Genomic DNA, 1,153,433 nt, shown 5'->3' with positions numbered 1-1,153,433 from the left:
GTCATTTGAATCATGTGAAACTTCCAACAGGATGGCTCTTTTCATGTGGCAACATCACATACACTTATATTCCAGCTAACATTTCCGGAGGTCCATGTGCTTTAACTCGATTAGGACTAATGATATTTCCTTTACACCCAGCGATAACTCGAGGTAAATGGTCAAGTTTCGAATCTGTGGGTCTATCTCCTGATTGTGATTCACATGCACACTTGTTATCAGAAGCTGAGGTTCTAGCATTAACCCTTTCATTAGTGGGAGTTTGGGGTTTAGCTGCTGGGGGTTACAAATCTGTGATGAAATTAGCATGTTTAGTAGTCAAAAGCCTTAATCATACTTCTCAGGCATTAGAAGAATTACTCCTTGATAGTCAAGTTATTAGAAAAACAACTTTGCAGAACAGAGCTGCTGTTGATTATCTATTGCTAAAGCATAATTTAGGGTGTAATGCATTTGAAGGTATGTGTTGTTTTAATCTAAGTGACCATTCACGATCCATTGAAAGTCATATTCGAGGTTTGAGGGATCTCGTTTCTCAAGTGTCTCAAGATCGTACTGGGAATTGGTGGGATTGGTTATTTTCATGGATACCTGATATTGGGGGTACGCTATGTTATGCTTTTGCTTGCATTTTCATTATATTAGCTATCATAATAGCTTGTTGTTGTTGTATTCAATGTATTCCCAATTTAGTTTTAACGTTTCGTAGGTTTCAGAGACCGGCTCCTTTGCCACCGGGCTATGGAAGGGAAATATCCAAGGGTGGAATTGTTATGCTTGAACTAAAATGGCGCTGGTGCGCAGTGTATTCTGGGAGCGCTCAGAGCCATGATGGATATTTACTTCATGCCGCAGTGAAAAGCTGCAAACATTTTGCTGAGTGTTAGATTCACGCTGCTGAGGAAAACATGCTTTCCAAACCTGGTATGTGGTCAAGGACATTTCTGCTGGGAAAGCTAACTTTGTTATGGTTTGTTACTGTTCTCCGTGGAGCGTGTTTTTAGAGGAGGGAGGCACTCTGCTCCTTGAGGGTGGCTGTCGATTGACCCAGCTGGCAACCGACGGCTGCTCATCAACTGCGCAAGTGCCATTTCCAGAAGGTTCGAGAACTGCCACCCCTTTTCAGAGTGTGTATATATGCGGAAACCCGGAGGTGGTCAGGTGAGACTTCAGCTGGAGGAGGACCCTTATGTCTGGCACTCCTGTGAGCTGTGGTGCTCTCGGCCTGGCTGTTCCCGGGGTCTTCCAGCTGCTTCTGGGCGAGATGAGGAATCCAGTTACGCTCACGGTGATGTATTTCCTTTTGAATTCTTTGCTTCTTCTGTGATTTATGTCTATGTTATTTTTATGTTATCACTGGTTGCTTCTAAACTTTGAATAAATAGCCGTATAAGTGCTGATTATCTTCTAAGAGTGTGTGGTTGAGAGTTATTGCATCTTTCTGCGTTCAAAGTATTGGCTCTATAATTGCATTGTTGATTTATGTTTTTCCGTGCACTCTGGGGAGAGCAATACAACAATGATGTAGGATCTTGCTCTCAGTCATTGTGTGGTTAATATTCCGTCTACAAAAGTACTATGGTAAGCCTTGTAGGAAGACTTTTGGTTTGGAAATGAACTGGCAAGGAGTTGGTCCTACAAGTGGCCTAAAAGAGCCACAGACAAGATGGCAGGAGCCATTCGGAATGGCCTGGGTGACAATATTAAGTGCCAGATAGTCTACAGGCCCAGAAAATACAGATGGACGAGTTCCACAACATGTACAAAGTCCTGCTCAGTTGTTAAAACATTTCAGTTGGTGACTGAGATTATTTAGTGCCAGCTGCAACTATTGGACGGAACTCTTACATGTATGTAGGCAAATTAACATGTGCAAACCAATATTTGTGACAGAAAGACTTCCTACATGATTTCCTGTTCCATTGACTGATGTGTGTGCAAGATCTGAGTTAATGCATATTTGAAATGCGTTTTGATGACCTTTATTCCAACATGCATAAAAAAGCATTACTATGAAACGTGTTTGAACTCAAATGCTTTGAACCCTGCCAACCCTTTCTTTGTGTCAATCAAGCAGTCATTCAGGACATGTTTGGTTGTTCAGGGAATTTACACATTCATATATGTGAAAGGTTACATTTTCAATACAGGTCTCACAGAATAAGATGGATGCGGCACTGAGGAACACACAACTTTGGTAGTTCTCAATTTATTTTTATTAACTTCTTGGGAGTGAGCGAAAATATGTTCAACAAGAACTGCTGAGCTATCGACGAAACAGTTACATATTTATTGAAGAACACAAATAGGTTTCTGAGAATCTCATTTTTGCAAACCACACTTACTTTTCAATAATTGAAACACCCACACATAAAGTGGTAAAACCTCACAAAACGTTTTATGACTATCCGCTCTGCCATACCATCCATAGGGGTCTCCATCTAAAAACATGCGACATTTGGAGAGAAGTTTCAAGTGACCTGAATAGGCTTAAGCTGCGTGATAGCAAGATTACTATACAGGAGATTAGACCTCTGCTTGTGCGCTACGAACATGGCGGACAGATGCCGCGCAATCATTTTACACTCAAAATATACACTGAAAGTAATGCACTTGGTAAAAAAAAACATTAAAAATGAAGAAATGAAAAAGAACTACGCATTATTTTATTTTTTACTTGTTTCTAAAAAAATAGAATTCTGTGCAGTGTATGTGTTTGTTTTAAACATGTGTTTTGGATATTGATTTAGGAGGGTCAGGGATATGCTACCATAGTACTTGAGCTAAAACCCTTACCATACTATATGCACTTACCTATTTTCAGACTTAAAGGACTGCCTTCAAAATGGGGTGATACCCCAAGCCTTGATAAGCCCCTAACCTGCTCTAAACCACACTGCCAGCCATGAGTTGTTTTCCTTTACTTTGATCAAATTGATATATGTTTTATTAAATATGACATTTGAAATGTATCGATTTCTTTATTTTTGCCTTAGTTATTGCCAGTAAGAGGTATTTCATCTCATCAATTTAATCTCGTAATGACCCAGCCCATGCCTTTGTCTCTGCGTCACACAAAGATTCAAATTCTAGATACCACAGTTTGTATTGTGTGCCCCGTAAGTTTCCAGGATATTGCAATGCTGCGTTTAGCAAGGATACAGGCTAGGTCCATGAACCTGATGATATGTCTGATTTCCCTCTTCCAGGAGTATGCCCCAAGCATGCACTCCAGCGGGCTCCAGTTAGATCTAGCGATACCAGGTGACCTCCAGGCGTGCTCTACTCGGGACGAGAAAGCTTGTACTTTGGAACAGTTCCAGAACAGGTGAATTGCATCATCAAGGTGACACCATGGGCAGGATGAACACTTATTATTATTAACCTTGGCCACTCTGCTGAAGGTCATGAATGTGCAATGAAGTACATTAATTTGTAGCAGCCTAAATCTGGCATTTCCGGAGACATTCTTAGGGAAATGAAGTACAAGTTCCCACTTGTGGTCAGTAATCGCAGCACCTATGTCTTCAAATTTGGCTTTTGGGCATTTGACCCGCTTAGTAAGCAATCATGCATTCGGGTTACAGGTTTCCAGCAGTCTTCGAGCATGTACATTAAGGCCAGAAACTCTGTCTCCTCAGGTTCAGCTGGCCACCCTTGCATCTACCATTTGCTCCTTCTTTTACTTTTATTCATCCAAGGAATTGTCCCTTAGTCAGCCCAGTCTGTTGAGTCAGATTATCTAACTCCCTAAATTTCCCGCCCTCATACATTTCACCCCAATGAGGAGATTCCCCATACCTCCCAGTGCCGGATGGCTGCCAGATCCTCCCTAGTTTTACATACATCTGCCACTATGGGAGCGTTAGGTGAGTAGCGGTGACGCACATGGAGAAGTTTTAATGCACAGGACCATATTCTTTTACCTCGGACCACGAGTAGTGGTAGGGCATTCATGCAGCTGGTCGGAAGCCATAGGATTTCTTTAAGGCGAGCAGGTGAGACCAAGTGTTAAAGCAATATTGACTCAGAGGTGGGGTCATCAGAAAGCAATTTTGAGACAGAACTTAGTTTGGCGGCCAGGTAATAAAGTTCCTACCGAGGTAGTTGTGCACCGCCTTCACTACATGGCAGGAACAGCACCTGCAGGGAGAGTCTGTGATGATTCGGCTCCCAGAGAAAATCTCTAATTTGCATGTCAAGAAGACAAAAGAACTGAGTCCCAATATAGTAGTAAACATTTGTGAAACAGTACAGGAATCTGGGGAGAAGAATCATTTTCACAATTGCAATTCTGTCCATAAGTGACAGCGGTAAGCGGGACCAAAAGGACCAAAGGATCTCTTAAGGCCTTTCAGGGTGTTAAGTGTATGCATACGCTCCGGTGTGTGTATGAGGTGGATACCCAAGTATATGAAGGCGTGCACCTGCCATGGGAGACCCAAATCTGGTAGCAAAGCCTCACTCATCCTGCAAAGACCAGCCAAGAGGAAGAGCCAGGATTTTCGCCTGTTAAAGACAGTCGCAGACAGTTCTGCGAAGCTGTCCAGTACATCCAGCACCATGGGTAGGTTATGTTGTGGCTCACATATATAAAGTAAGACATCATCAGCATATAATGATATTAAATGTTGGGTTCCCGCACCCCAGTATTCCTTGCGCCAGTAGGCTGCAAGAGGTTCCAAGTCTAGTATATATAACATGGGTGACAATGGGCACGTCTGGTGGTTCCCATGATGTATATCCCACACTTCAGAAATTTGTCTAACCGACTTCACCCTTGCAGTTGGAGAGGTGTATAACAGCATCACCCAGTGAATAAAGTTTTTCCCTATCCCAAAGCTCTGTAGTGAGGCAAGCAACCATTTTAGTCTATGTGTATCAGGGAAGCAATTACCTTGCAAAGATGCGCCCATAGCACAGTCGTAAGTATCTTAACGTCATAATTTAACATGGCCAAATGGTAATACGAGTCGCAATTGTTCATAGGTTTGCCTGGTTTGGGAATAGGCACGATCCGGGTCTCCCTCATACTAGCCAGAGGTTTGCCTTTATCACAGGCTTCTGCGAAAACCTTAAGCAGCAGAGGAGCCAGGGTAGAGGTGTTGGCTTTGTAAAATTCTGTGTGGATTCCAACACTCCCAGGGGTTTTACCGGGGGAGAGGGAAGCTATTGCATCAGAGACTTCTTCCAGAGGTATGGGCTGGTCCAAAAGGGCCCATTGCGCCTGTGTGAGCCTTGGAAGCGAGATTAGCGAAAGTGCCTCGGTTACCTTATTTTGTGACTGTATAACCGAGTATAATATGCAGTGAAGATGTCATTTATTTCACGTTGGGATCTCCAAGGGGTCCAACATTCGTCGTGGAGTGAAGTAGCCAAGGGTATGGGGTGTTACCGTCTACAGAGCCACGCTAATAATCTTCCAGGTTTGTCCCCCTCCGCATGTGATCGGGCCATTCACATGATGTAGTCGACTTGGAGATCCTTTCCCATGCTTCAAGACAACGGTTCCGGGTCTCTGCTAGTTTCTTCTCAACAGACCACAAGCCTGTATGCAGGGCATCCTCTGCCCGATTGTCATCTTCCATAGCTTCTAGGTCTTCCCATCTATTACGGTGTATACTGCCAGCAGTTGCTATCACCTCACCTCTCATTGCCACCTTCATGGTCTCCCAAATAGTACCCCATTTTTGGACACTTCCATTATTATGCTCCAGGAAATCCGTCAGGGATTCCTGGGGCACTTTCTTAAAGATTGGGTCAGTCAAGGCTCCCACCGGCATTCGCCAAGTTGGGATGGGCGACCTGGGGCATGTGGCGTTCCACTCAATCACCAAAGGGGAGTGGTCGGATATAAAGAGTCCCAGATATTCCGCATTACATAGTTCAGCCAACTGTCCCAACCGGAAAAAACATAATCTATTCTGGTGTATAGTTTGTGGGGAGATGAGTAATAGGAATATCCTCTAGTGTATGGGTGTAATTCCCTACAAACGTCCACCAAGTCTAGGGCATTTAGTGCTGCATTGAAAGCGATAGTGGCAGGGGATGGGCCCCGTGGTGGGGAATCTGTAAAGTGCGGCGTCCCTAACACAATTAAAATCTCCACCCAATAGGAAGAAGCCCTTGCATCAGGACGCAGCATGGCTGGTTATTGCACACATATGAGATGGGATATTATGATTTGGAAAATATTAATTCACAATACAGATTTCCCTATGTTCCAGGTAGCCTCGCAAGATTACATACCATCCTTCCATGTCCCTGTCTACCTCTAATAGTTGGAATGGTAGTGAACCGTCTGTTTATGTAAGCACCCCTGTAGCGTACTTGGAGTATGTGGCCCCACACCCCGCCCGTACCAGCGATTCAAGATTGCTTCCTGTTAATCTGCCAGCAGGTGGGTCTCTTGAATCAATGTTATCGAATTTTTTATTAAGCTTCCGGTACAATTTCACTCTGTTTCTACAGATATAGGATCCCAACCCACACACATTCCAAGTTATTATTCTGATTGGTGCCATGAATTAACAACGTGGGAAACTTCACCAACAAAAATTCCATCATCCACATTCCAGGATGTCATGCATGCTTTGTACAACAGGAGCAGCAGTAGCGTGTGGTTGTTAATAACTTGGTTGTCCATATGCACAACATGAGCGCATACACACCCTGGGCACCCACTACCCGGCCTCCTGCCCACACAGCGACAGCACCTTAAGAGCCGTAATGCACGGAGTGAACAACAAAGAAACAACAGTATTAACAAAACTGTATAACATTACCCAGCAAAGATATATTGCTCAGACATGCCTGTACTGCCAAGGCCAGGGTCAGCCATTGAGTACCAGGTGGGGGGGGCAGCAACAGGATGGCTCCCATTGTCAACTTAGGGCAGGCAAATAAGGCAGCAGTTGGTAACTGGGCCTCCCGCTCCCGCTGAACATGACGATACAGTTGGGGTGGCTTCAATGGTAATTATAGCTGACAGTGTGGTGGGCAAACAAGTTGTGCAGCACCCAGGTTCGAGATGTGTCTTTGTGTCACCTCAACCCTTGCTACAACAAGGCATTACTCAGATATATAATTAACACTGGGCATGGTGAGAGCTGTTAGGATTGGACGTACGTTTAGGTGTCAGCGTCATTTTTATTGGCCCGATTGTTGTGTTCCATCCACATGGCGGCCGCTTCAGGGCTATCAAGAAAGTATGATTTGTTGTTGTAAAGGATCTTCAGTCTGACAGGGCACATAAGCATATACTTGAGGCCCAGTTGTGGAAGTCTCGCCTATATGGGAACAAAGAAGTTCCTGGCTTTCTGGAGCATGGGCGTGTAGTCTGGGTATATTGCCGGTTTAGCGTTGGAAAAGTGTGATTGTTCTTTGTGATTATCTTAGTAGCCACGCCCACCACTAGGAGACACTACAAATATATGTTCCTGTGCGCCTTCAGTGCACGCGCCTCCAGAAGTGCACTCAAAGTGTGCTGTTCGCTGTCACAGATGCTGCTTCAGAACCTGCATACCAGCTACTTCTTGATTGGACTTTGATCTGTATTTCAGGTATGATAGTGAATGGACTTGTTTTGGTACTATATATCAACTTGCTACTTATTAGGTGACTAATAATATCCTTTTTTGTGGCTTTTTTATTGATTATCTTAGTAGCCACGCCCACCAGTAAGAGGCCCTACAAATACTCATTCCTGCGTGCATCCAGCACACCGCTTCCAGAAGTGCACTCGCAACAGCGACAGCTACACTTCCTCACGAAGATAGGTTGGCCCACGGTTAGTTCCCTGTACGGGATGTATCATTAGTCCAGCCCCAATGTTAGCTTTGTCGCAGCTGAAATATTGTCCGTATATTGCTTACATCCCCCACTATGCAATCCTTCTAATTACCCTTTACCCCTTGTTGCTATCCGGTAATTGTTACTGTTTAGCCCTTGCTCTCAGCGTACGTTACAGCTTCCTGGTTGTCTTTGCCACGCCCCTGGCTTTTGGCTGTGCCATGCCGTTCAGTAGGAACTGCGAAGAAGCAACCAATGAGTGCACGAGAGTGAGCGCATGAATAGCCTCCCCTCCCCTCCTTTTCCCCACCAGCTGGTTTCCCAGTAACTAGAAGAAAGAAAAAAAACTCATCACTACGACTGAGAAATTCAATATAATAGAAACATCTTTCATATTGTAGCATTGAATCAGTACGGGGAGAGTGTTGCTGCTAATTTGACTAGCAATTTCTGGTGTTGATTGAAATAGGGTGTTTAAGCACTAAGCTTAGTACAACTAGCATGTAGTTCGCTTAGCTATAACAGCTACATAGTCAGCGCAATATGGACGCACAAACCAACTTGAAGGAAATATAGAGTGGCTCGCCACCCGGCAAAGATGAGGAAGAGTGTAAACCAAAGAGGCGCTGCCGACGGGTTTGTCCTACCAAAATGATCTCTTACCCCAAAAAGCAAGCCACTACTAGGAAAATGACAAATTATTACCAGATGGTCTCTAAACTTAATCCTGACCACATTGAGTATGCTGCCCAAGAAGTGACCAAAGAACTTCAGGTTTCGCTAAATTGTTTACACACAAAGCTAGTTAACACCCTCATCATGCCTACGCCTGATTGTGATTTGGTTTCTCGCCCAATAGAAAAGATTCCCATAAAGCAAGACCTAATAGACTTATATCTCTCACCAGATATTAGCAAGCCAATAGACACTTTACCAACACTTAAGAAAACAGGCTTGCCCAATAAATACCTGGCCTCTGCAACAGAACTGAATGCAGTGCAAGCCCATGTTCCGGTAACTTCACAGACAACGTGAGTCCAAATTCATGCCCCCCCACCCCCAGTTCCTCTGTCTAGTCCACAACTCGCTTCCCCATCACCTTTGGATCTTAACCTGCCCATTGGTGGGACAGACATTGAATTTCTTGGACCCTCGCTAGATAGCTCTATTCCACCTTTGAGTGTATCTGACAATGAGAAGTTCTCCTCTCCCAAAGTAGAACCCAGTTCGGATATCGAAGCTGAAGAAAGCAGCACCATAGTAGAAGAAAGCATCCAAATCATCCAGCTCTTGGCTGCCACGGTCATGTGACTGCAGCCATTACTCTACCCTTCCTGGGTCACACTCAAGATAGTGTCTGCCCTCTCCCCTCACGGTCCTTCCTGGCAGACCACTAGTAACCTGTTCTCCCCCTCGTTCCTCTTCCCCCGCTCAGAAAGCTTTGTGAGTACTAGTACCTTGTTGTCGGACGAAATGTTTCTAGCTTTTGAACGCCTCTTTGTCACACTTATTGATAAAAGTGAAAAAATAGAAAACAAAATAGATTTGCAATCATTTTTGCTTCACTAGAGCATCAATCGTGATAGGAAACATGTTCAAGACCAATGGACGAATACCGAACCATCTAGATTTTGTTCACTCACTAAGTCTCAATCGATCCCTTTGATTTTTACTGCCAAATCTTGTGTGAATGGCAAGGCAAAGAATGCAAACGTGATTGCGGCTAATCGTCTGTCTAATAATAAAAAAGCGGCTAAATGGAAAAAGAAAGTAGTATCTCAAGCCGTGATCTACGCTATAAGGCCCACGAACTAGCCAGAAAGTTAACGCAGCAATATCTGCGCCGGGAAACGCAGCTCACAATATCCCAGTGGGTGGTCAGTCATAATTTCGACAGTAAAAATGTCGACAGTCAAAATTTCGAAAAATAAATGTCAAAAAAATAATGTCGACAAACAATAATGTCGACATTTTTTCAATATTTTTTCGAAATTTTCTATTTATTGTATAAATGAATAAATAAATAAATAAATATATATATAACTAAACTGTGTTGAGTATGAGGGGTGAGAGGGTGGTGGGGGGTGTGGGGGGGTGGCAGGGGGTGTTGGGTGAGGGGGGTTGGGGGGGACACCCCCATAGTAAATGATACTCTTTTTATTTATTTAATTATCGAATAAATAAATAAATAAATAAATAAATATATAATTACTATGTGTTGAGAATGAGGGGTGAGAGGGTGGTGGGGGGGTGTGGGGGGGTGGCAGGGGGGTGTTGGGTGAGGGGGGGTTCCATAGTAAATGATACTCTTTTTGTTTATTTATTTATTGAAAAAATAAATAAATAAATAAATATATAATTAGAATGTGTTGAGTATGAGGGGTGAGAGGGTGGTGGGGGGGAGTTGGGGGGGTGGCAGGGGGGTGTTGGGTGAGGTGTTGATAGTTCTAATTGACATTTTTTTGTCGACATTTTTTTTCTAAAAAATGACTTTTTATATTATATGTATAGGATGTCGACATTATTGTTTTCTACATTTTTTTTTCGACATTTTTGTTTGTCGACATTTTTTTTTCGACATTATGACTATAAACCATCCCAGTGATTACCAGTTCCTTACCAACATCACAGGCTCCTTACCTGGCCACTACAGAGAACTGTACGTGTGCTGCAGCTGATGATGCAATATCTTCTAGCCCCTTGTCTAAAACCTCTAAAAATGCAAATTTAGGTAATAGTTGTAACACGCAGACAGCCCAACCGAGTTTAACTGATTTGTGGGGAATTTCAAATGGCAATGATGTTGCCCCAGTGGTCATTAACTCCAAGAAGAACGTCAAATCGACTGGGGTGAATATGCTCAACGTGCTTCAATTACAAGCCATATCCACAAATGGACCTGCTCCCCCTTTAAATCATGTAGATCCTTAGTTTGTTATAACATTGCTCTCCTGTGAGTCATTCGCTCTGATGACATCCTGCTGGTTGACCAAGTAGATCACAGCTTAATGAACATCTCAAACATTCGCTTTAAATCTGACTCTAATCTGCCATTAATAGATAAACCATCACACTTAAGAGCGGCAATTGGACAGTGCACCTTACATCCCCCTTGCTGCCAACAGTCAAGCAGCGGGAGATGTCGTTCGCAGACAAACACATGCAATAGCACAGGCAACAAATCCAAATCCTACCGATGTCATGGCTATAGGAGATTGTAAACGCTCCCAGCCTTTCCTTCCAAAGACAGTTACTGAGGATGATGACACGGGATATTGGCAATGGCTCCCGTGATCTTTAAATCCCACTTTCCCCAGAAGTTACGATGACATTCAGATTGTGATGTCTTGGAACACCTACGGTTATGCACATGTATTTAGTGATGGTGGACTAGTAGCTCACTTAAATATCTACTTGATCATTGCCTTGCAGGAGACATAGCTTTGTGAATCAGTGGAATTTGATGGGCATGCAACCATCTGTAAAGCAGCGCTCAAAGGTCCGAAAGGTCGTCCAAAGGGAGAATTGTTAATTTCTGTAGGGGTCATTACAACTTGGGCGGTAAGGAATACCGGGCACCGGTAAGGAGACCGGTGCCGGTAATCCCTTACCTCCCTATTCCAAGGTCCTTTCGTGGGAACCGTAAGGAATGTGTGGTCTGACCACATGTCCCTTACGGTTCCGCTAAGGGACCAGGGCGCTAATAACGGGCTTGCAAGTCGCGAGCCCGTTATTAGCACCCTCCCCATTCCCATTGTGCCCTACGGGAGCTCAAATGGGAATGGGGAATGGTTTTCAGAATGGGGACTTACCAGGTCCTCCAAGGTTGGAATGACCCGGTAAGTCCCCATTCTGAAAACCATTCCCCGTTCCCATTCGAGCCCCCGTAGGGCTCAATGGGAATGGGGAAGGAGCTAATAACGGGCCCGCAAATGGCGTGCCCGTTAGTAGCTCCCTGGTCCTTTAGCGGCTTCAGCTAAGGGCGGCTTGTAAAACCAGCCGGCCTTGGTGGGACCCACTAAGGGACCTCGGAATGCAGCGGTAGGGGGTTAACGACACCAGCATCCTTACCGGTGCTGTTAATCCCTTACCGCCGGCCTCGTAATGAGGCCCAGTATTCGCTTCTGGTCTATTCTGCAAGGTTCCTTACCTCGTGAACTACTCTCTATTGCTGCCATCGAGCCTGACTGGAAGACCTACATTGAAAAGACTTTGGGTCTTAACGAGCCCAAAGATGACCCCCTATCCTTTTCGGAAGTAGAGTGGCACTGTCAGTCATATACTTATGAAATTGCTAACATCACTAGGCACCATAACAAATCATGGGCAGCAGGTCCAGATGGCATTTGTAATGAACTAGTTAAGATAGAGACAGATAAATGGGCTAAATGTTTTCACCTACTATTCTCCTACATCGGTAGAACCTGCACGATTCCTCCATCCCAGAGAGATAGTCATATTCTGCCTGTGCACAAAAGGGACCATGGAATCTGGCGTCAAATTACTGTATGCTTGCCATGTTGGACGTGCCATTGAAGATATTTGCAAAGGTGCTGTTGTTGGAACTAAATGACTGGATCAGCGCCAATAAGATACTACCCCCGAATCAGATGAGCTTCATAAATAGATCCAACACTGCACACAACATGTTGATACTGGTCACTTTGATAGAGTACACATGGGCGAGGCGGAACAAACATGTTTATGCAGCGTTTGTAGATTTCTCTGCCTCCTTCGATTCTGTGCTTAGAGGAAGACAGTGGAGAAAATTGTTGTCTTGGAATATTCCACTTGGCCTTCTCAAAATGCTGATGCTTCTTTATACTGATACCTCTGTAAGGTTAAGGTTAGACGCAGAAGATACATTTATCAGCCTCAATACCGACTCGTCGTGGAGTCAAGCAGGGATACATAGTCCCTCAATATGTTCAGTAAAGCTGGGCCAGCATTTCACAAGTTGGTTTGCATAAGCCGATGACCTTTTCTTGATAGACCATGCCCCTCGTGGCCTGCAAAGCTTGATAGATGCGCTAGGAAAATATGCCGAAGTAAATGGGTTAGTCATAAACATTGACAAAAGTAAAACTATGACATTTGCAACGCAAGTTAAAGGATAGTTCCGGGACTTTTTTTTTATTGTCCCTACGGTTCAGCCATGTGTTTTTAAGCATAACTCGGTAGATCGTAGAAAACTTTCCTATGGACCTTACCCGACTTTTCGTCCATTAACGCACTCGAAATCAGCCGCCATTTTCTGATAATCCTATCATTTCCCCCCATCGACCTGGCTCACCTGCTTTTGGGCACTAAATCAAATCCCCCGCCCCTGAGCCTGACATCAGCAGACGCGTACCGCCCATTTCCCAACGCCAAAGCACGTTTCGTGTCAACAATCGCTGCGCCTCAGCTAATGAAGTGTCGCCATGGAAATGGCAGGACACCTCTTTCCTCAATAAGTATAAACACACCATTTCACAACACACAGCAGCAGATTTTCGATTCCATTACTCTCTCTGTGTTACTTTGAGTATTCTGTGACTCGTTTATGTGCTCTGGTCAGCTACCTTCGCCGCTTCTAGGCCTTGTCAACACCTGTACCATCTCTGTAAATTATTTTACTTTCTTTACCACACAATGGCTACAATAATGCCGTATATGTACGAGCCCGAGTACACTGAGGAAGAACTACTGGAAAGGCAAGCACGCGAAAACGATGGGGATTCGGACGGCAGTTGGGAGGACCAGTCAACGGATGAAGAGCCTGGACCATGTCGCATGGACGGCGTCTCCACCTGGTGCACGTGCAATCGGTGCTAGCTAATGCCAACTGAGGAGGAGAACTGCTGCTGCCGTGAAAATTCCGGGTGCTTGGCCTACATTTCGGAAGGCGAGCCAAGTCCGCAATGCATCACCGAGCTGCCAGAGTTCAGGGAAGCCTGCCTCTCACGGACCGTGTTGAGGATGATGATGGTGCTTATGCACGAACTTCGCGGCACTGTTCGTCCGCGTAATCCGAGTAACGAGTAAGTATACTCTGGTTGTGATGTCAGTGATGCCACTACTATTTCATCGTCGTCTCCCACATATAAAATTACATCTACATATCATTCGAATGCATGTAAATTGGTTCCATATTGTGCATTTTCTAGATAGAATTTTTTTCAAAGCAGAATGACATTTTTTACCTGAATCGACAGTGATAAGAAAGTTTTGTCATTTTAATACAGTTTGCATCTTTCATTTTCACAGGTGGTACAGGCTGGTGGCCTATCGTTGCTTCACTTGGTGGCTTCACGGGAGGCTCGGACACCGCGTTCGGAGAGTAATACCTGCCTGTGCGGTACTTGCCATTAGACAACATTTCCCCAGCGACAGTGGACAATACCGCGGATTTTCCCTGGATGTGCTGCAACCGGAACTTTACAATGTGTAATGTTTATTATTTATGTTCAATTGAAATTAAGATCTAAAATAAAACCCAACATATATTTTAACAATGGTTGTTTTGATTTTTTAAATGAATCTAGTGTGTCTCCATTGAATAGTCTTCCTGTGCCTTGTCTTGTCACACCACATGTCTCCGGCCAGCATCCTCCCTCACGCTGGCCGCCCACCTTCAATCCACATAACCGTTGAACCCATATGCAGCAGACATACATATGTTATTTTGCGGGTTGGCATCAAGCCTCCCGGCCTTGCCTCCTCCCCCAAAAATACTTACCACACCACTTTGTTCAAGCGTTGGCAATAAAAGTCTGTTGGATTTTATTGATACAAAACATGGTTATAGGTAAATAATCAATATGGTTGATCATAATAAATCATCCTTTTGGGCACCGGGTACAGAGATGACCCCCTCTGGCCCGTGCCGCCTTGCCACCACAGGCCAGCCTGCTGCTGACTAACTGCCTAGGCATCCAGGGTCTCCAGGGTGAACTGCACCCATATATTCTCCTGGGAGGGTGAGGTATTTATAAACTCACCCCCCTGCCTTCCATGTACTAGATCCTGCAGCCTGCCTCTTACATGCAGTTAGATGGCCTCTCCTTGGTGAGGCCCTGCGGCAAACGAGTCTTGTCTGCACGACCACCGCCCCAATCCACCCCCCGCCCTATCAAAGGCAGTTTGCACCGGGGTACTTGTGCTGGCAAGTGGAGCTGTCAGGGAGCGATAAAGGCCAAGAGGTGCCAAAGACCATGTACACTTCAAAGTGGTCTATAGAGCATGGGTTGTTGTTCCCATGTCTACCTCCGGCCCCCTTGTCTCCTGCCAAGCATCCCCCTCACGCTGGACGGCCCCCTGCAATCCACATAAGTGTGTCTCCATTCACGAGTCTTCCTGTGTCTTGTCTGCACGACCACCGCCCCAATCCACCCCCCGCCCTATCAAAGGCAGTTCGCACCGGGGTACTTGTGCTGGCAAGTGGAGCTGTCAGGGAGCGATAAAGGCCAAGAGGTGCCAAAGACCATGTACACTTCAAAGTGGTCTATAGAGCATGGGTTGTTGTTCCCATGTCTACCTCCAGACCCCGTGTCTCCTGCCAAGCATCCCCCTCACGCTGGACGGCCCCCTGCAATCCACATAAGTGTGTCTCCATTCACGAGTCTTCCTGTGTCTTGTCTGCACGACCACCGCCCCAATCCACCCCCCGCCCTATCAAAGGCAGTTCGCACCGGGGTACTTGTTCTGGCAAGTGGAGCTGTCAGGGAGCGATAAAGGCCAAGAGGTGCCAAAGACCCTGTACACTTCAAAGTGGTCTATAGAGCATGGGCTGTTGTTCCCATGTCTACCTCCAGACCCCGTGTCTCCTGCCAAGCATCCCCCCTCACGCTGGACGGCCCCCTGCAATCCACATAAGTGTGTCTCCATTCACGAGTTTTCCTGTGTCTTGTCTGCACGACCACCGCCCCAATCCACCCCCCGCCCTATCAAAGGCAGTTCGCACTGGGGTACTTGTGCTGGCAAGTGGAGCTGTCAGGGAGCGATAAAGGCCAAGAGGTGCCAAAGACCATGTACACTTCAAAGTGGTCTATAGAGCATGGGTTGTTGTTCCCATGTCTACCTCCAGACCCCGTGTCTCCTGCCAAGCATCCCCCCTCACGCTGGACGGCCCCCTGCAAACCGCATAATGCCACGACATATACACGTCATTCATTCACAAACACACCCCTGTTTCGAATTCTTTATAACCCACTTCATATTTCTAATGAGAACTTCTTTGCGCTTTGCTAGTCAACCCGTGAAGGTGCTGGTTATCTGCTCTTCGTCTCTGTGAACTTCCGTGACCACTTCGAGCAAACTTGTCAGTTTGCATCCTGTGAACTGCTCCCTGTTCTACGACAAGAAACTACTCTGATCCCTGCATCTAACTGTTTGTTTGTCAAGGTAAGGCCATGTACCATAATCATTTGGCGTCCAATTTCTTTTCGTTCAAGACAGAACATGCAAGGAACTAGTCACATGTTCTGAGTTTAGTCAAATTATTTTTCTATTTTTTTAAAGTTATTCAAATACTTATCCGCATGTGAATAACGTGTATAGTTCCAAGAACCAAAACGAACCTTGCATTGAACCTTTTATGTGTCATTTAATTTTTTAACACATTGGTATTCATAGAGAATTGTTGATCTTTACTTTTCAGAACTTTCCACAATGCCTGCCTGTTCCATTGGCGGTTGCCCTTCGAAGACCCATAATAAATCTGAAGGTACTATAATGCATGTTTTCCCTAAGACAATAGATCAGATAAGAGAATGGGTCCGATATTGCGGATATCCACCGTCTGAGCTTGAAAGTAGAGTCCTAGAAGTCTTTGCGGACAAGAGGGGTGATCGATACCGCATCTGCAGCAGGCACTTTAGCTCAGACATGTACTCCACATCATTGCTAATAAAGAAGAACACACCGCGAGCGAGGCGAAAATTGCTCTCAACCGCTATTCCCACTCTATTCGTCCACATCCCTCCACTGGTGAGTCAAGTTTACGTATTTATCTCTCGGCCTTGCGGTAGTGTGTAGCATTAGCTAACAATAATTTCCCCATTTATGTATCCACTCAATATGAAGGCGGAAGATTCTCCATCCGTGTCGTTATTGCAGTCATCAGCCACTTCAAGCGCCTATCGGGTAATCTTACTTGGCTATTCTGCCACTGACTTGTTTTAGGCATGTAAATTAATAGTTTTAATTTATCGTGTAATTATTTTACCTAATGGTACACCCTTGTACTCGTCCTCTAGTCTTTGTTTTCAGTTATAATTATTGTTATCCAAAATAATGCAAGTACTGTCTTTCAGGGAGATGCTGAGGAGTCCAACGTATTGACGACAACCGTTGATGTCACTCAGATGCTCGAGGTACGTTTCCGGACAGTTCCATCGATGGAGATCATCAGATCTTGCATTCTTGTAGCGTGATTGTTACACACAATGTTTCTTTCGTTTTTAGCCATTGATATGTCCTTCTGTCGTCGCCCTCCTATGTGTCTTCTTTTTTCAATATTGTGTTCATTACTAATGAAAGTCCTATGTTTCAGGGAGTCGATGGAGCATTAGTCCAAGAAGGAGGGAGAGCATGCAGTTACGGGTCGGCGCAACAGCTTGCAGAAGTGTGCACCGCAGTTACATCGTCCCTTGATGTTCTTATGCATTTCGAGGTATGGATACTGACAGTTCGATCAAGCGAAATCATATGACGTGATTACATCCGCTATACTTCGTTCTTTATTAACGCAAGTACTATGTTTCAGGGAGATGACGGAGCTTCTTCTACAAGAACATCACCCCTAGTAGTTGATGCAGATCTCTGGGTGGTGACACTTCCAACGATCGAGCAAATTGAATCATATTTACATATCCATTATTTATTTTAGACAACTGATCATTTGTGCAGGTCTATTTAGATGAGCCGTGGACGCCTGCACAAAGTTTATGTTCTTTTTAACAAAATAGAAAACCATACTAATGCAATTACTGTGTTTCAGGGAGTTATTGAAGCATCATCTTCAATAATATCATCAATGGAAGTCTATGAGGAGCCCGAGGTATGGATCTTGACAGTTCCATCTAACTAGATCAACTATGCGTGAATAATTGTCGTTTGAATGTTCTACACAAAGCGTTCATTCGTGTTTTGCTATTGAGATGTACGTGGGTATTGGTCCCCAAGTACATTTTGTGTTTTCAATATTATTATACATACTAATGAAAGTTCTATGTTTCAGGGAGTCGATGGAGCGTCAATGCGTGATGGATGTGCTTATCATGAAAATATAGTAGTTGCAGCGCAAGAGGAAGTGGAGACATGCACACACGAGTCGGAGCAACAGCGTCCTGATGTTGAAGTTCGAGGCAAGAAAGTTTCAAAGAAAAGAAAGCAAAAGAAGGTTAGTGTCCTGGTCACTATATTATGTTGTTTTTCACTGTTAATAGTTCAATACTGTAAGTTGTGTTTAAACTGAACATCCCTTTTCCAATCTGTCCTCTAGTTGCGAGTGGGTGTACGAACTAGATCTACACAGACAGTGAAGCGAACGAGAGATGTTGCTTGTCAAACCTTTTGGCAGGGACTTGAGACTGGAGATGCATCATGCCAATGGGAAGAATATGAAGTGATTGACAACGGAGCTATACCACCACCAGCCATTGATAGTGAATGTCCTCCTGGTAGTTCGGATGCAGTCGGAGATCAATTTACAGAATCCACACCCGCAAAAACTAAGACCGCGAGAAAGTTGAAGAAATTGTTTTATTCACCCATCGCCGGAGAAGGAACAGATGTTGCAATGGAAGAGAATGAAGTGGACGACAATGAAACACCATCAATATCACTGAACATAGCAGAAGACGATATCAGAGATTCTACCTTTCATGTGAGTGACATGTCCTCAACGTTACAGGCCGAACCAGCTGGGATGCAGAGTGACAGTATAAGGAAAGAGGCCAAATTCATTGTATTCGATAGTTGTTTGATTGATATTATTATTCGGATGAAATGTGGGCATTCGGTTGGTGGGGAAGTATGTGGGGAGCCATTGATTAATGTGACTCGTGCAATTCGAGGCACTAACCTTAAAATACATGCCACCTGTACAAAATATCATCCTTTCTCATGGTCTGCACAACCCATGCTGGGGCAACTGCCAGCAGGCAATCTACTTTGTGCAGCGGCTGCACTTTTTAGTGGTTCAAGTTTTAAAAAGTTAGAGTCTTTCTTTCAGTTTGTGGGAATCCATTTCATTGCGAAAACTCAGTTCTACAAATACCAAACCGATTATCTATTTCCAGCCATTAGCGAAGCTTGGAGAATGGAAAAAATGTCTATTGATAGTACATTCGCGGGCAAACGGTTCAGGCTAGCCGGTGATGGACAGTGCGACAGCCCAGGATTTTCAGCCAAGTACTGCACCTACCACTTTCAGGACATGGAAAGTAAGAAAATTGTGAGTTCGGTGGTCGTGCAGGTGTCACAAAGTACATCCTCAGTGGCCATGGAGAAAGTTGGCTTTGTAGCATCATTGCAAGAACTACAATCGTGGGGAATGGTGATCGACCTGATAGCCACGGACAGACACGTTTCAATTGCCAAGACAATGAGAGAAGAGTACAAAAATATAAATCACCAATTTGACGTTTGGCATCTTGCAAAAACAATCAATAAAAAAATGTCGGCTGCAGGTAAAAAAAAGATATGCAAGGTATTTCACAGTGGTCCAAGTCATTCAGCAACCATCTTTGGTGGAGCTCAAAAACATGTGGAGGGTCGTTGGAAATTCTACTGGAAAAATGGCGGTCAGTAATGCTACACTGTAACAACGTTCACCGCTGGACCACAAACCAACATTTCCACAATTGTGAACATGGCCATTTGTCCACAGAAGAGGCACGGAAGAAGAAGTGGTTGATTCCTTCATCACCCACTCACAGAGCCATTGAAAAGATTGTATTTGATAAAACTATAACAAGAGATTTGAGGGGACTCACGGAATTCTGCCACACAGGAGATTTGGAGGTGTTCCACAATATGTGCCTAAAGTACAGGCCAAAACGATTGCATTTTGGCATGGAGGGCATGATAAATCGGACTCTTCTAGCGGTCTTGGCACATAACCATAATGTTGGCCGTCAACATAGTAGGACGACCGGAACTTTAGGGACGCTTCGCTACAATAAGGCCTTCACTAAAAGAAGTAAACAATGGGTGATCAAACCAGTGTTTGAGGATATGCAATATGAGTTTATTGAGAGACTTATTGTTGATGTCCTAGATAGGCACATACATGGAGTTGTGAACGAACCTGTGCAGGGGACAACTGCATTGCCACCCAACATTGCCTCTGTTCCATGTCCACCTAAAGCAGAGCTCATTGAGAAATACACATCACGGTTTAAATGATTGTAATTTGATTGTCTGTTCTCTCGAGTCTCCTCATGTTGCAGGCCCATTGAATATGTGTATCTATGTAATGTGTAAATAAAAGTGATTGCTCAGTGTACATGCAATGTGTCTCTCCACCCTTGCCCCTCCCTTCACCGTGCAGTAGTCCGAACTACCCGGGTGTCACCTGTGACTCTGCTCTCGAGTCTCCTCATGTCACAGGCCCATTGAATATGTGTAGCTATGTATTGTGTAAATAAAAGTGATTGCTCAGTGTACATGCAATGTGTCTATCCAACCTTGTTCATTTGCGCATTAAATTAAACCAAACAGTAATATAAATCATTTTTCAAAAAATATAGAATGTCTCCGTATTTATGGTTCTCTGGGGCTGCAAAGCACGCAGACAAAATGCAAAGATGGAGTGCAAATTTCAAGTCCTGTGAGATGGCCTTACACTGAATGTAGCTAACTAGGAATGTGTGCTCGTTCAAAGTGAAGGTCAGCTGCTTTGATTTTTTGCTCGGGTGCCGGAATGGCCCACGACTCAGTATAAGGTTCTATTGTTATTTGACCTTGACAGGCCGGGACCATCCCGAAAGACTTCTTTTTGGGGGTGTGGTGCAATAACGTAAGAAACGATAATGAATAAAATTTCAGAAACGATAGCCATTTAATGTTCGTTCATTAGAAGAAATAACGTCGGCATAGAAGGAGTGGTATTTCGGGGCTGCCCTACGCACAGACACAATGGAAAATGCAAATATAATGTAAGTAACTCTTTAGATGAGTTTATACCGCAATTTAATTACTATACAGTAGCTTTAAAGACGGGTTAAGTTGTACTTGTACGTTCTATGTGGCATATTGTTTTGTACCGCGCACTATCTTGAGGAGAACCATCTCCTTTTACGGAAGCACCTCAAAACCTTCCTCTTTGCTTCTGCTTTCTCTCTCCCTCTCCCCTGCTACAACTGGTCCACTGTCTGCGACCTCGGTCCTGGGCCCTTCCACTCTCCACCTGCACTGCCTCCCTGTCAACCCGCTGCAAATGCCATATTATATCATATCAGTGACAAAGTGGTCCACTGGCGCTCAGGCGGCTCTGAAAAAGGCGGAGGAGAGGGGGTGGGTTACTGCAAATGACGTATAATACCCAGTTGCACTGTCCTAGCTATGAAATAATTTCCCGACCTAATATATAAAATGAATAATTTTAATAAAGATCTGATGGTGAGACTAATTTCATTTTTTATGATTTTAAAACAGGTACATCCTTCATTATTGTATGTGTCACGAGTACCAGACACCGGCGGATGGCTTTTATAACCGCCAGTTGCTTCTCCGCGTGAACAACGTTACCACCCTGACCATTTTATGGGACGATCGCCAAGTACAAGTATGCCCTTACGCGGTACTAACGGCTAGATGCAACATACAGACCGTTGTGGTGGCCTAGTGCCTCGTTGTTGGAACAGCCATGCGATTATCAGTGCGACCGAAGAGCTTATTTTATCGTAAACCAACACCCGGTGTACTGCACACGAACATCGCTTGCCTCAAGACGAACTATTTTGGATCGAGAGCAAAGAAAAATGCAAATCGCTGAATATTCTCTAAACATTTGATGTCCAATAAATGTACTTTGCCAAATGTACAATCTTGCCGTTTGCTTTTAAACCACAGTTTCATATTCCGAATTGTGGCGCTGTATTGTGAGATGATCTAAGACCCTGTGTACAGCAAAGGAACATCGCGTGCCTCAAAACGAACTTTTTGGAACGTGAGCAAATAAAATGAAAATCGCTGAATATTCTCAAAACATTTGATGTCAAATAAATGTACTTTACCAAATTTACAATCTTGCGGTTTGATTTAAAAGTACAGTTTCATATTCCCAATTGTGGCGCGCTGTGTTGTGAGCTGATCTGTGTTGATTTCCGGGTTCTGTGTGGAGTCGCGTAGAAGACGCCTGGGCGCGTTTGCCTACACAGCACAGTCACGTCACGGATAGAGGCGGGGAATATGAATGTTTTGATAAAGTCTGTTTCAGGGGAGGGGGATTTGATTTAGTGCCGCAAAAGCAGGTGAGCCAGGTCGATGGGGGGAAATGATAGGATTATCAGAAAATGGCGGCTGATTTCGAGTGCGTTAATGGACGAAAAGTCGGGTAAGGTCCATAGGAAAGTTTTCTACGATCTACCGAGTTATGCTTAAAAACACATGGCCGAACCGTAGGGACAATAAAAAAAAAGTCCCGGAACTATCCTTTAAGAAGAAATTTAATCTTGCCTGTTCTCTGAATGGTTTGAAATTGAAAAATGTTACAAGTACTTAGGTATACATTTCAAAAACAATCTAAAGTGGCACACACATTGGCTACAGACCAAAGTGAGGTGTAATAAAGCTGTTAACATGATTAGACAATTTGTTGGTAAACAAAGCGGAATGTCTATCGAAACAATATTGCTGCTGTACCATACTTAAGTGATTATGTTTTACAGAGTAGAAATTTGGGTTGGCATATTTGGGAGTCTCCTCAGGTGATATAAAGCGGTCACCCTGCAGCGATTCGTGTGTTTGCCACCATCAATCTCAGTTGAGTATATATACTTGGAATTTGAAATTGCCGGAATAGTTCAGGATGAAGCAGTGAAGACTATCATATTCTGTGCCAGACTGTTTAAATCTGAGCCAAACAGTATGATAGGTACCTTTGTAGATGCCTTTTGCGCAAGCGACAATTTTCATAAAATGGGCATTTTGTGGAATATGTTAACCACATGCATAAAATGGCAAGAAGGTTGCTGTTGGTGGTCGTCTAATGGAGCAGTGTATGTGATAAAGTCGCACCTTAAAGCAAAAATATAAGAATATAGTAAAGAACAGAATCTTGTCAATTGATTATCTGGAAATCACAGCTCCGATTTTTGTGGGTATATTTCTCACCACAAATTTAAACCATCCTACATAATGGCGTACCCCAAAAGTGGTGGTGTAAAGCAATATTTAAGACTAAAATTTAACATCAGCGCGGCACTATTGACTGAAGGTGCCCAGTTGGGTATAGCACTTTATGATAGATATTGTAGGCTCTGTGGCTCAGACGAACTAGGAACTATTGAGCAGTTATTGTTAGGTTGTGAAAGTTTAGGGGGCTTGAGATCTAGCTACCTGAAAGCATATAACAACGTCAATTTGGAAGATCTAACACTAATTTGGGCTAAGTGTGTTCATGGCTGTGACGCTAATCTGGTATTTTATTTAGTTCTATTTTATTGGAAGTGTGTGGAAATTATGAACATGTAACTTGATAATGTATTTAACTTTTGTAACAAAGCATTGAATTAAGATTTTTTATTATTTTAAGTGTGTTAGCACTATCTATTGAGTCTGAGGTTTTAATGTGATAAATTGAACATTTTAATTGTAACAGACTGAACTCTTCAGGATACTCCATGCATTCTGTCACACCAACTGTGCAAAAGGTTGGGAAAAACAGTATCATTTTAATGTCATGAGTATGTGTATGTTTTTGTATGTTGTACATACAAAGCCATGTGGCTGATGGTATATTAAATAAAATAAAATAAAAATAAAATATTGCAATTCCGGAGCTTTCCCTCTGTATGTCACTGCCTTCTCCAGAGTGCTTCAAGATTACTTCTCTGTCGCGGAAATTCAAAATTTTGACTATCAACAGCATTTTTTGGAGTTAACGATGAGCGTGTTCCACGGCAAAGCACTGTGAGAGGTTTGCCAGGCCCAATTTCTTCCAGCAGCATGCTTTCGATGTACATTGTGGGTTCTGGTCCCTCAGCTCCCTCTGGAAGTCCCAACATGTAAATGTTATTCCGGCGGGATCTGCCCTCGGTATATTCTGCACATGATTCCAATACAGTGTTCGTCTTTTCCAGCTACTTGACCCGCACCACGATATCTTTGGTGTTATCTACAGTCTCTTTCAGCCCTAGTTTGGCAAAGGATGAAGGAGGTCTACTGTGAACTCATCGATTCTGGTTTCGAGTGATGACCTCAGAGCAGCGATTGCACCGAGAACTTGGTCCTCTTGGCGTTTCTGAATTGGGGAAAGTGACCAAGTTTGTGTGTCCTCTTCAGTTTGTTTTGCCTTGCGCTGTTTCCTCTGGCCAGCGAATGAGTCCACAATAAATGGCTTGCCCTTATTTTTCATAGGTAATATTCCAGGGCACTGAGGCGGGGATAAGCACTGCACCGTCCAAGTATCTATAGGCAAAGGTAGTATGCGCTAGCGGACCTTGGCCATTCGTGGTAAGTAAGGTCTTTTGTTCTTGTGTCTACACAAGTCAGTCTCCAGTAAGCCTGGGTAGTTTCCCGGTCAATGTTGCTTGTACCTAGACCTGGGTCACCACATCAGTAACGTTAGGTGTATCAGGCATAGGAAGACAAGAGAAACGGCAGGCCCACAAGAAGAGTGAGGCAAACAGGTGTCCACCAAGTTTGCAGGGCCAGAGTGGGCCAGACGACGGATCCCAGCAGTTTTGGGGTACGCGCAGAGTGAGGCAGCCAGTGTCCGCGTATTTGTGTGGCTGGAGAGGACCACAAGAGTGGGGCAACCGAGCAATGCACATTGATGTTTTTATGGGAGGTTCACTCCAATGGATGCAGCACAAACAGGCTAGAGTTATTTTATGAAAGTTCAGATGGGGCTGAGTAGATCTATCCTGAAGTGACAGTGTAGGTGGCAGTCCCGCTCTGCATGTGTGTGAAGAGGATTGAGCAGAGGGCAAGAGGAGCTGTCCTTTCCATGGGCATTGTTGGTGTTTCTTTTGTCTTCCCTGATGTTCCGGTGCAGGAAGGCAATCCCCCCAGCCTGTTCACTTTGTAACGCTGTGTGTAGGGGCGCAGCTGTTGTTCCGCTCCTTAGACCGGGCACCATTGGAGCCATGTGTGTCCTCACTGCGGGGAAGCAGTGAAGGATAGTTGCTGTCAGGAGACCCAGTAATGCGGCCGAGTGGTAAGCAGCAGATACCCGGAGCTTCAAGGATTTGCCACAGCCGCCATCTTGGGGGACTCGGGTCTAGGGTTGTAGGACGCAGTTCTCCAGGATTCTGGGTCCAATTTATTTTGAACAAACGCTGTTACAGTAGGCATCACATTCCCCCACCAATAGGTGAAGTCAGCTGCAACCAGGATCAATACAGGATCTCGGCTGCAGCATCAGGAAGTTCCGACCTCACCACATGAGCTCAGGGCATACCCCTCTTTAAACTGTATTATTTCAAGAAGATTTGTGGTTTATCAATGAGGTATAGCAGGTATCTGCAATAGAATTGAAGATAATCACACACTCATCCGAATGTGTGTCTTGCGAAGCTGGTATAACAGTTCAATCCAAAATGTGCGCATGTTAAGTTATAATGCTGTCTTTTGAACAATAACTGGTTGTAAAAGTGAGATTATTGAGGTTCTTACTGAAATTAAATGTTTGAATCATGCAAGCGCTTACATTGATATGTTGTGGGAAACAAGTAATATATTTTCATCGAAAATAAAGACAACTCACAAAAAATAAATCTGTGTTAAAGTGTTAGTTTACATTGGAGTGTTTCTCTGTCTATAAATCAGAACAATGGATTTATAGACTACCTTGTCTTTAGCAGCTGGTTCTATATTATAACCTATAGGAGTAGTAAATCAAACATGGCATAGAATGAATATTCCTTTAATTTGCAAACATTGAATTCTCACAACAGTAAGTGATCAGATGTCATAAGTAGCATATGGTATTATTAGCATTGCAGTGGAGTGAGACGTTTGATTTAGGCTGTGAATTGGTGCTATAACTCTGCAAAAGCAGGATCATATAATAAGATTTTATAATGTGTTTATTGATTTATACAATCTGTGACTAAATCTCCATATCATAAAAAAGCAAACTAGTTTTGTCTTTAAGCTAATTTCAATTGACCTAGCGGTTGTTTCTTGTGCCGCAATTGTGAGCTGGAGCTAGAGAGGGTTCTCCCGGTAAGGCTGGATAATGCAAGGTAATCTAAAGTGGTCTTCAAAGAGGGCAGCTGTATAAAAGGACAGGTGTGAGGGTGACTGTTAATGGGATAGATAAAGAAAAATAAAAAACAGACAACTGTATTGTTGTTGAGTGCAGGTCGGTGACACCAATTAGCTGCGTCACAGTAGTTAAACTCTGTGTTCAATATGAGAATGGGCAATGTGCAGGTTATCAAAAGGGGAGGCTTAGCTTTGGATAGCTGTTTTAGCAGTTATTTGAAGAGGCCAGTCTTGAGCTATTTCCTGAAAGTCCTCCTCCGTGCAAAGATGCTTGTGAAGTGTGTTCCAGAATTTGGTGGGCAGTAACGAGAATGAGGATTCTCCATGTCGTGTGTAACACCGGAACTTCCTTAGGAAGGAAAATGGGCCCTTTCCATGGTAAGCATGGGGGGATGCAAGGGGCTTTGATGTGTATTTATCTCTTCAGCGGGGGCCAATGCAATGTAGCACTGGGACAATGTGTTTGAACCTTTACATTTTAAGGAGTAGCCTGGTAGCTACATTGTGGACGCACTGAAGTCTTTATATGAGGTATCGCTGGATGCTGGCATTGAGGCTGTTTGCATAGCCCAGTCTTAATAGGACAAGTGTTGTGACTGCTATGCTCCTGTGGCTATAGGGAAGAGAAGGGATGATGCGTCGAAGAGTGCAAAGTCAGAAAAACAACTTCTGACAATGGCTCCCACATGTGGTTCAACAGTGAGGCCGCTGTCCATTGTGGTTACAAGTTTTCTTTACTAAGGATGATAGTACAGCGCATGGGCCTATCTCGTTAGGTCAAGGGATTGAGGTGATGTTTGATGAGGTCACACTGCATACCATGAGCTCCTTTTTGGTGGTGTTCATCTTTAATCTGTTTCTTGTCATCCAAGCATCCTCATGCATGGGGCATATTTTTAAGTCCTGTGCCTCGGTTGAGAAGTTGTTTTTGAATTTGTAGCTTACCTGTGTGTCATCTTCATAGTTGTACCAGGTCAGACCAGTCATGCTGGTGAGGGTCAGGAGGGGATCATGTAAATGTTGAGCAGGAGAGGAAAACGATTGGATCCTTGGCATACTCCACAAGTTAGTTCTATACTTTGCTGGGCTCTGTAGTGAGCCATAATGTTGTTTTCGATTCGCCTTGAGAGAAAAGGATTTGATCCAGTGTAGCACAGCTTATTTAATTCTAATGTCTAATAGTCTTCTTAGAAGAATGTTGTGGCTGATGGGTGTCAAATGCTGCAGAGCTGTCCAGTAGAATAAGTGTGCTCTCAGAGTTGTCATCTGTGTTGTTCTTTAGCATTTCCTGAATTGATTAAAGTGCAGATTCTGTAACCCTCAGCAGCCTAAACAACACGATTGGCCTGGTTTATGGTCTTTCCATCGAAAGCATTCCATTGAAAATGGAATGCATTGAAACCAATTCAACAAAATATGTTACATTGAATTACCGTACATACAATGCAAAGTATGCATCGAAACCCTTTCATCGAAAAGGGTTTTGATGCATAAACACTTTACATTTTATGCATGGAAATTCGATGAAACACACCTAATGTTAAAAAGTTACATGGTGCTGTCCAGTGCTGAAATCTTTAAAGTATTTCGGCACTGGCCAGCTCCATGTAACATTTCAGTGTTTATTGTTTATTAGGGGGGTTCCCCCAACCCTACAACCCCCAAGGGCACCCCCCTAACATAAGCCTACCTCTAAGCCTAACCCTAACTCTAACCCAAACCCTAACTCTAACCCTAACTCTGTCCCTAACCCCATCCCTAACCATAAAATCCAACGAAAATTATTCAATGAAAATGCTTTTCGATGGAAATGCATTTCAATGGATAATGATAATTGGATTTTAATTCAATGGTAAATGTTTCGAGGGAAACACCAGATATCCTTGGCCTCGTAAAAATAAATTGTTTGCTTCTACGTAGTCCTGGAGCTGGTGGTTTATACATGTGATTTATCCATTTTTCTGTATGTTTTCAGATGAAAAGGGTGTTTGAGATGGGGTTGTAGCTTGGCATGGGTAAATTGTGTTGCAGTACCCTATAGCTGGGGAGGAATAAGAAGACATATGCCAGCTCTTGCTTTTTCATGATAGGTTTTGATAAGCTGAGGTGTATGGGTCTTCTGGGGATGCTGCTGGGTTGCATGAGTCAATAGTCGATAGTCGATATTAGGTCTTGTATGAAAAAGAGTTGGAATGAGGCCGTAAATGGGGCACTTGGTCTAGTAGGTATTGGTTCATTGTTCGGGCAGAGTGGCAGTGTTTATAATTTATAATTGTTCTTTTACAACAGGCTTAATGCCAGAGAGTGGTTTCTAAGGGTTTATGGTCTTTTCATCGTAAATAATGCATCGAAAAGACAATCCATCGACTGAAATCCAATGAAAATAAAAGCATCGAAAGTCTATGAAAACTTGTCCATCGAATATAAGAATGGGCAAGTTTCAATAGATATGTACTTTTAAATGTCAAAAAAGCATTTTGATGCATTTTATTTTAACGTTAAAACGTTACATGGTGCTGTCCAGCGCCGAAATGTCAGCACTGGCCAGCTCCTTGTAACGTTTTAGTGTTTATTGTATATTGTAGGGGTTCCCCCTAGACCCCCAACCACTAGGCACACACCCCTTAACCCTAACCCAACCCTAACCCTAAATCCAACCCTAAGTCTAGCCCTAATCCTAACCCTAACCCTAACCCTAACCCTAACCCTAACCCTAACCCTAACCCTAAACCAACCCTAACCCTAAATCTAACCCTTAATCTTACCCTTAATCTAACCCCTAATCTAACCCTTAATTTAACCCTTAATCTAACCCTAAATCTAACCCTAACCCTAGCCCTAATTCCAACCCTAACTCGAACTCTAACCCTAATCCTAACCCTAACCCTAACCCTAACCCTAACCCTAACCCTAAATCAACCCTAACCATACATCTAACCCTTAATATAACAATTAATCTAACCCCTAAACTAACCCTTAATCTAACCCTAGATCTAACACTAAATCTAACCCTAACCCTACCACTAACCCTAACCCTAGCTCCAACCCTAACCCTAAATCTAAGCCTAAACCTAACCCTAATTATCCATCGAAATTCATTCAATGAATATGCTTTTCGATGCAAAAGCAATTCAATGAATACTTTTCGATGGATAAACATTCGATGGATAGGAATTCGATGGAAATACGAGATACCGTTTCTAAGCATGGGATCAGGATTTGAACCTGTGTTGCGCTGCATTGTCTTACTTCTTTACCCTTCCTTTACTGTCCAGGTGCTCTTGGCTTTGTCTGTTCTTTATTCAGAAATCACAGCAAAGTGGTTCCACAGTCATTGCTGTGGTTGTGCTACGGGCTGCTGGGTCTTTGAATTATGGGCTGTGTGGCACTGCCAATTATATGCATATGAAATCATGTTAAATTGTGTGCTTTCTTGGCTTTGATGAGTTTGGTCCTCTAGAAACGTAATTGTTGCCAGTTTGCATGCAGTTTAATTTTGGAGTAAACCATTTAGCAAGTTTTTGATTCTTTGAGCTTTTAACTGGCTTTTTGGTGCTCTGTGAGCTCATGCAGAGTTTATTTAGTTGTCAAGGTTATGAAGTTGCTGTTCTGGTATTGTAACTTTTGGGTCCACTCTAAAGTTGCTCCTTTTTTCTTCAAGTCTCTTTAATAGGGTGTTAGGTATGTTTTCCATGTCTAAATAGGGAAGTGATTAGATGGTTCTGCAAGTGTGAGCACCTTTGTGAAAATTGTAAGCATGATAGATAGCCGATCTCCCTAGGGAAGGTGAACTGGGGTGCAGACTGTGACAATGTTCTCATTACAAAAAATGCAAGAACAGAAAATAAACTGGAGATAATTAATCATGAATCATATATTATTTTAAAACATTTACAAAACTTGTTTAATATAATTAACACATCATAATCAAATTATCAGACATACAAAAGAACAGGGACACATTGGCAGTAAAATTAGACAAAAGGTTCAGTGAAATACACAAATGATCCACAACTTATCACCAAACACACAACAGCTATCTGCATACACTATTCCATGCACAAATCTAACAATCACTCAGTTCAAAAATTAATTCAAGATGTGGCCCACACAGGAGTGAGACGGCTAAGTATTTCACGTTTCCATCCTCGGGCCACGGTAGAAGGCACTGACTGGTTTCAATGTTAGATAAGATTTATCAACGTCTTCATCATGGATACAATGACTACCTACCAAAACCATACACAATAGATTAGAAACCACCAACTAATCACCAACTGTATGCAAAAATAAATAAATCCATACTCACAGGCAAAGGACAGCCAAGGAAAATTCATAGCCAGTGCATAAATCAATCAAGAATATTAAATCACAGAAAGACTTTGCAGACACAACGGGTGCATTCAGTGTATGGTAAGTAATATTTACAGCAGGAAATAGGTCCCCTCACAGCATTAGGTCCCCTCACAGCATTAGGTCCCCTCACAGCAGTATGTCATCTCATGGCAAATCCTAATGCTTTAGAGTAAAGTCGAGCGAAAACCTTGTTGATTGCTGAAGGTGTTTTGTCCACTTGACCTAAAAATCTGGAACATGGCTATGCAGTGAAGTGTTGCTTAAACTGTGACCACTTTCTTCCACTTTTAATTTTTTACCTCAATGCCATACTCATAATGGACCCCCATGTTCTTAAGGCAGCAGAATAGCTTTGTGCATCAAATTGGTCAATTCTAGCTCTAATCTAATTGCCTCAATTGAAGATGATTGTCTAACCTGGACAGTGGTTTTTCAGAAATTACTTTTTTCTTTTATAAAGCATCTGTCAATTTAGAAAGGCTTTCATCGTCATAGAGGATTAATGGTGGAACCATCAGATCATAAACTGCTATGAACAATATTGTCCTCTTCAACTATATGATATAGAAAATCAGTTTAATTCTTCTCCATGTATTTGAGACCTATGTAGTTGTATGTGTGTGTACTCCATTTACAATAAAACCTCAAACCCAAATAACGGTAGTGGTTTGCACTCTAATTTCTTTAGAATGAATGAACCACCGCATTTGTGATGTCAGAAGTCTTTTAAAAGGTCAAACCTCTAGTTTTAATCACATTTATAATCAAGCAGGTTTCAGTGCAATATTTTACAAATACTACCAAAAATATTTGCAGACCAAATAGTGTCTGCTCAGAGTACCTGTGTGCATACACTACGGATTGTAATGGGTTAGCTGGCAAATTGAATTGAAAGACATGTAGCAATTATAAAGCTTATGGAATAAACAATCAAAATAATGTCAATGTAAGTGGTGCAACAAAGCACTCTTTTTGGACTTTTAGGCACACATCAGTATGTACTGCAACTAATAACTATAATGAATCATGAGAGATTCACATCTTGAAGGTTTTTGTCAAAGTATATTCCTCTTTAAATTAACAAAAACAGCTGTATAATGATAAAAGCACAGTTAAGAGGGAACCCAATAATTTACAAGCCATAAAGTGATCTGCCATAGACTGGATTTTCCTAAAACCTGTCAGTTTCACTGGAATAACACCAATTGTGTAGTGCATAGAATAGATGATTGGCAACAGTCTTTCCTGACATATCCAGTAGTGTAATCATACAGTCATTTCAGTGTGCACCATGATGACCCTTCTTATGTATCAGAGTTACTGTGCTTCCTATTAAAGTCTTTGGAATATATTTCCCCAGTCTACATGTTTTAGTCAGTGGCTGAAGGACTTAAGACCTAATTGTTTGAGTGAAAATGCCATTTAGATCTTCCTCTTGAGATGGGTCATAGATGTAATCAATTGCTCAATCTGAACTTTAGAGGGGAAATTGTGGCCATCCGCTTTAGACATGTAGCTATGAAGCCTTTCATAGATATTTGTTTTTAAGTATATGATTTGTGTAACTGAGTAATAGGAACTGACTACTGGTCCCCTGTAATTGTATTAGGTACCAGAGGTTTAAAAGCATCAGTTATTACTGCTACATATTTGCAGATGGCCTTATAATCTTTCTTACAGATAGTTCTAAATTCAAACTGCCAAATCAAATGTTGTGGATAGCTTTCTTCTTTTTAATCATATATATATATATATATTATGTGCAGTTTTTCATCATTAAAATGACTTCCTATTATTCCGTGTGAGCTTTATATATTTTTTCTCTTCCCTTTTGGGATTGCAGGATTTCACTGGGTCCACGGAGAGAGCAGTCCGTCCCCTCTCCTCTGTTTTCTTTAATATATATATATATATATATATATATATATATATATATATATATATATATATATATATTCAGTAAAAAAACTTTGTTAAAGTGATGTTATGGTTCAAAGTAAAACCGAAAACCCCCTGAAATTCGCCAGTTATGGTAAACTAAGCAACCATAACTCGCACCACCAACGTTCACTGCTAAGACTAACACCCAGGACATGGGTGTCCGGGATGTCCGTAAATGAACAAAATGGGGGTCTCGTAAGGACACTATACCTGTCTGTACCGTTCGCAATCAAGATGGAACTGTTCTTAGAACACACCTGGTGTCCGAGATATCCGTAAGTGAACAAAATGGACGAATTCTAAGGGCACTATACCTGTCTGTACCGTCCGCAGCCAAGTTGAAACGAAGAACACGCACGGTGTCCGCAATGTCCGTAGTCAAACAAAATGGAGGTGTCCTAAGGACACTATACCTGGCCATACAGTCTGCAGAACATCTACGCACGTGCGCACCACACCCGTAAGTCCTGCGAACATCACGCCTGTCCGTAACTGTCTGTCTCACTTGTGTCGCACTTTTAATTAGCTTCAGGGCCTGAACACTGTCCGTAGAACACCCGCACGCATGCGCATGACAATTCCCTTGCATTTGGTGTCCTGCAGACACCCGTTCCCTTCGCGGACGTGTTCCCGATGTCATCATGTGACCGCACCCACGGTGAGCATATGTCCTAATTTGCGGACACTGTCCGGTTCCCCAACATTTTAAACAAACTTATTTAGACAATCCAAATTATTTTACAGTAAAAATTCACCATTGCACATGTCCCAGACAATGGCCCTGGCTTTCCACATACTTTTTGTAACTTTTTGAACCTTTTTGGGTGTTCGATCTGTTCGCGAAGCGCACCCCTCCACCCCGGTAAAAGGCCACAATCCAGAGCTGATCTTCATTGTACTTTTGGCTATTGCAGATTGACTTTTGCTGCCTTTGGTGCTCTTGCTGAGATTATCTCATCAACCCTGATGGCATCCATGGCTGCTGTTGCTACATCTGCCTCAGCACCACCCCCAAACCCTCCACCACCACCAACTCCCCAAGGGCCTGCAGAGGGAACACGCATGAGGATGTATAGAACGAGGATGAAGAGAATGAAGAGAATGAGGTCGAGGAACTCCCTACTATCAGCACTCGCCGGGAGTCTTGGGTGTGGCAGTTGTTTACCATTTATGGTAACGTACCAAAAGCACAGGCGAACAAGGTCACCTGCAACCAGTGCAAAATGGTGCTGAGTCGTGGGAGACGTGGTTCGTACAGCTTTGCTACGACATCCATGAAGCGACACATAACATCGTTCCACAGTGCGGACATTCGCAAGGTTGGACCTTGTGATAAACGTAGTAGGTTGAGTTCCTCTACAGAATCCTCCGTTTCCACTCCTCTCACCACAAGAGAGAGAGCGCATCCCTCCAGCTGCTTCACATGCCATTCGCAATGCTGTTGACCCATACCTTTCGAGGGTCACAATATTGTGTATTACTCTGCAAGGGGGAGAGTCTTCGAATTGCTTTCGAGACTACGATCACGGAGCACCAGAAGACCTGCTACCTACCTAAGTGAGGCCCACCCTACAGCTTCCTCTCTCCACCTACCCTTTCTTATCCCTGTGGTCGGTGTCCCTTCCTTACCCTCCTTTCCCCTCCTCTCCTAGTGTGTCGTGTGTAAAAAACGAAAAAAAATATAAAACAACAAAAATCCAAAAAAAAAGGCTCTTTTCAGAACCGCCTTTCACAGTTTAAAAATAGAAGTGGCAAATAAACAGTGCAGGGCTCTGTACATTTTTTTGAAGTCCGTGGACAGTCCTAGGACATATAAAATTTTAGGGTGCTGCCCTAGCAAAACCAATGCACATTTCTCTGGGAGCAAGTGGTGGCTCTGAAAAGAGCCTATTGGTGATGTTTTTGTGTGTTTGAAAAACTTGAAATCGTCAACATCTACTGCAAAATAGGTGACTCTAATTCCAAAAAAGGTTGCAATGAATTTTGTACATTTCTCAGAAAAATCTGATTGCCAGTAAGATGGACTCCATCTCTGTGAAAAATGTATGTGGTACGAAACATAATATTTTCATTGTGAAAAGAGGACATGCCAACATCTCTTAGAAAGGCACAAACAGCCTTATTAACATTGCGCCTCGCTTTTTCCATTTGTGGACCAAATAAAGAAGAACGCAGCCACATTTGTCTTTGCGCAATACGAGAAAGAATTACTTCGGAATTTGGAAACATGTCCATGACCTTCGCAAGTCCTTCTTTCATTGCAAATTGCAAAGAAATTCCAGACACATGTCCTAAACTGTTCCCTCCACAATTAATTATAATTATGTCTGGATGATGCTCTGTCTCTAAAGTAGCACAGAGAGGTAGCAAGTCCAGCTACTTCATTCCACTCACTCCATGCCAGTGCACTTCCACATGAGAGAATCCAAGATGTGCAGCTACTCCACAATGTTCTGCATGCACCTCCAACCAATGTATCCATGAGTTTCCCAAAATCCAGATAATCTGTTTTCGAAAACACAGAGTTATAGCTATCTGTTCTTCTCTCAGGAAAAAGACGTTCTGACAAAATCTCTCCTTACACAACGCACCCAGTAAACTTTACTGACCAATCCCTTGCTCCCCTCATTCTCATTTACATGCCTCTCCACCCGAGAATCCCCATATGTAATACGCGCTGTCCGCAGACTACCACCATGTCCGCGGACATATCGAAAATCTGAGTTTGGTGAATGTACATTTAAATAGTGTGCCCCATTTCCCCTTTGAGGTGGGCTCTGAAAAGAGCCGTTTTATTTGTTTTATTTTGCAGGTGCCTGACAGACACCTGTTATTTTTTATTTTTTTGTTTTTTTCTTCTTACTTTACAACTAAAATCTTCACATAATCTTCTCCAAAGCAACCCTTACATTCCAAAACACCATGGCATTTCCCAAAAAAGATAAAGATATGCCATCTTCTTCAAAATAAACAGCATTACTCAAATCAATATTCTCATTATTACAGAAAAACATACCAGCTCTAAGCATGAAAGCACACATGCCTCGATTGATTGCACACCTAGCAATGTTTTGCTGAGGACAAAAAACAGAACTATTGTCCCATATTGCCCTAGGTAGTAATCCAGAAAAAATCACTTTCACATTTGGAAGGATGTTCATTACTGCTTGAAGCAACTGTTCCGAATCTGCCAACAAAGTAGGGGCACTGACGTAGCCCAAATGGAAAGCACCATAGTGCAAAACTACCAGATGGGGACTGTACATCCCACGCATATCTTCACAAACTTGTAGAATTCCCTCTACATTGCAATCAGGCACAGCGCTCCACACCACCTCCACTCCTTTAACATTGAAATTGTTTGCCACATGCCTGCATTAAGCATACTGCTGTAAACCATGGACAAACAAATCTCTGAACACCAAAAGCCTGCCTTTCTCCATCTCTGCCATCTTCACTATACACACTCTCTTTCTACACAAATCCACAACGTCAACATCTGATTGGCTGATTCCTACAGTCCCCTTTCCATACTGGATTTGCTGGAAAACCCCGGATGTGGCACGCCCCCTATCTGCCGACAGCCGCGGTGTCCGCGCAACATGCAACTCTTAGCCAGCCCTTCTAGCCTTTCCACATCACTCTCGGTGCCATTCCCTCATTGGATACAGCTAAGCAGTCACACAACCATCCACCAATCACATCCAGACCTCTACATCTAACTGCATCATCAGAGTTCTGCACTTCAAATGTACTGTTGATCACTCTCAGTACAAGTCTCATATCATTGGAAAGCACCTACTACAAAAACTACTGTACAAGTCTCCTAAATGTCTACTTACAGCTCCATGCATATCCACATGCATGAATACAAACTACAGGTATGCATATTTTATTCAGAGTACATGTACAACTCTTATGAATGCATATAAACAGAGTAATGCCACTAAACCTGTAAAGCCTATACATACATGCCAACCGTCCCGATTTAAGTGCGAGACTCCCGATTTTTCATTGAAAAATCGCACTATTTTTTACTGACTCCAGCACAACCTATGCATACATGCCAACCCTCCCAATTTAGGCGCGAGACTCCTGATTTTTCATTGAAAAATCACACTATTTTTTACTGTCTCCCACCTAAATTAATGCTAGTCCCAATGGAATCCTATGGGAAAAATAAATGTTCCCGATTGCTGTGGGGAAATCTCCCTCTCAGGGGCTCCCGATTGTTGGCATGTCTACCTATAAAATGAACTTATTGACATTTTTCCCATCTACTATTATCAACTGTCACTGCTATCTACAACACACCTTTAAAAAAACAAGTGAATTTCATGCACTTAAAATTGTATTCATTTGCAAAGCATGTTGAACTAACATATTGTAAATAAAATATAAAGGCTGCACATAGTCAAATGAAATGCATGCATACACTTTGTTCAGATATCAAACAAGAATACTACCTCAAAAACATAAAAATCAACGTCTACATTAACATCAGTGCTATAAACACACAAAATTACTAACTTCTTTCTTTTACAATTGCAGTGAAGACCACTCTCCTGAAAATCAGCAGCATCTGAACTACAAACAACATATCCAAAGAAACCTGCTCATTCCACACAAAAAAGAGTAAGTACAATACTACCTTAATATTCTTACTGTTCCTCATACACACTGTGTGGTTCATTCATGTAATTTGCGCACCAAAAAAATAGCGATTTACGAACCATTCTGCCCACAAATACCCATTTATTAAACAGAGATTAGCAGACAGAATGGCACACAAATCCCCGTTTTTTTGGAACACAAATAACATACTCAATACTTAGAATGTTAGTACTACAAAACAAAGAACTGTTTTAATTTTATACCATTACATTTACTATTAATGCTTCTCCTCACCACTAGCTCACTTTCTACTCTCATCTGAACTGCAGTTTAGTAACACGCAAATAGAAGAATAGCCTTCCCAACTAACTGTAACTGCCCAATGCACAATCACACACCACCACATACATCTTTCCCATCATACTCAGACACTCATGCACACAGTACACATACATTGCAGAACGGCCCAGCCCATAACTTCTTTTTTTTTCCAACAGACCCCAAAGAATGCCTACCAAAAAGCAAGTCCGTAGAAAGCAACGCAGAAATAGAGCAAATGAAAATAAAAGTGTCCAAAATAAGCATCCATCTCTACCAGAGTTTGTACAAAAGGTTCAAACAAAACAGCTAATACAGTCATTTAGCGAAACAAAACAAGCTTCTAGTACAAAAACTTTGCCTCCTCTATCAAAATGTAAAATGAAACAAAAAATGCTTAACAAGAATTCGGCTACCATTACTGCTAAAACTGCTTCTATAAAGCTTGATATACTAGCAAGTAACCATACCAAAAAAAGTATTTTAGCAAAAATGTTCCGCCACAGAGTCCTTCAGAATCTTATAAAAACAGGAGACAAATCATGCACAACCCTTCAAACCTACCGTAGAAAATTAATCTTAGAATCTTTAATAGACAGTGCAATCCTTCTCAAAAGAAAGATATTCATTTTAGTGTTAAACAGAATGAGAGCACTAACAAAACTAACTACTAAATTACAAAAAATTGTTATCAATAAACGGAATGTCAACAAAAATAACTTCTTAAATATCTGTGGAGGTGAATGGAGTCGCACCACAAGCACATAACCATATTATAATGAAGAAGCATACACACAAAACCAAACAAACACAATTGCCATCCATAGCAGTGGACGAGGTTATGCAATAATTAATAATAATATAATGGAACAAGAAATACTGCTTACAAAAATATCCCCAGAAAACTCAGAATTACCTCTCCATTCAACTGAACCAGAACGTCCAGTGTACAAATGGCCATGCACGTCAATGTGTAACACTCCCAAAAAATCTTTAAAATCTTTACGCCAGTTCCTCAATCAGTATGTGAGAGGCAAAGACAAAATCAAATTGAAATTGCTGCAAAATATGGATACCTGTCCAGTGCGCAAATACACAGGACTACAAGGACATTCATTAGCCTGCATTTCAGGACCTATTTGCAAAAGCACCTTCCATCACATCAAAATTATATCAACACATCATTCAACTGTAAGAAATCTAGTCTATAAACTGTACTATGCTAAAAGTCCTTCTTTAGAACTAGCCAATTTAAATAACACTCTTCTACATGGTACACCCAAAGACCTACTAGAAGAAATCGACCATATCCAGAGAAAATATTTTGGAAGTGAAAGCCGCTTACAAAATGCAATAGCTTTACAACAGACTAGCAACAATTCTGCACATGGCAACCTTCTACTACACATACAAAAAAGAAATACTAACATTTAAAAGTACATCGCTAAAGTACCAAACAATGTGTGTGTGTGTGTTGCCGCAGAACTTTTTATAAAAGTACTCAAAAACTATAGACATAAGATACAAAATATAAGACAATGAAGATTCCACATGGTTTGAATTAGCTCTCTATCTTGTAGCAGAAAAAAAATACGAAATAACTGTCCCCTTAATACTTTGCAGTTACTGCACTACAAAACTTGACAACAACCAAACTCCTTCACGTGCTATCACAAATCACTTGGAATTATTCCCACTACCAAAACCCCTGCACCAACTCAATTTATATGAGAGCATCATAATTCAAACAGTGACCCATTTCAAGCAATAATACACCTTCAACCAAAAACAACAACATTTCTTCCTTCTGAATTGGTGAAAAGCATTCATGGCAAAGTAGTTTATTTACCATTAGATCTGAAAGAAAATGTGCACACTCTGGGAGTGCAAAGCCCAATACAGCAATCTTTAATTGTCTTAGTAAATGGTGTACCAACAAAAGACAAAAATATTTGGCAACAACTCCTGGACTTACATAGAGTTAGACAAGCCTTGCAATATCTAAACGACAATAATGAATACTACAAAGAAATAAATATTGAAGAAAACGTAAGGGAAACAACTGAAATAATTCAAGAGTCACCAGAAGCTGGTCAATTTGAACTTCTAGATCCTGCTACAGTATCCAATATTTTAGACCATTATACAGTTCATCCATTACACTCTAATGACACCATAGATGATGCACTAGAAACATACCAAATGCAACAAACCAAAGGATCACCAATGAGCATATGCGAAAAAAGTATAGAAGCATGTGCTTTTCCTCTACTCTTTCCGACTGGCAAAGGAGGAAGGTACGATGATAGACCCACTCAGATAACAGCATCAGAATACCGCTCATTACTAATGTATTGTGAAGATCCCAGATTTAGACAAAAAGTGGAATACATATTCCACCTACTCTTTGAAAGTGAACTAGCAACTCTATGTTATGGAGTTGCACACATATTGACATCAGGAACCCACTTTCAAAATATGTCAGCTACGCAAATAATACACAACGTGTAAGAATAAGATGAGGTTTTACAATCAAGCATTACAAATCTGTTTGCAAACATGCATGGTACGAAAGAGTACTGCTTCCGACGTCACGGAGATGTACGTTGTATGATAAGAAACCTTGGCCCATTCACTTGGTTTGTTACATTAAGTTGTGCAGAATATGCATGGGAAGATTTACATGATTTCCTACGCATATCAAACAAAAACAAAACAAACATAGACATACTAACACCTGGAGAACTTTGCTCTCTAGATCCTGTTAATGTTTCAAGATATTTCCATCATTGTTTCATTGCTATGCTACACTTTATTTGTAATAAAACTGTTCCTCCCCTCGGAGAAGTGCAACACTTCTTTTGGAGAAAAGAATACCAAGCCAGAGGAGCACCACCTATCAACATACTTTTATGGATTAAAGATGCTCCTAAATTTGGTCAAGACAGTGATTCCACTGTTTTACAGTTTATCGAAAAATATGTCACTTGTGAAATTCCATAGAAAGCAACAAATAGTGATCTTCATGCACAAATTGTACAATTTCAAAGACACAAATGTGGCAAATATTGTCGTCGCAAATACAAAAACAAAGGGAAATACTGCACCAAATGCTGCTTTGTTTTCCCTAGACCAGTTACAGAAACAGGTGAAGTGAACAACTTCATGTCTTCAGTTAGACATAGTGTTAAAGGTAAATCACCTAAGAACACGTATTACATAAAAAGAACAGAAGAATCAAAATATATCAATGATTACAATACAACCATTGCCCTCTTATGGAATGCAAATATAGATGTGCAGTACATTGCAGACAATTCCACTACAGTTGCACAATATGTTACAGCCTACTTAACAAAAGCAGGAAAAAACAGAGCTTCAAGACCTCTGGAATGACCTATCATCAGACAAAACACTATCTCAGAAATTGTACAGCTTAGGCAAAAAATTGCTCTCTCATAGAGAATGTGGCTCCTATGAAGCTGCAGATTGTTTAGCCGGTACTGCTTTGTAGGGAAAATCTGAAAATATAGTATGGCTAAGTCTTGGTCCTGCTAAATCTAGGAAAAGAGTTCTCGAACAGCCAAGACATTTTGAAAAACAATTTACTAGACACATACTACTCAAACAGGAGTACCACTTTGGAAACCATGTGTCTATACCACATAGCCCAAAACTTCACATACAAAAATAATATAAAACCGATGAAAAAAAGGTAGATATAGAGTGACAGATTGTGAAGGCAGCTTAGTGAAACTTATCAAATGAAACTTAATTAATCATATCAAATTGTCATTAAAAACTCCTCAACAGAAAGAACTATATTACATGTCCTTGCTACAACTCTTTAAACCATGGAGAAAAGAAGAAGAGATACTAGAAACCTTTGGGGGTCATTACGAATCGGGTGGTAAGGGATACCAGGCACCGGTAAGGAGACCGGTGCCGGTAATCCCTTACCACTTGATTCCGAGGTCCCTTGGAGGGAACCATAATTAACATGTGGTCTGACGACGCGTCCCTTATGGGTCCCGCTAAGGGACCAGGGTGCTAATAACGGGCTTGCCATTCCTGAGCCCGTTATTAGTGCCCTCCACACTCCCATTGAGCCCTATGGGGGCTCAAATGGGAATGGGGAATGGCATGTTCAATGGGGACTTACCGGTCCCACCAGGGTGAGACTACACCGGTAAGTCCCCATTGAACAAGACCGGACACGGGCACGGTATGGGAGGCAGTCATGGAGCTAATACCTCCATGGCTACCACCTATCTCGTAATGAGGCCACATGACTCCTATGAAGACGCTTTCAAAGCAAATGAGAGCACTGTCACCGATATAAACTTTACGCAGTACAAAACAATGTTGCACAATGAACAGCAACACGCAGAAGAACTCCAGGCTCAACTAGATAAGGACACTCCCGACAGTAGTCAACCTTCTGTAACAGGAAGTCAAGAACCACTGGGACAGCCACTAATAGCAAATGAGGCAGAATTAGTTATGACAGAAGTAGAGAACACCATGTGTCACTATGAAGAAGATACAGAAGACTTAACTGTACTGCGATCAAAACTGAACAAAGAGCAGCACATGGTGTACAACATGAAAATAAAGAATGTACCTGCCAAAATTACAAACCTATACTATTGTACGTCAGTGGTGAAGCTGGCTCAGGCAAAACATTCTTAATCAAAATCATCAGCAAGTTCCTTCAACAATTGACAAACAACAAACTGTCAGCTGTTGTAACTGCCCCCACAGGTTTAGCTGCATACAACATAGGCGGTGTCACTTTACACCGATTACTACTCCTTCCAGTAAAACACCAAAACAAATTAGAATATTACAAACTTTCTACAGAAGCTGCAATGGAACTATGCAGAGTGTTAAAACAAATGAAAAGCTACTAATAGATGAATTGAGCATGGTCTCCAACCTAATGTTGGCTTTGATTCACCTCAGATTGCAAGAAGTACTTAAAACAAACTACGAAGAGCTCTGTGGAGGAAAACACATTATTGTTTTCGGAGGTCTTCTTCAATGGACAACAGTGAAAGGTGAACCTATTTTTAAAACCTTAGGATACAAACTCTGCCGTAAAACTGTTGGCAGCATAGGAAATGTAAACTTTTGGCAACATTTCCAATACAGAGAATTAACAGAAAACATGCGCCAATCTGCTGACCTCACTTACGCCAAGATTTTAAAAAGTATTGGAGATGGTGTACTATCTCAAGAAGCACAAGCAATATTAAAAACCCGGCACATCCATGCACTTTATGGCCATAACTCATGTGCTACTGATGTTATGGAACAATTAGCGCACATAAATGTCAATTGTATGTCCTTAATGCCAATTCTTGCAAGCTGTTCCAAAGTCAATGAAACAATGTTGAAAAAAGAAATGCAACCAATAATTGAAATTTGCTCCACAGACAAAATGGACGTACCTGGTATGACACTACCCATGTGTCAACAAGCCACAACAAGACTAAATGCTGGCTGGTTTGGAGAAAATATTAAAATTATCCTTAAACTGTAGAGTAATGCTTAAACGTAACCTTGACATGGAGCAAGGACTAGTTAATGGAGCATTGGGTACAGTTGTTGGCTTTCAAACATACCCATGTGACAACAGCATTCAGTTTGTCAATATTCTGTTTGACAAACTTTCAGAAGTAAAAAGTATAGGTCGCTCAAGAGCTCGATTCCTTCTTTACAAAGACATGTATGTACGCAGAGAACAATTTTCTTTAACTCTAGCATATGCAGTCACCATTCATAAATCACAAGGTTTTATGCTAGACAAAGCATTGATAGATATTGGTAACACAGTCTTTAAAGAAGGCATGAGCTACGTAGCACTATCACGCTTATGTACACTTGACGGTCCATTTCTAATCAACTTTGATGCAAGTAAAGTAAATGTTGATAATCATTGCATTTTAGAATACAATAGACTACGTTCACTATACACCCCCCATCTAAAAACATATCCTGTTCCACAAAAAGGAAAACGTTGTAAAAGAAAACTAATTCAAACCGAAATGCAACAGGATCTGACTGCAAATCCTCGAAAGAGAGTAAAATAAGCTAATACTTCATCAATTACCACAACCAAAGAAGAACCTATTACTCAAAGTAACTCAGGTACTTCTTCAAAGAAGCAACACACACTCCGAAAAAATGACTTGGACACAGAACTATCTGGTCCATTCAAATTTTCAAATATAACTGGCGTAAGTTGCTACGCAAATGTAGCAATGAATATTCTATTTCAATTGCCACCAATTGTTGACATTTACTTACACAGTACAGACCTATTGTGTTTGCAAATGTTAGTACTTCATAGAAACGCAACAAATAATCCTGACAACACATATAGTGTTCATGGAATAAGACAAGAATTGGACTACTGTGTGGAATGGTGAAATTCACTATAAACTCACAAGAAGATCCACCAGAATTTCTAATGTACTTACTACAGGTACTGGAAAATAAAAACATACCTATAAATGAAATCTTCCAGATTTCATACATGTGGAAACATACATGTACTCTCTGCAACAATGTGACACAGGAACAAATCCCTAAGGAGTGCTTCATGTATGTATCTATACCTAATTGTGAATCAGTTCCATTTCAGCAACTTGTACAAAATGCAAACCAGGGTAGATTATGTACTACCTGCAATTCAGATAATCGCTCCACCTTACTAATACAAACATATAGTAAATACGTAATACTAATGCTTCTACGTTACAATGCAAATGGTACCAAAAACAACTGCAAGCTGACTGGATTCACACATGGGGCCTCATCACGAGTTGGGCGGTAACGCCGGCGTTAATAGCGCTGGCGTTATTAGCTCCACCTCCAAACCCACCGGCGCTATTAGCGCCGGATCACGGGTTTGGCGGAACGGGTATTGCCCATTCCCCATTGAGCCCATTCGGGAATTCCCCATTCTCCATTGGGCTCAATGGGGAAATTTCACGCTTTTACCGCCGGCGCACAGAAAATTGGCAAAATCATGGCAGATTTCCCCCCAGCTCAGAGCTGTGGGGAAATCAGCTGAAGGCGTGATTTGGCAGACCCTTAAATCTGGCAGTAACAGTGCTACCGCCGGATTTAAGGGCTACCATCAAACTCGTGATGAGGCCCATGGTCAAGTATCACTTGGTAAGAAAACCTTCACAACAATAGGTATAATCTACCACGCAGGAGCCACAACCAATGCAGGTCACTATACTGCATATATAAAAAAGAAATGTGGATGGTTCGAATGTAATGATAGTACCATTACTCTAAAGCAGAGATTACCAGCAAATCTTACAAACGCTTATTTAATCTTCTTAAAACCAAAATTTAATAACTAATCTGTACTTAAACATTAACAAAACTTCAATTAAAAAACTATAAACTGTTAGAATACGCCAACAGGTATCTAACTGCCCCAAGATTCTACAACAACCAAACAGATAAATGAATACCACTAAATTATAACAAAAAATAGACAGTTAGAATACACCAACAGGTATCTAACTGCTCCAAAAATCTGCAACAAGCCAACAGATAGAACATTAGCCAGAAACAACACGTGAACACTGAAAACAAACAAACAAATAGACTGTAGCATAACTAAAAAAGGTTTTTTTTAATCCGACATGGATTTTTTCTCCCACAGACCCAATGATTTGAAAAACAAACACAGAAACTGAGCAAATTGCACAGTAAACTGGTTTGTAAACTACTAAATATGAGGGTTGAAAAAAATCTGAAATGTCTATTATGCAATGTAATAAGTCTTTATAAAATACATACGCTAACATGCTCTTTTCTTTTATCACAGAAATTGAAAAAGAATATGTACTCCAGTTACCAAACTCATGAAAAAAATATATCTAATCTCAAAAAATCAAACAGTGAGTATATTCTAATAGAACGCATAAATATTGCTGCATAACAGAACCATTGAAGCAAACATCTAACCATACACCATAATACAAAATGTTCACTTCCATGGATATGTTATACTACAGTGCTTGTTACCAAACTCTACAATCTTAATGACATGACATAGCCAAAACTTCACACACAAACTATACAAATCAAACGGTACAGAAACTGTAGATTTCAAACATTTGATAGATATTCGATTCTATGGGTGTGATCTATTGGTGTGATATGCTGCAGTGTTTCTGGCAAGGGCCTAGAGCCTTGGGTGTATGGCCTACGGGTTACAGCCTGCGGCCCTGGTCACAACCACCACAGCATATCACACCCATATATCACACCCATAGAATCAAACATTTTAACTGTCTATATGGGCCCACCCATATCAAACCATATCACCCATATCAAACTTTCTGCAAAGTTTGGCGAGAATTCATCCTGGGAGAGCAAAGTTAAAAGGCACCCATGCTGGCTTATAACTTCAGTGCTTATAACTTCGGTCTTGGGTGCACCCAAGACTCTAGGTCCTGGCCACAACCACTGCAGCATATCACACCCATGGTGGCTTATAACTTCAGTACTTATAACTTCGGTCTTGGGTGCATGGCCTGACTCTAGGCCCTGGCCACAACTACCGCAGCATATCACACCCATAGATCACACCCACAGAATCAAACATTTTAACTGTCTATATGATCCCACCCATATCACACTTTCTGCAAAGTCTGGTGAGAATTCATCCTGGGAGAGAGAAGTTATAAGCCACCCAGTGCATATAACTTCAGTCTTGGGTGCATGGCCTTGCACCCAAGACTCTAGGCCCTGGCCACAACCACCGCAGCATATCACACCCACAACCACCGCAGCATATCACACCAATGCTGGCTTATAACTTCAGTGCTTATAACTTCAGTCTTGGGTGCATGGCCTTCTGGCCACAACCACTGCAGCATATCACACCCATGGTGGCTTATAACTCCAGTAATTATAACTTCGGTCTTGGGTGCATGGCCTTCTGGCCACAACCACTGCAGCATATCACACCCATAGAATCAAACATTTTAACTGCGGCATATGGTCAATTTGTATTTCCGCTGACACCGCGCGTGTCCTTAGAACAGTTTCAACTTGCCTGCGGACAGCACAGATGGGAATACTATCCTTAGGACACCCCTTATTTTCACTAATTACAAACATCCCGGACAGCGCGGGCATGGCGAATACACCAGTAGCACCTGCCACCGAAACAAATACAGTATTTCACCCATATCGTACTCCCCAAACCTCCCCAACCACTCTTGCACACCAAAACACATCACGGCTCACTCCAGCCCTTGCAGTCCTAAGTATCATTTGTTTTCTTGGTTTTCGTGGATCAAATGTGTTTTTAACTACCTCAGGGTTATTGTAATTTACATCGAAATCTGTTTTACTGATTTGATCAACATATCTTAATATCAAAGAAGGAAGTAGAAGTGATGAAAGGAATGTTGATCTACTCATTGAAAAATCATAATCTAGTCCTATTCATTGGCAGCAGTCCTGAAGATGTATATAGTACATTATGAAACGTGAAACCATTAGACTGACACATATTAGATAATATGCATTGACATTGTTGTGCTTGGGGAGCTATGTTGTTTCAAATAAACACACTTTGCTCTTTTAGATGAATCCTGCAACTCCATCACCTTTCGAGGGCTCCTTCCTAACCCTTGTACATTTTAATGGAACCTCACGTTTTCTCTTTCATCAATAGGTACATTTTTTCAGGGCACCATGCTCATTTTTTATAGTAAATATTATTATACAGGTCTTGGTGATTACATCTTTTCATTAGGTTAAATGAAGAATTACTTTGTAAGTGATCAATAATTATTTTTTTGGTTGTGCAGCAACATGCTCAATACCTTTATTATTCTTTCTTTTTCAATGTGTTTTTACATGAGTCACTGTTTTGTTACCAAAACTGCAAATAAATATCTATATTTTCACCAGCCGTGCCTTTATTGGTCTATGTTAAAGTAATAAGCTAACCGCTTCCACTATATCAGACCTTTCATTAAAGCAATAGGCGATATATCTTTTCTCATTAGGATTGCTTTATAAGTGATAAGTATGGATCAATTTCTCTCTGTCTGCAGTTGATTTTCACCCCTTTTCACCCTTGTTTCAGTTTGAGTTAATTTATAGGCTTGTTTAAAAGTAGGATTAAGTCCAGATGTAGTTTCCAGGATTAAGGTTACCAGGGTTGAATATCCCCTGGTGTCACCATTGTAATATTCATCAGTATTACTAATGGGTCTAAATAGGAGTTGCATCTACCATGGAAAAAACTGTAGGAATTGCTTTCGCTGGAGGACAAATCGATATTTCAGGAATCAAATTGTCCCGTATGTTTCTGTTATTTCTGTCCATATACCTTATTGTATTCGGAAACAAAATGACAGCTTGTTTGTGGAGTGACATGTCAGAGAAAGATACTTTTGGACATTTTAAGCATGCGCCTGATCTAAATCCCACCAGTGACTTTTGGTGGAGGGGAACAGTTGCAATACCAATACGTTGGTAATCCTCTGAACATTTTGCAATATTGTTTGTTTGTTTGTTTATTCATTTGTTAATCGCACCAGACTCGTGAGTAAAAGGGCGCAGCAATATGGAAATGCAAGACTTACATCGTTTCGTACACACCGGTTACAAAATGTACATTATAGCAAGATATACAGTTTTTTACATGAATACAGGATATATACAGTGTACAAAATAGGACAAAGAAAAGAATAGTCAATGAAATTAAATAAATGAACAATAGGCACTATACAGAGGATGAATGTGCCACGTGGGGCCCTTTGTAAAATACTAGGCTCCCGAATGGATCACAATGCACAAGGTCTACAGAAATTAATGCAAAAGTGAAAATTAATACAGTAGTCGGCTGTTACTACAGGATGACCAAGTCGCTATGGAAGTGGGCAAGTCCTCTAAGGGTAATGGGAGACGAAGGATCCGTAGCAGTGATATGTTTTATTACATTTTTCCTGAAATGTAAGTAGGGTTGGTCTGCTCTCAGCTCCTGAGGCAATGAGTTCCAGCTTTTAGCTGCCTTAACAGTAAAGCTATAACCCCCAATGGTGGTGAGCTTATATTTGGGAATAGTCAGACAGTTAGTATTCCCAATTCTGGTAGGTCCATTATCAAACTGCATATTGCCTTTATTTAAGGTCTACTTGGAGCTTTTCCAAAGACCATAAAATGCAGGGTTCGTTTTTTCTCACATCCTCTGTTCTGGCTAGAATGATGATTAGTACTTGAATGTGGAGTAATTGTATAATTTAGATACACTAATGGATCCATTTGGGGGATATTATCCATCTCATTGTTGTCAGGATCCAAGGTTTCAGTCATTAGGTTACAATTGCCATTTCAACAATGATTAGGCGAGCATCCAGTGCTAGAGATTTAGGCTCGACTACGTAGATATATCAAATATTCTGGTTAAAGAGTTTGCTTTTAGTGATGGCTCATTTAGGCATCTTAAGCATACTGGATTTCAGTTCTAGAAGGTCTGTTTCAAAAGGTTTTGGACATTGGAAGGTGCAGTAGCCACCTCTTAGGATATTCGCATTACGAGTGCTCTCTGGAGCACTCAAAGCTATCAGGTGTTCTCAAGGACGCTGCAAAGTATTTCTCCAAACACTCCTGAAGTCATGAAGCAGAAAAAGAAGTAGCTGTAGAGCTGCATTAAAGCAGAACTAGAGCGAAAACACAGGAGAAAACTGCTAGTTTCCCACCCGTGTACCTCCAGCCTCCTCTGCCCCCTCCCAGACATTTTTTGTTTTTGGTGGCCACCTGCCCATTTTAGTCCCCTCCACAGCCCCCCGTGGACCTGCAAGACAGCCCACCCGACAAATTCGCCAACTCCCCTATCTTTCCACTTACCTCAACTGCTGAACCAGAACTTACTGCTCTGCTGAAGCACTCCCTTTCGTCCTCAGCACCCACCATAGAAATCGAAAAGGGACAGAGTCCCTTCACTATTTACTATGATGACATCCATCATGTCACACGGGCAGGTGAGTCTTTAACGGCCCTGATAAGCTCTCCAACGCCAGGGTGATAGCTATATTTAAAAGGTCAATATCCTACATATGTGAGAGAATGAAGAGGATGAAGCAGTTGGCATCACTTGGAGGAATCCAATAGTGCTAAAGGAGCAAATGAACATCACTGTAGGTTGCCTGGAAAGGAAAGCATTGATGGTGTGGAAAGAATATTCATGGTAGAGTGCTTCTAAAATTGATAAACTAGGAAGATAATGGAGGGGAATTGGAGCTAATCCTCCTTTCTGGGCAAAGGGGTGTAGCTCCAGGACCACCCTAGGAAGAAGTACAGCGGGTTATGTGAGGAGGAGGAATGGCATGCCCTAACATTTGACTGAGTGCATGACATCTAACTGAGGGTGTGACAGTTCGTCTGACTGATTAAAGGGGAACCCAGAGGCACCATCCTTCTGCAATGAGTTGCCAATTGGGGAGACTGTAATCTTGGTGGGGTTTCTTAAGGTGAGCAAGTAAAGAGTGATGGAGAGACTAAGGTAGGAAGCACAAAGGGGGTACTTTTCGAATTAGTGCCTTTAGGATTTCATTTCACACTTCATCTCATTTTTGTGCTTTTTCCAGGCGTAGGATGGCAGAAAAGTAGAGTTTTCATCTCTGCTTTAGTTGCCTCCTCTGTCTTGGGAGAGCACTCGGGTCACGCCTGCATGAGAATTTAATTTAGGAATTGTGACAGGGTCAGACATCTGTCACAGCAGCACGATGGAGTTGGGAGGGCCCTGGTTTCGATCTCCACTCTCTGTGCCAGGTAGCAGGACCACAGGAACACTTTCGCCCACTCCATGCCTGCAAAGCCCCATTTTGATCAGTGTCTTTCTCTTTATTACTGATTTTTTTGCATTTATTACAGTGCACAAAACTCAGAGGCATCTAGGCGTTAGTTACAGAAAAGGCATCGTACAATTAAAAGTGCAGTAATACGCATAAGAATTACAATGTGTGTACACAGTCTGGTAAAGCATTGCCTCATGGTACAGGGGCTATGTCAGATGTTCAAACCTGACGTGTGTTCAAGGATCTATGAGTGCTAACATCTAAACAATAGCACATCTAACCACGTGACAGCCGGAGGCAGAGAACGCAGAGCGAACAAGAGCTGGAGAAAACAGAAAAACTGCCTGAACTTGGCAACGCAACCCCAGCCAGCTTAATTCTCAGAGTCATGAGAGCTGGCTGAATCTGACCGCTCAGAAGGGGGAGGTTCCACCAACACCATGTCGGTGCGTGGCAGGGTGTGGAGGGCCAAGAGAAGTTCACCCACAAAGGAATATTTCAACTACCTATGTGGGGTCCACTGAATGGAATCCTCCTTAAACCGTTGTTCCCAGCCAGGGGACGCTTACACAAACTGGGATATTGACTTTGATGGGCCACTATTGCAGGGAACCGACAGACTCACGTACTGAAAAGCATTGCGACTTAAGACCCCTTGTTAATGTTTTGCTGATTGTAACACCTCTCTGAGGAAAAGGGCAGTTGGCCCAGGTTACCAGCACAGGAGGCAAACCAATAAAGGAGGCAGGGGGAAGTATAATTATTATTATTTTTTTATTTTGTTGTTTAAATCATGCACCTAGCTCGAGAGCAGTGGAGCGATGTGCAGTGTGTGGGTAGCCAGTATTTGAACTGCCACCTTTTAACAGTAGCACAGTGGTGTGAGGTTTGTGCGTAGGTATGTGCGTCCATTGGAATTAGTCCTTGGTCAGGTGTTGTTGAAAGAGCCATGTTTGAGAGATTTCCGAAATTGGAGAATTGTGGGGGGCATTCCAAGCTGACACTGGGATTGAGTTCCAGAGGGGGGTGCATGACAAGACAAGGATTGTTTGTCAGTCCTCTCTTTGCCAATGAGTTGTGATTCAAGTCGGTTGGTCGATGTGCTGCACGAGGAGCATGTTCCCCCAGATATGTGGAGCTTAGCCGCCAGGTAAGCTGGTGTGCTACTCGTGACTACTTTGTACATGACACATGCAGTCGCCTGGCTTGGAGCGGAAGAAAATGTAGTTTGCGTAGGATGGGGGTAAGTCGGCCAAATTTCCATGCTCCTGTATTAAGACATGCTGCAGTGTGGTGAACTGCTTTTAGGTGAGTCAAGTGAGCAGCTGGGAGCCCTGTCAGGAGAGGATTTCGCCATCAATGTGTGAGACAACAAGGGCCTGCACTATGGTGCGAATGTCCTGCAGCAGGATTAGGGGTTTGATTTTTTGAAGGGTACAGATTCTGAGCCAGGCTATTTGGGCCTTCTGGCTATGTGTTTCTGGAAGCACAGGCTGCTGTCAATGGTGAAGCCTAAGGATTTTGCTGAATCTGAAAGACGTGGATCAAATCCTTCTAGGTGTATATCATTGAGCCATTGTTGGACAAGTTGTTTTTTAGCGGGTTGAACGATGAGGGTGAATTCAGTCTTGGATGGGTTTAGTTTTAGTTAATCCAGGACTGGATGATGGCTAGGTAATCACAGAGACAAATGATATCCTGCGCCCTATTTACTCTTATGTACAACTAAGTACTGTCCATGTATTGATGGATGGCTATATTGGGATCTTTGAGGAGAGTGTCCAAAGGCTCCAAGTAAAGGTTAAAAAGGATTTGTGAGAGGATGGAGCTTTGGGGGACTCTGCAGGAGACCTAAAGTTGGTTAGAACACACATTAATTTGAACAGCCTTTTGTCTTGCAGAGAGGTAATATGTAAATCAATTCAGGACAGTGGCAGAGAATCCTATCCTTTCATCAAGGAGGGAGAGAAGGATGTGATGATCGGTATTGTCGAATGTAGCCAAGAGGTCAGTGAAGACAAGGGGGCATGAGTCACCCTTATCTATGATTTGGAGGGCATCATCCACCACCTGGATGGTGGCTGTCTCGATGCTACACTTGGGTTGGGATCCTGACAGAAAGTCATTTAGGAGGTGGAGTTGTTCGATTCTGGTGAGAAGTTGTGTAGTTTTTTCCAAGATGTTTCCAATAAACCGGAGGTTTGGAACGGGCTGGTAGTTGACTAAGTCATCTGGATCTAGGGTTGTTTTTTCAAAAAAGATTGTATGCGACCAGTTTTGAGCGTGTCCGGGAATGATCCTTGTGCGAGCGAGGCATTGAAAGGCATTGAACGGGAGGGCAGGAAACAGGAAGGTGTGGGTTGTTCGGGTGGGGTTAAGGGAAAAGCAGAAGGATCAAGAGATCAGTCAGCGGAAGGATGGATTAGAGTAAAATGCCAGAGAATTGTTGGAGGAGTTTGCAAGGTGAGGAATTGGTTGGTGGGAGAGAGGGTATTAGTATATTTGACTGAATACATTTGGCCGAATGTTATATTTGACTGAATTTGGCCTGTACCATTCGACCAAATATATTTGGTCAAATTGGCTAATACATACCAAACATGTGGAGCAGAGGTTGCGGGGGTGTCTCCCGCTCCTCATGTCTGGTGTGTATTGGCCTGGGGCATTGCAGGGGTGTCCCGCGCTTCCTCGATTTCTGAGGCGGGGGTCGGACAAAAAAGAAGAAAAAAGAAAAAAGGGACCCTGCGGCGTCAGATCTGACCTGTGTTAGAGGTACGGATCTGATGCCACAGGGTTGATGCAGATCAGGGGTCGAGCGAGCAGGTAAGTAGGGAAGGGGATTGGGGTGTGGGTGGTGGTGTTTGACCATATGAAAAGTGACCGCATGCAGGATTTTTTCTAGGTCAGTTTGCCGCGGTCACTTTTCATACAGTCAAACACCCCCAACCGGGAGAGAGTGGTACTGTGGAAGTGAAAGGATGGTGATTGAGGGTAAAGATGTGGTTTGAGGGCTAGTGGTGTGGGGAGGGGAGTAGTAGTGTGGAGACGGCAGTAATCATATTGTGGAGAGGGGAGTGGGAGCACTGTGGAGAGGGGAGCAGTAGTGTGGCCATGTGGAAAGGGGAGTAGTCATAGTGTGGAGTATTAGTGTGGAGAGTGGAGAGTAGTAGAAGTAGAAGAGAAGGAAGAGAGAGAGCAGTACAGAGTAAGATTAGAGAGTGGAGGTAGACAGTAGAGAAAGGAGGGACATAAGTGGAAGTGTCAGGGAGAGAGATAAGAGGTGGCGGGTGTAGTAGGAGGGATGAGAGTAGGAGGAGACAGGGTAGAATGCCAGCTAGACATAGGCAGAGGAACAGTCGGGTGTGGAAGGGTAAGACCAAGTGGAACTTGTGTGTCTGAAAGGCACACATTTACAACCAAAGTCGCTCCGGAGACACTTTCAAAATTTGACAACTTAGATTGTTCCCTGAGGGAGAATTAAATACAATTATAATTGTTCTTTTATAAAGCACTTAATACCAGTGAGTGTTTTGTAATCACAGAATTGGGATTCAAACCGGTGTTGTGCTGTGTTGTCTTGCCAAAGACAAACACGTTGCCCCTGTGCTATCCTTCCTCAATATGTAATTTATTTTACCCTTATGCCATCACCATTAGTGATCTCCAATCTCTAGCATCACAGGGTTGAGGGACCCCTGAGTTAGGGAGGGAATGCCGGTCTCTACATGAGATAGAAAGTGACAGTCCTTAGCAAGCCCCATTGACTACACAAACAATGACAACCCCTGAACTGTCTTTGAGAGTTAGTTTGTTCTTGAGGCATTAACCCAAATGATTCCAATGGGATAGCCTTGGCTTATCACCTATTAAAGACCAGGTGGATTCTAATGGATCCATTATAAAACACCACCTGCAAAGTGTAATTTGCAGGCAGCGTTTCCTCTCTCAGAAATCAGAGAGTAAAAGCGCAGGGTAAAGGCGATTTCACCATCAAAGTCCGCCTTGTGAGTGTTCAAACTTGCATGCAGGTGACTATTAGCAGGAAAGTGCAAGCATTGGCAATGCCCTGCATGCAATTAGCATATCTTTTAAAATGACCCAAATAGAGTTAACCATAGATAGAGAACATCCCTAAATACTTGTGATCCTGTTCCAAAAGATATTGCTTCTGTTAAAGAGCAATGCAACTTGGAACAGGCATGTGTAAATTTGAACAGCTGTTAGAAAATGCACACAGCCTGTTCAATGAGTGATAGAACTCAGTCTTGATCGGTCACTACATTGTGGCATTTTGTTCTATGTCCGCAGATGAACTGTAGGCCATTCCAACATCCTGTTGCTGACTGCAAAGCAAAAACACTAATGCACAGATTGCTATCTCGGCAAGTGGTTACTGGGCGGCTGACAAAATCATTTTACAAATAGTGCTGCCCTCTCTGCATCAGCAGAACTTGCCACACAGTCTTAGATAGGACAGGTACATTGTCTGGCCTCCTAATTAAAGAAAATGACACTGCCCAATAGCTCAGATATAAAGAGACAAGCTGCTTCATAGCCTGAGAGTATAATTGGCACTCCTGATCAGGCACCTTGTACGATCCAGGCATTTCAAAGAGGGCCTTCTGTGTAACAAACACCGCGCTTTCCATTTCTAGAAGTCTATTCCTGGCTGTCCATAGCTCATTTAGTTATTCTGTCGAGAACAAGCTCAAATATTCGATTAAGCTGCTGGTTAAGTTCTTTATTATTACTTGGTAGTCAAGGTAGTACCTTCATTTGCTTCAGGAAAAGGGTGATGTGACGCCAAAGTGATTTCAGAATTGTTTTTGAGATCCGTTTGGAGCAGAGGCCGCGAGCACATTTTTTCAGTGGACTGGCACAGAATTTGCCATTGATTTACGAGACCGACTGAGCATAATGAGGTAGACCAAAAAAGGTAGGGAAGAAAATGTTTTAAATAATTGCTTCACATGGTGCATTCATCCACCAATTTTCTTGTCAAATAATGGCCAATATGCCATTCATTTAACAATCTGCTCTGTTCAATTATAGATGCCAGTCACCAACACTACACAGACTCATTTTACAACCCATTTTCATGATGCCACTGCCCACAATACATGCCATAATTGCCACAGTAAATGAAATGTTCATGATATTTGTACCTCCAATATATGTCAGCAGAGCCTGTGTAAAACACGTTCATGATTCTTGTGTCCACAATATATGTCATTGCTTTGGTGAACACTTTCATGATGCTTGCGCCCATACTACAACTCATCATTGCTGCTGCAAAACAGGTTTATGATGCTGGTACCCTTGGTATATGTCAGCATTTCCACTGTAAAACACGTTGGGCCTCATTACGACCCTGGCGGTAAGGGGTTAACGCCAGCGTTAGCTGCGCCGACCCCTTACCGCCAATTACGAGGTCCCCTAGCGCCATGGTGCTTTTAACACCTGCTTTTAGCGGGTGTTAAAATCCATGGCGCTAAGGGACCATGGAGTTAATTACGCCACCGTAATTTACGGTGGCGTAATTAACGCCTTCCCCACTCCCATTATGCCCTATGGGGCAAAAATGGGAATGGGGAAGGGTAAATGGGGATTGGGGACTTACCGCCCCGCCAAGGTCGGAATGGGGCGGTAAGTCCGCCAACCACCATGGCGTAAACGTAGTTTACGCCATGGTGGTAAAGTCACGGCCCAGGCGGTAACTTACCGCCTGGGTCGTAATGAGGCCCGTTGACACCAGTGCTGATTGTATGTGCTATCGCTGCCACTGTAGCATACTTTCATGATGCTGGTTCCCACTATAGTTGTCATCATTGCCACTATAAAACACTTTCTGGACACACGGTATCTGTCAGAATTGCCTCTGTAAAAGATTGTCATGATCCTGGCGCCCACAGTACATGTCATCCTTCCCAGTGTAAAACACTTCTGTACACTGCTAGCTAAGGTATATACCAATATATCCAAAGTAATACATGCTCAATATATGGATGCCCACGTTACAAGGCACCATTGCCAGTGTAAACTACTTCCACACACTACTAGCCAAGGTATAATTATAATTGTTCTTTTATAACACGCTTAATATCAGAGATTGGTTTCTAAGCGCTGGAACGGGATTCAAACCTGCGTTGAGCTGCGTTGTCCTTCCAAGACAAACAAATTGCCCCTGAGCTATTCCCCCCATATGCTGTTATATCCATTGTTTCATGATGCTGTTGGAATGAGTACATGTCATCAATACTTCAGTAAAACTCTTTCATTACATGATTCCCACGGTCCATCTCATCATCAACATTGTAAAACACCTGAATGATGCTGATAGCCATAATATATCTGGCATCATTGTTACTGCAACATTGAACAGGACTTGCCCAGGACACACAAACACACACACATGCATACATAGACACAAACACACACACACTCACATGCACACACCACACACACGTAACCGTTTTTACCTGCTTGCCAGTTTAGACCAGTCCCTCTGCTCCATCTACAATGGATATCACCAAAAGTGCACCACACAGGTAGGAACTGGGAAGTGTTACGAAATCGAATTTCAAAGACCATGGCATGCTGACATCATGCATGCTGACATCAGGCATGCCCGAGGCTCTGAAACCTCAATGCCTGATGATTCGTATCAGAAGCACAGTGAGGTGGGAGCACATGCATATACCCATCACTGCACGCACCCAGTCAGAAAACCCAGTAGATTATTAATCAGGGCCAGCCTCTGAGCACTCGAGGGAATTACTATTCCTGAATCCAAGAGTGCTTCAATACATTTTATCAGGTACTCATTCAGTACTTGATTTCAGTTCTATCAATCTGGTATTAGTTGGTTCCAAGATACTGCAAACTTCTGCAACATGCCACCCACGAAATCCGAAGCCAAAGCATAGTCAGGAGGGCTGTAACTTCTAGTACCTGCAAGGTTCCTTTAATGGCGGCGGTTTGGATTTATAATGCTACCTTCCAACCGGAGGCCTGGCATTCCTCAAGACCGAGGACCTGCCATGTTCATACAGCTTTGCTAGTGTGGAGGTCTTTCTCTCAGGCAGTGCAACACATTCCAAATCCTCATAAGACATGGAGTCAAGGGTTGGAAAAAAAAACATCTGGCATTGAAGGTGGACATGGAGGACTTAATTATTTGATGTGGCATCAGTTTTCCTTTCCTGGATGTGAATTTGTCACCTCATTGACCCCAAGTCATTCTTGGTGTGCCCATATGCTGTTATGGCATCCACAGTTGTATCTGAGACCAGCTAGGTTTGCTGTCAGCACAATCTGCACCCTTCTCTATCCTGAGGTATAGGACCTGGAAATCATTTACCAAGGATTGTGAGAAGTAGACCACCTAGATATTTGCCGTGACAGATATATTTGCCCAGAGAAGGGCCTCTTTAATGAGGAGTCCACCATCTTATATGTTTGGTTCTTGGTTACCATGTCCTCTGCAGCCATCAAGGGTTTGCCATCTGTATTCAGCATAAGGGAATCTACATCCACTGTCTTAGACATGCAAGCCACCTCCACTTGAACTGGATACCTCTTTAGCAGAATCTTAGGTAGGGCCACCGACTCAGAGTTATTTCACTCATGTCATTGGCTTTCTTTATTGTGTTTTGGACAGGCACCTATATGGCCTCTGGGGTACCCTACCTGCTGAGGCAGTTCTGATCCTTATCCTCCAGTTGGGGAGTACATTGCAAATTATTCCGTACATGTTTATGACTCTCGGGTCTTGTTGCCTTGAAGATATAATGACCCTTGGAGGGACCCTTATCCTTCCCCTTAAAATGTATGTCTGTCTGGACCTTTTGTGCTCTGCCAGAGCTGCCACAAGTGCTATACCTGAATTACTCTAGCAATTTCTGTAATTAAGGCAGTATCCGTGCCTCCTTATGGTGGAAGAGTGGTGTCTCTCCTGGCTGTGTTCGATATATCTCTTAGAGGAGGGGGAAGACGTCTTCACTCTTGTTTCTATGTATGTACGTGATTTATAAAGTGTAAAAGTAGATGCGAAGCAGTGGAGGACCCTGCAAAGAGGAAGTAACCAGGGTTATAATTAACTCCTTGTCTAACTTTTAAGTAGATGTTCGGCAGTCCATAGTTTCAGCTCCCCATGCACCGAGCTACACAATCTGCAGTGGATGCAAAGTTTCCTAAGCTTGACCTATTTTTTGTCTTTCTTTCACATGTCTTGGATCACCCACTCGCTCTGGTGACATCACTTGGAGGGCCTCCAGATCACAGTGTGCCCTTCTGTTTTACTGGCCATGGCAAGTTTGAACTACACTTAACATGTTGTCAGCAGTCCTCTCACAGAAAGTCCCTGTCCAGAACCATGAAGGGAATGCCGCACTCATCTACTAAGCAGCCCCATGGATTAAGCCATGTGCTGCCAGATTTTCATCCTTTACAGGTGCTCAGACTCAACCATCCCTCTTGTCCAGCTGAACAGAAAAAGGAATACGAGGATAGGCCTTGCCTGCTGCACCTTTACAGGTGAGGATGGGCTAGCTAATAGGGGATCAGGTCTGGAGTGCGGACCTTTGACGAGGGTCTTCAGACAAAGGGGTAATCTACATTGCCCCAATAAATTATAATATTAAAATAGAGATTGTATATTGTTGCCTAGGTCAATGTTATTACCCATTTGCCAAATAATGTATGTGCCCAACACATGATGGACACTAGACATATTGTTGCGCTGCATCACTATTTGTGTACCCATGGACAACCCACCAGCAACTGGGACCACCAGCCTGCAAACACCAACTCCTGCCCCCTCATGTAAACACACAGAGCAAATACTGTCTACCATCCCCACCTATTGCCACCACACCCTCTTGATCAACCGCTGCATACACCAATATATGTCCCCTGCCACTCAATTTAAGCACATACTAACCCACATTCCTCACCCCATGCATATTCTTGGTCTTTTTGCTAATGTGGGGAGGATGAGAGAATCCAGATGAAGACCCAGAGGAGAGGGGTTCAAGAGTTCAGGGGTCAGGTAATGTATCATTGCCTGGCTCATGTAGTTCTACAATACACCAACTCCTGCCTTGTGACTCCAAGCACACATAGCAAGGTCCTGCTTCCTGCCAACACCACCCACCTTACCCCAACTCCTGCCACCTCACAAAGAAGAGGCAGTAAGTTCATGCCCCCCCCCCGACCCAGGCAGCGTGTCTACGTGTGAAGGGAGGGCCATCCGGTCCTCCTGCGACCGGACAGGTGCTTTTGAAGGATTTTTGGATGCAGGATGTTAAATTAAATGTATATATCTGTGTATTTAAATTAAATGTGTATGTATATGTGTATGAATGTATGGGTGTATGTTGGTGTTTATGGTTATGTCAATGCCGTGTTTGGTTTTACGTATGCGTGCATGCAAGGAGTTGTGTGACTGATGGATGAATGCAGCGGCGAAAGTGTTGTATGTGAGTGTGTGTGCCAGCCCCCACCGCTAAATCTAACAGCCCTGCAGACCACTACATTTAGCAGTGGGCACGTGCACCTAGGCTACAATTTCTGGGGGGTGGCTAACACTTCAAATGTTGGGAGGGGTGCTAACTTCAGAGGCTGTGGAGGAGGGGGCAAAATTACTTGTATGGGGCCATCTAACTTCTTTGCACATTCGAATGAGACTATTCTGGCAAAGCTTTAATGTTACAAGAAGTTAACTCTCTCCTTAGTTAATGCCACACTTAGTGACTGCTGTGAGTAGAAGCTGTCTCATGTCACCACATCCCTTGTAATCACTCCCCTGGCATGCGAGTGCTAACCAAACATCACAATTTCATTTGTATAAAAATGTATGCATGTAAATGCAGGTGCTAACAGTGAAATGCTTTATGTTAGTAATTGCAGGGCCTTTGTTAACAGCGAAGACAGACACGGTTTAACATCTGTAACCTGGTCCATCCGACCTGACTCTGTAGGTCAGCCAGGCAGGGGCGAAGCCAGCCTCTAACTTTTGGGGGGGGCTGGATGAGAGTTTTGAAAGTGGATAGTGAGGCCAATGTGGGGCCAATAAACCCATTGCACTGTCAGTCTCCCCACCCAGGGATGTCGTATGGACCTTATACAGTTAAAATGGGCCCCAAGCAGCTGTCCCTATGTTGGAAGTCTTATGAGATAGAAACCTACTGGGAATCTGCAGCTTTTAACCACATAGCTGCATTCGTTTGACATCATTATTGATTTAAGCACTCCACAGATACCTTGGCCTATTTTCCCAAACTGTAAGGCAAGGGGTGCCACCCAAACATTAAAATGAAATGGGCACACACCAGCCCTGACACATCTTTAGCCAGCCCTGCTCCCACTTCCCTCCCAATTCCCTGAACCCAGCTAGGAAGCTGAATAGCTATTTCACCTTCCCTTCTGCCACTAGCCGTACCTTTCACCCCAATTCAGAGGCTATTTACTTTCATAATGCTATGCTAATCTCTGGAGACGTGGGCCATCTAAAAGCTGAGCCCAGAAGTTACGACTTTGGCTTCATCATAGTGAGTCTGTTGATTTCGCATGGGGGGCTTTTGGCTTCTGCATGATTGATGCTGCTGCCACTCGTTAAACATAAGCAAGCACAATGCTCTGTCAAAGGATCTTGATTTTTCTATCGGAGCTCCGGGCAGGAGACATACCGAAAAATGCCCTCTGCCTCAAAATTGGAGGGCTTCAGCCCTCTCTAGCCAGGGGCTGGCACTGCCCATGCAGCCAGGTGGAGTCAACAAAGTCCAACATTTTGGGAGGGGACAGGAGCCCGATCTTGTCAATGGTGTTGTGCCACTGCATGTCATTCTTTTTAGTTTGGGTTATTAGGTGGCACTTGTGTGCCAGCAATAAGCCAAAACTATTGCTTTAGAGAACAGACAGTGGTGGAAATGGACTTTGTTTACTGGGGCATCCCACCTAGCGCTGGAAAAGGGGCATGGTCCAGCGAGGGGAAGTTTGGGAGGGTGTAATGCAGGCATTTTAGTCCCCCAGATGAACATTTGCCTCTTCCCCCCAGAGGAGTTATCATGTCAGCAAAGTACAAAATCTTTTGTACCCTAAAAAATGTGCATACGTTTTTCCAGTACGGTGCAACATTGACAAGGGATTTCAGAGGGCTCCAGTGGTCTTGTGGGCAAGTGCCTCACTTTGGAACCTAGTGGCCATGGTTCAAATCCCTGCCTAACATAGTTAAAAACACGAACGCACCACAACATTCTAAAATAAATGTATAGTACATATAGATTCAGCAGGATTGTGGAGCTGGGTCTGAGATCCGGGGAGATTTTTATTGCTGGATCCCGATCTGGGAAGATCCGTCCTAATGACAGAACTGAGTACAAATAGGAAGAAATGGCATATGAGGAGGACACAAAGCTTGTATGTGTTGTTTGGTTATTTTCCCACCCATTGGCTTTCCGTGACAATGCTAATCGCTGTGGCAATTCCTGCCCAGTTCCTGCCTGTCCCCACCCAAAACAACTCCTAATTGGAACTCTTTGAGCTAGCTTTTAACAAGCCTTACCACCAAACTTTGCCCTGAAAATGTCTGAGTGTGTTTCTTCAAACGACTCATCCGAGAGTAAATAACTTAATTGGAGTTGTAAACACGCTCCTGGTGTAATAAAAATAACTTGACCAAGAGTTGAGTAAGAGCTTGGATAGAACCGTATTCTGCACTGTTCTGGTGAGGGGCATCTTGGAGAGTTCTGAGTGACTGAAATTGAGGCCTTGTGTGAGTAGCATGACTTTAGAAGGTTCTTGGTGTATGTACGCTGGAATGCCTGAGTGGATTCTGTGCGGGCAGAGCCTTGAAAAGGTTGATAGTGAGAACTATTTGAAATTATTTACAGGTTGAGGTTCCTCGGCACATTTAGGGTTTGTGGGGGATGTACTTTAAGGTGCACTTATGCACCTGGTGGTGAGTGACATAAATGGTGTCATCTCCTGGTTGCAGTCTACGCTGACAATGTAGCTGGCCAGAGTGTGGGCATGGATGACGTGCGTCTATAGCGGCATTGAGTACTCTGAGAGCAAGAATGACCAACAGAGTGCAGAGCAAGACACAGATGCTATGTTCACACTACTGTGGAGATGTGCAATGCTGCAATACACCTATATGCACTAGAAGGTGCTTTGGCTAATAGCACCTGTAAGCAAAGACCCAGTCACTGTAGTCAGGAGCTGATCCCCCTTCATATACCTGCACTGCCTAGGCCATGCATGACTCTGGACTTGGATTGGACCAAGCCAAAAAGAGACACTTATCAAAATCAAATACATTTCCTAGAGAGCATTGAGTCTATGGAGGTGAACCTGGGAGATGACCCATGATGATATGGACCCAACATGGACAGTGCAATGACATGTAGGGACACAGTTAAGCAGAAGATTGAGCTAGTGGTGACATCAGTGAGGCGGAGGTGGTTATAGTAGAAGGAGTGGACATCAGTAACGCAGAGCTGGTTCTAGCAAAGTGTGGTGACATCAGTAAGTAGATCATGGCGGTTACATGAAGAGGTGGTCGTATCAGTAAGCCCGAGGTAATTTCATCAGGAGGTGGCGGTACCAGACTGCTAACTGTGACGAGCTGAGACTTCTGAGAAGGTTTATTAGAGGGTTCAACACTATTTTGTATAACAAAGCTGTGGCACAGCTCTTTAATCATGGTATCACTCTGTTCCAAGTGATATGGCTCATTGAGTCCACGGTCATAAATGGGTTTAATATCTGCCTCAGGAAAGCAAGACAAGAGACTAGAGGGAGGCCTTCAGGTGGCCTTCTAACAGCAACAAAAGTAGCCCTTGGCCACTCTTTAATTGAACTAAAATGTAACCATGCATACATTTTTGAGGTTGCAATTGTTAGTGACATGGGTAACAAAGACGAGGATATTTTTATAATTGCTATTTATTGTAATCCGAAAGTGGAATGTGAGGACCAATTGAAACGAGTTTAACAAAATTCTGAGTCATTGGATAGAAACAGCTGAATCCCTGAATGTCATCTGAGCTGGAGATTGTAACTGTTATTGTCCTGATGTGATCAGGGATCGGGCAGACAATTTCACGTCCACCATGTCGTCCTCTGTCATGAATACACGATTTAGTATTACACACAAGCCCAGAGGGACCCTCTTGGCAGAGTTTATGGCCACTAGAACCTGATTAAATGAAAGGGTAATTTAAATGGGGACAGTCCGTGCCAGCCAACATGGTCAAGAATGGTCTCACATTCCACCATCAATTTTATTTCTGGCTCTTCGAGTAAGCATGATAGGTCAACGTCCTTGGAAATTGTGGCAACTTCAAAGAGCGTTCATGCCAAACTAAATTTAAAATGTTCACATAGTTTAGAAGGGCAAAAATAATTCATAGAAATCTTAGTAATTTGGTGGTTAGTAATGATGGAACCAGACTGAAGCGTAATCCAAAGAATGCATCCCTGTTTCACCAGCACAATAGTATAACATGGACAAGCTGGGTTTCAGAAGTAAAAACAGAAAACTGTACCCCTGAAACTTTTAATAGTACAATACGAAAATGGTTTAGGTGTATCATTCACCAAATGTCATGGTAGAAGAAAACATTTTTGGAGTGGCACATAAAATGGGGAGGTGGGTAAACCAAGTGTTGGATATGACCCGGACATGGAAGGCGTTGTTACATTACTAATTGGTTGCAATCATGATGAGGGACTCGTAAAGAGTTGACCAAAGGGGACAAGATTTGGCAAGGAGAGGCCAGGGAGCCTGAGAGAAGAGCCATTACGTTTATTGATGTGTTGCTAAAAGAAGTGGAGAACTAACAAGCCCTCCTGGAGAAGATACAAGTAGCAGTACTCGCTTTGGAGGATTTGCGGTGACATCCTGTTGCTTTCCTGTTTGATCAATTTTTCTTTTATAATGTTTTACTTTTTGTGGAACAGAATATGTGTTTAGATGGGGAGTGTATAGTGAATAAAGTCTATTGTTTTCTAAAATGCAAGGAATATCAGCGTTTATTTTACTTGCATCAAAGTTGATTAGAAATAGACCGTCAAGTGTACGTAAGCGTGATAGTGCTACGTAGCTCATGTCTTCTTTGAAGACTGTGTTACCAATGTCTATCATTGCTTTGTCTAGGGTAAGACATTGTGATTTATGAATGGTGACTGCGTATGCAAGAGTTAGAGAAAATTGTTCTCTGCGTACATACATGTCTTTGAAGAGAAGGAATCGAGCTGTTGAGCGTCCTATTCTTTTTACTTCTGAAAGTTTGTCAAAGAGAATATTGACAGACTGAATTTTGTTGTCACGTGGGTATGTTTGAAAGCCAACAACTGTACCCAGTGCTCCATTAACTAGTCCTTGGTCCACGTCAAGGTTACGTTTCAGCATTACTCTGCAATTTAAGGATAATTTTAATATCTTTTCCAAGCCTGCTGTGTTTGAGATTGATTTTTCTAAACTATTTAGTCTTGTTGTGGCTTGGTCACACATGGGTAGTGTCATTCCATGTACATCTAGTTTGTCTGTGGCGCTAATTTCCATTATTGGTTGCATTTCTTTACTTAACATTATTTCATTGAATTTGAAACAGCTTGCAAGAGTTGGCATTAAGGCCATACAATTGACATTTTTGTGGGCTAATTGTTCCATAACATCTGTAGCACATGCATTATCACCATAAAGTGCATGAATGTGCCGGGTTTTCAATATTGCTTCTGCTTCTTTAGAAGGTATACCAACTCTGATACTTTTTAAGATGTTGGCATAAGTGAGATCTGCAGATTGGCGCATGTTTTCTGTTAATTCTCTGTATTGGAAATGTTGCCAAAGGTTGACATTTCCTATGCTGCCAACAGTTTTACGGCAGAGTTTGTGTCCTAATGTTTTAAAAATAGGCTCACCTTTTACTGGTGTCAATTGAAGAAGATCTCCGAAAACAATTATGTGTTTTCCTGCAAAGAGCTCTTCATAGTTTGTTTTGAGTACTTCTTGTAATCTGAGGTGAATCAAAGCCAACATTAGGTTGGACACCATGCTCACTTCATCTATTAGTAGCATTTTCATTTGTTTCAATACTCTGCGTAGTTCCATTGCAGCTTCTGCAGATTTGTTTTGGGGTTCTACTGGCAGGAGTAGTAATCGGTGTAAAGTGACAGCACCTATGTTGTAGGCAGCTAAACCTGTGGGGGCAGTGACAACAGCTGACAGTTTGTTGTTTGTCAATTGTTGAAGGAACTTACTGATGATTTTGATTACGAATGTTTTGCCAGAACCAGCTTCACCACTGACATTCAATAGTATAGGTTTGTAATTTTGACAGGTGTGTTCTTTGTTTTCATGTTGTACACCTTGTGCAGTTTCTTTTGTTACTTCTTGAAAAATGCTACGTTGCTCATTGTTTAGCTTTGATTGTAGTATAGTTAAGTCTTCTTTATCTTCATACTGACACATGGTGTTTTCTACTTCTATCATAGCTAATTCTGCCTAATTTGTTATTAGTGGGTCTCCCAGTGGTGTTTTGCTTCCTGTGATAGAAGGTTGACTACTGTCAGGATTGTCCTTATCTAGTTGGGCCTGGAGTTCTTCTTCGTGTTGCTGTTCATTGTGCAACATTGTTTTGTACTGTGCAAAGTTTACATCATTTATACTGCTTACATTTGCTTTGAAAGCATCTTCATATGAGTCATAGTTATCTAGTATTTCTTTTCTCCATGGTTTAAAGAGTTGTAGCAGGGACATGTAATATACTTCTTTATGTCGAGGAGTCTTTAATGACAATTTGATATGATTAATTAAATTTGGTTTGGTGAGTTTTACTAAGCTGCCTTCACAGTTTGTCACTTTGTATTTACAGTTTTGTTCATCAGGTTCTATATTATTTTTGTATGTGTAGTTTTGGGCTATGTGGTATAGACACATGGTTTCCAAAGTGGTACTCCTGTTTGGGTAGCATGTGTTCAATAAATTGTTTTTTAAAATGTCTTGGCTGTTGGGATCATGTTTGGCTATTGTTTCTATATCTTCGTAAGATTTTAAAACTCTTTTTCTAGATTTAACTGGACCAAGACTTAGCCATACTATATTTGCAGATTTACCATACAATGAAGTACCAGTTAATCGATCCACTGCTTCATAGGATCCACATTCTCTATGGGACAGCATTTTTATGCTCAAGCTGTATAATTTCTGAAAATACGGGAGGGAGAGCCCTACCAAGACTCAGGACTGTGGGCCATTAACAATGGTGTACAAAGAGTGGGGGTGTCCTGACTGGAAAAGTCTAATCCGACTGCCGCTTATTGATTCCAGCCTAGGTTTAACGACAATGTGTTATCCTTGGATATCACCATTTGTGTATTTACCAAGGATAGCAGTACATAAGAGAACCATAATAATCCACTTGTGCTAGACCATTAGTCTGTAAAAGAACAGCTTTTATTAAGTGACTGTCCTTGTTCTTTTACATATTTTTTGTAAAGAAATTATAAGTACAAAATATATAGGTGTACATTTTTTCACCAAAGTCACATATACAAAATGTAAACAAATATAAAACTAAATAGAGAAAAATGTAGAAAAAAGAAGAAAAGGCATGTAGCAAAAGATAGGACAAAGTCATACATGTCATGCTAACAGAAGTATAACGACATTCTGTTGCTGCTACTACATTTCATTTTTCTAATTGTAGACAGTTATCCTCGAAGGCAAAAGTCCTTGGATAGGTCTAACTAAGCCAGGCTAAAGGGTGACCAAAAAATATATAGTTGATCGACGTCCCTGAAATGAATCTCTACTTGGATCTGGGGGGGAACCCGCCACGCCACAAGGGTAAGGGAGTCCCAGGACGTTTCGGCCTTAGTGGGTCACAGCCTTCTTCATGGAACCAAGGAGTGGAGTACCATAACGTTGCAGCTGCTCGCATAGAAAAAGCTGAAGTGTTCTGACCCGCTTAGCTAGAAGATTTCTGTCCTCACAAGAAGATACATCAAGAGACCACCTGTATCCTTTTTTTTTTTTTTTTTTTTTTTTTTCTGAAGTGTTCTGACCCGCTTAGCTAGAAGATTTCTGTCCTCACAAGAAGATACATCAAGAGACCACCTGTATCCTTTTTTTTTTGTTTCTTGTAAATGTATGCTTAACAAAGATTTCTTAAGGTTTTCTGTTTTATCTGATGACAGGTCATTCCAGAGGTCTTGGAGCTCTGTCTTTTCTGATTTGGTTAAGTATGCTGTGACATATCGTGCAACTGCAGTAGAATTGTCTGCAATGTACTGCACATCTATGTTTGCATTCCATAAGTGGGCAATGATTGCATTGTAATCATTGATATATTTTTCTTCTTCTTTTCTTTTTATGTAATATGTATTTTTAGGTGACTTACCTTTAACACTATGGCCCTCATTACAAGTCAGGCGCCGTCGGCACCGTTAACCCTTAACGCCTGATTCACACTTTAACGCCTGCTTTTTGCAGGCGTTAAAGTCCAAGGCGCTAAGCGACCTTGGTGCTAATTACGGCACCGTAATTTACGGGTCCGTAATTAGCGCCTTCCCCATCCCCATTATGCCCTATCTGGCAAAAATGGGAATGGGGAAGGGCAAATGGTGAATGGGGAATTACCGCACCACTCACCTTGGAATGGGGCGGTAATTCCGCCATCCACCATGCCGGACTCCGGCATGGACCATGGTGCTAATAGCACCATGGTCCAGCGCCGGAGTCGTAATAAGGCCCTATTTCTAACTGAAGACATGAGGTTTTTCACTTGACCTGTATTTGTAACTGGTCTAGGGAAACCAAATCGGCATTTGGTGTAGTATTTCCCTTTGTTTTTTTATTTGCGACGACAATATTTGCCACATTTGTGTCTTTGGAATTGTAAAATCTTTGCATAAAGATCACTATTTGTGGATTCTGATGGAATTTCACAAGTGACATATTTTTCAATAAACTGTAAAACAGTGGCATCACTGTCTTGACCAAATTTAGGAGCATCTTTAATCCATAAAAATAGCATGTGGACATGTGGTGCTCCTCTGGCTTGGTATTGTTTTCTCCAAAAGAAGTGTTGCACTTCTCCAAGGGGAGGAACAGTTTTATTACAAATAAAATATAGCATAGCAATGAAGCGATGGTGAAAATATCTTGAAAAATTAACAGGATCCTGGGAACAAAGTTCTCCAGGTGTTAGTATATCTATGTTTGTTTTGTTTTCGTTTGATATGCGTAGGAAAACATGTAAATCTTCCCATGCATATTCTGCACAACTTAATGTAACAAACCAATTGGGTGGGCCAAGGTTTCTGATCACACAACGTAATTCTCCATTACGTTGAAACCAGTACTCTTTAGTACCACGCATATTTGCTAATAGATTTGTAAGATTTGCTTGTAAAACCTCATCTTTTTGTTGAGCTTTTTGTAATAATTGTGTAGCTGTCATATTTTGAAAGTGTGATCCTGATTTTAATATGTGTGCAACTCCGTAACACAGTTGCTAGTTCACTTTCAAAGAGTAGGTGGAATATGTATTCCACATTTTGTCGAAATCTGGGATCTTCAGAATACATTCGTAATGAGCGATATTCTGATGCTGATATTTGAATAGGTCTATCATCGTATCTTCCTCCTTTGCCAGTTGGAAAGAGTAGAGGAAAAGCATGTGCTTCTATACTTTTTTCCCATATGCTGATTGGTGATCCTTTTGTTTGACGCATTTGCTACGTTTCCAGTGCATCTTCTATGGTGTTATTAGAGTGCAATGGATGAATTGTATAATGGTCTAAAGTGTTTGATATTGTAGCAGGATCTAGGAGCTCAAATTGACCAGCTTCTTGTGTCAATTGAATTATTTCAGTTGTATCTTTCAAGTTTTCTTCAATATTAATTTCTTTGTAATATTCATTATTCTCTTTAAGATATTGCAGGGCTTCTCTAACTTTATGTAAATCTACCAGTTGTTGCCAAATTGTTTTGTCTTTTGTAGGTACTCCATTTACCAAGATAATTAAAGATTGTTGCATTGGACGTTGCACTCCTAGAGTGTGCACTTTTTCTTTTAGATCTAATGGTAAATAAACTACTTTTCCTCGAATACCTTTCACTAATTCAGAGGGAGGTAATTTTGCAGTTTTTGGTTGAAGGCGTATTATTGCTTGAAATGGATGCACTGTTTGAATTATGATGCTCTCATATAAATTAAGTTGTTGAAGGGGTTTTGGTAGTGGATATAATTCCAAGTTATTTGTGATACCACGTGAAGGAGTTTGGTTGTTGTCAAGTTTTGTAGTGCAGTAACTGCAAAGTATTATGGGGTCAGTTATTTCATATTCGTTTTCTGCTATAAGGTAGAGAGCTAATTCAAACCATTTAGATTCTTCATTGTCTTCTATTTTGTATGATAGGTCTACGTTTTTGTGTTACTTTTATAAAACGTTCTGTGGCAACATACACACACGTGGTTTGGTACTTCAGCTGAAGTACTTTCAAATGTTAGTATTTCTTTTTTGTATGTGTGTAGTGAAAGGTTGCCATGTGCAGAATTGTTACAAAGTTGGTTTACAGCTAATTCATCTTGTAAGTGGGTTTCACTCCAAAATATTTTGTCTGGATATAGTCGATTTCTTTTAGTAGGTCTTTTGCTGTACCATGTAGAAGAATGTCATTTAAATTGGCTGGTGCTAAAGCAGGACTTTTAGCATAGTACACTTTATAAACTAGATTTCTTATACTTGCATGATGTGTTGATATCATTTTGATATCATGGAAGGTTGTTTTGCAAGTAGGTCCTGTAATGCAGGCCAATGAATGTTCTTGTAGTCATGTGTACTTGCGTACTGGACAAACATCCATATTTTGCAGTTTAATTTAGTTTAATTTTGATTTTGTCTTTGTTTTTCACATATTGGCGTAAAGACTTGAACATTTTTTTGGGAATGTTACACATTGACGTGCATGGCCATTTGTACACTAGATGTTCTGATTCAGTTGAATGGAGGGGTAAATCTATGTTTTCAGGGCATATTTTTGTAAGGAGTACTTCTTGTTCCGTTATGGTATTATTAACTTTTTCATAACTTCGACCACTGCTATGTATGGCAATTGTATTTGTTTGCTTTTGTTTGTACGCTTCTTCATTAAAGTATGGTTCTGTGTTTGTAGTGTGACTCCGTTCACCTCCACAGATATTTAAGAAGTTATTTCTGTTGACATTTCGTTTATTGAGAAGTCTTTTTTGTAATTTAGTTATTAGTTTTGTTAGTGGTTTTATTCTGTTTAAGACTAAAATAAATAACTTTCTTTTGAGAAGAATTGCACTGTCTATCAACGCTTCTAAGATTACTTTTCTACGATAGGATTGAAGTGTTGAACCTGGTTTCTCTCCTGTTTTCATAAGATTTTGAAGGACTTTGTGACGATACATTTTGGCTAATATACTTTTCTTGATATGCTTACTTTGTACTACATCAAGATTTATAGAAGAAGTTTTATTTGTAGTGATAGTTGATTTTCTGTAAATAGTTTTTTGGTTTGTTTTACTTTTTGATAGAGGAGGCAACATTTTTGTACTAGAAACTTCTTCTGTTTCACTACATCACTGTATTAGCTGTTGTGTTTCAACTTTTTTTTACAAATTCTGCTATAGATGGATGTTAATGTTGGAGAGTTTTCTTTTCATTTGCTCTACTTCTGCGTTCCTTTCTACGGAGTTGCTTTTTGGTAGGCATTCTTTAGGGTCTGTTGAAAAAAATACAGAAGGTATGGGTTGGGGTGTTCTGGAATGCATGTGTGTTGTGTGCATGAGTGTTTGAGTAAGATGATAAAGATGTATGTAATGATGTGTGATTGTGCTTTGGGAAGTACAACTACTGGGGATGGGTATTCTTGAATTAATGTGTTACTAAACTGGGGCTCAGATGACATAAAAAAGTAAGCCAGTGGTTTGGAGAATTATAAATAGTATATCTAAAGCTATACAATTAAAACAGTTGTTTGTTCTACAACATCTAAATTCTAGCGGCTGAGTTGGGTAATTTGTGTGTCGAAAAATAGGAAGTTGTGGGCCATTCTGCCAGTAAATCACTGTTTAAGATGGGGGGACTTTTGGTCAGAATGGTGCAGAATCTCTATTTTTAGGCACAGAAATAGCATGAATTAACCATACAGTGTGTTTGAGTAATAATTCAAATATTATGGTAACATTTTACTTTCTTTTTTTCTAAAATGAGCAGTTTACTTCTTAGTTGTTCTTTGTACTTCAAACTAGGCTGCTTCTTTTCTGGAGAATGGTCTTCACTGCAATTGTAAAAGAAAGAAATTAGTAATTTGGTTTGTATATAGCACTGTTTTTAATTTAGACATAGATTTTTTAAATTGAAATGCTCAGCACCTTCCTCAAAACCATTAAAACTATCTTATGACTAACTGTAGGAAAGAAAATATCTTTACTATGGCTTGTGAAATTCATAATGTACCACTGTATACCACTATCCCTGTAACTAAGCTTTTCCACGTAATAGTGAGTCAATGTCATAGACTGCTTTTCCATGTAATAGGGAGTCAATGTCATAGCCAGCTTGTCCTATATAAATGTAAGTAATTATATAAATTGAAAAAATTAAAACCAATTATGTGTTTGTACAAATATTATTGTTTGAGATTTGATCATTGAGTGTGCATGTACATTTGTTTGATTATATGTAGTCTATATATTTTATTTAAAAAATGTTGGTTTAACATTATTTGCGTGTGTGTGTGTTTATGAAGAAATTAAACGGTATAAAGGTTTGTAAGTCACAGTTCATTTTAGGACAATGAAAAAATGATCGTAGATTCATTTTACAGATTATACAAGGTAAAAGTCAGTTAGAAAATGTTTTCATGTACTGTATAGAAAATATGCATACCTGTAGTTTTTGTTCATGCATATGGATATGGACAAAGCTGCAAATAGAAATCTTGGAGACTTGTATAGTATTTCTCGTAGCTCGTGCTTGCCAGTGGTATGAGACTTATACTCCGAGAGATTCACCGTACATTTGCAGTGCTGATCTATGATGATGCAGTTACATGTAGAGGTCTTGGATTTGATTGGTGGATGGTCATATGATTTCTTAGCTACATCCAATGAGAGAATGGTACAGAGAGTGATGTGGAAATGGTAGAAGGGCTGTCCATGTTACGATATGTTCGCGGACATGGCAGTAGTTCTAGGACACCGCGTATTACATCCGGGGAATTTGGGTTGGGGAGGCATGCAAATAAGATTGAATGTAGCAAGGGATTGGTCAGTAAAGTTTAGTGAGTGTGTTGTGCTAGGAGAGGTTTTCTCAGATATTCTTTTTGCTGAGAGAAGAACAGATAGCTATGGCTGAGTGTTTCAAAAAACAGATTGTGTGGATTTTGGGAGACTCGTGGATACATTGGTTGAAGGTGCATGCAGAAAGCTGTGGAGTATCTATAGATCTTGGATTCCCACATGTGGAAGTGCACTGGCATGGAGTGCGTGGAATAAAGTGGTTGGACTTGCTACCTCTCTGTGCAACTTTGAAGAGGAACATCCAGATATAATTGTAATTCATTGTGGAGGGAACAGTTTAGGACATTTCTTTGCAATGTGCAATGAAAGAAGGACTTCAGAAGATCATGGACATGTTTCCAAACTCCAAAGTAATTTTTTCACGGATTGCGCAGAGACAAATGTGGCTTTGTTCTTTCTCATGTGGTCCACAAATGGAGAAAGCAAGGCGTAATGTCAATAAGGCTGTTTGTGCCTTCCTAAGAGATTTTGGCATGTACTCTTTTCACAACGAAAATATCATGTTTTGTAGTGCATACATTTTTCGCACAGATGGAGTTCATCTTACTTATGCTGGCAATCAGATTTTTCTGAGAAATGTACAAAATGCATTGCGACCTTTTTTAGAAATACAGGATCCGTTTTGAAGTAGGTGTTAAGTATTTATAATTTTTGACATGCAAACACCTCCCAAAGGCTCTTTTCAGAGCCACCACTTGCTCCCAGAGAAAAATGCAGTGGTTACAATAGGGTAGCACCCCAATTTTGTTTATGTGCGCAAACTGTCCGTGGACTTTTAAGATATACAAAGGGCCATGTTTTATTTATCTTCACTTTTATTTTTTAACTGTGAAAGGCGGCTCTGAAAAGAGCCTTATTTTGTTTTTGATTTTTGTTATTTTGTATTTTTTTGGGTTTTTTATACACGACACACTAGGAGAGGAGGGGAAAGGAGGGTAAAGGGGGGGACACCAACCACAGGGATAAGAAAGGGCAAGCTGAGAGAGGAAGATATAGAGTGGGTTTCATTTGGGTAGTGAGCAGGTCTTCTCGTGCTCAGAGACAATAGTCTCAAAAGCACTCCGAAGTCGCTCCCCCCTGCAGAGTACTGTGTCACAGTACATACATAGAACTGTGACCCTCGAAAGGCAAGGGTCATCAGAATTCTGTATGGCCTGTGAGGCAGCTTGAGGAAGACTCTGTCCCACAGAGGTGTTCCTTGTGGTGACAGGATCAGAAACGGAGGATGAAGTAGAGGCAATCAACCTACTACGCTCTTCGCAAGGTACAACCTGGCGAATGGCCCCAGTGTGGAATGAGTTCAGGTGTCGCTTCATGGTCATGGTCCCAAAGCTGTACGCACCATGCCTCCCGTGACTGAGTACCATTTTGCATTCATTGCAGATGACACGGTTCGCACGAGCCTTAGGAACATTCCCATGAACGGTAAACAACCGCCACACCCAAGAATCACGCTGGGGGCGGGTAGTAGGGATTCCCTCTACCTCATTCTCGTCATCCTCTTCTTCCTCCTCTGTATCCTCACTCCTGTTCCCCTCTTCAGGCCCTTGGGGAGATGGTGGTGGTGGAGGGGGTGGGGGTGGTGCTGAGGCAGATGTAGCACTAGGTGGCAATAGTGGTGCCATGGATGTCATCGTCTTGGAGATGGAAATCTCAAAATCTGCAAAGTATGCAGCAAAATGCAGTGTGCCCTGTGGAATAGCCAGAAACACAATGAGAATGAGTTCTAGGGCGTGGTCTTTTATAGGGGTGCTCGTGCGCGGTTCGCGGACATGCGCGCCCTCCGCAAGACAGATCAAACACCAAAAAAGGTTCAAAAAGTCACAAAAACTATGTGGAAACTTAGGATTAATATGTGGGATTTGTGGTATGGTGTTTTTAATGAGAAATATTGTGGATTACTTGGAAATGTACTTTTAAACTCTTCGGGATACGAACAGTGTCTGCATTCAGAACACGCGATCACCGTGGGCGCGGTCACATGATTGCTTCGTGAGCATGTTTGCTGAGGAAGCGGCCGTCCGCAGGACACCCAATGCGACATTGTTTTGCGCATGCGTATGGATGTTCTACGGACAGTGTTCAGGTCCTGAACTAATTAAAAGTGCGTCACACGTAAAATGAACAGTTACGGACAGCCGTTTGTTCTTAGCACAGTTTAACTTACTTGCGAACAATATGGACAGACATAGCGTCCCCAGCACACCTCCATTTTCGTTTATTTACGAACAATACAGGACACCAGGAGTGTTCTTAGAACAGTTTCAACTTGTTAGCGAACACTACGAACAGGCATAGTGTTCTTAAGGACACCTCCATTTTCGTTTATTTACGAACATTTCAGGACAGTACAAGTGTTCTTAGAACAGTTTCAACTTGCATGAGAACATTATGGACAGATATAGTGTCCTCAGGACACTTACATTTTCTTTTATTTACGAACATTTCCGAACAACCGCACTGTCCGTGGACACCTAAATTGGTTTTAAAACAAAGAACTGAAAGTAATTACAACACAATATAAAAAAGTAACTTTATTTGACATATATAAACAATTTATGACTGAGAAGGTGGGGCAGAAACGGAAACAAAAACAGGAGAATTAGGGATTTCAACATAATTGGGATCAGGTGAAGAAGGGATGGAAATGTCATCAAAACGTTTTGGTCCATGGAGAGGGTTTGGGGTTAAATGAGTGGGATATGGTGAGGGGTACAAGTACAGGTCGGACAATGGTATGTTGCTGGTAGTTTTAGGTGATCTTCCACAAAGTTCTTTAAATCGTTAGAATTTGCCATAAGTTGATCCATTTTTCGGTTAATGTGTTCCAGAGTGTTATCCACCGCTTCTTTTTCTGTGGTAGTGGCAATTTTTGTATGGTCTGTAAAAAATAAAATGTATATGTTAAATGTATACAAAAAAATAATTATTAATTGGTTTATATAGTAAAGCGTGTACCATTAGGTGCACTATCTTCTGACATTTCGTCTTGTGGGACATGCTCCTCTAGCCACTCCAGAGTAGTACACATTTCTGTTAGAAAACAAAAAAGTAATATTTTTTTATCTAATACAGAAAGTTTATAAATATATGAGTAAAATGAAGTGCACTTACTATTTCAGGAAAGTATGTGATGAGTAGTCTGTACGTCTGGTCTTGCTCTTAGTTGTGGAGTGTCTGTGAGGTAATTATGTTGGAAGCCACTTCATCTTCTTTTGGTATATTCCATTTTAGAACATATTGTATTTAAATGAATGGTTAGTGTGTTACATATATGGGTTACATTTCTTAAGTATTACTACATATACTTTGTATGTGTGCTGCTTTGTGAGATTGTTAAATGTTCCTATGTTATGATATAACAATTACACATACCCCCCCAGAGTTTTTAGGTGGTGGTACTGTTGTTCGAACATGTCCACGGACAGTCAAATTCAGTAGAAAGGGTTCAGTATGTTCCATATTACATGTACATAAAGTCAAAGTTATTATTGTTAAGTTGTGCTACTAAAAAACTTTGAAATTCAGTAAAAAAACATTGTTAGGGACGTTATGGTTCAGTTGCGCTACGAAAACCTATGAAATTCAGTAAAAAAACTTTGTTAAAGGGAGATTATGGTTAAGTTGCGCTACTAAAAACCTATGAAATTCAGTAAAAAAAGTTTGTCAAAGGGACGTTATGGTTAAGTTGCGCTACTAAAAACCTATGAAATTCAGTAAAAAATCTTCATTAAGGGGACGTTATGGTTAAGTTGCGCTAATAAAAACCTATGAAATTCAATGAAAAAACTTTGTTAAAAGGGACGTTATGGTTAAGTTGCGCTACTAAAAACCTATGAAATTCAGTAAAAAAACGTTGTTAAAGGGACGTTATGGTTCAAAGTAAAACCGAAAAACCCCTGAAATTCGGCAGTTATGGTAAGATAAGCAACCATAACTTGCGCCACCGTGCACTGCTAACACTAACACCCAGGACATCAAAGATGACAAGGGCTGCGATAATACTTTGAAATATCATAGCTGCCCAATCTAGGGCCGATTTTTAGAGCAAAACCCGATAGGTCTCATCGCCCTGGAATCTAATGGAGTGGAGTCAGCACCAAAATATGGCAGAGACTGGCTGCTGAAGCCTGAAACCAACACAGCTCCCTCTTCTTTGGGTGGTGGAGCTCCAGCACATGATGTGGATGAAGAGTAATGTGCCATGCAGTGGACTCCCTCTGGAGTGGAGCAGAAGATGGATGTGCTCCACTGTAAGGGATAGTGCAAATGGCAGTGTCACGAGTGAAGATCAGGCTCCTTCCGATCTGGATACACATAAGAACGTGTTGATCCCAGAATGGGGGGATCTCCTTACAGTTCCGAAGCTCTCCCCAGTTTATGAATCCAGTGATCCCTGGGAAGAAGGTCAGTGCTTGGGGAGATTGGGAATCAGAGTGTGGTTCCTAAAGCACCTTGCTTCATTAGACCCACAAAGCATAACACAGTTATTAAACCTTGTTTGATTGAGAGGGCTGAAGTAGCCAAGATTTGTATTTCAATAGTGGAAGATGTATGAAGAGATGACTATGGGCTATAAGGAGAGACACCACCCATAATAGCAGAGAAAATAACTTTTGAACCTGAAGTTTGGGTTTCAGTGAATTCAAGGTAGGTGGTACGGCTGGCTCCAGAAAAGGAGAACATTTCCTAATGACCCCACAGATAAATGAAAATCTAAACAGGAACATGTCCAAAAGGACATTCTGAGCTACAGGGACTCTACTGTGGAAATGGCACTGATGGTTCTTGATGGAGAAATTGGCTTGGTAGATAGGACATTGAAAACTGTAGAACATAATAAGGATATGATCCAAGAGTTTCTGAAATATGCCACAGAGTCTATTATTCAGCAGGAGCCCACAGTGAGTAATTAAGCTGCACAACCTAAGATATTTGGAGTTTCAATACAGAAAGAATTAACCTCAACTGGTTTATCACAGCTCATGTACACCCAGGAGACGATGGATGCGCGTCTCTATCCAGAACGGAGGTTAGGCTTGGAACAAGATGAGGTTCACAGGGAATCTTTCTGTGATATTCATGCTCCAGGATGCTGACAAGATACGCGAGATCCTGAAAGAGACTGCACCAAAGAAGAGCATAAGAGCTGATGGGCGGGGTATCCTTTATTTCAGAGATGTATGTCTGGAGACAGTCAGGAAATGGCATGCACTTTTACGGGCTCATGAAGAAGACTTGGGGATCCTGGACATTGTAAGGGGAAGCTGCTTCTGTTTGACCAACAAGAAGTGGCGAAAGAGTGCTCATCAAAAGCCAGTTCCCAGTAGACTTCAGTTGAATAATTGCTGACCGCGCCTTCATCTGTTTGGTGGGTGCTCATTACTTAATGGTATGTCGAGGGATTACACTCTTGATTTGCTTTCAAGGCCATTAGAGCTGCTTCCCTCTGTCCCAGCTTATTTTACTAGATAGAATCTTCTAGAAATTCTGTGCCAGATTTTCAAAACTTTTTCTCTGGTGCAAGTATGCGATGTGCCACAAATGCCAAGAAAATACACAAAGGTGCCACAAATGTACAAGAAATGCACACGTACGAGATGTGAGCGTGCACAGACCATATGCAAAATGATGGCAAAATGTGCTCCAAAAAATATTCTCACCATCTGCTCCACTCACAAACTGGAGCCAGTGGGCCAGAAGAGTGAGGGAGTCATGTCTCAGCCAAATCAATGGACACATCTCACACCAATCACAACACGCCACACAGAACTAAAGACCAGCACAGTCTGAGATGGGCAATCTAGTAGGCACCATGCTGCAATGGTGACACATAAGGAGGAGAAGAAGAGGAGAAGAAGGACACATTGTTACAGGAGGAGAGTGTCTATCTTTGCACTGGCAGATGAGGAGATGTTTATGTACCCCTTCTAATACTGGTAATGCTAACCCAGTTGGGGGAGGCGTTACTGCACGTACCATGCGGCAGCGTGCCATACTCGACCTAATAAAGCTGGTAGCAGCCATGCATTTATTTGGAATTGGTTCCTGCCAAAGAACCACTGGCATCACAGTGGGATATTGCAGTCCTCAAAGTAATGGGCCCTACACCAGATCCTCAGTGCGATAATGGCATCTGCTACACAATATATATACTAGCCCCAGGACACGAGTAGAAGGGCAGAAATGGTTTGGGCATTCTATGGCAAGAATGGGTTTCCGGATTCGCAATGCCATTAATTTCAGCCATGTTGTTCTCAGGCCCAATCCCAATCATGAATCACCCATTCAGAAATAAGACACTAGGATTGGATGTTGATCTGGGTAACAACATAATGAATGTGAATGCCAAGATCAAAACAAACTCTTCAATTGCATGCCAGTGTAAGCCAGAGCTGTATGGGATACATGGCTAATGTGTAAGGCAGGGAGTTTTATTTTCAAACACGTTCATATGTACATACAGCAGGACACATCACATGATGAAACTCTTTCACAAGTTACAGTAGTTACTCCATGAGAAGACAACTACTCCCTTCTTACAACGCTGCACACATGTCCTTTCGGAATACTGAAGTTATGCTTCAGATGTCTACACCATTCAGGGAGAGTGGTACTCTACGGCCATCTGATAGTATGTAACATCATAGTTACCTGTTGCGTGGCCACAGAATGGAGCTCTTTCATGGTCTGCACCTACAGCCGTCCATGCCGCATGCTCTGAACGAAGGACAGAAGAACATGGCAGCGGACATTAGGGAAGGCCTAGTTCCAAGATACTTCTCATGATGAGACATGCTATGCTATGCTATTTGCTATGCTATTTTGCATTTATATAGCGCCTTATATACCATTGGTATGGTCTGAAGGCGCTGGTAGGTTGAACGCCCTTGGGAACCGAAGTTCAGGTCAGTAGAGAGAGTAGAGAGAGTCAAGGTGCATGTGAGCACCTGGTATGTGTGCAGCTGGTGCGGTATTCATGTAATAGCTGCTTTTTAGCGGTAGGTGTGGTGGTTGAGAGATTAGTAGTATGTGATCTTCTGGCAGGGTTTCTCCAGACCGAATGTGGCTGCGTTAGGCCTGAGGAGAACGCCTGGCTGGGGGTGTGTAATCAGCAGTGTTTACTTAGAATGATGTGGAGTGAGCGGCGGATGTTGGTATGAGAACAGTTATACCGAATGGTGTCCTAGTATCTCTGAGTTCTAGTTGAGCGGTGGTGTAAAGAAGAGAGTAAGCATGGTGGTGAGATATGATGGGTTATATGCTCTTTCAAACATTCCCTGCATTCCAAACCATACTATGTACGTCACGCACCATGCATTCATCTGTTTTGCTCACTCACCCGCTCTACGCACTCGTCCGTTTTATGTCCTCACACGCACTATGCATTCACCCCCTCTACGCACTCATCCCTTCCACGCATTCATCCCCTCCACACCGAGAGGCTATTGGGCATACTTCTAAATGCACTTTTCACAGAGATCCTATTGGGTACACTTCTAAATGCCCTTTTCACAGAGAGGCTATTGGGCACACTTCTAAATTCAACTTCTAGATGCACTTCTAAATTCAACTTTCACAGAGGGGCTATTGGGCACACTTCTAAATTCAACTTTTCACAGAGAGGCTATTGGGCATACTTCTAAATTCAATTTCAAATGCACTTCAAATTTAACTTTCAGAGAGAGGCTATTGGGCACACTTCTAAGTACACTTTTCACAGAGAGGCTATTGGGTACACTTCTGAATGCACTTTTCACAGAGAGATTATTGGGTACACTTCTAAATTCAACTTTTCACGGAGAGGCTATTGGGCACTCTTCTTAATTCAACTTCTAAATCCACTTCTAAATTCAGCTTTCACAGAGATGTTATTAGGCACACTTCTAAATGCACTTTTCACAGAGAGGCTATTGGGCATACTTTTAAATTCAGCTTCTAAATGCACTTCAAATTTAACTTTCACAGTGAGGCAATGGGCACACTTCTGAATGCATTTTTCACAGAGGGGCTATTTACACTTCTGAATGCACTTTCACAGAGAGATTATTGGGCACAGTTCTAAAGTCACTTTTCACAGAGAGGCTATTGGGCACAGTTCTAAATTCACTTTTCACAGAGAGGCTATTGGGCACACTTCTAAATTCAACTTCTAAATTCAACTTTCACAGAGAGGCAATTGGGCATACTTCTAAATTCGACTTCTAAATGCACTTCAAAATTCAGCTTCCACCTAGAAGCTATTGGGCACTTCTAGATTCAACTTTTCACAGAGGGGGTATTGGGCACACTTCTAAATACAACTTTCCATGAGCGGCTATTGGGTACGCTTCTAAATACAATTTTCACAGGAGGCTATTAGAGATTCCATCTAATTGGGGCGTATGCTAATAATCACATTCCTGCCTAGATTCGGCGCAGACTAAACTTGAGAAATTCCATCTATGTGTGGCACATGCTAACAATCACATTTCTGCCTAGATTGCGTGCTGCCTAGGCCCTGAGACTGTGTGCCTTGTGCATGTATTTGTATTTCTTTATTTGTATAGCGCGTCTAGCCCAAAGGCAAATGGGCGCATATCTTACGGTTACAATGAACATATTATAAACATATCTTAGGGTTACAATGAACATATCACAGACAATAGCGAAAGCAAATCAGGTAGAGAATACAGCATATATGTACAGTACAAAATGACCAAAAGTGAGGATGAAACATATATATAGTCATAGAAACAAGAAAAAAACAGGTTATAGATGTGGGTGAAGCATATAAATACAGTCACAGAATCACGAAAAAACAGGTTATATATACATTATTACAATCAACGAGTAAGCCGAGCAGTTTCCGCAAGGCGGTGCAGAATCATTCAGTAGGAGAATTGTCTGAGGCAGAAAGCCACAGTTTGGTTTTACTTTTGAAGGCGTGGAAGGAGGGTTCCGACCTGAGCGGGTTGGCGTGAGTATTCCAGTTTGGTGGCTAGGACTGGGAAGCTGGTCCCACCCACTTTCTGAAGGTTGTACCTGGGAAGGGCGAGGCAGTGGGCTTAAGCAGATCTCTGAGGACGGGTAGACGTGTGGGGTGTAAATCGGCTAGCCAAGTAGACTTGAGCCTGGTTGGCCAGGCATTTGTGGGTGAGAGTGAGTGTTTTCAGGGAAATTCTTTGAGCTACTGAAAGCCAGCATAAATTACGTCTGTGTCACAGATGCGTTGATTCCTAGGGATATTTGGGGCTGCCCTAATGGCGTTGTTCTGTGTGACCTGAAGTTCATTCAGGTTATGTTGGTTAGTCCCTAGATATAGGGCATTACAGTAGTCAATCTTAGACATAATGAGAGTTCTGGCTAGGATAATACAATAAGCAGTAGTGAGGAAGGGTTGGCAGGCTGTAATGAGTTTGCACATGTAGGTGGAGGCTGAGGTGACAGCATTGGTTTGTTTGGAGAGTGATAGGGTAGAGTTGAGGTAGATGCTAAGCGTTTTAGTGTCATTCGAAACTTGGATGGTATTGCCATTGATGGTGATTGACTTGAATGATGGATCAAGTTTGTTGGGACGGTAATGGGAGCCTAAAATGAGGAGCTTGTTTTTATCATCATTGAGGCAGAGCTCATGTTGTACCATCCACTCCTGCATGACCAGATAGACATTGTTCAAGGATTTAGTGTCTACTGTGTGGTCTCCATTGATAGGGATGAGTATCTGGGTGTCATCGGCGTAGTTAGTGTAGGTGACACCCAGATAGCCAAGAATATCGAAGAGTGGTTTTGTAAACACGTTGTATAGTGTCAGAGAGACACAGGATCCTTGTGGGACACCACAAAGAACAGATGAAGGCACATCGGAAGCCGAGGGGGAAAAGACCTGCATATAACTATTATCAAGGAAGGATCTAATCCAGGAGGTGGCAGAATCAGAGAAGTGGGCAGCTGATTTGAGATGCTGGCATAGGATTTGGTGGTTGACCAAATCCAAGGTTGCTGATAAGTCAAGTAATAGTAAAAGGGCTAACTTCCCCTTGTCTTTCAGGTCCTCAATTTGGGTTTTCAAATCAATGAGGGCAGTTTTGGTGCTGTGTCTAGGCCAGAAGCCCGATTGCCTAAGGCCTAGGAGTTTGTTGGATTCCAGGTACTCCTGGATCTGTAGATAAGTAGTATGGTTAAATATTTTAAGCAAGAATGGTACCGTGGTGATGGGCCTGTAGTTGGTGGGTATGCTCGGGTCAAGGATGGATTTTTTAAGAAGGGGGATGGCCCAGGCGTCCTTGAGGTAGTCTGGGGTGATGCCGGTGTTGAAAGAGAAATTTATCAGGCAGTGGTGAAAGGGGCTAGTTCATGTGTGACCTCCTTAATAATAGGGGCTGGGCATGTATCGCCTTGGCAGTTAGAGGGTTTGAGTTTGTTAATGATGTTTTCGACCTCAGTAATGGTTAGAGGTGAAAAAGTGAAGGGTTTATGAGTGTGGGGGTGGAGGTAGTTGTGCGCGCGGGGGGATTGAGTAGGTGGTCAGTATGAAGGCAATTTTGTTTGGCGTTAATTTTGGATTGGAGTTCAGCTATTTTGCCAAGGAGTGCTTTTTGAATGTTCGAGCACCATGTGCTGTGCTGTCTTTATGTTCGAGCACCATGTGCTGTGCTGTCTTTGCTGCAAGTGTCAGGAGGAGTTACGGGAGATTCAGGTTCTTTCAGTATGATGATAAATCAATAGGCACATTGTCCAGTGACTGTTCCGACATGACAGTCTCATACGCGGATGATATTGTCCTATTGAATTACTCACAAATAGGTTTGCAGCGTATTCTGACCGCCTTTGGCACGTATACTGAGCTGAATGATTTACAGGTAAATCCAGTGAAATCTAAAATCTTGACTTTCAGGAGGTCTCGTAAAGCTTTGCCTATATCTAAATGGCTGCTCCAGAATCAAATAATCCCTGTGGTTAATGAATTGATTTATGTGGATATTAACATTGGGATCTAACCAAACACATAGCGCCTGGAATCAGATTTGTAGCTCAAAATAATTCCACTCATAACACAAATGAAGAGGATGTGTAGCTCCTTCTGCAAATTCTCAGTATGTCCATTGATAAACCATTACAAAGCAACGGTAATTCCATCTCTGTCGTATGGTTTGGAAGTAACAGCATATTGCCAGACTTTTAATTGGGCATGTATTGAAGGGAAAATCTCAAAACAGGTTTTGCATTTGCCCCCGAGTTGCTCGGTGGCAAGTTTGGGATACGAGGGCTCCAATCATTGAAGAGGTGCATGGATTGGAAGATCATGACTCTGTGTAGAGCAATATTGTCTCCTGGTGCAGGCTCGATTTATGAAGATATACTAGTTCAGCTGAAAAGAGGCTCTAACCTGGTCCTGGCTCAATTGAGTGGCTACAACGGATCACTATTAGACTAGTGCGACCGTTCGATATTGGAAATGGTTGATGTCAAGCAGGCACTGGCACGGGAGGACTGGATCTTAACCATTGCACAAATGCTGGGTTTAACCATTTTGGGCTCCTTATCAATTGTTGATAAGTCGATGGGCTTTTTGGCAAATTATTTGACTTTCTTTCCCAATCAGAAGTTAAGAAACACATTTTTGAGATTATGGCTTAATTTGGTAAAAACAGGGGAGATCCAGTCAATCCGAGATAGGCTTGTATTGGGACAAGCTGGGTGCAGTTTTTGTGGGGACGATGTTGCACAATCTTTATATCATCTGTTGTTAGTACGCAGGGGTACAAGAGAGTTTCTGCATGAGTGTTTGGGTACCATTGTAGACAGTTTGGACTCGCTGTCAACGATTTCATTCTGGGAAAGAATGATTGTGGGATATGAGAGACGTCTTATAATTGAAATTCTAAAGGTACTTCGAATTTTGGGTTTTATCACATTCAAGTAATTTTTGTTCAGTTTTGTTTTATATGTATTTTAATACTATGGAATGTATATATTTTATTAAGAGTCTGTATTTTTGTGAAACAAAAATGTTCTTTTTTGTGTGAAAAGCCATAAATCGGCTAAAACACAATAAATAAATAAATACATAGGTAGATAAAATGCCAGTATCGTTCGAGGTGCTGCAGCAATCCATGAGGGCAATGACCAATCGTTCTTCTATCATGGCAGTCAACATATGTTCCCATGACGTTTCACCACAGCCAGATCCCTGCATAAGTTACACCACTTCCCCATTGGCATCAATGGACACCCATCTTTTCTGATGTACATATATGGGCACACATTGCTATTCTCTTCAACATGAACACTGACTTGCATGTATAGTGGCCATCATCTCTCTACTGTGACATTAAAACATGACAACTTGGTCACCTTGAAAAGGCATGCATGACAGTAATGAGACATAGCACACAGATTAAGCGCCAGGGTGATTTAGTGGTATTGTGCGTTTTGACCGTATCTAAACGGTCGCACGTACAAAAAGGTCTAAAAATGCTACCACCAAAGGTTCGAACACCAAAAGTTCGAACCTTTGATGGAAGCATTGCAGTTAAGTAAAAAAAAAAAACTGCAGGTGCTGTGGCCCGCAACACCCCGCAACACCCCGCTCACTATACTGTGTGGTATAGTAAGCAAGATGTTACGGGGGACACCCCCCAGCACACGTAAAATAAAATAAAGGGAGGATGCGGGGGGCTGTCAGCCGCAACACTCCGCTCACTATACTTTGCAGTATAGTGAGCAGGGTTTGTGGGGGAAACCCCTGCAGGCCATATAAAAGAAAAAGAAAAAAAAAGAAAAGGACCCTGCGGTGCCGGTTCCCGATCACGGAAGTGAAAGGGAACTGGCGCTGCAGGTACTCAGTGTGAAGAAAAAGGTCAGTGGGGTTTGTTTATGTTGGGGGTGTGGGTGGGGGTGTGTTGAGGGTGTGGCCGGGGAGTGTGTCATGGGTGTGTTGTGGGTGGGGGTGTGGGTATGTACGTGTGTTCGCATGAGAAAGGTGCAAACTTTTGGTGGTTCGCACCTTTCTCATGCAAGCTTTCCGGCTGTGGGCAAATCAGCCGAGGTCGGATCACGCAGATCCGATTTAGTGAGTCTTAACATCAGACTACACATGTACAAAACAATAACAGAAGCACCTTAACCCCCCACTTGATATGTCATTCCCTGCAATAATAACTATTTGCAATACTATAAGAAAAATGTGAAATGCTGCAGCGCAGTGTTTGTTTGGTCCCTTTGATCCACCTTCTCCAGCATTAGGGCGCTCCACTAGTATTGCTGCCTGGGTTGGGTTGGACCCACTCTGTTGCAGTGGTTTGACGTTGGGTGTGCTGCTGCAGCTGGATGGTGTGACCATCGCTGCCATATCGCTCTCCACGCCCATTGCATTGCTGCTGGAAGTAGTCATGGTATCTCAATGCTGCTGCATCAGCAATCTCACCAACCTGTGGGCAGTGCCCTGCTGAGCATTTCTCATCTTCCCCATTTTCTCCACAATGAAGTGGCCAGTTTACTTTGCCACAATTATCAGGGCCATCCAGACAGAAGCAACCTCATTGGCGATGCCCTCAGACCTCTCCTCGTGTTGTTTGGATGCAGGTGTGCTGGTTCTGGATGTGGAGCTGTTGTTGGCGCAACTCCTTCTCCCAGGCATTGTAAGGTTCTAAGCTGCTTTGTGCGTTCCTATATGGGCATAGGTCTTGGCCTTTTGGTCTAAAGTGAGTTTGTCATTGGGGCATCTGGTAGGTTACTGAACTCACCATGCTGGATCTGAAATCGCCCTTCAATGTCCTCCACATTGCCATCCCCTGCCAAGGTGCATCTGTGCCCATTGAATTCTGAGGACAAGGCTGTCTATACAGGCTCCTTATCCCCATCATGCCCTTAAAGGGGTGGCATGTCCCCCCTCCATTTCCTCTGTGGATGTATCTCGGGGAGCAGCATCTGTGTGAGTGATGGAAGGGCCACAAGCATATGTGTTTTTATGCATGTGCACCATAAAAAGCTACAGAATTCAACATGTGTAGTTGTCATTGATCCTGGTTAGGGCACCTGCTCTGCTTGCCTTCATCTGACCGATAGCCACATTGTTGCAGCTCCATCCAAAATGGCATATTAACACCTTAGACCCCACATCCATCTCTCATGGTGGCCTGATTCCTATTTATACATATTTACTCTTTAATGCCTGGAAGCAGTATTATTACAATGAAGACACACACATAGTTGTCCACTCTGACTGCAGGGCACTTTAAAGCTGTGGCGATGGATTCAGGGATATCAACACGCACTCAGCAACCATGACCAGACATGAGGCACAGATTGCCACGAAATCATCGCTGTCTGCAATTTGACCAACGTGTACACTGGCAGAATACAAGACGCCGCTTACAGGCATACAGTACTGGCTAGCTCATTGGTCTTCAAGCTTAATGAACCATCCTACCTGCTGTAATCCTCCCTTGATGGGTGCTTCTGCAGGAGTCATCAGGCTTTACCTACAAGGTTGCAATCAAAGTGGTACATTACATCAGCCTAGAAAGTAAAAAAAAAAAATCCTTACTCTTCACTAGGAAAATCATTCCTGCATCCAAAAAGGCACTCGACAATTTTCCACAAGATAAAAAAAAATAAGAGTCAAGCCTTAATTGCACTTTGTCGACGAGTAAACAGAACGCGGCGTGCCCGCCTGCACCAAACCGAATTACAAAAAGCTTTTCCGGGAAGCCGCCTCCATAAATCACTCTTGGTTTATTCATTTTCTTGCTATGAAATCTTCACTTAACTCATAATGTATATTTTCCCTTATCCTGCAGACGCTCATTATGTACCTTATATTCAAACACCAAAATCAATAAGCAATTTGGTAATGCATATCAGCTGAGCCCATCAAGGATTATTATGCACATAATTCCCCCCAGGCCTGACAGCGGCACAGAGGGCATGCAGTGGTGGAGGATCTCTGTCGCGTTTTGATTTGTTTTGAGCCGGAGTGCCTTTGCATTCTTGTTGAATCCACCACAGTGAGGAGTCTTACTCTCCTCTTTGAAATGCTGAGGCAAATTTCCTCAAATCTTCTGCAACCACTGTTCAATTTTTGTTTTATTGCACATGTTCCTTTGTTTACTGGAAAATGCTCCCCATGGGCGATAAATGGTTTAATTAGCTCAAACCGACCGCTCTAGCCAACCATTTTCAACTATCCCACCCATCCAATTCGTCGGCACAATTCAAAATCTCCAGATCAATGGCTGAACGAATGTGAAAGAACTGGCCAACTGTAGATCTCAGCACCACCACAGATCTGTTTCCACCAATCAACTAGGTCTTAACGAAAACACGCCCATTTTCCTTCTTCAAATCCCCGAGAAAAAATTGCCAGTAACTAAGACTCACTTCACCAAGTGCTCACAGTTCCCTGATGCCCTAGAAATCCAAATCCAGCAAACGTGAAGATACTGTGAGAAAGGTTTGGCCGTCAAGTGTCCTGTGCTTCACACTTCCAAAAAGAAAGCTCTGCCCCTAAGCGTCAGCACTAGTGAGGAAGACCATGTCCATTTCACCCTCAGATCACTCAATGACAATCACCCGCGCACTCATCCTCTGCAGGTTGAACACAACAGCACCTCAGCGGAAGCACCTCAAGACCTTCCTCCTTGCTTCTGGCTTTGGCCCTCTTCACCCCTGCTGATCTATTCTCTCTCTCGGCACCATGCACCTGGCCACCCTCTGTCCTTTGGACCCAGGTACCTGCTCACCTGCCTCCTGCACTGACTGCGGGCCACCCATGGCACTGGGATCTGTACCTATACCCGTACCGTCGCCCACTCTTCTTCTGCACTTATCAGATACACCCTATCTGACTAATCATGCACTTGCCACTTGCCTTGCTCCACTACCTTTTCACTGCATTTATTTATCTATTTATGTATTCCACTTTTTATTTATTCTGTTCTCTCCTCTGTACCGCACTTTCCACTTAACCCCTTCCTCGCGCTCTCCCCCTTTTTTCTGTTTTCCATGCACTTGCACATTCTTAATGTCACTGGGCCTAGTAAGATCGTATTTATATTCTCCCCTGTTTCCACTCCCTTTGCTTGGTCGCGCTCTGAAACACTTGTGTATGAGCGCAATATACTAGCACCAATACCGGTACCGCCACCGACTTGGTAGTATGGGAACTTACCGGTCCAGTCCAACCTTGGCAGGACCGGTAGGTCCCCATTTTTAAAGCCATTCCCTATTCCCATTTGAGCTCCCATAGGGCTCAATGGGAATAGGGAAGGCGTCAATAACGGTACCGTAAATTGCGGTACCGTTATTGACCCCAGTATCCCTTTGCAGGTCCCGTCCTTAATGCCTGGTAAAACCTCCAATGGCGGTAGTTACCGCTGTTAGCTCCCACCTTATTGAACCTCTGGCATGGCTCACGTGGAGACAGAATCCAATACCAACATGGTGGGGAATCCCTTTATGTAAAAGCGGATCTAGCTTGCCGTCATCTGGAGCTTGTGCTTCGTGCTCCAGGCTCAACCAGAAGTCTTCCGATCCAGAATAGGGTGAATGCGCCATAAGCAAACGCCCAGACACTGCTGTAAGACATCAGGCGGGTGGGTGCCAAGAAGCGAGAGTAAGGAGCGAGCAGGAATTGCTCGGAGAGACCATGAGAATAGCTAGTAGGTCCTTGTCATACCCTGGTTTTCATACCCGTTAAGTCCTCCTTCCAGATGGACAGGCAAATCAAATTCTCAAATAACCAGCTTCTGGCATAGTCTGGCGAGACGCTAAAGTTCGAATTGCCATGGCAACGTGATGTTGGAAGGACTAGCACCAACCTCGGAATGAGGGCTCATGAGCTGGACAGAACAGCGTAAGTAAGAGGTGGAAAGTGTGCATGCAAACAGCAGTAGCACAGAGTTCTCTTGAAGCTGGTGTTGGAGGAGGTGACACCAGCATGCTGATTTTGTGTGGGGGAGATGCTGGCTATGGTGTAGGTGTAGGTGGAGGCAGCAATTGGGGAGATGCTGCGGTGGGTGGTGGGCAGTGATAGGCAGAGAAGTAAGACACTGAGGCGGATGAGGAAAAGAGAAGGAGGATGTGAATGGGCAGGAAGTCGAGCATGAGGAGGCAGAGATAGGGGGGAAACAAAACATGAACAGAAGGAGGCAGCCATGGAGCGGCAACAGGAGGGGGAACATAAAGAGAATGGTGCCGGGCAGGAGGAGGGCTAGGGACATGTCCGAGGAGGAGGAGGTGACGCATGCGGAAGGGAATGTGAGCCAGTAGGTGGACATTGAGTAGGCAGATGCAGGGCAGGGTGGTGGGAAATAGGTAGGACATGAGTAGGTGGGTGAGGGCAAATGCAGAGCGGGATGAGGAATCTGAGGAAGCAAATGTGGGCCAGGGGAGTAGGGTCAGGAGGAGGAAGAGGAGGTTGACCAATGTGATGCTGGTGGCTCCTGTTCTAGGCAGCGATCAAGGCGTGGCATAGGACATCTTATTGATCCATACATGTCTACCATGTGATCCTCCTGGCTATGGGAGTACTTCCCCCACTTGAGAGTATGATGAAGACAGAGGAGAGCACAGTTATGTGCAATGCCTGCAAAAATAGCACATAACAGGACAAGACGAGTGAGTAATACACATTAGGTATGATTGCAATGCATAACAACTAACTACATTCAGCAGGGGCATGAAGCAAACTTGAAAGCTCACATGTCCATCCCTGCCTTCAAGTTACCCTCCTCCAGTGCTGCGGAAGAAGCATCTGCCAGCACCTCTGCAGATACTGGTTGTTCCACACCTTGACATAGAGCAGAGCGTATTCAACTTATCTCAAAGCAGTTTCCTCCAGAAAGCATTTGAGCTAATTTGCATACCCACAATGCATTGCTCGTGTGGCTTGGAACTAGAGGTGAAGTTCCAGTGATGGAAACTGGTTGGCGCTGTGTCATGTGCGACTCAGCTGCAATGGATTATTCTACTTTCACATTTCAGGTGGAAGTTTTTTTTTTACAAGCTTTTATAAACTCAACACAATTTTGCTGCTGTCTCTCTCTCTCCCTCTCTCTGTCCCCGCCCCCTTTCTTTCCTTCCCTGGTCAGATCCCTTTCACACCTGCACTAAATATATGACATATACCTGGGGGTAACACAGAACATTAGACTGCTGCAAGGGGTGAGGGTGGCAGGCAAAGGGAATTGTCATATTCAGGACCCAAAATTAGAATACATGAATAGTCACTGCAGTCCCTCAATCTCTACATGCTTATATGACACTTACCTGAAAAGGAAAATGGTAGGCACACATAAAGTCATTCCTAGAGGGAGTGTAAAGAACTAAAACAAATTAGAAAACAGACCAAGACAGTCTCCAAAAAATACAATGAGGTCAGACCTACAGTACTGGGCCAAGCTAGCTCCAAGTTCACTCCTAGGTATATTCAAAGACACAATAACAATTTGTGAAACTAAGTAGTGTTGAATGTAAGCTTATGGGTTAAAAGTGAGGATACTTTTAATTCTCTAGTATATTATTGGTACATGCTAAAATCACAATTTTGGCAGACAACTCCAGAGACCCAACGGGGAGCCTAGATAACCCCCAAAGTCCAGGTAAGTGCCTTTTTCAGAGTCCTTGAAGAGTTCCAAACTTTTCAATGTTTTGTCCGTAGGTATGCATGGACATTCCAATAGTCAGAGCTGTGCTTATAGGATAGAATCAGGTAAGTACTTGTTCTGCCCCAGAGGTGCGGACAAAGAAGAAACCAACCCAAGGGGATGCCAGAGAGGACCCCCGCCTTAAAGAGCTCTGGTCCAGGTTTGAGACCCAGCTGACAAGAGAGGGAAGGAATGAGAGAAGGATTTGGGCCAATGCACGTTAATCGCGAACTGTGGTAGCAGCGAGGGGGGTGCACAGCCCTGCACTAAATTGGAACCAATTGGACATCTGAAGAGGATGATGAAGAGTAACTCAGTACCCCAAGACCTGGGGGCTTGGACTCACAGTGCCAGTCACTCAAGATTCACTTTGGAAGTGGATGCAGGATCCGATGCTCAGGCCTTGAAACCTGGACCTCTGATGACCCAAATGAAGAAAAGAAGAAGCATGGATGTACCAGTAACGAGGAAGGCACCAGGAGGATTTATGAACCCAACCAAAGAGAACCCGGCATCTTGGGAAGGAAAACAGGACAAGTGAGCCAACAGAGATGAGTCACACTACTGAAGCAATTGTTGGGGGCAACGAAGGATGAGCCAACACTCTTCTGTGCAATGGACACTCCCTAACTCAAGGCAAGGGGTCCCAGATGATTTAACAGGGAAGCAACATTGCAGAAAAACAGGAATGGTGCCAGCATGGGACAATCCACTCCAGCCAGCAAGCAGGACCTGGAGTAGGATGGGGAATAGCCTTGGAAGTATGCCCAATAGCTAGAAAACGAAAGTGGAACAGGCTTAAAGGGCAATTGGCCCAGCCAATATGGCAACATTTGGTTCTAGAAAATAAGCAGCCAACCCTCTTGACAAATGATCCAGAAATTCAGGTAAGAATCAACTGAGATGAAGAATGTACAGTGGTTCCCATATTTACAAACATTAACCCATGGGCTGACCTAAGGCAGCTTTCTAATCACCCTTGGAAAATATACAAAGGTTTTGGTGGCCTTTGTATTAGGTTGTATTAGGCTGGTCTGAAAAATCACCAAACACTATGGTCCACCCACACTGAGTGTGCACTTCATATGTCTGGGGCTGTAAATAAATCGCGAAACGTCCCACAAGACAGGAGTTGCTGTGACTTTGCTGTGTATACTCCACCTACAGTCATTTATTGGTGACGTAGACCTTGGATAGACCCCCAGGCACCGATCATAATTTGGAACACTTTTCCCAGCAATAAGAACACAACCAGCAGTGAGCTTGTCCAATAACACTATGTTAGAGTTGCAGACATACATTCTTGTTAAGCTGCATCATAATAACAGTCTACCAGAATCAGAGTAGGCAGGTTGTGTTTAGATGTGATATTTGCACAGGGAATCATTTCTTGTTTGCACATTGTATTTTTCGCCCTTTGGAGGTGTAACAGATTGATTTCTTCCACTGACCTTCAATGTGGCGCACAATAAAAAAAAAATTTTATATTTTAATTTGAACCCTGGGTTCTTGGTTTGAGATGGCACCCAACCTGTCTCACATCCACCTTAACAAATACCCCATGTCGCAATGGACTATGAACCGGGCCGGTGTGTAACAATGAAATATTTATTAATTTTAAGAATTCACAGAAAATCAAGCAAATCAAAAGTAGGGCAACAGCCAGCACTGTGTGGCAGTATACATGCAACAATCCCCGACTACAGTTACTTCGCACTCCTATCATAAGATACATATCCTTTAATAGAAACAGAAACAAAATTACTTTTCTTCAAATTAACAGATAGCACACAGGTTAAGCAGTCTCCCTGCAACACTTTCCCAAATACCTGCTGACTAAATCCTTTGTAGATGGAAAGCAGTGGCAAGGAGTCAGAAAGAAGAGGGAAAAATCAGATTTAAACTTCAGCCCACCACCCCAAAATGGGAGGCCAGAAATGAAAATGAAACCTTCAAAAGGAGAAAAATGTCATACTCAGATTTTATTAGTTACTTGTATCTCAGTTTACAATTGCAGTAGGATAGCTATGACAGAAATTCATGTGGCTACACTTAAGAGACAAAGAAGCTTACAGACTACGGAGCAGGGTATAAAGGTGACGTGACACAGGTAACACAAATTTATTTTTAAAGGAAAGCAATGCAGAAGAAAACACACGTGGCTGAATTGCAACTCTTATTTTACACAGTCTTAAAAATGACAGGCAGCTAAGGAAATGGGCTTAGCTGTGAAAAAATCGGAAATCGGTTTTTGGATGAGAAACAAAGGCACTTAGACAGGATTATGAGGGAAAGGGAATATTCTTTTTTTTTAACAATATTTTTATTGATTTTACAACAAGAAATATTCAAACCGTGTCCCACTAAACCTCCCCTCCCTCTACCCCCACCCCCACCGGGAAAGTTCTTATCGCTGCACTGCTCTCCGAGAGTCAATTTAACTAAACATGTCCAATATCTTAATTTTGTGTGGGCACCACTGCTCCATATAGTCACTTTGCAAGTATTCCAAAGTCACTGCCCACTCCTCTCTGAATTTCTGATGGTTCCCTTGAAGATTGTAAGTAATATGTTCCATCGTTATGTGGGACCATACTCTTCTTATCCAGTCTAATGCCATTGGTGGGTGTTTCTGCTTCCATTTTTGGGCTATTTCCAGCCAAACTCCGATTAGTAGGCCCATAAAGTTTCTTTTCTGGGATTTGGTGAGGGTTCTAACTTTCGGGTCCCAAATCCCACATAGCCACACCTCCTCCCCTGGATCCCCCATGTCTGGGAACATCAACTTCATGTGCGCCTTAACGTCACTCCAATATTGTTGTAGGATAGGGCAGTCCCACCAAATATGCCGCCAGTTGCCTTCTGCCCCACAGTCCCTCCAACATGCATTGGAAACTCCCCTGTACATGGTGTGTAGTCTTTCTGGCGTGTAGTGCCATTGGAGGAGAATTTTCATCCACATTTCTTTTGAGTGTATTGCTTTCGTTAGCTTGGGTATCAGCTCCCATGTGTATTCCCATGACTCCCTTGGTATCTTTTTCCTCAAAGTCTTTTCCCACCTCTTAATGTATGGCCATTGTACTTCCTCCCCAAGAGAATTTATAAATCTGTATATGTTTGAGACCAGCTTCCTAGAGCCATCGTTTGTCATAATGTATTTTTCGAATGGGGTTAATTCTCTCGCGGCCGCTTCTCTTATTTTGGGTGAGTCTAACCAGTGGTATAGTTGGTCGTATCTGTATTTGTCTGAGGCGTTGAGGTTCAATAGAGAGGTGCAGTCTTCAAATGATCTTATGTGTCCCTCTTGGAACATATCCCCCACCATTTTGCAACCTGCGTCCTCCCATTTTTGGTATGCATTCCTCTCGAGGCCTGGGGGGAATTCAGGGTTTTTGAATAGGGGCATGAATGGTGCTGGGTCTTTTGTTAGTGTGCCCATCTTGGTGGCTCTGTCCCAAATTTCTAGTGCCGTCTGCATTATTACAGTTATACGTGTATTGGGGTGCCTATGTTTCCTCCCCACCCATAGCAGGTGTCTTGTGGGTGTGGTTGCAACTGCCCTATCTTGGGCTGCCCGAAGCCTCTGGGAGTTTTCTGGTATCCAATCTTTCAATATCCAGAGTTGGGCTGCCTCGTAATATTTTTTAAAGTGCGGTAGTGCACAACCCCCATCCTTTCTAGCCGCTGTGAGAACTGTGTTGGATGCTCTCGGTGTTTTCCCCTGCCATATGTATTCCGTGACCGCTTTCGTTAGGGACTTGAAGAATTTCGGGGTGGGCCTTATTGGTAGTGCTTGATCACCGTCATCCGCCCCCACCATGTTATTGCTAATGGGTTCCACTTCTCGAGGTCCCTTTTTATTTGTCTTAATATCGCGGGGCAGTTTTGAGCGTATAGATGTTGTATTTTGTGTGTCAGGGTAATTCCCATATATTTGACCCCCTGCTGTGCAACCTTTAGTTGGAGATCCTCTGCAATTGATTGAATCTGCTTGGAGTCTCCTGCCAGTATCAGTGTTTCTGATTTCTGTCTGTTGATCTTGAGACCTGACAATGTGCTGAATGTTTCTATTTCCTGCATAAGAGGTGGGAGGGAGTTTTCTGGGTCCCCCAGCATCACAAGCATGTCATCTGCGTATGCGGCTATTTTATGTTCAGTTCCTCCAATGTCTATGCCCTTTATTGCCTTATTACTTCTAATCCGCGCTAATAGGGGTTCCAGGAAAAGTGCATATAGCAGGGGGGACAAAGGGCAGCCTTGTTTCGTCCCCCTCTCAATTTGAATTTTCTTGGAGAGAGCTCCATTCACTGCAACCCTGATGGAGGGTGATTCATAGTTAGCTTTGATCATCTTGATGAAGGGCTCCCCCATCCCCATTTTCCTCAGCGTATGAAAAAGGAACGACCACTCGACTCGGTCGAATGCCTTTTCCGCGTCCAAGGGCAGTATTGTCGCGGGGGATTGAGTTATACCTATTTTTTCCACAATATGTAGGACCCTCCTAATATTGTTGTGTGTTTGTCTACCGGGGACAAAACCCGCCTGGTCCTGGTGGACCAGGCGCGGGAGTATTTGCGTGAGTCTCGTGACTAGAATTTTAGTATATAACTTCGCGTCCAGGTTTATTAATGCTATTGGACGATATGATGTTGGGAGTTCTGGGTATTTTCCCTGTTTGTGTATCACCAGCATTTTTGCCTCATTCATTGATGAAGTGATGTCGCCTTTGTCTTTGAATGAGTTAAAGAGTTCCGTTAGGACCGGGGCCAATATATCGCTATAGGTTTTATAAAATTGAGCGGGAAGGTCTTTAATTGCTTTGATGACCTCTTCTTGGGAAATTTCTTTGTCTAACATCTGCCTCTCTACTTCCGTTAGTGACCGGAGCATCACCCCGTCTAAATATGTTCTTTGGGGGGAGTCATCCGGGTGATCAGACGAGTATAGGTGCCGATAAAAGTGTTCGAATATGGCCCCAATTTCCGTCGTTTGTGTTTTCCTAATCCCTTTCTCATCCTGCAGTGCCTTTACTGTCCTATCCTGAATTTTCCCCCTCAACTGTCTGTCCAGGAGCTTGTCCGCTCTGTTGGCCTTTATGTAATACCAGTGTTTCAATCTTATTAATTGTCTTTCTGCTTTTTTTGTACCGATGGAATCTAGTTGGCTTTGTACGTGTCTCAGAGTTCTTTGCAGCTTCATAGTTGGGTTCTTTATGATTTCAGCTTGGATTTTGCTAATGTTGGCCTCCAGCTCCCTTTCCCATTGGAGGTTAAGTCTCTCCCTCTGGGCTTTTTGTGCGATTATATGACCCCTCGTAACCGCCTTCAGGGCTTCCCATTGTATTTCTATCGGTATGTCTGGGTGGTTGTTGTTATCAAGATATTCGATGATTTGTTCTCGAATGGTGTTCCCTAATACCAGGTCTTGGAGTATCTCTTCTGGGAGCCGCCATTTCCACAAGCATGGGCTTCGTGGGGTAAGCATTATTTCCATCGAGAGGGGGGCATGGTCGGAAAGTGAAATGGCGCCAATTTCTACCCTCCGCATTTTTCCCAGAATGGTTGGGGTGGCCCATAGGTAGTCTATCCTCGACATTGATTGGTGTACATGTGAATAATACGTGAAGCCTTGTTGAACAGTGTTAATGTGCCTCCAGGTATCTGCAAGTGCTAGATTGGACATTTTCTGTTTCAGGGCTTTCGAGGGGGAGCATTGCCCCTGCTGTCTGGGGGCCGATCTGTCCAGATTGGGGTCCCACGCTATATTTAGGTCTCCTCCCAGCACTATTTCCCCTGTGGCGAAACGTTCTAGTTTTCCCAGTGTGTCCTTGAGGAACCCCTCCTGCCCTGTATTAGGTGCGTATAGAGCAGCAAGCGTTAGGGAGCACCCTTCAATTTTCGTGTTCACCAACAGATATCTCCCCTGTTTGTCTGTCTCTGTTTGGAGGATCTGTACTTTTAGGGAGTCTTTGAAGGCTATTAAGACCCCTGCCTTTTTGTCTTGTGTGTTTGCCTGTAGTATCTGGTTATACCCTTTCAGTCGGACCTTTGTCTTGTCTTGTGTTTTTATATGTGTTTCTTGGAGCATGATAATGTCATGTCTATCTTGCTTCAGGAAGTGCTCCTCTTTTTTCCATTTGACTGGAGAGTTAAGGCCTCGAATATTATAAGTTAAGATTTTAGTCCCCATCCCAATCCTGGATGTTGGTCCCTGAGTGTGTGTCTCGGAGCCATCCTAAAGTGAAGCGCTGAGTCCCGGTGTTCCCCCCACCCCTATGTGGCAACCCCCAACTTGCCCTGAACCCCCCCAAAACTGCCCTGAGACGGGCTCTGGTTCCTAAGGTCGTTCTGGCGTTGCGCCGTGTGCGCCATGCCCGACTGTTCTCAGGGATAACTTGCAGGGTGTTCTAAAACCCTTTGGATTCCAAGTGACGTTCCAAGTGCCCTCCTCCCCCCTCTCCACACCTGTTCATGATGCAGGAAAACTCTCGTCCTGTTCATTTATCGTAGTCGAGTTGGGTTACTCGATCTCTCCGGTGTGAGATTGATAGTCTCTTCTGATGCCTTTGTTGTGGTTACCAATCTGTTGGCCGGGGGGCCTTTCCCCTTTCTTCCGGTATTTTTCCAGTGGGGTTCCGCTCTATTCCGGTTCTGGTTATCTCTCGTCCTTCTCTGAGGTTCTTCTTCTTGGTTGTGGATGCCCAGTATTTGTCTCCCCTTTTCGCAGGTAGTTATCCTCCTTTGTTTGTCGTCCCACGTGAAGGGGAGCCCAAAGGGGAATGTCCATTTATATCTTATTTGCCTTGACGTTAGGTATCTTACAACAGGGCCCATGTCTCTGCGCTTCTGTAATGTTATCTGTGACAGGTCCTGATACAGCTGGACCTCCTCCCCATTCATTCTAATGTGGTCCATTGACCTGGCTTTCCTCAGGATCTGTTCTTTTTGGGGATAAGAGGAGAGGGCTACCAAAACATCTCTGGGCCTACTTCTTCCTCTTCCTTTGCGCCCAGGATCTCCTTAAAGACCTGTTGGATGGCATTTTTCAGGTATCTGTCCTCTATTGACTCCACCATATTTTTGATTCTTATGTTCGACCTTCGTGAACGATTTTCAAGGTCCTCGCACTGAATTTCAAGATTGTGAGTCCGTCTCAGCAGTTGTTCCTGGAGCTCTGCGTATTGTTGCGTCTCTTCGTCAAGATTTTGGGTGATTTTCTCCAGGGTGTCCGTCCTCTCCCCCAAGCTCTTGATCTCCGATCCTAATTCTTGTAGGGCCTTCTTCATTTCATTTTTCATAGATTCAAATTGCGTCTCAGTTTTAGCCATGAACTGTGTTTGAAATTCTCCAAACCACATTTTCATGTCCTCTTTAGATGCCATTTCGTGGTCTGCTGTTTCTGTGGTTGCCTTCAAGGGGTGTCCTTCTTGGGTTTTTTTCCTTGTGTAACTAGAGGGAGTAGTCTGTTCCGACCCCCACAGTTGTGGGAGGCTCTGATCCTGTTTCTTTTGGGGGTTTTGGAGGGTAGATTGCGCTGTCCTCCCCCTGGATTTTGACATATGTGCTAATGTTTATTTTCGAGTTGTGGGCGCTTCGTTCAGTGACCTGCTCTCTTCCGCCGAGGAGTGTTCTGGGTCCGGGGTGGATGCGCAAGTTTCCCAGATCCCGGGTACAGGCCTCCCTCTAACCGTGGGCTGCCGCCTCTGTACTGTCGTTGATTGGATCCCCCCAACTGACTTCTCCCCCAGAGTCGCGTATCTGTTATTTTGAGCGCGGGTGGGCTATCCCCCACACCACCTCCTGCGATCCCCCCTGGTCTTCCTCCTCACCGCCACCGGCACCAGCATCGACCCGCAGTCCCCGCTGGGGCCGCCCTACGGTCCGGTGTCCTCCGGCGGTTGTTATCGGTGGGGGCAGGGCTGCTTCTGCTTCTCTTCCCCTAGCGGATCCTGTCCTCGCTGCCTCCCGCTGTCCGCCCGAGACCGCGTAGCAGGTAGGGGGGGGCGGTCGTGTCGTCCCGCGCCGCGCAGCTCTGGGGAGTCACGGGTAGTTCCTCCGGGGCCTTCGGGCACTCCCGACTGCGAGGGCGATTCTCTCCTCGGCGGTCTTCTCTGGAGCGTGCGGGAGCTTCACGGCCCTCCCGGCAGTCCACCGCCCGTATAACTCCGGCTCTAGGCGATGTTGTGAGAGTATTCCGCTATGTTGATGGGCTCTTTGGCGGTGCGGCCTGGATGGGGGACGGAGCGGCGCTCAGGCACGTCCTCCCTCCATCGCCGCCATCTTGGCGAAAGGAAATATTCTTAATGGGATTATGTTTGGGTTTTTTATGGGAAAAGTGCAAATCAGAATTTAGAGAAAAGCACAATACATGGGCAAATTCGTTTTTGGTTGAAAAATGTCAGGTTATACTGAGGCTATATTTTAATGACTATATTATTAAGGAAGGACACTGCGCGCAAATGGGTACATTTTGAATTTTAACCAGCTTGCACTACGTACCTCCTTATAGGGGAATTAATTAAGTCATTCAAAAAATGGAATTAAGGATTTACACAGATAGGAAATACTTGCAATTTTTGTATGGGATTTTAGTAGGATTTTAATCGGATGCAAGTGTAACAAGAGCGGGATATGAAGTGTGTGGGTACTGGGTGATATGATTCTTACAGGATAAGCTTGAGTTTGGGAATTTGGACAGCCAGCAATGTCTCTGGACATGGGTACTCTGGACTTACCCCCCTACTGAGATATGCCAGGCTACTGGTGTTCCCTCCTCCCTCCGGGCTAATTGGCTCAGGGGAAATGACATCATTATAACTTCCTTTGTTTCCCCAAAGTTACTTTTTACAAAATACACATATGCCCACTACTGTTTCGCATATTTTCACCAAGTTTTATGTCTGTGTCATTTATACTTCACCCAGAAATGCAGTTTTCCTGCCATTCCAGTTCCCAGGTGTGAGGAACATGTGCTTAGTCTCTTTGGGTTTGTCCATAACTCGCATAAAGTGATGGCATAATATAACATTACTGCTTATTCAGGGCATTGGGATAAATGTCATAATATAAAAAGTTCTTTAAAGTCAATAGGCTGGATTAGTCACATATTTGGGCGGTCCTCCTAACCTTCACAGCCAAATTGTCTTCCCCTGGGTCAGTCTGAACAAAGGGTTTCCATGACGCCCTTTGAAGCCATGCAGTTTGGGCTGGGGAGGGATGTCAAAGGAAGTCACACATCTTGGTGAAAATGCTAGTTCCCCTTGTGTCCTTTGTTCTTTTCCGTAGGGATGCCGACCAGTCTGATGAGGCCATGAACTCCCACACTTTGGGCCAAGCATCTCTTTGAAATTGACATGGGAAAAAGAAACACTGCGTTACTTCTTTCATTTACTGCAGTAATTCTTTGCCTTTAAGTGATTTTCCAGTACATCAGCTGTCCTGGAAATGTATTGCCTCACTTCTTGGTACTCTGCAGACATAAAGTATGTCAGGGTGGGTTTCCATGAAGGGCACAACTTTGTGATGTTTTAAAATGAAATCAAGAGCAAACTGCAAAGCCGTCTTGGATGTAATGTGTGCAGCTTTAGTATTCAGAAAACAGAACAACAAATGTGGTGCTGTTCTGCATGTAGGTCATTTTCAGATGATTTAAATGGAGGTAACACAATGCAGAGCACTTCTTCTGGTGGCATTCTTGGGTTCAGGGCTTGCCACACATATGCGCCATGGAAAGAAAAGTGCAGCCGACTTATTTCCATGCGGTTTTTGTTTGAAGATGATTTCTGCAAGGGCCTTAAATGTACCCCACAGAGGAACAATTAAGAACATGTTTTTATGTACTGCATTGTTTTTGTACTGTTTTGTCCTTTTGCACATTGTATTGTTGTATCATTTAGTGTGGAACTCAATCTGCATTCAGTATTTTGCAAAACATGTACTCTTCCAGACTGGTAATAACGAGCAGGTGTAGCTTAAATTGATTGACAATCAGCAAAGCTTTGATTTATTTCTATTGAAAGCACAATTAAAGAGAATAAACTCTAACAGTATAGATCATTTGTTTGTAATGGACAGAAATAGTGATTCTCACACACCTATATCCACTGATAGACTATTATATACTTTATGATCCCCATGGTGCCTTTAATATGAAATAATGAGTCAGTGATTCAGCAAAGGATTGTTGTTAGGACATTTGTTGTTATATACTATATATTCACAAGCCCTAACAGTAGGAGGTTCCCTTCTGTTAACCCTGGGGCAGTGAATCAGCCTAGGCTAGTATAAACCACAATACAGGGTTGAGGGTTGGGCTCAAGCTGAGTACATCCTTTGCATAGTGACACTTTAAGGCCTGCCTAATGGATCCTACAGAGAAAGGCATGGCCAGAAGCATAATGGTGGGCGTTAAGGCTCATAAATACATTAATATCCTAATGGGTATCATACTGATTAGTTGGGCAACTGATAGGATTAAACCATATGCACACTTGCTAAAGTCACAACTAATTTACAGGTTCTGCCAGCCTACTCCACAACAGAAGCGTAGCATGATAACATCACCATTGGGACAGCATTGGGTGCTTAAAAGTACCCCTGTCCTAGAAGCCATTAAAAAGGGTTGCAGTGAGCAGCAGGGGGATGTTAGTAGAAGCATAACGAGGGTAAAAAAGCTATAAAAATCAACAGGAAAAAGTCAAAGATGTGTGATCCTATGAAATAGAACAGCAGACTCCCAAAAGTGGAATTCTGTCCCAAGAAAGGTCTTGCATGGATGTTCTGCTCTTGTTCTTTTCACTTACAGATAAACTTTCATCCATTTCCAGACGTCACTATGTCCACTGATGGGACAACAGCTAGCGCAGTGGTAACTGATCAGGAAATAATGAAAGGCAGAAGGATATGATATCTAGTGATACAGTCGCTGAGTAAAAGGTTGCAAAGGGCTGACATTTTCCCAGAATTGCACTCCCAAGAAAGTCAAGTAATTTCACCAAATATTCTAGGACTGGAGGTTATGATAGTAAATATTACCAGTTCTAAAACATGTTGGTGAAGGCCTTTAGGGCTGCTGGAGAAGAAATCAGTTCAATGGTGACTTTTTCCCAGGTGAGATAATCACATAGAACCAAGGATACAGCAGGACCAGGAATCTGATAGGACAAGCAGAGAGGCCAAAAAGTAGAGATTGCACGAAAACCCCTATAACAGAGTCCCAGAGTATTCCTTTCTATTCTAACTTTCCCACATTTTCTACCTCTTTTTCAACTAACTCCTGATTCAGTTTTCTACCTCTGACAACTAAATCTCATTTCAATTTACAACTCAAGATTGATCACAAACTTCAAAAGGCCATGCCCTATTTGTAACCTTTGAGGATCAACTTAACTGAATCACCTCAGTGGAAGCTTATCTCAATCACTCAAAATCCAGGTCACTTCAAATTATCTAAGTATCTTCACCAGGCTTTCTCCTGGATGGATCATATTTGACATGTAGTTGTAGCTTGGTTTGTAGAGGAATGTACTGTGACAAGCGAGGGAGGATCACCTGATTGGAGCATTACGATGATTGGGAGAAGGATTCCGAAGGGAGAGACATGGTATTCCCCCAGTCCCACAAATACCCCAACCTACTCTCCCTCAGCCTTTGTTGAATATCTCCAATCTCACCCCATATCACCCCAGGAAGAGGCAACTAAAATCAGTAAAAATTACCCATAGGAGTAACATGGGGAAAGTAAGGGCAACCTACCCTAGAAAGAACTCGAGATGTCCCACTAATAGTCTGGCAGGGTCAGGGATTTAATCATGATGATTTACATCCAACTCCACTTGACTTTTTTCACTACAAAAGGTGTGGTTTAACACAGATGTATGAGCAAGCTGGAGAAGCATTTTGGACCAGAGAATCCATGAAGTTGGGAGCTGCAGGAAGAAGGATCCAGAGGAGACCGGCGTGCTGCAATGCTGGCCTAGTGTATGAGGAGGGCTGCAGCATGGCTCGGGAGCTGTGTCTCCTGAGAGCCAAATTGAGGAAGCTAGACCCTGCTAGCAAAGTCTATGCAAGTGCTTGTTCACTTGGGACGTGTGCCGAGCCCAAGGTTGCCTGATGGACAGGTGGGGGAGACTCTGACCTCGACCCAAAGCATCCCGGAGAGACTGTCCCCCAGTGCTCCGCTACGCAGTGAGTTTCGCATTACAGAGAGAGAGAAACTCGGGGCATGTGGGTGGCTGTATTGGGAAAGGGAGAAAAAGCAAGATTAATAAAATGGCACAAAGCGGAAAGCAAGAAGCAGAAACTAGAAAGAAAGTAAGCAAGTAAATGGTGCATGTGAGTGGCATGGAAATAAAAGAATAGAAAGTAAACAGATTTAAAAGAAAGGGCAAGCAGCCAAATGTACATCTCTTTCCCACTCTATCCTCTTTCTGTGGCTCTTGCACCTTCCTGCGATAGTGTGCTTTTTTTACCCTTCTTTTTTGTTCACTTCTTTCTTAGGCTGTGCCGACTTGCACTTCTTTTCCTTTGCCGTGCGTCCTTGCAACTGTATTACTGTCACTTTCCTTCTCCGTGCTCACTTGCATCTTTTCCTTACTTTCAGGCACTTGCCCTCTCTTGACTTTCTTGTGCACCCTTGAAATTTTCATTTTACTTTTCTTCCTTCCACTTTTAAATATTAATGAAAAGTTACTCCAGAAAATAATTGACAGGGAGGAGATCCCAAAGTTCAGAATAAAGAATTAAAACATTTTTGGATTAGATGATTCTGAGTCGGGGCAAAGAATAATAGGCACATGATTGTTGAAGATTACAGTTGGTCCTAAGAGTATTCATCACAATGTGTGGATCATGAGCGGGACACAGAATACATTTGATTGTGGAAATGGCTTCATGTACAGGATGTGTATGGTATTAGACTTTCTAAATGAAAACGTTTCATGCAGGTTGGGTGGAGCTGTACCTGAATTTGAAGACAAAAGCCAAGCTTATCATTGTGCCCAAAGGACACCATTTGCAGTTGACCTGCAGGTGAAAATGGATGTTACCATTCCGCATTCACCAGACAAGTTGCAGTAGCATTAAAATACAGAAAGGGACAACAGATAAAAGGCTTTGATGCATTTGTATGCCTAAATGAATCCATGAGACAGCAAGGGTTACAATGTCAATATACACCACTGATAGAGATTGGGGATGGACCCATTCAAATCCTGGTGGACAATAAAGGGTGTCAAGACATTCATTTGGAAGAAAATTCAGCAGTAGGAATGGCAATACAGAAGTCTTACTACACTGCCGACTTTAGTAAAGTAGTGATTGGGAACATTCCTGAAAGCTATCTGACTGCACAGGACGAATACTACACTGCCGACTTTAGTAAAGTAGTGATTGGGAACATTCCTGAAAGCTATCTGACTGCACAGGACGAATTGCCAAACTCCTTGGATTCTAAGTATAAAGGAATCTTTAAAGTTCAATCTGTATACCCTTATGAGCCAAGTGAAATAGTGTGCTGTCATAAAGATGACTGTATTCTATTTGACATAAGTGACTCTGAAAGAGAAAAGCAGCATATTGAAATAGAGGTCAATGTTCCAAAATATTTGAGTGTAGTGACCCTCCGAATAGATACTGCCACATTCCCAGAGTTTTCTAAAATGGTAAAAGAGCAAATTCAAGCTGCAGATACTTGCACAAGTAAAGAAAAGAAACAATTGAGAAACATATTTATGGAATTCAAACAGGTTTTTGCCAAAGATGCATATGTTTGTGGGTTAACAGATTTGAATGTTGCCACACTACCAGAATGATATGGTAGGGAGCAAGTATTTGCACGATGATATAGGTTACGCCTGGCATGTTTGGAATCACTAACTGAAATAATCAAAAATGCTGAATCTAGAGGAATCATTAGGCCTATTCATAGCACATCAAATAACCCCTATATTAGGTGTGCTAAAACCGAATGGCCAATGTCGTTTGTGTGCAGATTTACAAGAATTAAACAAGAAGGTACCTGTTTCAAGGTGGCCCCTTCCATTTATTGATCAGTGTCTCACACAGGTCCATGGCTCAAAGGTGTTTACCACATTAGACCTTACAGCTGGATACTGGTGTGTGCCACTAGCTGAAGATATTCAAAATTTGTTTGCATTTTCTTTTGACAATTCACAATATGTATGGTCCCGGACTCCTTTTGGGTATGTCAATAGTGGGAGAGAGTTTGGAATATTCCTGAGCAAGAAACTCCCGGATGCAGCTGAAAGGGGGAAAAAGGTTTATGTGGATGATGTGCTAATCAAAAATAAAGAACTGAGAAGCCACTTCAAGGAGATTAGACATGTGCTTATCCAGCTACAGAATGCCCAGGCAAAAGTATCTTTACAGAAAGAACAATGGTGTAAAAAAAAAGGTGAACTTCCTAGGTCATGAAGTGACAGAGAATGGATTAAACACATAAAAGAAAATAGTGGAGGCGATCCATAAATTAAAAGATCCTACTAATTTGAAAAGTTAAAAGAGTTTGTTAGGGAAGACAAGTTACAACAGGAAATTTATTGAGAATTATGCAGAAATTACACAACCTTTAACGAGATTACTGTACCAAGATGTACCCTGGAAATGGGAAAAATAAGAGAGGGAGGCAGTAGCCAGGCTAAAAGAGTGTCCAATGAAAGCACCATGTTTGTCATATTGAATTAATAAAACAGGATTTATTTGTAGAAATAGGATTCATCGATCAATGCATGTCAGTTGTGTTATATCAAAAACATGATGTAAATAACAAAACTATAAGCTAACAAAGCGTTGTCACAGATAGAAATCAAATTTTAATGAATGCGAAAAAGTGCTTCTGACTACTGTCTGGGCATTACAAAATGTCAGTCCCATAGTTCAAGGGGAGCGGGTCATTTTTGAAACAAATCACCAGCCTCTAAAGTTTCTGCAAAGTAAGAGAATTAGATCAGGGAATTTGGCCCAGTCAAAAATTACTTCCTGGACAGTAGTACTTCAGGGGTTTCCTGTAGAGGTGACATATGGACAAAATAAAAAAAGAGACCAATTGCTCAGGGGCTGGCAGAGTTGCATGATTGTGCAACTGTATGTGCACTTGATGAGACAGAGCTAGAAAAAAGTTTGAATGAATTTGAGCAATCTCCACACAAAGATTTGAACAAAGAAACATGTAAGGATTTACCGACTGTTTATGTAGATGGATGCGCAGACCATGTAGAAAATGATACAGAAAAAGAGCTAGTATCAGGAACAGGAAACATATGGTTCAAATGTGACAACATTCCAAGAGTAAATATGGGCATAGGTCCCAGAAGTAGTCAAATGGCAGAATTGGTCGCTATTTGGGCAATATCTACAGCAGTAGCAAATAAACTCAAAGAAATAGTTCTAGTAACTAATTCTGATTAGCGTGAAATAGTTTTGTAGAGTATGTACCTGGCTGGAAAGTGAAAGGCATGCTCATCTACAACAAGAAACAACTTAAACTTGGCAAGATGATTCAAACCATAGACAAAATTGTGTCAGAAAATTATCTGATAATACATTGTAGAAAAATAGGTGGTCATTTAAAAATGCCAGCTGAAGATAAAGAGGGAAATGACAAGGCAGATCAGTTAGCCAAAATTGGAGGTGTAATGGGGGGAGTTATTTCCCATTGAACACCTGCTTGGTGAAATACAGGTAGATGCGATAACAAGTTCCAAAACTCCAAAAGCAGTTGAGCAGCGAGTGGCAAAATTGAGTTTTGATACTCCGGATCAAGACCTGATCAAAGCGCAAAAGGAAGACCTGATTATAGGCCTATTTTATGACCCTTTGCTAAATGCAGAACAGAATCCTCGGACTGAAGAGGATTCCAAAGGAAAGAGGATTGAGAGTGTTACTAAAAAACTAAAAAACAAAAAAAAAATTAGATTACAAGACAAACTGATGATTAGAGAATATGTGGCAGGCTAAATTTAATGGGTAGTACCTTTGCCATTTTGGGGATTGATGTTTCATTATGCCCACAATCCATAACTGCAGGACACAGAGGTTCACAAAAATTTTGGGAAAATTTTAAATATTAAGCCTACTAGCCACGCATGTTCCAAGATGTGGAGCTCTACACCAGAGGGTGTTTAGTGTGTACACAGTTTCAACCTGCGTCACCTGCTCATAGAGCACCATTAATGAAAAGGGGTTTGACACTCCCATGGTCTGATTTCCAAATTGACCATGTCGGGCCTGTCGAAAGATCAGCAAGGGGAAACAGGTACATGCTAACAGTAACTTGTCTAATGTCCAAATGGGTGGAGTGCCTTCAAGCCCCAGATTGCACTGCGCAAACGGCGGCCACTTTACATGTAAATCATATTTTTTCAAGATTTGGGATCCTCAAAGAATAGAGTCAGACCGTGGAAGTCATTTCACTAGTGCACTGACGACAAAAATATTGCAAATTTGGGATGTGAAAGAAAAGAAAGCTACACATTTCTTACCGGCCCTCCTCTTCAGGGGGAGAGGAGTGGTGTAACAGATCAATAGTTGATATGTTGAAAATGTTTGTAGCTGAAGCAGGTTCTAGTTGGGATTTAAGGCTTCCATTGGTATTGACGGCTATCATGTCAAGGCCCGCTAAATCAACAAATCTCAGCCCTCATGAAATATTGACAAGAAGGAAAATGGTTCTGCCACCGCACATACTTTACAGAACAAGTGAACAGGTGCTTGTAAATGCGTCCACAATTCATGAATATGTGGAAGAATTGAGAATGCACTTCCAATGTGCATTTGCACTTGCGCAGCGAAATTTGTAAAAGGCCGCTGATGGTACAAAAACATATCATGATGGGAAGGCATCAGTGAAAGAATATGAAATAGGAGACTAGGTATACAAATTTAACTTCGGGAAAGGGAAACAGCATGGCAAGGGCCATATAGAATTGTAGATAAGGTTTCATCTGTGGTCTAAAGAACTGCAAAAAAGGACAGATAATTAACAATGGAACAGTTTGTCCATGTTAATCAAATTAAGCCATTTCAACCGAAACATGAAGTGAAAAGACTAGAGCGAGTTGAAACGAACAGAAAGTAAAAAATAAAAAATAAATAATTGCCAAAGCAAATGATTGTGTATAAAACTAACAGAAAATCTATTGAGAGATTGTCTTGGTTGCATGATATGTTATTTCTATAATTTGTATTTGTGTGTATAATCAAATTTGATTTCAGATGCTCCAGTGAGAAAGGAAAGTAAAAGGTTTGTTGTACTTGATACTTAAGTTGTCTTTTCTTTTTACTCTAGAAAAATAATTGTTTTCCTCTTCAGCGCCAGATCCTTGGAGCGCTGTACGCCTGGAGGGTACCACTGGAATGGAGTCCCCCGGAAAGGCCTCCTCGGCCGAAGAGGGGTGAAGAAGATTAACCAAAAAGATGCGGCGATGACCCCATAAAAATGTGGAGATGACGTCAAAAGGATGTGGCGATGATGACCCCGAAAGTAGTCGCATGAGGTCTAGCAGTGGAGGAGTTCTACCAAGAACGGTTTCCTGTGCCAATTTTACCACAGACTATTATTTACAAAGTCTGTTTATATTACACACTATTTGTACTATTCCTATCACAAACTATTTTTACAGGCTGTATTTACAAAGACTATTTTTATTACACATTGATTTATTCTTTATTGTTACTGGTTTTTACATTTGACTGGATGACACAGTTGTGCTGGATGTATGTTTTCTGAAAATGTTAATGATTGGATTTTTGTCTAAAAATTGAATCACCAATTAAAACATATGAAAAGATAAAGGTGATCAAAAAGATAAAAAGATAAGATCTTGTAAAAAAATTATTCAAAAGAAGATAAAAGAAAAAAACAGATCACCAATTACAAAGAAAATCAAGAACAAAAAAAGAAAGAGATCAAAAGATAAAGGTGATCAAGAATTTTTTTTAAAAAAAAAAAAAACAAAAAATGTTTGTTTTTTTGTTTTATTCCTTTTAAAAGATATTGTTGTTTATTCTTCTGGTGAAATCTCATAAGTATTTTGCTCAAGTCTAGTAATGTATACAATATTTCTCACATATGGATTTTGTCATTTATGTGTTATTTGTTTTCGACTGATGAGAGAAGATTCAGTTGGGAGCAGCACATGCATTTTAGAACATCTATTTTTGTTGTTTAGTGCAGTGATTTCAGGTTATATCCCAGGAGTAAAAAAAGGAGGGAGTGTAGGAGTAGCTGTCAGAGCTCAGAATTTTTATCGATGTGACTCTACATTTCAGCTTATCATTTTAGCATGCACATTTAGCCCGTCGTTTTAGCATGCACATGTTAGCGTGGGTTCGAACTGTGATAGGGGATCAGGGGAAGACACATTTCTGAACTCAAGAGTGTGAGTCTCGGACAGAAATAAAGGCACATGCCCATGCACAGAGTACTTGATTAAAATTGCATGTTGATGCAGGATGATATTTCAATGGACTGGTCTGCACTAAACCAAATACTAATATATATTAACATACTAACCTAATCCAATCCCAGTTAACAGACTGAATCCTTCAACAATATTTAGTGCAAATGAGTCTATTATGAAATAATCTGAAGGCAGATTGGATAATGCATGATGCTCTTTAAAATTGGAAAATAAAACATGCAGGCTGAATATTTGTGCTGGGTACGCTGAAAAAATGTTCCAGCAAAAAACGCCACTGTGTGAGCAGGAAATTCAAGAAGAGATGTATCTTCTTGCTCTCCTACAATGAAATCATGTGCCGTTTCAGTGGAATGATCTGGTCAAGGGGAAGGATTTCCCTTGAGTGGCAGACAGAAGTAATAAAAAGGGTTTGAGAGGGAGTAGCTGGTCAAGCATCTTCGGGCACTGAGAGACGGTGGAACAGGGAGCTGGTTGTAGAACAGAGTCCAGTGCTGGCAGGCCCCCCTCTTCAAGGGGAGTAGAACGGTGTAACAGATTAATAGTTGACATGTTAAAAAAGTTTGTAGCTGAAGCAGGTTCTACTTGGGATTTACGGCTTCCATTGGTACTAACGGCTATCAGATTGAGGCACTCTAAATCAACAAATCTCAGCCCCTATGAAATATTGACAAGAAGGAAAATGGTTCTGCCACAGCACTTACTTTACTGGTGCCATAGCAGTCCTTATCTGAGTGACCGACCTTGGGTGGAACAGGCGAGGAGTTTGATGAAGATTTCCATGCCAAGCTGAGTCAGAGACATCTCCGACATTCTAGGTGAATATCAGTTTAAGTGAAGAGCTGCTGTTGAATGGAATTAGCTAGTGAAGGCGAAATAGAACAATTCATGCTAAGTGCTGTCTACATTTTTAAACGGGCATTTTACCCTGCATTTATGCTTTGCAAAGTTCACTTTATTTTCTCATTTCCAAGTGTTCGCATTGTATTCACACTGTGAATAATCATGCGGGCATAAGTGCCACTCTGTGTAACATGCATATTTCTATTTATATGATAAAAAACATTTTCAAAATAACCTATAGTTGTATTGCATTCATGATGCATTTAGTCTCTTCTATTTGATATGCATAAAGAGACAGAAGTGTAATGATAGATATATGGGCATAGGTAACTATTTAGCTAGAGAGAGAGAGAGTCTGAATGAATGTGCAGTGTTTCAAGTGCATGCCTTACAATTGGTGATACTCAGCCAAAAAGGCATGTTGTGGCATTGTACATAAGATACCACATGGAAGCATACACCATTTACCCAGAGTGTATCAAGTCCAGTAATGTGTTGTTGTTAGTGACCCTGGTAAAACAATTATTAGCCAATATTCTGAATTTAGTCTCACCACCATAGAAATACCCCAACAAATTACCACAATATACTACCACCATAAAATACCACTGTTTATCACCATAATAAAAAAGATACCACAAAGTAATAGGTATAATTCCAAAATATATCCAACACATCCTAGCGAGCACCCATTTTTTGTTGTTTTCTAGCATAGGGAATTCATCACAGGGATAGGGCTAAGAGGAGGTTTATTGCTTTATTTAATAAAAAAACTGTTCAAATATAACCTCTTTTCTGTCTCCGAGGTCGGACTTAGTTTAGTATAGTTAGTTTATTTATATAGCACAGCCAAACCCTCAGGTAGCTGGGCGCATTAAGCTTGAGGAGCAACATAGGTTACAGAAAGGTTGCACATGCGAGATGCATAAAAAGAAAATACAATGGGTAGCATAAGGACCGGGTTACAGTGTGGTCCATGTAATGGTACAGGCTGACTAGGTTACAGATTGCAGTGTAAACATGCATGCAGGTATCATATTCTTATTGAGTAGTGAGCCAAGTTTTCACCATAACTCTAAAAGACCCGAATGACTCTTCAGACCTGATTGTCATGGAAGTGTGTTCCAGCATTTTGCTGCTTGCACTGGGAATCTAGATCCCCCTGCTGATTTCAGATTGAATTTGGGAATGTTCAGTTGGTGCTTGTAAGGTGTTTTGGTTGGTCTAGAAGTACTATGTCTGGAGAATTTGTCTGAGAAGTACCATGGGGAGGTCAGTGAAAGGCATTTGTGTGTAATGACAAGCAATCGTAGTTTACTTACAACTTTAGAGAATAAACAGTCTCTGCTGGACATTGACTCTTGTCCACAGATTTTCCTCCTTGTAGGATGATGAGACTCTCGCATAAAGACCATTCTTACTGGTTCTAGACAGTACTTTGAAACAGAGGCCTCAGGAACCCCGAGATATGTCTCTTATTGTGTGGATTGCAGTTGGCTTCCTTGTTGGGAGAATTAGTGTCCAGTGCACACTTCATGGAAAGAGGAAAGCAAACATCCTCTCCACCTTTCAGCTTCTGGGCCCTTACATTGTGATGTGCAGATGTGCAAGTATTTGCAGATCCCTTTGCATAAGCTTCACCCAGGCGTACTCAACAATGAGACCTCAACTCACTGAGTGCTCAGGACACAATCAACACACTACACAAAGCATTATAGCATTATAGAAGGTATATGAAAAACATAGGATGTATGCCTCCACTTGTTCAGATTTGTATAACAGTGCAGGAAAGGAAAAGCTGATGCAGCAATACATCTGTTTAACAAAAGGCAAAGCTACATTTGTGAGTGCTCAAACACCAGTTACATTAAACTGTTTGGTGTTTAGCAAATTCCTGCATTCTTAGCTTCAGAAAAGCTTCCCAGAATACAGCTTTGTTCTCAGTTGTTGACTGAAGTGGCTTCAGCATCATTTATTTGTAAAACATCACTATAAACAACTGTGGACTGTGACATTGCGAGCCAGACCCAAGAAAACAATTATAATAACAACTTTGCATTACCTATTGTAGGGTAGTTGATAACAACCATTTCTATATAGTTAAATGAGACCTCCCCCTAGGAAGTGTACTGTTTGGATGACTTTGACGCAAATAAGATATGCTTTCATTTTTGAAATATTTGCAATGTTTTGGAATGTTCAGTGCAACTTCATCAAGGTAGGGGCAAATGTATAGGTCAGTTCCACAAATTACTTTTCCCCATTAATTCTACCTACATGAATGTTTGTTTGCTTCAACAGTCTAAAATGCTGCATGGATTTGCGTTAAACATTTGCAAGTAATTTGTATTTGGTCTGATTTGTTATCCCTTTGTGGTGAAGCAATAATCCATCCAGAATTATTTCAAAACGCTTCTAAACGTTTCTAAAAATTGATTCACTATATCTCAGGTCACCTAGTCCAGGGGATAATAGTAGCCGGTAGAACCCATTGGACCTACAATGGCCACTTCCTCGATCACGTGTCCACTGGGCATGTTCTAAGCCTGACATGGCCAATGGTCCACATATCCAAGATTGAGTTGGTGAGACTGAAGGCAGGCCCCGGGAAAAGTGGTCAGTGGATATGGCCTGAGAATGTGGTCAGTGGACCACAGACCCACAAGTGGGATTAAGTGGCCACTGGGTCCAGCCTCATGGAGGGTCAGCGCTGGCATTTGCAAGGACTGGGCATGGCTCAAGGCCCAGTTCTGATTAAAGAAGCCAGTAGCCAATGCCAAAGTCCATGCCGAGTGGACTGATAAGGTGGATTGGGGTTGTCAAATGCTATACCCAGAGGACCAATGGGCTGTTTAGAGATGCCTGGGGCAGGGATGAACACCCTGCACCTCTTCACGTAGCCACAGTTAATAGCACTGTGAGAGCCAACATTCTGAAATCATTAGTGCCCCTCTTCACACAAGTGGGATTCCCAAAGGATATTTTCACAGTTTTTCCCAACCTGTACTATGCAGACACTCACCAGACTGAGATAAGTAGATGCAATTCTGCTACTGGAGCTAGACAAAAGTGTGCATGTGTGGGAAAACATAATGTTCAAATCCAAGATGGTGGCTGCAGCTCTTAAAGCAGTGTCTTAAATCAGGTGTCTATTAGCACCTGGGGCTGAGCAAGCAGTCAATCAGGTTCCTTGGATCACAGGCTGAAACTGCTGATTTCAGCTTGCGTTACCTGGAACCCAATGACAGCTTCCTCCGCCCCCATCAGCATCTACTTCCGACCCTCCTGTTCTCTTCATTTTTTTTTAGAAACCCCAACACTCCTTCCCAGCCCTACTTACCTGATTGTGGGTGCGGCAACACCTTCCGCCGCAGCGTCACTCTGTCTCCCATTGATGGCTGCCATGGAAATGGAAAAAGGGCTCCCTATGGAGCCCCACCTTCAAGATCCATGGTGGCCATCTTGTGTTGGAAACCTAGGGTGCTAAGAAAAATGGATTTTCATTCAAGGAATGGGACATTGCACGTGTCCGATTCCTTGAATGAAAATACATTTTTCTTAGCACCCTAGGTTTCCAACACAAGATGGATTTTCATTCAAGGAATGGGACATCGCACGTGTCCGATTCCTTGAATGAAAATACATTTTTCTTAGCACCCCAGTTTTCCGGAATGGGCAACCGGGGGTGCTAATAGCCAAACCCACCCACAGCATGTCGGATTGGGAGTTATGAGGCCGGTGACCCTCTTTAAAGGCCCTTGCTCCGCTCAGGCCTTTAAATCAGGCCCGGTCCAATAACACCCGATCCAGCCTGCAGCCTGCTGTAACCTGTGTTAAACTCTATATTATACAGTAACCATTGTGTGACAGTTCAAACTTGCATCCAGGTTAAAACATCAAGTGAAACACAAGCCAGGCATGGAGAAACAAGGTATGTAAACCAGCAAGGGAAAACGCAGAGGGCATGTGCTAGGAGATGTACATCAAGTGGCAGGTGGAGAGTATATGGAGGGTTATGGGGGTTAACATCAGTGGGCAGCTGGAGAGCCAAAGATGTGACCAGAGGTAAGGTGGCAGGAGGAGAGTATAAAGAGTCAGTAGGAGGCAAATAGCAAAAGGAGACTGGAAAGCATACAGGGATACCTTCCACTAATGATTACAGGAACAGTCCAGTCAGAAGGACAGGAGAGGGCACACACTGGCCAATGCATGGGGCTGGAGCCGTAATGTGATGTAGCCTCCTGAAACGGAAACCTCAAGGCCACATACTTTTGAGAATTTAATCAGCCAGTACTTAACATGAATGTACCTTCTGGCTGTGACCGTCGTGTCCATGGAGAAAGAAACTGTGCAGACCCCATCATAGACCAGATGAGACAAGAATTTAACGTGGCAGCGGATGGGCTCCAAGAGGGCTGACACTCCTGCACCTCCTCAATGCATACACAGAGCTCTGATAAATCTTCTAGGAGAGACTGCGTGGTGAAGGAAGCATAGGTTGAAGAACGCTGGGACAAATTTGAAGCTGCATAATTCTTCCTCAATGCAGAATCACCTTTTTTCTGTTACATTCCGAACTGCTGCTTTCTCTGGGGAAATATATGGATGAGCCATGAGACCAGACAGTAGAGAGTCAGCCTCCACGGTGGAAGGCAATTAATTATCTTCCCCTCTTGATACAGCTCCCTCCATGTATCTAGTACCTTAGCTTGAAAATCCTCAATTGGGGAAGCCTCTTTTTAACCATCTTTTTATATTGCAGCACTATGAGTTTAAAATTATTAAGGGAGACCGACGGTAAACAACATTCTTGAAGCCACACAAACTTAAATATTGCATTGATTTTTAACACACTGTAAAATCGTATTGTGTTATTCCCCTCTGCCAACCCACTCTCCTCTGTTAACCCTCTTCAACACCCATTCCTACCGCTACTTTTAGGTTAATCCCTTCTCCTGCATCCCACCACTAACCTGTGCTCTTCCTCCAAATAAGGACCTCTGTACTCAGCCAAGGAGCCCCCAAACTCAGACGAAATGCCCCTCAGCCAGCCAAGAACCACCTTCAGGATTTAGGCAAAGGCACACCCCCCTGCACTCTAAACAAAGGACTCCCCCAATACACATCATCCATACCCTAGAGAAGGACAAAGCTTTCAGGATCCAGGCCCCCCTGAATACACACAAACTCTGCATCCATGATCCTCCAAATACAAACAGCACTCAGGACTGCTACCAACACACACACACACACACACACACACACACGTGTACACACGTGTACACACACACACATACACCCCACACTCATGTACACAGGTTCTCCCACACACTTGTAGACGAGGACCGAGTGACTTCTGATGGGCCCATAGAATCAGAGCTCGCCCTCAAATACCTTAAGACAAGATAGCTGCACCTTGAGGAGTTTAGGGTGCAGGATTCACATACTCCAACACACACAATTCAATAAGGACAACTCAAGGATTTGGCAAAGAGACTGTTAAGTTTATAACGGTTTATTTCATGCCGCTGCTGGCACAGAGCAGCCTGAGTCGCGTGATCGAGCTCCCAGCCTCAACCACCCCAGCATCACACAGAGCTCACTTTTTATAGCAAAATTTGAGGGAGCAATCTGCCCCCACCTTTCCTGCACAGTCTTAAGCAACTTCATCGTTAAACATTAGCTCATTGGGCAATTATTTTTAATTGAACTAACCCTTCAGAATGAAACACGCTCTAGCATGCATGTCTAACTTTTCTTCGGTGCTCTGCTCAATTATAATTGGTGCAGCTGGATTCTTCAAATAAGGTTTTAGACGAGGCCTAATTAAAAGTCTAGGTTCTGCCCATTCGTCAAGTTTCTGAAAGCATGGTGTCCTCGAATGTCTCAACTTTAAAATTACCTCATCTTACACACTTTGAGTACTACTCAGTTTCTTCTCATTTTAGCCACATTTTTCGTTACATGCATTTTCATTAAAGGTACTTGGCAGCATTATTATCTGTCAGTGTACAGAAAATCTTATTGTCCATTCTGTGACTTGCCACCTTATTAGATTATGGTAATGACATTTTCGACCTTATAAATACGATGCTTTTTCAAATACTAGTATATACTAACATTATGAATACTATTTACACATAATTACATCAATTAGTCCATACGAATATCTCTGCTTAGGTTTAAGTGGGGGGGCTGCCCTCCACTTCGTTCAGTTGTTGATTCCCTATCTTTAATTTGAGTCCTCCACTATACACCCCTGTCTTAAAAGTTCTTTGTTTGAAAAACAACTTTGAACCATATTGTCATGACCGCAGCCTCCAAGGAGTCAGGTTTAGCCCAACTGCCTCGGAAGCTGGGTCACAACTTCATTTTCACGCACCCATCGGCTCCCATAGGGGTCTTATGGACCTTGTCCTGGCGCCAGCGGCGCCAGGCTCATAAGGGGACCCAGTCCCGGCACAGGACGTGCCGGGCTCATGATGTAAGGAATGGTGCTTGGGTGGACCTACCGGCTGCAGACCATGCTGCTCACTCCCCTGCAGGATGAAATCCTCATCCATCCATGGCTGGAACTACTTTACCTTCTGGGTGTGGCCAGCACCACTCCCTGGGACTGGATACTGGAACTATTCTGGAAGCTGGGACTTCTTACCTGGGCGAGGCTGCTGTGGAAGGAGACACCTAAGCACTCCAGTAGGACTATTTAAACCACGCCCGATCAGAGCAACGTGCTTCGCGTTATTCTGCAATAGCAGCAAGACGCTCACTGTGTCAGCTCCAGAGAATCTTCAACTTCTGCATCTAGGGAAGAGAAATCCGTAATCTTACCTTCTGAAATACCATCTTCGTCTTCTGCAGCATCTGAGAAGGGAAAAGAACACCAGGTTTGCACGAGATAACAACCAGCGCAGCACTTACCCAATCCATCGGTGCATCTCAAGCCACGGGCTGCAGCTTTCCATTTTTCGGCACCCTGTGGAAGCAAGGACATTGGTTAGTAACCATCGTGAAACTTTCCCTACCTGCGCTGCATTCTTCTCGCCTCCGCCTACGCTGCTACTCGCATCTGCAAAACAAAAGGACATCATTAAGAAATACAAAACTCCATCCATACGCACGTGTTTTGGGCAGCTCTCATCTTTCTCACTCCTCGGCGCATTCCTCGACATCTATTTTTCTACCCAGCTGCTTCTGCAACCTGAAAAAGGAAAAGAGACATTAAGAAGTGCTTTAAACTTCGAATTGACATTTTCTACTTACTTGCCTGCAATACCTTCGCCTTTCCATCGCTCTCCATTCAAGCAACCGCCGTTCGTTCTGCTAACGACGGCCTAGCTCCAAATCTTCATCCTCTGCAACCAAGAGGCTGGACAATTAACCAGTGAAGTAACTGGCTTCGGCGCCCCTGCACAGACGCAGGATGGAGAGCTCCGCTTTCACCTATATAAGGTGAGCACATTTAGCCTACGAACTACGTGGGGAGTACCAGGAAGGGGAGTCAGCTTGCCCAGTCAGGCTTATATATCCTATTAACCCCTTGCTCTCCCAATTGCAGACACCTCACCCTTCAGATCAAGATCTCAGTGAGGAGAGGGCCTTTCCAGGGTGGCATTCGAGGCCTGCGCGTGACCCTAGAAGACTCCGAGAACCCCCAGCCCAGACCTGCGCCTCCGAGGGATTCAGGTGAGCGTTACAGAACGCGAAGCCTACCGCAATATTCCCACCCAGGCGCAATGGAAACCTCGGACACAGATCAACTGGCTCAATTGCTTGGGGAACTAAGGGCAGAAGTACACGCATCTCGCCAAGAAACAAACTCTTTACGAAGGGAGTTGATCATGGCCAAGGAACGGACTGATGATCTGGCCAGACAGTTGCTACAGGCTCAAGCGGGACAGACGCCACTGCCTCCCTATGGAGGGGGCGGCACTCCTACAACCTCAAGTAATCCGGTGCAAATTAATCTGCCAGGGAATGTGCCTTTGGCCCCGCCCGAACGTTTTTCCGGTGATCCAAAGCGATATGCAGTATTCATCAATCAATGCCGCTTGCACTTTCTGTGTAGACCCGCCGCATTCCCAACGGACCAAGCCAAGGTAGCGTTTGTACTTTCCTATCTTAGCGGTAGTGCTGCAGATTGGTCCATTCCTCTCGTGACACAGGATGACCCGCTCCTCTATAACTTTCAAGACTTTCAGACCAGTATGGAAAAGTTGTTCGCAAGACATTCGCAGGGGCAGGCCTTGGACAATGAACTCCTGTCACTCAGACAAGGTAATCAGGATCTCCTGGCTTACATAGCGTCCTTTAATAGACTGGTGGTTGAGACCAGGTGGCCTGAAGATAAGAGAATCACGCTCTTCTACAGAGGTCTACGTGGGGAACTTAAAGATGTTTTAGCTCAGGTGGTGAATCCGCCGCAAGACTGTTCAGTTTATATCGATCTAGTGGTCCAATTAGATCATCGGCTACAGAACAGGAAGACCGATCGATCCAGATTTGAAACCCGGGTACTTTCAAGACCTCAGAGCTCCGCTAAAGGGAATGACTCCGTGGAACCAATGCAAATAGGAGTAGTAAAAGGACCATTAACCCAGAAAGAACGGGAAAGAAGAAGGCAATTACAGCTGTGCCTATACTGTGGGAATTCTGGACATTTCCTTCGTGATTGCTCAGTGAAACCGGTCAAGAAGACCGTAGGAGCTTCTGATAAAACTGCTGAGAAACTGGAAGCGGGAAACGACCTCGCCCGACAAGCGTAGAGGTCCGCTTGCCGAGCGTTAGAACCAGTTCATTGACCTCGCATTTGGTAATGCCTATGGTCCTCATATGTCCCAATAGACCAGATCGCATGCATGCTATCAAAGTATACATCGATAGCGGAGCAATCGGTAATTATGTGGACCACGACTTGGCTACCAGGATGGATCTTCCCCTATGTCCCAAGATGGTAAAGGACGTAATCACTACAGTGGATGGTACTGAAATAGCTTCCGGACCAGTTTCTCATACCACCGTGGAGGTAACGTTGTTATGTCAAGGCGGACATCGGGAGAAGATCGTGTTTGATGTAATCAAGGCCCCGCAGTTTCAGGTGATTCTGGGAATGCCTTGGTTGGAAAAGCACAATCCTCAGATAAACTGGCGAGCCAAGGTGATTCGGTTTCCAGAATGCGCTTCAACCTGTTATCCTCAGCCCGAAATCAAGCTAGCAGCCATCACTTCCGAGGACCCCCGATTACCTCTGGAATACCAAGAGTTCAGCGACGTCTTTCAGAAAGATCAAGCCAACACCCTGCCTCCACATCGGTCATACGACTGCCAGATAGACCTGATACCTGGGTCCACCCCTCCGTGCAGTAGAATATATGCCCTCACTGAACCAGAAAACCTCCATCTCAGGCAATACTTGGACCAGTACTTGGCTAATGGATTCATCCGCCCCTCGAAATCCCCGGCTTCCTCAGCTTTGTTCTTCGTCCCGAAAAAGGAAGGTGACCTAAGAACGTGTATCGATTATCGCGCCCTGAACCAGATTACAGTCAAAAACCGATACCCGTTGCCCTTGATTTCTGAATTATTGGACCAGGTAAAAGGCGCCTGCATATACACAAAGTTAGACCTCAGAGGAGCTTACCATTTGGTACGCATTAAGGAGGGCGACGAATGGAAGACGGCCTTTCGCACTAAATATGGATTATTTGAGTATCAAGTAATGCCCTTCGGACTATGTAACACACCGGCCGCTTTCCAGTTTTTCATGAATGATGTCCTCAGAGAACTTATTGATGTGTGCGTAGTCGTTTATATTGACGACATCCTGGTATACTCAGCCTCAGAATCTGATCATCGTAGAAACGTTACAGCGGTTTTACAGAGACTTCGCCAACACCGCTTGTTTGCTAAACTGGAGAAGTGCACCTTTCACGCAAAGGAAGTGGAATTTTTAGGGTTCATCTTATCACCCAACGGAGTTCACATGGACTCAAGAAAAGTGGATGCTATCACCAAATGGCCTTCCCCAACTTCCGTGAAAGGTGTGCAGAGCATGCTGGGCTTCGCTAATTTTTACCGAAGGTTCATTCCTGAATTCTCTCGGGTAGTCCAACCTATCACGGCTCTTCTGAAAAAGAATAAAAAATTCGAGTGGACTCCAGAAGCCGAACAAGCCTTCCAAGAATTAAAAACCAAATTTATCTCTGCTCCAGTCTTAAGGCATCCCCGTCCAGAACTTCCCTACATCGTCGAGACAGACGCTTCCAGTCTTGCAAAGGGGGCGGTGCTGTCACAAAGAGACCCTGACACGCACCAGTTACACCCTGTAGCCTTTTGGTCTCGCAAATTTTCGGCTCCTGAAATCAACTACACAATTACGGACAAAGAACTCTTGGCAATTAAGTCCGCCTTTAAGGCCTGGCGGCATTATCTTTTGGGAGCCCGGCACACAGTAACTGTAATCACGGATCACCGTAACCTCCAGTACCTGAAGTCAGCTAAAGCTCAATCTTCGAGGCAACTACGCTGGGCTTTATTCTTCGCAGAATTCGATTTTGTAATCACATTTCGACCAGGCGTTAGGAACGGAAAAGCAGACGCCCTTTCCCGGATAGGGGTAGACGAACTTACAGCTAATCCGGAGCCGGTGCCAATAATTCCTGAACAAAAGATACTAGGAGTAATCAACACATCATCTCTCGAAGAGATTAAAGCAAGGGTCAATCAACTCATAACTCCCGAAGATTCATCGAATTGGCAATTGAAAGGAAAGGATTTTACAATAGATCAAAACCTATTGTATTTCCAAGGAAGACTATTCTTACCCTGCGCTGACTTACAAAGACAGGTCATCACCTGCTACCATGATTCTCTAATGGAAGGACATCCTGGAGTTGCCAAAACCTCAGAGAAAATTAAAAGGCATTTTTGGTGGCCATCTTGGAGGAAAGATGTTAAGGAGTTTGTGGCTTCTTGTGGTATCTGCGCACAAAACAAGAGTCAGAAGGAAAAACCAGCAGGATTATTACGTCCAATAGACATTCCACCAGGCCCTTGGCACACGCTCTCGATGGATTTTATCACGGATTTACCCCCTTGCTCCGGATACAACACAATTCTAGTGATCGTGGACCTTTTTTCAAAAATGGCTCATTTTATCCCACTGAAGGGTTTACCTACAGCTTCCATTCTAGCCCGAGAATTTCTTGAAAACATTGTCCGGTTGCACGGTTTCCCTTCAGTACTAATCTCTGACCGAGGGAGCCAATTCATTTCCCATTTTTGGCGGAGTTGTTGTCGTTTAGCACAGATTGATGTACGACTTTCCACCAGCCATCATCCTCAAACCGATGGGCAGACTGAGAGAACTAACCAAACTCTAGAACAATATCTGCGCTGCATGTTGCATCAATCCGAGGGTACTTGGAAAGATGTCCTTTGGATTGCTGAATATGCTTACAATAATTCAATCCATTCTGGGACAGGAAAAACCCCTTTTTTCCTGCTGTATGGAAGTCATCCTCGAACCTCAAATCTGGACCCACCTCAAGCTCTCGGAACACCTGCTGTTGACCATCTGCATTCGGCGATAACTCAAGCATTTAAAGAAGCCACAGCTCATCTTCAACGAGCTAAAGAATCATACAAAAAAGGAGCGGACCAACATCGAAAAGAGGCTCCTCAATATCAAAAAGAAGATCAAGTCTGGCTGTCCACTAAACATTTATCTTTAAAAGGGCCACGCACCTTCAACCCAAGATATTTAGGACCCTACTCGATCACGGCCGTGATTAACCCAGTGGCTGTCAAACTAGAATTACCTACTCGAATGAAGATACATCCTGTCGTCCATGTTTCTCTCCTGAAACCTGTGCAACCCGGAACCCGTTTGACTAAACCTCCTGAGCCAATCCAAGTTGACGGAGAATCCGAATTTGAAATTCGAGACATCTTGGACTCCAAAATTTCCAAATCAAAACTATACTACCTGATTGATTGGAAGGGATATGGACCCCAGGAGAGATCTTGGGAACCCTCAGAATATGTACATGCACCTCGTTTAGTCCAAAAATTTCATCTGGCTTTTCCCAACAAGCCAAAACCTCCGGAAAAGACAAGCTTGGGAGGGGCCTTGAGGGGGGGTACTGTCATGACCGCAGCCTCCAAGGAGTCAGGTTTAGCCCAACTGCCTCGGAAGCTGGGTCACAACTTCATTTTCAGGCACCCATCGGCTCCCATAGGGGCCTTATGGACCTTGTCCTGGCGCCAGTGGCGCCAGGCTCATAAGGGGACCCAGTCCCGGCACAGGACGTGCCGGGCTCATGATGTAAGGAATGGTGCTTGGGTGGACCTACCGGCTGCAGACCATGCTGCTCACTCCCCTGCAGGATGAAATCCTCATCCATCCATGGCTGGAATTACTTTACCTTCTGGGTGTGGCCAGCACCACTCCCTGGGACTGGATACTGGAACTATTCTGGAAGCTGGGACTTCTTACCTGGGCGAGGCTGCTGTGGAAGGAGACACCTAAGCACTCCAGTAGGACTATTTAAATCACGCCCGATCAGAGCAACGTGCTTCGCGTTATTCTGCAATAGCAGCAAGACGCTCACCGTGTCAGCTCCAGAGAATCTTCAACTTCTGCATCTAGGGAAGAGAAATCCGTAATCTTACCTTCTGAAATACCATCTTCGTCTTCTGCAGCATCTGAGAAGGGAAAAGAACACCAGGTTTGCACGAGATAACAACCAGCGCAGCACTTACCCAATCCATCGGTGCATCTCAAGCCACGGGCTGCAGCTTTCCATTTTTCGGCACCCTGTGGAAGCAAGGACATTGGTTAGTAACCATCGTGAAACTTTCCCTACCTGTGCTGCATTCTTCTCGCCTCCGCCGACGCTGCTACTCGCATCTGCAAAACAAAAGGACATCATTAAGAAATACAAAACTCCATCCATACGCACGTGTTTTGGGCAGCTCTCATCTTTCTCACTCCTCGGCGCATTCCTCGACATCTATTTTTCTACCCAGCTGCTTCTGCAACCTGAAAAAGGAAAAGAGACATTAAGAAGTGCTTTAAACTTCGAATTGACATTTTCTACTTACTTGCCTGTAATACCTTTGCCTTTCCATCGCTCTCCATTCAAGCAACCGCCGTTCGTGCTGCTAACGACGGCCTAGCTCCAAATCTTCATCCTCTGCAACCAAGAGGCTGGACAATTAACCAGTGAAGTAACTGGCTTCGGCGCCCCTGCACAGACGCAGGATGGAGAGCTCCGCTTTCACCTATATAAGGTGAGCACATTTAGCCTACGAACTACGTGGGGAGTACCAGGAAGGGGAGTCAGCTTGCCCAGTCAGGCTTATATATCCTATTAACCCCTTGCTCTCCCAATTGCAGACACCTCACCCTTCAGATCAAGATCTCAGTGAGGAGAGGGCCTTTCCAGGGTGGCATTCGAGGCCTGCGCGTGACCCTAGAACACTCCGAGAACCCCCAGCCCAGACCTGCGCCTCCGAGGGATTCAGGTGAGCGTTACACATATTCGTTTTCCATTCTCCTTAATATTTATCTAAACACATCTTAACACGATATTATATTTTGGCACATACTAACGTATTGTTATTTAAAACAAACATGTGTGTGTCATCTTCTTCCATGTAAGCCCCACTTCCTGTAATCATCTGCTTTTAAACTAACTGTATGCCTTAGCCAATTCACAGCCATTGTGAGACTCAAGAGGGTTGGTTAAGCTTTGAGGTAACCCATTAGCCCATTGTCTCTTCGTATGTCACACCTTGTCTGCAACTCCCACCCCAACAAAGTACAGTCTCTCCTTGATCATCTTCTCCTGCCCATGCATATCGTTTTCACTGTGTCCTTAACTCTTTTCCACACTCTTTCCTTTTCTGTATCTTCCAATTTAGTTGTCCTGAGTTTGGCGTTAGTGGACCGTCTGCGTCCTGTCGCCTTTTCCTTTCCATTGTGCTGTTTTCAGAGTCGGTCTCTCAGGTTCTTTTGATGCTTAGACCAGAAGTCCATTGTTTTTTCCTTTTCACAAGAAGTTCATTTTTTTTTCAGAGTGTCTCTCTTTCAAAAGGGTTCATTGTTCAATGATCCAACAAGGGGGGACAGTTCAGCATGGGGATGCAGCGTTGGGAGAGTCTTTTTGCAGATGCAATTTAGCGTCGGGCTTTCACTGGGTTTCTCTACGACCTCCCTCTCTCCTCACGCGGTTCAACGTTGGTTTCCCAAGGCATACAGGTCCCTCGACGTATACCTGTAATATAAAATGGAATGAGTTTCTTTTGTAAAATAACAGGTCTCTACTATTTAACACATTTCCTACCAACCTATTTCCTTAAAACCTCTTTTCACATTTGCTCTTATACCTTATTCCCTAGAAATTGCAAGACATTCCCTCTTATTTGACACCCCTGCCTCCTAGACAAGCTACAAAACATTTTCTATTAAACATTTCCCTTTTGTGGGTCATTTTCACACCATGACTAAAATACCCCCCATTCCTAGCTCTGTGTCAGCTGGCTTAGAAAATTATTTTTGTTTTCAAATAACACAAAATACACCTCGTCCTTCATGGGACACATTTTCCCCTTCCGGGTGCCACATGCAATCCTAAGGAGATAAAACAAATTAAAGAAAGACGTCTTCTTCTTTCCTAGTCTTCTAGGCACGTCCGCAGTAGATGACAGAAAGTCCTTGGGGATCCCCGTTATCTGTAGAAAGTCAAAATAAAGGCAAAAGTCATTCGGGCATTGGCAAGGGGTCAGGTTTTCTTCCTGACTTGAACCCCTTTTCCTCCTTTTCTGCTAACAAAAATACTCCGTGGGTCATTCGCCCCTATTCGTTGGTGCACATAAACACCTATTTTCTAACCACCCGCGGGGATATTTAGTTTCGGCTTGGTTCTTTGGTCATTTTAGCTGCATTCTTCCAGGTTAGCAGTACATACTTGCTGGTTAGCTGCACATACTTCCTCAGCTCAGCAGTAAATTCTTGCTGGTTAGCTGCACATAATTCTCCGTTTAGCAGCCATTCTTCCTATTCTTTCCTTGTCATTAGTTGGACCATGGTCTATGCTTGTGTTTTGTGTTCATCCTAGGGAGATAAAACAGAGGCGTTTCGCTGCACACCGTCCCTGTCTAACTTGATCTAGCCTACCCCTGTCTTCCAGGACTATGGCACCAATTCTTACTATGTGTCTTGACCTTTATTGTTCCCATTAATGTTTGCCTATTCTAATGCTTGCATACCTCTAACATAACAATCCTTTTGACATTATGAACATGAAAATGATTACTCACCTTCAATTTTACTTCTGTTTTCTGTGGTTGTCTGAAATGGCCATGTTGTTATCTATTTTCTACTCTTTCCACACCTGTTGTACCTGTCTTGGGAAAAACAGCTAACTTTTGAAGACATTGTGTCTATTCTCCCTTTTTCCTGTCACTCACCTGGATCCTCTTACCTTTAGTGTTGCTCGATTGTGTGTTCACACCCTTTTGGCGTGAACTAGTACTTACCTTTTTCTTTTTCTCCCTAATATAAGGCCATGCAGACAAGTTCTTGTGCTTCCACACAAGAGGTTCATAGCTTGCCTGTAAAATAAATCAAAATTGTTATTGGCATTCACAAGTTGTTTTGCTTACTTCACCATATTTCCTTAAAATGGCTTGTGCGAGTTTCCTTTTTTTAATTGACCCAATTTTATCAGCCATACTCCTTTTCTTGGTCTTCATGGTCTCTTGATGTTTTTTTTTTGTCCAACGCTCCTTTTTTTCTGTTGGCCAGGGAACCTCATAAGTGCTATTTGTTTTCCACTTTTTTCTTTTTTTTTCTTTTCTGCTTTATGCTTTTGAGTATATCCCTTATCATTTTCCCAATTGTTGCTATTTCTCAATTTTCCCTTTATTCATTTTGTATTCAAGATAACCACTCATTTTCAATATTTCCTGATTTATTTAGTTATTTATTTGCTTATTTATTCCTGTGACCAATCCTTTTGCGCTTCCTTGCCTCTTTTCTGACCCTTCCTTCTTCCTTTTCCCTTTATTTCTACGTTCATCTTTCCTTTGAACTTCCTCATCCCTTCTTTCACGTACCTTTTGCTTTTCTTCTAACCTCTACTGTTTCTGTCCGTCTCGTTCATAGGCTACTCTCTGGTTTGCGATCGAGCTGCTTTTCTTGCTCTTCGTGATATAGCTGTTTCCGCCTTAGCCTGACCTTCCTTCTTATCCTTCCGTCCCTTACTCCTTCTTCTTCTTCTTTCCTCTGTGCTTCATCTAACTTCTTTTTAGGTCTCCCATCATCACTTTCTTCCCCATCGAGTTTCAATGAGATTTGTCCTCCCATCCATTTTGTCCTTTGTAAATGCTATCTCATCAGTTCTGTCTTCACTTCCTTTCCTCTTCTTTCCCTCTCTCCCCTAATCGAGAGATGCACTTGTCTGTGCTTGATCGCCTCCTTTATTAATACATCATCGCGTCTCCCCTTGTCTCTTGGGGTTAGGGATGTGAGATTCTTGTCCTTATCCTTCCCTTGATTTTTGTTACTACTTTATGTAGGCGACTCATAAGCGGGGTTTCTATACCCTGTGGCTGCTTTTAGCTTTTTTTAACCCTTTAAATGCCAGCGACGAGCCGGCTCGTTGGTAAAAACCGCTCCAGGTTGCCACCGACGAGCCTGCTCGTCGGTGGCACTTAAGGGGTTAATGAGGGGGGAAATGCTGGCGGGTTTGGGCAGTGAATACCGCGATTTAAAAAAAAAACCATTGGCACTGGGGGGGAACCTCAATGGCACTTAAGAGGTTAATGGGTAAAGTCCCTAAGGCTTACTTCCCTTGGTTCCTGTTTTAGGCGGGGCAGGTGTCGCTGCAGGTGTCTCACCCCCCTCAGTGCATATTTTTTGCAACCAAGCTTTTGGAGGCTCTTCCTACTTTCCTTGTTCTTATATTTTTCACAATTTGAGAACAGCATAGTGCTTTCTAACTTTTTTCTGAATATGCGGCATGCAAGTAAGTTGCCATGCATTGTAAAATGGCTTTAGATGAAGACTCAATTTGTGGCCGTGGCATAAACATCTTGTGGGCAGTACCTTTAACCCACTCCTCCAATTGGAGCAATGTGTTCTGGGCTTAACTCTGTTTCTAATGATATCCTTATATGAGTCCAACACTCCCATTACTATGAGCGAGCGCCAAATACCGCAAGCTCCAATCCAGTCTCTTCCCGCCAAATTATTTATACCGTCAATTTACCCAAAGAACACCAATCTGTGTGCGACTCCCTCTCAAATATAGAATCACATAACCCTTACTTTATTTCAACCAACAAGGAGACAAAATTCCTTACATGTGACATACAACAGGACGAGTATAACAGACACTTGACAGACTAGACAAACACCAGCTGGACACACATATACCTGCCTTCTAATCAATACCCCGACATGGGGTGCAAACAAACCCCATTGATGCATCTTTAATCATCACCGTAGCCTATCGTCCCCTATTATGTGGGCTCAGGGTTCACGTTTCTTCTGACCGCTGTATTAAAGCGCAGAAACAAGGCGAATCCTCTTACGGGTGCCCCCCGGTAACCTTACGTTTTTCTCTCGGGTGCCTCCCCACAAACTTTACGTTTATCTCTCGGGTGCCCCACCCCCCCGGAAACCTTACGTTTTTCTCTCAGGTGCCCCACTGGAAACCTTACATTTTTCTCTCGGGTGCCCCTCGGAAACCTTACTTGAACCACGACTGTCCTTCATGATTCTTATTTCATTCTGCTTGCTCTTTATTTATTTGCCATATTTCCTTATTTTATGGCTGCCTTTATTTTCCTGGAGGTCATCTGTTTCTACCTCGTGTCTGCATACGTTCATAATTTGCGGCCTGCGCCTGAATTTATAAAATCCTTCCTCTCCTTTTTCGTTATTTCTTCACCTGGTCATACAGCTAGCTGTTCTTTAGCATGCTGCCATGATAATTAAATCTTTTAGTTTTCACCCAAACATTCTCATTGACCTTCTGCCGCTTTTGTGCCTCAAAATCGTGGTTATCCCGAAATGGGGCATGTTCTACATAAAACATGCTTTCCTTGCCAATCTAAACGCTATCATCATGCTTTCACATATTGTCATTCAAACCTTTCTTCATTCATCTAAATCCTATAACACCTGAATCACAACTGCTTGTCTCAAATCACAAAAGGGTTTTCCTTATTTAATAAAAATGTTCTCCACTCTGGCCGTCGAGGCCTCAAAATTATAAAATACCGCCCCTGGTATGATTCCATGCAAACTGTCCTACCCCTCACGGTGGAGCTCCTAGGAAAAGCCTTTAGGAGCACCCCAAAAAACCCCTTTACTACATGTGTGCTATCACCAAAATTCCCCAAAAGCAGGTCACAAATGACCCAGTAACCTCTTTCAGTTTCAGGGGGCTTTCTAAGTCAAAAATGATAGAACACATGAATGGCAATGGACCATTCAGCTACAGGGCAGTGCCTGCCCCTGCCGGCACGTTGATTTAAAACCCCATGTAAAATCGCTTGCTTCTCATCTCATGAAGTTTATCACTACCTCTTTTAATTCTAATACTGCTTCTGTAGCTTGTAAAATAACCCTCGCTCATGTCATGCCAGGTTACATACTACACTCTGCATTGTTGCACTTACCGTTTGAGTGCCATTGCAGGGATGTCATTTGGGGTTCACCAGGGGTTGTGGCTGCACCCCCTGAGGTATCCTTTGTTGTCCTGCGGTCTCCTTTGCTACCCTAAAATAAGGAAAATGTTTAAAACTTTTCATACAGTGATATCATCAGAGGTCAATGGTTATGAGATGTGACTTCCTGTGTCATTACTTCCTTTTCACTACCACATATTCTAATGCCTCTGGCCCTTTCCTTTCCCTGTCATACTTACAACACCTGCTCATTCATTTTTCGTGTCATTATCAGTGTTAAATTGTATTACTACACTGCCATTTTTGCAGGCATCTTACCAAATCTTCACAAGCTCTAAAAGTGCAGAGTTCTGCTGTGCGCAACTCTCAGTATTCATTGAAAGAATACACATGATTTTGCATCAGACGAGCTGCGCACTGGCGACCCCTGGAGGAAAGGCTAATTTTTTTAAAATCACGAATGTAAGTCTTACACAGCGCTAATTTATTTTACTGATGCTGCTACTAGGGTCAGTTCAGCCCAGTGGCGGCTGGTGACTTTGGAAGTTGGTGGGGCGTATATATCTTGGTGGGAATTTGGGAGCTAGCTAGGCCACCTCACAGCAACCAGTGTGCTGGTGGCTTCTCTCTCTGCAAGGCATTTTGGAAAAAATGGCTTCCAAGATGTGCAATTTGCTGTCCAAGTCCACAGAAATATGACATCACAAATCCTGGCCTAATTATGAGTCGCAAACAGCCTGTAATCCACTGAAATGTCAGCAATGGTTTTTTCCAGCTCAAGGACATCTGGACTGGACTAATGTGAAAGCATTAACAAATAATGCATACAAATACATTTTTCTAAACTGAGGCACCTATCAACTCCATCAAAGGCAGTTCACAAAAATGGGAACACCGTGCCTCTGTCATACAACGCACATACACAATAGACTTAACTAAAAGTCCACACATCAGAAATACAAAGCAATCTATGTGCCAAGGTGTCTGCAAAGGGTATGAAATCCAAGTTTCCAAACAGCACACCATTGAGTGACATGTATGAGACTGGTGGCATTCCCAGCTATGCACAGACACAGATTCTGCCCTTTGAAGGATCTCTGCCAGCCAGAAAGGGGTTGAGAGCGAGCAGGTGTCTAGATGAGACTATATCCCCCATTCTCTAGCTCTTTCAGAGCCACACATGCTATAGGGAGCAGCAGTCACACTCTGACTGCCATATTCCATTTGCCTAAGTTGCTGGTAGTCCTACATGAATGCGTCACTGGGACTGCTGGCGCACTGACCCAGCCAATATCTTCTGTGATGCTCAGCCGGGGTCAGGTTGCCTACCTGCACCAGGCTGCTTGCCACCCCACAATATAAAGAAATAGAAATGGAGCTAAGACCTGTTTCATTGTCATCACTGGTTCCCCTATTGGGTGTGCAGGATGGTCATACACAGCCTTGAAATCCCCCCCCATGCAAGGAATAAAATCCCAATTTAACAAGTCAATTAGGCGCGCTCACCCTGTACACTCAGTGTTAAAATTCACCACTACTGCTAGCATTCTGTTTCCATACAGCACTTAACAATATATAAACACATACACACTCGTCGATGCAGGGCCTACCTAGATGAGAAGCTTTTTCTGCATGCAATACGAGAGGTAAGCACTTCTTTAATCCTGAGCTACCCCCCAGTTCTCATGCTCATGGACTCCTTGTCACCAGCTGCTGTCCCCATCAACCAAAGGAGCTAATGCCACAGGGCTAAACTCCCCCGTCTTGTCCCCGAACCCTGGAATGCTTTCTCTAGCGAACTTAGAGTGGAGCCATCCCTCCTCATTTCCCGCAAAACTCTCAACCCTACTTTGGATACCTCGCTCTATCAGTTCCCCCAGCGGTGTCTGTACTCATCCACCTTTTGCTAAATTAGCCACTATTCCGTGTTTTACTTAATATACTCTATCCAGTGTGAGCTTAACATGCAGCTCATTCATAGTAATTACAAAATATATCTATTTGTCTTATAACTACAGGCGATGCTTCGTCACGCAGCCCCTAGGGTATGCCCTATTATTGTAATCTGCAAGCCCCTTCCTTGTAATAGCACCACAATGCCTTTGGGCTTCTGTGTGCTCCATGCTACTAGGAACCGCTCATTCCTTGCCAGACGACAGTAGACCCCAGAGACGTTTTTATTGGAGGGCACATGGGGTGGCTGCCCAGGGCCCCTCACGATGCTGCCTGGTCTGAAGGAAGATTCCAGTTTACATCAGGCTTAAATAGCACATGCCAGGAAAATTTGATTGCATGCTGCTGAGGCTCCAAACCCATTGCCTGTCGGTTTTGACAAGTACATTCTGCCTTGATCAATTAAAACATGCAATGCCTTTTGTTTTCATTGTGGAATACATAATTTGGGTAACATGACCTTTGTAGCGTTACTTCCCCTCTGTGGGAATGTTGCTGATCGTGTGCAACAGCCAAAGTTGAAATCAATAGTCATCCACGGAGGTTAAGAAGTTGTCTCAGTGTGTTAAGCACTTATTGCAGGGATATGTGTTCATGTGAAAGATCAGAAGGGCACATCCCAGTAAGACTGGCTGAACCATCTTTAAATCTGAAGTTCACAAACATACCTGCACATTTACTTGGGTTTGCAGCACAAGCGGTGTGATTAACAGCACTGTTCCTGCACCAAATAGGGGTTAAAATTAGTTTGCTCAGCTGGGCATTCTTAAAAACTAAGCAATCCCTTTAAAGATGTGCATAGAATATCTGTCCACGCGGCAAACAAGTATGCAAATTCAAGACTGTGCAGCCAACGTGTTCATGCTTGTATCCTGGCTATGCCAGCAGATGGCACAGTGATCCTGGTCAAATCATATAGGATCCATTGCATTACTGTGCTGTCTTCTGTGAGGTTTTACCTACTTGCATGCTGGAACTCCCCTTGATAATGGAGAAATTGATGCTAAAAACCATTCCCACGTTGTGTAACCCCCTTCTGTAATATTTTGGTTTTAAAAATGTCAGGTTTGGAAATGCGGGTTGCATACTTTTGCTAGTCATTTTTATAACATTAGATTGTTTTAGTTCATGTTAAGAGCTGGAAGAGAAGGTGCTCAACTGCAAGAATTGCAATATTGGCACAAATCCCAGCTTCACCCCTTAAACACTGTGTGATCCTGGGCATCTCATTTAATCTTTTATTGCCTAACATTTCTTAATTGCCAGTCTCTAAACCTTTCAAAATCGTCAGCCCTTCAGGGTGATTTCTTTCTCAGGGTATGTTTTTCATCAAGGCACCACTCATAGTTTCACTGGCTATGGGCTTGTTTCCATTATGATAATGAGCATTGACATATTGCATACTACAGGCACTTGTCCCCTCAATCTCTAATGGCAACGCAATTCGAAAACCATGTCCCACTCCTACTCTCAGTCTGCCTGGATAAAGACACCTTCCTGGCAGCTTCTAATCTGCCTATTCTGGGCTGCATGTATCTTTTTACATACAGTCCTACATTAATGCTGCAGGCTGCACACTTTACCGGATGCTAAAAGGTATCTTGTTTCTATACTAGAAGAGAAGTAACCTCTTCGTAAATTGCTAATGTTGGCCTTCAAATGCTACTTGTTTCTAAATTCGGAATAGCGCAGGTATGGAGAAGGTAGGGGATTTAAAAGGGCGTAAGCATGCTTATCTAGAATGTTACAAGGCAGCATAAGTATGTATCACAGAGAATAAGGCCCCTAGGTGCTACTGAATATTCCCATACAGATGCCTCTCATAAGACATGAGAGAAGTGCACAGGTTATCAGTAAACTAATGCATTTCTCCTATATTTAAATGTGGGCCTTTTATTCCATAATCTGCAACAATGCTTCAGGATGATTCTTTGCATTGTGCGATCTGCATTTCACATGAAGTACAGCCTGTCTTTTTATAATACTCTGTGTGTGATTCATACAACCTTGCAAGGCGCGCATAGAGCGTTCGCAGTGCTTATCTCAAGGGCTCCTATTTGCACATTCCTTTCGCATGATTCATTTCTCTCATGATCCCCTTACACGTTAGCTTTCAACTGTGTGTTCTTCCAGCCAATTGCTCTGATGTTAAACCATAAAAAAACACTACCTTTGATCACTACTTGTAACCGCATACAGACAGTCTACTTTAAGACACACTTCACAGGCTCACAGTTCCTTGTTCTAACCGGACCTCCCCTATACTTCAAAGTTAAACCATTACCACATGGTGCATTCCTTTCTTCTCTGCGCGCGCTTAACACACGAGAACAGTACTTCTATAAATCAATATAACTTTGCCATTTTAATGCGAAAATCCATCGTTTCTAGCACAATTTATCAGTTATCTTGCCTGCTACGAGGACATCACACATTTAACTCCATAGCTGCTGGTTTGAAAAAAATGTGTTTGCTTAAAGTGCACCAGCTTTTTGCACTTTTCACAGGCTTTTTAACTCTTTCTGGGGTGCAATCACCACAAATTTGTGTGCCTTAAACCATAATATCTGATCACCTATTTTAATGCAATTTCAAAACCTTGGCTTGACGCTAATTTTTTTTAATTTAGCTTAAAATATCATTTTTTATACTAGTTTCAATGTTTTTACAGTGTACACAGACAGTTATGCCATGAACAGCCATTGCATGCAAAATTAGACATATACATACTGTGACATGTAACAAAGTCAAACACAACTCTGCCCGCCTGCATACATGTCTGCCTCTCATTAATATTTTACTCTTGTTACTGATTTTTAAATGCTGTTACGGTTTTGGTTTGTTCCCAAATCTTGACTACCATTATTATTTTTCCCCGTGTCCCTGTCTCTATCGGCTAGGGCATTCATCTTTTTGTTCTCCCGACGTTCGCGATCACTGCCTTCTTCAGGTTTTCATCTGGTCAGCTGCCCGCAGGAATGGGAATGGAGATAAGCACAAGCCCCTTCAGGTCTCGACTGCAGTCTCAATTACACTACCATTGTCTACGGGGAGCTTCACAGTCTACTCTGCCTGAAATGGCAAAGGACTCGTGATTTTGCCGAAAACCTAGAGCTACTTTGTGTCAACGGCCATTAGGTGTGTTATTTTAATCAATAGTTGATGGTCAATAACCATCCTCTGCTACCAAATGTAAACGAGAACCGAGTGACCTCTAACGGGCCCATAGAATCAGAGCTCGCCCTCGAATACCTTAAGACAAGATAGCTGCACCTTGAGGAGGTTAGGGTGCAGGATTCACATGCTCCAACAAAATTCTATAAGGACAACTCAAGGATTTGGCAAAGAGACTGTTAAGTTTATAACGGTTTATTTCATGCCAATGCTGGCACAGAGCAGCCTTAGTCGCGTGGTCGAGCTCCCCGCCTCAACCACCCCAGCATCACACAGAGCTCACTTTTTATAGCAAAATGTGAGGGAGCAATCTGCCCCCACCTTTCCTGCACAGTCTTAAGCAACTTCATCGTTAAACATTAGCTCATTGGGCAATTATGTTTAATTGAACTAACCCTTCAGAATGAAATACGCCCTAGCATGCATGTCTAACTTTTCTTCGGTGCTCTGCTCAATTATAATTGGTGCAGCTGGATTCTTCAGATAAGGTTTCAGACAAGGCCTAATTAAAAATCGAGGTTCTGCCCATTCGTCATGTTTCTGAAGGCATGGTGTCCTCGAATGTCTCAACTTTACAATTACCTCATTTTACACACTTTGAGCACTACTCAATTTCTTCTCATTTTAGCCACATTTTTGGTTACATGCATTTTCATTAAAGGTATTTGGCAGCATTATTTTCGGTCTGTGTACAGAACATCTTATTGTCCATTCTGTGCCTTGCCACCTTATTACATCATGGTAATGACATTTTCGACCTTATAAATACGATGCTTTTTCGAATACTGGTATATACTAACATTATGAATACTATTTACACATAATTACAACATCAATTAGTCCATACAAATTTCTCTGCTTAGGTTTAAGTGGGGGGGCTGCCCTCCACTTCATTCAGTTGTTGATTCCCTATATTTAATTCGGGACCTCCATTACACATTCACCATCCAGACTCCCATGCCACAAACACACACACACTCAGCCCCCCTCCACACATACTCTGCACCCAGCCCACAACACAAACACACTCAACACACCCACACAAACACACTCAGCCTCCCCACACACAGGCACACACAAGACACACCCAGCCCCCACACACAGTACACTCAACCCCTCCACAAACATATGCAGCCTCCTCCACACAGACTCATCACACTGCTCACTGACTGCCCCCTTCTTCAACAATGACCTACCAAACCCACCCCTTCCCCCAACTGCTCCATCCCCCTGCTTCCGAGCCCTAACCCCATTCTGCAACTGCACTCCTTTTACCCCAACTGTGCACAACGCCCTACATACCCACCCCCTTATCCACCAATTGCCCTCAGCCCCCCTAACCCTCAACTACTGCCATTTCCCTCAACTACCCAAGCCCCCTTCTTCACTAAATGCCAACAATACCTGACTGCTCCCCTTTTCTTCAATGCCCCTCTTCTCACTCACCTGCTCCCACCCCATTTTCCCCGAAAATGCACCCTTCTCCCTCAACTGCTACCACTCCCACTTCTCTCCCAAGTACCACTTTCTCCCCCAACTGCCCCATGCCTTTTCCAACTGCCACAACCCCTTCTCTCCAACTGTTCCTTCTCCTCCAACTGCTCCCACCCCCGTTCTCCCCAACTGCTCCCAGCCCCTTCTCGCTCACATGCCCCAACCCTGTTCAACTGCCCCAGCCCATTCTCCCTCACATGCTCCCCACCCATTCTCATCTAAAATGCCCCCTCCTCCTCTAACTGCCCACTTCTCCCCATCTGACCCCTACACCCTTCTCCCTCAATTGCTCCTACTCCTCACTTTGTTGCCAACTACCACGTTCTCCCCCAACTGCCCCCACTAACTTCTTCCCAAACGGCCAGTAATCCCTCTACTGTCCCCACCCCTTCTCCAACTGCCACATCTCCTTCTTGCCAACTGCGCCGTCTCCCTTAGTTGCTCCCCACCCCTTCTACCTTAACTGCCCCTTCTCCCTTAAATGCCCTTCACCCTCAACTGCCTCCTTCTTCTCCCTCAACTGCCCTCCTTCTCCCTCACCAGCCCTCACACACGTCTTCCCCAACTGTCCCCTTCCCCCAACTGCCCTCCTTCTCCCAAATGCCCCATTCTCCCGGTTCCATGTCTTAAAATTGCAGAAAAAATGGCTGCGAATACAAAATATTGCAGCAGAAATGCTATGGTTTTGCCGCCACAATCAAGTAAAAGATGCAGGGGACAGCCCTGCAACCCCTGGACCCATTATACCATTTAAGGGGAGCAGGGGACACCCCCGCAACCCCAGCTCCTCTTAAATGGTATAATGGGGTACACCTTTACCGGGTCAAACCACAGCATTTTTGCTGCGATTTTCTTTACCGGCAACATTTTGGCCGCAATTTTATTACCTGATACCATTCTCCCTAACTGCCCCCTAACCCAGTCCCTCTACTCCTGTGGTAACTCGCCTACATCACTTACCTCTCTCCAAACACATCCCTCCATACACCCTCCCATATATCACTTGTCCCATGTAACCATCAACCCCTATCACTCACCCTAACCTATCACTGTCATCCATCATACTGTCCCCAACCTATTACTCTCCACTCCCCCAGCTCCCTCTCCCCATATCACTCTTAGCCGAACCTATAATTTTCCTGACACCCTCCCCCGTATATAGCTTACAGAACTCTCACCCTATATCACTCATCGCATACTATCACTCTCACCACACCCACCTTCATACATAACTCACACCATTCCCACCCATCACTCTCACCCCACAATCAATCACCCCAACCTATCCCTCTCCACAAACCTTCCCCATATATAACACACAACTCTCATCCACCACATCACTCACTCACCACATTATTCACATACATATCATCTTCACTGCACACTATCCCACTCCCCACACTCTCCCCAAATATATCTCACACCATTCCCACTCACCATATCACTCGCACAGATACCTGCCTACATTTGCTGAAGAAGACCCCAGAGGTTGACGTCATTGGATGCCCCCCCCCTCGCTCGCCCCTCTTCCCTCAGCGCTGGCGCTAGGCGTGTGCAGCATGTGTGGCTGCACTTGGCCCCGTGCTTGCTAGGGCCCCAAGCCGAGGGAGCTGTTGACTCCCTCTTGCAGGTTGCAGCGTGGGCCGTGTGCTAAGAGTCCCTAAGATTGCTGCAGTCCACTCTGAGCACACAGGTGGCACACGCTGCAGCCGGCATGATGACGGGGAAGCTTAACGGAATATCTTTTTCAAAAGGGGCTGCTGTCTCTCAAGGTTTGGCTCCCTTTAGTTTCTTCTGGGGAGGGAACTTGCCACCTGTCAACCTCCTGCTGTGACTCGGGAGAGACAAACCCCCTGCTCCCAGCGACCGAATAGGTGCTGCAGGCCTCATAAGCAATGCCGATCACTTTCTTTCTTAAAGCAGAGCTTTAAAGTGGGTGCAGTTTACTATTGGCGGCCTATTTAAGAAACCATTGTTGTGTTAAGAACTGCAAAGGGGCATTCTTATTTTGAGAGCACATGCAAAGCAACAGTTAGCTGCCTAAAATCTGTCTGAAATGAATCAGCGTTAGTGGTTTCTGCTTACTCACAAGAAGAGAATGAACTTTAATTAAAGAAGAGATTTTTGCACAAATGTGATGCATCTGCAATTTGTTGTTGATGAACATATCACCACAGAATATATGAAACAAGCTTTTCAGTAGTTTTCACTACAATATTTGGCGCCCCAGGTCTGATGAATATTTTCACCAGACACATTCTTATTCAATATTTTTGTACCAATGTGGTGTACATTGGGTCTCTGGGGATCGGCACATTACCTTATAAGGAACCACATTCTTACTTCAAGAAGGTCGATCAACATAGTATTGCCCACCCATACCCCCTGTATTCTCAACTCTCTGTCTTTACACTGACCCAGGGTGGAGGCACACCATTTACAATGTCATATGAAGATATTTCCAAGATCACCAACAAACACTCACAGACCCTTGGTTTTTCAACGAAAGAAGCAGAAGCAATCCTGAATCTGATTAAAGATACATGTACCAGTTCTAACAATGCATACCCAGCAAAACGGATCAAACAATTAGAATACCTAAGGGTGGCGCTGTTGAGCAGTCCAAGATGGCCGCTTAGTCTCAGAGCTCCGTGCGGCCTGGCCGAAAATCCGACTACACTGCGGTTTCTGACGAATTTGCAGCCCTATATTTAGAGGAATCACCACTGTGCTCCAGCTGCCTGCTTCGCTCTGATCCCAGCTCGAATAGGCCGCGGGAAGCCTGGAAACGGGACTCCTCGCCCGGCTGACTGGCGGCCTGCAGGGCCCTGCGTGCGCGGCCAGCCCACTGCCTCCTCTTCCTTGCTGGCTCTCCATTGGGGTGATTGGCGGCCGCGAGACCCGGTGCCCGTGTGGTACGTCTCCGCTGGGGCCTGCGGTGTGTGCCTGGTCCTGGGTGGCTGGAGCGGGACCCTGCCATCAGCTCTGGCGGCCCTCTACGAAGTGCACTGTTGTGCAGGAGGCCGCCGCGGGGGCTTGCGCCGGAGCGCGCCCCGTCTCCTCACCTGTGTGCCGGCTCAGAGGCACCTTCAAAACTGGGCCGTGCGGTGGCTGGGATGGAGCCTGGCTGCCCCCTGGACATCGCGGCCCGCGTTCCACGTTCCTGGGACCTCCGGACGCCAGGTGAGATGCGGAGGGTGGGAGTGCCCGCATTGTGCCACTGGCGGTACTCTCACTCTGGCCCACATCGTCCAGCCTCGAAGCCCTGAGAGGCCTCCCACCCTGCCTTGAGGGGGTGGGGGCACCATCTTGACTGTCCACCTCGGCAGGGGCCCCAGGAAGGCCTACTGGTCATCTCACCGGACTTGGCCACTGCAGCACCAGACTGCGCAGTGCAACCCCCCCCAGCGAGAGGGGACTGGAGGAGTGGAACCCCTGAACTGGTGGGGTTATAAACTCTCACCTCCCTACCCATTCCATCTGAGGTGCCTGCTCCACGGGGCCTGGCGCACTGCCCCCTTGACCTGCAGGAGGGGTGGGCCCCCGCACCGCAACGGCCGTACTTTTCGTTCAGGGTACTACCTGCATTGCCAAACCGGCTGCCTAGCCTTGTTTGCCCCTGAGTAACTCGACACACTTGACATTCCTCTTGCCCCCTGGTCTGTACTGTGCCCGCGGCTTGCCCGTACCATTGCCACGTGTGCACTGCCTATCGACCATCGGCTGGTTCCTACATACCTCGACTCTCTCCCCTATCCCGCCTAGGTCCCCTGAGCCGCCGGAAACAGCTCCAGGGATGCCCAACAAATCCAGAGGGAGCGTGAAGGGGGGGCCATGGACAAATTTGCTAGGATCGTCCTGAGGGCGGAATCTTGCCCCTCCTCATCTCTACAGGAGGAATCTGAACCGGACCCTCACCCCTGCACGGTGACCCTGACTTGACCACACTAATTGAAACTATGGCCAAGAACTTTGCTTCATTCCACGAAAAAATAGATGACATTAATGCCAATGTTGCCTCCCTGAAAACGCGTGTGGATCAGGCGGCCACCAGGATCACAGATGCAGAGAGTAGAATATCTACGACCGAGAATGATTTCCAGACCCTGCAGACTACAGTTGCCTCCCTATCACGCGACATGAAAACCGTGAAAGCAAAATGTGATGACTTGGAGTCGCACTCTCGTAGGAACAACCTACAAATTATTGTGGTCCCTGAAAACGCCCTGAAGGGGCGCATGGAGGACGCCATTGAGGCCCTGCTCAGAGAACTCCTCGGCAACCCGGATCTCTCACCCTATTTTACAGTGGAGCGTGCACATCGAGCCCTCTCACCACACCCCAAGCCGGGCGACATCCCGAGGCCTATCATTGCTAGGATTCTAAACTACTGCGATAGGGACCTCATCCTCTGTCTGGCACGTGAAAAGGGAGACCTAAGACTTGAGACCAATACCATCAGAATTTTCCCTGATTTCTTGATAGCAGTGCAACAGGAGAGACGACAATTCCTCGAGGTCAAGAAACTGCTTTGGGAACGGAAAGTCCCATATGCCATCCTGTTCCCCGCACGACTTAAGATTACGCACCATGGCAAACTGTATTTCTTTACTGTGCCTGAAGAGGCGGAGAAATTTATTGAAGCACACATCCTGCCCCATGCTCCGGATGGTGCCCGCGACGGTGAGGACTGACCTCGCGCGTGGTACCCTGGGGCGGTCTGATCTATCTAGTAATTTCCTTCTCTCAACTAGAATGTGTCAATGGCAATAATGTACTGCAACCACAGCGATCTAAATCCTGTGTATGGTCAGCCGGCCTGGGGTTTACCCTGGGTCCCTTGGACATCAATCTTCGTTCTTCGTTCAGAGTATGGGACTGACCAAGTACTTTTGCCACTTCATCATTACCATCTGGTCCTATCATTGAACTGCTGAAGTCGAGACCTGACCTGTGATCCTGTTACCGCAGAACCTGACATGACGGCTACTGCCGTCCTACGCAATACTCAAGTGGCCGTCCGCACGGCAACAGCGCATCTCACTGCGATTGCAATGTTCATGTTTGGTTTGGTATTATTGTTGGTTGGCCCCAGTTGGGCCGGAATATGGGCATATCTCCGTTGGATAGTGTCCTCTGACCTCCCTTGCTCAGGGAGTGTCGAGTCACCTGGTGGCACCTGCACTGGTTCAGTGGTGGCACATGTTTTTGGGGGGGGTAATTCCCACTGCAAGTTGGGGCGGGCAGTGAGGGTGGGGGGTGGTAATGTTGGGGATTCGGGGAACTGTATTGTAAATGACGGGGCGGTTTGGCGGACCGCACGACATCGGGGCACTTTCGCGGGGGCTTTCTTAATCCACTGTGTACGTTTCGACAAAGGTTGTGGGATGTACCCTAGTCTTCTGAAATGGCGACAATAGTGATGTCCTGGAATGTCCAGGGTTTGAGCAACTACACCAAAGCCCGTAAAATCATGGCCCACGCCAACAGGCACGGCTGTAAAATGCTGCTCTTGCAGGAAACGCACTCTGAGGGCCATTTGGCTAGGTGCATGCCACCGTCATGGGGTCCCCATAGATATTTCACCTCCTACTCGTCCCGCGCCAGAGGTCACTCAAGTTTGTACTCCACAAGAACTATATAGACTCAGAAGGAAGATATGTTATTCTACATTGCGCAATAGCTAACAGTGAATACTTGCTGGTTAACACGTATGGCCCCAATGCGGACTCTCCTGACTTTATCGACCGGGTGGTATCTATATTATTGGGATTTGGGATATGTGGGAGTGCAGATCATCTGGGGTGGGGACATGAATTTCATATTGGACACCACACTGGACAGAACAGGCACTGCCCCCAGACAGCTCTCAAATGCGGCGCGTAGACTCCTGGTGCACGACGCTTGACGTTCGAGACGCATGGCGGGTACTGCATCCGCAGATGCGTGAATACACTCATTATTCCTCTGTGCATGACAGCTCCTCCAGAATTGATATGTTCCTTTTGTCTAGTACGCTCCTGGGGGGGGTGGTTGAAACTCAAATTTTGGCACGCACCTTATCGGACCACTCACCTATTCGGTTATCTGTAGATTTAGGAGTCCCTGCCCCCACTCTTAACTCATGGCGTTTCAAGTCGTTGGCCCTGCAGGACATAGTATTCAAGGCGGATATTCTATCCGACATACAGTCCTACTTTGAGCTTAACTCACCCCAGTCCACCTCCCTGGGGGTCCTTTGAAGGCCTTCAAAGTCTTCATCAGGGGGATGTCCATATCAAGGGAGGCGGGAGTTCTCAGAGCCATAAGAGCGGCCCTTACCCGCTCTGAATCCAAATTACGCAACCTAGAGAGCACGCACCCTACATCCGTTGACCCGGCCACTCTCTCTCGAATCGGTGAGGAGCTCCAATTCTTTAATGAACAAGCCACCAGGGAAGTTCAATACTTCAGTCGCCCACAGGCGGCTCGCAAATATGGTGAAGGGGACAGGCCTGGCAGGACGCTGGCTGCAGTGGCTAGGGGTGAATGGGGTCCAGTGCAGATCACTAGCGTTAAGGACAGCTTGGGATCGGAACAATGGACCGATCAACAAATTCTGGAAGTCTTTGCAGACTTCTATGCAGAACTATACTCTCAGCCCCTGAGCATAGTGAGTTCCAAATGCGTGACCTCCACGAGCAGATCCCTACGACGATCATCTCCCCCGCTACCAGAGACCAACTAGATTCCCCCATACTGCTTGATGAAATAGTTGAGGCGATATCCAAATTCCCCAAGGGAAAGGCACCCGGTCCAGACGGGCTAACAGCAGAGTTCTATCAGGAGCACGTGGCCATTCTTGCCCCCAAATTGCTGGAAGTTTGGAACGAATCGCTCCGGTTGGGCACCCTTCCTCCGACACTGTGTGAGGCCGTCATTACGGTCCTGCTTAAACCTGGTAAGCCTGCAGATGAGTGTGGATCCTATAGGCCACTCTCATTAATGAATCTGGTCACTAAAATCTTCGCCAAAGTGATTGCTAGCCGCTTTCTCCCGGTCATGTCCTATATGGTACACGACGATCAATTAGGGTTTGTTCCAGGGAGATCAACGTTCCACAATATTAGAAGGCTGTTCAATGTCATGGCCCGCATTGACCAGGGCGCAAGTGCAGTGGCGGTCACGTTAGATGCCCAAAAGGCTTTTGATATGGTGTCTTGGAAATATACTTAGCTGGTATTGGAGACTATGGGTATAGGGCCAAACATGATAGCATATATTAAGTTGCTGTACACTTCCCCGGTGGCTAGGGTTCTAGTTAACTCCCAGACGTCCGCTCTGTTCACTCTTTCTAGAGGCACCCGACAGGGATGCCCGTTTTCCCCGATTTTGTTCTCCCTGGTAATAGAGCCAATGGTCGACTATATCAGGGAACGGCATGCAGGCAAGGGGATACGGCTGAAAGGCGCCCCAGAGATTGTCTCGCTGTATGCGGACGATGTGTTGCTTTTCATAAGGGACCCAGCTGTTCATCTAGACCCAATCTTATGTGACATCAACCGCATAGGTACATACTCTGGGTTCACTATAAACTATAGTAAATCCGAGATCTTCCCCCTTACTAGCTCCACGATACAACCCACCACTGAGTATCCACTCCGTTGATCCCCGCAAGGAATTAGGTACTTGGGAGTCCAGGTGTCCCTGACCAAAGATTCATTACTCGCAGACAACTATCGGGCTGTGGCAGAGCAAGCTGAGGCCAAAATTGCACGCTGGCGTGCCCTTCTACTGTCACTAGCTGGTAGACTCTCACTGGTGAAGATGATCCTACTTCCCAAGTTACTATACATTTTCAGAAATGTCCCCATCTGGCTGGGCAGCAGATACTTCGCGAACCTGCACAAATTGCTTGCCCAATTCTTATGGCACTCTGGTGCAGTGCGTAAGAAGTGGTCAGACATGTCTCTGCCATATGACAGAGGGGGCTTTACAGCTATTTACCTGCTACGATATTGGACGGCGTCACAGGCACAGTTTGCATCGTACTGGTATCCTGGGCCCCCACCCCGTCTTCATGTCAAGCTGGAGGTTCTGGCAGCAGCAGGCACTAATGTAATGTCTTTGATTCTAGACAGAAGGTATGAACCGGACTCGCCCATTGATCTGGTCTGGACCACGGTGCAGGCCTGGGACCAGATGTTTAAAACCTGTGACGAACAGTACCATTTTACAAGTGGCTTCCCGCCTGGAACCTTCCCGGGCTGGAACCCACACATGACATCGCCCTGGCACGACACTGGGAGGCCCTGGGATACCGTGCCCTCACTGATTTTTATCCAGAAGGGCGGTTTATAACACCACAGACGTGGAGGCCGGGCCACTCGGGCTCCGTTATGGAGCGTCTGCAGTTCTACAGGCTCCGCGCTGCTTTCCGCAGTGCGTGGCCTGACTTTCCCGATGAGTCCCAGGACTCCCCTGGAATTGCTTATATTGCCAACTCGGGTGGCGCCCGAGGTGTGGTATCTTCATTGTATAAACTGTTATTGACTACTCCCTCTCCCCGGGACGACTGGGCCTCCGAGCTGGAGGTGGAACTCACTGACCAACTGTGGGAAAAGATGTGCTCTCATACTAACAGGGTGTCCCTGAACTTCCGTTACTGCACCATACAATATAAATTGCTCAACAGGCTATATTACACCCCATGTAAAATTTCGAGGTTTGCGCACTCTGATCCACGGCTCTGTCCCCGCTGCAGTGCGGAGGGTGCGGACCATCTTCACATGTTTTGGAACTGTCCTGCACTGGCCACATTCTGGAGTAAGATCATAGAGACACTGGGCCTCATTACGAGTCCGGCAGTAACCGAGGCGGTAAAACCGCCTGGTTACCGCTGGACTCGTATTACCATTCCGCCTCCGTGATTCCCGGAATTACCGGGGCATTACAACCCCGGTTTCTCGGGAATCACAGAGGCGGAATGGTGTTAATCCCCATTCCCATTGAGTCCTACGGGACTCAATGGGAATGGGGATCATGGAAACATCGGCAGCATCTCGTAATGCTGCCGGTGTTTCCTTGTCCGCCTGCAGGCGGGCGGTGTTAAACCCGCCAGGTCAAACCTGGCGGGAACATCACCTCCCGCCTGCAGGAGTCGGGATCAGACGGTCCGGAAACAACGGTGGCGGCGGGTTTACCGCCACCGTTATTTCCGGACCGCCTGATTTGTAATGAAGCCCACTGTCTGCAATCACTGATTCTGTTGTCGAGGCCGACCCGATGGGGGTCCTGTTTGGGATGTGGGGACCTGGGGGCCTAGGGACATGCTTAGGTTCTTGAACGTGAGCTGTGTGGTGGCCAAGAAGTGTGTTCTTCAAAGTTGGAAGAGCCCGACCCCCCCCTACATACCAGAAAGGGCTGAATCTGCTCACATGGTCTCGAAACTGCGAGGAAGAATTCCTGGGTATGCTTCCGGCCCGTCCCCATAATATTTGGTCTGCTTTCAACAGCTATCTGAATAGCCTAAATGATACTTCCTCTATGGATGAGTCCTCCCAGCCCTCTCCGTTAACTGTTTGAGATGTTGGTGCTCCATGATATGTCGCTACTTGACCACTGTTGCCTTACTCCTGCATGTAAGCCCATTGTATTCATGTATATGTGTACCAAATTTGTTATTGCTGCTCCGATGTATGTGTGTACGCTATCTGCCTCTGTCAACAAACATAAAAGTTTTTTTTTAAAAACAATTAGAATACCTTATCAGGAAGGAGATTAACAGGAAGCTACATGCCAGGACACTGACTAAATACTACCGTGCCCAGAGGATACCAAGGGGATTACGCATGCCCTTATGTCCCACTCTCTGCAAAGAAAACAAAGAGTGTGTCCGCAAATGGGAGAATATATTGAACAAATGCTCATTGGATTTAATTCTTTTAACCATCCAAGAATCATCCAATGAACTGAAGTCATTCACACTAGACATAGAAGAGATCAAAACTGAGCTGAGTTTGGCAATAAGTGGAGAAGACATGAACAGCATTCTCGAAGACATTAATAACAAACTGGAACACTACAAATCTGAAATAGAGTACAAGAAGATACGCAAATTTAAAAGAGACACATATGATTATCATAACAATGAAGTATACTCTTGGATGGAAAAATATAGAAACCCCAGCCAACCATACCAGACAACATATTCATCAGATCCATCTAGTTAAGACTCTGATTCATAATCTAAACCAGGCACCTCGAGGATTAGAGTACCGTCAACTGGCGAAGCCCAACAACCATTAGCTACAGGCAGTGTCCCAAATAGACCAACTGAAGAAAGAGAAACAACACCACCAAGACAACCTTTTTAGGTCAGGACAGAATATGAAAAGAACCAGTAGGGGCCGTAGGCAAAGACACAACACAAAAATAACAAAACAGATACCCAAACAGGAGAATATAATAATTAGCATCTCTAATCGCAGACTAAACCCGCCTGAGACAAGAGTCGTACAAAAGGGCCTTAGGTTTGTGCCCACATTCAGAATTAACTTCTACAACACCAAATTCAACCATAAAACAAAATTAAGAGCATACTTTTCGGATATCAACCCACAAGAGGTACAACCAGCAACAGAATATTTAGAAGTCAAACCCAAAAGTAATTTTGTACCTCCCTTACACCACGGGACCATCGACATCTTTTATGAATCTGTTCTCATAGACCTGAAAAAAATCTCCTACAATGCTCCCACATTTCGCAATTGAAGCAAACGCGACCTTGCAATTATCAGAAACCTTTATGAAGACGAAATAATTACCATCTGCCCCACAGACAAAGGGGGTGCTCTGGTCATTATGAACATGGATGAATATCAATTAGAGTGTTCCAGACAACTGAGTGACTCGAGTTTATACAATACTTTACCTTGCGACCTGGCCATTGAGATCACAAGCAATTTGAAATCTATCTTAGAAATGGCAGAAGAAAATGAATGGATCAGTGAGAAAACCAAGGCATTTCTTACACAGAACTCTCCCAAAGCACTGCATTTTTATTTTTTACCTAAAATACATGTTATTGACACAACCTCCTGGACGACCCATAGTGGCAGCAACCAACAGCATCCTCCATCCTCTCAGCGTCTACATTGACACGATACTGCATCCGATAATACAAACATATCTTACTTACATTAAGGACACAATCAATTTCCTTATCAGACTAACCAAGATACAGCTTAATGAACCGAATTTACTAGTCACCATTGACGTGAACAGTTCATACACCTCTATTCCACACTCACTAGTACAACAAGCAATAGAGTGGCTCCTACTACAAGAGGGAGCAAGGAATGGATTATGGTACTTTTGGAATTTATTTCACAAAACGCATACTTTCAACATGATCATTCATATTATCTGCAGACGAGTGGCAAAGTCATGGGAGCCACCATGGCACCGGCATATGCAAATGCATTTATGCTTACATTTAAAGATGGCAACATCATTAAACACCCTGTCTGGCATCGGTATATCAAACACTGAGGAAGATACATTGATGACATTTTCATGCTATGGGGGGACACAAGAGAAACACTGGATGCATTTCTGATTTACTTGAATATGATCAACAAGAGAATTCAATTTACAAACAAGATCGGAAAACCACACATCCACTTCTTAGATGTACACATTACCCCCAATACACCTGTTTTCAATATCAATGTATACCATAAACCGACTGACCAGAAAAATCTCCTGCATAGGATGAGTTTTCATCCTCCGGCTACCATCAAATGTCTTCCATACAACCCATTACTATGAATCAAAAGAATTACCAACACAGAAGCCATGTATGAGCAAGAAAAGATTAAGATGTTGACTAAGTTTTAAGAAGGGGTTTACAATGAAGATGAATTATGTCCGGCAGCTAATAAAGCAGCAACTAAAGAACAATCATCTCTTCTGTCTACCAACAGCACAACTGCATTGGACAACCCATTGGTCTTTGTCAGTAAGTATAGCACTCAAACACCAAGAATTGGAAAAGCCAAACTGAATCACTGGCCTCTGTTGACATGCGACAACAAAATCCATAATCTATTCAAGGACAGACCAATATTTGCATACCAAAGCAGCAGTAACCTAAGATATCTATTTCCCAAAACACACCCTAAACAGACCACAAAGATAAAAACTGAAAAGAAGGGTACTTTTCCTTGCATGTCATGCGGACACTAACATCATCATCAAAGGCAGCACAGTCACACATCTCAGGACAGGAGAGAAGATTGCCAATAAAGATTACTCAACATGTATCTCGCAAGGAGTGATATAGTCTATCAAATGTCCCTGTGGTCTCCTCTACATAGGGCAGACTAGCAGGAAAGCCAGACTGAGATAGAATGATCAAAAGTCCAACATTAGAATGAAGAACCAACAATCACCAGTTGCGTGACATTTTGAAGAAGCAAGGAAACAGTTGTCACAAATCAGACTCCAAATTCCGGAGGTTGTCAATTCAACCTACCCCAGAATCCACGTCACCAAGAGGCTGGAACGAAGAGAGGCGCACTGGATAGAAAACTGTATACAGTGTCTCCCCATGGTTTGAATGAGGAACTTGAACTGCATTGTTTTTTGCAATATGCATTGCCATGTTTTCTCCAACAGTAACATCCCAGTTAGCATGACACTCTGATATCCAACATGTTGACCTATAGATGTACTTCCTGTAACTTAGTGAGCTTATTGCGTTCAACATCATGTATCCCAGGACATATGTATTTACTTAACTGGCCCTTTTTTGTATGTAGCTCTTCCTTTTACACTCACTACACATCAACACATCACTTTATACTCTTGGGCACCTAAGATGATTGTTGGCCCACATAGTACCTTATTCATACCTTTGTTACGTCAGTATCTGGGGACTTTCACATACTTGTCATTTAAGACAGTGTTACCATCACGACATGCACGTTCTTACATCTAGCCTGCATCCTGCTACAACATAACAAACTAATACTGCCATTGCCGCCCGTCAGTATATTGCCATTGATATGATATGATATGGCATTTATAACGCACCTATACAGAAGTGTTTCAAGGCGCAACGAGGCCAGGGAGGGGGACCAGAGGGAAGACAGACAACAATCCTACTGGGCCAGGTGTCAGTCAGATCATGCAAGTGCATGGGAAGGGGAAGGAGGAAAGTGCGAAGGGTGAAGGGGAGGGGACAGTGCAGTACATGGGATAGTAATATAAATAACAAAGTAAAGTACAGGCAGCAGGTGGCAAGTGCAAGGGTAAGTGCATACAACAGGTGTCAAGTGCTGCTAATGGGACTGTAGGGATACAGAAAACAGTCTCCAAGTGCAGGCGTTGCCATGGGGGCAGTGCAGGAATTCCTGGGCTTGAGGCCAAGGACAAGTCTCGCAGTCCTTTTCTGGATGAGTTGCAGAGGGCAGAGAGTAGAATCAGGCAGATTTAGAAAGAGGCTGTTGCAATAGTCCAGCCTAGAGAGAACCAGAGCTATGGAGACAGTGAGCTTCTGGGGGAAGGAGAGGAAAGGAAAAAGACCTCTGAGGAGATAAGGCTGGTAGTGAGACTTATTAGAGAAGTCAGAGATGTGAGGAGAGAAGGTGATTGTGGAGTCTAAGATGACCCCGAGGTTTTTGGCCTCACAGGTGGGAGCAGGGAGAGGGCCAAGAGAGGTCGACCAGAGAGTGACAGGAAAGGAGGGAGCAGGTGTGCCGATGCGGAGAATCTCAGTCTTACTGGCATTAAGGCAGAGATCATTGGTGGCACACCACTCCTGGGTGGCGGACAGACAGTCAGAGATGTGAGAGGGAGAAGAACGATGGTCTGGAGGGTTGCCCCGAGCAATGCTAGTGGTTAAGATTCAGTCTAAACCTTCCAGCCATCACCTCTTTGTTTTTGCTTTGTCACCCCGAGTGGGACGGGTATGCCCAGACGTGGGTCCCGTGCCTGCTGGGCCTGGAGACCCAAGCTACTCCTCACTGTTGAGCCCCAACAAGGGCGAAACATGTTTGGGGATGCTTGTGGTCTCGTGCAGAAGGGATGTGACCTAGCAGTTCTGGATGGACTGCCCCTTATGGGGTGGGGCCAAGCCTGATTTGCATATGGTCTTTCCCCTTCTGTAATGGCTTGGCAGGCGAAGAACGATGGTCTGGAGGGCTGCCGCGAGCAATGCCAGTGGTTAAGATTCAGTCTAAACCTTCCAGCCATCACCTCATTGTTTTTGCTTTGTCTCTCCGAGTGGGACGGGTATGCCCAGACGTGGGTCCCGTGCCTGCTGGGCCTAGAGACCCAAGCTACTCCTCACTGATGAGCCCCAACAAGGGCGAAACATGTTTGGGGATGCTCGTGGTCTCATGCAGAAGGGATGTGACCTAGCAGTTCGGGATGGACTGCCCCTTATGGGGTGAGGCCAAGCCTGATTTGCATATGGTCTTTCCCCTTCTGTAATGGCTTGGCAGGTGAAGAACGATGGTCTGGAGGGTTGCCCCGAGCAAAGCCAGTGGTTAAGATTCAGTCTAAACCTTCCAGCCATCACCTCTTTGTTTTTGCTTTGTCACCCCGAGTGGGACGGGTATGCCCAGACGTGGGTCCCGTGCCTGCTGAGCCTAGAGACCCAAGCTACTCCTCACTGATGAGGCCCAACAAGGGCGAAACATGTTTGGGGATGCTCGTGGTCTCGTGCAGAAGGGATGTGACCAACAGTTCGGGATGGACTGCCCCTTATGGGGTGGGGCCAACCCTGATTTGCATATGGTCTTTCCCCTTCTGTAATGGCTTGGCAGGCGAAGAACGATGGTCTGGAGGGTTGCCCCCAGCAATGCCAGTGGTTAAGATTCAGTCTAAACCTTCCAGCCATCACCTCTTTGTTTTTGCTTTGAGGTGGCTGATGGTAGCCTGAAAATGAGCTTAGTGTCAGTTGCATAGCACTGGAAGTTGGGACAGAGCACAGCAATGCGGTGGGCAAGAAGTGCCAGGTATTGGGAGAGAGTTTAGAACCCTAGGGTACACCACAGGTAGAGATAGAGATAAAGGAGTGGAAGGACCCAAGTTGAACCTGGGAGGGTCGATCAGAGAGGAAAGAAGTCAGCCACACCAGGGCCTGACTGGTGATCCCAAGGTTATCACGCAGACAGTTGAGCAGGATGGCATGGTTAACTGTGTCAAAGGCAGAGGGAGATCAAGTAAGATGAGGACACAGGGGGTGTTGGAATCAAGGTTGGAGAGGAGGTCTTCACGGATGTTCAGGAGAGCAGTTTCCATGCTTCTGGCAGCTCTGAAGCCAGACAGATGATCATGGAGATAACCAACAGATTTGGTGTGAAGATTGAGCCTCGAGATGGCCAGCTTTTCCAAGAGTTTGCCCAGCAAAGGGGTGATGGAAATTGGGCGATAGTTAGCTGGGCAAGACGGGTTGGCAGAGGGGTTCATGAGGAGAGGGTGCACAAGGGAGTGCTTCAGGGGGGAAGGGAAGACTCCAGTGGTGAAGGAGTGGTTGCAGAAGTCGGGCAGGGGGGCAGGAGCCAGGGAGTCAATCTGGTCCTTGATGGTTTTGGAAACCTTGTCTGGGCAGTACAAGGGAAAGGCAGAGAAGGAGGCAGGAGAGGTGGCCGAAGAAGGGCCAAAGGAAAAGCAGGGAGTAGAGGGAGGAAGGGGAGAAGAGGAGAGAGAGGACAGGATGTCATGAGTTTTAGAGATGAAATGAGATGCCAGTGCTGTGCAGAGAACCTGGGAAGGGACAGGAGAGGTAGATACTGCGGCAGGATTGGCCAGTTCCTTGCAGATTTTGAAGAGTTCAGCTGAGTTGTTAAATGCAGCAGAGATGCAGGCTTGGATGTTAGCTCTCTTCTTGGTGCAGACAGACATCTGGTATTGCCTTTGGAGCAGGCAGCAGACCAGTTTGTCAGAGGATGTACATGAAGCATGCCATTGGATTCTTTAACTTCAATAGAGTCTCCGACAATAAATATAGATCTATGTACATAGTGCCCCTTCACCATTGACCAAAGAAACAACACACAACAAATCATATATACAATACAGGATGCACGCTTCAACTTGATCCCAGCCTGTGGCTTCTGTTGAAAATTAGTCAGTATGGGCACAATTATATTGTTATCATTCATTCGCAACGCGCACTTAGCCCCTCTTTTGTCAGAACATTTTCTGTCCATATGGCTTCTCGCTAACAAGGCGGGCTGGCCTCACTGTACACCTCAGTGGTTACCTTGGCAACCACAGACGCTGTATATCCCGGCGACACTCTCACAACATCACGCTACATTGTGCTTCAGTATGTGGTCTCCATGACTGCACTTCTATATACACACCACACGACCTGCGGCTGCATTCCTTTTGGAAATCCCAGCGGCACTCCAAGTATGGATCGTGAGCGTCCTCTCTTGAATATGGTAAGCATATCCCCTACCCTACTGATCAGCAGCATTACTGCAGTACACTGGACTTTATAATTACGCCTGTATCTTTGTAACAGGCTACTGCTTAACTACAGCCATGAGGGAAATGCATTGCATATGAGTATACATGCCGCATTGCATCTTGTCTCCGTGACATTAAGATGCCAAGTATGGATCGTGAGCATCCTCTCCTAATGATACTAAGCATATCCCGTACCGTAGCGATCGGCAGCATTACTGCAGTACCCTGGATTTTATAATTACGCCCATGTTTTTGTAACAGGCCAATGATTAACTACAACCATGAGGGACAAGCATTGAATCTGATTGCATACTGGTAAATGTTGGAGGAATCCTGGTGGATACTAAACAAACACCAAGTTTGGAGTATCTGTTCTATCTATATCCGGGGTAGGATGGACCACTAATATCAATGAGAAAGAACTGGTTATGACAGGTCTTGTTAAATGCTTAAACAGCATAAACTACATTGAATATCAAAAACACATAAGTTTAATAGGTTCAAACAAAGATAAAACAGTATTAAATCAATAAACACGTAAATAAACACAAACATGCTAATCAAGTTGCTAAAAAGCAATCTATAGGAATACAGAAAGTAACCTACAATTGGCATATATTCAAGAATCAAGCATAGCTGATGCAGGGCAATTTATCAATGCATACAATTGTCCATAAATTAGCAAGTACTGGTGGTTTGTTAACTCTGTTAGACTACAGAGGACTCATTGTGTACTGGTAACCCTGGTAACCAGATCGCTAGTGCCTGAAGTTAGTTACAAATTCGAAGCAGCACACTCATCTCTCTACATTGAAGGTCCTTCACAGTCTAAGGGTGCACTCCTGAGAAGCTGGATGGAATGAGGCTCAAGCAACGTTAGATTCCGCACATAACAGGTAACTGCTACAGAACTAAAGGCACATTTCACCACCACGATTTCGGTGTTACTAGGCATACGAAGCTTGGTCCCCTACTTGTACATCTTCGTGGCGTTATTCTCCACCAGTGATTACCCAGCGAGGATTCATCTAATCAAGTACTGCCGCATCACCCAGCTCATTTAGTTCTACACACGACCGCAGTTTGATGATACTGCAAACAGTGTATGCTAGGTAAATAGGGTTCCTGCAATATCTTCAATTGTTCGTGCTCCATGACCACATGAACCATCATAGTGATATGCTACAAATGATGAATATTTGCCTTTTAAATCACTAGGCTGCATCCCTGAGACATTTAAACCATTGGGGTACAACTAGTGCCATCGCCATTACCAATCCGCTCTTCACACTAAAGGCGTCCGACCAAACATACTCGGAAGGGATTTACAACTACCGTGGACCACTACCCTATGACCACAGGTTGGTCCACTACCTGACCTTTTAGAGGTCCTCGCACTACCTACTTTGCTTGCTATATATAGCAAAAAGCGAGTAGGAGTTCTAGCTCGCTTCTCAAGATTGGTGCTGTCCCCAACCATCGGGACAGCCTACAGACTCATTACAACTAGGGACGCGCAGGCTCCACACCCATCAAAGTAGTATTGGAAAGCCTGTTGCATGCTAGAGATGGCTTGATTTTAAACTGCTCTAACATCTTGAACCTCGTGTACAATGTTCCTCTCCTATGATTTCTTAAAACTGAGGACATTCTAGACATTCTGATAGTCGATTTCCCTAAAGAACACAACAGACACGGTGATCCTGCATCTACACTCTCAAGGAGTCAAAACCTCACTACTAGAGATGGCCCACATACTACTTTATATTTGTGGGGTTCGACTGTTGTGAATACATGTCAATTCTCCCACCAGTTCATCTTGCAGGTGTCTCCAGGAGACGGCCTCTCTCGCCTTTCAGTTGGTTAGGTGAGACTAGCCACGAGCCAATCTTCTAATTTTGAGAGCTATCAAAATATTGCTCACCTTCCCATGAAAGAAAGTCTTGAGGGGCCCTACGTAAATACAGCCAGACGGCCCGTCAGCCCATGATTCATGGCACTCAGCGATAATAGCTCTGATCTGCAAGCAATAAAGTAGAGCTGACCCCTCAAACTATCGCCCAATAGCCCTCCTTGACTCCTTGAGCAAGTTATTTGCAGCTTTCCTGCTAAAACAACTCCAAAATTGGATCAAGGGCGCCAAAAGGGAAGACCCTCAGCGACAGGATTCATGAAAGGGATTGACACCTTTGGGGGGGTTGAAGCAGGGCTGCCCGTTAGCCCCAACACTGTTCAGTTTGTTTCGCTCAGACCTTAAAGAGGCATGGTCTAAAACAAAACTGTTTCCACCAAGAATTGACATAGAACCTGTGATGAATCTGCTTTTTGCAGACAAGGTGGTCCTCTTCGATTTAACACCTAACAGATTGCAGAGGAGTTTAGATGCATTGGACAGATATCTGACAGCAAACGGGCTTGCCATGAATTCTGCAAAGACCACCATCATGATATTGGGAGATCGTGGGCGTGGTCTGAGACGGTTGCACAAGTGGTTCATTAGGGACAACCTCCTAAAACAAGCAGAACATATCTGGGGATGTTCATTAACAACAGCAAGATGGATTTTCCGTGCCAGATGGCCTTGCGAGTGAATCTAAATACTCTAACCACTCAGGAGAGAGTGATTCAAAGAAAATTCAGGACATTTTCCATGAAACCAATCTTGAGCTTTTTTCAAGCGAAGTTCACTTGCGTTTTAATTTAGAGAGCAGAAGGCTTTCCTCTCACTCTCACTCTCACTCCTATGCTACTGTGACTGTCCCTGGAGGGTGGTTTTTGGCAGAAAATTGTAAAGTTCCATAACTTAATACTGACTTCACTCATACGGTTCCAGTTGAGGACACCAAAGAGACTTGGAAGTCTCTCATGCTATACCGAAAATGCTGGTTGTCCGACGTACCCAGACCATATCAAATTCTGGAAAGTGCACTGAAGGCCAACAAAAATACCCCTCTGATGGAATGGAGCAATTGTTGTCAAAACCTGCTTGATCACCTTGAGGTCAAAGTAGAAGACCTAGTTAACCACCCGGCAGGGGTAAAATCGGAATTGCGTCAGGACGACTGGGTGAAGACCAAGGATGAGAAAAACCGGTACAGACTAGAGACCTCTATGAGAGAAGAGCACACGAGGTGGGGCTTACTTCCGAAATACCTATCTAAATTTCCTAGTAGTTGGTACAGGACTCAGTACATGTGGTTTAGGAAAAACTTGTACCCCACACGCCAGATCCTTGTAATCTACAACCAGGATTGAAATTCTGAAGATTGTAGGTTTTACATCAACAAAAATGGTGGGAACCTCACAAAATCTCTGACACCTTGAGGGAAAGCAATATAGAAGAACAAATAGTGGTGCCAAGATAAAGAGAGCAACTGATAGAACAAGGCAGAAGGTAATGAATCAGATCATAATTTTATTTTATTTAAATTTGGATAAAGAATCATCATGAACATCTTTAATTAATTCATTTTTTGTAAAACAAAATCCTACATATCAGGCATTCATACATTCATTCAGGTAATAAAGATCCTAAAACATTGAATTTAAGTTATTTTAAGAAAATTGAGAAAGTGCAAATACAATTCCATTATTTTGATGATAGTTGTTCACTCCAGACAAAAATATCCCATATTGTCTGGAGTGAACAACTATCATCCTAAATGTTTTAGGATCTTTATTAGCTGAATGAATGTATGAATGCCTGATATTTAGGATTTTTTACAAAAGATTGTAGGTTTTACGACAAGGAGGAGACAACGGAGACCTTGAAGCACCTTACCCTTTTATGTGCATGGCTAACAGAGAAGAGAACAATATTCTTTGGTGCACAGATAGCAGAAAGGCACTGAGACAATGCAGTAGATTTTTGGCGTCTTCTCCCACCAAGGGATCATTTCCCGGCGATATTTGCTCTTGGAAAGTTTCTAAAAGAGGTCTTTCACAAATGATGCCGGAACACCACCCATCTTGGATGGAGAATGATAGAAAACTAGTCTTTTATTACATTGTAATGAATCGAGAAGCAAGGACCACAAAACAAGTTTCTCTAGTATTGACTCTGATATGATGAAAGGATTGAAAAAAAATGTCTAATAAAAACAAAAATAAAGAATAGCCATGAATGGTAAATGGGGGGATACATATGCAAATTATTATTTTTATATAGCGGTGCATGCCCGAAGGGCCTCACAGCGCACAGAAAGTGGACAAGGCAAATAGTAATGGTACAGGAGTCAGGGGGTAGGTGCCGGGTGGGGGGTTAATCAGGAGGGGAGTTGAAAAGGAAGGTATTCAACCTTTTCTTGAACTCCAATGTTGTTCAGTTCTTTTTAGAGGGTATTCCAGGTTGCATGTACTAGGACATCAAAGCAGGTTTCTCCAAATTTGGCAAGGCTGTATCTGGGCTGCACCAGTCTGGATTGATCCTTAAATCGGAGATTGCGCATGGGTACATATGCTTTCAGATGATCGCTTAGATATTTGGGGCCTCAAACTTAGACACTTATGGGTTAGCATGTGTGCCCCATCCTCACATCCCATTTCTCTCCTAGCGTTACTTCCCATTCCAATAGTTGCAGTTATAGGCAGAACCTAAAGTACTGCTTAATTGCCAATGTTTGATTCCAGAGCTTTCAATTGGCCATGTGTGAGACGGCCAATCAGTCCTGTTTTTCTCCTTGGACTCCTTGTGACTTCTTTGCTCTTTGAAATTTAGGAAAACTACAAGTCTCAGAATTCCAAGCAAAAAGCAAAAACAGGACCAGATGGATTACCACACCACACACATGGCCATGGGAAACTTGAGAGCTCTGTGATTCTGGCCTACATGCTACTATAAGAGATTTAAACATTTGTGCTCAGACTCCAATATCACTAAACTCAAACATACTTCAAGAAAGCATTTTGACTTGCCTCTGTCTGCAAACGAATCGTTAGGATAGTATATTGTGATTTGCCAAGAACCATTTTCCACTCTAGTCTCTAAAACAGGGCAAACTGAGAATGGAGGAGGTCCTGGGGGGTGGGTGGTGACCTTAAACCCTAAAAGAAACCAGATTCATCGGGAACACTCTTGTGGATACAGTCTGGATACAGTCCGTTCCAAAGTCCTCTGCCGCCGATGTGAAGATAAAGAGCTCCAATGCATCTCCAGGGAACATCAGGGTGACCAGCTGTCTGACAAGACTTTCTGTAAATGATACCCTGGCATCCAGGAACCTGCTCGTGTGAAATAGCAGAACCTTGCAAGTGTGCTCTAAAACCCTTTCTTGCTGGGAAGTGCAGAAAAGGACTTATCATGCCATGAGACCATGGACTGGGTTTCCTAGCAACCAAAGAATTGAGGAAGTGACCGAAGTGACCCATGGTTCTCCCTGCATCTCTGAACCACCTCAACACTATTTTGGGCACTTTCAAAACCAACCAATCTACAGTAAGGGAACTGCCAGATTCAGTTTCAACTCCAACGTTAACTGCCTTTGTCTGAATGTTGTTCGATGCAGATGCTCCGCTGTCTCCATATCTGAGACCGGCTGAGTCTTCTAGTGCCCCAACTCAACACTGCCTGCCTGGCTACTAGCCTCTAAGTGCACTGATTAAAAGTCTCCACTCCCAGCTGAAGGCACCCAGAGGATGCAGGGTCTTCAGCACTACCTACCTGACACTGCCAGCCGAATCCAGCATCTACGGCTCACAAGCCAGTGCCGCTGTGGTACTACACTGTGCCATTGAATCCCGTCAACACTGCTTCCTGACTCTTCCCTGGCCCGGCACCAAGAGTGTCCAGACTCCCGGTTTCATTGTGAAAAGTCTATGTGAGGCATTTGAGCTCCAAGGCAAGTGGTCCTTCCCCCATACCCTAGCTTTGAAGGCCATAGTTAATGGCAAGACCCTACTCTATACCTTTTGAAAAGACATATCCTTTTGTATCACATTGCTACTGGACTTTGCCTGCCCTGCACCCCCTCTCTTCACCCAGAGTGCACTCTTTTTTCCAAAGTCTGCATTCTCTGTGCTCCTTTAAAGGGGTGGGTGTTCAGTATTTTTTTTTAATGAGTTTTATTAATTTTGTAACAAGTCTGACACATTACATGTAATTGCACATTAGAGGTCAGTAGCATGCACATGTAACCAAAGGAGAAATTGTAGTAAGAAAAACTGACCGCAATTTGTTGTATGTTACCCTCCTACCCTCCCTTCACCCCTCCCCCTCCCACACCCTCACTCAACCCCAACAATAAATCAATAAATAAATAAATAAAACAATACTAAAGAGTTGAAGTATCAAGCAGTTGACCACATAGGTGACATTGTAAAGCATTGCTCGTTTCACATTCTACAGCTCCTCACGGTAGTGCAGGCATTTAGATGTCTCATGGCTGCACAGTTCTATTGGCGGAGAGTTCAAGGTGACAGATTCAGTTAGATGGTCTTTGAGAATCCCAGTATGCTGTTTAGAATTCCTGGAAGGGAAACCAATTCAATCTTCGCACGTGTTTCAAGGACCGCTGCCGTCAGGCTTTCCATTTCGTAAATTGCGTGGGCCTTGGTCAGCCATTCTCTTTTTGAGGAAAGTGCTGCGGATTTCCATTTAATAGTGAAGCACACCCTAGCTGCTAACAGTAGGTTATGTGGCATGTGTGAGAGTGTGACATAAGAATCTTCCCCATCTAATTCCACCCCAAACAGGATCAGCACTGGCGTGAGTACTCTTGGTATCCCATCTATAGCTTGGATCCACCCCAGGACCTCTTTCCAATACGCCTTAACTTTACTGCATTCCCACCACTGATGTCAATAGTCGCAAGTTTCCCCGCAGCCTCTCCAACAATAGGGGGATGTGCCCGTGAACATTTTAGACAACCTTATGGGGGTATAGTGCCACCTCACTAATAACCATGCATTGTGCGTTTTTTATTGCACAGAGGTGGATGAAGCCCACACTGCCCCGTATATAGCTTTCCATACCGCTGGTTGGTCTGTCAGCCCCAGCTCTGCCTCCCATTTGGATTTTGATGATGGTCATTGTAGGTGACCTCTAGCAATCAATGCTTTGTACATGCGCGCTATCAGGCCCTTTGTTGTTTGGGGGACACTGAGGATTAGCTCGAATGGCATAACAGGGCGTCGCAGAGAGCCTCCCCAACGGGGATCTCTGAGAACACTGCATAGTTGGAGGTAGTGCATGGGGGAAACCTCCACCCCCTGCAAAGCCTTTAGGTCTTCTATGGAGATGTACAAACCCTTTTTCCACATCTGTCCAGCTCTAACAAGACCAGCCTCGTACCAGGGCTGGAGGCTGTAGACTTTTCTTACTACATTTTGAATGGGGTGGGACCAGACACAGCTAAGTGGGGAGGGCCACGTTGTGACTCCTTGTATGAGGCGGGAGGGACGCCAAAGCAACCACAGCACCTTCAAAACTGGGTGTTCTCGGATTCTTCGTGTCATGGCTGACCGGGGGACCCACATCCATTCTCCCAAAGTGACTGGCTCAAAGATTACATTTTCTATGGCCACTCATTGGTTTTCAGACTTTCCCATAGGTGGTCAGGCAGGATCCGGAGCTCTGAGGCTCTAAAGTATTCCACCAGGTCTGGATATCCCATGCCCCCTGACTCTTTGGGTAGAATGAGCACGGAGTAAGGGACTCTGGGCCTTTTACCGGCCCATAGGTACGCCAGCATTGTTTGTTTGACTTCTCCGAAGAAATATTCCGGAATAGATACCGCGAGAGACTGGAAAAGAAATAGGAACCTGGGCAAGATGTTCATCTTTATAGATGTGAATCGTGCTGGCCAAGACAAGGATAACTTGGATGATCTATTAATATCATTTCTGACAGCCTTCCACAGGGGGACATAATTTGCCTCAAAAAGATCCGTGAGGGACACGGTCATGTTCAATCCCAAGTATCTTAAGTATCTTATGGGTGTCTGCACCTGGAAGCCCCAACTCGCTACTAGTGACAGGGGTAGTTCATTATTTGTTTTTAAGGGAATGGCTACAGTTATTTGGAGATATGCCCGGAAGCCTGATAGAGCTCCATATTTTGAAAGTTCGTGAAAGAGGGCGGGGATGGATTCTGCCGGCCGGGTGAGATATAACAATACATCGTCGGCACACATGGCCAACTTATATTCCCTGCCACCCCTTGACATGCCATGAATCAATGGGTTGGTCCCGATGGCCTGGGCAAAGGGTTCAATAACCAAGGCGTAAATCAGAGGGGAGAGTGGGCAGCCCTGCCTAGTACCCCGCGTGAGGGCAAAGGGATTGGAGGAGATGCCATTGATGGAGAGCTTAGCTTGGGCTGTGCGATACAGCGCTTTGGCCCCCTGAGTCCACACCGCTCTCACCCCAGCCCACCTCAGTACCACTCGCAGAAAAGACCATTCGACGCAGTCGAAAACTTTCTCCACGTCCAATGACAGAAGGAGGGCATCGTTCTCTGCTTTTTGAAGGCTGGCCATGAGATCTAAGATTTTTCTGATGTTGTCTGCTCCCTGCCTTCCTCTTACATAACCCACCTGATCGGAGTGGACCTGCTGGGGGAGAACAAGCGCCAGACGAGCATTCAGGATGCCGGAGCAAATCTTCATGTCAACATTGATTAGGGAAATCTGGCGATATGATGTGCACTCTTGGGGGTCTTTGCCCTCTTTTGGAATCACAATAATGATCAACTCAGTGAATGATTTGGGGGCTTGTCCTGACGACAATATGGAATTGAAGAGCTTAGTGAGGAAGGGGGTGAGGAAGTTGGAATTTGACTAGAAAGCTGGCGTATAGTCATCTTGCCCTGGAGCAGAGCCCGCTTTCAGGACCGAAATAGCACCTTGTACCTCTAGGGTTGTGATCGGGCCATTCAATATTTCCAGGTGTTCCTGAGTTATGGGAGGGGGAGGAGGGTGGCTAAGTATTCATCTATTGCTGAGGGGGAGCTGTCTCCCTCTGTCGTGTATAGTTTCGAGTAGAACCTTGAAAAGCGGCTCGCAATCTCTTGAGACTTTGTGAGTGCAGCTCCACACTCATATTTGATTTTGCATACCGCTCTGTCCGCTCTCTGGTTTTGCAGTCGATTTGCAAGCATTGTGTTGGCCTTGTCGCCTTTCTAGAAAAAATTCTGTTTGAGGTATCTAAACTGCATGAGTGCTTTCCCATTCTATATATGTCTCAATTCTTCCCTTATTCCCTTAATCTGGCTCATCACTTCTTCCCTCTGGGCCGGGTGTTTTTGAAGTTCTCGTTCTAAACGAGTGATGTCCGACCTGAGCTTTACCTTCCTTTGCTGCCTGATTCTTTCCTTGGATGCCCCCTCCGCTATCAGAATTTCCCTTATCGTGGCCTTCCCAGCTTCCCAGAGCGTGTTCAGTGACATCCCATTCACATCATTTGTTTCAAAATACCTTAAAATGGCGTCAGCTAGGGTCTCCTTGAACACAGAATCTCTACACAGAAAATCATTGCAGACCCACCGTCTTTCAGACCTAGGAGAGGGGCCTAGGTCCAAATCAAGCATGCATAGCTCGTGATTGGACCAGGCCACCACTTCTATGGATGTTCTCAAAATTTCACTTTCGCTTTCCGCCCCCAACAAAAGGTAATCTATCCTTGAGAAAGTCTGGTGCGGGGGAGAAAAAAAATGGAAGATTTTGCCACCCGGATGGCTCGTACGCCATGTGTCGAGTAAGTGGTGCTCCCTCAACTGGCCAAGCAATCTGTCCCCCTGTAGGTTGCTTGGTGGATGGGCATTTTGTCGCACAGAATACCAGTCCAACTCACGCTCCGCTACCACATTAAAATCCCCCCACAGACCAATGTAGCCACTTTTCAATCATCTAAAAAATCCAGGAGAGGAGCATAAAAACCTGATTGGTTCTGGTTTGGGGCATAAACTGAGCAGAAAGTAATCAAACGTGTCCTTAGTCTCCCCTTAATAGCCACATATCTTCCCTGGGCGTCTCTGTGTGTCTGCTCTATTTGGAGCCCAGAGATTTCCTATACAGGATCCCAACTCCCCCTCATTTTTTGCACGACCAGTCTAGATTGTTTAAATTGTCATGCCAACATAGACCTTTTCTGTGGAGAGTAAAGGCCCTTCACATTCAGGGATCCAAAGACTATACTATCAGGTGCCGCCATATTGGTTAGTGATCATCTTGAGTGCAGCCCCTGAACTTTGCAACGAAACTGGAGGACATATTCCTTCATTTGCATTAGTAGAGATACCTTGCTTTGCTACTGCTGAATATAAACGTGTTTCAGTGTTTGATCATGATAACTCTTTCTGTTTGGCTGAGTGTCCCTTCCACCCCCCTGCACTCCCTGGGGAATGCAAAAGGTTGCATTCCCTTGAATGCAAAAGGTTGCATTCCCTTCCTCAAAAAGAGACGCCCTAAACTAAGAAGGGCCACTCCGATAGGGCCCAGGCAAGTATTCAAAACGTGAACTTGATGCAGAGACATGCAAATTGGAGCATTATGCAGAGGCAGAAGTCAATCATACTCATCCCTCATTCATCCAGGTTAACTCTCCCTAGTGAAGGGTACAGCACCTGTATGTGTGGCTTGCAGAAGCCAGAAGAAAGGATACAGGACAAAAATTTGAGCAATTTCACTCGTCATGGAGTATTCAAACATTTATATTTCCACTTTATTTGCGCCCGACTTCTTCTTGGGAGTTTTTTCACTGGGTCTTGTTGCAGTCCTGTGGGCCTTCTTCGAGTATCCGTGTCCGAGCCCGCAGCGGGCCCCGAAGATGCTGTAGCACTCTTTCTGCTTCTTCTATTGTAGTGACTCTGAAGTCCTCCCCGCTGAACTCAAACGACAGCGAGAAAGGGTGGCCCCTTCGATAACAAACTCCCTTTTCCTGCAACCAGGTTGTGAGGGGGAGACATCCTCTTCTCTTAGCCAGAGTCATCGCTGAGAGGTCATGATAAAGCTTTACATTTGAGCCCTTTAATTCTATTGTTTCTTTTTCTCTTTCTTTCATTAAAATATCCTGTCGTTGCCCATAATAATGTCATTTTACAAGGACCAACCGGGGTCCCCGCGGGGGGCCCCCTGCTCTGTGCACCCTATCGAACTCCAGCTTGGGGGGACTTACTTCACTATATAGCGATAGAATCAAGGCAGTAACCATGCCTTCCAGGCTCACTGGGGTTTCCCCCTGCTCTTCGACGAGGCCCATGATTCGAATATTTGACCTTCGATCCCGATTTTCAAGGTCATCGAGCTTTACTTCAATGTCCCTTACTTTCTGCTCCAGGTCCTGAAACCGGGCTTCGTACTGCATTGACGTGATGTCTCCTGATTGCTGGTTGTTTTTGACGGCATCCAGACGGTCTTCCACCTTGGCCATTTTGGTCTGCAAATTGGAGACCGTTGCAGTGAGGCTGGACTTGATAGATCTAATCTCACCGAGCAGGAGCCATATGTCAGACTTAGTGGCACTATCAAGGTTGCTGCCTGGCATTTCTGATGAGCTCTGGTCCTCGTCTGAGTACATGGCAGTGTCAGCTCTGCTGAATGTTCGCAAAGTTGCTAGGTTGCATGGGTCCAGCTTTCTTCCCCGGCAGCATCAGTGACTCGATGTAACTGCTGGAATACAACGATCACTGATGGTGAGTGGGCCCCTTGGGGACAGTGTTGAGTAGAACTACTTTGGAGAAGGAGCGCCTGCCCCCCTGCCGCTGGGATGTTGCTGATGGAGGGGTCTAGACAAGGATAATGTTAATCTGTATTTCGGCCTCTTTTTCTCCTCTGAGCGCACCTCAGGGTTATCCCCAGGCTGGTGAGTGTTTATAGATCTCTTCACAGTGCTTTGGGTCCGCTAGCGCCTATGGAGCGTTGAGGCATCAAGCAAGGCTTGTAGTCTGTGGCAGTGTTTAATGCTGTAGGTGGCCGGCCTTTTGCTACAAGCGACAGTTCCAAGTAGTTGGCAGCTGAGGTGTGGGGCTAGAGTCTGATAAACCCTCTAATGCCTAACACACTTAGTGGGGATCAGAGAGTACTTCAGGGCCTCAGTCCAAGTTCTATGGGCATGGCTACGAGGGCCCTGGTATGAAGTGGCGTGCTGTTTCGAGTGATTGGGCGGCCTGTGCTTCAGTTATGTCAATTTGGAGGGACTCATTCAGCCTGGATGATGGATTGCTCTGGAGTCTTTTATTATTATATTTTTTTTCCACATTTTCTATTTCTTTTGGTTCTTTTTTTATTTTATTTTAATAATTTATATTGTTTTTGAGTTATTCTGGGTGCTGGGTTTGGGTTGTCCTGAGTAGTGGGTTGCAGTGCGCGGCCTGGGAAGGCTGCCTCTTCGGGTGCCGCTCTGCCCTAATGAGAATCATGCTGGGTACCCCGTTCGCTCAGTGTGCCTGCAGGTAAAGGGGCTTCACTCCAGAGGGTGCCCACAGCTGTTCCCAGTGCTCAAGTGATTCAATGTCCGGCAAGTGGAAGGCCTACCGCACTAGTGGTGGCTTGCCCTCTTCCAAGTGTGGGGGCCAACTGCTTTGCGGTCCCCAAGGGGCTCTTAATGTTTGCGGGACGCCGGCTCAGTGAAGAGAGAAAGGCTCCGAGGGAAGGGGGCAGGGGCGACAGGTTGCACACAGTCCCGACCCCAAAGTGCTTACTGGGTGTGTTGCTGGGCACCCGCCGCTCACCTCTGGGCGCCTGTTGCGGGACGTCGCTGCCACTCGCGCAGGCTTGACCAAGCTGGGACTTCCAGCTCCTCACGAGCCCGGAAGCCTGTACTGCGTCCACCATCTTTAGGTAACTGACTCAAGGCCCGAAGCGCTCCCTTGATGCCGGCTTTTCTGCTCCAATTCTTGAGCGGTTTTCCTGGCATTCCGCCTGCCGCTGCTCTGACAATTCCTGAAGCTGAACACAGCTTCTTAGGGATGTAGGCTTTGTTTTTCCGCATATATTCCGAGCATGTCCTGGCCTGGAGAGGGAGACGATGGATTAAGCTTCCATCACGTCTGCGCCCCATGGTGGTCACCGGGTGTGCATTGTTAGTTTGATTACAAATCCTATTTTTCTTTTATAGAACTTTGGTTGGACATACTTTGATTTTGAATTCAAGTAATCCTGTTTGGGTTGCTACTCTCACTAGCTTGCATTGCCGTCTAGAAGAACATAGACTGCCCTCAGAAGTTTTGTTCACCTTCATGATTGGGATCACTTTAGCGTGGTGTATTGATTTGCTAAAATGTTCTTATTTTTACTTTTTGATATAATTGTGATCTTACATTTTCGAAGCATGCATTTATCTCTTAATTTATACTTTTATGGTCTGCACCACAATAAAGTTGAAAGGAGGATGATGGTGATGACTGGGATCACTGCTGATTTCGTGGTAGTTTGGGACTGATTAGGGCAACACTAGTGTACGGATTACTATTTAAAAAATGTTATGGTCAGATAATTATAGCTAAATTAATGAGCAGCTGCTTGACATGCATGGCAGGCTATGCCAAATATGTATCTTGAAACACATGGTTTTGTTTTGGCAGTGTGCATGAACTGATTAAAATAATAATTTTGACTACAGAATACACTTAGCAGTGCATTCCTGTCCATGTGCATTAGCCATTTATTACTGAAAGAAAACAATTTCTATAACATGTGTGCTTTTTAAATGTGATTACTATTGAATGTGGTAACAGTTTTACATTCTGTGATCCAATTTAATTGACAATATTCATATTATGCGTGTTTCCATCTAATTAAGAAAATACCAAAAAGGTGTTCTTTAGCATAGCATTCCAAAATCAACCTGTGCAACTTAGCAAATACTGAACAGAAGTGCTGGACAATCAGTAGAAGTCAGCAAATCATCCATCAAGAAAGAAGTTGGTGACATTCTCGAAGTAATCAGCAAGCCATCCTAAAATCATCCCCAAATCATGAGGAACAAGCAGTTGTCTAAAACGGCAAAACCCTTGAAATAATCAGCAAGTCATCCTAAAATCATCAGAAACAAAGACTTTCCAAAAATGAGGTTAGTGTTGGTTTAAATAGCAAGTCATCCTAAAATCATCCCCAATTCATCACACACAATTCTGAAACTGTGCTGATGACTTTAAGAGCATGATGACATCTGATGATTTAGGAATGACTTCTAATGTAATTCGATGATCAACAAATGACTCCAGGATGGCCTGTAACGTCATCCTTGTAGACCAGAGGTGTGCAATTCCACCAATGGCACCTATTCCTCAGGCTCTCTGAAATGTTGCAAGACATTTGGAAATGTTGCTTTTCATACCAGTGCAAATATGGCATGAGTTTGAGGGGCCTTTCTTCATCAGCAAGCCTCTGCTACGCCTCCCCCTCCTCTTCATGAAGTAACATATCCATTTTACGAGATTAAGCAAATAGGATTTCAATACCAACAGCAAAAAAAACATTGACTAAGTCCAGCTCTTCTGTGAAAACAGTATAGGAATGATCCTTCCAGACCCCTCCCTGGCGCCTTCCTTGATCATGCAACAGGCCTGGCTGCCGAGTCCATACTCACAGGAGCTAAAATGTCCGCCTACGGCCCAGGGACCTGCAGGTTTGAGAAATCCCAGATATAGTTCTAAAATGAGGCATGCAAAGCTGCTACCAAGGAAACAGCATGCATATTAAAAGTATGTAAATCAGGAGCGGAATCCCTGAAACTATAGCCATGTATATTCTATTAGGTAAGGTCAACCTGCCTCCCCGAATTAGTCTTGACATATGTCTGATGTCTCGGTTAATTTGCAGATGGAGTTATGAAATAACGAAGATACAAGTGTCTTCAAAAGTTGTATAAGGGAAAGGAATGCTGCTGCAGTGTGAATTTTTCCAAGAACAATGCTACCAATCGTGCTCCTCGCATTAGTTTCCACTGGGCATGCTTTTTAGCCCTGCACTAACGAGAGTTTTTGGTTTTCACTTTTCTTATAGAGTGGGTCAGAGAACCATCTTAAACGCGTGTTAAATGTAAGAAAAATAAAAATATGCTTCTAGTACGTGCCAATACATGACGGCGACCTTGAAATAATTTTTAAAGATATTTCTCGCTCACAAGGGCCCTGAACTAGAAAGACACAAGGGACTTTTTATGTTTCTACTATGAAGGACTTCCGTGCTAGATAACACATTCTCTGCTCGGGGAGAGAACTGGAGACGGACAAACAAAGCAAAATGTTACCATTTTCTCCACCTTCAGGCCCTGATTCATGGAATTATTTGTGTGTAGAAAGGGGATTTGCGTGCCATTCACCGCGCAAATCCCCATTCGTCGAACTGGGATTTGCAGGCAGAATATGGGGATTTGCAGGCAGAAGGGCACCCACATCCCCATATTACACGCAAATAATTCCATGAATCAGGGCCTAAATAGTCTAGAACACATTTTTTTTTTCCGTCAGGGGAGGGTACATTTTCTAATCGTTTTTCTATTTCTATTTCTGGTTCGGGCAGGCTTCCATGATCCTAGTTCCCACTGTGAGTTTGTGGTGTCATTTAGGAGCCGCAAGTGACCAGCACATTTTTGATGATCACCTGGATTTTACTAGATTGACCATCATTTCTTTGCAGGTTACTTTAAAAGGGATTTCAGCAAGATTTCATATCAGGCATATCTCTTCAGCCCTATTTAGCCATATTCAGTCTGAACAGAATAAATAATGAGCTTTGATTTAGTTTTCGAGATAGCCACAATGAATATCCATACAAAATATGAACCAGTTAATTTTAGTGAAGAATTTTCACATATTTTGGTTGTTTTTAGAACACCTGCACTTGACTAGTCACTGAATTAAGGAGCCCAGTCCTACTAAAACCTACCTTATGATTTCCCCTCTGCCGTTGATGCCTGTTTGGGGCTATTTCTCAATACATCTACCCTTTTCTAACACTCTACTGCAACTACTCTGAGGTAATGACTGGATTACTTACCAGTAATCGTCATTACTCCTAGTTGTCCATTGCTCCTTGTCCATTGTTCATTGCTCCTTATTGTCCAAGTACTCACTACTTAAAGACGGTCCATTTGCGCATCAGTATCTATATAAACTAACCGTTTTCTTTTGGTCTCTCCCTTCTCCCCACAACTGGATACAAGTAGGAGCCAACACCAACAATTGACATGCGTTCTTATCCCAGGGGTCAACATGAACCATAACCCAGGTAGGGGAGGTGGGTGTGAATACTGTGATGAGGAAAAGTAGGATTAAGTGGTAATGAAGATTAGCAGTAAGGCAGTAATTTTCCACTTTCCTCACTTCCTCATCCTTGTAATCACTACTTGAAATGTGACAAATACCTGAATCGATCCAATCATTCTACAACACCAAAAATATGAGCACAGACCAAAGGGAGGTTGCACACGCAGTGACAGATTTATGGACTACAGCCGACATGATAAAGGATGTGCATCTTGGAGCCCTGCCACGTGGACACAGGCCTGAAGTCTTTAGTGGTGCATGAAAGTGGATGATGTAGCACATGTCACATCCATGTCACCTCCCTGCAGATTTCCTGAAGGCTGCTCCCTTTAGCTTGTGCCCAGGATACTGTCATGCCTCAGGTGGTGTGTCCCCACTCCCCCCAGGGACCGATAACCCCTGTGAGTGATCCAATAAGAACAAAGGAATCTTTGAGCCGTCTGCTAAAGGATACACTGAATTACCTGTACGCCCTGCCTGCTGCCTCGTAGGCTATAGAGAGGCCTATGGAAAACATTAAGGAAGCCTTCTCTCTATATGTCGAAAGGACATGTCTGACATCCAAACCCTCTAGCGATTCTGCATCCTCATGCAAGAGGTCGGTTGTGGAAGCTGGGCCCCACCTTTGAGTGAAAAGTGAGGTCATTTCTCAGGACAATGGACTGGGGGATCTCTTGAAAGTAGGGAGGGATATAGAGAAGATCCCTGAGTTCCCCAATCTATCTTGCCATTGTGATGGCCACCAAGGAGACAGCGTTCATGTTGTGAAACTTGAGGACCTCTGTGGCCAGAGGTTTGAATATGGGCTCTTAGAGGCATCTAAGGAGTAGCAGAAGGCCCCAGAAGGAACTAAGGGATCTAATCATAGGCCTAGCAATGCCAAAAATACTGAGCAACCTGGAGACCAGAGATTTATTCCGCCCTTACCCAATCCAGGAATGTCAGGCAGCTTGGATTGTCTCTCACTGGGTCCTCAAGGAGAATGGAGGCAGACCCAATAAGGGCTGAGATATGCGCAGAATGCTGAACTTCAGAGGGACCTAATCATTTCTTTTGTGCCATGCTGGAAACATTCTCCAGTGCTTCTCTTTGGAATTCCTTGTGATTAGGATGGTGGGAATGGAGATGTCCAATGGGAAGCGCTGGCTGATAAACCCCAGCGCTGGCTGATAAACCCCTCCCTCTCAAGCTCCAATGCCACCCATGCCCAGTTGCTAATCTACTATAAGGAGGGGCCCTCCCTTGGTGAAAAGTACTGAGGAAGGAGAAGGGGCAGAGTCTCTGGCATATGAGGGAGGAGAAGGAACCAAGTTCTTCTGGTAAAATTAGGGGTGATCTTGAGATCCCTGCTGTTGCTGTCCATGATCCTTTGAAGGACCATCAGGATTAGGGGGGTTGAAGGAAAGGCATAGAGGAATTCCTGGGGCCAAAGAGTGACCAGGGTATCCGTGCCCCTTGCCATCTGTTCTATGAACCTGGAAATGAAGCAGGGGAATCAGGAGGTTATCCGTGGAGTGAAAAGATCTAGGGTTGTTTTCCTGAAAGTTCATGTGATCGCTAAAAATACCTTTGGGCAGAGATGCAGCTTCTAGGAAGACATAAAGTTCTCCCCCAGAGAGTCTTCCAGGGTTTTCCCCACTATGCTGATGTGGGATGCTGAGTGGGTTAAAAAGTTACTCTCTGTTCGATATCCCACAGAGAAAGCTACCCTTTCCAGTGGGGTTGATCTTGTCCAAGCCTGCTGGTTGATTTATTGTAGGGCAGTTATGTTACCTATCCTGACCAATACCAATTGGCCCTTTACCTCGGGATGGAACAAAGTCAAGGCTCTAAAAACCACTTCAAGCACCTACTAGTTGGAGGTGATTGAGACCTCCTGGGTGACCACAACCGTAAGGTGATTGAGTGCCACAGAAAAGCCCCTCAAACATCATGGGCCTCATTACAACCCAGGCGTTAACGCCTGATTACCATTTAAACGCCTGGCGCTAACCCACCTTGGTGCTAATTACGGCACCGTAATTTACGGTGCCGTAATTAGCGCCTTCCCCATTCCCATTATACCCTATGGGGCAAAAATGGGAATGGGGAAGGGTAAATGGGTAATGGGGATTTACCGCCCCACTCACCTTGGAATGGGGCGGTAAATCCGCCATCCACCATGGTCTAAACAGAGTTTAGACCATGGTGGTAAAGTAGGGAACTTACCGCCTGGGTTGTAATGAGGCCTCATGGCTTGCATCCCTTGTCAGGATTTTAGGTGAGGGAGGAATCCTCTCAGAAGACTGGAGGGTCCCGGTCACCATTGCTGTAGGAAAGTGTGGTCCGGAGTCCATCAGGATCAAGACCTGGTAATTCAGTGATGACAAAGCCCAGTGTGGATGAATCTGTGGTAGGAGTGGTCGTAGATGGAGGTGGACCTAAAGAGTCACAAACGAAACATGCCACTATCAACACCTGTATGCTGAAATTTTCCTTGCTATGACCACAGCACAATTGCATAGTTTTGCTACGTCCTGGATGATGGCCTTGATCCTGCCCAAGAGAAGGAGTACCCTTCCTAGATGTGCAAAGAAGAGCACACTTATGAACTGCAGTTGCTGGGCTGCAGTCAAATGAGATTCTCCTAGGGTTAGCCAAACTCAGAGCCTTGTCAACAATTATCCCTCCTGGGTGGCTCTGTGCAGGAGCTAGTCATCTAGGTACAGGAAGACTACGACTCCTTCCTTGAGCACAGACTAACCAAGAGGGCCAGGATCTTTGTAATCATCCAGGCAGGCCAACCAAAGTCTGAATGGGAGGGATGTAAACTGGAAATGGTTGTTCTGAAGGGAAAAGTCTAGAAATGTGCAGTCCTTGTGAAGAATGGGAACATGGAGGAAGGCGTCATGAAGTCCTTGGGTGCTAACCATTCATCTCTTCAGATAAGGGAAATTATCCTCCGAAATGATTCCATCTTGAACCTTATGTTTGGGATGAAGGGGTCAACATTCTTCAGATCCAGGGCAATCTGAAAGACCCCATATAGCTTAAGGACAAGGAAGACGATGAAATGGCAACCTAACCCCATGTGAGAAGGTGGAAACTTGGCAACAGTACCCTAGGCAAGGGCATCTCAGAATACCCTGCACAGAAGCACCCTCTTCTGCAGACTCCTCGATTAGGGCGTTCTAGCGGATCATGCTCAGGGGTGATAATGAGAACTTAATATATTGTCCTTTCCTGCTGGTCTACAGTACTCGGGGATCTCTGGCCAAAACATGTTATTGTTTGCTGAAGCACTGGAGTCTTCTTCCCACTCACTCATCTGAGGGCATCCTGGCCTGGTCATGAACCGTTGTCTTGGTGGGTGATTTTGCCCTGGCTGGTGGGAAGGAACTTTTTTGGCACCCCATGAAGGAGGTCTTCTCCATCACGTGTTGGTAGCTAGGTATATTGCCCGCATGCTGGGGGTCCTGCAGCTTGAGGGGTGTGAGCTGGTCTTTTTCGGGAATGGGTGAGTGAACTTGTCTTGTGTGTACACCTTGTGCCCTTTTTCCACTAGCCCTTCACTAAACAGCCCATATCTCCTGAAGGCAAAGTGTAAAACCACCATCCTCTGTGACAAGTGACTAGTCAAATTCCACATATGGATCTATAGCCTCTCTACTGCCTTACCCAAGACGAGGGTCATAATGTGCACCCCATCATAAGCCAAGCCTGACAACAATGTTGTCTGCTGGTGCATCTTCTCTACCAATGTGGAGCAGTCTGTTCTCCCTTCAATCTTGGTATGAAGCACTTGGAAGTCGCCAAGAAGGGTTTGCATGGTGTAGGATATGTGCATGTTTCTCCTCATTGACAGGTCTGCACCCAGATAGCTCAAAGTCCACCTTTTATCCATGGAATCATGGATTGCTGCCTTCCCCAGGAGGATGAGCGGATTCAAGCGCATAGCTCCCATCATATGTGATGAGGACTGGTTGCCTCTGATTCTCCTCAACAAGACCACGTTTCCTATAATCGTCTTCAGAGCTCTGCTTTGTTTTGGTCTATGCCTATGCATTAGTGTCGGGGCTAGAGGTTTGATATGTGCGATGTAAAGTCCTTAAGGAACTGTGGCCTAATCAGATGAATGGTGTTGCACCCAACCCAGGAGTGACTGAAAGATTTATTTCAGATTATTCCTTTAAACCTAATACTCTGGGTAGATTTTATTACATGTACTAACATCCATATTTGTCACAATTAAATATGTTATTTACGTACATCTCTCTGTATAAATACATATTTAAAGCAATATTGAAAAGGAGTGTGGGAGTCCGTCTACTGAGAACGAACATGGGACAAAAACCCTGTTCTATGGAATTTTGTCCACTCAGGACACGTTTTAGCTCACTGCAGCCTTCACAGAGGAGAAATAACCATTTGAATATCAGTCTTTGTCCCACCCACAAGGGCAGTCCGGCACCGGAATGCTGGGCAATTCTCCTCTGAACAAGAGTACCACCAGCAACCCCAGACACGTGTTTCGGCCTTGTTGGGCTTCCTCCCTGAGGTGAAGCTGAGCCTCTATAAGGCACAGTGAGCAAGGTGTCCACGTCCCAATTACCCTTGGTTACGTAGGGTGGAACCCCATGTTTTACAAAATTGAAAAAGAGAGGAGGAACCCCTCTACCAAGAACGAACATGGGAGAAATATCCTGTTCTTTGGAATTGTTTCTACTCAGGTGGGTCTACAACCACGTTTTAGTTCAATACACCTTTCACAAAGAAATATTCATTTGCATATCAGTCTTTGTCCCACCCACATGGGCAGTCCAGCACCAAAATGCTAGGCAATTCTCCTCTGAAAAAGAGTACCATCAGAAACTCCAGACACGTATTTCTGACTTGTTAAGCCTCCTCACTGAGGTGAAGCTGAGCCTCTCTAAGGCACAGTGAGCAAGGGGTCCACGTCTAGATTACCCTTGGTTACTTAGAGTGAAACCAAAGTTTTACCATATTGAAAAGGAGTGTGGGAGCTCCTCTACCAAGAACAAACATGGGACTAATACCCTGTTCTAAGGGGCAAAAGCCCCTTTATCCACCCTTGCCTTATTTGGGATAGAGAACTGCTCTAAAGGGGTTGATCCTCTGATGTTAAATCATGTTATGTTAGAGCGCTAAGAGCATATAGGTATTAAATCACTGATGTAATGGCAACAGGTAACACGCCACATTGTAGCTGCATCAAAATTAAAGCAATGGAAAAAAAGCGAGTTTTCAAATGTTTTTTCAAACTGCGAAAAGTTGGGTTTGGATCTGATTTTTTGTACACCCATGCACTGCAAAGCTTCAGTATCCAGTGATAAAGTAGCCAAGGAAAATGTCACTAGGGCGCGATATTTACCCAAATTTGAGTCTGGATAACATCAAGCACAATTTCCCCAAATTTTCTAGGTCTGGAATTTAGAATAATAAATAAAACCAGTCCTAGAATATGTTGAGGGAGGCTTTTTGGGGTTTGGGAAAAAAAAATGCCTCACTGGTGAAATTTTCCAGGGACATTTTCACATAGAACCAAAGCTTCTGCCTCATGCTGAAGACATCTTAAATCTAGGGGAGGCAAGAAGCAAGGAGTTAGATGAGAAAATGGGCGATTAGGAATATATTTAATCAATCTGGTTCAGTATGAGGGAACAGTGCCATCAATCCATTTACAAACTAGAGTGGCCACCTTAAATGTAATCCTGACTACAACAGGCATCCAGCAAAGGCGGCGGAACACAGGAGTAATGTGGGCGCTGAACAGAGTATTAGCACCAGTTCTGGCAGTGTTATTTTGGAGTACCTGAAGATTAGGAATTCGATGCACGTTAAAGAACACATTTGTCCTAACAGTTGAAAGCAATGATAGGTGTTGCTAGTGATCACCTTAACCTGAGCAGACAGGTCTACATGAGGACATAATAGGACTTCCAAAGTGTACATAGAGGAGAACAGGGGGCAACATAAAAAGATGAAGATAAGAGAGCATTTTGAAATAAGCGATGGGAACTAATAGTAAGCTCATTCTGTTGGACTGAGGAAATTAGAATGCATCCAAGTTTTAATGTGAGTAGAAACAGTCTGGAGTCGAGCATGATCAATACAGACAACACCAGAGAGTCTAAAAAATAATTGGGTGTCGTCAGCCTAACAATGAAAATCAATGTCTAACTTAATATTCAGATCTTGAAATGTTTTCATCTGAAGGTTAAGCAGTAAAGACCAAGTAGAGTCTTGGGGAACACTGATTGATACAGTCTAGATAAAGACAGTAAGATCAATCAGAGACAAATTATTTCAACCATGCTATAGCTGTGTCTGACATTCTGCTAGTGGACACCACTTCCGGTGACCAGGGCTTGACAGGAAGTGGTGTGATCTGGTAAAACATGTCGCCCTGGTTCCCATCGGCTGCCTCATGCCGGCAGGAAAAGTGGCACCTGTCAACTAAGTGAAGCTGATCTCTGGAGGCAAGGAACATAAGCATAGCAATCAGTTTGCAAAAAGCAGTGTTGCGTCATTCTGAAGGTCACCATTATGAATGGTGTCATCATTAAGGCCCTTTTTTGTTGACGCGCTATTTTGCTATAACACGGCATACATCTAACAATATTATAACTTTTGTGGTGCCTGTGGACTCGAATTACTCCAGGTAAGATTCCCCCTCGTGCAGAACTTGCTGGTGATGTAGATAGGGTCGTCAAGTGCTGGCAAGGGCCCCTTGGCAAGCAATCTACCAGGCTTTTGTGGGAACTCCCGCCACTCCATACAAAGGAACTGAACATGAGTTGGGTGCTTTCCTGGCCAATGACGGCTTCTCTGTCCCCCCTCTCATCAACCCATGGTGTACACTGCAGTTATGTACACGTTCAAGTCCGCAAGCGGGTACACTGATAAGTTACCTTAAAATGATGTTCAGTAAGGGCTCCTGGGTCAGCATGACCCAAGACTCTCTATATTGCACCATAAGCGAGTGCATGTTAACTTTCTATATTTTTAGATACAGTTTTAAAATATGGCAAAAACTAACTCTGAGAAAACGGTTTCAGGCACCAGCATTCAACAGGACATTACAAATATCTCAGTGAGCTAAAGGCTCGCCCATCAGGTGCGTCTCATCAGCATCAACTCAGTCCTAGATCATTTCCAGGGTGATAAATGGGTAATGACGTCTATCATGGAAGTTAGGAGCAGGACTAATCCCTGGAATGCGCTTTATAAGAATATGATATCATTATGATGTGTTGCTTGTTTAGACTTTTGCAGTTTATTTATTTATTGATTAATGTATTTGTCCATTTCTATAGTGCCAGAACCGCTGGCCTCAGGGCGCAGAGGAACAAAAAGTGAAAGAGGGCCAGGACGACGGGACAGGGTAGGGGCACGGAGGAAAAGAGTCTACCCAAAAACAATAGTTTTCACCCCTTTCCTGAACTTCAATAGATTGTTTCGGCATTCAGAAGTTTGGGAAGTTTATTCCATAGGATGACAGCGTGGGTGGCAAAAGATCTACCCATGCACGCTTACTCCTGGGAACAGATAAGCAAACCCCATCACTCGATCCGGTTAGTCTGGCCGAGCTATGGATCTTGACACAGTCTTTCAGGTAGCCTGGGGCTTGGCCATATGGGCATTTGTGTACTAATGTCAACACCTTAAAGTTGATTCGAGCTTCTACTGGAAGTCAGTGGAGACTCCTTCTGTGGGAGGAAATAGGTTTGTGTCTGGGTATATTCTTAGGGATGCGTACGGCATCGTTTTGTCAGACTTGGAGGCGTCTAAGACTGTTTTTACTGGCCCCCAGCATCAAGGAATTCCAGTAGTCTATCCTTGGCATTATTAGGGAATGAATCAGAGTGGCACAGTTGGCCTCCGAAACATATGGCTTCACCAACCTTGGGAGCCGAAGTACATATTGGGCCTTGTTAGCAACACTTTCTGTGTTAGCATCTGTGTTCAGAGAGGATTCAAACGTAACGCCAAGTGTCTTAACATTAACCACGGTCTTAATGAGATGGTTCTCAATAGAGAATCCGACCTACTGAGAATTCAGGTTGGATCTCGCCTGTGGTGAGCCAAATAGCATGTTCTCAGTTTTCGTAGCATTCAGGCACAGCCCGTTGTTAGCCATCCACTGCTGAATTATGGCATACACTTTGTTAATAAGCTCCGCATTCTAAGTGTACTTACCACTCAACTCAAAGACGAGCTGTGTGTCATCAGCATAGTTGGTAAAATGCACACCAAGTGCGTCCAAGAGGTCGCCCTGATGACCCTGTCTAACGTATTTCCTAGTTTATGAGTTGGGTCACTGGCACTTCCAATAGCAAATTGGTTCGTAATTAACAGTTGAGCAAGCCATTGCTATTAGCGGACAATATTAAGTCTAATCAGGGGTACTCAATAACCCAGGGGTTCGCTCATTTTAGTTCCCGATGTGCTTTGTTTAGTTTCTACCAAAATAGACCAACAGGGTTTCAGACAGAGAATGGTATTATTTCCCTTAAAGCTGTCATTTGTAGCCAAAGGTTTTTGTGCTTGGGAACCCTCTGCTCCCTAGTCTGTGGTAGTGGTGCTGTCTGCACACACAAGAGGTTTACCAACTTCAATATTGTTCAGGGATACAATTAATTCTATTGATCAAATCAACTCCACAATTCGTCTAATTTAATACATGTATACACAGTCTGCACCTGTAAATACCACTGGCAAGCCTGTGTGGGAAATGCAGCAGTGGCTTTTCTTTGCTTGCTATGTCTAATAGTTACAGATGCTCAGTCATATGCAGGCAGTAGCAATGCAAGTAAACCTCTCGCCATCCCAGAGGGGCCAACCTGGCACACATTTTAGATCAATTTAAGCCCATTAAAACTTTAGCTAGATCTAAAAAGCCATACAGATCAAATACAGTTTTACAAAACTTGTTTTAAAATATATATATATACATATATATTTAATTGACATTTAAAGAAAACAGTACCTTGACAGGAATTACACAATTCCATCTAAATTGTGTGCCAGGTTGGCCTTTAACCATTGCCACACCTGCGTACCTATCCTTATTGACAGGAAAACCATATAACAGGCATGAGCCCCAACAGCCACATGGGCACTTCGGTCAGGCCGAATATGTACAGGAAGGTCGCGTTTCCCACAGCAGTAGCAGTGAAGTATCCCAACACATAAGCAACTAGGCGTTCAAGGGGGTATATCATCAGAGGGAAAGAACACTGACTGTCTGAGTGAGTTCCCAGCCAAAATAGGCTCATTCACCTCGCATGTTACCATGAACCGACGACAATCTTTTTTCAACCATAGATCAAGGTTGAAGATCAGCCAACCATGCCCCAAACTGCGGACCAAAGGCCTTGTTAGGGAGAATTCTCAATATGTGCTAATTTCCCTTACCTTTTGAGGCCCCCAGCAACTTTTCTGGATTTCGAGGATTTGATTTTTTTACCTGGGAAGAGTGTGAGCCTTTTTTACCACTCTTCCATGTATTTTGTGTGGTTTTACTTTTGTGTTCTTTGGTTATGGAGTTTTAAAACAACTCCAGTGGCATCATCTTTTTCTGTGTGTTACACAGCACCTTCAGTGCAGTGGCACAGGGATGTCTCTCAGACTTCCCAAGGTTTAAATACATTCTCTGGGACTGACTACCATCTCCCAGAGTATGTAAAGTTAAATTGACTTTACTAGTCTCTTTAAATTTACTGACCCAGCACACACTATCTTACTATAGAGTGCTGGAGGGGTTGCCTAGCTTCCCATGAGTGTTTTTCCTACTTTAAATGGCTGGTGGCAGTGGTTTAGACCAACTACCGTGATTTTGCCCGACCGCTAACAACAGTAACTAAAAATCAGGTCAGCCATGTTTTTCAATATGACGCCCAAGACCTATCTGTGAAAACAGACTCCGGTCATCTTTTTTCGCCATTTCTTTTAGGAAAAGTCCTTCTTGTGTTTGTCTCTGCGCGCCAAACCAGGTTTGGTCCCTTTGTTCGTTGGCCTTTGGCAGGCTTCAATGCTGAAGCCCTCCTCTGATGCCTGAGCGTCTGGGATGATCAGGATGTAAGGGAGGTGCCCAAAACTCCCTGTGCTTAGTCTTCTAGGAGACCTGAATGCACTCTGGAGTGATTGGCCGGCTGGATGTCCGGCAAGAAAAGCTGCCCTGCTGTGTGAGTGACAGCCAGGCTGGAATGAATGGGGGAAAACTGTTTAAAAGCAGGTCTCTGGGACTTGGAAAGCAGAGTCGACCACTGGAATGAAAGAACCGAAGACGAGCTGAAGGAAGAGGACTGCTGCAACTCCTGGATGACGGTTGAAGCCCTGCTACAGGTCCAAATTGCCTGAAACTCCAATCAACAGAGAAGCCCTTCAAGGTTAACTTCTTCCCTTGAGTTTGGTGGGGTACAACCAACTCGCAAGCCACCTGGACACCGTCCCCATCTGGTTGAATTTTCATCAGAGTGCTGTTAAAAACCGGATAGCCAGAGGGAAGGAAACCAGCTTGTGGGCTTTGAGGCACTCACACCTTAAGCCAACGTCTTGCTACAGCTTTTGGTCTCATGCCTGGGCAGTGCAGGAACCTCCCGACATCCTCCTTCTTGTCCCCATGACTGAAGCCCAGGAACAGCGAGATCTGCTCGAGCTGCCAGGAACAACTGCCTCAGCTACAGCTTTCTTCAGTAAAAAGGTACTGTGCAAACGCAGTCCGGAACTATTTTCGGTCATTGTGAAAGTGCGGAAAACTTTCCTCAACTTTGAAGGCTTGTCCTTCCCTAAACATTTGTCAAACTTTTCACCTAGCCAAATTCTTCCAAACTCTGTGGCAAAGACTTAACCGTTATTTACCAGAAATGTGCTATCCTATACAAAGACTGTGAACCATTAACTTTGGCCCAGGCCTATGAGAAGAATTGCTGGTTGTGTTTAACTGAAACCCTTTTCCCTGCCTATGACTGTATTTGGGCTGTCTATTCTTATAACCTCGGCATTTTATCCCTTTAATAAGTATTTGAATAGCAATTTTGCTCCCACTTCAAAGGAGCTAAACTTGTTCAATTACTTACCGGTTGGAATTTTGTAGTTTATGATATTGAGCTGCTTATGCTAGTGTAATGTTTTCTAACTGACTGAGTAAATAAATGTATATTCTTTTACCAGGAAACCTTGAGTAAGTGTTTGTTTGAATCACTGTTTTAGTAGGTCCTTTGTGTAACTTGTTCTACTGCTCACTTAAACTCTTGAGATAAGTCTGGCTGCTCAGCCATCACTACCACTTTACTGTGTAGTAAAGGTTTGTACCAAAGATGAAATTGTTCTTACACTTGTAGTCTTAATTGCCTGTAGTGTTCCCAAAGGGTACTGCAGGTTATTCTGCCTAACACTGGTGTACATCGGTGAGGATAAAGTATACTTGTTACATTTAGAGTGCTACTTTTACCTTTGTTCAAATAATCCTCCCAAGGCTAAGCAACAGTAGTAAAGCAATTGTTTTATCATGACTGATATGGAAAGCTACTGACAGGAGACCCTAGTGACTTTAACTATTGATCAATTGAGAGATATGTGTAAAGCTAGGAATCTCACTGTAAAAGGCAAAAAGGTTGAATTGATAGAAAAGTTGATAGAATACCAAAGTCTGAAGAGTGGGTCTGAAACCCCACACCTGCAGCAAATGTGGAAAATGTTGATGAGGATGATAATATGTCAGAGCCCAGCTCTAATATTGTGGATGAGTTAGATGAGGCAGAAGAGTCTCAAGATGTAGACCCTGTCTTACCTGTACCTGCTTATAGCCCTCAACCTTTGACCACAGGGACCCCATCAGGTCCAAACCTATGTCCTGAATTTGTTTCACTTAAAAAATGAGACTTGATTTAGAATTTAAAGAATCCAAGCTCAAACTGAAAGCAAATATCAAGAACTTAGACTTAGAGAAATGGAATTGAATCATGCAGTAGAAATGAAAAAGTTATCTATTGAAACTGGTTCTCTCCCAGAGTCCTCTAGGTCTTCTAGTCCTAAGAGGCCTCACATGCCCAAAGATGCAGTAAGTATGTATGAGGTTAAGCTTGATATTTTGGATTGGTTGGCTGCTTTTGAAAATAACCATGGGATTCAAGACATTACAGGGAATCAGTTGATTATTTGGCTTTTTTCTAGGCCCCCTGTTGCAACTGATGTGGTAATGGAGTTGGGCGATATAGACAGAAAGGAGCATGGAACCGTGAAGCTAGCTTTGATAGCTATATTTGGGAATACCCCTTCTCAGTATCTTAAGAGGTGTAGAACCCTCAAAAAGCATGATGGTACCCCTTGGGCTACCTGGGTGACTATATGTTTGAAAAACTTAGATGGAAGGCTTAAGGGTCACAGAGTTAACACTTATGAATTTATGAGAAATCTGGTTACGTTGGAATCTATTTATGATGCTGCTCTCCTGAGCTGAGATAGAACTTGGCTGACTTTAAGGAAATTGATCCAAAGAAGTTAGCAAGAGCTGCTGACTTGTGGGTCGCCAACAGGGCTACTCACAAGGATTCTGAGGTAACTCAGAAGAAGGAAGAGGGGAAGCAGCACAAGAAAGATACCAAAGAGAATTCAAATACTTCCACTCCAAAAGAGGGCCACAAACATAACAAGGGTAAGCCGCAGGGAAAACTGAATCAGGCTAGTGTACCTCCTGGTGCCAAACCAGAAGACGGTCAGAACAAACCCCCATTCATAAAGATATTTGGTAAATGTTATGCTTGTGGGTAAACTGACCATGTGAAAGGGGATCCCAGATGTAAGGGTAAACCTTCAGGGATCCACACTGTCTCCTTAGCCTTCTCCCCTGTGGATTAAGTACCAATGGCAAGTGGAAACTTTCACTTACTGGCTGAGGAGCCCATGAAAGCCAGTGTTTCTTTAGTATCCTTGGGTCTGTGGGAACAGCAGAACTTAGATGTGTACAACTCTATTCCAGACAATACTAAAGAATATTACAAAGACAGTGTTCTTGTGAATGGTCAGGAGACCCCTGCCACTCCTGTGCTACCAACAAGGACATCCCCGAGAGGACTGTCCAAGATCACACATGTGATCCCTCCACCAGCTGAGGCTGAGTGTGTGGAACAACCTTGTGTGGTTGCATCAGCTGCTGAGGAATCAGACCTGGAAGAGGACCTTGCTCCTGTTGGAGATGTGGATCCTGCAGACCATCCTGAGCTGCAGTCTTTACTGGCAGAAGGTGGACCCTGTAGGGCAGACTTCAGCAGAGGTAAAAGAGAGTGTCCTCCTCTTGAAGGTCTTCGCCAACAGGCAGGTTCCCAGCTGGATGGACAAGAGAAAGGGAAGCATAGGTTGTACTGGGAAGATGGCCTCTTCAACAGTGAACCTACTGAGTCTATCCCAGGGGACTACAGAATACTCGTAGTGCCTCTTGAAAGCAGACTCTAGTTCCTACAGTTAGCCCATGAGATACCTTTGGCTGGTCACTTACGTTTTAAGAAGACCAAGGACAGGCTCTTTTTATATTTCTACTGGCCTAAGTTGGGGTCTGATGTAGATAAGTTCTGTAGGAGCTTTCATACTTGCTAAACCTCTGGCAAGAGTGGAGCCAAGAATGTGGCACACTTGGTGCTTCTCCCACTGGTGAGAGTCCCTTTTGAGAGGGTAGGAATCGACATTGTTGGTCCCTTAGACCCTCCAACATCGTCAGGAAACAGGTTTATCCTGGTTGTAGTAAACCATGTTACTGGGTATCCTGAAGCTATACCTATGAGGACTGTTACAGCTCAGGCTGTGGCTAAGGCCCTACTTGGTATTTTTACCAGGGCAGGTTTTCCTAAGGAAGTTATCTCTGACAGGGGATCCCATTTTATGTCCCACTACATGCAGGCCATGTGGAAAAACTCTTGAGTAACTTACAAGTTCTCAACTGCCTACCATCCTCAGACAAATGGATTGGTAGAGAGGTTCAACCATACAATGAAGAGCATGATAGGTGCTTTAGAGGAACCCCTTAGAGGAAAGTGGGACCTTCTACTGCCATGCCTTCTATTTGCATATGGAGAAGTCCCTCAGGAGGGAGCAGGATTTAGTCCCTTTGAGCTTCTTTATGGCCATCCAGTTAGAGGCCCCTTGGCCCTGATTAAGGAGGGGTTGGAGAGTACTCCTTCCCCAAGCCAGTGTGAGTCACTGACTATGTGATAGGTCTCCAAAGGAGAATGTCACACATGATGGCAGAAGCATCAGATAACTTGAAAGCAGGTCAGGCTCTGGTGAAGCATTGGCATGACCAGAAGGCCAACATGGTTGAATTTTCTGAAGAACAGCTAGTTCTAGTTATGGTACCTACAAGGCAGAGGGCCTTACAGGACAAGTGGATAGGACCCTTCAAGGTTGTGGGTAAACCTGGAGAGGTCAACTATCTGGTAGACTTAAGCAATCCTAAGGAGGCTCCCAGATTCTTTCACACCAACTGTCTAAAAGCTTATGTCTCAAGACCAGAAGTAGGAGATTTGCTTCTAGCTTCAGCCCAATAGGAGGAGGAGGGTGAACCTCTACCTGACCTTCTCAGAGGCCAGCCTTTAGATGAGAAAATAGAAGGAGTTGATCTCTCTTCTAATTTGACACCTGAACAACAGGAGGAGTGGAAGTTTCTGTTAAATCAGTTTGCCTCCCTGTTTTCACTATCAGGCTTGACCCCTTGGGGTCAGTGTGATATTCAAACCGGTGACTGTTTACCTGTTAAAAGCAGAGGTTACAGGATGTCAGATCATGTATGTTCCCACATAAAGAAGGAGGTCAACAAGATGCTTAATCTCGGGGTAATAGAGCCCTCTACCAGTCCATGGTCTAGTCCAGTTGTGCTAGTACCAAAGGCAGGATCCAAGGAGTTGAGATTATTTGTGGACTATAGAGCTCTTAATGCAGTCACCAAGACTGATGCCCACTCTTTACCATGGACAGATGAACTGGTGGATAAACTTGGTTCCACCAAGTACCTCAGTACATTTGATCTCATTTCAGGCTATTGGCAAATAGCACTGACAGACCATGCCAAAAAGAAAACTGAATTCTCAACTCCAGCAGGCCTCTACCAGTTTAAGGTAATGCCTTTTGAATTAATGCTACATTTCAAAGGATGGTTAATCAGGTTCTGAATGGGATGGAGGACTTCTGCATGGCATACTTGGATGATATTGCAGTGTTCAGCCCTACTTGGAAAGAACATGTTGACCACTTAGATATGTTTTGCAGGCTCTGGAGCATGCCCATCTGACCATAAAGGCTAGTACATGTCAAATTGGTCAGAGTAAAGTGGTCTACCTTGGAAATGAGGTAGGAGGAGGTGAAATCAGGCCATTGCATAGTAAGGTACAAGCTGTACAAAACTGGGCCATCCCTACTACTCAAACCCAAGTCAGAGCCTTCCTAGGCCTTACTGGGTACTATATGAACTTCATTGAGAACTATGGGACCATAGCTTTTCCTTTGAATGTGATCTCCTCTCCCAAATTCCCTAAAAAGGTCAGGTGGAATGAGGAGTGCACTCAAGCATTTGAAGGCCTAAAGAAAGCCCTTTGTCAAGCTCCAGCCCTAAGAGCTCCTGGCTATACCCAAACCTTCATTGTACAGACAGATGCTTCCAATACAGTTATGAATACAGTCAACTGGATGAGAAAGGTAGGGAGCACCCCATTTGCTCCATCATCAGGAAGCTGAACGAGCCAGAAACAAGGTGGGCAACCATTGAGCGTGAATGCTTAGCTATTGTGTAGTCACTGAAGAAGTTTAGGCCATACTTGTATGGATCTACTTTTTACTTTTGTGATTCAGACTGACCACCAACCCTTGAGATGGTTGATGCAAATGAAAGGGGAAAACCCAAAACTACTTAGATGGTCAATCAGCCTGCAAGGGTGTTATTTTACCATTGAACACAGGTCAGAGTGTCACCACCAAAATGCTGATGGTTTCTCCAGGATGTTTGACCGACTGGAGTAAGGAGATTCATCCAGGAGTGGATTAAATCCTCCTGTCCTTTAGTCTGGGGGGACGACAGTTGGGGAGGATTCTCAATATGTGCTAATTTCCCTTACCTTTGGAGACCCCCAGCAACTTTGCTGGATTTCTAGGATTTGATTTTTTTACCTGGGAAGAGTGTGAGCCTTTTTTTCCCACTCTTCCATGTATTTTGTGTGTGTTTTACTTTGGTGTTCTTTGGTTATGGAGTTTTAAAACAACTCCATTGGCATCATCTTTTTCTGTTGCACTTCCCAAGGTTTAAATACCTTCTCTGGGACTGACTACCGTCTCCCAGAGACTTTACTAGTCTCTTTAAATTTACTGACCCATAACACACTATCTTACTATAGAGTGCTGGAGGGGTTGCCTTGCTTCCCCTGAGTCTTGTCCTACTTTAAATGGCTGGTGGCAGTGATTTAGATCAACTACCATGATTTTACCTGACCGCTAACAACGGTAGCTAGAAATCGGGTCAGCCATGTTTTTAATATGGCGCCCAAGACCTATCTGTAAAAACAGACTCCAGTCATCTTTTTTCGCCCTTTTTTTTTAGGAAAAGTCCTCTTGTGTTTGTGTGTTTGTCTCTGCGTGCCAAACCAGGTTTGGTCTCTTTGTTTGTTGGCATTTGGAAAGCTTCAGTGCTGCAGCCCTCCTCTGGCGCCTGAGTGTCTGGGATGGACAGGATGTAAGGGAGGTGCCCGAAACTCCCTGTGCTTAGTCTCCTAGGAAACCTGAATGTACTCTGGCGTGATTGGCCGGCTGGCTGTCCGCAAGGACAGCCACCCTGCTGTGTGAGTGACAGCCAGGCTGAAATGAATGGGGGGAAACTGTTTAAAAGCAGGTCTCTGGGACTTGGAAAGCAGAGTCGACCACTGGAACGAAAGAACCGAAGACGAGCTGCAGGAAGAGGACTGCTGCAACTCCTGGACGACCGGTGAAGCCCTGCTGCAGGTCTGAATTGCCTGAAACTCCAATCGACAGGGAAGCCCTTCAAGGTTAACTTCTTCCCTTGAGTTTGGTGGGAGCAACCAACTCGCAAGCCACCTGGACACCGTCCCCATCTGGTCGAATTTTCATCAGAGTGTTGTTGAAAACTGAATAGCCAGAGGGACGGAAACCAGCTTGTGGACTTTAAGGCACTCACATCCTAAACCAACGTCTTGCTACTGTTTTTGGCCTCATCCCTGGGCAGTGCAGGAACCTCCCGACGTCCTTCTTCTTGTCCTCATGACTGAAGCCCAGGAACAGCGAGATCTGCTCGAACTGCCAGGAACAACTGCCTCAGCTACATCTTTCTTCAGTAAAAAGGTACTGTGCAAACGCGGTCTGGAACAATTTTCGGCCATCGAGAAAGTGAGTGAAACTTTCCTCAACTTCGAAGGCTTGTCCTTCCCTAAACATTCGTCAAACTTTTCGCCTAGCCAAATTCTTCTAAACAACGTGGCAAAGACTTAACCGTTATTTACCAGAACTGTGCTATCCTATACAAAGACTCTGAACCATTGACTTTGGCCCAGGTCTATGGGAAGAATTTCTGGTTGTATTAAACTGAAGCCCTTTGTCCTGCCTATGAATGTATTTGGGCTGTCTATTCTTATAACCTTGTCTTTTTATCCCTTTAATAAGTATTTGAATTGCCATTTTGCTCCCACTTCACAGGAGGTAAACGTGTTCAATTACTTATCGGTTAGATTTTTGTGGTTTATTAGTGTGTGATATTGACCTGCTCATGCTAGTGTACTGTTTTCTAACTGACTGAGTAAATAAATGTATATTCTTTTACCAAGAAACCTTGAGTAAGTGTTTAAATCACTGTATTAGTAGGTCCTTTGTGTAACTTGTTCTACTGCTCACTTAAACTCTTGAGATAAGTCTGGCTGCTCAGCCATCGCTACCACTTTACTGTGTAGTACAGGCTTTGCCTGTAGTGTTCCCAAAGGGTGCTGCAGGGGATTCTGCCTAACAGGCCTTCTTCCATGTCATGTGCTACTACAAGGGGTTACTCCATCTCTGATGGGAACTGGAGGAATTATACAGCACAACAGAAAGTTCCCAACAGGAATTACTTATTCTATTAACTTATCTTAATTTCTTATGGGTATAAATCATCACCTAAGTCATATATCACTTTGTTGCTTTATAGTGCATAAGTACTACCAACAACATAATGAATTAATGATTCTTGAATGAGTGAAGCCAACACAAACACAAAAGAACAAACAAACTTATAAAATGTAACTTATCCATTTATTTGTCTGACAAAAAGTAAGTGAATGGAAATGAATAATGACAAATGGAATAAAAATACAAAAAGGCACACCATTTTGATGTCGCCTTGCCAATTCTTTCATGTCATGGCAATCATACGTTTCGCCAGTGTACAAGCTAGGTCAAACAATTTAGTCACATGTTTAATGGCCCTAGGGCAGGAGTATACCCAGTAAACACGCTTCTGGTGACCACGGAAACATAGTCATTCCCACAGCCTCAATTTTCCCCCGAATATTTACAAAACTGATATGTATTTTGCTAGGTATGTTTGTGGGACAAGGCCATGATCCAATGGGGAGTGAGTTGCTGGAATCTCTTAATGAACCCCTTTGCTTCTCTTGCCAATAAATAGTGCAGGTCCTAATTCTGAGCAAATGATGTTACTGTAACACCACCATCTACATAGGGCTACCTCAACAGCTTCTGAAACAGATGAAACTGCTACAGAATAGAGAAACCAGACTGATGAGCAAATATGACCACATCTCCCCTTCATTAAGAACCCCCAAACCACTGCTGGTGGAGCTGCATCTCAAGCACAAAACCCTTTGTACCCCTTGAAACCTTTGTTTCAAGCAAAACCCACAGTACCTCGCCAGCCACCACAGACATTACGTCCTGAGCAGAACCCTAGGGTCATACACATCCAGTAAACTAGAATGCAACATATCACTGATGGGACAAAAAGCTCAACCAATAGATCCCTCTCCATTCAGGGCCCTGCCCTGTGGAATAGCCGTCCACCAAGTGAGACTGAATCCAAACACCAAAAGATTCAAAACAGCATCAAAAAGGTAAAATGCTGGGAGAACTCAAGACCGGTGCATAGTCACGATCTGTAGCCCCCTTAACCGTGATCCCCATTACCTATTAACATTCTGGCACTTTCACCCACTCAAGAAAATAACTAATTCTGCCCAATGTAAGGCCTGCATCTTGTCTACGTCTTTCCCCAACGTGCACATGGAAATCCCATTAATTTACTGTCATTACTTTAACCTGAGTATTTTAAACAGTTTTTCATGTACCTTGAAGTGAACCATCTTGCATGTGGTGGCATATAAATCACAATAAATAAGCAAATAGATAAAACATAAGAAATACAACATGTAAAATAAACATAATCCACCTCTTTTTAGACCGTCTTAAAAACGGCGATTAATAATCTGGAGTTACACAAATTAGACACGCTGTTATTTTTTTACAAAATTTACAAAAGCAAGCACATGGGGGCATCCATTTTGTGATTGTGTTGTGTTTCTGCCTGTCGTGGCTATCACTTTGGGTCGCCAGTGCTCCCCCATGGGACCCAAAGTGATAGCCAAGGCAGGCAGAAACACAACGCGGTTGTGATTCAAAAACGCTGCGGTTTTTCTTTCTAAGTTTCTCAGGCTCCTCCGAGCCAGAGGAGCCTGAGAAACTTAGAAAGAAAAACCGCATTTTCAAACACAATAACGTTGTATTTATGTTTGCGGTAGCTTCAAAAGCTATCGCAAACATAAATACAACGTTTTTAAAGCTGCAGTTTTACTTAGAAAAAAAAACGCAGCTAGTGCTTATTTTTTTAAAAATAAATAGCACTTACCGAGATGCAGCTGCAGCTTTTCTGACTGTAGTCTCCGGTCTGCGTCCTCCGAGTCCCAGCACCAATGAAGGAAAAGCCACCCAGTGGTAGCTTTTGTTTACTACAGCTGGCTGTCTTTTCCTTCATTAGTGCCGCAAAAACAAAAGTGAGCACAGGTGCCCCCATGTGATTGCTTTTGTAAATTTTGAGCTTCAATTGCTCAAAACTTTACATAGGGACTTAAAAAAAAAGTGCCAATCTATTTTTTTTTATTATTGCCCATCTTTTTTTGCAATAACATTTTTTGGGCGAACCATTCCTTTAAGCCCTCGAACTGTGTCTACTGTGATGGTTAGTTTAGGTGATGCTGAGACACCTCCCCTACTGCGTGTTGTTTGGGCACTCTGATGGACAGCAAGCTGACACTCGAACCGCAGAGAGCCACTGCCATCCACAACTGTTTATACCACCTAAATTGGCTTACATGCCTTATTCCACTACACTCAATCCACCATAAAGTCCTGGCAGTGAATACACACATCATCCAGACCTGATTCCACAAACAGCATTTATTTAGGCCTCAAAGATAATCTTTTGTCCCGACTGCGATGGGCTGCTTCTATACCTTTTCCCGGTGACATTATGTATGGCGACCATATATATGGGGATAATATTACCGGATACCAACGGGCTCACAATATGCCAATGGAGCAGCAGAAATGTGATCCTGTTCCCCCGGCCCTCAGCACACCGAACTGGCTACCAGTTGAGAAGCGTATCATGGCCCCATCCTTGTGTCTAGTACTCAAGGCACTTTAGAGGGTCAGGTACTCAATACGGACCAATAGCTCTGCCTTATACAGCCCCTCAGATCACCAGCATCTCAAGGATACTACACCCTTGTCATCCTCCCTTACAAAAGGGAAAGAGTGGGTGGGAAACCTTTTCCTGTGTTTGCAGTAAGGTCATGGATTTCGCTGCCTACATTACAACAGTTTAAACCAGAAAATGCAATTTTGAGGACAAACCTGAAAAACCCAGCTGCACTTCCTAACTCAACTGTATTTTTAGTTCGCCCTCCACTAGCAATTCTATGCTAAGATACAGCCTGAAGTACAGCCTGAAGTACTTTCTGCACTCTGCAAAAACAATAACATAGCATAACATAGCTTATCATGAGAGCTGAACTGGCCCAGTACAAATTGGAGCTTGTGTAGTGCAGGCCTGTCCCATGTCGGAGATGAGCAAGCGTGATCCCCATCCATCAGCACCCGGAGCCAGGAATCCTGACAGTTCATCTGAGATTAAGGAAGGTTCCAGACATCTATAGGGTCCTACCATCCATGGCAGTTCTGCCCACATTCCTCCCTTTCTGGTGAAATTCTTCTTTCTTCCTTCCTCAGCCCAGGTTTCTGGACGGATTCTGTTTTAGGTAAAGATGCCGGTGCCTTCACTTTTTCTGTACAGCTAATTCCATTTTCTTGCACGTCCGCTCAATAAGAACATTTACCAGAGTCTCATTGACCCGTGTGGTTACCGCCAAACCACTTCTCTCCTACCTCCCTTATGCCGATCCTCCACCCATTGACTTCCACCCACTGACCCTGTTTTTCTGCTGCACCTCAGTGAATCTGTTTTACGTATTCAGGTCTCCTGAGCCCCCTTCCACTCACTGCCAATGGGGTCTCTTCCCAAACACCCCTTCTTCTCAGTGGAGTAACTTTGCTGAAAATGTTAGAGGGACATGACATCGAAAGAAAAGAGGACCCTGCCAAATGAGGGGGACACTGGTGTGCCACGAAAGAAAAAGGGGGACAAAAGCCCTTGTCCCCCCTACAATTGCACCCATGCTCCTTCTCCTGCCACTCCCCTCTCGAACCACCCCATCCTCTATCCCTTTGTTAACAGAACTTCCTCCCGCTTGTACTCCAGACCCTAGAACTGCTCCCCACCCATAGCCTATCCACAGCATGTTCTCTCTTGTCCTTCACAGCCTCCATTTATTTTACCCTCTTCCTCCTCCCCAGCTCTGCCTGTGTTAGAGCCGCATCCAGCCTGTTGGCCCAGAACTTCTCCCGGGACTCCAGAACCAAGGGTGAGCTAGCCTATAGGGAACTCTGGAGATTTCCTGGTAGGCCTCTTCACCCTGTGCCTCTTTTGTGTGGTAACCTATTTTATTTTCCCATGTTCCCATAGGAAAAAGGGTTGGGCTGGCTGGAAATGTCTAATATAGGGCCACTTAGAAACCTATTTCCAGGGCCTCCTTTGATTTCCATCCTCCCCTGGCCAGAACAAAGGATGGACGGCGCTTCATTTTGCTAGTCTGTCAATGTGCTCCTCGTTTGGCAGTCCAGTTTCAACTCTCCTGGATTCCACAACTTCTGAGCCAGCCCAGGGGAGGGGTTAAACACGAATCTCATGTCTCCATTTGTAAAATATTTTGATTGAAACGTTCAGTCGTTAATCCCTGGATTAGTACGGAGTGCCACAAATTATGGGATGAACCAAATGTTCTGTGTGTGCCACACCTCCGAGTGCCAATCAGGTCACTATGCCAGCTGCTGCCACCATCTCCTTCCTGTCTAATGTACATACTCTTCGGTTTCCATTTAAAATCCCAGTTATCACACTGCATCCACCAAAGAAGCTGCACCCTAAGAGTGTCACACTCAATCTTCGCTGGACTCATCAGTAATCGCAAGATGTTAACGCACCACTCTGAGCAAAAGTTGCCTTTAAGCATGTTTTATCGAATGTATAAAGGCCGTATCCATGCAAATTCAGCTTTATCCAACCATCATGGCATCTCATCCCTCCTTCCTCGATATTCTTATTGGAATGGGCCTCTTAGCTGCTTCACTCCCTGCCTGCTTTTCCCCTACATGTCCCTTGTCCTTGCTGTTCTTGTCGGATGCATGTTCCAAGCCCTTCTTCTCATCTTCCTACAGAGTTTCGATGCATAGCATCCCTTTAGATAACTATCCCCAGCAAGACACATTGGGGACTTCCCTCTGAGTGCCCAGTCCCATTTTCGGGATAAACTGAATAGGTTCCCCTCCCCACCTCTCTGGTGTCTGATCCTGGACATGCAGGGATGTCATTTCTTCGCCCGCGCAGCACAAAGATCTGGAGCTCGTGTCATCTGACTTGAGATGTACACAGCTCTTCTTTCTGGGTCTGGTCCAGAGAGATTCAAGTCTATGACGCAGCTCTTACATGCACAACGTCAATGCACCTGGTGCCAATCAGCTGCTTCGTGATACATGATGTCTGAGTGCATCATGCTGAGAACTCGGTCATAGGATTGGCCAATGTGCGGTAGCAAGGGCAACTGTGCAAGGTGGGTAGATGTGTAGAATCCTGTCTGTAAGAGGTCCTGTAGTAGAGCGCACCCAGTGCATTGATGTATTTCTCACTTACATGCTAGATGTATATCTGCTCTTCTTGCCTTTTAAAGGAAGCAGACTATATAGGATGAGCACTCAATTATAGTACAGGCCACTGCATTATAGAATATAACATCTAATAGTCAGGTCTAATGTATAATTTGGAGAGAGTGGAAGAACTCATTAAATGAGCTGACAAATCTTTCCATTGACCCTGTTAAGTCATTTTCGAGAATTGGTTGAATATCACTTATTATGAAGGTATTATGACTTTAGAATTTAAGTTGAAAAATATGTTTTTTAAAGTTTTATATTGAAGTTAAACCATTCTAAAGTAGTGTGTGTTCTTAGTTTAAAAACATCGTGCCCCAAATCATTGCATTTTTTACGTTTGGAGGAGCCAAAACCAGTGTTCTGTGTAGTGGCAGATGTCAAATGTGTATAATTGCACATTTTCCTTAGTGATGTGACATTGTTCCCTTTTTGGTGTGTTTATGGCATTGTGAATTGCTGAAAGGAGACACTCGGCATGTCCCTTAGTTGCAGTTTGTTGCCTCTGCTGTTAGTTTAATGGAAATGGGAGAATCAGGCTTCCTGGAAACATGGCATGCTTTGTTCTACTGTCTGTGTTTGAAACGTGTGCCTGTTCTGTGCTAAGTACTTAAATGATTGATATCACTTGTGATGGTGGAAACTCTATTAGTCATGGTATGGATTCCATCAGGGCATTTTTTGGCAGCACTTGGCATACCAGTGCCAACCCATGTTGTTTTTTCGCATGCTTGCTATTCACACTTTGCCTTTTGTGAGTAGGAATAGCTGGCATTTGGTAACCACTCACACTGGCATCTATTCCCTGATCTGCGGCTGCACTCTCCCTCTCTGGCGGGATGGCACAGGAGGAGGGGGCGCCTGTGGCCGTTTCCAATCTGGCAGAGCATAGGGTCCACTGATTGGACAGAGTCCAGACCCTGCTGCTCACTGCCAGAGAGGAAGCAGTTCATTTTGCTTAACATACCAGCAATAGGAAGACACCAGCGCATGCTTCTGAGGTGTGCATGCTAGACACCTGTTTTCAGCCTATGTGGGTTATTTCCCCATACCTAAATGTGCTTGACTGTGAAAGTAGCTGCACATGACTGTCGCAAAAGAACAGAATGGCCATCATAACCTGTGCACATTGGCAACCGGGTGAGTACATGAGCCACAATATGTGTACACGTCAGAAAATGCATGTCAGGAACAAAAGAGGTGATCAAAAGAGTCACAATAACATGTTTCATGCAATGTACACGCGAATCACAAAATATGTACATCGATTGCAAGTTGGGAACACGGATCACGGGCTGTTTCCGCTGATCACTAAATGTGTACATGTTTCACAATGTTGGCATGCAGGCTATATAACAGACTCAAGTCAAAATGTGCACACAGCCAACTGTTGCAACTTTAGGATAGCTAACACTTTTAGCTGATACACTCACGTTTAAGTCTGTTGCAAATCTCACTATATAATAAAAGGACAGGTGTATGTTTGTCTAATGCCGTCATGCGCAGTAGAGGCTGCCTGAATGCACAGAATGCCTTAGGATATATAATGGTCCAATTCGCCTGTTGTCACCGCTAGAGGGAGCTGTAGGCTTAGGATCTATAGTGGTCCTACTGTGTTAATGAAAACCTGCACTTTTGCCCGTGTACACAGCCCTGTACACTAGTTTTGAAATAAATTGCAGCCCTGACTGCGTTAAATCGCTACGATAAAGCTGCAATATTAAAAAAAAAAAAAAAGTGCATCAATCACAATCCTGGTTTGGGATTTTGGAATATCTCTTCCTTTTCCTCTTCAGCAATGACGTCACGATCACTTGTTTCTGCATGGGGAAACTGCTCTTCCTCAAAAATGAGCAGACACTGTTCACAATATGTGCTGTTTGTTTACAACGTGCACAGGGGTAACCACAAAATATAGGCATGAATGACAATAGGAAAACAAAGTTCACAATATGCACACGTGTACCAATATCCTGACTGCTATCTTAGTATGCAGCCCTAGATCGCAATATGCATATCAGTCACAAGGTACAGCCATGCATCACAAAACACTGACAGGCAAAGCATTGTGCACACCACTGACCACGTGACACAGGCCGTAGGCGTAAGCAACATACAGACATGAATCGCAAAAGGCACTCAAAGAGCAGGATCGATACACAGAGAGGTCACAGTTTGCATGCTCCTCACCACAAGTTACAAGCAGAGATCAAATGCGACAGAATGCAGACAGGCGTCCCAATAAGCACACATATAGAAAAGTGTGCACATTTGTCAGGGATGACAATTTCGAAATAAAGATCAAAATGTGCATCTAATGATCATGGGATAAACACATCAGTGACAAGGCACACACTTAAGTGGATCAGAATACATCAAACAGGTCACAGTATGATGGTACGATTCAATGTGCAGTCTCCTGTCATAACATGCAGATACTGTAACAGATATGCACACACGTCATCTGGTGCAGATATCTGTCACGGTATGCACACAAAGGAGACATAGTACAATATCGAAAGATCATAACATTGACAGGTCATGTGCCATATATAAGTGAAAAGAGAGTCTGTCACTTTTACATGCATGCCAACTTGCCCCATTGGAATTGAAAGATGATCGTCCAGTCCATTTTTTTACCTTAGCATTCTGGGGCTTGCAGTCCTGGATTTATAACTCAAAAACACAGATGTACAAGTCCCAGAAAAACAACAGGAGTGGCTAAGAATCAATCAAATTGAACTGGGCATGTTTGCAAGAATGTGTTTAAAGCAGTGTTATGCTCAGCCATGCCCTTGAGAAGATGCCATGCCCTTGAGAAGATACCATGCCCTTGGGAAGATGCCCTGCCCGTGCAGGTTTACTTATCAGTCATCGCCACACAGTTAGGGAGAGTTCAGCATGTTCAGGGAGACCTGATCATTTGCAGAGGCAAACATGCTTCATGTTATGAGTGAGTTCGATGTTGTGAATTGAAAATGGCCAAAGCACAGCAGAGAACCCCTTGTTCCTTGAGGTTATACAATGACCTTGGAAGCATGAGATGCTCACATCACTGAAGCTGTTTCCAGCACATAATGCCACCCCAGCAGGAGGCATGAGTTCATATGTGGCACCATCAGCATTCCCAGAAAATCACTCATTCTACAAGTAGCAAAGGGCGCCAACCCACTCCAACTCCGGGTGACCTCATGACTGCGGGGATGCTGGGATGAGGGGAGGGAGTCCCCAAAAAATGTGGCTTTTCACCATGAAAATTATTAAGAATGAGAGTCTGTGCCGGAGCAGAGGAATAATAGTGGTTTCTGAAACAAGGGTGTACATTACCTTTAAGTAAGAGCCGAGACAACCTCCCCAATTTTGGGTGCCTCAATATTTGCAGCACATTATAATAGCTAATGGTGGACCAGCATAACTACCGAGAGGCCCCATGCCATGCCTGGCACCTTCTTGACCTATGTTTTGCATGCTGGGACTTGTACGGCCATACTTTTAATGGCACACATTACATTATAGGTACTGGCACCCAAAAGTGAGGACCGGCTAAAGGTGCCACATATGACATGGGGCCACTGGGCGGATATCGCCGGGAGCGGGTGGAGTGATTCTATAGCCCTGGTATTGAACGCCTTTCAGCACTGATCAGGGAGAAGGTGTAATGACACACGTTGATGTCCTCAGGATAAGTTGCAGTGATTGAATGACCTGGAAACACTCACTCGTTGTCAGAACTAAGATGAGAGATGCATTGGCAATTTCAATGGAAGTTTCGTGTGTAACTGTTGTTAAAATGAGCTGGTTTCTACTGGTCATTAATGGGAGTAAACCATAGTGGTAATGCAATTGGTGCACCGGTCACCATCTGTCACAAGGTCCCCAATGCGAACTACCTAGTCTTCCAATCAGTGCCAATGACTGCATCCACGAAGCGAGCCTGTTATGAGACTCACTGCCAATGCCGGTCTACCCAAATCCCCTAAGACCTTGCTCTTATTAACATGTGTGTCCAATACAACATCCAGGGCAGTGGTCATTCCGCCATCATTGCTCTGCCCACAGTAATCAGTGCCAGTAACCTTCTCGCTATTGATGAATACTGACAGTAGGCAAGCACACACTCCTTTCAGTAATCCCTAATGAAGCAATAAAAATGAAACCCTCCAGTAGAACTAATGATGAATGGTGACCCGGTAACTGATGGGTGGTTGCATGGGGGCAACATGTGGCACTGATGCTGAGTTAAGTCAGACCTGGAGTATGCAGTGTTTAATTTGAAAAAAAATAAGCACCAGGGCTAAAATATTTTCTAGCACTGATGTGACACTGCAGGTGGCCAGTTCCCCACAACTGCTGCCACCACCCATAGGTGCTCCCCACAGTGTCGAGATATTTGGGGTTACACTACAGCTCATTGTGGTTCATGGATGCGCTATCACTAGTTCATACTTAAAGTGAGTCTGAGTCAATAAGTGCTGTAGATCAAAAAAAAGTGCCAGGGCTGATCCCTAGCAAACACCCCCACAGATTAAGCACTGCATGGGTGAGAGAGTAACTGGCACTGATGGTGAGTGGGAACTGAGAGGGATTAGTAAAGACATAGGACCAGTGCTGAAAATGGGCCCTTTTGCTGATGAGAGGGCACCGGCACTAATGGTGAGAGAGAATACTGATATTCATGAATGGGTGCCATGGTACAGAATGCCATGCCAGTGACAAGGATAGTAACTGAGTGTCCCATGGGCATACAGTGGGAGTTCCTGGTCACATGCCCTATAATGAGACACTGGGTATACCATGTAATTACATGGAATACAGAATGCTGCACAGACTAGTCATACAAATGGTGTACCTGGGCAAATGTTGACACTGCCTGGACATATGATGCTAATATACCCGGTGATGGCTACTTCCAAACCAACCTAGACGTGTAAAAATTCAGCAGAAGTCTAAAATTGAAAAGATTCTTTGCATCCACCACCTTTATCAAACCAACAAAAGCATTGGAGATCCCATCTGAACTAATTATATCACATTCTATGGATACAGTAGACTTACTCAACTTTCAGGAAGAGATAAACATTCACACGATAGAAACATTTGCATCATACCTTGACCTCAACATAGGATTATCAGAAATGACAGAACTAAAACAAAAATCAACATTCTATCCACGTCTACCTATGGATAACATAAATGACATTTTTGAAAAGGCTGTTCTACAAGATCTACGGGAAATATACTTAGCCAAACAAAAACCTACAAACATAAGGTACAGCTTCACACCTTTGGAGAGACAAGCTATTCTTGAATTATGTAAGGATGATACTATTACAATCAAACAAGCGGATAAATGCGGCAAGATAGAACTTCTTAATACAAATGATTACATTCAAATGGCACAAGTACATCTGAACAATAGTGACTGCTACGAAAAATTGAAAGAAAACCCACTGCCCAATCTCATTCAAGAATGGAAAAGTTTCAGTATTCACTGGTTTGAAGAAGGGCTTCTCTCAGAGGATGAATATGACTACATGAAAAATTCACATCCAACATTAGCGAGCATTTATTTTTTGCCCAAAATACATAAAAATTATGAACATCTTCCACCAATTAGAACGATTATTAATAGCATTGGTTCTGTAACAGAACCGATATCCGAGTATATAGATAAACATTTACAGCCTTTAGCGACCAGTTTAGCTTCTTTTATTAAAGACTCAAAGGATATCACCAATCAACTTGAATTGATAAATTGGGAACCAGACTTTAGACTCTTGACATTTGATGTCACCTCATTATATACCAGCATACTCCATACTAAAGGGAGTGAAACAACACAAGAATTCCTTAAAACAAGATCTATTTCCTACCACAAGCAAAATGAAATGATATTTGAAATGCTCAACTTCACACTAACTAACAACATCTTTTTGTTCAATTAAGAACTTTTTAGACAAAAGCAGGGAACTGCAATGGGGAGAAATTTGCCCCTGCTATGCAAAATTGTACATGGAAGGTTATTAAATTCATTACGCATGGCAACACCCTTCCTTCACAAAAGCAAATCAAGTCATCTACTGGAGTAGATTTATAGATGACATTTTAGTAATATGGAAATTATGCAAAAATTCCCTACTAGAGTGTCATGAATAACTCAATCAAAACCAATACAACCTTAAGCTAACCATGGAAGAAAGTGTGGAAAGAATTAATTTTTGGGATATAGAACTATATATTGTGAATAATCAGATCCACTCTACTCTTTATATTAAACCCACTTCTGGAAACAGCATCTTACAAACCAATAGTAACCATCCAAGACATACAATTCATAACATACCATATGGGGAATATCTCAGGATTTAACGCAATTGCACCCAACAAGAGGAATTGGAAAAACATCTATCATTAGCACGAACTACATTTTTAGACAGATGATACACCAATAAACAATTGAAAGAAGCATACACCAAAACAAAGGACAGAACCAGGGAAGAATTGCTACAAAATAAACCGAAACAGTATCCCAATGTGGAAAAACAAAAATTGAGATTCATAACCACTTACAGTACGGAAGCTAACCAACTCTTGAACATTTAAAAAAAAACGTTTTCATTTGCTATTATTGGATGCAAACACAGCATCACATCTGGAAGATTCTCCCTGCATTACATATCGTAAAGCAAAAAATATAAAAAATATCTTGTGCCCATCACATTTTGTAAAAACAGGATACCAAAGGGCAAAACTAAACTATGGCAATCAACAAGATTTATGGGCAATTACAATTGTGGAAATTCCCATATTCGGCAAATAGAAAAACAAAGATTATCTGGCAAAATGGTTGCGAATATACAATTAAGGATTTTATTAATTGTAACACGAAATTTGTGGTTAATGTTGTACATTGCGTATGTTCTAAACTTTACATTGGGAGCACAATGCGACTGCTAAAGATTTGAATTGCTGAACATCTTCGAACCATAAAAAACAGAGACTTGAGATACCCTCTGAGCAAACATTTTTTTCTAGAATATACTCAAAAACAAATTAAAGACATCACATTTTATGGCCTGGAACACATTGACACTCCAGCTAGAGGAGGAAACAGAGAAAACGTGTTAAAACAGTGAGAAGCAAACTGGATATGTATCATTGACTGCTGTAACACTGGACTCAATTCGGACACAGAAATGGGTGACTTTCTCTAACTGGAGAATGGTGATACATTAAGTGCAAATGATATAACCATATGTCTTATTCAACCATAAGATCGTCATTGTTTCTATGTATGTTTAGAGCAAGTGCTAGGTGACACCAGTATATCATGTAACAACCTGGAATACAGAATGGTGCACATACCGGCACTAATGGTGAGAGAGAATACTGATATTCATGAATGGGTGCCATGGTACAGAATGCCATGCCAGTGACAAGGATAGTAACTGAGTGTCCGATGGGCATACAGTGGGAGTTCCTAGTCACCTGCCCTATAATGAGACACTGGCTATACCATGTAATTACATGGAATACAGAATGCTGCACAGACCAGTAATACAAATGGTGTACCTGGGCAAATTGTGACACTGCCTGGACATAAGATGCTAATACACCCTGTGATGGCCCGGTGTCACCAGTTAGAGTAAAGACCTATGCACACAACTGGTTCATAAGACTTCCCTTGAAGTGTCACCATGGTGCCACAACAGGCTATTTCTTTCCTTAAAATAATTATTGCCATGGGGCATTGGCTGGCTGCCGTGCATATCCCAGCACTCTATGCTGACCACTGACAACTCTCCACCTCATACGACTAGCCATTCTTTTATCACTCAAGGGAAGTGTTTGCTACCTAGCCCTGTGTACCTGGGGGTATGCAATACTACCAGATGCAATGACCTGGCATCATAGGGCCAGGCACTCCCCATGACTGAATTCATGGCCAGATACTCCAACTCTATATGAGGCAATGGAAGGCAGTACTCGTCATGCAGCGTGATGCGTTGCAGTCCCCTGCTAGATCCCTTTGTAAAGTACTCCAAGCCCAAACACTAACACAACCAGAGGTATATGCATCACACACCCAAAAACCCGAACACTGACACAAAGCACATCCCCTTAAACCACCCATTCTCCCATACTCCATAGATTCACTCATCTACGCACTGCACAGCACATGCACTTCACACAATCCAGTCCTATTGGCTATACATGCTTTTTCTGCTGGTCTTTTTCTTATAATTCCTAGATTCTGGATTCTTTCTCAATAAACACATGATTAAAATTGATGATTGCAACATTACCTTTACATCAGCTTATTATTATTATTACTATAATAAATACTAATAGCTGGGTCTGCAGATGGGTGGACTAATGCATCCGCCTCAGAGGTCAGTGTTGGATCTCATGGTCACAGATTGAAACCGTGACAGATCTTCCTAGCCCCTCATCCTTCTGAAGTTGATACAATGTGAGCCATTGTGTTGGGTAACCATAAACATCCGTTATTTGTGTATAGCGCTAAATGTATGTTCCCTGAGGAAGAGCAATGTTCTTGAAACACGTGCAGACATAACGTATTTGTAGAAAAAATTGCTAGCTTTCTTTGATTGATCGAAACAATGATATTAAAAACCATTTAAACGGTATCAGGTAATATTATCCCCATATATATGGTCGCCGTAAATAATATCGCCGGGAAAAAGTGGTGGCAATATTATTTGGGTGACCATATATATGGGGACAGCGGCAGCGGGGGTTGCAGGGGTGTCCCCCGGTCCCCATGAAGAAAAAAAAGGTTTGGGAGTTGCGGGGGTGTCCCCCGCATGTTCCATGTAATAATGTCCCCACAAAAAACGGCAATTTTTCGGCGATTTTTTTGCATGGCAATATTTTTGCGGGGACATTATCACATGGAACCATTTAAACATGAGTTTAAGAATGACAAAGATCATTGAGACACAACAAATGAATACATTTTTAAACATTGACACATTGTATTTTCTGAGATAATCTATATCACAGGATGCACACCGGCATATCCACAGACACTGTGGTTGTGTAGTGTTTTCAAATATAGCAGCAGTATTGTGAAGTGCTGGTAATGTACCATTAGCAGTATAGCAGGCCTAGTGAGAAGTGCTGGTATCTGCTGGCTCATTATAAGAGCCACAATAATGAGGAGATGTCATGGTAGTTTTCTCTTTCTGTCTGTCATCTCTCTCTCACACACACACAGGCTCTCTCACTCTTTCCCTCTCTCTCCTTCTCTCTCTCTCTCTCTCTCTCTCTCTCTCTCTCTCTCTCACACACACACACACACACACACACACAATTTATTGACAAGAAGACTCTCTTTGCCTGGTTTGTGATTACCCCTGTTCAGAAGACCCCATTGGGTTCAATGTTCACTCCAGACACAAAAAATCGTTTCTTTCCCAAACACCTACTTTATTCACCAGTATCAGGAGTCATAAAGGGAATAAGCGTACAAGCTATTATTTTGACTTTTGCCAGTGCAAGGAAGAGGTCAGGCTAGCCATAAAATAAACATTTCCTCATATTTCATTATCACTGTTGTTCTCTGGACTGTCAATGATCTTGTGGTCTCTCTGCAGACTGTCGATCATTCTTCTACAGGATGTGGCTGATGTGTCCTTCTTCCCATCAAGGAGGCAGTATCTGTAAAAGAGAAGCACATCTTTAAATCACATTTACCAACAGGCCCAGATGTCTTTGTGTGTGTGAGAACCTGGAAACAAACCATACAACACGATCTTGGCAGTGATGTTCCTTGTGCGAAAACCAGCTTCCCAGCTCCACGGTCCGGTCCCACAACAGGTCTCTGGCATATGCACAGTCCCAGAAGAGGTGGTACCCCATCTTATTCGCTGTGCAGCTTCTCAGGGAATTCTTAAAGTGGTTGAGTCCTCTGGCTTGGAGGAAAGTTCTCACTGGCAATCCTTCATAGTCTACCATTCTGGAGAAATCTTTGATCTAGTTGGCGAGTTTGTTCAATGTAATGTTCTCCCACAGATGCTCCGATGTTGCTGAAGGTAGGGTGTGAATCAGCTTGCAGACGTCTTTCCCCAGGATCCTTGTGTAGATCCATTTAATTGTCCACTGGTATGTGGTGATGGCCTTCAGATGGAATTCCTTCATATACCTTTCTGTTTCTGTGTAGCTACAGCACCTTCCTTTTGTAGGGGATACTGCTGTCTGACTCTGCCTATCCCAGTCATCTCCTAATTGGATGTAACAATCATTGGGAGTCATGCGTGATGCTCACAGCTGCTCTTCAAGGTGATCCTTATGCAGTTGCAGGTGAAGATGCTTCTAAGGTTGGTGGGACTCATTGCCCTCCCATGCCGCAATCCTTGTACATGATGATCTTCGTCACTCTGTCAACCGTCGATTTCCAGATGAAGTAGAAAACCACCCAGATGTTTGTCTTTGCCATCCTGTTCTTCACAGGCTGTAGCACCAGCAGCACTTTATTCCTTAGGGTGAGTCTTTTCCCCTTGAGGGTCATTTGAAGGAATCTTCAAACTCCTCTCATCTGCTTGGCCACTTATTCTTTCAATGTCTTCTCTGTGGCTCCATCTCATCTGAAGGGCAGTGGCCTGTGTGTTGTGTTCCAGTTTCCGAAGAGCATGATGTCTGACTGTACATTTGATCTTGGCCTTGGCCCTGGACGCTTTGCCAATGTACTCGCAGGTCTGCACTATGGCCTTCACGGAGTGAACATCTTTGCAGAATACTCAGATGTTGTCCATATAGTAGGAACATTACTCGCCTCTGCCATTACTTTGTGGCACTTTCATCCATCTGAAGGCACTGTTGAAATGACTGGAGGTTACATGCATAGCACTGAAGGTACAGTCATTTAGGTTCATGCAGTATCATATGTGGCTGCAGCCACCTCCATCAAGTCATCACCACCAACTGACCGAACTGTACATTCCATCACTTGACAACTACATTATAACAAATCTAGAACCTTATATAATTCTATGCACTTGACAACATAAGGGAAAGGGAAAGGAAAACAAGGAGAAAGGAGCTGTGGGGACAGTGCAAAGGAGTAGGAGAAGTACATTATATAAGATGTCTTGTCTGATGTGTTTGGCAAGGAGCTCTGTGACGCAAACAGAGGAGGAGAAACAGTGGACAGCTTTGTCTGAGCCTTGACTCCACAGGGAAGGAGGTGGCCTTCCAACCGTTAAGCATAGCATTGCTAAAGCTGTCAATCTATGTTGAGTTCACCATGTCATATAACCCAGCCCCATGGCCTAGGGACTCATGGGAGACTCGGCCAAATGTCCTGTCCTGATCAAAGCAAACCAGAGTCACTAAGTCTCTCCTGTCCTTCATGCATCCCTGATCATGGCGAGGCTGTCTCCAACCTGGTGACCAGGAATCCCATGGGACTGGTCGAGGTGGACTATCTTCCTGATCCCCCTTTTCAGATGGTTAGCCATGCCTTTACTGAGGTTATTGTAGTTAACATTCAATTCAAATTAAGTTCCAGAGTTCTCTGTATAGCTTGTCTCGGAGACAGTCATAGCCTGAAGTCTTTCCACTCATGGAGATTATGACAGCCAGGTGTAACTCCAGCAGCGTGAAGGATGAATTGAGGCACACTCTCCCTTCCAGGTCCGATGTATTTGATATCTCAGCAAGGAATGTGGCGCAAGGGCTCCCTCCAACATCTTTGGTGAGTAGAGGTTACCTGTGATAGAATACCATTTGCAAGGTTGGTATAGTCTAAGCTTTTTTGATTTTGAATGTAAAATGATGCTTGTAATTCTGAGATCTGCTTATCAGATTTCACTTTCATTGTATTACCTGCTAAAGAAAATTGGAAAAGTGGCCCACTGACACCAACCACAGCTGCCCTTTTGTTGGCAAGATGGCAGGTTCAGAGTGTCATGTGCATTTCCTCAGGCAGCCTGCTGGAACACAAACTTCCAACAGCCAAGGACTGCCAGGTTTAACAATGGGCAGCCCCCATCAAAATTAAACATAATTGTGTATCTGCTGGGCCTGGTGGAAGTTAATAATGAAATATAAGCTATGTCTGCTTAAGACATGGTGATCTCCGGGAATCCAGTATTTTTGGTGTTGTTATAATGTGAGTTTATTTCCTAGAGACCTTCCTGTCAGAGTCTCTTGCCTTTTCACTGTCTGGGACTATTTTTCAACCAAAGCATCTTAGCCCCAGAAAAAGCTTTTGTCTTCCCCTAGAAAGGCCTGTGTCTTTCCAGGAAGACAGGAACTTCCCCTGGAGGGCATGGAGAGGGCCAGTGCTTCCAAAGACTGGCTCTGCCACCCAAAGGAATTCCCATGAGGGTAGTAATTCATAGAGACTCTTTGATGTAGTCCGAATGAAGAAGGCGGTGGAGGAGAGTAGCCCAACGATAGAGGGTTTCCACTATCTTAGTATTTCCTAGGGCTCCCAAACGTCCTGTGCCCCCTCTGTCCTGTAGACAAAGCACTCTGGATAAGGCATCACCAGATAGAAGATTCTGAAACTGCAGCCGGGATTGTACCCCTTACAGAAGGGTAGAAGGGAATCAATATGCTGTGGATTTGTAGAGGATTGTATATTAAAGGGGTTGGAGATGACCCTCCTGTTGCATCATCTTTGTACTAATGAAGAAGGATTACAACTGGAACGAGATTCGAAATGCTGACTCAACCCTTCACCCCCGTTTCCTGTTCTTCACCAATTCAAGCCAATCACCACTACAGGACAGGACTGCATCGCTGGACTATCTTGAGCCAACTATACTGTCTCAAAAGCCACAATCCATTGGGAACAATTGACTCAAAAACTCTTGATGCTGACTCGATCCATTACAAAGTGCCTAGAAGCCTGGCTTCATGTTGTTGAACTTCAAAACAAGCATTAAAGGTATTTTAAGTGGTTCTCACCCCCTGGTCTTCCTTAAAGGGCCCTACTGACTAATAAAACCCCATTCTCTACCTTTCTAAAACACATCTTAAGTATACTTGACATTGCTGCTGAAATGTATGCCTATGCACCCCTGTATTCAGAGCAATGTGCCCCAAGGGCCTCATTACAAGTTGGGCAGGGAGATTAAAATCAGCAGCAATGCAGCAGTAACTTTGTTACTGCTGCATTATCGCTGCATTACCACACCACAAAACTATGGCTTGGTGGTGGGGTGGAGGAAAAACCTCAGGTAATTTGACTACCTTACCATAAAACAATTATCACCAGTGCAATTCCTGTGTATTCCATAAATGGGGACTACCACCCCCATAGCACCACTTGTAATCCGTCAGTAATTCCGCCAGACCAAGTGGTGGTAACGGTAAATGCGTTTGGTGATATTTTGGTGGATTTACTGCCAAAATAGCACCAAACTTCGAATGAGGCACAAAGTATGTACCTCATTACAAGTCTGGCAGGAATTCAATGGTAAATCCATGGTATTACTTCCAGCTGTTACCACCAATCAATCCATTGGAATTATTACTGGATTATGAGTGGTGGCACAATGTTGTTAGCTCCAATTTTTGGAATCCATAGGACTCTACAGGGAATTTGGGGGAATTTCCTGTGGGATTTATTGACCCACTCCGCTATGCTATGCAGCATCACCCTGCCAGTTATGGTGAAAGAAACTGCAACAATGGCGGAAAAAAACCTTTTGCGAGCAAAAAACATACAAAAAACCTATAAAAACCGTGGGCTTCAGCACACAAAAAGAGGGATGCGCCACCTGCCACCCATGGTGCATGTGCAGTGGAATAGAGCACACCCTGCAGAAAATGTGCCAGTGGGCTCCATGAGCAGCAAACATAGCGCAGAGAGAGAAGCAGCACTTTGCAAGTGAAACCCCAAAATGTGCCTAAAAATGACATCTGCTTTGTTGCTAAAAAAAACCAAAATGCCTATAACACAACACTCCTCAACATTCACAATCTTGCCTGGTGCTACAATTCATGTATCTAATGAAGTATTGTGAACATACAAAGTCCTAATGTGAAGATCAAAACATTGTTCAGACAAACTGGATTGTCTGAGAACTGACAGCCCATGCCAAAATCTGGGTGCAGTACCCTGGGCTACCTGAATGACAGCTGTCAGATGAGTTACTGATGAAACTTCAAAGTGAGCTAAAACTAAAAGTCTGCTGGATTAGCAAACATAACAAGGATTGTTGCCAAAAAGGAATACAGATTTTAGCTGTGTTTTTGATCCCACAGATTTTAAGGCTAAGAAAGTAATGTATTTATGTTAGATGTAACAAATTTGTTTTTTGCTGGATTTAAGAAGTTAATTAGCCTGGCTGAGCTGCAAGAACTGGAAAAGCAGGTTTCTCCCAGAAGGAGGGCCTTTCTCTTAGCAGAAACACACTGGGAGATGTTAATTGCACGTTAGAACAGACTTGTGTCTACAGAAAGAGAAGGAACAATGAGAAGCCTTTCAGCCCAGGAAGTGGAGGTGTGAAGGTGATCGTAAACTCTCCTAGAAGGAGCTTCCCCCAAGGAGGGGGATGCACTGGACTCCCAGGAGAGACAAAGGGGTGGAGCCAAGCAACCATCTGCTGTTAAGAATGAACAATGAACATTTTTTAAAAAGACTCATAACTTGTTCGTCAAAGTGGTGAAAAATATAGAAAGGACAGAGTTGTTAATTTAAATTATGGCTGCACGTTTGAAGGGGCGGTAGAACTGTGTGACATGTTCTGGACAGGAATGGCAATGTATGTGGTTTTATGCGAAATGTGTTAATGTTAGAATTGTGAAAATTTACATGCACATCCCTATGTTAAACACACACATTTGTGGAAAGTTGCATAACATTTGGCAATTGTGTTCATAGCAGAAAGGACAAAATTCTGTAGAAAGTTGAGACAAGATCCCACCACTGCAGGGTTTTGAGGAATAAGTGCTACATAAAATGTGGCATCTTTGTGTGTAATTTGTATAAAGGTGACTAACGTAGAAATGTGTATTTAGTATAAAATCTGATTTTGAGACCAGTGGCTAAAGGGACGTCTCTGGCGACTGTAAAGCAAACCACAAAATGTGACATCATCCGGCCTTGATCCATTCACTCAAATTGCAAGGCAGAGATTAATTTTTTATCCTATCCCAATTTACAGGGGCAAGCTTAGCTAAGCCGGCCCATACACTCACTTTGTGATGTCATTTTAAAGCATAAATAGAGACAGCTGACAACACATAGGGACTCACTGATCCAGTCACTTTCCTGATTCCGGCGAAGCACTCTGATCCAGCATTCTACATCCAGCTTTAACATCCTCCCAGAACCAGATGCCAAAACTCTTGCCAGCAATAGAGAACTATTGATTTCAGCAAGGCCCACATTCTCCAATTTATTCTCTCTACCCAGTGAAGCGCTGTGTGGTGTGAGAAGGCCTTTTGAACCAGTATCCTGAAATTCTCTGGCTTGCCACCACTAGGCTTGCCTGAGGAACTCGCTATCGGACTGATTGAAATATCCACAAACAAGAAGGACAGATCCTGTGAAAAACCGGTGACCGGTCTAGCTTATCCAATCCCGTGCCTGATGTGCTATTCTTCCTAGACCAGATCCAATCCATGACCAGAACTGACGGTCCAATTTAATAACTTATTTTGTGAGTATTAATAGGAAGAAACGGGATCTCTAGTATCTTTACAATGCCTTATCCCAATCTCAACCCATCCTATCATTTAATTCAGAATCATGTCAGAACCTTTCCTGCGCTGATTTTTCTCACTTGTTTTATAAAATCATGAGTCATTAGTGATTTTGAGTAAGAAAAGTAAATCCCAGAACCGAAACTAGCGTATCACACGTGAAGGGTTACACTGGCCACGTAACTGTGGAAATTCACGTGTGACATTCTCTTTTTCATAGTCATATTCTAGTGTAAGCAAACCCAAAGTGCATTTCCGTTTTTCCATTCTCGCGCCTATTTTAAAAAAACAACCTTTACTTAAACCTCTATAACTCCCTGAGTTTTTGTGATATAAATGAAATTTCAACTCCTACTTGTACCTAACACCCGTAGCTATCCACAGAACGATTCTTCTGTTATCGCGAATATCGCGCAAGTAAAAGTTTGCAGCGAATTACAATTCTGAGAAATTTTACACGTGTGAAATAGCTTTAATTTTTTTCTGTCTTGGACTTTAAGATTTCAAATGCTTTTCTTTGGACTAAATCATTGTTTGTGATTGTGTACAACTGTTCAAAGTGGCTCCCATAGGAATTTATAACAATTTAAGTATTTTTGACCACATTTGGGGGGTAATTCATAGAATTCAGCGCACAAGTGGCGCACGTGGCTGGTGCACAGTGTGCGCGTGTGGCAGTCTGCACCAGCCGTGTGCGCCAAAATCCATTTCCGCGCACAGCGTATTCATGGATTTTAACATCCATAACCAGCCGTGGCGCAGAAGAGTGGTGCAGCGACACTGCAGCAGTGCCAATTACGCCCCCAACCCCTCCCCGTGAGCCATGAACAGCGCACAAATCCCGTACATGGCACACAGGCCAGTCGACCAGCATACAGCCCCCCAACCACGAAAACATTGTAAAAAACCCCACGCACCCCTCCGAAACACGTACCCCGCTGCATGGGAAGAGTCACACGTGAGTGGCCCTGTGCGAGCGGGGTACGTGTATTTTGGGGGTGTGCGGGAAGTTTGCGAGCGGGGTACGTGTATTTCGGGCGTGAGCAGAAGTTTTACACGCGATTGGCCCTGTGCGTACGGGGTACGTGTATTTCGAGGGTGCCCGGGAAGTTCTACAAGCGATTGGCCTTGGGCAAGCGAGGTACGTGTATTTCCGGGGTGCGCGGGAAGTTTTACACGCGATTGGCCCTGTGCGACCGGGGTACGTGTATTTCATGGGTGTGTGGGAAGTACTACACGCGATTGGCCTTGGGCGAGCAGGGTATGTGTATTTCGGGGGTGCGCGGGAAGTTCTACATGCGATTGGCTTTGGGTGAGTGGGGTATGTGTATTTCTGATGGGTGCGCGGGGAGTTTCACACGCGATAGGCCTCGGGCGAGCGGGGTACGTGTATTACTGTGGTGCGCAGGAAGTTCTACATGCGATTGGCCCTGTGCAAGCGGGGTACGTGCATTTCGAGGGTGTGTGGGGAGTTTCACACGCGATAGGCCTTGGGCGAGCGGGGTACGTGTATTTCGGCGGTGCGTGGGAAGTTTTACACACAATTGGCCTTGGGCAAGTAGCGTATGTGTATTCTGAGGGGTGCGCGGGGAGTTTCACACGCGATAGGCCTTCGGCAAGCGGGGTACGTGTATTACTGGGGTGCGCGGGAACTTTCACACGCAATTGGCCCTCTGCAAGTGGGGTACATGTATTTTGGGGGTGCGCAGGGAGTTTCACGCGCGATAGGCCTTGGGCGAGCGGGGTATGTGTATTTCGGGGTTGCGCGGGAAGTTTAACATGCAATTGGCCTTGGGTGAGTGGGGTACATGTATTCTGAGGGGTGCATGGAGCGTTTCATACGCGATAGGCCTTGGGCGAGCAGGGTACGTTTATTACTGGGGTGCGCGGGAACTTTCACATGCGATTTCGCTGTCTGAACGGGGTACGTGTATTCTGAGGGGTGCGCGGGAACTTTCACACGTGAAATCGCTTGCAGAGCGTAGTACGCGCATCCAGTGGGGTGCGTGGGGTGTTACACATGCGAATTGCCAGTGTGGGTCCTCCCAGTTGTGCCCTCAACCCCCTCCCCAGCCCATGCAGGCAGCCCACACCACAGGGGACTACCCTGCACCCCTGGTCATGTCCCGCAGGCAGCCCATCCACCATGGGCATGCCCCCCAGCCAGCCCACATGTCACCTTGCACTAGTGATCACCGACTCATGTCCCTCAGCACTCCCACCCACCCAGCATTGAGGGGCACCTGCCAGCAGGCCCCGACTCATGTCCCTCAGCACCCCCACCCACCCAGCATTGAGGGGCACCTGCCAGCAGGCCCCGACTCACTGCCCAGCATTGAAGGGCACCTGCCAGCAGGCCCCGACTCATGTCCCTCAGCACCCCCACCCACCCATCATTGAGGGGCACCTGCCAGCAGGCCCCGACTCATGTCCCTCAGCACCCCCACACACCCAGCATTGAAGGGCACCTGCCACCAGGCCCCGACTCATGTCCCCCCGAACACGTCATAAAGATGCACAATCATGGGCATCATGTGCACCAAAATCCCACAGCACGCCACCCCAGTCGTGAGAGGCAATCAAGTCCCCAATCCACCCCACACTGAAATGACTATTCCATGACACAAACCGAAAGTCAACTATGTACATCAAAACATGTCACTCACACACACACACTGGGTGCAAGTGATTGTCTAAATCCACTTTTTCACATGCAGTAACCCAATGAGCGAATACCACACATGGAAGTAAGAAACAAAAATGTATTATAAACAAAATGAATGAAATGAAATGAAAGCATAAAACATAGTTCAAACGATGAAATGAAATGTATGTCAGAAACAGAATAAAAAAAACATATGAAGAACAAATCCAAAGTGATGAAAAAAAAACATTTGTCCAATCTCACGGTCCACCAAATGAAATCCAAATGAAACGTAAATTGAAAAATCCATTGATACATGGTGATAAATAAAATAAAATCCTCACATGATCCACTGTTCAACTATGCACACCGAGTTCATCCAGGGTCCATGAGCCCAACAAAAGAAATGAAACCTATCCAAAAAAATACCTAAGAAAAGAACTATATACAAATGTGTGGGGCATAGTCCAAACACCCCAAATCAAAGGAAAACTAAAATGAAACCTAACACTAAAAACTATATACAATGGCGATGGGCTAGTCCGAAGGCTCACTTTCCGATTTCCCGGGCCAGGGTATCATCGAACTCCTGCTCAATGTCCTGGAGGTGGTCCTCTTCCATGGCCCCAAGGGTTCACAGGGACGATGCCATGTCGACCTCCAACTCCCTGCGAATTGCCTCGAGGCACTCGGCCCACCTCAGTGCCTTCCGCATGGAGTTCTCCGCCCTGACCATTGTGAGCCGAGCCTCGTCCGTCCGCCCGCCGCCGCTCCGCATCTATGGCGTGGCCCAACCGCTGCCACACGGAAGATACTACCAATCCTGGGTCCTCCTACCCTCTGGCCGATGCCTGCCCCTCGGATGTTGAAGGCCCCTAGCCATCATGGCTCCCACCTTGTTGCTGCTGCTGCTATGCCTGTGCCTGTGCCCTGGCTCTTGCTGCTTGCACATCCTCCTCCGGCTGGGGTGCAGTTGTTGTGGTGGCCACCCCTGCTGGACGTCCGACTCCTGACTGTGGCAGGGATGTGTCCTCCACCAGCCTGGCCGCTGGGTCAGAGGCAGCTCCACAGGGTACCCAGGTGATACATGGGTGGGAAGATGGCATGGAGGACGACTGGCACATAGGGGGTTCAGGTGAGGAGGGGATCAGAAGAAGGTCCAGCATACAGAGGAATCCAGCCCTGGTGACCCATCCCAGTAGGTCAACGCGGTCAAGGATGCCTCCGAGATGACATGCAGTGTCTTCACGAAAACACTGCAGGTCACCTTGCATGCCCGGTTGACGCAACGCTATCCCAGCCAGGACAGGCTCAACCCGATCCCGGATTGCCACGTCCGCAGGGAGAGGAAGGCCTGTTGTTGTGCGCTCATCCCTCACTGAAAACGGGTCTGGACATAGGCATCCCTGCTGGTGTGGGATGATGCAGTCACAGGATCGGGGACAGGATTACACACAGGCACCACCGCGGCGGCCTGTGCTGCCTCCTGTCCCTGCCCGTGCACTGCACCACTAGCACCAGTGGAATCCCCACCTCCAGACCCTGTGTTTGTTCCTTCCACGGCCTCCTCCTCCACCAAACAACCCACCAACCTGGATGACTCTGTGCCATCTTCCTCCGTCGGACCCTTTGGGATCTCAGCTGCCCCTTCTGCTGCCAAGGAGTACACCTCCGATCTCTGCCTCTTGGACCTACCCTCGGCAGCTGCGGCCTGGGACGCGGCACCGGACTCCTCACTCCCCGACGAGATGACAACCTGGGAGGGGAGCCGGGCCTTGCGTCTCTGGCTGGTGGTGCGATCCCTGCCGCCTTGCTCCACAGCACCCTCTCCGCCCTCTTCATCAGTTGACGCTGCAGACAGGGAGAGATAGGACACAGGCATCAGGGCACTGTGCAGTGGACTGATACACACATGACAGTTGTACATGAGTGGCAGTGTCAAACTTCAGACAAGGCATCACACTCCCCAACACACATGTCATTTCAACTCACACACATGAGCAAATCAACAGGAATATCGCACCAGCCAGCACCATCCATACACAAACAACAGCACGAGCAGCCGAAGGTGAGCCTGATGTCACATGCAACACGGGGAGTGCATAACACATGCACACACGCCACCAGACTGACATGCATCTGTACATCTCCACCCCTGCAGTGATAATGTCACCATCCATGTCACATCTGGCAATCATCCTCCTACATGTCAGTGTCACATGCATCCATGTTGCATCACAGTTGCAGACTTGTCACATACAGAAACATGCACATGTACACAGTGCAGATACATGCAGCAGGAACCTACATCCAAGTGTGACACCACAACCATGCTACAGTACATACACATAATTTTCACATGTGCGCACCCACACATGCATTTGCCCAACATGCTTGCCAACACATACACCATCGATGTGTCTCACACATGAGAGGAATCACATGTGGCTGGTTCATGTCCCTTTACATATGCCTCCATACATGGCCCTATACAGACATGTTGAACCTGCACACGCCTTGCACACCACAACACGCACAGCGTACAATCAGTAGGCATGTACACTTACCGCTCGACTCCAGATGGGTCTGCCTCTCAAGGACCTGGACGTGGAGCGCTGGGTGTATACGTTCAAGGACCCTCATTTGGATGGTGGTAAGGCGGAACCGGCACCCCTTGCCATCCGCTGGCTTCAAGAGGCGCCGAGCCTTGCTGAGGGTCCTGGACCTGAAGTCCTCCCAGCGCTTCCAGACGTGTTGAATGTCGCAGACTGCCACCTCCTCCGTGTTGATGGCAGTCAGGATGTCCATCCAGATCCTCTTCCGTCCTTCATTGTCGGCCCGCAAACTTCCAAAGAGGGCATCATACTGCCCCAGGACATGCTCCACCAGGACACCAACTTCACTGGCAGCGAAGCTGGTGGCCCTCTGCCTCTGTGGCTGGGGGTTGCCAGTGGTGCCAGATGGTGTAGACATGGCAACCCCAGAGGCAGGTGTGGGTGGGCAACTGGGTGCTGGGGCTGGGCTGTGGAGTGATGGTATCCCAGTCGGGAGTCTTCAGTTCCAGCAGGGGTGGTCCCAGCAACTGCACCCCTGGCTGACGTGCAGGCACCAAATAGCAGGGCACGTGGGCAGCAGGCAGGCAGGCAGCAGCAGATGGCAGGTGGGAGCATGCTCAGGGCTCTGGGGGGCAGGAATATGGCCTTCTGGGCAGGAGCGTGGTCTTCCGTGTGTTGTTGCGTGTGTGGTCAGCTTGATACAGAGTGATTTGGCATGTGAAAAAATTGCACGTCAGTGTGAAATTCGAGGAAAGGCCCGTAGCACGTAAATGCATCTGTGACGTTACGTGCGGGGGCGTTTCCAACAACACGGGAGCAGAGTGGATCAGCACGTGAAAAAACCACACGTCCGTGTGGGAATGCGTGTAATTCGAGGAAAGGGCCTAAGCGCATAAGTGACATGATGCGCGCAGGCGTTTCCTTCAGCACGGGTTAAAGGTGAGCGGGGCCAGCAGTTCGCTGTACGTGCCTTTCATGGAGACCGACGTGTGTGTTGCTACTTCGTGTTGTTTTGCGCGCCATCTCTACTTCACAGCGGATCAAGGATGTATCTCTTCTTTTGGCGGGGGTATTGGCTAGTGTGTTTTTCATCATCGCGCTAGTCTGACGGTGAGTCGCGCACGCTATTTTTCCCACTGCGGGTGACCCTGTGTATCGCACCCATTTTCGAGGTCATAGTAGCCTGCGTGTCCCATGCATATGCGTTTTTCGTGTTACTGGGTGCCACCGCGTACTGCGGGAGGTTAATTACATGCACGTAGGCTTCAGGGGTTGTGTGCATGGTTTTACTGCAGCTTTGGGGTGCCTGAGCGTTGAGTGACCCGTCACTACATCACCGGGGTCACATACAGCCTTTCAGGTGCAGGGGTGCTGTTAACATCTTGCATCCCACCCCCTTCACCCCAATTATTGCCCAGGACAATTGTGGTGTACACCTCCCATTGGCACTCCTCCATCTGTGCCGGCATTACACCATCTGTGCCATGGTTGGGAGGCCATCAAAAGTGAGAGGCGCCTCAGCTGGGCATCCTCTTCGTGGCAGGCGTAGTCAGGGACGTGGCCGGGGTGATCAGGGAGTAGGGGGACTCCAGGGTGTCCAGGGTGGCCGCAGATGGGGAAGAGGCAGGGGTGCATCACTTGTGCATGATGTTGTGCCATGTGTTGGTGCAGTCATGCCACCACCCCCTGTGGTTCCGGGAGATGCAGATTCTGCATCTGGCACTGGCGCCCGTGTAACCCGGCAGTCCGTTTCATCGACTGCCATGGGCACAAGGGTAGTGGTAGCTGCAGGTGCAGCTGTGGACACCACCACCCAGGCTCAGGGTCTGCCAGTGCAGGGTGCGTTGGCACTTGAGAAGTCCTTGGAAGATTTCCAACAGGGCAGGAGGCAAACCATAGGTGCTCGCAGGGCTGCCCTGACCGAGACACGTGTCCCTGGGGCAGTAATGTCATCTGCTCCCCCGACCAGCCGGGTGTTGGCAAGTGCAGGGGCAGATGCAGCCAACAACACCCCGATTGTGAGTCTGCCAACCAGGACAGTCACGGTCAATGACCCTGGCACAGCAGATGTTGCTGCGCAGGGTCCATTAGAGGGCACCCAGCTGCCACTGACGCAAGTCAGGCCTTTGGTCGTCCCTCCACCTGCCACTCCCTTGGCTCAATCCACCGGTGCCACTGGCCATACTGATCAGGACGGCATTTGCCAGCCAGGGTCTGCCCCACAATCCAAGAGGAGGAAGGTTGCACCTGCAGCCCAGGCTGGGACCCCACACACAGCCACGACCTCCTGCATGTCGAGGAAGAAGCCTTTCTGCAACCAGGAACTGGACTTCCTCATGGACTACGTGTGGGACCACAGCCGTGACATGCTAGTGGGGCCTAATTGTCAGACTATGGCTGCCCACCGTGATACCCACTGGAAGCAAGTTGCTGAACATTTGAGTGCATTCGGCCATGAGGTGCGCACGGCGCAAGAGTGCAAAAAGCGTTGGAATTACCGCAAACGCAGCGCTAAGGCTAAGCGTGCCTCAAATTACAACTTGACTCTGGTGACTGGCAGTGGGCCTGCACCTGAGGAGGAAGACCTCACTCCGCACGAGTCACTCGTTGCAGAGTTCATAAGACCTGAATCGGTCGAAGGAGTGGGAGAGATGCCGGACTTTGATGCCCGGTCCAGTGAGTGTTGCTGCGTGTTTGCTGAGGACATGTGTCTTTTGTGTGATGTGTTGTGCATGACTGCCACTACATGTCACGTGTACATGGTTCTGCTGTGCAAGTAATGTAATGCTTCACTGATGCATGTCTGCTCTGCTGGATGGTGGACATGTGGAGCGGACGGGGACCGCATCACCACTATTGCACCCTACTCACATGCTGGTCACCAGGATGCCCCTCAGGTCCATGTTCCAGCTCACTGGACCTTCTGCATGTAGCCTGCAGTGACCTTGCTCTCAATAGCATGATTGACGTGCATGTGTCCTCTGCCTGCATGCGAGTACTCCACGTAGGCATGCTCCCTTGCCCCTCCACCCCCCCTCTGTAACCCCAATTCCACCTTTGCACTGGTCTGCTTCAATTTTGCCGTTGAGTACTTGCCTGTTCATGCGTCCTGTATACATGCTAACTTCCACCAGCCAATCTGCCAGACATATGCTGTGGTGTACATCCTTTGTAGTTGATGCAGGGTGTCTCACTTGGACTGTGCAGAGGTCAGATGCCCCGCAGGGACATGAGTGCCCATGCATGCTCCATGTGGATTCCATGCATGCCCCTATGTGTCCTTGCCTGGATGATCATTGTAGTACGTGTCCAGGGTGACCTACATTGCATTGCATTTCATCAGCCTTCCCATGGCCACTGTGGCTCAGTCCTGCGTCGCACACATGTTTAGGGTGTGACAGTCTGTGTGGCTCACAGGCCTCAGCCTGTTTCATGGCCAATGACTCTGTCCAACTGGTGTAGTGTCTTCTTCACACGTGGGTGTACACCAGAGGTTTCATCATGTGTCCTGCTTACTGTCCCATCATCATCTGCTGTGTTGTCACTTGAATCACATGATGCAAATGATGCTAGTCAACACTGTATGTCAATACACAGGTCTATGGTCATCCTTTTGATACCATGCAAGGCATCCCTGGGGATCACTTGGGGAGAGGGGTGGTTTGCTTGTAGCCATGCTACCCATTGCATGCACATTGCACGTGATGGCTGAAGTTGACCTTGCACTGCCTTCACATTTTCTGATACACATCATGAAGTACTTGTACATGTGGATAGTGAGTAACGTACAAAAGTGCTGCACTGCATCGACCCACTTCAGAGCGATATAACACCCTTCTACATGCCTAATCAGAGAAGCAATGTCAAGTAGACCCAGCATGCATGGCAGGTTCTCTTTTGTGTGTGACATGTCTGCTTCATGTGTCTGGTGTCTGTGTGATGTCTATGTGTGTGTGTGTGTTGTGTGCTTCTAACATGTGTAGTGACCTTTTTTCTCTCTACTTTTCAGATGATGACGCAATGCAGCCAGAGGATGGTGTTGTCATGCCAGGTACAGGGTTGTTATCACTACAGCAACCCGGCACAAGTGGGGGTCATGGGGTGGGTGGCCACGAAAACCCACATGTGCTACAGTCCATCTTGTCTCTGGCTGGCAATGAGTCCAGCCCTGATGACCACTCTGACGTCCATGTCGAGTTGGATGAGCATCAGGTCCATATGTCAGGGGTGAGTGATTCTGATGTGGGCACTCCTCTGTCCGCGACACCTGCACTGAGGGGTCAGACAGTCTTGGAACCTCTGCCTGTGGTGGATCGGGATGCAGGGTCACCCTCCACACCAGTCACTGATGTGCCTGGGCCATCACGTCGATGGGGGTATGTAGTCGTGCAGCCGTGGGCGGTGCCAACACAACGAGGACACCCAGTCCTTGGGTCCCGCAGGTGTCAAGCCCAGCAAAAAGGTCGCCGCGCGCAACCGCTGTATACTGAGTGGGAGCAAGACATGACTGCCAATTCTGAACGCCAGGGGGCAGCAATGGAGAACATCGCTGTGAGCATGGAGCGTGTGGCCCAATCCGTGCTCCCCCCTGCTAGGCAGGTGCTTCTCCAGCAGCAGGCGGCACGATCCACGGCCCGCTCGCTCAGGCTGGGCATGGCGGCCTCAGAAAGGGCACGCCAGGCTTAAATGGTGTCTTTGCGTCGAGCAATTGCTGCTCACGCAGAGGCACACATGGAGGCCCTGAGGGAGGAGTATGCTTCCCTCTGATACACTCTGGGTGTCCTTCTGATGTCCCAGAGGGACCGGTCAGAGGAGAGGTTTGCGCACCTTGAGCGTACCATCTCGGCTGAGCTACATGCTTGCCGGGAGGTGCATCAGTTGTCCAGCCAGGCCTTGCAGGAGAAACTCTGTGTTATACGCGTTACCTTGCAAAAGGAAGCATGCGTATCACGTGAGGTCCTGCATGCAGACCTACGTGTCATCGCCTCACAGAACATGGCTCACCCACCGGCAGACTTGCTACCGACGAGGGGCAAGCTGCGGCTAGGCGTGGTCAGGCTCCTGTGCCACATCCTCCTTTCCAGGGAGAGCCAGACTCGGACAACGAGGTATCTCCCACATAGGTCGGGCTGTGCAGGCGTTGAGCCCATAGAGGTTTTTTTTTTCCTCAACATCATCACATGTGGGTGTTGAGCAGCACCCTGTACTTCCCCCCCGGGTGCCCACCCCTGGGTGCCCCCCCCCCCGGGTCGTATGTGGCCATTTTTGATTTTTCTTTTAGTTTAGTTAGTTAAGTTTCTATTTGATAGTTAGTTTAATTAGGTAATGTAGGTTTTTCATAGTTAGTGTAATTAGTTAATATAGTTTAAAATTGCTTGTCTATTGTGCTTTCATGTGACGGTGTGGTGCTTTGTGGCTTTTGAAAGCATCCATTGTCTGTTCCAGCTGGGCCCTTCAGGCTTGTCTTGTGTATGTGTTTGCAGTTTGGGTCCTGACTCACATATGCCACTCCTGCTTCCCTTATCCATGGGCTCGCAAGGATGGTTCGGTGTAACAGCCTATTACACAAGGGCTTTGGACTGTCATATCTGTGGCATGTCTGCTGCTGTCCTACTTGTGTTAACACCCCTAGTGGGGATAATAGGGGTGTTATTGACCACTGTTCTTCTTTTGCTAGATGGGGGCTTTCATGATTCATGTGTACATTAATTGCTATACATTGTGTAGTATGTTTCTTATCTTTACTGTACATGTGCTTGTTGCAATTCATGCTGTACATAGTGTCTACCACACTTTGCCTGTGAAAGTTGCACTGATGGTGTGATTTCTGATGTACGTCTCTGACATGGTCCAGTCATGAAATGCCTGAAGAAACACACACAGGTGATTTCAAAGCATTAATCATGTGTTTCATGCCCTTTCTGCAGGGGGATGAGCTACCAGACCACCTTTTCCAGCAGACATGGCCCATTGGACGTCTGGAAGCTGGACACGTTAGGTGGTGCCGACATGCGCATGTGTGCACAAGCAGAGCCACAGGGATTGCGCTCATACATCCAAAAAAAGATGACATGTTTCAAGGGACTCCAGGCAAGGTGAGCAGCACAGGGGGGCCACACCGCAGCCAACCTTTCACCAGGCCAGTTGCACATGCATGCTTAGTAGCTGCACTGACGGTGAGCTTGGACAAATATTGGTGTTGAATCACACAATACAGCTGAGATGCGTTGGTGGACTAATGGCTAGTTGATGGGAAAGTTGTCTGGGGCCCCTGCAGGGGCAGTAGCACATACACTCCGGTCAACCATGGTCCATTGAGGCAGTTGTATTAGCCATGTAGCGTTCCAAGACATGGAAAGAAGCAGCTCACAGGGACAGACAGCAAGGGACAGACTCGTGTGCAGTGCATTTTATTTCCATGTACAATTTGACACATGCGCTACCTACTTTATTTTGGTTATGGTTGAACACGACTTATTTTGAAGTCGTACCTTGATATATGCGTCTGGCTGCTTACCCAGGGAACATTGCATGTTGTGTGAATCGTGACACATTGGTCTTCCATTTGCCACGCACCCACCAGCACCTGACTTACTGCATTGACTGTGTATGAACCATCACAGGGTGAATGTTACGTATGGGTACGAAGCACCACACCAGATTGTTTCTTTGTAGAGTAGTTTGTTACTTTGGGGCATGTATGGTGGTGTGTTTGTGTGTTATGGGCACGCACAGATTAGTAACTGTGGCTCTCTTTGCAGCATTGAACTGCTCCTGTTACCGGACCTGAGAGTGTGCAGGCAGGTGGCCAGCACTCGCCCCAGAGATAAGTTTCACTTTGAGTTCCATTTGAGTAATTTGGTACTATGTGCATGATGAACAAGTTTGGTCTGATTGTGTATGTGTTAATGTGAGTAGTACATTTTTGTGCATTCCCTACTTTCCCTTGTCAATCCTACTCCCCTCTCCTTCCCCTCTTTCCGGTTATCCAGATTATCAATGCCTGTCCCGACTACATATCCCTGACCCTCCTTGCCCACCAGGGTCGCAGAGGCCTGTGTAAGTTTGACCTTGCAGACACCCAGACCTCGGTGGGGGTGGTTGGTTCGTGCCATTCCTGCGCCTGTACACAGGAGCTGTGACAGTACACATCAGTTCGTGGTGCATCATTGTATATCATGAACCAAACATGGTACACATCCTGTTGTGACATTGTTTTATTGTGCTACCTTGGTTGTTCCATCATTGTGCTAGTACTTCTGCTTTGTGATGTACTCCTACTTCAAGGCATCTACTGGAGACTCTTCTGGTGTATTTTGCTGCCTGCAGGCTTTTTGCTTGGCTTGTGTGTTTGCCTACTTTGAGTTATCTTTGATTTGGTATTTTTGCATGTCAAGGTGGACTCTGAGGGTGCTGGACACTTTTTACATGCAAGGTGGAAGATGGAGACAAAGGGGAAGGGTGATCCTGTGGCCAGGTAGGCTTCAAGGAAGAAGGCTACATGACCCAGGCACTGTTGATCAGTGGGTCATGGTGATTTGTGAGGGATGGGGGGGTATTTTATTGTTGACAGTTGCCTTGCCCTACAGTGTGATGGGCACCCTGGCATTGTAATTGTGGTATCCTATGTACATGATGTATTCTGCTCATCAATGCCTGTTCATGTGTTGTGTTTACCTTTCAGGTGTGAGGGCATAGTTGTGGTTTGATATGCTGGGGTGTACACATGGTCAATGTTCACATGTGATGTGTAGAGGACACTGATGGTCACTTGATTGCACATGCATGTATTGAGTGCATGTCCCTACTGACACACACACTCGTACTATGCTCCACAACATGTACAACCACCCTTCCATATCCACATGTACACTCAGTTTGCCTTCTGGGGCCCTCTGGGTCCCTGCAGCACGTGATCTATGACCATTTGTGGATCCTGTACATGCGTAATTTGCTTTTTGATGTAGTTTGTCATTTTGATGTGATGCTCAGGGTGTGCGTCAAACACAATGGTTGGTCACTATGTTGTGTGCTGAGCAGTGTGTTGCAGGAGATGGACAAAGCACACGGATTCTGCAGTGTTGATTTTGCAATGCACAATGTGCATGTAAACAGGCATTCATTGTTATGTTTCCACTACAACTGTTGGAATGCATTTGGGAATGACTTATTTTGGGTGGGAGGTTGTTGGTCAGTCATTCCATCTGATTCCATGTCAGGCATCATTGTCTGATGCCACTTTACATTTTTTCACATGTCAATGTGTACATTATTGGTACTGTCTTGGTGTTTTGATATTGCTTGCCATGTCATGTTGTGGTTTGGGAGGGTTTGGGTGACATACCAGTGATAGTCATGGCCTGTTTTGCAGATCTGTGTGATTCACACCTTGCATGTGTGCCTTTTGGTCACACAGGATTGGTTGGTTTGAGTAGCTAGGGATGCACACAATGTGGCACTTCCATGGCAACATTCTCAGGGTGGTAAGGTTGTGACAGTTGACTGTCTCTTTGTCATCATTGATTGTCACCTGGTATGTGCCAGGCATGTGTGCAGTCCGCAGGGGTGGGAGTTTAGGTGAAAAATGTGGCCACAAGCTGGGTCCGGGCTGCCTCGCCACGTGCCCTATCCCCTCCCATGGGAAGTGCCTGTGCCTGTGGTTGGGGATGTGGGGGCACCACCATGTCCACCGGTACGCCCTGCTGTGTTGCAACATTGTGCAGGACACATGCTGCCACAATGATCCTGCACACTACTGGGGGTGCATAAAGTAGCTGCCCGCCAGAGCGGTCAAGGGAGCGGCCCTGGTTGCAATATGGACAGCGTTGTATCTTAACTGGGGTGGTGTGGTGGGGTTCTGGATTGGCGTCATCATGTGGTTGCTCAGAGGGTAGGCACTGTCCCCTGGAGAGGTGATAATAGTTGTGATTATTGGGGTTTGTGTATTTGTGTGTGTGTGACATGCATGCATGTGCACGGGCATTTGTACTCACCTAGGAACCATGTGTCACCATGCTGCCCAGCTTCCAGGGCCGAGCTCAGGGCAGACATTCTGTATATGAAACTGTCATGGGTGGATCCAGGGTAGTTTGCATAAACTGAGGTGATGATTCCCTTTGCATCGCATACCACCTGTGCATTGATGGAATGCCAGTGCTTGCGGTTTCGGTAGATGCGCTCAGTGGCTCTAGGTGGATGTAGGGCCACATGGGTGCAATCTATGGCACCGAGCACTTTGGGGAAGTGTGCCACCCTGTAAAAGTCCTGGACAACGGCCTGCCTTTCTGCGGGTGTTCTGGGCATGTATATGTGCCTGCGGACTGAGGGGCGCGCTATCATGATTGCCAAGACCTGGTGTAGGCAGCGTGACTGCATGGCCTGTGAGACCCTCCCCCACTATGGCAGTAGTCTGCTGAAATGACCCGGTGGCCAAGAAATGCAGGACATTGAGCACCTTCTCCAAGGGGCACAATGCTTGGGAGCAGAGGGTCGGGGGTGTAAGGTCATTTTCCCACTCCCTGACCAGGTCTAGGATGATACGAGGTGGAAACCTATACCTGCCATAGACCTGGTCGTCAGGCATCCTAAAAAGGCTTGTCCGGGGGGAAAAATGCAGGCCCTGGCTATTCTCCTCCTCCTGCGGTGTCCCACGATCAGTGCTGCGACAAATGGGGCATTCATCGTAGCTATATATACGTGTTTGTTGTTTGCACGCACTTTTATATTGTGCGCGGGGACGCTTCTGCCTGCCTTCGTGTGGCGGATGCGTTGACACCTATGTGCGTCTTTTGCCGTGCGCAGGTTTCCCGTATTCGAATCCATGAATACGGGTTGTTCGCGTGCGTGTGGGTGTTGTTGCGTGTAGTTCCCTGCAGTACTTCCCCAGTTACGCCTTCTTTTTCACACGTTGTTCCCCATTCCGTGTGTTACGCCACGTGTCCCGCCCACTTTTTGGTGTGTCCGCGGACGTTGTGTGCTTTCCCTGTGCGCATCGCGCACGGCGATCGGGATGTTGCAATGACGTGTGCGCCCGTGTGCACCACGTATGGGTTTGGTGCACATTTCGGGAAAAACACGTGCAGGGACTTCCATGAATCGCACGCGTGCGCATGTGCTTCCTTCTTCACGCTAGCGCCTGCTTGTGCCAGCTTGCGCCACTTTTTTCTGCGCACGTTTTTTTCATGAATCGGCCCCTTGGTGTTTTTGCCCAGTCAAGTCTAAAGACAATTTTAAAGCCATTTTGACAGCTGAAAATTCAATTCCGTTTTTCTCTTGTGTTTGAAGGGGGAAGGTGGGACTGATGTTCTGTTTGATTTGTGCTATTCCTGAATACCTGCTCTCTCCTCTCATCTCTTTCCATTGCGTATTGGGGTTTGCTCATTACTTGATTCCTAGTGTATTAAAAGATATTATTCTGTGTTCTGTCACCCCACTGGTGATGGTTGTCTACCTATTAAAACATACTGGCCCTCATTACGACCCTGGCGGAAATCGAAAAACGATGGCGGAAATGCAATACCGCCATCGAATAGCGCTCGGTGCGACTATGACCCGTCACCGCAAAGTACGAAGCCATTAGCGACACCGTAGTGAACGCCAACGCTAACTGCACCAAGCACGCTCGCGCGCGCCATGCCAAACCGCAAACACCACCATGGCGCAACGGTATGCCAATTCCGACCCTAGCGGACATGTACCTAACGCCATCAGGCATGGCGTAATGTACCATTCCGCCATGGCGAGAAGTACGGCATCGCGAATCAACCGTAAACGGCCCCACTGAGTGCCTGTACACCGCTCCCTGCCCACAAAGTACAACTCCCCGTAGGTGCAATGAAGCCACAATGCAACCATTGAAATGTACAAGTCACCCATGCATGCCAACGAACAAAAGAAACACAAGAGGGGCCAATGGGAGCTGCAGGGCACAGATGGCACGAATACAGAAGCCATCCCAATGGACATGACCACAGTCCCCCACCAAGAAACGCACGCAAACACAGGCACCTGTGACCAGCAATATTCCGAAAATCACATCATTCCACCAGTCCACCTGGCTGACCGGCATCTGTTACACAAAACCCAATCCCCCGCCCCTGAGCATGACAACATTCAAACTGTCATATTGGCAGCCCCCATCCCTGACCTCACTGGGCTTCGTAGGCAAACGCGCCCAGCACAGTACCACGCAACTAAACCCCGAAGCTGGAACCCAATGCAGATCTCCTCACAATACATCGCCCCCAAAATAGGCATATGCCACATCACTTGCAAAGAAAAACGCTACACGGGCCAAATCAGAATAGAAATTTTATGCACATCAAAATCACCAAGCCCATACAGCCATCAGGCCATGAACTCCAAAACACTAATCACCATTGTGGGCTGCTTCCGCAAGAAATGACCAGCCACTACCTGTGTGTCGCCCTGTTCCCCCATGGTACACAGAGCCACATTCACGTACGAAAAGGCAACATGGAAGCGCACAGAACCGCAGGGCCGTCCCAATGGGGAGGCACTAGTCCAGCTGAAAGGCCGAAATGTTGCTCCGAGCCACCAGTACTGCGTAAGGGCATGTGGGCCATTGGCGATCGTCCCATAAGATCGTAATGCTGCTCCACTGATTAACACGAAGCAGCAGGTGTCGGGAGTAAAATCCATCTGCAGGAGTGGCATACAGATGGCAGTGGCAAAAGGGGAGGAGATACCTGTCAACCAAAAGAAAAGAAAAAGAACAGAATGGCCATCAGAACTACATTCCAACAACTCACTTCAATGATCACACGAAATCCACAGCCATATGCATGCTAGCCCACTCAAAAGGATCATCACCACCCCAAAACCACTTGCGACTCATAACCATCTATATCGAGGTGCAAACACCATCACAAACGAGTGTACCTGTGCATGCGTCTGTCAAAACAGATTCCATCAGATGGGAATGTTAACGTGCATGGACACAAGTGTCTGAGGGCGCCTCGAGACAGGGAGGGCTCAACAAGGCCAGATGGACGATGGTCCCACTATGGCAGCCCTGCATCACATAGCGTAGGGGAGGCGGATAGATCCCAAGAAGCCCTGTACATGGCAAACTCTGTATCAAATCACCTGCCCATGCATCCATCCATCATTCCCTCATCCCGGGATCAAAATGCCTGAATAATTACTCACATAACATTAGAAACATCCATTGAGTCTGTGCGTTATGCAGCCTGCTAAATCCACAGTGCCCCAGCCCGTAATTCCAGTGTTGTGAAGTAACATGTATTTGGGAACGGACGGCCTCATCGCCCACGTAGCTATTGCGCATCCCAAACTATTCATATCAATCATTGCTCCCTCGCCATGGGCCCTGTCTCAAGGACATAGAACAATAGAACGTTATATTTGCAGTCAGACCTGTGGGCATCTCCTCGCCGCTAGCTGGAAACCGAAAGCGCCGCCCTTCGAATTCCTCATTTGCAACATCACGTCGAAAAGGCATCTGTGGCCGTTTGAAATCACTAATTATTCCATCGAGTGCGGCTGTGTGTGAAAATGGCAACTGCCTTCACCCACGAATGGGACGCCCCGCCCGTCGTTGCAACTCGGTACAGTGATGCATGAGGGCCCACCGTTACTCGAGTACTACGTTCCACTGACCCCTCACAAGTCTGTTCGCGACTGCACAGATAGTATGTGAAACAATGGGACCACAGCAGAATGAACATATCAACCAATCTTACACGGCCATCGGGTACAAATACATGATTGCAATAGCAAGATACAATTCCCCGAATTGCAGCGTTGTGCGCGGGACGTGCTCGGCCAAAGGGGAGAGCAGTTTGCACAGGTGGAATCAATCACCACAGGTGGAGGCCATACAGCCTGAAAACACATAAATTGCACAGCCAGTCTCCTCCCACAACCACACCGAAATGCTACCGGCAGGACTCGCGATGTTGGCCCTGGGGGACCTGATAGCACTGCAAGTGCTCCGACTCCAAGAAGAAGACGAACACCAACTACAACCAGCCGCACGGAGGAGACGCAGGAGGAGGAGGAGGCCAAGGCAGGGCCAGCAAGGCCCACCAGCACAGCCACTACCACCACGCAGGCAGCCCGCAATACCACGCCTCCGAGCACATCCGTTCAACCTCACTGATGAGCAGATCCACACCCTCTACCGTCTGGACCGGGACACCATAGCCGCCATTGTGGACATGACACAGGCTGACCTTGTCAGCATGATAGATAGCCCAACCGCCATCCCACCCCTACTGAAGGTGGTGTCTGTACTACACTTCCTGGCCACAGGCACCTACCAGCACACAGTCGGACAGTTGCATGGCATTTCTCAGCCACTGTTCTCACGGACACTATTGCAAGTGCTCGATGCCCTCCTGCAGCACGCAGACGACTACATCTCTCTACCACGCTCGGAGCAGGAAATAACCAACACAAAAGTGGGATTCCATGCACTTGCCGGCATACCGGGTTGCATTGGTGCCATCGACTGCACCCATGTTGAATTGGTCGTCCCACATGCCATGGAGGCCCAGTACCGCAACCGAAAACAATTTCATTCCCTGAATGTACAGATGGTGTGTGACTCCAACAGGATCATTACACATTGTTGTGCCCGATTCCCTGGATCAACCCATGATTCTATGGTCTTGAGGAACTCTACAATACCACGCTACATGGAGCGACACGCAGGGAACAGATCCTGGCTACTCGGTGAGTCTCATTACATGCATGATGATGTGGGGTATGTGAATTGGCAATGACCTGCCAGGAAGGGGGGGGGGGTGTGCGTACGTATCAATGGCATTCCACATCATACGTTTCTCGTCCACATACAGGTGATGCTGGATATCCACTGAAGAGATGGCTCCTCACACCAGTCCGGAACCCACGGGACCAGCATGAGGAGGACTACAACCATGCCCACTCACGTACCCGTGTAGTCATTGAACAGGCATTCGGCCTACTGAAGACTCGTTTCCGCTGCCTCAGCAGGTCTGGCGGGGCACTCCTGTACCGCCATGAGAAGGTTGCAAAGATGGTGATGGCATGTGTCATGCTCCACAACATGTGCGTACGTAGAAATGTGCCCATGCCCCCTGACGCAGAACTGCAAGCACCTGATGATGGTCATGATGAGGGTGGGGATGTGGCAGCACCTCATGGAGTCTGCGAGGCACCGGAGGCCCGTGACATTCGTCAGCATCTCATTGATGTATGCTTCTAGCACTCACGCCTGGTGGCTGATACATGGACACGGGACTCGTGGCACTGCGTGTGTCTGGGACATGCACAATATGGACTGTACGCCTATGATGGCCTAGTACACAAAGATCAATGTCCACACTTCTCATTGGTTGATCGTGCACTTTTTATGGCATATGTGATATCATGTTGAACACCCTATCGACCCGCCACCCAAGTGAGCCCAACACACCCCCTCCACCCTCCTACCTCCCCCCGAACACCAGTGTCCAAAGATGCTCATTGTCAGTGGGCTGTCGCTATTGCATGCCCCCTCTGCGGGTATCAGGGGCACCCCTGCCTGTGGAGCGCAGGTTCCTTTCAGATCTACGTTGGGGGCTGCCCTGGACGGAACTTGCAACGGATGATGTGTCTGCCTGCTCACGTCCATGCATGTCCCTAAGGGTTTGCGAGAGCTCAGTGAGCACACGGCGCACTGCGGCAAGTTCGGCACATACGTCTTTGGACGTCGCATGCAGTTCCCCCCTCAGGCTCTCGGTGCTTCTCTCAATTTGTGCCCTTAGCGTCTCTGTACCTCTCTCCATTTCTGCCCTAAGTGTCTCAGTTGATGTTTCTATGTCTGCCTTAGTGCCCCCACATTCATCGGCATGGTCCTTGAGGAGTGTGGCCAGTTGCTGCTGTTGTTCGATCAACTGGTCGAGGGACTGTTGCCTCTGCTGGGCCATGGCCATTTGCGGGGGTGTCACAGAGGGGCTGTTGTCCTCATGTTGCCTTGCCACAGGGCTTGTGGGTGATGGCCAGTCGTCGTCTTGTGGGTGCCCCTGCGTGGTATCCTCATGTTGTACGGGATGGGACAGACAGGGGGATTGGGACAGGTCATGGATGGATCTGACTTCGGCATCCCCGTTTTCTGTGTCCGAGCATGCTGCCATCAATGGGGTGTCACCTATGGTGCTGCTGCCACCAGAGGCAGTGCCTTCTGTGGCATCCATTGGGGGGACCTGTGGTGGTGGTGTTGTGGGCATGCTGGCTGCTGGGGTGCCTGTTGATGTTCCCTCCTCTGTGCTGCCACCTGATTTGTGCTGCTGCCGTGTCTTGATGCGTGCAGCTGAGGTGGAGGGTCTCTGGCCGTTGGTCTTGGCCCTCTTTGCAGGTGTGCTGGTAGGGGTGTCCTGTAGCTCGTCGTTTGGATCGGACCCTGTGGTGGAGTAAAGGAGGGCGAGGGTTATTGATGGGTCTGTGGGAATTGGAGTGGCATTGTATCACATGCTTTGGGGTGGTACCTGAGGGTGATTTGGGTCGGGGCCTTGGAGGTGCTTTGATTTGTGTGTGGAGTGAGGGTGCAGTTGTTTGGCAGCCTGCAGTTAGGGTGTGCCTGCTGCACGTGTAGTGCGTGTATTAGGGGTTTTTAATTATTTATGTATTTATTGTGGGTTTTAACGTGCGCTATCAGGCCGATGTGTGTGGACGTTCTCCTGGACATGTGTTTCTGTTGCACTGTGTGGACGCATGGTACTTCACATGGATGGACTGTGTGGATTTGGCATTGTTTTATCTGGCCCACCTACCTGAATCTTCGGATGTCTGCACTCCTTTCTCCATCCCTCCGACTCCCTCTATGCTCTCCATTCCGATGGTGGAGGCACAGATTTCTTCCCAGGGGGTCAACTTGATGGGTGATTCAGGACCTCCCCCGGTGGCTGTGGCAATGTTGCGGTTGGCAGAGAGTATGCTGCGGACGCGTATCCGCAGGTCGTCCCATCGCTTGCGGCATTGCTGTGGGGTGCGGGGTGCGGTCCCCACCGCACTTACCCGCTGTGCCACCAGAGCCCATATGGCCTTCTTGTTTGCAAGTGCCGTCCTGGTCATTTGCGTGGAGAAGACGACGGCAGCATTCTCCTGGAGGGTCTCTGTTAGCACGGTGAGTTCCTCACGGGAGAAGTGGACCTGCCGCTTGCGGTCGCACGCTTTCTTCGCTACTTTTCCCATTTTTCTTGGTTTCGCTAGGGTGGTTGACGGGTTGGGGTGTGTTTCAGGGTAGTGATTTTAGTGGTTGTGTGGTTTTAGTGTTTTTATAGGTGTACGCCGGGATGTTTCCCGTTCCGGGCCCATGTTTTAACTTCCGTTTCCGTATATTTCCGGTCACCGTACTTTCCGGTAGGCGCACACTGCGGTGACCGCTAAGAGGGGTGGCGGTATTGCACCTAGGGTGCCGTACGGCGGCGGTGTGGGCCGTTTTGGGGTCATTTCCGCCATCGCGGACTTTGCACTTCCGCCGTGGCGTGGTGCTCGTGCCCGATGGGTCGGAATGGGCCGCACTTTGCTCCTTCGTGCAATGGCGGAAACGCTATTTACGCTGTGGCGCTCCGGTCAGTCGCTTTCCGCCAGGGTCGTAATGAGGGCCACTGTGATGAAATTTTAAATACATAAATAAATATTTACCTTTGCAAACTAGTCTGATTCCGTGTTCAGTGTGACCGGGGGCGAGGGGGGGGGGGGGTGGGAGTTCCAGGAGAAGGGTGTGATATGAGCGGTATATCATTAAGAATATTGAACTTATAGATACAAATAAATAAGGGTTTCAGTTGTTCACTACACGCTGGGCTTGACTAGGGTGTGTGCCGGATTGAAATCACTTACATTCCGTGAATAGTATTTTTGCTGCATTAATGCTGATGCTTTTAAGCAGGAAGGTGGATGATTAACATTTTGTTTTTTGCTGGAGGTACAGCCTCTATCTTACCAATGAAATTTGTAGTACAGTGGTGTAGTAATGCAGTGGTAACCTGAAATTACAGCCACTTTACTGCCATTTTTCATTTTTACCGTACTGGTAACGAGACTCATCTGTCTCTTATCTTACCTTTTTTACTTACAGGAGTGGGTTATAGATTCTTTTGATTAGTTTTTTTTTAAATGTTTGGCTTAACTAACCTATCCTAATTTTAACCTTGGCAGGATATTTGTGTTTTTAATTTTGATACCACAGTACTTTTGTTGTATGGTCTGCTTCTGTGCTACCTCACACCCCTCATGAAGAGTATAGCCTGCCCTCTACCCATGATACTTGAAAGAGGCGAAGGAGGTATGCTTATTGAGCTCTGTCTTCTTCACCTTTATGATTGGGATCACTGTCGGTTTAGCTGTAGTGTGGTGCTGAGTAGATGTTTTATCCACTACTTATCCCTTTACTACAGCAGAGAAGTAGTAATTTCATCACATTGCCATAGAAGTCAGTGACAACCATCAGGACCTCCTTTTCCCCAACATGGAGGATGCACTCCGGATCTGGCAGCTCCACTGGGGTGTGGTCGTGGAGTGAAACATCTTGAAGAAGAGAACGTTGCAATTCTCATCATTCTCATGGCGATCAACCCTAAAATAGAACATGACTTTCCTTTCATCTGTCTGGAAGTGGTATTCTAACCCCTTCCTGTTTTGCTGCAGGTTGGCTTTCACATCCCAGCAATAAAGCTTGAGTTTCTGCAGTTAGATTTGAAGCTCCGGGAATGCTCTCTCCTTTTACCATTCAACAGCTCTCTTGAATCCTGAATGAAGCTCTGAATTTTGGTCTTCATCCACTTCCACCACTCTGCCATGGACTCAAAAGAGTCCCTCATGGCCCTCCATTCTGTGTATGCTTCTCTGGCATTTGCCACAATCTACTCATTGCCCAACTGAGTGTAATTCAGCTTCCAGGAACGGTACGATGTTCTTTTATGGTCAGGCTTTCTAACGCTAGGTTTTCAAAGGTGGAAAGAATAAGAAAACATTTCATCTAATTATTTTTGGGGAGGTGAGCATGTGCAGATAAGGGGTTGGGGGTTGGGAATAGTTAAAAGGGGGTTGTTGAAGGTGGGGGTTGGAGGGGTGGAACCCCCCCTAAAAAAAATCTATGAATGTTATAGTTGTTCTTTCCACGTTGAAACAACAGGCGTTAGAAAGCCTAACGATGAAAGAACATGGAACCCCAGGAACATGGGCCCCTCAGGAATGTTCCTGAACATTCCCCCTGTAGTGGAGCACCCATTGGTAAGTGAAGTGTATGGCAACCATGGAGCTCTGCACAGGTATTTACCATCTGGAAAGGAAAGGTGAATGCAATCCTGGAGCCACCAGGGTGACTCCCTGAGTTATATCTGGTGTTTGCCATGTTACTTACAGCGACATGCTTTAGGTATGCCATCTCGACAATCTCCCCAAGCAGTTAGGATTTCACATCCAACACTGCATAGCCTGGGCGGTGTGTCCATCCTTTTCGATGGTATAGTTGAAGTCACCCCTCATCAAGATAGTCCTGGAGGTGGTGAACTGAAGTCTGAGATTTTGGAAATGGGGTGACAGATCCCACAGCCATTTTTCCTACACATTTCAATCTTGAAATGGTCCAAATGAGTATATATGTTTTCTAGTTGTATACACTTTACAGAAGGGTGATTGTTGTGAAAAATGCATTGAGCATCGAGCCCAGGTTGAGTTATCTAATTAGGTAGTCAAGCATTCACCCTTTATTACCAGAGACTTGTTTGTCAAATGTCCAGATCTGGCAGTCTTATATATTCAAAATGCTCTTTTATTTTATGCAAAGCAGCCAGGAAATCTAATTGGTGCTCTTGGCCACCCTACCCTTTCTCATAAGGGTTTTTCGAAAAAGTACAATAGGAGGCTACAAGACTGTCCCTCTTGATATGTTAAAATGGCTTAGTTGTTGTACAAAGTTTATAAAGAAAATCAAATCAAATCAATGGCCCTCATTACGACCCTGGCGGAAAGTGACTGACCGGACCGCAACAGCGTAAATAGCGTTTCCGCCATTGCACGAAGGAGCAAAGTGCGGCTAATCACGACCCATCGGGCACGAGCATTACGCCATGGCGGAATCCGAAAGGCTGCGATGGCGGAAATGACCCCAAAACGGCCCTTACCGCCGCCGTACGCTGCACCAGGTGCAATACCGCCACCCATCTTAGCGGTCACCGTAATGAGCGGTCACCGTAACGAGCGGGCACCGCAAATTACGGCCACCGTAAATATACGGAAACGGAAGTAAAAGCATGTGGCCGGAACGGGAAACAGCACGCCGCACAACTATAAAAACCGAATCCCAACACAACCATTAAAAATCCGACCCTGACACACATCCCAACCCGTTAGCAACCCCAGTTAAAAAAATAAATATGGGAAAGGTAGCCAAGAAAGCGTGTGACCGCAAGCGGCAGGTACACTTCTCCCGAGAGGAACTGACCGTGCTCACCGAGACCCTCCAGGAAAATGCCGCCGTCGTCTTCTCCAGTCAAATGACCAGGACGGCCCTTGCCAACAAGAAGGCCATATGGGCCCTGGTGGCACAGCGCGTAAGTGCGGTGGGGACAACACCCCGCACGCCACAGCAATGTCGCAAGCGGTGGGACGACCTGCGGATCCGCGTACGCAGCATACTTTCTGCGAACAGGAACATCGCCACAGCTACCGGGGGGGGTTCAGAGTCGCCCATCAAGTTGACCCCCTGGGAGGATATCTGCGCCTCCACCATAGGAATGGAGAGCATAGAGGGAGTCGGAGGGATGGAGAAAGGAGTGCCGACATCCGGAGAATCAGGTAGGTTGGCCAAGAGAAACAATGCGAAATCCACAAACCACGAACATGTGCAGTACCATGTGACCCCATAGTGCAATACATACTTTGCCCTGACAGCGCCCTCTAAAAGTCAGAATGAATAAACAAATCAATCAAGATGCCATAAACAACCCCTACATGTGCAGCATGCACCCCCTAACTGCAGGCAGCCAAATGAATGCATCCTCAATCCACACGAAAATGAGACCACCTCCAAGGCCCAGTCCCAAATCAGCCTCATGTACCACCCCAATGCATTTGATACGTTGCCATTCCAAATCCGACAGACCCATAACTAACGCTCGCCCCTCTTTACTCCACCACAGGGTCCGATACCAACGGACCCTGCAGGACACCCCTACCAGCACGCCTGCAAAGAGGGCCAGGACCAACGTCCCAAGAGCCTCCACCTCAGGTGCAAGGATCAAGACACGGCAGCAGCAGGAATCAAGTGGCAGCACACTGGAGGGGACTGCAACAGGCACCCCAGCAGCCAGCAAGTCCACAACCCCAGCACCACAGGTCCCCCCAAAGAACGTATCTGATGGCACTGCCTCTGGTGGTAGCAGCACCATAGGTGACACAGCTGTCATGCCAGCATGCTCCGACACGGAAAACAGTGCTGGCGACGTAGGTACCATCCATGACCTTTCCCAATCCCCCTGCATGTTCCATCCCCTACACCATGACGAAACCACGCAGGGGCACCCTGAAGACGACGACTGGCCAACCCCCACAAGTCCTGTGCCAAGGCAACATGTGTTGAGCAGCCCCCCTGTCACACCACCGCAAATGTCCATGGCCCAGCAGAGGCAACAGTCCCTCGACCTGCTGATCGAGCAACAGCAGGAAGTGTCCACGCTACTCAAGGACCATGCAAATGAATGCGGGGGTTCCAGGGCAGCCATGGAAACATCCACCGAGACACTCAGGGCACAAATAGAGAAAAGTAGTGAGAGCCTCAGGGGAGAAATGGAGAGAAGCACCGAGAGCCTGAGAGCACAAATGGAGAAAAGCACCGAGAGCCTGAGAGCACAAATGGAGAAAAGCACCGAGAGCCTGAGAGCACAAATGGAGAAAAGCACCGAGAGCCTGAGGGGGGAACTGCATGCGACGTCCAAAGACGTTTGTGCTGAACTTGCTGCTGTGCGCCGTGTGCTCTCGGAGCTCTCACAAACCCTCAGAGACATGCATGGACGCGAGCAGGCAGAGACATCATCCGTGGCAAGTTCCGTCCAGGGCAGCCCCCAACGCAGATCTGGCAGGAACCTGCGCTCCACGGGCAGGGGTGCCCCTGATACCCGTAGAGGGGGCTTGCAATAGCGTCCAACCACGGACAGCATGCATATTTGGACACTGGTGTTGGGGGGGGGGGTAGTAGGGTGGAGGGGGTGTGTTGGGCTTCACTGGGTGGCAGGTCCATAGGGTGTATAAATCAAATCACATTAACAATACAGCATCTCATAATCATCCAATGACATGTGTGGACATTGATATTTGCGTACGAGGCCTTCATAGGCGTACAGTCCACAATGTGCCTGTACTACACACACACAGTGCCACAGGTCCCCTTTCCGTGTAATAGGCACCATGCGTGGTTGCTAGAAGCATGCATCTATGATGCTCTGTCGGATTGCACGTGCATCCTGTGCCTCATGGACTCCTTGAGGTGCCTCCACATCCCCACCCTCATCATCATCATCATCTTCAGGTGCATGCAGTACAGCGTCAGGGGGCATGGGCACATTCCTACGTATGCACATGTTGTGCAGCATGACACATGCCATGACCATCTTAGAAACCTTCTCATGGCTGTACATGAGTGCCCCGCCAGACCTGCTGAGGCTGCGGAAACGAGCCTTCAGTAGGCCGAATGCCTGTTCAATGACCACACGGGTACGTGAGTGGGCATGGTTGTAGTCCTCCTCATGCTCGTTCTGTGGGTTCCGGATTGGTGTAAGGAGCCATCTCTTCAGTGGATACCCGGCATCACCTGTATGAGACGAATAAAGGGTGTCAGTGGAATGATAGTGCTAAGTAGCCCCCCCCCCCTCCTGCAAGGTCATTGACGCATCAAATGGGCCACGATGTCATGCATGGAATGAGACTCACCGAGTAGCCAGGATCTGTGCCCTGCGTGTCGCTCCATGTAGCGTGGTATTCTTGTGTTCCTCAGGACCATAGAATCATGGGTAGATCCTGGAAATCTGGCACAACAATGCGTAAATATCTTGTTGGAGTCACACACCATTTGCACATTGATTGAATGAAATTGTTTCCGGTTGCGGTACTGGACCTCCATGGCATGTGGGACAACCAATTCAACATGGGTGCAGTCGATGGCACCAATGCAACCCGGGATGCCTCCAAGTGCATGGAATCCCACTTTTGCGTTGGTAATCTCCTGGTACGTGCGTGGTAGTGTGATGTGGTCGTCGGCGTGCTTCAGGAGGGCATCGTGCACTTGGAAGAGTGTCCGTGAGAACAGTGGCTGTGAAATGCCATGCAACTGTCCCACTGTGTGCTGGTAGGTGCCTGTGGCCAGGAAGTGGAGTGCAGACACCACCTTCAGTAGGGGTGGGATGGCGGTTGGGCTATCTATCATGCTCACGAGGTCAGCATGTGTCATGTCCACAATGGCGATTATGGTGTCCCGGTCCAAACGGTAGAGGGTGTGGATCTGCTCAGCAGTGAGGTTGAACGGATCGGCTCGGAGGCGTGGGATTGCGGGCCGCCTGCGTGGTGGTAGTGGCAGTGCTTGTGGGCCTTGCTGACCCTGCCTTGCCCTCCTCCTCCTCCTTCTCCTCCGTCTCCCCTGTGCGCCCGGTTGTTGTACCTGTTGTTGTTCGTCGTCTTCTTGTAGTTGTAGCACTTGCAGTGCTATCTGGTCCCCCAGGCCCAACATCGCTAGTCCTGCCGGTAGCATTTTGGAGTGGGAGTGGTTGTGGGAGGGGTTTGGGTCTGCTATATATGTGCTGTCGGCCTGTATGGCCTCCACCTGTGCTGATTGAATGAATCTGTGGCAGATGCAATCCCTTCTGGCCGAGCACGTCCCGCACGTAAGGCTGCATTTGGCCGCATGGCATCTTGGGATTGGAATCATGTATCAAATCCCGATGGCAGTGTGATGTACTTTGACTGATTTTCATGGTATGCTCCCATTGTTACACATGCTATGATTGCAGCCGCTTACATACCTGTGAAGAGTCAGTGGTATGTAGGGCTCGATCGATGGCCGACCCTCATGCAGCACAGTAACGTACTTCACCGACGGGCGTGGCGTCCCATTTGTGATTGCAGCCAGTTAGCATCATGACACACAGCCGCACTACATTGATGTAATTGTGAATGCAAGCGTTCACAGAAGCCTTTTCGACGTAATGTTGCAAGTGAGGAATTCGAAGGCCAGCATTTTTGGTTTTGAAGTAGCGGCGAGGATACGCCCACAGGTCTGGCTGGAAATGTAACGTTCTATTGTAGAATGTCCTTGGGACATGGCCCATAACGAGCAGGCAATGAATGATATGAATTGAATGGGATGCGCAATAGCGTAGTGGACGATAAGGCAGGACGTTCCCAAATCCATCTTGCTTCACAACACTACAGATCCGGCCAGGGGCACAGTGGTTTTTGCGGACTGCATTACGCACAGACGCGATGGAAGTTTCACATATAATGTGAGTGAATATTCATGCGTTTTCATTGCGGGATGAGGGAATGATGAATGGATGCATGGACTGATGATTCCGTTTAGGGTCTGCCATGTACATGGGTTTTTTGAATCACTCCCCTTCCCCTGCGCTATGTGATGCAAGGCTGCCATAGTGGGACATACGTCTATCTGCCCTTGTCGGATCCTCCCTGTCTCGACGCGCCTTCATACACTTGTGTCTAGGCACGTTACTAATCCCATGTCATGGGTTCTATCTTGACGGACGCATGCACAGTAACCGACGTTGCCAATGGTGTATTTAGCTCGATTGATTTCGTTATGATTCGATACTGATTTAGGGGTGTGTATATTCCTTTGGAGTGGGCTAGCATGCATATGGGTGTGGATTTGGTGTGTTGAATGAAGATTGTAATGCATCATGAGTCCCGTAATGCAATCGGTTAATTTGTGTTTCTTTTGGGTGACAGGTATCTCCTGCCCTATTGCAGATGCCATCTCTACGCCACTCCTCCAGATGGTTTTTACTCTCGACTCCTGCAGCTTCGGGTGAATCAGTGGAGCACCATTTCGATCTTATGGGACGATCGCCAATGGGCCACATGCCCTTACGCTGTACTGGTGGCTAGGTGCAACATTTCGGCCTTTCAGCTCGACTAGTGCCTGCCTCATGGGACGGACCTGCGGTTCTTGCCGCTTCCATGTTGCCTTTTGGAACGTTGATGTAGGCCCTGTGTGCCATGATGGTACAGGGCGTCACACAAGTGGAAGCTGGTCAATTATTGCAGATGCAGCCCTCGGTGATGATGGTTGTTTTGGTGTTATTTTGCAAATTGCTGTGGGGCCTTTGTCATTTGGATGTGCATTTAAATTGTATTCCGATATTTGTCGTGTTGCGTTGTTCTTTGCAGGTGATGTGGCGATTTTCGCTTTGTGGCGGTATGTATTGCGAGATGATCTGCATTGTGTTCCGCCTTCTGAGTTGAGTTGTGTGGTACAGTACTGGCCGCGTTTGCCTACGTAGCACAGTATGGTCACGGATAGGGGCTGCCATTGTGACTGTTTACATGATGTGCTGTTCAGGGGCGGGGGATTGGCTTTTGGCCGACTGGTGCCTGTCAGCCAGGTCGATTGGTGGAATGATGGGATGTTCAGAATGTGGCTGGTCACAGGTGACTGTGTTTGCGTGCGTTTGTTGGAGGGGGACTGGGGTCATGTCCATTGGAATAGCTTCTGTATTGATGCCATCTGTGCCCTGCAGCTCCCATCGGCCCCTCTTGGGATGAGCCTGGCTGCTCAGTCACTCTGCCAACTTGTGTGGTACATGCTTCTGCTGATGGTTGGTTTGTTTACTGGCAAGAGTACAGGGCTGGTGCAATCCCCCTCAGGATGCTGTTTTGGATGTTGCCTTGCGCTGGTGGCAAGCGATGGGGGACTACTGTTGTTTTGTGTCATGTGTTCTTGATTTTCATTTTGATGTATTGTACCTTCACATGCCTGTGCTGCGTCAGTACGGCTATGGTGACATGCCGTACATGGATGCCCACTCACGGGGCGCTTTGAGCCCCTGCATGCTTTTCTACGTTGGCATGCATGGGTGAATTGTAGATTTCACTGGTTGCATAGTGTGAGTACATTGCGCCTGCCAGGAGTTGTGCAATGTGGCCAGGGAGTGGAGTACAGGCACTCAGTGGGCCATTTACGGTTGGTTCACGATGCCGTATTTCTCGCCATGGCGGAATGGTACTTTACGACGTGCTTGATGGCGTTCAGTACATGTTCGCTAGGGTCAGAATTCGCGTACCGTTGCGCCATGGCGGTGATTCCGGTTTTGCAAGGCGCGCGTGCGCGTACTTGGTGCAGTTAGCGTTGCCGTTCACTGCGGTGTCGCTAATGGCATCGTACTTTACGGTGACGGGTCATGATCGCAACGAGCGGTGTTCGATGGCGGTATTGCATTTCCGCCATCATTTTTCCATTTCCGCAAGGGTCGTAATGAGGCCCAATGTAACGTAACTACTATCTATGGAACATAATATATATGTGGTTATGCTAGGTTTTGACTATGTGTTTTGATAGGTATGAAAAGCGTGATTTTTTAATGACTAAAATACCTACTGGACATGATCTTTATACATGAACATTGTAATCTTTTTAAAGAAACTATTTTGAATGTTAGTACAATTAAATCCTTTCATGTTTGCTTTCAATGACTTCTTTTGTTTAGAACTCACAATATTGTGTTTACTAATATGTCCTCTCTTCCTGGAAAGTGTTGTGCTCAGATTAAAACCAATAATCTATTTCTCCTGTGAGCACCAAGGCCATGTTTAATTTTGCAAGCTGGCCACTGATTGGTTGGTAGCATTACTGTATCCATGCATTTGCTGCCGTATGCTCTGTGGGACTGTGTACTGCTTATCAACATAATTTGCTATCACTTGCCTGTCATGACTCCACCCCAAACTCGACCACAAAGCATCACTGCATCACTCAGGTCGACCCCCTCTCAACTCCACAGGGGGAGGAAGCCCAGTGTACTTTTTTCCATTTCCTCACTGCACAATACCAGGGGTGACTACTACACAATAAGCGATGAGGCGCTGCCTTGCCCACATCATGGAGAAGTTGAAGCCTGAGCCCAGTGAAGACCTGAGCGCTCCCTCAGCTACAGCGCACAGCTGAGGGAGCACTCCTGGGTTGACTATCTTGTGTGGAAGCAAGGTTTCCCCTTGGGTGGGGTAACACAGGTAGACATGGGCAATGAGCCATGAAAGGCCGTGGCGTATTGCTTCCTAAGCCTTGCATGGCCCACTGACCATACTGGCTGAGGTACTGATCTGTCAAAATGCTTAGGGGGCACTCCTGCACCTCCCCGTGCATTAGAAGGCCTGGGACAGCCAGTCCCTGCCACTCCGCTCAGCCCTGCAGTCAGGAAGTAGGGAGAGGTATTCGATTGCCACCTCTCCCTACTTCCTTCCGGGAGGATTTGCAAGCAGGGCCTTCCAGCGCAGCTTTGGAGTGAGTGGTAGCCTGTAGACGAACCAACGAGGAGGTATGCATTTAATTTTATTGAAAAAGAAATGTGCATGTTTGCACGCATGTATGTGAGTGATTGTTTATATGTGTGAGTGAGGGTGCAATGACTTTGAATATGCGTGTGAATTAATGGAGGTGATTGCTGAAAGTGCGAGTGAATGAGTAAATGTAGTGTTATGTTATGTTACTTGGCATTTGTATAGCGCTCTATATATCATTGGTATGATCTCAAAGCGCTGGTAGGTTGAACGCCCTCGGGAACCGCAGTTCTGGTCAGTAGAGAGCGATAGTGTCGTAGGGTGCATGGGTGCACCAGATATGTGTGCAGCTGATGTAATTGCCGGATGGTAGATGCATTCTTGCGTTAGGTGTGTTGATGAAGAAATCAGTTGGATGTGTGCAGTCTGGTGGGTGGACACCCAGACTGGGTTCTGGCTGCGTTAGGCCTGAAGGACGCTTATGTGAGCAACTGGGCCGGAATGTCATCGGCTAGCTGCGTTTTATTAGGTTGATGAGGTGATCATGGGATAGTATTCGTATGTGAACAGCTAGGCTGAATTTGTCAGGGGTATAGCTGTGTTCTAGTTGTGTGATGATGTACAGTAGACAGTAAGCGTAGTGATGTGATACAATGGTTATCTTTAAAGCGTCCGAGACAGGCACGTGAACAGGATGGCAGGGAACACAGCGACACATGGACACATACTGATAGGGGTCTGGGTTTACAGGGACCGGAGGGGGGCATACAAATATATAGCAACAGCATGGGGAACAGGAAAGCAGGATACACAGTGACACATGTATGGGGCATGCTAATAATTACATTCGCATTTATATCCAGATGTGATTCAGGCCAACGTTCACAACTCCACCCAAGTGTGGGACATGACAACATCCGCACGTCTATCCAGCTGCGACTCAGGCCGATGTTCGCGACATCATCCAAGTGAGGCACATGCTTCCATCCACAGGTCCATTGGGACATGCTGACATTTGCCTTTCTATCTAGATGTGACCCAGGCCAACGTTCACAACTCCATCCAAGTGCAGAACTAGATGCTGCTATTCACAACTCCATTCAAGTGCGGGACATGCCGACACTCACAACTCCGTCCAGGTGTGGGACATGCTGAGATTCACACTTCTATCCAGATGTGACTCCAGCCAATGCTCATGATTTCATCTAAGTGTGGCACATGCTAACATTCACAATTCCATCCAAGTGTGGACATGCCAGCACTCACAACTCCATCCAGGCGTGGGGCACGCCAACAATCACATTTCTATCTAGATGCGACTCAAGGCAATGTTCACAAATTCATCCAAGTATGGCACACTTTTCCATACGTAATTCTATCCAGGTGTGGGGCATGCTGGGACATGCCAACATGCACAACTCCATCTAGATGCGACGCAGGCCAATGGTGAAGATTGGATCCTAGTGTGGCACACACTACGATTCACAATTCCATTTAAGTGTGGGACATGCCACCATTCACAATTCTATCCAAGTTTGGCACACGCCAACATGCACAATTCGACATGTTGACAATTGTATTTCTATCTAGATGCAACTCAGGCCAATGTTCATGACTTAATCTCCAAGTGTGGCACATGCCACTATTCACAATTTCATCCAAGTGCGGCACGTGCCACCATTCACAATTCCATCTAAGCGTGGGACATGCTGACAATTGCATTCTATCTAGATGCGACTCAGGCTAATGTTCACGATTTCATCTAAGTAAGGCACATGCCACCACACTGACATTTACAGTTCTATCTAAGTGTGGGACATGCTATCATTCACAATTTAATCCAAGTGTGGCACATGCTAACATGCACAATTCTATCTAGATGCGACGCAAGCCAATGGTCACGACACCATCCAAGTGTGGTACATGTTACCATTCACAGTTCCATCCAAGTGTGGCACATGCTACCATTCAGAATTCCATCTAAGTGTGGGACATGTTGACGGTTGCATTTCTATCTAGATGCGACCCAGGCTAATGTTCACGATTTCATATCTAAGTGTGACACATGCTATCATTCACAATTCCATCTAAGTGTGGGACATGTTGACAATTGAATTCTATGTAGATGCGACGCAGGCCAATGTTCACGATTTCATCTCTAAGTGTGTCACATGCTACCATTCACAACTCCATCTAAGTGTGGTGTTACGGATCATAATCGGGAGTCACACACCAGACCAGGACTCTTGCCACTAGCCTAGGATGCAGCACACCATTAAAACACTTTTACTTAATTTATTAGAATTCGGATCGAGCTGGCCCCCAACCTGTCTCACACCCCTTTTTACAAGTACCCCGGGTCACATTGGGCCATGAACCAGACCGGTGAGTGGTAATACAATATTTATTTATTTTAAATTCAAAGAAAATCACACAAATTTAATAATGGACAGCAAACACCAATGGGGTGATAATTACAAGGTAAATTGATGAAATGCACTTAGTTTGACCTTCTATTATAACATATCCAAAGCACAAATGAAAGGGAGCAATTTTACTGTTCGGGTAGATAGCACCTTAGTTAGGATTTCCACCTGCAATGCTCCCTCAAACCACTATTAATCGAATTTTGGGTGGATAGAAAGAAGCAGCAAGAAGTCAGGTATACTAGGCAGCAAACAGAATTAAAATCTGACCTTCCGCCACGAAATGAGAGGATTTAAAAACCTTTGCAATTACACAAAATAGAACTGGGAATTAGTAATATTCGTTATACCTGTGTGATTGAATAATTGAGGTAAATATGAGTATAGCACTATCACAGATGTAAGAACACTAGCAGACTACAAGCAATGTCCTAACAACGGGCATACAATTTAAAAATCAACTTGAAAGTGAAAAACGCAGTGCAGCCAAATCACATGCATAAATATTGCATTTACTAATTTACAAGGGTTTAAATGTCAAAACGGTTTGAAAAACGGGTGAAATAGACAAAATCGGAATGCGTTTTTTATGCTGAGTGACAGATGTACATCCCTGGGGTAATATGAAAGTGAAAAGGGAACTCTAGAAGAATGACTGGATGAGATTCTTAACAGGAAAGGAAATTCGGTTTTAAAAATAAAAGCAGTTGACAGAGAAAATCGGTTTAAAAAGGAAAGGACAAGTCTTAGATAGACTATGGGCCTCATTACACGTTGTGTGGTAACCATGGCGCTATTAGTGCCATGGTTGCCGCTGGTATTTTAACGTGTCCACCTTGGTGGATGGCAGAATTACCGGCCTACTCCAAGGTGAGCGGGGCCGGTAATTCCCCATTCACCAAGGCCCTTCCCCATTCCCATTTTTGCCCCCATAGGGCATAATGGGAATAGGGAAGGTGGTAATTACGATACTGCAAATTGCGGTACCGTAATTAGCACCGAGGTCCATTTGCGGCACCCCTCTTTAACGGCTGGTAAAACCAGCCGTTAAGGTCGGGTCCCGCAAAGGGAACTTGTAGTAAGGCGGTAAGGGTTTACCGGTACCGGTGCCCTTACCGGTACCAGTAAACCCTTACCGCCTATCGTGTAATGAGGCCCTATATTTTAGTGGCTAGAAAAGAGAGACGCTGCCCGCGACACAGGTTACTTTGCAAGTGTAACCCCTTTGCGCCGTGTGGCTCTTTATGTGGGAATTCATTAGTTTAATCAAAATATTACTAAGGACTTACGCAAGACAGAAATGAGTGGGAGAATGGCACTAAAACTTGGAGATCAAGGACAGGATGCACAGAGAACTCTGACAGTTTTAAGGATTTCGGCTAAGGCAGTTATGGGATTTCTATGGGGGTGGAACCTAATACAAGGTACAGAGCAAGGGAGGCAGTTTGAGGATATTGGGAAAGGGAAATACTCACAACAAGCACTGCAATGGGGTGTTTTGTACAGCACACTGGGTTTCTGGACAGAAAGGCAATATCTGGTCACTGGTCACAGCGGCAAGCTCTCCCAGAAGAAAACAGCTGGGCAAAGGTCTGGTCACGGCACAGCGGCACCTCAGCTGGATAGAGCGGATAGCAGGGCAAGCAGGCAGCACAGGATAATCCCACTGAGGATTCAGCCACCGTTCCCCTTTCTCCCTGAATCTCTTTGAATTTTTTTGGTCGGGTTTTCTGGATCAATGGTCCTGCCTGGATAGGGTCAGCAATGCTCTGGCCTGGTAGTGGAAACTGGAATTTTGCAGAATGAATATGGAATGTCTGGATACGCAGGAGCTGGAAAATTCAGAAGAGAGTTTCCCATGTCTCTGTGAGACTCTACGTTATATAAGGTGGATGACATCACAGGATTATACTATGGGGGCCGGCTTTGGTTGGACATGCCTGTAACAACTTGATTGGTCAGGGTTTACTGTTACCTCCTTCCTGTCAACCGGTTGGGCTTCAAGGTCATGACATCAGTTTTATGGTGTGAGCTTAAATTGCCCATGCCCTCCATAGTAAAATCAGTTATGACATAAATTGCACATTTTTACAGTTGTGGCATTTTTGGAAATCACATAGGCAAATGACACATTTCATACAGAGCATGGCATTCTGACTCCCAAGTCTGTACTTTGTAATTTCACCCTCCTAATAATCTTTTGCAATTTCTGGTGGGAAATAGTTCACTTAAAATTCTACAATTTTATATATGTGTACCTATTATCACAGAGCATGTTTGCATTAAATTTCAAAGTTATACCATGTACACTTTTAACATGAATTACATTTCTCTGCTGTTTGCGTCCCATACATGCTAGGGAAAGCCACAATATCTTGTTTTAATGCCACAAAAATTACACGTAAACTGTTAAACTTTTGCATTCCTGCGTTTCCCGGTTGCAGAAATACAAGTCTTGAAGTTTATTAATTCAGAAGAGTCTTTTGTCCCAAATGGGCAGCATTGTCTTCCAAATAAGGGATTTATTTTCAACCCACAGCCAAATGTCAGGCAATAGCCCTGTTTGCCATGGATTTGACTTTGAGGCTCCTCCGTTTGTGTGGAGAGGAGGTGCTGCTAACAAAGTCACATCCATGTGTCCCAGAAATCCATTGTACATGGCTGGAGCACTGCCACAGAGTCTGATGAGGGTGTGAGACACATCACCCTTGCCTATTCATATGTCCCAGATGCTGGTACACTTGTGGGAAGGTAGATCCTGTAGTCAGTCGTTTGAAGCCAGGGCCTAAAAACTAGTCCTGCTGGTTGTAGAGAAGCGCACTGGAGGGGGGTAGTCTGTACTCCTGCTCTCTATATGGTAGAGGAGACGTACAGAGAACCCTTGCCAAGATTGTCTATTATTGGTACGTGGTCGAGCAGTCAAGGCCTAGCTTCTCAGGAGATGATGCAGGCTTGTTCTTAAGTACAGTATAGTCCCCAAGCACCCACAAAGGAATGTCCACACACTGGATCGGTTAAAACACAGTCTTTATATAATTAATATTCAAGGTCACGTACACTATCACAATAACTTACTTTGTACTCCGAAAATCAACAATGGTAAATATATACAGTTCTAAAGTGGTACCACTAATGTTATCATATCTCATTAAAGTGCATACGGTCAGAATAACACACAGATCAAATAAAGAGGAAACCCACAGTAGATAGAGGAAGGAAAGCAAGATGGTTGAACAATTGGCAGAGTGCTGGCCCCGATACCAAGACACAGTTTTGTGTGGAGATCCCCCCACATGGGCAACCTGTAGAAGAAAGATACAAGCCCAGTGCATATATTGTTCACACTAGCCTTTCCAATAGTTTTGCAATCCCAAAGTATCTTGGCGTTGTAGCGTTCCTCGTTGGGGAATTGACGGCCCTTCTTGAGTGTCCTCCCTTTCAGGCATGAGTCATGGGTCATCGAACGTCCAACGGAGAACAGGTCGAGCTAGGACAGTGAAGTGGCCGCGTCGTTCCTAGTGGTGCTTGTTGACAGGGAAGCATAAACAGCCTGCAAGGAAGAGGCATGCGGGGCACCTCGGTGTCGATAGTTCTGGACCACAAAGAGTTTGAAGAACTGTGGCCCAGCAAGGGCGTTGAGTCGTAGCCGTCTTTGTGGTCTTCAGGTGGCGGGAAACCCACCGGTAGATGCTCCTCGGCGCGTCGACGGTCAGGCCTTCTCCAGCAGGATACTGCAGTGACGATGCGGACGAGCGCGTCCTTGGATCAATGAAGTTCTTAGGCAAAACGGGAGCACGGCGGCTCCAGTCGGCGACAACGGTCATCGACAGTGGAGGACAACAGTCAGGGCGCTTCTCCTTGGAGTTCTGCAGCAGTCCTTGTATCGGGTCAGCAGCTTGTCGAAGGTCTGTCTACCAGGGAGCTTTGGCAAAGATCAGCTGGTGAACGATGGTCCCTCGTAGCTCGGGAAGAGGGCGCCTTACCAGGTCCTCTCTGGGTCAGTCCTTGGAGGCACAGCAGCTTGCAGATTGTGAAGGAGAGCAACAGCAATTATTCTCGTCCAGCAGGGCTTCAAGGTCAAGCTTCAGTTACTCCAGTTACTCGTCATAGTGGACTTCAGCTTCTGAACATGATTCCTAGCAGTGAGAAGTCCCCAGATATACTGTTGATCTCCCATTCATTCCGCTGGGTCACACTCAAGCTTCCAATCATGACTAAGGGCATTCATGCAGGCAGGCAGCTAATCAGGCACACAGTGCATTCAGGCCATTCACTTCCCTCCAGACACTCACAACAAATTATGTGTATTGGGACAAGTACCGAGTCATTCAACACTCCATACTGCATTCATACCGGTTTCGGGCAGGGCTGTCTCAGTCATTGTGTCAACCACCAGATACCAGACACCCAAAACATAGAATGCGTATTCGTCACACACTCCATTTACATACGGTCGTTGAGAAGGCTCCAGCCAATCTGGTCGGCACTTCCCCACACTACCATATATGGAACTTCCACCCAACAGCCAGTCAGGGGGAAGCGACAGAGGCAGGGCTTCCCGGGACTTCGGGAAGATCAAGGTAACAGGTGAGGCAAGGCAGAGGCCATGGGGGCCATCTTGTCTTCATCAGGAATCTACCGATTCCAATGACAGGACCAGGGCATCCCAAAATGGAGGACGCTCAGGGTACCAGTCATTTCAGCATGGAGCTGCCACCAGCCCTTACCCTACCCTGCTCTGTGGGTCACACACAGGTGCCCAAAAACATACACCAGGGGCACAGTGTTGCACCCCGACCATGGGTGCCATAAGGGTATCCCATGGGTCTGTTCACCAAACCAAAAGAGAGAGCTGCACTTCCAGGAGCCCCACACGAACTCCTGCGTGGAAAACACAACAGAACACACGATAAAAAGCAGTAAAGGACAAGGATACGGAAGCCCTGTCCCTCCGATGCATTTCCAGCATCACACTCGCATCCCCCCAGACTGCGGTTAGTGTGCCTAATCTCCCACGAGATAGACACCCTCATCCAGACGGTCAACATACCTTCTGGAAAGGCCATCTGCATTATCGTGACTCTTCCCTGGTCTCTGCTCTATGCTGAAGTCTAGCCCTTGCAGACTAATGGACCACCTGAGCAGTTTCGGGTTCTCACCTTTCATCTGCATAAGCCAATTCAGGGGCTTATGATCGGTTTGGACCTTGAAGGTAGACCCGGTAAGGTAGGGTCTAAAACGCCTAAGGCTCCAAACTATACTAAAACATTCCTTTTTAACAGTAGCCCACCTAAGTTCCCTACCCTTAAGTTGTCTACTGATGAATATGATCGGATGTTCTCTTCCTTTGTCATCTAACTGGGACAAGACAGCTCCAATTCCGGTGTTGCAGGCGTCAGTTTGAACGATAAAGGGCTTGCTTTAATCAGGCGCACACAGCACGGGTGTCCTAGACAGACTTTCTTTCAAGCCATCAAAGGCCTTCTGACAGTCTTCAGTCCAATTAACCTTCCTAGGTTGTTTGGGTGAAGTCAGAGCTGTCAGGGGTGCAGCTATGGTTCCATAGTCTGCCATGAAATTGCGATAATACCCAGTGAGGCCCAAAAAGGCTCTCACCTGGGTTTGAGTAGTGGGAGTCTCCCAGTCATGTACGTCCTGTACTTTACTGGGGAGAGGTTGGATTTGACCCCCTCCTACCGCATGACCAAGATACGTGACTTTCCCCTGAGCTATCTGGCACTTGGTGGCCTTGATAGTGAGGTTAGCCCTTTTTAAGGCCTGCAACACTTTATCCAGATGTGTCAAATGCTCTTCCCATGTGGAACTGTAGACGGCAATGTCGTCTAGGTAAGCCACACAAAAGGCTTCCAGCCCACTGAGCGCATGGTTGACCAATCTCTGGAAAGTGGCAGGGGCATTCTTTAACCCAAAATGCATGACTCTAAACTGGTAGAGCCCCTCTGGTGTTGAGAATGCCGTCTTTTCCTTGGCATGGTCCGTCAGAGCTATTTGCCAATAGCCTGAGGTAAGGTCAAAGGTGCTCACAAATTTGGCAGCACCTATGGTGTCCACGAGCTCATCAGCCCTGGGCAATGGGTGCTCGTCAGTTTTGGTGATGGCATTGACTCCTCGGTAGTCCACACAGAACCTCCAATCCTTGGTACCTGCCTGGGAACTTGCCTTGGGGACAAGGACCACGGGACTGAACCAGGGACTGGTTGAGGATTCAATAACACCCAGATCCAACATCTTGGCGACCTCAGCCTGGATGTGGTTCTTAATGGTATCTGACATACGGTAGCACCTGCTTTTGACAGGCACACTGTCAACAGGATCAATCTCTTGCCTACACCACGGTGTAAGGAATGGTGTCAGTGAAAACAGAGAGGCGTACTGCCGGAGCAAAGCCCTGAAGGCCCTCTGCTGCTCTGCTGTCAGATCGGGAGAGAGATGTACTCCCTCCACGGAGCCATCCTGAGGGTTCCTATGCAGCAAATCAGGAAGGGGCTCACTCTCATCCTCTTCTTGCTCTGAAGCTAGCAAGAGGCATGAGACTTTGGCTCGCCTGTGGAAAGGTTTGAGCCTGTTAACATGGAATACCTGAGGGGCTACTCCAGAGGCTCACATGTCAACCAGATAATTGACTTCGCCCATCTTGGAGATTATCCTGAAGGGTCCAGTCCATTTATCTGCCAAAGCCTGAGGCTTGGTAGGCTCTCTCACAAGGACCTCCTGTCCTGGAGTCCAATCCCCTTGCAACGCTTTAAGGTCATGCCAGTACTTATTCAATTCCTGGCTGGCCTTAAGATTCGCTGTTGCCTGACCCATCATCTGTGTCATCCTTTGTCTGAGGCCTAACACATAGCCCCCACTTGCTTGGTGGGACCTGGAGGGGTGACCTCCCAACCTTCTCTGATTAAGACAAGGGGCCGCCTCACAGGATATCCAAAGAGTAACTCAAAGGGCTGAAACCAACACCCTCTTGAGGTACCTCTCTGTAAGCAAACAGCAGGCATGGCAGGAGAAGATCCCACTTCTTCCTTAGGGGCTCTTCCAAAGCGCCTAGCATGCCCTTGAGAGTTGTGTTAAATCTCTCTACCAGACCTTTGGTCTGGCGGGGTAAGAGGTGGAGAACTTGTAAATTACTCCGCATTCTTTCCACATGGTTTTCATGTAACTCGACATGAAGTTGGATCCTCTATCAGAAACAACCTCCTTAGGGAATCCAACACGGGTGAAAATGCCCAGGAGTGCCCTGGTAACCACCTTGGCCTTACCCGTCCGAAGTGGTATAGCCTCAGGGCACCTGGTGGCATGATCTACCAAGACCAGGATGAACCGATGTCCACCTGACGTGGGAGGGTCAAGGGGACTGATGATGTCGATGCCCACCCTCTCAAACTGCATGCCAACCACTGGCAATGGCTGCAGTGGGGCGATGACACTGCCTCCAGTCTTGCCAGACAACTGACAAGTTGGGCAGGTCCTGCACTGGAACACCACTTCTACTCCCATCCGAGGCCAGTCGAAATGGGCAGAGATCCTCTGCTTAGTCTTCTTGTTCCCAATATGACCAGCCAAGGGCACCTCATGCGCCAACTGCAGCAGGAAGGGCCTGTAAACCTGGGGTACCACCAACCTCTTGAGGGCACCAGGTTCAGGCGTAGTGGGCTCACTAACAAGGAGCTCACCCTCCCAATAAATCCGAAATGTCCTAGGCACTTCTCCTTGTGCCTGGGACAGGGCCTTTTCCTCAGACCCTCGAGAGAGAGTGGCACTCTCTCTGTCCCTTATAGAAGTCTGACCGGGAGGGTCCTCCTTCAGCTAACAAGCATTGAAGGTTGGGATGATCCTCCGGCTTGAGAGCCTCTCCCACAGGAAAGTCTTCTGGCTCTTCTCCCACAGGAGTTGAGACGGGATTCACCACTGGACCCAGCCCGGCCAGAGCATGGATCCCAATGGGTGATGTCGGAACAGCAGGAAGAGCAGGGGCTCCCTCCACAGAGGTGGCCTTCTTACTTTTCTGTTTCCTTTGCGCCTTGGGTTTCCCTGTCGGCGAGGGTGCCGGGCTCGCAGCCGGACCCTGTGTGACCTGCGATCGGGTGATTGCCACAGCAGCCATGGGTAGACCATCCATGATGATCCCCAACTCGACCAAATCATTTCCCAACAAAATGTTTGCAGGCACGTTGTCCTGAACCAGGACCAGAAGCTTTGCTGTCTTGTCTCCAATCGTAATGTTGACTAAGGCTACAGGCGATAATTTAGGAGGCCCACCAGCTAACCTGGTAATTCTCAGCAGAGCACCTACACAGTCCTCTGGCTTGATCAGGGTCCTGTCCACCACTGTCATGCTTGCCCCAGTGTCTCTCAAACCAGTAGAAGGCTGGCCATTCAAGAGGACACTTCTCAAAAACCTACGAGTGTTTTGTGGGATAGTCGCCAGTACTTCTGCGTACTGGTCCCAGGCCCCAAGGAACACTAAGGAAATCTCTATGGGAGCACCAAAGGTGATCCCGGTAGAGGAGGGGAGGACAATGGCCTCCACCTCAGGTACGGAGTATGGATAGGTCAGGCGGGCAGCCTGGACTCCAAATGCCTTACCCTTACACTTGGTGGCACCCCTTCAGTGGTCCAGAGCCCCACAATCCCAACATGTGACAGGAGTGCGGGGTACGGTACTGGAGCCACTGGGACCCTGCTTTGCAGCAGGCGGACCACTACTCTTACTCCCACCCACAACAGACTTATCCCCACTAGATTTTTGGGTCTTCAGAGAGGAAGGTTTTGGTTTACCCGACTGTGACTGCTTTTGGGACTCCTCAGCTTTCTGAGAGGCCCCCTTTTCTTTGTCCTTGTCCTTCCCACTGGAGTCCTTAGGGGACACCCGGTGGGAGACCCACTTGTCAGCCAACCTAGCCAGCTTAAAGGGGTCCAAAATGTTCTGGTCAGCAACATACTGACGCAGCTCTGGTGAACAGGCTTCTGAAAAATGCTTAAAAACAGGAGGTGAGACAATTTAACAAACGTTTTCACTTTGTAACCATCAGTCCACCCCATCATGTTCATGTGCGCAGCACTCACCCAGTCAACCCAAGACACATTCTCTTGTTTCTTAAAATCTCTGAACCATTTAAGATATTGGGTAGGCGTCTTGCCAAGCTTGGCAATTAAAGCAGACTTCATGCACTCATACTGACCCCTTTCTTCCACACTCAGTTTCAGAATACAGTCATATCCAGTTTGAGGCACTCTGCTTAACAAACACTTAGCCCAATCTCTTTTATCAACATCATGAATTGCACAAGCCATCTCAAACGCTTCAATCCATTTTAGGATATCAGAACCCTCCGCACACACACACAACCAACTCTTTGATAAACTTGGTTGCTGGAGACCTGACACTCTCAACTGGTTTAGCTGAAGTCTCCACTCGAGCTTTCTCTAACTGGATTCGCTGACATTCATTGTCCCGGTTCTTGAGTTCAAGATCCTTATCTTTGAGTTCAAGATCCCTATTCTTGAGCTCCACTTGCTGGGCCAACTCCTCTTTCTTAAGCTCAGCATCTATTTCCAACTTGCGATATTCGAAGGCCAACTTCATCCTTAATAACTCAAGTTCCAAGATACTGCTGGGGTTTGGAACAGAGGCAGCAGGAATGGTGGCATTCCCAAAATCGGATTCTGCGACAACCCCCGGGGTAGAGTCCTCATTGGTTGCATTCCCCCCCTTCAAGAGTATCACAATCGATCTGGTAGTCTACCAGGGCAGCTATCGGCTCAGCCCTAGACTTATCCACAAAGTCTAATTCCCTGGCTTCACAAGCACTCTGGAGAGCCTCTAAGCTCATCCGAGTCAATTTACCATTCGCAATAGATCCCATTGCTTGTAATGCAGTTATCCTTTGTAAGTGGCATGGTTATACACTGATTCATAAAACCATAAGCATCCCACCTCTGCCGCCAGTGTAGAGAAGCGCACTGGAGGGGGGGTAGTCTGTACTCCTGCTCTCTATATGGTAGAGGAGAGGCACAGAGAACCCCTGCCAAGATTCTCTATTATTGGTACGTGGTCGAGCAATCAACGCCTAGCTTCTCAGGAGGTGATGCAGGCTGGTTCTTAAGTACAGTGTAGTCCCCAAGCACCCACAAAGGAATGTCCACACACAGTCTTTATATAATTAATATTCGCGGTCACGTACACTATAACGATAACTCACTTTGTACTCCAAAAAATCAACAATGGTAAATATATACGGTTCTAAAGTGGTACCACTAACGTTATCAGATTTCATTAAAGTTCGTACGGTCAGAATGACACACAGATCAAATAAAGAGGAAACCCACAGTAGAGAGAGGAAGGAAAATGAGATGGATGAACAATTGGCAGAGTACTGGCCCCGATACCTAGACACAGTTCTGTGTGGAGATCCCCCACCTGGGCAACCTGTAGAAGAAAGATACAAGCCCAGCCATATATTGTTCATACTAGCCTTTCCAATAGTTCTGCAACTCCAAAGTACCTTGGCGTTGTAGCGTTCCTCGTCAGGGAATCAACGGCCCTTCTTGAGTGTCCTCCCTTTCAGGCAGGTGTCACAGGTCGTCAAACGTTCGACGGAGAACAGGTCGAGCTACGACGGTGAAGTGGCCGCGTCGTTCCTAGCGGTGCTCATTGAAGGGGAAGCATAAACGTCCTGCAAGGAAGAGGCATGCGGGGCACCTCGGTGTCGATAGTTCTGGACCGCAAAGAGTTTGAAGAACTGTGGCCCAGCAAGGGCGTCGAGTCGTCGGCGTCTCTGTGGTCTTCGGGTGGCGGGAAACCCACCGATGGATGCTCCTCAGCGCGTCAACGGTCAGGCCTTCTCCAGCAGGATACAGCGGCGACGATGTGGATGAGAGCGTCCTTGGATCAATGAAGTTCTTAGGCAAAACGGGAGCACTGTGGCTCCAGTCGGCGACGGCGGTCATCGACAGTGGCGGACAACAGTCCGGGCGCTTCTCCTTGGAGTTCCGCAGCAGTCCCCATATCGGGTCGGCAGCCTGTCGAAGGTCTGTCTACCAGGGAGCTTTGGCAAAGATCAGCTGGTGCACGATGGTCCCTTGTAGCTTGGGAAGAGGGCGCCTTACCAGGTCCTCTCTGGGTCAGTCCTTGGAGGCACAGCTGTTTTCAGATTGTGAAGGAGAGCAACAGCAATTCTTCTCGTCCAGCAGGGCTTCAAGGTCAAGCTTCAGTTACTCCAATTACTCGTCGTAGTGGACTTCAGCTCTGAACACGATTCCTAGCACTGAGAGGTCCCCAGATATACTGTTGATCTCCCATTCATTCCGCTGGGTCACACTCAAGCATCCAATCACGACTAAGGGCATTCGTGCAGGCAGGCAGCCAATCAGGCACTCAGTGCATTCAGGCCATTCACTTCCCTCCAAACACTCACGACAAGTTATGTGTATTGGGACAAGTACCGAGCCATTCAACACACCATACTGCATTCATACCGGTTTCGGGCAGGGCTGTCTCAGTCATTGTGTCAACCACCAGATACTAGACACCCACAACATAGAAAGCGTATTCGTCACACACTCCATTCACCCAGGTCCCACCCACGGGCGTACCCACAACATACGGTCGTTGAGAAGGATCCAGCCAGTCTGGTTGGCACTTCCCCACAGTACCATATATGGAACTTCCACCCAACCGCCAGTCAGGGGGAAGGGACAGAGGCAGGGCTTCCCGGGACTTCGGGAAGATCAAGGTAACATGTGATGGAAGGCAAGAGGCCATGGGGGCCATTTTGTCTCCATCAGGAATCTACCGATTCCAATGACAGGGCCTGGGCATCCCAAAATGGAGGACACTCGGGGCACCAGTCATTTCAGCACGGAGCTGCGACCAGCGCATACCCTGCTCTGTGGGTCACACACAGGTGCCCAAAAATGTACACTAGGGGCACAGGGTTGCACCCCTACCCATGGGTGCAATAAGGATATCCCATGGGTCTGTTCACCAAACCAAAAGAGAGAGCTGCGCCACCAGGAGCCCCACACAAACTCATGCGCGGAAAACACGACAGAACACATGATAAAAAGCAGTAAAGGACAAGGATACAGAGGCCCTGTCCCTCCAATGCATTTCCAGCATCACACTGGTTTCACAGCTCCTCCTATTGGGCGCCGGCAGGCGAAGCCGGCCCACTTCACCCAAGGCCCACAGCTACCAAGGCCATCTCCTGTTCCATGCCTGAACTCGTGCCCTGCAACACATCACAGGAGCTGGAGCTCCTAGGACCGGATCCCGACCTGCAGGAGCAGCGGGCATCCTGCAACAAGCCCTCCAGCCCTCTGGCCAAATTCTGGTAAGCGCCGCTCCATAGCGCCGCATCGACCGCATTTTTACTTTTTTTTATTTTAATATTCTGCATCCGCCTGAGCAGCAGAAGCGAATAATTGCCCAAACAAAGCCAGGGAAATCCGCTGCCTGCTTACAGCCTTTTGGCTATCCTGTTTGAGAAATCGCCATTGAAGCACATGAGGCACTCCACAGCTTCAAAATGGCCGTCCGTTTCCTGCCATGGTCCTGCATTGCCTATTGAGGCTCGAGCAAGCCTCCTGATTGGCTGCTCCAGCCTACTTGTCCTCCTATTGGGCGCCGGCAGGCGAAGCCGGCCCACTTCACCCAAGGCCCACAGCTACCAAGGCCATCTCCTGTTCCATGCCTGTTACCTGCCTACCCTGCCGTCTGCCAGAACCCCTGCCTCTCCCACACCTGTACACCAAGGTAACTCTGTAATACAGTTTACTGCCCTAGTAAGCTATTGTGATGTCCCCTGTACTAACTCATCATCACATGACAGCCTGCCTAGCCGGTCAATCCTAGTTATAGCCTTTGTGTATACCAGCATGTTGTGCCTGTAGGGTCATTCTCTGACCATTCAAGTACCCTGTTGTGCCTTTAAGATCACTGTCAGACATTCAATAGTGTGTTGTGCCTTAAGGTCGCTTTCTGACCATTCACATTGTGTTGTGCATTTAAGGTCGCTTTCTGACCATTCACATTGTGTTGTGCCTTAAGGTCGCTTTCTGACCATTCACATTGTGTTGTGCATTTAAGGTCGCTTTCTGACCATTTGAATCATGTTGTGCATTTAAGGTCGCTTTCTGACCATTTGAATAATGTTGTGCATTTAAGGTCGCTTTCTGACCATTTACATTGTGTTGTGCATTTAAGGTCGCTTTCTGACCATTTACATTGTGTTGTGCATTTAAGGTCGCTCTCTGACCATTTACATTGTGTTGTGCCTTAAGGTTGCTTTCTGACCATTTGAATCATGTTGTGCATTTAAGGTCGCTTTCTGACCATTTACATTGTGTTGTGCCTTAAGGTCGCTTTCTGACCATTTGAATCATATTGTGCATTTAAGATCGCTTTCTGACCATTTACATTGTGTTGTGCCTTAAGGTCGCTTTCTGACCATTTGAATCATGTTGTGCATTTAAGGTCGCTTTCTGACCATTTACATTGTGCTCTGCCTAAGGTCCCTCTCACATACTCCTGCCACTCACCATTATGCCTCCCCTGCCTAGCAACTACCTTGCCAGCCTCATATTCCTCTTAATTACCTTTACACTATCCAACATGCCACCCCAACCCCCCACCACCATGTACACGACCTCAAGCAAGTTAATGCCCACAACAACCGAGATTCCTCTAGCAACTATGATCAATCTCCCGTGCCCCACTGTAGTTAGAAACATAAAACTGAGAGCTAGACTAGCCAAAATACACGAGCCTCTTGCCCGCTCCATGCCTACTAATAAAAGATCTAAATCCACCCTCACTAGCCTCGACAACTATAGACTCAAAGGATCTTTGAGCTATCCCACTAAAGACCTTAACTCGCCCATCATCCAGAAAAACAACAAACCCCCTCAGAAACTATCAGCCCCTACTGCACCTATAGTAAGCCCCCAAATTAAGGGAGCTCTAATTAACGCCAGATCACTAGTAGCCCACGCTACTGAAATCGCAGACCTACTGATCAATGAAGATCTGGACCTCCTCGCCATCACAGAGACTTGGCTCCACCCTGCAGCAGGACCTATGTTGATGCTAGCTATCCCAGAGAATTACACCATCTTGAGACAAGACCGACCTAATTCCAGAGGAGGCGGTGTTGCCATCATTCACAAATGCAGCCTTCCAATAAGATTAGCCACCCCCACCAATACCCCATCCTGCGAACTACTCTCAGCCAAAATCCCCATCACAAACACTCAAACCCTCAATGTCCATTTGATCTATCGCCCCCCAGGTCCTCTAGGCACCTTCGATGAGGATCTTAACACTATCCTATCCACCAACTTAAAAAACACCACTCAAATGCTCACCCTCGGCGACTTCAACATGGGCTTTAATGACCCCGAAGACCAAGCCGCCATCACCACATTGAACACCCTCACCGAACTAGGATTTACCCAAAGAAGCCTAAAACCAACCCATGACAAAGGCAGAATATTAGATTGGATAGCTGACTATAATTGCCTAGCCAGCGTTACTGACATCTCACCTTTAGCCTGGACTGACCACCACCTGGTTTCATTTGTATTGTCAACTACTAGACCTCCACCCATACTACCGTGTAGGGCACCCCCTACTCTTACCAGAAACAAAAAGAGTATCACAGTGGAGAGACTCATCCCCAACCTACTCCCTACACTGAACTCACTGCATGACAACTTGGACCCTGAAACTTTGGTCGAGGAATATAACAAAATCATGTCTTCCTCCCTGGACTTAATTGCCCCTCTCAAACTCAGGCCAAGCAAGTCCAAAAGCCACCTTAACAATTGGTACACACCTCTCCTTAAAAACTTAAGACAACAAAAAAGACACTGTGAATCTATCTGGAAAAAAAACCCATCAGTAGCCAACAAACTTAAATTCACCAAACTAGCAGCCCTGTACAAAAAAGAAATCTTCCTTGCTAAACGTACCTCCTTTGACTCTCGCATCTCCCAAGCCAGCTCAAATACAAAGGAACTATTCTCGATTCTAAAAGAAATAGAAACCCCCATAGCACCCATTGACACTTGTATAAAAGACAAGAACTGGTGTACCGACATCCAACTTGCCCTAGCTAACAAAATCGCCACGCTACAAAAGAAAATATCATGTAAAAAAGCCTCCTTGAATAATCCCGTCCTGCCTAAGCTTGAGAAACGGTCCACAACTGAACATTTACAATTCAACTTCACTAAAGTGACCATTTTTGAAGTGGAAAAAATCATCTTGTCATTAAAGCCATCTAATTGCCAAGGAGACCTGTGCCCAGCACAGCTCATAAAAGATGCTGCCCGTGACCTCTCCCCTTTTATCACTAAATTAATCAATGCTTCCTTCTCCACCGGTTCCATCCCAACTAATTTAAAACAATCCTGGGTATTACCCCTACTAAAAAAAAACACCCTCGACCCAGCAATACCAACTAACTATAGGCCTATAACAACGGTACCATTCCTTCTGAAAATTTTGGATAAGGTTGCCTATGTACAAATACAGAAGCACCTGGAGGATCACCACTTGCTAGGAGCCAGACAATCAGGCTTCCGACCCCAACACGGGACCGAAACAGCTCTCATCGACCTTAAAACACAGATTGATCTGCTCAAAGACAATGGTCAAGCAGCTCTACTCCTCCTCCTTGACCTATCCGCTGCATTCGATCTGGTCGACCACGCCGTCCTCTGTACCCACCTCCACTCGGCTGCCCATTTTTCCCCCGAGGCTATTACTTGGATCAGATCCTTCCTTGATGGGAGAACTATGAGGGTCTTCTCGCCGACAGACGCGGCAGACCCTATACCCATCACCTGCGGTGTGCCTCAGGGTTCCTGTGTCTCCCCGACACTGTACAACATATTTACCAAGCCCCTTTTCGATGATCTGGATCATCTCGGTATCACCTACACTAACTATGCAGATGATACCCAGATCCTCCTTCTGCTTTCTGGAGATTATGCAAAGGATTTGGCCTTGGTGAATAGGGTCTACATCATCATCCAGGCATGGATGGCCACTCACGGTCTATGCCTGAATGATGATAAAACGGAACTCATCACACTGGGTACTAAAGCTAGCCTAAAGAACCTGAGCCCGGCATACTCATCATTTATAATTGATGGTAATACCATTAGGGTTGGACATGAAGTCAAAACACTGGGTTTTTACTTGGACTCTAACTTCAATCTTAGCAGGCAAGTGAACTCACTAGCCTCCTCTACGTCTTATACTTGTAAACTGATCCGGACAGCTAAACCTTTTTTATCCGAGGCCAGTTGTCTGACACTGGCCAGAGCCCTTATACTCTCCCGCTTGGACTACTGCAACGCCCTCTATCTTGGCTCATCCAAAGCAGTCACTGGCAAGCTACAAACTCTCCAGAACAACGCACTTAGAGCGGCCCTGGGCATCTCAAGAAGAGACCACATTACAACATATAGCAAACAACAAAACTGGATCCCCATCACAGATAAAATCTCCTTAAAAACTGCCTCACTCACCCATAAGGCCATTAACAATGCAGCCCCTACCTATCTGATCAACAGATTTCACAGACTAACATCCACGAGACCGACGAGGATAGCCTACAGAGACTGCTTATCCGTCCCTTCTTACAAACGTGCAACTATAGGTGGGAATAGCTTCCCAGTGAAAGCAGCCAAGCTATGGAACTCCCTACCACCCACTCTTAGAATGGACCTACCCTACCAAAACTTTCGCTTAAAGCTGAAATCTTGGCTGAAGACAGCTATCATCTAGGACCCCTGGCCCACATTCTGGATACACAACTGCTAACTGTACTTATGTTTATATTTCCGTTGATTGTTATTGTTATTATTACTGTGTTCATACCTGTACATATATTACTGTCTGTAACTAAGTCTTGCAAATTCTTGTATCTGCTGCGCCATGTTACCCTTGGGCTTTTCGGCGCATTATAAATAATAAACTAAACTAAACTAAACTAAACAGTACATTTATCTATTTTTATATTTATTTTTTCTTTCCTGAACCAGAAAGCAAGACTGTTGGTGTTGAACATCCTATATATGTTTTAAAACAAACCCCCATCACATTTCTATGCAGGGACAGGGTCTTATTTCAACATTGGACTTTTAAATAGATATATTCTTGATTGTAAAAGCACCAATTTACGCATGGTTCATTTTCCTCTGATGTCACTTTCAAATGTGGTTTTTCCTGGTATCTTTATTCTGAGCATTTCCATGGCCAAAGTCAATTTCTACTACACAGGGATCTGTCAAATCAACGGTCCAATGAAACCGACATGGGCAAAGAAAGAGAGAGCTTCTTATGAAGGGTTTATCTGTCTCATTTTGTTGCAAAAAGGAAAGCATTTTTATTTTTTTTATTTTTTTTATTAGGGATCATATGGTTTTACAACAACAAAACCTTAAGCTATTTCTTAAACTTCACATTCATATAAATAAAATTAATACAAACTGTGCCTGATAGACAACGAAAACATAAAGATGTTGCTGTTACTTTCAGTTTTCACCTCCACTTTCTTGTCACTTGGTTCTGGCTTCATTCCCTTTACCGTTTTGTTTTACTTGGTCCAACAGTTTGATTTTCTTAAAAATCGTTGTTACCAGTCTAACCAAAGCCAAGTTAATGTTTGTTTTTTCTCCTTCAGTGAAGCCGTTCCACCATACTGCAGTTTCTCTGTTTGTGATGTTTTTCGCAACTATTTCCAAGCAATGATTCAGCTAGTCAGTTAAACCTTTACACCCAAGTGTCAAGTGTTTCAGTGATTCAACTGCATCTTGATGTGGGCATAATCTACATTTGTTTGTTCCAACTATCTTTCATCTTCTGTAAGTGATTTCATTTGTGGGCAAAATGTTCCATCAGAACCGCATGAGTTGTGATCTTCCGTACCAGTTTGGAAAGATTCTCAGGTAGGCTAGAATCTTATTTAGTTTTCTCAAAACTGGCCAATATTTATTGTAGCTTTTATATTTCACCAAATCATCTTGGACTTGAATCCAGTCTTTTGTGTAGAGTTTTTTCTTAGTTTTTGAAGGGTTGTTAAGCAGACCCTCTTTTGTCTCGTTCAGGTCTTCTAAGGTCGCTTCACACAACGTTTTCCATTTTTGAAGCTGATGTTCATGGATATCGCTCAGGGCCTTGTTAAGAGCTTCAAACCCACCCGTCAATGGTAAATCATAAGATTTTCTGTACAATGAGATGGTCTTCCAACTCACTACAGCTTTTAAGAAGGTCAATGCAAGCTCTCTCCTTATTGCTTGGATTGGCAGAGAAGGTGGAAGTTGCAAGGCTGACTGCGAAAATATACCCTCTAAAATTGACCAAATGCTCTCACTGAGGGCAAAAGCTGTTTCTGCTCCCTAGGCCAGTATTGGTATTACTTTCGTTCTGTAAAAAGATATCAAAGGCAATAACGAGAATCAACAGTATCTTCCTAATAGAATCTTTCCCAGTGCGGCCAGATTCAGTGTTTTCTTTTTCATTAGATCTACTTTAGGGATCTCACTGTTTCTGTTATTAATGCAAACTTGTACGTAAATAATAAAGTTTACTTATAGGAATGTTTTCCCTATCAGGATCCAATTAAACTTGTTATTTTATTTGTTTTGGGATTTTGATAAACAAAGTATACGCGATTTATCCAGATTTATTGAAACATTGTTTGGGTCGACATATACCTGCAAGGCTTCTAACTGACATTGCAGTCCTACTGGCATTTGGGCCATAAGGACGATGTCATCTGCGTACAAAAGCCTTCCAATATCTGTACCAGTCAGTTTTGGTGGGAAGGCACATGTTAGTTTGAATGCTTCATCAGTGTCAGAAACATACAGATTAAATAGTTCTGGAGCTAGAGGACAACCCTGTTTCATACCCGTACTGGTCAGGATCTGATTGGATGTTATACCTGTTTTATCCAGTCTAACTCGAAGGGTGGTATTCATATGTAGATCTTTAATTCCCTCTAGGATCATTCTCGGACATTGCCATTGAGACAGCTTATCCCAAAGTTTTCCTCGGCTGACCATATCAAATGCCTTTGATAAATCTACGAAAGCAACAAATACTTTCTTATCTTTAGAACTCCTGGTTCTTGCCTTCAACAGGTTGATCAAGAATATGTTAAGTGAAGTCCCTCTTCTCTTCACAAACCCCGACTGCCAGGGATCTCTTCTTCCTACTGCCACACTCCATGTGGACAAAGCCTCAGGAGAAGACACAACACATCAAGAAGGGCTATGGGCCGATAGTTGTTAGGATCAGTCCTCAGCCCCTTCTTGAAGATGGGCACGATTATCGCGTCTCTCCAAGAAATTGATACCTTTCCTACTGCTGTTATATAATCGATTAGGTGGTGTAGGAATAATGCCCATTCTGGTGAATTTTCTTTCAGTATGGCATTTGTCAGGCCGTCAGGACCCGGGACTCTGGAAGTTTTGAGGTTCTTGATTATTACTTCAATGGAGACGATGTCTGTGTCTAATTGTATGTCCACTGCCTCAATATCTACCATTGGAGATGTCTTCGAGGGCGCTCTTGATTTTAGTTGAGTGTAAAATTCAAACCACGTGTCTGCTGAAATAGGATTGGCCATCAGAGCATCCTGTGGAGCATCTATTTCATTAACATTTGCCCATATTTCTGCTGTGTTCTTGTTTTTGATTTTTCCCAGCAATGTTTATTGAGTCTTGGTTTACCATATTCTTTTTATGTCTGAGAAGCCAATTGTGTTATTTTTGTTTTAGTTTATGTATTTCAGTTCAGTTTTATGGGTTCATGTTCTTTTTTAATCTCCTGATGTTTTTTGTTGAGGTCTCTTCTTCTGTCTTCTATCTGTTTGTCGTAGACATGTCTCTTTGAACGGCTTGGCTTGTTGCTACCTGTTTTCTGGACTGTTTTTAATTCTTTCAATAATGGCAAATAATCAATGATGTCAAAGATTGTTTGCTTTTGAGTCTGCATGATCAAATTTTCTAGTCTATCATTCAACCTGGGAAGACGTTCCGATTTTATTCTTAAAGTTGTTCTGCCCGGATTTACTACCAGTGCTTTCAGGTCTCCATAAACACATTTTCTGTTGTTATTGATACTTTTGCAAGTCATTTTTAGGATGTTATAATCATTTGCTGTTGTTTCGAGCACCTCAAACCTCTCCACTATATGTGACATGTTAAATGAAATGCATATACAGTCTAAAATGTCTGTGGAGTAGGGCCCTTTCCATGTTGATCTGGCCGGAACGTCCCCTGTATAACTCCATTCAGAATTATACAGTTTCTTGATTGAATTGCGTTCCTCCAACGTGTTCCTCGTTTACATTTTTTTGTTGTTTCTACCAGGTCTTGATCTGCGGGCTGATTTATCGAATTAAAACAGGAACAGTTTAAGTCTCCCGCTATTATAAACATCAGGTCAAGCCATTTTTCCCTGTGTTTATCTGTTAAGGCTATTATATCTTCTGGTAGTGTTATGTTTGCAGATATTACTGGATTACAATAGACATGTAGGATTCACAGTCCATCTCAGGTCGTTTTTAATCGCTACCAACAGACCCGATGTTGGTCTTCCCTTTGCTCCTTTTTGCGCCGGGTTCAGTAAAACTTCATATCCCTCCAGGAATGGGGCTTCTAGCAGCCATGTTTCCTGGAGGCAGAAAATGTTTATATTCATTTCCTGAAGATCACAGTTTTCTAAATAGATGGCCAAATCCTCTCGTATTCCAACTCACCAACGTCCATTGCTCCTCTGCAGAATTATTTGAACATTATTGGTTTTGCATTTGTTCTGCTGCCAGGTTTGCCAATCACTTCCATTTTGCACTTTCCCCTTCAGGCTCTTTATTTATGCTCTCTGTCATTTGGAGATGGCCCAAAGTTTTGTTATTCCTTTTTCTGCTTGACATACTAGTTGTAGATTTAAATGTGCCCTTTTTGTTAGAGTTACCTTGTTCATTTTCCCTACTTTCCTCTTGTTTGTTTACATGTAGTTGTTTATGTTCACAGAGATCAAAGCCCATGGGACGTAACTGGTGGGCTTCTTCCAAAAGTAGCTGTTTTACCAACCTTGAGACTATTCAACTATAGCTATACCTTTGGAAGTTATTAGTCTCAGTGCTGGGATGTGATGTAGTAATCTTACCACGTTTGTTCAATTGAGGATTAACCCGTCATTATAGTATAGCACCATTTCCAGTAAAATACCCTGTAATTGGTCAATGTTTTTAGTTTTTTCCTCACCCAGCCCTTTGTTCGTCTTACCCTTCTGGTGCACCTGGTTCCGATTTGTTACCCTGTTTGACGGTGACAGACTCCTCTTTCTTAACTGTTTTGTAATTCGCAGCGGTGATATAAAGTGGTTCTCGACCAACTCAGCGTCTTCCTGTTTTGTCTCTCTTTTTTTTCTTATTGACGTTGTATCTGTTATTAATCCCTCTTGCACCTGTTGGTTTTCTGTTGATATCTTTATCTTAATTTATATTCCCTCTCAGTATATCCCGGGACTGTCTGCCACCTGTATGGTATTCCTGCTGTATTTTCTCCATTTCGTCTGGTGCCTTCTCTTCCTCAATCTCGTCTTCCTCAATACCGTCTGGATAACTCTCATCAAGGTTAGAGTCCATCGTACCTTCTTTATCTGTGCCATACTCCGTGTCTTCCACGTCACCCTCCCTTTCGTCTCCGTCTGATATAGAATATGTTGTTAGGTCTAATAGGGCTTGATCTATTTCTTCTTCATCTGAGGTTTCGACTATTATTGGTGTTTCTTTTTGTATGGGCCCTTTATTTTCGTCTGGCCTGATCGCCACCATACCTCTACTCAGAGTGTGTTGCTCTTTCGGGAGATTTAACGTTTTAACGAATGCTCGATTTGCATTAAAATTTTGTTTAATAGTTTGTGGCTGTTTTTTTAGTTCAATTTGTCTGTCTTTTATAAGTTTAGACTTTAGTACTGGAAGTTCTTGCCTTTTTCCTCTTAAATCTCCTGTCATCTTTTTCTGGGTATCATTTAATGTGTTCTTTCTGAAAATTATGTAGATTTCTTGCTCTCTACTATTTTTTAGATTTTCCTTCATACCCATGGACATGTCTAAGTCGATCTTATCTAAATTTTGATCTTTATGTACGACTGGTTGTGTTTTTGGGTGTTTATTTCCTCTCTTTTACCCCATCGCTGTTCACTTCATCTGTCCTGTCTACATTTGTTACCTCTGCCTGTCTGTACCCTTCAGTTACTTTATTGTGCTGTTTTTTGGATTTTTCCTTTCTCTCCATTCGGTCTTCTTTCACACAATGTAATTGAAGTCATCCCTCCCCTTACAGTGGCAGGCTTTGGTGTATCTTCTTTTCCACAATTATCTGAGTCTTTATTGGCCGTTCTTTTGGGGACCCTAGCTTAGCTGATGTCTGTACCATCTCTTGACCAGTCGACTCATCCCTTGTCGGGAGGGTATTTTGGTTGTTTATGTCTATTCCCCAGTTTATGTTGCTTGTTAATGGCTTATTTTGAGTCTCTTCCAGCCTAAGCGCCAAAGAATCTTTCCTGGTTATCTGTTTTTTTCTTGTCTTTCCATTAATATTGGTTTGAGAATATCGGGCACTAGTTGTGCTACTTTTGCATTACTCGTGACAAGGTTATTCTGTACTGAAGAAATAAAGCACTCCACAAAGATTGTTTTTGAGTGTGCCATAGCCAGTAAGGTTTGTGGTTTTGTAAGGATATGACTTCATATAATTTCATGAACAGCGCTAGAATTGACATCATTGTGGACACCAACAAAACATTTTCCTCAGGATATCCATGCATGTTAGGTCCCACAAGATCATCTTCTTTGTTAGTGTCACTCAGTGTTGGGATTTTTACCAAGTTGTCTTTTTGTGACTCCTGGTTTATCTGACTGTTCTGCACTCCTTTCTGTTCGTCCGTCTGAGATCCAATGTTTTTTGTTATTCCCCTTTGGGTATCATTTTTATTTTGAGTTTGACTTGTTTGAGGCGTTTTACATGTTTGACCCACTGTCCGTTCTTCATTCTCTATTGTTCTTGATGTTTCCAACAATATGTCATCCGGAATTTCCAGCTCCACATGCGCATTTCTTCATTCAGCTGCCTTAAAGAATATTGTTTGTAAGCAGGCATTGTCTTCGTAAGCCTGCACCCTGTTAAAAGTAAAACGGGGGTGACTGATAGAAGCTGACAGGTTTTGGGGTTTCCATATATTTCTTCCTTGATCAGAAACACCTGTGGTCCCCTTTTGTGGCCATATAAATGGTTTTTGTGTTTTGGTATTGGGAAGCCAAATTCTGGGAGCTTAGGTGACATCATATCTGACATTTAACCAATGCATGTTATTATTAGGTTTTTTATTTGCCAAGTGCACATTTGGTGAACACAGGATTTTATTGTCCACTTCTTTTGCTATCTGCTGCGTGACTTTTATTGATTCTATTGTCCCAAAATCCACGAGACTGTTGTTACTCACACCAACATAAGGCCAGTCGTTCTTCCTTTTTAGGCAGATATAAAGTCCTGCCCCAGTTGGATGTAGTTCAGGTTCTTGGCACCCCTCCTCCCTTGACTTCAGGTCTATTTTTTTTCTTGATTACTTATTGTCCTTTCATCTTCAGATTCAATTCCATGATGATTTATTTGTTGCCTCAATGCTTTTTTTAGCCCTGTAAGCCCTTCCGTAACACAAACGTGCTTCCCAACACCGTCCTCCATTCACATGCTGTTTTCTTTCACTGGTGATTTAGGGCGATTAGGATCGTTATCATTTAAGTGGCCACATGGTTCCTTGCCTTTTGTGGCTTAGTCACCCTCCTGATTTACAAGGTCTGATTCCTTCATTACTTCCAAAATATTCTGATTCAAAGTAGTACTGGTCCCTTTATTCACAATAACAGTGAATGGATATTTTGATCAGCCTTCCGTTCTTTTTACGTCTTCTATGGACGGATGTGGAGTGCCCGCTTCAGCTGCCCATGACGTTGTCGTGGTTTCCTCCATTACCAGGTCTTCCTGGTCCAAAACGTTTGAACGTCTACCCCCCTCCAATGCATTAGGGAGGTTTTGCAGTAAATGCTTTGTCACCCCTACAGTGTTACCTGTCGTTCCATTTACATTCGCTGTGACAGTTGGCAGTGTGGACAACATCTTATCACACGAATAAGGGCGAATAGGGGTGATTAGGGAACAAGTTTAAAACTATACACACACACCTCACTGCTGAAAAAAAGCAGAAAGCTGCTGTGATTAGTACTGTGAATAAAGAAAGATAGTGAAAAATAAGGATGAATACTTTCACTTTCACTTTTGCTTTTTGTATTGCCGCCGTGCACAAACATGACTATAGTGCTTGGCTTCTCAGGCTTCTCCGGCTTCTCCAGCAGTTTTGACACTCAAGGCAACACACAGAAACAATGCAAGGGGGAGTCCTTACACGTGAGCTGTGACTGCACTGTCTGCACTGACCACGGCGCAGCACCCAGGCTCCTGGGCTGTGTCTCCAACCCCCACGCTGATCTCCACACCTCTCGCCTCTCGCCTCTCAGCTCCAAGCTCCTGAACCTGAGTACACTGAGCCAGAGAGTGAAGCCGCACCTCGTAAGTACGTCTCACAAGCTAGAGCAAGAGAGAGGCCGCTTCCGACTTAGTGGATCCTGTGCCAAGGAAAGCGTTTTTCATACGGCTTGAAGTGAATTTTCTTTGTTATTTCAAAGATCTTGCCTATCATTCAATGAGAACTGCCCCCTTTTTGCTGGAGCACAACCTGAATATGGAGGGACCTAGCTGGGTCTCACTGGATCAGAACTGTGAACAGTTGAACAGATGAAAAAGAACATCAGGGCACGGTCATTTTAAAAGGCAGAATAATTTCTCTTTCAGTGAAAACGTTTTGAGCTGGCAGCATAGCAGTTCTGCCTTTGAATTCTTTTCTTTGGTGCAATTTAAGAAAATACTGGCAGCAATTCTCGGGGTGTTCTGTGTTTCATCTTGCCCCATGTGTGGCTGGTAAGACGGCACAGCCATTTTGGAGACTGAAAAGTGCAGTTTTAATGTAAGACGATTGTTCTCAACAGAGCCAGCGCAGCCATTCTGCTGGTGACTGCTGTGATGTAGTTTGGTGCGATAGGGGAGTTCTGCTGGGCTGGTCAATGTACCCCACAGTGGGACATGTTGACGATTGCATTTCTATCTAGATGCGACTCAGGCTAATGTTCATGATTTTATCCCTAAGTGAGACACATGCAACCATTCTCAATTCCATCTAAGTGTGGTACATGATACCATTCACAATTCCATCTAAGTGTGGGACATGCTGACAATTGCATTCTAGGTAGATGCGACTCAGTCTTATGTTCATGATTTCATCTAAGTGAGGCACATGCTACCATTCACAATTCCATTTTAGTGTGGGACATGCTAACATGCACAATGCTATCTAGATGTGACACAGGCTAATGGTCACGATTTCATCTGTAAGTGTTTCACATGCTACCATTCATAATTCCATCTAATTGTGGCACAAGCCACCATTCACAATTCATTATAAGTGTGGGGCATGCTGACAATTGCATTCTATCTAGGTGTGGCACATGCTAACATTTACAATTATATCTATTCCATCTAACTATTCACAATTCCATCTAAGTGTGAGTTATGCTACCGTTCACAATTCTATCTAAGTGTGGGACATGCTAACATGCACAATTCTATCTAAGTGTGGGACATGTTACCATTCACAATTCCATTTTAGTGTGGTGCTACTATTCACAATTCTATCTAAGTGTGGGACATGCTAACATGCACATTTCAATCTAAGTGTGGGATATGCTACCATTCACAATCCCATCTAAGGGTGGGACATGCTAACATGCACAATTCTATCTAGATGCGACACAGGCTAATGGTCACGATTTCATCTGTAAGTGTTTCACATGCTACCATTCATAATTCCATCTAATTGTGGCACAAGCTACCATTCACAATTCATTATAAGTGTGGGACATGCTGACAATTGCATTCTATCTAGGTGTGGCACATGCTAACATTTACAATTATATGTATTCCATCTCACTATTCACAATTCCATCTAAGTGTGGGATATGTTACCGTTCACAATTCTATCTAAGTGTTGCACATGCTACCATTTACAATTAAATTTAAGTGTGGGACATGCAGGGCTGGGGCAAGGGCCTAAATAATGCCCGACCAAGACCTGCAGGGCCTCTGGCTGCATTTCCCATTAACCTGGTGCTTGATGGTAAAAGACTGTGTGGCACAGGCCAAAGTTCACAATTCTAAGTGTGACATTGCTAATAATCATAATCCTTCTGGGTCTGGCGCAGGCTAAGGTTCATAATTTTATCAAAATGTTGGACTACTTAATGATCACAATCCTTAGTTGGAGCATCGTAATTCTATCTAGATCTGATGCAGGCTATTGTTCACAATTATAAATTGGTGTGACATTGCTTACATTCACGGTTACGACGTAGGTAAAGTTGAGTGGCAGGGTTTTCCGGCATAGAGTAATTGCTCTACTCCCCACCCATCCCACACTTAGTATTGTGGTTGCTGCTTGTTGACAGCTGGTCATTGGCTTTACTGGCTACCCCTGCGGGCACCTGCTGACACTTTCTGAGGCCGCCTCTGTTGGAGCCGCCCTTTGCCTTAGGGCCCTTAACCGCAGGGGCTGCGACAGGCAGAGGGCTGCCCTGGGAGGGACCGTTAAGGCTAGTGGACCAATCAGTCACGGGTGGTGGGAGGGATGGGAGGTCGGCGGAGGGTGGGGACCATCAGGAGAAGGAGCCTGGGATGCGAGGAAGCACGCAGGGCCTGGGGGGCAGGCTGGGGTGGAAGAAGGGAAGCGAAGAGAACGAGGGGAACGGGGACTTCAAGCAGGGCTAGTGGTCCGAAACCATGGACCAAATTGGCAAAAACAAAGGCCCTGGAGCCTCTTTAGTAGGCCCAAACTCACCTGCGCCTCCAGATCAAATGTGGAGAGCAGGGAGCAGGCTCAATGGTAGCCTGGGAAGGTACAACTTCGCAGCCTATCAGGGTCGGGGGCGTGCTGGGAGGCAGGAGGAGGGAGGATGGGAGGCAGAGAGGGAGAGGGGAACGGGGACTGCAGGCAGGGCCAGGGGGCCCAAAAAACAGACCAAATTGGCAAAAACAAAGCCCCTGGAGCCTCTTTAGTAGGCCCAAACTCACCTGCGCCTCCAGATCAAATGCGGCAAGCAGGGCGCAGGCTCGATGGTAGCCTGGGGAAGACACAATTTAGCAGCCTATCAGGGTCGGGGGCAGACTGGGAGGCGGGAGGAAGTGAAGAGGAGAGGGAAAGGGGAACAGGGACTGCAGGCAGGGCCAGGGGGCCCAAACCATGGACCAAATTGGCAAAACATAAGTTGCTGGAGCCTTTTTAGTAAGGCCAAACTCACCTGCGCCTCCAGATCAAATGAGGCGAGCAGGGAGCAGGCTCGATGGTAGCCTGGGGAAGGCACAACTTAGCAGCCTATTAGGGTCGGGGAGTGGGCTGGGAGGCGGGAGGAGGGAGGAGGAAGGAAAGGAAGCGGAAAGGGAGAGGGGAACAGAGACTCCAGGCAGGGCCAGGGGGTCCAACCACGGACCAAATTGGCAAAAACAAAGGCCCTGGAGCCTCTTTAGTAGGCCCAAACTCATCTGACCCTTTAGATCAAATACGGCGAGCAGGGGGCAGGCTCGATTGTAGCCTGAGGACGGCACAATTTATCAGCCTATGACGGTTGGGGGGCGGGCTGGGAGGCAGGAGGAGGGAGGAAGAGGGGTATGGGGACTGCAGGCAGGGCCAGGGGCCCAAACCACGGACCACATTGGCAAAAACAAAGGCCCTGGAGCCTCTTTAGTAGGCTGAAACTCACCTGTGCCTCCATACTGCTGATTTTTTGAGTGCATGTATGGGGAATGTATGTGAGTGAATTTTCTTTTTTTAATCTGAGGAAAGTTTGAATGTGTGAATGTGAAGGTCTGCATTGGTGCCTGGCTTCTTGTGTGATGAATACACTGTCACAAACAAATATACATACTTCACTCTGAGAATGCAGCATGCATATCTGTGAGTGAGGATTTAATGCTTTTGAATATGTGCATGACTGAATGCAGATGATTGTTGAATATGCAAGTGAATTAGTGAATGAATACTGCTGATTGTGTGAGTGTATGAATGGATAATGTGCGAGTGATTGCATGGATTACTTACCAGTATTCTTCATTACTCCGAGTCCTACTTTTCCTCATCACAGTGTGCACATCATTTTTTTGCTGGGCGTATATGATTAAGGAAGCATGATAAGTGATATTACGTGGTTAGACTGGCATTTTGGTGCAGAATGTTCATGACATTTTTTACTGATCATTTATAATACAACACATGCATGATTAGTCCTATTAAATAGCTAGACTGGCATTTTGGTGCCCCCAGTCTAGCCATTTCGTAATGTGGCATGACATTTTTTTCTGGGCATCTATGATTAAGTAAACATGATAAGTGCTATTACGTGTCTAGACTTGCATACATTGCTGTAGCCAGTTTGGACATGTTTTCATATTGTGACGTGACATATTGAATGCCAAAACAAACAAGATAATGCCCTTACATTGGGATACTGGCATATATTGGCAGAGCAAGTTGAACATCTTTTCTTACTGTATCATTACTGGCATTATGATCAAGCAAACATGGGTATTGTACTAAACATGTTTCACCGGGGTAAGTGAAGGAGAGTTGTTTATTATTATCATTATGCCCCACTGGCCTGACAACCCTTCTACTATGGAACATGTCATCAGGAATGGTAAGGATGATTCCATGTTCCGAAGAAGATATGCAAAGTGAGAATTCTACAAATCTCCTTTCCTTGTCATTAACAGAGCAATGCTACTAATGTGCTGACAAACTACATTACAAATATACTATACTAAAAGAGATACTACAAATAAGTGAGAAAATAGACCATGCAAAATTAAACTGTAAAACATGCTAAGGAACAGATATTAAAAAAAATAACACATAGGATGTCCTGAATAATTAACTATCCAAGAAGGAACAAATAAGCATACTTGGTAATCAACAGGTGAATACCCTATGGATGGCCAATTACTCATACTGAAAAAAAGCAAATATGGGGACTGCACTTTGGTCAATTCAAATATTAACCAAGTGTAATCAGGTTTAGTGGCGATGATGTTATTTTTAGGGGTGCAGATTGATAAATGGACTCACTTCCAAAGCCCTAATAACCAAGCTAAAACAAAAATTGTCTGAAAAGAATCTGATCAGAACTCAACCGCACCCATCCAAGGTGTGAACATCAAAGTTTTAAAGAGAGTCAGTAATCAGTTTCATAGACATTTTTAGACAAACCAATTATAAGTTTAATATTGCAAAGTTCAAAAAAATAACAAATAATGATGAAACCGGATTTCATGTGTGTCTAACCTAGGGATGGTCACGAAGCGTGAAATTACTGAATTTAAATCAGCAAACCAATATTCATAACCACTTTTGTTCCTAAATACAATCCAAACTAATTGAGCTTGTGGTTTAGTCAGTCCTGCAACCACAATTTAACAAACAATGAGGGTAAAAGTATAACAAGTCCTACGTGTTTCGGGGCAACCGTGTCCCATCCTCAAGGATGTGTCCTAATCTTTCATGAAAGTAACAATAATAACAGTGTTGCATTACTCACAGCATTTAGTACATCTTCATGATAGAACAATAATATTTTTTTATACGAAAGCAGTAAATAAACAAACCCAACCTTACGGTTATTAAACGCTGCCAAGAATAGAGACACATTACAAGCAATGAAACCCACAAGTAGTTCAATTTGTGTGAACAGGACTCTAAGAAATTGAGACAAGAATACAAATAAAAATAAATAAACAAACTCACCTAGAGTGACATTAGCATAATACAGTCTACCTGATTCATAGGTATTTCTAAAAAACAGAGTTACAAGAAAACTCTGTGCCGGTACAGCTTGCTGCAGGGGAAACATAAAATAAATGAAAAAGTGTCCGGAATGCTAATAACTGAAAAAGATTATCTGTACACCAAACGTGCATATGGCCAAAGAGCCAGTTCCTGATTAGGATCATCTTGAATCAAGTCAGGCAAATAACGTTCTGAGTAGACTACGTGCTCAAAGAAAACACAGCAACCAACAAATAATCAGTAACTAAATGTGCTGGGCATTTCAAGATGGAAAACGTAGATAAAGAACAGAATCCAAGACTACCCATGTCCACACGATCCATACCACCAGGCAAATCTGATCTCACAAGAAGTTGGAGGTACTGAGGAAGCCAGGCCGCATTGTTGGAATAGTAGAGGACAATGGATCAGACTCCACAAAGCAAAGTGTGGACAGTTCTTAGTAAAGCCTGCAACTGCCAAAAAAAGTAGGGGGGATTATCGCAGGAAGACAAATATAGACAGAAATTCAAATATAGACAGAAAGACTAATTCAAAAAATGAAAAATGAAGGTGCCAAAAAGGGAAGTAAAAAGAGAAACGTGTGCACACTTAGACAGGGGATCACATGTACTACTGGCACAAGCAACATTTTTCTGAAATTGTCTATAAAACTGATTACTTCCTCTCTTTGACACTTTGATGTTCACCCCTTGGATGTGTACGGTTGAGTATTGATCAGGTTCTGTTCAGACAATTTTTGTTTTGGATGGACTATTCATACTGAATTAATCAACATACTCATCCAGATAGGCAGGCCCCCTACTTTCTATCCTTGGCCTATCGGTAATCTTATCCCCATACTTCTTCGCATTACACTGGTCATGTATGCCATTCCTACCCATGGTTCTTCTGCAAATGGTACTTGACTGTAGCAACAGCTTATTACACATACTCACTCTACCCATGTTCCAGACCCTTCCATCTGCCATACTTACAGCTCCATGCATCACTTCCCTCACCAGTATGGGTTTTAGATCAAGACCACCCTTGCCTCTGTAATGAAAGGAGCAATTTCATTTTCACATATTCACCTTCCACAACATTGCACGCCATGGATGTTTTGCAAATGTCCTATACAGCTTTGTTACTCAGCTGTCTCTAATATTTTACCCAGCATCTTCCAATCTCACCTTACTCACATTAGATCTTCTCATCCATGCCAGACGCACACTGCTGTTGGGATTTCTGCCCCTGAGAACCTCAAATGGAGATACTTTGGTCATGGAATGAAGAGTAAATCTGTATGCCACTACAGTTTCATCAACAGCTTTCTTCCAGTCCCAATTACCACTTATGGCACAGTGGATACTTTGCTTTATTACACAATTACATCGTTCCACCAACCCGTTAGTCTCAGGATGGTAAACCAAACTCATGCAATGTTCAATTCCATTGCTCTTAAGGAAATTCTCCATCTCACATGATACTAGTTAATCAGTGATAAAAAATAATGGGAATGGAAATGTATTGGCACAGCCAGTGTGAACATAGTTTATATACTGGCATATATTGTGGGGAAAAAGCATCATGAAAATGCATTGGGAAATGCTCCTGTGAACTGTTGGTGACTTGCATCAACTGGATTTTTCGTTATGAGTTACCCTTCAAAACCGACAGCAAACTGTCTGGATTTTTATTCAATTTTTCACAGAAAGTGTGCTGTAAAATGCACCATTTTAGCGCATTATTCAAAAGGAGAACACCCCACCCCTGATCTTCCCTTGGATGGTTCAGACTGCCTCTCTACACTCAGTCGCTCTCGCATATTTATGGGAAATATTAACGTGTCTCCCACTAAACCAGCTGTCGCTGCACAACACATCTTCATACTGAACAGACTAGCCCTTTTTAGTGCAACAAATTCTCACCAATTGTATTTGCCAATGCCTGTTCTTTCCCTGCTCCAAGTGGTCACAACTGCAGGCATAGCCAAAATATCAAAACATATAGGGAACATTTAGGGAAAGAGGCGAATAGAGGGAGGTGACTTTGGGACTGTCACCATTTAATTGCCTAAGGCCCTTAGAGGAAAGGTCAGGACCATTACAAGGTTACACATCATATGAATAGATGCATTTCAGGTGTGAGTTCATGGGCGTAATTTTAGGAGGGGGTCAGGGGTGTTTGTCCCCCCCAACTTTCATGGCACACCATTTTGTCCCCATTAATTTGGCTGGGGCACTTTTTCTTCAGATGTCATGTCCCCCCAACATTTTCGGCAAAGTTACTCCACTGTGTGAGTGTGTGTCTGTGTGTGTACACACCTTATCGTTCAGTGCTAAGCCTTGAGCTAAAAGACACTTACCCTTGCTTAATCTTGTTTTAACAACTCGAGGACACTCTGCTTAATCCTTATCTGAATAGCAAAGAGTGTCTGTGTCCCTAGGCTTCTATTAACAGCCCCCAGCGAGGCAGGCAGTGCTTTCTCGGCCATCTCTCGCAGGAATGTCATATTCCAATAGGGATGAGGTGCGTGGCTTAAAATAACTATCCCAATCCTCCCGGTACAAAAACCCCATGGGTCTACAAAAAAAAAAAAAAAGATTTGCTATAATTGGAAATGATTTGAAAAAGAGGATGACTCATGTTAAACGCAAGTCCTTCTCTGAGAGGCAAAACACGCCTTCCAAATGACCTGCCTGACCCGGTTATTTTATGTTATTATTAGAGGGCCTGGGTTTGACCCTGGAGCGTGTCTGAAACGAGATGAAAGTTCCGCCAAGCACTGAACCTGTCTCTACCTAGAAGTTCAAAGCACACAGAAGTGGACACGAAATTGCACATCTTCGCATAAAAGGGCATTTTGAGTTCACATGTCGTGCTGTGTGAACAATGGGTGCCTGGCATAGGTGGTCACATGCAACATGAAACGAGAAAAAGGATATTAGAAGAGTTGATCTTCCATGTGACGGCAATGAGGAAGAAAAAAAATGGACATATTTATCACAGACCTTGCGGACTATCACAACACAGGTACGCAGCAGCGGGGCTAAGATATATATCACACACTTCAGGAAGAGGAATAAAGGGTAATGGAGCAGACGATAACAGGGACTATCACTCACGGCAAGATGGGCAAGAGGCAGTGGCATAACACACAATTTGAGGCCCCCCCTGTGAGCTATGCTGAGGCCCCCTAACTTGACAATAAATCAGGGGTCGCGCCACACTCTGGACCGTCCTAGATTACCATGCCTGCGCAATACTAACAAACGTGCTGCTGCAGGGGTACGCTGCACACTGCACTAGGAGAAAGATTTAAGCTAAAAGGCCAGAGCGTTTGCAATTGTTTTGTAGGATAACACCAATCTAAAAATCCAATACATGCAAGTCGCCAACAGTGCACAGGAACATTAATACTTTAATTGATATAATGCTTTGCTATTAGAAATGCCATGCAACAATGCAAACATGTCCAACTGGCTGCACAATGTCGACCAGTCTAGACACGTAATAACATATTACAGTAAAGCATGCCAGGCCACATTTAGACATACCTAGGATGGTTGCACCAAAATGCCAGTTGAAGCAATAACACTTATCATGGTATTTTATCACAGATGCCCAGAAACATATACAGTGCTGCAGTAAGAAACGGCTACGCTAGGAGCACACAAATGCCAGTCTAGCCAGGTAATTACACTTAGCAGCACTGCTTTATCAGAGCCGCCCAGTTAAAAAAAAGTTAAGCCAAACTAAGAAATTACTAGACTGGCTGCACCAACATGCCTCTTTAGCCACTAATACCACATAGCAAGCCTGCTTAGCCTGGAGATGGCTGACCATTATGATTTATCGCATAATCGCCATCCCAGCCACCCTCCCACACCCCTCCAAACATCCCCTCTCCCTTGCACCCCCCGCCCCAACCCCCAAAATCAGCTTCTCGGCCCAGAATTACCTCCACATCCCTTTTCCTTTGCCAAGTGCTTACGCATGAGGCTCCTCCCCTCAAACACAAGTACTGTGATGAGGAAGACTAGGGCTAGGGGTAATGAAGATAACCAATAAGTAACCAAGGGATTAGACACAAGTAGTAACGCAACATCTTTGAAATGCTGGGCTATGTTGACTCAACCTGGCTGACCTACAGAGCCGGTGCGGCTAGAATAGGACACCGGGTTTTGCTGTTAACAAAGGCACAGCAATGACTAATGCAAAGCATTTCAGTGTTAGTACCTGCATTCCAATGCATAATTCTTTAGGCAATTGAAATCTTGATGCAGGTTTAGTATTTGCATGCCAGGGAAGTGATTGGAAGGGTAGTGAGGGGATAGAAGACCACTTATTCTCACAGCAGTCCATAAGTGGGTGCTTTCAGACTTAAAGGAGAGCGTTAACTGCTTGTAACATTGGAGCTGCACTAGAATAGTCTCATTACAATGCCTTCATAAAGACATTATTTCTGTAACACTGCAACAGAAATAATTTCTTAATGAAGGCAGAGTGACTAAAAAAAAAAGTTAAACGTATTCATTTTTTTTTGCCCAAGGGGGCCCTACTGAGGACATGTGGTGGCAGGGCCTCCTGCACTGTGGGGGGTGCAGAGGCCCCGTTACGTCAGTTGTAAGAGGAGCCGACACGTGTGACAGGCTTACACACATTGGGCCTGATTTACAGAAATGTTTCCAATGGGGCTTTCCCATGTTAAAACAGTTTTGTAAATTAGGCCCATTGTCTGTCTGATGAGGGAATACACCTGGTGAGACAACCAAGCACACACCCACTTGATGACAGAGGAAACACATGCAGCAGAAAGGCCAGCACAGAATGGGTTTGACTATCACAAACTGGTGCTCATTCCAAGTGTGGTGGTGCCAGAAAAAAACGACGGTAATGGAATTACCACCACTTTTTTCCACTCTGCCATACTACGAGTATGGCACTGGACCATCCACTTTAAATGCTCCTACTGTGCACAGGCCCATTAAATTGGGGGGTGGGCTGTTACCACCTGGTACAGCCCCAAAACCATGTTGAAATGGCCTAATTAGCACCCTTTGTTGCGGCCATGGAAATCAAAATGAACAGAGGCTGCAGCTTTCTGTTCAAGCCCTTGCTCTGTGCATTGTAGCTTCTTTGGCCTTTCCGACTGGACATTTTGTTCGACTGACCTTCCACTTTGCTGTCTCTGCTCCCAGTGTGTGGGGTTGCTTTGGCGATCCTGGTCGTGCCCTGTTTTTCAGAACCTTTTCTCTGCAGCTCAGAAGGGTCGCCCTTCACAGCAGCCTCTCCTTGGGTTTCTGCTTCAATTTGCCCGCGATGCACTGCTCCGGCACACAGCAGAAACAGAAAATCGGCTCGTAATAGAATCATTTTCTTTTTCTATGAATGCGAATTTAGGGGATACCCAACTCATGTAAGTACTCACAAGATGCATGTCCCTGATTCCAACCGGACTGTGGGCTTCAATGTGAGTTTGGTGGTGATTTGGCGGTAAATCCCCCCCCTAGTTACCACCAAATTAACTTGCTGTTATCACCACTTGGTCCCGTGGGTTTACCACTTTGTCCCATGGTATGGCTGTGCAAATCCCCATGTTTAGATTCCTTAGGACTCCATGGGGAGTTTGGCAGAATAGCGATACAGTAATTATCACCCGTTTCTTCCCACCCAGCCAAACTTGTAAAGAGGCCCTGTGCAGGGAGACTGGAGGTTCATGGGTGAATAATGACCTCACGGATTAATGCACATAAATGTACTGAGGCCGCTCTTTGTGAGGAGGAAGATGTGTGTCCATTGGCCGATTATAGTAGAACAAGCAGGTTGTGCATGATTTGACCGAAGCTCAACATGACACATTCGAAATTGCCAAATGCAGCAATATCGAATTCGAAATTTTGCAGCTGGGTCAAATAACGATCCCCCACCCGCCGACCTACTTACCTGTTGGCAGCACACCTCGGTGTGCGCCGATGACTCCACTATCCTTCTGTGACGCCAGTTCCCTTCACTTATGTGGATAGGAATCAGCACTGCTGGGTACTCTTTCTTTTTTTTCTTCTTTTCTTGATTTTCTTTCCTAACTTTATTGTATCGGGAGTGGGGTACACCCACAGAACCCCATATGCCATTATATTGAACAAGGGTGTGGGGACACACCTGCAACCCTGCTCCCCGTAATTCGAACAAATGTCCCAAATCCCCCATTCAGTGTTTTTAATTCAAACATGTATACGGATACTGAGCAAGCACACGTCCATTTTGGGTACTTCTACTTTGGGCAGCAGTCCTTGGCCATCAATGCTGACAAACCAATGGAAGAGTGGCGGGATCAAGAGAACATCTGGGGCCAGATTATAGAAACTTTGAGCCGTTACAGCTGCAAATTTGCATTAGAAAACCAAACACATTGTAAAGTTCAATTTTGCAGGGTACTAGCACTAGGGCAAAGAACTGTTCTAGTGCAAAAAACGACGACTTTCAATCCATTTTTACACCAAGGCAAACATTTTTTTTAACCCTAGGGCAAACTTTTCCCTGGCAGAGAAATGCATTGAAAGAAGAGCTTATTTCCCAATGCAACCCTTGCCCTAGTGCTAATTCCATGCGAAGTTGCACTTATAACAGTGCAAAGATGTTTCCAATGTGGCCCAGATGTATTTTGCACTTGCAAGAGTTCAAAGTTTCTGTAATTTGGCTCCTGAGACAATCGGCTATCGTCTTTGAAATATATCAGACCTGCTGTTACGTGGAGCTGGGGTCTCCGGCCCCCGTCATGATGGTTGTGCCCACAGTGTGAGGCGGCCCGATGGGCCCATGGCACGCGCTGGAGTGGCGCGCAAAGAATCACACAGACATGCCTTTAGTGTCTAACGGTAACTGTCGAGCGGGAGATCTCTGCGCACCTTTATTGGTGCGGGCCACGTGTGTGGAAACATGGTCCCAAACATGTGACCTGGTACGAGCCAGTGCTGACGTCACAACATCCCATGTCATGGGTAAAGACAAACAAATGATCAACATTTAAGATGGCACGTGTTACAATTGCTAATGCTCACACTGACCTCGGGTGTCATTTTGGGACACGGATATATATATACATCCTTAGTTAGGCCCCACTATCTACAAGGGTTCATTACCAGGGGTTGGACAGTTCAGTTTGTTGTCTCATGATGGGTGATGTTAATTCCCTTTACCAATTGCAGCGCTGACCAACTCTGATGTCAAGCTGTTCTACAGGGCCTACTTTACACACATCTCACTTTGGCAGTGTCACTGCATTACCAACATACCTCTTTGGTCTGGTGTCCACTTAGGCACATATATACATTGAGGTGTAACATACCTGTGGGGCTTTGTTACCACAAACCTTATTAGTCGAATATGGAAGTGGGGATGGCCCCACTGGCCGGGAAAGCTGCACCAGGGATACCGTGGACACATCGGCAGGTGGTCACTGGGAAGTCGTTCTGTGTCAGCTCGCCCATTATGGAAAGCGCTCCACTAGCCGGCAAAGCCATGCCCATGGATACCGGGGGCCAAATCGGCTGTCATCTTACCAGCAGGTCTCTGGCCAGTCTGGTGTAGGGTGGTCCTCCAGCGGGCCGGAGTGGTCTTTCTCCCTTGCGGCAGACCGTAGTCTGGAGTCTCTCAGACCCCTGTTCCACCATGCAGATAGGGGCAATGGGGGGACACTTTCCTGGTGTTGCTCACCAGTTTAGGAACTACTGAATGGCAGTGGACAGAGCCACACCCAGGTTCCCCCTTCGTGGTGGCAGCCCCTTACTGTTGAGGTTCCCTCTGCTTGTAACCTTGAACTTCTGTTGGTATAGTGGCGGCAACAGCTGCACCATGGCCAGGCTCCTCCATTCACGAGTTCTTCCTAGCTTACATTTGGCCTGGCTGAATGAGCATTCTCTTTGGGGAGAGCCAGAGCTTGGCTGAGGCTGTTGTCCACTTGTGGCCTCCCCCAGGCGGGAGTTCTTTCTGGCTCACCTCAAGTGTACAGCCACTTCGGCGGCGGAGCTTGCTGCACCAATCTCTGGTGTTGCTGGTGGCGGGGATGTACCCCGCTGAGCTACCTGCTTCTGGCCCGTCGGCCGCAAGGATCGGCCGAGTCACTGTGGTTTCTTGCAGGAAACCTCTTATTCTCTCCCAGACAAGTGCTGACGGCAGCCTCTTTTGGTCCAGGCTCACTTTCATGCTCACCTTCTGCATGACCGCGCAAACACTCTCCTCAGGGAGAGCCGAAGTCATGCCAGCATCGTGTCAGGGACTTGTGGTGTTTGGACAGGAGAGTTCCCTCGCTGTCATGATAGTAAGCTGCAGGATGGGCAGCGGTACAGGTCGTGCTATTTGCTGACTCCCTTCCAGGCAGGAGTTCTTCACTGACTGTCATGAGGTCTGGGGTACAGCCACTGCGGCAACGGTTATTGCCATGCCTTTCTTCACCCGTTGTGTGTTGGGGACGTGTCCCAATGCATGACCTGCTCTGGGCCCATTGGCCACAAGGATAGGAAGGAAGACAGTGGTGGCTTCCTGCAAAAGCCACTTCAGCACTGGGTCTTGTTGAGCCGCCCTTCTCTCCCGGGCCTCTCCCCCAGGCAGGAGTTGCTTTAGGCAGCGAACCTCTCCCCCTGATAGGAGTGCCTTGTTTGAGGCAGAGCACCTCTCCCCCTGATGGGACCAACTGTTTCCAGTGTCCAGAGTGCCAGGGTGTTCCTCTGGCTTTTGCACTAGGCAGCGGCCCGTAGTGCTGTCGTGGCAAGGGCAGCTTGCTCTCCCCCCGGCAGGAGTATCAACAGTTATTGTGGTGGCATGGGCCACTTGCTCTCCCCCAGGCAGGACTCCATAGTGTCAATGTGGCAGCATGGGTTGCCTGCTTTCTCCCCAGGTAGGAGTACCAAATGTCCATGTGGTGGCATGGGCCGCCTGCTCTCCCCCAGGCAGGACTCCATAGTGTCAATGTGGCAGCATGGGTTGCCTGCTCTCTCCCCAGGCAGGAGTACATAATGTCCTTGTGGCAGCATGGGCCGCCTGCTCTCCCCCAGGCAGGAGTACATAATGTCCTTGTGGCAGCATGGGCCGCCTGCTCTCCCCCAGGCAGGAGTACATAATGTCCTTGTGGCAGCATGGGCTGCCTGCTCTCTCCCAGGCAGGAGCTTAACTCACATGTAGTGGCAAGGGCCACTAACCTCCCCCAGGCAGGAGTGTGTCCTTTTGCTGGAGCAGTGCTGGCTGCTGCTCCTTCAGACAGGAGTCTTCAGAGTCCATGTGGCAGCATGGGCCGCCTGCTCTCCCCCAGGCAGGAGTACATAATGTCCTTGTGGCAGCTTGCACTGCTTCTAAGTGTTAGCAACTCTACGATCTCCTCAACCCAGGGTAAAAAAGGGGGTGTATAATATCATCCTCTATGTGGTGCAAAGACAGGGCTTGTGTAGTTCACATCAGAGGTGCTGCAGATGAGGCACAGATGAGGCAGCAGAGGATCACACACTTCAGTTAAGTGGTGAAGCTAGTATCTGAGACCTTTCCTTGATGCCATATTTTCTCAGGTCTAGTTGGTAGAAATGTGATCGATGCATGAATTTCAAGAATAATCTCATTTACAGATGTTACTGGAAAAGTACACAAATCAGAATAAACCAACCTGACAAATATAGAAACCGCTACATAGATATGTTCATCAATAAGCATACTTCTAGCTTTCCTTTCTCCCCATCTGATGGGAAGACCGCAACTACCAGAAAGAAAAGTAATATGTGTCATGTGACTTATTACAGGGGGGTTACAGTCACTCTATTCTCCTTTATTCTCTCCACAATCTTGGCTTTCAGTGATATGTCTTGAAGTGGTTTGCCTCCTATCTTTCTGCTCACACCTTTTCATTCTCTTGGTTTAAACATTCCTCCACTATCTTTCCTCTTACATATGGGGTGCCCCTATGTTCTGTTGAGGTTATCTTCTTACCTGCCCCCACCATCCCTCCTCCACTTCCCCCCTCCTCTATTGTTCTGGGCTTAATATTCAACTCCTCTCAACTTTCTCCTCACACATCTCTACTTTTTCCTGGTCCTGTCACTATCAACTGTATAACATCTGCAAGGCTTGTCCATTTCTCACGACCCATGCTACTAAGACTCTGCCTTCCTCCTTTGCTTTTCTCAACTTTTTTATTGTTATTCTATTGCCCTCAGGCCCCATTGCACAATCTATAATTCTTCTATATGTCTCAATCTCACTCTTTCTCCTGGTGACCCTATTTGTCCCACCTTGCTCTCTTTTTGCTGTCTTTACTTAGTCTCCCGCTTACTGCCTAATTTTCTCTGTCTAGTTTTCAAATGCCTCCATGGGCTTGATCCTCCTTATCTTTCTTCTCTTGTTTCTTTTTAGACTCCTACTCGTTCTCTCAGGTCTGAGTCTCCATTTCCCCTGTCTGTCCCACATCCCCCTTCTAAGTCCTACCATTTTCGTTCCTTCTCTCTACTTGCCCCAAAATATTGGAATGCTCTCCCTCTGTCGCTCTGCTCTACTTCTACATTTCCCCATTTTAAAACATATTCTTTCCTCTTGATTGAGTTGTCCTGACTGATTCATTTATTTATCATTTGTTGTACTGTTTAGATGTAAGTTCTGCGCTTTGGAATAAGGCGGTATACCAATCAATAAAATAGAAATAAAATATGAAATACAATACATATGACTTTAGTTTTGGCAGTCTTAAGCATGCTGCAGTGAATGGACATTTAGGGCCTAATTCATGGGATTCTTTGCACAGTGCAAAGTGACTTTTCACTGGTGCAAGTGCTACGTGTATTTGTGCTGTGCAAAGTCACTTTGCAGTGCAAAAATACACGTTGCACTGCTCCATGAATCAGGGTGCTAAGTGAGGCACTTTCCTACCTTGGCCTAGAAGTGCACGGTGAGGGGAGAATAAATGACGGTGTCATTGGCAAAGAGGGGATTGGAGAACGCAAATGGAGAGAGGATGCCTCCAACAGGTGGAAAGGGGTAGCCAGGATAGAGGGAACCAGGCACAGACAACATTCTTTAATCTGGTCCTCCTCATAAATAGAATCCCATCTCTATGCGTGGCTATAAACCAGGCTCTCCCGCCCATGCCCGCCTTCCACATGCTCAGGGTTTTTACGCTCTTCTCCGGGTCTCCGGGGAAGAGTGCGGTGTCTCCGCGTTTTCGTTACAGGCCCAGAGTTGTTGTGGCTCTGGGGTTTGAAGGGCTGGAACAGTCAAACTTCAGGAGGCTATGGCAAGGGTGCGCTGATCAAGGGCTTGATCAAATGTTAAAGTGATGTCTCAGCTGGACTTCACAGTCTAAAGGCATTTCCCCCTCCTTGTCTGTGTTGCTTTTAAGCTGTCCATTTGGCACGTCTTATTGCAGGCATTAGCAGACACGTGTGTGGGAATGGCCCATTTCTCTGTCAAGCCACAACTCGCTGGTAGGGCCTGCTTAGCATTTAAAAGCCCCATATTCTGCATCTATGCTAAAGCAACACTAACAGTGCATGCTAGCCTATACCTTGCCTGCTCGGTTGACATGAAAACAACGTTTTACCCTTTTTGAGGGATTACACATTTTATGTACATCCTGCATAAAAAGATACATGCCAGTGTGAAATGCCTGAACTGCTTCCGCTGTTTTCTCATGTGCGATATGTACTAATCAGCCAATCCTGGCTTTCAGGTGTGCATCATATTGCATTCTGATATGCACCACTTTATAAGGTGGTGCACTACACATATACCTGAAGGCAAAATGATATGCACTGGAGATGGACTTACAGAACAGTACTTAAGAGCTTTGCTCCTGCATATTTTCTTTTGAATAACAGGAAGACCAAAATTAGTGACTGAAAAGACAATTGGTGCAAGAGTTTATCTGCATTTCTAGAATTAGCTCAAAGGAATGTTTGTTTCACTGCAGTAGCTCTTGGCCTCTTGGAGAGAGAGAGAGAGAGAGAGAGAGAGAGAGAGAGAGAGAGAGAGAGAACAAATGTAGTCTTCCCTTCCCTGTTATGGTCTTGTGCACATTCCAACCATTCGGGGTAAAGAGAGTCCAAGCCTTTAAGTTTGCATTCTAGGGCTCGTAGTCTTTTAATTAAAATGGGGAAACCAGGGGTATATTCCCAGAATCAACGTAAAGAGGCTGGAAGGCCGTCTCTGAATGGAATGGTGCATGGGTGTGCATTTCAAAAAGATGTTTGGAGACACTCTTATCTGGAGCTGAGAAGAGCTGCCAGCGCATGTTAGCAAAAATGCCTTTAGCTGGAGTAGTCTAAGGTTTCCAAATGCAAAAGGGCACTGTAAGATTGGCACATGCGTTTTTGAGGGCACAGTTTCATTTGATGCAGTCTCGTGCCCATAGCCGATCACACAAACAATATAGTTTACCTTTTTGACATGTGGGCAGGGCATGTGGGCGGAGCCTTGTGCAATCGGGTGGAGCCTTTTGTGGCTATGGGTAAGGAATACATCTCAGTGTTTGGGATTTTCAAATGTAGGCATGTATGAGTGGGAGTGAAAGCCATTCGTACCCTGGGGTTTGACCGGGGGACACATGGTTTATTTTATTTTCTCCAGAGATTAGCTGCGTGAGTGACACCAAACTTAGGCGGAAAAACTAAAAAAGAAACAAAGATGGCCATCGCCATAGGGAAACAGGACTTAGCCCCTTTTCCATTTCTATGGCAGCTGAGAGATGGGAGGAGCTCCGGGACCGGGGCACAATCCCTGGACCAGCAGGTAAGTGGGGAGGGAAGTGGTGGTCAAGGGCCATGGTTTGTCATGGGGTGGGAGCAACAGGGAAATCTCCCTGTTCCTCCCCACATAAAAAACAAGATGGCACCACTCGAGGAAGGGCCTCGAGTGGCTGGAAACAGCGGGTGGAGAATGTGTATTCTCGCTCTGTGTTTCCAGCCACCTAATTGGCTTTACACACTTCCCTGTGTGTGAAAAAGGCTCTGCACATATCAATTTCTATACTATTTTCTACTGTGCAATATATCTCAGGGTAACGCATATTCAAAAGACCAGGGGACGGAGTGGGTTACAGCTGTGGCGTCCATTTGCTACTCATCAAATATGCAGGATAATAGAGTGGCCACTCGTGGACCAAATGCGACCATGTATCGGATGTATGTGCTTGAAGCCCCTGTTTAACATAGTGGGAGAAGTGAAACAAAATCTCACCTTGTTAAGGAGCCACTTAAAGTAATACACACTGATGATTGTGTCAACAATTTGTGGTAGCAACGTATAAATTACATGTACAAAAAAATCTTTATCCCCATTCTCCTTTAAATAGCAGCTCTAATTCTGCGGATAACATCACCTCCCAAAAGGCAACAGCCATATATAGGCAATTTTAAAATCCAACATCCTAGCCCGCCACACTCTTCTTATGTCAGCTAAAAGGTAAGTGGTAATGGCCACTCAGACAGTGATGATACGGTGGGGTCATCAATTCAGGGTTGCCGATCCAAACCAACTGCCAAAATCAGAATCTCCCACGCCATCCCACCGTAACATTCTGGGCTACCTCTTTGTAAAGGGCATGGTTTACCAATGCATCACCTCAATATTTAACGTTGCGTGGCCAGGACATGCATCTTTGTATTGCTTTCCACTTAACGGGCGTCCCCGTCCCATAGACGTGGGCTTAAGTTCTCTATTTCTAGCAATCACTTGCTGCAGGATTTTTATCAACTGAGTTAATGGCTTGACAATTCTGACCTGTCTACTGCCTTGTGTAATCTCCATGCTGTTTTCAGGTTAGTTATGCAGACAACGTTTACAGCTTCTCGCAAATCAAATACTGCTTTATTTAATAAATATTACATTGCATGGAAGCATGGTATAACTTCAAAACCCAATACATACCTGCAGTTTTCTACTTTAAAAAGCATAGAAGAATACAGTCGCAGAGAAGCTTCTGCTATGATTCTAAACATGCACTCTTTTAAAAGAACACCTATTCCCTTCCAGCTTTCCTTTCTGTAGAACCTGGCTGCTCGTGACTGCTCAGGGCCTAGGGGAGGAAGTAGAAGGCTGCAATGGAGATACAGATAAGGCCGATTTATTGATAGCTAAGTATTTACCGTTGAAAAGCCCCACTGTATTGTCTCTCATTCAGGAACGTCATTTCACCAAAATGCCAGGGGTAGCGGAAGTGACATCACACGACCCTTGACCTCTGATGATACATCATAGGAAGTGATGTCATTTGGCCCCACCCTGAAGTGACATCATGGGAAGCGATGGAACACGACCTTTCACCCCTCGACAAAACAGGAAACTACTTCACATAGCATTGTTTCTGAGTACACTACGAAAATTATGGTTACGATATCACTGTAAAGTGATATAAATTTCATACAGGAAAAGATCACCATGTGTGTCGTTAATATCAGTACTTACAGGCCCATATTACCAAATTACTGTGAATGCAAGCAGACGTCCAAGGCCAAACGATAATGATGTGTTATTATATAGCACTTGCGCTTAAGCGTTTCATATAGAACAAATATACATACAGTATCACCCAACCTGTGTCGGTACTCATTTATCAACCTCAGCAAGATGAAAGACTGAGCTGACCTTGCTGGGAGTCGAACCTGCAACCGGCAGATCACACACACATTACAGCACCCAGCGCTCAACCCATTGAGCTATCTTACCGGCTATAGCCATCAGAAAACCAGCCACTCCAGAAACGAAGAGCCAAATGCTGCTGGCCCCAGCCCATGAGCCTCAATGTAAATAAAAACATATTTTGTTTGGTAAATCTTTTTGTTTTGTGTTTTTTTTTTTTAAGGAAAGCAAGGGAAACCACAGGGGTAGCAAGGGAGACCTGAGGGGTCGCAGTTGCAACCCCTTGTGACCCCTAAATGACGTCCATGCTCGCAATCTCAGCGTCTCCCCGCCGTAGAACTCAGACAGGGAGGCGTGCTCGCCTTCACGAGAAGGCCACACTTCTCCCCACTTCAATGTGCAGAACCCTGATATGTAGGACGTGTGGTTGGGTGCATGCGTGTGGCTGCATAGCTGCTTGCGGAGTGAGGGAATGCTTTGGCTCTTGTGAGTGAGCGATGGAACAGGCATGGTCATAGGGGAGTTGAGTGGAGCTACGTGTGTGCACTAGTCCACATAACCCCAGCAGTGGGGTTTTAACCTTTTCTTTGGTCTAACTATGCTAGCTCTTTCTTCTTGACCAGGCATCTTGACTTTATTCTGTGTGTCATTAAATCTCTCAGTGAATTCTTCAGCCATTCAATGGTGCGAATCAGCACTTTTTTTTTTGCACAGCATTTGCCTTAATGTTGGTCACTTGCGCCAATAGACATTCCCGATTCATGCTTCTTGCGCTCTCAACCAGAGCTCTTTTGGGGAGGGCTTGTGCCGCTTGCATACTGTGCTGTTGTGCCACACCCTCCTGTCAGTTGCCTGATTGCCCCATGGAAAACATCTTCTAGTTTGCATGGCCACCCCTACTCTCTATTTTCACAAGACTACCCCCTTGCGTTTATCAAATATTGTTTGTTACCACTTGTTTATCTCTAATCCTGCTCCTTACTTCTTCAATTTATTAATCTATCTAACCTACCCTAACCATCCATGTGGGACAATCGCTGGCATTGAGTTTCACCTGTCTTAGCATTTCAAATAGTGAAATACCTGTGGTTGAGTGGGGAGTAAATGTAATGTAAGTACGTTACTGTTTCCAATTCTCACCTATCAAAAAAGCGCTCTGTATGCTGTCCTTTATTACTCGTTGGCATCTTTCAACCTCCCCTTGCTTTCTGGGAGATATCCTATCTTGAGACACTAATTGGACTTCATTATCAGTCAATAGAACTGTAGGGGTATCCCTATCTCTCTTGAATACTTCATCTAAGAATAATTTCACATTCCTGTGAAGAGAAGACTCCGGGAAGGCCCCCCTCTGCCCCATGAACATGACGGCCTGACGAGTCAAGAATGCACAAAGTACACTCATTATTCGGACAACCCCCAGGAGCACCCGTGACTGACACGTATGAAGAGTGATATTCTCTCAGACAGCCATTCCAACCTTATCCAGTGAATGTCTTTATGTATACAGGTGCTTCAACAGTGGTCACGGATCCAAATGCCATGATGAATAACGTGGACTAAATGCAGAGAAACTGCTGTGCTGACGTCATTAGTGACACCACGACATAGCAACGTTAGTCATGAAGTACACTCGCAACCATGCACAGTTTTACACAAACACATACTCGTATACATGAAGAACATGCTTACACAGTTCTGCAGAGCGAGGACAGATACATATACATACTGTCAAAGCTTTTATTATTTTTCTCAACAGCCAAGTGCAGAAACGCTGAATGCAAGGCAACAAAGAGATGCGGAGCAAGCTTGCAGCCGCATATGGCAACTGACCCTATGGAACTACAGGATCATGTAAGGATCCTGGAAGGACCAAATTTCGACTAATCTATAGAAAATATACCACAATATAAATGTGTATGTAGAAATTGTAGTATTAGTCTAATGAAAATCACATGAGGCCTCAAGCAGTAGGACAAGAGCCGAGGGAAGCAGAAACAGACTGCACAGAGCGGGAAGGCCAGAGCTCACAGCCAAGATCAGAGATAAACAACACATTCCAAACCTCAAATGACAAAGGGCCAGCTGCTGAAAAGCAGAACAAATCCTCATAATTACAGACCTGGAGAGCTCGATTTTGTGGTCCACAACCAGGTGATGCGGCCGAGCTAGACAGTGGTAATTCACTGTGGTGGGTAGACAAACAGTTCTCATCCACCCAGATAAGAAGTGAAACATGAACAAGGTAACAATGTTGAAATGTGGACAGCACTCTCATAGGCAAAAGTAGCGCTGCTGCCAGATTAATTGGGAACACATAGGGGGTCATTCTGAGTCGGGCGGTAGGGGATACCGGGCACCAGTAAGGAGACCGGTGCTGGTAATCCCCTGCCGCCCAATTCCCAGGTCCCCTAACGGGACCCGTAAGGTACGTTTGGTCGGACCACACATCCCTTATGGGTCCCATTAGGGGACCAGCGCGCAAATAACGGGCTTGCCATTCGCGAGCCCGTTATTTGCACCCTCCCCATTGCTATTGAGCCCTATGGGGGCTCAAATGGGAATGGGAATGGTTTGGTCAATGGGGACTTACCAGTCCCTCCAGGGTCGGAATGGACCGGTAAGTCCCCATTGAACCAAACCGGAGTCGGTACCGGTATGGGAGGCAGCCATGGAGCTAATTGCTCCATGGCTACAACCATACTCGAAATGACCCCCCATAGTAATTTTACATCACCTTGAAGAGGTGCACAGAGGGCCCAGAACCAAACCGGGTCCCAGGCCTGAGAAAGCCAGTTCCAGCCAATAAGGGGACCGAAATCCAGGGGTGGATGGCAGGAGGCAATCCTGAGACCCTGCACCAATGTAATAGATAGTTTTGAGGGGAAGGGGCAGGCCAGCCACCTGACATGGACGGACTAAAAGGGGTTAAATGTATATGGGCGGTCTATAGGGTCCACCACCCGAGCACCCAATGAATTCATGTGATAGGTTTTTTGGGGAGGGCCCAGATGCTGGTGCAATTCTGCATCAAAAAGGGGAGACATGCTTGTTGGAAATGTAGACTCTGGAGATTTGCGAATGTCCTGTATGATCCCTGTCAGTTTGTGTACTAAACAGCAGTTCTAACTTGCCCTTGGCTGAGTCCTCTGTTTGTTCTGGTTGAAGGGTTGTTGGGCCCTTGGGAGCTGAACGGGTGAGCTCGTATTGACCCCCAGACCTCTGGCATACTTAAACCTCACCAACATCTGGTATAAAAGTTTTGTACAAACCTTACTTCTACCCACCTAGACAATACATCTATAAAGACAATTCATTAGGATTGAGACCCCTAAACCTCGTACAGGGCCTGCAATGTTAATGCACACCCTCTTTCAGGGAATACTGGGAATTGTCATTAATGTCATGGGGTTGGTTCGCATGGAGCATGTCTTCTCACATATGGGGCATTCCCTAATGTCCCTTTCAATATTTATGTCACAGGGAGGCCACCGAAATTCCTGCCTGATTTTCTGTTTAGTTTTAGCCATACCTTGGTGACCCTCATGTGCCAGGTTAATTATCCTGGCTCTTATCTCTTCTGTTGAAATGATATGATCAATCCTCAAAAGAAACCCCTGTTCGGTGTGTAGTTCATCGTTGATCCTCCACAGGGCCTTGCACTTTAACTCATGAAGCACCCTTTGACTAGTACTGTTGCATCCAAAGCTATGATCACTCCATACAGCATCTCATCACTTTGCATTGCAGTGTCCCATTCTTCTTTGGATACCTTGCATTGCACCTTCCGTTTCTTCTTAAACTCTTGCCTTCCTTCAGAAATGCAGTGTTGTTTCTTAAACATGCACGCTTTGAATTTGGTTCTTTTTTTTGAAATTTTTTGAATGTTTTAGCTTAGGGGTGGAAGGATGTCTGAATAGTGGGGGCAACATTAGCGTGGCTGTGGGTGAGTAATGGAACTGATTAGGCCCCAGGATTAGCTCCGGGTTTGAAGAACAATGTATATCTATCACACATCCACAAATACGTTTCCATGAGTTCAGGCTGGACCATAAGAGCATGACATGACCAGTTGAGGGTAATCATACCAGGATGGGCAGAACCAAGGAACAAGACCAACAATCTCCCATCTTTTTTTCAAAGGCAAATTGTCTTACATTCCGCATGTATCCTCCCTTTGCACTCAGCCACCATTTGACCCCATTGCATATCTTCAGTTCGAGATCCAGCAGGTTTAAGTGCTTTCCACATGCAGTTAAAAACATAGGCCACAGTTTGCAAGTTACTCTTGTGAGGACGCATGCAAAATCTCCAATCGATTTCAGGTCTGCAGTAGTACACAGGAGCATTTCACAACACATTTACATGTAGACTATGTATGCCCAAGAAAATGATATGGTCCTTCTTTAACAATATGTGCCAGCATTTCCACAATAAAACACACACTCCTGCTTTCTGTGCCAAAAGAAAATGATGATGCCTGCCCCAATAGTATATTCCACATGGGAAATTTGATAGTGATTTGTGATCTGTCCCACTAGCACTTGCACTTTATGAGCTTCATTAGTCTAGGAACCTGATTCATAGATTGTTTTAATGTATATATGTGCCATTTAACGTTGCATTTATGCATTGTGAAATGTTCTTAGAACTGAAACACAATAAATAAAATGAAAATAAATATCCACTTTAAAACACATTTTCATGTTGGCTTGGTCCAAAGAAAATAATGACCATTTTCTCAAAGGTACATACCGGGATTGCCTTGCAAAACACATTTCCAAACTGTCAGTGTTCAACTCAAATCATGATGCTGTCTCAATGTATGCCACTATTGCCATTGTGAAAAAGATGCTCTTGCTGGCTACTTGCTGCTCCAGATCTTGCCCTTTGTTACTCCTACGTATTCATCTATGCTTCATGTGGCTCTCCGTGTCTCAGGTTTTCCCCTAACTGTCTCCCAATGACCCAGTTCTATGCCATGTGTCAGCCACTGCTCAAGGTGTGTTCACGTGGCTCATACTTCCACAGTTCAGCACCAAAGTCACTCTCAGTGCCTAGTGCTATCCCATTGCCACTCTCAGTGCCAATGTCCTACCACAATGTTGCTCAGAGTTCCTAGGTTCTTGCCAATGTAGCTCTCTAGCGCCCACATTCAGCTCCAGTGTTGCTCTCTCAGAGCCCAAACTCTGCCTCATGTGTCCATTTCTGCCCCATTTGGTTTTCAGTGCTCAGTTCTATCTCATGACGCCCTCATTAGCCACGTTTTGAGTCATGTGATAATCAAAACTACAGTTCATCTTCAATGTTGCTTCCTGAGCTGAAGGTCTGCCCTTATTTTGCTCTCCTTACTCACATACTGCCCTGTGTGTCTCTCAGTGCCCAGTTCTGCCCCACTATTACTTTCAATGCCACTTCTGCCACAATGTTGTACTCTCATTGCCCAGGTTTCGCGCTAACCGCGTCTCAGTAACCAGTTCCGCCCCATTGCTGCTATCAATGTCCAGTTCTGCCCCGTGTCATTCTCAGTGCTAACTTCCATGTTTTGCCCAGTGTCGCTGCTAGAGTCCATTCTGGTTCCAATGTAGCCAACCATGCCCCAAAATGCACCTTTGCTGCCTCACACTCACATGTGAATTTACGCATGTGCAAACACACCCACACACTCTCACACAAACACATGTTGTTCTTTTTCCTGCCTGGTCCCTTGGCTACATTCACCCTCCTCTCCAAATGTAGCACCTGGGTGAGTGTGTGTGCGCAAACGGGACACGAGGAATGAAATAATTGAAACTGCCCTCCCAGAGCCCCACCACTGCACTGTCCACAGTAGTCCACATGTTTGTTTGTTTATTTATTTATATAGCGCTCCAAACCGGGAGGTATCTGGGCGTTTGACCTGCACTGTTTGATTAATCATGTCAAATGCATTGAAACGATTGGGTAAGATTAAGGCTATCATTCGCCTTTGATCCAAAATAATAATAGATTTCCCCTCATATCTTTAATTGCAGCTTTGTTTCCCCTGGGCATCAGAAAGCATAACTGTCTGATTCACTGCCATATATCTGCCTCCAGATAGTTTTGCAACTAGTGGATAACATTAATCTCCAGAATCTTGGCAAGAAATGGCACGTTGCAAATTGCCTGAAACCTAGAGAACACGGCGGCATCGGCAGTAGCTTTGATGAGATTGTGGTCACGTTGGCTTGCCTCACTATGTGCGGTAATACACTCAGCGAGAGAGTAACTCCCAGTGTTTAAATATCAGTAGTCAAGTCTAAATACACATTCCTAATCCAGGACACTGGCCCTGACTATGCCGAGGTGGAGGAAAGTTGTATTATTGGTTGTTTTATTGTACTTAATGTATGAGTTTGCTGATTATCCTCAGAATTATATTTAATGCTGTCACTGAACTGTGACTTCTGCGCTATCACAGAGCAAGGTCACCCAGACATCACAAATCTTGCTAATATGCCTGCAGTCTTTCCTATTGCTACGGGCCTCTGATATTCTCATATCTGCCTGTATTTGATACACCTGTATAGGGTGAGAAGTGCATTATGGGATGAATATTAAGAGCCAATAGCTAAATCCGTCTATTCTGAAAGTTGGAGCATTATCACAAGATGAGGGCAGCAAGAGCTGCATGAGTTGAGGCTTCGTAAAGATCTGAGTGAGTGGGAGTTATCAAGAGTTGAGTGCGTCACAGCTTCTTGAGGAGCCCAGTGAATCCAGGGGCTATTAAGCAATGAGCGAGTGTTCGGATGCATTAAGCACTGACTGAGTCTGTGATTCAGCAAGGACCCGGCGAATGAGGCCTATGGCTAGATCTGAGAGAATCTACCTTTGACCAATAGACAATTGAGTCAAAAGTCTCTCAAGTGTGATGACTCTTCTTTGCAGTTATCAAAAGATGAGCAAGACTGGGCTTTAGTAAAAGCTGAGTGAGTCTGCAAGCTATTGTGAACTCATAGGGACTAGGCTTTAGAAAGAGCAGCGTTTTTTTAACCAAATCTTTATTTGTATGCGCATAATTTTGTACAATCAACACTTACTTGTATTGCAACTTTAACAGTCACAATAACAGTCCAAACCCTCCTCCCTTACCCTTTTGAGGTCTGATTAGTCTTCATCTCCCGTATCCCCTCTTTCTTGTACAACTTCAGAAACCACACGCTTGGGTAATATAACCTTTTGGGGATATACAGTGATTGATCTCTTTAAGGGCATGTTGTATGAAAGCTGACCATTCTGTACTAAATCGCTCAGGCGTGCCATGCATTGCCGCAGTCAGCTTTTCCATACTTAAAGCCTCCCATATCTTCTAATATTATTGTATCTCTGAGAGGGCCTCACGCATTCTCGAATGTTGTGCGATGCACCTCTTTGCACATACTAGCAAGTTATCACACCACCCACCCGATGACCGGCCCAACCCATGTAATGCCATCTATACAGTGGCCTGTATTGCAGCTCTTGATTTTGGTCACTCTTATGATTCCTTAATGTCTCCCGTAGTGCCTGTTCATGCCTTGTCCGTAACCGATATCTCGGGCTGATCTGGTCGTGCTTCGTACCATCCATCAAAAGCCTACAAATGTTCGAAATTAACCCCTTGTTCGTTCCACTATTACTAATCAATAGTTCCCATGTCTGATCTGTTGTTATGTATACAGATCCTCCTGTTGCAGAATCAATTCTTGCCTGAATGCCAGGAAAGATTTGATCTTCACCCCCTCATATATGTCCCTCAGCTCCCACACACCCCCTTCCAGCCAGCGCTTAGGGCCTCATTACGAGTATGGAGATAGCCATGCCCTTAATAAGGGCATGGCTGCTTCCATACCGGGATCCAGGTCCGGGTTCCTTCAATCCGAAAGTACCGGGCCACAACAACCTTGGAGGACCCGGTAATTCTGCATTGAAAAAAACCCATCCCCATTCCCATTTGAGCCCACATAGGGCTCAATGGGAATGGGGAGGGAGCTAATAATGGGCCCGTTAATAACGGGCCCATTATTAGCTCCCTTGTCCCTTTGCGGGACCCGCTAAGGACGTCTGGTCTGACCAGACGTTCTGAGCGGGTCCCACAAGGGGACCTCGTAATAGGGCATCCTGTAATTAATGTTGCCGGTCCCGTACCGGCAATGTTCATTACGGGAGCGCCAGGGTCGTAATGAGGCCCTAAATGTGTTATACTCCATCCCTGTGGGAAAGGCCAGCGATCCAAATACTGGCATTCACGGCGATGGTCATGGGGTTACTACGTTCCCTCTGTTGACTTTATCCCATTTTCCCAGCGTGAGTTTTGTTATAGGATCCACCTTTAATGCCCCAGCCTGTCACCTTTCCTCAACCACAGAATTTTCCATATGTTCTTACAGGCTACTGCTTGTCCATCTTGAGCCAGCTCTTGTCAGTTGTATCTCTACCCCATTCCTGGTACAGTATAGTTCTGTTAATGCATTTTTCTACCTTTCCAGATAAATTGCATAATATCTGCCTATATGCCTTGCATAACCTTCAGCCGCAATGGGAAAGGAAGAGCTTGAAACATATATAAGTGCCTCTGCAATATGTTCATAATTATAATTGATACTCTCCCCATCCGTAAAGCATATCAAAATGTCCATCTAGCAAGATCCTTCCTAGTTTGATCGAACAGGGCTGGATAGTTTGCTCCATATATCCGCTGCACTCTATTTGCTAGTTTTACTCCAAGTTAGGTGACGGAGGATTTAGCCCATTTGAGCAATGCCTCACTCTTGATCTGAGTAGCTTCCTCCTTTCCTACTGAAAGGTTTAAAATCTCGGACTTGACGGCATTTACGTTTAATTCCGGAAACTCTTGAAAAAACAACTATCTCTTGCATAAACCCTTTAATAGAATTTCTGATGTCAGCTACCATCATCAACACATCATCTGCAAAGAGACCTATCTTATGATGCCTATTCACCCACCTGATCACCCAAGTGTCCTGTCTCTCCCTTATTTCGTCTGCAAAAGTTTCCATGATCATTGCAATAAGAGAGGCCATATGGGGCATCCCTGCTTTGTCCCTCTGTTTATTGCAAATGTGGTCAGTCTCCTGTTCACCATTACTTTAGCTTCAGATGACCTATAGTTCGCCTGCACCATCCTCGCAAATATGGGTCCTATCGCCATCGTCATCAGCACCTTGAATAGAAAGGTCCAGTCCACCTGGTCAAATGCTTTTTCAGCATGTAGGGATAAAGAAACAGCCCCCGAGTGCAAGGGTTGCCAGGGGGGCAGTGCAGGTGTGCAACTGGTGGGGAGGGGACCTGGGACCAAGATAAGAGGGTAGCCAGGTGACCAGTGCAGTTCCAGCCAGAAGATCAGCAGGGGAGAGGAGGAGAGAAAGCAGAAGCAAAGAGGAAGGTCTCGAGGTGCTTCAAGAAATGGAGATTGTTCTCCTCAAGTTTCAGAGAGGCAGGGAGAATGTTCCAGAGGGAGGCGCCAGTTGAAGAAAAAGATATACCACCAACTTGTTGCTTGGAGAAGCGGCTGACCCTGAGGGAGTTGGAGGCAGATGAGCGAAGAGCTTGAGAAGGAAGATATTTAGGAAGAGAGAGTTGAAGCTATTGAGGCCCCAGGCCTCAGAAGGCCTAGTGGACACACTGCTGTTGCTGCTGATGGAAAAACGAGTCTTGGGAAAAAACTCATCTTGCATATATTGCAGTGGTATGGACTATACAGCACTTTATGAAGGCCATCTTTGAAGGACATTGTATTGGACGTTTTTAGTAACTCCTATTTTTAACTTTGCTTTTAATTATGTTCAAGCTTGGCCCTTTCTGCCTCTGAAACTACATTACCCAGAGTGCACGCACCATTGGCAAGTAGCTTTTAAAGTAGCTGTTAGCTGTGTAGCGGGCAGCAAAACCTGTCTACAGGACAACAAAGGTTTTGTTTAATGTTTTTATATATGTTTTTTTACTCACAACTTGTATATTGTCTCTCTGGGCTATAGCGGAGCCTCGTTGAAAGTCACATTGAATACACATTTAAAAGCCCGGATAGTGGTAGTGAAGTATGTTGCAAGTGAAAGTGAATGTGATAATAGCGTTTTATCAGTGTTTTATCTGAAATTCGTCTAGTACCTGTGGAAGCACATTTTGTTTCAGTAGCACAGCGGTCAAAGTTGATTGTCTGCCGTGGTGCACTAGTGGTCTTAGTGGTATTATATTGATTTTAACTGCGTATTAGGTGCTTTATTTCTGTCACGTATTATGGGTTCCATGGGGTCTGACACAGAGTTTGACACATTAAAGACATTACGAGGGCGGCGTACTTGTTTAGCCAAGATAATTTCACATCCTAAAAAGCCAACAAGTAAACAAATGACAGATTTTTATCTGAAATTAGGTATATCAACTAGCAATAACGTGGAGGCGGCAAAAGAACTTGCTATTGAATTGACCAGTAATTTGGCCTGTTTAAGTGTGAAATTTCTGGACGACATAATCCGTGGCAATGCACCTATTGTGAGTGAGTTGCATGATGCTATAAGCACATTAATAAGTACTCAGGTGACTCCCGCTGTTAATGTTAGAACTGAAGCTGAGGTTCTATCTAGTGCAACCATATGTCCAGTTGAGTGAGCAAATGCAATAGATGTTTTATCTGCAGATGCTGCGTTACAAGCTCTGCAAATCCATACAGGGACGTTATATGTACAAAAGCTCAAATATGTTCTAATACTGTGGACGGGTAGCATTTAAATTCTGAATTAGATCTTCCGGTAAGTGAACTAGAAGACGATGAAACAGTATTTTTAGGTCAGGACATGGCAGCTTCATTTTGTGAGTATTCAACCCCACTACAATGTGTGAAAAAGTCACCTCTGGCAATTGATGACATGCCTCTCGTCGAGTTATCTGGGACAGGCTTAGTTCTGGGGTCTAAAGTTGCTTTAAAGATGGGTATTTCTTTGGTGGCCTAAAGCAACCAGTAGCTTCATACCAGCCAGAAGCTATTGTACTTCCCCCGACAAAGGCTGTATATGATCCGAGTGAGTGTAAGAATGAAAGCATGGGGGATATTAGTATGACTTCTGACATGATGTTTAATGCTATTGAGAATTGATTGACTGACCTTGTGGTAAAATGTGCAAGATTGGAGGCGAAAATGGACATTCAGGCACTTATTATATATAAAAGCATCAATACCCTTGGGAAAGTATTATGTGAACGTGGAACAAGTATATCTGGTTTAGAAACATTGGCACTTAATGATATGCATAATAAAAAACCTACACATGTGGCGAATAATAGGCCCAAAATGAAATATGTATGGCAATAAAGTTATATTAAGAAAAAATATAAAAGGAAAAGAAAATATAACGGAAAGCTCAAATCATAATATTGGAGCCGTTATATCTGATATTCAGTTGGAGGCCCCACTATGTGAGGCGGCAGCTTTAGATAGCGCAGCCATTGATCATACGGAATAAGATGTTATCTACCCCCAAGGAGTAAATGCAAAACCATTGTCACAACCAGTGATTGGAGCTACCGTGCCGAAAATGGTTCAGTTAGAGGCTCACAATCACAAACAAAGTACCCTTACAGACATCTGGAAACTAAATTCTCACACTGATATAGTGATGAGCAATGACAATCACTTGGGTACGAATCCAGGCGTTAGTAAGTCACAAGATAGCAACAGTATGGCGAAGGCTCTACAATCACAGTAAATCATGCAGGATAAAGATCAAATGCTGTTGATTAGAGCAGCCATATTAAATCTATTCAATTGCATAATACCCTTGAGGTCTATTAGGGCCTGTGACATAAAATTGGTGGATCAAATTGAAGAGCTAGGTGTTTACATATCAAATACATGTTTCAACAGCAATTCCATCTTACATTATGTTATACGCTTTGAGAAGGAGCTTTTGTGCATGGGCTATAATAGTAGTATTGATACAATATCACTAATATCTAAAAAACGCATTACTGCAAAATCTCTAAATAGTGTTATGCCTAACAATATAAAGATTATTCCCAATCCTGTATCTATATTGAATAAATATGCATACACAGTGCTACCGGTGTTAAGCAGTGAAATACAGTCCTCTCTTATGAAGGTGACAAAGGTGTCTCATGTAGGACAAGCGAACACTAACAGGGTAACAGATCCATTAGCTATCTGTGAAACTGGTTACTATCAATGGGTTCCAAAAGCATTTAAACAGCACTTTCAGGAGAAATCTAGTTGATCTGACTTTTTTATGTCATGGCATACTAGGGGTTATGGCCACCTTTCCGCAGAAGAAGGGTTACTATCTGTGCTTGAAAGTTTTACTATAGTAACACTGCAAGAAACCTGGCTTAAAGACAAAGTACTGTTCGATGGACGTAGTACGGCCCACCAAGTGGCAACTCAAGGGAAGTTAGGGTGGCCTAAAGGTGGACTATTGACCACTGTAAAACTCCCATGTATTGTATAAATGCTAGGTGAATCAACAGCGAATATCCAGGCGACGAAACTAGCCCATTTAAAGGATGAAGTTATTGTAATTAACATCTATGAGGCTCCAAATATGTTGTAAACAAAGGTAAATATAAAAGTCATTAAAAACGATTCTTATGAAATATAGTTCTAAATTACCGATAATATTAGTGCCCAATTTTAATGCCAAGATAGCGAAATATACACGTAACGGCTTGACAACCGTATTTAATCAATCTTCCCCTAACAAAATGGAAAATAACAGGCAGGGGAAATTATGGCATTGTATGCTAGACACCCATGGTTTAACAATGCTAAATGGTAACATGCCTAGTGACAAAGTCATGGCAGCTACGAGGGTTGTTGGGAAAGCTGCCTCAGTCTTAGACTATGCGTTTGTTAGTAATAAGGGCAGTGACTTTATTGAAGACATGGGTTTGGTCTATCGTGAGGAGGGTGATGTGGGATGTTTCACCCACGCATCCAAGCCATGCTACATCATTGTGCATTACTGGCAGCAGAAACATCATAATGGCCGCCGGAAAGCATGCTGCTCGCCAGAAATCAACCAAAAATGCACAGTGAAAACCTGACAGATAGGCCACCATCTTCTTTTGCCTCTGTCAGTGTTAATACAGGAGACCATTGCCAGACCCTATCCTTTTGGCTGCACACAGAGCAAAACCAGTGCAAAGGAATATGGTGCTGTTCAAAATCCATTTTAATTGATGTCAAAAATTGCTAAACTCATGGGCACGAAACCACCAAACAAAAAATCTGATTTCTGGTTGGGTGTTCTACATCACTCTACTGCAGAATCCACATCAATACAATGTTAGAAAGGATCATATGCTATCAAGTAAAATCCCCTTTTTGAAATGTATTAATTCAAGACAGCTGCCAAAAATGGGTGCAGTACCGGAGCCCGCCACTGACCGACGCTGGTGATCTAAACTCTGACAGGAGACATGGATTTCATAAGCTAAACAGTATCCTGGTGCAGCTCAGACTTCTAAAGGTTTACGGTCCATGGGAAACCTTCACACCTCAGAACTCCACACAAGAAGGCAGGAAATCACACGTTTTTGTTAATCAAATGGAGAGTGGCACCCTGGACTAATGCCCAGGAAAAACCAGACAAAGGATGCCTTCAGCTGAATAGGGTGTGCTGATTTTGGGTGTGAACTGTCAACACTGCTCTGGGGGAAGGCAAGACATCTGATCTCTGAGTCAAGCCAAGTTTCTAGGGGCGGAGACAAACGACTGTGGATTCAGAGAGTCCAGCAAATATATGTTTTGTGAGAATACTGATAACTAATTATACCAAGAGGACACAAATGTACAATTTGGAAATTCTTAAAATGACAATTTCACTCACAATTTGAGACTAAGATGGACGTTGTGTGATGTTCTGAGACCAAACCCGTGATTTATTAATATTGCAGACACTGTGGTTATATCCGAAAAATGAAAACTTACTGTAATATGCGCAGAGAGGAGGTGTACCTCCGTGGAAGATTTGATGAAAAACCAATATGGCGAAACCCACTAAAAGCGCAAAATGTTGTCATTTCTGAACCTCTTAGAGAGATCAGGGTTGAACAGAGAACAGTCTTATATTAATCTGGGATGTGTACATGTATTCTCAACAACTTGTGTACCTTGGAAACATGTTTGGTTATGAAAAATTGGGTTCTAAGTAAAAGCAAAGGGGCGTTTCTTCATTAGATTGTAAAATAGTAGCATGACTCACTACCCTTTCTCCAGTCAGGGCACAGAAAATCCTTTAACCTATTAAATCCTTAGTGGGTTGGGCATAGAAAGTCTGCCTTCCCACCCACTTTCAAAAGACATAAAAAGAACTACGGAGACCCAGATAGGGACATTCATTTTCCACTCTTTAATTGATTTCTGCGTAGCACGCTGCCCGACCATATCCAGAACTTAGACTCCAGATAGACTCCAGAACTTTAAGCAGAGAGGCCTGAACCAAAAGCTGAATTCTTCTCAGCAGGCCTCAGAATCCAGCAACCTAACCAAACTATTCAACAGCCGGGCAAGCTGTTTGATTCTGGTTAGGACCATATCCAGACCCTGAAAGCAGAGCTGTATCCAGACCCAGACCTCTGTGCAGTGCTGATAGCAGACCAGAGGCCCCGGTGTGAGCAGAACCAGTGCCAGAGACTGTCCTGTGGTGAGAGAACCACAGCCCAAACCTGATCAGATCTGTGACCAGGCCCATTCCAGTCCAAAACTAGGAGTGAGTATCCAGCCAAGAACTGTGCATAGTCATCTCTTAGTCTAAAGTAATCTCATCCCATCCATTTCAACCTATTTAGAACTGCATAGAAATCGTGTGTCCATTCTGTGATTTCAAAGCTGCAAAAGTGTCATCTGTCATTCTGAAATCTTGACTTCATTTCTGAAAATCTACCTCCATAAAAACGTCTGTATCTTTTGAACCGTATGTCGTAGAAGCGACATATAACTGCCATCTTAAAACTAAGAACCTAAGATTTCCAACACACATAATAATCATTCCTGAATCATTGCTAGTGTTGACCTGAACTAATTCAAAGTAGCTATCACCTACCCTGAATCTCCTATAGGGAATTAAAATCATTTTTAGCATATTTTTCACTTCATTGCAACCACATTTAAAAGTATTTGGCCTGTGTTTTAAAATCATCCTTGTTTCTCTAAGCTTGCTGGGGGGAACGGGAACTGAACTACTTCTGATTGTATTCCTGAAAACCTGTGTGCCCTCATTTCCATCTCTTCATATTGCATAGGGTGGGAGTGAGTTGTCATAAAGAAAAAAGTGATCAGATTATCTCTTGTTGAAACCATATCCAGTTTATTTCTGTGCTGCATTCTTTCCATCATTGCTTTTCCTTGAAACCATACAAAGTATTCTCTGCTACCTTATCCTTTCTATACCAACTCCTAAGTAATTAAGGAATTGTGCTACTGTAATATTATCCATTATTGATCACTGTTCATACTCATAAGTGTGCTATCAAATATTAATTTATTTATAAAAGTGTGATATATATATATATATACATATTGTTTAATTTTTTCAATAAACCTTTTAATTTGCAAAACAAACCTACTTCTTGGCTCAGTGAGGTCAGGGGGATTCAAAGAGAGGGGCGTTATATAAGGGCTTATCATCCAGATTTAAGAACTTGACATACAAACATATAAATAAGGGCTTCCATTGGGCATCCCAGACTAGGCATTGACTTAGTTGGATTGCTGAATTGAAGTCACTTACAGTGACCGTTTCCCATTTTGTATACGACTATGCTGGCCTAACAACGATAACACATCAGTAGAGTATGAATTCACTGGCATACCAACAATTTGTCACATGCTAACATAGTTGCGGAAAGTGAGCTCACAAAATTTATATCTGAAAGGTGTTCACTAATAAATAATGATGGTCATAGGTTAATCTACCACTTTTCAGAGATGATGGAAACAATACAACAGGAAGTGACCGTGAAACGTACATATAAGTCTGCATTGGAATGATCCAATAAAGGTCATTATAAAGTGTATGAAAAAGTAATTATTAAGGATTAAAAAAAATTCTAAGTGAAATAGCTATTGTGGTATGTAAGGCAATGCCTGGTACACATGTAACACTAATTTCTAGTAAAGTAAAATGTATTAAGAAGCAATATCATCAATGGCTTTGGTGCCATAAGAAAAGTTTAGAAATAGAGAGGTGGCAAGAGATTGCATTATTAGCCCATTCTAATAATTCTTCTAAGATATGGGATGTTATTAGGAAAAACAAGAAAGGAGATGTAACGATAAATTGCATTTCTGGGGAGGCATGGGGAGATCACATCCGTGTAACATTGGGTTGTAAGGAAAGTATAAGTGAGAGATGCCAAATTCCAGATGAAGTATGGATACGCAAATCCTCAGCCCCAGACTTAGCACTAATTATTGCACATCTTAAAAACTTGTGTGCAGCGGGACCGGATGGGTCTTGCAATCTCCTATTTAAGCTCAATCCTGCTCTGTGGGCTGATGCCCTTCATATGCTGTTCACAGAAATTGGAATGTGTGGCATAATCCCCAAATCCTGGCACGTAAGCCACATCCTAACCTTATATAAAAAAGGCTCTTGGGCCGAGCCAAAAAACGACAGAATGCTAGCCATGCAAGATATTCCCTCAAAAATCCTGGCAAGAGTCTTATTACTCGAACTCAATGAGTGGATAAAAACGAATAACATATTGCCCCCCAATCAAATTGGATTTAGGGAAAAATCCAGCACCAACCATAATCTCATGGTGTTAACGTCTAGCATTGAATATGCATATAAACGCAGGAATCTTAATGGATATTGTGCCCTGATAGATTTCTCAGCTGCTTTTGATTCTGTACTGAGAAATCGTTTGTGGCTGAAATTACAAACTTGGAATATTCCTAGGGGATTATTAAAGATATTGATGCTCTTATATAGTGATATGTCTGTACGGATACACCTAGATGCGAGGGGGAAGCTGTCAGCTGTATTACCTACATGTTGTGGAGTCAAGTAGGTTTGCATTGTTGCAGCAACCCAGTTTAACTTATACCTGGCGGACATGGCAATGGAATTTAATAGTTTAGTTTCAACATGTCCAGTAAAGTGCGGTGAATCATCAGTAGGTGGGCTGGCATATGCTGATGATTTGTTGCTTCTTGATCATACGCCAGCCGGCCATCAAAAGTTACTAGATGCATTAGCAGTGTATACGCATAAAAATTAACAGCAACAAATTCAGCTCAGGCGGTTTTACTGATGTATACCGCAAAGGTGTGTGCAATGTTATTATATGCAATTGAGGTATTGGGACATTGATTTTTATCTCGCTTAGTTAAACTTAAGGCATTCATTTTAAGAAATCTGATGCAACTCCCTCCCAATACATCAATTGAATGTCTCTACCTACAATTCAATATGAAATGCATTAAAGCAGAATATATACATTGGTCTGTGCTGAGTTACGCTAATTTGATGCATTTAGATAATGGCACGATCGTGGTAGCTCACGTTCATGCCTTTATGAAAATGGATGTGTGACTCATTGGGAATCTTGGGCACTATAAAGATTATGTTTGAGTATTGGAAAATAGGCTTTGTCCTAGCATCCAATAATGTACCTATAAGTTCCTTTAGGTGATGGCTCAAGAGAAAAATTGCATCATATTGTAATGAGTGGCATTTCGTTTCTATAGCATCTAAAGCTCATAGTGGACATTTTTGTCAATATTATGCGATTCGAAAGCAACCACCTAAATACATTAAAGCGTTTCCTAGTCCCTACATTTTTAGATCATTTCTTTTAATGAAGTGCAGCTTCTCTGTGGCACCCGAGACAAAAGGGTCATGGACAGTTATTGAGAAGTAAACAACTCTGTAGATTGTGTGGATATTCAACCATTGAATCCCTATATCACTTGCTGATGTGCTGTGAAAGCCTAGAAAAGTTGAGAATTAAGTGTTTTAAATCATATAATAACCAGAGCAATATTAATATGTTAGACGAAATAGGGAATGCATTCATGCAAGGTGATGATCTTCATCGTATGTGTTTTATGGTAGCATTTTATCTGAGAATTGTTGAGATTTTAGCGTAATGATGAAAAATGTATATTTGTGTACAATAGGAGTTTTAGAAATGCATTGATTACATTTGTAAAATTTGGGATTGTTGTTTATTGTAATATGTGTTGTATTGTTTTTACATGTATCAGTGTTGTATATACAAAGCTTGATAGCGGTATGTATATTAAATTATTAAATAAATTAAACAATGCACGGGCTTTCAACTTAATCCTTGCAGCCACTGGGAGCCAGTGCTAAGATTTCAGTCCTGGAGTGATACGATCCCTGGGCTTAATGCCAAGGACAAGTCTCGCAGTCCTGTTTTGGATAAGTTGCAGAGGGCGGAGCGTAGAGGCAGGCAGATTTAGAAAGAGGCTGTTGCAGTAGTCCAGCCTAGAGAGAATCAGAGCTATGGAGACAGTGAGCTTCTGGGGGAAGGAGAGGAAAGGAAAAATACCTCTGAGGAGGTGCAGCTGGTAGTTTGACGTCAGAAATATGAGGAGAGAAAGAGAGTATGGAGTCGAAGATGACCCTGAGTTTTTTAGCCTCACGGGTTGGAGCAGGAAGAGGGCCAAGAGAGGCTGGCCAGAGAGTGACAGGAAAGGAGGGAGCATGTGTACCAATGAGGAGAATCTCAGTCTTACTGGCATTAAGGTAGAGATCATTGGCGGCACACCACTCCTGCATAGCAGGCAGACAGTCAGAAAGGAGAGAAGGACAAGAGGTGGCGGAAGGGAGCCTGAAAATGAGCTGAGTGTCATCCGCATAGCACTGAATGTTGGGGCAGAGAGCGGCAATGCAGTGTGCAAGAAGTGCCAGGTATTGGTTGAACAGCTAGGGAGAGAGGTTTGACCCCTGGGGAACACCACAGGTAGAGATAGAGATAGAAGAGAGGAAGGACCCAAGTTGGATCTGTTGGAATCGAGGTTGGAGAGCAGGTCTTCGCGTATGTTCAGGAGAACAGTTTCCGTGCTTCTGGCAGCTCTGAAGCCAGACTGATGGTCATGGAGACAACTAACAGATTCAGTGTGAAGATTTAGCTGGGAGCTGGCCAGCTTTTCCAGGAGTTTGCCCTGGAAAGGAGTGATGGATTTTGTCCGATAGTTAGCTGGGCAGGATGGGTCGGCAGAGGGTTTCTTAAGAAAAGGGTGCACAACGGAGTGCTTCAGGGGGGAAGGGAAGACTCCAGTGGTGAAGGAGGGTTGGCAGAAGTCAGCCAGAGCAGGAGCCAGGGTGTCAATGTGGTCCTTGGTGGTTTTGGAGCAACAGGGGTGAACCTGTTTTGACGATACTTTCATAGATCAAACTTGTCAAGAAACCTTGTTTGTGAAGAACAGGGGAAAGGTAGAGAAGGAGGAAGGAGAAGTGGCCGAAGAAGGGCCAGTGGAAGAGCAGGGAGTAGAGGGAGGAGGGGGAGAGGAAGAGAGAGAGGACAGGATGTCCTGAGTTTTAGAGATGAAATGAGAAGCCAGGGCCGTGCAGAGGGCCTGGGAGGGTCAGGAGAGGTAGAGACTGCAGCCGGATTGGCCAGCTCCGTGCAAATTTTAAAGAGTTCAGCCGAGTTATTAGATGCCGGACAGACGCAGGCTTAGATGTGGGCTCTCTTCTTGGTGTGGACAGAGAGCCGGTATCGCCTTTGGAGCATGCAGCAGGTCAGTTTGTCAGAGGATGTACCAGAAGCACGCCATTTCCTCTCAGCCACCCTGCACTTGCGTTTAAGGGTGACAAGGTCTGAGTCGTTCTAGGAGTTGCACTTGGCTTTGGGCTTCAAGCGGATCCTCCTGACAGGGCGCGAACAACAAGAGTATCAGATATAGCAGAGTGGAGCATGGAAAGGGCTGTGTCAGGGTGTGAGTCAGCCAAAGGGGGGGGCTGAGAAAGTGATGGCAAAAGCCTCAACTGCCACACGCTTCATGGGTCAGACGACTGATAAGGTAGGTGGCAGTACTGGAGTTGGCTTGGCCTGAGGGGTAGAGAGAGTGAGCTGGGAGGAAAGGAGAAAGTGATCACTCCAGGAGAGAGGAGTGGTGAGAGGGCTGGAAAGGGGAAGGTCTGAAGAGATCAGAACATCCAGAGTGTGCCCTGCAGAGTGAGTCGGGCCAGAGAGGAGAATAGAGAGGGACAGAGAGTCGCAGAGGTTGCAAAAGAGTCCAGAGGAACGACAGGAGGATGTTAAAGTCTCAAAAATGAAGGAGTTGAGTTGTCTCCCCCTCCTGGTCGAGACCAGGTGGGAAGAGGAGAGGTCCGCCCACTCAGAGAGGAAGGAGGAGATCTGACCAGGTGGCCGATAGATGGTAGCCACAGTAAGGGAATGGCCAGGAGAGAGAGAGCCTGCAGATGAAGCATTGGAATGAGGAGTAGGCCTGCATAGGAATGACAGAGGCAGGAATCCACTCCGGGAAGAACAGGGCTACACCCCCTCCGGAACGGTTGTATCTAGCCATGGAGAGGATCTTGTAGCCATCAGGGAGAAGAGTGTCACAGCTTGTGATAGAGGTGGCCATGAACCAAGTCTCAGTGAGACCGAGGACATCGAGGCCAAGTTCGTCCAGGAGGCGGCAGATGTCAGAGGAGTGTTTGACAGCTGAGCAAGAGTTGAGAGTGGTAATATGGAGAAGCTTGCCGTCCTTGAAAGACTTCCATGGGGGGTTCAAATCAGAGGTACGAACTGCAGAGGTGTAGAAGAAGCCCGGGGGAGGGCAGAAGAGGAAGGTGGAGAGGACAAGGTAGCCAAGGAGGAGACAGCGGGGGAGGCAAGGACGCCATGGGAGGAAGAGAGGGAACAGCAGGAGAGCAAAGGAAATTGATGAGGTGTGATAAGCGTCTATCAAACAGGAGAAGTTTGGCCTGAGGGCCTTGGACCAAGATGGTACCATTCAGGTAAACATCAATGATGACCTTAGAGGAGTGGAAGGGGGCCAGGAGAGCCTCCCACCAGGTGCCACCATTAATGGGAGAAGAAGAGAAAGGAGAAAGCACAGAGACCATATGAAGAGTCCATAGGTCTGGTGAGGGAATGACAAAAAGGAGGTCAGTGAGGGTTTGCTTTGAGGAGGCACTGGTATAGGTGTCAGCGATAGGGAGGACTGGGTTGGAGAGCAGGATCTCCTTTTTAAACTTCTTCCTACCAGATTCAGTGAGGAGAGCAGGATAGTCGATAGAGAAGCAGCTAGAAAAGATAGGAGAACCAGAAAGCCCCATAGAGTAGGTAAGGAGAGGGGAGAAGAAGAAGAAAGGGGAGGGGGGAGGCAGGGAGACACTATGGAAGGACACAGGGAGAGGTGCAAGCAGATGAGACAAAGAGGGACAAGATAATAGTCGACAATTGAACAACATGACAAGAGCTAAGACAATAGTGGATCAGTTTGCTAAATGAACAATTTGCTGAGAAAACAAAACCAAAACAAGGACAAAGTAGTTGGCGACTTAGAACCTAGAGGAAGGAAGAGTGCTACGGAACATACAGCAGCACAGAATAGAACAGGGCAGTCAGTGAGGCGAATACAAAAACCACGGAAAACCAACACAGGAGAAATCAGCAAAAGCGGACCTAGATGAGGGAGGAATATAAGGAGAAATACAGGCAGTGTAATCAAAAATAGCAAAAGCAGACCTAGATGAGGGAAGAATAAATTAGAACTACTGGCAATGTAAGCAAAACAGGGCAGTCAGTGAGGAAAAACAACAGCAAAGAAGAGAGATGACCTAAGTATGCAAGGATACGGCAGAAACAGGAGAGTAGGACAAGCAGTGATCAGGGCAGTCCAGGCAGAGTGTCCCCCCCTCTATTTTTCTGTGCATTAAACACCAAGTTGAACTCGTCAGATACCACCCATTGTCCCTCCGAAAAACATTCCATCTCTCAGAGAAACGTCCTCTTAACATTTTTCTGTCATTGAATGGGGGCGTAAAATGGACGCTATTGTGTATATCTGGCCATCTATTTTCCTCTTCACAATCACATACTGTTACATCCTCTGTCCCTGTGTGCCTGAGTGTGTGAGGTCACTGAGTGAATGTTGAGTGAGTGGTTGGAATGTGTATGCATGAGACCTTTTCCACTGGTTCCATTCCTGGCAGTTGAAGATGTAAGCCTGGGTGGTGTGTGCCAGTGGGTCTTGTCTGCTCTACCCCGCCCCCTCCGGGCCCCATTTCCTCGTCTAAGCTCCTACACTTGTACCATCTGAATAAAAGGAACATACAACAACAGACCTGATGTCTGGAAGACCTTACTATCTAACACAAACCTCCCCCCTGTGTTTCTCATGACCGTGCTCTATTTTTAGACACGTATATATTAGGACTTCAACTCCTGCTTGTTGGGAACTGGACTGGAAATGCCCTGCTCACCAGCCTCCTTGCATCTTCCCATCCAAGATGTGTGCCAGGAAGGCATACTAACTGCGCCTCATGCTTGCGTAGCGCTCTTAGTAGTTTCACCCTCTTGTTTGGGGCATTTAGTCCCCTAACATTCCAAGATTTTAACCAAACACCTGCCCTTTAGCAACTTGTGGGTCCTCCCATTAGTGTCCCTCAAGACGTTCCCCTTCTTCTCCCTTTCCCCTAATAGTGTAGGTTCCTGTTCACAATACAATGCCCTGCCACCTTTTAGACCTGCCTCCTTCGGGTGAATGCCTCTTATCCCCTATGGACTCATGTTAGCAAATGCTCCCTTTCCTGTTTTGCATATTTAATGCCTCTTCCTTCTCAGCACCCTTGAATGCCCTTGCCCCACCCCAGTCCAGACACATGCATCCCATTGCATGGAGTCCCATGTTCTCCCAGCTAATTCACCCTTCCATAGCCTCCCCATCAGTTCTCTCTCAGACCATGAGCAGGAGCATCAGTCCTTCTTTCTGCCTTTAATAGCACACCAATCTTTAGCCAGCATTTTATTGTGTGCTGTCATCGCAGCATTTTACTTTCCATCATTTACTGACCAATCCTGGCCTCTCATACCGAGAATTATTTCCCCCTCATCCACAGAGGAGATTATTTTCTCTACATTGCTCATTCTAACTTGTAGCATGGTTGGGTACAGCCATCAGTACTTTAGCTTCCACTTGGTAAACTCCTCAGTGATAACTTTAAGTGTCTTCTTTTAGCCAGTGTCACCTACGCCAAGCACTCAAACAACAAAACTTCCCTTCCCCTGAGGTGTATCTTCTCTTTCACTCTGACCGCCCCCATCACATTCACTTTGTCTCTATAATCATGCATTGTTACTAGAATATCTCTTGGGCAAGTCCCAGGGCCAGTCCTTCTCCTGCCTACTCTAAGTACTCTTTCCATACCCACATGCTGATCTGGTTCCCTTTCCAGCAGTCCAACGAATAGATGTTGAATAGAGGCCTCCAAATCATCTCCTTCTGCTTCCTCTTTTAGGCCCTTAATCCTGATGTTCTCTCTTTAGGACCTGTTTTCCAGATCTTTGCATTTTTCTTCAAGTGATTGTATCTTATAAGGCATAATTTGCCCCTGCTGGGATGGATTAGGTACCATCTCCTCTGCTAGTTTGCCTTCCACTTTGTTGATGCAGCCACACATTTCATCTATGTCCTTTCTGTTAGTTGCAATATTGATGGATAAAACTTGCTTGATATTTGCTCTGCTTTGACCCTCTCTGTGATATAATTTCTGGATGTGCACAATGCTGCATCCAGATCCCCCCTTGTGGGCGGCATTTTATCTCTGGTTGTCTCACCATGCTTCACAACTTTCAGGGAGGTCTGTTTACCACCGCGACTTTTCTCACTACTTTTTTGTGACTTGCACTTAAGGTCCTGCACCCTCCTCTTGGGTCCCATTTACATCTCCACCCTTTTAAAATTGCTTGTGGGAACTGCAGTATCTGCATCCGAGAGCACCCATAGCCCCCTTTCTGATTTCTACGGGGGGTGTCTTCATGCTCCTGCTCACCACCGTTGGCATCAAGTGGGCCCCCGTTTAATCCAATCTGCTCTCTTCTCAGATGGTTGGGGCCTCTGATAGTCCTTGTCGCTATCCCAGCCTCTCAACTCCCTCACCGCCTCTTCCCACTTCAGGGTCACTCCTTTTGAGGTCTCCAAACTTTCCTCCAACAACTTTCTGTCTCTCTAGGCCTTCCTCATTCATTGCGTCATAACCTGACTGCCCTGTTAATTGCGGCTGATGGCACTGGCCTCAGACCTTCCCTTCCTCTGGAATACTGGTTTTGCAAATATGTCCCTGACTCATAAGCATGCCTTTGGGTGTACCTTCCCGGGGAGGGTTCTATGTGATTTCATCGACGGACTTTTCATCGCAGGGTTTTTTGCCGCAGATTTTCTTTCGAAAAAAAAACATTTTTTTTTTTTTGGGCGGGTTATCCTCCCAAACCCCCATCCGTTTTATTATTTAAATATTCCCCTAGACACACACCAAATGTATTTCATTTTTAACCCCAAAAAAATTGATGTTTTTTTTTTCGAAAAAAAATCGCGGCAAAAAACCCTGCGATGAAAAGCCCATCGATGAAATGACGGTATACCCCGGGGAGGCATTGTTAAATTCAGCCTCCTCCTTCCCCAGAATTGTATGTTGGTGATGCTGGTCGCAGTCCTGCCCATTCCTCACTTCTGGGCATTTAGGTGATTGCCGCCACTGCCATCTTGTTGCCAGCCACTGCCTCCTTGGAATGTTCATTCTCCCCAGCTTTGTTCTTCCAGCGGTGAGTGTACTGGGGGCAGTGAACCAGTTTCTCCCTCATTCTGGCTTCCGGATCCCTACTTGGGTCGGCTACGCCCTTTGCTGCAGTGCTGCTGACACCCACCTTTTCTCGTCTCCACTCCGGTCCACCATTGAGACATTCCGTGCACTGCGAGGTCCTCCTGCCAATGCGTGTATTGGCAGGCCTTTGTCCGAACCGGAAGGACTTCCCACTGCACTAAGTCTCCACACTGGACCGGCCTCTCTCACCTCCTCAACGGTCCCTGGAGACCACAGGCCGCTACCAAACATGCGGCTTTTGACTCCTCCGTGAGCAGTCTCACTTGTGTCTGGGCACCACTCCCACCCCTCTATCTGTGCTTGTACCAGGGTGTCCTAAATGAACAGCAAATGTAGGTGTTTTTATTCTATAAGGCCCCTTTGCCTTCAATGTCCATTCAGTGCCTATTTTGGGCAAACGCTTTGCAGATATTTTTTGATAACTAAGAAGGTCTAGGTTTATCAAATGCTACATGACCCTGGGTTATGAGATTTTTAGAGAGATCAGGGAGAATGGGGTTTTTCAATATCTGAGTGTGCTGGGTTTTATCAAGAGCTGAGTAAGTTCAGGCTTTTTTAAGAACTAAGAGCCGGTGTGGTTTCAAGAGGAAAGAGTTTCTGAGCTTTACAAAGAGCTAAGTGAGTTTGTCCACTGTCAGGAGCTGAGTGAGTCTGGCCTTTACAATGTGTTCAGTGAGCATCTGCCTTATCGAGATATGCGCATGACTTTTATCAGCAATGGAGTGAGGTTATCATTTCCGGGATGTGGGAGCCACTGGGATCTTACAAGATCCGAGTAAGCCTGGCCCATGATTATGATTTATCATGCGCAGAGAGAAATTTGTGATTTTACTTATCTAAGTTAGTATGAAATTTCAGTTTCAATTTTATTGCATAATGTCACAGCTATTACATGTTATTAATCCGCATTAAGGGGGTAATTCATAGAATTCAGCACACAAGTGGCGCACGCGGCTGGCGCACGGTGTGCGCGTGCGGCTTTCTGCGCCAGCCGCGTGCGCTAAAATCCATTTCCGTGCACAGCGTATTGATGGATTTTAACATCCAAAACCAGCTGTGGCGCAGAGTGGCGCATCGACCCTGCAGCAGCACCAATTACGCCCCCAACCCCTCCCCGTGCGCCATGTACAGCGCACAAATCCCGTACATGGCGCACAGGCTCACAACCTCGAAAACGCCTGTAAAACTCCCCACGCACCCCTCCCAATACACGTACCCCGCTGCGCGGGTAGTCTCACACGCGATTGGCCCTGTGCGAGCGGGGTACGTGTATTACTGGGGTTTGCGGGAAGTTTCACACGCGATTGGCCCTGTGCGAGCGGGGTACGTGTATTACTGGGGTTCGTGGGAAGTTTCACACGCGTTTGGCCCTGTGCAAGCGGGGTACGTGTATAACTGGGGTTCGCAGGAAGTTCACACACGATTGGCCCTGTGCGAGCGGGGTACGTGTATTACTGGGGTTCGCAGGAAGTTTCACACGCTATTGGCCCTGTGCGAGTGGGGTAGGTGTATAACTGGGGTTCGCGGGAAGTTTCACACGCAATTGGCCCTGTGCGAGCAGGGTACGTGTATACCTGGGGTTCACGGGAAGTTTCACATGCGATTGGCCCTGTGCGTGCGGGGTACATGTATTACTGGGGTTTGCGGGAAGTTTCACATGCGATTGGCCCTGCGCGAGCGGGGTACGTGTATTACTGGGGTTCGCGGGAAGTTTCACACGCCAATGGCCCTGTGCGAGCAGGGTACGTGTATTACTGGGGTTCGCAGGAAGTTTCACATGCGATTGGCCCTGTGCGAGCGGGGTACGTGTATTACTGGGGTTCGCGAGAAGTTTCACACGCGATTGGCCCTGTGCGAGCGGGGTACGTGTATAACTGGGTTCCACGGGAAGTTTCACACGCGATTGGCCCTGTGCGAGCGGGGTACATGCATTACTGGGGTTTGCGGGAAGTATCACACACGATTGGCCCTGTGCGAGCGGGGTACATTTATTTCTGGGATGCGCGTGAAGTTTCACACGCGATTTTGCTGTCAGAGCGGGGTATGTGTATTTCGGGGCTGCGCGTGAAGTTTCACAAGCGATTTGGCTGTCAGAGCGGGGTACGTGTATTTTGGGGGTGCGCGTGAAGTTTCACACATGATTTTGCTGTCAGAGCGGGGTATGTGTATTTCGGGGGTGCGTGTGAAGTTTCACACGCAATTTTGCTGTCAGAGCGGGGTACGTGTATCCAGTGTGGTGCGCGGGGAGTCATACATGTGAATTGGCAGTGTGGGTCCTCCCAGGTGTCCCCTATGCCCCCTCCACGGCCCCCGCAGGCAGCCCACACCACAGGGGACTACCCTGCACCCCTGGTCATGTCCCGCAGGCAGCCCATCCACCATGGGCATGCCCCCCAGCCAAGCCACATGTCACGTTGCAATATGATCACCAACTCATGTCCCCCAGCACCCCCACCCCCAGCAGTGAGGAGCACCTGCCAGCAGGCCCCCACTCATGTCCCACTCATGTCCCCCTGCACCCCCACCCCACAGCAGTGAGGGACACCTGCCAGCAGGCCCCCACTCATGTCCCACTCATGTCCCCCTGCACCCTCACCCCCCAGCATTGAGGGGCACCTGCCAGCAGGCCCCCACTCATGTCCCACTCATGTCCCCCTGCACCCCCACCCCCCAGCAGTGAGGGGCATCTGCCAGCAGGCCACCACTCATGTCCCCCAGCACTCCCACCCCCCAGCAGTGAGGGGTACCTGCCAGCAGGCCCCCACTCATGTCCCACTTATGTCCCCCTGCACCCCCACCCCCCAGCAGTGAGGAGCACCTGCCAGCAGGCCCCCACTCATGTCCGCCAGCACCCCCACTCCCCAGCAGTGAGTGGCACCTGCCAGCAGGCCCCCAATCATGTCCCACTCATGTCCCCCTGCACCCCCACCCCCCAGCAGTGAGGGGCACCTGCCAGCAGGCCACCACTCAAGTCCCCCAGCACTCCCACCCACCAGCGGTGAGGGGCACCTGCCAGCAGGCCCCCACTCATGTCCCCCAGCACCCCCACCCCCCAGCAGTGAGGGGCACCTGCCAGCAGGTCTCCACTCATGTCCCACTCAGGTCCCCCTGGACCCCCACCCCCCAGCAGTGAGGGGCACCTGCCTGCAGGCCCCCACTCATGTCCCACTCATGTCCCCCTGAACACCCACTCCCCAGCAGTGAGGGGCACCTGCCAGCAGGCCACCAATCATGTCCCCCAGCACTCCCACCCCCCAGCATTGAGGGGAAACTGCCAGCAGGCACCCACTCATGTCCCCCAGCACCCCTATCCCCCAGCAGTGAGGGGCACCTGCCAGCAGGCCCCCACTCATGTCCCCCTGCACCCCCACCCCCAGAAGTGAGGGGTACCTGCCAGCAGGCCACCACTCATGTCCCCCAGCACCCCCACCCCCCAGCAGTGAGGGGCACCTGCCAGCAGGCCCCCACTCATGTCCCCCTGCACCCCCACCCCCCAGCAGTGAGGGGCACCTGCCAGCAGGCCTCCACTCATATCCCACTCATGTCCCCCTGCACCCCCACCACCCCCACCCCCCAGCAGTGAGGGGCACCTGCCAGCAGGCCACCACTCATGTCCCCCAACACTCCCACCCCCCAGCAGTGAGGGGCACCTGCCAGCAGCAGGCCCCCACTCATGTCCCCAGCACCCCCACCCCCCAGAAGTGAGGGGCACCTGCCAGCAGGCCCCCACTCATGTCCCACTCATGTCCCCCTGCACCCCCAGCCCCCAGCAGTGAGGGGCACTTGCCAGCAGGCCCCCACTCATGTCCCCCTGCACCCCCACCCCCCAGCAGTGAGGGGCACCTGCCAGCAGGCCATCACTCATGTCCCCAGCACTGAGGGGCACCTGCCAGCAGGCCCCCACTCATGTCCCACTCATGTCCCCCTGCACCGCCACCCCCCAGCAGTGAGGGGCACCTGCCAGCAGGCCACCACTCATGTCCCCCAGCACTCCCACCCACCAGCAGTGAGGGGCACCTGCCAGCAGGCCCCCACTCATGTCCCACTCATTTCCCCCTGCACCCCCACCCCGCAGCAGTGAGGGGCACCTGCCAGCAGGCCCCCACTCATGTCCCCCAGCACCCCCACTCCCAGCAGTGAGGGGCACCTGCCAGCAGGCCCCCACTCATTTCCCCCCCCCAACATGTCAACATGACCCACAATCATGGCCCTCATGGCCACCAAAATCCCCCGGCACGCCACCCCTGCCCAAATAACCAACCAAGCATAACATACACCCCACATTGAAATGCACATTACATGAGACAACCCAAATGGCATGTATGTACATCAACACATGTCCGTCACACACACACAATGGGTGCCAATGAATGTGAAAACCCACATCGTGACATGCATGAAACCAATGAGAGAATACCACACATTGAAGTACGGGAACAAATGTATTGAACAAAAAATGTGGTGAAAGAAAATTAAATACCAAACAATGGACATAAGGAAAACAATGCAGAATGTCACATGATGATAAAAAAAGAAAACCAGAATCCAAAATATATGAAATCAAAAATGTCTCCAAAGTCTCCTTCCAACAAAGCAAATCCAAACAGAAATGAAAAAGTAAAATCCATTGCTCCATGGAAAAATCAAAAAAGAAAATGCTGACAAATCCACACTCCAACTATTTGCAAGGATGAAATCCTGGGTCCATGAGCCCGACTGTCCAAATGAAACCTACAAAATACACTAACTAATGAAGAACTATATACAAAAATGTGGGGTATTGTCCAAGCGCCCCAAAAAAAATGAAAACCAAAATGAAACCTAAGACTAACTAACTTACTAACTATTTACAATGGCAGCAGGATAGTCCGACGGTTCACTTTTGGATGTCCCGGGCCAGGGCATCATCATACTCCCGCTCAATGTCCTGGAGGCGGTCCTCTTCCATGGCCCCGCAGGTTTGCAGGGACGATGACATGTTGGCCTCCAACTCCCTGCGAATTGCCTCGAGGCACTCGGCTCGCATCACTGCCCTCCGAATGGAGTTCTCCGCCCCGACCATTGTGAACCGTGCCTCTTCCGCCCGCTGCCGCTCCGCATCTATGGCGTGGCCCAACCGCTGCCACATGGAAGACACTTGCAATCCTGGGTCCTCCTGCCCTCTGGCCGATGCTTGTCCCTCCAATGTTGAAGGCCCCGAGCCATCATTGCTCCCACCATGTTGCTGCTGCTGCTGTGCCTGTGCCTGCGCCCTGGCTCTTGCTGCCTGCACGTCCTCCTATGGCTGGGGTGCAGTTGTCGTGGTGGCCACCTCTGCTGGACGTCCGACTCCCGACTGTGGCAGGGATGTGTCCTCCACCAGCCTGGCCGCTGGGTCAGAGGCACCTCCACAGGGTACCCAGTGATACATGGGTGGGAAGATGGCATGGAGGACAACTGGTGCGTAGAGGGTTCAGGTGAGGAGGGGGTCGCATGAAGGTCCAGCACATGGAGGAATCCAGCACTGGTGACCCGTCCCAGTAGGTCAACGCGGTCAAAGTGGCATCCGAGATAACGTGCAGTGTCTTCACGAAAACACCGCAGGTCACCTCGCATGCCCAGTTGACGCAATGCTATCCCAGCCATGACAGGCTCAACACGGTCCTGGATAGCCACGTCCGCAGGAGGAGGATGGCCAGTTGTTGTGAGCCCATCCCCTCCCTGAAAACGGGTCTGGACGTAGGCATCCCTGCATCCCTGCTGGTGCCGGATGATGTAGTCACAGGATCAGGGACAGGATTACACACAGGCACCTCTGCTGCGGCCTGTGCTGCCTCCTGTCCCTGCCCCTGCACTGCACCACTGGCACCAGTGGAATCCCCACCTCCAGACCCCGTGTGTGTCCCTTCCACGGCCTCCTCCTCCTCCAAACCCCCCACCAACCTGAATGACTCCATGCCATCTTCCTCCGTCGGACCCTGTGGGGTCTCAGCTGCCCCTTCTGCTGCCGAGGAGTACATCTCCAACCTCTGCCTCTTGGACCTACCCTTGGCAGCTAAGGCCTGGGACGCGGCACCAGACTCCTCACTCCCCGAAGAGATGATAATGTGGGAGGGGAGCTGGGCCTTGCCTCTCCGGCTGTTGGTGCGATCCCTGCCGCTTTGCTCCACAGCACCCTCTCCGCCCTCTTCATCAGTTGACTCTGCAGAAAGGGAGAGATAGAACACAGGCATCAGTGCACTGTACAATGGACTGATACACACATGACAGTTGTACATGAGTGGCAGTGTCAAACTTCAGACATGGCATCACACTCCCTAACACACATGTAATTTCTACTCACACACATGAGCAATTCCACATCAATATTGCACCAGGCAGAACCATCCATACACATACAACAGCATCAGCATCCGAAGGTGAGCCTGACGTCACATGAAACACGGGGAGTACACAACATATGCCCACACACCAACACACTTACATGAATGTGTGCAGGTCCACCAACTGTCAGAGTGATAACATCGCCATCCTTGTCACATATGGCATTCAGCCTTCTACATGTCAGTGCCACATGCATCCATGTTGCATCACAGTTGCACAATACACACACATGCACATGTACACAGTCCAGATACATGCAGCTGGAACCAACATCCATGTGTGACACCACAACCATGCCAACGTACATATGCAGTAATTCAAACATGTGTGCTCCCACATCTGCATTTGGCCTGCATGCTTATCCACACATACGCCATCCATGTGTCTCACACATGAGAGGACTCGCATGTGTCAGCTTCACGCCCCTGTACATACACATCCATACATGGCCCTACAGAAACACATGTGCAACCTGCACACTACTGGCACACCACGACACGCACAACGTCCAACCAGTATGCATTTACACTTACCGCTCGACTCCAGACGGGTCTGCCTCTCAAGGACCTGGACGTGGAGGGCTGGGTTTATGCGTTCCAGGACCCTCATTTGGTGGTTGGAGAGGTGGCCCCGGCGCCGCTTGGCATCTGCTGCTTTCAAGAGGCGCCGGGCCTTGTCGAGGGTCCTGGACCTGAAGTCCTCCCAACGCTTCTTGACATGTTTGATGTCACGGACTGCCACCCCCTCCTCATTGATGGCAGTCATGATGTCCATCCAGATCCTGGTCCGTCCTTTATAGTCGGTGCGCGAACTTCCAATGAGGGCATCATACTGCCCCAGGACTTGCTCCACCAGGACACCAACTACCCTGGCACTGAAGCGCTGGTGGCCCTCTGCCTCTCTGGCTGGGGGTTGCCAGTGGTGCCAGATGGTGGTGTGCCCGACATGGCAACCCCAGAGGCAGGTGTGGGTGGGCAACTGGGTCCTGGTGCTGGGCTGTGGAGTGATAGTATCCCAGTCGGGAGTCTTCAGTTCCAGCAGGGGTGGTCACAACAACTGCACCCCTGCAGATGGATGATGTGCAGGCAGCAAATAGCAGGGCACGTGGGCAGCAGGCAGGCAGGCAGCAGCAGATGGCAGGTGGGAGCGTGCTCGTGGCTCTGGGGGGCAGTAATTCGGCCTTCTGGGCAGGAGCGTGGTCTTCCGTGTGTTGTTGCGTGGCCAGCTTGATACGGAGTGATTTGGCACATGAAAATCTTGCAAGTCTGCGTGTAATTCGAGGAAAGGCCCTTAGCGCGTAAGCGTGTCTGTGACGTTATGCGCGCAGATGTTTCCCTCGTGACGTGGCCATAGTGGTTCATGGTGCGTGAAAAAACTGCACGTCTGCGTGTGAATGCATGTAATCCGAGGAAAAGGCCTACGCGTCTGTGACGTGACGCACACGCGCGTTTCCCTCAACACGGGTGCATGTTCATCGTACACATCCAAAAACTGCACGTCCGAGTGTCAGCTCGTGTAATTGGAGGAAAGGGCCTTAGCGCGTACACACGTAGGTGACGTTGTACGTGTGGGCCGGTTTAAAAGGTACGTGTAGGACCCCATTTCCTTGTACGTGCTTTTCGTGGAGAGCGAGTGGGTGAATTCTGTACTTCTTGTCTGTTCACACGCGATTACTTCACAGCGTTTCAAGTTCGTACTCCCTGATACCTCTGACAGTGTTCATTTTTTTTGTTGGGCCTGTTTCCTCAAACAGCGTTCACTTCTTCTTTCGTCCTGTCTCCTCAGACAGCGTACAATTCTTCTTTTGGCGGGGGTGTTGCCAATGCGCACACGCACGTCTTTTTCATGTTATTTTTCCAGGCAGACGGTGAGTCGCGCATGTATTTACCAACTGTGCTTGCCCCGTGTGTCACGTACCCCTTCTGACGTCATTGTAGTCTGCGTGTAACACACGCACGCTTATTTTTGTGTTTCTGGGTGCCACAGCGTAGTACGGGTTCATTTTTCCATGCCCGTGGTTTACGAGGGGTTGCATGCATGTTATTTTTTTATTTCTGGGTGCCTGTGCATTGCGTGACCTGTCATCTTCCCCCAGGGGTCACAGACAGCCTTGCTAGAGCACTAGGATATGAATTCCATCTAGTACCCTACCCCTTTCACCCCCAATTGCCTAGGACAATCGTTTACTGCTACTCCCATACGCACAACAACATCAGTGCCATGGTTGGGAGGCGACCAAGCGGTAAGGGAGGCAAAGGTGGCTGACCTCCAAAAGGTCAGCGTGGTGGGCGCGGTAGGGGACGTGGCCATGATTTGCAGGGTGCCCCTAGACCCCCATGTGTGGAGGATCAATCAGGGACGCCCATGCCCCCCCCCATGGTTGTGGGAAACATAGCTGACACCATCCCAGCTCAGCCCTTGTTGGACCAGCCCATTATGGCACCTGAACCGGCACAGGATGACTCCCAGACTGACTTCCAGGTCAGCAAGTCTATGCCACATGTGGCGGCGCAAGTTGGTGTCACCAGGCCACGTGGATCTGGGGCAGCTATGTCATCTGCTGCCCCAAGTAGGCAGGGTGGGAAGGCTGCAGGGGCAGCTGCAGCTCATTCCACCCCAGCTCTGAGTCTCTCAGCTGGGACAGTGTCTGTCCCGGTCCATCAAACCGACGTTGCCCCTGCCAACATCACCCTGCAGCCAATGCCTGCACCAAGACCTATGGTCATTGTTCATTCGCACACTCCTAGTACCCAGTCCACCGGCACTTCTGCCCCTACTGACCTGAGCGGCGTAAGCCACTCAGGATCCACACCACCTTTGAAAAAGAGGAAGAAGGGTGCTCTGGCACTACAGGCTGAGACCCCAGACACGACTACACACTCCGGCATGTCAAGGAAGCCTAGCTTTAATGACGCTGAACTTGATGCAATAGTGGCCTATGTGTCGGCACATAGCCGTGAAATGGTGGTGCCTGCAGGGTGCAAGACCACACCTGGTCAACGTAAGGCACACTGGCAGACCATCGTGGATATCATTAGTGCCCTTGGATTTGTGAGGCGCTCAGCTGATGATTGCTACAAGCGCTGGAATGACCTGAAACGCAGAGCAAAGAACAAGCAGGCCTCAAATCATGCTTCTACTCTGGAGACTGGCGGGGGGTCTACACAAGAGGACAACCAACTCACTGAACATGAGTCTGTTGCTGGAACCTTCATCACAGTGGAAGAGATCCAAGGCATGGGAGACCTACCAGATTACGACGCGTTGTCCGGTGAGTGCCCATGCATGTGTGTGTAATCCATGTGTATGTTGTTTGGGTGACGGGTTCTGATTGAGTGCCAGGTGAGGGTGTGTGCACCTGAGTGGTATGGGTCACCCATGTGCTTCCTCCAAAAGATTCCCTGCCCTTGGATTTGGGTATGACAGTATCCCTTCTGCCCACAGTAGCCTATAGCGCCACATCACTGCAGCTGCCCTTGAACTGTCATCTTGCAACAACATTGTTCAGAATTTTTCAGTGTTCATTCAGGCTGATTGTTTCAATTCTCCCACTTTTGCAAAGCATTTTTCAGCCCTATTGTCACATATGTGACATGCTTCTGTCATTGATTACACCCCACATTGGCCCACATTTGTTACCTTGTTATGTGAATGATTAGACCATTCAGGCTGCAGGCAACTTGGGAGGAGATCCGGGCATCATGGGAGGCCATGCGTGCAGAAATGCAGGCAACCCGTCAGGTGCTGCATGGGGATCTTCGTACTATCATCCTCCCGAACGAGACCTTCCACACCCGCATTCTTGCTGCCATGGAGGACCTTGCGTGGAATTGCCTCCCATAGCACCACCACCTCCTGTTGCAGCAGCAGAGGGTGATGAAAGCGACAGCAGCAGTTCTCCCACAGTAGCGTAGCCGTGCAGGCCAGGAGCCCATGGAGGTGTTTTTTTTCGCAACATCCACACAGGTGGGTGTTGGTGTGCACCCTGTCCTCGGACCTCCTTGGTGGCCTCCCCCCCTGCCCCCCAATGGCCATTTTTGATTATTTTTTTTTTTTTACAGTGTGTTGCCTTGTGTGGCTCCCGTGGGAATCCACTGTGTATTCCGGCTGGGCACATGCAGGCTTGTCCTGTGTTTGGGTTAGATGCTTGGGTTCCTGACACACACACCCCTCCTGCTTCCCATTTCCATGGGCTTGCAAAGGGTGTGACCAAGTGACAGTGACTTACACAGTGACATTGGGCTCCCATGAGCTGTGTGGGCAGTCTGTAGTCATAACTGTGTGGACATCCCTAGTGGGGTTTGTTTTGTATTGAACACTGCATGGTGTATTGATATGTGCTTGTGCATCCATGTCTTCCTCCTTATCCGCAGGTACCTTCTTCATGTCTTCACAAGGGCGTCTCCTTTGCAGATGCAGTTCATGTTGTATGCAGTTCACTGACACATTTGCCTGACAGCAACACTCTGGAGTTGGAAGGGGTCGATGTGCTGGCTTATTGAGGTTGTATGACTTACATTACTTTGAGTTTGTACTGTCATATTTTGGCGATGTTTCATGCTGTGTTGCTGTATTGTGTTGCTGGTAAGTATTTGGTCATGTGTGCTGTTTGTTATTGATTACTGGGAGCATATTGTCTGTGGCCTGTTTCCATTTGGGACAGTGCACTTTGTGACACTTGTGTCAGGTCTTGTGCATTCCTTTGTTTGCTTTCACATTGCAGGACATGCCATGGTGTTTTGGGTGGCGGAGATAGGGAGGGGTTGGGGGACATGGCGCTATTTTCATGTTGTATTTTGCAAGGGGGTAGTCATTCATGCAGCATAAATGTGTGTCTTTTTGTGACACAGCATTGGTTGTCTTTCGGTAGGTAGGAATGCACACAATGCAACACTTCCAGGTGACCAATCTCAGGCTGGTATGGTTGCGACAGTTGACTGTCCCTTATGTCATCATCATTGATTGTCAGCTGACATGTGCCAGGGCTGTGTGCACTCCACAGGGGTGTGATTTTAGGTGAAGTAATTAGCCACCAGCTGCATACGGGCTGCCTCACCACGTGCCCTTTCCCCTCCCATGCGCAGTGGCCGTGCTTGTGGTTGGGGATGTGGGGGCACCACTATGTCCACCGACAGGCCCTGGCATGTTGCAACGTTTTGCAGGACACATGCTGCCACTATGATCCTGCACACTACTGGGGGCGGGTATAGCAGCGGCCCACCAGAATGGTCAAGGGAGGGAAAGCGTGAATTGAGCACTCCGAATGTGCGCTCCACTATGCCCCGGGTTGCAATATGGGCTGTGTTGTTTCTTACCTCGGGTGGTGTGGTGGGGTTCCGAATTGGCGTCATCATGTGGGTGCTCAGAGGGTAGGCACTGTCCCCTGGGGAGGTGATGATGGGTATCATTAATGGGGTTGTGATATTACTCAGTATCTGACATGCATGCATGTGCAGGGGCATTTATACTCACCAAGCAGCCATGTATCGCCATGCGGCCCAGTTTCTAGGTCCCGGTTTAGGGTTGACATTCTGTAAATGAAACTGTCATGTGTGGACCCTGGATAGTTGGCATATACTGAGGTGATGATTCCCTTGGCATCACATACTACCTGCACGTTGATGGAATGCCAGTGCTTGCGGTTTCTGTAGATGTGCTCAGTTGCCCTGGGAGGACGTAGAGCCACATGGGTGCAGTCAATGGCACGTAGCACTTTGGGGAAGTGTGCCACCCCGTAAAAATCCTGGATGACAGCCTGCCTTTCTGCAGGTGTTCTGGGCAGGTATATGTGCCTGCGGACTGATGGGCGTGCAGTCATGATGGCCAACACCTGGTGCAGGCAGCGTGACTGCGTGGCCTGTGACACCCCCCCACTATGGCACTTGTCCGCTGAAATGAACCAGTGGCCGAGAATTGCAGTACATTGAGCACCTTTTCCAAGGGGCTCAGTGCTTGGGAGCACAGGGTGGGTGATGTTAGGTCATCCTCCCACTCACTCACCAGGTCGAGTATTATGTGAGGTGGAAACCTGTACTTCCCATACACCTGGTCATCAGGCATCCCAAAAAGGCTGGTTCTGGGTGTAGAAATTCTGGCACTGACTATCCTCCTCCTCCTCCTGCGGTATCCCACGACCACTGCTGCGAGGAACAGTATATTCATCTTGGCGTCTGAGCTTGTTTGTTGTTTGTGCACACTTTTATGCTGCGCGGGTCCACGTACGCCTGCTTCCTGCTGGCGTACGTGTTTCCGGTTTAGCGCGTCTTTTTTGGCGCACACGTTAGCCCTGTTCGATTCTATGAATACGTGCTGTAGGCGCGCGTGTGGGCGTTCCGCGCATTTGCCTCCTGTACTTCCCCCGTGACGCCCACATTTTCACGCTTTGTTCCCCATTCCGTGTGTTACGCCCCGTGTTACGCCTACTTTTGTTGTGTGCACTGCGCTACGTGCGCTTTCGGTGTGCGCGTAGCACACGCTGTTTGAAGACGTGTGCGCCAGCGTGCGCCACGCAGGATTTTAGCGCACATCCATGGATTACAGGCACACGGACTTCCATGAATCGCTGTGTGCGGGTTTCGCTGCGATTTTCGCACTTGCGCTGCGATTCGCACGCTTTCGCACGCTTGCGCAGAAATTTTCAGCGCACATTAATTCCATGAATTGGCCTGTAAATATTTTATAAAAACACACAGAATTGTGCTAAAATAGAACTTCAAAAACATCATAATTTAAATAAGATTTAATATACAAGGAGACCTTAGTTATATAGCAATGTTATCTTTTCTCATATACAAATATGTTCCCCTTGATCTCAGGTGGGTTTGATTTGGGAGGAGATGGAAATAAAGTGAGTGGGAATGGCCATAAGTATTGGCATGGCAATGGGCGATCAACGGTGGATAAAAACCAAAAGAACACCTACAAGCTGTGTATTCCTCCCCACATCCGATCTCCCTCTTATCTGTACTCCAAATAAATGTAGTTTTCTTATAAGTGGCACTTTATCACCACCTAATAGCAACAACAACAAAAAAATAGCTAGTATTCGCTTACTTTTATTATATCAAATGAACACACTTCTCTTTCGTGTTTTGTTTCATTTTGCTGTTAATTATCCCAAAGTGAGTTTTCCAAATCAAAAGCACATACACAACAACATGCCTCCTTAGGGACAGCAAGCACTAAATAGTCTTCCATATACCATTTATCCCTGTGGGACGAATACCAAGATAGTTTTACACAATTGCCATTTTTCACCAAGATACCCTCCCTTCGATCAACAACAGAAATGTATCAAAAGCAGAGTGAGTGACTTTAAATGGAGATGACTAAGTATGAGCTCTGTTAAGAACTAAATCAGTCTTGGCTATATCAAGAGGTACAAACATGTAGGCCCTATCAATAACTGAATGAACCTGGTTTTAATTAAGATCTGACTAAGTCTGGGCTCTAGTTTAATCCAGGCAAATTCTTTGGTGTTATTAAAATTGGAATATCCTTCGTTGTGATAAGGGGATTAGTAACCTGTTTGAGGACCAGACAGTTTTTGCTCATTAAAGGAATAGCAACTTACATGACCTATTTGTAAAAACAAAGAGCACCAAAAGAAAGACAATGGGGTCATTCCGAGTTGGGTGGTAAGGGAAAAACGATGCCGGTAAAGGACTACCGGCATCGTTTCCCGTTACGGCCCATTCTGACCCACCAGATCGTTATTTACGGCGCCGTAAAGTACGAGGCCGTAAATAGCGGCTTAGTGGCGCGCGCCCGACACGCCATGCCGCTAATTTCGGAGGCCATGCCGCTAAACCGGATCTGATCCCAAGTAAAGCGGACATGGAAATAACGGCCTCCACAGACCGCAAAGTATCTTACCGCTATGGAGTAAATACCGGCATCGCCGAGAAGGTGTAAAGAACCCTGAGCAGTGTTTCCAAGAGGAACAGGTGCACTCAATCAGCAAAGGTGGAGGCAATGGAGTCTGGCACAGCACAAAAGGAGCACACCCACACACCACACCCCCTCCCACACCAAGATGATACCAATTGTAGCAGCATTCCTGGAGCTGGAGGCCCTGCTTGCAAGGCAGCAACTACAACAACAGCAACAACAACAACCACAGCCCCCACCACAGAGGATACACAGGAGGAGAAGGAGGGTGAGACAGGCCCAGCATGCCCTACCGGTGCAGCCACCATTACCACGCCGGCAGCCCCCAATCCCCCGCATCAGAGCCACCCCCTTCAACCTCACACCAGAGCAGATCCACACCCTGTACTGGCTTGACCGGGACACCATTACCAACATAGTGGACCTGATACATGACGATATAGTGAGCCGCATAGAAATCAGCACTGCCATCCCCCCTCTACTGAAGGTAGTGTCTGTGCTCCACTTCCTTGCCACAGGCACCTACCAGCATACAGTGGGGCACATGCATGGCATTTCACAGCCCATATTTTCCCAGATACTCAACCAAGTGCTGGATGCCCTCCTCAACCACACAAGGGACTACATATCCCTACCCTAGACTCCCCAGGAGATATATGACACCAAAGTTGCCTTCCATGCACTGGCAGGCATGCCAAATTGCATAGGCGCCCTCGACTGCACCCACGTTGAATTGGTGGTCCCGCATGCCATGGAGGTGCCGTATCGCAACCGCAAGCAATACCACTCCATCAATGTCCAGATGGTGTGTAATGCCAGTAAAGCCATCACACATTGCAATGCCCGATACCCCGGATCAACTCATGACTCCTTGGTCCTGCGTAACTCAACACTACCACGCTACACGGAGCGACATGCTGGACGACATGCCTGGCTGCTTGGTGAGTAACCTGAATGGGCCATGGCAGTGCATTGGGGCTGTGAGTAGGTTGTCTGCATACTCCACCTGGGTGGGAAAGGGGGAGGGAATGCATACTCCACCTGGGTGGGAAAGGGGGGGATGCATACTCCACCTGGGTGGGAAAGGGGGGGGATGCATACTCCACCTGGGTGGGAAAGGGGGGGGGATGCATACTCCACCTGGGTGGGAATGTCCACGCCAGTGCACGATGTTCACCTCACAGCACACTGTGCCCCAAGGCAAGTGACACGGCACATGACCACATAACCACACAGTGATGAATTTGAGCCGACACCTAACACTACATGACTAACAGGAAACCTGGCCAGATACCACAACACATGCACCACTCATCGGCAGACCTTACACACCGTAGCGGCATCCTGCACGATGCAGTGCAATAGCACCATGTCGCTGACTCCTGCATCTCAACACACAGGACAGTCATCCCTGGGAGTGCATAGAAGTGAGTCTAAAAGGGATCCTACAGCATGTCACTGGTCCTGCACCCCCATAGGATTGCTGCAAGTCACCATGGTAGGGATCCGTGCAGAATGACGAGTATGCTACCAACTACAGCCAACACCCCATTTCACCAAGTCTCGCGCAAGACATCAATGAATGCAGTCCAACACTGCTGCATGCATGTACGATGCACATGCAACAAGATGTGAGTGCACACCATGACCCATCAGGGAGAAGCTACCCCCTCCATCATTCCATTGCACATGACACATAGCCGGGCCAGTAATGGGGTGACTGTATCCTGGGACATGTGTGTATGGCCAGTAATCACCTGCGGCCATGTAAGACTAGTACAATTCTCCACCATGAATGCACAAACACTTACCTTCATTCCACTCTCATGCAGGTGATGCTGGCTACCCTTTGAAGCCGTGGCTCATGACCCCGGTCCGCAACCCACAGAACAGGCACGAGGACTACAATAGATCCCATACCCGTACACGGGTGGTGATAGAGCAGACCTTCGGCCTGTTGAAGGCACGATTTCGTTGCCTCAGCCGGTCGGGTGGGGCACTCATCTACAGCCACGAGAAGGTGTCCAAGATCACCATGGCATGTGTAATGCTGCACAACATGTGCATCCGTTGGAACGTGCCACTGCCCCCTGACCCCTGCCGTGGAACTGCTACCACCAGATGATGATGAGGGGGAGGAGGAAGGAATGGCAGGACAGCATCACGGTGCTGATGCACAGGAGGGACGTTCCGTGCGGCAATCATTGATCGGACAATATTTCTGACTCACAAGTCAGCTGGGGGTGTGAGGATGACAGGACATTGGGCACTGGGTGTGGGGATACATGTACACCATGCACTGTGCGACATTAAAAGACACATGCACAATGATCAATGTCCACTCTGTTTTTTAGGGATGATCAACCAGTGTATTGAATAATAATGTAGAAACGTGTACAACAAAACCTCCACCCTCACCCCCTCCCCCCCAACTCCCACACACACCCTCACCCCCCTCCCCCAACTCCCACACACACCCTCACCCCCTCACCCTCCCCCCAACTCCCACACACACCCTCACCCCCCTTCACCTCCCCCAACAACAACCCCACAATAGTCCCATCAGTGCAAAATAGGCCACATGTGTGTGGCAGTATGGTCAATGTGCACTTCCAGAGCCAGGGGGATCCATGTTGTGGCGGCGCAATGTACGCAGTGACCGACGGACAGGGCTGGTCTGCGTGGAGGAGCTTTGGGAGGGTGGGTACTCCCACTGGGGCTGTGGTCTGGGGGGTGCTGCCTCCAGGGCATCTGCGATCCGGCCCAGCACCTCACAGAGCTGGTTTGTGCTCGCAGTGATCACCTCGCCCAGAGCCTGAAGGTCATTGTGCCACTCCGACCTAGATTCGCGGTTGTCCCAGATAAAGTCCTCAATCAGGCCCGTGAGGTGCTGGGAGCGCACTGCATCCATGGCCGGTGTGGTCGATGTGCTTGGCAGGCTTGGTATTGAGCCTGCAGCCCTTTCGGGACTTTCTGCAGGGGAGGTGGATCCAGGACAGGCAGGTGGTACTCCTTGGCCTGTGAGCCCTGGGGTGTCACTCTCCCCGGAGTCGCTGTGTGCCACCTGGCTGTATGATGGAGTGTCTGGGCTATGTCCAATGTCATTGGGGTCCTCCACGTTGGACACGGAAATTAATGTTGGGCTATCTGGCACATCGAGGAGGCACATGGCAGCATTCTCCCCGGCCACACTGGACTCCTCAGAGTGCACCGTGGGGCATGTCTCCGGCGGCACTGCAGGCATGGGTAGGGGTGCGGGTGGGGGTTGTGCACCCTCCATGGGGGTTGCTGGAGCAGGTGGTGTTGCATGTGTTTTCTTCCTGCTTGCAGGTATACGGTGTCCCCTGGCTCTGCCCCTGGAGGTACTGGGCTGGGTGGCTTCCTGGTCCTCACTTTCATGCCCGCTGCCTGTGGGGGGGAAGAGAGAGACGGCATGAGCAATGATTTGGGGGTCAGCATTTCTTCAAGCCTATGGTATAACAATGGGATTGCAGCGTTTTGTTGACATTTGGGTGGTGAGTGGGACAGTGATCTGGGCTTGGATGGAAAATGCATGCAGATGTCTGGGTACTGTGGTGACTCACATTGACAGCCTCTTTGTGTGGTATGGCCAATATGGGTTGCAGCCTTGCACCTGACATCAGCCTAGGTCCCACTTGTTACGGCATGATTTCATTGGGGGGGGTTCCCATACATGATGTGACAGCTTGCCCAGCCCTTGGCGGTGCCTTACATTAGAAATGCATTTACTGTCTTGACTCATGACACTCACCTCCATCAGCGGATGACGGAGCACCGCACTCCATTTCGTCAACCCCTTCTATGGCTTCTGTGCCCATCATGTCCGCACACGTTTGCTCCCAGGGCATCATCTTGATGGGAGAAGCTGGGCCTCCTCCTGTCTCCAGGGCCTGACTTCGGTTGGCCGATAGGATGGCCCGCACCCTGAGACGGAGGTCACCCCACCGTTTCCTGCAGTCCTTCGTGGTGCGGGGGGTGTTTCCTACGGCGCTCACCCTCTGTGCAACCAAGTCCCAGATCTCCTTCTTCCTGACGACGGTGGGCCTATGCATGTCACTGCTGAATACTATCTCAGCATGTTCGTGCAGAGTGTCCACCAGGACCTGGAGCTCGTCCTTTGTAAAGCGCTCCTTCCTTATGCGGGCGGCACCCTTTTTCAGTGCTTTCGTCATGATGCTGGTCTCTAATGGCTATTTTCCCGATCCAAATACGCCTCCGGGTCCTGTATGAAGAGGATGGCAATGGATTGTGTTTTTAAAGATGGCCGCCGCTCTCTTTCCCGTTCCTGTGCGATGACGTAATTTCCGTATCCGTTAATTAGCGGTGACCGTAATTTACAGTATCCGTAAATTACGGTCACCGCTAATTACAGACGGCGAAGCTTCGATGGCGGTGTTGTAAAGAACGTCTCGCTTCATGCCGCTAAGGGGTTTAACGGGCCCTTTAGCAGTATGCCGCTAGGGGATTTACCGGCATGGCGGAAAGCTCGTGCCCGCGAGGTCGGAATAGCCTGTAAATAGCGGCGTGGTACCAGATCGGACTCGCTCTTTCCGCCATGACGGCAAAAACCAATACTTACCGCCAACCTCGGAATGAGGCCCAATGGGCTTCATTCCGAGTTTGGAGGTAGCCATGGCGCTATTAGCACCATGGCTGCCTCCAAAACCAGGTCCGGTCTGGTGGAATGGGGACTTACCAGGACATTTCAACCTAGGCAGACCCGGTAAGTCCCCATTCCAAATGCCATTCCCCATTCCCATTTGAGCCCCCGTAGGACTCACTGGGAAGGGGGAAGGTGCTAATAACGGGCCCGTTAATTGCGGGCCCGTTATTAGCTCCAAGGTCCCTTAACGGGTCCTATAAAGAATGTGTGGTCAGACCACACTTCCTTTGTGGTTCCCGCTAAGGGTCCTTGGAATTGGGCGGTAAGGGATTACCGGCACCAGTCTCCTTACCGGTGCCCGGTATCCCTTACCGCCCAACTCATAATGACCCCCAATGAGTAACTACAAAAGAGGCACTTTTTCCTGTCTTAGCTGTTGCAAGTGTAACAACATAATTAAAGGTAATATCGTACTACATCCCACAAGTGGAGAAAATATTCCCTTAAAATATATTGCTACATATTACCCCAAAAAAGTAGTATTGCCATTAAGTGTCCATGTGGTATATACTACATTTCACAGACTACCAAGGCTACAATTCATTGGAATGAGCCTTGTTCTAACATTAGACTTAACAATGCAGCCTTGTCAATAGCCAGACATTTAAATACAAATTAGCTTCAGGTGAGGGTGGATCGCTCAGGGGCAATGCAACGTGAGGGGCATAGCTCAGGGGCAACGCGTTTGTCTAGGAAGCAAGACAACACAGCACAACACAGTTTCAAATCACGATCCCACGCTTAGAAACCAATCTCTGGTATTAAGTGTGTTATAAAAGAGCAATTATAATTATGTCATTATAATTATAATCATGCAGATGCAATTTTAAATATTGGAGGCAGTTGATGACAGAGATTTAGCTATGAATCTAACAAAAAGATTAGAACAAAGGTAAACATATTGGATTGTTAGAATGCGGAGTATGATACCACATGGTGTGAATGAGGACATTTGTTTCTCTTGTTATCTTTGAAAATGTAAAATTCTTTTTTTTTGTTTGAATGGCCATACATTCTCATGAAACATCTGTTAATTGTAGTGATGCCATACGTTTAACTAACTGTTGTAACCCATTTTCCAACATGGCATTGGTGAGCATCATTGTATATACTATGATACACCACCATTTCAAATAATTGACAATCAGGAAATTTGATTATCAAGAAAAATGAGTCTATTGGTTTTGCTATTCGTCACCTAATATAATAAAGACATATCAGATATGCCATTCAATCAGATAGATATAGCCATTGAGAACCAGATGACATGGATGAGAAATGGTATAGACTAATTGGAAACATCAATACTAAATACAAATCATTCATATATGAGGTTCTTCGCCTATTGATTAAGGTTTACTTGAGACAATAGAGATATTTTGTGTTGAGACTTAAGTATACCATGCTGTCCACAAAATGGGACTGGATTTGTATGAACATAATTGTAGTACAAGAATATCAAAAGCTTTGCCCGAACAAGATTACCATTTAACAGCAGATACAGCTATTTATTAGATGTAGACTACGTTGATCAGAATTTAGTTGATTTAAATATACAGACATGTCAAACAATTCATTTAATGATATCTTAGTTGATTACAGTGTTAATTCATTGAACATCATGTCACGATTGCAATGGTTGAATACCGTTTTCCCCCCCACAATTTGTTGTTGCATTTGTAAGCAGGATCAGCATCACATAGTGACATCATCATGCTGATGACATCATAACACTATGTAAATTGTAACTTGCACCAAGCTGTACGTTTTCTTATGCCTTTGCACCCTCATACTCTCGGGTCCGGTGCGCATAATAAATACTAAACAAACAAACAAATATGCAAATGTTTTTACCCGCAATTTCAACATTACATAAATAACACACAGGACGTACTTTTAAACAATGGTGATAACTATGAGATATTGAGGAGATTGCTGTTACTCTATGGTTACACTATCGTGAGTTGAAACAACTCGTTGCATTGTCCATTACAGTAGCACTACACACCTTTTTACTGCAATCGTATTAAATTGAGGACACATTTTGTCTGTTTCTTTGCAGTAAAAATTCAGTTGCAGGGAGCAACCACCCAGCAATATTGCCATGCTCTCATGCTCTCAAGATATGCTATAGAGACTTGTTTTGCTTTTTTAGTAATATTGTGTTAGAAAGTTTAGGTTGTACTAGGCAACTCTAGCTCTAATCTCTTAACAGTGAATTCCTCCCCAGAGAGCAGATTAGCTCACCATAGACACTTGATGCTTGGAGAGAAGGTACATGTAACACATTTCTGTTTGTTTAACACAATGCTCCTTATCACTGTAGATATCACATGTTGTTTATTGGCTAGATTATGTGTTTTTTGATTAAGTGTGCATTTCAGGTTTTACTTTTTATGGATACAGGTTTGTACTGTTGAGTATGTATCTACTCAGTAATAGAGTTATAACCTTTGTTTTGCATACATGTATTAATACAGTTGTTTTATTTGTGGAGCCCTCCCTGATGACGGTCGAGAGGTCCCAAATGCATTGGCCACACTTCAAATGAAAGACAAGATTGTTTTATCTAAGAAATGTTGTTCTTATTTGTGTTATATTAACACTACAGAGGACTACAGTAAGAAGGTAAGGGACATCACTGTACAACTCAAACTGATTTGGTTTTCTGCTGCTTTTGAGTCTACTCACGCTAACGCTGAGCTAGTTTGATGTATGCTGCTTTTGAACTTCACCACACATGAACTGGACGGATTTGGTTCTATGTTGCTTTGAATGTACACACACTAAAATTGAACTGATTCAATCTGTACTGCTTTAGATTTTAGCCACACAAGAATTGTACTGATTTGGTTTTCTGCTACACTTAAATTTAGTCACACAAGAACTGCACTGTTTTGTTTTTTGCTGCTTTTAGCTTAAGCCACGCTAAGGCTCAGCTGTTTCAGTCTATGCTGCTTTAGAAATTAACCAGACAGGAATTTCAATGATTTGGGTTTCTGCTACTTTTAAATGTAGCCATCAGGAACAGGACTGAGTTGGTTCTTTGCTGCTTTTGAATTTATCCAAGACAAAAGTGAACTTGTTCAATCTATACTGCTTTAGCATGCAGAACTTCAGCATCCAAGAACAGTACTGATCTGTTTTTCTGCTGCTCTTGAGTTTAGCCAGGTGGGAATCGCACTGTGCTGGTTGTACGCTGCTTTTGAATTTACTCACACTAAAACTGAACTGGTTCAATCTGGTTTGCAACTTTATTGGTTTTCTTTGTTTGTTCATGCTGCTTAGCGTAAGGCTTGTGGAGTTACCAGGCGTATTGCAGGATACAAAGGGGAGCATAATACTTTGTTGGAATTCCCACTTTCTGAGGATCAGACACACAAGACTCGGGTGGGTGGGTAGAGGGGGGGGGGTTTCTATAGAGAATCGGGTGTCCTGGAGACTGGTGATGGCATGAATGACAAGGCCAGTATCTTTCTCTATAGGTGTCTATGTATTACCACCACCATGTTTGAATCCACTGTGTACTGCAATAACGAGATGGTACAGAGAAGAGGACTTGCACTGAATGCATCTGTGTCTTATCTGAACATTGTGCATGCAATTTGCATGTAATGGCATGTTAGTCATTGTCCATGTGTACTGCATGTAAAGTGTGGCAGAGACCTCAACTGTAGATACTTGCCCTGGCGATTGATAGGCCATTTATAATGCCCATACCCCTTCTTGCGCTGCAACCTATAGAATACAGCTGAGTTCCACAAAAACTTTGGTCCAGCTGTCACATAGTCACTGAGATAGTAGTCTTTCCTGCGCCGAGCAATATGCACTGCATAATTTTAAAAGTTTTAACCTAGCCATCTCTGCTAAGCACCAAATTCCAATTCCTGTTGACATGCATTGAAGTGTTCCTTTTATTTGCATGTTTGCACAGACTACGGTCTTCCAAAGGGCGTTCATCCACCGCAGCACTTTGAAGCTAAAACAATGGCAGTAGGCTCTATGCAAATATCAAATAACATAACCTACCAAAGCTTGGGCCAATGACCCCTCGCACAATGACACATAAGGCTCCCTTTTGGACAGAAATGGACCCCATGCCCTTTACCTACACCACCTAGAACCAGATCCGAATGCAGAGGCTAGGGCACTACCGGTCTCACGTCTAATCCCCCATCCTCTCCTCCCACTTTGAGATCCACCAGACCTCCCGGAGACCATGCAAATATTAGTGGTGAACAATATGAATCTCAGAAGCAAAGCATAATCCCCCTTTGAGCACTGGTTCATTTGGTGCACCTGCTCGCTCAGTGACATAATGAGGAGATATCACTAGCCAACACTGGCAGGCAAAGAACGATGGTCTGGAGGGTTGCCCCGAGCAATGCCAGTGGTTAAGATTCAGTCTAAACCTTCCAGCCATCACCTTTTTGTTTTTGCTTTGTCACCCCGAGTGGGACGGGTATGCCCAGACGTGGGTCCCGTGCCTGCTGGGCCTAGAGACCGAAGCTACTCCTCACTGATGAGCCCCAACAGGGTGAAACATGTTTGGGGATGCTTGTGGTCTTGTGCAGAAGGGATGTGACCTAGCAGTTTGGGCTGGACTTCCCCTTTTGGGGTGGGGCCAAGCCTGATTTGCATATGGTCTTTCCCCTTCTGTAATGGTTTGGCAGGCGAAGAACGATGGTCTGGAGGGTTGCCCCGAGCAATGCCAGAGGTTAAGATTCAGTCTAAACCTTCCAGCCATCACCGCTTTGTTTTTGGAACACCCACACTATACAAGACTTTCCATGTCAGTCTTGACAAAGGAATACAATCTTCTCATGTGAGCAGTTTGCTGCATTACAGCATTACTAGCAACAATCTATTAGGAATTGGGCCTCCGATACTAACAATGCGTTATGAAGATTTTTCTGAAAAAGTCCCTCATACCGCAGCAATTTTACCTCCATGTCTGAATCTTCATTCAACAGATACACATCACCTGAATTTGCTTGTGCAGGTGATTTATGGCTCTTGGTGTCTGGGTCCTAGAAAACATCACACGGTGCTTCTAATCTAATGTCTTTCTCTCGGTGATGCTGGCGTTTAGGAGAGTTCTTGCAAAGCTCACTGCAACAGTGATAGCAGCACCAGCACCCTCTGCCCTCCCCTAGGAAAGGGAGCCTGTCCTGTGATGCTGACACTGTGGGGTTTGGGTGCATCCTTCTGGGGAGACAGCAACTTCAGAAATATTAGCATATGTGGGACTTCACTCCAGGAGGCATGGCAGGGATTGGTTGATCTGTCTGGGCAGTGATTTATGCCCCACGGGTATCAAAGGAGAAATGAGGAGTGAGATGGGGGCCATTTATACCTCAGAGCAAGGTAGCACAATGTTGCTCAGGCATGCTGTCTACCAATATCTCGAAAGAACCAGTGCACTTATTAGTTTTAAAAAAACACAGAAAAAAATATCTGTACTGTTCATCTTGCTTACAATGCCAAACTCTCGGTTACAAGGTAAAACTATGTTCTCAAACCAAAAAATCATCATTTCACTCCTGTAGCGTAATGTGTGCTTAAATTCTGTGTGAATGGGACTTATTCCATATCATGCACATTAAAATGTATAAATGGATCCAACAATGAACAACAACCTGTAATGCCAAAGCAGATGTATTATCCTGGAGCGAGATTAAAGACATCTGAATTGGCCCACGTCAGTGATGTGAACACAATGTGCTGCATGATTTTCATCGTGTTTTAAACTAGTCATCTCTGCTAGTAATTGAATTCTAGTTACTAAGACCACAAGCATCCCCAAACATGTTTCACCCTGTTGGGGCTCATCAGTGAGGAGTAGCTTGGGTCTCTAGGCCCAGCAGGCACGGGACCCACGTCTGGGCATACCCTTTTTATTTTCATGTTTGCACGGACTATGGTCTTCCGAAGGGCCTTCATCCACCACAGTGCTTCAAAGCCATAACAATGACTGTAGGCACTACACAAATAACATAACATAACATAGGATTTGCTTTACCAGTCACTTCCGCCACTTACAGTAGGCAAATGAAACTACAACTAGTGTACAATAATATAGAATGACGTGATCTAAAAAGAATCTCAGTAAATGCAAAACATCCCAACCCTTACACAGGAAAGCATGTGATGTTTATTCATCCATATTTTTATGAAATTCATGAGGCTATAAAGCACTTTCAGTGGGTTGGTCCTTCTTGTCCACTCTTACATAGTTTTGGAATGTTTGGGAAGTCAGGAGGGAGAATCGTAGGACATGTTTATGTCCAGTCTAAACATGGGACTAATTTAAAACCCAGGCACACACGTTCCCCCAAGCCCTTTTGCGACTACCCGTTCATGTTTTGGACAGATTGGCATTTATTATGATGTCACTTCTGGCACAGTCAAAAGATTTGCTTTAGTGTTGAGGTCCCTCCACCCAACAAAGGAAATTTACAATTTGGCACCCATACACAGCGTTCTAGTATACCACTTGCCAGACTTTTATGCAGACAACATCGCATGTAGGTGAAAAGCTAAGTATCGAATGGGAAAATGTGCAATCTGAAACCTACAAAATTGCAGTCTGCAATCATAAATCTGGGCTCTGGGCCAGGCTTCCCCACTTGACCAATCTTTTTGCCAGGTTGGCAGGAGAGGATTGATGGTCGTGTTTTATTGTGTGTTGGGAGGGTTGTTTTTGCTGTGCATGGGTGGCTTGCTCGGCGTGTGTGTATCATGAGGTGCATAGTCATAACTGTGTAGGGAGCAAGCCAGTATGCCTAACATAATCTGGACCCTAGGATCTGTGACACTGAGGTATCCTCCTTCTACCCAACCTCTAAGTGGGGTGGTGGAGCACGGTTGCTTTAGTAATGGGAGATCTTTGCCACCTGCCACGCATGTTTCTCTCCATTCTTCCAGGGCATGTGAGTGCCTCCTGTTGCTTCCACTTTTGACAGCTGGTGTCATGGAGTATTTCTCCCAAGGATTAAGCCCACTAGCAACTCTTTTTGCTGTTCCCACCCTAAGGCAGGACGACATAATCCATCTCACTGTTACTCATTGTATTAGCCTCAGAAGGATGACATTATTTACCTAGCTCATTCAAGATACAAGCTAGTGAACTGCAGCTTGACCACAGATATCTGCAGCATATGCGTCAACCCAATGAACAATCTTAAATGTGATATTCAAGCGTATATTCTGTGGGTTAATTCTAAGGGGGAGAGCTGAGCAAAATCAAAAAGTGATGGATGCTTGGCTTTAAATTAATCATTACCGCTATCATTACTATGGACAGACTTCCATGCCATCATTCTTTAGCATGCATGCACCATTACAGAAGGGTGACTAGCCATAAGCAAATGATCCTGCCATTGAAAGGAGCAGTTCAGTCTGAACTGTTTGGCCACAACCCCTGTGCACTGGAACAAAAGCCAGTCCAGACATTTTTAGTGTTGGCTAGTAGGTGGGGCTGAAAGCGCTACCTTTAAAGCCAAAAATATTCTCATCAACATAATAGCTTTAATATAAGAGCTTGGAGTAGGTGCTTTGAATGTAGGTTTGTAATGCTTTTCAATGCAGATGACATATGAAGATGGATTTGGCTATGTGTCCCACACATTTAAAACCAATTGCTTAGTGAATTCTGTAGGATATTCCGCCCATTCCCACCCATTTTCCCTCCAACCACACCTCTTTTTGCACTCTTTGGCTGAATGTGTATTGTGTGGTGAATATGTGAGCCATTACTACTTCCAAAATGGCGGCCACCATATGTTCATGTTAACAAAAGTTATTGAAATTGTTTTTTGAATTAAATTAATATATACTATTGCTCTTAAGTTATCAAATATATTTGTATTTAATTTAGATAATAAATAAACAGCTTGCTGTTATAGATATGCTTTTTCAAAATGTCTCTGAACATTTCTGTGTTCTTGCTTGTGGGTGTCTAGTATTGTCTGATGTAAGCAATATCTGATTGGCTGTGTTGTCAGTAGGATGTGAGATGCAATTGGCTGTAGAGTATGTGCTTTTTCCCCACAGGGCAGCCATTTTCTTTCTTTGCATCATAGTTATCTTCAACCTCGAGTGCAAGCACAGGATAGTCTGCCCTGTGACTCCAGCACCCCTTGGGGTGGTAGAAAGAGACTCTGTACCTACCTGTCAGTCTCCAAGCTCCCCTTTGTCTTCTATTTCCCTGCATTGTACTCGTGGGCTGGAACACATCTTCATTAAGAGCCTGGGAGTAGGGTGAGCACACACAGGCACAACCACATGGCCTGCAGAGACACACTAGAGCAGCTGGAAGAGAGCCAGGCCCTAATCCAATTAATGGGGTTGTTGCCTGCTGCAACAATCAGCGCCAGGTCTTGGGCTGTGCATGCCTTGTTGCAGCACTGTCCCTGCAGCAGCATGCTGTCAGATTGTAGTGCTGCCCCAGCAAGGGGAAGTGGACTATCGCAAGAGCCCAGTAACATGGAGCAGATCTCCCTGCATTGTGATGAAGGCTCAATGGAATGGCTGTACCCATCAGGTGCTCTTCGACTGAGCTTCTTCCCTCGTCTTCCTCTTGGGGCCCCAGGTACAGGTGCAGGATACAGTGGCATTACCGCTTGCATGGAGCCGGTCAGCATCTTCTGCGGTGCGTAGGCCTAACTGGAGAGGGATGGAATCCTGGAGCTGCTGCTCTCTGAGACAGACTTGTCCCTTCGTCCCCGGGTGCACTGCTTCAGTTGGTTGTCCCATGAAAAGGTGGTGCTCTTCCTGCAGTCAACTCTACACCAGGACATCAGTCAGTGCATTGTCGGCTTCCGCTACAAGTTGCGTGGAGCCTGGAACTCACGACTGCCGCTGTCCCTGAACAAGTTCAGTGTGGAAGGTAAGTGGCATGGTACAGGGAAGGGAGGTAGATGAAGGGGTGGGGGACAGCATTTAAACAAAGCTATATTTGTGTAGGCTTCCATCAATAGTGGGGGGAGCAGCTGAATGCCTCTGCAGGAAGTCCCACCCCCCATCTCCCTACTGCCAGTATGTTGGAAGCCTGAAACTGCACCATGCTTGACACCAGTAGTTGTGCCTATTCAGCGAAGAGTATTTGAGACAAGGTACCCATTAAAAAAGCCAAATGCTGGATGTATCCCCAAACAGATGATAATCTCTTGGAAGAGAGCCCCAAAGGAATATGAAGATAAAAGAAAGAGAAGCTGATGATGTCACAAGAGATGAGCATGACACACCTAGAAGAGTGGCTGAAGAAGAAAGTGTATGGACCTTAACGTGTCTGTACTCCCTTTGATTTCTGAGAAAGAGAATCTACTGCAAAGCCAGGTTCCAAGTCAGTCTATATGGCAGAAGGCATGGGAGATGAGAGATGAAGGGCTAATTGGGTGGGAAGCAAAACTCATGTCCTCCTCCTGGCACCTGGGTATGAGTTTACGTGCTGCTAAGGAGCCAAATGTTACAGACATGTCACGAGCGTGCCAACCAGTTATAGAGGGCTGTATAATGAAGGGCCTTATAGTTTAAGAACCAATAGTATTCTGTGTACTTAATAAGTGTTGAGGATTAATTGCACTAGAGGCAGGCTTAAGTTGTCCACCTGACCGTAGGTGTCCTATCACAACCCAATCCCTTATTGAAGGTATACTTAGATGTTCCCCTTGAGCCAACCACAATCCCCTGTAGGTTTCTCTTATTTGCCACGTAGTATGAAGTCACTTATGACAAATTTTGAGCACTTAAGTGTATTTTTATGCGATTTGCGTTGAGAGCTTAAGTGAACGTATGTTGCTGTCCGTTGTAACTCCTTATTTTAGACAATTGATATTAAAACAGTCAGATAAGACTTTTGCCAACCTCCTGAGCCGGTCTGATTATTTGGTGTAAGAGTTACTCTGCATCCCATCCAGGTTACTGATTAACGACTATATGTTCAATAGGGTGATGTTGTGACTGCTCTCAACAGGACAGGGTTAGCAATCAATGGAGACCATGAGAAGTTATTCCAGCAGCCATGCTGAGCCTCTAGGAAATTCAGTACTTCTTAGGAATTCTAGGAAATGTCAGCACACATCCTCTGTCTTTTAAATCAATTGACCCCCTCGCCCGCCCACCCATCCCATAATAAGTAATGTCTAAAAGGTGCAAGTACTTGCATCGCTTTAGAGGCTAAACTTGCCTTCCAGAGAGCCGCTCCACAGCCACTTGCGATTTCGGGGTCACACTCAATGCGCCCCCCATGCCTTGATGTCCACAGCTAGCCCCAACCCTGCCTGGTCTAATTTTCGAAGTTTTAGTTTTCGCTTTCCTGTGTTCTCCGTCTAAGGGGGATCCGCAAACCTGAGAAACAAAGACTCAGCAACCCCAAAACATGCAGCACATTTCTTTTCGGGTTCACTGCTGAGTTGAGTTTATGTCACACGCCGCATTTCTGATAATTTACCAGTGGTGACTCTGCTGCCACCCCAAGTCAGATCCCAGCAATCGGGTGCGGATGCAGGCTACCTGCAGGGCTATCGAAGCGCCTGAGCTCCCAGGAAAGGGGTGCAGATTAGGATGAAGCGCTCTGTCAAGACAAAAATGAACTAGTAGGCACTGGCTGCGTAATTCATAGAAATTCGCACAAAAGTGGCGCACGCGGCTGGCGCACAGTGTCAGTTCACAGGGCTGCCAAACAGCAAACGCCAAGCGGGGAACGTGTATTTCAGTGGTTCTCGGGAAGTTTCACAAGCGATTGTCCTGGGTACGTGTACATCAAGGGTGCGCGGGAAGTAACACACGCAATTCCATCAGGGCACGTGTATTCCAGGGGTGTGCGGGAAGAATCACACGCAAAAACAGCAGGGTACGTGCATTTCAGGGGTGCGCGGGAAGTATCACATGCGATTCCATCAGGGTACGTGTATTCCAGGGGTGCGCGGGAAGTATCACACGCAAAAGCAGCAGGGTACGTGTATCAGGGGTGCGCGGGAAGTATCACACGTGATTCCATCAGGGTCCGTGTATTCCAGGGGTGCGCGGGAAGTATCACATGCAAAAGCAGCAGGGTACGTGTATTTCAGGGGTGCGCGGGAAGTATCACACGCAATTCCATCAGGGTACGTGTATTCCAGGGGTGTGCGGGAAGTATCACACGCAAAAGCAGCAGGGTACGTGTATTTCAGGGGTGCGCGGGAAGTATCACACGCGATTCCATCAGGGTACGTGTATTTCAGGGGTGCGCGGGAAGTATCACACACGATTCCATCAGGGTACGTGTATTTCAGGGGTGGGCGTGGAGCACTACACGTGAATTGCCCATGTGGGTCCTCCCAGGTGTTCCCTCTACACCCTCCACGGCCCCTGCAGGTGGCCCACACCACAGGGGACTACCCTGCACATGTCCCGCAGGCAGCCCATCCACCATGCCCATGCCCCGCAGCCAACCCACATGTCACCTTGCACTACTGCCCACCAACGCATTTCCCCCTGCACCCCCACCCCCCAGCAGTGCAGGGCACCCTCCAACAGGCCCCAACTCATGTCTCCCAGCACCCCACCCCCCACCAGTCAGGGACACCCTCCACCAGGCCCCAACTAATGTCCCCCTGCACCCCCACCCCCCAGCACTGTGGGGCACCCTCCACCAGGCCCCCACTCATGTCTCCCAGCACCCCCACCCCCACCAGTCAGGGGCACCCTCCACCAGGCCCCCACTCATGTCCCCCTGCACCCCCACCCCCCAGCAGTGCGGGGCGCCCTCAACCAGGCCCCCACTCATGTCTCCCAGCACCCCCACCCCCCACCAGTCAGGGGCATAGAAATTCGCACAAAAGTGGCGCACGCAGCTGGCGGACAGTGTCCCCGTGCGATACACTGCGCTAGCCACGTGCGATAAAATCCTTTTCATCGCACAGCATACTCATGGATTTTAGCCTCAAAAACCAGCCGTGGCGCAAAGTGGCGCAGCGACCCTGCAGCAGCGCCAGTTACGCCCCCAAGAACGCCCTCGCGCAAGGAAAAACCTTCAAAATTCCCAAATCATCGCAAAGGGCTGCGCTAACCCTGGACCAGTTCACAGGGCTGCCAAACAGCAAACGCCAAGCGGGGAACGTGTATTTCAGTGGTTCTCGGGAAGTTTCACAAGCGATTGTCCTGGGTACGTGTACATCAAGGGTGCGCGGGAAGTAACACATGCAATTCCATCAGGGCACGTGTATTCCAGGGGTGTGCGGGAAGTATCACACGCAAAAACAGCAGGGTACGTGCATTTCAGGGGTGCGCGGGAAGTATCACATGCGATTCCATCAGGGTACGTGTATTCCAGGGGTGCGCGGGAAGTATCACACGCAAAAGCAGCAGGGTACGTGTATCAGGGGTGCGCGGGAAGTATCACATGTGATTCCATCAGGGTCCGTGTATTCCAGGGGTGCGCGGGAAGTATCACATGCAAAAGCAGCAGGGTACGTGTATTTCAGGGGTGCGCGGGAAGTATCACACGCAATTCCATCAGGGTACGTGTATTCCAGGGGTGTGCGGGAAGTATCACACGCAAAAGCAGCAGGGTACGTGTATTTCAGGGGTGTGCGGGAAGTATCACACGCGATTCCATCAGGGTACGTGTATTTCAGGGGTGCGCGGGAAGTATCACACACGATTCCATCAGGGTACATGTATTTCAGGGGTGGGCGTGGAGCACTACACGTGAATTGCCCATGTGGGTCCTCCCAGGTGTTCCCTCTACACCCTCCACGGCCCCTGCAGGTGGCCCACACCACAGGGGACTACCCTGCACATGTCCTGCAGGCAGCCCATCCACCATGCCCATGCCCCGCAGCCAACCCACATGTCAGCTTGCACTACTGCCCACCAACGCATTTCCCCCTGCACCCCCACCCCCCAGCAGTGCAGGGCACCCTCCACCAGGCCCCAACTCATGTCTCCCAGCACCCCCACCCCCCACCAGTCAGGGACACCCTCCACCAGGCCCCAACTCATGTCCCCCTGCACCCCCACCCCCCACCAGTCAGGGGCACCCTCCACCAGGCCCCCACTCATGTCCCCCTGCACCCCCACCCCCCAGCAGTGCGGGGCACCCTCCACCAGGCCCCCGCTCATGTCTCCCAGCACCCCCACCCCCCACCAGTCAGGGGCACCGTCCACCAGGCCCCCACTCATGTCCCCCTGCACCCCCACCCCCATGCACTGTGGTGCATCCTCCACCAGGCCCCCACTCATGTCCAACTCATGTCTCCCAGCACCCCGACCCCCCAGCAGTGCAGGGCACCCTCCACCAGGCCCCCACTCATGTCCAACTCATGTCTCCCAGCACCCCCAACCCCCACCAGTCAGGGGCACCCTCCACCAGGACCCCACTCATGTCCCCCTGCACCCCCACCCCCCAGCACTGTGGGGCACCGTCCACCAGGCCCTCACTCATGTCCAACTCATGTCCCCCAGCACCCCCACAACCACCAGTCAGGGGCACCCTCCACCAGGCTCCCACTCATGTCCCCCTGCACTCCCACCCCCCAGCAGTGCAGGGCACCCTCCACCAGGCCCCCACTCATGTCTCCCAGTACCCCCACCCCCCACCAGTCAGGGGCACCCTCCACCAGGCCCTCACTCATGTCCCCCTGCACCCCCACCCCCCAGCACTGTGGGGCACCCTCCACCAGGCCCCGACTCATGTCTCCCAGCACCCCCACCCCCCACCAGTCAGGGGCACCCTCCACCAGGCCCCCACTCATGTCCCCCTGTACCCCCACCCCCCAGCAGTGCAGGGCACCCTCCATCAGGCCCCCACTCATGTCTCCCAGCACCCCCACCCCCCACCAGTCAGGGGCACCCTCCACCAGGCCCCCACTCATGTCCCCCTGCACCCCCACCCCCCAGCACTGTGGGGCACCCTCCACCAGGCCCCCACTCATGTCTCCCAGCATCCCCAGCCCCCACCAGTCAGGGGCACCCTCCACCAGGCCCCTACACATGTCCCCCTGCACGCCCACCCCCCCAGCAGTGCAGGGCACCCTCCACCAGGCCCCCACTCATGTCCCCCTGCACCCCCACCCCCCAGCACTGCAGGGCACCCTCCACCAGGCCCCCACTCATGTCTCCCAGCACACCACCCCCACCAGTCAGGGGCACCCTCCACCAGGCCCCCACTCATGTCCCCATGCACCCCCACCCCCCAGCAGTGCAGGGCACCCTCCACCAGGCCCCCACTCATGTCTACCAGCACCCTCACCCCCCACCAGTCAGGGGCACCCTCCACCAGTCCCCCACTCATGTCCCCCTGCACCCCCACCCCCCAGCACTGTGGGACACCCTCCACCAGGCCCCCTATCATGTCTCCCAGCACACCCACACCCCACCAGTCAGGGGCACCCTCCACCAGGCCCCCACTCATGTCCCCCTGCACCCCCACCCCCAGCAGTGCAGGGCACCCTCCACCAGGCCCCCACTCATGTCCCCCTGCACCCTCACCCCCCAGCAGTGCAGGGCACCCTCCACCAGGCCCCCACTCATGTCTCCCAGCACCCCCACCCCCCACCAGTCAGGGGCACCCTCCAACAGGCCCCCACTCATGTCCCCCTGCACCCCCACCCCCCAGCACTGTGTGGCACCCTCCAACAGGCCCCCACTCATGTCCCCCTGCACCCCCACCCCCAGCACTGTGGGGCACCCTCCACCAGGCCCCCACTCATGTCTCCCAGCACCCACACCCCCACCAGTCAGGGGCACCCTCCACCAGCACCCCACTAATGTCCCCCTGCACCCCCACCCACCAGCAGTGCAGGGAACCCTCCACCAGGCCCCCACTCATGTCCCCCTGTACCCCCACCCCCCAGCAGTGCAAGGCACCCTCCACCAGGCCCCCACTCATATCTCCCAGCACCCCCACCCCCCACCAGTCAGGGGCACCCTCCACCAGGCCCCCACTCATGCCCCCTGCACCCCCACCCCCCAGAACTGTGGTGCACCCTCCACCAGGCCCCCACTCATGTCCAACTCATGTCTCCCAGCACCCCCACCCCCCAGCAGTGCAGGGCACCCTCCACCAGGCCCCCACTCATGTCCCCCTGCACCACCACCCCCAGCAGTGCAGGGCACCCTCCACCAGGCCCCCACTCATGTCTCCCAGCACCCCCATCCCCCACCAGTCAGGGGCACCCTCCACCAGGCCCCCACTCATGTCCCCCTGCACCCCCACCCCCAAGCACTGTGGGGCACCCTCCACCAGGCCCCCACTCATGTCTCCTAGCACCCCCACCCCCCACCAGTCAGGGGCACCCTCCACCGGGCCCCCACTCATGTCCCCCTGCACCCCCACCCCCCAGCAGTGCAGGGCATCCTCCACCAGGCCCCCACTCATGTCTCCCAGCACCCCCACCCCCCTCCAGTCAGGGACACCCTCCACCAGGCCCCCACTCATGTCCCCCTGCACCACCACCCCCCAGCACTGTGGGGCACCCTCCACCAGGCCCCCACTCATGTCTCCCAGTACCCCCACCCCCCACCAGTCAGGGGCACCCTCTACCAGGCCCCCACTCATGTCCCCCTGCACCCCCACCCCAACAGTCAGGGGCACCCTCCACCAGGCCCCCACTCATGCCCCCCTGCACCCCCACCCCCCAGCACTGTGGTGCACCCTCCACCAGGCCCCCACTCATGTCCAACTCATGTCTCCCAGCACCCCCACCCTCCAGCAGTGCAGTGCACCCTCCACCAGGCCCCCACTCATGTCCCCCTGCATCCCCACCCCTCAGCAGTGCAGGGCACCCTCCACCAGGCCCCCACACATGTCTCCCAGCACCCCCATCCCCCACCAGTCAGGGGCACCCTCCACCAGGCCCCCACTCATGTCCCCCTGCACCCCCACCCCCCAGCACTGTGGGGCACCCTCCACCAGGCCCCCACTCATGTCCAACTCATGTATCCCAGCACCCCCAACCCCCACCAGTCAGGGGCACCCTCCACCAGGCCCCCACCATGTCCCCCTGCACCCCCACCCCCCAGCAGTGTAGGGCACCCTCCACCAGGCCCCCACTCATGTCTCCCAGCACCCCCACCCCCCACCAGTCAGGGGCACCCTCCACCAGGACCCCACTCATGTCCCCCTGCACCCCCACCTCCCAGCACTGTGGGGCACCGTCCACCAGGCCCCCACTCATGTCCAACTCATGTCTCCCAGCACCCCCACCCCCCACCAGTCAGTGGCACCCTCCACCAGGCCCCCACTCATGTCCCCCTGCACCCCCACCCCCCAGCACTGTGGGGCATCCTCCACCAGGCCCCCACTCATGTCTCCCAGCACCCCCATGCCCCAGAAGTGCGGGGCACCTGCCAGCAGGCCCCCACACATGTCCCCCAGCCAACACGTCATCACAATCCAGATCCCAGGCTCCTATGCCCACCCAAATCACACCCCATGCCACCTTAGTCCAAACACCCAACCAAGCTTTACATCCATTCAAAATTGAAATACCCATTACATGATAGATAACAAATAAGCAGTATGCGCATGAGTACAAGTCCGTCAGACCCACACAATGGCAACACATGACTGTGAAAACCCACATTGTGGCAGGCATGAAACCAATGAGAGAAGTCCACACATTGAAGTAAGAAATAAAAATGTATTACAGTGTAAATGAAGTGAATGAAATCAAAACAACCAATAATGGCAACAAAAATCAAAATGCAGCATATCCACAAAAATAATAAATAATGAAAATGGGAATCCAAAATAACCGTAATGAAATTGTGTCCAAAGTCACCGTCCAACAAAGCAAATCCAAAGGGAAAGTAAAGTGAAAATCCATTGCTCCATGGTGAAAAAATAATAAAAGATGAAGGCCACAAATCCACTGTCAAACTGTGTACAAAGAGCAAATTCAGGGTCCATGATCCCAACGATGTAAATGAAACCTACAATAAAACCCACCTAACTAATAACTATATACAAAAAAGTGGGGCATAGTCCAAGCGCCCCAAATTAAAAAAAATAAATAAAACCTAACACTAATTAACTATATACAATGGCAGCGGGCTAGTCACCCGGCTCACTTCTGGATGTTGCGGGCCAGGGCATCATCGAACTCCTGCTCAATGTCCCGGAGGCGGTCCTGTTCCATGGCCCCGAGGGTCTGCAGGGACGACGACATGTTCTCCTCCAACTCCCTGCGGATTGCCTCGAGGCACTCGGCCTGCCTCAGGGCCCTCCGCATGGAGTTCTCCTCCCTGACCATCGTGAGCCGTGCCTCTTCTGCCCCCTGCCGCTCCGCATCTATGGCGTGGCCCAACCGCTGCCACACAGAAAACACTTCCCGTCCTGGGTCCTCCTGCCCTCCGGCCGATGCCTGCCCCTCCGATGTCGAAGGCCCCGAGCCATCGTGGCTCCCACCTGCAGCCTCCTGCTGCTGCTGCTGTCCATGTGCCCTGTCCGATGGTGCCTGCACATCCTCCTCCAGCTGGGATGCAGTTGTTGATGTGGCCACCCCTGCTGGACTTCCGACTCCCGACTGTGGCAGGGATCTGTTGTCCACCAGCCTGGCCGCACGGTCAGAGGCAGCTCCACAGGGCACCCAGGTGATACATGTGTGGGAAGATGGCATGGAGGACGACTGGGGCATAGGGGGTTCCGTTGAGGAGGGGGTCGGAACAAGGTCCAGGAAACGGAGGAATCCGGCCATGGTGAGCTGTCCCAGTGGGTCAACGCGGTCAACGAGCCATGCGAGAAGACGTGCAGTCTCATCATGGAAAGACTACAGGTCAGCTCGCATGGCCCGTTGATGCAACGCCACCCCACCCTGGACAGGCTCAACCTGTTGCAGGATAGCCACATCCACAGGGAGAGGAAGGCCAGTTGGTGTAAGCCAATCCCTTCCCTGAGAACGGGTCTGGAGGTAGGCATCCATGCTGGTACAAGATGATGCAGTGACAGGAGCAGGGACAGGATTGCACACAGCACCTCCGCGGCGGCCTGTGCTGCCACCTGTCCCTGGTCCTGCACTGCACCACTAGCACCAGTGGAATCCCCACCTCCATACCCCGCCTCTGTTGCTTGCACGGCCTCCTCCTCCACCAAACCCCCCACCAACCTGGATGACTCCGTGCCATCTTCCTCCGTTGGGCCCTGTGGGGTCCCAGCTGCCCCGTCTGCTGCCGAGGAGTCCAACTCCAACCTCCGCCTCCTGGACCTCCCCTCGGCAGCTGCAGCCTCGGACGCGGCACCGGACTCCTCACTCCCCGACGAGATCACAACCTGGGAGAGGAGCCGGGCATTGCGTCTCCGGCTGGTGGTGCGACCCTTGCCGCTGTGCTCCACAGCACCTTCTCCGCCCTCTTCATCAGTTGATGCTGCAGACAGGGAGAAATAAAACACAGGCATCAGGGCACTGTATAGTGGACTCATAAACACATGACAGTTGTACATGAGTGGCATTGGCAAACCTCAGACATGGCATCACAATCCCCAACACACATGTCATTTCAACTTGCACACATGAGCTATACCACAGCCATATCGCAACAGCCAGCACCATCCATACACATACAACAGCATGAACAGGCAAAGGTGAGCCAGACATCACATGCGACACAGGGAGTGCACTACACATGCACACACACCACCACACTTGCATGCATGTGTACACCTCCGCCAACTGTTGCAGTTTTCAGATCGGCATCCATGTCACACCTGCCAATCATTCTTCCACATCCTTTGCCATGCAAGCCTACACACCCAAGCACCATCCATGTGTTACACATGAGAGCCCTCGCATGTGTCAGCCTCACGGCCCTGTACCCCCCCCCATACTTGGCCACATAAAACCACATGTGCAACCTGCACACTCCTGCCACACCACCACACGCACAGCTTACAATCAGTATGCATGTACACTTACCGCTCGACTCCAGACGGGTCTGCCTCTCAAGGACCTGGACGTGGAGCGCTGCGGACATGCGTTCCAGGACCCTCATCTGATCTTCCAACAAGTGGCCCCGGCGCCCCTTAGAATCTGCTGCTTTCAGGAGGCGCCAGGCCTTCTTGAGGGTCCTGGACCTGAAGTCCTCCCAGCGCTTCTTCACATGATGGAATAGTCGGACTGCCACCCCCTCCGCATTGATGGCAGTCACGATGTCCGTCCAGATCCGAGTCCGTCCTTCCTTGTCGGCGCGCAACCTTCCAAAGAGGGCATCATACTGCCCCAGGACATGCTCCACCAGGACACCAACTTCGGTGGCAGTGAAGCTGGTGCCCCTCTGCCTCTCTGGCCGGGGATGCCACTGGTGCCAGATGCTGCAGTGCCCGACATGGCAACCCCAGAGGCAGGAGTGGGTGGGCAACTGGGTCCTGGGGCTGGGCTGTGGAGCGATGGTATCCCAGTCAGGAGTCTTCGGTTCCAGCAGGGGTGGTCACAGCAACAGCACCCCTGGCTGATGTGCAGGCAGCAAATGGCAGGACACGTGGGCAGCAGGCAGTCAGGCAGCAGCAGATGGCAGGTGGGAGAGTGCTTGGGGCTCTGGGGGGCAGTAATTCGGCCTTCTGGGCAGGAGTGTGGTCTTCCGTGTGCTTACGCGTGGCCAGCTTGATACGGAGTGATTTGGCACGTGAAAATCCAGCACGTCTGCGTGTAATTCGAGGAAAGGCCCTTAGCGCGTAAGCGCGTTAGCACACGTACGTTAATTCATTGGCCCAAAGGCCCGCAGGTGAGTCTATGACATCACGCGCATGGCCGTTGAGAATGGCGCGTGTAAATGGCTTCAGCGCATATGCGCGTCTGTGACGTGTGTATAAAAGGTACCTGTAGAACACCATTTCCTTGTACGTGCTTTTCGTGGAGAGCGAGTGGGTGAAATCTGTACTTCTTGTCGGTTCACACGTGATTTACTCCACGGCGTTTCAAGTTCGTACTCCCTATTACCTCTGACAGCTTTTTCTCTTTTCCTCTTTTTCCTGGGCCTGTTTCCTCAAACAGCGTTCCCTTCTACTGTAATTCTTCTTTTGGCGGGGGAGTTGCCAACGCGGACACGCGCGTCTTTTTCACACTTTTTTTCCTGGCAGACGGTGAGTCGCGCACATATTTAACATCGGTGCTTGCCCCGTGTGTAGCGTACCCCTTCAGAGGTCATTCTAGGCTGCATGTGCAACGCATACGTTCATTCTTGTGTTTCTGGGTCCCACAGCGTAGTGCAGGTTTATTTTTCCACACACGTGGTCTAGGAGGGGTTGCATGCACCTTACTTCCCTTTTTTGGGGTGCCTGTGCGTTGCGTGACCCGTCATCTTTCCCCAGGGGTGACATACAGCCTTGCTAGAGCACTAGGGTACGATTACCATCTGGTACCCAACCCCTTTAACCCCCAATTGCCCAGGACAATAGTTCACAGCGACTCCCATACGCACAATAACATCAGTGCCATGGTTGGGAGGCGACCAAGCCGTAAGGGTGGCAAAGGTGGCTGAGCCCCAAGTGGTGGCCGTGATGGATCCGGTAGGGGACGTGGCCGTGACTTGCGGGGTGCCCCTAGCCCCCCATGTGTGTAGGACCAGTCAGGGACACCCATGCCCCCCCCCCTGGTTTAGGGTAACGTGGCTGACACCATCCATGCTCAGCCCTTGTTGGACCAGCCCACTGTGGCAGCAGACCTGGCACAGGGTGACTCCATGGCTGACCTCCAGGTCAGCAGGTCTAGGCCACGTGCGCCGGTGCACATTGGTGTCATCAGGCCACGTGGATCAGGGGCAGCTAGGTCATCTGCTGCCCCGAGTAGGCAGGGTGGGGAGGCTGCAGGGGCAGCTGCAGCTCCATCCACCCCACCTCCCACACACCCAGCCAGGACAGTGTCGGTCCTAGTCCATCCTGCTGACATTCCCCCTGACACCATCACACTTGAGCTAATGCCTGCACCAACTCCCATGCTGAGTGTGCAATCCCACACTCCTAGTACAGAGTCCACCGGGGCTCCTACCACTAGTGTCCAGAGCGGCGTAGGACACTCAGGATCCCCACCACCTTCCAAGCGGAAGAGGAAGAGTGCTCGTCCAGTAGAGGCTGATGCCCCAGACACGGCTACACAGTCTGGCCCGTCAAGGAAGCCCAGCTTCAATGAGGCCGAACTGAATGCACTTGTAGAGTATGTGTCCGCACATGACCGCGAAATGGTGATTATTGCAGGATCCAAGAACACACCTGCACAACGTCTGGCACACTAGCAGACCATCGCAGACATCATAAGTGCCCTTGGAATCGTGAGGCGCACAGCTACTGAATACTACAAGCGCTGGAATGACCTGAAGCGCAGGGCAAAGAATAAGCTGGCCTCAAGTCATGCCGCTACTCTAGTGACTGGAGGTGGGTCTCCAGCAGAGGACATAGAACTCACTCCACATGAGCATGTTGCTGGGACCTACGTCACGGAGGAACAGATCCAAGGCCTGGGAGAACTGGCAGATTACGAGGCATTGTCCGGTGAGTGCACATGCATGTGTGTGTCATCCATGTGCATGGTGTGTGTGTGAGGGCTTCTGTTTGGGTGCCAGGTGAGGGTGTGTGTGCCTGAGTGGTTTGGGTCACCCATGTGCCTCATCCAATACATTCTGCGCACCAGCATTTGGGTATAGCAGTATCCCTTCTGCCAACAGTATACATCTAGCCCAACACCACGCCAGTTGCCCTTGAAGTGTCATCTTGCCACAACATTGTTGCTTATTTTTCTCTGTTTATTCAGGCTGATTGTTTGCATTCCACCACTTTTACTAGGCATTTCTCAGTCCTATTGTCACATGTCTGACATGGCTATGGTAAAGTGGACCGACTTTGTTTCCTGGACATCATTTGTTTAGACATTTCCCTGTGCCATAGGACCATTTTGGACTGGCAGCTCCAAGTTAAACATTTGAACTATTTCAATTAAAAAAGCAATTTCATGAGCAAACTAGACTGAATGAACAAGTGGTGCCCTTCTCTCCCTCTTCACTTTATGGCTAGGGTACATGCCATCTGTATGATGGCATGTGCATTTGACCTGCCAATCACAGGCCAATGTGTGATGCCACTGCTAGGCAGCATGCAGCAAATGTGTTGATCTTCCATCTTGGTGTCATCAATGTGTGCCATTTGCCTCCCCTTCATACGCAGTGACGGTGCATGCATGGGATGGTTTTAGTCATGTGGGACATGTGTCAATCAAGTACTGGTTCTGTAGCTTCTCAGCCCTAATTGTGTGTCATAGTGCTAATGCGTGTTTCCATTTCTTTTCTTTCATGTCTTTGCAGGGGATGACGCACTTGATACTGCTGGGGTCGTGTAGATGTTGCAGACCCAGGAGAGGTCTCAGGGCCGACCGACCACCAGTGAGGGACGTGGTGTGGTGGTGGGTGAAAACCCACAACTGCTGCAGGTCGTGCTCTCAAGGGGTGTCTCTGGGTGCACCTCCCCCGAGCTGTATTCAGGTGTCGATTCGGATGATGAGACTTATGTGCCGTCGCAGGTGAGTGTTCCTGGGAGAGATTCTGTTCTGTCTGACCCACCTGCACCAGGGGTAGAACCCTCAATGGGGATGTCAGTGTTGGCAGGTACGCCTTTGGGGGTTACAGATGCAGGGTCACACTCTGCAACATCTGATCCTGTTCCTGGGCCAGCAGATCAGAGGGGGAATGCAGTCCTGCAGCCTCAGGCAGTGCCGGCACAGCAAGGCGCAGTTCGCCTTGCCCCAGACAGGTGTGGTGCCTGCCGACGTGGTGGCCGTATGCCACCTGGCAATACCACATGGGAGCAATCCATATACAGTATGGCAACCCAACAGGCAGCATCATCAGAGATGATGGCTCAGGCCATGGATAGGGTGGCCACTTCCATTGTCCCCCCAAAAAGGTTGATGGAGCGACTACAGCAGGCAACAGACTCCATCTACCAGTCACACAGGGAGGACATGTTGGCGTCCGACAGGGACAGGCGGGTGGCACTGGCGACTCTGCGGGAAGCCATTTCCATAGAGTGCCAGGGCCACAGGGAAGCCCTGAGGGTGGAACTCTGTCACCTCAGGACGACTCTTGTTGAGCTTGAGGCTTCAACAAACACAAGGACAGAACAGCAGCTGGAGCGTCTCACACGTACGCTCTCAGCTGCGATGCAGGCAACTCGTGAGGAGGTCCGGTCATCCCGTGAGTTATTGCATGGCGACCTCCGCACGATTACCCTCCAGAACCAGACCTTCCAGACCCGCATGCTTGCTGCCACGGAGGAACAGACTAGGGCTTTGCGTGGGCTGCCTCCCATAGTGTCACCACCTCCTGAGGCAGCTGCAGAGACTGGGGAGAGCGACAGCAGTGATTCTCTCACAATAGGGTAGCCGTGCAAGCCATGAGCCCATGGAGGTGTTTTTCTTTCCCAAGATCCACACAGGTGGGTATTGGTGTGCACCCTGTCCTAGGACCTCCTGGGTGGCCTCTCCCACGCCCCTGGGCCCATTAATGGCCATTTTTTTTTTTTTTTTTTTTTAAATTTTATTTTTGAATTTTTGATTTTTTGGACAGTGTGTTGCCTTGTGTGGCTCCCGTGGGCATACGCTGTATTGTGGCTGGGCACATGCAGGCTTGTCCTGAATTTGGGTCAGATGCTTGGGTTTGTGTGACACACACCCCTCCTGCTTCCCGTTTCCATGGGCTTGCAAAGGGTGTGCCCAAGTGACATTGACGTACACGGTGACGTTGGACTCCCATTTGATGTGTAGGCAGTCTGTAGTCAATACTGTGTATACATTCCTAGTGCATATTGTTGTTGTATTGTACACTGCATGGTGTATTGATATGTGCCTCTGCATTAATCTCATCCTCCTAATTTGCAGGTCCATTTCTCATGTCTTCACAAGGCGGTCTACTTTGGGACTGGAGTCCATGTTGTAAGCAGTGCACCTACACTCTTGCGTGGCGCTAACACTGTAAACTTGGAAGTGTTCAAAGTGCTGGCATTATCAGGTAGTGAGGCTACCAATTTTTTAAGTCTGTACTGTCATGTTTATGGTTGTTTGGAGGTTGTGTAGGTGATTGGTATTCTTGGTAAGTATTTGGTAATGTGTGTTGTTGGTCCTGCATTACTGTGAGCATTTCATGTGTGGTCAGATTCCATTAGGGACGCTGTAGTTGGTGACACTTGGGGCATGTTGTGGGGATTAATTTGTTTGCTCTCACATTGCATGACATGCCATGGTGTGTTGTGTGGCCGTGCCGGGGAGGGGTTGGGTGACATGGCACTGTTCTCATGTAGTATTTTGCAAATGGGTATTCATTTTTGCTGCATGGAAGTGTGTCTTTTGATGATACTGCATTGGTGGTGTTTGTGTAGGTAGGGATGCACACATTGTGACACTTCCACATGAACAATCTCAGGCTGCTATGGTTCTGACAGTTGACTGTCCCTTTGTTCATCATAATTGTCAGGTCGAGTCATCATTGCTTATCAGATGGTATGTGCCAGGGCTGTGTGCACTCCACAGGGGTGTGATTTCTATGTGAAGTAATTAGCCACTAGCTGCATACGGGCTGCCTCACCCCGTGCCCGTTCCCCTCCCATGCGCAGCGGGAGTGCATGTGGTTGGGGATGTGGTGGCACCACCATCTCCACAGCCAGGCCCCGGCGTGTTGCAACATTGTGCAGGACACATGCTGCCACTATGATCCTGCACACTACTGGGGGCGCATATAACAGCTGCCCGCCAGAACGGTCAAGGGAGCGAAAGCGTGACTTGAGCACTCCGAATGTGCGCTCCACTATGCCCCGGGTAGCAATATGGGCTGTGTTGTATCTTACCTCAGGAGGCGTAATGGGGTTCCGAATTGGCGCCATCATGTGGGTGCTCAGGGGGTAGGCACTGTCCCCTGGTGAGGAGGTGATGGGTATCATTAGTGGGGTAGTGACATAACTCTGCATCTGACATGCATGCATGTGCAGTGGCATTCATACTCACCAAGCAGCCATGTATCGCCATGCCGCCCAGCTTCTAGGTCCCGTTTTAGGGTAGACATTCGGTAAATGAAGCTGTCGTGGGTGGACCCTGGATAGTTGGCATATACTGAGGTGATGATTCCCTTGGCATTACATACTACCTGCACGTTGATGGAATGCCAGTGCTTGCGGTTCCTATAGATGTGCTCAGATGCCCTGGGGTATGGCACCTAGCACTTTGGGGAATTGTGCCTCACCGTAGAAATCCAGGGCGGCAGCCTGCCTTTCTGCAGGTGTTCTGGGCAGGTATATGTGCCTGCGGACTGATGGGCGTGCAGTGATGATGTTCAAACCTGGTGTAGGCAGCTTGACTGCGTGGCCTGTGACACCCCACCCACTATGGCACTTGTCCGCTGAAATGATCCAGTGGCCAAGAAGTGCAGTACATTAAAGACCTTCTACAGGGGGCTGAGTGCTTGGGAGCACAGGGTGGGTGATGTGAGGTCATCCTCCCACTCACTCACCAGGTCCAGTATTATGTGAGGTGGAAACCTGTACCTCCCATACACCTGGTCATCAGGCATCCCAAAAAGGATGGTTCTGGGTGTGAAAATTCGGGCCCTCACTATCCTCCTCCTCCTCCTTTGGTAACCCACGGCCACTGCTGCTAGGAACGGTATATTCACCCTGGCATCTGAGCTTGTTTGTTGTTTGCGCGCACTTTTATGCTGCGCGGTTCGACGTACGCCTGCTTCCTGCTGGCGTACGTGTTTCCGAATTAGCACTTTTTTTGTGCGAATACCTTAGCCCCGTTCAATTCCATGGATACGTGTTGTTGGCGAGCGTGTAAAACTTCCCGCGCACCCCTGTAATACACGTACCAAAGCAAATCGCGTGTGAGAATTCCCGCGCACCCCTGTAATACACGTACCCAAGCAAATCGCGTGTGAGAATTCCCGCGCACCCCTGTAATACACGTACCCAAGCAAATCGCGTGTGAGAATTCCCACGAACCCCTGTTATACACGTACCCAAGCAAATCGCGTGTGAGAATTCCCACGCACCCTTGCAATACATGTCCCCAGGCCAATTGCGTGCACGCGCACTTTCCTCCAATTACACGCAATGATACTCTGACGTGCAGTGTTTCCACGTGTGCTCTGTCATCACGTGCTATGAGTGAAACGCCTGCGCGCGTCATGTCACAGACGCGCTTACGCGCTGGGGGCCTTTGGTCCAATGGAATCGCGTATGCGTGCTGACGCGCTTACGCGCTAAGGCCCTTTCCTCGAATTTCATGTTGACGTGCAGGATTTTCACGTGCCACTTCACTCCGTATCAAGCTGGCCACACGTAAGCACACGGAAGACCACGCTCCTGCCCAGAAGGCCGAATTACTGCCCCCCACAGCCCCGAGCAGCCTCCCACGAACCATCTGCTGCTGCCTGCCTGCCTGCCTGCTTCCACCGTGCCCTGCCATTTTGTGCCTGCACATCTGCCATATGCAGGGGTCCAGTTGCTGTGTCCACCCCTGCTGGAACAGAAGACTCCCGACTGGTATACCATCGCTCCACAGCCCAGCCCCAGGACCCAGTTGCCCACCCACTCCTGCCTCTGGGGTTGCCATGTCGGGCACTGCAACATCTGGCACCAGTGGCAACCCCCGGCCAGAGAGGCAGAGGGGCACCAGCTTCACTGCCACCAAAGTTGGTGTCCTGGTGGAGCAAGTCCTGGGGCAGTATGATGCCCTCTTCGGATCGTCACGCGCCAACAAGGAAGAACGGGACAGGATCTGGGACGACTTGGTGGTTGCCATCAACGCGGAGGGGGTGGCAACCCGCAAATTCCAGAAAGTCAAGAAGCGCTGGGAGGACTTGAGGTCCAGGACCCTCTTGAAGGCCCGGCGCCTCGTGGAGGGGGGCCGGGCCGCATGAGTATCATCCAGATGAGGGTCCTGGAACGTGTAGACCCAGTGCTCCACGCCCAGATCCTTGCGAGGCAGACCCGTCTGGAGTTGAGCGGTAAGTGGGCAAGCATTGCTGTGTCAGACAGGGCATGTTGCAGTGTGCTGGTTGTCTGATGCTTGCCTGTATGTGTGATATAGGCCATGTACGCATGTATGTGTGCAGGGACATCATGGTCATGCATGTGAGACCAGTACTGTGTGAACCACACGGTTGGTGCATGTGTTTAAATGCAACATGGGGAGCCCTATGCGGATTGGACACATGAGAGCATGCCAGTCTCTGTTCCTGGACATGGGTGGGGGTGAGGGATGGGTGCTGATGCCATGTACATGTATGGTATCCATGTCTGTGTGTCTGACCTGCGTGTCTGTGACTTGTGAATGCCATGGATGCATGACACATGTCTGTGACAATGTACAGATTCACAGATGCAGCCTAGTTATCCTTGTATCCACTGTGTCTGGGGTGTACGAGGTCAGATGGATGAAACTACGGTGATGTGTGTGCATGTGATAGGCATGACCCATGATGCATGTGAGTTCCATAACAACCTTGTATGTTTGGAGAGTCCCTTGGACATGTATGCAAATGTCCATAGCATGTGCCATGCCTGTTACTGCTTGTGTTTTGCCTGCACTGACCAAAGTGTTGTGGAGGGACATGATGGAAGTGATCTTTGACAGTGCCACTCATCTGCTATTGCTTCCGGTCTAGGGGACCATTGTACAGTACCCTGATGCTTGTGTTATATGTCTCCCTCTACACAGCGGCAAGTGAAGAAGAGGGCGGAGACGGCGCTGTGGAGCAAAGCAGCAGGAATGCCCCCACGGCTGCAGCGGAAGGGGTGGGAGAGCCCCCACAGGGGCTTGCAACGGCTGAAGACGGTGTGGAGCCATCCAGGTTGGTGCTTTCCACAGAGGAGGAGGAGGCCGCTACTGAGGCACACATGGGGCCTGGTGGGGGCATCCCTGCTGGTGCAAGTGGTGCAGTCCAGGGGCAGGGGTAGGAGGAAGTACAGGTCGCCGTGGAGGGGCCTGTTCATGTCACTGTCCCTGACACTGTGACTGCACCACCATGCACCAGCAGGGATGCCCCATCCCAGGCCCGTCCGCAGGTAGGGGGGATGTCCATGTCATCCTGACTCCCCTCCACCTGCGGACGAGGGGACCCGTGGCCGTATGGAGAAGGTCCTGATTGGTGTCGCGTTGCGCACGGGTGTCATTCGTGATGACATGCATGCTTCCTGGGAGGAGCTTGCACGTCATCACGAAGAGCACCGTGCCGACGTGGCCCAGTTGGGATCGGCCGTGGTCGGGGGTTTCATACATGTGTCGGCCAATCTGGCGGCCCTCTCCTCCTCTGTGGAGACTATACGCCAGTCGTTCTCCATGCTGTCTTCCGGCCCATATGCCACCAGGGCCCCCTGTGGACCTGCCCTGACCAACGCAGCCAGCTTGGTGGGGATCCCATCCCTGCCACAGTCGGGAGTCGGAGGTCCAGCAGGGGTGGAAACCACAGCAACTGGACCCCAGCAGATGGAGTATGTGCCGGCATCATTGGGCAGGGCACATGCACGACGGCGTCGGTGGATTCCATCAGCCTGGATGCCGTCGTGCTGGCAGAGGCAGTTGCGTCGGAGGCAGCAGCGGAGTCAATGTGGGAGGCATCATGGCTCGGGGCAATCTACATCGGAGGGGCAGGCATCGGCCGGAGGGCAGGAGGACCCAGGACGGGAAGTGTCTTCCGTGTGGCAGCGGTTGGGCCAGCAGGTAGGTGCGGAGCGGCGGCGGGCGGAAGAGGCGCGGCTCACGATGGTCAGGGCGGAGAACTCCATGCGGAGGGCCCTGAGGCCGGCCGAGTGCCTCGAGGGAATCCGCAGGGAGTTGGAGGAGGACATGTCGGCGTCCCTGCGGACCCTCGGGCCATGGAACAGGACCGCCTCCGGGACATCAAACAGGAGTTCGATGATGCCCTGGCCCGGGACACCATGGAGTGAGCCGCTGGACTAGCCCGCCGCCTTTGTATATATTTAATTACTGTTAGGTTTTATTTCTTTTTTTTAATTTGGTTTGCTTGGACTATGCCCCACTTTTTTGTATATAGTTATTAGTTAGGTAGGTTTTATTGTAGGTTTCATTTACATCGTTGGGATCATGGACCATGGATTTGCTCTTTGTACATAGTTTGACAGTGGATTTGTGGCCTTCATCTTTTATTATTTTTTTCACCATGGAGCAATGGATTTTCACTTTTCTTTCCCTTTGGATTTGCTTTGTTGGACGGTGACTTTGGACACAATTTCTTTAAGGTTATTTTGGATTCCCATTTTCATTATTTATTATTTTTGTGGACATGCTGCATTTTGATATTTGTTGCCATTATTGTTTGTTTAGATTTCATTCACTTCATTTACATTTTTGTTTCTTACTTCTATGTGTGGACTTCTCTCATTGGTTTCATGCCTGTCACAATGTGGGTTTTCACAGTCATGTGTTGCCATTGTGTGGGTCTGACGGACTTGTACTCATGCGCATACTGCTTATTTGTTTTCTATCATGTAATGGGTATTTCCATTTTGAATGGATGTAAAGCTTGGTTGGGTGTTTGGACTGGGGTGGCGTGGGGTGGGATTTGGGTGGTCATAGGAGCCTGGGATCTGGATTTTGATGACGTGTTGGCTGGGGGACATGTGTGGGGGCCTGCTGGCAGGTGCCCCGCATTGCTGGGGGGTGTGGGTGCAGGGGGACATGAGTGGGGGCCTGGTGGAGGGTGCACCTGACTCCTGGGGGGTGGGAGTGCAGGGGGACATGAATGGGGGCCTGGTGGAGGGTGCCCCTGACTGCTGAGGGGTGGGGGTGCAGGGGGACATGAGTTGGACATTAGTGGGGGCCTGGTGGAGGCTGCCCCTGACTGCTGGGGGGTGGGGGTGGTGGGAGACATGTGTGTGGGCCTGCTGGCAGGTGCCCTGACTGCTGGGGGATGAGGGTGGTGGGAGACATGTGAGGGGTCCTGGTGGAGGGTGCCCCTGGATGCTGGTGGGTGGGGGTGCTGGGAGACATGCATTGGTGATCAGTAGTGCAAGGTGACATGTGGGTTGGCTGGGGGGCATGGCCATGGTGGATGGGCTGCCTGCAGGACATGATCAGGGGTGCAGGGTTAGGTGTGGCTGCCTGCAGGGACCGTGGAGGGTGTAGAGGGAACACCTGGAAGGACCCACATGGTCAATTCACGTGTAGTACTACCCGGCACCCCCGAAATACACGTACCCTGCTGAAATTGCGTGTGGAACTTCCCGCGCACCCCGGAATCCACATATCCTGCTGAAATCGCGTGTGTAACTTCCCACGCACTCCGGAATACACGTACCCTGCAGAATTAGCGTGTGGAACTTCACGCGCACCCCGGAATCTACGTACCCTGCTGAAATCGCCTGTGGATCTTCCCGCGCACCCCGGAATACACGTACCCAGGCCAATCGCATGTGGGACTTCCCACGCACCCCGGAATACACGGACCCAGGCAATTCGCGTGTGAAACTTCCCGCGCAGCCCGGAATACATGTACTCAGGCCAATCGCGTGTGGGACTTCCCGCGCACCCCGGAATACAACGACCCAGGCAATTCACGTGTGGAACTTCTCGCGCACCCCGGGATACACGTACCCAGGCCAATCGCATGTGGGACTTCCCGCGCACCCCGGAATACATGGACCCAGGCAATTCGCGTGTGGAACTTCCCGCGCAGCACGGAATACACGTACCCAGGCCAATCGCGTGTGGGACTTCCCGCGCACCCCGGAATACACGGACCCAGGCCAATCGCATGTGGGACTTCCCGCGCACCCCGGAATACACGGACCCAGGCAATTCATGTGTGGAACTTCCCGCACAGCCCGGAATAGACGTACCCAGGCAAATCGCGTGTGGGACTTCCCGCGCACCCCGGAATACACATAACCAGGCAAATTGCGTGTGGGACTTTCCGCGCACCCCAGAATACACATACCCAGGCAAATCGCGTGTTGGACTTTCCGCGCAGCACAGAATACACGCACACGCTATTTTTCACACTGCGGGTGTCCGTGTTTGTCGCGTACCCCTTTGCACGTCATTTGTCTTAGAGGGCCACAGTATGTGGCATTCATCATAGCTGTATATAGGTGCTTTTTGTTGGCACACATTTTGGCGCACATTTATTTCAGGGGCAGGGACACTACCGCCTGCTTTCTTGTGGTGGACGTGTTTGGGCATGTGCGCTGGTTTGACCGTGCGCTGGTTTGCCCTATTGGATTCCATGAATACGTTTTGTAGGCGAGCGTGTGGGCGTTCCGTGCACTTGCCTCCTGTACTTCCCCCGTGACGCCCACATTTTGACGAGTTGTTCCCCATTCCAAGTGTTACGCCCCGTGTTCCGCCTACTTTTGTTGTGTGCGCCGCACTATGTGCGATTTCGCTCTGGCCATGGCGCACGCCGTTAGATATCCTGTGCGCCGGCGTGCGCCGCGCACTTTTTCAGCGCACATCCGATATTTTTCTTGCGCACGGCCTTCCATGAATCGATGTGCGCTGGTTTCCCTGCGATTTTCGCACTTGCACTGCGATTTTCGCACTTTTACTGCGAATCGCACGTTTTGGCACCTCTGCTCGGGAATTTTCGGCGCACATTAATTCCATGAATCGACACCTAAATATGAGGACAACGCTGAGGAAAGATGACACATTCGAGCTAAGACCCTGCTCTGTACATCCACCACAAAACTGGAGGTGAGGGTGTACAGAATAGCTTAGCGGGCAAATGTACCAGTGGTAGGAATGCGGCAGTGGGTGCATTTAGAACTTGCAGGTCACCGGTCCATTGGCAGACTATCCACTGCTGCGCTAGTAGGTTGTCTATTAAAAACACCTATTGTTTACATGGCGATTGGATTATTTAATGGAAACTGTTACAAATGCGAAATTGACACGTGCCGGCACTTGCTGCCAAGGCATCTAAGCACATGAAAGCGTAAACTACAGCTATCAAATAGCGGGCACCCTTAAAAAAATAGTATGCATGCAGGCAAAAGAGGTATTGCAGTCTTCAACCAATCTTAACTATGTTGCGGCCTGAATATCTACTTGGTGCAGTCATGAAATGCTGGTGACATGTCCAACAGAACCATCATGACCCAGGAGCGCCAGCACAACCTCGTATTGCTGTTACTGCCATCTTATATAGTAGCACCATTTTATACCAGTTTAAGCTTCAAATGGTGTTTATAGCCATGATATGCAATTTGGTATAACTTCATAAACCCATGTGCTGTGAGCATATGCCAAGTGCAGCCTCAGTCACCCACGTACTGATATCTTACACCAGCTAAAGCCTGACATGCTAGGTAAATGATGCTGCTGTTGTTTTTAATAGGTAAAAGGCTACTGGGATTTAAGCCTGTATTATGCCGCTGGATGGATAGAGTTACTAGCGGCAGGTGCTTCACTCAATGGGTTGTCTCCATCCCTTTCTCGATATTACATAACAATTGGAATAATTTCTGAAAAGAACAAAAAAGTACATAGTGATAAGTGTTTTGTTTAGTTTGCAATGACGTATTACACATGATACATAACACGCATTGACCATGCCAACAGTTTGGTATTTTGTGTAGGCAAGGGAAAGGCTTTTGCCAGGCACAGTCATAGTGGTATTAACTGGCCCTTGATGGCAGCAGGTGCAAAATGGTGTGAGAAACTGGGCATGTAATAGCAGTGCCTGGCAAATGCCTAATACTTATGCGCAAGCCAAAACTGTTGGCTTTGCCAATGCTTGTGAGTCTTTATGCTCAATCAGTTTCAGCAGGACTGCTCACATTAGTGGCAGGATCAAGAATGATTTGCACACAATGGTATGGTAGGCTAGCCAGGGCAATGCCAGTGGTTATCAGGGATTCAAAGCCTTATATCCATAATTTTTTTGTTTGGGCTATTAACTGCCTGATTCATGGAATTATTTGCTTGAAAAACACAGATTTGCGTGCCTTTATGCCCGAAAATCCCCATTCTTCAAACAGGGATTTTCAGGGAGAAAGGCGTGCAAATCTGCGTTTTTTGCACAAATAATTCCGTGAATCAGGCTGTAAGTGGTGCGTTATCCACTATAAGCCAAAATTATTTAATTGGTGTACAGATAGAAGCGAAAGGGACTGCAGCCCATGAGCATTGTTTGGTTATTTACCCACACATCAACTTCCCATGGCCACGGTAATCCCAGCTGCATTGCCACCCACTACCCGCCCCTCCCACCCAGAACTCACCCTCCTGGGATCTCATTGTGCTAGTACTATCATGCAGTAACTTCACACTTTGTTTTTATAGGGCTTGCCAGTGTTATTTCTAAGCAGTCTGCTAAGCGTTAATGAATTACTTGCTGCTGTAAATGAACATCTGGTGTAATAAAAACATCTTAACCAAGTGTGCCTTCAGCCACGTTATTTGTAAGCAATGTGTCCTTGCATCTGTTCCTTTCACTCAACTGCTATTAAAAAAGCATATAGGGATTAATTAGTTATGTGCTATTCAATTACATGATATGCTCACATACTTACATCATTTTCCAGCTGATGCTATCTCATGATCAGGTAGTATCCTTATGAGGTTGCCTAGCAAATACCTATTCGATTACTACACAAAAACCAAAAGTGTTGGCATTACTAATGCTTGTTGGTTTTAGTTTGTCTCCCTAAGTGACAGCATATATGCTCAGATGTGCATGCCTTGCTTGCTCTGCCTGGGGAATCAAGCAGCATCTCACTGACTAGGTCTATTTTTCTTCTTGTAATTGTGGTTAATTAATGTTCCCAGAGTCTTCGTCTAGCATATCTAAAATGTATTCCCCATCTCATCGCTTTTACATTTTCAAGCAGGGACCGTCCAAGGAAAGAAAGTGCTGGTTATTGGCTAATTAAGTGTCTGCACACACATGTGGCCCAACTTTTGAGTGGGGTGCCAGACATTGACAAATAAAGCACTTATAGTCTACCATCCGCCCCATCCCTTCATTTAGGCATGACAGTGCCTTGGAACAATTATCAGACTGCAGAGAGATGATAATTTGGGAGATGGGAGCATTCTTAAACAAGCATTGGTAATGCCAACAGTTTGGCTTTTGTGTTTGGTATGGGAAAGGCCATGTCATAGTGGTATGAACTGGCCGTTGTTGGTAGCAGCAAAATGGTGTGACATGGGCATATAATAGCAGTGTCTGGCATATGCCTAGTACTTATTCATAAGCCAGATGTGTTGGCTATCCTAATGCCTGTTTTAACAGGACTTCAGTGAAGGACATACATAGGGGCTGAAGGAAGACCTGCCTAAGACATTTTTTATTACACCATTAGCAGGTCTAAAGCTCCAATTAAGCCCTTAACTCTTAAAGGCTGCTCTGAGAAAACACTGCAAAGTTTGATGGTAAGGCTTGATTAAAGTAAGATCAAAGAATTCCCATGAAGCAGTGTTTTGGACGGGGAGTGGCAGGAAATGGGTGGATATGTCCATAGGGATTAGCATGGCCATGGGCAGTCAATGGGTGGGCAAATAACCAAACAACACCTACAAGATTTGTGTCCCTCCTCATTTACCATTCTCCCTTTCTGTATTTGAATGCAATAGTTTGGGCTTAAAGCGGCACCTAATAGCCAAAACTTAAAAGTGAACAATGTATTAAGCATTGTCTGCTAAATGGGGGGTAGATGGATTTGGGCATGGCAGGCTACTTGGTCTTTAATACTATCCGCCTGAAGGCACAGGGGTATTAACACTTTAAAAGCAGAGCCATTCATGGTATTCAGCCTCTATGCCCGTTCAGTTCTTGAACCCTAAGGCGTTACTAACTGCGTACTCCTGCATGCCCTAACTAACACTGTACCACTTACCAGAGCCACATGCGGCCTCAGCTGTGCATGTTTAGTAGCTATGTGCAGCCTCACTAAGTCTCTTGCATGTGTACATGCATGTGAACAGCCACATACGGCAGTGTTTGATATATGCACTAACTGTAGCACTCTCTCTCTTGCAGCATTTGAACAGCTACTATGACACATCCTGGCACAACGAAATTGCAGGAGACACACAAGGGACACTCTGGGTGGCAACTAACCTAAGCGAAGTGCTGCACTACCTCATGTGTGTTTATTATCCTGATGTGCCTTTGTATACTGTGATAGTGATATATTGTATGAGTCAGAATCAGGGACGTATGTGTGTGTGAGTGCTGTGTAACAGCTCGCTGAAAGCGTGCGCAGTGGTCAAAACCTTATCCTAACATCCCCAACCTATCCATAAAATCTCCCTAACCTCATTTCGGTTTCTCTACTCCCCCCCCCTTCCTATCCACCCATTGTCACCCTAACCCTCCTTCCCTGCTGCGGTTGCAGAGCCCAGTAGAAGCATCAACTTGCAGCAGGTCCCAAAACCGCAGTGGGGGTGGTTGATTCTTGCCACTCCTGCACCTCGGAGCTGTGGACCCTGTCACAGTACTGTATGCTAAATTATGTTATTTTATGAGTTGTGTTGTAATGTAATATATCAGCATTAATTCAACTTGCAAGGTTCTTCCCGGTGTCATCATTTGGCTGTACTGCTTATTAAATGCAACTCTATTTTCATTACTGGTGGCAACGAGTAGACATGCCTTGAGTCTGGTTCTGCAAAATAAGTATTTAGCTATGTGATGATGTTATTTTTTTAAAAGAACAAAAGGAATGTTATCACTTTCTCAAACGTTTACAAAAATCATAACATGCAACAGACACATGAACCCTCCATAAGTAGCATTTTCTGTAAGGTCGTGAAATGACACAGATGATGGTTTGAGAGACACTTTTCTTGAGGCGAAGGGTGTTCCAATTTTTTTGGGTGTCTGGGCCTATTTATTGTACCAGTCCGACCCTGGCCATGAGTACTTACCTGAGGGTTCTCGTCCTAAATAGAATGCATCTTTGTGCAGAGGCCTGGCCTGTCAGAAGTTGTCATTGTTCGGACTGGTAAGGGCTGACTTGACAAGTTCATACTGCTTGTGTAACTGTTAACAGAGTCTGTATGCAAAGTGAATCTATTATGTGCATTGCAGAATTTGTTTTGAAACCTATATGATGTAACTCCGGGGGTTAAGGCTACATCTAAACTTGTACCCAACAAAATGTGGCGGCATTCATGATGGAAACCCACACAAATAGCAATCCCGGAACTGGGCCTGAGCAGCACATTGTGTACAACAAAAGGGACACCCTCTCATGGCTGTGAGGTTGTAGTCCCACAAATCAGGGGAGTATCCAGCATGGCACGAGTTGGGGTGATCTATAAAAAAGGTCCTTTTTTAATGATGGAAATTTGGTTGTCATAAAGTGTGGTCAAAAAAGAAAGTACAACTTACTAGCCATCTTTAAGGGCTTCCTTGCACCATTCGACAATACCGCTACAGCCTGGAGTGGTTGCAGGTGGTGATTTTTGTAAAGTGGAGGATTATAAATGATTTCCTAAACTGAACGGAGTAAGCACACATGAACCAATCCACTACAGTTGTGGCCCATGCTTCCCATTAGAACATTTTTGAAATAGTCGGTTGAAATTGTACATTTCACATAATAAAATGTAGAAAAATGATATCAAGACTGAAGACTTTCCTCTTCACCTCCTCCTGCCACCCCAAACCCCATCCCGTGCTAAACCCTTCAGTCACTAGGATTGCTGGCCTGGGCCCTTATGCGTCCTTGTGGGTCTTGGCCTTCCTCCCAATCGCTTTCAGCCTCTTCCCGCTCCCAGCACCTGGCCTTGGGAACCCACTGGCCTGTGTTCCCTCCCAGAATTGCACCTATTTTATTGGCAGGCAGCCACCCTTTAATACTTTAATATGTGACCTCTGGCAGGCACTTTCCGGCTCCCGATAAGCCACTTCCTGGCAATTCCCCCCCATGGAATTCTTGGCACTTACCCCCTTCCCTTATCCTGTCTCTCTCTTGATACTTGCATGATCTGAATGCTCACAAGGCCTGGTAGGACCAGCTCTATCCTTTCCGTCGTCGTATTCTATTGCCTCGGTCCCATATTCCCTCCCCTTGCCTTGTGGGCGCTTTGAAACATAATTTCCTGCTTTATAAATGCCTTACAAATGCACAATAAAATAAAAATATGAATAAATAACAAAACAGAATTTACAGTCCTTTCTGCATGAAAGACACATGAAACACTTCAATAGATACCTGGTCACCATCATTACACAGGAGCATTTTGCAACTGGTGTTAATGCAGGCTGACCACAAATCAAATCCAAGAAGCCTCTCTAAACAATATATGCCAGCATTTCCCCACTTCCAAGTAAGTTCTGCCCAAAGCAAATAATTAGGCCTGTGCCCCTGTCATGCCATTCGTGTCTGATGAAAGTATTGAGGCTGGTCTCAACACTACATACCAGCATTGCCCCTGTAAAAACACATTTTCAAGTTGCCAGTGCTCAAGAAAGGCCTGTCTCAATAATATTTGCCCGTGCTCCTGCCTCTCATGATGCGAGAGCCCAAATCAAATCCTGCAGTATGCCTCACAATGCCCATGCTCCCTCGTTTTTGCATCCAATCTCTCTCAGTGCCCACCAACTTTGCTTTTGCCCCAGACACCCACACCCAGACACACCTTCATTCAAAGAAGCATGCAAACATTTGTTTACACATACTTCTCTTCATTTATATGAGCCTAAAAGCCAGGAATGGGCCATTATTATCACAACTGATATTGGAAGAATTGTTCTACATCTTAATACATTCAAGATGTAAACGCACCCAGTTGAGCCTTTGTGATAAAAACATCTATTTGTAGTCATCATTTCCATAGTTTGCAATGGCTATGGCCAGCTGTGGAACTACATGGAACTTCAGGGGGTCGAGGGGGAAAAATGTTTCAAATGGTGGGCAGGGCCAACTTACTTCATGATGCCTCTTTCCCACCAATCAATGTTGTTGGCAACTAGTGTCAAATTAGTAACAAATGGTGCAATTTAAAGCACATGGCACATGTCAGCATGGTAAAGCTGTGGCTGTGATGCGGTGTGCGGTTGGCCTTGTCAATTGGTAGTTCATGGTGCACGTTCATCTGCATTTTACCATCATCCCATCTAGACCTGAGTGGCACTAGAGTTCGAGTCTTTGAGGTGTCAGCTGGCATTTAGAAGGGAGGTTCCGGGCAAATGAATAGAAACAGTGGGCCCTACATGTATTCCCTGATATTATTTCACCTTATGTTGAATCATTTAGCCCAACATCACATAATAGGAGATAAGAAGGAAGAAAAGTTTGAGAAAAATATTTAGCATGAAGACATAGAAATAAATGTGACAATTGCGATGTTTCCAAAGTGAAACAGATTTCCCCCAGTAATTGGGTGCTTTCTTGGGCAAGACATGGTATCAATAACTCCCTCACATACCTTCTACTACCAACCTTAACTGACAACACATCTCGACACACAGCTCAAGCACTGACACAACAAAGGTTACACCATGGAACCTACACCACCTGAATACACGTGTCTACACTAAATGATCCTATACACCACACTAACTCACCACAGACAGACCAACACAACTCTCCACACTTCTTAAACAGCCCTTTGACAGACACCACAATGAACTACACAAACTGTTTTCATTGGTAAACTGGAGCATACATTAAGCACTGCTCCAGACAACCCACAACATATCTAAAACCTACAAACCACAGAAAGCCCTATCTTTTCAGATTTGCACATATCAACGTTGCAAGAAAGCAACCTGGCTGTGCTGCCCCTCCTTCTAAGTTAAGCAGACAGCCCACCTCTTGCAGATAATGGAGCACCAAGAACCTGTAAAAATGGCAGAATGTGGGCTGTACAAGGCTCGATAACGTAGAATAAAAGTGCATATCAAAACAAAGAGTCTCACTCATTCTCCTGTGGGGCGGCACTCTGGACGTTTCAAGGGTCTATATGTTTTTACTGCATACATTTATACTGCATTTCTTAACCAATTTATTTGACCCACAATGCAGGGGGGTCCACCCCCATCCACACCTACGCTCTCCCCACCCTTACTGACTCACCCAAACAACCCCCCATGAAATTTGCAGCAGACAATTGGTTAATAGAAAGATGTTGGTGTTAAAAATACTGGATACTCAGTCCAAGGAACTTTGGTGATTGGCAGTCACAGGAGAGGAAATGAACGTTGGTTAAACACAGTCAGTCCACCATAGTAGAATCTCTGGTGCACTGTCTGGCTGGTCAGACTATATATCTGTCTGTCAATTCAAGTCTTAGCAGACTGAAGGACAGCTAGTGCAACAATAACACAATTCTAAGTGATGGTCTCGGGGCGACTAATAGTGGAGTATGAAGAGGAACACGTGTGTCCCTAAAATCATGAAATCTGCCCCATTGTAATGGAGTCTTATTTTGAATAGTGTGAACTTAATCACTTCTTAGGACTCCAATGTTTGCAGTTAAGTCACTGTGAGGTTACACTATTTGTCTAGGATTGCACACTTTGTTTAAGCATTGAAGCCAGGCTTTTAAGCAACTCTGCAAAATTAGGCATTAGACCACATACTGTACAAGTTTTATTTGGTACACATATTGAAGCTTTGGATTTCAAGGTCTACAATAATGCTGTCTTGTGGTTAATTGCAAAATACATAAATCATACAGTAAATCAACCTGGCAATATGTAAATCCTCATTGAAACACGATAAGCAAAAATAATATCAATGTGGCATTATTTCCACATTCTGAATGGAAAACTGCAAGTCCCTGAATACAAAGATTGCAAGTTTAAAGTTCTCCTCTTCTACCACACTGTATTTAAGCATTTTAAGTCACACATTAAAAGAAGGTCACAGGAAGTGTTCATGCTGTATGTATGTACCCTTGTAACTAAGCAAACTTACTTACCTCTGTAACAGCGCCACCATGCCTAGGGTGTGTTGTGTGCTATATAAATAAACAAAAACAAAAGAAAGAAAAATGAGCATATACATTGTTTGCTTGAAACTTACAGCTTGCTGTTATGCATGATGTTAAGAACGTTTTACTAAATACTTAAAAGCAAAGCCTTCTTTTTCATGTTAAGCTAGTAGTCATCATGGATTTAAAATCATGTTAACAGAACTTTACTATGTTGCTCACTTTAATTGTCTAGTAGCAGACACAGATGTGGTAGGTAACGGGTAGGCTTAGAAGGGAGGCAGTGCTAAGTAGCAGACACAGATGTGGTAGGTAACGGGTAGGCTTAGAAGGGAGGCAGTGCCAAGTAGCAGACACACATGTGGTAGGTAACTGGTAGGCTTAGAAGGGAGGCAGTGCCATTTTTGATTGCAGAACCCACACCACACTTTTTTATTTTTGGAAAGTAAAACAGCCTTGTTTAATCCATTTAACAATACTACGCATCATCACTACAGTATAAACACGACCCTATTAATAAACAATTATAGCATAACCACAATAGGTCCATTTCAATAATTCATAAAACGTATTTACAGTGGTTCCTCCTTGTGACAGGCAGTCCCAGGTGGAACTGCCAACTCTGCCCCCTTGCTGTTTAGTACAGCGGTGAGGTCCCCCTACGTTGCCACAGACCTCGCCCGCCATACCCTAGGTTGGGGGGTGATCCCAGGACACTTGTTCGATCTCTTCCGCCTCCTGGCCCCACACCCCTTTATTGGTCCCCCTTGCCATCAGGCCCACTTTGCCGGGCTTAAAACATCTTAGTGGAAGGCAGACCGGGCCCTTGCCACTTTACCTAACCAGCCTCAGGGTCGCAGCCCGGGAGGTGCTAATTACTGACCACCTGTTCCACTCCCACCTGCCAACCTCCACTGCTTCCTCATCGGCCTGGGCGGGTGGGATGGAAACCGGATGGGCATCTTTTGGTATGGGGGCTGAGGCCCCTGTAGTGGCTACCATTCTTCTAGCTGAGGGAGTGTTACAACACCCTCAGCCAGTTTCGGGCAGCCGCTGTGCCCGCTGCCCTACTCCCCAGTCTTTCTGGTGCCTCCCGCCACGCCCACCTAGTGGTCCCTTCACTGGGGAGGGGACCCACGTCCAAGGAGTGTGGGCTCCATCACTGTACAATTGATTAATCACTCATGCCTAGAGAAGGGACTGCCAACAAAATAAATGTTTTATAAAGCAATTCAGAGGCTATTGTTAAGGTGACTTTTGTCATCTGCATATTGGCCTGCTCATGACAGCTCCGAAGGGAAGGAGTCCCTTCAACAATGTCCCAAAAGGAGAAGTGGGTGGGCGCAGCCATTAACTTAAACTGCTGCTCATTAGCAGGGCATTGCCATAAACACAGGCAAGTGTAAAAACTGCCGCCCAGAATGCTTAAGAATGACTGCCCAGGCCACTCTCTCACACGTCATAGTCCCCACTTGGAGAGGCAGCAGCAGTGTCAACAATCCCAGACCACTCTGAAATGTCCGTTTTTTTGGACATTGCAGCCCGCTGCCGGAGCAAGATTCCCCCAGGGTTGGTACGGTACTGCCAGAAAGCATTGATTTGATTGAAATGTTATGACGCGCTAAATCGCCCAGAGGTATCAGAGCGCACAGAAACCCAGACATAACAAACATATAAAAATGGAAACAGAAAAAACAAACAATAGAATTAGTCAGGGTCAAGCTTGAACAGTTGAGTCTTAACTCCTTTCTTAAACTCAGAAACGGAGTTAGCCGGCCTTAAATGAGTGGGAAGCTTATTCCAGGCTAAGGGGGCCTGTACATCGAACATAGTGCCGTCAAAGCTGGAGTTTAAATCTGGGTTGTATGAGTTTAGAGGCATTGTAACAACGCAATGAGCAACCCACTCTGCAAGAAGATAGCCAATCAGACAGATATTGGGGCGCATCAGTATTGCAACACTTATAAGTAAGTGATAGAATCTAATGCGCAACACGCTCTTTTACAGGTAGACAATGGAGTTTCCGTCTGGCCACAGCAACATGATCTCTGCGAGAAAGACCAAACACAGCTCTAACAGTGTTATTCTGTGTAATTTGAAGCGTGTGAAGGTTTCCTTTTGTGGTACAGCTAGCAGACTATTACTGTAGTCAAGACGTGAATTAATCAAAGCTGTGGCAAGCAAACACTTGTTTTGCACAGAGATATATGGTTGAATGTGATTAAGGAGTTTGGCCATACAACTAAATGCAGCTTTATGAATTCTAATGCACGCTAAAACAACTGATGGCGAGTATTCTTATCTTTTACTAAATATTTGATATGATGGAGCTGCAAAGATTGATGCTTGTTTTCATTGAGACTGCCCAATGACTTGATAACAAGTGACTTAAATCTTGCTCTCCAATGTTTGTTTTATTGACAGTTGAACAGTTTTTTTTTATCTCTGATTGTAAATTGATGTTGTTTACATGAGATTGAATGCCAATGTAAAATTCTTCCAAAATTACTTGAGCTTTTTGTATTCTATTACTTAGATAAATATTTCTTAACATATTGGTTGCCATTCAAATTTCATCTTGGTTGTCAAACATTCATTTGTCATAGTAAATTGATACACATTCATTATCCTTAGGAACATTCATAATTTTTCACATTTTCATGAATTTTCTCATGATCCCCGGACATGTGTGTCTCCATTTAAGATAATGGTTCTTCAGGAGGATTTTTAATGAATTATGTTCTGAAATTTGTCAGAACAAGAGACAATATTCCGAATTAGACTGGCTGTGATTTATGGTTTGAGTTTATTCATGAAATACATTACCAAAACAAAATGCTGATTTCTTATCATTTAAACTTAATCATTCGAAGGTGCAATTACATTCGAGAGTTCCTGTGTTTCGAAAACAGTTGTGCTTCCATTTAACAGAGCACTATTGACTATTGGGCTCTCGTTTTTATCTGGATTCTGTTTTTCGCAAATACCTGGTTCAAAGTAAATAACCATGTTATCTAAAGGTTCCTTTCTATCCATTATCGCTTACAAACAGGCAAAAACAAGACTCTTCTCATCTTATAATTCAATTATTCTTTTGATTCCTTTCTGTGTTGCTCTGTATTTTCAACGGTATGGTAACCGATTGCAAATTCAATATGTCCACTATTTATGCAAAACGTAATGACGTAAGCACGTGACTGTCATGCGTGCCGACGTCATTGCGCTTCAGTGTCCATTTTGGATCTGGATATATTTTTAGAATCAATATTAACATCCCTTTTACCTTGAATGTGTGTATTCCTTTTATAGAATGTTACAGATTTAGTACTTGATGTATTGACATTACACATTTGTTGGAAATGTTTCCATGATTTTTAATTTTGTAAATTATGCTAGTGAAAAAAATCATTGCCGGACAGAAAATGATTGAACGTCATTCAACAAAAATAATAGTGATATAATGACAATAAATAAATAAACAGTTGTGTAACCAAATACAAAAACTAACATTGGTCTTCATTCTTCATGTTATATATATAATTATAAATATGCATGGTTTCTTGACACTTGTGTTGAGTTATAAAAAATGACCAATTTATGGGCTTCATTCCGAGTTTGGAGGTAGCAATGGCGCTATTTGTGCCATGACTGCCTCCAAACCCGGGTCCGTGTCCTGTCTGGGTGAATGGGGACTTACTGGGACATTCCGAACTGTGCGGACCCGGTAATCCCTATTCAACCAACCATTACCCATTCCCATTTGAGCCCCCATAGGGCTCAATGGGAATGGGGTAGGCGCTAATTATGGGCCCGTAAATTACGGGCCCGTTATTAGCGCCCTGGTCCCTTAGCGGGACCCGCAAAGGACATGTGGCCAGACCACATGGCCTTTGCTGGTCCCTCTAAGGGACCTCGGAATTGGGCGGTAAGGGTTTAACGGCACCAGTCTCCTTACCGGTGACCGTGAACCCTTACCGCCCAACTCGGAGTGAGGCCCTCTGTGTCCGAATTTAATCCTGTATTTCAACAGTCCATGAGGCATTTCCAATTCACCTTTCTCTGTCTTAAAAGTTTTTCTGTGTTTCCAACTCTTGCATGAGTGTCTATATGTTCAATCCGAAAAACTTTATATCTTTGATTTGATCTTGTGTCTGTTCAGATAGAAAATGTTGGCCTAGAGGATATCTGGAATTTTTCAGTTTTTATTGTACGTATATGTTCTGCAATTCTTATTTTAAGTGGACGTATCGTACTTCCAATATATGTTTTTGAACATACACATTTGATGGCATAGAAGAACACATTTTGTGTTGCAGTTGATAAAATCTTTGAGCATGTGTTTTTGGCCATTAGGCATCACAATCTTAGTTATTCCATTTTCAGAGTATTGGCACACGGCACAATTGCCACATTTATAATTGCCCGCGAGTTTACTTGATTGCCACATCCTAGTTTTGCCTTTGGTCTTCCTGGTTTTCTCAAAATTTGATGGGCACAAAATGTGTTTCATGTTCTTAGCTCTCAGGTAAGTGATACATGGAGAATCTTCCAAATGTGGTGCTAAGTATGAGTCTAATAGTATAAGATGCCAATGTCTTTTTAATATTTGTCTGAGTTGATGAGCTTCTGAGCTGTATGTTGTGATGAATCTCAATTTTTGCTGTCCTTTATTCATTTATTGCTTTAGTTTATTTTGTAACAATTCTATCCTTGTTCTTTGCTTGGTTTTGTTGTATGCTTTTTTTTAGAAGTTTATAGGTGTAACCTCTTTGTTTTAATTTTGTAATTGCTGATGTTAAATGTTTATTGAATTCTCCTTGTTGAGTGCAATTGGTATTTATCCTCACAAACTCCCCATATGGTGTGTTGTTCGATATGTGTAGAGGATGATTACTTTTGGCATGTAGAATGCTATTTCCAGATGTGGGTTTGATGTAGAGAGTGGATTGAATCTGATTGTTTTCGATGTACAACTCTAAATCTATGAAATTGATTATGTCTTCACTTTCTTCCATGGATAATTTTAGATTGTATTGATTGTTATTTAAGTATTCATGATATTCTGACAATGACTTTTTGCTGCCTTTCCATATTACCAAAATGTCATCTATGAATATTCCCCAGTAAATCACTTGATTTTCTTGTGTGAAGGAAGAATGTTGCCATGCATGTTGAAGTTCATAGACTCCCATGTAAAGAGTTGCATAGGCTGGGGTTTAATGCCCATTGCAGTTCCCTGCTTTTGTCTGTACATTTTCGATGTTGAACAAAAATATATTATTTGTTAGCGTGAAGTTAAGCATCTCACATATTATTTCATTTTGTGATAAGTAGGAAATTGATCTTGTTTTAAGAGATGGTTGTGTTGTTTCAATCCCTTTGGTATGTAATGTACTGGTGTATAGTGCAGTTTGTTTGTTTGTTTATTTATAGTGCACGCCACACCCTTAGGTATCGGCGCATTACAAGAAAGTGCAGTTTCATAGTTACACAAAGCCACAATAAAATAGGCAGTACAGAATATATAACATATGTACACGATACACAGTAAGAAAAAACAGAATAAGGTTGTTATTTACAGGTAAAGACAATTAACAATATTTATAACAAATGATACTTTGTACAGGTGGGGGGCAGCATGATGTGTGAGGTACTCGGAGATGCTGAGCAGAGTTCAGATGGAGGAGGGCTGGTGAAACTAATAGGGAGGATCCTTAGTGATGAGCCAGTTCTTCATCTTTTTTCTAAAGCTGTGGAAGGATTGATTAGTTGTTAATGTAGAGGGGAGAGAGTTCTAAATGTGGGCGGCTAGGACCGGGAAGCTACTGCTGCCTGCTTTTTTAAGTTTATATCTAGGAACTTGTAGGCATCCTGAGCTGGAGGATCTGGTGAGTCAAGTGCAGCGTTTTATCGAGAATTTATCAGTAAGATACTGTGCGGCTGAATTATTGAGGCATTTATGGGTTAAAGATGCTGTTTTTAGTTGAATTATTTCCTTGATGGAGAGCCAGTTATTATCCCTTCTTATAGTAGTGATGTGTTGTCTATGAGGAATGCTCAAGTCTGTCCTGAGGGCGTTATTCTGCAGGATCTGGAGTTTCTTGGTGATGTGTTTATTGGCCCCTAGATATAGCGTATTACAGTAGTCAATTTAGGATAAGACTAAGGCTCTGGCCAGAGGAATGCAGCTTTTACTGAAAGGAAGGGTTTAGAGGCCTGAATGAGTTGCAGGTATATGCAGTTGCTGAAGCTGTTGCGCTGACCTGTTTGCACATGTTTAAGGAGGAATCTAGGTAAAAACCCAATGTTTTTACCTTGCTGGTGACTTGAACAGTGTTTCCATCAATATTAAAAGATTGGTATTGGTCACCCAGTTTGGCAATATTGATCGGAATGGCTAGGAGGAGGAACTCTGTTTTCTCATCATTCAGGCACAGACCATGTGTGGCCATCCATGCCTGCATGTTGAGGTAGATTCCGTTTATCAGGGCTAGGTCCCTGTCATAGTCACATGTCAATGGGATAAGGATCTGGGTGGCATCTGCATAGTTTATGTAGGTGACACCCAGATGATCCAGGTCATCAAACAATGGTTTGGTAAATGCATTGTACATGGCTGGTGTTACACACGATCCCTGAGGGACTCTGCATGATATGGGGATAGGGTTTGCTGTGGGCGATGCAGAGAAAACTCTCATCAACCTATTGCTTAAGAAGGACTTGATCCAGGCTGTTGCTTCTGGTGAGAAGTGCGCCGTTGTGGAAAGGTGTTTGCATAGGATCTTGTGGTCAGCCAAATCAAAGGCAGCCATAGATCCAGCAGGAGCAAGAGGGCTGAATTTCCTTTATCTTTGAGGTCGTCAATTTGTATCTTAAGGTCAATCAAGGATGTTTCTGTGCCACGTTGTGGCCTGATTGACGGAGCCCGAGTAGTTTGTTAGACTCCAAGAAGTTTTGTGTTTGATTATAGTCTGCTTTATCTATAATCTTCAACCGGAATGGCACTGTGCTGATTGGTCTAAAATGTGTGGGTTTGTTAGGATCGAGAGATGGCTTTTTTAAAAGAGGAAGCACCCATGAATTGTTCAAGTTAGTGGGAGGGTGCATGTGCGGAAGGAAGCATTAATAAGCAATGTGATAAAGGGAGCGAGTATGCTCGCTGCATCCTTGATGACAGAGCCTGGGCATGAATCCCCTTGGCAGTTTGATGGTTTGAGGGAGCTATCACTTTTAACACCTCTTGGGGCGATACTGGTGTAAATTTAAATTGTTGAGTCAAGGTAGGAATGTTAAGACTTTGTTTTGGGTATTATCTTGCAGTGGCAGTTAAGGTTTTTTGTCGATGATTTTCTTTTGGAGCAGCGTAATTTTATTGGCCAAGGCATCCTGGATTTTTGTGCACCAAATTTGGTCCTTGGAGCAAAGATCTGTAGGTGGGTGGGTGATTCGAGTTCTCTGAGGATAGTAAAGAGTTCTCTTGTGCTAGAACTGCCTTTATCAACCCGTTCAATATAAGTATCACATTTAGCTACAAGAATTTCTTCTTTATAGTTATCAGTGATTTTTAAGAGGATCTCTTTTTTGAAGGTAGATGGGTTATTTTACCAGATAGTTTCGTATTTTCTTTTTTATTTCCTTAGGTCTTTAAGTTTAGGTGTGAACCGTATGTTCAGGTGAGCAGTCGGCTTACTCTTGCGCTTTTTTAATGTGTGATAGAGTCTAGTGCATTGTTGATGGTTTTAATGTACAGTTCTACTAATTCCTCAGGATCAGTAGGTTGTAGTGGTGCAGATATGGGTTCACCATAATGTTTTTCTTGTTTCTGGTTGGAATGGAAGAAGCTATGACATTCATTTTCAAGGGGGGTATACAGTCTAGCAGATTGAATGTCAGTAGGCAGTGGTCCGTCCAAGATAATGGTTCAATAGATGTTATATTGGCTGTGCAATTATGATCTGCCACCCAGTCAAGGGTTCTTCCTTTGTCATGTGTGGGTAGGAGAACTCTCTGTGTGAGGCCTAGCTCAGTCAAGGAGTTGGCTAGGAGCAATGCAGAGTGGTCAGAAGGATCATTAAACCCTAAATTAAAATCACCTAGTAAGAGGATTTACGATGAAGATTTGGTATTGGCCGAGATCACATGATACATTTCTCCTTCAAATGAGCCTAAGGGACCCAGAGGTCAATAGATTAAATGCATTGTTAGTGTCTGAAGTAGAGAGTGGAAGTGTCATAGTCAATAGTTCACACGATGAAGTATGGTCTTGGGGGACAGTTCTAAGGCCCAAGGAGGCTTTAGCGATAAAGGCAATGCCTCCACCTCTAGGTGACTCTTTCTCTGATCTGAGAACTGTGTAGCTGCCCAGAGTAGCAATAAGGAGGCACTGGCCTGCTGCTGCATGTAGCCAGGTCTCGGTTATTGTGAGGAAGTAACATTTTTTATTGAGAATCAGATCAGCAATTTCAGCTGCGTGGGCAACTAAGGATCTCGCAATGATTAGTGCTCGAGTAATAGTTGGGTGGCTGGTATTATTAATGGAAGGTTTAGGTAATATAGGAATGTGCCTAGTTTTAGTGGTGGATTTAAGGTTTTTAGGCAGAGGCTTTTTAAGGCTTTGCGGTGAGTTGTTGGTGGGTATGGCGGAGCGCAGTAAATTGTATGATCTACCTAATCTAGAGCCGAGTCTAGTGTTTCTTACTCGGGTTGGGCACGGAAGATTCAAAGCCTGTAGTTTAGGGCTAGTGTCAGAGGTGCTGGAGCTAGTGTCTTGGATGGTATCCCCTAACATGATGTAATCATTAGGGGCTAGTGTAGGTGAGGCAATGTTAGACTGACCATTGGTATATATCGGCTTCAATGGTGGTAAGAATAAGGTAGGCTTGATCTCCTTGATGTTTTTCAATGGAGGGAGGAAGGATGTGGGTTTGACATCTTCGTCTATAAGAGAGAGTTTGGGCATAGTTATGGAATCACTGTATGTATATGTCAGTGATCAGTGATCAAACATCACCAGTCTGTAGTCAGTTTCCCAGTGTATCAATCCAGCTGTTGTATTACATCTTTTGTATCTTTTATGAAAGAGGCAAGTCCAGTTACTAAAGGTTGTTAATGTTTATCAATGTATTCTGATATAGGTTCTGTTATAGAACCTATACCATTTATTATGGGTCTGCTTGAAGGTAGTAAATCATATTTTTTATGTATTTTGGGCAAGAAATAGATACTTGCAAAAATTGGATAGGGATTTTTCATGTAATCATATTCTTCGTCTGAAAGTAGTCTTCTTCATGCCAATATGTACTCATGGATTCCCATTCTTGAATTAGTTTGGGCAAAGGATTTTCTTTAAATTTTTTGTAGCAGTCGCTATTGTTCAGATATACTTATGCTATTTGTATGTAATCTTCTGCATTTAAAAGTACTATCCGACCACTTACATGCAGCTTTGACCTGAGTGACCTGCGGCTTCATGGAAAGTTCGGCATTTAGTGTCATGCCCAAGGTCTTACCTGATCTGGCAACTTTAATTTTGGTGTCGGCTATGATAAAACTATCATAGTCTGAGCCCAATTTTTTTATTTTATTCCAGGGAGCAATGATCAGAAGTTCAATTTTTGGGGCATTCAGGGCAAGTGAGTTGGAAGCCATCCAGTCCTGAATGGTTTGGTAGATGGTATTGATGGCTTTAGTATCCATGAAATTACTTTCTGAAAGTTCATTTATGACCTGGGTGTCATCAGCGTAGTTGGTATATTGAACACCCAGGTCTTCATGGAGTCGAAGAAGAGGCATGGTTTGTATATTAAATGATGTAGGCAAGATACAAGAACCCTGCGGCACCCCACATGTGACAAGTGCGGGCGTGGAACTGGTGTTATCCACTGCCACTTGTGCATATCTGGGACCAAGAAAGGATGCAATCCACTACATGGCAGGGTAAGAACAATATGCCTGATCGACTAATCTAGTTACCAACTGAGAGTGATCAATCAAATCAAACGCTGCGGATAGGTCAAGTAGCATAAGGAGTGCTGGTTTACCCTTATCCACAATACCCGCAACGTTTGGCTTGAGATCCGATAGTGCAGTTTCTGTGCCGTATTTGGCCCTGAAGCAAGACTGCTTTGGGTTAAGAAGCTGGTTGCTTTCCAGAGAATCTTGCAGTTGCAAATAGGCCACCCGATCTAAGATCTTTAGCATAAATGGCACATTTGTAATTGGTCAGTAATTTTTAAGGTTCTGAGGATCCAAGGTACTCTTTTTCAATAACAGAGTTACTCATGACTCCTTAAAAGCCGCAGGCACATTAGCTTCCTCGAATGAAATGTTAACAAGACGAGTGACCCATGGTGCCAATGTTTCAATGCAGTCCTTAAAAAGGCTAGATGGACAACAATCACATAAACAAGATGTAGGTTTCATTTTGGCCTCAATCTTGCATATTTGATCCTCAGAAGAGGGCTTGAAGAAATAAATCGTCTGTACTAGACCCTTGTTGACAGGCTGTGCAGATATATCAAGCAGATTAGACTGACCTGGTGTAATATGCAAAATTTGATTTACCTGGTAATCGATAGATTTTTTTGTACCCTAAGGTTTTTAAATTGACTTTGTTGTCTATCAACTGACACCAGTCGGCATCCTTCTGTGTGATAGTACCTAATTGAGATTTGCTTTCAAATTCCTTTAGGATTGTGAATGATTTTGCAGAAGAGATACTGGTGTTATAGCTATCCGATTTTGCTGTATTAATAGCTTGTTTAAGGCTGGCTGCTAGACATTTGTAGGCAGTATGACGCAGGGGAGCAGGATTTTTCCTCCATTTTCTCTCTGCCTTGCGTTTATCACGACAAGATAGAATCATCAAAACAAGAATTTGTATTGGTTTTGATTTTAACTAGTCAAGCTTTCTCGGGTGCAATGTCGTCGATGACATACTTGAGCGTGTCAGTAAGATGATTGGCCAGGTCATTGGATTTTGTGAATAAGTGCACAGGCTTCAATTGACGTGATAACTGAGAAGAGAGCAATTGGGGAGTGAGTTTCTTAAAGTTTCTGGTGGAGACATATATGGCCCTCATTACGACCCTGGCGGAAAGTAACTGACATGACCGCCACAGCGTAAATAGCGTTTCCGCCATAGCACGATGGAGCAAAGTGCGGCTAATTCCGACCCATCGGGCACGAGCATAACGCCATGGCGGAAGTGCAAAGTCCGCGATGGCGGAAATGGCCCCAAAACGCCCCTTACCGCCGTCGTACGCCGCCCTAGGTGCAACTCCGCCACCCATCTTAGCGGTCACCGTAATGAGCGAGCAGCGCAAATTACGGTCACCGTAAATATACGGAAACGGAAGTAAAAACATGGGGCCGGAACGGGAAACAGCACGCCGTACACCTATAAAATCAGAATCCCAACACAACCATCAAAAATCCGACCCTGAGACACATCCCAACCCGTTAGCCACCACAGTGAAAAAAATAAATATGGGAAAAGCTGCTAAAAAAGCGTGCGATCGCAAGCGGCAGGTCCACTTCTCCCATGAGGAACTCACCGTGCTCACAGAGACCCTCCAGGAGAATGCTGCCGTCGTCTTCTCGACGCAAATGACCAGGACGGCACTTGCGAACAAGAAGGCCATATGGGCCCTGGTGGCACAGCGGGTAAGTGCGGTGGGGACCGCACCCCGCACCCCACAGCAATGCAGAAAGCGATGGGACGACTTGCGGATACGCGTCCGGAGCATACTTTCGGCCAACCGAAACATTGCCACAGCCACCGGGGGAGGATCGGAATCACCCATCAAGTTGACCCCCTGGGAAGAAATCTGTGCCTCCACCATTGGAATGGAGAGCATAGAGGGAGTCGGAGGGATGGAGAAAGGAGTGCAGACATCCGAAGAATCAGGTAGGTGGCCCAGAAAAAACAATGCTAAATCCACAATGTCCAATCATGTGAAGTACCATGTGTCCCCATAGTGCAATAGAAACACATGTCCAGGAGAACGTCCACATACATTGCCATGATAGCGCCCTTCAAAAGTCAGATCAAATACATAAATAAGTAAAAATCCTAAAAACACCCTCTACATGTGCAGCATGCACACCCTAACTGCAGGCTGCAAAATAACTGCATCCTCAATCCACACAAAAATGAGACCACCTCCAAGGCCCTGACCCAAATCACCCTCAGGTACCACCCCAATGCATGTGATACATTGCCATTCCAATTTCCACAGACCCATAAATAACGCTCGCCCTCCTTTACTCCACCACAGGGTCCGAATCAAACGACGAGCTACAGGACACCCCTACCAGCACACCTGCAAAGAGGGCCAAGACCAACGGCCAAAGACCCTCCACCTCAGCTGCACGGAACAAGACATGGCAGCAGCACAAATCAAGTGGCAGCACACTGGAGGGGACTTCAACAGGCACCCCAGCAGCCAGCATGTCCACAACAGCAGCACCACAGGTCCCCCCAATGGATGCCACAGAAGGCACTGCTTCTGGTGGCAGCAGCACCATAGGTGACACTGCTTTCATGCCAGCATGCTCCGACACAGAAAACGGTGCTGTAGATGTAGGATCCATCCATGACCTGTCTCAATCCCCCTGTTTGTTTCATCCTGTACACCATGAGGAAACCACGCAGGGGCACCCACAAGACGACGACTGGCCAACCCCCACAAGGCCTGTGGCAAGGCAACATGAGGTGATCAGCCCCTCTGTGACACCACCGCAAATGGGCATGGCCCAGCAGAGGCAACAGTCCCTCGAGCAGATGATTGTGCAACAGCAGCAACTGGCCACGCTCCTCAAGGAGCATGCTGCTGAATGTGGGGGTTCTAAGGCAGCCATTGAAACATCTACTGAGACACTTAGGGCAGAAATGGAGCGAAGTACAGAGACACTAAGGGCACAAATGGAGAGAAGCACCGAGAGCCTGAGGGGGGAACTGCATGCGACGTCCAAAGACGTATGTGGTGAACTTGCCGCTGTGCGCCGTGTGCTCACTGAGCTCTCACAAACCCTTAGGGACATGCATGGACGTGAGCAGGCAGAGACATCATCCGTTACAAGTTCCGTCCAGGGCAGCCCCCAATGTAGATCTGGGAGGAACCTGCGCTCCACAGGTAGGGGTGCCCCTGATACCCGGAGAGGGGGCTTGCAATAGCGACTGCCCACTGACACTGAGCATCTTTGGACACTGGTGTTCGGGGGGGAGGTAGGAGGGTGGAGGGGGTGTGTTGTGCTTCTTTGGGTGGCGGGTCGATTGGGTGTGTAACATCATTTCACATTTGCTATACATTTCTTCATATTCATCCAATGAGATGTGTGGACATTGATCTTTGTGTACGAGGGCTTTCTTGGCGTACAGTCCACATTGTGCATGTTCCAGACACACACAGTGCCACAAGTCCCGTGTCCATGTAACAGCCACCAGGCGTGAGTGCTAGAAGCATGCATCTATGAGATTCTGACGAATTTCACGGACCTCCTGTGCCTCGCGGACTCCTTGAGGTGCTGCCACATCCCCACCCACATCTTGACCATCTTCAGGTGCTTGCAGTTCTGCGTCAGGGGGCATGGCCACATTTCTACGTACGCACATGTTGTGTAGCATGACACAAGCCATGACCATCTTTGCCACCTTCTCATGGCGGTACAGGAGTGCCCCACCAGACCTGCTGAGGCAGCGGAAACGAGCCTTCAGTAGGCCGAATGCCTGTTCTATGACTACACGGGTACGTGAGTGGGCATGGTTGTAGTCCTCCTCAGGCTGGGTCTGTGGGTTCCGGATTGGTGTAAGGAGCCATCTCTTCAGTGGATACCCGGCATCACCTGTATGTGGACAAAGAAGGATGTTTGTGGAATAACATTGCTACGTACGCATCCCCCCCCTTCCTGCCACGTCATTGACGCATCACCTACCCCACATTCACATGCATCAAATGAGACTCACCGAGTAGCCAGGATCGGTGCCCTGCGTGTCGCTCCATGTAGCGTGGTATTGTAGAGTTCCTCAAGACCATAGAATCATGGGTTGATCCTGGAAATCGGGCACAACAATGTGTAAAGATCCTGTTTGAGTCACACACCATTTGTACATTGATAGAATGATATTGTTTCCTGTTGCGGTACTGGGCCTCCATGGCATGTGGGACAACCAATTCCACATGGGTGCAGTCGATGGCACCAATGCAACCCGGTATGCCGCCAAGTGCATGGAATCCCACTTTTGTGTTTGTAAGCTCCTGCTCCGAGCGTGGTAAAGAGATGTAGTCGTCTGTGTGCTTCAGGAGGGCATCAAGCACTTGGAATAGTGTCCGTGACAATAGTGGCTGTGAAATGCCATGCAACTGTCCGACTGTGTGCTGGTAGGTGCCTGTGGCCAGGAAGTGGAGTACAGACGCCACCTTCAGTAGGGGTGGGATGGCGGTTGGGCTATCTATCATGCTGACAAGGTCAGCGTGTGTCATGTTGACAATGGCGGTTATGGTTTCCCGGTCCAAACGGTAGAGGGTGTGGATCTGCTCAGCAGTGAGGTTGAACGGATTAGCTCGGAGGCGTGGGATTGCGGGCTGCCTGCGTGGTGGTAGTGGCTGTGCTGGTGGGCCTTGCTGCCCGTGCCTTGCCCTCCTCCTCCTCCCACTTCGTCTCCTCTGTGCGGCCGGTTGTTGTAGTAGTTGGTGTTCGTCTTCTTCTTGAAGTTGGAGTACTTGCAGTGCTATCAGGTCCCCCAGGCCCAACATCGCTAGTCCTGTCGGTAGCATTTTGGAGTGGGTGTGGTTGTGGGAGGGGTTTGGGTGTGCAATTTATGTGTTTTCAGGCTGTATAGCCTCCACCTGTGGTGATTCATTCCACCTGTGCCAGCTGCAGTAACTATTGGGCGAGCACGTCCCGCACACAACGCTGCAATTTGACGCATGGCATCTTGCAATTACAATCATGTATTTAATCCCGATGGCAGTGAAATATTGGTTTATATGTTAATTTTGCTATTGTTCCATTTTTTAACATACTATATTTGCAGTCGCGAACAAACTAGTGAAGGGTCAGTGGAATGTAGTACTCGATGAACGGTGGACCCTCATGCAGCACTGTACCGACGTTCACCGACGGGCGGGGAGTCCCATTAGTGATTGGAGCCAGTTACCATTTTCACACACAGCCGCACTACATAGATGTATTTGTGAATTCAAGCGTTCACAGATGCCTTTTCGACGTGATGTTGCAAATGAGGAATTCGAAGGACAGCGCTTTTGGTTTTCAACTAGCGGCGAGGAGACGCCCACAGGTCTGACAGGGAATATAACGTTCTATTGTTGAATGTCCTTGGGACAGGGCCCATGACGAGAATGCAATGGTTGATATGAATTGAATGGGATGCGCAATAGCGTAGTGGTCGATAAGGCAGGACGTTCCCAATTACATGTTATTTCACTACACTAGAAATCCGGCCAGGAGCACAGTGGATTTTGCAGACTGCATTACGCACAGACTCAATGGAAATTTCAAATGTTATGTGAGTAAATATTCAGGCGTTTTTATACCGGGATGAGGGAATGATGAATGGATGCATGGACAGATGATTTAATTGAGGGTTTGCCATGTACATGGCTTTTTGGAATCTATCCCCTTCCCCTGCGCTATGTGATGCAATGCTGCCATAGTGGGACCATCGTCTATCTGCCCTTGTTGAACCCTCCCTGTCTCGACGCGCCTTCAAACACTTGTGTCTATGCACGTTACCAATCCCATCAAATGGATTCTGTTTTAACAGACGCATGCACACAAACACTCGTTTGTGATAGTGTATTCACCTCGATTTATATCGTTATGATTCCCAAGTTATTTTTGGTTGAAATTAATCCTTTTGAGTGGGCTAGCATGCATATGGTTGTAGATTTAGTGTGTTGAATGAAGTGAGTAATACTTATGAAGTTCGGATGCCCATACTATTTTTATTTTTATTCATTTGGGTGACAGGTATCTCCTCCCCTTTTGCCGCTGCCATCTGTACGCCACTCCTGCAGATGGCTTCTACAGTCGACACCTGCAGCTTCGAGTTAATCAGTGGAGCACCATTACGATCTTATGGGACGATCGCCAATGGGCCACATGCCCTTACGCAGTACTAGTGGCTAGGAGCAACATCTCAAACTTTCAGCTGGACTAGTGCCTACTTCATGGGACGGCCCTGCGGTTCTAGGCGCTTCCATGTTGCCTTTTTGAACGTAAATGTAGCCCCTGTGTACCATGAAGGAACAGGGCGTCACACAAGAAGTAGCTGGTCATTTATTGCGGATGCAGCCCACAGTAATGATAATTATTTGGGAGTTTATGAGCAAATAGCTGTATGGGCTTGGTGATTTTGATGTGCATTAAATTTATATTCATTTATTTACCGTGTAGCGTTATTCTTTGCTAGTAATGTAGCATATTCCCATTGGTGCCGCGATGTATTGTGAGATGATATGCATTGGGTTCCGGCTTCTGAGTAGAGTTGTGTGGTACTGTACTGGCCGCGTTTGCCTACGAAGCCCAGTTAGGTCAGGGATAGGGGCTGCCATTATGACTGTTTTCATGATGTCATGCTCAGGGGCGGGGGATTAGCTTTTGTGCAACAGATGCCGGTCAGCCAGGTGAATTGGTGGAATGATGGGATTATCAGAATATGGCTGGTCACAGGTGCCTGTGTTTGCGTGCGTTTCTTGGAGGGAGACTGAGGTCAGGTCCATTGGAATTGCTGCTGTATTCGTGCCATCTGTGCCCTACAGCTCCCATTGGCCCCTCTTGCGATGAGCCTGGCTGCTCAGTCACTCTGCCAACTTGTGTGGTACATGCTTATGCTGATGGTTGGTTTGTCTACTTGCAAGAGTACAGGGCTGGTGCAGTCTCCCTCAGGATACTGCTTTGGATGTTGATTTTAACTGGTGGCAAGCGATGGGGGACTATTGTTGTTTTGTCTCATGGAATATTTCAGTTCATTTTGGTGTACTTGTACCTTCACATGCCTGTGCTGCATCAGTACGGCAATGGTGACATGCCAAATATGGATGGCCACTCACAAGCCACTTGGAGCCCCTGCATGCATTTGATCGTTGGCATGCATGGGTGACTTGTACATTTCACTGGTTGCATAGTGTGACTACATTGCGCCTACGGGGAGTTGTGCAATGTGGGCAGGGAGTGGAGTACAGGCACTCAGTAGGGCCATTTACGGTTGGTTCGCGATGCCGTAATTCTCGCCATGGCGGAATGGTACTTTCCGCCATGCTTGATGGCGTTGAGTACATGTCCGCTAGGGTCAGAATTCGCGTACCGTTGCGCCATGGCGGAAATTACGGTTTCGCAAGGCGCGCGTGCGCGTACTTGGTGCAGTTAGCGTTGGCGTTCACTACGGTGTCGCTAATGGCATCGTACTTTATGGTGACGGGTCATAATCGCAACGAGCGGTATTCGATGGCGGTATTACATTTCCGCCATCGTTTTTCGAATTCCGCCAGGGTCGTAATGAGGGCCATAGTCACGGAATCGCTTTCTGAGGAGATGAACAGGTGGGGAAAGCAAGATTAAAAGTCAGTTGGTAATGATCTGACCAAGGACAGTGAGCCATATCCAATCAGAGATGGATACATGATGGGTCAAAACTCAACCAAGGGTGTGACCAGGTTTATGTGTCTGAGCCATTACTTGCTGGGTAAAACCAATGGATTTAAGTGTAGCAAGCAGAGAAACGGCACGGCTGCCATTTGCATTATTGGCCCATAGGTTAAAATCTCCAAGAACAATTACTGAAGTATTAGCCTTGGTTGTCTTGTAAAGTAAATTGATGAATTGTTCTTCAAAGAAAGGTGTATCAGAGGGAGGACGATAGATCAATATTTCCGTCAGAGAATAATTCTCATATAACGTAATCTTGGCTAGTAAGCTTTCACAGCCATCCAATATATCATGAGTATTTAAATGTACGTTTAAACAATTGGGGGTAAGCATGGCAACTCCTCCAACTCTATGCATTATGCAATCTGCTCTAAACATCAAGATCCCAGGAGGTATGGCTAGGGTAGCTGAACTCAGAGTATCTGTGGTAAATCAGGACTGGGTAATAGCCATAAAATCACAGCCTGTGTCAATAATAGTGTCTGCAACCTCGACACCATGCTTTAGCAAAGAGCGAGTGTTTAAAAGTGAGAAGCACATTTTGGAAGTTGGAGGGTCCACCTCACCTTGAGTGCTGGTCGGTGATAATACAATAAGGGTTGAATTGAATGCAGGAGCAGCCAGGGGAGACTGAATGCTATCCAGTGAGTCCTTAAGCCTAACACTGTCGACTTGTATAGAGGAAATTAAGGCTTCATCATGATTGGGTGTAATGGGCGACAGCAGAGCGCAGGAAGACTTAGCGCTTGTTTGCAAATTGGGCGAAACAGTGGGTAAAGGTGCGGTAATGGCTACAGTAGAAGAAAATTGTGCACTAGGATTAATAGGTGTAAGGAAGGAGTTTAAAATATCGTTACATTTTGCACGGAATTCATCTCCTTTATAAACATGTGAAGGTTGTGGGGCATTACACGGGGCTGCCAGTGTTCCAGATATAGTGGATATAGCAAGAGCAAAGCACTGAGATACCGGAAAAGAAGAGGAAGATGCTGATTTGCTGACACAACAGACATGAACCGGCACTAACCGGCTTGTTGCAAACGGGATCATGGGATTTGTGGTTCTGTGCCACAACAACGATTGTGCACAGCAGGTAACGTTAGGAGCCAGAACAAAGCTAGACAATAAATGTATTCAATCTAGAAGGCACATAAACATAAAATAATCAAAATATAGTGAGATTTTAAAAAGCGATCAACTCGATTTAAAATTAAATTAATAACAAGTCATCAAGGATAAAGTACTGTGAGCACGAAAGTGAAAAAAGCAGAAATAAGGGTGTCACCTGAACACGGGTCCTTAAATACCGGCACTAACCGGCTTGTTGCGAACGCACCGGCACGAACGCGCCAGGGCGTTATCAAAATGCTTGCATGAACTACAAAAATAATGGGATTTGTAGTACTGTGCCGCAACAACGATTGTGTATAGCAGGCAGCATTAGGAGCAAGGACTAATCAACTCGATTTAAAATGAAATTAATAACAAGTCATCAAGGATAAAGTGCTGTGAGCATGAAAGTAAAAAAAAACAGCAATTCAGGATCTCGTCCCTGGCCCCGAGGAACACTCCCCTTCCTGGCACCTCAGACACCGAGAATCTGTTGGGTGACTGCACCCTCCTTCACGGAGGTTCGTTAGCCCGTCATACCGAATACATTCTCATAAAAAGCCTTGACATGCCTCTAGCCAATTATAATGGTTAATTAACGTATCTTTTATGGTCCAGGACCTTCTGTCAATCAACGTGTCCCCTTGCGGGGGCCTAGACAGTTGACTGCACTTTGGGCCTGTGTGTATTTACCCCAGAGAACCCCCATCCCATCTTTGTCTCTGTCAATCTCTGCCTCCTCGGCCAGGGCAGGTTCACCCAGAGCACCTCTTTCTCTGTCCACTGCGGGATACAGGGCAGGCATTGTAATGTGCACCTCTCAGCAGCTGCTGGCCACCATGCTGAACTTAAGGAGCACTGTCTGTATATTAACATTCTGGCGACCTGTGCAACTAGCCCAAGCAGTCTCCTTGATTAGATGGACTCCTTGCTTTCCAATGAAGTCGTTTTTTTCATTTACCTAATGATATGAGAAAGTATGGTTTATTTCATCAAGTTGGTTCTACTTCTTAAAAAGCCTTCTCATATAGTATTCGCATTTTTCCATTCCTTGCATTTGCTATTGTACTGTGGAGAACAACACAGAGGCTTGTTGTATCCTGTAATTCTTGGCTGCAGGGCATTTTGTAAATATGCATTCTCTGATGAGCCATTTCCTTACTTCGGAGTGAGGCATGCTGGTTTGGCTTAACATGTTCCGGTGGAGATTAGGTATATTTCATCAGGTGGATCTTATTGAACAGAGAGTACCATATTATCTATTCAAATGAAACTATGCAGAAATCACTGTACACTTGTGTAAAAACTGGAGATAGGAGAGGAGGATTTCTGCTGTGATGGAAATGAAAAACTGGAACCAGGAAACCTGAATTTAACGCCCCTGTCCTTCAGCAAATTATCTGATCTGGGGCAAAGTGGTTTACCTCAGTGTTTTTAATTCTCCTTACATGCTAAGTTTGGTACTATCTAAAAGAGGTTCTTGAAAGCCCTCATATAGTTTTAAATAGACATCAGGTTTGCTTCACATATAATTGTGCAGTTTTTCTTGGAAGCACAGCACAAGCTGAGTTGTCATTTACCTCACTCATGGGAACATCACTAGTGAGTGGCCCATCTTTCTTTCACAGAAAGTCAAACAAATGATCTAGAAAAATCTGCAGGACCTTGTCGCAATGGGTACTACAGCATAACCATTTAGGGGCTGATTCATGGAATAATCACCGCTGAAAATAGGGCACTCGCGTGTGCAAGGCGCGCAAATCTGCCTATGTCGATAATGCGCAGTACTTTCCCTGGACTTCGATGGATTTCGCGATGCCTCAGCACATCTGTGCGAGCCATCGAGGGCCACACGCGAGACTGCGAGCAGAGTATGGCTGGAATACCAAAAATGGGCAAGAACTTGTGAAAAAGTGGGTGTTCCGTGGAACAGCCTGCAGGCAGTCCCTCGCATGCACACTTTTGCGTGGCACGAGACGTTCATGGATTCGAATACGCAATGTCTTGGCTTGGAAATGGCCATGCATGTCCGTCTACGATCCGCCACCCTAAGGCAGGCGTAAGTACACTTGTACGTAGGATTTTCAGCATGCTGGTGGGGTTGCATGTCGGATTTCGGGGTGCGTGTACTCAATCAGGGTTTTCGATGTTACTTAGGGGTGTGCGTAAGCAGTGTAGCGGGGTGCAGGATCCTTTTAAGTGAGTTTGCATGTATTTTTATTGCTGAGTTACGATTTTTTATACGCATGTTGTCAGGGTGCCGGATACAGTTAAGGTGAGCCGGCTTGCACGCACTGCTTGAAGGGTGCGTATATTTGCGCCAAGGGGCGCACGCAAAGGTAACTAATCTGGGATTTTTCAGCTTTGCATGTGGGCGTGTCGGGGTGTACCAGCCGTGACTGGCAAATGTGTTACATTGCGTGAACAATTCCATGACTACGCAGGACGTGCATTTTTTCTTCTGGTCGCAGGCTGGCACAGTGTCCTTCTCGGCGCGCGGCCCTTGTGCGATTTCTGAACACATTTTTTTCATGAATCGTCCCCTTGCTGTGTGCTGGGAAAGGCTGAGGGGGGCCTAGCAGAGCATGCTATTTCAGGGATCAACTCCACGCTCCTGTGCTGGAGCGGGGAGTTACTCACTTCAATAGGGCGCCAGCGCTAAGGCAGAATGAGGCAGCTTTTCAAAGGCTGCCACATGCTGGTTGAGCATCAACGCCCTATTGAAGTGATTAACTCCCCTCTTCCATGCTGGACCGGGGAGTTAATCACTTCAATAGGGTGCCAATGCTGGTTTAGCATCAGCGCCCTATTGAAAGGAAATGCACCCCGCTCTCGTGCTGGCACTGGCGAGACCGGGCGCATTTCCTTTCAAAAGGGCAGCTTTACTCACCACGCCAGCTCAGGGGAGCCCATGAAAGACTCCCTCGAGATGGCGTGGCGTGGGGCGAATGTGGTGCCCCAGGCGACCGCCCCTGTCGTTTAGGCCTAAAGCCGGCCCTGTTCATTAGAATTGTACTGTGCAGAAAATATTTAAATACATATTCAATTTAAAACCTGTCACCTTTTGTACCTTGCCATGAACAATATAGGAAACGCCCCTGTCCTATATTATTTTGCAGGGGTTCACCAGAGGAAAACATGTTTATGGGAAGGGGTGACAACAATCGCCTCCCTCACCCAGTATGAACTTTCTACCCCCCCCTGCCCCCGCCCACCTCGCTGGTGGGACTCTACAGTAATTAATGTCCATTACTGGTGGGGAAATTCCCTGGGGCTCGGTCTCCCAAGAGACAGCATAGTTCAAAGATAAGCTACATGTTGTCTTTTGGTGAAAGAAGAAAAGTGATATTTATCATTTCCACCCAATGCACAATATATATTGGGAGGTGCAGTTTGGCATTGAGTTTGTTTGCTCTGACAGTGCCTTTTCTGTCCAACTGATGTAGGAGTGGGAGGAGAATTTGCACCAAAGACAGCTGTGTTTGATCGCAGCTTCCACACATCACCAATATTGTGTGATCCTGGGCACATCACCTAATCTCTTTCAGCCTCAGTCCTTTTATCTCACAACGTTGTCAGTGCCTGAAGAATTGACCACTATTAGAAGGATTAAAATATCAAATGCTTGCTCTTTCAGTAGCGCTGGACGAGTTTTGGGGTGGTTGGTATTGCGGGGTACCGCTTTGCTCAAGTCTTCTCACTTACTTAGGTGCACTCATTTCTGGTTCCCCAAAAGGTGCCCGATGCCTGCAGCCTTGCTGCAGACAGATGTAGTGGACTGCTTCCTGAGCCTTGTGTGCTGTTTTGGCGTTCTTTCAATTGAATCATTCTTATCACGTGTAACATTACAAGTCATGTGTCGGTGTGTGGGAGGGGCGAGTGGCAGTTGGGTATGATATGAGTGAAAACTGCTTTCAAGGTGAAAAAGAAGGCACAGCAATTGCACAATGCGGCGGTTTCTTCACAACATCAAAGGCCACACTCCAAGTCCATCACCTCAGGCCTAACTTGAAGAAGAAATATGGGGCTCAGCGCCGATTTTCTGCCACATGTTATGGTCACCTTGGATGTCACACATTCACGCACCACCAGTTACAGTGTTGAACGACTTCCACAGCTGGCAGGTAACCCATGGCAACCGTAGAAATCCCACTCCACCTTCTGACAGTTTCCTTGACTTTGAGGCATGTAAACAAGTGGCAGGTGTGCTGTTGGCTTGTTTTGGAGGCTGCGCTTATTCATCCCCCATGTCACTAGGGAAAGGCTAAATCAGCCCCCGTTAACAGCAACCTCCCGGGAATAAGCGACTCCAACCCCCGCTATCACCAGTAATGTTACCCAGCACTATAACAACAGCGCTTTCCAAACGGGCTATCAGATAGCAGCTGCCGATTCGTCGGCCTATATGGCGGGAAGCGACTCAGACACCCACTATTATTAATGCCCCCCAGTCCTTTGCACAGAATGGGACACTGAGCTGATTTGCGATGCAGTGGAGGCACCGAGGTTATTCTAAAGTAAGTGAAGTAATTGTGCCATTCAGTAATTACGTCGGGCCTGCAGCACCGGAGGCGGGGAATTCTATATTCTGCACGCTCCCAATGGAAACCCTGACCTTGAGCTGCCATTCCCCGCAAGGCAGCCGGCTCCCGCTGCAACCCGCGCAGAACTGAACGGTAGGACCGTCCTGCGCGAGGAGAGGAGAGAGGGAGGCGTGGGCGAGAGAGAGAGAGACAGGAGAGAGAGAGAGAGAGGGAGAGAGAGAGAGGGAGCGAGAGAGAAAAGAGAGAGATGAGAGAGAGACAGAGAGAGAGAGGAGAGAGCGAGAGCAGAGAGCGAGGGAGAGAGGCGTGGGGGGAGAGAGAGAGAGAGATAGAGAAGAGAGAGAGAGGAGCGAGAGCGAGAGAGCGAGAGAGAAGAGAGAGAGAGATGAGAGAGAGAGAGCGAGAGAGAGAGGAGAGAGCAGAGAGCGAGAGAGAGAGGGAGGCGTGGGGGAGAGAGAAGAGAGAGAGAGAGAGGGAGTGAGAGAAGAGAGAGAGAGAGAAAGAGGGAGAGAGAGAAAGAGAGAGGGAGAGAGGGAGCGAGAGAAAAGAGAGAGATGAGAGAGAGACAGAGAGAGAGAGGAGAGAGCGAGAGCAGAGAGCGAGGGAGAGAGGCGTGGGGCGAGAGAGAGATAGAGAAGAGAGAGAGATAGAGAGGAGCGAGAGCAAGAGAGAAGAGAGAGAGAGATGAGAGAGAGAGAGAGAGAGAGAAGAGGAGAGAGAGAGGAGAGAGACAGGGAGAGAGAAGAGAGAGAGAGATGAGAGAGACAGAGCGAGAGAGAAGAGAGAGAGAGAGAGAGGAGAGAGAGCAGAGAGCGAGGGAGAGAGAGATGGAGGCATGGGAGAGAGAGAGAGAGAGAAGAGAGAGAGGGAGTGAGAGGAGAGAGAGAGCTCTGTGGGGGCTGAGGTAGAGATGTTCTGAAAGATGGGGAGAGAAATTGTGTGTATTTGTGTGAAAGATAGTAATATGGGGAGACTGTGTATGTCTGTCTATGAAATAAATAAAGAGAACAGGTGACAGAGGTAATTATGCACCGACACACTGTATCGCAGAACGCATCAACACAACAGCAAAGATATCTAGAATTTTTCCCTTTCCCCCTTTCCAAGCTAGCTAAACCATCCAACCCCCTTTAATTTTGTTGTGGCAGAGCATCAAGATACCTTTGCAAATGGGAGTGGTGAAAGATAGAAAACATAATAACGAAACATAAAGCAACAGCTTGTGTCTCTGTGTACTAGAAACAGATAGGGCCTGATTCACTGAAAAGCCTACATTGATCCCGCAAAGTCTGCGTGCCGAAAATGACTTTGCGCGGACCTACGACACCATACAACATAGTAAAGCAATGTAATGCAATGTGATGTATCATTGTGCCCATGTGCCATTGCAATGGCCTCAAAGTGCTGTAGGTGAAGGACCTAGGAGGACACGAGTCCAAGACATCATTGACAGGACAGAGTCACGTGTAATGTGTGTGCATAGCAGCATGTAAAAATCAATGAATGAAGGGAGTCTGGTAGGATGGTATGGCAGTCAAAGCCCCTGCAACTAACACAAGTTGAACAGGCATGTGTTCGGGTAATGTGAAGGATGTCTGAGAGAGCATTAGCAAAGGAGATGGATGATGTGTGCAGCCAGGCTTTAAACAACTCACATTTGAAGATGTAGCATTTGAATGGCATATATACAGCATGACAGAGAGCATCCATTGGTTGATTGTTGATGTGCACAGGTGGGTGGCCATGCATCGGGCCGGACATACCTACCGAATAACGACTGCACAAGTGATGAGCGTATCCCACACATCCACAGTGAGGCTCCCAACCCACCTGACAGTCACACAACAAATGCATACCAAAACCATGGTAAACCAAATGCAGCTCTTCAACAAAGAGACACCAACAACGGTGTGATCAAGAAACTCAAATCAGTATCACAAATATGTACACTATGAAAAACTACTATGTGGAAGCGGGAAATGTTCAAGGGCAAAAATGAACAAAAGTGAAAAAAGAAAATCCACACAAATAACTATATATACTGGCATCAGGCTCAATAGTCTGTCATCATGTCATCCAGGGCAGAGTCGCATTCCTCACTGTTCTCCACTGGATAGCTTGCAGGCCCCCCAACATCCTCCTCTCCTCCTCCCTCCTCTCCTCCCCCTCCTCTCTTCCTTTCCTCCTCTACTCCTCTGCTCCTCCGGATCCCTGCAAGCCTCCTCCAGGATTGCAGCCCACCTAAGAGTCCTTCTCTTCACCACCTCGACACTGGCCCTAGCATCCTTGCCACCCTAGCCCGCTGCCTCTCTGCCATCAGCTGCCTTTTGAAATCCATTCGGACGCACACCATTTGTCGGAGTCTCCTCGGTTCCTCCTGCCAGGTGACTGAACTATCCCACCTGACCTGCCTCCTCGATGTTACATGGCCCTTCGAGGATTGTGTCTGGGCACTCCTTATCTGCTGCTGCCTGGCTGAGCATATGCTGCGCAGGTAACCCCTGTTACACGTTGGGGGTACAGTGCCAGCACTGTCCTGAGGTGCCAGCTGTCCCACTGATGCATGTCCCTGTGTTGGTGCATGGGCAGACACAGTGACCACCCTTCTGTAGTATCTGGGACTTCCACCAGAGGCAGGGGTGTGATTTCCACCAGACTCAGCAGTGTGGGTGGGATTGGTGTAGAGCGAACATTGATGTTACCTTACAAGGAAGGCTCCCCGGAGGACGACTGGGGCACACAGAAGTCAGTGGAGGAGGGGGCAAGTGTATGTGCCAGTGCACAGAGACCACCCAAGAGTAAAGCATGTGCCAGCTGGCCCAGGTAGAGGCAACTGGGATCGTGATGCTGACAGCACCTCATGAGGAGCTGTCACAGCATCACAAATTGTGGCTGCCTGCCTCACCATGGCAGCCAGCTGGGCATGCCCCAACTCAGGGTTGGTCTCCTCTGGCACAAGGGGGGTATCGGTCTCGATGTAGGCATCCATGATGGTGGGTAGGGCTGCAGCAGATGGACCAGGGACAGGGGGTTGTGCAGCTACCTCCACAGTGCACTGCATATCCTTGCATCCCTGGCGTAGGGGTGAGCCCAAACATTCTCCTGGATGTCCCCACCAGACCCTTTGTGCTGGCTTTCACTTGCCTCCTCCACCAACCCCTCTATCTCCCTGGATTACTCCAACAAGCCTTTCTCCCTGGTTGGCCTCTGTTACCACACTTTGGCCCACAGCCAATGAGGAATCCCTCACCACAACAACCTCCTGGGACGTACGATCAATAGCTCTGCCCAATGTTACGTGCTCTCCCCCAGCCAACTCTCCCTCAGATGAGGTAGACTCAATGTTGGTTGCCCAGGGTATGCACTTTGGTCTGGTGGTGCGGTCCCTGCCTTTCTGCCACACAGCGATGCCTCCGCCCACTTCACATGCTGCAGCAACTGTGGAAAATGGGACAAAAGACATTGACATCAGTTATTGCCATAAATGCATGAGTGGCATACACAACATTAACATCACCAATCATTCGGCATGCTGCAACCAGGAATTGACACACACACACAATGCACACACACATGTACATGCCCATGCAAACTGCAGGCCAATTGCTGCATGAGTGTAGTGTGTAAGATCAATCACAGTCATGACACATGCACATGTCAACACAGCACATTGTTTTGTTGCACCAACACACCACACAAAACACGCAATGTCACCATACCAATGACAAACCAACACAAGGATGACATGCAGCCAGTGGCATAGGACCTGCACCACGGCACCTGCCCACACAAACACATCACCAACATGCATATGTGACAGCATAGCCTGCAAGTAAGCAAATGTACCACCACACATATCTGCAAATCATTTGCTCATGGTGTGTGGCTCAGCATACACATAGTGCATGTACACATGTATACATGTGCTCCAAATGCAGTGGGATGAGTCGTCACATCCCTATCCTGGAGATGTCAATGCATCAACTTGACATTCACAGACATCCATGCACATTTGTCACCCTCAGCAGATTTAACTGCATGGATGCACTTACAGGTGTACCACACATGGAGGTGTCCATCATGCATGTCCCTCACATACCCACAACATAGCATGCCTGCATCCGTACTGCCACTGAACTTGGTCCATGATCTCACACAGCATGTGCCCGAGTCCAACAAGTCACTGATGAATACATTTCAATACCCATGCATATGCCAGTATACAATATCTGACATCACAGACACCCAGAATTAGCATGAGGCAGCAAGCTGCTACATTTCGCAGCAAACACAAGTTGCAAACCGAATGTGGCATTGCAAACATGCATGCCACACACACACACTATAGAGCTACGCTCCACATGGGTAATCACCAGCAGCTTCCAGATGACTTCTCCAGGCACGGATCTGAGCATGAAGGTCCAGATAGAACCTTTCAAGGACCTGCAGCTTTACCTGGGTCAACAGGTGGCAATCCCCATGGTGGGTTCCTTGGCAAGGGCTGCCACCACCTTGGAATAGCTATGGGCCTTGAGTACATCCCAACGTTTCTGGACCGTGTTCTTCGTGCAGTCTGCCACCCCCTCCATGTTGATGGCAGCTGTGATGTCATCCAGATCTTCAGCCTGGCATCGTTACCCAGCTGCGTTGCTGGGTTGAAGAGGACATCATTGGCCCCCAGGACCTGATCCACCAGGATGCCAACTTCAGTGGAGGTTAAGTTGGCAGCCCTTTGCCTCGACGTGAGGGTGTTGCATTCTTCTGAGAATGTCGATGGACCTTGCATGGTACCCCCGAGGCATGTAGGACTTAGCAGGGTGCTGGGTAGATGCTGTGGAGCTGTGGTGGTGTTGGCAGGGAGAGGTGTAAGTCCCAAGTACAGAAGAGGTGGTCACAGGTCCAACACGGTGTGCAAGCAAAAGTAGGACAGCTGGCACTCCAAGACAGTGCTGGATGCAAGAAGCAGCAGATAAGGAGTGAATGAGGCAAAGCAGGGCTGGATGAGGCAAAATCAGCAGTTCACGTGCAGGAAGAACTCTGATGTGAGTCTCTCATCTGCAGTAGCCGATAACAGAGTAAATGCCCTTAACGCGTAAGTTACGTCCTACGCGAAGGACGCAGTGCACCCATGCGGCACGCTTACGCCACTCAGGACAATGACGCTGTGTTATAAGGCACGGTGACACGCATCACTGGTTTTGCGCGCGTAGGTATGATCCAGATGAGTAACGCATATACGTATTTGGGGGTAATACCAAGCCGTTTCCTTCAAGTAATGCATACCACATTTTTATTTTTGGGGGTTGCCTCTGTGAATATGTGCATGTATTTTTCTCCATTTTGAAGCCCATGGAGTGTTGCATATGTAATTGTTTAGTTTAGGGGTGCGTGTGCGTATTGTGTACTGTTTTTTTCACCTTTCAGAAGCTTTCCCGGTATCGCATACTCAATTTTGATTTAAGGGGTGCCTCTGCAAATCACGTAACACTTTTTTCACCTATTGGAAGCGTTCTGGGTATCGCTTATTTAATTGTTCAGTTATGAGATGCCGCTGGGGTACTTTTGGGGTACATTTCAACCTTGCTGCATCACACATCTAAATTGCACATCACGTAGACTCTTCCCTTCCTCCTATTGCCCAGAACAATATCTTGGTGTGCCTTCCATTTCTCCTTAACATCTGAAACATGAGTGGAAAGGCTCCAAGAGGGAAAAGAAGTAGATGAGGTCAGGGTCGGGGTGATGAAACATCTTCCCAGCCCCAGGAGGACGCAATGGGTCACATCCCACAGATGACCTGGCCCCTGGACGTCAATGTGGATGCAGCCAGACAGGTGGAGCAGCACCATCTGGGGCCACTAGGGCCAAGCAAGGATGCCCTGCAGTGCAGGAAGAGTCTCCACAGAACAGGAGACAGGTCTGCAAAAGGAAGAGGCGCTTCACTGATGATGAGCTCCAGATCGTCATTTACTATGTGGCTGAACACCATTGTGAGATGTTCCCGTATGCGGTTAGCATGTTCACAACTGCACATCGATTGGTGCTTTGGCGGCGTGTCACTGACCTCATCGACGCCTTAGGTCTGGAGATGTTCAATGCTGAACAGGTCCAGAAGCAGTTGAATTATCTCACTTGGAGGACTAAGCATAAGCTCAGTGCCAACCTGGCCTTTGCACTGGCCACTGGAGGGGGGCCAGCATAGGAGGAACTGACTCCAATCGAAGAGGCCACAAGTCAACTCATCAGCATTGAACAGGTGCAAGGTGTGGGAGACATGGAGACGATTGACGACACATCTGGCGATTGGCATTTTGTGCATACAATGTGTGAACAATCATTGTTGTCCAAACCATATTTGTGAAGCTGTACAGCTGGCTGCATTTGTCATCCATCCTTAGCAATGCATGTTTGCTAACGTGTACACTTCTGTCGCATGGCCTGCCTTCAGTGATTTTCCTGTGTGGTCCACATGTGTGGCACATATTAGCGCGCCTTTTCATGTCATTGTCTGCTGGCCCACGCAGCGTTGCCAGTACTTGCGTGCAGGGTGTGAAAGTTTAACACATGTGCTATTTGCAACACCCCATGTCGTGCACCCTTGAGATGCACACATCACCCACAGGGCAGACCTCTGTGTATCACGCCAAACATTGTCACATCCACATGCATTGTCCATTGCCACAGTACTGGTGCCTGTCTCAGTGCATGGCATGTAGGTGCCTGGTCGATTTGCAAACTTGTGCATATGGTTATAAATTGTACCACCTGTCTGACATGATAGCCCTCTATCTGTCCATCAGTTGATGCATGGCAGACACATGCCTTATCCCTTGAATCATTGTGTCTGCCACTTTAATATGTCTATGTGTCCACTAACGGCATGGACTGGACCAGGGGTGGGTTGGTGAGCATGTCAGCAAAATGCCATATATCCATAGCATACAGCTCACAGCGTGACAAGCCATGATGTCAGATGAATGGGGGTCCTGCCATTCTTTCTCTGTCTGCCTTTTGATGCACACGTGCATGCTTGTCAGGACACACATGACTACAAATGTCAATCTCTATCCATGTGGAGGTGATGATGCAGTGAATACAGAGGAGGAGGAGGAAGAAGTGGTGGTGGTACGTCAGTCCACCGGTTGAGGTCATGGTGTTCTGTGCTGTGAAAATCCACAGGTGCTACAGGCCATTATCAGTCGTGCTTCAACCTCTTCAGACTCTATTGACTCTTCTGATTCGGTTTCAGAACCAGATGTGGAAGACTCGCTGAGGGAGAAGGTGAGTGTCACAATGGGCAGGTCAGATGGGGCCTTTGGTACTGCAGAGGTGCAGCTGGCTTCACAAGGCCAGTCAGTGGCAGGCCCCACCTCTGCAGTGGTTACGGCTGCTGGGTCACCCTCCCATTAGTTGGTGTCAGGTTCTGGGGCTGATGTCCAATGGAGCATTGCAGATCTGCAGCCAACATTAGAGGCACCACAACAACGGGCTTGGTCCCTTGCACCACACCATTGTGGGCCCCACACATATGGTCGATGTGTGCAGGCTAAAGAGAAAGTGTGGGAGCAGCAAATGTTGTGCAGCGCAATCCGGCAAAGCTACATATTGGATAGAATTGCAGAGGGCATGGATCAACCGGCCAGGTATGTGAACCCACCAGTGGCCTGGGATTTGTAACAACGACAGATCATGTGGTCCTCAAGCCACACGCACAGACTGGGTGTAGATGCCAACAAAAAGGGCTGACAGGCTGAACTTAGGTGTCTGGAGGAATCCCTGCATGCAGATGCTATGGCACATATAGAGGCCCTGAGGCATGAGATGTTGACATATCTTAGAAGAACAAATCACTGTGAGATGGAGAGCTTGAGGACTGCACTGCATGATGAATTTACAGCCACAAGGACATAGCTCCATGAGGAGATGGATGCCTTGAGGAAGAAACTGTCCCAGCAACTCAATGCGTCACGAGGGAGCGTGCATACAGACTCTGTAGCTATTCATGAGGAAGCGCATTGTGACATCACCGCCATTGGGATGCTGGTGCATGCTTCAGTGTCATGGCTGGCCCTGGCCAATGAAGACCGGTCCTGGGCACTGCCTGGGCACTACATGGATTGGATCCACCACCACACCCACTTGCAGATCAATTGCAGGATGGGGGGCCCAGCACACCCACGCCCACACCTGCTCAACAACCATTGCCGTGATGTCCATGAGACCATGGAAGGATTTTATTTTTTTATTTATTACTGTCCACATATGTGGATTTGGACATGCACCCTACCCCTCCCCCCTCCAGGGTGGAATTTCATTTAACCCCCAGTCCAGGATCGACATATTTCTTTTTACCCGACCAGTTTGTTCTTTTTTTGTGTTTTTCATGACCCCTTGATGGTGAAGGACCCGTTTTTCTTGTTTTTCTATACCCCTTTCCATGGTTGGAGGCATTTGGATGGACTTTTTATATAATTTAGTTTTCTCCTTAAGAGATGTGCTGTTACCCTTGCAATGGTTTGGTGCATGTTGTACTGGAGGGATCTACGTGATTTGACCGCGGCTGATTTGACCACGGTCGAAAAGTCTGCATGTAAAATGCACGAACCACGAAAGGTTTGTACATTTCCCAATGCGAGCACACATACAAAACCCCTACATACCCACACCCCCACCCACACCCACAACACACCCACGACACACCCCCCACCCACACCCTTAACATGTTCCCACACCCCCAACATAAACACACCCTACTTACCTTCTCTTCACACTGTCTCCCTGCAGCGCCAGTTCCCTTTTACTTCCGTGATCGGGAACCGGTGCTGCAGGGTCCTTTTCTTTTTTTTTTTCACGGGGGCTGCAGGGGTTTCCTCCGCAACCTCCGCTCACTATACCCTAAAGTATAGTGAGCAGGGTGTTGCAGGGGAAACCCCTGCAGCCCCGTTTTCTTTTCTTCAGGTGTGTACAGTGAGCAGGGTGTTGCGGGGGAAACCCTTGCAGTCTTTTTTTAAAATATACTTACCTACAATGCTACCACCAAAGGTTCGAACTTTTGGTGTTCGAACCTTTGGTGGTAGCATTTTTCGGTCTTTTTGTACGGTCGGACCATTTGTTTTCAGTCCGATCATACAATACCTAGTGGAGATGCAGCCATGCACAGGGGTGTCAACTGCCATGGTTGCCTTGAGGACAACAGGCTGACATGTGCAGGTAACAATAGGTTGATGGATTTTTCCACATTTGTGCTGCATGCATGATTTGGTACTATGGCTGATAACATACCATGTACTAGTAAGTCAATCCAGGACATTACAATAATGCTATTAGAACATGCTCTTGTAGCATTCTTTGACTAAATGGCTTTAAGACCTTAAAATAGGGTCACTTTTGTAGCGCACCTGTAGAGCGTCTGAAATCAATCATACTGAATGAAGGTGAATAATTCTTTGCCTATTTAATCATGATTCAAAAGATTCCAACAATAAAAAGCATGCAGGTTTGGAGAAGTCATTCTTTATGAAACCAGGCTTTTGAAGCTATGAGCCATATAGGGAAGCTTTGGGGATTGAAACATCTAAAAAGCGACATTATTATCTCTTGCCCAATAGGATCCCGCGGAGATTACATGTGAAAGAGGTAGCAGTGGAGCTTTACATGCCATTGCATGTGGAACAATATTACAAGAGAGGGAATTACTACCTACTACAAAATACAGGTATTTCAATAACACTAATTACTTGAAATAAGTAAAGCCTATTGTACTAGAGCAACCAATTGGGGTTATATTTTTTATTGTTTTTTAGGGGGAAGATTCAAATTGAGAAACCATACCACCATATGGGGAATAATGAAAGAGGAAGGATAACATCCAGGTGATTAGCAAATTGAGAACAATGACAGTAAATTGAAAGGGAAGACCTCTGATTTCACAGCTCCTGAAGAAGGGAACGATTACCTCCCGAAATGCGTAGAGCAGAACAACATACATGAATAAATGTTCATGTCGAATATGCTTTACAAATGTTGATGAGGAAAGTTTGTTTTGAACGAATTGAAACTATGAAAATAACACACAGAGTGTAACAGTTATTACCAGTCGATAGATTGTTAACGTATAAAATACGCTTTTTTGAAAAGTAATAGTGAGATCACTCAACTTTTATATGTATAAAAATTCTTTTATTTCTTAAGAAAATTCCAATCTCAGTTGTTTCTTTATGATATGGAGTGAAAGGAACAAAGAAAAACAAATTAATGTAGTGATTGGGATTCCAATACAAATAGGTGTACAGGGGACGGGAGTGTTCCACAAGGTCGTGGACACCTGCTGTTCTTTTTGGTAACATACCATGTCCCATGTTGCTGCAGTGATCCAGATTCATCAAGTGACATCACTCCATGGGGGTCCGCCCATCACCCTTTCACCTCCCTAGTCCCCATGCCCTCTACAAGGCACTGGGCCACCCTTCACAAATGTGGAGGTACAGTTTCCGGTGGGGGTGATGAGGGAATCACTTCAAGGCAGCTCTGTCAGCAGTTAAGTATGAGCACAGTCTCTTGTTTTATGTCTATTAGTCTTCACCACAATATTTCCATGCCTTTTCATGACTTTTCTTTCTGGGGGTGTTATGTTTGGGGGTGTTGCCAGTATACCATGTGATCCACACACACTTACTGGGACAGCCATGTCCAGGGTTTGTGGTCTGTTGGAGTGTGATTGTAGTGTTGCGTATTGTCCTCATGTCCATTTACATTGGTGACAAAAGGGGGGGGGGGTTGCAGGGTGTTGGGTTTGGTGACACTTATTTAAATGGATGTTGCAGACATGGGGCTTTGTTTTGCTTAACATGGCATGGTGGGTTCTGCATTTTGTTTCTGTTGATTGATCTTTCACAGGTGGCCTCAGTTTTCCAATCTTCCCTTCCCCATCACCCACTTTTGTCTTTCCTCCCACCCGGCATATGCTAGTTTTCCAATTATGAGGCTTCCAGGCTCTGTGACCATGCTGGTATTTATTCATGTGTTTCAGTGTCTGTCTTCCTCTCTTGCCCACCTTCTCACTGCCCCCACCCACTGTAATGTCATATATGTCTCTCCTCACATCCCCACCAGCCAGTCTCCTCCTTGCACTGCGTTTCCCCTATCCCTCTCTTCCTCCCCACTCTACTGCTATACATTCATCGCTCAGTGTCCTGTCTCACTCTTGCCCTCTGCCATCCTACTCATCAGCTACCACACTTGTACTTCCAGTCCCAAGGCTGTCACCTCCTTAATTGGGGAACTTTTCCTCCCCTGCGTCCATGGATGACTCAAAGGTACACGTGACACCTGACAGTGGGTGTGCAAGACTTATATGCCTGCAAACAATGTCCCCACTTGTGGTCGCATCCCAGCAGGGACTGATGCCTGTTACCAGGGTGCATGTTGTGCTGTGCTAGTAATCTGTTTTCTTCACTGCCAATGAATTTCTCTGTTGGTTAGATTTTGTGGTGTTATGTTGACAGTTGAGGATGCTTGGTATGTTTTACTCTCCGAACGTTGACACTGGATGGTCCATGGCTATTTCCTTGTTCCATACGTGAGTTGACATGGCTGTCCAGCATCTTACTCATTGATGCAATGCATGTCTTAGCTAGTTCGGAATGTTGTTTCAGGTGGGATGCTATGGATGCCAGACAGCTGGGTACCTTGTGCAGGTAAGTCAAATTCACTCAAGGTGACGCTTTTTGTGGTGTTTTTGGCAGCAGGGTGTCTGGCACTGTTTGCTGTGTATTTTTTTGGTTTTCTTGTACCGATGTGAGCAGGTCTGGCTTCATGGGTGCGGGAACACATGGTGTTGTTTGTCTGGTGGTGTATGCTTTCTGTTTTTGCATGTCAATCAGGGGGCCACTGGCTGCGGGGGGATTGTTGTGAGGAAGCTGTCCCTGTAGGGCGTTTATTGGTGAGTTGTTATGAGGGTGGCCCATCCAACTGCATAGGTGTTGGGACACATGGTGAGTGGAGTCTAATGTGTGTTTGCTTGCAGTATTTGCATGTTTGTTGCCTACCGCGCAGTTTCTATTCACTCAGCTGTTCAGGTCGTATCTACCCACACTGGCAGTCCACTCTTGGTGCTTCTGCCCCTTCTAGGGGTGGTGTCCCGAGACAAGTCCACACTCAGCACAGCATTGAGGGATGCCATGTTCGCCACAGACACCAGGCACAAGCCATTGGCCTGGTGTTGTTTCCCATGTTGTTTGCCATGCATGTTCCATGCACGGCATGCAGGCAGATATTTAGCTGCCTATTGACTGCTGCTCGGCGCATCTCAACGTCTCCCTTCAGGTCCCAACACATTGGTCTCCGTTCATTCCAGTCCATGTAAACTCTGCCTTGCCTTCCTCTTACCTGTTGCCTACTCCTTTTTGTGTGGCAGTTTCCTTGGCCTCCTTTTCTCATCCCTTTCTCTTGTTTGCGTGTTTCTTTTATGCCTGTTGCCTCTGTGACCTGCCTTCTTGTATGACTGTTGACCCTTTGACCAGCTTCCTTGTGCCAGATCCTGTCTTCTCTGCAATCGATGAGATGTTTGCATTCCATTGTCTTGGACTTTCCATCATCAGCTCCACTGCCAGTGTTTACTGACCTATCCTAATCCAAGTTTAATCAGGGGATGCCATTTTGTGGCATTGGGAGTGCTTCCAAGGGAATCATGGGTTTCCAATCTCTCAGTGATCTCTGTTTGGGAGTCTTCTCAGTGTCATTCTGACTTAAGCCAGATCAGTGTGTTCACAATTTACCCACACCAGGATAAGGGGTAAGTGGTACCTGCTCCTTAAGTACATGGCACTCGGGGGGGGGGTAGGCAGTGTAGGTGTTGGGGGTGGGGAAGGCATCACTGTGTGTGGTGATTGAATTACATTTGTCAGAGGTGTGTGGATCTGACTGCATGGGTGCAGGGACAGATGGTGATAAGTGGCTGGGGAGTTCTTCTTTGCATTTGTTGCATGACACATGTTACAGTGATCATGGACTTTGTAGCTTGTTTTGCGGGCTTTTTTGTGGACAATGTAGGATAACCTCACAACAGACAGACATTGTATTGACAGCACACTAGGGTTACACACTAGGTGCACCCTTTTTCAGGACGAACAAGAGATTTGTCTTGTATCCTGAATATGAATATGGCAACATGGTATTATTAGCCCACTGCAACTGAGCTCTTTGTCTTATTAAAAACAAGCAGTACGTTATGTCCATGTAAGTCATCACGTGTGATGCATTTCATGTACGGTGTTCAGCCACCCCTCTCATTGACTACCACCTATTTACATGCTTTTATTCACATGTTTAACAGTCTCCCACTGGCCATGTCATCTTCTCCTCCAACTTCTACCCATTTGTTGTGCATATGGCAATCAACATGTGCTCAGTAGGAAACTTTGATTCAGCTTGGTCGTTGCAAGCAAGGAACCTGTTTTCTCATCCCAGACACGCAGACGCCCCATCAGACCTCCCCACAGCATTCTTATTGATGTTGGTGAACCCTTACACCTCTTTTAAATAAGGTAGCACATCGTTAGATGGATGGGGATGCAGAATAACTCTTACACCAAATAATAAGACCGACTCAGGAAGTTGGCAAAGTAGTCTGTTTTATTCTCAATTGTCTAAAACAGGGAGTACAATGGACATCAACGGATGTCGCAGAGCATAATCTCAACTCATTTCATACAAAGCAATACTTTTATAGCAAAAATGTGTCATTTGTGAAGTCATACCAATTGGCAAACTAAGAAAACCTACTTGGAATTGTGGTTCGCTTAAGGGGAACATCTAAGTATACTTTCTACATACTCTCTATAGGTGATTGGATTGTGGTTGGATCTCTACAGTCAGGTGGACAACTCATGCCCACCCCTACTGTAAGTCATCTTTGACATTTGTTAGATACACAATATATCATTGGCTCTCAAACTACAGGGCTCTTTGTTACATGGCCCTTCTGTAATATTCCACTCGCAGCACGCAATCAGGAATCCCAGGTGTTGGTGGGTGGACTTGACCATGTCTCCCAACCCAATTAGCCCAACATCCATCATCACTCATGCATTATGCCATTTGAATTGTCTTTGTACTCAGCCTTGCAAAGTAGCACTGCTCCTGAGAATAGAAGGGAGTGCAAGCACGTTCATATCTTCGAGTCTTGGTGCTGCTTGCCCAGTTTCTATTTCCATCTACCCCATGTGACAGCAGACCATGATTTAGCTCATTTTTCGTATTGAATAATAAATGAAAAAAACTTGGCAATCAAGGGGTCTTTCCCTTGCACCTTAACAGGGGCTCGTCTCGCTTCTCACATTCTTTGCATCTTTACGAATAGATAACTAGTTCTTGGCGGCCCCAACCCTTGACCCTGGGCCAGGCAGCCTTCTCGATCCTTCCTCGATCTTCAGCTGTTTTCTCTGCTGCACCACACTTTCAGCCCTTCTCTTCATGGGTCCTGGCTTACTAAAGTTGCAACGTCAAATATCTAAATTATATACACATATATATATATATATTGGCGGTACCACCTGCAGTCTATTCACTACGTATCACCAGCCTTTATGATTACTTAGTTTACTTGCGTTACAGAGTCTGTACAGTTATAAAATAGCTTGCATTTTCTGCAGTGTTCTTCGCACATGAAATCTTCATTCTGCACACTAAAAGGTTACTCGATTCTTTATTTCATCATCAGATTCTATAAGGTTTACACATACTCTTCTTTGGCCATTCTTGTTAGTGCGTCATCTTCACTTTGTGTGGCGCCACCAATCTTTTCTTTCACTTATCTTTACACATCTTCAGGGATCTCTCTCAAGAGACCGTCATATTTCCAGGTGTACATCTTATAGGGCTTTCTCAATGGATACTTTGTCTTGAAGATTCTTCGTGGTATAGGTACTAACACTGGTTGCAATTTCCGGCTTCCAACATATAGGCAAAATAGGGGTGGGACTTCCGGTAGAGGCATTCGGCTCCTCCTCTACATTGGCATCGCCCTTGGCTCTCCCTGGTACAAATAACAGACCTTGTTGTTCTATGTTACTCTTAGTCAAGTACTCCTCCCAAGGGGGGTTGGCATGGGGTTCCTTCATGTCCCACTGCTCCATCTTATTAATGATCTTTCTCTCTGGGGGTCTGGGGATTCAAATGTGGTGACAATTATAATAGGGGGCGCTGGTGTCCTATATCTCATGGCATGTTCTGGCAGCTCATGACCTCTGCCTTGGCTCACAAGTATATGACATTCACAATCAGCCACAGCCCTACTCCCTTTTGACAGCTTGCATTCTTCTCTAATTGTACAAAGTTGCAACTTGATATATTTGTTTGTGTGTATACATGCGTGTTCCACTCCCTTGCTTGGGGGCTGTGATGTGATAGCGATGCAAGAGAAGGGGCCTCATTGTTCTGTGTTTCACATACAGACTGAGAGGGTTCAGTCCTACTGTCAAATACAGATGTTCTGTACATCATGCACATGTAATGTATTGTACGTGTCACTTATGTAAAGAAAGTTATTCTTTTCACTTGAATATGTACTATACATTGCACGTGACTCCCGCCAGTCACCTCTGCCCACATGATTCCCCTGTGGCCCCTATGCCCACCCTGTGCATTCCCCACATCTCAGTGTTCCTTCCACAATGTGAATCATTTGTGAGGGCTGGAATCTGAACATGCTTCCCGACAACAAAATGGATTTTGTTGTTTCCATTTGCTATGACTGTGTTGGTATTTGGTGCATGTTATATTATGTCTAGTGGACACACACAGTTTGCCCCTTTCAGACACACATTCTCAGGGTATTGTTATGGGCATGGAGGATATGCCCAATGTCATCATTGACTGGCACCAGGGCTGTGACCTCACTGTGTATGCTCCACAGGGGCAGGTTTTCAGGTAAAGTATGCTTGCACCCGCTGGTTGCGTGCAGCCTCTCCCTGTGCCCTTTGGCCAATCATAAGCAAGGGTGGTGCACATGGCTGAGGGCAATGTCCCTCCTGTATAGTGACTGGTGCACCACGCTGGGTGGCTACATTGTGCAGTAAGCATGGCACAAAAATGATTTTACAGACTACTGGTGGGGCAAATAGTAATACCCCACCAGAGTGGTCTAGGGAGTGGAAACGTGACTTGAGCACACCAACTATGCCACTTGTGGCCACATGTGCAGCATTATATCTTTCCTCAGGTGGTGTGGCAGGATTCCTGTATGTCGTCATCATGAACAATGATAGCGGGTAGGCACTGTCCCCTGAACATATTTTCATGGTTGTTATTGCCACGTATTGTCATGGTCTATTGTTCTGTGTGTGACGTGCATGCATGCATGCATGCATGTGCGTGCCAGTTCATACTCACCAATGAGCCAGGTATTGCCATATTTTCCCAATGCCAGGGCACGATAGAGTGTTCACTGGCAGTAAATGTAGCTTTCATGCGTGCTGCCAGGAAAATTGGCATTGACTTGCATTATCACTCCATTTGCGTCACAGACAACCTACACATTGATGGAATGCCAGTGCTTGTTATTGCAGTGTATGTCCTCAGTCATTCAGGGAGGCGTAGCGCAACATGTGTACAGTCTATGGCTCCAAATACAAATGGAAAGTGTGCAACCGCGTAGAAATCCTGTCACACTCTATACCTTTCCTCCAGTGTTCTCAGCATATATATGTGCCTACACAGACATGGATATGATGTGATGCAGATCAGATTGCCGGTCAAGTGGCACAGAGAGTAGAGCGCTCGCTTTGACATCAGTGCAGATCCTGCTAACGCAGGTTCGAATCCCGGCAGTGCCAAACTCAGCCTTTCATCCTTCCGAGGTCGATAAATGAGCACCACACACTGTGGGTAATAATAAGCAGCGCTCAGATACCTGAGGGTTCGTAACGCTATATAAATGCGAAATTATTATTATTATTAAGACCTGGTGGAGACAGTGGGGTTGTGTGACCTGTGATATCCTACCAACTATGGCAGTGGTATGCTGGAAAGAGCCAGTGGCAATGAAATGTAGTGCTGTCAGCACCTTTTCGAGTGGGGTAACCGCCTGAGAGTGGATGGTGGGTGATGCTAGGTCTTCCTCCCACTACTTGACAATGTCTAGGATGATGTGGGGTGGGAAGCGGTACCTGGCATATACCTGGTCATCAGGCATCTCAAACAGAGTGGTGCATGTAGCAAAAGTCAGGGGCCTGGGCATCTTTTTCCTCCTTCCGTGTCCCTGTACGATGGCTCCCACTATTGCAGCATTCATCGTGGCTGTTCGACATTAGCATGATGTACATTGCATGCTTTATACGCATTGGATCCCTTGCGCATTGAAGTTTACGCCTGCTATCATGTGGCGGTTGGACCACATGTTTGCGTGTGACTTTTCCTGATATATGGTTGCGCGTTGGAACCCATGAATTCATATTGGTTTGTGGTGGATTCGCTGTACCATTGCTTTGCGTATTCCATGTCTCAACACAGCCATATTATTCCTCATTCTGCATTTATAATCGGGTCTATGCATATTCTGCATCCTATTTTTGTCTTTGTGCAGGCCCCACCCACGCTCTGCGTGGAACCTCACGCAGTGCACTCAACTGCACGCAGAGATATGCCAGACCAGTGCAGAGTACAGCCAAGGTCTGGAAAAAATTCCTGCAAATTCAATTCCAGGAATCGACGAAGGGGGGGTTTGCATGCAGAATGGCCCACAAAGTCCCTATTTTCCCTGTAAAGTATTCCATAATTCAGACCCATATTGTGTTGGTTTATTTTGCTTCTATAGAGGCTTACGCAAAGGCACTATACAATAATTAATGTAATAGTACAATAGACGAAATAATGACAGTAATTAGCAGAATACAACAGAAAGAAACAAGAACAAGAGAAATGCAGATGAGAAAGAAAATGAAATGATGATCCAGTAAACTGCAAGGATGATGTCAAGCAACACAAAAATTAACAGTTGCATGAACAAAACAGGTCGCTGCCAAACCAGGTAACACCATTAGCTGGAAGTCAATCTTAAACTATTTAAATATGCAAAATAGAAAAACCAGGAAACTAAGGGACACAGACACAGTCACAAACCCAGGAGCAGTTCTAGATGTTTAGGTGGCTAAAACAAAGCAAAGAGAAAAGAAGCAAAATAGACTTAAATGTTGAAAAAAGCTCAAAATTAGTACACATAAATGTCAAGAGCATGACGGATGCACCCTGCTGGAAAAAGAAAATGCCACACTGCAATCCTAGGTCAAGAAAAACTTCTGGAGATAACAAGTAAGCATTAATGAAGAAATTATTCTAGCACTTCAGGTGCAGGAGAGAAACCAACAGCCCTGACACATAGACTGGAACTCAATACAAAAAAGACTGGATCCCATTGATGGGAACCCCATCCACTGCACTCCATATCTGGCATGAATAGCCCAACCTTTCATACAGCAAATGTGTCCATTGTTTTTTGAAAATTATATATATATATAATTTCTCACTTTACACAAAAACAAATCCTTTGATTCTTCTTCCAAAATAAAATATTTTAATTGCAGAAAATCAAACTCAACGCATTTCGGGCCCTCAGTCCCTTCTTCAGGAGCAAACAGTAATCAATCAGTGGAGTTAATACAAATAAGAACCCATCAGTATTGCTACTATCATGACTGAAGTCCAGTTAACAATTAGATTAGGAAGTTTTATCATTTACCTCATGTCAAGTATGAGAATAAAATTCGGGAAAACTGGTAACCATGATAGGTGTTAACAAATTTCAAATGTCATCCCACCAAGAAGTGCTTTAGAAGAATTATATATATAGTTTAGGCAATGTTATGAGGTCTAACAAATGTATGACAGTAGATCCAATTAATACTGTGCCTTAGATATCTATAACCATCAACTGGTATATCACTGAGGATTAAAGTAATAATGTGCTATAATCTAGACCCGATAAGAGTCACAGTGGACCACTTACAAAACACCACCAACCCAATATAGATCATATAGATGAAAAGAGAATATATCATCTAGTATCATACTATCCCTGCCAACATCAGCCAATGCTTGCTATAGAGAAATCAAGGATATTCTGTAACCCAAGGTAGAATGAGCCATCAATATAAATTCTCTAGTGCACAACTACCTAGTTGTATAATCAGGATTATTTTGGATGCCCCCAGTGCAATAGGTCTGCATACATAGTGTGTTTGTGTGTGGGATTGGGAGTGAGAGAGGGAGAGAGAGTGAGAGAGAGAGAGAGAGAGAGAGAGAAAGAGAGGGAGAAAGAGAGAGAGAGAGAGAGACACACACAGGAAAGTCGACTATGGGTATCTATGTGTAAAATTCATGAGTGGGCAAATTGAGAACACACATCTGTATGTGTGTTTGATAGCAATAGTGAAATAGAGGAATACATTGTGTGTGTGTCTATGTGTCGGGGACAGACATTGGGAGACACACCTCGTGCTGAGGGGGAGATTGATAAGTCAGAGACAAAAAGGAGTTGTGTTGGCATATGTCAGAGTGCGTGCCCATGTGTGTGATGGATAGAGATGTTGCACAGAATGTGTGTGTGTGTGTGTGTGTAAGAGCATCAACGATTTCTATCTGTGTGAGATGGAGTGGGGTAATGAGATAGACTGTTGGGGTCATTACAATTTTGGTGGTATCCCACTGTTAAATCAGCCATAATGCCATCAAAACAGTAATATTGTTACCGGCACTTGGAATGCCAGACTTGCCGGCCGATTCCAAGTCCTGGCAACAGTGGCAAATCCCCATTCCATGGACTCTGTGGAGGAGCTTGATGGAATTACCGGCACCAGAGTTACCAGTGGCAGTGATTCCAGCTTTCTTTTTTGCCGGTGGGGCAAGCTTTACCTTCAGCTCTTGGTTGAAGATAAATCAGTGCCCCCATCAGCAAACGTGTGTTTTCTCGGTGTGGGAAAAATGCTGGTGGCTGTCGCCAGCGGCATTTTTCCCTCACATGGAATATTGTAATGAGGCCCTATGGGTGTGTGTTTCAGACACGGAGAGACAAACTAAACTAGACTGTGCGTGTGTGTGGGTCTGTGTGTGTGTGTGTTTGTGTGTGACAGAACATGATAGTGTGTATGTCTGTATTAGAAGCAGAGACAAATTGGGCTTCTTACTTAAAGAGTGAGACATGAAAGCCAGGAGAGGGAGAGATGTGGGAGCACTTTTCTATAAAAGAAAACATGTGGTAGGTTGTGTGCCTGTGTAAGAGCGTAATGCCAGTTTTTAAGCTGCGTCACCGAGCGATATGAGTGTAAGGCTGTGTGTCTGTCTCAGAGAGCGATGTGACTGGCAGACTGTGTGCCCCTGTCAAGGAGGGATGTGACAGAGAGGATGTGACTGGCAGGATATGGGCCTGTGTCAGAGAGGGATGTGAGTGGCATGCTGTTTTTGTATTACAGAGGTATGTGTTAATGAGGCTGTGTGCTGGTTTCAGAGAGGGAGGCGATTAGCAGGCTATGTGTCTGTCGCAGAGAGCGATGTGACTGGTAGACTGTGTGCCCCTGTCACGGAGGGATGTGACAGGGAGGATGTGACTGGCAAGCCATGTGCCTGTGTCAGAGAGGGATGCCCGTGATTGGCCGTGTGCATGTGTCAGGAATTGGGCCTGTGTCAGAGAGGGATGCCAGTGTTTGGATGTGTGCATGTGTCAGGAATAGGGCCTGTGTGAGAGAGGGATGCCAGTGTTTGGATGTGTGCATGTGTCAGGAATTGGGCCTGTGTCAGAGAGGGATGCCAGTGTTTGGATGTGTGCATGTGTCAGGAATTGGGCCTGTGTCAGAGAGGGATGCCAGTGTTTGGATGTGTGCATGTGTCAGGAATTGGGCCTGTGTGAGAGAGGGATGCCAGTGTTTGGATGTGTGCATGTGTCAGGAATTGGGCCTGTGTCAGAGAGGGATGCCAGTGTTTGGATGTGTGCATGTGACAGGAAGTTGTCCTGTGACAGAGAGGGATGTGAGTGACATGCTGTTTTTGTATTACCGAGGTATGTGAGTGTGAGGCTGTGTGCTGGTTTCAGAGAGGGGGGTGATAAGCAGGCTGTGTGCCTGTGTCAGAGAAATGTGTTTGTGTCAGCCTGTGTGTCTGTGCTACAGAGGGATGTGAGTGGCATGATTCATGGCTGCATCCGAATGAGTTTTCTGTGTCTCAGGCAATGTTATGAGTGGCAGTTCCATTGCAGTAGCAATTGCGTTCCACAATAAAAAAAACAAAAAGAAAAACACATTAGCATGTTCCCTCATTTCATTCTCTGTTGTATTCCTCTGGGCATTAAATGCAATAGTGCAGCTTTGGGAAGAAAATAATTCCGCAACATATCATTTGACTCAGCGGAGATCATTTTGTTCTGGGAAATATAGAAAACAGGTGTAAACACAAGGTATATAACTTTAACACCTCCATTTTCTGTTCTGCTCCATTTTCGTGCTGACACAAGGAGGAGTGGGGGCATGGAGCAGAGGTAATATAGCCACCGTGCTTTTCTCCTCCATCTTGTGTGAACATTTCAAGCAGGTGGTGTTTACTTATAGAGAAACTAAAGATTAAAGGCGATGTCGCCTTGTTTTAATCTTTACTTTTGCACTATGTTTTGCAAAAGTAAAAATTGGTTGCAGGGGACCCAACTGCACATAAGTAATGACATTGGCTGTCCCCTGCATGCAATTTGCATTTTTTTAAACTGATCCGCAATCCGTTATATACCAAAGCCATCCTCAGTGAGCTGTGCCCAAACCGCTCAATCCGTTCCACAGAAGGATGAGTAAACTGAACAGTTTTCTAAAAAAAATCCTACAGAACAGGCTTTCTCAAATATCCATTGGGTTTCTTTATCTCGGGTTTGTTAAGGGCTGCTAACCCCATTACTACATTTGTTTGAAAAGGGTATGTGCATAGGGTTTCACATGTTTTCATTGCAGCAATTTTCACCACAGATATTTTCACGGTGGTGTTCTCACCCCAGCTGTGCTTGGCATTTTAAAAAAAGGCATACCATTTTTTTTTTAATGGGTGGTCTCCACACCAACCCTCCCATCTAATCCACCCACACATCTCACCCACCACCCCAAAACACCTGCACAAACACACAACACACACATATATATATATATATATATATATATATATATATATATATATATATATATATGTATATATATATATATATATATATATATACGTATATATATATACGTATATATATATATATATATATTTAAATAACCCAAAACGTCTGGCGAGAAATCACCACAGTGAAAATAGCTGCAGGGAAATAAGCCGCAATTTAAACATGGTAACCGGTGTATAGGATGAGGGAAAGCAAGTAAGACAATACTAGAGTACAGTAAACAGACATCTGATTTAACAAGAGCCTCATGTGGGCTGTTAGTGAAAGGTGGCGATACATTACTTTGTGAGCTTCAAGATCGTCAGCCATCTTGGATTATTAGGGCATGGGCCTCTCTTAGACGCCTGACTGTTCAGCCAATGAGCAAATCTGAAAGATGTATTTTGTGGGGGAGTGCTACAGACCCTATGCTGTACAGAAAGGGTGAGTCTTCAGACCGCCTGTAATCTTAAGAGCGTTTGTCTACAGTCTTAGAGTGTTGGGACACACTTCCAGAGGGTGAAACCCTGCATGTGCAGCGATCTACCCAGCACTTTTGTGTCTGATTTGATTGAATTTGATAATTTGTATAGCACACTTAATGAACTAAATCGTATCTAGGCACAGATTGAGAAGTAAATCAAAAGCACTGGGGGGAAAATCGTGCAATCTAGACAGTCAATACAATAAAAAAAGGCCCAAAACAGTGTTTTCCGCCCATCCCTTAATTGAACAGGTGGGTTTTTATGGCCTTACAGAATTGAAAGAGAGATTTAAGGGCACAATACTACTTTGGGAGACTGTTCCACAATCAGGGCCCATATACCCCAAATCTACGGTCCCCCCTGGGCACACCATTAGAGAAGGGAATTTCCAGCAACAATTTGTCCCTTAACTGCAAACATTTTGGACAAGCATGATGGTGGAGCCAAATGGTTTACACATTTAAAAATTAAACATAGGATTTTGAAGTCAATTCTGTCCTTTACAATGCGCAGTGTAGAGATCACCATAAGCTTGAAATAGCAGAGGACTTCCCTACTCTAAATAATAGTCTTACTGCAGCATTTAGCTCTCTTTGCAGACGTTGAACTTGTGTATATGGAATACCTGCGAGAAGGTTGTTGCAGAAGTCAAGTCAGGAGTTCACAGAGCTCCCACCACCACTGCATGGTCCTCTGCAGGAACAAACATAAGAGCATGTTGCAGGAGATGCAAGGTACAGAACACTGACTGTACCTTGGCACTCACCTGAGCTTCACTCCCCACATTTTCCTGCCAATGCAGCGTGGGCTTTTTATTTTGGAGACAAACAGTAACTCTGAGCCCAGGAAGCAGGGTGCAGGAGGACCATCTAGGGTCAAGAAGATGTTTTGGGCCCGAACAGTGCTACTTATGTTTTACTGGCATTAAGTTGAAGCCAGTTAGAGGACATCAACCCACTGACTTCCTCCAAACATTGTTCAACCCTCCAAAATGCCTTTTCCACATTCCCTATTTTGATGAACTCCTGGGTGTCATCCACATAGGAGTGGTAGTTGGCCTTGTGCTTCCTCAATATAGCCATCAGAGGGCACAGATGTTGAAAAGAAGGGGGGACAGTAAGGAATCCTGAAGGACTCCACAATACTGAGGAAGGGGATCTGAGTTGAATTCTCCCAGTCTCACCTGTTGCTGTCAGTCTGTAAGGAAAGAATCAAACCTTTTGATGGCTTGTTCAGAGATGTTTCCAGTCTCTCAGAGGTGACTGAGTAAGATACAGTGATCCACCGTGTCAAATGCTGCAGAGAGAACCAACATTACCAATAATGATAATTCTCCTTGTTCTGCCAACGCCAGGAGGTCATTCCACATGGCCAATAATGCGAGGCTACAATAAGGACTCTCTCTCAAGATATTCCTGCAATTGGAATTTAAGGATCCTCTCCAATATCTTGCCCGGTCAGGGTAGGCCAGCACCTGTTCGATAGTCTGGACAGGTGGATGGAGGAAAACTTATGTTTGGCAGAACTCAGCCTTCTTGATAGTATGGCTGAAAAGGTCTTGAAAGCTATCCTGTATGCCTGTGCAGGACCCTGTGAACGGAAATAGGCAGTCCCATCTACTAGAAGCCAATGCAAGGATATCCTCACTGGTGTCATATGATGCTGTCGATTCAGATCGAAAACATGTCCAGTAGCATGATTTGGGAGGCCTAACTGAAGCACATAGGCCGGGTGACATGATACCACTGCAGTACTACAGGCGTTTTTCGATGAATGTGCAATATGGGAAGGACCCTCCCAGCTGATGAAGATAATACACAACATTCTTTAGTAGAGAATGAATTTGCAAATGAATGGGACAGTCATTGTCAAAAAGGACTCCAAGGTTACAAGCCTTCTCAATACGATTTGGTGGTGGGAGCAAAGAGTATTGCCAGTGAAATGGGAGGGGTGCAGGCTTTGAGTACTGAAAAGCATGATCTAGGTTGTCTCACTTTTTAAACAGATTAAATTCTTCTTCTTCCAGTGATGGACATGTAGGAGACAACTACATACTTTTTAGTGTCCACTTAGCCTCATCCAGGGTCAAATCAATTGAATATGTGTAGAAACCTATGTCATGGGAATCTAACATCCTACGTAGCAGGGGCAAGTCGACAATGATTAGTAAAGGCGAGAGTGCAGATCCCTGAGGAACTCCACAGTGGATCACAGTAATGCTTGAAAGTGATTGACCCAAAGTGATTTGATGAGCATAATTATTGAGAAACAATGATGACCTGAAGTAAGTGTTTTCTTTAATGCTGACACATGTTTAAGATAGTAGCGTATCAAAGTGTGGTCTATAGTGTCAAATGCTAAAGATAGATTGAGTAGGATAACGGCACATGCTGTGCTTTGATCTCGGCCATGAGTATTGTTTTTCACATTTTAAACAAGAATGTTGCACTCCCACAACTGGGTTTCAGACCAGAAATTGTGTGGTTTGCGTGGGGGCGTGTTGTGGGCCTTCCGACCGTGACTTGCGTATACGCTTACTTTGCATGTACGATTCCATGATTATGCTGAGCGTGCAGAAAAACCTCTGAGTGCAGGCTTGCACAGGGTCATTCTCGGCACGCAGGATCTGCAGGATCGATGCGTCCTTTTCCAAAACACGTACAAATAAATTGCCAGTGTGCAAGTGCTTCCTAGTAAATATCATCGGCGCATAATACAAGGATAATGGATGCCCCATACTTTGTGCGATAGTTACACATTTAGTATACTATTTCTTCTACGTAATGCATTTCTCACATATTTCAGTAAGCTCCATGCCATTTGATAAGACCATGCAGAAAGCAAATAAAACTATTCTGGGCGCAACTGAGAAAACAAAGCTCTCTGACGAGGATCTTGAAGGTTATTGCAAATATATCATTGTATGCCGTGCAAAAAAACATAAAATTGAGCAAATTCTCTTCTTACGCTTGACACAAAGGACAGCACTTTTGCAGAGAATTTGCCTTCCGCAGCGCCAGTACTGAGGTAAGTGGCAGGCTCTTGAATCTTGCTCTGGTGATCCAATACCTTTCAGTCAAGTTATTCTCCCACATTAGGTATCCTTGCTAACCATTTGTAGTGATAATGCCTATTGGAAGGGACAGCGAGTTTGATGGTTTCCCGTCTCTCATGAGTGAAAGCCATAAGCCTAGCCGTCAATTGGGATGCAACAAGAAGAACCAAATTCCCAGGAGTCAGTAGCTCAAGCAGCTGATTTTCCCCAGGTACATTTTCAGATGGGGTAACCATGGGAGACGTTATGCCCCTCTTTTGGTTAACAGTTCCAGGATAATTGATTGGGTAAAATTAGCCTTGGGATTTGTCCAAATAAGTAGTCAGTGGAAAACAGGCTGCATGATGAGATCATTGGTCAAAAACCCAAGGCCTACTCCCTGGTGACAAGCACAGTTTGGGGCAGAGCGAGGAAGGACACCATTTCTTTAAATTTAAATCATTTTCAGCAACTTGTAAATCGCCCGCTTCAGTAATGACCCAAAGTGAGGCTTCATACCCTGCCATTGTGACTGCTTTGAAACTATAAACTTTCAGTCGAGTGACTGGTTTCTGTATAGGTTCATAAAGTGCAAAACTCCACCAATGGCTTCTTTAAATGTGATGGTTTGTTTAAGAATATCTCTCAAAACATAGATCTTTCAACAACACCTGACCATGGACTAATTCCAATGGACGCAAATACCGATGCACAGCCCTCACAGTACTGCGCTACTGTTAAAACTGACTGGCTACCCACACTATGTACAGCGCTCTGCTGCTCTCGAGCGAGATGTGCACTTTAGAAAATAAAATAAAAATATGAAGCCCCCCCCTGGAGATTATTTGAGAAATGGATTCCAAGGTAATCGAATTCCCTTACACAAGGGACTTCTACACTGTTAGTATACATGTTGGGCATCGAGACATGCCGCCTTGCAGGGTCACAGACCATTACCGCCAATTTGCCTGGTTGACCTGAAGGTCAAGTTTATTCATAAAGGCAGTGTATGCCATGATAGGGTGCTGCAGTGCTCTAGGTAGTCTGGAAATCTGCACCGTATCATTGGCAAGCACATTTAAACTGCAGTTCCCCACTGTCTCTAGGTTAACTAAAGTCTTGGTGTATCCCATTTATGTACAAAGAAAAGAGGAGAGGGGCCAGGACACAGTCCTGTCACACACCAGAATTATCTGCCAAGTGATCAGTGCAACGTCCTAGGTCACCACTCCTCACACAGGTTCTAGTATTTCTGTGCCAGTTGTTCAGAAGCCTTACCCATTCTGCAGGGCAGTCGAGAGACCTGGGCATGAGCCAAAACTTTGTCCGATTAACTTTGCTGAAGGACATGCTCATGTCCATGAACGCCAACTACACTGGCTCCGACCTTATGTAAAGGGAGCCCACCGCAATCATAAATAGGTTTAAAGCTTGTTCTGATGAACATAGTCCGGATTAAAATCCTAATTGGACTTTTATATTGTATTATATACCCCAAAACAATCCTGCCATAAACTATGCTCCGTAGTGTATGACATAATATCCACTAATTGACACAGGCAGAGATGTCTTTCTCTTTTTCATCTTAAGATGTACAAAGGGTCCAGTTGTTGTCATTTTATTTTTTGGTCTCGAGCAGGGGATTGAGTATATAGGGCAGGGGCTTGTGTGTGGGTGGAGGCCATTCCTGAGGAAACCCCCTTTAGCACATGCTACCTCCAATGGGTTTCTTTTAAATTGTGGGGAGAGGGGATTTTGTAGGGGAAGGGTGACTTGAGCATGTGGGGTGGGAGGTTCATTTTTAAATGAAAGATGGTGGTATGTAGCCTATGTTATACCTCACGTGATCGACTATTTCCTAGCCCCACCAAAGATTGTGAAGGTAGCCATCTTTGATAATGCTTTGAATATACTTTGCAGGAATGAAAATAGTTTGAATTACGTGCACAAGGGGCAAAGGGAATTCAGGTGTGTTATGGCTACTTGAAGATTCATTAAGTGCCTTCGGGACATTTACATTTTGTGTAATAATCACAGGATTCTTCACCACCCGGAGTAATTTCAAATGATTGCAGTGACTCATGTTTCATCCCTGTTTCAACATACAAAATAACAATTGGAGGCCCTCTATGACACGGGACTTTGTATTCCTGTCCTTTCTGTGGCAGCACTAAATCTTGTCCTGAGTTCTTGTCCCTGATGAAGATGTCCCTAGTGCATTAGAAGGAATTGGGTTGAAATACCCAGTTGGCCACACCCTTATGCATTTGTGGAGATATAGCTCTCCACAAAATAGCTCACATAGCTCTCTCCTCACAGGTAAACATTTTCAAGTCGTAAGGATAAGAAACCTATCAGTCGATGTACAATTAACATGCCAGTGATAAAGTTTACTGACAGATTTACGCATCGGCATACACCGAGTTTGATGGTGGGCTGCCTGGAATTCCCTCCAGCTCTGAGTTTGTCAAGAACTGCTTGCTTTGATTGTTGACATGACAAAGCTTAACAAAAGAACTGCTGAACATTGTACTTTTCGGAATGTCCGTAAATATATGTAGTGTGATAAACCTTTATTCGTTTCATGTCAGGAAGAATACACAGTCTGTCAAGAAACATTTAATAAAACAACTATTAAGGTTGTGTAGAGAACATGCAGGCTACATTAAGCACAGTCACATAGTAGATGGAGACAAGATTTCTCCTATAGCATAAGTCAGGGGTCTGCAACCTTCGGCTCTCCAGATGTTTTTGGACTACAACTGCCATCAGCCATATCCAGTATAGTAGATGGGCAGGTGCCATCAGAATTGTAGTCCAAAGCCTCCGGGAAGCCAAAGGTTGCAGAACCCTGCTGTAAGTCATGACAGCAGAAATAAATGCACAGATCAATCACAAAGCTGATGTCAAGTTGCGCTCATGTGGGGATAAACAATTTCATGAGAGGGGAAAAATATAGGAAGGTTGCCTTCTTTTACGGCTAAGTATAATAAAAGCTCTCATGAATCTAGGAATTTGTGAGGGTTGGGGGGTACTATAAACAAGGATAAAGTAGCCATCCTGAAGGAGGTCCCCACATTCTTTTCGGTGTTATACCACGTGGAGAATCAAGAGGAGTGAGATGAGTTTCTCTCAGGGTTAGGATTGTCACCCCCTACAAATAAGTGAACAAGAGACATTAGTAACCGGGATCATTGAGTGCGACATCAAGGAGGCACTTCATGGGTTACCATTCGTCAAAGCTGCTGAAAAAGATAGCTTGCAGGTGGACCTCCGCGGCAACAGTATCAGCACCTTAGTACCTACTATCCCATTAAAAGTCATTAATGAAATAACAGAAGTGAAAATATTTCCTAACTCATGTTGAATAGCCCACACAATTGTCTTCCCAAGAAGGGGAAGTCTGGCATGCTTGTCCGTTCGTAAAAGGCACTTTCACTCTGCAGTGAAAATATGAAAATCTTTGCTGAGGCAACTGCAGTGGTTGACTGGAATTATTGAGCAGGTAGGAGACCAAACAGCAGAGCTTTGTTGAAGGACAGTCTGTGATCAAGCATAAAAACCTGGCTATTAGTACCACTGGAATTAATGCTGAAGAGGGTCTCCCCAAGTCGTGTACCATTATGGATGCTGAGAACGTTGTTGACAGGTTTGGAACAGAGTTTCTGTGGGTGGCCATGGAAAGAATGGGAATTCTGGGGAATGTGACACAATTATTAAAAGGTCTTACTCGTACTGTGTTTCCACTGTGATATTACCAAAGGACTCATTCGAGGAAATCTTCTGCGATGGGTGGGGATAGGAATGGTTGTCCAGTGTCAGCCTGGTTGTTTGCCTTGCCCAGAGAGCCCTTCTATCACATGATTAAAAGTAACAAGATTGTCCCCTTTTGTAGGAGACATGGTATAACAGTAGGGCTCACCATGTTCGCAGATGATGGTACCGGTTAAATGACAAAAAACGTGCGAATTATTTTCCTAAGTAACCTAAAATGTGAAGGAGAAAACCACATCATATGCATGCAATTCTCTCGGCCTGCTCGTGTAATGAGGCTGGGCAGAGGGAACATTATCTCCAGAATGGCTCTCAGAACCGAAAGGAGTTACTGATTGTCATTCACATGTTCCCAAAATGCTCTTTGATTTTTTGTGGAGCAGCCACGTCTCTTCGCTCGTGTTATTTGTCCCATTTCGCTTTCTCATAGTGTTTGTTTGAAAGGAAAGAGTCCAAATAGGAGTGAACACGACGGTCCACTTTGAAAGCATAACCTTCTATCAGAACATATTTTATATGATTATTCTAAGTTTTTAATATGTGCTCTGCTCGGCAAGACAGGTGTAATGTTCTTATTATAACTAAAATATATGCTGGAAATGAAGATTGCAATGTTTTTTTTCAAAAGAGAGAGAGTTTACAATGCTTGCACAATTAAGTAATGTCCATGTTTCCCTTTTTATTAAAACCGCTTTTGCAAAAGGAAACCACAGGCTCCTTTTATATGTTTTTTTCCCTCTAGTCGCTAAGCTGTCATGAAAGGCTGGGTGTTTATGCAAATGTACATCTGACAACACAGCTTTCACCCACATAGAAAGAGAGAGAGGACTAAAGATGGAGAGATAGGCCCTCATTACGACCCTGGCGGAAAGCAACCGACCGGACCGCCATAGCGTAAATAGCGTTTCCGCCATTGCACGACGGAGCAAAGTGCGGCTCATTCCGACCCATCGGGCACGAGCACCACGCCATGGCGGAAGTGCAAAGTCCGCGATGGTGGAAATGACCCCAAAACGGCCCACACCGCCGCCGTACGGCGCCCTAGGTGCAATTCCGCCACCCATCTTAGCGGTCACCGCAATGAGCGTCAATCGGAAAGTACGGTGACCGGAAATATACGGAAACGGAAGTAAAAACATGGTCCCGGAACGGGAAACATCACGCCGTACACCTATAAAAACACTATTTCCACACAACCATTAAAAATACTACCCTGAGACACATCCCAACCCGACATCCACCCTAGTGAAACCAAGAAAAATGGGAAAAGTAGCGAAGAAAGCGTGCGACCGCAAGCGGCAGGTCCACTTCTCCCGTGAGGAACTCGCCGTGCTCACAGAGACCCTCCAGGAGAATGCTGCCGTCGTCTTCTCCACGCAAATGACCAGGACGGCACTTGCGAACAAGAAGGCCATATGGGCCCTGGTGGCACAGCGGGTAAGTGCGGTGGGGACCGCACCCCGCAACCCACAGCAATGCAGAAAGCGATGGGACGACCTGCGGATCCGCGTCCGTAGCATACTTTCTGCCAACCGCAACATTGCCACAGCCACCGGGGGAGGTCCTGAATCACCCATCAAGTTGACCCCCTGGGAAGAAATCTGTGCCTCCACCATTGGAATGGAGAGTATAGAGGGAGTCGGAGGGATGGAGAAAGGAGTGCAGACATCCGAAGAATCAGGTAGGTGCCCCAAATAAAACAATGCTAAAACCACAATGTCCAACCATGTGAAGTACCACGTGTCCACATAGTGCAACAGTAACACATGTCCAGGAGAACGACCACATACATAGGCCCGAGAGCACACGTTAAAACTCACATTAAATACATAAATAATTAAAAATCCTAAAAACACCCTCTACACGTGCAGCAGGCATACCCTAACTGCAGGCTGCAAAACAACTGCACCCTCACTCCACACAAAAAAGAAACCACCTCCAAGGCCCCAACCCAAATCACCCTCAGGTACCACCCCAATGCATGTGATACTTTGCCATTCCAATTTCCACAGACCCATAAATAACGCTCGCCCTCCTTTACTCCACCACAGGGTCCGATTCAAACGACGAGCTCCAGGACACCCCTACCAGCACACCTGCAAAGAGGGCCAAGACCGACGGCCAAACACCCTCCACCTCAGCTGCACGCATCAAGACACGGCAGCAGCACAAATCAAGTGGCAGCACACAGGAGGGAACTTCAACAGGCACCCCAGCAGCCAGCATGCCCACAACAGCACCACCACAGGTCCCCCCAATGGATGCCACAGTAGGCACTGCTTCTGGTGGCAGCAGCACCATAGGTGACACTGCATTAATGGCAGCTTGCTCTGACACAGAAAACGGGGATGTCGAAGTCAGATCCATCCATGACCTGTCTCAATCCCCCTGTCTGTTCCATCCCGTACACCATGAGGATACCACGCAGGGGCACCCACAAGACGACGACTGGCCATCCCCCACAAGCCCTGTGGCAAGGCAACATGAGGTGACCAGCCCCTCTGTGACACCACCGCAAGTGGCCATGGCCCAGCAGAGGCAACAGTCCCTCGACCAGGTAATCGTGCAACAGCAGCAACTGGCCACGCTCCTCAAGGACCATGCCGATGAATGTGGGGGCACTAAGGCAGACATAGAAACATCAACTAAGACACTTAGGGCAGAAATGGAGAGAAGTACAGAGACACTAAGGGCACAAATGGAGAGTAGCACCGAGAGCCTGAGAGTAGAAATGGAGAGAAGCACCGAGAGCCTGAGAGTACAAATGGAGAGAAGCACCGAGAGCCTGAGGGGGGAACTGCATGCGACGTCCAAAGACGTATGTGCCGAACTTGCCGCTGTGCGCCGTGTGCTCACTGAGCTCTCGCAAACCCTCAGGGACATGCATGGACGTGAGCAGGCAGAGACATCATCCGTTGCAAGTTCCGTCCAGGGCAGCCCCCAACGTAGATCTGGGAGGAACCTGCGCTCCACAGGCAGGGGTGCCCCTGATACCCTGAGAGGGGGCTTGCAATAGCGACTGCTCACTGACAATGAGCATCTTTGAACACTGGTGTTCGGGGGGGAGGTAGGAGGGTGGAGGGGGTTTGTTGTGCTCACTTGGGTGGCGGGTCGATGGGGTGTGTAACATGATTTCACATATGCCATAAACAATGCACGATCATCCAATGAGATGTGTGGACATTGATCTTTGTGTACGAGGCCATTATAGGCGTACAGTCCATATTGTGCATGTTCCAGACACACACAGTGCCACAAGTCCCGTGTCCATGTATCAGCCACCAGGCGTGAGTGCTAGAAGCATGCATCTATGATATGCTGACGAATGTCACGGCCCTCCTGTGCCTCGGGGACTCCTTGAGGTGCTGCCACATCCCCACCGTCATCATGACCATCTTCAGGTGCTTGCAGTTCTGCGTCAGGGGGCATGGGCACATTTCTACGTACGCACATGTTGTGTAGCATGACACATGCCATGACCATCTTTGCAACCTTCTCATGGCGGTACAGGAGTGCCCCGCCAGACCTGCTGAGGCAGCGGAAACGAGTCTTCAGTAGGCCGAATGCCTGTTCTATGACTACACGGGTACGTGAGTGGGCATGGTTGTAGTCCTCCTCATGCTGGTCCCGTGGGGTCCGGAGTGGTGTAAGGAGCCATCTCTTCAGTGGATACCCGGCATCACCTGTATGTGGACAATAAAGGACGTTTGAGGAATGACATTGCTACCTACACACCCCTCCCCTTCCTGCCAGGTCATTGCCGCATCACATACCCCACATCATCATGCTTGAAATGAGACTCACCGAGTAGCCAGGATCTGTTCCCTGCGTGTCGCTCCATGTAGCGTGGTATTGTAGAGTTCCTCAAGACCATAGAATCATGGGTTGATCCAGGGAATCGGGCACAACAATGTGTAATGATCCTGTTGGAGTCACACACCATTTGTACATTCAGAGAATGAAATTGTTTTCGGTTGCGGTACTGGGCCTCCATGGCATGTGGGACGACCAATTCCACATGGGTGCAGTCGATGGCACCAATGCAACCCGGTATGCCGCCAAGTGCATGGAATCCCACTTTTGCGTTCGTAATCTCCTGCTCCGAGCGTGGTAGAGAGATGTAGTCGTCTGCGTGCTTCAGGAGGGCATCGAGCACTTGCAATAGTGTCCGTGAGAACAGTGGCTGTGAAATGCCATGCAACTGTCCGACTGTGTGCTGGTAGGTGCCTGTGGCCAGGAAGTGTAGTACAGACACCACCTTCAGTAGGTGTGGGATGGCGGTTGGGCTATCTATCATGCTGACAAGGTCAGCCTGTGTCATGTCCACAATGGCGGTTATGGTGTCCCGGTCCAAACGGTAGAGGGTGTGGATCTGCTCATCAGTGATGTCGAACGGATGTGCTCGGAGGCGTGGGATTGCGGGCTGCCTGCGTGGTGGTAGTGGCTGTGCTGGCGGCCCTTGCTGGCCCTGCCTTGCCCTCCTCCTCCTCCTGCGTCTCCTCCGTGCGACCGGTTGTTGTAGTAGTTGGCGTTCGTCTTCTTCTTGAAGTTGGAGTACTTGCAGTGCTATCAGGTCCCCCAGGGCCAACATCGCTAGTCCTGCCGGTAGCATTTCGGAGTGGGTGTGGTTGTGGGAGGGGGTTGGGTGTGCAATTTATGTGTTTTCAGGCTGTATAGCCTCCACCTGTGGTGATTCATTCCACCTGTGCAAGCTGCAATCCCCTTTGGGCGAGCACGTCCCGCACACAACGCTGCAATTCGACGAATGGCATCTTGCTATTGCAATCATGTATTTGTTCCCGATGGCAGTGTAATATTGGTTGATATGTTCATTCTGCTATGGTCCCATTGGTTCACATACTATCTTTGCAGTCGCGAACAGACTTGTGAAGGGTCAGTGGAACAAAGTACTCGAGTCACGGTGGACCCTCATGCAACACTGTACCGAGGTTCACCGATGGGCGGGGCGTTCCATTTGTGAGTGAAGGCAGTTGCCATTTTCACACACAGCCGCACTAGATGGATTAATTCGTGATTTCAAGCGGCCACAGATGCCTTTTCGGCGTGATGTTGCAAATGAGGAATTCGAAGGACAGCGCTTTCGGTTTTCAGCTAGCGGCGAGGAGATGCCCACAGGTCTGACTGCAAATATAACGTTCTATTGTTCAATGTCCTTGGGACAGGGGCCATGGCGAGAATGCAATGATTGATATGAATAGTATGGGATGCGCAATAGCGAAGTGGGCGATGGGGCGGACGTTCCCAAATACATGTTACTTCACAACACTGGAATTCCGGCCTGGAGCACAGTGGATTTAGCAGGCTGCATAACGCACAGACTCAATGGAAATTTCACATGTTATGTGAGTATGAAATCAGGCGTTTTCATTACGGGATGAGGGAATGATGAATGGATGCATGGACAGATGATTTAATACAGGGTTTGCCATGTACGGGGCTTCTTGGAATATATCCACCTCCCCTGCGCTATGTGATGCAGGGCTGCCATAGTGGGACCATCGTCTATCTGGCCTTGTTGAACCCTCCCTGTCTCGACGCGCCTTCAGACACTTGTGTCTATGCACGTTACTAATCCCATCTGATGGATTCTGTTTTAACAGACGCATGCACAGAAACACTCGTTTGTAATAGTGTTTTCACCTCGGTATAGATAGTTATGATTCACAAGTGGTTTTTGGGTGGTGATGATCCCTTGGAGTGGGCTAGCATGCATATGGCTGTGGATTTTGTGTGATCATTGAAGTGAGTAATTCAAATGCAGTTCTGATGCCCATACTATTCTTTTTCATTTCATTTGGGTGACAGGTATCTCCTCCCCTTTTGCCACTGCCATCTGTATGCCACTCCTGCAGATGGATTTTACTCCCGACACCTGCTGCTTCGTGTTAATCAGTGGAGCAGCATTACGATCTTATGGGACGATCGCCAATGGGCCACATGCCCTTACGCAGTACTAGTGGCTAGGAGCAACATTTCGGCCTTTCAGCTGGACTAGTGCCTCCCTAATGGGACGGCCCTGCGGTACGAGGCGCTTCCATGTTGCCTTTTGGTACGAGAATGTAGGCCCTGTGTACCATGAGGGAACAGGGCGTCACACAAGAAGTAGCTGGTCATTTATTGCGGATGCAGGCCACAATGGTGAATTATATTTTGGGGTTCATGGCCTAATGGCTGTATGGGCTTGGTGAATTTGTTGTGCATTAAATTTCTATTCTGATGTGAACCGTGTAGCGTTCTTCTTTGCAAGTGATGTGGCATATTCCTATTTGGGGAGCGATGTATTGTGAGGAGATCTGCATTGGGTTCCAGCTTCGGAGTATAGTTGCGTGGTACTGTGCTGGGCGCGTTTGCCTACGGAGCCCAGTGAGGTCAGGGATTAGGGCTGCCAATATGACTGTTTTAATGGTGTCATGCTCAGGGGCGGGGGATTGGCTTTTGTGTAACAGATGCCGGTCAGCCAGGTGGATTGGTGGAATGATGTGATTATCAGAATATGGCTGGTCACAGGTGCCTGTGTTTGCGTGCGTTTCTTGGAGGGAGACTGAGGTCATGTCCATTTGTGTAGCTTCTGTATTCGTGCCATCTGTGCCCTGCAGCTCCCATTGGCCCCTCTTGAGGTTCATTTGTTCGTTGGCAGGCATGGGTGACTTGTACATTTCACTGGTTGCATTGTGTGACTTCATTGCACCTACGAGGAGTTGTGCAATGTGGCCAGGGAGTGGTGTACAGGCACTCAGTAGGGCCGTTTACGGTTGGTTCGCTATGCCGTACTTCTCACCATGGCGGAAAGGTACATTCCGCCGTGCTTGATGGCGTTAGGTGCATGTCCGCTAGGGTCAGAATTCGCGTACCGTTGCGCCATGGTGGTATTTGCGGTTTGGCATGGCGCGCGTGCGCGTACTTGGTGCAGTTAGCGTTGGCGGTCACTACGGTGGCGCTGATGGCATCGTACTTTGCGGTGACGGGCCATGATCGCACCGAGCGCTATTCGATGGCGGTATTGCATTTCCGCCATCGTTTTTCGATTTCCGCCAGGGTCGTAATGAGGGCCATAGTGTATAAGAGTATGAGAGAGAAGGAGAGAGAGGAGAGAACACGATTGTCATAAGATACACCGGTTAAAGTTAGAACTTAGGCATTACACTTTGTAAAATATCCCCAAAATCTGGCAATTCAATCTTGAAAGGGTAATGTTGCTGATAGAATTGCACATATGCCAACATTCAGACACAGCTGCGAGGGAGATTTCCAAAGGGAAATCGGGAGACAAACAATTCCCCATAGGAATGCATTGGGGCTACAGCTATTTCAGGAGGGTTGGCATGTATGGAATTGCAACTCCAATAATGGTCTTCTTTTTGCCCTCTCTAACAATGGGGAGCGTTTACCTAGTGAAAATGCTTCTCCTTTTCCTGTTTTCAATTGGTTCAGGTCTTGCTGATTTATTTAGAGCAAAAACACAGGTCGAAAAAAAACAAATCGATGTTTTCCTCTTTTATATGGAATAAAACAAAACGGTCAGAGTCTTATGTATCTTTAGGGTGTCTGGGGTTAATTAAGACTTTTCATGTACTGATTTTAGATTTGAAAACTGTATGGGCCTCATTAGGAGTTTGTGAGGCAGAAGACCAAGTGAAATACAGGGTCACACAGCCGCTCTCCAAAGGACCCGATCCGGGTATATGAGTTTTCCAAATATTTTTGGAGCAGAGATTACAAGAAGGCTTATTGAGATGGATAGATACATTGGTGCTTTACAGTGGATACATTTGTGAACCAGGAGAAGACATTTAAATCTGGCCCTGTTTTGCATCATCAGCCATCCAGCCTAGTGACAGTACGAGGAAGTAGGTGTGAAGTGAGGGAGTTCAAAGAGAGTCCTGGTAGCGAAGTTAATGATCTTGTTGAGAGGACAAAAAGCATATTTGGTGAGACCAGAGAGGATTTGATTTTGATTTTTGATTTTGAGTATTTGTTACGTGCACCAGGCAGAATAAACTGCATTCGGGCGCAGATGTTAACCATGATTTGTACCTTGATCAGCATATAGCGACTGTGATATAGATCACCTAAATTCACTTAAATAGGAAGGTTTTTAGTGCTTTTCTAAAGCTTTCCAATGATGAACAGGAACGAATAGTCAATGGTAGTTGGTTCCATAACTTTGGACCGAAGACCGAGAACCTCCTATCCTCTTTTGAGATCAGTTTAGTCCGGGGTATAGTCAACAGCATTTTATCTCCTGATCGGAGATCTCTCGTTGGTTGGAGGTGGTGGATGCTGGCCCTCAAATATTTTTGAGTGCTAGCACAGTAGTCCAGTTTAGAGAAGGCAAGAGTGGTTAAGAGATGCTTGGCAGTGTGTGAAGGCATCATGAAGTAATACACAGACAACAGAGCTAAAATTAAAACAAAAGATATTTATTAACTGAAATGTCAGGATGGTTGAAGGCCTATCTTGCCCTATGTTAAGGTGGGATTTCCCTTAGATAAACAGTGTGTAGAGGTGTCAAAGTCAAAAGAAACAGTCCTTAACACAATGTTGTGGCTGCTTCAGGCTCTCAAATTCTTCTTCAGCTCCCTTCACCAAGTTCAAGAAAGTTCCATCAAAAGGTCTTAAAAATACCTTTCTTCCACTCAAGGTAATACAGTTCCACACAATCCTCAGGGTTCTCTTCCCCAAGTTCCAAGCAATAAAGTTCTAAGGAAAATGGCCTCAAAGTCTTGCCCCAAGAAAACAGGTATAATATCCTTTATCTCAGGGCTCCCTTCCCCAAGACTTCAGCTCTGCCAGTTATAGTTAGTTCAATCTTTCAAACAAACAGGTTAACACATCCTAAGGTCAGCTTGACCATATTCTTGGATTGCCTCATCGATTCACTGGCAGTGCCCTTTTTAGTATTATTCCACAATTTCTTTTAGTTTTCGCAGTTCAGGGCTCACAGGTCTAGGCGTAGTTGTCAGACCACTCGGTCCACCCACCACAGGTCGCGCAACCAGGATCACACTTCTTGTGGCCTCTTGGATTTATGTGTAATATTCACACTTCTTTGGTTTATCCTTGGTATTCCCCTGACTCTGCCAGAGTATGTCACAAACCTTCTTGCCAATCTTTGACCTTGCCACACTGCAATTGTTCATAAAGCTCACTTTGCGATGGTCTGACTACTACCCCACTTTTAATGGCACTCTTTCACACTGATATGGTTTCTTAAATATTGTTGTTACTTGGGTACTTTCCCTTTTGTAGTCTTTTTTCACTTGCTTTGCCAATAGAGCTTCTTTTAGTTTTATATTTCACAAGCTCAATTGCGTGATTTCACTCTGCTCTGTATTTATCAGATTTTGTTTAATGTTCCACAACCTTAATTGCGTGATTTCACTCTGCGCTGTATTTATCAGATTTGCAATATGCTCCATGGTTACATTGTAATCAGTTTGTTGTGTAATAAATGTTCAATATACTTCATTTCAATTTCCCATTTGGTTTGGTATTCAATATTGGTATATTAGCTTAATTTCCAAGTTTACCTTTAATTTGGTAATGTATTGCTGCTTCACCACCCGCTGGGAGCGCCCCAGCTGCCGAGTGCCTGTCCTGAAACTCAATGGTATGCGGCGATGTTTCCCAGCAGCTCTCTCTTCCAGCTTTACAGGTCAGCGGGAATACTGACACGATCCCTGCTTGCAGTTAGGGGATTGTCGCCACCCCGCTGGGCGTGCCACTGCCTTGGACTGAAAGCTGATAGCGCCCTCTCCCTCCAACGGTTCTGCAGCTACTGCTGCACATCTCTCATCGCAGGTGCTCCTGCTCCTGCACACTGGGCTTTAGACTGGCATCCTGGCTGTGCCACAGGTCCCACCATGGTTCTTCCTCCAAACACAGGTCCCTGTTGGTCTCCTTCCCACAGGTCTCCCTGTCTCTCTATTGGCTGTATGTTCTGCCTGCTTCTATGCACCAGTAACCTTTTAACAGGATGCTGCTGTGTACTTCCAATTGGATTTGCCTGACCATGATTAAGAGGGCATGCATGATCTTCACTACACTTTACAGGCATTTCCTTGTCCCAGTACTAAAGTGGTGAAATGGTCTGGTGTGCATTACTCTCAGTCCCCTCTTCCTCGTCTCAGTACTGTCAAGTGTCACATGTGCGGAAATGATGGGAGTTTGCTAATAATAGCCCATAAACGTCAGGGGAGTGTTACGTTGGTCAACAATGGTAAAAGGGGGCTTGCCTGTCTCACCAAATGGCACCCCACTCCCAATCCTAAAGGACCCTCTGCCCACATGATCCTAACTCGCTTATCAACCCCAGGGTCGGCATCCAGAAGCAATGGCATTTCCCTGGCCACCTGCACAGAGGATCCAAGGGGAGTAAGAGTGAGAATACCCTCAGGTTACTCACAGGTGTTGAAAGAAAATAGGTGCCTGAATTTCTAAATATTTAGGAGGTTGAGGTGAGTTGCTGTTCCAGTTTTGGAGATGAAAGTAGAGATGGTGTGAGAAGGGTCATAGATGACGCAGAGGTTTCTAGCTGTAGAAGAGTAGGGGAGAGTTTCAGGTGGGAACTGGATATGGAGAGGAATAGATGAGAGAGTGAGCTTTTGGCAGGGAAGAAGAGTACCTCTGTGTTGGTAGAGTTTAACATCAGAGAGTTTGAGGCCATCCAACATTTAATGGCAGAGAGACCATTTGAAATTTTGAAAGAGAGATCAGAGGAGAATTCAGGAAAAGAGAAGACAATTTCGGTGTCGTCCCCGAAGAGTTGATACGAGAATCTGAAGGAGGAGATTAGTGCCCCAAGAGCAGAAGTGTAGAGTGTAAATATGAGCGGACACAAGACAGAGCCTGTGGAACACCAACCATTGGAGGAGTGAGCTGAGAGGTGTTGTTGCTCCAGGAGACAGAGATTTGGGGAGGTGCTAGGTAGGGTTCAATCCAGACAAGGGCTTGATCGCGAATCCCAAGAAGAAAGAGAGTATTAAGGAGATCAGAGTGATTGACAGTGTCAAAGGCAGCAGATAGGTCATGGATAATTAGGATGGAGGAAAGGTTTCAGTGCTTAGCAGAGCAATGAAGTTGGACACATTCATGAGAGCAGTTTCCATGGAGTGACAGGAGTAGAAACCTGATTGTACAGGATCTTGAAGGTTGTGGATGTCTAAGAAATTGGTAAGACGGTTGAAGACAACCCTTTCAAGCACTTTAGAGTAGTGCGGAAGGGGAGACACAGGGTGAAAGCTTACTGAAAGATTTGGGTCAGCCCCTTGCTTTGTTAGCCTAGGGATGACTGTGGCTGTTTGGAAAACAGAGGGAAAGCAAGAGGAGTCAAAGGACAGGTTGACGAATTCAGCGAGGCGAGAGGCCACTATAGGGGCAATAGGCTTGACTAGCTGTGGAGGCAGAGTTTCTGATGGGGAACAAGAGAAGTTAGCCTTCATCAATAGAGGTAGCACTTCCTCAGTATTAGTGTGATTAAAGTGGGAGAAGGAGCCAGAGGATGATGGTAGAGTAGGTGGAGTGTGAAATGTAGGAGTAAGGAGTGTGAGGAAGGTCAGGAGAGAGTGTCTAATTTTGGAAATGTTTGCCACAAAGTATTCAGGTAGGTCATTAGCTGTAAGAGTGGAGTTGATAGTCATACACTAAGGAGGAGTGAGGAGTGAGTTTACGGTGCCCTTTAGTCGGCAAGGATGGTTGGAGTGAGAGTCAATGATGGTTAGGTAGATTTCCCTTTTAACTTTATCAAGAGTGGACTTGAGAGAGTTCAGGGCAGAGAGGTAGAGTTGCAGGTCCTCATGTGAGTGGGTACGCCTCCATATGCGCAGCAGCTGACACATGTCTGTGTGGAGAGAGCATATGAATGGAGTGACCCATGGTGAGGGTGATGAGACTTAGGGGTGAGCGTGAGCAGTGGGAAGTGAGAGGAGAATTAGTCATTGGAAGAATTGGAAGCTGTAGAAGGCAGTGTTGGTGGAAGAGGTATCGGGGGTGAAGGAGAAGAGTGAGAACTGTAGGTCAGAGGAAAGGGGGAAATGGCAGAAGTGAGCTTAGGTCCCTTTAGGAACGTGCATATGTAATGGATGGGATCATACAAAATCATTTTGAGTCCAAATGACTGAACCAACTCAGTAAGATGTCAAAGTACTGTTTTATGAGCAATTGTTTAAAACAGGGAGTTTACAACGAACATCAACAGGCATACGCTCATTCTCTCAGCGATCTACACACAAATCCTAGCTTTTATATCAAAAATACATTGGAGATGGTGTCATACTATGTGGCAATTATAAAAAACCTATCAAGGTTCAGGATTGGCTAAGGGGAACATTTAAGTATACTTTCTATAGGGACTAGGATTGTCATTGGCTGCCCACTATCAGGTGGACAACATATGCCTACCTCTAAAACATGTCATCTTCAGAAACATTAGATACACAGTTTCCCATTGGTCTTCAAACTATAAGTTCCTTTGTAATATCGACTAATACAATTGGTTGGCACGATTGTGCCAGGTCTGGAACATTCAGTTCACTTGGCAGCACATAGGCCCAGACCCAGGTGCAAGGAGATGGCACATTACACTACCCCACCACCCAATTAGTCCAACATCTCTCATTGCCCATGCCTTCTGCAATGAAGATTATCTTTGAACGTGGCCTTGCAAAGCCTCGTCTTGCAACTTCACGATTCTACTTATTCTTGCTGTGACACAGTTGGCATTGAATCCCTTTATGGTAGCATTGATTGTCTGCAGAAGCTCCCATCTTGTGATTTGCAACCATTTGCCATTCGCCACTGTTTGAATGCCAGGCATCAATATAGCTGTCATTATTGTAGCAGTCTTGCTGAACCACTTGTGCTCATCAGGAATGGTTTCATAAACTGTTGTCGATTTGGCTGAGGAATAATTTTCTTTTTTCATCCGCCGGAGTTCAAGTGATCTTCTTTTTCTCAAATGGTCATGTACTTTTGGAAAGTCGTTAATGTTTAGGTCGCCCTGAGGAATCACTAATGCTGGAACAAGGATGAGCACCAGGGAACACACTCCACCCCTATCCTTGGGCCATTTCATATAGGCTCTAGATCCACAAGCCCAATATCGATCCATAAGGACTGTTGTCCTTTCTCTCATTCCTGGAACATCAATTGTGGTTTTATATCCTTTATTATATCCCACGTGGTTCCTTCCAGGGTTTTGGAAACATATTGTTGCATTAACCAATGGGATTACAACTACTGGGCCTGTTTCATCTTCTACCCATGTCAGTAATATGGTGTGCTTGGCCCATGACTTTAAGCATACATCATTCACACTCTGCACGTTTTGTATATATTCTGTTTTCAGCAGATGAGCTGCACAGGACATCATTCCTTCTTCCCATCCCTTTTTGGTATGCACTTGTCCATAGATCAATAGTTGTGTTTGTTCCCAACACCCAGGCGATCCTGCTATTTCCGTCAAATCGTGACAACTCATTCCCTTAATTTCTTCAATGATCACCTCATCGTGTCCTGCAGCAGGATACACAGGCATTTTGTCATTCCATCCAGGCTCCTTCTCCATTTGTATGATCTTAATATAGTCATCCTTGTATGGAAACACCCATCTTGATCTCCATTGCAAGGTTGCCCAGCTTCCTTGGAACTGTCCTCGAGTAGTATGTGCTGCAAGATGGGTGAGGCATTTCTCATTGTATGCTGATACCTCCTTTGAAATGAAAGTCCTTACTGTATTCATGGCATAGGTGATGAGAGAGCAGATATAGCAATTCTCATCAGATTCTCTTTCCCCCACCTTTTTCATGCGCTGATACCACATGTTATTCCACAGGCGAGCTGAATTATCTATATATGTATTTATCCCTTCATGATCTTCCTCTGCGTGTCTTTTATGTATCCTAACATACACATAGAGATTAAGGACATTCTCATTGTTAGTACTCATAGTGGGGAGAATCATGGGAGCACTTTCTTCAGTAGAAACATTAAGATAATAGAGACTGCGAAAAATAAGGACCATAAAGATAACGAGAACAATCATGCAAATATATCTTATGCAAAGAAATCTGCCAGCCTTTTTTTGTGCTATCCCACTGCTTGCTGGACTTGTGATCTCTCTATAATCATGTTGTCTTCTTCATTAATAATTTTTAATGCAATCATCAAGTTTCTTTTACATGTGTAACTGTACAATTCTTCAATTATAGCAATGAGGAGTCTTCTTATCAATGGAGCGTTTTTAGGATCCTGTAAAAAAGTGTGAATGTTAACATCTCCTCTGAGCAGAGCAGGGTAAGATTGAAGTATGACACTCGTATCCGATGCATCTCTGTGAAATTGGAGCCATGAGCGGATGAATGGGAGAAAAAAATCACAGAGACCGTTTAGCATATTGCAAACCAATAGCCACAACAGGCGACTTTGAATGCCATGAGAATCCCCCATGAAGTAATACCAAAAATCAAATTGCATGTTCTATAACTAAGACAGCTCCTCACTACAATTCCCTCCTGAGGAACCATGCCCAATCTAAGCATGGGGAAACACGTGTAGAGGGTATCAGAAGGTATTAGAGGGTGCCAACAAGAAAATATGCAATAGAAATACAACAATCAGCACAAAGTGTACCAAGAAGAATTGTGTGGAGAAGGTACCAGAGGGTGCCAGAAAGTAAAAATGCAATGGAAATGCAATAATCCGCACAAAGTGTACTAAGAAGACATGTTTTGCAAACTACAGTAAGACATGAAAATGAAAATGAAAATGAAATTGTCTATAAAATTCTAAAACAAAAAATAAAAATCAGAAAATTAAACAAAAATGCAGCAATTCTAAAAAGTTATTGAACACTATATACAATTTGGAGCGCAAAGGGGAGTGTCTGTGGTGTTTGTATGTTACATATTATTACTTACATTGGTCAGTCGCAATCTTTCCAGCTCCACATGCAGCAAACAAATAAGCCAAACAAAATATAGATACTATTCTGAAAACCAGGGTAGCTCGCTATAGTTGCTACAGACTGAGATCTTTTCAAATCAAAATAAGATTGAAGTATGAACACAAAGACAGCAACCACAAGCCGATGAACGTATCATGTATTTTTATCACCTAAAACAAGTATTCTCTGTGAAATGAATCTAGATATTGATTTCTCTTCCAATTTTTGTTCAAGGACTGACGTTTAGGCATAATTTCTGATCCATTATTCACTACTTCAATATATATTTCTAAAGGTTATTTCAACCCCTGGAATTCTCTGTACGTCCTTGCCCTGTCTACTAAAATATATAGAAACTTGGTTGGCTCTAGGTTTGGAAGCGACCGTTGCTGAGCTCTGTTGTTCCTTTTAGAGTGCTGATAGGATTCATGTGTCGCAAGATCACAGGAGCTGTCAGGGTCTAGCCAGTACCCTAATTGTTTGAGTAATTGGTTGAGTAGGAAGGGAGAGTGTTCTCCTGGCTATCTTGCTTTAGTAGTTTCAAGGATGGTTCTAACACAATGGTTGTTGCGTTACAGTTTCCACTTTTATTAGCGCAAGTGAACATTTGTTCTACATTCAGTTGGTATGCATCTGGGGCAAGTGGGCCCCCTGGTTGTCAGCCAACACGTGTTTCGACCCGTGGGTCTTTATCAAGGCTGATGAGATTTAAAATCATGTGAAGTGGACAATTGGTGACATGGATGTGACATACATTGTTTGAGTGCACAGTGAGTGGTGTTTGGGTGATGTAGAGTGTTGTTAGGGCAAAACATTACAATTCAGACACATATGTTGTGTACAATGCAAATCATTGGGAAGCAGAAGTAAAAGGAGGAAGCACAGAGAGAAGTTAGCAAGAGTCTTGGTTAGTGTTAAGTCAGTCGAGTTGGAGGGTAGATGCCTCTTACCTCTTGTTTGTAATCTGTTGCCCCCTGTGGGGTCCTGGTGCATCGTGATGGGTTGCTGTCTTATAGAGACAGTGGCTCCTGTTGGGCCCTGTAAAGTAAGTGAAGTGGCGTTAGGTGAGGTGAGGCATGGTAACCTGGGCAAGAGGAGAAGTTCCTCCATGGGGACTCTAGTGGGGTCTGGGCCTGTTGGGCCGGTTGGTGGTGTCCTTGCACGGGCTGACGTGTAATTGTGTGAGGGATGGATCCTTGAGCTAGGGGAGGATCCCTATGGAGTGTGGCCGGTGGGCCAATCTAGAGGTGCCTAAATCAGGGAATTGGCAAGTGAGCACATGTGGGCTCTAGATCATTGATCTAGAATTGGCAGGAGGAGTTATGTTGAGTAGCAGTGGGAGGCGCCGTGTGCACCATGAGGATGTCCTGCCTACCCTTGGGGGGTAGCGGCAGTGTGGGCAGGGTGCCGGCCTGCACAATGCCGGGCTGTGAGGGAGGCCCGGTATAGCTGTGGACATGGGTGCCAAGTGGCGTGTTGGCAGCTGCCTGGCAATGTCGGGATGACATGTGCTAGCCGAGTGGGGGGGCTGCCAAAATGAGGAGGCATCAATGGCACCGGTTTTAGGGTCAGCTTACCCTCGTGAGAGTGCGCCGGCTGTCTGGTCAGGGCGCCGGGCTGCAGTGCTCCTTGTTTGAGTGGTGAGACCAGGGGGACTGTGGGTTGGACTGATTTGGAGCGGGGTCGTCCCTGGTGGGAGGGGCTGTGTGCCTAGTAGTGCACTGGGGCATATGGGCCGTGTTGGTTGGCTGATGTCAGCCTGGGGCAGGGCGCCGCCTGGGGGGTTGCTGGGCGGTGCTGTGGGCTGAGGGGCTGCACTTTACCTGGTTGCTGCTCCGTTCGGTCCGTGATGGCTCCTAGTCAATGGCGACCGGGAAGTGGACCTAGTGTTTATATCCTCTGCGCATGCGGGTGCTGAATCACAAAGGTGATTACGGCGCATGCGCAGAGGAGCGGCATCTGTGTGAGTCTCCTTGCGCATGTCTGTGGGCATGTTGCCACTGGTCCCCTTTGCGCGTGTGCAATGGTGAACAAGTCCTAATTGTTAAAGCTTGTTGGATCAGTACTGCTGATTGGACGAGAGCTGGGGCGTGCGGTGGGTGTGCCAGTGATGCTGGGGGTTGCGGGGTTGCCATGAATGGGCAGTTCGAGTGAACATGTAAGCGGTGAGCAAGGAGCTACCTCGAAGCGGGGTCCTGGCTGGAGGTGAGGGGGGGCCGCGATGGTGCCAGCTCCTGGATAAATTTTGGGTTTTGAGAAGTGCCGGGGACCCTGTGGTCCGGCAGGCAAGATGGACCTGCTGTGTGTTTCACACATGCGGTGGAAAAAAAAAACGTAAAACTTTTTTTTGGATGAGCTGTGTTGATGTTGTACCTAATGTGAGCGAGGTATATGGTCGTTGGGCGAGGCCAAGGGGTCCGGCTCTCTGTGGTTGCGGCCCGTTGAGCGAGGCGGGGGGCCTGGAGGTATGTTAGCCTGCAGGCTGTTAGGTCCTATTTGGCGGTGTTGTGTCCATAAGTGGAGTTGGGAGGCTGTATGAAGTTCCGGCAGGCTGGATCTCTTAATGAGTAGAGGGGATGGCGGGGGGTGATCCCGTATGAGTTATGTCAGTAATGTCAGTAGTCAGTAATCCGCTGGTCTGTCTATCTCTGATGGTTGGGCTGTGAGTGGTGGTCCAGGGTGGCTGGTTCGGGTTGATGGTTGAGTCTGGGAAGCAAAATGGTTTATGTGTCGAGACAGAACATGGTTACAAGAACACATTGAAATCATGATCACTGTTTAAGCCATTTTTGACACATCTGAAGCGGCAAAATAGGTCTTGCTTCTTCCTGTCGCAATCTTCGTATTCTGTCTCCTCCTCTGGCTCCCATCTTCACTGTTTTCAGTCCAATGAATCTTAACAGACTTTTATCTTCCATCTGATGGTGCTTCTGCCAGTGGTTGTCCAAGGGCAGCTTCGCGTTCTGGGAGTAGATACTGTTTATGTGTTCCCTTATCCGAGTTCGTACTTCCTGGATGGTGCTCCCTATGTAAATCTTGTCACATACACAAATGAGTGCATAGATTACATACTTGCTTTTACAATTTAGGTGTTCCATGATTTTGAATGGTGGGCAGCTTGTAAATTTGGCACATTTTGTTTGGGTGCCATATTTGCACATTGAACAGGTTCCACATTTAGTGAAGCCAATTGATGTTTGTCTGCTTAACCATTCTTGAGCCGAGATGTTTTTCTCTGATAGAAAGGATGGGCTGAGTAAACTTCTTAGCGTCGGTGCTCTGCTAAATGACACAACAACCATTGTGTTAGAACCATCCTTGAAACTACTAAAGCAAGATAGCCAGGAGAACACTCTCCCTTCCTACTAAAATATATATAAGGAGTGTTTATTGAATTCCAGTCCAAAAAATGAACATGTTAGTCACTGGTTGCTTTATTGTCCTTCTTCTATGTCATCAATCAAGTCTGCACACGCAGAAATTCTTCTTCTTGTCTTGCTTCTATATCAGCAACGGTGGGAGGGAGGGTCTCGCCTTTATGAATCTTCATGTCGTTCAGATGCAACCAAGCTTGTCTTCCTGAAACCTTAACAGCAGAAGGGGAACTTCCTCAACAAGGAAGGGGCCATTAAATCGAGGCTCATGCCACTTCCGGGTGAAGTTTTTAATCAGAATCAGGTCCCCAGCATATAACTTAGATGATGGTAATAGTTCACTTGGATTGGTTGCGGAAATATCTTCTTCCGTGTTCCTAGACCCTCCTCTCGATGATTGACTGGATCTAAAATGAAAGAAATACTGGTAGTCATACTTGTCAAATAATCATGCATCTCATCACATAGAATTTCGGCTGCACTCTGTGCATCACTCCTAATCCGAGACAGAGGTTTAAGGGGCATTCTGTTTCGATGCCCTGTCACTAGCTCATGCAGGGTGAGGTGGTGGTCCGACCCTGGTTGATTCCGAAGGGCATATAAGGCATGGGGTAGGCAATACAGCCATCTCTTTTTCAAAGTCAATTTAATCTTGGAGATCCTCTCTTCGAGGAAACCATCAAGTCTCTCACATATCCTGTTTGCTTGCAGGTGATACTCAGAAGAGAACATGTGCTTCATACTTAATAAAAGCCCTATTTGTTCAAATAGCTCATTGACAAAATGTAACTCATCATTGGATCTTAGCACTTCACACACACCCCACCTTGGGAAAACTTTGCATACTAAAAACATAACTGCACAAGTGGCATCAGGGTGCACACACGGACCTGCTTCGATCCACCTGGAGAAGGGGCACACCACCACTAATAGATACCTATATCCATTACATGTCTGCAGCATAATGCAAATGTTGAAACTGACCATTCGGTCACAGTGTTACTCCTCTAATCATTCTCAGTGTTTTCCCAGCAGTAAAGGTTTGACACACAATGCAATTCACCATAAACAGTGGAACGTGTTGCAATAAATTAGGAATGAACCAGTCTTCTGAAATATTAGCAGCAATACTTTCTCTAGTTACATGCAAAGGGTAATGCAGCTGTTCAAGCACGACTTTCACCTAAGTTACTGGCATCACTGGCTTTCCAGTGCTTTCCTGTCGCCATAAAGCTTTTGAAGGGGATAAAGAACACCCCCTTAATTTCCACAGTGCTTGCTCTTCCTGTAGTACGCTTCCCTGAATCTCTATTAATTGGGTTATTGACAGCATGTTAAACCCCTCCTGCACTAACATGGTTGTAGTCGAATTGTCTTTAATATCCTTAGTATCAAAACTCGAAATTTCTGAAGAATATGCAAACGTTGGTTTCTATGTCTGTGGCTTTGTTCCCGCAAGAGATAAATTGTGTTTGTTTAGTATGCGTTGCACATTGTACAACTGCTATGGCTACTGGGAGTTGTGGTGCCTTAATGTGCCTATCCAATAAGGATGCATGCCGCACTGGAGAGCCATCTGTGTGCAGGTAGCCCCTCCTTTTCCAACGTGCCAACCCTGCATGTATGGTTGATATCACATAGGCAGAGTCACTGTACACCATCACTTCCTGTCCTTCATGTTTCTCAAGCATGACAATAAGCGCTACTAATTCTGCTGCTTGCGCTGAAAAGTGAGACGTAGTCTTGCACTTTCTACTACCTCAAATTCTCCATTTAATCTGTGCCTTACTACTGCAGCGTCTAAATGCCCTTCCCCACGAGTCAGATACATTTTCGAAGAACCATCAATAAAAAGAAGTTCCTCTTCCACCAAAGCATTCTCTTTCACACAGGGTACAACATCATAACATTCAGGTTAATTGGCACAGTCATCTGCATGATCACTTTCTTCTTCTATAGGTTCAGCAATGAATGTGGCTGGGTTCACTATTTTACATTTTACAATTTTAATCGTTGGGTTAGAAATCATTACCTCATAAGCTGAAGCTCTTTGGCATGTCAAAGTGTCCTAGGGTTTCTCTAAAATGGCAAACGGAACATGCTCCACGTAAAGGGTCATAGAGCAGCCTATGACAATACTTGTGGACTTCTCAATTGCAAACGCGGCAGTTGCCAAATATTGTTTGCAAGGGAAGTGTCCTCCCATAATTGGATCTAAAATCCCTTTGTAATATGCCAAAGGTGTGTACCCCAATGTTGTCCTTTGGGTAAACACTCCTGTCATTACTGACCCATTTGTATGTGAGAATAAATACAATTCTTCACAATAGTTGGGAATCCCTAAAACTGGAGCCGTACAAATTGCTTTTTTCAACTCCTCAAATCCTTCCTCCATTTCTTCGGTCCATTCTAGTTTTGTTTTACCAACTTGTGCTTTCTTTAATGCTTGCAGAAGTGGACTTGTGTACGTGCGGTAATCAAACACCCAGCTTCTAACATAATTGCAGAAACCCAAAAACTGTTGCATTTGTCTCACTGTGTTCAGTTTTGGTGTTTTCATGATTGCCTCAGCTCTTTTAGGTGTGACTTTCTTTCCTTCATGCAAGATTAACCGACCTATGTACAATACCTATTCCTGGCAATACTGTAATTTCTCCTTGTCCACCTTATATCATTTGCCGGATAAAATAGTCATTAGCTGGAGTCCTGCCTAGACTCATCCTCTGTGGTACTGCAAATTAATAAGTCATCTACTTACTGTATCTCTGCTCTCTTAAGATCAATATTGTCTAGATCCATCTGTAGGACTCTGTTAAAGATCGATGGAGAATCACTGCACTCTTAAGGGAAAGGAGTATGTTTTAGTCTCTTTTGTCTAAACATAAAGGAAGTCAAGTCTTGTGAGTCCTTGTGCAACGGGATCAAGAAAAACAAATTTTTCAAATCGATCTCCATGAAGTACTAAGCTTCTACTGGGATACTGAGCAATATTGTCACAGGATTACGAACTAAAGGAACCTCAGCGTCTACAATCTGGTTAAGAGGTCTCAAATCCTGGATAAATCTCCACGACCCTCCTTTAGAATTAGATACACCACAGCATTGCACGATGATTCTGATGGCACCAGAATTCCCTCATTCATCAGTGCTGAAATAGTCTGAAATATAACTTCATCAGCTTCTCGAAACATGGGGTAATGTTTTGCTCAGGGTAAAATTGCTCCTGGCTTAAGCTTTACTTTAACCTCCCCATTACCCCTCAATAAACCTACATCATTTGGGCCTGTGGTCATAGGGCACTCGGCACCTTTTCAAGATCCTCCTGAAAAAATGCTGGTGGTTGCCACATTATCGCCATTCGTTGTGGGACTTATGTCTTTTCTATCCTTATCCAGTTTGTAATGCTCATGAACAACACCACTTCGTCATCTCTTCGGTCTTCCCTGAACATATTGTCATCGGTTATCTCAGTCAGTCTGTATCCCTCCTCAATAGTGATCACTGTTCTCCATGGTCTACCCTCATTGTCTATTCGTTCAAGCATTGCTATCTCTCTTCATACTATCACTGCTTCCAACTGTATAGGAATAGTCTGTCCACCTTCATCATCCATACATATTTTTGGTCTAAATAAAAACTCATCAGGTATCCTCACAATCTTCTCTAGCATGTCAGCTAGCCATGTCAACAATATGCTTACTCCATATAGAAACATCTCTGGGTCTACCGGAACGCCTCGCAGAGCCACTTGCCCTGTGAACGCCACTATGAACTCTCCCATGTTTAAATAGTGTATTACTGGAGTGCAGCACACTAATCCTTGACCAGTAAATGAAATCGTCATTTTAAGTTTCATCATTAAATCTCTTCCTAAGATGTTAACAGGTGTCTGTTGTGAATATAGCAAAGGAACAGACTTGGCACATTCTCCTATGGAGACTGGTAATTTATCAGTAAAAGGAATGAAATTCGTAGCTCTAGAGAACCAATGAGCATTCATGGCAATACCGGAAATTGGATATCTTCCCTCTCATGTACACGAACGAGTTGCTCCAGTGTCTACAAGAAAAGAGAAAGATTTGCCTCTGATCTTCACATCGATCCTTGATTCCTCTTGGGGGTCTGGTGTCACAGATAGTACTGAACACATCAAGTCACCCTGTGAGCTGTCCTATTGCGGGTACAAAATCATCCCCGTCCCTGTGAAAGGATTTTCTCCTAGCACAGTGACATCTCCTATTCTAGGCGTCAATATTTGTCCTGTATTTGCATACTGCTGTGTCTGCAGGGGTGTTGCTAGGGGGGGGCTAAGTGGGCCATAGCCCCTAATCTTTTGGTTGTAGCCCCAGATAGAATCTCAGGAGCTACAGCCAAAAGACTAGCTAGCCCCCAGTCCCAACAGTTCCGACAACAGCTTAGCCCCGGGTCTTTTCCAGACCTAGCAACTCCCCTGTGCGTCTGCATAGGGGCTTGTTACAACTGCTTGTGTGGTGGATGCATTTGTGCTTGTCCCTACTATGGCACCGTCTGTACTTGCAGTGCTTGGGTCTGATACAATGTGTGATCTTGGGCAAAGCCCTCTCTGGTCTGTGTGCTGTATGGCGGAGGATAAGCTGTCCCCCCTCTGGAAAACTGGCCATTTTGCGCACTCCCTCAGCTCTCACATATGCTCGCAATATGTCCTGTCATTTCAGAATTCTAATATACTGGGGCAGCCCTTCTGACAATGCCTCCTTGGTTATATCCTCAATGAGGCCTCTGGTTCTCATTCTGTGTGTTTTGAAACCCACCTTGGTTATTCTGAAAACTCCCTCCTCTTCCCCTGTAATACATACCTCTGCCTCGTGGCATAAACCCATACCCACCTTGGTCCATCGGGCCCGGATTAATTGCCTGTGAATGTACCCATTCCTTTCTGCATTCCCATTCTTTCTCCACTTGTCAATACCGCCCCTTCTATGGCAAATTGTGACAACTTTTTCTGAATCAACTTGGCTTCCTCAATTTGTCTATTGTCCTCTTTCTTTCTGTTCTTCTCTTGTAATAACCGTCAATGGTGTACTATTGTCAACTGTATCTCAGCCCATGGCTCTGCTTCCATCCCCACTTGTTTTTTCATCTGTCTCTGTACTTGTTCTGGCAACCCCTGACAAAAAATGTGGTAAAATAATGCCACTGTCTTTTCCCACGGCTCACGAGTTTCAAGCTGCATTTCTCATGAATATCTTGAATATAACTAATAGGATCTTCATCTTGTTTCATATTATCTGTCATAATTGCACCCATATCCGATGTTTCAGGATATTGTACTCTGAGAGGTCTCCAAACATCTGCCCTACAATTATTGAATGCTGTTCCATCATGTGCTGTGTTATGTGCAGTCACACATGAATATCCCGCTCTCCTCCATATGTCATCAGCCCTCTCTCTAAGAATGGCTGCCAGAGGACTTTTTTTGTCCTCTATGGCCAGCGTTTTTCCTCCTGTAATTTTTTCCAAATTCACATATCCATTTCCCAGCCCCGACGTCAAACTAGGGAGCTTACATTTGAAGTTATCCTTGTCCATCTGTGGCCATGGAATATATTGTGGTCTTGCTCCCCACTTCTCTAACAAGGAGAACTGTGTGAACCCCATCTCATTGTCAGATCCCACTATTAGTCTATCCATAGCAGGGACAATCGGCCCTGTCTTTCCTCTTGCCGGCATTGACCTTAAAACCTGTTTACATATGGTGGAGACTCTCTCTTCTCACTATGTGATCATCCGTGTGGACGCTCATGGTATGCTACGGGATCTGGCATTCCTTCTTTAGGATGTTCCAGTTCTGATCATCTCACTTTCTTATCCATTTGTTGGCTTCCTTCAGGTGTGCACTCTTTCCCTCATTCTGCCCTAAGGCCGAACTCTCGGTCCTCGTCTGACATTTCCAGACCCAACTAGCATAACTTTTATCCTCCTCTCCTTTGTCTAGGTTTAATTTGCTCAACACAATGCTCGAAATTTATCACTAAACAGGTTTCTTCCCACACTTCATGATTGAGGTACTGGCTTCACTCATTGTTCCCTCGAGCTCCATACTTGCTATCTCTTCTTAATTGCTGATAGACCCTATTGATCCTTTCTCCAGTGCTTTGCACATCATCTCTTTCTTCTAGCACCACACTAGATGCTGCTGGTGTTACTTTCTTTATCACGAAAATCTCTTACACTCTATCCCATCGTAATTATGGCTCAGGATCGTTTGTTCTTTACGAATAAGACTGGTATCTGAACCTTGCTGTCTCCATTTGCGCTCTATTTCTTCATCTACTTCCCTTCGCTTTCTTGCATCTCTTCTAACTCTTTCTTCCCCCTGCCTTTGTTCTTCCCTCCTTATCGCTTCCCTTCTTTACTCTTCTTCCCTTCATCTCTGTAATCATTTATCACTCACCCTTTGTGTTTCTTCATCTTCTCAGTTTCTTTCCTTTCTGTCCCTGTCTTCTATTGTTCTTTGTTTATTGTTGTACTTTCTTTGTTGCTCTGCCTGTTTTTCGTCTTTCTCTTGCTCCTCCTGATATATCTGTTCTCGTAGACTTTTCCTTCTTTGCTCATCCTCCTTTAATCTCCTCTCTTGTTCCTAATCCTTCTTCTCTTGTTTGTCCTTATCTTCTCTTTGCCTAACTTCTTCGATACTTTTCCCATCTATCTTAGATAGACAATATCTGTCCTCACTTCCATTAGTTTTGTACGAGTGCTACCGCGTCAGCCTTATCTTTTTCTCCTTTCCATCTCTTGATTTCTCTGTCAATTTCTGTTGACAAATTCGACCGTTCGCTTCTTTCTTCCTTGTCTTGTATACATTTAAAAATATCTTCCTTTCGTTTATTCTCTTCCGGACTATCATCAGTACTGTAAGTGGGGAGTTCATATATCAGATTACTATACCCCGTTGCTGCTCTTAATTCCTTTAAAGGATACACTCCTATCTCTTTCGTAACAGCACTCTTTGCTTCAGGCAAGGTAAGGGGAGCTGAGGGCTCAACGCCATCCCCCATGGGTGTAATTCTAGGGGGGACAGTGGTGTTTGTCCCCCCAACTTTCATGGCACACCATTTCATCCCCATTAATTTCGCTGGGGCACCTTTCCTTCAGATGTCATGCCCCCCCCAACATTTTCAGCAAAGTTACTCCACTGCAATCCCCTTATGCTGATTAAGCATCCACTCCTCAGGTGGCGGGTCTACTCTTTTCTCTTGGTACATCTTCCAAAGTTCTAAAATTGCAAATCTTTTTTCTAATTTCTTCCATGTTTACACAGTGTGCAAGTATGCGGTCATGTGTTGCAATACCTCTTTTGCCAATGGTCCCCCTTGTGGCCATGGCATGAACATTTTATCTGTCTTTACCCATTCTGCACTGTACTTTTTGAGCTTCAACGCGTGTTTTGGCAGGGTCTTGCTTAGGTGCATGAGAGGGGTGTTCTCCATAATGACAAGTCTCAATTGACTGTCAATACTTAGCAGATTGTTAAATAAAACCTTTCACTTTGACTTAAATCACCATTTTTAATATTTTAAACCAACTATTATGCGCATGCACCATCAATCACTGCTCAATCCTCTTATTTCAATGACCTATCTATTGTTTTGATTGGCGCCAATCATTTCGCTACACTTTATCCTTAATCACTGTTACTTTTCAATTCTACACAATTTTATCGCTCCTCAATACTTTATTCAACAAACAACTTTTAGACTAGTCAGACATTACACATTATAAAACACTGTGATCACCTTCCCACTTATTTATCTCATTTATAAATACAGGGTACTCTTCTCTCGCTTTTACTTTTCCCTGTACAGGGTTTGAAACATTACCTTACAAGGTCCTGACCTGTGCATTTTTCTCTATTTCTACTCCTGTTTGAAATGTCTCCTTCTAATTCCCTTGAATTAGGAATCCTAGGTGGTCTCTCTTATATTCACAATATATCCTGTTACTCAAAATTTCACAATCCTATCTCTATATTGCCATTCCCTTTAGTCTACTTACCATTTGCTAATCGACTCCAGGCCTTCGGTATTGTCGCCTCCTTCAATCCGACTACTTTGCCTTCTGTCTGCAAACCGGGCATGGATTTCTTCAAAGAGGATCTGCCCATCGTCTCAGTTCTTCTTGCAAGTTTATTTCTATCGGCCGCTCCCCACAGCACACAGCAAACCCTGCGATCTTCCAGCTAATGGCTGAGGATGCCCGATCGTCCAATAATCTGGAGACAAACTGGTTTGGATCTTTAACCATCTGCACTGCTACCACGTGAGCTTAGGGCCCTTTAGTAAAGTGCATGCAACGGATGGGTTCACAGAATAACTCTAGTTCCAAATAACCAAAGCATCTCAGGAAGATGGCAAAGTACTGTTTTATTAACAATTATCTAAAATGCTCATCAACGGACGTGCACTCGATTTCACTCAGCAATCTTTTCACAAAACATAGACTTTATACTAAAAATACGTCAGAGGTGACGTCATGCTATGTGGCAAATTCTGAAAAACCTACTAGCGATTGTGATAGGCTTAAGGGGAACATCTAAGTATACATTACATAGGAACTAGGATTGTGATTGGCTGCATATTGTCAGGTGGACAATATATGCATACCTCTAAAACATGTCATCTTTAAAACCATTAAGTACACAGTTTTCAATTGGTCTCCAAACTACAAGGTCCTTCATTATACAGACCTCTACAATTGGTTTGCACACTTGTGCCATGTTTGGAACATTCGGTTCACTTAGCAGCATGTGAGCCCAGACCCAGGTGCCGGGAGGTGGGTCTGACTCTACCTCCCGACCCAATTAGCCCAACATCTCTTATCATCCTATCCTTCTGCCAGGAAGATTGTCTTTGAGCTTGGCCTTGCAAAGTATCCTTGTCTCTGGGAATACATGGGAGTGCGAGCACTCACTATCGTTGTTCTAGGACTCCAAGTTAGACTCTATTTTCATCCTTGGCTCACGTGACTGGAGATCACAATTTGGTCCATTTTGCAGGTTTTAAATATCTCAAATGAATAAAACTTGGCACTCTTGGTGTTCTTTTCTTGCACCTTAACAAGAGATGATTCATCCTTCGCAAGTTCACTCCTTTCAAGAATAGATAACTGACCTTGGCTGCTTCAGTTTTGATACCGGGCCAGACAGCCTTGCCATGCAGCTCCACGATTTCGGCTCCTTCTTGTTGCGACACAATTCTCCCCTTCTTCTGCATGGGTCCTGGCTTACTTCATGATACCGATGTCCAGCTTCTATACAGTGGCAGGTTCGGCTGCATTAATTCACTACATATAGCCAGCTTCTATGATGATTTATTCTACCTTGCATTTCAGCGTCTGTACAATTATTGAATGGTTGATTCACTGAAACACTTTGTGCATGTGTAATCTTCTTTTTCGTATTTAAAAGTTCACTACACTTTACTTCGTCATTAGTTTCTATAGAATCCATGTATCCTCTTCAGCAAATATCTCAAGATGTCACACACGTCTGTCGTGACATCACTAGCTTCTCTCTTTGCTCTTTTTCAGATTCCTTCAGGGAGTTCCTCCCTCAGATTTTCGTCTCTTCAGGGATACATTCGATAGGGTTGTCTCAATGGTATCTTCTTTCGAATATACACTGCAGTATTGGCACAACTGCTGGTGTCAAACACAGCACTATCTCACACTTCCAACATATAGGAGATAAAGGGTAGGATTTCCTGCAGAGGCATGCAACTGCTCCTCTACAAGGGGTTATCTCACAGAGAGCAATGCTCCTCTAACTACCATTTGTGGCCAAAGAACTATTTCATTCTAAGCTGGGAGAGGCAGCAGATGTAGGCACAATCTGTTTTGGTGACAGCTCAGAATAATCCTTTTCGACAATCCTTCTCTTCTAGACCAATGAAAGGTGGGGTTGCGAGACAAATTCAGGTCAGGTGAGTATAATCATTGTTTACTTATTTATTGTTGTTTTATAATGTAATGTAAGTGGTCTTGTATAGTGCCCATCTGCTACCATTGATTGTCTCTCTGTGCTTGGCTCTGTAAGAAAAAGGGGGGATGGGTCATTAGTCGGACAGTGGGAAAGGCAGATGGGAACCCTGTGGTGTTGAAGGGTGGAGCTCAGATGTACCCGGTTCCTGAGTGCCAATCTGTTTTCTTTGGGTTTGGTGGAGAAAGCAGTATGTTATCCATAGGGAAGAGCCCAAGATCTGATTGACTAAATGCTTTGGGTCTGGTTAGGTGCTGATATCGGAGATTGCAACAGGGCTAAAGCTGAGAGCTTAATCAGGGCTCGGTTAGTGTACATGTGTTCACAGTTAGGCCCATGATGGCCATATATTGGGGTTTGCGTGTGTACTGTAAGCTGATATGAGATAGAGGGGAGTCAGTTAGTTGGGGCAAAGTGGGAGGAGGCCTTACAAGACAAAACAACCTGCAACCATGCACTCCTACCCCTGCCCATTTGCAGAAAGGTCCGATTTCTTAAGCTCCCAATGCCACCTCTCTCTCTCTTCCTTTCTTCCTTCTCTCTCTCTCTCTCTCTTTCTCTCGCTCTCTTTCTCTCTCTCTCTCTCTCTCTCTCTCTCTCAAATAGATACACCATACTCCATGAGGAGCAAAACAAGCATCTGGAAATTGGCAGATGAGCGAAGTGGGCTGTGTGAAAACTCAAACACTAGCATAACCTGCTAAGGCTTATGGTTGGCAAGAACCTAGGATTAAGTGCAAGGGGAAATTTTAGGACTGCAATTACCCATTTAATGTTCCTTAGTATGTTACTTAGCAGGCTAAGAGATGCCTCAAACCTACATGCTCAGTTGGCCTTTTATAATGTGCTTAATACCGAAGAGGTTTCTAAGCGCAGACCTGGGATTTGAACCTGTGTTGCTCTGTGTTGTATTGCTTCCAAAACAAGCGCGTTGCCCCTGAGCTAGCCTCCCGGCCCATTGACAGACAGGGGTTTTGAGGATGGGGGATATGATGGCTTTACCAATAAGACTGCAATCTCAAGTTTGCTGTCTCTCTGCCCCTTTGCTAGCCAAAGGTCGCACAGGGATTTCCTTACTTGTGCCAGAGCTAAATGATGGGTCCAGTGCAAAAATAGTCATGCCATAGTCATATTGATTTCAAGGGCCGTGCTTAGAAGGGTAGGGAAAGGCTGCCAGGAATTAGCATATGCATAAGGGATGAACTGTTACCCACAGGGGGTCTCCGGGAGCCAGGGAAGGTAGAATAAACCTTCAAAATAAAGCATATTTCCATTAGGTAGACTCTTTCTTAGTTTGGACTAGGATTCAGAGAAAGAAACCTTTCACTGCAATGTCAATGTCACATGAATCTACTCAGGTTCCACATTCCTCAAGTCCTTCTCGGTAGGTCATCTGGGGGGCATGGCCGCCTCATGGACGTCTTTGCCATAAGATTGCCTTGGTGGACGTCTGTAGGGTTGCTGCTCGGGACTCACCGGACACATTCATTGTCCACTACAGGTTGGATGCCGAAGGTGCTGGCTCATTGTTTGACAGTGCCTCACTTGATTCTGTAATATTATTATGAATTATCTTGTTTATATTACATTTACCACTGGGGGTTCACTGCATTGTTGTGTACATCTATATCATTCCAGTTGCTCAGAATATCCTTATGACTATGGACTGGATGAGAAAGCGGGATGAAGTGCTGAGATCCTGTTTTTTTTCTAGTCATCTTCATTACATCCAGTCTTAACAGCCCTTCTTTCTCACCCGCCGGACACCCAGAGGGTGAGTGATATCTATGTGCTGCCTGGTACTTTCCACAGAGGTTCTGAGGAGTGCGCCTCCCATTGTAACCCCTTCCTCGTGTAGACAGAGTAAGGAGACTAGAGTGCCTGTCTCAACAAGGGTCACTGACTCTTGTTTAAGTAAGGAGTGTGAGGAGGAAACGTAGGACCCAGTGAAACGAGGATAACTAGTAAGCAATCGGGGACATCCTGTAGGGGTCGCCAGGGGTTGCACTTGCGACCCCTGAGGTCTCCCTTGCTACCCCTAAACACTATTTTTTTTTTTTAATTGAAGCTCCTGGGCTGTGGCCAATGTCATGTCGCTCTTTGTTTCTGATGCGGCTGGCTTTCTTGTTCAGGCTTCTTAAAAAAAACAGGGGGTTCCACAAGTCTAACACTTTAAGCAGTGTCCCTAAATAAGAAAGAATAGGATTAACAAATAATTTGTTTTTCTGGAATTCTATACAATAATTGCTAGACTCATTAAAGGTTTATTTTAGGGACATTTTATGGTGTCAGTCACTGATTTGGTATGTTCTTAAACACCTCAAATTCACAATGTAGGCAAAATACTCCAAAAAGCATTTAGAGTAGAATGAGCATTCATTTCGGCCTATGTTTTAGCATATTTTTTTCTGCTGATACATATGGTGATCCATTCTTGTATGAAATGTTTATCACATTACAGTGATATTGTAACCATATATTTCATGGTGTACTCAGGAACAGTGCTATGTGAGGCCACTTGCTATTTTGTGAAAGGCTAAAAGGTCGTGTTCCATCGCTTCCTGTGATGTCACTTCGGGGTGGGGGTCAAATGTCATCACTTCCTGTGATATGTCATTAGAGGTCAAGGGTCATGTGATTTCACTTCCGCTACCCCTGGGATTTTGTTGAAATGACGTCCCTGTATGTAATGTGTGTATTTACCCTGTTCAGCAGATGAACATTAGGTGAGACCTTTACTTTCAACTGGTAAAGTGCTAATGGTTCTCATGTGGCGTTATAAAGTGTAAATAAAGTGTGATAGGTACGTTGCTAGGGTTAACCCTTGTTACTTCGTGTACTCAATCTGACATCTGGCAAGCAAATGCTGAATTCACCATATTGAACAGATTCTGAGCTCGTCTCACTCGCTCCCAGTTACCCCCCTGCATCTGGTTCAAAATTCATGGGGTCATATCACCAAAAGAGATGTGTTCACATTGTATTACTCTGCAGTACATCGATTCTGCAGCAAAGCACCTCTTGCGTATTCTTCATCTCTCCGAAACACGCACCAGACGCGGGTTATTTTCCTTTTGAGGGGTTATCTTGTGGACCACTCCTGCTCTGACCTTGAAACCTGACCCTGCTTGTCTTTCTTTTTGTAAACGGTTTTAGAGCACAGCTGGTGCCTCATTTTATTTGCAATGCTTGATGATGTGATGGGTTGCATCACAGCAGTATAGGACAATTCATTTTGCAACAAACTCTACATGAAAACACCATCAAATAATGTATAGTTATTTATAACTGATTTAGAAGGTGACATCTTTGAGAAGCACTCACTTCCTGGTGCAATCTTTAGGGGGTGGGGAGGGAGCAGGAAGCTGTCCTTCATAGCCTTGTAACATTCAGGTCACATAAGTGCCAGTAGGTTAAGGGCAAGGAGAATACACCCAAGAACCCACACAAAAAGACAATAACTGGCGCTATAAGCAGTGAGCAGGCTTGGGATCCAACAGTCACAACCGTGCTCCACTGTAATCATTACAGAAAGGAGCTAAGAGGCCTGCCCTACAACATAGGGTACACATCACCCATTAATATACACCATAGCAGTAGGCAGGTACATGCAAGCCCATGGCTAGCAATGTGGCCCACAACCGGAACCTGAGATTACCCCAATCTATGGTGCAAGCGACAGAGAGACCTAGGCAGGGAGAAGGAGAAGTAGGCAGTTCAGCCTATGGGTCCTTTCCTGAAATGACTGAATTATTGAATCACTTCAACAAGATGGTAGCGAGTTCCATACACAGGCCTCATCAGCACCAATGGTTCTACAAGCAAAACCTTTCCTCTCACACTGGAAGACAAGGGTCCTGGCTGGGGTGGGTCTTAAGCACCAGTTGGTGGAATAGTTAGTTTCTTCACTTTGGGTTTATCCAAGCCCCATGCCTCATTAAGGCTGGTGGGCCATTCATAGAGCTTTGAAGGAAGTCCAGGCCTCCTCTGGCCGTCAGTGCAAGGGGTCCATTTTGAAACACCCTTTAGGTAGGGGCTCTTTCAAAAGTTTCCCTATGCCCTATGCCTCTCTTGTGCAATGTTCTTCCACTACCTCATTGCCCCATTGCTGCTTATGCAGGGGACACCTCTGGAACCCTTGGCCCTTGCATCGCCCCTTACTTTCCACACCCCTATTACAGGTGACTCCCTCAGAACACCCGCCAATTCCACCACTCCCAAATCTCCTTCACTCCACAGTCTGCTCACTACCCCATTGACCCCTTTCCTCTCTCTTTCCTCATGGCATGTAGTTCCCTTAGCCTGGTCATCCCCACTGCTACTCCGCCCTCTGCGCTGCTCTTCCATCACATCCTCGCACAAAGGATGCTTACTGAATGGAATGTTCTCACTGGATTATGTGACACATCATATTTTTGCAACAAATACCAGGGCCCAGAGCAACACTATCAAGGCAGGAGTGATGTTGTCACAGGGTCTAAAATAAAATATGAGTCTGGCCGCCTTGTACTTTATGACCTCTAAATGGTGGAGAATGGATTTAGGAAGGCCAAGTTTAAGGGTATTCGAGTAGTCTAGCCTTGAGAGCAGAGCCCTAGTCACCATCACCTTGTAAGGGAAATTAAGTTAAGGGAGACTGCTTAAGATGGAGCAGCTGCAATTGAGGTGTCTTAAATAGCTGTAGGACTTCGGGGGTGAAGAATAGCGAGCTACAGAAAATGACCTCAAGAGTTCTGGCCACAGGAACCAGAGTAGGAAGAGTGTCAATAGTGGAATTTCAGAGGAAAGGTAAGAAAGCAGGAATTGAAGAACATGAGTGAGCCCAAGTTAATGATTTCAGTCTTGGCGGAAATAAGACAGACATTGTTATTGAACATCCCTGTCTGGAAAAGAGAAACATAGCATTATCGGACTGGGGGCAAGAAAAGACTCGCCATCCAGTCTTTGTACAATTTGAACGTCATTGGAATAAGATGGATTGGGTCAAGATAGAGGTGAGTGTTAATCCAAAAGTGGTGATTGGTACATTTTAAAGGGATAGGTGAAGAATGAGCTTTAAGTGGGATCCCACAGTTAGAGGTAGCAGACTGAGAAAGAAAAGGACCACATCCATCCAGAAGTAAGGGGGAGATTGACCTGATGGCCCTGTCATTGATTGCAAAAGTGTTTCCTAGGCACTCAAAACAGTGGCATGGTTAATGTTGAAGATGATAGGTCAATCAGAATGAGGATGGCAAGACAATGACTGCCTAATGACTGCAGTGGTTGTTCTCATATTTACTGGAAGGCAAAAGCATGTTCCTCTAGAGGCTATGAAAAAGGTAATGGTCTCGGCTGAATGCAAGGTGTTGGGAGATGAACAACATTTGCTAGAACTTTCCCATGATCGGGGTGATGGCAACAGACCAGGAGTTAGCAAGGGCCCTCGGGATCATCAGAAGCCTATTTAAGCAAAGTCAGGGTACGAGTCGCTTTTAGCTCTCGGGGAAAGAAACCTGCGTCGTATGAGCTTGTGCACAGGGCAGGCAGAAAGAGCATCAGGGTGCAAATATTCTCTCTTATTGTGCAGCGGGGGCAGGAGAAAACCTCATCTGCCTTCATATTTTTAACTTCATTCATGATATCGGCTGGATCGACCATTTTAAAGGCAGGGAAGAAGTTAACAGGCCTGATTGAGATGGCTCAGGGTGACAAAAAAGGAGTTAGAATGCCCAGCAAAGGTGAGGTAGGTCAGTTCATGTTTTTCCAGGAAGAAGTACAATTGGTTATCTGCAAGGGATTGAGGTTCGAATGGCAAGGTAGCAAAGGCATCAGTAGCACTCATCTCCCCGTAGAGCCAGGACACGTATGTACATTTGTTGGTCCTCAGGTGAATACTTGTGTAGAAGAAGGCTATTTTCTTGTGCTTGATAGCAGTGCAGTAACATCTGATTTGGCACAGGCAAACCAATGTGTCCTCCCTTGATTTATCTAGCATATTGCAGGTCTCGAGACCTTAAAAAAAAGTGAGGAGTTCTCCGACATATGAATTGAGAACATTAGCTTGCACCGTATCTAGATATGATTGTGAATGTTAGCATATGCCCCACCTAGATTGAACTTGGATGTTAGCATGTGCCACACCTAGAATTGAGAACATTAGCCTGTGCCGTATCTAGATAGGATTGTGAAAGTTAGCATATGCCACACCTAGATGGAACTTGGATGTTAGCATGTCCCACACCAGAATTGAGAACACTAGCCTGCGCCGTATCTAGATAATTATTGTGAAGACTATCTGCCACACTCAGACGGAACTATATAGATCTGCAAGTACTACACTTAGACAGAACTGTGAATGTTAGCATGTTAAATGTAATATAACCCACTAACGGATATAAGCTCAAACTCCCTGCATACTTATCTCACAAAAATCTTGCACAACAAGCTGCACGCATTTCACCACACCGCAACAACACATAAGTCGCACCAACAGCACAAGCGGACTGACACCGATCCAATATTCGCACCAAAGCTCAGCACCCGGTGTCTACCGAGTTGAAGCTGCCAACAGTACACCACTCCTCTCTCTATCCTACTCCCTCTTCCCCTTACTAACCCATCCCACCTTCCTGTTTACAGATCCACCAGAGCGCCTGGGGACCAATTCTGTTGGTAACGGTGCGCTATATAAGTACCTTTAACATAACATAACATGAAACGGGATGTGAGGTCACAGGCAGTGACTGTAAAGTGAAACAAATTTGCATATTTAATGTTAGGGTGTCTTTCCCAACTCACGAAAGTGCGCAGGACAAATAAGTATTTGCCAAGATAACATGCTGCTTTCTTAAAACATTACTTTCTAAATAGAAAAGGTCCGCACCTGTTGCCTTAAAATGTGCAAGAAAACGACGTATCCTCTACAGCAAGGAGTCAATAGCATTGGTATACGAACCTTTGCTTAGAAATTCCTGTGGCGGCACAGTCAAGTTTCTTGTCTCGGAACCACGACCTTGGTTCGAATCCCGGGCACGGCCCTCTTTATCAAATAGCAGAAAAGCTTTTTAAAAATTGTTTTAATTAATTGAAAACACACAGGGAGCACGACGTCCATCCTCTGAAAAAAAGTGGGCGGACGCCATCCACCCGTGTGTCCACACGACTTGATCCTTGTATGTAGCATCCTCAGGAGCACATGAAGGTGGATTCCAAGGCAGCTGTGTACACGCTTTCCGTGGGCCAGAGTGAAAGGAAGCCCCCTCAGTGGGGGATGCATATGGCAAGTCTCTTACTGGTTCAGTCTGGTGAGCAGACCGAATGGAGTGGTCCATTCACGGCAGGGATGTAGTGATGAGGTGTGAGAGAAACAGCTGAATAGATAAAAAGGAATACAAGGTATGGCTGTGCATACGAGCGGGGAAGGAGGGCTAGAATGTGATGGCGAGATCATCACCGGAGTTGTGAAAAGGGTAGGAGATTTGTTCTTACCAATTGGTCAGATATTGAAGTCTCCAGGTAACAGAATATAATGGTAGGCATGTTGCCTAATTAGAACACAATAAGGCCACTCCTTAGTCAGAGGGTATGGGTCTCCATGGGCCTGTAGATTGTTACAGTTGTGAGTATGTTATGCTAGGTTTTCAAGGGAGAGCAGTCCACTGTTGCAGTGTTGGTGAAATTGATGGAAGCAAGAAAACAGGGCAAGACCTCCACCCAGTGTGTTCAGTCTGTTGCTTCCAATGATCTTGGCGACATGGGAGAGCAAGGAGGTGGCAGGGGCTTTATGGCTGGAAGTGCATCAGGTCCCAGTGTGGCAGAGGATGTCAGTGTCATGCTCCTCAAGCAGGTCATGGATGCGGGAGTCATGCTGGTTGGCAAGAGGCAGGTAGCACTGTGGCATCTGGCGGCAGGGGAGCGGCGTTAGTAGTAGGCTTAACTGCCTGCTGAAGACACTGGGCAGTGACGGTCCCTGCCTGGAGGCAGGCCAGACAAGAGCGCTCTTGAGAAGACAGAAAGTACATGTGAGTAGAAGAAAGAGGACAGGGAACAGGCGATCAAACGCGGGCAAATAACACTCTCTCAGATTAATACAAATACCCACAATCTCTCAAATGGATAAACATTTGCCAATTTATCTTCCAGACAGGTACTCATTATCCACAATACAGATCACTCTTCCTTGGGTACTTTGCTTCTTAGTTCTCTTCATGTTTATTATATATGTCACTCGCCTTGCATTGTCTATATACACTTTGAGCCTGATTCATGGAATTATTTGCGCCGCAAAACAGAGTTTTGTGCGCCATTCTGCCCGCAAATCCCTGTTCAACAAACGGGGATTTGCGGGCAGAATGGCGCACAAAACCCTGTTTTTCGGCGCAAAAATTCCATGAATCAGCCTGTTTATATATATTTTAGTTTTAGGGTTCATCAAGAAAAGTTTTTGAAAGCTGTCATGCTGGTATAATCTAAGTCTTTGCCATATACTTATTTTTTGAATGATAAGATATTGTTTCCGAGTTGATATTTATTTATTTAATTGTTTTTTTGTAACGTGCCTAATACCATACCTAAGTTCAGTTTCTAAGAGCAGATTAGGGATTTGAACCTCTGTTGCTCTGCATGGTCTTGCTTCCAAGACTAGCGCGTTGCCCCTGCGTAATGTTGCGCCTCTGGCCTTATGGATTACAAGGTTCTTTCATCTTCTTGCCCAACTTCCAGTGGAGTAACTTTGCTAAAAATGTTGGGGGTGGGACATGACATCTAAATGAAAGGGGCCCCTGCCAAATGAGTCTGAGAAAATGGTGTGCCACAAAAGTTGAGGGGCGACAAACACCCTTGTCCCCCTCTAAAATTACGCCCATGGCAACTTGGGTAAGCACATTTGGTTTCTATTGCTACTGCAGTCTCTGTGTGTGAACCATAGGTGTATGCTGCTTTGACCATTTTCAGTGATGGGGTTTACCTCCAATTACTGATCAATCTTAATACATATTCTTGTTCTATAGTAGTGCTTTAAATTTATAAGTGCTGTTTTCAATACTACATACAATAACAACTTTAAAAAATTGGAAAATAATGCTTTATCATACATGTTTCAGCTTTACTTAAGCAATAAGCCCCGTGGCTGGGGGCTTTACTGCCATCTAGTGCACCAGAGCCCAGGTTAGAGGCCCCCAGGTGCAATTACCTCGCACTAAAACTCCCCACCAAAGGGTTTATAACTATTAGCAACCCATCATGCTTTTCTGCATGTCAATAGCTTTTATTTTAAGTTCAAAAGGATACAGTGGTAGTATCTTAAGTTAAAATGACTACATTTTAACATGGCCACCAAGGTAAACCGGAAAGTGGAACTAATCTTAGTCCTACTTCCCTTTCCGTAGTGGCCACCTGGACAGCGGAATGTCAATAGGCATGGGTGTCTCAGAGGCCCAAGAGATGCAGCGGGTGAGGTGCATGGATTGCAAAGAGACTAGTCAGAGGGTTAAGGGAGCCTATTTGGAAAGGTGGTGGCAGAGAATGTACAGTAGGGATTTGAGGCAAGGGTTGCGAGACACCCAGGCGTTTATAAAACGACATCCGCACCTCCAGGAGCTGGATATGTGGGCCAATACCAACAAGTAAAGCCCACATTCTGAGCTTCCTGATAGTGCCAGAGATGTGACGACATCACCTCCGTGGTGATAGTAACTAAAATGGTACCCGATTTTAGGTTTTTGCTCATATTTATTTTAATGCACATTCTTTAAATATGTCCAGTAATATTCCCATGTTTACTTTCTTCTCAGTGGAGAAAACACGCAAATTCCTCTCCCATTCCCGTTTGTTGGACATTCATGGTTCTATTGTCCTATTGTCCGTGTTTTCTTTAAGTTGATGTAACGCACCCCTTTAAGATAAAAAATATCTCTACCTTTTTCTACCTTGAAGTATGCCTTGATGTGCATTTTTTAAATGTGATGGTAACCATTAAAAACATGTTTCCCCAAAGTCATTTTTACAAAAATTGTTTTGTAAAAAGTAATTTTCAAAACTGATTTTGAAAAGTAATAATGTCATCACCCTTTATTAACCCTTTACTGTCCCTTTCAAAGTGTCCGAAATAGGCCAAGAGATCTAGACAGATTAGTGTCCCTGTTCAATGGTGTGCCACATGTTATTAATTAACGTTGTTTGCTTAAGTAGCTCAATGCGTCTATTGATCTACAGTAAAAGCTTTGGAGAATCAATGGTACCAGATAATAAAATATGCCAGATAACAAAATGCCTGTATTTTGGATGGCAGGGAGCCAGAGAGTCTAGCCACAAGTTCAGATAACAAAGCATCGTGTACTTCTGTTTGCATGAATTTTCCTTTCCTGAATGCTATATTCTCAGACTTTTAAACTTGGCTAATAGAGAGTTTGACACAATATATGCTTTTTTGTTGGTGATTTATATGATATGATATGATATTTTATTTATATCACGCTCGTACAAGTGTTTCAGAGCACTTCCTGCTGGATTCTCTATCCTTAATCCATATTTTAATGAATTGGTGATTGATATAGCACTTCATGCCGGCCTCCTCCAGCTTCTAAGCGCTTGATCGGGGATAGAACACATATTTCATGGCATCCACCTGTTTCCAAGGCGAGAGCATTGCCCCTGAGTTACCCCCGCGGCTTAATCAGATGACAGATACCAACGCTTGTACTGTATTCGTCATAGAGGGTGCAACTGTTTCACTTGCCCAGTTTTCGGGGCTCAGATGTGGCATCTTAGTGCAAGTAGACACGTGTTTAAGATGGTCTTTGTTTCGTCCTTGGTGTCATCTTAGTGAGAATCATGAGAAGATGAGTGCGGGCAACGGGGGCTTGTGATATTGATGACATATTTGTGAATTTCGGTCACAAACACTCTAAATAACCCCACCTTCCCAAAAAGCCCTAATTGTGATGCGTGCAACCACTCCTAGATCCCCTTGGGGAACTACTCATACTCAAATGTCTTCAAAATGGGCAGACCATTGCTAAAATATGGACCAGACAATATGCCTACTTATATATCAATACCAATGTACAATGGACAGACCAATATCAACATATACAGCTTCAGGATAAACTGTGTCCATTATACATTGTCAGTTTCGACTTGTCCATACATTCAGACATTTCCTGTACAGAACGGTCCAGAAGGCACCAAGCGACATGCGCCCATGACAAAATGTCATGCTTGATTGAGATTGCCCTACATACTGTACCAAGATAACTTAAGTGCCCGATACAATCACAATATATGCCCCTGGCACAGTGCCAGCACAAGATCATAACAGCATTCAATGCAAATGACCACAGATACGTTGCTAGGATGTCCTTGTCGTGTGACATTTTAGGCCCTAACACAGCGCTATATGAATACTCCCAATCGCCTGCTCACACGTTCACTTGCTCTCTCAATGCCATTGCACTGTTGTCACAGATACAGTTCCCAAGCTTACACTGTCCACATAGAGTGGCACCATAAACATGTGTCAGAAAACCATGCATTGACCCAATATGGCAGATGGGCAAGGTGAAAAACAGTTCTTTCCAGTGGAATATCCCAGTAATGAGAAGGAGCTGACACTCAAGAGGACATCCCGCACCAAATTCTTACCTTAAAGATTTCACTTGAGAGCTTCTAAGATTTTCCAAAAAGTTAACATCCTTTGTTTAAAATGTTTGCACAACTTGTACATTGTTCATCAAAATAAGTCTTTAATTGGTAATAAAATAAACATAACATTAAGAGCATTTCATCAAACATTGCAGACTTAATAATGAAAAAAAGCACACAGTCCCTGATACTTCTAAGTACCTTTGATAACTTGTATATAAAGCGTGGATTGCAACTGATACATTTTGATATCTTGTTCACAATTGGTGACACTTTTATATACAAAATAACCCTTTGTAAACACCTGTATAACTTTCTTTTGTAAAATGGCCTATTCCTCTCTGGGGCTAATTTTCCATCCCTTCAAGGCGCCACTCCTATGCCCGCCTCATCAGTCCTACATCAGTGACTTTCTGCCTTGTGCCAGTGATGCACCCATCAGCCCTCCCTGTCCCCCAATCCTTTCTGGAGGCCCCACCACAACTCTTCCATTCAGTAGTCCCTGGCCACTGTGCCTCATGCAGACCGGTGCAGGGGGCACTAATAGCTTAATGGCCCTTATGTTGTTAATTTGGGCTTTAGGCCATTACCGCCAATTGCAGCCTGTGGAGGATGGCTATACAGTTATACTAAAGGCATCGTCGGTTCCAGAAACACAGAGTTAGTATCCTCTCAACATCCGCTGCAACTGAAGTCACACAGAAAAAAAACGCATTGTCTGCTCACGCGCACGCGCCTCCTATCCTGCCATCTAAATCCCCTGGCAGCTTGATTTTCATTACTGGAGCTTTCTTCTCTGCTTCCGGATAATTCCCCCGGTGGCTAACTTGTCTATCAGCAAAGGTCAAATGATAATCGCTGTCTGACAGTGTATTTATAATGTAATGAGGTTATTCTTTTCTTCAAACATTTTATCCGCTCGACTGACAGAAAAGGGAATCTTACGAATGCTGACCGGCAGGCCTCAACTTCACGCATGGTGCTTTCTCTAGACCCGCGAAATACCATACAATGATGACACCTCATATCAGGGCTTCCAACGCTGAAACCCAAAGCCAACAATGCAAACCTAATCGATCTCGGTCATACATGGCGCAACGCTGCTATTGTTTAGTGAACAGTGTTTGCTTAGCGCCTAGGTTTACATGATGTGACTTACATTATGATGAAATGACAACTGCTCTGCTCACACGTGGGGGTGAGCAGAGTCTAAAACGCTGGCTCAGCCCCTCACTAGGACTAAACCAGCAGCGATTCTAGTCATAAAGGTCAAACAAGCACAGCACAATAGGTATACAAGCCTTCATCTGTTGTTTTGGTAACCTAGGCACAGGACAGGCTATATACTCTTGAGGAAGGGTGTGGGCTGGCACACAAGCAACACAAGCAACAATAGTACATGGAGTAACAAAATAAAAGTATGTCCAACCAAGGCATCACAAACATAGAATCTGTAATGAAACTAACAAAAAGGCACACAACTGAAAAAGACTAATAGCCCACCCTGTAAGGGAAACACACAGAAAGTCAAGGTTAGAATAAAGGGGCATTCTGGGTTTTTAGACGGGCGTGCTCAAGCAAAGATTTTAGCAGCACAACTGCAAAGATTATGCATGTCCCTTTCAAAAGGAAAATGAGGGGGCTTACAATTAAATAGGGTCCTTTAAAGTGGACCTGGGGACACAACCTCTTCAAATAAGTTTAATTGCATGTCTTTGGAGCTCAACAGCTCATCTGCGTTGTGCCAGGCCTCAGCAAGTTGTACTGTAGTCGAGCCAGTGCGGAGACAGTTGAATTGCGTTGTTCCAATGGCGAGTCTACATCGAGGACGCTTCGAGGAAAGTCTCACACTGGATTGAATCAGCGTTCGAGATGGGTCAATGTCAAGGGCTCATAGAGCTGTCCTCACCGGTCCGTGCAAGGGGGGGAATGGGTCTGGTCGGTTTAGGGGGTCACATATTTTCCTCGGGCCCATCCCGAAACATGGGGGGCAATGACCACTGCCACACCCCCATGCTCAAGTACGTAATGACGTAATTGATGATGTAACTATGTCATAATATTGGCGTAAATGATGGATGACGTAACAGTTTTGGATGAGCTGATTCATGTATGGCTTTGTCACATATGTTCATGATATAAGAAATGTAATAAATGCAGCCTTGTTGCCTTCCAAAGAATATTTGTCTCAGGCCTTACCACCTGCGCTGCTCAAATCAGCTTTCGAGATGGGTCAAGTCGCTGGCTTCTAGCAAGCCGAGTCAGCAGTCTAGTCGAGTTGAGATGATGCTTTTTAGTTAGGTCAAGATGCTGATGCTGTTTGGGCCGGTGGCCGAGACACAGCGAGTTGGATGCTTCCATGGAGATGAGCCGGTGATAGCGATGCACTTCAATGTAATGACTCTGCATTGGCATGGCTGGAAGAGCAGGTAACTGGACTGAAGGGCTTAGAGTGCAAAAAGCAGCACCGCAGGTCCTATAGTGGCTTGAAGTGAGTTGAGCATGGTCGAGCCAGCTCGAATGTGTCTTGAGGCAGTACACAGGGTTGTGAGCTTCTTCTAGGCTCTGAATTGCAGGAAGGCCCTGTCCAGCGTTTCCATGGAAAAGGTGAGTCATTATCTCTGAATTCCCACTCCAGGAAGGTTGTCTGGCACTTGCAGGGGACATTCACCTCCAGTAAGCTGGATCCTGATTCCAGGGCACAGACAACAGAAAGGCCTGGGTTCACAGCAAATATGCCCTAGAGATGGGTAGGGTGAAGGGATTTCCATTTTCATGGAGCCTTCAGTCTACACCTCTATGTTAGAGGACTTTGGAATAGACTGTATCCCCAACAGAGTTCCAGGTGAATCCTTCTTGTCTTGAAATCCAAAGATGAATCCATTAAGGAAAGGGCCTCATCCCCTTCTACAGGCAACATGTCACTGCTGATTGGTTCCCATGTGCCCATCTTTACAAGCTCCAGTCCATTGCCCTGTGTTCTCATACCCATAGTGCTCCATCTGCAGAAAGTGGGGAGTGAGCAGGAAGTTTGGGAACCCACAGACAGTTCCAAGGTGGTTAAACCAATCTGCTGTATGTAGTCCTCCCATGAGCTGATCTAACATCAACCCTACCTCTGTCTGCCTACTTCAAACAGTCTCTGGTAATTAGCACCCGGGTGTAAAAGAGCCATTGCACTAGAAGGACTGGTGTGTAAACCCCAGAAGATTGCATGAAAAAATCAGCAGAGGACATCAACATCATCAACCCTCAGCAGCCCTCCCAGCGAACATTAGGCTGGCATACGTCTATTACATGTCTGCATAAAGGCCAACACATTACTGTCTGCCTACTTCAAACAGTCTCTGGTAATCAGCACCCGGGTGTAAAAGAGCCATTGCATTAGAAGGACTGGTGTGTAAACCCCAGAAGATTGCATGAAAAAACCAGCAGAGGACATCAACATCATCAACCCTTAGCAGCCCTCCCAGCGAACATTAGGCTGGCATACGTCTATTAAATGTCTGCATAAAGGCCAACACTGTTGTTTGGCAATGCGTGTTTACCTACAGCAAGTTGTTTCCTTTTATATGCTGTATAGGGTGTTGCCTCTTTTTATGTACAGAAAGTGGCATCCTTTTATCTGTAGGAAGTGGCCTATTTTTCTGTGTACGAGGTGGCCTCCTTTTCTTTAGAGCTGGGATCTCAGGCGATCATCATCCCCTCAAAGTGCTCAAGGGCAGAAACCCCTTTCAAGGTAGGAGCCCTGGTGCCCCTATGGGAGATAGCACCTAGACGCCTTAGCCTTCCATCTTAACGCGACATCCACTCCGAGATCCGGAGTATGGGAGGGTGAAATAACTGGTCTCAGTTGAAGGGTGCCTGGCAGGTTTTGGAGAACGTGGAATGAGGCAATAGAGGACAAGTTTGTTCTGAGAATAAACCTGAAGGGAGATAGCATTGTTTTCTTCAAGCCCCCTCAGTCGGGGCAAATTGGGAACATGACCCTTGAAGCACTAAGCAATTATGGAGGGAATAGCGGAGCATCTCAGGAAGGTGTCAATAATACTGGTCCCGCCCTGGGAGCAGGACCGCTTCGGGGAACAGGACTATCCTGGATCTGAACCGAGTCAACCATTTAGTGACATATCACAGTCCTTCATAGCCCTCATTCATTTTGGAGACTGGCAAGCTTCCATTGAACTAAGCGAAGCATATCTGCATGTTGCTGTACAGAAGGAGATCCAGAGATTCCTATGTTTTCTTCACATGGGGTAACACTACCAGTTTACAGTCCTACCTTTTGGCCAACCATCTTCTCCCAGTCTGTTTAGGAAGATCTTGGCAGCCGTGGTAGATGAACTGCATACGATCAGTATTAATGTGTTTCCATAATTGGACTATTGGCTAATGTCCATATCTTCTTTCTTTTATGTATCCCAGGATGAAAAAGTGGTGTCTGTAACTCTACATACATTTGGTTTCAACATGAGGTACAAGAAATTCCAGCTCACTCCAGCCCAGTTGATCAGCTTCATTGGTGACATCTTCAGTACAGTGCAGGGTCAGGTACTCCTACCCGGGAACAGAATGGTGAGGCTCCAGGACAAGCTCCAGCGGTTGCTGGGCATGGATTACCCATCAGCATTCGAGTATATGGAGGTCCATGGCAAAACTTCATCAACAATGAAAGAAGTTACTTGGGCATGACACCCTTTGAAACTTATAGTCTCCCATCTCCTAAATCACTGGTTGCCCTCATCACTTATTAAGGACAACATCAGCTCCCTTGCCCCTGCACTTGATTATTTCTGCAATCACTCTCTCCTCCTTCACTCCTATCACATCGGACAAGGTCAATAGATTAGTCCGCTCTATGAAGGTCTCCTCCAAACAGGTCTCCCCTGTTCTTCCAGAACTATTAAGGACCACATTGGCTCCTTTGCCCGGCACTTGCTGATTCCTGCAATCACTTTCTTGCCACTGGGTCTTTCCCCTCTTCCCTCAAGCACTCTCTTGTGCAGCCCTTCTTAGAAAGCCTTCCGCCGACCCCATGTGTCCGGTTAACTACCACCTGATCTCTATCACTATCTTCCTTGGGAAACCCCTGGAGAAGCCGGTCCTCCCCTAACTGACCCAGCATACTGAGCTCGTTGGTTGCCTACACGACCATCAATCTGGATTCCAAGCATCCAGAGGCATGCAAACTGCTCTTCTGAACACCCGTGAAGAACTGCTTGCATCTCTTGACTCTAACTCTCCTGCTGTCTTCATTCTACTTGATCTTTCCTCTGCATTTGATACGGTCAACCACTCCATTCTCATAAAACGGCTCCATGATACCCTTGGTATCTCTCAGTGGGCACTGGACTGGTTGACCTCCTTCTTTATTGACCATCCCTGCCAAGTCATCCTGGGCTTGTGGGATATTTTTACCCATGCCGATGCACCCCACTGCACCCCTTTACCAATGGGGAAAGAAACAGCCAAGCCCCTGTGCGCGCAAAAATCTGCGAGACTGTGCATGGTTCGCAATCACAGAAGGCTGCACACCCCTGCCACACACAGTTGGGGTGAAAACAGAGCTCACTGCAGGAGAATGCCAGTGGGCGCTGTTATATTTAACATAAAGCAAGGCCACAGAATTGGGCTAAAAAACGAAAATGCCTTTTAAAAAGCAGTTTTTCAACCTTCAAAGTGCTGTTTTGGTGCTAGATCCATTCAGTTTTCAGTGAATCAGTGAGAGTAAAAGAATTACAGATCATTGACTGAAAGCAGTTGAGAAATGTATCTCATGAAAAACCAGCCCAGCAACATTTCTTTCAGTTCCACGGGAAAAATGCGGCTAAAAATGGCAAAACATGTAACAATTTCAGCTGTGTACAGAAAACTCCAAGCAAAGGCTGGATACTTACTTCCGGACTGCAAACAAATCTCAGCACTTAAGAGAAGAACTGGTGATGAATAAATGCGTGTGCTGCAGAGGAAACTCTGATGTAAAGGATTCAGTTTAAATGTGCTTTTTTCATAAAGAAGTGCAAAATCGCCTGTTTAAAAGCATGTTTTAGTGAAAGGCCTAATTCTTTAAATGTCAAAATCCCTTCTAAACTGTGCTCATTTTTATACGTTTTAAATGAAAGATCTTAAAGTGAATCTTAAAGTCAAAACCGAGTTTGGAGTTAAATATTTAATTTTGAGTTGACAGTGCCCAGCCTGGGAAAGATTGACACTTCAGGTTGAAACTCCACTGCTAGCAGGAAGGCTTAATTGATGCTGGAGGTTCTCGCATATTTAGAACAAAAACCTCATCAGACTTTCATCTCTGGCCGAGCCAAGGACAATGGCAGGCTGAACACTGATCCCTGCAGGGGAGGGACAGGAAACTTCCCTCTGGACCCCCACCCTGATCAAAGGAATTTGACAGCTGTTGCCTGTTGAAAGGAAAGAAAAAACTGCTAAAAGACATTTGTTGTTTAAAATGCCTATTTGTAATTAAGTTTTGAAAACCTTTAACTTTGCCCCATGAAGGAGGACAAATCTAAAAATTGGTAGTTGTAAATCTAATCTTATGCTCTTTCTGTGAAGACGTAAGAGAACCCTGTACTACATAAGGACCCAAAGTCACACAAAAAGAATAATTGTAGCAAAACTATTGATGCTGCAAATATAATATTGTATATCCGTGTTTTAGGGGTAACTGCACAGATATGTACTGAATTAGGAATTGTTAGGCCAAACCGTTATGATTAAAATTGACAACATTCCACAGAAGAACAAAGAAAGCTCTTACTGAGATGGGAGTTAGATGTCAGGATAACCTACAAGATATGTAATGTATGTGTCTGATTTTATTAGAGGGCATAATTATAGAAATGTGCATTTGTGTGAAAGTTAAATTGTGGTTCAAATCAATGTGGGAGTTCCCAAATCACATCATGAAATATGACAGCTCTTTCTGACTTCCAACCAGAAAAAGGAAAGTGCCTTTGACCTATCACAGCCGTGGGGGTGTGGTTTGAAATTCTGCCCCTAGCATAAACTTTGTGATGTCACTTGGCATGATAAATATAGGAACTTCACCACACACAGACACACACTGATTCCTGACTACATCCTGATTTCCGCGCAGCGCTTTGTTCCTGACTTCTTCACCCTGTTCCAGAATTCTTCATCTTGTCGTGATCCAGACTGCTTTGCAAAACCCAGGCCTAGCATTTGCTGAACTCTTTTCAGCTAGGCCCAAATCCTGAAACCATCTCAAGAGAACTTCAGGGAAATCATTCTGATCCATTTTGGCTTGCTACGATTCATGCTTGCCTGTTGAAATTTGCCATACCGCTAATCTACAGTGTCCAGTGACCAGAAGGGCCAATCCAATCCAATCCAGCCTGAGGTGCAGTCCAATTGATCAGAACCACCCAGCTGATCCAATTCCACCAGAAGTGCCCTGCTGCCTGTAGACTGATCCGTGATGACCAGAACCTGATGGTCCAATCTTAATTTATAGTGGACTGTAAGTATAAACAGGAATCGTAGTAACCCATAGTATATTTGCCTTGTCCTATCCCAATCTCAACCTATCCCATCTTTAACTTCAGAACCTCTAATATTGTCAGAACCATTCTTGCAACCCTGCTGTAATCCCCAGTGTTCACACTGATTTTTTTCTCATTTGTTTCATTAGACCATAAGCCATTAGTGATACAGAAAACGTAGTATCCGCCACTTGAAGAGTTAAAAGCAGGCGTGCGTAACTGTGGAGATTCACGGGTGGCATTCTGTTTTAATTAGTCATTAATATAGTTTAAATAAAACCAATCTTTCATTTTTAAAACCAAATTTCAGCTTTTCTCTGCATTATTTCTTTCAAAAACGCCTTTCATTTAAAGTTGCATAACTTCTTCAATTCTATAGCTACAGACCTAATTTCAACTCTCAGTTATACCTTCATTGCGAAACAGTGTATTTGACCCATTTTTATTAAAACTTGCTGTAGGAATCAAGAGTCACACCCAGTGGTTAGTTGCTGAAATAGTGCTTTATTCTTGAAACTTAACCAAATGAAATTATAGTCAATTGTTTTTAGCTGCTGAGAGTTACTTCACTTCTCTGGCCGCTTCCTAGGAAAATAACCTTCCTTCCTAAGCCTCTCTTGGGTCTCCGGATAGGCCCACCAGTCGTTCCTTCACTCTTCGCCCTCTCCGTATGACTAGAAAAGGAAACAACAACACGTTGATCAGCTCCCGGTCTTTTATACGTTGTGAGTGACTTGTTTCCCCACCAATAGGGTCCTTCCCCGTCTATCTGGCTTTCTATTGGTTGTTCCTGCCACGTCCCGCCTCCTTTAAAGGCTGCCGTCTGGGGTTGTGTTTCCTGATTCTCCCGCCTGCCAGGGGAGTCCCGTCCACTTTCCCATGTGTGCCCCGAGGCCCCTCCTTCCCCCTGCTTGGGTGTCCCTGCTCGCCCGCTCCCGCCGAGCGAACTGCCCCCGCAGAGCGGCTCGCTCCGTCTGGCCCGCCGTCTTTCTCTTCTTGCCTGCTCCGGCGGCGAGAGGAACACGCCGGGATGCTCGCGTCTCCGCACCGCGGCCGGCCGCGGCTCCCGCGTCTTCGGCGTCTCCAGTCCCGAGCCCCGGACAGCACCCGTGATGGCCACCCCGGCGAACCAAGGTAAGGGCTGGGCAGCTTCGTGGTCCACTGACAGTACTCCACGTTCTCCCATTTCCCCTCGCCCGACGGGACCCTCCTCACATCTCCCCATCACAAACCCTGGCCGATCGGGCAAGGGAGCATTCCCGGACAGATAGTCGGCCACCAGTTGGAATCCAGCTGGCTTGTGAATGGTAAGGAAATCAAATGGTTGCAGTGACAGGAACCAGCAAAGAACACGCTGGTTGGTATCCTTATGTTTGGCGAGCCATTGTAGGGGAGCGTGGTCAGTATATAACGTAAAGGAGCGGCCCAAGAGATAATACTTGAGAGATTCCACTGCCCATTTGATGGCCAAACACTCTTTTTCCACAGTTGAATAGGCCTCCTCGTGAGGAACGAGTTTCCTGCTCACGAAACAGACTGGTTGAAGTTCACCATCATGTTTCTGTGACAGAACCGCACCAAGACCATGATTCGAAGCGTCTGTCTGCAGAAAAAAATGGTCATGGAAGTCGGGGCACCGGAGTACCGGATTCGAGGTAATCCTTTGTTTCAGGACCTCGATGGCATCCAAAGCCGCGACATTTTTGGACAGATCAGGAGTTCCTTTATTTCTTAAAGCGTCGGTTAAGGGGGCAGCCACCATGGAGAAATCAGGGATAAACCTTTGGTGATAACCGATGAAGCCTAAGAAGGCTTGGATTTGTTTTTTTGTAGTGGGTGTGGGAATCTCATAAATGGCTTTCATTTTTGATGTTTGAGGTCGTAACATGCCTCTACCAACCAGGTGTCCAAGATACTTAGTTTCGTGCGCACCCATCACCGTCTTCCTCGGATTGATGTGTAAGCCTGCCCTAGCTAACTCAGCCACCACCTGTTCCAAGTGGTATAGATGGGCCTCCCAGGTAGTGCTATACACGACAATGTCATCTAAGTAAGCTGCAGCATACTTCTCACGGGGGCGTAGTACGACATCCATCAATCTTTGGAAGGTGGCCGGAGCCCCGTGTAGGCCAAAAGGTAGAACTTTAAATTGATATAGACCTTGGGGGGTTGCAATGGCGGTTTTTTCCCGGTCGGTGGTTTTCAAGGGGATTTGCCAATATCCTTTGGCTAGGTCCAGCGTACTCAGGAAGTTTGCGGATCCTAGGCTCTCCAACAATTCGTCCATTCTTGGCATTGGATAGGCTTCGTATCTGGAAATGGTATTCAGCTGTCGATAATCCATACAAAACCTAATTGTACCGTCCGGCTTTGGTACCAGTACTATCGGGGAGGACCAGGAGCTGGTGGATGGTTCAAATATATCCATGCGTAGCATGTCTTCTACCTCGTTTTTGATGATTAGCCTTCTTGCTTCAGGAATCCGATAGGGTCTCAGCCGGACAGTCTGTCCGGGATCGGTTCTGATCCCATGTTCGATTAGATTGGTAAGGCCGAGAAGGCCCCTGCATATGGTGACAGGCTGGCTAACAGTTCAGATTTCATGGAAGGTGTTAGTATTTTACCCCATTGAACGTCTTACAGCTTGCCCTGTTGTCGGGTCACATTTTGTTCTGAATCATCGTCCCCGATCTCCATCATTGCCGCTAATATGGGTGCGGTCCATGCCTTTAGTAGATTCACATGATATACCTGGTCTGGTTTGGCCCGGTCGGGTTGGTGGATTCGATACGTCACCGGACTAAGGACCTCCTTAACTTCATAAGGACCTCTCCATCTGGCCAGGAGTTTGTTCGTATTGGTAGGTAGGAGGATCAATACTTGGTCCCCTACCTTGAACGTTCTCATCCGACTTCCCTTGTTGTATGTTTTCTCCTGAGTTAATTGGGCTTGTCCTAGATTCGTCTCGGCCATTGAACGGAGTATTGTCAGATGTTCTTTTAGCTCTTCGGTGTACTCCGTTAAAGAAATTTCATCTGAAGTCTCCCATTCCTCTTTTACGAGATCCAATATGGTTCGGGGTTGTCTTCCGAAAAGGAGCTCAAAGGGAGAGAAGCCTGTAGATGATTGCGGTGTATCTCGTAATACCATTAAGACCAAGGGTAATACTCGTTCCCAGTTCTTCCCATCGGGTCCTGTTGCTCTTCGTATCATCTTCTTGATTGTTTTGTTATACCTTTCGACTAACCCATCTGTCTGGGGATGATACACTGAGGTACATAGCTGATGAATCTGTAGTCTCTCGCATACTTGTCGAAGTAGGGTGGACATGAAATTGGTCCCTTGGTCGGTAATGACTTCAGAGGGTAGCCCCACCCTCGCGAAGAGGGTATGAGTTGGTCACATAACTGTCGGGCTGAGGTTCCCTTCAAGGGGAACGCCTCAGGATATCGCGTAGCATAATCAACTATGACTTGTAGATACCTGTACCCTCGGGATGCAGGTTCTATAGGTCCCACGATGTCCATGCCTATTCGCTGGAAGGGTACGTTAATGAGGGGCATTTTCTGTAATGGGGCTTTTGCTGGTAAAACCCCACTGGTTAACTGGCAAGTGGGGCACGCCTTGCAGAACCGGGCTACTTCCCCATATATGCCTGGCCAATAGAACCGTCTCAAGATGTTCTGCTGGGTTTTTAGTGAGGCCATGTGCCCCCCAAAGGGGTGGTTATGTGCTAATTGCATTATGACCATCCTATGTGTTTTCGGCAAGACCAGTTGTTCTTTTACGTCGCCATCGTCCGCTTTGTATTTGCGATATAAGAGGCCATGATTAAACAAGAATCCCGGTCCCTTCGTTACATCTGGTTCTATCTCGTTGGCCGCTCTCTCTCGGGCTACCCGAAGGGTTGGATCAGTCAGGGTTTCGCCTCTCAGGGAATCTTCATGATCTTCGGGGTTCCAATTGATTGGCCGAGTCATATAACTGGCTTGACACCACTCCAATCTGTTCCGTCTTTTGTGACCGGGAGGGTTTCTGGGGTTCTCTTCCATTGTGGCTTTGTGGTTGACCCTGCTTCCGCCTTCCTCCTCTATGGTCCTTAGTGCTTTATCAAAATGTGGTAAGTCTGTCCCTATGACTACGGGGGTAGGTAGGGTAGGAAGGACGGCAGCCTTTAACTGAGTGGTTTTGTGGTTCATTTCTATCTGTATCTCCTTCACCGGGTATGATTTTACGTCCCCATGAATACACCTTATCGGTATAGAAATGTTAGACAAGTTAGGTGTAGTACTCACGGTTGGAGATATGGCTGTTTGTCTACTTCCACTATCCAGCAGCGCCCGCGTTGGTCGACCATCCACCCTTATATCCACAACATAGGGTCCAGGGCTGCGTTCTTCTGGATGGGTTTTCATGTAGCCAATTTCCATGGGCTCTGTCGTCTTCCTTCTGGGGCAAAATCAGGCAATGTGGCCCCATTCACTGCACTCAAAGCATTGGGGCTGTCGAAACCCCTGGGCCATAGGAGACTGCTTCTCCTCATATCCCAGTTTCCTTTCTTCATGTTTTTTTGTGGCGTCCTCTGGTTGCCTCCATCGGGTGGGGTTCCCTCTTGGTCCCTTTTGTACTGGGTGTTCTGGGCTGGATAAGGTCATCCTTCCTATGGCACCGGTTATGGGGAAACGGCTATACCCGGCCTTTTGATAAGCCGACGCGATGTCCACGGCCTCTGCCAATGTAGGCCGGTGGTGTTGCCGAACCCATCTTTTCATTGGGCCTGGCAAGGCTTCTATGAACTGTTCCAGTATTATTTTGTCCAGGAGCGGTTGGTTAGCTGGGGTAGGTGCCTGGATCCACTTCTCCGTCAGATCTTTGATGCGGTAATATAACTGCCGGGGGCTTTCCCCATTCCTTAGCTTTGTGTCCCTTAACTGGATACGGTAGGCCTCCTCATCCAGGCCTAAACGGTCCAGTACGGCTGCCTTGATTTCACCATATGGAGTGTTACCATTGGGGTTCACCGCCTGATATGCTCCCTGCATCACTCCGGATAACAGGGGAGCCACATATTGTCCCCAACGTTCAGGTGGCCATTGCGCATTTCTCGCTATTCTTTCAAAACTGGTGAAGAAAAAGGCCGGATCTTCCCCTTCCTTATACTTCTGAAGCAGGGTGGACGGCACCATGGGCTGGTTCCTGGAGCTGGCTACTGCGTCCGTAAGCCTAGTAATGTTCTCGTGTTGTTTGTCTTGCGCCGTAGTTTGCAAGGCGCCCTGCAACTGGATGGCTTGCTGGAATGCCTGGCGGTCAGCTGCCGCTTGCTGTGTTTGTAACTGTAGTAATTGTTGCAACTGTTGTTGGCCGTCCGTCAGCGCCTTAATTAGGGTCTCCATCGCGTTGTCGCTATATCCCACCTTCGTCGCCAATGTAGGAATCAAGAGTCACACCCAGTGGTTAGTTGCTGAAATAGTGCTTTATTCTTGACACTTAACCAAATGAAATTATAGTCAATTGTTTTTAGCTGCTTAGAGTTACTTCACTTCTCTGGCTTCGCCCTCTCCGTATGACTAGAAAAGGAAACAACAACACGTTGATCAGCTCCCGGTCTTTTATACGTTGTGAGTGACTTGTTTCCCCACCAATAGGGTCCTTCCCCGTCTATCTGGCTTTCTATTGGTTGTTCCTGCCACGTCCCGCCTCCTTTAAAGGCTGCCGTCTGGGGTTGTGTTTCCTGATTCTCCCGCCTGCCAGGGGAGTCCTGTCCACTTTCCCATGTGTGCCCCGAGGCCCCTCCTTCCCCCTGCTTGGGTGTCCCTGCTCGCCCGCTCCCGCCGAGCGAACTGCCCCCGCAGAGCGGCCTGCTCCGTCTGGCCCGCCGTCTTTCTCTTCTTGCCTGCTCCGGCGGCGAGAGGAACACGCCGGGGTGCGCGCGTCTCCGCACCGCGGCCGGCCGCGGCTCCCGCGTCCTCGGCGTCTCCAGTCCCGAGCCCCGGACAGCATCCGTGACGGCCGCCCCGGCGAACCAAGGTAAGGGCTGGGCAGCTTCGTGGTCCACTGCCAGTACTCCACGTTCTCCCATTTCCCCTCGCCCGACGGGACCCTCCTCACATCTCCCCATCACAAACCCTGGCCGATCGGGCAAGGGAGCATTCCTGGACAGATAGTCGGCCACCAGTTGGAATCTAGCTGGCTTGTGAATGGTAAGGAAATCAAATGGTTGCAGTGACAGGAACCAGCAAAGAACACGCTGGTTGGTATCCTTATGTTTGGCGAGCCATTGTAGGGGAGCGTGGTCAGTATATAACGTAAAGGAGCGGCCCAAGAGATAATACTTGAGAGATTCCACTGCCCATTTGATGGCCAAACACTCTTTTTCCACAGTTGAATAGGCCTCCTCGTGAGGAACGAGTTTCCTGCTCACGAAACAGACTGGTTGAAGTTCACCATCATGTTTCTGTGAAAGAACCGCACCAAGACCATGGTTCGAAGCGTCTGTCTGCAGAAAAAAATGGTCATGGAAGTCGGGGCACCGGAGTACCGGATTCGAGGTAATCCTTTGTTTCAGGACCTCGATGGCATCCAAAGCCACGACAGTTCTGGACAGATCAGGAGTTCCTTTATTTCTTAAAGCGTCGGTTAAGGGGGCAGCCACCATGGAGAAATCAGGGATAAACCTTCGGTAATAACCGATGAAGCCTAAGAAGGCTCGGATTTGTTTTTTTGTAGTGGGTGTGGGAATCTCATAAATGGCTTTGATTTTTGATGTTTGAGGTCGTAACATGCCTCTACCAACCAGGTGTCCAAGATACTTAGTTTTGTGCGCACCCATCACCGTCTTCCTCAGATTGATGTGTAAGCCTGCCCTAGCTAACTCAGCCACCACCTGTTCCAAGTGGTATAGATGGGCCTCCCAGGTAGTGCTATACACGACAATGTCATCTAAGTAAGCTGCAGCATACTTCTCATGGGGGCGTAGTACGACATCCATCAATCTTTGGAAGGTGGCCGGAGCCCCGTGTAGGCCAAAAGGTAGAACTTTAAATTGATATAGACCTTGGGGGGTTGCAAAGGCGGTTTTTTCCCGGTCGGTGGTTTTCAAGGGGATTTGCCAATATCCTTTGGTTAGGTCCAGCGTACTCAGGAAGTTTGCGGATCCTAGGCTCTCCAACAATTCGTCCATTCTTGGCATTGGATAGGCTTTGTATCTGGAAATGGTATTCAGCTGTCGATAATCCATACAAAACCTAATTGTACCGTCCGGCTTTGGTACCAGTACTATCGGGGAGGACCAGGAGCTGGTGGATGGTTCAAATATATCCATGCGTAGCATGTCTTTTACCTCATTTTTGATGATTAGCCTTCTTGCTTCGGGAATCCGATAGGGTCTCAGCCGGACAGTCTGTCCGGGATCGGTTCTGATCCCATGTTCGATTAGATTGGTTCTTCCAGGTAAGGCTGAGAAGGCCCCTGCATATGGTGACAGGCTGGCTAACAGTTCGGATTTCATGGAAGGTGTTAGTATTTTACCCCATTGAACGTCTTCCAGCTTGCCCTGTTGTCAGGTCACATTTTGTTCTGAACCATCGTCCCCGATTGCCATCATTGCCGCTAATATGGGTGCGGCCCATGCCTTTAGTAGATTCACATGATATACCTGGTCTGGTTTGGCCCGGTCGGGTTGGTGGATTCGATACGTCACCGGACTAAGGACCTCCTTAACTTCATAAGGACCTCTCCATCTGGCCAGGAGTTTGTTCGTACTGGTAGGTAGGAGGATCAATACTTGGTCCCCTACCTTCAACGTTCTCATCCGACTTCCCTTGTTGTATGTTTTCTCCTGAGTTAATTGGGCTTGTCCTAGATTCGTCTCGGCCATTGAACGGAGTATTGTCAGATGTTCTTTTAGCTCTTCGGTGTACTCCGTTAAAGAAATTTCATCTGAAGTTTCCCATTCCTCTTTTACGAGATCCAATATGGTTCGGGGTTGTCTTCCGAAAAGGAGCTCAAAGGGAGAGAAGCCTGTAGATGATTGCGGTGTATCTCGTAATACCATTAAGACCAAGGGTAATACTCGTTCCCAGTTCTTCCCATCGGGTCCTGTTGCTCTTCGTATCATCTTCTTGATTGTTTTGTTATACCTTTCGACTAACCCGTCTGTCTGGGGATGATACACTGAGGTACATAGCTGATGAATCTGTAGCCTCTCGCATACTTGTCGAAGTAGGGTGGACATGAAATTGGTCCCTTGGTCGGTAATGACTTCCGAGGGTAGCCCCACCCTCGCGAAGAAGGGTATGAGTTGGTCACATAACTGTCGGGCTGAGGTTCCCTTCAAGGGGAACGCCTCAGGATATCGCGTAGCATAGTCAACTATGACTAGTAGATACCTGTACCCTCGGGATGCAGGTTCTATAGGTCCCACGATGTCCATGCCTATTCGCTGGAAGGGTACGTTAATGAGGGGCATTTTCTGTAATGGGGCTTTTGCTGGTAAAACCCCACTGGTTAACTGGCAAGTGGGGCACGCCTTGCAGAACCAGGCTACTTCCCCATATATGCCTGGCCAATAGAACCGTCTCAAGATGTTCTGCTGGATTTTTAGTGAGGCCATGTGCCACCCACAGGGGTGGTTATGTGCTAATTGCATTATGACCATCCTATGTGTTTTCGGCAAGACCAGTTGTTCTTTTACGTTCCCATTGTCCGCTTTGTATTTGCGATATAAGAGGCCATGATGAAACAAGAATCCCGGTCCCTTCGTTACATCTGGTTCTATCTCGTTGGCCGCTCTCTCTCGGGCTACCCGAAGGGTTGGATCAGTCAGGGTTTCGCCTCTCAGGGAATCTTCATGATCTTCGGGGTTCCAATTGATTGGCCGAGTCATATAACTGGCTTGACACCACTCCAATCTGTTCCATCTTTTGTGACCGGGAGGGTTTCTGGGGTTCTCTTCCATTGTGGCTTTGTGGTTGACCCTGCTTCCGCCTTCCTCCTCTATGGTCCTTAGTGCTTTATCAAAATGTGGTAAGTCTGTCCCTATGACTACGGGGGTAGGTAGGGTAGGAAGGACGGCAGCCTTTAACTGAGTGGTTTTGTGGTTCATTTCTATCTGTATCTCCTTCACCAGGTATGATTTTACGTCCCCATGAATACACCTTATCGGTATAGAAATGTTAGACAAGTTAGGTGTAGTACTCACGGTTGGAGATATGGCTGTTTGTCTACTTCCACTATCCAGCAGCGCCCGCGTTGGTCGACCATCCACCCTTATATCCACAACATAGGGTCCAGGGCTGCGTTCTTCTGGATGGGTTTTCATGTAGCCAATTTCCATGGGCTCTGTCGTCTTCCTTCTGGGGCAAAATCGGGCAATGTGGCCCCATTCACTGCACTCAAAGCATTGGGGCTGTCGAAACCCCTGGGCCATAGGAGACTGCTTCTCCTCATATCCCAGTTTCCTTTCTTCATGTTTTTTTGTGGCGTCCTCTGGTTGCCTCCATCGGGTGGGGTTCCCTCTTGGTCCCGTTTGTACTGGGTGTTCTGGGCTGGATAAGGTCATCCTTCCTATGGCACCGGTTATGGGGAAACGGCTATACCCGGCCTTTTGATAAGCCGACGCGATGTCCACGGCCTCTGCCAATGTAGGCCGGTGGTGTTGCCGAACCCATCTTTGCATTGGGCCTGGCAAGGCTTCTATGAACTGTTCCAGTATTATTTTGTCCAGGAGCGGTTGGTTAGCTGGGGTAGGTGCCTGGATCCACTTCTCCGTCAGATCTTTGATGTGGTAATATAACTGCCGGGGGCTTTCCCCATTCCTTAGCTTTGTGTCCCTTAACTGGATACGGTAGGCCTCCTCATCCAGGCCTAAACGGTCCAGTATGGCTGCCTTGATTTCACCATATGGAGTGTTACCATTGGGGTTCACCGCCTGATATGCTCCCTGCATCACTCCGGATAACAGGGGAGCCACATATTGTCCCCAACGTTCAGGTGGCCATTGCGCATTTCTCGCTATTCTTTCAAAACTTGTGAAGAAAAAGGCCGGATCTTCCCCTTCCTTATACTTCTGAAGCAGGGTGGACGGCACCATGGGCTGGTTCCTGGAGCTGGCTACTGCGTCCGTAAGCCTAGTAATGTTCTCGTGTTGTTTGTCTTGCGCCGTAGTTTGCAAGGCGCCCTGCAACTGGATGGCTTGCCTGGCGGTCAGCTGCCGCTTGCTGTGTTTGTAACTGTAGTAATTGTTGCAACTGTTGTTGGCCGTCCGTCAGCGCCTTAATTAGGGTCTCCATCGCGTTGTCGCTATATCCCACCTTCGTCGCCAATGTAGGAATCAAGAGTCACACCCAGTGGTTAGTTGCTGAAATAGTGCTTTATTCTTGACACTTAACCAAATGAAATTATAGTCAATTGTTTTTAGCTGCTGAGAGTTACTTCACTTCTCTGGCTTCGCCCTCTCCGTATGACTAGAAAAGGAAACAACAACACGTTGATCAGCTCCCGGTCTTTTATACGTTGTGAGTGACGTGTTTCCCCACCAATAGGGTCCTTCCCCGTCTATCTGGCTTTCCATTGGTTGTTCCTGCCACGTCCCGCCTCCTTTAAAGGCTGCCGTCTGGGGTTGTGTTTCCTGATTCTCCCGCCTGCCAGGGGAGTCCCGTCCACTTTCCCGTGTGTGCCCCGAGGCCCCTCCTTCCCCCTGCTTGGGTGTCCCTGCTCGCCCGCTCCCGCCGAGCGAACTGCCCCCGCAGAGCGGCCCGCTCCGTCTGGCCCGCCGTCTTTCTCTTCTTGCCTGCTCCGGCGGCGAGAGGAACACGCCGGGGTGCGCGTGTCTCCGCACCGCGGCCGGCTGCGGCTCCCGCGTCCTCGGCGTCTCCAGTCCCGAGCCCTGGACAGCATCCGTGACGGCCGCCCCGGCGAACCAAGGTAAGGGCTGGGCAGCTTCGTGGTCCACTGCCAGTACTCCACGTTCTCCCATTTCCCCTCGCCCGACGGGACCCTCCTCACACTTGCATAGTGAAATATAGGCGCGAATTTGCATTTTTGCTAAAGGTTTACACATGTCTTTTCCCATTCAAAGTGTTTCTTAAACTTCCATTCTGATTTTAAGTGTGTTCTGTTGCTCATCTTGTAGCTTATGTTGGATAGAATCTGTTCAGTGTTACTCTCATAAGAATATCTATCAATTTAAGGCTTTTTGCACACTTTTCATTGTTTCACAAAGCCATTTTGAACTGTCAGTTTAAAAGTGCCAATTTCCAAAAGCGCTTTTCTCTCTTGTTTGGGGAGGGGAGACTATATTCAAACACTGTACTCTGTTCTTTTATGCCTGAATACCTGCTACGTACTTACATCTGTGCAGAACTGCTAATTTGTGAATTGAGAACTTTGCAGGGAGAAATCTTAACTTAAACGCTATCTTTTCACAACCAAAACTGTCTTTCCCCTGTGTTTTATCTTCTGTGCTGCTCAAAAGTGAATTCAATTGCCTTACTTATTTTCTGATTGTTTTGTCACCACATTGGTGATTTCTGCCCCATATCTAATTCAAATTTGTGTTGATTTGAATTTTAAATAAATAAATACATGTTTACCTTTACCAACCAGCCTGATTCCTGGTCCAGTGTGACCCGGGGGGTATTTTGAGAAGGGTGTGATATGAGTGGTATATCACTCAGAATATTGAACCTATAGACACAATAAATAAGTATTTCATCCGTGCATTACATGCTAGGCGAGACCCGGGTGTATTGCCTGATTGAAATCCTTAACAGGCTCTTTCTCCTATTCTACATCTATCTCTGCCTCTGGCGTTTCCCAGGGCTCTGACCTCTCACCCTGGCTCTTTAACATCTATCTTGCTCCACTTGCTCACTTTTTCTCCATTTTCTCCCCTGACTTCCAGTGTTGTGCAGAGGACACCCAACTCTTCTTCAAACTTCCCTGTGACACTCTCCCTACTTCCTCTACCATTCTGACTGCCTATCTGCTATCCTGTCCTGGTTTGCCTCCAACAATCTCTGCCTCAATGCCAGCAAGACTGAGACCTTCCTATTGAGACTCCGACTCAGTCTTTCCTCCCTTCACTCTGCCAACCCTCTATGGGTTCTCCCCCTTCTCCTGCATCTGAAGCCATATACCTTGGAGTCATCTTTGACTCCTCTCTCTCGTTTCTCCCTCACATCTTGTACCTTTCCAAGAAGGCCCATTTTCAACTTCACCTCCTCAGAGGTATCCTTCCTTTCCTCACTTTTCCCAGAAGCTCAATGTCTCTAGAGTTCTGGTACTCTCTAAGCTAGACTACTGCAACAGCCTCTTCCTTAATCTACCATCTTCCTCTCTCCGCCTCCTCCAGCTTATCCAGAATAGGGCTGTGTGAACGGGAGGAAAGGGAGGAACGGGAAGAAGGGGAGAAATGGTGGAATCACCACCGTGAGAGGGAACAACGGCAACACTTTCCCAGACTAAACCCAGCAGCGCTGGGAACCGAGGAAACAGGCAGTGACAGCCTGGCAGTTCCCGCTCCCTTATCGTGTGGAGCCGAACTGGAAATGAACAATAAAGACGTGGCGGGTCCCAAACTCTTCATTCACAGAGGGTCATTATATAAGGAGGACACAGCTAACGAGAAGCCTTCACATGTGACCACAGGCTCCACACAGAAAAGAGTCGGGCAGGCGGTCATGGTCTCTTACACATTCCCGTCTCCCATGCAGCCATGCGCCACGCGGCTTTCCCCATAGATGCCGTCACTAAGTTACACATATCCGAGTCCACATTTCCCAATCATAGCTCACCTGCGGTGGGAAGTACAACGCTGTGGAAGCGTTAATAACATCATCTGACAGGAAGACAGAGGTACCCCGCATAATTCCAGTGTTGACGGGAGAGGCAGCATGGCAAACCACGGGCAAAGAGAAAGGGGGCGGAGCTTGGGCGCCTATTTATAGAAAAAGAGGCCAGAACAGCCCTGATTGGTCCACACAGCCCCAACCCCTATATAAGGATGAAACTGATGAAGGACTGTGTGTGTTTTTCCGCTTCTCTTGCAGAACACTGGGCAAGAGAGAGAGAGAACTGCACCTGAAATGCTCTGGGCGTATGAAGACTAGGCATCACCTTTCCTTGGTTCATCCTTAACACAGAAGAAGAAACTTTGAACAATCATTTTTTTTTTTTATTTTTCTTCTTTGTGAACCTGAATAAAGGCAATTTAAGTTCCTTCAAGCCAGCTGCTGTCTGCCTCATCCTTACAGGCTGCAAGACTTATCCTTGGCCTCAAGCCCAGGGACTGCATCTCTCCAGCCCTAAAATCCCTCCACTGGCTCCCAGTTACTGCAAGAGCAGGATCAACTTCAAATCCCTCTGCATCATCTGTAAGGCTGTCTGGGGCCGAGGACCAATCTATCTACAACTTGATCTCACCACATACTTTCCTTCCAGAGCTTTACAATTCTCCAGCTCCGACTCTCTGTTTCTCAGGCACTTCTCTAAGCAGCAAGCTGGTGACAGATCTCTCAGCTCGGTTTGGCTCTCTCCTCTGGAACACCCTCCCCCTTCCTTTCCGTCTTGAGCTGGATATCCTCAAATTCCAGAAGTTCCTCAAGACTTTCCTCTTCACCTCCTCCTTCTCCCTCTCACGCCTGTGCTAATACCCCACAGTCACTGAGTTTGGTGACCTGGGACCTTATGTGTCCTTCTGGGTCCCGGGCTTCTGCCCAATCGTACTCCGCCTTCTACCCATCCATTTCAGCACTTGCCTTCAGGCACCCACTGGCTTGTGTTCTCACAGGCCTGCACCTATTATTGCCAGGTGATCACTCTGTACCAATTGATCTCCACCAGGCACTTAATATTGCACACAACTGACTCCTTGGCACTTCCCTCCGTGCAACTCCTAGCACTTACCCCCTCTCTGTCCCTTCTCTCTCTCCCTGCACTTGACGTTCTGAATGCTCACAAGGCCTAGTAGGACTGCCCATTTCCTGTACATCAGTTTATTCTATTTGCCTTTGTTCCCATGTTCCCTCCCCCATTGCCCTGTGGGCACTTTGAAACACAACGTTTTGATGTATAAGTGCCTTACAAATGCACAATAAATAAAATAAATAAATCACTCAATTATGACACCTGGATTGCATCTTATGTTGCTCTCAATGACAGCCTATAGTGGTGACTAGTGCCATCCAACCAGTGGCAGAGGTGTTCCAACAGCCTTCCCGGCCCCGTATGTTCATGACCGATGACACCAAGACAGGCTGGTGGGCAACCTGGGGAAACCAGCAAGCTCAGGGGAGATGGCCTTGAGAGGAGTCAGCCCATTCTTCGAATTGACAGGAATCAAAGGCTGTGCAATGGTTGCTGCTACACCTTTCCCCTGCTATTCAACTTCACATGATTCTGGCACCAACGGACAATCAGGTTCCCCAGAGTTTCCTGAATTGACAGGTGCACACAAAGTGCAAACCATTGGCTCTTATTGCCTTCAAGATTTGTCGATGGTCAGTAGTGAATCTGGAAAGTCAGCCTATCTTGCTGGGACGGAGAATATGCCTGCAGACCACAGTATCAGGATATTCCCTTCCTTGAGGCATTATCAACTAGACAGTATCAACTAGCCTGTTCCAGACTCTCCACTGTGGGATTCCACCAGTGGAGTTTTTGCCTCTGACCAGCACCATCAAGTTCTAGTATTCATGGCACTCCACCCATCCCTGATTTCTACTGGCCCTGAGGTTCCTCAGTAAGTCACAGTCTGAGAGGGCAACCAAGCTAGAAAACATTCTGCATTGGGCCAGTAGGCCTTGGTGTCCCCTCCTTCTTCCACTGGCAAAATAGAAGAAGTGGCCATTACCTCTGGATCTCTATCCTCTCCTGTCCCTGACCCTGCCTCAGTCTGTGCTTCTGAACCTCCAATTTGTGGCATGGAATTTGAAAGGTTAGAATTGCAGTGCTTGCGCTGCTCCGATCGAGTAACTCTTTGTATTCAGGTAGCCAGGAATCCAGACACACTCCTTGCATACCAGCTGCAATGGAGGAATTATTCTAGTCAGTGTATTTGGAAGGGCTCTCTATCGAAAGAATTTGAACCATGCCAGATTATGGATGTTTTCGGGATGGCTTCCTCCTTGGTTTATCAATCAACTACAGGGGCAATGGGTGGCCAGTCAGGCGTTCCGTACATCCTGCGAGGATATGCTGCATTTTAGGCCCGCTGGTGACTAAGATGTTTACGTGTTTTGAGTTGAGGCCACCAACAACCTGATAAATGGTCCCCCCCCAGGGATCGGCTACTATTCTTACTGGGGCCAAAGTCACCTTTTTGGTTGTTGACCCCTCAGGGAGGTGTACTGTAGAAGAAGGGCCATGTTGTACCATAAAACGTTTGTGCAATTCTTTCCAGATAGGGTGGTTGTGCATTCACCTACCTCTTTTTGACCCATGGTGACGTCCTTGAATCCCAGGAGATTTTCCTCCCGATGCTTCCAGACAATGTCCAAAATCCAGGTACTAACACAATGGACAAGGCTCAAGCTCTGTCAATATTTCCAACCATACATGTACTTTTCACCAGGTTTATTCATTCTTTATGGACTATGCAACAGCCAAGCAGGGTTCTCTGATTTATCTGTCACAATTGAGCAAGTGCATCAAGCTCACAGTTTCCACATTCCACAGCATATGAGACAGCTCGGGCCCCACCACCCGCTCCAATCCAGGGTAGATCCTCTCGAGGAGTTCCTGCTCCCTGGCCAGAATTTGAAGGAGATTCAATACTGTTGGAATTTAAATAATATTATGCCTCCTATCGCAGTAATTGAATGTGTATTGGCCTACGCCAAGTTGTCTAAAATATCATGTGAATAGACTCCGCGGTAAGGTCTTGACCTTAACGAAAAGTAATGTAAGTCGCCATCTTGGATTTAGCTGCCATTTTAGGTTCTCTTGTAATGTGGAAGTCACCCTGAACATCAAAATGGAGGCTAAATGACATTCTGAGTGAGATTCTGGCCGTTGTGACCCACGCACACACACGAATAATTAATATGCCTGCAGGCCACTTGTCGGGGTTGCGAACTGAGACCTTGTCCTATTACTGACCTACGTGTAAATGAACAACTGTATCAGCGGAACTAATCAAAATGCATACATTATAGGATTGACCTGGCAAGGAACCCTAGGCCTGATCCCAAGAATGGTTAACCCGCGAGGGGGTTGGCCAAGGGCTGGATAAAGGATATAAAAGCCCATGTATTCCAAATGTACGGTCTCTCTACTAATGCATCGAACCTTCGTTGAAGTTCGTTACGTTACTCTGAGAGCCGAATAGCTATCCGTTTGTCAATTGACTTTGGTAACTGTTGTAGCTTTTTAATAAAGCACTTGTATGTCCTTTGTAACCTGTGTTGGTGTGTTTCTTTTGGGCTTCCCAGCCTCATATCAATTTTTATGTTTTCACAGTTGGCGCCCGAATAGGGACCCTCAAGATTGATGTCGGATCATGGAAGGTTGACGCAGACTATCGAACCGGGATCGGACGGTGTGATTTTGTGGGCCCGACCGAACGAGACGCGATACCTCAGCAGCGCTGCACGATCCGATCCTTGGACGATAGTCGTGTGGTCTGACACGGCATCTTGACGAGGGTCCATTTTTGAGGCGGGCAGATTTGTCGAAACCACCAAACACAAGGTAAAATTCGTTAGGTAAGTTCTTTGATAAACCGTACGGTCCTCCTTAGGTTTGGTCAGGTGCAGTTGTGACCCGGCTCTTAATTTAACCCTGACAATTTGAATTTGGCGTATTGTATCTGCAGACACAATTATTGACCAGGTAACGCCAATTTTTTGTGAAATGCCTGGTAAATTGTCTAGCTGCTTTAGGGCTCTGCTCCGCAGCGATCGACAATCTTTGGAATTTAGCCGCCCGGCACCACAGGAGGGGTTGCCGGCATGTACTATGTACTTTAAGTATGGCATTGGTAGTATAGTATTTAATGATATTTGGCACAGACAGTCCAGACATGCCTCCGAATTTCAGTGGCCAATCAATGGCAGTTTTGAGATCTCCCGTATTGAATACCTAGAATCGGTCTTGCTAAAAAAGAAGGCTAGACCTGCAGCCTTTGATGTTTTACAGAATTGGAAAAAAGAAGCGTTACAGCAGCTTAAAAGTAGGGATAAACATGCACACCGTCATAAAACAAATCCGAAAAAGCGTTGTTATATGATAAAGAAAAACATTCAGAATCAGTTAAAAATATGGATAGGGCTTTTTCACTTGGAATCCAGAAAATTTACCCCTCTAAAGATTTTCATGTTTTCGAAGAATTTATTGAAAAATTGTTAAACGAACGCAGGCCTGGTGCCTCTGCGCCACCTCCGTATGATCCTTTCTTGGGCGCTTTGCCCATTCCTGCTGTTGTTCCTGCTGTTATTCCTGTTCCCCCTGTACAACCTATTGTTCCTATTCCTCTAGTTGTTGTTCCTCCACCTATCGCACCGCCCCTTCCTCCTGCACCGATAGTTGCACCTTTATTAAATTTACCTGCACCTCCGCTCCCGAGTAGTCCCGTATTGACTGAAGTTGATCAAGGTGCAGGATCAAAGATCGTCACTCGTAATACTGTTTCTGCAGATAAGAAACAGGAATTGTTTGCATGGGCTAAGCACTGTATGGAGAAAGGTGATCAAGTTAATGTTTTTTCCACATTATCCAATTTGAACAGTTTTCCAGAGAAAAATGTTTTTATCGAAGGTTTGTGTGATGTGGGGTAGATTACAAAATTCGGATCTTCCACAAGGGGTGAGAGATCTAAATGCTTTGGCACTTTCGAGGGACACAGAGCAGAAAGTATATGGTCATGTTGAAAAATTGTTTGGGTATAGGAAGGACTTTGAAAAGTCACGAGATGAGGATGACGAAGACGATAGTATGTACGTACAGAAACGGTTCCTTCCGTGTCGTAGATCGGCACCTGAGGAAGAACGGATTTGTACCAAAGATGCGATTCGATGGATCTCGGATTCATCGATTCCGCCAGATGAAGTATATGACACGTATAGTCAGTATACAGTAGAAATGCAAAGAAAGGTAATTCAGGTAATGGTACAGTACCTGCAAGAAGAATGTGTAAAAAAGAAGGTTAGTTGCCCCATAGAATTGTTGGGGATTTGTAAAAGGGCATTTTCGCCCGACACTTCTTTGGCTGGCTTAACGCTCAACCTGGCTCTGTTGCTTAGTAAGCGGCCGGAGGTACCTATATCTCAGTTGCCTATGAGAGAGGTCCCTCCGACCCTTGTCCCAAAGGTTGAGATTCCCGCCAACGCTGGGAGTGGTGGACCCGCTGTGGATATCCCTGCACATTATGTATCGCAATTCGTTCACGTCCCGTTTTCACGACAGGAAGTGAACACGATTAGACAATCAGTTCCCGATATCAGGAAAAACCCGACAGGGTTTTACAAAGAGATAGAGTCCGTCTTGCAGTCCTCTGTGTTCACCTTAAGTGATATTGACTTGCTATACCCTGTAATCCTACCCGTAGATGTACGGAAGCAGGTTCGGACAATAGATGATGTGCCAGGGTTGGGAGATACGTGGGCTAATATGATTAGGATTGATGGGGAAAGACCAGCAGGTGAGAAACCACCACAGGTAATACTTACTTTGCCTGATAGAATTGTCGCAAAATTAAAAACTATAATTCCAGAGAAAAGAATTATTTGGGACAAGCTTACGGCCTGTGTTCAAGGGAAAACTGAAGGCGCCACCGAATTCTTTAACAGACTCGAGCAGGTATTTTCCGACTTCAGTGGGCAGGATTTGGGTACAGAGTCTGGGAAAAGGTTGTTTGTGGACAAATGTGTGCGTGGATTGTTGCCCGACATCCAGTCACAGATTATGTCCTCTGAGAGCGCTTGGCAGGCAAAATCTCAATCTGAGGTCTTGCACATGGCTCAGTATTGTGAGAACCGTGTTAATAATGAGAAGGAGAAAATAGAAAAGAGGAAAGGAGATTTGAAAACCAAAGTATTATTACAACAAATTGTTAGAAACCCCAGAGGAGGCACGACACAGACTAGAGGTCAGTATCTCCCAAAAGGAAATGCTCCTTTGGGTTCTGTGAATATTAATCAATGTGCTTATTGCCACCAGGAAGGTCATTGGCGAGCACAGTGCCCCGTCCTTCGACAAAGGTCAAACAGTGCGTTTGGGAGTATGGGTAGACGACCTAGGGGCTGCCCTGGAGCAGGGGGCCCTGATAGAGGTCAGTTTTTGAAAGATCTTCAGCAACCTTTTTCACGGGAAAATCAGACCTCGAATGTGGACTCGAGGAACATATTTGATTACCCTTCTGCTGCCTACCTTTCTGAAGAGCTTCCTTCTGATGATACTCTATTTCATAAGGACTGCCCGAAGCAGGGTTTGGAACCTTCACCTATTCCCGTTAATCAGAAAGGCTCCTACGTTGAATTATTGGTAGGGAATAGGAAACACCAGTTTTTGATAGACACTGGAGCACAGAAGTGCTCCATTGATCATTCTCGGGTTCCAAACATTCCACTGTCAGGGCAAACAAATGTTTCCGTAGGGTTTTCTGGTATACCAATTGTCTGTCCGGTTTCTTCACCGGTGTCTGTTTCTTTGGGTCCCTTTACGGACCATTGCCCTTTTCTTCTGACTTCGAACTGTGGAGAGAATTTGCTGGGGTTGAATTTGTTAAAGAAATTGAATGCAGTAATTCATTGTTCCTCTGATGGAGTACGGCTGACGGTTTCACCACAGCAACTTTCTAATTCTCAGTTTCTGATTCAACCTTTACCTCCTGAGTTTAGCATTGTCCCGGAATGTTTATGGGCGGTTGACGACAATGATGTCGGGGTACTACAGATTGAGCCCGTTAAAATAGTTTTGAAACATGGAGTTAAACTACCACGCATTCCGCAGTATAAAATATCAGTTGAGGGCGAGCGTGCTTTGAAATGCATTGTCTCCGATTTTGTGCATCGTGGGGTGATCGAGGAGATTACAGGTAGTTTGTATAACAGTCCGATCTTGCCTGTATATAAGAAAGGCGACAATGCAATCCCATACCGGTTCATAATTGATCTTCATGCTATTAACAGAGTTGTCGCCCCACAATTTCCAATCGTGCCTGATGTAACGACGATATTGACAATGATCCCTGCTACGGCTACGCACTTCAGCGTTGTGGATTTAAAAAATGCTTTCTTTAGCATTCCTATACATAGGGAAAGTAGATATTTGTTTGCGTTTACCTTGGGGGGACACTCATTTACATTCACTAGGGCACCTCAAAGGTATACTGAAAGTCCAAGCATTTATATTAGAGCTTTGAAAGAGCAGCTTGACACCCTTGAGTTGCCACCTACTTGTACACTGCTTCAATGGGCCTCATTACGACCCAGGCGGTAAGTTACCGCCTGGGCCGTGACTTTACCACCATGGCGTAAACTACGTTTACGCCATGGTGGTTGGCGGACTTACCGCCCCATTCCGACCTTGGCGGGGCGGTAAGTCCCCAATCCCCATTTACCCTTCCCCATTCCCATTTTTGCCCCATAGGGCATAATGGGAGTGGGGAAGGCGTTAATTACGCCACCGTAAATTACGGTGGCGTAATTAACTCCATGGTCCCTTAGCGCCATGGATTTTAACACCTGCTAAAAGCTGGTGTTAAAAGCGCCATGGCGCTAAGGGACCTCGTAATTGGCGGTAAGGGGACGGCGCAGCTAACGCTGGCGTAAACCCCTTACCGCCAGGGTCGTAATGAGGCCCAATATGTTGATGATTTGCTTTTGGCTGCAGACTCTGAAAGTGCTTGTAAGGAAGGCACTATACTGTTGCTTGTTCATCTTGCAAAAAATGGTCATAAAGCTTCGCTCAAAAAATTTCAATATTGTTGTCAGGAGGTTGCCTATTTAGGGTACCTCCTGTCAAAGGAGGGGAGAAGACTGACACCTAAAAGAATAAAACACATTTCTGGCATGTCTGTTCCAAATACATAGAAGGAAGTCAGAGCCTTAATAGGTATGGCTTCTTACTGTAGGTTGTGGATCCCGAACTTTTCGCTAGTGATAAAACCGATGTTGGCTTTGACGAAGAAGGGCATTTCTCTGCCACTGCCATGGAAATCGGAACATCAACGATCATTTGAGCTTCTCAAAACCGCGTTATGCTCTACACCGGTTCTGGGTACTCCAAATTATGACAAGGCCTTTGTGTTGTTTGTGCATGAATGTGATGGATGTGCTTTGGCTGTGTTAACACAGGAACACGGAGGGAAGAATAGGCTGTGCGGCTACTACTCCTCCGCCCTTGATCCTGTCGCATGCGCTTTGCCAAGATGTTTGCGAGCTGTCGCTGCTGCTGCCGCGTCTGTAAAACAGAGTGAGGGAATGGTCCTAGGCCATGATTTGATTTTGATGGTATCCTATTGAAAAAAAACCAACGCAACACCTCACCTCTGCATGGTTAACAAGGTATGAATTAATTCTGTTTGCCCCGCACATTCAAATTAAGAGGTGTTGTGTTCTTAATCCGGCTGAACTCTTACCTTTCCCGCAAAACACTGTTTGCGGTGACGAAGAATTACATGACTGTCTGTATACCACTGAACAAGAAACGAAGGGAAGGATAGATCTTATAGATACTCCTTTGGACAATGCAGACAGGGAGCTGTTTTGTGATGGCTCCTGCTTCAAACTTTCAGATGGTACATCTACAGCTGCTTACGCAGTTACTACATTGAGTAAAGTTGTTGAAACAAAGATAATTTCGCATAACTCCGCGCAGGCCGCAGAGATTATAGCATTGACCCGAGCTTGTGAACTCTCCGAAGGGCATATAGTAAATATATATACTGATAGCCAGTACGCTTTTGGGGTGGCTCACAACTTTGGGAGGCTCTGGTCGGAAAGAGGGTTCCTGACCTCACATGGGACCAAGATTCAGCATGGCCCCTTGATAGTGCAATTGCACTCGGCACTCTCGCTCCCTAGGCAGTTAGCGATCATGAAATGTGCAGCACATCGTAAGGTCATAGATGATGTGGGAAAAGGGAACGCCTTTGCGGACCTGATAGCCAGGCAAACGGCCACAGACCTTAGCACAGACATGTACGCGCTAAGAAAAACAAAAGATGCCTATGTAATGGATGAAGGTATTGGGTCTGTGCGGGATATTCAAACTGATGCTACAGTAGAAGAATCTAAAAGGTGGGCCGAAGGAATGGGGAAACTAGATGATGATGGGTGTTGGGTGGATACATCTGAAGGAAAATGGTTGCTCCCTGATTCATATGTACTGGCAATGGTTACGATGGCACACGGTCCTACACATGTGTGTGCTCAGCAGATCACGAAAATGTTAGAACAAGTTTGGGTGAATAACAAGATTCTGGAGACTGCAAAACATCATGTTCAGAACTGCATGATCTGCTTACAGCACAATGTGGGTAAGGGGACAGTAACTCCAAGGGGAAGCTTTGGGCCCCCTTCTGTTCCCTTCGAGGTCATTCACTTTGATTTTATTGAGATGGAACGGTGTAACAATCTGAAATATGTTCTTGTAATTATTTGTGCCTTTAGTAAATGGGTCGAGGCTTTCCCCGTTAAAGATGCTACCGCCATGACCACTGCAAAGATTATGGTAAAAGAATTCTTTCCTCGATTTGGGCTCCCAAGGGTAATTTGGTCGGACAATGGTCCTCATTTTGTTGCAGCAGTAATTTTGCAGATATGCATAGCATTACATATTGAGAAACGATTTCACTCAGCTAGACATCCTCAAAGTGCTGGGTTGGTGGAAAGACATAATGGTATCTTAAAGAATAAGCTTGCAAAAACATGTGCCGATACCAAGCTGAAATGGCCAGATGCCTTACCTATTGTATTATTGGCTATGCGTACCACACCTCAAACTAAGACTGGGCTTTCTCCATTTGAGGTAGTGATGGGGAGACCTGCTAATATTTGGGGTCTCCCAAAACCTAAAGCCCTGAGAGAGGTGGAAAATGTATTTCTTGTAGACTACTGTAACCAGTTAACTAAAAACCTGTATTTCATTTATCACCAGGTCTATTCAGCTTTACCTGTACGGTTCACGGGCCCAGGACACGATATACAGCCTGGAGGTTGGGTCCTAGTGAAGGCCTACGAAAGGTCTTCCTGTCTCGCTCCTCGTTGGAAGGGACCCTACCAGGTGCTGTTGGTCACCCAGACAGCAGTGCGGGTGGCTGGGAAGAAACACTGGATCCACGCGACGCATGTCAAGAAACTTCCTCACCCGACGCCACACGTTACAGAAGAAACAGATCCCCTTGCTGATGCTACAGTCCCTGATCTTGGAGTAGCAAACAGCGCTGTGAGTGCGTCGGAGAATTTCTCTGAGCCCGTGGAGCTTGGGGAACAGTCCATTTCGTCTCTGCACTCTTTTGAAAAATCACTTCCTGAAAACACTGTTTCAAGTTCTGCGACTTCCGTCGCCTCCGATACGTCGCTTCCCTCAGGAAGTGACGACATCTTATTTTCGGATCAAACAATCTTGGGTACCACCAGGTACAACCTTCGACGAAGAAAATAGAACTACGGCACGGGTTTTTCCGTGCATTTGGGAAAGAGAAGTGATTGAAAGTTTTCTTTTGTATAAGAAAGTTTCTGTTGAACAACAGAAAGAAAAAGGGATTCTGCTGGGTAGGGTTGGGAAGGACTAAGAAATCGCGCGACCGTAGCATCGCCAGCAATGGACATTGGGGTCGTCGATTGAGGAACTACAATGCCTGCCACCTCCACTGCTGCTCCCCGCACTGGACTTGTGAATAAGGGGGTGACCAACTTGGACAATGAACAATGTGCCTGGGCCCCGAAAATGTATTACTGTGTTTTGATAATGATAATTGTTATTTTTGCAACTACTGCTGTAGGACTTTGGTACTTTGAAGAAATCTATCCTCTAAAACCTCTACTACCGACCGAGATTGTACCAACTGCTTTGACTCCCTCTGTACTCCTCCACACTCTGTCCCCTAGAGACTCCCAACATAGACAAAAGTATTATAATAACACTCTAATGATAGTAATGAATGCAACGCATGCCATTTTTAATAAGAGTAATTGTTGGATTTGCACTCATTTACCGCAACATGGGAACAAGGGACTAGGATGGTATATTCACCCTTCACCTTTAACGACTGCTTGCTATGCCTCTCTTAGAGCACTATTCTTTGGCCGTTGGAATGACAGCATCTCAGGGAACTTTGATGGAACTAATTTGAGTGATTTCGAGAAACGTGAATTAACTCCCCTGGGATGCTCGCTTTTTGCAAATAGAAGTAAACCTAATGTCGCTTCTATTAGGCCATCTGATAAACTGTCTCTTCCTTTTCAAACTTTAATTTCCTTTAAAATGGCTCTGATAGGCAATAAGGACGCTGTGCCTCCTTCTTACTCTATAAATCGTAGCCCTGATTCGGTCCCCTTTAGTGTACAAAGAAATGGCACTCGGCCAATGGGAGATTTTGAAGGTTGTATGAACACTGTACATTTGACTGGAGAAAACAGGCCTCTGTATGTAGGGGGGCCTGTTTATTTTGTTTGTGGTAGTTTAGCATTTCCCTGGTTGCCCAAGGATTGGCAGGGAACCTGTTATTTAGGAATCCTGTTACCCGGGGTATTTGTAGCTAGTACATTGGAGATTTCTAAGGCTTGCCCACAGCGGGACAAGAACGGAGATACCCCTGGGCAAGTATTGGGAGATATAGCAAAATCAGTTGTGCCCTTTTGGGGACAAATAACAAACTCTGAGAACATTAGGGGATTAGCAAGGGTACTGGAGAGAACGATCAACCGGACCACGGACATACTCTACAATATGACACTAGAACAAAAAGCAATAAGATTGGTAGCACTCCAAAATCGAATGGCATTAGATGTCATTTTGGCAGAACGAGGTGGAGTATGCAAATTGGTGGGGTCCGCTTGCTGTGTTTTCGCACCAGATTCCTCGCCGACAATTTTTAAAGCAATACAGAACTTGCATATCCTTAGTTCTGAAGTACATATCCCTGTAGGAGATTGGAATCTTAGCACCTGGTTCTGGGATTCTTTACGATCTTGGGGTTGGAAGGTGCTTTCTGTTATTCTGGTTATTTTGGGGATCCTGCTATTTCTTTGTTGCTGTTTTCAATGTCTTCCGAGTATATGTGGAATGCTAGGGGGATGTTGTGCCCAAGCAGTGAGCACAATAGGGCATAGAATGTATGCCCCAGATACAGCATCCAAAGAGTTTGTGTTACAAGAGGTTCTGATGAATGACCTAATGGCTATAGATATTACAGACAATGATTCGGGATGTACGGATGACAATACATGGAGTTATTTGCAAAAGTATTAGAAATGATATTAGCACTTAGCATAGGCCAAAAGGAGGGTTTGTTGGAATTTAAATAATATTATGCCTCCTATCGCAGTAATTGAATGTGTATTGGCCTACGCCAAGTTGTGTAAAATATCATGTGAATAGACTCCGCGGCAAGGTCTTGACCTTAACGAAAAGTAATGTAAGTCGCCATCTTGGATTTAGCCGCCATTTTAGGTTCTCTTGTAATATGGAAGTCACCCTGAACATCAAAATGGAGGCTGAATGACATTCTGAGTGAGATTCTGGCCGTTGTGACCCCCGCACACACGAATAATTAATATGCCTGCAGGCCACTTGTCGGGGTCGCAAACTGAGACCTTGTCCTATTACTGACCTACGTGTAAATGAACAACTGTATCAGCAGAACTGATCAAAATGCATACATTATAGGATTGACCTGGCAAGGACAAGGAACCCTAGGCCTGATCCCAAGAATGGTTAACCCGCGAGGGGGTTGGCCAAGGGCTGGATAAAGGATATAAAAGCCCAAGTATTCCGAATGTACGGTCTCTCTACTAATGCATCGAACCTTCGTTGAAGTTTGTTACGTTACTCTGAGAGCCGAATAGCTATCCGTTTGTTAATTGACTTTGGTAACTGTTGTAGATTTTTAATAAAGCACTTGTATGTCCTTTGTAACCTGTGCTTGTGTGTTTCTTTTGGGCTTCCCAGCCTCATATCAATTTTTATGTTTTCACAATACAAGAAACGTTTTCTGCCTCTACCTGGGCAACTCCAAACTCATTCAGAGTTATACATTGACGGTGAAGGGGGGATGCCAAGGAGATTTTGGATAGGTTGTGTTATCTTTCCTTGAACATTGAACACTAAATAAAGCTCTGGTAATGAGCTAGTTGGAGTGGCTGTGTATTTTTGTGGTCACAAGGGTAGCTTGGTACATCCTCATAGATTTGAAGACTGTGACGAGGAAGATAGATGAGTGGGTAATGCCTGATTACTAGCCATTCACCTTCATTAAACCTAATTGCCTGCCTCCGTACCCTACCTGTGGTAGGCTTGGTATCAAATAGGCTAGTAGTAGGGACAGATAAGCTTTCGCTAAAAAAAAAATGAACCCTTTTAACAACAGAGAGTGAGAACTATACCAAGCCAATCCTTATCTTTCAGTCTGTTGTTGGGAAGGGCAGTTGGGAGACTCTGTCAGGGTAAGCAGTGCTTCAAAGATGTAAGGACAGTAATTAGGAAGTCTAGGACTTGTTTTAATGAAGATCACCAGTAAGTAATCTGACCATTTATTCACCCAAACAATGAAGGCGGAAATAAGAATAGCAGCGAGAATTTGTCCAGCGCGTGCTATGATTTCCATTTTCTTTAGGAGATGTTAATAGAACTTACATTAGTTTAGATCGTCTTTTTAAGGACCTTGGAGGCAGAATCCACCCGTTAGGATTTGAACCCCTGTACTTCAGGTTACCCTCACATTTCTGTATGAGGTATCTTAACGTACCTCTGAGAGCACATACGGGTTTCCTGCAAGGTACCTTAGTTAGAAGCACAAAATATTTGTGTTTATTATAAGAGTAAATTGCATGGAGGAGACTACTTCCATTTGCACTTAAGTGAAAACAGACCCCTGCATGTAATGTTGAACGTTTCCATCATGTATTGGAACGATCAAGGCTAAACCATAATTAAAATTGCATTTACTGTTCACTTTTCTACTACCCTTGTGGATACGTCAAAAAGCCTTCCACAATGAATGATTGCAGGAGTCATTTCCGTTTTGTATTGGTATTGACTGGAAGAACATGGAGGTCATCTACAAATGGAGGAGGCATTCCACGAAAGTGTCCCTGCAAAGATGACAAGATGTGGTGAGCCAGTTTATGAAGGTGTGAACAAAGTGGGACCTAATGCAGGGACAAGACATAACAAACAATACCAATATACCAAACAGGCGACTTACAAAGATAACATTAAGCTATGCAACACGTGTTTCATACTAAGGATTTGTTGTTAAGGAATCTGCCTGCTTTTGACAGGTGGTCATTTCAAGATGATGCCAGTGGAATCTATTGTATCACCACCAGGATGAAACCACACGCGGATGGTAATGCAGCCACATTTGTAAGGCTGAGCAGGAACAGCAGGCGGGCGAGGTATGTCCGTCCCGTTCTGTGACTGCTCCTTACAAATATAAGGAAAGTGGCAGATTTGAAAAAGTGGTGGTAAGCACTATCACCACCACTTTTCTGATCCACATCATCTGGAACATGACCCCCAATGACATTCCAGGCAGACATATCACTTTAAAAGCAACTTTCTCTTCGGTTCAAACAACTAATGCTTCTAAGATTGTTATATATAGGAAAAATCATGATATCCCAATAGAACATTACTCTATAAGTATACACCAAAAAAGTGGAGCAGTGAAACCTTACAGACACCCTTTCCAGGATGATCCACGTTTCTGGAAGTTCGGCACAACACATGGTTACTGTTCTTTGCCTTTGGTGGGAGAATAGCAGTCTGCCAACAAGACTTTTGAGAAACCAGGCCAGGATTGGATAACAAGGGACCAGCTGTTTTGTTCAGATAGTTCAACAGAACACCACAGCAGTTCCAGGCACCCAGAGCCAGATGGTGATGTTAGGGAGCGGAAATGACACAGACCAGTGCCTGCATCTCTTGTTAGATGTACTTGAATGGCAACAACAATGGATTGCACAGAACACCAGCACTGGGTCATTTTGTTTGGTAAGAAGTCAATTTAAGGGCTGAGGATTAAATATTGCTCTCTTGTTGCAACAAATAGGGGTCACCAGATCCTGGATGCACACCTGATGCTCACACTGATCTTGAGAGCTGCTGGGGTCTTAGTTTGCAGATGGCCCAGTGTCGTTCTCTGATTTGGTCTCTTCCTCAACCGACTGGAAGCCAGACTAGGGGTCTGACAGTTAAGACAGGGGGTTTTTGGCTTTCCTTCCAAGGAGCCGATGCTGGATCCTTCACCTTGAAAGTCATTCTGGAGAAGGTCCTGAAGGTTCTTCATAGCTTTGCTGTCAGAGTTTATTGTAGCTTCCTCTACAAATTCTTCTGCAAAATTTCACCTCGTCAGTACCTCATTCTTAGATCTTCAAAATTAAGTTGTAAAACGTTTGGTATTTACGGGGAATTGGAGCTTAGATGCGGGTCTCCACCCCCAACATTGGTGTAATTCTTTGGGTGGACAAGGGTGTTTGCCTGCCCCCAACTTCTGTGGCACACCATTTTGTCCCATTCATTTGGCAGGACCCCTCTTATTTCGATGTCATGTGCTCTCAAAATGTTCGGAAAAGTTACTTCACTGATCCCCAGTCAGAGGGGTGCATGCCTAGGTCTCAACACACAGGATGCCTGACGATTAAATCCAGGCAACATCATTCCAAAGGTGATGTGCTGTTTTTTTTTTTACAGTGTTTGTTTGAATAGGGATAGGGATATTGAAGCTAGCATGACAGATAGTGGCAACCGCTTCTCAAATCTGGTCTGGGGTGGTCTGCAATAGCAGGTATGCTCCAGCGCCCTACCGACATGGAAACCCTCTGTATGGTGGCTCTGTGACGAGCGATCAATTCTTTAACAGGACATCATTTTACATCTCATCAGACCATTGGAGGGAGACGACTACACAGTATTTCAATTGCAGAGAACATCCTGATCACTTTTAAGGAAGATAGTTAGAGAATACATTTTCTACCTGAGACCAGTTGTCATATTAGCGGGTTGACCACATATATAAGCAATACGCATCGTTTTTTGTCGGGCAAGGTTGAAGGTTGACTAAACATTTCTGTATACAGAATAATAATTCATGATTAAAAACACTCTGAGATTTTAGTGAACAACTAATACTGGAACATAGGCGTCCATACGTTGCTGCAAATAAAAACAAAAAAGATTGTGCGATAACCTGACATGTTTTATCAGAGGTTTGGGTTTTTATTGATGAATCACTATTTTGTATGAATAAACAGTGTTTTGAAATTGTATACATTACTCTAAATGTCTTTCCAAAATGTGATTACATTGCAAGCTTTTGTTTTAAAGATGTGTGTATTGATTACATTAAGTTATGATAATAAAATGGAAATGGGATACTATATATGTGTTTGAAGTTGGAATGATGTACAGCTTTGTCGATACTGCACTTATTAGATGATTTCTTTATCTGAGAACCCTCATGCTAATAACGTTATTGTGAGTGAAAATAATTAAAGAGTATGTGATGTTTTGATAAATGAATACCCCTCACTGTATGTGTTGTTAATGCTCTCCTGTGATTGGAGCGGGTATATGCGTTTGTGTCCGCCATCCACACCATCCACACCATCCACTTTGACCACATCTGTATCTTCACACAGTCCTTCATAGGAAACAAAGTCCAGCTGCTCAGGGTAATAGGATTTGCAGAAGGATGTGTTATTCTACCACCAAGTACACCTACATAGCCATCCAGATGTTACTTGCTCAACTAGTTAAAATGGGGAATATGGCGAAGGCACACTCTGTAGGGTCCTAGGACTTCTAGGGGTTGCACAGCACAAAGGAAATGCTTACCTGTGGGACTCCTAGGGATAAGAGTGGGAAAGTACACACTTGTGTAACTGGTTGATTCAGTAGGAGAGCTTTGGGAACATTCACAGGGAACATTCACAGGGATGCATCAAGCTTCATGGCAACTTGACATTTACATTGAGGCATTGCCGGTGGCCATCAAAGCGTGAACTGATTCTTCTATACTAACGCCTTCCTGTTGCAACATACTTAATTGTTGGAATACGGTACATAATTAAATCCCTTTTACTTCTGTATCCTTGAATTGGCTTCCTTCATAGTAACGAATCTGGATTACACTTGACCGTCTACCGAGTCAGGCACTCATTCTACCGCTACCTGCCCGAGAAGTTCTCTCGTTCAGCAGCTTCTCATTGCAATGCTTTGGCATGCTATGATATCCCAACAGTCAAACTAGATTAAGCAACCTGGAACCCTCATTGGTGTTGTTTGTCCCCTTCCCCTTTCTCATATTTCTCATAGTGGTATTTCAAAAGGGTGCAGCATGAGCGTACCAGATTGTCCATATTGGAATGCTAACCTTCCAGCAGAAAATGATTTACATCATTGTTCTAGGTTTTGATAATGTGCTTCGCTCGTTAAGACAAGTGTAAAGTTCGTATTACCACTACAGTATACACTGAAAGAGATTACTTGAAATTACTATTGTGACATTATAAAAAGAGACAGTTTCCTATGTTAGTACAATTATTATTTGTATTACTAGAGTCTTTCCTGAGAATACACATAATTTGTGTTTGAAATATCCTTTCATCTTGGAAAGGGTTGCGTTCAGAATAAATCCAATTATCTTTTTCTACTATTGGCGCCAAAGTAAAGTGTAATTGTGCATGCTCCCTGCGAATAGGCCAAATAGTAATACTAACACTAAACAAAAACAGAAAATAAAAAACACATATGTAGATTCTGCCGTCGGGTCATCTGGTTCCTTGCAAAATCTGCCAGAACCTTAGAAACTCCCACATAGACTATCCACATCCCCCAAACACCTGCCCATACAGGGAATGCACCATTAGTGTCATGGCGAAATTCTTGCAGGACACACACAATAACGATATTGGCTTCCAAATACCATTCCGTTCTCCACATTGGATGTCTCTGTTGCACTCATTCTACTTTTACCCATACAAAAATCACAGCTTTAAACAATAAAAGCAATTAACTTGACATGAAATTATTTAAACATATACTTACATAAAGTGGCGTAACACAAGATCTGGGGGCCCCCCTGCAAGCCATGCTGAGGGCCCCCCCCCTCCAAATCGGCAACAAATCACAAGTCGCGCCAAACTCTGGGCAGCCCTAGATTACCACGCTTGCGCAATACGCACAAACGTGTTGCTGAAGGAGTGTGCCACACACTGCACTAGGAGAAAGATATAAATATGTGTTTTAATGCAATATACAGCACACGTTCTGAGAAACATTTACTAAAAAGGCAGTGTTTGCAATTGTTGTACAGGGTAAGTGCAATCCAAAACATGCAAGTCACCAAAAGTGCACATGAACATTAATGCTTTGCAATTAAAAATGCCATGCCACGACGAAAACATGTCGAACTGGCTACACAATGTAGACCAGTGTAGACACATAATAACATTACAGTAAAGCATTGCAGGCCACATTAAGACATACCTAGACTGGTTGCACCAAAATGCCAGTCAAAGCAATAAGACTCATCAAGAAGGGAGCACACATTCAAGCCTATGTTTCTGCGGCCTCTAACAACATAGCCAAACTCTTTAAAATCTGCAAGGAACTGGCCAATCCTTTTGCGGTTTCTTCCTCTCCTGTTCCCTCAACAGGTCCTCTGTATGGCTTTGGCCTAACGCTTCTCCGCTAAACTTAGGACATCCTGTCCACTATCGCCTCTTCATCTTCCTCTCTCAGACCCCTTTGGCCATCTCTCCCTCTCCTCCTCCTTTCCCTCTTTCTCTCTAACACCTGACACGGTTTCTAGACAAGTCCATCCACTACATCCAACACTATCTTCCAAAATACCTTCCTTCACGAGCCCTAAGGGTTAGATACTTCTCCAAGCAGAGAGTGGGTGGTAGATCCTTTTCCCCTGCAGGCGCCTCCCGCTAAAATGGCCTCCCTGACCCTCCCAAACTTGAGCCGGACCACCTGAAGTTCCGGAAGCAGCTCAAAACGTTCCTCTTCTCCTCTGCTTTCTCTCTCTCCCTCCCCTGCTGACCTACCTGTCCGCTGTACCAACTGGTTGCTTGGCTATCCTCTGTCTCACTGAGTCCAGGCTCTTTCTTGATCAGTCACCCTTGCACTGCCTCCAGGCCTATCACGCAGTTAGGGGCTGTAACTGTAACCCTACAGTCCCCTTTTCTCCTTGCACTACCCAGAGCCGTGCTGTCCTGGCGGCACTTACTCAGAGCATTGCTGCCCTGTTTTTCCCTCCCCTCTCCCTTGCACTTCCTCCCTCCCTTTCCCCTTGCACTTCCCGTTCTCGCACTAGCACGATCTGAATGACACAAGGCTTAGTAAGATAATTTGTCTTGTCCTCCCTCAGTTTTCCTTCTCTTGTCTTGGCGTGCCTAACAACACTTGTTTACAGGTGCATTATATATGACTTATCATATCATAACATCATTTTATCACAGATGTCCAGAAAAATATACAGTGCCGCAGTAAGAAACGGCTAGACTGGCAGAACCCAAATGCCAGTCTAGCCAGGTAATTACACTTAGCAGGACTGCTTTAACATAAATGCCCAGTTAAAAAAATTCATACCAAACTGAGGAATGACTAGATTGGCTGCACCAAAATGCCTCTCTAGCCACTAATACCACATATCATGCCTGTTTAGCATGGACATGGCCAATCATTATGATTTATTGCACAACCTCACACCCACACATCCCTTCTCCCTCCCACCCCTACCCCAAACTCCAAAATCAACTCATTGGCCCAGAATTACCTCCACATCCCTCTTCCTTGTCCCAGTGCTTACATATGAGGCTCCATGCCTCACTGGTAAGTACTGGAGTAAGAGTGGGACTAGGAGTAATAAAGATTACAGGTAGCTAAATCAGGCATTACCTTCATGTACCTCTACCTTATCCCAGTATTTGTGTATGAGGCATAGTGCCTCATACACAAGTACAGCCTCATACAGAAGTATTGGGATGATGTCACGATGCCTGCCCCCAGACATCCGGAACAGGTCCATCTGTCCAGGGAACAGGCACCCAAAAAGACACAGGAATTCCAGAAACCCAGCCTAGGGGCTATATGGGTTCAGTCTGGCGCCGTAGGCGCCAGGCTCATATTTCCAGCTTTAAACTATGCAGATCATGATGCAAAGAACTCATGTAAAGGCCATCATGAGGCCATGAAGGGACTACTTTCCTTTAGGAACTATTTTGCTACTTGGGTGTGGTACTGGAACTTCTTACCTGGGAACTACTTTTTTGATGCTATTTAAACCACGCCCGAAGAGCAGCACACTCTTCGCATTATTCGGCATCTTAGCAGCGTAACGCTCACCGTGTCTGCAATCCTGCATCCAGTCTACAGCCACACCTGTCTTGAGCCGATCCTAAAGAAAAGGAAAGAAGAAGAGAAGGTTAGAACAAGGAGATTTCCATTTGGTCGTCATCTTTTCCTGGAGCTGCCGCTCCTGTGGATAAAGGGAAAAGACATTAAAGTAAACCGCGCCGCATTGCCAGCTGCAGCGCCGCATCATACTCACCTGTATTCGGAGTACCTCCACGACCCGGCGCAACACCCGTTGAATCACCGCCCGAAACATCAGCATCTGAACAGACAAGAACAAACAAAAGGTGAGCGGGGTTCCGCCAAAGACATTCTTTTACTTACCGCAAGATACTTACTCGGAATTTTACCGCTCGAGACAGCGCTGGTCACCATCCTACGATAGACATTTCCGGCAAGGCGCCGCACCTGCAAAGAAGATAGAGAACTATTGGTTAATTACATTTGGAACAATATTACTTGCTAGACAGTGCTTGGTACAAACTGACTCTCACCTAAGCGCTACCTTCATCCATCAAGGCGAACTCACTCCTTGGATCACGCTGCAAGGGAAAAGGTATGAAAGGAGCAAGAGTGAATTAACAGACATTTGAACTCTAAAAGAACTATATATTCAGTTTACACACTACTTACCTGAGAGTCATTGTTGTCTGGAACTCTTCCAAATACCTTCGGATCAGTGAGGTAACTGAACTTCTACGCGCCCCTGCGCTCCACGCAGGATGGAGACTTCATCCTTCCAAACAATAAGGTGAGACTTTATGAAGAGGAATACTGGAGGTTTTCAGGGAAAATAGTGTTAGCGTAACCTCTCTACCATGGGTGGCTAATCCCCTTTCCTGCTTTTAGGAAAATATTCTTGCGGGCCAGGCAGACGAAACTGAGTGGGCAAGTGCAGTTGATCATCACTTCGCTACGAGTCACACTGGTGGAGACCGCAGCAGTCCAGCATCGTTTGATGCCTCTGTGGAATCCAGGTGAGCGTAACAGAACGCAAAACTTTACTACAAATCTCCACCCGGGCGTTATGGAGACCTCAGAGACTGACCAATTAGCCCACCTACTGGGAAAACTAAGGGTTGAAGTGCATTACGCCCGTCAAGAGACTAATGCTCTCAGGAGAGAACTGATTGTGGCAAAAGAACGTACGGATGATCTCTCCAGGCAATTACTTTAAGCTCAAGCTGGGCACACACCTTTACCTGGAGTCGGGGGAGCTTCTGCCCAAGCTCAATCAAGTAATCCAGTGCAAGTAATTTTACCAGGGACAGTTCCTTTAGCGCCGCCAGAACGCTTTGCGGGGGACCCAAAAAGGTTTGCCGTGTTTATGAACCAGTGCCGCCTGCATTTTTTATGTAGATCTGGAGCCTTTCTGAATGATCAAGCAAAGGCAACCTTTGTACTATCGTATCTCAGCGGCAGTGCAGCCAATTGGTCTATTCCACTAGTCAATCAGGATGACCCTCTTCTTCCAGATTTTCAGGGTTTTCAACTAAGCATGAAAAGACTATTTGCCCGACATTCCCAAGGCCAAGCTTTGGATAACGATTTTTTGTCCTTGTGTCAGGGTAACCAGGATCTGCTGACCTACATCGCAACCTTCAATAGCTTGGTGGTAGAAACCGGATGGCCAGAGGTCAAGCGGATTACGCTATTTCATCGTGGGCTACGAGGTGACCTAAAAGACGTTTTGGCACAAGTAATGAACCCACCTCAAGACTGTGCTGAATACATAGACCTGGTTGTCCAGTTGGATCACAGACTTCAGAATCGGAAGGCTAAATGGGCTAGATTTGAGAATCGAGTATTGGTAAGACCTAAGGACAACGTCACCCCCAAAGGAACTGATGTATCCGAACCCATGCAAATTGGGGGTGTTAAAGGACCTTTGACTCAAAAAGAAAGGGACAAGAGGCGGCAGTTACAATTGTGTTTGTATTGTGGAACCTCGGGGCATTTTTTACGGGATTGCCCAGTGAAACCACCTAAGAAGGTGGTAGGAGTCGCCGACAAAATCAATATGGAATCAGAGCCGGGAAACGACCACGCCCAACAAGCGTAGAGGTCCGCTTGCCGAGCATGAAGAAGGACACTCAGACCTCGCACCTAATTATACCAATGGTCCTTATAGATCGAAGGCAACCATCTTGTATGCACGCAGTGAGAGCATACATAGATAGCAGAGCCATGGGAAACTACATGGATCAAGAATTGGCTACAAGGATGAACCTGCCTCTTTGCAAAAAAAACACGACTGATGTAATCACCACCGTTAATGGGACCGAAATAGCTTCCGGTACAGTAACTCATTCAACTATGGAGATGACACTGTTGGGTCAAGATGGGCATCGAGAGAGCACTGTGTTTGACTTAATCAAGGCCCCAGAGTTCCAAATAATTCTGTAAATGCCATGGTTGGAAACTCATAATCCTTGTATTGACTGTCGAGAAATGAGAGTGACCTTCTCGGATTGTGCACACACTTGTTATCCTGAAAAAACTTTGATCAAAAGACTGGCTACGGTCACAAATCCGATAACTCAGTTACCCCAGGAATACCAGGAATTTCATGATGTTTTCCAGAAAGACCAAGCAAACATGTTACCACCCCACAGATCATATGATTGCCAGATCAACCTCCTACCCGGCGCTCAAATTCCATGCAGTAGAATATATGCCTTCACTGAACCCGAAAATCTTCATTTACGGCAATATTTGGATCAATACCTTGCTAATGGCTTCATTCACCCGTCCAAGTCTCCGGCAGCATCGTCTTTATTGTTCGTCCCTAAAAAGGAAGGTGACCTTAGGACTTGTATTGACTATCGCGCATTAAACCAAATAACGGTAAAAAAACGATACCCGTTGCCCCTGATCCCAGAACTACTGGACCAAGTAAAGGATGCTCGTATCTACACTAAGTTGGACCTCCGAGGGGCGTATCATCTGGTACGAGTGAAAAAAGGCGATGAATGGAAGATTGCTTTCCGTACCAAATAGGGATTGTTCCAATACCAGGTGATGCCTTTCGGGCTTTGCAACGCACCAGCAGCCTTCCAGTATTTTACGAACGATGTCCTTCGCAAACTCGTAGATGTCTGTGTTGTTTTATACATAGACAACATCTTAGTATACTCTTCATCTGAATCAGACCATGTGAAGCACGTTCGTGCTGTACTAGAAAAACTACGCCAGCATAAATTATATGCGAAATTGGAAAAGTGCGTTTTTCATACTTCGTAAGTTGAATTCCTTGGATTTATCCTGACCCCAAATGGAGTTCGAATGGATTCACGAAAGGTGGATGCAATCCTCAAGTGGCCCTCGTCTACCTCGATTAAAGCACCCACGTCCAGAACTTCCTTAAGTGGTTGAAACTGATGCATCCAGCTTAGCCATGGTAGCTGTCCTTTCCCAAAAGGATCCTGAGACTGGTCAACTTCACCCGGTGGCGTTCTAGTCACGGAAACTTTCAGCACCAGAGTTAAACCATACAGTTACCGACAAGGAACTACTGGCCATCAAGTCGGCGTTCAAAGCCTGGCGGCATTATCTTCTCGGAGCTCGACACACCATCACCGTAATCACGGATCACAGGAACTTACAATATTTAAAGACAGCCAAGGCTCAATCGTCACGCCAACTTAAATGGGCCTTATTCTTTGCGGAATATGATTTCGTGATTACTTACCAGCCAGGTTGTCGAAATGGCAAAGCAGATGCCTTATCTCGAATTGGAATGGGAGAAGCATATTCAAATCCAGAACCAGTATCCATAATTTCAGAGTGAAGAATTCTTGGTATAACCACTCTACAGACTCTGGACGAAATCCATAAAAAGATTTAACAAACAGCTTTTCGACCCTGCAGCCTTACAAAGATGGTTGAACAAAGGCAAAGATTATTGAGTCACCGATCACCTTCCATACTATCAAGGACGTCTTTACATACCAAATAAATAATTACAAGAACATGTTATCTCCAATTACCATGAGTCTTTGATAGAAGGGCATCCTGGGGTCACTAAAACCGAGGCCAAGATCAAAAGACAATTCTGGTGGCCTACTTGGCGGAAAGACATTACGTCATTTGTGCTGTCTTGCGGTATTTGCGCCCAAAATAAGACTCAGAAAAGGAAACCAGCAGGCCTATTACAACCGTTGGACATTCTGCCAAGCCTTGGCATACCTTATCCCTTGACTTTATTACTGACCTTCCCCCATGTAATGGGTATAACACCATCCTAGTTATAGTGGATCTTTTTTCCAAAATGGCTCATTTCATTCCATTAAAGGGTCTACCTTCAGCCTCGACCTTGGACAAGGAATTTCTAGAACATATCGTCCGAATACATGGATTCCCCTCTGTATTGGTTTCCGTCCGGGGAAGTAAGGTAATTTCTCAGTTTTGGAGGAAATGCTGTCAATTGGCCCAAATCGACGTTAGACTATCAACCAGCCACCATCCTCAAAGCGATGGTCAAACTGAGACGACCAATCAGACACTAGAGCAATACCTACGGTGCATGTTACACCAAACCGAAGGCAATTGTGAAGAAATTTTGTGGATACCCGAATATGCATACAACAACTCATTGCACCCAGGAACAGGACAAAGCCCATTTTATACTATGTATGGGTGACATCATCGAACCTCTGAACTCAATTCGCCCCCAACACATAGATCTCACTCATTCTACTTCCCTTTCATCCATACTAAACTTCTATCATCCCTCCCCTGTTGCCCCACTATTGCCAAACAGCTTCCATTAACGCCGCGGGGGAGGGCGGAGGGGGTCTTGGGGACGGGGGCGGCAATCCTCCCTCTTCCTGAGCCCTTTTCTCAAACCCACATCCATTTTCACTCAAACCTCTCTCTTTTCCTCTACCTCTCATTCAACAATACCACCCTTATTTCCATACCCCATTGCCAATTCTCCTACCTTCTACATTCACTTTTCAATGCTACAAGCCCCTCTCTTTCCACCTCTCACTCGCATACCACCCTTTCTGCGGCACTCTCTAGTAAGGCTATAGTGTGAAAGGGGTGTGTTGAGAAGTATGTCCTAATTTTCATACTTGTTACCTCCAAATAACATACACCTACCCTACAGATTAACCCTTTCAAAATCCCTTTGTCACACTTGAACGTCTAACCTAGGCTGATGCTTTCTTGAAGTCTGACAGACGTAATTACGCATGCACTCAATGCAAGAGTTGCTTCACTCAGGTAGGAGGTTTAGTTCTAAATGAGAGCGCCGCTTCACAATGTTGGTCCATTTCTGATTGCTGAGTTGCACAGCTCTTATCATTAGAGTTTCACCGCACTATGTTGTTGATTTCCTAAAGTTGTAATAAGCGAGAAGAATATGTCCTTGACAGTGGTTGTTCTGCTCTATGAATTGTTCCTAGGTTCTTTTTTAGGAGTGGCTGGGTTGTTCCCAATGGTTTGTCAGTTGCACACTGAATTGTACCTAAATGTCTCACCAGGGGCTTGCCCAATTGTTCCTTATTCTATTTCAGGTGCATGCTGAATTAAAATTAAATATCTGTCATTATATCCCAATGTGGTATAATACTGGCACTGACTGTAAGGTTTCCAAAATCTGCATCAAATGTGCACTAAATTGTAGTCTCACCTTAAAATCTTAATTTAATCTTTTCAAGACTGAAGTAGTGTTCCATATGAGATGGCAGTAACCAATGCTTATTGATGAAAAATTCCACGAAGACCAGAGCCAATAGAGAGAACTGGAGCCAAAGGGGAGCAGGTAAGCCACTGCAACACCAAAATCCAAGGATTGGCTATGGGATAAAATAGCATTAAATAGGCCTAGCATTAAAGATCGTTGTCTTGTTTTTCACATTCTCACTATGAGAACAGGAGGGATCCCAAGAACAGTAACTTACACGTCAATACCACTTCCATCACTGCATTAGCCTTCTTCCCTTCATCCTGCTGAGTTGCATTTGAATGCAACTCAGCAGGATGAAGGGAACAAGGCTAATCTCTTCTGAGAGCAATAGCCCTATGGGACGAAGGCCCTGACAACCCTTGCGGGGGAATGCTGGTAGCGTAGGTTCAAGGGCCATGCTGAGTGTTCTTGGGGCAACCGCTGGCTAAGGATTGAGACACGTAACAGAGGATTTATATACATTTCGAATTGCAAAGATAGGTCAAATGTCATTGTGATAGGAGGACCAGTTGAGGGAGGAAGCACAATGGTACATGCAATAGGGACAACACAGTGAAGCAGATAATTACTGTTATGACCGGCTCTTGGTCATAGGGTTCAATCCAAAGGACACTCAGGATACTCAGGCCAGGTACTCTTAGTGGTTACTTTATTAGCTTCTTAGTTACAGGATCAGATGTCATCAGATAATTGAGAGATCAAGAGGATAAGGGATAAGAGCCCACTGGCTCCCACCACCCAGGCTCACATAATCTAACTGCCTGGGTTAGAACCCATTCAACCCCAAACATTCTAATCTCACACTCCAGACTCACAGCCTACATTCTGATGGTGACATCAATCCTGGCTCAGCACACATGCAAGTATAAGAGCCAACCCTAACACCTCCTTTCCTACAACAACAAACACACCTCAAACACACACTTAGAGAAAGCAACCCTAACACCTCCTCCTCTTGCATAAAGAGCAACACACACTTTCACAACAGTAAGACACACCTCACTCTCAGCAGAGTTCCGCTAACCCCAGAGATTGAACAAACAGGCGTAACTAACATCCTAAGACAGTCCCAGCCGCCACAACTAACATTCCCAACCAATCAAAACATCACAAATCGCCTTCCGTTCCCGCCTGCCACAAAGGAACCTTGAACTGCCACTTTCGAGCACTAACCGCCCACATCGGCAAACAAACCACAACACTACCAAGACCAACCAACCACAAAGCTCCTTCCGTTCCTCTCTGCCACAAAGGAACCTCGGACTGCCACTTCCGAGTACTAACTCCCAAAACCGGGAAAAACCAGGTACTGTCATAACTGCGCAAGATACTTACTAACAACGCAACAATCTACCTGGGTCACCAAGAAACCACAGTCACAACTCATGCCGCTGTCAAATCCATTCCAAAATTCAAGCAACACAGACACACCTAATCACCAGTCACTCACCTCATCACACCAATAAAGAAACGCAACCAGCTGTCACTAAACAACCACCACCAGCATAACGCTACAAATGTTGGCCAGACAAATGAGCCCTTCAAAAGCAAATAAACACCCCAAAGTGAACACAGCTGCAGATGAAACGTTGCCAGGCTTCTGAAATTAATCAAGAGCGGACTCAAGAACAATTCCAAAAGTCACCTAAAGTTAAAAGAAAACACTAAATGCAATGTAACTTGCATCTCCAGAATTCCAAGCAATCCCTGGACCTTAGCAACTCCAGGGTCACCAAAAACATCAAAGCTTCACACAGCTTCAAGTAAACTCCGCAGAGCTAGACACCTTCAAAAACAACATAGAAGCTTCACACAGCTTCAGGCACTAGTCCCCTGCTAGATGCCTCTGGACTGCTCCGCAGAGCCACAATCCAAAACAACATAAAAGCTTCACTAGGTTTCATGTGAACTCCTCAGAGCCAGAAATCACCACAACATCAAATCTTTGCAAAGCTTCTGGTACTAGTCTCCTACTAGGTACCTCAGGACCCGCAGAGTCACTAACCAAAAACAACATCAAATTTCCAACTAGCTTCTATACTAGCATACCACTAGTGACATCACTGACCCCGCAAGGCCTCAAAACACCAAACACCTCCAACTCCGCAGAGTTCCTTGGACCAAAAACTGGTCATGTACCACACTCAGACTCTAGTCAAACATACACCACGACACCAAACACAGTCAAACCCGTACATAGAATGTGAAGCCGCTAGACAGCGCTGCAGTCGCTCTAACAGAAATCTTGGGTTAAACATCAATAAACACTCACGCACACACCACGTCTATAATGCCTCGATATTGGCTATTTTAAACATAGCTTCGAGAGGTACATTGACACATTGTTCATTCAGGTCACATTTTCTAAAAGTCCATGTCGCCCTTAAACAGGCAACCTAGTATGCTGAAATGCCTCGAAACGTTACGCTAAGCATAATGTAAAACACCACTTTGAATGTGCACCTCAACCAACTTCCTATATGTCACACAACCACAACACCTGCTGCAACATCAGTGTGGTAACCAGATTTAAAATAATCCTAAAAGTCCATGTCGCCAAAAAGGAGGCTATTCTAAAACCTGGAAAGCCTCAAAGTGGTTACTTCTAAACACAATGAACATCCGTAACCTCAACAGTAATGCTCAAACAACGTACCACGATCATTGTGTGATGCATCACCTTAATACCGGCAAAACTTTAGTCTTTACTTTGCGGAATAACCCCTTTGCGGTCAAACCCCCGGCTACTACCAAAGATCTGCAATGCGTCCATATAAAAGCATATCCGTTCCGCATCGCACAGGCCCGCACTACTTTAGGATGGACCGGCTACCTTACCCTGGTGCGGGGCCCACAATGCGTCTAAATAAATGCATGTCCGTTCCGCATTACACATGCCCGCACTCACTTTAGGGTGGACCGGCTGCCTTACCCTGGTGCGGCACCCACTCCTTGTCTGCCGGTGCTCTTTGCCACTACTTGCACAGCAACATCCATGTTTCCGGGACTACCGACGTACCCAGAGATTCATGACAGTGATGTCCTTCACACGCTCAACGTCATCACGTTTCACAGAGCGTTGAGGTTCTTTACTCCAAGTGCCTCCGTTCTGCCATAATCGCCGTCACTTGATGAAACTTCTTACTCCGGTAAGAATCGGAATGTTCTGAACGTTCTGAACAATCACCATCACCCTCAGCAGAAGCCCTGACGTCACGACACCGACTTGAGCACCGAAGTGCTCGGATCTCTCCAGGCCAACCGTCACAGCAGCTGGCATCTCTCTGTGAACCAAGTCCATGCGAGCAAAAGAAACGCCCGCTGTGTGCACCCAAACAGATCATTTCTTGGCACGACAACTCCAAAAACGGGCAATGTGTTTCAAGCCAAATTATCCGCTTATTATCCAGCTTACAATCACCCTTGGTCAATCTTGATATGCTCTCAGGGTCTGTGAATAACAGGCAACTACTTCAGTCTGCCCATGATAACTACTGGCAGCAATAGTCCACAAACACAGCACTATAAGGAAACAGCTTTCCTTAATTCGCCCAACTCTTCAGTTCTCCAAAACTGTTGGGCAGTCTCATGCAACCCTGCCATGTCCCCTCTTATGCCAGAGGACTCACTCCTGGCAGACTCCAACAGGCCATCCGTGCCCCAGGCTCCATGGGGCAGGCTGCTTCTGACAGATCCGAGTGCCGACAGCAACAGCCCTGGGTGGCTGACTCAGGCAGCCCTTGGTGGTGGCCTAAACACCCTTGGGCAGCTGCCTCCGACGGCCCTGAGATCCAGTCTCAAACAGCCCTGGGTGGTTGACTCAAACAGCCCTGGGTATTTCGGTTATCCTGTCTCTTTGGCAGCATCTAATGACTCCTGGACTCCAGCGGGTCACTCTCCCCTCTCCCCATGGGTCTCTTCGGACAGGCTGTCTCTTCCAGCCCTGGGTGGTGGGCGCTAAACAGTCCATGGGGGCAGTGGGCTCTCCCTCTCTTTGCATTCACTTGTCCTCTTGCCTGCACCCCCCCGCAGCAGAGTCTCTTCTCCTCTCTCACATGACATCACACAGGTACCTGCTTACTTTGCTTTCATGAAGTCCACTCCAAGGTCAAGGTCCTCCTTCACCATACCTTGGACCATCCTCGTCGCCAATTGTTATGACCGGCTCTTGGTCATAGGGTTCAATCCAAAGGACACTCAGGATACTCAGGCCAGGTACTCTTAGTGGTTACTTTATTAGCTTCTTAGTTACAGGATCAGATGTCATCAGATAATTGAGAGATCAAGAGGATAAGGGATAAGAGTCCACTGGCTCCCACCACCCAGGCTCACATAATCTAACTGCCTGGGTTAGAACCCATTCAACCCCAAACATTCTAATCTCACACTCCAGACTCACAGCCTACATTCTGATGGTGACATCAATCCTGGCTAATGCACACATGCAAGTATAAGAGCCAACCCTAACAATTACCTGAAAAAAATGTGCAGTAATGGACACAGTTTGCATAGGTAACATCACTGTCCATGATCTCATTTAATTACTTCACCCATTATAACAATGTATATCCCCACTCACCCCTCGAATTCAGTACTCATTCCCACGCCACTTCAGACTTACTCCAATCTTTTTCCATATTTCCTTTACCCACTTGCAACCCTCTAATCAAATCCCCTTATGCATTCAAGCCTCCAATATTCTTCCTTCTACCTTCAAACCAACTTACCCCCATTTTGATTCTTCTCCCCCTACTCCCATACACATTCTTTCAATATCCCTCCAGATACTCTGATCTCCCTTCCCCATACTCCAATTTCCCCTTGCTTTGCTCTTCCTAATCAAATCCCCTAATTCTTACTTTGATTCTCTATTCTAATGTATCCTCTACTCTAGTTTCCATCTGAAACACCCACTCATCACCTACTCATACCAACCCAATCAGTTTCACCCTAAAATCCACCTCACAATCAATCAAAATCTGCCTCTCCCTATTTCTTCTAGTATATTCCCCCTCTAGTATATTCTTACATTTCAATTCCCAAAAGGATTGCATCCTACTCCAAACCACACTTGCACCATCACCCTTTCTTGAATCTCCTCACTCTCTCTTCTTATCACCATGCTCCATCCCATAACTTCAAATAGTTGCTCCTCGCCACATAGAAAGCCCTCAATCCCTCAAACCCATCTCATTATTTCCACCAGTCACTATTACAACCAATTCCAATCACCCAATACTTTCCTCCTCCAGATATTCCCAATACTCATATACACTTTCAACCTAACATGATCCACCCTGTGATTCTGTTGTAGATTTCTCTCACTCTCTCTTGAAACCCTACTACAATCTCCCTGATTGTCCCAGTACTTTAAACCCTCCATTGCTACTCCAATTACTGTGAAATCTACTCTCAGTCGCCATCATCTGCTACTTCAGTTCTTACCTCACCTCACTTCTTCACTCCTCCTTCACTCTCTACATCAATCCCCTGACCTACTATACATACAAAAGCCAACCCCTCAACACTCATCCTTTAGAAACCATCATCCCCTCCTTCAACTCCCTCAGCCTTTTACTCCAAGATCCACTCCGGGCCTCCACCTGCTGTTCATCCTTCCTTCCCCCTACCCCTGACTCAAATCTCATCCACCCAGTGCTTTACCTGCTCAAAGTTCCTCTCTGTAACTTGCTCTCTCCACTCCAATAACCTTGACTCCCATCTCATATTCTCACCTCAACCCACTTCTCTAATCACCACTTACCTCAAACTCTAATTCCCGTATATCAGGGGCCCTCCAATGGCAGGTAACGACTGGAATATCAAAGTAATATAAAACAGAGCATTCACCAAGCAAGAAGTAATGCTGTTTATTACAGGTGGGCAAGCACGAATCAGACAGCACAGTGGAACAGAACTGGTTGATAGCTGACAAAACTGCCCACTGCGGACAAATCGCTTAAACAGTTACACTGTATTTTGCCTAGTCAGAAACAGCTGCAAGCATTGTTGCAAACTTTTAAACATCATACAAAGCTGATAGGTGGGACTATGTCAGTCCCCTAGCTAGATCATTGGAGCACCCATTCTTAACCCTTCTGTTTATTACCACCCGTGTGATGTCACATACCTTCCCGCTCCACCCCAGAAATGACTTTTTATTAGAAATACGTTATCGTGCTGACCTCCGGAACTTTATTAATCTGCCGTTGGTTAGCACACATGAGAAGCACGAGCCACCAAGAGCTTGTGGGATGGGAGACATGGACACAGCATCCAACCAATAAGGTGCCTCATGGGCATCAGCAAGGACACATAACACTGTTGCATCCCAGGGAAGCAAAACTCATCTGCTGATTGGTTCCCTCCCATCTTGTCCCCTCATCCCACAGCCTTCTTCCCAGGTCCATCTGCCAAGGGTCAGTATGAACCACTGGCCCCACTATGAATTTGCATTTTAGAACATGCATTTATGTTTTCCATTGCCTGGCTTACTAACTTTATATGTATCTGCTGATCCCCTTTCCCAGTGACTGCTGTCTCCTGGGAACAGCCAGATGCAGCCTTTCTCCAGCACACCGCTGTTGCAAGGCACTCGTGAAAGTCATGTCTGCCTACTATGCAGGGCCTGTCAGTATGAAACTCATGTGATTTAATTACCTGTGGCTTTTGCCCCATGTTGGCTGCTGTGTGGGTTCCCATTATATTATACTACCATTCCTACCCCCTGCTTCTGCCGTGAGTCCCCTAATTCCCAAGTGTCCTCCCTTGAGGGCCCCCACCCCTATCTTGCCCCACAGACATTTCAAGCTTCATGTGCACCCTCAGCCATATACAACACATCCCAGATGTCAACCATTTCCTCCCCTCACCCAGGGATGCCTCGCCCGACTCCCACCATTCCCGCATCGCGGCAGCATTGAATCTGCACCTTCACTGCACCTCCACCACTGTTTCAGTCATTCCCACTAGCCATAAACAAATCCTGCCTCTCCGTTGGGGCATTGTACATTTTGAAAATGCGGTCGCACCCATCATCCATTACACCTTCATAACCATGTCATAATCTTCACCCCCCTAATTCCTCAAATTCATAAAACCCTGCTCACTCACATACTCTAACCTTACTTTACACTTCTTTAGTATATGCAAACAGGGGTCTGCATTGCCACAGAAATGGGTTGCCCACACTGAGCCTGTCTGGTGAAATAAGATGCAGACATACAGAGTTAGGGATACACATCTCTATTCTCTGTGTTCCAACTCCAGATTAAACTCCTCCTCTTCCTCCTTCCCCTTTCCTAGTGTCCCTTGCCAGGTTGCCCTGTCTTGGCTTCATGGCATCACAACTTCATCCCCAACTCCTATCCCACTTAATTTCAGATACCCTATTTTAATGCTCCACATTCCATGTCTCGCCTTCTCCAGTACTCATTTTCTATTGTACTTACTAAAGTCCCTGTTCCATCTACTACAAGCATCCTGCTCCCATATATGGTCATCTCAATATCGAATTCTGCAGGACATATCAACAACCACAGCCCTCTTGAGACCGTTTAGTTCACAGCATCAAGTAAATTTCTGTTGCATCCTCCAGGCCTCCAAAGGAATGAGGAATGGGATAAAAAAGAACTGATACCAGGCCCCTCTTCTGATTCTGGTGCTCTGCAGAGGAGAAACAATCATAATGGTAAATTAATATGGTTAATTAGTACTGTGACCTGCTCTCTTATTTATAAATATCAGTGAAAACACTTTGCTAAAGGGGCATTATGGTTAAGTTGCACTAATAAAAACCTATGATATTCTGTGAAAAAATGTTGTTAAAGGGACGTTATGGTTACAAGTAAAACCGACAAACCCTTGAAATTCGCCAGTTATGGTAAGCTAAGCAACCATAAGTCGCACTACCACCGTGTACTGCTAAGACTAACACCCAGGACATCAACGATGATATGACAAATGGATACACACAAGCACCAATGAACCATATTTCAATGAAGAGACTTATAAAGAACAAAAAAACCCAATTGCCATAGACCGTAATGGCCATGGGTATGAAATGGTAGGAGACACCATTATGGCAAAAGAAACCCTTATAGAAAAAGCGTCCCCAGCAAACTTTCAACCAAATGTTCCATTTGCCTGAACAACCGTCCAGTGTACAAATGGGCATAAGCTCAATGTGTAACGTACGCCAACATGCTTTCAAATCTTGATGACAATTTCTCAATCACTATGTGAAACTAAAAGACAAAAGTAGAATGAAAACTTTACAAACCATGGACTCCTGCCCAGTGTGCAGCCACACTGAACTGCAAGGACATTTGTTAGCCTGCATTTCAGGAACTGCTTGCAAAAGCTCCTTCCACCACATCAAAATGGTAGCAATATACCATTCTGAAACAGTTGTTTCTTCAAGGTGTTGGAAAGGGTCTGCAGGCGTCTCTCGTTGTCGCCTTCTTTGTTCCATTGGTCGACTTGTCTTTCATTTCAGGAAACTCACTATGCAAAAAGTTCAGCTCTAGGACTCCTAAATGTAAGTAACACTGTTCTACATGGAACAGCCAAAGAATTCCTTCGAGAAATAGAGTGCATCAAAATATTTTGCAACTGAAGTTGACTTAGAAAATTCAGTAACTTCAGAAAACATGAACGAAAACCTCCCAAACACAAACCTCCTAACAAAAACATACAAAAAAGAAATAGCTACGTTTCAAAACACATCTGCTGAAATATCAGACCAAATATGTGTCTGTTGTCACAGAACATTGTATAAAAAGAGCAGAAAAATTGTAGATGTGGCCTAAAAAAATAGAGGACAATATTGAGGAATCCCAATGGTTCCAATTAGCTTTATAACTACCAACATAAAAATATACAAAATAACTGATCCCTCAATAGTTTTCATTTACTGCAATACAAAGCTTGACAATAACCAAATGCCATCACGTGCAATATTCCCACTTCCAAAGACTCTCCAACAGCTTAACTTGTATGAGAGCATTATAATCCAAACAGTACACCCATTTCAAACTATAATACGCCTTCAAACAAATACAGCCAAATTGCCTCCATCTGAGTTACTAAAAGGCATTTGCGGCAGCGTAGTATATTTGTCATTAGGTCTTCAGGAAAATGTAGAAACTCCAGCAGTACAACGGTCAATAGATCAATCTTTGATTGTGCTAGTTAATGGTGTACAAAAGACAAACAAATTGGCAACAACATGTGGACCTAAACAAAGTTAGAAAAGTCCTAGAATATCTCAAAGAAAACAATGAATACTACAAAGATATAAACATAGATGAAAACTTAAGAGAAACGTCCCAAATAATTCAAGATTCACCACCAATGGGCCAATTTGAACATGTAGATACTGTTACTGCAGCCAACATTTAGACCAGTATACAATTCACTCACTAGACTCCAAAGACACAATAGAAGATGCATTAAAAACATATCAAATGAGTAAAGCCAAAGGATCCCCAATGAACATATGATATTATATGATATGATATGGCATTTATAACGCGTCTGTGCACAAGTGTTTCTAGGTGTGACAAGACAAGTAGGGGGAAACAAAAGCAGGACAAAAACAAAAATCCTACTAGGCCTTGTGTCATTCAGATCACGCAAGAGCAGGGAAGGGTGAGGGGAGAAGTGCAGAGTGAGGATACAGAATTGCGGGACAAAGAAGAAAAATAGGAATGCAGCCAGCGGGGGGCAAGTGCGTGAACTCATGAGTGCAGCCAGCGGGTGGCAATAAGAGAAAAGTGCAGAAACACATTCTTTTCCTCTACTCTTTCCTACAGGAAAAGGAGGAAGATATGATGAAAGATCAACACAAATTACTGCATCAGAATATTGCTCTTTATGGATGTATTCTGAAGACTCCAGATTCAGACAAAATGTAGAATACATTTTTTCCAACCTCCTTTTTGAAAGTGAACTAGCAACTCTATGTTATGGAGGTGCACACACATTAAAAAAGGCACTAATTTTTTAAACAACTCCGCTACCCAACTGCTTCAACAGATAAAAGACAAAGATGAAGGTTTGCATTCAAGTATCACAAATCTCTTGCCAACATGCGTGGTGAAAAAGAATACTAGGTCCAAGGTCACGCCGATGTATGTTGCATGCCAAGGAACCTAGGCCCACCCACATGGTTTGTTACTTTAAGTTGTGCAGAATACGCATGGGATGACTTGTACGACTTTGTACGCACAGCAAACCGAAATAAAGAGGGAATAGATATAAAAACAGCAGGAGAACTCTGTTCTCTTGACCCTGTCAATGTTTCAAGATAAGTTCACCATCACTTTATTGCCATGCTGCACTTCATCTGCAATACAACTACACCTCCATTCTGAGAAGTGGAACACTTATTTTGGAGAAAATAATATGAATTCAGAGGAGCACCACACATCCACATGCTCTTATGAATAAAATATGCTCCCAAATGTGGCCATGATAGTGATGCCACTGATTTACAGTTCATTGAAAAAACATTATCTTTGACATCCTTTAAGAAACCACACATAGTGACTGTTTGTGCCCTCCCCGTCTTTGAGGTGCAAAAGAATACAAATTCAACAAACCCCTGACGGGGAATAAGGCAAAGAGAGCAGGCTGCGAGAGTTCAAGGCAAGGTTTTATCTGGTGAATAATATTCAAGAGATATCTGAGAGCGCTCTGCACAAGTTATCATTACATTACGTTTTATAGGGTAAATGACGCAACTAACATAAGATACTATGTGGGTCCCGGATTGGTCAGTTCCCTCTATGTCTCAGGTGGGGTGGCATCTCTTCATCCGGGTTGGTCGCTTGGTTGGCGGGAGGATTGACGTCAGTCATCTGTGCTCTGCATGGGTGAAGGTCAGGTCGCTGGGAGGTGGATGGTCACTATCTAAGCTAACATGCTATCCTCAAAACATGCATGCACTAAATAATGATTGTTTAAAAGACCTTCAGTAGTTTATCATGTCCCTATAAAAGTGACACATATATCTATACCATTAATAACATAGGATTATATAAGTCTTAGGTTAAGGGTCTTGACCGCTATAATGCACTGGTTGAAGTTAAGGTCCGTACACATAAAAATCTCTGGTATGTGGCACTTGTTTGCGGTAGACAACAATATATTTCAGCAGGGGTCTAATGTTAGTTGAGGATCTGCTGGGTGGGCATCATGGCATGGTCAGTGGTCTGGCACATGAAAGGAATATCTTTCAGGGACACAGGGTCACAATGGCAGTACGTTTTCGCTGGCGAGGGTGCGGGAGCGGCAACGACACATTTGTGGAGATGGACGAGCTATGTGCTTAGCTCATGCTGGTTCACATGCAGGACAGTGATCTCAGAGGAAGAGCGATGTGTTACATTTATTATTGTGTTGCAAGCATCTCAGGCTGCAGTGTGAGAATGAACCCGTGAAGTTTTCCAGTCAGAGTGAGAACGGGGGTGGGGGCCCTGTGCTCTGCGTGCCTGGCCGGGTTGGTGTGTGAAAAGGGAAGAGAAGCGTTTTTGTACTATCGCAGTGAGACCTAGTCACCAAGATAGAGACGAAGGGGGTACAAAAAATGGATGCCCAGTGTCCTGCTCAGTGGTCCCATCTACGTGAAAGTCAACCAATGTTAACATCGCATAAGGGCAAGGGGCGAACCCACTACTGGAGGCACTTGGTCTGAGTTTTGTATGAGAAGTAGAGGTGCGAGGGGCCTGATGGCCCCTTGCTCCCACACATGACCTATGTTCAAAAATCTTATGCTTCCAAAAACATAAGCGTGACAAATACGGCCGACATAAATATAAAAACAAAGATATATACCATATCAAATGTCGCTTTGGCTTCCCTAGACCAGTTTGCACAAAAGGACAAGTAAATAGCTTGATGTCTTCTGTTAGATACAGTGTAAAACAAAAATCCCCTAAAATCGCATAAAACATTAAAAGGGACAAAGCATCCAAGTACATCAATGATTACAATGCAATCTTTGCCATCCTGTGGAATTTAAATATAGGGATACAATACATTGCTGACAATTCCACTGCAGTTGCAAGACATGTCACAGTCTATCTCACCAAAGCTGAGAAAACAGAGCTAAAAGACATCTGGGATGACATATCATCTGACAAAACACTGTCACATAAATTGTGCAGCTTCAATATACAAATGCTATACTATAGAGAATGTGGGTGCTACGAATCTGCAGACCGTTTAACAGGTACAACCTTATATGGCAAACCTGAACACATTTTCTGGCTAAACCTTGGTCCAGCTTCATCCCGAAAAAGAGTACTAAAATCCTACCACGAGATAGAAACCATAGCCACAAATGATCCCAATAGCGAGGAATTTTAAATATGACACATACTACCCAAACAGAACTACTAGTTTGGAAGACATGTGCCTGTATGACATAGCCCAAAACTACTCCTACAAAAACAATGTTAAACCAGATGAGACAACTTTCAAATATTCAGTCTCAACTTGTGATGGAAGCCTAGTAAAACGTACGAAACTCAGCCTAATTAATCATGTAAAGTTATCATTTAAATCTTCATAACATAGAGAGCTTTATTGCATGGGCCTACTAAACGTTTTAAGCTTTACAGAAAAGAAGAAGAATTATTAGATGACCATGACTAATTTGAACATGCGTTCAAAGCAAATGAAAGCACTATAACAGATGTCAATTTCAAACAATACAAACAAATGTTGGACCAGGATCGCCAACAAGAGGAAGAAATTGAAGTTCTACTAGATAAAGACACACCTGAGGGCAGTCAGCCTTCCCTTACAGGAAGCCAAGAACCACTTGGAGAACCACTAATTCTAAATGAAGCAGAAATAGCTATGAGTGAGGTAGAAAATACCATGTATCAATCTAAACAATCTGAAGAAGACTTCTGAGTGCTTAAATCACAGCTCAATGATGAACAACTGACCATTTATGTAGAAGTCACTGAAGAAATTGAACATAGTTTTAAACATGAAACTTACATTTTGTGGAATCAGAAAATACAGTATTAAGGCTCTTACACCATGTAAAGAGAAATACACCAGCATAGGCTTGTAAAGATTCCCAGAATCTTTATTGCAATACTGTACAGTTTACAAAACAAAATATACAAATAGCTATTTGGCCGTCAGTACATCACAGAGACCACCAGCAGGTTCAATGTGAGCAGTGAACAGGAATTGCTAGCTGGACATCAGCATATTTATACAATATCTTTATAACGTTGTCCCGTCTCCTACAAGTTAATCATGTACTGGGCTAGGGTCTCGCCAGGTTCACTCCTAATTTACATATCTCGTGCATGCCGTTTATTTCTTAATACATTTACTAACAAACACTATTATTCTCTGGGTTTAACTTTACACTCTTTACACATTTGCTTTAATGCAGGCCAAACAGATGTTTCGTATGACATGTTTAAACAGTGTCATTGTTCTTGTATACTTGTAGGTTAACATCGCCGATTCAAGCAATCCCCTGATCCCGAGGCCAACAAAGGACAAGGTCTACATGACCCTAACATGTAGGTTGCAGGCAGGTTGGACATTAACTCGCCTGCAGAGGTTGAAGAGGTTAAGTAAGAACAAGAGAACGCAGGTCGGCCATTTTAGGCCACAGGGTGACTTTGCACGATAACCAAAATGGCGGCTTTAATCTAAAATGGAGGCTCGATTAACTTAAGGTTATGACCTTGCGATGCGTATTTCCTCGCAGAGCGACTGGGCATACACCAACATAAACAATGTCTGTTCTCACTAGTCAAATTCGCAACATTGGCGCATTTTCTAAAATTACCCATTGACCGTGTTCCATTCCTCTGTATGCAGAAGGAAACTGAATCGGTGCTATGGTTAACAGAATAAGATAGAGGCGTGGCATCCTTATTGCCTATAGGAGCCATTTTGAAAGAGATCAAAGACTGAAAAGGACGAGACAATCTATAAGAGGGCCCAACAGAAGCAACGTTTGGCTTACTCCTATTCCCAAAAAGCGAGCATCCCAGGGGCATCAAAACACGTTTTTCAAAACTATTCAAATTTGTACCATCAAAGTTCCCTGAGATGCTGTCATTCCATCGGCCAAAGAATAGTGCTCTAAGAGAAGCATTACAAGCAGTTGTCAAAGGTAAAGGATGAATGTACTAACCTAGCCCCTTATCCCCATGTTGTGGTAGATGTGAGCAGATCCAGCAGTTGGTCCTATTCAAAATTGCATGAGTGGCATTCATTATTAACAAAAGAGTATTATTCTGATAGTTCCGTCTATGCAAAGAATCTCTAGGCGACAAGGTATGCAATTGCACGGAAGGAGTGGGGAAAATAGATACATTTTCAACAGGTAAAAAGTCCTCTAGCGGATATGCTTCCTCCAGATACCATAACCCAAAACCAATAGTTACTACAAACCCAGTTATTATTACTAAAAGACAACAATACATTTTCGGGGTCCCTTTACACGCTTTATCATTGTCTCTGCTAGCCACATATTTATCTAAAAGTTCAGTGCGAGCGGTAGCGGGTGCAGGCATCGTTGTCTTCAATCGAAAAACACCAGTTATTTGTTTGCTGACGACTCCAGTCGCACGTCTTCTTAATGTCTTTCCCACAACCATTAGCCAACAGAATCCTTTCGTACAGTCGGGCCAGAGAGGCAAGCCCTCAAATGATTTTCTCGATCGCACAGTCAAACCATGCCGTACGTCTATCTTGTTGGACGTAAATTATATTTCACAATTCCCGATGCTGAAGGATCAGAGAAGAGTATGTCGTCACTTCCCACTGGAGGTGGCGATTGAACGGAAATGGGATCAGAAAATGATTGATCCGGAAGTGCCACTGTTGGAGAGTGCGGAGACAAGATGGCCGTTTTGTCCGGCCTTACGAACTCTGGAATGGTCTCCGATATTCTCTTGTCGATTGTTGCTGTTTCGGGCACCTTGGTTACAGCGTTGGAAAGGGATTCTGTGTCTTCTGTACGGTATGGCACGGGCTGCGGGATCGGTTTGGTGTGTGCCGCGTGGATCCAGTTCTTTCGCCCTGCTACCCACACAGCAATCTGGGTGACTAGCAGGACCTGATAGGGACCCCTCCACCGCGGTGCAAGGCAAGATGATCTTTCAAAAACTTTCGTGAGGATCCAGTCCCCTGGTCGTAGACTGTGACCCGGACCCTCATATCGTACAGGTAAGGCCTCTCGCACCTGGTGATAAATTCAAAATAGATTTTTAGTCAACTGGTTACAGTAATCTGAAAGAAGCACATTCTCTATATCCCGCAACGAGCGACTTTTTGGCATACCCCAAATATTAGCAGGCCTCCCCATTACCACCTCAAAGGGAGAGATGTCAGTCTTAGTTTGAGGGGTTGTTCTCATCGACAGCAACACGATCGGTAAGGCGTCTGGCCATTTTAACTTGGTGCCGGCACATGTCTTAGCAAGCTTGTTCTTTATAATGCCGTTGTGCCTTTCCACTAATCCGGCACTTTGGGCATCTCTGGCCGAATGGAACCGTTTATCAATCTGCAATCCTTTGCATATTTGTAGGATTACGGCAGCAATAAAGTGTGGCCCATTATCCGACCAGATGATTCTCGGCAGCCCGAACCTAGGAAAGAACTCTTTCAACACAGTTTTTGCCGTGGTTATGGCCGTTGCATCTCTAACAGGGAAGCCCTCAACCCACTTGCTCAATGCACAAATGACAACCAACACATAGTTACGATTGTTGCAACGTTCCATCTCAATAAAATCAAAGTGGATAACCTCAAACGGAACAGAAGGTGGAGCTAAACTTCCTCTAGGAGGCAAGGTACCTTTTCCTACATTGTGCTGCAAGCAGACCATGCACCCTTGGACAAAGCGCTCCGCAATTTTGAAAATGTTATCATTGGCCCATACACTGTGTAACATTTTAGTCAATTTACGCGCGCAGACATGGGTCGGGCCATGAGCCATAATGACTATCATTGTAATATAGGCTTCAGGGAGTAACCATTTTCCTTCAACATTGTCCACCCAACACCCATCACCATCCAATCTCCCTGCACACTCGACCCATTTCTTGGTCTCCTCTACAGTAGCATTTGCTTGAATGTCTTTTACAGAATCAATACTTTCACCAAAAGTGCAAACATTTACAGTTTCCCTTACAGCATACATTTCTGAACTAAAATCAGTAGCAGTTTGTTTAGCTATCTTATTAGCAAAAGCATGTCCTTTTCCTATATCATCTGTAACCTTTTGATGTGCTGTACATTTTATAATGGCTAACTGAACAGGGAGTGCGAGCGCTGAAAGTAATTGCACTATTTAAGTGCCATGCTGTATTTTCGTGCCATGTGAGGTCAAGAAACCTCGTTCTTTCCACAGTCTACCGAAGTTGTGAACTACCCCAAAGGCATACTGACTGTCGGTATATATATTTACCGTAAGCCCTTCAGAAAGTTCACAAGCTCGAGTTAACACTATAATTTCTGCGGCCTGCACGGAATTATGCATAATTCTTTTGGTTTCCACAATCGTGCATAAAGTAGTGACGGCATAAGCAGCCGTGGATATACCATTCGGAAGTTTGAAACAAGAGCCATCACAAAATAGCTCTCTTTGTGGGTTATTCAAAGGCGTGTCTTTCAGATAGATTCTACCTTTAGTCTTTTGTTCTGTAGTGTAAAGGCAATTGTGTGACGTTTCATCACCATCAACAGTATCTTGCGGGACAGGTAAAAGTTCAGCCGGATTTAATACACATCTCTGAATTTGAATGTGGGGAGCAAACAAGATCAATTCGTATCTTGTCAATCGTGCGGAAGTGAGGTGTTGTGTTTGAGTTCTATTAAAAAAATATCTACAGAGCGAGGTATCATTAGGGTTAACGCATGACCCAGGACCATTCCCTCGCTCTGTTTTACAGACGCAGCAGCAGCAGCGACAGCGACAGTTCTCAAACATCTCGGCAAAGCGCATGCAACAGGATCAAGGATGGATGAGAAATAGCCGCACGGCCTATTCTTCCCTCCATGTTCGTGCGTTAACACAGCCAAAGCAAATCCATCACGTTCATGCACATACAACACGAAGGCCTTTTCATAATTTGGAGTTCCTAAAACCGGTGCCGAACATAGCGCGGTTTTGAGCAAATCAAATGCTGTCTGGTGTTCCAAAGTCCATGGCAATGGCAAAGAAATACCCTTCTTTGTCAAAGCCAACATTGGTTTAATCGTTAACGAAAAGTTAGGGGTCCACAATCTTCAGTAAGAAGCCATACCTATCAGGGCTCTAACTTCCTTTTTTGTATTTGGGACAGACATGCCAGAAATTGTTTTTATCCATTCAGGTGTCAACCTTCTTCCCTCCTTTGACAGGAGATAGCCTAAATATGCGACCTCCTGACAACAATATTGTAATTTCTTGAGTGAAGCTTTGTGGCCATGTTTTGCTAGAAGACAAAGCAACAACACGGTGCCTTCTTTACAGGCACTCTCAGAATCAGCAGCCAAGAGGAGATCATCTACATACTGTAGTAACGTGCAAGTAATAGGCAACTCGAGTGTATCGAGTTGCTCTTTCAATGCTCTACTATAAATACTTGGACTCTCAGTGTACCCTTGTGGTGCACGAGTGAATGTGAACGAGCGTCCACCTAAGGTAAACGTGAACAAATACCTACTATCCTTATGTATAGGAATTCTGAAAAACGCGTTTTTAAGGTCAACAACGCTAAAGTGAGTGGCAGAAGCCGGAATCATAGTTAGTATTGTGGTAACATCAGGTACAATGGGAAATTGAGGAGCCACAATTTTGTTTATAGCACGCATTATCACCTTTTTTATATTCTGGCAAAATCGGGCTGTTACACACACTACCTGTAATTTCCTCAATTACTCCACGATGTACAAAATCAGAAACGATACATTTCAAAGCCTGTTCGCCTTCAACTGAGATCTTATATTGCGGGATGCGAGGCAATTTTACTCCATGTTTTAGAATAATTTTAACAGGTTCAATTTGAAGAATGCCCACATCATTATCATCAATTGCCCATAAGTATTCCGGAATCTTACTAAATTCTGGCAGTAAAGGTTGAGTCAAAAACTGAGAGGCGAGTGATTGCTGAGGTGAAATTGTTAACCGAACTCCATCCGGGGAGCAATGTATTACTGCATTCAATTCCTTCAACAAATTCAACCCCAGCAAATTCTCCCCACAGTTTGTAGTAAGTAGAAATGGACACTACTCCGTGAAGGGACCCAGTGTTATTGGTACCGGCAAAGAGACCGGACAAACTACAGGTGTGCCTGAAAACGCCACAGAAACGTTGGACTGCCCTGACAGGGGAATGTTTGGAACCCGTGAATGGTCAATGGAACACTTTTGTGCTCCCGTATCTACTAAAAATAGATACTTCCTATTTCCCACTGCCATCTCAATGTAGGGGCCTTTCTGATGAACGGGAATAGGCGTTGGTTCCAAATCCTGTTTCGGGTAATCCTAACGAAACAGAATGTCATCAAAAGGAAGCTCTTCAGAGAGGTACGCGGCATAAGGGTGATCAAAAATGTTTCTATTATCCACATTTGATACTTGTTTATCCTGTGAAGGAGGTTGCTGTGATTCTGGTGCAAACTGACCTCTGCCAGGGCCCCCTGCACCTGGGCGACCTCTGGATCGTCTACCCATGTTCACAAATGACCTTTGCTGCAAGGTCGGACATTGTGCGCGCCAGTGACCTTCCTGTCGACAATAGGCACACTGGTTAATGTTTACCGGCGCCAGGGGGATACTTCCCTGTGGAATGTATAGACCTCTAAATTGATTACCTCCTCTAGGGTTTCTAACGATCTGTTGCAATAGTACTTTTGTTTTTAGGTCACCCTTTTTTTCTCAAGTTTTTCTTTTTCATTATTTACACGATTTTCATAGTACTGAGCCATGTGCAGTACTTCTGATTGAGACTTCGCCTGCCAAGCGCTTTCGGAGGACATAATCTGTAACTGGATGTCAGGCAGCAATCCACGTACAAATTTGTCGACAAACAGCCTTTTCCCTGACTCTGTGTCTAAGTCTTGTCCACTGAAATCTGAAAATACCTGTTCGAACCGATTGAAGAACTCGGTAGCACCTTCAGACTTTCCTTGGACACAGGCCGTAAGCTTGTCCCAAATAATTCTTTTTTCAGGAACTATAGTCTTTAATTTTACAATAATCCTATCAGTCAAAGTTAATATCACTTGAGGCGGTCGCTCGCTAGCTGGTCTTTCTCTGTCGAGCCTAACCATGTTATGCCATGTATCTCCTAACCCAGGTACATCATCTACAGTCCTAATCTGTTTCCATAAATCAACTGGCAGGAGTACGGGAAATAATAAATCAATATCACTTAAGGTGAATACCGATGATTGTAAGACTGACTCTATTTCTTTATAGAACCCCGTTGGATTCTTTCTTATATCAGGAATAGATTGCTTTATGGTGTTCACTTCCTGTCTCGAGAACGGGACGTGAACAAACTGCGATACATAATGTGCAGGGATGTCCACAGCGAGTATACCTCGTGCAGCATTGGCTGCAATCTCAACTTTTGGGACAAATGTCAGAGGGACCTCTCTCATAGGCTCTTTTTCCCACTTAGCAAGCCTCGCCCGCCTGGTGCCTTCCTAGTTGCCGTTCTTTTTCCCTTCATAAGGAGCCCTCCAGCCTCTTTTTCCTTTGCAGATCGGGAGCACGCGCAAGTGGATCTAGGTCACCTGGCCTAAGCCCCAGCCTCCTGGTGCTTTCCAGGATGCTGCTGTTTTTCCCCACTTAGCAAGCCCCGCCCACCTCATGCCTTCCTGGTTGCTGCTCTTTTTCCCCACTTAGCAAGCCCTCCCACGTGGTGCCTTCCTGCTTGCTGCTCTTTTTCACCACTTAGCAAGCCCATCACACCTGGTGCTTTCCTGGTTGCCGCTCTTTTTCCCTACTTAAGGAGCCCTCCAGCCTCTTTTCCTTTGCAGATGGAGAGCAGGTGCAATTGGATCTAGGTCACCTGGCCTAAGCACCACCCACCTCCTTAGCCCTGCCTCTTCCTTCCTGTTCTTCATTTTTAGATCAAGGGCGTCTCTCGGCTGGGCATCCGAAGCGAAGGGCAGACGAAGAAAAGGGCAATTCCTGTTTGGACCCGTTCGGACCAGGAGGACCCACGGCCCGACCCCCTGCTCAGACAGCAGGTAAGCATGCACCAACATGTTTTTACCCCCTCTGTCCCCACATGCCATCCTCACCCCCTATGGTCCCCCTGTGATGTCCATTGTGCCCCCCAACCTTCTCGCACACAGATGTTGCTAGTTTTGCGTGATTGTTCTAACCTGCTCCCCCCTCCGCCCTAACCCCTTCCCCCTCTCCAGCCTACTTATGCAGGAGTCTGTCCAGATACATTCTGGTACCATCACCGTCTTGTGGCCAATGCTGGATTTTACTTTTATGGACTTCATTGATTCACAATGCGTCACCCTTTCTCAACTCTCATGCTGGACTCCCTTTGCATCTTGTACTCATGGTGGCCCTGAATCATGCTGTTCCCATCTTCATCTTGTATCCTGCCTTGCAACATTATGTGTTACTACTCACTTCTGCAATTGTATTCTCTCTCCGATCTTGTTTCTCCAATCTTTTTGACTGCTTACTCTGTGTTCTCTCTTCCTCTCCCTTTCTCCTTTTTCCTATCTCCTCCCGTCCCCCCCTTACTTTCTTCAACACACTTACTCTATCAGAATTGTCCCAGGACCTAGTATGATAGCAACCTCGTCTGTCTCCTCCCCCCTCCTCTTACTTGTTTTTTTCCCTCACCCCCCAGCACTATCTGAAATGTCATAAATAGTACGATAGTCGCTTGTTTTGTTCCTCCCCTCCCTTTGTGCACCCCTCTCCCTCACCTTTTGTTTTTCTCCGGCTCTACCAGAAATGTCGTCAGGCCTAGTACGGTAATCACCTGTCTGTTTCCATTTCCTTCCCACTCTCCCCCTCCCTTCCTTATCTATGTCTTAGCTCTTGCACTATCTGAAATGTCGTCTGGCCGAGTACGATAGTTAATTTCACATCCTTACTGTTCATGGCCTGTAAGAATGTAATTGTATTTTCCCTTGTTCCCTCCCTTGCCTTGAAGCGCTTTGAAACATATTGTGTATAGGTGCTATATAAATAAACAATCATATCATATCATATATGAAGCGCTTAAACGTAAGTGCTATATAATAACACTTCCTTATTGTTTCGCCTTAGGCGTCTGCTTGAATTCAGAGTAATTTGGTAATATGGACCTATACGTGCTTTTATTAACGATACATATGGTGATCCATTCTTGTGTGAAATGTATATCACTTTACAGTGATATTGTAACCATATTTTTCGTAGTGTACTTTGAAATAATGCTATGGGATGCCACTTCCTGTTTTGTCAACGAGTGAAAGGTTGTGTTCCATTGCTTCCCATGATGTCACTTCGGGTGGTGTCAAGTGACATCACTTCCTATGATTTCATCAGAGGTTAAGGGTCATGTGATGTCACTTCCGCGACCCCTGCCATATTGGTGAAATGACGTCCCTGATTGTATATCTGTGTTCTAATAATAAAATAAATTTAAAAAAGAACCATCCCTGAACCCATGTCATGCTCAAATTCTGTAGAGTTTGATGGAATTGGTTTAAGTTCTAGTCTTGCACTGTCACTGCCCTTCATCATTTGTTAATCCATTTTCTTCCGTCTTGATTGTATCTCCAGATGTGGAAAGCCAATTGATTTGATTGATTTTTTACATTTACATAGATTTTTTACATTTGTAGCGCGCACCAAACGAAATGAACTGTATATTGGCGTAGATGGCACAGCTGGAGGTAGAAGAGAAAGATTGAAACAGGCTCACAGAAAACAGGGGCCGTCTACCTAAAAAGGAAGGTCTTCAGTGCCTGGCGAAATTGGAGAAGTGAGCTCATTGTTCTCAAAGGTAGTGGCAGGGAGTTCCACAGCCTGGGACCAAAAACGAAAAATCTTCTGTCACCTCTAGATGTAAAAACCAAATGAGGGATAATCAGAAGATGTCTGTCGCTGGATCGCGAAATGGAGACACATGGTTAGCTTTTCTTAACCTAAATGTAAGTCTTACAGCCGCATTTTGTGCTTTCTGGAGCTGCTGAAGCTGTTTGGCAGGAATATCCAATGGGGACTAGTTAGTGCTCCCACCACAGAAGCATGATCTTTAGTTGGTTTGTAGGTGAGTGCTTGGCGTAGTATTCGCAAGACAAAATATATTGCTTTGATCTTGGCTCCCACCTGGGCATCACTGCCCAGGTCTTCTTGCCACATACAACCCAGATTTTTGACATTAGATACAAATTTGAGACTCTTGCCCAAGAGCGATGCAATAGGCAGCTTCTTGGCTGCTAACAGCACATGTTTAGGTCCGAATAGTATGAGTTCAGTTTTGGCAGCTTAAGTTGCAAATAGTTCTTAGACATCCAGCTGCCTACTTCCTCCAGGCATAGCCCTAATTTACTAAATGCTTCTTGGAAGTTAGTAATTTGTACAAAGATCTGAGTGTCATCAGCATATGAATGGAAATCCAGCCCATAGCGTCTTAAGATTTCAGGAAGTGGCCGAACATACAAATTGAACAGCAGTGGGGACAGGGAGGATCCCTGCAGAACCCCACAGTTCAAACAGATGAGGTCCGACAGGATCTCCGCCAATCTCACACGCTGTTGATGGTTGGTCAAAAAAGACCTAAACCAGTTTAGTGCTGAATCAGACACTCTTCCTACCTCCTGTAGTCGTTACAAGAGAATTTGATGGTTTACTGTGTCAAAGGCCGTGGACAAGTCTAACATAACCAGGAGTGTGAGCTCCCCTTGGTCCGCGGCCTTTAACAGTTCATCTTGTACTACTAACAGGGCAGTCTTGGTTCCATTTTTTGGTCGGAACCCAGATTGAAATTTGTCCAGTAATAATTCATGTTCGACAAAATCCTGGAGTTGGTTGGTTACAACCTTTTCGAGGACCTTTGCTGGCCATGGCAGTCCTGCAATAGGACGATAGTTTTGTAGTAACTCAACATCTAAGGATCGTTTTTTCAATAGAGGTGACACAATTGAAAGTTTCAAACTCTCCGGAACAATTCCATCCTGTAGTGATTTGTTAACAAAAGTAGTAATACAAGGGGAGAGATCATGTGGCAGTTTCTTTGCTGCATAAGCTGGCAGAGGAGAGAGAGAATCAGTTGTGGGTTTGAGAGCACTAATAAGTGGAAAGATATCTTCTTCAGTCACTGGATGAAAATCAAAAACAGATGGTGAGGTCTGATCTTGTAAGTTATTTGCTTCAGTCACTTGTGGGCTAGCATGCGCCAATGGATTCAATTTCTGCCCTTATTCGTTCGATCTTGTCTATGAAGAAAGAATTAAAAAGGTTGGCTCGTGCTTCACTGCCTTTTTGCAGGTTGGATTACAGAACCTTGATATAATGGAGAATAGTTCTCTCGGTTGATTGCTAGCAGATTGTAATTTTTTTCCCAAGAAATCTTTCTTGGCCAAAAAAATTGCCAACTTGTATTCCGATAGGGCATTTTTGGCTAAAGTTTTATTCTCTGAAATTGGCCTCATAAGCCAAGTCTGATTGGTCTCGCTGACTGATTTGCGTAGATGTTGCAGATCAGCGGAGAACCAAAATGAGAGGCCTTCTTGGCCTTCAGTTTTGGCAGAGCTATTTTGTTACAGAAAGTGCTCAGGGCTGAGAAACCCATTGAGAAGGAGTCCCCACAAGAAACTGTGGGGTCAATGGATGCCAGAAGCCTAGAGATTTCTACACCAATGATTTTATCTAAATCTCTGGCTTGTCTAGTTTTAGTGCTGGTTTTAACTTGATTAGGTATGCTCAACGTAAAGAATTTAACAAAATGATCTGACCAGTGAATAGGCACAGTCTCCTTCAGGGTGGTACATCCACCTTGTGCTATAATTACATCTAAACAATGACCTTTTATGTGTGAGGGTTGAACTGTTTACAGGGACCGGGGGCTCTATAAGCCAGTATTATATGAATAGTGGCTTTTGGGGAAATTTGGAAAGTCAATTGTCCCACTTGCGAGCAGTCTCCCCACTCTAGAGTGTTTATGTTTGAGATAGCTAACGTGGCTCTATGGATAATGGCAATGCCTCCTCCCTGTTTCAGGGACCTGTTAATAAGTTTTATCAAGTAGCCATCTGGAACCAGCTCATGAAATATGCCAGGGGAAGAATCAGTGAACAACGTTTCAGTGACTAGGAGTATATCTAGGTCATAGGAATGAATAAGCTTTGCGATTTCTGTAGTATGTGCCCCCACCGATCTGGCGTTTAGTAGTGCTACTTGATAGCTTTCTATCCTTGCAGAACTAATTTGGCCGGTTCAAGGGAGGGGTTTACATATTTGTGCATTTCTGATTTTATTTAATGCTCTTAAGGTAATGGAACCAGGGGAGTTGTCCAATAGTTTCAATTCCACTTTTCTAATCTACTAGTATTGCCTCTATCTGAGGGAGGTAGACTGGGAAACGAAAGGCATGCAGCAGGCCAGTCACCATAAAATGGAGAGTCAGTCCAGAAATGAAAGTCCAAAACAGCAGGTCTCTGAAAAGGTCACGCAACTATCACCCCACACCTGTGAGCCATACCGGTCACTAATACAGCATATCTTAGCCTGGCCTGCAGTTTTGTTCGGTTTGCAGCTTCTGTCCGCCTGTGTTGCTCCCTGGAAGCACACAACACTGGCTATTGTCCTGCATGTTTCTCTGGGCCTCCTGCTACTCTGGAGGCACCCACCCAGCCACCCTCAAATGTTGGGAGTCTGCTTTTTATAGAGTGGATTAAACAACATGCCCCTAAAGTGGGGGGCCTCACCAATGGCCGCTGAAAAAGGCCTGGAGATTTCATCAACAAGTGTAACTTTCCAGCAGTGGTCCGATCTGTAAATGTTTGCAGGTGCTAAATATATGGCAGCCTTCATCTGCAGAAACAACGCTCTAATGCCTCACAATATTGGAATAATGATTACTGCCAAAAAGCGCCTTATCACATAGTCCCTTTTCCTGTGACGAGTAAAGCATGTTAGGAAAGGAATTTATGAATTTCAACCAGCCCCTGTTAAGAATTCTGATATGCAATGGCCCAGTAACAGTTTATATACCTCATCGTTCTATACATAATAACAACATCTCTTCAGATTAATATTGTATTGTATTTGTCATTTATATAGCTCAGTAATAAAGTGATAAAGCATGCTTTGTATGTTTCTACTACACCTCTAACTTCAGCATGAGTAACTTCCTTAACTTCCAAAAATGAAGGGCGTTACACAACACCCTAAGGCATCGAGTGTTCATGACTTGAGTGGAAGGCAGCGCATCAGCCGACGGGCCGCACTGGTGCAAGGTTGCCAGTAAATCCCCAGCACCTCAGGAAACTGCTCACCTGGATCTGGCTTTCAGTTGTTGGGATGGAAATGAGCCTATCCCACCACCCTAGGTGCTTCCAAGTTAGGCGGACCACATAAGAGGCGATATAACCTACAAGGGGGGAATAGCCCCCACCCACAGGGAACATATAAAAGCCCTGTAGCGCCTAGAAGTAGGCAAATAGCGCTAACCAGGCTCCTGCTACGCAACTCCATTTTGTATTTGGCCAAGACAAGACACACTGATGGCCTACAATGCATGCGTCCCGAGTTCACTCAGAGATGCCCAGCCTGACATCGGCACACCAAGCCAGCTCCACAAGAGCCCTGTTCCCACGAAAGTCCATTTCACTCCTCTCTTCCAAAGTGTTGCAAATATCTAGTATCACTTCCAAGAATGCGCCCTGCCATGAGACAGTACCAGGCCCCCAACGCGGTGTACATCCATCTCCACTAAACTGCCATTGGGCCCCTGACCCCCACCCAGCCAGCAGTTGCATAACACAAAATGTGGGGGCCCCCTTGCGAGCCATGATGAGGGCCCCCCCCCCATCTCGGCAACAAATCACGGGTCGCGCCACACTCTGGGCCGGCCTAGATTGTCATGCTTGCGCAATATACACAAACGTGCTGCTGAAGGGGTATGCTGCACACTGCACTAGGAGAAAGATACAAATATGTATTTGAATGCAATATACAACACACTTTCTGAGAAAAATTGGCTATAAAGCCACAGTGTTTGCAAATGTTTTATAGGGTAACACCAATCTAGTACATGTAAGTCACCAACAGTGCACAGGGATATTAATGCTTTGCTATTAAAAATGCAATGCCACAATGAAAACATGTCCAACTGGCTGCACAATGTAGACCAGTGTAGACAAGTAATAACATTACAGTAAAGCATGCCAGGCCACATTTAGACATACCTAGACTGGTGGCACCAAAATGCCAGTTAAACCAATAACACTCATCAAGAAGAGAGCACACATTAAAGTCTACGTCTGCGCGGCCTCTACCAACACGGCCAAACTCTTTAAAATCTGCAAGGAACTGGTCAATCCTGTAAAGAAGTTAGATGCCCCCAAACAACTAGGTTTGCCCCTCCCCACCACATGTGAAGTTAGCACCTCTCCAAACATTTGAAGGGTTAGCCCCCCGAAATGTAGGTTTTGTTGTGCCCCTGTACACAAGCACACACACTATTCACCATATACACACCCAGCCATCCATACATTTAAGTGTGCACTCTTTCACCATACACGCACACACAGGCAGCCACCCATACATTTGAGTGTGCACCCTTTCACCATACAGGCACACCCAGGCAGCCACCCATACATTTAAGTGTGCACCCTTTCACTGTACACGCACACACGCACACCCAGCGACCCATACATTTGTGTGAACCCTTTCACCATACACTCACACAGGCAGCCACCTATACATTTAAGTGTGCACCCTTTCACCATACACTCACACACGCACACGTCATGGGGTTGAGGGCAGCCCTTTACTTCAAAAATATATTGGGGCCAATTACGGGTCCGGTGGTAACCGCACCAGTGCTACCGGCGGGTTGCCGCCAGATCCAAAAAAAATGACCAACGCCTGACTTCCCGGTGCCACCGGGCTCTTCCAAGTCTGGCGGCCGGGAAGTCAGGTGCTGGTAATTTCGGTAATCCCCATTCCCGTGGGATTGGGGAAATGGAAGCACCAGCACCATTTGTTAACGGTGCCGGTGCTTCCGTGACGGGTCTGCCTACCGTGGCTGCTGTGCCTGGCAGGGTCAGACCTGTCAGGCACAGCAGCCCCCAGCAGGTAGACCCTTAATATGCCGGTCCGGAAACAACTGTATGGTCAAAATGAGCCCCATTGTTTCTTTTTGAGGTCACTCTAACTTCATTAAGAAATTATTTAGTTAAGGACTGAACCATAACGGAAATAATTTCTTTATGAAGTCAGAGTGACTTCAAAAATAAACTATTTATTTTTTAAGTCATAGGTTTCCCCCCCACCACACGTCCTCCAGCCTAGGGTCTTCCATGTCATGGGTTGGTTTGAGCCCTCAGCCTTCAAAAAGAAAGTTTCTTTTTGTAGTAACTCTGCCTTCATAAAGAAATGATTTCTGTTACAGAAATAATTTCTTTATTAATGCAGAGTGAATTCAAAACAAAAGTTTTTTTTTTGTTGAGAAAAAAGAAAATATAATGTTTTCTTTTTTTTTTAAGTGGGGACCCCTCCCAAAACGTGTCCTGGCGGGGCCACCCGCACCGCGGGGGCTGCAGGGGCCCCTTTTACTCCAGTGCCAGCCAGGGTGTATCCAGCCACCCTTCATCGACCCAACGCTCTATCTATTAACATAGAGATAAACATCCGACCCCCAGGGCCAGACCTCCCTAAGGTGCCCACCACAGATCAAAAGCTCACTCGTCTGTATGTCTCTTCAAGAGCAATATGCGTCTCCTGTAACATGAAGTACTGGGAAGGGTAAATTATAGATCAAACCCCAGGGGAGAAGACCTTGGGTGCAGGAACTGTGGTATCAATGAAGTCCTGAATGTAGAGGTCAGTGTGACTGTATTTTATCCTCCCGTCTTCATAGCACCCCTTTCCTGTGCCGCCCAGGTGCCTGCCATAATGAATAATAAGGAATGAATAGTCCATCGTAGTTGTTTTCTTTTGTTTAGTTTATATACATTGTAAGTTTATGCATGATATAATATGATATGATATATGATATGATATGATTTGATATGGCATTTAAAATGCGCCTATACACAAGTGTTTCAAGGCGCGACGAGGCAAGGGAGGGGAAATAGAGTGAGGACAGAGACAACAATCCTACTAGGCCAGGCGACATTGAGATCACGCAAGTGCAGGGGAGGGGGGAGGGGACAGTGCAGAACATAGGATAACAGTACGATAAATAAGGACAATAAATAAAAGTGAGGCCAGCTGGTGGCAAGTGCAAGGGTAAGTGCAGACATCAGGTGTCAAGTGCTAGTAGGGGCTCAGGGGATACAGAAACAGTCCCTGAGTGCAAGGGTTGCCAGGGGGGCAGTGCAGGTATGCAACTGGCAGGGAAGGGACCTGGGCCCAAGATCAGAGGGTAGCAAGGTAACCAGTGCAGTTTCAGCCAGGAAATCAGCAGGGGAGAGGAGGAGAGAAAGCAGAAGCAAAGAGGAAGGTCTTGAGGTGCTTCCGGAACCGCAGATGGTTCTCCTCAAGTTTCAGAGAGGCAGGGAGTCTGTTCCAGAGGGAGGCCCAGCAGAAGAAAGAGATCTACCACCAACTTGCTGTTTGGAGAAGCGACTGACCCTGAGGGAGTTGGAGGTGGATGAGCGAAGAGCACGAGAGGGAAGATATTTAGGAAGAGAGAGTTGAAGGTATTGAGGTCCCAGGCCCCAGAAGGACAATGCAGAGGGTTTTGACCTTAATCCTCGCCGCCACTGGCAGCCAGTGCAGAGATTTCAGTCCTGGAAAGATACGATCCCTGGGCTTGAGCCCAAGGACAAGTCTCGCAGTCCTGTTTTGGATGAGTTGCAGAGGGCGGAGAGTAGAGGCAGGCAGATTTAGAAAGAGGCTGTTGCAGTAGTCCAGCCTAGAGAGAACCAGGGCTCTGGAGACAGTGAGCTTCTGTGGGAAGGAGAGGAAAGGGAGAACTTCTTAGATACATAAGAGATGTGAGGAGAGAGGGAGAGTGTGGAGTTGAAGATGACCCCAAGGTTTTTCGCCTAACAGGTGGGAGCAGGAAGAGGGCCAAGAGTGGCCGGCCAGAGAGTAACAAGAAAGGAGGGAGCAGGTGTGCCGATGAGGAGAATCTCAGTCTTACTGGCATTAAGGCAGAGATGATTGGCGGCACACCACTCCTGGTTGGCGGACAGACAGTCACAGATGAGAGAAGGAGAAGAGGTGGCAGAAGGGAGCCTGAAAATGAGTTGAGTGTCATCTGCATAGCACTGAAAGTTGGGCCAAAGAGCAGCAATGCAGTGGCAAGAAGTGCCAAGGCCTGATCAGTGATATCCAGGTTATCGCGGAGACGGTTGAGCAGGATGGCATGGTTGACCGTGTCAAAGGCAGAAGAGAAATTGAGGGGGAGGGCACTCATGTTGGGGGCGTGGCTTGCATGATGGGCATGGTCTAATACTTTATGGGCATGGCCTAAAGACGAACATAAAAAAATGGTCTGGCCTGGCCTACATAGCTAAGTGTAGGGTAACCAGACATCCTGGTTGTCCCTGGACAGTCCTGGGAAATCACCCTCTGTCCCGGGGTCCTGGGAGTTTTTTTTATCTTATAAACCCTGTCCCTGGAAGGATGGGTGGCTATGGTCCCAGTTTTATTAAAGCGATAGTTGCGTGACATTTTGAGGGAGCTGCTGTTTTGGACCTTCATTTCTGGACTGACTCTACATTTTATGGGGACTGGCCTGCTGCATAAATGCATGCATTGCATCTGCAATGCATGACTTTGGTATCCCAGTCTACCTCCCTCAGACAGAGGCAATACTAACAGATTAGCTTTCCACCTCTGGAGATACAATCGCGACAGAAGAAATTGGACGAACAATGAAGGGCAGTGACAGTGCAAGACTAGAACTTAAACCAACTCCATGAAAATACAGAATTGGAGCATGACTTGGGTTCAGGGATGGTTCTTTTTTTAAATTTGTTTTATTATTATAACACAGCTATACAATCAGGAATGTCATTTCACCAAAATGCCTGGGGTAGCGGAAGCGACATCACACGACCCTTGATCTCTGATGACATCACAGGAAGGGATGTCATTTGACACCACCCCGAAGTGACATCACAGGAAGCAATGGAACACAACCTTTCACTCCTTGACAAAACAGGAAGTGGCATCACACAGTATTGTTTCTAAGTACACTACGAAAAATATGGTTACGATATCACTGTAAAGTGATATACATTTCATACAAGAATGGATCACCATATGTATTGTTAATAAAAGCGTTTATAGGTCTATATTACCAACTGACTGTGAATTCAAGAATATGCCCAAGGCGAAATGATAATGAAGTGCTATTATATGGCACTTACGCTTTAGCACTTCATACAGAACAAATATACATACAATATCACTCAGCCTGTGTTGGTACTCATTTATCATTCTCAGCAGGATGAAAGGATAAATTGACCTTGCCGGGAGTCGAACCTGCAACCTGCAGATCAAACATACATTGCAGAAGCGAGTGCTCAACCCACTGAGCTATTTTACCAGCTATAGCTGTCAGAAAACCAGCCACTCCAGAAACAAAGAGCCACATGCTGCTGGCCACAGCCCATGAGCCTCAATTTAAAAAAGAAAAAAGTTAAACTTTTTTTTTTAGGGGTAGCAAGGAAGACCACAGGGTAGCGAGGGAGACCACAGGGGTCGCAGGTGCGACCCCTAGTGAGCCTTAAATGGCGTCCCTGTATAAATTATCTATAGCTTTTTATACAATGATAGAGAAGACATACCATACAAAAAAGTCATAGAAATAATTACAGTGATACAAGAAAACGGTAAAGGGAACATTTAAATAGATTGACATATTCACAGCCACTAAAAACTCAGAGATCACTTGCAACAGGCGTATAACAGATTGAATAAGGTAACAAGCTTTGCCCCCCATTGTTTTAATCCGAACCTTCTCAGTGGTGTTTTTTAGAGGGTGGCAAGGGCTTGCACAAATGAAGACTCAGAACACGGTTTCCCAGTTAAGGGTTAACACTGTGTTTTAGGTACAGTTCTGGTCTTGGGTTTTTGGCATTAGTCTAAAAACACCAAAACAACTTATGTAACCTAGCCCATAATTGCTAAGGAGGTACAAGTATGTACAGAGGCAGATGTACACGTAATCTATAGTGTCCACCCCTCACCTGTGTCATATTGGAAAAACAAGAAGATACTGTCCATGACACCAGGTATCATCCCAATACAGCATCGAAGATATGAGAGACGTTGTGCGCTCAGACAACCGTATCGAATGTACTATCAAACTGATGTGGTAAAAGGATGCCTGCAGACACCATTGAAAATAGAAGTGGTATAAGTGAAGTCTGACAGGTGCAACAAGACGTCATAAAGAGAAGACCCAAGGTCGCACTGAAAGACATGCAAATGCTTAAAGAATGAAGATGGGACTGAAGTAACAAAGTAAACATGAATGCAAATATGAAGAAATCATATACACTAAGAAGATAAGTGAGGAAAGATGCAATGGGTAAAAATGTTTGGTTTTTAAACAAACTCAAAACTGTTCTTCTAAGACCCATTAAAACAAAAGCATCGACAAAGGGCAATGAGCATTGAAGAGTCACATTTCTTGCAGCCCACCTCGGGGAGGATTTTAAGTTTGCCCTGCTGAGAAGAGGCTAGGAAGCTCCTTCCCACCACCACAATTTGGGGTTACCAACAAAAGAGGCAGAGACTACTAATGTGTGGTGGGGGAGGGAGAGAGTTGGAACGCAGCCAAAGAAAGACTGAAAACTATGCCTTGTTGTGTAGTCACACTGCTGCATTCGGTATGCTCGGCCTCAGTGATGTAGATTAGATCATCTAGCCCACAGGTACACAGAGGGATTCAGCCTGATCTCTTCCCACAGCCAACAAAGAGTTTGTAACTTCGTCTCAGTTTGGACTGAGATGCTGTGTGTGGCCTCAGCGGTGACTGACAGAAGTGCCAGCCAGCCACAGTGTTGCTTGTGCGAAGCTGTGGCTGGCTGGCACTTCTGTCAGTCACAGCTGCCTGACTTGCTCATGGTCGGTTGCACATCTCACATCGCGGCTGCGGCCATGTTAGGATAATGTCCCACCATGATTTGATGGGACTGGGGTGCCGCGGCAGGGCCCAAAATGCTGTTGGTAGTTTGCTATGTTACTAGAAATAAAATTCGCCCACACTTCTTTGCAAACCTCTGGCCCCATATACATTTCAGTAACTGTAAAAGCCATGTTGTTTTAATTTTTAGAGTGCAGCTCACACTACTAGGTCTTACAGTAATAGAGAAGGACAAACTTTTGGTGTGGCTAAGAATGGATGACAAATGTGTATGAATGTACATGTGTCCTCCTGAGGTGTCCTTATTCTCTCCTTTACTTTGTTTCTGGCTTTGGGATTTGCTGAAATGTAAATGTTCTGTGTGTGCCCTGGTTTCATTGTGTTGCCTCTGTTGTCAATTGTTGCTATTGTTCACAGTGTGTACCTGTTTAGTGCTAAGTACTTTCATGACAGTTATCACTTATAATGGTGTGTTTGCTTTGTTGTTATCCTCTATTCCTAGGACAATGTTTTTGGGCGCATTCGTGGGATGCTTTTGACATATGACAACCAGAGATGGAAGTGTAGTATAAATCATTGGTACACCATACCACTAGTTTGTTTACTTTTTACAGAGTGTACATTTAGTTCAAATGCTCAAGAAACGAGTCCTTGATGCTTTTCTTTCTCCTGAGCCAAACATAGTATTGGATCAGGCCGGACATTCAAGCACTGCCAGTTTCCCAAATCACAGCTAGTCATACACACAGCGTCTGTGGCTCTGCAGGTCCTTAAGGTGTTCAGGTTGCAAACACGTTTCTTTTATTAGTGGCAAAGCCTTTCATGTGCATGATAGAACATTTCCAACACAAAGAGCTTGCAAAGCACCAGTTAGCTTGCAAATCTGTGATAGTTAAAATGAGTGACACAAAGCGTCAATTTAAATATTTTTTATATCCATGATGTCTACTATCTTGACATGCAAAAAAATAAAGTTGCTTTAAGCCACCAATCAAATGTTTCCAACATCATGAAGAATCATCGAGCTGGAAGTTTGTGACAAATAATATCCCCCCCAAAAAATAAAACAACATTTTTAAAATCCATATCTATCTTTGTTTATTACACAACTTGACCTCCTTGCCCCTCTCAGAATTGAGCTGGATCTCAAGTTCCGGAAGTTTGTCAAGACCCTAATTTTCTCTTCTATCTTCCCTCCCCATCTAATGTCCCTAACTGTTTTTTGACTGGCTGCCTGGTTCCTCAGAGTCTTCAGGGCACCGCCCCCCCCAATTCCAGCATACCCCCGCACTTGGTCTCTCCGGACCCCCCTGCAATTTGCACTTGCCCTTCTGGGTCCCTCACCCCCCGCCCGCACTTGCCTGGCTGGGCCTACACCCTTGTAGTCCTTCCATGCTCTTACCTCACACTTAGCTCATGGACCTTCCTTGCCCTGCACTCTCTGCTTTCCCCTGGCTCTGTCCACCTGGCCTCCCCTGGCAGTTCTTTTTTCTCACAGGCCCTTCCGCCTTGACCGCCATGTTTCCCTCTCCTGTCACCTGCACTTCTCTTACTGCACTTGCACGTTCCGAATGTCTCAAAGCCTAGTAGGATCATTTTTGTTTTTGTCCTCCCTCTTCCCCCATCCTCTTGTCTTGTTGCGCTTTTGAAACACACTGTGTATAGGTGCATTACAAATACCCAATACATAAATTAAATAAATAAACTTCTTTTATTACATGTCTTAAATCACTGAAAATAGTGGGGTTAGCTAGATTTTTCAGCTTGGCATTATCTTGCATTCTGGGTCTTATAGTTTACCATTAAGAGTGTGAAAATTAAAGCCACAATGATATTCTTTTGGCTTAAGATGTTGCTCTAAGGATTTACATGTTGTCATGTTCTTTATTATGCATTAGTTTTTTTGTAAGTAAACTCTATAAGGCATTATTACTGTAGACCTTGAAATCCAACAATTTGAGCCAAAGTTTGTCATCCTGGTCACCCCCACCCCACTCGACTCCAGTAGAAACAGGCTGATTCCTCCCCAGCCCCCCCTGCCATCTGTCTGACCATCACACTCCCTCCTTTTTGGATGCAGCCAGAGAACTACTGGTTCCTTTTTGCCACTTCCACCACTGATGACAACCAAAAGCTATTGACTTTGCTCATAGTTATTCTGTGTGTGTTGCATGTGTGATAGTGGAGCAGGAGGGCAAGATAAGGAACACCAATACTGCAATACTATTTCAGCACCTGGAGCTGCAGAGAGTGGGTGAGTAAACATGCTTATGGCATTTGGGGTGGCATGCAATTAAGTCTGACTTTAATTGTATCTATTCTTGAACATGGGACATCGGTAGGCGCTGTTGCACGGGTGCACCGCATAAGCTAGGCCAGCGCGAAGATACCGGTTTCAAGCAACAAAAAAAAACAAATACAAAGGTCCTCATTACGAGGTGGGCGCAAAGGGATGCCGGGCACCGTTAAGGACATCGGTGCCGGTAATCCCTTTGCGCCCTATTCCGAGGTCCCTTGACAGGTCCCTTCCTTAAGGCCTGGTTTTACCAGGCATTATGGACGGGGCCCGTTAAGGGACTTCAGAGCTAATAACAGTACCGCAATTTGCGGTACCGTTATTAGCGCCTTCCCATTGAGCCCTATGGGGGCTGAAATGGGAATGGGGAATGGCTTTTTCAATGGGGACTTACCGGTCCCGCAAAGGTCGGAATGGACCGGTAAGTCACCATTGAACGAGGGAGGACTCGGTACAGGTATTGGAGGTAGTCATGTTGCTAATAGCGCCATGACTACCTCCAACCTCGGAATGAGGCCCAATTAGTTACGAGTTGAAGCTGATATTATTTAACGAAAACAGACGATCTAAAACAAAATTAGCTTCGAGCACCAACCATAAAATGTATACAATTCTCGGACAATCCTATTCCTGGGTACCTATGTTGGGCATTGACGGGCTACTTTTGTCTCTGCGTCACTGTCATAGCAACCTTCTGTTTAAAAAACAGCATGAAGAAATATATAACTACGCACGCAGGTTTACATGGATGTTACAGGCTCTCTCCTCTGAACCGCAATGCTTCCATGCCATCAGTGCGCTAACGCCCGTAACATAGATTTAATGCAACATATGTTTTGCTTTTCATGCCCCAGTAGCACGGGTGAGTGTATTTAAAAGGCAGGGGGTGAAAAATGGCAGCCCAGTCGGACATTTCTCCTGAATTCGCAGACGCTCTCCGCTAAGGTTAATTTCCGATTAGCTCAGCGGTTCAGTCCCCACACCCATCGAATTTAGGCACCATTCCATTAGCGCGACGAGTGAAGCAGAAAATAAAAGAAGCGGCAGTCCTTCCTCTTCTCCCCAGGGCTGGCAAATAACCCAACACAATCAGCGAAGGCTCGGCTAGACAATAAGGCAGCGAACACCGAAGCACTGGAAATATAGCTGACTCCGCAAAAGCCTGCTATTGGATTTTCTTTATCATGTTACTGGCCTGGCCTCTACACCACAGGTCCAAGAGGCGCGACGAGAAATCTCTAGGCCAGCAATAGCTTAAACCCCAGCCCCAACTCTTGGGCATTTTGGAACATTTATCCACGGGTTAGCGCTGAATTCTTGTGTCGTAAGAATGTTCTTTTTTCCAAAGGAAGTAGTGCACAATTGTTTCCACTTCACCATCAGCATTTTGTAGACTAAATATGTGCTTTTGTCATCAGCAATAGTGCTGTGCATATTCTCTACTGTGCTCTACCAGAAGCACCCCACAATCAGGCGTTCATGGCCACTGATCACTTGCATGCTCTAATCTGTCACACTCTTGTTTTGACAACAACCTCAATCTCACCTAGCTTCACCATCACTCCAGGACATCAACTCAACAAAATTCCCGGGTTTTGGAAGTAAGTGACATCACACCGGTAATGACATGAAAGTAAGTGGCATGTCCTTTGACCTCAATGCCATCACAGGAAGGAATGCCACATAATAGTTGATACCAGTTATAGCACAGGAAGTGTTGTTACTGTAACAGTTGCTTAACGAGATAGACTATTTTATTTACTAGCCATTAACTATGATACTGACTTTATACATCTGGGTACTTCTACATTTCAGGAAGGAGCTCAAGACCCTCCTCTTCAAGGAGTGGCTCCTCTGTAACAGCTAGGTCTACACACTCCCCACCTAATCTGGGAGATCCTCCTCCCCCTCGGTTTTCTCTCCTACTTGCTTGTTGATACTGTGCTGCCAACTTGCCCGCCCTCCCTCTGCCCTGTTGCTAACTACCTGCTCCCTTCTATCTCTGCTTTCCTCATTGTGTTCTTCCCCCTGCTTTCCTCATTGTGTACTTCACCCTACGAGCGTAAAGCCTCTGTTGCTTGCTGAAGCTAGGTCAACGCTCAATAAATACCTTAATAATCGCAATAATAACAATAATGCAAGGGGAACACCCAAAAGGACTATCATAGATCAGGGACATTGCATTCATAAGCCAGTACAGCCTTATGGGACGGTCGACTGTCATCCTACGCCAATTCCAGCCTCACACTTAAGGTATAGTCATCCCATATAAGGTACAGCCTCCCACACAGAGATATTGCCATTCTAAGTAAATGCAGCCTAATGTTCCTATTACAGTTCCATTTCCCCAGGTAGAGCATTTCATCCACCTCCATTGCCTCTTATCTTAGCAGCTGTCTGCAACCTTTGGCTCTCCAGATGTTTTGGACTACAACAACCATCTTTCTGAATCAGCATAGTCAATGTAGAGGAGCTGGTGGATGCTTTCTCACTAGTTCCTGCCCCCTCACCACCATCATACTGAAATAGTCAGAGAAGAGCAGTAAATGGTCCCTGCTGTATTGTTCCCATACCACATCCAGTGTATGAGAGATGTTATGGACTCAGACAGCCATACAGAATGTACCCTACCATTGAGCCAGTGGAAGGATGTTGCATGCAAGCATTTCAGCACGCACCTATGGACATCAGGGAACATTAAAGTGAAATCTGGTGAGGGCAGAGTGATGTCATGAAGAAGATATATGAACCTATGTTGAAACAATTTGAAAATACTTCAGAGTGACAATGTAACTGAAGCACCAATAGAAATATGTAGCTAAGGATAAAGTAATCGTGAATACAAAGAAGCTGAAGTAACATTTTGGTCAATAACTGTAAATATGGATTAATGCAAGGTAGAAAGGAAACATATAGAGGCTGCTATAGAGGAATATGTAAGGTGGCAAGGACGGCCATAATAGGAAAATGGACGATGGTTTGTGTCAAATTCAACCAAGTGAAGGCAAGCGTCCCCAAACAGCACGATCCTCCCCGCAATGAGAGACAATGAAGGACTCTCCCAAAATGGGAATAAGGCCAAGACAGAGTGCGGGTGAGCGTAAATGGGAGTTTATCAATCAGAATTGGGCATGCAAAGAACTCTGCAAACTCAGAGAGCGCTCTGTCTGACAATAGCAAAGACAGGCGTATATATTTACAGAAAACGTCATCAAAACCTACATACTATAGGGGGCACAAGTTCATTGGGATTGGGTGGCGACGACTAACTATAGGTGCTGCTGCGGCGTGGTTGGTCTTGGCTGAAGGACGTCACTGGTCGCCCTCGTGGGTTGGGCTGGGCCTGGCCGGGTGGCGGAGTTCATCCAGGCGGTGTTGTGGGGCCATCGTGGCCGGTGGCAGAGATGAATGTCTCTTCCTGACTTATTAGCCCTATGCCATGCACACCGCAGTCATTCGAGCATTTTTAGTACTCTCTTCTTCAGTAAATCTTACAATAGGTTATGCAACAGGTTAATGCAACACAGGAGGAATGCACCTTGTGCGGGGACTGGAGGCAATACGTCAGGGTATAGTCACTAGAGTCCAGTTGACCGGGGCCATAGGTCGAGGGGCTAAGCTTCAGGGCCTGGCACGGGCGGTACATGTCTTTTTGCCTTGTTAGAAGTTGTTATGGATGTTCCGCTGTGTGTTGTCAGAGTGTTGGGTGTCTTTATTGCACAGGGCCATAAGTCTGAGGTGGTCTGGTGGGTTGTGAGGTTTACGAGGGGGAGCGCGTACGTTCAGGCAGAGGTTTACTGCTGTGCTGTAAATAATGCAGGTGGGGGGTGGTGGCCTTGGGCGCTACAGAGGGGGTTACAAGTTTTGAAGCTCCAGGCTGGTTTGGGGGAGGTAAAGCAGCGCGGCGCGGTCTCTGCTCTCATGCCTTTGGCAGCCTTCACAGGGTGGGAGGGGGAATGGCCTTGCAAATATTTCACAAAGGTATCTCCCTCGTGTGTTGCTGAATACAAGTAAAAGACATTGCAAATATTTGAACACTTTCCATAATACTTATTTAAAATCACGTCAAAACATGCTTTTAACCTTTGCTGGGTGCGTTTTGATTATACCCAGATCGAGCATCATATTTGTACATTACACTCTAGCAGCTACAGTGTTTCAGTTACATGCATATACATTCGCGGTAAATGAGGTAGTGGTTAGATCAGTGGGGTACACGAAAAACGATCCGCCACCGTTTGTGACGGTGGCGGCATATGAGAGGCTCAGACATTCACACATGATACGTGCACTCTCGCGTATTCTTTAATGAGTTCATAGTATAGTTGCATCCTCTTTCTCGTGTACTCTAGCAGCATTAGCTTTAGTTATGGCGCGAGCCCATGGGGTGTGAGTATCTCAGCAATACGTGTAACAAATAGATTCTTGGTGTGTTCCTTTGTTATTAGCATCCAACTGCAATGGTGTGTGTTCATTGTTGCTTATATCATGGGGGCATGATCTCTTTTAGTTATACATCTTACAGGCTCATATAATGTAAGGGATTATATGAGAGGAAAGCATCCCTTGCAAGTAGTTTAAACATGAATATACGAAGATTGTCGGGCCTGTGACGACCATTTTTATTGTTCATTTCATCTTGCCTAAGCCTGCTGGCCGGGTCATGCTGGGAGCGAGGATACGATACACTACGGAAGGTGACTGTTACAATGTTAGTGCATTACGCTGGCTCATGTCCTTCTGGTTCGTGGGAACGGGCTCGCAGCGGATCTACCAGGGTGCTGCGGCAACAGGGATGTTCTCCAAGGGTGGGGGCCGCGCTGCAGTGCGCTGAGCTCACACCATTTTTACTGGGCAGAGAATGGTTTTTGGGCCTAACTAAATTTGTGTTGTGATCAATAGATGTGGGCATTCGATACGTGCGGGCAATGTCTCCAGTGGGCGTGCCCTCTACCACCTGGGCCCGGGTGGCACGAGGAGACGCCCAAGAGAGCCACAGTCCTCACCTGGGGAGAAAGTGCAGGCGAGGGGGGTCGTCTTGGACCAGTCCTCCCCTACATTTCCCCCCTTTCGTTACTTAAGTAACGAATTCTTTAAATCTTCTATCCTCCTACATTCTGCCTCGTCCATCACCGCCTCATCCCATGCCGGAGTTCCCTTGATGGGCATCCATGCTCTGCACACTGCTCTTAAGCTCTCACCTCTCCGGGCATATTCATCTGGAGTACATGTTAGATATATGCACCCACCATCTGCTTCTAAATCTACCCAAACTTCCTCATACCATTCTAATATACGAGGCTCTTTGATGGTGGTGTGCCACAACTTATCTACAATATCTTTATCGTGGTATATGGGCACCAGTTGGTACCTGGGCGAATTATCTATCCCTGTTTGTACTTGTGCTTCTTGCATTGTTTTTATTGTACCGTGTGAGTTGCCCATTGTCACCATCATCATTGCACCGTTTGGTACTGCGTTGGCACAGACTCGAAGACCCACCTGGCACATGCAAAAAAGTAGAAGGAGGAACACAACAGCTGGTATTAAAAATTTCACAGTTGTTCCAAGCCATGAGGGAACCCAGGAGAAGATGTTGTCAAACCAGGTGCTTGCTTCTGCTCCACCTTCCATTTTCATTTTTTCTCCTAGGTTGTGGACTGCTTCGATTACATGGGACAGGGAGCCATTCTCTGCGTCTTCGGAAGGTACGAAAGTGCAGCAGGCACTTCCTATTTTTCGGCAAACACCACCGTCCATCGCTGTCAACAGGTCCAGGACATACCTGTTCTGCATTGTCATTAGTCGTAAAGCTCTTAGTTCGACTCTGATGATATTGAATCCTTCTTCAGTGTCGTTCGCCAGCTGAATCAGTTCCCAGCGTGTTATCTGAAGCCATTTTGCATTTGCCCTTGCTTGGACACTTGAGACTAGTGAGGCAAAGAATGTTTCTGCTGAGCTGAATAATCGATATTTGTCTGGGATCTGGGCCAATAGTTCTGATGATGCTTTTGATATGTAATTTGATGCTCGTCTTTTACGGGTCAGCACTTCTCCCTTGCTTCCAGAAGACAGAACATATATTTGTGACTCTGCAGTGGGTTGAGCCACACTCTGCATGCGTTCCGGTGTCCTTTTGCTCCCATCGATGTGGCTTTCTGGTATCACCATTAGTGCCGAGTGTAGAGTGGCCATTGAGCAGCTGCCACTCCATGACTGGGGGAGGTGTAGGTATGCTTGTTTGCCGCACACCCAGTACGTGTCCATGAGGGCCGCAGTCCCTTTCTTTAAGTCTGGGATGGTGAGGGTCTTGTTGCAGTTCTTGTTTGCTCCCATGGGGGTTCTCCCTTCCCCTTTAAAGCACAGGTTATAGTCCATTTCGCTCTGTAGTTTGAATGGCTTTTCAATGGCAGTTACCCAAGTTAGCTTCGAAATGTGTTCTCTCCATACTGGTGTACATGTTTCCTCTATCCACTGTAATTTATCCGGCGCCACACCTCGTAGTGCTTCCGCTTTGCACAGCACTTCTTCATCCTTCCGCTTGTTGTCAGAAAAAAGTGTCCCTTCTATCACAAAAAATGGTGCTTTCAAACATACTACTCCTGTCGTTTTTGGGTAACAGGTTTTCTCGTTCTGCAGCATTCGAAAAGTCACTTCGTGTGCCTGGAAGGTGTTCTTAATCCTGCACAGCGTGAGATGAAGGAGACATTGGGCATCCACAATAGGCAACTCTTTGGGTAACAATACTTTGGGTGTACCTGATGCATGGGGGATGAGGGAACAGACATAACAGCTTTCCTTTGTAGTCTGTTTAGCTGTGGAACTCATGTCTGCATACCACTTATTTGTTTGATGGGGGTGTCGTGGGTCTTCCATCTTATCTAGACCTAGCCCATAATACTCATCATACTTCTTCCTCCCTGTTTCTCTCTTTCGTCTGATGTTCTTGTTACTCATGTACTTCCCACCCCCCTGAGCAGTGGGCAAACTAGACCCCCCTTTGTCATTCCCGCCCCCCTGGGCCCATTCATCATATAGTATTTCGTGCATTTCTAGTAGTTCTTCGTTTTCTTTCCTGACGCTATCTGGCAGATTGTTTTTTGGAATGTGGGCAAGTTTGCTGGTGGGGGTGTCATACAACCATGATATGGCAGACGGGTTTCGATCGTTGAGACTATGGGCATTGTAACTGGATACCCCTGGTGGAGATACTGTGTTGCTCTGCATTTCACCATGTGGCTTTTCTCTTTGTGCGGCCACAACACTTGATGGTGTGGTATGATACCCCCAGACAAGTTTAGTTCCGTCCCATATCAAAAAATCACCTTCCCTGGTACTGACATCTGCAGTTGTATTGGGCCCGGTGGTACTGTTAATTGGTCCAGTAGTGTTATTACTCCCTCCCCCCTCGTACATCTCGATAGAGATGAACGCTATAAACCAATATGTAACCAAGCCAAACATCATCATAAAAAACAATGTGATGCATACTGATAATCCACACTCATACGAATATCTACATCTTTCATATACTAATTCTCTCATTCTACTAATTCTATCCGTTGCAGGCTGCCCGTTAGATGCCATGGAAGCTCCTGTTTGAAATATAAAAGTGCATTAAGTGCATGCATGTAAACGTTTTGCTGGCACCATCTGTGCCAATACATTTGACGGGGAATGGAAGCAGGTGGGGGTGCGGGGGAGGGGTATTCACAGACAAGGGTATATACAACTTATAATATTATTATTTCACTAATTATACATCACTTACCTAGATAAAAAAAAAAAGAAATCCCACATACACACCCCATTTTTTTTTTTTTTTTTTTTTTAATATTCTTGTCAGGCATTATTTTCATTCAATTTCAGTGCTGACATTATTCCATTCAGGTCCAGTGTTGACACACACACACTCACGCAAGCCGATATTTAGACATCCTACTCATTTGCATCGTTTGCTGTTGTCTGTGCCTCCTCGTCTATTTCCTCGTGTACATTGCTGTATGCTTTGCGTACATCGGTTAAGTGCACCCAATATCTCAAACCCTTCACCTTTACTGCTGTGGGCGTGCAAAATATTACTTCGTATGGGCCATGAAATCGTGGTGCATTCCACCGACGCACGAAGCTTCTGACATAAATTGAGTCACCTGGCATTAACTGTAGCTGTTGCTCTGGCTCCGTGACAGATCCTGTTACATTTCCCTCTTCTCTAGTGAAGGGTGGGGAGAGTTGCTTTGATATTGCGCGCGCTGCCCTTGTTAATTTTCTTAGGTAGTCTGTGAACTCATCCCCCAATATTGCGGCGCTTCTGTGAGCATCTGAGTGTTCACGCAGTGGAGAGTGTGCTGTGTTCATTCGTCTCCCAGTCACGATCTCGTGTGGGGACAAGTGGTGGTCTTTACTTGGTTGATTTCTCAACTCAAATAGAGCCAGGGGTAGACAGTAAATCCAATTTTTCTTTAATGAGAAGCATAGTTTTGATAATCTGCCCTTTAACAGGCCGTTCATCTTTTCCACTACGCCATTACTTTGTGGATGATAAATCGAACATAATTTATGTTTGATACCCAATAACGTGGTAACTTCCTTGAAAAGTTCATTCACAAAGTGAGAGCCGTTGTCTGAGCGTATTACGTCACAAATTCCCCAACGCGGGAATACTTCCCTTACTAGGAACTTGGCGGCGCTTTTGGCATCAGGTCGCGCACATGGTCCCGCTTCCACCCACCTTGAAAATGGGCACACTACCATGATCATGTACCGCGAGCCATTACACCTTTCCCCCATGTCTGCATAATCTATATGCAGTTCTCTAAAGGGGCCAATGGGTTTGGGAATTGTTCCCCGGAGTGTGCGTAATGTCATTCCTGAGTTGTATATTTGGCATGTTGTACATTCCATTGTCAATCGAGACACATGTTCCTGGAGACAGGGCACAAACCATTCTTCCTGTATCTCTGCTGCAATGTGCTGCTTGGTGTTGTGTGCGGGGAAGTGTAACTGTTGAAATGCAACTTCTAGTAACTGCAGTGGCATTACCACTTTCCCTGAGTTATTTTGCCGCCATAGTAGATCTGTCCCTGATTGGCTGCATCCCCGTTTTGTCCATGTTAGTTTTTCTTCTGCACTAGCTCCTTCCTGTAATTCTAGTATTTGTGATAGGGACATCATGTTGTACCCTTCGGACAGTTCTTTGGTTGTTGTGTTCTTGATCATGAACTCACCGGTGTCATATTTCTGAAAATAGGAAGCCTCCTTGGTGGCAGCGTCTGCTGCCGCGTTCCCTAAAGACACAACATCTGAGTTGGAGGTATGGGCCTGACACTTCACTATTGCTACGGCAGTAGGGTTTTGTAGGGCCTCTATTAATTCTTTTAATAATTCTGCATGTTGCACTGGTGTTCCATCTGCCCTTCTGAAACCCCTACGGCCCCATCTTGCTAGACCTCCATGCACGGTTGTTGTCATGTAAGCTGAGTCTGTGTATATTGTGACTGCACAGCCCTTTGCTGCGTGTAGTGCTTCTATGAGCGCAACCAGTTCTGCTGCCTGTGCAGAGTAATGCGACGGGAGGCGGTACTGTACTAATGTTTCAAACTCACCTTCCTCTAATCTCACTACTGCCATGCCAACATGTTTTTCTCCGGTGTCCGTATCAATTGATGCGGACCCATCCACAAAGTACACCTCCCCCTCGCTGAGAGCATTTTCACACACCACTGTGCCCTCCCCTCCTTCTCCTGTGTAGGTTGCGCAGTCGTGATTTAGCATATCTTCTACTGTGCATCTTCTGTGATGAATATGGCGGGGTTCACTGTTTTACATCTCACTATGTGAATGTTGGCGCTGGACAATATAATCTCGTATGCTGTTGCCCGCTGTGTGGTCAGTGTGCTTTTTGATCTTTCAAGTATTGCAAATAATGAGTGCTCCACAAACAATGTCACCGGGCATCCCATTACTATTGTGGCACTTTTTTCAATCGCAAATGCGGCTGCTGCGAGCGATTGTTCGCACGCGAAATGACCCTGCATTACGGCATCTAAAGTACCACTATAGTAAGCCAGGGGCTTGTGTCCTAAGGATGTCTTTTGTGTTAGCACCGCTGTCATAAGTGTTCCTTTGCAATGGGAAAATAGGTAAAATTCGTGTCCATAATCAGGGTTTGCTAGTACTGGAGCGCTTGGAATTAGTTCTTTCAGTGTTTTGAACGATGTGCTCATTTCTTCTGACCACTTTATTTTTACATTCTCCTGTTGTGCTTCTTTCAGTGCTTGTAGGAGGGGCCGGGTGTATGCTGCATAGTCTAGTATCCATGCTCGGCAATAATTGCACATCCCCAAAAATTTCTGCATATCTTTTACTGTTGTGGGTTCTCCTACCGATCTTATTGCCTCTACCCTGTCGGGAATTATTCTTTTTCCATCTTTCGATATGAGCTGTCCCAGGTATAGGACCTCAGGCAGACAATACTGTAGCTTCTCCTTGTCTACTTTGTATCCTTTGTTGGCCAGTAAAGTCAGGAGCGTTGTTGAATCTTTTCTACACGTTTCTTTGTCTTGTGCACACACCAATAAATCGTCCACATACTGAATAATCGTACTCTCTACTGATAGGTTCCCCAAGTCTTCATGCAATATGCGATTGAATATGCTCGGGCTTTCACAGTATCCCTGTGGCAGTCTGCAATGTTCATATCTTTTTCCCCCCAGTGTGAACGCTGTGAGGTATCTGCTCTCTTCAGCCAGAGGTATTGAGAAAAATGCGTTTTTCAAGTCCACCACTGTAAAATGTGATGCTGTTTTTGGGATACTGCATAGTATGGATGCAGGGTTCGGGACTAGAGGGAACTCTTTTTGTATTACATCATTGAGGGGGCGTAAATCCTGTATCATCCGCCAAGATCCCCCCTTTGCTTTTTTGATTGGATAAATACATGTGTTACATGGGGAGTTTGAAGGCACTATTATTCCTTGTACTAGTAGTGCATTTATCGTCTCTTTTATCCCTTCTTCAGCTTCACGGGACAATGGATACTGTTTAACTCTTGGTAAGATAGCTCCTTGTTTTAGGTTTATTCTCACAGGTTGTACTCCATGCAACAGCCCTACATCATGTGGGCCTGTTGTCCATAAATTGTCTGGTACTAGCCTCATGTCGTCATCAAAAAATGACGGTGGTGTTCCTACCACTGCCATCAATTGGACGGGGATCTCTCTGGCTTGGATCAAAATGTCACAGGGCATCGCTATTTCCATTACTATCTCACCATCTACTTCTGTGTCTGAAAAGAGATCCTCATCTGTTACCTCGCGTAGGGCAAGGTTGGCGTTTGTACATAGTACGGTGCGCCACTCACATCCTTCTCTGTCCATTCCAATCACAGCGATCCGTTTCGTTGATACCTGCACAGCGTGCAGATCCAACGACACCACTGATCCTGGTGTTGCATTCGGACACACTATGGGGCGGAAGAGGAATTCTGCTGGAATCCTCCAATCCATGTTTTTTAGCTCTGGGACTATGAGGGCCAAAGTCCTTAGCCCTGCAATAAACATCTCTTCCTTTCGTGGCAGCCCTCGTATTTCCTGTGTGGTTGTGTAGGCTTGCACTACCAACATTGCGCGCAAGGGACATATCCCGGGTGTAGAACACACTATTCCTCCTTCGGTAAATGATATGGTCATGTTAAGTTTACTCATAAGATCCCTCCCCAGCAAATTTATCGGGGACTGTTCATAATACAGTAAGGGTGCTTTTACGGTTTTGCCCCCTATGGTCACATCCAAAGCTTCTGTGTAAGGAACTTCATTTACAGCCCCAGAGAACCCCTGCGTCTCTAACTTCCTGTTAGATAACGGGAATCGGCCCTCTCTGACACATGATTTCTCCGCTCCCGAATCAACCATGAATATAAATTGCCTGTCTCCTATCTGCGCCCCCACCAATGGTTCCTCTGCTGCACTGTGGGTGGTAGATAGAACTGGACACGCAAGTGTTCTCTGTGGGCTGTCCTATGCGGGGTGTCTCATGGCCCCCCCTTCATTAAATACGTTACCTGAGACCACTGACATGCCGTTATAAGGTGCTGGTGCGGGGGCCCCGTTAGCTGCTGTCGCGAAAGGGTTGCCTGGTGTATATTGCATGCTGTCGTTGTTAAGCATGTTTTGTGGGTGGTTCTGTGTTCTGTATTGGGGTCCTTGTTGCTGGCTCGTGTTACCCTGGCTTGGCTCTCTCAGTTGCTGCTGTCCCATCGGAAGGCCATATGGGCTTCCCGGGTGGGGATGGCCGTACTGTTCTACCTCCTGGAACCCGTTGTTTTGTCTACTTCTGCACTCCCTGGAGTAATGTCCCCATCGCCCACAGTTCCAGCAACTCCCCTGGGGGCCCCGGGGACCCTGCCATCCACTTCCTCCCATTCCTCCGTACCCCTGTGGTCCACCTCCTCTTCTGCTCCTGTACCCACCTCGTCCCCCTCGAGGGGTCCACTCTTGCCACTGCGGACCTCCACCCTGCTCTTGCTCGTTCCACTGCCGCTGTCCTGTTCCTGCCCAATTAGTTGCCATCCTTCCTTGTATCGCTATCAGCCCCTCCTCTTCCTCATCTCCCTCCCTACTGTGTGGGAGCGCGGCTACTGCTGCTGCAACCTTCACTAACTTTGACTGTACTAACTTCGCCTCGTCTGCCAATCTTTTCTGCGCCACCTCCTTCTCCCTCTCCTTTATCCTTTTACAATGGTGTACTATTATGCTTTGAATTTCTGGCCATCCCTTTGCTTCAATACCTGCTATCTTGTCAAGTGCCTTCTGCACTTCCTTTGGGAGCCCTCTTTTTATAATGAAGTAAAATAAAGATGTCGATTGATACCAGGGCGTGCCCGTTTCTGCTCTCCACATCTCTTGGACCCGAAAAATGTAATCCATAGCCTCTTCCCCATCATTCATTGCACACTGCATCACCGACTGCAAGTCCGGTGTGTCTGGGAATGTTTCGCGTAAGGCATCCCACACCCTGGCACGCACCGTGTTAAAGGATGCCCCATCATGGTGGTCGCAGTCTAACGTTACTCCCGGGAAACCGGCTTTAACCCATACCCTCTCGGCCTGGTCACCTACCGCTGATACCAGTAGACTTCTCACATCTCCTATGGCTAGGGGTACCCCGGCAGTATGTTTCTCGAAGGCATATATCCACTTACTTGCCCCTCCTGACAACGGGGGCAATAACTTCAATAAATTTGCCTTATCCATCTGTGCCCACGGGATATAGTTAGGCCTCCCTCCTCCCCTGTGTATTAATGGGAGCTGTAGTCTTCCTTTTGTCGTTCCGTCCGGACCCGGTTGATCTGTTGATGTCCCTAGTGATGCCATTTTTCCCACTCTGTTCCTTAGTCGCCCCGTCCACTCATTGTCCAGGGTTCTCAGCGAACACGTACCTTCCCCCCCTTCGCTTCCCCCTCCTATCGCCATACTCAACCTGTCACTTTCTTCTACCTCGTCCCTTATGTCACACAGCAACTCCTCTCTAATTCCCCCCCGCCTTTCTTCGCTTGCACTATCTCCCTCTCCGGGTCCTACTTCTATTATTCGCGTTGGTTCTTCCTCAATTCTGAACAAAATCTCGCCTTTTTTCCACCCCTCTTCGGGCTTTCTATTTTCACCTAGCGCTCTTGACGTACGCCCTGATCTAGGTGCATCTAGTGCTGTCCGTTCACATATGTCTTTTATCCTCGAGAGCTCATCCTTTGCTATCGTCAGTCTTGATTCTAAATCATCTGTGAGCTTCTCTATGTCCACCCTTTGTGTACCCGCCTGTCCTCGCTCCCTTGTACTTTCATAAGGTGGGGGTGCAGTGGGCCGGTGGGGTGTGGTAGTTGTCGGGGGAGGCACATACGTTGGGTCACTGTATCCTTCTGCGGGTACAGGTTTCTTTAATATCGGGTATAAACTTATTACCTCTACTGGTGGTGTGACACCTGGCAATCCTTTGATATCTTTCTGTAATACCAGTGGATTGTCTGTAGTAGATGGGAGATCAGGATTTGGTGCTGGCGCTTTAGGCGGTGGCACCTCTTCGAATAACCGCCAAAGATCTAATATTTCCCTCCTATTCTGCAGCTGTTTCCCTCGGTACTTCAAGAAAATGCATGTCATCACCATATCTAGAACGCTTTTGTCAAATGACCCTCCCTCTGGCCATATCTGGGGTAGCCCCTCTCCTTTCAGCTCGGTTACCCATTGGTCGTGGTATTTCTTAATCCGCTCCGCGTGCCCTGGAAGGCTTTTACAAATATGTGATAATGGTGTTTCAGGCCCCATCTCTGTGTGCCCTCCTAGTGCTTATGTGTCTCTCTATCTCTACAACTCCAATGGTACTGTAGTATCGATATTACTTTTTGTATTCTACTTCACTTCCAGTGTTATGCTCGCTTGGGCTCTCCCTCCCTTAATTGTCCAATACAAAAACTGTCTGTACACAATTTCTACTTTGTTCTCTTCGGGGGACACATACAAGAGCAATCCATCATTTATTTTGACACTATCAACCCGGAAATCAAAGGGTACCCACTCACGTTACTTTCTCAGCGTTGCTTCAAAAAGAATTTTTATCCGGTCACACTTACCATGACCATTTGACAATTATACATTTATAGCCGTTTTACACATTTGCAACGACAAAGTCGTCCCTTGACACATACGAGGCGCACACACCTCTTGGTAACACTCCGTACACCAGTCACGCTGCCCTCCCTTTCCTCCCTAGCCGGCTGTCCCTGTCTATCTTGCTTAGCACATGTGCATATATTTATAGGTTTTAACCTTCTCTCCCCCCTCTAGTAGGACCCTTGTTCTCTTATTTTTCTCCCAAGTTTGTGCTAATTCCGTTTTTATTCTCCCCCTACCCCTAAAGAAAAAGAAAAAGAAGTAGTAGCGATCACTAATATATTCTCAGTGCCCCCTTTTGCTGAACACTTTTATCTTGTATTTCACTTCGTCATATATTCCCAGCACTAGTCAATATAGCACTATGCGGCGCCGCCTTCCACCCCCTTTCGGAGCTAGGTTCCCGTCACTTCTATCTCTTTTTTCACCTCGTAATCCTAATGGCCATATGCAAAGAAAAAGAAAGAAAATTTTAGAGTAATCCTTAGTATATCTTCGTACCCCCTTCTCGTTCCCTGTCCTACCCTTCTCTCCCCGCTCCCTTTACAATCGCTCACACTCAGTACTCACGTGCCCGTCTTGAACCGATAGTCTCCGAAACTGGGTCCGTCCAGGCAGTGTCACCGGTAACTCAACGGTCAGCCCCGGCTCCGGCGAGCGGCACTCAAAGGGGATTTTTTTCCAATCGGGATCCCGTACCCTTTCTCATTGAGTGCGCACTTCTTAGTGTGCCGGTCGCCGTTGGCGGGCAGCCTCCCGGAGCCGGCTCACCGTGCGTATCCCTTTTCGACCGGAGATTCTCGTGCCAAACGGGGACGGTTATAAGGAGTTTTAGGAAGAAATAAAAATCACGCTATCGGGGTCACCACTGAAGGCAAGCGTCCCCAAACAGCACGATCCTCCCCGCAATGAGAGACAATGAAGGACTCTCCCAAAATGGGAATAAGGCCAAGACAGAGTGCGGGTGAGCGTAAATGGGAGTTTATCAATCAGAATTGGGCATGCAAAGAACTCTGCAAACTCCGAGAGCGCTCTGTCTGACAATAGCAAAGACAGGCGTATATATTTACAGAAAACGTCATCAAAACCTACATACTATAGGGGGCACAAGTTCATTGGGATTGGGTGGCGACGACTAACTATAGGTGCTGCTGCGGCGTGGTTGGTCTTGGCTGAAGGACGTCACTGGTCGCCCTCGTGGGTTGGGCTGGGCCTGGCCGGGTGGCGGAGTTCATCCAGGCGGTGTTGTGGGGCCATCGTGGCCGGTGGCAGAGATGAATGTCTCTTCCTGACTTATTAGCCCTATGCCATGCACACCGCAGTCATTCGAGCATTTTTAGTACTCTCTTCTTCAGTAAATCTTACAATAGGTTATGCAACAGGTTAATGCAACACAGGCGGAATGCACCTTGTGCGGGGACTGGAGGCAATACGTCAGGGTATAGTCACTAGAGTCCAGTTGACCGGGGCCATAGGTCGAGGGGCTAAGCTTCAGGGCCTGGCACGGGCGGTACATGTCTTTTTGCCTTGTTAGAAGTTGTTATGGATGTTCCGCTGTGTGTTGTCAGAGTGTTGGGTGTCTTTATTGCACAGGGCCATAAGTCTGAGGTGGTCTGGTGGGTTGTGAGGTTTACGAGGGGGAGCGCGTACGTTCAGGCAGAGGTTTACTGCTGTGCTGTAAATAATGCAGGTGGCGGGTGGTGGCCTTGGGCGCTACAGAGGGGGTTACAAGTCTTTGAAGCTCCAGGCTGGTTTGGGGGAGGTAAAGCAGCGCGGCGCGGTCTCTGCTCTCATGCCTTTGGCAGCCTTCACAGGGTGGGAGGGGGAATGGCCTTGCAAATATTTCACAAAGGTATCTCCCTCGTGTGTTGCTGAATACAAGTAAAAGACATTGCAAATATTTGAACACTTTCCATAATACTTATTTAAAATCACGTCAAAACATGCTTTTAACCTTTGCTGGGTGCGTTTTGATTATACCCAGATCGAGCATCATATTTGTACATTACACTCTAGCAGCTACAGTGTTTCAGTTACATGCATATACATTTGCAGTAAATGAGGTAGTGGTTAGATCAGTGGGGTACACGAAAAACGATCCGCCACCGTTTGTGACGGTGGCGGCATATGAGAGGCTCAGACATTCACACATGATACGTGCACTCTCGCGTATTCTTTAATGAGTTCATAGTATAGTTGCATCCGCTTTCTCGTGTACTCTAGCAGCATTAGCTTTAGTTATGGCGCGAGCCCATGGGGTGTGAGTATCTCAGCAATACGTGTAACAAATAGATTCTTGGTGTGTTCCTTTGTTATTAGCATCCAACTGCAATGGTGTGTGTTCATTGTTGCTTATATCATGGGGGCATGATCTCTTTTAGTTATACATCTTACAGGCTCATATAATGTAAGGGATTATATGAGAGGAAAGCATCCCTTGCAAGTAGTTTAAACATGAATATACGAAGATTGTCGGGCCTGTGACGACCATTTTTATTGTTCATTTCATCTTGCCTAAGCCTGCTGGCCGGGTCATGCTGGGAGCGAGGATACGATACACTACGGAAGGTGACTGTTACAATGTTAGTGCATTACGCTGGCTCATGTCCTTCTGGTTCGTGGGAACGGGCTCGCAGCGGATCTACCAGGGTGCTGCGGCAACAGGGATGTTCTCCAAGGGTGGGGGCCGCGCTGCAGTGCGCTGAGCTCACACCATTTTTACTGGGCAGAGAATGGTTTTTGGGCCTAACTAAATTTGTGTTGTGATCAATAGATGTGGGCATTCGATACGTGCGGGCAATGTCTCCAGTGGGCGTGCCCTCTACCACCTGGGCCCGGGTGGCACGAGGAGACGCCCAAGAGAGCCACAGTCCTCACCTGGGGAGAAAGTGCAGGCGAGGGGGGTCGTCTTGGACCAGTCCTCCCCTACACAAGCTACCTTAGAGACAGACCAAGGCTGTAGAATCAGGAGACACGGAAGAATAGTTCTGTGTGCTGAACTGACGATGAGTCAAGGTTGGCCCTGAATTAAGAATGCTATTTTAAGGAATAACCACAGAGCACAAAGGGAGTTACATAGATAAGCTCGGAATGTGCGATATTCCTCATAGATTGAAGAAGAAGAAAACATCTGCAGGAGCCAAATGTTGGTCAATTAAAAGTGTACAAAGTTCATATGAGATAGAGTGAGCAAGTCTCTAGAGGGCATGCACACCCTGCATAATTGAATAAAATAGCAGTAAATAGAAGGTCGAAATGGACAAATCCGTGGTCTGCTAACATGAGATTGTGAAGAAGAGAACAAGGGCTAGTCATTAAGCCTGAGATGAAGATAGTGGTGTGCTCACACTCCCTTGAATGTTCCAGGACAGTGAGCAGGCTGCAAGGTCAACTTCAAATGAAAGACTTTGGCTTATGGCCGACCAATGAGCGATGATGGACTAATTAGGAAAACAGTGAGTAGTCTGACGGGATTCAGACACCTACATTTTGTTTCACGTACATTCTGCTAAAGAGCTAAATGTCCCAGCTCGAAATAGCATGTCAACCGATCCGTGGGTTTGAAGGGCAACCTAACATACAATGTTGCATAGACCAATCCACTGCTTTTCTTGTCCGCTATAATCAGTACTATACGTATTTAGAGGTAGTTCAAGGCGTGCCCTACAGACAAGGGGCAGCCAATGATGCACTAATCTTTATATTTTCTATACGTAGATATGATCCCTTAACCAATCCCTTCCCTCAATAATAATAATAATTTAGCATTTATATAGCGCTACAAACCCTCAGGTATCTGAGCGCTGCTTATTATTACCCACGGTGTGTGGTGCTCATTTATCCACCTCAGAAGGATGAAAGGCTGAGTTTGGCCCTGCCGGGATTCAAACCTGTGTCCAGGTTCTGCACAGATGTCAAAGCGAGCGCTCTACTCGCTGTGCTATCGGACGGCAATAGGTTTTGTATTTTGCGACATAGAATGATAGATGACGAATATTGGGATTATAAAACAGCTACGTTGTGAGTGTGAATGCATCAGTCCGATGCATGTCCCCTTCTTTATTAAATGAGAATAAAGTAGTACTTTGCCATGTTCCTTGAGTCTGTCCGATTATTTGGTCTTAGATCATTATTTGTAATTCCATCTAGCACAAAAGACGCTTGAAGGTGCTAGAGCACATCAATATCCAGATATCATGGGAATTGTAGTCTGAAACATCTTGGGAACCAGAGGTTGCAGACCCGTAAAAGGGCTGTGTCTCAATATCAGGAGACTGGAGAGGCTGGTCAGACCAGACTACCTCAGCTAATTATGGGACAAATTTAGTTAACATTTGTCACAGACCTAACTTATTTAACATAATAGACCTTTAAAAGCACTTCACGATGGAACCCACCTGCTTCTGTTCACTGTAATAATAGCTCTTATTACCCGATTTAATGATTTTCAGTTTAGCAAACTCCGAAGGATGAACTACTGAAATTCTCTGTCAAGGTCGGAGGCAAGCATTATGCTTCACTTCATTCTTGCCAGTCGCTAGCAACTCTTCAAAACGTACAAACTTCTTTTTTTTTTTGTTTACAACAGTAATAAACAGCACAACTTGAAAACTTTGCAAAAAAGTTATATATAACGTGGCAAGAACGGCCATAACAGGAAAATGGACGATGGATCGTGTCGAAGTCAACCAATTCAACTACTCCCCGTTCTCCCAATTAGTCCATCATTTCTCATCATCTTTTGTTTGTAGTTGACTTTGCAGCCTGCTCACTGTCCTAGAACATTCAAGGGAGTGTGAGCACACCACTATTTTCGTCTGAGGCATAATGAATAGCCCTTGATCTCTTCTTCAAAATCAAGTGTTAGCATACCACAAATTTGTCCATTTCGACCTTCTATTTACTGCTATTTGATCTCATATGAACTTTGTTTGCTAAAACTGTCCATACATCCCTGAAGGGAGACTGGGTTCTGCCCCTGCTAATAAAAATGCCCCTAGTCCCCAGCATCCCCACAAATGACCAACCATCCCATCATGACCATTCTGTTCATCCTCAAGAGCCTTGACCGAGCCGCCTACATCCAGGTACAACAATACCTTGAGAACAATCATATTCTGGTTATCCACCAGTCAGGATTCCACCCCAAAATAAATCTGCCCTCCTCAACTTGAAAAATCAACTTGATGTAATTAAGGATGCCGACAAACCTGCCCTACTTATGATGATGGACCTCTCAGCAATATTTGACCTTGTTGACCACCAGACACTTTGCAACCACCTCTCATCAACAGCCAGCCTCTAACCATCAGCCACCGACTGGATCATATCCTAGCTGGTTGACAGATCCTGCCGAGTCTTCATTGATGACCACGCCACCTCACCAATGCCAGTAACATATGCAGTCCCCCAAGGCTCCTGCCTTTCCCCCACACTGTACAACATTTATACAAAACCCCTCTTCGATCACCTCAACCTATCCTACACGAACTATGCCGATGATGCCCAACTCCTCATCCCCTATCAGGCTCCTGCACCCAAGATGCTGCAGCAGTCAAAGCAATCTACAAAGACATCAAAATTGGATGGCAACCCACCTGCTATGTCTTAATGATGACAAAACTGAAATCCTGATTGCTGGCTCCCACTCCACAATCTGAAACATAGACCCAGCATACAAGGAGTTCAATATTTATGGTAACCTGATTCCCAACTCATCTGCAGCCAAGACACTGGGCGTTTAACTTGACTCGACTGTTGATCTCTTTCTCCAAGTAAACTCCATTGCCTCATCCACTACATATACCACCGAACTGCTCAATGCCAGCGAGCCCTTCCACTCCACCCCAAACGATTTTACGATAGCAAGAGACATCAAAAGAGCTGGATTACTGCAATGCTCTATTTGCAGGAACCTCTGAACGTAATCTGAGCAAATTACAGATTATCCAAAACAATGCCCTACGTGCTACCACAGGTCTATCCAAGCATGACCACGTCACCGAAGTCAGAAAAGATGCTCACTGGCTTCCGATCCATGAGAGGATTACATTTAAAACCTTATCCATCATGCACAGATGCCTCTCCAACACTGCCCCAGTCTACCTCTCTCAACGGGAAGAAAGATGCACCCCACACTTAGATATACAAACTGCCACCTAGTCAAAGTCCCCAGCTTCGGATGCAAATCCGCTGGAGACTCGAGCTTCCATTTCGTGGCCATAAAACTATGGAACCAATGACTTGAGAAAGGAGCCCGCATAGTGGACATTCAGAAAAAAACCTAAAGACCTGGATGTTCCTTTAAAGCACCACGTGCCTACACTCAATCATCCACCAACTTCGCTTCAGTGTACTGAAACTATTATACTTGACCTTCCATGTACCCCCCAACATCTCTCCCAACCCCTCTTCTTCTGCTGTTTTTTTTCCTTATCTATCAATATAACGAACACCCAGATACCTAAGGGTTCAGCCTGCTGTAACAAATGCAAAAATAAATAAATAAATACATTCAAGAGATTGGACTACCAATCACCAAGAGCTTCTTCACTTGTGTAGTTTTCCTCTCTTTCCAGTCTTAACCATCCCAGGCTCCTTCCCCTCTATGTCATGTCCTGTTCAGGTCCTTTCCTCTTCTTTTTCTGCTCTTCAAGCAGATAAGTACCTTCCCTTAAAAAAGATTTCCCAAAAGTACAGGAAGTACAGGAAGTTTACCAAGAGCTTGAAATTCCAGTTAAATAGAAAGGATAGCCATAATACTCTGGAATGTTTTAAAAATAGTAATTCATCAACATTTTGCAAATTAACAAACTTGGTAATAGGAAATTGTGTATGTAATGATTCTTGTATAGAAGAACACACTTGAGTTCAGTCTTGCCAACATTTTTGTGCCAAACCTGATAATGAGACTCCAATATCTTTTTCCAATATAAACTGTTCACCATATTTGTATTGTTAATGAACAAAGGAGAATATTCAGGTGATCAACTGTAAGGTAGGCCTGTCTCCCTTCACTATTAAAAATTATCCAGACCTTTGGACCAACATTTTGTTTCTGTTGTTCATGGAAATATTAGCAAAGTCGCATGTTCTCTTACCTGGAAACAATAATTTATTATTCCAATTTTTAAAAAAGAGGATTGCTTACATCCTGCTACTTACAGGCCAGTTGCCTTCTTAGATGTGATCGGTAAGATATTTGCATCTATGCTGTTGAACGATCTTAAAGTCTGGGTTAATAAACTGGGTATTTTATCTAGATTCCATGTGGGATTTAGGCAATATTTTGGTTCAACTTTAACTGGTACAACAATGTCCCATTTATTGCCCGAAGTTAAAAAAAGGGTCAATTTGCACTATATGTATTGCTTCAATGCACATGACCAACACCTTTGATCATGTCAATCGGAGGAAATTATGGGAAAAACTTTTGAACTGGAAAATCCCGGGCAACCAAGTGAAAATGCTACCCCTTCTTTAGCAGGACACATCATTGAGACTAAAGCTGATAATAAGGAATGGTTCTTTAATTAGACCTATTGGTACATATATTGGACTGAGGCAGGGCTGTGTCCTTGCATCGCTACTTTTTAATCTTTATATATGGGACATTTTTGAGCAGCGCGCCAGCTGGAGAAGACCCTCCAGGTGAGCTCCTGCACCCGCTACAGGTCTTTCAGGCCCAGCCCCCGGGGATCCATTTCTTCCGCATTGGTTTGTTTTCCTCTCCCCTCTCCCTTACCATCCACAATCCAGCCTAGTTCCTTCCCTCGCACCCCTCCGGCCTGCCCCCTTCATCCTCAAGTTTGTCCGTGACCTGCTCACATGAGCTCAACACCACACAGGGACCTGGGAGTTTTCCTCAGCTGGCTGCGTCATCTAGGCCCTTTTTGAGCAGCGCACCATCTGAGGAAGACCCTCTATATGAGCTCCTGCACCTGCTGCAGGTTTTTGAGGCCCAGTCCCTGGGGATCCATTTCTTCCCCCTTGGTTTGTTTTCCGCTCCCCTCTCCCTTGATGCCCCCACTCCAGCCTAGTCCCTCCCTTCCCACAGCCCCAGCCTGTCTCCTTCACCCTTCCCGTGGTCCCTGACCTGTTCACATGACCCCAACACCGCATCTTCAGTGCCCCTCCCATGGCATCCTTGCTCGGGCAGCTGGCAAAGGGCAACACAGCAAAGGGCAGCTCCCTGGGGCAGCTCACAACCCCTCTTTGCCCTGTTTGCCCGTCGAGGCCCCAGCCATGCCCTAAAACTGTCTGCAGCCACCTTAAGGTAAGAGATAGTGACATTTGTTACATTTGCTACTGTTATGCAATTTATATCTCATAGTTGAAGTTAGGTGTTTGGTAGTCACTGCATGTTCTTAGTGTATAACTATTGTATTAAAGTTTCCTGCAGAAAGGGAAGATAGCCACTGATCCAAACTATATACAGGGTGCCAATGTATTGCACTTGGAAGAATGTATACATGCTGCCAATGAGTTGCACTTGTAGGATTTAATGAGGGTAGCCAATTAATTGCATTTAGAAAACTGTAAACAGGCTGGCAATGGTTTGCACTTAGAAGAATGTATACAGGCTGCCAATGTGTTGCACTTGCAAGATTATATGAGGGTAGCCAATGTATTGCACCTGGAAGAGTGTATACAGGCTGCCAATGTGTTGCTTTGGAGGATTTAATGAGGGTAGCCAATTAATTGCATTTAGAAGAATGTATACAGGCTGCCAATGTGTTGCACTAAGAAGTTTGTGTGAGGGTAGCCAATGTGTTGCACTTAGAAGAATTTATACAGGCAGCCAATATATTGCACTTAGAAGATTCTATGAGAGAAACCAAAGTATTGCACTCAGAAGAATGTATTCAGGCTGCTAATGTGTTGCACTTAGAAGAATGTATACAGGCTGCAATGTGTTGCACTTGGAGGATTGTACGAAGGTAGCCAATATATTGCACTTAGAAGAATTTATACAGGCTGCCAATGGTTTGCACTTAGAAGAATGTACAGATGTATCGTCTGATGGAGACCTTGCTTCCTATGAGTCAGTGGAGTCAGGACAGGGCTACTCTTTGCTGAAGCTTTTGCAAATTGTGCATTGTCCTCGGAGAGGAGAAGAAGTTTACTATTGAAAATAGATAACATTTTAGGAGACTTTGCTTCCTATGAGTCAGGGAAGTCAGCACATGGCTACTCTTTGGTGAAGCTTTTGCAAAAGAAATAAACACATTTGTGATGACATTTACAGTGCTACAGAAAGTTCAGTCCTGCTCCATCTAGTTTTTGCCGGGACCAGCTGAAACAGAGGTCGCTTGGTCGGTCTATATAATTCATAAATAAGACCTCAGGGAGCTAGAGATCAATACTGGGAGACTAGATAGCAAGACTCTTTCTTCTCATGCCGCAGCAGGAGTTCAAGAGGCCACAAAGGAAGAGGATACTACAGATACTAGGGAGCCAATACAGGAAAGAGCTCCAAGCGAGTGTTACCACCCTGTGGGAGGCAGAACAGAGCCTGCGTCCCTTGTTACATTACCGAGTTCAATACCTTCATGACACGGGCCCCCTAGATCAAAAAAGAGGGTCCCAATCCACCCAACAAACAGGAGTGAGAATTATAGTCTACTTAGATGATATTCTCATCCTGGCGCCAGACAAGCAAACACTTCAGGAGCAAGTACAGTTGGCAAGCACACTCTTGACACCCCTAGATTTTCTAATAAATCAGGAGAAATCAGAACTTACTCCAAGCAGGTGTCTGGAGTTTTTAGGTTTCATGATAGACACTAGGAAAGCAACTCTGAAGTTGCCAGCTCAGAAGAGGAGGGCAATTAAAAAGGAGTTAAGAAGAGTCCTCAGGAAGAAGAATATCTCGCTTTGGAGTCTAGCCAGGGTAGTGGGACTTCTAGCCTCCTCGATCCAGGTCTTTTTTCCGGGACTGCTGCGCTACAGAGCACTGAAGAGGTTGAAGATCAGACATCTTCAAGGAGGGGTGAAGTATCATTGTCTGAACCCCCAGATGAGGAAGGAAGAACAGAGCTGCATTGGTGGCTTAATAACATGGAAGCGTGGAACGTTCTAGCCATCCTTGGAGATGTACTGGAGTTAGAAATAGAATCAGACGTGAGCAAATCAGGCCCGGGTGTGAGATGTGGACAGCTGGAGATGGGCGGCAAACGGTCACAGTCTGAATGAGGCCTACTCATCAACTGCTTGGAGCTATTAGCAGGTTCCTTTGCAGTTAAGACTTTCACTAGAGGCAGGGTGCTGCTGCATACATCTCTGGATGGACAACATATCAGCAGTATGATACATCAACTGGTTGGGAGCTTGGTCCAAGATACTGGTGGAGCTGGTGTAAGACTTCTGGCATTACTGCCTGGAGAGGAAGATCTTGATCATAGATCAGAACGTAGTGACAGAATGGAATTCCTGTTAGCTGCAAGATTCCAGTGATTGGATGTTACAGAGAGAAGTATTTGTGGGGTTACGAGAACTATGGCGGCCACTAGATACAGACCTGTTTGCATCCAGGTTAAACACAAAGATTCCCAAATATTTCAGCTGGAAATTGGACCCAGGAGGTAATGGTAGAGATGCATTACTACATAATTGGAGCAGAGCAGTTAATTATGTGTTCCCTCGATTCATGATGCTACCCCGGGCACAGCAAAGATACGCAAAGAGAGAGTACAATTAGTGATAGTGGTGGCCGCCTTGTCAGTGTGCGAGGGCGAGGCCGCCACAATAACGGCCAGCACCACCTGGTGGTGTCTGATCAAGTGCCTGGTAGGGTTTTGGATTGGGTTGATAGAGGATGGAGGTGGCTGGGGTGTCTAGTCAAATGGTCGACAGACAAATGGTCGACAGAAAATGGTCGACAAAATTTGGTCGACAGGTCAAATGGTCGAATTCTTTTTTTATTTATATATATATTTTTTAGGTTTTGGTTTAGGGAAAAAAGGGGTTTTTAGCAAAAAAAGGGGGTTGGGGGGGACCGGGGGGACCCCCCAAAGAAAAAATGTGAAAAAACAAAAAAAACAAAATTCGACCATTTGACCTGTCGACCTTTTGGTGTCGACCATTTGTCCTGTCGACCATTTAGATTCGACCAAATGACCTAGAACCGCTGGCTGGACTGCCCTCTGTTAAACTTTTCAGGTTGCCAAGCATTCTTGGCCCCTAGTTATTCTGTTAAGTTTTAATTTTTTTTTAAAGAATCATATAGTATAATACCACCTATAAAAAAAGTTTTTTTCAGGAACATGTACAGCTAGGAAATTGATATTGAACAATAATAAATCCCAGAGTTCTTAGATCGTCCTTTGTCAGATGTGAATAGTTTATCAAGTGCATATTCATGGGACTGGGACACAAAACCTGGTTGCCAGTAATCAACTATGCTTAATGTTATGAACCTGTTGGCTCCTTACATGTTCGGCAATGAATGCCAAGTTGCACTTAAGCCCCAACGTCTTGACTCTGTTTGCCCCAAATTTGTCGGGAAATGAATGCCCAGGACTCCAAAACCAGGGCCTAGTAGCAATTATGTTCTAACTATATGATTGGACTTGATCTTTGACTTCCACCAGGTATGCAGTATGTCCTCAGATCATGTGATGTTTATGTTTATTTGTCTGGAAATTAATGCCCAGAACTCCAAACCCAGTGCTGAGTAGCACTTATGTTCTAACGCTACTATTGAACCTGCTCTTTGTCTTTTACTGGGTATGCACTATGCTCTCCAATCAGGTGAGGTCTCTAGCACGTTTAGCTCTCGTAAGGGACAATGAGGCGGTGTAACTCACAACTCAAACCATAAACTACGAAGGGAATACTCAACCATTCGCTGTAAACGAATACCCAGAACTCGGAAGCATGGTCCCATTAGCACTTACGCTCTGACGTTAGAAATGGACTGGCTTTTTTTCACTGTCAAGGTACTATACTCTTAAATCAGGTGAGGAATCTAGAAAGACAAGTTCATGTAAGTGACGGCACTGAACTGTTGCCTAATATTCAATACTCAAAACGTACATTAGACCGGGAATAACCAACCATCTGCTGCACCAAAAAATGTCAGACAGGCAAAGCATTAACAGCACCGTCTGGTTTGATGTTGGACTTTCAGGCTCAAAGAGTATTCAACCACATATCTAGGAAGTAATCTTAATATCGATAGAACAGAAATGGATGTAACCGCACATTGAGAATGTGTTAACCTATAAGCAATTATTCGCTCAAGTAGACACAGGGATGACCATAGGCCTGCAATGGCTTGGCCCAGTATAGGTTTAGCCGGGGAAAGATACGGCCAAGCTTGGCGAACAGAACTAACTCCACACTAGACCGAACATTTTCCTGGAGAACTAAAGCACCAAACCTCTCAAATAGGGAGCAATAGTTACCTCGGCAGGCACTGGAAGGTAATTAGGAACAGGGGAACTCATCCAACTGCACAGATATTCACACATACCAATATGCTAACTCTCTCCTCAATGAACAATAGAATGTAACTATACCCCAGGATTAAATTGGCCTAGCTGCGCACATAATTATACACCACCATGCATACCTCAGCAATCTTTAGAACACAGCTACACCCCATGAATACAATTGGCTTTGCTGCACATATAATCTCGTATTCAAGCACCACCTCCACTAGAATGCAGCTAACCCAAAGACTAATCGGCCTTGCTGCACACATACTACTGATCTCATACAACCTTCACACCACTCCTAGCATTAGAATACAGCTACCCACCACGAGAATTCGGCCAGGCTGGACACATGTAGTGCACACATGCACTACTTACTACCATACTTTTTCCACTGACCTGGACTGTGATCCCCAAGAGCGTTTGACCCACAGTTCTTTCAGATCAAAGGTAAAAAGACGTTATACAAAAGCCCAATAACATAACAAAAAAACAAACGCACAACCGGAAGTGCTAGAATTAAAATAATTAAAAGGCTCATCAACGTAAATGAGTGGACTTGGAATTCCATGCTACCAATAACCAGATAGTGACTGGGGAGCAGACTGTAAGTATTCTTGCAAAGGATAATAGAAAACACTGAAGAAGACAGTCGGTGTAGCCTATTCTTGTCCACACACAAACAATAGAATTCCAACATATCCGGATAAGTATTATCACACGTTTGTTTCAAACATAAAAATTAAAACAAATCAGTTGCATTAAAAGAACAGCTGATGGTTGTTGCGGGCAATGAGATTCTGCAGTTTTTTTAAAATTAGAAGTTTAGAGGGGCAGTATTAATTAATCATATACGGAGCAACAGTTAAACATTCGTTATTGTTGCAAAATTGTAATAACTATGCTTCATGTAGGGTGAATTTCCAGTGCTGTCTGTGCCCCAGAATCAAACTGTCACGTGTACATATGGCACTGCCTGCTTATGTGCCACTGGCAGTACATCTGTGTCTCTGGGTAGCAGAGGCACTCTCCGGCATTGAAAGAGGATTGCCATTCAAATCACCTGATACGGCCTGGCAACCATTTCTGATAACCGTGCAATGTTTGCCATCTTACCTTAACCATTAACACCCTTAGAACAGGCATCAACTAATCAGGAAACAGGTAATGCAGGCAAAGGTGCTTTGAAACAATATGTTCTTATAGTATAAGCGCCTAACAAGGAAACAATAAATAAATAAATACATCAAAGCAGGTCCCCACCATAATTATAAGCCTACCTTTGGTGCTCTACCGTGATCAGCGTCTAAGGTAATATTTTCCTCAGCCCTCCAGCCTGACTCTCCTGCCTAGGCCGCCATCCTTGCAGTTCCGTGGCCATCACCATCTGCCCTGGTAAGGTTGTTCATTCAGTGGTGCCTCACTTTGCGCCCTGCGCTGTCCCTGCAAATGAGGCATCCCACACCATGCTACCAATGTACAGCGCACTGAGCCATTGCTTTCTCTTCAAATCTGCTGATTTTTCACCTCAACACACACTTGGGATGGACCCGGTCTAATGGCCTAAAGGGCTGTAGTTGGGCACTTCATGGCCGGTAATGGCCCTAAGCCCTTGGTGAAGGCCATACTGAACTGGTCAACAAACCCCCCACTGTGGTCATTAATGTCTCAGTGATTTTAGGGAAGGAAGAGTTATTATTCAGATATTTTTCAACAAGCAATTTAGCACCATAAAAATGTGTCAAAACTTAATTGGTCTGTCAGACAACTATACAGGGGCTTTTGGTGGTTTCCTACCAAGGACATGTTTCATAAACTTGCTCCTTCCTTTCTTTACCAAGCTGCCATAAGTACATGGTCTTCAATGCGCAAAACCTGGAAACACACCTTCTGGTCTTATCATCTTTTCTTAATTGCAACTGATCAGTGGCAGCTTGGAGTTTTTGGTGTGCTGGATCCAGTTGCTCGAAAAGGTGCTGTGTATATTTCAGGAAACTGTTGATTCTTGCTCCATTTGAAATCACCCTGAAATACAAGTGACTGGCCAGTCCAGTGTTTTTGTGCAGGGAAGTGCATGAACCAGAATGGCAATATGCTGGTTCCAATAAGGTTTATCTTTGCCTCCAAGGATGCACAGCATGTCTAGGAATATATGTTTGAACTATTCAGACTGGGCATCCCCTTCAGGAAGATACTGTGACGTTCTGTTCTTTTGTATTCCAATAAGTTCTAACATTTACTTGTCAAGTTTGCATTCGAGGTCGGGCCACTGATTGTAAAGTGACATGAGTCTGCCAACCTTCAGAACTTTTCCTGTAATAGTTTATTAATGTCTGAGTACTTCTGGTGTTTTGGAGGACCAGCCTATACATAACTTGGGAAGTGGTCCATGAGTACGAGAATGTTCCCATACTGTCCATTTCTAGGCACTAAAAGTCAATGCAAGCCCGATCCATTGATGTAGCGCTCCCCAGATGTTGCATGTATGAAACTGATCTTACTTCTGTTTTATGGGCTTTGCGGTGGGTGCAATGACAGCAATATTCCTCTGCATCACGCCCAGCTATGGCCAGTAATTTGTCATTCTGGCTGTCCCTAGGTGTCAGTGCTGCTCCTGCTGGGTGCACAGGATTGAGTGGAAAGACATTCTGGGAACAACTAGCTGATGTAGTAGGCGGTCCTTGACGTGAATTGTTTTTTTTTATTGATTTTTGTTCGAAATGGGGGTGTTCCTCCCAACCCCCCTTTTTTAATTTTTTTGTGTGTTTTACCCTTTTTTTTTACTCCCGGAACCCAAAATAAACATACAATTAAAAAAATAAAACATTTGATTACTTTTTTTTCAACTTTTATTTTCTCGACATTATGGGCCTCATTACGACCCTGGCGGTAAGGGGTTTACGCCAGCGTTAGCTGCGCCGACCCCTTACCGCCAATTACGAGGTCCCCTAGCGCCATGGTGCTTTTAACACCTGCTTTTAGCAGGTGTTAAAATCCATGGCGCTAAGGGACCATGGAGTTAATTACGCCACCGTAATTTACGGTGGCGTAATTAACGCCTTCCCCACTCCCATTATGCCCTATGGGGCAAAAATGGGAATGGGGAAGGGTAAATGGGGATTGGGGACTTACCGCCCCGCCAAGGTCGGAATGGGGCGGTAAGTCCGCCAACCACCATGGCGTAAACGTAGTTTACGCCATGGTGGTAAAGTCACGGCCCAGGCGGTAACTTACCGCCTGGGTCGTAATGAGGCCCTATGTCTTTCGACATAATGTTTTCGACTTTTTGACTGCACACCCTCAGGAAGTCATGCTGGAAGGTGCACTCTCTTTCCTTAGCTTTCAAGAATACAGCTACATCAAGGTAATCCAGCAAGATTTGTTGAATCTCGTCTCAGAAAAACAATCCAGGCAGCTCAGAAGAATGTCAACTTACAACATTGCAGTTTGGTAAGTAAACCCTGTCAGAGGTTTGCATGTATGAGGTAGCGAGTGCCAGAGTACGGGATGTCGATATGAGTTCGCTGCTTCCCCTGCGCTACTCTAAATTCTTTAATACACAGTAATGAACCCTCCCAATGATATGCATTTTGCCAACCTCTGAAGCCTGAAAAGTAGGTCCATGCAGGCTTGACATGCAGCCAACTTTGCACCAGACCTGCAACTGAACTGGCCTGCTGTTAAATCTCAATTACCAGTTTAATGGTATCCACTGTAGAGTGTAATTTGCTTTCTGACTTTGAGAACATTCAGACATGTAATTGCTCATTTTACTAATGCGGGTAAGATAGCTGTAGCTGGTAAAATAGCTCAGTTGGTTGAGTGCCCGCTGCTGCAATGTGTGTTTGATCTGCACGTTGCAGGTTCGAGTCCTGGTAAGGCCAACTCAGCCTTTCATTCTTCTGTGATTGATGAATGAGAACCATTCAAATGTTGGGTGATATTGTATCTATATGTGTACTATATAAAACGCTTGAGCATAAGTGCTATATAATAACACATCATTATCATTTGGCCTTGGACGTCTGCTTGCATTCACAGTAATTTGGTAATTTGGACCTATACACACTGATATTAACAATACATATGGTGGCCCATTCGTGTATGAAATGTATATCACTTTACAGTTATATTATAACCATATTTTCCTTAGGGTACTTTGGAACCATATTATGTGATACCACTTCCTGTTTTGTAAAGGGGTGAAAGGTATGTTCCATCACTTCCCATGATGTCACTTCGGGGTGGGGTCAAATGACATCACTTCCCATGATGTCATCAGAGGGCATGGATTGTGTGATGTGACTTCCGCTATGCCTGACATTTCGGTGAAATAACGTCTTCTAATAGGTCAGATGACCTGTCTGAGTGCAGGGCTCAATCCTGAGCTGCAAAATAAATACTTTCTTTCCGCAGTACTCAAACATCAGAAATACATTCATTTTGTCCTGGCGGGAGATGGATATGCTCTGGCGTGGATCCATCTCGCAGTGCAAAGGAACAGCTTGAGATGTCAGCACTTTGACTCTGAGCACCTCTATCTCATGTCTCAAATGTCCTTTTGCGGCCTGAGAATCATGGCGCCTCCCTCTCAATCTGCAAAACAAATAGTGCCTTTCTGATGTGGTGTGAGATGGAGTTGCTCTGGCTCCACTGCCGGGTCAGGAACCCGGAAGCTCTCCTTGCTGGAAAAAGAAACAAAATAAATGTGTTTGTGAGAGTCATTGAGGGGGTGTGAATATTTATGATGTATGTTTGTATGTATATATGCTTTCGTGTATGCAAGGGTTTGTTTTCTGTATGTAATGTGCGTTAATGAGCGAATGTATAGTGCATGGGTGTGCGTGTGAATGAGCAAGTGAATGGTATGTTTAAATGAAGGAGTGAATGTTGTATGAATCTGTGTGTGCTTGTGTTTGTTCTGGACCAAGAAGCTGATTTTGGCAGATGGGATGCTGAAGGGATACAGGGCGGTGGAAAAGAGTCTGGGGCATCCATGATGAAGCAAGCATGACATGTCTTATTGCGTGGTTAGACAGGCATTTCTGTACAGCTGTTCCAGCCATTTCTTACTGTGGCATGACTTTCTACTGGGCATCTATGAAAAGCAAGCGTGATAAGTGGTTTGAGCTCAGGTCCTGCGTTGTCCATCTGAAATAGTAAGCCTGTGACCAAGTTACATGAGGACAGGAAATCCTCTGTAAGGAGTGGGATTAAAGGACACTGCACTGAATATTTACAAGTCCAAGCAAGGGTGTGTATTGGCCCCCTTATTGTTTTTCATGTATATTTATTAATGGGGTTCATGGTTGGCTGTGACGTTCCAAAATTGGGGGACATACTGGTGCCAGCATTAGCTTATGCAGATCATAAGGTGCTGATTGCCCGTACGCCATAGGCATTACGGCACCTAATCACAGAATATACAGAGTGTATGATTAATCTAGATCTTAAAGTGAATGCTACTAAATCTGCAATGATGGTATGCCATCTAAACAAAAAACAACCTAAGATGTTAGAAACGTACAGAAATAATGCCTTCATTCCGAGAGTTAAGGAATTTGATTATTTGGGGATACGCTTCTACTCTACCTTCACACCGAATCCGCACATAGCCAAGTACACAATCAGGTTTAAGTTAGCCCTAGGTGGGGTAACATGATATACGAACATGTCAACAGTAAAAGCCCTAGATTTAATCAAAAAAGTGTTTTGTAGTAAATCAGGAGCAGTCGCCAAATATGGGGCCTCGCTATATGGGTTTGGGAATACGAACGATTTGCAAGTGATTAAGGACAACTTTTAAATCATTATTCTGGGATTGCCACAGTCCAGTAAACCATGCATTCCTGGACACACGGTGGACAAAGTGTAACAGTTTACCACTGTTTATCCTCCAAATCCAGCACCAGGTCCAACTTCCAAGCTGCTCTAAAGATCAGCCTACATTTGATTTTAAGAGATAGAAGCCTCTTATAAAGTTGTGACACAGGTTTAGGTCCATCCTCATGATCATACATCAACGCCAATATTCCGCTATGTTCTGGTTCTTCCGGCTAACCTCTTTCCTGAGTGAAAGTCAGGTACTTCAGATATTGTCCCTTATGTTTTCCTCTGGTGGAGAGTATGTCATTGAATTCCTCAAAAGACCTCTTCCTCATACATATGAAAGACCCCTTCCTCATACATATCAAAGACCCCTTCCTCATACATATCAAAGACCCATTCCTCATACATTTCGTCCCTGGTTGAAACACCCGCACCCTACCAGTGTCTGGAAATCGCACGGTTGCTAACGTCATGGCACAAGTATGCCGTCATTGACATTTGGGGAGAGTAAGTGTCCCTGATCTTGAGTACCTTCATCACTCTGGCCCATATCTGCCAGCCACGCTGGAGCATATAGGGCATCTCGTCAATACATATCTCGTTTAGCTATTGTGCTTCCTTCAGTGTGGCTGGTTTAGTATCCTCCAGCATCAGTCAACACTTGAAGGCTCATCCGCCAGTCAATCGGCAATAAACTGCAATTGCACCACCAAATAATAAAGTTCGAGCCATGGGAGCTCAACCCCCATCTTCATATTTCATATATAGCATTGCAGTCATGACCCTATGATGGCCTGTCCCCCAAATAAAGCTCCTGATTATAGATTTGAGTCTTCAGGAGAAACCGGCTGGGATTAGAAATTGCATGTTAGTAAAATAGTAGAGTAGGCATGGCAGCACAATTATTTTCATGATTGCAAATCGTTCCATCAGGGACAGAGGTAATCTGCCCCAAAAGTCCAGACATCTCGCCACCGATGAGAGCCCTGACAGTGTTCTCGATATTCATTTCCTCGGCCGATTGTGAGATGAGTATTCCCAGGTACTGGAACTTGTGTGCCCAGGTCTGGTAGGTCCCGGTAGTCTAGTTTCTGCAGTTTCACCAGGGGGAACATGAACGACTTGTCTCTGCTAAATGTGATGCCAGAGAGACCCGCGAAACTGCCCACCACCTTGAAGATCAAAGGCAGATTATGTTCTGGTTCGCATAAATACAGAAGGACATCGTCCACGTAAAGTGATACTAAGTGACTGGACTTTGCAGCCCAAACACCAGCGTCACAGAATTCTACAGGGGGACAACGGGCAACACTGTCTGGTGCCTCGCAGGATGTCCCAGGCCGCAGATACATGTTTGCCCGTGCAGACCCTGGCAATTGGTTTTGTGTATGATAGTTCCACCCATTGTGTGAAGCCCGGTCCAAACCTAAATTTACCTAGCACTGCATATATCCATTCCCAGTAAACAGAATAAAATGCTTAAATAGCATGCACTCAACTACTAGCCAGTCTTGATATCATAGCTCTGTACACATGTATTCCACAGAAAGAGACCCTTGAAGTCCTCAAAGAAATTCTTCTAACTAAAAGAACTATAGGCATGACACCGAACAGTTTTATATTGTGGTGTGCTGAGATGGCGCTTACCGAAAACTATTTGTATTTTAACGGTAAAATGTACCATCAAGTCCATGGGACAGCCATGGGCTCTCCTGTGGCTCCAACAGCAGCTAATCTTTATGTCGAACACTTTGAGCTTGAACATATCTATCCCCTATCTAATCCTTTCTTCTCCAAGATCGCCTTATGGAGGAGGTTTATAGATGACATCCTCATAGTGTGGGGAGGCACAGAAGAATCATTTGCAGAATTCTTCCAATGGATCAATCAGAGGAATCAGTTTTTGAAGTTCACCTACATATGCAGCAAAAAGAAGATAGATTTTTTGGACATTACCATCGAAGTGGATGAAATCAGCACCACTTTAAAAGTCAGTCCATTTCATAAACCTACAGACTGTAATGCCCTGTTGAAATTTGATAGCTGCCACCCCAGGCACACGCGGGAAAATTTGCCATTTGGGCAGTTTCTACGCCTCAAACGTAATAGTACCCTCAATCACACATTTTTATCAGAAGCAGTACAATTGAAATCCAAATTGGAAGCTAGGAGCTACCCTCAGAGAATAGTCAAAAGAGCTTTCAAAATAGCAAAAAATAACAATAGGGAGGCTCTCTTGGAATACCATCAGAAAGACCCCGGTACAGATAAAATTGTTTTTGTCAGCACTTGTTGCCCAGAATCTAACCAGGTTACCAAAATAATACGTAAGCACTGGCATATTCTCTCCGGAGGTGAATGTCCTTTGGATCTTCCCATGTTTTCACACAAAAGAACTTCGAATTTCAAAGAACTGCTTACAAAGAATGACATTACACCTAAACAAGGCCACGTGACGAGTGTTGCGGACACCTGGGGTTTACCCGCCCTGACGGGACATTCTCCTTGTGGCCATTGCTTTAATTGTAAATATACTAAACGCACAAAGGAAGTTGATATTGGCCTGAAACGGCCGTGGACACAAAATTCCTCTGACGTAATATATGCTATATGGTGTCCGTGTCACAGGCTCTATATGTGTGTGACAGAAAGAAAAATCAAAAGCAGGATTAGTGAACATAGGAGTTGTATCAAAAGGAAGAATGTAGCAGCCCCTTTGGTGAATCATTTTAACATCATGGAACATAGCCCAGACGACATACAGTGGACTGTCTTATGGCAACTTGATAGGTCCAAAGCAATTGACAACATAACAAACAAACTTTTGCTTAAAGAAAAATGGTTAATATTTTTAACCAGATCAGCAACAATTGGTCTCAATGAACAGTAAGTTCAAGATCACGAGTCATTTCAAGCCATTTAAGAATATGAGTCGTACACCACTGTAAGCACGTTTTTTTCAATGGTAAGGTGCTATTTGCATTAAGCAGGGCTAGTAATGAAGGCATCAGTAGTATTTGGCGGTGTTCTCCGGTACCAGACAGAATAAACTTTGCCTCCTTCTTGTAAATGCACTATACGTTACAAATTGCTGTCATTTTCTCTTGACATTACCTACTATGTCAGTGCGGTTGCAGCTCCCTCTCTTTTTTGACACTGGAGCCGCCGCTCGGTGCAGGAATCCACCATGATCTACGCGTCACGTGGCCCGTGTTAGGTCATGTGATGTTTTACGTGAGTAAGCAGCCACACCCCCTGTCCCTATTTTTACTTCCGGGTGTTCCGTGAAGATCACACGGCATTCGTAGTAGAAACGAGTGCAAGGGAAGGAGAGGTTCTCGCTCATGGGCGAACAGCTGCAAGCGGGTAAGCTACAGGGATAACGTGTCTGTAGTTGATTCCACGTGATGATTCTTGAGAAACGTAAGGCCACGCGGAGACCAGGCGATTCAAGCAACCTGTTGTTTTGTTTCCATTGTTTTTATATAGGGCTTGGTAATTTGTGATTGACAGCCAGGCGGGTTAAGATTCTTCACCAGAAACGCGGTCATATTTGCTTTGGTGCAGTTTATTTCGTATTACAATGGTTCCTGCGCCTAGAGGGTAGGTGACTCAGAGTATGTCATTCTCCTTTCCTTTTGCTATACTTTCACCAAATGGAAGCGGCTGGTTGCCAAATCCGTTGCACTACACCGTGGTGTTTTGAATAAGGGCGTCTATTCTATGGTCACTGGATGTTTTCTATAGTGCATGGAGAACCGCACATATCCTCACGCAGTCCAGATAAGGCCATGAACAATTGCATGGTGTTAATTGAATAGGCACTGGTTTGGTTTTTTAGTTACCACTTGTGGTGGTTAACATAGGGGTGCAGCATGAGCATTGGTGAAGTTGTGCCAGATAAAAAGTGAAAGGTTGTGTTGTGCTCACATTAGTCCTGTTGTTTTTTCTTCTCTTGGTCCACAGAATGTGTTTAAACGTCTAAAACGTAGATGTTCCCCTTCTCACCGCAATTGAACAGTATTTGTGTTGGCAAAACTGATATTGGTGAGTCTCACATTGGTTAATTACAGCGTTGTGAATAGATTTGAGGTATATCATTAACCTTGACCTCTTTTCTCTTTTTCTCCTCTTTTGTTTCTCTGGCTCTTTACATTCTTCCTCTCCCTGATTTACCAGGTTGCATATATTAAATGTGTTCATCTCTGAAGCAACCCGGACTTCGAGACATACTTCAGCTTCTGTGAAAGTTTTTTTTCAACGTGTCTTTGATTATGTTGCACTATTGTGTATAGTGGGAGTAGTTTTGGATCCCCTGAAGAAGTTCTCATAATTTTTCATATATATTGTGAACAAAACATGTTGGGCATATAAGCACCCGAATGTATAGGGGTGCGTGGTGTATTTGACAATTCAGTTGCTACAGTCACCCTAGTAGCAGGTTTTAAATGCAGGGTAGACAATCAATAGGTATGTGATTTATTACACACCTCCAAGAAACAAAGATTAGTGGTTGTTTGGAGTTGCTACCTACCAAAACGTTACTATACATTAGGGATACATTTTGTTGTATTTTGCTCCCTCTAGATTTGCATAGGCAGGAGCTTTTTTTGAGTTTATAAGTGACACTTAGGCAGGTTGTTGTTGCTTTTTATCCGTTTTTTGTTTTAAAACTGGTTTGAGTATGTATTGTGTTTTTGTACTTGATGTACTTGATGTTTTAGTAAAAGTGCACTATGTTTTACACTTTTTTACAATGTTTTTTTTTATTTCATTCCGCTAGTCTCTTGTTGTTGTCAGTGATATCACAGCACACCACACATCCAGATGCGCAGTTCTGTCTACAATGTACTGCAGCCACCAGAGGTTCATGGAAGTATTCCGTCCGGGAACAAACCCTGTTTGACCCTCATGGATCAAGGACCCTATGACACGGTTGAGGCGACCAGCCAGCAGTGCCGTGAGAATATTCATGTCCTCGGTCAGCATGGACAGTGGCCTATACAAATCACACAACGTGGAGTCTTTCCCAGGATTGAGCACCGGGACTATCATAGATTCCCTCAGACTACTTGGTAAGTGACTGAGCTTGTATGCTTCCTTACATACCTTGTGTAGTGTGGGTGCTAGGACACCTCCATATTTTTTATAGAACTCGGAGCGAAGATCGTCTCCCCCCGAGCCTTCCCAGTCTTAAGGGTTTGTATCACACCCAGGATTTCCTCCACAGTTAGAGTCTGGTCCAAAGCACCAGCATGTTCAGTGGTAAACCTTGTCAGCTCAATTTGAGACAGGGTATATTCCACGTCATCTTAATCATTGGCTGTGCGTTGTCCATGTAGGGTGTTATAGTATGTGCTAACGTTGTAATTGATTCCTGCCTGCAAGCGCCACAGCGCACCGCATTCATCTCTGACCAAAGTGATCGGATGTCGGGGAGCTTCATTGGTACAGAGCCATGCCAAGAGCCTCCCTACTTTATCCCCCTCACCATGTAAACTGGAGATGTAGGTATCATAATCAAATTTGCTTAATTTTTCCCATGCCAAGGTACACTGAATTTGCAGAATCAGCAGCTCTGCCTCTGTCCCAGCATCTAGCACCCCACTATTTTCAAAGGTGTGAATCCGAACCTCCAAGTTCTCAAGTTCCCTTTGCAGAGACTTTCTGATGCCACCTGCCTAAGCTATCATTTCTCCCCAAACCACCACCTTGAGAGTCTCCCATACCATCTCCCATCTGTCCACACTGTCCACATTTCTCTCTAGGTAATCCGTCAGGGTTTCATCAACATTATTCCAGTAGGTCTCATCCAATAGGGCCCCTGTGGGCATGCACCACATTGGCATCGGTGGCCTAGCCCCATTACATACCCAGTGAGCTACAAGTGGGGAATGGTCCGATATCGACTGACTGCTATATATAGCTTCTACAATATCATCAGCATTTTCCCACAAAAATATAGTCAATCCTAGTGTAAAGACTATGCGGCTCAGAGTTTTATGAGTAGCTTCTGTTATTGCCATTGAGATTTCTCCATACCTCCTCCAGTGACAAGTCCTCCACCACCTCGTTGAGAGCTATATAAAGCTGGTAGCTGCCTCAAATGTATGCGGCCAGTTCTGTTCTTGGTACGGTGTAGTACGCAATTGAAATCCCCACCCCATATGAACATCGAGGCCCTCGGGCATGCCAATCTTCCACCCAGTGTAGGCAGAAATGTGGCCTTCCCATGATTAGATGAATAGGAATTTTAAAAAAAACCTCCCTATGCTCGATGTACCAATGAATCACAACAAGCCTACCCTCTTCATCTTTCTGGACATCAATTAATTGGTAGGGGGTTGCACCACAAATCCAGATGAGGACACCTCCTGCATACCTAGAATAGGTGGAAACGTATCCCCCCCCCCCGATCTGGCCACCACCCTCTCCAGCTCATTCAGCGAAAGGTGTGTGTCCTGTAGCAGCGCTATGGAGACATTCTTCCTACGCAGATATGATTGAATTCTCTTTCGCCTCATATAGGTATTTGTCCCCATGAAGATCCACGTAATAACCTTAATGAAGGTCATTGCAGCTATCTGTGTTCCACCCCTTTCCCCCTCCAGACACCCACCCTGTGTATTGTGTTCCAATATTTCTTCCCTGTTTCTGCCCATAGACATGAGACCCCAGGTGTTGCCCTTCCCTTTCCTCAATTTCCCATACAATGCCAGTACCATAAAAACCAAACTTAAACAGTTCAACCGGGACTGAATGTGCAAGCCAGGATCTCCCCAGCATCTTACAAACCAAATCCAAGTCCTTGAACATTGGATAGCTGAACTCCAAGTGTGCTCAACAGCAATGTACCTTTTGAGCCGACCCTCCTCCATGCGGTGGAACATCATCAATTGGATAGCAGGCGAAGGCGGCCGCAGCGTTCTGTGCCCTCCTCAGTGGTCAGTCCTCAGTGGTCAGATTTGTGGGGTCGCTAGATGGTGTCCTGCCGTTAGGGTCAGCGTGACTCACAAGTAACACCCCATCAGGGAACTTCAGGGTACAATTGAATACTCATGCCATCAATGTACCGCAATACAAATTCGCAGCACAGTGTCATTAGAGTTCACAGATACTCAAGGCTTCTACCGGGTTTTATCTTCATCATCTCCAGACGTTTTGCCCTCCAATACAGCGTTGTCCATCCAGGCATTACATCTGCAGGATCCTCCAAAAAGTGGGCTTTCCCTTTGTAGATCACCTTGGGTTTGTCTGGATAGAGGAGCATATATTTAAGTCCCAATGCGCAAAGGCTCTCTTTTGTCGGGACGAATATGTTCCTTTTTTCTGCACTCGCAGCGTGTAGTCAGGAAAGATGGTTAGTTTAGCATTGCCACAGCTTATCATCCCTCCCTCTCTGGAGTGTTGGAGGATGACCTCTCTGTCATGGAAATTAAGGATGCGGACGATGATTGGTCTGGGGTTGGAGGTCTACGTTGCAGTGATCAGTGTGCTCGCTCCACAGTTAAACCCTGGGACAATTTGCCTGGGACAATTTCCTGAAGTATCACGTTCTCAATATATGTGGTGGCCTCATAACCTTCTTGCCCTCTCGCAGGCGTAGCACGCAGATATTATTACATGGGACCGGCCCTCAGCCTCCTCTGCACGTAGCACCAGTAAGGCATTCTGTTTCACCAGGTCCTTTGCCACAGCACCTAGGCCATCGTTGGTGGAGATGTATTCAGCAAGCACTGCTTCGTTGTTGGTCACACGTGCAGACAGTGAGCAGGCGTCCTGTCATAGTACGCCAACATCGATCTTAACTTCATCCATATTAGCCTCTATTGAGCTACGCAGTGCTGCAATCGCTCCCAGGACCCTGTCCTCATGCTCTTGCATCTGGGAGTCGGAATTTTGTGAGCCATGCCGACCCAAGGGCACTGCTGTGTCTTTTGGCACAACATTTGGGTAAAGGAGTCCATGATGGTGCCTTTTGGCCTGCCCTTGTTCTTAGTGGCCATCACATCAAGTATGGCCAGGGGGTGTAGCAGCTAGTGTCTCCCTTCAAGTCACCACAGCTTCTGCAGGCTATTACAATAGGGGCCTCAAATCAGGAGCAGTGGAAAAAAAAAATCAGTAAATACAAAAACGGGAAGCACAGCGGCTATGGTATCAGCCGGCTCCAGTAGGATGTGTCTGCACATGCAGGACGATAGCATGGGCCCAGGGACAATGTTGCACAACCAACGTAGCAGCTGTCTCTGTGCCCCCCCACAGAGACAAGACACGAGTCAGGATGTTGTGCATTCAGGCACCCTGGCCCCAGGTCTACTATAGCGACCTTATCGCAGAGTGTGTGGGACTAGTTGCAGGTTCGCGCCTCAGCTACCAGCTCTATGCACTACAATCGTAATCAGGGGATGTGTAGATGTTGGTTTATAGAGAGGTTTGAATACAAAGGATCGAATGCAATAGTTTCGAATAAAAAGCATTAAAATAAAATTCGAATGGACGTTTTTTTTGTTTTTTTTGGGGGGTTCCCCCCAAAACCCCTCTTTTTTGGGGGAAAACTAGTATTTTTTCCTATACAAAGGCCACAAAAAATAATAATACATTTAAAAAAAGGCATTCGAATTGTGTTTTTTCGGTCCTTTTGGTTCTAAACTATTGCATTTCGAAACAATGTATTTGACCCTTTGACTGGACACCGTAGATGTTATAGCCCATAAAACAACTTAAAAAAAAAAAAGTACATTAATTCCCCTAGCCAGCCCCTCTCCTGCATATATCGTCGCTTACAGCAGACCCCTCCCCATCTCCATCACATCTGCTCCAGGGTGGGGGGCCCGCTGTATAATCACGCTATCCACAGTGTGCTCATGGCCCCTGCAGGCACACAGAGTCAGGTTGCAACCAAGCGAAGCGTGCGAAGCACCAGTCTCACGGGCTGCCAGAAATCATGGGCCTCTACTCAGCTCTCCGTGGCCCACAGTCATCCGAGCCTAGGCGGCCAGTCAAGCCTTAGCCTACAGTTTTACCCCATGCTCCTTCAGCACCAATCTCCTGCACTGGGTCACTGCCGCTCACCATAACACAGCTCTTGGCACTCCTCCCCAGACACTGATGGCCATTTTGGCAGTCCTCTAGTCGTCCGCATGAACTCATCCGCAGCAAGGCTGTGCAGTTAAAGAGGGCATTTGCTCCAGGAAGTGCCTAAAAGAGTGTGGCACATGCCGCCACTGAAATTTTTCAGTTCAGGAAGCTGTGCACTGAAGTTAGAAGGATCAGATAAGCATCGATCTGGGAGCTCACATCAGACAGGTCTTCACAGCATAGTCTCTAACCACGCCCCAATCGATCGCTTATGTATTAGTTTCTTATGTATATTAATCTTCATATGGCTGTTGTTTTTGTCGTGGTTTTAAAGTTTTTCACTTTTGTATAGGTTATTTGGGTAATCAACATGATGGTAGATGTTCCATTAGTTGGCCTGTTCTTCGATTTTATGTAATTTGAGAAATGTTTAATATGTAATGTTGATGTTTTTACTTTGTATGTTAATTTGTGCTGTTATGTTTTTATGGAACTGCTGTTCTGAAATAAACATATCTCGATTATGATAAGTGCTATTACATGGCTAGACTGGCATTTTGGTGCAGCCAGTCTAGTAATTTCTTACTGTGGCATAAAATGTTCTACCGGGCATCTATGATAAAGCAAGTATGATACGTTCTCTTATGTGTCTAGAGTGGCCTACACTGGAGCTAGTTTAGACATGCTTTCTTATTGTGGCATGGCATTTTTAATGGCAAAGCCAATGGGAGTATGTTCTTATGTGGGGGTACTGGCATATATTGGTAAAGCCAGCATGGATATGTTTTCTAATAATAACATTACTGGCATTATACGCAAATGAAATGTGAGTATGTTCTAAATTGGGAATACTAACATATGTAGGTGCAGCCAGCATATAAATGTATGAGCACAGCCAGCGTGAAAGTGTTTTCTTGTGGTGGCATTTATTGTGGGGAAAAGCATGAAAATGCATTGGAAAATGCTGCTTTGTACTGTTGGTGACTTAAATCTGTTGGATTTTTTCATGAGTTACCCTACAAAGCCGAGTGTAAACTATCAGGCATTTTACTCCCTTTTTCACGGAAAGTGTGCTTCATAATGAACCATTTTAACCTATTATTAAAAGCATGTTCTAGGGAGAGAACCCCACGGAATCCGCTTCAGGGGTTTGGGCTCCCTGCCTATGCTCGATCTCTCTGGCAAATACTTATGCCCCTCCAATTAAAAAAACACTGGTAGCTGGTACATTCACGTGTCAGTGCCCGACCCGTTGTCTCTACGGTAGGTGAAATATTCACTTCTTGTGGCCATATTGAATTAATGACATCATTTCCTGTGACCATCTTGAGTCAGCCCACTCTCCAGCTGAAGGCCACGAGAGACTCCTGTGGCAACACCAATCAGGAAGTGATCGCCTCATCCCTACAACACCAGGGACAAAATCAGAGAGGCCAAACACTGATTGACTAGGTTAATCAAGTGACAAGAGCATGTGTCATCACTTCAGGTTTGTAGCTTCGCTTTCTGTCTGTAACTGTTATGAGATCGCCCCAAGCAATTAGAAGACTGACCTTAAATGATGCAGCAGAGGTAAGCCGGCTGTAATTCCACAGTAAATAACCCTAAGACCGACCTGGGATGGTGCAGCTGCGGTTTGCAGAGAGAAAGGAATTTCCCTGTAACTTTTATCACCCAGACATATAAAACTGGGAAAGACAATAATTTCAGGGAAACCCTTTCGGGAACAAACCCGTGATGTTGGAGATTTCAGAAGCAGAACTCATTTACTGGATTGTCAGAAGAAGATCTGGCAAGTATGCTGGCAACGTAGCTGGGATTTCCCTCATGGACTGGCTGTAGTATTGAAGGTATCAGAGGATCTTGGCCGCACTCTATATATGAGAATAGAGTATGGAGGCAGAAGATTATAATAGCCGCTTGGACATTTTATGGATATTGTAATAGAAAAGAAGACAGATACGTACTGTAGTGCTGAAATATGCAAGGTGAGCGGCCACCCGAGCTATCTTGTGGTCCTCAGAAAGCGAACCTAGTAGAGGCTGCAGATGGCTGAGGTGCGAGGGAAAAACAGAGAATAAAGGGAACTAAACTTACAAAACGTCCTGCTGCAAGTGTAGCGACGCACCATTATCTTGGAGTCCCTAAATAAAGTTCCTGTGTTCGCAGCCATTGCAGGGGGAGGAATGTCAATGACAAGACATGCAATTCGGTGTACAGCTAGACTGCTCCACAGCACAATGGGTGCTATGTTGGAAGTAAGCTTCTTTATAACATGGATTCTCCTCCAACAATTAAAGAGCAAAATTGAGCAAGGTCATAGAATACCTGGCTGATTAACGAAGGGTGAACACACACCTATGGGGCTTACACCTTAGTAAGTGTGTACAAGTAACTGTGAATGACTTCTGACAAAAATATATCAGGGCAGCTCTGGGTGCTACAGTTAGATTTTTAATAAAACTGCAGTTTATGTGTTTTTAGATACACTTGATAGAGAGTAACACAAGATACAACAGTATTTACACATTTTGAAGGTATAATAACCAGTTTGTGAGTGACAAATTTTAAATATTTGTAACGTCCTTTAAATGCTTACACATCCACTGAGTGATCCTTGGGAAGGAAACCAGTGGATTTAGTGAGGTGATAGCATGTGATAGTCAGCACATATACATCAAAACAATGAGGGGTTGAACAAGGACAACGCAAACAATATAACAGTCAACACGACAGTGTTTCGGCCAGAAAGTGAGCTTGGATGAGCTCTGATGGTGTGGCCTTCATCAGGACGAGATATTCCAAAGCGGGAAGTATCTTGTGAGGTCTGTTGAAATAAACAGACGGGGTGTTATAGGAGTGGGCACATTTGTTAAAAACTAGCACAGGTAGAGATATCACTACATGAAGGACCGGTGCTTACCGGAACTTCGGAGCACAGTGGCTCAGGGAGAGGCAGTGTCAGCTGTACACTGGAGGATTTTCGAGGTCTTAGAAGTGGCCGTTCCTGTGGAAGTAGGAAGGACATGGAGGCTGTATTAAGCCGTATGTAGCTGTGGAGCAACTAAGGATAAAATGGGGGTAGCAAGCTTACCTTGAGGGCCTGTTGCCGCGCTTGGTATGGGGAAAACAGGCTGGCGTGATGAGTACGCAGAAGTCAACCGCAAGCACGAGGGGCTGCGGAAAGAGGGGAAACACGGGGCTAGGGTAAAAAGCCTCGGAGTGAGTCAAGTGTCAAGGTGCACGTGAGGGTTGGTGAGACGTGCAGTTCACAGATCGCCACGAACCAGGTGTGGCTGATGCAGGCGTGTGCGTTCCAGTGTGAATAATAAATGGACGGAATCATCCGTGATGTTAAAATTACAACCTCTAGGACAGACGGCGTAATAGCGGGATGGCCCGTGCAGGATCGCATGCTTGGCGAGGACGGTGTAAAATAGAGGCTGGGTTCCCATTTTAAAGTGAGACATGCAGCTGGGAATTAGGTATACGATATCAAAGAGCTGCGGTGGTTGCATGCGCGTGTGCTTACCTGCGGGTGAAAGAAGGGAGAGCGCTGCAGAACAAGCTGTCAGCGGTCCCTGGCTGCGCACGAAGTGAGCTGTGGAGCGGACTGTGGTTAAATGGGGTGAGCGGCCACAATGAGGTGCGCGAGGCCGGGGTGCCCGTGCGGATGCCTGACGCAGATGCCGGGCGCAAAGTCCTCAAGGCATAGAGCAGAAAACTAGTAGGACTAAGAGGCTAAACACAACTATAAGCCTAAAAGGGGCATACAAGTATAAACCCTACTGCTGGCAAGGATGCGTAGCTCAGGAGGGTGATACATGTCTAGGCAGGCAGGCGGAGGGTGCCTCACAATGATGCTGGGAAGCTGATAGGTCGGCGTCCAGCGGGTGGTGGTGATTGAGTGAGGAGCTACTACAGAGGGGATACCAACATGTTTAGGTGTTGCATATCACAATACATATTTGCAGGAAATGTTTATCATTGACACAGAAGAAGGCACATATAACCCACGTGGGGTGGCATTAAACAGAGTCCAGCAGTGCCACATGAAGTCAAATGGGAGTGGAGGCATTGTCTCAATTCAGAAGTGTTTCCACTCTACACAGATGTTTAAACCTGCCCTGACAGAATTTAATTTGTGAACCCATTTCTGTTCTAAGCGGGTCAGGATTCTGTCGACATCTCCTTCTCTGATGGTGGCAGAAACTTTCTAAATTACCACCCATTTAACGTCCATGTTGGTGTGGTTTTTCTTGACAAAATGATCTACCAGTGGTTTGTCAGGTACTTTGTTTTTTATGCACGAGCAGTGCTCGCATATCCTGGTCTTCACTGGTCTCAGGGTTTTGCCCACATATATGAGTCCACCTGGGCAAGTTATAGCCAATATGACCTGCTTTGTGTTGCAATTGGTGTGGTCCTGCAGAGTCCAATTGATGTCATTGTGTTTGAATATTTTGGTAGTCTCCGTAAATTGGCAGACAGTACATTTGCCACATCGGTAGTGGCCTTGTACGGGTGGAAGATTCCATAGGGTGCTTGTGGACTTGGTGGGCTTGATGAAGGTGTGTACCAAGGATTCTCTGAGGTTCCGTTTTTTCTTAAAGGCGAAAAGTGGGACTTTTTGTAGTGATCCTGCGTTTCTGATGATGGGCCAGTGTTGTTTGACAATCTTTTTGATGAGGTCGCTGAGTGGGCTGAACGTGGTGACGCATACTAGTCTGTCGAGTTCCTTTTTGGTGGTTTTGGTGAAACATATCGTGCGGTTGCTATTAGTGGCTCGCTTCTTAGCGTTCTTGATGGCTTTCCTGGGGTATCCCCTATCGGCGAGCCTGGTTTGGAGGTCAGTGGCATGTTTGTCAAAGGTCCCTTAACATCCAGAATGATCATTTTCAGCATACGGACAAAGTAACCCACCGTTCAAGACCCATTTGGTAAACTCTAACTGCTAAGTGGGGTACTGCAAAAACTAAATAGTGATGATTGTTTTAGCTCTACAGCATCAGAGCGACTAAGAGAGTTCTACTCACGTGTTTCTCTCTCTATTCAATAGAAGTGCCAAATAGCCACATAAAGGGTCACAGCTACAGTCAATAGAAGAGCCCAATCCGAGTCCGGTAATAGAGCAATTCCTCTAAAGACCTGGTGGAATACAAGACCTTGATTAAGGTACATAAATTAATGTTTTCATTGCTGTGACCTTTATATATGTAATGATCGACAAGAAGTCCAACCATGAAAAAAAACCCGTCCTGCCACTTCTCAGAAATTCTTCTAAATCAGATTATGTAAATCTATTTGCAGGTGGACTACCCCTATATTCATAAGGGTTTTAGACTATTCTTGAGGACATCCCTTGCTTTATTCAAGATTGTCATCTTAACTAACTCCACGCACTGGAGCAGGTAAAGTTACCTTTAGGTCTTTTCTAGTTTTATACTAAAAACATGGAGATGAAATTTAGCATTTAAAACTTACCTTTTCTCCTGTATTGTTTTGATCAACAGTTGCAAGACATTTCATAATAAAAAGGAAATATCGTTTTACACTGTTCACAAGACGCGGGAGAGAAAAACTCCAGCACGATGCAATAAGAACAGATGTTCTATGTTTTTATGAATAGCATGTGACAATTACTCCTGAAGAAAGTTCCAAGATCAAGTTAAGAGAACTGAAACATGTCGAGTGTATAACAATGGTATATGTCTGATCCATTGAAATTCCAGAGTGATTTAGAAAATGACAATTTCGACTTAGAGATATAGTTTAGTTTCTCTATAGATAAAATCTAAAAGGTTAATTTAGAACTTTGCCTATTTTAGAAGGCATTGCTTGTCACAGTTTTTTTTTAATTGTAATTTTATATATAGGGTATTTATTAAAGGTGTTTAAATAAAGTATTATTTTATATGTTAAAATTAACAGTTGAAGTGTAATGTTTGTAACTGTTGATGCAAGCTTTCTATCTTTTGTTTAAATAAAGTCTATCACCCATTATAAGATAGAGCTGCCCCCAGGGTGGCATAGATGGGATTCCCTCTAAAATTTAGTGTATGCCAAAAACTGTTCATGTATATTGATTTCATAATGGCGTTCTTTAGGTGTTTGTCTCCTGTGTGTTATAGAAGCGAACATATCTGTTGTATGTGCATTCATGTGTAGGCATTGTGCTGCGCAAGTTACATTAGAAGATACCAGGAAAAGGAGTAGTGTCAGGCAGAGGTTGGAGTTGGTATTACATGGTTTAGGAGGTCAGGATTTTGGATTACAGGTTTCAGGGTGCTAATGGTCATTAGAATTAAACAGTGATACAGGTATAGATATTGTTGCATGTTTCTCTACCCCATCTTCCCTTTGTCATTTCACACCCTTTCCTGTGGGATGTTCTAAACCACTAGTCTATGCCCTGCAACATCATTGTGTGCTGTTTTCATCAAAAACAACAGGATGACCATCAAAATGATCTATGCTCTAAAAATCTCTGAAAAATGCTCAAGGAAACCTGAAAAATAGGCCGCCAATCCATTTTGCCTATATCAGTGGTAACACGGGAGACCACTGCCAACACCTATCATTTGGCTGTCCACAGGGTAAAATTAAACTATTTGAAAAAGCAGTGCTGCATTGCAAGGGAAACCCTTGAAAATCGTTGTTTTTCCCATGGCTGTTAAATTTGCAAAATAATGATTCTCAAACAGCAGAGAGGATCCAACATCCTTGCTGGGTGTTAAACATCACTTTATTTAAAGAATCTACCCAAGCACAATGTCAGCAGAAGCACATTTCATCATAAGAAAATCCACATTCAAAAGTGCTTGCATGGGAAAAATATGTCAGAAATGGGCGCAGTACCGCCGCTCACCTGTGTCAGAAGCTGGCATTTACTTATACTGTCATTTAAACTTGTATATTAAAATCAAAGTGTGGACAAGAAGAGACTTCCCATCAAAAGCAATATAGGTTGATTAATTCAATCTCTATATTTTAAAAAGGCTAGAATTAAGAGATTTGTGGCTATATTTGTTAAAAATGTTAATTGTATTTTAGAAAAAGACCATTTTAAACAATGTTTTAAAAGTGATCTAAAGCCAGCCACACTGGGCTTCAAAGACATTCCACAGCTTCTCCTAAACAAAGGAATCTTCCCCCCTGCTCTCTGCTGAGGAACTGGCAGGGGGGTGTGAAAGGAGGTGGGAGGAGGACTTTGGCCTGTTGCTCTGACAGGAGACAAAAGACTCAGTTGACTGAAAGGAAATGTAAATTTGGGCGTCAATAGAAACCAGCTGCTGGCAGGAAGAGGCTCAGGTTGCTCTTGGCTCAGCCCAACCTTGGAGGTGGGGCTAGACTGAATTGTGTATCTGGAACTGGAGAAAATATAGTTTTGAGAAAAAGACTCATAGAAAACTGTGCCAAACTGGTAAAAATCTGAAATATATAGGTTGTTAAAATGAAAATGTCGCTCACAAGTAGAAACTACTCTGGAATCTGTGCGATAGTCAGAGACTGAACCACTGAAATGTTGATATTGTAGTAATTGTGATAATGCTAGGAATATGAACATTTACAGGAGTATGCCCAGATGTTATGCACATGTATGTGGAAATATTTGTACAGATCTGACACTGGGTAACCAACCAAAAGCGCGAAAAAACTGTCATTTGTGAAACAAAACTCTTAAGAAGATGGGACTTGGACAGATACATGCTTTATTAAATTGGGAATGTGAATATGTATTATTAACAAGTTGGTGATATTGTAAATATGCTTTATATGAAAAATATATTTTCTGTGTAGAAACAAAGGGGAGGTTTTTCCCTGGACCATAAACACAGCATCATCATGACACATCATGCCACTCTGGATTCCTTCTCAAATCAGGAGAGAGGGAATGCTTTGACCAATCAGTTTCCTAGAGGGTGGGCTTATTATGATCAGCCTATCCACCCCCTTGGGAAATACATAAATAGGGACTGTTGAGGACCTAGAGACACACACATTCACCCATCAACTGATTTAATGGCGAAGCGCTCTGCAGGAGAATCCAGAACCCTGAAAGCAGAAGGCCCAATCCAAAGCTGAACCCTTCTCAGCTGGCCTTTAAAATCTTGCAACCTGATTTTATCCCAAAACTTCCAAGGGGCACAACCAATTCAACAGCCAGGCTATGCTGTTTTTCTGCTTCTTGCCAAGAACTCTTGCTAGAACCCAGAGATCCAAACCAGTAGAGCAGAGCTGTAACCCAGAACCAACCCGTCATATCCAAGAAGCCGTGTAGAGACCAGAGTGCCTTGCTGAGTGCAGAACCAAGCGCCTGAATCCTGTCCGGTGGCTAGCGGATTCCAGTCCAAAACCCTTGACGGGCCTATTCCAAAACCAAAGTGATAAATCATCTTTGCGCTAATATATATTTGCTGAAGTAAGGCAAGTGTCACAGCGGGCAAAGATCAGACAGAGGCGCCTCTGGATTGGTGGCTGTACTGTTGGTATCTCGCATCTTCATAGCCCCTTGGCGTAAAGCCAATCCTTGTTTGTAATCTTCAAAAGTGCATCAAATTTAAGTGTCAAATTGAAGCTAACATCCTCAGCTTTCCAACGGACCAAGAACCACATTCCATTCGTTATAGGTTTGCCGCAATCACGCTTAACACACGCAGAAAAGTTTGCCGCGATTCTGCATTTGGCTCAATTTCATCCCATATAAAACAGCTATTCTTTGCATTCAACCCCTGAATTCAGTTTCCTATCTGCTAGTCATTCAATCATCATTGCCAGTGTTCACCTGAGGCTATCCAAAGCGACTCCCACTAGTTTTGAATCCAATTTACAGAATTAAAGTCAATTTTAGCGTCTTTCCCATTCATTTAAAATCACATTCAAAAGTAATGGACATGTTTTAAAATCATTCCTGTTTCTCTCTAAGCTTGCTGGGGGAATTGGGATTGAAAATGCATTTGTAGAGTGCTTATTTCTGAAACCTCTTTTCTCTCCTTCCATCTCTATATTGCATATTAGGGGGATTGAATAATATCAGGGGGAAAGAGTGATTACATTACATTTGATTGAATTCATATCAAGTATTATTTCTGTGCTGCATTAATTTCTTATCATTGCATTTCATGGAACCCAAACAAAGTTTATTCTATGCTACATTATTCTTCTCATCCATACTCCTATTGATTAAAGAGATTGTTGATTGTATTATCACCCAACATTGATCATTGTATAAATATTAATAGTGTGATATCTAGATATTGTTCAAATTCATAAAAGTGTGATATATATATTGTTCATTTCATAAAATAAATCTTTTAACTTTGCAAAACAACCTACTTCTTGGTTCAGTGAGACCGGGGGGGTTTCAAAGAGAGGGGCGTGATATACGGGTACATCATTCAGAAATAAAAGAACTTTAGACATAAAAATATATAATTAAGGGTTCCAGCAGGGCTTCACAAGCTAGGCATTCTCTTAGGTGGAGTGCTGGGTTGAAACCACTTACATTCCCTAACTCAGTATTCCCCCCATTGGCTGCCACGTGGTTACCTGTGTTATCACTATCCAGGCACCCATGCCAACCACGCTAGAAGGGTCGATCTATTCGGCTTCTGTGGTTCGGGAGAGGGGGTTGATACCCTTTATCCCTTTAACGATTTTGACAATTGTGCCCCATAAGACCCTCTTGCTCCTCAGCTAGTCAAGCCTATTTCCCCTTTGATGCCCTCTCACCTTGCTGAACTCTTCAACCTGACCTTTGATTCAGCTTGCATTACCCCTATTTTCAAAATGCCCATGGTCATCCCTCTCCTAATAAAACAAGGGGCTGACCCAAACCTACCAGCTAACTTTCACCATGTGTCTCTCCTTCCGCACTAACCTAAAGTGCTTGAAAGGGTTGTGTTCAACCGTTTAACCAATTTCCTCCTTCCACAACTTTCCAGACTTACTACAAGCAAGTTTCCCCTCCTCTCAGTCAACAGAAACTGCTCCCATGAATGTCTCCAACTTCATTGACTCTGGTGAGCACTCCAACCTATCCTCTATCCTAATTTTCCTTGACCTGTTTGCTGCCTTTGACACTGTCTGTCACTTTGATCTCCTTAATACTCTCTTTCATCTGGGAATTTGCGATGAAGACTTTGCCCTGATTGAATCCTACCTTGGACCTCACCAGTTTTCTGTCTCCTGGAGTAACAGCACCTCACAACTCACTCCTCTAACTGCTGGTGATAGCCAAGGCTCTGGCTTGGGTCCTCTCCTCTTTACACTCTACACCTCTGCTCTTGTGGCAGTAATCTCCTTCTTTGGGTTGTCATACCAACTGTTTGTGGACAACATCCAAATCGTATACTCTTTTCCTGAACTCTCCTCTGATGTCTCCAGCAAACTTTCCAACTGTCTCTCTGACATTAAATATTGGATGGCTATGCCCTCTCTGATGTTAAACTCTATGAAAACAAAGGTGCTCTTATTCCCTGTCAAATATTCTCTCTCATCTCATCCCATGCCTATACAGTTCCCGCCTGACACTCTCCCTTACTCTTCTTCAGCAAGAAACCTTGGCATCATATATGATTCTTCTCACACCTTCTCTACTTTCATATTGGAAACTGCAACGGCGGCCCGCATCAACCTCCTAAATATTTGTTGAATCAGACACCTTCTTCCTTTCAACACAACAAAGCATCTCTTATCTACACTTGTCTTCTCTAAACTGGACTACTGTGCCAACATCCTCTTTGGTTGCCCAACTATGTTTTCTGTCCTCTTGACTAGATCATTAACTTCGCTACCAGGACTCTCTTTGAGCGCCCTCACTTCACTGCTACTTCCTCTAACCAGCACCAGGCTGGATGACTGACAATGAAAAACAGGGCTAGATTTAAATGTAATCTCCTGGATAACACATTTAACAATGGCAAGGCACCACCTTATCTATCCTCCTCTAGCCAATTCTACAAGCCGTCTTATAATCTCTGCTCTACCTCCTGGCCTACCCTTGTGGCAGCTTGCCCTCCCTGCGCTGCATCTTGCTTCTGCTCTTTCTCTCTTCTCTACCTCTCTCTTCAAGCTTCACTTGCATGGAATTCTTTTCCTCTGGACATCTGAGAAACAGTCCACACAGATCTCTTAAAAACCAAACTAAAAGCCTAATTATTCACCTCTGAGGTACCCTCTTAACCTACCTCTCATCTGCCCCTTCAAGCTATCATTTTTCTTTTTCTTTTAACTTGCCTCTGTCCCTCACTCTCTCTGCCTCCACACAGCTTGCTTTACCTGCACTTAAAATGTCTTTAATCTAATCTATGTATGTCCACCCATGTATTCTCCTGGGTTACTGCTCCATTTAATCCCATCCACATACTGGTAAGAATCTCAGGGAAACACACTCCGTTGTGAGAAGCTCACTGGTTCCCGTCAAATCTGATTTATTTCCTATTGTTCTTTCTTTTGTGATCAAAAGAGTAGTGTTCCTCCCGGTATATAAATAAATACACAAATAAATATTTACACGTTGATTAAAAAACATAATACAAGTTTCACCTAGAGCAGTGGGCGCGTGCCCCTGCAGCGGCATGATCATCATGGGCACTGCGGACGCATGGTGGTCCAACCCTGCCCGAGGTGTGGTGCGTGCCTGGCTTTGTTGAGGAGCTTTGGGGGAAAAGGGTGGCCCTTAGCATATCTCAAAGTGCCCTTCCCAAATGTTGTTTTATGAGACTTCTGTAACTTTTGTAGAATCTGCTGGGATGCCATCTACAGAAACAATGTGCCTAATTTACTAGCATGGAAAATCTGGCATTTTTCATTGGAGCATTTAAGTAATTGAGTGTGCAGGTGGTAGAGTACATTCATGAACCCCTGGTAGTGTTATTCTAGGAACCGTCGAAAGATAATGTTATCGATATTAGTAGCTGGTAAATACCTCTTACTGTTCTTTCAATTAGCTGCTGGATGGTGGCTGCTGTGTCAGAGATACCTCATGAAATTCCAGTGAATTCATATGCCTTCAGTGGCCAAGTGAATGCAGTTTTCTCCAGATCCTCAAGATGCAGTGGTATTTGATAATATCTACTCTGTCGATCAAGAACAGTGAACCAATCTTTCTAGTTAGACAGGTCAATGCTTCATTTACTCTGAGTAATGTATTGGTCAAGTACAACTCAATTGTGCAACTTAAATTTGTATGGAAGCACGGTTGTGACACTTGGGTAATTCCTGCTCAGAGGAGGTCCTGAAGATAGCATTGAAACTCTTTTAATTTTGTTTGATAGTTTTTATTAAGATTTAGAACAAGAACCACAAAACATTGGTATAGTTACATATGAGACAGTACAATGTAATGGAAAATTGAGGCGAAATTTGAGGTAAGATAATATAATCCTGATAAGCAAGAAATTGATGAGTGGATAAGAGCAGGTGTATTAGATGACCTACATCAAGCATATAAAAAGAAAAAAAAAATAAGCGTTCAATGCTGTGTGATTCACATAGAGGTACATACACAATACATTTTTGGACAAACTGGGGAACGAACGGAGACAAACAGAATACAAAAAGAAAGAGGAAAGGGGAGAAAGGGCATAGTTAACGAGTTTGCTCATACATTATTAGTAATTCATGCAGTAAATATCACCATTGGTGTGAATATAATGTGCGACAAACACAGAGAGACACTTCATCAGCCATGTGCAGACATATTATGCTAATCGATAAAAGGAGCCCATTTCAGATTGTGTTTTGGAGTGGTATCAAGGTAAGTAGCCATACAGTGTTCAATTCTGTTTATGTGGCAGATGTTGTTCCACCAGCCCTTAGGTGAAATGACTTTGATGGCAATAGCAATGAAAAGGTCATATATGATCGGGGAGGGGAGAGATTAATACCCTTTAACAGCAATACTGCAGAGAAAAATATTAGCAACGGAGGAATTTGAATTTTGAAGATAGCCTTCAGGTATTTTCAAATTTCCTGCCACAACCTGAGGACAAACGGACAATCATAAAACATATTCTTGTAAGAACCAGGTGTATTCGCGCATGACCAACAGTTGCCATCTGCTTCAATTTTGGTTTTTGTCAATTTTAACAGGGTGATGAAGACTAACAGGTTTTGAGTGATATTGGCAGAGGAGGAGGCTTATCTCCTCCAAGTCCATAAGTGAATCCATGTACATTCATCGGATACAAGGCCACAATCTGTTTCCCATTGGGATTGTACAAGCCACGTGATGGTAGGAGGGTCAGCAGTAGTCAACAGTTTCTAACATTTGGCAGCTGTGATGTCTGAGGTCGTGGCCAATAGATGTAGTATAGCGGTATACGGTGACAGAAATGTGTTGGTGTGTGCCTGAAGGCAATCCAGACAATTGTTGACCAATTTGTTGTAAAAGGTAAAATCAGATAGATGTAGGGAAAAATAGTTCTTGAGGTCCTGGAATGATGTCATGGTATGATTTTGCACAATCTGATGGATAAACCTAATACCCTTAGTGAGCCATGACCTACGATATAACACTTGATTAATCGTGATAGGCATGTTATGCCACAAATATAGGGAGAGTTGCTGGGATGGGGATTTAGTAGACGAGAAGAGGAGGGTTCTTAGGGAAAATCTGAAGGCTTTAATAGGGTCAGAGAAAGTATTGGAAGAGCAGTTAGAGAAATATAATGTGTCAACTATATTATGAGGGAAAACTAGCTGTTTTTCTAGTTTGCTCCAGGAGTGGAGGTCACTAATATCCAGTGGGGCATACCAAAAGCTGATCTGTTTAAGAAGAAAGCTTAGTGATATAATTTGAAATCCGGAAATCTGACACCACCTTTTTCATGAGGGATTTAAGCTTGTTAAGTGCGCTTCTTTTACTTTTACCCTTTCCCCATAAGATGTTCAGCAAAATTGATTTGATGGATTTAAAGAAGTAGATAGTTTAGTACAATAGGGGAAAACATAATTTGTATAGTGTCAAGGCGTCCCCACCAGGATAAATAAAGAGGGGATCAGTTGGAAAATAAATCTTTGCGTCTGTTGAGTAAGACATTGAAATATATTGTGATAGTGCTACTAAGAGAGGGGCATATTGTAAGCCTAAATATTTGAAGGAGTTATCGCACCATTTGAAGCCAAAGACATCTAATTCATGCTTGAAGCAGAATGGACTGAGAGGTAATAGCTCTGATTTGTCTTTATTGAGTTTATATCCAGATACAGATGAAACATTGTGTAATCTGGCCAGCAAATGGGGAGGTGTTGTTTAGGATTCTTCATAAGAATAAGAATATCGTCCACGTAAGCAGGAATCTTGGTTTCATGAATGCTGTAAGCAACCCCAGGGATATTTTTGTCAGATCGGATGGGTTCCAGAAGGGGTTCAAGGGATAGCACATATAGAATGATGGAAAAGGGGCATCCCTGCCTGGCGCCACTCCAAAAATAGAAAAAGGATGAGGACTGTCCCTTAATGCATATAGAGGATTTAGGATCAGAATACAGAAGTTTAACTAGGGAAATGAAACACGCTCTGCAGCAGTGCCACTGCAGAGCTTGGAACATATAGTCCCAATTGAACTGTTCAAAGGCATTTTCTGTATCTAAAGCTATAGCGGCATAACCCGATGTGTCGTTTTTGTCTTGTGAGATAATGTGCAAGGAATTAAGTAGAAGTCTCGCATTGGCTGAGATATTCCTACCTTTGACATAACCTACTTGGTTGGGTTTGATCAATTTGGGAAGGTAAGATTTGATTCTGTTGGCGATTAGTTTGGCGAAGATCTTGCTTTCTACATTAATAAGTGATATGGGTCTGTCATTTTTCAGGAGATCATGATCTTCCTCAGCTTTTGGAAATGGAAAGAGATGGGCCTTGGTGAAGGTTCCTGATGAAGAATCTTTAGAGATAAAAGAGGAGTAGAGGGTTTTAAGTTTGGGGGTTAAGGATCTAGAAAATTGATTAAAAAATGTAATGGATAAACAAACAGGGCCCGGAGCTTTGCCCCCTCCCAACCCCCTGATAGCCTGAATTATTTCCTGTGTAGTGAGGTCACCTTCTAAGCCTCTAAGATCGATTGATAGGTAAGATTGTCTGTTAATGTTCTCAGAGAAAGATTTGAGATTGGCCTTTGAGACCAATGTCTCCAGGGAATACAGGTCAGTATAGAATTCCTTGAAGACCTCATTAATATCAGAAGGGTTTGTAATGATAGATCCTGAGGGAGTTTTAATGTGGGAGACGAGTGTTGTCTCTTTCCTAGCTTTGAGATATGAGGCCAGGGCTTTGAATTTAGTATAGTTTGATCGAATCCTAAAAATCAGGATCAGGTAGAGTAGGACCATAAATACACATTACAGTAATAATATCAGATCCAACCAGCAATTTGACCAAAGCCCACCTCCCATTGGTATCAACATCTTGACTTAAGATCTTATATGATAGCCTCTTATTAATAAGTATGGCCACTCCATTTTTCTTCCTAACCGCTGTACTAGCAATAACATCATTGACCCACAAGGCTTTGAGTTTCATGGCTTCTATAAGAGAGAGATGTGTTTTCTGTATACAAAAAACAGAAGGGTTTAACTTTTTGAGATGAGAGATAATTTCATACTTCTTTATTGGGTTATTACAGCCCTTAATGTTCCAGGTAACACACCTAAAAACCATTGTAGTGGGGCAGCATTGTTAGAACAAGAACACACAAATAGCTAAACATGAAAATGTCATATGATAAGGTAAACAAAGCATTAAGAGGAATAGTGAGAGCAAAAATATACCTGAATGAGCGGTGCGCCCAAAACTATGAGGGTAAACATAAAATAATGACATCAGAGTAGAGAGAGGAATGAGGGGGATACTTGACCAGGCAGGGTAAGTTGAAAAAGAAAGGCATGACACTGAATAGGAGGAAAGGTTGAAACATATAGTGTATTGAGAGAACAAATAGGATCAAGTTACAGAAAGGCGAAAAAAGGGGGAAAAATAAGGAGCAGATGACACCAAAAGGACAAAAAAGAAAAGGCCCTGGAAGAAGAGGGGTACCAAGTGGTACCCAGCCCACCATTATTGTGGGAAAAATTAGAGGCTTCAACACTTAGTGATGTAAAGCAGTCAGGAACCCCAGGGAGATTAGTTGTTAGGAAGTAATGTATTCATGCTGTCGGATTTGAGGGAACATATGAAAGCCTTAAGGTCTGCCGGTTCATCAAAAATCAATGTACGTTCTTCATAAGTCATTTTAAAAGAACAAGGATGATGAAGACCATATCTGACGTTGAGTTGCTTTTTGCGCGGGACAATAAGAGAAGAACTCTTTCCTGCATTGGGCTGTTTTTTTAGCCACATCTTGAGAGATATAAATCCTTTTTCCATGCCACTTCTCTTTGGCTTTTGAAAGAATAAACTGCAGTTGGGTGTAGTCGAGTAGAAAAAATATCAAAGTGCGCGGAGAGAGGTGTGATGATTGTGGGCTTCCTGCTGGGCTAATGTGATGTGCATGTTGAATATTGAGGGGAATTTCTTTTGAGATATGAAGCAGGGCTGATAACACATTTTGAAGAAACAGAATGATGTTGTTACCTTCACATGCCTCAGGGAGGCCCGTAATGCGTAGGTTATTGCGCCGGTTTATGTTTTCCAATTCTTCATTATGTGTTTGAAGATCCTTCACTTCTTTTTCTGAGACATTCTAGGTGGAATGTCCTCTACAAGACCAATTCTGTTTTCCATTTCATTCTCTTTTCAAAGACATTCCCCCTTTTATCGAGTTGCTGCAATTTATGGTTGGTTGTTTTCGATAAAAGGTTTGAGTGAACTAATTACTTCGAGAATGGCATCATGGTGGGGTCAGAGGAAAGTAAAGGTTGAGGCGATTCACTCCTGAGCCTTTTATGGGTGGCAGACAGGGTCTGCATGTCTTTGGAGGCAGTTTGCAATTTCTGGTTGCCTTTTACTGGTTGTTGTTTTTTTTTACCAGAAATACCCCTCTCGGTAAATGTTAAAGAAAGATGAAAGAGTTAGTTCAAAGTTTAGTGAAAAGTTGTTCCCTTGTTGGACAAATCGCTTTTGTTTTGTCTTATTTCCTTCACAATTTCTTTCTTTGTTTTGCTTTTTCTTTTTGTCTGCAGTAACATTAGGTGGCCATGAGGTGGTGATGTATAGATAGTGGGTCAGCCTGACAAGGCCCAATCCAGTGAGTTGCATCACCACCGCAGCCGTGTTCTCCTATCGAGTGACGGATGGTGCCAGAGACAGCGGCTGTGGGACTTGAGGGAGGACGAAAATATCTGTCACTGCACTGGACCAAAGGAGCGAGTGGCCTGCTGCCGTCACTGTTGCAAGGTAAGAAAGAGGGGAGGGTCCCAACTTTATAAAGGGTGTTGCAGAGTATCGTTATATAAGATGAGCTGCAGTGGCGCACTTAGGCTGCCATCCTCCTCGGCGTCAAGCTGCGCCCCACCGCATTTAAACTCTTACATGAGTATTGGAGCAAGATGTCGAGACGGCTGAGGGGATTACCCAGAAATTATCGAATCCGAAAAGTCTGTGGGCGAAAAAACAGAAAGTTATTTTTTTCGAAAATTACTTTTGGTTTTGTCTCCCACAGATATTTTGGACCACCAGCTCCTCCCTTAGCCCATAACATACGTTCTTGTGGCACACAGCGGAGTGTGCCACCACCTCCGCAATCCCCCTGCAACACTGCTTCCCTTCACGCACATGCAAGGGAACCGGTGCCGCAGTGTCCTTTCCTTTTTTTAAATTTTTTCAGAACTTTACTTGTCCCCCGTAGTACCGGAATGATGATCAAGTGGAGCGGTAGACACCCCCGCAACTCCCGCTATCCTTGATTTACATTCTGCCATTCATTTATTTTGTTGCAATGCCATACTCAGCATCTTCTCCCGTTCATTTCTTTCCCGTAATTTGTACGGATTCCATGGGATGGTGTGCCATCCATGATGTGTAGGCCGTGCTCTGCTCCATGGGATTCTCCCATGTCCCACTAGAACATGGAAAAGACGTCTACCTTTTGTGCAAGCTCTTCTCTGAGTCTAAGCATTGATCTCACTGTCAGAGGTGAGTCTCTGAAATTCACCTTCTGCATTTCAAATCATGGAATGGCTGATTGGCAGGCCAACGTTTGGGCGACAAAGTTGGTGAGCTGAAATCGGGCCAAGTGCACTCATCTCACATGGTGAATGACATGGCCTGTTATTGGGTATAGGAAGACAGATGTTCTGTAATCCTTTGACCATTGTACAAGCAGTCCACTTGTCAAGGACGGGTGAACAAGTGTTGTGAGCAAAAAGGTTTCCTCCATTTTTTGTAAAGGGGGCTGTGGTATGTGAGGAAGGATGCATCAAGGAAAAGAGTACATTTACCACTAGCTACCCACCTCTAACACACCAAAGGAAGCTACTTGTCTGAAATTATCCCCACAGTGGGAGTTTTGTGAGATTGGGCCTCATTACGACCCAGGCGGTAAGTTACCGCCTGGGTCGTACCTTTACCACCATGGCGTAAACTACGTTTACGCCATGGTGGTTGGCGGACTTACCGCCCCATTCCGAGGTGAGTGGGGCGGTAAGTCCCTATTAACCCATTTACCCTTCCCCATTCCCATTTTTGCCCCATAGGGCATAATGGGAGTGGGGAAGGCGTTAATTATGCCACCGTAAATTACGGTGGCGTAATTAACAACAAGGTCCCTTAGCGCCATGGATTTTAACACCTGCTAAAAGCAGGTGTTAAAACCTCCATGGCGCTAAGGGACCTCGGAATCAGGCAGTAAGGGTCGGTGCTGTTTACGCCGCCGTAAACCCCTTACCGTCTGGGTCCTAATGAGGCCCATTGTATCTACCACCACAGACAAGGTGATATATTTAACATATTTTAATCATTATTTTCTCAAGACAGAATAGTAAAAAAGACATAAAAAGGAAAACCTGTTCCTCTAACCTACTGCATCTTGAAGACAGGTCCCGGGACTTTACTGACGAGTTTTAGACTGCAACAGTGTTGTCCTCTGCCGCAGAAACATATTAGATTGTTGACGCTATTATACTATGTTTACGTATAATTATAATGCAATCAAATTACACCACTACTAACATCACACAAATCAATGAATGTCTAAAAACTGCAAATGCATTGGTGTTTTCTCTCTTTATTGTTGTTTTCGCAAATGACGAACGCTGGAAATAGGTTTTTTTTAATGTCTTTTTTACTATTCTGTCTTGAGAAAATAATGATTAAAATATGTGAAATATATCACCTTGTCTGTGGTGGTAGATACAATCTCATGAAACTCCCACTGTGGGGATAATTTCAGATAAGTAGCTTCCTTTGGTGTGTTAGAGGTGGGTAGCTAGTGACCCACTTGTCAAGGACTCCATTTCAGCTGCCTCCATCCTGAGTTGTCTGCTGTCACTTTTACAGACACTTTCATCGCGTTTCTTCTGACGGGTATGCCAATCTCTCCATGTGGAGTGACAAAGACATTTCCTATAGAGACTTAAGGCAAATTAATGACTTCCAGGCTCCGTTTTAGGTATTTTTCCTTGCACATTTGCGGCATGGTGAATTATGTGGCTCAAAGCAGCCCACAAAACCTCTGACAGAGTTTTGCAGGGTGCCACACATTGACAAATTACCATGAGTACAATGGGCACATTAGGTTTAGTATACATGGTTTCGTGGTTGTGCAAATGAGTGACAGAGCATTGAAATTGATAGTCACTTCTGGAGGCAGGCGGCCAGCTTATGGATCCGGAATGCATTGAGGCACCACGTATGCATATGCAGGCGCCTCTGCGCGTGGAGTGTGTTGGGTCAAACAGCATGCATTCGAGAGGTGGATTCTTCTTTGTGCTTTGCTGTATGGTGATCTTGTCTCTGTAAAGGGCACCCAGCGCAAATGAGATTCTTGGGTGGGGAGTGTCTCTTTTCCAGCTCTCTCTTTCTTAGGTATCGATTTCCAACATCGAAAGTGCAGGGCGGTCTAGAATTTCTGTTCCAGCCTTTGCTGTACTGGCAACACACCCAACAGCCCACAGGGCCAGGGTTGCAGCCAACATCTGACTGTTTGCATCTCTGCAGAGACATGCTGGCCTTACCGAGAGGAAGCTGTTGATCCTATAGAAGTCAATGGGGTGCAAGACCCAGGGGAGGCCTTCTGCACATGTCATGCATGTCATGTCAATTCCTTGCAAAGGATTGGTTACTTTCTTAACTGAACTGTGTATGCTATAAACATACTCTCATACATTTCATTTGTCATATTTGTATGTTTTGTCAATGCAGCTGAGTTGGTGTGAGTGCCCAGGAGGAAACACTCTAATCCTGTACCTTCTTCATTACGTGGTGGACAGAACACATCCTTTCCCCGCCTTGGATCAATACCTTCATTGACCACACCTTGTCAACTTCTGTGTAACAAGCGAAATAAACACTTCCCCCTTTAAAATATTCTCATCTCTGAGGATCACCTATAGAGCCAGGCGTCTGTATGGCCCATATGGTGTTCAGAGTATAGGGCTGGTATTAAAACCCATGTACCCCAGACCAATCCAAGGGGATGACAAAGGATAATATGTGTTACCTGGTCCCCTTCTGACTAATTATCTTAATTTGGGGGAGAGAGCCATACGTGTCCAACCCAAATTCTTGGTGGTACCTCCTATGCAAGTCAATGGGAATAAATAAACCTCCCGTTTCCTGGTGCAAACCTCACTCTTGACTTATCTCTAATTTTGGCTGGTATGCCTGTTGCAGATCTCTGTGGGCAGAGCAGGACCAATGTGCCCTACTCACTGGCACGTCATGCTGAGCCACAGGCGATCTGCAACTCGGTCTTTGTACTGGATAGATTTCCCTGCCAAATCTGCACCTCGGGAGCAAGGGTCTCTTCAGTGTCAATGCAGCGCTTACTACTTCCAGATTTTTCTCACTGATGTCCAGCCTGGAAAACAGCCTCTTGTGTTATTGAATACCCTGGTGTTCTTTAATTTGGAGTTCCCTCTCTCTTGCACTATGGACAATTTTGAGATTGTGAAATGTATTTCTCTCTTAACATTGCTGTCATTAGTTGCTGAATCGGAGCTGGCCTCAGCTGCAGTGGAGCTGTCCATATCGATTCTGTGGTAGATCTGTTTGGTTGTGGTCTGTTTGTATGCTGCCAATTCTATGTTTTTGAAGGTGAGGTTTGCCTGTCCTCTCCAAGAGGTTACATGTGATACCTGGGAGGAGTCTTAAAGTTGTGGCATTCCTTTCTTCTCTGAACTTATATAATGGATGTCAATTGGTCAGTTGGGCAGATCCTTGGGCTCCAGGTTTCGCACAATGTATGAGTGTTGGCAGGGGTGGACTGGCCTATAGGTAACTCTGGAGATTTCCAGGCGGCCTTTGCACCCTGTGCCTCTTTTGTGTGGTAACCTATTTTATTTCCAAATGTTCTCATAGGAAAAGGGTTAGGATTAGCACTGGAGCAAGGGAGGCTAAGCCGTATGCCGCCGAGTCTAGCAAGGACACCGTACATTATAGAACATTAAAGAATGACTGCATTACATTACAAGTACAACAAGAATGGCGTTCTTGATTGTGCATATTACTGCCACGGCGGTGAAATTGTTGCTCCCTCATGCAAGTTCATGAGGCAGGTGTAGCCATACACGAATGTAGTCTAGATACACGCAGTTTTCATGTCTTACACCAGGTAGGTTTAATCTTGTGAGTTGTTTAAGCTTCATATGGCAGAATTTGTTCTTGAAATATGGCTTGTAGACAATGATTATTTGTGAGCAGTTGAGGAATAGGGCCTGGATGTGTCGTTCTTGAGTGTTGGTGGGCATGGCGGCTGCTGGCCCTATCAATCATTCACACATCCTTCCAGGTTGTTTTCGGGTCTGCATGGCAGTGTTGGCAATACGTGTTGAGGTTATTTATGGGGTACAGCTCACACATCGAGCTTCCGAATGCTTTGTTCTTGTGACCACATTGGCATTTCCTGACAGGTTATTTCTAGTGACTGAAATTCAAGGCAGCAAAACACTCAGCAACCATGGAGTAATTGGCTTCATGGGTACACAATTTGGTTGCAGACATTCTTGGGGCCAGAACCTTCAGAATGTTAGAAACGTTTGTGAGTTGTCAACTTGCAAGAAGGTGTGCAATTCCTTGGCTGGAGGAAACTGTTATTTTTGTGCTCCCGTAACAGTGGTGTGCATCCCCGAATGCAATCAGGTGTGGGTGTGAGCGTCTCTTTGGCAGGGAAGTGAAGGGGCACCTGCTGCTTGTTGTAATTCTCTGACCTGTTTCAGATTTCCTGATCATTTGGCAGTGTCTCGGGTATTGTACTGCACAGCAGAATGTAGCAGCATGCACTGTTGCCCTCCCCCTCTCCCTTATTAGTTCTTGGAATGACTTAGGGTTTGAGGTGGTGTCTTTCAACATGAGGTGAAGTGTCATCATTTGTGCAGGGTCAGTGCTTCCTAGGGTTTGCTGTGCTGAGTGGAGTCAATTCTTCAATGATGACCTTTTTTCTGGTAGGCCAGCTGTAATATGTGCTCTTTCGGGAAGTGGTCCTCTGATAGCTTCTCCTCCTTCTTCAACTATAGCATACATCATGTGCAGGAGCACAGGCATAGATTCTGTACTCCCCATAACTCCCTCTTAAGAGCTCATGACCGCAGTCGAGAATGCATCTGCTGTGCAGTACAATACCCGAGACACTGCCAAATGATCAAAGCACCCTGGCTTTGAGTGAGAGGATGACTTTGAGGACCAGGCCCTCTCTACTGGTGCATAGGACATGTCATGGTTTGGTGCCCTTTCCTATCCCCATTAAATATGCCATCTTCATCCCTGATTTCTCACTACCATGAAACTTAGTTTTGGTACAAGTTCCAAAGTTCAGTCTATTATTTCTTGGCTTCCTGTATGAATGTGCAAAGAACTGTCACTACTATAAGTTTCAGGTTCCATTGACAATTTTCCCAAGATTAGCGCTCAAGGGGTGACTAATAAGCCAAACAATACCCACAAGCTAGTTTATACTAATAGGGGGCACTACAGCCCCCACCTAATGACCAACACTAAAACTAATGGATTTGGTTTTGCAAAGAATGTATTTGGCTCAAATCCAACTTACTTTGTATTTTTTTTTGTACTGTTTTTCTGTAATTTGTAGTAATGGTAGATCATTTCCCCTGCATTTTGGATTACTTTTGCTTCTGCGTCAAATGTATGGCAATGATGTCTTGTATGGGAGAATGGGATTACTATTAACCGTAGACTTTCTGTAGAAAGTAATTGAAACGTGCTTGTCTGCCAAGAAGAATGCTTGGTTGATACTGCAGAAGATGTCACCTCCCCACCTCCCTGTCTGCCCGTCCCACAAGAACCTGCAGGCGTGAAATGGATACAGAGAGAGTCAAGGTGGCAAAAGAACCTGCAGGCATGAAATAGATCCAGAGAGAGCAAAGGTGGCAAAAGAACCTGCAGGTATGAAATCGATCCAGACAGAGCAAAGGTGGCAAAAGAACCTGCAGGTATGAAATGGATCCAGAGAGAGCAAAGGTGGAAAAAGAACCTGGAGGTATGAAATGGATCCAGAGAGAGCAAAGGTGGCAAAATAACCTGCAGGTATGAAATGGATCCCGATAGAGCAAAGGTGGCAAAATAACCTGCAGGCATGAAATGGATCCAGGGGAAGCCAAGGTGGCAAAAGAACCTTCAGGCATGAAACGGATCCAGAGAGAGAAAAGGTGGCAAAAGAACCTGCAGGCATGAAATGGATCCAGAGAGATAAGTTGGCATATTGGTGTGCTTGCTTGCCTCTTTTTGACAATCTGAAATGGATTTCTAAGGCAAGCAATCATCCATTTGCACATTCTTTGAGTGCACTTGTCACGCAAATAGTAAAGTAAAAAACACCAAGATAAGAATGCAGACAAATTGTCATGCTAGTGGAAGCAGTAGCATAATAAGATTGTTCAATCTAACAATTGTTGACTTTGTCTGGATTGTAGGTTTTGTCACCACATATGCACACTTGAAATCTGTGTTTGCATAGGATACTTTGATCACAAACCAAAATGCATTCAGGTAGACAGATCCAGATCAGAAAATCCCCTTGTAGGAAACCAGGAGGGATAGCACATTACCCTACTGAGCCAGATATGCAGAGGAGGATCTCAGACCCTCTCATATGTATTGTTTTATTTATTTATTGGGTTTTTATAAAGAGACTATGGTCATAAGAAGCCAATTACCAACAAAGTGTGTGCTGCCAACGTTCAAAGTGCAGTAGATGCCACATTGTGTGCACACTCCTTAAGCTGGTGGAGAGCACAAAGCTCATCCCATTGCAACATGCCAGAGAAAAACATCAGCCAGTCTGCCAAGGAATACAGATCTCCTGAATCTGCCATGTATTCCCTCCCACGCAGGCGGACACAGAGCTTCCTTGATAGGAAATCACGTAACAGGTAGAGGCCCCACAGCCAGTTAAGTCTAAACTCTTGGCTCCATCCCCTGCACTCACATCTATGCTGAGGAATGTCCCAGACTCAACTGCTATACAGGTCTCCCTTCACAGAAAACATGACAATGGACCGACCGACTCAAAGTCCCTTATTATAACACTTACACAGATGTTGGGGGAAAGTCAAACCTCAAGCACTCGATTTTCCCCCACTGAGAACCCTACGACTTTCCAAGCAAGGAAACAAGTCATCTTGGCCTTGCTATGTTGCTGTGCTAGAGTTTACCAAGGTTTTGAAGGGGAGTGATAGACTGGAGGGGAAATGTGCTTCTGCGTCATGTTTCACACTCTTCCTGCTAATCCGATATGTTGTACACCACCATGAGAATTTCATGCTGGCATAAAACTAGTGGATTCCTAAAAATCGGACCAAGCACCTGTCAGGAGTGTTGATATGTCTGGAAAAGATCTGGGGCTCTGTTAATGTCGGGACTGTGGGGACTTGGGGATAGTTAGCCTTTTGGTTTTAGCCCTTCAACTTCTATTCAGGACTACAACCAAAACACCCAGGGCTATAGTCCCTTCAGCTCTGCATCGAGCTCTGTCCCTTTAAGACAGGGACAGAGACCACGTGAGGGATGCACGCCTCTGGTACCTGCTAAATGCAAGCGGATTACACAATCCACAAGGCAATTTTGCTTGTTTTTACTCTGCAATAATTAAATGTGGAAAATTGCATGCAGGGGGCCCAGTAGACGGCAAGTGCTAACAGCTGTTGCCCCCTGCATGAAATTATCATTGTATACAAAATGTGCCCCCATGTGTCCTCAGGCCTAGAGACAACACAGCTGCAAAAGAACACAGTCTACCAACAGCATGTTCCTGACTCTATCCCCTACAAACTGAAGGCTGTTAGTTGAAGTTTGTAGACTGATTCCCTCTACAGGGATCTCCCAATTTAGAAACCAACAGCTGGCAGAGACAACTCTGCCAACTTTCCTGAATGCTGCTCACCCTGACAAGTACCCTCTCATGGATGCTGGATAAACTGGCAGACCGACCAATCCCAACGTCAGTTACCACAACCAGAAACCCACAGCAGGCAGAAAGTATTCGACCAACCAACAAGGAGCTCTTGCCTCTACCACAAATACACACAGAGCGGCATGGAAGACAGTGTTCCTAGCTCTGTCGCTTTCATATACACAGGTGATGCAGAAGGTCATGCCCGCCACACTTCTACAGGGCTCCATGCGTGGAGAAAGCCACAGCAGACACATAGCTGCTGGGGCTGCCACATACTCACGGATGCTGGGGTAGAATGCTGACCCACCTCTCTTCAGGGCTCCCTGCATTGAGAAACCTAAGACAGACGTCAGCACCAGTCTATAATGGCAGACAGTGGACTATATAAATAAAGCACAACGCATAATACAAAATAAATAAATAATGACTGTGTCGCCATCCGCATTGCCCCATTCAAAAGAATCCACACTTCAAAAGCTTATAGCCCAGGGCTCAATAAATTCCAACTTCTGTCTTCAGCAGTACAACCTATTTCCTTGCACGCTCGCTGTAAAGGGATGAAAGGCTGCAAAAGCGCACCTGAATGCTCCAGCTTTGAATGACTGCTTGCTATGACTCCCACGCTTGAAGCCATTGACTTATTTTAACTTCCTGCATTCTGGGGTAAGGACATTTTTTCATTCACAGGTGACACTACAAAAATGTGTCACTAATCCACAGATGACAGGGATCATCAAGTGGGTGGTGGGAAGGCCACCATTCCTGAAATCCGGCAGGCTTTTGGTGGAGTTAAAATAAGGTCACGAAGATATATCTTACACTGACAGAAGAGCCATCTCCTTCCCTTCTCATTACCTTCCACGGCTGAAAGGAGTGTCTAGATCTGGCAAGTAGTCACCTCTCCTAAAACAATTAGAACTCCATACTGACCTTAAGCCCTTCTATAGGAAAAAGGCCTGGTCTACAAAACGTTTTTCAATGGGATTGCGTCATTGTAAAATTCTTTTCTAAATCAGGCCCAAATCTCAAACCCCTGACTTTGCTCCTCTGCATGTAAAGTTTCTTTTTATATACACCCCCGCTGAACGTTACATAAGCTGCCAGGTGAATGCATAAATAATGAAATAAATACATTTTGCTGATCATTCGTCATCCCGTAATAGTCCTTAAAGTCGAACCAAGGTAACCGATTTACAAGTAATAACCACTCAGTCTGGCAAACTGCAATTGATTATTCCTTTTTAAACAAGTGCTGTTTGCTTTGTACTTAGCGGTTTGCACAGTGCTTGGCTTCAAAATGTTCATCATTTTGTTTTAATCTCAGAGAATTCATTTTGTTAAGCATACCTAGTGCAATCACGTCAAACTGTCATTAACACCTTTCGCAAGCCATATCAGAATTTGCTGTCTCTGCTCTGTTAGAAAATAAGCCTTTTAGCGAATCTTAAAATGTGAACCTCAGCAAAGTATGCGCAATGTGCAATAGTTATAACTCGCAAATTACCCACAGAAAGCCCATGCACTTCCAGAGCCGCACAATCTGCAAAAGGCGCATCTCGCAAATTCCATGGAGAAACTTCTAGAACGTCCAGCATGGCTAATTGAACAATCAATCAACAATAGACTCTGCGGTTATTACATGTCCGCCTGGAAATTGCTTTCCGCGTGCACTTTCCAGTGTTCTTTGTGAGTTCTGCTCAATATTTTTCTTAGAAAACTATTACTTCAAGCATAATCCTTTGCAATAGACCTTTCTAAGTAGAGTTCATCGAATACTGCTATGCATGCTGGTCCCTCTCTCCCCCGGCCTCTCATCCCCCCACACCAGGCGTATTAAGGGTTGTCCGAATCCAGGCCTAGAGTGCTGGCATCCTGACAGGTTTTCAGGATACACCTCATTAATATGTTTTCTAATGTGAAATATTGCCTCTGGCTTGAACACTAAAGATACCAGGGAGACACCATTTTTTGTTTCCTGTCTTCCCAGCTTCTGGTCTTTTCTCCATATTGACCGAAACGCTTAGAGCAGGTAGGAGTAAGGGGGCAAAGGTAGGCAAAAAATAAACACTGAACCATGGTAGGAAATTGTCAGTACAGTATATGGGGAGCTCAAGAAATGTAACACCCCAAACAACCCACGCAAGCAATTTATACTGCTCTGAAACAAGCACCCACTTCCCCCTACTGGTTCACCACTCCCTTCGCTAGCTAGAGCTTCATATAGAAGGGAGTTGAATATTATGAAACTAGTATGCAAAAATTCACCCAGTAAGTGATCCCATGGTTTCTGTATGGCTCCATGCTTTGTCATTCTCGATTGCTCTTCACTCTCTCCACTGCCACATATCTGACCTCCCCGACTTGCATTGCTTGTTGCCCCCTCTGTTGCTTGTATTTATGTCTGCCCTTCTCTTAATATACTCGGGTTATGGCTGCTGCTAGTGTAGATTTGGAGGTAGCAATGGTCAAATCTCTCAAACTACAATACTTTAGCCGGACGGATAGCATGGGAAGTGACTGCTTGCCCCTGATATCTGTGCGCAGCCTGCTGTGGCAGGTTCATATCCCGGCAAGGCTGCCTTAACCTTTCATCCTTCTGTGCTCTAGCACCTGGAAGTGTCTCTTGTGCTACATCTGATTACCAGTAAAGATCTCAGACCAAATGACCGGACAGACTCAAGCAATATGGCAAAGTACTACTTTATTCTCAATTTATAAAGCAGGGGCAGACATCGGACTGATGCGCGCACGCTCACACAATAATTTGATTACACAGAGGTCTTATACCCCAATATGCATCATCTATGATGGCAAACTGTAAAACCTATTGACGGGAGGGATTGGTTAGGGGAACATATCTACTTATTGAATACATAGGGGCTAGTACACCATTGGCTGTCTCTTATCTGTAAGGAACGCCTCAAACTACCTCTGAATACGTATAATACTGATCACAGCAGACAAAATGGCAGTGGATTGCTCTATGCAACATTGTATAGAGGGTTGCCCCATAGACCCACTGATGGTTTGCACCCCTACCCAACCTTGGACTTTTGCCTTGGCTAGTAGCACATACGTGAAACAAATCCCAGGTGCTTGAGTCACACCAGATTACTCCCCACGTTCCCAATTAGTCCATCATCTCTCATCAGTCAGGCTATGAGCCAAAGTTTCCCATCTGTCGTTCACCTTGTAGCCTGCTCTCTGTTGTGGGACATTCAAGGGAGTGTGAGCACATTACTATCTTCACCCAAAGCTTAATGGATAGCCCTTATTTTATTACTTCTGAATCACGTGTGAAGACACCACACATTCATCAATTTTGACCTCTTATTTACTGCTATTTCATTCAATTATGCTGGATGTCATTGCTCCTCTTGGCCTCTAGAGACTTGCTCACTCAATCTTGTCAAGACTTTATACACTTTTAATGACACTTTTAATTGTCAAATACGTGACTCTTGTGAATTTGTTCTTCTTTAATCTAAGACAAATATGTCACATGTCCATGACTTATCCCTCTGCCTATCTTTGTGCTTTGCAGCTATTCCTTAAAAATAGCATTCTTGACCCCTGGCCAACATAGACTCCATTTCGTTTTACAAACAAAGCTGCTTTACAGTGTCTCCTGGCTCTGCACCCCTGGCCTGTCTCTGAGGGAGATGAATTGAGTCTTAGCACGGGCCGACATCCATTTTCCAATTACGGCCATCCTAGCCACGTTATATATTCATCTAGAGCAAGCTTCTATATGTCTCATCTACCTTGTTTTGCTGCATATTTACCCTTATTGGTCAGCAAGTTACATTGTCTTCTTTTGCATATATGATCACTTCATCATTTTGTACGTTTCTCTTGTCACGTCTGTTACATCATCAATCTTAATTATTTTCAGATCATTTCAATATGTCTTTGCACACCTTTTTCATGACATCACTCTGCCCTCATCAGATTTCTCTCAGCGCTCCATGATGTCCAATGGTGTGTACTTACACCCGTCCACACAATGTCCTTCCACTCTTTCAGTGGGAGGATACATTTGATACTATTGTCTGAGTACATATTGTGCCTCATGACACGGAATGCGGTAAACCATGGTGCTATTAGCACCATGGTTGCCGCCAGTACCATACCGGTACCACCATGGAGGAAAGGGGAATTACCACCCCATTCCAAGGTTGGCAGGGCGGTAATTCCCCCTTTCTCCAATGCCCTTCCCCATTCCCATTTTTGCCCCATAGGGCTCAATGGGAATGGGGAAGGAGCTAATTACGGTACCGTAAATTGCGGTACCGTAATTAGCACCAAGGTCCCTTTGCGGGTCCCAACTTTAACGGCTGGTCTACACCAGCCGTTAAGGTCGGGTCCCGCAAAGGGACCTCGTAGTAAGGCGGTAAGGGTTTACTGGTACCAGTGCCCTTACCGGTACCGGTAAACCCTTACCGCATTCCGTGTAATGAGGCCCATTGTCTCTCGTATAATCCATGCAGTATAGGAATAACACATGGAGTCACATATGGGCCTCTTCTACTGTTGCAATATGACAGCGGTGAGGGGGCGGGAGTTAGGGAAAATGCATCCATCTGCTCTGCTACATTCCAACCTGTGGTCGAGTCCTCAACCACATTCTCCTCTTCAATCTCCTTTATCTTCTCTTAATACTGTCATTTCTTTGGGATCCATATCTTTGTCACCCCCTTCAAGTGCCCAGCACTCTATATATATATATTATAACAGCATTCTCCTGATGGTGGGAAGAATATCCAACATCCTAAATATTTTTAATGATCCTTGGGGTTGTAGAAATGTGTTCCTGGAGGTGCAAGGGTGATTTTTTTTATATTCTCACAGGTACCTTCCTCATCTTGCATCTGTTCACCAACTCCAGCATCTATATCAATCATTATCTTCATCCCAATAGCTTTCTTGGCTGTCTTCCGGCATTGTCCCAAGATGATCCTCATGAGACAAAATCCTAGCAATACCAACACTAGTATTGCTCCAACTATTTTGAAAGTGTTTGCCATCCAGGTTGGAATCCATGACAATACAAATGAGAAACAGTCATCTCCTGCTGTTTCATCAGCTTCGTCTTCTGTCTTTGTATGCAGGGTTGTCAGCATAGTTATTGCTTCTGTCAGGGGCCCTTTTTGTCCATCATGAGATGGTATGAATGTACAGCAAGATGGCCCGATCATGATGCAGACACCCCCTTCCCATGCTGTAATTAAGTCTAGAACATACCTGTTCTGGAGAGTCATCAGTCTGATGGCTCTAAATTCTTCTCTGATTGCATTAAATCCTTTTATTGTTGCATTGATCATCAGCAGCAGCTCCCATCTGGTAATCTGCAGCCACTTGGCATTCACTGCAGTCTGGAGTCCTGGCGTAAATATAGATGTCATTATCATTGCTCTCTTGCTGAACAGTTTATGGTCATCTGGGATATCTTTGTATGCCTTTATTGATTTTGATGAGAAATAATTCTCCGTCGTCAGCCGGGGAAGGTTGAGCGACCTCTTCCTCCTCTGGTGTACATTCATCTTTGGAAATCCATCAACGTTAACATCACTTTGAGGAATCACTAATGCTGAAAAATGTATAACTACAATGGAACATGTTCCTCCCCAATTTTTAGGCAACTGCATGTAAGCTCTGGACCCACAGGCCCAATATCGCTCCATCAGTATGGCAGTTCCTCCATTCATTCCTGGGACCTCGATTATCTGTCCACATCCTTTGTTTTCTCCAACTAGAACCAGGCCGTCATTCTTGAAGCATGATGTTGCATTCTTTAATGGTATTACAGATGCTGTCCTGCTTAATTGTCAAACCCATGTTAGTAACTTGGAGTACCTGGCCCATGATTCTAGACATCTGTCATTCACTATTTTCACTATGCATACTGGTCTTTTCTTCAATAAGTGTGTTTGGCAGGATAATAGTCCTTCTTCCTATCCAGTACTGGTGGCAACACACTTAAACACCAATAGCTGTGGTCTCCCTCATCATCCTGGCTCTCCTGCTCTTTCCGTCATATCTGAGCAGTGCATCCGCTTCATCTCGACAAGTTTTATTTGTTCTCCAATCTGTGATGGATACAAACGTTTTTCGCTTGTCCATCCCATTCCACTTTCCACCCTTCTTGTTTTCACACAGGTTTCTTCATATGGAAGAGTTCCTCTTGATCGCCATTGTAGAGTTGCCCATTTTCCTTTGAATTGTCCTCTGGTTGTACACGCTGCTTGATGACTGAGGCATTTTGCATCATGTGCAGCGTTCCCTCTCCCACCTCCTTCATGTGCTGGTACCATAGATAATTTTATAAAGGAGCCAAATATCAAGATATGTATTTATATCTTCTTAGTCTTCCTCAACACCCCTTTTAAATCGAAATAGGTGCCTGGTAAGATCGTAAAGGATACTGTTTTTGCATTCATCAGGGACAATAGTACATTTTTCATTGTTACCCTCAATGTCTGTATTGTTTTTTATAACATGTCTAAATGATATAATAATCAGGAGGAAAATGCAAATCATAATGCAGAATGATAATACAATTATTATTCCACGAAAGCTTATCGACTTTCTTTATGGAAATGAGCTTCTTATATTCTGAAACCTCATTTTTGCTTAGGTTTTGAATATATAACTCTGTAAGTCTCTATGAATCACACCTCTATTTCAAGAACTGCAAGATGATTGCTATGATTATCCTGAAAATAATATTGTTGTTTTTAGGATTGCCAAAAAACATCACTATATTCACGTTTCTTCTTACTAAAACAGGATAAAACTGTAATATGTATGTAAAAACAGCATACAAGAATGTGTGTGGTGTTATTACAATGGGTAACATAAAAATGAAGTGTGCTTCTCTTCTTTCAGTGCTAGTAATTTAAAAAGTTGTTCCTTGTGCCTATCTAAAAACTTTCCAGAATAACTTCAATTCTATTTATTCCTTATCGGATGTTGAGAGATATTGGTCCTCAGTTCAAAGTGCTGCTGTGCTCTTCATTGTCCTTGTCTTTGCTTTTGGCCATTGAACAAGTCTGCTTGCGCTGAATTTCTTCTCTTGCCTCACCGTCAGTAGTTGTAGGAGGGGTGGGGGTTTCTCCTTTATATAGTTTGATATCATATAAATGTAGCCAAATTCTTCCTCCTTTTAACTTGCCAGCTGTGGGGGTAATTTCTTCCACCTCATGTGGTCCTTTAAAATGGGGCATACTCCAAGTGCACACAAACATTCGTACCAGCACCTGGTCCCCAGGGTATAGACTGTTTTTTTTTTTAACAAATCTTCTACTTCAATGGGTTGATCGTCTTTGTCACTTCTCTGCTATCTGGTAATATTATCTTCCCATATATGGTCGCCATGCATAATGTTGCCATGAAAAGGTCATGGCGACATTATATGTGGTGACCATATACATGGGCTCAAGGGGAGCAGGGTTTGAGGGGGTGTCCCCTGCTCCCCTTGAAAATATAATAATGTCAGTGAAAAATATGTCAATTTATTGGCGACTTCTTTGCCACGTGACATTTTTGCACTGACCTTATTACATGGAACTACTTCTCTTTGACCCCCATTTGATTTTTTTACTGTTGAGACATGAAAGAAACACGTGCAACCATTGTTGTTAGGTAATCATGCATTTTGTCACCTAGTACCTTTGCTACACTATGGGCATCAGTTTTTAACCTAGTTGGAGGAGCAAGGGGGGTTCTCATATGGTGTCGAGTTACCAACTCATAAGGAGTTAGATGGTGATCTCATCCAGGCTGGTTTCTTAGGGCGTATGAGGCAAAGGGTAGGCAATGTAGCCTTCCCTTCTTTAGAGTCTTTATTTTTGCAATCCTCGCCTTCAGTAATCCATTTAATCTCTCACAGATGCCATTCACCTGTTGGTGTATAGAGGAGCAGCTGTATACCTCTGCAGGACATCCTGCCCCACTTCCTCCCGTATGTTGGAGACATGAGGCTGTTCCATGTTTGACACCAGCAGTTGTGCTAATACTGCAGCGTGTGTTTGAAAGAGGATACCCATTGATAGAACCGTACCGAAAGTATCCTTGAAGTGATGACAACCTAAGGGAGGAACTCCCTGAAGGAATATGAGACAGAGCAAAGAAAAGAAGATAGTGACATCATAAAAAGTATGTATGGCGTACCGAGATTCTGACTGAAGAGAATGAATAGATCCTAATGAAACTTATGATGAAGTAAAGATTCAAGTGAGCTTTCAAATACAAAGAATAAGATAACACGTGCACAAAGTGCTGCAGAAAATCAATCGTTCAATAAATGTACAGATGCTGAAATGCAAGGTAGACTAAGTCATCATGGAATCTGGCTATACATAGTGAATAGACGCAGGCAAAGCTGCCATTATATAGAAGCTGGACTTCGGTATCATCAATTTAGTAAGCTAGGACCTATGAAGAGGGAAGGGAAAACTGTGTTGCAGCAAGAATAAGCCGAATCGTGGAGCTGCAAGACAAGGTTGTCTGTCCTAGAGTCAAGACTGAAGGAGCCATGGTCAGCTATTTATTCTGGAAATGAGTAAACATGTGGAGGATGAATCATCCCTTGCTAAGGTGCAAAGAAAGAATACCAAGAGTGCCAAGTTTAATTCATTTAGAACATTTACAACGTGCAAATTGGACCAAATTGTGGTCTCCGGTCACATGAGCCAAGGATGAAATTAGAGTTCGTACTTGGAGTCCTAGACACAATAGCGAGTGACCTCAGTCCTGCGCATTTTCAAAGACAGGGATACTTTGCAAGGCCAAGTACAAAGACAATCTTCATGGCAGAAGGTGTGGGCGATGAGAGATGCTGGGCTAATTGGGTGGTGAGGTAGTGTTCTGCCGCATCTCCTTGCACCTGGGTCTGGGCTTGCATGCTGTTAAATGAACCAAATGTTCCAGACATGGCACACCAACCAATTATATTAGTCCATATAACAAAGGACCTTATAGTTTGAAGACCTATGAGAAACTGTGTATCTAATATTCTGAAGATGACATGTTTTAGAGGTAGGCATATGTTTTCCACCTGACAGTGGGCAGCCAATCACAATACTATTTCCTATAGAAAGTAAACATAGATGTTCCCCTTAGTCAATCCTGACACTTGATAGGTTTTTCATTATTGCCACATAGTATGATGTCAATTCTGACTTTTTTTTTTATATAAAAAACATGTTTTGTGTAAACATCACTGAGAGACTGAGCGTACGTCCATTGATGTTCGTTGTAAACTCCCTGTTTTAGATCATTGTTAATAAAACAGCACTTTGCCCTCTTCCTGAATTGGTTCAGTTATTTGGATTCTGAATTATTCTGTATGATTCCATCCATTACATATGCATGTTCCTAAAGGGCCATAAGCTCACGCACTAGCAGAGGATGGTTTAAAGATCCAAACTAGTTCTGCTCCAGAGTTTCGGATGATCGGGCATCCTCTGCCATTAGTTGGAAGATCGCAGAGTTTCATGCGGAGAGTGGCCTAATAGAAATCAACTTGCAAGAAGAGCCAAGATGGTGGGCAGGTCCCCTTTTGAAGAAATTCCTGCTTGGTTTCCACGGGCCCTCTGTGGACGGAAGGCAAAGTGGTCGGATTAAAGGAGGAGTCGATAACAAAGGCCTCGAGTCGATTAACGAATGGTAAGTATGCTAAAGGGAATGGCTATACAAAGGGAAGGGATTGTGATAATTTTGAGTAACGGGAAATATTGTGAACATAAGGGAGACCGCCTAAGAGTCCTATTTCAAGGGCATTAGAAAGAGACATTTCAAACTCCATTGAGAGTAGAAATAGAGAAAAACGCACAGGTCAGGACCATGTAAGTTGATGTCTCAAACCCTGTACAGGGTTAAGTAAAGGCGAGAGAAGAGTACCCCTTACTATAAATGAGAAATAAAGAGAGGGGAGGTGATCACAGTGTTTTATAATGTGTAATGTGGGAGTAGTCTAAATGTTGTTTGTTGAATAAAATATGAAGGAGCGATTGAATTGTGAAGAGTTGAAAAATAACAGTGATTAAAGATAAACAGCCTTATCACGAATTTGGTGGTAACCCTTAAATGCGGCAGTAACGCTATTACTGCTTGGGGGTAAATGCGCTGGAAAATTCCTATTTTCGGGTGCAATTATCTATGCGCTATTAGTGCACGCTAATTGGCCAACAATTCCCCATGGGGTCCAATGGACCCAATAGGGAATGGAGAATTACTGTTACAGCCAAACCCATGATCTGGTGCTAGTAGCGCCGGAGGGTTTGGCGGTAACGCTATTAGCCCGGGCGGTATCCCAATTGAGACTTGTCATTATGGAGGACACTCCTCTCATGCACCTATGCAAGACACTGCCAAAACATATGCACAAACAGTACAGTGCAGAATGGGTGAAGTGCACAGCAGATACAATGTCAATGCCGTTGCCTCAAGGTGGATCATTGTCCAAAGCAGTATTGCAACACATGACCACATAGCTGCACGCCGCATACACAGGGAAGAAATTAGAGAAAAGATTAACAATTTTAGAACTTTGGAAGATGTACCAAGAGGAAAAATAAGATATGCCACCTGAGGAGTGGATGTGCAATCAGCACAAGGGGAAAGGCATTGAGCCCTTAGCTCCCCTTACCTTGTCTGAAATAAAGAGTGTTGCTACAGAAGAGATAGCAGTATATCCTTCAAAGGAATTGAAAGCAGCAACAGGGTATAGTAATCCGGTATGTGAATCCCCCCGCTTACAGTAGTGATTATAGTCCGTAAGAGAATAAAAGAAAGGAAGATATTTATAAATTCATACAAGACAAGGAAGAAAGAAGCGAACAGTCAAATTTGTCGACAGATATAGAGAGAGAAATCAAGAGATGGAAAGTAGAAAAGATAAGGCTGACGAGGTATTGTTCGTACAAAACAAATGGATGGGAGGACAGATATTAATCAAGATAGATTGTAAAAGCATCGAGGAAGTTAGGCAAAGAGAAGATAAGGGGGACAAGAAAGGAAGGATAAGGAACGAGAGAAGAGATTAAAGGAGAATGAGGAGAGAAGGAAAAGTAGGGGTCAGCGAGAACAGATATATCAGGAGGAGCAAGAGAAAGACAAACAATGGGCAGAAGAACCAAGAAAGTATGACAATAGACAACGAGCGATATGGGAAAGGGACAGAAAGGAAAGAAAGAGAGAAGAGGAAGAAGCACAAAGGTTGAAGGATAAAAGATTACAGAGATGAAGGAAGGAAGAGGAAAGAAGGAAAGGAGTAAGGGGGAAGAACAAAGGCGGTAACAAGAAAGAGTTAGAAGGGATGCGAGAAAGCAAACGGAAGTAGATGAAGAAATAGAACAAAACAGAAGGAAGCGAGGTTCAGATACTAGATTTATTCATGAAGAAAAAATGAGGCCAAGCCCAGAAATACGATGGGAGAGAAAGAGAGATATTCTCTCAATAAAGGAGAAGACGATCGAAGCACCTAGAGCAATGGTCAATGAGGAAAGGTATGATATGGAAAGCATTGGAGAAAGGATCAATGAGGCCTATCAGCAATTAAGATGAGATAGCGAGCATGGAACTCGAGGGAACGATGATCGATACTCAGTACCCAAATCATGAAGGGAGGAGGGAAACCTGTTTAGTGATGAACATCAAGCATTGTCTTTGAGCAGATTGAACAGAAACAAAGGTGAGGGGGATGTTAGTCATACTAGTTGGGGCCTAGACATGTCTGACGAAGAAAGAGAGTTCAATCTTAGGGCAGATGGAGGGAGAGCGTGCGCTCCTGTAGGAAGCCTGCAAATGGATAGGGAGATGAGATGGTCGGATCTGGAACATCCCAAAGAAAGAGCGCTAGATTCTATATCGTATCCTGTGTTCCCCCAAAGATGATTGTGTAGTGAGAAGGGAGAGTCTCCACCATATGTAAGCAGGTTAAGGTCCTTGCCAGCAAGGAGACAAGTAGGGACGATTATCCCTGCCATGAACAGACTAATAGTGGGATCCGACAATGGGGTGGGGTTCACGCAATTCCCCTTGTTAGAGAAGGGGGAGTAAGACAGCAATATATCCCATGGCTAAAGATGGACAAGGATAATTTAAAATTCAAGATCCCTAGTTTGATTTCGGGGGCTGGGAAATGGATATCCAAATTACAGAAAATGACAGGAGGAAATACGCTGGCCATAGGGGACATAAAATGTCTCCTGGCAGCCATTCTTGAAGAAATGGCTGATGACATATGACATATGGAAAAGAGAGGGATATTCAAGAGTGACTGCAAAAAAAACAGCTCATGATCGAGCACCATTTAAAAATTTGTTAGATGTTTGGAGGGCTTTCAGTATCCTGATACATCAGATATGGGTGCAATTATGACACGAAAAATGAAAGAAAATGAAGACCCTATTGCTTTCATTCAGGATATTCAGGAGAAATGGCAGAAGAGGAGGCGAATTTCAGAATAACCAAGGTGGGTTTCAAAACACACAGAACGAGATCCAGAGTGCTCAGGGAGGATATAACCAAGGAGTGTTTACCAGAAGAGCTCTCCCACTATGTTGGACTTGTGGAATGACAGGACATTGCACGTGTATGCGAGAGCCCAGGGAGTGTACAACACGGCCAGTTTTACAGAGTGGGGACAGCTTATCCACCTCCATACAGCACACAGACCAGAGAGGGCTTTGTCCAAGATCACACATCTTATCAGGCACAACCGTCACCGGTACAGCAGGTGCCACAGCAGGGACAAGCACAAATGAATCCACCCAGGGACAATTGCAACAAGCCCCTATGCAGACACAGCAGTATACAAATACAGGACGGGGGCTAACACATAGACTAGGAGGCGTCTCTGTGGTAGGAGAAAATCCTTTCGCAGGGATGGGGATGAGCTTGTACCTCCAATAGGACTGCTCACAGGGTGACTTGATGAGTTCAGTACTATCTGTGACACCAGACCCCCCGGAGGAACCAAGGATTGATATGACGATAGGAGGCACATCTTTTTCTTTTCTTGTAGACATTGGGGCAACTCGTTTGTGTATATGGGAGGGAAAATGTCCAATGTCAGATATTGCCATGAATGCTCAAGGGTTCTCTGGATCCACAAATCTAGTTCCTTTTACTGATGAATTACTGGTCTCCATAGGAGAATGTGACATGTTCGTACCTTTTTTATATTCACTAAATACACCATAAACATTTTAGAAAGAGATCTAATGATGAAACTTAATATGACGATTTCATTTACTGATCAAGAAATAGTGTGCTCCACTCCAGGAATACACTATTTAAACATGGAAGATACTGGCGTTCACAGGGCAAGTGGCTCTGCAGGGTGTTCCAGAGATTTATCTCTATGGAGTAAGCATTTTGCTGACCTGTTCTATTAGGAAAGATTGTGACGATGCCTGATGAGTTTTTGTTTAGGCCACAAATACCTATCAATGAGGAAGGTGGACAGACTATTCCTATAGAGTTGCAAGCAGCTATAGTACAAAAAGAGATGGCAATGCTTGCAGAGACAGACAATGAGGGTAGACCATGGAGAACAGTGATAGCTCTTGAGAAGGGGTACAGACTGACTAACATAGCCGATGATATGTTTAGGGAAGACCGAAGAGCATTACATATTGGAGAAGGATAGAAAAAGGGAAGTCCCACGAAGAATGGCGATAATGCGGCAACAACCAGCATTTTTTCAGGAGGATCTTGAAAAGGTGCAGAGTGCCCTATGGACCACAGACCCCTATGACATAGGTTTATAGAAAGGGATAGGGGAGGTTAAAATAAAGCTTAAACCAAGAGTAATTGTACCCTGAGCAAAACAGTACCCCATGTCTCGAGAAGCTGATGAAGGCATATTTCAGAATATTTCAGCACTGATGAATCAGGGGATTCTGGTGCCATCAGAGTCATCGTGTAATACAACAGTGTATCCGATTAAAAAATCTAAAGGAGGATCATGGAGATTTATCCAGGATTTGAGACCTCTTAACCAGATTGTAGATGCTGAGTTTCCTTTAGTTCCTAATCCGGACACATTATTGTGCAGTATCCCAGTGGAAGCTCAATACTTCACGGTGATCGATTTGAACAATGCGTTTTTCTCGATCCCATTGCACAAAGAGGCTCAAGACTTGACTTCCTTTACGCTTCGCCAAAAATTACTAAAACATACTTGTTTGCCTCAAGGGTACTGTGAGTGCCCATCGATCTTTAACAGAGTCTTACAGATGGACCTAGGCAATATCGTTTTTAAGAGTATGGTGATATAGTACGTAGATGACCTATTGATTTGCAGTAAAACAGAGGATGAGTGTAGGCAATACTCTGTCCAATTGATTACTATTTTAGTAGGCAAAGGATATAAGGTGGACAAGGAGAAATTACAGTATTGTCAGGAGGAAGTATTGTACATATATCGGTGAATTTCACATGATGGAAAGAAAGTGACACCTGAAAGGACTGAGGCAATTATGAAAACACCAAAACCAAACACAGTGAGACAAATGCAGAAGTTTCTGGGTTTGTGCAATTATATTACAACCTGGATGTTTGATTACAGCATATATACCAAGCCACTTCTGCAAGCATTAAAGAAAGCACAAGTTGGTAAGGCAAAAAGGGAATGGACCAAAGAAATGGAGGAGGGATTTGAGGAGTTGAAAAAAGCTATGTGTATGGCTCCATTCCTAATTATGTTGAGGAATTGTATTTGTTTTCACACACAAATGGGACAGTCATGACAGAAGTACGTACACAAAAAAACACATTAAGGTATAAACCTTCGGCATATTACAGTAGGATTTTAGACTCAGTTATGAGAAGACACTTCCCTTGTGAACAATCTTTGGCAGCTGCCGTATTTGCAATTGAGAAGTCCAAAAGTATTGTCATGGGCTGTTCTATGACCCTTTACGCGGAGCATGCCATATTTGCCATTTTAGAGAAACCCAAGGGCACATTGACATCCCAAAGAGCTTCAGCTTATGACGTAATGATTTCTAATCCAACAATAAAAATTGTAAAATGTAAAATAGTGAACCCTGCCGCCTTCATAGCTGAGCCAGTTGAAGAAGGTGATCATGTGCATGACTGTGCCAATTATGTTGAATTCTATGATGATATACCCCATGTGAAAGAGAATGCTATGGTGGGAGGGGAGATTATTTTTATTGATTGTTCTTTGAAAATTGACCAAACTAGTGGGGAAAGGCATTCAGGCACCACAATAGTAAGACACAGATTTTATGGAGAATTTGTGGTGGTAGCGAGTGCAAGGCTACTATCTAATTTTTCAGTGAAAATAGCAGAATTGGTAGCGCTTATTGTTGCACTTGAGAAACATGAAGGGCAGGAAGTGACAGTGTACAGTGAATCTGCCTATGTGACGTCAACTGTACACGCAGGATTGTCACATTGGAAGAGGAGGGGCTATCTCTGTGCAGACGAGTCTCCAGTGCAACAAGCAGTCTTATTGGATAGACTCATTAAGGCACTACAACTCCCAGTGGCCATAAACATCTTAAAATGCGCAGCACATACTAAACAAACAGACTTTGGGCCTCATTACGACCCTTGCGCTAATGGGTTAATGGCGCCGTGAAAGGCTGTGGCGCCGTTAACCTATTAGCACCTAATTATGAGGTCCCTTTGCAGGACCCGACTTTAACAGCTGGTCTACACCAGCCGTTAAAGTAGGGACCCGCAAAGGAACCTTGGTGCTAATTACAGTGCCATACTTAGCGCCTTCCCCATTCCCATTGAGCCCTATGGGGCAAAAATGAGAATGGGGAAGGGCCATGGAGGAGGGCGGAATTACTGCCCCGCCAACCTTGTAATGGGGTGGTAATTCCCCCTTTCTCCATGGCGGAGTCGGTAACTTACCGGCATGGACCATGGTGCTAATAGCATGGACCATGGTGCTAATAGCACCTTGGTCTTCTGCCAGGGTCGTAATGAGGCCCTTTATCTCTTGCGGGAATGAAGCCGCAGACATAGAAGCCAAAAGGGTTGCATATTCTCCTTAAATGTCAAGCTTTGATACTCAGGATATTAAAGAAAATCTCATTACTACCATGTTAGTGCAGAATGGGTTTAATTTTGTGTTGATAACCCAATTAATGGAGATTCAGGGATGTGCACCACATGAAGAGCATGAACTGTGGAAGCAAAGGTGGTGTTCTATATCCCCCTCTGAGAACCTTATGGCGACAGGAAAGCACTGGAAAGCCAGTGATGCAAGTCATTTTATTAAAATTTCGCTCTTGAAGAGCTGCATTACTCCACGCATATAACTAGAGAAAGTCTTAATGCCAATATTGCAGAAGATTGCTTCATTCCTAATTTGTTGGAACACGTTGCACTGTTTATGGTGAATTGCATTGTGTGTCAAAGGTTTACAGCTGGGCATACACTGAGAACGATTAGACGGGTAATACCTCCACCAAATGGTCTGTTTTAGCATTTACGTATCGACTATGTCAACGTGCTGCAGAAATATAATGGAAATAGGTATCTATTAGTGGTCATGTGCCCCTTCTCTATGTGGATCCAAGCAGGTCTATGCGCACACCCTGATGCTACTTGTGCAGCAAAGGTTTTAGTATGTAAAGTTTTCCTGAAGTGGGGTGTGTGTGAAGTAATAAGATCTGATAATGGGACACATTTTGTAAATGAGCTATTTGAACAAATAAGGCTTTTAGCACAAGTTCTCTTCTGCGTATAAGCCACAAGTGAACGGAATTTGTGAGAGACTCAATGGCCTCCTCAAAGAGAGTATTGCCAAGATTAAATTGACTTTGAAAAAGGGATGGCTCTATTGCCTATCCTTGGCTTTATATGCTCTTCGGAATTACCCAAGTTTGGACCACCACCTCAACCCGCACTAGCTAGTAACAGGGCATCAAATGAGAACTCTCCTTACACCGCTGACCAGGATCAGGAGTGATGACAGAGTGTAGCCAAAACTCTAGGTGATGAAATGCATGATTATTTGACATGTATGACTACCAGTATTTCTTTAATTTCAGATCAAGTCAAGCACCGAGTGAACTATTACCTCCACCTAAGTTACAATTTGGGGGCCTGATTCTGATTGAAAACTTCACCCAGAGGTGGCATGAGCCTCGATTTAATGACCATTCCTTTTTGAGGACATTTCCCCTTCTGCTGGCTGTTAAGGTTTCAGAAAGATGAGCTTGTTTGGATGTGAATGACGTGAAGATTTATAAAAGTGAGACCCTCCTTCCCACTGTTGCTGATCCAGAAGCAAGACAAGAATAAGAATTTATGCATGTGCAGACCTAATCGATGTCTAAAAAGAAGGACGATTGAGCAACAAGTGACTAACATGTACTTTATTTGGACTGGAATTCAATAGACACTGCTTTTATTTTAGCAGGGAGTGCAAGGGCTTGCAGAGAAATTCCAGAGTTTGAAATTAACTTTTAGAAATATATTAAAGCAGTTAATGATGCATCATGATTATGCCTAAATGTCAGTTCTTGATCAGAAATTGGAAGAGAGATCAATATCCAGATTAATTTCTTAGAGAATATCTGTTTTAAGTGATAAAAATACATGATACCTGCCAATAGTGACGCTCATCGGCTTGTGGTTGCTGTCTTGGGGTTCATACTTCAATCTTACCCTGCTCTTGTTAGAAGAAACTTTAATATTCTCACTTTTTTTAAAGTATCCTAAAAATGGTACAGTGATAAGAAGACTCCTCATTGCTATAATCAAACACATTGTACAGTTGCAAATGTAAAAGAAACTCAATGATTGTATTAAAAATGATTAATGAAGAAGAGGACATGATTATAGATAGAGCACGAGTTCAGCAAGCAATGGGATGGCACGAAAAATGGTTGTCCAGATTTCTATGCATAATATATATGTGCATGATTGTTCTCATTATCTTTTTGTTCCTTATCTTTCACAGTCTCAATAATCCTAATGGTTCTATTGAAGAAAGTGTTCCTATGATTCTCCCCACTATGAGTACGAATGATGGCACTTTCCTTGATCTCTATGGGTATGTTAGGAGACATAAAAGAGATGCAGAGGAAGATAATGAAGGGATAAGTACCTATCTAGACAATTCAGCTCACCTGGGTAATAACATGTGTCATCAACACATGAAAAAGATGGGGGGAAAAGCATATGATGAGAGTTGCTGTGTCTGCTCTCTCATCCTCTATCCCATGAATACAGTAAGGGCTTTCATTTCGAAGGAGGTATCAGCATACGATGCAAAATGCCTCGGTCATCTTGCAGCATGCACTATTCGAAGATAGTTCCAAGGAAGCTGGGCAACCTTGCGATGGAGATCAAGATAGTTGTTTCCATACCAGGATGACTATATCAAGACAATGCGAATGGAGAAGGGGCCTGGATGGGCAGACATAATGCTTGTGTATCTTGCTGCAGGACAGGATGAGGTGATCGTTAAAGAAATGAAGAGAAAGAACTGTTCTGATGTGACAGAAATATCAGGATCACCTGGATGATGGGAACTAACACAACTATTGATCTGGGGACTAGTGGGTACCAAGAAGGGATGGGAACACGGAATGATGTCCTGTGCTGATCATCTGCTGAAAACAGAATATGTACAAGAAGTGCAGAGAGTGAATGATGGATGCTTAAAGTCGTGGGCCAATCACTACAAGTTACTGACATGGGAAGAAGATGAATCAGCCCCAGTTGTTGTAATACCATTGGTTAATGCAAAATTATGTTTCAGAAGCCATGGAAAGAACCATTTGTGACATACAAAGGATGCAAAACACCAACTGATGTTCCTGGAATGACAAAAGGGACAGCTATCCTCATGTATTGATATTGGGCTTGTGGATCTAGAGCCTTTATGACGTTGCCCAGGAATTGGGGCAGAATGTGTTCCCTGGTGCTCATCCATGTTCCAGCATTAGCGATTCCTCAGAATGATCTAAACATTGGTGAATTTCCAAAAGTGCATGACCATTTGAGAAAGGGAAGATCACTTGAACTCTGATGGACCAAAAGAGAAAAATCAATAACAGTGTATGAAACCATTCCTGAGGAGCACAAGTTGTTCAACAAGACTGCTATGATAATGACAGCTATATTCATGCCTGGAATTCAAACATTGTTGAACGCCAAATGGTTACAGATCACCAAATGTGAGCTTCTGCAAACAATCACACTACCAACTGCACCTCCTCAGAGGTATTCTTCCTTTCCTCACCTTCTCCCAGAAGCTCACTGTCTCCAGAGCACTGGTTCTCACTAGGCTGGACTACTATAACAGCCTCTTTCTAAATCTGCCTGCTTCTACTCCCCACCCTCTGCAACTCATCCAGAACCGGACTGTGAGAATTGTACTTGGCCTCAAGCCCAGGGATCATATCTCTCCAGGACTGAAATCTCTGCATTAGCTCCCAGTGGCTGCAAGAATTAAGTTCAAAACCCTCTGCATTGTCCACAAGGCCTTCTGGGGCCTGTGGCCTTAATTCCTTCAACTCTCTCTTCCTTAATATCTTTCTTCTCGAGCTGTTCGCTCCTCCGCCTCCAACTCCCTCAGGGTCAGTCGCTTCTCCAAGCAACGAGTTGGTGGTAAATTCCTCTCTTGAGCTGGCCCTCCCTCTGCAACAGCCTCCCTGCCTCCCTGAATCTTGAGGAGAACCATCTGCAGTCCCGGAAGCACCGCAAAACCTTCCTCTTTGCTTCTGCTTTCTCTCCTCCTCTCCCCTGCTGAACTCCAGGCTGAATCTGAAACTGCACTGGTCACCTGGCCACCCTCTGATCACGGACCCAGGTCCCCTCGCCCACCAGTTGCACCCCTGCACTTCCTCCCTGGCATCCCCCGCACTTGGGCACTGTTTTGTTTATCCCTACAGCCCCCTAACAGCACTTGACTTCTGATGTCTGCACTTACCCTTGCACTTGCCACCAGCTGGCTGCACTTTTACTTATTGCTTTTATTTATTCTATTTATTTTTACTGTTGTTCCCATGTACTGCACTGCCCCCTCCCCCTGCACTTTTCCCCTTCCCCGTTCCCCTGCACTTGCGCAATCTCAATGTCACCTGGCCTAGTAAGATCATTGTCTCTGTCTTCCCTCTGTTCCCCATCCCTTACCTCGTCGCACCTTGAAACACTTGTGTATAGGCGGGTTATAAATGCCATATCATCTCATATCAATCAATACTGCCATAAAGGGATTGAACACCATTAAAGAAGAGCTGAGGGCCATACAATTGATGAATCTCCAAAATAGATATGTCCTTGATAAGATCACAGTGATGGAAGGAGGAGTTTGTGCCAATATCGGACCATCATAGTGCACATTCTTACCTTCTCACAATAGCCAGAATGGGACCTTGCAGAGGCCATATCGATGGTGACAGACCTGCATACCAAGATGGAAGAAGAGACCGGGGACATTGAAGATGACGGTTGATTCATCTCCTTGTTTTCATGCATTCTTCAGTGGTTGGCAAAACTATTCAAGGTTCTTGGAGTAATACTCGTGCTAGTTTTGTTTGGATTCTGTATAGTCAGTGCAAGAAAATGGCATAGAAGGTGGTAGGAATGAAGATCATGATTGATGCCAAAGGTGAACCAAACACCAAGGAGCTGACTGATGACGCTGTCAGAAAATACATAAAGGCTAGCATCACAGGGAACAAAGTTTCTGTATCGAAAGAATCATAAGAAGTATGTGCGACTATGGGTCTATTGTACTCCGAATGGACAATGTTACTACATGAACTGGAGTATAGATGAACATGTCAAATCAACAGGCACCCTGAGGGGGGTGATGGAAATATAGACATTTAAGAAACACTTCTTCAAGAGAAAACACCAGGATGTAAAACACTCGAGGAGGTGGTTATGTACCGGACCAGAGGGGGGAATGTAGAGGAGCAGCTGTATACCTCTGCAGGATATCCTGCCCCCTTCCTCCCACATGTTGGATACATGAGACTGTTCCATGTTTGACATCAGCTGTTGTGCTAAAACCGCAGCATGTGTTCGAAAGATGATACCCGATGAGACAGCCCTACTGAATGTATCCTTGAAGTGATGACAACCTAAGGGAGGAACTCCCTGAAGGAATATGAGACAGAGCAAAGAAAAGAAGCTTGCAACGTAATAACAAATATGTATGACGTCCCGAGATACGGACTGAAGAGAATGTATAGATCCTAAAGAAACTAATGATGAAGTAAAGAATCAAGTGAGCTTTTAAATACAAAGAAGAAGATTACTTGTGCATGAAGTGCTGCAGAAAATCAACCGTTCAATAAATGTACAGATGCTGAAATGCATCATAGAAGCTGGTTATATGTAGTAAATAGAAGCAGGTGAGGTCACCATTATATAGAAGCTGGACTCCAGTATCATGAATTCAGTAAGCTAGGACCTATGAAGAGGGAAGGGAAAACTGTGTTGCAGCAGGAATAAGCAGAATCGTGGAACTGCAAGACGAGGTTATCTGGTCTGGAGTCAAGACTGAAGCAGCCAAGGTCAGCTATTTATTCTGGAAATGAGTGAACATGTGGAGGATGAATCATCCCTTGTTAAGGTGCAAAGAAAGAACACCAAAAGTGGCAGGTTTAATTAATTTAGAGCATTTACAACATGCAAAATGGATCAAATTGTGGTCTCCTGTCACGTGAGCCACAGATAAAATTTAGTTCGAACTTGGAGTCCCAGACATGACAGCGAGTGCCCTCACTCCCGTGCATTCTCAAAGACAAGGATATTTTGCAAGGCTAAGTGCAAAGACAATCTTCATGGCAGAATGGGAAGGTAGTGTCATGCTCCATCTCCTTGCACCTGGGTCTTGGCTTATGTGCTGCTAAAGAACCAAATGTTCCAGAAATGGCACAAGCGTGCCAACCAATTATATTAGTCCATATAACAAAGGATCTTATAGTTTGAAGACCAATGAGAAACTGTATCTAATGTTTCTGAAGATTACATGTTTGAGAGGTAGGCAAATGGTGTCCACCTGATAGTGGGCAGCTAATCACAATCCTAGTTCTTATAGAAAGTATACTAAGATGTTCCCCTTAGTCAATCCAATAGATAATTGTTAATAAAACAGTACTTTGCAATCTTCCTCAGATCATTTGGTTATTTGGAGTTGGAATTATTCTGTATGATCCCGTTCATTACATATGCACTTTCCTAAAGGGCCATAAACTCAGGTGATACGCAAAGGAAAACATATGCTTAATGCCTAATAGAAGAACAATTTGTTTGAACAGTTAATTTACAAAATGCGGGCCATTGTCAGACTGCATCTTGTAAACACCTCACACACAACGAACTTTCCAGCGCATGTGGCATCAGGGTGTGTGCATGGATCTGCCTCGATCAATCTAGAAAAAGGACATACCACAACCAGCGTATATCTGTATCCATTGCATGTCTGCAGCATATCTACATAATCTGAATGTAAGTGTTGGAATTGGCCATTGGGTCTAGGAATTGATCCTCTCACTGTTCTCAAAGTGTGCCCTGCAGTTAATTTCTGACACACAATGCTATTTACAAAAAACTGGGCCTCATTACGAGTCCAGCGGTAACCGTGGTGGTAAAACCGCCTGGTTACCGCCGGACTCGTATTACCATTCCGCCTCTGTCATTCCCGGAATTACCGGGGCATTACAACCCCGGTTTCCTGGGAATCACGGACGTGGAATGGTGTTAATCCCCATTCCCATTGAGTCCTATGGGACTCAATGGGAATGGGGATCATGGAAACACCGGCAGCATCTCGAAATGCTGCCGGTGTTTCCTCGTCCGCCTGCAGGCGGGCGGTGTTAAACCCGCCAGGTCAGACCTGGCGGGAACATCACCTCCCGCCTGCAAGAGTTGTGATCGCCCGGCATGGAAACAACAGTGGCAGCGCGTTTACCGCCACTGTTGTTTCCATACCGGGAGATTTGTAATGAGGCCCACTGTGCCACATCCTCTAGCAGATTTGTCGAGAACCACACTTTCTGCAATTGAAGCAGCAAGACACTCTTGAATCACATGCACAGGGTAGTGGAGCTGCTCAAGCGCTACCCTCAATAATGCTAGAGGTCTAACTGGCTTTCCAGTTCTATCCTGTCTCCAAATTGCCTCCGTGGGGGATTAAAGACACCCCAACTTTTCTATAAATCCTTCTCTTCTTGTGGTGCTTGGTCTTGTAGCTGGACAATAGACAGCATATTAAAGCCCTCCTTTACCAACATGCATCATCCTGTCATCTGTTTATTTCAAAATTAGAAATGATTGGAATTGTTTGTTTCATTGCGGTTTCATTTCCGCAGGAAATTACATCTTCCCTTTTATTATGTGCTATGCATTTTACCACTGCTAGAGTCAATGGGAGTGCTAGCGCTTCAATAAGTTTAACCAATATCCAATATTGCTGCATATTGCACTGGAGTGCCATCTGCATTTAGGAAGCCCCTCCTTTTCCAGCATGGCAAACCTGGGTGTAGGGTCGACATCACATAGGCGGGGTCAGAGTTTACCGTCACTTCCTAATCTTCAAATCTCTGAAGCTCTGCGATAAGCGCCACTAATTCTGCAGCCTGTGCTGAGTAATATAAATGCAATGTCGCGCTTGTCATCTCAAATTCCCCATCTCGGTTCAGCTTTACTACCTCTGATCCAGTATGCCTTTCGCCAGTTGTTTGGTTAATTTTTGAAGAACCATCACTAAAGAGAATCTCCCGATAGAATTTTCTCTGGTTCGGGTAATATCATCATAACATTCAATATACGTTGTGCAATCATGTACATAATCCTCCTCCCTTACTTGTTCTGCTATGAACATTGCTGGGTTTACTGTTTTACATCTGAAAATTTTAATCACAGGATTCAATATAATTACCTTGTATCCTGATGCTCTTTGTGTGTTCAATGTACTTTTAGGCTGCTCTAGAATTGCAAATAAGGCATGCTCTATACATAGTGTTACTGAACATCCCATTGTTACAGTTGGAGCTTTTTCAATCATGAATGCAGCAGCAGCTAAAGACTGCTCACAGGGATAATGCCCTTTAACATCTGGGTCTAAATTCCACTATAGTAAGCCAATGTTTTTTGCATATGTCCTAATGTCACTTTCTGTGCAAGGACTGGTGTCATGACTTCCCCATTTGAATGCAAAAATAAGTAGAATTCTTCATGATAATGTTGAATTCCTAACACAGGGGACTTTGGTTGCATTTTTGAATTCTTCAAATCCTTCAGTCATCTCATCTGTCCGCAATATTTTGCTCTTGCCCGCCTGAACTTCTTTAAGTCATTTTTAATGTGGTTGAATATATGTATTGCAATCGAAAAACCAGGCCCACCAATAGTTACATACATCTAGAAATTGTTGAATTTCCCTCACTGTTTTAGGTTCTGAAGTCTTCATAATTGCTTCTGCTCTCTCAGGCGTCAAGTTCCTCCCTTCATGAGAGACCAAATGTCCTATATACAAGACCTCTTCCTGCCAATAATGTAGCTTGTCTTTGTCCACTTTATATGCTTTCTCTGAGAGTATAGTCATACGCTTAACTGAATCTTCTCTGCATCTTTCTTCTGTCTCACTAAACCCCAAAATGTCATCCACTATTGCACTTTCGAGCTGAACATTGCCTAGGTCCATCTGCAAGACTCTGTTAAAGATTGAAGGGGACTCACAGTACACGTGGGGCAAACAGGCATGTTTCAGGCAGATATTTCTATACAAATATGAAATCAAATCATGCTAGTCTTCGTGAAGGGGAATTGAAAAGAATGCATTTTTTAAATATATGACTGTAAGATTTTTGGCCTTAGATGGGATGTTGCACAATATTTTTGGGGGATTTGGCACCTAAGGAAACTCAGCTTCCACTACATTGTTTGGGGACAAAGGTCCTGTATGAATTTCCACAACCCTTGGTGATTTTCCTACTGGGTACACAGCCGTGTTACATGGAGAATCACATGGTACCAATATTCCTTGCTTCATTAAAGCAGAAATGGTCTCAAATCTACCGTCATCCGCCTCTCTGGACATGGAGTATTGCTTTGCACGTGGCAAACAGGCTCCTGTTTTAAGCTTTATTTTAACTGCTCCTACTCCTTTCAATAGATTCATATCATATGGAATTGTGGTCCATATAATCTTTGGCGCTTTCCCTAAATCTTCCTGAAACAATAATGGTTATTTTTTACCAACACCATTCTCTGCGGTATTTCTCTATTCTCTACTTTAAATCAATAAGTGAGACTTATGAAAAATACAAAGCCAGTATCCTTCACTGAGGGCTTTCACTGTTCTCCATCCTCTTCCCTCATCATCTGTCCCATGAAGAACCACCCTTTTCTCTCTGTAAACTGCTGCTTCTAACTCCAAGGGAATAATTAGCCCTTGGAGCTGATTATCCTCCATAGGGATTTCTGGTCTAAACAAAAACTCATCAGGTATTCTTAATAGTTTACCTATAAATCTGTGTAACCAAGGTAATAAAACAGTCACTGCATACATAAAAAACGTTGGTATCTAAGGGAACTCCCGGTAATGCCTTCTGGACTGTGAAGGCTAGTATAAACTCTCTCACATTCATATAATGTATATGGAGTGGAGCACACTATTCCTTCATCAATTAAATATATGGTCATGATTTGTTTTGTTATCAAGTCACGCCCTAATGTGTTAACTGGCGTCTGCCTAGAATATAATAATGACATTGACATAACGTGTTCTCCTATAGAGATTGATCATTCATCTGTAAAAGGAACTTAACTCATCGCCCCAGAGTATCCCTGCCCAATCATGGCAGTACCTGTCATTGCATATTTTCCCTCATGGACACAGGAACAGGTTGCTCTGGTGTCTACAACAAATGAAAATGTCTTGCCTCCTATTGTCACCTTGACCCTTGGATTCTATTGGGGGTCCGGTGTCACAGATCATAATGAACACATCAGTTCGCACTGTGGGCCCTACTTTGGATATCAATTCATCCCTGTACATGTGAAAGGATTTCCTCATACCACGACCACACACCCAAATTTGGATGGGCGTGCTTTCTGGACTCCTGCAATCATATTCCATTGTGGTACCATGGCCTTTTGTGTCTGCACTTGCTGAGTGTGCACCTGTTGTGTTTGCATGGGCACTTGATGAGATTGCCCTTGTGGCAATTACATTTTCATTGGTGCTTGTGCATCTGTTGTGGTTGCAGGGCATATGTCTGAGCCTGCATGTGATCTTGGGCATAATACTCCTGCAGTTCTGTATTATATTGCGTAACATAGCTCACCCCCCATGTAGCTTTCTAATTCTGCTGCATGCCTCCTCTGCTTCTACATGTTCTGACTATGTGTCCTATTCTTCTGCAATTCCAATATTGTTGCAGCTGCCTGCCATTAAATCCTCCTCTTCCTTGAGGGTTTTGAAATCAGCCTCATCCTCCCCTTATAGGCCCATTCCCTCTTCCTCTTGGCCAAAAATTGAACCTACTGTGATCTGTGGGATACACTATGTTGTTTTGCTGCACTGATTGCATCTCCTGTGTCACCCCACCTTCATTACATGTAAATAACGCTCTCTCTATGGATATTTTTTACAACTTTTTTGGGATTAACTTCGCTTCCTACTTTTCCAACTCACAGGTTTCTTCTTATTTTTCTTCTGCAACAATCGGTAATCCCACTGTTTTATCCCATGGCGTCTCAAGGTACCATCTCACTTGAATATATTGAATATATGCAACAGGGTCTTCATCCTCCCCCATTTTCTTAGTCATAATCACACACATATCTGATGTCTTGGGATATTGTATTGTTAGCGCCCGCTATAGATCTGTTCTGCAATTATTAAATGGCACTCCATCCTGTGTCGTGTTTTGTGCAGTCACACCTCTGTATCCTGCTCGCTTCCAAATGTCATCATCTCTCTCCCCTATAATGGCTGCTAGCAAGCAATTTATGTCACCTATAGTTAACGTCATTCCCGATGTCATTCTCTCTAATTCATGAATCCATTTTCATGCACCGGAAGTTAAACTTGGTAATCTTAAATTGTCCTTATCCATCTGTGGCCACGGCATACATTGTGGTTGTCCTCCCTCTTTCTAATAATGGAAACTGTGAAAAGCCTGGTCCATAATCATACCTTCCTACACTGTCATTTTCCAGGCGGGGCTAGTCTTGCCCATTTGTATTCACCCTGGTAGTGCCCTTCATCTACTTACGTATTGCAGGGATACATCCCCTGCACTGCACGATCGTGCTTGGGATCGATCAGCATATAGTGTTGATTCTGGTATTTTATCTTTGAGGTCCTCTAGATTTGATTATTTTAGCCCTTTTTCTTCACTTGATTCTTTGGAAAATGTGCATGTGCCCTCCTTTCGTGCCCTCTTGTTTTCTTCCCTTTCTTCGTTGACATTATTATCCTCCAGGTTGTATGGCTGTAATACTTTTCTGCATTATCACGATCTAGCCTACCTAAAGACAGTGTTCTGTGCTTGTCTGTTATGGTATCATCTGACATGCATCCTGTTTCCCTCGATCCTCCTACATTCTCTTGGGTTTTATACCCTTCTTTATCCCCCATTTTCCTACATAAATCTCCAATTATTTTCCCTACGTCTCCTGTATCTCGCTCATGAGCCCATGTTGATATTCTTTGTATTCCTTGCAGCTCCCTGCGTGGCTGTTGTGAACCTCTCTCTTCCTCAAATCGTTCTTGTGCTTCAATCTGCACTATGCTTCTATGACATAGATACTCGTCATCATTTAGTCCCCTACTGTTAATTTCTTCCTCATCTCCCAAAACTCATCTTTCTCTCACCTTTTTTCGAAACCTACGCTCTTTCATTCTTTGCGCTTCTACTTCCCTGGTCTCTTCTCTTATAACCCTTCCTTTTCTTCCTTGCCTAGTACCTTCTTTGTTCTTCCCTATACTTACGTTCTCTTTCCTTCTCTTCTTTATATGCTCTCTGTTCTTCCCTTTCTTTCTTTTCTCGCTCTTCTCTCTCTTCTCTTTCTCAAACCCCACCAATGCACTTATCGCCCAACTTAAATAATATTTGTCCTCCCATCCATTCATTCTGTACTATTGTTATTCGCTTCATTTTTTTTTCTTTCTGCTTCCTTGCAATTCCTCTATCTCCATCTGTCTATCATGTCTATCCTTAGTCTCATCACGCTGTTTATTTTCATTGCCTGCCAAGATATATTTGCGTTCTCTACTTTTGCTCGTTTCCATGTTATCCTCACTGTCATAAGCTGAAGGCTCATATGTTGGATTAATTTACCAAACCACTGCTTTAAATTCCTAGGATAAAATCCCTTCTCCTCTGTATCTATGCTCTTGTTCTCAGAATGGAAAAGGGGAGTCCAAGGTGTTATATCCTCCCCTTTATGCTGATTAAGCATCCACTCATTCTCGGCTGGATCTTCTTTTTACTCTGATACATGTTCCATAGCTCTAAAACAGACAACCTTTTCTGTAACTTCTTTCTTTCATATGCAGAATGCAAATACGTTGTCATATGTCTCAATATTGTTTTTGACAACTACCCTCTTGAGGCCACGGCATGAGTGTTTTATTAATCGTACCTCGAACCCACTCTGAATTATATTTCCTTATCTTTGCTGTGTATCTTGGTAATTGTGATGCTGCAAATGCATCAGAGGGACAGGGCCTCTGAATCCTTGTCCTTTACTGCTTTTTATCGTGTATTCTGTCGTGTTTTCTGCCCAGGAGTCCATGTGGGACTCCTGGCAGTGCAGCTCTCTCTTTTGGTTTGGTGAACAGACCCATGGGATACCCTTATGGCACCCATGGGTAGGGGTACAACCCTGTGCCCCTAGTGTATGTTTTTGGGCACCTGTGGGTGGCCCACAGAGCAGGGTATGGGCTGGTGGCAGCTCCATGCTGAATTTGACAGGTGCTCTCGGTGTCCTCCATTTTGGGATACCCAGGCCCTGCCATTGGGATCAGTTGATTCCTGATAGGAAACAAGATGGCCCCTGTGGCCTCTTGCTTTCTATTGCCTGTTACCTTGTTTTCCCAAAGTCCTGGGAAGCCCTGACTCTGTCCCTTCCCCCTGACTGGCTGTTGGGTGGAAGTTCCATATATGGTGTTGTTGTGAAGGCCCAGCTAGACTGACTGGAGCCTTCCCAGTGACTGTATGTTGTGGGTACCTCCTGTGGGTGGGACCTGGGTGAATGGAGTGTGTGACCAATATACACTCCTTGTTGTGGTTGTCCGGTTTCTGGCATGAGAGACAAAGACTGAGACAGCCCTGCCCGAAACTGGCCTGAATGCAGTGTGTAGTGTTGAATGGCTGGGTACTTGTCCCAATCCACAATCCTTGTTGTGAGTGTCTGAAAGGGAGGAGTGTGGCCTGAATGCACTGTGTGCCTGATTGGCTGACTGACTGCATGAATGCCCTTCTGTATGATTGGCTGCTGAGTGTGTGCCAGCAGTGTGGATGAGAGATAGAATAGTATATCTGGGGACTTCTCACCACTGGTAATTGTTCAGAAGCGTTCAGAAGCTGAGTCTCCACTCTAAGAGTAACTGGAACTGCTGATCCTCGACGTCCAGCTGGAAGAAGAAGACTTGCTGTTGCACTTGCTTCGACCGATCTGAAAGCTGCCGAATTCGTCGAGGACTGACCCGAGAGAGGACCTGGTAAGGCGCCCTCTTCCCGTGCTCCGAGGGATCATCGAGCACCGCTACATCTTCGCCGAAGCCCCCTGGAAGTCAGACCCTCGAAAGGCTGCCGACCCGAGACAGGACCGCCGAGGAGATCGAAGTGAAGCACCCGGACATCGCAGCCGTTGAAGTCCATTGCCGTCGACCAGGGTTCGCAGGTCTGTGTAACCGCTGGAGGCCCGTCGAAGTTGTGTTGCCCAGCAGTGGGAACCACTTGACGCCGTGCCGCCGACGACCGGAGCCGTCCGCTCCCTGCCTAACAACATTTGAATCGAAGGACTCCCTCGTCCACACCGTCGACCGCTATATCCTGCCGGAGAAAGTCGAGGACGACCAACGCACCGAGGAGAAACCTGCCGGTGGGTTTCCTGCCACCCGAAGACCACAAAGACTCGAACGACTCGACGCCTCTGCTGGGCCCCCGTCTCCACAATCTTTGCGGTCCAGAACAATTGTCATCGAGGTGCCCCGAACGCCTCTGCCTTGCAGGACGTCAACGCTCCGTCATCGACGAGCACCGCTTGGATCGAAGCTGCCACCTCATCGACGCCGTTCTACCCTGTTTGTTGTCGGACGTTCGACGCCCCGTGTCTCCCGCTTGAAAGGGAAGGCATTCAAGAAGGGCCGTCGATTCCCCGACGCCGAACGCCGAGTTCCTCGACGGACGTTCGACGCCCCGTGTCTCCCGCTTGAAAGGGAAGGCATTCAAGAAATGCCGTCGATTCCCCGACGCCGAACGCCGAGTTCCTCGACGGACGTTCGACGCCCCGTGTCTCCCGCTTGAAAGGGAAGGCATTCAAGAAGAGCCGTCGATTCCCCGCCGCCGAACGCCGAGTTCCTCGATGCCTCTTGACGATCCGTGACTCCCGCTTGAAAGGGGGTCGCTCAAGAAGGATCTGTCGACGCCTCTTCGAAGAACTCGACTCCACCAGGTACATTGGGGGGGTAAAAACATTATAGGAGGGAATAAGACTTGCAGAACAATATATGGACTGGGCTTGTGCTATATCTTTATTTTACAGGTTGCCCAGGTGGGGGGATCTCCACACAGAACTGTGTCTAGTGATAGGGGCCAGTATTCTGCCTATTGCTCAACCATCTTACTTTCTCTCTTCTCTCTATTGCTGGTTTCACTCTATTGATCTGTGTGACATTGTTACAGTATTGTTGATGCACTTTAATGAGATCTAATAAAAAGGGTGGTACCACTTTAGAATTGTATATATTTGCCATTGTTGATTTTCCTAAGTACAAAGTGAGTTATTATGATAAGTGTACATAACCTTGAATATTGATTATATAAAGACTGTGTTCTAACCAATACAGTGTGTGGACATTCCTTTGTTGGGGCTTGGGGACTACACTGTACTTAAGAACCAGCCTGCATCACCTCCTGAGAAGCTAGGCCTTGATTGCTCGACCATAGCTACCGAATAGAGAATCTAGGCTGGGGTCCTCTGTGCTTCCCCTCTACCATATAGAGAGCAGAAGTACAGACCACCCCCTACCAGTCTTTACAATGGTGGCAGCGGTGGGATGCTTATGGTTTTAAGAATCAGTGTATAACCGTGCCACTTACAAAATATCTGCACTTTATTAAATTAAGGTTTAGTTGTGTACAAGATAACTGCATTACAAACCATGGAGTCTATTGCAAATGGCAAATTGACTCGAATGAGCTTGGAGGCTCTCCAGAGTGCTTGTGAAGCCAGGGACTTTGTGGATAAGTCTAGGGCTGAGCTGATAGCTGCCCTGGTGGACTACCAGACTGATGGTGAAACTCTTGATGAGGGGGGGAATGCAACCAATGAGGACTCTGCCCCTGGGGTTTCTGCGCAATCTGTTTCTGGGAATGCCGCCATTCCTGCTGCCTCTGTTCCAAACCCCAGCAATTCCTTGGAGCTTGAGTTATTAAGGATGACCTTTGAATACCGCAAGTTGGAAATGGATGCTGAACTTAAGAAAGAGGAGTTGGCTCAACAAGTGGAGCTCAAGAATAGGGATCTTGAACTCAGAAATAAGGACCTTGAACTCAAGAGTCAGGACACTGAATGTCAGAGAATCCAGCTAGAGAAAGCTAGAGTGGAGACTTCAGCTAAAACCAGTGAGAGTGTCAGGTCCCCAGCCACCAGGTTTATGAAAGATTTGGTTGGTGTATTTGTGGAGAGTTCAGATATCCTCCAATGGATTGAAGCATTTGAAATGGCTTGTGCGATTCATGATGTTGATAAAAGAGATTGGGCTAAGTGTTTGTTAAGCAGAGTGCCTCAAACTGGATATGACTGTATTCTGAAGCTGAGTGTGGAAGAAAGGGGTCAGTATGAGTGTATGAAGTCTGCTTTGATTGCCAAGTTTGGCAAGACACCTACCCAATACCTTAAAAGGTTCAGGGATTTTAAGAAAAGAGAGAATGTGTCTTGGGTTGACTGGGTGAGTGCTGTGCACATGAACATGATGGGGTGGATTGATGGATACAAGGTTAAGACTTTTGTTGAATTGTCCCACCTCTTGTTTTTTGAGCATTTTTCTGAAGCCTGTTCACCAGAGCTGCGTCAGTATGTGGCTGACCAGAACATTTTGGACCCCTTTAAGCTGGCTAGGTTGGCTGACAAGTGGGTCTCCCACCGGGTGTCCCCTAAGGACTCCAGTGGGAAGGACAAGGACAAAGAAAAGGGGGCCTCTCAGAAAGCTGAGGAGTCCCACAAGCAGTCACAGTCGGGTAAACCTAAACCTTCCTCTCCCAAGACCCAAAAATCTAGTGGGGATAAGTTATCTGTGGGTGGGAATAAGAGTAGTGGTCCACCTGCTGCAAAGCAGGCTCCCAGTGGTTCCAGTACCGTACCCCGCACTCCTGGCACTTGTTGGGACTGTGGGGCTCTGGATCACAGAAGGGGTGACTCCAAGTGTAAAGGTAAGGCACTTGGAGTACAGGCTGTCAGCCTGACATACCCTTACCCCGTGTCTGAGGTGGAGGCCACTGTCCTCCCCTCCTCTACCGGGATCACATTTGGTGCTCCGGTAGAGATTTCCTTAGTGTTCCTTGGGGCCTGGGACCAGTATGCAGAAGTACTGGCGACTATCCCACAGAACACCTGTAGGTTTTTGAGAAGTGTCCTCTTGAATGGCCAGCCTTCTACTGGTTTGAGAGACACTGGGGCAAGCCTGACAGTGGTGGACAGGACCCTGCTCAAGCCAGAGAACTATGTAGGTGCTCCTCTGAGAACCACCAGGTTAGCTGGTGGGCCTCCCAAATTATCGCCTGTAGCCTTAGTCACACTCATGATTGGAGACAAGACAGCAAAGCTTCCTGTCCTGGTTCAGGACAATGTCCCTGCTAACATTCTGTTAGGAAATGATCTAGTAGAGTTGGGGTTGATCTCGGATGGTCTTCCCATGACTGCTGCTGCAGTCACTAGGTCACAGGTGACACCGGGTCTGGCTGTGAGTCAGGTACCCGAGCCAAAGGCGAGGCCTAAGGCAAGAAGAAGGAAGACCAAGAAGGCCACCTCTGTGGAGGGAACACCTTCTCTTCCTGCTGTTCCGACAGCACCCATTGGGATCCATGCTCCGGACGGGCTGGGTCCAGTGGAAAACCCAAACTCAACTCCTGTGGGAGAAGAGACAGAAGACTCTCCTGTGGGAGAGGTTCTCAACCTGGAGGATCATCCCGACCTTCAATGCTTGTTAGCTGAAGGGGGACCCTCCCGGGCAGACTTCTGTAAGGGACAGAGAGAGTGCCACTCTCTCGAGGGACTGAGGAAACAGGCCCTGTCCCAGGCACAAGGAGAAGTGCCTAGGACATTCCGGATTTATTGGGAGGGTGAGCTCCTTGTTAGTGAGCCCACTAAGCCTGAACCTGGTGCCCTCAAGAGGTTGGTGGTACCCCAGGTTTACAGGCCCTTCCTACTGCAGTTGGCGCATGAGGTGCCCTTGGCTGGTCATCTTGGGACCAAGAAGACTAAGCAGAGGCTCTCTGCCCATTTCTACTGGCCACGGATGGGAGTAGAGGTGGAGTCCCACTGCAGGACCTGCCCAACTTGTCAGTTGTCTGGCAAGACTGGAGGCAGTGTCATTGCCCCACTACAGCCATTGCCAGTGGTTGGCACACCATTTGAGAGGGTGGGCATCGACATTGTCGGTCCCCTTGACCCTCCCACTTCAGGTGGACATCGGTTCATCCTGGTCTTGGTAGATCATGCCACCAGGTACCCTGAGGCAATACCCCTTCGGACTGTTACTGCCAAGGTGGTTGCCAGGGCTCTCCGGGGCATTTTCACCCGTGTTGGATTCCCCAAGGAGGTTGTCTTTGACAGAGGATCCAACTTCATGTCTAGTTACATGAAAACCATGTGGAAAGAGTGCGGGGTAACCTACAAGTTCTCCACCTCTTACCACCCCCAGACCAATGGTCTGGTTGAGACATTTAATAAAACTCTCAAGGGCATGCTAGGGGCTTTGGAAGAACCCCTAAGGAGGAAATGGGATCTCCTCCTGCCATGCCTGTTGTTTGCTTACAGAGAGGTACCTCAAGAGGGTGTTGGTTTCAGCCCCTTTGAGTTACTCTTTGGACATCCCGTGAGGGGGCCCCTCGCCTTGATCAGAGAAGGCTTGGAAGCCATCCCTCCAGGTCCCGCCAAGCAAGTGGGGGACTATGTGTTAGGCCTCAGACGGAGGATGACACAGATGATGGGTCAGGCAACAGCAAATCTCAAGGCCAGCCAGGAATTGAATAAGTACTGGCATGACCTTAAAGCCTCGCAAGTGGATTGGACTCCGGGACAGGAAATCCTTGTGATGGAGCCTACCAAGCCTAGAGCTTTGGCAGACAAGTGGACTGGACCCTTCAGGATCATCTCCAAGATGGGCGAAGTCAATTATCTGGTTGACATGGGAGCCTCTGGGGTAGCCCCTCAGGTATTCCATGTCAACAGGCTCAAGCCTTTCCACCGGCGAGCAGAAGTCTCATGTCTCTTGCTAGCTTCAGGGCAAGAAGAAGATGAGAGTGAGCCCCTTCCTGATTTGCTGCATAGCAACCCTCAGGATGGCTCAGTGGAGGGAGTACATCTCTCTCCGGATTTGACAACAGAGCAACAGAGGGCCTGCAGGGCTTTGCTCCAACAGTAAGCCTCTCTGTTTTCACTGACGCCAGGCCTTACACCATGGTGTAGGCATGAAATTGACACTGGTGACAGTGTGCCTGACAAAAGCAGGTGCTACCGTATGTCAGATACCGTCAAGAACCACATCCAGGCTGAGGTCGCCAAGATGTTGGATCTGGGTGTTATTGAACCCTCAACCAGTCCCTGGTCCAGTCCAGTGGTCCTTGTCCCCAAGGCAAGTTCCCAGGCGGGTACCAAGGATTGGAGGTTCTGTGTGGACTACCGAGGAGTCAATGCCGTCACCAAAACTGAGGCGCACCCATTGCCCAGGGCTGATGAGCTCGTGGACACCATAGGTGCTCCCAAATTTGTGAGCACCTTTGACCTTACCTCAGGCTATTGGCAAATAGCTCTGACGGACCATGCCAAGGAAAAGACGGCCTTCTCAACACCTGAGGGACTCTACCAGTTTAGGGTCATGCCTTTTGGGTTGAAGAATGCCCCTGCCACCTTCCAGAGATTGATCAACCATGCGCTCAGTGGGCTGGAAGCCTTTTGTGTGGCTTACTTAGACGACATTGCCGTCTACAGTTCCACCTGGGAAGAGCATTTGACACATCTGGATAAGTTGTTGCAGGCCTTGAAAAGGGCTAACCTCACTATCAAGGCCACCAAGTGCCAGATAGCTCAGGGGAAAGTTACCTATCTTGGTCATGAGGTAGGAGGGGGTCAAATCCAACCTCTCTCCAGTAAAGTACATGATGTACAGAACTGGGAGACTCCCACTTCTCAAACCCAGGTGAGAGCCTTTTTGGGCCTCACTGGGTACTATCGCAATTTCATGGCAGACTATGGAACCATAGCTGCACCCCTGACAGCTCTAACTTCACCCAAACATCCTAGGAAGGTTAATTGGACCGAAGACTGTCAGAGGGCCTTTGATGGCTTGAAAGAACGTCTGTGTAGGGCACCTGTGTTGTGTGCGCCTGACTACAGCCGACCCTTTATAGTCCAGACGGATGCCTGCGACACCGGAATTGGAGCTGTCTTGTCCCAGTTAGATGACAAAGGGAGAGAACATCCTATCATATTCATCAGTAGACAACTCAAGGGTAGAGAACTTAGGTGGGCTACTGTTGAAAAGGAGTGTTTTAGCATAGTTTGGAGCCTTAGGTGTTTTAGGCCCTACCTTACGGGGTCTACCTTCAAGCTCCAAACAGATCATAAGCCCCTGAAGTGGCTTATGCAGATGAAGGGTGAGAATCCGAAATTGCTCAGGTTGTCCATTAGCCTGCAAGGGCTAGACTTCACCATAGAGCACAGACCAGGGAAGAGTCACGATAATGCAGATGGCCTTTCCAGAAGGTATGTTGACCATCTGGATGAGGGTGTCTATCCCGTGGGAGATTAGACACCCTCCACCTCAGTCTGGGGGGGGCGACTGTGATGCTGGAAATGCATCAGAGGGACAGGGCCTCTGAATCCTTGTCCTTTACTGCTTTTTATCGTATGTTCTGTCGTGTTTTCTGCCCAGGAGTCCATGTGGGACTCCTGGCAGTGCAGCTCTCTCTTTTGGTTTGGTGAACAGACCCATGGGATACCCTTATGACACCCATGGGTAGGGGTACAACCCTGTATGTTTTTGGGCACCTGTGGGTGGCCCACAGAGCAGGGTATGGGCTGGTGGCAGCTCCATGCTGAATTTGACAGGTGCTCTGGGTGTCCTCCATTTTGGGATACCCAGGCCCTGCCATTGGGATCAGTTGATTCCTGATAGGAAACAAGATGGCCCCTGTGGCCTCTTGCTTTCTATTGCCTGTTACCTTGTTTTCCCAAAGTCCTGGGAAGCCCTGACTCTGTCCCTTCCCCCTGACTGGCTGTTGGGTGGAAGTTCCATATATGGTGTTGTTGTGAAGGCCCAGCTAGACTGACTGGAGCCTTCCCAGTGACTGTATGTTGTGGGTACCTCCTGTGGGTGGGACCTGGGTGAATGGAGTGTGTGACCAATATACACTCCTTGTTGTGGTTGTCTGGTTTCTGGCATGAGAGACAAAGACTGAGACAGCCCTGCCCGAAACTGGCCTGAATGCAGTGTGAAGTGTTGAATGGCTGGGTACTTGTCCCAATCCACATTCCTTGTTGTGAGTGTCTGAAAGGGAGGAGTGTGGCCTGAATGCACTGTGTGCCTGATTGGCTGACTGACTGCATGAATGCCCTTCTGTATGATTGGCTGCTGAGTGTGTGCCAGCAGTGTGGATGAGAGACAGAATAGTATATCTGGGGACTTCTCACCACTGGTAATTGTTCAGAAGCGTTCAGAAGCTGAGTCTCCACTATAAGAGTAACTGGAACTGCTGATCCTCGACGTCCAGCTGGAAGAAGAAGACTTGCTGTTGCACTTGCTTCGACCGATCTGAAAGCTGCCGAATTCGTCGAGGACTGACCCGAGAGAGGACCTGGTAAGGCGCCCTATTCCCGTGCTCCGAGGGATCATCGAGCAATGCTACATCTTTGCCGAATCCCCCTGGAAGTCAGACCCTTGAAAGGCTGCCAACCCGAGACGGGACCGCCGAGGAGATCGAAGTGAAGCACCCGGACATCGCCGCCATCGAAGTCCATTGCCGTCGACCAGGGTTCGCAGGTCTGTGCAACCGCTGGAGGCCCGTCGAAGTTGTGTTGCCCAGCCGTGGGAACCACTTGATGCCGTGCCGCCGACGACCAGAGCCGTCCGCTCCTTGCCTAAAGACATTTGAATCGAAGGACTCCCTCGTCCACACCGTCGACCGCTTTATCCTGCCGGAGAAAGTCGAGGACGACCAACGCACCGAGGAGAAACCTGCCGGTGGGTTTCCCGCCACCCGAAGACCACAAAGACTCGAACGACTCGACGCCCTCGCTGGGCCCCCTTCTCCACAATCTTGGCGGTCCAGAACAATTGTCATCGAGGTGCCCCGCATGCCTCTGCCTTGCAGGACGCCAACGCTCCGTCGTCGACCAGCACCGCTTGGATCGAAGCTGCCACCTCATCGACGCCGTTCTACCCTGTTTGTTGTCGGACGTTCGACGCCCCGTGTCTCCCGCTTGAAAGGGAAGGCATTCAAGAAGGGCCGTCGATTCCTCGACGCTGAACGCCGAGTTCCTCGACGGACATTCGACTCCCCGTGTCTCCCGCTTGAAAGGGAAGGCATTCAAGAAGGGCCGTCGATTCCCCGCCGCCGAACGCCGAGTTCCTCAACGCTTCACGACGCCTCTCGACGATCCGTGACTCCCACTTGAAAGGGGGTCGCTCAAGAAGGATCTGTCGACGCCTCTTCGAAGAACTCGACTCCACCAGGTACATTGGGGGGGTAAAAACATTATAGGAGGGAATAAGACTTGCAGAACAATATATGGACTGGGCTTGTGCTATATCTTTATTTTACAGGTTGCCCAGGTGGGGGAATCTCCACACAGAACTGTGTCTAGTGATAGGGGCCAGTATTCTGCCTATTGCTCAACCATCTTACTTTCTCTCCTCTCTCTATTGCTGGTTTCACTCTATTGATCTGTGTGACATTGTTACAGTATTGTTGATGCACTTTAATGAGATCTAATACAAAGGGTGGTACCACTTTACAATTGTATATATTTGCCATTGTTGATTTTCCTAAGTACAAAGTGAGTTATTATGATAAGTGTAAATAACCTTGAATATTGATTATATAAAGACTGTGTTCTAACCAATACAGTGTGTGGACATTCCTTTGTGGGGCGTGGGGACTACACTGTACTTAAGAACCAGCCTGCATCACCTCCTGAGAAGCTAGGCCTTGATTGCTCGACCATAGCTACCGAATAGAGAATCTAGGCTGGGGTCCTCTGTGCCTCCCCTCTACCATATAGAGCAGAAGTACAGACCACCCCCTACCAGTCTTTACAGTAATGTCGTACATAAATGTAGAAGAGTAGTGTGCTGCATAATGACAAGTCGATCTGGACTGTCAATACTTACCCGACCTTATATTATTTTATTTATTTTATCAAATATACCACCCTGGTCAATTTGGGCAGGCACGATCAATTGCTGCTTATTATCTGGAAAATCAACTATATACATATGTATGTTTGTTTTTTAACCACTTTTAAAATCTATTTAACAATGTTCTTTTTGTTCCTTCATTTACACTTTCTATCAATTTCACTATCTCACAGTTTTATCATTGAAATGTTAAGAATCTCTTCTTTATTTGTTCATTAGTTTCCTATGATTTTTATCCTTCTTATTGATGTCCATCTCTTGCATAAAAAAATCATTTTTTATCTATTAGCTTAAACACAATAAGGGGGTAATTCATAGAAATTTGCGCACAAGTGTCGCACGCAGCTGGCGCACAGTGTGGCACAGTGTGCACGTGTGAATCTCTGCGCCAACCGCGTGCGCTAAAATCCATTTCCGCGCACAGCGTATTCATGGATTTTAGCTACCAAAACCAGCCGTGGAGCACAGTGGCGCAGCAACCCTGCAGGAGTGCCAGTTACGCCCCAAGAACGCCCCTCGTGCAGGGAAAAGTCATCAAAATCCCCAATCCAGCGCAAAGGGCTGCGCTAACCCTGTACCAGCACGACAAGTGGGGAATGTGTATTACTAGGGTTCGTGGGAAGTTTCACACGCGATAGGCCCTGTGCGAGTGGGTTACGTGTATTAATGGGGTTCGTGGGAAGTTTCACACGTGATTGGAGCAGAGTACGTGTATTTCGGGGGTGCGCGGGAAGTTTCACATGCGATTGGCCCTGTGCGAGTGGGGTGCGTGTATTACTGGGGTTCGCGGGGAGTTTCACACGCGGTTGGAGCAGGGTACGTGTATTTTGGGGGTGCGCGGGAAGTTTCACACGCGATTGGCCCTGTGCGAGTGGCTGTTGGACCAGCCCATTGTGGCACTTGACCTGGCACAGGATGACTCCCTGGCTGACTTCAAGGACGTGTATTACTGGGGTTCGTGGGAAGTTTCACACACGATTGGAGAAGGGTACGTGTATTTCGGAGGTGCGTGGGAAGTTTCACACGCGATTGGCCCTGTGTGAGTGGGGTATGTGTATTACTGGGGTTTGCGGGAAGTTTCACACGCGAATGGCCCTGTGTGAGTGGGTTACGTGTATTTCGGGGGTGCGCTGGAAGTTTCACACGCGATTGGAGCAGGGTACGTGTATTTCGGGGTTGCGCGGGAAGTTTCACATGTGATTGGCACTGTGCGAGTGGGGTACGTGTATTACTGGGGTTCGCAGGAAGTTTCACATGCGATTGGCCCTGTGTGAGTGGGTTACGTGTATTTCGGGGATGCGCGGGAAGTTTCACACGCGATTGGAGCAGGGTTCGTGTATTTCGGGGGTGCACGGGAAGTTTCACACGTGATTGGCACTGTGCGAGTGGGGTACGTGTATTACTGGGGTTCGCAGGAAGTTTCACAAACGATTGGCCCTGTGCGAGTGGGGTACGTGTATTACTGGGGTTCACAGGAAGTTTCACATGCGATTGGAGCAGGGTGCGTGTATTTCGGGGGTGCGCAGGAAGTTTCACACGCGATTGGCCCTGTTCGAGTGGGGTACGTGTATTACTCAGGTTTGCGGGAAATTTCACACACGATTGGCCCGGTGCGAGTGGGAAGTTTCACACGTGATTGGAGCAGGGTACGTGTATTTCGGGGGTGTGCGGGAAGTTTCACACGCGATTGGCCCTATGCGAGTGGGGTACGTGTATTACTGGGGTTCGCAGGAAGTTTCACACGCGATTGGCCGTGTGCGAGTGGGGTACGTGTATTACTGGGGTTTGCGGGAAGTTTCACACGCGATTGGAGACGGGTACGTGTATTCCTGGGGTGCGCGGGAAGTTTCACACGCGATTTTGCTGTCAGAGCGGGGTATGTGAATTTTGAAGGGTGCGCGGGGAGTCCTACATGTGAATTGGCAGTGTGGGTCCTCCTAGGTGTTCCCTCTACACCCTCCACGGGCCCTGCAGGCGGCCCAACCCACAGGGGACTACCCTGCACCCCTGGTCATGTCCCACAGGCAGCCCATCCACCATGGGCATGCCCCCCAGCCAAGCCACATGTCACCTTGGACTACTGATCACCAACTCATGTCCCCTTGCACCCCCATACCCCAGCACTGAGGAGCACCTGCCAGCAGGCCTCCACTCATGTCCCACTCATGTCCCCCTGCACCCCCACCCCCCAGCACTGAGGGACACCTGCCAGCAGGCCCCCAATCATGTCCCACTCATGTCCCCCTGCACCCCCATCCCCAGCACTGAGGGGCACCTGCCAGCAGGCCCTCATTCATGTCTCCCTGCACCCCCACCCCCCAGCACTGTGGGGCACCTGCCAGTAGGCCCCCACTCATGTCCCACTCATGTCCCCATGCACCCCCACCCCCCAGCACTGAGGGGCACCTGCCATCAGGCCCCCACTCATGTCCCACTCATGTCCCCCTGCACCCCAACCCCCAAGCACTGAGGGGCACCTGCCAGCAGGCCCCCACTCATGTCCCCCTGCACCCCCAACCCCCATCACTGAGGGGCACTTGCCAGCAGGCCCCCACTTATGTCCCCCTGCACCCCCATCCCCCAGCACTGAGGGGCACCTGCCAGCAGGCCCCCACTCATGTCCCCCTGCACTCCCACCCCCCAGCACTGAAGGGCACCTCTCAGGAGGCCCCCACTCATGTCCCACTCATGTCCCCCTGCACCCCCAACCCCCAGCACTGAGGGGCACGAGCCAGCAGGCCCCCACTCATGTCCCCTTGCACCCCCACCCCCCAGCACTGAGGGGCACCTGCCAGCAGGCCCCCACTCATGTCCTCTTATACCACCACCCCCCAGCACTGAGGGGCACCTGCCAGCAGGCCCCCACTCATGCCCCACTCATGTCCCCCTGCACCCCCACCCCCCAGCACTGAGGGGCACCTGCCAGCAGGCCCCCACTCATGTCCCCCTTCGCCCCCACCCCCCCAGCACTGTGGGGCACCTGCTAGCAGGCCCGCACTCATGTCCCACTCATGTTCCCCTGCACCCCCACCCCTCAGCACTGAGGGGCACCTGCTAGCAGGTCCCCACTTGTGTCCCACTCATGTCCCCTGCACCCCCACCCCCCAGCACTGTGGGGCACCTGGCCGCAGACCCCCACTCATGTCCCCCTGCACCCCCACCCCCCAGCACTGTGGGGCACCTGCCAACAGGCCCCCACTCATGTCCCACTCATGTCCCCCTGCATCCCCACCCCGCAGCACTGAGGGGCACCTGCCAGCTGGCCCCCACTCATGTCCCCCTGCACCCCCACCCCCCAACACTGAGGGGCACCTGCCAGCAGGCCCCCACTCATGTCCCCTTGTACCCCTACCCCCAGCACTGAGGGGCACCTGCCAGCAGGCCCCCACTCATGTCCCCTTGCACCCCCACCCCCCAGCACTGAGGGGCACCTGCCAGCAGGCCCCCACTCATGTCCCCCTGCACCCCCACCCCCCAGCACTGAGGGGCACCTGCCAGCAGGCCCTCACTCATGTCCCCTGCACCCCCACCCCCCAGCACTGAGGGGCACCTGCCAGCAGGCCTCCACTCATGTCCCACTCATGTCCCCCTGCACCCCCACCCCCCAGCACTGAGGGACACCTGCCAGCAGGCCCTCACTCATGTCCCCCTGCACCCCCATCCCCAGCACTGAGGGGCACCTGCCAGCAGGCCCTCACTCATGTCTCCCTGCACCCCCACCCCCCAGCACTGTGGGGCACCTGCCAGTAGGCCCCCACTCATTTCCCACTCATGTCCCCCTGCACCCCACCCCCCAGCACTGAGGGGCACCTGCCAGCAGGCCCCCACTCATGTCCCCCTGCACCCCCACCCCCCAGCACTGTGGGGCACCTGCCAGCAGGCCCCCACTCATGTCCCCCTGCACCCCACCGCCCAGCACTGAGGGGCACCTGCCAGCAGGCCCCCACTCATGTCCCCCTGCACTCCCACCCCCCAGCACTGAAGGGCACCTCTCAGCAGGCCCCCACTCATGTCCCACTCATGTCCCCCTGCACCCCAAACCCCCAGCACTGAGGGGCACCTGCCAGCAGGCCCCCACTCATGTCCCCTTGCACCCCCACCCCCCAGCACTGAGGGGGACCTGCCAGCAGGCCCCCACTCATGTCCCACTCATGTCCTCCTGCACCCCTACCCCCCAGCACTGAGGGGCACCTGCCAGCAGGTCCCCACTCATGTCCCCCTTCACCCCCACCCCCCAGCACTGTGGGGCACCTGCTAGCAGGCCCGCACTCATGTCCCACTCATGTTCCCCTGCACCCCCACCCCCCAGCACTGTGGGGCACCTGCCAGCAGGTCCCCACTCATGTCCCACTCATGTCCTCCTGCACCCCATCCCCCCAGCACTGTGGGGCACCTGCCCGCAGGCCCCCACTCATGTCCCCCTGCACCCCCACCCCCCAGCACTGTGGGGCACCTGCCAGCAGGCCCCCACTCATGTCCCACTCATGTCCCCCTGCACCCCCACCCCCCAGCACTGAGGGGCACCTGCCAGCAGGCCCCCACTCATGTCCCCCTGCACCCCCACCCCCCAGCACTGAGGGGCACCTGCCAGCAGGCCCCCACTCATGTCCCCTTGCACCCCCACCCCCAGCACTGAGGGGCACCTGCCAGCAGGCCCCCACTCATGTCCCCTTGCACCCCCACCCCCCAGCACTGAGGGGCACCTGCCAGCAGGCCCCCACTCATGTCCCCCTGCACCCCCACCCCCCAGCACTGAGGGGCACCTGCCAGCAGGCCCTCACTCATGTCCCCTTGCACCCCCACCCCCAGAACTGAGGAGCACCTGCCAGCAGGCCCCCACTCATGTCCCCTTGCACCCCCACCCCCGAGCACTGAGGGGCACCTGCCAGCAGGCCCCTACTCATGTTCCCTTGCACCCCCACCCCCCAGCACTGAGGGGCACCTGCCAGCAGGCCCCCACTCATGTCCCCCTGCACCCCCACCCCCCAGCACTGAGGGGCACCTGCCAGCAGGCTCCCACTCATGTCCCCCTGCACCCCCACCCCCAGCACTGAGGGGCACCTGCCAGCAGGCCCCCACTCATGTCCCCCTGCACCCCCACCCCCAGCACTGAGGGGCACCTCTCAGCAGGCCCCCACTCATGTCCCACTCATGTCCCCCTGCACCCCCACCCCCCAGCACTGAGGGGCACCTGCCAGCAGGCCCCCACTCATGTCCCCTTGCACCCCCACCCCAGCACTGAGGGGCACCTGCCAGCAGGCCCCCACACATGTCCCCTTGCACCCCCACCCCCTAGCACTGAGGGGCACCTGCTAGCAGGCCCCCACTCATGTCCCCCTGCACCCCCACCCCCCAGCACTGAGGGGCACCTGCCAGCATGCCCCCACTCATGTCCCCCTGCACGCCCACCCCCCAGAACTCAGGGGCACCTTCCAGCAGGCCCCCACTCATGTCCCACTCATGTCCCCCTGCACCCCCAACCCCCAGAACTGAGGGGCACCTGCCAGCAGGTCCCCACTCATGTCCTCTTGCACCCCCACCCCCCAGCACTGAGGGGCACCTGCCAGCAGGCCCCCACTCATGTCCCCTCCACCCCCACCCCCCAGCACTGAGGGGCACCTGCCAGCAGGCCCCCACTCATGTCCCACTCATGTCCCCCTGCACCCCCCTCACTGAGGGGCACCTGCCAGCAGGTCCCCACTCATGTCCCACTCATGTCCCCCTGCACCCCTGCCCCCCAGCACTGTGGGGCACCTGCCAGCAGGCCCCCACTCATGTCCCCCTGCACCCCCCACCCCCCACCCCCCAGCACTGTGGGGCACCTGCCAGCAGGCCCCCACTCATGTCCCACTCATGTCCCCCTGCACCCCCACCCCCCAGCACTGAGGGGCACCTGCCAGCAGGCCCCCACTCATGTCCCCCTGCACCCACACCCCCCAGCACTGTGGGGCACCTGCTAGCAGGCCCCCACTCATGTTCCACTCACGTCCCCCTGCACCCCCACCCCCCAGCACTGAGGGGCACCTGCCAGCAGACCCCCACTCATGTCCCACTCATGTCCCCCTGCACTCCCACCCCCCATCACTGTGGAGCACCTGCCAGCAGGCCCCCACTCATGTCCCCCTGCACTCCCACCCCCCAGCACTGTGGGGCACGTGCCAGCAGGCCCCCACTCATGTCCCACTCATGTCCCTCTGCACCCCCACCCCCCAGCACTGAGGGGCACCTGCCAGCAGGCCCCCACCCATGTCCCCTTGCACCCTCAACCCCCAACACTGAGGGGCACCTGCCAGCAGGCCCCCACTCATGTCCCCTTGCACCCCCACCCCCCAGCACTGAGGGGCACCTGCCAGCAGGCCCCCACTCATGTCCCACTCATTTCCCCCTGCACCCCCACCCCCCAGCAGTGAAATGCCGATCTGATGACACAAACCAAAAGTCAACTATGTACATCAACACATGTCCGTCACACACATAAACTGGTTGGCATTGCTTGTGTAAACCCACATTTTCACATGCATCAACCCAATGAGTGAATCCCACACATGGAACTAAAAAATTAAAATGTATTATGTACATAAAATCAAAAATGAAATGAAAGCATACCAAAATATGAAACATGAAATGAAAAGCATGTGAAAAAGATGATTGAATGAAAATGATAACCAATCCAAAAAAATCAGAAAGAAAAACAATCCAAAGTCACCCTCCAACAACGCAAATCCAAAGGAAATGTAAAAAAAAATCTCCATTGCTTCATGTTCATAATAAAAAAAAAAAGAGAAATCAATCCATAGTCCAACTATTTACAATCCTTTGTCCGGAAAAAATAAATCCGTTGCCTCATGTCCATAATGCAAAAAAAAAAAAAATGAATACATGATGAAACTATATACAATCCATTGTCCAAGGATGTAAAGGGTCCATGATCCCAACCAAACAAATGAAACCTACCTAACAAACTACCTAAAAATATAACTATATACAAATTTGTGTGGCATTGTCCATTGACCACAAATAAAAGGAAAACGAAAAGGAAACCTAACTCTAAAAACTATTTACAAGGGCAGAGGGCTAGTCTGACAACTCACTTTTGGATGTCCTGGGCCAGGGCATCATCGAACTCCTGCTCAATGTCCTGGAGGCGGTCCTCTTCCATGGCTCTGAGGGTTCGCAGGGACGACGACATGTTCTCCTCCAACTCCCTGTGAATTGCCTCGAGGCACTCGGCCCGCCTCAGGGCCCTCCGCATGGAGTTCTCCACCCTGACCATCGTGAGCCGTGCCTCTTCTGCCTGCTGCCGCTCCGCATCTATAGCATGGCCTAACCGCTGCCACACGGAAGACACTTCCAGTCCTGGGTCCTCTTGCCCTCTGGCCGATGCCTGCCCCTCCGATGTCGAAGGCCCCGAGGCATGATGGCTCCCACCTTGTTGCTGCTGCTGCTGTGCCTCTGCCTGTGCCCTGGCTCTTGCTGCCTGCACATCCTCCTCCGGCTGGGGTGCAGTTGTTGAGGTGGCCACCCCTGCTGGACGTCCGACTCCCGACTGTGGCAGGGATGTGTCCTCCACCAGCCAGGACGCAGGGTCAGAGGCAGCTCCACAGGGTACCCTGGTGATACATGGGTGGGAAGATGGTATGGAGGACGACTGGCGCGTAGGGGGTTCAGGTGAGGAGGAGGTCGCAAGGAGGTCCAGCACACGGAGGAATCCAGCACTGGTGAACCGTCCCATCAGGTCAATGCGGTGAAAGAGGCACCCAAGATGACGCGTAGTCTCTTCACGAAAAAACTGCACGTCACCTTGCATGCCCCGTTGACGCAACGCTATCCCAGTCAGGACAGGCTCAACACGGTCTCGGATAGCCACGTCCACAGGGAGAGGAAGGCCAGTTGTTGTGCGCTCATCCCCTCCCTGAAAACGGGTCTGGACGTAGGCATCCCTGCTGGTGCCAAATGATGCAGTGACAGGATCAGGGACAGGATTGCACACAGGCACCTCTGCGGCGGCCTCTGCTGCCTCCTGTCCCTGGTCCTGGACTGCACCACTAGCACCAGTGGAATCCCCACCTCCAGACCCCGTATGTGTCCCTTCCATGGCCTCCTCCTCCACCAAACCCCCCACCAACCTGGATGACTCCATGACATCTTCCTCCGTCGGACCCTGTGGGGTCTCAGCTGCCCCATCTGCTGCTGAGGAGTCCACCTCCAACCTCCGCCTCTTGGACCTACCCTCGGCAGCTGCGGCCTGGGACATGGCACCAGACTCCTCACTCCCCGACGAGATGACAATCTGGGAGGGGAGCCGGGCCTTGCGTCTCTGGCTGGTGGGACGATCCCTGCCGCTGTGCTCCACAGCACCCTCTCCGCCCTCTTCTTCAGTTGATGCTGCAGACAGGGAGAGATAAAACACAGTCATCAGGGCACTGTACCATGGACTGATACACACATGACAGTTGCACATGAGTGGCAATGTTTAACTTCAGACACGGCATCACACTCCATGAGACACATGTCATTTTAACTCACACACATGAACATTTCAACAGCAATATTGCACCAGGCAGCACCATCCATACACATACAACAGCATGAACAGCCAAAGGTGAGCCTGACATCAAATGAAACACAAGGAGTGCACTAGACATGCACACACACCACCACACTTACATGCATGTCTACATCTCCTCCAACTGTTGCAGTGATCGCCATACATGTCACATCTGCCATTGATCCTTCTACATATCAGTGTCACGTGCATCCATGTTGCATCACAGTTACACACTTGTCAGATACATACATGCACATGTACACAGTGCAGATACATGCATTATGAACCACCATCCATGCCACAACCATGACAATGTACATACACAGAAATTCAAACATGTGTGCTCCCACACCTGCATTTGCCCAGCATGCTTACCAACACATACACCATCAATGTGTCTCACAACTGAGAGTTCTCACATGTGGCGCCTCATGCCCATGTTCATACACATCCCTACATGGCTTACATAAACACATGTGCAACCTGCACACTACTGGCACACCACGACACGCACAGCGTACTATCAACCTGCATGTACACTCACCGCTCGACTCCAGACGGGTCTGCCTCTCAAGGATCTGGAGGTAGAGCGCTGGGCATATGCGTTCCAGGACCCTCATTTGATGGTTCGACATCTGGCCCCGGCACCCCTTGGCATCCGCTGCCTTAGCGAGGTGCCGGGCCTTGTTGAGGGTCTTGGACCTGAAGTCCTCCTAGCGTTTCTTGACATGATGTAAGTGGTGGACTGCCACCCCCTCTGCGTTGATGGCAGTCACGATGTCCATCCAGATCCTGGTCCATCCTTCATTGTCGGCGCACGAACTTCCAAAGAGGGCATCATACTGCCCCAGGACTTGCTCCACCAGGACACCAACTACGGTGGCAGTGAAGCTGGTGGCCCTCTGCCTCTCTGGCTGGGGGTTGCCAATGCTGCCAGATGGTGTTACTGGGGGGGCAGTAATTCGGCCTTCTGGGCAGGAGCGTGGTCTTCCATGTGTTTTCGCATGGCCAGCTTGATACGGAGTGATTTGGCACATGAAAAAATTGCACGTCAGCGTGTAATTCGAGGAAAGGGCCTTAGCGCGTAAGCGCGTCAGCACACGCACGCAATTTCATTGGACCAAAAGCCCTTACCGCGTAAGCGCGTAAGTTACATTATGCGCGCGGGCGTTTCCCTCATAGCACGTGATGACAAGAGCACACGTGGAAAAACTGCATGTCCGAGTGTCATCGCGTGTGATTGGAGGAAAGCGCCCGCATACACACGTATCTGACGTGTACGTGTGGGCCGGTTTAAAAGCTAACTGTAGGACACCATTTCCTTGTACGTGCTTTTCGTGGAGAGTGAGTGGGTGAAATCTGTACTTCTTGTCAGTTCACACGCGATTACTTCACAGCGCTTCTAGTTCGGACTCCCTGTTACCTCTGACAGCTCCTTTCTGAATTTTTGTTGGGCCTGTTTCCTCAGAGTTCACTTCTCCTTTTGTCCTGTCTCCTCAGACAGCGTACAATTCTTCTTTTGGCGGGGATGTTTCCAACGCGCACACGCGTGTATTTTTCACATTCTTTTTCCAGGCAGACGGTGAGTTCCTCACGTACTTAGCAACTGTGCTTGCCCCGTGTGTCGCGTTCCCCTTCAGAGGTCATTGTAGGCTGCGTGTATTACGCGAACGCTTAGTTTTGTGTTTCTGGGTGCCACAGCGTAGTGCGGGTTCATTTTTTCACGCACGTGGTCTACGAGGGGTTGCGTGCACGTTAATTTTTGATTTTGGGCTGCCTTTGCATTGCGTGACCCGTCATCTTCCCCCAGGGGTCACAGACAGCCTTGTTAGAGCACTAGGGTACGAATTCCATCTAGTATCCTACCCCTTTTACCCCAATTGCCCAGGACAATCGTTTACTGCAACTCCCATACGCACAACAACATCAGTGCCATGGTTGGGAGGCGACCAAGCGCTAAGGGAGGTAAAGGTGGCCGACCTTCAAAAGGTGGGCGTGGTGGGCGTGGTGGGCGCGGTAGGGGACGTGGCTGGGATTTGCAGGGTACCCCTATACCCCCATGTGTGGAGGAACAATCAGGGACACCCATGCCCCCCCATGGTTGAGGGAAACGTGGCTGACACCATCCCAACTCAGCCCCTGTATGACCAGCCCATTGTGGCACCTGACCTGGCACAGGATGACTCCATGGCTGACTTCCAGGTCAGCAAGTCTAGGCCACGTGTGGCGGTGCAAGTTGTCACCAAACCACATGGATCTGGGGCAGCTATGTCATTTGCTGCCCCAAGTATGCAGGCTTGGGAGGCTGCAGGGGCAGCTACAGCTCCATCCGCCCCAGCTCTGACTCTCCCAGCCAGGACAGTGTCAGTCCAGGTCCATCAAACTGACATTCCCCCTGCCAACATTACCCTGCAACCGATGCCTGCATCAAGACCTATGGTCATTGTGCATTCCCACACTCCTACTACCCAGTCCACCGGTGATTCTGCCCCTACTGACCAAAGCGGCGTAAGCCACTCTGGCTCTGATCCACCTTTAAAGAAGAGGAAGAAGGGTGCTCTGGCACGACAAGCTGAGACCCCAGACACAGCTACACACTCCTGTACCTCAAGGAAGCCTTGCTTTAATGATCCGGAACTTGATGCACTTGTGGCCTATGTGTCAGCACATAGCCACGAAATGGTGGTGACTGTAGGGTGCAAGACCACACCTGGTCAATTTAGGGCACACTGGCAGACCATCGCGGACCGCATAAGTGCCCTTGGATTTGTGAGGCGCACAGCTGATGATTGCTACAAGAGGTGGAATGACCTGAAACGCAGAGCAAAGAACAAGCTGGCCTCAAATCATGCTGCTACTCTGGTGCCTGGAGGTGGGTCTCCACAAGAGGACAACAAACTCACTGAACATGAGTCTGTTGCTGGGGCCTTCGTCACAGAGAAACAGATCCAAGGTGTGGGAGAACTACCTGATTATGATGCATTGTCCGGTGAGTGCCCATGCATGTGTGTGTAATGTATGTGTATGTTCTTTGGGTGACGGGTTCTGATTGAGTGCCAGGTGAGGGTGTGTGTGCCTGAGTGGTATGGGTCACCCATGTGCTTCATCCAAAACACTCAGCGGCCTTGGATTTGGCTGTGACAGTATCCCTTCTGCCCACAGTAGTAATTTAGCGCAACATTACGGCAGTTGCCCTTGAAGTTGCATCTTGCAACAACATTGTTTGTATTTTTCAGTGTTCGTTCAGGCTGATTGTTTCAATTCTCCCACTTTTGCTACGCATTCCTCAGCCCTATTGTCACATTTGTGACATGCTTCTGTCATTGATGAACCCCACATTGGCCCACATGTGTTACCTTGTTAGGTGAATGATTTGACCATTCAGGCTGATTGAGTATTGGCCTGATCACATACATTTTTGGGGCCTGTTTGAATGTGGAACATGATAGTTGTTTCCTGTCATGTTGGAGTGCACAACCATTGATGTGTACATCGGCCTGCAATCACTGTGTTTTTGTACACTGGATGTGTTGCAGTGTGTGGCACATGCCTATTTTGTCACACTATGGCCCTCATTACAACTCAGGCGTTAAGGGTTAACGCTGTCGTTAATCCTTAACGCCTGATTCCAATTTTAACGGCTGCTTTTAGAGTAGCGCGTCTTTTTTGGCGCACGCGTTAGCTCCGTTCGAATCCATGAATACGTGTTTTGAACGTGCCTGTGGGCGTTCCGCGCATTTGCTCCCTGTACTTCTGTTAGGCGGAAACCTGTGCAGTTCCCTCTGGGACCACTGCAAAAGATTTAGGACCACAGGCGTTTGGTGGTGAACCCACTTGCTAGCAGTCTGCACCACACAGATTCACTCGGTAGCTGTGGCTGAGCAGTCAGACTTCTCTCATGAAAAGTTGAGCAGTATGTGGAGTATACAAAATAGGGCAATTCTTCACAGCAAGACAAGCAAACACGCAACGAGGCTTAGTGTAAAGATATTAAGGTATTTATTTATAACACAACATCTATGAAAAACACTATGGCACTATCACGGCAAACAAATCAAACACAATTACTCTACGAAGAAGAAAACGATCAATCCCCCTAGCAATATTTCGACAACTCTAGGTTCTAACGGTATCACTTATTTTCAGACAGAGGTGTATACCTCAACCTAGATGACACTCGAACATTAGTTAGGACGGGAGAGAAAAAGATAGGCAGGTCATGAAATCAACATATTTCAATCCTTTGCGAATAAAATGCAAGGCAGGAAGGCAAGAATCACAATAGATCATGAAGTTCAGAGGCCAGGCCCACTCGGAGAGAGGCAAGGCGCGATGTCCCAAAAAGTCTCTAGTGGAGGTGCATTCAAGTCTTAGTAGCAAATTGTTATTGGCAGGTTGAACCAGTTCAGAACTATAAATGAGAAAAGCTTGGAGGTGACCCAACGGAAAGGAGAGGATTAAGACACCTCGCTCAATCCGATCGAAAGGGAAGCCAGGCGGACACGGTACCTTATTGTGGAGGGCAGCTCCGGCGGGGGCAGATGTTCCTGGTGGTGGATGCACGTCGGGTCTTTGCCAAGAGTAGAGAGGTTCTCGTCATCGAAGAAAAAGGAAGTCCGGTGTACCACCAGGGAAGAGACCAGCCGCGGAGTGCTCCGTCACAAGGCACCACCTTTTGGTCACGGCACAGGGGTGGTGGCTATCCGGTTGCCGGGGTGCTCTGCACGGGCAATTCGACCACTGCGTCCTGAGGCGAATAAAAAGCAAAGGGGGCTGGTTGTTCCCACCAGCCAGGGGAAGAGACTCTCCGGCAGGGAGATCTCCTCTGTCGTCGGGAAGTGGTGAGTCGGTTCTGCAGGGCTCCACCGGAGGTGTCGTCGTGCAGGTCGGCTCAGCGTTACCCTCGTCGGATTCTTAGGTCCTGTGGCGACTTCTGAAGATCCAGTCCCAAAAGCCTTCTTTTATGCAGAAAACCCCCATTCATTCAGCCTAGCTGTCAATCAACACATGCTAAGTGGTTAGTGGGAAGGCTCACCACTTGGGCCAATCACACCAGAGTGCGACCGGAGTTGGCAAGGCAACTCGGTCCAGGGTGCCCAAACCCCCTCCCACACCCCTGTGGTAACCCAGACAGAATGGCACCACTTTGGAGGGTCTCTGTACAGAGCCCGCCAAAAGTGGAACAAAGGGCTCAACCTTTGGTTTTAGGAGTCACAGAGATGAACACAGACGCCATTTTACAAACTGAGTTCTGGCAGAAAATACCATCCGATAAACCTATTTAAGATAAGTAGATCGTGGGTACGTTAGAGATTAACGAGAAAAAGTATCAATCTTCAACAATGGGACGAATCCCATAGGGTTATGTTCGGGGTCGAACATAACAAGTAGTTTCCACTGCCACCAGCCAAAACTCGACGAGGGGGGACGGGACAGTGCCCCCTCAAGTAACAGGTCCAGGAGTAATCGAATTACCCCTACTCGTACGTCCACAATAAGATGGTTTGTACTAGTCCTGTTAGTAAATTTAGGTCTAGTAAAGCCAATGGTGACTTTACATGCCCAGGGAGATAGTAGTCAGTCCCCAGGTATGGAGTCTATGGTGGAGGTCCGCTAGGACGCCCCAGTGTTACGGCACGTAGGGTGCGGTGTAACACACATAGAAAAACAGTTGAGACCCTATGGAGTAAAAGACCCCATAGCCCACAGAACACATTGACATTCAAAGGAATTACACACACATACATGTCCAAGAGTGGGAGAAAAAGAGTCTCACTCTTGGCAGGATGGAAAAAACAAACTCCAGAAATCCAGCAAAGCTGCTGGGGGACTCACTAGGTTAGGAAATTCAGCCTAAACAGAGAATTCTCCCTAACACTCACCCCCCCCAGACTAAGGGACAGGAGGATTTAATCCACTCCTGGATGAATTTCATACCTCTAGTCGATGACATACATCCTAGAGAGACCATCAGCATTTTGGTGGTGACATCCTGACCTGTGCTCAATGGTGAAATCAAACCCTTGCAGGCAGATCGACCATCTCAATAGTTTTGGGTTTTCCCCTTTCATTTGCATTAACCATCTCAAGGGTTGGTGGTCAGTCTGAATGACGAAAGTAGAACCATACAAGTACGGCCTAAACTTCTTCAGAGCCCACACGATAGCAAAGCACTCTCTTTCGATTGTTGCCCACCTTGTTTCAGGATCCTTCAGCTTGCGGCTGATGAAGCAAACGGGGTGCTCCCTACCTTTCCCATCCAGTTGACTGAGTACGGCACCTATCCCTACATTGGAAGCATCTGTCTGCACAATGAAGTGTTGGCGGTAATCAGGAGCTCTGAGTACTGGGGCTTGGCAAAGAGCCTTCTTCAGGTTTTCAAAAGCCTGATTGCACTCCTCGTTCCATTTAACCTTTTTAGGAAATTTGGGCGAGGAGATGACATTCAGTGGAGAAGCTATGGTCCCATAGTTCTCTATGAAATTCCTGTAATACCCAGTGAGGCCTAGGAAGGCTCTCACCTGGGTTTGAGTAGTCGATGTTGTCCAATTTTGCACAGCTTCAATCTTACTGAGCAAAGGCCTTATTTCTCCACCGCCTACCTCATGCCCAAGATAGACTACCTTACTCTGTCCAATTTGGCATTTACTCGCCTTTATGGTCAGATTGGCTCGTCCAAGAGCCTGCAAAACTTCTCTCAGGTGGGTTACATGTTCTTCCCAGGAATTGCTGAACACTGCGATGTCATCCAAGTATGCCATGCAGAAGTCCTCCATCCCATTCAGAACCTGGTTTACCATCCGTTGAAACGTAGCAGGTGCATTTTTCAATCCGAAAGGCATTACCTTAAACTAGTATAAGCCAACGGGGGTAGGAAATGCAGTTTTCTCCTTGGCATGGTCTGTCAGGGCTATTTGCCAATAGCCTGACGTCAAGTCAAATGTGCTGAGGAACTTTGCGGCGCCAAGTTTATCCACCAACTCATCTGTTCTTGGCAAAGGGTGGGCATCAGTCTTGGTGTCTGCATTAAGAGCTCTATAATCCATGCAGAATCTAAGTTCTTTAGATCCGGCCTTTGGTACTAACACAACTGGGCTAGACCATGGACTAGTAGAGGGCTCTATTACCCCGAGATCGAGCATCTTGCTGACCTCACCTTTGATGTGGGTTCGTACGTTTTCTGACATGCGGTATCCTCTGCTTTTGACAGGCAGACAGTCACCAGTGAGTATGTCGTGCTGGCCCCAAGGGGTCATGCCTGGTGAAAGCGAGAACAGAGAGGCAAATTGATTCAACATAGATTTGCACTCTTCTTGTTGCTCGGGTGTCAGATTGGAGGAGAGATTTACTCCTTCAATTTTTTCGTCTAAAGGCAAGCCTCTGAGGAGATCCGGAAGAGCTTCACTCTCTTCTTCTTCCTCGGATGATGCTAGAAGCAACGCTCCTACATCAGGTCGTGAGACATACGCTTTAAGTCGGTTGGTGTGAAAGACTGTCGGAGCCTCCTTAGGATTGCCCAAGTCCACCAGATAGTTAACCTCTCCGAGTTTACCCACTACTCGGAAGGGTCCCATCCACTTATCTTGCAAGGCCCTCTGCCTTGTTGGGATCATAACGAGAATGAGCTGGTCTTGAGCGAACTCAACCATGTTAGCCTTTTGATCTTGCCAGTGCTTGACCAATGCTTGTCCAGCTTTCAAGTTATCGCTTGCTTCCGTCATCATGTGTGACATTCTCCTCCGGAGACCTATCAGGTAGTCAGTCACTCTGACTGGCTTGGGGGAAGGAGCACTCTCCAACCCCTCCTTAATCAGGGCCAATGGACCTCTGACGGGATGACCATAGAGTAGTTCGAAAGGAGAGTAACCTACTGCCTCCTGAGGGACTTCTCTATAAGCAAAGAGAAGGCATGGCAGTAGAAGGTCCCACTTACGCTTAAGGGGTTCCTCTAAAGCACCTATCATGCTCTTCATGGTTTGGTTGAACCGTTCTACCAACCCATTGGTTTGTGGGTGGTAAGCTGTTGAGAACTTGTAAGTAACTCCACAGGTTTTCCACATGGCTTTCATGTAGTGGGACATAAAGTTTGACCCCCTGTCAGAGATCACTTCCTTAGGAAACCCGACCATAGTAAAAATACCAAGGAGGGCCTTAGCCACAGCCGGAGCTGTAACAGTCCTCATAGGAATTTCCTCAGGATACCTAGTAGCATGGTCTACTACAACAAGTATAAACCTGTTGCCTGAGGAGGTTGGAGGATCAAGGGGACCAACGATGTCAATCCCTACTCTCTCAAATGGGACTCCCACAACTGGGAGAGGCACTAAAGGTGCCACATTCTTGGAGCCCACCTTACCAGAGGTCTGGCAGGTGTGGCAGCTCCTGCAGTGTTTTTCTACTTTGGCCCCCATCTTTGGCCAATAGAAATAGAGAGAGAGCCTTTCCTTAGTCTTCTTGAAACTCAAATGACCAGCCAAAGGAATCTCGTGGGCTAACTGCAAGAACTGTGGTCTGTTCTCCTGGGGTACTACAAGTCGTTTGTAGTCTCCAGGTGCAGACTCGGTCGGTTCACTGTAGAAGAGGCCATCTTCGCAGTGCAACCTGTATTTCCCTGGCTCTTGCCCTTCAGCCTGAGCTTCTGCCTGGTGGCGAAGACCTTCCAGAGTTGGACATTCTCTCTGTCCCTTACTGAAGTCTGCCCTGCTGGGTCCCCCTTCTGCCAGTAAAGACTGCAGCTCAGGATGGTCAACAGGATCCAGATCTCCAATGAGTTCCTGGCCTTCCATTAGCTCTTCCTCCGAGTCTAATTCTACCACACAGGGTTGTACCTCCCTCTCAGCCTCGGCTGGAGGTGGAGTTACGGGTGTAACTGTGGACGACCGCGGGGAAGTCCGGGTTGTCTGCACTGGAATGCGGGCTGCTTGTTTCGGGGTAGAAGCCTTAGGTTTCCCTTTCGCTTCTGGTTTCTTGGAGACAGCGGCCGCCAATTCCAGTGGATCAGGAGTGATATCTTTCTTCATCATCTCCTGGAGAGTACCGCACATGGTCCTCTCTCTTGCAGGTCTGGTTAGCTCCTGTAACCGTTTACTGGGAGGTCTGGGAGTATGCAATACAATTCCGAGGGTTTTCAAATCGTTACTCAACAGTACGCATCCTGGTACCTCACTCTGTATGCTGACAGGTATCTTCACAGTCATGTTGTTACACTGGATGAGAACTGGTAATTGGGGAAGCATCTGCACAGGCCCTCCAGCTAACTTGGTAAGGCGTTTGGGTGCCTTAGCAACATCCTCAGCCTGAAAAAACGATGTATCCACCACAGTTATGCTGGCCCCAGTGTCCCTAATGGTAGGCGTCTCCTGACCATTTACCTGGTCACTGTCCTTATAATACTCTTTAGTATTATCGGGGATAGAATTATAGACATCTAAATTCTGTTGTTCCCACAACCCCAGAGATACTAAAGAAACGCTGGCTGAGACTCCAATGGGTTCGTCAGCTAGCAGTAGAAAGTTTCCACTTGCGATTTGGACTTCCTCCTCTGGAGCGAAGGCTAAGGAGACAAGCTGGACCCCTGAAGGTTTACCCTTACATCTGGGATCTCCTTTCACGTGGTCAGTCGAGCCACAAACAAAGCATTTTCCAAATGCTTTCTGGAATGGTGGCTTGTTCTGCCCTCCTTCCGGTTTGGCACCAGAAGGCACACTATTCTGCTGTGGTTTTCCCGGTGGCTTACCCTTCTGGTTTTGTTTGGGGCCCTCTTTGGAATGTGAGTTATTAGAATTCTCTTTTGAGTCTTTTTTAGGCTGTTTTCCCTCATCCTTTTTCTGAGTTGCCCCAGAATCCTTGTGAGTAGCCCTGTTGGCAACCCACAAGTCAGCAGCCTTAGCTAGCTCCCTGGAATCCAATTCCTTCGAATCAGCCAAGTGCTGTCTGAGCTCAGGAGAACAGGCATCATAAATAGACTCCAACATAAAAAGATTCCTCATACCCTCATAAGTGTTCACTTTGTAACCCTTAATCCATCCCTCTAAGTTTTTCAACCCTTCACTCACCCAGGTAGCCCAAGGGGTACCATCATGCTTTTTGAGGGTTCTAAACCTCTTAAGATACTGGGAAGGGGTCTTCCCGAATCTAGCTATTAAAGCTAGTTTCACACTTTCGTAATCCGTTTTATCCGCCTCCCCCAACTCCATTACCACATCAGTCGCAACAGGAGGGAGCCTAGAGAACAACCAGGGAAGCAAAGCATTCCCGGTGATGTCCTGGAGCCCATGATTGTATTCAAACAGTTTCAACCAATCCAACACATCCAATCTTGGTTCATACATACCCACTAATTGCTTCGGCATCCGGGGTCTTTTGGGACTGGAGCTCCTAGAGGAACCAGAGGAGAGAGAAGCATTTTCCATAGACAACTTTTTCATCTCTAACTCGTGATTAAGTCCTATTTCCCTGAGTCTTAACTCAGCTTGCTTCTGCTCAGCCTGGGCATTCATTCGTCTGAACTCGAGCTCTTGGTTTCGTTCAGATTGAGCCAAGAACCGTTTGTATTCTAGTTCGAGCTTCATTTTTTCAAGTTCAAAATAAGCAGGGTTACTTGTGGGACCTGGTATGGGCCCCGTAGGCACAGCTGGTAAGGCGGGTAGAGGAGCAGGGGAGACAGTTTTGTTAGCCTCGCCGTCCTCGTCAGCCTCTTCATCGCTATCATCAGAATTACGATTCAGATCAACACCATCACTGTTATCTACAGTCGCTGGAGAGATTGGTTCCTCTGAACCAGTACCCAGACTTTGGTTCGCCAGCAATCTCTCGATTAGTTCTAACTTCTTGCCTCTTACAGAAAGATTCTCTTGCCTACAGAGAGCTCGCAAACTCTCAGTATTTTCACCTGACAAGGACTCTTGACTGTAAGTTTCCATCGTAGACAGGTTTTTGAAAGTTGCTTTTGTGCAAAGTTTTGTGGTTAGTTATCCTACAGTGTCGAAAAGCACTCTAAACTGTATACTCGATACAAATCCCACCGCTGTACACCAGTGTTAGGCGGAAACTTGTGCAGTTCCCTCTGGGACCACTGCAAAAGATTTAGGACCATAGGCGTTTGGCGGTGAACCCACTTGGTAGCAGTCTGCACCACACAGATTCACTTGGTAGCTGTGGCTGAGCAGTCAGACTTCTCTCAAGTAAAGTTGAGCAGTATGTGGAGTATACAAAATAGGGCAATACTTCACAGCAAGACAAGCAAACACGCAACGAGGCTTAGTGTAAAGATATTAAGGTATTTATTTATAACACAACATCTATGAAAAACACTGTGGCACTATCACGGCAAACAAATCAAACACAATTACTCTACGAAGAAGAAAACGATCAATCCCCCTAGCAATATTTCGACAACTCTAGGTTCTACCGGTATCACTTATTTTCAGACAGAGGTGTATACCTCAACCTAGATGACACTCAAACATTAGTTAGGACAGGAGAGAAAAAGATAGGCAGGTCATGAAATCAACACAGTTCAATCCTTCGCGAATAAAATGCAAGGCAGGAAGGCAAGAATCACAATAGATGATGAAGGTCAGAGGCCAGGCCCACTCGGAGAGAGGCAAGGCGCGATGTCCCAAAAAGTCTCTAGTGGAGATGCATTCAAGTCTTAGTAGCAAATTGTTATCGGCAGGTTGAACCAGTTCAGAACTATAAATGAGAAAAGCTTGGAGGCGACCCAACGGAAAGGAGAGGATTAAGACACCTCGCTCAATCCGATCGAAAGGGAAGCCAGGCGGACACGGTACCTTATTGTGGAGGGCAGCTCCGGCGGGGGCAGATGTTCCTGGTGGTGGATGCACGTCGGGTCTTTGTCAAGAGTAGAGAGGTTCTCGTCGTCGAAGAAAAAAGAAGTCCGGTGCACCACCAGGGAAGAGACCAGCCGCGGAGTGCTCCGTCACAAGGCACCACCTTTTGGTCGCGGTACAGGGGTGGTGGCTATCCGGTTGCCAGGGTGCTCTGCACGGGCAATTCGACCACTGCGTCCTGAGGCGAATAAAAAGCAAAGGGGCTGGTTGTTCCCACCAGCCAGGGGAAGAGACTCTCCGGCAGGGAGATCTCCTCTGTCGTCGGGAAGTGGTGAGTCGGTTCCGCAGGGCTCCACTGGAGGTGTCGTCGTGCAGGTCGGCTCAGCGTTACCCTCGTCGGATTCTTAGGTCCTGTGGCGACTTCTGAAGATCCAGTCCCAAAAGCCCTGCTTTTATGCAGAAAACCCCCATTCATTCAGCCTAGCTGTCAATCAACACATGCTAAGTGGTGAGCGGGAAGGCTCACGCCTTGGGCCAATCACACCAGAGTGCGACCGGAGTTGGCAAGGCAACTCGGTCCAGGGTGCCTAAACCCCCTCCCAAACCCCTGTGGTAACCCAGACAGAATGGCACCACTTTGGAGGGTCTCTGTACAGAGCCCGCCAAAAGTGGAACAAAGGGCTCAACCTTTGGTTTTAGGAGTCACAGAGACGAACACAGACGCCATTTTACAAACCGAGTTCTGGCAGAAAATACCTTCCGATAAACCTATTTAAGATAAGTAGATCGGTGGTACGTTAGAGATTAACGAGAAAAAGTATCAATCTCCAACAATGGGACGAATCCCATAGGGTTATGTTCGGGGTCGAACATAACAAGTAGTTTCCACTGCCACCAGCCAAAACCCGACGAGGGGGGACGGGACAGTGCCCCCTCGAGTAACAGGTCCAGGAGTAATCGAATTACCCCTACAAGTACTTCCACAATAAGATGGTTTGTACTAGTCCTGTTAGTAAATTTAGGTCTAGTAAAGCCAATGGTGATTTTACATGCCCGGGGAGATAGTAGTCAGTCCCTGGGTATGGAGTCTATGGTGGAGGTCCGCTAGGACGCCCCAGTGTTACGGCACGTAGGGTGCGGTGTAACACACATAGAAAAACAGATGAGACCCTAGAGAGTAAAAGACCCCATAGCCCACAGAACACATTGACATTCAAAGGAATTACACACACATACATGTCCAAGAGTGGGAGAAAAAGAGTCTCACTCTTGGCAGGATGGAAAAAACAAACTCCAGAAATCCAGCAAAGCTGCTGGGGGACTCACTAGGTTAGGAAATTCAGCCTAAACAGAGAATTCTCCCTAACAACTTCCCCCGTGACGCCCACATTTTCACGCATTGTTCCCCATTCCGCGTGTCACGCCCTCGGTTCCTCCTACTTTTGTTGTGTGCGCCGCAATATGTGCAATTTCGCTGTGCGCGTAGCGCACGCTGTTTGGAGACATGTGCGCCAGCATGCGCCACGCAGAATTTTGGCGCACATCCTGGGATTTACACGCGCACGGACTTCCATGAATCGCTGTGTGTGGGTTTCACTGCGATTTTCGCACTGGCACTGCGATTCGCACGCTTTCGCACGCTTGCGCTGAAAATTTCAGCGTACATTAATTCCATGAATCAGCCTGCAAATGTTTTACACTGACATATTTATTACCCTTTTTTTTGTTTTCTTTTTTCAACTATGTGTGGGAATCCCCTTGCATCATAGACACGAGGGGAGCAATCACAATGAAATCTATAAAGATGGTGTCTCACGGGATAGCAACTTCAATTATTCAGTTTTGTCACAACTACTGTAATGAATGAGTTTTGTAGATAAGTCACTGGTATCTAATTAATAGATGTTTTTTAGATGGAGATTTGTGCAATATAATGGAAATCAATTTAATGTTGCATAACAGAGAAAGCAGAATAGCATGTTACACTTTAATCACACTTTCTATGCACTCTTTGCACTACAACTTTCATATTGCCAGATAAAATTGAACATTTGATATAGTCTTTGTTCATTATGTGTATATTGATAAAGTGTGTCTTTTTATGAAAAATAAAATATGTTATATTCTCAGAAATTTCTGAACTGATCTTTGACCCCTAGCCAAGCCCTATTTGCAAAATTGAATAATTGAATTTACTGTCTCGTGAGACAGCATATTTGTAGATTTCATATTTATAACTCCACACATGTGCACTTTTTAAAAATGTTCTGCGTATGCCTTCCTTTACTATCTTTAGTAAATGTATCTCATCTCATTTTTAGCCCATCTTGGAACTTGATATGCACTCTTCTTGTTGGTCTTGCCTCAGGAATCCTTAACACCCCGATTTGGAGTCTTTTTAGTGCATACCCTTCTGTCCCTTTGGAACCAGGAATCAAGGTATCTACTTCTCTTCTTTGTAATCCCCAAAAAATCCAGTTACTTTTATACATATGCATTATTTACAACACAGTCCATTCCCATATTGGTGCCACTCTCAATGTTCTACTTACGTCCGTGGCTCAGCTCAAGTCCCTCGGTATCGTCAATCCCTCAACCAACCATTTTTGCTTCCATCCACGGGAAACCTTCAGGGACCGGACAGGAATTTTGTCAAAGGGGCACATGTCAACCGAATCTTCTCACACGTGTTTTCTTATGCGCCGCTCTCTGCACAAAGCTCTGCAGTCTTCTGGCTAATGGAGGGAGCAGTCGATCGTCTGGGGGTCTAGATCTGGGCCTATGTCGTTGGATCACAACCATCCTCTGCTACCAAAATGTGCTTTAGCACCTTGAAGCGTCTCTTGTGCTAGATAGGATTACCAATAAAGATCCCAGACCAAATAACCGGAGAGACTCAAAGAATATGGCAAAGTACTACTTTAGTCTCAATTTAATAAAGCAGGGCAAACAGGCAGACATTGGACTGATGCTTGCACACTCACACACAAACTTGATTACACAGGGGTCTTACACCCCAATATGCGTCGTCTATGATGTCATCCTATGTGCCAAACTGTAAAACCGATTGATGGGAGTGATTGGTTAGAGGGAACATACATACTTATAGAAACATAGGGGTTAGTACACCATTGGCTGTCTCTTATCTGTAAAACACGCCCCAAACTACCTCTAAATACATATAATACTAATTATAACAGAAAAAATGCCAGCGGATTGGTCTATGCAACATTGTATAGCAGCTTGCCTCATAGACCCACTGATTGGTTGGCATCCCCACCCAACTTTGTACTTTCGGCTCGGCTAGCAGCACGTAAGTTAAACAAAATCAAGGTGCTTGAGTCACGTCAGTTTACTCCCCACTTTCCCAATTAGTCCATCATCTCTCATCAGTCCAGCCATGAGCCAAAGCTTCCCATCAGTAGTTGTCCTTGTAGCCTGTTCTCTGTTCTGGTAAATTCAAGGGAGTGTGAACACATCACTATCTTCATCCAAAGCTTAATGCATAGCCTTTGTCTTTCATTTCAGAATCACATGTGAAGAGACCACAAGTTTGTCCCTTTCAACCTCATATTTACTGCTATCTGATTCAATTATGCTGCGTGTCATTGCTCCTCGTGTCCTCTAGAGACTTGCTCACTCCATTTTGTATAGACTTTATACACTTTTAATTGTCCAATACTTGGTGCTTGTGAATGTTTTCTTCTTCTTTAATCTAAGAGAAATATGTCTCATGCCCATGACTTAGCCTTCTGCCTCCCTTTGTGCTTTGCAGCTATTCCTTATAAATATCATCTGTGATCCCTGGCCAACATAGACTCCTCTTCGTTTTGCACAGGAAGCTGTTCTCAGCGTCTCCTGACTCTGCACCCCTGGTCTGTCTCTGAGGTAGCTGAATTGAGTCATAGCATGAGCTGGAATCCATTTTCCAATTAAGGCCATCCTAGCCACGTTATGTATACCTCTATAGCAAGCTTCTATATGCCTTGTCTTCCTTGCATTGTTGCGTATTTACACTTATTGGTCAGGAAGTTACTTTGTCTTCTTTTGCATATATGATCACTTCATTTCGTACATGTTTCTCTTGTCACTTCATTTACCTCGTCCCTCCTCAGTATTTTCATATCTTTTCAGTATGTCTTTGCACATCTTTTTCATAACATCACTCTGCCCTCACCAGATTTCGCTCAGTGCTCCATGATGTCCAATGGTGCGTGCTGAAATCCTTCCACACGATATCCTTCCACTCTTTCAGTGTGAGGATACATTCGATACAGTTGTCTGAGTGCATATCGTCTCTCATATACTCGATGCGGTATAGGGAGGCTGAAAGACGGATGCCACTGGTGTGGTGAATAATCATGGAAGAGTGTGTGTGTGTGTGTGTGTGTGTGTTTGTGTATATGTTGATTGGTGAATGTTTGTAGTGTGGAGGAGAAGGGGCATTGGGAAACGTGAGTGTAAATGTGGAGGGGGTGGTGCGGCGGCCAAGGTAAATTTAAGTTTGTTTGTGCGGGTCGAGGAGGAATGTTTCTCGAAGGGAGGGGGCTGGTGGGTGTGTAAGTGTGTGTGTTTCAGTCTGTGAGGGGTGGAGGTTTATGTAGGAATGTTGATGGCAGAAAGGGGGCAGGGGAGCAGCAAAGCGTGCTTCAGTGGATAAAACCCCCTAATTTAAATGGTGAGGGCAGGCATGGGATCGGTTTACAGAGGGCTCCCCCTAAAAAGTGATATTTGCAAATATTGAAGTCCTCACCGAATTGGACCAAAGAAACTGGTCTTCTTTGCATGTTGCCTTCAATATTTGAAAATATCACATAGAACCCAATTTAGAGAACCCATCTTTAAAGGTTGTGGCTTAGGAGAAGAGTTAATAGTGTTACACCTGCTTATGCCATAGAAGCGTGGACAGATTAGTATATGTCATGGTAGAGCCAGGTCTAACATCCAGCATAGAATCATGCTGTGGTGACATGCATTTCGGGCAAATAGTCTGGCATATCTATGCAATCAGTTGCCTGTGCAAATATAGAATTATCTGAAATAGCTAGCTAGAAGTGACTTTGCTGCATTGATGATGGCTGCAGTGATGCTGTTGAGCTGATCATGGGAGTTTGTGTTACCATTTAGGTAGTGGTTATTTGTTTATGACAGGGATTTGCAACGTTTGGCATTCCAGATGTTGTGGACTACAACTCAAGTCCACCCTGGATAGCATAGTCAATGGTTAAGGGTTATTGGGTGGTAGTGCAGAACATCCGAGGAGCTGCGGTTGCAGACCTGTGTTTAGAAATGAACTGAGCATTTGCGCTCAGTTATTGTCCGCTGTGCAGGAGTATGCTCAGTACCAAGAAAAGCATTATGTGCATGCTTAGAACTCAGACACTGGTTCCAGGAAACATTTCTGAGTACTGCCCCACTTAAGGAGAAGCTTGTTTGGTAAATAGCCTTGTAATGTGGAAATGGTCTATAACTGAGTTGGTCTTAGCTGTTTCTTGTGGTGGCAACTCATTGCTGTTTGCTATCTTTAAAAATCTGCTGGAAGAGGATATTTTTTATTTTTGTTAAGCCTTTCAGCGGTCTTCCACTTTTGGCTCTCCAGATTTTGTGGACTACATCTCCCATCATCCCTGGCCAACCTAGTCAGTGGTGAGGAATCATGGGAGCCACAGGCTGAAGGCACATTTTCTTAGGGGGAGCTCTAGAGCTTACTTGACTGCCAGCTGCCTACCCCCTGGATCTTCTATCTGTGAAAGCACTGTGGGTTTAAGGCTACTTCACGTCTGCACTATGGTTAAACGTTTGGGGTGTATTACCTGATTTGCTTCCTGTTCCACAAGCTCTGTTGTGAGTGCAGCGTTATCATCGTTGCCAGTTGGTTAGTCCTTAAGGGACCAGTGATGGTTTGACGGTGTATTGCAACAGTTATGTCCTTCTTGGTATGCCATTGCTCTGCCACCAGACACTTAAACATCTTTCTGGGTGCCTTTCGCTGACTGCCGGAGATCATAAAGGGATAATCGAACATTTGTATATCCCTGTTATTCGAGCACTTCTCCTCAACATCCACTGTATAGTTTCAATATATTTTATTTCAATGTTGTCAATTGCATATTTTATTTATATTTGTATTTGTTTAATTTGTCACTTTCAATCCTGTTTGAAAGGTTTACAATATTCTTCTGTTCCGTTGAATCTCTTCCACATTATCTATCACTAGATACAGCACCAAGTCAGCTGTGTTATAATAGAGTTTTAATTCATTGTCATGGAAGACACTGTGAGGTTGTCTCAGGTGGTTTGTTCAATGAGGTGCAATGAAGGGGCTGATTAAGTGCCGAGCAGAGGGGTGCATTTACCAATTGCAGGAATAATGGGGCGTATGGGTCAACCCCCAGGAGAGGGTGAAGTGATCTCTGGAGGCCCTACTAAGCCCCAGTGACCAAGCATGGAGCGGAACAAGGAGGCACACTCTTTATATACAACAACATGGACACAAGGGAACCTGCTGCATAAGTGCAAGGAAGGCAAAAATACAGATAAGCGCACTGCATGGGGATGCTGTAGATGGACCTTTTACAGCAGGCCAGTGTGAACAAATGTCAAGCACACAGCAGCTGAGGGGTGGGGGAATCTGAATTCTGGATGCTTGTCTCCAGCAGACCGCAGTTGCTGAGAACAGCACTGCTCGATACAATCAATGTCGGCGAGCCAGTCCCACAGTTACTCGTGGCAGCTGAAGAAATCAACCTTATCCGGGGAGGCACTTTCATAACACCAAAGGCGGTTTCAAATCGCCCCTTGGCTAGTAGGTATGGGAACAAGGCGGTGGAATGAAGGGCCGCTCCAAGGAGACCCAATCAAATGGTAGGTTTTGGTGTCCCTGAAAAGCAACAAGCACACAGTATGTCCACAATGATGTTTGTGAGATTTCTCATCGGACAGGTGCAGTGTGAATGTCTCCCTTCCCACTAGTTTAGGGTGTCTCGTGTGTCTTCTTTTCCGGTGCTGGCCAATGCAGACCAATAAAGATCTGGAGGTCGGCACAATTATGTTATTACTAATTGCAAAAAGTTTGCAGGGTGGAGCGGGAGGCAATGTGATGCCACACTTGGGGGAAACAACCCGGGAGAGAGCAGGTCTGTTTTGCTTCAATCATGTCCAACTAACATATGCTTAGCTATAGGGGCATGATGTATTCCAACCAGTCAGCTTAACGAGAACAGCAGAGACGCGTCGTTTGAAGTGAAACTGAAGTGAAGTGAAACTGTTTCTAACTGTATACACATTGTAATAACAGTATAAAAGTATTGTTCACTGTGAGCCAGTTTGTCAGCTCTCATCAACCAGTTCAGTTCCACTGTTCTTTTTGATTTGTGCTTGCCGAGCTATAATAAACAGTGCTATTTCTTGCCTGATGTATGCTCCTTCTTGGACTACTACTGGTAACTCATTGATTACATGCCCTTAGACGACCCCTAATACAGAGGTTAGCTAAATCCCTGATCGTTATCTGCATGGTAAAAGGGGCAGTCTATTTGTCATCAACAGCCCACAGCTACACTGGCTCAATGGGACAATCCTCCTGCCCACATGGCCTTTTAATAAAAAGAGAATTTGATAAATGTGTGACTATCTTCCAAGTTCCTGGTAACATTTTCCATGCACTGGGCCGTCTTGCACAGGAGACCCATCACATAGCCCATATGTAGCCTGTGGGTTTTCTAAGATGGCCTCCCGCCATTCCCCCACTAGATGAAAGGGGCATCATGCAGGATGCCCAAACAGAACGTCAGAGAGGCTAAACCCCTTCACTAGCCTAGGCAAGCAACAGGCAAGGTAGTAGGAGGATTCAAAGTCACAATCATGCGTTTCACAGCATTGTTCAATCTCTTACCAAGTGCTTTGTTCAGGTGATAAAAGCAGACAAGTATATGTAAGTCACTCCACACTCATTCCATGCAACTTTCATGTACACCTGCATGAAGTTTTCCCCTCTGACTTAGTCAACTTTAGTTGGGAACTTAACTCTTGTGGGGCATGGCATACAGGTATTTAGTTGCCCAAATCCGGGGATAAAACTAATCAGTCAGGAAGGCTTAGGGTGCAGCGGTGTGTCTCCCTCTGCACCATTTCAAAATATGTCTCACCACTGTAGGTGGAGCCAGGAGTCCCTTGGCCACACTCCTTGAATGTGACAAACATCAGGGGCAATTAAAAATAACTAGCCAGTCTATCATGTGCCTTGGTTTCATGAAGATGTGCATTGCAGGGCATAGGCCAATTAAACAACACTTATTACACTGGGGCACCACTAACCTTCTAGTGGCGTGAGACAGGGGTTCTTAAGGATCATAATATATCAGATCCTTCTCTAAGTGTATACCACCAAGAGATCTTATTCTCTGCTTGGTCTGTTGGGGTTACCAGGATGGCCTTTATTTGCGCTTCTCTGAGCTTTAGGCCCCAAAGGAATCATTTACTTGTTAACATATTTTCCAGAATATATCCTGGACTTGTCAGAACACAGGCACACAGCATAAAGCCTGATACCTGGCATTCATGACATGGCAGTTTGACTTTAAGGATTTCCCTGCGCAGGACAAACAAAGATAACATGCATTTTACAGGGTTGTGGACTTCAGAACACTGGCACTCATACAATATCAAAAACCGAAAAACAGACCTCTCCTTCTCTGGACAGTGTAGGGGAGGACTGGCCGCGAGGCCCTCCTCACCTACAGTCTTCTCCCCAGGTGAGGACCATGGCTCGGTGGGCGTCCCCTCATGCCACCCGGGCCCAGGTGGAGGAGGGTTCACCCGCCGACGACATTGCCCACACGTATCCCTTCCTTGCATTTACCAAAATTCAGTTAGGCCTAGTAGCCATCTTGCCCAGCAAGCATGGCGTGAGTTCAGCACACTGTAACGAGGCCCCCACCTTTGGAGGGCCTTTCATGCATCTCTGCCGCCGCAGCAGCCCTGGTAGATCCGCTGCGAGCGCGTTCCCATGAGAAAGTCAGATATGAGCCAAACCCGAGATGCCAACACTGTAACTTTCTCTCATTCATAATGTAATATTGCACCTCGCATGACCCGGTCCGCAAGGCCGGGGTGACGGGGAAAGAGCTGACACATCACTATCGGAAGAAAGTAGAAAATAATTTAAGTATTAGTATTAACGAACTACCTCTATTTTAACAAGTCCTGTAAACTGTGAATAAACCACGAAAATGTAACGTTATATGATATCACTCCAGGTCTGGACTAGTGCTGCTATAACCACAGAGAAAGATGTCGACCAAACGTGTAACCTCTAACTGTATAAGTGTTTTTTTCAATAGTATGTAGAAACCTGAACTCATATATGCTTTCTTAATCACCCAAAGTGGCGAGCATCAATCTCTGCAGGCCATAATCTAGTAATGCCTTGTATAACGTTTTTATGTACATACAAATATGCACACAATGTAGTGAATATAATGTTAGGTAATGAAAAGGTACTGGAACCGACTGTATTAAAGAAATGTGTAACGAAATTGAAATATATATATATAAGTGTCTAAAATAACATCAAAATTAAGCAGAATGTTATAAAACCCTGCATTCAACAGTCAGCAACGCACGAGGAAAAAACCTTTGTGGATATATGCAAGGCCATTCTCCCTCCCACCCTACCAAGCCTGCCAGATAAAGAAGCTAAGACTTGTGCCGCGCTCCCTCACCTCCCCCAACCTAGCTGGAGTTACTTCAAAGAGTCCAGGGCCCCGGCGCCACAACCAAGGCTACAGCCCGCCACCTGTGTTATTTACAGCACGGTAATAAACCCACGTTTGAATCCACAGATCTACCAGCACCCCTTCATAAATCCCGCAAACCTCTCTGGGCCCCCCAAGAATCCTGACCCCGTGCAAGGACGATCCCCATCATCGGGACAAGACACAGAGACCCATTTATGTAATAACTTCTAACGCGGCAGACAGATATGTATCGTTCGACCCAGGCCCCAGAGCCCAGTCCCGTGACCTAAAATACCGGTCAATAGGACACAGGTAAATCTCACTCCAACCACCCGACCTCTCACGAGGTGCATTCCTCATGTGTTGCGTTTATTTTATAAGATGAACCACCGAGCGATTTATTGATGAAGTAAATGTCGTTTTTTGAATAACTGCAGTGTGCATGGCCTAGGGCAGACGAGACAGGGAAAGGTATTCATCATTGTCACAGGCTGCCCCACCATACCAACACCGCTCGGATGACCTCAAGTTGGCCTGCCAGGCCCAACCCAACCCACGAGGCTGACCAGTGACGTCTTCACGCCAAAGACCAACCGCGCTACAGCAACACCTATAGTTAGTCGACGCCACCCAATCCCAATTAACTTGTGCCCCCTATAGTGTGTAGGTGCTGATGACGTTTCTTGTACTAGAAATACGCCTGTCTTTGCGATTGTCAGACAGAGCGCTCTCGTAGGTTGCAGAGTTCTTTGCATGCCTTATTTTTGGATAAACTCCCACTTACGCTCACCCGCACTCTGTCTTGGTCTTATTCCCACTACGGGAGAGTCCTTTATTGTCTCTCATTGCGGGGAGGATCGTGCTGAATTTGGGGGCGCTTCCTTTCAGTGGTGACCCCGATAGCGTGATATCTCCAAACTATTTTTTCTAACTCCCTTTTAACGACCCCCTTGTGGCACGAGAATCTCCGGTCGAGAAGGGATACGCACGGTGAGCTGGCTCCGGGAGGCCGCCCGCCAATGGCGACCGGCACGATAAGAAGTGCGCACTCAAGAAGAAAGGGTACGGGATCCCGATTGGAAAAAAATCCCCTTTGAGTGCCGCTCGCCGGAGCCAGGGGCTGACCGTTGAGTTACCGGTGACACCGCCTGGACGGACCCAGTTTCGGAGACTATCGGTTCAAGACGGGCACGTGAGTACCGAGTGCGAGCGAATCGTAAAGGGGAAAGGAAGGGAATTTATGAATAAAAGAACGGGGACAGGTAGAGGAGAAGAATAACACGGGTCTACTAAAGACGGGTCTTGAAACTTTCTTTATTTTTCTTTGCATATGGCCATTAGGAGTAAGAAATAAGTGAAGTGGTAAAAGTGACGGAAACCTAGCTCCGAAAGGGGGTGGAAGGCGGCGCCGCATAGTGCTATCTAAATTAGTACTGGGAATATATGAAGAAGTAAGAAATAAGTTATTGGTGTCTAGCAAAAGGAGACACCAGGAATATTTTTTAGTGATTGCTACTCTCTCTATTTCTTTTTTTCCATTTCCACAGGGTAGGGGGTGAAAGCAAAAAAGGGTATAAAATAGATATACTTGGGGAAGAACTACAAAATAGGGAGCACATCTTGAGGAGTGGGGACTAAGTAGTGGCACGTACAGACGTGAACACAGTAATCTTAGCAGGAAAACAGGGACAGCTGGTTAGGGAGGAAAGGGAGGTAAAAAGACAAGGTGTGAATGGAAAGCATTGTGAAGGGTGCGCGCACCGTGTGAGTGTTGGAGACGAACGGGTGACCGCGAGGTGGTGCCAGAGAGTGTTGGCCATAATTAGTACTTGATCAGTTGCAAGTGAAATTACATGAGAGTGCCTGGGAATAGGAAAGAGATGAGCAGTGGTGAATGAGCAAGGATTCGCATAGTGAATAAAAGTGGGTGATAATTTTTAGGAGGTCCGCTCTTGTCTGTGCCATCAAGGTATACATACGCATATCCGCACCTAATTAAAAGTAAAGGAGGTGAACACGATAGTGTTAGTGGTTTAGAAAATGGGGGCGGAAACTCCCTTGTCGCACATATGTAAGAGCTTACCGGGATATGCTGAACGAATAAATAAATATCATGATCAATGGTTAACAGAATTGAAAGGGGAGGGGTTGCCCCAGATTTGGCCCGAGGGAGGGTCTTTTGATAAAAGCGTTCTTGATATGGTACGAACGTGTATTCGCCTCAAGTATAAGGGAAAACAATGGCAGAATAGGAAGGAGATATTAGATCTCTGGAGATTGTTTGAGGAAGTACCCCCACCCAAAGCTCCGGCACCAAATATTGATTTACCTTCCACCACAGATAATCCACTAATGATCCCACGAGAGGAAAAGGAACAGCTAAGTGCAGAACAACCTGCGGAGGTGATTACGTTGTACCCCATATTACATAAACCAGCCCCCGCAGCAGGATATAGCGACCCCACTTATGTGCCACCCCCCTCAAGTAGTACACCCCAAAGACCAACAGCACCCCCGCCCTACGAAAGCACCAGAGAGCGCGCCCAGGGGAGCGCACAAAGGGTGGATATAGAGAAGCTAACAAGTGACTTAGAATCGAGGCTTACAGTGGCAAGGGATGAACTCTCGAGAATAAAAGACATATGTGAGCGCACAGCATGCGCCCCTACACAGTCAGGACGCACGTCTAGAGCGTCGAGCGAAAATAGACAAATTGAGGAGGGATGGAAAAAGGGGGAGATACTGTTCAGAATTGAGGAAGAACCGACAAGAATAATAGAGGTGGGAGCAGTAGAAGGGAGCATTGGTGATGTGTCACGAGAAAGAGGGATCCGAGAGGATTTGTTATGTGATGTCAGAGGAGGGGTGGATGAGAGTGATAGGTTGAGCATGGCAGTAGGAGGGGAAAGCGAGGAGGTAGATGGTGCATGTTCACTAGGGACTATAGAAGATGAATGGATGGGACGACTAAGGAATAGGGTGGGGAAGATGGCGTCAGTGGAGTCAGCGGCGACTAAGGAAAAGGAGGGTGCGACGACGAAAGGGAAGTTACAACTTCCACTACTTCACAGAGGGGGTGGGAGACCAAACTATATACCGTGGGCTCAGATGGATAAGGCTAATTTAATGAAATTATTACCACAGCTGTCAGGAGGGGCGAGCAAGTGGATATATGCATTTGAGAAACATACCGCCGGCATACCATTGGCAATAGGGGATGTGAAAAGCCTACTAGTATCTGCAGTAGGAGATCAAGCAGACAGAGTATGGGCTAAGGCTGGGTTCCCGGCCGTGACGTTAGAGTGTGATCGTCACGATGGGGCTTCCTTTAATACTGTACGTGCAAGGGTATGGGATGCCTTGCGAGAAACGTTTCCAGATACGCCAGACTTACAGTCAGTAATGCAATGTACCATGAATGACGGGGAGGACGCTATGGATTACATTCTCCGGGTGCAGGAGATGTGGAGAGCGGAAACGGGCACGCCCTGGCACCAATCCACATCTCTATTTTATTTCATCATTAAGAGAGGGCTCCCAAAGGAAGTGCAAAAGGCACTCGATAAAATTGCAGGCGTTGAGGCAAAAGGCTGGCCAGAGATCCAAAGCATAATAGTACACCATTGTAAACGGATTAAAGAAAGAGAGAGGGAAGTAGCACAGAAAAGGTTGGCGGACGAGGCGAAGTTGGTGCAATCAAAATTGGTGAAGGTTGCAGCAGCGGTAGCGGGACTCCCACTCATGAGGGAGGGAGAAGAAGGGGAGGAGGGGCAAATAGCAATACAAGGAAGAATAGCAGCGAATTGGGCAGGACAAGGGCAACGACAGTGGACAGAGCAGGAGCAGAACGGAGGTCCAACGTGGCAAGAGTGGGCCCCAAGAGGGGGAAGAGGTGGGTACAGGGGGCGAAGAGGAGGACAAGGGTATGGAGGAATGGGAGGAAATGGGTGGCAGGGTCCCAGAGGTCCACAAGGGAGCTGTTGGAATTGTGGGAGATGGGGGCACTACTCAAGAGAATGCAGGAGCAGACAAAACAACGGTTTCCAAGAGACAGGACAGTACGGACACCCCCACCCAGGAAGCCCCTACGGCCTCCCCATGGGACAATACCAGCAACCAGACAACATAGGACAAAGGAGTAACGCACAACTACACGGACATCAGTACAGAACACAAAACCACCCACAGAATAATGACAATGTGCACTACACGCCGGGTAACACTTTCGCCACAGTAGCTAATGGGGCGCCTGCCCCCGCACCTTACAGTGGAGTGTCAGTAGTTTCGGGGAACATTTTCGATCAGGGGGGGGCAATGAGACACCCCGCATAGGACAGCCCACAGAGAGCACTTGCGTGTCCAGTACTATCTACGACCCACAATGCATCAGAGGAACCATTGATAGGAGCGCAGATAGGAGACAAGCAATTCATATTCATGGTGGATTCGGGAGCGGAGAAATCATGCATTAGAGAGGGCCGGTTCCCGTTATCTAATAGAACGTTAGAGACGCAGGGGTTCTCTGGGGCTGTAATTGAAGTTCCTTACACAGAGGTATTGGATGTGACAGTAGGGGGTAAAACAGTGAAAGCACCCTTACTGTACTATGAAAACTCTCCCATCAATTTATTGGGGAGAGATCTCCTAAGCAAGTTAAATATGACCATATCCTTCACAGGGAGCGGCATCGTATGCTCGACGCCAGGCATATGCCCCCTCCGCATACTAGCAGTAATACATGGCCACACAATCATGCAAGAGATCAGAGGGGTACCAAGAAACGAGGAGATGTTTGTTGAGGGCATGAGAACATTGGCTCTCGTAGTACCAGAACTAAAAAGGATGGAGTGGAGGATTCCAGCCGAATTCCTTTTTCGTCCCATAGCAAGCCCCGACACTGCTCTTGGGTCAGTACTATCGTTGGATTTGCACGCAGTACATGTATCAGCAAACAGAATATGTGTGATTGGCGTTGACATGGAAGGATGTGAGTGGCGGACAGTACTGTGTACAAATGCAAATATCCCACTGAGAGAGCTCTCGGACGAGGAGCTATTTTCTGACACTGAGGGAGATGGTGAAATAGTAATGGAACTAGCAATGCCCTGCGACATTGTAGTTACAGCCAGAAAAACTAAAGTTGAATTAATGGCGGTAGTAGGAGCACCACACACATTTTTTGAAGCGGACATGAGTTCAGTACCCACTAACCTATGGACAAATGGCCCCCACGATGTAGGGTTGCTGCATGAGGTTCAGCCTGTGGTGATAAAATTAAAACAGGGAGCAATACTACCCCGGGTGAAACAATATCCACTGTCGCGAGAAGCAGAAGAAGGGATCAGAGAGACAATAGATGCACTGCTAGCACAGGGTATAATAGTACCCTCAAACTCCCCATGTAACACATGCATTTACCCAATCAAAAAGGCGAAGGGAGGATCATGGAGGATGATACAAGATTTACGCCCACTCAACGATGTGATTATAAAGGAGTTCCCTTTAGTCCCGAACCCGGCGACAATACTGTGCAACATTCCGAAAACAGCATCACACTTCACAGTTATTGACTTGAAAAATGCATTTTTCTCGATTCCCTTAGCAGAAGAGAGCAGGTACTTAACAGCATTTACATTGGGAGGAAGGAGGTTCGAACACTGCAGACTACCACAAGGATATTGCGAGAGCCCAAGCATATTCAACAGGGTACTACATGAAGATCTGGGGAATTTGTCTGTAGAAAGCACAGTGATTCAGTACGTTGATGATTTATTGGTTTGTGCACGAACTGAGGAGGAGTGTAGAAAAGACTCAATAACACTCCTGACATTATTGGCCAATAAAGGGTACAAGGTGGACAAGGGGAAGTTACAATACTGTTTGACAGAGGTCCTATACCTGGGTCAGTTGATATCAAAGGATGGCAAGCGGATTATACCAGACAGGGCGCAGGCGATTAGAGTAGTTGGAGAGCCCAAAACAGTAAAAGAGATGCAGAAATTCCTGGGTATGTGCAACTATTGCCGAGCATGGATATTGGATTATGCAGCGTACACAAGGCCCTTGTTACAGGCACTAAAAGAAGCACAACAAGAAAACAAACACATAGTATGGACAGAGGAGATGAACACAGCATTCAACTCACTAAAAGAGCTGATATCAAGCGCTCCAGTACTGGCAAACCCAGATTATGGGCGCGAATTCTTCTTATTTTCCCACTGCAAAGGTACACTGATGACAGCAGTACTGACACAAAAGACATCGTTAGGGCACAAACCACTTGCTTACTATAGCGGCACCCTAGACGCAGTAATGCAAGGTCATTTCGCGTGCGAGCAATCCCTAGCTGCAGCCGCGTTCGCGATTGAAAAAAGTGCCACGATAGTGATGGGCTGTCCGGTGACACTGTTTGTGGAACACTCACTCTTTGCAATATTAGAGCGAACAAAAAGCACATTGACAACACAACGCGCCACAGCATATGAGATAATACTATCCAGCGCTAACATCCATATAGTAAGATGTAAAACAGTGAACCCAGCCACATTCATCACAGAGGCATGCACCGTAGAGGACATGCAGAACCACAACTGCGCCACGTACACAGGTGACGAAGGTCAGGATCAAGTGATTTTTGAAAATGCCCTGACCGAGGGAGAGGTGTATTTTGTGGACGGGTCAGCATCAATAGACATGGAAACAGGAGAAAAGCATGTGGGTATGGCAGTGGTACGATTAGAGGAAGATGAATACGAGACATTAGTGCAACACCGCCTCCCATCACACTATTCAGCGCAAGCAGCAGAATTAATAGCGCTGATTGAAGCATTGCATGCCGCCAAGGGGTGCGCAGTGACCATATATACAGACTCAGCATACATGACAACAACAGTCCACGGCGGGTTGGCACGGTGGGGGCGGAGAGGGTTCCGACGAGCAGATGGAACACCGGTTCAACATGCAGAATTATTGAAAGAACTGATTGAGGCCCTGCAAGAGCCCACGGCAGTGGCCATCGTAAAATGCCAAGCCCACACCACAAATACAGATTTTATATCTTTGGGGAACGCGGCAGCAGACGCCGCTGCCAAAGCAGCTTCATATTTACAGAAAGGCGAAATAGGAGAGTACGTGTTGCACCACACAGCAAATCAAGAGGTCCCCACAGGATACAACATGATGTCCACACAGGAGATAATAGAGTTGCAAGAGGGAGCTAGTGCAGAAGAAAAATTGCTGTGGACTAAGAGGGGATGCAGCAAATCACCGACTGATTTATTGTGGCGACAAGAAAGCTCAGGAAAAGCGGTAATGCCAGTTACATTGTTAGAAATGGCATTTCAACAACTACACTTTCCCGCACACAACGCAAAGAAACACATAATGGCAGAGATACAAGAAGATTGGTTTGCACCTTGCCTCCAGGAACACGTCACGAGGCTGGCTCTAGAATGCACAACATGTCAAATTTACAACTCTGGCATGACATTGCGCACACTAAGGGGAACGATACCAAAACCAAGTGGCCCATTCAGAGAGCTCCACATTGATTATGTAGACATGGGAGAAAGGTGTAACGGGGCTCGATACATGATTGTGGTTGTATGTCCCTTCTCGAGGTGGGTGGAGGCAGGCCCATGTGCCCGCCCTGACGCGAAGGGCGCCGCGAAGTTCCTAGTGCGGGAAGTGTTTCCGCGCTGGGGAATTTGCGACGTTATTCGCTCAGACAACGGGACGCATTTTGTTAATGAACTATTCAAAGAAGTGACTACATTATTGGGAATAAAGCACAAATTATGTTCGATTTATCACCCTCAAAGTAATGGCGTCGTGGAAAAAATAAACGGCCTGTTAAAAAGCAGATTGTCAAAACTTTGTTTTTCCCTTAAAAAGACCTGGATGTACTGCCTGCCTTTGGCCTTGTTTGAACTGCGAAACCAGCCAAGCAAGGACCACCATTTGTCCCCGCACGAGATTGTCACGGGAAGAAGAATGCACACAGCGCATTCGCCTCTCCGTGAGCGTTCTGATGCACACAGAAGCGCAGCTATATTGGGGGAGGAGTTCACAGAATACCTGAGAAAACTGACGCGGGCAGCGCGCGTAATTGCAAAGCAACTAGCACCCCCCTCTACAAGAGAGGAGGGGAACACAACTGAATTAGAGAGGTTGCCTGAAAAACCACTACAACTAATGCCTGGTGACCTTATATATGTCAGAAGTTTTGTGCGAAGGTGGAATGCACCACGTTTCCATGGCCCCTATGAGGTAGTGTTTTGCACGCCCACGGCAGTAAAGGTGAAGGGCCTACGATATTGGGTGCATTTGACAGACGTACGTAAAGCTTACAGCGCCGCGGAAAGTGAGGTGCAGGACGAGGCACAGACAACAGCGGACAATGAAGTTGTGCAGAATGAATGATGGGAATTGTGTGTGCATGGAGTGATGAACTGTGAACGCGGCCGGAGCACCACAAGCGTACTGGAATAAATATGTATATGTATATATGTAATTTTTTGATTACAATTCTTTGAAGGTTTTGCGGAGGTTTTTTTTCCCTTGTTCCCTTTTAAAGAAGTTTTTATCTCTCGACTCTCATTTTATATATATGTAAAATAATGAATGGATAATGATGGTTGTAAAGTTACCTTGTCTGTCCACACACCCTCTCCCTCCCCTATTCCTATATTTTGTCGAAGCAGCGTCATAACGCTAAAAATGTTTACATGCTTGTACTTAATGCACTTTTGTGTTTCAAACAGGATTTACCATGGCATCGAATGGGCAGCCTGCAACTAATAGATATGTTAGATTTAGAGAAATGTTAGCAAATAGACTGACATATTCATTTGAATGTGGTTTATCAATGTGTGTTATTGTGTTCTTCGTCTCAATGTTTTGTCTGCTGTTACACTGGGTAATAGCGTTCATCTCTACCGAGATGAACGAGGGGGGAGGGGGGAATAACACCACCCTTGCCCCTGGAACAAAAGCAATTATAACTGTGGGTGTTAAAGAAGGCGATTTTTTGGTTTGGGATGGATCCCACTTTGTATGGGGATACTATACTACACCACCCACTGCTGCCCCGTCACAATCAAGAAACAAAGTTGTAAATAATGACACAATGTCCCTGCCTGAAACATATAACAACCACACAACCCTTCCCGCCCCGATCCCAAACAGCGATCTCTTGGTTATAAAAGAAGATGGAAAAGTAATTATGATGACAGAACACAAGTCCTTATATGAAGAATTGGAAAAGGGGGGTGGGAAGGAGAAAGGGGGGCCTGTTCCTTCACCTATTGTAACTCAAAGATACAGAAGAAGGGAGAAAAATAGGCGGAGAAGAGAGACCAGTGGAAGGGGGTACGATGAGTATTATGGGCTAGGGCTAGACAAAATGGAAGACCCACGACACCCTCACCAAGCAAATAAATGGTATGCAGATATGAGCACAACAGCCAAACAGACAACCAATGAGAGCTGTTATGTCTGCTCGCTCATCCCCCATGCATCAGGCACACCTAAAGTGTTGTTGCCAAGAGAATTGCCCATTGTAGATGCCCAATGTCTCCTTCATCTCACGCTGTGTAGAATAAAGAACACTTTTCAAGCACACGATGTCTCTTTCCGAATGCTACAGAACAACAAAACATGCTATTCACAAGCGTCTGGAGTGGTCTGTCTTAAAGAACCTTTCTTTGCAATACAAGGGACACTGTTTTCCGAAAACAAATGGAGAGATGAAGAAGTACTGTGTAAAGCAGAAGCACTGAAAGGTGTCCAACCGGACAAGTTGCGGTGGATGGAAAAAACGTGCTTGCCGATATGGAAAGAACACATCCCTAAACTAACATGGGTAACAGCAATGGAGAAACCCTTCAAGCTACAAAGTGAAATACAAAACGAACTATGTTTCAAGGGAGAAGGAAAAATTGCAATGGGAACGAATAAGAACTGTAACAAAACTCTCACCATCCCAGACATGAAAAAAGGAACAGCAGCACTAATGGACACGTACTGGGTATGTGGAAACAAGGCGTACTTGCACCTTCCCCAATCATGGAGTGGCAGCTGCTCAATAGCCACTCTGCATTCAACCCTAATGGTGATTCCAGAAAGCCACATTGACAGAAGTAAAATGAGAAAAGGAGACTTGAACCAGGATATGGCTTCCCCAACTACCCAAGCACACCTTTATGTCCTGTCCTCCGGAGGGAAAGGAGAAGAGCTCTCACGGAACAAGCGAGCATCGAACTACATATCACAATCATCATCTGATTTATTGGCACAGATCCCAGACAGGTATCGCCTGTTCAGCTCCGTGGAAACATTCTTTGCCTCGCTAGTCTCAAGTGTCCAAGCAAGAGCAAATGCAAAATGGCTCCAGATCACACGGTGGGAACTGATCCAGTTGGCCAATGACACCGAAGAAGGGTTCAACATAATAAAGGTGGAACTACGAGCTCTGCGACTAATGACCATGCAGAACAGGTATGTTCTAGACCTGTTAACAGCGATTGATGGAGGTGTTTGCCGAAAAATAGGAAGTGCGTGCTGCACGTTCGTACCTTCCGAAGACGCAGAAAATGGGTCCCTGTCCCACGTTATTGAAGCAGTACATAACCTAGGCGAGAAGATGAAAATGGAAGGTGGAGCTGAAGATAGCTCATGGTTCGACAATATCTTCTCCTGGGTTCCCTCATGGCTTGGAATGACAATGAAGTTCCTGATACCAATCGTGGTGATCCTCCTTGTGATGTTCTGCCTGTGCCAGGTGGGCCTCCGATGTTGTGCTAACGCAGTCCCTAACGGTGCAATGATGATGGTGACAATGGGCAACTCTGGTGGTACAATTAAGGCAACACAAGAAGTACATGTGCAGACAGGAACAGATAACACTCCCAGGTACCAGTTAGTGCCTATGTGTCGTGATAAGTTCATAGTAGATAAACTATGGCACACCACTATCAAAGAACCACGAGACGTAGAATTGGAATGGTATGAGGAGGTCTGGGTAGATCTGGAAGAAACTGGCGACTGTATATATTTAACCTGTACACCAGACGAGTATGCTAGAAGAGGTGAGAGCTTAAGGGGGGTGTGCAGGGCATGGGTGCCCAGAAAAGGAACCCCTGCATGGGATAACGCAGTGATAGAGGAACAAGAATGTAGAAGGTTGGAAGAGCTAAAGAATTCGTTACTTTAGTAACGAAAGGGGGGAAATGTAGGGGAGGACTGGCCGCGAGGCCCTCCTCACCTACAGTCTTCTCCCCAGGTGAGGACCATGGCTCGGTGGGCGTCCCCTCATGCCACCCGGGCCCAGGTGGAGGAGGGTTCACCCGCCGACGACATTGCCCACACGTATCCCTTCCTTGCATTTACCAAAATTCAGTTAGGCCTAGTAGCCATCTTGCCCAGCAAGCATGGCGTGAGTTCAGCACACTGTAACGAGGCCCCCACCTTTGGAGGGCCTTTCATGCATCTCTGCCGCCGCAGCAGCCCTGGTAGATCCGCTGCGAGCGCGTTCCCATGAGAAAGTCAGATATGAGCCAAACCCGAGATGCCAACACTGTAACTTTCTCTCATTCATAATGTAATATTGCACCTCGCATGACCCGGTCCGCAAGGCCGGGGTGACGGGGAAAGAGCTGACACATCACTATCGGAAGAAAGTAGAAAATAATTTAAGTATTAGTATTAACGAACTACCTCTATTTTAACAAGTCCTGTAAACTGTGAATAAACCACGAAAATGTAACGTTATATGATATCACTCCAGGTCTGGACTAGTGCTGCTATAACCACAGAGAAAGATGTCGACCAAACGTGTAACCTCTAACTGTATAAGTGTTTTTTTCAATAGTATGTAGAAACCTGAACTCATATATGCTTTCTTAATCACCCAAAGTGGCGAGCATCAATCTCTGCAGGCCATAATCTAGTAATGCCTTGTATAACGTTTTTATGTACATACAAATATGCACACAATGTAGTGAATATAATGTTAGGTAATGAAAAGGTACTGGAACCGACTGTATTAAAGAAATGTGTAACGAAATTGAAATATATATATATAAGTGTCTAAAATAACATCAAAATTAAGCAGAATGTTATAAAACCCTGCATTCAACAGTCAGCAACGCACGAGGAAAAAACCTTTGTGGATATATGCAAGGCCATTCTCCCTCCCACCCTACCAAGCCTGCCAGATAAAGAAGCTAAGACTTGTGCCGCGCTCCCTCACCTCCCCCAACCTAGCTGGAGTTACTTCAAAGAGTCCAGGGCCCCGGCGCCACAACCAAGGCTACAGCCCGCCACCTGTGTTATTTACAGCACGGTAATAAACCCACGTTTGAATCCACAGATCTACCAGCACCCCTTCATAAATCCCGCAAACCTCTCTGGGCCCCCCAAGAATCCTGACCCCGTGCAAGGACGATCCCCATCATCGGGACAAGACACAGAGACCCATTTATGTAATAACTTCTAACGCGGCAGACAGATATGTATCGTTCGACCCAGGCCCCAGAGCCCAGTCCCGTGACCTAAAATACCGGTCAATAGGACACAGGTAAATCTCACTCCAACCACCCGACCTCTCACGAGGTGCATTCCTCATGTGTTGCGTTTATTTTATAAGATGAACCACCGAGCGATTTATTGATGAAGTAAATGTCGTTTTTTGAATAACTGCAGTGTGCATGGCCTAGGGCAGACGAGACAGGGAAAGGTATTCATCATTGTCACAGGCTGCCCCACCATACCAACACCGCTCGGATGACCTCAAGTTGGCCTGCCAGGCCCAACCCAACCCACGAGGCTGACCAGTGACGTCTTCACGCCAAAGACCAACCGCGCTACAGCAACACCTATAGTTAGTCGACGCCACCCAATCCCAATTAACTTGTGCCCCCTATAGTGTGTAGGTGCTGATGACGTTTCTTGTACTAGAAATACGCCTGTCTTTGCGATTGTCAGACAGAGCGCTCTCGTAGGTTGCAGAGTTCTTTGCATGCCTTATTTTTGGATAAACTCCCACTTACGCTCACCCGCACTCTGTCTTGGTCTTATTCCCACTACGGGAGAGTCCTTTATTGTCTCTCATTGCGGGGAGGATCGTGCTGAATTTGGGGGCGCTTCCTTTCAACAGCTAGATCCAAAGATTTAAAAGAGGAGTAAAGGCATCAGTAAGTTGATGCATGAGTCTTTCATCACGGGTGGGTGTGTGTGTGTGTGTGCTTGGATAGTTCTGTGACTAGGATTTCTCATCTGTCAAATTGAGAATCAGACCAGGCGGGGTCTTGTCAAAGGGGTCATATTCTGAATCTTAAGACATGCAGCACAAGTCTTAAGATGAGGCCTCTATATTCCTAGAAGGTCATGATAAGTGCATTCGCATTGGCTTGGCTAGACCCAAGGCATTGTGTGGTGTGTTTGGGTCACATTGGCAAGGCAAGGAAGTGAGCGTTCAGTATCTCATTTAAATGAATGTTCCTCCATGCCTGGGATATTAAACATATAGAAGGTGACTGTCAAAAGAAGGGAATAGTCAAGAACGTCCACCTGCTAGTGGAAGTTCTCTGAGAAACCAGGCATGGTGCCCTTTAATTACTAGAGCATGTTTACCAATCTGCTTGGAAGTGTGTTCCTGGCCATGCAATGTGCACTTGGGGCTTTGTTTCAGAACTGTTAACAATGTATTGGCATAGACTTGTTATAGACCCAACCTTCCCCTGATCTATTGGGGAAACCTCTATGTGAAACCTCATCCGTAACTTCGGATGTATGCAACAAAACTGGGACTTGGTACGCAAACAGTACACCTGGGAAAACGTATTGAGGTAAAACTTTGTATCACGCACAGTGTTACCGGTTCGGCCAGATAAACTTTCTTGCACATTCTTTGATGTTTAAGCAGAGTTGTTTGTACAAGTTCAGTATCACAGCTTATATAAAGGAACACATGGTTGGAGTGTCCGGTCAGTCTTTCAGGCAGATGCAGAGGTAGGTGGTTGCTAAGGTAGGTGAGGGAGAGGTAGAAAAATTAAATTGGATTCAGTTCAGAAAGTTTTCAAAGATGTCTGAAAAGGAAATAGGATAGGTTGGTTATTTTTGAGGAAAATTCCACATTTGCTTAGAGTAAAACAGGAGATTATCATTCGTCGACTGTAAGTGAGTGTGCTATGTTTTTGTCATTACTACTGCTCCCAGTGACTATCTTGAATAACACACACACTAACATCATTTGTTATGAGTGGATCAGTGACTAAGGAAGATACAATCCCAAAGGTTAGCATTTAATGGCTGCAGCTGAGCGTGCCATCTTTTTTGTCACTATTAGGAGATATTACTAGGTAGGAAACATTTCATAGTTGGCTGGCTGCAATGGGTTACATTCTGTGGATGTACACGAGTGTGCAACAAACATGTCATGTTTTTGTGACTAGGGAATAGAAGTGAAAATCAGGGCCAACATGTCCGGAGGGTCTAAATGTGCCAGGGAAAGGGTGAGTCATTTGCTAAACCAAGTATTTTATCAGTCACAGCAGCTTTTCTGTGCACCAATGATGTCCAAATTGCGTTCGACAGATTGAAGGAAGAAATCTAGCACTCACTGGCAATGTCACTCTAGAGTGCAGGATACAGCAGGACATGCTTAGGTATTGTAAAGACTGGAGGGGGTGTCTGTACTCCTGCTCTCTCTATGGCAGAGGAGAGACACAGAGGACCCCAGCCAAGATTCTCTATAGGGTAGCGCTGGTTGAGCAATCAAGGCCTAGCTTCTCAGGAGGTTCTTAAGTACAGTGTAGTCCCCAAGCCCCCACAAAGGAATGTCCACACACTGCATTAGTTAAACCACAGTCTTTATATAATTAAGTTCAAGGTTATGTACACTATCACAATAACTCACTTTGTGCTCAGTAAATCTACAATGGCAAATATATACCGTTCTAAGTGGTACCACAATTATTATTAGATTCCATTAAAGTGCATCAACTGTACTTTGGTTAAATGTCACACAAATCCCTTAATAAAGGTAACCAACAATAGACATAGGAGGAAAGCAGTTGGTTAGAACAATTGGCAGAATACTGGCCTCTACCGTTAAACACAGTTCTGTGTGGAGATCCCCCCAACTGGGCAACCTGTAAATAAAGACATATCACAAGCCTAGTCCATATATTGTTCTATGAGTCTTATTTCCTTCTAAAATAGTTCTACAACCCCAATGTACCTGGAACAGCAGAGTTCGACGTTGGGTTGTCGATGGATCCTTCTTGAGCGGCTCCCTTTAAAGTAGGAGCCATGGATTGATGAGATCCCACGAGGAAATGGGTTGAACGATGACAGGGAGGTGGCAACTTTGTTCCTAGCGGTGCTCGGCAACGACAGAGCATTGCTGTCCTGCGAGGATGAGGCGTGCGGAGCACCTCGGTGACGATATTTCAGGACCGCAAAGAGTTTGAAGAACTGTGGCCCAGCAAGGGTGTCGAGTCGTCGGTGTCTCTGTGGTCTCTAGGTGGCGGGAAACCCATCGGCAGATGCTCCTTGGTGCGTCGGCAGCCTCGACTTTCTCCGGCGGGACAAAGCGGTCGACGGTGCAGGCGAGAGTGTCCTTGGATCAAATATTACTTAAGCAATGGGAGCACGGCGGCTCCGTTCGGCGACGGCGGTCGTCAACGGTGATGGACAATAGTATCCGGGCACTTCTCCTTGTGATTCCGCGGCGGTGCCCGTCTCCAGTCGGCAGCCTGTCGTAGGTCTGCCTACCAGGGAGCTTTGGCAAAGATCAGCTGGTGCACAATGGTCCCTCGTAGCTCGGGAAGAGGGCACCTAACCAGGTCCTCTCTGGGTCAGCCCTTGGAGGCACAGCAGCTTTTAGATCGACGAAGTAGAGCAGCAGCAAGACTTCTCTTCCAGCAGGGCTTCAAGGTTAAGCTTCAGTTTCAACTCCAGTTTCTCTTCAGCTTTTGAACACGAATTCTAGCAGCGAGAGGCCCCCAGATATACTAATTGATCGCCATTCATTCTGCTGGGTCACACTCAGGCAACCAATCGGTCAGAAGGGCATTCATGCAGGCAGGCAGCCAATCAGGTGCATAGTGCATTCAGGCCATTCACTTCTCTCCAGACATTCACAACAAGTTATGTGTATTGGGACAAGTACCCAGGCATTCAACACTCCACACTGCATTCATACCAGTTTCGGGCAGGGCTGTCTCAGTCACTGTGTTAAACACCAGAAACTAGATATCCACAACAAGAAGTGCATATTCGTCACACACTCCATAAACCCAGGTCCCACCCACAGGGTTTACCCACAACATACAGTCACTGGGAAGGTTCCAGCCAGTCTGGCCTGGACTTCACAACAACACCATATATGGAACTTCCAGCCAACAGCCAGTCAGGGGGAAGGGACAGAGTCAGGGATTCCCAGGACTTTGGGAAAACAAGGTAACAGGCAATGGAAGGCAAGAGGCCACAGGGGCCATCTTGTTTCCAACAGGAATCTACTGATTCTGATGACGGGGCCTATGCATCCCAAAATGGAGGACGCTCAGAGCACCTGTCAATTCAGCACAGAGCTGCCACCAGCCCGTACCCTGCTCTGTGGGCCACACACAGGTGCCCAAAAACATACACTAGGGGCACAGGGTTGTACCCCCACCCATGGGTGCCATAAGGGTATCCCATGGGTCTGCACACCAAACCAAAAGAGAGAGCTGCACCACCAGGAGTCCCACATGAACTCCTGTGCGGAAAACACAACAGAACACACGATAAAAAGCAGTAAAGGACAAGGATACGGAGGCCCTGTCCCTCCGCTGCATTTCCAGCATCACAGGTATTGCAGTTGGGTGAGAAGGATGTTTGGTCCACTTCTCAGGGGCAGAAGATGAAGCCAGTAGAAATATCACACAGTGAAGACCAGGATGAGGGAAGTTACTAGTGTCCACTACCACCCACATCCACTGATGAATCCAAGAAGAATAATGATGATGATAAATATGATCCTGATAAAGAGTATTGCCCATCCGAGTCTAGCCGATAGCACATTATTGTCGGAAGCAATCATACAGAGGGGAGGGAGAGTCACGGTTATATGAGCGGGCGGGAAAGACAAAGCTGCTACTTCATCTTTTGACAGTGCCTTTCCCTGTTCGAAACATCAGCGTGTGGCAGCCACACCACCAATGCCACCACCCCCTTCACACCCAAATGAGTGTAGGACACATTTTAGCCCACTCTATAAAGAGTGGAATTAGTTCATAAAGGACAAGAATGAAAACATATTGCCACCAGCACTCTATGCAAGAAAACTGTGTCCAACTTGCATGCCACATCTCTGCGGTTCTATGAGACACTGCAAATGAACACACAAAGGTACTGTTAATAATGTCTGATTGTTTGTATGACAGTCTCGGATCACTCTACAATTTATCATAACATATCTTTTATCATTCAGCATAGTTTCAACATACATTTTTTAAATATATATATATATATATATTTAATCAAACATGGTTCATATACAAAGATTGTTCTATACACAACAATTATGCCTGAATATGCTGTGAAAGATTGCTCTAAAAATTGCCCCTTCACTGCGATAATTCACATTTGTATCACATCATTCGCCAATTGTTGCTACCTATTTAATACTCTATTTACTAAGGTCTCTCAGTATGGTACAAGAAATGTTACACCTTAATTTTGCTATTGACATGTAACCATTGTAGCACCTACATGATTCAATGCTGTTTGCTACTTAAAGATAATATATGTGAAAACGTATCCCCTTCTATACATTATAACGATATCACAAGTCCCACAGGAGTTTCGTGACCAAGCAGAGGAACGAGGCTGAAGGCCGAAAACCTTTATAAGGTCACGGAACTCTGCATTGACTTGAAATGTCCTTTTAACGTAAAGCAGCAGGTATAATACGTGGCCACACACTGGTGATATCCTGGTGATATCTAGTCTCTTGATTAGTGTAACATAAGAGATATTCCATTCACTGATATCCATATATTCAATATAGAATCTGTTTGGATCTTTATAAGCTAATATGTGGATCCTAAAGTGTTGCAGAAAAATAGCTTAAGCAGTTCAATAAAAAAAAAAATGCATCGAAAATACCTTTTCATCTACTTTAAAATAAGTAATAACATGCAGATTCTTGTTCACGTGGTAGACTGCAGCAGTACACAACTAAAACACTCTACCATAAACAGTTCCTTGGAAATTAATGACTGAAAAGAGACAACAAAAAAGTATTTTAGAATCAACTAATATGTCACAGCTTTACTTAAATGTTGCAGTGATTGCTGCAATTCTCTCTGTTGGCTCAAGCAGCAGGCGCTGTGACATCACATCTGAATCCTAATACCTGATTACTGAGCAGTTGTCATGTCATATTCCTATTACAGGTCAGTTGTCATGTCACAGCTAGCCAGTAATAATAACATTATTTCCAGTCTTTCATATTGATATTGGAAGCTACCATGCACCTTCTGCAAGGAGCTGGGCAATCCTGCTGCAGTCTCTACTTCTCCTGTCTCCTCCCAGGCACTCTGCATGGCCCTGGCTTCTCATTTCAACTCTAAAACCCAGGACATCCTGTCCACCCTCTAGTCCTCTCCTCCTCTTCCCCCTTCTCTCTCCGAGAGTGCCAGCTGCCCTGCAGCCACCTCTCCTCCCTCTTTCTCTTCTTTTCTTTTTATTTTTTTTAATTTTTTATTTTGTATTAATCAATGAGATTTTTACAAAAGTGAGTACAAACCAGTTAATGCCGTATAGTTTCCTCTTTTCTCCCCTAACAAGATTACTAGACAAGTCCGATCCATGAAAGCCTTGCCTAAACAGGTTCTTCCCTGTTCGTCCAAAACCTTCAAGGACCATATTGACACCCTTGCTCCTGCCCTGGCGGACTTCTGCAACCACTACTTCACAAGCTGAACCTTCCCCCCTCCTCTAAAGCACTCTCTTGTGCACCCTCTTCTCAAGAAACCCACAGCTGACCCCTCCTGCCCGGCTAATTATCACCCAATCTCTATCACTCCTTTCCTGGGCAAACTCCTGGAAAAGCTGCCCATCTCTCAGCTTAACCTCCACACTAATTGTGTCAGTTGTCTCCATAACCATCAGTCTGGCTTCAGAGCAGCCAGAAGCATGGAAATTGCTCTCCTGAACACCCGTGAACACCTGTTCTCCAATCTTGATTCTAATCTCCCCTCTATCCTCATCCTACTTGATAGTTCTTCTGCCTTTGACACAGTCAACCCTGCCATCCTGCTCAACCGACTCCATGATAACCTGGGTATCAATGATCAGGCCCTGGCCTGGCTAACCTCTTTTCTCTCTGACCAAACCTCCCAGGTATAACTTGGGTCCTTCCTTTCCTCTACCTCACTCTCCACTTGTGGTGTTCCCCAGGGGTCTAAACTCTCTCCCTGGCTGTTCAACGAATACCTGGCACCCCTGGCCCACTGCATTGCTGCTCTCTGCACCAACGTTCAGTGCTATGCGGACAACACTCAGCTCGTCTTCAGGCTCCCCTCTGCCACCTCTTCTCCCTCTCTCATCTCCGGCTGCCTGTCTGCACTGCAATCCAGGAGTGGTGTGCCGTCAATGACCTTTGCCTTAACACCAGTAAGACAGAGATCCTCCTTATTGGTACTCCTGCACCTTCCTTCGCTGTCACTCTCTGGCCTCCCTTGGCTCTCTTCCTGCTTCCACCTGTGAGCTAATGTAGCTCAGAGTCATCTTTGACTTGACACTTTCCTTTTCTCCACACATCTCTGACTTCTCTAAGAAGTCAAACTTTCAACTGCACCTCCTCAGGGGTATTCTTCCTTTCCTCTACTTCCCCCAGAAGCTTGCTGTCTCTAGAGCTCTGGTTCTCTCTAGGCTTGACTACTGCAACAGCCTCTTTCTAAATCTGCCTGCCACTACTCTCTGCCCTCTGCAACTCATCCAGTACAGGACTGCGGAACTGGTCCTTGGCCTCAAGCCCAGGCACCGTATCTCTCCAGCCCTGAAATCTCTCCATGGCTCCCAGTGGATGCAAGGATTAGGTGCAAGACCATGTGCATTGTCCACAAGGGTTTATGGGGCCTGGGTACACAATACCTGCAACTCTCCTTTCGGAAATACCTTCCTAATCAAGCTCTTCGCTCCTCCACCTCCAACTCCCGCAGAGTCAGTCGCTTCTCCAAGCAACGAGTCAGTGGTAGATCTCTTTCTTCGGCCTTCCTCTGGAACAGCCTCCCTGCCTCTCTGAAACTTGAGGAGAACCATCTTCGGTTCCGGAAGCACCTCAAGACCTTCGTCTTCGCTACTGCCTTCTCTCTTCCTCTCCCCTGCTGATCTCTCACTGTTTCTGCGCTGGGCACCTGGTCACCCTCTGAATTCAGGCCGAGATCCCTACCCACCCAGCTGCATACCTGTACTCCTGGCACCCTTTCACTTGGATCTGTATCTGCAACCCTACAGTCCCTCTACCCGCACTTACTAGACACCTGTTGTCTGTGCTTCAGTCTTGCACTTCCCTCTTGCTGGCTGCACTACCTGTTTTGTTTTGTTTTTTGATCATGTGTTCATCACTTTCCATCCCTCCCCTGACCCTTGCACTTTCCCCCTTCCCTCTGCCCTGCACTTGTGCATTCTCAATGTCACTGGGCCTAATAAGATCATTGTTTTTGTTGTCCCTTGTACCCCTCCCTTGCCTCGTCGCACCGTGAAACACTTGTGTATGGGCGCGATATAAATACAATTTCATATAATATATATTATATACTTGATCATAATTAGATGGACTTGTTGGTAATCATTTTATATGCTGATATGTTTCGGTTCTTTTATGCACCCAGTCTCTGAACATTCTGCAGGGGTTTATAATATTTTCACAGTAGTAAATTGGGGTCAATAGTTTAAATTCAGTCTCTTAATCCTCTGCTCACCATTGTAGGGATTCAAAAAGAGAAGATTAACAAACAGACAAAAACACCTTATTATTCCATAAATTGGTGACTCGTGTTAGTCACTAACTACAAATAGTAAAATGGGAATAGAACATGCCTGCCAGTGGGGCAATTAGTTCTTCATCTTCTTGCCTATGTGACTCTAATACAGGGGCTGCATTATATACAGTCCACTATAGCAACACAAGGTCTCCACCCTTGATCTCCCCTTACCTTCAGTCATAATTGCCGATAGTTAAAATGGTACATCCTTGAAATTCTTTACAAGGGACCTTCATGATCCTTTATGTTTTCTTACTTAGAGGCACAAACATAAAAGTAGAAATCCATATTAACAACGTTATGTTCACAAGGAAAGTCCCTCAGAAGTCAGTGCAAGATTCTTCCCACACTCTCTCTCTCATAATGCCCAGAATTCTCTGTTCAGCAGAGCTGCAGGTATAGTTTCACCGGCATCCTGCAGACTGAATCCTCTCGTTTAATGTGTTTCCCCAAAAGATTTGGCCTAATGTCAGGTCCATTAGGATGAGCAATGGGGCATTTTTTACTTGCTGATTTTGGGCAATCTATTTCTTTAAAGGAATAGCTACCCTTTCTGATTTCTGACATGTCTCTCCCACCTGGATTGGGGAGGGTGGGGTAGAGCAGGGGGGGCCTTGCCACACTGCTCACGAGCATTGCTTCACTTAGCATGTAACTGTACCCGGACCCAATAGTCACACCAGCCTTTACTCTCAGAGGCAGACAGGGAGGATTATCACGTGCCACAGCATAAACAAGACTATACTTGGACACGCTATTCTGGAATTCTGACCACGGGGAACCACAGTAGATGAGTTTCCATCTTCCCAAGTACAATTGGGCCCTTTCCTTTACACCACCTCAATATCTATCTGTGGTGTTCCTCGGGGCTCTGCCCTTTCACTGTGGCTCTTCAATATCTTCAATATCTACCTTGCCCCTCTGGCCCACTTAATCTCCACCTTCTATCCCCACCACCAATGCTACACCAATGACACACAGCTCTCCTTTAAGCTTTCCTCCTCTACCTCCTCTTCCTCCTCTCTCATTCCTGACTGTATTACTGCTATTCAGGCATGGTGTTCTGCTAATAATCTCTGCCTTAATGCCAGTAAGACAGAGATCCTTATCATTGGGATGCCTGCTCCCTGTTTCCCACCCACTCTCTGGCTGCCCTCGTTGGGTCTCCTCCCCTCACCCTCTTGTGCGGCAAAAAATCTTAGGGTCATCTTCGACTCTGATCTCTCCTTCTCCCCTCACATCACAGACTTTGACAAGAAGTCCAATGTTCAGTTCCACCTCCTCTGAGACATCCTCCCTTTCCTCACCTTTCCCCAGAAGCCCAATGTCTCCAGATCTCTGGTTCTCTCCAGGCTTGACTACTGTCACAGCCTCTTCTTCAATCCGCGTCTTTCCTCCCGGGATCCTCTTCAACTAATCCAGAATAGGGCTGCAAGACTTATCATTGGCCTCAAGCCCAGGGACTGCATATCTCCAGCCCTAAAATCTCTCCACTGGGTCCCAGTGGCTGCAAGGATACAATTTAAGACCCTCTGCATCATCCACAAGGCTTTCTGGGGCTTGGGACCCAGCTACATCCAACTTTCTCTCCCTAGATACATCCATGCTAGAGTCCTTCAGTCCTCTAGCTCCAACTGTCTGAAATTCAGATGTTTGTCCAAACAGAGAGTGGGGGTCGATCTCTTTCTTCTGCTTGATACTCCCTTTGGAACGGCCTTCGTGCCCTCCTCAGACTTGAGCCGGATCTTTTTAAGTTCTGGAGACTTCTCAAGACCTTCCTTTACTCCTCCTCGTTCCCTCTCCAATTACCTTGCTAATGTCCCCCTGCCACTGTGACTGGCCCCTGGTCTCTTATGTTCCTTACAGGGGGCAGGCCCTCCTCGTCCAGTCTTCCCCAGCACCCCTTAACCAGCATTTGCCCTAGGGCACCCTTCCTTAACTAGCCTGAATCTGGTCCCCCGTCCTCGCACTAGCTGAACCTTACCCTTGGTTGCCCTCGCACTTGCCCTCCTGGGCACCGCACTGTACTTGACCTGCTCCGTGTGCCCCATCCCTCTTGCACTTCTCCCATTCCCCTTCCCTTATCCCAGTCCTTCCACCCTGTCCTGCCCCCACCCCCTGCACTCATTGTCACTGCACTTGCATGGTCCGAATTAACGGCAAGGCCTAGTAGGACCATTTATTGTTGTTTTCTCCCCCCCTTTTTGTCTTGTGGCACCTTGAAACATTTGTGTATAGGCGCCCTTCAACTGTCCAATAAATAAATAAATTAATCTTGAAGTCCCTGTTCTCTTATTCACTCCTTTCTTCAGTTCTGGCACTGGTGCATGCTAATTGTAATTGTTATCCGCATCTTCACTGTTGTCGCATGGCGCAACCTTTTGCTAACTTCCCATCTGTTTAAATGGTTAATGAAGAGTGTAAATCGCAGCTCTCTAGCAATGGTACCCACAATCTCTTTGCCGTCTACACTTCATATGCCGTAGCACATTTATGGAAATAAATATGTATTAGTTTTCCTTGTCGCTTACAAAACCCAATTCTATGTTCACTTCTGGTTTTAGGAGGGGATCATGGCAAAAGTTTGTTTACGTTTTCTAATAAATGAGAATGCAACCTGTAATCAAATAATTTTTGACTCATTTGAAATTTCTATCTTGGAATGTGGCAGGTTTCCAGTCTAATAATTGGGATTTTCAGTCATTCTTGGAGACTAACAATATAATGGCCCTGCCAGAAACCTTGGCTATCTCACTTGTTATAAGGCCAGGTTATACATATTGTATAAACCAAGAGACCAAAATGTGGAGAGGCACCATAGTGGCAGCCTGCTGACATGGTTAAAGACTGATTTATATGCTAGCATTGAACAGGTAGTTACTGATAGCGCCGATATAAAAATCCTTAAACTGGTACTTTCAGGTGGTTTATCGATCATACTTTTGAGTGTGTATATTCGGCCTTGTCAGTGACCTCACCCGGGTTAGCCCCCCTCCTTTTCATGATCTTTGACAAACAATTATCTGTTTCGTTAGATCTCTGTTAGATCCGGTTGATCAACCATTTTTGATGTTAGATCCGCTACAGAACAGGAGTTATAAGCAAGGTTTGTCAGTGTGCATTGTCCGAAACAGCAATACATACTCTAGACAAATTGATAGACATTTTAGACAGATGATTCTCCTAATTGGCGACTTCAACGCCCAGTTTGAGCCTTTAAATTGCCTCCCAGGGGGTTTATGTGATTAAAAGGAATTTGGAGGACTTCCCAAAATTCCTATGCCACATAATTAGACTCACCATGGAACACAATTATGTTAGGAAAGCTGTTTGCAGAAAATGACTTATGAGCCTGTAATGGCCCTGTTTTAGGGGATATACCTTCTATCGCAACCAATAGATGAGGTAACATGACAAGCCATGTTGATTATTGTTTAATTGATCTTGCAGATTTGGGAGTTATGAAATACCTCTGGGTTATTGAAGGGGGTGAAAGTCATCATTTATTTATTTATTTTGACATTTGTAAAGTGCACCGAGCCCTGAGGCATCTAGGCGCTGGTTACAGTAAACATAGCTTGGTGATAAAGAGTACAGACGGCTTGGTTGCATTGTTAAGTAAGCAGTGACTAGTAGTGCAGCCAGCAGAGTCCAATCAGCGTACGCAAACGGCTGATGTAGGGCACATGGGGTTAAGCAGAGTTAATGGCTTTGTGAGAAAAGCCAAGTTTTTAAGCTTTTGCAGAAATTCCAGAATGAGGTACTGACATCAGTGCTAAGGGAAGTGCATTCCAGTGTTTGGTGGCCACAGTAGGGAAACTTAGGCCCCCTGCTTTTTGTATCTGAACCTAGGTGTGGATAGGCGGTGTGAGTAGGTGGACCGAGTGGGTCTGGTAGATTGTCTTTTGGTGAATTTTCATGTTAGGTATTTATGTGCAGTATTAGAGAGGCATTTGTGAGTTACAGTAAGTGTTTTGAATGGAATGCGTTCGTGACAGCTTAGTTATATTATTGACTGCTATTATACCTAAATCTAGGTCCCATCAACCTAGTTCTGACATACATACTTCAAACGATCACTGTAAATTGAAATGGAAAAGAAAGAACTCTGAACAACTCTCCCCAGAGATTTATAACAAAACCTTTCCTCTGTTGTGCAATTACCTATCAGAGGAGCCATCCAGCAGAATGGATGGAACCTCTTTTTATGAACATCTTGTGGCGTATAATAATACCATTATTACACGTCCTTGCTCTAAATTGAAAACCTCCTTTAGGGCTACTACCTCATGGTATGACAGAGGATGCAGGAAGCTAAATTCCGAACCTCTTACTGAACTTCAGTTAAATAGTGAGGCAAACTTGCAAAAGGTTAAATAACTAAGACCTAAATATCCATCTATGATTTTTAGGGAAAACAAGGAAGCTATGAAAGGCGTATGGGAAGAACTAAACAGGTGGTGAATGAATATAATAAACCTGGATTTCTGGAAGATTATTACCTACAGGGCTGCTAGTGTTTCTATGAGCCTCTTATCACTCCTTCCAGAGAATATCTGGTCACAGCATTTTAAAAATCTATACATTTCAACTCCCATTGTTGAAGTATCAACTATCCATGTTGATGGCCAAGAGCTAAATTGATATTTTCTACCAATGAGGCTGATCTCGCTTTAAACTCACAATAATTCGGGAGAACCCCTTGCCCAGATGCAATGGCAATTGATTTATAAAAAAACGGAATCCTCAATATGGGTGCCGGTATTGACCATTCCATTGCATCTAATACTAACTCTCCAAGACCATGGTGAACAGCTGAAATCATCCTTATTTCCAAAAAGGGGGACCAGAATGACCCATCTAATTATCACCCCATACCTCCCCTGGACAGCCTTGGAAAGACCTAGGCGAACATACTCGAAAATAGATTACACCAGTGGTCTGTTGAAAACAAGAGTTCTGAGAAATGTGGAAGCTGGCTTTTGCAAAAGGATGGGGACCATTGAGCGGGCTTTCAGGCTAACATTAGTCATACAAAAATAGGTTATGGAAAAATGTGTCACTTGAATCTTACATTTGTGGACCCAAAAGTGGCATTTGACAACATTAACCAGGAGTTATTATGGGGCAGCCTTGTTAACCAGGGCATTCCTTTATAGTTGCTAACTACCATTAAATGACTTTACACCGAAAATGAAGCATTAGTTAGATGGGGCCAAGAGGAGCACAAACATTGTTGTCCCTGTGACCAAGGGTCCGCCATGGGTCCCTTTACTGTTTTTCCTTTTTATCAGCAACAGAGCTGTTTCTTGAATTCCATAGTGGACACACCAATCATTAATGGCAAAAGACCTAAGCATTCTCCTTTTTGCCGACTATGCAGTTTTGTTGTCCACTTCGCCTTTTGGTTTGAGAAAAGTGCTCAAAATATTTGTCGACCTATGTAAAACTAAACAGTTAATAATTAATGCATCAAGACTAAGAGCATGACATGTCACTGGAACGCACCCCCCAACCATTAGGCTTCAATTAAATTAAGTGCAGCACTTTGACTACCTGGGAGTGTGTTTCAATAGTCAGGGAAATTGTTAAAACCAGATAGTAAAATCTGACCGCATCTTAAAGAGGAGTTCTGAGCCACCTTGAAGTTGTTAAGGGGGTTTGGGGGTAGAGTCGTGGGTTCAACCATAGAAGTGTTTTGGGGTCAGACCCAGTCACTGCTCCTTCATGGCTTGGAAGTGTGAGGTCACTCTAGAATCAGTTGGTTACTATTGAAAATAAATTCTATACAAAACGGTTTATATTCCCCCAAGGAACATCAACTACATCTCTTAAACTTGAATTAGGTGTGATGTGTGATGAATATGCTATCCAAGTCAGACCAGTATTACTATCGCTAAAAGTGCAGACTAGCAATGAGCTAGATATTTCCAAGGGAACAATGTTACATGTTCTAAGATGAAATAATACTAAACCTTGGTAATGGTATAGACACGTTAAGAATGCCCTAAAAAGAATTGAGAAGGGACACTTATGGGACAATTCAGTTAAAACTGAAGAGTCTTTGATGCAATCTGTGAAGAAAGCATACTGGGACTGAGGAATAGTGAATCTAACGAATAGAGCTCGCGTGAAACTGTGAGTTAAATAATATCCGAGGACAAAAATCTCACTTGGGATACGAATATTATCTTAATTGGTTAACATTGCAGCCTTAGTGGAATGTATATGTTACACTCTGCTTGGGAGTCCTTCCCCTAATGAATTTTACTTATAGCTGGAAGGAGTCAAACATTAAATCCTGCGCTATGTGTAAGCATCCAACGGAGGATGTGTACCATTTTGTATTTTGGTGCCCTCTGTTAAATTACCTTAGACGAAACGGGTTGTTACCATTATTTAAGAACTTTAAAGTTCTTTAGAGTCCTGCAGTTATTGGCAGTGGAAGGAGTACCCACATTCGAGCTGCAGTCTGTCTACTATCCTTGCTTTGGAGGTGGAGTAGGTTGAAAACCCCTTTTCTATGTGAAGCACCGCAGAGCCGCTGCAGAGTCCTGCAGTTCTTGGCATTTGGTGTCTGGAGTGGGGTGTGTGCCTTTCAAGATCTGTGAAAACTTTGGTGTAACTTGTAATTTTGCGGGGGCCTCTGAGAGACTCTGAATTTCTGGACAATCGTGCGCTGTGAGTCTTTTCATTTTACCTGGTTTTGCCATGACCTCCTACGATCTCTGCACTCGCTCAGTCACACATTCAATACCCAGCTCCGCAGTGCCTTGCTCCCTCCAAGTGCGGGATAACCAGTCATTACTCTAACATATCTTCTACGGCAGGTGAGCGAGGCCATCTTTCATCAGACCCGCAGCAAGCAACAGAACCTGAACCAGCCGGGGAAGATCAAACCAAACCCTCAGCTATTTCTAATTGAACCCATTCGCCATGGGGAATCTCGGGAGGGGAGACGTTGGAATCCTTGCTCCAAAGCAGCTGCAAAAACTGATACTGGAGGCAGTTCCTTTGTTTTCTTCACCTGTATTGAAGCAAGTTTGGTTCCACGCATCTCCTCAAGCATCAACGCCAAGGCTTACTATTGCTGAAATTGCCCCCCCTAAGGCAGCCCCTCCTAGGGTCCCGCTGGATGTCCCAATGTCAATCCTTTTCCTTCCAGAATGACACTAATCGGGGGCCTCTTTCTCCACTAGGTCACTCCAATATGGCCCCAAATACTGCACTTGGCACAGCCGTGGAAGGGAACTTAACGGAGAATGATTCCTTTTTGGCCCTCCTTACCAAGAACAAGGACCTTCTAAAGGAAATTAAAGATCTGGAACGTGACTCTTTCTTTAATGAGGAGGTTGGCTGGTCCCCTATTCCTTTGACTAAAACCATTGTGTCTGAAAAACAGACAGGCCTTAATATGAATGCCTCCTTTTCAGATGCCTTAGTAAATTACCTCGATAAAGCAGGTTTTTTTTTTAGCTCAAGGCTTCATTCTCCTTCTCCTGCTCCACATAATAATCGCAGGGTAACTTGGAGTCTGTCCACTCAGCTTCTGTGCTTCCATCACCCTTAGTTACTGATCCTACCATCAAGGTCTATTCCAGTAATGTGATGGTGGGCGAAGGGGCCTCCTTACCTAATAAATTACTGGTCTCCTGTAACTTGTGGTTGGGTGCACAAATGGACCTAAAAGTGCTAAAAGACCAGCGGGAACGCGTCTCTGTTGCCCTACGCTCTAATGCCCTTCTGCTCTCTGTGCTAACGGAGGAAGTGGGCCTCATTACGAGGTGGGCAATAAGGGATTACTGGTACCGGTAAGGGCACCGGTACCGGTAATCCCTTACCGCCCTATTACGAGTTCCCTTTGCGGGTCCTCCCTTAAAGCCTGGTTTTATGAGACCCGCAAAGGGACTTTGGTGCTAATAACGGTACCGCAATTTGCGGTACCGTTATTAGCGCCTTTCCCATTCCCATTGAGCCCTATGGGGGCTCAAATGGGAATGGGGAAGGGCCCTGGCGAATGGGGAATTACCGCCCCCGCCAACCTTGGAATGGGGCGGTAATAGCTCCATTCACCAGGGCGGAGTCGGTAAGGATTTGGAGGCAGCCATGGCGCTAATAGCGTCATGGTTACCTCCAAACTCCTAATGAGGCCCAGTGTCTTTTGTGGAATCCTTTCTAAAGGGGCCACAGTGGTCTTTGCTGTTTGTCTCTGTGAATACGCCTGTGTTTACTTCAATTACGGGGGTGCAGGGTCCTGCTTCACAGGCATTAGTTCATCAACCCTGTGCAGACACTGAAAGCGAAGAAGCAGGCGTCTGCTGTTTACAGCCATTAGCTGACGCTGGAATCAGCTGCTTTGAAGACTCTCAGAGAATCATGGTGGAGGCATCGGTCCACATTTACTCCTGTGTTATGCAAACGGCCGAGACCCTCCTAATAGAAGGGAGGGGAGATGTAATCTGCAGCGGCCTGGTTGTGGTAGCTTCCTCCATTGAAAGTAGATTGCCTTTTGCAATCTTTGGGGCTTGTGATGCTATGCAAAGAAGGCACCCAGGCAACCCAGAGCTAATTTGACTGAGCAGAGGGTAGAGGACTGTAATGGCTGTAGTCCCTAAGTAAACAAACATAGGAAAGGTCTTCATAAGAACGTGGGCAGGGGCTCCAGAAAATCTTTGCAAAATCTAACAGTCCTGTGTCTTCCTTTTGAGCCCCATTGCTCAAGGGCCCACCAATTTAACAATCAGCCACAACCGATGGCCTTGGGTTTGTGTGTATTGAAACCTATGTCACAAACGTAAACTCCTATATTTGTGACTATGCCTCTGAATGAAGCTGGGGGTGGCGGTGTTGACATACTGGTGTAGTGATCGCGAGGGTAGTGGAGATGCAGGAGCAGTCACTGATCTGGTGCAGTAGGGCCCACACCTCCCAGGCCCAGTTGGAGGGCATTTCATCTATGGAGGAAGTTATCTCTTTGTGCAAGGCACCTCCAGGCCCCGCTCAGATCCCTCTTAGAGTGTGTTAAGAAAGATGTCATAGTTCTCCGGAGACCATCCACCATCCGAGGGGTGACAGGATGTCGTCACAGCTTACAACCATCGAGGAGCGCCGCCTACCTCTCATAAACAAGGGCCCGGTAGAGTCTCCGACACCCCAAAGCTGGTGTCTTCGACCCTGCAACTAATTTTGTCTTGGAAGTTGAAAGACTGCATACAACTGCCTTTAAATAGGTCGGCAGTCCTGAAGCTATTAACCAAAGTGCCTTCGCTATCACATCTTGGCTTGGCGGACATTAAGCAGGTGGAATGTTGGAACAACCTGAGAGGGACAAGGTCATTATCCACCTTGGCTCTCGTTTAGTCTCTTACCAGGTTTTAGCAGCCTCGGCCCAATTGAAATCATGAGGCTTTTCTATGGGTGCTTACTCGGGAAACCAGCCAAAGACTACCTTGTCTATCCCAGCTGATAAGCGTGAAACAACCTGCACTGATCAAGTTCCAACGGTGTGCAGTCCCTCCCCCTTTTTTTTAACAATAACATGCTCGAGGGATGACTCTGTTGGCAGACATACCACTAGCCACTTAATAGGCAACATGCAATCCCAGGATGGTGCGGACTGGAATTGGGTTGCAGCATATTGAACGCACGCTGTCATTAGCAACTATAAACAAGTAGGGCTGTAGCTACTAAACTTATCAATTGCCTTTTATGGAACTCAAGGGGTTATGTTAGTCTACTCTCTCCCATGGTGTGGGATGGTCCATGAACCCAATCATTGCTTGTAATGTAAACTTTTACATATGGGTTCAAAGTGCAAGGTCCAATCAAACTTGTGTAGGGAGATTTGTTCATGTTGCATGATCACAAATGCTAAGTATTTTGTTTTCTATAAAAGTTCTTAGGTGTAGGGGAATTTCTTTGACAGCGCCGTTTCATGCAGTTATACATAGGTGTTTCGAATTGCAACCATGCATGGGAAGGGAAGACATAAGGAAGACAAGACAAATGATCTTACTAGGTGTGGTACATTCAGATAGTCAGATCATGCAGGTGCACAGAACAGGAAGTGCCTGGGGGCATGGGGGAGCAAAAGGGACCAAGTGCACCCAGTCCTGTCAGAACATGGGTTAAGTGCAGAGAGATGCCACTCTCATGGATTATATCTGAAGTGCAGTAGGGCTGCGGCAAGTGCAAGGGCCGGAGGCAAGGGCAGCAGTCTGGCAAGGGAGGCTTGGACCCTATGAGGCTCTGAAGGTACACTAGGCAACCAGTCAGCAAAACTGAGCAGAAGTAGAGGAAGAGAGCGTTAGAGCAGAAAGAAGTGGTTAGCAGGGGAGAGGGAGAGAGAAGGAGGAGGCGAAGAGGAAAGTCTTGAGGAGTTTCTGGAAATTAAGAAAATCCATCTCAAGATGGAGAGAGGTAGGGAGGCTATTCCAGAGGGAAGTACCTGCAGTGGATAAAGGTCTCCCCCGTGTCTCTGCTTGGAGAAGTGGCTCACCCGCAGAGAGTTGGAGGAAGACAAGCAGAGGGCTCGAGAAGGAGAGTATTTAGGAAGAGAGAGTTACAGATAGAGTGGGCCCAATCCCCAGGAAGCCTTGTGGACAATGCAAAGGGTCTTGAACTTAATCCATGTAGCCATGTGGAGCCAGTGTAGGGATTTCAGCACTGGAGAGATGCGGTCCTTGGGCTTGAGGCCAAGGAAGTCTTGCGGTTCTGTTCTGGATGAGTTGAAGAGGACGGAGAGTTGAAGAAGGAAAGTTGAGAAAGAGGCTGTTGCAATAGTCCAACCTAGAGGACCAGGGTCTTGAGATGGTGAGCCCCTGAGGAAAAGTGAGAAAAGGTAGAATACCTCTGAGATGTTGTCGTTGATAGTTTGACTTTTTGGAGATGTCCGCGATGTGAGACGAGAAGGAGCGAGTAGAGTCAAAGATGACCCCCAGATTTATTGCCTCATTGGTAGGTGGAGGCACAGGGCCAATGGAGGCCGGCCACAGAGAAAGAGGGAAGGCAAGAGCAGTGGTACCGATGAAGGCAATATCTGTCTTACTGTCATTGAGGCAGAGGTTGTTTGCAGCACACCATGCCTGAATTGTGGACAGACAGTCAGGTACGAGTGAGGAAGAGGAAGAGGCCAAGGGTAGCCTGAAGGAGAGCTGCATGTAAACCGCGTAACACTGAAAGTAGGAGGTGAACGTGGCTATCCTATGGGCCAGGGAGGCCATGTAGCCATTGAAAAACCAGGGGGATATGTTAGATCACTGGGGGACACCGCACGTAGAGAGAGTGATAGGGGAGAGAAAGTACCCCAATTCCACATGGGATGGGCGGTCAGAGAGAAAGGAGGTTAGCCACGTCAGGGCCTGATCATTAATGCCCATGGTATCACGGAGACTTGCAATCAGGGTGTTGTTGTTTACCGTATCGAAGGCAGAGGAGAGGTCGAGTAGAATAAGGACAGAGGGAGAGATAGAATCAAGATTTGAGAGCAGATCTTCATGGGTGTCCAGAACAGCAGTTTCCTTGCCTCTGGATGCTCTAAAGGCAGACTGGTGGTCGTGGGAGCAACCAACAGATTCAGTGTGGAGGGTAAACTGAGAAGTAGCCAACTTCTCTAGGAGATTGCCCAGGAAAGGAGTGATAGAGATCGGGTGATAGTTTGCCGGAATAGATGGGTCACCAGAAGGTTTTTCTTTTTAGGAGAGGGTGCACAAGGGTTTGCTTAAGAGCAGTTGGGAAAACTCCAATGGTGAAGGAGCAGTTGCAGAGGTTGGCCAAGGCTGGGGCAAGAGAGTCAATGTTGTCTTCAGGGTTTTGGAGGGACAGGGGTCCACCTGTTGAGGAGGCTTTCATAGACTGGACTTGCCTAGTGACCTCCTCAGGTGCGACAGGGGAGAGAGAAGAGAGAAGAAAAGGAGAGGTGGGGTGGCCAAGGGAGGTACAAGAGATGTTGGTGCTTGAGGTGATGAGGGTGAGAGAGAGGATAGGAATGTCTTCTGTTTTTTAGGCAAAGTGTGCAGCCAGGACGGAGCAAAGGGCCTGGGTGGCTGCAATGGTGGGGGAGGCTGCGGCAGGATTGGCTAGTTACTTGCAGACTTTGAAAAGTTTGGCTGTGTTATTGGAGAACATAGACCAGACTTGCCTAGTGACCTCCCCAGGTGTGACAGGGTAGAGAGAAGAAAGAAGAACATGAGGGGTGGGGTTGGCCAAAGGAGGTACAAGAGATGTTGGTGCATGAGGTGGAGAGGGAGAGAGAGAGGATAGGATATCTTGTCTTTTTGAGGCAAAGTGTGCTGCCAGGGCTGAGCAAAGGGCTGTGGTGGGTGCAATGGTGGAGAAGGCTGCGGCAGGATTGGCTAGTTACGTGCAGACTTTTAAAAGTTTGGCTGTGTTATTGGATGCTGCAGAGATGCGGGCTTGAATGAAGACTTTTCTTCAAGCGGATGCACACTCTGTACTGCCTTTGAATGAGGTTGCAGGCCAGTTTGTCAGAGGGTGCGCTTGACGAATCTCATTTCCGTTCAGCTGCCGTGCACTTGCGTTTAAGGGAAGCCAGTTCGGAGTCGTACCAAGAGTTGCACTTTTTCGTAGGCCTCAGTCGTACCCTCATGACAGGGGCAAGAATATCAAGAGTGTTGGAAATGGAGAGGTTAAAGTTAGAGAGGGCTGTGTCAGGGTGGGAGCAGAGTAGGTGGAGGCAAAGCTGGTCCGATAGCACAGCAAGTAGAGCACTTGCTTTGACATCTGTGCAGAGCCTGCTAATGCAGGTTCGAATCCCAGCAGGGTCAAACTTAGCCTTTCATCCCTCTGAGGTCGATAAATGAGCATCACACACCGTGGGTAATAATGAGCAGCGCTCAGATACCTGAGGGTTTGTAGCACTATATAAATGCTAAATTATTATTATTATTATTGAAGACAGCCACTGACACTATTTTCATGGGTTGGATGTCCTTATAAACGGGAGGCAGTGCCGGGCTTACCGATGCAAGAGGAGAAGAGAGCTTCAGTGAGAAGAGAGAAGAGAGTGATCAGTCCAGGAGAGAGAAGTGGTGAGAGGGATAGATAGAAGGATGATGGTTGACCAGGGTGTGGTCAAGGTTGTGCGTTGGTCCAGAGGGTACGATGGAAAGATAGAGAGAGTCGCATAGATTGCGGAAAGGTCCTGAGTTGTCAGGTGAGTCGAGATGGATGTTCAGATCACCTAGTAGCAGGAGTTGAGATGAGGAGAAAAGGAGAGAGGAGGCCAGGTTAGCCCATTCCGAAAGGAAGAGAGAAGGCTGACCAGGTGGCGGATAGAAGGTGACCAGCAGAAGTGAAGAGCTAGGAGAGAGGGAGAGCCTGCAGACTAGGCACTCAAAGGATGAGTAGGCCTGAGTGGGAATGACAGACACAGGAATCCACTCAGGTAAGATCATTGCTACTCCCACACATGGTATGTTTGCTCCAGGCAGAGAGAGTATCTTGTAGCCTTCTGGGAGAAGTGTGTCAAAACTCGTGACAAAGCTATCCTTGAAACAAGTTTCAGTGAGGGCAAAAACATTAAGATCCAGGAGTTCAAGGAGGTTGCAGATGTCAGCAGAATGTTTGACAGCGGAGCAAGTGTTAAGCGTGTCAATGTGGAGCAGGTTGCCATCTTTGAAAGACTTAAGGGGGAGCAGGGGACAGTGGTCATCCCACAATTGACGAGAATGCCTGAGCGACAAAAGTAGAAGGAGGCAGAGGAGCCAAGGCCGGCAAGGAAGCAGGGACCACAGTGGATGAGCAGGTAGCCAGTATGGGGGCGGCAGGGGGCAAGGGAGCCCCAGATATGGGGTTAGTGGATGGCAGGTTCACCAAAGATGAGGAGGCTGATGAGGTTGTCAATGTGGGAGGTGTCAGCAAGGAGGCCGTGGCGGGAGTAGAAGACTGGGTAGGAGGCGGCAAGGGAGCCAAGGTGGTCACAGCTGGTAAGGGAGCCAGGCATGCTGAAGGAGCTGGTGGCAGGCGAGCCGGTGCTGAAGGAGAAGGAGGGCTGATAAGGCAAGGGAGGATCCTATCAGAGAGTAGAAGGTTGGGTTGAGGACTCTGTACCATGATGGCCCTTAACCTGGGGAGTTCCTTCCCCCCAATCAAGGAGCCCCACAACAGTTTGCATACATGCTCTTTTAGCGCTGGCCCTATTGACATCAAATATAGAGCCACATTAATCTCCCCCCCTGTGCCAACAGTAAGCCAAGAACCAGGCCTGGGTATAGAAATATTACATATTTATTTAAATTATAAGATCGATGAATAATAAGTTTACTTGATCACACACAGCACCTTCTTTGTGGCACAAAACAAAGCTTCTCCCACAATGACTTTCTTTTTCGTAATGCACAGATGAATATTATTTCACCAAAATTTAGTGTAAATGTAAATGCAGGTTTGATTTTAAAACAAGACACACAGCACACGTTCAGTGTTGGATACAAGGGGTCTCACTTTTGCAAAGCACTTCTACCCCCAGGCCAAAAAACTGAAGCATCAATTACATACAGCACCCTTCTGTTCAAAGGCCAGGTTTAGGGAGACAGTTTAGACATTTCATTTTTCAGAGCACCTTCACTTAAAGGCCTTTGTTGGGGAAGGTGGACAGTTCTGAATATGTTTTTCAGAGCCCCCTTCACTTAAAGGCTTGTGTTGGGGAATGTGGAAAGTTAAACATTTCATTTTTATTGGGGCGAAGGGCTCCCCTTATTAAATACAATGTAGAAACAGTGGTGACAATTGGGAATTTCGTTTTAAGATAAGTATACCTTTTATTTAAAAGCACGTTTTTGGGAATGGGTTTCAGTTGGGAATTTTGTTTTAAGATAAGCATACCTTTTATTTAAAAGCACATTTTTGGGAATGGGTTTCAGTTGGGAATTTTGTTTTAGGGACAAGTATCTTTTGGTTTGAAAGTCAAGGTTTGGGACTGGAACAAACACCTTTTAATCTAAAGGGGAGATTTGGGAACGGTGACAATTAACAATTTCGTTTTGGTGGCAGGGATATTTCAATTACTTTAGGTGGCTATAACATTATTCCTGCTAAGAGAGAGGGTGGAAGTTTCAAATTCTTCCAAGCTCCCCCCTGCGTAAATCTATTTGTAAGTTAAATATATTGATATAGAGTCAAATATGCTATGGGTCTACATAATTTACCCCCGCCCACTAATGGATGGGAATCCACTTATGAAAGGGAATAGGTTAATTAAATAGATCCCAACACAGATATTGTGTTAAACAATCTACTTACTTTTGGAAATCTCTGGGCTTGGCACTCATGGAGACTGAGCAGGGCTTCGATTTGGGGAAAAATAGTATTCTGGCCAGCACTTCTGTCAATGGGATACCACAGCAATCCTCCCTCTATGGTTCCAGGTAAGTATCACAGCTTCTGTTTTCTGGTCTCCCCAGCAATGGGAACCTCCAGCCTTCTTCCAATATTTCCACCCAGAATATTTTGAGCACATCTCCTTTGGTGATTTTTTTAGACAGCTGTCCCTTCTAACCTTTTGAACATTAGGCCATGCTAATTTATGATCTCACAATCAGGATTTGTAATTTTACATTTCTCTCCACCCTCCACACCAAGTCCAGTCCCACTCTATTGATTGGTTTAGGAGTCTAGAACAGAAATATTGCACTCCCATCCGTGATTCACATTTGTTTGCAATGTTCAGTTTTACACAAAAAGTCCAACGAGGCAAGACTTTACATTTTACAAATAACTATGCCAAACCATATATATTCAGCTTCAGCTAATCGGGGTGGATTTGATAAATTAACTGCTGTGTTTGCACCATGTTGCAGGGGCACCCTGTAATGATTTGCCCTGTGCACAAAAAGCATAATAGTTATGAACATGAAATGTACTCTCCAGATGCCTAATTGTATGCTCCACCAGCATGCCAATTCTTAGATTCCAGACATTTTCATGGGAGCCAGAAACACATTTTAGATTACTATTGCAATTCCATAGGTCACATGTGGATACATTTTATTTAAACAAAAATGTCCTTGAAATTATCTTTAAAATGACATATGAATGTACACAGTGTGACTTATCGTTGCTGAGAAAGTCAATAGTTATGATAGGCTATTTAAGCTAAGGGAAATCTTCAGCATGTATGCAAATCTTAACTCCCATATCCCCATATTGGTTTAATTTCTCTTGAACCACTGCAGCCTCTTGGGCTGAATCTTGGTTTGAGGCTGGGGTTAAAGCCATTAGCCTTTTGTTCTTTGAGAGTTGATGAGCTGAGGAGATCCTTATCATGCAGCAGACAGTTCTCCTCTGCCCTGAGAAGTCATGAAGCCATGCTGATTCTGACATTTTGTCCTGTAATCTTAATTTGACCACAATTTTGATCTAAAACTTTATATTTCCAAGAATTTTCCCCATCCAGGGCTGGGTCTGTGTTGACCTAGCCCTGTCGTAAATACCTTGGTGTACATTATCTTCACAGAGATTTCCCTTCCATATAAGGAGCTAGGCAGGCCTTGAGAATCTGCCAAACAACAGTTGGGCAAAACATAGTCTTTCTCAGGCCTAAATGAGATTTATATGTGACCTATGAAAACAGAATAGCCTTTTCAATTGTTGCCGGTATTTTCCATGTGGTGCATATATTATACATCTTAATACATTGCATCTCGCCAACACACCCCAATTTGTTTCCCTGATATATTTATTTTAGCAGGGGAGCAACGTTTTTCATGTCTTGATTTAAAATTGCAAAACGCACATGCAAGGCCATTTTAGTTTCAGTATTTGAAAACCCTGTTTTTCATGTAGAAGGGGCCTTTGATTTTTTTTGCAAATGCAAATCAAAAGGCTGCTTTATCGGTTTGACCTTTCTTTTGTAATGGAAGATAGGCCTTTTGATTTGCAGTTCTGGGTCATTCACATAGCATTTCCATGTTATCACAACTCTTCCTTGTGTTACTTGCAGAAATGCACACAGTCTGCATTACTGGGCCCATTTTTATTGTGGAGGTTCTAGTAGGTCATTTTTCCAACGGGCCTTTCAGTTATGTGTTTGGGCTGTGATTAAACCCCATAAGCCAGCTGAGATATTCCACAATCTAATGTTTCAAATGATAACTTTCTATTTCGAATCACTTTCAATACAGGACACAAATCACTTGGTGTTTTCAATTTCTAAAACTAAAACAGAAATAGGTCTTTTGGTTCTATAAACCCCCTATAAGGAATAATGCTAATTGACTGTACTGCCCACAAACTTTACATGCAAATGATTATTGGTGGCTATTTCAATCTGAGACTGTGCACTGAGGAGGACTTCTTTTATTTTAAACATGAGGAGTGGGGTTTTTCTGTCCTCAGTGCCTCTGAGGGATCCGGCCACTTCTAACAGTGCTCTCCTTCTATGGGATATAATGCTGGAGACAAGCTATAGAGCTATGAAGAGCACATTTGAATCATCATCTGTGATCAATTTTGCATTTAACAATGCAGATTTCACAGCATTATTGATTATATCCTAGTATCCCAGAAATATTGGGACTGTATTAAAGGCTTTGTTATTCTTGACCAATACGCCAGTGATCACAATCCTTTATTCCTAGCCTGGGCATGAAGCCCTCAGAAGAATACTGTTCAGAGTCCCGTTTACCCATTACAACTGAAATAATAGTAGGGCATATCGCTGGCGACTAGACAGGGATATTGACCTTTTGGGGAAGGTTGTGGAATTAAATAATGGCAACTTAAAGATTTTACCTCCTTGATCTCCAAGTGTTTTTTTTTTTTATTTGTAACGCGCAGACCATCAGGCCCGGGGAGCATCAGGGCACAAATTGTGCAAGGTTACATACAGATCAAATAACATACATAAAAATCATACACAGGATACAAAACAGGCAATTCTATATACATAAAATACAATGCAGATGTGGGCATGACAAGAGACATAGCAACATGAAAGTACAGTATGTAATAGGCAGGTATAGAGGGAAAGGTTTACTGAGGGTGAAGTGTGCAGAGCATGTCTTAGTGCTGGTTGAGGAGCCATGATTTGGTTTTGGACCTGAATGTGTTAAATGAGTCTTCAGATCTGTTTGTGACGGGGAGGGCATTCCATAACTTGGAAGCTAGGACAGGGAAGCTTGTGCCCCCCGCTTTTTGGAGTTTGAATTGAGGGATCGAAAGACAGTGTGTCTGGGCGGTTCTTAGAGGTCGGGATGTCGAGTGGCGGGACAGCCGACTGCAGAGGTAGAGGGGGGCCTTGTTAGTCAAGCATTTGTGCGTAAGGGCAAGTGTTTTCAGTGAGATTCTCTGCTTGACAGGTAGCCACTTTAGGTTGGTCCTGGATTCGGAGATGTGGTGGTTTCAGGGATGTTTAGGGCGGCTCTAATAGTGTTGTTCTGGGTTATTTGAAGTTTGTTCAGGTTGTCTTGGCTGGTTCCTAAGTAAAGGGCACTGCAATAGTCAATGTTGGCCATAATGAGGGTTCTGGCTAGTGTGGCACTATTAGGGGTGGTGAGAAACGGTCTGCAGTCTGCAATGAGTTTGCACGTGTATGCAGAGGCTGATCTGACTGCATTTATTTGTCGAGATAGGGATAGGGTGGCGTCAAGGTAAAATCCTAAGGTTTTAGTGTCTTTTGAAACTTGTATGGTATTACCGTCTATGGCAAATGACTGGTAGGATGGCTCTAGTTTGCTAAGGTGTTGCGAGGTGCCCAGGATGAGGAGCTCTGTCTTGTCGTCGTTTAGGCATAGCTGGTGTTGAGCCATCCAGGCTTGGATGACCAGGTAGACGTTGTTAAGGGCCTTGGTGTCAGCTAGATAGTCACCTGTGATGGGAATGTGTATCTGGGTGTCGTCTGCATAGTTAGTGTAGGAGACACCCAGATAGTCAAGCACATCAAAGAGTGGTTTCGTGAAAATGTTATAGAGTGTAGGTGACACGCAAGATCCCTGAGGAACGCCGCAGTGAATTGGAGATGGGTCCACGGCTGCGGATGGGGCAAAGACCCTCATGGATCTATTTCTCAGAAAGGATTTGATCCAGGCCGTGGCTGAGGTCGAGAAGTGGGCAGCAGAGTGGAGGTGCCTGCATAGGATCTGGTGGTTTACCAGATCGAATGCCACAGAGAGGTTGAGGAGAAGTAGCATTGCTAGTTTGCCCTTGTCCTTCAATACCTCAATTTGGGTTTTTAAGTCTATCAGAGCCATTTCAGTCCCATGTCTGGGACGAAATCCAGATTGTCCTATACCTAGAAGATTGGTAGATTCCAAGTAATCTTGAATCTGAAGGTATGCTGCGTGGTCTAGAATCTTAAGCAAAAATGGGACAGTGGTATAGGTCTGAAGTTGGTGGGAATGCTTGGGTCAAGGGATGGTTTTTTAAGCAGTGGGATCACCCATGCGTCCTTAAGGTTGTCAGGGACAATACCTGTTTTAAAGGAAGAGTTGATGAAGGCTCTGATGAATGGGGCCAGATCATGTGCAGAGTCCTTAATGCTGGGAGCTGGGCAAGGGACACCTTCACAGTTAGATGGTTTAATTCTCAGGATGATGTTTTCTACCTCAGTGATAGTGAGCGATGAGAAGGCAAATGGTTTAATGTTAGCCGAGTCTAGAGGGAGGGCCCTTGCAGGGGAGGGCGGATGGTTGTCGAGATTCAGACTGTCTTCCTTGTCTTTAATTTTGTATTGTAGCATAGAGATTTTATTCAGTAAGGCTGCCTGAATGTTGGCACACCATGTACTATCTTTAGTGCAGGTGTCAGGACAGGAGGGGAGGCTGGAGTTTCTAACTCTTTTATGATCTTAAAAAGTTCCTTTGTGTTCGAGTCAGCTTGCAGGATCTGGTTATTAAGAGACTCTTTTTTTGCAGTGATAATGGCAGCTTTATAAGTGAGTGAGCCAAGGAAGAAGCCGTCTTTATGCTCATCAGAGGGGTGGCTTTTCCAGCGATTCTCAGCACAGCGTTTAGCTTTACGGAGCATTCTTAGCTATGGGGTGAACCAGGAGTTGAGATGAGCTCATGGTTTAGACTTCCTAAGTTTAGCGTCTATAGCCGTGAGCATAGTATGGTTGTAGGTGTCAGCTAGGGAAGTGGGATCAGAACAGTTATCTGTGGCAGCATTGAGAGATGGGAGTAGCAATGGGAGGTATTTCTTCTTGGTTATGTCCTTTTTACTTCTGGTGGGGAGGGCTGGGGCTATCAGGGTCGGGGCCCGAGGGGTTGCTTCAATATTGAAAGTTATGATATGATGGTCAGACCATAAGGAGAGGGTATTAGCGAGGACATTGATATTGCAGTTAGAGCCGGCTAAGGGTCCTGCCTTTAATATGAGTTGGTTCTTGAATGTGCAAGGTGAAGTCAAGGTCGGTTAGTACATTCTCCAGGTCTAATGCAACAGAATCTTTCGGGTCCCCAAGATCCAGATTAAGGTCGCCTAGGATGATAGTTTGCGAATTAGTTTTGGTTTTGTCGAGGAGGAGGGTGGATATTTCACCGACAAAGGATAGTGCCGGACCTGGGGGCCTGTAGATAAAGTGGATGGTGGCTGTTTGATTAGGCGATAGTGATAGTTTGACTGACAGTGATTCAGCTGATTCAAGTTTAGAGTCAGTTGCCACCCTTAGGCCAAGAGAGTTTTTATGGATGAAGGCCACACCACCACCTCTGGATTGGGCAGTGGTGCGGTCACATCGCGTGATGCCGTAGTCAGGCGGTAAAGCCAAGGATAGTGAAGGGCCAGATGCGGTATGGAGCCAAGTTTCGGATATAGCAATGAAGTCAAGATCAGAGGTAGTGATGAGGTCAACAATGTCTAGTGCGTGTGCGGGGAGAGATCTGGCATTGATAAGGGCGCCCTTGATCAAAGGCGGTTTAACCCCTGAAATATTAGATTTGCAGGTAGCAGTGGGTGAAGATGAGCAGGGTGATGTGTGTGGAGTTTGCTTGGTGGTGTTGCTGCGGATGTGTCGAAGGTGGAATCTAGTGCCTAATCTCTTGTTTCTGAGTGAAAGTGGGCAGGGTTGGTTGGGGGTAGGTTTCCTGACGAAGTGTTCCAACCACAGAGCAGGGTCATTGAGGTATTGGTTAATGTGGTTGCTGGTGTAGTGTAAACCTGTGGTGGTGGCTGCAGGGCTCATTGTAGTAGTCTCGCTGGGCAGTACCTGGTGGTATGGGTTCAAACAGACCAGACTATCAAGTGGTTGAATGAGTTTTGCCCATAGAGGGAAAGTTGTTACAGTGAATAACTGAGCAACTGAGGCAGCTTGAAAGGCCAAAGTGTAGTACAGTATATGGAGCGCAATTACGAGCATGATGGTAGCGCTGGATGCCTAGGTGAAAGATACCTGCGAGATAGGTCACACAGGATCAGATTAGGACTCGAGCAAATGGGGCTGTGGTAGTGCAGCACCGGTACAGATGGGAAATTGACATGCAGTATTTAGCGAGGTTTGCGTAACCTAACCAATGGAGGATGCATGTACAGTATTTCTAAGTTTGTAGGCCAGTTAAAGAACAGGTCGGCGGAGCATGTTACTAATGTAGGTCGGGAAGGACTTGTAAGTAGCAGTATGCATTTATCTAGTGCACAATTGATAATAGCTCCGTTAGCGGGAGTAATAGTAAGTAGGTAATAGCAAAATGTAGCACAGGACGCGAGTGGGATTAGATAATGTGCAGGCATCTAGTAGTTCACAATATCAGTTAGTGTCAATGGCACCTAGGTGCAGGTTTTACTGCGTGGACTGTGGGGAAATCTTCATTACAAGGACACCGGATGCATCAAAGGCCAATGCTATCTCCAAGTGTTGGTTTTCAGCCAATGTAAGGATAAAAAGAAAGTTGTTTTGAGTGCCCTAATGGCTTCTGATCCTAATATTGCTATTATAAGACAACAATGAAAGGAGTATAAAGGGAATTGGCTATTAGGAAATGGGAAATTGCCTTGGCTCACTGGGACACATTGTGTGACACCACCACTTCAAATGACAACAAACAATTATTATGGTTTATTAACTAATCCAGTCTAGATCTGAGAAAAAAAGAAATACCTGAGACTCTTGTTCCAGAGCAGGCCTGGGTTGAAAACTTAGGCAATCCTTATAGGGGCATAGGTAATACTAACGCAGTGGCAGAAATAAACTCACAATCATTTATTCTAACAGCAACTAATTAGTACCCTTCCTAATGAGGGATGCTGAACTAATCATTAGCCATCAGAAACCACTAAAGGCTGTGGTTGCCAATGGGGTCCAAAACACACTTTTCTGTTCCTGTTTCGAGTTATGGGCCCCTTTCCTTAATGCTCTTTTGACTACTCATCACATTCCTAAGAGTTGGAAAATTGGTACTATTATACCCATCTATAAGAATGGAACAAAATACTTGCCCTAATCCTACCACCCAACAACATTGCTCGGTACGTTCTCTGGTGTTCTGATATGATAGGTTATTTATAATGCGCTTAATACCCAGAGGTTTCTAAGCGAAAACCCGGGGATCGAACCTGTGTCGTTTTCCTTCCAAGGCGGACACGTTGCCCCTGAGCTATCCTCCTGAATTTCTGCTGAAAATAGTTGATGAATGGGTGTCGGAAAATAATGTTATTTTCAGCACCCAGCTAGCTTTCAGACTTGGGATGGGGACCATCAATCAATGTGTCATCCTTTATCTCCTTCTTTCCAAATATGTCTTCCTCTTGGGCGCACCTGTCTATGTGGCTTTTATGGATTTTAGTTCCGCTTTTGAGCACATAGACAGTGGCCTCCTGTGGAGCATTCTTGATGATATGAGAGTCCCCACACCACTTTTAAGAGTTTTAGAGTCATTATATATGGACTCTACAATCCACATTTACTGTGGAAATACAGGAGAACTGAGTAGCAGTCTCACTGTGGAAAGGGGGGGTGCGGCAGGGGTGCATACTGGTTCCTCTCCTTTTTTATCTTCAAATTATACCCTCCTTTGTAGAAGGCCTTGGTACCGATGTACCACAGTGCGAGGGAAGGAGAGGACCCATTTTAAATTGGGCAGATGATGTGGCTCTTTCATCCAGAAATCCTGAGTCTCTCTAAATCCTCGAGGATGGCTACATACAATTTATGAACACGAGGAGACTCAAGGGGAACCTCAACAAATGTTATGCGTTTTACATGCAAACGCCCTCAAGACCCAGTGAATGATTGATTGATTGTATTTGTTTATTCAGATTAAAACCAAATCATCAAACAACAAAACAAATGCACAGTATAAAAAGAATATAGGAAATACAAATACAAAGAATGGAAAACTAAAAACTTACATTAGCAGCCATTAATAATCATGATAGTTCAGGCAAAGATTAAAAAACGTTCTCAACAAATTAGAACATTTTGCTGAATTAAGAAAGACCTCCTGACAAACATGGCGCGCTTTAAAAACATTAGCAATGCCTAAGCTGCGTACAGAACATCAGGTTGCAATAAGAATAACTGATCTGTGTGGGATGTCAAATAGTGAATGTATGTCAGTCCTTCGATTACTTAGGAATAACTTTTAGTAGTTGGCCAACTTGGAAGGAAAACACGTTTATTTGTAGGAGGAAAATGAAACATGTTCCAAGCACCACCAGAATCTGCCTCTATCCTCTGTAAGTCACATGCTCCTGGTCCTTACACCACCACTCAACTAGAACACAGAGATACTATGACACCATTCGGTATAACTGTTCTCATATCAACATCTGACGCCGCTCACTCCACATCACTCTATGTAATCACTGCTGGTCTCGAAGACGTGTGTGAGAGAAGACGTGTGTGGCGAGAGGACGTGTTGTGGCGAGAGGATGCGTTGTGACGAGAGGACGTGTGTAGCGAGAAGACGTGTGTGGCGAGAGGACGTGTGTGGCGAGAGGACGTGGGTGGCAAGAGGACGTGGGTGGCGAGAGGACGTGGGTGGCGAGAGGACGTGGGTGGCAAAAGGACATGTGGTGGCAAAAGGACGTGTTGTGGCGAGAGGACGTGTTGTGGCGAGAGGACGTGTGTGGCGTGAGGACGTGTGTAGCGAAAGGACATGTGTAGCGAGAGGATGTGTGTGGCGAGAGGACGGGTGGAGGGCCGACAAATGTGCAGAACGCACGAATTGCTTAACTGCATGAGGTCCATATTATACCTAGAATGCATGGATCCTTTAAAAGATCATACCTCATATCACACCCCACGCTTACTCTCTCCTTACACCACCACCCAACTAGAACACAGAGATACTATGACACCATTCGGTATAACTGTTCTCATATCAACATCTGACGCCGCTCACTCCACATCACTCTATGTAATCACTGCTGGTCTCGCACCCCCAGCCAGGCGTTCTCCTCAGGCCTTACGCTGCCACTCTCGGTCTGGATAATTCCTGCCAGATTCGAACACATACTCCTGACCTCTCAGCCACCACACCTACCGCTATGAAGCAGCTTCCACAGGAATTTTCGCACCAGCTGCACACATACCAGATGCGCACTCGCACCTATTGGACCCTCTCTCCTCCCTCTACTGACAAGAACTTCGGTTCCCAAGGGCGTTCAACCTACCAGCGCCTTCAGACCATACCAATGGTATATGATATGATATGATATGATATGGTATTTGTAACGCGCCTATACACAAGTGTTTCAAGGCGCGACGAGGCAGGGAGGGAGGGAAACAAGGGGAAGACAGACAAACGATCCTACTAGGCCAGGTGTCATTCAGATCGCGCAAGTGCAGAGGTGAGGGGAAAAGGAGGAAGTGCAGGGGGAGGAGGTGGGGGGAAAGTGCAGTACAAGGTAAGTAGCGTAAAAAATAATAAATAATAAATAATAAATAAAAAGGGCCAGCTGGTGGCAAGTGCGAGGTAAGTGCAGAGCAAGTGCTGGGAAGGGGGCTGTAGGGTACAGTGACAGTCCCACAGTGCAGGGGGAGCCAGGGAGGCAGTGCAAGTGGAGAGTGGCTGGGCCCTGGACCGAGGTTGCTGAGAGTGGCCCAGATGCAGGTTTAGTGCTGAATTCAGTGGGGAGTTAAGCAGGTTTAGCAGGGGAGAGGGAGAGAGAAGGCAGAAGCGAAGAGGAAGGTTTTGAGGTGCTTCCGGAACCGGAGATGGTTCTCCTTAAGTTTCAGGGAGGCAGGAAGGCTGTTCCAGAGGGAGGCCCCTGCTGCGGAGAGAGATCTACCCCCAGCTCGTTGCTTCGAGAAGCGGCTGACCATGAGGGAGTTGGAGACGGATGAGCGAAGGGCTTGTGAAGGAAGATATTTAGGAAGAGAGAGTTGAAGGTATTTAGGTCCCAGGCCCCAGAAGGCCTTGTGGACAATGCAGAGGGTTTTGAACTTAATCCTCGCAGCCACTGGGAGCCAGTGAAGAGATTTCAGTCCTGGAGAGATACGGTCCCTGGGCTTGAGGCCAAGGACAAGTCTCGCAGTTCTGTTCTGGATAAGTTGCAGAGGGCGGAGAGTGGAGGCAGGCAGATTAAGATAGAGGCTGTTACAGTAGTCCAGCCTTGAGAGAACCAGGGCTCGGGAGACAGTGAGCTTCTGGGGGAAGGAGAGGAAGGGAAGAATACCTCTGAGGAGGTGCAGCTGGTAGTGTGACTTCTTAGAGACGTCAGATATATGAGGAGAGAAGGAGAGTGTGGAGTCGAAGATGACCCTGAGGTTTTTAGCCTTGCAGGTAGGGGCAGGAAGGGGGCCAAGGGAGGCCGGCCAGAGAGCTGCAGGGAAGGAGGGAGTGGGTGTGCCGATGAGTAGAATCTCAGTCTTACTGGCGTTGAGGCAGAGGTCAATGGCGGCACACCATTCCTGGATAGCAGACAGACAGTCGGAAATGAGGGAAGGAGAGGAGGAGGCCGAGGGTAGCCTGAAAATGAGCTGGGTATCGTCTGCATAGCACTGGAAGTAGGGGCAGAGAGCGGCGATGCGGTGGGCAAGGAGTGCCAGATACTGGTTGAAAAGCCAGGGAGAGAGGTTGGAACCCTGGGGGACACCACAGGTGGAGAAAAAGATGTCAGAGAGGAAGGAGCCCATTTGGACCTGGGAGGGTCGACCGGAAAGGAAAGAAGTCAGCCATGCCAGAGCCTGACCAGTGATACCCAGGTTATCACGGAGACAGTTGAGCAGGATGGCATGGTTGACAGTGTCAAAGGCAGAGGAGAGATCGAGCAGAATGAGAACACAGGGAGTGTTGGAATCGAGGTTCAGGAGCAGGTCCTCACGGATGTTCAGGAGAGCAGTTTCCGTGCTTCTGGCCGCTCTGAAGCCGGATTGATGGTCATGAAGATTACCAACAGATTCAGCATGGAGGTTAAGCTGGGAGATGGCCAGTTTCTCCAGGAGCTTACCCAGGAAGGGAGTAATGGAGATTGGGTGATAATTGGCCGGGCAGGAGGGGTCGGAAGAGGGTTTCTTGAGGAGGGGGTGCACAAGGGAGTGCTTGAGGGGGGATGGGAAGACTCCAGAGGCGAATGAGTGGTTGCAAAAGTCAGCCAGGGCAGGAGCCAGGGAGTCGATGTGGTCCTTGATGGTTTTGGAGGAACAGGGGTGAACCTGTTTAGACGAGGCTTTCATAGATCGGACTTGTCTGGAAACCTCATCAGCAGAAAAAGGTGGAAAAGCAGAGAAGGAGGGCGGAGGGGCGGCTGCAAGAGAGCAAGAGGAAGAGCCGGGAAGAGAGGGAGGGGGGAGAGAGGAGGAGAGCGAGGACAGGATGTCCTGAGTTTTTGAGATGAAGTGCGAGGCCAGTGCAGTGCAGAGGGCCTGGGAGGGGACAGGAGAGGTAGAGACTGCAGCAGGGTTGGCCAGCTCCTTGCAGATTTTAAAGAGTTCGGCCGAGTTGTTAGATGCCTCAGAGATGCGGGCTTGGATAAGGGCTCTCTTCTTGGTGAGAACGGAGAGCCGGTATATAAGGCGCTATATAAGTGCAAAATAACATAACATAACATACAGAGGAACATGTGTGGCTACAGGAGCCCAGGGTGGCGAACTATAGGGCACAGTTAGCCTGGATGGCGCCAAGCTGCGGTCAACGCTTTCCTTACCCGCCTTTTGGGAGTACCCTCGACCACAGCTGCATATATAACACATTTAGAAACCGGTCTCCCCACATTTTTTATAGGTTGCATTTTAAATCCATGTTGCTCTGGCTTTCCCTGTGGCAGGGTCAAGAGTACAATCTGACACACGTTCGATCAATCACCTCTTGTCACTGGGTAACCTCCACAAAATTCAATGGCTGCTATTTATTAAAAAGTCTATGGTACCATGGGCCTGGACAGGCTGTTTTGTCAACCCATCTATTCTTACTGGAGTTCATGTCAAAGCGCTGAAAAACAAATTTCTGACTTTCTGGAGTGGCAAAAGAGAAAATTGACATCTTCCAAAGTCTTCTGTAAGATTATACCTTCCTCTCTCGCCATCAGAAAGGGCAGCTATATATCTTAAATTGGTAACTAACCCCTAGCATTGATTACTATTCACTCAAGCCGGGCTAAACACTCTTCGAGTAAAGGCAGTAACTAGTAATTGGTCTAGCACAAACTTCTCAAATGATTCTTCTGGCTTCTATGGTTCCCCAAAAACTGTCACATTTCGTTCTTCTATGCCCTTCATACAACCATCTATGCAGGCGCTTCCTCTTAACTCTATTAAGGGGTTTCGGTTTTAATAGATGGAAACCTTCTTTTATGCAATTATTGAGTGTAGCTGATACCAGTAGTGCTTTGAAATGTGCCTGCTATTTACATAGCGCATGGAAAAGAAGAATGTCTTTTGTATCCCCCTGTGATTTGATCTTTTTACTGTCATTGTATAACACTGTCCTTTGGTACCATTTGTATTAGTTTTTATTTAGACCCTTAATATTTTTACTGATGATTTCTAATTTTGAAGTTTTATAGATGGTTTCTACAAATCCGAAACACATATACAAACTGAACTGAAACTGTAAAGATAACAAAGTCACAAATAAACTTGGGGGGATTTGTGGGGCTTCTATACAATGAAGAATTTAGACCCAGAATGAGCGACGATCGTGGAGGGGTTTGGGAGAGATCATTTACGAGTTGCGCCTACAGTGATGGCACTGATGGGACCAGTGGTGGAAATGCACATGGCTAGCGGGTGGCTGGCGCTGCAGTTGTCACTTCCAGATTGTAGCATTCAAAGATGGACGGGAGGACAAAATAAAATTGGGTCAGGAACTGGAGGGCTTTGCAAGGCCAAAACATGTCTGGGGTTGCTTATGTTTCTGTGAAGAGGGGACCTGGCCTAACAGTTTGGGCAGCGCTGCTCCCAGTCCCATTGGTGTGTTGGTGGTCCTGACCCACGTTTGGACTATTATGCTGCAACACTTGGTGCTGCGGGCTTAGGAAATCCAAGAGGGTGGAAAAGCCCACATTTGCGCCAGAATCATGGAGAACCGCGCAGTCTTAGCGCACAACAAAATGGTCGCCTGACCTGCCACCCACCAGCGTGAGCGTGAGGGGCCAGAAGCGCCATGAGCGAAATCAGTGCTAAGGAATATGGTGCTGTTCAAAATCTGTTGTTATTAATGTCAAAAATAGGTGCAATACTGGTGCTCACCACTACCAGAAAGCCGGTGTTTTAAAACCACCAGACACTTGTGTACAACTGAACAAATGAACCAAACCAGGCCAAAGAAAGACTTACTAAGAGGTGGATACAATGTAAAACTATATTCTGAAATGACTTGAAGGAAGTAATTGTCTAATGTATGTATTGAAAATAGCTGGGGATGTCAGCAGCTTAAGTGAATTTGGGTTTAAAGCCACTAAAATTGAAATGTTTAGAATAAATGAGTGACCTACTTTTGAGGGTCACATAGGTTGCAATTGTTTAAATGTCATAGTTTTTAACTTAGAATCAGTGTTCTAGCTGCATGTGTAAAAATTGCAAGTTTGGTTTGAATGTAGAAAACTGGGAACCAAAGCGACATTTAGCTGAAGCCTGACTTAAAGAGATTGAATTCTGCCTGACAACTACCCCTGACAGGAGTTGAAACTTGATCAGCAGCTGTGTTCCCAGGCCTGGTTGCATTCTGCTGCCCCTGCCAAAAGGAGATGACACCTCTCTGATTGAATTAGGGGAGTGGCACCTGGGGACTGCAGGAAACTGAACAAAGCACTGTCTTGGGCTCAGGCAAATGTTATATTGGGGGGGGTCGTAAAATAGCTTCCTCTTGGGAGAAGTGGGAGGAGAAGTGCCTCTGTAAGCAAGCTGAGCTTGGGGGAAGTGGACAAACCAGAAATTCCACCATGTGCTTTGGAAAACCACACCCCTTTGGGGCCAGAGCATGCTTTTAAAAAGGTGGATAATTCATAGTGTGGACTTGTAAAAATTATATAAATAATATCATCATTCTTGTGATTTTTCTGTGCACATTTTAAGAGGTGTCAGGACTCTGTGCTATGTTCTGGGGAGTACTAGCGGAAAATAAGGTTGTTACTCCAAATGTATGCATGTTAAAAATCTGACACTTTATCATCTGAAACCCATATCCGTTGAGCACAATTGTGTAAAATCTGGAAAAGTTTAGAGGTCGTTATCTGGTTGAAAAGGGCAGAATTCTTACAAAGACAGGGATCGGATGGTTTGGTGCTACAGAAAATATGTTAACTGGACATATAATATTAGAAAAATGGTACATAGATAAATGGGTATTTGGATCAGAAATAGATTTGTGTGCAATTTGACAAAGGGAGGATCCTCTGACCATAAACCTACCTCACCACTCTGACTCACTGTTCCCTTCTCAAATCAGGTCAAAGAGAAATCCTTGACCTATCAAATCGTGAGTGGGTTGGGCAAAGAAAGTTAGCATCCACACCCATTTTCAAAAGACATAAAAAGAGCCACTGGAACCCAGGCAGGGACATTCACTTTCCACTTCCTTGCGGGACGCTTTGCCGGGAGACTCCAGACTTCAAATCCATCAATCTCCAGAGACCAGAACTTAACTCCAGAACTTAAAGCAGAGAGGCCTGGACCACCAGCTAAATCTTTTTTCAGCAGGCCTTCAGAATCCAGCAATCCAACGAAACTATTCTACAGCCGGGCGAGCTGTTGAATTCTTTGCCAAGAACTTTTGCCAGTACCAGTAGCAGACCCAGAAAGCAGTGCTGTATCCAGAGAGACCAGAGATCCAGAGAGACCAGTGCTGTGCAGTGCTGAGAGCTGACCCAGATCGCTGTGCGCAGAACCAGAACCCAGTGGTGAGAGAACCGCAGCCAATCCCGACCCGATCCGTGACGAAGTCGCATTCCTGTCCAAAATATAGTGTGAGTACTCGGCCAGAACTGTGCAAAACCAATCTCTTAGTTTAAAATAATATAATTCAAACTATTTAAACCTATTGAGAACTGCATCATAGAAATTGTGTCCCTCCTGTTGATTCAAAGCTGCAAAACTGTCATCTGTCATTCTGAGCTTTACTTTTATTTTGAGAATCTACCTTCACAAAATTGTCCGTATCTCTTGAACCGTTTGTGATAGAAGCGAGATTTAACTTTTTTTTTCAAAGCCGACTTGCTACTCCTTATGGTTCCTCCGTAATTGCGCTCGACGCACGCAACTAAATTGCCGCGATTTGACATTTTGTTTCATTTCAGCCACGTGTAAAAATATTTGTCTTTTGCTTCCATTACAGAATTTTGTTTTCAACCTGGTAACCATCACTGAATCATTGATAGGGCTGGCCTGAACTGATTTAAAGTATCTCTCACTCACCCTGAACCTCTAGAGGGAATTAAAATCATTTTTAGCCTATTTTTCCCTTCTTTGCTTACCACATTTAAAGTACTTTGCCTGTGTTTAAAATCATCCTTGTGATCTAAGCTTGCTAGGGGGGAACTGAATTTGGATTGTACTGTGATTGTATTCCTGAAGACTATGGGCCTCATTACGACCCAGGCGGTAAGGGGTTTACGGCAGCGTTAACAGCGCCGACCCTTACCGCCTGATTACGAGGTCCCTTAGCGCCATGGAGGTTTTAACACCTGCTTTTAGCAGGTGTTAAAATCCATGGCGCTAAGGGACCATGGAGTTAATTACGCCACCGTAATTTACGGTGGCGTAATTAACGCCTTCCCCACTCCCACTATGCCCTATGGGGCAAAAATGGGAATGGGGAAGGGTAAATGGGGATTGGGGACTTACCGCCCCGCCAAGGTCGTAATGGGGCGGTAAGTCCGCCAACCACCATGGCGTAAACGTAGTTTACGCCATGGTGGTAAAGTCACGGCCCAGGCGGTAACTTACCGCCTGGGTCGTAATGAGGCCCTTTGTGTGTTACTTCCATCTCCTTACATTGCATAGGGGGTGAGTGAATTTTCAGAGAAAAGTAATCATATTATCTTTTGCTGAAGTCATATCAAATTATTTCTGTGTTGCATTCTGTCCCACCTTGCATTTCCTTGAACCATATAAAGCATTCTCTGCTACCTTAGTCCTCTGTTCTTATTCATAAGTAACCAAGAACTGTGCCACTGTAGGATTACCTATTGCTGATTACTGCTCATATTCACAAGTGTGTTATCAATTATCCATTTATTTATAAAAGTGTGATATATATATATATATATATTGTTTAATTATTCAATAAATCTTTTAAATTGCAAAACAAACCTACTTCTTGTCTCAGTAAGGTCAGGGGAATTCAAAGAGAGGGGCGTTATATAAGGGTTTATCATCCAGAGTATAACGTGTCAGAAAAATATATAAATAAGAGCTTCCCTTGTGCAATCCCAGACAAGGCACTGACCTAGTGGGAATGCTTGATTGGAGTCATTAACAGGTGGCAGTACCTGACTGATTTGCATATGGCTGGATCCCTTTTGCAATTACGCAGTTGGGATCCAAAAATGGTGTTGTGGAAGGTTGCCCAGAGCAGTGCCAGTGGTTCAGATTTATTCAAAACCTTCCACCCATCACTTTTTTGGACATTCAATAGGGTAACATGCACTCAAGCACAACATTCACAGGACAGCATCCATTGGTGCAGTGCATTGGCAAGGAGCGTGGGAGGTAGGATAGGAAAAGGGGCCACAGAGGGTTGCTAAGAACGGGCCCCTGCATTCTTTAATCCTGAACGATTTGGGCTTGAACATTAGCCGAGCAGGTGGGCAGCAAAAAAGTTGAAAGCTAGTTTTACATATCATTTCACGATCCCTTATAAAGGACCTAGAAAGCGTAGATGGGTTGAAAATTTGGCGTTAGTCCAGTACCATCTGACTTTGGTTTTGGAAAAATTTAACTAAGATGTAAAAGAAAGCAGGACGGCGGGTCATTTTGCAAAATACCAATGAGTGGCTTGATCATATCCCCTATGGAAATTGTGGCCATTATGTGGACATATGAAAAAGTTGAATACAGGCTTATTCACAGTCTGTCGTGGCCAGAGGGGGGAATCCATTAATGAATGTATAAACCAGGAGGATTGTAAAGTGTCATTTTCTAGACCTTTAAAGCAATTGAGCAAGAGAAGAAATGCAGACGGGGGGCACCTATGGAATCATATGCTTTCATCCTAACGCTGCTTCACCCTGATGACTTTCAGCTTTTGGGAATATAACTTAGAGGGCAAATATAAGTGGGGAAAGCATTGCTGATGGGTTGCCTTGCACCGTGTGGGTTTATTTCAATGTCTGAGTACTTTTATGGGATGGGCCTGTTACAGGTTGTTCAACTCGACATGGATATAACAATATTTGGAAGATTTTCTTCTGGTGGGTTGTTGTGGGTGAGGTGGGGCTTGCTGTACTGCTATGGAATTTAAAATTTCTGGTGGGGGACCTGGGCATTGGACTGGCTGTGGAGAAGAGAGTTGCGTTGATGTTTTTGGGTGTTGAGCTGGACTCGGAGGGCAAGGAATCAAGACTACCAGGGAACAAGCTCCAGAAGCTGAGGGATCGGATTGACAAAGTGTTACAACATTAGAAAGGTGAGGTAAGGAAAGAACAGCAATTGATGGGCCATGTGCACTATACTTTCAAGGTTATTGGCCCTGTAGGGTCATTTGAAGGCCGCTGGCCATGGTTTTTCCTGGTGTGAAAAGGCCCCCTAACAGGATTAGGGTGATGGCTAGGATTAGGGAAGACCTATTTGTGTCGAAAGACTTTCTAAGAGACTGTTGTGGTGTGTCAATGTGGTTGTTGGAGGAGGTTGAGCAGTGGAATATCTAGATGGTTTTGGATGCCACTGGGACGCATGGTTTTGGTGTCTACCGGGAAGGAAATCGTGTAAAAAAAGAATGGGCACCTGAGTGGTTGACGGTAGGAAACAGCACAGCGTTCTTGGGTTTCTTCCCAGTGATAGTGGAAAAACAACTGTAGGGTGAGGATTTGCAAAATATAAAGATACCGTTCAGGAATATTAGTAAGAGTGTGGTGGCAATCATTAAAAGGCAGTCATGCGAGGAGAAGTGGTGGAACTGCTCGCGTGGATGTTTTTGCTGGGATTAAGATGGAATATGAATTTAGACTGAAACACATTCTGGGGTCACAAAAGACTCACTGGCCCTCATTACGACCCTGGCGGAAAGTAACTGACATGACCGCCATAGCGTAAACAGCGTTTCCGCCATTGCACGATGGAGTAAAGTGCGGCTGATTCCGACCCATCGGGCACGAGCATTACGCCATGGCGGAAGTGCAAAGTCCGCGACGGCGGAAATGACCCCAAAACGCCCCTTACCGCCGTCGTACGCCTCCCTAGGTGCAATTCCGCCACCCATCTCAGCGGTCACCGTAATGAGCGGTCAGCGCAAACTACGGTCACCGTAAATATACGGAAACGGAAGTAAAAACATGGGGCCGGAACGGGAAACAGCACGCCGTACACCTATAAAATCAGAATCCCAACACAACCATTGAAAACCCGACCCTGAGACACATCCCAACCCGTTAGCCACCCCATTTAAAAAAATAAATATGGGAAAAGTTGCTAAAAAAGCGTGCGATCGCAAGCGGCAGGTCCACTTCTCCCATGAGGAACTCACCGTGCTCACAGAGACCCTCCAGGAGAATGCTGCCATCGTCTTCTCGACGCAAATGACGAGGACGGCACTTGCGAACAAGAAGGCCATATGGGCCCTGGTGGCACAGCGGGTAAGTGCGGTGGGGACCGCACCCCGCAGCCCACAGCAATGCAGAAAGCGATGGGACGACCTACGGATACGCGTCCGGAGCATACTCTCTGCCAACCGGAACATTGCCACAGCTACCGGGGGAGGATCGGAATCACCCATCAAGTTGACCCCCTGGGAAGAAATCTGTGCCTCCACCATTGGAATGGAGAGCATAGAGGGAGTCGGAGGGATGGAGAAAGGAGTGCAGACATCCGAAGAATCAGGTAGGTGGCCCAAATAAAACTATGCTAAATCCACAATGACCAATCATGTGAAGTACCATGTGTCCCCATAGTGCAATAGAAACATGTCCAGGAGAACGACCACATACATTGCCACGACAGCGCCCTTTAAAAGTCAGATTAAATACATAAATAATTAAAAATCCCAAAAACACACTCCACATGTGCAGCATGCACACCCTAACTGTAGACTGCAAAACAACTGCATCCCCAATCCACACAAAAATGAGACCACCTCCAAGGCCCTGACCCAAATCACCCTCAGGTACCACCCCAATGCATGTGATACATTGCCATTACAATTACCACAGACCCATAAATAACGCTCGCCCTCCTTTACTCCACCACAGGGTCCGAATCAAACGACGAGCTTCAGGACACCCCTACCAGCACACCTGCAAAGAGGGCCAAGACCAACGGCCAAAGACCCTCCACCTCAGCTGCACGGATCAAGACACGGCAGCAGCACAAATCAAGTGGCAGCACACTGGAGGGGACTCCAACAGGCACCCCAGCAGCCAGCATTTCCACAACAGCAGCACCACAGGTCCCCCCAATGGATGCCACAGAAGGCACTGCATCTGGTGGCAGCAGCACCATAGGTGACACTGCTTTCATGCCAGCATGCTCCGACACAGAAAATGGTGCAGTCGATGTAGGACCCATCCATGACCTGTCTCAATCCCCCTGTCTGTATCATCCCGTACACCATGAGGAAACCACGCAGGGGCACCCACAAGACGACGACTGGCAAACCCCCACAAGCCCTGTGGCAAGGCAACATGAGGTGTCCAGCCCCTCTGTGACACCACCGCAAATGGGCATGGCCCAGCAGAGGCAACAGTCCCTCGAGCAGATGATCGTGCAACAACAGCAACTGGCCACGCTCCTCAAGGAGCATGCTGCTGAATGTGGGGGTTCTAAGGCAGCCATTGAAACATCTACTGATACACTTAGGGCAGAAATGGAGCGAAGTACCGAGACCCTGAGGGGACAAATGGAGAGAAGCACCGAGAGCCTGAGGGGACAAATGGAGAGAAGCACCGAGAGCCTGAGGGCAGAAATGGAGAGAAGCACCGAGAGCCTGAGGGGGGAACTGCATGCGACGTCCAAAGACGTATGTGGTGAACTTGCCGCTGTGCGCCGTGTGCTCACTGAGCTCTCACAAACCCTTAGGGACATGCATGGACGTGAGCAGGCAGAGACATCATCCGTTGCAAGTTCCGTCCAGGGCAGCCCCCAACGTAGATCTGGGAGGAACCGGCGCTCCACAGGCAGGGGTGCCCCTGATACCCGGAGAGGGGGCTTGCAATAGCGTCTGCCCACTGACAATGAGCATCTTTGGACACTGGTGTTCGGGGGGGAGGTAGGAGGGTGGAGGGGGTGTGTTGGGCTTCATTGGGTGGCGGGTCGATTGGGTGTGTAATGTCATTTCACATCTGCAATACAATTCTTCATATTCATCCAATGAGATGTGTGGACATTGATCTTTGTGTACGAGGCCTATCTTGGCGTACAGTCCACATTGTGCATGTTCCAGACACACACAGTGCCACAAGTCCCGTGTCCATGTAACAGCCACCAGGCGTGAGTGCTAGAAGCATGCATCTATGATATTCTGATGAATCTCACGGGCCTCCTGTGCCTCGCGGACTCCTTGAGGTGCTGCCACATCCCCACCCTCATCATGACCATCTTCAGGTGCTTGCAGTTCTGCGTCAGGGGGCATGGCCACATTCCTACGTACGCACATGTTGTGTAGCATGACACATGCCATGACCATCTTTGCAACCTTCTCATGGCGGTACAGGAGTGCCCCGCCAGACCTGCTGAGGCAGCGGAAACGAGCCTTCAGTAGGCCGAATGCCTGTTCTATGACCACACGGGTACGTGAGTGGGCATGGTTGTAGTCCTCCTCATGCTGGTTCTGTGGGTTCCGGATTGGTGTAAGGAGCCATCTCTTCAGTGGATACCCGGCATCACCTGTATGTGGACAACAAAGGATGTTTGTGGAATGTCACTGCTACGTACGCATCCCCCCCCCTTCCTGCCAGGTCATTCACGCATCACCTACCCCACATACTCATGCATTAAATGAGACTCACCGAGTAGCCAGGATCGGTGCCCTGCGTGTCGCTCCATGTAGCGTAGTATTGTAGAGTTCCGCAAGACCATCGAATCATGGGTTGATCCTGGAAATCGGGCACAACAATGTGTAAAGATCCTGTTGGAGTCACACACCATTTGTACATTGATGGAATGATATTGTTTCCGGTTGCGGTACTGGACCTCCATGGCATGTGGGACAACCAATTCCACATGGGTGCAGTCGATGGCACCAATGCAACCCGGTATGCCGCCAAGTGCATGGAATCCCACTTTTGTGTTTGTAATGTCCTGCTCCGAGCGTGGTAAAGTGATGTAGTCGTCTGAGTGCTTCAGGAGGGCATCAAGCACTTGGAATAGTGTCCGTGAAAATAGTGGCTGCGAAATGCCATGCAACTGTCCGACTGTGTGCTGGTAGGTGCCTGTGGCCAGGAAGTGGAGTACAGACACCACCTTCAGTAGGGGTGGGATGGCGTTTGGGCTATCTATCATGCTGACAAGGTCAGCGTGTGTCATGTTGACAATGGCGGTTATGGTGTCCCGGTCCAAACGGTAGAGGGTGTGGATCTGCTCAGCAGTGAGGTTGAACGGATTAGCTCGGAGGCGTGGGATTGCGGGCTGCCTGCGTGGTGGTGGTGGCTGTGCTGGTGGGGCTTGCTGGCCCTGCCTTGCCCTCCTCCTCCTCCTCCTCCTCCTGCGTCTCCTCTGTGCGGCCGGTTGTTGTAGTAGTTGGCGTTCATCTTCTTCTTGAAGTTGGAGTACTTGCAGTGCAATCAGGTCCCCCAGGCCCAACATCGCTAGTCCTGCCGGCAGCATTCTGGAGTGGGTGTGGTTGTGGGAGGGGGTTGGGTGTGCAATTTATGTGTTTTCAGGCTGTATAGCCTTCACCTGTGGTGATTCATTCCACCTGTGCCAGCTGCAATGCCTTTCGTGCGAGCACGTCCCGCACACAACGCTGCAATTCGACGCATGGCATCTTGCATTTACATTCATGTTTTTAATCCCGACGGCAGTGAAATATTGGTTTATATGTTAATTCTGCTATGGTCCCATTGTTTCACATACTAATTTTGCATTCGCGAGCAAACTTGTGATGGGTCAGTGGAATGTAGTACTCGATCAACGGTGGACCCTCATGCAGCACTGTACCGACGTTCACCGACGGGCGGGGAGTCCCATTAGTGATTGAGGGCAGTTACCATTTTCACACACAGCCGCACTACATAGATGTATTTGTGAATACAAGCGTTCACAGATGCCTTTTCGACGTGATGTTGCAAATTAGGAATTCGAAGGACAGCGCTTTCGGTTTTCAACTAGCGGCGTGGAGACGCCCACAGGTCTGACTGGAAATATAACGTTCTATTGTTGAATGTCCTTGGGACAGGGCCCATGACGAGAATGCAATGATTGATATGAATTGAATGGGATGCGCAATAGCGTAGTGGACGATAAGGCAGGACGTTCCCAAATACATGTAACTTCACTACACAAGAAATCCGGGCAGGAGCACAGTGGATTTTGCAGACTGCATTACGCACAGACTCAATGGAAATTTCAAATGTTTTGTGAGTGATTATTCAGGCGTTTTCATACCGGGATGAGGGAATGATGAATGGATGCATGGACAGATGATTTAATTGGGAGTCTGCCATGTACATGGCTATTTGGAATCTATCCCCTTCCCCTGCGCTATGTGATGCAAGGCTGCCATAGTGGGACCATCGTCTGTCTGCCCTTGTTGTACCCTCCCTGTCTCGATGCGCCTTCACTCACTCGTGTCTATGCACGTTGATAATCCCATCTGATGGATCCTGTTCTGGCAGACGCATGCACACAGACACTCGTTTGTGATAGTGTATTCACCTCGATTTATGTCGTTATGATTCGCAAATGATTTTTGGGTGAAATTGATCCTTATGAGTGGGCTAGCATGCATATGGTAGTAGGCTTAGTGTGTCGAATGAAGTGAGTAATACATATGAAGTTCGGATGCCCATACTATTATTCTTTTTCATTTGGGTGACAGGTATCTCCTCCCCTTCTACCGCTGCCATCTGTACGCCACTCCTGCAGATGGCTTCTACAGTCGACACCTGCAGCTTCGAGTTAATCAGTGGAGCACCATTACGATCTTATGGGACGATCACCAATGGGCCACATGCCCTTACGCTGTACTAGTGGCTAGGAGCAACATACCTACCTTCCAGCTGGACTAGTGCCTACTTCATGGGACGGCCCTGCGGTCCTAGGCGCTTCCATGTTGCCTTTTTGAACGTTGATGTAGCCCCTGTGTACCATGAAGGTACAGGGCGTCACACAAGGGGGAGCTGGTCATTTATTGCGGATGCAGCCCACAGTAATGATAATCATTTGGGAGTTTATGTTCAAATGGCTGTATGGGCTTGGTGATTTTGATGTGCATTAAATTCATATTCAGATATTCACCGTGTAGCGTTAATCTTTGCTAGTAATGTGGCATATTCCGATTTGTGGCGCGATGTATTGTGAGGTGATCTGCATTGGGTTCCGGCTTCTGAGTACAGTTGTGTGGTACGTGCTTATGCTGATGGTTGGTTTGACTACTGGCATGTGTACAGGGCTGGTGCAGTCTCCCTCAGGTTACTGCTTTGTATGTTGATTTACACTGGTGGCAAGCGATGGGGGACTGTTGTTGTTTTGTCTCATGGGATTTTCAGTTCATTTTGGTGTACTTGCACCTTCAGATGCCTGTGCTGCATCAGTACGGCAATGGTGTCTTGCCAAATGTGGATGGCCACTCACAGGGCACTTGGAGCCCCTGCATGCATTTGTTCGTTGGCATGCATGGGTGACTTGTACATTTCACTGGTTGCATGGTGTGACTACATTGCGCCTACGAGGAGTTGTGCAATGTGGCCAGGGAGTGGAGTACAGGCACTCAGTAGGGCCATTTACGGTTGGTTCGCGATGCCGTAGTTCTCGCCATGGCGGAATGGTACTTTCCGCCATGCTTGATGGCGTTAAGTGAATGTCCGCTGGGGTCAGCATTCGCGTACCGTTGCGCCATGGCGGTGATTACGGTTTTGCAAGGCGCACGTGCGCGTACTTGGTGCAGTTAGCGTTGGCGTTCAGTACGGTATCGCTAATGGCATCGTACTTTACGGTGACGGGTCATAATCGCAACGGGCGGTATTCGATGGCGGTATTACATTTCCGCCATCGTATTTCGAATTCCGCCAGGGTCGTAATGAGGGCCACTGTCTCGTTCATAGTGGCCCAGATTCTGTGTGCTGCCCCTGCAGCAGAGTGGCTACCAACGTCGGTGCTAGAAGGAAGGTCACACAAAGGCAGAGTGACATTTTAGAATGAGTGGAGACATCGTTGGCAGAGTCTTCCAGAGCGTCTGACAGAGCTTCGTGGGATGAAATTAAGGAAAGTTGAGCCCGGGAGTGGAAGGGATGCGCTGCAGAGATATGGTCAAGGCAACAGAAAGATGCAGTGAATTTCATGTTGTAGCTTTTTGACAAGAAACTATCTCCAGAGATGATTTCAGCAAAACAGGCAGGGGTAGTGTCCCACAGAATATGGTTTTTTCGTTTACCAACCGTCTGCTAGCGCACTAGAGAGGATGATGGGTGAAGGGTCAACCTGCTAAAAGGGGGGAAGAAAATGCCATACAAGCACATACCTGTGATAGTGTCATTGCTGCAAGGTTGGCGAGTACACTAGGGAGTGTGTGCTAGTCAAGTTGGAAAAGAGGTTTGTTCAAGGCCATACTCACACTATTATTTTTTGGGGCTTACTGGGTGTCCGAGCTGGTAGACAGAACAGTAGTCAGTGGGTTGGGAATAAGTGATGTGGGATCAGGAGGAAGACAGGCTCTGAATATGGATCTGAAAGAACAAGACGGACCTAAAGGCCAAAGGGGTGATGGTAGCATGGTGGAGGTCTGAGAAACCAGTGATTTGCCCCGTGATGTTTTTGGAGGCTACTGGGCTGCGAGGGTAGTGCACAAAGAGAATACAATCCTCGTGAATCAAGATGAGACAGAGATGAAGGGGAAGAAAGTGTTTTGAGAAAACGGCTGGCACTTTTGCGACGGATCCTGGTGCATTTTGGTGCACATTCTTTCAGAATAGGGACGGCATCAAAGGGAGCAAGAATGGGGATAGGGACAAACAAATAAAAGAACTGGGAATGTCAAAGTCCGCCAGGTTTATAGGTGATGTCAGCGGGATGGGGAGGGTAGGGAGCAGTATTTGAAGGTTTTTACTGCATGCATTTTCCTTGGGAGGATAGCTCAGGGGCAACGTGCTCTCCTTGGAAGCAAGACGACATGGAACACCACATGTCCAATCCCCGGGTCCGCACTTAGAAACCTCTGGGTATTAAGTGCGTTATAAGTAACCTATCATATCATATCATACCCATTTTACTTCCAGCATTACGAAAAGAAGCGTGGCTTTAAATACCTTCAATTGTGAATTGGCCAGCAAACAAGTAGAAACATGGATTTATAAGAAGCAGCCGGGCTGGACTAACAATGAATTGGAAGTGGTAAGGTCAGGAAGGAGGCTATGACATGGGGACAGTTGTTAGCAATGACTTTTTATTTCAGTGGCAGGAGAAAAGACATACTGCCTAATCACGAGTTTGGCGGTAACCCGTAAATGCGGTGGTAATGCTATTACCTCTGCATTTAAGGGTCTGACAAATCATGGGTTTGGTAGTATTTACCCCCAGCTCTGAGCTAGGGGTAAATCCACCGCGATTTTGCTTATTTTTGGTGCTATTACCGCACGCTAATACTGCTGACGGTAGTAGCGCCGAAAATTCCCCATTGGGCCCAATGGGGAATTCCCGAATGGGCCCAATGGGGAATGGGGAATTACTGTTCCGCCAAACCCGTATCTGGCACTAATAGCGCTGGGGGGTTTGGCGGTAACGCTAATAGCCCCGGCGGTATCCCGGTGGTATACCCCCAACTCGAGATGAGGCCCTATATAGACTTGCTGATTATAAATCTAAGTAGGAATGATTTGATGGGCTAGGCTGAAAATAAAAAAAATTGTGAAACGGTAATGTGGAGTCAGTTGCTCGTGTGGGGGGGTATGTATAGAGGGTCAAAGAGGCCAGCAGCCATTGACAAGGCGAGGAGAGGAAGAAATAGGTCAGTATCGGGGTTCTGCAGCGAAGTGGATATTGGGGAAGTGAATAAGGAATAGATACGTTTTGAGAAACATGCATATTTTGGGAAGTATGGTGTGCACTTGTCTAGGGACAGGGACATATTTGATTAACCTGAGGTTTGGGGCTGGCGGATTTCTGAAAGGGTCAGGAGTTTCTAGTGGGAGCGAGACACTATCTGGTGAGGATTCTGATGTGCCCCGGATTAAGAACACAAAGAGTGTAATATAATAGAGAACTGTTAAGGGAGTTTGGGTTTGAAGACGAAACATTACATTTGTTTTTAGTAGAGGTAAAAACATGGAAATACGGAAGGGAACCGGCCCATACAAAGGCCAGGACCGCCGAAGAGGGAAAGAAAAGAAGGGAGTCTATACATAGGGCAAATGGAAAATATAGGACATCCGGAAAAAAACCTTCAGGGAACAAGGCAAGATCAATGCGTTGAGGAAGAGAATAGTAAGGGAGGGAGAGTGGAGAATACATATTTAAACTGAGATGAAGCCTGGTCTCAGGTGCAAGGGGAAATGACTAAGGGTTTTTGAATATGAACACGATTGTATACAGACCTGTCTTCGTATAAAGTGGCCTTTCATAAATCAAAAGAAATAGAATCTGAGAGTTTTTAATTCGAGAGTCTGATCATCAGCGAATTATGGGCCAATAAAACAGAGATTCAGCAGGAACCTCATTCCAGACATTAACGCATAGAACATGTTTGGTGTTGTAGATCCTATATATAGGATCATGGTCTGCAACGTATGTTTTGGACTAAGACTTCAATCATCCAAATCTGTGGACTATGCTATGGGAGTTTTGGACCAAAATATCTGGAGAGCCCAAGACCACAGACCGATGCGACTATATTATAAAACTGGAACTGCATAAATGAAAGGCTTAAACGAGTCAAATAAACATTCAATCTCATTAGAAATCATACAAATTGAAAATAAGCTTTGTTGTGAATATGAGCATTTTAGCAGCCGGATAAAAACAACTCACAGTTCCACAGTTGAAGCCCCTTACTTTGTTGCTATTTCTGAAGAGGGCATTGTTGCTGCTGAGATGAGTGACAGCCGTGTTCATGAAGGCAAACAAACTCTGCAAACCCTTGAAGGGAATACAAATATGTATTTTTTGTCTGTGCCTACGAACCGTTCCTTTGCACAGGCTTCCAGGATAATATATATGTTAAATGTGCCGCGCGCTCGACCAGCGCGCGGCGGGAGCACGCAGGAACATACAGCAGAACCAGATTGCTTCCATAAACTATTAATTTCTCCGCAGCTCAGTGTCCTAGTGTCAGCAGCCCTCACGTGCCAAAGTAAAGAGAAAGGAAATGAGAAAAAAGGAGCTCAATTGATTTCTCCCACGTTAGACCGAAATCCCTCCCTGTGTTCAATTATTCCCCTGATTATTTCTCTGCCGCAGAGTACTTTTCCCTTCTAATTTGCTGTGGAGGGGTTATTGCTTTATCAAACTTTTTTTTTTTCTGGCAGAGAAGAGTGTGCCAGTTCACGGGGCCCTTCAGGGATTTGGCATAGCCGCCATCTTGTTTTGGGGCATGAGTGAGGTGGAAGCTTAAAGAAGCTTAAGGAGATTAGAGGTAGTGGGGGAAGTTAATATTTTGAAAGGAGTAAAGGCAGAAAGTTAATAAGTGCAGAATACCTTTGTCTACTATTGTGATGCATTCAGTTGTTGAATCCCGTTTGTAACACTCTCCGGTCCACTCACTGTTTATGAATCTGGCACCTTATAGCGCAGTCTCACTTTTGCCCATTCACAGTGACCTATTCAGTTTAATGGAGTGTCACAAATATAACTCGCTATTTATTTCTGCTAAATAAACACTTAAAAAAAATACCCTCAAATGTGAACTCTTGAACCTTTTGATAGCTGATTTAATGAGGAGACCAGCCACATCTAGGGTCAGTTCACTGGAGGATGACATTTTTAATGGAAACAAGGAACTGTGGGCATGCAGAGGAAAAAAAGCCATTGAGGACTGTAAAGGAGAGATATTTAATAAGGGCATGGCTGCCTCCAAACTCGGGTCAGGGTTCCCTGAATGGGGAAATACCGGGCCATTCGGACCTTGGAGGGCCCGGTATTTCGGCATTCAGGGAACCCAGACACGGACCATCCCCATTCCCATTTGAGCCCCCAATGGGGAGCATGCTAACAACGGGCCCATTAATGACTGGCCCGTTGTAAGCATGCTGGGCTGCTCGCGGGACCCGCTACGGCGAGCAGAACTTGTAATCGGGCGGTAAGGGGTTAGCGGTTCCGGCGCCTTTACCTCCACTGTTAACCCCTTACCCCCCACCTCGTAATGAGGCCCATTGAATAATGTAAGAAAAACAGCTGAGAATATGGAAGGAAAGTAGAGACTGAAGAACAATCTAAACTAAAAATGATGTTCAGCATGAAAGCAAAAATTAAAAAAAAATGGAAAGGCTCCACAACATGTAGCATGGTGAAAGGCAAGGCCTCTTTGGATTCAGTCAGGCAAATCATGTGTGCCAAAATAGGTCAACAGTGTGCAGGAGTGTGGTGATGGAGTCCCATGGTCCCATCTGAGGTCACATGATGGCTAGAGTGCAGACAACAAGGACAGTTTGTTTGATCGGCGGTGCTCCACACAGCAGGTAGTGGCGAATGTGGCCCTGATGGTCGGGCACTGACCATTGATAGTCTAATGGCCATCTGGACCACCGTGAAGATGCTGATCCCACAAGCTGGCACAGGTGGCTGCATCGATAGGGGCGGGCACAGAGGAAGAACCCCTGATCTACAGCAGCGGTGCAGTACTCAGTTCATGGCACAGTGTCACGGGGGCCACTTGTCTAGGTTCCCGGACTTCACACGTGTTCCCATTTCCTTGCTGCGGCTTTGGTTTGCTCCCATGCCTTGACTAAGCTCCCATCCTCAGAATCCTGTTTCAGCCACCACTGTTCAGATACTCTTAGCACTACACCATTGCATTTTCAAAATCTCTTTATTCCTATTTTATAAACAAACAAGGACAGAAAGAATCAGAGTAATCAAGTACAGGTGTCTAGGATCTCACACCAAGCTCTTGGACAAAACAGCTACATTAACGACCTTCAAACAAGAAGTATTAGGAGTTATCAGAGGTGTGTCAATTTCTGCCTCAATGAACAAAGTTGAAAAATGGGAAGCGGGAAAAAGAAAAGAAAACATTATCTCAATAATTTTTCATTTGTGGCTCATCCAAATCATTGGAGGGAGTCAATCTCTCACCATTACTGTGGCAAACACTTTAAACACAGTGGGGAAAGTCATGGGGCAGAAGGGAGGTTATACATTAGTGGAATGAGCTTGCGGATGTATAGCTCCCACATATCAACAACATCATCCTTCTTTAAGGTAGAGGCAAACCCCTGTTGGATCGACATATTCTATTTTCCAAATCTAATAACATACATTTGAATTTCTCTTATGAGTGCAGTAAAGAATCCATGCACTATTTAGATCTTGCCATCAAGGTGGTTGACTTCAAACTTGATTCTGAACTTTAATGCAACACCCGTGGCTGCAATACAGTACTTTGTGCAAAATCAGCCCATGTAAATTCAATTACATTGAATATTCTGTTTATTAAGTTCCTTCATATATAACACCATTGCAATTTGGACTTGACTATGACAAGAAAGCAGTAGACATCTGCACGCAGTTTAAGTTATCCACAGTAGTGCTTAACTAAAGCTCTTCATTCATGTTAAGACGGGCCTTTAAAGTCCCAAATTAACCAGAAGACTCTGAGTCAATCCAAACAGACTCAAAGATGAAGCAGACAAAGTGCAAGGCAAAACAATGCTTTATCATCCGAATAAAGCAGGGACAGCATATAGCATTAAAATCATCCATTACAAACAACAATTTAAGTAGTGCAACTTCGTAATAAATGATGTCATCATATGTTATCAGTTTACAAAAACCTACGGGGAGTGGGGATTGGTTAGTGGTGGTGGCTACATACACACTCTATAGGGTTCAGACATCTAATTGGGTTATACTTGTCTGGTGGCTCCTCCTGAGACCACCCCTACATTGATAAAGGTTAAACTATATCCTCTCTACAACAGGTAATCGTTTGGCACCTTACTTCATGGGCTGCATAACATTGCGGTTTCTAATTGGTTGGCTTCTTGCTAACCAACCTTGGATACTTGATAGGCTGTCAAGACATGAGCCAAACAAGGGGTAGGAGGAGAGAGGCTCATGGACTGTTCTTTGTTTATTGAAGAAGTTAGCATCTTCATTCCTAGGCCATGAGACCGGGCAATCTCTTTATATTTGACCTTGTATGGCACCTTGTCTTTGTGTGTATGTGTAGGGAGTCTGGCAGGTGTTTCATCTGTTTTATTTTCTAATGAATGGGCAGTATTCTTCAATCATGGGTCACGTGATGGGACTGTGTATGAAATGGAATTATCTCCTATTTATTGGGATTTCAGTTACCACTAATGTGTGTACTGTGTTTTCTATTGCCACCGGGGACACTCTTTAATTATTCTTCATGGTGTCTTTTAGCTTGGTTTGTTACTGCATCTGGCCTACAAAGGCTGGTTGTGCACTTATACAACTTTAATTAATCTGGGAGTATCCGGCCGACTTCCTGGGAATCACTATTTTGTGCCATCGTTCCTCTGTTCCGACCCTCCCTTATTTTCTCGTAACCTAGGCACTAGTTGTCAACTCCTGTTTGAGCTCTGCATGGAAATGTATTCTTGTGGATTCCGTGTGTTCAGTTGTATCGAAGTCTTGAGGCTTCTTGTTTAATTAAAAGCATGCTGTGGCTTCCATTTGAAAGAAGATGGCTGCCCCATTACCCTCTTGTTTCTATTATAGTGAGCTATATTCGCGTGTCGATTATATTGCATTCACTTTATACATTAGGCATGTTAGTATTCTTCATGTCTTGCAGGTGCTATGTTAATATTCTTCAAATATACATGCATATTTAACCTAGTGTCTGCATTTCTTCATGTGGAGTGCATGTTTGCTTTGTGACTAATGCATGTCCTTGTTCCTGTTACACCATTAGTTTCTGCTTTTGGCATCTTCAGCTTAAATGGTCTCTATGTCTTGCTGACCCTGGGATAAAGGCAGTATTGGCCCGGGGGGTGGGGTGGAGGGCAGAAGTTATGGATAACATATTTATCTGCCTCAAATCATTCAAGTGTACATGAGTGAGAAAAACACCTTGTTAGCAGTGACAACAAAGTATGGAGGGACATAAAGCATGAGGCTGATCACAGAATTCAGTTCCCAAGAAAGTGAGATCCAGAGAATAGTAACGATACAATGAAAAAGCCTTCAACAAGATACTAAACAGAAGCAGTGGCTGGGGGACAATCCTTCATTTATATTTTTGCATGTTGTCCATTTTGAAAGATAGGTTAGCAGCTATCTATTTTAAAGAAAACAAAGATGGTATCTGAATGCAGAATACGACACCGAGCTTTTTTATTTGTAACAATTGTATTATATCTAAGCAGGGTTTAAGGAACCTGAAGAAGCTTAGAAATGGCAAATTACACAGAATGAATGATGTATTAAGCAATTAATTAATTGAAATTCTACATTCTTCATTTATATCCTTATATACCCATGTCTGAAACTATGTAAGTAGCTCAATCCATTGCCTCAAAGTATGTATCCAGGAAAACTTATGCACAATCAAAATGACAGAGGAGAAATAGCTTTTTATGCCACACTGTGAAGAGTGCCTTTCGAGAGACCCAAGTTCTGTAAGGTTCTCAATTCGAGAGGTAGCTATAGAGAGCTTCTATAAGTGGCCAAAGTTGATTATTTTCATTTAGACTCTGTAGGGCAACTCCCAGTGATCAGACCAAGAAAATACAACATGCTAGGGAAACCAGCTAGGTGCACCCTTTTTCGAGAAAGACACAAGTTTTATTTTGTATACAAAAGAAAAAGGTGACAGGGTATTACATATCCACTGCCAAAGTGGTGTCTAATGTCATTCGTACAAAATTCAGGTTATAAACACGAAAACCGTCACTCATGATGCACTCGATATACTGTGTTAATCCCCCGCCCTCATTGACTGCCACCTATATACAAGCTAATAATTAAATATAGCCCATCCTCCAATTGGTTCTGCTGTCTTCTCGCTCTTCTTCGCCACACGTGAGTAACATCCTTGTCCATCATGGAATGCCGAAAAGCAATTGGTTAACATCAACTAGCACCACCCTACCTCCGATCCTAACCAAGTGACATGCATCTGGTTATCAGCGTGAACTCAGTGGGAAAACTCAAGGTCTACCGGTTCCTTGCGAACAAAGGAGCTCATTTCTCATCCCAGACATGTTGGCGCCATGCCCTCCCCACTGTATGGGCATCATTCTTAGCACTCCATGGCACAAAACATAGATCATGTCTTTCTCCGCTTTCCCCTTTATCAGTTCCCCTCCTCAGGGGTGAACCTAGTGTCCCACTAATCAATCCAGTTCAAGAAGGATTTGAAGCTCATTTCCCAGCACATCTGGTGGTTCAAGAAGAGTGACCATCGTTCTGGGGGGGCGCTATTGTCTTAAATCTTGGTTCATGTTTTGGCATCCTAAGGCCTCTGCCTTTGCCCCCAGGAATACGACCCTGGTGCTCGGCCGCAGCTCTTCAATACTTCGGATGCACACATTCCTACCTAATTAGTTCAAAGGCCTAACTGATGTGGGGGCACATGTGGGTTCCTTTGCTGTGACTGGGAATCGGGATGCAATGGTAAGGCGAGGAATAAGGCCTTGTTGTTCTGTGTTTCTATGAAAACACGGCCTGCAAGGATTCAAACCTACTCATAAACGCGGTTTTAGTTCAGGCGATGACTGTCATGTATATATGTATGCTGCATCCAGTGTAGCTCAATTGCAACATTACTGAATAACTTTTCCCCACCCATAACACATCCACCTTCCCCCTACACTGTCCCGTGCTCATTTTCATATGTTAATATATCTTTCACAATCTAAATAGTTTAGGAAGAGTGGTGGTCTGGACGAGCATCCCAACAACTCTCCAACCTGGACTTCCCAATATCAGGAAGGCCTTCACCTGTTTATAAATAACTAGAGACTGATATCTTTGGCAGTTTCTACCCCATCACCTGACCTCCTCCATTTTATGTAATTTGTGTATTCCTGCATTCATATTCTTTGGGATGTTTAACGACTTGGAATTATGTCCAGCAGGATGGAAAAAAGATTGTGAGCAATGTTTGGGGAACACCATGCAGTCCTATGGGATTTAAGCCAAAGTGTAGATGTGATCTATCAAGACTTGTTGGACTAAGGGGATTTAATCCCTGGTTGTTGCACTTGGATCTTGATTGTAATCTACTGGATCAATGCATATATTTTGATTTATGACTGGACAGGTCAGTGTGTTCAACACAATCTCTCTTTAATCAGAAATTAAATTGAAGGAATGTGCTAGCTATTTTGCTAACTATAAGATTTTGGAAATAATAGGTGTACTCAAGAGTTTAGCAATTAGAGTTGTATAAGACTTTGATATTTGCACTAATAGAAAACATATTTTGCAGCTTGATCACAATGATGGATTAACTCCATTCTAAGATGACGATCACACTATCACTGCAACGGCATGTTATATGTCAAAGTATTGAAATAATAAAATTACTAGGTTTTGCCTTGGCTAGCGCCATTGACAAATCCTCAAAAGGCAAAATAGCCTGTGTTTTTTCCCTCCTCCCCCAACTTGATTAATAAAGGTCTATTATTTTATAATTCACTCCAGATTGCCTCCTGCTTTGCTTATGTTAGGTTTCTCAATAAAGACACCAAAAGACAAATAGGAAGGGAGCATGGATTCAGCTAGAGAGGTAAACCCAATGATACTCTTGATAGTCCTAATTGTAAGGTCAGATGTATTGTACATTGCAAAGAAACTGATGATAAAATTGCGGGATGGTGAAAGCGAGGATGTGAAGTTTTTGAAGGGCCAGGACCCTTGAGAGGGTGGGGCACATGGGGGGAAGGCAGAGCTGGGGTGCAATGGCACCAGGCCAATGGGGGGACAGAGAATGAGTGGCAGCAAATGTATGTTCACATGTGGTGCTATTTTCTTTATCTCCACCCTTCCTGCCTGCACTTGTTTTCAACTAATAGCAAGAGATCTAATTTTGAGGGTGCCTGGGGTACCTGTTACTAATCCCAGCAACTCCCTTAATGTACCTTTTCCTGTTCTTGAGATCCCTGGTTTAGGGATGACAGGGGCAGCTCTGCTCCAAACCAAAAGTGAAGATTAGAGCATTGCTGTTTTTTAGCAGAACCCACACTTGGTTCCTGACCTAGTCCGCAAGTAGCTTCGTAATGACTTCTGAGTGGCCAGTTGTTGGACAAGTGATGGCAACTCCCTTTCCCAATGACATCAGGTCAGCAAGATGTTGCCATATAGATCGATCAAGAAGAAGAAAAGATCAAAAATAGCAGCAGAAGCAAAGGTCTGCAAGATGCACTTACCTCCGAAACCGGTTACAGAGCCAAAATACCTTCCGAGGTAAGCGTTGACATGCGGTCGGGTTTGGGGAAAAATAAGGAGCTGTACATGTTAAGTTGTACCTTGCTCATGGGCTGGGGCCGCCGGGGCTGAACGATTATGAGGCGTTAGTGGCTGTGCATGTGTTTATATGCAAATGCAACATCCTAAACGTAAAGGGAAATATTGATTGCGAGAATACTGACAATGTGAAGGTTCCATGTTGTTTTAGGGTTTCTCCCATTTTCTGAATTAGGCCTTGTTTCTGTAGCATCCAAGAGAGCTTGTAAAGTTGCTAAATACGTGGCTGGATTGCAAGGCAGTGCAAGTATTCCTCATATTAGTTATTGTCTCAAAGATGAAGATCCTGTTATCCTCTCACGTTATGTTTTTCCCAGGGATTTCGAACACACAGAATAATAACAACATATGTTTTTAGCATTAGCCAAATCAAAATACAATAGTTGCAAAAGAGGTGTCATGGGGTGAATTAGGCCTCAGGTTGAGGCACTGCCAAAATAATGAATCAACCATTGGATCTACTGCCCCCTAGTGAAGTCCTAGGACAGTCGAGTTTGTGACAGTGTGGTCTGGCAGTACAAATAATAATAGAACTTACTTATTGAATGCAGGGTTTCAGTTACATGTTCTTTCTATGAGCTCTCTCTCGTTTATCTCTCTCTCTCCATTTTCCCAGGCAAGATGGACGTCCTGCAGTTTCTGTCCTTGGTCTAGTTATGCAAATGGGATTGCAACATGTATCAAAGTGGTAGTTGCAAAGGGATGTCACACAGTGAGGAAGTCACAAAGCCTGGGAACAAGCTAGAGTGCCACGCTGTCTGGTGTCATGAGAATGGATGTTAGTGCATCTACTAATTGTTGCCACAAGGTGCTGATTTCACTTTTCACTAATTGCCCTTTTAGAACATCTGCTGCGGGATGGACTTGTAATGTCACATGTAATGTAGTAACCAATAGATCAGAGTAATATATGTGAATCTTTAGGTTTGTAAACTACAGTAGCAGGTAGGAGATTAGGGATTTGCATGTGCTCTAGGTGTGTAATATTATTGTAATTTAGTGGTTATTGTATGTAAATAATGTAACCCGATGTGGGCGGATTGAGGGTTCTCAGTTTATTGGTCACTTGGGACTGACAGACCTTTAATAGAATTAAAGTGCTCTTTATCTGCAACTTATGCACCTCAGTATTGTTTCCTGGATGTATTTGGAGTCAAACAAATGCACATGGGAGACTGCACCTTGAATTTGATGACTATTACATGACTAGACCAGGCATTGGAAGTATGAACTGCCATTGGGTGGCATTACCGGGGCATTTGAGGCTGCAGTCGGCATAAGATGGAAGCATTTGGGCATGTGAGGCTGTGCCTTACATGTGGGGACTATAAAGGCATATGAGGCATTAACTGTCATTGGATGGCATTTAAGGCAAACTTGTGCATATGAGAGCAACAACTGGATGGGCAAGGCTGTGCCTTACACATGGTGATTATACCAGTTGTACTAGGCATCAAATGAACTTGGTATAGGAATATGCCTGGCATGTGATGCTATGTCAGAATCTGGGAAATGTGAGGCTGCATTTAGCATTTCTTTACTATACCTTTCATGTGAGTCTATACCAGACCACGTGTCTGTACTGGCATATGACCGCAGTACTCCTTGTCTATGTTGGTTCTCGATTACCTCTGTCATATCTTGAAGCCATGCATTGCATATGAAGGCAACATCCTTCTTAGAAATGGGGTTGAGCACTGAAGTAGTCGTGTTTGTTCTATTAATTATCTAGTATGATACCCCATGTTTTAAAGGACTTTCTTTTGAAAGGCTACAGTTTCGTCATGTACTTTTGGTCGAATCAATCAATTACATATACAAATGAATATGTGTTTGGGCCTCATTCTGAGGTGGGCGCAAAGGGATTACCGGCACTGGTAAGGACCCCGGTCCCGGTAATCCCTTTGCGCCCTATTCCGAGGTCCCTTTGCGGCCCCGTCCTTAACGTCTGGTTTTACCAGATGTTATGGACGGGACCCGCAATGGGACTTCAGAGCTAATAACGGTACCACAATTTGCGGTACCGTTATTAGCGCCTTCCCATTGAGCCCTATGGGGGCCGAAATGGGAATGGGGAATGGCTTTTTCAATGGGGACTTACCGGTCCCGCAAAGGTCGGACTAGACCGGTAAGTCCCCATTTCACGAGGGCAGACCCGGTACCGGTATTGCTGCTAGTCATGGCGCTAATATCGCCATGACTAGCACCAACCTTGGAATGAGGCCCTTACGGGTAGGTGGTTAGGGGTAAGGCGGTATGTGCGTGGGGTAAGAAGAAGGGTCATGGGGGCATAACAGAACACCTTGTTTGAATTCAGGTCAACCAAAAGTACTCAACCAACCTGAACACATACAACTGTGACGTCACTTCCGCTTCCCCAGCAATGTTGATGAATTGACTTCCCTGCTTATGATGCATTAGCCAAATGAAATCTCTCCTTTGAAAACGATCTCAGATTCAAGCCTTCTCAGAATGCCTTCTCTGGCATTTAATTAATTGAAATGTTGTGCAATACTGTTTTAAATGCTGGCGATTTGGTGCACTTTTCATGAACACGGGCCAAGGGAACAAATTTAAGTGCTTTCAAGTATCTCATATATCATATTAATGTACCTGGACAACTTCTGTTATCCCACTGTTAATTGCAGTCAAGTAATGTTCCTTTTCTGATTTCTCTTTGCATCCATGTGAGTATTAATATTTCTACTCAATGCTAATCTGTTTGTAAATCATTACCAGAAGACCATTCTTAATTATGCAGCTGGGCACTTGCCTATGTTTCAGCTGCAGCTTGTCTTCTGTGGTAGATTCGGCACTCTGAGTTAATGCCAGGTTGCTGTCATCGTGAGTGCCAAGTATCTTCAAATGTACACCCTCATTTAAATCAGGCCTCAAATATCCTGAAGACTGTGGAATGTGTGGTGACAAACTCTCGGAATGTTTCTCTCCTTCGAGGTCCTATATATAGGTATATCCTGGAGGGAGTGGGCAGTGTGTGGGAAAACCACTCCATGCATTTCCCATCCAGTATATATTGATCAAGCAGTGTCTCCTCCCGGATTAGATTTGGATGCAAGCAGAAAGGCTGAGATTTTTATGGCCATAAAAAAGCAGGCTGACTCCATAGAGATTCAGTGTAGGGATGGCAACAATATTTGGTGGCCGCCGTTACTGATCATGGCGGTGATCACTGTGCACTTTACGCCTACGCCGGATAAAGGCCACGGAACACAGGCCCGCTGGGATACCTGTGCCATTATCCCTCCCAGTTGGAAAATGATCAAAACACTTAAGCAGGGACTCCAGAGACAGTTGTAGACATGCTCCTTAGGACGAAAACGCTTTCAGAAGGAAAACGAGACATTTTGTAGTCTAATCCTGCTTTGTGGCAGTTTATTAAGGGACTACCCCACTTTGCTGGCTGAACAGGATGTATTTCCGCACTCTTGCACTGCAGAACAATCTATAACTCTTCCTCTGCATGAGAGGACAATGCATGATGTGCCATGTCCTCCTACGCTCCCCCAATGATCCCCCTTCAGTTGACTGAACACGCACACATGATTTATAATTACACATAATAAGGTCTAAAACGAGCTGATAATAGCAGTACTCTTTCTGAACACAAGAATTACTTGTACATATTTCTAGATTAAGGACAGGCTTTCACTTGGGAACTAATTATACCAAACTCCGAACATTTCTCAGTGCGGGAGAAAAGGGGCAAGGTCCCAGGAGTGCAGAGCAACTGAGGATGAAGTTGAAGGTCATGAAGCATCTAAGGAAAGGTAAGTGGTCTTATAAAGCGCACATCTGGCAATCATGTTGGTATTGCTGCGCATGGCTAGGTAAGAAAGAGAGGTGGGGGCTTAGACAGGTAGCGAGAATGCAGATACGGAAAATCTATGGCGTTGATGAGTGCAGGTCTGAAGTATCTGTTCCTAGCGTGCTAATATGCAAACTCTGAATTCTTTATCGTGCGCCACAACAGGTGCGCGTTTCCCATAAGGTGGGGTCCAGGGTTGCGAAGTGTTGATTGAAATTGGAAAACTGAAAGTTGAATTGCTGAAACAGAGATGGATGCAAAATTGTCTCGTGAGGATAGCTAAGGGGCAACGTGCTCGCCTTGGAAGCAAGACGACACAGAGCACCACGGTCCGATCCCCAGTCCGCGCTTAGAAACCGCTGGGTATTAAGTGCATTATAAATAACCTATCATATCATATCGATTTGCCAGCTTTGCTGCTCAAGCGTTCAACCTACGTTAAACCCAGGTTTTGGGTAATTTTGACGTGGCCAGTTTCACTGCTCAACTCTGATATTGACTACTTCAATGGAAGGTCACCGCGCAGCTGCTAGGGTAAAGGGAGGAAAGTGGCAGTCCACATGAACTCTATGTTTCCCCATTGCACCACCATCATGTTTCACAGTCCATCTTCCTCACAGTTATGTCATTGTGTCATTGTCCTTTTCGACAGGACCAATGCAAAGACCGAATTTCTGTAAGGGGCATTCTGGGCTCTCTTTCCATAAGAATGGGGCCAGATTTGATCTAACGCTCAATTTGGCATCACGTGATGACTGACCCCTGTTGCGTATGCCTTAAGCAGTCATCTAAAAGGTCTCTATTGTGGACTCAAGTCTGCCAGTCCCTTTCAAGGACCCTGTGCCTCAGAATCCCTCCTAAACCAACTCTCCTACATGGTGTTTCCGTCCCATTCCTGCCTTCTCCCATGTGCCTGTGTTCCTCCTGCTCACAGATTTCCACTTCATGGTGGTCTTAATGACCCTTTCCACCCTGCCTCTGAGTCTCTTCCTGCCAATTACTTGTCACTGCCCCTCTCAATCTGCTAACATCTCTGTCTTGTCTCTTACCAGTACATTCCCCTCTTCAGGGGTGGACTGGCCTACGGGGAATTCTGGCGATTTCCCAGCAAGCCTCTGCACCCTGAGCCTCTTGTGTGTGGTAACCTAGTTTATTTTACATTTTCTGATAGGAAAAGGGTTGGGCTTGCTGAAAATGTGTAATATGGGGCCACTTTGAACATTATTTCCAGGGCCTCTTTTGGTTCCCAGTCCACCCTTGGCCCTCTTATACCTCTGTGGTGGCGCCCTTCCCTACTCCCCATCTCTGAGCACCCCACAGTCCCTGCATCACTGTCTTTAATGTGTTGCTGCACACCCTGGTGTATATTCTCAAGTAATACCATGCACTAGTGGCACGATGTGTAATTACGCAAGTATGTGGAATCGTGGATGAAGCCAGTGACATCTAAATGGCCTGCCACTCTTAACAGGAAGAATGCCATTCGGGTGCCTTAGCCTGTAGGAGTTCAATAACGCAGGGATGTATTTGCCAATCCCTTTTAGATGCCATCTCTTGGGGAGAGTGGTAAATGATACGTTGGTACCTTTGGTGAAAATTGGAGCAGACTTCCTTGTAAGGACAATGACGGTGTTTACAGAACCTTTAAATGAGGTACAGAAATACTGGTACCCACCCTTCCCCCACTCTCTAGGCCATCCACCATCCAGACAAATTTGCACAAATGGGAGCAAAAAAAATGCTTATGCTGTAAATATGCTGAAAGGACACCTATGTATGTCCAACCAAAAAGAGCAAAGTTAAGGCCCAAATGGAAATTATGAGAAATAAGCATTTTTGGTGAACATATATTGGGCCTCATTATAAGTTTGCCGGTCTGGGAAGTATGGTACCGGTAAGCTTGCCGGTACCATTGTTCCTGTACCAGCAAACTACGACTTGCGCTCGCGGGAGCCTTTCTCCCGGTCAGGTCTGACTTGGCAGGCAGAGTGGCACCCGCGAGCAGAGCATGTCGGATGCACCAGCACCGTTTATAGCGGTGCCGGTGCATCCGGCTTCCCCATTCCCATTGGAATGGACAAATACCGGGTCCGGCAAGGCCGTAATGACTGGTAATTGCCCATTCTTGGGCGCCAGAAAAAGAAATACCAGCGGCAGCCGTGCCTGTATTATGGGCACGGCTACCGCAAGACTCGTAATGAGGCTCATTGTCAGGGAACATTTCAATTCCAATTGCAAAAAAAGTATGAGCATTTCTCCTAGTTGTCAGTTTGGGGGTAATTGTTCTTCTTCTGTTGTTGTTTTGGGGAACTACCTGCCCCATGTACGGATGATGATGGGAGGGAATACAAACGTTGAAAATACGGGTCAGCCTATTCCTAATCTCCTTATGTGCTTTTTGGCCTTGCTTACTTCCAGCATGGGCCCTGGTTAAGCTTCTGCTGGAACTACTTTGCAATCATTCGTGGAGGCTAGGCGATTGAGAGTAACTGCATATACCAAAGTATTTCACCAATTAGTATAAGAAATGCTGATATAATTCACGCTGGGTAGTGTGAGAATTACTAATCAGTGCAAGCAACGGAGCATAGCCAAGGATCCCGTTTTTTCATTCATTCAATGGGTCTGCATATATTTACCATAGCGTTGGTCGGATGGTGTCCTGTTCGGTTACACGCCAAAACGGGCATTTTACAGTCAATTAACAGAACTTGAACGGCATATCCGCAGGAAAGCAGAACAACAGGATTGCCAATACTGCAACACTATAGGTGGGGCTACTGAGCATAATTTACGGAAAAGCCGATAAAAGGAGATAAACAAACTATCAAGCAGTGGTCCGTCTGAAAAAGAGGAGGTTTAGCCTTGAAAAAGACACGTAGTCGAAACACGTGTGGCTGTTTCAACAAAGAATAAAATAATTGAATAATGTCCAAATCAAGTGTTGAGACACATTCAGTTGTAATACTAAGGGCAATAGCTTGTTGAGCTAATAGCAATCATACAATATTATATATACAACATTCACATTATGTACATACACAAACATGCACGCATACACACACACACACACACACACACACACACACACACACACACACACACACACACCCCTGCATACAGAAATACACAGCCCTAGCATGCACACACGAAAACATTCACAACATATGGACACTGAGCCTCATTACGACCCATTGAGGTAACCAGGACGCTTTTTGGAGCATGGCTACCCCCATTCCGGGTACCGGGTCCGGGTCCCCTGAATGGGGAAATACCCGGCCATTTTGACCTTGGAGGGCCTGGTATTTCCCCATTCAAGGAACCCGGACCCAGTACATCCTCATTCCCATTTGGGCTCAATGGGAATGGGGATGATGCTAACAACGGGCCCGTAAATGACGTTTTACCAGGCGTCCTTAGCGGGTCCCACGAGCAGACCTCGTAATGAGGCAGTAGGGGGTTAATGGGGCCGGCAGCTCTACCGGCCCCGTTAATCCCCTACCGCCAGGGTCGTAATGAGGCCCACTGTTTTTTTTTTTTTTTTACTTACCTGCTCCCACGTCTGCATCAAGATGCTACACCACTCTCCCGGAGGGCCTCCCGAGGCAGTGGAAGGAAGCAAGGGGGAGCAGCAATTAACATCTCTCCCTGATTCATTATCTGTGCATGCACAAGCACCAGGAATGTGGCTTCCCTCCCAGGCCAGTGGCGTGGCTAAGGGTGCAATGTAAAGGTCATCTGGATCAGGGAGACCTTTTAGTGATTAGGGAGGCCTGGTGCAGATGAACCTTTTGCACCAGGGTTAATCCAGCGCTGGCAGCGTGTAGAGCAAGGCAGCTAATCCACCTTCTATGCAGTACACTGGTGGCTCCCACAAAGTGCCTGCCTGCACCCCTCTCAGCTAGCAGGGGACCAGCCCACTCTGAAGCCCCTTAGTTCATTTTCACTGGCCCAATGTATGTATTGGCCTGCTCTGCCAACCAGTAGGCTAGTTAACTGAAGTTGTGGATTGAATGATTCTGTCAAAATATGGGCCCACGAAGTCCCTATTGTTTTAAAAAAATGAGCATTTACATTTGCCTTTAGGATTTATGCATCTGACTTTATTTCCATTGCTCCTGATTTTTGGTGTTCTAACACCACTGAAGCACCAAATGAAGAGGGGCAGAGGTGATAAGGCCTTGGAACCCACATTAAATATTTCTTATAGCTTTTAGAGCAAAATGTAATAATCAAGCAGAAACATGTTGACTCCTTGTTTTGAGGCCCCTCAAAATATCAGTGGGACAAATCAAGACTGGCAACACTGACACCCCTCAACTTAAACCCAAGGAGTCTGCTTTGAGCTGTTTTTTGCAGCTGCATTTAGTCACAGCATGTAAGGGGCCGAGAGACATTGCAGACAGGCGCATAACAGCATTGAAATACAAAAGTCGCGATACTATCATGGACATCATGATTTTCTTTCCGGACATACATATAAGAATATTATTTAATGTATAGAGTTTGTAGACAGCATAATGACTGTCATTCTAATTGACTCTAGATGCTATTGCAGGCTTCTTGATTTTGGGGCCAGCATAGCTTCTGGAGATTCTCATTGAAAGAAATACAGTGATTCCACGACCACAACCCACCCTCTACTGCATGAACTGAAGTGTGTGTTAGGAAGCTTCCGCTGTGGTGCCCTATTCTACAGCTGTTCCGAATATGAAGGAGATTTGCACTTCCCCTAACTTGACCAGAGACTGCTTCGCATATGAAATAAGCTTGTCATGCTCTGCTGCCTTCTTCCCGCCCCTCCCCACCCACCCTGCTCATGATTGTAGGCTTCCACCAGGAAGCAAAAACACCTGGGAGCCCTTTCCCAAGACGGTCTCCTTTACACCTGCATGGCTGCGAGAGCGGGTCCTACCCTCGATCTCGGCGCAAGTACATTCACTTTATTATTTTATTTCCTTCTCCCCCTTGGACATTTTCCGCCACTCACCCCCCAGCCTCCATACTTTATTATTTATTTAGTTTTCCTTCGCCCTTCTCTGCTGCTCCCACCCGCCAACTTCCATTCTTTAATTTTCCTAACCCCCTGGCTCGCTGTTGGTTGTGCCTCCACTCTCCCAACCCTCCCCCCTGATCTTTTCCTGCCCCTCCCCACCCACCATGCACATAATTGGTGGCTTCCACCAGGAAGCAGCCATCTTCACTAATGGCCCAAGGGCCACCTTGCCAGGGCAGCCAGTGAAGGGCTACAGCAAAGGTCAGCCCTCATCCTGGGCAGCCCTCATCCCCTGTTTGCCCCTTTTGCCATGGACACCTGATGGAGAAACCTGCAGCTACAACTCATGTAAGGTGGTATGGGCGGGGAGCAAAGCCATTATTGTGCTCTGGTAAAACCCTGCCACTCTTATTGTCCATTAATCTGTGTGCGCTCTAGATAGCCACTGTGTTTAATCCTGCTGTGCTCCTTAGCCCTTTTTGCACGAGAGGATCCCTGGGTCAGGCAGTGTATTGCACCTGCAGAAATTTTGGGATGGGCAGTGTGTTGCGCTTGGATGAAGTCTGTGGGTCAGAAATGTGCTGCACTTAGATGAATTCCAGGGTAAGCAGTGTGTTGCACTTAGATGGATTCCAGGGTAAGCAGTGTGTTGCACTTAGATGAATTCCAGGGTAAGCAGTGTGTTGCACTTAGATGAATTCTACGCACTTAGATGAATTTCCGGGGGTATGAAATGTGTTTTACCTAGATGCATTCTTGGGGTAAGCAATGTGTTGCACCTACATGAATTCCGGGGTAAGAAATGTTTTGCACTTAGATGCATTCTGGGTGTAAGCAATGTGTTGCACTTAGATGAATTCCGGGGTAAGGAATGTGTTATATTTAGATTAATTCTGGGGGTAAGAAATGTGTTTTACTTAGATTAATTCTGGCGGTAAGAAATGTGTTGCACTTGGGAAGACAAGCCATACATTACACTCAGAAGGAATTGTGAAGATTAGCCTTGTTCCCCATTTAGAAAGAATTGTGAAGACTAGCCACCAGTCACATTTTGAAAGAATTGTGACGATTAGCCTTGCACCACATGCAGAAAGAATTGTCAATACTCTGAAAGAATCATGAAGATTAGCCATGCGTTAGATTTAGAAGAACTGGGAAGATTAACCCTGCGTCACATTTTGAAAGAACTGTGAAGATTAGCCATGCGTCACATTAGTTGTGTAATCTTGCTGCACTCAGAAGCACGTGTTGTGTCTAAAAATCCTACTGCTCACAGAGGGGTTTGTGGGAGCAACTGATGTATTGCACTTCGATGAATGGTTGGGAGTGGCTAGTGTGTTGATCTTGTAGGGGTTTGAGGGGTGGGCCAGTGTATTGCAAGTGGAAGAACTGGAGGGGTCCAATTTGTTGAAGCTGGATGAGCTCTGAGGACATACTTGGAGCAACTTTGAGAGTAGCCAATGTACTAACCACCCTACTTCCCTCCAAAATACCTCCCAAGCAAACTACACACAAACGTACACCAACATAACTAACATTCACATAAAACAAACAATCCCAGACACTGGATGCTACTGATACAACAAGCCAGTGCACACAATCATAACTACCAGCCAAACTACACATGAAACGCACAAACACACACCCGACATAATGAATGCGTCCATACAACATACAACAAAGAACCCAGACACTGGACCTTGCCCTTATGGATACAACACACAAGGGCACGCAATCAACTCATCGGCAAGCCAGCACCCACAGTTTCTCCTGCTTCTGGACCCATCCTACCACCCTTCCTTCACTAATCCACTCTGCCCTCTTTCTTGCAGAGCCACATGAGCACCAGGTGACCATGCCAATGGTAACAGTGTATGGTATAAGAGAACATGACATAATATAAGGTAATATTGTGGCAAGAGGTTTTAAGAGCTAGTGCTATTAATTGCCATCTTTCCTCAACCTCCTCTGCCATTTGTATTTATTTATTTGCATTTATAAAGCACACAACAGCCCTTGGGCATCATGGCACTGTTACAGAAAGCTTCCTTAGTTACATAAGTGCTTACAAACATACATGTTACCTAACCCAATGTTGCAGAGCGGCAGCAGCATACAAATGCAAAACATCAGTTAAGGTGGCACAAACATGTCGCCCAGCCCCATGTTGCAGGGCGGCAGCAAGACAACAGATGCAAGAGTCAAATCCGTCGGAAAAAACATGGTGCCTACCCCATGTTGAAGCGTGGCAGCAACACAACAGGTGCAAGAGTCTAATCCGTGGGCAAATACATGGTGCCATGCCTGACAGGTGGCAGATACTGACCTTGTAGAGGTACAGACCAATGTATACATTTTAGTTTCATGACCCGATGCTGTAGCAGAGACAGTCATGAGCCAAGTATGGCTTTCATGTGAATGGCTCTCTCCTAACCATGTGTGTCTTCCGGGGGCACTGGCATACTGGCCATATTGAGAAATAAATCTCAGCTGGTTGAAAATCCCTCTACAGAGATCAACGTTGCTGGGTTAATGTTCCTGATGTGTGTGTGTGTGTGTGTGTGTGTGTGTGAGAGAGAGAGAGAGAGAGAGAGAGAGAGAGAGAGAGAGAGAGAGAGAGAGAGAGAGAGAGAGAGAGAGAGGGAGAGAGGCGCGCGTGCGCGTGTGCCACGCCATCTGTTCGTATCGCAGCTGGCTTCCACTTCCACTTCTCACTCGGGCTGCCATTCTCTATAACAGAGAGTTCTCACTCTGCTCATATAATTGTTAATGAGACAGTAGTCACTTTTCTTCTGACAACTGCTTGGGGATGTGTTTACGTTTTTACTACTTTTTTATTGTCCTCCATATTGTATGGCAGGCTCATCAGAGTGCTGAAAGGTGAAAATATTTTTTTTATGGAGAAACACCTGGGATTCACAGAAAAGCTGTTATACTTTTAATATGACAGCACAGTGTTTATCAGCAGAGTTCTTGCACTTTAAATGGGTGCTTACTGCTTTAATTTAAATTAGGTACTACAATTAATCAACAAGGTTGGCATGCTTATAAAGGACAGTAGCAGCACTTTCAGCATAGCAACTATGTTTGACATTTGAAAAAAACAGGACTTCTCAGTAGGTCTGCATTACTTTCAGTACTGTTGCGGAGGAGCATTAGGGACGCTGGACCTTTAAGAGGAACCTGGATCCGAGGTGGGAGTACACGTCGGGGCAGGGCGGAAGGGGCAGGAGCTGAGATAAAGCTATGTTAGTTGTAGTATGAAGGAGAGTAAATGAGGTTTACTATCAGAGTGGCTCTGTGTCATTTGTATAAAGTGGATGATCTCAAAACCACTCAAAACAACTCCTGACGCGGTGTCCTGCGTGAACGTGCAGGGGTCCTTCCAGGTTGCAGCCAGCAGGGTCTCAGAAGTGAATAAAAAAGCGGCAGCTCAGCGGGGGGGGGTGGGGGAGAAACACCTGGTGCCGTCAGATGGTGTGAGGACACACCGCCAACCCCACTACAAGGAGCCCAGCAGTGGCGGAGTGACCGTGCGGTGCTGGAGTAGGTGAGGACACCCAGGCCTGAAGGGAGTCCCATGCGCAGGCAGTGCTCAGAGTGAGCCGCTACGCAGCTGTAGGTCTGCTGGCTATCCACTGCAGATCCCGCCCAGAGTGGCACACGCCCATTAAACTAAGAAATTAATACGAAGGTCCGGGCAATATTAAAGGAAAGGAAATGAAACGAAGTTCCATAGGACAGGGGCACGTGCAAGATAGACAGGCACTACAATTACGGAAAGTAACAAGGCAGCTAGGCCCAGGCCACCAGGGACACTGTTAAAGCCCAAGAAGGGGGCCTGTGCACCCAGAAGACAAGAGACAAGAGGAGGTTGGACAGGGGCCAAAAGCCACAGGACAAGAAAGGAGCAAAGACAGGAGAACAGAAAGGTGGGACAAGCAGGGTTGTGCACAGGTGACAGCCACCAGGGAGCCTGAGGAGGAGTCTACACACCGCAGTGGAAAGAAGGAAGGCATAGAGGAGGCCAGAGGTACAAGAAGAGAGAACCTAAGGAAGCAGACATGACTGGGTGAGGCAGGTAAAGGTCCAACCTTACCGGCGCAGACATGGTTGACAATGCCCAAGAAGCCACTGACCCAAGGGTTCAGGTAGCTGCCATGACTGGCAGTTCACCAACAGCTGCATTCTTGAGGAGACCAGGACCATTCTTACTACAGCCACAGCACAATCAAGGGCCAAGATGGGAAAAATGGCTTGAGGAATTTAACACCTTTATCAGAGCAGTGGGGGACCACGGTTCACCGGACATGAGTGTCATTTTTACCAACCTTGAAAGAAAAGAAATAAAAGGAATCTTGAAGATGGTACCGCAGCAGGAGAGGACCACATATGACATGACTATTGCAACTCTGAAAAAGAACTAATAGTTCTGTCCAATAGGGACTACGAGAGGTACTCTTTCAACCAGTGTGCTCAACTGCTCACATGAGACAATAGGTGAATTTGTCATCCGGCTTCAGAAATAAATCACATACTGTGACTTCGCCAACTTATCCAATGACAAGGCAATCAGGCTTCAGATCATAGAGGGCACCACGTCATCCGTATTTAGGAAGCACCTGCAGAGGAGGCCACTCACACTCACAGAGATCATCAACCTGGCATCAGTGTATAAGAGAGTGGACGTTGAAGTCGCAGCCACAGAGGATCCCAGGAAATCTGACAACGTAGCAGCAATACAGGTCACACTGTCACCCGGGCCCAGGAACCAGAGTGGTCCACCCAGACAAATCCATGGCAGTCCCTTTCAGAGACACCAGGAGGACAGACAATGTTACCAATGTGGATTTGAGTTTCCCCACTGAGGACAGTGTCCCGCGATAGGACAGATGTGCATGCAGTGAGTCTGAGAAAATTACTTCCAGGCTATGTGCATGGAAAGATCAACAGCTTTCTAGGGATACAATTCCCCACTGTCTCAGCCAGCACGTGGATGCCAAGCATTGCCCAAGAGAACAGAGGGAATGGCAGCAGACAATACCAGGGACCACATTTTCAAAGACCCCGACAAGGTCGATCCAATGCCCCCTTTGCACTCCAAGCCAATATGATCCAGGTGAGAGAAGATCTTAGTCTGCAGAGACCCAACAATACACAGAGGAGACCGAATACCCTCAGGGAGAGAAACATCCAGACATGTATGAACCCTGAAATGTGGTGACCCATATGAAAACCCGCCCATCAGTTGAGGATGACTACGCCCAGAGTGACCGCTACAGCAGGGAATATGTGTGGCTGATCAGCGCAGAAGCAGATGACGGCAGTGCCCTGAGAATGACTATCCCAACTAGGGGGGCAGAGCCGCCAGTTTATTGTTGACAAGGAAGCCACCGTCAATGCAATCAATGCAAAAGTCCACCAACTGATAAAAGAACTGTACCCACTTACTCCCTCCCATGCCAGGATTTTCCAGTGGTGAACCGAACACCCGCTCCAGTCTACTCGAAACTTCTGGTGCGACCTGCACCACCAACTTCGAAAAGTCTCAGCAGGGATCCACATGATCCAACGCCCCATGACAGGATGATGCCTACTGAGCTACCACACCACCTCAGCCCTGGCCCTCATTGACATTCAATATGACCACTCAGAGATCATCCAGGGCCACCTAGTGGGCAAGAGGCATGTGAACGTGATGGTTGCCCAAAAACGGACACTTCAACACATACAGGAGCAATTCCTGGTGCTCTTTGAAGGCGTCGGCATGCTGAAAGACGCAGGAATAATGCTCCAAGTGGACCTGGCTATGCCATCGGCTCCACAACATCCACGCAGAGTGGGCATCCATCTGCAAGCGCAGGAGTCCAAAGAACTTCAACTTCTCCTCGATAACGAAATCATTGAATGAGTGAAAGGTTTGACACCGTGGGGTGGTACCGAAGGACAACGGACATATCCAGCTGTGTGTCGACATGCTTATGCAAGAGGACATGATCATTCGGCTTAACCAGGCGGTGAGGTTCTCAAAGCTCGACCTTAACCAGGGCTTTCCCTAGCTAGTCATCCACCCGGAGTCCAGACCTATTACTACATATGCTACTCAGGACGGGCTTTTCCGCTACAAGAGGCTAAACTTTGGGATATTGTCTGCTGCAGAGAAACTATCTGTCAGTTAATCTCACCAGTGATGGCTGCATTTAATTACAGCATTGATAACTTGTTGTTTGGGAGGGCCCGGATGAAACATGACAAGACACTGCTCGATGTGTGTGAGATTCTGCAGACGGCAGGCCTTACCCTCTTTGGGGCCAAATGTGACACGCCCAGTTTGAAATTATTCGGGCACATTTTCTCCAACCAGGACATGACGGCTGACCCAGACAAGATCAGTGCCATTATGAATCTAGCCCCTCCAGAAGATGTCGTAGAACTCAGGTCAGTTCTGGGCATGATGGGGTACTGTGCGAGGTACCTCCCAATCTATGCCAACCTCAATGCCCACTTCAGAAAATGCTAAAGAAGAACTCGCCATTTGAGTGGTGTGCTGACTGCAGGGATGTTTTTCATACAATCAAAGATGAACTTGTCACCAGTCGCAGACTGGCTTACTTTGACCCCAAGATGTATGCCGAAATCACTGTCGATGCCAGCCCCATTGGCCTGAGGGCAATTTTGGGCCAGTGTGACTCTGAGTCACAACCGCAAAAACACATTGTGACCTACGCCAGTAGGGCTCTCATGCTCCCACCGAGAGGGCATACTCACAGGCCGAGAAAGAGAGCTTTGCAGCTGTGTGGGCCTGCGAGAAATTCCACCACTTTGTGATTGGGTGCCGGTTCACCATGGTGACAGACCACCAAGCGCTCCTGTGCCTGTTTAGGAACCCAAAAGACCCGAGTGCCCCCATGGATTGACAGGTGGGGCATCAGGCTTCAGGAGTATGACTTTTGCATTGTTCACAAGCAAGGGGGAAGTTTGATCCAGCGAACTACTTGTCCAGACACCCAGGGGGGGCTGGCGAAAGACACGCTAGAGAAAGAAGTGGAGTACTACATCCAATATCATTCAGAAAATGTCTTTCTCCGATGCTCAACCTGGCAATGTTCCCCGACAAGAGCAAGGGCTACACCATCATCAGAGCTGCAGTTCGCCTGACCAACTATCACAAGTGGAGAAACTTTAGGAGCGAGCTTCAGGTGACGAGGAAGGCTTACATGACGTTAATTGAAAGAATGGCCAAGATACATGGAGAACTAGCCTCTGCCGATCAATGGATACTGCTGAGGGGAAGTTTCCTGGTGGTGCATAAGGACATCATGAATCTGGGGCAGAAGAGCCACAGGTTCCTCGCTAAAACGAAGAAGATCTTACGTGACCATAAGTGGTTCCCATACATGGATGTGCTGGTAGACGACATTCTCACACACTGTCAGGCATGTCAGCGGGCGGCAACCGCTATAGCCCCATGTCCCCTCGGGGTTGTGCCGCTTCCCCAAGGCCTGTGGCAAAGGATCGCTTTGGACCTCTAGGGGAAGGGGCACATCTACTCGTAGCCATAGATGAATACTCTGGCTTCTGGGTCGTAAAGCAAGTGGCGTTGACAACATCCCACAGCATAGTGGGGATACTCGATGAGCTGTTCAGCAAATGGGGCATGCTGAAGGTGGTGAAAACAGACAATGGACCTTCATTCCAGAGCCAGGATTTCAGAATTTTTGCAGCACGTGTGGGCTTCCAGCAACAAAAGGTCACGCCGCTGTGCCCACAAGCTAAAGGGATGGTGGAGCGCTTCATGTCCACCATCAAGCAGACCCATCAAAAAGCACTCATTGACCAAGTACCATTCCCACAGGCCTTGTGCCAGATGATGCAGAGCTACAGAAACACCCCACACGAGGCCATGGGAAAGACCCTGATGAAAATCAAAATCTGCTATAAACCCAGAATCCGTCTCCTGCAATTTAAGGACTATACTGAGAAGCAGGATGCAGAGATCAGAGAGAAAGATGCCAAGAGGAAGAGAAAGGTGAAGATGTGGGCCGACCACCACAGAGGAGCACGAGAGATACAAATGCTGATTGGAGAAGAATTTCTCGTCCGCCAGAAGCAGCAGCGGAAAACTGTCGCCCAGTAAGACCAGCACCCCTTCTAAGTAACAGAGGTCAAGGGATCTATGATCAAAGCCAAAAACGAAGGGCGTGAAATAACCAGCAATGCGTTGTTCTTCCGCAAGCTCCACACCACACCCACGGACTCCGAGGGTCAGCCGAGATGCAAGGAAGGTCCCATTGAGTCTGAGGAAGGGGACTGTATGGACACCTCCAAGGAGCCACCTGCGAGGAATTGATGTGTATAAGAGAGACTGGAGCCATAAAGTCACAGGAGTCACCAGGGAGATCCCGATGGGACATCCAGAGACCCCAACGATTGAGGAGATGTGAGACGTTCCATGGCAAGTAGGGGGGAGATGTTGCGGAGTAACATTTGGGGATGCTAGACCTTTAAGAGGAGCCTGTGGCAGGGAGGGAGGATACGTGGGAGTGGGGAGAAAGGGGTGCGAGCAAAGGAATGTGCAGGGTAGACTCAGTTCAACTCTTAACATTGTTGACTTACAAGGGGTACAAGGTGGAAAACGACAAGTTACAATATTGCCAGGAAGAGGTAGTATACTTGGGACAGATAATATCTATGGAAGGGTGGAAGATATCACCAGAACGAGTAGAGGCAATACACAGGACCCCACATCCCTGCACAGTGAAGAGATGCAGCAGTTCCTGGGATTGTGCAATTATTGCAGGGCATGTGTGTTCGACTACTCCACATTCACAAAGCCACTCCTGCAGGCACTCAAAGAAGCACAGAAAGTGAAAATACCCATAAAATGGACTTCTGAAATTAACGTGAAATTTGCTGAGCTCAAAGAGGTATTGGCCCATGTGCCAGTGTTGGCAACCCCCAATTAAAAGGACAAATTCTACTTGTTCTCCCATTCAGATGGCTCAGTGATGACAGCAGTCCTCATGCAGAAGAAACCACAGGCACAAAAGCCCCTGGCCTACTATAGCGGTCTCTTAGACCCAGTAATGCAGGGACATTTTCCCTGTGGGCAGGCACTTGTGGCTGCAGCGTTTGCTACAGAAAAGGTGGCAACGATAACGATAGGGTGTCCAGAAGTTTCTTACGTGGAACACTCCCTTTTTGCCATATTGCAAAAATCAAAAAGGTCTCTCACCACACAGGGGGCTTCAGATTATGAGATTATATTGACAAACCCAGGCATTGAGATTGTTTGATGTCATGTGGTGAACCCAGCCACCTTCATTGCAGAGCCAGCTGAACCCAGGTGTGGAGGGAAGGGTACTGTCATGCTCACCTGAATCTCTGCAGGAGCGATGGATTCCTTCGACCTCTGCTCTGCTCTCCCCTCACCCGGAAACCAACTCTTTCTCCCTCCACCTGCAAGATAAATTGATGGGTTTATAATAGTGCCCACACCCAGAAATCCTCCCTCGAGACTCCCCTTTGGTTCAAGAGCTATGTCTAAAGGGGGGCTCACCTCTTGGTTTAGGAAGGTGGGCTCTCCGTCCTGGCTCTGCAGGGGCACTATGATGCGGGCAGGGTGGTTGTTGGAAACGTTCAAAAGTCCCGAATAATGTTCCAGGGTCAGTTACTTCACTGGACCCTTTGTGCTGCGATTCTGGTGAGTATAATGTCCAAATGTCCTTGGGTATCCCAGTTGCTTCACTGGGTTAGCAAGGGAGAAGTGCAGGTTTGTATTGCCGCTGCGGGTCTTGCCCACTGAGTGTCTATAAACACTAACCCGTCTATCTCTGTGTCTTTTCTTTCCTTTTCAGATTGTCAACAGAAAACTCAGAACGGGCGGTGAAGATCAGAAAACCCGTAACCCAGACGGGCGGTGGAGATCAGAAGGACCGCGGGTGAAGAATGAAGCTGCCGACACGTCAGAAAGCCGCGGAAAGGTGAGTAGAAAACTGGCACTGTACTAATGCTTCTGTTCTTTTCTCTTTCAGATGCGGAGCTCGTAGCAGTGAAAATGAAGACCCAGCCGGGCGCCGGAACTGCAGGTAAAGCCATAGAAGACTCCGGAGATCGAGATCAGGTAAGCGCGTGCTCAATGCAACAGAGGAACACACGAATCAAGTCTTGTTCTTTGCGTGTGGCTTTTATAGAGAGCCTCGCCCAAAGACTGAAGCGTTGCATTAGTTCTGGATTGGCCAAAAAGGGGTCCATGCTAGTGGAACAGGAAGTCTCATGTTATTCTATGGCCGCAGGGGTTTTCATTGCCTGACATGGATATTAGTCCTGTTTTTGCTCTCCATGCTTTCACCCACAATGCACCTGCCTGTCTTTCTTTCTGCCTACCATGAACTGGATATGAGGGAGACTTGATAATGTCACCTAGTCTAGTACCCATGACAGGTACTAATGATATTTGCAGGGGAAAAGGGGAATTGGGGGACAAAAACACAGAGCATTTTAACACACTACCCATTGTACAGATAAGTGACCTACCGAGGGAAGCTCCCCAGGAGGAAAAGGATGTATGGATAGAGAGGGGATGATATCACTCTCCATTGACTTTGTTTGAAGAAAGAACAGCACAGAAAAACCAGGGATGCCCAGGAAATTCTCGCCAATAGCATTGGTGCAGCTCCATTTTCCCAAGCATGAGTCCAAAGAACATGTAGCAGCAAAAAATACATGAGGGGTGGTTTGTCCCAAAACTCTGTGACCTGGCTGCAGAGTTTACAGGGAACTGTCTGGTATGTCAACAGTTTTTGGCAGGCCATACAATAAGAGGAACACTACTGTAACGGGAAGAGCCCTTCAGGCACTTGCATATTAACTACATCAATATGCAAGATAGGTGTGACTCCTATAGGTACATGTGTGTTGTTGTCTGTCCTTTTACACATTGGATTGAAGCAGGACACTGTGCTCAAATGCTGCAAAGTTGCCAACAAAATTCTTAGTGCAGGAGGTGTTTTCCAGATGGGGCATATGTGATGAACTAAGGTCAGATAATGGGCACCACTTTACGAATGACCTATTCAAGGAGGTTACAAACCTCCTGTGGATAAAGCACTGCCTCTACACAGTGTACCGCCCCACAAGAAAACAGTGTGGCAGTGTGACTAAATGGCCTGCTTAAGGAACACTTAGCAAAGCTAACAACAATGTTGGGCAAAAATATGCTCTATTGATCCCTTAAGCACTTTTTGCATTACGTAACTCACATGGCACGGATCAGCATTTGACTCCACATGAAATTGTTACTGGCAGGAGAATGCATGTGCCCTCCTCTCTTGCACATACAATTTCAGATGCAGACACAACTGCATAGTTTCTGGGGGAAGAATTCAACATATATTTGACTGAACTCACTGAAGCATTGAAATATGTCTCGTCAGGTTCAGCGACAAACTAGCCAGCCGGCCAATGAAACAACACCCACAGGTGTACACAACGAGGACACATTTACACAAGTGATACGCCTCTATCCAAGAGACAAGGTGTATGTCTACAAATTTGTGTGGAAATGGCGAGAACCTAGATTTATTGGACCCCATGAAGTCATTTATTCGACACCTACAACAGTTAAAGTGAAAGAAAGAAGAGCATGCATCTGCATGTCAGACATTCCCAGAGACAACAGCATCACCCCCTCTGGAAAGGAAGAGAGGGGACCAACTTGATGAGAAGTATGCACCAGTTATCGCTTACACCTTTTCCTGCATTAGACTTTACAGTAGGCCCGTGGATGAGGAGAACAATGGGCAGGGCTACAGAGGGGGGAATGAGAAAAATATTTAAAAAGATGTGCTTTTGTTAGGGGTTGGACTATTTTGCACTTTTCTGCTGCTTCACTTTCTTCTCTGGTTTCTATTGCTTAAAGAGTCAGGCAACATGCCAAAAGAAAATGAAAAAAGTATGTGAGCCAAAAGAAGTGTATTGAACGTAGACACATTGAAGGAGACGATTGGGGTGGGGGGTGGCAGGATATGGCATCTGGGAACATGTGGTATGAGGAAATGAAATGTGTGGAGTGAGAGGGGGCTAATGGTACCTCCTATGTGTGCTCCCTTATCCCACACAGAGGGGCACCCAAACCATTTTTGCCCTGAAAAGTAATGAGATTAGGGCCCTTTAGGAACGTGAATGCGTAATGGATGGATCACAGAGATAAATTCTGAGTCCAAATAACCAATCCAACTCAGAAAGATGTCAAATTACTGTTTTATTAACAATTATCTAAAACAGGGAGTTAAAACAAACATCAACGGACATACGCACAATTTCTCTCAGTGATCTTGTCACAAAACATAGATTTTATACTAAAAATAGGTGACGTCATACTACATGGCAATAAGGAAAAACCTATTAAGGGTCAGGATTGGCTTAAGGGGAACATCTAAGTATATCTTCTATAGGAACTAGGATTGTAATTGGCTTCCCACTCTCAGCAGGACAACATATGCCTACCTGTAAAACATGCCATCTTCAGAAACATTTGATACACAGTTTCTCATTGGTGGTCAAACTATAAGGTCCTTCGTTTTTTGTGAACCATTTCAATTGGTTGGCACACATGTGCCAGGTCTGGAACATTCAGTTCACTTAGCAGCACGTAAGCCCAGAACCAGGTGCAAGGAGATGGGACATGACGTTACCTCCCCACCCAATTAGCCCAGCATCTCTCATTGCCCATGCCTTCTGCCATGAAGAGTGTCTTTGAACTTGGCCTTTCAAAGTATCCTTGGCCCTCATTAGGACTCCGGCACTAAACCATGGTGCTATTAGCACCATGGTCCATGCCGGAGTCCGCCATGGAGAAAGGGGGAATTACCACCCCATTCCAAGGTTGGTGGGGCGGTAATTCCCCCTTTCTCCATGGCCCTTCCCCATTCCCATTTTTGCCCCATAGGGCTCAAAGGGAATGGGGAAGGCGGCAATTACGGTACCGCAAATTGCGGTACCGTACTTGCCATCAAGGTCCCTTTGCGGGTCCCTACTTTAACGGCTGGTCCAGACCAGCCGTTCAGGTCGGGAGCCGCAAAGGCAAGAGAAATAAAGGAGAGTTTTCAGGACAGCGGCAGTGATGGACCAATGGTGGGGCTGTGGATCGAAAGCATATGCCCAGCTGCCTCCAGACTGGAGAGGAGTGTGCTCCCTTGTCACACTCCACAGCCCTGCATTGATCGTGCCTCAAGTAGATTTATTATCCATTAAGGACCACTCTGCATTACTGAAAGGAAGATGATGGGCACCATGAGGACAGGAGTGCACCATGAATAGGGGGAAAAGGAGCAGTAACTACTTGTCAGAGGAGTCCTCACAGATTTTGGATGCAATCTCACCCTACTTCAGATTGTTTACTAAGACATCTGTCTTCTTTGCCTCACTGTTGCCCCCTGGAGTGCAAGCAACCACTAACGGCAAGTGGCTGCAGATTGCCAGGTATGAAGTGCTACAGCTAGCAAATGCAACTGAGAAAGAATTGAATGCAGTAAGGGAAGAACTTTGTGCACTACGACTGGTAGCACTTCAGAAAAGATTTGTTCTAGACATGCTAACAGCAGTTCAAGACGGTGTCTGTCACAAGATCGGCAGCAGTTGCTGCACTGCAACACCCGCCGGCAATGGGATGGAAATTTTCACCCTCCATCTAGAGATGACCATAAAGACACATGACATCACACCTGCCAGTTGGTTAGACTCACTGCTTGCCTGGATACCAGTGTGGCTGGCTGTGATATTTAAAGTAACTGTCCCCATGCTCGTCTTAATGCTCGTCATCTTCTGTGCAGGACAGTTGATTCTAAAAAACTGTAATTGCGCTATGATATTGAGAGAGAGAGAGTGACCAGGTTGTGGATGCCCAAAACGATAAGCAAAGAAATAGTGGAAAAAAGTGTGTGGATCGATAGATAGATCGAAGGGGGGAATGCAGAGAAGGTGCTGATTCAGCGTTGCCATGGGGGGCATACCTACCTGCTACAGGAACAATGGGAGCAGGGACGGGGCACCCCGAGATGGGATAGGATCCCATTGACAGCTGTAATAAAGGTTTTCTGGGCACACGTGCAGCTTAAGAGGTCTTGGGGCAAGATCAAGGTGGGGTGCTCAAGGGGGGTATGGGGGTCTTTGGGAGCGTGGGGTAGGGGTAGGAGTATGAGGTAAAACTAACATAATACAAGGGGAGCCACATAGCCACCAATATGGGGTGAAAACCACAGGTAAATAAATCATGTGGATTTAACACAGAGAGGCCCTGCATAGCGGGCAGTCAAAAACTTCACACGCACTCTTAAGCAACGGGATGCTGGAGGAATGTTGAGAGCGGGCTATTCCCGGGAGACAGCAGTCACTGGGCAAAGGGACCAGCAGATACAAGGTCAGTGAACCAGGCACTCAGCAATCAATGGGACCGGAGAGAATGACTCACATTACACAAATAAAAACATGCTTTGGCAGGTACAGGCACAGTTTGGTCAGCGGTTTCAAATTGCCCCTTGGCAGGTGGGCCTGGGAAGAAGGGTGCGGGATGAGGGGACGACACGGGAAGGAGCCAGTTGGCAGGTGAGTTTTGGTGTCCCTGAAAGGCAACAAGAACATTGTGTTCTCGCTGTGGTCTACAAGGCTTCCCACAGGCTCAGGATGTCTTGTGCTTCTTATGTGTGCTGACCAATGGCAGAATAAAGTTCCGGAGATCAGCACGATTATGTATTGCAAATCATAGTTATTTGTGGGTCTGAGCGGGAAAAACCCCACAGAGATGGTGGTGAACAGAGGGGTCAAGATTGCTCCAATCATCTCTGATTAACCTATGTCTATTTATAGGAGACTGACGTAGTCCCACCAATCAGCTTTGTAGGATGTTTAATATTTTTCAGCATTAATCTCAACTGTTTCTGATTATGCAAATAACGTTTAACCCTATAAAAGATCTGAACGCAGTGGGCGGTGTTGTCAGCTCCTTTCAATCAGTTCTGTTCCACTATGCTGTTTGATTTGTGCTCACCTAGCTGTAATAAACAACGTTACTTCTTGCTTGGTGTACGCTCCTTTTTGGATTCGTTCTGGTATCCTAGTGATTATGCGTTTGTGGAGGACGCCTGATACACATGCCTCTCCAATCAAGTGGTATTGGCCAAAAGATGTTTAGGAATAACCAGCAGCATTTTGGAATCTGTCAGGATCCCTTAAGGACCTGAAGAAAATCCTTAGCACCATTGAAGTGTGAAGTACTTGGAATGCAGGGTAATTCTGTCTGGCTTCCTCTTTATATAGAACCAAGACAGGATATAGTTTGCCAAGTAATTCCCGATCATACAATCCGAGTACCAGCAATATGCAATAAGGGACAGACTAACAGCCTCATTAAGAGTTTGGCGGTATTCTGCCAGTAAATCAACCAAAATACCATCAAACTCAATTAACGGTACCACCACTTGCTGTGGTACAGTTACCACAGGATTACAAGTGGCTGTAACTCCCCATTTTGGAGTCCATCGGACACCATGGGGATTTTTGCGGGATTTAACGCTGGCAGAATTACTGCACATTCATTTCGCCAGCAGTAAATCTGCCAAAAATGATAATTTTGCCGGTGCCGGAGAAGTGGCAGTAAAGGAATTAATGCCACTTTTTTCCCATAAAGCAAAACTTGTAATGCGGCACTAAGTCCCTCTCCATGCCGAGTGGACGTGCCAACAGATGTCCTCTCAATGAAATGTGTACCACACACTTAATTGACATCATTGCTGTTCTCCCATTTCACTTGTAAAGATTTAATTCGCCTCAGAAGAATATAAGGATGAGGCGGCTCATCAGTGTCCAAACTTTGTCCCCTCAGGTTACAGACCTATTCCTTCCGTTGGCTTCGAAACCGCTCTACCATCATGCTTTGACAGGTCCATCAAAGCATCCTTGCCTTCGTGGGAACTGGAAATATATTTAAAAAAAAGTTATTTATGCAGAAAGAATGTTTATTCAGGTAAGAGTGTCAGACTCCTCTGATGCGCATAGAGCGGCTTCCGGGCCATCAGCGTGACAGCCTTCGGTGTCCTTAATGTGAAGCAAATTCTCATTCCTGACTGTGGCGAGAAAGGCAGAAGCCTCTGTGTTTAATATTAATAGCCCTGCTCCGGACTCTGCTTTTCCCGCTCGGGTTTTAAGTGCAGAACTGTCTCACTGCATCTCCAGCCAATTGACCACACTGGATTGTTCTGTGACATCAGAGATGGAGGAGGCCAGGCAAGCGATGGATCAAGGGAATAAAAAGAAGCTTTCCCCCAGCAGGATGCGGCTTTAGTAATCATCAGTGCGAGCCAAGAAAATATGGGGAAAGCGTGAATGTTAAGCACCAGTCTGCTAAGGCATTCAGAGCAGCGTTTATGAAGAAACGGCGCAATGCATCTATTTTTTTTTGTAACGTTTTGTGTAGGGCGGTATGCAGGCAAAAGTCATCTTCCCAGCGCTGCAGGTGCATTATGCTGGTTGCAGTGCAGAGGGTAAAGGTTGAAACGTAAGCACATATTGGTATTAGAGGCAGGGCCCGTTCTAGGGTTACTAGGGTATCCACAGAAAATAATTGGGGGCAAATTGGTGCTACAGTAGCACTGTAAGCTGAACATCTCGGTTAATTGCCAGAGAAAGGCATGATAAAAATGAACTTTGCCTAGGGTGGCATTACACGAACTGGGACAGAATGTATTCTATTATTGCCAGTCTTGGATGTCCAGTGCATACTTGAAGTTCAGCCCCTGTAAAACCGAATTCCTACTCTTTACCAACAACACCAATACCCAGACATACAGACTTGGCTATCAACCATGACCTCTGAGGGCTTCACACCTGTTTTCACCTCCTGCGCCAAGTCCCTCGGGTTCCACATTGACAAACACCTCTCCTTCAAGACACACATAGCTAAGAAAACTCAGACAGCTTGGTATCAACTCTCCCTCTTGTGAAAAGTCAAGCCCTTCTGCCCTGTGGACAGCTTTAGATCCACTGTTCAAGCACAGGTACTATGCCACCTGGATGGGGGCAATGCACTCCTTGAAGGCCTCCCGTCATCCTTCCTTTTGCCCCTGAGAAGTGTCCTAGATGCAGCCACATGCCTCATCAAGGGTCTACCCAGATACAACCACATCACCCCAGCCCTCATCCACCTTCACTGGCTCCCCGTGCATGCACAAATCACCTTCAAGTCTTGCAGCATCATCTATAAGGCAGTTGCCCTCAAGTCACCCAGCTACCTCGTCGAGAAACCAGAAGCCAGGTCACATGCAGACTTGAAATCTGCCACGTCAAAAAGGAAAGGACCAGAAAACAAGCCTTCTCTGCCTATGCCCCAAGACTATGGAACCTCCTCCCTGTTGGTATTAGACTCGTCCCCACACTCCTAAAATTCAGAAAAGATCTCAAGACCAACCTCTTCAGGGAGTCTCTGCTCATCAACACCTAGGCCATCACACCGCCCCTCGTGCCACTTGACTCACTAAAGGCCGTCTGCCTCTCTCCTCCCTGCCACCCAGTACAGCTGTATCCCTCTTCTGTCCGCCTCAGTATTCTACCCCTGCTGTGTATCTGTTCTGTTGTTACCATTGAAAAGAGCTCTGTTATGCAACTGTAATGTTGTACACCTCTGTAAAACACTACATTATGGGCCTCATTACACGGTAGGCGGTGAGCCATGGCACTATTAGCGGCATGGCTCATGCCAGTAAAATACCAGCACCGCCTTGGAGGGTTGGAGGAGCGGTAAATCCCTCTTCCACCATTGCCCTTCCCCATTCCCATTTCTGCCCCATAGGGCTCTATGGGAATGGGGAAGGCGCTAATTACGGCACCGCAATTTTGCGGTGCCGTAATTAGCTCCGAGGTCCCTTTGCGGGTTGGATTTTAACGCCTGCAAAAAGCAGGTGTTAAATCCCCCAACCCACAAAGGGACCTCGTAGTAAGGCGGTAAGGATTTACCGGTACCAGTATTTTACCAGTACCGGTAAATCCTTACCGCCATCCGTGTAATGAGGCCCTATGTATCTGTATTAGTGTATACCTCTGTAAAGCGCTCCGTTGCTTCTCAAAGCTAGGTCCATGCTCAATAAATATAATAATAATAATAATAATAATAATAATAATAATAATAATAATAATAATAATAATGTAGAAAACCTTGAAGGTAAATCAATAAATTCAGACATAAAATAGATAGGGGTTTGGGTTGGGATATTTATTACAGCTGGGATGTGAGGGAGGGCTGTGGGGGTCTCTCCCGACATTTAAAATTGTTTTGTCACAGATCCCATAACACCTGCTGGAACAGTACATTTTCAGCTGTTTGCTGAACTCAACATAGAGTGAAAGGGGGGGTGAAAGGGGTGGTCCAAGCTCTCTTGACTTTTAACTTGTAGGCGCCCAATCAGGTCCGTTTGTAAGAAGGAGTTTTTTTGTGGTTTTGGGTAGGTCACCGGATCGCAGGGAAATATTTTGGTGTGTAGTGTTGGATTGTTTTTGGGATGCAGATGCAGTCTCAACTCTGATCCCAGTATGCTCTTTGGGGAAAGCAGGACATCTTAAATGGAAGATGATTTTTAAGCAGCAGCCAGATCTGAGATTTGAGTGGCCATTCTGCCTGGCCCCCTTGTTTTACTTCCATCATTTTCCTGTTTACTGTGTTTTCGTACTATCTAGTACTGCCAGTTTTTTTTTCTTTTTTGAAGCCCAGTCTTTAAGCATCTGCAGAAATAGGTTAAAGGAACACAATATTATCTTTATGGTTAATGACCCAAATTACCTACAGGTACTAACGAGTATACCAACTCTTTAGTTAACAAATGCATACACTGGATCAGGCACAAATGAGGGTGCAGTTCTATGATTTGGGAAGATATGGTGAAATGTTCTAGACATCATGCTACAAACCTTCCCAATAAAGATCACATTTGTATAAAATTTGGAAACAGCTATCGAGTGGAGGGTTTATTGTCATTGGACCTCATTACGAGGTTGGAGGTAGCCATGCCGTTTTTGCCGGCCTGGCTACCCCCAAACTCGGGTCCGGCTCCGGGTCCCGCGAAAGGAGAATTAACGGCCCATTCTGACTTCGGTGGCCCGGTAATTCCCCTTGCGCGGGGCCCGGAGCCAGTACGTCCCCATTCCCATTTGAGATCCCATTTGAGCCCCCATAGGGCTCAATGGGAATGGGGAGGATGGTAGCAGCAGTACCATTCATAACAGTACCGTTGCTACCAACCAGTCCTGCTCGCGGGTGCCGCTTTGCAGAGCGGCACCAACGACCGGAACTCGTAATGTAGCGGTATGGTAAGTTGTTGTCTTACCCCCACGATCGTAATGAGGCCCATTGAGTATAGAACATTTCCATCGGATGGCATCACTGCTGAATTAAGACCAATCCATTTCAACCTTCAGATAGGGTAAATGAGGATAGTGAAGGACCCGTTTTCAGTTCTCTGATGGATCCCAATGGTGCAATCATAGGGCATAGAGTTGATCTCAGGGGGATGATAGGGAATAGTGTACCCACCGAAGCAGATGATGGAGGTATTGACCTGGTTGCAGTTGACTGACACCCAAGGGGTAGCCAGGACCAGAGCAGATGCCCCTAAAAGGGTGCTATGTGCAAACATCGCTCCATTTTAGTTTTCCATTTCGTCATGGAATTTCGCTAGCCTGGCCAAAAATATTCTAGACAATAGTTTGTGCCAATTTATCAGACAATATCATATTGTTTGCTAGCATGAAATCTGGATCACCTCTGAGTTTCCAATACCAGGATATACATGTTATACTATTAAGGCCTTCAAAGGGAAGATGGGAAGACCTAGTGGAAGTTTGTTAACATTGGTAAATCAAGTCATCAATGCTACCATAGTATCCCCTAATGCAGGTTCCCTAGGCCTGCAAGAATTACAACTTCAATAGAAATATGGTACCAGACTGCTTCGATTGGATTTATTCATTTATTGTATTTATTGTTTGCTTGTTAGGCACTTATACAGCAAGTAAAATACTGTTTTAAAGCACCCAGATGGCGAGGGGAGGTAACAAGGGAACACAATACATTGCAAAACACAATATTTAATAGGAGCATTGGATGGAAAAGGAAGAAAGGACAAAACTACTATGCCTTGTGAGTATTCAGAACATGCAAGGAAGAGGGCAGAGGGCGTAAGTGCTGGGGAGTCCAAGCTCATGGGTGAGCCAAGATGAAGTGCTTGGGTTGTTGAGTGCTACACGGCCTGGGGGCATGCAAGGAGTAAGTGCCAACTTCCAGGGTGGAGTATTGCTGAGGGTAAACAGGAGCCCGGACAATTGGGTGTGGGAGGTCAGGGGCCCCGAGGATGCATAATGGCCCCAGACACCAATCACAGCAACTGTGGGATTAGCAGAGGAGAGAGGAAGGGTAGGAAGAGGTAAAGTGGAAAGTCTTGAGGAGCTTCCAAAATTTAAGAAATTCCTGCTCAAGGAGCAGAGGTGGGGGGGCTGTTCCATAGGAGAGAGCCAGCTGAGGAAAGCCATCAACCACCTGCCCTCTGCTTAGCAAAATGCTTTACACACAAATAGTTAGTGCCAGAGGAATGTAGTGGTCTAGAGGGAGAGTGTTTAGTAAGACAAAGTTGAAGACAGTGTGGTCCCCGGGCACAGAGAGCCTTGTGGATGATGCAGAGGAATTTGAATTTAATCCGAGCAGCAACCGGGAGCCAGTGAAGACTTTTTAGGGCAGGAGAGATGCAGTCCCTGGGCCTAAGGGCATGGATAGGTCTTGCTGCCCTATTCTGGATTAGCTGGAGGGGTCACAGAGTGGAAGAAGGTAGATTCAGGACGAGGCTATTGCAATAGTCAAGCCTAGAGAGAATACAGGCTTGGGTATCATTGAGCCTCTGGGGGAAAGTAAGAAAAGGGAAAATTCCTTTGAGAAGGAAGAGCTGAAAGTGGGACTTCTTGGCAATGTCCTGAGTGTGAGGGAGGAGGGAGAGAGGGTAGCTGAAGATGACTCCAAGGTTTCTGGCTTCAGAAGAAGGAGCCAGGGGGAGAGCCCAAGGAAGAAGGCCAGAGTGAAGGGAAGAAGAAGGGGACCAGGGGTCCCGACAAGAAGGATCTCAGTTTTACAGGTGTTGTGACAGAGATCATTGGAGGTGCACCGGGATTGGATGGCAGATAGGAAGTCAGGGATGATGGAGTTTGTGCGAGGGTCAGCAGGAAGTTTGAAAAAGATCTGTGTGTCATCTACATAAAACTGGAAGTTGGAGCAGAAGGAAGAGATGAGGCTTGCAAGCTGAGTAAGGTAGATGCTAAAGAGCGAAGGGGAGAGGATAGAACCCTGGAGAACACCACAGGTGGAGAAGGAAGTAGGAGAGGAGAAGGTGCCCAGGATGACTTGGAAAGAGCGGTCAGTTAGGAAGGATGTCAGTCATTCCAGTGCCTGTTCCGAGATTCCAAGGGTATCGTGGAACCTTTGCATGAGGATGGAATGTTTTACTGTGTCAAAGGGAGAGGAAAGATCGAGAAGGATGAGGACAGCTAGGGAGTTGGAGTCACATGTGAGCAGTTCTTCATGGGTGTTCAGAAGAGCAGTTTCTGTGCATCAGGATGCTCGGAATCCAGATTGATGATCATGGAGACCACCTACAAGTTTGGTGTGTGAGTTGAGTTGGGGCAAGCCCAGCTTCTCCAGCAGCTTCCCCAGAAAGGGGGTTATGGAAATAGGGTGCTAGTTGGCAGGGCAGGTAGGGTCTGCTGAAGGTTTTTTCAGGAGAGGGCACACAAGATAGTGCTTAAGGGAGGAGGGGAAAGATCTAATGTCAAAAGAGTGATTGCATAAATCAGCGAGAGAGGGGCCAAGAGAGCCAATGGTATCCTTGATGTTCCTGGATGAGCAAGGGAAAACCTTTTTAGAAGAGACCTTCATGGAGTGGAAAACTCTGGTAACTTCTTCAGGTGTGACAGGGTAGAAGGAGGAGAAGGAGGAAGGAGGAGGGTGAGGGGCCAATGGAGGCAGGGGGGGTGGGATGGGTTGGGAGGGTGGGTAGAAGGGTGTTCAGGATGTCCTGAGTTTAGGTGGCAAAGTGTGTGGCCACTGCGTTGCAGAGGGCCTGGGAAGGAGAAGGGTAGGAGGGCTAGTTCCCTGCAGATCTTGAAAAGTTCTGCTGTGTTGTTGGATGCACCAGAACCCCGTGCCTCTATGTGGGCTCTTTTCTTGGCACGGATGGAGAGTCTGTATTGCCTCTGGAGCAGGTGACAGGCCAGTTTGTCAGAGGATGAGCCTGAGGTTTGCCACTTCCGTTCCACCTCTCTGCACCTTCGTTTCAGGGCCGCAAGTTCAGAGTCATACCAGGTGTTACGCTTAGAGGCAGCTTTCATGGCGAGACCTCATGACTGGGGCAGGAATGTCTAGAGTATTGGTGATGGAAAGGTGGCGGTTGCTGAGAGCAGAGTCAGATGTAGAATCAGAGATAGGGGCTAAGAGGGGAATGAAGGCAGAAGCGAAAGCAGCAGCTGACACTCGTTTCATCAGGCGGATATTAGTAAACGAGATTGGCAAGGCTTTTTGGGCAACAATCAGAGGGCCAAAATGACCCAGGTGAAGGAGAGGAGAGAATGGTATGACCTGGAGAGAGGGGTGACTTGTGGGGGAGAGAGAGAGAGAGAGAGAGAGAGAGAGAGAGAGGTCAGGGTGTATGAGGACCTCCAGAGTGTGTCCAGCTGAGTGGGTTTACCCAGAAGGGAGAATGGAGAGGGAAAGAGAGTTGCAGAGGTCAGTGAAGAGAGTGGATGCAGAGCCATGGGAGTCCAGTTGGATGTTGAAATCACCCAGTAGCAGGCGGTTGGAGGTGGATGGGGGTGGTGCCTGGTAGCCAGTAAATGGTAGCAATGTTCAGGGTGGAGATGGGAGAGATGACCTACTTGCAAACCAGCCTTTCAACGGAAGAGTAGAGCTGGGTGGGTAAGATGGAAGCAAGAACCCACTCAGAGAAGATTAAGTCTCGGGAGGATAACTCAGGGGCAATGTGCTCACCTTGGAAGCAAGACATTGTGGTGCAAGACAGGTTAAAGCCACGTGTCCGTGCTTAGAAACCAATTATTATATTATTATTATTAAGGCAACCCCCCTGCCAGTGCGGTGAGGTTGAGGCTTGGAGATGATCTTGAAGCTGTCAGGAAGGAGGGAGTCAAAAGAAGTCCCTGAGCTGGTATTGAACCATGTCTCAGTAAGATCGAGAATGTCGAGATCAATGTCTTCAAGAAGGAGGCAGATGTCAGCGAAGTGTTTATTGGCTGAGCGGGAGTTAAGGGTCGCTAGATGGAAGGGGTCTCTGCCTTTGGAGGTTTTTTGAGGTGGTGTACAAGGGAAAAGTACACCAGTCAGAGGAGGGAGAGAGAGAGTAGAAGGGGGAGAGGCAGGACATGGAAGGAAGTTAATGATAGAAGGCAGTATCCGTTCGCTGTGGACTCTGAACCAGGATAGTGCTTGTGTGATAGACATTAACGAGGCAACGTAAGGATGAGAGGCCAGCCAAGAGGACTTCCCACTTAGTGCCACCGTTAATGGTACAGGATGTGGAAGGAGCGAGCGTGGAGATGAGATGGGGGGTACAGAGATCTGGAGAGGGGATAGATAAGAGGATATCAGTGAAAAGCTCTCTGGGCAGTGCTGACAAGGGTGTCTGCGATGGGAAGTCCAGGGTTTGCACTGAAGATGTCTTTTTTTTGTTTTTTTCTACCAGATGTTGTGATAGAGGGGGATAGGTGATAGTGTAGCAGTTAGAGAAGATGGCTGAGATGGAGCAAGCCATAGGGGCGGAAGAGTGGTCGAGGAATGAAACAAGAATGGCTGCACAGCACAGTTCTAGCTAAACTCACCAGGCAGCCTAGTAGAAGTAATCACAAAGGCATATATGCAATAAAAAAGGAATAGAATTTCAAAGACAAGAGGTACACAGATGTAAAAGAAAGTACACACAGCCTAAATTCGATTTTTAAAAAGAGGCACACATGCAATGCAAGAGACGTGTGCAGATGTAAAAAGTACACACAGATTAATTTCGTTTTTTTAAAAAGAGGCACAAATGCAATGCAAGAGAGGTGCACAGCTCTAAAAAGTACACACAGCCTAAATTCTATTTTAAAATCGATTGGATCTGCGAAATGCAAGAGCACACGTGAGTGCAAGTGGATGAGACCCAGAAGAGGCCAGAGTAAAACAACCCTTCTTGGTTGTATCAAAAGTGGTACCGCAAGTTCACCAATGCATTGCCGCCATAATGAAGTAGAAAGGGCTGAATGAGTTGGGGCAATGCCAGCTTCTCCAGCAGCTTCCCCAGGAGCAGAGAGGTATGGGGGAGATGAGGGCAAAGGGAATCACCCCTTCGTTGTTGGAACCGGCACATATGGGTGCCCTCAGGCGCCATGACGAGCGAGGCAGCAGTGGGGCGATTAGCCAGCAGGGAGTGAGGTAGACGCAAAGAATAGTTTAAAAATTACAAGGCGTGCCCCACTCGGGAGGGCACGTATAGACGCCCCAACAACCGGCTCAGGAAGCATTTGCATGGTCAGCAGAGCACTGGTAGCAACAGGGGCGAGACGGGGGATTCATATAATACATCATCAAAGGACAACGAGATAGAAACAGTAACGTTAATTAAATCCCAAATAGTTTGCAAAGGTAGCGGGCGCCCCTCTCTCGACAGAACAAGGCCTGATAACCTGTTCAGTGGTTATTAACCACTTGAGAGTTCGCAGCCACTGCTTTTACTCACTGTGCCTTTCACAGATGGGAAATATCCATTTGCATATCAGTCTTCGTCCTGCCCAGGGGCAGTCCAGCACCGAAATGCAATGGCAACTCCAACCTGAACAAGAGTACCACCAGCAACCCCATACACGTGTTTCACCCTTGTTGGGGATCATCAGTGAGGTGAAGCTGATGCCTCTCTAAGCACAGTGAGAGGGAGACCACGTCTGGTTGCCCCCAGGAGACCTAGGGTTACCAATCCCAGGTTCCTTGAAATTTAGTTTGCAAAGGTAGCGGGCGCCCCTCTCTCGACAGAACAAGGCCTGATAATCCACATCATGGATGCTGGCAGAAATCATTCTCATTTATAAAAAGGGTGGTAGAGAGGAGACTTGCAATTTTCACCCAATTTCCCTTCTGGATGTTGTGGGCAAGATTTAAGCAAGGCTCAAAAAATATTTTTTGATGACTATTTATGGGAACATTGGCTAATGGTAAAATTACCAAAATCCCTGTAGATTTCTACAATTTGTTCAAGGGATCACTTACATGATCGAGGCCCCTTAGGAAAAGCAGAAGTGTGGGTGGAAAAACACACTCATCATATGGAAAGAGTTTAAATTGTTCTGGGGTTGTACATCTATGTTGCACTGAGCTTCTCACACCTCTAATGTTGTAGAGCCTCGTACGTTACCATAGATACATGCTACTAGAGGTATGCAATACTGTCGAGTTCATGACCATCTAGCACCATTGGACTCCGTAAGTGGGAAACTTTTAATAACTGTGGGGATGGCCTAAAAGTCATTCTAATGTATTACCAACCCCCAGTCTCTTTCAATGTAAATTTCATCTTGCTAGTAAAGACAAAAAACCTCAGTAGGTCCCTTACATACATAGCACAATAGTATTAACATTGTTGATTTTACGGTGCTTGGACATAGGTAGTTATAAAGTACAAAAAGAAAATATTCGATAGCCGTAACTGTAACGGCAATATGACCACAGTGTGAATGAGTCACACGTTTGGCCGAAGTGTGCTATATGATTAGGACCCACTTATGGTGGTTTACTTGTGTTGTTGCTTTTTTAGGGGCTGTAATTTTATTACAATGTTTTATATGGCATGATCATTTTTATGATTGTTCTTAATAGTGTGAGTTTTTTTGATTAATAAAAATTGTATTTTTGTAAATGAAAACACACAGCGGTATTGTAAAACTGTCTGTTTGGATACCCAGTTATACAGGCACTTTGTTACATAACTTCTTTTTGTAGAAAAAAAAGAAGAAAAAGAAATAGTTACCCACAGGCCATCCCTTAACCCAAAACAAGCACCATTGACCAACCCTTTCGATGTTGCTGATCAAAAAATATGTTACTTTGACGATGATAAATCTGTATGTTTTGTTCATTGATCTACAAACAGCGTTTGATGCAGCCCCCTGAGTGCAATTAAAGGGCATTTTGGAGGCTCTTGATTTACCCCAGCTTCTGCGTAAAGCAAGTAGAACTCTTTTTACCACCGTTTAGGCTGTGGTGAGGGTATCCAGTGATAATGTTGCCGTGAAAATGGTCGCTAGGTGGCGACATTTTCCTAAAAATTCACCGACTAGACAATGAAACACTTTCCACAATTATTCTAGGATTGGAAGTACTAATATATAACTATACCCCTATTAGAATATTTGGGGGAAGAATTTTAAGGGTGAGGAAAAAAGTCACCTCCCTGTCGATTTTTTCACAGTGACATTATCACATGGAACCATGCTGAGATGGGGTAACACTGGAGAGGTGACCACGCCCCTCAAGGTGCAGAAAGGTGTGCATCAATGTTGTTATTGATAAAATCTTTGTAATCCCGACATGCTCCTTCTCCTGGAACAGATAAGTGCCCCCCTGCTATTATTTGTCAACATTGTCCCTTACCGTAGCAGACTTTACAAAACATTTGCGGCCTTCCATCCATTTTGTACGTCCCTGTCCTATACTTTCTATAACTGAGAATGTCTTTCTAAAATACCCTTGAATTTATCGGAGTACCCCATCCTTATTGCTCTGTTCGAAAACTAATTTACGGCACATCGACCGTACTATTGCTTCAAAACCCCTTTTGTACTGGGACAGATTTTTGGCACTACTTCAGAGAATTGCTGAGCTGTGGTCTAACCCGAGCTCTATTGATAAAGACATTCTAATTTCTGCAGACACTGAAAGAGCGCATCTTTAATGAGATAGCCAGTTCTGTGCCACTCACTTGCTACTGGGAAAGGAAACTCAAGGTGTGTTTTGAATTGTAGCTTGACCATGTAATCCCAGCTTTTGCACAGTCTTTGAATATTGAATTTCTATTTGGCATCCTGCCATTGGCTAGCTCCATCAAATTTCTGAGATGCTTCTAAGTCTGATTTATGTGCATATTGCCAAAATGTCAATGGATCGATAACCCATTTCTTGTTGATCTGTCAATTGTATGATAGGTTCAGGACAATTTATTTAAAACCTATGTTTATCAAATACAATAAACGTTGTATTAGAGACACACTGACATTTTGCAGAGGAATGGAGGATGTACAATGTTTACACTGAGCAGGGCTAGCTAGGAATGTGTTTTTAGAAACAAGTGTATAATTGTTTATTTTTTAAATTTCTATTGAGCAAAATTAAATGAATGCATGGTGTGCTGAGAAAAAAAGGGGTTCCTTTCCGATCAATCTTATTAGCTGTGTTCTTATAATGAGTTTATAATTTGAGCTGTTTTTGAACTAAAGTATCTGTATTCATTGTATCAATGAATTGCTTTTATTTACATGGTATTCATGTCATGTGTCTTATGCCTAATGATTTTATATTGAATAAAGGTAATTTTGACTCACTGGCAGAATATAATTTACCAAATGACAGTGAACTGACTAATGTTGCATTTAGGTCCACTATGAGGAGCAACCAATTTTTTCACAATTGTTGTGGGGGGCTGGTGGTGTGCTCCCTAAAAGGACTCTTGAACCCACAATGCATCAGCGGAAATATAGCTTAGAGATAGGATCACGACCCGCATGTTGTATGTTTTTGACAGCTGATCGAATGTGGTAGAGTGGGAAATTCAAAGTGCCCTCAAAATGTAATTAAAGCCTTATGAACATATACACACATTAAGGGCCCTGTTACAAGTTTTTGGGTAATGGAAAAACAGGTGTTAACAGTATTTTCACTTGCGTTTTCACCTCCAAAAATTGCAGTATTACCGCCCGCAGTAATACCTCCATTCCACAATAAAGTTCAGAATAGGCAATAATGGTAACTCATAACTAGGCAGAGATGCCACTGTTACTGCCAATGACATCAGTAATTCCACTAAGAGGTAGAAGCATAACAACTACCTTAAAATTTAGAAAGCGCTTCTAAGTGTTTTGGTGGCATAGGCTTATTAAAAGGATTCTATCACTGCATATTTAATAAAGAAAATTCCCTGGCGACAGCTTTTTTTTTAACATAAAAAGTTTACATCAATTTTCAAATGTTGTCTGCATGAGTTTTTCTCATATCCTTGTGTGGCTGCTACACAGAAGCAATAGAATGTTTTAGTGATGTGAGTTTTTACTCAAATGCGCCAACTTTTACCATTATGATTCATTGCGGTGAGTGTTTGGAAATTATTAAAGGTGAAAGAATAAAGATAATCAAATCTTGAGTTAGTTGATGCTGATATGTTATTTTTTATTAACAATCCCATCACATGAATTATTCCATTTTCCAAGTGTTTATTTAATATTCGATACTTGACAATTCAAAGAGCAAATATGCATATCCCAATCTCTCTCAACACGTGTTTCCCCATTACTAATTACAATGGTTCTTCAGGAGAGCAAACTTTGGTCTGTTAATAGCTTTGTAGAAAAAAGAAAAGAACTTTAAAACGAAAAAGAAAGAGAAACCATTTTAGCAATTGTATTTTGCCAAAATAAAATCTTAAAGGTAAGGAATAATACATTGTTTCTTAACTCACCCCAATTAGTTCCTCCATAGACACTTTTGGTAGTGCATTCACTTTAACCATGTTTATTTGGCTTTTCTATCATTTTTTATCCATCAATTGTATTTTTAGAAACGGATATTATGTTTTCCAACTCTCTGCTTATAATGTTTTGTGAGCTCTGTATCAGCCCATATAATAGAAAATCATCCAATGATGGACATTACAGATTTAAAAATATTTGGCTTGGAAAAAATCTCTTTACCTCCAAGAGGGGGTAACAAAGAAGACATTTTGAGAAAACAGGAAAGCAAATGGATTTGTATTATGGACACATGTTCTAATGGTCTAAACTGTGACACAGAGATGTATAATTGGTTATGATTTTTATATTGTTTATCTTGGTATTTGATCTATCAATAGGACACCCTGCTACATTTAATTGTTTATTTTGTAAATAAAAGTTAGTACTAAAAATACAATAAATAGAGTAAAAAGAGATAATTTAACAATAATGTTGCCCAACACAAATAAATGATAGAAAATTGAGTTACCTGGCAATAAACCACCATAAAACAGTATACAAAATTGATCCATTGACTCATAGGCCCTCATTACGACCCTGGCGGAAAGTAACTGACCTGACCGCCATAGCGTAAATAGCGTTTCCGCCATTGCACGACGGAGTAAAGTGCGGCTAATTCCGACCCATCGGGCACGAGCACTACACCATGGCGGAAGTGCAAAGTCCGCGATGGCGGAAATGTCCCCAAAACGCCCCTCACCGCCGTCGTACGGCGCCCTAGGTGCAATTCCGCCACCCATCATAGCGGTCACCGTAATGAGCGGCAATCGGAAAATACGGTGACCGTAAATATACGGAAACGGAAGTAAAAACATGGTCCCGGAACGGGAAACAGCACGCCGTACACCTATAAAATCAGAATTCCCACACAACCATTAAAAATACTACCCTGAGACACATCCCAACCCGTCATCCACCCTAGTGAAAACAATAAAAATGGGAAAAGTAGCGAAAAAAGCGTGCGACCGCAAGCGGCAGGTCCACTTCTCCCGTGAGGAACTCACCGTGCTCACAGAGACCCTCCAGGAGAATGCTGCCGTCGTCTTCTCGACGCAAATGACCAGGACGGCACTTGCGAACAAGAAGGCCATATGGGCCATGGTGGCACAGCGGGTAAGTGCGGTGGGGACCGCACCCCGCAACCCACAGCAATGCAGAAAGCGATGGGACGACTTGCGGATATGCGTACGGAGCATACTATCCGCCAACCGTAACATTGCCACAGCTACCGGGGGAGGATCGGAATCACCCATCAAGTTGACCCCCTGGGAAGAAATCTGTGCCTCCACCATTGGAATGGAGAGTATAGAGGGAGTCGGAGGGATGGAGAAAGGAGTGCAGACATCCGAAGAATCAGGTAGGTGGCCCAAATAAAACAATGCTAAATCCACAATGTCCAATCATGTGAAGTACCATGTGTCCACATAGTGCAACAGAAACACATGGCCAGGAGAACGTCCACATACATTGGCCTGATAGCGCACTTTAAAACTCACATTAAATACATAAATAATTAAAAATCCTAAAAACATCCTCTACACGTGCAGCAGGCACACCCTAACTGCAGGCTGCAAAACAACTGCATCCTCAATCCACACAAAAATGAAACCACCTCCAAGGCCCTGACCCAAATCACCCTCAGGTACCACCCCAATGCATGTGATACATTGCCATTCCAATTTCCACAGACCCATTAATAACGCTCGCCCTCCTTTACTCCACCACAGGGTCCGATTCAAACGACGAGCTCCAGGACACCCCTACCAGCACACCTGCAAAGAGGGCCAAGACCAACGGCCAAAGACCCTCCACCTCAGCTGCACGGATCAAGACACGGCAGCAGCACAAATCAAGTGGCAGCACACAGGAGGGGACTTCAACAGGCACCCCAGCAGCCAGCATGCCCACAACAGCACCACCACAGGTCCCCCCAATGGATGCCACAGAAGGCACTGCTTCTGGTGGCAGCAGCACCATAGGTGACACTGCATTAATGGCAGCATGCTCCGACACAGAAAACTGTGATGTCATGTCGATGTAGGATCCATCCATGACCTGTCTCAATCCCCCTGTTTGTTTCATCCCGTACACCATGAGGATACCACGCAGGGGCACCCACAAGACGACAACTGGCCATCCCCCACAAGCCCTGTGGCAAGGCAACATGAGGGGATCAGCCCCTCTGTGACACCACCGCAAATGGCCATGGCACAGCAGAGGCAACAGTCCCTCGACCAGGTGATCGTGCAACAGCAGCAACTGGCCACGCTCCTCAAGGACCATGCTGATGAATGTGGGGGTACTAAGGCAGCCATAGAAACATCAACTGAGACACTTAGGGCAGAAATGGAGAGAAGTACAGAGACACTAAGGGCACAAATGGAGAGAAGCACCGAGAGCCTGAGGGTACAAATGGAGAGAAGCACCGAGAGCCTGAGAGTACAAATGGAGAGAAGCACCGAGAGCCTGAGGGGGGAACTGCATGCGACGTCCAAAGACGTATGTGCTGAACTTGCCGCTGTGCGCCGTGTGCTCACTGAGCTCTCACAAACCCTTAGGGACATGCATGGATGTGAGCAGGCAGAGACATCATCCGTTGCAAGTTCCGTCCAGGGCATCCCCGAACGTAGATCTGGGAGGAACCTGCGCTCCACAGGCAGGGGTGCCCCTGATACCCGGAGAGGGGGCTTGCAATAGCGTCTGCCCACTGACAATGAGCATCTTTGGACACTGGTGTTCGGGGGGGAGGTAGGAGGGTGGAGGGGGTGTGTTGGGCTCACTTGGGTGGCGGGTCAATGGGGTGTGTAACATAATTTCACATATGCTATAAACATTGCACAATCATCCAATGAGATGTGTGGACATTGATCTTTGTGTACGAGGCCTTTATAGGCGTACAGTCCATATTGTGCATGTTCCAGACACACACAGTGCCACAAGTCCCGTGTCCATGTATCAGCCACCAGGCGTGAGTGCTAGAAGCATGAATCTATGAGAATCTGACGAATTTCACGGCCCTCCTGTGCCTCGCGGACTCCTTGAGGTGCTGCCACATCCCCACCCTCATCATGACCATCTTCAGGTGCTTGCAGTTCTGCGTCAGGGGGCATGGGCACATTTCTACGTACGCACATGTTGTGTAGCATGACACATGCCATGACCATCTTTGCAACCTTCTCATGGCGGTACAGGAGTGCCCCGCCAGACCTGCTGAGGCAGCGGAAACAAGTCTTCAGTAGGCCGAATGCCTGTTCTATGACTACACGGGTACGTGAGTGGGCATGGTTGTAGTCCTCCTCATGCTGGTTCTGTGGGTTCCGGAGTGGTGTAAGGAGCCATCTCTTCAGTGGATACCCGGCATCACCTGTATGTGGACAATAAAGGATGTTTGTGGAATGACATTGCTACGTACGCACCCCCCCCGTCCTGCCAGGTCATTGCCGCATCACATACCCCACATTATCATGCATGAAATGAGACTCACCGAGTAGCCAGGATCTGTTCCCTGCGTGTCGCTCCATGTAGCGTGGTATTGTAGAGTTCCTCAAGACCATAGAATCATGGGTTGATCCAGGAAATCGGGCACAACAATGTGTAATGATCCTGTTGGAGTCACACACCATTTGTACATTAAGAGAATGATATTGTTTTCGGTTGCGGTACTGGGCCTCCATGGCATGTGGGACAACCAATTCCACATGGGTGCAGTCGATGGCACCAATGCAACCCGGTATGCCGGCAAGTGCATGGAATCCCACTTTTGTGTTCGTAATTTCCTGCTCCGAGCGTGGTAGAGAGATGTAGTCGTCTGCGTGCTTCAGGAGGGCATCGAGCACTTGCAATAGTGTCCGTGACAACAGTGGCTGTGAAATGCCATGCAACTGTCCGACTGTGTGCTGGTAGGTGCCTGTGGCCAGGAAGTGGAGTACAGACACCACCTTCAGTAGGGGTGGGATGGCGGTTGGGCTATCTATCATGCTGACAAGGTCAGCGTGTGTCATGTCCACAATGGCGGTTATGGTGTCCCGGTCCAAACGGTAGAGGGTGTGGATCTGCTCATCAGTGAGGTTGAACGGATGTGCTCGGAGGCGTGGGATTGCGGGCTGCCTGCGTGGTGGTAGTGGCTGTGCTGGTGGGCCTTGCTGGCCCTGCCTTGCCCTCCTCCTCCTCCTGCGTCTCCTCTGTGCGGCCGGTTGTTGCAGTAGTTGGTGTTCGTCTTCTTCTTGAAGTTGGAGTACTTGCAGTGCTATCAGGTCCCCCAGGGCCAACATCGCTAGTCCTGCCGGTAGCATTTTGGAGTGGGTGTGGTTGTGGGAGGGGGTTGGGTGTGCAATTTATGTGTTTTCAGGCTGTATAGCCTCCACCTGTGGTGATTCATTCCACCTGTGCAAGCTGCAATCCCCTTTGGGCGAGCACGTCCCGCACACAACGCTGCAATTCGACGCATGGCATCTTGCTATTACAATCATGTATTTAATCCCGATGGCAGTGAAATATTGGTTCATATGTTCATTCTGCTATGGTCCCATTGTTTCACATACTATCTTTGCAGTCGCGAACAAACTTGTGAAGGGTCAGTGGAATGTAGTACTCGATTGACGGTGGACCCTCATGCAGCACTGTACCGAGGTTCACCGACGGGCGGGGCGTCCCATTTGTGAGTGAAGCCAGTTGCCATTTTCACACACTGCCGCACTGCATGGATGGATTTGTGATTTCAAGCGGTCACAGATGCCTTTTCGACGTGATGTTGCAAATGAGGAATTCGAAGGACAGCGCTTTCGGTTTTCAGCTAACGGCGAGGAGACGCCCACAGGTCTGACTGCAGATATAAAGTTCTATTGTTTAATGTCCTTCGGACAGGGGCCATGGCGAGAATGCAATGATTGATATGAATAGTATGGGATGCGCAATAGCGTAGTGGACGATAAGGCAGGACGTTCCCAAATACATGTTACTTCACAACACTGGAATTCCGGGCTGGAGCACAGTGGATTTTGCAGACTGCATTACGCACAGACTCCATGGAAATTTCACATGTTATGTGAGTAAATAATCAGGCGTTTTCATACCGGGATGAGGGAATGATGTATGGATGCATGGACAGATGATTTAATGGAGAGTTTGCCATGTACAGGGCTTTTTGGAATCTATCCACTTCCCCTGCGCTATGTGATGCAGGGCTGCCATAGTGGGACCATCGTCTATCTGCCCTTGTTGAACCCTCCCTGTCTCGACGCGCCTTCAAACACTTGTGTCTATGCACGTTACTAATCCCATCTAATGGATTCTGTTTTAACAGACTCATGCACACAAACACTCGTTTGTAATAGTGTTTTCACCTCGATTTATATAGTTATGATTTGCAAGTGCATTTTGGGTGGGAATAATCCTTTTGAGTGGGCTAGCATGCATATGGCTGTGGATTTAGTGTGATCATTGAAGTGAGTAATTCAAATGAAGTTCTGATGCCCATACTATTCTTTTTCATTTCATTTGGGTGACAGGTATCTCCTCCCCTTTTGCTGCTGCCATCTGTATGCCACTCCTGCAGATGGCTTTTACTCCCGACACCTGCTGCTTCGTGTTAATCAGTGGAGCACCATTACGATCTTATGGGACGATCGCCAATGGGCCACATGCCCTTACGCAGTACTAGTGGCTAGGAGCAACATATCGACCTTTCTGCTGGACTAGTGCCTACCTAATGGGACGGCCCTGCGGTTCTAGGCGCTTCCATGTTGCCTTTTTGAACGTGAATGTAGCCCCTGTGTACCATGAAGGAACAGGGCGTCACACAAGAAGAAGCTGGTCATTTATTGCGGATGCAGCCCACAATAATGAAATATATTTTGGAGTTCATGACCTAATAGCTGTATGGGCTTGGTGATTTTGTTGTGCATTAAATTTTGATTATGATATTGACCGTGTAGCGTTATTCTTTGCAAGTAATGTAGCATATTCCTATTTGTGGAGCGATGTATTGTGAGAAGATCTGCATTGGGTTCCGGCTTCTGAGTATAGTTGCGTGGTACTGTACTGGGCGCGTTTGCCTACGAAGCCCAGTGAGGTCAGGGATAGGGGCTGCCATTATGACTGTTTTAATGATGTCATGCTCAGGGGCGGGGGATTAGCTTTTGTGTAACAGATGCCGGTCAGCCAGGTGGATTGGTGGAATGATGTGATTATCAGAATATGGCTGGTCACAGGTGCCTGTGTTTGCGTGCATTTCTTGGAGGGAGACTGAGGTCATGTCCATTGGAATAGCTTCTGTATTCGTGCCATCTGTGCCCTGCAGCTCCCATTGGCCCCTCTTGAGATGAGCCTGGCTGCTCAGTCACTCTGCCAACTTGTGTGGTACATGCTTATGCTGATGGTTGGTTTGTTTACTGGCAGGAGTACAGGGCTGGTGCAGTCTCACTCAGGATACTGCTTTGAATGTTGCCTTACACTGGTGTCAAGCGATGGGGGGCCTGTTTTTGTTTGTCTCCTATTTCAGTTCATGTTGCTGGACTTGAACCTTCACATGCCTGTGCTGCATCAGTACGGCAATGGTGCCATGGCAAATATGGATGGCCACTCACAAGGCACTTGGAGCCCCTACATTCATTTGTTCGTTGGCATGCATGGGTGACTTGTACATTTCACTGGTTGCATTGTGTGACTTCATTGCACCTACGAGGAGTTGTGCAATGTGGCCAGGGAGTGGTGTACAGGCACTCAGTAGGGCCTTTTACGGTTGGTTCGTGATGCCGTACTTCTCACCATGGCGGAATGGTACTTTCCGCCATGCTTGATGGCGTTAGGTATATGTCCGCTAGGGTCAGAATTCGCGTACCGTTGCGCCATGGTGGTAATTACGGTTTGGCATGGCGCACGTGCGCGTACTTGGTGCAGTTAGCATTGGCGTTCACTACGGTGTCGCTAATGGCATCGTACTTTACGGTGACGGGTCATAATCGCACCGAGCGCTATTCGATAGCGGTATTGCATTTCCGCCATCGTTTTTCGATTTCCGCCCGGGTCGTAATGAGGGCCATAGTCTTTATAAAAAAATTAGCAACCTCTTCTACATAAATAGATTGCTACGAACCTAAAATCAAAAATGGCTGCTGAAACGTAATCTACGCGATGACGTCATCACGTTATGCGCTATAACGTGACGCGTGGCGTGATGACGTCATCGCGGCTCGCACGGTAGCATAAAAACAGCGCTTGAACACAGAGTTGCTGCGAAAGCCTCCAGCAGCACTCTGCTAGACTCCAGGACCAAAAGGACGTTTCTTAAGAGGAAAAACAACAGGATAAACAGGTCAGTTAAACTTAGTATTCCCTATGGGTTTTTTTTAATTTTAACTTTACAAAAAATATTTCCAAAGCCATCTTCAGAAAAAGAATTAGGAATACTTTAACAACTATTAAGAAATCCTTCTCTGTCCCTAGAGAGCTCACAAAACATTATAAGCAGAGAGTTGGAAAACATAATATCCGTTTCTAAAAATACAATTGATGGATAAAAAATGATAGAAAAGCCAAATAAACATGGTTATAGTGAATGCACTACCAAAAGTGTCTATGGAGGAACTAATTGGGGTGAGGTAAGAAACAATGTATTATTCCTTACCTTTAAGATTTTATTTTGGCAAAATACAATTGCTAAAATGGTTTCTCTTTCGTTTTAAAGTTCTTTTCTTTTTTCTACAAAACTATTAACAGACCAAAGTTTGCTCTCCTGAAGAACCATTGTAATTAGCAATGGGGAAACACGTGTTGAGAGAGATTGGGATATGCATATTTGCTCTTTGAATTGTCAAGTATCGAATATTAAATAAACACTTGGAAAATGGAATAATTCATGTGATGGGAACATGTGGAATTGTTAATAAAAAATAACATATCAGCATCAACTAACTCAAGATTTGATTATCTTTATTCTTTCACCTTTAATAATTACCAAAAACACTCCGCAATGAACCATAATGGTAAATGTTGGCGCATTTGAGTAAAAACTCACATCACTAAAACGTTCTATCAGTGCATATTGCCTGCAACTGGAGCAATAGCCAAAATTCCCAAAGTTAGGTTGGATCCGATTGGTGAAGGACATGATCTGAAGGAAGGACTTATTGGGCCTTAAGAATGTGTGTAGACTTGACAGATCTCAACGCAAGTATCGGAACTGACAGACACCTGCCAACAAATATGGTGCGGAGATACTCATAAAATCGGGGGTAGCTCAATGTTTTTGTCCATTAGATTTATATTCAGAAAACCATCGAATCAATCTGGAAGAGGCTTCCGGAAAGTCAACATCTGTTGTCCATCTATTCAGATCATATCGCTATTGCTGCATTCTATTTGGATTGGCATCAGCCGCCGCCATGTTGAAAATGATCATACAAGAGTAGGTTGATGGCATACCATGAATTTACAACAAATGACATAGAATATTGCTTCCTCTTCTTCTTTCCACACCAAGGTGATCGGAGGTCTACTTGTATATGTTCCTCAAATATGTGCATTAAGCGGGGATAATAATTACATTGCTCCTAACAATGGAACAAACTGGATTATGAACTGATTAATTAAAGTTCAATGTATTACCAATTACAAAGCTTTATACATTCGTTTTGAGCAACCATTGGTGACACAAGAGATAACGAATGGCACAATCACCCAACGGGACACATTCTGAGTTTCAGTTAAAGATTGCAATAAAATGGCAGCAACGAAATTGCTGCCACTTTATCACCACTTGAATGGAAGTGAAGTAGAGGATTGCTTTTTGCTGGAGGTGCATCTTCCACTTTATCTGCTGCATCACAAGTTTGGCGGTAACCATTAAATGTGGCAGTAACGCTATTACCGCTGCATTTAAAGTTCCGCCAAATCACAGGCTTGGCGGATTTACCCCCAGCTCTGAGCTGGGGGCAAATCTGCCGTTATTTTGCTGATTTTCGGCACTATTGCCGCTGCCGGTAATAGCACTGAACATTCCCCATTGGACCCAATGGGGAATTGGAAATTCCCGAATGGGCCCAATGGGGAATGGGGACTTACTGTTCCGCCAAACCTGTTATCCGGCGCTAATAGCACTGGGGGGTTTGGCGGTAGAGCTAATAGCCCCGGCAGCATCCAACTCGTGATGAGGCCCCCTGTCTAAAAATTATCATATTTAGCACAGCTAAATTACTGCTCATTGTAAATCTGTCATAAATCCCCCTGGATTCCAGTGCACTCCAAACTTGTGGACTGGCACCTCTGGGCCATTGTAAAAAAGACCATGAATGGTTATAGTTTAAGGAGAAAATACAATTAAGAGATGCCCATTAGCAAGACAATAAGCAGCATGTTCTTGATTGCAACCTAAGGGAGGGATCTGAAAAATGTGATCTTTAAATAAAACATTTCTGGCACTCGTGAGAAAGCGACATAGTCCTTCCGAGCTCATTGAACAAATCCTGCCACACTATAGACCCGTGTGTTTCCAGACATAATGGAGCTGGACAGGCCCACACCAAAGGAATTAGTATTGTAAATCTTTCCTTGATACATAAACAATTTTTAGTGCAATCCTTATCCAGTATAACTTAATTTAATAGTTTAACATTGCTTGTATGTGTTTGTATTGCTGTCTTGGCCATTCTAGCATTGCCCTACAGAATACTTGGCTGGGATTTCAGAGTCCTGTCTTTCTGTGCTAGTGCCCTTGGAGTTGTTGTGTATCACTTCCGGATCGTTGCATACCGCTGTGACTTAAAGCACATTACTCAATCCTCTATTGTCCGAGGTACTCTAACAGGACCATGCAGGAACATATGGCTTCATTATTCATATGGTGGTGTTGTAAAAAATATGTGGTAACAGAATTGCTGCCACCTTTCCCACCATTATACTCCGAGCGTGCAGGTAAAGGGAGGAGTTTGCTCTAGCCGCTCCTAGAAACGAGCTATCAATGATGAATAGCCCTCCCCGGGGCCCATACGAAAAAAAAGCAAGGTGTTTAGCTAAGAACAAGCTCCCTCTTGCTGGCAGTTCTGCTACGTTGCTCGCAGTACCACAGCAGTGTCTTGCTGGTATTTCTGGACACACAGTGGTTACTAAGGTCCAGAGTGATGGCACTACTAGGCAGGTTCAGGGACCTATAGACAATTGGCTTTGCCCCCCTCGAATCACAGAAGTTCCAGCCATGCCAGAGCTACGGCAAACTGTCCCATGCAGTGTGAACCAGGCGACAAGCACTGAGCAACTACTGCACACCCATCTTGGACCGTCCATCCTGCCAGCAGGCTTACCACAGGATGGAGCCATATCTCTGCCACCCTCCACGAGATCTAACCAGGTCTCTCTACCAGCATCTTGGAAACCCTTGGCAGTGAATTTGACAATGTGTTTTCTCTTTGGAAAGCTGGCAAAAATTGACGAAATTAATCCTAAAGCTGGGAGTCAATTTCTGAACAGATCTTTTTTGCTAGCTCTGTGGAACCAACTCCCAGGTCTATCAGTTATAACTAGTGCTGATTTGCTATGTATTGAGCTCCCAAATTGGTCAAGTGCCTCAAAATGGGTTTTAATGGAGCTTGTGTCACCTGTGGTAACTTCTCTGCTGTATTTGTGCTCAGATATATGGAAAATATGGGCTAGCGTCTAACAGTGATTGGTAACTTGGTGGGGCAGAGGAATACTGTTGTCCACACCAGGGGCTCTACGATGAATGGGCGGGCCACTGAGGGGTATAGTTCGACCAAGTATTGATGGTCTAATTACCCTGAGTCTGCACGATGAGAAGTGTGGGCCAGGACTGATGATTGCAGTGTGATCTCCAGGGATTTGACAAGTGCACACTTGTGTGAACCCCTTACCTCTACTCACGAGGCCACTCAAGTCTCGACCTTTGTGACAGCATTCCAAACCGACCCTTGTGTACAACGTGAATCATTATGCCTGATGTCGTGGAACATAGCTGGGCTCCAGAAACATATGGACGACCCAGCTTGGCTGGACCTGGTGGGTTGTTACGATGTAATTCCTTTGCAGGAAACTTGGTTTCTGGTGGCCCACGATATCCAGGGCTTTGCAACCTTCCCGTGCCAGCAATGAAAGGGAAAGTGGGGCGACCTAGCAGGGTCTTGATTCTGGGGATCAGAACAAAGTTATTTTGGGCTAAGTACATGTATCCTACTGTTTTAGTTGATTATATGGTAATCCAATTACGTGTTCACGATGGGTCCAATTTCCTGTTGATCAATTTGTATAATCGACCAGATAAGGCTACTAACAATTATTTGTAGCAATTGTTGGAGGAATGAATAACCCAGTGGAAATCCAGTGAAGTGGGTCTGATAAAAATTGTGATTTTTGGAGACCTAAACCTTCAACTGCAGCCACTTGAAAGCATGATGGGGCTGACTGATGAGAAGGGTGTGATATGGAGTGTGTGGAACCTGGTAGTGACACCCTCAGCAAGGAAATACAGATCTGCCGAGGCAACAGCTAGAGTGTTTTGGCTCTGGGTCCCAGGGCATGTAATGGTAGATTCCCAGTGATCACTCAGTGGCCAGCACTTTTGGTTCTTTTCCTAAATCCAGTCTGATTGACCATATTATGGTAAATGTTGAATCCTGTCACCATCTGCAGGACTTTACGGTGATGAAGAGGCCGGAAAGGGTTCACAACCTTATTGTGGCAATGGTGGCAGGGTCACTGCTTGGCTTGAGGGGTGATGAGGGTGGCTAAAAAGAAAAACATGCCATATATTCTGAGTCAAAAGGCAGTGATAGACGGAGCAATCAAATGGCAGCTGCTAGATTTAGAAATTAAGCTACTCATCGTCTATGCAAAGATTCAGTCTCCATTTGAGATGTTTTGTTACTGCGAGGCCGATAATGTGGGTTATTTGCTAGAATCCCATGAATCAATCAGTAGCATCATGGGAAATTGGTTGAGCAGGTCTCGATCAGCTGAAAGAATTTGCTGAATGACGTGCTTGAAAAAAGGTCATGATTGAGCTTGCAAGGGAACCTGGGAGAGGGCTCACTTCGGCTCTGGCTATTTCTATTACATTCTACTGCAAACTGCTTAAAACCAAAAAGGAACAGCACTGTGAACACTTGTGGCCAATCTCCTTCAGTCCTCGTCTCTAGGGTTTTTTGGCAACATGTTGGGGGGGGAGGAGGGGTGAACAATCCCTGATCCAGAATGGAATCCCTGAGGAAGCATGGCTAGCCCACTTTGGAAATCTTTTCAAAGTGGAAACTTATGATCCCTGTGGGGAAACCAAGGGCATCCTCAGTAAGTCCACGTTGGGTGATAACATGCACCTGTTGTTGTCCTCGTACAACATCGAGGTAGCTCTATTGTCGCAAGAAGCGGGCGAAGGCCCCAGGGCCAGATTTGGTCCCCATTGATTGGTATGGACAGGAGGTGGTTATATGGCTCCCTTATCTAGTAGAACTCTTCAACACTTTGTTAAAAGTGAACAGAGTTCCCTACTCGTGGACCCAGGCAATACTTGTTACCAAATACAAGAAGGGAGACAGGGGCTGTCTGGAAAATTACCAGTCTGTCTCTCTCTTGGATGCTGGGGGCAAGGTTTTTGCCAAGGCAATATTGGGCCATTTGGACGCATGGAGTTGGCAGATGGGGATTCTGCACCACTTCCAGGCTGGATTCCAGCACAACACTAGTACGGTGGACCAAGTGCTATTGCTCTGTCTGATTCTGGACAAATATGTTGTTTTACTGGCTACGAACATCTATGCGGTTTTTGTTGATTTACAAACTGCATTCGACAGTGTGCTGAGAACCAACTTGTGGAATGTATTGATTAGAATGGGGATACCACTTGGCATTTTAAGAGCAATCCAATCTCTCTACCTGGGGTGAAAATCAGATATGGCACAAGGGGGTAAACCACTGCTGGAATACAAATTGATGTTGGAGTAACAGAGGGCTGTGTTCTGGCACCAAGTCTGTTTTGCCTTTTTATAAATGGAGTTATTGACTTATTGCTGGCCGAGAAGTCTGATGCCCCATCGTTGGCTCTCAAGCACATCCTAATACTTTTTTTTGCCGACAATGCGGTTCTTCTCTCTCTGACACCCAAAGGCCTGCAGAAGGAACTTACAATATTTGAGAGCTTATGTGAAAGTAATGGACTTTCAATAAATGTTTTAAAAAAACAAGACAATGGTGTTCAGCAGAAAAAGGGTCAGGAATACTCCAAGGCTAACAATCAGTTTGCCAGTGGGGTGATCGAACATGTCACCAGCTACAGTTACCTGGGGGTCCGTTTGACTGAAAACTGTGTCTAGAAGGACCAGGTGAACAGGGCAGGCTTGAAGCTGACCAGGCACTGTGGAGCTATTGAGGTATAGTGCGGCCGGAGCAAGAGGAAAAAGGGATCGCTGTGCTGATCTGGTGGCCTTGTTAGAATTTCTTCCTGCTGCCTGACTGACAGTTCCCCAAGGGCGTTGCTCAAGGCACCCTATGTTTGAATCATATTGGGAAAGGGAGCTCTGGCACTGGATTGGTTGAGGTCAGATTCATTAGGTTGGCGCGTGGAGCACATTCAAATGATAATTCGTGCCACTAATATCTGTAGTGCAGTGTTGTTTTATAAATTATATACGTATGGACACACTAGCTTCTCCATAAGCAAAGCCAACATGTGTTTCCACCTAAAGGTCTTTATCAAGGCTATGAGGCATTGCAAAGTTGTGATTCAGTTGAATTTTGTGGTGACAAGTGATTATGCATGAGGGTTACGAGATGTGACAAAGTGTATTCAGTAAACAATGATGTGATGGTATTTATATGGCATTTTTGCCCAATTTTCAGGTGATCATATTTTGAAAGTATTTAGCATATGTGCAACACAGATTGGGGGGACAACAGCAGTTTATGTAGAATATACATACAGTTTCAAAATATTGAACACCCCATTAGAGAAGGGTGATGTGGAAGACCCAAGGAGCAAGAGAAAGGGAAAGGTTAGATGTGGTTCTGTATTATATGCTTAGAGATCAGTACTAAGGAGGAACAGGTTCTTGCTGCGTTCAGTATATGATTGATGGACCCTGTGTAAGGGGGCTAGTGGGCAGCTAGAGGATGGAAACAAGAGATATCATCATTTTATGGCATTTAGTAAGCAAGACCCTGCTTGATTGGCATGTACTGGTGGTTACTAAGGCAGCATCCTGTGTATCCATAGTGCGTAGGTGCCCCCTGATTGCACCAGTATGATGCAGGGTTGACAGGGGCCTGTTTCCCTGCGCTGTACATATGGTTAAAGTGTACTGGCATAAGTCAGGGCTCCGACCTTGTGATAGTGGCTACATTGCCTACCTAGAGGCATGTTTTGATCATTGAGGGCAGTGGGGCATGAGCCCGTTAAGCCTAAGGTCGTACCGGAACACGATAGTCAAGTGGGATGCATCATATTGACGTAAACTTGGTTGGTGGTCTGATTAGAGGCTAAGCAATGTGTGCTGCAACTTAGTGCACGAGACAGTGTTTTCTCACTGCAACACTAAGTAATCGGGTGTGTCCTGGAGTTAAAGTGATACGTTTTGGTCGGATCAACACTGCGTTTAAGTTTGTGTAGTGCTCATGGTCATATTGTGAGTCACTATGCCGTTCCTGTTTGGTGGATTCTGTTTTAAGGCTCTACGACAAGTAGTGCCTCTAATTAAGGCCTGTGGATATAAAGGAGGATAAAGTTAAATGAAAGTGGCCAGATGTTAATTGAGGTACGGCGTCCACTGGCAGGGTGTGGGAATATGTGCCGGAAGCGGAGTGCTGGTGAGTAAGAGGGTGTGCTGCTAGGCAGAAGTATTAGTTGGGGAGAAGGGTGCGTAGGGGTGTGATGCTTGCCAAGTAGGCCTGCAAGGGAGATATGGCTTATCTTTCTATCCCGGCCACCATCTTGGGTCAGGATTATATACATAAGCACAGCTTGGATTGGGCCATGGTGGCTAAGTGAGCCACATGGTGATAGGTCCCTGAATCGAACGGTGTGTGAATGGCCCACGGACATGATTGGCACACAGTGCCTTTCTGAGCCCCTTGTGGATTGGAGGCTGCTAGGAAGGGCGTGTTATGTTGTCCTCTGTTATGATATGATATGGCATTTATAACGCGCCAATACACAAGTGTTTCAAGGCGCGATGAGGCAAGGGAGGGGGAACAAGGGAAGACAGACAACGACCTTACTAGGCCCAGTGTCATTCAGATCGCGCAAGTGCATGGGAAGGGGAAAGGGAAAAGTGCGAGGGGGAAGGGAGAGGGGAAAGTGCAGTACATGGGATAGTAGAATAAATAAGATAACAAAACGGCCAGATGGTGGCAAGTGCAAGTTAAGTGAAGACAAAAGTGCTGGTAGGGGGACTGTAGGGATGCAGAAAACAGTCCCCAGCTGCAAGGGTTGCCAGGGAGGCAGTGCAGGTGTGCAACTGGTGGTCCTGAGATCAGAGGGCGGCCAGGTAAGCGATGCAGTATCAGCCAGGAATTCTGCAGGGGACAGGGGGAGAGAAAGCAGAAGCAAAGAGGAAGGTTTAGAGGTGCTTTCGGAACCGGAGATGGTTCTCCTCATGTTTAAGGGAGGCAGGAAGGCTGTTCCCGAGGGAGGCCCCTGCCGAAGAGAGAGATCTACCACCAACTCGTTGCTTGGAGAAGCGACTGACCCTGAGGGAGTTGGAGGCGGATGAGAGAAGAGCTTGAGAAGGAAGATATTTAGGAAGAGAGAGTTGAAGGTATTGCGGCCCCAGTAGGCCTTGTGGACAATGCAGAGGGTTTTGAACTTAATCCTCGCAGCCACTGGGAGCCAGTGCAGAGATTTCCATCTTGGAGAGATACGATCCATGGGCTTGAGGCCAAGGACAAGTCACGCAGTCCTGTTCTGGATAAGTTGCAAAGGGGGGAGAGTAGAGGCAGGCAATTTTAGATAGAGGCTATTACAGTAGTCCAGCCTAGAGAGAACCAGGGCTCTGGAGACATTGAGCTTCTGGGGGAAGGAGAGGAAAGGAAGAATACCCCTGAGGAGGTGCAGCTGGTAGTTTGACTTCTTAGAGATGTCAGAGATGTGAGGGGAGAAGGAGAGTGTGGAGTCGAAGATGACCCCAAGGTTTTTAGCTTTGCAAGTGGGAGCTGGAAGAGGGCCAAGAGAGGCCAGCCAGAGTGCTGCAGGTAAGGAGGGAGTGGGTGTGCCGATGAGTAGAATCTCAGACTTGCTGGCATTAAGGCAGAGGTAATTGGCGGCACACCACTCCTGCATTGCAGACAGACAGTCAGAGATGAGGGAAGTTGAGGAGGAGGCCGAGAGTAGCCTGAAGATGAGCTGGGTATCATCTGCATAGCACTGAAAATTGGGACAAAGAGCGGCGATGCGGTGGGCAAGGAGTGCCAGGTATTGGTTGAAAAGCCAGGGAGAGAGGTTAGATCCATTGGAGGCACCACAGGTAGAGAAAAAGATATCAGAGAGGAAGGACCCGAGTTGGACCTGGGAGGGTAACTCAGAGAGGAAAGAAGTCAGCCACACCAGAGCCTGACCAGTGATAACCTGGTTATCACGGAGACGGTTGAGCAGGATGGCATGGTTGACAGTGTCGTAGGCAGAAGAGGGATCAAGCAAGATGAGGAGGCACGGGGTGTTAGAGTCAAGGTTGGAGAGCAGGTCTTCACGGATGTTCAGGAGAGCAGTTTCCGTGCTTCTGGCAGCTCAGAAGCCAGACTGATGGTCATGAAGACAACCAACAGATTCAGCATGGAGAGTAAGCTGGGAGATGGCCAGTTTCTCCAGGAGCTTGCCCAGGAAGGGAGTGATGGAGATTGGGCAATAGTTAGCCGGGCAGGAGGGTTCGGCAGAGGGTTTCTTAAGAAGAGGGTGCACAAGAGAGTGCTTTAGGGTGGATGGGAAGACTCAGGTGGCGAAGGAGTGATTGTAGAAATCAGCCAGGGAAGGAGCCAGGGAGTTGATGTGATCCTTGATAGTTTTGGAGGAACAGGGGTGAACCTGTTTCGACGAGACTTTCATAGATCGGACTTGTCTAGAAACCTCATCTGCTGAGAACAGGGGAAAGGCAGAGAAGGAGGGAGGGGGGGTGGCTGTAGAAGGGGCATAGGAAGGGCAGGGAATAGAGGGAGGGAGGTGATAGGAGGAGAGTGAGGACAGGATGTCCTGAGTTTTTTAAATGAAGTTGGAGGCCAGTGCCGTGCAGAGGGCCTGGGAAGGGACAGGAGAGGTAGAGACTGTGGCAGTATTGGGCAGTTCCTTGCAGATTTTAAAGAGTTCAGCCGAGTTGTTAGATGCCGCAGAGATGCAGGCTTGAATATGAGCTCTCTTCTTGGTGAGGACGGAGAGCTGGTATTGCCTTTGCAGCAAGCGGCAGGCCAGTTAGTCAGAGGATGAACATGACGCACATCAATTTCCTCTCGGCAACCTTGCACTTACATTTTAGGGTGCCGAGGTCTGAGTCATACCAGGAATTACACTTGGCTTTGGGCTTCAGGCGGATACTCATGACAGGGTCAAGGATATCAAGAGTTTCAGATATAGAGAAGTGGAGCGTGGAGAGGGTTGTGTCAGGGTGAGAGTCAGCCAAAGGGGAAGGAGGGGGTGAGAAGGTGGTGGCGAAAGCCTCAACTGACACGCGCCTCATGGTTCGGATGACCGAGAAGGTGGGTGGCAGTGATGGAGGTGGCTTGGCCTGAGGGGTAGGGAGGGTGAGGTGGGAGGATAGGAGAAAGTGATCACACCAGGAGAGAGGAGTGGAGAGAGGGACATAGAGGGGAAGCTCTGAGGAGATCAGAACAGCGAGAGTGTGCCCTGCAGAATGAGTCGGGCCAGTGGGGAGAATGGTGAGTGAGAGGGAGTCGCAGAGGTCGCGAAAGAGATCAGAGGAGGGACAGGAGGCATCCAGGTGGATGTTGAAGTCTCCCAGAAGGAGGAGTTGAGTGGTTGAGGTCAGGAGTGAAGAGGAGAGGTCCTCCCACTCAGAGAGGAAGGAAGAAATCTGACCAGGTTGCCGATAGATAGTAGCCACAGAAAGGGAATGGCTAAGGGAGAGAGAGAGCCTGCAGACAAGGCATTCAAAAGAGGAGTAGGTCTGCATAGGAGTGACAGAGGGAGGAATCCACTCAGGGAAGATAAGGGCTACACCCCCACCAGAGCGGTTCGGCCTGGGTGCGGAGAGGATCTTGTAGTCGTCAGGTAGTAGTGTGTGAAAGCTGGTGACAGAGCTGGTCGTGAACCATGTCTCAGTGAGACCGAGGACATCGAGGTTGAGTTCTTCAAGGAGGCGGCAGATATCAGAGGAATGTTTGACGGCAGAGCGAGAGTTAAGAGTGGCAATGTGGAGAAGGTTGCCATACTTGAAGGACTTCTGGGGAGGGGTACAGATCGGAGGTACGCCCTGCGGAGGTGTAGAAGGAGCCTGAGAGGGGGCAAAGAGGTAGGGGGAAGGCAAGGTAGCCAAGGAAAGAGGAGGGGAGACAGCAGGAGAAGAAAGGAAGTTGATGAGGCGCGGGAAGCATCTATCAAAGAGGTGCAGGTTGGCCCGAGGGCCTTGGACCAAGACAGTCCCATTAGAGTAAACATTAATGATGATCTTCAAGGAATGGAAGGAGGTCAGGCGTGCGTCCCAACGGGTGCCACCATTAATGGGATAAGAGGAGAAAGGAGAGAGCACAGAGACCATATGAAGGGTTCATATGTCAGGTGAAGACACGACAAAGAGGATGTCGGTGAGAGTTTCCTTTCCTTAGAGGAGGCACTTGTGTAGGTGTCAGCGATAGTGAGGCCGGGGTTGGAGACCAGGATGTCCTTTTCAAACTTCTTCCTACCAGATTTAGTGAGGAGAGCAGGATAGTCGAAAGTGAAGCAGTTAGGAGGGACTGATGAGGGAGGAGGGAGGCCGGGACTAAAGGAGACACGGGACGGCACAAAAACAAACAACTCAAATACAGTATTTCCCCCAAAACAATTTCCAAAGACAGAGCCCAGGAGGGCAGCAAAGTATCTTAAAAGCACTGATTGCTGGTGCTGCACTCACCTCGCTCGTCCAAGTTAGAAATGTTGACAGGCTGGTGTAATGTAATCATTCATGATCCGGCGCATCAAACTATGTTAGACGTCTCTCTTGTTGGAGCAACATTGCAGTCCATGTTTCTAAGGGGAAAAACTTATTTGCAAGGTGAGAGAATTACTCTATTTATTTGGTGTGGGATCTATATGTGGAGGTCTGAAGTTTGTGTGTATCAAGATGAAATAGGGGCTGGCCCCACGGTGCACCTGGCCAATAACTGCCTGTGTGTCCCAGGCGGCACAGTGAGTTAGATGAGCAGTGAGTTGTGAATTTGTATAGCTCATGCATGTGCCTGTCTGAATTAGGGTGAGTGGCAGATTGTTGCAGTGGGACATACACCGAAACACTGAACTTTCGAAAGATCATTGACTAAGGATAGTAAGGATCCTATTCTGTAGTGGTGAAGAGGGTGTTGCCAGTAAGGTCAATTAATGTGATATTAGATGAGTGTGTGGCGTGTCAGAATTGGGTTGAATGGGGGGTGCAAGATTCAAGTGAAGTCTATAGTCCCTATGTGAGAGGTGCTGCTCTATTATTCTAGGGTGAGGGTTGTTGGTCGAGCATGTGTGTGTTATGATATTAGGGGTGGCGGGTCACATATAGCTAACTGGTACGTGTGGGTAGAATGAGGGGTGGAGGTGGGCACACCCTGTTCAATTAGGGGTTGATTTGGTCTGGGTAGACCTTACGTTGTGTCTCTTGACAGCTAGTGCAATATTTGCATTAGTGCAATAGCTGTTTTACCATTAATTCAGTATCACAGAGGGAGAGTATGGGAACACATTGTAGACAACATTATAGAAACCCATTGAACACATGGTCCGTGTTGAGGCCAGTACTGACAGTTCTATATTTGCAGATGAGCTTCACTTCTTGTTGCCAAAGTCTCTGTTCTCTGTCACTGCCTCTTTGATCTTGGTTGATTATCTCCAGGCCGGCAAACTTGATATATTATTTTTTGTCAAGTTGGTGTTTTTCTTGCCAGTGCACAGCCAAAGGATATCTAGCATCTGGTGAGCTGAGTAAGCTCAGGTGTTCTCTAACTCTTGTTCTAAGATCCCTTATCGTGCTACCGATGTATTTCAAGTTGCAAATACATTAGATTACATATATGACAAACTTAGATTTACAGTTAATGAATTGGGTGACTTGGTAAAGCAGATTGACTTTGCATTCTGGGCATACTTACACAATGGGCATTTTCCACATTTATAGAAACCTGCAGCATTAGCAGAAGAAAGCCATTTACAATTCCTGGCTGCAGTGGGTGCCATTGAGGATGGACTCAGCAGGGTCCGTAGTGTGGGCGCTTTGCTGTATGATAGTTGAGGTCGAGTGGTTATCTATTCTTGTATATCTTTGTCAATGCCTAGGAGGGGCCAGTGCTTGTTCAGAATTCTTTGTATTCTGTGACTATCTTGATGGAATATGGTCACATATCTAATGGCATCTGTGCCGATTGTTTACTCCGGGGGATCAGTAATGTTTTACACATGCTGTTAGTGGCCATGAATACTGCCGGGTCAAATGATTTGTCAGTGTATCATCTCTCTGTCTTTGTAAATCTGGTTTGTAGTAATCTACATTCTTCTTTAAAACCTCCACTGGAACTGCAATTGAACTTGGCTCTGATAAACTCTCCTTTAGGAATGTTCTCAATCACTGATCTCCGATGACAGCTTGTGGCGAAGAGTACAGAATTTACCTCTGTGGGTTTTCGATAGGTGGTGGTTTTAAGTTTATTTCCATCAACCATGATTGTGATATCCAAGAAATCAATGTGTTGTTTACTGTTGGATCTAATCAGCACCAGTCCAAACCGGTTGTTGTTAAGATGAATCTTGAACGTTTCAAGTGTTTCCTGGGTGCCTGACCATATCATGAGAACGCCATCAATATAGCGGTACCATTTATGTATGTATTGGTTGTGTTCTTGATTTGAGAGGGCATGCACGTGCTCGTATTGGTTCATGAACACATTTGCCATTGCTCCCACTGCAATACCCCTAATTTGTTTGTAATAGCTTTCATTGTTGGTTAGAGAAAATTCCAGGAATTCATTCATCATTTCCAAATGGGAGAAGAAAGAGGCTGAGGCCTTGAAAAATGTAAAACCAATGGCTCTGATAGGCAAAGCGTGATCAATTGCGATGTACAGCGCTTTAACGTTGAGGGTCACTAAGAGATAGTGTGGTTCCCAGCTGATGTCCTGCAGTATCAGAAGGGTGTGCCTCATATCCTTTAGGTAGCTAGGGATTTTGGGTACTTCTGGTGCAAGTATGCGACTGATATATTTGGCAATTGGCTCGTTGACCCAGCCTATGGCACTTAGCATAGGTCTCCCTTCTGGAATTCTTACATATTCCTTGTGTATCTTAGGCCTTCTGGTGCGATCTGTCTTAAGAAATGTTTGCTCATCATCAGTCAGCAGACCTTGTTTGTGCCATTTATCAACAAGTTCTATAGCTTGCATCTCAATGATGGAACTTGGGTTAGAATTGAAGCACTCATAGCAGTCGAGTGTTGAGAGGTGTGTCGTGGCCATTTCAATGTAGTCAGATCTGTCCAGGATGACTATATTACCCCATTGTCTGCTTCTTTGATCAGTGTTTTGCTCATATGCCTCAGGGTTTTAATTGCTTGGAGATCCTCAGTCGTGAGTTTGCCCTTTCGTCTGTTGTGTTTGCTTTTCATGTTGTCCTCTAGTTTGTGAATATCTCTGGTGACAGGCTCTTGGTAAATGACTATTGCATTATCCCCTTGAATGTTTGGGGTAAACTTTGATTTCCTTTTCAATTCTGGGAAGTTGAGGTTGTGTTCCTCAATCTCTAGATCTTTAATGATTTCTTGTTTGGAGTAGGTAAGACCATCATTGGAGTTCTCCATGTTGATGAGGAGGTGTGTGTATTCCAGGTTGATGTCACTAATTGATCAGTGTGTCTTCCTCACCGGATTCCAATTAACCTTCTTGGAAAATAATTGTTTGAGTTTCAGTTTTCTGGTATATTTGTATAGGTCAATATGTGCCTCCACAAGGTAAGCGGTGGAGCTGGGTGCAAAGGACAGACCTTTGTTGAGCATGCTCTTCTCTGTGTTGTTAAGATGATAACTGGATAAGTTGAGGACAAGATTCAGCATTGTGACTCCCTTTGTTGTAGTTGGGTCAGCAATCTTGTATGCCTTATAGGGCTTTCGTGTTTGAATATTATGTTGTTGGGATCCGCCTCTCTTGGGTCACTTCTTGTTGTATTTGTTACCAAAGCTTCTTGGAAGCATATGCACTTTTTGGTTACAGTTCTTATCTCTTTTTTGTATTGTTGTATCTGGTCTAAAAAGTTAAACCCCTTTGTTCTCCTGCTGGTCGAACTTGTGTTTTCTTTCCGGGTTCTACTGTTGGTTTCTATTGTTGTTACTTCCTCTGGCACAGGCTCACTATCGATATCCAAGCTGACCAGAGAGCTATTGGATGTACTTTCTCTCAAAGTTTTCTGGTAGTGTTCATCGAACTTAAGCTGAAAGGTGAACAAGTTTAACCTCATCTTGGTCATTTCTGAAAATCTCATGCATTGTTTTGTAGTTCTTGTCCTTTGTGCTGGCGGGCGCATTACTCACTTCTATCTCTTGCTTGATAGTGTCAATTTCCTGTATTAGTCTCCTATGCTCTCTATACGCATGTTCAATAAGGAGCTCTAGCAATACTTTGTAGCCCCTAGTCAGATTCTCCTCTCATTTTGCTGTCAAGTCTGCATCATTTGGATTATTAAAGACCGGAAATATGATTATTCGTAAACTACGGGAAATTCTCTCTTGTTCCAGTTAAGTTTGGAAAGTAAATCTTTTCCAGAATTTGTTGATCTGCTTGGTGCAGAGGAATTACAGTTTCATGAATTTCTGGCAGAGATTATCTGGTGGATTTGGTGTGGGTAGAAAGGCGTGATCTGTTGAACCTCTAGGGGTAAAGAGGTTTTTAATGTCATTGTCTTTTCTGGATAGTGGATAATCTGCCATTGTGGCAGTGTAGATCTGTAGCTGCAGCAATCCTGTTCCTGGGTAATTGGGGTATAGTGCATCCGAAGCAACGGGAAAAAGGGAACACTTTAACCATATGTACAGTGCACGGAAACTGGTCCCTGTAAACCCTGCATCATACTGGTCCAATCAGGGGGGGGCACCTACCCACTATGGACACACGGGATGCTGCCTTAGTAACCACCAGTACATGCCAATCAGGCAGGGTCTTGAGTACTAAATGCCCTAAGTTGAAGATATCCCTTGTTTCCATCCTCTAGATGACCACCAGCCCCCTTATTCAGGGTTCATCAATCATATACTGACCACGGTAAGAAGCTGATCCTCCTTAGTACTTAACTCTAGGAATATAATACAGAACCACATCTAACCTCTCCCTTTCTTTTGCTCCTTGGTGCTTCCACATCACCATTCTCTAATGGGGTTTTCAATATTTTGAAACTGTATATGTATTCTACATAAACTGCTGTTGTCCACCCAATCTGTGATGCACATATGCTAAATACTTTTGAAATATTGTCACCTTACAATTGGGCAAAAATGCCATATAAGTATCATCGCGTCATTGTGCACTGAGTACACTTTGTCACATCTCACCACCCTCATGTCTAATCACTTGTCAACACAAAATTCAATTGAATTACAACTTTGCACTGTCTCATAGCCTTGATAAATACCTTTAGGTCGAAACACGTGTTGGCTTTGCTTATGGAGAAGCTAGCGTGTCCATATGTATGAAATAAAAAAAAAACACTGCACTACAGAAATCGGGGGCACGACTTATCATTTAAATGCGCTCCACACGCCAGCCTAATGAATCTGACCTCAACCAATCCCACTCCAGGGCCAACAGGGTTCTCTCAAACCCCCTTCCCCACTGTGGAGCTATGTCTAGATGTATGCAGGCCTATTGCACAGGCCCGTTAAGCGTTGCTTTACAAATGTACAAGTGTCAGGCCAGACAGGCTTCCCTTTATGGAGCCAAGCTGTGGGGTGCCTACAATTCAGACAAACTCCAGGTCATTGAGCAGAAATGTCTGAAAGCATCCCTGGGCTTTCTGGCAAACACCCCAAATGCCCCAGTCTTCTGGGAGCTATGTTTGCAAAGCATATCCTTCTTATTTTGCTCGAGGATGATGTTTTACTGGCCGAGACTCTGGACTAGCAACAATTTGAGCCAGTACAGAGATGCTGTCAAAGATGTTTTGTCTCAGCCAGGCAGTGCTAATTTACCCTGGTTCTCTGCCATCAAAAAAGAGTTGACCGCCTTGGGGCTGGAGAAGTATTGGTCTCTCCCGGGCACAATTCTGGAGAACCCCAAAACATCAGGAAAAAAAGCCTATGAGAACAAATGGTTGAGAGAAACCCGAGCAAAAACCGCAAGGTCTGCCAGTCTGGCTCTTTATCAGTCCAGGAAAGAATATCCTGGTCTCGAGGATTATCTGGACAGAATGAATTTGAAACCGACTAAAGCATTGTGTATACAAGTGCACATTTGTACTCTTCCCTTAGCTGAAGTCAGGCACCATTGGAATAAGAATGTATCAGCAGCTTGTCCTTTCTGTCCACATGAGATTGAAAGCGTAGTGCATTTTATTTAGTTTTGTCTAAAGTATTCTCATATTAGGAAAATATTTCTAATACCAATATTTAATCAGTTTGCAACAAACAAATTGATGCAGCTCTTGACCTTTGCTTGGTGGAGGACTGGGAGCTGGCAACTAACTGTTTGGGGAATTACTTGCTCCAATCTTGGAGGGTGAGACATAAGCACATCACCTTATCATCAGCCTTGTATCAGTAAATGGTGTTTTCACATTGTGGCTTTTAAACCTGCGGCCTCTGGTCCTTGGTATAACAGTGTTGCATTTTACAGAGTTTTACCAATGTTTTAATTATTTATGACAATGTATTGTGTGATGTGTTATGTTGTCAAATCTGTGTTTGACTTTTAGGATCTATTTATTGGATCGAAATAAAGTATTGTATTGATTGATTGAAATACCTTTAGCACTTGCCTGGAAGAATTTGTCTGCTCTACCTCGAAAACCTGGAGGAATTAATGCATACAGAATGGGAATGGTAAATCTGCTCCTCTAGAATCCCATTGAAGTCCTATGGAACTCCAGGAATATGGAATAATACCGCCTTACCGCCAGACTGGGCACTGGTAATGGGAATCGAGTTTGGGAATAATTCCACAGGAAATTACAGCCAAAATCTGAATGTGGCTACAAATTGCACAGGTAAATCTGCAGCATGAACAATATCATCTGAAGGCAAGCGTCCCCAACCAGCACGATCCTCCCCGCAATGAGAGACAATAAAGGACTCTCCCAAATCGGGAATAAAGCCAAGACAGAGTGCGGGTGAGCTTAAATGGGAGTTTATCAATCAGAATAGGGCATGCAAAGAACTCTGCAACCTCTGAGAGCGCTCTGCCTGACAATAGCAAAGACAGGCGTATATATTTACAAAAAAACGTTATAAGAATCTACACACTATAGGGGGCACAAGTTCAATGGGATTGGGTGGCGACGACTAACTATAGGTGCTGCTGCGATGTGGTTGGCCGTGGCTGGAGAACGTCACTGGTCAGCCTCGTGGGTTGGGCTGGGCCTGGCAGGTTGGCTGAGTTCATCCGGGCGGTGTTGTTGTGCCATTGCGGCCAGTGTCAGAGATGAATGTCTTTTCCTGACTTATTTGCCCTAGGCCATGCACACCGCAGTCATTCAGTCATTGCAATATTATCTTCTTTAGTAAATCTTCCAATAGGTTATTCTACAGGTTAATGCAACACAGGAGGAATGCACCTTGTGAGGGGTCTGATGGTAATATGTCAGGGCATGGTTACCGGCGTCCTGTTGACCGGGGCCATAGGTCGAAGTGCTAAGCTTCAGGGCCTGGGACGGGCGGTACAGGTCTTTCTGTCTTGTTAGAAGTTGTTATGGATGTGCCGCTGTGTGTTGTCAAAGTATTGGGTGTCCTGATTGCACAGGGCCATAAGTCTACGATGATCCGGTGGGTTGTGGGGTTTACGAGGGGGCGCCTTTGGAAGTGTGTGTTCAGGCAGAGGTTTACTGCTGTGCTGTAAATAATGCAGGTGGCTGGCCGCGGCCTTGGGTGCTGCAGAGGGGGCTACAAATCTTTGAAGCGGCTCCAGTCTGTTTGGGGGAGGTGGAGCAGCGCGGCGCGGGCCTCTGCTCTCATGTCTTGGCAGCCTTCGCAGGGTGGGAGGGGGAATGGCCTTGCACGTATTTCACAAAGGTATCTCCCTCGTGTGTTGCCGATTTTAGGTAAAAACATCACAAACATTTGAACACTCTATAATACTTATTCAAATCATTTTAAAACATGCATTTCAACTTTGCTGGATGTGTCTCGATTATACCCAGTCTGAACACCGTATTCGTACACTATGTTTTAACAACTACAGTATTTAGTTACATGCATATACAGTTGCAGTAAGTGAGGTAGTAGTCGGGTTGGTGGAGTACATAGGAAATGACTCGCCACTGTACGTGACTGTGGTGGCACATAAGGGGCTTAGACATACACACATGACAAGTGCATTTCTTGCGCATCCTTCACATGAGTTCCACAGTATGGTTACATTCGTTTTCTCGTGTACTCTAGCAGCATTAGCTCGGTTAGGGTGCAAAACCATGGAGGGTAGGTTTACCAGTGATACACGTAACAAATATATCCCTGGAGCGTTCCTTTATTATTAGCACCCAACTGCAATGGTGTGGGCTCGCCATTGCTTATATCATGGAAGCATGCTTTCTTATGTTTATGCATTTTACAGGCTTTTGTAATATAAGAGATTTTGTGGAGAAAAGCATACTTTGCAAGTGGTTTTGGCATTATTATGTAGAGGCTTTCTGCCATCTAAGGACCATTTTACTGTTCTTTTCATTGCCCAGGCCTGCTGGCCGGGTCATGCTGGGAGCGATGATACACTGCGGAAGGTGAACTGTTACAATGTTAGTGTATTACGCTAGCTCATGTCCGTCTTGTTCGTGGGAACGGGCTCGCAGCGGATCTGCCAGGGTGCCGCGGCGACAGGGATAACTGAAACTTTCCGAAGGTGGGGGCCGCGCTACAGTGCGCTGAGCTCACACCATTTTTAGTAGACAAAATGGTTTCTGAGGCCTAGCTAAATTCTATACGTGCGGGCAATGTCTACAGCAGGTGAGCCATTCACCACCTGGGCCCTGGTGGTAAGGAGGGGACACCCGATGAGCCATGGCCCTCACCTGGGGTGGAGGTGTAGGCGAGGGGGGGTCTTTTGGACCACTCCTCCCCTACATTTCCCCCCTTTCTTTACTTAAGTAACGAATACTTTAAGTCCTCCATCCTTCTACATTCTTCTTCGTCCATCACTGCCTCATCCCATGCAGGTGTGCCTTTTATGGGCATCCATGCTCTGCACACTCCCCGTAAGCTTTCCCCTCTTCTGGCATATTCATCTGGGGTACAAGTCAGGTATATGCATCCGCCATCTCCTGCCAAATCTACCCACACCTCCTGGTACCATTCTAGTACACGGGGCTCTCTAATGGTGGTGTGCCATGCTTTATCTATGATATCTTTGTCGTGATAGATAGGCACTAGCTGATATCTTGGTGTGTCATCTGTTCCTGTTTGTACCTGCACTTCCTGCATGTTTTGTATTGTCCCACGGGTGTTGCCCATTGTCACCATCATCATTGCACCATTTGGTACTGCGTTAGCACAAACTCGAAGACCCACCTGGCACAGGCAAAAAATTAAAAGGAGGAACACCACAGCTGGCATCAAAAATTTCACAGTTGTTCCAAGCCATGAGGGGACCCAGGAGAAGATGTTATCGAACCATGTACTGTCTTCTGCTCCACCTTCCATTTTCATTTTTTCTCCTAGGTTGTGGACTGCTTCGATCACATGGGACAGGGAGCCATTTTCTGCGTCTTCAGAAGGTACGAAAGTGCAGCAGGCACTTCCTATTTTTTGGCAAACACCTCCATCCATTGCCGTCAACAGGTCCAGGACATACCTGTTTTGCATGGTCATCAGTCGCAAAGCCCTTAGTTCCACTTTTATTACGTTGAACCCTTCTTCAGTGTCGTTCGCCAGCTGAATCAATTCCCAGCGTGTTATCTGGAGCCATTTTGCATTTGCTCTTGCTTGGACACTTGAAACAAGTGAGGCAAAGAATGTTTCTGCTGAGCTGAATAATCGATATTTATCTGGGATCTGAGACAATAGTTCTGATGATTCCTTTGATATGTAGTTTGATGCACGTCGGTTACGGGTCAGCACTCCTCCCTTGTTTCCGGAAGACAGGACATACATTTGCGACTCCGCAGTTGGCTGGGCTGCACTCTGTTGCAGGCGTTCCTGTGTCTTTTTGCTCCCGTCAATGTGGCTTTCTGGTATTACCATTAGGGCTGAGTGCAGAGTGGCCATTGAGCAGCTGCCACTCCATGACGGGGGGAGGTGTAGGTATGCCTGGTTGCCGCATACCCAGTACGTGTCCATAAGGGCCGCTGTCCCTTTTCTCAGATCTGGGATGATGAGGGTCTTGTTACAGTTCTTGTTTGTTCCCATGGAGGTCTTCCCCTCTCCTTTAAAACACAGTTCATAGTCTATTTCGTTCTGTAGTTTGAAAGGTTTTTCAATGGCGGTTACCCAAGTTAGTTTTGAAATGTGTTCTTTCCATACTGGTGTGCATGTTTCTTCTATCCACTGCAATTTCTCTGGTGCCACACCTCTCAGTGCTTCCGCCTTGCACATTTCTTCTTCATCCTTCCACTTGTTATCAGAAAAAAGTGTCCCTTGTATTATAAAAAACGGTTCTTCCAAACATACCACCCCTGCCGTCTTTGGATAGCACGTTTTCTCGTTCTGCAGCATTTGAAAAGTAACTTTGTGTGCCTGGAAGATGTTCTTAATCCTGCATAACGTGAGATGAAGGAGACATTGGGCATCTATAATTGGCAACTCTTTGGGTAACAATACTTTGGGTGTACCTGAAGCGTGAGGGATGAGGGAGCAGACATAACAGCTCTCGTTTGTTGTTTGTTTAGCTGTGGCACTCATATCCGCATACCATTTATTTGTTTGGTGGGGGTGTCGTGGGTCTTCCATCTTATCTAGACCTAACCCATAGTACTCATCGTACTTCCTCCTCCCTGCTTCCCTCTTCCGTCTGTTGTTCTTGGTCCTAATGTACTTCCCAACTTCCTGGGCGAGGGATAAGTTAGACCCCCCTTTCTCATTACCGCCCCCAGTGGCCTATGCATCATATAATATTTCATGTAGTGCTAGCAGCTTTTCCTTTTCGTCCCTGACGTTATCTTGCAGGTTCTTTTTTAGGGTGGGGGCAGGCTGGCTGGTGGGGGTGTTATACAACCATGATATGGCAGATGGGTTTCGGTCATTTAAACTGCGGGCATTGTAATTAGATATCCCGGGTGGAGACACTGTGTTGTTTTGCACTCCACCCTGTGGCTTTTTCTTTTGTAAGATGACAGCACTGGATGGTGTGGTATGATAACCCCATACAAGTTTAGTTCCGTCCCACACCAAAAAATCACCTTCCCTAGTATTGACACTTGCAGTTGTATTGGTCTTAGTAGTGCTGTTAATCCCAGTGCTGTTAATCCCTCCCCCCTCGTTCATCTCGATAGAGATGAACGCTACGAACCAATATGTGATCAGGCCAGACATTAGTATAAAAAACAACGTAATGCACACAGATAATCCACACTCATACGAATATCTGCATCTCTCATGTAATAATTATCTCATTCTACTAATTCTATCCGTTGCAGGCTGCCCGTTAGATGCCATGGTAGCTCCTGTTTGAGATATAAAAGTGCATTAAGTGCATGTATGTAAACATTTTGTTGGCACCATTAGTGCCAATAGATATATTGACGGGTAATGGAAGCGGGTAGGGTTGTAGGGAAGGGTATTCACAGACAAGGGTGTAAACATGTCACAATTTGACCACTTCATTAATCACATATAAGTCCAAAACACAAAAAAAAAACTTTTTTTTCCAGTAATATATATAAAAAGAGAATGCAGCAATACTTCATCAGTCACTTTCCCATTCACGTTCGTTGCTGACGCACACACACAAGTCAATGTTCAGACATTTTGTTCAGTTCAATTGGTTGCTGTTGTCTGTGCCTCCTCATCTGCCTCCTCTTGCACATTATTATAAGCTCTTCGCACATCAGTCAAGTGTACCCAGTACCTCAAGCCCTTCACTTTTACAGCTGTGGGCGTGCAGTACACTACCTCGTATGGGCCGTGGAACCGTGGTGCATTCCATCGACGCACAAAACTCCTGACATAAATTAGTTCGCCTGGCAGTAGCTGTAGCTGTTGCTCAGGCTCTGTGATAGACCCTGTTAGATTTCCCTCCTCTCTAGTGAAGGGTGGGGAGAGCTGCTTTGATATTGCGCGCGCTGCCCTTGTTAATTTTTTCAAATAGTCCGTGAATTCTTCTCCCAATATCGCGGCGCTCCTGTGTCCATCTGAGTGTTCGCGCAGTGGGGAGTGTGCTGTGTGCATTTGTCTCCCAGTCACAATTTCGTGCGGGGACAAATGGTGGTCTTTACTTGGCTGATTTCTCAGTTCGAATAGCGCAAGGGGCAGACAGTAGATCCAATTCTTCTTCAATGAAAAGCATAGTTTTGATAACATGCCCTTTAACAGTCCGTTCATCTTTTCTACTACGCCATTACTTTGAGGATGATGAATCGAACACAATTTATGTTTTATTCCCAATAATGTAGTGACTTCCTTGAAAAGTTCATTCACAAAATGAGTGCCATTGTCTGAGCGAATCACGTCACAAATTCCCCAGCGCGGGAACACTTCCCTCACTAGGAACTTGGCGGCGCTTTTGGCATCAGGTCGTGCACATGGTCCAGCTTCCACCCACCTTGAGAATGGGCACACAACCACGATCATGTACCGTGCGCCATTACACCTTTCCCCCATGTCTGCGTAATCAATATGCAGTTCTCTGAATGGGCCAATGGGTTTAGGAATTGTTCCCCGGAGTGTGCGTAATGTCATTCCTGAATTGTAGATCTGAAATGTTGTGCATTCCATTGCTAATCGAGATACGTGCTCCTGGAGACAGGGCACGAACCATTCTTCCTGTATTTCTGCTGCAATGTGCTGTTTGGTATTATGTGCGGGGAAGTGTAGTTGTTGAAACGCAATTTCTAGTAACTGGATGGGCATTACCACTTTCCCTGAGTTATTTTGCCGCCACAGCAAGTCTGTTCCCGACCTGCTGCACCCTCGTTTTGTCCACATCAATTTTTCGTCTGCACTAGCTAGTATTTGTGATATGGGCATCATGTTGTACCCTTCTGGGGGCTCTTCGTTTGTCTTATGCTGCAGCATGTACTCACCTGCGTCATATTTCTGAAAATAGGAAGCCTCCTTGGCGGCAGCGTCCGCTGCCGCGTTCCCCAAAGACACAACGTCTGTGTTGGATGTATGTGCTTGGCACTTTACTATTGCTACTGCAGTAGGGTCTTGTAGGGCCTCAATTAACTCTCTCAACAATTCTGCATGCTGTACTGGTGTTCCGTCTGCCCGTCGAAATCCCCTACGCCCCCATCTTGCTAGACCTCCATGTACTGTCGTCGTCATGTAAGCTGAGTCTGTGTATATTGTCACTGCGCAACCCTTTGCTGCATGTAGTGCTTCTATGAGCGCAATCAGTTCTGCTGCTTGTGCGGAGTAATGTGATGGGAGGCGGTATTGTACTAGTGTTTCATACTCACCGTCTTCTAACCTCACTACTGCCATACCGACATGGTTTTCTCCCGTGTCCACGTCAATCGATGCAGACCCATCCACGAAGTACACTTCCCACTCGCTCAGAGCCTTCTCACACACCACTGTGTCCTCCCCTCTTTCTCCTGTGTAGGTTGCGCAATCGTGGTCCTGCATGTCCTCTAGTGTGCACGCTTCTGTAATGAATGTGGCGGGGTTCACTGTCTTGCATCTCACCACATGGATGTTGGCGCTAGACAATATAATCTCGTAGGCTGTCGCCCGCTGTGTTGTCAGTGTGCTTTTTGACCTCTCAAGTATTGCAAATAATGAATGTTCCACAAACAATGTCACAGGGCAACCCATTACTATTGTGGCACTTTTCTCAATCGCAAACGCGGCTGCAGCGAGTGATTGTTTGCACGCGAAATGGCCTTGCATCACGGCATCCAAAGTACCACTATAGTAAGCCAATGGCTTGTGTCCTAGGGACGTCTTTTGTGTCAGTACAGCTGTCATGAGTGTTCCCTTGCAGTGTGAGAATAGGTAAAATTCGCGTCCATAATCAGGGTTTGCTAGCACTGGAGCGCTTGAAATTAGCTCTTTTAATGATTGAAATGATGTGCTCATTTCTTCTGACCATTCTATTTTTTTGTTCTCCTGTTGTGCTTCCTTGAGTGCTTGTAGGAGGGGCCTCGTGTATGCTGCATAGTCTAATATCCATGCTCGGCAATAGTTGCACATCCCCAAGAATTTCTGCAGGTCTTTCACTGTTGTGGGTTTTCCTACTGATCTTATTGCTTCTACCCTGTCGGGAATTATTCTTTTTCCATCTTTTGATATCAGCTGTCCCAAGTATAAGACCTCTGTCAGGCAGTACTGTAACTTCTCCTTGTCTACCTTGTACCCCTTGTTGGCCAGTAGAGTCAGGAGCGTTGTTGAATCCTTTCTACATGTTACTTCGTCTTGTGCACACACTAATAAATCGTCTACATACTGAATAATCGTACTCTCAACTGATAGGTTTCCCAAGTCTTCATGCAATATGCGGTTGAATATGCTCGGGCTCTCACAGTATCCCTGTGGTAGTCTGCAGTGTTCATATCTTTTACCCCCCAGTGTGAATGCTGTAAGGTATCTACTCTCTTCAGCCAGAGGTATTGAGAAAAATGCGTTTTTCAAGTCTACTACTGTGAAATGTGCTGCCACTTTCGGGATGCTGCATAGTATTGATGCAGGATTCGGGACTAGAGGGAACTCCTTCTGAATTACATCATTTAGCTGGCGTAAGTCCTGTATCATCCTCCAAGACTCTCCCTTCGCTTTTTTGATTGGATAAATACTTGTGTTACATGGGGAGTTTGAAGGCACTATTATCCCTTGTGCTAGTAATGCATTTATCGTCTCTTTTATCCCTTCTTCAGCTTCACGGGACAATGGATACTGTTTAACTCGGGGTAAAATTGCTCCTTGCTTTAGTTTTATTACCACAGGTTGTACTCCGTGCAACAGCCCTACATCATGGGGGCCTGTTGTCCATAGATTATTGGGTACGAGCCTCATGTCGTCATCAAAAAATGACGGCGGTGCTCCCACCACTGCCATCAATTGGACGGGGGTTTCCCTGGCTTGAATCAAAATGTCACAGGGCATCGCTATTTCCATTACTATCTCACCATCCCCTTCTGTGTCTGAAAAGAGATCCTCATCTGTTAACTCTCGTAGGGCGATGTTGGCATTTGTACACAGCACTGTACGCCACTCACATCCCTCCCTATCCATTCCAATTGCAGCGATCCTTTTCGCTGACACCTGTACAGCGTGCAAGTCTAATGATACCACCGATCCTGATGCTGTGTCGGGACACACTATGGGGCGGAAGAGGAACTCCGCTGGGATCCTCCAGTCTATTCTTCTTAGTTCCGGAATTATGAGGGCCAAAGTCTTTAGCCCTTCGATAAACATTTCCTCATTTTCCGGCAGCCCTCGTATTTCCTGTGTGGTTGTGTAGGCTTGCACTACCAACATTGCACGCAAGGGGCATATCCCGGGTGTAGAACACACTATTCCTCTCTCGGTAAATGATATGGTCATGTTAAGTTTACTCAGGAGATCCCTCCCTAACAAATTTATTGGTGAATGTTCATAATACAGTAAGGGTGCCTTTACAGTTTTACCCCCCACTGTTACATCCAAAGCTTCTGTGTAAGGAACTTCAATTACAGCCCCAGAGAACCCCTGCGTCTCTAACTTCCGGTTAGATAACGGGAACCGGCCCTCTCTGATACATGATTTCTCCGCTCCCGAATCAACCATGAATATGAACTGCTTGTCTCCTATCTGCGCCCCTACCAATGGTTCCTCTGCTGCATTGTAGGTGGTAGATAGAACTGGACACGCAAGTGTTCTCTGTGGGCTGTCCTATGCGGGGTGTCTCATCGCCCCCCCCTCATTAAAGACACTTCCTGAAACCACTGACATGCCGTTGTAAGGTGCTGGTGCGGGGGCTCCGTTTGCTGTTGTCGCGAAAGGGTTGCCTGGCATATACTGCATATTGTCATTGTTTTGTGGGTGGTTCTGTGTTCTATACTGGTGTCCCTGTTGCTGCTCAGCATTACCTTGGCCTGGGTTTCTCAGTTGTTGTTGTCCCATTGGAAGACCATATGGGCTCCCCGGGTGGGAATGGCCATATTTTTCTACCTCTTGGAACCCGTTGTTGGATCTAGCTCTGCACTCCCTAGAGTAATGCCCCCACCTTCCGCAGTTCCAGCAACTCCCTTGTGCACCTCTGGGGCCCTGCCATCCATTTCCTCCCATTCCTCCGTATCCCAGCCCACCTCTTCTTCGGCCCCTGTACCCACCTCGTCCCCCTCGAGGGGTCCACTCTTGCCACTGCGGACCTCCGCCTTGCTCCTGCTCGTTCCAGTGCCGCTGTCCTGTTCCCGCCCAATTAGTTGCCATCCTTCCTTGTACCGCTATCAGCCCCTCCTCCTCGTCATCTCCCTCCCTGCTGTGTGGGAGCGCGGCTACTGCTGCTGCAACCTTCACCAACTTTGTCTGTACTAATTTCGCTTCGTCTGCCAATCTTTTCTGCGCCACCTCCTTCTCCCTTTCCTTTATTCACTTACAATGGTGTACTATTATGCTCTGAATCTCAGGCCATCCCTTTGCTTCAATACCTGCTATCTTGTCGAGCGCCTTTTGCACTTCCTTTGGGAGCCCTCTTTTTATAATGAAGTAAAATAAAGATGTCGATTGATACCAGGGTGTGCCCGTTTCTGCTCTCCACATCTCTTGGACCTGGAAAATGTAATCCATAGCCTCCTCCCCGTCATTCATTGTACACTGCATCACTGACTGTAAGTCTGGCGTATCTGGGAATGTTTCGCGTAAGGCATCCCACACCCTGGCACGCACTGTGTTAAAGGAGGCCCCATCATGGCGGTCACAGTCTAATGTTACTCCCGGGAAACCGGCCTTAACCCATACTCTCTCAGCCTGATCTCCCACTGCTGATACGAGTAAGCTCTTCACATCTCCTATTGCTAGGGGTACCCCAGCAGTATGTTTCTCGAAAGCGTATATCCACTTACTTGCCCCTCCTGATAACGGGGGCAATAGTTTTAATAAATTGGCTTTATCCATCTGAGCCCATGGGATATAATTCGGCCTCCCTCCTCCCCTATGTATCAATGGGAGCTGTAGCCTTCCTTTTGTCGTTGCATCTGCACCTGTTTTGGCTGCTGATGTTCCCAGTGCTGCCATTTTCCCCACCCTGTTCCTTAATCGCCCCGTCCACTCATCATCCAGTGTTCTCAGTGAACATGTACCATCCACCCCTTCACTTCCCCCTCCCATTGCCATGCTCAACCTGTCGCTTTCTTCTACATCGTCCCTTATATCACATAGTAGTTCCTCTCTGTCCCCTATAGGCCTCTCTTCATTATCGATACCTCCCTCTCGTGCCCCTACTTCAATTATTCGCGTTGGTTCTTCCTCAATTCTGAACAGTATCTCACCTTTTTTCCACCCGTCTTCAAGTGTTCTATTCTCACTCGGCGCTCTAGACGTGCGCCCTGATCTTGCAGCATTAAGTGCTGTTTGTTAACATATGTCTCTTATCCTTGAGAGCTCATCTTTCGCTATTGAGAGCCTTGATTGTAAATCATCTGTTAGCTTTTCTATGTCCACCCTTTGTGTACTTGTCTGGGCTCGCTCCCTTGTGCTTTCATATGGCGGGGGAGCCGTTGGTCGATGGGGTGTAGTAGTTGTCGGGGGAGGCACATAAGTGGGGTCACTGTACCCCTCTGCGGGCACAGGTTTGTTCAATATCGGGTACAAACTTATTACCTCTATTGGTGGCTCTACTTTTGTCACTTCTTTAGTATCTTTCTGTATCATCAGTGGGTTGTCTGTGGTGGATGGTAGGTCAGGGTTTACTGCTGGTGCCTTAGGCGGTGGTATCTCTTCAAATAACCTCCAGAGATCCAATATTTCCCTCCTATTATGCAAGTGCTTCCCCTTGTATTTCAAACAAATGCATGTGGCCACCATATCCAGAACACTTTTATGAAAGGACCCTCCCTCTGGCCATATCTGGGGTAGCCCCTCTCCCTTCAGCTCTGTTATCCATTGATCATGATATTTCTTAATCCGCTCCGCGTACCCTGGTAGATTCTTACAAATATGCGATAAGGGTGTTTCGGCCCCCATCTCTGTGCCCTCCTAGTACTTGTGTGTCCCTGTGTGTCTGCAACTACAATGTAGATGTATTATCAATATTATTTTTCGTTTTCTACTTCACATTCAATAATGGGCTCCTTTGTGCTCTTCCCCCTCCCTGCACAATACAAAACTGGCTGTACACAGTTTCTATTCTATTCTCTTTGGGGGGCACATACAAGAGCAAACCATCATTTATTTTGACAATATCAACCCGGAAATCAAAAAGGTACCCACTCACTTCACCGTATCATTTTTGTCTTCAAAAAGTTCTATCCGGTCACACTTACCATGACCATTTAACTACTATACATTTATAGCCGTTTTACACATTCACAACATCAAATTGTCGTCTGACACATATGAGGTGCACACACCTCTTGGTAACACTCTATTCACAATTCAAGCTGCCCTCCCTTTCCTCCCTAGCCGGCTGTCCCTGTCCGTCTTACTTGGATATATGGGGATGCGCATATATATATATATATTGGTCTGCTCTTCCCTCTTCTAGTAGGACTCTTTCTCTCTTACTTTCTCCCTAAGTTTGTGCTAATCTCACTTTTTACTTTCCCCCTAACCCTAAAGAAAAGAAAAGAAAGAAGTAATAGCGGTCACTAATATATTCTCATTGCCCCCTTTTGCTGGACACTTTTATCTTATATTCCACTTCTTCATATATTCCCAGTACTAGTCAAGATAGCACTATGTGGCGCCGCCTTCCACCCCCTTTCGGAGCTAGGTTCCCGTCACTTTTATCTCTTATTCACCTCTTAATCCTAATGGCCATATGCAAAGAAAAAGCAAGGAAATTTTATGATGATCCTTAGTAGATCTACGTACCCCCTCTTCGTTCCCTGTCCTACACTTATTTTCCCCACTCCCTTTACAATCGCTCGCACTCAATACTCACGTGCCCGTCTTGAACCGATAGTCTCCGAAACTGGGTCCGTCCAGGCAGTGTTGCCGTCAGCTCAACAGTCAGCCCCGGCTCAGGCGAGCGGTACTCAAAGGGGATTTTTCAACCGGGATCCCGTACCCTCTCTCTATTGAGTGCGCACTTCTTAGTGTACCGGTCGCCGTTGGCGGGCAGCCTTCCGGAGCCGGCTCACTGTGCGTATCCCTTTTCGACCGGAGATTCTCGTGCCAAAAGGGGACGGTAATGTTAGGTCGGGAAAGAATAATAATAATAATAATCACGCTTTCGGGGTCACCACTGAAGGCAAGCGTCCCCAACCAGCACAATCCTCCCCGCAATGAGAGACAATAAAGGACTCTCCCAAATCGGGAATAAAGCCAAGACAGAGTGCGGGTGAGCTTAAATGGGAGTTTATCAATCAGAATAGGGCATGCAAAGAACTCTGCAACCTCCGAGAGCGCTCTGCCTGACAATAGCAAAGACAGGCGTATATATTTACAATAAAACGTCATAAGAATCTACACACTATAGGGGGCACAAGTTCAATGGGATTGGGTGGCGACGACTAACTATAGGTGCTGCTGCGATGTGGTTGGCCGTGGCTGGAGAACGTCACTGGTCAGCCTCGTGGGTTGGGCTGGGCCTGGCAGGTTGGCTGAGTTCATCCGGGCGGTGTTGTTGTGCCATTGCGGCCAGTGTCAGAGATGAATGTCTTTTCCTGACTTATTTGCCCTAGGCCATGCACACCGCAGTCATTCAGTCATTGCAATATTATCTTCTTTAGTAAATCTTCCAATAGGTTATTCTACAGGTTAATGCAACACAGGAGGAATGCACCTTGTGAGGGGTCTGATGGTAATATGTCAGGACATGGTTACCGGCGTCCTGTTGACCGGGGCCATAGGTCGAAGTGCTTAGCTTCAGGGCCTGGGATGGGCGGTGCAGGTCTTTCTGTCTTGTTAGAAGTTGTTATGGATGTGCCGCTGTGTGTTGTCAAAGTATTGGGTGTCCTGATTGCACAGGGCCATAAGTCTACGATGATCCAGTGGGTTGTGGGGTTTACGAGGGGGCGCCTTTGGAAGTGTGTGTTCAGGCAGAGGTTTACTGCTGTGCTGTAAATAATGCAGATGGCGGGCCGCGGCCTTGGGTGCTGCAGAGGGGGCTACAAATCTTTGAAGCGGCTCCAGTCTGGTTGGGGGAGGTGGAGCAGCGCGGCGCGGGCCTCTGCTCTCATGTCTTGGCAGCCTTCGCAGGGTGGGAGGGGGAATGGCCTTGCACGTATTTCACAAAGGTATCTCCCTCGTGTGTTGCCGATTTTAGGTAAAAACATCACAAACATTTGAACACTCTATAATACTTATTCAAATCATTTTAAAACATGCATTTCAACTTTGCTGGATGTGTCTCGATTATACCCAGTCTGAACACCGTATTCGTACACTATGTTTTAACAACTACAGTATTTAGTTACATGCATATACAGTTGCAGTAAGTGAGGTAGTAGTCGGGTTGGTGGAGTACATAGGAAATGACTCGCCACTGTACGTGACGGTGGTGGCACATAAGGGGCTTAGACATACACACATGACAAGTGCATTTCTTGCGCATCCTTCACATGAGTTCCACAGTATGGTTACATTCGTTTTCTCGTGTACTCTAGCAGCATTAGATCGGTTAGGGTGCAAAACCATGGAGGGTAGGTTTACCAGTGATACACGTAACAAATAGATCCCTGGAGCGTTCCTTTATTATTAGCACCCAACTGCAATGGTGTGGGCTCGCCATTTCTTATATCAGGGAAGCATGCTTTCTTATGTTTATGCATTTTACAGGCTTTTGTAATATAAGAGATTTTGTGGAGAAAAGCATACTTTGCAAGTGGTTTTGGCATTAATATGTAGAGGCTTTCTGCCATCTGAGGACCATTTTACTGTTCTTTTCATTGCCCAGGCCTGCTGGCCGGGTCATGCTGGGAGCGATGATACACTGCGGAAGGTGAACTGTTACAATGTTAGTGTATTACGCTAGCTCATGTCCGTCTTGTTCGTGGGAATGGGCTCGCAGCGGATCTGCCAGGGTGCCGCGGCGACAGGGATAACTGAAACTTTCCGAAGGTGGGGGCCGCGCTACAGTGCGCTGAGCTCACACCATTTTTAGTAGACAAAATGGTTTCTGAGGCCTAGCTAAATTCTATACGTGCGGGCAATGTCTACAGCAGGTGAGCCATCCACCACATGGGCCCTGGTGGTAAGGAGGGGACGCCCGATGAGCCATGGCCCTCACCTGGGGTGGAGGTGTAGGCAAGGGGGGGTCTTTTGGACCACTCCTCCCCTACACATCACATGAACTTTAGTCATGCAGAAAGATGAATTACACATGTACACACACCATTTGCACATGCACAAGCACATTAGTGGCAGTAAATATATACTTGCTGTGAATATCACCAGCTCTAAGGTATTGCATTTGGCTAATCCACTTAAACAGTAAACATTTCTTCGGTAGCTGGAAATCATGGTATCACACAGAATGAAAAACCTTGCCTTTCTTTGACTTACAGTTTTCCAAACATTGAGGTAATATTTGCTGCTGAATGTGGTGGAAAACATTGTTCATAATGAGTGCTTTTTCTTTCAAAGGCATGCTCTATTTTTCACTTTAACACCTTCTCCGTGTGAAATTGAAATGGAAGAAAATCCAACTTTATGTAATCTATATCAATCTATTTCCGAAGTGTTGCGCTCTGTGTGAAACCCAACAGACAGCTCAGAGTCACGCCTCTGAATGGAAATTGATTTTGACTATAAGAGCAGAATGAAACAAACTTGAACACGTTCCCCCCTCCCACGTTCTCTTTTGTCAGTTTTGATTTGAAATATAGCTCCGTTTTTTCAAATATTGCATACAGTACTTACTGTAGCATTTTGTATGCTCCAAAAGGCACATTGCACCGCACATTACAGTATTTTTGATGGAATTCTTGGTGTAACCAAAATCAAAGTCTCATTACAAGTTGGGCGGTATTCCGGCAGTAAATCTGCCAGAATTCCACCCAACGGAATTACTATTACCACCAATTAGTCTGGTGGAATTACCGCTGGATTACAAGTGGTCGAGTTAATCCCCTTTTCTCAAAGGTGGCTGGCTGGGGTATGTGCTTCGGTCTGGTGGCTCGGTCCCTGCCCTTCTGGTTCTCAGCGATGCCTCCGCCTTCTTAATGAGCTGCAGCAACTGCGGAAAATGGGAGAAAACACAATGACACCAGTAATCATCGTCAATGAATGTGCATCATACACAACATTAACATCACCGCACATGCAGCAAGTTTCAACCCGGAACTGACACAAACACAATGCACACATACGTGCCCATGCAAACTGCATGTCATCTGATGCATGAGTGTAGTGTGAAGGCTGAATCACAGTGATGACGCATGCACATGTCAACCAAACACATTGTTGAGTGGCCACACACACATCATCAAAACATTAAACACCACCATGTCAATGACCAATCCACACAAGAATGACATGCAGCCATGGGTGCGGGAACAGCACCAGGGCACCTGCCCGCACAAACACAGTCACCAACATGCATATGCAACAGCATGACATGCAAGCAAGCAATATCTACTGCCCCACATATTTGGGGACCAATTGCACATGTAGTGTGGCGCAGCATACATATATTGCATGTATACACATACACTTGTGCTCCAAATGCAGTGGGATGAGAGATAACATCCCTGTCCTGGAGATGTCAATGCATCAACTTGACATACACAGACATCCATGCACATGTGTCAATCTCAGCAGATGTGTCTGCACGGATGCACTGTCAGGTCTGCCACAAATGGAGTTGTCCATCATGCACGTGCCTCACATGGCCACAACATAGCATGTCTGCATCTGTACTGTCCCCATGATCTCACACAGCATGGGCCCAAGCCCAACAAGTCATTGATGAATAATCTGCCAATAACCATGCAAATGCCAGTATACAATGTCTGATGCCACATATGACCAGTATTGGCATGAGGCAGCAAGCTGATGCATCTCACCTCACCCCACACACAAGCTGCAAACAGGATGTGGCATCTGCAAGCTTGCATGCCACACATACCCTGTAGAGCATTGCTCCACATGGGTACTCACCAGCAGCTTCCAGATGACTTCTCCAGGCCAAGATCTGGGAGTGAAGGTCCGGTTAGAACCTGTCAAGGAACCACAGCTCTTGCTGGGTGAACCGTTGGCAGCCTGCATTGTACACCTCCATGTGGGTTCTCTTGCAAGAGCTGCCACCAGCTTGGAATAGCTACGGGTCTTGCAGTCGTCCCAACGTTTCTGGACCCTGGTCTTCGTATGGTTTGTCACCCCCTCTGCATTCATGGAAGCCGCAATGTCATCCCAGATCTTCAGCCTTACGCCATTGTCCAGCTGCGTTGCTGGGTTAAAGAGGACATCATAGGCGCCCAAGACCGGATCCTTCAGGATGTTAACTTCAGTGGAGGTCAAGTTTGCAGCCATCTGCCTCGACATGGGGATGCTGCACTACTCAGAAGATGTAGATGGGGCAGACATGACACCCCCATGGCAGGTATGGCTTTCCTGAGTCCTGGGTAGGTGCTGTGGAGCTTCGTGGTGTTGACAGGTGGCAGTCTCAAGTATAGAAGAGGTGGTCACAGGCTCAAGACAGTATTACAGGCAAAAGTAGGACAGTTGGCACTCAAAGACAGTGCTGGTTGCAAGCAGGCACTCACACTCAAGCTAGCAGCAGCAGATTAGTAATGCGTGAGTGAAGGCAGGGCCACAGGAGGCAAAACAGAAGTTTGCAGGCTGGAGGAACTGTGGTGTGCGTTTCTTATCCATAGCAGCCGATGACAGAGGAAAGACCATTAACGCGTAAGTTATGTTGTATGCGCTGGGAACCTATGCGGTGCGCCTACGCAACTCACGGCAATGATGGTGTAATACAAGGCACGCATCACTGGTTGTGCATGGGAAGGTACGAGGTGGACAAGTATTGCACACGTAGTTGGAGGTGCTGCGGAAGCCGCTTACTTTAGGTAACACGTACAGCATATTGTTTTGGGGGGTTGCCTCTGTGCACACACAGATTTATTTTTGTATTTTGTTAGCCCTATTGTGTGTCGTATTTGCAATTTTTGAGCTTAGGCGTGCCTCTGCGTATCACGTACAGTATTTATTGCTTTTCGGGAGCTAACCGGTATCGCGTATGCAATTTCTGAGTTTAGGGGTACCTCTGCGTATCGCTGAAAATATATTTTGTTTTTTCAAAGCTTTCCCATATTGTATATGACATTTTTGTGTTTAGGGGTTCCTCTGCCAATTGCGTACCATATTTTCTGCTTTTGGGGTACATTGGAGCATTGCTGGACAACAGATCGAACATCACGTAGACTGTTCCACACCTCATTTTGCCCAGAAAAATATCTTGGTGTGCCTTCCATTTATCCTTTACACCTTAAACATGAGTGGAAATGCCCCAAGGGGAAAGGGAGCAGACAGGGTTGAGGACATGGTGAGGAAACATCTGCCACAGCCCCTAGAGGATGTAGTGGGCACCTGGATTCCAACATGGTCGCAGACAGACAGGTGAAGCACCACCACGTAGGGCCCCTCAGGACAAGAAGGGACGCCCTGCAGAGCAGGAAGACATAAGACGGGTCAGCAGAGGAAGAGGCACCTTAAAGATGACGAGCTTTGATTACCTGACCGATCACTATCGTGAGATGTGCCAGTATGCAGGGAGCACAATGGAGGGCACATTGGCAGCGGGTCACAGACCAGATCAACGCTGTAGGTGTGGAGATGTGCACTGTTGAACAGGTTCAGAAGCGGTGGAATGATCTCACACCTATACCAAGCACACGCTCAGTGTCAATCTGGCCAATGCACTGGTCACTGGAGGGGGGCCATCACTGGAGGAGCAGCTTACACTGCATAAAGAGGCCATGAGTCAATTCATCACACCTGAGCAGGTGCAAGGCGTGGGAGACCTGGAGTTTTATGAGGATACATCTGGCGAGTGGCATTTCTTGTGCATCATATGTTTCACCAATCAAGTATGACCCACCAAATATGTTCAGTGCTGCTTGTGGCTGCAGTTGTATAACTTCCTTTGGGACAGTATGTTTGCTAATGTTTATAATCATGTCATATGGCCTTCATTCTGGTAGTATCCTGTCTGGTGGACATGTTGTGTCACTTTTCTTGTGACAGTACACATTACTGTCTGCAGGCCTACATAGCAGTTACTGTACAAGCATGCAGGGTATTAATGTCAACGACATGTGCAAATAGCCAGACCCAATGATGTGCCCACCTGACAGGGACACATCACCCACACGGTACTCCCCTGTGCCATGGACAATTAATGCAACACCTACATGTACTGTTGTATGCTACATTCTTTCAGCCTGTCACTATTCATTGCTCAACATGAATATGTGATAGATGGTGACCAATCACATCATTTGATGCTGAGTTGCATGTTCAAATTGTCACCTACTCCCATGGGATGCTTTGTCATGATATATATCAGAGCTGTCTGTCATTGCCACCTGCAGTGTGTCCAGACAGACGGTACATCAGTGCCCACAGACCACTGCCTTGAGTAGCAGGTGTGATTTTGATGCATTTACAATTGTATGGTGTAAGGGGTTACACCATACTCTAGATGGTGAACAATAGCTCTGTGGGCCATCATGCAGTGGTTGCCATTCTTGAAGTGTGAAAATCATTTGTCCCTAGCCAGCCCATGTGAACAGGAATAGGCATTGATAATGCAAATGAGTGTGCCTGTCTGCACACCATTATATGCATGGGCATAGTAGTAGTTCAACCGTGTTCCTCCGCTTGAAATCAGAAGCACTTATCTGACCTGAAATGCCTGTATTTGTCCATGCCTTATCAATCGCATTATTCTGCTGTACATTTGCACAGACATTGCACAGTCTGTGTACTGGAGACACGCATACTTGTCCACACTTGCGTCATCTGCTGATTGAGGGAAGACATGCCAGCTATATTGCTCTCTCTCAGATGTGGCATGAAGGCCCTGTTGCTCCTGATGTAATGTGAGATGTAGGTCAGGAGGTGCAGGTTCACAGTGCAAGCATCTTGGGATGATGTTCATAGACAGGGACTTATTCGCAAACAATGACACATACCCCAGAGGCATTAATGTAGGGAATGATTGTTGCACCTACATGCTACTCCTGGACCTTCGAAGACCATCATAAGTATGTCCGACAAAGATGGCTCAGGATATGTTGCATGGGCTCTACATCTGCACAGAGGCAGCCTCCTCCGCATCATGGGTGGGGTGTGGCCATAAGAGCAGGGGCATGTTTCTACTGACAATGCTGGCATCTGTGTCTCTACTCAATGCTGGCCTGCAGCCAGAATCCCAAGTAGTGGTGGTGTATCAAGGGTATTACCCAAATAGTTCGTTTACAATTGTTCGAATGAACAATTGACCGAACTTAAAGGGTCACAATTGACCTTTTCACAATTGACCATATATATATATATATATATATATATATATATATATATATATATATATATATATATATATATATATATATATATATATATATATATATATATATATATATATATATATATATATATATATATATATATATATATATATATATATATTACATGGCCACGGTAGTGGCCATGTAGTTATGGTTAAGTTGGAGTTTCCATAGGAAGAGCACTTTTTGGGCGGCTTATAACTTCGCTCTCCCTGGACGGATCCTCACCAGACTTTGCAAAAAAAGTATTTGAGTCACTCTGACTTCTTTTGCAAAGTTTGGTGAGGATTCGTCCAGGGGGGACAAAGTTATAGGGGGGGTCCCAAAACTTTTTTTTTCCCATAGACTGAATGGGAAAAACATTTTGCTTGCATCTACAGCCCAAACCGCTGGACGGATTTTCACCAAATTTGGACCAGGAGCAGTGGATTGGTCCCGAAAGCATGCTTTTGCAAATTTGGTGAAAAGCCATCCAGTAGTTTTTTTTTAAATGACCAAAAAGTAGGTAAAAAAAAATTAGTGATATCTGTGTTCGGTCCGCGGACGGACTTCCCTGTTCGGTCCGCGGATAGTGTCCTGACTGGCCAATCGGCTTGCGTTATGTTCACAGACATGCAACGTGTTCGCTGATTGGATGGTGTGGAGCGTGAAGCGCGTCAGATTTTCGGTAGCGCCTGCCATCTTGGATTCGCGGTCGTCCGCGGACAGTGCAGTGAAACTTTGTTCAAAATGTGTATTTAGTAGAGTGTGTTGGTGTGTAGGAGTGTTTGGAGAGGGTGGGAGTGTATGAGATAGAATGAAAGTTGTGTTTTTTATGTGTTAGACGTTCTTTTTGTGTTCGATTTGTCTGCGGACATCACGGGTGTTCTGAAATGTTCTAAATAAACTGAATGGGGGGTGTTCTGAGGACTCAATCTGTGTCCGTTTTGTTCGCAAGCAAACTGAAACTGTTCTAAGAACACTTGCGGTGTCCTGAATTGTTCGCAAATACACAAAATGGGGTTGTTCTGAAGACGTTGTCGAACACTCGCTGTGTCCTGAAATGTTCGCAAATATGAATGGGGTAGTGGCTGACAAGTTGAATGTGTTCTAAGAACACTTGCGGTGTCCTGAAATGTTCGCAAATAAACAAAATGGGGGTGTCCTGAGGACGCTGTCCGTATTGTTCTCTGTCAAGTTGAATGTGTTCTAAGAAGACTCGCGGTGTCCTGAAATGTTCGCAAATAAACAAAATGGGGGTGTCCTGAGTACGCTGTCCGTATTGTTCTCTGTCAAGTTGAATGTGTTCTTAGAACACTCATGGTGTCCTGAAATGTTCGCAAATAAACGAAATGGGGGTGTTCTGAGGACACTGTCCGTATTGTTCGTTGTCAAGTTGAATGTGTTCTAAGAACACTCGCGGTGTCCTGAAATGTTCGCAAATATACAAGATGGTGGTGTTCTGAAGACGCTTCTAAGAACACTTGTGGTGTCCGGGGAATGTTCGTAGGGGTCCTGACGACGCTGTCCGTATTGTTCTCTGTCAAGTTGGATGTTTTCTAAGAACACTTGCGGTGTCCTGAAATGTTTGCAAATAAACAAAATGGGGGTGTTCTGAAGACGTTTCTAAGAACACTCGAGGTGTCCTGGAATGTTCGTAGGGGGTGTCCTGAAGGCGTAGTCCGTATTGTTCGCTGGCAAGTTGAATGTGTTCTAAGAACACTCGCAGTGTCCTGAAATGTTCGCAAATAAACAAAATGGGGGTGTTCTGAGGACCCTGTCCGTATTGTTCTTTGTCAAGTGGAAAGTGTTCTAAGAACTATCGTGTTGTTCTGATATGTTCGGATGGGGTGTCCTGAAAACGCTGTCCGTATTGTTCGCTGGCAAGTTGAAAGTGTTCTAAAAACACTCATAATGTCCGCGGACATTAAAGGTTTCCATAGACCATAGTTGAAATGATTGACTCTATGGATGTGATATGCTGCAATGGTTGTTGCCAGGGCATAGAGTCTTGGGTGCATGGCCATTTGGTCATGCATCCAAGACTGTATGCCCTGGCAACAACCACTGCAGCATATCACATTAGTATTTGCTTATAACTTTGGGTGAAAAACAAATGTATAAGGAACAAAGGTATTAGATACTATAGATGTGATATGCTGCTATGGTTCTCCTTATTATTGTACACTTACTGTTTGGTCTAGTAACGGGAGTCCATGTTTTTCTTGTTAATTTCTGTGATAAAAGAAAATAGCATGTTAGTATTAGTATTTTGTAATGACTTATTACATTGTATAATCAATATACTTTTTGTTTTGGACCCTCATACTTAGTAGATTACAAATCAGAGTACTGTGCAATTTGCTCAGTTTCTGTTTTTGTTGCTAAAATCATTGGGTCTGTGGGAGAAAAAAAATCCATGTTGGATTAAAAAAAAATCTTTTTCTGTTATGCTACAGTTTATTTGTTTGTTTGTTTTCAGTGTTCACTTGTTGTTTCTGGCTAATGCTTAATACTTTGGCTTGTTGTATTTATTTGGAGCAGTAACATATTATTTATTTGTTTTGATATTATAAAATTTTGGAGCAGTTAGATACCAATTGGCGTATTCTAACTGTCTATTTTTTTGATATATTTTAGTGGTATTGATTTATCTATTTGTATATTGTTAAATTTTGGGACAGTTAGATGCCAATTGGCATATTCTAACTGTATATTTATTGGTCTAATTTAGTGGTATTCATTTATCTGATTAGTTGTTGTAGAATCTTTGAGCAGTTAGATAGCTTTTGGAGTATTCTAACAGTTTATATTTTTTAACACAAGTTTACTTAGGGTTTAAATACAGTTTAGTTATCAATTTTTGGTTTTAAGAACATCAAATAAGCGTTTGTAAGATTTCCTGGTAATCTCTGCTTTAGAGTAATGGTACTATCATTACATTCAACCCATCCACATTTCTTTTTTATATATGCAGTGTAGTTCCCTGAATTGGTTGTGGCTCCTGCGTGGTAGATTATACCTATTGTTGTGAAGGTTTTCTTACCAAGTGATATTTGACCATGTGTGAATCCAGTCAGCTTGCAGTTGTTTTTGGTACCATCTGCATTGTAACGTAGAAGCATTAGTGTTATGTATTTACTATGTGTTTGTATTACTAACGTGGAGCGATTATCTGAATTGCAGGTAGAGCATAATCTACCATGGTTTGCATTTTGTACAAGTTGCTGAAATGGAATGGATTCACAATTTGGTATTGATATATATATGAAGCGTTCATTGGGGATTTCTTCTTGTGTCACATTGTTGCAGAGAGTGCATGTATGTTTCCACATGTATGAAATCTGAAAGATTTAATTTATAGGTATGTTTTTGTTTTCCAGTACCTGTAGTAAGTACATTAGATATTCTTGTGGATCTTCCTGTGAATGTATAGTGAATTTCACCATTCCAGCACAGTAGTCCAATTGTTGTCTTATTCCAAAAACACTATACGTGTTGTCAGGATTGTTTGCTGCATTTCTGTGAAGTACTAACATTTGCAAACACAATGGGTCTGTACTGTGTAAGTAAATGTTGTCAACAATTGGTGGTAATTGAAATAGAATATTCATTGCTACATTTGCGTAGCAACTTACACCAACTATATTTGAGAATTTAAATGGTCCAGGTCGTTCTGTATCTAGCTGCTTTTTTTTGGAGTTTGTCTTCCTTCTTTAAAGAAGTACTTGGTTTACTTTCCCTAATTGATTCTTTTTTGCTTGTGGTACTTGATGAAGTATAAGTTTCTTTTACTCTCTTTGGAGGATTTGCAGTGACATCCTGTTGCATTTCTGTTTGATTTATTTTTCTTTTATAACGTTTTACTTTTTGTGGAACAGAATATGTGTTTAGGTGGGGGGTGTATAGTGAGCAAAGTCTATTGTATTCTAAAATGCAAGGAATATCAGCGTTTATTTTACTTGCATCAAAGTTGATTAGAAATAGACCGTCAAGTGTACGTAAGCGTGATAGTGCTACATAGCTCATGCCTTCTTTAAAGACTGTGTTACCAATATCTATCATTGCTTTGTCTAGGGTAAGACCTTGTGATTTATGAATCGTGACTGCGTATGCAAGAGTTAGAGAAAATTGTTCTCTGCGTACATACATATCCTTGAAGAGAAGGAATCTAGCTGTTGAGCGTCCTATCCTTTTTACTTCTGAAAGTTTGTCTAAGAGTATATTGACAAACTGAATTTTGTTGTCGCGTGGGTATGTTTGAAAGCCAACAACTGTACCCAGCGCTCCATTAACTAGTCCTTGGTCCACGTCAAGGTTACGTTTAAGCATTACTCTGCAATTTAAGGATAATTTTAATATCTTTTCTAAGCCTGCTGTGTTTGAGATTGATTTTTCTAAACTATTTAGTCTTGTTGTGGCTTGGTCACACATGGGTAGTGTCATACCATGTACATCTAGTTTGTCTGTGGCGCTAATTTCCATGATTGGTTGCATTTCTTTACTTAGCATGATTTCATTGAATTTGAAACAGCTTGCAAGAGTTGGTATTAAGGCCATACAATTGACATTTTTGTGGGCTAATTGTTCCATAACATCTGTAGCACATGCATTATCGCCATAAAGTGCATTAATGTGCCGGGTTTTCAATATTCCTTCTGCTTCTTTAGAAAGTATACCAACTCTGATACTTTTTAAAATGTTGGCATAAGTGAGATCTGCAGATTGCCGCATGTTTTCTGTTAATTCTCTGTATTGGAAATGTTGCCAAAGGTTGACATTTCCAATGCTGCCAACAGTTTTACGGCAGAGTTTGTGTCCTAATGTTTTAAAAATAGGCTCACCTTTTACTGGTGTTAATTAAAGCAGATCTCCAAAAACAATAATGTGTTTTCCTGCAAAGAGCTCTTCATAGTCTGTTTTGAGTACTTCTTGTAATCTGAGGTGAATCAAAGCTAACATCAGGTTTGAGACCATGCTCACTTCATCTATTAGTAGCATTTTCATTTGTTTCAATACTCTGCGTAATTCCATTGCAGCTTCTGCAGAAAGTTTGTAATAGTCTAATTTGTTCTGGTGTTCTACTGGTAATAGTAGTAATCGGTGTAATGTAACACCACCTATGTTGTAGGCAGCTAAACATGTGGGGGCAGTGACAACAGCTGACAGTTTGTTGTTTGTCAATTGTTGAAGGAACTTACTAATGATTTTGATTAGGAATGTTTTGCCAGAACCAGCTTCACTACTGACGTACAGTAGTATAGGTTGATAATTATGGCAGTAACATTCTTTATTTTCATGTTTTACACCATGTGCAATTTGTTTTGTTACTTCTTGAAAAATGCTACTTTGCTCATTGTTTAGTTTTGATTGTAGTATAGTTAAGTCTTCCTTATCTTCATACTGACACATGGTGTTTTCTACTTCTATCGTAGCTAATTCTGCCTCATTTATTATTAGTGGTTCTCCCAGTGGTTCTTGGCTTCCTGTTACAGAAGGTTGACTACTGTCAGGAGTGTCCTTATCTAGTTGGGCTTGGAGTTCTTCTTTGTGTTGCTGTTCATTGTGCAACATTGTTTTGTACTGTGTAAAGTTTACATCAGTTATAGTGCTTTCATTTGCTTTGAAAGCATCCTCATATGAGTCATAGTTATCTAGTAATTGTTCTTCTTTTCTCCATGGTTTGAAGAGTTGTAGCAGGGACATGTAATATACTTCTTTATGTTGAGGAGTCTTTAATGACAATTTGATATGATTAATTAAATTTGGTTTAGTGAGTTTAACTAAGCTGCCTTCACAGTTTGTCACTCTATATGTACCTTTTTTTTCATCAGGTTTCATATTTTTGTATGTGTAGTTTTGGGCTATGTGGTATAGACACATGTTTTCCAAAGTATTACTTCTGTTTGGGTAGTTTGTGTCCAATAAATTGTTTTTTAAAATGTCTTGGCTGTTGGGATCATGTGTGGCTATTGTTTCTAGATCTTCATATGATTTTAGAACTCTTTTTTCTAGATTTAGCTGGACCAAGACTTAGCCATACTATATTTTCAGATTTACCATACAATGCAGTACCAGTTAAACAATTAGCTGCTTCATATTATCCACATTCTCTATGGGTGAGCATTTTTATGCCCAAGCTGTATAATTTCTGAGATACTCTTTTATCTGATGACAGGTCATTCCAGAGGTCTTGGAGCTCTGTCTTTTCTGCTTTAGTTAAGTATGCTGTGACATATCATGCAACTGCAGTAGAATTGTCTGCAATGTACTGCACATCTATGTTTGCATTCCATAAGTGGGCAATGATTGCATTATAATCATTGATAATTTTTCTTCTTCTTTTCTTTTTATGTAATATATATTTTTAGGTGACTTACCTTTAACACTATGTCTAACTGAAGACATGAGGTTGTTCACTTGACCTGCATTTGTAACTGGTCTAGGGAAACCAAATCAGCTTTTGGTGTAGTATTTCCCTTTGTTTTTGTATTTGCGACAACAATATTTGCCACATTTGTGTCTTTGAAATTGTAAAATTTGTGCATGAAGATCACTATTTGTGGCTTCAGATGGAATTTCACAAGTGACATATTTTTCAATAAACTGTAAAACAGTGGCATCACTGTCTTGACCAAATTTAGGAGCCTCTTCAATCCATAAAAGCATGTGGATATGTGGTGCTCCTCTGGCTTGGTATTCTTTTCTCCAAAAGAAGTGTTGCACTGCTCCAAGGGGAGGAACAGTTTTATTACAAATAAAATGTAGCATAGCAATGAAGTGATGGTGAAAATATCTTGAAACATTAACAGGACCCAAAGAACAAAGTCCTCCAGGTGTTAGTATATCTATGTATGTTTTGTTTTTATTTGATATGCATAGGAAATCATGTAAATCTTCCCATGCATATTCTGCACAACTTAATGTAACAAACCAAGTGGGTGGGCCAAGGTTTATGATCATACAACGTACATCTCCATGACGTCGAAACCAGTACTCTTTAGTACCACGCATATTTGCTAATAGATTTGTAATATTTGATTGTAAAACCTCATCCTTTTGTTGCACTTTTTCTAATAATTGTGTAGCTGTCATATTTTGAAAGTGTGATCCTGATTTTAATATGTGTGCAACTCCGTAACATAAAGTTGCTAGTTCACTTTCAAAGAGTAGGTGGAATATGCATTCCACATTTTGTCTAAATCTGGGATCTTCAGAATACATCCGTAATGAGCGGTATTCTGAAGCTGATATTTGAATAGATCTATCATCATACCTTCCTCCTTTGCCAGTAGGAAAGAGTAGAGGAAAAGCACGTACTTCTATACTTTTTTCCCATATGCTGATTGGCGATCCTTTTGTTTGACGCATTTGGTAAGTTTCCAGTGCATCTTCTACGGTGTCATTACAGTGCAAAGGATGAATTATATAATGGTCTAAAGTATTTGATATTGTAGCAGGATCTAGAAGCTCAAATTGACCAGCTTCTTGTGTTTCTTGAATTATTTCAGTTGTATCTTTCAAGTTTTCTTCAATATTAATTTCTTTGTAATATTCATTATTCTCTTTAAGATATTGGAAGGCTTGTCTAACTTTATATAAATCTACCAGCTGTTCCCATATTGTTTTGTCTTTTGTAGGTACTCCATTTACTAAGATAATTAAAGATTGCTGCATTGGATCTAATGGTAAATAAACTACTTTTCCACGAATGCTTTTTACCAATTCAGAAGGAGGTAATTTTGCTGTTTTTGGTTGAAGGCGTATTATTACTTGAAATGGGTGCACTGTTTGAATTATGATGCTCTCATATGAATGAAGTTGTTGTAGGGGTTTTGGTACTGGGTATAATTCCAAATTATTTGTGATAGCACGTGAAGGAGTTTGGTTGTTGTCAAGTTTTGCAGTGCAGTAACTGCTAAGTATTAAGGGCTCAGTTATTTCGTATTTGTTTTCTGCTACAAGGTAGAAAGCTAATTCAAACCATTTAGAATCTCCATTGTCTTCTATTTTGTATGATAGGTCTACAGTTTTTGTGTTACTCTTATAAAAAGTTATACGGCAACATGCACATACATGGTTTGGTACTTCAGCTGATGTACTTTTAAATTTTAGTATTTCTTTTTTGTATGTGTTTAGCAAAAACTTGCCATGTGTAGAAGTGTTGCTTAATTGGTTTAAAGCTATTTCATTCTGTAAAAGGCTTTCACTTCCAAAATATTTTTTCTGGATATAGTGAATTTCTTCAAGTAGGTCTTTTGCTGTACCATGTAGAAGGATGTTATTTAACTTTGCGAGTGCTAAAGCAGGACTTTTAGCATAGTACAGTTTATAGACTTCTTATAGTTGAATGATGTGTTGATATCGTTTTGATATCATGGAAAGTGGTTTTACAAGTAGGTCCTGTAATGCAGGCCTGTGAATGTCCTTGTAGTCCTGTGTACTTGAGCACTGGACAGGTATCCAAATTTTGCAATAATTTAATTTTGATTTTGTCTTTGCTTTTTACATATTTATTGAGGAATAGGCGTAAAGATTTGAAACATTGTTTTGGAATGTTACACATAGACGTGCATGGCCATTTGTACACTAGACGTTCTGATTCAGTTGAATGGAGGGGTAACTCTAGGTTTTCAGGGCATATTTTTGTAAGGAGTACTTCTTGTTCCATTATGGTATTATTCACTTTTTCATAACCTCGACCACTGCTATGTATGGCAATTGTATTTGTTTGCTTTTGTTTGTACGCTTCTTCATTAAAATATGGTTCTGTGCTCGTATGTGATTCCATTCACCTCCACAGATACTTAAGAAGTTCTTTCTGTTGACATTTCGCTTATTGAGAAGTCTTTTTTGTAATTTAGTTATTCGTTTTGTTAGTGGTTTCATTTTGTTTAACAGTAAAATAAATAACTTTCTTTTCAGAAGAATTGCACTGTCCATCAACGCTTCTAAGATTAATTTCCTACAATAGGTTTTAAGCATTGAACCTGATTTCTCTCATGATTTTATAAGATTTTGAAGGACTTTGCGACGGTACATTTTGGCTAAAATACTTTTCTTGGTATGCTTACATTGCACTATATTCAAATTTGAAGAAGTAGTTTTATCTGTAGTGATAGCTGATTTTCTGTTAATTTTATTTTGGTTTGTTTTACATTTTGATAGAGGAGGCACATTTTTTGTACTTGAAACTTCTTGTGTTTCACTAAATGACTGTATTAGCTGTTTTGTTTCAACTTTTTTTTACAAATTCTACTAGAGATGGATGCTTATGTTGGACACTTTTATTTTAATTTGCTCTACTTTTGCGTTGCTTTCTACGGACTTGACTTTTGGTAGGCATTCTTTAGGGTCTGTTGAAAAGAATAAAGAAGATATGGGTTGGGGTGTTCTGGAATGTATGTGTGCTGTGTGCATGAGTGTTTGAGTAAGATGATAAAGATGTATGTAATGGTGTGTGATTGTGCATTGGGAACTACAACTAGTAGGGATAGGTATTCTTGAATTTATGTGTTACTAAACTGGGGTTCAGATGACAAAACAAAGTAAGCTACTGGTGTGGAAAAGTACAAATAGTAAATCTAATGTATACAATTAAAACAGTTGTTTGTTCTATAATATGAAAATTGTAGCGGTTCAGTTGGATAATTTGTGTGTCCAAAAATAGGAATTTGTGGGCCATTCTGGCTGTAAATCGCTGTTTAAGACATGGAGATTTCTGGACAAAATGGTACACAATCTTTATTTTTAGGCACCAAAATAGCTTGTATTAATGTTATAGTATGTTTGATTAATAATACAAATATTATGGTGATATTCTACTTACTTTTTTTCTTATATTAATAGGTAACTTCTTAGTTCTTCTTTGTTCTTCGAATTCGGCTGCTTCTTTTCAGTAGACTGGTCTTCACTGCAATTGTAAAAGCTTCAAATTAGTAACTTTGTTTGTATATAGCGCTGTTTTTAATTTAGATATTGATTTCTTTTATTGAAATCCTCAGTGCCTTCTTTAAAACCATTAAACTAATTTATTTACATAAGATACATTGCATCAGTTCAGTACGTATGATATGTTCTTAATGAACACATTGTATTGAATGACTAACTGTAGCAAAAAAAAATATCTTTACTATGTCTTGTGAAATTTATAATATACCAGTGAATACTACTATTTCTGTAAGCAAACTGTTCTAGGTAATAGCGCCTCAATGTCATGTCTAAATTAAAGTAATTAAGTAAATAAATAAATATAAACAAAAAAAAAATTAAGTTGCATAAGTATTTTTTTAAAGATTTAAACATAGATTGTGTTTGCATGCAATTTTGTTTGAATATATGTAGTCCATATATTTCATTTAAAAAATGTTAGTTTAACATGATTTGAGTGTGTGTGTATAAAGAAAGTAAATAGTATAAAGGTTTATAAGTGATAGTTGATTTTAGGATATTGAAAAAAATACAGTCAATTCATTTTAGAGATTACACAAGCTAAAAGACTGTTTGAAAATGTGTTCATCTACTGTACAGAAAATATGCATACCTGAAGTTTGTGTGCATGCATATGGATATGCATGGAGCTGAAAGTAGAAATCTTGGAGATGTGTACAGAATTTCTGGTAGATGGTGCTTGCCAATGATATGACACTTGTACTCAGAGAGATTCACAGTACATTTGCAGTGCTGATCTATGATGATGCAGTTAGATCTAGAGGTCTTGAATGTGATTGGTGCATGGTCATGTGATTTTTTAGCTACATCCAATGAGGGAATGGCAGAGAGAGTGAAGTGGAAATGGTAGAAGGGCTGTTCATGTTACCATATGTCTGCGGACATGGCGGTAGTTCGCGGACATCGGGAGTTACATCCGGGGATTTTTGGGTTCAGAAGTCATGCAAATGAGAATAAGCACTGAAAGGGATTGGTCAGGAAAGTTTAGTGGGTGTGTTGGGCCAGGAGAGAGTTTCTCAGATACTCTTTTATCTGAGAGAACAAAAGATAGCTATGGCTGTGTGTTTCAGAAAACAGATTGTTTGGATTTTGGGAGATTCGTGGATACATTGGTTGAAGGTGCATGCAGAAAGCTGTGGAGTAGCTGTAGATCTTGGATTCCCACATGTGGAAGTACACTGGCATGGAGTACGTGGAATGAAGTGGTTGGACTTGCTACCTCATTTGTGCTACTTTGGAGACAGAGCAACATCCAGACATAATTGTAATTCATTGTGGAGGGAACAGTTTAGGACATGTGACTGGAATTTTTTTGCAATTTGCTATGAAAGAAGGACTTGGGAAGGTTATGGACATGTTTCCTAATTCTCAAGTGATATTTTCACGGATTGCGCAGAGACAAATGTGGCTTCGTTCTTCTTCATTTGGTCCACAAATGGAAAAAGCAAGGCACAATGTTAATAAGGCTGTTTGTGCCTTTGTAAGAGATTTTGGCATGTCCTCTTTTCACAATGAAAAAATTATTTTTCGTAGTACATACATTTTTCACAGAGGTGGAGTCCATCTTACTTATGCTGGCAATCAGATTTTTCTGAGAAATGTACAAAATGCATTGCAACCTTTTTTGGAATTACAACAACCATTTTGAAGTAGGTGTTAAGCATTTATAATTTTTGACTTACAAACACCACCCAAAGGCTCTTTTCAGAGCCACCACTTCTTCCCAGAGAAAATTGCAATGTATGTGATGGGGTAGCAACCCAATTTTTTAAATGTTCGCGAACTGTCCGCGGACTTCTAAAAAACACAAAGGGCCCTGTTTCATTTATTTTCACTTCTATTTTTTAACTGTGAAAGGCGGATCTGAAAAGAGCCTTATTTTTTTTTTATTTTTGATATTTTGTATTTTTTTTGGTTTTTTATACACAACACACTAGGAAAGGAGGGGAAAGGAAGGTAAAGGGGGGGACACCAACCACAGGGATGAGAAAGGGCGAGCTGAGAGAGGAAGATGTAGAGTGGGTTTTATTTGGGTAGAGAGCAGATCTTCTCGTGCTCTGAGACGATAGTCGCTCCCCCCTGCAGAGTACTGTGTCACAGTACATACATACAACTGTGACCCTCAAAAGGTAAGGGTCATCAGCATTCTGTATGGCCTGTGAGGCAGCTTGAGGAAGACGCTGTCCCACAGAGGTGGTCCTTGTGGTGACAGGATCAGAAACAGAGGATGAAGTAGAGGAAATCAACCTGCTACGTTCTTCGCAAGGTACAACCCTGCGAATAGCCCCAGAGTGAAATGACCTCAGGTGTCGCTTCATAGTGGTGGTCCCAAAGCTGTACTTACCGTGCTTCCCATGACTGAGTATCATTTTGCACTCATTGTAGGTAACACGGTTCGCACGAGCCTTAGGAACATTACCATGATTGGTAAATAACCGCCACACCCAAGACTCACGCCTAGTGCGGGTAGTAGGGTTTTCCTATACCTCATTCTCATCATCCCTTTCTTCCTCCTCTGCATCCTCACTCCTGTTCCCCTTTTCAGGCCCTTGGGGAGGTGGTGGTGGTGGAGGGGGTGGGGGTGATGCTGAAGCAGGTGCAGCACCAGGTGGCAGTTCAGCAGCCAGGGATGCCATCAAAGATGCGATGGAAATCTGCAGTTGGCAGCAAAAATCGCTGTGTTTCGAAGAATAGCCAGAAACACAATGAGAATAAGCTCTAGGGCGTGGTCTTTTATAGGGGTGCTTGTGCGCGGTCCGCGGACATGCGCGCTGTCCGCAGACAGATCGAACACAAAAAAAAGTTTGAAAAGTTTCAAAAGGTATGTAGAAACTCAGCATTACTATGTGGGACTTGTGCCATGGTGAGATTTTATTGAAAAATATTATGGATTAATTGAAAATGTACTTTTAATTTGTTCGGCGACCCGAACAGTGTCCGCATTCAGAACACGCGATCAGCGTGGGCGCAGTCATATGATCCGTTTGCGAACAAGTCCACGAAGGAAGCGCATGTCCGCAGGACACCAAATGCACGGAGATTGGCTAGCGCATGCGCGTTGATGTTCTACGGACACTGTTCGGGTCCTGAACTAATTAAAATTGCGTCACACGTGAAACGAACATTTCAGGACACTGCGTGTGTTCTTAGAACAGTTTAAATTTGCTAGCGAACAGTAAGGACAGACATACTGTTCTTCAGGACACGTTCAGTTTCGTTTATGTACGAACATTTCAGGACACCGCGTGTGTTCTTAGAACAGTTTGAACTTCCTAGCGAACACTACGGACAGATATAGTGTTCTTTAGGACACTTTAATTTTTTTTTTTTACAAACATTTCGGGACACCGCATGTGTTCTTAGAATAGTTTCATCTTGCTAGCGAACAGTACAAACAGGTATAGTGTTCTTCAGGGCACCTCCATTTTCGTTTATTTACGAACATTTTAGAACACCTGCACTGTCCGCGGACACCTACATTGTTTTTTTTTTTTAAAAATGAAACTATTTACAACACAATATAAAAATTAAACTTTATTTAACATATATTAATAATTTATGACACAGAAGGTGAGGCAGAAACAGAAACAAAAACAGGAGAATTAGGGGTTTCATCATGATTGTTATTAGGTGAAGAAGGGATGGAAGTCTCATCAAAACATTTTGGGTTATGGAGAGGGTTTGGGGATAATTGACTGGGATATGGTGAGGGGGGACAAGTACATGTGGGCCAATGGTATGACGTTTTTGTTTTAAAATGATCTTCAACAAGTTTTCAAATTATTAAAATTGGTCAACAATAAATCAATTTTTCTTTTATGTTGTCAAGCGTGTTTTCCATAACAGCTTCTTCAGAGGTAGTTTCTATTTTGTTATGCTCTGTACAAAAATAATATATATATATGTTAAATGTGTACAAAATAATAATATTTAAATGGTTTATATTATAAAGTGTTAACCATTAGTTTCACTATCTTGTGCCATTTCTTCATGTGGGAAATGTTCCTCTAGCCATTCCAGAGTACTAGACTTTTCTGTGAGAGAAAAAAAAAGATAATATATTTTTTTATCTAATACAGAAAGTTTATAAATATATGAATACAATTAAGTACACTTACTATTTCAGGTAAGATATGTCCTATGTACTCAGTGGGTCTGCTCTTGTTCTCAGTTCTGTTGTGTTTGTGAGGTAATTATGTTGGAAGCCAATTTATTTTCTTGTGGTATATTCCATTTTAGAACATAGTGCATTTAAATGAATGGTTAGTGTGTTGTATATATGGGTTACATTTATTATGTATTAGTACATATAATGTGTTTGTGTGCTTTTTTTGAATTTGTTAAATGTTCCTATGTTATGATATAACAATCAAACATAGCCCCCAGAGTTTTTTAGGTAGTGGTACTGTTCTTCGAACATGTCCGCGAACATTAAATGAGTTCACGGACATCAAGTAAGCTAAGCAACCATAACTCGTGCCACCAGTGTGCACTGCTAAGACTAACACCCAGGACATCAAAGATGACATCACAAATGTCATTGATTACATCAAGACAAGAGCCGTTGGTACGTCAGACCACCAGTGGAGGTTGTGGTGCCATTCACCATGAAAACCCACTGGTGCAACAGGCCATCATCAGTCATGCTGCGGCCTCTTTGGACTCTTCTGACTCTGCTGATTTGGATGAAGAACCAGATGTGTTTACCACACAGAGGGAGTAGGTGAGTGCCCAAACGGGCAGATCAGATGGGGCCATTGAATGGGCGGCTTTTCAGCGGGCTTCACAAGGCCAGACAGTGGTGGGCCCCAAGTTCCCTTTGGTTACGGCTGCAAGTCCACCCTCCCATGTGTTGGCATCGGGTTCTGGGCCTGAGGTCCAAGGGAGGGTTGCAGACCTGCAGCCAACGACAGGGGCACTGCATCAACGGGAATGGTTCTGTGCATCAGGCCGCCATGGGCCCCACACACGTGGTGGACGTGTGCAGGCCGGAGAGACAGTGTTGGAGCAGCAGATGTTGTGTGCGGCCATCCAACATGGCATTGTGTTGGACAGAATTGCAAAGTGCATGGATACAATGGCCAAGAACATGACCCCACCAGCAGCCCACACAGGTAGAGCAACGGCTGCAGGTGATGCAGTCCTCAAGCCACTCCTACAGACTGGGCATGGATGCCAAGATAAAGGGCCAACGGGCTGATATGAGGTGTCTGCAGGTGTCACTGAATGCAGATCAGGCACATACAGAGACCCTGAGGCATGAGATGGAGGCCTTGAGGAAAGCAATGCCTGATGAACTCTATGCTACAAGAACGCATCTCCACAAGGTGATGGCTGCCTTGAGGCAGACACTGTCACAGCAACTCAATGCGTCACAACTGAGTGTACTTACAGACCCAGCTGCCCTTCGTGAGGAAGCGCATCGAGATCTCACTGCCATTGGTGTGCTGGTATATGCATCTGTGTCATGGCTGGCCATGGCCAATGACGACCAGGCCTTGCCACTACGTGGATTGGATCCACCCTAACAACCACCAGCAGGTTAGCTACAGGATGGGTGGCCCAGCACACCCACACTTCCCGAAAAACACTGTTGCCAGGATATCCATGAGCCTGTGGAGGGGATATTGACATGCACCTTCACCCTCCCCCCTACAGTGTGGGATTTTCTTTCCCACAGTCCAGGATGTGCTTTTTTTTTTACGTGCCCGGTGTGGACTAATTTTTTATTTGTTTTACCCCTTGATCAGGGTGGATTATTTTTTGTTATTTTTTTATACCCTGTCCAGGAGGCTTGTGTTGTTTTTTACCCAATCCAAGATGGATTCATTTTCTTGTAATTGTTATTTCCTTGAGAGATGTGCGGTTGCCCTCTCAACAGTATGATGAGTGCAGTAGTGGATATGCAGCCATGCACAGTCGTGTAAACTGCGATGATTGCCTTGAGGACGACAGGATGGAATGTGCAGATAACAATGGGTTGATGGGAAATTCACACATATGTGCAGTATGCATTCTTAGCAACTATGCCTGGTGTAATACTTTGTCCCGTGTTGTTGCAGTGATCCTGATTCATCTGGTGACTGCACTCGATTGGGAGGTTCACCCTGCACCCTTTTACATCCCTTGTCCCCATGCCCTCTGCTAGGCACTGGCCCTCCATTCACGAATTTGGAGGTGCAGTTTCCGGTGGAGGTGATGAGAGAATCACATCAGGCCAGCTCTGTCAGCAGGTAAGGATGTGCACTGTCTCTTGTGTTACGTCTGTATTATTGGTCTCCACTATCTTTGCATGTATTCCACATATTTGGTAGCTGAGGGTGTGAGCATTGTGTCACAGTAAATGTCACTGCAGATGTATGTCTTTCAACATGCATGTGTGTGTATGTGCACTTCCACTTGGATGCATGTGCATTGTATTGGAGGATGCACTTACACAATTTGCCACCACCTCCACCACGGTAGCAGCTCAGGAAGGGAGCACTTCGCTCCCCGCCACTGCTGGCTTCAGGAGAAGTGCAGCATCGTTGATCCAGCATACCGCTTCGTGTTCGGCACCCTACTGCTTCAGGGTAAGACCCTCCTGCATGGAGATCTACTGCTGGGGTCCCGCTCCTATATCTCTGCTTATATCAGCGCCTACATCAGTGTGTGGTAATTCTATTTTATTTCATCTCACAAGGCCGTTCTGTCAACAAAATGGCGGTCTTGCTATTGTTTACTGATTGCTAGGCAACCTGTACTGACACCGTTTACAAATGGAGAACGCCAGAACCGGAAGGCGTAAGCCGGCCAGTGAATCGAAGGCCCAATATTTAAGGCCCATCGCATGTCCTTGCCTGTCGAGGCCTGATGGGGACCAGGGTCCAGCCACTCTATCCGCCCTTCTCCAGGTCTGCATCTATAATCTGGGTAAGAAAATCGCAAATCATTGTACCCCGGCACTACTACTTAATATCCTTTGAACTACCATATGCTTTGCGGAACATACCAACTTCAGCACAACCTACCGGCTATAACCCCCTACTAGTGCCAGAGTACTGTCGTATTGATCAACAGCACGATGCACCCGGCACAGCACCTTGCATGCAAACAGTGCTGCCTACTCAGGGCAGCCTCTTTCATCTTCCATGTGTTCTGTAACACCTTAGTATAGCCCGCATCTAACACAGCATAACATTGCTGCCTAAATTCTTGAAACAACCTTATTCACTTATGAGCACGCCCAGCTCAAACTTTTTTATTCGAGACTGTTCTCATTTACGGTGTGCCGCTCCCTAATATGAATATATGCTGTCTGTCTACATATTGTACATCTATATTATGCCCATAAGGCACCGCTGCCTTCTATTCATATGAAGCAAACTGTGGCACTGCTGTTGTCACTGTGATCTTAACTGTAAATGCTAGTTTGCACAACCTAAGCATGGTAGCCATTGCCGACCATTAACAGATGTTGCTGAATCAGTATTGATCACTTGCTTACATAGCTGTCTATAACCCTAACTGCTCACCTGTTGACATTATTATTATTATTATTTATTGATTTATTAAGTGCCTCACGCCAAGGCGCTGTACATGGAACAACATGATACATAAAACATGAACTATAAAACTGATGAAGCAGTAACAACACTAATGAATTGTTTATCTCCTGCTAACAATATATGACCGTCCATTACCATTCTCATTGCATACCATTCCATTTCTGCACTGTGTGATGATCAAGATGATCCTCTAAATGACCCCCCTCATGTTCACATGGGCGCACTCTGCGATTTGCACTTTATAATGCTTTTGCCATTTATTACATGCCTGTACCTGCCCTGTGGAGACTCTAATTGCAACGGATACACCTATAGTCATCTAACTTGACCCACTGTCAGCCTATCGCTTTGTTGGTACCTTTTTCGGTACTAAGCAAACACATGTTCCCATCTATGACCGCTCTAATGCGTGCTCTATGAGGCCACCAATAGCCTGACCTGCCTGTGCTATTTGTGTCTAGTTAAACTCTATCAGCATTTATTTACCTATGACATTCAAGAAAAACTAACCTGTGCATGCAACTTGTAATTCATCAGTGACGGATAACTATGCATGCCTCCACCAAGTACCGTAAGGCCTCACCCTGCCTTAATCTTCTCACGACCATCCTCGTGATAAAGGCTATCACCACCCTCTCCAAATCTCTCTCTGCCAGCAGCATTTCCGACTCCTACACGCCACAAATTCCCAGTACCATGCCTAAACCCGCCCCTCCTGTATACTATCTCAAACCTACCAGCTTCCTTCCGCCCTTGACTCTCATAGACAGAATCAAGCCCACGCCTTTCCTGCCCCTATTGGAGCAGTCGTATACTATTAGACGTTCCAGAGCTTCACCACCACCACTCCTCAACGCCCCTAATGTCAAGTGTAAACAAATAGACTTTGTACAAGATACTAAGCCTAATCATAGTGATACTAACCAAGATCCCCCTTTATTTCTACCCACCTCAAACTGCCCATGCCCAACATCAGCAAGAAATGTAAGGCTTGGCACCAGACTAGGCAACTCATATAAACCATATCTTGTATTATTACCGCCTATCAACCCCACGCTACACGCAAAAAAAGCCCCAACATAAACCCAGAAAGCCTCAGAAATTCCAGACTGACATCTAACTCGCCTGATATACACGGCCCAGGTAACAGCCCCATAGCCATCCAGGGAGAACTGATTAATGCAAGGTCCCTGGTAGTGCATGCAGTCAAAATTTCTGACCTAATTGTAGAAACAAATCTGGACTTCCTCGCCATTTCCGAGACCTGGTTACATGCAGCAGCAGGCCCAGCACTCCTTATTGCAAACCTAGACAATTACACTGTCCTCAGATCAGAAAGACAATCGCCCAAAGGGGGGGCATCGCTTTTATTGCTAAGGCCAACCTAGGACTCAGAATCATACCACATGACTACATTATGTCATACAAGCTATTGACAGTGAAATTGCCCCTCAACTCCTCAACCACCATTACAATGCATCTAATCTACAGACCACGTGGGCCTATAGGATCCTTTGATGAAGAAATTAACACCCTGCTATCAACGAACACAAAGGCCTCATCACAAAGCCTTATACTTGGCGACTTTAACCTAGGTTTCAATGACCCTACAGACCAACCTGCACTGCCTCTAGCTAATTCCCTGTCTGAACTAGGCTTCACGCAGAGAGCACTCCTCCCTATGCATGAAAAAGGAAGAATATTAGACTGGGTAGCAGACCACAACTGTGTAATGGACATGTCTTCTATCAAACAGCAATCTTGGACTGACCACTTCCTACTGAGTTTTATTTTACAAGATTGCATACTCCCCACCAAAGAGAATCCCATTGCTCCACCAATCCCAACAAGGAATAGAAAAAACGTAACAGTAGATAAGCTTATACCTTTCCTCCTTCCCCTGCTCAATCCTCCACCTGCCTCTCCCGATCCATCAAAATTAGTCGACCTCTATAATAAAACCATTACCTCAGCAGTAGATGCTATTGCACTGTTAAAATATGTAAAAGTAAACCAATAGCACACTTGAACTCCTGGTACACTCCCAATATAATAAACCTAAGGAATGAAAAAAGGAAATGTGAAACTACCTGGAAATAAAACTCCTCTACAGCTAACAAAGACGCCCTGCTTAAAACTTCAGCTAATTACAAAAATGAAATGTTATCGGCCAAACGAGATACGTATAGTGAAAGGATTGAAAAAGCCAGCTCTTGTACAAGAGAACTCTTTCCCATTCTAAGAGAAGTTGAATCCTCCAGCCCCCACCCCCCTACAGAGAGCTGCATCAAGGACCAGAACTGGTGCACTAAAATTCAAAATGCCCTAGCTAATAAAATCACCTTGCTTCAATAGAAAATGACCACCAAAAAACTCATTCTGACTACCCAAAGGAGCACCCTGCCTCCACAAGGGAACCACCGTGAACTAAACATCACACTCCCTAAACCTGCTCATCGATTCAAATTCAGTTCACTATCTACACCAGAAGTACAAAAAACCATAGCCTCACTCAAGTCATCTAATTGCCAAGGTGGCGCCTGCCCAGAATATGTCATAAAGGAAGCAGCAAGTGTACTTGCTCCCTTCATTATGTCACAAATCAATGCTTCCTTGAGCACATGTACTGTCCCTACCAACTTGAAGAACTCATGGGTATTCCCTCTTCTAAGAAAACCATCAGTGTACCCGAACATACCCACAATTTTTAGGCCTATCACGACAGTCTCCTTCTTATTAAAGATTATTGACAAAGTAGCTTATAACCAGATACAACAATACTTGGAGACCAACAAACTACTCAGACTTAGTCAATCTGGCTTTAGACCCCAACACAGCACAGAAACAGCCTGGATTCATCTAAAGATTCAGAATAAGGACCTGAAAGACAAAGGGAAATCATCCCTCTTGCTTCTGTTGGATTTGTCTGTCGCCTTTGATCTGGTTGATCACAAGATTTGGTGCAAGCATCTTTCCACAGCAGCACACTTCTCAACAGAAGCAACAGCATGGATACAATCCTTCTTAAACAATAGGACCATGAGAGCCTTCTCTGCATCGGCCGCAGCTGACCAGTGGTTGAAGTGGGCGGGAGCGGTCAGGAGCAGTGCTCCTCTACTTCTTTTAATTGGGTTTTACCATTCCTATACTTTTATTTCAAAAAGAAACCATTCCGGAATGGTTTCGTTTTAAAATAAAAGTGTTGGAAGAAGTTGAAACTTGCACTTTCCCTTAAACAGCAGGCACATGTGATTTGTGGTTTGTATTGTGCAACGGAGGGGGTGCAGCAATGGGGTTTGTGGGGAGCGGTGCAGGGCAGTAGGGAACATAGTTCTACTACTTCTTTTCGTACACTTCAACCACTGCAGCGGACCCCATCCCCATTTTGTGCGGAGTTCCCCAAGGATCATGTGTATCACCTACCATGTACAATGTGTTTACCAAACCATTGTTTGATGATCGAGACAATCTGGGTGTCACCTACACTAATTATGCAGATGACACCCAGATCCTTATTCCCCTCACAGGCAACTACGACGAAGACTTAGCTTTACTAAACAAAATGTACCTCATCATTCAGGCTTGGATGGCAAGACATGGCCTTTACCTGAATGATGAGAAGACCGAACTACTCTTCTTAGCAAATCTTAGTCAGACTAAACAACTGAGCGATCAATAACAAGCATTCAGTATTGATGGAAACAATATTAAGGTCGCCAAAGAGACAAAAAACTCTGGGTTTCTATCTGTACTCCTCCATGAACATGCATGAACACACCAATGCCTTATTATGGGCATACTTGTAAGCTTATCCATGCTTGTAAACTCTTTCACTCCCCAAACAGCTGTACCAGGCTAGCTAGAGCACTAATATTATCCAAAATTGACTATTGCAATGCACTGGACCTAGGTGCAAGAAAATATATCAAAATTTAAAACTCCAGATCTTGCAGAACAATGCGACCCGAACTGCATTAAGCATACCTTGCAGAGAACACATCTCTGCCACGAGATGAGACATCAAGTGGCTCACTATCAAAGAGAGAATACAACTGAAAACAGCATCTCTGATCCTTAAATATCTCAACAATCTAGCTCCTCAGTACCCTGTTGAAAGTTGGAAAATTCACCAGAAATAACCTAACCTGACTTACTAGATCTTCCAACTCAGGCTGTCTACAAGTGCCTAGGTATAAATTCAAAAAAGCTGGCAACATTAGTTTCCTAGTTATGGACGCCCAACTGTGGAATTCCCTACCTACAACAGTAAGAGATAACCAGTCCTTCTTTACATTTGGAAAAGCTATTAAAAATTGTATAATCTCCAAAAATGCTCCATACTAGTCATGGTGTGAATCACTGTATTATATATCTGCACAATGTACACTACCGGCAATATCTAAATGCATACTTCTGACTTTGCCTGCCCAATGTATAAATCCTGCTTCTTTAATTATTGTAAATTGTATTCCCATGTACTGTATATATTTGCACTGCCCACTGTATATTTTTTTTTACTATGTGTAACTAAGCAACTGCATAACCTTGTGATGTGCCCGGATACCTCCGGGTTCGGTGCAGACTATAAACACACAAACAAACAAACAAACAAACAGACAAACAATTGACAATAAAAATGGAAGGGGTTGTGCAGCACTTATCAGACTTGTTTGTTTGTTTGTTTGTTTGTTTGTTTGTTTTATTATTTATAATGCGCGAGCATCCCCGAGGGTATCAGGGCGCAGCTGTTACAAGAATTTGCGAAGCTTGGTTACAGTGTGTACAAAGTGACAATAGGATACAATGATATTATATACATTTCAACAAAGTAGTACAGAGATGTTATATACATATAGACAAATGGGCACACAAAGTTACAGTGTGTGCTGGTAACCTGAAGATAGGCTGATCAATGAACATCGGTAGTGTCTTAAGTAGCCTAAGTTTTCAGCCATGAAACAACTTTAGAACAGAAGTACTGGAAGGGCAGGTCCACTCTGAGATTAGGCGGTAGGGAGTTCCACAGTTTGGCTGCTTTCACTGGGAAACTGTTGCCCCCTATGGTGGCGCATTTGAAGTGAGGGACAGAGAGGCAGTCTTTGTAGGCAGTTCTAGTGGGTCTCTGGGAGGACTGTCTATGGAATCTATTGATCAGGTAGATAGGGGCAGCGTTGTTGAGGGATTTGTGTGTGAGTGAAGCCGTTTTTAAGAGGATTTTGTTGTTAATGGAGAGCCAGTTATTCTGTAGGTTGAATCCTGAGATATGCTCTTTTCTGGAGATGCCCAGAGCCGCTCTAAGAGCATTGTTCTGAAGGGTTTGAAGTTTACTGGTAGTAGCCTTGGAGGATCCCAGGTAAAGGGCGTTGCAATAGTCCAGGCGTGATAGGATGAGGGCTCTGGCCAGGGTAAGGCAGCTGGCATCGGACAAGAATGGTTTGGCTGTGCGGATTAATTTGCACGTATAGGCCGTGGAGGACGCCAGGGAGCTCACCTGTCTTCTAAAGGAGAAATTAGAGTCCAAGTAAAAGCCCCAAGTTTTGACCTCTTGACCAACCCTGATGTTGTTGCCATCGATCATAAAGGAGTTGTAGGTCGGGCCAAGTTTCTTTAAGCTGGCCGTGGTGCCTAAGATGATCAGTTCCGTTTTATCATCATTCAGGCATAATCTATGTGTGGCCATCCATGCCTGGATGATGATGTACATCCTGTTTAGCAAGGCCAAATCCTTTCCATAATCTCCAGGAAGCAGAAGGAGGCTCTGGTTATCGTCTGCATAGTTAGTGTAGGTGATTCCGAGATGATCCAAATCATTGAAAAGGGGCTTGGTAAATATGTTGTACAGTGTGGGAGAGACACAGGAACCCTGTGGGACGCCACAAGTGATTGGTATGGGGTCTGCTGCCGCAGTTGGAGAGAAGACCCTCATGGTTCTACCATTGAGAAAGGAGGTAATCCAGGTGATGGCTTCAGTGGAGAAGTAAGCTGATGTGTAGAGATGTGTGCAGAGGACTGAGTGATCGACCAGGTCAAAAGCTGCAGACAGATCGAGGAGGAGGAGTAGGGCAACTTGGCCGTTAGCTCTGAGTGTATCAATCTGTGCTTTCAGGTCTATGAGGGCAGTTTCAGTCCCCTGTTGATGGCGGAACCCTGATTGTCTGGAGCCTAGTAGGTGGTGTTCTTCCAAGAACTTCTGAATTTGTACGTAAGCAACCTTGTCCAGGATTTTTAGCAGAAAAGGGGCGGTCATTATGGGTCTGTAGTTTGTGGGCGTGGCTGGGTCGAGTGTGGATTTTTTTAGTAGTGGAAGAGTACCCAGGATTGTTTCAGATTGGAGGGGATGGAGCCAGTGGTGAAGGAGGCATTAATTAGTTTTGTGATGAAGGGGGAAATGTCTCGGGCACAAGTGAGCTGACAGTTGGAGGATTTCAGAGATAGGATGATTTTTTCTACTTGAGCCAATTGCAGTATTTCACATATTCTGGATGTATATACTAATGTACAACATGCATTTTCTGTGCATCTGTGTTCTGTGTATTTTGGTTCTCCAAAACTTGCCTCACTGACCGTGATGATGTCTCCTTACTGACACCCTTATTATCCTCCTGCCCCATGTTTTCTATGGGGCCCTGCAGGTGTACTTTGTGTCCACTCTACTCTTTGACCTGTGCCACTGCCCACTGCACTCCCTTATCAACTCACCGGACATGCCATGCTACTGTTCAACATGTAATACACACGTCCATTGTCACGTCTTCACATCCTCAGCTGCTCCGCTTCATGGCGTATCCTCTGGTGACACGGTTCTGGGTTAGTGTGTACATTGACTCCACAGGACACATTTGCCACACTTTCTAGATGTGGGGTTGTACAGATATGTGCATGTGTACCTCTGATGGACTGCTCCTGTGTTTCCCAATCAGGTCACTTGCTGTTCATTGTTCATTTCTGTATGTTGTGTACACCTGGATGTATTGCATGATTTTCTTTACATTACTTGTTGATCTAATCCAGCCTGTGAGTGACTGCACGGCAGGGCCGGTCTTAGACCAGATTGCACCCTAGGCAGAATCATCGTTGGCGCCCCCCAACAAATATGACAACCAAAAAAAATGGTATGTTACAAATGTTGTAAATAGGACACTCGATAAAGAACTAGATGGAAATACAAATGCAATAGAACATGCATGCATTAGACATTAGGTGACAGTCTTAGAATGTTACCTGTATGATGTGTTCAAAAAGTAACTTTTCTTGACTTTGCCCTTGCAAATTGAAGCACAGCCTCGGATAGATCCAGGGAGTGGCCAATGAAATTTTCAATTGATAAAATAGCAAGCAATGCCAGTCTTTCATTGGCTCCACAGTTATCTTTCTCTCTCTCTCTCTCTCTCTCTCTCTGCATACCTTTCTCCTGTAGGTCTATTTGTCTATGTGTCTGTCTCTCATACTTAGTCTAACCATCTATATTGCCAAATGTCAATTCCATCATCCACCATCCAACTAACCTCTGACCACCCATCCACTGCCGCCTCTCACTCATCCAGTATGTGAGGGCAGTACTCCAGGAGAAGGAAAGGATGGGCTTGGACGAGGTGAGGCTGTGAGTTCCTGCTGGCTTCTCAAACAAACTTTATATTACTCTGCATCTATAAAACGCGCCCATCTTTTCCATTTGGAATTGGGCTGCAGGCAGTACAGCTAAGATGGTCATAGGCTGTTCTGAGGGCTGAGCGCATTGAATAGCTCAGAGGGTTAATGTGATGGCTGGGGAAATCATTGTGCAAGCTTCAGGTCAGAGGTTTCAATCCCAGCCGGTCCAATTCGTCCATTCATCCTTCTTAGTGTTATAAAAATGAGTTCCTAAATGACATACATGGCATGGGTGATCATAAGTGGTAACAAGTAACTCAAAGATGTGGAGTCAGTTGTGCCAGGGGTTCCAAAAACATTAAACTATAAACACGAGAAATGATAGAACAGAACCTATCCCTACAGCTGCCACATACCAATGGGGACAGCAGTAACTATAGTGTCATCATAACTGATGCTGCCCTTAAAGTAATGGCATCACAATGTGTGCTAAGATACCAATATGGAAGTGACATCACAATTAGAGAAGCTGTTATTTCAGCTGCATCACACTTGGAGAAGACTTTAAGGCAATGAGATCAGACGACCGCCTAGGTTTCCCTGACATCTCACTGGGAGTCACCCTTAATCCAGGGACAGCCCAATTCATGCAGTGATATCACAGTGACATTTACAGCCACATATTGCACGATTTGGAGAAAGAAATCCAGCAATGAGGACTAATCAAAGTATATAAACACTAGACCATGTGCCATTAAAAACACACCTAGGGGCAGGTTTGGAACACAGGTTCCGACTACAAAATGTGAGTCTTAATAGTGCCCAACTTGTATTTCCAATCGGACCCAGCCCCTCTATGACAGCACATCCCAGCATATATTTAGCTATGGGCCTACCTCGGGATCTCGAGTGGAAGACTTCAGGACACAATGAGGCGTGCGGGTCATTAATATCGGCCCTGTCAGGGATGCTGTGTCGGCCGGGTGCGAGTACCGTGGGGGCTGCTGGCGTGTGCCCATCACTGGGTGAACAGTTCAAGCTAGTCATTGGCTGCGCAGTCCCGGGCGCTGCAGCAAGGCTCTGATAAGAGAGGGAGGACTGGGCACACAAGCGCCTCTCTGAGGTGACACTAAGCCAGCGAAAAAGAGCTCTATGAGTTGAGCAACTTAACCGTACCCAAAGGGCCGCTACCACAGGCCCTGTAATACTACTTTGCCATTTTGAGGGATTGCAATACAAGGGGACATTAGCCATTTATATTGCTGACATTCCATTTATTGTCTGTCAGATACTCACATTCACATATATAAAAGTACAGCTCGATTCTGAATTGGCGGACACTACTTAAATGCATGAAAAGGACCCCTTTTATAGCCCTGATTTGCACAATTTTTATAGGGGGCTATCCCTGTGCACATCCGTTATGCACTCCCCTTTATGAAATGGAAGCAATTATTTTTGACGTTAGTGAAGGGAGGCACTTATATCAAAAGAAGGTTTGAAGAATCTGACCCAAAGCATTTCATGGGTCAGTGTGCTGTTACGCGCCCTCTAGTCATCAGGTCTTTGGGAACATGGTTTACATGCATGGCTCACAGGTATTTTGGAGCCAACAAGAGGTAACACGAAGACAGAGTCGCTGTAGTTGAGTCTGGTATTTAGCTAAAGTTGAAGGATTTCAAGAGAAGGGTGAAAAAATACTATTCAACAAACTTTAAAAAAAAAAAGCTATATACACAAGTGTCATCAACCAAAAATTGCAAACATTCTACATAATTACTGATATTTTGAATTAATCTTAAAATAATGCACCTGCCTTCATTTATAAACCTTTTTCTTTGAATAATTGTGAAGGCAATCGGGAGAGGCTTGTCATGCAGTCACTCGTTCTTTGAACTCCTGCTAACACATTTGGAAGCCTTTTACTATACATTAGCGAAGGTGCTATGAAGGTCGTTCAAAGTAAAACTGGATTGAGTTCATTTTCACTTGTTGCTGCTATCCATTTACTAAAGTTAGCTGTTTGCCATTTCCGTATGCCGGGAGTCTTCTATATTCTTCTATATTAGCATGCTGTGTTGTTTAACATCTTGCATGATATGCTACACTGAACACTGATTTTACTTATGTTCAGACTGAGGAAAATGGGGCATATTTTATCATTTGACTAAATGCACATTTTTTTTTCATGACTTGTGTTTTTTTTCTCTGAAAGCTCCATAAGTTGTTTACTGCCTCAGAGGTCCAGGGGGTGGTAGGGTCGTCTGGGGCTGCGTGCTCCCTGTGAACAGAGCCAGCTGTTCTCCCATGGCACCTTCTCCGCAGGCTTCATGTGGGGGCAGGCAGCATGGTGGCTGCACCGCAAGTGGAGGCTGGGGGCCCCTGGAGGGGACCCTCCACCTGACTGGGACGAATTCAGAGAGTGGCATGCATCCCAGCACAGCATCTTCCTAAGGCGAGTATTGAGACTGGGTAAAGATGGAACAATTACATACTTATCTAATGTAACATTTGAGGTTTACGTGTTGTTTTCTGATATTTTAGACACACAACCTCATCACAGTCGGAGGATAATGGATATGCATTTGGTCTTCTTAGTTACGGTACTTACCAACATGTGCCAATCTTGCCAGTGGCAGCCGGCACAAGGGTGGCTTCTGTGCTCTGGCTCCGCTGGGCACCTGCCTGTTCTGCTGGCTGGGCCTTGATCCTGATTCCTCCAGCAAGCTCTGCGCCAACTGACACAGGTTCACAGCAGGGCAGGCTGCCCAATCAATCAACCCTGTGTCACTGTGCAGTGCATACGCTGAAAGAGGGCACACACGGCCAGGCCGGGGGCCTGGCTAGCTGGCTGGCACCACCCGGGGAAGTGAAAGCAACAAATGTTGCTATTTGCTGCCCTGAGCTGAGGCTGCTTATTGCTAGGAATACAAATCAACATGGTGCGTTCTGGCTTTGCAGGAGCACCTGTGAGCACAAAATGGCAGACAGCAGAGACTGCTATCTGCTTGCATCATGCGTTTTCCGCTCAGTCAGACTAGCCTGGGTCTGACTGGCGCTGCGCAGTGTCAAATGATAAAACACATGTTACACAAATATTTTTCACTAACTTCAATTTTGTATGAGATTTTATGAGATCTCAGACAGTTGGCGCAGCGCCCCCTAGAGGCTAACACGTCAGGCAGCCGCCTGCACTGCCTAACACAAAGACCGGCCCTGCTGCACTGTGTGTGCACATGGTGGGCCATGCTTGTTGTACATCATCCACTCCACCCAGCTTGTCTTCATCTGTAGTATCTGCAGCTGTTGCAAGTGTACCCTGAGATCCATGGTTACTGGGACTGTCTCGCACAGGGTGTGAGGTCTGAAGGAGGGTGAGTGAAAAGCTGCATATTGTCATGAGGTACATTTGCAGTGGTGTCCAACAGGGGGGTTGGCGGTTGGTGCAGGGTGTGGATATGTGGTTGTTGGCAATTATTTGCAAGGATGTTGCAGAAATTGGTCTCTTTCTGCTTTGCATTCCATGGTGTGCTGTGCATGTAGTTTCAAAGATATAAATCTGCTGATTGACTTTTCACAGGTGATCTTTATTTGCCAGTTTACCCTTCTCTGTCACCCACGTTTGTCCTTCCTCTCCCAGTAAATTTGCTACTTTTCCATGTATGTGCCTTCCAGGCTGTCTGACCTGGCTGATTATTTTACAAGTGTTTATGTCTCTGTCGTCCTCTCTTGACCACCTTCTCTCTGCCTTCGCCCAATGTGATGTGGGACATATCCATCCTCATCTCCCCACCAGCCTTCTCCTCCTGGCACTGTGTTCCCCTATCCCTCTCACTCTCTCTCTCCACTCCACTGCTATGTAGTCATCACTCTGTAGCCTGTCTCCCTCTTGCCCTCTGCCATCCTTCTCATCAGCTACCAGACTTGTACTTCCACTCCCAGGACAGCACCTCCTCACTTGGTGTCCTTTTCCTAACCTGCTACCATGGTTGACCCAAAGGCACACATGAGACCTGATGCTGGGTGTTCAGAATGTGTATGCCTGAAATTAATGTCCCCACGTGGGCTGGAATCATATGGGCTGAGTGACACCTGTTTCCAGGGTGCATGTTGTGCTGTTCTTGGAATGTGTTTGCTTTGCTGCCAGTCCTTTCTCTGTTGGTCAGTTTTGCTGTTGTGTTGTTGAGCTTTGCTCACGATTGGTTGTTTGTACTTCCAGATATTGACAATGTGTAGTCCATGTCTATTTCCATGTTACCTATGGGAGTTGTCATGCTGTCCAGTATCTTTACACTGATGGAATGTATATCTTTGAGAGTTCAAAATGTTGTTTCAGGTAGGATGCAGTGGTTGCAGCCAGGTGTGTACCATGTGCAGGTCGAGGGCACTCTGAGTGACACTTGTGGTGTCATTGGTGGCAGGGAGTTTGGCACTGTATGGGGTATTTGTCTTTTGCTTATACTCTGGTAAGCGGGTCCAGCTTCCTAGGTGCATTTGACACATAGTGATGGTAGGCTGGTGTGTCTGACCATGCTGTATTATCCAGGCAATCTGGGTGGCAGTGGTTGCAGGGTGATTGTTGTGAGGCAGGATGTCACTGTAGGGCATGTATTGGTAAGTTGTCATGAGTGTGGCAGGTCTGGCTGTATATGTGCTGGATCACATGGTGATGGGAGTGATGTCAAGTGTTTCCTTGCTATTTTTGCATGTGTCTTGTCTACCACGTGGCATCCCATTCACTGAGCTTTTTTTGCCATGTCTACCCACACAGGCAGTCCACTCTTGGTCCTTCTGCCCCTTCTGGAGGTGCTGTCCTGAGACAAATCCACACACAGCACAGCATTGATGGCCATTTGGGTGAGGCCATGTTCAACACAGACACCAGGCACATGCCATTGGCAAGGTTATTTTTGCCATAGTGTACATATACCATGCACGGTTCTTCAACAGATATTTTGCACAGTTGTTGACAGCTGCTCAGTGCATCTCAATGCTCCTTTCAGTTCAAAGTACATTGGTTCCTATTCAATCCAGTCCCTGTGAAGTCTGCCTTCCCTTCCTCCTGCGTGTTGCCTGCTCCCTTTGTGTGGCAGAGTCCTTAGCCTCTGTTTCTCATTCCTTTCTCATGTCTGATTTTCTCTTTCATGCAAGTTGCCTCTGTGCCCTGCATTCTTGTATGATTTCTGCCTCTGTGAACAGCTGCCTTCTGCCGGATCCTGTTTTAAATGCAATGGTTGATATGTTTGCATTCCATTGTCTTGTGTTTTATATCATTAGCTCCCCCGTCAGTGTTACCTCCACTGTCCCTCTGCCACATTAATCAGAGGATGCCATGTTGTGGCATTGGTAGTACTTTCAAGGAGGTCCTGGGTTTCCAGCCTCTCAGTGATCTCTTTTTGGGGGTCCCCTCAGTGTCATACTGTCTGTTGCCTAATCAGAGTTTTCACAATGTCCCATTACCTTAACAAGGGGTAAGTGGTACCTGGTCCTTCACTGTATGGCTTTCCGGTGCGGCAGGCAGTGTAGGTGTTGTGGGTGGGTAAGGTGTCACTGTGTGGGTTGTTTTCATTGCATTGGTGTGAGGTGGGTTGATCTGGCTGCATTGTTGCAGGGACACATGGTGATGAGTGGTTGCTGAGTTCTTGTATGCATTGGTTGAGGGGGCACATATTGTTGTGTAATTGGGTGCATGGATGGGTCGCCTGCCCTGACCGTGTGTTGTTTTTCTCCAGAAGTATTCTGCTGGGGTTAAATCTTTACTGCAATTGAAGGAGAAAATTGCTGTTGTATGCGTGTACAGGACACATCATCAGAGTTGGGTGGTTTGCATGCCTACAGAGGGAGACATCCGTGCATTCCAGGGTTCTGCTGGTGCAGGCTCACAGGGTAAAAGGCGTGAGGTGAGATGTGCATCTTTATTTCAGTGCAGTTGTATTTCTCAAAGTCTGCATGACTATTTTGATGTGAATGTGTATTGTGTGCATCCTTGCTGTCAGGGAATGGGTTGGCCATTCAACCTGTATATTGTTATGAAACACACATACGGGATCCAGGGCACTCCTCGCATGTGTTGGTTGCTAATTTAAATTTTGTACTGTGCCTTCCTACTTTTGATCTCTGGTAAGTCGTTTGTGGACTAGATGCAGGATAGCCGTGGGTGTCAATGTGACAGTGATCGTGGACTTTGTTGCTTGTGTTGTGTGCTTTTGGTTGTTATACATGGACACTGTTGGTTCCAGTTGCTATGACTGTGTTGGTGATTTGTGCACAGCCCTAAAGATGAGTGTTCTATCAGCCATTTCCACTCCATATATATTGGCAGATACTCACGTCAAAAAAGAATAGGGATTGGAAATACACCCAATGACATGAATATGAAATAAACATGTGGAATCTTGCGTCCCTGCTTTCAACCTCACAACGACATGGAAATGTTTGGCCTAGTGGCGCATCTAGTACCACATGTGTACAATACTATTTAAACTGCCTGAATGATGAGGAGGAGGAGGAGTAAACATGCATCTTTTGATGTGCATGTATGACTAGGTGCAAAGGAATGTATATTTCCAAGAAAATGCAGTCTTTCAGTTAGAACATATTTTTACTTGCTTCTGAATTACTCTCATTGGTAATTTGACGTACATTTTTACTATCTATGAAATCATTTGTCTCCCTACTTTAAGAAACGGGGAGTGCAATACTCAAACTTGCACATTTTTTCTGGAGCACTATTTGTGCATATTTTTTGTCTAATGGATGCACACAATGTGCCTCTCCCAGAGACACATTCTTAGGGTGTTGTTATGGGCACCGAGGATAGACCCCATTTCATCATTGAATGGCACCTGGGATGTGACCTCACTGTGTGTGCTCCACAGGGGCAGGTTTGTTTTTAAGTTGGCGTTTGTTTGAACCAGATGGGTGTGTGCAGGAACCAGTTGCAATAAAGGAACCAGTTGCAATAAAATGGAGTGCAGTCAGCACTTTCTCAAGAGGGTTAAGTGCTTGGGAGCAGATGGTGGGTGATGCTAGTTTGTGTTCCCACTTCCTGACAAGGTCTAGGATTACATTGGGGGAACCGGTACCTAGCATATACCTGGTCATCAGGCATCCCCAAAAGCATGCTCCATTGTGCAAAATTCTAGGCCCTGGGAATCCTCCTCCGATGTTCGTGTATGATAGCTGCTGGTATAGCTGGGTTCATCATAGTTGTGGACGGTGGTTTGGTGTGCATTGCATTCTTTATACGCAACGGATCTTATGCGCGTTGGACTTTATGCCTGCTATCATGTGGTGCATGAAACACAGGGCTGGAGTGTGCCTTTTCCCGACACAAGGTTTTGCGTTGAAATCCATGAATACGGTTGGGTTTGTGGTTGAAACGGTGTGAGATTGCTTAGCGTGGACTGTCCCTCAACACGTCTACATTTTCCCTTGTTCTTCCTCATTCTGCATGTTCCGCCCCCTATTTGGATCTCTGCGTAGGCCCGGTCCAAACTCTGCAATGAGTGTCGCACAAGGCTCTCAACCACTCGCAGAGACGTGCCGAGTCTGCGCGAAGTCCCTGCAAGGCCCGGGAAAGTCCTGCAAAGTCGATTCCGTGAATCGACAAACAGAGTTTTGCACGCCGAATGGCATGCAAAGTCCCAATTCTCCCCAAAATAAATTCCATTAATCAGGGCCATAGTCTGTCCTCTCTTGCGATGCTATTTCTAGCACCTATTATCTCAATTTATAGCAAAAGATTCAGTATTAGACGGATAAAATCATTTCCAAACACTCTGGATGGACATCTGAGAAGATAAAAATAGATCTCATTAAAAGGTTTAACATCCATGAATGATATAACAAGTGATATTTCAGAAGCTGTTCCCTATTATTAATCTAGTCTCGAGTATATCACTTCCATTTCACTTTCCCCGGATTTAATACTAACTTTTCTTTACTTAAATAAAAAGCAGATCTGTTCTTGCAATACTCCACCCAATGATTGAACACCTGACAAGATGTATGTACATACAGGGCATGGAGATCAACAAATAAAGATTTGAAGGGAGGGAAAATAATCGTACCAAATAATTGCATCCTTTTCCAGTCCACGACTGATTGCATAGATTGTAGACCCAACTGCTGCCTAATAACACTGATAGGGACCTCATTGGCAAGGGTTAAACAATGCATCCACAATGTTTCTGCCCCAAAAAGCAAACGAGGCAGTATTTTATATGTATTTAGTCTAATTAAAGGAAGAGTAGAGAAACGAGAATATCTTTGGTCTACTACGTTAATTTGGTCAGCATGAGCAATTATCACAGGATGCAACAATTTTAAAGCATGTGTGTCCCCCTGTTTGAAATAAAAATGAACACCCAAATATGTAAACTGCTCTACTACTTCAATTTTCTGACCCACAAGGTGCCAGTTAAAGATTTTCACCTTTTTCTCTGTAGCCCGTTTCAAGATAATCATTTTAGTTTTTGAACCACTGATCTCCAAATCCAGATCTTCCAAATAGATTGCAAGGGATTTTGATGATCTCTGCGGACCAATGGGTTTCTGATCAGACAGTACTAAAGCCGCAGCATAAGGCACATGATCAATAAATACTGAACCCAATCGAGGCGGCCATGCATTAGCCGTGGACAATGATTTATTTAGGCCAGTTATGTAAAAGTTAAATTAAAGGTGTGCCAACACGTATCTTTGACTAAAGCCCTGATTGGTCTGTATATAGCGGGAACAGTGACCTTCCTGACCAAGCCACACTTTTACCTTAATATCTATATGAATAGCAACCAAGATTTTAAGCAAATCACTAGGGCAACCTTACAGTTTTAATTTCATCCAAGGTTTGTCTCGGGTCCAGTGCTGATCTTGTTGAGATATCAATATTTCAAGTCTGCATGTTTTCCCTTTCCAACCAGACCCCCAGAAGCTTTGGCCTAAAACCTGGTGCCAACAGGAAGCAGCATGCTTCCACTGCGGTGGTCTAGAAAAGAGCGACTCCTGCGCCAGTGAGCACTGCGGATTGAAGGAGTGCGTTCCTTGTTTGATAGAGCACACGCTGCAGCAATTTAAGGTCTTATAAGATCACATCCTTTTTTTTATGTCATGCCAGCAGAGGGAAAACGTGCTTTTAGGTACCCCTTGCCAGCTGGTGCACATACTGTTGAAGTGGATGTCCAGCCCCTGTACTCTTAAACAGGCAACCTCCTAGGCACAATATCCAAACCCCTTGTTCTTTCATTAAGCGGGAGATTATTCCTTTTGTAGTGTGCTCTATAGCTGAATGCGCACCCTTAAAACTATTTCAGTATTCATTGTGCACTATGCAGGAAAACGTCCCCGCAAAATAGATATATATGCAAAAACAACCAGAAGAAACCAGACCATGAACATCAAGCATAGCTTTCAAATATTATGTACACTATCATGTTATGTCCACCGCTGTCTCATTACCCTCCCCCATCCCGAGCTTACTCCACTTCACCCCCTTCCACCGCTCTATCTGGGGGTATCCTCCTCTCCGCACCCCCCGAGGAATCATGGTCTTCTAGGCCGGTCAGGGCAGGCTCAGACAGTATAGCTACTAAATCCCCGCAAAATATTTGAATGTTATTCCATGTTTTATTTTCAAACATGAAATGTTCCCCTTATTTTTTATTGCCTGCCTCTTTGCTTTTGTTTCATTTCACTTATTGTTCAATGTAATTTATTCATTTCATAATCAGAAATGTCATTTTATTTGTGGCAGAGAAACACACTACACATGGTTAACTTCCTTGCATACAGTATCCACGTGTCTTCATAGTAATTCTGCTCAGCGGTTCAGTGAAACACTATAATAAGGAGCTAGCACACAATGTAGGCCGGTTTGGATGAAACAATTCTATGCCCAATCCCATCTAAAGGTCCAATAGTCCTCGTATGCCTAGAGAAGGGTTCTGCAACATGATGTGTCTGACTACGACCCCCGTGATCCCTCAACATTCACTGTACTGTAATGTTATGATGAGTTGTAGTCCAACACATCTTGAGAGCCAAAGCGTGCAGACCCTTGGCCTAGAAGCAGTGCCATTTCAGCTGCATATGTGGCAGACACTCTTTCTGTACCTGCTTCCTCTTGCTGGACCATACAAACTAGAGCAGAGTACAATAATCCTACTTCCATAGGAAGATTACTGCAATTGGTCAGTTATGTGAGTACTGGGTATTTGATGGAAATTCCTGAGTACATGGGCATTGATGGTTATGCCTGGCGGTGCTGTGAACATCTGGGCATTAGGGGTAGGGGGAGGGGCAGGGGGTATCATGTAGAGTGAATACTTGAGAATCTGACGACAGTCCATGGCAATGGTGTGCGTTCCTGGTCATGTGATGGCCATGACTCACAATGGGGTTGGAATCTATGCATTTGGTGGCAAACCCTGGCAATGGTGTAAGAATTGGGATGTTTGATGGCAATACCTGATAATAAGGTAAATAGCGGGGCATTGAATGTGAATACCTGCTTGAGATGTTAGTAGCTGGACATATTAAGGCAATACCTAGCAACTGTTAAGGCACCTATTCATATAATGTCAATACCTGAATAATATTGTGAGTATCTGGGAACATGATCACAATATCTGTCACATTGTGTAAGTACACTGGCCAGTTATGGCAATTAATGGCAAAAGTATGAGTACCTCTACTCATACTCAATACGAGCAACTGATAAGAGTAACTGGGCAAATGGTGACAATACCTGGCTGCTTTTTAAAAAGATTGCCAAATCAGGTAAATTTTATCAATATCTGGACATATGATTACAAGACATGTAATAGGCTGTGAGCAACCGCCTTGTGATACCAGTACCCGGAACATGGCAAGAGTATGAGTACCTGGACTTTTGATGGCAGAGCCATCCAGTGGGGTGGCTGCCCAGAGGTATGATGACAGTAGCTGGCAACTCTGCAAGTACTTGAGGTGTTGATGCCAATTCCCAGTAACTATGTCAGAGTCTTTTCTTGTGGTGGCAATGCTTGGCAATGCTGCATGTTTCTGGTGGTTTGATGGCGATACCTGGCCATTGTGCGATTACCGTGGCTTTTTAAGGCGACTCTCTCAATGGTGTATCTGGACATTTAATGATAATAGCCGCTATATTTAATGATTTAAGTCTCGGGAGGATAGCTTAGGGGCAATGTGCTCGACTTGGAAGCAAGACGACACGAAGCAACACAGGTTCCATCCCCGGGTCCACGCTTAGAAACCTCTGGGTATTAAGCGTGTTATAAATAACCTATCATATCATATCAAATATGATAGCAATGTGTGTAATACCATCCAAGTACATCATAGCAACACATGTCAAATGGTGGGAGTAGACAGGAATGTGATGTTAGCTAGCAAATTGTGAATGCCCAGCAGTTTCCAAAATATTACAGCTCAAACTATTGGCTTTGTCCACCCGTGTTATTTATGCTCTGATGTTGCTGAAATCCCGACCACCAGCACTGCTCTCAAGCTGTACTGCTCGCAGGCTGGGCTGCCTCGTCTGATCCCCTCCCCTCTCCAGCCTTTACACTGTCAGTATTCAGCCAGGCTGCTTCTGGAGGCTATTTAGAAACACAGCTCAGCATGGGGCTTCTGCTTTATTCATGCGAGGACAGGTAAGGCGAGGGCACGTCTGCTTGCTTCGCTCTTCATAGCTCCACTGAAGAGCGCTCAGAGGCAAGCTCACTGAACCAGGAACTGCAATGAGTTCATGTCTCAGTGGCTGCCTTTGTGGTCTCCAGCCTCATATATATTCCGGCAGCCAATCAGTGTCAGTGCTTTCTAGGGAGTAGTCAGAGGGCCTGTCACTACCTGTCCCCCAACTCTCCTGTCCTCGTTTCTGCGATACGTGATTGCCAAGCCCGGCTGTATTTACAGCAGGACTGGTTTGAGCATGTGCGAGGCTTTGTGAGACACAAGATGTGCAGGCTGCATTGATGTGCACAAGTACTGACAACACCAACAGTGACATCACAGAACATGTCACAAGGAGTGACATCAATCGTTGATACCCAAAGCGATGGTGGGGAGTTGCGTTGCAAGAGGTTTGCCCTGAGTGAGGCAAGAGGCCTTTGTGATGTGCAATATGCACATAGTTACTGTTGTTTCTATTATTCGTATTATTATAACATATGGAGCAATACTATGGATGATGCTTTGTTTAATAGCTGCCTTGTGACGTGAATCACTTCTAGAGACGTCCAATTGTTTGCAGATAAAGCGCAGTGACATCAAAGGGTTTTCCCAGATCTCGCAACTCATTTAAGGTATTGATGCCAGGATTAGAGACCAGTCGGCAATCTTGTGTGTTGGTTGGCTTTCAATAATACTCTGTTTAACAGCGATGACTTTAAAAGTACACACGTTTAAATAAAGCGACTTAACAGACGTATGACATCCCTTTATAACTATGTTTATCAGAAATAGTATGATTGTTGCTTTATTTTCTCACCCAAAATGCAACCCTGCTAGTAACAGAATGTGAGAGGCTAAACAATATACTCTGTGATTTGCAAATGTCCCCTCAAGACTTAAAGATAAACAAAGGAACATACTGTGTGATAAGGTTACCTGTATTTAGACAATGATCAACTCAGACATACTGCTTGCTCTTATATAGGATGTTACAAGTAGGGTAGGTTCTACAAATATCAAATCATTTTCATGTATATTAAATAAACATACACCCTGAATACAACAGAAAGAGTTTAAAGAGTGTTTTCTGTTGGGAATATTTATTTATTTTTTGCCTTAAAATATGGCACCGCATCTGCACGCTTTCAGAAATGCATGTACCTATTACATACAGATGTACCACGTTGGAAACAACGATTCATCTAATGAACAATCACAACTAAAGCACTTCCCATGTAAATGATCTGCAGAAAACAAAAGTAGTGCCATGAAGGTGTGGGGGCACAGTGGGAGGCACTGTTGAATTTGCTGGGGAGCAGTATCATTGCCTCCCTAACAAAAGTGCCCTCTCCTGACAGCTTTGCAGGCGAGGCAAAGGTGCAAGGCCCCATGAGCATGGAGCACTGTGCCCAACAAAGACAGTCCCCCCAGATTGCTGTGACCCGGATTTTGAGTTCCAAAGTTGAGATGAAAGTTTCAGATCCACCCAGCAGGGCATCCTGGTGCAGGTGTCCTTACTTCTGCGCAGCACTAGATAGGCTAAGATTGCACTAGAATTGCACTAAACCTATGCCATTGTGACATTATTACCTCAAATATTAAAGAAAGATGAGTAAAGTGACATCGTGCCATTCCATTTCAGCACTGGGGCAAATATTCCCTGTGTACAGAAATGTCTCTAAGGAGTATGTTATCTGCCCGGCGGCAATATATATATATATTAGTGCTGATACCATGCAAAATAGAACTTGCACTGTGTGAACGTTTCGGCCATATTGTTTGTACAAGGAGCCTATTGTATGACTGGATCAAAGAAAAGCAAGATGTTTTTGATTGGCAGCTATTGAAGTGGACAATGAATAGGGGTAATGCACGTCATGTTTTGGCAACACATCATATATTTGAAACATTTCATATAGGTGAAGCCAAATATTGACTATGTTCAAAACCTATTTTTGTTCATACTACAGCTGAAGAAACAAGGGCACGTGCAGACTTTGGGAACAATTGCACATATCTAAGCGTCACATCTCTGGTGGCACATGCTCTTAGGGCAGCAAATCCACCAACCAACACAAATCAAAACTCGTATCTAAAGAGAGGACCCGCAAAAAAAGCCTTCTCATGTCATGCACCGACCCTCTGGAACTCTATCCAAGTATCGGCTCGGAAATGCACCCACAATTCTCTGGTTTCGTAAATCCCTCATACGTGGCTCTTTCAATAACATCTGAGCAAGGACTCATCCCACTGGACACATAGACTGAGCTGAGACTGCAACTCACAATACTGTGCTACTGTTAAAAGATGCCATCGCTAACGCTGGTTACCCACACTCTGCACACAGCTAAGCTGATCTCGAGCTAGGTTTACGCTTTACACAATACCATTTCTTTTAAAAATGCAGGACATTTTAGAGGATTTTAAAATGATAGTAACAATTTTTTGAGAAAGAGTTCCTCTGGTGAACTACAGACAAGGCATTATACAGATATAAAGCCCAGCTTCCTAACTTGTGGATTGAAGATGGAATTGGACCTTGGACTCTTGTGCAGCAATCTGCAGACCATATATTTTATTCCAGTAGTGTGACCAGACATCCACATTTTAGGTTTTTCATGCTTTTTCATGCCATGTCCCACTGTCATGATAACCTTCGGAAAACTAGTCACATGTATCACTTTCTAGAATAGTCTTTTATGCTAGATCCGTATCACCTCACTTCTCTGATTAAGGGTCAGAAAAGCCTTGTATGAGAGAGTTATGATTTTAAAGGCATGGTCTAGTAAAATTTTTTATTGTCCCTACGGGTCGGCCATGTTTTTTTAAGCCTAAGTGGCTCGATTTTAGAAAACTTTCCTATGGACCTTAACCGAGTTTTCGTCCATTAAACGCACGCAAAAACAAGCACCAGGGAGCCGCCATTTTCTGATAATCCTATCTTTTCCCCGATCGCCCTGGCTGACCTGCTTTTGCGGCACTAAATCAATTCCCCCGCCCCTGAGCCTGTCATCAGCAGACTCGTACCGCCCATTTCCCAACGCCAAAGCACGTCTTGTGTCAACATTCGCTGCGCTTCAGCTAATGACGTGTCGCCATGGAAATGGCAGGACGCCTCTCTCCTCAATAAGTATAAACAGACCGTTTCACAACACACAGCAGCCGATTTTCGATTCCATTCCTCTCTCTGTGTTACTTTGAGTATTCTGTGACTCGTTTCAGTGCTCTGGTCAGCTACCTTCGCCGATTGTAGCCCGTGTGAACAGATACCAGTACCACCGCTATAAATTATTTTAGTTTGTTTAACACACAATGGCTACAATAATGCCCTACATGTACGAGCCCGAGTATACCGAGGAGGAACTACTGGAAAGGGAATCACACGAAAACGATGGGGATTCGGACGGCAGTTGGCAGGACGAATCAACAGATGAAGAGCCTGGGCCTAGTCGAATGGACGGCGTCTCCACCTGGTGCACATGCAATCGGTGCAAGCTAATGCCAACTGAGGACGAGAACTGCTGCTGCCGAGAAAACTCGGGATGCCTGGCCTACATTTCGGAAGGCGAGCCACGACCGCAATGCATCACCGAGCTACCAGACTTCAGGGCAGCCTGCCTCACACGGGCCGTGTTGAGAATAATGATGGTGCTTATGCACGAACTTCGAGCAACTGTTCGTCCTCGTAATCCGAGTAACGAGTAAGTATACTCTGCTTGTCATGCCACTCCTATTTCATGGTCTTCTACTATATCCAAAATTACATCTACATATCATTGTAACGCATGTAAGTCGTTGAATAGTGTGCAATGTCTAAATAGCATTTGTCTGTGTAAAATGCCATTAGTTACAAGAATTGTCATTGACAACAAACGTTTATTAAACTTATCTTGGTAATTTAAAAACAGTTTGTTTCATTCCTTTTCACAGGTGGTGCAGGCTGGTGGCCTATCGTTCCTTTACATGGTGGCTTCACGGGAGGTTTGGACACCGCGTTCGAAGAGTGATACCCGCCTGTGCCGTTCGTGCCATTAGAGAAACGTTCCCGAGTGACAGCGGTCAGTACAGGGGATTTTCTCTCGCTGTGCTGCAACCTGACCTGTATAATCTTTAAAGTCTTGTATTTTTGTGTCATGAATATAAGATACAAAATAAAACACCACATATATTTTAACAACGGTTGTCTCGATTTTTTTAAATGAATCAAGTGTGTCTCCATTCAAGGATGGACATCAGACATCTGTGCTCCGAATGGGTGAAGGTCTGGTTGCTCTGAAGCAGGGTGGTCACTATCTACCTAAGCTAACATAACATATTCTCGATAATGCATGCACTAAAACACACTTGTTCAAAGTCTTTCAGTAGGTTATGTCTCTATAAAAGTCACACATATATCTATACTAACATTTACCATTAGATTATACAGTCTTGACCACTATAATACACCGGTTGAAGTGTGGGTCTGTGCTCACAAGAATCTCCGGTATGTGGCATTTGTTATTGATAAGCAACGATATACTATCATTGATATAAAGGCAATATAATGTATATTGAGATAAAGGCGGTTCGCGCCGGTGGATGCGCGCTGGCATGGGGGGCTGTCTGGGGCGCGAAAGGCCAAGGTGCCAAACTACATGTACACTTCAAAAGGTGTCCCACGCCAAGGGGCCATTGTTCACATGGTCTCCTCAGACCCCGTGTCTCCAGGCAGGCCTCCCCTGAGGCAGGCCGCCCCCCTGCAATCCACATAAGTGTGTCTCCATTCAGCAGCCTTCCTGTGCCTTATCTGCACGCCCCAGGGCCATCCATCCCACCCCCCTGTATCAAAGGCGGTTCACGCCGGTGGATGCGCGCTGGCATGGGGGGCTGTGACGGGCGCAAACGGCCAAGGTGCCAAACTACATGTACACTTTAAAAGGTGTCCCACGCCAAGGGGCCATTGTTCACATGGTCTCCTCAGACCCCGTGTCTCCAGGCAGGCCTCCGCTGAGGCAGGCCGCCCCCCTGCAATCCACATAAGTGTGTCTCCATTCAGCAGTCTTCCTGTGCCTTATCTGCACGCCCCAGGGCCATCCATCCCACCCCCTGTATCAAAGGCGGTTCGCGCCGGTGGATGCGCGCTGGCATGGGGGGCTGTGACGGGCGCAAACAGCCAAGGTGCCAAACTACATGTACACTTCAAAAAGTGTCCCACGCCAAGGGGCCATCGGTCACATGGCCTCCTCAGACCCCGTGTCTCCAGCCGGGCCTCCCCTTGAAGCAGGCCGGCCCCCTGCAATCCACATAAGTGTGTCTCCATTCAGCAGTCTTCCTGTGCCTTATCTGCACTCCCCAGGCCCACCCATCCCACCCCCCTCTATCAAAGGCGGTTCACACCCGGGGATGAGCGCTGGCATGGGGGGCTGTCAGGGGCACGAAAGGCCAAGGTCCCAACTGCATGTACACTTCAAAAGGTGTCCCACGCCAAGGGGCCATCGGTCACATGGCCTCCTCAGACCCTGTGTCTCCAGGCAGGCCTCCCCTTCAAGCAGGCCGCCCCCCTAATACCACGACATACATACGTCATTCATTCACAAACACACCCCAGTTTCTAATACTTTAAAAACGACTCGATATGTCTCATGAGAACATCTTTGTGCTTTGCAAGTCAACTCCTGAACGTGCTACCTGGGAACCACTGAGATCTATGCTAATCTGCTCGTCGTCGTGCTATCCGTGAACTTCTGTGACCGCTTCGGGCATACCCATCAGTGCGCTACCTGTGGCCATCCACCTATTCTCCCGCAACATACTGCTCTGCTTGCTGAATCCAACTGTTTGTTGGTCAAGGTAAGGCCATGTATCCTGGTCATATTTCGCAGATTTTTAAATTTCTATCTATTTTCGAGTAGAGTACACAATAGTGCTATGTTCATTGGTCTCATTGGTATTGACTTGAGTTTCCATTGCTATGCTATCAATAGATCTATTTATTTTCATCTGTGTCTATTGTCATTGAATTGCATCCTTCGGGGGTCCAGTCTATAATGTAAGCATGTTTCCTTCTCGTGCAAGACAGAACATCCAAGGGACGAGTCACATGTTCAGATTTCAGTCACATCAATTATACATTTCTGCAACTTATCCAAATACTAAGCAGCACATAATGAACTGGTATTGTTCCTGCGACCAAAACAAACCTTGCATTGATCATTGTATAATTCATTTACTTTTGTATCAAATCTTTACTCTTGAAGATTGTATAATAATGTCGATATTTACTTTTCAGATTTATCAACAATGCCTGCCTGTTCGATTAGCGGTTGCCCTTCGAAGACCCATGCGAAATCTGAAGGAACTACAATGCATGTATTCCCGAAAACTGTTGATCGAATAAGAGAATGGGTCAGACATTGCGGATATCCACTGGATGAGCTGGAAAGTAGAGTCCAACAAGTCTTAGAGGACAAGAGGGGTGATCGATACTGCATCTGCAGCCGGCACTTTTCCTTGGACATGTACACAACTTCTTGGGTAACAAAGAAGAATAAACGGCGAACAACACGGAAATTGCGCAAAAACGCTATTCCCACTCTATTCGTCCACATTCCGCCACCGGTGAGTCAAGTGTCCGGATTTAGCTTTCGGCCTTGCGGTAGTGTGTAGCCGAATGGATTAATTGATATTGTAGGTGTTCTATCCCTTGTAATAATTTCGATATTGATATGAGTGTATAGTTTTTTGAATAATGACATTTATCAATATATTCTTTTTCGATTTCATAACCCACAAACGCAATGTATATTTATATGGGGACAGGGAACTGTGCTGTATTGAGCATTTTTCAAGTATTCTGTCGGCTTACATGGCTATTTTTAATATTGGCATTTCATTATCAATCATTAATTGACCTTTACAACTTCTTGACTATCCCTTGAATCTGAAGCAAGAACATTCTACATCCTTGACGTGGTCGCAGTTATCAACCACTTCTAGTGCGTATCAGGTAATCTTACTAGGCTAATCCGCTACATACTTGTTTTATGCATGTCAAGTAATAGTTTTATTCTATCGTGTAATTATTTTACCGAATGTTTGGTTACTGCTTTCCAATTGATATACACCTTAGTTATCGTCCACTGGTGTTTGTTTTCAGTTATAATTAGTGTTATCCATACTAATGCAAGTACTGTCTTTCAGGGAGATGCTGAAGCGTCCGCCACATCTACAACATTTCTAGATGTTTTTCAACATCAGGAGGTATGGATACTGACAGCTCCATCGAGCATCATCATCAGAGCTGGAATTCTTGTCGTTTGATTGTTCTACACAATGTTTCATTCGTGGTTAGCCGTTGATATGTACCTGTGCTGTCGACCCCAGGTGTGTGTTATGTTTTCACAATTGTAATCCTCACTAATGCAAGTACTATGTTTCAGGCAGTTGATGGAGCGTCAACCCCTGCACTTGATGCAGAGCCTGACATTCAAGTATACGAATAGGCGCAACAGCTTTCGGAAGTGCGCACTACATTTGCAACATCCATAGATATTCTTCAGCAGCACGAGGTATGGATAATGACAGCTCCATCATGCGTGATCATATAACGTGATTCCATTTGCTATACTTTCTTCCCTATTAACGCAAGTGCTGTGTTTCAGGGAGACGACGAAGCTTCCACCACAATCACAACATCTCATTTAGATGATGCAGATGTAAAGGAATCGTTGAAATAAGTCGATGAAATGTGATCATATTTGGATTTTCCTTGATTCTTTTGGACAATGCGTCTTTCGCGGTTATCTCTTTATATGTACCTGTGCGTTCGACCCCAAGTGTGTGTTATGTTTCCAATATTGAAAACCATACTAATCCAAGTACTGTGTTTCAGGGAGACGATGGAGCTTCCACCACAATCACAACATCTCATTTAGATGATGCAGATGTAAAGGAATCGTTGAAATAAGTCGATGAAATGTGATCATATGGATTTTCCTTGATTCTTTTGGAAAATGCATCATTTGCGGTTATCTCTTTATATGTACCTGTGCCGTCGACCCCAAGTGTGTGTTGTGTTTCCAATATTGAAAAGCATACTAATGCAAGTACTGTGTTTCAGGGAGATGCGGATGCCTCCTCTCCAATACAACCATTCATGGCAGTCCATTCAGAGCCAGAGGTATGGATACTGACAGTTCCATCGAAAAAGATCATCACTGGTCGAATACTTGTCGTTTGATTATTGCACACAATGTTTAAATCGTATTTGGCTATAGAGATGTACCTGTGTGTTCGTCCTCACGTGTGTTTTATGCTAACAATATTTTGATACATAGTAATGAAAGTACTATGTTTCAGGGAGACGATGGAGCCTCATTCCGTGCTGTCTATGCGGATATAGAAAATATAGTCGTTGCAGCGCAAGAGGAAGGGAGGACATGCAGAAACGAATCGTCGGAGCTACAGCGTTCAGATGTTGAAGGTCGAGTCAAAAAAGTTGCAAAGAAAAAAAAACAAAAAAAGGTTAGTTACAAACAGTTCATAACTTTAAAAAAATGTTTGTGCTGGGGACTATTTTATGTTTTTTTCCAGTCAATTCTACTACACTCCATCTTGTGTTTAAACTGAACATCCCTTTTCATATCTCTCCTCCAGTTACCCGTGGGTGTCAGAACTATACACACACAGACAGTGAAGCGAATGAGAGATGTGGCTTGCCAGACCGTGTACACTATGGAGGAACTATTAATTGAGGCGAGGCATGTTCAGGCTCGAGATGCTCATGTCCAATGGCCAGAACATGAATTCATTGTGTTTGGAGACTACAGCAAAGTTGCATTGGACCATAGCTACAGTGCGACCGCACCACCACAAGAAGATGTTATTGAATGTATTGAAGATAGCTCTGAAGTAGTTGCAGATCAATTTACACAATCTACACCCGCCAAAAATTTGCCACCAAAAAACCTGTCGACATTGTTGTGTTCTCCCATCAATGTTGAAGTAATAGATGTTGAAATGACAGAGAATGAACCAGCCGCAGCATCCATAGACGCACCAGAACTTGATATCAGCGATATTACCTTCCAATGTGTTGAAATCTCCACAACGTCAAAGGCCGAAACAACGTTGACGCAGGATGACAGTCTAATGAAAGAGAGCAAATACATTGTATTCGACAGTTGTTTGATGGAAATTATAAGTATGCTGAAATGTGTGCATTCCATTAGAGTAGAAAGTATGTGCGAAGCCATTGATTAATGTGACTCGTCAAATAAAAGGCAGTAACGTCAAAATAAATGCCGCCTGTAGATTAAATCATAGGTTCTCATGGTCTGCACAACCGATGCTGGGGAAACTGCCAGCAGGCAATCTACTGTGTGCAGCTGCATCACTTTTTAGTGGCTCGAGTTTTAGAAAGTTAGAGGCTTTCTTTCAGTTTGTGGGACTCCATTTCATTTCTAAAGCGCTGTACTACACATACCAATGTGATTATCTGTTTCCGGCCATTAGTGATGCTTGGAAAATTGAACAATTGTCTCTAGCAAGTACATTCGAAGGCAAACGATTCAGGCTAGCCGGCGATGGACAGTGCGACAGCCCTGGATTTTCTGCCAAGTACTGCACCTACCACTTTCAGGACATGGATAGCAAGAAAATTGTGAGTTCGGTGGTTGTGCAGGTAACACAATGTATATCCTCAGTGGCCATGGAGAAACTAGGTTTTATAAAATCAGTGGAATATCTACAATCGAGGGGAATGCACATCGACCTCATAGCCACGGATAGACACGTTTCAATTGCCAAGACAATGAGAGATCAGTTCCCACATATTAAACATCAATTTGACGTATGGCATCTTGCTAAATCAATCAATAAGAAAATCTCGGCTGCAGGGAAAAAAAACGGTTTTGAAAGTATTTTGCAGTGGTCACATTCTATCACCAACCATCTTTGGTGGAGCTCAAAAACTTGTGAGGGGTCAGTGGAAATACTACTTGAAAAATGGCGGTCACTGATGCACCACTGTACCAACGTTCACCGCTGCACAGCAAATGAACATTTCCACCAATGTGAACATGGCCCTTTGTCCCCAGAGGAGGCACGGAAGAAGAAGTGGTTGATTCCATCTTCACCGACACACAAAGCCATTGAGAAGATTGTTTTCGACAAAACTCTGTCAAGAGATTTGTGAGGACTGACAGAATTCTGTCACACAGGAGATTTGGAGGTGTTCCACAATATGTGCCTAAAGTACAGGCCAAAGCGCTTGCATTTTAGCTTTCGGGGCATGAAACATCGCACTCTACTAACGGTCTTGGCCCATAACAGCAATGTCGGACGTGAACAATCTAGGACTAGGGGTAAAGTAAGGATGCCTCGCTACACTAAGGTGTTTTCAAAACGAAGTAAGCAATGGGTGATCAAACCAGTCTATGATGAAATGCAGTTCGACTTTGTGAAAGGCCTTATTGTTGCTGTGTTAGAGAAGCACAGATATGGAATTTTGGACGTTTCTGTGCAGAGCAGTGATCCATTGCCACCGAACATTGCGACTGTGCCATGCCAACCCGAAGCACAGCTGATTGTGAAGTACAAATCCCGGTTTAAATAATTGCAATACGATTGTCTTTTTGTAAATAAATGTTATTGTACAGTGTACTTGTAAACCTAACCCCTACCTTCACCATCATGGGTGGCGAACAAGCTGGGTGTCATCTTTGAATTCTCTCTATTCACCTCACATATGTGTATGTATATATTTTTGTCATGTCTCATCTCATGTAAATGTAAATGCTGCGCACTGTTAACGGAGGGGAGGCTTGCGTATTGCAAATAATAAAACAAACAAACAATCAATAAATCTCACTTTTAACTCAACTCCTGTGGTACTTTTTTACTTTTCCTGACCTTCTGCCAAAAATTAAATGTCTCAATTTGGGCTGCAAAGCTCGCAGACAACGGGGACAAAATTGGGGCACTTAGAACGCGCCAGCCAAGCGGGCCGTGGCATTTGGGAGAGAAGCCAGTTCGCATTTGCACATTGAGGCGCACTACATAGACGGATTCTAAACTTCAAGTTCTCACAGATGCCTATACTACGTGATGTTGCAAATAAAGAATGCGAAGGACAGTGCCCAGATGAGGCCCACAAGTCGCACTGGAAGCATAAGGGTCTATTGTTTTTTGACCTTGAGACAGGGACCATGTCGAAAGAACTACATTTGAAGGGAGTGCGCAATAACGTAAGAGACGATAAGGCAGAAAATTCAGAAACTAGACCGAGTTTCATTTTAGGTCAGTATACGAAAAATCGTTGTCAAGAGCACGGTCCGTTTTACAGACTGCATTACGAAGAGACACAATGGAAATTTCAAATATAATGTAAGTAAATCTTTACACGCTTTTATACCGGAATGAAGATTTAATGAATGGATGCATGAATAAATGATTGAATGAAGAGCTAGGAAAAGCAAGTAAAACTGTTCGTAGTGGGCACATGGGCATGCAGGTCCACTGGTCTCACCGATCTCGGTCCTTGGCCCAGCCACTTTTCCCTGCACTGCCTACCTGCACTACGGGACTGTCTCTGTATCCTTCAGCCCCTTCTCCCGGCATTTACCTTGCACTTGCCACCAGCTGGCCCTATTATTTAATTTGTATTCAACTAACCATGTACAGCCCTTCCGCATGCGCGATCAGAAAGACACCTGGCCTAGTAGGATCGTTGTCTATCTGCCCTTGTTCCCCACCTGCATCGTCACGCCTAGAAATACTTGAGTATAGGCGCGTTACACATGCCATATCATATATTATATCATTCCTCACGCATGTAGACTGTCGTTTATCTTTGTGTGTTGGCCTCGATTTATCTCGTTACTTTTCGCATGGATTTTAGAGACGAACATACTCCATTGAACTATCCTTGCAAGCAAATAGTTTCTGATCGGCCGTAATAAATAAAATGAGTAATATTAATGATGTTCGGCTAGCGAGACTAATTATCATTTTTTTGTTTTCATAACAGGTATTTGATCCCTTTCTGCCACTGCCATCTGTTTGAGACACCGGCGGATGGATTCTTCAGCAGACACCTGCAGCTTTGTGTCAACAACTGGAGCACGATCACCATATTATGGGACGATCGCCAAGGGCCCACATGCCCTTACGCTGTACTAGTGGCTAGAAGCAACATATCAACCTTTAGGCTGGACTAGTGCCTAGTTGATGGAACAGCCTTGAGGTTCACCGTGCTTCCAAAGTGATTCTTTTTACGAAAATGAACACCCTGTGTACCATAAAGGAACAGCGCGTGACTCAAGATGAAACGGAACAGTTATTGCGGATACAGATAAAAGAAAATAAATGGCTTCCGGAGTTCATATGTCAATTGCTGAATATTCTCTAAACATTTAATGTCAAATAAATGTACTTTACCAAATGTACCGTGTTGCTGTTTCATTTTAAAGTACAGTTTCATATTCCGAATTGTGGCGCGCTGTGTTGTGAGTTGATCTGTGTTGGTTTCCGGGTTCTGTGTGGAGTCGCGTAGAAGACGACTGGGCGCGTTTGCCTACGCAGCACAGTAACGTCACGGGGAGAGGCGGGGAATATGAATGTTTTGATAATGTCAGGATCAGGGGCGGGGGAATTGATTTAGTGCCGCAAAAGCAGGTCAGCCAGGGCGATCGGGGAAAAGATAGGATTATCAGAAAATGGCGGCTCCCTGGTGCTTCTTTTCGCGTGCGTTTAATGGACGAAAACTCGGGTAAGGTCCATAGGAAAGTTTTCTAAAATCGAGCCACTTAGGCTTAAAAAAACATGGCCAACCCGCAGGGACAATACAAATTTTTACTAGACCATGCCTTTAACATACTTCTCTCTTATTCAAGGTTGCCGGGCTGATGCAGATGGCCATGACCAGAGTGGACAGGATAAGTGAACCGACTTCCTACTATTGACTGACTATGCTGATGTTAATTTAGCGGCTCCAATATTGACATGGTGGTGGGGGAGTATTAAAACCCAAAGGGGCACACGGGGTATGTAAAGAGGAAAGTAAATATTGACTGCTACATATGCTCATCATGTGGACCTCTGGACTTGAATATATACATAAGAAATGCCATGCAAGATTGGGTGCAGGCATTCATAGTATACTGTGGCACTAATATGGGAGACATGGATGAAACGCGTTCTTACCCCCAGTAGTTAGTTTAGTTGAGATACCAGTAGAGTGGTATTCCCCTGCTGTGTTCCGAGTACAGGCGGAGGTCAAGAAAGGACTAGATGCGGGGTAGCTGGAGATCCAGGGACGGAGCTGGGCAACATTTGGGTATGAGTAGGGTGGGGATGGAAAGGGTGTTGGGGTGTTTGAAGGAGTAATGGGAAAAGTTGGGAAGCAAGCCTACACCAATAAATCACTGAGCATAGGGAAGAAAACAAGGGAGGACAGGGGTGGAACGGGGTATGGATGAGATGGGGGACCTCAAGATAGCGACCTGGAATGTCAAGGGGCTCAACAATTATTTGAAAAGCAATAAGGTCATGATGTATCTGAAGAGACAGAGAATTGATATTGCTTTATTACAGGAAACCCACCAAACAAAAGAAAAACAGGAGGTGGGGGGGGGGGAATGGCGAGGGACTACCATAGGAGCAACATATTTGGCGTATGCCAGAGGGGTAATTACGTGGATAGCACTGCATGTCCCTTTCAAGTTGTTGCAGTCTACCATAGAACCAGATGGGAGGAGGGTGCTAATAAGAGGATTAGTGGAAAATAGAGAGCTGAGCATTATCAATACGTATGCCCCGAACCAGGATGCCACCGGCTATTTCAAAACTCTATACAACAAGATTAGCCCATATATGGGGGGGCAGTTATTTGGGGAGGGGACTTTAATTGCACGCTAGATCCCAGGATTGACAGATCAGATGAGAAGATGGAGAAGCCCACCCCGGTGGCTAAAGCTCTGAATACCCTATTGAGTGATTTTCGATTAGTGGACGTATGGAGGATGCACCACCCACAGGATAGGCAATACTCACACTACTCAACCCCACAAAACCTGCATATGTGGTTAGACTACATATTTGCTGCACCGGAATTGGCAGGGAACTAGTACGGTCAGAATATAAAGCGAGAGTCCTCTCAGACCACTCGCCATTGCTAATAGCATGGCAGTACTCGCCACCCAGAGCACGGATTCCGACATGGAGACTTAGGGCTGAAGCTTTGAAAGAAACAGTGTTTAGGGAGGACCTGAAGAAGGAAATAGAGGAATAGTTTGAATACAACATCGGGAGTGCAGAATCGGCTGGCACACTGAGGGAGGCATTTAAGGTGGTGGTGATGGGGGCGGCAATAACTAAATCTAAGGGCCTACAAGGTGGTATAACGCACGAGTTACATGAAGCAGAGAAGAAATTAGAGACTATAATACGCAGGGGGGGACATTCCCCAGAGGCGGCTGGCACTATATGGCAATTACAACAGCACTGCAGGGAGTATTGGGAGAGATTGTGCAACCTGAACTATAAAAAATCCGTAGAAAGACAGTACGCAGAGGGAGACAAGCCGGGCAGGTTGTACAAGAGTGAGACACCCATACAAGCAATTAGAGTGGTTCAAGGAATGGGTGGGCAAATATCAGATACACAGGAGGGAGTGAACAAAGGCTTTCTAGATTTCTACCAGCGACTTTATATGGATGTTGACGAGGGAGAGGAAATGAATGTGCAGGAAACATTGAAGGACATCGGCCTTCCCAAACTAGAGGCAACGGAGAGGGAGAACTTAGAGGTCCCAATCACATTAGAGGAATTGGAAGCAGTGATGAAGCTCTTACCCACTAGTAAAGCTCCAGGAGCGGATGCACTCCCTAGAGAGTTCTATAAAACGTACAAGGTGGAGTTGCTCCCCCCATTGCTTGCAATGTTAAATGTTAAATGAGGCGCTAGATAAAGTGGACGCTGCCAGAGTCTCTGAGGGAGGCAATTATCATTCCGCTCCTTAAGCCTAATAAACCACGCATGGACTGCGGGTCATACAGACCGCTATCCAGGCTTAATCAGGATAGCAAGATACTCACTGCAGTCCTGGCGAATAGATTGAGACTGGTAATCAATAAACTCATACATCCTGACTAGACCGGGTATGTTCCGCACAGAAGCATATCTACAAAGAATATGGGATTGGGCCCACGTACTTGAAGTGGGTCCAGATGCTGTACAGTAAGCCACTGGCTAGAGTCAAGATGGAAGCGACCATCTCAGATCAATGGCAACTAAGTAGGGGTACTAGATAACGATATCCGTGCTCCCCGATGCTGTTTATCTTAGCACTTGAACCCCATGCGATATATTTGAGGCAACAATAAGGGGAGGTGGGAATTAGCACTAAGGCGGGGCAACATCTGATATCGATGTATGCTGATGACATGCTGTTGTACTTGAGATTTCCTGAAGAGAACCTTCAATATATTCTGGGAGTAATGGGACGATACGCGGTGCTGTCTGGTATAACAGTGAACCCCAAGAAATCATGTATATTTCCCCTGGGTAGGTATAAAGGGATACCACGAGAGGAATTGCCAGTATTACAAATACAATGGGAGAGCAGGACCTTTAGATACCTGGGGATTGATGTATATCACAGTGTTGAGGTCGAACACAAATAAAACACAGAGAAGGCAGTGGCTAACATTGAAAACAGAATGCGGTTTTGGGCTATGCTCCCTTTGACCATGATGGGGAGAGTGGCTCTGTTAAAGATGGTGGTGCTGCCTAGGTTGCTGTACTACTTTGTATATATACCGTATATGATACCCAAGTGATTCTTTGTCAAAATCCAGAGTATATGTAGGAGGTTCATATGGCACAATTCTAGGAACAGAATAGCATTATGAAAATTGCAAAACACGTATGATCAATGGGGCATTAAATTGCCCAACTTCTAGATGTACTATTTGGCCAGCTAACTGCAATATGTGGCTTGATGGCTATCGGAAGACTCCAAATTGGAGTCCAGATTGTTACGGGCTGAATGTGTCCTGTTTTTCCTGAAAGAATGGATATGGTTGCCTATATCACAATGAGATGGGGGTAAGAATGCTAGATTTGGGGTGGAAGGTATGGCGCAGAGCATGCAGAGTTATGGAGAAGCTGTTCCTGTGTTCCCCACAGATGCTGCTAGTGACACTGAAGGGAGTGGATGAGCAATTGAGAAAGATAGTCCGGAAGCACTGGGAACCAAATGGTATAGCAACGCTGGGGGATGTGTGGCAGGATGGGAAGGCGGTGGAGTTTGACACACTGGAGGAAGACACTGGTTTACACCAGGGACAGTACATAACTTATGCTAGGTTGGTGCGGAAGATAAAAGATACTTGGTCAGAAATAGTGCTGCAGAGTCAGCCCGACACAGTCATAGAAACATTTTATGAAGTGCCAGATGGAGGCCACAAGGTCTCCCGAATTTACAAACTGCTTATGTCAAAGGTGGGGAAGGAGGTGGTCCAGTTGATACAGGATTGGGAAGAAGAAGCTGGAGAACCTATGAATGACAGGTTGTGGATGGGGGTACAGGGTTACCACAAAAAAGTGTCCAGGAACGTGAGGTTGCAACAAATCCAGTTATATGTTACCCATAGAGCGTATATGACTCAGAAGATAGCCAAGTTCAAGAACGCGGGAATACAAACATGCCCTAAATGTGGGGAGGTCAATGCGGGATTGGTGTGTGGGATGTATTAACCCACTTATGCTCTGCCCTGCGGCATCACTGTGTGCTGATGGTGCCAGAATCATCAAAATGGCCGCAAAACCCCATGCACGCTAAAACCTATGGAATTGCGTTCTACAAAGCACAAAAAGATGGCTGCCAAATCTACCATGCATGTTGTCAGTGGTGGAATGGAGACCGCACTCCTGAAACATGTCATTGGGCTGCCCAACTAGTAAAAATGGAGCACAGATGAAAAGCAGTGCTTGCTAAAAGAAATCCGAAATCTTGCATTTTAAATCTTTTCTTGGTTGCTGAAAATACAGAATGCTGGTCCAAAACACCCACAAACATCCAATCTTCTTGTTGGGTGTCACATTTTACTGAAGTCAAGAAATCATTGTGAAATTGCAGTATCCTGAAAAGCTGAATTTATCATAAAAACATCCACAGCCAGAGTGGCTGCCTGTGGGATCTATCAAAATCTGGGTGCAGCGGCTGCCTGAATGACTGTTTCAAAAGCCAGCATTAAAACTGTAAATTGTACCATCAAGATCTAATGTCTAAAATCTAAGTGACCTGTTATCAAGAGTAACATAGGTTGTAACTATTTAAACTTAATGGTTTAGAGTCTGGAATTAGTGTTCTAGCTGTCTGTGTTAAAATTGCAAGTTTATTTTAAATAAAGAAAAATGTAACAAAATGACATTTAAAGTAAGCCTCACTCCAAGTCAAAACCACAAACAACTTCCCCCCACATGGCTAGGCACCTCCATTCTGCTCTCTAGACCAGAAACTCCCATTCATGTGTTAATTAAGAGGGGAGGGGCATGTGGGCTGCTCTGGGAAGAGCACAATGGACTTCCTCCCAGGCAAGGAGATGGTAATCAAGAAGGATCGTAATGGCCTCTGCCAGAAGGAAGGGGGTGGAGATTGCTTCTGAGCTGCAGGAAGGAGAAGTAGCTGGGGACAGACAACTTTTTGTTGATTCACAATGGACAAAAAGCATATTTCTAAAAAGACTGATAATTTACTGTGTACAATTGTACAAAATATGTGAACCCCGGAATTCTGAACCTAAGTTCTGGCTGCACATTTTAGGGGGAGCCAGAACTGTGCGCTATGTTCTGAGAAGTAACTGTAGAAATTGAGGTTTTATACCAAATGTAATGATGTCAAAAGTATGAAACTTCACACACTTATGCTTATATGCAATGCGCATAGTTGTACAAATTTTTGGATAAACTAGATATTGTGTTTTGGCCCAAAAGGGCAGAATTCTGTCAAAAGCCAACACAAGATCCTACAATGACGGGACTTGGAAGAGCAGTTGCTCCACAAAATATGTGATCTAGATATGCTATTGTTATAAAGTCTGCAAAATTGTAAATATGTATTATACTAAAAGTAGATTTCATGTTCAAAAGCCAAGGGGAGGATTCCCTGACTCATAAACCCACATCATCATGGTGACACCCTGTTTTCTCCTCCAGTCAAGGGAGAGGGAAGACTCTATCCTATAGCCAACCAAGGGGGCGAGTTTAGGATAATCCAGCATATACACCCCTTTATCAAATGCATAAATAGAGAATGCTGAGGACTTAGACACACACATATTCACCCACCAACCGATTTCTGGCGGAGCACCTTGCAAGAGAACTTGCCATCTTCCCTGCTCCAGACTCCAGAAACTATAGCTGAACCATTCTCGGATAGGCCTTAAAATTCCAGAAATCAGAATTTACCCCAGACATCAAAGGGGAACCAAAGCACAGCTTTCCTGCTAAGAATTATCACAGAATCCAAAGACCCAATCCAGTAGTGCTGTGCTGTGCCGTGCTGTTACCAGATAGTTGTGAACCAGAGCCATTGCCGATCCTGTCCTAGTCCAGTGTGTCCAGCAGAATTTCTGACCAGAATCCCTGATTTTGACAGACCAGAATTCCTGACGGTTCTGTTCAAACCCAAACAGTGATCCTTAGTATAGGACTGTCACTAGCCTATGTATTGTCCATAGCAATCCCTATCCAAACCCATCCTCTATTATATTCAGTACTGCATTGTTATAATATTTTTTAATTGCCTGAACACTCGATCTCATCCCTATTATCTCCTTCTGTATTAGTAGTGTTAAACCGATCTTTGCGCTGATATATTTCATCTGAAGAAGGCAAGCTTCTCTGCAGGCAAAAAACCTGACCCAGAGGCATCCTGGTCTGGTGGCTGTGCTGTCGTGTAGTATTTGCTTCTTCATAGTCTCCCCTAGTGTAAAGAAATTCTGTTTGTCTTTTAAAAGCGCATCCCTGTTTTCTCATTGTTGCACCTATCTCAGAAAAAAGACCTCCACGAAAACGTCCATAACTTCTTCGAATTTCATTCTAGAAACAAAAGTGTCTGCTTGTAGCTAACATCCTAAGCGTTCCATAGAACCAAAAAACGCATCTCAAATGCTTATAGTTTTCCAGCGATCGCGATTACTGTACGTGGAAAAGTTTGCCGCAAACTTTGTTTTAGAAAATTTCTATAAAGTATAAAACAGCTTACACTTGCACCCAACCTCAAAATTAAGTTTTCACATTGCTTATTGGAGTCAAATCATTGCTAGTGTTTTTCTGTAACCAGATAAAGCAGCTCCCATTAGAATTTAAACAATTTAAGTCATTTAAACCATTTTTAGTGTTTTTACCCATTCCATTCAAAGCCAACTTTAAAACCATTTTGACAGTTTGCCAATCAATTCTGTTTCTCTCTTGTGTTTTCTGCAGGGAAATTGGGATGGATATATTTGCTTGAATTCTGCATTCCTGAAACCTGTTCTCTCTCCTATTATCTCTCTACATTGCATATTGGGGGGTTGAGGGGTGTGCACGGGGAAATAGTAACCAGATTGCCATTTGATTGAAAACACACCCACAAAAGTGTTATTGCTGTGCTGCATTGTTTTTGCTCATCATTGCTTCTTGTGATTAAAGAGATTGCTTAGTGTGATATCACCCCATTGGTGATTATTGTATCCCCATTAAAAATAATGTGAATATATTGTGAATATATAAATAAATACTTTAACTTTGCAAACTAGCCCGATTCCTGGTTCAGTGTGATCGGTTTCCAAGAGAGGGGCACGATATAAGTGGTACATCGTTCGGAATAAAAGACACAAAATAAATAAGGATTTCAGTTGTGCATTACATGCTAGGCATTGACTTAGGTGAAGTGCCGGATTGAAATCACTTACAGGTGCACATGTTCTAGGCATGCCTGGAAATATCCTTAATTCCAGGCATGCCTAGAACATATGCACCCGTAACTTAACTCTTTCCCCGCCAAGTGGTGGCTGCCTCCCTCCAGAATCTTCTGATTCTGGAGGGAGGCAGCCACCACTTGGCGGGGAAAGAGATAAGTCTGGAGGTGGAATCTCTGTGGTCGTGCATGGTATTGGGGTTCCCTAGGCAGCGTAGGTAGAAACACATTAGCAAACTTAAAGACTTTGCTTACATACTCGCAAAGTGCAGGATTGCTATGTGCTGGAAAGCAAGCAATAGACCGAAAGCAGAAGCCTGGTTGCAAGATCTTTGGAAATAGGCGAATGTGGAAACGGTGGTGTGGAACAAAGCAATAAATAGAGGCGGAGATGAAGAAGTGGAGACGTTGATGGCCTGGAGGCACCTAGAAGTCACACTATCTGGGTCTGACCCGATACGCCTGGAGGATGATGGGTTTTCCAGGAGAGAGGGTGGGGAGGAGCCCTCAGAGAGGGCGGCGGAAGGCGGTGATGTGGGGTAGGCTCAGGTTAAGGGAAGGAGGTAACGGGGGGCAGTAGACACCTCATGAAATGGTACATGAGAAATGGATTGTATAATTGTTGTTCACTGCTTGGTTCTTTTGTGTTTCTGTTGTTGAAATTAATAAAAATTGTTTAAAATAAAAAAAAAATAATCTCTTATTGATGCCAGAAAATCAGGTGACACAGGAAATAAAGAGATGAACAGATAAAAAAAAACAACACAGAGAACGAAGGGATGGAATAAAAGATAATCCACTACATAGAAAAGAGAGGAGGGACTAGAACATGTATAAAAGAAAGAATGAGTGCCATGAAGAGTGAAGAATAAGTGAACATGCAAACATCCATTGAATATGTGAATTAACCCAGACCTGCCTAGTTTCACATAAAACCTTCCCCGTTAATTTGCAGTGAATGCCACGTACCAAAATGTATTTAAGGAGTATGTTAGTGAGGACAACATTCAGCGGCACCTACAAACTATTGCAGTCACACTTAATGTGCAGCACATGCCCAAAACATACAAGATGAGACGTGATGGAACTGCACCACTGGTATTGCACAGTGAGAAGTCTTTGTGATTGGCTGATGTCTGTGCCATTGTTGGTGTTACTCCCTGTTGTAGTGTATCCTATATCTGCTGGGGTTTGTCTTGGAATAGCTGAAGGTCCAATTTTCCAGGTGTCTCAGGCCGGGATGTTACAGATGGAAGGATTATCGTCCTCATCAACACAGTGGTCAGACTAAGAGTTCCCTGCGTTGATTCCTCTGAGTCACTGGTATCATGGCACATAGTCTTTAAAAATGCCCTCATTCGTTATTTCATAACATTGTCTTCCCTCGTCTTTGAGGGGTTCCCTTTCTCCCATTTATTCACCCTTAAATCATACAACAAAACCTATCAATTTCCCCCCTCACTGTTTTTCCCGCAAGAGTGCACTCATGTTCTATGTATTCTCCAATGTCCTCCGATGCTGCGTCCCCCTTAATAATAAATGACTAAACCTTCCCTGTGCGCCAAACACCAAAAATTAATGTATGTACACAGTGTACGGTTTATAGGTGATTTCTTTTTTTAAATATATTTCTTCTTAATCTTGACAATTTCACAATTATAGTCTGTTGGTCTTGATACTTTTTACATTTTATAACCATACAAAAGGTATTAGTCTGCTTTCACAATTCTACAGTTGATACTCAATTACGGCAATTGATGCTTTAACCATTTTACAATTGATGCCCAATTTCTACAGTTAGTGCCAACACGTGTTTCGAACTTTCACTAATGGTATGTATTGCAGGACATGTTCTGAGTAGTGGCCCTTCTTCCTCTTGCATCTTCTCATTGCTGCATCAAGCACATGCCACAGGGTGGGTAAATGATCACAGACAGCACCCATAATGCAAACACATCGAGTTGATGTGCCCAATGCGTGGGAAGTGTTGCACTCTTTTCCTCATTGTATAAGTCATTTCAAATGCGTCCATCCTCCCTCAACCACAGAGATTAAGTACCTGCAACTTCACACCCCCTCATCATTTCAAACATGGTGGACGACAAGGAAGCTTTGCCTCAGATGGAAGATCTTCCATTCAGCACTGGAAGCCTGACCGGTGGCAATGAAGCAACAGCGCCATGCGACATGAGTACTAGTGGCGAATTTGACGAAGACATTTAGCATGCTGCTTCTATGTGGACTAGGCTAACAGCGACACAAAAGAGTGTCTGTCAGACTGTTGTGTCATTGTGAGGGTCAGCAGACACAGGCATGGAAGTTAATGATGGTGACGGCATTGCTAAGCATGCCTATACCCTTTCCGGATTGGCCGGCTGAGTGTTGCGGACCAGGAAGGCACAGATGTAGACAACATAGTCAGTGGGGTAGGAGGCCAAGAGAGTGATGCAACAATAACAAGGGCTCAGACAGTTTCAAGGGCAGAAGATGGATAAGGGGCGAGAGAGCGTGTTTGTTACATTATGTGTGAAACAGGTTCAGCTTTGGAGACATGTCACACTGGCTAGAAGGCTGCAGGGCATGACAGAACAATGAAGGGCCCAGCAAGAATTCAGGGATGGAAAGGCCCAGACAATGGCAACCAACACACTGGCCATGTCCTGCCGCTTATCTGTACAAGGAATGTCTGTGTTGTAAGGTCTCAGGAACCTATTGCATGAACAGCAGACATCACCTGGTGCTTGTAAGTGAGATATGGATGCCAAGGCACTATTCACATGCCCTGATCAGTATGCATGAAAGCAAGGTTGTCCAGCACCCAATTTCTTAAAGATGCTACTCCAACAGATCTGTGCTCCACATTGCTTATGTCCCAAATCACAATGGGCCCACACACAACTTGCATGCTTGATGGTTAGTCTACATCTGTCATACATTGTATAGGGAACCATGCTCTAGGTCCATCACACTTTACAGGGTCATGTGAGGAAGGAGCAAGTGCCACAGGTATGTTAGTGGAAGGGGAGAAAGGCAGATGCTATCCAGACCACTCCACCATAATAGCAACTGATGTGAGCTCAGATGCAATTACCAAGCGGTTGGTGTCTGCATTGGGGAGGACAATGGATGGTACACAAAGGTGTGGTGTTTCCTCTGCCAGCACTAGCCAGGGCACTAGCCAGTTAACTAGTTAGGGCGTCCTATGGATGCATCAAGGGAAATTGGTGCAGCTGGCCAAAGAGTCTCCTGCCACTCATTGCAGTGAGCCTTTTTCATATTAGATAGTGCAGTAAGTAAATTCAGACCGTCCGACATAGCAAGGGGATGGCACTTCTTGGGTGTGTTGTTGACCTCTGATATGTGCAGGTGGTTTTGGAGGAAGTAATCATTGAGGCAGTTTGTCTGTATGCATTTGCAGATGATGTAGCATGCTAGTGTGTGGTGCTTGTGGAACTTTATGGGCATGTGCGCCTGTGTGTCCTCCTCCTGATTTCAACAATGTCCACAAGTGCAGGTCCATTGATTGCAGCGCATGAAGCTGCCAGGGTGTTCAGAGAATTAGCATGGCAGTAAGAATAGTGTAGTGGTTGGGGCAGTGAGTTGCAGGTCGTACTTCGACTGTTGTTCTTGGGGGTGGTGTTATGTATGCCCCGGGGACCCACACACACAGGCATCCATGCAGGCACACAAGGAGTACGCGGGACGCGATGTTGGTTCGTCCGCGTCCCGGCGGGAACTGCCGCACGGGCGCACTTTATTGAGCCACAACGAGGCTCGCGCATGCGCGCTATACATAACTCGGGACGTCACATCCCTTTTCAACTTTAACTAAAATAGAACATAACCTTGCGGGGTGCCTGGTCCCCAATGCAATTGATGGCTTGGAACACAGCCTTTGGCAATTACACTTACGTCCCTTCAGGTCTCTTCGGCTTCGTCTCCCGAGTCCAGGACATAGTCCTTGAGATATCCTGGCAGCCTCCGCTCTCGGCGGACTGGATATCGCGGTGGGGTCTCAGGCTGCGTGGGACAGCCGAGCCCGGCTCCCGCTGGGGCGTGGTGCCCGCTCTCGCCTTGATCGGTGTGTGGTTCTTCCGTGTTTGTGTCGTCCTCCGGTGCTCCATTCTCGACGGGGTTTTCAACTCTCTTGAAGAATGACCGGTTACGTGTAACAGTCCCCCGATCACAGGCCGCCGTTACCATCGTGCCCTTCACGTGTGTTACCTTCCACGGGCGTGGCTCAAATGGGAGGGACAGTTTGCCTTCCGGGTGTCGATTCCTGACCAGCACCGTGTCCCCTACCCGCACTTCTCTTTCCTGTAGCCCTCGTCGTTCACTTTCCTTTTTGTTGCGCCTGATTCGCTCTTCCCGAACCTTCTTATTGTCAATAACTCCGGGTGTTCGACCTTCCTCCTCCGGTAGCAGTCCTCTTGGGCATCGTCCAAATAGTGCTTCCGCGGGAGCCACTCCCGTGGACTGGTGAGGTGTCGTGCGGTATTCCCTCAGAAATTCCACGAGCTTTTTCTCCAAGTCAGCCCCGCTGCTGGCGGATATCCGTAGGACTTTATTTAGGGTCCTCATCATCCTTTCGGCTTCCCCGTTGGCCCTTGGCCAGAGTGGGGATACCCTGCGATGTTAAATTCCTCTTTCTTTGAGGTAGGCGGCGAACTGGTTGCCCGTGAATGGCGGGCCGTTGTCCGAGCATATGAGGTCTGGGAACCCGTGTGTAGCAAACATCTTGTCTAGTGCTTTAGTTGAGAATTCGGTTGCCGTTGATTCAACTATCTCAACCTCGGGGTAACCGCTACCAGAAAGTACATGCCCCGTCCTGTTGATCCGAAGTCTACATGTACCGTCCCCCATGGTTTTTGGCTGCGTTCCATGGACTGGATCGGCGGAGCTCTGTCGCCGGGGGTCGCGGCCTGACACGCTAGACATCTTTTCACAAAGTTCTCTACCATAGCCTCCAAATCCGGGAACCATACTTTGGCTCTTAATCGTGCCTTTGTTTTGACCACTCCCTGGTGGCCAACGTGCGCTAGCTCTAACATCCGAGTCCTCAGCGCCCTTGGCACGACGATTTGGTGGCCTCTCAGTATGAGTCCGTCGTCTGAGATGGAGAGGTCCTCTCGCACCTTCCAGAGCGCTTGGAGGTCTCTCTGGGCCGCTTCTTGTCGGCGCGAGTTGTCCCGCAGCACCTCTTTCCAGTCACCGCTCCTTATTGCCCTTCGGACGATGTTGAAGACCTCGTCGTTGGTCGATTCCATCGATACGACTGCCCTCGATATCGCCGTCAGAAGAGATCCTTCTACCACTTGACACAGCAGTCCGTGACAGTCGCTTGCGCCAATGTCCGTATCCGGATCTTCTTTGTTGGGGTGACGTGACAGATAGTCTGCCGGATTGTTTGTGCCTGGCCTGTATATCAGTCTCACCCCATACTCCATCAGCGCCAGCATCCACCGTTCGATCCTGGGAGGTGGTTTCGATGACACGCCGGCTAGTATCGGTAACAACGGCTTGTGGTCCGTCACGACCACAACCGGTTTGCCCAAAATGTATAGGCGGAAATGGCGGCAGCCCCACAGGATGGCTAGCGCTTCCCTTTCGATTTGTGAGTATTTCATTTCAGTGGTGGAGAGGGCCTTGCTCGCATATGCAATAGGACGCATATTGCCACGCTCATCCGGTTGCAGTAGTACCGCCCCAACCCCTACCGGGCTCGCATCTACCACCACCTCGGATTCCACCCTAGGGTTGAAATACGCCATGGTATCACCATCGGACAGGGCGGTCTTCAAGGTCTGGAATGCCTCTTGCTCCTCGGTGCCCCATTTCCATGCTGTGTCGTTCCTCGTCAGCGCCCTGAGCGGCTCTGCCGTTGACGCTAGCCCTTTGATGAACCGCCCACAGTATGTTACCATCCCCAAGAAACTTCTCACCTCAGTGGGGGATTGTGGGGCGGCAGCGTTCCTGATGTCCTTGATTTTGGCTGGGTCGGGGATACACCCGCTGCATGGAAGATGAAACCAAAGAAACCTACGCGGTCCTTGAAGAACTCACATTTTTGCCGATGTAATGTGAGGCCTAAACTTTTCAGCCTTTGGAGAGTGCTTTCTAGCCTCTTCACGTGCTCCGATTCCGAGGCTGCGAATACCAGGATGTCGTCGCTCATGTTCAACACTCCATTGAGACCTGCTAGGGCCCCCCGGATGGTATTTTGAAATACTTCCGCGGCTGACGAGACCCCGAAGCTTAGGCGTTTGAATTGGTACAGGCCATCGTGCGTCGTGAATGTTGTTATATATCTCGAGTCAGGGTGGCGCTCGAGCTGATGGTACCCTGCTCTCAGGTCCAGTTTGGAGAAGACCTTGGCGCCTTGTAGTTCTCCAATGATGTCATCGAGGGTCGGTGTTATATGTCTTTCCCTCTTAATCGCTGCATTGGGCAGTTGCATGTCCACACATATTCTGACCGCCCCGGGTTGTTTCGGTTTGGGCGTCACCACAATCAGGGAGACCCATGGCGTCGGCCCCTCTATTCTCTCGATGATGTCCATGCTGACGAGAGACCGGAGTTCTTCCTCCACCTTCTCCCTGAGGTGGAAAGGTATCCGCCGGTGTTTCAGGGCTGTGGGCCTGATTGATTCGTCGATGTGGAGACGCACCGGGGGCGCTTTCAATTTCCCAATCCCCTCGAAGATGCCTGAGAATTTGTTCAACAGTGTCTCAATGTCTATCTGATACACCATGTATGCAAAATGGACGAGGTTTAATGCCTCAGATGCGGCGCAACTGAGTATGGAGTGTGGGCTGACATCTGTGACAAAGAATCTGGCCTTGATCGAGACTTCCCCCTTTGACACTGGTGACACAAATACCCCTTTGAGAGGCAGCGGGGTGTCCCCCCCGAACGTGAACATTTTTGCCATGGACTTGTCCAGTGTTGGAGGGCCTGGGAGTCTCAAGTAATGTTCCTCCGCGAGGACGCACACTGATGCCCCTGTATCGATGAGAATTTGAGTCGGCACCCCCAGGATGTTCACTTCGCACTTGGGCTGTCTTTTCCGTTTGCTCGCCGACGCAATGTTCGAGATGAAGAAGACCTCGTCTTCCTCTTCTTCGTCATCTTCCTCTTCCTCAGCGAGCTGTAGCTTTTGGATTTCTAGCTCCAGCGCCGCAATACTCCGCTGTCTCCTGAAGCCGCTACCTCGTACTCTCGCGGGTCCTCTTTGCGCCGGCACAGGAGCAGGGGCACGGCACATGCGGGCATAGTGACCTGGTTCGTTGCACCTTCCGCAGGACCTACCCTTGGCTGGGAACTCCTCCGTATGTGGCAGGTCATATCCACAGTACCTGCAGGAAGATCCAGAAGTGGTAGGAGTGTTGTTTCCGTTTGACTTTGGGGTCCATTTGTCTCTTGACTTGGGCCATTTGTTCATGGCGTATGCTACATCCCGTGTGCTGGGATGAACAGCTGCGTCCATGGTCGCCCCTCTGGACTCTGCCAGCTCATAGGTTCGGCCACTGTCTTGGATTTGTTGCAGTGACCATCCTGGCTCCAGGGGAGTTGCTAGGTCTGGAAAAGACCCGGGGCTAAGCTGATGTCAGAACTGTTGGGACTGAGGGCTAGTTAGTCTTTTGGCTGTAGCTCCTGAGATTCTATCCGGGGCTACAGCCAAAAGATCAGGGGCTATAGCCCCCTTAGCCCCCCCCTAGCAACGCCCCTGCCTGGCTCCCTCAATATTTGTCGTCTCAGCTTGCCTGAGCTGCAGCCCTGGATGACCTGGTGTCGTATCATCGACTCTTCGTTGTCCCAGCGACATGCGCTAGCCATTAGTGTCAGCCTTGCACAGAATTGGTCAAGGGATTCCTCCTCCCGCTGTTTCTCCTTGGAAAACAGAAATCTTTCATAGTCTACGTTTGACTGGGGAATAAAGTGATTCTCCAATGCCGTCTTTACCGTTGCGTATGTGACTATACGCAGGTTGAGTGATTCATATATGCGCATCACCTCCAGCCCCGCCGAATATAGGAGCGTCGCTCTTTTCACGTTATCATCGGTGGTCCCTGTGGCTGTAAAATACATTTCCAGTTTCTTCACCCATAGTAGCCACCGGGGTCCTAGCTTGGACGGGGGGCCGGAGGTATCAAATTCCTGCATGGGCAGTAGTGACCCCTGTTGAGTCCTTATCACTCGTGTCGCAGTTTCTGGTTCCCCATCACTTTCCGCCATCCTCACAGGTCGCACAGGCACCTCTCGGTGATTTGGAGGCCGCAAACCTGACTGGGGTGGGGTTCCACGTACCTCAGACTGCTGTTTTCCAGGTCCTTGGTCTCTGCGCAACCGTGTTGTGCTGTCTGTGTCGTTGTGATCGTCCCGAGATTATTGGGGGCGGTCGGAGTTCCAAAAATTCGTCGTGTTTTCTTGAAGTGGCAGCGCACGAGCACCTTCTCAGGCCGCTACTGCCACTCCACGTGGAGTTTCGCCGCTGGGTCCGCTCCGTGTCACTGCGTAGCAACGCGGATTTGTTGTTCCTCTGCACCCACGTGCTGGGCGCACGTTGCGGCAGTGATCCCGCCTCGTCGCCAGTTGGTATGTATGCCCCGGGGACCCACACACACAGGCATCCATGCAGGCACACAAGGAGTACGCGGGACGCGATGTTGGTTCGTCCGCGTCCCGGCGGGAACTGCCGCACGGGCGCACTTTATTGCCGCCGCGCATGCGCGGGCCACAACAAGGCTCGCGCATGCGCGCTATACATAACTCGGGACGTCACAGGTGGCAGTGCTCATTCATGCAGGTCTTTCCTTGTTATACGTATCAGGTGAGGACATTTCTGACAAAATTATTCATGTTTCTCAGCTTTGATAACTGCTTTTCTGTTTGTTCTACAAGTTCCCTGTAATTCATTTGAGATTTTCATATTGAACTCTCAGCAGCATTCGACGCAGTAGGCCACTAGGGATTCGCTGACTCAGCAAGAACGTCCTGAGCTGGTTCAAATTGTACTTTGCTAATCACCACCAGTTTGTACAAAGAGATTTGTCCAGATCACCAGCTCTACTCATTTGTGATATCCCGCAAGGATCTATGTTCTCCCCTGGAATCTTTAATCTTTACATGGAACCGATTTGAACCCTGCTCACTCCACGCAACATCAGCATTCGCTGATGACACACATCTCTACCTCAAGATATCCTCCATGGACAACATCCATAGGCTCAAGGCCTGCCCCACATTTTTAAATTCATGGATATTGAGTGCTTACCTGAAGCTCAACCCATCCAAGACTGAATTTATACTACTGACCAACAACTCTGAAACCCCTCACATCCAGACATGGCTCTCTGCTATGCACCTCGTGGGCTTCACACCTTTGCTGCCCACCTGCACCAAGTCCCTTGGGTTCGACATCAACAGGGCCCTCTCCTTCAAACAGCACATTGCAAGGAAGACAAAAACGGGTTGGTATCAACTTTCTATTCTGCAGAAAAACAAGACCATCATCCCAGAAAACAACTTCAGATCTGCTGCTCAAGTGTTGGTCCTTTCCCACCTGGATGGCAGCAAGGCCCTTTTGAAAGGTCTTCCAGTGACCACCCTTACCGTGGCTCTGACTCTGGACTCTCCTGTGGTTTCCTGTTGCTGCCGTCGCCCTGTCCAGCACATGGGTTGACACCACATGTCCTCTACCACTCGGCTGCTGCTGCTCGGACCTCCCCTGCTCCCTCCCATCCAGGACCAGATCAGCGGTCACGTGAGGGATCACATGTCCCCCTCCATGTCTAGTTCCTCCACTCCCATTGCCATCTTTGCCCTGAAGATCCCATTCAAAGAGCGACGCTTTAAAGGCACTGTCTTTCCCTGTTGGCCCCTGTCTGCACATGACCATGCACCACACTACCATCAATTGTGACTTCATGCCCTTTCTTTTCTAATATTTATTTATTATGCCTACCCCATTCCATCTAGGGTTTCTCATCCTTCCTTTCCCATCCTTCATTTACTCGCACTAAGAACCTCTCTGTTCTCTGCTTTCCTTCTGACTCCCTCCCCTCTATCAATTTTGGGATCTTAACACATGTTCCGTTTGTTCCAAGTCTCACTGCATTCTACATATATTCATGCGATATAATGTTCACTTCCTCTGTCTAACTGAGACCTGGATCACTCACGACAAAACTTCTACCCATGCCTCTTTCCACACTTCTACTCACTTTCCCTAAACCTCCACCCCTCTGGGCGCGGTGGCAGCATTGGGATTCCCCTTTATTCTTCTTGGATGCTATTACCCCTTCCTTCTGTTCTCCCTACTTTGTCATAGATTGAGTACCACTTTTCCTCATCTCAAACCCCTTTTCTCTTTCATTTCTTACTAATTACTGACCTCTCAGTCCCTCTACTGATTTCTCTGACCATCTTGATTCTCTTCCTTTCTCTTCTTCGGCCCTCCACCTTACTCTTCTTTCATCTTGCAGACTTTAATCTCCCTCTTCTATTCATTCTTCGCTTCTGTCACTCATTGACTCTTATCACTTAAACCTCCTCACCTAATCCCCTTCCCATCAATCCGTCTCTTGCCTCAACCTCATCTTTTCTTCATTCCCTTACCCTCAATATATCTCTGCTCACTCCCTCTACTCTTCGGATCATCATCTACTTTCCCTTTCTGTCTCTTTTCCCCTTCTTCCCCATCCCCTCTCAACCCCTACATTCACTCGTCATAATCTCCACTTTTTCATCCTACCTCATTCCTTTCTCTACTTTACTTTTCTCTTCCCTCTATTTCCTCTTTTTCCTCCTGTTCCCCTAACAATGCTGCAAATACTGTTCACTCTACTGTATTGTTTACTCTTGACGCTACCTATCCTGCCCATCCCTCCTCACCTATCCGCAAACCTCCTCAACCTTGACTTACTCCTGCCCTCACCTCCCTGTGATATTTCTGTACTTTCTTCCCTACATTCCTCCTATGATCTTGCCTTACTCAACGAAAAAGAAATCTTATTTCTCTGGACTTACGATCTCTCTCTCACTCATCATCCTCGTTGTCTCTTCCAGCGTCTTCATACAATACGTTCCCCCAAACCACCCGATCCTTCCCTTTTGTCATCCCTCTCATCCTCTGATCTTGCAAACTACTCCACATCTAAAATACCTACTCTTCGCTCCTCTTTTTCACCCTTACCCATCTCCTGTATTACCACCACTTTACTCACTATCTCCCTTTTCTTCTCTTTCTATCCTCCTTTTCTTCTCTTTCTGGCCTTGACACATCTGCCCTTCTCACTTGCGCACATACCACTGCTTTACCTTCTGATCCTGTTCCTTGTACCCCTATTTACCAAATGTATCCTCACCTTCCCCCTTATCTTACCTTTCTTATCAACTCCTGGCTTAATAATTCTTATTTTCCCTCTTTTCGAACATGCACTCATTCTTCCTATCCTGAAGGATCCATCTCACGATCCCTCCGTTCTCTCCATTCCTGCTATCTTTCACCCCATTTTTCTTCTTCCCTTTCTATCCAAACTTCTTGAGCGTACTGTCAGTTCCCATGTTTCCACCCATCTGAATCTTCACTCTCATTTGCCTCCTTTTCAATCAGGATTCCGACCATCCCACTCAATAGAGACTGCCCTCTTGCATGTCTCCAACACTCCTCACGGTTTGTCACTCTAAATGCTCTTCTATCCTTATCCATCTTGACCTGTTTGCAGCATTTGATACTGTTGATCACACTCTTCTCATTGTCCCCCTCTCCTTCTTGATCTATCTGACTCTGTTATCAAATGGTTCTATTCATATCTTTCTCACTGTTCTTACTCAGTAACCTGGGCTGCCCAAACCTCTCCCTCTTATGCTCTTCTTTACAGAGTCCTCAGGGGTCTTTCCTTTGTCCCCTGCTCTTCTCACTTTACACCCACCCCCTCTCTGCTCGTAAAACTTTTAGTCTTTCCTTTTATCTTCACCCAAATCTTTAACTTTTCTTCCTTCACTGTCACCTTACATTAGACTGTCTTTAACTGGCTCTATGCAGTTTAAAATTGGATGTCTTCACTTTTTCTTCATCTCAATCCTATGAACACAGAGGCTGTTTGTTTTTTGTTTATTTGGTAATGCGCACCAAACCCGTAGGTAACCAGGCACAGCAGATAGGAATACTTGAATTTTAGTTACAAACATGAAATCCGAACATTACAATAACAGGACAGGTACAAATGGGTTGCAGAGGGATACAGTTGGTTACATCGATTCATGTAAGAATGGTACAGTAGGATGGGTACATTCATGGTACAGTAGAATAAGAACATTCAGATATAAGATGAAGTGCTCCGGGTGGTATCCAGGGGACATACATCATTGGAACTCAGCCAGTTCAGAGAGTTATGTCTGAAACTGAAATAGGACTGATCAGTTCTAAGGCTCAGTGGTAGTGCATACCAGTGTTGAGCAGCTTTCACTGGGAAGCTACCTCCTCCAGATTTAGTTAACTTGAACCTAGGTATCATTAGACAGTGGATGTTGGCTACTCTGGTCGGGCGAGTCAACGTTTTTCTGGTCATTCTCTCTATGAGGTAAGGGGGAGCTGCATTATTTAGACATTTGAAGTTGAGTGATACAGATTTAAGCAGGATCCTATCACTTATATTCAGCCAATGGTGGCTTCTTCTGATGTTAGAGATGGGCTCTCTGTTGTACTTTCTTGTTGTAGTCTCCATTGTTGTATTATTTCCTTCTACTATGATTCCTTCCACTATTTACTCCCCCTTCCCTTTCTTTCCCCTCCTCCTCCCTTCCCTTCTCTCCCTCTGGTTGCAATCTGGGCATAATCTTTGAACGCTTGTTCCCCTTTTCTCTACACATCTCTTCTACTGCCCAACATGGTCACTATGCTCTTTTTAAAATCTACTGTGCTGGACCCTATCTCTCTTTTCATGCCACTAAGCTTCTTCTTTCCTGTCCCGTTTTCTGTCATATTGATTATTGCTCAGCTCTTCTCCTTGGTCTTCCGGCTTCTTTTTTTCTCCTTCTCTGCTCTGTCTATAACTCCACTGTTTGTCTCCTCCCTTATTTCTCAATTCTCTATCACACCCTCTCTACTCTCTATATCTCTTCTACCTGTCGAATCTTCTCTCCATTGTCCTCAAGCGTTTCCATGGTCTCGCTCCTCTTTACCTCTCATCACATATCTCATAGTATTATCCTCCCTGTGCCCTCCGTTCACAAATTCAGTTTCTTCCCTCTGTTCCTAAACCTCCTTGTGTGTCTTTATGTTTCCAAAAATTGGAACGCTCTTCCTCTTTATATTTGTTATTCCTCCTCTCTCTCTATCTTTCAGACCAATCTTAAAACCTATCTGTTATCCACTCTCTCCAACAATCAATCGCGATCTTCTCTCCCCTCTCCTGTTCTGATTTACCTGGAATGTATTATTCACGTTGATTGAACTATTCTCACTTTTTGTACAATCACTTTTGGGGAAAAATGCTATATAAATTAAATAAAAATAAAAATACAAATACCCAGGAATTCTTTAGATGTGTCCTTCATGCTGCAGCACGACTCATTAAAGTACTTCCCAACCCTCATCTAACTGCACTAGCGCCCACTCATCTTCAAATCCTGCTGCATCTTCTACAAGGCTGTCACCCTGTAGTCTCCAAGCTACCTCATGGTGAAACCTACCATCATTTTAAGCCTCCAATTCACTAGAAGTAACTACATGTGTAGACTTGAAGAACTCTGCTGCGGCAGAATGGAAATAACCAGAAGGCAGGTCTTCGCTGTCTATGCCCCAAGACTCTGGACCCTCCTCCCCATATACATCAGACTCGCCCACTCACTTCTAAGTTCAGGAAGCATCTCAAGACCCTCTTATTCAAGGAATACACCTCCCTAACAACTAGGTACACACACCCTCCATTCCCTACCTTGCTTGAGACTGGGTGATCTGATCCCCACTGTGTACCCCTGAGTTGCTTGTAGATCCATTGCTCACAAACTGCCCACCCTCTCCTGTAGTTAGCTACCCGCTCTTTTATTTCTCTGCTTTCCTTACCATGTTCTTCCCCCTATGCTTGTAAAGCGCTCGGTTGCATCCCGAAGCTAGTTCCACGCTCAATGCATAACCTAAGAACAATAATAATAAGAAAGATATGCAATGTGTTTCCTTGCACATTTGTGCTGGCATGTTTTTACTTTTGCAATAAAGCATTTTACTGCTCATTTGTGATTTGTTATATTCATTGAGTGAGTTATGTGTTTGTGTTTGCCTAATGGGTGATTGTCCCTGTGGATGTTATATTGGTAAGCAAGCTTTGAGCATGATGAAAGTTTGGGGTCTGAGTTTGTATTACGTGTTGGCGGTGATATCCAGTGTTTTCCTTTCCAGGGTCTGTTTCAGTTACTCGATTGGCATAATTGTTTTAGGCTGTGGGAATATTTATGTTGATGAGTTGGTGGTTGATGGGCTCTGAGCCTGTGATTGTTTAGTGGTACCTACTCCGTAATCTCAAGTGGATGTCTGTGTTCCTTGATGCACTAATGGTTTGGCAAAGGCATTTTTCCTCAAGTTAAGACTGGGCCTCATTACGAGTGTGCCAGTTTGGTAACAACGGTGCTGGTAAGTTACTGACACCGTTGTTACTGGACTGGTAAATTCCAAGGCCTGACCTGGTGGGCAGAAGGGCACCCGCTCGCAGACCTTGACGGATGCACCTGTACCATTCATGAATGGTGCCGGTGCATCCGTCCTCCCCATTCCCATTGAGTCTAATGGGACTCGAATGGGAATCGGGAGTAATATTTTCTGGCGTCCGCAAATACGGAATTACCAGGGCATGCCGGGGCTGTAATGCTCCGGTAGGTCCCCATTGCCAGGTGCCGAAAAAAAAAACCTCTGGCGGCAGCCGTGCTGGTTGTTACAGGCACGGCTACCACTGGACGCATAATGAGGCATGACAGATTCAGTAAAGCACAGTTTGTCATTTGAGTGTTTCCTCAAACAAGCACAATATGTGCACACCCTGTACCGAGGTACTGTTCCATGGGGGTTCACATTTAATAATTCACCTATGAACGCTGCATAAAACGAACCCAGATCCCCTGTAAAAGTTAAAACCAATCAGATTGATCCTGCAATGGCTGCAATAACGCTTAAATAGCAGTCAAAGATACTAAAGATACCCAAATATTGAGGACATTAAAACATGTTCTGGTGCAACGGTGAGATTAAGATATATCTGTGAGTTTAGTCTTTCTGGATTGTACGATATATTTTTCAAGGCTCACCCTTTCAAGACCTTCTTCAATGTATATTATATTGAACTGACATCATATTTTGTTGTGATGTTCATAATCACTATTAGAACTCTGGAAGCGGGTGCTACCAATCAGGAAGATCGGAACGTGCTACCAATCAGGAAGATCGGAACGTGCTACCAATCAGGAAGATCGGAACGTGGACTATAGTCACAGTGCTAGTTGGCCTGTGCCCCCTTCCCCGATCTTCCTTTACCCCTTAGGGCCCACATTCGTTACATGTGGCAATCCTACCTTGCAGCCCGACGTCACAATTTAATTTTCAGAGTTCGTTTACCATGTTAAGACCGTCATGGTCATCAACAAGGAAAATGGCCTTCTGCAATATTGTGTGGCGCAGGGAATCAAGGTAAGGTAATTTTTTTTCTTTTCTTAATTGAAACACACCCTTACCAAATGTGCGTGAGGAAAGGACTGCTAATGGCGATATAACACTCGGCGACGGGACGGGCACGCCGGGAACGGCACCGCGGCCCACATTAAGGACCCTCTGTTCACTCAGTCCCTTAAGTTAGGTGGCAGGCAGTTATTGACAGGGTCTTGGTTTATTAAACTGCAACGCAGTTTGAGTATTGCTTGACTACTGTAGTACTTGAATGCAAAGGGGGCTGTTAGGTCCTGTCATGGCTATGCATTAGCCGGAGACAGGGATTAGCATGCCCGAGTGGGAAGGCCTCGCTGGCGCAGCTCCGGCGGGAGCTAATGATACACAGACACACTTGGATCGATGCCATGCCCCGGAACTGCCTCCGCGGAGCGGGAGCGGGGCTTTTATTAGCCGCCTTGCGTCACCGCGTAGCGGGACGCAAGGCGGATATAACATTCCTCCTTTATTTTAACTTGAAGCAAATACACATAACATAAATTTTTAATTCTTAAACCAAACGGGTTACCCCCACTCTTAGAGTCACTTTTGGGATTGTCTACCACTCATAGTTTCGGAGCCTGGCCGGAGGCCTGTGGCTGTTCTCAAACCATATCTCCCACCCCTGGAACTGGGCCCCATTGTCCCCTCTGGTGTCTCACCTTCAATGTCCGGCTCACCCATTTCTGGTTCACTCAACAGTTCCTGGGTTCCATCGTCTGTACATTCTCCGCCCTGCGGGTTCTCAGGTTCTGCTTCACTCGGCGTATGATCCTCTTCCTCTTGGGGGTGCCCGCCGTCTGTCCACAGTTGTCGTGGCACTGCCTTAAACCATGAGGCATTTCTCGTCACTTGTTTTTGTCCTCTCTGTACAGTTATCATTGTTCCTTGTCGTTTGCTGATTGTCCACGGGCTGCCTCATAGCGGGTGTCCAATTTGGATCTAGATGGATTCTGCATCATGACCACCTGATCGCCCACTCAGTGATTAGATTGTTTGGCACGCCTCTTAGCGCTCATGTGTGCATTGGCTGCAGTCCTTCTTGATTCTGTTTGCTCGTTGTAAATCGTGTCTGGGCTTCTGCTGGGGTGATATGGTATGGAGGAATTTATAATGCTGCCAAACATCAGGTCTGCCGGCGAGACGCCTGTCGTGCTGCGCGGTGTGACCCTGTAGTTTCGCAGGAACCCATATAGGTCAACTTGCCAGGGGCTAGCGTTGACCCTTCACAGGCGTAGGACCTTGTTGAGTGTCCTCATAAATCGTTCCACATCACCGTTTGCTGCAGCCATCTTGGCATGATGTGGTGGTACCGGATGTTGAGCTTTTGGAGGTATTGTTTGAACTCTTCCCCTTGGAAAGGTGGGCCATTGTCACTCCTGATTCTCGTCGGCAGTCGGTGCGTCGCAAACATTTTTTCAATCACGGGAATGACCACCTCCGCTGCCGTGGAGTTGACAATCTCGACCTCGGGGTACCGAGAGTGGTCGTCTATGGCCACCAGTAGGTGGATACCTTCTTGTAGTTTGCTAAAGTCTATGCTTAATGCGTCCCATCTGCCAGACCCTCGAGCTGGCGATTGGATGGGCTCCGGGTTGGGTGGAGGCCCTGTTATTTGGTATGGGAGGCAGGAGCTGATCAGCCTTTCGACTTTGTCATCTGTCTGGGGAAACCATACCCGATGCCTGATCCGGGCTTTTGTTTATACCATCCCTTGGTAGCCCTCATGTGCTAACGCCACTATTTTGTCTTGGAGGCTTGGTGGGATGATTATCCGGGTTCCCCTGAGTAGTAGCCCTTGTTCCGTGATGGAGAGGTACTGTCGGATCGTGAAGATTCCCGTGAGGAAGTTCTTTGCCTCTGTCGTCTTGTTATGGGTGTTCCGCAGGAATGACCTCCATTCCCCCGAGATGATTGTGTCCTTTATCAAGTTGCAACACGGGTCCTTTTATGTTTCATCCACAATGTCGTCCAGGCTGATGGCCCGAGGCTTCATGGTGTGTACTATCTGGCAGATATGTTTCTCCGTCTCTTCTGCCACATGGATTTCCTGGGGTGTTGCCGCTCTCGGGTGCCTTGACAGGAAGTCCACCGGGTTCCCACTGCCAGGCTGGTATGCCAACTCAAAGTTGTATTGTTGGAGGTGCAATAGCCATTTAGCAATCCTAGCCGGCGGGTGAGAAGACGTGCCCATCAATATGGGTAACAACCGTTTGTGGTCCGTGTAGGTTGTACATTTTCTGCCATACAGGTAGAGGTGGAAATGGCGGCACCCCCGTAGCACAGCTATCGCCTCTTTTTCAACGTGGGAATATTGTTGCTCCATCGGGGTTAGCGCTCTGAAGGCATATGCAATCGGCCTCTGTTCACCCGTCTTCGTTACTTTTGTGAGGATGGCCCCTAGGCCCACTGGGCTAGCGTCCACACACAGTTCCGTTGGGAGCGTGGTGTCATAATACGCCATCGTGGTGTCTGCTGACAGTGATGCTTTTATATGCTCAAATGCTTCTTGGCAGGCATGTCCCCACTCCCATTTTGTGTTGGTTTTGGTAAGTTCACGAAGGGGTTCTGACAGTGTGGCCAGATTTGGGATGAACCTCCTGCAGTAAGTGGCAATTCCCAAGAAGCTGTGCCCCTCAGTTGGCGTGGTGGGTGGGTTAGCGGCTTGGATGTCTGCAACTTTCTGGGGGTCTGCTGAGATGCCTGTGATGCTGAAGATATAGCCAAAAAAAGATATCTCGTTCTTTAGGAATTCACATTTTTCTTTGTGAATGGTTAGTCCTGCGCATTCTAGCCTATTGAGGAGCATGTGAAGCCTTTTTATGTGTTCTTCTCTGTTGCTGGCATGAATCAGGATGTCGTCACTGACATTTAGGAACCCTGGTATGTCGCGGATGACTTCCTGTATCGTTTGTTGGAAGACCTCAGCGGTCGAGGAGATTCCAAAACTCAGGCGCTTGTACCTTTGCAGGCCAATGTGTGTCGAGAAAGTTGTTATATACCGGGAGTCCCTGTGTAGTTTCAACTGGTGATAGCCCGCATTCAGGTCCACCTTGGAGAATATCTTGGACCCTGTGAGGTCAGCCACTATTTAGTCCAGTGTCGGGGTGATGTGGCGCTCCCGCTTGATGGCAGCATTTTGTAGGCGCATGTCTATGCAGACTCGAACTTTTCCAGGTTGTTTTGGCTTTTTTGTTACTACCATGGGGGAGACCCAGGGTGTGGTTCCCGTCACCTCTACTATTATGCCAGCCTTCTCCAACGCCCTGAGTTCCTTTTCTTCCTGTTCACGCATGTGGAAAGGCGTCCTTCTGTACCGTACTGCCCTTGGTTGGACCGATTTGTCGATGTGGAGCCTGATTGATTTCCCCTTTAGGCAACCTATCCCTTTTAGTAGGCTGGGGTATTTTTCTAGGACCTTCTCGACCTCTTGTGAGTCTGTCACTTTGCCGATGAAACTCACCAGCCCTAAATCCTCTGCAGCATCTCCACTCAGGAGGCATTCGATACCCGCATTCACAACATAGATTTTGGATTGTAATGTGGTTTCGCCATGGCTGATGGTGGTGCGGAATCTGCCAATCACAGTTAGTGGGGTCTTGCACCCGTATGCGAATAGTAGTGTGTCCGTCACTTTTAGGTCCGGTTGTGGTTGGAGTGTCCTAAATGTGGTCATTGGCATTACACAGATGCCCCGGTGTCTATGGTCATTAATACTTGCTGGTTTTGGAATACCACTTGGCATTTACATCTTCGGAGCTTCTTCCTTGGTGTGGGGTTCCCATGGTTAAGGGCGGACACAAGGTAGACTTTTCTCCCCTTCCACCATTGGTCATTCACAGACTCTTGTTGGGCACCTGCTGCGTCATCACTTTCCTCCTCCGTGGAGTAGTTTGTGGTCTCCACTCTGCGGACACTGGCCTGTTTCTTTTTCTTACCCCCACTCTTTTCTTGGGTTGTTTGCAGTGTTTGTGGTTGAGCGCCTGACCATCGGCATACCTTGGCATAGTGGTCCTTCCTGCCACATGCGCCGCATGTGGTCCCCTGTGCCGGGCAGTTGCGTCGTCCGTGGCGAGGTCCTCCACACCATCCACATTCCATGGGCCCCGGGGTTTGAGGCTGCCATCTAGAGTGCGTGTAGTTTTCGCCAGTCTCATCCTTCATTGATTGGCGATTCGTGATCTGGGTTATGGTAGCTGTCATGAGGGCAGGCTGTAGTTTTTGAAGAGTTGTGCCCATGTGTGCCGCTCTGGCGTGAGCTAGTTCCCTCTGGCGGCCCAGCTCAAGGATTCGGGTGAGCGAAATGCCCTTCTCACTCAGTATCATCCTTCTCAGTTTCTCTGATTGGATACCATTGATAAGCTGCCTTCGGATCTCCTTCTCAATGTCTGTGAATTTGCACGATATCGCCAGCTTCCTTAGTCTGGTGTGGTACGCATCTAATGTCTCCTCTTCCAGCTGAATTGTGGTACAGAATATGAATGTCTCGTAATCTGGATTGAGCTGCGGGGGAGAAAATGGGCCGTGAGGGCATCTTTCGCTTGCTGGTAAATGTCCAGGCCATCATCAATTGTCAGAGAATTGAAAATACGTAGCACTTCATCCCCCACGTTCAACAAGATGTGCGATCTCATTTTTCACGCAGTGGTAATGTCCTTACACTCCATTGCCATTTCAAATTTTTGAATCCATAGTTGCCATCTTGGGCCAACCGATGATGGATCAGTGTATGGATCAAAGGAATGGATCATTACTGAAGAGACACTTGGTGGGCGGGCTTGCGGCGTGGACACCAACAGATTTGTGTCCAGTCTGGAAGGTGTGCTGGGCCTGGGAGTGGATGTGCCGGTCGCCATGGCTGGGCATCACTTTGTCACGTGCGGGGGCTGATGCCTCACCTTGGTGTGCCCCTACGGGGGTCTGTGGTCTCTCTTGTCTGTGAGTTCATGTGTAGGGCGTACCTTGAGTGCCTTCCCCTTCCTGGGGTCTTGTTGCACAGGGTTGATGGTTCTTGGCGTCGAGCCGCTGCATGTTGGGGCAGCATTGTGTGCCACCCCCCCTATCCCCCCCACCGGGTTTCCAAAAATGTTGCTGTCACTGAGTGTGGCGATCAGCTGTAGTGCTTTGGCACACGTGCTGTAGTTCTCACGTCCCTCGTCGCCAGTGTTAGGTCCTGTCACAGCTATGCATTAGCCGGAGACAGGGATTAGAAGGTCCGCGTGGGAATGCCTCGCTGGCGCAGCTCCGGTGGGAGCTAATGATACGCATACACACTTGGATCGATGCCATGCCCCGGAACTGCTTCCGAGGAGCAGGGGTGGGGCTTTTATTAGACGCCTTACGTCACCGCGTAGCGGGACGCAAGGCGGATATAACAGGGACAAATCCTGATGAGCAAAAGGGGCATACCCATGAAAGAGGAAGTTGTGAAATGCAAAGGGCCTTGTTCTGCCTCACATGTGACTTCTTTGGGGTCAAAGTTATAAGCTGGAAATTTGGCCACCTGAGTACGGCCCTATAAGCAGTGTGAAGAACAGCAATTTTTAAATAGGCACTGCGTAGGTATGGAAGAAGGGCAGTGTAAAATGCAGCAGCAAATACATCTAACACAATTAGTGCAACCTCTCATCCAAACCTTATCTAGATCGGATTGGTGCCGCTGGTGGTGTAAATCCAACCTGAAAACTGTGCAGTAGACCATTTCTCTCAACAAATTCCTGATCTGTAGCAGGAACAAGTGGTTAAAGTAAGAGCGAGTGGTTGATAGCGACGCTCCTCTCATTTCTTTTTTAAGCTCTACCATTCTTAGGGCCTCATTAGGAGTTGGGCAGTAGCCCTTAAATGGGCCGATAACAGTGTTACTGCTGCATTCAAGGGTCTGCCCAATCTCAAGTCTGTGTGTTTACCCCCAGCTGAGAGCTGGGGGTAAACACGCCAGAAAAATTCCCAGTTCCGTTACAATTACCGCAGGTGGTATTACGGCGTGGTAATTGCGCTGAATATTCCCCATGGGGAATGGGTAGTAACAGTTAGCCCCCAACCCATGATCCAGTGGTAATACCACCAGACAGGTGGGCAATAATGCAAATAAAGTTGGGTGGTATCCAAGCCGGGACACTGCCCAACTCTCGATGAGGCCCTTATACTTTTATTTTAATACTAAATGGTTCCAGAAAACTTTATAAAAATAAAAGTATAGGAAGTAGGACATTTCTCTCTAAGTTATTGAAAAGGTGGTGGCACTGTAACAGCCGTTTTTAGTTTCAGCTATTAGTTGGCGCTTGCAACATCTATAAGCCAAAACTATTGAATTAGTGTACAGACAAAAGGAGATGGCATACGAGAAGGGACACGCAATTTGTAGGTGTTGTTTGGATATTTCCCCACCCATTGACGGCCCATGTCCATGTAAATCCTGATGGCCGTTCACCCTGTTCCTGCCCCTGCCTGCCCAAAACACACCCTCCAGGGAATTATTTGAGCTCATGTAAATCAAGCCTTACCATCACACTTTGCACTCAAAGTACATGCCAGTGTATTTTCAAAGCAGTCTTATGAGCATGAAGGACTTAATTGGAGTTTTAAACCCACTATTGGTGTAATACAAATGTCTTAAACAGGTCTGCCTTAGCCACTCGATTCATAAGCACTCTGCTTGTCTTTCACTGAAGTCCTGTTAAAAACAAGCATTGGCAAAGCCAACAGTTTTGACTTGTGTACAAGAATTAGGCATTTGAAAGCAGTGCTATGAAATACCCACCGCATTTTATATCCTCCTACCAACAATGGTCAGTTAATACTACTACGGCTGCACCTGCCAACTTCCTTTTCCACGCCCACACAAAAGCCCAAACTATTAGCATTGCCCATGCTTGTTCATTTGGGACTCATGTGTTAAATGGCATCACTCCACCAGGCTGAGGCTTCAGCGCACGTGCAGCGGCAGCCACTGTGTGCCCCTTTACTCTTCTGCTATGACAGAACAACCAGCTTTCACTCTGCGTTCCAGTCGCAGCCCCTCCCTCCAGCCCCCAATCCAGCGGCAGATTTCCGTACTAGTCACCACTGACAGCTAGAGATGGAGGTAATGGTAGTACAAAGTGTGTTTCCTGTACGGGATGGTAGGGCAAGGTCTTCCGTCCAATATAGGGGAACCATGCTTTGGAGACTGACTTCGGAAGGCAATAAAAAAGTGAGCATTTCTGATACCCGACATATCACCACTTATCCTTTGTCAGGCACAAGAGTGTCACAGTTGAACCTTTTGAGGATTCAAACAAATGTACGGTAGGGATGCGTGGTGCCACACTACTGTCCACTACCCATTACCTCCCTCCAAATGAAAATGGAAATAGATAGAAAGTAGATACTGCACGTGCTTTTCCAGCAATACCGCTAATGGTCCCTTCGGGGCAGTGGTAAACTTGTAATTGGGTGGATTATCAAGAGTACCACCGGTGGTAGTGGCAACTTATTCCTGTGTTGCTTCCTAAAAAAAATCTGCCTAACTCATGAGGCCGTGAGTGATCATAGAGGAATAAGGTGTGACTATAGAAATACCCATCGCGAGAGAACCAGGAGGTGGTGTTGCGAGGAACATACGTATTATAGTATATCTTCAAAACGATTTGAAACGTCATTGCCAAATCATTTGCTAGTCCTCTTTTACTTTCATGAGTTATGGCGTTTTCCACACAGCGAAATTTGGATGCTCTCTGATCCATTAAAAGCCACATGGATCTCATGAATTACAAGCTCTCGAATCACCAAAAGGCATTGTGACGCTACAGAGAAAATCACCGCCATTCTTCAACTCAGAGGTCAGGGGTCGCGTTATTTCTCTGGCTTCTTTTTTCATTATTCAATGACTGAAAAAGGGACACCATGAACATCAGGTCACCAAAAGAACTGAAGCGAGTTGGGATTGTGCCCTCGTGTCGATTTAAGATATTTTGGGCTTTTCAAAGTTACTGTTCCCTGAGATGCTTAGTCTTGTGCTAGTTTTACTTGGGGCTGTTACGTGTAAAGTGCTTTGTGAGGTGATATTTGCAAATACCACTTGTTGTACTGCACGCCTGTTATGAGTTTGGGAACCCAATTCCAGCAATAACGCCTGCTTGTGAGCGTAGGTAGACAAGGCAGTAATTGTGGCAGCAGAGGAGGAAGTACTGGTTGGCAGCATTAACACATCCAGCAATACCATCAATCCCCAATGAAATGTAATGGGACTTCCAAAATGGGGATTAACCCTAACTCTAAATGAGGTAGTAATCTCGTAATCAGGCCTGTGGTGTTGAATATTCTTGTGCATTGGTGTCCAGCACGGGACTTGCAAGGCTGACGACACATGATAGAACTCCCAGAGTTTCATCAGACACCAAATGGATTTCTTCACTGGGCTCGTGCACAATAAGGTACAGTGATCTATACAGGCCTACATATGTGGGATAATGCACCTCCCACCGTATGTTACACGGATATTACAAGCCACCAAGCAGTTCCGTGACCAAATAGAGGAGCGAGGCTGGAACGCCGGGGTGACTTGCAATATCATTTTTAGGGACACTAGGAGAGATTTTATTCCTTACAATACATGACCTCACACTGGCTTGACCTTCAATACCGAGCCATTTGCTTAGTCTAATGTAGAGACCTTCCATTTGCTTACCCGTATTATCAATGTGGAGCATGTTTGGATAAAAAAAATAATAATAATATTCAGCTTCTAATGTGTTGCAGAAAAATTGCTTAAACAATTTAATAAAATGCTTTGAAAAAAGTTTTCATTTTGTGTTTTAAAATGAGCAGCAACAAATCAAGATTCTTGCTCACACTTGTTAAACCGGAGCAGTGCAAACATTAAACATTCTACCATGAAGAGTTCTTTGGTGACTAATCGCTGTAAAGTGTCACAGAAAACTATTTTACAAGCAAGCCACATGGAAAGCTTGCCATGGCTTTATAAGGAGCTGCGGAAACAGCAGGGATTCTGCTCTGTGCTGGCTCAGGGAGGCGGCATTGTGCCATTAAAACAAGCTGTGATGTCACACCTAGCTTGTAATAAGAAAACAATTTCCAGGCTTGTATACAGATATCAACGACTGCCAAGTTTTATAAATAAATTAACCAAGGTGATGTGGTCACTGAAAGTGAAGTAGTAGAACATCTTACTCAGCGTTCTTAAAGGATACATTCCTAATTGGAGAACAGATGACATCTGGGTGCTTAGGTTCAGATCTCAATCAACAATAACTACAAGGTGTTATTTTGCTTTGACTAAACCAACAATAAAGCCAATATTTCAAAAGGATCACCTTTTTAGCATTTGGGCAAATTCGTATGCAACCATACCAGAACTCTGAGCTCCATGCATTAACCAATCCACAGGAAGGCAACACCTTGATCTTGTAGCCATTCAATTTCAGTCTATTTAGTCACATCCAGCTCTCTGTTTCTGACAGGTTGTCTTTAAAGTGGTTAGCTTTTGTGTCCTTTATGCCATCAAGCCGTAGCGAAATCTGCGTGTCATCTCTGGAGGTAAAAAATATAATCAACAAGCTGATCAAAGATGCTAAAAGGCTGTACACAAGTTAAAAAGCAGTGGTGAGTAGGTACAACCCTGTGGCACCTCACAAGCCAATATTCTGGGCTGGCGTTTAACGTCAAATGGTCAAAGCCTCATCCTCTGAGCCTCGCCCTTTACGGACCAATAATTCCATTCAAGGGCGTTTCTTTGGATGCCAATCTCCTAGACATAATCCAACTGGATTTCATGATCCATGGTGTGAAATGCTCCTACGTCTAGCGTAATCAGTGCTGTATGTACGCCCTTGCATTTAGGGCCTAATTCATGGAAGCGTTTTATAATAGCGCAATCCCATACATAACCGTTCTGTGAATCGGGCTCGTAGTGTCTTGTAAATGATCGACTTCCGTAACTAGTTCTGATTCCATCCCCATTTCTGGATTCCACCAGCTTGGAATGAGTGCAGCAGGTTATGTTTTTCACACAGGTCTTGCACGTGGCTCTCAAATATCCCCGGATATGCCAATCAGCTGACAATATGATTGCACTTTAGAATATGTTGTAGGTCATTCACATTCAATGCTAAGAAAAACATATGTTGTCCTACTGATCAAATAAGAATTATTTTTTAAAAAACCTGTTTTGTTTGTTAATCCCGGATTAGAAAATACTTGTATAAATGCTCAGACTGAAAGAGGGGAAGGCCACCCAGCTACCAAAGCTCGCACTGGGGAAGAACACCCTGTCCCTGTTGGGGGTGCCTCACCCTAGATGGCGTGTGGTGTGATGCCTATCTAAGAGTGATAGAGGAGAGAGCTGTCCCTAACCTTCTATACTGGTGGCATGTATCTGGTTCAAGATAAAGTCACAGGCTTACGCACCCCCTCACAGTTCTTTCCTCCAGACTGCTCCATCACTGCTGAGTCAGTCACGTTCGAGCAAGCACTTCTCAAGAAGATCAATGAATTTGAAACCAGCATTCCATTCATCAATAACAACTGTCCCAAACCCCAATTATTGGCTTTGACCAATCTAGCCTACAACACAGCCATCACGATAAAACCAGCTGACAAAGGTGGCATCATTGTCATCATGGACACCGCCAACTACATCACTATGGTCAATACCCTTCTGAGTGACAATGACAGCTACCACATATTACCCACAGATCCTACACCGTCTCTGCAGGCTCTTATAGCTCCCATCATTGATGAGGCTGAGGCTGAGGGATACATCAGTGCCCGCGAGACGTCTTTCTTGTCCCTGTCTAAACCCTGGATTCCAGCCAGGTATGACTTAGCCAAAATCCACAAAGGTATTGTCCCCCCACCAGGGCGCCCAATCGTCTCTGGCATCAGCTCTGTTTTGGAACCGCTGTCACAGTTTGTTGACTTTTTCATTAAGGATCAGATTCCTAAGAGGGACAGTTACATAAAAGACTCCACCAACATGTTAATCTTACTAGACTCACTCCAATACAATCCGGAAGACGAATGGCTTGAGACAATCGATATAGAGTCACTATATACCCAAATACCCCAACAAGAGTCATTAGACATGCTTAGTGGCCTGTTACACTCTGGTATTGACCTACAGGGAGTACCACCCAGCTTCATCTTACAACTCACTGAAATAGCCCTCACTAGAAACTATTTTTTGTTTGAAGATACATTTTATCAACAGATCTCAGGAACAGCGATGGGGGCCGCCTTTGCCCCTAGCCTCGCCAACCTATATGTTGACCAATTCGAACACCATCACATCTACTCCAATGCCAACCCCTACCTTGCCCAACTGACCACTTAGCACCGCTCTATAGATGATATTTTTGTGATTTTCAAAGGGTCGGACGAGGAACTAGTCTCCTTCCATGCCTGGTTGAACTCACTGAACGCGCATCTGAAATTCACACTGGACAAAGACAAACACAGGACCCATTTCCTCGACCTGGCCATTTCGTCCGAAAATGGGGGCCTTACCTCAAGCGTCTATAAAAAAAACACAGATAGGAATTCCCTGCTCTGCTACTCAAGTTACCACCCCAAAGCCTTAAAAGATAACCTTCCTTTTGGACATTTTCTACGGTACCGGAGGCTGTGCACACAGACATCTGTCTACACCTTACAATCCAAACAACTCAGAAACCAACTGGTTGAAAGAGGCTATCCGATGAGAATCATCAAGGAGACTTGTAAATGAGCTAGGAACATTCCCTGGTCCATCACCTTACAACAACACGCCAAATGTGAATACTCTACAGGCTTTACAGCTATCTTTAGCTACTCACCCCTGCTGAATAAGATAAAAAGGAGGTGAAGAGACTATGGCCTATTTTGAACACACTCAATACCAGCATACCTGTCCCATGTTTTGCACTTAAAAGATGGCCTAACCTGAGAGACAAGCTAGTGAAAACTTTGGCATATACCCTACCCAGAGGCAACCCCAGCCAACGCACTCTATGGAACACCTCCCCTGCCAAGGGACATGCACCATGTGGCAATTGTTCTATGTGTGCCCAGACCTCCAGGACCACGGAGATAGACATAGGTTGGAACACCCCCTGGAGACAGAACACCTTTACCAATTGCAACACGAAGGGTGTGATCTATATGATCACATGTCAATGCAATTTGAAGTACATAGGCATGACCAGCAGGCAAGCCCGTACGCGCATAATTGAGCATAGATCATGCATAAGAACTAACAAGCTGACTGCTCCCTTAGTGCCGCATTTTGCGGCAGAAGGACATACTGCAGACCAATTCAAATGGATCATCATAGAGAAGGTCACACCACCCAAAAGAGGGGGCAATTTCCACAACATTCTGTTAAGGCGTGAACAGATGTGGATCTTCAGACTAAAAACATGTTCCCAAGACCTCAACGAGAATATTCAATGGCACAAATTAGCGGTGTTGGCATAGGTTTTTCCTCCTACGAGCAGACCCATGTCTAGAGACCCCCATCCAGCCCTCTTTCTGGGATCACGCTGATGGGCTGACACCGTTATTCTATAGATGGTCCTCCCCCAGCTTCAATTTCCACGGTTGAACATCCTTTCCACAGCTCCTCCTTCTCCAGACAGCACACACAATTTTTTACTCACACAGTGCTCTTTGATCTACTTTCACTCGTCTGCTCCACAACTCTGATTGTTTGCTCCCTGTGCAGCTTCACCCCTGTCTTTTCCTCGTCCCCCTTCCACCACCCACTCAGCCTGACTGCTAACACAGTTTCACCCAGTGGCACACACGTCCTCTTGACAACCGGGATTTGCACGATCGCGCTCCATTCTGTTCTTTGGAGGCGATCGGGCACACTTTCCCCAGATGAACACACTGCTCGTATCAGACGATCCCTAGACACCGGGGCGCGTCACTACAGACGCCAGCGCAACCGCTCTCCTTTTTTGTTTCTTTAGGCGATCGGGCAAATCATCTTCCGTATGCTGATTGAGCTGTACACCGCAGCACATCATCCAGCACCCACGGAGGCAGCAGTTCAACTTATAAGGTACATTTTGCTTAGCCTGCCATTGCAATGCCTATGGACTATTCCATAGCCCCTCCTAGCTGGTTGACCTTCACCGCTTCTTGCTTTTTCAGCTGTTTGATTTTGCATCGCTAGACACGAGCGACTCCCGAACACTCTTCCTGGATCCCACTGGGAGGTAATCTACAGTTCTGCTAGTCTTCCCAGCATGTTCCAGCTGCAGTGTGTAGCCACTCCAACTCCTTCTGACAGTGAGACCCACACTTCACTGGTGATCAGGTACCTCATCAGTCCTTCAACCATGTTAAGCAATTTGTTTTCCCTTCGCTCTTTTAAATGAAGGAAGACCACCGTGCCCATTAGATAGAGAGAGCCAGGCCAGAGGTTTCTAACCCCCTGTTCCTCTCTCTCTCTTTATTTCTTGTCTCCCCACAGGACACGCATGTACTCTACAGTGGCACCTCCAGTTCAACAATGCGGGACTAGTAAAATTAACTTTTTCTTGAATAACGGTCCTGAAGAAGATGGCTAATTCCCCCAACGACATCGAAACCGTTCAACCCTTGTGGTCATGAGGGCTCTCATGACCTATTCTGATATCTCCCACCACATCAGAGAGATACTGTTTTGAAAAACCATTGTCTGCACACTCACATGTATGGAGTGATCTGTTTTATAAGAGCCAATTTAGCTTTTTAGCTTTTTTAGCTTTGTTCTTTGCAAGTGGGCATAAATAAAGTTGATACTTAGTTTGGAATACAACCAGTTGACCTGTTTCCTGGTTGCCACCACCTAGATCGGGTGGCGACAGAATCTAATATACAGTTCTGTCTTCTGCTGCAACAGCCATTTGGAAATGCTCTAAATATTTGACATTTTGTCTTGAACCAGATACATGCCACCAGTATAGAAGGTTAGGGCCAGCTCTCTCCTCAATCACTCTTAGATAGGCGTCACACCGCGCACCACCTAGGGTGAGGCACCCCCAACAGGGACAGGGTGTTCTTCCCCAGGGCAAGCTTTTGTAGCTGGGTGGCATTCCCCTACTTCAGTCTGAGCGTTTATACAAGTATTTTCGAATTTATGTATTTTTGAATCACCATACTCCTATAGAACCGTTGTTTGTTGTTCTACCACATTGTATCCTGTTAACGGTATAAAGGATGACAACGGCTTGCCCGTGTCCCCTAACTTCTACGAGCTTACCCTGTTTGTTTGAACACTTGTTTGTTAATCCCAACATGCTGCTGAAAGTGAAACGCATGTTGTTCCGACCATAGGCTTTTATAATTTCCCCATCACTCCTTTTGCTGCCTCTCTTTCAGAGAACGTCCATCTAATGCCTGGGTGTGCTTTGAGCGCTAGTTCAGGCAGTGCTATGCTTCGTTGGGTCATATCACTAGCTAAAATGAAAACTAAAAAGATACAACCTTTTAAATGATTTGCTAAATAATAATTTTCCTTTTCTTTCAGTTATCCAATTGATCTCCTTTTAAATATTTTTGTGAAACCTTTGGACCCTGTCAGAGCATCAGACATCACATTAATAATAGTTTGAGTGGTTCAATAGTAATATTAAACACATACACACACACACACACACACACACAAACACACACAAGCTAGAGGTCTGTATTCACCATAGCAACGTATAGATGCATGGTGGTATTTGTCTATGAGATCCGCCAATAATGGTTGTGTTGACCTAATAAGAGTCATACTTTGAAGGAGGTGAACGCAACACACTAGTGGATGTTGTTCTTGTTGCTCGTTGCAATTCAGGACACGGGGTGTTGGAATCTGTGTTTTGAAGGATGGTCTTTTTGAGAGCGTGCATTATGTCATCTGGCAGGATGCTGTATGGCAGGTGTGACAAGATCACCTGTTCAATAGCCCTAAGAGAGGGTTGGGGAGCTCTGAGGGTGGCAGGTAACAACCCCCGCCCATTACGCAACCCTTCAAGATCCTACATGGAGAATCGCTCAGAGCTCTCCAGGCCCGCCTGGAGGGTGCGCCGCGTGCAACCACGGCATGACACGGTGTAAGGACGTGGTGGGTAAGACATAAGTATTCATGTTAGGACAGTCCAGAGGGAGATGAATGATGTTACCCAAAGAATTGATGTTATTTCACCCCCAGAGAAGCTGCAGGAGAACAGACATCACAATAATATATTAATTCCAAGCATTTCTAGAGAAGAGTGCACAGTCTGCAAACCCAATTTATGGATGTTAATGCAGAACTTGAGTCCAGGTGGAGTGTACTGCAGGGACAGGGAAAAGTACTTGCAGGTACCTGCGGATGCTTTGAAGCCAGGTTTGGAAGTCGCCATTATTCAACCCCCGAAATACAAAATGGTGAGATTGGGCAGCGGTGACCGGCTTTTGAGCTGATCAGAGCAAATTGACAACTCCTGGGACAGAGAGCAGACAGGTGTGGGGAGGAGGCTGAACTATATTGACAAGAACAATCACTAGGAGAGATGCAGTCTGGAAAAGAGAGCTGAAAATCAGGCCCTGGGATAAATCAACCACCCAATCCTTTAAAGCAGAACTGGAGACAGAGTCCTCATCGCTTTTAGGGTATTATGGTGAGTGTCGTGACAGAGAGGACAAATAGAGCAAATGAGTAGAAAGAGCAGTGTTGCAGATAAAGAAAGAAGGTGTAGTTTTGTGGCCATGCCAAGAAGACCAAGCTGAACACTAGATCATGAGAATGGGTAAGCTACATCAGTTGAATAATTTCTTGAGGGAAGCCAGGACTAGGTCACAGGAAAGATGGACAAGCCTGTGTGTTCTGGGATCAGGGACGAGTGGCTTAAAAATCCCTATAGTAACTACAGAGAGAGGAATATAAGCCAGGTGGCAGCCACAGTCGAGACCCTAGTGCGAATAGCAAGGCCATAACCTCAAAAAAGGTAGACTTGCTAGAATAGATTAGCCCTAGGTGGAGGTCTAAGAAATTCTACCTGCAAGTACCCTATGAGTGGTGAAAATACCTACTCCCACTATGCATCAAACAACCCAAAGGGCAAAGGGATGATCGTAAGGTCTTGCACACCTTATCACCGCTTGGACAAAGACACTTCACCAGACAATGGCAGCTACAGGATTCAATTCAATGAAAGGATCAGTGTCTTGGAGAAGGTCCAGCCATAGTCCACGCATCTGGAAACATGGCTGCAGGGGGACTCCAGTTTTCAGAGACATTCCGTTTTGTTGGAAAATATCCTAGACAGATGCCTAGGAACCTTGCATTTAATTGACCAGAGGTGAAAGTTGGAACTTTGCCTCCTGAAACTAGATTTTACACTAGTGCTAGACTTTGGAGCTCCTGTCATTTAGACTAGGTGCATCACCACAAACAGTTTGTTTCTCCCATTAACTCGCAGTGTTTTGTTTAGAAATCCCTCCATCTGAGTTGCATCCTACCATGTAGGTGATCCCCAAACCTATCCTTATGAAAGCAAATTGGGATTGCAATACAACAGATGACCACAACCGTGTGGATCTCTTCTGTCCCCTGCACTCCCAATATTAATTGTAAAGACAATCAAATGCTGTTTCATAAATTCAATTCATATTTCCAAAAATATTGTAAATCACACATGTGTTATATCTTATAAACCAATTTTTAGTAAAATACATGTTATACTCAAGTATGTGTTGTCAATCAACAATAATATACATTTCCTGTTCAATACCAACTTCTGTACTTTTTCTCAATTTTACACAATTTGAATAGACAAATACAAATCATTAATATCAGATTGTTTTCCTCTTTCTTTCAATAATAATTCTTATTGAATATCCAAATGTTGTGTCTCTATGCATTTCAGGGTGTTCTATCCCCTTCTTCAGGAGCTGTCTATTCTCTTCCTCAAGTTCAGATATTCCATCTTTGATAAATAGGTAAGTAGAGTATTATCACTCTTGTCTTTTAGTTTACATTACATCAATATTCTATAAATATTTTTGTCTGTCATACATCTCCATCTCATAATTACCTGTGTTCCTTCCTATTTTGATCTCTTCTGATGAGTTAAAAACTATATTTCCTGTAAAATCAAGAAATTAATACACTAAACTACCACTTTACTAATTTCCAGAGTTGTTCCATTATTAATAACCCAATAATGGGTGTTCAAAGTCACCAGGGTGCTGTCCCAATGCCCCCAGTATTACCTGTTTGATATTCTCATCCAGTGCACCATGGTCATGCCCAGATGTTTCTGTCTATTACATAACTCTTCAAGAAGCCCTTGGGTGTTAAAACTTTAGGTGGCAGTCTCAGTCTTGGATGTATCGCAACAGAATTGCCTATCGGCTTTATTTCTTTCCTTGTCACCTATAAAAATATACATATATTTATGTATTAGTTAAATCATTCTGCTAAATCTCTCTTTAGTGGTATTTCGAATGATATGATATCAAAACTGGAAAGTGGTCAAATTCACCTAGTGAATCCGTATATAAATTAAATACGATTAGCCATAAAATTGACCCATGTGGCACTTCTTAGGGTTAATCGAGAGCATCAGAATGATTTTGATCAATTTAAACAAATTGTTTAACATCTAAGAGAAATAATCAGACCCAACTTAAAAGCTTTCCCCCTATTCCCATACAGTACTGCAATGTCTCCAATAGGGTTTTATCGTAGTTCGTATCAAACACCACCAATAGATCCAGGCGAACCAGTAGGCAGTCCTCTCCTTCATTTAAGGTTTTTAACAGAACCCTCTCTAAACCCAGATTGAAATGTTACCAATATATTTTGACTTTTGGCTTTTTATCCATCCATTCAGTTGAACAGCCACTACCTTTTCCAGGAATTTTCCCAAAAAAGACAGTGCTGTAACTGGCCGAAGGTTGATAATTGATCAATGTCTAGATCAGGGTTTTTCAACAATGGACGAAGGTGCCCGTATTCAAGATATCTGGAAACAAAAACTGGTCTATGTTTGATTTTTTGTATTTTATTGAGCATTTGTTAGGCGCCTCATATTATAAGGCTAAATTGAAAAGAACAGGGGAAATAATGAAAATGACAAAAACAGTAAAATACAGTCATGGTCCTACTAGGCCTTGTGGCATTCGGACGTGCAAGTGCAGTGAGGAAAAGTGCAAGAAGTAGGGAGGGAGCAGGGAGAGCAGAGGAGTGGACAAGTGCTGGTAGAGGGCTCGGCAGGGAAGTGCTAAGGGGAACCAAGGAGGAGAATTATCGGTAAGTGCTAGTGCAGGCGACAATCAGGGGTGGAATGCAGAGCCTCCAAGCAGGGGTCTGCAAGGGCAGTGCAGTGAGGGAGAGGGTGCTGGCATCGTCTGGGAAGAAGGGTTTGGAATTCTGTGAGATTTATGAAGATCATGCCACCGGTCACAGCTGCAGTGGGGTGATTAACAGGGAAGGCAAAGAAATAGAGAACAGAAGAGTTTTGAGCAGTTTCCAGAACTGAAGGAGATCTGGCTCAAGTCTGAGTGGGGCAGGGAGGTTGTTCCAAAGGGAGGCACCATTCAAGGAGAGAGACCTGCCCCCCACTCTCTGCTTGGAGAAGCATTTGACAGTCAATGAGTTGGAGGAGCGAGAGGCTCTAGCAGGGGAGTATTTAGGGAGGGAAAATTGGTCATGGCATGGTGCCATGCCCCAGAAGGCCTTGTGGATGATGCAGAGGGTCTTGAATTTGATCCTTGCAGCCTCTGGGAGCCAGTGGAGAGGTTTAGGGCTGGAGAGATATGGTCCCTGGGCTTGAGACAATGGATAAGCCTTGCAGCTCTATTCTGGATTAGCTGGAGGGTGCGTAGGGAGGAAAGAGGGAGATTGAGAAAGAGACTGTTGCAGTAGTCCAGCCTGGAGAGGACCAGAGCTCTGGAGGCATTGAGCTTCTGGGGGAAGGTGAGGAAAGGAAGAATGCCTCTGAGGAGGTGGAGCTGGAAGTGGGACTTATTTGTAAGATCCATGATGTGTGGAGTGAAGGAGAGAGCAGAAACGGTTATGCCCCCTAGTTTTTTGGCCTCACAGGATGGTGGGGGTAGAGGGCGCAAAGAGAGTGGCCAGAGGGTAGGAGGAAAAGTGGGCACAGGGGTCCCAATGAGAAGGATTTCTTTCCTCATTGGCATTGAGACAGAGACTGTTAGCTGCACACCATGCCTGAATGGTGGTCAGGGATCAGAGAGGAGGAAGAGGTAGTAGAGGGAAGTTTGAAGGAAAGCTGCGTGTCATCGGCATAACACTGGAAATGAGTAGAGAAGGAGGAAATCATGTGAGCAAGTGGGGCAAGATAGATATTGAAGAGCTGTGGCGATAGAACAGAGCCCTGGGGATGCCACATGTAGAGAATGAGGTGGTGGAAGCAAAAAGGTCCAGTTGCAACTGGGAAGGGCGGTTAGTGAGGAAAGAGGTCAGCCAATCCAGTGCCCAGTCAGTGATGCTGAGGGTGTCACAGAGTTGTTTTATGAGAATACAGTGGTTGATCATGTCAAAGGCAGAGGAGAGATCAAGGAGAATGATAACAGCGGGAGAGTTGGAGTCGAGATTTGCGAGTATGGTTTCATGGGTGTTTAGGAGAGCAGTTTCCGTGCCTGTGGATACCCAGAATCAAAATTGATGGTCATGAAGGCAACCAACAAGATAAGGTTGGAGGGTCAGTTGGGGGAGGACCAGCTTCTCTAAGAGTTTACCTAGGAGGAGGGTAGTGGAAATAGGGTGATAGTAAGCTGGGCAAGATGGGTCAGCAGACAGATTTTTTAAGAGGGTGTACAAGGGAGTGCTTGAGCGATAGAGGGAAAGAGCCAGTGGTGAAGGAATGGTTCCAGAAGTCAGCAAGAAAAGGGGTGAGAGAGGAGATGTTGTCCTTAATGGTTCTGGAAGTGCAGGGGAGCACCTGTTTGGAGGAGGCCGTCATAGAGTGGACCACTTTAGAGACCTCATCCGGTGCTATGGGCAGGAGGGAGGAGGGCGAGGGGGCGAATGGAGGGTGGTCAATTGAAGCGGGAGGCTGGCATGGGAGTGGATATGGAGTAGAAGAGTTTTTATGTGAAATGGGGTGCCAAAGTGGTGCAGAGAGCCGGGGAAGGAAGGAGAGATATGGAGACAATAGATGGATTGGTGAGTTCCTTGCAGATTTTGAAAAGTTTGGCCGTGTTGTTTGTGGCTCCGGAGATGTGGACTTGTATGTGGGGCCACTTCTTGGAGCAGATAGTGAAGCGAGATTGCCTTTGGGTCAGGCGGCAGGCCAGTTTGTCAGAGGGTGAACCTAAGTTCTGCCACTTTCATTCAGCAACTCTGCACTTGCGTTTCAGAGATGCTAGATCAGAGTCGTACCAGCTGTTGTTTTTGGGGGCAGGTTTTAGGCAGAACATCATGGCAGGGGCAAGGATGTCAAGGGTGTTACAGAAGGAGAGGTGCAGGTTAGCAAGGACAGAGTCAGAGGGAGAGTCAGAAGTGGGAGTCAGAGGGGGGATGAGGTGGAGGCCTAAGCAGCAACTGACACGCACATTATAGGTCGGATGATGGTGAGGGAGGCTGGCAGTCTAAAGAAAACTGTGTTATTCGGGTGAAAACGGAGAAAGGGGCAGAAAAGCAATCTTTGATTTTTGATGCTGGACAGAGATCTTTGGCAAAGTATGTCGCCATTGGAACGCTATGTACGTTCCAAGTGTCTGATCAATTTCTTTTGTACATTCAATACCTCCATAAACCATGGCATTAATGGTTTGTTCCTGCAAAATGTAATCTGAATAGGGGCAATATTGTCTATAGCAGATTGTACAACATTGTTAAATATTGTAAACCAGTTGACCATCCTCCTTTACTGAGATATTAACCATCTCTAACTCTTGCAATTTCGGAAGAGCAAGGGATAACGACAAAGTATTTATTAGCCTTAAATTTAGTTTTGGACATGGTACTCTTTTCTCCTGCCCTTGGTATATCGTCCGAACTAAGTTAATCTAAAATTATAGTAGGAAATGGTCAGATCAGTCAATGTTAAGTGCTTCTACTATGCTGAATGTTTTACAAGGACTACTTATCCAATCTACAGTGTTCCCTTTGGCATGTGCCGAAGAACAACAGTTTTGATTCATATTCATTGATTCAAAGAATTGTGATAGCGTATTGACTGATGCTACATTCCCCCATGGGAGGTTGAAGTCCCCCACAAAATGTGCTGACGCCGAAGACATGCATACACTGGTCACAAAGTCCATTAGTTCCTTCCAATGTAAAATGTTCATTTGAACCAGGAGGGGTTTACATTACATGTATTGACATTGATGTATGCAAAAACAATTTCACTGCAAGACATTCAAATGTTGAAATTTTTTACCTGTTGATGGGCAAACATTTTATGTCATTTTTCAATATTATGGCAAGGCCCCCTTCTACTTTCATACTTCTGTCATATTGACAAATGTTCTAACCTTTAGGTAAAAATGTGTCGAAGATGTGTTGAGAATGAGGGTTGACTTGAACCAAGTTTCTGCAATACCTACTACATCGGCTTGATACTATCATTAACTGGTGCGAGAAAACATTAGATTATATATCAGTATTGGTGATGATATCAGTATCCTTAATGTAGTAGAACAGAAGGTTAAACCTGATATTTTAGGACATTTTGATTATTTCTGAAAATACCCCCAAAATAACTAATCCAGTCTTTGATAACTATAAACACCAACACACATATCTCCAATGTATAGTATCCGGACACATAAGGACACCACCTTATTTTTGTAATGGCATGATGTAATCCTCTTTGAAAGATAACATCTTCCTTCAACAGGCTCAAGTTCGATTAATTTAAGGAGTACCCTTATCTTTGCTTGTGTTTTAAAGGATGATGTTGGAATCAGAAGATGAGGAATTTCCTCCATGCTCTGGATCACCTCTTTCTGGCGTTTCGTTTGCTAGGCAGAAGGGGGCCGTGTTAGGATCTGAAAAGAAGCAATTGCTCGCTCATGAAATCGGTCTGAAATTACATTTAGCATTTCTTTGTCCTCCAGCAGCATCACTGCCATAATATACTCTGTGTATTGCTGCTTTCTGCATAATCTAGCCAGGTTTGCATTATATAAATCACGTACACACATACACAAATACATGCACACATATATAGATGCATACACATATACAATCAAAGCTATGTACATACTCCATTTTACTGCCTAGGAGGAAATAATGTGGTCACTTTCACAGAAATCACTGACAACAAGTTTAAGGCATTAACGTGCTATGGGATGGCTGAGTGACTGAATTAAGTACTCGGATGAATGCTTAATGATAGGGTTTTATTGGTCGAAGCTTGTTAGATTTAATTTTTTGGATTGACTTTTTTTATAGAAAGTGAGGGGGGACTAACCCACATCACCCTACTACCCTCAAATCGCCGCCACCAATACCGTCTAGCCCTAACTTACCACCTCAAACACATTGTGTATAGGCGCTATATAAATAAACTATCATATCATATCATATCACCTTCAATTTTCAGAAAAAAACGAGCAGAACAATTCTAACTAAAAAGGTTTGACCAAAAATAATTTGTTCAATAGACTTATATCATGTACTGGACTACTTCCTTTTCACCTGGCCACAACCAACACTTAGTTACACATTGCCTCAATGGGCGTGGTGGCCTGTGGATACTGATGAAGTCAAGCAGCCTCTTGTTCCTCGCTCAGGTCACTTGCATGTGTTTTCATTTCTACACCTCTTTGATTTCTATCCTTTACCCTGTTTCTTATGTTGACATCTAATTAAGATAAAGCAACTCATGCAACGTTCATGCATCAGGTGAGCATAGCCAGATTACCCATGTATGGGCTCCAAAGCATCGTTTATGTCACATCTTGACACTAATTTCAGAAAAACGTGTAATCAACAAAAAATAGACTTTAACAAGTAAGGAGGAGGTACGAGGCTGGAGGAGAGTCTCAGAAAGCTGGGGAGAGAGAACCAAGAGGTTGAGGAGAGAGAAAGAAAGTGACAATGGAGGGTGGAGAGGGAGAAACCTATGAGAGTGAGAGAAAACCAGGAGGCTGCAGAGAGAGGTAGATAAACCTTGAGGTGGGGAAAGAGAGAGACCCAAGGGTGGTCAGGGGGGCTATAGCCCCAGATCTTTTGGTTGTAGCCCCAGATAGGGGCAGACAATCACAACATTAACCTGGATCTTTTTAAGACCTAGCAACACCCCTGCCAAGAGGTTAGACGGAGTACAAACCATGAAGTTGATAGTGCAAAAAATGTTGAAGTTAGCTCTGCTGTTAAAGGAGGAAAGAGTGAGAGACGTTATGGAGGAGGTGGTGAGAGGATCCCCGGTAGGAGGGGGTAACGAATCCAGCCTCTTTGTAGAGGTGCATAAGGAGGAGGTGATGTCAGCATGTGCTGAGTCTGGGGCTTTGACAACGGATGAACTCTGTGTTTTCTGTCCTGTGTGTAGATTAACACTGGACGCAATAGAATGAGTAAGATAGGGCTTATAAACAATAAACAGAATGCAAGGATCAGCACTCCTGAGGCGTTCAAGGAGACTGGCTGAAGGACACCCAGTTGTCCTCTTTGGATGACGCCAGTTGAAACCAGACCAGACAAAGAGGACTTAATTGGCAGTGGAAGTACAAAAGAGGGTTGTGGACCAGCACCCATCACCTGGGGAAGACGAAAATCAGAGAAATCAGAGATCGGCATTTAGTGATTAGATGTACCGCAAATGAACACGCACATGATAGGCGGAACTAAGGCCAAACTGTGATTATATTTGAAAGAGGAGATTGGTCTGGGGAAAAGTGGGGACAACTATGCAGAAGTTATGTAGTATGGCATGAGGTTCAGTCTCGGTCGGGCTTAAAGAAAGTTGAGCTGAATTCGAGGGTGGAGGTGGGTTGGCCTGGGTTGCGAGGTGGAATATTACACCATCTGAAACTTTCAAGTTTGTGGAATAGAATTTGCTTGTGCACTCCTTTCGATGACTGATTGGATAGTTGTTTCTCTATTTGTTAACAGTGCCCGAAGAGAACGTGATGGACGGTGATTACACAGGAAGACGATCAGAGTGGAGAGGTAAAGCAGATAATTTCCAGGAGTAGGAGAGAGGAGAGCTGAGAGAAGATGCAAGGGAAAGCCTGAGATGGATAGAGGAATGAGTCCATGTAAAGAGGCGAGGAGGGCAGGAGAAGAAGGAGAGTAAAGGTAGAGAGAATGAAGGAACAAGATACTTACCCCCAGGTACGATATTGTGGAAGGAAATTGAGTTAGGGGAGTTTTTGGGAGGCTGTAGAACCAGAATCCCAAGAGAGGGCGGTGGTGAGAGGCCTAGAGAGAACCCTGCACAGATATTAAAGGGGGGATCATGTTTTACTGTGGCTCTGGACCTTACCACAGAACCAATTACAGATGAAATCCTCAGGCTCCAGTGCAGGCTTGAGACCTGGGAGAAGTGCCTCCCACTAGCTCCCCAAGAACAACATCCAGGAGATAGATATGACTGGTTATTTATAACACACTTAATACCCAGAGGTTTCTTTCTAAGTGCAGACACAGGGATCGAACCTGTGTTGCTCTGTGTTGTCTTGCTTCCAAGGTGAGCACGTTGCCCCTGAGCTTTCCTCCCGAGTCTAGCAAAGCAAAGACTGAGACTGTGCTTGTGTACTTGTATGGTTTATTTGGCACACTTAGCACACATCCCACATGTCTTCTCATGTTAACCCTGAAGCAAGAATCAGGACCCTCTCCTGGCGAGAACTGAGGAACATTTACTTTTAACACTTTGATTTCTCTGAGAAATACTGGCCCCTGAGTCTACCCTGAGAACTGACAACAGCCTGTGAATGACCATCCTGGCCATGTTTTAATCTCATGTATGCATATTCTGGATCTAGAACAATAGATTTGGTGTGTCTATAAAGAAAAAACAAATAACAAGGTGTTGGTCAACATACGTCGTGTCTTGCCTATGTGTATTCTGTGTGCACTTTGTGACATTGTATTTTTGAATCACTTAGGAACGATTGAATCCAGTCTACATCTGTTTCTACCTTTGTTTTGACTAGGCCCTAGTGTGTCGAGAAGTATTTTGTGATCTACTGTTTTGTATGCTACTGGCAAATCTAGCATAATCAATAGTGTATTCTGGTTTTCATCCAGTGTCTTAAGAATGTATATGTTGATGTCTTCTAGGGGTTAGCCAGAACTACGGTTTGGTCTAAATCCAGGTCGCAGGCCATGGAGTAGATTATTTTTCTCATTGTAGTTTTTGAGTTGAGCTGTGGCTAGTCTTCAAGAATTTTAGACATGAACGGACGGTTGGTGATAGGTCTGTAGTTTGCAATAATTGTGCTGTTCTTTTTAGTAGTGGGTGGACTATGACCTAATTAAAGACATTTGGGGCACATCCTGCTTGAAGAGACAGGTTGCACTGCTTAGTAAGGCAAGACCTCAGCGAATGGATTTGTTCTTTAATGAGCATTGTTGGGCAGGGAGTTGCCAGCATGGAGCTCTGAACATTCTGTTAGCTTCATATGTTTGTTTAGGCAACGCCATGATGTTTTCTGGAACTCAGATCACGTGGCAGGTATAACTATCAAAAACTGGGTATTGCAATAAAAAGCTAAACATATTAACAACATTTTTAGGTTTGGCTAGCAAAACTCCAAATATTGAAACAATTTCCCACCAATACCGAGCTTCTCACAGCAGCACCAAGCACATGGCAATTCAACAGAGCAGAACAAGGTTTCATCATGCCCAATTATCACGGTACCAAATTGCATAATGGCAATTGGGTCAGTAGCACCAGGTTCCATCATTGCACTCTTTGGCCCCTCTGCTAACAGTGTTAAAATTCATGTCTTTATAAATCGCTGGATTCCAACAAATATGCATCTTTAGTTAAGTTACAAAGTGGGCCTTCTATTAATTCAGAACAAAGTCTTTAGTTTCTACGATTTCCTTGTTCTGGCTGGTGGTGAATTGTGGCGTGCATGCAAGTATATTGTGAAGACGCCCCCAAACACACACACAGTTTACAAGTTAGTTAAAAACGGGAACACGGATATAAGAATAACATGCAAAGCTACTGGCACAATTGTGAAATTCTGCTTCTATAATTATTTTCTTTAAGGACCAGCAGCACTGATTCTACTGGGAGGAGATTTATAAGCACAGAAGGGGTTTCATATTTTGCATAGTTCAGGATAAGGATTCCCCCGACGAGGAGTTTGCTCACCTTGCACATATAGCTTCATTGCTTGCCAGAAAGGTTTACGATTAATGAAGAAAATAAACTACAAAATAGGAATACGAATACAGGATTTTTTTAAAATGTGAAGACAATATGAAATAGACATTGCTTTCTAAAAAAACATCTCTGATCTCACAAATAATGGTATATAGATACCTTACAAATTGTCTGTGAACTTTGCCTTTAACAGTGCGAGCACCACGATCCATTGGCAGTGACGTGGAAAGCTACATAGCTTGAAAGGAAATTCTGAGGTGTTTTCTCGTTAAAGTGCCCGATAACTTGGCTTCAGAACAGGATGCTTCGTGGAAGCCGAGTTATCACACGCACAAGCAACCCACCTTTCAACAGACACTTTCAGTAGGCTCAACTGAATACAGAAAAATCCAAAACCACACACACTTGTTGCAGCTGTCCAAACTGGTATATATGTCCTGCAATTTACAGACGTTATTTTCTTAGGGTGAGTAGTGTGACCAATCAAAACTGCAGAGCCCAACTTTCATTATTCGCTCAAAAGGGTTTCTTACTGAGCACTATAAAACATGTTTCCAATTTTAAATTGTGGCCATTCTTACGTTCCCATAATGCTCTTTGCTTTTATACAAATCCCCAGGATTGGGCTCTATGAGGAGATACTGTATTGCATGAGTCATCCACATGCAGCAGTGGCACAGCATGTGCATCGGGATCTGAAAGTTGCCAACCCAGCCCAACAATTGAACATCAGCCATAGCAACGCCTCATGTCAGGCCAGCAGTGGAGGATAACCTTGACTTGCTACCCATGTACAACAATGGCAGTAGAAGCTCTTTCCTGCGTGCAGCACTCATTTACTGTCCACACATCCAGTACAGTTAGTAAAGAGAAAGCCAAAGGAATGCAATGCTTATACACACGATGCTAGGATAATAATATTTGGTGTTGTACATAGGGCTGCATACCAGAGTTAACAGTTCCATGGTGCTTGGGAACAGGTGCATGCAGTTACCATTTTTAGCTTTATTTATGATAATCAATTTGCAATCTCTGAATTATGATGGCATGAGCTGTCTTTGCAGGGTTTCGAACTGTAGGCTATGCAGCAGCTCCTCCTCGGTGGAGATGAATTAGCACTGTTGTAGATATAGCCATCAGAGAGTTCACTGACAACATTATTTTGCCAGCTGTCAGTACACGGATGCCCACAAAACAAAGTATACATTTCACTGCACTCTGTATTTCATATTTGTTTATTTAGTTCCAAATTAACACCATCTTGCAGCTTTACCAAGCTACAATGGCAAACTGAAGGAATACATTCATTAATTTTCTAGACATATTGATGACCCAAAGTAAATTTGTTTAATTGAGATTGGGGGAAAACCCCAACATTCAAGGCCAAACCGTGAGAGTTCCCAGGCATGGAATGGAGAAGTTTTGGTTTTCAGAGGTTTAAGTGCTTGACTCCAACCTTCCTCTTCCCTAAATAAGCAGAGACCAGAGCAGGCCCAGCTCCAGGAATTATCATCTGAGTGGGCCTGGTTTGTGATCATGGGGGCCCATAATTCCATTGGATGTGGGTCTACAAGTACCCTAAACAAAGTTCTGAATTTTACCTAGATTTCCCAGATCCTTGATCCAGCAAAAAATGTCTTCCTGGATCTGCAAAACAACATCTGCATCCCCCTTTAAAAAAAATAAATAAATAACTGTACAGAGCAATAGAGAAGCATGTTAAATAATACTGCAACATCAATCTACCTATACCCCTTCTCATCTGCTCTCCCCTTTCTATTATATCCGATCATCCTTCACCTTTCACCCTCCATTCGCCTTCGTTCAGCTCCCCCTGCCCACCATTCCCATTCACTTACCTCCACTGCCACCAACTTCCACCAGCCAGCCTCGGACTGTCCTATAGGGAAATAGGGTAATGTCGGAACCAAAAACAGAAAATGATAGTGAGAGCCAGCTTTTTTCTAGCCCATCTGGGCCAGTTTGATAAGTTACTTCACCATGCAACTTCTAGTGTTGACCAGTGTTACTGAATAAATATTCTTTAAAAGGCACGATTGGCATGCCTTTCTTGGCCTAGCTGGGGAGAATCGCAGTGATGGCCTCGTGCTCCTCTGACAGGGCTGAACAGTGAAGCCCCCAGTCTTTTTACCATCTCAGATGGTGTCCATCAAACATTGCCTTTCTGAACACTGTGGCTACTCCTAGCAGGCCCCCAGGAGGTGCTCGTGGTCCCTCCATCTTGTTGTGAAAGATAGACCCCCTTCCAGAATACTCAAGCAAGGAATAGGAGATTTTGTTTCTTTCAAAACTCAATTTTAAAAACAAATCTTTATTTTTGTTGCATTTTTGAAGCACATTTTAATTGAGTTGAGGGTGAGGGTGTGCTAGCATGTAGGAGAGAGTACTAGAGCTGGGAGCGCTGCATCAGAAGGAAGACAAAATAAGCAAGTAGGATTTGAAGTTTAAGGCAATATTTGCTAGCGGCAAACGGCACGATCAATGGTAATGAGCATAGTGAAGCAAGCGTGCCAGAGAGGTTGAAAGGAATTTACACACTTCGCAATTCACATTATAGTGCGCAGTGAGTAATTGTAAATCAAGACAATAGACACAATGGCATTTTCGAGTAAGCACTGGGCACAGTTGAGGGCAGAGACAATGGGATCACAGATAACTTCCGGCGGGGTAACAAGTTATCGAGTGCAATAGGCCGCTAGAAGTCGGCGCTGCATCAGCTGGAGTGTCTTTAGTTCGGGGGCTCGGATTACTAGTATAGCGCTATGAGATATCAGGATAAATGTCAATGGCTACCTCGCACTGCTGGCGGCATATGGTATCAGGCACAATTAACACATTTTATCAATTCTTGTTCAGAGAGTGCATGATAGAGTTGAAAAGAAAACATTGGCAACCAAGACCTCTGTATTCTATATTTCGTTTTATTTCCATGGCAAATGTCTCGTTATTGTATATTTAAATGAGAAAATAATGACCAGTCCCTGAATGTGCTTAAATGGAATGCCTTCGAGAGGCAACTGCAGTTCATGAACATGATTTATAGTGCATCATCATATAAATCAATTCTTTCATATTTGTCTTCATCCAGTACATCCAAAGTGCTCTCATTACTTTAGACAAGCCATTTGTTTTCAGAATTAGTCCTCCTCTTAAGACTCTTGTTTCAGGAAAGTGCACTATTTGTAATGTTATCCATAAACTTACAAGTAAAGACCACATAGATCCCTGTTATGGAAGCATTACAAGAGTTCCTGAGCATCAGACACTATTGCAATACATCCCACGAGGCTGAATCCAGGAGCACATGTACTGCTGCTTACTCCTCCACATGTCTTTGTGATGTAATGCCCTTCTTTATTTCCTTTAAGGAAAATAACATTTCCTTTGTGGTGAAAAGCTTTGAACATGGCTGATCCCTTTAAGGCTCCCTCGCCTGCTAATGTTTGCTTACAGTGCTTTCTGCCAATTCATTGGCGCCAAGAGGAATTTCGATAATCGATAGTTTAATGAACTAATTAACATAACAAAAAAGTGATGAACTAATTAACATAACAAATCAGTGATTGCTATTTCTTTCAGAAACTATCATCTCTTCGGGTCTCTCAATAGTTACATAGTTTTATATTAGGAACTTCTTTCCTGCATAGTTTTTAGTGATCTGATTTGAATATCTGTGTGCAGCCTGCAGTCACAGGTTCGAATCCAGACACAGAACTGGAGAACAAGGAAATTGTTGTTGAAAATAATGTATTATATCCTAGAAGGATGTATTAAATCCAGTCTGCCGACACGTGTTTCGACCCACACCGGGTCTTTCTCAAGGCAAGACTATATATCGGACAAACACAAAGCATAAAACATAAAACATAAAACATAACATATCAAAAAATTACAGAACCAAATAATATATGCAGTTAGTCAATCCAATACATTGAGTAAGAATACAAAACAAAAGAAGAAAAAAAATATTAATAAAATAAAAAGAGAGGGATCAGTTATTAGTACAATGGTTAAAGAAGGAACAGGGGTAAGGGTCCAGGCAGGGAAGGAGAGGCACAATCAAAGTATCAATTTTTTTGTTCCCGGTACACAAATCCAGTTTGAATTATATGCTTGCAGTCACAATGGAAAAATGAAACTTGGGCTCACCAATGCAGTATTTTCTTACATGCTTGTGTTCTGCTGCCTCAGCACAATAATTCATAACCTTGTTCAAACCAACAGATGATCAGTGTTATTGTTTCAGCACGATTTGCGCTTGATCTTTCTACTCCTTATGTGAATTGTGCTGTTAGATTGTTTCTTGTCTCGTTGATATTGGAGCATCACACTCAACTTTGAAAGCCTCTGAATTTCCACATGTTCCCTGTTCAGACAAAGTGATATGTGTGGTGGTTATTGGAGGTCGACCAATACCTCATCCAGCTACACCACTGATGACTGTCACTTTGGGTCCTACCCTTGAGCATCATTTGTTTCTATAGAGCCCCTCCACACAAATTAATGTATTAGGATTGGTCCTAATATGTGAAATTGGTTGCACTATCTATTAGGCTCCCAATGGTATTTATTCAGAGGTTCCACTACATCAGGAACTGGAATCTCTGGCTGTGTTGCACGAGTTTCCAAATTTGAAAAAGGAGCTGCAGAAACGTGTTGCAACAGGGACTGTTGGACTAGTTTTTCCACCAGTATGGCCCACCAATGTAAACAAACATGCACACATATTGAATAATGAATGTAGAAATTATGTGTGTTACTCTGAATCCCATGTATCCCAATACATCCCATTTCAAAAGAAGTGGAAGACAAATTAAAACCTCTAGTTGCATCACTGCTTAAGTAAGAAATTACTGTGCCTATCTGTAACCCTTGCAATACTCATACTTTACCTGTAAAGAGACATGGGAAATGAACATATCTATTTGTGCAAGACCTCTGAAATGTCAATTCAATGGTTCTGCCCACTTTTCCTGTCATTCTTAATTTTCAACCACGTTGTCTTGCATTACCACATTTTACAGATCTGTGTTCTGTATTATTTCCGTTACTTGTACATCTGACCAGTCAATACTTATTAATCATTGCAGTTTAAATGAACTAATTTACCACAGAATTATGTGGACAGTCCAACACTCTTTCCTCCAATTTTAAAGTGAGAGCTTGTTCAAGGGGGTGGAAGGGCGCATTTTGATTCAGCATTTTGATGATCTTTTGTTGGCGTCTACTTAATTGTAAGGGTCGACTCATGGAATTAATGTGCGCCGAAAATTCCCACGCAGAGGTGCCAAAGCGTGCGAATTGCAGTGCAAGTGCGAAAATCGCAGTGCAAGTGCGAAAATCGCAGGGAAACCAGCGCACATCGATTCATGGAAGTCCGTGCGCGAGAAAAACATTGGATGTGCGCTGAAAATGTGCGCCGCGCACGCCGGCGCACAGGTCATCCAACAGCGTGCAACACGGCCACTGCGAAATCGCACATAGCGCGGCGCACATCACAAAAGTAGGCGGAACACGGGGCGTAACACTCGGAATGGGGAACAACGCGTGAAAATATGGGCGTCACGTGGAAGTACAGGAGGCAAGTGCGCGGAACACCCACATGCTCGCCTACAACACGTATTCATGGAATCGAATAGGGCAAACCAGCACACGGTCAAAGACGCGCACAGGGCAAAACCAGTACGCCACAATAAAGCAGGCGGTAGCGTCCCTGCGCATGAAAAAAATGTGCGTCAAAATGTGCAATAACAAAAAGCACCCTTATACAGCCATGATGAATGGTCCATACAGTGGCCCTCTAGGACAAATGAGGTGCAAAGGGGAACCGACAAACACAGACACCCGCTGTGTGAAAAATAGCATGTGCGTGTGTCCCTGGGTGCGCGGGAAGTCCCACACGCGACTGGCCTGGGTACGTGTACTACGGGGTGTGCAGGAAGTTCCACACGCGATTAGCCTGGGTACGTGTGTTTCGGGGTGTGCGGGAAGTTCCACACGCGATTGGCCTGGGTACGTGTGTTTCGGGGTGCGCGGGAAGTTCCACACGCGATTGGTGTGGGTACGTGTACTTCGGGATGCGCGGGAAGTACCACACGCGATTGGCCTGGGTACGTGTACTTCGGGATGCGCGGGAAGTACCACACGCGATTGGCCTGGGTACGTGTACTTCGGGTGCGCGGGAAGTACCACACGCGATTGGCCTGGGTACGTGTACTTTGGGTGCACGGGAATTTCCACACGCGATTGGCCTGGGTACGTGTATTCCGAGGTGCGCGGGAAGATTCACACACGATATCAGCAGGGTACGTGTATTTCGGTGGTGCCGGGGAATGCTACACGTGATTTGGCCGTGTGGGTCCTCCCAGGTGTTCCCACTACACCCTCCACGGCCCCTGCAGACAGTCCACACCACAGGGGACTACTCTGCACCCCTGCTCATGTCCCACAGGCAACCCATCCACCATGGCCATGACCCCCAGCCAACCCACATGTCACCTTGCACTACTGATCACAAACACATGTCTCCCAGCACCCCCACCCCCCAGCAGTGCAGGGGCAGCCTCCACCAGGCCCCCACTCATGTCTCCCACCACCCCCACCCCCCAGCCACCAGGGGCAGCCTCCACCAGGCCCCCACTCATGTCTCCCACCACCCCCACCCCCCAGCAGTGCAGGGGCAGCCTCCACCAGGCACCCATTCATGTCTCCCACCACCCCCACCCCCCAGCAGTGTAGGGCAGCCTCCACCAGGCCCCCACTCATGTCCCCCTGCACCCCCACCCCCCAGCCACCAAGGGCAGCCTCCACCAGGCCCCCACTCATGTCTCCCACCACCCCCACCCCCCAGCCACCAGGGGCAGCCTCCACCAGGCCCCCACCCATGTCTCCCACCACCCACACCCCCCAGCAGTGCAGGGGCAGCCTCCACCAGGCCCCCACTCATGTCTCCCACGACCCCCCCAGCCACCAGGGGCACCCTCCACCAGGCCCCCCACTCATGTCTCCCAATACCCCCACCCCCCAGCCACCAGGGGCAGCCTCCACAGGCCCCCACTCATGTCCCCCTGCACCCCCACCCCCCAGCCACCAGGGGCAGCCTCCACCAGGCCCCCACTCATGTCTCCCACCACCCCCACCCCCCAGCCACCAGGGGCAGCCTCCACCAGGCCTACACTCATGTCTCCCACCACCCCCACCCCCCAGCAGTGTAGGGGCAGCCTCCACCAGGCCCCCACTCATGTCTCCCACCACCCCCACCCCCCAGCAGTGTAGGGGCAGCCTACACCAGGCCCCCACTCATGTCCCCCTGCACCCCCACCCCCCAGCCACCAGGGGCAGCCTCCATCAGGCCCCCACTCATGTCTCCCACCACCCCCACCCCCCAGCAGTGCAGGGGAAGCCTCCACCAGGCCCCCACTCATGTCTCCCACCACCCCCACCCCCCAGCAGTGCAGGGGCAGCCTCCACCAGGCCCCCACTCATGTCTCCCACCACCCCCACCCCCCAGCAGTGCAGGGGCAGCCTCCACCAGGCCCCCACCCATTTCTCTCACCACGCCCACGCCCCAGCCACCAGGGGCAGCCTACACCAGGCCCCCACTCATGTCTCCCACCCCTCCACCCCCCAGCAGTGCAGGGGCAGCCTCCACCAGGCCCCCACCCATGTCTCCCACCACCCCCACCCCCCAGCAGTGCAGGGGCAGCCTCCACCGGGCCCCCACTCATGTCTCCCACCACCCCCACCCCCCAGCAGTGCAGGGGCAGCCTCCACCAGGCCCCCACTCATGTCTCCCACCACTCCCACCCCCCCAGCCACCAGGGGCAGCCTCCACCAGGCCCCCACTCATGTCCCCCTGCACCCCCACTCCCCAGCCACCAGGGGCAGCCTCCACCAGGCCACCACTCATGTCTCCCACCACCCCCACCCCCCAGCAGGGCAGGGGCAGCCTCCACCAGGCACCCACTCATGTCTCCCTGCACCCCCACCCCCCAGCCACCAGGGGCAGCCTCCACCGGGCCCCCACTCATGTCCCCCTGCACCCCCACCCCCCAGCCACCAGGGGCAGCCTCCACCAGGCCCCCACTCATGTCTCCTACCACCCCCACCCCCCAGCCACCAGGGGCAGCCTCCACCAGGCCCCCACCCATGTCTCCCACAACCCCCACCCCCCAGCAGTGCAGGGGCAGCCTCCACCAGGCCCCCACTCATGTCTCACACCACCCCCACCCCCCAGCCACCAGGGTCACCCTCCACCAGGCCCCCACTCATGTCTCCCACCACCCCCAACCCCCAGCCACAAGGGGCAGCCTCCACCGGGCCCCCACTCATGTCTCCCACCACCCCCACCCCCAGCAGTGTAGGGGCAGCCTCCACCAGGCCCCCACTCATGTCCCCCTGCACCCCCACCCCCCAGCCACCAGCGGCAGCCTCCACCAGGCCCCCACCCATGTCTCCCACCACCCCCACCCCCCAGCAGTGCAGGGGCAGCCTCCACCAGGCCCCCACTCATGTCTCACACCACCCCCACCCCCCAGCCACCAGGGTCACCCTCCACCAGGCCTCCACTCATGTCTCCCACCACCCCCACCCCCCAGCAGTGCAGGGGCAGCCTCCACCAGGCCCCCACTCATGTCTCCCACCACCCCCACCCCCAGCAGTGTAGGGGCAGCCTCCACCAGGCCCCCACTCATGTCCCCCTGCACCCCCACCCCCCAGCCACCAGCGGCAACCTCCATCAGGCCCCCACTCATGTCTCCCACCACCCCCACCCCCCAGCAGTGCAGGGGCAGCCTCCACCAGGCCTCCACTCATGTCTCCCACCACCCCCACCCCCCAGCAGCGCAGGGGCAGCCTCCACCAGGCCATCACTCATGTCTCCCACCACCCCCACCCCCCAGCAGTGCAGGGGCAGCCTCCACCAGGCCCCCACCCATTTCTCTCACCAGCCCCACCCCCCAGCCACCAGGGGCAGCCTACACCAGGCCCCCACTCATGTCTCCCACCACCCCACCCCCCAGCAGTGCAGGGGCAGCCTCCACCAGGCCCCCACCCATGTCTCCCACCCCCCCCACCCCCAGCAGTGCAGGGGCAGCCTCCACCAGGCCCCCACTCATGTCTCCCACTACCCCCACCCCCCAGCAGTGCAGGGGCAGCCTCCACCAGGCCCCCACTCATGTCTCCCACCACCCCCACCCCCCAGCAGTGCAGGGGCAGCCTCCACCAGGCACCCACTCATGTCTCCTTGCACCCCCACCCCCCAGCCAACAGGGGCAGCCTCCACCAGGCCCCCACTCATGTCTCACACCACCCCCACCCCCCAGCCACCAGGGTCACCCTCCACCAGGCCTCCACTCATGTCTCCCACCACCCCCACCCCCCAGCAGTGCAGGGGCAGCCTCCACCAGGCCCCCACTCATGTCTCCCACCACCCCCACCCCCAGCAGTGTAGGGGCAGCCTCCACCAGGCCCCCACTCATGTCCCCCTGCACCCCCACCCCCCAGCCACCAGCGGCAGCCTCCATCAGGCCCCCACTCATGTCTCCCACCACCCCCACCCCCCAGCAGTGCAGGGGCAGCCTCCACCAGGCCTCCACTCATGTCTCCCACCACCCCCACCCCCCAGCAGTGCAGGGGCAGCCTCCACCAGGCCATCACTCATGTCTCCCACCACCCCCACCCCCCAGCAGTGCAGGGGCAGCCTCCACCAGGCCCCCACCCATTTCTCTCACCAGCCCCACCCCCCAGCCACCAGGGGCAGCCTACACCAGGCCCCCACTCATGTCTCCCACCACCCCACCCCCCAGCAGTGCAGGGGCAGCCTCCACCAGGCCCCCACCCATGTCTCCCACCACCCCCACCCCCAGCAGTGCAGGGGCAGCCTCCACCAGGCCCCCACTCATGTCTCCCACTACCCCCACCCCCCAGCAGTGCAGGGGCAGCCTCCACCAGGCCCCCACTCATGTCTCCCACCACCCCCACCCCCCAGCAGTGCAGGGGCAGCCTCCACCAGGCACCCACTCATGTCTCCTTGCACCCCCACCCCCCAGCCACCAGGGGCAGCCTCCACCAGGCACCCACTCATGTCTCCCACCACCCCCACCCCCTAGCCACAAGGGGCAGCCTCCACCAGGCCCCCACTCATGTCCCCCTGCACCCCCACTCCCCAGCCACCAGGGGCAGCCTCCACCAGGCCCCCACTCATGTCTCCCACCACCCCCACCCCCCAGCAGTGCAGGGGCAGCCTCCACCAGACACCCACTCATATCTCCCTGCACCCCCACCCCCCAGCCACCAGGGGCAGCCTCCACCGGGCCCCCACTCATGTCCCCCTGCACCCCCACCACCAGCCACCAGGGGCAGCCTCCATCAGGCCCCCACTCATGGCTCCCACCACCCCACCCCCCAGCAGTGCAGGGGCAGCCTCCACCAGGCCCCCACTCATGTCTCCCACCACCCCCACCCCCCAGCAGTGCAGGGGCAGCCTCCACCAGGCACCCACTCATGTCTCCTTGCACCCCCACCCCCCAGCCACCAGGGGCAGCCTCCACCAGGCCCCCACTCATGTCTCACACCACCCCCACCCCCCAGCCACCAGGGTCACCCTCCACCAGGCCTCCACTCATGTCTCCCACCACCCCCACCCCCCAGCAGTGCAGGGGCAGCCTCCACCAGGCCCCCACTCATGTCTCCCACCACCCCCACCCCCAGCAGTGTAGGGGCAGCCTCCACCAGGCCCCCACTCATGTCCCCCTGCACCCCCACCCCCCAGCCACCAGCGGCAGCCTCCATCAGGCCCCCACTCATGTCTCCCACCACCCCCACCCCCCAGCAGTGCAGGGGCAGCCTCCACCAGGTCTCCACTCATGTCTCCCACCACCCCCACCCCCCAGCAGTGCAGGGGCAGCCTCCACCAGGCCATCACTCATGTCTCCCACCACCCCCACCCCCCAGCAGTGCAGGGGCAGCCTCCACCAGGCCCCCACCCATTTCTCTCACCAGCCCCACCCCCCAGCCACCAGGGGCAGCCTACACCAGGCCCCCACTCATGTCTCCCACCACCCCACCCCCCAGCAGTGCAGGGGCAGCCTCCACCAGGCCCCCACCCATGTCTCCCACCACCCCCACCCCCAGCAGTGCAGGGGCAGCCTCCACCAGGCCCCCACTCATGTCTCCCACTACCCCCACCCCCCAGCAGTGCAGGGGCAGCCTCCACCAGGCCCCCACTCATGTCTCCCACCACCCCCACCCCCCAGCAGTGCAGGGGCAGCCTCCACCAGGCACCCACTCATGTCTCCTTGCACCCCCACCCCCCAGCCACCAGGGGCAGCCTCCACCAGGCACCCACTCATGTCTCCCACCACCCCCACCCCCTAGCCACAAGGGGCAGCCTCCACCAGGCACCCACTCATGTCCCCCTGCACCCCCACTCCCCAGCCACCAGGGGCAGCCTCCACCAGGCCCCCACTCATGTCTCCCACCACCCCCACCCCCCAGCAGTGCAGGGGCAGCCTCCACCAGACACCCACTCATATCTCCCTGCACCCCCACCCCCCAGCCACCAGGGGCAGCCTCCACCGGGCCCCCACTCATGTCCCCCTGCACCCCCACCACCAGCCACCAGGGGCAGCCTCCATCAGGCCCCCACTCATGGCTCCCACCACCCCACCCCCCAGCAGTGCAGGGGCAGCCTCCACCAGGCCCCCACCCATGTCTCCCACCACCCCCTAGCCACCAGGGGCAGCCTCCACCAGGCCCCCACTCATGTCTCCCACCACCCCCACCCCCCAGCAGTGCAGGGGCAGCCTCCACCAGGCCCCCACTCATGTCTCCCACCACCCCCACCCCCCAGCAGTGTAGGGTCAGCCTCCACCAGGCCCCCACTCATGTTCCCCTGCACCCGCACCCCCCAGCCACCAGGGGCAGCCTCCACCAGGCACCCACTCATGTCTCCCTGCACTCCCACCCCCCAGCAATGCAGGGGCAGCCTCCACCAGGCCCCCACTCATGTCTCCCACCACCCCCACCCCCCAGCCACCAGGGGCAGCCTCCACCAGGCCCCCACTCATGTCTCGACACCACCCCCACCCCCCAGCAGTGCAGGGGCAGCCTCCACCAGGCCCCCACTCATGTCTCCCACCACCCCCACCCCCCAGCAGTGCAGGGGCAGCCTCCACCAGGGCCCCACTCATGTCTCCCTGCACCCCCACCCCCCAGCCACCAGGGGGAGCTTCCACCAGGCCCCCACTCATGTCTCGCACCACCCCCACCCCCCAGCAGTGCAGGGACAGCCTCCACCAGGCCCCCACTCATGTCTCCCACCACCCCCACCCCCCAGCAGTGCAGGGGCAGCCTCCACCAGGCCCCCACCCATGTCTCCCACCACCCCCACCCCCCAGCAGTGCAGGGGCAGCCTCCACCAGGCCCCCACCCATGTCTCCCACCACCCCCACCCCCCAGCAGTGCAGGGGCAGCCTCCACCAGGCCCCCACTCATGTCTCCCACCACCCCCACCCCCCAGCAGTGCAGGGGCAGCCTCCACCAGGCCCCCACCCATGTCTCCCACCACCCCCACCCCCCAGCATTGCAGGGGCAGCCTCCACCAGGCCCCCACTCATGTCCCCCACCACCCCCACCCCCCAGCAGTGCAGGGGCAGTCTCCACCAGGCCCCCACCCATGTCGACCACCACCCACACCCCCAAGCCACCAGGGGCAGCCTCCACCAGGCCCCCACCCATGTCTCCCACCACCCCCACCCCCCAGCAGTGCAGGGGCAGCCTCCACCAGACCCATACTCATGTCTCCCACCACCCCCACCCCCCAGCCACCAGGGGCAGCCTCCACCAGGCCCCCACTTATGTCTCCCACCACCCCCACCCCCAGCAGTGCAGGGGCAGCCTCCACCAGGCCCCCACTCATGTCCCCCACCACCCCCCAGCATTGCAGGGGCAGCCTCCACCAGGCCCCCACCCATGTCTCCCACCACCCCCACCCCCCAGCCACCAGCGGCAGCCTACACCAGGCCCCCACTCATGTCTGCCACCACCCCCACCCCCCAGCAGTGCAGGGGCAGCCTCCTCCAGGCCCCCACCCATGTCTCCCACCACCCCCACCCCCCAGCAGTGCAGGGGCAGCCTCCACCAGGCCCCCACTCATGTCTCCCACCACCCCCACCCCCCAGCCACCAGGGGCAGCCTCCACCAGGCCCCCACTCATGTCCCCCTGCACCCCCACCCCCCAGCCACCAGGGGCAGCCTCCACCAGGCCCCCTCTCATGTCTCCCACCACCCCCACCCCCCAGCATTGCAGGGGCAGCCTCCACCAGGCACCCACTCATGTCTCCCTGCACCCCCACCCCCCAGCCACCAGGGGCAGCCTCCACCGGGCCCCCACTCATGTCCCCCTGCACCCTCACCCCCAGCCACCAGGGGCTGCCTCCACCAGGCCCCCACTCATGTCTCCCACCACCCCCACCCCCCAGCAGTGCAGGGGCAGCCTCCACCAGGCCCCCAATCATGTCTCCCACCACCCCACCCCCCAGCCACCAGGGGCAGCCTCCACCAGGCCCCCACTCATGTCTCCCACCACCCACACCTCCCAGCAGTGCAGGGACAGCCTCCACCAGGCCCCCACTCATGTCTCCCACCACCCCACCCGCCAGCAGTGTAGGGGCAGCCTCCACCAGGCCCCCACTCATGTCCCCCTGCACCCCCACCCCCAGCCACCAGGGGCAGGCTCCACCAGGCACCCACTCATGTCTCCCTGCACCCCTACCCCCCAGCCACCAGGGGCAGCCTCCACCAGGCCCCCACTCATGTCCCCCTGCACCCCCACCCGCCAGCCACCAGAGGCAGCCTCCACCAGGCCCCCACCTATTTCTCCCACCACCCCCACCAACCCAGCCACCAGGGGCAGCCTCCACCAGGCCCCCACTCATGTCTCCCACCTCCCCCACCCCCCGGCAGTGCAGGGGCAGCCTCCACCAGGCCCCCACTCATGTCTCCCACCACCCCCACCCCCCAGCAGTGCAGGGGCAGCCTCCACCAGGCACCCACTCATGTCTCCCTGCACCCCCACCCCCCAGCCACCAGGGGGAGCCTCCACCAGGCCCCCACTCATGTCTCGCACCACCCCCACCCCCCAGCAGTGCAGAGGCAGCCTCCACCAGGCCCCCACTCATGTCTCCAACCACCCCCACCCCCCAGCAGTGCAGGGTCAGCCTCCACCAGGCCCCCACCCATGTCTCCCACCACCCCCACCCCCCAGCCACCAGGGGCAGCCTCCACCAAGCCCCCACTCATGTCTCCCACCACCCCCACCCCCCAGCAGTGCAGGGTCAGCCTCCACCAGGCCCCCACCCATGTCTCCCACCACCCCCACCCCCCAGCAGTGCAGGGGCAGCCTCCACCAGGCCCCCACTCATGTCTCCCACCACCCCCACCCCCCAGCAGTGCAGGGTCAGCCTCCATCAGGCCCCCACCCATGTCTCCCACCACCCCACCCCCCAGCAGTGCAGGGGCAGCCTCCACCAGGCCCCCACTCATGTCTCCCACCACCCCCACCCCCCAGCCACCAGGGGCAGCCTCCACCAGGCACCCACTCATGTCTCCCACCACCCCCACCCCCCAGCAGTGTAGGGGCAGCCTCCACCAGGCACCCACTCATGTCTCCCTGCACCCCCACCCCCCAGCGACCAGGGGCAGCCTCAACCAGGCCCCCACTCATGTTTCCCACCACCCCCACCCCCCAGCCACCAGGGGCAGCCTCCACCAGGCCCCCACCCATGTCTCCCACCACCCCCACCCCCCAGCAGTGCAGGGGCAGCCTCCACCAGGCCCCCACTCATGTCTCCCACCACCCCCACCCCCCAGCAGTGTAGGGGCAGCCTCCACCAGGCCCCCACTCATGTCCCCCTGCACCCCCACCCCCCAGCCACCAGGGGCAGCCTCCACCAGGCCCCACTCATGTCTCCCACCACCCCCACCCCCCAGCAGTGTAGGGGCAGCCTCCACCAGGCCCCCACTCATGTCCCCCTGCACCCCCACCCCCAGCCACCAGGGGCAGCCTCCACCAGGCCCCCACCCATGTCTCCCACCACCCCCACCCCCAGCAGTGCAGGGGCAGCCTCCACCAGGCCCCCACTCATGTCTCCCACCACCCCACCTCCAGGCACCAGGGGCACCCTCCACCAGGCCCCCACTCATGTCTCCCACCACCCCCACCCCCCAGCCACCAGGGGCTGCCTCCACCAGGCCCCAACTCATGTCTCCCTGCACCCCCAACCCCAGCCACCAGGGGCAGCCTCCACCAGGCCCCCACTCATGTCTACCACCACCCCCACCCCCAGCAGTGCAGGGGCAGCCTTCACCAGGCCCCCATTCATGTCTCCCACCACCCCCACCCCCCAGCAGTGCAGGGGCAGCCTCCACCAGGCCCCCACTCATGTCTCCCTGCACCCCCACCCCCAGCCACCAGGGGGAGCCTCCACCAGGCCCCCACTCATGTCTCGCACCACCCCCACCCCCAAGCAGTGCAGGGGCAGCCTCCACCAGGCCAGCCTCCACCACCCCCAGCCACCAGGGGCAGCCTCCACCAGCCTCCACCAGGCCCCCACTCATGTCTCCCACCACCCCACCCCCCAGCAGTGCAGGGGCAGCCTCCACCAGGCCCCCACCCATGTCTCCCACCACCCCCACCCCCCAGCCACCAGGGCAGCCTCCACCAAGACCCCACTCATGTCTCCCACCACCCCCACCCCCCAGCAGTGCAGGGGCAGCCTCCAACAGGCCCCCACCCATGTCTCCCACCACCCCCACCCCCCAGCAGTGCAGGGGCAGCCTCCACCAGGCCCCCACTCATGTCTCCCACCACCCCCACCCCCCCCAGCCACCAGGGGCAGCCTCCACCAGTCCCCCACTCATGTCTCCCACCACCCCCACCCCCCAGCAGTGCAGGGGCAGCCTCCACCAGGCACCCACTCATGTCTCCCACCACCCCCACCCCCCAGCAGTGTAGGGGCAGCCTCCACAGGCCCCCACTCATGTCCCCCTGCACCGCCACCCCCCAGCCACCAGGGGCAGCCTCCACCAGGCACCCACTCATGTCTCCCTGTACCCCCACCCCCCAGCCACCAGGGGCAGCCTCAACCAGGCCCCCATTCATGTCTCCCACCACCCCCACCCCCATCCACCAGGGGCAGCCTCCACCCGGCCCCCACCCATGTCTCCCACCACCCCCACCCCCAGCAGTGCAGGGGCAGCCTCCACCAGGCCCCCACTCATGTCCACCTGCACCCCCACCACCAAGCCACCAGGGGCAGCCTCCACCAGGCCCCCACTCATGTCTCCCACCACCCCCACCACCCAGGAGGCTGCCCCCAGCAGTGAAGGGGCAGCCTCCACCAGGCCCCCACTCATGTCCCCCTGCACCCCCACCACCCAGCCACCAGGGGAAGCCTCCACCAGGCCCCCACTCATGTCTCCCACCACCCCCACCCCCCCACCCCCCAGCCACCAGGGGCAGCCTCCACCAGGCCCCCACCCATGTCTCCCACCACCCCCACCCCCAGCAGTGCAGGGGCAGCCTCCACCAGGCCAGCCTCCACCACCCCCAGCCACCAGGGGCACCCTCCACCAAGCCCCCACTCATGTCTCCCACCACCCCCACCCCCCAGCCACCAGGGGCAGCCTCCACCAGGCCCCCACTCATGTCTCCCTGCACCCCCACCCCCCAGCCACCAGGGGCAGCCTCCACCAGGCCCCCACTCATGTCTCCCACCACCCCCACCCCCCAGCAGTGCAGGGGCAGCCTCCACCAGGCCTCCACTCATGTCTCCCACCACCCTCACCCCCCAGCAGTGCAGGGGCAGCCTCCACCAGGCCCCCACCCATGTCTCCCACCACCCCCAACCCCCGGCAGTGCAGGGGCAGCCTCCACCAGGCCCCCACTCATGTCCCCCTGCACCCCCACCCCCCAGTAGTGCGGGGGCAGCTTCCACCAGGCACCCACTCATGTCTTCCACCACCCCCACCCCCCTAGCATCCAGGGGCACCCTCCACCGGGCCCGCACCCATGTCTCCCTGCACCCCCACCCCCCAGCAGTGCAGGGGCAGCCTCCACCAGGCCCCCACCCATGTCTCCCACCACCCCCACCCCCCAGCAGTGCAGGAGCAGCCTCCACCAGGCCCCCACTCATGTCTCCCACCACCCCCACCCCCCAGCAGTGCAGGGGCAGCCTCCACCAGGCCCCCACTCATGTCTCCCACCACCCCCACCCCCCAGCAGTGCAGGGGCAGCCTCTACCAGGCACCCACTCATGTCTCCCTGCACCCCCACCCCCCAGCCACCAGGGGCAGCCTCCAACAGGCACCCACTCATGTCTCCCACCACCCCCACCCCCCATCCACCAGGGGCAGCCTCCACCAGGCCCCCACTCATGTCCCCCTGCACCCCCACCCCCCAGCCACCAGGGGCAGCCTCCACCAGGCCCCCACCCATGCCTCCCACCACCCCCACCCCCCAGCAGTGCAGGGGCAGCCTCCACCAGGCCCCCACTCATGTCTCCCACCACCCCCACCCCCCAGCAGTGTAGGGGCAGCCTCCACCAGGCTCCCACTCATGTCCCCCTGCACCCCCACCCCCCAGCCACCAGGGGCAGCCTCCACCAGGCCCCCACTCATGTCTCCCACCACCCCCATCCCCCAGCAGTGCAGGGGCAGCCTCCACCAGGCCCCCACCCATGTCTCCCACCACCCCCACCCCCCAGCAGTGCTGGGGCAGCCTCCACCAGGCCCCCACTCATGTCTCCCACCACCCCCACCCCCCTAGCATCCAGGGGCACCCTCCACCGGGCCCCCACCCATGTCTCCCTGCACCCCCACCCCGCAGCAGTGCAGGGGCAGCCTCCACCAGGCCCCCACCCATGTCTCCCACCACCCCCACCCCCCAGCAGTGCAGGAGCAGCCTCCACCAGGCCCCCACTCATGTCTCCCACCACCCCCACCCCCCAGCCACCTGGGGCAGCCTCCACCAGGCCCCCACTCATGTCTCCCACCACCCCCACCCCCCAGCAGTGCAGGGGCAGCCTCCACCAGGCACCCACTCATGTCTCCCTGCACCCCCATCCCCCAGCCACCAGGGGCAGCCTCCAACAGGCACCCACTCATGTCTCCCACCACCCCCATCCCCCAGCCACCAGGGGCAGCCTCCACCAGGCCCCCACTCATGTCCCCCTGCACCCCCACCCCCCAGCCACCAGGGGCAGCCTCCACCAGGCCCCCACCCATGTCTCCCACCACCCCCACCCCCCAGCAGTGCAGGGGCAGCCTCCACCAGGCCCCCACTCATGTCTCCCACCACCCCCACCCCCCAGCAGTGTAGCGGCAGCCTCCACCAGGCCCCCACTCATGTCCCCCTGCACCCCCACCCCCCAGCCACCAGGGGCAGCCTCCACCAGGCCCCCACTCATGTCTCCCACCACCCCCACCCCCCAGCAGTGCAGGGGCAGCCTCCACCAGGCCCCCACTCATGTCTCCCACCACCCCCACCCCCCAGCAGTGCAGGGGCAGCCTCCACCAGGCCCCCACCCATGTCTCCCACCACCCCCAGCAGTGCAGGGGCAGCCTCCACCAGGCCCCCACTCATGTCTCCCACGACCCCCACCCCCCAGCAGTGCAGGGGCAGCCTCCACCAGGCACCCACTCATGTCTCCATGCACCCCCACCCCCCAGCACTGCGATTTGCCTGGGTACATGTGTTTCGGGGTGCGCGGGAAGTTCCACACGCGATTGGCCTGGGTACGTGTACTCCGGGGTGTGCAGGAAGTTCCACACGCGATTGGCCTGGGTACGTGTACTCCGGGGTGCGCGGGAAGTTCCACACGTGATTGGCCTGGGTACGTGTACTCCGGGGTGCGCGGGAAGTTCCACACGCGACTGGGCCTGTGAGAGTAGGGTACGTGTATTACAGGGGTGGGTGGGAATATTCACTCGCGAATCGGCCTGGGAGAGCGTGTTACGTGTATTCCTGGGGTGGGCGGGAAGATTCACACGTTCGCCTACGATGCGCCGAAAAATAAATGGTCCAATCCTGAAACACGTACGCCTGCTGGCGTACGTCGACCTGCGCCGCATAAAAGTGAGCACAAACAACAAACAAGCTCAGACGCCAGGATGAATATACCGTTCCTAGCAGCAGTGGCCGTGGGTTACCAAAGGAGGAGGAGGAGGAGGATAGTGAGGGCCCGAATTTTCACTCCCAGAACCAGCCTTTTTGGGATGCCTGATGACCATGTGTATGGGAGGTACAGGTTTCCACCACACATAATACTGGACCTGGTCAGTGAGTGGGAGGATGACCTCACATCACCCACCCTGTGCTCCCAAGCACTCAGCCCCCTGGAGAAGGTCCTCAATGTATTGCACTTCCTGGCCACAGGATCATTTCAGCAGACAAGTGCCATAGTGGGTGGGGTGTCACAGGCCACGCAGTCATGCTGCCTACACCAGGTCTTGAACATCATCTCTGCACGCCCATCAGTCCGTAGGCACATATACCTGCCCAGGACACCTGCAGAAAGGCAGGCTGCCGCCCTCGATTTCTACGGTGTGGCACAATTCCCCAATTGCTTGGTGCCATTGACTGCACCCATGTGGCACTATGTCCCCCTAGGCCATCTGAGCACATCTATAGGAACCGCAAGCACTGGCATTCCATCAACGTGCAGGTAGTATGTAATGCCAAGGGAATCATCACCTCAGTATATGCCAAGTATCCAGGGTCCACCCACGACAGCTTCATTTACCGAATGTCTACCCTAAGCCGGGACCTAGAAGCTGGGCGGCATGGCGATACATGGCTGCTTGGTGAGTATGAATGCCACTGCACATGCATGCATGTCAGATGCAGAGTTATGTCACTACCCCACTAATGATACCCATCACCTCCTCACCAGGGGACAGTGCCTACCCTCTGAGCACCCACATGATGACGCCAATTCGGAACCCCATCACGGCTCCAGAGGTAAGATACAACACAGCCCATATTGCAACCCGGGGCATAGTGGAGCGCACATTCGGAGTGCTCAAGTCACGCTTTCGCTCGCTTGACCGTTCTGGCGGGCAGCTGTTATATGCGCCCCCAGTAGTGTGCAGGATCATAATGGCAACATGTGTCCTGCACAATGTTGCAACACGCCGGGGCCTGGCTGTGGACATGGTGGTGCCCCCACATCCCTAACCACATGCACGCCCGCTGCGCATGGGAGGGGAGAGGGCACGGTGTAGGGTGTCCTGACCCACGTTTAAGCTACCCTGCTACAACATTTGGTGCTGTGGGCTTAGGAAATTCAAGATGGCGGAAAACCCACATGTGCGCCGAAATCCAGGAAAGCTGCGCAGTTGTGCGCACACCAAAATGGTTACCTAACTTGCCACCCACCAGGGTAAAGAAAGGTCTTTGTTAACAAAATCCACTTTTACTGATGTCAAAAAGTTGCTGAAATCGTGACTCATTGGACCACTTTAAAGATTCAACCCTTTTTGTGGGGTTCCACATAACCATCTTACTGTAAGGAGCCCCATCAAAACAATGTTAAGCAAGGATTTACTACCATGTAAGAACCATTCCTGTTTAGAATGCATTAATCCAAGAAAATCCCAAAAATGGGTGCAGTACCAGTACTCACCACTATCCAAAAGCCGGCGTTTTAAAACCCACTGTGTGTTTTTCTGAAGGCAAGCAAAATGCCTATTTCAAACCTTGCAACATGTGCAAAATATTCACTGAACACCAGCAGACATTTGGCAGAATGGAGTTTTGTGTGCCTACAAAATCTGGGAAATGAAGAGCCCAAAAACAATGCTTATAACTAAAATGCTATGGAGTCAGCAGCTTAAGCCTAACTGCAACTGGATTTAAAACCACCAAAATCGAAAATGTTAAATTAAATGAGTGACCTATGTTTGGTGTCACATGCCTTTGTAACTGTTGAAATGTCATAGTTTTGCACTTAGAATCAGCATTCTAGCTGCATGTGTAAAATTACAAGTTATTTTAAAAGCAACAAAAAGTTAGCTGAAGGTCTGGCTTAAGGAACTTGATTTTGCCTAGCAACGGATCCCATCAGGAGTGAAACTTGAGTCACAACTATGTTCCCAGGCCAATGTTCCTTTTGCTGCCCACACTAAGGATATGCCATCTATCTGATAATTGAATTTCCTGTGCTCTGCCAGAGAGTGAACAAAGCCCTCTCCACTCAGGCAAAGGTTTTTATTACAGACGTCGTAAAAAGTGGCTTCCTCCTGGAGAAGCTGGGAGGGGCACTGCCTGTGAGAAGCAAGCTGGCTTGGCAGAAACTGGAAAGACTGGTTTCTGTACCATGTGACCTGAAAAGACACACCCCTGCAGCAAGGATATGGTTTTATAAAAAGGGGGATAATTCATAGTGCGGACATGTGAAAATTTTATAAATGATACCATAATTCTTGTGATTTTTCTGCCCACAGTTTAAGACGTGGTAGGAACCGGTGGTATGTTCAGGGGGGTTTTAGCGGAAAAGTGGATATTACTCTAAATGTGTGCATGTTAAAAATCTGAAACTTCATCAGTTAATGTCCCTACCCCCTGCACACATGTATGTAAAGTTGGGTCCATGTCGGAAATTGAAAAAGCAGTTAAAAAGTCAATTATGTACACTCTTTGAATGCAAGCTCCGAGAATGAGCAGATTTGGACATAGACATGGCTAAATTCAGCCACACCATGTATATGTAATTTCAAACAACTGTGTAACTCTGAAGTATGGATTTTGATCATATATATATTTGGGTGCACAGATGATAAGGGAGGTTGTTTCAAGAGATCATAAAATGACATCAATCTGACTCACAGTTCAGTTTGCCAATCAAGCGGAGGAATGGAAGCCTGACCAATGACGAATGAGAGGGGCAAGTCTAGTGATGCAACACACACACCCATTCTCAAGAAACAGATAAAAGCAGAGAGTCAGGACACATAGAGACATTCAATTTCATCTGCCGCTGGAAGCCCTGCCGGAAAAATCCATACTTACCTCCATCAAACTCCAGAAAGCCAAACTAGAGACTTCAATCTATCCAGAGCAGAGACCAGACCAGAGAGAAAGCAGTGCTGTGTCTAGCAGAGACCAGACCAGAGAGAAAGCAGTGCTGTGCCTAGCAGAGACCAGACCAGAGAGAAAGCAGTGCTGTGCCTAGCCGAGACCAGACCAGGCGCTGTGAGCAGAATCCGGAAAGACCTGACCAGACTGAAGATCGTGACCAAGTCGCTTTCCTGTTCAAAATCTCTTGTGAGTACTTAGCAAAACTCAGAACACATCTCTTAGTTTAAATTCATCTAATTCAATCTATTTAACCTAAGTAGAACTGCCTCCTATCTGTCACCTGTCATTTCTAGTAAAATTTGTCATTTTGAAAAAGTGTGCGTTTAAAATTTACAAAACCAAAAACGACCTTTACTAAATTACTCATATCTCCGCAACCGTTTGGGCTAGAGACTTGCAATAACTTTCATTTGGAAGCTGAGATCCCAGGCTTTCCTAGGACCCCGGTAGAGATAGTCCTTGCGGTTCCTTTGTAATAGCGCTCGGCGCATCCGCGAATTTTGCCGCGATTTGCAATTTCTTCACATGTAAAAAAACTGCTGCTGCCTGATTTCATTTGCCAGAAATTCGTTTAACCTGCTAACTATCCCTGCATCATTGCTAGTGTGAGCCTGGACTAATATTAACTAGATACCACTCATCCTGAACCTCTAAAAGGGAATTAAGAGCGTTTCCAGCATATTTCTCATTCATTGCGAGCACCTATCAAAGCATTTGCCTGTTTTCTGTTGTCTAAGCTTGCTGGATTGAACTGAATTACAGTTGATTGCATTTCTGAGAACTGTGTGTTTTCCTTCCATTTCCTTGCCTTGCATCAAGGGGGGGAGGGGAGTAGCCAGAGAAAAGTGATTACATTGTTTGGTTGAAATCATATTGCGTATTTTCTGTACTGCATTCATTGAATATTGCATCCACCTGAGCCTACATAAAGCATCCTCTACCACATTATACTTTTGTTCCTATTTACCAGTGTGCTACCTTATCCATTTCATGTCAACTCATTAGTGATTAAAGAAGTGTGCTAGTGCCAGATTCTCCGTTGTTAATATTTACCATATCAGATTAAGTGTGATATTCAATTATTAATTTATTAAAAAGTGTGATATATATTTTAATTTATCAAATAAACCTTTTAAACTTGCAAAACAGAATTACTTCTTGGCTCAGTGTGGTCAGGGGGATTCCAAGAGAGGGGTGTTATACAAGGGTAGTCATCCAGAACGCATGAACTGGACCTAAAGATATATCAATAAGGGTTTTCATTCAGTATTCTAGACTAGGCGTTAACTTGGCTGTAGTGCTGAATTGAATCCTCTTACAAAGTGGGGGCTCGAGCCGAGACGTTGGGTTAGATTTACCAGTTGTGCAGCTTAATACAGTGTGCTAACTGACGGGATACATACACCCGGTCGGATCACCACGCTGCATTACGCTGTGAAGCATTCCTCAAAAGGGACACTCCAAGAAAAGTTCTGTTCTGCAAAAATAAAATACTAACTTCTGTAAGTCAGGACAGAGACCAATCTCTAGAATGACGACCTTAGTAGACATGAAAATAGCCAGAGAGCACCTCTTGCATAAGCTATTTGTGAGAGGTGAATGGACCGAACAGGGCCAGGATGTGTGGTTGCAGGCCATCACACAACAGGTCACTGAAACAGGGTCAGATATATATAGAGATCAGGGTCCCTTACATGTGGCCCTGAGTGAACTATATATGGCTCCTAAAGCCAAAGAGGAACACAATAAGATCGCCAGGATAGCAGCATACCTGTACCTATATATGGGAGACATGCAGGATAGATGTGCTGAAAGCCAAAATCTGGCAAATAGGCAACAGATGGCATTACAGAAGGTCCAATCTGATCTGGACTCTTCTGAGCAGAGGCTGCAGAGGAGCCAGGAGTCAGAAAATGACAGCAGACTGTACATTACTAAAATAAAGGAGGATATGGATGTGCTGCAAAAGGAAAAGTCAGAACAGGATACTAGATTTCTGGCCCTGCAGAAGGAGCACCAAGACAGTTTGGACTCCTTACTGCAGAGCCAGAAAAAGCTGGAGCAACAGATCAATTTCAACAGGGCATGCACAGAGCAGGTAGCCACCCTGCAAATCCAACTAGACAGAGAGAAAGAGGAGAGCAATAAACTGATCCTGAAAGACCTGGATACCCAGGCAGAGTTTGATCAGGAGCGCCAGAAAGCTGGTGCCTTCCAAAGGCAAAGGGACGACCTGGCGGCACAAATGCAGGCTCTTAGTCAGGAAAGAGACGCCTTAGGCCAGGAAGTCTGCCATTTAAAAAGGAAAATGGAAGAAAATCACCTGGCCCACCAGGGACTGGGTGACCTCCAAAAAGAAAACCAGAACTTGCTAGAGCACACCAGGAGGGTGGAGGATGCTCTAGCAAGAAAGGAGCAGGCCAATAGGGACACAGCTCAGGAGGTAACCCTCCTGCAGCAAAGACTGGCCCAGTTCTCCAGGACCAACCAGGAAGCACAGAGGGAAAATGAGGCCCTCTGTCAACACAATGATAGGCTCCAACAGCAGGTAGCGATGCAGGAGAGACTGATAGAGTCGAGTAAGGCCTTAACTGAGGAACTGAAGGCACAAATGCAGGCTCTTGCATTGCAACAGGGAGCAGGGGCGGATAGAGATGAGGTTCGCTGGGAAATGGAAACTCCGGAGCATAACCTCAGGAGCCCTAGTACCAGAGGCCCTCATACCTCTCAGTCCCTGGACTCTGCCACCCCCATGTCCCCTGGCGCACATGAGCACAGGGCCACAGGGATGGCAGATTACTATCCAGCCAGAAGCATGGGGCTCATAGGCCAGTACCATCCAGGAATGGAGGGGTGGGCATCCGGGTATGGGCACCCAAGTACAATACAGTTCAGTGGGGAACCCCAGGAGAGTAGGCCCATTAAGGGCATCCTGAAAACCTCTGCCCAGTTAGGTCAGTGGAGGGGGTACCCATCAAATCCTGACAGCAAGGAGGAATCTGAAGACTCCTCTGAACTGCGCAGGACACAGGAGACCAGGTCCCCACATTCTGCCAGCCATTCCCAGGCTCGCAGAATCCGGGAAAACCTGGAAGAACAGACGGGAACCTCTGGGAGCAGTGCCTCTGAGTCCGACGAAGAATGGACAAGGGTTACCCGAACCAAAAAGGCCAATAAGGCAAAAAGGGCCTTGCTCAAGGACCCCTTAAAGCAGATTAAGGCGATCAGGAGCGTCATCACGCCTTACCATAAGAACGCTAAGTATTCTGTTTGGGAGCACTTAGAGTTGTTTGAACAAATGATGGAGACTTTCCATTTGAAGGACAGCCAAAGCTGCATTCAATATGTAAAGTGGACCTTCTCCCCGGAATACTCCAGTTTCTTTGCGGGGCTGGAGGACCAAAATCATTTAAGATGGGCCACCTATAAGGCGGCCATCCTGAAACATTTTTCTGTTCACAGAAATCCTCAAGAGGCTCGCAAGGCAGCCTACAATTTGCAATGTGGGGAGGATCAGGCCCCACAAGAATTTGTGCAGGAGTTAAAGCGGGCTTTTGCACAGACCACAAGAAGGGTGCGCACGGATAGCCGTGAATTTATAAACACGTTTTTCCATGCCTTGCCCAAATATATCATGACCCAGCTCGTGAGGGATTTTCACGAGAAAAGATCTTTAGACTGGGTCATTGAACAGGCTACCCGCATCTATGAGGTGCAGAAGCCCATAGAAAATAAAAGCAATGCCCAGAAAAACCCCAAAGCCAACAGCACCCCTGCTGCTGCCAAGGTGGCAGAGGTAAAGGTCACCCCCGTTTTGGATTTGGAGATGGGGGGGCCTAAAAACCTACCTGCACCTAATAATGCTAGGCCCAGAAGGTCCTCGGGCCAGTCGCAGACAGGGAGCCAGGGAGGCAGCCCCACAAATGGGGTCCCTCGCTCTCCTGACTATGTAAGTCCCCGTTACAAGGGAAACAGACCCATCCTGGGTTATGTGTGGACTCCTCCAGCCCAAGGGGGGGGATCCAGCCAAGCACCTAACCCAGGGAACTTCCCTCCTAACTTCCCACCGGAGGGCAGAAACTCTCCAAATCCTGGGCAGAACTTTTTCCCCAGGTATCCACCCAACTTTCAGCCCCAAAACCATCCATCCTTCTTTCCCCAATTCCCTGAGCCCAGACCACTGAATCCGGGAGAGGGGAGGCCAAGGGTGGAGGGGTACCAAAATCTTCCCAACCAGGGGTACTACCAGAGGAGGGACAGCTACCCTTCCCGGGATCAGCCCAGGGGAGAAAACAGGGCCCCGTATCAGCCTGAGCGGGTTTCCCAGTTAGAGCGCCAGGTTCAAAACATGGCGCGGGATATGGGTCATATACTAAGGGCACAGCAGAACCCTCAGATCAGCATGCCGGCGCAGAACGCACCCAACTCTGGACCTGGTGCTCCAGAACAATGACGGGGGCAGCACCCCGATAAATCACCGGTTCCCAGGGAGGAGGCACAAAGGGAAGGGGGGTGTAAAGCCTTGGAGGAAGCTTCCTTCCTCACTTGTAAACAGCCCCTGGAAACCCGGGAACCGGAAACAAAATCTCTTGCCCCTGAAAGTCTGCCTCCTTAGGAGCAGAGGGGGGGTAGGAGAAACAAAAGACCCAAACAGACTCAGTTTGAGGAGGAGGTACAGATCTTCCAATTTGAGGGAGAGGGATCCTCAGAGGATCCTGGGAAAAGGATCTTCTCCTTCAGAGAGGGGGGAACTCCTCCCAAAGAAAAATGGGTCCCTAGGGATGCAAATCCAGACTGGGGAGATGTGGAGACTGAGCTACCGCCGCCCACCATCTCATCCCAGAACCAACAGCAAGAAAATCCCCTGGTTCAAACCCATCCTGGCGACTGCCTCCAAAAAGGGGGGGGCGGCCCAGAAACGGAGCCAGGGGAACCCACAATGGCTCTGATCTCCAGTTGCAAATTTTTTCTTTCAGATTCCCAAGACTCTCCACAGAATTCTGCCCAAATCTCCTCGCTAGCGATGTCCAAAACCAGAAAATTAGCCCACCAGTTGTCCAAAAATGTACATTATCTGTGCCCCCTTGAGGAGAAGGAGGGAAGATATTATGCCCCGGTACAAGTACAGGGGCAGGGTACAATCTCAGCACTGGTGGACACTGGATCTCAAGCTACCCTTCTGTCCAGAAGGGCCTTTGACGAACTGAATGCAGGAAGGGGAGAGAATTACCAAATTCCTCTCACCTCTCTTCCTGGACAACTGCAGAACTTTGACGGGAAGGAAATTCCCGTCGAGGGGACGGCAGACTTGGACATTAAGATCGGGCGACATAAGTTGAAACACCCGGTCATAGTTGTGACCCCAGAGGGCACCCCTTGTTTACTAGGGAATGACCTCCTGAGAAGGTTGTCACCCCTAATAGATTGCGTAAACAAGGTCCTCTGGACTCAGACTAGCCGACCCATAAAATTAAAACAGAGTGTCAACCATGTTAGTTTAAACGGCACATGCCACATGGTTGAACAAAAATCTGACCAAGTAGAATTTCACTTCCAGAACAACCAAATTCCAGACGTGACGGTAATAGCAGTAGGACAACAGACTGGTGATGGGGGGTCCTCTCTATTTCTGAAAATCAACCTTCCTTCCAGTCTAAAGTGGTATTCCACGCTGGAAGGAAACACTCTGAAATTCTATACTAATCCACAATCAGAAACCCCCACTCCTATAGTCCAGAAAGATGTGAAATCAGCTCAAAGCCTGGCTGATATTCAGCAAATTGGAGAGCAGTTGTTCATCCCTGTTCAGTTAAATGATGGGAAGGACTCTGTTCTCGCTCGAGTGTGTGTGAACAACGGTAAGAGCTTCATCAGCGAAGCCATGTTCCGCCAACTCCCAAAAGATCCAGCCATTCCCACCTTCAAACTGATAGACAAATGGGAAATGGACCTGGAAGCACCTGACTCCAAACATCTCCTGCCAAGCAGGTGTATGCTCAAAATCTCCATTGGCAACAAGAGCATAGTCCATAATTGTTGGGTCGTGCGAGACGTCACTGCCGCCTTTTACTTAGGCAGTGACATTCTCAATCGCTTTGCCATTAGTTTGGACCTAATAAACTTCAAAGCTTGGTCCCGATTAGCGGATAATCCCATGGGCTTTGATGATCCAGAAAAAGCATTTAGGTCAGCTCAATTGCTACCTTATGCAGTTGAAATTCAGGTTAAAGAGGAAGTCACCATCCCAGAAAGGACCCGACAATTCTCCCTGGAAGTGAAAGTTAAAAGGGGACAAGAGTTGAAAAACCCTGATGCTTACATACATCTAAATGCTTCTCTCCAACAGCAAGGGTTGGGGGTAAACCCGACTCCATTAGTCAACATAGAACATGACCCCATTCTAATAGAGGTGGATAACAGCGACTTAAAGAGTATTACTCTAGCCGCAGGCACCATTATTGGAATGGCGGTTGATGACCGACATTTCTCCATTGATCTTGTAAATGAACTGTTAGGACCCATCCCCAAGGACTGTTTTGACAGTGACAGTGATGACAACGCAACACCAGACAGGATTTTTACCCGGCATGGGGGGAACTTCCTGGTGTACACTTCCTGCCCCTATGGTAAGGAAGATGTGACCTGTGACTTCAGGAGGGATGAGGTGATTTTCCAGGTCCATGAGGGCTGCCTTTCCCACCTGAAGCCTCCGGTCCAAATCAGCACTCTGACCAGGGACTTCTCCACCCAGCTGGAGGAGGCCGCGGAGATAGCCAAACCAGAAGTCTTTCCAGGCTTCAGGCAGATGGTGGAAGAGAGAGTCAACCTAGCTGATGCCTGTGTGACTCTGGAACAAAAGCAAAAGTTGAAACAAGTTTTCTTGGATTTCCAAGATCTCTTTGCGGTAGACTCATATGACTGTGGTCGCACCGACATCCACACCACAACAATCCCCACGGACCCTGGCATGACTCCAGTGTTTGTGAAGCAATATCGCTTGCCTCTCGCATCAATGGAGTCCCTTACTGAAATAATTAAGAACCTTGAGTCCCGGGGAATAATCCGTCCAGTCCACAGCACCTTCAATAATCCGGTGCTGGGAATATTGAAGCCAAACGGCCAGTGGAGACTCTGCGCTGACCTCAGGGAGCTCAACAAACGGGTCCACACTTCCCGATGGCCTCTTCCCTACATTGACCAAGGGCTGGCCCAGATTCAGGGGTCAGAGGTATTCACTGCAATAGACCTGACCAATGGATACTGGACCGTGCCTGTCAGTAGGGAGGACCAATACAAGCTGGCTTTTACCTTTGGGGGCCAGCAGTACACATGGACCCGGACTCCCTTCGGATACCTTAACTCCGGTAATGAGTTCAATATTTTCCTACATAAGGCCATGCCCGACCTGGGTACGAGGGGTAACCTGGCTTATGTAGATGATGTCCTCATCAAAAGTTCATCTGTGGAGGAACACATAGCAGAGATCCGTTATGTTCTGACACAGTTGAGGGCCGCCGGAGCAAAACTTTCCTTTCAGAAAGCACAGTGGTGTAGAACCCGTGTTAATTTCTTGGGGCATGAGATTACTCCTCAGGGTCTCTGTCCCCAGGAAAAGAAAGTGGAAGCACTTCAGAAACTGAAAGACCCCACAACTCTGCGGGAACTAAGGAGCCTCCTTGGACTGACTAATTACAGCAGAAAGTTCATTGAGGGCTACGCAGAGATCACCAGACCCCTGATTCATCTCCTGAAGGGGGGGGGTCAAGTGGGAATGGGGTCCAGAACAAGCCGAGGCAGTAAAACAACTCAAAAGAAGCCTCTCACAAGCGCCTTGCCTAGCTTACCCTGTCAGAAACAAGGAGTTCTTCCTGGAGACGGGGTTCTCTAATACGTGCTTGACGGCAGTATTATATCAAAAGCATGACAAGGTCAATAAAGTAATCTCCTATGCGAGCAAAACTTTATCCTCTGTGGAGGAAAAATTCAACGATTGTGAGAAGGCACTCCTGGCAACGGTGTGGGCATTGAAGAATTACCGCCCGTTTATCCAGGGGGAACACATCATAGTGGAGACTCCACACCAGCCTCTGCAATATCTCCAAAGTGACAGAATCCGGGCCGGAAATGTGAGTAATTCCCGAATTACTTCCTGGATTCTGTCAATGCAAGGCTTTCCTGTGGAGGTCCGATATGGCCAAAACAAGAAGAGTCCACTCGCGCAAGGTCTGGCTGACTTGCATGATTGTGCCAGAGAAAACTGTCTCGAGGACGAAAGTCTAAAAATAAAGGACAACACGGAGGCATACCTTAATTCCCCACACAAAGTCTTTGAAGAAGACAAGTGTGAGGGAATGCCCACTGTATATGTGGATGGATGCTCTTACCATGTTAACAACGACGGGGAGAAAGAACTGGTGGCCGGCGTAGGGAATGCATGGGTGAATGAGTCCCCAGAACCCTCCGCTGGATACAAAATTGGTCCCCGAAGTAGTCAGGTGGCAGAATTGATGGCTGTGCATCAGGCCATCCTCACTGCTGTCCAGCATCAACTCCACGAACTGGTCATAATCACGGATTCGGATTATGTACGGAACGGGTTCGTGGAGCACCTGGTTAATTGGAAAACCAGAGGCATGTTATGTGCTAACAACAAACCCTTGAAACATGGGAAGTTGATCCAAAACATTGATGATCTGGTCACATCGAATGGGATGACCATCTATTGGAAGAAGATCAAGGGTCATTCCAAAGTAGAGGGACCAGACAAAACTGGAAATGACTTAGCTGATCAGCTGGCCAAAACCGGGGCCATCCAAGGGGATCTAATTGAGATTGAGTCCCTGTTGGGGGAAATCCAGGTCACTGCCATCACTAGGTCCCAGACAAATGCTCACAACGACCTCTCAATTGCACAATGGAGTAAGGAGACCCCTGATGCTGATTTGATTACTGCTCAGAAGGGGGATCCAATAATTGGTAAATTTTACCAGCACCTTGAGGACCCTGAGAACTTTCCCCTGACGGATACCGATTACATTGGGAAAGAGGACCTAAGAGTGTTGATGAAATGTCCCAAAATGTTCCGGATCCAAGACGGTTTGTTGGTAAGGAAATCCAAAGCTGGCCACGATCAGTGGGTGGTTCCTACCTCATTCCGAAGCCTGATGTTAAGTCACGCCCATGATGCGGCCACTGCCGGTCATAGGGGGTTTCACACAACATTGGAAATCTTAAGAGAGGTTGCATACTGGCCACACATGGGGCAGGACCTCGACCAGTACCTGAAGGGTTGCCTTGTGTGTGCACAATTTCAGCCATCATCCCTCACACACCGGGCGCCTTTACAAAAGAGGGGAATGACACTGCCATGGTCAGATTTACAAATCGACTTTGTAGGCCCTGTGATTCGCTCGGCTAGGGGGAATAAGTACATGTTGACCGTGACATGCTTGTTTACCAAGTGGGTGGAATGTCTCCCAGCCCCAAATTGCAAGGCAGAAACTGCAGCGGCCTTGATGAGTAACCACATCTTTTCCCGTTTTGGTCTACCTCAAAGGATTGAGTCAGACAGAGGTAGCCACTTCACCAGTGAAGTAATGACAAAGATGTGGGAGATACTGGGGGTCAAGAGAAAGCTGCATATTGCTTATAGACCAGCTTCTTCTGGGGCAGTAGAGAGATATAACCGGACAATTGTGAGCATCTTACAAAAGTTTGTGGCAGATTCTGGGCCAAGTTGGGATATCCGATTACCTCTGGTCCTAATGGCTATCAGATCTACCCCTTCATCTGCAACCAAAATGTCACCATTTGAGTTGATGACTGGGCGCAAGATGGTGCTTCCGCAGCATTTGCTCTACAGGACCCAAGAGCAGACACTGATAAATGCCTCCACTACTCATGAGTATGTAGAGAATTTAAGGAAACACCTCCAACATGCTTTTGCTTATGCTCAGCGGAATCTAGAAAGATCGACTGATAGCATGAAGACCCATTATGACCTGAAAACTTCCAGGAAGGAATATCAGGTGGGAGACCGGGTCTATCTATACAACTTCCAAAGGAACCAGGCCAAGCAGCGCAAATTTTTGCCTACATGGAAGGGACCCTTTGAGATCGTCGATAAGATCTCCCCTGTGGCCTACAAGATCCGCATCCCCAAAGGTGGTTCGGCAGAGGGGGAAGACAAGTGGGTCCACATAAACCAGTTGAAATGTCGCCATCCCAGGCACACTCTGCAACAACTGGAGGAATCCTCTGGAATCCTAGCGGGTACTGTATCAGACTAATTCAGTTCCAATCATAAAACCTACCACATCTAGTCTCTAAAATATTGTGATTTACATGAAACTGTCTCTAGTGATGCTGTTTTTTTTTTTTCAAAATAAGAATGTAATATTTCGTTACGATGAAATGCATATGCTGCCCCACTATCTCAACAGTGGTGGAAAAAAAAATCGTCTATGAGTAGATATTGCCGCTCTTCCTTTATCATCCTAGGAGAGATGAAACCATGAAGGATGACCAAGAAGGACGATCCGGAGACCGGGAGCAAAGACACAACGGGCCCGGGGTACCGCCCAATCTTCCCATCGGGACCGGCGAGGAGAACTGATCGATCTGACCGGATGGAGAAGAAGATGCTGAACTGTGCCATCTACAGAAGAGGAAGAAGATTATGCGGACAGACCGGGGCGTGGGTCAAAACCCTTGGGCACGCGACTCCCCATCGACCCAAACTCAAAATGCAGTCACGTGGGGGGGCTTGTAGGGTGTCCTGACCCACGTTTAAGCTACCCTGCTACAACATTTGGTGCTGTGGGCTTAGGAAATTCAAGATGGCGGAAAACCCACATGTGTGCCGAAATCCAGGAAAGCTGCGCAGTTGTGCGCACACCAAAATGGTTACCTAACTTGCCACCCACCAGGGTAAAGAAAGGTCTTTGTTAACAAAATCCACTTTTACTGATGTCAAAAAGTTGCTGAAATCGTGACTCATTGGACCACTTTAAAGATTCAACCCTTTTTGTGGGGTTCCACATAACCATCTTACTGTAAGGAGCCCCATCAAAACAATGTTAAGCAAGGATTTACTACCATGTAAGAACCATTCCTGTTTAGAATGCATTAATCCAAGAAAATCCCAAAAATGGGTGCAGTACCAGTACTCACCACTATCCAAAAGCCGGCGTTTTAAAACCCACTGTGTGTTTTTCTGAAGGCAAGCAAAATGCCTATTTCAAACCTTGCAACATGTGCAAAATATTCACTGAACACCAGCAGACATTTGGCAGAATGGAGTTTTGTGTGCCTACAAAATCTGGGAAATGAAGAGCCCAAAAACAATGCTTATAACAAAAATGCTATGGAGTCAGCAGCTTAAGCCTAACTGCAACTGGATTTAAAACCACCAAAATCGAAAATGTTAAATTAAATGAGTGACCTATGTTTGGTGTCACATGCCTTTGTAACTGTTGAAATGTCATAGTTTTGCACTTAGAATCAGCATTCTAGCTGCATGTGTAAAATTACAAGTTATTTTAAAAGCAACAAAAAGTTAGCTGAAGGTCTGGCTTAAGGAACTTGATTTTGCCTAGCAACGGATCCCATCAGGAGTGAAACTTGAGTCACAACTATGTTCCCAGGCCAATGTTCCTTTTGCTGCCCACACTAAGGATATGCCATCTATCTGATAATTGAATTTCCTGTGCTCTGCCAGAGAGTGAACAAAGCCCTCTCCACTCAGGCAAAGGTTTTTATTACAGACGTCGTAAAAAGTGGCTTCCTCCTGGAGAAGCTGGGAGGGGCACTGCCTGTGAGAAGCAAGCTGGCTTGGCAGAAACTGGAAAGACTGGTTTCTGTACCATGTGACCTGAAAAGACACACCCCTGCAGCAAGGATATGGTTTTATAAAAAGGGGGATAATTCATAGTGCGGACATGTGAACATTTTATAAATGATACCATAATTCTTGTGATTTTTCTGCCCACAGTTTAAGACGTGGTAGGAACCGGTGGTATGTTCAGGGGGGTTTTAGCGGAAAAGTGGATATTACTCTAAATGTGTGCATGTTAAAAATCTGAAACTTCATCAGTTAATGTCCCTACCCCCTGCACACATGTATGTAAAGTTGGGTCCATGTCGGAAATTGAAAAAGCAGTTAAAAAGTCAATTATGTACACTCTTTGAATGCAAGCTCCGAGAATGAGCAGATTTGGACATAGACATGGCTAAATTCAGCCACACCATGTATATGTAATTTCAAACAACTGTGTAACTCTGAAGTATGGATTTTGATCATATATATATTTGGGTGCACAGATGATAAGGGAGGTTGTTTCAAGAGATCATAAAATGACATCAATCTGACTCACAGTTCAGTTTGCCAATCAAGCGGAGGAATGGAAGCCTGACCAATGACAAATGAGAGGGGCAAGTCTAGTGATGCAACACACACACCCATTCTCAAGAAACAGATAAAAGCAGAGAGTCAGGACACATAGAGACATTCAATTTCATCTGCCGCTGGAAGCCCTGCCGGAAAAATCCATACTTACCTCCATCAAACTCCAGAAAGCCAAACTAGAGACTTCAATCTATCCAGAGCAGAGACCAGACCAGAGAGAAAGCAGTGCTGTGTCTAGCAGAGACCAGACCAGAGAGAAAGCAGTGCTGTGCCTAGCAGAGACCAGACCAGAGAGAAAGCAGTGCTGTGCCTAGCCGAGACCAGACCAGGCGCTGTGGGCAGAATCCGGAAAGACCTGACCAGACTGAAGATCGTGACCAAGTCGCTTTCCTGTTCAAAATCTCTTGTGAGTACTTAGCAAAACTCAGAACACATCTCTTAGTTTAAATTCATCTAATTCAATCTATTTAACCTAAGTAGAACTGCCTCCTATCTGTCACCTGTCATTTCTAGTAAAATTTGTCATTTTGAAAAAGTGTGCGTTTAAAATTTACAAAACCAAAAACGACCTTTACTAAATTACTCATATCTCCGCAACCGTTTGGGCTAGAGACTTGCAATAACTTTCATTTGGAAGCTGAGATCCCAGGCTTTCCTAGGACCCCAAAACGGTAGAGATAGTCCTTGCGGTTCCTTTGTAATAGCGCTCGGCGCATCCGCGAATTTTGCCGCGATTTGCAATTTCTTCACATGTAAAAAAACTGCTGCTGCCTGATTTCATTTGCCAGAAATTCGTTTAACCTGCTAACTATCCCTGCATCATTGCTAGTGTGAGCCTGGACTAATATTAACTAGATACCACTCATCCTGAACCTCTAAAAGGGAATTAAGAGCGTTTCCAGCATATTTCTCATTCATTGCTAGCACCTATCAAAGCATTTGCCTGTTTTCTGTTGTCTAAGCTTGCTGGATTGAACTGAATTACAGTTGATTGCATTTCTGAGAACTGTGTGTTTTCCTTCCATTTCCTTGCCTTGCATCAAGGGGGGGAGGGGAGTAGCCAGAGAAAAGTGATTACATTGTTTGGTTGAAATCATATTGCGTATTTTCTGTACTGCATTCATTGAATATTGCATCCACCTGAGCCTACATAAAGCATCCTCTACCACATTATACTTTTGTTCCTATTTACCAGTGTGCTACCTTATCCATTTCATGTCAACTCATTAGTGATTAAAGAAGTGTGCTAGTGCCAGATTCTCCGTTGTTAATATTTACCATATCAGATTAAGTGTGATATTCAATTATTAATTTATTAAAAAGTGTGATATATATTTTAATTTATCAAATAAACCTTTTAAACTTGCAAAACAGAATTACTTCTTGGCTCAGTGGGGTCAGGGGGATTCCAAGAGAGGGGTGTTATACAAGGGTAGTCATCCAGAACGCATGAACTGGACCTAAAGATATATCAATAAGGGTTTTCATTCAGTATTCTAGACTAGGCGTTAACTTGGCTGTAGTGCTGAATTGAATCCTCTTACAAAGGGGTGAGGCAGCCCGTACGCAGCTGGTGGCTAATTACTTCACATAGAAATCACACCCCTGTGGAGTGCACACAGGCCCTGGCACATACCATCTGATAAGCAATGATGACTCGACCTGACAATTATGTCCAACAAAGGGACAGTCAACTGTCAGAACCATAGCAGCCTGAGATTGTTCATGTGGAAGTGTCACAATGTGTGCATCCCTACCTACACAAACACCACCAATGCAGTGTCATGAAAAGACACACTTCCATGCTGCAGAAATGAATACCCACCTCCAAAATACTACATGAAAACAGTGCCATGTCACCCAACCCCTCCCCGGCACGGCCACACAACACACCATGGCATGTCATGAAATGTGAGAGCAAACAAATTAATCCACACAACATGCCCTAAGTGTCACCAGCTACAGTGTGCCTAATGGAAACATGGCCACACATGAAATGCTCACAGTAATGCAGGACCTACAACACACATTACCAAATACTTACCAAGAATACCAATCACCTACACAACCTCCAACCTACCTTAAACATGACATAACAGACTTAAAAATTTGCTAGCCTCACTACCTGATGATGCCAGCACTTCAAACACTTCCAAGTATACAGTGTTAGCGCCACGCAAGAGTGTAGGTGCACTGCTTACAACAGGGACTCCAGTTCCAAGGTGGACCGCCTTGTGAAGACATGAGAAATGGACCTGCAAATTTGGAGGATGAGATGGATGCAGAGGCACATATCAATACACCATGCAGTGTACAATACAACAACAATATGCACTATGAATGTATACACAGTATTGACTACAGACTGCCCACACATCGAATGGGAGTCCAATGTCACCATGTACGTCAATTTCACTTGGGCACACCCTTTGCAAGCTCATGGAACGGGAAGCAGGAGGGGTGTGTGTCACAAAAACCCAAGCATCTGAACCAAAATCATGACAAGCCTGCATGTGCCCAGCCACAATGCAGTGTATGCCCACGGGAGCCACACAAGGCAACACACTGTCCCCCAAAAAATAAATAAATAAATAAATAAATGCAAAAATGGCCATTAATGGGCCTGGGGGGGGTGGGGGAGGCCACCCAGGAGGTCCGAGGACAGGGTGCACACCAAAACCCACCTGTGTGGAACTTGCGAGAAAAAAAAAACACCTCCATGGGCTCATGGCCTACACGGCTACCATATTGTGGGAGAATCACTGCTGTCCCTCTCCTCACCCTCTGCAGCTGCATCAGGAGGTGGTGGCACTATGGGAGGCAGCCCACGCAAAGCCCTACTCTGTTCCTCCATGGCTGCAAGCATGCGGGTGTGGTAGGTCTCGTTCTGGAGGATAATTGTGCGGAGGTCCCCATGCAACAACTCATGGGATGCCCGGACCTCCGCCCTAGTTGCCTGCATCTCAGCTGAGAGCGTACGTGTGAGACGCTCCAGCTACTGTTCTGTCCTTCTGTTTGTTGAAGCATCAAGCTCAACAAGAGTCGTCCTGAGGTGAAGGAATTCCACCCTCTGGGCTTCCCTGTGGCCCTGGGACCCTATGGAAATGGCTTCCTGCAGAGTCGCCAGTGCCGCCCGCCTGTCCCTGTCAGATGCCAACATGTCCTCCCTGTGTGACTGGCAGATGGAGTCTGTTGCCTGCTGTAGTCGCTCCATCAGCCTTTCGGGGGACAATGGAAGTGGCCACCCTATCCATGGCCTGAGCCATCGTCTCTGATGATGCTGCCTGTTGGGTTGCCATACCGTATATGGATTGCTCCCATGCGGTATTGCCAGGTGGCTGACGGCCACCATGTCGGTAGGCACCACACCTGTCTGGGGCAAGGCGAACTGCGCCTTGCTGTGCCGGCACTGCCTGAGGCTGCAGGACTGCATTCCCCCTCTGATCTGCTGGCGCAGGAACATGATCAGATGTAGCGGAGTGTGACCCTGCATCCGTAACCACCAAAGGCGTACCTGCCAACACTGACATCCCCATTGAGGGTTCTAACCCTGGTGCAGGTGGGTCGGACAGAACAGAATCCCTCCCAGGAACACTCACCATAGGTCTCATCATCCGAATCGACACCTGAATACAGCTCGGGGGAGGTGCAGCCAGAGACACCCCTTGAGAGCACGACCTGCAGTAGTTGTGGGTTCTCACCCACCACCACACCACGTCCCTCACTGGTGGTTGGTCGGCCCTCAGACCCCTCCTGGGTCTGCACCATCTCCACAACCCCAGCAGTATCAAGTGCATCATCCCCTGCAAAGACATAAAAGAAAACAAATGGAAACAGGCATTAGCACTATGGCACACAATTAGGGCTGAGAGGCTAAAGAAACAGTATTTGATTGACACATGTCCCACATGACTAAAACCCTCCCATGCATGCACCGTCACTGCGTGTGAAGGGTAGGCAGATGGCACACATTGATGACACCAAGATGGAAGATGAACACATTTGATGCATGCTGCCTAGCAGTGGCATCACACATTGGCCAGTGATTGGCAGGTCAAATACACATGCCATCACACAGATGGCATGTACCCTAGCCATGAAGTGAAGAGCGAGAGGAGGTCACCAATTGTTCATTCAGTCCAGTTTGCTATTGAAATTGATTATTCCATTTAAATGGTTCAAATGTTTAACCTGGAGCTGCCAGTCCAAAATGGCCCTAAAGCACAGGGACATGTCCAAACAAATCATGTGCAGGAAACAAAGCCATTCCACTGTACCATAGCCATGTCAGACATGTGACAATAGGACTGAGAAATCCAGAGTAAAAGTGGTGGTATGCAAACAATCTGCCTGAATAAACACAGGTAAATGAGCAACAATGTTGTGGCAAGATGACACTCCAAGGGCAACTGGCGTGGTGTTGGGCTGGATGTCTAATCTTGGCAGAAGGGATGCTGCTATACCCAAATGCTGGTGCGCAGAATGTATAGGAAGAGGCACATGGGTGACCCACACCACTCAGGCACACACACCCTCCCCTGGCACCCAAACAGAAGCCCTCCCACACACACCATGCACATGGTTGACACACACATGCATGTGCACTCACCGGACAATGCCTCGTAATCTGCCAGTTCTCCCACGCCTTGGATCTGTTCCTCCGTGACGTAGGTCCCAGCAACCTGCTCATGTGGAGTGAGTTCCATGTCATCTGCTGGAGACCCACCTCCAGTCACTAGAGTTGCGGCATGACTTGAGGCCAGCTTATTCTTTGCCCTGCGCTTCAGGTCATTCCAGCGCTTGTAGCATTCAGTAGCTGTGCGCCTCACGATTCCAAGGGCACTTATGATGTCCGCAATGGTCTGCCAGTGTGCCTGACGTTGTGCAGGTGTGGTCTTGGATCCTGCAACAATCACCATTTCGCGGTCATGTGCGGACACGTACTCTACAAGTGCATTCAGTTCGGCCTCATTGAAGCTGGGCTTCCTTGACGGGCCGGACTGTGTAGCCGTGTCTGGGGCATCAGCCTCTACTGGACGAGCACTCTTCCTCCTCCGCTTGGAAGGTGGTGGGGATCCTGAGTGTCCTACGCCGCTCTGGACACTAGGGGCAGGAGCCCCGGTGGACTCAGTACTAGGAGTGTGGGATTGCACACTCAGCATGGGAGTTGGTGCCGGCATTAGCTCAAGTGTGATGGTGTCAGGGGGAATGTCAGCATGATGGACTTGGACCGACACTGTCCTGGCTGGGTGTGTGAGAGGTGGGGTGGATGGAGCCGCAGCTGCCCCTGCAGCCTCCCCAGCCTGCCTATGCGGGGCAGCAGATGACCTAGCTGCCCCTGATCAATGTGGCCTGATGACACCAACGTTCACCGGCGCACGTGGCCTAGACCTGCTGACCTGGAAGTCAGCCATGGAGTCACCCTGTGCCAGGTCTGGTTCCACAGTGGGCTGGTCCAACAAGTGCTGAGCATGGATGGTGTCAGCCACGTTAACCTCAACGAGGGGGGTGTCCCTGACTGCTCCTCCACACATGGGGCGCTAGTGGGCAACCATGCAAGTCATGGCCACGTCCCCTACCGGATCCACCACGGCCACCACTTGGGGCTTGGCCACCTTTGCCACCCTTTCGGCTTGTTTGCCTCCCAGCCATGGCACTGATGTTATTGTGCGTATGGGAGTTGCTGTGAACTATTGTCCTGGGCGATTGGGGGTCAAAGGGGTTGGGTACCAGATGGTAATCGTACCCTAGTGCTCTAGCAAGGCTGTATGTCACCCCTGGGGAAAGATGAAGGGTCACGCAACGCACAGGTACCGCAAAAAAGGGAAGTAAGGTGCACGCAACCCCTCCTAGACCACGTGCGTGGAAAAATAAACCTGCACTACGCTGTGGCACCCAGAAACACAAGAATGAACATATGCGTGTCATATGCAGCCTAGAATGACTTCTGAAGGGTTACGCGACACACGGGGCAAGCACAGATGTTAAATACGTGCACGACTCACCGTCTGCCAGGAACAAAAGCGTGAAAAATATGCACGTGTGCGCGTTGGCAACACCCCCGCCAAAAGAAGAATTGTGCGCTGTCTGAGGAGACAGGACAACAGTAGAAGGGAACGCTGTTTCAGGAAACAGGCCCAGGAAAAAGAGGAAAAGAGAAAAAGCTGTCAGAGGTAACAGGGAGTACGAACTGGAAACGCCATGAAGTAAATTGTGTGTGAACCGACAAGAAGTAGAGATTTCACCCACTCGCTCTCCATGAAAAGCACGTACAAGGAAATGGCGTTCTACACATACCTTTTATACACACGTCAGAGACGCGCATACGCGATGAGGCCATTTCCACCAATTACACGCTTTGACACTCGGACGTGTATCTCTTTATTTTTACACGCACCATTCTCAACGGCCATACGCGTGACGTCACAGCTGCGCGCATGGGGCCCTTTGGGCCAATGAAATCGCGTATGCGTGCAGACGCGCTTATGCGCTAAGGGCCTTTCCTCGAATTACACGCAGACGTGCAGGATTTTCACGTGCCAAATCACTCCGTATCAAGCTGGCCACGCGTAAGCACACAGAATACCACACTCCTGTCCAGAAAGCCGATTTACTGCCCCCCAGAGCCCCAAGCATGCTCCCACCTGCCATCTGCTGCTGCCTGACTGCCTGCTGCCCACGTGCCCTGCCATTTGCTGCCTGCACATCAGCCAGGGGTGCTGTTGCTGTGACCACCCCTGCTGGAACCGAAGACTCCCGACTGGGATTCCATCGCTCCACAGCCCAGCCCCAGGACCCAGTTGCCCACCCGCTCCTGCCTCTGGGGTTGTCATGTCAGGCACTGCATCTGGCACCACCGGCCAGAGATGCAGAGGGGCACCAGCTTCAGTGCCAGGGAAGTTGGTGTCCTGGCACTGTCCTGGTGGAGCAAGTCCTGGGGCAGTATGATGCCCTCTTCGGAAGTTCCCGCGCCAACAAGGAAGGACGGACTCGGATCTGGACGGACATCGTGACTGCCATCAACGCGGAGGGGGTGGCAGTCCGCGACTTCCAACATGTCAAGAAGCGCTGGGAGGACTTCAGGTCCAGGACCCTGAACAAGGCCCGGCGCCTCTTGAAGGCAGCGGATGCTAAGGGGCGCCGGGGCCACTTGTCGGAAGATCAGATGAGGGTCCTGGAACGCATATCCCCAGCGCTCCACGTCCAGGTCCTTGAGAGGCAGACCCGTCTGGAGTCGAGCGGTAAGTGTACATGCATCCTGATTGTAAGCTGTGCGTGTGGTGATGTTTCAGTAGTGTGCAGGTTGCACATCTGTTTGTATGGGGTCGAGCATGGGTGGGGGTGTACAGGGCCGTGAGGCTAACACATGCGAGGGCTGTCATGTGTGAGACATGGATGGTGCTTGTGTGTGTAGGCTTGCATGCCAAATGCAGTTGTGTGGGCACACATGTTTGGATGAATGTGTATGTAAGTAGGCATGTTCGTGATGTCACGCATGTATGTTGTCTTCAGCTGCATGTATCAGCACTGTGTACATGTGCATGTGTGTGTATTTGACAAGGGTGCAACAGTGATGCAACATGGATGCATGTGACAGCGGGATGTGGAAGCCTGATTGGCAGATGTGACATGGATGCCCATCTGAACACTGCAACACTTGGCAGAGGTGTACACATGCATGCAAGTGTGGTGGTGTGTGTACATGTGTAGTGCACTCCCTGTGTTGCATGTGATGTCTGGCTCACCATTGCCTGCTCATGCTGTTGTATGTGTATGGATGGTGCTGGCAGTTGCAATATGGCTGTGGTATGGCTCATGTGTGCAAGTTGAAATGACATGTGTGTTGGGGATTGTGATGGCATGTCTGAGGTTTGCCAATGCCACTCATGTACAACTGTCATGTATGTATGTGTCCATTGTACAGTGCCCTGATGCCTGTGTTTTATTTCTCCCTGTCTGCAGCATCAACTGATGAAGAGGGCGGAGAAGGTGCTGTGGAGCACAGCGACGGGGATCCCACCGCCAGCCGGAGACGCAAGGCCCGGCTCCCCTCCCAGGTTGTGATCTCGTTGGGGAGTGAGGAGTCTGGTGCCGCGTCCCAGGCCGCAGCTGCCGGGGGGAGGTCCAAGAGGCGGAGGTCGGAGTTGGACTCCTCGGCAGCAGAAGGGGCAGCTGGGACCCCACAGGGCCCAGCGGGGGAAGATGGCACGGAGTCATCCAGGTTGGTGGGGGGTTTGGTGGAGGAGGAGGCTGTGCAAGCAACAGAGACGTGGTCTGGAGGTGGGGATTCCACTGGTGCTAGTGGTGCAGTGCAGGACCAGGGACAGGAGGCAGCACAGGCCGCCGCGGAGGTGCCTGTGTGCAATCCTGTCCCTGATCCTGTCCCTGCATCATCTTACACCAGCAGGGATGCCTACGTCCAGACCCGTTTTCAGGCAGGGGATGAGCTCACAACCACTGGCCTTCCTCTGCCTGCGGACGTGGCTAACCGGGTCCGGGTTGAGCCTGTCCTGACTGGTGTGGCGTTGCGTCAACGGGCCATGCGAGGTGACCTGCAGTCTTTTCATGAGGAGACTGCACGTCATCTCAAATGGCTCGTTGACCGCGTCGGCCTACTGGGACAGGTCACCCAGGCCGGATTCCTCCGTTTGATGGGGCTTGCTGCGACCCCCTCCTCAACTGAACCCTCTATGCGCCAGTCGTCACCCGTGCCATCTTCCCACCCATCAGTCAACTGGTGCCCTGTGGAGCTGCCTCTGACGGTGCAGCCAGGCTGGTGGCGGAGGCATCCCTGCCACAGTCGGGAGTCGGACGTCCAGCAGGGGTGGCCACATCAACGACTGCACCCCAGCCAGTGGAGGACGTGCAGGCAGCAGGAGGCAGTGCACAGGCAGAGGCACAGCAGCAGCAACGTGGTGGGAGCCATGATGGCTCGGTGCCTTCGACATCGGAGGGGCAGGCATCGGCCGGAGGGCAGGAGGACCCAGGATAGAAAGTGTCTTCCGTGTGGCAGCGGTTGGGCCACGCCATAGATGCGGAGCGGCAGCGGGTGGAAGAGGCACGGCTCACGATGGTCAGGGCGGAGAACTCCATGCGGAGGGCCCTGAGGCGGGCCGAGTGCCTCGAGTCAATCCGCAGGGGGTTGGAGGTGGACACGTCGACGGCCCTGCGGACGCTCGGGGCCATGGAGGAGGACCGCCTCCGGGACATTGAGCAGGAGTTCGATGATGCCCTGGCCCGGGACATCCAAAAGTGAGCCGTCAGACTAGCCCGCTGCCCTTGTAAATAGTTCTGTAGTTAGTCTTAGGTTTCCTTTGGTTTTGCATTTTTTTTTTGACCTTTTGGACAATGGGCCACATTTTTGTATATAGCTTTTTTTTATTAGGTAGTGTTATTAGATAGGTTTCATTTCTTCTGTTGGGATCATGGACCCTGGTTTGTTTATCTGTATACAGTTGACTGTTGGATTTTTTTTTACAATTTACCCATGGAGCAATGGCTTTCAATTATAATTTTCCATTGGATTTTCTTTTGTGGACTGTGACTTTGGACACCATTCCTTTGGATTATGATTTTTGGTTTTGCATTATTTCACGGACATGCTGCTTTTTATTTTTTTGAATTCCCATTTCTGTTTGTTTATTTTTGATTCAATTTATGTTTCTTTTAATACATATTTTTTGTTCAAACTTCAATGTGTAGTATCATCTCATTGGTTTCATGCATATCATGATATGGGTTTTGAGATTCACTGACACCCATTGGGTGTATGTGAGGGACATGTGTTCATTTCCAAATTTGCAATTGGGGTTCTATAATGTTATTGCCATTTCTAAGTGGGTGGATGCAATACTCGGGTGGGTGTTTGGCATTTGGAGGCTCACCATAGGGGCCAGGGATCTAGATTGTGATGACATGTTGGCTGGGGGACATGAGTGGGGGCCTGGTGGAGGCTGCCCCTGCACTGCTGGGGGTGGGGGTGGTGGGAGACATGAGTGGGGGCCTGGTGGAGGCTGCCCCTGCACTGCTGGGGGGTGGGGGTGGTGGAAGACATGAGTGGGGGCCTGATGGAGGCTGCCCCTGCACTGCTGGGGGGTGGGGGTGATGGTGGACTTGAGTGGGGGCCTGGTCGAGGCTGCCCCTGGTGGCTGGGGGGTGGGGGTGGTGGGAGACATGAGTGGGGGCCTGGTGGAGGCTGCCCCTGCACTGCTGGGGGGTAGCGGTGGTGGGAGACATGAGTGGGGGCCTGGTGGAGGCTGCCCCTGCACTGCTGGGGGGTGGGGGTGATAGGGGACTTGAGTGGGGGCCTGGTGGAGGCTGCCCCTGGTGGCTGGGGGAGCAGGGGGACATGCGTTGGTGGGCAGTAGTGCAAGGTGACATGTGGGTTGGCTGGCGGGTGGGGTTGATAGGGGACTTGAGTGGGGGCCTGGTGGAGGCTGCCCCTGCACTGCTGGGGGGTGGGGGTGGTGGGAGACATGAGTTGGGGCCTGGTGGAGGCTGCCCCTGCACTGCTGGGGGGTGGGGGTGATAGGGGACTTGAGTGGGGCCTGGTGGAGGCTGCCCCTGGTGGCTGGGGGAGCAGGGGGACATGCGTTGGTGGGCAGTAGTGCAAGGTTACATGTGGGTTGGCTGGGGGGCATGGCCATGGTGGATGGGGTGCCTGCGGGACATGTGCAGGGTAGGCCCCTGTGGTGTGCGCCACCTTCATGGGCCGTGGAGGGTGTAGAGGGAACACCTGGGAGGACCCACACATGCAATTCACGTGTGGTGCTCCCCGCGCACCCCTGGAATACACGTACCCTGATGGAATCGCGTGTGATACTTCCTGCGCACCCCTGAAATACACGTACCATGCTGCTTTTTCGTGTGATACTTCCCACGCACCCCTGGAATACACGTACCCTGATGGAATCACGTGTGATACTTCCCGCGCACCCCTGAAATACACGTACCCTGCTGATTTTGCGTGTTAACTTCCCGCGCACCCCTGGAATACACGTACCCTGATGGAATCGCGTGTGATACTTCCCGCGCACCCCTGAAATACACGTATCCTGCTGATTTTGCGTGTGATACTTCCCGCGCACCCCTGGAATACACGTACCCTGATGGAATCGCGTGTGATACTTCCCACGCACCCCTGAAATACACGTACCCTGCTGATTTTGCGTGTGATACTTCCCGCGCACCCCTGGAATACACGTGCCCTGATGGAATAGCGTGTGTTACTTCCCACGCACCCCTGATGTACACGTACCCAGGACAATCGCGTGTGGGACTTCCCGCGAACCACTGAAATACACGTTCCCCGCTTGGCGTTTGCTGTTTGCCAGCCCTGTGAACTGGTCCAGGGTTAGCGCAGCCCTTTGCAATGATTTGGGGATTGTGAAGGCTTTTCCTTGCGCGAGGGCATTCTTGGGGGCGTAACTGGCGCTGCTGCAGGCTCGCTGCGCCACTCTGCGCCACGGCTGGTTTCGGAGGCTAAAATCCATGAATACGCTGTGCGATGAAAAGGATTTTTTCGCACGCGGCTGGCGCAGTGTATCGCACGGGGACACTGTGCGCCAGCCGCGTGTGCCATTTTTGTGCGAATTTCTATGAATTACCCTCTTAATTGGAATCTTGCAAACGAGATACTCTGGATTTGCTGGAAGCTCTTGCTTTGAAAGGCCATGAAGCCTGAACAGAAAAGCTTCCATTTTGTTTGAACCAGGTCCATTACTTTGGCTATCATATTTCCACAGGTGAGAAATACTTGTCTAAAGATTGAATTATTGCGTTAATGCAAGTACCAAATCCGAAAACAAATGAGAGAATTTCATGTGATGGGTAGGCAATGCTAACAGTGGATTATGGTCAATGATTTATTTGTAAAACTCCCACCAAAGCTAATTTAGTATTCAAATACTAAACCTGTTCCATTGATCTGCGAAGAAGATGATTCATGGGATCACATCACTTCTCGCTGGGCGGAACTCTTCCCTGTGAGGCTAGGGAGATGAGCGTGCTATCTAATATTCCCCCTAGGGGTGGCAGAACGATGGACCTCAAATGGAGAGACTCCCCTCATGTGGACAAGGACTCCTGTTCCATAATGGAACTCCCTAACTCTCCTGCCCTTGACACCAGGAAACCCATAAAGTCTGCTGGGAAACTGTCTTAAAGCACTACTGTATGGCATTGCAATACTCCTTCCTTTCTTCCTGTAAATATTGATACCATCAAGACCAGGATGTCTAACATTAAGAATATACAATTGACACAAATAAAGAACTGTAACAATCAGGGAAGTGAACCTCCTGATTGTGACAAGCTACGGTTGAGAAGTGAACTTCCAGTTGGAATTGCAGTTGTTTTTTGCAGGCCGATGCAGATCAGGCCTGACTGGAAGCTGGACCTTGTGGAGGTGGACAGAGCGGTTCATTATCTGCACCAACACCATCTAGCCAGGGATCCCACAGAGCCAAAGTACGGCAGCAGGGAGCAGAAAGAGAAGCAGAGAGAACGTTCCATGGGAACGCATGGACCCAACACCCCAGGACGAAACAGTGAAGTGGCTCCAAAGCAGAGAGGTAACGGAAGTCAATGGGAGACCCGTTAGGGGATTGGGGAAAGGTGCTGAAGCTAAAGAAGGCATTGGGAGTAATCTTCCTCATCTCAGTAACTATATCCAGAGTATCAAATGGGAAGAAAGCCTCGGGAGAAATCTTGCTCGTCTCAGTAATTGTCTCAAAAGTACCAAATGTAAAGAAGTCATAAAGAGTAATCTTTCTCATCTTAGTACTTGAGCCAGAAGTACCGAATGGGATGAAGACATCATGAGTAATCTCACTTGTCTCACTAATTGTGTCAAGATTATTGGAAGGAAAGAACGCCTCTTGAGTAATCTCTCTTGTGAGTAATCTCTCTCATCTCCAGAAATGAGATAGAAGTATCAGGTCTGAAGATTACATCACTAGTGATCATCCTCGTCTCAGTTGTGTCAAAGAGAAAAAGAATATATCGGAAGTACTCTCCCTCAACACTCTATCATGAAAAGAGACATTCAGGCTAGAGAGTCCCATGAGAACAATCTCCTTTGTTGCAGTGTTAGAAGAAAGCAAGGACACTACAGGAAGAGTTCCCCTTGTTTTCACCAACAACAATGGGGGAAAGAAAGACAGGAAATAACTGTGTTTTGGAAACAAAACTAGTTTTTGACTTTGAAGCAAGCCCTAAGAAAAGCCTGGAAAGAATTGCAAAGGTTGATAAAAACATTTGCATAAAATTATCCAAACTTTGCTAAAGGCTGAACCAACTGAAACAGGAGAAGGGTGTCATTCTCCTGGTTCTTTCTCCTAAATTGTTGAATCAGAAACTAAGGCAAAAGGGTTACCAAGCAGCATCTTGGAGGCTGAACATGTCTACCAGGAGGAGATAACAGTTGTTGAACTGTTGGACCAGGCGAAGGGAGTCATTCTCCTGGTAATCTATACAAGTGCAGAACTTTAACTATTACCAGAGACTAATAGAAATAGACTGCTTGGACTGATCCCATTGCACCTGGACATTGAAGTCGTTCTATTGGTGCTAGTTATGTAAATATCTTTTGCTACTGGTAGGACTAGAGTAGGTTAGTTTGGACAGAGGACAGGCCGTTTGAGTTTGACAATCACCCTGATGACGAGCATCCATTCTTTAGTTAGATTTGGAAAACCCTTTAGCGATAGGGGAGGATAGACCTTTTCCACTATTATTTTAAAGATTGTTGTAAACATGCCACCCCTTTTTCTGACTCCTTACTCCAGCATGACACATGAGGCATTTCAAAAATTAACCAAGAATTGTCAAAGGCTTCTGCCTTAGGTCTGCAAAATTATTAGACATTTTTCACTCAATATTGTTAATGAACGTGACTTTTTTTACTGGTAGTATTGACTCAAATGCCTGGTGACAAGCACCTCCCTATTGTCTTTTCCACTTCCACCTTAGATCATGTGGCTGAAGGTTTACCACATTGTTTAAGCAGAGCTGCAGCAACGGCGAAATTAGTGGAACAAGCGGTCACACTAATTCAGGGAAATCAGGTTTCTGTAGCAGCGCCTCATGCGTAGAATTACTTCTTCAAGGTAAGATCAATTATAACTAATTCATTTTAAATCAGATACAAGACATTATCTCTGCTGCTAATGAAACTATAACTTGCAATTATATTTCGACTCCTGCTTCTTTACTACTGATGGGGCGCCACATTATTTTTTGTTAGCAACTGAACATATTTTGACTCACATAATTGATTTAAAAGGTACATGACTGCAGGACCCTGAAATAATTAATTATGTTCATTGACAGGGTTTGTGTATGGAATAATACGGACAAATGTGGGTTACACAGTTTGTAATTTTAAGCCCTGGAAGCTTATTGACTCTCAAATGTCAATTTTTCTCAGGTTGCTGAGCTGATTGCTCTTACCCTGCCATACCCACTAGCTAAATATAAATCAGCCACCATTTAAAATTATTCCCACTATTCCTATGGCGTTGTTCGCGACTTTGGATACTATGGAAGCAGCAGGACAACCTGATATCAGCAGGTATCACCATATTTAACAGTATTTTTTAGTTCTGCCAGACAATAGTGAAAAGCAAGGGGCATGATATGTCAGGAATAGTGGATGCAATAAGCAGTTCTTTAGCTGATTATACAGCATGAACTATAGTGCTAAAGGTCCTCTTGCACCTAGCAATGCCCTTATCTGTGTATCATTGGAACAATCACTGATTGCAATACTTTATAGTTTTGATTGCAACACTTTATAGTCTGGCTGCACTGCAGGATGTAGCGCTAGATCAACAAAAGTAATACCAGTCTACAAGGAACTGTAAGTTGCATCTAATCAGCTTTGATGTTGTCAAGATGGCTGTCTAGTAGTGTCCCTGGTTCTCCCTTATCTCGACAGACTGGCTCATCAGTGGCCCATTCCAGTAAAGGTGAGACAATTTCTGTAACTAACCAGGAATGGTTTGAATGTTATTGGCCTACAGTTGCTCAGAATTTTTGTCCGGTTTGTGTGGCCTATAACATGGAAACAACTATAACGTCTTTGACTTCTACACATTCGTTACTGGATAGGTCTCTTCCTGAATAAACAGATAGACATTAGGCAGCTGCCCAAATGTCTTACTTTTGAATTCTGTCTTGTTATGGTTGACAATGTTTTCAGGGTGGTGTGAAAGTCTCCTCCAAGGTGGCCAGGGTAAGGCAGGCACTTCCTGATCTTCCGGATCGCATGGGAGGGGCCCAGGAAAATGAGATGACTTTGTGGGATGAGACATAGGGCCTCATTACAACTCAGGCGGTAAGGGTTTTACGGCGGCGTAAACAGCGCCGACCCTTACCGCCTGAATACGAGGTCCCTTAGCGCCATGGCGGACTTAACACCTGCTTTTAGCAGGTGTTAAAATCCATGGCGCTAAGGGACCATGGGGTTAATTACGCCACCGTAGGAAGGGAAAATGGGAAAATGGGGATTTACCGCCCCGCCAAGGTTGGAATGGGGCGGTAAGTCCGCCTACCACCATGGCGTAAACATAGTTTACCGCATGGTGGTAAAGTCACGGCCCAGGCGGTAACTTACCGCCTGGGTCATAATGAGGCCCATAGTATGTGTCTTCCTCAAGGAAGGGAATAACCTTAATACAGGAATATGTAATGGCTTGTTGTTAGAGAGAGCTTTATTTTCTTAAACTGACTGTCGGAATATGAAAGAATATGTCCATGAGCAGTTATATTCTGAAAGTCAGAATAAAGGCTCTTAAAATTACTGATACTGATTCCAAGATGGCGGCAGAGAGGAGAAGACGTGCCTGAGGTGGCTCCGCTCTCCCTCCCGCGCCAATAAAGCAAGGCAGTAAAGCAGATTCCTCGCCTAACAGAAGCAGAAGATCGGGGATGGTGGACAAGAGAAAGAACCAAATCTGCAGCACAGAGCGCACCTGAGGAGAGGACCGAGAAAAGAAACACCCAACGGGTCCCAGGAGAGGCCATCCCAGGGCCGCCGCACTTCCATAAATGGATGCTGGAACCATCCATCGACGGCATCGGCGGCAGCAGGAAGAAGCAGAGGCCCAGCACAAGGGCGCACCAGGTACGGAGCCGCAGACGTGGACGGAGAATCAGCCCGCCGAGAGAAGGGGAAACGCACGCAGAAGAAGGACAGCGGATAGCCGATCGGAGAGATGGGCTCCCTTCCCTCCCATGGACCGCAGACACCACGGGCTCGGCTACGCGTACATCGCCGGCAGCAGTGAGACCCACGAGAGCCGCATAGACCCAGAGGTAACGCGGACCGCCCAAGCGGGGAGGGGGTGCAAGGGAGGCGGCTTGCTTGGCCACGAAGATTAGAAGCCAGAGGGAAGTAGCACCCCCCCTTATGCCTTGTAATACAGAGGGGAGGCGCTTCCACCCCACCCCCACCCCAGCGAAAACCAAAGCGGGAGAACCCCGCACCATGCACACTACAACCCCCGGAGCAACATACGGTGACAACAAGGCCTCCCATACCAAAGAGAGCAGGGATGACACCCCAGAGAGGTGACCCCACAAAAGAAGCGTGGAGGAGGGGAGAAAGAGCGGCGCACGGCAGAATTCAACGGGCGGGACACAGAAACAACAAAGTGGACACAGAGGCCCAGGCCATGAGATAATACAGGCCAAAGAACACCATGCACAATAAGGGGCGACAGAGGGGGAGAAACAGGACACAGGACACCAGAGGAGCAAGCCACACTGGTGCAGGACAAGTAAGCCAGAGCCCTAATAAGTAGGAGAGCAGAAACAAGAAGAAAGCGAGACCGCTGTAACAAATACAACACCTCTCGTGGATACGATTACAGTAGGAAGAACCAAAAACGACACTAGGGACCCAAGACTGCACTGCATTGCCAGGTGGCACCGAGAGATCGAGTACATTGGGACAAACCCGGTAAGGTGAAACAAGTATCAGCCAAAGTAAAACAAGGAACCATCTGCACCTATGTCCAAGTCCAGGGGGAAGCAACAATAAGGGAGCCAACAGACACCTCAAGGGGAGCCTGACTAAAATCTCCCGCAACTCTGGGGTGCAGACCATACAACACAGGGGAAAAAAAAGAACCAAGAGGAACATGCAGCCAATACGGAGACGCAAAAGTCAAACACAGAGATGGTGACAAAAGAGGATATGAGGGCATGGTTCGGGGAACTGCAAGCACAATTCATTACCACAGTGCAAACCCAATTTGAGACAATGAAGGGTGAAATGAAGGTGGCAATACAAGAACTAAGGACAGAAGTAACAAATATAGGCGAGCGAACAGATACCCTGGAAAAAGTGGTGCAAAACCTAGAAGAAGTGCAACAACACGCAGAGGCCCAGGAACGCTTAATATGCCTGACACACAATCTCGAAGTACAGAGTGAAGATTTAGAAAATCGTTCAAGGCGGTCAAACATAAGGATAAAAAATATGGTGGAAACAATTGAAGAAAAAGACTTAAAAGATGCAGTCCAGCAAGTATTCAAGGACATGTAAGATGGAAAAGAAGATCAGGATGTGCCAATAGACAGGGTACATAGAGTAGGCCCAATGAGAACGGGAGAACCGGGCGCAAGACCTCGCGACGTCCTGGTAGCGCTCACATCATATCCCCAAAAAGAACAAATCCTGCGACGAGCAAGAACAATGGAACATATCCGCATGAATGTACAGGACATCCAGCTATAACAGGATTTAGCGAAATCAATGCTATTGAAACGAAGAGACATGGGCCCAGTAGTGCAAGAGCTAACAGCGAAACAAATTAGGTACAAATGGACATTCCCGTTTGGACTACTATTCGTATGGGACGGTAAGCAATGCAGGATAACAACATGTGAAGAAGGAATACAAATAAACCAAATTCAGGACCAGGAGAGAGACCACCATGACAGAGAAAGGGGAAGATCGATCTCAAGGACATCCACATGGGGATGGATGACGAATGATAGAAGAACAAACCGACAACAAAGAAATAGGAGCACGGCAGACAGCGGAAGGCTCCCAACTGAGGAGGATCACACCCCAGAGTAGATCCTCCATCCTGATCTTGCATGACCAAGAGAATAGCGAGCAATCTACACAAACCAAGTCTGGAGCAATCTACACAAACCAAGTGCGGGGAGGGGGTGCTCCCAGGGTACAAAATGGAATCAAGAAGGGTTTTAGGACATCCAACAACTTATCCCTGAGCTGATTGAGGCCATGGCGCAGAAGGCTATACGCCAAGGCGATCATAGGAACCAAAGCCCTCCTCAAGGGAGTTATGGGGGGCAGGGGGCATGGATGCCTCGCAGTTCGGGGGAGGCAGAGTTGGAAGGGGCGGGGAGAAAGGACAGCATATATCCATTGCCTAACAGAGTATCACAACTAAAAAGCCAACAACTCAAGGTGGGATGGGGCTAAAGATACTGACATACAATGTAAGGGGAATGAATTCCCCGGTCAAGAGGAAGAAGCTTGAACATTTCCTGGGGCAGGGAAAATACAAAATGGTAATGCTACAGGAAACCTACATTAAAGCACAGGATAGGGGTAAGGTTAGACTAAAAGGTTATAATCAAATTGTACAAGCCAACACCCAAGAAAAGAGAGCGGGGGTACTGATTGCCTTCAGGAACACAGTGAATGCGCAGATAATTCGGACAAAAATAGACAAACAGGGCAGATATGTCCTAGTGAATGCGAAATTAGAGGGCCACCCCATCACGATAGCGGCACTTTATACTCCAAATACAGGACAGGGGGGGTTTCTTAAGGATTTGTTAGATAAACTGGAGCAGTTTGCAGTAGGGGAGATAATATTGGGAGGGGACATGAACAAAGCTTGGGACCCAAACTTAGATCAGCCCCACGACAACAGGGTCAGGAAACTCCTTCCAAAACTCTGAGACAGAAAATGAATAATTTAGCACTGGAGGACATCTGGAGACATTTGTATCCTACTCAAAAAGGATACACATACTTCTGTAACATCCACAACACAATGTCCAGGATAGATTACCTGTGGGTCTCGACCGGTCTACTGGGTAGGATAAAACAAGCAGAGACGGGCTCTATCACGTTATCAGACCATGCCCCCTTGAGGGCAGACCTAACACCAACCCAAAACTGCTCAGAACCACGGAGGTGGAGAATCCCAGAGGAAATAATCAGAGACCGAGTACTAGGGAACACACTCAAGGAACACATGTTAGAATACCTCTCAAATAATACCCTCCTAGAAATATCTAAAGAAACCCAATGGGAAACATTTAAGGCAGTAACAAGGGGCCACCTGATAGCATTAAAGGCACAAAGGGATAAACAGAATCGCAAATGGGAAGAGGAGCTAGAATCAAACATAAACGCAATTCACACAGAAATGGCCCAGAAACCAACAATTAAACTGCAAAGGTTCCTGAGACACCTCCAAGGACAGCTGGAATCCCTCCGCACCAGAAGGGCGGAGAGAGACCTATTATATATGAAACACTGGTACTACATTAAGGCAAACATAGCAGACAAACTCCTAGTGAGACAGCTTAGAGGGAAGAAGCAAAAACAGACAGTAAAGGCATTAATAAATGAAAAAGGGCAAGTGAAGACACAAACATCAGAAATTGGGGACATCTTTTGGCAACTCTATCAGAATCTATACTCCTCGGAACATCCAGATGAGGGACAACAGAGATCCTACTTGGAAGGGGCCTCCCTCGCGAAAATATCAGAGGAGGAGAAGCAGCAATTAGATAAAGAAATCACGGAAGAAGAAGTGAATTTAGCTATTAGAGATCTCCCGAAGAATAAGACCTCGGGACCGGATGGCTACACAGCACACTTTTACAAGAGATACATGGTCATAAGAGCCCCCCTCCTTACTAACCTATTTAACCCATTCAAAGAGAGAGGTAACATTACCCAATCGATGAATGAGGCCAAAGTGTTGGTCTTCCACAAACAAGGGAAGGATCCACAATTTCCAAGCTCATACCGCCCGATTGCGCTAATTAACTTAGATGCTAAATTATATACCAAGATTTAACAAAAAGATTGGCGCCACTTCTCCTAAAACTAATCCACCAAGACCAGTCAGGATTCGTCCTGAATAGGCAGACACATGACAACATCAGAAGAGTGTTTCACTTGATGGAAAAAATAGGAACGCAAACCCCGGCCATAGCACTGGCACCCGACGCGGAAAAATCGTTCGACCGTGTCGAGTGGTCACTTCTCTTCCTCATATTAAGACAGATGGGTATGGGAGATCCCTTTATAAATATGATACCGGCGAATTATAGCTCCTCAACAATACAAATAGCAGTGAACAGGGAACTATCAAAGAAAACCCACATAGAAAGGGGGACAAAACAGGGGTGCCCACAATCCCCACTTTTATACACAATATTCTTGGAACCCTTGCTATCCTGAATAAGACACAATCCGACCATCAAAGGTATAGACATGGCAGGTCATTTGCATAAGGTTGCCGCATATGCAGATGACATGCTTGTGATTCTGGGGACCCTGAGAAATCCCTCCCAAACCTTCTGCAGGAGATAGACATTTGGCACTTTATCGGGACTGACAATTAATAGGCAAAAATCTGAAGTCCTGACACTGGTGGGAGATGATGCGCACATCCAATCACTCGCATTGACGTTACAGTTGAAAGTGGCGAAGGGAGAGGTAGGGTACCTGGGGATCACTTTGACAGGAAGCATGGATAAAGTGTATGCCCAAAACTATCCCCAACTCCTAGAAAAAATCAAACAGGACTTACTGAAATGGAACCCATAATCGACATCATGGTGGGGTAGAATTACTGCAGTCAAGATGACCATATTACCCAGACTCATGTATCTCTTCCAGGCCCTACCAATTAGAGTCCCTCCATCCTTCTTTAAATCGCCGGCAAAATTGATACTAGCATACATATGGCAGAATAAGACCCCCAGAATATCAAGAGCGGTTCTAATGGCTTCCAAAAATATTACGAAGCAGCCCAATTATGGGTGTTAAAAGAATGGATATCGGATAACTCACAGAAGATTTGGGCGGCACAGGATAGAGTGGTTGGGACAACCACACCAGACATCTTCTGTGGCTAGTGAAACAGTATAGACACCCCAATGTCCAAATTAGCGAAATAATGAAGGCGACCTTAGGGGTCTGGGATAAGGCAACACAGAAAGGCTCTCTAACAAAAGATCTAGCCCCATTTATGCCACTATTTAAAAACCCAGAATTTCCACCAGGACTAGAACAAGGGGCATACAAGAAATGGGAGGAGGCGGGATGCAAAATGGTGGGAGACGTGTACCAGGTGCTACAGATACGACCCTTTGAGGAATGTATGGAGTTAATGAATTTATCTGCGTCTGACAAATACAGATATGATCAGCTCCACCACTGGCTGAACACCCCCAGAATTAAGAATGCAGCAGTAAGGGAGCTGACACCATTCGAGTCATATATCATGACACACACGGGGACGAAAAAGTTTGGCTCAAAAACATACAAATTCATAAATACCTCAACAGAGGAGGTAAAATGGCAATATATAAAAAGATGGGAAAGGACATTAAAAACCACCCCAGCAAAGGAATGATGGGAATACGTATGGGGGGCAATACATAAACTCACGAGAGCAATACAGACCAGAGAAATGTGGATGAAAATACTAATACAGTGGCACTACACGCCAGAAAGACTCCACGCGATGTTCCGAAACTCACCAAATTCATGCTGGAGAGAATGTGGAGAGACGGGGGATTGGAGACACATATGGTGGGACTGCCCAGCCCTCCAACCCTACTGGACAGAAAAAAAAAGACACAGATACAGTCAATGTTCCCAGAAATGGGGGACCTGGGTGAAGAAGTGTGGCTATGCGGACTGTGGGACCAAAGGGAAAAAACATTTAACACGACACAGAGACGCAACTTCATGGGATTATTGATAGCAGCATGGTTGGAGGTAGGCCAAAAATGGAAACAGAAACATCCACCCCAGGCAATAGACTGGACACGCAGAATCTGGTCACATTTGGCAATGGAGCGCTTAACGTACATTATCCAAGGGGAAGCCCATAAATTCAGAGAAGACTGGGGCGGAGTTTGGGAATGTCTACAAGGAGACTATATGCAACAATGGTGCCCACATAAAATATGGATACTAGACTTATTCAATTAAGGCGAATGGAAAAAACAATGGAAGTTGAACTAAATAACCTTTCCGGGGGAGGGAGGGAAAAGGGGGAGGGCCAGGAGGGGGTTGAAATGTTTAAGCTGACTGTAATATGTCAGAAAATCAATAAAAAATTACTGATACTCATAAACATGAACGCCTTACCACTTTAAATCCTGAGAAACCATACTCTTCTTTAAAGTCAAATAATTCATGTAATCCATATAGTACTTTGGAGAATATTGATAAGATGAATGATGAATGTGGTAATGATAATTTCGCTAAGAAAACTGAATTTAACATTATGGACTATATGTCCCAAGAAATCCAAAGCAATGGGATAAAGAACATGACTGCAGAGACACAGGACTGCAGGTTGCAGTTAATTAGGAAAAATGACCCCCAACGAGGAGGACTGGGAGGAATCAAAAGCCCTGTTAGGTACAGGCGATAGGAGAGAGCAGTAGTAGAATGTGGAGTAGCTTTTCCAACTCTGCCTGGCAGCAGAAGCAGAAGTTAGATGTGAGTAGAGACACCGGGAACACAGCGGTGTGTAATTGGAATGCTGGTCCTGAGAGGGTCTACCAGGCTTGCGTTTGCAGCTGCAGAGGGCTTTTTGCAGCTTTTCCCAGTGTTAGATGAACAGTGGTGGCAGGAGAGCTCCAAAATTGCCAGAAGTGCGTTGCGATGAGCTGCAAAGAGGAGGTTTCCAGGCCGTTCAGGGAAATCAAAGCCGCAGACCTGGAGGTAGCGAGGCAAGCAGACGTGCATGCCAGACCCGGTTAGTTCACTTTTACATTGTGACCCTGGTCCACTCCGTAACTGCCCGCTAGTCCGATCCAGGGATCTTACTCTCAGAATTTAGATCAACAAAGTAGCGTTGCAGAGGAAGACGTCTTTTGAATACCGAACTAATGTAAAGCAGATACATTTTACTGTTGTAAACCAAGCTGACATAAAGAGGCTCAGAGGGCAGAATAAGAACTTAATTATCATACTAGAGGTGTTTATATTCAAAGAAACCCGTCAAAAGATGGGTTCAAGTCCTAGGCAAATCTGCATTTTTTTAATGTGTAATTGTCGACACAACAGATACCTATTTTGTGACCATTACAATATAGCAACGGATACTGTATTCTCGCAAATGGTATATTTACCTGTGCGCCAAATGGCTTTATTTGTCAGATTATAGAGTGATTGCTTCCATTTTATACAAAATTACAATGTCCAGTCAATAGGTTTATTCTTAATTATTCATGTATTTCTCTTATTTTACAATTTTCTAAAATAAAGGATATGTTTCTTTTTGTTTTATAATTGTCACAACATTGTATCTCTCTACTTCACTTTTCTTTCTCTCTACACGTGTTTCAACATATATTTAAAATGGATCTTCAGGAGAGAATCTATAAACAAAATCATATATCAAAGACAATGTTAGCAATTTACTTGATTCATCACCCTTTCTTTTAATTCCTTTTTGGCTAAACATACTGTGCCGTAGATTTATTATAGTTACTCATCCTGCTCTTAATTCTGCACATATTTGTCTGTAAAGAGACTTGATGTCTGCTGTATTTGTCTCTTCATCCCTTGCTGTTCATTTGCACAGCTGGATCAAGACTTTTAAAGTAATCAATTCATGTATTGATTATTTATCAAGTAAAGTAATATGTTTTTTTGTCCAATAATAATTCACCTATTAATTTGCAAGAATATCACTTTCACATATGTGCTTAAACCCGTAATGCTTTCCAATGTATTCCAATCCTGGTTGGAGATGCTGTTACCTAATGTTTTCTATGGTCTGATGCTGCTCAATATTCTTCTCATGAAATAAGCTTCCAACTTTACAGACCATTTTCTGTTTACATAGTTATTTCATTTATTTAAAAAAAAAAAAATATTAGCATTTAGTTTCTATAGAACCTTTTTGCCATTACATAGGCTTATGAAATCAACAATTAGAAAATATACAATTATGAAAGAAAAATCATCGAATTAATATAAAATAAAAAATAAAAGATCCAGTAAGGGAAAACAAAAAGCAAAACCACAAGGAGGAATGTCTGCTGCTTTTGAGCAAAAGAACACCATTCCCTTCTAAATGACATGTTACACGGAAAGCCATATTCTTTAAATAAACTTTTGACTTTTCTGCACAACAAGACTCCAAGCTTGGAGAATCATTTCCTTACCTTTGTAATGGAGATTTGCTTGTCCCTTACACCGCCATTCCGCAATGTTATTTTGCATGGCGGCCTTATATCCGCGAGCGCAGTGGTGCCATCACTCTTATATATGCAATGACGTCATCACGTTTTCGTGTGCCGCAGCAGTTATGGTTTTCACCTTTTCTAATTTGTATATAAACGAAGAAGTGAACATTTTTGTTTTTCCCGGACAAAAAGTGTACTCGATCTTAGTGTGCTTGATTGTCATCTTGCCTATCATTCTAATATTTTACATAGAATGGGGATTTATTATTTTTTATTTTTTAGAGTTTTATCCTGACACTCCTTGGTAATAAGTTAATACAAATAAAGAACTTGGGCCTCATTTCTTTACATCGGTGCTTTTAGTCTTTGTTTCCTGTTGTACTTTTATTAATACCTTTCCGCTTGTTGGGAAATCTCTATATTACCTTTTGTGCCAGTTCTCCTGTACCATTTTAAATCTGAACATATTTCTAGACTTTACCAAAGGGCAGTAGAGATATTTCATCTGAAATATTTGTATTTTACCAACAATCTTTCATATCGGGTTACAACCAATAGGACATTTCACTGTCCGAAGTTAGACCTGTGAAACAGGTATCCATAAAACAAATCCAGTTGGCCTCTTTTCTTCTTAAAATTAGCTCCCTGCTTCCACCTCTTGCTGGTGCCTTTACCTTTTCCAATCTGAAGAACCTTATCAAGTCTATCTAATTTTCGTTATTTATTTATTTATTTATTTATTTATTACATTTGTAAAGCACACTGCAGCCTGCGGGCATTGAGGCGCTGTAAACGGTGCGTAGGAAGACTTGATTAAGGGTTACACAAAAGCCGCCCAGAAGTGTTCTTAGACATGAATACAGTGTCGCATATGCAAAAGTCCTACGTTGCGGACAAAACAGGCACATTTATATGAAGAGACTAGTCTTGATGACCTTGTGAAAGGCAGAATGAGAGTCAATTTGTCTGATATGCGTTGGAAGGGAATTCCAGAGGGTGGCTGCCATGGTGGGGAAGCTGGTGCCACCAGCACGGACTCTGCGGGTATTTGGCACAGTGATCAAGTTGGAATAAGCCACTCTGGATTGCCTGGATGCACGGGGTTTAGAGAATCTCTGGACGAGATACTGGGGGGCCTGATCGTGGAGACACTTGTGCGTGAGGGCAAGAGTTTTGAAGATGATTATTTCCTTAACCGGTAGCCAGTGGACCTGATGCCTAAGGTCAGAGATGTGGTCCCTACGTGATAGTTTTGGACTAGTTGAAGTTTAGCAAGGTTTTTACCCGAGGTCCCTATTAGAAGGGCATTGCAATAGTCCAATCTTGAGCCAATTATTAGCCTGGCGATTGTGAGGCAATTCTGTTGGGAGAGGTACAGTCTGACTGCGTTGAGAAGTTTGGAGTAATAGGCTGAGGAGGATACAATGGCATTGACTTGCCTATTCATGTTCAGATTCGGGTCCATGTAGACACCAAAAGTCTTGACCGTTTGGGAGACGAGGATAGGAATGTTATCTATGGTGAAGGAATTGTATTGCTTGTCCAGCTTGCCCAGGGTGGACGAGGAGCCAATCAGCAGAAGCTCGGTTTTCTTGCTGTTGAGACATAACCAGTTTTCTGCCATCCAAGATTGGATCGTAGAGTAGATGGAATTGAGCGTGTTCAGGTCGGACAGGTAATCCCCCAAGAGGGGTATAAGCACCTGAGTGTCATCAACATAGTTTGTGTATGAGATGCCCAGAGCGTCAAGGATCTTGAACAGCGGCGTCCTGAAGAGGTTGTAAAGGGTTGGGGTGATGCACAATCCCTGTGGGACGCCACATTGGATGATGCTCGGATCAGCGCATGAAGAGTCAGAGAAGACCTTCATTGCTCTTTCCTGCAGGAAAGAAGTTATCTAATTGCAGGCAGTGTGGGAGACGTTGGCTGTGGTGGCAAGATGGTGGCAGAGGGTCTTATGATCCACCAGATCGAAGACAGCTGATAAATCCAGAAGGAGGAGTAAAGTAGGTTTGCTTGCATCTCTGAGGTCATCCATCTGATTCTTGAGGTCAAGAAGTGCCGTTTCGGTGCCATGTCGTGGCCTGAAGCCTGACTGCCGAAGACCAAGAAGATGGTTTTCTTCGAGGAATTTGTTGCCATGGGGTATCTAGTATCTTTGTTTTAGATAGCTCTCAAATGCTCCAGTAGTCTTAATTGTAGGACTCTAATCGTACTTCCTATATATTATTTGTTGCAAACACATCTAATGCCGTACACCACAAATTTGCTGTTACAGTTTATAAACTGTGCCATTTTTTTGGTCTTTCCATTTGGTAGATCGAAATTCCTCATACCATTCAAAATTTGCAGACAGATTTTACAGTATCCACACCTATGAACTCCAACGGGTGTTTGTAATTCAAGAGGCTGCAAAGATTTTTAGGGGGCTCCGGTTTGAGGAAGCTTGGGCTGATCAGTTCTTTCATAGTTGGTGCTTTCTGAAAAGTGATTGTTGGTTTATCATTCAGATGTTTTTTTACATTTTCATCAGTTCTGAGAATATTTCAATGCTTTCTCAAGATTCCTTTGATTAATCGTGCATCGCTGCTATACATTGTTATAAAGTTTACTTTTGACATTTTGCCTGCTGTTTCAGGTTTATCTGTTAGCAAGAAGCTCCTTGAGATTTTGGTTGCTTTCTCCACTGCTCTGGCCAGAACTTTAGGTTGATATCCTCTTTGACTGAACTTTTTCTTGGTTGTTTCCATGGGTTTTGGAAAAGTTTCAGGTGTACTGCAATTTCTTTTCACCCTTAATATTTCTCCATAGGGTATGGTATTAATTATATGGTACAGATGATGGCTCTGCGCATGCAGAATACTGTTAACTGCTGTTGGCTTTATGTAAAGATCTGTGTAGATTTTATCTACTTGAGTAAAGAGTTCCAAATCCAAAAATCCATCTTTTTCTGGCTGTCTTTCAGAGTGAATTTAATATTGTAATTATTGTTATTTAGGTAGTTAACATAGTCTAGTAAGTTGGTACTTTCTCCGTCCCAGATCATTAGGAAGTCGTCAATATAGCAACCCCAATAAATTACGTTTCCATCTTCATTGAATGCTTGGTGCTTCCAAGCATGATTGAGCTCATAGTACCCCATAAACAGGTTTGCATGTGCAGGTGCTCATTTTGAGGCCATGACTGTCCCTTGGAGTGGACGGTAAATCTGTTTGTCAAAAGTAAAAATGTTATTACTCAATGCAAATTTTAACATTTCTATGATCATGATGTTCTGATTCTTGTACGAAATCGATCTTGATTTTAAGAAATACTCTGTACTTTCCACCCCTTAACATGTTAAATGCTTGTGTAAAGGATACTACATCCACTAGGCACCAGGGATATTTCTGAAACACAAAAGGGTGGTGGCCCTCCCCCTCCCACACCAAGTGGAAAGGGGGGCCACCCCTTGTTGCCCTCCCTGGGGGCAGATTTCTGCCCCCAGGCAGGAGTATATGAGGTGGCCCCCCATCCAATTGTAGGGGGGAGAGCCACCAGGAATATGTGTGCAGGCCCCCCAAAGGATGTGGCCTGCAGTTTAGGGTCCCCCTTGGGCAGATGGCCATAGGGGGCCTGTCCCATATATTTGGTGCCCCCCCCACCCCAAATGGAGGGGGCGTGTACCTCACGCAGCCATTCGTAGGAGGCCCAGGGAGGCCTGCATGAGGTTCCCCCCCACCCATTTGGGGTGAGGGGGGAGAGGGCCACCACAAAATGTCAGACAGGTCTCCCAATGGGTGGGGCAGTAGGTTTTGGGCACCCTGGGGGCAGAATGGCACACTATTGTGCCCATCTGCGCCAAGGGGAGTTTGGTAAACAAAGCAAAAATGTGAAAATGGTAAAGAGCATTTTAGGGGGGCTGTGGGGCACCTCAAAGCGCTGGGGATTTTTGTAATGGGAAGGGGTGGTGGCCCTCTGCCCGCCCACCCAAAATGGAGTGCAACCCTCCCTGGGGCAGATATCTGCTCCTAGGAAGGGACGCCTGACCCCAGGGAGGAGTGCATGACAGCCCCCCTTATCTGCCCCCAGGAAGGGCTAAATGAGATGCCCCGCCCCTCCATTTCTGGGGAGGTTGGAGTGGAGCACCCACCTTCACATTACAAAATCTCTCAGCGGTTTAGGGTGTCCCTCAGCCCCCCTAAAGTGCAGCCTGCCATTTTCAATGTTTTTCTTTGTTTACCAAACTTGCCTTGGCGCAGATGGGCACAATGGTGTGCCAATCTGCCCACAGGGTGCCCAAACCTTACTGCCCCACCCACCGGGGGGGCTTTCCCACATTTTCTGGTGGTCCTCTCCCCCCACCCCCAAATGGAGGGGGGTGTAGCTCACGCGGATGTTCGTAGGAGGCCCAGTTTTCTTCTTCTCATCATCTTATAACTTTTTCGCATCTGTGTTGTGTTCAATCACTTTTTTGCTCTTCTTTGATTCCTCCTTCGCTCTGGAAAGTCCTTTTTCTTCTTCTTCCAACCCTTAATTACACATGCTCTCTTTGCTATTTGCATTTATTTTTTAGGTGTAACCATTTGTTCAATTGTATGTGCAGTACTTGGGCAAAAACACCTTTTAAATGTAAACAAATGAATAAATGCAATCAATGCTTTATGTCGTAATACCAAAAGATTCCATAAGCAGACACAGTGAGACTCTATAAATTATGTGATACATACAATACAGACACAGTTAAAAAAAATGCAAAAAGCAAATGGAATGGTAACATTTTTTTTTTTATTTTCTATTTAACGTGTTATACAGCGGTACCAAAAACAGCTTTTCAGCACAACATTAAAACAAACATATATGTCCACCCCATCCTTCCCTTTGATCCCATTAGCATGTATTCAACAGGATACTTCCTCTCCTCACAGTCAGTTGTTTGCATAACAATTCCCCTCTTAGTATGCAGTTTCACCGCCCCAGGCTTCCACCCAATCCACCCTCAAAGTCTCACAGCCTGATCACAGCCAGCCAATCTCTCCTTCAAGTTTGCAAGCTTAGTCTTGAGTGGTCACCCACGCTATCCTCTCTAATCCCACTCCACTCAGTGCACACCTAGGGCTTTCAGTATCATTGCTACCTTTTTCCACATCACATTATAAAATATAATGCAGGGTTCGTTGTTCCATTTCATTAAGAGGAACCAAAGCTCTTTCTCCTCTATGTCATCACAAATTCCAGCTGCCTTCAGGGCCCTCTTTCTCAATACAAGCAGGGACTCGCACTTTGCCAAAAGATGTCTGGCTGTTTCAGACAAGATTCACTGCACAATCAGCAATAGCGTTGGTTTCGTGTGATGTTAATCCATACCACTGTGATTTCTAAGGTGTTAACCGTGTTCATTTTTAGCCTCAACTAGTCCCAATCCAGAGAGTTACCCACAAACTGCTGGAGATAAGCCAGTGGACCCTCTCTGTGCATGATGCATATACGAAACTGAGTGCCATTATTCTTAGCCTGGGGTTCACAAATTTGCAGCTCATGATGAAAAGCCACAACCTTATTCTTCATCTCAGCTTTGTAACGCTGTAAACAAAGCTTCAGTGGTCCTCCACAGACATAGAATGCCAACTAGTGTAGGCAGAGATACTTGTCATTGGAGTACTACATGGTATATATGGACCTTTGGTACATGCGGCTTCAAAAATAAGATGGTTTAGACTTCCAATTGGGGCTTTGGACAGTTTCCAATGGGTCCAACATCTTTTTAATAATGTGTTAGAAATCAACAAGATTCAACGGGGGCCATGATCAATGAGACGCGCGTATATTCATTGCGTGCCATAAAAATGTCTAAACAGCGAAAAACACCAAAGGGTTGTTTAATAGAAGCAAAACTATTAAAACAGGACTCTGTCTAGAACCATTTTTCTTTAGAACAGGTAAGAGAGTACGATGTCTAATCTCATCATAAGATAGGCAGAAAAACATGAAATGTAACAAATCCTCGGGTACCGCTAAAGTGAAAGTGTATAGTTCTCTCGTGAGAGGACCATTGCCCCATATGGCCTTTACTGAATTTAGTGGGATTACATCTAAATGTTGTAAACAACGCATTTGGTTGACTCAGCTCAGACAGGGATCAGCTTTCGGAATTCTGGAAAACAAGACCACATCATTGTCGTATATCAGCAGAGAAAACGGGCGACCACCCAGGACTGGACTATCAAGCACAATTTTTAAATTTCTCATGAAGAAATAAATGAATGAATACACATTTGCCTGATCACGAAGAGGGTTGTTTTAACAGTATGAAATTTAGCTTCAGCAAAGCAGAGGAGCTTTAACATTGCAAGAAATTGAATTAAGATTATTTTCAATTAATTGCAATATTGTATATGAAAATACAGATCACTGCTGCATGCAGATACGACTGCAGACAGTACTGGCCCTACTGTTGATGGCACTCATGCACGTGTGTGCATAACACTGAGATACTCTCCACTAATGTGTGCCAGCAATGCTGAGATACTGGCCAGGAGGGGATAATACTAAGTAATCGTGCCTGTCACACTCTGATACTTACTGGTTACTGGCGTGTGCTAGTTGCGCTGAGATATTGGACATGCTGAGATAATGCTCAAGTATGTGAGGGGGTCCCCAGCGTTAATTCTCAGAGTGGGGTTACGCACATACATCTGGAATAGTCACACTGATATACTGGTGTTTGCTGGTCCCACTAGGATGCTGCCCCTTGACTTAGACTGGCCGCACTGGGATACTGCACGCTGATTGGTACTGGATGCATGGGAGAAGTGGTCATGTATACCAGCAGAACTACACTTTGAATTATGTCAACATGAGACGGGCTAAATTGAAACACTCTTCTGCATGTCTCCCACTGTGCGTCACAGCATGCAAGGCAGTTCACATGGGCTCACCCCATCATTTAAAATATTCCAACTTCCTTGCAAATGGTTTGACCACATGAATTTCTCCTCCGTCCTATCACAGCAAACCTCCCTTAAGCTCTTGTATGAAAGCAATCTAAAAAAGTGTGCGCCGACCTTTTCTTTGGCACACTCCACCGAGGCCTAGAATATGCTTGGAGTCGCTGGCCCGTCTTCCTGTCAGGTCGCCATGACGTCGGTTCCCAATTCCCCGCCAGAGTGATTTCTTGAAGGATTGTGGGTCTCCTCCATTGACCCATAAGTTTCACTTCCACTGCAATTTCTCTTCAATTAACCCCCGACCCGCATGAAGTTTCAAAAAATGGACAATTCAGCCTTCGGACACGTAAGATGATGCTAGGTTTACAGGCTTTGTCTGTGGGTCTATTCCAGAGAAGCACTGAGAAAGGGCCCATTTCACTAGCTAAGACACCTCGGCCACACTCCACATAGGCTACAAGGACCAGTGACTGTACAGTTCTCACAAACTAAACGTTTGGCAAGTCATGATGGTAAATACATGAATGTTAAACTAGTCTCAGTGAATTCTGCATTCTTTTTGTTATTAACAGCCTAGTTTAGAACCACACAAATATGATGTAGTCCCTAAATTACTTGAAAACCAGCCATGGGGCTTTTATGCAGACAACTGCCTGGGCAGGGCTTTAAGTGGGCCGGACAGGCCAGGGCCAGGCCCCGGCAGTCTCCAGAAATGGCTCCCGAGCCGGGGCCCACCCCTGACTAGCCCCAGCCAGCTGACACCTCTGGTAGCCCGGGCCCATCTCCCTTTTGTTTCGAGGAACTAACTAGTCATCACACAGAATGATGCTGGGTGATGACTAGTTACTGGAAAACAAAAGGAGAGACTGGGTCCTCCAGCCCTCCTCCTGTTTCAAGTAAAGACCTTTCATTCAAGGAGCCAGTGATGAAAGCGGGCTCCTAGAATGAAAGGGCTGCCTGCGGCGTGCGAGCTGGGGCATTCTGGTGTCACACCTTTTGTTTAAAAGTAGGGGCTGGGCGCATCAAAGGTAATAATGCCAGAGTGCCCCAGCTCCTGCTTTTACCAGCTGCCCCCCAACCCCCTTAATCGAGGGGGGGCTCTCGTTAGGGGGCGTGTCCTTAGGCCACACCCCCTAACTAGGGCCCCACCTCGATTTCCAATCCCACTTAAAGCACTGCGCCTGGGCATATACCTGAACAGATGAATGGCCAGTCAGCCCCCAGGCTTAATGCCGGCAACAGACGAACGTATTTGTATTTGTATTTATTTTATTTGTATAGCGCGCCTGGCCCAAGGGCATCTGGGCACATGTCTTAGTTACAATAACACAGTATACACTAAAGCAGATTTCCATAGATACATATGTACAAGAAGAGAATCACATATTATACATACAGAAAAGCAGAGAAAAAAGAGTAAGGCAGTGTTTTTTTTTTGTCGTCTTTGGTCTTGGGTGACTAGTCACAGCTTGACTTTACATTTGAATGAGTAGGGGTAGGGTTCGGTCCTGAGAGAGATAGGCAGTGAATTCCAAAGTTTGGAGGCAAGAACTGGGAAGCTCGCCCCGCCTGCTTTCTGCAGTTTGTTTCTGAGTATGGGTAGACAGTGAGTTTGGGTAATTCTCAGAGGGCAGGTAGATATGTGGTGAGTAAAGCGGTTGGCCAGATAGCTGGGGGCCTGATTGGTAACGCGTTTGTGAGTGGGTGCAAGTGTTTTCAGGGATATTTTTTGGGTCACTGATAGCCAATTTATACTTGGTGTCAGTGATATGTGTCGATCTAGAGAGATTTAGGGCTGCCCTGAGGGCATTATTTTGAGTAACCTGAAGTTTGTTGATATTGCGTTGGCTTGTCCTTAGGCAAAGAGCGTTGCAATAATCAGGTTTAGACATGACAAGGGTTCTAGCAAGGGTAGTGCAGTTAGCAGTACTTAGGAAAGGGCAGCACGCTGTGATGAGCTTGCATGTGTATGCAGAGGCTGAAATTACAGCATTGGTTTGTCTATTGAGCGATAGTGTGGGTAAATTCCTAACGTTTTAGTATCAGTGGAGACCTTGATGCAGTTGCCATCAATTTTACAGGCTTCAAATGAAGGATCAAGTCTGTTAAGTCGGTATTGGGACCCTAGGATGAGGAGCTCTGTCTTGTCATCATTAAGACAGAGCTAATGTTAAGCCGTCCACACCTGGATGACTTAATAAATATTTTTTAGGGCTTTATTGTCCACAGTATGGTCACCTGTGATAGGGATGAGTATCTGGGTATCATCGGCATAGTTGCTATAGGTGACACACAGATAGTCGAGCATGTCAAAAATTGGTTTTGTTAACACATTATAAAGTGTCGGCGAGACACAAGATCCTTGTGGCACCCCACATAGTACAAGTGACGGTTCGGCCAAGGCGGACGCGGAATAGACCCTCATGGACCTGTTATCCAAGAAAGCTCTGATCCAGGTGGTGGCTTTATCCGAAAAGTGGGCAGCTGTTTTAAGATGACGGCAGAGGATTTGGTGGTTGACCAGATCAAATGCCGCCGATAGATCAAGGAGTAGTAACAGGGCCAGTTTACCATTGTCTTTTAGATCCTCAATTTGTGTTTTGAGGTCAATAAGTGCCATTTCTGTCCCATGCCTAGGTCGGAAGCCTGATTGTCTGAGGCCAAGGAGTTTGTTTGATTCCAGGTAGTTCTGTATCTACAGGTAAACTGCACGGTCGAGGATTTTAAGCAGAAAAGGGACAGTGGTGATGGGCCTGTAATTTGTAGGTATGCTTGAATCTAATGTAGGTTTTTTCAGGAGTGGGATGCCCATGCATCCTTGAGGTTGTCAGGTACAATGCCCAAGTTGAAGGAGGAATTAATGAGAGCAGTGACGAAGGGGGCAAGTTCGTGTGCCGATTCCTTAATAATGGCAGCAGGGCACGTGTCACCCTGGCAGTTAGAGGGTTTGAGTTTGTTGATGATATTTTCGACCTCTGGGATAGTAAGTGGCGAGAAGCAGAATGGTGTATTTGTGTGTGTGTGATGGGCATGGTGTTACCGATAAGGGGATTAAGCTGGAGGCCCATCTGAAGGCAATTTTTTTTTCTCATTAATTTTAGATTGGAGGGTGGATATCTTAGAGAAGAGTGATTTTTGGATGTTGGCACACCAAGTGCTGTCTTTACTGCAAGTATCAGGGGGGGAAGTGTGTACTGGTGGCTCATAGCACAGGTCTCACTTCAGTAGGCGCTGTGCAGCATGCCCCCACAGGACCACCCAGAGGTCTTCCAACCAGGATGGGGGGGCGCAAGAGCCCGGCATGAAATGTAAAAATAAAAATAAAATGTTTTTTTTCTGTTCTTTTTTAGATTGGAGGAAATGGGCAGGGTCGGCTCACATGGTTGGACTGGATCATAACTGCCTCAGGCACCAATGAAAAAGTGCCCCACAGTTGCAAGTGGATATTAATTCCTTTAGTCACAGGTTGTTTGAATAGTACCCATGGGTGTGTTTTTTGTTAAAATGTAAGCAAATTGTGATATTTAAAGAATATTCATTCAGCAACAATGGTCAAAGCTACTAGCTGCATAGTCTGGCGGCTCATCCATAACGGGCAAAGGGGCATCCACCCAGTGGCCCCCTCACCCATCATGGAGGAGCCGAGGAGCCAGCCCAGTGAAACACTGAGCACTCCCTCAGCTGCTTTTTCCAGCTGAGGGAGTGCTCCTAGGCTGACTGAACTGTCAAAGGGAAACACTGTTTCCCCGGCCGCACATGCTCACTGAGTCATGCAAGGCTGGGAGCGTTTTGCTTCGCCAGCCTTGCATAGCTCATTGGACATGCTGGCTGGGGCGCTGCATGTCTGTATGTGCGAGAAGGAGCTCCTGCGCCTCCTCGCTCATACGGAAAGAGCAACCTGTAGCAGGGCATTTCAGCACCCACCCGCAGGCCCCTGCAGAAGGTACGTTTATGTTCATTTGTTTTTTATTTAAATATGTCTATGGATGCATGTATGCTTGTGTTATGGGTGAGTGTATGGTGATGGGTGCTTGCATGAATGATAGAGTGATTGATGTGTGAGTGTGTATGTGTGTGTGTGTGTCTGTGTGTTTGTTTGTTTTGGTCCGTTGAGCTGATTTTGGATAGTGGGGGCAGAAGGGGGAAGGAGGGTTGTACACCCAGAACCCCCCTTGATTGGTTTGGGCTCCCTCGCTGTGCACGGATGCTATGGCATTTTTGTGGGAATTATTTATGCCCCTCCATTTAAAAAAAAACACCAGCTCCCACTGGCCCTCGGACTGTGTTGGGAATGGGGTGGGGGAGCCCAGAGACTGTGGTGGGAGCAGGATGTGCGGGAGCACTGAGATAGTGGTGGGAGCAGGGTGGAGAGAGTCTCCGGTCTGTGATGGGGTGGGGTGAGTCCAGGGACTGGGTAGGAGTGGGATGAGGGAGCCCAGCGACTGTGATGGGAGCAGGCGGGGGAGCCCAGGGACTAGGGTGTGGTGATGGCACACAATAGTTCATAGCCATTTCTATACATTGTCCATTTGGCATTTTTGTGGGGGCCCGGCCTGCCCAAATTGTGCTCAGGGGGGCCCAGGCCAAAGAAGTTTAAAGACCACTGGACTATCTAACAGAACAGAAAGTCATTCAAAGGACTGTTGCACGCGCTTGGCAAGGCATGCACACTGTTGAGAAATAACGTCCCAGGGGTCAATATTAATTGCGATGCAAACAAATCTGCTTCGCCTGCTTTGCTAAAGTCAAACGTTAGATGTGATGTAGACCTTTTGCAAACTATGCTATAAATATAACAATAATAATCTTTCATTGTACACGACTGATGGGCTTGCCGTAGGGGTGCAGGTTCATGGGTGTTGCAACGTTATGCGTCCTTGTGACTAAGAACGGATGGCCTCGCATGTGGATGTGGGTGCTGCTGCTGTTTCTGCCACCTCTATGTTTTCTCCCGCAGAATAGGGGTCTTTTGTTCACATGAATTCACCAGTCTCGGGGGCACATTTCCCATTCCCTATGAGCATTTAATAAGGAGATACATATAGGCACAAACGTGTTACGCCTGTCTTCCCGCCTTTTTTAAACGCCACGGGGAATTTTCATTGGGCCTCGTGTTTAAATATTTCTTAATTACGTGGAAACAAACGCCAGCGTTTGCAATTCCGTGCAGCTAGATCCCTCTGTGCAATCTTCCTTGTTTCCAACAGTGAACAAACATAGCAGGCAAAAAGACTATGGCGCATATTTTCCACTAAGTTTTGGAAAAAGTTTAAGTGCATCTCAGTGCTGGAAATGGAAATGATTAACTGTGGGATCCCACCACCCTTTGGGGGAAGGAAGGAGATGCAGAGGGGTGGGGGTTGTTTAGCAGCAGGTGCGTGGGCGCAGTTGTAAATTAAGGTGAGGGAGAACTTCCAAGATTTTTCTTAGCACACCAGCGGCGTAAATAGATTTTACATTTACATTTCAGGAGACAAATTACGAAATTATTAAAGAAAAGAGGAGTTTCGTAAACTATAAAAAGTGCACATCTTTTAAATGCGCATGGCTGTTCTTCTGTATTATCTGCCAAGTACAATCCCAACAGGAATATTCACAAGCCATGAATCCAGAAGTTCCAGTAGTTTAGGGGTTAAGTCAAACGGCTTTGATTTTGGTGATCCGAGTTCGAATCCACAAACACGGATCTTTTACAGCAATCTGAAACCCGGGTTTGCCTGTTCTTGAATCCGGGAATATCCAGTCCGATTCTCCGTCCTTCCATGCACTTGTTCCCCCTTTTCCATCTCCCATGCGCTTGCGCGTTCTCAATGTCACTGGGCCTAGTAACATCGTTCTTTTGTTCTCCCCTGTTCCCCTCCCTTTGCCTGGTCGTGCTCTGAAACACCTGTGTACATGCACGATATAAATAAAATATCATTTCATTTCAACTACCCACTCTGATGCCTCCAGGAATTAACCATTGTGGGGCTCATTTACAGTGCCTTCCTATGGATTCATCCTGCTTTTTGTTGGTGTTAACACATGGAGATTCCATAGGAATCCGTTCGTTTTACAAGGCATGGAAATGTCATGCTAGTGTACATCCAAAGCTGGACACTTTAAAGCCAGTCCCCTGCCCCACATCATCTGCAAAAACAATAGACTTCATTTTAAATGAAAGAGTGAACAAAAGGCCCCCCCTGCATTTTTTTTTAACAAGTAGTGGGAAATAAAATGGTTTAAAAACCAGCGAAATTGTCTTAGTGCATTTGTTTTCCACTACGTGCTGGGAAAAAGTGTAAATGCTGCTAACAGTTTATGAATGTAAGAGGCATTTACAATGGATTCCTATGAATTCCGTCAGAATAATTGGGTTTATAACCCTCTTTTTTGTATATGGGGGCCTGTAACGTGAGGGACAATACTGTAAATACAAGAAAATTGAGACCAGGGTGCCCGGCCGTCCACACTCCACCAGGGTGGGTGGAAACTACAGTACAGTTGTGTGATTCAAACACAACATATGGTCAAGAACCATATATAATGATAACATCGCGTTTATTCAAATTGTAACACAAAAGACATGTTTAAAAATTCGAACATATATGAAGTAAATGTGCAGAACATAACACAAATAGATTGTGACGGACATGATATCTCGAGCATAAATATGGAATTGTAAAGGGTTTGAATTGTTACCGTAACTGTGGAGTTAGTAACAGTTACAGCACAATCACACTTTATCCAGATATATGTCAAAACATTTCCCTAAAAGATTTTGCTGCTCGTAAATGTTGGATCATTTCTCTAAACAGGTCGACCCAAATGGTGTTACCAGCTCAGAGGGTGAGCTGTATCAGTCTCCACTCAAAGTTGTCCTTCTGACCTTTCCTCAGGACCATCTGCACAGCATAGTGTGTGACAATCGGGTGCCCCTGATAGGGGACACAGATTTTGAAAAATCACTTTAATTTATTTTTCGGATGTCTCGGGCCGCTTATTGTTCGCACCTAAATATTCAATGTGTCTTGGAGTAAACTATGTTTGTTTGTTTGTTTGTTTCTTTCTTTATTTGTAATGGTGCCGGACCCGGGGGTATCAGGGTGCAGAAGAAAAGGTACAAAAAGACTTTCAGCTTAGGTTACATAGTGGCAAAATAGGGTACAGGTCGGTACCGTGGCTATCTAGTGGCAGAGCCAGAATATCGTTATTCTTCGCTGGGTCTTTGGCAGGTTCCTGTCACAGCAAAAGCGGTGTCAGGCGTGTGGTCCAAACACTCTTCTTACCAGCAATACTCAATGAAGTGTATCCCCACTGCGTCTGGGCCGCTCATGGCGGCTAAGTATGCGCTGGCCTCCTAGTTGTCCTTGTTTTGCAATGTGAAATAACTGTGCGGTAGAGTACTCTGTGTGCAGTCGCCTGGTACAGAAAGGATGATGGAATCACACAACTTTACTGTCGATCCCATCCACCCAGCCGGAGTGTAAATGGGCGGGGAAGCCTGGGCTACATTTTCTTGTATGTGCCTGTGAATTGCAGCTTTTAACAGTTGTGAAAAAAAACTGGTGAATTCTGTAGGAATCCATAGGTTGAACAAAAGCACTAAAATGGCACAAAACATTGACGTAATTTCCTTGACTGGTTTGGGGTACATCCAGTAGTTTTTAAATATTCAACAGAAATGGAGTTCCCCCAGCTCCTTAACACCTATATATTGGTCTTGGTGCTTTGCAGCAGAGATGCTGAGAGAGGCTAATGTTTGACTTGATGGATGGATTTTGTACACATTTTTTAAACAAAACATTTGTCAAGGCACCTGCCCCCACACCCCACAAACTGGAAGATGTGCAAGACTTTTTAATTCTGAGTAATTTTTCCTGTTATTGTGGGAATTGGCAAATCACCACTCTGCTGCAGGAATTTATGTTATTGGAAGTGATTACTGTGAAATTATCGCAGGAATAATGTGTTAGAAAATAAAAAGTTTAACATCTGCTGTACCTTCAACTACTAGGCAGGGGGCAATAGGTGTTTGATACGAATGAATGGTGTGACATGGCTAGCAGCCCAGAAGAAAGATATTGGTGCAACACGTACAGAGGCAACGGCCGAAAGCCATAGCTAATGAGACCTCAAGAAACTATTCATCATGTTCAGCCATAGCCACTGGCCATGGCTGAAGGGTACTAAGGAAATCTATTGCTACAACATGTACAGTGCCAGTATCAGAAGGTCATGGCTAGTAGACCCTGAGGAAACTAAGGTATAGCAAACCCCTTGAAAGAAAAACCTTTTGTTAAGAGAGAATTAAGGTGATCAGATTACCTCAACAAAACCCCTGAAATTCAGCACTCACATTTCAATCAAGTCCACCTCAGAGAAGAAAATCCATCACACCAAACAAACAGTGATAGCTGGTAATGGCCCGTGGAGGGCCAGAGAGGTAAAAAGCAATTTAGGGGAGTGGGTGGTCCATCGAAAGAGGAGGGTGCACTTGGTTAGTGCCTCTGAGCACAGGGAAGAGTTTGGGATTTTCTACCATAATCGGGGGAATACCAGGTGAATCCAGCAGGGATGAGTAGATCAATGCCTCTGTATGTGTAGCACATTGCCATTATCAGGTGAATATTGGGGGAGTCCCTGGGGAATGGGGAGAGAGTTGAAAGAAAAAAGTTATTTTACACCTGCAGTGATCACTTCTCCTAGACTGGGGGTAATGGGTCTCTGTGCCAAAGGTCATGGCTAGTGGGAGCCAAAGAAACCTATTGGTGCAACATGTACAGAGGCCATGGCTAAAGGGCCCTAAAGAAACTTACTAGTGCAACATGGCAACGGTCATGACCAAGGGCCATGGCTAGTGGGCCGCAAAGAAACCTATTGGTGTACCATGTACTTTGTCCACGGCTGAAGGCCATCTCTAGTGGACTCAAAAGAAACCTATTGGTGTAACATATACAGTATCCACGGCCAAATGCCATGGCTAGGTTTCCCAAAGAATCCTATTTTTCAACATGTACAGTGGCTTCTGCTGACAACCGAGACCACTGACCATGGCCGAAGAACTTTGCTAGTGGGCCCCAAAGAAATCTATCCTTGCAACATGTACAGTGTCCACGGCCGAAGGCCATGGCTAGTGGGCCCCAAAAAAATCTATTGGTGCTACATCTACCATTGCCACGGCCGAAGGCCATGTCTAGTGGGCCCTGAAAAAACAGTAGTATAACAAAACTCTTGAAACTCAGTGAAAAAACATTAGTTAGGAGAGAGTTATGGTGATCAGGATTCACGTGGAAAATAAATAGCAACATCACATTTGAAATTCAGTAGAAAAAAAACCTTGGTTAAGAGAGAGTTAACGTGATCAAATTTAATAAAACAAAATCCCTGAAATTCAGAAATGCTTTTTGAGCAAGTCCACCTTTACTATACACCCCCTGTTACACAGCGTATGACCACAATGATGACATCACAGATGACATCACTACTTACATCATACATGCCATCACTTATGCATGACATCACTAATGTCACTGGTTTGATTAATTACATTTTAAAATATGACAACTCTGTTTTTTAACATAACATATATGTCAATATTGCATACTTACATATATAATGCCTTTGTTTCTTTAAATGTAACACGCAGTATATAATTGTAAGTATATACAGACATTATTAAAAAGAAGAATAGTATGTAAGTATTTATGTTATTTGGAAGGTAATCTGTTACACTGGAATAAAAATTCATAATGTATTTTCACAAGAAATGACTAACACATTAGTAAGGCCATTGCTTTGTTTATAATTAAACATTGACTTTCTGATCTTAATTTCTTTCATATAAATGTCATTATGTAGCATAAGTAACAGTTTTTTTGCATACCAACCAAATGTCAAATTCTTAGATTATATATTATTGCAATGTAGATGGGCATGTTTTTGTTTTTTGTATTTGATTACTTTTTTTTTATAAAACTTGTCATTTAAAAAAGAATGTGTGCATGGAATGTTATTACAGTAAGGAGAATATTAAATTTAAATGTGAACATTGACTATTTAACACTTACTATTAAGCATTTTGATAATGATGTGTTATTTATATAGCACTTTCCCCAAAGCACTTTACAGCGAACATACATGCATACAATATCACCCAACTGAAGTTGGTGCAGTGGCATATGTTTCTACTTCTATCTATTCTTATTTTTTTACTACAACATATATTTATTATATCATGTTTAAAACACCTGAAATAGATTTACCAGAATCAGGTACGTTCCTTGCAATTAAGTATTGTAATTGTTTATGAATACATGCATTTCTTACCATTTGTATAATGTTACATATTTTTATTTTAAAGTTTATGCATTGATAAGTGCTACCAATGAATACTCCACATGTAATCATATCATACTTCTGTATCAGTGTATTTCTCCATGTACTGTTGTTATTATTGTTAAGTGTAATAAAATAAAATATGCTTCAAAAGAGGTCAACAAAAATATTCAAACTTATTTAATCAGTAAAGTTGCATCAATGTAGTTATTGATATCAACAGTGATGTCATGTATGATGTAATTAGTGATGTCACCAGTGGTATCATCAGTGATGTCATCTCTGATGACAGCCTTGTGGTCATATGCTGTGCAACAGGGAGTGAATAGTTAAGGTGGACTGGCTCAAAATGTGATGGCTACATTTCAGGGGTTTTGTTGCATTAAATCTGATCACCTTAACTCTCCCTTAGCCAAGGTTTTTTTCACTGACTATTTATAGAGATCAAGGACACACCTGCTGACTGACGGATAGTGGAAATCAAGGGAGCACCAGCAAAGACTAAGTGAGAAATCCTGAACACCAGCATCTCTGAAATGGGGGTCTGCAGGTGCAGCAGCATTTTGTCATCCCAGACCTTTCAATATGTTGGACCAGCAAGCCCTTAGCCAATGATGGGAGTATTGGGTGACAAAAAGTTATGGTTACCTAGATGCCTACAATGAAAACTCTTCTGACAAGTTTGCCAGAAGGCTCCTAATTAACCTAGTGGGGGATGAAGTTGAGCATCTGATCCCCACTCTTTCACCTGAACAGACTGACACTTATCAAGGACTCAAAGAAGCTTTAAGTGCTTCCTTCGATCCTCAAAGGAATAGAGACCACGAGAGACACACTTTTAATACTGCTTGTCAGGCGCAAGGAGAATTCATGGATTCATTTGCGATGTGATTTGCAAGCTCGTGGTTCACTGCAATTTCCACAAGTTCTCGAATGAGGAAGTGATTCTGCTTCGCATCATAGGAGGATGCCTATCCTCACAGTGTCGGAAGAAGCTGTTAGGAGAAAACCCTTTCCCCATGCCTCCATTCCCTGGAGGGCAAGGACAGAAGCAAGAACGCAAACCCAAGCTGCTCAAATAGAGATAGCAGAAAGAAGGCAAAGGTGCACCATTATATCAAATCTCACATTCACTCAACGACAGGGAAGGAAGTGGCATTCCAATGAGAAGATCTTCCACCAGAAGCAAGTGCTATAGATGCATATGATCATTTCCACATGAAGAAAATGTGAGATACCCAGCACTAGAACAAAGCTGCAGCAACTGCGGCAGAGAAAATCATCTAGCGAGGGTATGCAGCTGCATGCCCATAAAACCGGAGGAGAATTCACACTAGCCAGCACATACGAAAAATGACATGATGGCCTGAAGGGAAGTAGTGAGTCACATTCACCAAGTGACGGATCGTCCTCCCTCACCTCTTTCCCCCGACCCGCAGGAATATGAAAACTATGCATACATGACGCCTGAGGACATCAACGCTTGGGGAAGCGACATCAAAATATGGGTAGGAGGACATCCAGCAAAGTTCATCATAGATACAGGTGCAACATGTAACATCATGCACATTTATGAATTCAGCAAGACGTGGGAGCCCCTGACCCTGATACTTTCTGAGCTGTGAGTTTTTCAATGGTCTGCAAATGGACCAGTGAAAAATAATGGGTCATTTCGAAACAATGCTGCATTACAAAGAGAGGTGTCCACCAATGTTCCCTCTAATTATTTTTGTCTATGTGCAGAACTGGTTGGATGTTGTGCGCAATTTTTTTCCATGTGCGCAACTGACTAATGAGGGAAGCCGCTTTGTGAGCTACCGTTGCAGTAGTGAGTTTGGAACGGAATTTCCTCATCCTAGCCAATGCAATTCTTTACAAATCTTACACTTTTTCCAAACGGATAGGCTAAAATAAAATATGTCATATGTGATTATAGAGAAAACTCGTCAACCAGTCCAAGACGTCAACATCTGCCACAGTACCTTACAAACATACTTCTGTGAAATGTATGTTTTATACCACTGGAAAATCACTCATGTGTATTACAAAACACAAATATCTGTTGGCATAACTGATGTGGCTGTCAAGAAATTCAGAGAGAATACAACACTTGTCGATGGATTAATCGCAATTAAAAGCAATGGGCCTCATTACGAGACTGGCAGTAGCCGTGCCTGTAATACAGGCACAGCTGGCGCCGATATTCATTTTTTCCCTGTGCCCAGAAATGGGCAATTACCAGGTCATTGCGGTCTTGTCGGACCCGGTATTTGCCCATTCCTGGGTGCCGGAAAAGATTCTTCCCCATTCCCATCTGAGCCCAATAGGGCTCAATGGGAATGGGGTAGGCGGATGCACAGGCACTGTTATTAACGGTGCCTGTGCATCAGAAATGCTCTTCTTGTAGTGCCGGTACGGCCGCCAGGCCAGTCCTGCCGGCCGCAATGGCAACCGTGAGCAGAACTCGTAGTTTGCCGATCCGGGAACTACGGTACCGGCATGCTTACCAGTACCATAGTTCCCGGACCGGCAAACTTACAAGGCCCAATGTGTCAAAAAACATACTGATAGGAGTTCAAGTGCCACTTTAATGAAGCCATTCAAGGGCCAGGAGAACATGCTTCTAATAATGTGTGTAAGGATGATAATTGCATCAAAATAACTGCCCCTCAGAATATGATGATCAAAGATTCCTGTGCCTCTGCTTACTATTCACATTACGTTCTTCTGTGGGTAGTGATAACACCAGACTTACAGCTAAGACATATGCACCATCAATTTTTTCTCCCTAAAAAAAGGAAAATGTGCCTAACAAAAATGAGAAACAATGAACATATCATTGCTTAAACCCACAAAGCTCCACTGATATTTTTTCGAATTAGTGACCAATACAACAGTGGCATAAGAAGGAACTCAACTCAAAAGGAAATTTAAGGGGAAAGAACATCTTTTAATGAATGAAATTATCCCTATTGGCAAAGCTAATTACTTGTTTACTCCCTGAAAAATCATTTGACTCCAAGCAGGGAGCAGATTCTGATTAGAGTCCTGCTTGTACCCCTACATGAGAAGTGAAATGACAGGGCACATAATAAAGTGTATAGTTTTGCGCACCCTTCCGCACGACAGCCTAGGTACAATTAGACACAAGCCTTACTGAAGAAAATCACATATACATGCCTTTTAAGTTAATAGCATCAATTCATCAGAGGTTCAATTGATTGAGTGCCTTCTTGTGTAACTATGTATCCTCTTCTGTAATTCTTTGTGATCAGTTCAATAAGATGCACAGAGCTGCTAGAGACAATACACACAGAACACATGGTTACATTGAAAAGCCCTCAGCAGCTGAGCATAGAAATAAAAAGAAGGTGCTGTTGTCTAGATGGGTACTAGCATTTCCTATCCTTTAGCAAGCAAGCAACACATTTCCTTCAGCGTACTGCCGAAATATCTGACTTGTTTTTTTGAATGTGCTGCTTTGTTCACCACCCGCAAGGAGTGATGACCTGTGCTCTTCCATCCATACCCTACCCCAGCCCCTGTGTTAGCCTCCAATACTAGTTGATAGAGCACTGTAAAAAGTGATGGACTGTAGCAGTAAACACTGACTGGGATATTTGCAGACCCACAATACATTGCAAGCAAGGCATATGTATTGCCTCAAGATATTATGTGCATTTTAAAAATGTTATGACTCTGCATGTACACAATTGTTTTGCAGTGCACACTAGATTGTTTGCAACATACCCCACCCTTATATCATTGTGTAGGATTACTCAAGTGCTCAGTGAAACTGTTTTTATATAGAAGCGAGTTACCATATAGTGTGTGAAGGTCTATACCCAAAGGAACTCTGGACACTTGGAAATGATGCAGATTGTGTGAAAAGCATTCTCCCGTCTGAATATCCAGAGCCCTGATACTATGAACGAGTAATCCCAGGCATAGCCATACCCATTATCCCTTGTAGGCTAAGTAAATGATTTAGCAATGTTGCTCTCCGCTTATAGGGTAATGTTAGTAATGCTAAAATAGGAGATGCTGAGCATCACATTTGCCTTCTGAAAATCTTGAGAGGGCAAATTAATATTTGAGTTTTATAATGCGTTAACTTGCAAGGGGGCCACTTCAAAGCACTTGTGTGACATATGTTAAAAAAAAAAATGAGGAAGTATGGGATAAGGTTATACATCCAAGTAGCCTTCTTACTTACAGTCAGTATCTGTTATTTGAGCTGGTAGTTCCATTGTATAATGTGGGTGACACTTTTGGTAAGGCGCAATGAGTAACAGAAATATTGGCGCGTGACCGTTATTCATGTTACAACAAACATAATAGAAGTGGACTTAGGTACACATCTGCTAACCTTTCGCAGAGCCAAGAGAGAAAGAGTCCAGGTTTGTCCAGTAGTATCTTAATGGGTTCCGGGGCCGAAGTCAGAGTCATAAGATAAAAGTGTGTTAGAGTCAGGTTTAGGAGTCCTGGGTGGAGAGTGAACATTATTTGGTCGATGTGTGCAGGCATATCTTGGGCAGATTCTTGATTTCACTGAGCCAGTTTTTCATATTTGTTTTTAACCACTTGTGTGCGTATTTTGTTGTTAGGGATTTTAGGTGTTTACGGTCACCCTTGCATAGTAGTGTAATGCAAATTAGCAGAATATCAAGACTAGTTGCTTAATTTAAAAGAAAGACAATTGCAGGTTATTGCTGTGGCTTGTGCCTTATTCAATCTTTTTGAATAAGTGAGAATTGTCTGTGTGCGCTGCTAAAAATCTTCTGAACGGCACCCAGAAGGAAGCTGGGCAAGCGCACATGCGCACAGCTTAGAGGGAACATTGGTGTCCACGTATTGGACCTTGAGGGTAGTCTAACATCGGAATCTTCCCTGATTCATGACAGTCACACATTCGTTTTTTTGGGGGATCAATTTTTGATTTTCATTTTCTATTGCCTTTTTGCAATAAGAAGACTACCTTCCAAATAAAACATTTTTTAGTCTTTATTCAGTTTCTATGGAAAGCAGAAAGTTTATTAAAAAACCCAGAGGTTCTTGGCAGCTGTCTTTTTGTTTTTACCATGAACCGATGGTATCTGTAGGTTGGCGGAATTAAAAGTATCAGAGAGATGAATGGACCAAATATTTCAAACAGTTCTCCTAAATACTAGTAGGTGGAGTGACTTTCATCATCCTCAACTCAGAAAAGTACAACTGCGAATATCCGAAAACCTCTTTTTTTTGTTTCTTAAGAGGTTAGAGCTGCAGGCTAGAAGGGAATTTTTAGGACTTCCTCAATCCTTCTTATGCCAAATTGCAGCCCAATGATAAACCGACCGGTTTCAGTGGTATTGGATAGTTACATCACTTTCATCAGGGCTGGTGAACTCAGCATTAGATCATCTCCTGTCTTTGTAAGTTGTAATACAGCATAACGTGGCTGTTTCTAGGAGGACCCAACAACCACCTAGAGACATGGAGCCATTTTAATGATGTGGTGACCAGGCTCCTAAGCACAAATTCAGGACAATCCTTCAACCAAGGGTCACACCACGTCAACCTGTTTCCCCCTCTTGTCTTCCCCAAGTCAACAAACCACTAAGTACTTTTAACAAATAGGTATTAAGTCAAAATCACAATTTAAACATCACAATTTTAATTTCATATAAATCACAAAACAATGTCCAACTCTGTAAAACATCATTTTAAAATTGCAAAAATTCCTAAAAACCTTTTACAAAATTTCTCATAAAAAAATCCCATATATAAAACAACCTGTGTTGTGCTCAACCCTGTGTCAACCTGCCTATACAAAACTAAATAATGTACAAAGGTGAACACTCTACCTCGAGAAGCCAAATGGTCGGTAGCTACTAGGTTCCCTTTCACTAAAGGATACCACTGTACACGTCATTTATCTATTTAGTGCATTCCTACCCCCTTCAGTGCTACCCTGGGGTGGATTCCAATCCGATATATCGGAATAATTTGTATATTGTCACTCAATTACAATACACTTCTTTACCCAACATGTTTCGTTCAACACAATTTATTCGACCAAGTGTTAGAGAACTTCATCAGGGGGACCATCTGTACCCTTGAACAACATCTCTTCGCCTATGGTAGATTCAACACTTTTAAAACTCTTCAATATGCATGATTAACTCTGCGCCACACAATTCATGACCGTGTCACTCTTTTCAATAATTATTTGAACAACGGTATCTGTAGGGGAGAGTCCAAACAGATATGTCGGGGATTCCATTCATCTCACTGTAGAAATTTAAGTGACCAAGGACCCGACTTTCTCACCGCTATATTCACGTGAGGTGGTTCCCTATAACCGTGGTGGCGTTTTCAAATCAACTGCTACAACTTACTAGCACCACGGAAACCCCTTACGTGGCCAATACGATAATTCTCCGTCTTTCGTCACTCTTTCCCTGCAATGTAGCTTGTTGGAGGACCCACCCAGTAAAAATAAAGGAGGGGAGGGGGAGACATAAACATAAACCCTAGGTAGATTGTGCCTACAGGGAGCAGTGTATCATACACCACATGGGACTACATCATACCTCATAGTCAGTGTTCCCCACTTTTATATGCTGGTCCTTAGTTCAAGAAGCAAAACTTCAATCATCCTGAATGGGCTGTTCTAAAGTAAGCCAGATGTCATACAACCTTAAAAAACAGAGAAACAAAGCCCCAAAATGGAGTCCTTTAGTCTAATAGTATGGCTGTATGGCAATAGTAGTTTCATAATTGCATTGAAATTTAAAACTCATGTTCACAAGAAGAACATGTACTAGCTTGAGTTATTAATACATGAGGACAGCTTCTAAGCGAGTCCATCATCTTTCGCGTACACAATTTACCCCATGGAGACATATCCTGTATAGTGGTTGTGCTTCAACATGTACTTAGCACATCCTCAGTAACAACACACATGCTAACCCCTTTATGTGTTGGACATGTCTGTGAGCGGGTGCCAGATGGGCTGCTCCTCTTGGTAAATACATTTCAAGAGTACTCTGAACACAATGTGCTGTGTGCAGGATGTTATACATGGCAGGGTCCATGTCAGGCAGTGCCTCCGCGTGAAACCACATCTAAATAGATTAGCAGGTAAGCTCAATGCACGTTCTCACCTTTTCAAACGTTCCATTCGTAATGATGCAGATGTTGCTGTGTTGCTTCCCGACTGGTATTCGTTTCCAGTGCCGGCAGCGTATAATAAAGTTGTAACAAAAACGATGTTGCGTGGCTGCTAGTTCACGTGACCATACCAGGGGCAGGGGAGTGTACACACTACCAAAAAAGCTGGGTAGTGTAGTTCTGTTTGAAGAAAGGTTTTACATGCAGTAGCAGAAATATGGAGATGGACCAACAAGTTTGGAAGCACAGACGTGCAAATCGAGGCATATGGTCAATAGATGATTGCCCAACTGTTTCATGCAGAACAGAGAACAGACAAAAAAATATATATAGAAACATATTGAAAAATGCCTCCATTTATATAATTGATGTTACAAGAGGCCACTACAGCATTTTCTTGCAAGTATTTTTTGCTGTCATTGTGGCAGAGGAAAAATCAGGCCCAGATGTTCCCAAAGGCATAGTCATATCTAAAACACAAATGCCATAGGACTATAATTGTAACAAAGTGAGCCACAGTTGACTCCTACTTTGCACATTTACAGTTGATTCAATACAAATGGCAGAGTATCATGAAATAAACCTGGGTAGGACACTGAAAATAGAGGGCACCTACTAAAAGGCTTACAGGTGTTAATGTTGGAAGTACACTGGAGTCTATGTATCATGCATGGGTTGCAGATATAAGCTGTACTAGCACTGGGGGCAGATCCCTCCATTGGACTATTACAGAGCATGTATATACAGAACCAACACACCAACAAAAGCAACAAAAATGACAAAAATAGTATGCACCGGTTGCCACATTGGCTAATAATATGACATTAATTCAGGAGTGCGTAGATCAAAAGACATAGGGCATTTGTTACAAAGTTGCCAAAGTCTGCCAGGACGTGGGTTCGTCCAGGCCGTTGGTATAAGTTTTTAGCCGGAATATCCACTGTTGCTCTCGTCTATACAGAAGGTTATGCAGGTTGCCACCTCTTGTTGGGACATTGACCTTCTCAATAATGGACCACTTAAAGTCATTCGGTCCATGTTGTTTCTCTGCAAAATGTTTGACCATAGGGGCAGAGATTTTCTTAGTCCAAATGCATGAACGATGTTCTGCCGGTCTGGTTCGAATTGAACGGGTGGTCATCCCTGTATAATGTAGACCACAGGGACAAGTAATGAGATCAATTATTTCGTGTTGCAGTTTGTCAGGCCTCTCTGGACCCTGGGATATTTCCAACCTATATCTACTGTGTTTGTCCTTGAAGTGCTGGCACAGGCACTACATGATCCACATGGGTCATGTCCTGATGGTTTCACTTGATTCCACAAGGTCTCTTGGGTCGGCTCGTTGGCGCTCTGTAAGTATGGATCAAGGCATCTCTTAGGTTCCTCCCTCTCTTCATTGCACACCTCAGTGTCATTAGATTGGTTTCGCCTACATTTCAGATGGGCCATCATTTCAATACTTTTTTTATTTTTTTTATTTTGTTAATTATCTGGGAATACGTGAATACAGCAGTGATTTTGGCATCTGAATTTGTTTTCTTCTCGTGTTGTTCTAGGGTAGCTTCCCTGGGGATGTTTCTTGCTCTTTTTTTGGCCCGTTTTATGATTCATTTAGGATTGGCTCGATTCTGTTGTTTTCTAGTCAGTTGGTCTGCTTGTTTGTCATAGTCCACGGTAATTGTACAGTTCCTGCGGTATCTGAGAAATTGTTCAAAGGGCAAATTTTGTTTTAAACTAGCTGGATGGAAACTTGAGAACATGAGTAGACAGTTCCTATCAGTGGGTTTGTTAAACACACAGGTTGAGATAGCATTATTCTTTACTTCTAGTCTCAGATCTAGAAAGTCTACAGAAGTCCGGCTATGTGTGTCCGTGAATGTTAGGTATGGATTGTGTTGGTTCAGCCAAGAGAGAAATTATGTTAGATCTTGTTCTGTGCCCTTGAAAATCAGTAGGATATCGTCAATATACCAGGCCCAGAGGTCGATGTGACCCAACTAGGGGTTTGTGTTGGGGTAGATTAATTCTTCTTCAAATTCTGCTACATATAAATTCGCCAGACTGGGTGCAAATGTTGAACCCAGGGCAGTGCCTGAGATTTGTTCGTAAAATGTGTCTCCATATAGAAAATAGTTTTTTTGTGAGGGCAATCTCGGCCAGTTGCATCATGAAGTTAACAGGAGTTCTCAGAGGGGGTTGAGCAGTTTGTAGTATCTTTTCAACCAACTGTAATGTCGCCATCTGTGGAATTTTAGTATAAAATGCTTCAATGTCCTTGGTCACTAGTATATTGCATTCTGGGTCAAAGGGACGTTCTTTCAGGAGATTCAATACTGCGGTGGTGTCTTTCAAATATGATCTCATCTTTCCTACCATCAGTCTTAGGAAGAAATCCACAAATTCTGAGAGTGGTTCCAGAATTGATCCAATGCCAGACAAGATGGGCCTGCCGGGTACAGGTATTTTGTCTTTGTGCACTTTGGGCAGTGCATAGAATGCCTGTCTCCTGGGCGTTGAGGCGTTTAGAAATTCATACTCCTTTGTGCTGATATAACCTTCAGCTACCGCTTACTCCAAGATTGGTGAAATCAATTTTTGTACATCCTCAGTTGGATCTTTTTCTAACTGTCTGTAGCTGGTCCGGGCATCTAACAGTGTTAGGACCATCTTATTGTAATCCTCTGTATTTTGGATCACTGTGGCGCCTCCTTTGCATGCAGGTTTGATGGTAATACTCCTATTGTTTGTTAAAGTGCATAAGGCCATTCTCTCTTGCTTTGAGAAGTTGTTGAATGTATGCAGTTGTTCTCTTTCGAGTTCCTCAATTCGTTTTAGGAGTGCCTTTTCGAAAGTTTTTGATTCATTCCGTTTCGAAGTGGGTAGAAGGTAATTTTTTAAATTAGTCGCAGACTCCTCGTCTTCCCTCATGGTCATGGATCCAAAGTACTGCTTCAACCGTATTTTTCGAATCAGTCGGGCAGCTTCTATTTGAGTACGAAATGGGACATGTTGTGCGCTTGGGATGAAGGACAGCCACTTTTCCAGGAATGTGTGCTGATCCTTACTTAAGGTTTATTGGGATAAGTTCATCACCAAAGAGCTTTCCATACTCGCTGATGGACTTTGTTCAATTTCAGGGATAGATATCCGTTCAAGGCTAGCTACTGGAGGGTTTTCCGTACCAGACAGTCCACTGTTAATTTGCCATGTTACTGTTTTTTTCTTCCTCATTACAAGGGCGCTGTTGTTCCTCCCCGTCCTCTGCTCTGCGTCACTCAGGTTGTTTGGTTCTGCCACTGTTGGTTCCATTGTCCTCTGCCTCTGTTTCTTGGTTTTCCTTGTCCCCAGTAAAAAAACTGTGGGTATATTTGGGCATTGGAGTTAGGCATATTGGACACAGCACTACTGGTGCTTGCAAGACTCTGGTTGCTCCCACTCGAGAAAGTCCACTTCATGGGCCTTGGACGTGACCGCTGGATGCGTTTTCTGTTGTATTGGCTACAGTGCTGGCCAGCCGGTGTTGGGGCTTGGCTCTGGTCTTCATAGTACACATAAGTTATATAGGGATATATCTTCTCCTGGGTAAAAATGGCTAAATCTTTCCTCAGCTTGGTCACCTTCTTATTGAGATTGAATTCTTTAAAGTCTTTCATCGCTATCTCCAGATCTTCAATGCTTTTTTGTAGATGGCCAGGGTATTAGAAGTTTTCAGGGTCTCTTGTTTCTCCTCAATCTTTCATCATTTTCTCTAAAACTGTTTTTGCAGTACTGATGAGGAGTCTCTCATGCATTTGTTTGATATATATGACCAATCTTAACGAAACTGAATCTGTTCTACGAAGATTCTGTGCTCAATTCTTACAATAAGGCCCATCGAAGCTGCATGTGCCCGGAGATACTCGGTCATGATGGCTCCATGGAGCTCCGTTCAGATCAATTGTTTCTTGAGCACTTCGAGCTCATTCTATTTGTTACAATCTCAGGTATGGTTTCTTTGCCCAAAATCGATGGATTGGCCAGGATATTGTCTACTAATTCCTCTGTGAAAGCTAGATATCTAGCTTCTGCCATCCTCTTTAGTGGTTTTTGTTCTGTGTTATCTACAGGGGCTGTGTTGTCCCCTCTGATAATGTGTGTACAAATGTATTAGCTAGCAGTATGCTAAACACTTTTAGCCTGGGTCCACAGCTAAAAAGCTGTTTGAAGGAAAGGTGTCCACGTATTGGACCTTGACGATAGTCTAACATCCGAATCTTCCCTAATTCAGGATAGTCACACATTCTGATTCAGATTATATTGTTTGCTTAATATTTTTTTCGGGGGATCAATAGTTGATTTTCTTTTTCTATTGCCTTTTTGCCATAAGAAGACTACCTTCCAAATGAAACACTTTTTAGTCTTTATTCAGTTTCGATGGAAAGCAGAAAGTTTATAAAAAAAACCCACAGGTTCTTGGCAGTTGTCTTTTCGTTTTTACCATGAACCGATGGTATCTGTAGGTTGGCGGAATAAAAAGTATCAGAGAGATTAATGGACCAAATATTTCAAATGGTTCTCCTAAATACTAGTACGTGAAGTGACTTTCATCATCCTCAACTCCAAAACGTACAACCGTGAATAGACGAAAACCTCTTCTTTTTTGTTTCTTAAGAGGATCGAGCTGCAGGCTGGCAAGGACTTTTTATGACTTCCTCAATCCTTCTTTTGCCAAATTGTAGCCCAATTATAAGCCGACCGGTTTTAGTGGTATTGGATAGTTACTCCACTTTCATCAGGGCTGGTGAAGTCAGCATTAGATCATCTGCTGTCTTCGTAAGTTGTAATACAGCTTAACATGGCTGTTTCTAGGAGGACGCACTTCATAGTCAGTGTTCCCCACTTTTATATGCTGGTCCTTAGTTCAAGAAGCAAAACTTCAATCTTCCTGAATAGGCTGTTCTAAAGTATAACCTTTTCAATTTTCCATTCGTAACAATGCAGATGTTGCTGTGTTGCTTCCCTGCTGGCATTACAAAGAGAGCCATCTACCATCGGAAGTTCATGTCTTACAAGAAGTCTCAGGAAGCAATCTGCTGGGGAGTTCCATGGGCATAGCCATGTACATCACAGCTGTAATGTAAGCATGCAGTCATCAAACCCGATGATCTACCAATTTCCATATCTCTTCTAAGGCCTTGGGCACCTCAAAGGACCCCCCATGATGCTACATATCAACAAAACAGTAGGGGCGTGGCCTGAGCACATGCCGTGAGGACGTGCTGGCTTGGAGCTCCTCCTTGATCCTTAATTGATCCAGAACTGACTCCTGTAAATACTGCTAAGAGAGCATATAATAACACCGGCTGGAGCATAAACCGATCCCCCTTCCCTCGACCTGCACAGCGAGAAAAAATGGAGTGAGGGAGACGAGAATTTGGGCGACGAGGCACGGGCCCCACGGAATCCAAGATGGCCAGCCCAGCTCCAGCCTGGCGTGAGAGGGAGGAGTGACTGTGCGGCTGACAGCCCGGACAAGAGCTGCGTGGTCCGACGCTGTGGATGGTGCCTCTGAGGAATGCAGAGGAACCCTGGGGGTTGGCGCTGCAGTGGCTTGTGCTCCTCTCACATAGGTGCAGGTCAAGTGTGGAAACCGGATCAAGGCGCAGGGCGCATTGAGGAGGCGGAGCGGGGACCGCGGAGGAACGGCCTGAGATGCGCACTGGGCTGCCCGGGTCCTTCGCCGTGCGGCCCACAACAAACGGCCCTGTCAGGCCCGGCCCCCGCCCGCGTTCAAATAAGCAGCAAGCATCGGAGGAGGAGGCCCACCCACCGGGGGACAGAGCCGTTGCGGGCTGAGGAGACAGCCGTGCCCCGGCTGCATTGGGAGTGGCGGCGCAAGAGGATTGGGCACATAGGAGAGGACCTCCTGAGCTGCTAAGAGGTACGAAGGGGCACCCGAGGGCGGGGAAGCAGCTCCCTTTGCAAACTAAAACGAACTGTCCTGGGAGAGTGGAGCCAGAACAGAACGCTGGGGCTAAACATGTCCGCCGCAGCCCACAAAAAGGCACCAGGGGGAGGCACAGCACCAGGCCCTACCTAGACCAGAAGGGTAGGGCAGCATAAGGCCCACACTCAACCCACCACATCCAGGGCCCTCTGCATGTGTGAGAAGCATCAGGCAAACTGAGAACGCCATATAATTGTGGCGAGCTAACCATAATTCAGGCCTCACCCCGGGGGTCCCCCAACAAAATACGGGGCACAAAGTGCCAAGCACCCGCAGCAGCAGACAAGTGGAGGAACCGCACAACAGAGGGCACAGACTGACACAATAAGGCAGCAAGGGGAGGCAAAGAACTAGGCCCTAAACAGGGCACTGTAACTCAGGCCCAATACCAGGGCGCCTCCAACAAACTGCTGGGGCACTAGTCAGTACACCCCCATAGACTGCGGACAGCCTGGGTTACCGCAAACCAGGGAGCACAAACCTCAAGGCAAGGGGTTCCAGGCAGAACCAACTTAGGGGGGGGGGCCCCGCAGGAGGGATAGAGGTTCATAAGCAACATTGGGCAATCTAAGGTCATCACCCTCACTAAAGCAAGGGGAACCAAACTCTGCCGCACCACACGACACACGCCGTAGCCTGAACCTGGAACCTGGGTCTCATCAACAAAACAACAGGGGACCGCGCAGCGTCTCCAGGCCACTTTGGACTGCGGCTGACACACTGACCCCATGAGCATGCACCGTGACGCAGAGCGGCACTCGGCTGGGCAGATCTGAGGGACCCCTGCACGAGAGGGATAACAGCGCACTAACCACACTGGGCCAGCCTGGAACGTAGCTTTGACCAAACAAAGGAACCCACGGATCACCACCTAGAGCCGGGTGGACCGCAACTGGGGCACCGTGCAAGGACACCGCCGGCATATCACTGGAGTGCTAAAAGGCTGCGTCGGACCCCCATGGACAGCTGACGGCCCGACAAGCAATAAACCAGAGAGAGTGAACCAAGTCCGTGCGAGGTGCTGGACTGAACACATCTGAGGGTCCCGCACGCGGGGACGGGAACAACACACAGGCAGTAAGGCGTACAACACCCAGGGAGAGAACCGGAACTCCACACAACAAAGTCCCGGCACGGTTGGGGACATGCCCTCCACAAAACACAAGAAGGACTCGACAATCATGGACTCCTTTAATGCAGCCAAGCAGAAGGGCTGACCACAAACTGCCCCAGAAACACAGGCCGAGCAGTCAGGTAAAGACACTGCAGCTAAGGAGGATCAGGTCCTTGAAGCAATCACAGCCCTACGATCCTTCATAGACACAAAGATCGAAGAGGTTAAATCAGATGTACAGTTGACGAGACAAGACATGAGGAACTTCACAGAGAGAGTCACAATGGCCGAAACAGTGCTGAAGGAGACAGCGGACACCACTAGCGACCTGGGGAGAAGGCTGACAGAACTAGAAAGGAGGAACGTGCAGCTGGAAGCCCGAGCAGAGGATGCGGAAGGGCGCGCCCCGGCGCAATAACATAAGGGTCCTGGGGGTCCCGGAAGGAATGGAAGGCTCCAACCCAACGGATTTCGTTGAAAACATGATCCTGCAGGAAGTCGGGGCAGGGGCATTATCACAGGGGTTCGCAGTGGAAAAGGGCCCATAGATCTCTGCAAAAAGGGCCACTGCCGGGCTCACACCCCTGCCCCATGGTAGCTAAAATTCTGAACTTCCGTGACAGAGAAATAATCCTGAAGTTCTCCAGAGAGGGGGCGTGATCCGCAGAGACAATGCCAATATATATTGCAATATATCCGGACTACACCCCGGTGTACAGAGTGCACGGAACTCCTTCGTCCCCATCAAGATGAAACTCAGGAAGTTGAACATCAAGTACATGCTGATGTTCCCATCAAGGCTTAAGGTACTCTACAAAGGACGGGCCGTCTTTCTGCAAACACCAGTGGTTGCCAACATGTGGCTGTAACATAACAACTTAGACGATGGCAAAGAAACGGTCACATGAGGAACAACGGGACCAGAACCTGATTGGGGGGGGGGGGGAAACAAACAGCAATGAGAACCCCTGAGGGTGATAAACAGGGGCCAAGTCCAACAAACATCCGGTCCTGAGGCAGGAATGGGGCAGGCACCTCTGATGGGGCAAACAAACATGCCCTACAAATTGTTTGGCATCAGCTGGTTGCTGAAGCACCACAGCCCGCACGCCAGGACCCAGGAGGGACGTAAGATGGTCGCTGAGCGCAGTTATTTAACTTCTGTTTGGTTAAGAGTTTGTTTGGTTTTGGTTCGTTTTGGAGTTATGAATGGTTTGATTCCTACCCAAGACGAGGTGTGTATTGGGAAGAGTGGGGGAGAGATGATGTGTGCGACAGAAAGGTGGGGCTAGCCTGGGGTGTGAGACCTACCGGGGTAGTCAGAACGAAGGCTGGGGCTGGAGGGGTGAAGCAGCAAAGGGAGGGGTTCATACACTGGAATGGCCAGCGAAACTAAAATCTTAACATGGAATGTCCGGGGCCGGGGTCATATATGCACAGGAACCGGGTGAAATCCTTCCTCAACAGGAAGAAGGTGGCTATTGCACTCCTTCAGGAGACCCATTTGACAAAGCAAACCATGGGAACCGTGAGGGACCACTGGGACGGTCAAAGGTACAGGTCACCCTACTCCAAATATGGCCGGGGGGTATTAATCAGGATAAGCCCGGTGGTCCCATTCAAAGAATCAAGATGGGAGGCAGACCCGGAGGGCCGGTACCTGGTAGTACGGGGATGGATCGAACAGACTGAAGCATGCATAATAAACTCATACTTCCCCAACCACGGTATCCCAAAATACCTAGACATGCTGGGAGTTAAACTAGCAAACCACCAAGACTGCTTTTGAATCTGGGGAGGTGACCTCAACTGTGTAAGGGACTGGGAGCTGGACAGGTCCAAAGCAATAGCAACCAGAAATGATGCAGCGGCTGGGGTGCTGAACGCGATAGTCAAGGCCCTTCGACCTAGCAGACGTGTGGCGTGAACTCCACCCGGTGGACAGAGGATACTCATACTTCTCCTCACCACACACACTGCACACCAGAATTGACTACCTCTTCATGCCCAGGTCCTGCCAGCCACAAATAGACTCAGCCCAGTTCCTGGGCAGGTTGATCTCAGACCACTTGCCACTGCTGGCGACGTGGAAGGTAAGGGGCCCTAGGCGGATGCCTTGACTGATCAGGCCTTCGTTGAAGGGCTGCGAGAAAAACTGGAAGAGTACATAGAGGTGAATGTGGGCAGCGTCGAGCGATGGGGAACAGTCTGGGAAGCAATAAAAGTGGTGGTGAGGGGCGAAGACATTGCAGGAGCGGGTGGAATCAGGAAGCACTAAAAGCTGAATTGGAAAATCAGGAGGATGATATAAGGCACAGAGAGGCTAACACACAAGGGACACGGGAGGAGGAGAGGGAACTGGTGCAGCTAAGAGGGGATTATCAGGAGGCTTGGGGGAGGCTCTCCAAGTTTGATTACACAGTAAAAACTGCTAGGGCACATGATGAGGGAGACAGACCGAGCATGCTATTAGCATGGCTGTGCAGAAGGGAACACCCAAGACACCAGGTCACTGAAATGAAAGACGCAACGGGCACAGTACACTTGACACAACAGGGAATAAATGACACATTTCGGGACTTTTACTCCCGCCTATATAGCCATGAACACCAAGTGGCACACGCTGACATATTGCACACATTGGAGGAAATAGGTCCCCCCAAAATTGAACAGTCGCAGCATGAACCCCTAGACGAGGAAATCTCTGGGGACGACGTTGCAGAGGCAATAAAGTCCCTCGCCTCTAGTAAGGCACCCGGCAGCGATGGGCACCCCCCATAGTTCTACAAAACATATGCGGCAGCCATCACACTGGTGCTGCTCGAGGTCTACTGAGAAGCATTCACCAAGGGGGAACTGCTGGGGTCCATGAGAGAAACGCTGATTGTCCCGATACCCAAACCTGGGAAACCAACGGAAGAATGTGATACTTATCGCCCACTGGCGATGTTGAATTACAACGTAAAAATCCTCACCACAATACTGGCTAAACGCTTGAACTGAATAATAGTAGGCCTCATACATAGCGACCAGACTGGCTTCATACCAGTGCGCAGCACTGCATTAAACCTGCGCAGACTGCAACACATCCTGGCGCAGACAAAAGGTTCTCAGAGGGAATACGCTATACTCTCCCTAGATGCTGTAAAAGCGTTTGATTCAGTCTACTGGGAATGGCTGCTGGTGGCACTAAGGGAGTTTGGTTTTGGGGAGGCCTTCATCCGCTGGGTTTCGATCCTATACATAAACCCCAAAGCCAGGGTCAAAACCGGGAGGTGGGTGTCAGCACTCTGGGACATAGAGAGGGGGACCCGGCAGGGATGCCTGCTGTCCCCAATGCTATAAATTTTGGGCCTCGAGCCGATAGCCGTATACCTTAGAAAACAGCACCTAGATACTGGCATCTGGGTTGGGGGAATGGGATACTTACTGTCACTCTATGCAGATGACGTGCTTCTATATGTAAGAAACCTACACCTAAATATCTCAGTTGTTTTAGACATATTAAATGTTAAATGTTAAAGCTATTTATACCGCGCACCATCACCAATGGAATTGGTCCCCAGGCGCTCTGGCGGATCTACAAATGAGAAGGCGGGATGGGTTAGTAGGTGAAGCAGGAGTAGGATAGTGAGAGGAGTGGTGTTCTGTTGGAAGCTTCAACTCTGAATACACTGGGTGCTGAGCTTCAGTGCAAGTATCGGATTGATGTCAGTCCTCATGTGCTGTTGGTGTTGCTTATGTGTTGTTCAGTGGTGTGAAGTGCATGCGGGTTGTTGTGCGAGAGATGGTTGTGTGAGATTTTTGAGTGAGATAAGTCTGCAGAAATGCTGAGTTTTTTGTTAGTCGGTTGTATGAAGTTTAACAGAAGTTCAGAAATCTGTCAGAGTTTGGTGCTCGCCAATCCTCCCAATCTCATCAGGGTGGGCAAAGGGGTTACGCCTGGCAGGGTTTGGTTTGTGTGAGGCACTCTCTGTGCTGTTCTAACATGCTCTGTAAGTGTTCTGATTGCTCCTCACCATTCTATTCTAGCAAGCTTTGTAGGTGTTCTAATGCTGATGGATTGATTAATGGGTGTCTATTCTCCTCCTTGGATGGTGGGGCTGGTGTAGTGGACTCTACTCACAAACTTTCTATCTAAATGCATCTGCTGGTTTGGATATGGTACGTCCGGGGGGGGAGTGGATGAGTCATTTAAGGGCTTTCGTCTGGGTCTGAGTATGTGATCAGTCTCTAGAGACCTCCTTTTGTGGCTATTTCCAATGATATCTTATGGCCTGTCGTGTGGTCGGTTCTTTGGGTTCAGTGTTTGTCCATTTTGAGAGTAGCCGAGGTTGGTGTTATTTTCCTTGTTGTTTTAATGGGGTGGGCATTCTAGTGCATCGCTGTTGTGGTTATGCTTTGAACAGCCATGATTTGTGAAGTTGCCTGAATGCTAGGTGGTTTGTTGTGTTCCGTATATTCTTAGGTACGTCATTCCAGGTTTCGGTGCCTGGTGAGAGAAAGAGGATCCTCCGAGTTTTCTTCTGTTATAGGGTTTTGGTTCCAGGCGTATGTCCGTGCTTGATCTCAGTGTTCTTGTCAGTTGATGTAGGAGTAGTTTATCGCTTATGAATTCTGTGCCTTGTTTGTGTATTGCTCTGTGTGTGATGCACATGGACTTGAACTTTATTCGTTGTTTTAATGGTACCCAGTGTAGTATTTTTAGAGCAGGTGTGATGTGTTCTCTTCTGGGTAGCTTGAGGAGGAGTCTGGCTGCTGCATTTTGTATGCGTTGCAGTTTTTTCAGAAGTCGTTTGGGCATGCCCATGTATAGACTATTGGCGTAGTCTACTCTGGACATGATCAGAGCGATGATGGTAAGTGTTGTGTTGGCGAACGACAGGAACGGTAGGATCCTTTTTGCTGCTCACAGGAGGAAGAAACAATTCTTGAGTAGAGAGTTTACTTGTGGCTCTAGAATGAGGTTGTTATGCATCAGGACCCTAGGTTTTTTACAGTTGATGGTTCGGTGTGGTGCCGAGCTCTCTTGGCCAAGGGACGTAGCTGATGTCTCCTCCTTTTTTGAAACAATCATTATCTCTGTTTTGCCTGGGCTGATTTTGAGATGGTTGAGGTTCATCCAGTTGAATATATCAAGAAGGCAATTCTCTAGTGTAGTGTTTTCTTCTCGGGTGTCTTGTATGTTGAAGATTATTTGAGTATCGTCGGCATAGTTGTAGCATGTGAGGCCATGTTTTTTGATGAGTTTGATTAATAGGTACATGTAGATGTTGAATAGAAGCGGGAGAAGGATGATCCTTGTGGTACTCCGCACGTGGAGTCTCTAGGTTTGGATTTAAAAGGTTTCATCCATACGGTTTCGGTTCTGTTTGTTAGGAAGGATTTGATCCATAGTAGGGCGGTGTCTGTTATCCCTAGTCCTTCTAGTGTCTTTATGAGGATGTTGGGGTTGACAGTGTCGAAAGCTGCGGACAGATCAAGGAGAATCAGGGTGGTACTGTTGCCCGAGTCTGCGTTCGTTTTTATGTTGTCCCATATTGAGAGGAGAGCTGATTCTGTTCCTCTCATTGGTCTGAAACCAACTTGTGCCTGATCTAGTAGGCAGTGTTCTTCTATGAATTCTTCAGTTATTTTGTAGACATACGTTTGAAGCAGTTTGGCTATGTAGGGTATGTTGGAGATGGGTCTGTAGTTGGATAAATCCTCTACGTTTCCTGTTGTGTCTTTGAGTAGCGGCTATATGTAAGCTGATTCGAAGGCCTGTGGTACTTTACCTGTTGAGATTGAGAGGTTGAGGAGATTCCTGTGGTATTCCATGGGCATTCCTTGTTTGAGAATTGTTTTGTATATGTCTGGGGGGCAAGGGTCTTCAGGAGGGCCTGATTTGTTGCTTTGGTTTACCAGTTTGACGAAAGCCTCAACTGATATTTCTGGGAAGCTTCGTAGCTTGTTTGGGTGTTCCTCGTCGGTGGGGTTTGAGCTGTGATCGCTTGGTCTGTTTTGTATGGTGTGTTGGATGGAGGTTATTTTGTTTTTGTAGTGGTCTCCTAGGTCATCGCAAAGTTTCATCAATGAAATTGTTCTTGCAGCCTGGTGGTTTTTTTATTTTGTTTATGATTTTGAAGAGTTCTTTTTGGGCGTTTGCTGCTCTGAAGATTCGGTTGTCGTAATGTTTCCTCTTCGCTTTTTGTATTTCCTTTTTATATGAGCGGATTTGTTGCAGGAATTTCAGTTTGTTTGCAGTGATGTTGTTGGTCCTCCATTCAGATTCTAGTTTTCAGTTTGTTCTTTTCATGGCATTGAGTAGTGGGGTGAACCATTTTGCTGTTGTTTTCTTACCTGATGGGGTGAAGGCCTTTCTTTGGCGATGTCGTTTAGAGTTGTTGCGATCCAGGTATGGAATAGGGTAACTTTTTTGTCTAGGTCTGCTTCTTCCATGGTTGATGCTTGTGGTTTGCTGAGTTCTAGGTGCTCAGTTAGGTTGGAGTTGTTTATGGTTCTCCAATTTCTTTTCATTATGATCAGTGTTTTTTCTTGTTGCTTTTTTGTTGGAGCGGCCGTTGTGATTCTGAATGGAATGATGAGGTGGTCGCTCCAGAGTATTTGAATTGAGGGTGCCGTGGTGATGAGATCCTTGTTGGCGAAGATTGCGTCAAGTGTGTGCCCTGCTGAGTGTGTTGCTCCTTTGACTAGTTGTTGTAGGTTCATGGCTGCAAGTTGGGCGGTTAAGGAATTTTGTATGGCTGTGGTTTCTTCGTCGAACCAAGTGTTGAAGTCTCCGAGGATGATCAGATGATTGTACTTGATGGCTAGGATGGTGATTGCTTCCGAGAATGCATCTATGAAAGTTGCATCGTAGGTTGGTGGTCTGCATATCAGCATGAATTTCAGGTTAGTTTTAGGGTTTACTGATAGCCGTAGTATTAAGGATTAGTGGATCTTACATTTTGATGGCCAGTTTTTCCTTGTGGATGATCGCTAGTCCCCCCCCATCTTTTGGATTTCCTGTTTGCTTGGATGCATTTGAAGTCTTCAGGCAGGCAGTTGTTGAGGGTGATCTTGTAGTTGTCGTCTAGCCATCTTTCGTTTACAAATAGGATGTCTATGCCTCCTTATGATAGGAGGTCATATATTTCAGTTGAATGTTTGGACATTGACCTTGCGTTTATTAAGTTACAGTGGATTCTCTGGGTGTGATTTTGTTTTGTGGTTATTCATTGTTCAGGTTTGTAGTTGTCTGGTCGTGGTGTTTCTGCTTTGATGTTGGTAGGATGAAGAACAGTGACGGCTGCTTCTTCATTGAGCGGTCCTAGAGGTTGATAATGGAGCTGATCAGTCGTGGTGTTTCTGCTGTGATGCTGCTCGGATGAAAATCAGCGATGGCTTCTTCATTGAATCCGATTGTTGGGTGGAAGGTAGCATTGTTGGTTGTCAAGTCTTCGCTGTATTGTGCGGGATGTTGTCGGAATCGATGGTGCCCCTCTGTTCTTGTGATGTAAGGGCTAATGGGATTGGAGCCATCCCACTCTCTTTTTGAGTGCTTCATCTTTTTTCCGGGTGTTTCAGGAAATTCTTTGCATGTCTCGAGGTTTCCGTGTTGAGGTGTCAGTGTTCCGTGGTTGTCGCGAGGTAAGGTGTGAGGTATAAGGATTTTTCTCTTACAGATTTTGTTCCGGTTATGGCTGCGTTAGGCGTGTTTCCTTCCAATGGGGCTGCTTCTTTTGGGTTCTGACGGTGTTGTGTGTTCGCGTCTCTTATTGCACGATCTTGTTCTCTTTCTCTTTGTCCTTTTATGGGTCGGGCCATTTTTCTGTTTAAGGTGCAGGCATAGTAGGGTAGTTGGTCCTCTATGCTGTGTTGTCCAGGCGCAGTGATCTTAGTTTTTCCTTCTCTGGATACGCTGGTGTGCTCTCTGGCTCAGTCTGTCATTTCTGTCGGTGGGTGGGTGTGTTTCCTAAGGGTGCACTGTCGGGGATTTTAGGGTGTTATACGGTCTGGTGGAATGGGTCTTAATTAAGCTAGGTATTTATGGGTTTCCGGGATTAAAGGAGTACTGAACTAAGCACAGTTAGATTAGGGACTCTGTATCTTGGGAGAAAGGCGTACGCTTGGAAGGCGACAGAGTTCTGGACCTAACACAGCTAGATTTGAGGGTCAGCCAAAGCAGCGGAGAACGGTACTAAGCACAGATACACTTGAGGGCCCTGCACAGTAGGGAGGAGGCCCACGCCCACCAGAGCAACAGAGTATCAGATTGAGCAACTGTTTTTGAGGGTCAGTTGAAGCAGTACTGTCTGATACCAAGCACGGCTAGATCTTAGGATCAGTTGAAGCTGTGGTGCACAATTCCAAACACAGCTAGATCTGGGAGTCCTACACGGTGGATGTCTCCCTGAACTTGGGTTCACTGTGGTGAGCTAGCCATGTAGGTTCAGGGGGGCATGTACTAGTTGAGGAGTGAGTTTGAGGACGCAGCTAGGACTTACTCTCTTAATGCAGTCCGGGCACAGAGGCCCTGGAAGATTTGAGAGGCAGGCCTCTCAATGCAGTATGAGTGTCAAACAATTTAATCAGGACACAAAACCCAACATGGGCTTGAGAAACCTGTGTAGCGGGAGAGAGGCCTATCAATGCATTCTAAACATCATACAATGCACTTAGGAGACAGAACCCCTGGTAAGCTGGAGAGACTTGTATATTGGGAGAGAGGCCTATCAATGGAATCTAAACATCATACAATGCAATTTGGAGACAGAACCCCTGCTAAATTTGAGAGACCTGTATAGTGGGAGAGAGGCCTATCAATGCAATCTAAACATTGTACAATGCAATTTGAAGACAGAACCCCTGCTAAATTTGAGGAACCTGTATAGTGGGAGAGAGGCCTAACCATGCAATCTAAACATTATGCAATGCAATTTGGAGAAAGAACCCCTGCTAAATTTGAGAGATCTGTATAGTGGGAGAGAGGCCTATCAATGTAATCTAAACATCATACAATGCAAATTTGGGGACAGAACCCCTGCTAAACCTGAGAGACCTGTATAGTGGGAGAGAGGCCTAGCCATGCAATCTAACCATCATACAATGCAATTTGGAGACAGAACCCCTGCTAAATTTGAGAGACCTGTATAGTGGGAGAGGGGCCTAACCATGCAATCTAAACTTCATACAATGCAATTTGGAGACCAAACCCCTGCTAAATTTGAGAGACCTGTATAGTGGGAGAGAGGCCTATCAGTGCTATCTAAACATCATACAATGCGCATTTGGAGACAGAACCCCTGCTAAATTTGAGAGACCTGTATAGTGGGAGAGAGGCCTAACCATGCAGTCTAACCATCATACAATGCAATTTGGAGACAGAACCCCTGCTAAATTTGAGAGACCTGTATAGTGGGAGAGAGGCCTAACCATGCAGTCTAAACATCATACAATGCAATTTGGAGACAGAACCCCTGGTGAACTGGAGAGACCTGGATAGGTCTATATAGAGGAAGGGGGTCTCTGCCTAGCTAGATTGGTACAGTATTAGATAATGATTAAGTTTGTGGGCGAGGGAAAGAGATGCAGAGGGGGGTAATCACCTTCTTTACTTTGGGTTAGGTAAGTGGCTCGGAATCTAGGGTAGAGTAGTTGCTCTACTCCTGACCCAGGCCACTCCTACCTTACTGGTCCTTGTGGATGATGGTTGACGACTGGCCACTGCTTCCCCTGCAGCCACCTGCTGACACTTCTTGGAGCTGCCTCTGTTGGAGCCGCCGTTGGCATTGGGGCCCTTAGCCGTTAGACAACTACTCCAAGGTGTCAGGAATCTGCTTCAGCAGATCTAAATCCTGCATATTCCCAATAGCGGGGTTAAGAGGGAGGGACACCAGCCCACTTCCAGAAGTAGCACTCAAATGGGAGGTGGACTTGTTTAAGTACCTGAGGGTTAACATAGCGCACACGCCAGAACAGATGCATGAATACAACATGGCAAGGGTTGCCCAGGGCCTTGGGAAGTCTATGAAGTTCTGGTCTAAACTACCACTGTCACTAATAGGCAGAGTGGCCATCACCAAAATGATCATTTTGACAAGATGTCTCTACTTCCTTAACAATGTGCACTACTATATCAAGGCGTCCTTTTTCTGGTCATTGGAAACACTGATTTGGGAGTTCCTGTGGGGCCCCGCATGCCACAAACTCTCACTAACAACGCTACACCTCCCATATGATAAAGGGGGCGTGAAGCTACCAAACCTAGAGCGTTATGATCTAGCAGCCCAACTTAGCCATGTGACCAAATGGTTGGTGCAAAACAAAGAGGTGGGTTTCCCCTACTTCGCTGGTAGAGGGGAAGCAGTGATCAATATAAATGAAAAACCAGCCAGCAGAATGAATTGAAGATACTCAAACAGGCCACTAAAAGGCCACCAAAACGGGGGAGGACCCCCAAGGGTCACAACACAGATCAATCCACTAAGAACGAAACAATAGTTAAAAATACTGTATTTATTTAGAATTTGTACTCGTTAAAATAAGTATTAAATCATCTGAAGTTCTGTACAAAAAATACGCAAAGTGACAACATTAATGTATCAATCATAAAGTGCATCGTGTAAAGTGACTGAGTGCTAGTTTCACTGTTGGCTGTAAGTGAAAAAGTCAAAGAAATAAATCACAGTAGACCTAGATGCTACTAGATTGATCCCAAAAAGGGGTTTGCCGGGCGAGCGAAGAAAGTCACTCGATAAGGGAAACCACAATCGCCTATTCAGATCTGAAGGCAAAAGGGCCAAAAAATAAATCAACAAAGGGCAATCTAGTCACTAAAGGATCATGCAGCCAACCACAATGGTTAGTTACAGCACTGCACAATATAATGAGCACATAAACATTGAAAAAAATGCTAAAATTAGCGAAGGGATGCTATGCGTCAACTACTCTTGTGTCAGGACAGGAACAATGTGACATACAGTACAATAGACCTGGCACAATTAACAGATAGTAGTTTCGATGGAGACAACACGTCTAACTCAAAAGCTGACGATATCCATCTTCATCAGGACGTGGCATTCCCGTAGGCGTCATAATTCTTTGAAATTCATCTGTGTCTTAATTTACACAATATATTTATAGAACAAGGTTAAACATTCACAATGCATAAAACACACCTAAAATGTAAACACAGAGGAAAAAAGAAAAAAGAAAAAAATATATAAATTTTAACAGTTACATCAACAATGTGAAAAATAGACATATAAAAGTGGATGATCTGTGAGTGAATCCAAAAGGGCCCAACCCGTTAACCATAGCTCAATTGCGTCATGAGGTCTGAAAAACAATGTACTTTTAGGATATAAATGGTTCCCTTCTCTTTTCCTTTTTGCTTTTTTGGATTCATTATCTTTTTTTACATCTTGTTTTATATGTAGCTGAACTTGCCACTTTGGATACTCCTGTTTCACTGCACATAAACCTTTGGAGACATTCTTATGTGTGATTTTATACCCTTACATCTAGGTCTAATTCATAGAGACCCAGCCTATGGCACGGCCTCATTAATACTTCCTGGACTTATCGACAGGATTCCGGGACCAGCCTAATTGGTTGAGACTATGGTAAATATCTTTTCTCCCACATTGTTTTTCAGACCTCATGACGCAATTTAGCTATGGTTAACGGGTTGGGCCCTTTGGGATTCACTCACAGATCATCCACTTTTATATGTCTATTTTTCACATTGTTGATGTAACTGTTAAAATTTCTCTTTTTTTTTTCTTTTTTCTTTTTTCCTCTGTGTTTACATTTTAGGTGTGTTTTATACATTGTGAAATGTTTAACCTTGTTCTCTAAATATATTGTGTAAATTAAGACACAGATGAATTTCAAAGAATTATGACGCCTACGGGAATGCCACGTCCTGATGAAGATGGATATCGTCGGCTTTTGAGTTAGACGTGTTGTCTCCATCGAAACTACTATCTGTTAATTGTGCCAGGTCTATTGTACTGTATGTCACATTGTTTCTGTACTGACACAAGAGTAGTTGATCTAGGTCTACTGTGATTTATTTCTTTGACTTTTTCACTTACAGCCAACAGTGAAACTAGCACTCAGTCACTTTACACGATGCACTTTATGATTGATACATTAATGTTGTCACTTTGCGTATTTTTGTATTCAAATGTCATTGATATATTGTCCATACTATCAGTCATCTATATGTCTTTTGCCGTGCACGGTACAATCCATTTACTCTCTCTCGCTCTGTTTGGCTACAGTGTTCTAAGTCATGATTCCTCTGATAACAATCTGTAATTTGAGGACGCCAATACTGTCATCCTGTCTACATGCAAATGTGGAGCGGTCCACACACACCCCCATGAACAATTTTGCTAATTGGGAGGCATTGCGCTATCTGTATCTGGCCTGACCCCAAAATGGAGGACCACGGTGCCATCTGGGGGTGGCTATTTTGAGAAACACACGTGACGCACCTGGGCGCCATGACAACAATATACAGAAGGGCCTGGCGAGCCGCAGCGTAGAGAACCCTCGTGCGCGCCTCGCCAGACCCTGATTCAAGCAGCAGGTAAGCTCTCACTCACGCCCCTGCAGTCTCAGCGGGCGCTGTCCCTATTCAGCGGGAGACACCTTTTCTAAGATGAGTGCACGGATGGATCCGTGATGCCGGATCCGCCTGCGAAAAGGAAATGTATGTGTATTTGTAAAATGGGAGCGGGCACACCACCGGTGGCCTCTCCAGCAGTCCATCTAATTGTGATCCCTGGTTTTTGAAAATGATATAGATATCAACATTTATTTAAGATAATGTGTTGATGCACACAAGATGATAATACTCAAACATTGTCCCTTGGCCCCAAGGTCTCAGGCCACCATTTACTCGCCGTGCACAACTAGCAACATGGACAGGGTAAGAGCCCCTTCCTTCATTTACCCAATATGCTATATGTGACAGAATTACCACATTAGAGGTTGTAACCTCCCTGTCTCTCTTCCCCCTCCCCTCCTGTCATCCCCACAGGTAGAGGAGTATTAGCAATGCAGATTCACGCTGCACCAGTAAAGGAGAGGGCTTGTACTTACCAGCCCACAACTAGAGCCCTGATGAATGTGGTCTAACCACCTTTCACCACAGAAACCGGTCGGCTATAAAAATTACCTGACCCAAGAGTACAACAAGACTACCTGGAGTCGGAGCATTTGGTTCTTTGGATCCCCAATATGAACAACTCTGTGGATCCCCTATGTTTTTAACGAAAATATTGAGAGAAATAATTGAAAAAATTGAGAAATTGATTGAAGAATAGACAACCATCTTTCTCGTTTCTTGTTCTTAACATTAGCACCCACTTAATAGAGAAAACCAATTAAAATGATGTTTCTGTTCATCTAGCAAGCGGCAAACACCTGATCCACTATGATCAAATAAGTGTTTTTTAGACGGCACAGTGCAGTCACACATGCTTATAAGGTTACTTGGAGACATGTTGCTCTTCCAAAACTTATACTTCAACAAAAAACTGTGTGTTTCTTAAGTCTGAACGACACAGAACACCCCCCAATGGTGGTATCGTTATGGAGGAAGATATGGAGAAGGACGCAGGCCTTACTAAAACTAGCACGACCTTACTCCCCAGAGGTCCCAATGGTGGCGGACATATGCTGGGACAGAGTAGATATGGCGGTGATGAGGAAATGGGAAGGGAAATGGATCTACACATGGGGAGATGTATATGAGGATGGGGCCTTCTGGGAATTTAGCTCAGTACAGGAGAGAGAAGGGATCGCGGGTGGACAGTTCCTTTGGTAACAACGAATCCGTAACGTGACAAAGGGCAGATGGGAGGGCCGGCCGGAAGAACCACAAGCGTAACCAATGCTCATGCTAATGTACAACCTGGGCGATGGCTGGCGACCTGTTTCGAGGCTGTACAGTATGTTAATAGACATACCCAATCCCAGGAGCATAACATTAAAAGAGCAGTGGGAGGCAGACCTGGGTACGGTACTAACGGAAAAGGAATGGGAAAGGATACTGGGTTACCCCAAGGCAGTTTTGTGAAATCATCGCTTCTAACTGATACAACTAAATGTCCTCTATCGTACCTACATGACTCCGCAAAGGGTAGCCACATTGAACAGGAATGCCAGGTCACTGTGCCCATGGTGTGGAGGTGATGAAGCCGACATGATACACATGTTTTGGGAGTGTGGGAAGGTGCGGGGTGGTCTCTGGGCAAGCATAGAACAAGCCTGCAGAGCGGCTGGTGTGGTGAGGTTTGAATGGTCGCCAAAGGAATGCCTGCTTGGTGCATATCCCAGGGACAGCAAACACAAACATGTGTTTAAATTCATGGACCTGGCATGTGTACTGGCAAAAAGAACCATCGCCATGTCCTGGAAGAAGGCTGGGGGGCCGAAATACGCGCAATTGCACAGGGAATTTGAGAGGTGGGGGAGGCGGAAACCAAAGTGTGGATGCATGGGGTCAACAAAACGGACCCGGATGGCAATGACAAATGGGCCGCATGGAAGGCACTGGTGTGGTACATGTTCCACCCATCTGACGATAAACCCCCCTGAAGGAGTTGCACATAGGGACATATCTGCCGCATAAAGCACGACCCCCGGCCACACCTAAATTATAAAGACCGCCGGTGACACTTGGAGAGCAGGGGCATGGGCTGGATCCCGGGCACCTGGGGGTCTACCGCTACGAACTATACAGCACATCGTAAACTTGTGTGGGAAAATGAGAAAATGTTTATTAGTTGTTTATAAGATAAGTCAAAATTGGGCATAAACATGTGACATGTACAGAAGACGAAATACTGAGTTGCTTGGTTGTACTTAATCGAATGCCAATAAAAATAATTTAAAATAAATAAATAAATCAACAGATCAGTAACATCTGTTGCTCAGCAGTACCAACGAATATCAATTCACCTTCAATTAACAGTCAAGAAAGACATGAATTGTCTACGAGCAAATGACATCATTGAACCAGCACATGGTACTAACCCCTGGGTTTCTCATATCGTAGCTTTTACGAAAAATATCACAGTTGATGAAATACGCGTCTGCGTTGACATGTGGCAGGCAAACAAGGCCATAGGATGTCTAAGACATCCTGGGATTCATCTGGACAACATGCTAAACTTGCTCACGGGGTATGAGTGTTCTCTAAGTATGACCACAACACAGGGTATGACCAGATAGAGCTGGATGAATAATCAAGATATATAACAACTTTTTCCACACACATGGGCTTGTTTGGGTACAAACGCCTAAACTTTGGCATCTCCTTAATTGCGGAAATATTTCAGGAACACATTCGCCAGGTCATCAGACACATCAGAAACATCAAAAATTGTTTCAACTACAGCGATGACATTCTAATTTTTGGGGCCACACTTGAGCAGCACGATCACAAGGCAAACCTGACATTCTTTGTGCATGTATTTTCGACAAAGGCATGAGACCCAATCCAGGAAAAGTAAAAGTCATCACCATAATCTCTGCACCCAGTGACAGCAGCAATGTCCAATCATTCCCAAGGATGGCCAGCTACTGTATTCACTACATAAGGTATTTAGCTACTACGAGCACACTGCTGAGGGAGCTCACCAAGGAAGGTGTGACATTTCAATGGTCTTCTCTGTGTGAAGAGGCTTTCCAACCAATCAAAGGTGACATTGCCTCAGCCGACCATATGGCATATTTTGACCTGTCCCTTTGCTCCGAGCTGATAGTGGATGCTAGTTCAGTTGACCTAGGAGCAATACTGGCACAGCACAGACCAGGGAGGGAACTGCCTCGAACAGTGATTGCATTTGCCAGCAAGAGCCTATCATACATTGAGAGGCATTACTCATAACCTGAAAAGGAAGGAGTCACTGCAATCTTGGCCTGTCAACACTTCTTGTTGTTTCTACTAGGGAAACCGTTCACAATCATTAGTGTCCACCTGGCGTTAATAACGATTTATGGAAATCCACGATGTGAGATGCCATCGGATTTGGACTTTGCCTGCAGGATTATGACTTCCATATAATTCACAAGCCAGGGAAAGAACATAACCACCTGGATTTCCTATCCTGGCACCCACTACCATACCTGGCATAGATCCAGCCATGGCAGAAGAGTACATTAACATTAACACTGAAATATGGTAGCCAGGACAGGTGTCTGCAGTTCTCATGAAGGAACATATTTGTCTGGATGAAACACTACTCAAGGTGCCGGAACTGATCCTGATGGGATGGTGGGACTCTCTGACTCTGTATAGCCATCAGGGAGACACGATATCGGTAGCAGATTTGTGTGCTTTCAAGCAGGTACAGGATGACCTAGCTACCTGTTTCTGCAGGTGGATTCATCATGATGTGCACTCGACTGTATGTCCCACTCAGCATTCAACAACAAATTGTTGACCTCGCACACGAGAGGCGCAGAGGAGTAGTTGCCACCAAGTGACAGATTTACGTTCAGGTCATTTAGGACAATGCACCATGAGAGCTGAAATACCTGAACCATTACAGATGTCGGTGCTGCCTGAGACAGTGTGGAACAAGGTAGCGGTTCATTTCTTTGGACCTCTTAAGGGTTGTTATGTTATGTTAAGGTAACTTGTAGAGCTCAAACGTTCACCTGGGGGTGTCTTGGCACTAGATAGGGTGGAACGTATCTGCTGGTATTAATGGATGAATACTCTCAATCCCCCATTGTACAAGTTGCGTCCTCCACGTTGGCAGCGATAGTGGTTCCGGAACGTGATGTCATCTAAGCGTGGGATATCCCGGAAGTTCTCAAGTTGGACAATGGGCCTCCTTTCAGTGGTACAGAATTCACCAATTTTCTGCATTATATGGGTGTCCACCACCGGAAAATCACTCCCTTTTGACCTCAAGCCAATGTGATGATTGAAAGGTTCATGGGAGGCTGAAAGAGGATGGTGCAAAAGAAAACGCAGAGTGCTCTGTCTCTCAATCAAGCTCTGGCAGGATACTGAGAGACTATGGGAACTCACCTCACAATACCACAGGGAAATGTCCCGCTGAACTAATGTATGGAAAGAAGATAAGGACGAGGCAACCACACATCCCTAGCCCAGATGAACACATTCATCATGAAGTACTAATGGCTGATCAATAGAAGAAGGAAGGCATGGGGTAATATGCTGACCAGAGAAGGCTTGCTGCCTGGTCATCCATACACATGGGAGATAGTGTTGTGGTTAGCCGTCGGCAAGTGAGGAAGTTGGAATATCCATTTGACCCTGCTCCCATGAGAGTATTACCCATCAATGGATCCATGGTGACTGTGCGTACTCCAGATCGAGTGGTTGCTCGCAACGTGACAAACTTTAAGAAATATATGTTGCCCAAGAAGGATGAAAAAGAGGAAGCAAGACAGGACGAAGAATAGTCAGTCAAATCAAGACTTACAGAGATGAGTGATTAGACTATTGTTTCCTCTCTAAAATTCAGCTGCATCAGGAAGCCGTTGTGGCCCATCAAAGAGATATAACATAAAACAATGAACTGACCAAGCGGCACAATGTTCTTTGTTTTGCCCGGGCGAGATTGTCGCGCCTTGAAACACTTGTGTATATGCGCATTATAAATGCCATATCATATCATATCATATCACCGTGAGGTGACCCTAATGATGCGGCTGCAATGTCACATCATGGCCTGCATGCCATGGTGGGGGGGGCCGCAATACGTAGGCACAAGTGGTGTAAATTTGCACCAAAGTAGAATAAAGGGATCACTGCTTCACGCTCAGCTGTGCCTTGTTTATTTACATGTGGGGGACTGCCTTTCACCATTCCCACATTGTGACCCCACAAGCGTGAGAAACCTAACAGCAGATCGAGAGATAAACATCACAAAACATTTCAACAGGTTGACGTACAGATGCCTAGCCTTCGTATATAAGGAATATTCCTCCACCAGAATTTGTAAAGATCTTGGGATTCTTGCAAGGATAACAGCATCAACAGCAGAGTTGAGAGCTGGCAGTCTCCGTTCCCCACAGTAGACTCTAAATGTGAAGCTAAAGAATGAACATAACCAAACCGAAAACCAGGGAGTGACTGTTCGTGGTGCGCTCTATTTCTCCAGGATACATATAGTCCAATGCAGCAGAAACAGCACCGGAGCATCCCCCAGATTCCTCCAACTGGTAATAGTGTAAAGTCAATAGTGTGCTGATGGACTGCGCAGAGGACTCAGTTATTGAGAGGTTAATCCCTTGAATGTTCAATAGAAGTACAAACGTTCTTAAGTAAACAGCAGTTCCAAAGTATGCAGAGTGATTTATTGTGGTCACAGCCAACACGTGTTTCGACCATTAAGGTCGTCCTCAAGGCTGTTATAAATGGTTAGTGGTGTACAAAAAAATACAAATAAAAATAATGAGTGCATAGTGTGAATTCAAACATTACAGTCACATTCATGTGATCCAGAATCATGAAATGAGAAAAAAAAGAAGGGGAAAAGAAAAAGCAAAAGAAACAGCAAAAAATCAGATCCCAAAATACATGATAGGTTCAAACCATACCAAAAACCGAGGAAGGGGAGAAAGAAGGATGGATGATAAGCAATTTGTCTTTATGTGACACAGTAATGCGTCAAATGATTTCTGGGCTCCCAAGTGAGTAAACCAATGTGTTACATGCACGATCCATAGTGATGGACGGGTCAACATGAAGTGGACAATACCCAGGCTATACATGGGTGAAACCCAGTTGGTAGGAAAGCTGAGCATTGTAGAACCGGAAGGTAAGACATGATATATGGTGAGGTGTTAGAACATATGAAAGTAAGAGGGACGGTGAGGGGATCACAGTCGTACCATAGAGTGAGTGAGAACCACACTCACAAAATTGGTAAAGGGATGAATCCCTGATGCGTGACTTCTGCGTTACAAAGGTCATAGAATGACCCTACTCGGGCCAAATTCTGAAGAGAAAGTGATATAAAACATATTCCAGTAGCAGAATAAGCATCTCATATAGTTTTATGCAATTCTGTGTAAATAATAGGGTATAAATGGTAGAGCTATTCTTACCAGGAGCAAATGGGTGTCTACGCCAGGTTTAAGCGAAGTAGAACTGGAGGTTGGAATCCTGACAACAAATATAGAGGTCTGATTTGATGGTACCAATACCTACAAGAGTGAGCAAAATATTGTGGGTACTGCTGGTGCCAGGACCCATATTAGCGCACACTAGTTTGTTAAATCCAATGGCCTTACCTGAAAAAAAATATATAATGGGATCAATCCCATTGGAGTGACATTCAACAACGTTCAGCCATCACCCGTGATGGGTAAACAGCGTCTGGACTTGTTAGATAAAGAAAGCCGTTGCGCGCATGAGCGCCTGACATCACGCGTCAGCACGTGACGTCACACACATGTGTAAAAAGTTTTGTGACATCACTGGTCACGTCGTGTAAGAGCGACGTACCAGTATTGGTAAGTATGTACACAATGGTCCGTTGCGCTAAATGTGCAGAGTATGAAAGCCATGGATACGGCAAAGGTTAGTCAAAAATTAAAAATAAGTCGAGTGGTGGCATAGGAGAGGGATCAAAGGAAGCTCCTCGTGAGGAACCATTTAATATTTGCTAATGGCAACGTGATCAGACCAATAAAACCAGCTCGGTGTCATGTGTCCCAAGAACAAAGGAAGGGGCTGATTGGTCAATTGTTAACATAACATTTCAGAGAAAATAGAGGGTGAAAGGTAATCAAAGCCTATAGCCTTATAATTGGCAAATTAATATGCTGTTGTTAAAGTACCCTCAATTATGAATGGTTGAACTATCAGAATCACCCCATGTCAAATCAGTGGTATAAGGGAAGATAATAGATAAATCTGTAAGTCATAACAGGGCAATGGATATAGGTACACTGAGTGCTGCATAACACATGTGTTTACATGAAGGCAGATCTGTAAATCATGCAAAATGCATGATGGCTCCTTGATGCAGGAGCCATATAGACAATTCCAGGACTCCTTATAAAAAGACATCCATGAACCTGGCCGGGTCCTATAAGAACACATACATTTCGTGGTCAGTGTTGAGACCCTGTTGGATACAACGTAAGTTACAAATGGTTTTGGCCTCCTTTTGTCTCAGCTTAAGTCTCAGACCACCCCCTCTTTTACTGGGGGTAACTTTCTTTAATCCAATGAATCTGATATTGTCAATGCTATCCAGTTGGTGGCATTCTTGCCAATGGGTAGCTAAAGGTAACAGATGGTCTTGTTTTTTCAGACTGGTAAGATGCTCACGTATACGTGTGCGTAACTCTCTGATAGTACTCCCCACATAGACCTTACGACAAACACATACAATTGCGTAAACAACAAACTTAGTCTTACAGTTGATAACGTCAGTTATGGTGCACTTGATACCTAGGTTCATGATAAATACTTTGCAGTCTGGATATGCATATCTGCATAAAGAACATGTCCCACATTTATAGAAACCACTGAATGGTCTGAGCCAATCTGAACCATTGGGTTTGGGGTTCATTACCAGAGACGGACATAGTTTATTCTTCAATGTTTGTGCTCTGGTGTATACAAATGATGGCTTGTTCTTAATGAATAGTGAGATGTCTTTGTCTAACTTCAACAAATCCCAATGCCTATGTACAATACTATACATCAAGTGGGTATCAGCGGCATATTGTGTAATGATATCCACATGTTTTCTGAGCACTTGTCTGTCAGTAGTAGAGTTTTTAGAACTTCTGGGTCTCAGTATTTCGCCTCTAGTTCTCTTGCTGATTTTATTGGGTGCTGATTTTATAGCACTATCCGGGTAACCTCTTTCCTTGAATCTGTTGGACAACAATTCGATTTCTAGTGAGAATGTAATATTTGTGCTACATTTACGACGTGCTGGAAGAACTCACCTGCGGGAATGTTCATGATTGTGGACTGATGATGACAACTGTCTGCATGTAAAGTACTGTTGACTTCAGTAGGCTTGCGAAAAGTTTTGGTTTCAATCTTTCCTTGGGAGATGTAAATTGTGAGATCTAGAAAGTTAATCGAGTCGCCATTACTTTCCCCACACAGACTAATACCAAACACATTGTTATTCAGATGCCCTCCGAAAGCAGAGAAATCTTCCGATGTGCCCTTCCAAATGATCAGGATATCATCTATATAGTGCTTCCAGAGCACAAATTTCTCCAAAAATACATTGTTGGTAAAAATGTGTTGTTCCTCATAATTTGACATGAAGAGGTTAGCCAAGGGAGGAGCGTATTTGGCCCCCATGGCGACCCCTTTGGTCTGGGTGTAAAAGGAGTCATCAAAAATGAGAACATTATTGTCTAATGTGAATTTTAGGAATTCTTTGAGCATGTCAATATGTAGCAGAAATGAAGCAGAATGGTCTTTGAAAACAAAATCAATAGTGCGTAAGGATAAATCATGGCTGATGGATGTGTATAAAGCAGTCATGTCCATGGTGGCCAACAGATAGCCCTCCTCCCACTTGATAGTAGATAGGATCTGAAGTACATGAGTACTATCTCTCAAATATGTGGGCATCTTAATCACATAATCCTTGAGTATATTGTCAATGTAGGAGGATAGGCCCTCTGTGACCCAACCTATCCCACTCATTATGGGTCTGACCTCTGGCAGTGGCTAAAAAGGTTTGTGCACCTTCGGTAAAAAATACATGACAGGCATAGTAGGGTCGGATATTTTCAGATATAATCGTTCTTCATCTGAGATGTTGCCTCTAGAATGCCATTTATCAATCAAAATTTGTAAATTGCATGTGATCTCAATTGTTGGATTAGCCTGCAGTTTGCGATAAGAACCTGGTGTCTGTAGATGATTGTGTCCCATGGTGAGGTAATCTTTCATGTTGAGTACCACAATATTTATGCCTTTGTCCGCTTTGCAGATCACTATGTTGGAATCTTTAGATAAAGTCTCAATTGCTTAATTTTCTTCCTTACTCAAATTGTGTGGTCGTTGATGTGAAAAATTATTGTGTGTCTTATCCATAAAAGTGTGGACGTCTTTAGTTACTGTCTGATGAAAAGTTTCAATAATGTTTTCATTAGCCAATTGTGGGGTAAATTTGGATTTGACCCTGAGATCTTGTACAGGGAGAATGAGATCATTGATTCCAAGTTCTTGATACGTTACAGCAAGTGGGATGTCAGAGTCTGCAGCTAGATTAGTCAACAGATGTGTATTTTCAACATCTGTAATAGTAAAGTCGCTAAGTATGTCTGGAATTGGTCTCGGTTTGAACTGTTTAACCTGGGTGGCAAAGTATTTCTTCAACTTAAGTTTATGCGTAAACTTGAAAAGGTCTACCTGAAAATTCACTAGATCTGTGGTATTTGCTGGACAAAAGGATAGACCTTTGTTGAGCACTTTTATTTCATGTTGAGTGAGAGATCTGTCAGAAAGGTTGACAAACATATTCTTATTTACCGGTTCCCCAGTTGTTTCTTTGATCCTGCTCTGGTTAATTTGCCTGTCAGCTGTCTGTTTAGGTCTGAGTGTGTAAGTGAGTGTGTTGGAAGCGGCCTCTGACAGCAAAGATTGGAGAGTGAGGTGTGGCTTGACACGCAGTCCTACGCAGTCTCACGCACAGAGGTCCCTTCGTCGGATTTGGATACCTTGGACGGCGGTGAGAGACTCGATTGAATCAGAGTGCCGGATTGTGGTACCCTGCCCTGCCTGCCCTGGCTGCTGTGGACCCTGCCTGCCCGTGGAGGTCGGTGCAGCCTGGGAACCGACAGAGAAGAGTGTGCGGCTCTGCTGGCAGGGTGTCAAGGGAGTAAGCCTGATGTCTGACTGCCGGCATCTCTGTGTGTAATCTGTTGGGTGAGTGGGTGAGCAGGAGAGGTCGCAGGTGTCATTGAGGACAAAACTACAGCTTCGGCTGTGTTTTCAGCAGGCTCATAGACCCCACGGCTTTCTCCAGCACTAGTACAACACGTGGTTCCCCTTCCCCTAGTGTTCAGCAGTACCCGCCGCAAGCTCACAGCTGTCTCTTCCTCGTCCGCACTGGTGATTGGAGCCACAGTAGCTCTTCCAATTATTATATAGAGCACACGGCTCCTCCGCAGATAACTGCAACACATGACTGTCTATAGCACCTGGTAGCGCCCCCAGCAGGCAATAATACAACTGCAGCTGCTCTCTGAAATTACCATATAGGTGAAGACGGGAGGAGTGAAGCGTAGGGGCAGCACTGTGACTGGTTGGCACAGGGGCGAGTTGGTCAGAAGGGCTCCTATGCTGGTGGCGATCAGGGAATGGAGTAGAAGCCTACCTGTGAGAAGTGCCTGGGAAGTGCCTCTTAGCCTCGTCGCCGAGACGGCGGGGCGGCGCACTTCTCGCTGGTTCAATCGGTTTTGCGCGGTGTATGAATCTGGTAGTGCACCCGACAGTATGATCCGTTTATCCCTGAAATCAGGCATGCCTGCTCGTAGCCCATTGAAGAGCGAGAAAATAGGCTGCATGTCGAAATCCAGTGTGGTTGCTCAGATAAACTCCACTCCTAGGTGAGGCGGTCAGATGAATGGTCCAGCTGGAAATACTGATATACGAAAATTTTGCAATGGTTCTTTGTCTACATTTTGTGCCTCTACCGGGAACACTATCGGGAACATTCCCCAAAGCCGAGAGGAGTCGGATGCGTCATGTAATGGAAAGCTGGTGGCAAAAATGAATGATGTGGTTGTCCCAGATAAGGCAAACAAGCCGGTGCAAGTCATGGCGCCACCAGTGGTGCACCCGATGGCGGCGTGCTCACTATCTGACACAGCCCCGTTAGACTCTTTGCCATGCACAGAGGTTCCCAGATGATTTCAAATGTTCCCCTGGGGTGGGAGGAGGATGGAAAGGATGTAGTGGTGATTGATTTGGATGCTAATGATTCAGTTTTTTCTAACAATCTGTTACCCGAAAACCTGTCAATTTCACTAGTAATGTTTTTGGAGAACAGTATTAGTGACTCGCTAGTATCAAGCGAAGCCCTCTCACCGATAAGAACCATAACTAATAACCACAGTATGAACACATCTGTGGTGGTTCACCAGTGTGATAACTTGTTGGGTATCACCTTACAGTCGATGAATCTTGCCTTAGTTTCTTTGTCCAAATCATTGTCTGTATGTGAACAGAAACTACTTGTCCAGGGTGAATGTTTGGACAAAATCATGGCGTGGCAAGGAAAGAACGCCTGCCAGATTGTCAAGGTAATTGACAAAAGAGTGTCAACAGGCAAGCTGAAATCGTGTTTGAGATCTGTGGCATCCAAAACTAAAAGTAATGTAAATAATACTGAAGCTCTTAAAATTGTTCCCATTGTGAAGAGAAATAGCCATGTGGTTAAGTCGGTGGTACCTTGTATTGATGAAATTATTTATGAGAATCCAACGAGAGGGCAGGTACAAGGTGGCCTGGGGGAAAATGGTTCCAAAACAGTGCTAGCCAGCAGTGGAGAAGAGCTATGTAAATTACCAATCACCAAAAAAGGTGCTCATGATCACCTCTTCCTCTCTGAGGTTAGGTAACAAAAAAGGCAACATTGGTGAGAAAAAAGTTTCAAAAAAACTCCCAGAAAACCAACAAATACCAAAATATACAGGTAAATCTTCGGTAAAACAGTTCTTCAAGGTTATTACTGTACCAAAACGTAACACTATAATAGCATCACAGGCTATTAAGCAAAAATACCAGCAGCTTGCCCATGAGAGAAGAAACAAACCCTTTAACTTTGTCCAAGCCCATGTAATGGAGTACCCTCCATTGGATGATCTAATGGATGTGTTATCAAACAAAAAATAACGAGGCTGGTATAATAACAAATAGAGAGGCAACACAAAGTGTGGAGGCTTCTGCTAAGCCAAATAACGAGCCTCATGTAACTGACTCGGCTCTCGCTGTGCAGAAGTCAGAAATTCGTAAAGCCGTCGATGCTTACATGGCAGGAGTGAGGCCTGCAATATTAATGCCATCGCCGCAAAAGAGTCTAGATGAAGGTGTTGACAGCATGCATAATCCAGCCATCAGAAAGCAGGTGGTGATCTCTGTGGAGACGGGGGGAGCGTGTACCATCATCAGTTAAAGTAGATCTAAGGCGGGAAGTGGTTCCAGCGCCCAGGCCAAATATTGCGGTGCTCCAGCCTGCTGGTTGCGTTTCCCCTCCCCAAACTCAAATGTATCCCATGCAAAAAAGCAATAATGAAGACTTGGCTCAGATGTCTGGGGCGATTATGTCCTTAATAGAAAGTGCATTAAATAAGATGCAAGGACAGAATCAACATAGAACGTTGCCAGCGCGGTCTGAGCCTATCCGCATGGGGGGGGGGTTAGATCCCGTAAGCCTCCAGATAGGAATGCTCCAGCTCCGTATTCACTAGTCTTGGCATGTAGGAGATCACCATGCACACAATATGATTTAAGTAGACGGGCAGTGATGGCAATCTTTTTGGAGATCCCACAATTAGATGATATTGTGTCCTCTGATATGGCTCTAGTGGAATTCTCTGTGAAGGGCCAGTTAAATTATGTAAATCTTTTGTTTAAATCTCGAATAGTGCAAAATGTAATCTGGCAGGCCAAAGACGAGCTATATAAATTGGGATTTGTCTTATCGGTGGAGCCAAGCCTGAATTTACCGCATTCCCCTTGAAGCAATCTAAGTAAAGAGAGGGGTCGGTTGGGGGAAAGTAAGAGAGATTTGAAATCACATCCCGATATGACCTCATGGATGCGTAGCCGTTTTGGCTCACAAAAGTAATGTGAGGAAGGGGAGGGTGTGAATCAAATATCTTTGGTTAGCTGGAATACTAGGGGTTTCAGTCACCTTATAAACAATGATCAGAGTGAATTGCGTAAATGTGACATAGTACTTTTACAAGAGACATGGTTGACCACGACCCCTATTTGGGACAATCACAAGCTTTATTTAAATCCTGCATTAAAACCTGTGATTGGTCGTCCAAGTTCAGGGTTATTAACAGCGATAAAAATGGGTCGAGGTCTGACATCTGAATTGTCGGAAATGCCAAACAAATACATGCTTTTGGTTAAGGTAATGGCTGGGGATCATGGATACACCATTTTTAATGTTTACTGGAACCCGATTGCCATGTCTGAGGACAGCTTTTTCGACTATCTAAATTCAATCTTAGACCTGGTAGCGATAGCTCAAAATGCAAGAGCTCTAGTGGTAGCAGGAGATTTGAATCTAAACTGCCTGAGTGATCTAGGCAGTAGAAATAAAGCTAGATTTAAAAGGTGGTCTTCTTTAGTGAAAGCAAGAGGCCTTACGTCTCTTAATGGGGCGTTTGAAACGGACATCCCCCCCGGCTCCGACATGGTAAAAGGGTGAAATTCAATCAACTATTGATTATATATATGTGAATAAAGTGCTGTGGCCGGCCATGAGAAATTTTTGTGTGACCAAATCTGAAGCTAGCGACCATAATATTCTTTTGGCAAAATGGGTGGCAGGGTCAGTTGTGGGTAGTTCTGAGCAAGTTTCTATCGAAGGAGTGTGTGTAGTGAATGCTGGAGGGAACAGACTCTGATGATCGGAGAATGAAGAAATTAAACTGGAGCGACTGTTGAGACTGGGCCTTCTGGACTATGGCTCATTGGTTGGGAACGCAAGTAACGTTCGATCTGACTTATTCCAGGTGTTTCAACAACCAAATTGAAAAATACATCAAACAACATCTCCATTCTTATGATAAGGTCGTAAAAGAAAGGAGAGCACATTTGCGCGCTGATCTGAGACTTGTGCAGAAAGAACCTGTGCATTTGAGGAACATTTTAATCACGAGGTTGAGAACTACTTACAGAAATTGTTCAAGAGTTCATCATGCGGTACTGTATTATGAAGATGGAGCCAATATGTTGAAAATCTTGGATAGTAAAAATATTGCGAAGATGTGGTCCGGTATAGATTATTCAGTTGTGGCCCAGCAAGTGGTTTTGCAGGCAAGTGTAGTGCAAACGCATGTTTGGGTGTCTCACTTTACTCAGCTCTATGCTTTAGTTGGGTCCAGTGAAAAAACTGAGCTAGTAATTCCACCACTGTCTTTCCATCTGGAATTCGAAATGTCTGATATTTTATCTCTGATCAATACAGTCAGCAACTCAAAGGATAGAGGTCCTAATGGTCTTTCCAATTTTGATCTTAAAAATCATCCAGAATTATGGACCTCCATCTTGTATAAAATCTTTTCGCTAGTAAATGTGACTCAGTTGTTACTGAGTTCATGGACACAGGCGATTACAATCCCTATATATAAAAAGGGCGACTCACAGGACCCGAGCAGTTATAGGCCAATTTATCTTCTTAATGTGTCAGGTAAACTGTTCTCTTGACAAATTTTGGGTAAGCTACATTCATGGGTAAAGAGTAAAAAATTAACTGACCCCCTGCAAACTGGGTTTGTAAAGGGCCTGGGAACCATTCCTAATATAATTACATTGAACATGATCAAAGCACAGTATATGGTCCAAAGACAACCCTTGTATATGGGGTTTATTGACTTTAGAGCTGCGTTTGACTCAGTCGATAGATCCTTGTTGTACCAAAAGCTAAAAAGGTATGAATGTCCCCATTCTCTCCTGTCACTAATAATCCTTTTTCACTCAAAAACCTCAATGAGAGTGCGTATCTCCCCTGATGGCAAGTTATCTCCAGAAATTGGGACGCACCGAGGCCTAAAAGAGGGCTGCACACTGGCAGCTTTTCTATTTATTTTTTTTATTTTAGATCTTGGGCATGAATTTATGGATTGTAACAGTGATGCCCTGAAAATAGGAGATCAGAAAATACCATGTCTGTTGTATGCGGATGACCTTGTTTTAATGTCTCAGACGCAGAAAGGTCTCCAACACATGTTTTTAAGGTTGGTTGAGTATGTTCAGGTGAATTATCTTGTGATTAATATTTCAAAATGTCAAATAATAAGTTGTATTGCCAGGCCAGGAACAATGAGACATCTCCCCTGTGTCTCATGGAAGCTTCAGGAGACCGAATTAGTCTGTGTGACTCAGTATAAGTATTTAGGGGTGGCCATGAATGATAGACAGATGAAGAGCGAGGTGGTGGCATGTGCCCGGAACAAACTCCAGCACTTAATTTCCCAGTCACGAATTTTAATGAATACATTTGGGAAATTTTCCTTGAAGCATGTGATATCTTTTTATAAAATTAAGGTTTTGCCGATCATCTTATACGGTGTGCAAGGTAGGCTATTGGAGAAACGACAGCATTGGGAGGTCCTGGAATCAATGTATTGGAAGCAGATTCTAGCCCTCCCGAATATTGTTCCTATTGCGATGATACACTTTGAATTTGGGTTGCTATCCCTCTATTCCCAAGCCCTGTGGAGGCAGTGTGCCTTTTTACGTAAGCGTCTGTTGGGCCTAAAGAGTCGAAATATCCTAGAGGTAATTGGCCATTACCTGTTAAAATCAGCAAATGTATTCCCTAGGACATGGCGGAATGTCGTGATGGACAATTTGGTGGAGGCAGTTGTGACCATTGAATTGTTGATGTCGAACACCGACCAAGCTAAAGTTAAGATCTTTCAAGCAGTTTGGGCTAGGAATACAACAAGGTGTACCCAATATGAAGATTTCAATATCTGGAGTTTTGGAATGGAGCGTTATGGAATTATGGCGCCTTATTTAGTGAAATGCCTGTCTCAGATGGTCCGCACAGACTTCTTAAGGTTTAGATTTAACCTATGGAGTACTCGCAAGGTCCTGTCTAGATGGAAACTGTTACCAACTGAACAAAACTATTGTAGATATTGTTTATCACTGCAACAAAGCGAAACGCTACAACATCTGATGGTGGATTGTAGTGCTTTAAAGGGGGTACATGCAAGATGTTTTGACAAGGTGTTCGAAATCTGTACGGAACTAACAAGTGATCACATTTGGCAAATGCTGTTCTCAAACCCAAGGGTGATGGTACAGATAGCGATTGTCCAATTTCTACCAATGATATTACAGCCAGTGAAGGAAACATGAAAAAGCATTGCGAGTAGCAATTGATAGTAGTGAACAGTTGTCTATCTACTGATTTAGTAGTTGATTTACTGGTACTTGTTGCGTTATGATCGATTGATGTGGTTTATTTTTATGTATTTTTTTATGTATTTTCTGTATATAGGTTTATGGTAAAACAGTATAAAGTATTGACTAGAATTGTGGTTTAATTTTAAGATAGTTAAATTGACTTCACAGAATTGTTTTATCATTATGATTATTATGAGTGTTTAATTCTGTTTCCTTCATTGTGTCTTTTTATGTAAAATATGGATGTTAGATTGATGTATGTTGTATAAAATATTTGAAAAGTTGCGCTGCAACTAAAACAAATAAAAAAAATAAAAAAAAAGTTTATGTCTGAACCTCCTCCCTCGCCCTCTGCCCCTACTGCCCCTGTGGTGGAGTTCCATATTGGTGCATTTTGGACAGGTTGATTTTAGAAACAAGCCTGTTTGCCGGTTTGGCGGGTACCTTTTCGGTAGCGTTTTATTTGTTCTAAAAAACACCAGCCCTGATTGGGTTGGGGCTGATTACTTCCAGTTTGTTGGGTAACATTAGACCCATCATTGTCTGAATCAACATCTAAACTGCCCGTGGAAGTGCTAGGGGTATTATCCCTTGATTTATTTTGTGGATCATCAAATTTGGTTTGGAAAGTATACACACGATCTTCCCTATAGTCCTTGTCATCCCTAAAATATTTGTGGAATTTACAGAGTTTAATCTCATCTTGGTATACTCCCAAAATGTGATACATTTTATCATAATTTTTGTCTTTAGTGACCTCTGGATTAGGCATGATCTTAATTTCCTCTTTCATGGCATCTATTACTTCTTGCGTTCTAGGGCGCTCTCTCCTAGCATGTTCTATCAAAAGTTTGATCATTTTAGTAGAGCTTTGCTCCAAATTGAATTCCCATTCATTAGCTAAATCCTGGTCATCTTGATTATCAAAGTTTGGGAAGATTAAGATTCTTAAACCTCTCAGAATCTTTTTGTTCTCTAATTAATTCATAAGTGACGCTTGTTCCCAAAATGTGTTAATCTCTTTTTTGGATAACCTTTCTAGTTTGACACATTTCTGGCTCAGTGTTTCCACTGGGTTGTATGAATTCTTAAAAGGATTGAGAGTGCTGCCTCTTGGTGCGAACAGGCAGCTCGTTCTTCTTCCCTATTTTTGAGATAGCTTGCCATAATCTTGGCGGTAAGTAAGTTTGATTAGATATATATGTGCAGAAAAAATGCAGCACCTCAAGTTACAGTTGAACAAAAACAAACAGAAAACCCCGGGAGTGACTGTTCGTGGTGCGCTCTATTTCTCCAGGATACAAATAGTCCAATGCAGCAGAAACAGCACCAGAGGATCCCCCAGACAATGACTATATGGCTCCTGCATCAAGGAGCCACCATGCATTTTGCACAATTTACAGATCTGCCTTCATGTAAACGCATGCGTTATGCAGCACTCAGTGTACCTATATACATTGCCCTATTATGACTTACAGATTTTTCTATTATCTTCCCTTATACCACTGATTTGACATGGGGGGATTCTGATAGTTCAACCATTCATAATTGAGGGTACTTTAACTACAGCATATTCATTTGCCTATTATAAGGCTCTAGGCTTTGATTACCTTTCACCCTCTATTTTCGCTTCATACTATCAGAGTCCGAAATGTTCTGTTAACAATTGACCAATCAGCCCCTTCCTTTCCTCTTTGGACACTTGACACCAAGCTGGTTTTATTGGTCGGATCACGTTGTCATTAGCAAATATTAAATGGCTCCTTACGAGGAGCTTCCTTTGATCCCTCTCCTATGCCACCACTCGACTTATTTTAATTTTTGACTAACCTTTGCCATATCCATGGCATTCGTACTGTGCATATTTAGCGCAACGGACCATTGTGTACATACTTACCAATACTGGTACGTCGCTCTTACGCAATGTGACCAGTGACGTCACAAACCCTTTGTGCATGCGCATGACATCACGCACTGACGCGTGACATCAGGCGCTACTGCGCGCAACGGCTTTCTTTATTTTACAAGTCCAGATGCTGTTTACCCACAACGGGTGCTGGCTGAACGTTGCTGAATGTCACTCCAATGGGATTGATCCCATTATATATATTTTTTTCAGGTAAGGCCATTGGATTTAACAAACTAGTGTACGCTAATATGGGTCCTGGCACCAGCAGTACCCATACTCTTTTGCTCACTCTTGTAGGTATCGGTACCATCAAATCAGACCTCTATATTTGTTGTCAGGATTCCAACCTACAGTTCTACTTCGCTTAAACCCGGCGTAGACACCCATTTGCTCCTGGTATGAATAACTCTGCCTTTTATACCCTATTATTTACACAGAATTGCATAAAACTATACGAGATGCTTATTCTGGTATTGGAATATGTTTTATATCACTTTCTCTTCAGAATGTGGCCCGAGTAGGGTCATTCTATGACCTTTGTAACGCAGAAGTCACGCATCAGGGATTCATCCCTTTACCAATTTTGTGAGTGTGGTTCTCACTCACTCTCTGGTACGACTGTGATCCCCTCACCGTCCCTCTTACTTTCATATGTTCTAACACCTCACCATATATCATGTAATGCATCTGCCTCTCTTACCTTCCGGTTCTACAATGCTCAGCTTTCCTACCAACTGGGTTTCACCCATGTATAGCCTGGGTATTGTCCACTTCATGTTGACCCATCCATCACTATGGATTGTGCATGTAACACATTGGTTTACTCACTTGGGAGCCCAGAAATCATTTGACGCATTACTGTGTCACATAAAGACAAATTGCTTATCATCCATCCTTCTTTCTCCCCTTCCTCGGTTTTTGGTATGGTTTGAACCTATCATGTATTTTGGGATCTGATTTTTTGCTGTTTCTTTTGCTTTTTCTTTTCCCCTTCTTTTTTTCTCATTTCATGATTCTGGATCACATGAATGTGACTGTAATGTTTGAATTCACACTATGCACTCGTTATTTTTATTTGTATTTGTTTGTACACCACTAACCATTTATAACAGCCTTGAGGACGACCTTAATGGTTGAAACACGTGTCGGCTGTGACCGCAATAAATCACTCTGCATACTTTGGAACTGTTGTTTACTTAAGAACGTTTGTACTTCTGCTGAACATTCAAGGGATTAACCCCTCAATAACTGAGTCCTCTGCACAGTCCATCAGCACACTATTGACTTTACAGTAAAGAATGAACATAATGGTTAAAAAGAATGGGGGCCAGAATGCACCCCTGGCTTACTCCTTTTTAAACCAGAATGTATTTACTTAGTTCACTTCCAGGGTCAAACCAAACCCAAACCCCGAAATTTTCATGAAGGGCTTCCAACATCCGGAATAATGGTCTAGGGACCCCATCACATCCATGGTGTCCCAATGAAGTCTCCTCTCCACATGGTCAAAAGTTGAAATTCAGGTCCATAAGTGCCACACAAGCAGGCAAATTCAAGACCAAAGCATTTCAGCCAGGATGAAATACAGATTAAGGCACTGATGGACAGTGCCTGTGCCATTCGTAAAGGCTAGCTGAGTATCTGAAGGAATGTTATTAGATGACACCCATTCCCCCAGGCGATTCATAATAACACCTGAAAATAACATGGCGGCCCCACTTAATAAAGAAACTGGATGATACAAGGATGGATGCATCTTGCTGCCCTTTTTATAAATTTGCACAATCATCCCAGTTTTCCAACTTGTTACTATATGAAAAGTGGACGCAACAGTATTAAAAATCTGCACTAAAAACGGGCACCATAAATCCTTCTGGGAACAGAATAAATCAACTGGGACACCTCCAACTAATCCAGAACAGGGCTGCAAAACTTATCATTGGCCTCAAGCCCAGGGACCACATCTCTCCAGCCCTAAAAACTCTCTAATGGCTCCCGGTTGCTGCAAACATCAAATTTAAATCTCTCTGCATCATCCACAAGGCTGTGTGGGGCCGGGGACCACACTATCTACAACTTCCTTTCACTAAATACTCTCCCTCCAGATCTCTACGTTCCTCCAGCACCAACACTCTGTGTGTGAAGCGCTTTGCTAAACAGTGAACTGGTGGCAATCTCTTTCCTCAGCAGGCTCCCTCCTATGAAACAGCCTCCCCTTTCCTCTTCATCTTGACCAGGATCTCCTAAAATTCCAGAAGATCCTCAAGACTTTCCGTTTCACCTCCTCCTTCCCTTCCTCTGCAAAAACCCCACAGTTGTTGAGATTGGTGACTAGGGCCCTTATGTGTCCTCTTGGTCCTGGCCTCCCACATCCAATCACCTTCAGCCTCTGCCCACTCCCAACACTTGCCTCAGCACCCACTGGTCTGTGCCTCCTCAGGCCTGCACTTACCTATTAGTTAGCAGTGGAACACTTCTCTCTAGTCACTAAACAGCTGCTCACTCTCTAACTCTTCTCTCTGGGTACACCTTGCACTTACCCCCTCACTCCCTCACCGCATCACTCTCTCTGCACTTACATGTTCTGAATGATCACAAGGCATAGTAGGTCCACCTCTATCTTTCATTGTTATATTTGCTTTTCATTCCCCTGTTCCCTCCCTGTTGCCCTGTGGACTCTTTGAAACACAATTTATTTGATGTACAATAGCATTTCAGATGCACAATAAATGCATAAAATAAATATCTATTCCTGGTACCTTAAAGAGTGTTTGTCTCCTCAGACGCCTTTATATTTCCTCTGATGTGATAAAATGGAGACTACACCCCATAAGATGATTGATCCTGGTTTACAGCAGAGCCTCCATAATTGTACAGTTTCCAAAGTGTCTGACTCAAGCCTCCTCAGTCCAATCAATCACTGGTTCTTTCCACAATATGTCACTAGGGTTTAGTGTCAGACATAGCTGCAGCTTCAAACATATCTTCCCAGTGCTTATTTGCAAGTTCCCTCCTTCTGATCAACAAAGCCCTTTTAAACCATCAGCGATTAAGCTGAATTTCTTCCAAATCGTCATTCGACGCTTCAGGGCCTCTAGTAAATATTGTTTTTGGACTTGCAGTCAACTGACTGCCAAGAGCGAGATGCCTGATGGTCCCCATCACTATATGGTAATGTGATCCTAAATACATTTTTAGAAGCTGAGCTAAAATCCTCAAAAACATTTAAGGTCACTGACAAAACTAGGTCATAAGTTAAGCAGAAAATGTTCAGACATTGTAGCAGCCACAACTTTGGAATTGACTACTAGTCCCAGGGTTCCATCTCAGAAATGTATCTTTGGACCCCCTGACAATTGGCAGTGAGTTTCCAGAATAGTTCTTAGGCATGCTCCTATTTAAGGCCCAGGTTAGTAGTTTGGGTTTTAGTCACTTTCCATACTCCCTAGAACTCTCAAGAGTTGAATACCACCAGAATACTGCCCCGCCAACTCATAGGTACTAACACAAAACTGATAATGCTTCTGTTACGGCCATTATCTAAAGTATAGTTACCATCCGTCCCAGAATTCCAACAGTATCTCCCATAAACAAAGAGCTTTATCTGTATTTGTATTTTGTATTTTATTTGTGTTTTCTAAAGCGCCTTAAGCCAAAGTGCTGTATATTTTCAACACAAGATACAGTACAAAAAATTGTGAGCAGTAAACAGTCAATCCTGGTAGCAGACATTCAGGGATGATGAAGAAGGTAGGTTTTCAAAGAAGCACGAAAGAGCGAGTAAACAGTAATGGAGCGGAGAGATAGTGGAAGGGCATTCCAGTGAAAGGGAGCAAGAAGGTGGAAAGATCGAAAACAGGAGTGCGCACATGGAGGACGGGGAGCGTTGAGTCTGAAGAGAGAAGAAGACCGGAGAGAGCAAGACAGAGTGTAGAAAGATAAAATCACATGGTAATCAGGGGCAAGTCCATAGAGGGATTTGAAAACTAGACAAAGGAAGTGAAATTTAATTTGGGAGTGAAAAGGTAACCAGCCAACTGAAGCAAGAGAAGAGGAAATAGAGTCTCGATAAGGAAGAAGACAAAGTAGATGAATGGTAGAATTGTAGATTGATCTTAGAGGGGCAGGATAAGAGCCCGGAAGACCAAACAGAGTGGTGGAACAGTAGAAGAGTCGAGAAAAGATTAGTGAGGAAATAAGAAGTTTGGAAGCTTGGAAAGTGAGGAAGGGACAAGCTTTACGGATATTATGCAGGGAGAAATGACAGGAACAAGAAGTAAGAGAGATGTGGTGGGCAAAGGAAAGATTTGAGTAAAAATAAAGGCCAAAATTGCGAGCTGTAGAAGAAATAGGGAGATTAGAAGCCAGAAAGGATATGAACGGGGGTGGAAGATGAGGAGGGAGAGTATTAGCAGGGAAGAACAGGACCTCCATCTTCCCTGCATTAAGGGTGAGATAGTGAGATGCCATCCAAGATTTGATAGCAGTGAGACAAGATGTTAGGGTATGGTGTATATCAGAAGTTCCCCATCCCCTGTTTATCATAAACATAAAAAAGGCAGCTTCTTCATCAGGCCAAGTAAACAACTCCTCCCCTGTGCAAAGTCTCATATTAAAGTCCACCCCCAACTAAAATGGGGTAAACTCAATGATTATCCAAGAGATCACCAATGATAATCTCCTTCAAAACTAAAGTAACCATGTCATATGGAATAATATACATTATTTATTTGAACAATGCTTCTGCCATTTTCTTAATTAAAGCTGTAGTATTTGACACACTGAAATGCCACCTTATGGTTTGGAGCCGTAAAAAAGAGAACAAAGACCCAAAGATCTATAGGGCCTGTCGGCCAGGTTTTCTGGAAGAGAAAGATTTCAACATTCTTAATGAAAGATATTCATCCAGCATCAAGAAGTTTCGATTTCAAACTTGCAATTTTCCACACAATAGTTTTTACACAGTGAAAATCATTTGATATATCTTCCTCGGTAATGAAACTCAGAGTATCCTTTCCAGTATTTGCCAAATCAGGCTTTGCAGAATCTGCTCAAGACTCTTACGGAGCCACCTTCGACAATACAGAAAGATTAGTAGATGAGGCTAAGTAGAGGTCTGCCTGTTTGAAACTCTCACAAAAAAGTCCCTGACATTTAGCTTCCACCTAATTAAGTCAATCTATTACATCCAAGGATTCAAGACAAGAAAACCTATTCCTGAGGGGTACATTCTTATTTGCCTATATTAAAGATCTGAAATCTTTCCTCAAATATCCATTTGCTGCAACCTGCCTCCTGAACAGGGGATCATCTTCCTTAATAGGGGACACTAAATGTGGGCCAGATTGGTGGAACGCGCCATCAAGTGGTCTATATAAGAGACCCAATGGAGAACAAAAAACACTGTCAGACTGTGCAATACACCCATGGCAACCTCTTCAGCTTTGGAAGGATGTTTAGAGTAATAGTTATACAGTCACCTGAAAAACACTTATCCCGCTAACTAACCCAAGCTGAACACTTGGCCATAAGGCGATCCCTACACCTCAATAAGTTAATGTTAGAAATACACTTCACAAAATATGCAACCTTATTGATCAAACTTATAGCACCTTCAGTTTGATGAGGGTTTAGGGTTGGGTCCCCTCAAATCACAAACTCCATGCAGCCACCACCATAAGCCATGGTTCAACAGTTCCCTTCTTTCTACGAAGCAGGAAGTCAGACACCTAGAAGGAGCTTGTCTAAAAAGCCCATGTTAGTCACAGGAAACGCCTCAAACGCTGCTGAAACAAATATAAAACTGCTATACACAATCTTGAAGCCACTCACTAACTCCAACAACTCAGATCCAGTACAGATCATACACAGAAACCTTTCAACATGATCAAGTGCTGCCACAAACTACCATCCTCACTTTCCACAACCCCATCCACCTGTTACTGTAACTCCCTCATTGACTATTTCAACTCTAAAATAGACGTCAGACAAGCCCACTGCTCTGATGTCCCACTCCTACTCTCACTGTCTAACATTTCAGAACATAGGACACTTTCCGTCCATCGACAGAGACCTGCTCATCACCCTCACTGCCAAAACAGAAACTGTACAATTCCTGGATGACACATGTGCACCTCAATCCGCATGCAGCTGCATCACCGCCCTCGCTATGCCCCAGCCCAACATCAACTCCTGTCTCTCACATGGTGCTATCCCCTTGGCTCTCAAAACTGGACAAATCTCTGCCTCCTTAAAAAAAACACCCCTAAATCCCACACTCACAGAATCATGAAATACATCAACACAAAGCCCCTCCAACAACACATTACCACAATCACCCTTCTCAAACCCTTCCAATCTGTCTTTTGACCTGGACCCAGCACTACATTTCAAAACCTCAATGACCACCACATCACAGACAACGGACACAGCCCTATACATAATCCTGAACCTCTCTGTAGCCTTCAGCACCATCAACCACACCACTCTACTCAAGAGCCTATGCCACAGGATGAAACCCTGAAGCATTGTCCTTGACTGGCTTGCCTCCTTCCTCACTGACAGAACACACATTTCGCACCGAGAAACACTTGTGTACAGGTGTGTTAAAAACGCCATATCATATTGCATTGGCTCAATGCCCACTTATTGATCCTGTCCCACCACAGTCAAGAATGGGGTCTCACAAGGATCAATCCTGCCTACTACTTTTCAACCTATATGTAGAATCTCTCGGACAAACCCTCAGCAAATCCAAACTCTATTTATACCAATCACAGACAACAAAGACATCTACTTCCAAATCTCTTCCCCTTCACAACTCCACACCCTCAAAAGCTAGCTCTCCACTATCACCACCTGGATGGCCACCTACTTCTTCAAAATCTTTCCTTCAAAAACAGAATACCTCCTCATCTGTCCCCTTGCTCCCCAGGCACAAATCCAACCTCACCCTTTGGATCAAAGAACTTGTCACGGACAACCCACACATCTACCTCTCCACACCTGTCATATCCCTTATCTTCACCCTCAATCCCTGCTGTCCCTTCATACACAACATAGCTGCAGTCACCAAAACATGTAACCTACAATTACACCTCTGTTGCAAGATAATACACATTCTTCCCCCTCCTGACTTCCACACCACAGTCCAAGCACAGGTTTTGGCCTAACTGGACTACGTTAATGCTCTGCTCACTAGACTCCCCAGAATAACCCTTTGCCCCCTTCTAAGCCACAAAAAACATAGAAGCAAGACTCCTCCTCTACCTGCCCAAACACTCAAACATCACTGAAACTCTTGCCTAATTCCAGTGGCTCCTCGTTCTCGAGAGAATTGTCTTGAAAGTACTCTGCATTGAATTCAAAACCATCCACCTCAAAGTCCCATCCTACATTCATTATAAACTGGAACCCATCACCCACACAAACTCCAGGTGAGCTAATCAGCATCTTCTACACATTCTAACATACAGTGGGCACCAGGAGCATGTAACTCTCTTTAACTTTACCTCTGCACTGCACCCTCCATTAACACTTGAAAAAACCTCAAAACATACCTGTTACCACACACATAATCGAGCCCCCTCACCTTTTCTACTATCACCTGTCTATCCTAATATTACTATCCTCAGATGAAAACATTAGGTAACTTCTTTTTCAACTCTTTTGCACGTTGTCAGGTGCTCTGTGACCATCTGGTTAGGCAGGACTACCTTAACAGTTTCTGGGGCCCAGGAAACAGACCCCTCAACCCCCGAAACCCATGTCAACCCACCCATGAAAACCCATGACACCTCCAAATCTGCATATTGAAGGATTACATACCTCAGGTAAAATTCAACAGAAACTCGTCTAGGTTTTAAATGGATTATCTAGTTGATAATAAAATAAAAACATTACACATCTCTGTGACCTGTTTCCTCAAGAGGGTGCTACACTGAAGACATGTTCACTTTATTTTTTGAATAATATATAAATGTTTAAAGAAAATAAAGGAACATTATTTTTAAGCAAATATTTATTTAAATAAAATAATAAGCCTCACTGTTCAACTTGACCATTGTTTTCTGCTATGAATGTGTCCAAAGTACATGCCCTTGGAAAACAAAAAGTCATGTAACACACGTCAAAATTCACTTAGCATTTCAGTTCATGCCTAGACAGCAGACAAAATCAGGTAATCATAGAAACAATGACACAAGAAACAGCCAGTGAGTACATGCTTTCTACCGCCCAAAGCTGATGTGCCTGAAACACAGCCAAGATTAAACTACATATTTTCATCTAGATTGGCATATTGCAAATTCACTAATCATGTCAGAAAAATCTATTTCTTCAACCATTCCAGAGTCCATGCTTAACAGAGCCAAATAATTAAATCCAACTTCAATCATAAAGGTAAAACAGGGACAGTTAAGAGATATGCCTCCTTTGCCTTTTGTGGTAAAGTGGGCAGAGGGGAGGCTCTGCTCTTGAGAGGGATGTGAAGGTGTACCAGTAGTGACCCAAACAACACAGGATCACAACCCAAGATAAAGGGAATGTCCAATGAAGGTTCTATACACATATATATACTTTAATAAAATGCACACATTCTAACTTCCTCTGATACATTTTCCCAAACCTTGGACTATGGTCCCTGAGTGTGTTCCCCTACAGCACTTTGAGGCCATACCATTGGGATAAAGGCGCTATACAAATGACAAATTACATTACATTGCAATACATTTCACCACTTGTAATAGAACCAATAGAAAATATTGTACAAAATCCCCTCCCCCCCGAAGAAACTAGTACTCTGAGCATGGCTCAAGGGGTGGTAGGAGAAGTACTAGCCACATAAATTATATGAAGATGTTGAAAACAGGCAGAACTGGGGGGACAGTTCAGGGTCTACAGTACCTGGATTCAGTTCTTGGTGGGCACAGAGCAAGGGGGAATGTGTTTGTTCTATGCAGCAGAATGGATCCTCTCAATGGCGCAGTTCAGAGCATTCCCAGAATTGCTTCACAGTTGAGCCAGACCGAGTCCTGGCTTTAGAAGCTGGGAGAGTTTGATGAGTGATTGATGCGTGATGCTCCAGCAGTTCGAATCAGTGGGCAACGCTCGCCGAATTGGTGACTTTGGGAGCATTAATGTGCAGGTTGATGAAGTTGTTGTTCAAGGGCAAGCTGGGCTGAGCCCTGGTTGAAACCCCTGGTCAGAGTCTGTGTGTGACTCAACAATGTTTCGGATTGGGTCCTTGTGTCGAGCAGTCAATTGGGGACTAGCAGGTGACAGGCTTACGAGGCAGTGTCAATTTGGTTCAAAGTTCAAGCAATAGATCATCTTGGTGGAGGAGAGCAAATGCCAGCGCCTTCCCTCTCATTCACGGTGCAATAAATACAAAGCAACCGGTTCTTTAGAACAGAGAGCTTCAGCTGGTATGGCCCTCCAGCCTCTGTGAAGCCCGCTTAGAGGGACCCGAGGTCATGATGGTTCCGTTCAGGGTCAATACAGAATGGTAACTCCTGTTCCACAGCAAAGGTCTCTCCCGATGTGCCCTGGGAGTGGGTGGGAGGCAGAATTCCTTCCGTCTTGGACGACTCCTTCTTCACCTCTGGCTGAGGGCTTTGGAAAGCATAACTTTTCCAAAGGAGGTCCAGTGAGTTATTTTCAGGTGAATCTTCATTTCTTAAGACATTCTTAGAGAATATAAAAAAGGGGCGGGAGACCCCTTCCTTTAAAGGCAAAAGTACCAGGTGAGGGGACTAAAACTAGCCTGTCCTATTGGTCCAATCCCTGTTCTTGAATGGAGTGGACCTCGCCCTTCTGATGTCACACCCAAAATGCTTTGCTCCACAGTAAATGGGAGGTCCAGGAAAGAGAAAGAGAGACAGAGAGAAACAAGATGATGGAAGTCTCCTTCCATTGACAAGGGCATCCTGCCTACTTTAATCCCACCTGCTTCCTTCCCACTAAGAACAAAGGCCCTTACAGAAGCAGGACCCTGTTGGAAGGCTACTTCTTTTGAATGTGTGTGCTCCTTTGATGCTCAGGCCCAGGACATCTGCCTCTGGTGGAGGGTGTGATCTGGCCTCACAAAGAGATTAAAGAATAATCCTGGTCCTCCAGGTACCTGCCCTGCCATTGTGTGGCCCCCACCAGGCTGAGCAGAATACACATCCCCTTCCACAGCAGAGCTGACTCACAGGAGCTGACACAAATGCAATATCAATTGGGATGTGGTGGCCATGATCATAATTAGTACTATGCACCATGTCTAATCATAGGCATAGCTTTATTTAGAGTTTACCCTGGCACCAGCATGGGTTGTTCATTATAAACATAGTTTTGGTATGGGGGATATATCATAAATGCTACCCACCTGTGCGACAGAAACTTGGCTGTCACTGCAGCTGTCAAATGGGCATCTTCTGACCTTTGATTCTGCTCTACACCATGAGCACAGCAGGTGCTGTGGATCAGGCTACTGATGCAGAAGGGCACAAGTACACTATGCTTTTAGCATGTAGTTGACTAAAAGGGGTATCTGGTTGGCAGATTACCCTTTGGGGGATGGAATTACACACATCATTCTATGTATTAACAAAAATCAAAAAGGACAGGGCCTTGTACCCGTACCAGATGGCAATTCTTTACATTGTGTGCATTCTAAAATGTGTCGTACGTTGATTAAGAAAAAGAGTACATTGATGAAAGGGAACCCATAATATGAAGGATAAGTCCCAAAGAAAGCACACATTAAAGTTAAGTAAAGAAGAGATCAAGAGGGCTAATTATAAGTGTCTTTGAGAAACGCTAACGTCACTTCCCATTGCACATTTTGCATAAACCAATAGATGGGTGACACTGAGAAATGTAGCAGCCATCATTTATCTTGCAATGCTGCACTTTCTATAAATAATATTGGTGTGAGGAAAGTCATGCACCACCATTAACTAGACCAGCACCATAATGATGCCATTTTAGTTAACTAACTAGTTCTTTTATTGCAGGTATGCTATTTAGTAGCACAGTGAGTGCTCCTATCAAAAGCATGTATTTACACAAATATGAACCCGAGCCCAAGAACACAGATCTCTGCAACAGATGCTTAACTGACTGAGCTATCTTCTTCATCATGGTAGACCTCACACTTATCAATATTCCTTTCAACTTAGATTATTTTATTAATATATTCCCCAAAGAAAGATGGAATTGCAACATAGGTTGTGCTGTAGTTAATGTACAAACTGGGCATTTAGAGGGTCTGTTGATCCGATCTGAACTACAATACCATATCAGCACAGTATGCATTATCATGATATGTGTAAGGCTTTAGAAAATGTGTCACAGCTTATTTGTGGGATAGCCAGGTGGAGGCCCTTCATCTTCTCAGTGTATGCAGACAAATAGATCACATCTATCCTGCTGTTTAACTCTCCTTTTTTTGTCAGGCATCACCTTAGCTAGGCACTGATTGATATTTACACAGTGCTAATGGCTGTGGTGTGGATGCCAGCACTGCACCAAAGATGCACTTCAACAGGCATCCTGCAAATCGCACACTCGCAGAGAAGTAAGCTTGTCATTGTTTTTGGTTTTTCAAAATGATTGCCAACATTGAGTGGTAAGCTTGAAGGCGAGATAGCTACCTATGTGTGTTTATTGTAATTTGTACAGCTCCTCCTACAGCAGTTCAACATGCATATCATTGCCAGAGAAAATATTCTCAAAGAAAGCCGTCACACACCAAAACATACTTATTGTGCTTTGGGTCAACATAATTTTCATTGCGGTTACTTTCCTGTTAAATCTGGGGATGCAGCCTAATTGTCAACTGCTTTTGATTTCACTTGGAGACACAGGCTCCAGGGAGCTTATCCCGGCCAATAATGACTGTGAATCAAATGTGCCATGGCTTAGAGGTGGCTCAGTATCTGACTGAGATAGCATGTTCCTGGCCTATGTGTGGTACAAGGCGCTACACAAACAATTAATAGACAAAGACAAAATGTAGGTCTTACAGCATGCTCTGAAAAAGCTATACTCAGTTGCTTTCAGAATTGTTTCCCTCTCAGGCTATGCATCCCTGCTTACTGAAACCATACATTTATTTAGAGACAGTAAGGATGGAGAAGACCCCTCAGTGTGTGCCTTGCAGAATCAAGGCCATGGGGGAAGGGCTGCTGGACCAAAAATACTTTTCACTAAAATGAGGACCTGCCAATGTCCTACTCAGGCTCCCGCGCCCATTTTGACAACTGCATTTCCTCCTCTGACAAGCATTTTTTTAATCTATGGGACATGTTATTTTGGGTACTTTAAACTAACCTGGCATTTAAGTAATCAAGGGTTTCAATGTTCAGCTACACGATACTCATTTTATTCACCTCTAAAGCGATGAAGGCTCTATGAGCCCTAATGGCATTCAGAAACAGTGTCCTGAATGTCACAGAGCTCATTGCCTCATTTCCTTTTCCTTTAACTTTGTGTAGATGTTGTGTACTCTTACATTAAGTTGTATTTGTAATAACCTTCTCAAAGGTCAACTGTTACTGCCCGTCTCCTGTATCTTGTTGGATAAGAGCTGATATTTGAGATAGATAGCGGCAGAGCCCCCACAAACCTTTGCTACACACCTAACAATCTGGCCTTGGGGCTGTGGAGGCCAGACTAGATAATCCTAGAAGTGATGGGACAATATTAGCACACAGCAGCACAGCAGCTGGTGGCTACAGTTTAATATTACATTCCACATAATTGTAATGTATCAACCCTGGGACTTGCCTGCAGACGGAAGAAGTGTTATGCAAATAACAACCTACAATACAACACATGAGGAACTCCCACCCCGGGAGCCCACAATGCAAGATCTGGGGTAGTTTGTCCCTCTGAATGGCACCCCACTTGTGACAACCCTGTATGGATGTTCATCATCATTATCAAATAACTTTATTTGGTCGTCACGCCATCAAAGTACATTCTAGCAAAACGTATTTACATAATTTCCATAAAACATCAAATCAAAAAGATTTCCATTAATTGATCAGAGCCCAATTCAGCCCAGTTCAGGAGTCCGAAAATCTCCCTTGACATTATCAACGTTGGTCCCTGAATGGCCTTGTCCCCAAGGGAATCAGGTTCTCTCAAGATAGAGGATGATCAGTTTGAATAATTCCCAAATGGCCAACAGATCTTCAGTAAGGGTGCGGACTAACTGAAATCCCAGACTTCCGCCCAAAACACCTAAAGCCACCCAAGACTCCCCTGACCACTCATTGATCCCTGAATTCCAGTTTTACAGAATCATACACAGTGTCACCTTCATTGGACATTTTATTACAGCCCACCATGGTTTCCCTAGACACAAAAACACAGCCTCTAGCAGTATGGAGCCAGTGTAGGCATTTGTTTAAGAGGGCATCCCTTGGTTCTCGCTTGTTCACCAGCAATTTAGGTACCCCAAGGAGAAATGTTGTGGCATTATTTCACCCACTTTGGTCATAGCTTTTAGTGGTGTTCCCTCTAAAATGGGGTCTACACACTCCAGTTTCCTTTGCCTTGGAGCGTTGGGTTCCATTTGAGCTTAGATCTCTGTCTTCCGATATGCGAGTCTGTACATGAAAATTGTGCATCTTGCTGGACTCCCGGGTCATTGTGTGCTGCAGTAACTGCTAGTCCCGGGGTTCCATTGTGTTATGAATACCATTAAGCTCACAAGGGGCAATGACCGAGGGAGGTCTCATCAAGTCAGTTTGTGGCAGACAGAATTCCATTCCAAATCTACTGGTGTAGATATAGCCAACTCCGGGGGGTGTTCCATAGGGCATTGTAGCAACAGATGGAATAATGTGGAGCACCCCCTGGGGACTCCCTCCTCCCCTCGCCTGTGTCTCTATCAAAAACAATAGCAATTACTTGATAGCTAGCCGCTCAGCAAGCACTTGGTTACAGTTACATCCCCAAACTGTGTGAACCTCCTTGGTAAGTAGCTCAGATGGGTTAAGTACCTTGGTTGCTTAGTTGACTTAAAGGCTTAGTGGCACGTAGTGGGGTTAGATGAAGGAAGTCCCTGAACACATGGCCACTAAGGTCTCACTCCAGGTGCCACAAGTAGAGCTGGGAGAAGGCTTATCTTCAGTTGCGTCAGGAATCTCTGTGTCCATTAGGTCCATGGGGCATGATCCAATAATAGGCATGATATGGTCAATAGATGGGCCGAGATCAAGCATCGGAGCAGGGGACAGATACATGTTCTCAAGAAGGGGCTTAGATGTCTTACCCTCCACCCAGATACTATGGGGAGAGCCACAGACAGGGGAGGCAGGGGTAATATTGTCCTCCTCTGGTATTGGAAAACCCTCCATCACATGGCTTGGTAAGTCAAGTAATGGATACTGAATGGGCACAATTGGGGCCAAGGATGCAGTATAGGGGTCACAGTGCTCAGAGAAGGCTTATATTCAGGTGCTTCATTAATCTCTGTGTCCATTAGGTCCATGGGGCATGATCCAATATTAGGCAGTATATGGTTAATAGTGGGGCCAGGATCAAGGATCAGGACAGGGGCCAGATACATGTTCACAAGACGGGGCTTAAATGTCTTACCCTCCCACCAGTTACTATGGGTAGAGCCACCAACAGGGGAGGCTGGGGTTACATTGTCCTCCTCTGGTATTGGAAAACCCTCTGCCACAGGGCTTGGTATATCAAGTAATGGATACTGAATGGACACAATTGGGACCAAGGATGTAGCATAGGGGTCACAGTGATGGGAGATTTCTATTACAGTTGGAGGCAAATTTGGGATTAAATGGTAATTCCCGCTGTCCAAAGCTTTAATTTGAAAATTGTCAGTAGTCATGCATGAAGGTTTCCCCTTGGTGCTATTATTACTGGCAGGGTCTTCTCGTGTTTTAACTATAGAACCTGTTTTGGTCAGCTCAGAGGGCCATCCCCCCAAGTTGCTGAATATCCCTTCCCATGGCGATCATCTGGCATGTTTCTAGCCCCTCCCAGGGACTCTTGGCCATACCGCAAGAATTGATGGATCTCTTGAATCAGTGAAAAGGCCTCCCCCGTAGAGTTGTTAGACATGTTAGGTTTGTTGATTTTTCCCACATGTTTTCCACCTGAGGCAGAGTTAATACCAATGGTGCAATCCCTACCCTGGCTAATTGGGCAAGCCCCCATCTTCTCCGCACTGTCAGTATCTTCCGCAGAGTCTTAGATTCTTAGATTCTGTGTGGGTTTGAGTGACAGACTAAAAGTCGAGCTGTGCTCAGAAGAGAAGTGGGGGTAGGGAGAGTTAGGCAAGGACTCCTCCATTAGGAGTAATCCAATGTACCAGATTTCAAAACAGTCAATCAGTCAATTACCCAGTCACAGACCCAGATTGATCTCACCTTGCTCTCACTTGGGCAAAAACCTGGGAATGGAGTTTCAGCTGAGCTCTTTGCCACCTGTCACCAACACAGTCCACCGTAGACCACCACAGTCCTGAGAACCAATGCCAGGTTGACTCCAAGGTGTCTACACATAGTCCTCTAGGAGCCAACCTAGCTAATCCTTGCTACCATGGTGCCAACCACCAGACCGGTGCCAAAAACGTGCCCTTGCCCTGCCGCAGGCTTCACTGCTGCAGGGATCATCCTGCTGAGATATACCCAGGGGGGTGTTAGCCAAGTTCCAGTGCGGGATCCAGAGAGTTAAACGGGTCCATGAGCGGCACCAAACACTGTGCCCTTGCCCCGCTGTGGGCTTCACCGCTGCAGTGTTCATCCTGTCCAGATATGCGCAGGGCGGCGTGGCCAAGTTGCCACCAACAGGGGAGGCTGGGGTTACATTGTCCTCCTCTGGTATTGGAAAACCCTCTGCCACAGGGCTTGGTATATCAAGTAATTGATACTGAATGGGCACAATTGGGACCAAGGGTGTAGCATAGGGGTCACAGTGATGAGAGATTTCTATTACAGTTGGAGGCAAACTTGGGACTAAATGGTAATTCCCGCTGTCCAAAGCTTTAATTTTAAAATTGTCAGTAGTCATGCATGAAGGTTTCCCCTTGGCGCTATTATTACTGGCAGGGTCTTCTCGTGTTTTAACTATAGAGCCTGTTTTGGTCGGCTCAGGGGGCCATCCCCCCAGTTGCTGAATATCCCTTCCCCATGGCGATCATCTGGCATGTTTCTAGCCCCTCCCAGGGACTCTTGGCCATACCCCAAGAATTGATGGATCTCTAGAATCAGTGAAAAGGCCTCCCCCGTAGAGTTGTTAGACATGTTAGGTTTATTGCTTTTTCCCCCATGTTTTCCACCTGAGGCAGAGTTAATACCAATGGTGCAATCCCTACCCTGGCTATTTGGGCGAGTCCCCGTCTTCTCCGCACTGTCAGTATCTTCCGCGGAGTCTTAGATTCTTAGATTCTGTGTGGGTTTGAGTGACAGACTGAAAGTCGAGCTGTGCGCAGAAGAGAAGTGGGGGTAGGGAGAGTTAGGCAAGGACACCTCCATTAGGAGTAATCCAATGTACCAGATTTCAAAACAGTCAATCAGTCAATTACCCAGTCACAGACCCAGGTTGATCTCACCTTGCTCTCACTTGGGCAAAAACCTGGGAATGGAGCTTCAGCTGAGCTCCTTGCCACCTGTCACCACTACAGTCCACCGTAGACCACCACCGTCCTGAGGACCAATGCCAGGTTGACTCCAAGGTGTCTATACATAGTCCTCCAGGAGCCAACCTAGCTAATCCTTGCTACCATGGTGCCAAACACCAGACCGGTGCCAAAAACATGCCCTTGCCCTGCCGCAGGCTTCACCGCTGCAGGGATCATCCTGCTGAGATATACCCAGGGGGGTGTTAGCCAAGTTCCAGTGCGGGATCCAGAGAGTTAAACGGGTCCATGAGCGGCACCAAACACTATGCCCTTGCCCCGCTGTGGGCTTCACCGCTGCAGTGTTCATCCTGTCGAGATATGCGCAGGGCGGCGTGGCCAAGTTGCAAGGCCCTGGGTAGTTTGTCCCTCTGAATGGTACCCCACTTGTGACGACCCTGCACGGATGATGAATAAACATACCTTTCCCAATTTATTGACCATTTGTCTCTATAACCTCAAGCCTCGAGGAGGAGTGACTGGAGGAGGAGCTCCTCACGCTCCTGGCTGGCTGTCCTTATGTGTCAGGCATGCTGTATGCAGCAAAGTGAACGTTCTGATTGTGGGGGGCAGACAAACAGTAACAGTGGTGCTGACCTGCTACACCATGCACTGAGGGAGGGCAGAGGCAGAACAGCCGCCTCAGCTGCTTCAGTGTGCCACCCACACAGGAGAAAGGAAAGCATCCGATCCAATGCAGGCAGGAATCAGGATAGAAGCCTGGGCCTGCTGCTTCTCAAGGTGTGGGCCCTTGTGTTGCTTGGTCCTGAGGCTCCCACAGTTATGCTTACTCGCTTTTGCACTTAGGGCCACACCCAGCAGTCAGGTAAGGCAGAGAGAACATTGACAAATGATTGGCTCACTGTAAGGAGGGGTGGAGCCATCAGACAACACCAACACCTCAATTTCAATCATCATTACTGTTTTTTAGTTTGGGCTATTATGTGGTGCTTTTGTGCCACCTATTGCATTAGAGTACAGATAGAGAGAAATGGCATATGAGGAGGGACACAAAGCTTCTAGGTGTTGTTTTGTTATTGCCCCCTAACTGACTGCACATGGTCATGCTAATCCCTATTGTCATGTCTACCCAGTTCCTGACCCTACCCACCCAAAACACCTCCTCATGGGAATTCTTTTAGCTTGCTTTATTCAAGCCTTACCATCCAACTTTGCACCAAAGAACCAGCCAGGGGTTTCTCAAAGCAGTCTTTGAGATTTAATGACTAAATTGGAGTAATAAACACAGTACAGGTGTAACATAAATGTCTTAACCAGGTCTGCCTTCATCCAATCGATTTATAGGCACTATGCACGTCATTCATTAAAGACTTGTTAAAAACAAGCCTCGACAATGTCAACAGTTTTGTCTTGTGTATAAGCATTACGCACTTGCAGGCACTACTATTAGACACCCAGTTGCTCGGACCATTTTGCACCTGCTACCATCAATAGCCAGTTAATACTACTGCGGCAGTGCCTAGCAAGTGCCTTTCCTATGCCTACACAAATGCTCAAACTGTTGGCATTGCCAATGTTTGTTTTTATATCTTCCTAGGTCCTGGCTGTCAAACCCGCTCTGGCACCAGCAGTGAGCAGCACCTGTCCAATTAGCAATCTGTTTGGTTGCCATGTGGTTGGGGATGTGCAGTCCGGGGCAGCAATGCACCATCTCATTAGTTTGGGCTATTAAGTGACAGAGCCTAATAGATAGATGTCTCCTATATCTCATCAACTTCCTCCCTTCTACTTCCACTCCCTCTAAAACCTCGGTGGCCCAACTGCAATCTCCTTCCTCCACTACCACCTGTCTGGTGCACACCTCCTCCTTGTCCTCTCTGACCCCTCTGCCACCTCCATCTACTGCCTCGTCTTTCAAATGTGGCAACCTGCTCCACATTCCTACTCTCAATTCTCTCTCTGCTGTCAAACACTCCCTTTGCATCTGTCCCTACCTCAAATACCTTGAACTGGATGTCCTCACTCTCACAGAGACATAGTCCATGGCCAGCTCTGTCACTAGTTTTGACACTCTCCTCCCTGAGGCCTACAAGATTCTCTCAGAGCCTAGAACCAACCAGCCCGAAGCAGGAGTCGCCCTGATCTCTCCAGAGTGGGTCCCTGCTTCTGTCATTCTTATGCATGCCTACTCCTCCTTTGAATGCCTGGTCTGCAGGGTCTCTATCTCTCCTGACCTCTCTATGACTGTGGACACTATCTACAGGCCACCTGGCCAGGCAACCCTTGTCCTCTAAGAATGGACTTACCTCTTTTCTTCCCTCCTTGCCTCAGCATCTCAACTTCTCCTCCTGTGAGACCTCAACATTTGCCTGGATGCTTCTAATCCCTCCTCTGGGCTCTTCTGCAACCTTTGCGATTCTCTCTCCCTTTCCATTCTACCCGCTGGTCGGATACACCTTGCATGTTCTCATCTCCTCTGACATCCTCCTGGAAAACCCTCCATCACATGGCTTGGTAAGTCAAGTAATGGATACTGAATGGGCACAATTGGGGCCAAGGATGCAGTATAGGGGTCACAGTGCTCAGAGAAGGCTTATATTCAGGTGCTTCATTAATCTCTGTGTCCATTAGGTCCATGGGGCATGATCCAATATTAGGCAGTATATGGTTAATAGTGGGGCCAGGATCAAGGATCAGGACAGGGGCCAGATACATGTTCACAAGACGGGGCTTAAATGTCTTACCCTCCCACCAGTTACTATGGGTAGAGCCACCAACAGGGGAGGCTGGGGTTACATTGTCCTCCTCTGGTATTGGAAAACCCTCTGCCACAGGGCTTGGTATATCAAGTAATGGATACTGAATGGACACAATTGGGACCAAGGATGTAGCATAGGGGTCACAGTGATGGGAGATTTCTATTACAGTTGGAGGCAAATTTGGGATTAAATGGTAATTCCCGCTGTCCAAAGCTTTAATTTGAAAATTGTCAGTAGTCATGCATGAAGGTTTCCCCTTGGTGCTATTATTACTGGCAGGGTCTTCTCGTGTTTTAACTATAGAACCTGTTTTGGTCAGCTCAGAGGGCCATCCCCCCAAGTTGCTGAATATCCCTTCCCATGGCGATCATCTGGCATGTTTCTAGCCCCTCCCAGGGACTCTTGGCCATACCGCAAGAATTGATGGATCTCTTGAATCAGTGAAAAGGCCTCCCCCGTAGAGTTGTTAGACATGTTAGGTTTGTTGATTTTTCCCACATGTTTTCCACCTGAGGCAGAGTTAATACCAATGGTGCAATCCCTACCCTGGCTAATTGGGCAAGCCCCCATCTTCTCCGCACTGTCAGTATCTTCCGCAGAGTCTTAGATTCTTAGATTCTGTGTGGGTTTGAGTGACAGACTAAAAGTCGAGCTGTGCTCAGAAGAGAAGTGGGGGTAGGGAGAGTTAGGCAAGGACTCCTCCATTAGGAGTAATCCAATGTACCAGATTTCAAAACAGTCAATCAGTCAATTACCCAGTCACAGACCCAGATTGATCTCACCTTGCTCTCACTTGGGCAAAAACCTGGGAATGGAGTTTCAGCTGAGCTCTTTGCCACCTGTCACCAACACAGTCCACCGTAGACCACCACAGTCCTGAGAACCAATGCCAGGTTGACTCCAAGGTGTCTACACATAGTCCTCTAGGAGCCAACCTAGCTAATCCTTGCTACCATGGTGCCAACCACCAGACCGGTGCCAAAAACGTGCCCTTGCCCTGCCGCAGGCTTCACTGCTGCAGGGATCATCCTGCTGAGATATACCCAGGGGGGTGTTAGCCAAGTTCCAGTGCGGGATCCAGAGAGTTAAACGGGTCCATGAGCGGCACCAAACACTGTGCCCTTGCCCCGCTGTGGGCTTCACCGCTGCAGTGTTCATCCTGTCCAGATATGCGCAGGGCGGCGTGGCCAAGTTGCCACCAACAGGGGAGGCTGGGGTTACATTGTCCTCCTCTGGTATTGGAAAACCCTCTGCCACAGGGCTTGGTATATCAAGTAATTGATACTGAATGGGCACAATTGGGACCAAGGGTGTAGCATAGGGGTCACAGTGATGAGAGATTTCTATTACAGTTGGAGGCAAACTTGGGACTAAATGGTAATTCCCGCTGTCCAAAGCTTTAATTTTAAAATTGTCAGTAGTCATGCATGAAGGTTTCCCCTTGGCGCTATTATTACTGGCAGGGTCTTCTCGTGTTTTAACTATAGAGCCTGTTTTGGTCGGCTCAGGGGGCCATCCCCCCAGTTGCTGAATATCCCTTCCCCATGGCGATCATCTGGCATGTTTCTAGCCCCTCCCAGGGACTCTTGGCCATACCCCAAGAATTGATGGATCTCTAGAATCAGTGAAAAGGCCTCCCCCGTAGAGTTGTTAGACATGTTAGGTTTATTGCTTTTTCCCCCATGTTTTCCACCTGAGGCAGAGTTAATACCAATGGTGCAATCCCTACCCTGGCTATTTGGGCGAGTCCCCGTCTTCTCCGCACTGTCAGTATCTTCCGCGGAGTCTTAGATTCTTAGATTCTGTGTGGGTTTGAGTGACAGACTGAAAGTCGAGCTGTGCGCAGAAGAGAAGTGGGGGTAGGGAGAGTTAGGCAAGGACACCTCCATTAGGAGTAATCCAATGTACCAGATTTCAAAACAGTCAATCAGTCAATTACCCAGTCACAGACCCAGGTTGATCTCACCTTGCTCTCACTTGGGCAAAAACCTGGGAATGGAGTTTCAGCTGAGCTCCTTGCCACCTGTCACCACTACAGTCCACCGTAGACCACCACAGTCCTGAGGACCAATGCCAGGTTGACTCCAAGGTGTCTATACATAGTCCTCCAGGAGCCAACCTAGCTAATCCTTGCTACCATGGTGCCAAACACCAGACCGGTGCCAAAAACATGCCCTTGCCCTGCCGCAGGCTTCACCGCTGCAGGGATCATCCTGCTGAGATATACCCAGGGGGGTGTTAGCCAAGTTCCAGTGCGGGATCCAGAGAGTTAAACGGGTCCATGAGCGGCACCAAACACTATGCCCTTGCCCCGCTGTGGGCTTCACCGCTGCAGTGTTCATCCTGTCGAGATATGCGCAGGGCGGCGTGGCCAAGTTGCAAGGCCCTGGGTAGTTTGTCCCTCTGAATGGTACCCCACTTGTGACGACCCTGCACGGATGATGAATAAACATACCTTTCCCAATTTATTGACCATTTGTCTCTATAACCTCAAGCCTCGAGGAGGAGTGACTGGAGGAGGAGCTCCTCACGCTCCTGGCTGGCTGTCCTTATGTGTCAGGCATGCTGTATGCAGCAAAGTGAACGTTCTGATTGTGGGGGGCAGACAAACAGTAACAGTGGTGCTGACCTGCTACACCATGCACTGAGGGAGGGCAGAGGCAGAACAGCCGCCTCAGCTGCTTCAGTGTGCCACCCACACAGGAGAAAGGAAAGCATCCGATCCAATGCAGGCAGGAATCAGGATAGAAGCCTGGGCCTGCTGCTTCTCAAGGTGTGGGCCCTTGTGTTGCTTGGTCCTGAGGCTCCCACAATTATGCTTACTCGCTTTTGCACTTAGGGCCACACCCAGCAGTCAGGTAAGGCAGAGAGAACATTGACAAATGATTGGCTCACTGTAAGGAGGGGTGGAGCCATCAGACAACACCAACACCTCAATTTCAATCATCATTACTGTTTTTTAGTTTGGGCTATTATGTGGTGCTTTTGTGCCACCTATTGCATTAGAGTACAGATAGAGAGAAATGGCATATGAGGAGGGACACAAAGCTTCTAGGTGTTGTTTTGTTATTGCCCCCTAACTGACTGCACATGGTCATGCTAATCCCTATTGTCATGTCTACCCAGTTCCTGACCCTACCCACCCAAAACACCTCCTCATGGGAATTCTTTTAGCTTGCTTTATTCAAGCCTTACCATCCAACTTTGCACCAAAGAACCAGCCAGGGGTTTCTCAAAGCAGTCTTTGAGATTTAATGACTAAATTGGAGTAATAAACACAGTACAGGTGTAACATAAATGTCTTAACCAGGTCTGCCTTCATCCAATCGATTTATAGGCACTATGCACGTCATTCATTAAAGACTTGTTAAAAACAAGCCTCGGCAATGTCAACAGTTTTGTCTTGTGTATAAGCATTACGCACTTGCAGGCACTACTATTAGACACCCAGTTGCTCGGACCATTTTGCACCTGCTACCATCAATAGCCAGTTAATACTACTGCGGCAGTGCCTAGCAAGTGCCTTTCCTATGCCTACACAAATGCTCAAACTGTTGGCATTGCCAATGTTTGTTTTTATATCTTCCTAGGTCCTGGCTGTCAAACCCGCTCTGGCACCAGCAGTGAGCAGCACCTGTCCAATTAGCAATCTGTTTGGTTGCCATGTGGTTGGGGATGTGCAGTCCGGGGCAGCAATGCACCATCTCATTAGTTTGGGCTATTAAGTGACAGAGCCTAATAGATAGATGTCTCCTATATCTCATCAACTTCCTCCCTTCTACTTCCACTCCCTCTAAAACCTCGGTGGCCCAACTGCAATCTCCTTCCTCCACTACCACCTGTCTGGTGCACACCTCCTCCTTGTCCTCTCTGACCCCTCTGCCACCTCCATCTACTGCCTCGTCTTTCAAATGTGGCAACCTGCTCCACATTCCTACTCTCAATTCTCTCTCTGCTGTCAAACACTCCCTTTGCATCTGTCCCTACCTCAAATACCTTGAACTGGATGTCCTCACTCTCACAGAGACATAGTCCATGGCCAGCTCTGTCACTAGTTTTGACACTCTCCTCCCTGAGGCCTACAAGATTCTCTCAGAGCCTAGAACCAACCAGCCCGAAGCAGGAGTCGCCCTGATCTCTCCAGAGTGGGTCCCTGCTTCTGTCATTCTTATGCATGCCTACTCCTCCTTTGAATGCCTGGTCTGCAGGGTCTCTATCTCTCCTGACCTCTCTATGACTGTGGACACTATCTACAGGCCACCTGGCCAGGCAACCCTTGTCCTCTAAGAATGGACTTACCTCTTTTCTTCCCTCCTTGCCTCAGCATCTCAACTTCTCCTCCTGTGAGACCTCAACATTTGCCTGGATGCTTCTAATCCCTCCTCTGGGCTCTTCTGCAACCTTTGCGATTCTCTCTCCCTTTCCATTCTACCCGCTGGTCGGATACACCTTGCATGTTCTCATCTCCTCTGACATCCTCCTCTCTAACCCTCTCATGACTCCTCTCTCTCGCTTTGATTGACCATGTTCTGCTCTCCTCTCACATGAATCTTATTGTCCTTCAAGCAAAGCCTACCCCAGCACTGCCATCCTCCTTCTCAGCCCATGAAGCAAATGTCAGTGGACGCCTTTGATTCTACTCTCTCTGCTCCTCTTACTCTTGTGGTTGACTCCCACTCTGATGCAGCCCTCTCTTACCTGAATCTCTTTATCTCCGACACGCAGGACATCCTTGCCCCTGTCATGAGAATCTGTCTGAAGCCAACCTCCAAGTGCAACTCTTGGTATGATTCCAACTTCATTGCCCTGAAACGCAAGTGCAGGGTGGCTGAGAGGAAGTGGAGGGTTTTCCTGGCACATCCTCTGACAAACTGGCCTGCCACCTTCTCCATAGGCCATACAGACTCTCTGTCCTCCCCAAGAAGAGGGTCCATATCCAAGCCTGCGTCCCCACGGCCTCCAACAACATGGCAAAACTCTTTAAAATATGCAAAGACCTGGCCAATCCTACTGCAGTCTCCACCTCTCCCGTTCCCTGCCGGGCCCTTTGTATGGCTCTGGCTTCACATTTCACCACTAAAACTCAGAACATCCTATGCTCGCGTTCCTCTTCCTCTTCCTCAACCTCTCTCAGGACCCTTTGGCTGCCTCTACCTCTCCTCTTCCCTTTTCCTCCTCCTTTGTGGCAACACCTGACAATGTTTCTAGACAAGTCACATCTATGAAAGTGTTATCCAAAAAGGTGCTCCCCTGCTCTTCCAGAACCACCAAGGACCACACTGCCACCCTCGCTCCAGCCTTAGCCGATTACTGCAATCACTATTTCGCCACTGGATCTTTCCCCTCTATCCTCAAGGCCTGCCTTGTGCAACTCCTCCTAAAAAAGCCTTCTGCCCATCCTACCTGTCCAGCAACCTATCGCCTGATCTCTATCACTCCTTTCCTGGGCAAACTCCTGGAAAAGCTGGCCATCTCCTAGCTTACTCTCCACACTGAATCTGTTGGTTGTCTTCATGACCATCAATTCAATCTGTCTTCAGAGCATCCAGAGGCATGGACACTGCTCTCTTGAAGATCTGCTCTCTAATCTTGACTCCTGCTCTTGCTCTGTACTCATCCTCCTTGACCTTTCCTCTGCTCTCAACATGCTCAATCACAGCACCCTGATCAACTTACTATGTTTGCACCTGGGCATCATCGATCAGGCCCTGCCGTGACTGGCCTACTTCGTCCTGCACCGTCCCTCCCAGGTCCAACTTGGGCCCTTTCTCTCCACCACCTCTCTCTCCACATGTGGTGTCCCCTTCAATGTCTATCCGATGCCTTTGGCCAACCTGATCTCCACCTTCTCTTCTAACTTTCAGTGTTATGTGGATGACACTCAGCTCTCTTTCAGGCTTCCCTCAGCCTCCTCTCTTCCCTCTCTCATTCCTGACTGTCTATCTGTGATTCAGGATTGGTGCACCGCCAATGATCTTTTCCTTAATGTTAGTAAGTGGAGAGCCTTCTCCTCAGGACTCCTGCTCCCGCTTTCCCTCTCTCACTCTAGGTACCCTCATTGGGCCCTGTAGCCTCGCCTTCCTATGAGGTAAAAAGCCTTTGTGTCATCTTCAGCTTCACTCTCTCCTTCTCTCCTCACATCACAGACCTTTCCAAAAAGATCCACTTCCAGCTGCACCTCCTCAGAGGTAATCTACCTTTTCTCACTTTCCGCAGAAGCTCATTGTCTCCAGAGCTCTGGTTCTCTCCAGGTGGGACTACTGCAACAGCCTCTTTCTCAATCTGCCTATCTCTACACTTCGCCCCCTGTAACTAATCCAGAACAGGACTGCGAGACATGTCCTTGGCCTCAGAGACTGTATCTTTCCAGCCCTGGAATCTCTCCACCGGCTCCCGGTGGCTGCAAGGATCAAGTTCAAACCCCCTGAATCGTCCACAAGGCTTTCTGGGGCTGGGGCTCACACTACATCTAACTTTTTCTTCTGAAGTACCTTCCTTCTAGAGCCCTTCGCTCAGCTACCTCCAACTCTGAGGGTCAGATGCTTCTCCAGCCAGAGAGTGGGGGTGGATCTCTCTCCTCTGCAGGTGCCTCCCTCTGGAATGGCCTAACTGCCCCTCTCAGACTTGAGCCGTACCACCTGAAGTTCTGGAAGCAGCTGAAGACCCCCCTTTCTCCTCTGCCTTCTCTTTCTCACTTCCTTTCTAACCTACTTTTCTGCTGCACTGACTGCTTTGCTTGGTACGCTCAGAGTCTCACTGGGTACCAGGCTCCCCCATGACCAGTCTTCCTGGAACTGCCTTCTGGCCTACCGTGCACTTAGGGGCTGAAACTGTAATCCCTGCTGCCCCCCTGCCGCCCTGCATTTACTCAGAGATGCGCGGTCCTAGCTGCACTTATTCAGAGCCTAGCTGCCTTGCACTTCCCCCTCTACCTTCCCCCCTGTACTTCTCAGTGTTGCACTTGCACAATCCAAATGACATAAGACCTAATAGGATTGTTTGTCTTGTCTTCTCTCTGTCTTCCCGCCCTTGTCTTGTGACACCTAGAAACACTTGCATATAGGCGCATTATAAATGCCATATCATATCATAAGCAAAACTATTGCATTAGAGTACAGATAGGGATAAATGGCATCTGAGAAGGGACACAAAGCTTGTAGGTGTTATTTGGAAATGTACCCACCCACTGACTGCCCATGGCTATGCTAATCCATATGACCATTCCCTCCCAGTCTCTGTCCCTCCCTTCCCTAAAACACCTCCTCATTCAAACACTTTAAGTTCACTGTAACAAGCCTTACCATCAAACGTTGCTCTCAAAGTGCCTGCAAGTGATTTTTTCACAGCAGACTTCTGAGAGTTAATGACTAAATTTGATTTGTAAACAACATTACTGGTGTAATAAAAATGTTATCCATGTTCGCCTTGAGCCAATTGATTTATAAGCACTAGGAATTACCGTTACCGCTACTTGGCCAGGCGGAATTTCTGCCTGATTACAAGTGGTGGTGGCAGTGTAATTCCCCATTTATTTTGGGTCCATTGGACTCAAGGGGTTTTTTTGGAGTGTTATCACCGTGGCGGAATTACAACCATGGTAATTCCACCAATTATGATGATTTTTCAGCATTGACTGAGAATATTTACCTCCAGCGTGGTAAATCCTCCACTCAACACCCAACCTCATAATTTGGCATAGTGGTATAAATGGGGGTAACTGAGTTACTGCCAATTTTTCCACTTACTGCCTAACTCGTAATGAAGCTCTATGAGTGTCTTTCACTATAGCCCTGTTAAAAACAAGCACTGACAAAGCCAACAGCTTTGGCTTGTGTGATTTAGGCATTTTCCAGGCACTGTGATTAGATGCCACGGTACTTGCACCATTTTGCACCTGCTGCCATCAATGCGCCGTTAATACCACACGGCAGTGCCTGACAAGTGCCTTTCAAACGTTCCCATGGGTTGGGCCAACGCTGAAAAAAAAAATGAAAGTGAAAATAAAATCCAGTTCAATGCCCTGTACTCCAGACGCAAAATTAAAAACAATTGGGCCTCATTACAAGTTTGGCTGCAGCCTTGCCAGTAAAACCGATAGGCTGCAGCCAAACTTGCGACTTTTAATTTTTCCGGCCCCTGACAATGGGGAAATACTGGGCCATTACAACCCTAGCGCAATCTGTATTTCCCTATTGCCAGTGGCCGGAAACTTTGACTCCCTATTCCCATTTGAGCCCCATAGGGTTCAATGGGAATGAGGAGGTCGGATGCACGGCACCATTCAGAATGGTGCCGTTTCATCCGACATGCTCTGCTCGCGGGTGCCGTTCCACCTGCCAGGTCTGACCTGGCCGGTGGAAAGGCACCCGCGAGCAGAACTCATTGTTTGCCGGTCCGGTAACTACGGTACTGGCAAGCCTACCAGTACCGTAGCTACTAGACCGGCAAACTTGTGATGAGGTCCAAAAGGTATGAAGACCGGTATTAGCATGTATAATGTCTGTTTTTCACACCTTTTCTCTGATCAGTAGGCTTAAAAAATGAGGCTCCCGGAGTCACCATTTATAAATCTTCTTGACACATGATTGATAACATTGTCACAATAGGAGCACATACGCTCAGGGCCCGATTATGATGTGGGTGTTGAGTACCGAAAAAAGGTCAGAGAAAGCGTTAACAACCTTTTCGGTACTTAAGACCTATTCTAAAGGTGGCGCATTCTTCCAAGGTTGAAATGAATGCAACACTTTCGGAATATACTTGGAGGTTGCTAGGATGGGGGGGAAACCAACCTTGCATCCGCCACATTCAGTACCTGTCATTTAACACGTTGATTCTTGTGACACTCATCCACTTTATAATGTGCATTAAAGTGGCACACATATACGGTACCATTTTGGTGCCGGTATTGGGGAAGAATGCCACAGGAAGCCGCTTGTTGAGTGCAGGTCGGTGGGTGAAGATTAATGGGTTTGAGTTGAATACATATTAATGTAATTTGTGGGGAATATTCTATTTTACTAGTTTCTCATAGGATTTATGAAATTGGTTTACAAGACCTCCTTGCCACTTCCAGCAGTTACACATTATGAACATGACATGATGAAAGAAATACACTGCACATGACCAACATTCCTCCAGAGATTATTCCATTGCAGACTGTGCAAAACACATGCTTGAACATAAAAAAAACAAAACACAGTACAATGCAAGGTGCCGCCGTGTTCCCTGCAGCACTTTTGTAAAATCACAAATATCTCGTTATTTAACAAAAGTGCTGCAGTTATTTAACAAAAGTGCTGCAGAGAAATTCCATTCCGCCTGTTGTCTACACAAGCACCCAGGAACACTTAAGAATAGTGGTGGAGCATGGACGTCCAGATTTGGCGCAGTGATTCGTGCTCTTCAGCACGCTCACTGCACCAACATCATAATCGGGCACTCATAGTTTACACATTGTAGAGCCACATTTTGAAATCCCTGAATGCTGACAATGGTGTGAACACCGATTCTCAACGAGGTGTTAATTACCGAAAATGTCAGAGAAACGGTTACTGACATTTTCGGTAATCAACACCTATTCTGAAGATCGTTCTTTTGGGAGGGAACACAGAAAGAGCCACTTTACAAAAAAGTGCACTGATTGGTAGGATTGGGTGCAAAGGAACCTGGAAATCGCTAATTGGGGAAAGCGTTACTTACCGTGTGTATTCTAGTGCCACTCCTCCACATTAGCGACACTGTGAAATGGCTGTACATATACGACAGCTCCTTTGGTGGTGGTCTTTTCACTTCAGTTTCGTTATTGTGGAGGAATGACACCATACTCCCTCGTGTCATGCCCCTCTCCCCTCAGCATCCCCCCAGATTTTTGGGCAATTTCGACTCGGCCTGCATGACAGACAGAGCCATGTCCTGACAAGACAGGATACATATTAAACAGTGCCTGGGCTTCACTGTTAACGAAGGACCTGGAATTAATAATGGGAAGCATTCATTTCTTAGCACCTGTGTTCATATGCATGCTTTTCTAGCCTCTTGGAAGTATGATGTGGGTTTGGTACTTGCATGCCAAAGAATGATTCGGAGGGTTAGGGGGTGTCAGGAGGGTGTTCTCAGGCAGCACTTTGGTTAATTTACAAAATTCATGCTATTTTACGAACATGCTGCCGAGGACTTTAACACCCCCCACCTACATGAGTATCGGGCACCTGGTGTAAAGGTGTTAAGCTTGGTTTGACACCAGTTTAAGCACCCAGGGAGATGTTCAGTGTTTTTGCTTTCAGAGTAAAGGCATTGGATGGAATTATCATTTATTAGTACCCAGCATGCGCAGCACACCGGGAATACAACATGTGGATTGGCTCTTTTGCGAGCCATACCATACAGTATTCCCTTGTACGGCGGTGCGCCCTGCGCGTGCCGGGTACTCTGTTCCCGGGGAGGGGCGTGGCAGCCCCTCAGCCAATGAGGAGGCTCGAAACGGGGCAATCCCCGCTATGAGCCTCCCCATGGCTGGAGGCTGCCTTCGTCCCCCGCCAGGGACTCAGGTAAGACTTTTTTTTTTCTCCCTCCTCGCCCCTCCCTGCCCTCCTCACCCTACTTACCTTCTATCCCTTGGTCTCCTCGGCAGGGGACGATGGAAGCCTCCACACGGCTGGAGGTTCCATCGTCCCCCGTCGGAGACCGCTGTACTTATTTTTTTTCCTCTCCCCTCCGCCCTCCCAACTCCACTTACCTTCTTTTTTCTTCTTGTCTTGGGAGCAAAAGCACTGGAAACACTTCTGTGCCCAGCGCGTGTGCTCCCGATGGCTGCCATGGAAAGGGAAAACGGCCATTTTTTTTCACTTTTTTCAGCATTTCGAAACAGAAAAAAATGCCAATAGTACCCCAGTCTAACAGGGCGGGGTACTAATGGCAATAAGACCCTCGGCGGCAGGTCAATACCGCCCACGGTAATGCCCCCGGGGCTTCGTATTAGCCCGTATTAGCCTGCCGCCCAGGGTCTTATTGCCACATTCCCACTCTACCTGCAAAAATCACAGGGTTTTACACCATCATGGCAGTTTCATGTTGCCGTAAAACCACATGCTACCAATGGGATCTAATGATTTCTAGCACCAGCTAATAACAGGCGGATTCCATAGGAGTCAATTGCAAATGTCAACAGCAAGTGCAAATGGCAGGACGCTTTTACACTTTGTACACTAAAAGGCGCTGATCTGGTTTTGTCAGGTAAAACACGTGTTTCATACTTAGGAGTGCAAATTGGGAAAGCTACACGAGGGAGCCGAATTCCATCGCTGTGCAATGTGTGCGTCTGCGCAGATCAACGAGGCTCTGTGTATTAGAAAAAAAGAGTACATTGCACAGAGGGCAACTAACTACCTGTAAACCTATGTGCAGTGCTGTCTCCCCGTGTAATTGCAATTTGCAAAACGAAGTTTGAAAAAGTATTGGAGCAGGCAAAATCCCTTTACCTTTTAACTACATATTTTTATATTTCGTTTTTACACAAATGCTAAGGTTATTATGGGATGAAATATTTGGCATTTATTGCAGCATTTTTGCCTAAGAGACGCCACAAAAATGCTGCAATAGATGCAATTTTGTGCTGCAGAACCAGATTTTTTTTATGCCGCTAAATATTTCATCCCACAATTCATGCCTCAATATCCTGCAGGGTCTGTCTAAATGCTCGCTGCCATTTGAACATGGCAAACAGAAATTGCAATGGTTTCCCTTGGAATACACATTATTTTACAAGCTGCTAAAAGCAGGGAGATTTCTCAGGAATCTATTGATTTTACGCCAGCATGAACATATCATGCCGGTGAAAAGGCCATGCTATTTTTGCAGGTACAGGGTAAGGGAGAATCCCATTTCCTACCCTGCCCGCTCTTACAATAACCTAGAAAATCCCCCAGAACACCAACATAGCTGTTAAAATAGCTACAGGCCAGGAGCCTGGAAATGCAGCCCTTGTGTTCTTCAATGTGCAAGCTATGGCTAGTCTCTGAGTTTATAAAGCGTGTGCGTGCAATCTGCAAGATCCTATGTAATAGGCCTACTCTAGGGATTCGATAAGGGTAGCAGAGTATTGAAGGAGCTGAAACATGCTGCATTCCTCACATTAAGTTCCACTGTACCCATGAGCATGTTTTCAATATGATATGCATCTTGCGTCCATCCTGCTGTATTGGACAGGGCACAGAAGGCCCATGGCAGCACAGCATTTCCTCCAGGCACTGCAGCTACTGTCAATGTGCAGAAGGCATGAACCCATGATCTGCAGCACTGGAGGTTGGACTACTGTGGCTGGAACAAAGCCGAAGGCCATGCCCCGGGCACAATGGCCACAGTGCACTGCCTCAGGCAATGCTCTAGGGGCGCTGTGTTTAGGTTTAAATATTCAAGGTATAGCGTTAAAAATGCAACATGTTCACTAATTGATGCTTTGACAGATGAAGCTATGGCTCTCTGTTCAGGTTGTAAAGTAGCCTACATAAAAATACACAACTTTGCAAATTCCCAGACATAAACTAAACTGCTACGAACAAAGCTGTGTTTACAAAACAAATCCTAACACGCATAGAAGTGTGCCAGGTATGGTTACCAATTCAGTGATTGTTGGACCATATTAAAAAATACCCAGTATGTATTTTTCATATTATGTATTAAAGCAATCTAAATTTCATATTGATTGAAATCCCTATTTCAGCAAAATGATGTGCAATGACAAAAGCCTCACAAGTTATACAATTATGCAGAATATAATAGGACCATTTTGGCTTGCAATTCACATTTACATTTTCATAGGACATGGCTAGTCTGCTTTAGTATGCCATAAAAGTGCTTATTTTTGTTTCCAAAGAGAAATATATTTATTGGAAGCGCAGGAAGTAGAATGTTGTAGAATAATATTTGCACACAAAGATGCCATTATGGACATAATTAAGCATTTCTGACATGTTTCTGTTACAAAAAACAATATACAATATAACCAAATGTATTTATGACAAATGTAGTATATATATTTTCTAATGAATTGCACATACCATAACAAGATGATTTATGTTGAAATTGATATTTTATATGGTGAAAACAATTTCTAAATATTTCAATACTTACTTGACACTACAATTTTAGGGAAATCTATACAGAATAAAAGAATGCAAAGAAAGGAAAGTGCCACTTTAATGTTGTAAATGTGAATGTCAACGGATATTTGTACTGCACACTATCACCACCGGAGTGGTCCCCTGGCGCTCTGGCGGATCTGAAAAGGAAAAGGTGGTGGGGGTGAAGTTAGTGGGAATGCGTGGGGTATGTGCAAGAGAGCAGTGATGTGCTGTTGGCAGCTTCATTTCGGTTAACACCGTTTGCTGAGCTTGGGGTGTTTTTCCAGTTGGTAACCGTCGTGTGCTGTTGTGAGAAGATATGTGTGGTTTCTTTTGTTGTTGCAGTGTAGTGAAGTTTGTGCAGTTTGTTGTGCTTTAAAATTGGAGTTGTGTTTGGTTAGAGTATGAGGGGTGTATGCAGAAGGGTGAGATTGTGAGAGGGTTGGTTTTTGGCCTCGCTATCTAAAGGTGATATGTGCTAAATGTCCACGCTCTTTCTAAGTGGTGGCTCATTAATATCTCTGCATTAACAACAAACATATGAGCTGCAGCCTCTGCATAGCATCCGAAAATTACAAGTGCAGAGAATGGGCAATGTTTACAGCCCATTTACAATTTTATTTATCAGTTACTCCAAAGTAACTGATAAAGCCAAGAAAATAAGTCTTTCCAGTTACCAGGTAGTCTCCAGCAACTTTTATTAAAATCGAAAAACAGTCCAACTCGGAATGTAAAGCACAGCCTTTCACAGGAGATTCAAAACCAAATTCGACCCTTACTTTTTACACACTTTCCTTTACAGAACTGGGCATCAGTTTTGTAGAAAAACCTCTAGAAATATTAAAAAATGTAAAGTCTTTGACAGAACATTCGCTTTAACACACACTGGTCTCTCAGGTTGCTTGCCAACCCACCGGCTGTGTGCACTTCTTTCTTGGTTTGCTATTTTCAATTCATGAGTCAAGGCTAGTACCACAGGCTTGGCCTCGCCTCTCCAACTCTGCTGTTCACCCGGGAGGTTCGCTAGCATCCTTGAAACACAATGCAATCTTCACTTACGGGATCTGGCCTTCTCCTCATGTCTTTTGTGGTCTGTCTGAGGCAACAACCTCCAATACAGAGTCCTTGGCGCTTTTGGCCTGCTGCTCTCGTCCCTTGGTCCATTGCTCTGCTACAGTAGGTGTATCCTTGTCCTGGAATTTCTGCTCATGCTCGTTTTCCACCTTGCTAAGAGTGTGTCTTTAGGTGTTGCCTTTTATTCATGTGAGGTGAGCTAACTGGCATCAGGTGTATGAACTTAGTGTAAAGTGCCTGACTTTGCCTGGCCCGTTTAACAGGACATGTCCAGTACTATGTAAGAGAGTTAGTCTGGTTGCTCCTCCTCTTCGGCCCAGGGTTTGAGAGAAAAGGGGGGTTTGTGCCTTGAAAAATCCTATAAAATAGGATGGGGTAGACTACCGCGTCACACCATCGGCTGCCTCAACCCCACTCCCCGAAGACCCCTCACCCACGTGATCCTCCCGCACTGGTCCATCCTCAGTGTGTGGATCCAAAGGTGATGGCTGCGCCCTCACCACCTGAGAGCAAGATCCCTGTGGACTAGCGGTTGAGACACCCTCTGGTGTCTCACAGCATACACATATGGATAATGAACAAGACAATATGTGCTATGATCTTCATGTCTTGAATATGTTGTTAGAAATTGTAATGGGAACATATATTACAGATTTTGTTTTAATGTCAGTTTGAGAAAAGGACAACAGGTCATATCTTGGGATGTGATGAAAATTGTTGATTGAATTGATGGTTGATTTTACATGGGAGATTATGAAATCAGAAATGTCAAAAAAAACTGCTTTCAGTGAGAGCATTAATTGGTGAACTGAAACACCTTGGGAACAGGCTATTCCTCCTTGATTAGAGTGCACCAGGGTTACCTGTGTGCAAATACAGGCCTTTTTTTCAGATTGTCTAAATTGCTCCTTGGCAGGGGCATTACCCTGGCACACCAGAAATAGCATTTAATTCTCAACATTGTTAAAAAGGAGTTTTAGGTGAAAAAGAATGAGGAACTAGCTGTGCACCTCCCCCCCCCATTGTTGTGAACCCCTATGAATAAAATCCAAGCTAGGCCTGAACTGCCTAATGGTATTCCTTCCATCCCCAAACAAACTACAGGACATCAGGCTTGCCTTCACATGAGTAAAGTGTGAAAACTGGCCTTTGAAGCTAAACCATAAAAGCTGATGACTACATGGAACCGATTCTCAGAAAGCCAGTCCCTGAAGACCAAACCAAATGGTATTCATTTACAAATTCCATCTGTCCCTGGGCATAGGCTAAACACCCTTAAAAATACTATTTATTCACTTTGGTAAGGGATGAACAGCAGTCCCAACTCAGGTAATACAATTCCCCATCTTCAAGGGAGAAGGAAGCATTGCACCTTTTTGGACTGGATGTATCACATAATGGGCAGCCAGATCATTCAAAGGAGGCAAGACTGAAATCATAAATGGCCCTGCCAGCATAACTTCAAAAAACTTTCACCATGACAACAGCATTCACGGAAGTCATAAAGGCCCCTTCTCTGAACTAACAGTGTAGAACACAGATGTATTTTCTGTTACCAGACAGAGACTGAAGATGCCATGTAATATTTTAGAAATAAGAAAAACAAAATGCCTTTCAAAGTTGACATATTGAACTGTATTTCACATCTAACTTTTACACGGAAGGTCATAGAGAATCTTTAAAAAATATTCACTGTGAAAAGCTCTATCAGCTGAATGTAAAACTATTTTTTATGTTTATGCAATTATGTAAATTTGATGAATGTGTATATTTTTGCACAGAAACGGTGCACACCTGTCATATATCCTAGCGTCAGTGCTGGAGAAACCTTTATTCTGAGCTTGAAATTAAATTGTTGTGTAAAAGTATTAGGAAAGGACACAAATCTATGACACACTCACCACATTTTTTGCAGAAAGGAAATTTGCATCATTGGGTTTGCCTAAGTGAAAGTAATCGGTTGATATGATTAATTATTTTATCACATGTGAGGGAACATGCTGTTGCAGAAAACTACAAATGTTTAATGTAGAAATCTCAAAAATGACATCAGATCAAATAGGTGGGAAGCTTGGCATAAATGCCACTCCCATTCGACTGCCATTTTCAATAAAATGCCCAATGAGTACAAAGGGGGTGGGTTAGTGTGATGTCACTTTTGGAACTATGTCCAATCACACGTATTGACTGATTAGATTAGAGAAATTATAAACCCTCCTAAAGGGAATGGCTTCTGATTAATAAAAGGTCACACCCATTGATTATGGAGACACTCACTCACTGTCTCACTACCTCACTGACTGACTGAGGAAGAAGAAAAGGGAGAATGGATAACAGTAGAAATGAGGCTGGAGTAGATTGCTTTCCTACAGACACATTTTTGGATTATTAGCAGAGCATTGTAAGTGAGACCTATGCCTTCTTCAGTGGAAATGACTGCAGACAGGCATCAATACAGAAAGAGGGAAACCAGACAGGAGGACGCTGACGCCATCTTGTGGACTGATGACCACCTGTTCCTGAGGAGGAGAAATAAACCAGTTCTTAAGAGGGTTCCTGCCTGTTTGTGAGACAGCTACAATAAATTGATATATCAGTATAATATAAAGGGGTAAATAAACCTTATTGGAACAATACTCTATAGTGGAATAGATTAAATCTCAACCCTTTTATTTGTGAATATACTGAGGGGGTGTATATAAATTGACTAGACATCCTGAGAAACTAAAAAAACATTTCAGAGGTCTAAGTGCTTCTGGCGACTTTAGATTTGATAGAATAGACCCTAAAGGCTGAGTATATTGTGAGGTCCCTGACTCCTTATCTATTCAATGGCCAAGTGCAAACTAAGAGCTAAATGATTTCTCACTTTGCACTTTCGAGGCAGGGTAATGTAATTCAAGTCATTCAAGTCATTCCCTGGTTACATCACCAAGCTGAGACCTGGTACAGGGCTAGCTCATTTGAGAAAAATGGGTAACGGTTATTCATTGATACCAATTTTCCAGTCTTTAAGTTCCACATTGAAAATGAGAAATGTATATGACTTCACATTAATGCAATAGAAACATTAATGAAGGAAATTTAGCAAACATACACTTTCATTTTGTAAGTGATTTAGATGTGGGGATGTTAAGTAGCTTGTCATTTCATTTGGGCTTTCTAGGAAATTGTTAGTCTATTGAGTAATATGCAGAGGCATCTATTTAAAATAAAGGGGAGGTGTTTATTTTCAATAAAGGAGAAGTTGAGCGATTTAGATAGGTAGGGATGTTCTGATTTAATTAGATTTTTTACAAATTAAAGCCTTCTTCCGCACCATTGTGCTTTTTTCAATCCATGGTGCGTGTACACTCAGTGTAAAACGATGTTTACATAGTGATGTGTGTGTGTGTTTGTGTGTGTGTGTGTGTGTGTGTGTTGCAAAAGTCCACATTCATGTAATCGTAGCAGCGAAAAGTGATGTAATCCTTGCATTGATTATTCTTCATTGAAGTCAATTTCGACATTAGAATTTCAAAGATGTATAATTTGTGCAGATTTAAATTGGTTCAATTATTTATATTTTATTAATAAATAGAACTTCTGTGTAACCCTGCGTGTTTCTTGCCCCGAAATATGAGGGATCCTGTGAGGAATCAATATTGATATACTGGTGGTCCCAGGGTCATAACATTAACTGTATTAAGTGAATGAACATTGTGCGTGTCCGATTTGATGTTGGGTGGAAAATTCCTACAAACTAGTTGATGCCTGTTTCAACACCATACAAGTCATGCATATATCCTGTACTGAAATGCACTTACAACTAGGAATAAAAACACATTTTTTATTGATGGAATTCAATATATCATAGAACGAAAACAATGTCCATTCTGCTGACTAGAACAAAATAATGTTTTTACTGAGTGACTGATTATTCTTCCATGTATGGACACCATCAGTCCAGACCAAACACTGAAGAAACTAATTGTGCTTAGTCCCCGAGGTTATGGCCTACATACATAGCCCCTTCAGTGTATCATTGTCATATTTCCAATGCACTACTTCCAAAACAAGTCCCTTTCTTACCGTCACAAAAGAAAATCAACTTCCCAGCATCTGTGATGTCATTTGTGATGTTATCGATTCTGGTATTTGTTTTGTCCTCTGTGATTTCATGTGTGCTGGTATGATCACGTCATAGCACGGGCACAAACTACATTTGCTGCAACCATAACATTCCAGAGGTCGAAGTCCCACTGTGTAGCACTCATTCAAACAAGCTTTACATTTCACTCAACGTCACATATAACGGTTACTGCAGATGTAATGCATTTGCAACTCAACTTTGACAAACACACGTCTAATTTGCAGACCTTGTGAATTTTCAACTGAGGAAATTCCCCACAAATTATTTACCAATTTTGAACATGTAGCGCAGCCACAGGAACGGTGGGGAAGGTATGTGGCCCCTATGTCGACTGGAGACTTGCAGTAAGCCTACCAGATCCTGAACACTAGTGGCAGAGCCAATTTTGATTTGAGGAAAAGGAATACTGGAGGGAATGAATCTAGAGGTTGCATAGTATCGGTATCGGCAACCTCTTTCGACACTTAGGGCCTAATCATGAGTTTGGTGGTGCAGTAAAAAAGGGTGGTAATGCAGGGGTAACAGAGTTACCACTGCATTACCACCACATTACCACACAGCTGAGCTACAGATTTGGAGATTCCTTTCAACCCTATTTTCTAAGTGCCATAAGACAACTATATTCTCAAAATTGGAGGAATCTATAGATGTTGCCACCAATGAGCTCTTTCATCTTGAAATAACATTCTAGCACCTGCCTTGTCTGGACACAGAAATACCCCTATGCCCAGAAGAATGGACGGTGTAGCTCATTCTACTCCACTCCCTGTGAAACTCCGACAACTGAAGAGAATAGCCAAACCTTACAACCTTTGTAAAGGTTGGATCCTGAATCTGATTAATAAGACCACTCTTCCACCCAAGAAGTTTGCACATTTTTTGCCAGTAGGTAACTGGGAAATATCACTGGATTCTGTCCCAATGCTAGGACAATAGATACTATGTATAAAAGTGCTATGCGCTCCGTGGATGAAGACGGATATTGGTCCTATGCAGACACTGCCTAGAGACCCAAGCTACTCCTCACCGATGAGGCCCCACGAGACTGAACAATGTCTGGGGATGCTTGTGATCTTGTGCAGAAGGAATGTGACTAAGCAGTTTGGGCTGGACTGCCCCTTTTGGGGTGGGACCAAGCCTGATTTGCATAAGGTCTTTCCTCTTTTGTAATGACTTGGCAGGTGAAGAATGGTCTGAAGGGTTGCCCAGAGAAATGCCAGAGGTTAAAATTCATTCTAAACCTTCTAGCCATCACCTCTTGTGTTTGGCCTATACAGATACTCCCAAGGAGTCTGGGATCAGCCAAAATAACCTTGAAGACAATGAAGAAGATCTATCAGAAATACAATTTGTTGAAATATAGGCACAATGTTCTTTCAACTGTAACTATAACCCCACCCCCCTTAAAATGCACAGTTGAAAACTAGAAGTATTACTTGATTCCAGAAGTAAACGGGCTATAGTTTAGAAACCAAACCATTTAATTCTGTGTTCTGCTATATGTGTAATGTATTTACATGTAATACAAGACACATTTTGGTATTAATGTAGAAAGCCAAAGGTTTCCTGTACAAGCCTCAGTCATGCCTAGACTTACAGGACCAATTATCTAAAGAACAGATTTCACACATTTAGACCTTTGGCTAGAAATAGTCAAGTATTCCCCCATACTAATAGCTATTCTGACAACATCTCTTAATGCCAACAAGTGGGAAATTGTATTCACAGTTAGCTGTAGATAGGAACAACCCCAAATCTGGCCTCAACATTTCAGAGGCACCCAAATATACAGCAGAACTGTACTACTACATGGTAAGTACACTATATTTTTTTCAAATAATTGTGCAGTTTGTTCTGTGTACAATACTAGTAAAAGAAATATCTCTTTTTTTTACACAGAAATGGCAGGCATCCTGGAGTGGCTTGAGGAGAATTTCCTTGTGATGAAATGAGTGAAGACAGTAACTCAAATGGTACACAGTGCAGTTTGAAAGTATGTACCTGAGACATGTTGTTTTATTTAACAGTACATACGGGAAATGAAGGGACTGGCCCAGAAGCAGCAGCTTCTTCACAAGTGCATGGGCACATAGAAAACCGAACTAAGAGTGTGCAAAATAAACTAGTGAGACTGGAGGCAAAAATGGACCAATTGATGAAAAGTTTTGGGAACTTAAAAGAGTTTGTACAGAGACATATAATGGACAATATTAAATACCACTGCCCACCTGCATCTGTACCCATTGCCCCTGCCCCAGCTACCATCCCCACAAATTCCATGTAGGCAAATAGGTTATGATGGACCTCAATCCCTTCCTCCCCCGATGACCAACCTGGGAAAACCCCAATTCCCCTGTATATGTTTCCATTTCTGCTATCCCTTCCCTTTCCTTATTGTGTGTATTTATATGTGTAAATAAAGTTCTACATGTATACTGTTGGTGTATGTGTGTGTGTTTTCTTTTTTAAAAGTCCTGTTAGGAGTCTGCGGAGCGCAGGTCTGTCTGGGATGTCTGCAATTAATTAAAATGGAGGTGTCCTACGGACACCGCGACCTGTCCGGGAAGTCTACATTCAAAATGGAGGTGTCTGTAGGACTATGCGCCTGACCGCATGTCCGCAAAGCTGTGATGTACCTTTAATTAGTTTGCGCACACGCATCACATTCTCTATGTCCTACGGACAGCGTACCTGTCTGGCATGTCCGCAAAGTTGTGGATTCCTTTAAATTAGTTTGGGGACCCCAGCTCTTTCCGGCAGACACTTGGGGGCATGAGCATCTCTTACCCCTGGGTCCTACGGACACCATGCCTGTCCAGCATGTCTGCAAAGTAGTGACATACTTTGATTAGTTTGGGGAGCCCACCGATGTCTGGCAGACACCTGTGCGCATGCGCATCTCATCCCCTGGGTCCTACGAATATTGCACCTCTTCAGAAATGTCCTCTGCACAAGTGTCACACTTTTAATTAGTTTGGGGACGCCAACCCTGTCCATTGGACACCTTTGCACATGCACATAACGGATCCCGTGCAATAGGTGTCCTATGGAAAGCCGTCCCATTCGCAAATGTTCGCAATGTCACCATGTGACCTTGCCCACGCTGAGCATCGGTCCATATTCGCGAACAGGGTCCGTGCTCCTGAACAGCAAAAACATGCTTTTTGGGCCAATCCAAGGTGTTTTGCTGTGAAATGGCACCCTTGAAGAGGTCCCAGACCATGCCCATGGCCATCTGGACACTTCTTGGAGCTTTTTGAGCCCAGCTTGGGGTTGGAAGTGACAGCAAAGCATGCGACTGTTCGTGAAGCGCTCCCCAGCACTGCTATAAAAGGCCACACCCCAATGCTGCTCCTCATTCTGTTTTTTGATTTCCTAAACAGAGGTCTGTGCCAGATTGCCAGATAGCTGTTTCACCAGATTGCTGCTTGCACCAGATTGCTGCTTGCTCCAGATTCCTGTTTGCACCAGATTGCTGCTTGCACCAGATTGCTACTTGCTCCTGCTTGCTCCTCCAGTGCTGCATTACCTGCATAATGGCATCCACTGCTGTTGCATCTGCTGCCTCTGTCTCAGCACCTCCCCCACCCACACCACCTTCCCAAGAGCCTGAAGAGGGGAACAGGTGTGATGCTGCAGAGGAGGAAGAAGAGGAAGAAGAGAATGAGTTAGTGGAAGTCCCCACTACCAGCTTCCGACATGAGTCTTGGGTGTGGAGGCTATTTACCACAGTTGGTGGTAAACCCAAGGTTAGTGCGGCCAAGGTTCGCTGCAATGAGTGCCACATGGTACTCAGTCGTGGGAAACCTGGGCTGTACAGTTATGGGACTACCTAAATACAGCATCACCTGAGATCCAGCCACAAAGGAGCAGTTTGGACGGTCATCCCCTTCGAAAAGGGTAGTAGGTTGAGTTCCACGGCAGCATCCTCAACATCTGCCCCTGTCACCACAATGGACACTCCCGTGGGGCAGTAGATTCCTCAAACAGCCTTGCAGCCATATGCACTGTAGTAGATCCTTACCTTTCAAAGGTCATTGTTTTGTGTGTCTACTGTGACGCAGTAATCTGCAGGGGTGAGCAGTTCCAGAGTGGTTTTAAGGCTGTGGTCTGGGACCAATCAAGGAAAGTGCCCCCTACCTCAATGAGGTGCACCCAACATCTTCCTCTCTCCATCTGCCCTTTCTTATCCCTGTGGTAGGTGCCCCTTCCCTACCCTCCCTACCCTTCCTTCCCTTGTGTGTCGTGTTTAAAAAATCCCCACAAATTCCCAAAACACAGAAATAAAAAAGGCTCTTTTCAGAGACACCTTTCACAGTTAAAAAATAGAAGTGCCAATGAAATGGTGCTGGCCCTTGAGCAGTCTGTGTAGTCTCCGGTAGTCCGCGGACTCCAAAAGCATGCAGGGTGTGGCACCTTGTAAACCACTGCATTCTTTTACGGGCGAAAGAGGTGACTCTCAAAAGAGCCTTTTTGGTTTTTCTTTTTGTTCTTGGAAGTTTTGAAGTGGCCAACACCTACTGCACACATGCTTACTATGCTTGGAAGAACAGCTGCAAAGCATTTTGGATATTGCACAAAAAAAGTTAATTGTCAGCATCAGTGAGATGGATGCCATCTCTGCTTAAAATGTTGGTGCTACGAAATGTAAGGTTTTCATTGTGGAAGGAAGACATACCAACATCTTGCAAAAATGTGCAAACACCCTTGTTTACATTGCGGCTGGCTATCTCCATTTGCGGAACAAATGATGAAGAGCGCAGCTACATCTGCCTCTGGGAAATGCATGAAAAAATGACTCAAGTGTTTGGAAACATGTCCATGACTTTCCCAAGTACATCCTTCACCACAAACTGCAGAGAGATTCCAGTAACATGGCCTAAACTGTTCCCTCCACAAAGAAAAAATAATAATGGCTAGATGCTGCTACATCACCAAAGTGGCACAAAGGGGAAGCAAATCCAGCCACTTCATGCAACACACTCCATACCAGTGCACATCCACTTGAGGGAATCCAAGATGTGCAGCCACTCCACAGTGCTCTACATACACCTGTAACCAATGAATCCAAGAGCCCCCCAAAATCCAGATACACTGCCTCCTGAAACACAGAGCCATAGACACATCTATCTGCACTCCTCTCGGCAAACAGAGCCTCTCCCACACTCTCTCCTTGCACAGCACATCCAGTGAACCTTATTGACCAATCCCCTGGCCCCACAGTCTCATTTCATTGACTGCCATCCTTAAAATTCCTGGATGTGGCACGTGCTATCCGTGAACTACCATGGAGTTCGCAGATAAATCGGCCAATTCAAGGGGGTGGTGAGAAACATTTAACCCAGGCTGACACTTCGACTATTGTGGTGGCTCTGAAAAGAGCCTTTTTTAGGTGCTATTGAGCAACCACCTTTTATTTTCTATTTTTTGGGGGATTTTCTTCTCTTCTTTTCCCCCTTGCTGCCTTACATCAACCTCTGCAAAGGGAATTAATGTTGTCGTTGGAGAAAACAGACATCTCAGCAAGTCGCAAAACTATACCCATGCATCTATTAACACCTTCCTACATTTTACTGGGGACCTAAGACATTGGTGTTGTTCCATTGTGCTCTTGGTAGCATTTCAGAAAAAAAACACCTTTGCATTAGGGAAAAGTAGCATTAGCTCTTCCACCAACAACTTCAATACAGTAACCAAACCTGGGCACTGATGTAGCCCAAATGCTCTCCTCCACACTGCACCACGAAAACATCAGGACTACCAAAATTAGCCATGTTTCTGCAAAGAGCAAGCAGTGCCTGAAAATTCCAACCAGACACACTGCACCATAAAGCCTCCTGGGCTGGAAAACCAAAAACTGCAGAAACACCTCTTGCCTTTGCATACCTCTCCAGATCACATACAAAGGAATGTCCCACTATCCATACAATAACTCCAGCCATCTTCACTACACAACCAACACAGCAATGAAAACATGTATTACTCTCCCTTCCTGTAAAGCACAGCCTTAACACCTAATTGGCTAATCCCCACAGACCCATTTCCATGTCAGGCATGCTGAGAAGCCCAGATATAGCACTACCGCTGTGTTCACAGAACCCGTAACACAGGGGCGGCCCTTCTTCCCTTTCGACTTCATTCTTTGCAGCACTCTCACATTGGCTACTTGTATGCAGTCCCACAACATCCACCAATCACATCCAAGATCTCTACGCCTAACTATATCAACTCAGTACAACACAGCAGATGTATTGTTCAACACTCAGAGCACAGGTCTCCTATGATTCCCAAGCACCTGCATCCAAAAGTACTGTAAAACTCTACATCCATCAACACAAACTACAGGTATGCATATGTTTTGTAGTGCACACAGAAAATGAAAACTGTACGTATGTTACCAAAGCATAGCAAGTACATAGATTGCATGCATGTGAACAGGGTGCCTGCCCCTTGCCCTGCTTAACCTACTCAATAATCATACTGTCATTTGTAGCATCTCCTCACATCAAGTGACATTTACTTACAATGCTGTTTGCTTTCACAGTTGTACTGCCCACTAGCACAACAGCTGCAAACCACATATTTTAATTTCAGCACCACTGTCTGTGATTATTTTAAATAAATAACCACATTAGGAACATTTGCATAGCACATTCAAGTGCCGGATCCTATGTAAAATGCCCAGAATACACACAAAAGGGAAACTGCATGTATGTTAGGAAAGCATGGCAAGTACATACATTGCACAATTGACAAAATGCACCATTGGGAGGAAGGCAAAGAAATGTATGTGTACATTGGAAACAGCGCTGTCTGTAAATTTGGATAAATAAATTAAACAACAGAAAAGAATTTCTGCACTCATGTAGCAAGCATCTATGTGTGAGAAAGTTAACAAAATTCCACACACAGTAACATTCTCCATTCCAATCTCTGGATCGTTCTGCCCTTTTTCTCACACTACTATAACTTGCAATAATCCATTTCCAAAACAAGTAGTGCAAAAACATCTCACACACTTCAAAAGTGCAGCCCATAGGGCACAGTTATCACTGCAGCACTGGCCGCCATAGCAACAATGTTAATACTCCCAAGTCCCCACTCATATGCAGTGCTGTACAATTGCACACACACACTAACTCTTCCTGCCAACAAATCCTCCTACAATCTAAAATAATGTGTTCTCCTACTGCTATTACTGTATCATTAACACACATACCCACTAACTTCCTTTTTTTGCAATTGCAGTGAAGAAGCACCTCCCAAAAGCCAGTGATGTCTCAGCTGGAAGATAAAACCCTGAAGAAACCTACTCTTCACATCCAACAAACTAAGTGCAGTATTGTTGTAGTGTTCTGCCTGTTACTCATACAGTGCAGCGTTGTTGTATTGTAGCCTAGACAATTTTATGCAACCCCACAGCACTCACTTCACCCTTACTCATTGCACCTTGCCAGGTCCACTGTTTCTATTTCCATCAGGATACCAGTATGTTAATACCCACTAGTTTTATAAAAAAAACTTTGTAGTGTCCCTACTTCTTCAAGCACATTACACTGTCATACACACTGAAGCAAACCTTTCCCACAGGAACATGTACACATACCAGGACAATCTTCCCAACCAAAAGTAACAGCCTCAAGAAACAGTTACCATCAACTCTCCATTCCACCGAACCAATCCGTCCCGTCTACAAATGGCTGTGCACCTCAATGTGTAAAATCTTTGCGGCAGTTCCTCAACAGTATGTGAAAGCCAAAGACAAATGAAAAATTAAAATATTACAAACCATTGACTCCTGTCGAGTGTGCAAATACACAGGACTACAAGGAAATTCATTAGCTTGCATTTCCGGGCCTGCTTGCAAAAGCGCCTTCCACCACAAAAAAAATGTTAGCAACACACCATTCTACTATAGGAAATCTCGTTCAGAGACTGTACTATGCAAAAAGTCCTGCTTTAGCACTGGAGCATTTAATCACATTCTCCTACATGGTACAGCCGAAGAACTGCTGGAAGAAATAGACCACATCCAAAGCAAATGTTGTGGAAGTTAAGAGTACTTACAAAATCCAGTAACTTTAGAAAAGAGTAGCTATAACCTTGCAGATGCCAACCTTCTATTACACATGTACAAAAAAGAAATAGCAAAGATTAAAAGAACATCTGCTGAAGTACCAAATGAAGTATGTGTGTGTTGTCGCATAACTTTTTATACAAAGAGCACCAAAACTGTAGATATAACATACAAAATAGAATAAAATGAGGAATCCCAATGGTTCCAATTAGCTCTCTATCTTATAGCAGAAAACAAATACGAAAGAACTGACCCCTCAATACTTTGCACATAATGCACTGGAAAACCTGACAATAACCAAATGCCTTCATGGGCTATCACTAATAACTTTGAAATATTCCCACTGCCAAAACCCCTTCAACAGCTTAATTTGTATGTGTAACGCTCACCTGATTCTCGCAGAGGCGCCGGTCTTGACTGGGCGACTACCGTATCTTCAAAGGTGATGTGTAGCACCCGGTTGGCTCTTTGGGCTGGACCTCTGTGCACTGTATGCCTGACGTGTAGAGTAAGATGTCTGCAGATAGAAAATATGGGGTTAATGAACTGGGGTTATTGGGGTGTCCCTATCTCTTTCCTCTTCTCCTCTCCTGTAGACCCCCAAAGGTTAACGCTCTCACCTTAGGTAAGTGAATGCCGAGCTCTCCATCTGCCTCGGGGCAGGGTGCTGTAACCAGTTTCTTCACTGGATAGGTAGCGCAGGCCTCTTGACTTCAGAGGACTGCTGTCCGTCATTTACTGCACGAACGGTAAGTTTCGAGTCATTCAAATGTCTTTAAAGTCTTTAGTAATGATGTCTCTTGTTTTGCAGGGTTCCGGCGATGGCGGATGACGGGCTGAAGTGAGTTGAAGATGGAGCCCGTGTGATGAATAGAAGCGCCTGGAAGCACGTAAGTAAGCGCTTGTTGCCTGCTTCACGATGCACTCTAACTGTCTTTTTATTTTGCAGGTACGAGTTCGGAGCGGCTGCAGGGTGCCGGAATACCCACTGGATTAGATGTGGAAAGGAGTAATGGCACGTGAGTATTAAAGTTCCCCAATGTCTTTAAACGCACCTTGTTTTGTCTTTCAGATGCGGGATGCAGCGCCGAAGGCCTCCGGAGCGTGCGAAGAGTTGGTAAGCTTTTGTCTTTCAGATGCCGGAATGCAGTGTGAAGACCTCCGGAGCGCACGAAGAGTAGGTAAGCCTTTGCCTTTCAGATGCCGGAATGCTAACCTGTTCTTTCTTGTCTTTATAGGTGTTGCTGAAGACTGGATTCAGAATGGTAAGCCTTTGCCTTTCAGATGCCGGAATGCTAACCTGTTCTTTCTTGTCTTTATAGGTGTTGCTGAAGACTGGATTCAGGATGGTAAGCCTTTTTCCTTAGGCCCAGGACCGGATGCAGAAGACACGATGAGCGTCCTGCTGCAGAGGTTGCAGAATAACGCAAAGCAAGATTCATCCACCGGGTGTGGTTTAAATAGCCTCCTGTAGTGCTTAGGTGTCTCCTTCCACAGCCACGCCTAGGTAAGAAAAGAGTTCCTGGTAAGAAAAGAGTTCCTGCCTTCCAGAAGAGTTCCAGTGTTCTGAATCTAGGGAGTGGCTCCAGCCCCACCCAACAGGAAAAGTAGTTCCAAACAGAAGAGGATCAGAGGCTCAACTGGCAGGCAAGTAAGCAGCATGGTCTGCTGCAGGTAAGTCCACCCAAGCATTATGAGCCCGGCGCTTCCAGCGCTGGGACTGGGCATATTTATGAGCCTGGTGCCGCTGGCGCCAGGACTGGGTCCAAAAGGTCCCAATTGGGACTGGTTGGCACTCGTAACCTGGGTTATGGATCTGCTTCCAAGGGAGTTGGGAAAACCCTGACCTTTTGGAAGCAGAGATCATGACAGTACCCCTCCTCAAGGCCCCTCCCAAACCGGGCTTCTCCGGGGGTTTTGGCTTGTCAGGAAATGTTCGGTGAAATCTTTTGATTAGGCGAGGAGCGTGGACATATTCAGCAGGTTCCCAGGATCTCTCTTGGGGGCCGTAGCCTTTCCAGTCAATTAGGTAGAATAGTTTAGATTTGGAGATCTTGGAGTCCAGAATGCTTTTGACTTCAAACTCGAGTTCTCCATCAACTAGGATAGGTTTTGGAGATTTGGTTAGTCGGGTTTGAGGTTGCACGGGTTTTAATAGAGAGACGTGGAAGACCGGATGTATCTTCATGTGCGGGGGCAAGTCCAACTTGACCGCTACTGGGTTTACTATGGTAGTGATGGAATAGGGACCAAGGTATCTTGGGTTGAATGTGCGTGGCCCTTTTAGAGATAGATATTTGGTGGATAACCAGACTTGATCCCCTACTTGATAGTGAGGGGCTTCCTTCCGATGTTGATCTGCTCCTTTCTTGTATTGTTCTTTAGCCCTTTGAAGGTGAGAAACAGCTTCTTTAAAGGCTTGGGTGATTGTAGAATGCAGGTAGTCTACTGCTGGTGTTTCAAGATCTTGGAGGGGATCCAACTCCGAGGTTCGAGGGTGACTGCCGTACAAAAGAAAAAACGGGGTTTTCCCAGTTCCCGAATGGACAGAGTTATTGTAGGCATATTCGGCTATCCAAAGGATATCTTTCTAAGTTTTTTCAGTTTGTTGCAGCATGCAGCGTAAATACTGTTCCAGAGTTTGATTGGTCCTCTCAGTTTGTCCGTCGGTCTGAGGGTGGTGACTGGTCGATAGTCTCACATCAATTTGAGCCGACCGACAGCAACTTCGCCAAAAATGAGAAATAAATTGACTACCTCGATCCGAAATTAGAACCGAAGGAAAACCGTGCAGTCGGACGATGTTTTCGAGAAATTCTCGGGCCAGAGTTGCTGCTGTTGGCAAGCCTTTGAGCGGAATGAAGTGCGCCATCTTGGAGAATAAGTCCACGATTACTAGAATCGTATTGTATCCGGAGCATGGAGGTAGATCGGTGATGAAGTCCATAGAAAGCGTATGCCAAGGGCGAGGTGGGATGTCAATAGGGCGTAAGAGGCCTGCTGGTCTTTCCTTTTGACTCTTGTTTTGGGCGCATACTCCACAGGACATTATAAAGTCTCTGATATCTTTCTTCCAAGACGGCCACCAGAAGTAGCGCTTGATCTTTTCTGAGGTCTTGGCCATACCGGGATGACCTTCCATTAAAGAGTCGTGATAACAAGAGATTACTTTTTTCTGTAAATCTGTGCTGGGTAGGTATAATCGTTCTTGGAAATACAATAAGTTGTCCTTTACTGCAAAGTCCTTTCCCTGCAGATGCCAATTCTGTATGTCTGCTGGAGTTACAAGTTGCCTGGCTTTATCCTTAACTTCCTCTATGGATTCGGTGGCGATTACACCCAGAATTCTTTGTTCGGGAATGATTGGTACAGGTTTAGGGTTGATCAAGTGTTCTTCCACTCCCATCCGAGAAAGGGCATCAGCTTTACCGTTCTTTGTACCAGGTCGATAGGTAATTATGAAGTCAAACTCGGCAAAGAATAATGCCCAACGGAGTTGTCTAGAGGATTGGGCTTTTGCGGTTTTCAAATATTGCAGGTTTCGGTGATCCGTAATCACAGTAACAGTGTGTCGGGCCCCCAGCAGATAATGCCGCCAAGCCTTAAAGGCAGACTTGATAGCCAGAAGTTCCTTGTCAGTAATCGTGTAATTGATTTCAGGAGGCGAGAATTTGCGGGACCAAAATGCCACGGGATGCAACTGATTGGTTACCGGGTCCTTTTGTGATAGAACTGCCCCCATGGCAAGGCTTGAAGCATCAGTTTCCACGATGTAGGGGAGTTCGGGGCGAGGGTGTTTTAAGATTGGTGCAGAGATAAATTTAGTCTTCAAATCCTGGAAAGCTTGTTCCGCCTCGGTAGACCATTCAAAACGTTTGTTTTTCTTTAACAAGGCAGTGATGGGCTGGACTATTCGAGAGAATTCGGGGATAAACCTGCGGTAAAAGTTAGCGAAGCCTAACATGCTTTGCACACCTTTTACGGAGGATGGTGATGGCCATTTGAGAACTGCATCGACCTTCTTTGAATCCATACGCACTCCGCCAGGTGATAATATGAATCCCAAGAATTCAACTTCAGTCACGTTGAAAACACATTTTTCCAATTTAGCGAAAAGTTTGTGTTGACGCAATCTTTCGAGGACCATTTTCACGTGTTTCCGATGTTCAGATTCCGATGAAGAATAAACAAGGATGTCGTCAATGTAAACAACAACACATACATCTATGAGCTCTCTGAGGACATCGTTCATAAAATATTGAAAGGCGGCCGGGGCATTGCAAAGTCCGAAGGGCATGACCTGATATTCAAATAGCCCATACTTGGTGCGGAAGGCCGTCTTCCATTCATCACCCTCTTTTACTCGTACCAAGTGGTAAGCTCCTCTAAGATCCAGCTTTGTATATATGCATGCTTTTCTGACCTGGTCCAGGAGTTCAGGGATCAAAGGTAACGGATATCTATTCTTAACGGTGATCTGGTTCAGGGAGCGATAATCGATACAAGTTCTAAGGTCTCCTTCCTTTTTTGGAACGAAGAACAAAGCTGAAGAAGCAGGGGACTTGGAAGGACGAATAAACCCATTTGCCAGGTATTGATCCAGGTATTGTCGAAGGTGAAGGTTCTCAGGCTCGGTGAGGGCATAAATTCTACTACAAGGAGGAGTAGATCCAGGTATCAGGTCTATCTGGCAGTCATAAGACCTATGAGGAGGTAGAGAGTTAGCCTGATCCTTCCGGAAAACATCTTGGTATTCTAGGTATTCGGGAGGTAACTGGGGAGTCTCTGAAGAAATTGCGGCCAGTGCAACACCAGGTGGAGGGTGACAAGTAGAGACACATTCTGGAAACTGGACCGTTCTTGCTCGCCAATCGATCAGAGGATTGTGTTTCTCTAACCAAGGTATTCCTAGAATAATCTGAAACTGAGGGGCCTTGATCACATCGAACACGATCTTCTCATGGTGTCCATCTTGACTTACTAGCGTCACCTCTTGAGTGGTATGCATTACTGGCCCGGAGGCTATCTCCGTACCATCCACCGTAGTAATGACGTCCTTTACAGCCTTGGGACAAAGAGTTAGATTCATCCTCAAAACCATTTCATGATCCACATAATTGCCGATGGCACCGCTGTCGACGTAAGCTTCAATTGCATGTAATCGATCCGGATTATCAGAGCTAATGAGGACCATAGGTATCACGAAATGCGAGGTCACGGAACTGGTTTTCACGCTCGGCAAGAGGACCTCTATTCTTGTCGGGCGAGGTCGTTTCCCTGCTCAGAGTTTGTAACTTTGGTAACTGCAGCTCCTACTGCCTTCTTGGCAGGTTTCACCGGACAGTCTCGAAGAAAGTGCCCTGAGTTCCCGCAATATAGGCATAATTGCAACTGTTTCCTCCTTTCCCGCTCCCTTTGTGTTAGAGGACCTTTCAGACCCCCTATTTGCATGGGTTCCCCGGAGTCTACTCCTTTGGAAGGAGTTGGCGGTTTGGAAAATACTCGAGCATCAAACTTGGAACGATCGGCCTTCCTGTTCTGCAGCCTGTGATCTATTTGAACGACCAAGTCTATATAATCCGAACAGTCTTGTGGGGGATTCACTACTTGGGCTAAAACGTCTTTGAGCTCTCCACGTAGACCTCTATAAAACAGCGTAATCCTTTTGTCCTCAGGCCATTGAGTTTCCACTATTAGTCTATTGAAAGATGCAATATAAGCCAAAAGGTCTTGATTACCCTGTCGCAACGAAAGAAGCTCATTGTCCAAGGCCTGCCCCTGTGAATGTCTTGCGAACAGTTTTTTCATACTAAGCTGAAAGGCTTGAAAATCATGGAGAACCGGATCATCTTGATTAACTAGAGGGATCGACCAGTCTGCCGCATTGCCACTAAGGTACGAAAGTACAAAAGCTACTTTTGCTTGATCAGTTGGAAAGGCTGCTGGCCGGCATAAGAAGTGCAACCGGCACTGATTGATAAATACTGCAAACCTCTTTGGGTCACCAGAAAATCGTTCGGGCGGAGCCAGAGGTACATTCCCAGGTAGGTTGATCTGCACTGGATTCATAGAGGATGTTGAAGGAAGATTTGCCCCTGATGCGGGTAACGGGGTCTGTCCGGCTTGTGACTGTAGCACTTGTCTAGCAAGATTGTCTGTTCTCTCCTTGGAAATAATGAGTTCCCTTCTTAGAGCATTTGTTTCCTGACGAGCTGCATGCACTTCTGCCCTTAGTTCCCCAAGTAACCGGGCTAGGGGGTCAGTATCCGAGGTTTCCATAGCGCCTGGGCGAGAGTTTTGCGGTAGGCTTTGCGTTCTGTAACGCTCACCTGATTCTCGCAGAGGCGCCGGTCTTGACTGGGCGACTACCGTATCTTCAAAGGTGATGTGTACCACCCGGTTGGCTCTTTGGGCTGGACCTCTGTGCACTGTATGCCTGACGTGTAGAGTAAGATGTCTGCAGATAGAAAATATGGGGTTAATGAACTGGGGTTATTGGGGTGTCCCTATCTCTTTCCTCTTCTCCTCTCCTGTAGACCCCCAAAGGTTAACGCTCTCACCTTAGGTAAGTGAATGCCGAGCTCTCCATCTGCCTCGGGGCAGGGTGCTGTAACCAGTTTCTTCACTGGATAGGTAGCGCAGGCCTCTTGACTTCAGAGGACTGCTGTCCGTCATTTACTGCACGAACGGTAAGTTTCGAGTCATTCAAATGTCTTTAAAGTCTTTAGTAATGATGTCTCTTGTTTTGCAGGGTTCCGGCGATGGCGGATGACGGGCTGAAGTGAGTTGAAGATGGAGCCCGTGTGATGAATAGAAGCGCCTGGAAGCACGTAAGTAAGCGCTTGTTGCCTGCTTCACGATGCACTCTAACTGTCTTTTTATTTTGCAGGTACGAGTTCGGAGCGGCTGCAGGGTGCCGGAATACCCACTGGATTAGATGTGGAAAGGAGTAATGGCACGTGAGTATTAAAGTTCCCCAATGTCTTTAAACGCACCTTGTTTTGTCTTTCAGATGCGGGATGCAGCGCCGAAGGCCTCCGGAGTGTGCGAAGAGTTGGTAAGCTTTTGTCTTTCAGATGCCGGAATGCAGTGTGAAGACCTCCGGAGCGCACGAAGAGTAGGTAAGCCTTTGCCTTTCAGATGCCGGAATGCTAACCTGTTCTTTCTTGTCTTTATAGGTGTTGCTGAAGACTGGATTCAGAATGGTAAGCCTTTGCCTTTCAGATGCCGGAATGCTAACCTGTTCTTTCTTGTCTTTATAGGTGTTGCTGAAGACTGGATTCAGGATGGTAAGCCTTTTTCCTTAGGCCCAGGACCGGATGCAGAAGACACGATGAGCGTCCTGCTGCAGAGGTTGCAGAATAACGCAAAGCAAGATTCATCCACCGGGTGTGGTTTAAATAGCCTCCTGTAGTGCTTAGGTGTCTCCTTCCACAGCCACGCCTAGGTAAGAAAAGAGTTCCTGGTAAGAAAAGAGTTCCTGCCTTCCAGAAGAGTTCCAGTGTTCTGAATCTAGGGAGTGGCTCCAGCCCCACCCAACAGGAAAAGTAGTTCCAAACAGAAGAGGATCAGAGGCTCAACTGGCAGGCAAGTAAGCAGCATGGTCTGCTGCAGGTAAGTCCACCCAAGCATTATGAGCCCGGCGCTTCCAGCGCTGGGACTGGGCATATTTATGAGCCTGGTGCCACTGGCGCCAGGACTGGGTCCAAAAGGTCCCAATTGGGACTGGTTGGCACTCGTAACCTGGGTTATGGATCTGCTTGCAAGGGAGTTGGGAAAACCCTGACCTTTTGGAAGCAGAGATCATGACAGTATGAGAGCATTGTAATCCAAGAATCGCACCCATTTCAAGCGATAATACGCCTTCAACTGAAAACAGCCAAGTTGTGTCCTTCTGAATTACTACAAGGCATTCATGGCAAAGTAGTTTATTTAAAATTAGATCTTAAAGACAATGTAGACACTCTGGGGGTGCAATGGCCAATAGAACAATCTTTGATTATCCTAGGGAATGGTGAACCAACAAAAGATAAACAAATTTGGCAGCAACTAGTAGACTTAAACAAAGTTAGAGAAGCCCTGCAATATCTAAAAGAGAACAATGAATACTACAAAGAAATAAACATTGAAGAAAACATGAGAGAAACCACCAAAATAATTCAGGATTCCTCATCCACTAGCCAATTTGAACTTCTAGATCCTACTACAGCCTCCAATAATTTAGACCAGAATACAATTCACCCATTTCACTCCAAAGGCACCATAGATGCACTAGAAACATATCAAATGCAGCAAGCCAAAGGATCTCCAATCAGCATATGGGAAAAAAGTGTAGAAACACAAGCCTTTCCTCTACTCTATCCAATTGGAAAAGGTGGAAGGTATGATGAAAGATGCACATAAATAACCTCTTTAGAATACCACTCTTTACAAATGCATTCTGAAGACCCCAGATTCAGACAAAACGTTGATTACATATTCCACCACCTCTTTGAAAGTGAACTAGCAACATTATGTTACGGAGTTGCACACACACTGAAAACAGGTCCTAATTTTTAAACATGTCTGCTACGCAGCTTCTTCAAAAGGTGCAAGAGAAAGATGAAGTTTTACAGTCAAGTATTACATATCTCTTGGCAGACATGTGTGGTACGAAAGAATGCTGTTTCCGACGGCATGCAGATGTACTGTGTATGCTACTCAACCTTGGCCCACCCACATGGTTTGTCACTTTAAGTTGTGCAGAGTATGCATTGGAGGACTTCCACGATTTCCTACGCATAATAAATTTAAACAATTAAGGGATAGACATGAAAACACCAAGAGAACTCTGTTCTCTTGACCCTGTATATGTGTCAAGGTACTTCCATCACCACTTTATTGCCATGCTGCACTTCATCTGTAATAAAACAATTCCCACATTTGAGAGGTGCAACACTTCTTTTGGAGAAAAGAATATTAATCAAGTGGAGCACCACACATCCACAAACTTTTGTGGATTAAAGATGCTCCTAAATTTGGTCAGGGCAGTGATGCCACTGTTTTGCTGTTCATTCACAAGTATGTCACTTGCAGAATGCCTTCGAAAAGCCCACATAGTGACCTATATGCACACAATTTTGTGGTTTCAAAGACACAAATGTGGCAAGTATTGTCGGCGCAGATATAAAAACAAAGGCAAATACTACACTAAATGCTGCTTCCCTTTCCCTAGACCAGTTTCAGCAAAAGGACAAGTAAACAGCATCATGTCTTCTGTGAGACACAGTGTGAAAGGCAAATTGCCTAAGAACACATACTGCATATAAAGAACCAAAGCATCAAAGTACATCAATGATTACAATGCAATCCTGTGGAATGCAAACATAGATGTGCAATACATTGCAGACAAGATCACTGCAGTTGCATGATATGTCACAGCCTACTTAACCAAGGCTGAGAAAACATAGCTAAAAGACCTCTGGGATGACATATCATCTGACAAAACACAGTCACAAAAATGATACAGCTTTGGCATAAAAATGCTCTCCCATAGAGAATGTCGCTGCTATGAAGCCGCAGACTGTTTAACTGGCACAGCATTGTATAGAAAATCTGAAAACATAACTTGGCTACTCCTTGGTCCTGCTGCATCCAGAAAAAGAGTTCTCAAATTGTACCAACACATAGAAACAATAGCCAATGGCCGTCCATACACCCAAGAGTCCAGTAGCTAGCCACAAACACCACAGCATAATAAAGCCTATACAAACATCCTCATATCATCTACATTCCACTGCCCTACCCTAATGAAGCCTGCCTGCAGTCACCACATAAGCTGCTCGTCTGCGGACCTACCACAAACTGCTGCAGTGTCCACGGACACCGCAAACACAACACAGTCTTATTCCACCTAAACAAATACATCATATGAACCATATTGCACTCCCTCACCCTTTCCAGCCCCTCATCCCAACACCAGATTCCCCAAATCATGTTTCCCAGCCCTGTTCGCCACTGCGCTATCCGCGAATATCCACGGATACAACATGGCGGGCATTTCAGGAAAATGTGACGCACATCCTGCTTCCCTCCAGCCAATCAGCAGGCATGTTGGATGTCTGCAGACATGATGCGGCCCTCTAGACCAATCAGAGTCCTACCCTGGTGCAGAAATACAGTGAAAATGTATCATTTTTGCACCAGGGCACTTTTTGTACTACTGCTTATGGCATGCCAAAATGCACTTGTCATGGTGCAATGGTTTTCTAATATTGGCAAGTGTTTTTTTAAGAAATAGGGCAAACTTTGCCCTAGTGCAAAACTGTGCAAACTTTGCACTTGCACCAGTAGTTGAAGTGTACGAAAAGAAGTAGTGTAACTATGTTCCCTACTGGCCTGCCCCTGCTCCCCACAAACCCCATCGCCACGCCCCCTCCCACAGACAATACAAACCCCCAAACACATTCACCTGCTGTTTAAGGGAACGTTCAGTGCAGTGCACTGAAGTGCAAGTTTCAACTTCTTCCTACACTTTTATTTTAAAATAAACCATTCAGGAACAGTTTACCTTTAGCATAAAAGTATAGAAACAGTAAAAGGTAATGAAAAAAAAGTAGAGGAGCACCGCTCCCAACCACTCCCGCCCACTATGACCACTGACTTGCACCAGTGCAAAGCTTCTGTAATCTGGCCCCTGGTATACTATCCAAATAAGACTCATAACCAAAGTCTTGCTCTATTGTACTGAGCTGAGTGGAATAATGAATAGATCTCAGCACATCGGACACAGCCTTGGTCTGATAGGCATTTGTTATTAAAGACGACCCACTTGAGTTTGTGACAGCTTTCATCTACCTTGAAGTATGTTTTTTGTTCAGTAGGTCTTAGGCTATACAGGCTGCCAAGAAATTGAATAAACTGCGAGAGACCTCTGCAGGAATGTTAGCCCTCTATAAAAAGTTGCACGGCGAAGAACCCTGTGAAACCAGCCCTACTGTGACAAGTCCACACAGACCAAGAAGAATCCTAACCCACGACTACATACTCAACCCGAGAAGATGGAGTAATGAGGTTTCTGCCTCGGTATCCAAAAATCACTGTTGATGGATAAAATCTATCAGCATGAAGAAGACGAGAGAGTGTGCAAGACAGCTCTGAATATCTACAAAGCCCAAGTGCTGGCACAGGTGTTATATGGGGTGAAAGTATTGATGCACAATGTACGAGATTCTTGTAATAGTATTGAAAATACGAGGGGTCAGTAGGTCAACTGCAAATGTCCTAGTACATGCTGAGACCAACATCTTTTGTTTCTTAGTTGACAATATTTTATTTGTAGGGATACGAGCCTGTGTGAAATTGTGGCATTCCGGTGGGGTTTAACGTTTGCAAGGATATCATGTCGGAACTCCTCCATACCACCACACTTTCGGGATGAATTGGTTCGGCTATATAATGGAGGTGTTATCGAATGTGGGAAAGGCAGTTTGGTTCTTGGATCCCCTTGCTGGTCCATCCGAAGGCACTTATCAATGAGACACACCCACGGTTCTGTGGTGCGAACATTGGACCAGGAATATGACAATCTGTACTGTCCTTGAGTATTCACAAAGAGTTAAACTCAAGAAGGGGATGGTGCATATAGATTTAATTTCAAATATAGTAGGTTAAATAACCCTACTCATGTTAATCAAGTCCCTTTTACAGATTGCAAGGCCAGATGGCCCGTGTCAAAGGGGAACTCATTGCTCTGTAATTGTTCCTTGGGCGTTGTTGAGAATTTAAAGTATTTTACTTTGTATTGCCCTCTTTGTTATTTGTCAAGGAAAATATATCTGTCACATGTAGAGATGCAATGCTAGAGTCAACCTCATCGGAAGACCAGACGCAGCTACACAGGCTGGCGGTCCATTTGCATAGGGCCCAACAACAAAGAAAGTTTGTGCGGGTACAATAACACTGGGTGAAGACAGTCATGATTCTGTAAAGATAGTAACATTTGATTTTATTCTTTTAATATACTTGTATCACATGTGTGTTGTATTTTGGTGTATGTTTGTAATTGTAAGTGTTCAATTGATTGCAGCTTTACTTATTTATGTATGTGGAAGATATTACGAATTAAGTTAATTTGAATAAATATGATATTTTTACTACTACCACCAGAAACAGAGTATAGCAAAGGTATGGTTACTGAAATGTACAGAATGATATGAAGCCCTTACATGCCTTCCCGGCTGAAGACCCAGGGTTGCATATTGCACATTGCAGTGAGGATCTGGGCAGAGACATCAGACTCAACATATGCTTTAATATCCAGTTACCATCGCATCCTCTTCAAACTGTTACAATGCATAGAGTTGAGGATACCTATATTATATAGGTGGTGATATACTTCAGCATGGATGGAGAAGTTTCAGAATGATAGGTCTAATCTTTTAGGCAGGGATTAGGGCCAGGTGGGTGACCTGAAACCATGATGGACATGTCCCAAACTGGCTGGCTACCAGCCAGAGAACCGGGTTCTGATTAAGAAAGTGAGAAACTTAGAGTATTCCTTAGGACAGTCTTTAGAGGTCTTTGTCTAAGATGTATATGCTCTTATGAGAACCTTGATCCCCTCCTTGCGTTACAAGATGTACAAAAAGTCTGTTCAACCTGGTGGATCCAGGTCAACACACATTTCTTGCATTTTATCTGCAAGCAAATGCCAATCCCTGCTGAAATCTATGCCTGCGGGTGGCATTTACAAAAGATTCATACATAGTCTGCCTTCTTTTAGTAGATTATAAAAGCTGGCAAATTCCTTAGGTATCCTATGCATTGTGGGCAGAATGAAGAAGTTCTGTTTGGCAGGTGGACTGTATGGACCATGTGTACGCAGTAATTTCATATGGTGCCCTTTCCATGCCTGACAAAATAATCAAAATGTCTATAGGCTCATTTTTAGTCTCCCAAGCATGTGACAGTAGATACAACCTGCCATAAACGGGAAATTCAGAGTTTAACACTTTTGTTACACTGCATTGGATTTTCGGCGTCTTTGCAGATGGAATGGGGGGGAACGGAATTACCGTTTCTGCCTTGCATTTCTACTTCTCCTGCAAAAACTGAATGTTTTTCTGCCAGCATGTCATTTTCATGTAGGCATACATGCAATGGATTAAGAAGGAATTCAACTGTTTATAGCAGCTGCTAAAAGTAGGCTGTTTCCAAAGCAATCCATTGTAAATGCTATATACCATGCTGAAATTGCAAGCAACAATTGGAGGTCATTTAAAAAAAAGTGGTGATTGCTTAAAATCATAAGGTAAAAGAGACACGTGGTCTAAGGGCAGGCTATACTCCCAGTAGGGGCATGAGTAGATATTCAAACAGTAATAATAGAAAGCCTCCAACATAAAAGAATGTCTAATCAAGGTTTTATAAAAGGTATGTATTTTAATTAAACACTCAATAATGAAAATAGCTAAATAGAAAACAAAAGCACAAACGCCCCTATAAAGGGAACATATAAATGCAGACTGCGTGTCACGATTTGAACGTGGGCAGGGGTGTGCAGGCAAGAACATGCACCAATGTCACTGTTCAAATGGATATGCTTGAAAAACAAAGCAAAATAAAATGGTCTTTAAAGTCACTAGGTTTCCGGAAAGTGGACCAGGATGGCAGGTAAATTGTTCTTGTCTTCAGAAGGTTCAACCGTGTTGACCCTGACTTTTGGGTGCTTTAGCTGCAGTCGAGCCGAAATGACAATAGTTTGGCGGTTGGCATTGAGCCAGTTTGATGATGCAGGCTCCAGAATGGTTGAGTCAGCTTTCAGGAGGGTAAAGTTATGTCTTCAAATGGTTTGAATACTGGTGTAATTGGCGGCGAGACAATGACTTCTGCCGAGTTGAGTTGGTCTTCATGAAAGCTAGTTTAATGTCTTCCTGCAGGTAGACTGGGCACTCAAATCATTTGTTCCCCAAGGTTCTGGTTGTTTGAGACAGTGGATGGCAATGGGTCTAGCCAGGGTCTGTGCGGCTTGGGATGCAGCAAGCGGTTCATCGTTGCCGCAGAGTCTCAAAAGCAGCATCACAGGTCCTTTGGCATGTTGAAGGTGTTGTGCACAGCCAACTCAGCTCAAGGACAGCTCAAAGGAGGTAAACAGGATTCCAACTTCTTTTGGGCTACCGGTTGCTATGAGTCCAAATCCAGGGGCGATAGGACAATTTAATGCCGACCCAAACCAGGGAGCTTGGATTTCACATACTGGAGCTCCTCCAACTGCAGTAACAGGGTCCTGTTTCTAGTGCAGCCAGATGTTGAGGCCTTTGTTCACCAGCAGTCCACCCCCAATGTGCTCTTGGGATGATTAGGGGGCAGAGATGTCCTCTGCTTTGGATGCCTCCTGCCTTTACCTCTATAGCAGATGATTCTGGAATGTGCAGCACTCCCAAAAGAGCTGCACATATTTATTCTTCTTCTTCCTCTGGTCCAAAGTTGAATCACAGGAGAAGTGGGAGACCCCTTCTTTACAAAGGCAAAATGTCACAATGAATTGTCAGATCCAATCACTGTTCTAGTAACAATTGACCCTTGCATTCTGACATCATACCCGGAATGCTCTGTCTTACAGGAAATGGAATGGACAGGAATGAAGAGAGCAGTGACAGAAATTCAAGCTGGTGAAACCCCTTTCCAAGCTACTGTGCCTCTCTGGCTGCTCTCATTCTGTCCCTTTTCTATTCCTGCTGACTTCAAAGGCCCTCTGGTCTGTGGCAGGCTGGTGTGAAGTTGGCTTTGTGATTTCAGTGTTGCCTTTGAAGGTCGAATTCCCAGGAGGTCTCGTGTTAGGAGGTTCTTGGCCTTGAGGGAAATGTTACCCTTTCTCCCTGGAAATCAAAAGAGGCAGCATCCGGTCTATTGTCTCACTGGGAGTCCGGGCTAACCATAAAGCCACATTGCCCTCACATCACTGGGCCTGGGCTAACTGGGATGACACTTGCATGCTATGGAACTGCCGTGGCTTTATTAATTTTGTGCCCTTATCAGTCACAATATCATAACCGGTTATGGCTTATTTAAGAGAATTCCCTGCCAACAGACTGATCAGGCAGACAATTATATCTTTGATCAGAGGTGCAGAATGTTGAAATGCTAGGTCTGTCTGAACAGTGTTGGCATCCAAGCAGCTGTCAGGAATGCACATGTGACCTTTGCCCCTGCCCTGTTCCACTGGACAGCAGAAGCTTCACATGCCAGGAGACTGGTCCAGCAAAGGCACACATATGCACTATGCTTATGGCATGGAGCTCTTATGAAAGGGTGCTCTGTTCAGTAGCCCTCCCTTTCGGAAACAGAATTAACCAAATAATTGGGGGTCATTACGACCTTGGAGGTAACCATGCCACAATTTGCGGCATGGTTACTCCCTTACCGGGTACCGGGTCCGGGTTCCTTAAATGAGGAATTACTGGGCCATTCCAACCTTGGAGGACCCGGTAATTCCTCATTCGAGGAACCCGGACCCGGTACATCCCCATTCACATTCGAGCCCCCATAGGGCTCAATGAGAATGGGGAGGGAGCTAACAACGGGCCTGTTAATAACTGGCCGGTTGTTAGCTCCCTGGTCTGCTAGCAGGACCCGCTAAGGGCAACTGGTTTTACCAAGGGCCCTTTGCGGGTCCCACGAGCAGACTCGTAATGGGGCGGTAAGGGGTTGAAGACTCCGGCACCATTACCGGTGCCGTTAACCCCTTACCGCCAAGGTCGTAATGACCCCCATTGTAAATATCAATTAATATCCGAAAAGCTAGGCCTTTTATACCAGTGCCATATGCCATTCTGTCACACCTACACATTCACATGGACTGCTCCCTCAATATTAATAATTTGCAAAATGTGCACAAAATAAGTTTGAGTAAAGGGAACATTGCCGTTAAAGATTGTTTTGTACTCCATTTTGCAAAAAGTGTCAATGCCGTCTGCTGTTTACACATGACAGACAGCATTGACAATTGATTCCTAGGATAGCTGCCACAGAAACGCAGCTGGATTCCATAAGAAAGGTACATCACAAAAATAGGGGACCGTCATTTGCGACTGTCCGAGTGTAAGGTGCAGATGCACCCCAGTCTCCCAATACAATAAAAACTCAAAGCATTTGTATGCCATATTTCTGCTGGCAATGTATTCAGAGTGTCCTGACAGACTTATCCAACTCTCTTCATTAGATGCAAACATAAGAAACCTTGAAGTGTTAAAATCACATAATATAATAAATAGAGTAATATAGCCGTGAGGATATCACAGGGGCAACTTGTTTTTCTTGGAAGCAAGACAACGCAGAGCAACACAGGTTCGAATCCTGGTCCCCCACTTAGAGATTGGTCTCCGGTAATAAGCACATGATATAATATTAATTAATGTATTCATTAATATACACAAAGGATTTGGTGCCCACATGTGCGCCATCCTAACCTAACTAAAGGTGAAGAAAATCCTCACCAACAAAGCAAACAAAAAGGACTCATGGTGCCTCCAACATAAAACATTCACTCCTCACTGTACACTGTATTCTTAACAATGACCATTTGACAACAAATGTATTCCTATGATACTTCCTGCATAAATCATAATTCACTAATGGAGCAACACGTTCACATTCCAACCAGCTTTGTGTTAAAAGAAGATTCATCAAGGGCAAACATCTAGTTCGCTTTGCTATCGAGCTGCTCCCATCAGTTTCTTTTCATTTACATCTGGAGTGGGCGGAACAACAGTATCCAGCTTGGCAGTGAACCATAGAGACAGATCCAGAACAGCCTCCACAGAGACCAGAATGTTAACACGTTTGGGCTATAGGTGAAAGGTGTAAAGAATAAACAATATCTAGAGCGAAAACATGGGGATGGACCTTGATATTAATGTGATGCTGCAAAAATATAAGGAACTGAACACTCCCCTAACAGAGGCGAGTATGATTTAAAAGCGTTTTCCTCGTGTTCCCTGTCCTTTGCTCTAATGTAGCGATACACAACCAAGAGAACTTGCCGTCATTACTACAGTATGTTCAACTTGTTGGGATGGCCAAAAATGATGAGGTCCCTTTTGCTCACAACATGCAAACATTAACCCTTCAGAGTGGCCTGTGCATATGCCTGGGCTGGATGTCCATATTCAGCTTGAACACAAACACCTGAATATTGTCTCCTTTTTTTAGAAACAGTCTTTTCCCGAAGATTCTGGGTAATTCGGGTGAATCACATGGTCTGGGCATCATTGCATAAATAGGGCTACATGGACAGAATTTTGAATCAGAAATTGTGCAGGCATAGGTAGAAGCAAGAGGCGGCCAGGGTACTTGGGGGAGCAGGGTTAATGCAGGGACATGTACAGAATAGATGACGTTGAGAGAGAGAGGCAGAACGTGTTTATGATTTATTTGAATTAGAGTTAGAAAATGCATGTGAGCGTTAGTAGAAATTAAAAACTAAATTAGGAATTAGTTGAGGGAGGGTTAGATTATTGTCGAGGGATTTGCATTTTGTGTCTCGATTGCTTGCCTTGAATGACAACATCATATGCAGCATAGCTGAATGTCTTTTGGGAGGCAGAACAGATTTGGAAGGCAGAAACATTCATGACATTCCATGCCCCAGCTGCACCTGACCAATGTAGCACATTCCTTGGGGTGTAAAGAATGTCTCCGCATACAAATGTATGCGTGGATGTTACACACAGTAGGAGGAAGAGCATTACTTTCATGGGCTCATTTTTCAAGTGCAGTTTGAAAATTCCACCAAGGGGACTGTAGTGCACATTTTGGCAGCCCCGTCCATGCAATCAGGACATAATAAACAGTGATTCTGCTAGTGTCCATGATTGCGTGCATTGGGTGTCATCACGAGTTGGGCAATAACCGCTAAATGCGGCGGTAATGCTATTACTGCTGCATTTAAGGGTCGCCAATTCATGGGTTTGGCAGTATTTACCCCCAGCTCTGAGCTGGGTGGAAATCCGCCAAGAATTTGCTGATTTTCAGCGTTATTACCAGGCGATAATACCGCCAAAGGTAATCGCGCTGAAAATTCCCCATTGGGTCCAATGGGGGATGGGCAATTCCCAAATGGGCCCAATGGGGAATGGTAAAGGACCTTTCTGCCAAACCCGTGATCCCACACTAATAGCGCTGGATCGGGTGGCGGTAGCGCTATTAGCGTGTGCGGTATCCCGGCGGGAATACCACCGGGATAGCGCCCAACTCATGATGAGGCCCATTGTCTTTTTGTGGCTAGTGCACATACTTGCTATTTGTATCGAAAAGTCTTACATTTCTGGGGGGCGGCGGAAAGCGGGCCTGGCAAATATATTCAGCGAAAGAAGAGAACAGCTGCTATCTCTGCAGCTGCTATCTGCTCTTGGGTAATCCTCATACGTGTTGCTTGAGTAGAAAACTATTTGAAATCGTTTTGCATCGACACATCTATGACATATCTCTGGCCAAGAGTATGGATTCAGTGGCTGTAGCTGGAAGTGTTATATTTTTGTGCCCTGTCAAAAACGTGTTGCTTGCAGAGAAAGACTGCAGTGGCTGCAACAGACATTGCCATCATTTCGTGAGGAAAGTCTGCATTCTTGTTGCTTGAGTAGGAAAGACTTTGAAATATTTTTCTAGTGAAAATAAGTATGCTTCTAAGAAATCTTTGTAACTAATAAAGAACATTCAGAGGCTTTACCAAAGAGTACTGTTTTTTGTAATAGCGCTGAAAATCAGCAAATTCTTGGCGGATTTCCACCCAGCTCAGAGCTGGAGGTAAAACGTGCGTTTTACTTGCATAGGCACGTCTTACAATTCTTTAGAGTCGGACGTAGAATTTTTGCATAACCATCTTGGGTGCCAATAGGTTTGGTGCACCTAAACATACAAGTGAGATGGGGCAGCATGAAGACAGGGAGTAGCCAGTGGTTTTACGTCATCCAGTGCAGCTGCTATCTGCTCTTGGGAGGCCAGAAATGGATGCAGAACATTCAAGTTAGCATGTCATATTCCGCAGCACCTGCTGCACAAGCGATTGCAGGTGCTGCTGAATATGACAGAGATTATGATTGGAGAAGGAGATTCAGTCCTCTTCCTCTGGGGCTGAATGGGGAGGGTTGCTGAAGGCAAACAACACACTGTGTAAAGGAGCTTAATGAGTCAGGACGAACAACACATGTATTTATTTTATTTTTTAAAGCACACACCTAGCTCGAGAGCAGCGGAGCCCTCTACATGGTTTGAATAGCCAGAGTTTGGGCTGGCATCGTTTAACAGTAGCACTGTACTGTTTGTTGTATTGTGTGTGTCCATTGGAATACGTACAGAGTCAGGTGCTGCTGGAAAAAAACATGTTTTGAGAGATTTGTGGAATTGGAGAATTGTGGGGTCATTCTGAGTCGATATTGGGATCGAGTTCCAGGGGGTGGGTTTGTGACACGTAAAGGATTGGGCATGGGTTCTCTCTTTGCATACGGTTCCTTGCTTTGCAAACTATTTGCGATTTGAGCCAGTTGGTCGATTTACTGCGCAAGGAGCATGTGCCACCAGATATGTGGAGCTTAGCTGTGACTGCTTTGTAGATGATACATGCTGTCTTGAACGGTATCCTGGCCTGAAGAAGAAGTCAATGTTGTGTGAGTAGGATGGGGGTGATTTGGTCACTTTTCTGCACAAAATGTGCAGAAAGACGTCCTGCAGTGTGGTGGACTGTTTTTAGGGGACTCAAGTGAGCAGCTTCGAGCCCTATCAGGAGGAAACATAGTATAGAGGAGAATACGCTAGGAAAAAGAGCACACACTGTAGATGTGCAGGATGTTCTGGTCTCCACCTGTCACATCCAGTGAGTTTCAGAATAAGGATGTTGATGAGCGACATAAAGAATGTGATCTAGCCAAGTACAAGCAGCAAAAACACACAATTCTGGAAACCACCATTGAAGAGGAGAAGGAGGAGCAGGAGGACAATACAGCAGTAACAAGGTTGGGAGGAAAAGACAAAGCTACTCAGTGTCTTTCAAACACAAAGTTCAAAATGTCAGTATGTATTACACAAACCACTAATGCCAGCATCATAACCAATACTTCCACCACCACCATCTTCACAATCAAATGTGCACAGTCTGCCTTTAGGAAGGGTTTTGGTACTGAAAATCCTATCCTTGACCTCAAGGCAAATCTGCTACAGAACATTGATGAAGGGCAATTATTGGTTCTGATTCTGCTGGATCTATCCTCAGCATTTGATCTTGTTTACCATACCCTATTAGCGGATAGACTCCAGTCAGTGGTGTGCTGCTCCTCCACAGCTGCCAGCTGGATTTCTTCTTTTCTGGGCCCCAGCAACTCGAGGGTGAGTGTAGGTGAAGTCACCTCTAAACCCATTACTGTTACAGGGGTCATGTATTTCTCCAACATTGTTTAATGTTTACATGATCCCATTTTTGAAACTTCTGGCCAGCCTAGGTGTGCAGGTCAAATATTATGCGGACGCTACCCAGGTTGTTGTAAAACTCTATGGCTCGTACCATGAGGATTCAGTTAATCTTAATGTCATCTACGAGTATATTCATCTTGGGATGGCCGCTAATTTGCTTGCATTGAACGCAAGCAAAACAGAGCTTTTGAATGTTGCCTCTAGCTCAAAGCTGAAGTCGCTCCCTGCAGAGTGTAAGAATGTCATAATCCTGGGAACTTGATTCCAGTGGCCAAGAAGGTTAAGACTCTCAGCGTAATTTTGGACGCTGAACTTTCCTTGATTCACCATATTGCCCTGATCAGATCTACTTGTGCTTTGATTAAAAAGCTTTTGTGCAATATTCAACTACTCAAGAGAATGTAGCCACTTTGGCCTCGGTCCTCATTAATACCCGCCTTGACTATTGGAATAGTCTGCTTAGTGGCTGCTCGCACTCCATCATAGTCGCTTTACAGGTCACACAGAATGGGACAGTGCGTGCGGTTATGGGTCAGGCTAGACAAACCCACATTACCACAGCCAGACGGGGTCTACATTGGTTACCAATCAAACTCAGAATCAGATATGAAGTTCTTATTTTAACACAGAAGTGTGTGGTGAACATGGCCCCCGAGTACCTTATGGTGCGTTTTCAACCACACTCTCCTGTTCTCTCTCTCACAGATCCCAAATCCTTCTCAAAGTGGTTCAACCCAGATTTAGGTTGGTGAAGGCTGGTGGATGCAGTTTCAATGTTCAAGGCCCCAATGCTTGGAACCTGCTACCTCTTGGCCTCAGAGCCTCCGAGACGCCAGTTAAATTTAAGAGGGAACTGAAAACATTTCTCTTCAACCTGCCGCCTGATTAGGACTGCTCTTTTTTGACTATGGAACTCTCCCTGTACTGATTCATGATTTCCTACACTGGTTTCTCTTTCTCGCACTGTTTTAACATATTTTTGTATTGTTGTTCATTTTGTCGATTATGAGTGTGCACCCTAAGGCCTATGGGCATGTGGCACCATGGTGAAAGGAAACCAGGCTGCTGTGGTCACACCTTATTACTGCGCCAGAAAAAAAAAATATGCTGGAGACTAAGTCCAATTGCTGTTGTGTGATAAGAAAGTTTAATTGATCTGCCCTATGGATTACACGTGTTTCGGCAAGGTGCATTTCTCAAATCAGGACTTATCTAATTATGACCCATCATAAGTGAAAATAATAAATGCACCTCCAATCCCCATGTACCAAACCACATCATAAAAATCAAGGTAAAACGGAATATCCAGAAAAGAAAGTTAATTAATTCAATCAAACATTATTGAGAAGAAAACAAAAGCAAATGGCATTTTTTAAATGTATGCATTTCCATTTCAGTTTCCCATTCACAGAGAGAGAGGGTAGGGGATAAGGAATGGATGTTTAGGCAACATGGCCGACTCTAAACCTGTAGACAAACAGATAGTCGGCAATGACACAAACAAGGGACTTAGTTGCCAAGTCATCCCCTCATTACATGGCAACAAGCAGGGACCACAACAACACTTTGCTTGAACGCGGGACGCGGCAATGATATTTGCTGGTAAGCCCTGGGGTCCTTGACAGCCCACCCACTCTCAGGACCAATCGCATCAGGATGCGCTTAATTCCAGCACATAATCGAATTATTACAAAGAGTACAACCGCAAACATTAATATTAATACAAAGAGTAGCACTTGTTGAATCAGCTACAGCTATTGCCACATGTGATGTAAAAATCGGGTCTAAGCTATTTAAATCAACTGACAGCACACACGCCATTTGTGGCTTTTAATGTACAACCGCAAATATTAGCAAATTAGTCTTAACTTCTATTAAAATGGAACCAAGGGCAGTGCAAGCCTTTTAACATGATGCAACCCGCATTAAAAGTAAAAGTTTCTTTTTGCAACTTTAGCTGACAATGTGCATAGAAGTGTTCACAAACCACCACCTTCTTTCCTTTCTCTCCCACGCCCTTACCTCACAGTTGGGAATGATCCCTGTTATTACACTTCCAGTAATGATCAAGAGAAATAATGTTGGGTAAGAAATTGTTTCTCACATTACAGCACACTTAGCACGGGTTTGTTCAATCACAACCCCTCACCAATTATTAATTTCTAATGTGTCTTCCTTTTGACATTTCCAAACCTAAACATCCATCCCTTATCCCCTACCCTCTCTCTCTCTGTGAATGGAAAACTGAAATGGAAATGCATACGTTTAAAAAATGCCATTTGCTTTTGTTTTCTTCTCAATAATGTTTGATTGAATTACTTAACTTTCTTTTCTGGATATTCCGTTTTACCTTGATTTTTACGATGTGGTTTGGTACATGGGGATTGGAGGTGCATTTATTATTTTCACTTATGATGGGTCATAATTAGATAAGCCCTGATTTGAGAAATGCACCTTGCCGAAACACGTGTAATCCATAGGGCAGATCAATTAAACTTTCTTATCACACAACAGCAATTGGACTTAGTCTCCAGCATATTTTTTTTTTTCTGGTGCAGTAATAAGTTGTGACCACAGCAGCCTGGTTTCCTAATTAAACAAACGGAGTTGAGGAACTCGAAGTCTCCGTTCTATGGCACACCAATGCGACAGTGCAAATTTTTGCATTTAATCAGGTCGCGGGAGTTCTAAGTGATATCAACCCAAAAGTTCCTTCAAAATCACACCATGGTACAAGGCTTCCTAATAAATGAATAAATAAATAAATAAATAAATCCATTAGCCCACTATATAAATCCATGGTATTGATTTCTTTAAGCCAGACCGACTATCAGCAGTTCACGACTTACACTGTTTGCAAGCAAACTGTTTCTAAAGAGAAGCCTGGAAGTAATTTAGGTGCCACACCTTCACACTCCCTCATTTAGCAGCACCATTCAAATGAGTGGGATGAACATAGAAGACTAACCATCAGCCCTCTGACCAGGAGTCAGTCCTCATTCCTCGCCTGTGACAGGTGGATGTGTTGGTGCCATAGTGGCAAAGACCACAGCTTTTTTCTGTGGGTAATTGGTTGAATATCATTGCTTCTCTACGAATTATAAAAGCCATGGATGTTCGTTGCTTTGTACATATCCATCACGTTGTGGTGAAACATTTCATATGCAGTTACCAGCCCCTGCAGAAATTGATACCCGAAGCCCAGAAAAGCATCTTGCACGACATCCAGTCCTACAGTGGAAATATCTGTGGCACTAGTTGCACGTGTACCATATATTAACACAGCACCTGAAAGCGAAGACCCTTGGTAATTTCCAGAAAACAATGATGAGAAGCATGAGTCACGAGAAAACACAGGATTATTACAGGGAATTAATGGCTGGGAGAATTGTGTACAACAGAGAAGCTGAGAACTAGCCAGGACCAGATTAGTCACACAAGATTAGAATACATTTGTATATAATCTAATCATTATTTGTAACTACATTCTAAGCATCATATTGGCTCCTACCTGAATAAAACATAAGACAGCAAAGATCTCCCTATTCTAGTCGATTAGTGCATTTCCTTATACTCATTGGTTAGTGCATCGCACCAATCCCATTGGTTAGTACAAGCACATGTTACATTTCGATGTGCACCCCCCAGCAGGTGACCTAATCATGCATGGTCAGCAAGAAGAGTGAAATCTGCCATCCCCAGCAATAAATTAAATGCAAGGCCATTCTTCTCTGTGAGACCAGATAACATGGCATCCAGTGTTACTCCCCACTCCTGCAGCTATCCCACGTTAAATCCTGCCAGTGTTGCTATTGCATACATTCCTGCCTATGGCAAGGCCAAAACTATGAGTTCATAGTTTATTCAACTCCCTCGGAAGGATCCCCTGAGAAAGTGTACCGGAGGCCTAACTCTTAGACAATTATCTTATATGTGTACTGCCTGGCCACCATTGCACATTTTTACACTAAACTAAAATGGCTGAACATTGAGGTCTACTTCTTGATACAATGGTAAATATTGGTGCTGCTAGTTCACTCTGTCGTGTACTTGACAGTCCATAGCCTCTCTAGAGTGAGGCAAAAACAAGGACAAATTCAATAACATGGAAAGACTCTTTTGATAATAGCAATCATGCAGATGATATGTTCTCTTACGTTGAGGATGTTGCATCCCCATATTTACATACCACTTGAAAACACCATTTCTAAACCACTGTTATACTTTCCATATTTTGGACGGAATAAGTGAACAATGTGATGCCAGCATGGCTCAATGCAGCTGTCATACCTGTGTTTTAGATGGACATTTAAACATGACAGTGACAACTGCTTCCTGATGTCTGTCATGTACTTCAATTGTTTGAGGAGACCACCCAACATGTGTGTTGGCAAAGTCTACCACTCAGTAAGGTACCTTCACTGTTGTCTTTACTGGAGCTCAACCTATCCTGCATGAGACGGGCCCGTACTTTGGCTGATGAAGTAGATACAAGTACCTAGTATGGATGTGCTGTCAATCTTGCATGTGGATCCACACATACCCACAATGGACGATAACACAGAATACATTGTGCCTTCATTTCCTGACCTACTTTTCAATATGAAAGTGTTTGGTTCTTATTAACATGAGAACTCTGAGTACCCAGCATAATGAGACTAAGTTCAGAGGCGCAAGGATGCACTGATGTAGTGGGCAGACATTGAATTACAAGAAGAATAGAGTCACTAACAACATGCAACAATTTCATTGTTCAACATACCACCACCAGAGATGTCAAGAGGCAGTACATTGCATCTTGTCACTTACACCATATGACCTGTCTTTTGTGAACACTGCTAACTGTAGTGATGAACCACCAGAGAAGGAGAGCCTGTTGGATACATTCCTCAATCAGGAATCCACAATGTGGGACTGCCTTCAAGAATATGCTGCTGATGCTCAGCAACTGGGATTGTGGGTGCATATCTACTTGACACATGTTACAGAAGTAGAGTTGATGATCAATTACAGTACTGGTTCACTGAGGGATCTGTCTGGCTAGCCCCAATTGTGAGAGATTCCAAATAATCTCTTAGCTGTCCCTCCTGACAAATTTCAGTCTGAGTCAGTCTTTAGTTCTACCAGGGCTATTACGCCTGACCACAGGAGAAGCCTGTCAGTGCCCCATGTTGCTCAATCAACATTCCTTAAAATGGACAATCCCAACATCGAGGAAAACTATGGCAAGACACTGAGCAACTGCCAATGCACCAGTTCCGATGGTGGCACCAGCATAAGAATTAATTGGGTTTTCCTGGCTACATGAGAGATGCCAATATGATAACTCTTTGGGTTCTCCCTGATACTTGGGCACTGCCAACAGGAGAATATGTTGGTCTCTTCCAGCCTTCTGAGAGCCTCCAGAATGTCAATTGTTGGGGTTATTCAAACTAATTGAGAGCCAACAACATGTGAATTGTGTTTGTTCTTCCCATCCTATGTGAAATGAGAGAAGGCCTGACAGGGTCCACAGCTCCAAGGTGCAGGAGTGACACGAACCAACCTACCGCCTCTGCGGTTTTGGGACCTGGAAGTCTATGCTTGCACGGACCTCCGCAACACGAGGAGGAAAGCAGGGTTAGGGTCTCGATGGTTGGATAGGTATGGGGGGTTTCAGGGTAACCGGAAAGAGGATGTAAGAGATTGATTGGACAGGTAAGGGGGTTTAGGAAAGTCCTACCTAATGCACACTTCCGCAAACAACCTGCACACACTACCTTGCACACATGCATGCAATTCACTGTTGAGCACACAGTACATAATGCATTTAGGTAAGCACATAACAGTAGAACACTTAGCTCTGGTTTCTGCTGATCGTAGTGCCCACTGCTGCTCTTGCAGCTCCCAGACATGGGTTGTCTTGTGGTAGCAGACTAACGCTGCAAAAAACCACCACATTTAGTGCCCAAGAAAACAATAGCCACACGTGGCTTCACACATGTTTGCTTGACTGTCAACTATATTAACAGAATTCACACTGTTAATCTGTCTTTTTAACACATGCAGTTTTTTCTGCGATGACTGCGATGGCCGCACATGGCTAATTTCCATGCAGTGCAGAGTGGACCAGCCACACTAGACTACTGGCATGCAGCGGAATATCTGTGGTTGCTCCTGGATGCAGTGTAGCTGAAGGTAGGTTCCCCGGTGCTGCCAAGACTATGCTGGAGCCCCAGGTGTGTAGCGCTGTGCTGGGGCGTTGGTTTATTTCTGCCACTTGCAGTACAACTTATCTGGGTTTTGAGCAGGGGGCAAGAAATGGCTGGGGCTAGGCCCTCTATGCGTCCTCCGGCTTCTGCCAATTTGCTGAGGTGCTGCATGACTTATCTTTGGTGTGCGAGAGGCCGAAATGGCTTTCTGGTAGGGAATGGCCCCTGGAGTGTGTTTTCCGGGCTGGAGCTTCTCACAGCACGTCTTGTTGGGTCTGTGTCTGTAGCACAAGCCATGTCCCTTCAGTTGTGCGCATGCATGTAGGTGAGCCATACCCAATGTGGCTTGCCGGCTGTAGTTCCTGGCCCAGCGGATGCTGGGAAATGCAGTTTTATAGGCTGCTGCTCTGCAAAGAAGGCAGAGAATCCTGTGAATGGGGCTGTTTAAGGCACATGCGTGTTTCTGTCTGCTTCTGCCTGCGCTAGTGCAGGACACAGTCTGTCTTGACCCCTTCCTGCCCAAACAAGGCCACATTTAACATTTTTCTCAGGGCCCCCAAGGCAATAGTGTATGAAGGGTAGAATATAAACTGGTATCAAATAACAGACCAAACAAAGATTATTTACAGGGAGATATCACTAAGCATATCGACAGTGGTGGCTGTGGAGAGCAGATCATGGAGGGCAGAAATGTGTTGGCAAAGTCTGTGAGCCCCTTTCAGGTGTAGGGGATGACGTTGAAAATCCAAATTGAAACTGTTGATCTTGTGGGGGTTTTGCTATCTAGGGGTAGGAAGGGAGTTTCAGTAGTGGGGTGGGGTCTAAGAGGGAGGAAGAGCAAGGTAAATGTCAGGGTGGGGGAGGGGCCAAGAGAATAGAGATGGTGAAGTTCAAGGTGGAGTGTGGTGAAAGGTAGAATGTTCTAATAGCTTGCATCACCTTAAGAAAGGTGCAGGGCACCTTAGTCACAAAAAGGCATGGTAGATAATTACCTGTACTTTCAATGTCTTTTCAACAAAAACAATGACTTTGTGATACTTTACTTTGTGGCAATTAAATCGAAGTTTTACTTCGATTTTGTTTGTTTTTTAAATTTGGGGATCTGCATCCATGCCCGCTTTCCCCTTCATTACCACCTCTATCCCAAACCCCTCCCCACGCCCCTTTTGCCTCTTAACCTATGACTACATAAACATAATTGGAAGACATATGAAGTAATTACCACAAAGTAAACTAACACAAACTAATTTTCTTCATAAAAACAACAGGATACCCCTTCCAGATGTTCTTATGCTTTTGTATTGCACCAATTCACCAGCGTAGAGGTTTCCGTGCTCTGAATACTTGTCCGAGGCATATTGTGCCCACATCCTGGCTCACCAGACCTTAGTCTGCTTGGAAGAATAGCATGAATAAGTTTGAATTAAGAGGAGGGAAATCAGTTAAGAAGTTTGTAAACACAGGGAGAGAGTTAGGCAAGGAAGGCTGAATTCTTGTATTAATATAGATGTCTGCTTAAGGAATATCTTCTAAAGGCAACACAGAAGTGTGTACATTGTGATAGTAAATACAGTAGGAATTTCAGGCCAATCTGGAGGGCTGTAAACTAGAGTGTTAGGAGCATCAGGGTTTCAAGGCATGCTCGGGCAATCCTGGTAGATATGTGGGCTTCAAATACCTGCCGTGTCTCTTTATGGTACCACAGATACATTCCTGAATAATAATTATGAGGCTCTTAAGTCCACTCAGAATGCAGCCTAATCAAATAGCAGTGCATGTGAAAGGAAAATAGTTGGACAGAATGAATAAAGTAAACATTTTATGTCTGCCCTTAGATGAAAAGTAAATGATGTTGGTTCGGTATAGTGCTTAATTCAACAGTAAAAAACCCTCACAGTACTGAGAAGCAGGGTGGGGATCTTTGAGGGTTCAAACCAATGGTGTAACCACCAGTATGCCTATATAGCAGCGGTGAAGGGCCCCTCAAAACCTCAAGGACCACAAATAGCAAGTTCTATATTAGGGACAAGTGGACGACCTTGAAGGCACTAGCAGGTTCTGGTGACTTTAAATAAGCCGGTTCCTTTCTTATGATAGAGCCCTGAGACTGAGGCCCGTGCAGTCATTAACAGCAAACCTTTGAGGTTACAGGGATGTTTGAGAAGATTGAGCCCCTCTTAGGGAGTTGCTAGATCTGCTGCCAGATGCTCCCTCCAGAACACTGCAGGACTATACCATGACAGCTGAGGAAGGTAGGATGGCACATGCCTATAGTACTTCACTTTTTGCCTATTCCAAATTTGTTTATGTGGTGCACTTGTAACCAGTGTGTAATGTGCACTCTTCCTTCCCTGGCACACTGATTGTTTGCAGAGCTTACACACAACTGCACAGTACGTTCCAGGACTAGAAAGTAATGTGACAGTTAGCTTTTCTTTTGGTCCTCTCCTATTGCCAACCTTGCCCCCGCCCCCATTAGTCAGTAGTTACCAGCATCAGTACTGTCAACCTCCCCTAACACTATTTCAGGTTTCTATGCCTCCTCCTCCTGCCCTTCTTTCTCCTGCCCGGCCTCTTCCTATCCATTGACCTCATCCTTGTGCCCTGTGTCTTCCTCCTGCTGTTACATCACCTCATGTACCACCTGCTGCCAAACAATTGCCTTATCCTTATTTTCCACTTACTGCTGCCACCCATGCCCATCTTACTAATGTCCTTGCTGCTGCCCCTCCATCTCTGCTTCCTCCTGCTCCACCTCCTGCTGTTGACCTTCCTTCTAACCCTAAAATGTGATGCTCCCAAAAGGTTCCATTTGTTACATATCAATTGTAGAGCCCTGGGTGTTCAGGCAAAGGTTTTCAGAAGGGGTTTCTAATACTACCAAAGGATTGACAGCACGTGTTTCCCCCTATTGTGTGGGCGGTGTAAGGGAATGCGATAACATTATTGCAAAGGTGGATCACAATAGTTTCACAAAGTGTTTTTGTATTACGTTCCTTTTTGGGGTGGAATGAGAAAAGTCAAGGGAAAGCAATCTAAAAGAAGAAACTATGGGTTTTCACAAAGTCTTTATATTTTTCTATTTGTATTTCTATTGGGGGTGGAAAAAAAGGTGCAAAAAGGACAAAAATATAGCAACAAGATTAAGGATTCACAAATGGGTTCTCAAAGCGGGAGTTAGACTTTAGGACAAGACATGATAAGCGGGCACTCGGGAATGACCACAAATACCCCAGAAAAGGTTCTCAGTGGCTACAGCACAGGCTCTCCTGCTCTCTGCATGTGTGTGTCAGCTCTGCATTTTGCACACATCCACACTTTTTCTGGGTTACGGTGTGTTCCTGTGCTACCGATCGATTTGTGAGTGCATGCCCCCCCCTTACTAGTGAGTCACACTAAGATACAGTGGCTAATATGACATTGCCAGGCTTCCACTCCAGGCTGGAATACAATAATCTAAGCAGGACAGATTGAGAGCCAGGGCAAGTATTTAGGCATCACCTCTAGAATGCAGTAGAACGTGTGAGTTAATGTATGTCGTCTGTAAGACGGCCCAACTCTGTTTAAGGACAATCACATGTTGAATATAACAACATGCATTACATATTTCCTGACCTTTAAACCATATGGCCACCCAGCAAGAACAAGCCTGCAATAAATAGACTCCAATGTTGACCGTCCTTCGAAGGAATGATATATATTGTATATATACACACAGACACAGCTGCACTGTGATGCGTTTATCAGATGCGCCGGTTCCGCAGGACACGACTGAACATTACAAAATCTGTTCCTTTTGCAGCTAGTCTGGCAAGATAATCGGAACATGCTTTTGTCGCCTGTGGGGAATTAGAAGACATATTAACAGCCTGTAGCAATATTGTTTTTGGATGCAATGTCTATGGAACCTGATCATGAAATAAGTAGTCAAGTACCGGAGCCACAGCAATGTTGTCATTTGATTGAGTCTTTCATGCCAAGTCAAGAATTGTGGATTAATACCTGCCAGTTTTATGATGTACTTATATTAAAGTCTGACAGGTAAAGTGCAGGTAAAGTGCAATCTTGCCTTTGAGGTTAGCCAGAAAGCTCTATTCAATTAGACCGCATGTGTCCTCTTCTTCAGACTCGGGTCCTGCTGCTCTGGGAATGTGTGATTAAGGACCATGAGCTCCTGCCAAATCCCTAACGAACACCAGCATCCTGGATGATGTTCAATGCCGCATAGTTCTCCAACATTTGTGGAACAGACACAATTTTCCATGTGATGCTTCACATGTACATATTGTGCGATATGTCCTGAGCATGGTGGTTGAATTGCGCGGTCAAACGTGTTGATAGAGGAAGGCATGTGATAATCTAAAGCACATGCTGTTGACACATATTGCAGTTTGCCATATTTCATTTTGAGATCTGGCTGAAGTCAGCCACAGCTATTGTGTGACAAAAAAACAATAATAACATTAATAAATAAAGGACTCTTGCATGTCAAAGACGGGTCACAAGATGCCAGCAGGGCTTCCACCAGTTTCCATTGGTCTGCTTCCATGAAGAGTCTCGGTGACAAGTGGGGAAGGCCGAAGGAAGAAGTCAACCATGGTCCTGTCCAATGTAAATGTAAACATTTGTGCTTTGGAGGAGAGTTGGTTCCTAGTCACCTGCATTGAAAAACGTATCACAACTACATGTACCAGAATCCTTAGAGACTTTAATGACTTTAATGAGAATTAACCAGACACACCTGAAAAGGAAAAGAAACACAGCCTCCCTGGTGATTGATAGAGTCAAGAAAACGTTTGGAGGAGAAGACTAACTGTTGCTTTAGTAGGTAAATCTGACTAGGAATCAAAGTGCGTGCCTCATCTCAATTTCTTCTTACAATAATTCGACAAACTGTTGGTCGGGCAATAGACCCAATATCAGAAAAGATTTACATGCAATACTCCTCCAGCCCAGTAGGCGGCATTTCTTGGCTCTGCATCACCTATGCATCCTCACACTACTCACCTTGACATTGCAAGGTAAGACTAGTAGCTCTAGTGATCAGAACAACATGATCTGCACATTTCTCAAGGAGATGCAAGAAACATTTTGATTACAATAAATATATACAAACATAAAAGCTCTTAACACCACTGCAGAAACATAAAGGGTAAAGCAGAATCCAAAAAGAGTGATCCACTGGCCAGTCACAAATAAATAACAATACATGAAGAAAGCTAAGAAATGGAGCAAGGGAAATGGAATCTATAAAAGAACAGCCCTTTGGAAGCCTCTACACAGCCTCTCTGCAAAACACCCAGTAATTATCTATATATGGTACCACTGGTGTTGGGGTCTCTGGAAGTTCACTTTTATTTTCTTTTACAGTCCTTGTAGCTGTGGCAGATTTGACGGGTTGGTGTTGGTGCAAGTAAGGCAGGGGTCACTGAAGGATGATGTCTCTTCTTAAGATACGGGTCACAGGTCAGTGCAAACTTCTTTAGGCACAGTGACTGCCAGTGACTAGGCCATGCCACCCAAAGTCCATGGGCTGAGGTTCCTAATTTCCATCTAAGAAAAATAAACAAGTAAATATAGAATAGTATAATATGTATAGTTTGGTAAAAAGTATGGTTTAGAGTTTACAGTTAGTTTAAAGTTGCAGGACTGGGTTTCCCAGCCTGCGGTTACCCGCATGCCCAGGCACTTAAACAAGTTTGGCCCATAGCGCAACACAAGGTCCGACAGACAAAAGCTCTCCTTGGGTTTAGGGTTATGCGATTTCATGTCAGTTCAAACCTCCATTTTGGAGCCAATTTTTTCATACAATGCCTTTCTTACTGGTTGTGGGAATTCCCTTCCAACCCCCTCCAGCATATGTGGTATGTAACATGACAAATATCGTATTTGGCATGCCATCTCCACCTCACTGAATGTTGTCCTTATTGCAAGAGCCTCTGCCCGAACCACAACACCCAGTGACAATCACAAAGAGAAAGCAGCATCCAGGCTGATCCCAAAGTTGTGTGTGTTGTATGCATATGTGAACGTTCGCTTCCACTCGCGCACGCTGCGTGACAACATGCTGCAAATGTATCTATGTATCTTTTCTTATCCGTTAAATATACTTCAGACAGCAATAAAGTTTGCAAATGTGATTTTGCTTACGTTTATATTCCAATGAATGTACTTTGGCAAGTACTAAACCCAGGGCCGTCACGAGGTGGGTGCAGGGGGGGGGAAACTGACCCAGGCCTCGCGCTCGGGGGGGGGGGGGGGACTCGCGGCCGTCTGGATGACATTTCATCTTGCGAGCTGCAAGGTCATTAAGATTGAGAAAAAAAAGGATTTAAAAAAAAAAAAATGTTACACGCCACACACAGCATGGGGGGGCCGGGCGGGCCATGGCCCACTGGGGATATAGTGGGCACTGTTCAGGTGGCGCCGGCGGCACTGTACAATGTAAGAGAGGATATTTTAATTGAATAGGGTTTTTGAAAATGTTAAAAGGTGTGCCCGATTTAAACTCCAAAACCAATACAAATGTTTTCCCTGGAGTTTGCAGAACTGAAATGTCACATTTCACCTTTAGTTGTTTGTTATTTTTCAACAGGTTATATAGTGCAGTGGTGAAGTGACCGGCCTACAAACCTGATGACATAAATTCAAAGAGGACATTCAATGTTTCTCATTTTAGATGGGGGGACTGACTCCACCCTCTGAAAAAAGTGGGTGCACTCCGTCCACCTGCGTGTACCTTCGACTTGAGCCCTGGGTGAATCAATCGCAACCTGTGTCTGTGGTCAGCACCGTCAGCGTGTAAACTATTAGTCCCAGAATGCAACACAAAGAGAGATATGCATATTCGTTGTCCCAAACTTCCAGCTGATAGTTACATAGCACTCAACCTTACCAAGGTGGGTGAAAACACCAGATTTCTTTATTTCGGACAGGGTGAGAGCACAATGAAGTGAATTCGCGTATAGAGGGCTTGGCTAGTGAGGCAGCTGATTGTAAGGAGGGTGACTCCCTGCAAAAGCGTGCGAGTTGAGAGCTATGATAACGCCAATGCAGCCTTCTGTTTTTCAAATACATTGGGTTGGTATGTACTAGATTTTGCTCACGTTTAACACCTCTTTCAGTTTATCGACTGTAAGATCATTAGATTCACTTTTCTCATAATATGTACAATTGTGTGGATCCACCACGTGCACAGATGCTCCGCTGCCAGCTGTAAACCACCACTCAGAACCTAGAAGGCCCACTTTTAGGCATTCCTATGGTGGAAATGAAACAAACAGCATGGACCTCATTACGACCCTGGCGGTACGGAGTGAACGGCACCGTAAAAGGTGCCGGTGCCGTTCACTCCGTACCGCCGCATTACGAGGTCCCCTCGCGGGACACGGTAAGCACGCCTGGGAAAACCAGGCGTGCTTACCGGGTCCCGCGAGGGGAAGAGGGAGCAAACAACGAGCCATCTCAGAATGGCCCGTTGTTTGCTCCCTCTCCCATTACCATTCAGCCCTATGGGGGCTGAAATGGGAATGGGGAAGGACCGTGTCCGGGTCTGCGGAGGGAGGAATTACTGGGCCTTCCGAACTCGGAATGGCCCGGTAAGTCCTCATTCCGAGGACCCAGACCCCATCGCGATTTTGGCTGCAGCCATGCCGCCAATAGCGGCATGGTTACCGCCGAACTCGTAATGAGGGCCCATATCTAGGTGTGCTCCATCAAGCTGCAATTGATGGACCCTTCCGGCTTTCACTTCCCTGGGGAACATAGAAGTGTTATCACCTTGTTGCCTTTTGACACCAGTTCCTCCTCATCACCCAATTGCTGACAAAGTAGTATTTAAAGATTTTCAGTGGGCATTTAGTGTTTCAGCTTCCTGCTAGCTGGCTGTCTCACCAGGGCCTTTCAGCTCTTTCAGTTGAAAGTGGCTTCGGGGGACCCCAGCAAATGCCCCCATGTTGCCAGTCAGCAGTTTTGTAACGTGGCAATATATTCCTTTCTATATTCCTTTCGTTCTAGGGCTTAAAATGAGCGCTTTCAAATGCTCGTCTTACAGCTGTGTTTGCTGGAGGCCTTTCAGCGGTCACTTCCCTGTTGTATACAGAATTATTACCACCACATTGCCTTTTAACACCGGTTCCCCCACATCAGCCAACTTCTGACAAAGGGGGATTTTAAGATTTTCAGTGGGCATTTAATGTTTCAGCTCCCTGCTGGCTGGCCGTTTTGTGATAATCAGTGGCTATTAACTCCTGGCTGTTCTTCTTTGTCTCCATTATAATGTATGCACCCAACGGTGGGCTGAGACTGTTTTCTGCCCTAAGCAATGGGGGCCCCCAACCATCATGTTGAAATGGGCCCCAACTCATCTTCAGCCAGGCCTAGGTAAAGAAAACAAAAGTGTTATAATTTGGCTAGACTGGCCTACACTGAATATTGACCAGTCTAGCCAGCTATAACACTTATGGTGCACACTTGTTCTGTATATACGTTCCGCGGCATGTTTTTTTTACTGGTTGTGAGTCCTTATAAGGTAATGCTGGTCCAGATGCCTTTGGGTTCGGCGCGCTTTACAAATTCCAAATAAATAAATAAATAAAATATATTGATGCAGCCTGCATGGATGTTTTCATACTGGCATATGATGTGGGCAAAGGCAGCATTAAATGCAATGGAAAATGCTCCTGTGCATGTTTCGTGACTTACATCTACTGGGTTTGCCCGTGGGCTACCATAAAAAACCAATTGCAAACTCTATGGCTTTTCACCCAAATTTATAAACTAAGTACTGTAAAATGCACCATTTTAATTTGCTTCAAAACAATTTTGGGGGTGGGAAACCTTCTCAAGCACCCCTTGTTTGGGCTCCCTCACAGTCCCACATAACTGGTGCACACATTTAAGCTTCTCCAGTTCAAAAATTAATCAGCTGCCACTGAACATCATCTACCTGTCACGGTGTATGATGTGTGTTTTAATGCGCATGAAGGGGCAAGGCGATCCTCCCTAAAGCTGGCATCACGCACCACCCGCTGTCATGCCATACTATATATATTTATGCATATGGCTGAATTGTTATTCTGGAGTGAACTTGTCTTCAGTACAGAAACATCACTTTGCTGTAGTTGATTTACTGGCATAATAATGAACCATATTTGGGTTCCTCCACACAAACTCAATGGGAGATTTCTTGCGTCTCCTGTTTGCGGCGGCAACGCTGGCCCAGTGCAAACAATTATAAGGGGGCCTCACCAAACGTTTTGCCCCGGGCCTCACCACACGTTGTGTCAGCCCTGACTAAACCACTCCAGTGTGGGGCTATTTTTTTCCGTTGTTCAGCGCATGTGTATTGCTGTGAATTACTTCACACAAACCCATGTGTGCAACAATTTTACACCACAAAAGGACCTGATGACAACTTGTATCTGTTAAATGAATGGCAAGGACAACATAACCTTGCCACCTGTGTAGGCGAAACAAATTGGGACACTTTGCAACTTGACATAGCTGCAAAGTGAGAACAGTCGCTGCACACCCCTGAGGCACTGTCGCAGGCTGCATGCAAAAAGTCCATGGTCGTAGAGCAAAGGCGCCTCTTGATTTAGATTGTGCTGTTCGTTTAGAATTTTGAATGTTTAAAGTTTCGAGTGTTCAGTATTTAAAGAGTCGTTTTTAAAAGTAAGGTAAATGTACCCAGATTTTACATGTAATTTGCTGTCCCTTAATGCAGCCTTCTGCTGATGTTCCTGGCATGGGTCTCACAGTCTCCCATTAGCTGCTTGCCCAGGCTTGTAAGCCGGAATGGCTCCTGGCGAAACACATGGTCATGAGACCTAAAAATTTAAGTGGGGGGAATCATCAACAAACGCAATGGGATGTGATGTCGCCAGAAATCTGCATATCAAGGTGAAATATGCACATTTCATTAAATGGGCTTTGCATAACCACCTGAATTGCACAGGATCAATGGCATTTGCTTTTCATAAAATCAACACACACCCACAAAACCAAGAGGATATTTTCTTCTAATAGTGTTTTGGAAAACATTAAAAGGTGTGCATGTTTTAAACTCCAAGAACCAATACACGTTTTTTTCCTGTAATCTGCAGTACCGAAATGCAACATTTCACCTTTAGTTGTTTGTTATTTTTAATCAGGTTATATAGTGCAGTGGTGAAGTGTCTGGCTGCAAACCTGACGCCTGTGGTTCGATACCAGAGGTTGGAATTAATTCATACATTCAAAGAGGACATTCAATGTTTCTCAATTTAGCTGGGGGGGACTGAGTCCACCCTCCAAAAGAAGTGGGTGGACGCGCCCGCGTGTACCCTCGACTTGAGCCCTGCCTATGACAGGCCTGTTTGGGGGTGTTTTTGATAGCAGATCTCACCCCAGTATTGGAAACCGCCTTCTCCAACAATGCCTTCCGGGTTCCAAAGGGCTACGTCCTCAGACTGCCCACCAGCTTATCTGCAAAGTCAGAAACTTAGAAAAATTGCACGGCTGAAAAATATCTTCCCACACAGCCTAGGACACTGTCGTAGGGCGAATACAAATAGCCCATGGTTGTAGCCCACAAGCTGCTCTTGATTTTACAGCTGGTTTCACGAATTTCTAACCATATTTCAGTATGCATGACTCTGAGTAGAAAATGGTAACCTTATTACCCATGATGTATGTACTTTTTGATTTACTGTCAAGAACCAGCGCCTAGATGCCTCAGAGTTCGGTGTGCTTTGCAAGTGTCCAAATAAATAAATAAATAAATATTTCAGTTCGGGGAAAACAATGTGCTAATTAATTAGCACAAAACATAGTGCTACAAAAGAATATATACATTCGGAATGCAATATTTATTGCCAGGTTGGAAGAAATGTATAATATTTAGAATGTTTACTTTGAAATACTAATTTAAAAATAAATTGGGGCATTTAATGTTCTCAATGGACTTCGTTTCTGGAGCAGAGTTTATTTTGGAGCAAGAAGTGTTACGTATGCACCCTCTACTGTTAGACAGAGGGAATTCTAGGACATGCATTTGTGTGGTGGCGAAGTTCCCGTGGACTAAAGCAACCAGGGGCAGCTCGTCCATAATAGGTGAGGGGGCGTCGACCCACCTGGTCTTGGCCCCCTCTCATCAAAAGAATCTAGATCCATGCACACGTAATCGATATATAGACTATCAACAAAAAACAAATGATTGCATGATAGGTGTATGGGTGCAGGGGAGGAATACCTGCCCTGACATGAAGCCTTAAGAAAATATGAAACATCTGGTGTCCAATCTATGGACACTTCCGTCCGCTGCACACCTTAGAGATGATCAATCGGCCACATTTTTAGTTACAATTAGCAAAGTTAGAATCAATACAACAAAATATCCAATTGTAAGAATTGCATTTGAATCTTCCAATGTTCTTTATTCTTTAGTGTTCAAATACCAGCCATAGGAACTCAACGCGTTTCGGGGATGTATTCCCCTTCTTCAGGAGCAGAAAACTGCAGATAGAAACGTAGACAGACCCAATATTGTATACATTGCGTTTCTATATGAACATATTATTGCATATCACAATGATAGTTATGCACCCTATCTTAAATCCACGTGGTCAACATGCCAGAAGTTTTACAAACTCGACTCTATGGTAGACTGTGAGCATGACTCATGCAATTATAAATAGATGTGAGGAACCCAATATCTGTGAAATAATTACGGAATTTCCAGTCGTCTATACTGTGCCACCATAATATGTTTTGCCTTCTGGTTTTCACCACCCAATATCTGTGAGTGGGAAGGGCGGAAGTAAAAGCCTACCTGGCCTATTCAACTGTTGCCGGCCGGTCATCATATTTAATTAAGTCCAACTACAGGATAGAAGAGTTGAATGAATAGTCAACCAAAGGTCAAAAGTGCATATGTAAATGTAAAAGCACTTCTCACCTGAGACTTCAAAAAGGTTTCAATAAATTCAAACTGTATAATGCTGTGGAGACTCTGTTTCAGAGTCCTCAATAGTCTCAGCACACCAACGCAGTAACCAAAGTGTGTATTTAATAATAACAAAGGTATGTTCATGTTTAAGTGTCAAACGTCAAGACTACTGGCCTTGCGTCCTCCAGCCATCATGAAGCATGAGAGCACAACCGAGGTAATTTTATACAACTATCCACACTATCTCCTGCTCACCTTTAAAGGTGCAGTCAATAGAAAACATTTTCCGCCGGTACTCTCATGTCTCAATAGCGCCACAGATCTACTGGCGCTTGTGGGGAAAGTATTTCCTGGAGTGATCACGTGGGACAATACGCGTAATGTGAGTCCATTATACTGACTGTGGCCTACACTGTGTGCTAACACAGGTGGCCATTATTAAGAGGGTGATTCAATACCAGATTTAAACATAGTTAGAGCGGACTCTATATGTTGTACAACCAGTTCTCTACCAAATGAAACCAATGTAAAGGTGAACTAAGTATAAACATAAAACTGAAAATACCATACATGTGGGAGCCCGAACCGAAACAGGCTCCCCCTGTGTCGGGTGTGGTATATCTGAGATTTAGTACACACATGTATTAAAGTATGTAGCCCTCTATCTCATACATTAAGTAGTGGAACTCATCTTATATGATGTGGTAGTCATAACAGCAATGCTCACAGTATATAGTATGTTCCATCTATAGCATAACGAGTTAAACTTCACCTAAGCACATTATGTCAGTACACAGTCACGAGCATCCAAAGATACTCTAAGATGTCTAACCTTTTTGTTGAGCTCCATACAACTATATACTGTACCAATTAAACACATAGACAGTCATAACTATATAGGAACTATGGTTGAACGGAATGCGGCATATTGGTCCTTTGAGTCTTGTCTGAATTATATTACAGTGCAGATAAACTTGTAGTGACAACTAAAAAGAAACCTTCACCTTGTGGCATGTTACCACTGGGGCATATTATGTCCATCTTTCACTTTCATAGCAATATTGGCATGTTTGGACCATCCCATGGGTAACCTAGTATAACACATCTAAAATAATGTCAACTGTAAACTTACCAATGTATAGGCTGATCAATGTATAATCGACAACAACCTAGGTAAAGCAGTTTAGACAAAATACTTTATTCATCCCCTTCGGATACACAGTATCTAACAGGTGCATCCAAAACATTTCTCTCTGCAAGAAACGAGTGTTGAAGTCGCCCCCCCCACCCCATTGGGGCGTTTAACCATCTCTAGTATCATGAATTGCATCTCTGCAATTGAGTGTCTTTGTTCATTAAAGTGTCTTGTCTTGCTACAGGTGATTTAACTCTATTGCACCATACATTAGACTTGTGTTCAGTCCACCCATTATGGAGGAGCCAGCCCAGTGAATTACAAGCACTCCATCAGCTGTTTTTTTAGCTGAGGGAGTGTGCTTGACTGTCAAAGGGAAACACTGTTTCCCTTTAACAGTTAAAGGTCCCTAGCCGTGCAAGCTCAATGAGCCATTCAAGGTGGGGGGTGTTTGCTTCCCCAGCCTCGCATGGCTCATTGGAAATTCTGGCTGGGGAACTGCATGTCTGTATGTGCAATAGGGCGCTCCTGCGTGTCCTCGCACATACAGAAAGAGCAGGTTGTAGCATGGCGTCTCGTCACCCATGTTCAGGTCCTTCTATGCATGAGCAGAAACTAGGAAGCTTCCTGATTCCTGTTCATGCTACCAGGGGCCTGAGCGCTGGTGAGGAAAAATCTGTGTCAGAAGGTAGGTTTGTTTATGTTCTGATTTTTTATTTAAATTATGTGTATGGATGCGTGGATGCTTGTGTTGTTAGGTGAATGAATGTATGATGATGGGTGCTTTTATGCATGAGAGCATGCTTGCAGTGTGTATGTTGTCTAAATGTGTGCATTTATATGTGCATTTATTTATTTAAATATGTGTATGGATCCGTGTATGCTTGTGTTATTGTCAAAAGAGAAATTATATCGTGCCTCCTATTGCAATAAATATATGAATATTGGCCTACGCCAAGCTGCTCGAAAGTCGCTTGCGAAAGAATCCGTGTTGCAAGGTCCTGACCTTAAATCAATGTAAGCCGCCATTTTAGGCCAATACGCCATTTTAGGATTCGCTTTGTAAAAGTCACCCAGTGAGTTAAAATGGTGGACGATTTCATTCCAAAAATACAACATGGCCCTCTTGACCTCTGTACATAGCTAATATGTAACTTGCCTGCAGGCCACTTGTTGAGGTCGTGAACTGAGACCTTGTCCTTCGTTGACTTGTGTGTAAGGGATTACTCATGTAAAGAAACTAATCCACGAGTATACTATAAAAACAATGTATTCAAATACTGAACATAGAACACTTGTTTAACCACATTGTATTAATGTTTAAGAAGACTAACATGGAAAATCCCAGATTACACAGTTGCTGTATAGGCTTGTTGATACATGTATTAAAAGCAAACCAGTTATATGCTGTTGTTCGAGACTTGGCATGAACCCTAGATCAGTGATGTATTAAGTGGAATATTAACCCGAAGTGGGGCTGGACATCGTGCTCACAAAGTGTATAAAAAGCCAATGCATTCTAATGTACAGCGTCTCTCACTGAACACACTGAACCACGCTGGAGTCCGTTGTGTTGTACTGAGGGCCGATAGCTATCTGATTTTGCTCTGTAACTGGATTCAGTATAAAATAAAGTACTTTGTATGGTCCTTTGTAACCCGTGTTCGGTGTATTTCCTTTTGGGGTACTCAGCCTCCATATTTTGATTTTGTTTTCGCATTATGAGTGAGTTCATGATGGATGTTCATGTGAATGAAACAGAGAGAGCTTGCTGTGTGTATGTTGTGTAAATGTGTGTCTTTGTATGTTAATGTATTTATTATTTAAATATGTGTATGGATGCATGTATGCTTGTGTTATGAGTGAGTGCATGATGGGTGCTCGTGACAGTGAATGAGACAGTGAGTCCTTGCTTTGTGTATGTTGTGTAAGTGTGTGTGTGTGTGTGTGTGTGTATGCGCTGGTCCGACATGATTTTGGCGAGTGGGGGTAGAAGGTTTGTACAACAAAGGCATTTTAAAAATACCTTTTTTGCACAACCACCCTCCCCACCGGCCAAAGTTCTCCATCTGAGGTGCTGTGGGGTCCAGAGGACAGGGATGGTAGTTGTTTACTGGACATCTATTATAGAAGTCTAATAAAAAATACCAAACCTGCCCCCTGGTCCCCCAGCACCTTGCATACACACATGACCACTTTGAATGTCTGTGTGTGTTTGGCACTGTGGGGTCCAGGGTACAGGCATGATATTTTTTTTTTACTGGACATCTATGATATCTGTTTCCCAGAATGAGATGTCACACTGAATCTAGCACTGCTTCATTGATGTAGCACAATTGTTTGCCTCTTGTGAATCCATGGACTCATTAGAGTGCCCAGTTTTCAGAAGAAACATATATGATTTCCTGTACATTTTGCCCACCTGGCATCAAATTCATCTTCAGCACTGCCTATAAATAATACGTCTTTTTTCATTACGTTTATATTGAAAATTCTTCTGTAAAATGAAGCTTTCTGTACATAATATCCCATCGCTCTCCCCTTGCCTCACTCCCCTACCTAAGCCTTGCACGGCTTGGCTTGTAAATAGTAGGGAAAAAAATCTATTTATAGTGCTAACAAGCCAGCTTGTGTTAGAAATAGAAAAAAGACTGCAGGCTGCAACACGAACCGACAATTGTTTTGTTTTCCATTTTTAGCCTGGGCTGCCCATTTTAGAAATGCAAAACACAGCATTTTGCATAGGCCGATTATTGGTTGCTGCCACAAAGGCTATTTCTAATGCAGAACCAAAATAAGAGTGCCTTGTTGGAGAAGAGGGGGCAAAGAGGGTTTTAGGGGGTTTTGGCACATTTCTTACCCATCCCCAAATGACCCACGAATGTATTCACAGGTCATTTGGTGACGTACAAATAATCACCCATCCTTTGAAGGGAGAGGTATTCAAGTACACCTACGAGTGAGTAAAGAAAAACATTCAAGAACCCATTTTCCGTCTTTGAGTTGAGGTGTAACCTTTCTGCATGTTTGCTGTATTAATTGTATTAATTCTTGTTTTTACTTTGCATACTAATAATAATGAATGAGGTAAAGTGGATGGCTGTCAACGGGGTTATCAGGGATACTTCAGTGTAAGGGTTTGGGCCCCAAACTCACAGGCCTGGACTGGCCCACCTGGACACCTGGATTTTCCCTGGTATGCCTTGGGGACACAGGGCCTCTTTTCTTGGGGAGAAATACTTAAATCTAATGGGAACAATGTGACAGTATAAGACCCATGCCTGGGTGTGGTTCACTTTGCCTGCATCATGATTCCGGTGGCTCGCGTGCGCCTGCGCAGTGTGGGGGGGCACCACCCCTGCCAGACTTTAGAAACTGCTTGTGACACGTGCCCCAGTGAGGCGAGCTGCCACCTGCATCGACCATTCGACACACTGCAGTGCAGAGACTGCAGCAGCAGAAGCAGACCAATCTGGGGACCTCAAGGTAAGTAACAGAAAGTGTAACTTAAGTCTGGACAGCTATGGATGGAATTTTCAATGCTGTAAGTCAGTGTGAGTGACTGTGGCGCAGTTTAATGAGAATTCCTTCCGAGTCCAGACTGAGGCGAGCATAATAATTTGACTGTCTTTGCCATGGCTCATCGACCATGAGCCGGGATTACCCACTACCGACCGTAGAGTATTGAGACGGGACATGAGTTCACTGTTTGAGTGTTTCTGTGTGCATTCATTATGCAAACAGTGCAGCAGGTCCACCCGGGATCTGGGCGGGTAAGGGTTTCTAAACGTACTCCTGACACGTGTGTGCGAGATGCTGCAAGTAATACAACAGTAGCATCTTGCATTAGTGAGTAGGTGACATATGTTCAGACTGGGTGGGGGAAGATGGCAATCTAATTTACACTGAGTTAGAGGTGTGTGGTGTTTGATCGCCTTTGAGGTAGGGGGCAGCAGTGCAGACCCAGGTCTCCCAGCAACCTGTGTGAGATTTTTGGGTGTGCCCCCGAGAGACTTTTTTATGGGAGGGCCAAAGGGGCACTTGCCCAGAGCCCCCACCTTGGAGGGGGGCCCCAAAAAGGGGCCTGATCTAAAGAAGCACGATTCCATTGTTCACCAGACTTAAATAACACGTGTCAGAATATTTTATGGCATGCTGCTGAGGTTCTAAGCCCATTGCATGTCTGTTTTGACAAGTACATTCTGCCTTGATCAATTCATCATGTAATGCCTTTTGTGTTCACTGTGGTATACATAGTTTGTGTGTTCCTAATGGCACAACTCTGTAGCATTCTTTCCTTCCTGTGGGAATTATGTTTATCATGTGCAATAGCTAAAGTTGAAATGCATATTGATAAATTGAATACCACAATCGTTTAGAAGTTAGCTCAGTGTATCAAACACTCATTGCAGAGATATGTGTTCATATGCAAGATTAGAATAGCACATTCCTGCAAGGCTGGCTGAGCCTGTCCTATGCTTGAAGTTTATAAACCTACCCGTATGTACTTGGTTTTAAAGCACAACAGGTGATATTATCAGCAATGTATCTGCACCAGATAGGGGTTGCTATAAAAACTAACAAATCATCTGTATGGTGAAGGTCTAGAAATTGGTTTGTTCAGATGGGGTGTTGGAAAACCTAGGCAATCACCTCCAACGATGGCATCAACTGTTAGTCCAAGAGGTGAATAAGTATCCAAATTCAAGACTATGGAACAAAAGCGTTCATACTTGTATCCTGGCTTTGTCAGCAGATGATAGAGTGATCCTGGTCAAATCATCTAATATCTTTTACATTACTGTGCTGTCTTCTGTGAGGTTTGCCTTCTTGCATGCAGTGGCATTGTTTAGCCTATTACTTGATCTTTTTTCTTATGTAGGCCATTTGACTGGAAGGGGTGGTAGACAGAAAAGAGCAGACCAGGTGTTGCTGGCCTCGGGCAAGCATATTTTAAGGTCTGCTCGTTTGACACAAAAAAGGGTTTGCTCAAAGTTTATTATGCATGTTTATGAATGACAATGTCACAAGCCATTGTTTTGGAAGCATTTAAAGCATTAAAAAATGAAAGAACACCAGATTAAATGTGTTAAATCACATCGATTGGGGTGCTGGTACTTATTTACTTCCCTTTACGATGGAGAGAATGAAGCTAGAATCATTCCCATTTTGCGTAACACCTTTCTATAATATTTTGTTTTTATAAATGGTCATGTTTTGTAATGTGATTTGTGTACTTTCCAAGTCAGTTTTATAAAATGAGATTGTTTAAGTTCATGATAAGAACTGGAAAAGAAAGTGTTCAAATGCAGTAATTGCAGAGTTGGCACAAAACCACTCCTTAACCAATGTGGATTCCTGGGCATCTGAATCTTGTATTGCCTAACCTCTCAAAATTGCCAGTCCCTAAACCTTTCAAAATTGTCAGCCCTTCAGAGTGATCTCTAATGGCAACACTATTTGAAAACCATATCCCACTTCTTATCTTAGTCTGTCTGGATAAAGACACCTTCCTGGTAGCTTCTAATCTGCATCCACTATCCATGCCATGGTATGTATAGATTTCTCCTTCCTTCCAATTGGTCTCATCTATCCATGCTTGAGCACTTTTGCATTCTGTGAGGTAGCTAATGTGAGTTCTCTGTTATGTTATGTTATGTTATTTGGCATTTATATAGCGCTCTATATAGCGCTCTGTCTATTCTGGGTTACATGTACCTTTTACATACGGTCCTGCATTAATACTACAGCCTGCATACCTTCCTGGATGCCATTGATAAAATGTTTCCTGTATCTATACTAGAACAGAAGTAACTTCTTCGTAGACTGCTAATGTTGGCCTTCAAATGCTACTTGTTTATTATTCTGATTAGAGCAAGAATTAAGAGGGTAAGGGGACTTAAAGGGAGTAAACACGCTGATTTTGAATGCTGCAAGGCAGCATATCAGCCTATAGGTTTTGATCAAGACGGAGGGTGGAGGGTGCGACCAGATATTCTTGATAACTTAATTCCTTTTGTTTGGTGAAGGGGACCCCAAAAGTGGTTAAGATGGCACTGATGCCCCCCACACCCGCTGGGAGACTTGGGGTGGTAGCTTGGTGTGTGTGGTTTGTCACTGTTCATGTGGATTAGCTGGGCCTATATCTGTAGTGACAGTCTGCCTTGCCATACAAGATAGACATGCAGGGAGAAGCGCATGCGTTCTGCACATAAAGCGCAGAGATATGCTCCCGCCTATTGGCCATTCAATGCAAGTAGCTCCTGCTAAAGTTAATGTTGGCGGCCCCTACTCTAGAGCCATGCACTGTGGGCTCACTGGGCTTCCCGCTGTCCGTAACGTGTGAACACCCTCCACTAGATGCACCTTCTTCATATTACCAGCTCTTTTCCACTGGCTGTCAGCACAAGCTCTTCCCCTATGCCTGCCAGTACCAGCCTTTTCAATGAAATTAGCAATACCCGCCACCACGGGCAACTTTCCAGTGCAATCTTGTCCCCAGCATATCTCAAGCGCCAGACAACTGAGGGACGAGGCAAAAGGTAATGTTTCCTACTTCCAGGGCTTTAAGTGGGCCGGGGCCTGCCGGGGCTGGGCCCCGGCAGGCTCCGAAATTTCGTTTTGAGGCGGGGCCCTGCCGGGGCCCACTAATCTCCCCGGGCAACCCCGGCCACTACACGAAAAAGCATTTTTTTCTACAGCCTGATGCTCTCGCTCGTGTGCGAGAGCTTCAGGCTTCAGAAAAAAATGCCTTTCAGCTATAATGGTGGCGCCGCACCTGCGAGGCATCCCTTTAATCAAGGGATGCACGTGGGCCGGCGCCACCATTATGGAGAAACGTGAGGCAGCTGGAAGCAGAGGGCTTTCTTTCTAAACACTGAAGCTCCCGCGGATTCGCGAGAGTTTCAGTCTTTAGGAAAAAGGCCTCTGCTTCCAGTGGCCTCACCCTTTCAGCCTTAATGGTGACGCTGCCCCTCCCCAGCTGGCGAGGGGCAGCACCACCATTAAGGCTGAATCGGCGAGGCGCTGTCCCCTGCCAGGCAAGCCTATACAAAATAAATGCAGAGATCAGCACCCTCTCCCCCATAGGGGAGAGGGTGCTAATCTCTACAAAAGGCTGCCTGGCAGGGGTGCCAGTAGCCCATTGAGCCGGGGCTCGTCAAGGGGGCGTGGCCTAACGGCCCATCAAGACCCCATTGTTAGGCCACGCCCCCTCGATGGGCCCCGGCTCGATTTCTAGTGCCACTTAAGGCACTGCCTACTTCCCTATCCTCCATGCTTTTTCCTGCTATTTCCTGCTCCCCCCTCTGCTGCCCTTCACTCAGTGCCCTGGGGTGGCCTTTCCAAACCTAAGGGCGTATTGTAGGTCCGGATGTATGTGGCGTGCTTATAATTGTGTGCTTTAATAATACATTTATAACGGATCTACGTTAAGATAATGAATCCCAAAAGCTCGAGTTACAAAAATGCAAAGCCGACGCATTTTGTAACTCAAGCTTTTGGGATTTTCTTCTTTTGGCCCCACTCTACATTTAATGTATGCGGGGGACACCCCTGCAACACCCAAAGCCAAAAATGCTAGACGAGGGACGTGGAAGACACCTTAGGAATCCCCGGTCACGTTCGGCATCGACATTTTCTGCAATGCTGAATGCGCATCCGGCATTTCCTTTACGGTATTTTGGTGCAATATCCTTATAACCAGTATGTAGATTGCCAAGTGCCTTGGGGACCCCTGCTTGCTCTGCCTGGTGTACGAAAAAGGAGCGGTGGGCAGGATTGACCTGACTGTGCCACTGTGATCTTGAGTGATTTAGTAGAAAGAGGACAATAAGGTCTTTAGAATGGGAATAGGCACTGGCTCCCTTTGCCTCTGGACCCTGGCACCGGTTATTACACTAGGCAGTTTTAATGCAAAGCCCAGTTTCTTAAGTCGAGCTGTGGTTGCAATGGCAAATATCACTATCTTGTGTAGAAATGGTCACTTGGGCTTACTGTCTCCTCTCCCCCCGTCATCCCATCTCCCAAGTTTTCTGCGGTCCCTGCGCCATCAGCTGCACTGCAGAGCGTTACAAAATAAAGGTCTGTTTTCAGCCTATCTAAGGTCAGCAGTGTCATTGATACAAAGAGAGGATCAGTGGGTTGAGTGACTGCTACAGAGAGGGTGCCCACATTGCCAATGATTGCCTGCATCACACAGAGGCACTTTGTAGTGGGTTAGCACACTTAATTGCATTTAGTCGCTGATAACAGGAGGTTTGTTTTTCCCGCAATGAAAAGTACTCTTTGAATTGGGGACAAAAAGGGTCTGAATGACATGCAATTTCCAGACATATGAAAAGTGGGCGAGCTCTCAGCACAGAATTCTGATGCAGTATTTTCTGGCACACAGAAGGACTGTGAATATGTACCGTGACTACACACCCACCCCATGTGTTTCATATTTTGGATGTATGGTGCTGAATGAGGCCCCAAACTCTCAATACGGATTTCCAGTTAACAAAAAGTGCAACATGCAAACACATTGTCATTGGCTAAGTGGATCCACTGATAAGCGTACCAGTATGGTTGAATGCACAGGTGCCAAGCCACTATGTTGGGACACTGTGGTTGCTTCATTGGCATGACTCACTGATCTCATGCCATGTAAACCTTTTTGTTAGTTTTGGCTAAAGTGCCGTCTATAAGCTGAAACTATTGCATTTGAGTACAGCTAGGGAGAAATAGCCTATGAGGCGGGACACAAAGCATGTACGTGTTGTTTGGTTATTTACCCACATGCTGGCTACCCATGGCCATGCCAAACCCTACTAAAACTGCTTGAACTAATATTGATGAACAACTTCTTTATATTTAGGGACAAATACTACCTACTGGTTTCGGGCACTAGTATAGGGGCAGTGAGGGTCCCATGTTATGCCAACACCCTTATGTTGTTTCTTGAAACAGAACCTGTGCTTAACTCGAATAGATGGTTGAAACATCTTAGGATGTAAGTAAGGTATATGGACGACATCTTCGAAATTTGGAATGGATCAGAGAATGCGCCGAAGGAGTTTTTTGAGATGATGAATTTGATGCATCCACGCATCAAATTCAGCTCTGAGTACAAGTCCAAAATACATTTCTTGGACGTGGAGGTCTACAGCACGGAGACAGAGCTACATACCTGTATCTTTATGAAACCAATTGATAGAAACAGCTTGTTATTAGCTACAAGTTTTCACCCCAGGAGGACGATAGATAGTGTCCCTATCAGTCAATGTATGCGGTACCAACAAAACATCACAGAGGAGGAAGAATACGGAAAACAAGTGGGAACACTGAAGTAAACAGTTCAGCAAAGAGGATATAAAAAAGAATACATAGAACAAGTAGCGGCTAATGTAGAGAGGAAGCCGAGAGAGTCTTTATTGAAATCACAACAAAAGGAAGGAGACAATCATTGGTATATGTCACTACCCACTCGCTACAAAGTGGTCAAATAAAAAAAATAATAAAGAAGAACTGGCCTTCATTGAAGATGATCCAATACTTGAAAGAACATGACCAGATGGACCTACCTTTGCCTTTCGTAATAGCCAGGCACTTTGTAATACACTGGTCAGGGCTGAATTGACTGACAACAAGGAAATACCAGGACCAAAACATAAAGGAACGACACTGTGCTTGAATTGTCAGCATTGCGATAACATCCTTAAGGGAAATGAAATCAGACATCCATACCCAGGAAAAGTTATTAAACTGAATCATTCTTGTACGTGTGATTCCAACAACGTTGTGTATGCGCTGAAATGTCCTTGTGGACTGTTCTACGTAGGGATGACAACACGCAAAGTAAAAACACAATGGACGGAACATAAATCTAACATAAGAACTAAAAACCTCAAGTCACCAGTATCAACCCATTTTGTGGAAGCAAGGCATAACATTGCACAAATGAGATGTGTATTTCTGGAACAAGTAAAAGTCAGCAATAGAGGGGGAGATATTAACAAGAAACTCTTACAGAAAGAAATAGCATGGTTGAGAGACTAGATTCCCTCTCACCAAGGGGGATGAACTGTGAGTTCGATTTAATGTGTTTTTTGTGAGGAGACATGATCGGCCTACTCTTGAAACACAACACATGTAGCTAGGTGGGGTGATAAAAATGGAAATGTTACCCCAACCTATTGAGATAGGAACAGCATGATCCAAGAGAATGTGAGCCATCGCATTGGACAGAGGGATTATGAATTGAGACATTACTGGTGAAGGGGTCCATGATCACTGTGTAATCCGACTACTGAGGTACTAAACCCATGTGAGGTATTTATATCAGACCCCGACGTGCAGAAAACCTCCACACAGTTGACAGTAAAGGATGTTTTCAGTCTGGGAGATTGTGAGCTACTGGGTTGAACAGACAGTGACATTATTCCGATGAAGGTCTATGATATCATTTTGTGTAATATACCCCCTATACAACACACTGTAGATTTTACCCACGCAAATATGGGCGATGGATATTCCAAGTGAGGTACCTTGATATAAATAACAGAAGAGACGTCTTCAGATTGGGAGGTTGGGAGCCTGTTTGGTGAATAACTAGTACAAGGTATAATATATCTCCAATCCGGGTAAGGAATTTACAGTAGGCGCTGCCTACAGATATGGGGTTTACCAGAGTCCCTGCACTGATTGACACTGATTGTGAAGGATAGTGCCGTGAGAGGGAGTCCAGTGTAAGTCGCCCACGTAAATAGCCTTAGTTAAATGTGTGAATAGCTTATACTTCAGCTTACTATCTTTTACCAATGATCTATAGTTTCTTTAATTGCTGCGAGAGCTGGGGACACAAGGATGGTCCTGGCGATTGTCCTTCCCCCCGTCCCCACCTGCTCGCAATACAACGAGTTGTACTTCCAAATGTGCAACGCATTGATGCCCTAACGTGACGATGAACCTTATAAAAACTAGATCGCCAGAAATCCCACACATCCACTAGCAAGATGGCCGAAATACGGCATCATGGACAGCTGAGCGCATGCGCGCAGTCTATGACAACCAAATGCTTACCTACAAGCGCTGCATGACGGGGCGGCTTTGGCTGTCCAGCTCTGCACTCCGAAGAGAATCCACAGACTTTATCCGGAAGGTAAGTGCACACAAGTAATTCTTGTGACCTGCCTTGTAAAGCTCAATATTGTACTCTAGAAAACTCTAATCGAGCAACGCCACAGATATAAAATGTATCGTGACACGACTGCGCGGGGGAGCTAGATGCTTCAAAAATCCTGCCGCGGTCCAACCAGGTACACAGCGTTAGGTATTTTTAAATAAGAATCATGACATATATGAAGTGACACCTTACCAGTGTCCTCCAACCCAGACTAATTAGATGAATACCGTTACTAGCAACACAGACCAGCATTTTACAGCAAAACCTATTTAATATGCTTACTGAAGTAGGTGTTCAGACATACGGGCCCTAATGGGCAATGCGACCAGAACATTAAGAGTTACATCAATCTAAGAAACACCATTTGTGTCCCATAGGTTTGTCCTGTGCTGGGAGACAGAGAACTATTCTTACCACTCGCATCAGAGATTGTACTTCACGAGATGAACCCTTTGGCTGAATACTGCTGTATTCACATCCAGGTAGATATACCCCAAACCTCCTCTACGGTTTATCTAGGCCAATTGCTCCTGGGTTAATTTTTGAAAGTGATATTTGTTATTGTTTCATGTACGGTTATACCATGTTGAGAAAAGTGAAGAGTACAGTGTAAAGAAAATCCAGAATAAACTGTCACACTACTATTGAAGCAAGAAACTTAGAAGGTTTGTTAATTAAAACAACTTTTTTAAATAACTAATATTTGGATTTAGTTACACGAACTGCACTATAACTGAGATTACTGTTTTCAGACATACAGATTAAATTGATTGAACGCATCAACTGTACGTCAGTGTTGAACAAGCCCCGATGAAGGATAGTACATCTGAAATGCGTAGGCTATAAATTGAATGTTTGGACTCTGACTAAGGCCATTAATGGTGATACTATTGTATCAAGAGAAAGGAATCTGTCTTACAACATATAAAAACTCTTGGAATATTGTTTTATGAAAAACTGTGACATTGAGGTAATACTGACTGTACTTTTTGATGGTGAATTTGAACCATCAACACAGAAAGCTTTGTTTGATACTATGTTTTGAGTTGAAGTAAATATTATTTTATGAAAATTGGAGCGCTGTTGTACTGTGTCTTAGATGTGTGACAGAGGATATCTCCTGTAAGGAAGTTTATATGAAAAGTATGATATATGTCTTTATGTTAGTCATGGAAACTAGGAAGTGTTTTTGACCCGATCAGAGTGAATAGGGGTTGCCTGTTGGTGACAACAGGTTATGTGGGTATTTTGTTCTAATAAGATCTCCAAGGGCCAGGAGACAATACCACTGCACAAGAAATGATTGAATCTTGTTTTATATAAACACATGAACTTTAAAAAAAAGTATAAATCTATCACTTTTGGCTATAAGTAATAGGAGTGCCCCTCCACGTATCACTACGCTATTTCTTTCTTTCATGGCTATCCCTATGGCCATTTACAAACATTTTCAGCCCCTCTCCACCCAAAACATGTTCTCCTGGGATCTCTTTGAACTAGCTTTATCAAGCCTTGCCATCAAAGTTTGTGCTCAAAGTGCCTTCCAGTGTTTTTCAAAGCAGTCTTTTGAGAGTTAATGACTTAATTGGAACTGTAAAAGCGCGACTGGTGAAATAAAAATGTCAGCCAGGTCTGCCTTGAGCCACTTTATTTACAATAACTTTGCCTGTGCTTTACTGAGGTCCTTTTGAACAAGCATTGGCAAAACCAGCAGTTTAAGTTTGTGTATCAATATTAGGCATACAACAGGCAGTGCTATTATTTGCCCAGGTATTCTCCCCACTGTGCAGCTACTACCATCAATGAACAGTTAATACCACTACGGCAGTACCTGGCAAAGGTCTTTCCCAAGCCTACCCAAAAGACAAAATGATTGGCATTGCCAATGCTCGTTTAAGAATGCCTTTTGTCTGTGGAAATTTCCCAGCACGGGAATATGATGAAATGGATGAGGGATGTATGTTGTCTGGGCACCTTTAATACCGGATGAGTTCATTTTTCACATCTGCAAAATGTGTAACATCCCAGGTCCCTCTATCATTGAAGATCTACTTTGAGAGATCATGAAATT

The sequence above is a fragment of the Ambystoma mexicanum genome, chromosome 10 (assembly GCF_040938575.1).
Source record: "Ambystoma mexicanum isolate Mex_15411 chromosome 10, UKY_AmexF1_1, whole genome shotgun sequence".
NCBI classification, from domain to species: Eukaryota; Metazoa; Chordata; class Amphibia; order Caudata; family Ambystomatidae; genus Ambystoma; species Ambystoma mexicanum.
Note: the sequence above shows the minus strand (reverse complement) of the source record.